Source organism: Mus caroli, unplaced genomic scaffold, assembly GCF_978045245.1.
Source record: "Mus caroli unplaced genomic scaffold, Mus_caroli_1 scaffold_20, whole genome shotgun sequence".
Classification (NCBI taxonomy): Eukaryota; Metazoa; Chordata; class Mammalia; order Rodentia; family Muridae; genus Mus; species Mus caroli.
Genome location: NW_028227275.1, coordinates 10,425,001 through 11,365,000, shown reverse-complemented (window position 1 = coordinate 11,365,000; position 940,000 = coordinate 10,425,001). Strand labels below are relative to the sequence as shown.

General features: G+C 39.1%; 2 protein-coding genes across 8 annotated transcripts; both read right to left on the bottom strand.

The window, feature by feature from the left end:
• Positions 1–110,071: 110,071 nt before the first annotated feature.
• LOC110285332 (heterogeneous nuclear ribonucleoprotein L-like) lies at positions 110,072–112,726 on the bottom strand. The gene is given in 3 exon segments (XM_085834227.1): positions 110,072–110,966; positions 110,969–111,129; positions 112,720–112,726. Coding segments are annotated over 3 exon segments (726 nt in total). The 3' UTR covers positions 110,072–110,408.
• Positions 112,727–198,227: 85,501 nt separating this feature from the next.
• Positions 198,228–725,419, bottom strand: Sorcs1 (sortilin related VPS10 domain containing receptor 1). Of its 7 annotated transcripts, none has more exons than XM_085833868.1 (27): positions 724,670–725,419; positions 525,461–525,528; positions 437,226–437,325; positions 391,364–391,522; positions 371,508–371,581; positions 346,901–346,965; positions 319,787–319,905; positions 317,303–317,392; positions 309,968–310,147; positions 299,020–299,166; positions 289,134–289,236; positions 288,788–288,864; positions 286,736–286,827; positions 284,719–284,826; positions 283,219–283,336; positions 281,574–281,704; positions 278,594–278,707; positions 265,176–265,347; positions 244,497–244,683; positions 237,549–237,682; positions 236,277–236,400; positions 230,911–231,023; positions 229,880–230,011; positions 223,705–223,804; positions 207,804–207,909; positions 207,511–207,671; positions 198,718–198,900 (listed from the first exon to the last, which is right to left on the bottom strand). In XM_085833868.1, exons 1-27 carry the CDS (start codon positions 725,225–725,227, stop codon positions 198,800–198,802), a joined length of 3,633 nt encoding a protein of 1,210 aa, XP_085689994.1. In that variant the 5' UTR covers positions 725,228–725,419; the 3' UTR covers positions 198,718–198,799. The 7 variants fall into 7 exon arrangements, with proteins under 7 accessions (XP_021007149.1, XP_085689993.1, XP_085689994.1 ...); XM_085833869.1 differs by lacking the exon at positions 198,718–198,900 and adding an exon at positions 202,547–202,705; XM_021151488.3 differs by lacking the exon at positions 198,718–198,900 and adding an exon at positions 202,571–205,821.
• Positions 725,420–940,000: the final 214,581 nt, after the last annotated feature.

The following is a 940,000-nucleotide window of genomic DNA, read 5'->3' as shown; positions in this document are numbered from 1 at the left end:
TCGTGTACTCATGCCCAGCTATCCACATATAGTAAACATATGAGTTTACTTCTTCTTAAGCCTTTCATTGTCCCCCAACATCACACACAAGGCTTTATATCGATTTGCTTTGCTTTATACTTAAAGGTTATGTATATTACTTGAATTATTTTATAATAGTAGGTGGATGTGAAAGTGTTAGTAACATAGATGGCTCAGTGGTTAAGAGCTTATACTGCTCTACGAGAGGACAAGACTTTTATCCCCTCCACCCATATAAAGATTTTTCAAAACCTCCTGTAACTCTAGCTTCAGATAATACAACAAACTCATCTACCCTACAAACACACACACACACACACATACACACACACACTTAAGGTAAATCTATAAAAAATATTTGCAATACAAGGGGGCTATTAGGTTTGATGGATCTGAAGACTATGTTAGAAAAACGTCATCATATGTCTTCCTTGTTGCTTAGTCTCTGAGAATATTTATATCCCTCAAATTCAGACATAATATCTACTAAAATTTTCTTGTTTATGATCCTAAAATAAAGTGATATATGCCAGAAAATAATAGTTTATCTATTTATCTATCTGTCATCTATTATCTATCTAATATCTATCTGTCTATCTATCTATCTATCTATCTATCTATCTATCTATTGCTTGTATATCCTTCTTAGACACATTATTAATCATTTAAAATCATATATTAAAGAGGTAGCCCCCCAAAGTAAAAATAGATATCCACTAAAAAAAATCAGAAAACAACCACTGAATTGTTAGAAATGAGTAAGAGGTCTAAATACACGTTTCTTCACAGTAGACACACAGATGAGAAATAAGCACACAATAACATACTTACGTCATCATTGGGGAAATAGAAATTAAGATAATTATGAAATATTGGTAGTTGCTTGTTACAGTGGCTCAGCTCCAAAATGCTAATGGTACCAACTGCTGGTGAGATTACAAAGTGAGAAAATCTCCTACGCATCGTTTATGGTAACAAAGAATGATTCATCTACTTTAGATGATGGTTGTGATCTTCAAGTTAATATAACCTTGTTGTAACAGAACCTACAAGATGAGTACCTAAATCTTCAACCATTTAACTTGTAAATTTATATCTATACAACCTCTACATATTAAAGTCAGATGTTGATTTATTCCAAATTGCCAATAAATTGGTAGTAACTAATTTTCCTTCAATATGTAAACAGATCAGCAAATTATGAAATGCTACCCAACAGAATATTACTGAAAGATGTAACTTTCAATACAATACTAAAAATTAAATAAAATAAACTATGAAGCCACTAAAAGTGTATCAATCATAAATAGACATAACAGGTGGAAAATGCTTCTTTTGGACTCTATGTTTTCAGATAAAAAGACCAGGGAGATATACGGATTACTTCTTTCAACTTATTAGTCAGTGGAGTCACATAGACCCACCCCTCCCAAACATTATATGCTTGCCATTAGATGGTAATATCTTAATTGTCATCAAGAACTTGCTGGTAGAACTCTACTGCTGAAGGTACAAATATTTAAGTCATGGGATATAGAGGTATCATGCTGATATATTGATTTCATTCCTATTGGCTAACTTCCATAGTGTCAGATGTTTCTATTAATATTACTGGGAGAGAAAAATATCAGTAGCCTTATCCAGCTGTGAATCCTGCAAACTATAAAAACAAGTAGGTGGTAAGATGTGTCAACTGGTATAGTAATTGTACAACTATTATTGGATTAGCTAATCATTTTATGATTGGATTTAGCATGTACTCCACAAGTCTGAATTTAGACCTAGGAATGTTAACTGGACAAAATACCCAGCACTGGCAAGGTCATAGATCTTCATGAAGAATCTAATGTTGTTTTGATAAACATAACATTGAAATGACTCTCAAGTTATCTTTATGCTCATATATTAGTGCATCTGTCATCCTCATTAATGAAGATTCCTTTTGAAGTTGATGGTAATTAACAGTGACCCACATCAGGCTCAAAGAATGTAAGACTGAGGATTGTTCAGTTCTAAATTGGACATCTATATCATACTTCTGCTTTCGAGACACAGGGATCATTGTGAAATATGAGATATAAAGACTGTAAGAACCAGAAGTAATGGCCATTTGCAGTAAAACATTAAGAGACATGAAAATAGCATTGCCCACTGAAGTCACAAAAACTGCAACTGCATGTACAAGACCAGCACAAGATCAAGCCAGACACAATTCCAGGATGGATGGAGAATATTCTCATGAAGCTCTCTCTGAGCTGAGCAGCTGTTCATCAATATGTCTGGACTGGGGGGAGTGGCTGGTGAGTCAATATTCATGAATACAGTCCTTGAAAGGTTATCTATACTCCAGTGGATAGTCATCCAGGGAGCACCATACACTTGATGCAGGGAGAGAGAAAGAGAATGGGAAAATTAAAAGTTAAAAGTCAGAGGGGTTCAGTGGCAGTGGAGGAACTGCAGGGAAGGGATGGAGAGTCCATGTATTCCAAACACATAAGCATGTATAAAATTCTCAATTAGAAAAAAAGAAAAAGTTGCTAATCATAGAAAACAAAGTCCAGCCTGAAAAGCTTCAGGGTGAACTCTGCTAGACAGCATTCTGAAGTGTGAAAAACTATAGGCATAACAAACCAGTTAGAGGTTGAGTGAGTCTGGGTAGATTTGCCTTTGAAGAGAGGATGTACACAACAGGCTCCATGACCTTCTGTGGGTGGTAATGGTGGAGAGTTGACAGTATGCACTCAACAGCTATAGAACTTTAGAACACAGTGGATGGGCTTTATTGTACATACATTTTTAAGTAATTTGATCATGTAATCTAAGTGTGGAATGAAAAATGTCAAGTGTATATATATATATATATATATATATATATATATATATATATATAACATTTTATAAATGGGATGAAGAGAAAGTAATGACTTAACTATGGAAATTTTAATCTGTAAGGCTGAGGGAAACTACCCATAAGAGCAATAGCAAGAACACATACAAGGTTTATCAATTCAGACTAAAAATCCCTCATACATAGCTTACCAATCTTAAACTACTATGCATATTTATATAGTCTGAATGATCATCCTATGAAAACGCTTTGAAGTTCTAAGTATCTGTGAATATCTCCTTGTCTGGAACAAGGTATTTGTAGAGATAACCAAGTCAAAAGCCATTAAAGCGCTCCCTAATATAATGTAACTGATGACTTTGCAGGAAAAGGATGAGAGGCTTAGAGAGAGACACAAAGAGGTAAGGAGACATAGAAATTAGAGTTACACTGCCATATGCCAAGCCATGCTTCATGCTGCTACAAGATAGAGGGATTAGGAAGGATCCTCTTCTAAATTTTTGGAGGGATGATAGCCTTGCCACACATGCATTTCACATGTTTCTAGAACAGTGAGATAACACTTTAACCTTGCTCTATATCAGTGGCAAACTAACACAAACACACGCACACATACACACACATCATATATATATATATATATATATATATATATATATAGAGAGAGAGAGAGAGAGAGAGAGAGAGACCTGTATACAGAGATCTGCAGGCTTCATCAATCTGTACATACCTATTTAAATAAGGATGATGTTACTCCTGGAAGGAGCACATGTGAAAATATGGCTTTTAAATAAAAATTTGGATTCTAGGTTGCTTGTTCACAATGACAGTCATTGCCTCGCATCTTTCTCGGCAGAACACAGAAACATCTTTTCAGCAGAACACAGAAACCTCTGAATATCAGTTCTCCATATCAGTCCTTAGCTGGGTACTCATGAGTGTTCAATTCCAGTTCTCAGTGGTTACAAAAATTTTCTACTTCTACTATATTAAAAATTCTTATTTTGTTCCTATTGCAATTTACCTATCTAGAGTGAACTCAGAGCTTTTCCACTACTTGAATTTTGATCCATGCCTAAATTGCCTAATATTTTATTGTATCTATATATTCCTCATCTATAACATGAAGATAATAACAATACTACACACCTTATAGGATTTCTGAATATAATACACAATGTAATCTTTTTCATAATCCAGGCTAGCACAGAATAACTCAATCACTCTACACCAAGATTCAATTCTCTTGTATATAACTTCTCAGATGGATACTGAATGTGTGAGTGTGCGCACATACATTATTGTGTGTGTGTGTGTGTGTGTCGGATGTTTACACTAACTAATTATACACTTTCTCCATCACTAATTTCTACTCATTTGGACAGCTGGATGTTGAAAATATGCTTGGGGTGTTTCAGCCTGTTATGTAACTGTTTCTCTAGCTAATGACTGGATAAGGAGATGACCTTTTGAGTACAGTGTCTGGAAGAACTGATTTTTTTGAGGGAGGGCCTCAATTTTCAGAGATTTTTTTTTTTTTATTTTATGTTTCTTTGATTTTCAGAAGTGATGAATCCCATTAAATTGAGAACTCTTCTATGATTCTTAGTTCATCCTGTGTGGGCTGATTATCGACACAAGGAGAAAATGATCCCAAATGGATGATGCTTTACCAATTCAGCAAAGATACTTTATGACTTTCAGTGAATCAGCCAGCAGGTAAGACAGAGACAATAATAAAAAAGGTCTCCAGTGACTCAGAACTTCTCCTCTTATTACTTAGTGCTCAGAAGCAGCTGAGCCACACTTGGCACCCAGTCTCTGACATATTCTTGCTATGAGAACATAGAAAATGTCCTTCTATAATCTGCTCATGCATCTTAATTCTTTTCAAACCCAGTGACTAATATCAATATTATTTGTGCTAGGAACTGCATAAACATTAAAGTATTAATATTAAAAGCATAAATATTAAAGTATTTGTAATTTTATGCATTTAACTTCTGTCTCTGTCTTCACCCTTCAGTGGCAACAGCATCCACAAAATTTGTGAAAGATTGAAAATAAATCTGTATTTTCTGAGCAGCTTGCAAATGTGATAGTTAATAGCCATAGCAAGGCTTGAACACATAAAAAAAAACACTGAATTTGCAAAAAAGAGAATTTCAAATGGCAGAGCACACAGCATTCGGGTTTAAAGCAAAAAGGCAACAACTAATCTTCATGGATTCCTGTAACTTAAGGAAGGAAGACTACTCCTGCCACTGGTAAGATGAAGAACCACCGTGTGGGTATTCAATAAAAGAAATGAACAACTGTGTCTTTTTAAATAAAAGGACAAAAAAAAATTCCAAAGCTTATTCTATCCAAGTTGAATGTACACTTGATAACGAGCCACAAACTATTAACATATTTATTCCAAGGGTGAGCATTTTACAGCTGGAATTTGTTTTCATGGATAATACATCAAAACTCTGTAAACATGTCAACTTGTCAATTGAAAGGGATCTCAGGTTTATCTTACAGAAAGCCTTCCTAGATGAAGAGCTACTATCCCTTTGAGCTAAACAAACATTGGAGGAGGGAACCTGATTTACCCAAATTAATAGGTAACAATTCTGCCTTCAGACAGCTGACCTTTTCTGACTAAGCGTCTCAGAAAAGGAATAAAATTAAACTATTTCCCAAGCTGAATTCAGTTTTGTGGCTATTTGTACCCAGTATAAGGGGCATGGGTTTGGAAATATTATTTTACTAGTTACCTGCCATGAGCCTCCTGGACTGAAACATATTAAAAAGAGACAGAGTCGGACTCAGGTGTGGCTTTAAAGACTGATGGTCTCCAGATATTCTAGCTCTCTAACTATACTAAATGCTGATGATAAATTCTAAAAACAGTACTAAAGTTTTTCTTGCTCACTCTGAGGGTTAAAAGCCCTGGGCTTAGACAATTAACACTTGTAGCCTAACAGTGGGGCATTAAGTAATGTAGCTTTTGTTCTGTTTTTACAGGAACTGCAGGGCTTTAACTTCCAGCCTGCTAGTTGAAGTTGCAGAAAGAAAAGGTGATACTTTGACAAGTAATTTTAGCATTAATATCTAAGTCCTAAAGAGTTTCCTCTCAAAGTTCTCTAAGAAAAAGGGGAAAGGGGCTTCTAAGGAAAAGGTAATAAAGGGCCTAAAAAAAGGGGATAAGTGGAAGAAAAGGGGCCAGAGAAGTGCTAAGAAGAAAAGGGTAAAGAGAATAATGCTAAGAAAAGCGAGAGAAGGCAAATGGATGGACCTGGAGGGCATCATCCTGAGTGAGGTAACACAATCACAAAGGAACTCACACAATATGTACTCACTGATAAGTGGTTATTAGCCCAAAACTTAGGATACCCAAGATATATAATACAATCTGCTAAGCACATGAAACTCAAGAAGAATGAAGACCAAAGTGGGGTCACTGTACCCCTTCTTAGAATTGGGAACAAAACATCCATGGAAGGAGTTACAGAAACAAAGATTGGAGCTGTGACGAAAGAATGGACCATCTAGAGACTGCGATACCCAGGGATCCATCCCATAATCAGCTTCTAAACGCTGACACCATTGCATACACTAGCAAGATTTTGCTGAAAGGACCCTGATATAGCTGTTTCTTGTGAGACTATGCCGGGGCCTAGCAAACACAGAAGTGGATGCTCACAGTCAGCTAGTGGATGGACCACAGGGCTCCCAATGGAGTAGCTGGAGAAAGTACTCAAGGAGCTAAAGGGACCTGCAACCCTATAGGTGGAACAACATTATGAATTAACCAGTACCCCGGAGCTCTTGACTCTAGCTGCATATGTATCAAAAGATGGCCTGGTCGGCCATCACTGGAAAGAGAGTCCCATTGGACACACAAACTTTATATGCCCCAGTACAGGGGAAAGCTAGGGCCAAAAAAAAAAAAAAAATGGGAATGGGTGGGTAGGGAAATGGGGGAGAGGGGGGAGGGTATGGGGGACTTTTGGGATAGCATTGGAAATGTAATTGAGGAAAATATGTAAAAAATATATTTAAAAAAAAGAAGTTAGCTAACAAAGACCATGGTTATGAAAAGAAAATTAAAAACAAAGTATTCCACAAAATTTTGTACTACATTTCCAAATTTAATCATTAATTGCATGAACAAGTATGGGCCTGGAAATAGCTTTAAGGCTGCTGGGGGACAAAAGACATCAGTGGTGAGCTCCAACACTGAACCCTGCATGCTATAAAACTGATATGCCAGGTAAGATATGCCAACTCCTACAGTAGTGACATGACTGTTATAGTGTATGCAATCACTTTGTGGTTAGATTTGAAGTCTGCTTCGTGGAATGGAAGTTCATGCATGGTACGATAATTCTGATCAAAAGCCATGGCACTATGATGGTAGTCCATAGACTCAATGACAGAACCCTATAGTGTAATTTTGTTAAGTGATTGTGTTGCCAAATTGACATATTTATCATTAAATCTACAAACCCGGGCAGTTCTAGAAATCTATAGAAACCTCGATTATAGAAGCTTTTGTTTTTAGTGAATAGCGGTCAGTGGAAAGTTGCATAGTTAACCAAAGTGCTGAGAAAAAGGGACCAAGTATTCGATCCTAATAGGATACCACCTCTCTCTCTGTCTCTGTCTCTCTTTCTCTGTCTCTCTGTCTGTCTCTGTCTCTGTCTCTCTCTCATACACACACACACACACACACACACACACACACACACACACACAACTTGAAAGAGCACTGCAGTAGGGGAAGCTGAACGAAAGTCAAAGCTGGAATAGAGAGAGCACTGCTGTGAAGTGCTATCTTCGAAATATGACATGACCACTCCACCCATGAACTTATAGCAGCTGTGACCACCTCTACAAACTCAACAGAGACAACTTTCTGGGACAGATGAAGTAAATGATCACTAGGCTCCACCTCTTCATAAAAAGCTATAGTGAGAGGAAGAATTATTATTTTGGGCGAGTGTGGCTGGTGGTGTTTTCCATGCTCCAGTAGATGCCCTCACACCCATGAACACAAGGCAATGCAAACTAGACATTGTGTTATCAAAAAGGATGAGAGTAAGTAAGAAGGAACTACATAAAGTTTGAAAAGGGAAGTAGATGGGACAGTGGGCTTTATTAGAGAAGAGTACATATAATTATATATCATCAATTATATACCACCTGTATGCAATTCTCAAGAATAAAGAAAATGTTTTTAATTATAAAAAAACAAAGAGATTCATAGTGATGCAAAATAGATTTTCACAATCTATTCATGGTTATGTCCTTACAGTCTCAGCAAGGATTTCACTTGGGATGTTGTTGGAAGCAGTAAATGGCAGTAAAACTAGGTCTTTGGCCATCTGATGTGTTCTTATAGTGAAGTTTCTCTCTTGACTTTCGGTACCAGTGAACCCCTCCTCCACCTCTCTGCCACTTCACATGGGTTTTCTTTTTTGACTAGACTTAGGTAAATGAGTGCTGATGTCAAATGGAAATAGTTCACGGATACTCTTGGATATTCCCTTTAACTTTTAAAGTATGTCTGCAGAGGACGTTTGACTAAACCATCTGCATTATTCCCAGAGTGGATATTGACATCAACATTAGAAAGTGAACTCATCTGCTACTTAAAAGGAGGCAATGGCATGGAAAATCAAACACCTTCTTTCTTACTTTTGCCCAGCAAACTGGAACAAAATGTTCCCCCACCATGCCCCTTGAAACATCAATGGGACACTTAATTCAAAAATAGAAAGCTCTTAAACCTTCAAGTCAAATTGATTTTAACGTCATTTCTTCTGCTCAGATCTTCTCTAGTAAGCATTTCCTATAGTGACCGGACATTTGAGTTACCAACCCATTTCTTGTGCAATTGTCCAGTCTTAGATTAAAAGCATTATTTGAAGTCTCTGCATTTTAATAAGAGATGGTGCAATTACGGCTAAGGTTTGTAATGTTCTTGTAAGTAGGTTGAGCAATTGGGTGTTTCTATAAAGAGACATCAGTTTAATTTCCAGCAGCATTGAGAAAGCAGAGCTTACAGTGGCCTCTAGTTACATGACAGAACACATTGGGAAACCCATTTACCCATGGTATTCATTTCAGACAGGATCAACCAAGCCCCAAGCACCTGCTTTCCTTATTAGTACATACACTGCCTGAATTACCCTCATTATTGTCTCAACTGTTCCTCTTATTTTGCCTATGGGGACAGTAAGCCAATGTTCGCTGGTCCAACCAAGAATGGCAAGAACCCACAGGAGGTTGCATTTGACTCTCACTAGGCAAGGGAAGAATTAGAGCAGAAATGTGTGCCAGTCATTACATTTTGCCACCGAATTTTAGGCTCTGTATTCCTAAAAATAAAACAGATCTGCATAGTTTTTTCACATATATCACAGATAAGAACCCATCATTCACTTCCAATGTCCTCTAACACCGCCACATTTTAAATAGCACCAAAGGTTTTTGTTTGTTTGTTTCTTTGTTTTAGCTCTTTTGAATGAAGATTATATGAATCAACTCCATCAATAACAGGCTACCACTTTCAGGGTTCAAAAGTGTCACTGGGTCTCATCAAGACATTTATCATATGATTCCTTCCTTCCTAGATTTTCTTTAAGTTGATTATTATCTTCTAAGGAGTATGTGGGTCAACAACTATGCAGATTGGCATCATTTTTATTTCTAATTGGAAGTAACTAAAGCATATATAATCTATCTGTACAACTGGTGGACTTGAAGTAGCCCTTAAAGACATGAAATACTTTACGTCTAATTTTTGTTTTGTTTTTTAAAGACAGGGTTTCTCTGAGTAGCCCTGGCTATAACTGAACTCACTCTATAGACCAAACTGACCTTGAACTCAGAGATCTGCCTGCCTCTACATCCCAAGTACTGGGATTAAACAGGTGTGACACCATGTCCAGCTTCCCTGCCCACCCCTACAGTCTTAGAGGACATAATTCTAGCCAAGAAAAAAGATCACATAAAATTCTAGTTCAGAGACTAACTTTGAATAGCAAACCTTAAAGGAGATTTTGAAAATTATGTGTCAAAGAAGGGAGCTAAAGTATTTCTATCTGTGTTGAGTACAAGGAAAGGAATCAGAAAAATGCCAGAGGGATAGGTGGGAAGTTGAAGAAGAGGTCAGAAAAGTAAGTGTGATGCTTAAAATAAAAGTAATATCCAAAAATTGTAAGCCAAAGCATGAAAGGAAAATAATTCTTGGCCAGGCAACGGTGGAGCATGCCTTTAATCCCAGCACTTGGGAGGCAGAGGCAGGCAGATTTCTGAGTTCGAGGCCAGCCTGGTCGACAGAGTGAGTTCCAGGACAGCCAGGGCTACACAGAGAATCCCTGTCTTGAAAAGCCAAAAAAAGAGAAAGAAAGAAAGAAAGAAAGAAAGAAAGAAAGAAAGAAAGAAAGAAAGAAAGAAAGAAAGAAAGAAAGAAAGGAAGGAAGGAAGGAAGGAAGGAAGAAAGAGAGGAAGGAAGAGAGAGAGGAAGGAAGAGAGAGAGAGAGAGAGAAAGAAGGAAAGAAAGAAAATAATTCTTGTTTTAACTCATATGTGGGATTTCAAACAAATGTAAGTATAGACGAGAAAACTCCTGGGGAGGAGCAAGGGAGCAATGGAAGGGCAGAGGCAATCTGAGAACTGGAAGAAACAAAACCAAAGCACTGTATATGCAGATCTGCACGTCGCAGATTTGAACAGAAAATGAAAGTGTGATATGTCATTAAATATCACATAAGAATCTTCAAATAATCATCTATGCTTGGTCATATTAAGCCAAACACTAACAATTGTTATGACTTCATTCCTTTCATGAGATCTAACGTTCCCAAAGATTGTAGAGAACTGTGGAGCAGTATTCTGTGCCAAGAATGAGAAACACAACATAAAAACGGAAGAAAAAGTATCTGCAACGAGAATGAACAAAAGTAAATGTCTAATTTTTTAACGAACTAGTAAATGCAGGATATTTTATATAACTAATTATTACAGTCTGTGGTTGAAGCGATGATGCATTTGGCAGTTGATATTAGACTCGGGGGAGGGCAAGATGGTGGGTAAATCATCAAAGTGGAGGACTTATGGTAGGATTCATATTCATTAAAAACCAACTGCAACTGCTGTGCCACAGGAGAACAGAGTTAGGAGAAGTAGACTCCCAGGCTATGCTCAGGCTGAAACTTCTAACTCAAGATTACAACCCATGAAACCACAAAACAATATTTCTTGTTTAAGCTGCTGATCTGCTACATTCAATTATTGCAGCTAAGACTAAGGCAAACCCCTAAAGCTCTGCTCTCAAGTAGCTGCCCATACACACAGAGAGGCTTCCTTAAACAGCCCAGAGCATGCTCTGAGCCATTTTCCTTATTGCTCCCCAGGAAGAGTATGCTTCTATGATGTGCATTCCCTCAATTCTTGTGACTTCAAGAGGTAACTCTTTTTCAGGGGCTTTCTGTGGACAATAGAACTTATCATTTGGAATATACACAAAGCACATGCCTGGATATTTGAAGTGCAGGATGGACTTGGATAAGGGAATGGAGAATGTCAAAAAAAATATATACACACATATATATACATATATATACACATATATACATACATACTTATACATATATATATATATATACATACACACACACACACACACACACACACACACATATATATATACATAATATCATCATCCCGGGAGAGATTGGCTCTCTTTCTACCAAACTCACTAATTGCTTACAGATTTTTTTTTTTTTTTTTTTGTCCAGAGATGGATCATGTGAACCATTGCCACTTCCACGGTGACATGTCTATTGATATCTCCATTGTTCTGGTCTGACATATGAGTGATGTATTTCTATTTTAACTTAATATATGCTATAAAAGTTTGTTTTGTTTTTTTTAAATAAACAGCTCTTACCTCAGAGGAGGCTCTGAGATATGAACGACCACAACCTTAGGACACGGACGTGGCTTAATCCAAGTACTGCTTTCCAACATGCAAATGATTTTTATAAGGTTTTCCCTGTATCTGAAAATCAGAAATCAAGATATCTTTAAAATCCATTGGTGGGGGCTTCGTGTGAGCAGGTTACATCAACGTGTACAAGCCTCTATTCCAGACTCAGATGCTGGGTGGCTGACATTCTTAGCCATCAAAATTGGTTGGAGCTAGGGTTATGTTTGTGTTGTGCCCTAAGTTCACGAGAAACCCAGATGAGCCCAAGAATTTCGAAGAAGTCCGAGGCAACTCACACAAGAGTTTTATTTTCAAGTTCGAACTTGGTTCGCCTACCTAGCACTCACTAGGTGAATGCTGGCAAGCGACTCCGAGTCCAGAAATCATTGGGTTTATATACAGTAATGTTAAGAATACTGTGCATATTTACAGAAACGGGGAGTAGGGGGGTAGAGGGTGGAATAGTACTGAAGTGGGAGGGGATTAATGGGTGTCTGTTCAAGGACTAATTTTATGGCCAGTTGTAACTGACTGTCACTTGGCCTCTGTTTACCCTTTACTTTTTCCATGATCTCCCTTGAGCTTGTTATTTCTCTAAGGTCTCAAGGACAGGCACCTGGAGAGTTATCAGGAGAAGTGTTGGCTTTTGTAGACACAGAGGAGGTGCTATTCTGACGCTAGGGGAGGGGGAGGGAGCCCCAGGCTGCTGCAGGAGGATGGAAACCAGCTGTCTGCATATCCGCCAGGGTGGGGCAGGAAAGGAGGATGGGAGCCTCTGGCAGGGAACACAGAGGCAAACTGTCTGTACAACACAGAAGTCTCTCTAGTATCAGTAATTCAGGGGTTACAACATGTATACATTCCAAAAGAATTTACCTAAGTCACAATGATGTTAAATGTAAGATAGAAGTGACTGGTAAAGGTCGGTTAAGGGGTTCAGCCAAAGTCTATTTGCCTCCTAACCAATAGCACTTCAGCTTTGCACTGTTATGGAGGCTCTAATCCATGAACTCCCCCTGTAAAAAGTTTAGTGTAGGTGCACTCTTTCTTCCTGGGAATTTCAGTTAATAAGGGACTCTGGGAGTAAGCTGATGATTGGCTCTCAGTCCTTGTACCTCAGGCCCCACAAATGATAGACCTTGGCCTAAATTCCAATGGACTATATAAGTTCCTTCTGCTACCAGTACAATATGTATGACCGCGGTATCAAATGATAGATCCCTCAATACTTTCTCACATCTCGGAGTGGGAGCTTCCTTTAAAGATAGTGAATCGCGAAATACAAATGAGCAGGGGAAGAGTTCAGTCACTGCTGGTAGGTAGGCAATGGGGATTCCCAGAAGGGTAATTGTGACATGCAACGCCTAGAACACCTGGATTCTTTGAGCTACATGTTTCTAAAGGTAGTTAGAAATGTGTGAGAATCAGTTTGGATTTTTATCACATAATGTTTGAGGCTCAAAATGAAATGTGGAGTATAAAACTCAAGAGACCTACAGAGGAAGGGAAGAAATTTGTCATGAAAACTGAGTGATGGAAAACACTGTTCAAAAGACGCGGAAAGACATCTTTGCTCCACATTTTGGTGCCGACTGAGCCCAAGCACACCTCTGCATCTTCTTTTATGAGAAGACTATAAGAGTCAGATGTTAACATGACCCCTTGGAGGCTGTCCTGCCTGTTTACAATATGGCATTGGAGAGGTTTTGGAACTCAACAGCTTTTCTCCAAGTTTTTATTCTCCATCTTCAAGGCCATTCCAGACAAACATCTGTGTTTCATATCGTGTGTTGGGCACAGTGCTACCCAAGTGTTATCAAATGTTTTTCCTCCATCTGTTGCCTGCTGAGGTAACACTTGATTAAAACCTTTTTAAAAAGAAGTTCAGTTTTATAGCCATTTCCACTCTTTGGCCCCCACAGGAAAAATAAAGGAAGGTTCTGGGTAAGAACTCTTTCAGAATTGATAGCCAATGGACTTTCTGAGGACTGTTAAAGTTTACAGATCTTGGGAAATACACATCATAGATATGCTTGCATTTTGTACAGTGCCACGACATGTTTTTGCATACAGGTAGCCTACTTAGTCTTTCTTCTTCTCATCTTGACACAAACAGAAGTTGTTTTGGAAAAGAAGTTTCTCAACTGGGAGACTGTCCAGATCAGAATGTCCTATGTCCAAGTCCCTGAGGAACAATCATGATTGTTAATTAATGTGAAAGAATCCAGATTACTCTGAGAATGGCCATCCCTGGGAATTAGTCTTCGATTATATAAACAAGCCGATTGAACTTTGTCCAGAGAGAGGAAGCTAGTTAAGCAGCCTTTCTCCACTGTTTCTGCTCCAGGTTCCTGCTGTGGCATTCCTCAAGGATAGACTGTTATCTGAAGGTACAAGTGAAAATTGCCATTTGTCCCATAAGATGCCTTTGATCATATTGTTTATCACAGCAACAGAAAACCAACTGATATCTTGATGGTACTCTGACTTTGTTTCCTTTGTGTATCATCCGGTCATCCATGACAACATCTCTAAAACAACCATCACCCACTTCCACTAGATGATATCCTGTTAGACAGACACATCAATAAATGTAAATGCCTGACTTTTCTTATTCATTTAAGTAGCCATGGTGAACTCGCTTTGAAGTCATGTGTATGGACTGATGGAGAGGCCACATGCAATGCCTTCCAGCCTGTCTGTGTAAAGAGTAAATCACCCATTTGCCCTCATTCCTAAGATCTCTCATTATTATTGTGCAAATTTTGGAAACTAAACTCTTCCTGTTCCCCTCAAATTATCTCACTTATGAAATCTTTGTCTTAATCATTTCAAATAAGAGAAAATCAACCAGCAGTTAAATACCGACCTGTCACCACTATTGATCTTGGATTAACAGGAAGAGTTTATTCTTCAAATAATTTTATTTACCTTGGGCGGGAAGACAGGGATGAGGAGGTCAGAGGGCATCTCATCAAGGTTGGTTCTCTCCTTCTACTGTGATGTGGGTCCTGGGATGCAACTCAGGCTGTCAAAGTTGGGAGCAGGCATGGTTACCTGCTGAGCTGTGTTTTAATGAGCATATTAATTACTGTTTTTCTGTTCTGAAGTTATAGTCAATCAACATTTATTAATATCATTGATTTCTTAATGAAACAATTATATAGCAAGTCTTTCTTCCTCTTTCCCATCATTAATGATTTTTACTTGAATAAATGAGAAACTCGATCCTAATGAGTTCTGAAAATTATTTCTGAAGTTGCAGTCGCTCATGACACCTAAAATTTGAAGAGCAAGTGTACCATAACACTTAGAATTGTTTTTACTTTTTCAATATAGAGAATAGCTTGTGACTCTTTTTTTTTTTCTTGAAAAATGTTCTCAGCTGGCCAAATCATCAAGACCTTTTACTGTATTTTCTGATAGACATGGACTAAGTAAATACAGTGTCTTTCTTGAAATCTATAAATATGTTAAAATGAGACAAAACACAAGTCCCACACTGGAATAACAAGTAAAGGAAGGTCAAGGGAAGGAACCTCTCTCACCATCAGCTTATTCTCCCCACGACTCCAATGTCTTTCTTCCAACCACTAGAAGATATCTCTTTTTCTGAACTGCATCTGGAGGTTAATCATGCAGATTTGCTTTGAAGAACCATTCGAGTCTCTGTGAAGCACCTGCTGGACTCTGCACAGCTTGAAACAACCAGATTTAATAATGGGCAGGCTAACAGGAAAAAAAAAAAACCCTCACAGTATCTAAATTCTCATGGAATCCAGTTTTGCTATTGATTTATTTTTAGTTAAAAAAAAAAAGTATTTTCCCTGTAAAAGCTCTTTGCCTAGACCAAAAAAAAAAAAAATGTACTTAAGAGAGGTTCATTTAAAGGAGCAAAGGTATCTATGCAACCCTGTTCAAGAAAAGAGCATTGAGAAATTGTCTTATCTACTTCTAGATGACAGTCAAGGTTTCACTTTCTGCTTTCCTGTACTATGGCCTGAGACCCCCAATCTCTACTTGTAAGAGCGTTTCCTTTTGTTCTTACTTATTACTAATAGTCTTGTAGCTTTATTTTTCTGATAAGCCAGATTCTAGGCCTAATTTTAATAATTTCTGGTTTCCAGGTTCTCTACTGCTTAGCTCTAGTGGTTATGTTTGCCTCAAATTGTTACCATGTCATTTAATTTAGCAGTCAGTTAATGAACACCAACTCTAAGCTGGCTGCCTCTCCATGTTCCAATCCATAGTGGCCACTGAAGAGAGACTCCAAGAAAAGAAACAGATTGAAGATCTCCACTGATCATTAATCTGTGAAGGTAATTTAAAGCAAGCTTCCAGAGAACACACTGATGTGATGTGGGATGACGTTCCTGTTGTCTAGGAAATAATCTCTATTGGCCGAATTATCCATTTATCACATATAGAAAATAATGTTTCTGTAGAAAATATGACAGCCAACTCCAAAGAGACACTTAACTTTGTATTGCTTTAAGCCTGAACACAGAGGCACTAAACAGTTAATAAAATGTATATGCGATTAATATTTTACACATTCCACTGCACATGACATACACTATGAAATAATATTAATCCTTCTGTATACTGGGACTGTACAATTCTCATGGGATTTTATGTGTATGGAAAGTGTGTTTGGTGAAGGATGTAGTCAAGAAAATAAATCAACAGAGGCAAAAATAAGACAGTGCTTTCATCTGAGCAACTGGACTAGAGAATTATACACATCGCATTTAAGTCAAGTAGTACTATATTGATTTATAATCAAAATAATGACCAGGGCTACACAGCTTTGGGGATATTCCTTATAACTGCTAGACCAATTCACCTGCTCTTCCTCTTCTGAAAGAAAATGAAATATGGTGTGACTGTTTCAGAAATGTCTTGAACAAAGTTCTCCTACCAAGTGTCTTACACTGAGTTTCTCTGCCCGGATAAAGTCTTTTTTTTTTTTTTTTTTTTTAAATCACTTTAGTCTGGGTGGTTTACAGGTATGGCATAATAAATGGTTGCTGAGGCCAGTTCATAAAACAAGCCAAAAATACCTGTTGGATTTTTTAGTACATTTGGTAACTGAAACCAAACTCTTCTCAAAAGTACATGTGGACCATTCTGAACCCACAGCCCTGTCTGAGCTTACCTCACAGTCAGCAGCAACTTCTCGTGACAATAATTAGCCATGTTAGGAGCAAGTCTACCCTGGAAAGGCACACAGAAGCAATTCTTCAAAAAGCAGAAATAAACTATCCTCGCCATCTTTGCCTGAGCTCTAGAGTTATAAGAAGATGGTTGTAATTTTTGAGAGGTAATATTTTTTAGTATTATTATTTTCTTTATTTACATTTCAAATTATCCCCTTTCCTCATTTCCCTCCAATAGCCCTCTATCCCATCCCCCTTACCCTGCTCACTGACCCATGCATTCCCTCTTCCCTGTCCTCACATTCCCCTACACTGGGACATTGAGCCTTCACAAGACCAAGGACCTCTCCTCTCATTGATGTCCCACAAGGCCATCCTCTGCTACATACATGACTGGAGCCTTGAATCCTTCCGTGTGTATTCTTTGGTTGGCAGTTTAGTCCTTGGGAGCTCTGGGGGTACTGGTTAGTTCATATTGCTGTTCCTCAAACAGCAAAGTTTTTATATAATCTGCAAAGTTAATAGACAAATAAGCCTAGCAACTGTCAAATGTATACACAGTACCTGAATCTATCTTAACTATCGTATTTAGAAGACGTAAAACTATATACATAAAAGCAGCACTTATTATCCAATAAGTCAAAAAACGGAGAGGACTAAACATGCCTTCCACTTCCCCTCTGAATTGTTGACAGGGTTTGTAGGAGGGAAAACCTCTGCGTTTAGTTGTATGATTACTCTTAGCCTACCAGCCTAGAGCAGATGGCTACAACCTCATATTCACACAGACAGTCCAGGTTAATCTCAGGTGGGGCACAAAGAAAATTGTCGTGAACGTGAAAAAGAGATTTGTGGAGAGGAATGGGGGATGAACATGAATGACAGGAAGTGATTGACAGTGGCCAGTAAACATTGTGTATGTGAGAAAATTGTCTAAAATTAATAATGTTACTAAATTTAGAGAGCTGGAAGAGAAAGATGAAAATATGATCATATCCTGATCTTGAAAAGATGGAAAATATAGATTTTTTTTTCTTCTTTTTGGCTATATCAAATGTTGTTTCATACACTTTCAGAGTTCATTTTTTGGTGCATATATATTTAATAGTGTGTGTGCCTGTATGTGTGTGTGTATGTGTGTGTACCATCTGTTTTTTAATTATTATACTAAGAACATTTATCTAAAAGGTGGTTACTTATTTGTTAAAATTCAATTATATTATTTTATTATTCATTTCTTTGGTTATGTTTGCATTTGTGTTTTGCTGTGTTTATTTTGTTTTCTTAGTTTTTCTGCTATCATTTTCCTGTGGCTTAATGAAACATTTTAGTATCCTGTTTTTATTACAATCCCACTTTAAATAATTCTCTTAGGCTTAGCTCTGGGCTTTACAACATACATATGAATAACCTACTACAATCTTCTGGTATTAACATAATAACACTTAAAGTCCTCTCTTTGTCCCTCTGTACTGTTAAGCATACTTATCTTAAATATTTCCCTTAAATAAACTGAATATCACCAGATGCCATCACCATTTTTAATCCTGCCACCAATCTTAATTATAATCTAGAAGATGGAAATATAGACTTACCTATATTACTATGGATTGTAATGTTTTCCCATTTTTCATTTCTAAGCCTTCTGTTAATCTTTTTCCTTCATTTTTTCTTTTTAAACCTTCCCACTAGCCATTGTGGTTAGCGTTGGTGATTCAGTAGCAGAATTAGCATCAGCTAATTTGGGTTTTCAGCTCCATTGGATTAGCAATGCCAAGAGCATTAGTGAGCCCCACAGTTTTGTAAATCTGTGTTGGTATTCAGAGTGGCTTGAATTAAAGCAGGGACCCCATCCCTGAATGTGGATTGCACTATCCCATGGGCTGGCGTCCCAGACTGCACATAAAAGGAGAAGGGAAAGACAATGTGCGTTCCAGCATTCATCTAAACGAGAGGCTCTTATTTCCTAACAACCACCGCCAAGACCATCCCCACTACTGTGCAGTCCCTGCCATGATGAGATGTGCTGTGAGAAAGACAAACCCTTCATTCTGCATGTTGCTTCCTGTCAGTTACTGGGTCATAGCAATAAGAAAAGTAACTAATGCCAACAAAAGAATAATTTGAAAGAAATAGTAGAGGTACTAGGAATAACAACATCCTCCATGGATTAGACCTGATCGTGTGTCTGTGTCTGTGTGTCCTCTGGGACTGCTTTGTATGGACAGATGGAAAACTATAAGATATGTTCTAGATTTTAAAAAAAGACTCAGTATGCTCTAGGCAGAGCTTATCTTCTCCCCTATTCTGCTGATCTTACCCGGTCTTTTATTTTTAACTTTACCTGTTACGTTTTTTAGGTCTGTATTTTCCATTTAGTTTGTTGATACCTTTTTCTCTCCTTCCTGATCACTTAAGTCAAAGACTTTATAACTATTTGCTAAATCATTATGATGACTGCTTTAAATTATTTTATTAAACAATGCTAACATCTGATGAATTTAAGTATTGAAATTTAATGATTTTCATTTCTTATTCACACGTTGACTTCCTTGGTATTTCTTATAATAAGTGATTTTGATTTTATCTTGGACTCATGATTCTGAGATTACAGGCTTTATTTAACACTTCTTTTTATTTGTCATGCAATCCCCCTAATGAGATGTAGTATACACAACTGAATATACTTATGCTCCTAATTGGCTCTCTGATGTCCTTATTTAAAGTGCAGTGCATAGCGTCACTTCAGGTAGGTGTGGTAGACATTCATTTTTCACTCTCAGTCTTGCTGATTTCATTTCAGAGGAACTGAGAGAGCTTACACAATTTCATCATCTCCCGAAGGGAGGAATCTGTGAATTGGTTCAAGCTGCAGGATGCAAGCAACAGCTAAATTCCCTCTGGGTCCTTACTCACCAGGTGATCCTCAAGAATGACAGATGAAGAAGACAGGAATAGTACCTCAGGAGTAGGAATAATCTTGTATCCCTATTTGCTTGAAGCCTGTGATGCTAAGCACTGTTGAAGGCTCAAGTATCCATTAGGTCCTACTCACACAGTCATGAAGAAGCCCAGTGTCAAAATAATGTTCCTCTTCGCTTCCTTGTTCAACATTATTTTGATGGGAAAAGGTGGAGATAGTGTAGGATGCTAAACACAATCCAATTCCTATGTCTCTTTTGGCTTTATTAATGAGTAGTGGAGGAGAATCAGCTGTCTGTGATTTCATCTGACGTTAGGAAGGCAAGAGAGAAGCCCAGGTGGATTGATGGATCTTGAACAATTGTCTTAACTTCCACTGTCAGGTACTAATCTAGATTTTTGTCTCTGCTAGCTGCTTGTTGCAGACATGACACTGAGAAACTGATAAGGGGATCAAAGTGTCAAAATATTGCCTAGTTTCAGTGGACAGGAAATAAGACAGCAGCTGCCAGCTCTGTTCCCTTGACTACGGAGTGTGGCCTAGTTTCCCAAGGCTGGAGATGAAAGGTAAGCAATATGCTTGGCCTCACTGAAACCATAGTGGCAGGTGCTTTATCCTTCTGCTGTTCAGCCACAGAAGAATAGTTATTATCAAAATGGTTCTGTTTATAGAACATGATTTTCTTTGAGTGTTTTTGTCTGCCTCTCTTGGAGGTTCTGAGTAGGAGCCTTCTGACATGACATTTCAAGTGTGTGGAAACTTTAAGAACATTCTTCTACACTGTTTATTGAGCATTTGCCTTCAGGCCTCACCCATGATTTCTTACTACATGAAGTTCGCTCAAAGATGTCACTAGCTTTGTAACAGACAACTTGAGAGGGAGAGATTCCAGTAAAATGGCACAAAATCACACAATCACACAATCACATACACCTCATCACCTGACCCATAATGTATTTTGTTAAGTAGAAGCAGGATATAGGTCTTGCCACCAGGAGTAGGAGTTCACAGGAGCCACCTATTGCCTGTCACATGAGTAGCACAATAATTTATTTGTTTTATACATTTAATTAGTAGTTCCTCCCCCAAACTCTGACAATAGCTCATTAAATAGCTTCAGTAAAATTGAGGACAGTTTCTTCTTATGATATGCAAAGTTTGGGGAGAAAATGGAGAAATGCCAAATAAAACAATAAACAACAAAAATATTGGTTTGGGTTAGTGAAAGTTAAGTTTCTTTATAAAAGGATCTATATTGCTTACATTATTGAATTCAATAAAAGAGACTCTGGAAAGTGAGATATTAAATAGCCCAGGTAGTTTGCAAGGTTTTTGGAGTTCTACTCCAGTGATATCTCTGAGAACATCTGTCAACGTACTTGATTTCCTTCAGATGAGACAGAAAACCCTCTGACATTTCAAACGCAACACTCTAATCAAACCTCCATTCTCTGGAATGATTTCAGAGAATGTATTACTGCCCAAAGAAAGTCACGAATGTCTAACATTTCAGCCACAATAGGCATAGCTGAGGATAGAGATACAGGAGGAAATGAGAAGCCAGAAGTCTTAGAGCTGACATCTTTAAGTCCCTCATTGTGAAAGCAGGAGATTGTCTACATATGTTTCAGAGCAAGTGAAAGTAAAAATCAACTTAGATTCATCAATGCTTTTGAGCAAAATGTTTACATTCTTGCCATATGTTAATGTCAAACTGAAAACTCTCTTGGGAAGGTAGAAACTTTGTACTTGAACTACTTTAACCAGATAAAGATATTTTGTGTAGTTTTGGTTCTCAAATTGTTATGCCTCTTTAGTCAGACAGTAGAATTTAAGCTTAGGACTAGCTTATTAAATGTGTGACAGAAAGGGGGAAAATGTTTCTTGATTCCTTTAGAGCCCAATGCCACTTTCTTCAAAATAAAAATAAAAAATAAATAAAAAACAAAACAGATACACGCATCCCTAGTATTTTCATAACTCTCTATAAGAACACTGACCTCTCTACAATGAGATTTGGAAGTGTATATGAAAATAAAATCACTCTGAGACACATCTTAGAACATACTGAAGCAGCAAGTTAAACTGCTTGAAACTATGCATTTAAAAAAAAATCATTCCTGGAGGTTATAACGTAGACTTGAAACTACTGGGCATTAAGTATATTTTGCATCATCTTTCCATGTATCTCTTATCATCAGATGTTCTTGTCTTATAGAACACAAGGAGAAAGGCCAATCATGAGAGCCCAAGTCTTAGGATAACATTATATCTTTTCTTTAAAGATTTATTTATTTTTCTGTTTATAAGTGCTCTATCTGCATGATATACCTGCAAGCCAGAAGAGGGCATCAGATCCCATCAAAGATGGTTGTGAGCAATCATGTGAAAGCTGGGAATTGAACTCAGGATCTTGGGAAGATCAGCCAGTGCGCTTAACCACTGAGCCATTTCCCTAGCCCCTGTAGGATAACAGTATTTCAAGAAGTAGTTGTTTCTTGTAGCACAGGGAGAATCAGCTTAAGATACATTTACTGACATTTTCAGCTGGTCTACTGCATGTGTTCTAAGCTTTCCTTTATTTCCCTATCTCACATCCATAACATCTAACATATGATCAATCTCATTTTTATGGAGGAATAAATATGTCATGTGATCTCCCAATTCCCCAATGACTCTGTGTTCCTTATGTTTCATAGCAAAGAGCTGTGTCCTGATCCTACCCTCAACTATTCTAGCTAAGTTTCTCTTCTATTGTGACTTGGAAAATAAACAATAGGATACTAAAATCCCTATTGGAAAATTTGACCCGGGAAGAATCAAGTTTCACAATAAAAGTATCATAGGGTCACCGACATTGTGTTCCCTGGTGTGGAAATAATGGGTTCCTGGTACCAAAATGTTAGAAAAAAGCCTCTAAAGTCACTTAAATGATGGAGGCATTTTCTCCTGTGATGATTGTGGTGGTGACTGTGATAACACCCCAGTGCCTTTATGAACAGGTCCCCTTAGTGGCGTCTTATTGTCTCTCCTAGAATCTTAAGTGTGATGTCCTAAGACAAGAGGTTCCATTTTTAGCCAATTCACCTTCAGTAGGCAGAAAAATTCTCTCCACTTGAAAGATGTGACTATCTTAAATTTAGAAGCTATAAGTATCTTTTCTTAATATGGCACTTTGATTAAGTGATTAAGGTGAGAGGTTAGGAAAATCTGTCAGGGTGAGTTGCATGTATCCAATATGGTGCCTAGAAAAAGGGGGCTCAGACTGGTGGTAGAAAGGGAAAGCCCTATCTCCCCTAGTGTTAACAGTAGAAATAAAGCAGAAATTAGGATGAAATTGACCTCTTGAAGCTGCAAAGAGAATGAAGCACTTTTCCTCTTGAGGTCTCAGGGGAAAGACAATGACCTGCCAATTGTTTCATTTTGGCCAAGTGAGAGCCTTTCACCATCACAATATAAGAGAATATAAATTTGGCTTGTTTTATAACATCACATCGGAAGTCATTTATCATGGCAGTAATATAAAACCAATACACCATCCAGGAAAACATGCTTCATTTGCCCTGAAACATCATCTCCAGTTGGACTGGTTCACAGGCCAGCTCTCCACTCCCAAATATATTTGTTTTCTAGAGCTTTGTTGCTTTGTGAACAATTTTATCACTTGTGATTTGCGCCCCCCCCCATTTTTCTTTCTAACTGACCCTGCATCCCTTTAATGTATAGATAAAATGGTCCCTTATACAGATTGAATGTATATACTGTTTAAAATTTTACAATACTGTACTCACTACTTATTTCATCTTTATATATATATTCCATTTAGGTTTTTTACAATTTTTTTTCACTTTTATTTTTTTTTTAATTTTTAATATTTTTATTACATATTTTCCTCAATTACATTTCCAATGCTATCCCAAAAGTCCCCCATAGCGCCCCCCACTTCCCTACCCACCCATTCCCATTCTTTTGGCCCTGGCATTCCCCTATATTGGGGCATATAAAGTTTGCAAGTCCAATGGGCCTCTCTTTCCATTGATGGCCGACTAGGTCATCTTTCGATACATATGCAGCTAGAGAAAAGAGCTCCGGGGTTCTGGTTAGTACATCATGTTGCTCCAACAATAGGGTTGCAGATCCCTTTAGCTCCTTGGGTACTTTCTCTAGCTTCTCCATTGGGAGCCCTGTGATACATCCAATAGCTAGCTGACTGTGAACATCCACTCCTGTGTTGGAATTTTTTCCACAAGTAAATATAAATGATTGAAGAACATTATCTTTGATACTTGCAAATAAAGTACAAAAAATGAGTTTCAAATTAGTATGTTTATACTCAGTTGAAACACTAAGCCCAAAGAAAAGAAGTTAATGTGTTGATTCCCAACATGGCTGGGTTCCTAGTCATTAGATCCATATCTTTGTTAATGCATTTACTGAAGATATGGAGGTCACATTTAAAAGAAACTTACAGGAACATAAGCATGACAGCAATGTAGACAAAATGCAGAAAGAAATTAGAAGCTTAATTGATCTAGATATGATTTAGATGAAAATATAAATATTCACAAATTTACACTCCTTTAGAGTTGGAGAAAAATTTCACCCCAATCTTCATTTCACAAAACATAAAACTAGTTTATGAGCAAATGATTTCATGTGTCACAATAAGACTTTATAGGAACAGAGATATGAAAGTTATCTAGAACAATGTTTTAAATTTTGTACATTTTAGTACTAAAAAAAATAGAAACAAACAAAAAATTATAAAACCCCAGAAGTTCTAAAGTCACTCCATTTCCAAACTAAAAAAAGTATAGTTAATTGTGAGTTTGAAGGAATTAGTTACCTAAGTTTTCCTCTTGTTTCCAATATATTTAATAACAATAATGTAGCTGCTTATATGCAATAAAAGAGAAGCAAGTTTACAAAGAGAAAGGGTCTTCTAGCTTGATGCTTTATTTCTTGGGAAAATTACTAAAACAAAACTGATGAACCTTGTAAAGAAGGACTTTATAAAATAAATCGATACACTATCAAAGATAGTACTTGTGCTTGCAATACTGATTATAGAAATGAAAATACACAGTAGTTTGAATTGTGAGCGAGCCAGTTTATCTATGCACCACCTTGTGGACTTGCTTAATTGTAAAATAAGGTCAAACTCCATGAATGACAATTTCCTTGTGTCAGTTTGTTTCAGACTGGCTTGAAATCCATAAACATGATATATTATTATAAAAATAGGGGAAAGTATATACTATAAACTCACCCAATAGAATGACTGACATTTCTATAGACACCCTTACAAACTCAAATCAACAAATTTCAGTGTGTGAACTTGTGGAAAATCAAGCACGTTATTGCCAGATCACAGGAATAAGATCAAAAGGACAAGGGCAATTTCATCTGATGATACAATTAAATATGTATTGCAATTCATGAAATTAAAACTTCATGAGAACAGTTAAATCCCTCATTATTTTTCTGGTCTTCTTTAAACAAATTTTGCTGAGTATTTATCCCATTCCAAGAACTGTGACAAGTGCTCAAGATATGAGAATAAATGAAATTCAGCTCACACCCAAGTATTTAAGAATAAATGAAATTCAGCTCACACCCAAGTATTTAAGAAAAGAGAGATGTCATTAGATCCTACCTAAGATTATATTTCCACCCTAATTTTCTTAGCAATGTAATTAATCAATAATGGTATTGTGGATTCTAAGCCTCCCAATGTCATTACAATTATGCATGAGTATCCTGTGTGAAGGTAAGCAAAATGCTCATATGTTATTATAAATCAGCTCAGCTTAGCTCAAGATTTGTATAGGCCGCCATGAAAGAGAAACAAAAGCATGAAAGTGGTTTTTCTAGTGCAGTAACAGTAACCTTTGGACAATGTGAAAAACAAAACAAGAGTAAACCAGTCACAGTAAATCCTGTAGCTTCCCTGTGCATAGTCTAGGTAGAGTTACATTGATGCCTTAAAGGAATATGTCTAGAACGGTTTACATGAGGAGAGTAAACAGTAAAGAAAACCCTCTACCTACATGTCAAATGGGATTGCTACTGGGGGTTACATTCTACTCCCTTTCATTCTATAAAGCACTCGCATCTTATACTCTAAAGATAAAGATTTCTGAGCTATCTCTTACCAAAAGCATAAGAAAATTCTTTTAAAGACCTTTCCATTTTACAGTTCCATTTGTCTCGGTATACACATACATGCACAATATATTGAGATTATCTTTATTCCTTATGACTCTCTGGTACTCCCCTTTCTTTTTCCTTCTTTTTTTTCCTGAACATTCTTTCTTTCCACCTAATCCCTTAGTGACCACACTCATAAAGAAAACATCATCCCTTCTTCAGCAACTACTGATGGTTAGTAGCAAGTCAGGAAAAAACCTGAATCCTTAAGGGTACCCTCTCTATCCACCGTGGAAAGACAGAGAGAGCATTCCCCAAAGGAAGAACACAAAATAAAATATATTCATTATTATACAAACAAGTTTTACACCTACAGGAACCATCAGTACTTGAGAAGACCCATGGCCTGCTGGCTCTGCTCCAGAGATGGGAACCATGTCACACCACCATCCTGTGGCCATGTCATACCTGTAAGAAGAAAATAATGCCACTCAACATAAAGGTGTCCCTTTAAATCATTGTCAGGTGAAGGGACTATAAAACAATATTGTGAACACCAACTTCTACCTGGTACTGTCAGGGTATTTTGCTGGAGAAGTCACACAATTTTAACACTATAAACAGTAAACTACAAATTATTAAAGAATAAACTTTTCAAAAGAATAATAACTTCAATAAGTAGATAGCAGTCATATTTTGCTACAGATAGTGAAAATAGTTTCTCAGATCTGTCCTCGTCCAAAGATTAATGTTTAGAGAAAATTACTTCAGGAACTTTCTATTCACACAACAATATTGATAACAAGGATTTTCTAACCTGTTGACTATAATTGACATTGACACATCACCCTGTGCTTGGAAAGGGAGCTGCCATTTATATTGTAGGCACTTGGAACATTGATTGAATTATTCACACCTTGAAACTTTCTAAGTCTCTTCAAATCCTACTTCCTGAACCTTTAGTCTAAGTCAAAGGATTGAAGAGCAGGAGCATGAAGAATACACGAGCCTATGTGCACGACATGCATACAGAGACGTGCATGCCAGGGTATATGTGCAGGAGAATGCATGTAAGATCATGCACACAGAAGCATACCTAATGTCTAAGGAAAATCTCTGACCTTTAAGGTCCATAAGAAATTTTCTGTTATCAGAGACTTCTGATCAATATCCAAATATATTCATTACAGGAAAAATGCAGTCATATTAATAACTTAACTGACAGATTTGGTCATAATAATAAGCCAGGAAACAGGTAGGGCAATGTTTGTGTTCTATCAGACCACTAAGGCTTTCTTAGTATATTCTGGATATGGCATGAGTATATCCATGGTTCATACATGGAAAGATTGTTCTTCATTGTAGTAATGTTAAGTTGACAGGGTCTTTATGGAGTAGAACCTAGCAGAAAATAACTAGGTTGTGAATATCTTCACAAAAAGATTAATGCTCATCTCTTGGACTAGATTAATTAGGTCTCACTGGGGTGTGTTAGCACACAAAGAAAATAGTGATTATGAAAAATAAGAAGCATGGGCCCTCTAAAGCCTTTTCACCTCCTTGTTTACATACAAGCACGAGGTTTGTTTGTTTCTCTCTTTCTTTGCTTCCTCTCTGTCACGCTATCCCAGTGTTCCAGGTCTCTTGCCAGGGCACCATTGCCCTGATTTTTGAAGTTTTATTCACTAAAAATATGATTAGGGTAAAACTTACCTTCAATTATTTTGTTTTAGGAATAAATTATTTTGTTTTATCAATGCAAAATATACTTGAAAATATACTTGAGGCAGTAATAATAAAGTAAAACTGTTTAAGAAAAATTTATATCAGAACAAGCATTCTAAGTATTCACCAGTTCTTGGTTCCAGATGACACATGAGCTGGTAATTAACTCTTTACTTTAACTTCTTATGTAATTTAAACAATGAAGCTTATGAACAGTCACAGAAATGTTCTGACTCCTGCATAAAATGCCAAACTAAAAGCGATTTTACTTCAAAATAAGAAAAAAAAATAGAATCTAATCCAAAGAGAAGACTTTCAGAAATACACACACACACACACACACACACACACACACACACACACACACACACACACAGTTATATGCCAGGTGAAAAGTACAGAGAAGAAAAAGGTTGGAAAGTTGAAAATAAGGAAGGTGAACTGGAACACAGCTCTAACCAGGAGGCTTCTGGTGCGAGGCAGTGAACAAAGGCATCATTCAAGCACAGTTCAGTTTTTCTCCCTGTTACTGGGAACTGTGTCCTAAGAAAGAGTAGAGTTTTCATTGAGAAGATTCCTAAATAAACCCGGAAGCAATAGCCAAAGCAATTATGCAAATTTGGTAAAACACAAAAATGAGAACAAGAAAAACTAATGCAATAGTATTCCAGTTACACCTGGGAGTTCAATGATACTGAAATGGGCAGAGTACCAAAAAAAAAAAAAAAAAAAAAAAAAAAAAAAAGACCTCAAAAGCTCTCAATCAGGAAGAAGTAGATAATGAGAGAGAGAGAGAATAGATGTAAGATACTTAGCCCTAATATTGGAAAGGAAAACCAGCATCACTGAGAAGGAAACCAAAATCATTAAGAGAAAGTCAGCAAAATTAATGGAAAAGCAATGTCGAAGTTAAATTTAGTAAGAAAGTTGAGATAATGAAAAAAAATCAAACCATTGTAAATTGGAAAAATCTAATGAAATGAAAAATCAAAATGGGGAAACAGGAGCAGTGGGCTCATTAAAGAAGAAAGGAGCAACATCAAAGATGGAGAATAGCATTTGTGGCTTCTTATTTTAGAAAACTCACCACTTCTGTAACTGATATGGAATGCAAAACACTTTTGTGACAGGACACCTATAAGTTGGTAAGGAAGGATAGAAGTAAATTTGTCAAGCAAACAGAAGCCAAAACAAACATTTGTACTGATTCTGGCATTTTGTAAAGCAGATTCAAGCCAAAATTAATCAAACACTTGTAGAGAAAAAAAGTTGAATATGACTGTAAAGATTCAAAAGTTTTCTCTGATTGAAACTAAACATAAGGTTAAGTGTGCTAGAAAAAAAAAGAAATAATATTAAAAATAAAAGGCATAGTGGAACTACTCAAATACTAGATAAAAAGTTCCCAAATTTACAGGAAAAAAAAAAATGGGCATGCAAATACAGAGGTATTTAGAACCCCAAATAGACATTATAAGAGAGGAAAATACAATTATGAAAACATACTATCATCAAAAATACAAAGAAAAATACCTATAGTAAAACTCTAAGTGTAAAATGTCACTGAATCCATAAAACCAAAGGAACCAAAACTATTCACAGAGTCACCAGCAAAGAGGACAGGAAATCACAAAACAATGTATTTTAAGTGTGAAAAAATAAGTACTTGTCAGCTGAGACTGATATATCCAAGAAACCTACCTTTTAAATTGTCCTATATAAAAGAATATTTCAGGAAAATGAAAAATAAAACCTACATACAAATTAAGTCAGTCTACAACCTCCAAAATAGTGCTACAGAGGACGCAAAGAGGAAAATATATAAATGCAGTCTCCATTAAGACAGCACAGGAGATAAAAATTTCTTGCATGAGATGAACAAAGGAAATTGAGGAAGGACTTCACTATATCAAATAGAAAACGGTGGGAAAAAAAACTAACACAAATAGGAGAGAAAAGAAAACTAAACAAGAAATAATACAGTTAACAGAAAAACAACCAAGAAAATGATGAGAATTAGCAAATTTCTCTCAGTAAGAACATTAAAAATAAATGGCCTCAACATACCATTAAAACAAGGCAAACTGGATTAAATTAAAATAAGGTAGCATTACCTGTTGTGTCCCAAAAACACTCTCTAGAAAATATGCCCACAGAACTAGAGTCAAAGAATGAAAGCAAAGTATCAAATAAACTAGACAACAAACGAATGAATGTACTTATCTTGACATTTTCTACAATAGACATCAAGAGGAACAAGCTATCATGAGTATATAACAATTGTAATTTGTGTATATGTATATTTATACTATTATTATATTTATATTATAAATTATATTATATTGTATATCATATAAAATATTGTATATATGTATATACATACATACTGAATGTTGAAGTTAGCAATTTAATAAAACAAACACTAATCAGTATGAAAGGTTAAATTGTTCTTGACTCGATAATACTGTTTGACTTCACTGCCCACTTTGGTATCTAGGTTCATGATTCAAATTAAAAATAAAAGGAAGTTAAAGTAGAAACTGCAATGTAGATCAAATTGACAGCTAATATCTGTAAAATATCTCATCCAGTTGTTACAGAATGCACATTTTTCTCAGTGTTCCATGAAATTGTATCTAAAATATATTAGTTTATAGGTCGCAAAACAAGTCTTCTCAAGAAAAAAGTATCACTTTTATTGTTTCCAGTAAAATACTAAAACTAATGTCAGGCTTAGTTTTTTAATGTCAGGAGATCACCAGAGCTGCCCTGAGGCCCAAGGACAAAGCTCCATTGAGGCACCAACTGCCAGGTTGTCTCAGAGACAGGAAGGCAGCCCAGCCAAAAGGGAACTTGGGTATTTTACAAGATAATTGAAGATGGAAAGGGAGTGGCCCTAGAGAACTGAGAAAAGGAACTGAATCTTTATGTGGGGATTTCAGGTCGATAAGATAACAGGATGCTGGGGTCACGCTGCTCTACTAATATAAGGCTCAGAAGTTATCTGTGAAGTGGAGAATCTTCAGTTTTTATTTCCTCAAAAGGAGCTGGTTCACACATGGGTTTTCCATCTTAGGGGACTCCATCTTGACCAGGGACTTATGACAACCTCTCAACTACGAATCACAAAGAAGTGAAATCACAGAAATTAAACAGAAAATAAAATAGAGAATGAATATAAAATTGTGAATGTAACATAGCAGCAGTCTATTGAAGAAGTCAGGGAAGAAGTATTTTAAATCAAACTTAGAATCAAATGAAAATGACATCAGAACCTGACAGAGCTTTTGAATATAGTAATGCAATTCTCACAGGTAAGTTTATACCTATGGATGCTTACATTAAAAAATAAGAAAGATATTAAATTAATAAACTAACCATGGTCCTCGTAGCTTTAGAAAAATGAGAACAATCCACAGCCCAACAGTAGATGACAGGATATAATAAATATCAAGGCAGAAATTAAAAGTAGCCATGCTTCTCTTATGGAAAATCGTTTTCAAGAGGCATTTTAGTTTAATATTTTGAAGATTTATTTTTAGGATGGAAGCGAAGAAACATGGAATCATGAAATCAACAATTGACATGTTCTTGGCCAGTCTAATTAACAGAAAGAGAGGATTACCAAAATTACAGAAATCAGATGTGAAAAAGGGATATTTCAAAATATTCCACACATATTTCAGAAACGTGAAGCCACGTGGAAAAGTATATAAACTCCTAAACACACATAATATCTTGTCTACAGTAGCAGGAAGTTGATTGCTCTCATCTCAGTGGCTCAGGAAGCAGAGAAAGAAGCTTGCCTGTGGTCAAATGGACTTCTTTTTCTTCATTCATTAATTCTAGAACCTTCCCTCATGATCCAGCTCACATTTAGAATGGATCTTTCTCTTTCATTGAATCCTCTTTGGAGAAGTCCTTGAAAGACATACCAGAAGGTGTGCCTCATTAATTTACTGTGTACTTTCTAGTCAAATCAAGTTGTAAGTCCAAATTAACCATTAACAAGTTACACAGTTCAAGTACACAACATGACAGAGTAAATATTCCCCTTCCAAAACAGAGGAGATATTCATGTCATGGATACAACAGGAGATGACAAGAAGAAACTAGCAGGAAAAAACAATAAATTGAGCCCTCTACACATCATCTTGGAGTCCTGATGGTTTCATGTGCTCTCCAACAATCTTAGAAAGTCTGTTCTCCATTCTACAGCTTAGAAAACTAAGCATAAACTTGGACCAGTTCCACATGGTGCTTAGAGCTTTGCTACACAAACATTCCATATTTCTGGCATCTCTAGTATCTCAGGATCTTTACTGCAGCTTAGATTTTACCCTTAAATCTTTGCACTCAGGACTGATGAAATCCTTGTTGAGAATATGGCAATTCTACACATTGTCTGATGTCATTGTGAAACCCTCATACAAATGTCCGTGAGACCTTTACTCTTACCTTAGGGCTTCCTAAGGTCCCACACCACATGGACAACTGCAAGTCTTATCTCCAGTTCTAGATGTAGCTTGGATCAAAGCAAAAACAGCAAAAGTCCCTATACGGATGAGCCTGGAAAATGAGTTCCTTGAACAAGGGGACCTGGAAAATGTCTTTGTTCAGGCACTCCATACTCATTTTTTTTTTCTAATTAGTTTTCATGGTTACACACTTTAGCTCTCACTGGATAAAGAACTGAGCTTGTGGCATATTTCCTATTATTCCATATTAAAATTCTGGATTGTTTTTAATGTTGCTAATCTCTAGCAATTACAGACGCTTAGTATTCACCTACTTTGTTTGCAACTGTAAACACACTGAGACCCCTTTCTGTACCAGCTGCACATTTTCATATCTTTCAGCAGTCTCTCTCTGTAAATCTATGAGTGGTAAGCAGTAACCATGTCAAAGTCCACATGTTATTGTGTCTTAAAATTCCATCTGCCAAAATTAGTCCCTGGCTTTGAATTGGACTTCACCCACATTTTCAGAACATAATCAGAATACGATCAGATTTTTTTTATCAAAATATTGCAGTACAAGAATAGCATGAATCCTGATAAAGCTTGTTTGTCCCTTTCTATAACTTTCTGAGCAGCCTTACTATGTGCATGTGTGTGTGTGTATAATTAGTATTATACTATTATCTTATAGGCTCATGTGTTTAAACACTTGACCTCCAGCTGTTAGTAGGTTGGGAAGGCTATGGAACCTTTACAAGGTGAAACCTTGATAAGGAAAGTGAGTCTCTTTGTATGGGGTTTGAGGTTTATAACCCTTCCACATTTTCTTTCTGTTATTTACTTCTTGGCCTATCAATATCTGCAAAAGGCATAGTGCTGCATACCTGTAGTGTTGAATTCAATTACTGCCACATCTTCCCTCTACATGTAACACACGTTCTTCCACAAATGCAAAAGGCCCACATATTACATAGTCAGGTAGTTATAGAATTAACCTTACTGTTTATATCAATTTTTATATTATCACTTTTTTCTTGTAATGAATAAATATTTAACCAAAAGCAACACAAAAGCATCAATGTTCATTTCAGTGAACATCCTAGAAATACAGACTGTCATGGAGGAAAGGCCATGATGATGCAGCCAGCTATTTTCCATGGTAACAGTGAGATGTTGTTCACAGTTTAGCAATCCAGAAGCAGAGAGAAGAGAATGCCAGTACATGACTGACTTTTCTGTTGTCACTTTTTGTTCAGTCTGTGACTCCAGACTATGGATGGTGCCACTGTCATTCATGACAAGCTAGTGTTTCCCTTCAATTCTCTCAAAAAGAATTCTAATATACACACAATAGACACACCCAAAGGTATGCCTCACAGCAGATTAGGAGTTCCTTAACCCAGTGAAGTTGATTGTTGAGATTTAACTATCACAGATAACACACAATGAAATGCAGAGGGGGGAAAATGCTTCCTAGAAAAGGAAAGGCCATGACTGAATGGCTTCAACACCAAATTCTAAAAGAGAGTCAATAACGCTGTTCCACAAAATAAAAACAGGAAGAAATACTGCCACATTCATCATACAGAATCAGAACTACCATGACACTAAAACTGAGTAAAGATACAACAATAAAAAGAAAATTATAGACCAATATTCCTGATTAGCATAGACACAAAAATTCTCAACAAAATATTTGCAAACTAAATTAACATATTATGGTAGTAACCATAGTGACAAACACAATATGCCACTGTCACAGAAAAGATATGTAAATGTAGTACATGAGAGAATGTAGAATTAAACACTGTTACAGCCAGTTGATATTTGACAAAATATCAAGAATCTATATTGGTTAAAAAAGGTTCTTTGAAAATGGTGCTAAGAAGTGTAGATACCCACATGTAGCAAATAAAATTATAATCATAACTCAGGTCCTTCAAATTTTTCTTCAAAATACAATGAAGTCCTTAATCTATGAATCAGAAGTTAGAAAACAATAGAGAAAAAGATATAGGTAAAACACTTTAAGATACAGACACAGGGAAAAAAATCTCAAAAGGACTCTGGTGATATAGGAAATGACTCTAAGAGATTACAAGAAAGTAAGAAACCATCTGCACCCCAAAGAGAGCAGTATACAGAAAGGGGGAAATGATTTGCCAGTCATACAACAGAGAGGAGTTAATAGCTAGGTTCCTTTGCAAAAATTATCCTTAAAAAATAGTCAGCCTAATGAACTGAGTAAGCAGTTTATAAGAAACAAATCACAATGACCAATAAATATTTGAAGAAGTTGTTCAACATCCTTCGCTTTCATGCAAACTAATAACTATTGTGAGATTCCAGCTCATCGTACGCCAGAACAACTAGCACCAAGAAAATAAATGATAGTACATCCTGGTGAGGATTTTCGGAAAAGAGAAACACTGTTCCCTGCTGGTGCAATGTAAACTCCGGTAGTCACTATGGAATCTATAGAAATGACATAAAACCGACAATGAAGAGAGAGAAAACTGTCATTTGACAATTCTGGGTGTGTTTATGAAAGAAGCTTAACACATCACAAAGGTACATGCACATTCATGATGTTTGGCATGCTTTCACAATAACTAAGAAACTAATTGGATTAATGAATTAATGAAAAAGGAATTGAGGTGCATATACACAATGAGATTCTATATACTTTTTTTTTTTTTTTTGGTTCTTTCTAGACAGGGTTTCTCAGTGTAGCCTTGGAACTTGCTCTGTACACCAGACTGAACTCGAACTTAGACATTTGCCTGCCTCTGTCCTGCTTCCAAGGGCAGGGATTGTGCCACAACAGACCTGCTGAGATTCTCTGTTATTCACAAGAATATGGATAAAGATGGAGAGGTAAGACATCAAATGAAATAACCCCCAAAACAAACCTTCCACATTTATTTCATATGAAAAAGCTATATTAAATATGTGTGTGTGTGTGCTTGAGTGTTAGTGTATGTATGTGTGTGCTGTGTGTGTATACATGTAAAGGGTATTATTACCAGATGTGAGGAAGACATTGGAGGAGAGCAAGGGGAACAAGGGAAGGGATAGTATGTAAGAAATGCAGAAGAACAAGCTACTTGAAGGAAAGAAGAGGTTAAAAAAAAAGGAAAACAGGGAAGGCCGAAGGGGGCAGAAGATGTATAAAAATGCCACAATGTAACCTGTCTCTTTAACAACTAAAATTTGATTTGAAAGAAAGAAAGTGTTTGATGATTATCTGCTACAAAAAGATTTCCCTTCAGAAGCCATTGTTTATCCCCACCCAATTCTCTTATTGCAGTACTGCGCTTTATGGAGAGTCATACGGGCAAAGCAGACACCTTTTTGTAAATATTCATTTCCTTAGAAAATATGAATCTCTCTAGAGAAGTTCCTGTCAAATATTATTCTCATCAAACTAAATTCTAATTATATTTGCTCTGCAAAACAGCACTAACTGGATTTTAGCCACCAAGCACAACATACTGGTCCTAGTCACACAACACTGACTTCCTAAAAAGTCCCATTTGGATTTAGAACTTGAAGTCTTGTCCACCGCTTGAAATTAAATAAGACTCGAGTTAGATATTGTTCCCATCCGCCATGTTCAGCGTATGTACTCACTGCCTATCTTTCCTAACAACAGAACATCAGTCACCTGTGTGACACTTCTGATGTAGTAGTAAACCTTAGAGTCTTTTAAAGTCTCACATAAATCAGAAACTACTAGACCAGTCCTTCATTTATGTCAATTTCTGTTTCCCATATGATCCACTTTTATTATTTCAATAGCTGGACTCATTCATTAGTAGTCACTCTTGAATAACTTTTCCTTTTCTCAGTGAAGAAAATTCCTTGGTATCCTGACCCAGCACTGAAGAAGCCTGCTTGGCCTCCTTTCAGAAAGTAAAATCTTTATAACATTGTATAGCCTCTGAAATCAATGCAGTTCCTTTGACATCCATGCTTGACAGAGATGGCTAATCTTGTATGATTAAAAGAATCTTATGTTAAGAACATTGGCAAGTCTTCTTTGAATATATAGGTGACACTATATTAGGGTTAAATGAATAAGCAGCAAATGGTAAATATTTAATGGCACTGTACCTATAACTCTCTTCTTTCTAAAGAAGCAAAGAAACAAGGTCTCTATTTTTAGGTAAGTCCAAATAGGAAGCAATCCATCCTTCTATATAATCCAGGAAAACCTTTTTCATTGACAAGTAGTGACATCATAATAAGCCACATGGGTGCATTGTCCAGCATCTTGCTCCCAAGAAAGATGCCTATTTGATGGATCCTACTTAAATGCCTTGTTATTTTTTAAAATTAAAAAACAGATAAGCCTGAGATGTCAGCAATTAGGACTGTGGTTATCTTGTCAGAAAAATAGAGGTTGGTAATTAACACAGGCCTTCTTGGTGTCATGCTGTCTTGTCTCCCCATGTCCATGGTGGTTAGCCAGATATATCCAATGGTAAGAATTCACTGAGCCCTACCCTTACAGATATGAACTTCTCTTCTCTGTAGTTATTATTTGAATTATAAATTTTCTCTAAAACATATATACTAATACATATGCCTACCTCCAATAACTTCGATGGTTTATTAAGTGGAATATGCAAGCACAGGCCCTTATTCAAAGTTGAAAGTGATGATTTTGCTACAGCTTCCTTTCTGCTTATCCTTCCTTCTCTGTTTTGCTTTGCGTCTGGTAGGCTATGGTGATTTCAATGAAAATGGTCCCCATAGATCTACATGGAGTGGTACTATGAGGGGCTGAGGCTTTGTTGGAGGAAGTCTGACCCTAGGGTTAGGCTTTGAGGTCTCAGATGCTCAAGCTGGGTTAGTGGATCTCAGTCTTTTCCTGCTTCCTGCAGATCCAGATGCAGAACTCTCAGCTTCTTCTCCAGCATCATGTCTGCCTGCATGTCACCATGCTTCTCTTCATGATGATAATGGACTAAACCTCTGAAATGTAAGCCAGTCCCAGTTAAATGTTTTCCTTTATAAGAGTTGCTGTAGCCATGGTGTTTCTTCACAGCAATAGAAACCCTAACTAAGACATAGGTTTACAACGAAAAAAGTGAATCTCATCTCCTTGTATCTCTGATTCCTTTTGGGTTTGGATAAACGAAGAAGAGCACAAATGTAGATTTTTTTCCACTGTGCTGTGCTTGGTCCAGGGAGTGGCACTATTATGTGGTGTGGCCTTATTGGAAAAAGTGTGCCACTGTGGAGTGGGTTTTGAGACAATCCTGCTAGCTACCTGAGGATACTCTTGCTCCTGGCTTACTTGAAGATAAAAGATGAAGATAAAAAACTTTCAGCTCCGCTAGTGTCATGTTTGCTGTGCTTCCTGCCACGATGATAATAGACTGAGACTCTGAAAAGGTAGGCAAGCCCCAATTAAATGTTGTCCTTTACAAGAGTTGCCTTTGTCATAGTGTATGTGTGAAGCAATAAAACCCTTTCCAAGACACTCATTCTGTCCTTTGCCAATGTTTCCTTGGGTGTTCATGCTTATGACGATGGCTTTCACTGGGCTTCTTTGATTTTTGTATCTTTGCTCTGTGGTCCTTGTAACATCTGATTAGCTTAGCTCTTTGTTAAACACATATACTGTTTCTCAGCTCTCATCTTTACCTTAAAACATTTTGCACAACCAAGGCATGATAATTCTGAAACATGTACCTATTTAGAACTCAGGCTCCTTTGGCTTGTCAGGTTCTTGCTCAGGGCTATATGGTTATATTCTAGCCCTAGTGCCTTCAGTTCCAGATGCTTCTCTGAGATCTTAAGATGAGATCTTTCTTAGGTATCTGTGTAGAGAACACCTGATAAGGTGAGAACAATAAAATCTTGAAAAAGTGTTTCCCTATGAAAGACTCCAGGGAGCCTTAGCTTACTGGGGACCCCCTGAGTGAACCACATGGAGCCAAGATCCATGCAAAAAGCAGAGGAATTTATTGTTCCAGTGCACTCGGATCATCCCAGACCCAAAGGAGAGGCAGTAACCCTCGCCCTCCCTCAGTACCTGTTCAGCAAGTTTTTATATGGTTTCTAGGAGCAGAATAGAGCATCATCAAATAGGCACAATATGATTGGTGGAAACAATGCACCCTTTAAATTGATTGGTATTTAGGGAATGAGGTGACAAGGACTTCCTTTTCTTGAGGTGAGCAAGTCGGCCAGTCCTGCAGAATGTGTCCCCACCCGCAGGTTCGTTCCCGCCCTGTGGTTTGAGAACTGTTAATAAGCCGCTCCCTTTGGGAGGGGCAAGTGTTTCATGACCTTCTCAAAGTGACTAAGCTGACCTGTTCACCTACTCTGACACAGTTTGCAGTGTATTTTCACTATCTCCAGCCATACGTTTGTCTGTATCCCAAACCTCCCATCTGAGGATTCCCTGAACTGGAAGATAAAACAACAGCACTTACCTGCCTAACCTTTGACCCCAGTACTTTGACGGGGAGGGGGGGGGGAGCAGGGAATCCCACTGATGTACAGAAGTTGAAGACTTTTACATTGATTAATATAATGTATGATCAGAACCTTATTTCTTTCATTTAGCAAAGTTCCTGAAGCTACTATTTTCCTTGCTGGAAATACTGAAAAAAATTACTACTGGCTAGCAGTTATCAGTTTCCACAATTCCTTCTCTACATCTATAACTTATCACTTATCTTCAGTTACTTCTGCTGCTGGCCGTGTTTTCTGAGAGCATTATTGACAAACTACTTCAGTAGTTCTAATCCAGCAGCAATGTTGAACATCATTGATTTAAATCTTATCGATGGCATTGGGGGTGAGCACATGAGTTCTGTATTAATTTTCTGTAGTCACTGTAGCAAAAGAGTGCAAAGATCATGGCTTAAATAATATAAATTAATAATCTCACAGTTCTGAGGGTAAACTCCCAAATTCACAGGATCGGAAAGTCCTTGTTATGAGTACATGTAACAGGAAAGGATCAATTTGCAGCCACTTCCTCATCTTCTGAAAGGTCTGCGGCTTGGGACTTTTACCCTTTGTATAAATACAACATCTCTGAATACACATCAGTGTCCAGAGTTCTCCTTGACATGGAAACACCAGGCATAGTAGATTTGAATCGTCTGAATCTAGGACTGTATCGGCAATGACTATTTCCAAATAAGGTAACACTCTGAGCTACCGAGACTAAGATTTCGACATACTATACCAAAGGAACAAATGCACCAAGCTAAAGCAACCTGGAAGAAGGATTTCCTAATAAATGGCTGCTCTTTTGAGTTGTTGTTGGTACTTTGATCTCTTTATTTGGCAAGCTTTCTTTCTGAACATGCAGCAGATGTGGCTCAGGTGGTTCTGACAGGGCTCCAAGGCTCTAGGTGGAAAGTGATTTAATTAGTTCTGGGATGAGCACGCAACTCAGGAGAAGCCAAGGAGAGCAATGCTGTTAGGCTTGAAAGCTATCAGGGCTAAGGATTATGGAAATTACATAATGTTAATATGGTCTCTGTCTCTTTAAATGCAACAAATCCTCATGATAAAGAGAGGATCCTAGGGAAAACAGACCCAAGAGCTGCAGGTAAAGGATGCTACAGTGATGTTTAGGCTCAAGGATAGTGAACTTGCTGCTTTTGGCTTCCTAATTACAAAAGGCAGGAAGAATTCTCGAGATTTAACCTAAGCTGAGTTTCTGACACACATGGAAGGCGTGATTTTCATATACATCCTTACCATAAGACAAATAAGTATATATTTTAGTACATAATTTCTTAAATGTGGACATAAAAATAAGCTGCAAAGGATGCTGTTCTTGGTTCCCAAGGTCTTCTCATTCAGAAGTCTTCAGCTTTTCATTTCTAGCTGGTTAGGCTGCAAGTCTAGACACCATGCTCTGACAACTGTTGCTTCAATCCCCTTAAATGGGGCAGTTCGGTAGGTAAAAAGAATTGCAACAAACAGGATTGAGAAATCCATGGCTTGTGTTGCTCATATCACTTTTAATATGATGTCTGATTCGAGGGAAATGTTATGTCTCTCTGGCATCTTAGAAATGTTTTTCTTTTTCAATGAGGTCCAAAACAATGCCTGTTCCCAAGCTACAAGGAATCGTCTAATTTCCATGTAAATGACTAAATCTGTCATTATTTTCTCAATATCAGACGTCATTTATACATTTCCCTTCGAGTAGTACTTCAGTGTTACTAGTCTGATGGAATTGTCTGAGGCAGAATTCAAGCAACAACAAATCCCCTGAGCTAAAAGCATTTATTATTGCCTAGTATCAAGTACCACAAACTAGGATTGCATACCACCTGTTCACCTATGATGTAGCAAGTTTGAGACAGGGCACTCACCTAGGACCTCCCTAATGTAAAATCTCTCCTACAGGGATATTCATGGGCGGAGAAATACCTTTTGAGCCTTAATAAAACCCCAGTGTTTGATCAATCAGTAAATGTATTTCTGCATTCAGTCAATCTATCAAGAATGATAGAGCAAAAATGTAAATGACAGACACTCCATATTCTCTGGGCTAGAGAGATGACTCTACAGTTAGGAGCCCCGGTGAGTACTGCAGAAATGCAGCATAGATTCATAGGACCCACATGGTATCTTACACATATCTATAATTCCAGTTTCGGGAGATCTGATGTCAATGTCATACGTTGGCTTTCAAGGGTGCTGCACACATGTAGTGCACCTGCATATGTCCTGACAAAAACCACACATATAAAATAATATATATATATATATATATATATATATATATATATATTTACAATAGTTCACAAAATTCTCCCTTCTCACTGTCAGCACTCAGTGCCAAGGTATGCATTCAAGAAGTATAACACTGACCTAGAAATCGAGAGACACAGATTTTTTTATTCTGACTTTTACAATGCTGGTGTAAGCCACCTGGCAAGTGATTTAACCTCTCAGAGATTTCCTATAAAGACAAGGACTTAGAATACTTTCATTTTCAATTTCTCATCTTCTCTGGATGTATAGGTCTGAATCCAGCTGGAAAGATAATGTTCTGGCTTGGAACTTGACAAAGAAAAAAGAAATCAGGGGAAGAGACTTGAGAGAAAAGCTAGCATGTTTGGGCCTCAGACATCACTGGCTGTGAATCCTGGCTCTGACACATCATAGCTGCAGATCCCTGGGTAGATTGACTAAATCACTCTGAGTTACAAATACTTCATCAGTAAAACTGAAGTAAAAATACTTACCTGGAGGGTTCTTGAGGATTGGAGCTAATATATGCAAAGCACCATGCAGCAGTTCTCAATCAAGGGTGGAATAAATTGCCTGGTGTTTAAGGCATTTCTCCAAGGAGATGTAGAGCAGATTTAAATGACATATAAAAAAACAAAAGCCCTCTGCATCAGGACCGCTAGGCAGAACTCTCTCAGCCAAGTAAATACTTGACTTGCCCTGGGGTTTGACCCATTATGTGCTTCTAGTTTCTGTTGCTCTATTACCCCAAATTAGTCAAAATTTTTGGCTCTGGCTTTTCCTGGCTGTCCCTACTTCCCTGTTATGAACCTTGACTGATACCTTGCTATGCTCTACTCTCTTCATCTTCAGACAGTTTCAAGGAAGAAAGAATACTGATTTCAGTGCATATTTTGATGTGCTCCTCCACCTCATGGTTTGGCTCTTCTCTTCCCGAATTGACATGTTCAGCACAATTCCCGTATGTGAATAACGATAAGGACATATATAACTAGCCTTCCTTAGACCAGTGTAACAACATATTTACAGCTTATGAATTTCTTGATACTGCTATGAATTCAAGAGCCCATGTTACTAACAATACAGCAGCAGCAGCGGCAGTGGCAGCAAATAACCAGGAAAATCAAGATGAGAATGAAAAGAAGTTTAGAGGCAAACTAATCTCTTCCCACTGAAGGTAACATTTGGAGCAACTCTGTATTTCTAAACTTAATGGTGAGAGACAGAGACATATATCTCAAAGGAAAGGATTATCAACTACAATAAATAATATAAAACAGGCATCCCCACACCCTGGTAACTCAGACAAGGACATCCTCAGCAAAACAACTCTAAATCTCAGATGGCTGTAAACATTCAAATATCCAAGTCACCCAGGAACTACCAAACCTAATGTTGCATTCTTGATAGCTATAAACAGTTTAGATTTATTCAGCATGGCACTGCAAATGTCCAAACCACTCCAAATAGGCCTAGAGGCAGGACTAGAATTTCAAAATAATTTCAATTATTGGATGTGTTAAAAAAAAAAAAACAGGCACTTTGCAGCTTTTAGGAAGAAAATTTACAAATAGACTTTAAACACATCTGATGCAGAACAGGATTTAACTTCCTTACTGCAATTACAATTTCATTCTAACCTGTAGAAGCGAGCTGGAGAATAGATGCAGGGATGAGGACAAAATGCTCCCAGGAAATTTGGGATCAACGGGGATCAAACTTAAGTCTGTTCAAATGTGCAAGGGAGCTTCTCTGTCAGTGTCCTCATGGATCCCAAAGAAACAGCCTAAAATTGCCTGACTTTGAAGGCTTCTAGGAACTGGCCCAGCCCACATCCCCCACCGTGGTGCTTTCAATAAGAATGACCCTCGTATGTTCATATATTTCAATGCTTAGTCATTAGGACATTGCATTCTTTGAAAGGACTAGTAGGGTAGTGAGGAGTGACCTTGTCGGCAGAAGTGTGTAACTCCTGAAACCAGGTCTGAAACCAAACTGTTATAATCTACACAAATTAAAATTTAAATATAATCCCCATTAACAATACATCCTTAGTCCATAAGCACTTAGTCTTATGGACTTCTCAAAAATATAGTGTTAAATGTCTCCACTGCAATCAGAACACCAATAAGCACAATGCAGAAATCAGTACACGTTAACATAAATTATGACATCAGCATGAGCAAAATAGTAATTCTGTCTTAATTCTTTTTTTGTTTTCTTTTTTAAATTTTTTAATAGATATTTTCTTCATTTATATTTCAAATGCTATCCTGAAAATCCCCTATACTACCCCCACCCCACCCTGCACCTCTACCCACTCACTCCCACTTCTTGGCCCTGGCCTTCCACTGTACTAGGGCATATAAAATTTGCAAGATCAAACTCTCTTCCCAATGATGGCCGACTAGGCCATCTTCTGCTACATATGCAGCTAGAGACAGGAGCTCGGGTACTGGTTAGTTCATACTGTTGTTCCACCTATAGGGTTGCAGATCCCTTCAGCTCCTTGGGTACTTTCTCTAGCTCCTACATTGAGGGCCCTGTGTTCCATCCAATAGATGACTGTGAGCATCTACTTCTGTATTTGCCAGGCATTGGCATAGCCTCAAAAGAGAGAGCTATATCAGGGTCCTTTCAACAAAATCTTGCTGGCATATGCAATAGTCTCTGTGTTTGGTGGCTGATTATGGAATGGATCCCCGAGTGGGGCAGGTTCTGGATGGTCCATCCTTTCATTTCAGCTCCAAACTTTGTCTCTGTAACTCCTTCCATGGGTATTTTGTTCCCCATTCTAAGGAGGAATGAAGTATCCACACTTTGATCTTCGTTCTTGATTTTCTTGTGTTTTGCAAATTGTATCTTGGGTATTCTAAGTTTCTGGGCTAATGTCCACTTATCTGTGAGTGCATATCAAGTGACTTCTTTTATGATTAGGTTGCCTCACTTAGGATGATATACTCCAGATTCATCCATTTACCTAAGAATTTCATAAATTTATTGTTTTTAATAGCTAAGTTGTATTCCATTGTGTAAATGTACCACACTTTCTGTATCCATTCCTCTGTTGAGGGACATCTGGGTTCTTTCCAGCTTCTTGCTATTATAAATAAGGCTGCTATGAACATAGTGGAGCATGTGTCCTTATTACCAGTTGGAACATCTTCTGGGTATATGTCCAGGAGAGGTATTGCTGGATCTTCAGGTAGTACTATGTCCAGTTTTCTGAGGAACTGTCAAACTGATTTCCAGAGTGGTTGTACAAACTTGCAATCCCACCAGCAGTGGAGGAGTGTTCCTCTTTTTCCACATCCTTGCCAGCATCTGCTGTCACCTGAATTTTTGATCTTAGCCATCCTGACTGGTGTGAGGTGGAATCTCAGGGTTGTTTTGAATTGCATTTCCCTGTCTTAATTCTTAAAAGGTAATATAAAACAAACAAACAAAACCAAACACACAGAGACATACCACATACAAACACAATGTCAGGAAATAGGACAATATACCTTAGGTTTAAAATGTCTAGGAGAACATTTTTTTTTTACCAAGAATAACAAAATAAGAAATAGTTTATGAAAATATCTCTTGCCCTCAAAGAACCTAAACTTTCTCCAGGCATTTCAGGGGTGTTAATCCTTGAGATCATTTAAGGCAACTTGCTTGACTTACTGCCCTGCTGTGTAGTTGGCTTGGCTTGCTTAAGTTTACTTGCTTTTAAGAGAGAAACCCTGAGCTATTTCTTGCCATGTTCTGCCTGGGATGCTCACTAATTTCACTATGCCTTGAATTTTCCAAGTAATAAGCTTTTAAAACTTAAGCTAAAGGCATAGCTTTAATCTTGATTTGTATTCCTTTATGTCCTTGATCTAGAATAATGTATAGCTATGTGGTCATAATAATTTTCTGAAAATAAGTAACAGTTACAAACCAACCTTAAACAAATTAAATGTTCCTTAAAATTTGGGAACAGCATAAGGATATTGATAGATGCCATTTGTTTGCAATTTTGATTGCTATTCCTGGTCAGTTGGTGCCGCAGATGAACCTCACTTGGGACCTCGATTCACAGGCAAAACTCCGGTTCCAGTTACAGGTGGGCAAGGAGGCAGAGAGAAGGAGGGGTGACAAACAGACAAGACACAAGGGAATGTGGATCTGAATGTAATTTTGCTCAAAATGCACACGAGTCTTATAAGTGACTTTTACACAAAACAGGAATGCCTACAAAGGACTGGCAGGAACCAACTGGGATAAAATTCAGTGTTAACAACTGGGATCAAAAGCAGCCCCACCTAAGGTCAACTTAATCATAGAAGTCAGGGGCAAGGGCTTCGTCCCCTTGCCATAGTTCCTATTCTAGTCTATCCTATAGTCCTTCCCCCTAGGCCATTGTAAATTCCTGTGTATGAGTGTAACTCAGCTATCTATAGTTCTAAGTATTTACTCTAGTTCCTCCTTAGACCACAACATTCCTTCTTCCTAGATAATGGTAAATTCCTGCATATGGGAGTCTTGTGCCCTGAGATTTCAAACTCTTTTCCAGTAAGATACTGTAAGAAAGCATGCAAGACCCTCCACAATATCACAGGGACAAATCTGAGGCATTCTAGCTATGGGAATGCCAAATTTCCAGGAGACTAATTTTCCGTGAACTTTTTGCCTCGGGACAGCGTCCAGGTTTTTGGGGCTTGTCGGGAATGTCACTACTGGAGTAGATGTAGCAAGTTGAGGAGGGTAGCTTAACTTTTATAAAACTCAATTAATTTTTTCTTTTAGATTTTTCTCCTTTCCTCATACCCTATTTTCTGTGTTGTTCAATAAATGTAAAGCAAAACCCTTTCTTGTAGACAAGCACAGTTCACTGGCAAGAAGGACAGAGATACAAATAGGTACAGCAAACAGCATATAGAGTAGTTTTTGTTGTATAAACCTTGTCCCTCAAGTTATCTGTGATTGGTTAATAAAGATGCCTACAGTCTGTAGCTGGGCAAAAAAAAAAAAAAAAAAAAAAAGGCTAGGTGGAGCCTTGGTTCTGAAGCTTTGAGTCTGAAACAGAGACCAGGAAGGAAGGAGAGGGAAGAAGGAAGAAGGTAAGAAGGTGCCACGGGGCAGGTGGATCCTCAGCTCATGGCCATGAGGGCTGGACAGTTGGAGTATGAGCATCCCAGGCAGAACATAGCAAGATTTTACTGATGATGGTTTTCTGTGAACCAGCATCTATATCAAGGTCAGGAAATAGCCTGAGTGGATAAGTTAAATACACACACAAATGCACACACATGAACACATGCACTCCCATGCACACACATTCATACACATGTACACATACACAGACACGTACACACACATACCAGGCTGATGATTTCCAACTACACAGAAAACACATAAGACTAAAGTATGGAAAAGAAGCGGCTCCCCAGGGAAAATGCTGTTATCAGAAAAGGTCTACTGGGAAATATAGATAGCACAAGTTTCTGCTACTTATGAGAGTGGAATTATGGATACCTCAATCTGCAATTGGAGAAATAATCTAACTGATGGTTTTTAAATCCTAAAGGAACCAGGAAAACAAACTGTAACATTAAATACAGTTCTTTGGATAGTTCATTGAGCTTCCCTTGACCTGTTATCATCTCTAAGTGTTTCCATGGTATCAGTGCATTCTCCTGATGCATTTAATCCTGGGCTACTGTTAGGGAAAAACATAAGTTAAACTAGCAAGCATAGGTATAGTTTTAATCTCCCCACAAATAACAGACTAAGAGTGTTGGAAACTCATGGACAATGAAGGGTAAAGATAATTTGCTCGTATAATTCTTATCCATAAAATTGAAAAACAGAATCTCAAGGCTATGAGCATTATGTGTTCTTGTTTTTACCCATTTTCTCAAAAGCAGATTTATTCCACACTGGTTAATTACACGTTGCCTCAAAAATATTCTATTTAGGGTTCAATTTGCTACTTCCTTTGTTTTCAATAGCACTTCTATATTGTGTCTTAATTACTATAATTCAAATTGAATTAGATGTTGCTCATTTATTTCTTTAGAAAACAGAATATTATAAACAAAAACATGCCCTACATAATGTCAATAGTAGCATGTAAAAACAACAACAAATATTTATTGAGCATGTACAAATAAAGCATAAACTATTGCCATCTCAAGAGATAAATTCTCTGCCAGTGGCAAAGTAGAGATAAAATGGAAGTGGGTGTTCAAGAGTATATCTTCAGAATAGCATATAGTAAGGCTGAAATCTGGATGTTGGGGAAATAGCCAAGAGAAACTAAAGGAGAAGGCCATTTTGAGTGATGTGTTAGAATGGCTGGTCGAGCCTCAACAGCACACTAGGCCAAGGAAGTTCCATGTGGAAGAGGTTTAATTGAGAGGGAGAGACAAGGTAGTGGCAGAAGGAGAAGAGGGAGAGAGAGAGAGAGGCAGGGGGAAAGAGGGAGGGAGGGAGGGGTGTTCTCTTTATTTATATGGAGAATGACATAACCCATTTAAAGGTGGGAGGTGAGCCAAGTGGATGTTGGGAATATGGTTCCTGTTGCCTTTGCAAAGGGTCTGCAGGTCTCAGGTCATGCTGTTGCCTATGTGATGTCATAGGTTCGGGAGGTCCTGATGTCAATATTAAGCATTAGTGCAAAGATTATATGATTGGCTGAATGTTTGCATGCTCCACAAATCCACAATGTTCCAATCCTAAACGTCAATATTCTGAGAGTGAGAGTTGATACCTACAAGAGGTAATTAGTTCAAATCAGACTATGAGAGTAGAATACAGTGATGGCACCTTGACACGGACACAGCATGGCGCAGGCAGCTGTTGCAGACCGGCACCTTGACTCGCTCTGTCTGCGCATGCGCTAACCGCAACTTCCTCTTTTTCAAACAGGTTCAGGCTCCAATACACACCCAGGAGGCCCGCTGTAACACGTCACTTCCGTTTTCCAGTTGCGGGGCGTGGTCATCTCAGGGTGCATAAGTAGCAGAGCGGCGAGGCCTCGGTGATACTTCACGTACGTCTCTGGGTGAGCGGCAGCAACTCTCGCGAGACTCTTGGTGGAACTCAAAGTCTGCAAGGCATCATGTAAGTCATTCCTCTTCCCCTTCTTCTGGGGTTCACCATGCTCAATCAGCAGGTCCCCCCCTTTTGAGCAGTAGTCCCGATTCGAGCAGTCGTCACCTCGGGCTACCTCAAAATGGCCGCGTCCCCCCAGCCTCTGCTTCAGGGCTCCCATCCGAATTGTCTTCCTCAAATTCACAAAGCCCTGAAGGTGGGGGGTCCCCCGTTCCCCCACCTCCCGGCCGCATATCAGATACTTAGCGTCCTGAGCGAGTCCCTTCACTGCGTCCTCCTCAGCCGCTGTGGGGTTATTGATTGTGAAGCACCATCTCCGGCAGGCCCCGGCTCTACGGGCCTGCGGGTCTGCAACAGCTGCCTGCGCCATGCTGTGTCCGTGTCAAGGTGCCGGGTATTAACAGCCTTAATAAAACAGATAGAAAGCCCACTTTTCAGCATCTCCAGGTAAAGATGCATCAAGAATGTGCCTTATGCAAAGGGCATGGAGAGTGCTGCTTACTAGTTTGCTTGCCCTGGCTTGCTCAGCCTGCTCTCTTATAGAACCCAGGACTACCATCCCAGGGATGGCACCACCCACAATGGACCCTTCCACCCTTGATCACTAATTGAGAAAATACCTTACAGCTGGATCATTGAGGCGTTTCCTCAAGTGAGCCCTCTTTCTCTGTGACAACTCTAGCTTGTGTCAAGTTGACACACAAAATCAGCCAGTACAGGCTCCTTTGTTCTTCATTCACCTGCAATCTGTTTCAGTAAAACTGACACAGTAAAAATCTCTCACTCCTCCCCTCCCCTCCCCTCCCCCCCCTCCCCTCCCCTCCCCTCCCCTCCCTTCCCCTCCCCTCCCCTCCCCTCCCCTCCCCTCCCCTCCCCTCCCCCTCCCCTCCCCTCCCCTCCCCTCCCCTCCTCTCCTCTCCTCTCCTCTCCTCTCCTCTCCTCTCCTCTCCTCTCCTCTCCTCTCCTCTCCTCTCCTCTCCTCTCCTCTCCTCTCCTCTCGCCCATTGGTCTCTTAAGTAGTCTCTCTTTTCTGTCCATTCTCATAAGAATTTGGCATATCCTCTTTCTGACTCATTCTATTAAGTCGTTCTGTGATTTGTTACTTTGTCTGCCCCTCAATTAGAAGTCACTTTCAAATATGACAGATTAACTTTACCTACATTGTCATCAGAGCATATCTCTATTTCAGCCAGAGGGATTAAAGGTGTGTCCTTCCATCTGGATCACACAGACCTAGAAGGTCTTTGGATGTGATCTCTTGCCAGAGCAGCCATGGTCATATTGCTGGAATAAAATTCTTCTACACATAAGTATCAAGATACATGACTTTTGCAGTATCTGCCTCACCCACAACTTTCATTTTGGGATAACCTCCTACCATGCTCAACCTGAAACTTGGATCCTAGAACTGGTAGGCCCTAACAGTGTTCATTTACAGATATGTTGATTCATGCAAAGGCAGATATCTTACCTAATTGGCTCAATTCAAGCTGGCCAACTTTGCTTTAATTGTTTAACTAGGAATTATTTGATACTAGGTAATTTCTGCTGGTCAGTTTATAATGATGTATAAATCCAGAAGCTTGAATATTTAGGAATACTAATAGAAGTCAGTAGGTGTATAACTTGAAAGGAAATCCTCTCACTAGACAATCCTTGTGTCTTAAGAGTTTTACAGCTCCAGTATTCAATGCCCTAAGACTTAATTAGACACCTTAAACTAGAGTACTAGAGAAAGGAAAAGTTTTTTGTTTGCTTAAGTTCTAATGTTGCCCGTTCTTCATCCTAGGTACAGGTTTCATTTTTAATTTGTAAACAAGGAGTTTTGAAAGTTTAAAAGTCAACATTTAATAAGTGCATAAGCAATGGAAAGAATCTTAATATCAAAAGAGGATATGAATAAGTAATAACTACTTCTGCTTAAAATGCTATGTTTAGTGAGCAGAAAAGGAAGAAACTGAATAGAGCAATAAAACAATTCTTAATGGCATATTATTATACCCATATGTAATAGCCTTGCTCAACCTTCACTAAAGAAGCTTCTTCTGGCAATGGATGGTAGTTCATACAGAGACCTGTAGACCACAGACTCACATAAGGACAATGGGCAAAGTGTGAGAACTCTGTAGGAATCAGCACTAGTGAGATTTCCTTAGCAAATTCGACCCACCCCAAGATTCAGAGGAGTATGGGGAAAAAATGGTACAAAGAATGTCAAAGCCAGAGGTGGGGGATGACCACACAGTCTCTTCCAAACACAATACTGATGTACACATGAACCCAAGATACTGTGACAGCACAGGTTCAAACCAGATGGTATCCCGGTACTCAGAAGGGGAAGTAGACACAAAGTCTGACTCATAATCCAGAAGCAATTGCCATTTGATGGAAAAGGGAAAGTCATCTTCTTCAGTGGGATATTACTGAATATGTCAGCCACACTCTAGACTAGGCTCTATTTCTAGAAGTAGTTAGTCAAAACAAAACAGACTCCATGATATCTTGTTTTGAAATTTCATATAGTTAAGGGGTTTCTTTGTTTTAATTTCTTTTTTTGTTTATGACTTTTTTTGTTTTTTGTTTGTTTTTTGTTTTTGTTTTTGTTTTTTCAAAATTGGAGGAGGGAAGAAACGTAAAGTTGGGTGGATGGGGAGGTAACAGTTGGGAGAGGGGAAAGAATATGTTCAAAACACATTGCATGAAAAAGTGAATAATAAATCAGTTAATTACCAAGAAAACTCTTTTCTTGATTTTATTGCACAATGTAGGTCACCAACCTCTAAGTTGGTAGAAAAACCACAGAGCTGGGTGCTTTTGTACAGTGTTGAGAGTTACCATATTTAATCATACTCCAGTAATGTAGCCACATGAACTTGTTCTTTCCTGAGGACTAATTCAGCTTCAGCTTTCCTTTAACATTTGATGCATTTCCAGGACAATGATCACTTCCAGATAATGTTAAAAGTACATTATTCAACTGGCACCAACCCAGCAGTTTTATATATCTATATGGTCATCAGAAAATAAAAATGCTGATTTAACCACACTTATATCAATATAAATGCATTCCAAGCAACATTATAATTGTATATTGTGATAACCCCTGTACCAATGTGAAAGGGGAAGGGGATGATGACAGATAATTGTCCCTGCTGTCCAGATCCAGCTTGAACTTCCTCTTTGATGTGACCATGTGCACCTTGGATCCACATGATTTTCATCAGCAGGCTTCAACTACTCAGAAGTATATCTTACAAATAAGTTGAGAAGACAAAAGGGACTCCTTAATGATGCCATAGACGCAAAAAGAGGACAGGTTTTCTTATTCCACTATTATTAACAGATAATCTTTGAGATTTTTGTCCTCAGTGTATATAGGAACTTGAGAAATTCTGTTAGTTTTGCTTATCTTCAGTTTATTCACCAGGATTACCTAGCTATGCTCACAATCCTTTTGTGGTTTTACAGTTTGTTATAGTAAAATCAAAGCAGATTCTTCTATATTCTTGAAATTCAAATTAAGAATAAAATGGTTACTTTCTCATTTCCTCAGAATTGCCTTACTTGAAAATTATTGGAATGAACTTTCCCAGCAAGCATTGGTATTACACAGCAAGTGAAGAAGTAACACTAATTTATTTTTATTTTAACTATTTTAATGCTTTATATGAGCCAGCAAAGATGCCTTATTTAATCATTTAATCAATTGAAAAAAATCTATGCAAGCAAATGAGAACTAAATGTGAAGGGCACTGCATTGATTCACCCTAACATCACACATATTTATTGAGTGACTATTAAGTGCTGATCCCTGCAGAAGGTACACATTATGGAACGACTTACGTATGCTCATGTATACACACACACACACACACACACACACACACACACACACAGAGGCACATGCAGAAGGGCCAGAGTTTTATAAAGAAAGAATACTATAACCTATGAGTGAAGTAAATAACAGTATCTGATGCAAGGTGATTGGGACAGAAGATATATGGTGAGATCAGGAATGTATTTACGGACCAATTAGAAATCTTTGCTCAGTCGTGGTGAAGACTTCATTCTGAATGTGAGTGCAAATCACTGAATGACTGCGAATGCATTAATACCATGATCTGATTCACGTTTTTATGAATGTCACACAGACTGCTACGGAAGCTGTTGAGAAGAAGGCTGGAGTAGAAAGAGCAAAAGCAGACCTGAGATCAACACAGTTGGCCAGATCACAGAAATGACAGTGTGGGCTGGAGGCAATAGAAGGGAAGCAGTACCACTGGAGATGAAATGGGAAACCAGAGTTTGTAGAATGTACTGACTAGACATAGAGTATGAAGGAAGAATCAAGGATGCATTTTTATGTTTTTTGGAAAATGGTTCAGACAACAGCCTAGAATGGGAAGTGGTGCACAAGAAATCACCAAGGACTATGTGTGATGTGTATCAGAGGTTGCACTCAAGGCTTGTAACAATCAAAACAATTGCTAGACATTCAGTAGAAGATATAAAACGTGTAAATGATTTCATGGTTAGGTCTCAAGGGATAATGCTGCAGAAATAAATGATAGTCATCAGCCAGTACATGGTATTTAAAACCATGAGACTAAATAAAATTATCTTAGAATAAGTGTGAAATGAAAATAAATAAGGGATAACAAATGTAGCTCATTTTGAAAGCAAATCAAAGCAAGCTGAGTATGACATGGAAAGCTATCACCTTTAAGGTTTAATAACTACACAGATGGTGGAAGACAAACACATGTACACAGTTGGATACATATGCATATGCAAGTGCATAAGCTCCCCACAACCTCATCAGTATAAAATAGCCATTACACTCCACATCATTATCACATTGTCATTTTCTGCAGACTCATTACAATACCATTCTTATCCTCAGTATGCTTATGTTAGAAACATATTACGGGCAATAGTAAGTACACTAAACCTAGGCTGAGTGAAAGACTCTAGATGGAGGTTCACCTCAATATAATCCTCATATGATGGGAGGGAACTCAAAGTAAGAAGTTAAAATATTTGCAGAATAAAGTGGTGAAAGAATAGAGATAGAAATGTTTTAAATAAAGTGTCCAGCTCAGATTATTCCCCGACATCATTAGGAACAAATGGGGTCATATTCATTCCTGTTCTTACTAAAAGCTTTGTAAGGTTTTTGTGGAGTTGGCACTTTCTCTTCTCATGAGAAAATGAACCAGAAAGACAGAAAGATACATCTGAGTGTATTTCTGCTAGAACTTGGCTTTACTAAAACCGTAGCATCACCCTGTGACATCACAAATCTTTTCTGTTAGACACAGAACTAGTTCCAGTGTTAGCAAACCGTAAGTCATCAGAATGTTCTTTGTTCTGGTTGTTTTCAAGAATACTGTTTTGTCAAATGAACCTTTCAATAAAAGAACTTGAGAGGCATTGATGGGAGTTGCTCTACTGACAACATTCTATGTCAGTTTTTGACTTCTTATTTCTGAGAAAGAATGAACTGAATAGCAGGTCCTTCTCCTAATAATGATACAATAACAGTTGTCACTTAACGTAGGTTTCAATGTACAAAATGTTCAGTAGGACTGAGGTAGCACCACATTTTATCCACGTGAGAATTTTTCAATCTCAGCAAATTATTGTCATATTTATGCATACACATTCATGTGTACACAATACACATACAAGGTCAGATATGAAAATTATAGATGTGCCATGAGTGATGGCTCTTACTTTTAATCTCAGCACCCAGCAGTCAGAGACAGGAATATCTCTGTTCAAGGCCAGTTTGGTCTATATAGTGAGTCCCAAGATTGCCAGAGCTTTATAGTGAGACCTTGTCTGTACTGGCTAGTTTTGTGTCAACTTGACACAGCTGGAGTTATCACAGAGAAAGGAGCTTCAGTTGGGGAAATGCCTCCATGATATCCAACTGTAAGGCATTTTCTCAATTAGTGATCAAGGGGGAAAGGCCCCTTGTGGGTGGGACCATCTCTGGGCTGGTAAGTCTTGGTTCTATAAGAGAGCAGGCTGAGCAAGCCATGGAAAGCAAGCCAGTAAAGAACATCCCTCCATGGCCTCTGCATCAGCTCCTGCTTTCTGACCTGCTTGAGTTCCAATCTGACTTCCTTTGGTGATGAACAGCAATGTGGAAGTGTAAGCCGAATAAACCCTTTCCTCCCCAACTTGCTTCTTGGTCATGATGTTTGTGCAGGAATAGAAACCCTGACTAAGACATTGTCATATAGAACAAAATAAAATTTATATGTGAAAGCTGACACACACTGATACCAGAGTTGTTTTCTTAAGCACATGCTAACACAAAAATTTCCCCATATTTTCTGCAGTGGAAATTGGTAGAGAGCACGGTAACTGAGGACAAGTCTCCTAATCAATTACTCCTCAATAGACATATCAAGCATCGATGTTTTTAGGTAACTCATTGTGAAAATTAAAAGAATATGTGTGTGTTTTCATACATGTGAATACACACATGCATGCACACACACTGAATAAATTGCATACAGTAGGCATTTTCACAGACAAGGTATTTCATTGTCTTGGGAATCAGGGACAGAACTATTGGGTTATTCTCCACCTTGGAAGACATAGATGATAGATAAAAGTAAGAAGGTTCGTGGCTTTTGCTAGAAAATAAAACGCCCACCAAGTCTTATTTGTTTTCTGCCAGTCCCTGGGCATACCATAAGAACACCACAGTATCTCAGAGCAATAGAAACTAGGCCATTTTATTTGGAAGAAATGTCCAGGCAACAGATTAACATCCTCTGCCTAACATTGTTAAGTTGCTTCTACAAGGGCAACTTATGATTCAGCATGATGCCTTATCTTTCAGAAGACGAGATTGCTCTTGGTGAGATGAGTTAAAAGGCACATTCTTACACAGAAGAGGCTTACACGGAGTCTTAAATCAAGAACCTGGAGAGGATAGAGTAAAGCAAAAGGAGGGAAAACAAGGGTAAGTGTGTGAGATGCTTAGTCCCCAGTAATGAAGCCATGAAGCTACACCAACTGTTCATGAGAACAGCTGATGCAATGACCTCCTACTACCCCAGTGGACACTTTTCTTTCACTACAGTTTCACAATGAAAGCAGATGCCTCAGTCACACAAGGGTAAGGTTCTGCTATTGAAGTTGGGGAAAGGCTTTAGAACTCACCCCAACCTTTTGCTCCAAAGTATCTGCAGATCTCTTAACACTGTGGGCAACAAAAGGTAAAATAAAGAAAACACAAATTTTGTGTAAAGAGAATATTGAAAGCTTAAAATCTCCACTGAGAGAGAATAACTTACGTTTTAAGAATACAGCTGGCTTGGTGACTTCAAAAGCTCCACGTGCATCAATCACATCCAACCATTGGAAGTTCAAAAGTATCCCAGAAAAAAAAAGGGGGGGGGGCTTTTAGTGGATATGTACAGACTTGCTTTTCTTATTATTGTTGCATAAATGATACACTATCACAGTTATTCTCATAACACATCACAGTATCAGAGGAACCTAGTGTGTGCATGGTGAGTGTGTGCACGGGTGAGTGTGTGCATGGGTGAGTGTGTGCATGGGTGAGTGTGTGCACGGGTGAGTGTGTGCACGGGTGAGTGTGTGCATGGGCTTTGTACAAACACATTGTCACTTCCCAGGTTAGACTTGAACACCAGCAAATGTTGCCACGCGAGAAGGACCCTGAAAACAAAGTCACCTTGAAAACTGAGTGATGGCTGTGCAAGTGTGAGAAAATTGAATAAGAAATTGGAGCTGGTAAATATAAACGAAAGTTACATTGGTGAAAAATAATATGGATTACTTTAGCTTGGTGGTTAGAAGATTAAAATATTGCCTGCAGAGGCGATTAAAGGATGTAATTTTACTTGAGTTGTAATGTACTTGAAACATCTCATTTTAAAAAATCCAGTCTGTTCAGAGTTATATATACATATATAAAATTACCAGAAATGTATATGTAGTCTAGCTCTTGCTTTTAAAAGAGAAAGAAGTGCAATCTTTCACTTTGTATTGGTTTTACAGATAGAAATGTGGAATCTCAAACTCATGAACTCACTCTTCACTAGTAGCCTTCCCTTATCTCTGTCAGGTTGGCTATGAATTGATCATTGTAATCCATCACACACAGGCAAGGTCATACTCAGCAAATCAGTAGTTGATTTGAATCAAACCAAGTCTCACTTAAATACCCAAATGACAAGCTGCTTCAGACTATTGTTCTGCCATCTTTTAAAATAATGCTCCCAATTGGAGTTTCCCCAATTTCTTCTATTTAGCTGCAGGGACTGTGTGGTAGGTGGAATAATAAACCCATAAAGATGCTCATAACTCAACTGCTGGAACCTTTGCAAATGTGGTATAGCCTTTTAAAAGGTGCTTTACAAACATGGGTAAAACAAAAAAACTGAAATAGGGAAGTATCCAGGATTATCTTGGAGGGCTCAATGTTCAGGGAACATTATTAAACAAATAAGAGGATGAATTGAAACTGTGATGGTTAAACCTGCAGTTAACTTCATGCACTGTGATGAAGACTCTAATCATCTAATCAATCATGGCTGATTGTGAAATCAGAAGGTGATCGTGAATCATCGAATGAGGTCATGCTACCGGCATCCAGATTTTGCATGTGTGTTTTATTTGTACCTAAATGTGTGTGTGTGTGTGTGTGTGTGTGTGTGTGTGTGTATGTGTACATGTGTATGTGTGTTTGTGGAGGACAGAGGTCAGTGTCAAGTATGGCCCTTAACATCTCTCTCCCTTATTTTTTAACAGGTTCTGCTATTGAACCTAGCTAGAACTCTCTCATTAAGCTAGAGCGACTAGCCAGCAAATCCCCAGTATTCTTCCTGTCAGTCTTCTAGGAGCTGGGATTATAGATACATACCACTCGGATTCTGCAGATCCCAACACAGATTGTTTGCTTACACAGAAATCTCTATAGTGTTAGAGAGCCAATTCTCTAGCCCCAATATCTAAGGTTCTTAAGGTTTACTGCCCTATCAAATACTCAGGGGATAAAGCTATTGCTGAAACAAACAAACAAACAAACAAACAAACAAAAAACAAAGTTTTTTTTTTCAAAGCTGTTCTTGAAGAACACAGATAATCCGTGTCTCAAATTTATATCTTGGGGAATTTCATGGAACAAAGACTTTTTTTTCTTTTGCAAGAAAAGGAGAAGTGTAGAGGACCCATGGGAGGAAGCCTTGGTGAGTGGGGTCTTCTTCATTCACAAATGCTTCTGCTTTGCTTTTCTCTAGCAGCAATTTCTCAGGGGATTTCAACAAACTACAGCTAGTTAACTATACCCCCAAAGAAGTGTTCAGTCTCATGAAGCCCTTACTTATGTCCAGAAGTGAAAATCTTGGCACAGCCCAAGCTAAACAATAGAAGGATTTCTACTTGTTAGACAAAAGCCATCATGGCTCAGGAACTTGTAACTGGGGTTCCCCTTAGCCAAAAGGAGTCATTTCCTTTGCCTCTGGCAGAAGACACACATGGCTCTTCACTGACATATCCTTGGCATACCCAAGCACTGGCTGGTGGCCTCTCTCAGTCCATATTCAAATGTACCTCCCAAAGCCTATCCTGTCCAGTTTCTTCTCTAGCCTAAACTCTCAGGCCTGTTTTTGTTCACAGGTCTCCCTCCTATAAGCTACTCAAGCTTCCCATATGATTTTTCCCCACCCACTTTCCCTAGCCCTGGCCATGTCCAGTCTGATTCTTTATTTTTCTGCTCTGGACACTGTCAGATATTTCTAGATGTTTTCTTTCACTTATTCACAATGAAAATACTCCCTCTAGATCCCTTTCCATCCACTGGGTTAACTCTTCTAGCCTTACTATGAGAGGAGCTGCCTAGTCTTCTTGCAACATGACATGCTCTGCTTCATTGACACGCTTGGGAGATCTGTCCTTTTCTGAAGGGAAATGGAGGAGGAGTGGATTGGAAATAGAGGAGAGGAGGTGAAGGGGGTGCTGGGAGGATAGGAGAGTGGAAAACATCAGGTCAGGATGTAATATACGACAGAATAAATAAATTAATTAAAAAACAATTGGTACATATAAGCTGCATAATACATTACAAAAACAGTACTGGGTATGATACCACACACACACATACACACACACACACACACTTCCTTTATAAGCTCCCCTGACAAACTACTGGAAATTTGAAGCAGTTGGGCCCATGTCACATGTCAGCTGCCAACAAATCCTAGCATGCCAACCATTCTCTGCTTAAACCTTTTAGGAAGCACTCCCACCTAGATGTACGATACGATTAAGTCTCTTTTCTGGTCCCTGATGCTATAGAGAGGCATGAATGAATAATCAATGCACCGAAGCTCAAGGTAACAATCTGTGGCAGTTTGTCCCTGATGTCAAATTGACTTAGGACATTTTACAAATGCAGAGACATTTCCCAGCACAGAGCAGATTCCTCACACTGCTTATCTCTGATTTTCCTCACCGCTCCTGTCGCCTAGGAACAGCACTACACATTCCTTAGAAGCAGCTTTGTAAAGGGGAATCCAGATGAAGTGGCAGCTCTGGCTTAAGTAAATCACATCCCTGAAGCCTGGGCAAGGCAGGGCAAGCTGGACTCTTCCTAAAGACAAGATTAAAGTGCAGTTCAGGGAAAAGTCACTGAAATGAATACTTCAAATTTGAAGACAACCTATATTTACAGAAAACGAAATCTTGGTTAAAACATTTCTGAATCATGGCTAAGTGTTCCCTATAAACCAAAATGATTTTGCTTGATTTACTTGGTTCAATTTCTGAGCATCTCCCCTTCTGTTCTAATGGCCAGCAATCAATCACCAGACATGTAATCAGAGTTTGCAGAGGGCCACGGGCATCGTTTTCAATCATTGAAACTTCACCAGCCGGCCTCCCTCCCTGATGAATCACGGGGATTAATGTGCAAAGGTTTACAAATGTACTTTAGAAAAATTAGCAAATTATGATTGCTTTGTCTGTAGCATATGGCTCATCATTTTACGAAGCATTATGCATAGTCTGTGTTTTGGATCCCAACAGTTTTATTACTTCAAGGAGGAGAATTAGTAAAGATATTTTAAGCTTAACGTGGGGGTAACTCTGAGTAGATAAAGCATAACTTTTAAACAAAAAGGTTTAGAGAAAGACATAGTTTTAACATATGCTACAATTGATGAACTACCTATTTTCTTCAATGAGTAGCTCTTAATTTAGTCTTTGGTGCAAACAAAGATATAAATACTATGAAAAGAATTTCATGTTTAGATGGGTCTTCTATCAAATATTCTCATTGCGTTATAGGTTAAACCATTGTTTCAATTTGACTAAGTAAGTAATATTTTTTGTGTTTTCAATTATATAATGTGCTTCTAAAAATATTCCACTCAATTAAACCAGAATATTACTTTTTTATTGATAATTTTTTATCGAAAATTCTTTACATGGATACATTTTTTTTTATCAAGTCCACCTCTTTGCCTCTCCTTTAATGCTTTCCCTATGTCTCACATGCCTGACTTTTCCCTAGTAATTTCATATTCTTCCATTTTGTTTTGATTTTAAATGTACAAAGTCCATTGTGTGCTGCCTAGAGATGCATGGTTGGGAGATCATGTTCTAGAGCATAGATAGCTTTTCAGAGGCTGTATTTCTAATGAGAATGGATTCCTCTCAAAGGTGCCATCAACTCCCAACAGCTCTTCATACTGGGAGTTTGGCTAGCTTGGTCTTATGAAGGTCTTGTGCATGTATTCACAGCTGCTGTGGGCTCTTGTCTGTAATAGTGTTCTCTTTGTTCAAACAAAAGAGGAAAGTATGACATTTTAAATATATATAAATTCATATATACACATACATATGCATATATATATATAAATTCAAAATAATTCTTACATACCTATGGATTTAACACTTAATTTTTCCTTTTCACTCATTTTCCTTCTCTGGCCTTTTTTTTGTTTTTTCCCCTTAGCTCTTCTCTCCTTTCCCTATATTTTAATAGCTTTTATCGTTTTGTTCATCTTCAAACAAAACAAACTCAAGAGCTTCATCTCTTTCTCCATACTATCCTGTCTGAGTCTGTGTTCCTACTGCAGCCAAGGTCTATGTTGATGTCTGTGGTTCACATAACCACTAAAGGCCATGAGAGTGATTATGCTCTGTCCTGCCACTGGAGACCTTGCTGAGGTCTGTGGCCTGTCAGCGCTGTCACCATGCTGAAGTCCATGATCCATGTTCTCAATAACTATAAAGGAGAAGGAAGCCATGTTGCAGTAGTATCAATGACTGCTGACACACAGTTGAGAAACAGGGACATAGAAGGTTTCTGTGATGACCCTTACCCATACCCCACCCACCAAAGAAGTAACACCCTAAACAGAAAGCCATGTGAAAAAAAAAATACTCTGACAAATTGGGATAAGGGATCCTTTCAGTTTCTTTTTTTTTTTTTTAATATTTTTATTACATATTTTCCTCAATTACATTTCCAATACTATCCCAAAAGTCCCCCATAGCGCCCCCCACTTCCCTACCCACCCATTCCCATTCTTTTGGCCCTGGCATTCCCCTATATTGGGGCATATAAAGTTTGCAAGTCCAATGGGCCTCTCTTTCCATTGATGGCCGACTAGGCCATCTTTCGATACATATGCAGCTAGAGACAAGAGCTCCAGGGTTCTGGTTAGTACATCATGTTGTTCCAACAATAGGGTTGCAGATCCCTTTAGCTCCTTGGGTACTTTCTCTAGCTTCTCCATTGGGAGCCCTGTGATACATCCAATAGCTGACTGTGAACATCCACTCCTGTGTTTGCTAGGCCCCGGCATCGTCTCACAAGAGACAGCTATATTTGGGTCCTTTCAGCAAGATCTTGCTAGTGTATGCAATGGTGTCAGCGTTTAGAAGCTGATTATGAGACGGATCCCTGGATACAGCAGTCTCTAAATGGTCCATCCTTTCATCACAGCTACGAACTTTGTCTCTGTAACTCCTTCCCTGGGTGTTTTGTTCCCAATTCTAAGAAGGTGCACAGTGTCCACACTTTGGTCTTCATTCTTCTTGAGTTTCATGCGTTTATCAAATTGTATCTTATATCTTGGGTATCCTAAGTTTTGGGCTAATATCCACTTATCAATGAATACATAGTGTGAGTTCTTTTGTGATTGTGTTACTTCACTCAAGATGATGCCCTCCAGGTCCATCCATTTGGCTAGGAATTTCATAAATTCATTCTTTTTAATAGCTGAGTAGTACTCCATTGTGTAAATGTACCATAATTTCTGTATCCATTCCTCTGTTGAGGGACATCTGGGTTCTTTCCAGCTTCTGGCTATTATAAATAGGGCTGCTATGAACATAGTGGAGCATGTGTCCTTTTTACCGGTTGGGACATCTTCTGGATATATGCCCAGGAGAGGTATTGCTGGATCCTCCGGTAGTACTATGTCCAATTTTCTGAGGAACCGCCAGACTGATTTCCAGAGTGGTTGTACAAGCTTGCAATCCCACCAACAATGGAGGAGTGTTCCTCTTTCTCCACATCCTTGCCAGCATCTGCTGTCACCTGAATTTTTGATCTTAGCCATTCTGACTGGTGTGAGGTGGAATCTCAGGGTTGTTTTGATTTGCATTTCCCTGATGATTAAGGATGTTGAACATTTTTTCAGGTGCTTCTCTGCCATTCGGTATTCCTCAGGTGAGAATTCTTTGTTCAGCTCTGAGCCCCATTTTTTAATGGGGTTATTTGACTTTCTGGAGTCCACCTTCTTGAGTTCTTTATATATATTGGATATTAGTCCCTTATCTGATTTAGGATAGGTGAAGATCCTTTCCCAATCTGTTGGTGGTTTTTTTGTCTTATTGATGGTGTCTTTAGCCTTGCAGAAGCTTTGTAGTTTCATGAGGTCCCACTTGTCAATTCTCGATCTTACAGCACAAGCCATTACTGTTCTATTCAGGAATTTTTCCCCTGTGCCCATATCTTCAAGGCTTTTCCCCACTTTCTCCTCTATAAGTTTCAGTGTCTCTGGTTTTATGTGAAGTTCCTTGATCCACTTAGACTTGACCTTAGTACAAGGAGATAGGAATGGATTGATTCGCATTCTTCTACATGTTAACAACCAGTTGTGCCAGCACCATTTGTTGAAAATGCTGTCTTTCTTCCACTGGATGTTTTTAGCTCCCTTGTCGAAGATCAAGTGACCATAGGTGTGTGGGTTCATTTCTGGGTCTTCAATTCTATTCCATTGGTCTATTTGTCTGTCACTATACCAGTACCATGCAGTTTTTATCACAATTGCTCTGTAGTAGAGCTTTAGGTCCGGCATGGTGATTCCACCAGAGGTTCTTTTATCCTTGAGAAGAGTTTTTGCTATCCTAGGTTTTTTGTTATTCCAGATGAATTTGCAGATTGCACTTTCTAATTCGTTGAAGAATTGATTTGGAATTTTGATGGGGATTGCATTGAATCTGTAGATTGCTTTTGGCAAGATAGCCATTTTTACAATGTTGATCCTGCCAATCCATGAGCATGGGAGATCTTTCCATCTTCTGAGATCTTCTATAATTTCTTTCTTCAGAGACTTGAAGTTTTTATTATACAGATCTTTCACTTCCTTAGTTAGAGTCACGCCAAGATATTTTATATTATTTGTGACTATTGAGAAGGGTGTTGTTTCCCTAATTTCTTTCTCAGCCTGTTTATTCTTTGTGTAGAGAAAGGCCATTGATTTGTTTGAATTAATTTTATATCCAGCTACTTCACCGAAGCTGTTTATCAGGCTTAGGAGTTCTCTGGTGGAATTTTTAGGGTCACTTATATATACTATCATATCATCTGCAAAAAGTGATATTTTGACTTCATCTTTTCCAATTTGTATCCCTTTGATCTCCTTTTGTTGTCGAATTGCTCTGGCTAGGACTTCAAGTACAATGTTGAATAGGTATGGAGAAAGTGGACAGCCTTGTCTAGTCCCTGATTTTAGAGGGATTGCTTCAAGCTTCTCACCATTTACTTTGATGTTGGCTACTGGTTTGCTGTAGATTGCTTTTATCATGTTTAGGTATGGGCCTTGAATTCCTGATCTTTCCAAGACTTTTATCATGAATGGGTGTTGGATCTTGTCAAATGCTTTTTCCGCATCTAAGGAGATGACCATGTGGTTTTTGTCTTTGAGTTTGTTTATAAACTGGATTACGTTGATGGATTTCCGTATATTGAACCATCCCTGCATCCCTGGGATGAAACCTACTTGGTCAGGATGGATGATTGTTTTGATGTGTTCTTGGATTCGGTTAGCAAGAACTTTATTGAGGATTTTTGCATCAATATTCATAAGGGATATTGGTCTGAAGTTTTCTATCTTTGTTGGGTCTTTTTGTGGTTTAGGTATCAGAGTAATTGTGGCTTCATAGAATGAGTTGGGTAGAGTACCTTCTGTTTCTATTTTGTGGAATAGTTTTTGTTGTTTGTTGTTGTTGTTGTTTTAATGAGAACAGAAAGGGGGAAATGTTGTAGATGGCCTTGGTGCTGCCTATATTTTTATGTTAATGCTGCTTTCCCAGGAGGGGTTGTCCAGAATGAGGAATGAGTCACATACTCAGGTGACTTCCTGTGATTAATAGAGGACCAATCACTAAGCTAGTAAGCAGGACTTCTGGGTTGGACAAAGGAAGAGAGAAAGTAGGAGAGACTTAGACAAGAGGGCAAGATGTAGCTACTAGTGTCTCTCAGTTTATATGGTGAGTCCTCATGGATTCACCACCGAAGGATTTAGATTTAATGTGGGTTACAAGATTAGGATTCTTGTTGTTGCACCCAGTGATTGAGTTATCATTGTTTCTGAACTTTGTATGGTGTTTTCGTTCATGAGGAGGTTTGACTGGGTTCAAGAGAGAAAGGTATAGTGGCAAAGTGTGGGTTTGCCAGATGTGCATCACAAAAGCCTTGAGGGTTTTGAGGCATGGGGCTGGCATGGTAGGGAGCCACCAGTGAGAACTTAGCAAGCTGGGTGGAGAGATTTTTAGAGCTCCGAGTCGGAGAGTCTCCATGAGATAAGAACTGGCCAGTGAGACCTCTGGGGCTGAGAGTAGCTGGGAGTAGTGTGTGAACTTGCTGTTCTCTTTAATATTTCCTGTAACACCCAAATACCTCAAGGAGAGAATTGGTCTTCCAGGAGTGCTGACACACCTGTGAGCACAGGTAAGACCACCATTTCTGCTCAGATTCCTGTCCCAAGAGGGACCCGCCCAGAATCATCAGGACACAGGAATCAACAGCCAGGGACAGGATTTTTCTGGTTTCCATCTGCACCCTGGAGCTGACCCTGTGGCACAACTCTCCATACCCAAATTCCTCCCAGAGAGAACTGGTCTCCCAGAAGTCCTGACACACAGGCTTGCAGGAAGGACAAGTCACCGTCAGAGACAGTAATACCAACTAACACCAGAGATAACCATATGGCGAGAGGCAAGGGCAAGAACATAAGCAACAGAAACCAAGACTAATCTCCATCCTCAGAACCCAGTTCTCCCACCACAGGGAACCCTGGATAACCTAACACACCAGAAAAGCAAGACTGATTTAAAATCACATCTCATGATGATGATAGAGGACTTTAAGTAGGACATAAATAACTCCCTTAAAGAAATACAAGAGAGCACAGGTAAACAGCTAGAAGCCCTTAAAAGAGGAGATTCCCAACTTAAATGACCAGTAAATGTCTTCAACAAAATTATAGAAGAAAACTTCCCTAACCTAAAGAAAGAGATGCCCATAAAACATCTACACTAGAAGCCTACAGAACTACAAGCTGTAGTACAGAGGAATAGTCATTAAAAAATGCATGGTATTGGTACAGTGACAGGCAGGTAGATCAATGGAATAGAATTGAAGACCCAGAAAAGAACCCACACACCTATGGTCACTTGATCTTTGACAAAGGAGCTAAAACCATCCAGAGGAAAATAGACAGCATTTTCAACAAATGGTGCTGGTTCAACTGCCAGTAAACATGCAGAAGAATGCAAATCAATTCATTCTTATCTCCCTGTACAAAGCTCAAGTCCAAGTGGATCAAGGACCTCCACATAAAATCAGACACACTGAATCTAATAGAAGAGAAAGTTGGGAAAAATCCTCGAACACATGGGCACAGGGGAAATTTTCCTGAATAGAGCACCAATGCCTTATGCTCTAAGATCAAGAAACCACAAGTAGGACTTCATAAAATTGCAAAGCTTATGTAAGGCAAAGGACACTGTCAATAGGACAAAATAGCAACCAACAGATTGGGAAAAGATCTTTACCAATCCTACATCTGATAGAGGGCTAATATACAATATACACAAAGAACACAAGTTAGATCCCAGAGAACCAAATAATCCTATTAAAAAATGTGGAATAGCACTGAACAGAATTCCCAACTGAGGAAATATGAATGGCCAAGAGAAATCAAAAGAAATGTTCAACATCCTTAGTCATCAGGGAAATGCAAATCAAAACAACCCTGAGATTCCACCTCACCCCAATTAAAATGGCTAAAATAAAAAAAACTCAGGTGATAGCAGATGTGGAAAAAGAGGAACACTCCTCCATTGCTGGTAGGATAACAAGCTGGTAAAAATACTTTGGAAACCAGTCTGGCAGTTCTTCAGAAATTTTAACATAGTATTACCTAAGGACTCAGCTATACCACTCCTGGGCGTATATCCAGAAGATGCTTCAACATGTAATAAGGACACATGTTCCACTATGTTCATAGCAGTCTTATTTATAATAGCCAGAATCTGGAAAGAACCCAGATGTCCTTCAACAGAGGAATGGATACAGAAAATATGGTACATTTATACAATGCAATACTAGTTGGATATTAAAATCCATGACTTCATTAAATTCACGGGCAAATGGATGGAACTTGAAAATATCATCCTGAGTGAGGTAACCTAGTCACAAAAGAACACACATGGTATGCACTCACTGATAAATGGATATCAGCCCCAAAGTTCAGAATACCCATGATACAATTCACAGGCCATATAAAGCCCAAGATGAAGGAAGACCAAAGTGCAGATGCTTCACATCTTTTTAGAAGAGGGAATAAAAGAGGCTCTGCCAGAGCCTGACAAATACAGAGGTGGATATTTGAGCCAACCATTGGACAAAGCATGGTGTTCCCTGATGGAGGAGTTGGAGAAAGGACTGAAGGAACCGAGGGGGTATGTGGCTTCATGGGGGGAGCAACAGGGTCAATCAGCCAGACTCCTTGGAACTGCCAGGGACTGGACCACCCACCAAAGAATACACATGGTGGGACTCAGGGCTCTGGCTGTATATGTGGCAGAGGATGACTGTGTTAGCCGTGAGTGGAAGGAGTGGCCCTGGGGTCTGTTGGGGTTTGATGCCCAGGTGTAGGTGAATGCCAGGACAGGGAGGTAGGAATGAATAGGTGGGTGGGGAAGCACCGTCATAGAGGCAGGGGGAATGGGAATGGGATAGGGGGTTTCCGGTGGGGAGACTTGGAAAGGGAATAACATTTGAAATGTAAATAAAGAAAATGTCAAAAATTAGAAAGAAAGAAAGAAGAAAGAAAGAAAGAAAGAAAGAAAGAAAGAAAGAAAGAAAGAAAGAGAGAGAAGGAGAGGGAGGGAGAGAGAAAGGAAGGAAGGAAGGGAGAGAGAGAGAGAGAGAGAGAGAGAGAGAGAGAGAGAGAGAGAGAGAGAGAGAGAGAGAAAGAAAGAAAGAAAGAAAGAAAGAAAGAAAGAAAGAAAGAAAGAAAGAAAGAAAGAAAAATTAAATTGATAAAGTGAGCATTTGCCCTTGTGGGGGTAAAAGAAAAAAAAGGTATAAGGATACTGAACTGTAGCTTTCCACATTTAATGGCTTCCGGGTGGGGCACAGGAAGGAAAGGACCTAAATGTTTCTTTAAGGAACATTTTCTTTAAGGGGCTGGTCACTGAATGATTGATCATGTTCAAATGAGTTTATATGCAAAATTGGACTTTCTTCTTTCTCCTCCTCTTCATCCTTCTCCTCCTCCTCCTCCTTCTTCCTCTTCCTTTGGCAAATGGTGGGGGGATCCCAAGGATTTCGAGGACTGGGAAGTGAGTGTGATCAGGATGCAGGATGTAAAATTTCTAAATAATCAATAAAATATTACATTAGAGAAAAGGAGACAATAGTTTTCTAAGCAATGGTGATACATGGTTTTAATCTCAGCATTTGGGAGGCAGGAGGAGCTCTGCAAATTTGAGGCCAGCCTGATCTACAGAGTGAGGTCTAGGATCGCCAAAGCTACACAGAGAAACCCTGTCTCAAAACAAACACACAAACAAACAAACGAGAAACAATAATCTCTGAAGTAAAAACGCATAATTGATCTAGCCACAGTAACATAATTAATTAATAATTTCATTTGTAAAGAACACAGTGCAGATACTTTAGTATAAAATAACTCTTCTCATCTCAAGCTCACTAACTGCTGCTGAGGTTCCCAACGGGAAACACTTGCAGGGGACTGTGACTTTTCTCTTCTCATTTCTTTCCATCCAACTCTTTCCAAGTTCTCTGCCTTCTTCTCCCTCTATCAGTCCATTCCAAAAGACTGTTGTCTTGCAGAGAAACCCACCAGTGTTTCCCTTTCTACCCTTCCTGAGCCAAACACAGGTTCACGGATGGGGCTGACATCAACCTATTATGACCTCTGTAACAAAACCAAATTTAGCTTATAACCAGTAGTGTGTATGCTGTGGAAATCTGTGGACGGTTTTTGGTTAGACTGTCAACAGAACTCACTATGCAGGCAGACCTTTACATTTCTGGGTTCTGCATTGACAAATTCAACTGCCCAGGAGACAGAAAACGTGGCGTAGGCTACTTTCCTATTGTATAAATACAACAAATATTTATATATTTACATTACAGTAGATAAAAGTTACCTTGAAGACTATATATACACGGGGCTTTACATGGATTATATGCAAAGTATTATACCACTTTACATAAGGAAACAGAATTTTTGAATTGTTCTCACTTTCTTCATGTAATGAAAGATGATAAATTTCCATTGATTATTTTCCAGAAGTAGACTGCACCTCAGTATATCTATGAATTTTTTTAACATATCAAAACACCCATTTCAATTAAAGTCTCAGAGTATTCAGCCAAGACTGCACACTGTAATGTGTTACAGAGCTAGGTTGATAGAGATGATAACTAGAAGCGTACAGAAACACTGTCACACCCTGAGAGCCCTGTAGCCAGGAGCACAGGAACCTTCTTCCCCTTCTTGCTATAGCTTACAGAAAACCTAACCAAGGCCTCCAAGGAAAAGTGCATAGCAAAATGAAGGAATCAATCAAATGCACACACTATCAGTAACTGTTGTTGTTTTGTTTTTTTCTCCAACTCTTTTCCTTCTCCTGGTAAAACATCCTAGATGTAAGTGTGCTGCACGCAGGGAATTGTACCTTACCCTGTGATCACCAGACACTCTCTTACATCTGAGTCAGTCTGGGGAAATCTTTGAACAACGGCCAGCCTATCCTGGTCTTTCTCTCTGTGTGTTCTGAGCTTAGCCCTGTGGAGGATGTTGCCTCTCCTGGCACAGGATTTTGCCAGTGCATGCTGTCAACGGCTTTTGTACTGAAAACACATGTCCCTTTGAAGATACTCATTTCCATTTCTCAGAACACTGACACATATTATTGAATTCCAAAGTATTCAGTGTTTTATTCTATAAGGCATAATTTTAGAGGTGATGATGTTACACAAAACACATGTAATTCGGAGGAGAAAAATACTTAAAATTACTTTCCTCTCTCTTGTAATTTTATAAGAGAAAAAGACCTGTTCTTTGATTTGTCAACTGGACACGTAGATTTTTTTTTCTTTTGCTTTAGTTCATATTTCTGAAAAATAACTTATTTAGACTACTTCTGTGAACACATATCAAACATTTCTATTTATTTTTATTTACTTATTTATTTTTAATTTACATATTTATTCATTTTACACCTCAATATCAGCACTTCCTCTCTGGCTAGTACCTCCTCATGCAAATCCTACCCCACTACAAATTCCCCTTCTCAAAAGGGAAGGGAAAGTCCCCTCTACTGTCACCAACACCAACCCTCACCCCTATCCCCTAATCTCTCATCCACAATCCCTACATGTCAAGTGGCTGCTGTGGGACTATGTGCATCCTCTCTCATTGAAACCAGACAATGTGATCCATTTAGGTGTGCAGGATCCATAGGCAGGCAGGCAAACAAGCTCAGGGGCAGCTCCAGTTGTTGGGGGACTGTGTGAAAACCAATCTGCTCATCAGCTACATACGTGCAGGGGACCTAGGTCAAGTCTGATCTTTCTCTTTGATTGGTGATTCTGTCTCTGGGAGCATCCAAGTGTCTAGGTTACTTGACTCTGTCTTTTTGAGATGTCCCTGTACTCTTATTGATTGGTTAATCATGAATTCTAGTGTTTTGTTAACTTTCATGATATAATTTATTATTCTTATCATTTTAGCTACCACTTATACTTGCAAATATAATATGAACATTTTGAGACTTACACAGGAGGATCAGGAGTCCAAGGCCAGTCTCAGGGAAATAGTAGATTTGTCAAATGGCTGAAATACATGCGACCCTGTCTTAAAAAACAAACCCACAAAATGAGAAAAGTTGTAGAATTAGTCGACATTCAGAACTTACCTCCAGTGGAAAAGCAGCACAAAGTAGCAATTCATTTCTTTGAATTTTCATCTCTTCCAGATGTTATCCACATAAAGTCTCAACATTTATAATATTTCTCTTTAGCAAATTCACTCACTATCAATAATAATTTTATTTTCTACACTTTTTGCTGTGCAATTTGTCTGAAAACTACTAGAGAAGACCTTCCAGTCAGTTGATTGAACATGATGTCACAATGAACCTGTGAGTGGTTGGTATTATGAAATAGCGATGCATCCAGCACCATCAGGCCCATATGATGCCATTTTCTTGACATGTGTTCCATCCCCAAACCCTTACATATGGCTCTCCTTTCCCCATGAATAAGATTCTCCAAAATGCCATCTGTGCCAAGAGGAAAGGGTTTACCTTTACTCATGCGTCCCCACTAACTGACTTCTCATGAATAGCACGTTTTTTAGAATTATAGATCTGTCTTCTGAAACATTTTTCTTAAGGGCAATAATGTCTCCTTGTTAGCCAAATTTCTTCAAAGAACTGAAATAAACTTCATGTAGTTGAGAGTCTTTGATTTTGTATTATGCTATTTCCAAGAGCCTTCTCAAAGAGCATTTTAAATTCAGTGTTAGGATCAAGTATGCCTTTGAAAAATTAACTTTCAGAGATAGATGAATCTTTTGTTCTTGGTCTGAAGCAATGTTGCATAGACATAAAATAATCGGAATTGCATTCTAGCAGGCCATATAGCAGTAAGTACCTGAACTGAATGGATGCTTTCCTGGAATTTGAAGTGGTGCCCTATAGAATATTCCTGGTTCTGCTTAAGTAAGTCACAGGTTGCAGCACGTTAATGCTCAGAAGCAGCATAATATGAGTCACCTGGAGTTCTGAGACTTGTTTAAACACTTCTGAGAAGAGATGGGAGCCAAGGACCATATGAAGGCAAGTACGTGAGAAATTTCTAAGATATTGATACTCGTCCATGTTTATCTACCTGAAAGATAAATGTAAAGGATCACATATAGAAATTCAATGCTTTTGGGAAAATACATGCTGATGTCTAAAGCTGAACGTGCCAAACTCTCCCCAGTGATGGGTATTATTCTTTTATTTTACACTTATATTTCCAGAAGTAAAATAGCAGACATCAGCTGTTATCTGTAAAGAAAAAAGAAAAAAAAAGAGGCAGCAAAAACCTACACTGTATGTTACTGACTGCTATGTATTAGCAACATACTCCTTAGTGATGTAACCCAATCACAAAAGAAGTTACTTGATGTGCACTCACTGATAAGTGGATATTAGCCCAGAAACTTAGAATACCCAAGATACAATTTGCAAAACACAAGAAAATCAAGAAGAAGGAAGACCAAAATGTGGATACTTCATTCCTCCTTAGAATAGGGAACAAAATAACCATGGAAGGAGTAACAAAGACGAAGTTTGGAGCTAAGACGAAAGAATGGACTATCCAGAGATTATCCCACCTGGGGATTCATCCCATAATCAGTCACCAAACCCCTACACTATTGCATATACCAGCAAGAGTTTGCTGAAAGGACCCTGATATAGCTGTCTTGTGTGAGGCTATGCCAGTGCCTGGCAAACACAGAAGTGGATGCTCACAGTCATCTATAGGATGGAACACAAGGTCTCCAATGGAGGAGCTAGAGAATGTACCCAAGGAGATGAAGGGGTCTGCAACCTTATAGGTGGAACAACTATATGAACTAACCAGTACCCCCTGGAGCTCGTGTCTCTAGCTACATACATAGCAGAAGATGGCCGAGTCTGTCATTGTTGGGAAGAGAGGCCCCTTGGTCTTGCAAACTTTATATGCCCCAGTACAGGGGAATGCCAGAGCCAAGAACTGGGAGTGGGTGGGTAGGGGAGTATGGTGGGTGGAGGGTATTGGGAACTTTCGGGATAGCATTTGAAATGTAAACAAAGAAAATATCTAATAAAAAAGGAAACAATGACATAGTCATATTTGAATTTGGCCTCTAAACTAATTACTTGAGGAAAAGAGTTAATTTAATTGTTTCTGTATTTTAATAGATGCTGTCCTATGTTGGGATGTTAATATCAAAGCTCTAAGAGAAATATAAACATAGGGTTTTAAAATGTTATTCTAGGCAGTTGTTTGCCTGACTTGGATTTTGAAAACTTAGATAACATATGCTGAAGCTTTAAAGTCATGTAGAATTCTTGCCTTCTGAAACTAAAAATGTTCCCCTTTAAGAAGAATCATTAATAGAAATAAAATAGGAAATTCAAGAGGTTCAACTAACCTGGACCTTCAACATTTCTTTCCAAAATACATATATATATATATATATATATATATATATGCATATATATGCACATATATATAAAACAAATAAAGTAACAAATTATATCTGATAAACCAATGTTAATTTGGTTAATATGATATATAAAGGATTCATAAGATGAATCCTCTTTTTGTTTAATGAGAGTTCTGAGAAGCTAGGATTGGAAATGACTTTTCAGTGTCATTTTTCCCACACCACTACTTTGCTTATGGAGGCTGACATATGTGATCATTTGAAGAGCTGGGTAGCAACCCAACAGCCTGACTGAACTGACAATGTAGTTCTCTTATTTTTTGTTCAAAGTCCTTTTCATTCCAGTAAATAGATCCTCTAGGCTAAGCAAGGATGGGCAAATATTTTCATTTTAAGACTTCCATTCTTAGGGCAAGCCTTAAGCAGATCTGTTTCTGAGAAACTGCCACATTGAAAAATGACTCAGAAAATGAATTCAGGAGTATATTCCATAACATTGCCTTATTGACACATACAATATTATCCTAAGAGTCGGTATATGCTTATATCAGCCAGTATATCAAATAGAATTGAGATTCAGTTATTGGAAATAACTTATTTGATGATAGCCTGAGCATAATCAACAACTTGAGCTTCTGAAGACTCAAAAAAATATAGCTTCATGTCTCATAGTCACAAGGACTTTCCCAATATTTAGATAAATATTTTTCATAACAGGGTAGCACAAGTTTGGGGGTAGTAGGATAGAATCAGTACCAAAACTTAAAATATTCCAGACACACATGACCCATATGAAAACATAACTTAACAAGTTTGACCATTTTGATGCAGTATTAATTCTGCTTTTAGGCAAAAGAAAATACAGTGTGAAGAGACAGAATTAGATATAAATAGTTCTCCAGTGGATGAAAACTTTAGAGGATTTCAAGAATAGAATGAGATGAATATTCCATTCATTCCTCTACACAAAATGTACAATCACCTTCTCATCGAAATGGTACTAACAAATTATCCAAAGGTTAAAATCAAACTTTGTAATTAAAAATCTCTCTTTTTGTTTTTCTCTTCTATGTGTCTGTCTCCTTCTCTAACCCACCCCCCTCTGCCTTCCAAGTTCTGGGACTGTAATCACATGAGCAGTTATAGTTTTAGTTATAGTTTACTAGCAATCTCAACATTATGTCTGACAACAATCCAGGTGTGCATCACCAATATCTAATCACCAATATCTAACAGGAATTCTTCTATCCAATTAGGCCTGACATGTTGATAAAAAGCCCACTTACCAACAGAATTCACTCTTTTCAATGCACATGAACTGCCCTAGAAGACTATAATATAGGTCATGCTATTTCTTAAAGAACATAATCCCATACAAGGAATTTCTCAAACCACAAGAGAATGGAATTAAGGGTTAAAAGAAGAAGGAAAAAAAATTGGAAAACTCAAAACTTTGTATTAGATCACACACGCACATAAAAATTACACTGAAATTGAGAAGTGTTTTTAGATGATGAAAGTAAGGCCATTTAAGACAAAACTTAATGCATCCAGCAAAGAAAGTCATTAAAATAAAATTATAGTTATTAAAAAAATAAAGATCTCACACCAAAAAGCTATTCCTCTTCTGTAGTAGTCTGTCATAGAAAGAGATAACTAAAACCCCAAGCAAGCAGAATCAGGAAATCACAAATCCTAGAGATAAATAACTGTAATTGGTGATAGATTATATGGAGAAAGTCAACCTAACAATTGTTTTACATTCTTGCATCAATAAAATTAACAAAGTAGGTGGACCGCATAAGCAGAGGACTCCTCAAATTCTTAAAAGTGGGATGGATGATGACAGAACAATGCTATCAACCTTAGGCAAGATAAGAAATTTATGAATAATTGCTTGTCAATAACAACATGACTTACTTAAATGACACAGATAAATTTCTGAAAATCTAAAAAAAATGTTAAAACTATTTTTAAAATAAAAATTCTAATAGATATAAAATAAGAGTTTAAAATTTTACTTATTCTTTAATCTTTTTTTTTCTTCAATTCAGACTTTATCCCACTCCCAGTCCACTCATCCCTACCTCCTCCCCCATTTCCAAGAGGATGTCTCCATCCCCATAAGCCCACCCAACAAGACCTCCTCACTCCCTGAGGCCTCAAGTCTCTTGAGGGTTAAGTGCATCTTCTCTGACTGAGTCCATTCCCACAGCAGTCCTCTGTTGTACATGAGTCCTCTGAGGCCTCATATCAGCTGGTATTTGCTGCCTGGTTGATGGCTCAGTGTCTCAGAGATATCGGGATCCAGGTTAGTTGAGACTGCTGGTCTTCCTGTAGGGTCACCTGCCTCCTCAGCTGCTTCTAGCTTTTCCCTAATTCAACCACAGGGGTCACCTGCTTCTGTCCATTGGTTGGGAATAAGAGCTTAAATCAATGATTTACTAATTTAATTAATAATTTAAAGAAATAAGTATATTCTTGTCACAAAGTAACACTTACCTATAGACTCACTAGTAGGGTCTACCCTTTGTTTAAAAATGTATTATGACAAATCCTTCTTCTTCTTCTACTTCTTCTTCTTCTTCTTCTTCTTCTTTTTCTTCTTCTTCTTCTTCTTCTTCTTCTTCTTCTCTCTCTCTCTCTCTCTCTCTCTCTCTCTCTCTCTCTCTCTCTCTCTCTCTTTTATTGGATATTTTCTTTATTACGTTTCAAATGTTTTCCCCTTCCTCTTTCTCCCCCTCCTGGAGACCCCCTATTCCATCCTCTCTCCCCCTGCTTCTATGAGGGTGTTCCTCCACCCACCCACTCCCACCTCCCCATTCTTGATTTTCCTACACTGGGGCATCTTTTGAGCCTTCATAGGACCAAGGACCTCTCCTCCCATTGATAGCAAGGCCATACGCTGCTATATATGCAGCTGGAGCCATGTGTACTCCTGGGTTGATGGCTTAGTCCCTGGGAGCTCTGGGGGGTCTGATTGGTTCCTATTGTTGTTCCTCCTATGGGGCTGCAAACTCCTTCAACTCCTTAAGTTCTTTCTCTAACTCCTTTATTGAGGACCTCACTCTCAGACCAATGGTTGCCTGCGATCATGCATCTCTGTATTTGTAAGGCTCTGGCAGGGCTTCTTAGGAGACAGCCATATCAGGATCCTTTCAGCATGTACTTCTTGACATCTGCAATAGTGTCTGGGTTTGGTAACTGTATATGGGATGAATCCCCAGGCAGGACAGTCTCTAGATGGTCTTTCCTTCAGTCTCTGTTCTACAGTTTATCTCCATATTTGCTCCTTTGTGTTGGGGCCCGCCTGTGGCTCTCATGTTCGGATTCGAGCCTGGGAGTCAACCGGAGCTGAAAGAGAAGAGGGAACCTAGGCGGGTTGAGAAATAATGGAAACCAAGACACGTTGGTCTGTTCAAGGCTCAAATGTTTAATGGCAAATGCGCTTATAAAGGAGTGGGAAGGCCCATTCCCACAAATTCATCCTTGGAGCCCAGCTGCAGGTGACCACGTACAGGATAGGGTGTGATCTCAGGAATAGCTAGGCGGCCTCCCAGCAGGTAGCAGTATCTTGAAGAGGAACAGTGACAGTGGCTGAATAATAGAGTGATCTAGGATGGCTCCATTTTAGGTAATCTCCTTAGTGGCAGCAAAGTTGAGGTCTGGCTCAGCCTGCTTCAGGCTGAGGGGGAGGCTGCACCTATGAGTATTTTCTTCCTCTTCTAAGAAGGACCAAAGCACACACGCTTTGGTCTTTCTTCTTCTTCTTGAATTTCATGTGGTCTGTGAATTGTACCTTGGGTATTCCCAGCTTCTGGGCTAACATCCACTTATCAGTGAGTGCCTACCATGTGTGTTCTTTTATGATTGGTTTACCTCACTCATGATATTTTCTAGTTTGCCTAAGAATTTCATGAATGCATTGTTTTTAATAGCTGAGTATATTCCATTATGTAAAAGTACCACATTTTCTGTATCCATTCCTCTGTTGAGGGACATCTGGGTTCTTTCCAGCTCCTGGCTATTATAATAAGGCTGCTATGAACATAGTGGACCATGTGTCCTTATCACATGTTGGAGCATTTTCTGGGTATATACCAAAGAGTTGTATAGCTGAGTCCTCAGGTAAGACTATGTCTAATTTTCTGAGAAACCGCCAGACTGGTTTGCAGAGTGGTTGTACCAGCTTGCAATTCTACCAACAATGGAGGAGTGTTCTTCTTTCTCCAAATCCTCACCAGCATCTGCTGTCACCTGAGTTTTTGATTTTAGCCATTCTGACTGGTGGGAGGTGGAATCAGAGGCATGTTTTGGTTTTCATTTCCCTCATGACTAAGGATGCTGAACATATCTTTAGGTGCTTCTTAGCCATTAGATATTGAAAATTGAAATTTCTTTGTTCAATTGAAAATTCTTTGTTTAGCTCTGCACCCTATTTTTTAATAGGGTTATTTGATTCTCAGGAGTTTAACTTCCTGAGTTCTTTGTACATATTTTGTCTTATTGACAGTGTCCTTTGCCTTACAGAAGCTTTTTATGAGGTCCCATTTGATGATTCTTGACCTTAACGCTTTTAAAAGCCATTGGTATTCTCTTTTCAGGAAATTTTCCCCTGTGTTCATGTGCTCGAGGCTCTTCCCCACTTTCTTTTCTATTAATTTCAGTGTATCTGGTTTTATGTGAAGGTCCTTGATCCACTTGGACTTGAGCTTTGTACAGGGAGATAAGAATGGATCACTTTGCATTCTTCTACATGTTGACTGACAGTTGAACCAGCACCATTTGTTGAAAATGCTGTCTATTTTCCTCTGGATGGTTTTAGCTCCTTTGTCAAAGATCATTAGGTGTGTGGGTTAATTTCTGGGTCTTCAATTCTATTCCATTGATCTACATGCCTGTCACTGTAACAATACCATGCATTTTAAAATCCCTTTTCATTTCTGATTTTATTAGTTTGGATCCTGTCTCTGTGCCTTCTGGTTAGTCTGGCTAATGGTTTATCTATGTTGTTAATTTTCTCAAAAAAAAAAAAAAAAAAAAAACCAGCTCCTGGGTTTGTTGATTCTTGTGTAGTTCTTTTTGTTTCTATTTGCTTGATTTCAGCCCTGATTTCAGTTTGATTGCTGTCTACTCCTCTTGGGTGTATTTGCTTCTTTTTGTTGCAAAGCTTTCAGGTGTGCTATCAAGCTGCTAGTGTAAACTCTTTCCAGTTTCTTTTTGGAGGCACTTAGAGATATGCGTTTTCCTCTTACCATTGCTTTCATTGTGTGCCATAAGTTTTGGGATGATGTGTCTTCGTTATCTCTTTACATCAATGGACTCAATTCCACAATAAAAAGACATAGACTAACAGACTGTACACATAAACAGAACCCAGTACTTTGCTGCATACAGGAAATGCATCTCAGTGACTCAGAGTAAAAGGTTGGAAAACAACTTTCCAAGCAAATGGTCCCAAGAAATGAGTAGCCATTCTGATATCGAATAAAATCAACTTTCAACCAAAAGTTATCAAAAATGAGAAGGACACGTCATATGGTCAAAGAAAAAAAAATCTACCAAGATGAACTCTCAATTCTGAACATCTTATGCTCCAAATGCAAGAGCACCCACATTCATAAAAGAAACTATTAAAGCTCAAAGCACATATTGCACCCCACACAATAATAGTGAGAGACTTCAACACCCCACTCTCAGCAATGGACAGATCATGGATACAGAAACTAAACAGAGACACAGTAAAAATAACAGAAGTTATGAACCAAATGGGTCTAACAGATATTTATAGAACATTTCATTCTAAAGCAAAAGAATATACCTTCTTCTCAGCACCTCATGGTGCCTAATCCAAATAATTGACCATATAATTCATCACAAAACAGGCCTCAACAGATACAAGAAGATAGAAATCATCCCATGCATCCTATCAGATCACCATGAACTATGGCTGATTTTAAGTTCTAAAAAAAACTATGGAAAACACAGATACACATGGAAGCTGAACAATGCTCTACTCCATGATAACCTGGTAAAGGAAGAAATAAAGACAAATCCTTCTTAATGTGTGCCAAAATTATACCATCAAAAACTTCTAACTCATGTGTCAAGGCCATTGTTGACCCATGAAAGCAAGAAATATCACAAAATAACCCATGGTAGAGCAATATTCTTGATAATGTTAGCATGAGAGATGATGAAGATAATATAGCCTTGTGTTTTTAAACAGTGTACAGCATAGCAGTGGATTTTTGTCTCAAGAACTGTAGACCAACTTCCAATATGAAAGTCAATCAGTATGACACACCCTGTTGACATAAATGCGAGAAGAACACTATAAATGTGAAGCAAAAAGATGGAACATCCAAGTAGATGAAGAAAATCATTTTGTAAGACATGATATTTCTTTACCAAAAAAGCACTCCATGTGGGCTGGAGAGATGGCTCAGCGGTTAATAGCACTGACTGCTCTTCCAGAGGACCTGAGTTCAATTCCCAGCAACCACATGGCTCACAAACATCTGTAATGGGATCTGATGCCCTCTTCTGGTGTGTCTGAAGACAGTGACAGTGTACTCACATACATGAAATAAATAAATAGATCTTTTTTTTTTTTAAGCACTCAATGCACAGAATTAAGAGAGACTTTCTTAAAGAAATACATCTAAGCAAGCAAAGATGGCACATTGAGTAAAGGATCTTGCTACCAAGCCCTAAGACCTGAGTTCTCCTAGAAGTCTCAGGATAAAAGAAGTACCTCCTACACATGCAGCTATGCACATACACATACTTAAAATAAATAAACATAAAGAAAATTTTACATAACACCAAAAATCTTGTGCTAAGTGAGGACTCTTCAAAATCAGCATCAAGGTTCTTTCTCACCATTTCATTCAATTTTATCCTAAACCCCACACAGAAAAGAAAACTGGGCAAGTAAAAGAATATTAGGCACAAAAAAGAAATTCTATTTGTAAATGACCTGAGTTTACTCATAGAGAATCCTGTGGAATTTGTCCAAATGTTTAAAATCCATAAATAATAAGTTATATAGGCTTAAAGACATAATACACACATTTAAATTTCAGTGAGATTTTTAAATACTAGAAATGAAATTCTGAAAATTAAATTAACAATATTCTTTCATCTATAGTAACATTAAAATTAATTATGTATATATTATTGAACAAGAACACAGGACTTGGTGATGGATTGATGGCTCTGTGGATAAGAGGCATGTGGCACTAGAGTGCTAACATTAGTGTGAATCCCTGGCATCCACATAAAAGGCTAGGTGTGGCACACATATCTTTAATTTAGGAACTTGGGGTCAGAGGTAGGAAAGACACTGTGATAACAGGATGCCAACATTGCTCTATTTTCAGGAAGAGATCTTGTTACAAAGGGATTATGCAGAATGACAGAGCAGGCCACCGGATATCCCCATCTATGTCCCTACATGTGATTGCAAATGTGTGCATATAACACAACACATATAGGGAAAATTTTATACACTGAAAACTACAAAATATTATGGAAATAAAGCAACAAAGACAAATATGTAAAAGGTCTTCAAGAACTGAGGGCAGGCAAAAGATATGGCTAGAGCCTGTGATAGGGCAGCAGTAAAAGAAGGCAGGCAGGGAGTTTTGGAGACAGGACTGATAGGACAGAAGGACAGAGAAGATGGAGGAAGAGGGTCAACTAGATTCACATGGCCTGAAATAGTCACAGGTAGCTATGGATATCATAGAAGGGATAGAATAATATAGGACAATTTGTCCAATCTAAGGTAGGCAGCTTGTATCAATATCACTTGGCTCTGAGTTCATTGTGTGGGTGTTTTGAGTTAAGAATTTACTGATATAAATCTGACTGATAAATTACAAGCCTCTAGAGTTTTGATTTTACTGGGTTACGGGGATTTGTGACAGCTAGGTGCTGGGGTCAGATTGCTGGGAAGATACTAGTGGTTGAGGTTCAGAGGCAGGAGAATTGAAAAAGGGAATACCAGAGTCTTACAGCTCCCAACGGGGGAGGGGACACTGCGGTACCAGAGCATAGCCGGCCATAGTGTGGATTGCTTTTTAATTATTACGCGCAACACCCTATATTGACTGTTAAGTAACAGTGCTCCCTACGTGGATTTGTGGATTTCATCCAATCCTTTAGAAAAGGATTCTAAATTCCTTTTTTTGGCAGAACTGACTACCTGATGCTAAAACATGTTTGGGAATGCTGCAGAGACAAAACAACCAAACCAATCTTGAAAGGTTTTATTAATTAATTATTAGTTAATTAGTGTCAGAAGATATTCTTCTCAGTTTCAAAACTTCTGTACAGTCATCGACACAGCAAGAGTCCTGGGAGAGTGAGGAGTACTGGCCAAGAGAATAAAATGCAGTGTGTGCCTGCCTATCCATCTGCACACTCCTTCTCTCTGGTACACCCCACTACCACATGCAGGCATTCAGTGTGCAGCACACTTGACTTTTAAAGGAACGTAATTTTCTTTTGAACATAGGTCAATTCTGTGGTGGAAAAGTGATGGCTGGCCAGTAGATTATATTAGTTCCCTTTTTGTTGCTGTGATAAAACAAGGCCATTTCCAAAAGAAAAGTTTAATTTAGCTCACCATTCCAGAGAGTTGGAGTCCATTAAATATAGGGACAGCATGTCAGCAAATATCATGGACAGAGGCAGGAGGCTGAGAGTTCCCATCTTGGATGTCAAACCCAGAGCAAGCATAGAGCAAACTGGAAGTACTGAGGACTTTTCATCTTAAAGCCTACCTCTTGTAACTTGTCCTTCATCAATGTCTCACCTCTGAAAGCTGCCTCAGAGAAGCGCCACCTACTGGGTTCCCATGCTGGCATCTATGGGGAACATTTCAGAACCAAATCATTGCACAGGTCCATATCCAAATCTCACGGGAAGTTATTTCACCCAGAATCAATCAGATCTTCAGAGGCGACATGTGCGCCATTTGGAAAAGTTAGCCAACATGCTAGTTAAATACCATCTTTTGTGAAATCACATTGCTGCATCTTGATGCTATGTGACAGTTTTAAATATATTTAATATGCCCAGTAACCTTTTATTAATGATTTTTCATGTACCAATTAACCTTTCCATTCTTACTGTATAGATGACTGTAGAAAAATTTGTAGTATGCTAGTAAATATATCAAGAAAAATTCACAAAATTTCATTTTAATAGTGCTGGAACAGAGAAATAAAATTGACCAAAGAAAGTGATGGAGTAGTGTCATTCTGACAGTTGGGCCCGTTTAACAGTGATGCAGACCTTATTCAACCAATGTACTTAATTGAATTCTGCATTATGTGGAATGACACCTTCCATCTAGACACTGATTGGAATTACATTGTATCATTGTCTGACTCTAAAGATTGAGAAGGCTGCCTTTAGCTCTCCCACTGAACACTGAATAACAAGGGGAATAAATTATCAAGTCCCAGAAGCCCAGCTTCAGTAATGAATTCCTTTGTCACTTTTCAGAAGTGATCCTTGGAGAATGCAGAATGGGAAACAATACTTTCATTGATAAGGAATGAAGATTGCCCTCTCATCTTTATGATGAAAATTTATGAGACGCAGCAAGAAGAAAAAGCAAGGCAGTGTATTACAGGGAGAGCCTGTGAGGACATAACAGAAAAGTTTCCTTTTTCATGAAAAGTTTGGTTTCGGGTTACAGTGAGTGAAAGTTCTTTCTGTTCCTGTACTCAGCTGTCCAGTCAGGTCACCATGTCTTTGCTTATTTAAATAAGCTACCATGTATTAATTACCTGGTTTAGACAAATAAGTACCATGTAAAATAATCTGTCAGTAAAATAGTTTCTATCGGGTCTGACTTTGTCAATTTTCGACTTCTGCATAAGAAAGTTATCACAGTACATTTATTTCCTCAGTCAGTAGATATCACACAGTCAGATGTGACTTATCTTGGCATTTTGCTTTTGGTGTTAGGATGCTAGAATCTCCAAGTCCTATAGGCTATGTTCTCATCTCAGTGCTGGGCGGAGGGAAGGATCAAATTTCAAGCTCAAGTAGGTATTTGGAATATTCACTCTGGCTGTATGAATGAGGAAGAACTTAGAGCTGACTGTTGAATAGAGGGCAGTCCTCAAATCTTATTGACCATATAGATCCCAAAAGCTTCCGGCATTTCTTTACATCCCTCATAAAGCTGGCTGCTGTCTTAATTGGCTAAAAGGAAAAAATACTTGATATTCAAATATAAACTAAACATGGAAGTAATCTTTCTCATGCCATAATAACTTCAGTTCATCACAGCCCTACCCATTCTCTAGGTGAAGAGGGGTGTGATGCACTATGTCCACAGGAAGCAGAAATCCTTCAAGCAAGCCTAACTTTGTTTTCAAAGTTTGCTATGACCACCTGTTACAACGACATTCTTATGTTCTGCTTCTGAAATCCTGTCTATTTTTCTGCCAAATCCCCATGTTGGAAACCCTCTACCTCTGATCTATAAAAACCTTATCTTAACCGCATCCAATGCTGACCTCTTGAAGCCTGCCTTAGGAAAGGCAGCCTTTATTCACGAACAAAAGGCTCGCTTTAATTAATTGCTTGTTTTAATTAATTTGGCCAAAATGACTTGAGTTGGAGGCTTTCTTCTCATGGCTATGGATTAAGAATTATTTCCTTTGAAAAGAATTGAGAACAAAAAAATATAATCAGTACATAAGTACTCAAAACTATAAAGAAATTTCTACTGAGAATTTCACTGATACATCCATGGCCCTTGCATCCTACACAAACGCAACCCTATGCAGAGACCAGTTGGTATAAGAGAGTATGAAAATCTCCCATGGAAGGAGCTTGTATGAACTTTTGACCTTCTGTACTCTAACCATAAATTACTTTTATTTATAAAACTAGTAGGCATATTCTTTCTGCCTTTAGAACCCAAAGGCCCAAATGGAGCATTCTTTTTTTTTTTTTCCTCTCACTGCAGTTGTCAGAATTTGATGTGCACCTGTGAAACCCAAGCGACAAGTAGAATCATATCTGTTACCTGTGTTTGTCTGTAATGAGCCACAAGTCCAGAGATTCTCTCAAGTGTTTGGCTCACATTAGAATAACTGTCTAGGGGCCTAGCAAACACAGAAGTTGATGCTCACAGTCAGCTATTGGATGGATCACAGGGCCCCCAATGGAGGAGCTAGAGAAAGTACCCAAGAAGCTAAAGGGATCTGCAACCCTATAGGTGGAACAACAATACGAACTAACCAGTACCACCCGGAGCTCGTGTCTCTAGCTACATATGTATCAGAAGATGGCCTATTCTGCCATCACTGGAAAGAGAGGCCCATTGGACATGCAAACTTTATATGCCTCAGTACAGGGGAACGCCAGGGCCAAAAAGTGGGAGTGGGTGGGTGGGAGGGTATGGGGAACTTTTGGGATAGCATTGGAAATGTAAATGAGGAAAATACCTAATAATATATATATATATATATATATATATATATATATATATATAAAGAATAACTGTCTACTTTATTCTCATTCATATGGCTAGAATAACATGAGACTACAATGTCAGAAGAATAACACGCTGACTCAAAGCAAGTAGTAAATGAAAGAAATTCTGAATTCAGAGGACAGGATGGCCTGGAATTTCAAGGAAATGGGTCAGTTGGTCCATCTGTTATGCATGTTTGATTTTAAAACTATACTGAATTATTAGAACACATGGTTGCCTCAGGAAGCACTTATGAGAAATTATGAAGGCAGAGAAAAGATAAGTCTGTTCCCATAAATCGCAGCTTGGAGCAGACAAATGAAGCAAGTAAGGAGGAAGATATTTCTAGAACTGACATAAAAAGACAAAAGTTTAGGACATGTTCAATAAAAGAGTAAGCATGGATTATGGAGGGGAACATTGTAAGATGATGGAAAATGGAGGCAGAGCATTGAATGCCAACATTAGTATTTAATCTGTAACATGAGATAGCATCATATTAGATTATAAGCTAAGGAAGATGTTTCTTTGTTCATTCAGGAGAGTAATAACTGTATGCACAAATGGTAAATTTTTATGATGAAATTATTTGTCAATGGTCACATACACATTTTCAGTAACTACACATTTTTCAAACTCCTGTTTTTAAAATCTACTTACCAGCACTTTATCAGCACAAATCCATACATTTGTTCATGAGTGCACATGTGAAAAAGCATACACAACTATTTTGAAAACTTTTCTTCCCACATACTACACTTTTCTACAGGGATCATGCAAACAAGGTGTGATAAAGACATTTGAGAATAGAGAAAAATACTGAGAATGTGAGAAAAGTTGGTCGAGGTTATAGGTACTTTCTACTTTTGATAAATATTGTGACTATGGGAAATTTGCTTACAAATCAGGGATGTTGAAAGGAATCATATTCAGAGGGCTGGAGCAGAAAGGAAACAGGGGTGGGAGAGAAAAAGAAGAAATGGGGGTGGGTATAAGCAAGGTCAGTAGAAGATGAAGTCTTTACTATTTCCAGACACATACCCATATTCTCCAAAAATTAAAAGTAATAAAATTTTCATTTTCACATGACCTCATATAGTACAGTTATTATTATCTAGATGACACAATGATTATTTGTAATTTTCCCAAAGAAAACTTAGCCTTTCTTCTCAAATTGCCACTCTCTAGCTCTGTAAAAGCCAAATAAAGAAATAAAAAAGAAAGAAGGAAATCAACTCATCCTAACTGATCATAGAAAACTCACTTACCTATAAAAACTAACTTAGTATCAAGCTAAGACAAAATCCCATTCAGGGCACAGCTGGCTTCTGTAGACTAGCCATGAATTTAGGCACCAGTTACTGATCCCTTGCAAATGTTCATAAAGCAATTCTTAATGATTGTCTTGCCAAGTAAAAATTGAGAGAGAAAAATGCCATACCCCCCCCCGTGTGTGTGTGTGTGCGCGCGCGCACGTGCACGCGCTCTTGATGTGTATTCGCATGCATGCACATTAATGAGTAGAAAAGCACTTTAAGTGAAGAAAAATCCATTTTGTCTGTTTTTGCAGAAATAACTTCAAGCTCATTGAGAAGATAGAATCCTACTTCATCTCACCCATGAACTCACTCAGTGGATTATGAATTGGTTAGTAGACCACTAAAATGGATGCTTTGAGACAAAAATGCTTCCAAATGAAATGGTTTGAAGCTAGTGAAATCAAATATTTTCCATAGACGTCCCATTGCCCTTAGAAACCATCTTAGAATTGAGCACTGCATTCTTTGCTGAGACATCTAAAGCCATTTAGGTCATAAACTCTTCCAGCATTGCAAAGACTTAAGAATAAAACTCAAAATATATTCACACCACTTTCCCCCAAATAAATGCTGGTGGATTGTCTAATATATTTGCTGGCTTCTCTGTTTTCTCCAACACATATTTCTTCTAAATGCAACTAGGTACTTTTGGTAATACAATATTTAAAATATCTACAGAGACATAGAAAATAGCATAATAAACTCTCAGGACACATAGATCCGTTCAAGAGTCCTAACATGTGGCCAGTTTCATATAAACTTTTGTTCCTTTTTTCCTCTTTCTCAAATCGATTCTTGTCCTTTCAATTCCCACACAGACCCGTTTGAAGAAAATCCTGCTTTCCCAGCTGTAACTCTTTAAGAACCTTAACACTATGAGCATCCTTAAAGCACTTCCAAATGTCAGTGCTGGCACCAGCTGTAGAATCAATCCTTACTGGAATTACTCGTTTCTTTTAAAACTGTATTTTTCACTTTTAAGCACAATTCATAGTTACACTACAGATTTAACTTAAATATTTTACTGTCATTCGTAGAATCTTTTCCCAAATAAAATCCATTTGAGAGGACTAGTAAACTGACTCAATTGCTAAATTGCTTATCATGAAAACCTGACAACCTGAGCTTGACTTTTGCAAATGCACGTAGAGCTGGAAGCAGAAAGTCAACTTCATGAAGTTCTCCTCTGGCCTCCAGAAGGGTGACACACATAGGTATACTGCATGCACACACACACACACACACACACACCCCTCCCAAATATATCACTCATACATATACCACACACACAGGTATACACATAACCATACCATACAGACAATACATATATACACACACATACATATTCTACACACACACCACAGACATACACACACACACACATACACATACCATATACATACTACACATATACACACATACATACTCCACACATACATAGGCATACACACACACCACAGACATATATACACACACAAACACACCATGCACACACCACATACATACACATATATCCACACACACACACATACATACCATGCACACACACATACACACAAAACACACATACCCACACACATGTGCACACACCACATGTACATACACACAAACTGTTTCTCCTGTTACTAGCATCATATATTACTGAGATACACTTCTTATATTAATAAACCAATGTTGATATATTAAACCAGCTGGATTTTATAGTGAGAACTGTCTTACGGGTTTCCAATACACTTTCCTGCCTCAGGAACCATATCAAAGGAGGACACAGCACACATGGGTGGTTAGTTCTAATGTTCATCCTGGCCTTGATAAGCTTGCCAAGATTGTGTTTATTGTCTTTCTCCATGATATGGTGACCCTTTGTGTGTGTGTGGTTTGAATATGCTTGACCCATGGGAAGTAGCCTGCTAGGAAGTGTGGCCTTGTTGGAATAGGTGTGGTCTTGATAGACGTAGTTTGTCACTGTATAGGTAGTTTTGAAGTCTCTTAGTATTCAAGCTCAGCTCAGAGTGGAAGATCTTTTTATTTTATTTTTTTTCATATTGGATTCTTGAAAAGGAAATCAGTTGAAGTGCAAACTTGAGGTAGAATTTATCTGAAGAAAGTTAAAATAATAATGATCTTAAGGAAATTATGTAAGATAAGAGAGTGCAAATATGCTGCACAGCACAATAGAAAAATAAATCACAATATGAATGAAAAATTCAGCCAAGAAATAGTACTCTGAAAAGACCAATATATAATAAATTTATGAGCTAAAGAATAAATCTAGTGTCATAAAAAATCAATTGAGCTCCTCCATAACAGGTAAGAACAGGCTGAAGAGCCAATGAACTTAAAGTTAAATCTTGTTTTTTTACCCAATCATAGGAAACAATAGTAGACAGTGTTTAGGACTCTGAGACCTAGGTAGGTTCACAGTCATTCACATTTTGATGAAGAGAGGAAGTAGAGAAATGCACAGATTATACACAATAGAATGCTTGCTAAAACTTTCCCAAGTCTTGGGGAAAAGACCAACCAACATGCAGATCTGTGAATCTCATAAATCCCCAAATAGATTCAACAGAGAGGGATTCTTTCCCTCAATTCATGGTAAAAATCAAACTGCCATAAATAATTTCAAAAGTGCCGATGCACTGGGTGGCTCATGTTTGTAATCCCAGTTAGGTAAAGGCAGGAGGTAAAGGCAGGAGAATTTATTTCCATGTGTTTCTAGTCAGCATGCTGGGCTATGAAACGAGTTCTAGGGAGGACTGGTATTCTCCACAGACTAGATCTAAGGAAAAATACCGTGAAAATAGAGAGAGAAATATTACATATAGGGTTTCTCTATGCAACGTTTAGAAGATATGATCACAAAAATTCTACACTAAAGGGAATATAGTGCAGAACCAAAGAGCCCCTTCTTGATAATTTGATAGTCAAAAACACCTGAAATTCATTTGGATATAAAACTTGGCACTTTTCCCTTATTCATAGATCAATTATCCATGCATGTCAGTCCTTAGATGTTCATACTGTATATATTGACTTATAAACTAATATACTCTTTTGGCAGCTATGATCCAATACTATTGTATTTTGTTACTCAAAGTGTTCCAGAGGTTGCTGTAGGATGCATGTTTTGTTATGGTTTTTGTATCTTTTTGTTAAACACGAATCCCTGTGTTTCATTTAAACTCTGAGCACTCTCCTATTATTTTCTAACCACAAGATTCTCCATTCAGATTTTCTCATACATCTAAAACCAGCCATTTTCATAAGCACCCTGGGTCAATATATGGAGATTAGCATTTTAAGTAAACATCTGAATAGAAGGTGAAAATGAGTCAGTACGAGGTGGGGGCCAGACACATGGAAGAGGGAGTTAGAGAGCTGAGGAGTAGTTAGAACGAGGTACAGTAATGTGTTTCTCTGAAAAATGCCACAATGACTGACACAAATATTAGCATTGCCACCTTAAAAAGTTCACATAAAAAAGCAGTAAGAAGAACCCAAGATGTATGCAATGGGTATGGTCATTACTTTGGGACCAGGCTGAACTTTTACACTCACATATACACTCAAACACATACGAACACAACACATATACACACATGCACACATGCTTATTCACATGCCACACACACATATAAAAGGGTTCATACATGTGGATGTATATTAAATAATGTATATTCTTATATCTATAGATGTAGATATAAGATGTATAATGTAGATGGTATTTCTATACCATCCACATTAAACATTAAAATAAGTTCATATTGACTTCTTTGGTTTTAGGGTTTTTGTTTTGTCCCCCCCACCCCCGCCCCAGGAGTCATTCTCACTGCATCCCCTTATCTTAAATTCTGACTACAGCAGTGAAATCCTTGGTTCATGTGATCTATCAAGTTATTTATTTTAATGGTTAACTGTAGTGGCTATGTACTGTATAGCATGAGATTTATTAACCCATATCCCTAGAGGATGCAGCCTTGTCAACTGAGTTTACTATGTACTCACAGTTTATTTTATTGTGATTTTTCTATAGTGCACTCATTTAAAAAGTTACTTATGTCAGCATTTCCCCCAAAGTTTTAGTGGCACATATATATATATATATATATATATATATATATATATATATACTTTTTGTCACATGTGCATCTCCGAACATGGGCCTTTCCCAGCTTCCTAAATGTTTCTTTTTATATTTGCATATATTGTTTCATTCTTACTGCTGTAAACTTTAATCAGTTTTGAAAAGTGAAAACTATGATATAGCCACAATTACATACTAGAGAATATCATTACTAGCTGAAATAATCCTGTTCCATCCATACAACTGCCCCATCCAAGTGCCCTATCCAGCTGGCCCATCCAACTGCCCCATCCAGCTGGCCCATCCAACTGCCATTCACTTCAATTTCTAGCAACTCTTGGTACATTTTCTGTTTCCTCATTATTTTTATTTTCCCTTGTACATCCTAAGTGAAGGAATGGAGTCAGCGACTTTCTCATATTGCTCTTTTTACCCTGGAAGCATCTCAGATTCATGTGTTCCTTTTTGTCACTGAACAATACTGAATTGTTTGAACCTAAGTTTGTTTATTCATCATCTACTCATGCCAGTTACCTTGGATACAGTTTGTGAAAATTGCAAACCAAGCTTCATCGAGCTTTACAGGTAGGTTTGTGTAAGCACATCTATTTACAACCCACCTTAGCAAATACTGAGAGCTAATTTACTTCATTATATACAAAGATGTAATGCAGCCTGATAAAATAATAACCAACACACTGCCTACTAAAAGGGTTGTAGCATTTTAACTCTATAATGAAGAACACAAAGGCAAATATTCTATGGCTCTACTCAGAGAATCTTAAACAGTTGGTATTGTTAGGAAGTATCAGAGACTGGGGCTGGAGTTGAAAGGTATTGATCAATTGATTTAAAATTAAGTTAGATTTGGAAGGGGGAATTAATTTAAGTTGGAATAATTATCTAGTATTACCATCTCAAAAGTTGCGAAGAATGGATTTTAAGTTCATTTTCACACCCAAAATAAGTTGTCAGTGTGCAAGATGGTGAGTAAATGAATAAGGTGACTGCTTTGATACGTGTATTCTGTACTGCACATTTACAATCATCGTACTGAATGCAATAAGTATATAGAATAGGGTAGTCAATGAATGCAATAAGCCTATAGGACATGGTAGTCAATGAAAAGAAAGGAAGGACAAGAAAGGGGCAGTAAATCCAGTTCTGTTGGTTCATAGTCTCACTGGTTGGTAGTTAGTATTTCCACAGTTCATGTATAGGATCCCACAACACATCCTTCTTTTAGCATCTTAAAGAAAACAAATCTCACTGTTGTTTTCTACATTAAACGTGTTCTGCTTCAAGCTTCTACCTTCCACTTCAAAGAGCATTTTTCTTTTCTTTCCTTCTCTTTCCTTTAAACCTTGTCTTCTGGATAAAAGACTTCCTTTCACATGAGCAGCTTTATATCAGCTACAATGTACAGAGTGAACACAATGAAGACTGAGCTGAATTTCTCCAACCTCAGGAGGTGATTAAAAACGATCTTGTGAAATAGAATTCAAAGTGTATTCCAATAAGAGTTTGTTTTCAAATCTAATTTCTAGGTATCATACTGCAAGAGACTCAACGAAGGTGTGTTTCTGTTTATGTTATATAAAACGGTGTGTAACACAGAAAATAGTCACTCCGGCAGTGCCACTTTTCAGAGCTCCCTACAAGGGAACATGCATTTTTATTAAGGGACAGTTTACAAGTAGAAGGAAAGAAAATTACAAGTAGTAGAAAAGGAAATTACAGTGGATAATCTTCAATGTGAAATGCATGTACTGTCAAAATATAAAAGCTTATCATATTATCAAAAGCATTATTAGTATGGCTGTTGTGTTTTCATTGCTACAGTAACACATCTGTCCACTTACTGGAATAAAGAACACCCACTCGTCCTCAAATTTCTATGAATTAGACTTCTGAGCAGAGCTAGCTGTTCAGTGAAGGGCCTCGCAAATGCTAGGGTGGCTCTTAATTGCAGGTTCTGAAGGAGATTGCTGTTCTTTTTATTTTAACTTTAATATTTTATTTATTCACTTTACATCTCAATATCAGCCTCTCTTCTCTCCTCCTAGTACGCCCTCACCCAAGTCGTCTCTCCACTCCTCCTTGCCCTTCTCTTTTGAGAAGGGGACGTCCCACTCTGTGTGTCACCCTCAACATCTCCACTCCCCACTCGCCACCTTCCTACATCAAGAGGCTGTGGGACTAGGTGCATACTCTCCCATTGAGGCCAGACAAGGCAGTCAGTCCATTTAGGGACATGGGATCCACAGTTAGGCAAACAGGCAACAGGCTCAGGACAGCCCCTTATCCAGTTGCAGGCAGGAACTGCACGAAAACCTAGCTGCTCATCTGCTACACATGCACAGGGGCCTGGGTCCAGCCTGAGCTCGCTCTTTGGGTGGGGATTCAGTCTTTGGGAACCCCCAAGGTTCCAAGTTAGTTGACTCTGTTGGTCTTCCTGTGGAGTCCCTCAGTCCCTCTTCCAACTCTTCTGTAAAATACTCTGAGCCCCATCTAATGTTTGGGTGTGATTCTCTGCATCTCTTTCCATTGGCTCCTGAGTGGAGCCTCTCAGAGGACAGTAACGTTAGGGTCCTGTCTGCAAGTGGAATAGTGTATCATTAATAGCGTCAGGGATTTTGTTCTTGCCCATTGGATGGGTCTCAATTTGGGGCCGTCATTGGTTGGATATTCTCTTAGATTCTGCTCTGTCTTTATCCCTACACATATTGTTGGAGAAATTTAGTTTCTTACAGTTGCATCACAGCGTATCCTTCCATCTTTAAGCAAACAAGGGTATGTTAAATGGGCATTTTAGTATTCTCTGATTTTTTTTTCCCAAAGGAGAATCTTGTAGGAGGTCATATTATTATATTAAGCCTACTTACATGAGTTCGTCTTTCATTTTAAACATTGTGTAGCCAGTTATCTTAATTGCCTCTGTCAAGTTTCATTTGTGTATGTATTCATGGTGGTCACCAAGAAGTAAAGTTAAATCATGTCAAAAGTCTTCCTACTGTAAAGTCACATTACGAAATGAAAATAAGAAATTATATTGAACATAATACCCTCCTGCCATCATTTTTATAAATGATTGCCCCAGCAGGTTGATACTAACAGTAAAATTTCATGAAGATTCAATTTACTGTGATTTCTTCTTGTCCCATTTCTATTCTTTCTAATTTCCAGAAACTTAGCACCAATCCAAAAGAAGAACTGCATGTAACTTATTGGCTTAGCTATTCAAAACATTGACCTTTCATATGTTCTTTTTTAACTTTAAGAAAATATGACTACCTATTTGCATTTTTCTTTATAATGCTGTATATTTCGTAGCTATATAATGCATTTAACTACATGCTAGATATCGTGCCCCCTGGGAACTCTTCCATGCAGTAGTGTGGTTATAATTTCTCATGGGAATCATGAGGGCTTACTCTGCTTATATATCGTGTGTCTTCAAAAGCATAATACATATTCATTAAATAGCAACCCTTTTATTTCTCTCTTGTGGGTAAAATATACATTGAATAACCTACAAACTTAGAAACATCTTTATAAAAACCATTTTCTTATTAAAATGAAATAAAATAGTAAAGTCCTTTAAACCAAAACTGGATATCTAGAGCTAAGATAAGGCTCAGGACCAAACTCTTTGCATTGATTTTTATCTACTAGAACTCTTTATATATATATATATATATAAAAGCTTCCTGCTTCTCATTTAAAAGAAAAAGTAATGAAGCTGGGGAAAATGGCTGCTATGTGCCAGTCTCATTGGCTTACTCTCATATGTTAGGGTTTTTTCTCTAAAACTGTTAAAAGTTTCTCACAACAAAATTGCCTCTTTGAGACTACAAATGAGTTGCTAAAATATAGCTTTATTTATAACCCAAGTATATCAGAATAGCCTATTCTTCCCCACATAAAATATTCTTCTGTTCTGTTTGAGATCTTACATCATTTTCAAACCACAAGACTACTCATTTTCCAGAAAATTTGAACTGATATAAATTTCACTAGAGACCGTCGCACAAAATAAAGTAAAAACATATTACAAATGCTTCTTTTCCATAGTCTATTAATTTGGTAATCCTATCAAAAAGCGATTAAATCCCATCTGTCACGAGTTTTTCTTTATAAACCAATTCTATTTATTGTTCATGATTCAGTTACCTTTGAGAGGTTTTTATGGGTTTTTCTTTTTAATAGTTGTCCCATTACTGAAAGATTTAAGTTACATTCACTGAACCATAATTGTCTTGATAGCAGCTCCTTCTATTCTGAAAAATTGATACACTGTTAACACTCAATCCTGTCATTTCCCAGTTCTCCGTAAATTGTCATAAATAACCTTCGGCAGTGGTTCAGTAAGTTTTTCAACAAAATCCATTAACACCTTAGATGGTAGAACATTCAAACCTTACATACTTATTTTACCCAAATGTATACTTACCTGGTTTTAATCAACAGCTATTTTTGAAAGCATTATGTTAAATTGAAATCCTAGAGTGAAAATAATGATTTGGTGTGAAGCAATTTCTTGGTGTGAAATGTAATTCCTATATTTACACGGTATGTTGGGAAAAACAATATTCTAAAGCAATGTGCACATGGTTTGGAAACACACAGTAGGCTAGCTGTGATTGGAGAGTACCTCCATTCTACTATGAGCTTCAAAGAACAACCTTTCTCTATAATTATATCGAAGATATGCTATTTCTATCCTAGTGCATGGTTGACAGTCTCTAAACATAGAGATGAGTGACATTAACATGTGATGGATATTTTAGCGAGTGAAAATGTTCCTCATAAAAATCTGCTTACTTCCAACATGAGCATGTATAATCTTGTTTAGATAAATAATTATTTGCAGATTTTAGTAAGTTCAAGGTCTTGAAATCATTCTGATAGGGTCGTCCATATAAGGAAAGGGCAGATTAAAAGACTTGAAAGAGCGATATCCAGGATGGCAAATATTAACATCTTACCATCCTTACGTCAGAAACACCAGGAATTGCAGTATACAAGAATTGCAAGAGGACACTTTAAAGCTTCTGCGAAGAGGTAGTAATCCTGCCTCTATCTTGATTTTCTTGTCCTGGCATCCTAACTTCTGACTTTGTGATCATTTGTTATGGTAATCATAGAAATTAATTCTGACCTTTGGATGGGGAGATATAGCCAGTAATATTTAAACACAGAGATCTTTTGCTTTTTATTGTTCTTGTTCAAGTAAAAATGACAAATTCTAACTAGAGCCTATGCAAAGATGCTCCTGAAGGTCGCTGCCAATGTTTTCCACCATGATCTTTCACCTAGAATGGAACGGACTCACCTGTGAGTTGGAAGGCTGTTTCTTCCTCAATAGAGCCTAACATCACTGAAAGTCAGCGTGCTTTAATTTAGGCATAAAAACTACTAATGAACAATTTATCTATTTAGATATATTTCCTTTTCACTTGCTACTGACACAATGATAGTTCCTACCACATAGACAGTAGAGACTGACTGTAAATGAAGAAAACACTTCTAAAATCGAAAAAATGATGAGTTAGGAAAAGCAAAGGCCTTAGGTGAACATGATTGCCTGACAGAAAAGCTAAAATATTCCCAGGCGAGAAGTTGCATGTGTTTTACAGTGCAGGTCATCCAAAACTCATCTAGATGATTTAGACATGGTGGCTACAGTCTTTTCAAAGGTTTTCCTGTGACTTATCACATGGTGTCATGTGATGCACCATGACCTAAAAGAATCTCATTGGCTTTGTGTCAGGGTCCATCCTCTGAACAAATGCTTCCTGTGATGAGGATAGTTGAAAGTCATTCTTTAGCTGATGTAGAACATGAAATAAAAGAAAATGATAATATTCAGCAATGCCAATTTGGCACAAAGAAAATGTCTTCCCAAGCCTCCAGGGTGGAAATGGAGAGTTGGATGTCAGAACTGAAGAGGAACACAGAGAATACACTGAGAGGAATCGTGCTCTAATGGAGAAGACATAATGACATCAACTCTACCCAGGTAAGATAAAGAGGCAACAGGCTAGTCTTGTCTAATAAGAAATAAGGACACACATTCACAGGTATTAATTATAGTGATGGTTACCCCCATGACATATCGACAAACTAAAACATGTAATATACCACTACACACTACTGCAGCAAATACAGCTAAATGGCAATAGTCATCCGAGAAAAATACATTATATGGATATGGTGTGTGTTTGCTTATGTGTGTATATGTGTGTGTCTGTGTGGTGGGTGAGCTTTGTGTCTATACATGTGGTGTGTGTGTGTGTGAGCATGTGTATACATGTGCATGCCTGTGGTATGTATGTGTTTATGTGAATGTGTATGTATATGATGTGCACGTGTTTGGGTGTTTGTATGAAAGTGTAGGTGTGTGTGTGATAGTTTGCTTCTTTTGTTGCTGTGATAAGACACTCTGACTAGTAGCAATGAAGGGGAGGAAAGAGTTTTTTGGCTTGTACTTCCAGATCACAATATGTCATTGAGGCAGGAATTCAAATGGAAAATTGACCAGAAACCATGAAGGAATGTTGCTATATCTGGCCATATGTTCAGCAAGTGCTCTTCTACATCTCAGGACTACCTGCCTAAGGACAGCATCACCCACAGTTGCCTGGGCCCCTCTTTACTAGTTCACAATGAAAGCAATGCCCCCCAAAGACATGTCTGCAGGCCAAAATGATTGACAATTCTTAATTGAAGTTACCTATTTCCTAGCAACTCTAGGTAGTGTCAACTTGACAATAAGACCCAGTGACAAAGTATAAATAAACTTGTATATTTTAAAATCCAGGCATTGAATGTACAGAGTATGGCTCATTTTAAACCCCTAAGAATCTGATATTCCTATGGACCTTCACTCCAGGATAATAAAGGAATGATGGCATGTATTGTAATGACACAAGAGGGGATTCCAGTATTCATCTTGACATTCTAAACCTCAGAATAGGTATACTGAGGAAAGCATGCCAACAACATCTGGAACCTAGCTCCTAATTTTTTTTTCTAGAAAGTAAGAGATGACATGCTTGGATCTAATTAGTTAGTGTTGATCTTTATGTAGGATGAATGCAGTATGTTTGAACATGAAGCCATGGGCCAGTGCTAGAGACATGATCTAGCAGTTAAGAGCATTTGCTGCAGTTTTACAGGTCCCTAGTTTCATTTGCAGCACCTATATGTGGCAATTCACAACCATCTATAACTCTAGTTCTATTGCTCTCTACTATCCTCCATTGGTACCTGCGTGTATGTGGAATGCACAAATACACAAGTAACACACAAACACATAATAGATAGATAGACAGACAGACAGACAGATAGATTGATAGATTGATAGATTGATAGATAATATTTAAAAGGCCATGACGCAATTAAAAATTATATTCCCCAAATCTGAAGAAAAAACAAATATTCATAAACATGTGAGTATTGATATACAATTTCCAGTGTTTGCAAAACATTTACTAAACTGACCATTTATTGATCAGGAAATAAGTTCTTGACAGAACAGAAGTAGTGAAATAACATTCTCTAATTCCCATTGAATAAAATTAAAACGCAGTATCAACTGGTGGGAGTAACAATAAAATATCTTCTAATTTCCTAAGTAAGTCAAAACTTCCTTGCACTAATAAATGGCCAATATCTCTGAATAGCTAAAGTAGAGTTTGAAATACATCATTGAATAAATAATGAGGGAGAAAAGAAATTGTAAATTATAAAATAAGCAGATAGCTAGAATGGCTCCATTAACATCAACATAAATTCACAGCAAGCTTGATTTAAGCTTTATTGCTATAAACATAAGTTTTATTGCTATAAATTCCTCCTCTGCATTTTCAGTAATATTTCACTAAATTCTACATGCTGTGAAATCAAGCTTGTAAGTCAGATATTTTCTAATTCTGCTTGATACTTCTTTATTGGCCCATATTACTTAATTCCCAATTATTTTGTAATTTTCCAGCTTTTAATATTGATGTCTATGTTTTATTGCCAACATATCTTGCATGATATGAAAAGTCATTCATTGTTTTATATTCATTAAGGGTTTATGGTGTGCCCTTCTTTATCCTAGCTATGATATATCTTAGTATATTTATTATATAACCCAGTCTATCTCAGTTTTTGGCCTTAGGTTGTATGGTTGACTACTGGTTGAGAGTGTTGTAGAAATATCAGTTAGGTAAAGTGGGTTCACGTTCCTCAGCTACATTATAGTTTGCTGAATTCCTATTCATTGTTAGCTGTGTTAATTATTGGAAGGGAAGCATTAAATTCTCCAAGCATAACTATGACTCTATCCATTTCCCCAATCTTTCTCTAGTATTGCAAATTTAGACAGATAATAATGCATAGGAATGGCTCCAAAAGCATGCTACAGTGGACTGATTATTGATCATTACCTTTCAGCAAAATTCATACACTTCCCTTTACACTGTCTTTCCATCACATCAGGTCTTTAGAAGGAGCACACATGGAAGCAGTGTTTGTCAGAGAAAACCACTTGAGGTTTGTATAAAGAAACAAAAGAACAAAAGGAGAGGTAGGGTCTTCCAGCTCTGTCTTAGACGCTCCCCTATGACCCGCCTATGGACCTCTCTTAAGGACCCATGCTCTCACAGAATACAGGTCTGGAGGCCAAGACTTCAAAATCTGATGACTGGAGATATTCATCTAATCCACTGGATTTGTAAAAAAAAAAAAAAAAAAAAAAACAGTTGTGGGAATGAGATGACATTTAAGATCAATGAGAAATCATTAATAAATATACAAATCACTGAAAGCGATGGAAAAAAAGAAACCCAATGGCTCAATGAACAAAATATTTGCATAATTACTAAATCAAAAACATAAGAATAGTTGAAATGAACAGAAGAAATAGTGATCAATAGACATGGTCATTTGGGTGTAAAATTTAAGCTATTATGAGGCACAATTTGGGGGAGGTCTCATGGTTCCAGCTGTCACTTCAGCAGAAATCTTGGATTTTTCTGTTCCTAAGAGAGAAGAATTCAAGTGGGCAAAGTTGTATAGAAAGCAGCCAAACCTCATTGAACCAAGTGATAGAGCTCAAATGAATCCTTGGAGAAACCACCCAATGGGGTGGAGCATCAAGTGCCTTCATTTTGTGGGATCCGAGGGCAGATAGCTTCCTCCAATTCCCTCCCTTTTCTACCACAGGAGGAGCCTGGGGTAGTCTTTCCCCCAGAATGCAGTAGGGACTCCTCTGTACTTCTTTTATATAGACAATCCACTTTGTTATTATGTGTGTGAGGTGGAAAAATATGCATGCAGATTTAAGTACCCAAGATTCCTCTGGACCAAAGACAGGTAATTGAATGTGCTTATGGGGACCAATAAAAGCCATTTGATACCAGCTTTTTTGTTGGCATAGAGTTAATAGGTGACCTTAATGGTTGGAAGTTCAGCGGAAAGATGCACATTTCCTCTTTATGATTGTTTTTCCTTTTTTGAACATGTAGCCCACAGACTTCACATCTGCACCAAAACCATATGACCCCCAAACCATTACACTGAACAAAATTTACAAAACCAAGAGCTGAAAGTCTTCAAAACAACCCGAATTCTCATACATACTGTAGAAATCAGGCCTTTAGGAAAACAGTTTTCTAGGTTTTTAAAATCTATGTAAACATTTGCTCCGAATGCCCTATAGTAAAATTCTAAGGTTCTAACTTTCAAAAATGAAAACTCAACTTTGCACAAAGATATCTGGATAAATTTTAATATCAGTTCTATTCAAAACAGATCCAAACTATGAAGTGGAGATAAACCAATATACCATCAGTGGATGGAAAGACAAATGATAATATTCTCCAAAACAGGAATACTAGTCTGGAGAGGAGAAAGAATGAATTATTGATATATGCAAAACTTGGATACATTTCAAAGATATTATTATACAAGGTTACAGTTTTCACATTGAATGGATGCTTGACATTTCAGGAATAAATAACAGTCTTAAAAAGCTACAGTAATGATTGGATCAGTGGTAGCTAGAAATTGGGGTAAGGAAAAGACCTAATTTTAAAAAGACTATATGGAAGGATTATGTGTGATAAGAAAAGTCTTGTTTTTAAGCTATAAAAGGTTTTTTGGTTTTTTTTATCCTCATTATGATTCTGTACATATGTGTACAGTAAAATTCATATACTTATCCACCTATACAAACTTAAGTTTTGTTCTATGTTCAAAAACCTAATGAAGTCTAACAGTAAAATAGCATAGTAGGACCCACAGCATCTGTAATGTAAGCTTTTGTGAAAGCTACACACCAAAACTTTAACTGGATTTGGGAGAAGAAATAAAGTTTATTTTTTGCTATATGTCCATTTTCATTCTTCTCTCTCATCTTTCTCTATATAAATGTATAGATAAGTGATAGACGGTAGAACAGTAGATGATAGGTGGGTAGACATTATTTTTCAATAAAACTAAAAGGGTAAAATTATTTAAGCTAATGGGTTAACATAATCTATAGTACAATACAGAAATCCTCAGACAATTGGCTCTAGATATTGGAAACCCAGTTGCTGAGTCTTCTCTGGGCCTTTTGCACACATTTATTTTTCTACTAAAAAGGAATTACTCAAAACTTGTGAGAAAAGAATTCAACCTGAGAAAATATTCTGAAATTACATCTTATCACTGACAAATTGTTGGCCCTTTGCTGCAGAAGGTCAAGCTGAGAGCTTCAGGAGCATTTGTGAAATAAGAAAATCAATACTTGTATGTACTTAATGTCCCTTCTGCAAGCAAAGCCATGAAGGAACAAGGTCACCAGTTCACATGTGGTGTTCCTTGGCCAGATGATCAATCCTTCTGAATAAACTGACTTAGAAGTGCACACGTGTGAGCCGGCACTTTAGCACCAGCTAATAAACATTCCATCTGACCAAAAATCATATAGAATCATATGATCAATAGAATGCTGCAGAGGTTACTCTCTTGACATGTACATTTTACGTAAGTGACTGATGAGTTTTTTATTCCTCTATAACATAAATGTAACATACTGTTTCAGATAGGGGAATCGGACATGTTGCACTCACCATTCAACTATGTTAAAATACTTTACTGTTGAAAAAGTTATTCATTTATCATTTTCTCATCGCTACATAAGAGATCCAGGTATAATGGTTTATGTCTTGAATCTAAGCACTGGGACATCAAGGAGAGGTAGATCTCTGTCAGTTCAAGGCCAGCCTGGTCCACATAGTGAATTCTAAGCCAGCTAGGGAAACAGGGTGAGACTTTGTCTCAAAAAAAGCTAACAACCAACCAACCAAAAACAAAACCCAAAAACCAACAAAATGCATTTACAATAAAATTCTTTAGTATACAAGTATAAATAACATTTATATATTTATGGAGAAGTTACGTTCTTACTATACAAGTATAAATGCTAACTATTTTGCAATTAATAATTTACAAATTCTTAAGTGGTTTCACTTCCCAATATAACTCATATCGTGATATTCTTCATATTTGAACTCTGATTTCTCTGATTCTAGTCCTGGGTAGGATGTTTTGTGCCAATGCATAGGGGTAAATTCCTACATTTAATGAACCTTTAATGTATTCTTTATTTTTGCTTCTACTGAGACTTTTTGCAAATCCCTAACAAAGAACTAGTCAAAGCAACTGAGCCATTCTTCCACCAGGCGCTCAATTGAATTTGCATGCTGTAATATTAAACACTGTGCCCAGAAGCATCCCTGTCTGCCATCTTCCATTTTTGACCATGTGGTTTATATCCTCTGGGTGAAGATAAAATGTGTGTCACTTTCATTAATTCTTGAACTGTAGCTTAAACTGAAAAAGCTCAGAAATATGTTTCCCTTACCATGCTTTCCCTCTGATGAATAGGCTTTGAAAACAAAATTTCCAGCCTTCCTACACTTTGGGAGAAGGTTTGCCAGTGGGTGTGGTGCCCTCCTTCCTTACAGGGATAGTATATCTGTCTCCATTTTTTTTTAATCTTCTGGTCATGTTCATTGTCTGAAACTCATTGAAAGGATAACATATGGCACCCATTTCTATATGACGTTGTCTGTCCATATGCATTCCTAAATAGATGTTACCGGGATATCCTTCACAAGGATTGTGAAGCTTAAATGGGTCAAACACTGTTGCAATCAGTCCAAAGTATTTGTTTTTCAATATTATTAATTGTTAGGATCACTCACAGGTATCAAAAAAGAATCCTGTGATCTTTCCCTAAACCTTTCCCAAACTCAGCTTTACAAAAACCTAGCCACATGGAATCTTCATCATGCAAACAGATGAGTTTATGAGAGTACACTAGATTAGCAATTCCCCCCTCTCTCTTAAGACCATGTGTTTAGATGCTTTCATTTCCTAAAAAAAAAAAAAAGTGTTTGGATAGATCATCCTCCCTGAAGCCACTGATAATTTCAGAGACAAAGAAGATCTGAGAGGATTTAAAACTTCTATATTCACCATGTAAGATTTACATTAACCACTTGACAAATACTTCACATAGTTTGACAGTTGGCTTTCCTATATCTTCCTTAACAGTGGACAAGATGAAAGCAGAGCCCCCTTTATAGGTGTTATAGAGTGTTTGGTCCATGCCTCCTCTACAGAAACTAATCAGTAAAAAGACAGTTGAATGAGGGAATATGAACGATGATTCATGGTGTGTGTCATTTCTCTACTAGCACCCCTAGCACTTCCATTAGCTATGACTATCTTTGAACAGCTTTTCTCTTGTTTATACACAGACATTTAAAGTACAGATATATCAAGGAGGAATAAAGAAAAGGAAGTTCTTCATATTTTATGTATAACAAAGTCTGAGCTTTTGACAAAAGCTGAAGTTCTCCTAATGGGAGAGCTTCCAGAGGAACAAGAGGATGACAGTTGACAGAAAGCGTGCAGCAGACTCTGAAGACAGATGCTTTGGAATTTCAGTTCAAACTGGTAGCTGTACTAAGAAATAAGCTAATGTGATATGAACTGAATTCAGAAAGATAAGTAAGAATACACTGGCAAGCCATTGAGGAAGACGATAACAGAGGTAGTGTTTAAATTCTATGGATGCTACACTTTGGGACCATCAAACTAAAAGCAGCTGCTGAGCCCCTCAAACAAAATGTTCTCCCCAGAGATTAAGGAAATGTGAATGTTTGTTAATTTGAATTATGTGTTTATATCCACTGCGTGATTTGATCATCACTTTCTTTTTAAATTGTATTGGATTTATTCATTTTATTTTATTGTAACTATTTTGCCTGCATGTATGAACGTGCACCACTTGCATATTTGTGTAGACAAGGATCAGGAGAGGGTATTATGTGTCTTGGAACTTGGGTTATGGGTGATTGTGAACCACCATGGGGGTGCTGGGAATTGAACCTGGGTCCTCTGTGAGTGCAACAAATACTCAACCACTGAAACATCTCTTCAGACCCATGATCATCATCTTAAAAATAGAAGGTAAATAGAGAGTTAGTGCACTTCTCAAATTATATATTTTACTTTGTAGAACAGTTAAATTTTAGATATGTTTTGTACATATCATTGCCCTTCCCCAAGTCTTACCAGTTCTAAACCTCTAAAATGATGATGTAAGAATTTTTTAAAAGTTCTACATGATATTCATCTTGTGTGTATTCAGTGGAGTTATTGTTACATGGGAAATAATGCACACTTTCATTGACTAATTCATTTTAGACATAATAAGAACTTGGAACATTACAGTTTCTGTCCCCCACTCTAACACTAGACACCAATTGCTGATTGCAGAACTCTTGGCAAGCCTTCGCACCTCAACTTAATACAATCAAGATAATCTTCCACATGCTTGTCCAGAGACCCAACTCACAAGTGATTCTAAAAAAAAAAAAAAAATCTTTCAAGTTGAAAATTACCCATCATAGGTCCACAGTCTTCTGGGTTATACATTTTTATCAAGTGATAGTTAAATAGCCTTATTTTAACAATGCATTTACTCCAAGCATTTTATTTAATATATTGTTGGTTTGTTAGCATGGAACTTGTGACTGAAAACACTGTAACTTATGCTTCACTAAAATTTATATCATGCATATACTGGCTCTCTGTGACATTTTACAGGCTTTTTTTCAGTTTTGAAACCTACTTAAGCATTGTGCTTGAGAGCCTTTTAAGCTGCAAAGTCACCAATAAAAAGGAAGAGAAGGAGAAAACCCTGCCACTAAGTGGAATACAAAAGAGGCTCTTCTTGGTAGCAAAAGAGCTGCAACTGGCAGTTAGAAGGCTCCTTCTATCTCAGGTAGGAGTGGACATTTTAGGCTTTTTAGCTTGTTACAACCCTGCACATAGCTGTGTTGAACCCTGAAAGGTGCTATTCCTATTGATTTTAGGTCTCCTTTCAAATGAGGAAGGTATGATCAGGGCCAACCACTTTACAGAATAACAATTCAGAAAGTTAAATGTGGAAGTCTGTGAGAAAAAAAATGTCAAAACAAACATGAAATCTGAGAAAGAGATTGTGCCTGGAAAGGCAGGAAGAAGGCAAGATGTAGATGGTATAACAGAGTTGAAGTTGGGGGAGGGATTCTTAGGAAAAGCATCAGCTCAGGACTGCTAAGACAAAGTTATCACACCACGCTCAGAGGGACAGAGGGAGACAGAGGGAGAGGAAGAAGGGGAAGGGAGCATGTTAGTCCCTGAGTGCGACAAAGGACTACCTCTGAATAGAAAAAAGAAAGATGCAACACAAAGAAAAAAAGTGAAAGTTTAAAAAGCTGCAAGAGCAAACTTCATGTTAAAATAAAGTGTTTAATTTTAATTGGGTATGTTGCTTGGGTTAGCCTAAGGGGACTTTAGATTGCTGGACTCCAGTGCGTTGATAGCTGGACCTTGGTAGTCAGTCTCAGGAGGGATTAGCCAAATAAGAAAATAGACCTTGGTGGCTAGCTAAAAAAATGTAATCTAACAGTTTTTATTAAGGCAAAGGGGATGGGAGAGAAGGAAAAGGCCTGTCAGAGATATGTCTGCCCCCCTTGATCTGGCCAGAGTCCCTTCAAAACCAAGTAGAACTGTGAGATGTATTCCTGTGGGTTGGGAAGTGATGACTACTCAGAAAGAGATGGAAAATTACTGGAGCCTTTTGAGCAGAAGGTAACAGTACTTGACATTTACAAAGAGATGCTTTAAACCAGAATGAATGTGTCAGCAGTGGAAGTAAGGAAACTGATGGGAAATTAGTACAATATTCCAGAGCAGAAAAGAAAGATGGTGGCTTATTCTAGAGTAATGGTATAAGTCAGGGACTGTGAACTATGTTCCACAGTTACCATTCATAGTGCTGTGCCCATTCATGAAGTGTTCTTGAGCCCCAAGGAGTTCATTCTGATGCAATTGCATTAAGGTCTTTATTGAAGTTTGAGCTTGGGCTTACCCGCCAAGCAGAATGGGAGAATAAAGCCCTGAACACTCAGCAGGACAAGGTTTCATAGGAAGTGGCCAGTAAGTGAGGGGGTGTCCAGCCTGGCAAGCACCTATTTGAATGACTCTTGTAAGCCTACAGGTGGGTGCTCTGAAACAAAACTGTGAACAATCACAAACCATCTGAAAGTCCATCTGGATCTACCAAGTAATCCTGATTAACTGTTGCTAGGCAGTAGCTAGGGAGTAACTCTCAGATATGGACCAGAGACAAGCTCTGTGTTTCTTCCTGGAACTTGATTGCTGCTTGAGTTCAGCTTCAGGTCAATTTCTCAGATACGTTTTCTTTTAAAATGGAGGCTGGCCCCAAGATGGAGTAGGGTTGGCCTCTCAGAATCTGTTACAGATTAGATATAGTGGAGAGAGAAAGAGAAAGGGAGAAGAGAGAGTGGGAATGTGGAGGGAGAGTAGGAGGGAGAGTAAAAAAGACACAGAGACATACAGAGAGCTGGAGTGATTCTAAACATTTTAAACAAACTGATCAGAAAGAAACCAGGTTTTGTTGTTGTTGTTGTTGTTTTGTGAAGAAGAGGAACAACAAAATTTCAGGGAATGAGTGATAAGGAAAGAAGACAGAACTATTTGTGGCAATGAATTAATTAACTGTCTCAGCATTATGACAAAACGTTCATCACAGACAACTTGAATAAGCAAGAAGATTCTGGCCCATGGCTTTGGATGCTGTACTCTGTAGACTCTAGGCCTTGTGGGCTTGGGCAGAACTTCATGGGAAGTGTACGGCCATGTCTCTCCTCTTAATTCTTGAAGGAAAGAGGAAGAAACAAAAGAGTCTAGAGAAGATGATGGCAAGATATTAGACTCTTTTCCAGGAATAGACCTCCAATGACCTCTCTCTATAACAGGGTTCCTCCTTCTGTCTTTCATCATCCCCCAATACTGCCATCACGTTTTATATCCAATCAAGGGATATAAACCATTCCTTATCTCAGAGTCCTCTTGAGATAATTTTCTCCAGGAATGCATACACAGACACACACAGAGGTGTGCTTTGCAAACCTATGCATCCCATAATCTAATCAAGCTAACAATAAAAATTACTATCATGACTATGTGAACTGCCAGATAACTGTTCTGGTGAAGATGGTGGTCAGAACATGAGCTCTGAATCTGAAATCCAAGAGGCAGGTCCGAGTCAAAATTACCTTGGAAGTCAGCTCTGTATGTGTGATATTCAGTCAGGAGCTTGCAGTGATGGGCTAGAGAGTACATAGAAAGCAGAATGTAGAGCCTTGAGAAGACTAAAATATAAGTTCCGTGACATCCAGGACCATATCTGTTTTGCTGAGCCTTACAACTCAACATTTTTCTCAATGCAGTCACAAGAATCTCAGTAAACAATGTTGAATTATTCGATAAAACAGTCCAATTTTATACTGATAAAAGTCATGAGATAGGTCATTTCCCTGCTTCCTTAATTAAGCATTAACTATGTTTTATTGGTATGTAGCTAAGAAGCCAAACGATTTTTGGTTAAAAACTAAGCACTTTGGACAGGGTTTTATTTTTGACTTTTATTTAATTTTAGTTAAACAGAAATTCCCTTTTTTGAAATTTGTTTACATTTTCTTCAGGTTTCCATAAATCTAAGCTGATGGTTAGAGTAAAAATAAACTGTTCTCAAAAATATCAGTCCAACAGAGGACATTTATTTTGAGGTTTGACTTTGAACACCCACCCTGAGGCTGACACCTTTCTGAACCAGCAATGATAATTGCTGTTGTTGTTGCCTATGTTGTGAGCCGACACAGAGAATTTTTGAGTGTTAATTTCTATGCTGGCTCATCAGGACTTAGTCCCTCTCTTTCAAAGGTTCCTGTTTCCCCCTAATTGAGCAGCCTGCCCAGGAGAAGGAGCCCACATGATTCATCATTAGCCTACAGTCTCAGAGACATCAAAAAGAAAAGAAGCAAGGTAGCAGGAGGTTCGGCTGTGAGCTTCTCTCCCAAGCCCTCATTGTGGTGTGCACATCAGAGACCTAAGTCCCTCCCCAAAACAAACAAAACAAACAAACAGACAAAAAAACCTCAAGGCAGGCGCTGTCCTGAAGACTTGTACAAAAACTGAAAAATCCTCTGTCTTACTCTCTAAATTTGTTACTGGTGATTCCACAAAATGATGCACATTGTCACTTTATTAAGTGACAATATTTACCACTCAGATTTGCTGACATCAATGAGCTTTTTTGCAGTCCTAATACTTTTTACCATTTTATTATACATTAATTGTGTGTGTGTGTGTGTGTGTGAGAGAGAGAGAGAGAGAGAGAGAGAGAGACAGAGACAGAGACAGAGACAGAGACAGAAACAAATACAGAGAGAGAGAGAGAGAGAGGTTTAAACACAAGTCAGCCAGCTTGGTGACAGGATCCTCCAATCACTAAGATACCTTGACAGCCCTTGTTCACACCTTTTGAAAACAGTCCCCTACTCCATATTAGAAACTAAGTCAAAGGTTTCTATGGGGCAGTAAAAAAAAAAAATGTATGCTACCATTAATTTCAGCTGTGTGTTTATTGCTATACTATATTAATTTTATCAAATAATAACCCTTAAATGAATGATAATATTCAATGCTTTGACTTTATAAATAAATTCATGGAAAAGTATGTCCTATGTCCAAACTGAAATGCATGAGTCTTCCAAACACACATAGGTGAAGTCTCTCTTACTAGAAATTCTTGAGACCTGTAAAGTCTATATTTCAGAGTTTTTAGAATTTTGAAACATAACCTTTCATATAATTTGCATAATCTTTACTAGATGAGAATTCTGAGTCAGAAACTCTGAAATCCACAAAGGAATTGAGCTTCCTGAGAGACACAGAAACCAAAGGAGGATGTTTATCTCTGTCTGGCTGAGGGTTACATGTTTGTTTTTCCTCCCACTAGACAGGCTGATCCAAATCCATGAAGAGGGTAAATTAGGTCTCAAGCACATATCTGGAAGTTCCTGAGGTCACTAAAGGCTGAGTTACAAATCAACAATAGCCTTCTGCACTCGTCCCTTGCCTCTCACTGTAGACTTTCTTTGATCAAGTTCTCTTTATTCAATGTTGTCATTATAAAAATAGATTTATTTTTCTGACAGGAGATTTTCCAAAGAGTTTTCTGCTTTCTACTAAGCAGAGAGGCCATTCTGACCCTCATGGAAGTGTATTTTTATAACTCTTTACCAAACCGATATCCAAGTGTATTTTGACATCCAACTCAGTATCTATCCCCTGGACTACTTCCCCATTCTCCAGCCCACTCTAATCTAAATTAAGTACTCATGTGTTATGTGTCTAGAACATCCTATTTTTGTACTGAGGCATCATGGTAGAATGTCTATTCATATCAGCAAATCAGATTTTGCATTCATTGTCTTTCACATTCTTATGTCATACGGCTTATGGCTTTGACTATGGTAAGTGTTCAATAAAGGTTACCCTGAAAACACATATGTAGTATCCATGGATAGATGCATTACAATATGGTTACAAGAACACTGAATGTAGGAAGTCCAATTCTAGAGTTTCAGAGCTAGAGTTTCATTCTGAATTGACATGCAAGGATGCAGACAGACTTATCATCGTAGCAGTTCAGATCACCCGAATTACAGAACCTTGAGGAGGAGAAAGCTAATAATTATCTTGCCACAGCATTCAGTTCCCAAAATAACTAAGGAGACAGGCAAAGCTGTTATTCTTGTTTTGATTCTAAGGTGACAGGTATCTTCAATGTTTTACTAAAAGTGGCTTCTGACAAATGCTTTTCTACCGAGTCTATGGAGTCTTATGTTTGTCATGCAATGTATAATGTATAGAGTTTTTAAAAAAGATTCAAGACTATAGGGTAACAAAGAACCTCGAAGAAAATATAGAGAAAGAAGCCTATAATTATTTCTATTTCTTGGGCCACTTTTGCTTTGGCGTCATTATGATGTTTTGACAAGCAAAATTGGATATGTTGTCCAACAAGGTGAAAAAGGTATCATACTCATGAGTACAAGATGAAGGGTAGAATGTATATATATATATATATATATATATGTATATATATATATGTGTGTGTGTGTGTGTGCGCGTGTGTGTGTGTGTATATACATGTATATGTTTTGTTATATACTATTACATGCAATTATATATTATATATAAAGTTCCAATACAAATATATGATAAAAACAAAGTATTTCTCCTAGATTTTTTTCCCATGGCCTAAGGTTAGATCTTCTATAATAATAAGTTTGCAACAGACAGCAAGTGCTTCAGTTTCGTTCCAAAAATGGCCTTTGAGCCACCAGCCCAGACTCTACTGAACTCTAGTCCAGTTGTTTTTCCTTAAACCACCAATTAAAGGTAGCCTCTCATTGGTCTAGGTGCAACAAAACAAACAAACAAACAAACAAACGAACCAGGTTTTTTAGTACAGGCATCCAGAATGTCAGGTATGTATCATGTCTCATTGAATATCTTCATAAATAAAACATGTTTATGAAGGGCTGGTATGAGAATAGCATGTTAGTCTCTGAAGGATTGCCCCTTTAAGGCTCCCTACTTTACTATTCTCATTTAATTCTGTAACACACACACACACACACTTAGAGCCTAATTTAATCACTTTCCAGGTGCTCAAAGAGAAACTGATATTGCTACAATTATGCATAATAGCAAAAACCTAAGGCTTTAAAGAAATATTTTTGTTGGACAATCTAGTTTAGACAACTAGATTTAATGTCTATAATATTAACTTGAAAACACACACATACCCTTCTGGGATTCCAGCTTAAATTATGAACTTTTATTTAAGTGTAACATACCATAAAAGGGAAGGTACATATATTGGGGCAGGAAATCTGTGAGAGGAAACTTTCAGAGGCACCTCAAAACCTTTGTGTAAAGTCTTTCTAGCCTAATGAAAGATTCTGCTCCTGCATGATTGTAGGACATTAAAGAAGATAATCTAGCATTCCCCAGGTATATAAACCATGCTATGCAAATTATTATCAGCCATACTTCACAATGGGCCAGCTAAGCAACACAGACAAAATGACTCATATCCCAATGCCTCATCCTTCCAGAATCTCTCCTTATTTTGATCATTTCAATGGTCACATGACAATCCAGAGGATATTTATTCTTCCAACAATGACAATAAGTGTGGGTTCTGAGGACTTCTGCCTGTCAGGCTCAAAGATATCTTTTATGTGTCATTTAATCTTATCATCTGGTGAGACAGCAACTATTCTTACTCTCATACTTTCCTACTTTTTAATTCTATTGAATTTCATATTAATAGACCATCTGGTTATGCAAGTGATGAAAGTTCAAAGGTCAAATAGTAAAAGTGGATCTCCATACTCAAGACTACCTGTTCATATCTAGCATTCTGCTTTACCGACACATAAAGTCCCAGTAGAAGCTTTTAGTAAAATCATGTTTTATCTACCACATTTTATTTAATCCATTTTATCCTTTTTTTTTTATCTACCACATTTTATTTAATCCATTTTATCCTTTTTTTTTTTATTTTCCAAACAATTTTATTGAAATGTGCCAAGATACATGGGCAGCACAAATGTATGAACAGGAAAAAAAAATCACACATACAGTCATTTTAAAAAGTGAAGGTTAAATCTTGGGAGATACCAGTTCCCCTCCCCCCCTCCAGAGTTCCAGCATTTCTGTTGTGGTTAAGCCTCTACTGACCTAGCATTTAAAAGGAAAAAACTGCAAAAATAAATCAAAACAAAACCAAAAACAAAAAAACAAAAAACAAAGAAAAAACAAACCAACAGCATAAAGGAAAGGAACATTTTCCTGCTCGGATGGAGTCTTCCTTCCCAGCATCCAATTAGGAGGCGTGCTGTGCAGTGGAGAAGCACAACTTCAGAGTGTATGGGTACGGGCCATTTGGGTTTTTCATTTGGTAATGGTTCAGGAAGCCCAAGGTCTCCAGGGCATCGCTCTTCGAGTCCCACTCCAGCAGCCCAGAGGAGCTCCGCTCGCTTTTGCCTGAAAATACTTTGACAGAGGTTGGCCGCTTCACTCCCAGTTCATCGCAGATCTCAAAGAAGTTCTCCTCAGTCACCTCCAGAGGAGCATTGAAGAAGTGCAGTACATTGCTAGGGTGCTGGATGCGGTTCTTAGCTGCCTGCTCTGGAGTGGAGAACCGATTGTTCCTTGACTCGCTGAAGTCTTTATAGCTGCAGGATCCATCTTCTAGCCCGTATGACTGACCAGGCATAATAGCTGGTTGCTTGAAGACACAGACATTCATCTTCTGCCCAAACATGAAGTTGTTGTTGAGGTGAGTGATGGCTCGGTCCACAGCATAGCCGTCAGCCATCTCCACCATGGCGGCCCCCGGCTTGCTTTTCATAAATTTCACCTTCTCCACATTGCCATACATTGGCAGAAGACATTGAAGACTCGATCACAGTTCATCTTAGATTGATCCAAGCCATAGACCATGAGCACAGGGCTGTCAGCGTGGGGGCCATAGTCGGGTGGTGGGGGAGGGGGTGGGGGATGACCATACTGGGGGCCATAGCGACTTGGGCCCCGGCGGTGACCTTATGGACGTCCAGCATAAAAGCAGAAAAATAGAAACAAGCTAGGTATGTTGCATATCCACTAGTTTAATTCTCATGATACCTGAATGGTACAGATGATGTTAACTTTCACCTTAGAGGAAGACAGAAGTGCTACAAGTGCTGTTCTGAAACCACAAATCCACTGTATAAAATCAGTGTCCATCCATTTTTTATGACTTGTCTGTTTTCTCTTGGGCTCTCCTTTCTCTGCCTGTGATTCTTACTTATTACATCACACACATCCCCGTTTTTTTTTTTTTTCCCCTCAGCCTTCTTGATATACCAAGTCCAAGACAAAGCAAGCTTATCATTTTAGACTATGTTGTCTGTTATGCAGAAGATATGTTATGGCCATCCACACACACAATGCTAAGACTGAGTGCCTTCCTCAAGGTGAGATCAAAGAACTTTTCATTGGTTACTGACCAGACTCATATGTCTATCATCTTGTCTGCATTTTGTATTCAAGCATAAGCATCATGATGGCAGACATCTTATGAGGGACTGAGGACCAGGTGTCTTATACATAGAAAAAAGTTGCTGATCAATAAATGTTATAAAATATAGGTTGGGCTTAAGTTTTTATTGACTAAGTCTTCTATATTTATTAAAGAATTTATTGGGCTGAGACTATAGCTTGATGGTAAAGCACTTGCCTGACATAGAAAAGGCTTCTGTTATATTCCTAAAACAGCAGGAAAAATTATCTAACTTTAAAATTATATATATATATATATATATATATATATATATATATATGGCATACACCTACATATATGTAAATGGATCAAGAAGAAAGGAAGATAATTCATGCTAGTTATAGCAAAGACACAAACAAGAAAACAATTAGAAGATCCTTTATGCCAGTCAATCAAACTTTATTGTGCATAGTCTTTGTTTAGTGGTTCTGAAGTAGACAAAAAAAAATGGTATTTTAATAGACACAAAGAGCGATTTTTATGTACATTAAAATCTGAAAATAGTTGCTCCCCATCTTACAGTAGAATCAATAACAGAAAAAAATGTAACAAAATAATAGCTATTTTTCTTTATTGCCTTGTAAGACATATTATAATTTTAAACAGTGGTGGTTCGCTAGTCATTCTTTCTCCACACCCATGATTTTGTCATATATCTCTATTTCTCATTGATCAAGACCTAGTAAAGTAATTTCTCTAACTTCTAACCCAAAACAAAGCCATCTCTAAATATATGAGTCTGATATTTAATTAAATATCATGGGGATGTGACTGAGAAATGCATCTCAAATCATTTTATTCTTATTTTTTAATTATGTGTATACATGCATCTGTGTTAATGTGCCAGTTCACTCACATATGTCCGTACTCCTACCTAACATCCAGATGTAAGATTAACTCCTCTGGCATTGCAGGATGTTGTGAGCCCCCTCCCATGGGTGCTGATATCCATACACTGTGCTCCTCAATATCAAAAGGCACTCTTAACTGCTCAGCCATTGTTCTAGCTCCATCAGGTCTCTTTCACAAGACCTTTATAACTCAAGTCATAGAGTTTGTGAAACTTCAAGTAATTGGTGCTATCTAATACTTGCCATTCCCGCACAGCATCATCAATATATCTCCCTTGAATATGACACCAGTTAATATTTTTTGATATAAACTGTTCTTAATGAAAAAATCCCAGAGGTCAAGCTGGCAGAACACTGTTTCAGATAACAGCACATCATAGAGATGACACCTGACCTTGAGGTAGCCAAACTGCCTGTTTCCAATTTGGGGCTTAGGGGCTTTAAAAAAATAATCATCTAATTAATGGGTGACAGCTATAGCCCATAACACAAGCATGCTATGAGAAGTCCCCAACACAATGGGCTGCCACATCTTCGTAACTTATTCATCTCATTGATGTAAATGCATTATTGAGTGTTTATTCCCAGTCACTGACATTATCCCAGAAGAATTTCACAACCACAGAGTTTAGAGGTATAAGGAGATATGACAACTTCTCTAGGTACATGTGCAAAATAAAATGAGTCATGTCTTCTGGAATGGAGAATATATTTAAAGATGATTATACCCTGAGATGAAATATGAAACCTTATTAAAGGAATATGTTGCCTCTGTACCAGAGACTTCCATGACTTCCACAACTTTTTCACACTCTAGCACAGTAAGCTGATTTTTTTTTTACTCTCTTGAGCTGGCTTATTTATCTCTTGATACAGAAAGCTGAAGAGTCCTCCACAGGGGGTTACAGACTTTCACCCACTTAGGACTTAAATGCCCTCAAGCTTGTGAAGATGTGTGCCTTCCTGATGCTGTGAGCAGAGCTAGAGAGGCAAATGCTATCTGTAAAAAACTTTTTTTTTTTTTGAAAAACTAAAATGTAATGAATCTATACGCTCAGAGTAGCAAAACAAGAGCTTCTTTAGTAATAAGCAGCCACCTAATGACAGCCACCGTGAACTACATTCCAGACACTGTCTTTGGGATGCACTGTCGTTGCATCCTTAGTAGCATCCTTAGAGTGTGGGCATTTTCCCCAGCCTCTTTGCCTTGAAACTCAAAGAATTTAGTAGCCAGATGCATTCTGCACTTCCAGTCGTTTTAGAGAAGGAACTTCTGAAGCTAGGCCTTCTGGAAATAAGGCCAAATGCCTCCTCCCTACACATACACACTGCCTATTACCCCTGCTCTGTCTGATGGGAGCACTCCTGGCATCTTCTCCCTCACAGTGACAGAATCAAAAGATAAAATCAGGCTCCATGGCCATAAGGATTTACAGGGAAGTCACACACTGTGAAAACCTTAAACGTGGGTGACTTAGGAATGGCAGAGAAGGGCTTCCCTTCTACCAGGACTACTGAAGCAATTTTTATCTTGGAATGAATTTTCTCCTCTCATCTTGCCTTAACTCCCGCTCCCAGTCTTCAGGAGACTCTTTCTAGCTCAGGGTTTTGTCAACGCTAATGAGCCAAACTTCTTTTGTAGCAGCTGTTCCTTAGGCTGCTGGAGCCACGAGGCTCTGCATGTAACCAATGACTGTCATCCAGGAACTGCCATTTGAAATCAGCAGTGACAGTTTGTCAAAACGTATCAGCGGCATACACTGGCCTAGCATCAGTCCAAAGTCAGCGTCCTTAAGTATTCCCCACAGCTTCGCCACAAGGTGAAGAGTACGAAAGAAATTTAAAATACAACACAAGAAAGAGTGGGTTTCTTTTTTTTTCCATCTCCAAATGATCTAAAGTATATTTCTTAAGAAATTACTAAATCCCGTTCAAAATCCTTCTGCTTTGGGCATGGTTTCAAGGACTCAGTTAGCTTGCTGAAGGATGAGGCCCAGATGGCAATAAACAAACAAACAAACCATGAACTTTCAATGATTCCATGGAAGCTGAGATTAAGACACCTCACCCTTGTTTCTTCTCCATCTTATGTTGCTTCTCCTGAGATCCAAATATAAGCAATCAAAGAACTGAGCCCTGTAAACTTGTATTGCTGGATAGAGCAGCAAAATTCAGGATGATTGTCTGATAAAAAATGTATTAGGCCAACTTGAAAACCTGCCTTAGCATAAACCAAATGAGTCTCACTTTTTCCTGAAATGCAGGATCACACTCAACACGGGCACAAACACTCAGGGATGTACATACAAGTACATGCATGCATATGTTCTATAACCTCCATACAGGCATATGCACACCAACATAAAGACACTACATTACTATATCATATGTGCACACATTCATACAACACACCATAGACAAACAAATGAACAGACACAAACACACATACAAATACATGAATAACACACATTAATGTACATTTATATATGTGTGTGTGTGTGTGTGCGTGTGCGTGTGCGTGTGTGTGTGTGTGTGTGTGTGTATCACATATATACACTGTACATTATACCACATATACATCCACATACATACAAATGAATACATACAAGCACAACACTCCAGGGCACACATGTACCACATGCACATAACATACTCTACTCTCACACATATACCATATACATACATCCCCAGACACACTACTCATACACATTATTAAAAACACAATTGCATCTCACACCAACCACATACCAACAAAACACACAATGACACATGACACACTGCTACACATACTCAAACAACACACACACTGTACACAGATACAAATACTCAGTACACATGGAGACACACCACAGAAATACATACACCATATATACACATGCACACTACACACACACACACACACACAGTCGCATGCACATTCAGCTTCTTTAATTTCCTACCCAACCAAAAAAAATTCAACTTTAGTTTTAAGAGAAAGAGACCAATATTTGTGTCCAGAACTCCCAGTGTCAAAATTTTTAACTTGATGAAAGAAAGCTGTTTCTCCAGCCATTCCTCAGACAGATGCCAGTCTTTGGGTCCTTATTTAGGACAGCCTAAGGTCATCACCATAACGTTTTCTTTGTTCTTTCTTTCTCCAAGATCATTATCACATGGTTTCTGGTTTAGAACTTCCAGCATGAACCGATGGAAGAAGATATTTTCCATCTGCTTTTCTATTTAAGTTATGGCCAAAGATGCTGTCCTCATGGGACACTGGGGAAAACCTCAGAGCTTCCTCAGAATCCAGTTCTGTCATGGAGTTTAGCCAGTAACTACATCACATCTTCCTCAACATGTACCATATACTACGTCATTTTGTGACAATTCCTAATTTGCTCTACTTGTTATGCAACAATCATGAGAAGGATGAATACTTTCCATTTGCATGAGTGTGTGTGTGTGTGTGTGTGTGTGTGTGTGTGTGTGTGTTTGTCTTAAACTGCATCTTACTATAATTAAGCATGTGAAAATTCACATAAAAATCCATGGTTTCTGGTTTACATAAAATGTAGTGCATGATGCAGTTGCAATGACCCACTGTTGTGGGTCTCATGGACTTCTGCTTTGGCCTCTGGGCTGAGATATTTTTGCCTAGAGTCTTCCGTGTTGAAAGTGCTGTCATTCGAAGCTCTGCTTGATTGAACTCTGGAGATGTGGCTTAAGCAGTGACAGTTGCTAAGCAGACTGCACTTTAGTCTGCAAGTAGTTATTTTCGGTCAACTGCGCCATACAAACTTTGTTAAGAGACTAAACATGATATCACTTAGTAAAAGGACTATTTTTCCATGTGTTTAAATTTCCTGAAATGCAAAATCATCTCTGGCCACTATTAGCATGTTTTTATGCCTTGCGGGGTTTTTTTGTGTTTTTTTTTTTTTTCTCTCACATAAGCACACCTATTATATTCTTTCAGGGACACAAGATGAATGAGTTTTCAATGCATTTTGATTGAGTAACATGCAATACAACTCAAAATATGGATGTAAATGGAGATGGAGGCATAGCATAGCACTCAAGAGCACTGACTGCACTTCCAGGAGACCTATGTTCAATTCTAAGCAATCTTACCCTTGCTCACATATCTCTGAATATCCACCTCCAATGCCTTCTTCTGGACTTCTCAGATACCAGGCATGCATGCAGTGAATGGATATACATGCAAGCAAAATATGCAAACATGTGAAAATTTAATTAAATTAAAAATTCAGAAAAGAATTGTACGCTTAGAATTTTCAGTATCTACTTTTAATAAGGGTTTTAAATGCTTTAACCTCCCTTGTAGCCCACCACCCACTGGAGGTAGTGGAAAGGAAAGATTAATAGAGCAAAGAAGGATGTAAACCTGTTTAGAAATAGTTCTTTGTAGCAATTCTGATCTGTGTTATCAGGATATCACGGAGTTCATTCAAATGAAATCAGCAGTGGCAGGTCCAAACACTCACAAACACCACTGACAAATGGGGAGAGGCAGCTTGAGCCAGAAGAAACTTCCAGGCTCTGCCAATCAGCCTGAGTCAATAGAAGTGGCAAGAAGCCACTGGAACATCACCAGAAGATTTTTGGTGCATTTCTCTCCATGAAATCATGACAAATGATGACCAGCAAAGAATGACAAGGCGTGCCAATATCATCCAGCATCATTCACTATCTGTTGGGTTATGTTTATACCCTTTTCAAGCATCACCTGTTCACTCAAGCATCTGCTCTAGAAAAACATCACATGTCCTTTCTTCAGGATGCTTCCAGACAAAACACCGCATGTCTGCTTCAGCAGAAACATCCTATCATAAGACAGTTTCCAGGAAAACATCATGACTCTACTGAGTCTCCAAAGAAACCAGAAACTGTCACTTCAAATAGTCCTAAGAAATTTCAAGATACGTTGTTTATTATCTCAACAACATGAAGAGTAACTCACAGTGACAAAGTTCTCTGGGGAAACAGACCATAAGAATGTATACTACAGTATATAGAATGGGTTGATCTTAAGTGAATGCCTCATGTGATTGCCCAGACTGAAAAACTTGATGGTCTGTCAACTGGAAGACGAATGCCTGGCAAAACCCATGGTTTCAACACAAGTCTGAGTCCAAACTCAGTAGATCCAAGAATATCAAAGTTCAAAGAATGAAAAGATAAAGGATACTGCTGTGCTACAAAGTAAGCTTTTCCCTCTTTTACCATTTGCTAAGTGTAGTCTGTGTTGTGGCTTGAATGACAATGGCCCTCAGACGCTTGTGTAGCTCAATACTTGACTCTGGATTGAGAGTAGGACTGTTTGAGAAGGATTTGGAGGTGTGACTTTGTGAAAGAAAGTGTGTCACTAGGGATGGTCTTTAAGGTTTAAAAAGCCCACACCAGGCCCAGTCTTTTTCTCTTTCTGCCTTTTACATGCTGATCAGGATATAAGCTTTGAGCTACTACCCCAGTGCTATGTCTGTCTACATGCTGCCATAGTCTCTACCATGATGATCATAGACTACCCTCTGAAGTGGTAAGACCCTAATTAATAACTTCTTCTATAAGTTGTCTTGGTCTTAATATTTTGTCATGACAATACAACAGTTTCTTCAGACCCATGCCATGAGAGGGAGGCCACCTGCAACTTCATGAAGGTCCAGAAACTAGATAGAGGCTAGCTAGCCCAGACACCTATGATAGAAGCAAATATGATCAGGGTAGAAAAGGAAGTCAGTAAAATATACTCATATATTTATAATCACCATCAGAGAGGCTACATCCATCAACTAATGGTAGCAGATGTAAAGACCCACAGCCAAACAATAGAATTGTTTGGAATCCTATGGAAGAAGGGTAGGAAAAATTATAGGAGCCAGAGAAAACAAGAACACCTTGAGAAAACCCACAGAATCAACTAACCAGGACTCACAGGAGCTCACAGAGATTGAACTAACAGCTAAAGAGCCTGTATGGGTCTGATCTAAGTCCTCAGCATATATCTTATGGTTGTGTAGCTTGGTATTCTGGTGGTCCTCCTACCAATGGGAGCAAGGCTGTCTTAGACTCATCTGCTTGCTTTTGATACCCTTTCCTACTGGGTTGACTCATCCAGCTTTAATATGAGGGATATGCTTAGTCTTATTGCAACTTGATATGCCATGTTTGGTTGATATCCCTGTGAGGGTGCTCTTTAACAAAGGGAAACAAACTAAGAGTGGATCTGGGGGAGGGTGGAAGGAGAATGTGGAGAATTGGGAGAAAAGGAAGATGGGAAACTGATTGAAATATGATATATGAAAGAATTTTTTTTTAATTAACACTGTAACTGAGATAGTCCTTAGCAAACTTGATGAGACCACAATGATGATCCTCAGTGTCTTGAATTAACTATTAATCTCCTTTGGAAATACATCCACTGTTAGAAACACTATTCATAACTAGTCATGTGCTAATCCATTCAAGGTCACCACACACACAATTTCCAAATTGCTAACTGCATCTTGGTCGTGATACATATAACTTGTGCTTTTTATTTTCTTTATTATTTTATTAGTTGGAGTGTATACTTGCTGGTGGTGTCATATGCAGTAATGTTCACTTTTACCACTCACTTTTATGTAGGTTACAAGGATCAAATCCAGGTCATTAGGTTTTAGCAGCAAGCACCTTTACCCACTATCCACCTTCTGGCCCAGAAAACTTTTCAACGGTAAAAATTTTCATAGAAGTAGGACAATTATTGTTTTGATTTTTTAAAATTAATTTACCTTATGGAAAGAAAGTATTCTAAAATATTTTCTTTTAGTTAACTTAAGGAGGTGGTTTTGTTTTCTTTTGTTCCACTACGCCAGTTCCCAAATTGTTTACAAGATAAAGGGATGAGCGATTGGCCGAGTAGTTGTTGAGCACATCTATATATGATTGCTGCCTTCTGGGTCAATGATGACCTCTCTGTGCTCTCACTAAGTAGTCAGATTTCACATTTTATTGCAAATTCCAGGAGGGGAAACACATGAACCCAAATAAACAAAAGTTGGAAGAAATTAGTACAGCTGTCAATTTTTAGAACTTCACAAAATAAATGTTTCTGTTTTAATTGGCTGAAGATCATGGCAGTCTAAGGTAGGTGAAAGCAGGTGATTAATTTTAGATCTGGCAGGATTGTAGTAATTGTGGTTTAATGCTGTAGATAAAATCTGGATAAAAATGCCAACTGCCTACAATGGTACAGATGAAAAAGAAAGAGAGACTAATGTCATTCACAATCCAAGGGACACTGGAAGTCTTTTTTTCAGAGCAAACACTGGCTATCATAGGCTCAAGATTTCTAAGAAAATGTAAATATGACATTTAGAAATGAAAGTGGTGTCACAAAAAAATCATCCTTTCCTTTATATCTCTCTAAAATTTTCCTGTCTTTTGATTGTAAATTTTTAATAAATGCTCAATATAATTTTAATATTATATTGAAGGACACAGAGAAAATGTGATCTTTATAAATGTTCTAGAACTGCCTAAAAAACATTTGCAGAACAGTGTCATGGTTTACCAGTTCTTCAGCCATGCAAGACTCATGAAGATGGAAAATTAAAACAAATATGATGATTGTTGTGCACAAATACCCACCAGCTCCATCTTAACAGATTGCAAAAATACTTTGCCTCCTCCCACTTTTTTAGGTTACAACCAGTGTTTCTGAAAAAAAAAAAATAAGGTACTGCAAAAATACACGTCTGCCTTTAATCTAATTTTTCATGCCTAGAAAGACAAGATAAATAATTACCCAATAGCCAGTGTCATCATAGGAGCATTTTCTAACTGTCACCTCCTTCTGTTCTCTGGTTTACCAGAAAAGAAATTCTAAAGGCTGTGTGAGATAACTGAGCAAGTGGATGTGGGAGCTGGAAGTAGGTTTGAGTTAGAATATGAAACACAGGGCACTTTTTAAAACCAAATGGCCTAGGGAAGCCATATGTAAAAACATGTTAATGTGAACTGACCTTCTAGAATTCACGTTTCAGTCTGTTTAATCAAATGGGTCCAATATCTTTACTAAGGATCATAGGTAACCAGGCAAAAATTATCTGAAGTTTGTGCTGCTTGCCATTCCTAACACAGCACACTCTAGCTTCAAATTTCATTAATGTCATAAGAATTATTGATTTCTCTCATTATTTCTTAGAACATATCTTTACATCTTCCCAATTTCAGGTCAGCATATAACTCTGGGAAATGGATCTAAATGCTAAGTGCAAACCCGGTTCCTAACTCTTCTAATAATTGAAAATTTTCAGTTAAGCTCCTATGGTATACACAGCCTGGAGCCATGGGTTAATCCATGTGTACTCCTTGGTTGATGGTCCAATCCTTGGGAGCTCTGGGGGGGAGGGGCCTGGTTGGTTGATACTGTTGTTCTTATGGGGTTGTGAACCTCTTTAGCTCCCTCAGTCTTTTTTCTAATTCCTCCATTGGGGACCCTGTGTTCAGTCCAATGGTTGGCTGTGAGCATCCACCTCTGTATTTGTCAGGCTCTGACAGAGCCTCTCTGGAGGCAGCTATATCAGACTCCTCTGAGAAAGCACTTCTTGGCATTCACAATAGTGTCTGGGTTTGGTGACTGTATATGGGACGGATCCCCAGGTGGGGCAGTCTCTGGATGGCCTTAGCCTCTGCTTCACATTTTGTCTCTGTATTTCCTCCCACGAGTATTTTGTTCCCCCTTCTAAAAAAAAAAAAAAAAACAAAAAAAAAAACCAAAAAAAAACATATAGTAAGGAATTTTTCATTAAATTTTTTAATTTAGAAAATGTGGAAAACTTGTGGTTTTAAATATTCATTTTAAACTAACAATTTTAATGAAGTATATTTCTGTTTTATTTAATGTACTTAATTATGACTTAAAATACCTTCAATTTATTCTACTGCATCTGAAAGCATAATAAAATAATATTTTATTATAAATAAATACAAGTTTCTATATTTTTAAACTGCTAAAATAAAATGAAATCAAAGTTAAATTCTTCTATAATGTATTTTTCATCATTAATTTAATTCCTCCTTCTATTATTTGTATTTAAAGTATATTTTATTCATTTTTTATGTCTTTATGAAATTTTAGAATAGTAGAACATATATAAATGTCTTCTTTTATTTAATTATAATTTTAATTAATCATTTCCCCACACTACATAAGGTGGATTTTAATCATTAACACAACATGCAGATATACCACCCTAATGGATATGCAGATGTTACCACATTGAACATTGGTGAAATAGAAAAATGCTTTATACTGGTGGTAATAGTTCTTTTTCTGTTGCAGTGATAATTTACACTGTCCAAAATCAATTCTGGAAGGAATGTTCAGTCCATTGTGGCAGGAACTCATAGACACAGGTGCCTGACACAGTGGGTAACATTGCATCTCAGTAAGAAGGCAGAGAGCAGTGAGATTCCATGTTCAGCCAGTCAGCAGTCTCCTTTCTATTAAGTCCACATCCCAAGCCCAGGGAACAGTCCTAGTTTCTTTTAAGGTGTGACAGTTTGGATATTCTTGGCCCAGGGAGGGGCAGTATTAGACTGTGTGGCCTTGTTAAAATAGGTGTGGTCTTATTGGAGTAGGTGTGTCCCTGTGGGCATGGACCCTCCTCCATGCTGCCTGAAAACCAGTCTCTTCCTAGCACTCTTCAGATGAACATGTAGAACTATCAGCTCCTCCTGACCGCCTGCCCAGACACTATCATACTCCCACCTTGGTGATAATGGACTGAAACTCTGAATCTGTAACCCAGCCCCCAATTAAATGCCGTCCTTATAAGAGCTGCCTTGATCATGGTGTCTGTTTACAGCAGTATAACTGTAACTAAGACAGTGGTTCTTCCTACCTTGATTAACATGATCAAAACAACTCATAGGCACACAGCGCCTTGTCTCCTAGGGGATCCTAGGCCCTGTTGAGTGCCTAAATATAAATATTAGCTATTAGGTTGGCCCATGTCCCCAGACAAGAGGGAACCAGCCCTTTGGGGAAATGAGAATTAGATGTTCTGCTTGTCTTGGGAATATGAGCAAGACCACAGAATCCAGTTATCATAGCATCTTGTTAACTTTCATGGCATCCCATGCTGACCAAAGGTACTCTCATAAGAGTTTCTGTGTAGGACATTTTCTTTGCAGCGGTTCCCTTCCCCCTTAATGCTCTATTACCAACTAAATCTATCCACACCCTTTTGGTGAGGCTGCCCTCCCTTCTCTATTCATGTCCTCAATAGGACTTCAGCCTTTGACCTCAGAATAGCTCCAGTGGCCTCATTCTCTGGTAACCTTACATTACTATCACAAAAATGTCTCCTATCAAATATCGCAGCTTAGCAGCACAACACGTTGGTGAGTGACAGGCACATACTGGAGAGTGTTCTCATTCTCCTCAGAGAGCTGTGGTTGTCTGTCATTGCTCAGACTCACAGTAGAATATCACACCATACCTACCATTAGTTCTGGGAAATGATCAAACTTTTGTATCTGAAATATAGTTTCTATTGGAAGAGTTCAGATTCATCCTAAAGTAAAACTCATTTCAAAGTTGAACCATTTCTGTAGTAGGGTGGATGGTTCACCTCCAAAAATGTAAGTATATCTAAATCTTTGAATTTGAGACTGCTACCTTATTTGGAAAATGTCCTATGTGCATGTAATTAATTTTAATGTCTTTAGAGAAGGAGTTTATCCCAGACTTGCCTTCTAAGCTTAAGTCTCTTGTAAGAGACACACAGAGGCAACAGTGGATCAAGGGAAGAGGCAATGAAGCCATTAAGAGAGATGGGAAATCTGGGTAGTTCCCAGAAGCTGCAAGGCAGAAATCAAAGACTCCTCTACAGTCTGCAAAGGGACAAAGGCTCTTGTAACACTTAGATTACAAAATTTCTGCTTTGAGGCTATTTCAAGCCACTGCATTAATAGCAAGGTGCTACAACACCTGTAGAAAGCAATACAATAACCAATGTAATACTATGAACATCTACAATACTTTTCATTTAAAATCCAGCCTCACGCTATGTAGCCTTGGTTGGCTTGAAATTCATCATGTAGTCTAAACTGGCCTCAAACTCACAGAGATCTGCCTGTCTCTGCCTCTCAAATACTGGGGTTAAAGGTGTCCACCACCACATTTCTTTTCATTTGCACACTTCATTTTCTCATACTTGCTTGCCATTTATTTACTTCATTTGGTAAAGGCAATTTTTCCTTATAACCATGTCAAATACTCCATTTTCTACTTTGATTTATACATAGCAATTTTTTATCACTTTTCAAAATAATTGGACTTTGCTATCATCATTATCTTAGTATTAAACATTAGATTGAAACATGACTGCCAAGTACTTTAATGGGCTGGAAAATATCCATTTAATCTTAACTATTGGTTTGGCTGGATTTAAGGGATGAAGTTTATCAGGATGAAAAAAAAAAAGATCAATTAAGACAGCATGGTGTTGACCCAGACAACTGGCAGATGGTCCAGGTCTCTGAGATCTGTGAAGGAAAGAGTAACAGTTAACATCAGAATACTCAGTTCTTTTCTAGTTTTTCTTGAGACTCATGGACAAGGTAGAGAGCAGAATGGTCTTTTCTTGCATCCAAGAGGACCACGAGAGGCAGCAGAAGCTTAGTGCTACTGGCCAACAGCTATACACGCACATAGATTGGCACTATTACAGAAGCCTATAAACAAACATGGCAGGTAGGCTATGTTCCAGTGGATTCTTTGTGATCAGCCAACACTGGGGAAAAGGAATAGTAACATGGAGAGAAAGGGGTTTTGTAACAGGACCATGACTGTGACTTGGGAATGCATGTCCACTTGAGTGTCACTCAAACCCAGAGGTACGGAATTTGGGAGCAGATGTAGCTCCTATGAGGACAGAGAGGGACAAGACCTGCTACAATCTGAATTAATATTTGAAATCACAGGCTAGTGACTCTAGAAATCTCAGCCATGAACACCATCTCTCTTTTGATCCACTGCACTGACTGTTGCCCTCCAAGCTTTGGGGACTTCTGAAATCTAGTTCTCCTAATAAAAACCCCCCAAGTATCATGAAAGACTTAGATATACAAAGGTGAGAGAGTAATACCAATGATTTCACAGAAAAATTAGTTTACCACTGTCATTGGTAGAGTGAACCTAGGAGAAGGGACCAACTTTATTGAGAACATCAAGCAATTTATACTCTGAGGGGTTAAACAGAATCACAGGAATAAGGTGTTCAATCACAAGGACAAGCCACATGTGTCAAACAGGTTTTCCTATAGAGGCCTATGAATAACAACAGCCAAAGAAAGCTCCCACCTATCTGCTATACTTGGGAGGAGCCAGAAAACATATTACAAAAAAATGTATTTTGAAGAAACTAAAGTTATTAAAACTCTTATTTCGGTTTTTTTTTGTTTGTTTGTTTTGTATTTTGTTTGTTTGTTTATTTTTGAAGTTTTCTCATAAGCACTCAGAATTCTCACGTAGGTCCATTCTTGAATTGTGTGCTGACACTCTACTAACTGAAGATTCTTCAGAGTATGGGGACAGATGATACCAGCTATTTCACTAATATATGCATGTAAATGTATACATATGAAGTATACGTACAAATATATATCACCAGGAAAACAAGAAATGAAAAGCCTGTGGGATTGTCCTCTCAAAGAAAGAATGGATAACCCGTTTTTCCAACAAGAGGATAGGGAATTGGAGGGGATTAACAGCCTGTTGATTTGTGTTATCTGTAGAACCAGACCATATCAAGTGCTCACAACAGGACCAGAGGTGGCTAATAGAATGACCTCTATGCTTTCCATCGGACAGAGCCCACACCAAATCCTTCTCTAGGCCCCTATGATGAATCAGGAACATATCTGCAGAACCCATCTTCTTAGATGAAATGACATGCACTTTGAGTTGAGTTTCAATATAATTATGCCTCCTCATGCACTAGGGATTGTATTATACCAGGATTTTTTTTTTTAACCAGATTGTACTGTGGCTAAAGATGCTGGCACCTCAAAGCAGATGCTCTAGGTTAATTCAGCCTTATGAAATCAAATGGAACCCAGATTTCACTCTCACCTCTGGGCAGGTCCTTTCCCTGTCAGTGGGGACCCTGCAAATTTACATTAAACACACACACACACACACACAAATAAGAGCTTGGGTGTGTTTCCCTAAACACTCCATATTCTCACTCATTGTATCTTAAATGTTTAAAAGAATTAATAAACTAAAATATGTGTTTGCATTACAGCAACAAGACTAGCTTCATAATTTGAAGGAAAAAAAATGTGTACTTTCCCTTAATGGGAAGAAAGACTTTAAGAATAGCTCCTTTTGTGATGATTAATGTTATCAACTTAATGGGTATATCTATGATAAATTTTCTAGTTTTGATTATTTCACACAGCAAGACCTACACTAAATATGGGTGGCACTATCCCAATGGCAGGGGTCTCTGCAAAAAGATAGAATGAAGGGTTGGATATGGTGAAGTTTGTCATTAATCTCAGCACTCAGGAATCAGACTCTGGTGGGTTTCTGTGAATTTGAAGTCAGCCTGATCCACAGATTAAGTTCTAGGCGAGCCAGCACATACTGAGAGTCTGACTGGATAGATATATAAGTAGATAGATAGATAGATAGATAGATAGATAGATAGATAGATAGATAGATAGATAGATAGATAGACGATAGATATGATTTATAAGCAAGCCGAGCTTGACCATGCATTACATTATTCTTTGCTTACTGACTGTGAATATTGTTGTAGTCAATATCCTCAAATTCCAGCAGTCAGGACTTCCCAGGTATGATGGAGTTACATTGTAAGTCACAATAATTTTTCCCTCAATTAAGATTTTTGTCAAGGACTTTGTCACAGTAAATGAAAAAGTAGCTTATGCATATTTTTCCTTTTTTCCTTTTTCTTCTTTATTCACTTTATATCCTGATCATTGCCCCCCATCCCTCCTCTCCTCCTTGTCATATCCTTACAAATTCATCTCCCTATTACCCTCTCCCCTTCTCCTCAGAGAAGGGGAAGCCATCCTTGGGTGCCACCCTATGCTGAGACATCCAATCCCCGTGTATCTTCTCCCACTGAGGCAACTAGGAAATCTAAGTAGGGGAAGGAGATCCAATGGCTGGCAACTGAATCAGAGACAACCTCTGCTCCAATTGTTAGGGACCCACATGAAGACCAAGTGGATATCTGTTATAAATATATAGGGACCCTAGATTCAGGCCCCCTTTGGTTGGTGGTTCAGTCTCTGTGAGACCCTGTGAGCTAGGTTAGTTGACTCTAGGTTTCTTGTGGTGTCACTTCCTTATCCAGCTTTCTCAGTTTTATTCCCCACTCTTTCACAAGACTCGCCAACCCCTGCCTTATATTTGATTGTGGATCTCTGCATCTATTTCCATCGTCTGCTAGATAAAGCCTCTCAGGAGAGATTATGATAGGCTCCTGTGTTTGCTGCATCTTTCTTTATCCCTGAGCAACTTGGAGGCAGGACATATTTTGGGTTGATGTCAGAAGCCATTAAGGAAAGACGAAAAAACATGCAAGTAAATTTTCTGGAGATGTTCTACCAATTTGAATGGCCTATGATGGATGAGCTCTGATAATGTAGGGTCCTCAAAGAATTTATCACAAGATTGGTTCTTGCTGATGATATGCCTTTCCTGTCATTATTATATAGCTTAATAATTCCTGGGCATCAGTCTACACTATTGAACAATTTCCCTAAAGATCAACAGGAAAATGAACTTTCATGGATTAATGCTTTTTAGATGAATTAATGACTTTATTGATTTTCTGATTTGACTCAAATAATTTTAGGAAGAAAGTTTTAGGGGAGAGTTTTAGTTGTTTTGCCAAAAAGATGTAATAAAGTTGCAATCTAGAATAGAATGTGCCCATTCTTCATAGAATAGTAAATAAAAGCAGCATAATACAAAATATAATGTGCTTTCAAAAATTATGCTTAGAAAATCTATAGGCTTGGGACAAATTTGTGGTCTAGGGCAAGCATTCAATCTAGATCATGTCCAAGGATGAAGCCACAGGTGTGTACTATGATAAAGCACGGCCATATGAAACTATTGCTTTGAACTTATAATGAGCTTATAGCATGAAACACAGCTTTGAACTTACTATGATATACTTCTGTGACTCCCTTTTATGTAACATTTTATCCATGACAGCACATGCTGGTAAAGAGGTGGAGCAAAGGGAACACTGCTCCATTGCTAGTGGGAATGCAAAGTTATACAACCACTTTGGAAATCAGTTTGCAAGTTTCCAAGAAAATTGGGAATAGTTCTACCCCAGAACCCAGTTTTTAAAATTGTTTATATCAGTAGTATTTGACAAACCCTAAGCTGCCTTTGACTTGGGCACAAGACTGCCTTTTGAAGAATGTTTCACTAGGGAAAGATTGCAGCCTTACTCTTTCTCTATGACATTTGATGGAATGTTGTAATGAAAGTTATATCTTGAGGTAACCAACCTCCCTCAATAAATTAATTTCTGCTTCCTGAGAAAATGTAGCTATCTTTGATGTCAAGTGAAATTTGAATACAAGAGCTTCTCATTAATGGGCAACTTTCATAAACACAGGAGGGGTTGAAGATTTCCCACAAGCACACGTACACACACAAGAACATCCGCTCACGTTTTGATGTTGCTTGTTTCTATCTATTGAAGGTATTTTACTTTTTACTTTTCTAATGCCTGTATGAGACATGAGTAGTGTAATTGTCAGCAATATTCCTCATTTCAGATTGCTTCTTGTTTGTGTTACTGCAATGTCTTGCTTTCTGTTACTTTCACTCTGGATTTTCTTCATGAACCCTGGCTTCATTTCTATTTGCAAGATGCATACACTTCTCATTTGTGCTCTGGATCTCCCATCTTCCCTCTCCACCCATATCTTTGCAGAGAGCTGACAAGCAGCAGCAGCTCAGACAAGCCTCTTCCACATGTGTGATGGACATTTCCATTCAGAAACTATATGAGCGAACCATGACCTCCACGCCTGCATTTTATTTTCTATTTCAGCTAATGACACTACATTTTAATCACTGACTCTTGAGATCACAGCCACCCACGACCTGATTTCCTTCTGTAATTTCCATTCTAATTACTCAGGAGTCATGGTCTTTGCAATTTGACCCTGACAGGCCTTCTTATTTGTCTCCTATTACTCCTCCAAAGAAAATTAAAACCTTTTAAAATCATCACTGGCTATGACAATACCTACTTCTACTTTGTAAAACTTCTCCCAAACAAAGGGACATTTTAACACTTAGTTCTTGCTAGCCCAATGTGAAATGTTGATATCATGACTGGTTACACAGTGTATAGTTCCTTATAATTTTCTTTAACCTTTCTTTATAGATTTTTCTTTTCTTATTTCAAATGGAAATACATATGACCAAGCTCTTTTTATTCAAACATGACAAATTTCTATATGTGCTATTCTCTATCCCCAAAAAAGATGAGTAGCAGGACACTATAGGGAGCTGGAAGAAAGTTGTGGTAGATTTATGGTCAAGGTTCATTATATAAATGTATGAAACTTTTAAAGAAAAAATATTTTAAAAAATTAAAAGAAATCCTCTTTATCACACAGACACACACATATATGTCTAATCAAGGTCCTGATGGGAAAAGGTTTTGTGATGGAATTAAAGTTACCAATGAGATGCTTTAAACTAGGTTTATCATCTTTGGTTATTTGATGGGTAGATAGATATCTTAAAAGCAGAGTAGTGAAGTAAGAAACTCAGGTATAGAGATGAGATAGGAGAGAGATGAAAAGCCTCACAGATGAAACAGTGTCAACACACTAACCCAACTGTCGCAGCAAATGGGATCCCACATAACACTTGGGAGACAACCAAAAAGTAGCCATACAGCAAGCAGTCCTGACTGGATCAAGCAAGGAAAGAGGGCTTGCTGGAAGTAACTAAACCTAGCCCACCATCTGAATAAATCTGGTAATAAACACAGGCATCAACTAGCCAGATAATCAGTGTTATATACCAAGTGTACAGGAATTTTAATTCAGAAACTTGGCTGTCTTGGCATGAGATCACATCCAAAAACCTTCTAGGTCTGTACAATCTGGCTGGAATAGACACACCTTTAATCCCAGGACAAAGGCAAGTAGATCTCTGAATTCAATGCCAGCCAGGTCTAGGTAGAGCAAGTTTTAGGAAAAGAACAGTTTAAGTCCAGGCATGGTGACACATACCTTTAATCTCGGCACTCAGCAGACCGAGGCATGCAGATCTTTTGGGTTCCTGTGAGTTCTGTGCTGTCAGCTGAGTTCAGTCAGTGCAGTTTGGGGCAGTTTAGTTATGTTCAGTCCGTGGAGAGTCAGGGCAGTGAGTGCAGTGCGCTGGAGCTGAGTTTGTTCATGAGTTCATGCATGCAGTTCAGCGCAGGTCAGCAGAGGTAGTTGACTCCAGCGAAGAAGAAAGAGCCAGAAGATTTGAACAAGTTGCCAGAGTGAGTTGAGGTCAAGAAGAGCAATTCAGTGAGAAGCTGAAAGATGCCAGATTGAATCAGTCAGCATTGAGAGGAGTTTGAGCCAGAATATATGAGTTGAACCAGCCAGCCAGAGCTCATAAAGAACTTAATCAGCAGTAAGCCTTTGAGAAAACAATTTCATCGGGTGAATAAAAGTTATATTCACAACCAGTTCCCTGTAAACTCTCTGTTGGACTGCCCTGAGAGAACCTAGATAGCACATGTATGTGCCCACATTTCTGACCTGAGAAAATGGAGGCTGACCTTTGGTTAATCATCAGGGTAGTAATAGTGGTTGAATATTCCATACTTACCACTTTCTAAGATGTCACTCTCTTTCTTTTTCTTGCTCCTATAGAGCCTGGCTGGCCTCACACCTAACTATTATTCTTCCTCCTGGAGTCTAAGCAAAACATAATACCATAGGCACGTTGCTAAGCATGGGAAAAACTAAAGAGGCTAACTCAGTTTTCCCAAGTATTCCCCATACCAGTACTTTTCCCCTCTCCCCATTCACTATGGACAGATGTTTAGCCCATTTCCTTCTCTGTGTTGTGTGGTGAGCATGGAGTTGACTTACTACCCCCACTCCATAGCAGATCAAAATCAATTCCTCCTTTCTTAGTCATCCAAATACTTACTTCCTTTATCATCCATACAAAAACATTTGCTTCATGTGTTTAATGTAGCCCTTGATTCATTTGTTATATATATATGGTGAAACCTACACAACAGGGTTTTATATATATATAAAACCATCTAAAATCCATTTTAGAGAAGCCATGGATTCCTAAAGGACAAATCCACTTCATTCACTTATTCTAAGGCTCCCACACAATGTCTACCTAAGAACTGAATGAAAGAAATGTACATAAATGTTAGGTGACTGCAATTTCCCATTAAAGCATGAAGGGTTCTCCTCTCTAGGAATTTCAAAACCTGTTACCTGTCTTATGTCAATGGTGTTCATCTCATTGTAGGCCTGTGAGAGCCAGTGTAAGCTGTATTTTATTTAAAGGTGAATAATGACACATAAAGGCACCCAGAGGGTTTTGAGAATCTTGTGTGTGACACTTCCTGTCAGTCTGGGTTTGTTCTGTCAGAGTAACTGACGTGACTCTTTAAATTCCTGCTGATAGAGCACACACCTGTGCTGTCGAGGGGATTAGAATAATTCTTCGCAACCGCACTGAGCGGTGGCTGCTAAAAGCTAATTCTGTTTGTTTGGTTTCTGGACACTGATGTCAAGTTGTTAAGGGACTAGAAGGCAGGGGGATTCTTGAAAGCTCAAGGGTGCTGCTGCTACATTTCATTACGTTGTGAAGACAAAATTGAGGGCAAGGAAAGCCTTCCATAACAGCCTTTTGGCTGCAAGGCAATGCTGTCTCTTTGACTTCATTACTATGCATAGATATGCCTCTGACAGGTTAATAAACCTCTGCAAAAGGCTTTGGCATTATAGGTCGTGCTATTAAGAGAAACCATGACACTAGAAATTAGATAGAAGAGTTTTCTTAAAGCCTCTCCTGCTGCTTGTATCCCACATCCGCCGCAGTAGCAGGTGACTCCTAGGCATGCTCTGGCTTCATTACAAAATCAATTGAGACCGGAGTCATTGGCAAAATAATCACTTTGGCATGCTTTCAAAACACAAGTGACTATCCATAAACAACAGAGGCAGAATCATAGGAGTCAAAGCCTCTCCGAGATATATCAAGGTCTCTTGCTCAAAAGAACTTGACTTGATTCAAATATAATCATGTGATTATATCCTACAGCTACTACGTGAAGACAAAGAGAAGTAGAAAGATAGACCTTTAAAGAATGGCTGCCCGTCAATTTTATGGCATCAGTGAAATTGAATTCTATTAACATCTCTATGCTTAATGAGATGCTGGAAACATTGTCAATGAACACATGTGAGATTTATACCCACATTACATTATTAACTTCATAAAGATATGGTGGCTTTGTCATCCATATCAGTGACAGGAATTCTACCTGTGTCCCCTGTCTTCCCTCGGAAGGATCATCTTCTCAAGTATTTCTATAATTTGAATTAAAAAAAAAAGAATACAGAGATTTTTAAGTTAATTTTTTAAAAGAATAGGCAACATGCCTGAATTTACTAAAGGAAATATGTAATTTATGGTATTGAATACTTATGGGACCAGGATAATAATAATGGCATTCAGTGGAATGTATTGTGCGATAGTGGAAGCTTTCTATGGTGTCTCATTATGTGTAATCCTCTTAGAAACAATCTATTCTATGCACCTTTTTCCGAAGGTAACAACCCCAGAGAGAAATTTTAATTCTGAGGTTATAAAATACCCAAAATGTTAGAGCCAGTGTTCAAAGCAGAAAGTCTAAATTCAGGGTGCAAACTACAGAGGAAATTAATATTTTGTTGGGTATGCAAGTTCTAGCTCAACCAATTTATGATGAGTCTCTGTTGTGAATGACAGTCTGAGCCTGATGAAAGTCCTTAATTAGTTTTTTTTAATGAAATATTCCTTGTCTCTCTGAATCTCTTTAAGTTTCTCTCCTCTCTTTCTTTTCTACACACACACACACACACACACACACACACACACACACGGAGTCACAATGAAACCTTCTGAAAAACCTTGTTTTTCATTAATATAATACAGTTTGCTTCCAATGGAGGAAGGACACTCATAATTTGATTTACACTGTATTGTGAGAGTACAGGAGAAGAAACTATAAGGATGGAGAGAAATAGATTTCTAAAAAGTTATTTTTTCTTTTTTATTAGATATTTTCTTTATTTAGATTTCAAATGTCATTCCCTTTTGTTTATAAAGCTAAGCATTACAAGGGATCCTCTAAGGTACCTCGTCTATGCACATTCATAAACCATAAATGGACTTCAGAGTTGACTATTGAATAAATTATAGCCCTTGGTCTTCCTTCACAGGCAGTCAACCTCAGGTGGATGCTATACAAGAAATTTTGCCATTATGTCAGTGTTCGAATGTGTAGCTCAGGCTAGCCTTGAGTATGTGGTCCTCCTGCCTCAGTCTCCTGAGTTCTAGGACTAGAGGAATCCATCTTTTTATATGGCTCCCATGTTTCCTTTTGGGATTAGTATTATTTTTGATAAGTACCAAGTTACATGACACTTAACAATAAAATACTTTATTTATAAGGATCTTCACATTATTCAAGGAGAAATGAGCGGCTATTGCAACAAAGAGAGCAACATCCACTGCACTGGAGACAAAGATCTTGCTTTAAGATCAGCAAGTGTTTTCTAGGTTAAGCAAAAATAATGTTTTCTTTCAGAGAGAGGTGTTACCAAGGTTAGAAAAACCCAGGTGTGGAAAAGGGCTGTGAAAGGCTGGCTTAGTGGATAGGAGATCAGAGAAGGCTTTACCCTGAGGCTATCCCATTCTGCAAGAGCTATAAGGAGGAGGTTTTTGCTGCCTCGGGCTAGGGATTGGTCAATTCAGAAGCCTGGGGGAAGGAGAAAAACTTAAGTAAACTTTGTTTAACAAGCATTTGCTTCAAATTGATCTGTGGAGACTGGCAGCCATCCAGCTAATCACTGAGGTAGAAATAATAGGCATTTGGATAATCTATATCTTGTCTGCCCAGAGTAACAAAGGAAGCTAGGTCCATGAATTATAGCTAATCCTGTGATGAAGTGGGGGCTCTTTGTAGTACTATACTTCCAGAATAGAACCAAGTTGAGTAGTTTCTTAAACTTCTGATGTGTGATGAATAAACAGAAAGGATGAGGAGAGGAGAAAGAGACGCTTGCTAAAACTCTGCCCAGATAATGAACACTAACAAAGTAAACAAATTCACCCTGAGTTCATACAAGAAAAAAAAAATGTACGCAAAGTCAAGTGCACTTACAGGGAACTTCTCAGCATGTTGTTTTATTGGCTGCCTGTGAACTCTCCGGGGATATTTGTCCATCTCTCTAAGACATTATAGAAAAAACAAACAAACAAACAAAAAAACAAACTAACTCTACCAAAATCTGCCTAAATTCTCGCGCGGTGCCAAAGCTGCACCCACGTGATATAACAGACAGTCTCAGACGCTTCTGCCCCGCAGAACAGGAAAGGAAAGGACATGAAGTATGTGATACTTTGGCAATAAAATGAGCTCTCCTCATGATTTTGTTTCCCAGGCTCTGCTGCCAAGTTTGGCACAAGGGTTATTGTAAATTTCTCAGGAATGATTTAAAAGATGGGTATGCCAGGTCACCCTGAGTACCTGATGGGCAACAAATAAAGTTACTTAACACATTCCTTTCCTGCTTCCTGAAAACAGAATAAGGATTCATTAATTTCATTACACTTTACTTCATTGTGGATTTTCCTAGAAAAATTTGTCAGCAAAGAGGAAACCCAACAAGAGTGCTGCTGAGTATTCCAACATTATTAAAAAAGAAGGGGAAAATGTTCAATTTTAAATTCCTATAAATTCCTCATTAAGATATCAAAAACACATTACAAATTCCCATTTATCTTGTAGGATATGACTTGATGGTTTCTAGACTGTAATTGACCGTCACTCTTTATGTCTGTTTTATGGAGTCCCCTCATGAACAGCAATCCACTCGCCTTAATCGCATGCCCTTTAGAGAGAAGATTATTTCCATTTACCTGCTCTGTGACTGTGTGTGAAATCCAACTAAATCAATTTTAACAAGCCCCTTCTTCAAATGTGAAGAAGCAATTAGCACCCAGTGATGTCACCTGAGTTCCCATAATTACAAAGAAGCCAAGTGTCTGCCATCTTTCGTTATAGGTTTTAAAATTCTGACAACTTGGCATTGTTACTGATGCCTTTGCAAATGGAATTTAATTTGTCTTTTAAAACACTCTGTTTCCTCCAAGTTGTCTGAATTTTGTCAGAAAGAAAAATCCCGTGACATGCAGAGCATGTCTGAAAGAGCTGATGCTCCGTCCTCACTGGTGACAGTTGCTGTAATCTTGGGGTTGTTCTGGGAGAGCCCCTGAGAGCACCCTGCCAACTGACAGACTACCCATCTCTTCTTTTATGGTCTATCCCACTCATGTGCCTGGGTTGAATCTTTTAACTACCTTCTTTCCTGGTTACTGGTTCTTTAATTCTGGTCTCTACATTAAGCTAATGTTTATCTTTCAGAGCCTGTTGCCTCCTAGACCACAAGCTAAAACAATCAGAATCCTTCTGTACTTCACAGCCATGGACATTTTGTCTCCTTTTATCTAAGCTTGCTCCCTCCTAGAGCATTTCAGGAGACAGGTCTTCCCAATGGCTGGAAATGTCTCTTCTCATTCCAGACTCTCTCTCCAATCTCAAATAGCAGAATGACAGAGCTTGCTTGATGACGTGGTGTCTTCAGTTGTTTATTTAACAAAACCAGTTCACAAGGCTTTCTTTCTTTCTTTAAAAACAAAACAAATTTAAACAACCAGCAAAGGGGGTTTTCGGTTTGAAAACAGATTTAAAATTGTCAGGGGATGGGACTTATGCTATAGAAGCAGAACCCTATTTGTGTATGATTTTCCTGGAAGCTTCCTTTTTGAGAAAGGTGCTGTTTCTTTTCTTGTAACCAACATAATAATGATTATTAATGTTTTGAGTATTGAAAGGAAGAAAGCTGAGTGTGCACTGCATATTTAAGAATCGTTGGGTGTTTACCACCCACTCCAGGTAGAGACTGCAAGTTTATGAGAAAGGGAAAGGAACCCCAGGTGAGTTAACAATGCCTCACATTTAATGTCATGAATAATCTACTAAAAGCAAAGAAGGTGGAAGTACCATAGTGCTGTTCTTTGAAAACCCCAGAACTTTGAAAATCTTTGCTGCAAGGTGCCATAGCAGCTTTTTCAGGAAAGGCCGGTCTATTTCTTTATGGGGATGTTCAACCTTATAGTATCTTATTATTTTACTTCTTGTATTTGTCTACTTAATATCAGACATCTAGAATTAAATTATGAAATATGCTATATATTAAAGAAAAAATTTCGCTAGGAGTTCCTTTACAGCTCTTGTCACTACAGCATCAGGTCTGAGTTTTATATATCTTATTTGGTGTACATTTCTTTAACAAATAGGTGAGAGCAGAAGTGTCAGGAATGTGAATAAAGAAAGAAAGGCATGAAGAAGCTACATACAGAAGTTAATCAGTGGTGAGACATCTTGGAGAGAAGGCTTAGATGTCATAGGCATTGGCTTATATGTATCACCTAGATTTAACTGTATATGCACATGTGTGTGATAAATTAGTAAATTAAGGTAGAAAGACTGAAATAGAATATTTAAGGAGAAGTTGAACAGCAGCAGGTGGGGAAGAAAGTAAGTAACAAGGAATGATTATGGTGGGGGTAATGAGGGTATAAAAATATGATGTTAAAATGCATTCTGTTATACAATGAATACACTATAAAAACATATAGAGTGGAAGATGCAGAGAATGCCCTCCTTACATAACTGCTCCTTTCTTTTGGTTACTGTACTGGCTGGTTTTGTGTGTCAACTTGACACAGGCTGGAGTTATCACAGAGAAAGGAGCTTCAGTTGGGGAAATGCCTCCATGAGATCCAGCTGTAAGGCATTTCTCAATTAGTGATCAAAGAGGGAAAGGCCCCTTGTGGGTCGTGCCATCTCTGGGCTGGTAGTCTTAGGTTCTATAAGAGAACAGGCTGAGCAAGCCAGGGGAAGCAAGCCAGTAAGAAACATCCCTCCATGGCCTCTGCATCAGCTCCTGCTTCCTGACCTGTGTGAATTACAGTCCTGACTTCTTTTAGTGATGAACAGCAAAGTGGAAGTGTAAGCTGAATAAACCCTTTCTTCTCCAGTTTGCTTCTTGGTCATAATATTAGTGCAGGAATAGAAACCCTGACTAAGACAGTTACCGTATTTTCTACTTCCCTTCTCCGCCTTTTCTAATTCTTTCCCTTCTCTTCACCTCTCCTAAATATTGGATTCAAAGGTTTTGCCAACAAAGAACTATCACATGTACCGGGTTGCTATGTGACTTAAATCAGTTTGTAGTCTTGACTTGGGGAATCAGTACTCTGAGATCAGGGCACTAAGAATTTTGAAAAACCGTTGACACTATCTATTCGAACAAAAACCACTACGTAAAATGTGCACAGAACCCTTCAGAACTGTAGCACGTATTATCCTCCTGCTTGTTCTGATCCTAGGTGCATTGTTCCAGAGATTTCTGGGTCACACCAGTATGACCCCTTACAACCAGTATGAGCCTTACCACCCCTGAGAAGCTGACTGAGAAACTAGAAACAGGGAAGATAAGCAGCAGTTCTCTCTGTGATTGACCTGACTCTACTCATTTAGAAGCCATCCAGTTTCCATTACTCTATTGTAAATGTTCACTTCTATTGAATTTGCGAGGTATTTTCTATTTTTGAAAACTTCATTAAAATCACAAAAGACTATGTTTATGACTTAAATGTTCCAAACTAAGATAGATAGTTTCTACATGAATATTGTCATCTTATAATCTGGTCTCAGGTGTATAAATTAACTTTTATTTTGCAGAAATGATAGATCAAGTATAATGGAGTTTTTCCTTTCCGAAGATAATTTCTATGAAAGCAGAATCGTTTAAAACATTTTCTATGCGACCATTTCTCTTTGTTCTGTACAGCAACTACATTTAAATGTATTCTGTGTACTGTATCATTGAGGACCTTGAGACACAAAAACAGCCCCTAAGTAATACAAACAGAGTCAGACTAGTTTTAGGGTCCAAATCCTGCACTACAGCCATTTTAATAAGGTTCAGGTGTTCCTGGGAGGGCTAAATGTATATCAGTGTCATCTCAAGATACTGCGGCAGAGCATCTTCAAAGAAAGCTAAATCTCCAGGAAAAGTTCGTGCTACAGTCACTTAATTAGCAATTTAAGGTTCTGGAACACAAATTGGATTATAAGAGATCTCAGTGGGAAGTCTTGCTTTCATGCATCAGAGACAATAGTCATAGTTTCCAGCGAGTGGGTGGGGTGTCGCATGAAGAACAGCAGGGGCATAGGTTGGTACCAGCGGGATGGCATCGTGCTGTTATTGGTCATACAGTTAGACAGAATTGGTCTGGGCTCTAAAGCTTACTAACTTGGTGATGCTTTGTTGGGAGCTATTAAGACAACTCTATTGTCTTGATCTCCGAATTGGGCCTTCCCCCCCCCCAGAAGAAAAGGGGGTCAAAAGTGGGTCACCGACGCACCGTTCTGAGAACAACCACAGAATGTTCCAGCCCTAAGTCAGAGCCAGATGTCCTGACCACAAGATGTACCCTGATACCACCAAGTTCCTGCTTCCCCATGTAGTTGCCAAAAGAAAAATTTACGATGCCTCATTCCTCCTGCTGAGAAGTACTTCCCCTTTTGCTTGTTCATTTAAAGCCTTGAGCCTTTCTGAATACAAAGACACCTTGATGCTACTCAGCCTGCTTCCATGTCATTCTTGCACTTGGTGTCTGTCTCTCCCTCCCCCCATTTGGTTCTTAGGAGAAGGTCCCCTCGAGACCCTCGATTAACTGGACCTGCTGGACAGGTCAATGCTTAAAAATCTGGACAACTGAGCTCCAGTTCTGCCTTTGAAAACATTCTGGGAACTAATAGTCTGCTGAATCTCTATGATGTGGAGGGCTCCCTATATGCTCTCTATATAGTACTTCATCTGACTACCCATGTTATATCCAATATACAAGAGGAGAGCCTAAGGTTCAAAGATGTTTATAGCTTGACCAGAAACTACAGCTATTAGGAAGAATTTTAATCTAATTCTAATTGCATTTTATCTCTTGATTTCTGAGCTGGGCAGTGGTGGCACAAGACCTTAATCTTAGTACTTTGGAAAAAGAAACAGGCTGATCTCTGTGAGTTTGAGACCAGCCTGACCTATAGAACTAGTTACATTTCCATAAAAATGTAGGCTCATAAATTCTGCATAAAATACTTGCAAGTAGAATTCAGGAGCAGATTAAAAATATCACAGACCCTGACCAAGTTGGTTGTATCCTAATGATCATCCAACATATGAAAATCTGTAAATATATATAGAACACATAAAGAACACTTATGAATGGGCATCACATGATCACAATAAATAAAAATAGGACTTTAAGAAAGATTAGTACTTCTTCAGAATAAAAGTCCTAAAGGAAAGAATGGAAGGCAAGTGTCTAAAGATAGTAAGAGCTGTATATAATGAATATTTATAATCATGGGGAGAGAAACTGAAGTCATTATTTCTGAAACTAAGAACAGGACAAATGGTGGACTCCCTTTGTACTTCTGTCCAGGGTGTGATCTTAGCAATAGCAATGAATCAAACAGAAAATGCAAACAGGACAGAGAGAAGTCAGTCTCCTGTACTCAATGACCCTAACAGGTCAAGCAGGAAAGTTCTTAGGCCTGATAAATACTTCATATCAAGATCAAGAAGCATGTAAGCAATGAAGCTAGAACCACGTTACCCACAACACACAATGTGGCCTTAATGTGATAGCTGAACCCTTGAAACCACTTGTGGGAAACATAGGTACAACCCTTCATGTCACACAAACATAAAAGAGGACTTTCTGTTTAGTACAAAGATTTATCCCAAGAACTGGCAGGTGGATTGCATGAAATTATAAGGCTTTTGAATAACAAAAGAAGCAGAGAGAAGAAATAGTGCTCTGAATGGTAAAATAACTGTGAAACTATATATCAAATAATAGATTCATATTTAGAATATATACAGAACAAAAAATGTAATGCCCCAAACTAAGTCATATAACTAATAAATAGACTAATGACCTGAATAGAAATTTTCAGAGGAAGAAATATAAGTAGCCAGTAAATATATATATATTTGGTTTTTCGAGACAGGATTTCTCTGTATAGCCCTGGCTGTCCTGGGGCTGTCCTGGAACTCACTTTGTAGACCAGGCTGGCCTTGAACTCAGAAATCCACCTGCCTCTGCCTCCCAAGTGCTGGGATCAAAGGTGTGCACCACCATGCCCGGCCGGCAGGAAATATTTAAAAAGGTGTTTTACATATTTAGACATCAAGGAAACATAAATATTTTGACTCAGTTCAGTCATAATGGGTAGGAGGGTAAATTAATATAGTCACTATGGGAGACAGTGTGGATACTTCTTAGAAAAAGAAACCTAGACCCAGCCATGAGTCCCAGATGAGTATCTGAAAATTTCTAAGTCAGTTACCACAAAAATACACACACTCTTACATTTACTGTACTCTAGTCACAGAAGCTAAGATTCCATCAACAGATAAATGGGTAAATAATACATTGTACATAATGAAATATTTCAGGAATTAAAAAAAAAGTCATGGCATTTCTAGAAAAAAAAAGAATAAGACTTGAGATTATTTTGTTAAGAGAAATAAGCAAGATTCATTAAGATAAATACCAGATTTTCTCTCATAGGGAGAATCTAGAGTTAAATTTATGTGTGCATCCTAAATGTGATGCTATGTGTGTGTGTGTGTGAGCGTGCTCGCGCGCGCACATGTGTGTGTCTTGAAAAGAAATCATGATACAACAGAAATTCTCATCAGTGCTGAAGAAAGTGGCCAGCAGGGAGGAGTGGTGAGAGTGGGGAGTGAGAAATGAATAATAAAAACTGTTAATGAATGATATACATGTATGAAATTCTATGATGATAACTACCCATACCATAAAATAATTTTAAAGTGATGTTGTAAAAACTTCCTTTTGTAGTTCTTGCATAATTGCACACATACACATAATGATAAGTAATGTAAATATTAAAAGTCTACCTTAATTACCTAAACCAAATAAACTCATGTTGATTTTTATAAACCTGATTTCTCTAGATATATACATAAGATATTTCTGTGACAGAAAATTAGGAAATGAAATATTTTCCTTTAGACAAAGTTTGACCTAAAATTTAGTGTATATCATTAGCATATACATTTAGCTGAAGTCTTCTCAGCCATTTTCAATAGCATAATCTCTTCTCTTGTCCCTTTTATTTGTGTCTTACCCTTTTCAGTGGGACAAATGTTAATCAAGCAATCATAGAAGAACCCTGAAATGTGAGAGAAAAATATAACTTGACATATGATCATTCGATATAATTGAATAGCCAAGGTTTTTATAAAGACATATAAAAATATGTTAGCCAAAAGAGATAGTCACACATATAGTAAGCTAAAGGTATTCTGTAAAGAGAATTGTGTCTTCAAAGAGGAGAGTGCATGGAGGTTTTCATACTGATGTGATGTGGCAAGGATAAAGTAAAAACTGGAAGAGGGGAGAAGGCAGGAAGAAGAGAGCAACTGGAAATTCCTGAAGTCAAGATAAAATACTTCCATATACAGCATCCATGTACTGCATCCATGTACTGCATCCATGTACAGCATCCATGTACAGCATCCAATTACATTATCCATTTACAGCATCCATGTACTGCATCCATGTACTGTATCCATGTATTGCATCCATGTACAGCATTCATGTCCTGCATCTACGTGGCACATGTATCTATGCCAGAACCATGGATATTTACTTTCTGTGGTTCTCCTAAGCATCCACTGTTAGAACTCATGTAAGGTTTGGAGTAAAGATTATTTCTCTCTCTCTCTCTTTTGGTTTTTAATACAACACTTCTGCAGGAAAATATGTAATATTTAATGGCACCCATAATTACATTATAAATAAGGGAGGGTATGATCTATGCATATATGATTGCTGTTAAAATTCCACATAATAAGAACAAAAGAAGCTTTGCTCAGAAGTAAAACCAAATAAAACTAAACAAACAATAAACAGAAAACCAATGGGGATTATTATTTTTCCAAAGGCTGGTATATTGGACAAATTATATATTATGCCCAGCATCCATTTAGAAATATACAATACACAAATTACACCATGGAGACCCTTCTCCTTTATTCTACAATTTGACTAATGTCCTATGCCTGGTCAATTAGATACTTTCATTGGAGTAATTGATTTAAAGATGTCACTAACACCCAAGTTAATGAAAAGTAAAAGATTTTGTTCATCTCATTAGCTAAAAGCCTGGAATTATACATACTATCACAAGGTCACACACACACAGAAGCACACACACACGCACACATCATTTATTTACAATCTAGCTGTTATCTTCCCTTCCAGTCCCCCTTCTCACAGCTCCTCAGCCTATTCCTCCACTCCTCTGTCCACCACTTCCCCTCTCCCTACCATCAGGCCTCTCTTCTCCCTGGAACCTCAAGTCTCTCGAGGATTAGACACATCTTCTCTCACTGAGGCCAGACCAGACAGTCCTCTGCTATATATGTGTCAGGCACCTCAGACCAGCTCATGTATGCTATCTGGTTGGTTACTCAAAGTCTGGGAGTTCCCAGGAGTCCAGGTTAGTTGAGACTACTTGTCTTCTTATGTAGTCACTCTCCTCTTCTACTTCTTCTTCCATCCTTCCCCTAATTCAACTATAGAGGTCCCTGACTTCAGTCCAATGATTGAGTGTAAGCATCTGCATCTGTCTCAGTCAGCTATGGGTTGAGTCTCTCAAAGGCAGTCATGATAGGTTGCTGTCTGAAAGCTCATCATAGCATCAGTAACAGTGTATTGGTATCTCTTCATGAAGTAGATCCCCAGTTTAGCTGGTCACTGGACCACCTTCTGGGGGAATCACCATCCTTGATCTTAAACTGTACTACAGAACAATTCTGTAGTATAAAACCACATGGTATTGGTACAGAGACAGACAGATCAATCAATGGAATAGAATAGATGACTCAAAATTAAACCCACACATTTATGAAAACTTGATCTTTGACAAAGAAGCCAAAAGCACACAATGGTAAAAAGGATCTTCAATAAATGGTGCTGACCTAACTGGCAGTCTATGTACAGAATGAAAATAGATCCATATTTATAACCTTGCATAAAACTCAAGTTCATGTAGATCTAGGACCTTAACATAAAACCAGATACACTGAACCTAATAGAAGAGAAAGTAGGAAAGAGCCTTGAAGTCATTGGCACAGGGGGAAATTTTCCTAAACAGAACTTTAATGGCTCAGGCTCTAAGATCAGCAGTTGATAAATGGAACCTCAGGAAACTAAAAAGCTTCTGTAAGGCAAAAGACACAGTCAATAGGACAAATTGACAACCTATAGAATGGGAAAAGAAAAATCTTCACTAACCTTTCATCTGATAGAGGGCCAATATCCAAAATATATAAAGAACTTAAGAAACTAACCTCCAAAACTCAAATAACCCAATTAAAAAATGAGGTACAGAGCTATACAGAGAATTCACAACAGAGAAATTTCCAGTGGCTGAGGATAGCTTAAAGAAACATTTAAAGTCCTTAGTCATCAGGGAAAGACAAACCAAAATGACCCTAAGATTCTACCTTACACCAATCAGAATGGCTAAGATAAAAATCTTGGGTGACAACACATGCTGGCAATAACGTGGGGAAAGAGGAAAACTCCTCCATTGCTGGTGAGATTGCAAACTGGTACTACCACTCTGAAATCAATCTGGTATATCCTAAGGAAATTGGAAAAAGACCAACCTCAAAACCCAGCTATTCCACTGTTGGGCATATACCCTAAAGATGCCCAGCCATGCCACAAGTGCATGGCTTCCACTATATTCATAGAGGCCTTATTTGTGATAGACAGGAACTGGAAACAACCCAGATGCCCCATAACAGAACAGATACAGAAAATGTAGTTCATTTACACAATGGGCTACTACTCAGCTTTTAAGAACTAGGGCATCACAAGTTTTGCAGGCAAATAGATGGAACGAGAAAATACAATCCTGAGTGATGTAACCCAGACCCACGAGGACATGCATGGTGTGTATTCACTAATAAGTGGATATTAGCCAAAAAGTACAGTCTACAACCCACAAAACTTAAGAGCTTTAACAAGCAGAAAGGCCCAGTGAGGATGCTTCAATCCCACTGAGTAGGGGGAAGAAAATAATTACAGGAGCTAGAGTGAGGGATGGATTTTGTCAGGAGAGGAGAGGAGGAGGAAAAGAAGGGAATAGGATCAGTTACTGGAGGAGGGGGGAGAGAAGACCAGAGGGCCAGCAGAATGCATGGAAATATGCAGCCTCAGAAAGTGGGGGGTGGGCGGGAAGAGCCTCTAGACAGAGGCAGAGACCTGGGAGATGAGAGAGTTTCAGGACTCAGTAGGAGTGACCTTAGGTGAAATGCTCAACAGTGGGGAGAGGTAACTCCTTGTGTTAACTTCCAGGAGATAGACAGGGCCTCAGGAGGAGGGATGGTGTTACTAACCCACAGTCAAAATTTCTGACCCAGAAGTGTTTCTGTGTAAAAGAGCTACAGGGAGAAAAATGGAGAAGAAACTGAAGAAACCCTTCTTAGGAATATAATCAGGTGCATTCCTGTAATCTCAGCCCTTCTGGGTGATGTGGAGGCTGGAAGATCACTTCTCTGTTAGACCAGATGGTCGACATATTACCAACAGGTCAAAAACTAAAAACAGAAGTGAGAAATGAGGACAGAAGCCAATTTCAATGATAGGATTTGAGGACCTGAACATATCAATGAATAAATTAAACTCTAATAATGATGCTTTCATTTACTTAGCTTCTGGAGGGGTAGGTGCAGGTGAGATCCCCTTTAGCTTAAGCCCTTTTCTATTAGGTTGTATTCAATTGAAAAGTAGGAAATTCACAAGAATAATAGGTGAATATCTTCCTGTCAGGAATGCAAACAGAGCTAACAGTGTTAGCCCCATGTGAACAAGGAATCAACCTTTCTCTCAAATAAAAGTCCTGTATATGTCAAAAGCTATCACCAGTGCCACAGAACAAGACGGAATGTTTAGCTTTGTAAGACATCTAACCAGAATCAAGAAACCCTTTATTCCTCTGTGTTGGCTCATCAGCTCTAAACTGATATTGTTTGTGCTGATAGATCTCGCTTGGGACTGCCGCATGCTTGTTTTGTTTCAGCGAGGGATTTTCTGGTCCTGCAGTTTCTCTTGTTCTCATTGGCATGGCAACAGTGTTCAAGATGGATTGCTATGATTCCTCTCCTTGGAAGCTTCTGAGAGGTGTGCAGCTGCCACCTAGTAACAACTGGTCAGAAGACATCTGATGGTGGACTTAATAGTTCATGCAAAATATAGATGGGTTGTTTTAATCTCCGTCTTCAGCAGGCTCTTTTTCATCATAAGACAATGAAGCTTTTTTTTTTTTTAAGAAAACAAGATAAAGGCAGATAGAAATTGCTATTGACCTGGAAATGTACCATGCTAATAATGTCGGCTTAAATAAATAAATAAGTAGAGATGATAATTGAATATATATGTCCCTCACAAATAGAAGTTTTAACATGTTAATAAATCATCATGAGAAATTGTGAGGGCTATTAGCCATCAACACAAATCTCCTGAATTCTATTAAATAATTTGTAGCTCTTAAAATTATCAGATCAGCATTTTTTGTGAAAATAAAACCAACGCAAGCTAAAGTTTCAGCTTCATAGTGGGGCCAAGAACTTGGCATTGTTAATATAACGGGTAATTTTTCAAAAACGGCCAGAAGATGAAGCAGGTTAGTGGGTATTTTGTGTGTGTGTGTGTGTGTGTGTATTGACATCAGCTTTGTGTACCCAATTCAGTTATGTTTCAACTCAGTTATGTTTTCACTGCAAATAAATCAACAAAATAAAATACAGCCTAAAGAATATTATTGCAATACCAATTGGGTTATTTCAAGTAATTATTCAAAACTGGTTATTGGTAATTTGTACACTTGATGGATTGTTGTGGATTTTGGCCTGGTTTCCATGAAAGTTGACGTGAGAAAAGGTTGTATGGTCGTAGCTACAAAAGAGCAGAGAATATAATTGAATCACCCTAAAGCACCATCCTAGAGTGAACGTAACCACGGTGTTAGTACTCTCCATCACACCCTCTAGTTTAGATAATGTGTGACACCGAGCTTAGGAAAATGCGGTTCCCCAACCCTCTTCCTACAACTGCAGAAGACAAGCTCCTCCGTGAGACATGCAGGTGACAGACAGGCAGAGGTCCATGACAGGTATACATGCACTGAGCATGAGCCCACAGCTCTCCAACTGCCGAAGTGACTATGAGTTTCTTTCTCATTCAGCATCTTCCCTTGGACCTCCCGTAAGGACCCTGATAAGTGTCCCATAAAGTATGTGGCACCCCTGTCAGTAGACAAAGGAGCGCCTGTCTTTTGTCAGGATGTTTTCTAGACATTAAGCCCTGGAAGTTTCACTAGGAAATAGGAGTTAGGAGTTCACAGATGGGTCACATGACATTCCCTTTGTTTGCTGAAAGGGAACTCAGCCTCCTCCTTACCCTATCACTTCATGACTGTTTTTTTTTTTTTTCCTCTAAAGGCCCACGAAGCATAACCCAATGCTTTTCTTAGAATCTAGCTTTTCTTAGTCTAGAACACAGAGCAGTTAGATCCTTGCTAGCTTCCCAAACACATTTAATTGTGTTATCATTTCTTAGGCCACTAGGACTTTAAAACCTGTTCTGACTGTGATTTCATTCTTCTCACTGTAACCTCATGTAACCACCAGGGAAGAATGATCACTTCTAATATTGTGATGTACTTTTTCCGTCATTCATAATCTCATTTCACACTCAAGAGTTGGCTTGCTCACGTCTCTTATTCAGGGTCTTAACTGTATTTTGCAACATATCATGTATTTTTACAAGTATGATTATGCAAATATTTATTTCAGAAAGCTTTCTTGTTTCTCAATAACCTGCTAAGATGTCTACTAGTCTCTTCAACCTCCCCTTAATTCCACAGTGTTTTATGTGGCACCCAGGTTAAAAAATGTTTAGAGCATATAATAATAAGCCTTTTATTCCTTTGAACAAAGGCCAGAGAGCCCAGTAGGCTTTTATTTTAATACATTCTAATCATGATATTGCATAGTAAATTACTTTGATAATTAATGTTTGATATCCATTCTCCTTGACTAAATATAAAAGAAGCGTATTAAGGCTATCAGTGATGAAATGAGAAAACATGAAATATGTTCCATGTCACTTGGACAAATGTGAAAAACTATTTTATTCTATATATGTACCTAAAATAATTAGTGACTTGCAGAGGAAATGACTATGTGTATAATCCAGTACATCCCTTGTCATTTGACTTGCTGAGACCAAGGCACAGGTCAACAAGAAAAAGGCAATAGTTCAGAAAGAGTTTGGATCATGGTATTCCGTGATTTCCATGGTAACCTAGATTCTGAAAAAGCATTTCCTATCAAGTTTTTGTCCAGCTTCGCATTGTCCTATGCCTGCAGAATGGGTTTGCTCTGAATCTCTCTGACTAATCTGTCCCTACTAAATTTACCACAGATCTAGCACATTTCAAACACAAATCACTTCTGCCTTGACACTTCCTTCCCTTTGATGCAAATAGCACTATCAACCAATATGGGATCCAAACCTGTAGCTTAATGTTTACCATTTACCACGTGTTCAGCCTCATTTTAGCTTCAAACTTAGAAAGTGATCTAAAATGTATTCCCTGCTTCACACTTATGTTATGACCATGTTACTAAGGTCCTGGTAAACCTTTCACTGAGAATTCTAAATTTGAGATTCTATCTCTCTCTTTCATTGAACGTTCTTTTCTACTGCCATATTTCCATGTTCTTCAATCCTCCTTGTGCACAAAGTTTTATTTAACAAAGGTCTTAAGTCTAAATTAAACCATCTGTGAATAAGTCTGTTAAACAATGTTAGTATGAGACTAGCAAGCCCATTACTATCCTTTGACTTCTCAAGTTTGGATGTTTTTCATATCAGTGTAAAAATGATACATGCACAGCAATAACTCTGATTTTCAAGAGCTAAGGCCAGGATAGAGGAAGGTCACAGGAGGCAGGGAGGTGCAAGCAAATGTGAAGAAAACTATAGGTGTATAAGGCTGATAGCATTAATCAGCACACAAACTTCTAGGCAATCAGACAGTGTCAGGCATCAAGGCACATGCTACCACACACAGGCTGTTTGAAAGCAAGCACAGAACAGACATGGACAAGCATGCAGGCTCTGGATACTCATACAGCCCGACATAGAATGTCGGCTAGCAACAGCAAAGGCAATGCCAAAAGCACACACCTCTGTTCACCAGGCTACACTCACATGAGAGTAACATTTTGATTTTGCCAGGATTAGGAATGTATATATATCATATACATATAAGCATATACATGTATATATACACATTTTCATTCTCTCTCTCTCTCTCTCTCTCTCTCTCTCTCTCTCTCTCTCTCTCTCTCTCTCTCTCACACACACACACACACACACACACACACATCTTCCCTGAGCAGGCCATGTCAGCCATCACTAGCTGACTCATACTAGATATCAGTGCCATGTAGTCTAAACATAAATTGGCATTTGGATCATTCTACTGTCTACAATATTCCTCTTCAAAGAGTATATCCTATATGATGGCAGTTTTTAGCACTTAATAGTCACTAGAAATCACATAGTCCTTATCTCATATCATACATGACTTTAAAAACTTTATTTTCATTGGCACTAATCCTATTAACAGTTTGATGTAATACATAAGGAAAAGCTATGTGTGTGCACATGTCCACGTGAGTGTGTATATGCATGTGTGTGTTCATGTGTGTGTGAATGCATGTGCATTTGTATGTGTTTCATAATTCTCTTCAACTTCAACAATTCACCATTTTCAGTTGAATCTCTGACATAACTCCTATTTCTAATAACTTTTAACATGCTTTCTTGACCCACAAATAAGTGTGAGTTCCTATCCTGAAAAGCAGGGAACTTACTTTCTGACTCTCATCTTTCTTCATCATCTTCCTTTCTTGTATTCTAACTCTACATCATGGGTTCTATTCACTCCACACATCCCATGCTTATCCTCGAAAAATATTTTCTCTCTATTCTTACTCCAACCTCCCTTAGATATACAAAGTGATATCTTTGTATATCTTCTCTTATCAGTTTTGCTAACATCTCTATCCTTGAGGATTTTAACTAGCATACTTATCATGATGTGCCTATTTTTAATACCTAATATAGGCCTAGTATTTACAACATCACCTCTTGAAATATACCAATTTATGAATGTGCTCTTATCCATTATGGTAGTAGTTTATTGATGAAAAATTTATCCTACTTTTATTTTTCTTGGTCATGTCAGAAGGAAAAGCAATGATGAATATAAAATGACTGTAGGAGTTAGAACAGTGCCTGGCATGTGATAGATGATCAGTAAATGAGAGGCGTGATAAGCCAGAGAAACTATTGCATTGTCAGGACTAACTCAGCACCTCCATAACCCTTTGACTTAAGTAACGCTACTCTTATTTTTACAGTGAAGATGTAAAAGACATCTTTGTGTTATTACACAGCAAGCTATAGCAGCACAAATAAGATTTTAAGCTCAGATCTTTTCAGTATAAGATTATGCTGCCTTTAGTGCATTTTTTTCTGTCATTGGAAATCATTCTGTAAATAAATCATTGGATTCTGGACTTGAAGCCAGGATGAGTGGGTTGACAATGTCTTAATATCATAACAAGACTATTCTAGAGCTACTTGTTATAAATATATAAGCTTTATTAGTATAGAGTCTTATCTATTTGTTTACATAGTGGCAATTGTTGCCACTCAGCCATCCTTGAATAGCTGTGTCAGAGACCCATGGATTCTGGAATATTTGCCATTTGACCCTTTATAGACAAAAGTAGCTGGCTTTGGGTTATTCCAGTAAGCCTCAACTTTCATGACTAATAGAATTACCTGCCAAGAGAATTTGGGCTTAAGATATTATCAAATAGATGATAAAAGAAACAAAAGAGTGTTTTCCCTCTTAAAGACCTTCAGGAATGTGGCCTCCGATTAAGAATTACTCACAAAGGGGCCTGGGGATGCAGCTCAGTTGGTAAAAGTGTTTGCATGAAAACCTGAGTTTGGATAACTTTCACTCACACAGAAAGTCAGGCTTCCAGCATCTCTAACCCTAGTGCTATGGGGTTGTAGGTGGTGAAATTCTGGATCTTGCTGGCCAGGCAGTCTAGAAACTGCAATACACCTTGTCTCAAATTTCAGATGGGGGATGATTGAGGGAAATACCTGATGTCAGTCACTAATGTGCTCATAGAAATATGGAAGCACACAAATGTGACTCTCAGGCTACAAAAATACTTTTGATGAGGCAAAATTAGAAAATATGGCCACACCATGCATCACAAGTTTTTGATATGCCTCTCTGGTATCCATATAGCATAATTTATTTGGTGACTTGTGAGGCTTGTAAGGTAGGAGTACCAACCTTCCAACTCTTGTCACTATTCTAGGGTAACTCTCATATCTACTTCATATCTCTAAGACAAAAGCATGGCTTACCCCAAGGGATCAGGCACAAATTGTTCATTAGGAGATTATCTGTGCCTTGATTAAAAACCTCACTTGCTGAGAAATACAGAATGTCATTTACATTAAACACAGTTGAAGCACGTGGGACAGGGGCATGCTGCAGCTAACCCAAATCTTGACTGCTTCAGCTTCCAGCCTCCATCTGCTAACATAGGTCTAGAAAGTTTCAGCCTCTGAGACTTTCTGCTGAAAAAGCTCACCCTTTTTAGTTCTGGCTGAACTTGGGGGTGGTGTGGGTGGGTGCTAGTTCAACTCAGCTGTTCTAACTCAAAGCTTCTCCCCAAGCTGACTGAACTGAGTGGAACAGCCCTGAAATGAAATGACTTGCACTCACTGAACGGACATCTGAGCCTGACTCATGCATGCTGGTCTTAAGTAGCCTTTCCTTTCTGTCTGTTCCTATGAGAGTTGAGTGTATCTCTGTCTCATTCTCTGATCCCTCACTTTGTCCCGCAATTAAAAGTCACTTTCAAACATGGCTGCTTCCTTCTACAAGCTAAATTTACCTTCATTGCCTGAGATCAAAGCAATGTACTTAGGGCAGGGTGTGTCTGTATTTCAGCCAGAGGGATTAAAGGTGGACCATTCCAGTCGGATCACAAAGACCTAGAAGTTATTTGGATGGGATCCCTTGACAGAGCAGCCATGTTGCTGGATTAAAATTTCTCTACAGTACAGTGCTTCACAGTCACTTACTCTAAGCGCTTTGACAACTTGTAACTCAGCCCACCTCAAAATGTAATTTTAACGACAAAGGCCAAATGTAGCAATAATCTATAGGTGTAAACATAAATACTTAAAAGCCAGGTCCTGAATTCATTCTTTTAACAAAACAAAAGTAGCAAGTTCCCTCTACAACTTATAACCTCCTAAGGGACATGGGCTCATGACCAGGTTTCTCATACTAGAAATGGCTTCCCTCCTGAAGATGGTGGTTGGTTATCCCTATAATAATCATACCATTATTGTAGTCAGTTAAACTATCTTGGGGGTGAATCACTACTATAGCTTGTGGACTTCACAGAAGATTAGGAAAAAATTATGACTTTTCTCTCTGATCATCCTTCAGTGCTTTTTCTGGTACATTGGGAGCTAACCAGAAAAGAAATTCTAAGGAAGTTTCAGCTTAGCTTTTTTTCACTAGAGTATGCAACCCAAGCATGGAGTACCTTTAGGAGTTGAGTCCTAAAATTCAGTTCTCATGGACATTCATGAACAGTGACAATAACAACCTTTGGGTTTGAGGACCTCTAGAAGCTGTCAGACCAACTCTAAGGAGGTTTCTTTTCATTGTTACTTTAATTCAGTTAAAAAGAGTGTGGTTCTGCAGGACTTCTTCTTTCATCCATAGCTTTGGTTGATCCCCTTCTCTACCCTCTGTTTCCTTTGTCTCCATGAAGAACATTTGTGAAGTCTAATCATTGTCTAACCTAAGTTATAGAACCAGACAGTAACTACCATACATTGTAAAGTAGCTAATTCATTTCCATGACAACTCATGATAAAAACAGCATTTATAACTGCAGGTGAAACAAAAATAATAGCAAAAGATGAACTTTTGAAAGTGTATTTTTCTATTCAACTGCCTTGAAGAATTAAAAAATAATAATACGTGACAAAACCTACATAAAGAAATTAGCCAGTATTCTTTCAAAACATTGGGGATTTTATTTAAGAAAAGGCCCTGAAGCACTGAAAGCTATTTAAGATTCAACAATCAAATAAACAAAATTTGCTACACACTCTGCATTATTATTTCAGTAATGAAGGGTTTAAAAGACTGGGGTAGTACGAACATTCTAGAAGGCAGATGGTCATCATTAATTTGAAATCCTGCGTTAATCTTAGTGTTGGATTGCTTCACTCCTTACAAATCTCATGTTCTCCAAACTTCATCTCTGCAACTCCCTCCATGGGCGTTCCACTCCCAATTCTAAGAAAGGACAAAGCATCCACACCCTGCTCTTCCTTCCTCCTGAGTCTCATGTGCTTCCCAAATTTTATCCTATATCTTGGGTATTCTATGTTTCTGGGCTAATATCCACTTATCAGTGAGTACATATCATGTGAGTTCTTTAGTGATTGGGTTACCTCACTCAGGATGATGCCTTCCAGGTCCATCCATTTGCCTAGGAATTTCATAAATTCATTCTTTTTAATAGCTGAGCAGTCCTCCATTGTGTAAGTGTACCACATTGAGACGAAGGGGTGGACCGTCTAGAGACTGCCATATCTGGGTATCCATCCCATAATCAGCCTCCAAACGCTGACACCATTGCATACACTAGCGGGATTTTGCTGAAAGGACCCTGATATAGCTGTCTCTTGTGAGACTATGCTGGGGCCTGGCAAACACAGAAGTGGATGCTCACAGTCAGCTATTAGATGGATCACAGGGCCCCCAATGGAGGAGCTAGAGAGTACCCAAGAAGCTGAGGAGATCTGCAACCCTATGGGTGGAACTACAATATGAACTAACCAATACCCCCCGGAGCTCGTGTCTCTAGCTGCATATGTATCAGAGGATGGTCGGCCATCAGTGGAAAGAGAGGTCTATTGGTCGTGCAGACTTTATATGCCTCAGTGCAGGGGAAGGCCAGGGCCGGGAAGTGGGAGTGGGGGGTGGAATGAGGGGGGGAGTGTGTGTGGGACTTTTGGGATAGCACTGGAGATGTGAATGAAGAAAGTACCTGAAAAAAAAACAAACAAACAAACAAAAAAAAACTCATGTTCTTAAAAACTGCCACTCCGAGTACAAACTGCCTTTTTATGGTGCTTCTTCACCCCCTGCACCCCCCCAAAAAAATGAGTTTCAAAATTTCCTTCTTGAAATAATATTTTAAATTATCATTGTATAGGGAAACAAGGAAATCTGGAGGAAGTTGGCTGAGTTTGGATAGTAGATGCAATGAATATCACAGTCTTTTCTATATTTTCATTACTGATCTGATTCGTGAAATTAGCAAGGTGAAACTTATCACATTATCTAGATTTTCAAAATATACATTTATATTTTAACTGTGGGTAAGCACATTCCTTATTGATGTTGTGGTCATTTCCAATTTATAATGCAACTTCTCTTAAACTTTTAAAAAAATCAAGGTCTGAAATCAGTGATGCTCTATCGCTTGTAGAATGCAAAACAAATAAATGAAAAACAAAATCAGCTTTGAGATCATAGCCCTGCAATTTCTTAGCTGTACGACTTGGGAAAACTAACCAAAATTCTCTGTAGAATTCCTGTCCAGAAAATAAATGTGATTCCCCCAATCTAAAAGTTATGTGAAGGGTATGAATTCACTTATAATTCTTCACAGAGCTCAAAGCAACCCGGTGCGAGTTGTGGCTACAACGTTTATTATTTTTCCAATGATGATTTTCAGGCATGTATATTGGTCCTGACAGAAAGAAAGGTCATTTTCCTAACCTTAAATAGTGATCATTTTGCTAAAAGGCAATATTTGGAGTGTGAAAAGAGAAAAGTTAGAAACAAAATTATTTATAGACAATTCTCCCACTCAAGTCAGATTGTTGGATGTGAGATAAAAGTCACATTGCTGTGTGATCTGGGAAAGAGCTACCAGATATTTGTGGCTCTGACCTGGCTGTAGGACATTTGACTGTGTGAATTATCCCTTTGTGTTTCTTGATAGAACAGTGTTTGATGCTACAGTATTGTGAAGGCATACTTTAGGTTGTATTTATGAAAAAATACAGTGTGGTTGTTGAAGGGCTATAGCAGTCAAAAAGATTCTCAGGCTGTACAACTATATTAGTCAACTCAAGTAATCAATAGGTTTTATAGTCCATAATAGATTAAACCATCTTTCCTTTACCTAAGTAGATAAAAGCTTTGGGTAATTTTGTCATTATTATAATATTCAGTTGTTTAAAGATAAACTGTTTCATAAAATCGAGTAAGCAAATCTATAAACCAGTTCTGAAACCTTGCTATTTTAACCCAATACGAATACAGATTTTAGACTTACAGTTTATTCATTCATATGCTTGGACACTCCACCAAAGAAAGAACTTCCACACAATTAAACAGAATGTATAATCCTGCCTCCATATTTACATAATAAATCATAGACCTTTACTGTGGGTCAGTGCATACCAGTTATAGTTTCTAACAAGTTGTGCCTTCAACCTTGATCTCAATTTCCAAATTACAATAATTGTAAGGGGATAGAAGGTTTCCACATTGTGAAATTGCAAATGGATCTTCAAGAACATGTCGCCTATTTTAGTATGAACCTTCTATCTCAGCAGAGTTAGAGGGAATGGTTCTATCAATTATGCAGTTTTGAGGTTGACCCAGTACATAATGGCTAATACTTATGAGATTGAATAATGTATTTATGTATTATAAATCCAAACTCCTTTTTTTACAGTTTCAGATAAAGTAAAACAATGCTATGCCTGGACTTGTATCTCTTATGCCTGCCAATTTTGCCATCAATCATGTGATCCCCACTAGAGGTATGAACCAAGATAACCAGACTCAAATCAGTAAATGATTGTCCACAATACTGGAATTACTGAAATAATAAAATTGTAGGTAATAACAAAAATGATATCTCTGGTCTTTTTATAATAATTATACAAATTGCCTGTGACAAAGACTACATTGAGAACTTCCATAACAACATTGCCATTTACATGTGGCTTTTTGAATATAATGAACAAGATACTGAATGTAAAATATGTTCGTAGTAGTGCATATATGCATTAATGTATATTAAAGCATATGATATCAAAATGATGATTAATATATCCTTTTTAAGATAACAAATTTATCAGGACTGAAGATGAGAGAGTCAGTCGGCTGCTCCAGAAGCATCTTTGTAAAGTAAATCCAACAGATTTCTGACAATACTCCATCCCAGGAGAGAGAGAGTGGAAAAACCATTAATTGGCTCAAGGGAATTTGAATAGTACTGAAGAAAAGGAACATTTTTAAGCAGAGAATAGTATTGATGTTTAACAATTGTATTATCCAACTGCCATGAATGGCTGAGTGAATTTGTTAGAATTCCACAATCATCAGTAAAAATATAAAAGAACTTTAAAAAAATTCTCTCCAGCAGAATCACTCATCTGTGGAAGAGTGAAATATCTTTTCTCATCCTGTATTGGAAACTGAAATGCGGAGGTTAGTATTAAAAAAATATATGGGCCAGAGAGAAAATGAAGCAGATTGAGTTTTTCATGGACTCTGCAGAAAGTAAATTGAAGAAGAATGAAGACAAAACAGAATGGGTTCATGGGAGCAGATACGATGCGCTCTGCGGATCTCAAGACCTGTTTGGATTGACCTATGTTCTTGTGACATTTTAATCTGATGTTGTAAGTAATGCATGGATAGGCTATAACAAATTGGAAAGCCACACATATAATTCATTGGATACCACATCAAAATTAAGAGGAACTTGGCCATATTGGATCTACTGTCAGAAGACAGAGGACACGGGTGCTTACAGTCAGGTCAGTTGCTCATTTTGAGACAATAGAGGACCACAATCCAGGGGATGGTGACACCTATAGTGGGTGAGTCATCCCACCTCAATTAGCCTAATCAAGAAGCTTGTATTTGCCATTAAATTTTCTATACACAAGACACATAAATCATACATTTACATAAGTATTATTACACCAGATTAATAAGGCTACTGTGACTATCAGTTTGTAACAACAGACTTCACATAATTCTGGGTTCTGTTATAACAGTGACTGAGTAGTATCTAATCTTCAAATTGGCATACTTCGAAATGAAAATAACAAATTGATTCATAAAATATTCAATAAATGGTGGCGAATAACTTATGCAACCTTTAGTTCTATGAGTATAGAAACAATGCTTCTTTTGCTTGTAAAAAAAAATCTGGGTTGTGCTAATTTAATATGTTTGGATTCAATCAGAGCTGGATTTGAACATTGCCTTGTTATATTTCAACGCTATATCCTTGGATAATTTTCTCTTTTCACAGAGGATAAGCTTCATCTCTTGCTGGTCTTCTTCATCGATGACTAGATCTTTCCTCTGTAACTATGGAAGCAGGAGATGGATCTGCACCTAGGCCTCTGCAGGTTTACTCCTGCTAAGTGTGATGCATGTTTAGCCTATTGCACTGAGTGCCAAGGGAATTTAGAGCTTATTGCTTTGCTTGGGTTTGGTTGTGCTCAGGAGACGGGGAACTGCTCCAAATTCTCATAAATAATGTGTCCTCGATAAAATTCCATCTAAAACTTTAGTAAAATTGAACAGAAGCTATCCCTACAGGGCACCTTGGGTAGATCAGAGCAGAATATCACAGAAACTTATCTTCCATCTTTTCAGATCATCAAACTAAATAATGAATCTGAAGTTTGCTGGTGTCTCTCCTGCCATGGAGTTTAAATTAGATGTGGTATCCCTTGGGTACCATTCAAAGGAGCTCTAATGACAGCGTAAAAATATTGAGAGAGGCTAAATGAGATTCTTTTACTTAAATATACATAGCTCTATGTGTACTAACTTCAATGAAATGAGAAGAAAAAGCTAGTTTCAAAGTTAATATTCTTCTCTCTCTGCTTTCCTTTATATATGCATGCCAATAACTCTGAGGTTTCACAAGATAGATATTTATAATTACTACTTATTTCATTTGCTTAAAAAATCAGCATTAGAAGGTAAAAATTAGATTTTAATGAACAATTCTTTGGAAGGATGTCACAAATTGGTATCTAGAGGATATAATCATGACTTAAAAATCAAGTAGATTAAATGAGTCTAGGAAAGACTAGATGAAGATTAAAATAACTTCAAAGACAGGCTTTCTTCAACCACTTTTCTGACCCCCTGGGGGAAAATGAAACAGGAAAAAAAAAAAGAAATAAGAAAGAATAATAAATGTGTGCTTTAAAATGTAATCTGTATTTTAATGCTTTATAGTTGATAGGGAAAATTTGTTTTGACAATTTTATAGTTGTGATTTAGCACAGCAAATTAAACCTTTGGCATCAAATAAATAGACACTGGGTGATTGGTGGGGAAATGGCCTTTCACAGATTATGGTCCAAACTCTGGTTTGTCATACTACAGGAGTCCAGTACCATGTCAGGAGAAATTGATGACCAAGGTAAATTGGAGGTACAGGCTTTTCAATGCATCCTGGGAGGAGATCTGCAGCAGATGTTGATAAAAATAGTAACAAAGAGTAAAACTGAAAATCCAGCTGTGCACTCTGCTAAACACTCCAAATACGTAAAACAAACAAACCAGAGGAGCCTTAGGAACAAGAAACCTTAAAAACACAAAGCTAGGACGATTTTGGCTCAATTTCTTCTACTGAAAAATATTGTGCATTGTGTTATAATAACAACTCATCTTCAAGTTACATTTAGTTTTTTTAAGTAAGAGCTTATAATTTTAGAATGAAGAAAAGGACAACATGGCCAACTTCTCTCTGCTTACTGACAATGACAGAGCATCAGCCTTTGATTTCAAAAGCTAGTTTAAGTTTGAAGTCACTCTGACTACAGAAACCATTTGTGCATGCAATGGATTGCCAACGGCCTTATGTTGCACTGTAGCAAGAATGGCAGTTCTTTTGAGTTAATGATGGCGTAATCCTCAGCTCCCATAGGTCATCCATTCATGGCCACCCATAATCCCCTTTCCCTTTTCTAAAGTATACCTTACCTTCTACAATCACATTTTGAAATATCACTCTATTTCCTATGACTTTTTGTTTTAAAAATGAAACAAGGAACAACATTTTTATAGCTTCATCTTTGATTGTACAATTTTGTACCAACAATAAATCATTTCAAAATCTGATTCTCCAGTACAGTTTGTGATACTTTAGCCCTTCCAAAATGTTGTTCTATATGTGGTATTATTGTTTTTATGTAGTGAGTGAATCTGTATGCACATAAATTCATGTACCCATGTACAGTAATTAGGAAATGAGCTCATATAACTTCAACAGAGAAAAGTAGGCACGTTAGCAGATATAGTACACACAGATATATTTTTATGTTTTTCTTTTCCCATCTTCTAATAATCCTAATTATATAAAGACTAGGTTTTTCATCTATTCTTTTATATTTGCTAACGTATTGACTCTGTCAGATAGCACGTTTGTCTACTAAGGACCTGTAGTGGCTTCATCTCTGTCTATTCAAACTTAAGCTATTTATTTGGATTCATGTAAAACCACCACCAGTGTAATGTCATTCATTAACATACCAATTTAAAGCTCCAGGAAAACACCAGAATTCTCAGAAGCATCCGTAAAGCTCCCTCACCCACTGTGACACTTCAGTTCTTACACATTTATTCTGGGAAAAACCCACAACCCAATCATCTTTATTCATACCATTGCTTATCCTAAAGATTATTGAGTGATTTATGCTTGAAATGAAATTTAAGGCCAATATAGAATTTTCTTTTCTATGGTTCTATGTTGAAAAACTTAGACCTAAACATCAGTCATTACTTGGGTCTATAAACCCTTGCATTAAATAAAAACATTTTAAAATGAGGAAATCTAGGTTCAACTTCTGTGGCAAGTTATTTCACTTCTCTTTTCCTTAGCTTCCTCAGCAATGAGATGGACTCAATAATGATATGAAAGCAGGATGCAGTAAAGAAACCACTGTAATTACCAGTCCATGGTATGGAAAAGAAGGAGGGTTTATTGTGAAAAGACAGAAAATATCCAGATGCATCTGGAAGAGTCCAGAACAGAGAGAAAGAGAAGCAAATTGGATCTGGCCAAGAAGGCCAGGAATATCTGTGAGAGAGGGGAGAATAAAAAGAAAGCAAGAGGATAGACAGAGATGGAAATGAGAGATCAAGATAGAAATTAAAGAGAGAGATAGAAAGAATATATAGCAAGAGAGACGAGAATAGGAAGAATATCAAGAAAGCAGAAGGATAGCCAGATATGGACAAATACATGGAAGATAACAGGAGATAGAGTGCATAGCAAAAGAGAGGTGAAAGGGATAGGGAAGATAGTAAGACAGAGCTAATAGTAAGACAGAAGTAGGATACACAGAGAGTAAGAGAGTAGGATTAGCAAAAGATAGAGAAAACAGGGTAGAAAAATCATGTGGATTATGAGTAGCTGGGGAGAGGGAAGGGCAAGAAACTGCTATGAACTTTGAAATGTATAGCAAGTACTTGTGATACTGAGAGAGCCTGGAGGCCAGGATGGGCTCTGCTAGGCTGATCCGTACTATGGTTAGTTAATATGTGCCTTCTGCCAGAGATAAGAAAAAATGACTTGAATCTTTTTGGAAGATGGGAACCAGTTTTACAAACTCCTGGAGAATTCTGGCTTTTTATCTAATCACAAGAAATCCTCATCTAGTCCCTCTTGAGATCATTTCTTGAGAGACGGCCTCCCTGTTGGGCTCGCTGAGACTTGACAGTAATCATCTTTACTCTTACCATCGATTTCTATAACCAAGGTCCATTGGGAAGCGTACATACACTTTTATGGACAATCAGCAAATGCTGTGTGACTGGTCAATAACTACTGAACTGTTATTTACTAGACAGGTGAGAGATGTCAGGCTGGCATCCACAGGCTGAGGTATCCCTGCAATCATGCTGGCTCTCTGTTTACAACAATTGATTTGTGCTATGCTTTTAGGTATGTTGTGAGAGTTCAAAGACAAACACCTTGCATGAATCTAGATTTCTAGGTCTTCTTTGGAGGAGAAGGAAGTATGGGAGAAGTATGATAGAATGCCTTCCTCAGCTGGAAGCTAGTAACCTTGCCACTCTTGGACATGGCAGGTGTTCAGTAGAATGTGCTGGCCTCCTCCCAGACAGAAACCCTAAATGTTGTTGGCAACTCTTCACATCTGACCATAGCTAAGACTATCTTCAAGTTGTCTATCCAGCACACATAGGCCCTGAAATCAGAAGACTGGGAAATTACAAAAGTAATCCATGAATAATGACTGAAGTTGACCCATGGAGAATGTTACCACAAGGGTATTTGCAGCAGCAAAGCAGTGGTGTTTTATCAAGTGCACATTATTCACCAGGCATTATAATAGAAACATTCGAACTATCTCTAATTGAAATGAGAAATTACAAGGGAAATATGATTGATTTACCTATATTGCAAACAAGGGTTACTTGTTCAAGATCAGTGATAGCTTCCTCCACAAGCCCAAGTTCTGTCTGATTCCAGATCCAATTATTTCCAACACATTGGATGGCATTTAGCTAGTCGACATGTGTTTTGTTTTGTTTGTTTGTTTTTTTAGTTTTTTATGCTGTATGGGGCCATGACTAAATGAGGCTGGAAGATGGTCCTATCTCTATTGTATGAATAGTTAAAACATAGGAGGTTCCCAATAAAGAAAATGTCACTAGGATGTAATCAAAGGCCTGGGACAAAAGGCAGAGATGATTTTAATATTAGATAAACTATGAAAAAATCACTCATTAAAAAGCTTGTCAGTATCAATGGTAGAGCCACTCTGTCTAATCCTCTGACGTGAGATAAAAGCCATTAACAAATGTAATTTCCCAATGCCGGTGCGGTGCTTTGTCTCAGAAAATGCAAATGTGTATGATTTTGTATGATTTGAAGCCATGACAACCACTTTCTAATGAAGCAGAGAATCAGAGCATTTCCAGGATCATTATGAACTGAAACATGTACCTCAAACAAGGGAAAATTCAATAGTGTGTAGTCAGGTGTATTTCACTCATTTTTATAAGTATGCATAACAAACATTTTCATAATTTTACTCAAACAGATTTTGCAGTTGCTTATTAATTTTACCATTTCATTGAGCTTCTTGGTAACCAAGCCATTTTTTGCTGAATCATTTATCATATTCTTGCTAATTACATTTTATGATATCTCTCAGGGTAGAGAGATTCTGTTTATGCACTATTTTTATTATGTTTTCTGACTTTCTCAGAAACATTTAATCCAATATTTCAGTTTCAGTATAAATTACCTTTGAATTCTTCCAAATTTTGTCTTTTGCCTTTCTCTTGGAAACAAGAAGAATACATGTCATACATTACAATAATTTTCAGGCAGGTTTGATAACCATTTATCAGATTATATTTATGTGTTACTAATTAAATTTTTTTCAGTGAATATTGCATATATAGGTCTAGATATAAATATTGATATAGATACTTAGACACACACACACACACAAGAAATAATGCTTGAGTGAAAAAAAATCAAACATTAACATACTTCAAAGAGATCATTTGGAGATCAAGATCACAAACTCTGTAAATGAGTTACACAGCACCAAGTGTTCATGGGCTCTCTAAGGTTCATAGGGAGCCTACCAGGGAAGTCACTTTATCCTTTTATCAAAAATCATTTACAAGGATATGTGATGTTACCTCATAAAAGGGGCAAGAAGTAGCTCACCAGTCTTTATTTGTTGTTGCCATTTTCTACCATTGGTAAGCTCTAAGAGTACATGGGGTATGGAAATGTTGTGTTAGAAATCACATACAGTGAAAGAGTTCCTTGATTGCTGCTGAAAAAAAGGGGGGGGGATGTGGTTTTGAAATTCACAAGCAAAATGCACAAATAATGAAGGTTTCAGCTCCTTTAAAATTCACCTTACTCATAGTCAGGCTTCTGCCAGAGTAATAGAAACCTGCACAGAAATCACACCTCCTTTACATTAGTGTGAATTAGCAATTATTGAATATAAAGAATAATCAAATATAACTATGTTAGCTGTGGAGTGTCACTACATTGCTTCTAATCTGTATATACAAAATAATTCATCATTTATATAGCATCCACTCCATTGAATATGTCAACACATCAGCCTGGCTTTCTGTTCCTTACAAACCCTCAATCATCTTTACAGAATTAAACAGACACGTTCTAAAGGAAGTGAGCATCTAATATATTCAGGCTATTATTGTTCCCTGGAACACATCCCGAGCCTCAAGAAGGCAGTGATTGGAAATGCACAAAGTATTTTAATATCCTAATTATTTTGATTTAACTTCCTCTAATAGTTTAAATTGATATGGAATTTATTTAGAACCCATTAGAGAGTTGTTTTTTTCTCCAACAGATCATAAACACAGGCTGAACTTAATCTCAAGACAAAATTAGTTATTCATGTCTCAAATTGCCAATACACTTTTCCAAAAACCTGCCACCTCCTTCTCTGTTCAGGCTTTTATTTTAATTCCCTTTCCATTTTAGGAAAGTAATTACCAGCAGTGTAGATGTCATTATGGAGAGCTATGAAGCTTTCTACCCAGGGATCTGAACAGGAAACAAACAAATCCTGAGAGCTATAGGGAGAGGGAAGGTCGGTCTCATCAACCCAATCATAGGCTACCAATCCCTGGGCACAGAGCAAAAGCAAGGGAAATAAGACCACAGGGACCATCTGTCCACTTTAACAAAGGGGCCAATCATTACACTGCCACACATACAGGATGGCAGACTGTAAGCTATGTCCTTTCTGATCTGCTCTTCTTTGTAAGCTACAATCTGCTAGTCAGTCCCTTTGCTCTGCTCCCATCGTTGCTTTGAAGGATCAAGACTTTACTATAGAAATAGTGTACATTCTAACTTTTGAGAGAGTCCCCATGGAAAGGCAAAACTTTTGTGGTCTGATGTTTCCAGACCTCAGTGAAGTTAGACAATAAAAGCACATTTAATAAGAAAACAATCAATCTCCAAAATGGAGTGAGACATTTAGTACATGCTAATCAATCTCAGAAGACTAATGAAATATGTTTTATTAATCTCTCCATTTTGCAAATTAAAGCAAAACATTTCAAAATACAGAGTTTAAGTAACTCATTGCAGACCTCAGAACTGGTAAATAACACATTGAGGTTTATCTGGTTAATCACAAAGCAGTTAAGTGACCATGATGGTGCTTATATTTTCCAGTAGTTCCTATGAGTAGTTTCTCACTCAAGCAATACAACGAGACAAACTTGTCCTGGGATCTTCTGTGAAATGCAACAAGATGGGGTGGCTGCTCTTCACATTAAAGGCAGAAATAGTTAATAAATTCAGAATTTTATATTGTGAGGAGTATACTGGCTAGTTTTGTGTTAACTTGACAAAGCTGGAGTTATCACAGAAAAAGGAGCTTCAGTTGAGGAAATGCCTCCATGAGATCCAACTGTAAGGTATTTTCTCAATTAGTGATCAAGGGGGAAAGGCCCCTTGTGGGTGGGACCATCTCTGGGCTGGTAATTTTGGTTCTATAAGAGAGCAGGCTGAGCAAGACAGGGGAAGCAAGCCAGTAAGGAACATCCCTCTATGGCCTCTGCATCAGCTCCTGCTTCCTAACCTGCTTGAGTTCCAGTCCTGACTTCCTTGGTGATGAACAGCAGTATGGAAGTGTAAGCCGAATAAATCCTTTCCTCCACAACTTGCTTCTTGGTCATGATATTTTTGCAGGAATAGAAACCCTGACTAAGACAAAGAGTTAGCATATAGATTTTGCATTTATTTTTATTTCTAAGAAGAGTACTTAGAAACTTAAGTGGAAAAATTCCACAGGCACAGCTCATATAGACCAGGAAGAACCATCAAACCAATGACAAGGTAGAACTATGTGATGAACACCACCATTGCCATTTCTGAATCCCTAGCTCTTCTCTCCAACTTCTCCATCTGTAAGGAGGACACCTCACTATGTCAAAGACAAAGATAAAATATACCAGAAGCCACTTGGAATCTACTAAGGAGTCATTCAAATATAGGATGTTGCTAGCTATAGTTTCAACGGTGAGCCCCACTCCACCTGTGCTATTCTCTACTGCTATATTGTAAAATACATTACTCAGGCTTCAAACTGTCAATACATCTATATGGCCTTGAACTTGTTATATAGCCCAGGATGAACTTGAATTCTCCATCCTTCTGCCTCTACTTCCCAAATACTGAGATTATGTGTGGTGGCTACCACTCTCAGCAATGGTTTTGATTTACATGAAGACATTCATTCACTTGTGTGTTTTCGATTGCAGGGATTGAAGCCAAAATATATACAAATGTCCCAACTCTGACAATAGTGCCAGCCTTCTTTTTACTTTTTCAGACAAAGTCACAGTATGGCACCCTGGCTGGTTGTAAAATCATTCTGTGAACTTTGGATCTCCTTGCCTCAGTCTTTGAAATAGCTGGAGTTGGACGCCTGTACCACCAGACCTGGTTGATAATGAACATTTTTTATTAAAAGACAGGTCTATGCTTTTCTCAAGGCTAGTTTTCTTTAGGCTCAAAGGATTTCATGAGTGATTTTACCCAGAGCCTAGGGCAGAAGAAATTACACAATAAACAAGAGCTAACAACTCAAAAGGTTTATCTTTCTTCTAAGTTGTAGTGACACAGGAAGAGTTACCTTCTGTGGGAAGCCACATACGCCATTACAAGATGGTGCTGGCTACCGCTGGTCACCACCTGTAAGTTCGGGTAAACAACCAATGTGTGCATGTGCATAAGGGTTTCGCACCAAGTCACAGCCCATCCCAGGGAATGTAAATGAGGTACTGAAAGCACAACCAATCAGGTATAGACATGCCACTCCTAGGCCTATATAAGCAGTGCCAATTCTGGGGCTCAGGGTCTTTCACCTTCTCCATCAAGCTCTCCCAATAAACGTGTGCAGAAGAATCCTGTTGTGGCGTCTTCCTTGCTGGCGAGTCGGACGTCCACATGTGGTGCTGAAACCTGGGAAGGAAACATCTTCAGTCACGAGCGAAGACCCCCTGAAACAGGGAGGATTCAGAACTGCATCACGGGGAAGGAGTAACGCTGTTGAGAAGAATCCGACCATATTGTGTTGTTCTTGCTGGTTGAGAGCAGACGCAGCATCTGGTGGCCAGTACGAGGACCCGAGGATGATCTCGTGGATTCAGAACTCTTCAGCTGAGGAACGGCAGTACCGGTAAAAAGGAAAGAAAGGGGAAGGAAGTAAAGAAAGGGAAAGGAAGGAAAGAAAGGGGAAGAAAGGAAAGGAAAGGGGAAAGGAAAGGGAAGGAGAGAAGGGAAGGAAAGAAAGGATTGAGATGATAAGGTTCCCGGCTTTGAGACAAGTTAAGGTTCATGAGTTATGCTTTTTTCTCCCATTGACCCTTTTTGGGTAGGTCTGATAGTTTTGTTCTTGTTTGTTCTGATATATGGACTCTGTTACTGTTTGAATTGTCAGGCAGTCAAGACAGGTCAGAAAATCCTTACAGAGAAACAAGAGAGTATGTCGGAGGAGGAGAAGGGCTTAAAAAGAAAAAAGAAAAAGAAAGGAGACAAGGGGTTATCAGGTGGACAGAAAGGACAAAACAAAAGAGCCGAGGTGGAGGAGGAAGGGGAATTAGCTTCTGCACCCCCTCCCTATTCCTCCTTGGCAGCCGCCTATGGGCGGACCTTCTGTTCAGAGGTTCAGAGAGAGGTTAGATTCTCCTTCCTGGGATGTCCTATTTTCACCGACCAAGCAGGGCAGAGATATCATGAGCCTCTAGATTTCAAAGCATAGGATAGGGATATGCTGCTTGGCCAAGGTCGCTTTGTACAACAACAGACAGGATATCCAGTGCAGGTGTTTGAGCAGGTGAATCAGATTGCTATAAGGGCATGGAAATCATTGCCCACCAGTGTTGACGTGGGCCAGAGGGTCTGTTTCTCTGTTTCCCCAGGATCACCGACAACAGCTGTGGGTCCCAGAATGGCTGACCAGAGCAATTCAAAACAAGCAGAGCTATGAGGACGTGGATATACCTGTGGCTGGGAACGCTCCCACTAGTGAGAACTGAAAAGCTCTGTGTTCCTGAGGCCCATGCTATTGACGCATTCAAGTGTTTCCTCAATTCTTTCCCTTGCCTCAGGGCTGATGGGAGCCCTGGGATGTATGCTTGTAATAGTGTGTGTGTTGTGTGTTTGGTGTATATGTCGGGTGCAGTTTACCTCTTGGCTTACCTCTGCATTTTCCTACTTTAAGGAGTGGGTGGGAGTTGTTCTTTTTGGCGATGCCATATGCTGTGGATTGGTATTCATGCTTTGGTTGGTTTGCAAGTTCAGATCTCAACAGAAACATGACAAGGTGGCCATCACCCAAGCACTCATGGCCGTTGAACAAGGGACTTCTTCTGAAATATGGTTATCCATGCTACATAAATAATAGGCATTCGAGTCCTTAGCTCTAGCATACCACGGGTCTGTGTACCCATTGCACTGGGATGAGTAAGACTCGATTTCCTTGATCAGCCCTTGCACATCGCTGAGGCTATGCCCATTGCATGAGATAGGGTGATCATGGACTGCCAAAAACGAGATCCTTCTTGATTGTTGCGAGCTGAAGAGGCTAGCAACTAGATCGTTGGATTAGGCCATAATAATAAAAAAGGGGGAGATGTGGGAAGCCACATACGCCATTACAAGATGACACTGGCTACTGCTGGCCACCGCCCCTAAATTCGGGCAAACAACAAATGTGTGCATGTGCATAAAGATTTTGTCAAGTCACAGCCCATTCCGGGGAATGTAAATGAGGTACAAAACCTCATTTACTGAAAGCACAACCAATCAGGTATAGACACGCCACTCCTAGGCCTATATAAGCAGTGCCAGTTCTGGGGCTCGGGGTCTTTTGCCTTCTCTATCAAGCTCTCCTTGTGCAGAAGAATCCTGTTGTGGCATCTTCCTTGCTGGTGAGTCGGGTATCTACAACCTTCATATGTCATCTGTCCTGATACTAGTTGCAATTTGTATCGCTACTCCCAGGTCACATTATTCAAAATAATCACCAGCTGCACCACGATTTGGCATAGCACCAGCAAGCCAATGATGTGATTTCAACAGATAGGATGAATGTGAGGTACAGGCTTCCTAACACATGAAGGAATCTGCCATTTTTCCCAGCCATTTCTCTTGCCATTTTCATCTATTCAACTTACACATGATTATTGTTGGGGAACCCTGCTATTAAGATAGCAGTGCTCCATGACCAGATGGCTCTCTGAACTTGGTGCAAACTTGGGGACTCCCTTTCCTGGCAGGGCTACCCTGACTCTTCCTGTCTTTTTGTCTGGAGAGTCTCCCTGAGCACAGGTGGCTGGCCTTGTCTGGCCTTGTCCACAAAGTGACCTTGTACAGAGCTCTCTGCCAGGCTGCATAACTCAGCACACATGTCCTGCTCCAGCTTGCCACTTTCATGATAATTAGGTGCTGTGCTATAACCAATCAGCCCTTCCTGCACACTTGATGCCTTGACCAATTAACCCTTTCTACCCGTACTTCTGAAAAAGCCCTTATGTACCCCACCCCTGAAATAAAATAGAATTGTTTCGGTGCAGCAGTCTCCAGACACCATTAAGTCCATACTCATGGCCTTCTGAACCCTGTTCTCTGCTCCCATTCTCCCCTCAGGATAGTGGCTAACATCCTCAGGGTCTGGAGAGGCACAGACTATAGTTGTACTGTCATTCCTTCCATGTCTTCTTAGTGAAACTATGACTTTCTACTTGCATTTGCAAAGACTGACTCTTGGTGCCAACATTCCATAGCTGTGTAAGTTTGTTTGGATGAGTTCCTTAAAACTGATCAAACTTTTGCTCACTATATAACTAATCTTAAGTATATAATGCTTAGCACAGTGTTTGCTGTGTACTAAGAAATTTTAAAAACTACCAGCTACTGTTACACTTTTAATACCTACACCTTAAAAAAAGTTGTTCTTTATGTAAAAAGGAAGAACAATTTTTGTCTGTGTCACCCATTGGAGGGTTGACATAAAGTTTACGATTTTTCTTTAGCTTCCCTTATGTAATGTTTTTCAGAGATGGCTTTTTAATTGAATTTTGGAGCCCAGAACACACAAGCTGTTTGCTTTGATTTTTCTATCCTATTATGTGGGGTGTATTCATACAGTGGGTACCCTGCAGTGTTTGTTAGGTGCATAGATAAATTAAAGGGTGGCTTATTTGGCTTCTGGCATATGACTTCGAGCTCTCTGCTTCTGAATGTTTCACTTCTTTGTTCTTTTCTCCCAAGAGTTTGCTATTCGCCTTAGCTCCCAGGTTGTAGACAGTTCCATCCTTTCCTTCAGAGTCTGCCATACAATGAGCAGACAGCACTCAGCCTGGTCCAGCACTGTCGTCCATTAAGCAAGGTCAACTTTCATACTGGTAATCCTGAAGGCACTTGGACTCTAGGACACGTGAGCAGAGCATGAGTCTAGATATTTGGGAGATTGACAAGAAAACCCATTAAAATTTCAAGAGCATCTTTGAGGCCTTCTGTGCAAATATGTACTCACCAAACATTTAAGTTTTTCTTTCTAGAATGACAAAGTACAGCCTTCAGCTGAACACAAACCGGAGCCCAGCTGTGTGACACAGAGAAATACCATGGCTATGCCCAGCCTATTAGTGGGTATGGGAGGACAAGACTCCATTATTCTTTGTTAGTGTAAGTGAACCATTTTACAAGGGAATTGTTTCCTTTTTTACAAAAGAGAAAAAAGTCAGTTTTTCTCTTAAATCTTTCCCCAATTTAGCTATATAAATATAAAACATATAACACAGAGATTCACACAGTATAGGGACATACTCCAGCATGAAGAGGTGAGTGGTTTAAAATAGCAGAATTTCAATGCCTACTCCCAAATAAATAATATTTTCATTTTCATGGAACAATTCAGCCATGATTTTAAGCTTATCTAAGGTAATCACTTGACTTGGAGTCAAACTATGCGTATTGAACAGAATACCTATTCACAGAATAAATTTACTGTGAAACAGCTCAGAGCCTATTTCAGGACCTTGACTGACTTGAACAAAAAGTGAAAGTGAATGCTTCAAGGCCCAGAAAAAAAAATGTTCCTTTAATTAAATGATCAAATTAAGAAAGCTGTATATTTCATTTACCTGTTTGCTTGCTTTGATTGTCTAAGGTGTTTGAGAAACTTTTGGATGGTGTGTCCTTTTAGGATCTTGGAAAGAATCAATTATGAAAACTGTCTTGAGTTTTCTTCTTCTACTCTCCTGTAGCTTGTGAGCTTTAAAGAGATCTAACTAAGGCTCTCCTTTGTTAAGACATGTGCACACATGCACTGCATGTATACATACACTGGGCACACACATAGGGCACACACTGTACACAGTGCATATACCCACATATACAAGCAAACACTGCACATAAACTACATGCATATGCCCTCAAGTACACACACACTGCATCCATGCACCCCAACACACACTGTGCACACACAAACACACATACGGTACACACGTGTGCACACACGCACACAGTGAGGAAAAGAGCAAGAGGTGGTAAAGGAAGCTCTGTGCCATTTCTATTTCCCAATAACCTACAAGTGTTCTAAGTTACTTGGCAGGGTACCACACATAAAATTAAATCTGAAGTGATAATTTGGCACAATTTTTATTCACAACATCAATTCTCAACATTAACTTTGACACGTTCTTTTTTCTTTTTTTTAAGACTTCCAATTGGATCTGAAAAATGACTTGGTACAGTGGTATTTTAGTGAGGAACATGATGGAGTCCCTGCTTCTGGCTAAAGAAGAGCAGTGGTTCTTGCTCCTCCTGGGTAGCGAGAGATATTTCTTTGCTAGCCCCAGCAGCTCCTCTTACTCCAATTCTATGCCACTGGCTCTGAAGAGTTGACAAATGGCACTTATTTCCTAGTCATGACCTAGTTTGTAAGACCATAAATCACAGAGAAGTCCATGGAACTATGAGTTTGAATTTCTTCTAGATAAACCACGAAACTAAAAATGCATCAGAGGTCAGAGGTTCAATTCTGAAAGGTGGGCTCTCAACTCTTCTTTTTTATTTTATTGGATATTTTCTTTATTTATATTTCAGATGTTGTCCCCTTTCCTGGTTACCCCCCCAAATCCTCTATCCCATCACCCCTCCCCTGCTTTTATGAGGGTGTTTGCCCACCCACCCAATCTACCTCCCACCCTCAAATTCTACTACACTGGGGTATCAAGCCTTAATAGGACCAAAGGCCTCTCCTCTCATTGATGCCCGACAAGGCCATCCTCTGCTACATATGCACCTGGAGCCATGGGTCCCTCCATGTGTACTCCTTGGTTGGTGGTTTAGTCCCTGGGACCTTGAGGGGGTGGTTGGTTGATATTATTGTTCTTTCTATGGGGTTGCAAACCCCTTCGTCTTCTTCAGTCCTTTTTCTAACTCCTCCATCAACTACTTCTGATCATTAATGTCTAAAGAATATTTGCAATGGAAGTGTGTTCTGTGTGTGTGTCTGTGTGATGTGTGTGTTGTGTGCCTCTGTGTGCCTGTGTGTGCATGTGTGTGTTGTGTGTTTTTGTGTGTGTGTCTGTGTGTGTGTGTGTTTCCTTGTGTAAGCATATAATGGGAGCCAGGAAAGGAAAACATTTGTGCTTAGCTTTTCGAGTAGCAAAAGGGCGTCTATATAGCATAGCACTAAGACTCAGAGACCTTACATAAAAGAATAAATAAATGTGTATCTTGAAGTTGATTTCCTTGTGCTCAGAAATTAGGACATTTACTTATTGCTCTAAGAGAACTTCCCATATCTTTGTGTCCCATGTACATTGTTAAGATAAATTCTTCCTGTGTACCCCAGGCTTTCTTTAATCTCTTCCCAATCCAGTTTCTGTCCTCAAATTCCTAAGATTACAAGTGTGAATCAGAACACCTGGCTTTCATGTCTTCAAAAAAATTGTCTTGTAAAGCTATAGGATTTACATTCTGCCGGTGTGTTTTCTACACACCAAACTACAAAATTATTTAAGATATTTTAAAAATCTTTATCTAGGTGGCATCTGAACTAGTGTGTTTATTGCTAACTTGTAAAAATACATCTTACGGTATCTCTGGTTTGTGAACTTGTGCAAAAATAACTCAAGATTTTTAATAACAAGGTTGGAATTTATTAAGAAATAAGTTGGCTATATTTAATCATAGACACTAAGGGAGAAATCAGTGCTTGGGAAATTAACACTACATACCCAACTGCAGATGTGTGCTTTTCCAGAGAGTGTCTTCAGAGGGACCCTACTGTCTCCTGTGTGTATCAGACTGAGTCAAGTACTGCTGAGATGCATTGCAAAGATCAGACTTGTAAAGTCCAGCTAGCAAACAGTTTTGATATATGGGAGACACATGTTATGTTAGTTAATTCCAAAGAACGCACTTAAAGTTTTGAATGGCCATTATGTTATGGAAGAAAGATGGAAGGGAAATCTAACATATTATATTTTGCTGAATTTTGTTTTACTTTGACTTAAAAAACATTTTGAATATAAAATTTATTAAAATACAAAATATATGCACTAAATTGCACCGAAATGAGGAGCATAGTTATATTAGAACTATACCTCTGTACAAACAGTTAAGAAGCATTTATTTAAGGGTAAGATGGTTCCGTTGGCAAACTGCTTGCTACAGGAGCATGAGGACTTGAGTTCAACCATCAGCATCCACATGAAAAGCCAAGTGCAGCAGAAGAAGGCAGCAGTCCAAGTTACTGGGGAGGAAAAGATCAGGGGATCCTAGGTGGGACTTGCTAGACACACAATCTAGCCAAATTGAAGAGGTCCAGATTCAGAGAGAGAAGAAAAGGCAGAGAGGGAAATGGTGTTAGAGGGTGTCTGCCTAGAGTGACCAAGGTGTCCTTGTTCAGCTGTGCCCGAATGGAACCATGTGCTCAACTACTCAGACCCCAGCCAGCTGCTTAGATCTCTCCTTTACCTCATCAGCCTGCTTATGTACCACCAACCACTGACTTTCCTTCTGCCAGGAGCACTCTTCCTGATACTCTAAAACAACCACTAAGACCTAGGCACCTGTCAATGTCTTGCTGCTTCAACCAGGATGATAGGAACTAGAACTTTATGTAATATTTCCTCCACTAATCTCACAAGAATCACTAATCTCACTGATGAAGCACCAGCACCCAGGATGTGGTGGAAACCAGCCTGTGATGACCACTAGAGAGCCCTGACTACAATGGGGTTTGTACTGAACTTGGAAAGGAAAATGAACAGGCCACTCTAGAACTACACAGCCTGGCCAGTGACAAAATTGACCCAACTTATGTGGCTTTCTTGAGACTCACTACCTGATTGAGCAGGTGAATCCACCAAAGAACCCCAAATCTTGCATGGTAGAGTAACTCATCGACAAATCTACCTTGGTATTGTCCTACGCCCACCTTTCTTGCTATGAACATAGTGGTTTGAAGTTAATCTGTATCATTGATTGCTTAGTCTGGACTGCTACAAATGAGCCTTTTGAATTAATTCATTATATGTTATGTGTTGTTTCATCTGTCAATGGACATTGCTTTTTTCCAGTTTGGGAAACTATTGAGCAAAGTGCTCTAAACAGTGATACCTGTCCTATTAGTTTATTGCCCTGTGGTCCCCATTTGTTCATTCTCCTGGAGTTTTGCCTTCTGATGATTATTAAGCAGACCTCTAGAGTTCTTTATTCTATATTGCATTCTCTCTCTCAGTGTTTTGCTATACACTTTCTTGTACCCTTGAATTTGATTTGTTTCTTTCATTTAGCAAAATTATAAGGCTTTCAGTACACCAAAAAGTTTAAAACAACTCTGGACTGTGGAAGTTATAATCCCTACCTCATTTATTTCCCTTCTCTCAAACATCCTATTCAAGGATTGAGGGTCCTACATTTATAGTTGGTTATGGTGGTTCCTTTTATTCCACTTTGGCCAGGAATAGAAGACACATATCTCCCATATGTATTTTAAATTTTGAGAAAAATGTACTAAGCTTCAGGGTTTAGTATATTCTTAAGACTTAAATTTTCAGCTCTGCATTTTATATAAAGCACCAGTTTTTCACTCATTCACTGGCAAATAGCTCATAAAAACGTTTTCCTCCTTGTAAAGCTACTGAAAAATATCTGTCAATAGAATAGGGGGATACATAGGTTAGTCCTTAAATTATGTCTGACTGTCCTGATAATTATTTTATTATATTAGTAACTTATATTTTAACACCTGCAACCATATACTTCTATGCCCTTCCAGAATCTAATTTTGCGGTAAGCTAACTGTTCCGAAGAATTTCATAAGTTGACCTGCATTCTTCTTGGTTTTGCTAAAGCATCATTCTTAGGATTATCCACAATTGACTTTTTTTGGTAAGAATGTGTTAATAAATTTAAGCAACTTATGCAGGTATGTACATGACAGATATTTGGTGCATGAGTACATCACTAAGACACAATCAAATCAGCCATTCTCGCTGCCTTGTAGAACAAGACTTTGTGTACTTTATGTACTTGCTTGCGTCTTAGATACACACTGTGGAAGTTAATTATATCTCTATTGTCTATGTGCCAGACATATTCAAGCCAAAATATTCATATAGTCCTCAGCCAATGGATAGTATATCTTTCTGTATATGCAAATTTTGTATTTGTCTTATCACCATCTGGTATCAAAATTCATGGTAGAGAAAGTGAGTGCCAGGACAGCCAGGGCTACACAGAGAAACCCTGTCTCGAAAAACCAAAAAAAAAAAAAAAAAAAAGTTTTCAGCAAGGGCTGCACCATGCACAGATTTCCAAGACTGTTGACTCTTTACATAGTAAAAGGGTGATATAATGCAGACTGCACAGCCTCCACAAAGACTTAGCATAGTTCAGAGAAAAACTAGAGTATCACCTTGATGGGTTACAAATTATCAGTATGTCAGGTGGGTACATGAAGCTCTCTTTAGCTCTTGCCTGAGAATGAGCCAGAGTGAACAATCTAGGACAAATGTTTGCTCCATGGTCCCCACTCCTATCCTTTCTTGAGTTTCTGGAACTGTAAGATAAAATAAATGTTTTCCTTCCCAACTCTGTTATTGTCAATGTTTTATCATAGCAATAGAAAGCAAACTAAAATTGAATTTGATCCTGAGAGGAGGGCTTTTATGCTAGTGAATCTGACCATGTTGACTTGAGAGAGATTTATGGAGAATTTAAGATATTTTTATCACATTCTTTTTCTTTCCCCAAACCCTCCCAGAATCTCAACTCTGCCCTGTTTACCCAACATAATATCCTTGCTCTCTTGCTTAAAAAAGAACAGAAAAGAAAAGAAGACAAAAAATTACCATGAAACAGTAACAAAATTTACATTCCCTAGAGTGTGATTGATTGACCCCATGTCAGTCACTCTACTCATTTTCCCTTCTCTGTGACTATACATTGCAAATAGCTTCTTGGTTAGCTCTAGAACTTGGTGCCCACTTTGTCTTTTCATGCTGAGATCTTTGTCTGAATTGAATTTGGACAGATCTTGTCCAAGTGGTTATGGTCTATCTTAGTTCATATTGTATACCAACCCTCTTGTGTCTGGACAATGTTATTTCCTTGGAGCCATCTACTATCTCTGGCACTTACAACTTCAAACTCTTCTTCCTCATAGATTCCCAAGTTTTGAGGATAGAGGTTTGATAGAGTCATCTCTCTTAGGGAAGATTGTTCTAAGTTGTCTTACTCTCTGCCCATAGTCAAGTTGTGGGCCTTTGTGCTAATTATCATCTACTGCAAGAACCTTCTCCCATGAGGGTTGGGTATCAGTGAACTGATCTATGTGTGTAGCAGTATGTTTTCAGTAGAAATTTTGTTGTTTTGTACTTAATACATGATAATAGTGAGTTTCTCCTGGGGCCCATGACATATCTAGTTTCAGGTCCTTAGCCCTGTTAGCAGTGTCAGGTTTGATTCTGTCTCACAGAGTAGTTCTTAAAAACCAATGAAAAGGTGATTGGTTGCTCTCATGACCTTCTCTTTGCTATTGTTCCAGTATATATTGCAGGCAAATAGCTGTTCTAGGTTGTAAGGTTTATAGCTGGGTGATACTGATGATTAATTTTTGCCTAGACTAGCCTCTATAGTATCATCCAGCACTATAAATGCCTGCTATTAAGGGTAAAGTTTCTAGTCAAGTTAGACACTGTATGGCATGGTGCAAGTCCCAGAAAAGAGTTTGCTGTCGATGGTGAAACCTCAGTTACAATAAAGATCTCAAGATTGAATGCCAACAGCAAGAAGTAGATGCTTTGCCTCATGTATAAAGTCCCTGAAGAGAGGTTAACAGAGACCAAGAGAGGCCATTGTGAAGGCCATTGTAACCTCCACTGCAATGGAACCCCCCCCCATTGGAGATGCCAGTACTACGGAACATCTACCAATGGCAGAGGAAAGTGTGGAGCAGAGCCAGCCTCATTCTATAAGACAAGCTGTGTGTTACAAATGGCAAAGCAGTAGGACTGCCCAAGCCCTCTGGATCCTGAGTGAGGAACCCAGTAAGTAAGCAGCGTTTCTTCATGATTCCTGCTCCAACCACAGGTCTTGAATTCCTACTCTGGTTTCCCTAAATAATGAATATGACCTGGAAGTATAAGAAGAAATAAATCCTTTCCTCCCCCAGCTGGTTTTAGTCGGTGTAGTATCAATGAAATGAAAAGGCAAGCATACTTCTTGAAGCATATGATGGAAGGTTAAGCTGGCAACTCAGCTGAAGAGACTATGGCTATATTGAAACTGTGATGCCAAGAGCAAGCCCAGAAGACTAAGCTTTACTGCCAACTTAGCTCAGCACTGTACATTCCTTCAAAGTCCAGTACAAACAAGCCATACCTCCTACTGTCTTTTGACTTCCTTTGTTTCTTTGATTTTTCCATTTTGTCTGAACCCTAAAAGGACTCATGTGCAGAGTCCTAAAACACTTCCTTTCATTATCATATACTTTGTTGTGAAATTCTTACACTATTCATGTACCCTTTAAGATTTTGTTTCCATTTTACATTTCTTAGTGATGCAGAAGGATTAGCTTACATATTTACAATGTCAAAAAGTGTAAACAACATTTTGAAATATAGAACAAAATGCATTGTGTACAATTGCCTTGTAATAAAATGGTAAAATTCTGGGTTGGTCATGAGGATATGTGCTTGAACATTTCACTTGATGTAAATATATGAAGTCCTAGATTCCACCTCCAGCAGAGAGGGAAAGAGAGAGGGAGGGAGGGAAAGAGAGAGAGATAGAGAAAGAGAGAGAGAGGAAAAAGAGAGAGGAGAAATTGGGAGAGGAGAGAGACAAAGAAATATAGAGGAGACTCTCAGCAAACATATGATGTTCATCATCTCTAGTTAGAGGATAACTGAAAACATAAACTACCGTGAAATATCTAACCTCAATTTCAGATGACCTCTATTAATTACAAAAGAAATGGATATAAGTGACGATGTAGAAAAATTGTAAATATAATTGCAACCCTTGTGTTTGTTGGTAAGAAAATAAAATATTACAGTTGCCATTAGAAAAACAGCTTGAGTTTTTTTTTTCAAAATATAATCTGATAATTATTGTGTGATTGAACAATCTTATTCTGGCTAATACACCCTCCCCAAATCTTAATTCAGGATTTGAAAGTGATACAAGCTTATCTTGTACACTAATACAGACTTTGTACCTCCACAATCCATACACCAAAGTCCTAATTCCAAATATGGAATGATTTGGATATAAAGCCTTTGAGAGATGAGTAGGTTTAGAAGAGTTCCTGTTTTTATAGTGATAATGTTCTTAGAAACAAGTATATACTAAGTCATCTCTCTCTCTCTCTCTCTCTCTCTCTCTCTCTCTCTCTTTCTCTCTCTGTCTGCCATGTGAGGATAGTTAATTAGTAAAGCATTATTTTGTAGAGAGAGTTCACAACAGAGCCTGACCATACTGGAACCCTGATTTTAGACTTTCACATCTATTATTATTATTATTGTTAATTATTATTATTATTATTTATTGTTGTTATTTTAAATCATACATTTCCTTTGTTATCTGCTCAGCCTGTATTTGTCTCCTCAATCACTTTCTCATGGAAGCAGGAGCTCATTAATTAGCCCACATTGTAGCATTAATTTTCCATACTTAAGAAACTGAAACAGCCTAGGTTTAGACAAATGGCTAATAAAAATACAATCTATCTATGCAAACATTGAAGTTTGCAGCCTTATGAATGAAATTTAAAGAGACCATTAGGTATCCATATACACAATCATAAAATATGTTCACTGATCCATTGAATTCTTAGAAACAGAAATCATTGTCCTTGCTGGAGTAGGCAAGGCAGTGGAATTTGGTTTCATGAATATGATATTGCTCTAGGGCAAAACAAAACACTTTGAAATCTTTACCCAGCGGTGTGCATCCAGCCATGTAAAATAACTGAATACTTAAAAATGAGAAAGAACCCAAACTGCTAGCTGTTCTTTTTCTACTAGGGCATCCAGTTTTCTAAATAGCATTTGTTCATTAGTTTTAAATCAACTCCTTAACTTAGACTTGGAAGCTAACCAAGAACCTGTATAAATTAAAATGTTACTGTCTTGGGCTGGAAGTCGGCCAATTGTCCCAGAAGGAGCTACGTATTATATTCAGAAAAAGGAATCTTTCCATGTCTTCCACAAAGGAAGCCATGCCTTGTGAGGCTAACCGTCCCAAGTCTATCAATGAGTGTGAACACATAGCCCTAAATACCATGGATTTGGAGTCTTATGGGAAGCCTCAGCTGTCCTTGTTCATGAAGAATTCACTTCTTTCTTACCGAGTTAGAGCTTTAGATTCTCATTTTAGGTAGTTACTAATTCTAGTCCATGTAGGTTGGATGGTGCCGACCCATCTCTGGGCTTGTGTAAACAAACAATCTAGACACATCAATCAGAGAAGTCCTTCCTATAGACCATCAAGAGAGACTCAGAAATTATGTTGTGGTGGTCTGACTAAGAAATGTCTTTCAGAGGTTCGTGTGATTGAAAGCTTTCTCTGTTGTTGGCAACTCTGTTCGGGAGGTTATAGAAAATTTAGGAGGTGCAGCCTTGCTAGAAGAAACAGTCTAGTGAGGACAGGCTTTGCGGTTTTATAGCTTTGCCCAGCTTGGTCCTCTGTCCTTCCTTTGTGCAGGTAATCAAGTAACAAGACAGCTCCCTTTGCTGTACTGGCCTACTGCCATTCCTCTACAGTCAGTATGGACTATAGCCCTGTGAAACAATAAGTCAAAATAAAAATTTTTATAAGTTGTTTGTTGGCATGGCATTCATCACGTCATTGGAAAATCAAGTAATCCACAAGTTAGTACCAAGAGAAAAGCTGTTGTAGACAACTTGACCATGTTGTTTTGGGGGGAAATGTAGAACACTTTAGAAATTTGGAGTAGCTAAGCAATTGACTGCTGTGTTAATGGTTACGCTAGCAGGATCTTGGAATAGATTCATACTCAGAGCCATGTAGACAATGAATGCTTGGCTCAAGAGTTTCAAAGGGGAATAAGACTCAATCAATTAGCAATCAGGATACAGGCCATTTGGTAGTATGTTGATAATGATCTGGCTATTTTTACCTCCAAGTCCTTACAATTTTTGTGAGGGTGAAATTTTAAGTAATAGACTAATTTTGTTGACATAGGAAATTTCAAGACAGCAAAAGTCTGAGTCGATGGAATGGCTTTTATAGATTACTCTTATACACACATACAACTATAAAGAAGAAGTTGGTAGGACTGAAGTATCAGTCAGTACTTCTCTACTGTGAAATAGGTGCCTGAAGTCCAACTTGATGGCTACTGGTTAATGTCAAGATATAACTGCCACTATGAAGCAGAGGGGGCTATGAGAGGGGTTGGAGGAAGGAAAGGGGGACATATGATGATAGAATTAAAATTATGTTTTAATTTAAGATAAAAATAAGAAATGAATTTACAATGATAAATAATTTAAAAATAAAACTTTTAAGTAGTAAATAGAGAAAAAATTTTAAAAAATGTGCAGTTTGGAGAGGAAAATAACACTTAAGGCTACTCTCAAAGCAGTAGAATAGGAAGAGTGGATATATAGGAAGATCCCCCCAACTAGGTTTTCAGCTTCTGAAAATAAAGGCATAAGAGGTGTCCTGCTCCCAGAAGGGAACAGAATCCAAAGCTTGCTACTAGTATGATCCAACACTAAGACTAGCAGATGAACTTGGTAATGATATCCATGTGGTACTCACTTTGGAGGCAAGAAAGGTGCAAGTTTGAGCAAAAGATTCTTCCATATTTTCAGGAAGTCACTGAGGCCAGGCAACATGTCAAGTCTTTAAAAGAAGGCCCTACCAGGCCAGTGCATGAAGCCATGAAGATGAAACCAGGGTTACTGGAGAGACATGAAAATGTTAGAGAGGTCATATCTATGAGACATCTGGCAAGGAAAGCCCAACACAGGGAGCTAAATCATCTCTGAAGCCCCAGATGTCATTTATCAAGGTGTAGGATTCTGTTTGCCTTGCTAGCTTCTAGTTTTTTTTTTTCAATAAGCCTCTGCTGCTTGTTTTAGAGCAATAATGTATATTTTGAGCCATTGTGTGTTGGAAGTATGCAATTAAAAGGAAACAATAGGGATTGTAGTTAGAAGATTGGTTTAAGTTTCAGAAGCGATTTGGACTTTGGACTTTAAAGCAGTGTTGTTAATGTTACAGACATTGTTTTTAATGCTATGGACATTTTTGAAGTTGGATTAAATGTATTTTGCATCCTGGCATGGCCATGTATATGTGAGAGCTAAGGTGGTGAATGTTGTGGTTTGAAAGTGTAATTATCATCCCCCATACGACCATGATGTAGGTACTGAGAACATGTACTGTGCTAGCTACTTGCCAAGTCGAAGAAACATGAGATTCGTGTTCTAGAAGCCATCTTAGACACAGATGGAATAGAACCAAGGGACGATTCAGGCAATGCTTCCTGAAATGTCACGTTTGAATGTGCTAAAAAACGTTCTTTGTATTTAAACTGAATTAAGTTAATATCCCCTATTCACAACTGAACCTTATCTAAAAGTATATTATACACACACACACACACACACACCAGATATCATGTATACTTCCTTTCATACAAGTGCATATCTCAGAATTGCCTCCATCTGTTTTGTCAATCCTGGGAATGAATTGCGAATTTTGTTCATTTTCTTATGGAACCAAATTTCTGAGGGTTTTTGTTTTGGTTTTTAACTTGTGTTGCTCTTCTCTTGTACCAAACATCCATTCACACCTACCTCAGGTAGACAATATAACTCAATAGGTAAAGTCACTTGCCACCAAGTCTGATGACAAGTCTGATTCTTAGGACCTGTAGGTGGAAGGAAAGAGAGTTGAATCCTGCAGGTTAACCTCTGGCCTCTCTAAATGCACTATGGCAATCCCACTCCAGGTCCATGAATAAACAAATTAATGATTAAATAAATAAATGTAATAAAAATTAAAACTCACATACATGTCTATATATACAAGAAAAAAGTAATTTACACTCTCTCTCCTTACATTGTCAGGTCTGTTGTTCTAGACTGCCTACTGCACGTATGATTTGAATACTATCTTCTACATCAGTGATTCAAAGAACCCTAGTGTGTATACAGCAGGCTTAGTATCCCTCAGGTTTTAGTTGAGCACACTCCATCTTTGTTTATTTGTCTGATATCTAGGAATCCATAGCAAATGAGAGCTGGCAATTTGAAGGTTCAGAGAATATAAAATGATGAGCATATTGGTTCCTCAGCTCATAGATGAGCTTTCCCTATGGGCACCAATAGGTTTTCCTCAGCCACTCTATGCAGAAGAAACAAACAAACAAACAAAAATAAAAACCCGTGTGATCATTGTTGTAAATAGCAAAGTGACTTACTCTATATTGCTGGAGGAGACCGTGGAGATGAATACACGTCTGATCCTATTCAAGTTCAGGACTTTGATGGACAGTGTTCAATGACAAGACTCAAGGATTTAAGGCACCATCAATTTAACAATGCGGCCTTGACTTTAAGCAATGTGACCACACCTGCCTGAGACTCAGTTTCCTAAGTATAAAAATCGGTTCATTATACAAGATATTTCTTCAAGTAACTGTGAGGATAGAGATCTATAAAGTACTTAAGATACTGTACAGTGTAAATTCTGAGTAAATGTCAGCTTTGCATCATGGGGAAATATAAAAGTGAATAAAAACTGTTTTCACAGGGCAAGGAAGCTTCCTTAAGTAATTGATGAATAAAATATCCATCAAAATGTGTTCATTTCCTATCCAGCAGTTTTCATTTTCCCCTGCTTCCTTTCTTGATCCTTTCCCTATCTATTTATTTCTTAAAGTAAAGCAATTGCAAAAGCCCAAAGACCAAGAATAATGAATTTGTGCTTTTTATATGGGTATTTCTGTATGTACTTTTCTACATGTGTAAGTAAGTGCCTGTATGTTTCTTTTTTCTTTCTTTCTTTCTTCTTCTTCTTCTTCTTCTTCTTCTTCTTCTTCTTCTTCTTCTTCTTCTTCTTCTTCTTCTTCTTCTTCTTCTTCTTCTTCTTCTTCTTCTTCTCATTATTTGGTTTTTCAAGAGAGGGTTTCTCTGTGTAGCCTTGGCTGTCCTGGACTCTTACTCTGTAGACCAGGCTGGCCTCGAACTAAGAAATCCACCTGCCTCTGCCTCCCAAGTGCTGAGATTAAAGGCATGCACCACCAATGCCTGGCCTGTGTGTGTTTTTCTCTATGCGTTTTTTATGTATATGTGCTTTTCTATGTTTACACATGATTTTCTGTGTGTGCTTTTACATACGTACTTTTCTTTCTTTTTTTTTTTTTTTTCAAAAGATTTTTTAGGATTTATTGTAAGTGCGTGTGCGCGCAGGTACCCATTGAAGTCCCTGGAGTTGGTGTTTTAGGCAACTGTGAGCTGCCTGATGTGGGTTCTGAAAAAAGATTTTTTTAATTAGATATTTTCTTTATATACATTTCAAACTTCAAATGCTATCCTGAAATTTCCCTATACCCTGCCCGCGCCCTGCTCTCCTACCCACCCACTCCCGTAGCAGAAGATGGCCTAGTCGGCCATCACTGGGAAGAGAGGCCCCTTGGTATTGCAAACTTTATATGCCCCAGTACAGGGGAACACATATGTAATTTTCTATGTGCATGTTTCTCTGTGTGCTTTTCCATGCATATGTTCCCTTATTCTTACTACCCAGGATGGGAGGATATATTTTCACAACTGTCTCAGCCATGTTTGGATGACTTAACCTTAAAGAATGACAATATCATTGTTTGTGAAGATGTCTTTTCTTTCAGCTTTATTAGTTAGGGAACCCGTTTAGGAAGGGCAGCTCCCCCATTACCATCTGCTCCATATTTGCCAGCTGTATAAGAAGGACAATATGCAGTCCTACAGCCTCTCTTGCTGCAATCTTGGGTACTGATGCACACTGACTAAAGCAGACTTTTGTGTATATATTAACAAAGTATTCACAAAGAAATGTCATCTTCACCCCTTCCAAGTTGAAACCACTATCATTGTGATGGCTTGAAAGGGAAAAGTCCCTAACAAGCTGATGGGCTTGAGCGCACTGCCCCTCATTTGTAGCACTGTTTTGGAAGGCGGTAGAGACTTTGGGACATGGTTCTCATCTGGAAATTCTAGAATTTCCATGTGACTAGGGGCAACCTGTAGAACTGTAATGGGACCCTGCTTCTGGCCTTGCCTCTTCCTTTTCATTTGACATGATGTGACCAACAGCTCCACATTGCTACCTGCACGGGCTGAGCTTCCATTCCTTCCCTGTCATCATAGAGTGAAATATCCTGAAACTGTGAGCCAAGTCAAGTCCTCTCTCTCGCCTGTCCCAAGCTCTCAATGCCCATGTCTAGCATTTAGTCACAGCAATGGGAGGTGTAACTAACAGAATCATTCTTGCCTCCTCACCGTTGCCTTTGGACGTGGTGTTCCTTTCCTGCGTGTCTACTAATTCTCACTGACAATACTGTATTTCATTTCTCGGCTGTATTTTTTTCTGTTTTAGTAAGGAATACACACTTTTGAAAAGTAAAAATAGAAATTATTTTTCAGGTCAAATGCCCAACAAATGGTTGGTTGAAGTGTCTAGTGAACATATCAAAGCAGACTTCTCCTCCAGGCTAGAGAATATGTCTGCTGTAGCTTGCCTTCTACCCCGAACTCTCCATCCTAGGGTAGGGCTGTCCTTCTCACAGACATTTTGATTACCTGCTCCTTCTATATCCTCATTTTGGTCCCTTTTGTACCTTCAGCCTCCTGGAGGCTGGACTTGGTTCCTCTCTCTCTCTTCCCCTTCCTCTCTCCCCACATGGTTTGGGGTCATGATCTCTTTGGACTCTCCCAGATTCCTCTGCCTCTGCCTGTGCTCTCCCAAATGTCAGTCATAAATATTCTCCTCCACCATACCTAGGAGCATGCATGCCCCCTTTTTTTCTTTTGATTTATTTTTCTTGTCCTTTCCTGTAGAAAGCATAGAGGACATCACAAACCTTGAAGTTTAAAATGTACCTTATCAGGTTTAAAAGATGTAAAAAAAAAAAAAAATCTGACAAATGTCTCAGAAAATGATTTAAAAAATAACAACATTGATTAGAAACAGAAAGCTAGGAATACAAACATTAAAATGACAGCTATGTTCACTGTTAATATACACCCTTATAAGACATGTCTTGTGTTTCTTGATTCTCAAACTCCTGAGTTGCAAAATTAGAGTGGATAAAACAACTGGAGAGAATGGTTTGGGTGGACAAATGTGTCAATATATGACTTCCTATATAAGTAACAATTTTTCTTTCTCTTCTACTCTTCCAAAGTGTTTTCTTTTTAATAAAACATAATAATTTGCATAAGAATAAATGTAATTAACTGTACATACTGAATTACATCCTAGGAATTCCTTAAACTGTTAAATGAACTAAAATTGAATTTGGACACCTAATTTTACATTTTTTCTCATAAACCTCAATGGGATCTTTAAGATGAGCATCCTTGTATATGTATAATTACAGTGTCACAAAACAACTTCATTGTCTCTTTTCATTCTTCCTAGGCAGCCCTTGTAGCCAGCTTTTAATGAAAATCAAATGAGCTACTATAAACAATTTTGCCAAGTGATAATACCTTGTAAAATTATCTTCCAAATGGCTTTCTAGGGAAATTTTGGATTCCATAGGAGTCTGGGCCTTTGATTATCTTTCTATAGCAAACATAGGATTCTAATTCACTAGATCACATGCTCTTAAATAATTTCCTTCTTGAGTTGTGGTTGGATATTTACCTTGTTTCTCATTGGTAAAATATACCAAAGTGGTGATATATCAATTGTTTTGCACTATTTAAGTCTCCGGTTAGGTAATGCATGAACTGAGCTGTTATTGAATTACACATGATGAGAACTGAAGAGTCTTTAGTAAATGGAGGTAATCTACAGGAGTTGAGCTCACTTCTATCTGACAGCCAGTAAGGTCCTTACTTCTACAGTCTTAATAAAATGATCCTGCCACAATCTGAACTTGAAGGTAGATTCTTCCCCAGTTCAGAAACTAACTCCAGATATTGATTCAATTACATCATGGTAAGACACAAAGCAGAAGATCCAATTAAGCTATACCTAAACTCCTGACCCACAGAAACTATAAGTACAAATTTTATTAGACTCTGAATTTACATCTGTTGCTTTACTCATTAATTAATGAGTTAAATAAAATATTTGGCACTTGTTAACTTACTGTGATATTCATCAAGATTTTCAGTGAAACAGAATCAATAGGACATGAATAGAAGGTGTATTATAAGAGCTTATATACATAAGCTCACATAGTTACTTTTTAGTACAGAACAGGCAGTGTGGATCTGTAGCTAGAGTCCTGAGAGAGCAGTATGGCTTCCTTTGGATTGAAGGATACCAATCAACATATCCTAGGGCTATCTATTCTCTCCAAGAGAACTGATTCCAGTGTGAATCTCACCCAGAAATCTTCTACATGTGTCTTAGTCAGTGTTCTGTTGCTGTGAAGAGACACCAAGACTACGGCAACTCTTATAAAAGAACACATTTAATTGCTTGCAATTTCAGAGGTTTGCCCATTGTCTTCATGGCAGGAAGCATGGTGGAATGTCGGCAAACACATCTGGAGAGATGGCTGAGAGTTCTACAGCTGGGTCTGTAGTGAGCAGGAATAAATATAAACTGGACCTAGCATGGGGTTTTGAAATCTCAAAGCCCACTCTTAGTGACACACTTCCTCCAACAAGGCCACAGCTACTTCAACAAAGCCATACTTCCTAATCCTTTTAAATAAGACCACTCCTTAAACACTTAAGTACATTAGCCATGGGGTCCATTTTTGTTCAAATTACCACACCAAGTCATCACATCAAATTAACAAGGTCAGACATATCTATGAGACTTGGAAATTTTAAATAAACCACCTCTTATTTGGGGGAAGCAAAAAGTTCAGAAAGCTTTGAAGTGTTGTACTTCAGACTTTGCCAAAACAAAAGAGGGGACAGACCCCATGGAAAACTAGGATAACAACCTGGAAGAGAAGACAAGAGAGCATGCCTCCCCTGGGGGCGGTCCTTTTCTCTCAGAAACCTGGTACCTGCCAAGGCGAGAGGATGAGGGCAGCAGTTAGAAGCTCAAGAGCTGAGAACCTAGTAGAAATCCAGTGGGTTTTACTCTACGTGACACACCAAGATGTTCTGTGCTATTAAGATAAAACTGAGAAATAAACTGGCAAGATGTCATTACTTATATCACTTCAGTTGAAATAGGTTTAAATGGTAACAAAGCAAAAATGATTTCAGCTATGCCCAAGAGTGTCCTTGTAGAGTATCAGAGCAAGTTTTCCACAGCCACAAGGGGCACAACAAAGCTGCTCTTCCACACTTGCTTGCTTTTCCTTCATGGGATTCTGTCACATAGGATATTGCAACCTTCCCTGCCATCTCTGCTAACTTCAGAAAAGTATTTGATGATCATGATATGATTGCAAAGGTCACAGCTTTGCATGCTCAGCAAGAGAAGTCAGATCCATTTACTCGCGAAAAGTTTCAACTCCTCTCTTTTCTGAGGATTTGTATGCACCAGTGGAAGCCACTTCTGCCTCTTACTAATGTTCTTTTCCTTAAAAATGTCAGCTGGCGCATTCTCCAGAGTTCAGTCTACTCAATGATATAAAGAAACCTTCCTCCCCCCATTCTTGCAGTCTGGAGGGTAAGAAACAGTTCCCTGGATGATGCTGTTTCAATATTCAACTGCAGCTCCCTGGAGAGAAAAGATAATTCAAAATCTTAAATAAGATATTCAATTTGAGATTAGTTAAGTGGTTATTTGGCTGAAAGGGATTTGACAAACAAGAGCTTCCCTATCTTCAGGTAAAGGAAACATTTTGCTGGATTTAATTAGCACTGGGGTTTTTCTGGCACTTCTCCATAATACATCTTCAAGCATTTGAAGGATAATTAAAATTTCTACAGATTAATAATCACAATAAAGTCTAATTTTAAAAATCATGATTCATTCTCTGCTAAAAAGCAAAATACCAGTGTGTTTTCCTCAAGAGTAGTTCATCAGAGATCATAGTTAATATACAGTTATAGTTATGCATTTTATTAAGAGTTACAGCCTTGATCAATTTGCTTTATAAATCACAGGGCTTTCAAGTCTAATACATTTGAGCTTGGAAGAATATTTGCCATGAATGAATGTTGACACTCTAATTGTAATATAAATTCCCCAATAAGTCCACTATATTCTAGCACAGGAAAAAAAAAATACAAGTTAGAAGACAGCCCTTCCTATTTTTCAATTTTTTTTAACAGGATTCTCTGTGAAGAAAAGTTCAGCACAAAGGACAGCGCTCACCAAATTGAAGTTTGGTGAAAATGTCCTTCTGTCCTGACAGAGGTTGGTCCTGAGAAAAGTAGTCCAACTTTTACTATTCTGTACAAGTTTTATTTTCCTAATAAATCTCATGTATACATTTTCGTCCACCCTTGGAGGTTTGGGTCATCATTATTTCGATCCTCTGTATGAAAGAAGGCTTTACATATTAAGCATGTCCTATCAAAAGTCTATGAGGCATGACAGCTATAAGAATCTGAGAGAAGCGTGGCTTACTTTTCAGTTATTTCATTCATAAAGAGTGTAAGGCTTAATGCAAAAGACTTCATGATGGTAACCTGTTGCTTCTGTGGAGGAAAGGACCTCTATGCAGAAAGTATGTTCTGAGGGAAAGAAAAAAAAAAAAAAAAAAAAAAAAACTAAAGAGATAGTGAACCTCAGGGGCAGATGATAAAAAGATGGCAGAATCTTCTGAGACTCCAACCTAGGCTGAGAAGCTATCAGGTTGAGAGCTTGGAGAAGGAGTCACTTTTCTTTAGGAATAGGGCCACCAATAGGTTGCCTATGCCCCAGTGGACTTCTCTACAGCTCTGCGCATATAGGCAGTATTAGTTACAGCCAATGCGTTAGATATGAACCAAACAGAACATGGACTTGGGAGGGAGATGTGGTAGAAGTGGCGAGGGGTGAGGAACAGGGGATATGGATGGGTATGACCAAGATACATTTTACACATGCATGAAAATCTCAAAAAATATTAAAATATTACTTACAAAATTTTTCAATGGTCTCAGCTTTTGGAAGCTGATTATGGGATGGATCCCCGGATATGGCAGTCTCTAGATGGTCCATCCTTTCATCACAACTCCAAACTTTGTAACTCCTTCCATGGGCGTTTTGTTCCCAATTCTAAGAAGAGGCAAGTGTCCACACTTTGGTCTTCGTTCTTCTTGAATTTCATGCGTTTAGCAAATTGTATCCTATATCTTGGGTATCCTAAGTTTCTGGGCTAATATCCACTTATCAGTGAGTACATATTGTGTGAGTTCCTTTGTGATTGGGTTACCTCACTCAGGATGATGCCCTCCAGGTCCATCCATTTGGCTAGGAATTTCATAAATTCATTCCTTTTAATAGCTGAGTAGTACTCCATTGTGTAAATGTACCACATTTTCTGTATCCATTCCTCTGTTGAGGGGCATCTGGGTTCTTTCCAGCTTCTGGCTATTATCAATAAAGCTGCTATGAACATAGTGGAGCATGTGTCCTTTTTATTGGTTGGGACATTTTGCTGAAAGGACCCAGATATAGCTCTCTCTTGTGAGACTATGCTGGGGCCTAGAAAACACAGAAGTGGATGCTCACAGTCAGCTATTGGATGGATCACAGGGCCCCCAATGGAGGAGCTAGAGAAAGTACCCAAGGAGCTAAAGGGATCTGAAACCCTATAGGTGGAACAATATTATGAACTAACCAGTACCCCGGAGCTCTTGACTCTAGTTGCATATGTATCAAAAGATGACCTAGTCGGCCATCTCTGGAAAAAGAGGCCCATTGGACTTGCAAACTTTATATGCCCCAGTACAGGGGAATGCCAGGGCCAAAAAGTGGGAGTGGGTAGGTAGGGGAGTAGGGGGGAGGGTATGGGGGACTTTTGGGATAGCATTGGAAATGTAAATGAGGAAAATACCTAAGAAAAATTTTTTTCATAATCTCCGGATGCTACGAGAGGATGCCATACCTTCATATGTTCGCAAAACAGAGTTATGAGTTTATACGTCTATTTAAATGTCATTCAAAGACTTAAATGTACTATATTAGCAATTTATTCAAGAATCTTATGGTCTAATTAGTATATACCTGCTAACTTGAAATTAGTTTTCTGGAAATTTTTTCTATGTTTAAACCTAGAAAATGCTAGTTGGTTTCTTGACCATGGCATTGCACTTTTATTTGTTTCCCTATCTCAAATATCTGTTGGTTTGAGAGGCATATGTGAGTTAAAACATCCCAAGAATATTACAAGTCTAAATGTGTAAAACTATGATGGCCCTGAGCCTGTGACCCTGGCTAGCCAGAGGGCACTCACGAAAGTGCTCCCTAAGGCTTGCGGGAAGACATCCAAGTATGACCCAGGCCCATTGGTGCACCATTACAACAAACAGATATGTGATAGAGAGGTGAGAAAGATGGAAGTGATGAAAAATGGAGTGATGTGATAGAGGCAGGACTGGATACTTGATGATGGTTACAGGTAAGAGAGGTTACAGGTTGAGGTCTACATGTTGTCATTTTTCAGTATGGGGGCGGGGTGGAGAATGTACAAACATCCGGAGAATATCCTGAACCTGTCACCTGGCCACGGGATACTCTGGCTCTTGGCAGTGATGGAGGCCGGAGATGAGGAAAGGTTCACTTCCTGGATTGCACCTCCCGAAAAGATCACTGTGGGCCATGTTACTACCAGAGGACATGTTGCTGTCAGTGGTCCGTGCTATTGCCCTAGACTATGATGACACCTGGGATTCACATGGACCTATGCAGTCTGGGTTGCAGCCCAATATGTCAGTGATAACCTCAGATTTTGCTGCCTCAGGGAGCCTTGCTGATATGAGTGCTATGTGTAACAGCCTGAGATCAGATTAAAGCACACTCATGGTCCAGGCAGCTGCTGAGGTCAGTGGTCCTGGTACAGCCAATGGCCGTGTTGTGGGCTTTCTGCATTACCACCGAAGTCCATACAGATGCCCAGAGTCAGGGTTGCTGGCTGAAACCATATTAATGTCCATGGGCAGGGTCGGGGGCGGAAGCAGGGGCGGGGTGTCAAGTGAACCAGGCCACCAGACAGAAGAACTGGTAAGGTTGGGCTGGCTCAGACTCTGAGGAATCTCAGAATTGAGAACGGCACGGGTGCAGCCATTTCCCTGCCAAATTACCAGATCTAAAACACGGTAACCATGACACCCCACTGAGAGGACCATGACAACAAATGAGCTTCGCTGCCTGGGCATTCCTTTCCGGAAAAGGTTTTTAATCCCCAGTTCATCTTGAGTAGGTATACGCATTTACATTCATCATCAACTAAAACAGTCTGGACAAACAAGGGCCATTTCCTTCATTAAGGACCACAGTGGGTGTGGCCTTCATTAAGAGCCATCCCTAAATCTCCTGGAGGAAGCCTTCTCTCTCCCAGCCTGTCAGTACTCTCGGCACTCACTCGGAACCAAACTGGATTCCTCCCCAGTCCTGAGCTCAGCCCCCCTCTTTCTGCCTGGTCCACAGACACCCTAAGAGGACCCCAATATCCAACCCTCACCAGTTCGCTGGCGGAACCTGTAAGACTGGAGACTGGGAACCACAGCATTCACCTCCGTCTTCACTGTTTCTCATTCGGGGAAACATGGACTGGGCCCCCTTATTATGGACTGTGTTCTGAATAGCTTGGCCGCAGTGCTTGAGCACCCCAGCAGCAAGACAGACAGACATACAACTAGGCATTTGTGGGCATGGGAGAGCTGGCTTGGTACTGCTCTGGCCACCACAGACTCTCCTCTCCTGATGACTTCTGACATGGGTACAGGTGGAAAAGACTCATCTTCCCTTGGGGATGCTACCCATTAGTAGTTTGACAATGCTCCAATGAAAATATGGACCATAAAAATGGACTTCTTTTCTTTTGTGGGGGAGGGGCATGTAATGGGGGAAGAAGATTCGAGAAGACTGGGAAGGGAGGACCTGATGGGAACTTTACAAACAATCAACAACAACAACAACAAAAATAAATAAATTTAAAGTACTATCTTAGGTTGTTGGCATTTTCTTCATCACTTTTTATAGATTTTTAAAATTTGTGTAACTGTATATGTCTATATATGAGTATATAAATATGAGTGTGGGTGCCTGCAGAGACCAGAGTTAGTCAGTGCCTCTAGAGCTCAACCTACTCATGAGCCATGGCTGCAGGGCAGCAAACTCGGTCTCAGACTCTGGAATAGCTGTTCTCATTCCCGATATAGAAAATGGCTCTCAGAAAACATGTCTCTTGTGAGACTATGCCGGGGCCTAGCAAACACAGAAGTGGATGCTCACAGTTAGCTATTGGATGGATCACAGGGCCCCCAATGGAGGAGCTGGAGAGAGTACCCAAGGAGCTAAAGGGATCTGCAACCCTATAGGTGGAACAACATTATGAACTAACCAGTACCCCCTGAAGCTCGTGTCTCTAGCTGCATATGTATCAGAAGATGGCCTAGTCGGCCATCAGTGGAAAGAGAGGCCCCTTGGACTTGCAAACTTTATATGCCTCAGAATAGGGTAACACCAGGGCCAAGAAGTGTGAGTGGGTGGGTAGGGGAGTGGGGGGGGGTATGGGAGACTTTTGGGATCACATTGGAAATGTAAATGATGAAAATGCCTAATTAAAAAAAAAAAGAGAGAGAGAGAGACAGAGAGGAAGGAAGGAAGGAAGGAAGGAAGGAAGGAAGGAAGGAAGGAAGGAAGGAAGGAAGAAAGAAAGAAAGAAAGAAAGAAAGAAAGAAAGAAAGAAAGAAAGAAAGAAAGAAAGAAAGAGAAAGGAAGAAAAATGTTTGGTAGTTTTAATTCAGGCTTTTAATTTCTCTGTTCTTTCTACCCTATTGATGGGACACACCACCTTCTCTTCCCTTCGACCAGCTTCCGAGAAGGCTGGATTTGCAGAGCCTCTTGTAGTAAACAAAAAAGAGCAGCAGTGACAGCTGAGTGTGTGGCTTCAAAGGTAGGTCCCCAAGGGCCAAGGTTTCCTCCTTTGCTTTCTCTTGTGACGCTCTTTGGGAAGCTGGCGGGTCAGGAGTACACAAGCTTCTGTTTCAGGAGAGATAAGTTGTGAGTCTCCCTTCTCCTCAGGGGTCCTTGGCCATGGCCCACAAAGACAAAAAAGAGCAAGAGCAGCGAGCTGGGTTTGGATGACTGTGAGTATGAATGATGGAAGGGCTCCCAGAGTCTGCTGCAGTGAGACAACTCGACTATTCCAGGGACATCGAATATGAGGGATTTTTATGGGTATGAGTGGAAAGGGCTAATTGGTCACAACATAGTACTTAGTTATCATGTGGGAAGCCAGAGAGGGACTTATGGGCTGAGTTACACAGCACTTGCAGAGAGGACTACACAAGGTAGTTTTTCAGACAAGACCAAGCACCTGTGTTCAGGAACATTCTCTGGATAAGGTCACACAGAGCAAGGACAGCCCTCCAGAGAAAGGGGGAGCCATCCAGACCCTGAGGACTGTAATCTTAAGATCAGGGTTCTACCACAATCAGTATCCCGCAGGATGAGGATAAAGGTTCCTGTGAATGGCGTGGCATTGATGTATGCCTGTGCATTCTCTTACTATGATAATCCTGGCTGGTGGCAAGACTGCGGTCTCACGAGAAATCCTGAGTCAGACAGCTTCTTTTCTCATTCTTGAATCCTTACTTCATAAGAACTGTACTTTTAAAAATTGCCAGTTATTTAAAGCTGAGAAATTCTGGTTTAATGTTTAAAGCAGCAAGAGATAACTGCTGTAACACCTGTCTTTTATATCTGCTGTAAAAATCAATTCTGACAATGGAGTTTTGATCATTCCATCTGGAGGCAAAAATCCTCCAGAGGAACTACAATTGAATTTTCTCCTCAGAAGAGGCATATCATTTCAGTGAAGTATTCAGGGTTTTATATCACCAACACATCTCTTCCGTTTCATAGCCTAGACTACTCCACGGCAGTAGATGTTTCAGTCAATTGGGAGGATTATCATCTTCCTGTATGCTATGCTCTAGGAAGCTTGTATTTGTTTCTAAAGAAAAATGCACCGAGCTTTTTCATGGTGACCGTGGAGACTTTTATTCTCAACACTATGCCCAATTCTCATCCTCAAGGATGCATCATAGTGGAATGCAGTGTATAACTTCAGAATGATACGATAGAGGCAAGGATATGCTTTCTGTGCTCTGCTACTTCCCCTGGTGAGGGCACTAGTGTAGCTTTGTTTTGCTTCGACATAAGAGGTTCTGAATCTGCCTCTGTTGACCTTGGGACCTTTTTCTTTAGAGCTGCAGGTGGTGGAAGACCTCATTGGAAGGTTCGTTGTTTTGGCATCTATTTAACCACCAGGTTTATCTTAAAACTTTCCATGCCTGCGCCATGTTACAGAACTGCCCTGACAGACATATCTAGCCTAGAAAAAAAAAAGGTAATACTTCTTATCATTTTTCTTTTTCGCTTGCTCTTGCTTTCAGTTTTGTGATTTTATTTTCTGTCTCTAGCTTTTCTTTAGGTTTAAGGTTCTTTGTTTCATCTTACCCTGGCTAGCCCGGAACTCTTTATTTAACTCAGATTGGTATTGAATTCAGAGATTGCATATGCCTCTGAATACTTAATTTAAAGATATTCTCCATCACAACTGGTCTTCAAGTATTATGCTTTATTATTTTTCCTGGGGGGAAAGTGTTTTCATCAATTTTATGTTATTAAAAATGCCCAACACTGGGTAATTGATAAAGAATAGTCTTTGTTTAGCTTGTATGCCTGGCTGTATGCACACCCATACATATGTATATGATCAAGAACATATTCACACATATTCAACACACACACACACACACACACAACTGTTCAGACACACAATTGTTATAACCCGGTAAGCTCTACAACTTCCAAGGCTATGACTCTAATAAAGCAGTTTGGCAGGCTTGGTTCTTCACAGCAATGTGCTCTGTTGTGAGTGTGATGTATGTTCCCTTGTTGGGTCACTTTCTGTTGCTGCTTTCCAAGAGTGCATGGAAAGTAGTATCATTCTGAAACCCAAGAGTAGGCCACTGTTGTTGCTTTTATAATCCAGCCTGGAAGTGCTTTAGCTGTGTTTGTCTAAAAAGCCTATCACACATTGTAAAGAAAGGTCACTATTGCTCTGGAATAAATTACACAAACTTTCAGGTATGAGAAAAAAAAAAGTTTTCCTGACACAGAGTCAAACCGAGTTGTTTATAAGGTCACTTGCTACATTGTCTTCTAACCCTAACCCTGCCTGTGTCCAAGGAGGGTTATATTAAGGACAAAAGCATGGATGTAATAATAAAGGAGTGTGAGTTCTTTTGTGTTAGCTTCTATGTCATGTCAAGGAAGCTTTGAAGATGCATAGGAGTCTATTATCAGACAGATTGAAGAAAAGTGAATGTACACTGTCCCAGAAACATCTTTCAGCCAAAACCAAAATCTGTATTGTGTTTTCCAGCTCCTTTGCTCTATCTTTAGGAAGTTAGAATGTTTTAAATGTAGTTGGGATACCTTGGATTATCTTGAGACACTCAAGATAATTAATATGATTAATTATTGAGTTAATCTAGAATATTCTCTTGCCCACCATATGGTGTAGCTGTGAATACTTGGCTTTTGCTATATTTTTTGCTGAGACATCATATTCATGATATATCTTGACATGACCCATTTGAATTTTGATGTTATGTATGGTGGCTTGAATGAGAATGGCCTCCCTACAATTAGGGAAGAATTAGGAAGCATGGCCTTATTAGATTAGGTCTTTCCTTGTTGGAGGAGGTGTCACTGGAACAGGCTCAGTGTCTCCAAATCCCAGATCAAGCCTAGTCTCTCATTTGCTCTGCCTGCAGCTTGTTGAACATATGTGAGCTCTTAGCTATTTCTCCATCACCTGCATGTCAACAAGCTCCCTCAGATGATGATAAATAGACTAATCCTCTGAAACAAACCCCTAGTTAAATGTTTTATTTTGTGAGAGTGGCCTTGGTCATGATCTATCCTCACAGCAGTAGAAGAGTAAATAAGACATCATAATTTGTTTCTGATAACATCCTTTCCATAGAAGCAGCCCTGTAAGGACAGATATTGTTTTTGTAGAATCCCAATGCAATTATCTGTGTATTTATTACTTTTCCATCACTGTGATAAAATTCCATGGCTCAGGCAACTTAGAGAAGAAAGAGTTTGTTTGGAAATATGGTTCAAGGGGACAAGCAGGGTGATCGCATGGCAGCATCTAGAGCTGAAAACCGAGAGCATACATCTTGCACCACAAGGAGGAATCAAAGAGGGAACTCAAAAAGGGATGAATTTTTAATCTCCCAAAGCCATACTTTTGTACACATGGATAGCAATAACTAAATCCGATGTTTAAATTAAAAAAAATATAAAAGAGAGGAACATAATGGATAAATTCTGAGAGGAGTTGAAGGGGAAAATATGAGGTTGGATATGGCCAAAATAAATATATTCTTCTCAAAGAAAATAAAATATATTAACACACACACACACACACCAGAACAAAGCCAAGAAGGGGAGTGTATGTATGTATGTATGTATCTGTGTGTGTGTGTGTTAGATAAGCAGTATGACATGCTAGCTGTCAGAGTTCTTGGTGTTGGTATATAAAACACACTTCCTATATATCTACTTGTTTCCTGGAGACAGAAACAAATACCCATTCTTTCTTTCGGTAGAACTTAGATGGCCCACCTCCCCTGTGTCTCATGTTGAGTCCGGTCAAATGGAATACGTCTTTATTTCTGTAGCTCAGCAGCAAGGGCTAGCAAAGGACTTGATGTCTGCTTTCAGAAGAAAACTCTTTTTTTTTTTTTGCCTTGTGTAAACACTGTACCATATTTTCAAAGGATCATGTGACTTTCGAAGTGTGATTAAGATTTTCAGTGTTATGTCCCTCATTATTCAAATCACGTATCTATCTAAATATTTGCACATTTTAACCAACTATCTCTACCTATTTTTTAAGATAGTAAACATCTTCCAGACCACCTCCTTTAACTCTACTCTCCAGTGGCCCTTTGGACCCTGTTTTTACCAAGCCCTCTGCATTTTCTTGACTCACACGCCTTGGATTGTTTTTATCCAAACTCAAGAGAGTAAAATAGTGGAGTGATATTTATAGTGAACTTGTAAACACACATAGCACTTAAGAACGATGGACTAGGAAGTCTCGTGGAATTATGGGAAACTAGTAAACAAAAGTCATCTCCAGATTTTTTTCTCCCAGGGGCACTCGTGGTTATTTCTATGGGGAAATTGCATCTCATGATAATTAGTACTGTTGTGCTGGCTAGTTCAGGAGATGGGAATAAAAGGAGGACCTGGGAGGAGGAGGGTGGGAAGGAGAGAGGGAGGGAAAGAGGAACAGAGAGAGAGAAGAGAGAGAAGAGAAAGAAAGAGAGGAGGGAGAGAGGAGAGAGCGAAGAGGAGAGAGAGAGAAAGAGAAGAAAGAGAAAAGAGAACAGAAAAGAGAGAGAGGAGAGAGCGAAGAGGAGAGAGAGAGAGAGAGAGAGAGAGAGAGAGAGAGAGAGAGAGAGAGAGAGGAGAGATTTTTGTCTACTCTCCTTTTTCAGGTTCTCAGAGGATGTGCATCCCCAGCCCCTTGAGATATCTATTACATTTCCAGCAGTAGCAATGCCCTAAAGAGGAGCAGGGTGAATTGAATCTTTTCTGGGCACTCTTCCAGACAGAAACTTGGCCAGGCTCATGGCTGAGGACAATTGCATCTGCTTTGCTTTGGAGCCACGTGAAATGTGGCACACGAAGACGTTGGAAAATGATTCGCATGGCTTTGAGCAGCTCTTGTTTAATCTGTCACTCAGCTGAGCCCTGACGGGAGCGGGCAGAGTGAGAGGATCCTGTCACTCTGGCTGTGATCACGGGGAGTCCTTCCTGCTCTCGGAACTCCACTTTCACTTAACAGAAAGCAACCACGTTTCCTTGGAGTCCTTGTAGAGATTAAATAACAGAGTGGGTACACAATGATATATACAACTTTAAAAAGTGAGACTTGCTCTACTCTCAATATTGTATCTTCCATTCACAACTTCTTCATTGTACCTCTATGTTTAATCTCCTTATTTTCAAGTTCTGTGCTGGGAATTAAAATTTTGGTAGTATTTAGACCCAACAGCTTAGTGTTCTAGCACATTCCCACCTTCATTTGCATCTGTCATTTCCACAGATAACAAGCCAACTTCTCTCTGGGTCGTCGGAACGGCCTCTGTGCTCTGGCACTGGCTAATGAGAACTTCCTTCTTCTAATTCTTCAGTATTCACTTGGCTAGGCTAGTCCTAGCCACATGTCAACTGTGTTTGTGCAGCCAGGTATGGGAAATACTATAAACGCTATTACTAAGTAGCTTGGCATCCATTTTAGTGACTGAAATGGGAAAAAGGAAACAGCTGCGGGTTAGGAAATCAACAGGATGACTAAGAGAGGTGACTGGGGGGAATCTGCAACAACTTCATCCAACCTCAGAATAGCATTTCTGTCAGCATCTTTCCTCCAGTTGGTAATGATCATCATGACTGAATAATAATGACACTCTTCAAAAGCATTGGGTTGGGATAAACAAATCATTGCAAGTGAGAGGTCCAGGTCCCATCCTCGCACGCCTTCCTGAATGTGTATGAACCACAACAGATCAATGTTACTTCCTTTGATTCATAACACATGAGTTAACTTTTACATATGTCAATGTAAAATATACCTAAATAAAGTATAGGTATGAACTTATATCTACCCATTAAGCTATAAAATGTTATTTAAATTATTTGCCATATCTTTATGCTATTAATGTTGCTATTCATATACTATAAGACTGTGTATGTGTATGTGTCTGTGTATGTGCATAGATTGCAAGATTCTATGTTTTAAAATTTTTGAACCCTTCAAAGTTCATTATAGTGGGTGAGGGTAACAAATGGTAGCAAAGAATAATGACGCCTATATGAGAAAAGGTCAAAATGAAACTCATTACTTTGCATGATAACCTAAAAATTTAATTAAAAATGAATAGAATATATTCAGAAAGTTCATGGATTACAGATACAAAAACAGCATAGTAATATTTTCATCTCAGTATTAATTTCAATTGATAAAAATAACATTCAGAGTTGTTTAATTTTTAGTTTTTGAAGAGAATAATTACACACTGCAATAATTGTGATCTTCCTAGGAACTATATACACAGCTTATAATTATATGATTGTTTTAATAGGCATATAGATTTCCTTATAAGCATTCCTTTTGTACCCTATTTAAGATAAGTTTAGTCCACGTGTATGAGGACTACATGTGTATTTCAAAGATGAGGGGAATTAAAACATCCATGGTTTTGGAAATTAGAAATAATAAGGGGTAATATATTTTATATTTCCGTCCAGTCTTCTTTATTTATAAGTGTATATATACATATATTCACATTTTATGGCAGTACTAGCGATTGAATCCAAGACCATGTGCGTTGTAGGCAAGTAAGAGGTCTACCACTGAGATGCTCTCTGCCCTGTGCTTTCCATACAAACTATTATTTCACCCCGTAACATTTTAAATTCCGCTCTTCACATCTCATAAAAATTTTCTTATTCCTCTACATACTTTAGAAAAATCATTTTATTTTTATTTTATGTGTATGGGTGTTTTCCCTGGGTGTATATCTGTGCACCACGTGTGTTCTTGGTGCCCATGAAGGTCAGAAGAGGGTGTCGGATCTCTTGGAACTGAAGTTACAGATGCTTGTGAGCCACCTTGTTGGTGCTGAGAATTGAACCCGGGTCCTCTGCAAGAGCAGCCAATGTTCTTAACTGCTGAGCGATCTCTCCAGCCTCTAGAAAAATAATTTTGATGGAAACCATCTATGTTAAATATGATTCCGTCACAATGTCTTTAATTAGTTTGTATGAACGCATTAAATCTTTCTTGACACCTAAAAGCTGCTGTTAATACGTAAACAAGATTCTAAGCAGGTACACAAATATGCATATATTGAAATACATATATCTTTAAAACCTCTTCACGTGTCTTGGCATTCATAGACAATCTCAAATGTGGGCTTCATACAACCTTCTGTAGTGAAGTCTAACAATAGTTTAACAATCTTGGAACCAGAGTCAGGTTGATAAATGTGAGTGGCTGCAAAAACTATGAATTGTGTGCTGCTTCCAAGGGTGGGGAAGTGGGTGAAACTGCCAATATCATCTAGGGGCCTCTGGCTAAAATGATGATAGATATGAGGATTGTCTTATTCTTTTAACTTTCTCCTCTCCTGTTCTGCTACTAGGTTCAAATACTTCATCTTTGCTTTGCTTATGAGGTCACTTCCTTAAATAACTAAGGCAACAGGTGATCCTCCTGCCTCCGAGGGTTGGGATTAGAAGGAGAGTGCCAAAACTACATGAAATTACTTTTAAACTACCAACTGTATTGTCTATGGTGCTATTTATTTTGTGTAAAAAAAATAAATAAAAATAAAAAGAATCTGTCCTACAGTTTATTGGAGTTACTATCTGTTGTAATTAGGGTTTATTCTTGCTATATTTTCCAATTTTTTTGAACTCACATGCTTCTTAATAAAACCAACTGGTTTATTTTTCCTCTATGGAACTCTTTGGGGGAACTCTTGAGCCCACGAAGTCAATTTTCCCATGCAATAGACTGTTTCTATATTTTAAATTTCGAATTGTTTTGGTTTTCTGGGTGGTCCTAAGATTAACTTTGGAAACTGGGGCAATGCACTTGTCACTGCAACGGACTTTCTAGTGTTCTGCCTTTCAGCTCCAAGAGAAGCATTCCTGGGACTTAGAGACATTTTTGCTTCTGAAGACAAACTCACCTCCCCCTTATTGCTGCCTCTGTCACTCTGATGCCCATTATGTTTTATTTTTATATTTCAGTGTCTTGAAACTATCTTATATGTAAAATAGCAATATGTGTGATAGTGACACATAACTTCTTTAATATCTCCATTAGCGTGAATATTGTATGGAGGCAGCTATACAATATCTGTCTTATTGGCAACTGTGGTATCCCTGTCTATAGCCATGTCTGCACATATGGATCAATTCATATGTACACTCTGTAAACCATAGATTCCTAGCAAGGTATGCAACATATAATAGTCAGCCACTCCATTGCAGTTTTTTCATGTGGAATTATTTTGGGATTCTCTTATGCAAACAGCACCCAAACATTTAGTTTCCTTTAAATATTCATTTTTAAAAAAAATTGTGGTGTGTGCACGCACACACATGCAATTGCATGCGTACTTGTGAACATGTGGAGCTCAGAGTATTACTCTTGGGAGTCAGTTCACTTCTGCCACCTTGTGGGATCAGTGGATTGAACTCAGGTCATGGCCAGGCTATGCAACACATACATCTGCCCTCTAAAGTTGCCGTGCCAGTTTCAAATATAAACTTTTCAAACACTCATTTCTATTATTTCCTTAGGAAAGAAGCAAACAAATTACTGATAATTCAGAAACTAAATTTAGGTCTTTGGTTTTTATTCCACTTTTTAGCTTGCTTCTTGTCTTCCTTTTTTTCTAAACAGCAATTATTTTACTTAAATTAATGTCTAAGAATAGCTCGTTGAACACAGCAGCTTGAGAGCTAGCCCAGAAGAAGGGCAGGGAGGTGTTGATTCTTGACAAACAGCAATTGGACACGTAATTAGAGGTGCTGGCTGGGTTAGCCTTGCCCTGTGAAGCCACCTCAGAGATCAGTACTAAATAAAATGGACTTACTGATAATGCTAAGCTAAAAATTAAGGGTTGAGTTTCATCAAACATTTATCTAGTGCCCCCTAATGGCAATGTCCAGTGCTAGATGCTGGAGGATGTAAAGAATAAGCTGAAATAGAGGTCTTTGCTTAAATGTGCACAGTGGGAAGAAAGGTATAACAGGATCTGTTTACACAAACACAATATCCACAGCCTAAATATGTTAGCATGACAAACAAGCCAGAGAAGGGCATGGACATTTAATCTGTGTTGGGGCCAGGGGAGCTTTCTCCACTTAATGTAGGCTGAGCTTAGCAGGGGTGCTGTACCACTTACTAGTCTGTTCTTTCAAACGCGTTTCTTATGCTCCCCTTTTCTAATCCCTGTCTCATCAATGCCACCTCAAGGGCTCTAGTGCCCACAAGGAGAAGAGTGAGGAAAAGAGCCATTTTTTCCAGTCTCCTCTGCTTGGACAGCCTCAGAGGCCTTAGTTTTGCTTCTTCCATGGCTCAAACTCTAGCCAAACCTAAGTGCTGTGAATGCAGCTTCAATCCAGTTGTCCTGGCCCAAGGATTCTGGTGATGCCTGTGCCCCTCCAGCTTTGAAAAATTGCAGGCTTCTGCTGGAGGTTTGTCTGCTCTTTGCTGCCTTATTTCCTCTTCTGTTACTCAAGCAGTAAATCCCCCGTGATTAATCACTTCCGTGTAAATTACCTAGAGACATTTTCTGCTTTTTGATTTCACCCTGACTGACATGAGAGACAGACCATCCCTAAGGAGACAGAACAGCACAGTTTCTGGCCTGTAAAGAAAAGAGGCGGCGGGGTACTTAATTTAGGAGGTTAAAGGCAGGCTAAAAATAGTCAAGGCTCCTATGCATTCTGAAACTGGGCTAATTAGCACCGCCATTCTAACCCGGCTAAAAGGCAAAGGATGGTTTATAAGGAACAACATGTATCCAATGAGATTTCAATTATGTAGGCAAGCCAGGTGCCTGGAAATGTTTGGATCTTGTCTGAGTTTCTTTCTTCCACGAATTTCCAACCAACCATTGACCCTTTTGGGAATCACCTGCCCACCGAGAATGACAAAGCTGGAAGAGGTAAGTTTCCCCCCTCTTTATATGGAGGAAGCCACTGCAGCTTATGGATGATGAGGTAATTAGCCCAAGGTCACACATCTGGCCCAGCCAGATGTGGAAGCCCCCTCTCCAGTCCCAAATGCAAAGCCCCTTTCATCCTACCCTAGGAGCCCTTAGCGTGCCCCAGGTTCTGTCCCTTGGTAAGTCCAAGGTTTTGAATTGCTTTGTTCCTTATGAATAGTGTGAAAACTCGAACTAATAGCAACGAACCTGTCACTCATTCCAAAGTAACCATTTTGGCATGAGTTTTAAGTACAACACCGTTCTTTCATAACGGGACAGACATCATACAGTTAACTGGAATGTAAATAGAACTCAGGGAGTAGAGGAGTTTGTGAGTGAAACACAGGAGAGCAAAGAGTTAAATGTATTTGCACACAATTAGCATTTATGAAATATTGTTACTATATCTTTTTTTTTCAAAAAAAATCTAGACCATGTTTTAGAATTAAATAAACACATTGAGGCCAAGGCTTTAGAGACATTATCTGTTTAATAAATATGATTGTAAAAGCAATAAACAAGAGCAATTATACATTACACTACATAGTATTCAACAAAAAAATACATCAAAAAGTCATTTTAAAATTAGAAGTAGTTCCAATACTATAAGAAAACTTTCAGTTTGTTTGTTTTTTTTTGTTTGTTTTTAAATTGGCTTCCTATAAAAATAAGTTGGCAAATGAGGGGTTTCAATGCTCAGTTGGAATCCTGGAAAACACAGAACATCTGCCAAGCACCCCATTGCTTTCAAAGTTGCTGTTTGAAACTTCTGGGAAAAAAAAAAGAAGCAAAGCAAACCACTGCAATTTGGACAGTGAATCCAATTAGAATAAGGCAAGGGGGAGACGTTGGTGGGAAGTTCAGGGTAGACCCTGCACAGTTTGCCCTCTGGGCTTTTAAGAAAGGTTGCAGTATCCAATTTGTAGCTTGCCCTGAATCTTACCTTCTGTGGATTCCTCCCTAACATTCCTTTGGCCTTAAGTCCACCAAACTCCTCATTGTGTTTGCACCTGCTATTAGTGAGAGATAGGCACTTGGTTCCATCCCACTTGTAGGTTCTAAATGTCTCTTTCTTGTTGGGATTTGGCCGCAAAGCCCGGTATGGTGGTTTTCCAACTCGAGCAGATATCACCATCACCTGGATGGCTTGGTGAAACGGTTGGTTGGAACAGCCATGACTCATAAACAAAAATAACACTATTGATCCCCTAGGATTTCCAAAAGAGCAGGGTCTGTGTTAGCCTGGTTTGAATCTGCATTTCAAGCAAGTGTGGGTAACACTGATAGTCTTGACCTAGGCATCACACTTTGAGATCCACTAGCAAAGGGTATAGGAACTTGGTGGTCCTCGCTAAGAAGTACCTTGCCTCACCAACCACCTACACCTACGGGTGAGAGGGAGCCTTGAGCAGAGGCACCAGAGGACCCCTGAGAAGCTGAATGTACAGCTAACCATACTAGGTATTATCCAGGATGCCAGGAATCTGATACCTATCTCTATTTTACATGAAGACTTACAGACCCTTCTCCCCCGTGTCTCTTCATTCACCCATTGTCCTTTTATTGACAAATACATTTTCACAATATTATTCTAGGCAAGGCACTGTGCTAGATCAAGAATGTTGTTCGTTTTTTATAATGATTTTTTAATTAGAATTAATTGAACTGCAACACTGAGGATTCCCTGTGCTGATTTGAGTGGACCTATTTTGGTTTCTAAATCCTTTTGTCTTCCAGACTAAATATGGAAGACTCCAACTGAAGAGAATAATCAATGAAGATGTTTCCTATGAGATAGGAAGCCTGGCAGGTTGAGAATTGATTATGTCCCCAGGCAAAATTGACCATATAAATTCACACAGGACACCCTCTTCCATAAAGCTTTCTGCTTGATTAACTCTGACCCCAGCTTTCCTACTCTCCCCTTGCTCAGCCATACAAAGCAAGGGTCATCTGATCACTGAATCAGCCATTCACAGACAGGGTTCATACTGATCATTGGGATACAGCAGGGCCCTTGACAATACCCTGTTGTTGGCTTTGGGACAGAGCCAAGAGGGAGGAGTGGTTCTGGAAGTGGTTGACTAGAATAGTTTTCATCCCAACTTGAGATTGGGCTTTTTCTAGTACACTGAAGTGAAGGGACCTCAGTCATTAGAAGAACTTCAGCAGGAGCCCTGCTCCTTTCTGTGGGCCTCTTGCATGATTCCTCTAGGGAAACTGGCTTTCTTTTGCTTTGCAGCCCTGAAGGTTGTAAGCCTTACTTTGCTGTAAGTAAGTCCACCTTTCCATTCATATTGACTTTTTCTTTATCAATACCATGATAATTGAAGATCAGAGCACACACATGGAGTCCATCTTTAATTATCATATTAAATGGTCAAATTCTCATTCAAATATATGAGAAGACTGATTTTTATAGGATTTTCAATACTCACATATTAAGTCCATTAACCTGTTTCTCCTTGTGGTTAAAAATCAGTTTTATTTTACAAATATGGTTATTCTAGAGTGGAAATATCAGATAACAGCAACTATCACAGAAGATATTACCTTCTAGTATAGTCATACTTTCCAAACATTTCTCAAGAGACTCTTCTAGAATTGGACCACATAAGATTTTTGTTAATGCACAAACCATCACTGTTCATCTCTATGCTTTCCTTTCCAAAGCACATGTCCAGGTTTGGATTGCTATGGATGTATAAACTCTTTTACACACAGTATATGTTTCCAGGTGAGAAAACCAGAGGTATTTGGCAAAGAAAGGTTTGTGGGGAGGAGATAGAGGGGAAATATAACTGAAGCCAGCTGGGCAGGACGCAGCCTGGCCAGAGCACAGGGAAGCTGGCATGCTTGAGAGTGTACAAAATCGATAGAGCTAAAGACTTGTGAGAGAAGGAGGCAGGGCTGTGTAGGCTGGTCCAGTTTTAGGAAATGTAAGGTTGAATATCCAAAAATCTAGCAACACATTTGAGCAGAAAAAGAGAGAGGCATCAAAAGATAAAGGAGACCAGGGAGAAGAATACCCTGAAAGATGTCCAGAGAACATGTTAACAATGGATGACCATCCAAATGGGAAGGTAGGGTGCCAAGTAAGTAGCGGAGAAAAATTCCCACTTGTTTTTGTCTTTGTTTTTACATTCCTTGGGGTAGGAGTAGGGAAAGCTGCAAGGAGAAAAGTTGATCGGGAAACAAAGGTCTACTTCTGATACACTTTGCTTCCCAGGCTCCCTTCTGTTCCTATCGAACCTGCAGACATGGATTTGCATCTTTAACTAGCATCTTTATCCCTGTGGCCACAGAGAATGGAGAGAAAGCAGCCTGTGGTCAGTGCTGACCAAAGGAGCCACGAACACTAACTCAGGAAGGAACTGTGACACTAGGAGCACAGAGAAGCAGCTCAGGGTTTGAGTCCTGCGCATGTGTTTGTGTTTTAGGAAGCGGCTGGGCATGGTTAATCCACCATCAGCCCCTAGGGCTAAAATAGCTGTTAAGTCTAGAGCCAAGTATGTTTCCAAAAATACATGCAGATTTCCTTGGCCTCTATATGTTATGAATTCTCTACAAACATGACTGATCAGAAAAAGAGAAGAGAGAGGGAGGGGAGTGTTTTCCATTAAAATCGAGCACCTGTACACTGCCCCTCCAGATGTGTTCTCAAGGTATTATCCACATGCACAGGCTTAAAGCTAAAAAACCCTTGTTGTCTGTGTCTGAAGAATTTAAAAGTCCCGATGCAGTGAGTGTTTACTTGTTATTTTGGATTTTTGATTGTTTTTATTGTTATTTGTTTGTTTGTTTTACTGGCGTCCTCCATTCAAACATTTACATAGGTAGGGATTTCTTTTGTGCTTTGATTCTCAGCAACTATGGAAATACTTCCTGGCAAAATAGGAAACAGAACAACAGAAGAAGAAAACAAAACAAAACATAAAGTTAGTGGTCATGAAGGATGATGCACTTGACAAGAGCGAAATTCTTTTCTGATCAGCAGGTCTCTCTCCTGTAGCCTTTGGGGTTTTTTTTCTTAGATTGCAAACTGTGCCCCAGCAGATCCCCGCTTTGGCGATGAAGGTGGAGTGGCTGGTCTTGGTCTTTGCAATCGGAGAGATGAGTCACCAGGTTGAGCAGAAGGGGAAGGAGGGGAGGGTAAAGCTACTCTCCTAAGAGAAAACGTGTAACACTTACTCATTTAATGACACTGGAAATGGAACTGTGTCAGAGGCTGCATTGTGCTGCGAAATGTTCAGAGCAAAGGAAGGATGGCTACTTTAATAAGCAGCCACAGTGACTCACACCACATAGAGACGGAGACAGAGAACCAAACGACCCCCTGAATACAGCAGCATTTGAGATGCTTTAGAAGGGAACAGACAGAGTGCATAGTGCTACTCTGGACAGGAAAACAGAAAAGCTTCTATACATTTTAACCCTAAGCTATTGTGTCTTTTTATCACCCAGTCTCCACCAAATGGAAGAAAATGAACTGTGAAAATTGGACACCAGACGTGGCTGCAGTTGTTATTATTATCTCTGGCTAGTGCTACCCATTGCATTTAAACTTCCTCTAATACAGCCACAGACCTTTCTCAGGTCCACTTAAAGAGAGGATTCACTTTTCATTTGCAAACATTTTTCCCCAAGTAACAGATGAAAAAATCTTCTCTATAAAGGCCTTCTGGCATCGTGGCATTAGCGTGAAGCATGGAGTATCATATAATTTCTCCATCTCGGTCAGCCACAGCCAGAAGGGCCGTAGGAGGGAAAGGAACCTGCAATGGTGAATCCATGAGTCTGACTAAGTTGTCAAAAAAATTCTGTAATTGTTGTAAGATTTAGCAATTGAGCTTCAGGCTTACTCCAGCTAGATATCAGACTCTAGTGCTTCGATTGCAGGTTACACAAAGCTGCATTGACACCTGATACCAAAACTTCTTTTCAAAACAGAGTATGGCATCTATCTTCCCCTCCATAGTCTACTTCTCCAACTGGGCTCTCATGATCCCCAAATCCTACGTATTCTGCAAACAGCATGCTTTTTCTTGACCACATTTCCAAGGTGATAGTTTCAAGACAGCCACTGGGCTAATACAAAACAAAACAAAAACCCTAAACCCCTCCCTACAGTTGAGTTAGCCAATCTCCTTATGGCTGGCTCTTCTGGTATTTTAAAGCAATTTAGTCTCAGAATTGCCTATAGTAGGGACTTGTATGTTTTGTTCGAGACATTGCACACCCTGTTTGCTGCCTGTCTTTCTGCCCCACCTCCCCTAGACTCAGAAGCTTTTCCTTTTAAAATAGCATTTAGTGAAAAGACTATGCGCATAGCTCATATACTTTGGAAGCTTAGTGTTTAAGAAAGAGATTAATTTTGAAAAGAGTGGAGGGAGGTGGGGAATTTAATGAGAGAAAGAATAAAGCCATAAAGGAGCAAGAAAAGGGGCATCTTAGCTTTTTCTCTCAAGAATGTTAGAGCAGAAGAAAGTCATTACGTAAAGCCAGAAAGGGGTTAGAGGGCAGGTTAGTTGACTACTCAGCCTAGTTAGCTGATGGCCACCGGGCATCATTTACCTAGGAGCTGGGATTCCACCTTCTCATCTACAAGCTGGCCAGGCCTCCTGAGGTCAGGGTGAGGGACACTGGGCCTGCTTTCAGGGTGGCTGACTGGATTGATCAGCTCTTGTTCTTTCTCATTTTGCATCTGGGCATAAACATTAATTCCGGGAATTTTCCTAAAACATTAACAGAGAGCATCACCGCCCTGTACCAGAGGCAAGATTCACTGTGATTTATTGCTTCTGAACCTGGCAGAAAGAGGAGGGAGGTGGGGGTGTGGGGTAGGAGGCAAAAGAAGAAACACACACCTTTTAAACTTGTAGATGACGAATACAGCGAGCCCCACAAACACCACAGAGAGCAACATCAGCATGGCAGATCCGCTGTGGGTAGGAGTGAGGTCCACCAGTGGAGCTGGGGAATAAACAGAGCACGCGCATTAGCAGAGACTTGCGAGGGTCATATGGTTCACACTCAAGCTTGGAAAATTCCAGGAAGCCACATGGAATATAGGGGTATGATACATGGTCCACAACTACAACGCATATGAGTGTGCCCCAGTCCTAAGTATGCCCTAGCTTATTTGTTCAAGCACTACAATAGAACAGGGGGAAACAGAAGAGACCCTATATCCATTTAACCCACTGCTTACTGTAAAGATTGGGGCTGGTTGCTTCGCCTTAATGTGTCATACGTGACTAAAGAAAAATAGTGCACACTTCACTGGATGGGGTGTTTTATTTACTTATCAGTCTCTATCAATAGTTCCTTTAATTATAGTGTTGTTGCTATCATCATTATTAAATAATCAATCATATGACTGATGGGCTTACATCTTGATGAAAAGCCACTTTAGGCTGAAACTATCAAACATATAACCTACTCCATAGAGCTCGCTGAAAGCCACATAGATGGCATCAGAACCCTTACTTGGCCTTATACCTGGTTAGGGAAAAACCATCTTTCTTTTTTAAATTTAATTTAATTTTATTAGCAATTTTCTTTATTTCCATTTCAAATCCTATCCCGAAAGTTCCCTATAACCTCCCCCGGTCCTGCTTCCCTACCCACCCACTCCCACTTCTTGGCCCTGGTGTTCCCCTGTACTGGGGCATATAAAGTTCGCAAGACCAAGGGGCCTCTCTTCCCAATGATGGCTGACTAGGCCATCTTCTGCTACATATGCAGCTAGAGACATGAGCTCTGGGGGTACTGGTTAGTTCATATTGTTGTTCCACCTATAGGGCTGCAGACCCCTTCAGCTCCTTGAGTACTTTCTCTAGCTCCTCCATTGGAGGCCCTGTGTTCCATCCTATAGATGACTGTGAGCATCCACTTCTGTATTTGCCAGGCATTGGCATAGCCTCATACGAGACAGCTATATCAGGGTCACTTCAGCAAAATCTTGCTGGCATATGCAATAGTGTCTGGGATTGGTGGCTGATTATGGGATGGATCTCCAGGTGGGGTAGTCTCTGGATAGTCCATTCTTTCATCTTAGCTCCAAACTTTGTCTCTGTAACTCCTTTCATGGGTATTTTGTTCTCTATTCTAAGGAGGAATGAAGTATCCACACATTGGTCTTCCTTCTTGGTTTTCTTGTGTTTTGCAAATTGTATCTTGGGTATTCTAAGTTTCTGGGCTAATATCCACTTATCAGAGAGTGCATATCTAGTGACTTATTTTGTAATTGAGTTACCTCATTAAGGATGATATCCTCCAGATACATCCATTTCCCCAAGAATTTCATAAATTCACTGTTTTTTATTAGGTATTTATTTCATTTACATTTCCAATGCTATCCCAAAAGTCCCCCACACGCTCCCCCACCCACTCCCACTCCTTGGCCCTGGCATTCCCCTGTACTGAGGTAGATAAAATTTACACAACCAATGGACCTCTCTTTCCACTGATGGCTGACTAGTCCATCTTCTGATACATATGCAGCTTGAGACACAAGCTCTGGGAGGTACTGGGTAGTTCATATTGTTGTTCCACCTATAGTGTTGCAGATCCCCCCAGCTCCTTGGGTACTTTCTCTAGCTCCTCCATTGGGGGCCCTGTGATCCATCCAATAGCTGACTGTGAGCATCCACTTCTGTGTTTGCTAGGCCCCAGCATAGTCTCACAAGAGACAGCTATATCTCTTCATTGTTTTTAATAGCTGAGTAGTACTCCATTGTGTAAATTACCACATATTTTGTAACCATTCCTCCATTGAGGGACATCTGGGTTCTTTCCAGCTTCTGGCTATTATAAATAAGGCTGCGATGAACATAGTAGAGCATGTGTCCTTCTTACCAGTTGAAACATCTTCTGGGTCTATGCCCAGGAGAGGTATTGCTGGATCTTCTGGTAGTACTATATCCAATTTTCTGAGGAACTGCCAGACTGACTTCCACAGTGGTTGTACAAGCTTGCAATCCCACCAGCAGGTAAAATCATCTTAACAACCTTATTTTATAATAAAACATTCAATGTTTTATGTAATTTACTGAGTACTAACCTAAAACAGAGCAGCAGAATGGCTCTATCACACTATTGTGAGGTAGATACATTTAAATATTCTAAGTCAAAGATGATCTGCTTCATCATCATCATCACCATCATCATCATCACCATCATACCGATGCTTTGTACGTAAGATTTTCTCACCAAGCACAGAAAGCAGTCAAACCATAAATAAGAAATGTGTGTCTGTCTGTCTGTCTATCTGTCTGTTCATATAAAGTATAAATTAGCTCTATCTTTTCCTTGGTAGTTGCAAGATGAAAAACTGCAAAGCTAGGAAATGTTTCTATGTTTATGGTGTGTTTTTGCACCCAGGAAGTTGATGATCAAGTGATGGCTTTCAAATGTCAGTACCCTGATGCTGGGGTAGAGGCATTCCGTGCAATGGGCTCTCGAATTTCCTCACCTTCAGAAGTCCAGCACCTCAAGTACACAGACTTCCTCACAGACAAAGCTCAAATCTCTGTATGCATAAGACGTCCATTCCTCTCTGAGCTTTCTTTACCTTGCAGTTCTAGGAAGCATCTCTCCCCAACTCCTCAGGGTCAAAACTCTTGCACTTGTAATGATTGTTTGCAATTAATTTTTACCATATCAAGCACTGACATTCAGCAAATGTGATATCGTTCAAGCCAGAAAACAATCCACCTGCACCTTATGGAAGCATGGACAGTGTGACCTTTACCTTCCATCAATTTAAGCAAAGCCCGATACCCAGAAACGCAAGTGACCTTTTAGCACCCTTTCTATGACTTTTCCCTGTTGAAAGCCAAGAGGGTGATGCTCTGGTCATCCAAGCAGAAAAGTTCAAGAGTAAATGACTACAATATTAATGGTCTCAGACAAGACCCGTGGTTGCATCCACTCTGTCTGCTGTTTGAAATCTTATATTTCAGCTGATACCAGAAAACATATTTCGTATGACTATAAAGTCAGTGAAAAGTAAAAAGTCTAGAAAGTTGAAGCCTCTTTTTCAGGAAATAGGCCTAATTTATTCAGGAGGATCAGCTGTTAGCAGGCACTGGCTATAAGGAATTCTCTTGTTTCTCTCCACTGTAAGTCTAGAAGCTTTGTGCAGTTAGAGCCTGTCCTGGCACAAGAGATGATGGAGGAGCCTCATTGCAGTGGAACACCCACAGTCATGGTGTTTTGTATTATGATAATAATAAAAAAATGAAGTTCTTGGTATCATCAGCAAAGCCCAGAAACACACCTGAGTGCGTGCTGCTATCAGTAGAACACCACAGGAGAAAAGGGCACTTTCCATTGTTACAAATATTGTCTTGACTATTTTTAACAGATGGAAGACAGGGGCTGTTAACCATATGACACAAACAAAAGCAGCTATGTTCCTGAGCTACCCTACAGAAAGAACTTCAACTAGTTAATGGACAAGACCAAACACACCCAAATAACCAAAATGCTATATGTCCCATCTTGTGCAAAGGACCAAGACATTAAAAAGAACATTTCTCAGGAAGGGGGTGGTGGTGGTAAGGATAAACTGACAGCATAGGAAGGAAATTCACTGGTGAGATGAGTTAAAATATTATGCTTTGAAAGGAGCCATTAGGATCCTAGTTCATATACTTTTAAATTTTGATCAGACACACATGTGTATGTGAGGAGATGGGTCATGGATAGACAGACAAACACACACAAACAGAGGGCAGAGAGAGGGACAGAGACAGAGACAGAGACAGACAGACAGACAGACAGACAGACAGACAGACAGACAGACAGACAGAAGATAGACAGATGATAGAACAAATGTCATCTCAGGACCAATCTTGTCGTTTCTGTACTTGCATACAATTCCAAGCTCAATCAGTTCATTGTTTTGAAATAACTCTGCCTCCCCAACTTGTCATTCTTTGTTATCTCGATATCAGGAGCAGATGAAAGGGATAAGAATATAATGCAAAGGTAGCCTAAAGTGAACCATTAATGTGCGAATGAACAAATTGTGATCCAGAGGGGCCTTGGATGATGATGACTGTCAGAGGCATGAATGAAGTTAAATTCTGCAAACCAAGCAGAAGGCCACTGTAGCACAAGCAGAAAATGAGACGTGCAGCCAAGAAAACCACAGAGCTTATTTGAATGGGTAACAATTGGGAATTTTTGTTGTCAATATTCTTTTTTTCTTGTTGAGACAGAGTCTACATAGCCCTGGATGTCCTGAAATTTACTATGCAGACCAGGCTAGTCTCAAACTCACCTCCTGAGTGCAAGGATTAAAGGTATGCACCAATAAGCTTGCTGTAAATTTGAAATACATGGAAAGTAATATGAGGAAGTTACCTTAACTCTGTTCTTACTCACATGAAGTGAAACACACACGCACATGAGTGTGCATACACAGACACACCTGGACACTGGCTCCCTTAGCTTTCCTTCCATCTCCCATGGCTTTCCTTTCACCCCCCATTGCTTTCCTCCCTTCTGTCTGAATTTTCCAATCTTACATCATTCACACCCAGATCCCCATTCTTAGAGAAGCAGCAATAATATTGCTGAATAGTTGTCACATTCTTTGGAGATTGTTAGTTTCTGTAGTTTGGGTTCTAGGATGTGCTATCCATTCTACCTGGCAGTGTGCATCTATCAGTCACTTTGGGGAAGCAGGAGAGCAGCCCCTCAGGCAGGCAGGGGAGCAGCACACAGCCAACAGCAGCAGGCAGACTGAGTAGCACCGCCCTAGGTGTTCCGTGTTTCCCTTCTGCTTGCTGATCTGTGCTTGCACATAAAGCTGTCTATTGCTATTCATACAGAGGGGTCTGCATATCTTAATTTCCCCAATATTTAGGTGTGTTTGCAGGCTTTGCTGAGGAATGGAAACTGGTGATAAATGGATTTGGGCTTGTTGTGGAGAATTAGCATAAATTAATTCCTCTACAATTTCAGCTTCATCAAGGTAGATGTGAGGGAGGAAAACTCAGAAAAGGTTTTTGCCATTATAGATGCACAGTGTATAACATAGATACAAGCACTACTCCAGTTGGCTGGACACCCGACACCTCTGCTCACACACCATTGCTAAAAGCCTGTGAGGGACTTGGTGATGCTTTGAATTATTGTATTCTATTCACCAGAACCTGAGTTGATTATAGTAACAGAATGTTACCACATCCATAAAAGTGATTGACATACAGGAAATGCCAACGTCATAACCATAGATCTGCAAGTGCCAGCAAGATCAAAACTCCATACTTGGGCTTAGGTTTGGGGCTAACTCAATTGAGGGAAGCTCGGATTCCTTATCTGAAAAAGACAAGTGAAAAATAATCCGTGCTTCAATACAGTTGTGAAAAGTCAAGAGATGGAACTGACTATGAAGAACAGGGCACACCAGACATGGTAGGCACTTTATGCTATCATATTAGTAGTTCCATATGCCTGAAAGTACATTCTAGAGAAGGAGAGGGAGAGGGAGAGGGAGAGGGAGAGGGAGAGGGAGAGGGAGAGGGAGAGGGAGAGGGAGAGGGAGAGGGAGAGGGAGAGGGAGAGGGAGAGGGAGAGGGAGAGGGAGAGGGAGAGGGAGAGGGAGAGGGAGAGGGAGAGGGAGAGCTGAAAGATGAGGAAAGAGTTTCTCAGTGCAGTCAGTTTGGGGGAATAGAAATCTTGGTATTTCCCTACCTGGAGATTCTTAGTATACATCAGTTTATCAAGTCCTGCAGGAGGGAAACATGCTTATCCATGCCATGACTTTTCACATACTCAATCAACCAAGATCCTTTTTAAGTGTAGGTCCAGTTCAGCAAGGGGCTTGCTTGACACTCTTCTCCTCCAATGTTACTTTCATTAAGAAATTGCAGCAGCAAGCACACTCTATTTGAATTTTCAGTTCTTTCCTTCCCTGCCTCTGAAGCACACCCAAGACTTTATATTTAATACTTGAAATATAAAATTAGTGGCACCCAAATATTTAGAAGAATGGGTGGGGGACATGCTATTTACTTTATACATCGCTGGACCAAGGGTTTGTTTTGGCTACGCGTGTTAGGGAATGTTGACCCCAGTGCGGAAGGTGTGGTGAGAAGAACAGAAAGATCCTGGTCACACTGGGTCTATCGTCATAAAACAGCAATGAATTCTGATGCTCAAATCATTTCATCCTTTTTATTAACTCTAGAGTTTCAGCCCGTGGAAGGGTATAATGCGCTGGCTGTTAAGGTGGATCTTCACACTTCAATCACCCTTACTTATCTAATCTATCACAGTCATGTCCAGATGCTAACCAGATCTATACAACCCCTCAAAGGCATGCCCAGAAGATTGTCTCCCAGATGGTTCTAGATCCAGTTGGGTTGACATTCAGAGGGATTGAGGTTATATGGCAATGTCACAGAAAAGGTTTTTAGAATGAAAAGTTGGCAGAATGGCTTCCATTTGCAGTGCGCCCTAGCAGGGATCATGGCTTTCCCTTTAGTGCATACACAATCGTAACCATGGGTATCATAAGGCTTCCTCCAACTCTCAGAGCTAACTGTGATGCAATGGACTGAGGGATGTCCAGCACCCTGAGTTTCTATATAAACTACCAAACCCCTGATCACTGTAAGTAGTTGTATTCTAACAGAAAAGAGAAAGAACCCTTAAACCCTTCCATCCAATCCTGCCTACTGCTTTCTACCTGAGGGCTTTCCCTGGGAAGGTTCCAGTAAACCAGGGGCTCCATGGCAAGTCAGATATTTTCTTAGTCTTCCATACTCACTCCATTAAAGTCAGTCCCTTGTGCCCTGTGAGGATTCCTGAACCATGAACAGCCCACCCCATCTTCTGAGTGCTGGGATTACTGCCATGTGCCACCCTACCTGGTTTAAACAATGCTGGGATCAAGTCCAGGGAGTGTGAATAACAGGAAAGCCCTTGACTATATGAAGAGAGATAGCTTACTTAAAAGAACCAACCAAGAATCTATTGCAAGCTAGAATGTTATTTCAACATTTTATATGCATGCATGATATATATATATATATATGTGTGTGTATATATATATGATATATGTATAATATATGTATATCTATGCATGCATATGAAGGTGTCACAGTCATTTAATCACATTGGAGGGGAAGATATATTTATGTCTCTTGGCACCTGTTATTATTTATCATAGTACCACAGTGATTTAATGACTGTCAAGAACTACTCTGGAACAACCTGGTTGTTTAAAGAGGGAAATATATTTAATTTTAGAAAAAAATAGAAGGGAATAAAAATACTATTATCATGGCTTTACTCATAAATGACTTACTTGTAAATAATAACTGGGCAATCAGAGAGTAAGAGGCAAATACATTTATTGACTGTGGAAGAATTTCACTAGTGCTAATTTCATCTCTAAATGGAAAGTGTTATTGCAACAATTTATTTCAGTTTACACTTGAGCGCTCCACAGCAACTATTTGGCATCTGCATCGATTATGCTGTGGCTTCGATTACACAGTAGTTTCTATAACATCCTGCCTGGGGCTTCTGTTACCTCACACGGAAAGCATCTTTACCAAGATGGAGCTGAAGAGCCAAATTCACATAGTGTCATAATCTAGGCTGAAAGCTACCCTTTCTTGCCCACTCTCACCCTTTCCTCCTAACCTAATCTATATTAGTGACTGAACTGGAAATGTCACTCCTCTAGTGCCTCCGTGATATCTGTTTATTGCACCTGAAAAAGAAGTTAAATCAGTTGGCAGCTGCACAGAGGGCAAGGTGACAGTTTATGACAAAGCCCACACATGCCCTGGACAAAGGACGATTTTCTAAATGTAGTTTCTTGAACAAGGCAACTAATGGAAGACAGGAAGGGACGGGAACAATATTCTCACACATTTTTTTAATTCTTTTATTTAATGTGAGTTTGAGGCTTTTTCTCTGCCGAACTTCAGCTTTTTGTTTTTACATTTTTAATCATATGAGCCCCAATCTCTAGGAGACCAGGAACCTACAGGGAAACTGAGAACAAAACCATGGCATCTCTGAAATACCAGTGGAAATGACAAGAGCATAGCATTTTCTCCTCATATTAGCATACGAATTGCATGTAGAAGATAGCATTTGCTTAACTCTTATACAGCTCTCAGCCTTTCAATTCGCCCTGCCACTTAGAGATTCTAGTTCACATTTTAATCGTTTGCAATAGCTTCCCAGACACACCTCTTGGCTGCCCTTCGCCACTTATCTTGGTTATGGATATAGTATATCCCATATTTGGAGGTATATTTTACTTACTACGTACTTCCTCTCACAGTTGTCTGCCCATTCTGACTATTAGGCTGCCTCTACTCATGCCAAGAAATTCTATTTTAATGTTTATTATTACATTAGTGTCACAAGCCTTTCTTCTCTGCTTTAGTAGATGTCCAGAGCTGTAAATCAGATTTAGTGATGGAGGGGAGTGTCGAATAGCTTCCCTCATTACAGATAGATTTCTGTTCAGAAATTGCTTTCTACAGGATTGTACAGACTGGTGAGGGATCTGGGTATATATGTACAATTTGGAGACATTGAGAAAAACATAAGGTCTAGATTAGCAGTTCCATAGGATCCCAGGATTCCTCATTCTAGACCATGAGCCCCTCAGATCTCCATTTTTATGATGTTTCATGGTTTAACTGCAATGTGGCCCGGCTATGGACCAGGTAGTCTGTAGCAAAGTTCTCCTGCCTTGGCTTGGAGACAGGTTTTTCAACCATCAAAGACAGCTTTATGAGACAGGCACTTTAGCAAACCACATGAAACTCAAGAAGAAGGAAGAACAAAGTGTGGATACTTCGATCCTTCTTAGAACAAAATACCCATGGAAGGAGTTACAGAGGCAAAGTGTTGGAGCAGAGACTAAAGGAACGACCATCCAGAGAGTGCCCCACCTGGGGATCCATGCCATACACAACCACCAAACTCAGACACTACTTTGGATGCCAACAAGTGGTTGCTGACAGGAGCCTGATATAGTTGTCTCCTGTGAGGCCCTGCCAGTGCCTGACAAATACAGGAGTGGATGTTCACAGCCTACCATTGGACTGAGCACAGAGCCCCCAATAAAGGAGCTAGAGAAAGGATCCAAGGAGTTGAAGGGGTTTGCAGACCCATAGGAGGAACAACAATATGATCTAACCAGTACCCCCAGAACTCCCAGGGACTAAACCACCAACCAAAGAGTACACATGGTAGGACTCATGTCTCTAGCTGCATATGTAGCAGAGGATGGCCTAGTCGGTCATCAATGGGAGGAGAGGTACTTGGTCCTGTGAAGTCTCTATGCCCCATTGTAGGAGAATGCCAGGGCCAGGAATTGGTAGTGGGTGGGTTGGTGAGAAGGAGGGAGGGGGAAAGGGTAAGGGGAGGAGAAAGCAGGAAAGGGGATAACATTTGAAATGCAAATAAAGAAAACATCTAAAAAAGAAAGAAAGAAAGACAGATGGACAGACAGACAGACAGACAGAGAGAAAGAAAGAAAGAAAGAAAGAAAGAAAGAAAGAAAGAAAGAAAGAAAGAGAGAGAGAGAGAGAGAGAGAGAGGGAGAGAGAGAGAGAGAGACAGAGAGAGAGGGAGGGAGGGAGGGAGGGAGGGAGGGAGGGAGGGGGAGGGAGGGAGGGAGGGAGGGAGAGAGAGAGAGAGAGAGAGAGAGAGAGAGAGAGAGAGAGAGAGAGAGAGAGAGAGAGAGAGAAAGGACAATTTTATTCATCCAAATGGCCTGAAGATCCAGTCAACTTCAGCTCCTCTAGAGCCTTGTGTGAAAGCGGCATTGTTCAGTTTCCAGTTTATTCACCCGGTAAACTAATCTGGTAAAGTATGAATAGCCCTGAAAGATATTTTTTTTTCATTTTTGTATGGATTAACCTATTCCCATCTGTGCTCTCAAATGGATTGTGCCAGAATAGCCCCTTGGCTGCTTTGTCTTACTGTCTATCCTTACTCAGATACTTGTCTATTCTACTGCAAACAATCAACAACCAACAAAGCTTCCAATTCTCCCATGCCAGCCAAATGTAAGGACATTTTAATTCTAAAGGTGAGTGTTCATAGGAGCAGAGATACGGCATTTTCTGGGGCCTGAAATATTCCTACCAACAAGTAGACCTTGCTCAACTATCAGTGGACTTCTCTTAACTAGGAATTAGACATCTGACAGGAAGTGGGAAGTTAAAGCCTGTGGTCTAGTGTCTCAGTCTTCCCTCCTGAAATCCAACCTCCTCTTCCAGCTTGAAGGCAGATTTTTAACTGTTGCATGCTTTTTATTTATTATTTTAGATTCTGTACATGTGTCTGTTGTGTATAAAAGTAAGCTTCATTGTTTCTGCACGACTCAGATTTTACTTTTATAAGACTTATTTATATATTTTATGTATATGAATACCCTGTAGCTGTACAGATGGTTGTGAGCTACCATGTGGTTGCTAGGATTTAAACTCAGGACCTTCAGAATAGCAGTCAGTGCTCTTAACTGCTGAGCCATCTCTCCAGTCCCAGACTGTATTCTTAATGGCACTAAATGCACCTTCCTTGATGAACAAGGGGCTCTGTCACTTAGGTTAATGGGGCCACCAAAGAAATCACCATCTTTGCAACAGCCCTTAAAATATTCTACATTATAAAGAGAATGAATTATGAATGATTATCCAGAATTAAAGAAGCATTTAAGTAGGTCTTTCCTCTGTTTCTGCCCTGTCCACTGTTACAGGTCTGTCCACTGTGTTCCTGCTTGAGTATTTGTGGTTTAGCTCAGTAGTGTAGAATGAGCAAGGGTCCTACTTAATTTGTCTTATATTCCCCTCATGGGCCATACATTTAAAGGGATTATTGCCAAATGAGGCATTGAAGATAGAAGTACTGGAAGAATAAAACAATACCTCTGAAATGTATACAACTCCAAGTTACCAATGCAAACAAACAAAACCAAAGCAAGCATTTTCGGGATTTTTAGTTGACAGTTTAAATTTATTTTTTTATAACAGCCAATAGAAATCAAATGGCTTGCATCAGATTTGAGTTTTAGTAAATAGCCATCAAATACTTCTTACAATGAAATTCCATCTTGAAAATATATAATACAGAGCACTAAGCCAGGAGCAGCAAGTTATATTTGATTCAGGCTTTTTTTAATATCAGACTTTTGCTCCCCTGCTTTCTTTCCTTATCCTGAGACACTGAACTCCAAAGAACATGGGTGTGATTTTTTTTCTAGCTGTCCATTCTCAATGCACAAATAAATATGCATTACTATATCAAGAATAAGGAATAAAAAGAGAGAAAATGTTTTTTCTCTAGATGCCTATGGAATAAAATGATGGAAGTCTCCACTAGCCAGGTCTTCATCTAGAGTAGTCATGGAGACTGGCTCACGAATATAATTTTCTACAGGTTATGAATTATGCACCCGATTATTTTTATAAGTACAGTTTGTGAAGCACCTGACGAGTGCAGTTTCTCTGCTGGGTTCAGTAATGGTGACAACATCATGACATTAAGAACCTACTCATAAAAAGTCAGTATGTATATGAAGATGAGGATGAAGATAGTCATATTCACCATTATCAGAAAAAACTTAAAGTAGATGAATCCAGACATGGGAGGTGGCAATGAGGCAAAGGCTTCTGGGAAGATGTCATGCACATGCTGTCATAGACCTAAGCCTTAAAACACAAATAGACTTAAGTGTGTAGCAAAGCTGAAGAAAGTGGGGGTGAGGACCAGTGAGTACATTATGCTTCATCCCAAACCGTAGTATTTCTAGTCCAATCCCAAACGTTGTTTATTTATACACACCTTTCTAACTCTCTGAGTAGCTCTGTGATGTCTGAGCCTGTCTGCTAAACATGGTTCTAAAAGTGAAAAGCGTTTGTTCAAGTTGTGACCTTGTCGCCACCTTCATATCAACATTCCCTTTATTTCTCCCCTATTTGCACAGAATGCCAAATCTCTTGTTTGTGTAAAGAGACTTCCAGAAACATATCTGTCTGGTATAGGTAGACCCTCAAGAGAAACCAGACAGTTTCCAAAGAGCATAGGGAAGGCTGTGAATAAAATAAGCACTGTGTTCAAAGCTTGACTCAGCTTAGATGTAGAAATGAATGAATTTCAAAATAGAGCACCCAGAAGGGAATAAGCACCATCCAGTTTCTAATGGCACCCAGTTCTCTGCCAATGCTTATCTTATGCCCCCATGAAAGCAAATAGGGAACTGAATTTGAAAAACAAAATGAGGCTAGTAAATTCCTGAAAGGAGACAGTTCATTTCCCTGGGAGTCTAAGCAAACCATGTTCTACGCCTCACCAGCCACATCCTCTGGCTTGAACGTTTTAAAAAAGGAGGCTGATGAACATCTGCCGAGCAATTAATGGCAGCAGCAGTGTGCGGGAATGGTCCCTGGGAAGGTGTCAGTAGTACTACTTAGAGAGATGCTCTGTGGTACACATTGGTTTATTTTCCCTGTTTGTAAGGGGCATGAGAGAACGAGAAGGGAAGTGAAATTCCCTATCTGCACTAAACAGTGTTCTTCATCCATATATGAATATGTTCATTTCAATTTAGAAAACACCACTGCAATCCACCTAGGCTTCACCTAAAGTTCCCCATTACAGTTACAGTGCCTTTTTCCATGCATGAAAGGAAAACACTCTGTGGTCTCTTTGTCAGACACGCGGTCCCAGGGATTGATGTTCAAATAATTATTTTTAATTTTCTAACCACAGAAGCTAGAGCCATGCCAGGATCAATTCTATGTAAGAAACCAATGCTCCTCCTCATGATTATTTCACAAGTCGCATTTTTGACACAATTCTGTGGTTGTTCATATTGTTGTCCAGAACACTTAGTCCAGAATGTGTGTACCTAGGGATACGGCAGTTCTACACACTTATGTAAGCAAACAGCACGCTGGGGTTCAGTTATTCATTCAGTCTCGGTCATTGTCCTCCTTCACAGAAACTGATGTTATTCGTTAAGCCTACATCAAGATAGTTGCTGAGTCAGTCATGATAGAAACGTCATAATGCATGGTACTAAAGCTTGCAATTTCACTCACAGAAGACATCCCTATTAAATCTAATAGGAACAAAAGTGAATAGCCATAATGATTAGAAAGATAAAGATTTCTCTCTCTCTCTCTCTCTCTCTCTCTCTCTCTCTCTCTCTCTCTCTCTCTCTCTCTCTCTCAAGTTGTCCCACTATAAAAACTCTTTCTTCCAGCCTACAGTTCTACCTTTTCTCCTGTTGTTTCAGCAACCTTGAGTCTGACATATCTTTGGTACAGCTACCCATCTTTCAAATGCCGGTCTAGTTAGTTATCTGGACGTCCAATGGTACATCTGCCAGTCTTTCTTCTCAGAACCCTGACTCCTGCTCCCAAACACCCTTCTGTGAATTAGCTGCCAGCATGAAATGGAGGAAATTCTCAAGATTTTTCAACTTGGTATGGCCTCTGGCCATCTAGAGTTACTGCAGCTGAAAGACTCTCATAGCTGTCAAGAATGAAGCTTCCCCATGGGGTATGGATCTACGCCTTCTTAGGATGCTCTTGCTGCATCAGTTTCACACGATTAAGCCATGAGATACACCAGTCTCAGATACCTAATTACCAACTTTACAACTTGGCTTCAATTCTATACTAGTTATCACAAGAAGAACACTCACCAAATTCCTCCTTTTGATATTCTACTTATATTTGAGATAAGATCCCTACTACATAAACCAGGGTTGCCTTTGTCCTCCTGGCCACTTCTTGAGTGCTGATTTTGCAGCATGTCAAATTTACCAGAATAATATGAGACATATGTGAAGTGTAACATAATGAGGAAAGCTGTGTAAAAAAAAAAGTACAGGGTCAAAATATAGTTGTCCTTCAGAATAGACAGACTGAGAAATATAGCTAATTCTCTGATTAGCATGCCTTGGGATACTTCCCCCACTCCAATAGAGACTCCAAGTACATGGAACAGAGGCAGTTTTCTGATAAACAAAGCACATTACAACATAATTTACAATTTGCTGTCTGAATCCATTCAGAAGCTGAGTGTGCTCTAAAGCAAATTTAGAATGAGGAGAGATGAAACATACACCTTCAAATGCAGGATTCTGTACAAGATATCAGGTTCTATAATATTCAGCCTCTAAATCTGAACATGAGCAAGTATCTCTATGTACTCTGAGAGAGGATGGTGTTGTAGTGTGTTTCCTAAGAAAGTCTCATTAATGAATTAAGTGTATTTCACATCTCTTTTCCAAGGCTTTTTTATGGCTTTTCGGAACCCACTAAAGTACAGATGGCTCACACAGCATGGTCCATACTGTACCTCCATTCCCTATGTTTATTAACAATTGCATCTGAATACTTAGTTAATACAACAGTGGGAGAAGAACAGGAGGCAGTGACAAAACACTTCGCCTGCTTCCAGACCTGGGAACATCCTGGCATTGCTAAGAAGCTGAAGAATGGAGATGGAAACCGCTAGTCTCCATCCTCACTCATTTGTCTCTCTTGGCAGCCTCAAGGACTTTCCCCAGTCTTTGGAATAGCTTATGAGCTCTGTTTTAAGAACCTCCCCAAACACTCTCTCCTTTATAAAATACTCAGTATAATTTGGAACAAATAGTATTAATCTCTGCCTTTGATTTCTTAAATTACTTCAACTGATAATAATACAAGGAAAGAAAACAGGAAAAGGGGCAACTTTCATATACCATGCATTCGTCTAAATATATCATCCAAATGAATCCAATTTCCACCCAGTCCCAATGGCTTACATCCCCCACCAGCTCTATGGCACAGAATATTTAAGTCTGTTTTCTGGTGTGCATATTGAGTTCTAGAAAAATTATGAAAAATAAAGATCTGAGTGTACAAAATAAAAGAAAAACAAAATAAAAATGTAAAATGTTAAATGTTTATACAGAATATTAACTCTCTCCATAAATGCTCATATACTGGTTTATTAAGAGACATCCTCCAATTTCCTATACCTTGTCCCTATTGTATAGGATGTCTCTACCCAAAGCCACCACCATACTTTCCTACAGCAAACGAGATCACAACTCTTATCATTATATCAACAATTTCTAGTTGGTATTTGTACTCCCTGAAGCTGCTGCTCTGCCCAAACAAGTAATTGATAAGTATTGCTTATTGAATTGATTATTAGCGTACATAAGGATATCTACTTATAAATGTTTGAAATTACTTCTTTTTATCAGAAGCTTTCTTGATAGTTGGAATAAGGATCATCTGCCTACTTTTCATTAGAGTCAGAAAATCAATAACATTTATTTATAAAATTAGGACCAAATCAAGGTTGACTTTATAATGCTCCTAAATATCTACTTCAACTGTACTACAATAGCCTAGCACGTAAATAAATCAAATTCTTTGTGCTGTGAATGACTTGAAAGCAAAGCTTTATAGAAAGATTTGGAAAATGTTACCTGTAAGGTTAATGCTCTTTTCACGAGGTATTTTGAGACAAAGCATGCTATCACACGGGAGCATGCCCTGTGTGATTTATTGAACTGTTTTCCAGGGACTAAGTAGAAACAATATCTTATGCTCATGCTGAACTTGATTCCCATTAGGGAAGAGCCATCAATCAAGGAACCCTTCAGGAGTTATGCCCAATGTATAACTACCATCTACCCTGGATTTCAAGGAGCATGATTTGCCTTCAGTCCAGTTGCTGGCAAGAACCCCCAACACAAAAACTGACCTGCTGTCAGGTGAGCTGCGTGGACAAGAACTTGGACCCCAGGCTTCAGCTCGAAGTGCACCAAGTTTTGGTTGAGTTTGTGGATTAGAACTTCAGATATCTGAAAGAAGTGTTATAGTTAGTGTCATCAAAATCATCTTAATGACTTTGAACAGCTAGCTACTCTAAGAGATACTGTGAATGGTCACCAAGACCTGCTAGTATTATAAAGCAAGTGACAGAGAGAGAAGGTCTGTTATATGCAGGAACTGATAGTAGTATCTTACTTATAATCCAAACATTATGGTATGATTTACTTTGCCTCCTTCATTTTCTCTAAATCATCTCTATGGCTTCTACTGGGTAAGAACTTTATGACTGCAGGATAATAATGGTTGTCAATAGCTTAATAAACAATATAGCTCAAGACAATGCAGCCACCGTTTACGCAATGAAGCAGTTAATCTTTGATTCTACAAATGGGTGTTTGTTAAACCACTTCTGAGACTGGTACATTCTAGACTATGGACTATTCAACCTGAGCATAGGGTTTGAGTATAAATTACATAAGCAAGGTATTACACATCAGGTAAAAGCCCTTTCTTTTGTTTAGCATAAACATTTAGTATGCCTTGCTAACAGATTTTGAGGAATTTCTGAAAGGCTCCGAGGGATAATCTGACGACTTATTTTCATCTGCTTTCCTTGCCTTGTTTTTAATATACTATTTTAAGCACCAAGTTCATATTTTATTTAATGTGCTGTTAAGTCTAATTAGATGGATGCCAGCTGTTATTCTTCTAGTTAGAGTCTTCTGCTTTCCTCTTTTTATTTGCTGTTTCATCTCCTCGAGTAAAGTTGCCAAAATGGCACTGTTGAACCTTAATAATTAAGTAGGACCTGATGGCTTAGTTTGCAGTCCATTATAGAAGTCCCTAGCTGGCCATGGAAGTGCAGTGCCCTGCACATAAACTTCTCTGCTGAACAAGGGGAGGGAGAGATGATCCCCATGCCCTGTGACTGACAACCCAGGATCTTTCTCTCAAACGTTGCCATTGTGAAACCAGGAAGAAAAGCAATTCTATGTTAAAATTATGCTGAATACAACTTTGTCCTTCTGTGAAGATACTCCTGTTTTATGAGCATGGGAAATTTTTCTCAAAGCTCCAGGTTTAAAGAAGGATGGATTTCCAAGGTATTTCACCAAAGGTGTTCTCTCTGTAATCGCTGATTATTACTCCATTAGTAGAGTTTTGATATGAAATAAACACTGGAGTTTTAGTAAATATCTATCACCATCTTTTTGGCTTTGAAACTTACAAATGCATGCAAACTGTTAATGTACAGGCACATGAAAACATACAAGCATAGGTATATCCAGACATACAAAAACTCTAGTCCAAACATGAAAGACATCTCAGAAGCAATTAATAAACTGACCTGTTTCATAGAAGCTATCAGAAACATAAACTAGAACTATGTATCAATAGTGGAAGGACTTCCCCCTTTCATTCCAGTGGAGTGATATCAGAGCTTATTACTGAAAAATGATTATACTCAAGTGAGACATATAAATAACTAAATCAGAAGGTATAATTTATCAGAACAACATAACTTTTAATTTATTATCTCCAGGAGAGTCCCTTGTGAAAATAATTAACTTCTTAGATGTGTATTGGTTTTTATCATTACTTCATTGGCTTTGTCTGTGTCATTTACAAAACTAAGCCAGGTATGCAAAATTAATTTAGTAGCAGAACATGTTTCATGTTATTTATCTTGCATCAAAAGACATTTGATAAAGGATATATACTCTGTGGGAAAGAATTATGCATAAGCAGCAAAAGCAGATGTAATTTACATTACATACAAGAATAACCTCAATTAGAACTAGGCATTTTGCTACTCAGATAAATTAGAAGTATACAGTTTACAAATTTCAACAAGACTTTAAACCTCTTGCCAGGTTAATTACAAAACCATTTACTCTGTATTGTCTTCATCAGATCCTGAGATGTTATTTATATATTTAAGTACATGATGCGCACATTGAATACTTTATTTTGGTAACGCTGCATGTGTCTAGGTATTTTTCCTTATGTGTTGATGCTGGCATCCCTATGGAGGAGCATAGAGCTCAAGGGACATATCCAACTTTACCCAGTTAATATTTGAGGAGTTGAGACTAGACTTCAGCTTTGTTTGATTCCTAATCCTAGTTCAGCACTACTAAAAAAAAAAATAGGTTTCTCAAATCATTTTACTGAGATGGGGAAAGAGAGATGTCTAGTTGCATGTTTTGGTGAGTGGGTTTAGGAGATAAAAATGGTGCAGCATTTAATTCATCACCCTGCTATTCCTAATCCACCTGTAACACACACAAACTAAAATATTCTGTCGCCAAGGCCACTGAGCAATGTGGGCCACGGGAATAGGCATTTCCTAACACAATCCTCATGAATGTACTCAGTCCACCAATCTGTACAAATTGTAATATCTGAAAGTTTGGACAACATAAAGATTACAATGAAGTGTGAATCTACCGGAGGCATAGCAAGATCCTAAATGAGAAGAAAAAGCAGTTGCCTGAGAAAGACTCAAGTGAAATAATACATGATCACTCAGAGATGGGATTGCTGAAGCGAGATGAATTTCCTTCTCTTGCTCTCCAGTGAAAAGTGTGTCTCCTAAGTGAAGTTCATTCTTAAATCATGCTGTCATCCTCTTCTGCCACTTTCCCACACAGCCCATTTCCTATTCTACTTCAGCTAAACAAGCACGGCTCAAGAAACAGGCTATTATTCTTGGTTTTTGCCTGTTTGGTAGGATATGTCTATGATGCAGATGAAGTTCACACTTCATTTAAATTACTAGTTGAAAAGGCAATGGAGACTCAATACAGGAACTAGAATGGCTGTCAGGGGAAAGCCTTACTGTAGGAAAAACAGCAGTTCAACTCTCCTTCTTATTTTTTTTTATCCCAAATATTAAGGTCGAATGGAACAATCAGAATCAACTCAGCTAGAATAGCAATGGAAAATTCTCATCTGAACAAATGAGGCATTTTTTCTCATGCATGGTATTGACCACAGGTAGGCAGGTGCTTCCTACCACACAGGGAAACAACCTGGAACAGAAGCCATTGTAAATGTCTCCACTATAGCAGAGGAGAAATGTATGATGTAGTTGATACAAACCCTTATTTATAAGTTGGGGTACTAGCAACTAGAGATCCAAATGCCCACTAGGTGGGGTCGATGTTCATATCAAAAGGACAGTACTAATGTTCTAACTCCAGAAGCCCAGGGTTCAATATGAAAACACAAGTACTGAAAGCCATGACAACATATCGTCACTGAAATATAATATTGTTCCCACAGTAATGTACAGTGAGGAAAGCAGCTTAGATGATGCACAAGGTAATACATTCAAATGGGAAGGGATAATCATGTCCAAGGAACTTGAGGAGAATGGGAATCAATTCCAGGATCAAGACAAAGATGACATGTGTGTTCTTGGATGGAATAGGGAAAACAAATCAACACTTTATTTTATTTAAATAATATCTCTATTTATAATTTGAAATTTTCATATATGTGAACAATGAATTTTGGTTAATCCATTCTAATTCCCCCATGCAAACTCTTCCCTCCCCTAGCACGTCCCCCTCCCAACTTCATGCATTTGTTCCTGAATCCTTATCTTTGCACTGTTTCAAAACTTTACTCCTTCCTTACATGTCTCTTTGGTTCTACTTTCCTTCCAATGACTGACATTTTTATTCTTGTCATGTGAGTGTATTTTCCCCCAAATAATTGTATTAAAATTAGTCTAGATGTTGAATATGTTCCTGGAATGGTAACCATCACTGTTGAGAACCAAACATTGGTAGCCTTCATTCTTTTGGGTGCATGGGATTACAATTATGATTTTTCTACTGTGTAGGCAGAGCCTCAGCACTTATTTAAGAAAATGACTTGGGAGAAGGAGTGCCATGTGTCCTTTCCAACCTGAAGGGTTCAAGGGTTTGCAAGTTCTCTCTTAGGGCTACTCAGTGTGGATTTGAAAATTGATTATCTGAAGTGTCTTAGCTTAGCCAGGGTTCGGTGCAGCTGCAGAAGACAGGGATAAATCTCTCATAGAGCTAACAGGTTCCCAGCACAGATCCTCAGAAATCTATGGAAACATATATAGGCCTGTGTGACCCTCGTGTTCAGGTGCTGTGGTCATAGCACAGATGTGTGGTGCTCTTCCACGCATTTTTTGAAATTCCCAAATAGCAAATATTTTGGCAAATTTATCAATGACAAGTCTGTCTTGGTCCAAAGTAGTAACACTTGTACTTTTTTTTGTTTGATATTATAATATAATTATAATATTTCATCTTTCCTGTTCCTTCTTCCAAACCCTCTCTTTTAATCTGTTATGCTCTTTTTTCATTGTCATGTATATACATATACATATATATGTATAAATCTTCCTAAATATAACCTACTCAGTATGTATAATGTTCTTTGTATACATAATTTCAGGACCGAGCATTTAGCTTTGCATAACTAATTGGTATGCTCTTCTCATAATTCCATTTAAGGAGTTTGAAAGACTACAAGTGTAAGCCCTCTCTTTCTCCAACAAGGCACTGAACCCTCCTTAGAGTATGGTGGTCTTCAGACATGGCATATTCATGTCTGTCACCCCTGAGAACTCAGCAAGAAGCAAGGGATGCAGGGCCAAGAGAACAGAACTTGGACCAGACTTGAGCAACTAGTCTTGGGATAGCAGGGTGTGATCTTCTTGATGAGGCCAGGGAGGGCAAGAGAGCCTTCTCACACTCTCTGGAGGTCTGAAAGCAAGGCTGGTGGAGCTCTCCCAGATAGAGGGCACTTGATTAACCTGATGCTGGCATCCTGATAAGGGGGGGGGGGGGGTCAAGTGCTTCTCACTGGGAAGAATTCTCAATTTATTTCACAGACAAGATAGTCCGATTCAATTAGCATTTCTGTCCCCTCAGGCATGCTCTCCAATGTGGCTCAAAAACAGAGCCAGGCATACTTACTGTGGACTGTCCCTACCACTTTTCAAGGACCACTGGACAGAATCCATTCTTTTATCCTACTGGATATTCTTTACAACTTCTTTATAAGGAAGGGACCAGAACATGAAGAGAGCAGCTATGATCGGCATTCCAGAGTTCAACTCTCTCATGATGGGTTTATTTCTGTTGTTTATATCCTTTGTCTTAAAAGTCTGTATATTCTGTTACATTGGTAGCATTGGGAAGCTGCTTTAGCTTTCTCAATGTTTCTTCCTCCTTTATATTTTTCTACGAAGAACTTTGTCCTCTGCTTTTGCAATTATTGAATAGTTTGTGATGGGCTACTCTAACCCTCTGAGCCACAGGGAGTGAAAACATCTGAAGTTTAGGCAGCAATGCTCTATCTACATAACTGTAAGGATGAAGAGATGTCTCCTCACTTGACCTACACTGGACCCAAAACAACTTTAAACCTAGAGCTCCTGGTGGAGCCGGTATAGGCTTTGGAGTGGAGTTAGACTCAAGCTCACTAGAAGCCAGGGCTTGCTGTAGCCATCCATGCTCTCCTATGGGCAGGCTCCATTCCTGCCCAAGCTTCCCATGTGGTCACAGGGGTAGCAGAAGGAGAGAGGGAATTTCTCTACTGTCCCTATTTGCTTCTCTACTTTCAGAAAGTCAATTCATGGACCATCTTACTTCCTCGGCATCAGCATTTCTTCTTCCAAAAATGTCTTTCACTTCTCCAGTCTTGGTTTCCTTATTTCCACATCTTTTTCTATCTATGTCCAATGCTTTCCTATGTTATTTCTTTAATTGACAAAGGTACCTATAGGATCGTGGTGACTTTAGTTAAACTCTTTAACTTTTTTTTTTGATTGCTTCCTCTCTATGATAGAACCATAAAAGCAGTGATGAAGCTAGAAATGTGTCTTAGAGCTCTAAACCTGTAATCTCTCCACTAAAATGTAGACCTCACTGAATGTTTACCACATTCTAAGTGGCATGGCCTCTGAAGAAGTCACCTTGTCTCAGCTCTCGGACTAAACTGGCTACTGATTCTTATGTCAGTGTTGATGGTAGCCACAAATCCTCTCAGAGCTATTATGGTGGCTAGATTGCTTATGGGTGGACGAAGTTTGAAGTGTCTTCTGGGAACCTCACCTGCTCCAGGTCCTCAGGCGACCTTTTGTTTTCTCTGGTTCCATCTTGATAGGGCAAAACAAAGAGCTCTGCAGCAGTGGGTAAGCCAGGTAACACCGCCACCAGGATATGCTGGCTGGGAATCCCTGTGGCCTGTGAGGGAGACAAAGAGACTGAGTGTGTCCCATGGAGAAAGATGGCAGATGAAGAGTCAGGTGGAAGGCACCAGTGAATTCGGAAGTCACACAGGAGTGTGAGGAGTGGTGGCGTAGGAGCAGAGACCTAGGTACTATAGGGATGAGGGGATAGACTGGACATTCTTAGCTCACAAGTGACCACTTAGGAATGAGCCACATCATTTTGCTACTCCTCCAGAAAGCTCAGGGAGCTGTTTTTGCATTGTAAGATCCAAGGCATGAGAATCATGTCATTCCATTTAGGTTTGTAGCTTTGTCATCTATTGCTCATGAGAGTAGAAGAATTATTCTGGTTGCTTCTTCTACACAATGAGGGTACTAATTACATTCTCTTGGGACTTGGAAGGAATAAAGATTTAAAAACAACAACAACAACAACAAAAGAAACCAAGACACCTAAATATAGCTAGGCACTGTGAACTATGTACTCTTGCAGCTGTGTGCTGACAGATGTGGGTCTGGACCTGGGCTTCTCTTACTAATTATACTTAACATTGAAGACACTTAGACAGGGTTCTCTTTGGTTATTATGCGGTCACTAATTTTTCCCTTACTAATGTCCACATCATGAACTCAGCTGCATGACTACCGCAGATCTCCATGTCCTTCTTGAAGCAGAATCAGCTTCATAGCAGAGCAAGGGACATGTGTTTCTGAAGGCTCTACTAACCCACTAATGCAGACAGGCATGCATATATGGATCACAAATGTTAGGATACTAAATTGTTTAACCATACATTTTTTGGGCTCCAGCTCTGCCTTCTCCTTCCTTTGCTAAGGGTCTGTTCTCCATGAAGCTATTCAAGGACCGAGAGGAATTATGTCTGGTGGAGAGAAGGGACTGTTTGTACTCACTTCCACCAGAGACTTTTTGATGACTCGGCTGATGTCCCTCCTCCACTCCGGGATGTCAGGGTTGTAGTCATCCAAGTTCGGAGAAAAGGCCAAGCGAAGAGACCGAAATTCCTCTGTGGATGTAGCAGTAAGTTTATTAACACAAGTTAAATAACTCCCCAATGCAATCTAAATGTTATTTTTCATACAAATGCTTCCATACTCACCACAGTGACCCTTCTAGAAGGCAAACACACTATCCTGCCCTTGTTAGCTCTTCCTTTGTGAAACAAAGGAAGCCACAGACTCTGGCCCATACTCAGTTCTGCAGCCCTTGCCCATTATCCCCTCCTCTAGGCTTTGAAATCCTGGACATTAAGTGATAGGAGACATTTTTCCTAACCATTCTTCCTCACCATCGACGTTTTAATTACATTTTGATGATACCATTGTAATGTGCATATGCCTTTATCATTTTATGAATATCTAGTAAGTATAATATTATATACTTTTATTTGATAAAATTATTCTACTGTTAGCAGTGTTGTGCTCATGTTTCATAGAATGGCATTTTACATTCCTAACATCAGGGATAATTTAGGTTCCTCTGTAGTCCCTGAGTTAGTCTTGAATCTCCGGGAAGCTGTATGGTGATTCAACTAACAATAATCTTACAGAGGAATTTTCTGGGAGGAAATGGGGAGAGGCTCAGAGGACACATGAAGTACATTTAGACCAAGGCATACAGGACAAGAATCAGCTGGCAAAGGAACCCCTGTGTCCCAAGAAAGGGAAGTATTCAGTGTTGCTATGTCTTTAGCTGGCATCTGTCTCCAGAAGGTGAAGCTAAAGCCCAAGGTTGGTACAATCTTAAGATCACAGTATCTGGGTGTATCTTTATGTCCTCAACACCTATACCTCACAGTGTTTGGCACACAGAACTTGAGGATCACAGTACCCTCTCCCCAAATATGCCAGGTGCTCCACACTGCACTTAGAACAAATGCATTTTCTTTTGGCAGTCTTTTTCATCTCGTATTATATAGCCTCCCTCTGCTCCCTCATGTTCTAAAGTGTCTCCTGCTTGCACACCTTGTTCTGATGTGCCTTGTCCTTCCTATTGCTCCTCTACCATGCCTCCACTTTCCATAGCTGATGCTTCTACTACCCCCATACCACAGCACTCCCTCCTCTTTCCCTCAGACTCTCATTAGAGAGGCTGTTCTAACCATGCTATCATGGAGAATTTCCCACTAGTTGACTCCTTCACCATCAGGTACATCTTGTCTTCTTTGTGCTTACTGGATATTACATATATGTATATCTTGCATCAATACATATATAGCTTTAATCAATACATACATATATATTAACATCTGTGAGGATAGAGGCTCTGTGCTCTTGGCCTTAGGATGGTACTTAGCAGCTGGAGGTTTCTAAGGGCCATGTCTGTAGCATATAATATGTAGTGACTCCATTTCCGTGCAGGCTTTGTTATGTATGCACTTACTTATTTGACAATCAATTCTTGCTTCCAGCATGCCCTTGTGCTTCAGTGGTGGCTAAGTGACAACAACGAAGCCAATTATATCTCTCAGCTACATAAAAGTCCATACTTGCACATAACTTATCAATGCTACCAACTCAGCAAAATCACATGCTTTGAGGACTCTTAGATGTGAAACTGTGTACTGATGTTAGGGGCTTTGCTCCAGAGACACGTTTTCTAAGTCACTGGTCAGCCCTGGGAACATCCTCAAGTCCTTTCCAGTGAAGAATAATTATAAGCATATAAATTAGCAGTGTGATAAATGGCGGGACCCGAGAGTCTCCTAAGCTCTAAGTTGCTCTCAAGGCAGAGGCTTGCGTCATTTTCACTTTCTCCTTACCTCGCCCATCCATCAAGGGGCAGTTGAATCATACATAAGGGAGAGGTGTCTAGCCTAGTGAGAGGATGCAAATGGTGTGGCTTCCTCATTACCATTTAATGTGTGAATCTGCATGAGGTGAAGATAGAATGTCCTAGAAATGTTCTTCCTAAGTATTCATATAGTAGGTTTGTAAAAGAAAAAACTGTCAATTAAATGGCTTTTTTTTTTTTTCAATTCTTAAAGGAGACGAATTCGACACACTGGCCACTTTATAAAAGCAGATCTGAGCCTGGAGCCTATGAAGAGAAACAAGACAAGCTATCCCTGAGCCTGGAGCCTATGAAGAGAAACAAGACAAGCTAGCTGTCCTTTTTCTCAGTCTGCTTGGTGCCCTTGGGTAAACCAGCCTTTCTCCATCACTCCCCAACACTCATCAACTCCTCCTGCCGTCTGGCATTTTTTTTTCCCTCTATTTTACTAGTTGTGTGCGTGGGGTAGGGGGCATGTTATGGGTGGGTGCAGCTACTGGCCTCTCTTTTCTCAGGCTACTCTAGAAAACTTGCAGCTGTTGACATGATCTCCATCCCTTTAAGCCCGGACAACTTAAAAATGTGATTGCCAAGGACCATGGGTGAGATATTCTTTTGATAGCCATAACCAGAAAAAGCGGAGCTGCTGCCTTCCTGCGTCTGTGGGAAGATGGAGACTAACTTCCCCACGGGACAATAATTGCTTCAGGTGGTTTAACCACACATGACCCCACAGGTCACTATGGCTCTCCAACACTCTTCTGCCAGCTAACTGGAGGACTTAAAAACCACTCTTCCTTTTTTATCAGTGGAGTCAAAGCTTCCTATTTAACTCTGGCCAGTGTAATTTTTATTTAAGAAGTCATAATTCATTACACGTTTCAAATCACAGAGCGGATGTGATTATTCCGTGATATGACACTTGCCTCATAGGTCAGACATTCCAGGTTCAACCCCAGAATTGCCCAAACAAACAAAACATTTCAAATCATGCGTGTGTCTCTCTGGATAAATCATCTGACTGAAAATGAGTGAGAATAGTTACAGCAGACCATCTGTGCTATTAACACTTTTAATGAAGAAAGAGATGATCGTCCACTGTATGTAGAGTGACCACATTTAGAAGATGCCCTTAAAGAGACTTGAGGGTGAGAGCACCAAGTATAACAAGGAGAAAGCTGGTGTAGAAATGACCCTTCTGGACACAGAATGCTTAGGACCTGCTTGTTCATTATATTCAGGCCATGTTTTGTCATTTGTAAAACAGCTATAATTATAGATCTCTCTCTCTCTCTCTCTCTCTCTCTCTCTCTCTCTCTCTCTCTCAGATCTGTTTTCAGGATTTAGTAAGGCAGTTCATATATATCAAGTGCTTGGGACAGCTGTCGGTGATTAAAATGGCCTTCATTAATGTTAGTCTGTGTCACTGTCACCGTTGTTATTAATGGAACTGTCACAAAGCAGCAGAATGACTTTAAAGCCAGTCATTTCCCATGTGTGTCCACAATTTCCTTGCAGTAAATGATGGTTTGGATAAGAATAACACAGAGACCTCTTAGATTTACGATATTCTCTGTGATTCACAGAAGAAGGCCATATACACACCTGACCAAAGGGACGTGGCTCAGCACCCACTATGGTAACTTGTGACATTCACACTGGAATCATCCAGAAGAAAGAAATAATCTACGGGCAATGACATGAGTCTAGTAATTTAGGGTATTGTGGTTTGGATGTGTAATGTCTCACAAATTTTCATAGTTTTCAACACTTGTTAGCACTGTTTGTAGAGGACATGAAGCATTGAGGAGGAAGAAACTTGCTGAAGGAGACACGTTATTGCACATGGGTTTGGAGTGTTAGAGCCTGAACTTACTTCCTGTGCTCTCTGCCCTGCTTCCTGTATATGGGTGTGAGATTATCAGGCACCTTACTCACCGCTGCCGTATCTTACCTGCCATGCACTCTATGCCTCTGGAAACGTGAACCAAAAGAAACATGTTTTTGTCCGAGTATTGGCCACAGAAACAGAAAGAAAAAAGTAATATGGAGGGAAGTATCAGACAGGGGTCCCAGGGCCAAGTGGAGCTGGCTTTGAAGCCATTAATTGCTGGGTACAGTGAGAGTCTGCACGCTCACTTTCCGTTTGCTAGGGTTTTACTGAAGATTAAACACAATGCCAGCATGCAGAAACAAGCGCGGTAAAGAAGCTGAATCAACGGCCTTCTTCACCAGGCATGTCAGGCTGTAGCCTTCTGGGTGGGGGCCTTTCACATCCAGGCTGACTTCTGCTTGCTGTCTGAGCTGACCAAACCTCTTCAGACTGGAGGGAGAAGTAAAACTAACAGATGCAATGCTGTTTCTAGAACAGTAGCCTTAGGCCTTTTTGTCTTCAGTCATGTTCAAAGAGGCTCATAAATTGTTCTTCCGTTTTGAAGGTCAAGTTGGCCCAAGAAAGAGTTGAAAGAAAAGAGCCTCATGTTCCAAAGGACAATCTAGATCTTCATTATATTATTGGAATCAATTGATTTCAGAACTGGGTTAAATTGATATTTTAAAACAAAGAATCTAATTTTTTTCTCTCTCCCCACCTTTCTTCCAGGCACCACATTCTTTCTCCTTCTGTAGCTCATACATTCTCTATCGAGTTTTCAAATCTTATTTTTTAAATTGTAATTTCCCATGATGCATATGTACTACTTCCATATTGAAAATAAACATTTCTGTCTTTGCCATCTGCTGGTAATACTTAGCTCATATCCAACTGATTAGTTTTTGATATACAAAAAAATGTATTACCAAAGTGGGATCAATCTGTAAAAACTGTTTTTATATCTCATTTTCAAGCAATAACCCTACCTTTCCATTTCAGTAAATTTCATCTCACCTAATACTTGAAATATATTCTATTTCCCCAGGCATCACAAAACTGCATTGTGTGTCTATTTCTCTACCTGACATCTAGTCCACTCCTGGCCTCTGCTGTCGGTGAAATCTCTATTGCTTTTAGTTTAGTGGAGGATTTGCTATTGTCAACGGTGCGGAAATTTTTTTCTTTTGTTGTTTTAAGTACAGATTTGCAAAAGAAGTTTTAAAAGTACTTGGATAATGGAAAGGCTTTCTTAAAAAATGGAATTTAAAAGCAAAGTCTCTCTGAATTAGATGTTTTTCTCTGATAAGTGGTTTTAACTAGTCAAGTACCAGAAAGAAAAAAAATCCTCACTACAATGAGTTAGTCTTACTCATGATGAAGCCGTGTCTAGTCCACCCAAGGAGATTGAGCTAAGAGCCTCCCTTTAGACCACAGCCATGGTACCACAACCACTGCTTGGCTAATGGATAACATTCTCTAAAGGAGAGCCTCAGAGCATCCTAGCTCTTTTTCAGGTACTACCATATTTCATCCTGGAAAATCATTAGCATCATAGGGCCAAGAACATTGTTTGAAGATGAGGACAAAATCGCGTCAGCAAGGACCAGCACTCACCATATACAGCAATGGTCTTTGTGTCTTGCAGTATGGCGTTCCCAGCGGAGACTTGGACTGTGATAGTATTCATTCCTTCAGAAGTAAACTTGAACGATATGCTTCCCTCCAAGGTGATCAGGGGCTAAAAGAAACAAGGACACAGATAGAAGGGAAAGTCAGGATTATTGCCGAAGGACCCCTATCTTTGAGTATCACTACATTTCCCCTGATCTGAATGGAGGCAGGCTCATCCTAGTATGCCACTGTAAACTGTAACTGATTTCCCTGCACCGGCAGTCCAAGTGAAATATATATATATATATATATATATATATATATATATATATATATATATTATACACGTGCATTGTCTCCTACCCAGCAGAAGTTTTAATCCAATGAATCATGTGGAAAAATGAAGAAAAAAAAGCTGCAAATGTATCAACATACACTGAGAATTTCTAAGCTTTCTGAAATTCATGTCCAGGATAAACTATTTCTAGAGCATTATATTGAGATACAGTCCCAGACAAAGAACTAGACACTAGTGTGGCAAAAGTGACCTACGAGATGTGCCACTCTTAGTGGCGCTATCAACAATTTCCTGGAAGTTGCTACTACAAAAACAAGTTCTAATTGGATTGTGCTTTGAGCAATCTAAAAAATTAAAAAAATAAATGTGTTGGAGAAGTGATGCTTATAATACAATTGGACAGGCATGTCCCAGAAGAAAAAACAGTAGCCTTCTGACAACCCTTGGCTCATTCCTCTCAAAGACATCTCTTCTGTCCTTCTTAATTAGTTTTAAAATCAAGATTCACACTACTTGGTAGAGAAAGCACTATCACTATGTCAAAGAGGGTATAAATTGCTCTTACTTTTTTGAGGTGGAGAAAACAAGACAAAGAACTTTAATTCTCGTCTTTTCCAGTGATAAACTTTAGATAAATAATACCCTCAATCCTCAATCCTGACCTCCAGTGAAGAAAGCCAGGGTGGTGAGATCTGGTTGGAGAATCGCCACTATAACCTTTGCGCAACCTCTCCAGTGCCTCAGCTAAGGGTAAGTAGTGAAAGCAGAGAAGAAGTTGCAGATATAGGGGCGGGAGCTAGGAAAGATAGATGGATGCAAGAGAAAAGGATGCATCACATGATCTGAGCACATATGGTCCGCTGTCTTGGTAGCTTGGGCTACACTCAGACTCATGCCATAAGCCATCTTGCTTTGTTGGCTCCCTCAAGCATGAGTTGTGCCTCTATCAGCAGCTGCCACGTGGACGACCAGCTCACCTCTGTGTTGTTCCCATACCACCACACGTAAGTGAGAGTGCCCACTTGGCTGGGCCAAAGCACCGCAGTTGCGTTGACCTCTTTGTTCTTTGTTGTGACAAAAGGAAGAGACAGGTGCACATGCTCCAGGGGACCTGAGGCAGAAGAGAAAGAGGGTTGCAGCATATTTGATCACCCTGTGAACCCCAAGATTGTGAATTGGAAAATCATTATTACGGTGTGGCTCAGCCCTAGCACACACCTTTATAAGAGCTTTCTGTAAACAAGAGCTAAATAAAGTTAGCTAAAGATTAAGAGGTGAAGCAAGCAACCAGTTGACAGGGAGTAAACATAGGAACTGTAAAGGAGGGACATTGTACTGTCGGGTATTTAAGACAGCATGGAGAAGGAAAGGAGTGGGAGGAGGAAGGGGAGGAGGAGGAGGAGGAGGAGGAGGGCAGGAGGAGGAGGAGGAGGGGAGGAGGAACTTTTTCCTTGGGCTTAAGTAGAATAGGAAGGCCAGCTGGGTGCTTTTCTGCCTCTAAGCTCGCAGACTTTCACCATGGCATCTGCCTCCTGAGTCTTCATTTGGTAAATAGCATGTTTTAGATTTTGTTTTTAAAGCAACACAAGAGTGGCTGTAGAGAGGGGAAGAACTCCTGCAGTTGCATGTTGTCTGCTCTGAGAGGACACATATTCATCTTGGAAACCCCCAAACACTGCAGCCACACTCTCCGAGGGAAATGCTTGCTGTTGTCCCTCCTCAAAGAAAAACGGCATATAATGAACAACTACATGATACAAGTCAATTTTCTGATCTACCTACCAGGTTGAAATCATGCATGTGGAAAAAGGTCAATGATAAGTAATTTATAAAGTCCAAACAGCAACAGTTAAAAGATAAGATTCCACAATTTCATTCCACAAGACTCTGTTCTCAGAGATAAACCAGGATCTGGGGTTTCTTGAACTGCATGTTAGAGATGGGAATAGGCAAAGGCATCGTGTCTTCTTCAATGATTATTCTTATGATCTAGAGGATTAACGCTATGAATACACGTAACTGTGGCTGTGTCTACATACAACAGGAGAGCCATAAGCTCAGGCTAGTGTGTGGCACATTGGTACTTGGCACTGAGTTAGATTTGCCTAGAACTGAGCTGCACACAAATGGAAAGTTGAGTACCATGTAAACAGGTTCCGGGCACCAGGAAACTCATTCTGCTCTTGTGTTCACTTCTTAAGCAGCTCCTGGGTTCCCCCAAGCACATGGTTGCCCTGCTCTTCCCAGGGCCTTTTGTTTACAGACCTTTCTCAGAAACCCGAGACCTTCCTATCAAGCAGACCGTCCTCTTGGACACTGATTCAGCTGGTCCAAGATAAACAATTCAGAAGACAACAGGCTGGTGAGCCAGCCCAATGGTGCAAGCCCAGTGAACTGAGTTAGGTCCTTGGGACCCATGTAAAGGTAGAAAGAGAGAGGATTTCACAAAGCTGTCCTCTCTCGCTGTTACACAGGTGCTCTGACATCCCATACTCAGCTTTCAAAGACATGCATAGACACACACAGAGAGAGAGAGAGAGAGAGAGAGAGAGAGAACAAGAAGAAGAAGAAGAAGAAGAAGAAGAAGAAGAAGAAGAAGAAGAAGAAGAAGAAGAAGAAGAAGAAGAAGAAGAAGAAGAAGAAAATGGGAGCTAGGCATCTATCCTGGAAATCTCAGATCCTCCCAGAGGAATTCAGTTTCTCTGTCTCAACAGATGAGCATTCAGTTTGCTTTTTTATTTCCATCGTCAGAACATCAGAATAAAGAAAATGTCCAGGTGTCATTGTGGGTAACAATGAATTGCAATCTTTACTGAACTGTGTGGTCAATTCCCAGCCTCCGGGAATGATCCTCGGTGCTCAGAACACCTGACACAGGGTGGAGCTTCTAGTTTTGAAGAGGGAAGGCAGTGAAAGTACGAAGCGGAGTTAGGAAAGAGAGCTCCTGTTGATGAAAAGCTCAAGAAGAGCTCCTCAGAAACTGCATCAGACAGTAAGGAGTAAGGTGAGTGATTCCTACCAAGTGTCTGTTTGGAGCCTTCCGGGCTGAGAACAGAGGCAGTGAACAGAACCAGAGGAGGTGTGCCCGCCATGCTGACAGGAAAAGAGATATGTGAAAAGATAGTGGACTGGACAGGAATGCTGACAAGGACATCCAAGATGTGCTGATGATCCAGTATATGCTGTTTGTAGGCTCTGAAGCAGGTGAGTGCCTGCTTTGTAGCTTTACCTTAGCACGTGGTGTCTGTGTGCACGCCTGGAAACAGGTATGAATGTCATAGCAAAGCTCTCTATGGCTTCTCATACTCATTTACATTCTATTGATGTGAATCACCTGTTTTCTGTTGCCCATAGCCCGATACATTAAGAATGTGTCAGGGACAGGAAGTGAAATATCTTGCTCTGGCTACCACCAGCTGTGCTGATCAAACAAGTAGATTCAGCTGCACGGCACAGATACTTGTAATACATAAAATGGACAGCAGGTGGCGCTGTATCATCTCATATCATTGAAAGAACTCGTGAATTTCTTGAGTAATTGAGTTTCTTTTGTTTTCATTAGAACTTCTAGAATGCACAAAATAGCTGAAGTCTATGGAAGTGAATAGTGTGTGTTTATTGACAATTGTTGCCTACCTCTTAGATGTATGTTCTAGAGACATGTAATCTAGTTAAACCATTCAATTATATCACATTGCTATTTGTTTAAAGGCTACTTTAAAAAAAAAAAAACTAGAATTAAATAATATTCAAACCATAAGGAGAATATCTAAAAGCAGGATTCTTCAGATTTCAGTGTAGTTTGAAGGATATTACAATGTCATGTTTCCATATATGATAATTTACTAGGTCTGAGATAGAACCCATATCATTATATTTATATCATTCAACTATGGGGCAGGTGAATAAGTGAGCAGTACTTCATATAACTCTGATGTTCTATTTCCATGCCAACACAACCACAGTGTCCATCACTGCAATATCTCCTGTATTTTCAAGTCACACAGGTCAGCATGAAGTCATCAAGACAGGCACACTGTTCCTATGTATGGAGAGTTAGGGTGAATTAAGCCCTCCCCCAGTCCATTTCTTGTCATTTATATTTCATCCTATAGGCTTGTGGTCACTTCAGTGGCTCTCATCCCTGAACAATGGCCACGGGGAGGTTGTTTTCTGAGCTGAAATCCTCTGCCCTCTAAATTTTCTGCCCCATCCAGCTGAAGGCCTGAAAGTCTGCACCAAGTGTCTCATTAGTTTGCAAAGTAGCAGAGTAGAGTGAATACCATCCCCAAGGAATTTCCAACTGTCAGGCTTCAATAAATTACCCTGGCGCCCTGCAAGAGATGCCTGCTCACTCCTGGCAACGCTACAGCGGAACATCGGCTCTATTTGTTTCTGATGACCTTTGCAAACTCACATTGAGAAACCTTTGATTTGGAATCAAATCACTTTTCTTTCCTGGTGACTGCAGGGAATGTGTATTCAAGCAAGCGATGGGAAAGGCCTGACAGGTAAGAATTGCAGCTAACTCTCAGCTCGCTCATAGCTCACAGCTGCCCCTCTGTAGGAGGGGGGGTTAAAATTAAACCTGATTAAGTACCAGAATGTCACATATTTTGCTTGATAGCATCATTTGGGTACAAAATGTGCAACTCTTGACAGAGGAAAGAGTTTAGGTTTAGAGTCGAGTGACTCATGAAACCAGGCATTCTGTGCTCAATCAGTGTAATGGATATTCTGACTGTCAATTTGACCTGAGCCAGAATCATCCAAGGGTCAAACCTACCTAAGTTCCACCAAGTACCGGGTGTTCCTAGCAACTTACATAACAACCGGTGTGAGTGAGTAGTTCTCAAAACTTATAACCGACGAGGGAGCTTCTTGGTTGAAATAACTGAGGTAGAAAGATCTGCCCTGATTGTGGGCAACATCCTTTCATGGGCTCAGGCCCTGGATAGCACAAGAAGAGGAAGAAAGGGGCTGAAGAGATGGCTCAGCGGTTAAGAGCACTGACTGCTTTTCTAGAGATTCTGAGTTCAAGTCCCAGCAACCACATGGTGGCTCACAAGCATCTGTAATGGGATCTGATGCCCTCTTCTGGTGTGTCTGAATTATAGCTAAAGTGTACTCATATACATAAAATAAAATCTGGAGAGAGAGAGAGAGAGAGAGCCAAGCACAAGCTTCCATGACAATCTGCTTCTGAACTGTGGATGCGATGTGACCTGCTATGTGATATCCCTCCTGTGAAACCTCCCTCAGAATGGTGGACTGCACCTTGAATCATGAGCTAAAATAAACTTCTCCTTGCTTTTGTCACAGAAGGGACAGAAAGTAACTAGTATGACCACAGTGTGATCGTCAGTTCCTTCGTGTTCCATTCACACTGCTATCCCATCTTTTACCTGGATAGCCTGGACCTCAGGCACACAGAATCAGTCATGACACCCCAGGTGTTCAAAATGCTTGGGACTCTGGTGCAAAGTAATATCAAACTGAAAGTTTTCCAATCATTGTTTTCTGCATCTGAGAGAAGGGGCTCCTGCCACCTATGCTATCTATTCTAGTGGATGTGAAAAGATGAACCAAGTGAGTTTGTGTGCATGGAACAGAACATGGTTCCTTTAGGATTAAGGTTTAAGCTTGAGAACACCCACCAGAATGAGATTAATGCAATGGGATTTTACTACGTTCAAGCGAACTATTTAAGGCATATCCTGCTTCGAAACAATCAGCATAAAATAGCTAATTCTTGTCCCCAGGAGGCCAGGCTTAGAAAGTGAAATAGGACATAAGGAATGCTTACCCAACCATTCAACAAACATGAGTCTAAAAGATTAATGTCAGAATATACACATTCCATTGTAAGAGAGAGAGAGAGAGAGAGAGAGAGAGAGAGAGAGAGACTTGTGTATGAACAAAAATCTCCTTTCTTTTAAAACTAAAGGATTTAGCAATCCTAAATTTCTTGAATTGAGGGCAGCTCTACACTCCTCCCCTGGATTTGGTAAACCTAGGGTCCTGAGGCGAGGTGGTAAGAGCATTGGTTGAGAACAAGCCAGTAAGCAAAGAAGCACTTACACGATATGAAGAGGTTGAATCCCAAGACTAGGCTGGAGATCTTGAGAAATGTGGACAGGAAGCTGTGACTGAATTCTACAGTCATCCTGACAACTGATTGGAGTATGGATGATGTATTTGAAGTTAGTGAGACATGGTATAAAGTTGCAAGTCCCAGGGTGGATAGGCTTGTAGCAAAAATCCTCTTATAGCCCGACAAGGAGAAGTAGTAAAACTAGATACACAGCACAGCCATTTTCAACAAATATAGTTACTTCAGAGGCAAATGGTTTGGTTACGGATATTGTTTGTGATCTATTTTTAAAGATTTTAAGACTATTCCAAACCTGTCATATTTATTACTATAAACACAATAAGTAGAGGGTCCTGTGTCTTAGACCCTAGAGGTAGTAGGATGGATGGAAGCTTACTTAACATGTCATGAACATAAACACTGTCATTGTCCCATGAGCTGTGTGAAAGAAGAGGATTCCTGGTAAAGGATTCCCCAAGCCAACATCATCACTGACATTAACCCTAGGCATCAGGAGCTGAGCCCGGTTGCATGAGGGAGTGAGTCTGACTCTAAATCATTTGCTTTATCTCTATGAACCCCAGGAAAGAATGGTTCCTCACCATCCCCGCTGCAGGGTGGTTTTCAGAACTGAGGCAATCCACACACAGAGTGTGGACAGTGCCAAGCCTGGCTGGAGTACACAACAAGAGGTCAGTAAAATGCAACCAGAAGGAAGAAGATTGGGTAAACAGACAGGGAAATGTGCCTAGCTTTGTTCAGACCCAGAGAAGGGAAAGCACACTCAGACCTGTCTAAGACACAGACAAGTTATTAGCAGTCACACAATGAGCTGGCCATCCCTCTGCAACCGTGTCCTACTCACTGGACCACCACAACTCTTTTATGAAAGATGCTCTGTTTGGGGCTTTCTACATATGACCCATCCCTTGGGTTGGGTGAAAGAGAGAGGCACCAGGTGATGCACAGCCTTAATGCTCTTGCCCTTGGACTTGGAATTTGAAGAAGGCCACTTGTACAGAACAGCACGTTCCATTTCGGCATGACTTTTTTTTTTCTTTTTTTCTTTTTTTGTAATAACACTGAAAGTCCTAGGACTGCTGGGAGAAGCCTCACATCTACAAATCCTTATACCCCCAATTTACTTCATATAATTTAGAAGTTATTATTTTACCACAAATCTTGAAAATTAAAATTACTCACTGGTAGAGCATTTAGAAATCTAGGACCTGATTCCTAATATAGGAATTTACATTTCATTTATATTATATCATTTTCTATACCCTTGGACCATCTTCTCTCCAATAACAGGTTATTTACAGGCCAAAATTCAGGACACACATTTTATTGAAAAGGAAAAAATGACTAAGAGGATTATTCTTGGTAAGGTACCTCTAATGTTATAGTGGCGAAACCCTTTACCTGTAATGACTGAGATGGCATCTGCATTGATTGCAATTTGCAACTATTCCTGCCTTAAAAATAGAACAAGAACAAAGATGGAAACACAGGTTTTAAGCAAGTGCTCTGAGCACCCATCAAAGGCAGATTTTGTTTCTTTGAGGGTACTGGAAGAGGCAGAGGAGATGAATTAAGAACAATTTGGCTCTATCTAAAGTCTAAGATTCTGTCTGTCACACTTCTTGGTTTTCTTCTCTCTCTCTCTCTCTCTCTCTCTCTCTCTCTCTCTCTCTCTCTCTCTCTTACTTTCAATTACCCTTCCTAAAGATATATCTACTGTACATCCTCTAGACAGAGCAATCAACATTGGATTTTTAAAAGCACACGCTATTCAAGGTAGGTCAATAAGTCAACAACAGTAATAACATACAAGTTACATGTAAGTACAGGACGGCGCTGTCAGACCCCAGACTGTTGTCCACCTGCACGGTCACTCGGAAAATGCCCACATTCTGATATACGTGCTTGATCCCGTCTTCCATAGAGCTGAGGTTGACATAGGACACTGCAATGCCATCTCCGAAGTCCACTTGGATGAGTGTCCGCTGCACATCACCCTGTAAGAAAGACCAGTGTTAGATGGAAGAGAGTTGATGCTTAGCTCTTCTTGCCTTGGTGGCTGAGGCTCTCTCACCTTCTTCCTGCAGGTGACAGCATCTCTCTGCTTTATCATCCCTGTAACAATTAAGTACTTTGCTATGAATACTATCTAAGGCAAATGCGCATCAAATATCAATTTTCAAAGCTTCTAATACTAAGTGTTTGATTTACCAATTTCAATGTAATATTCAGTTCATTAGAAGTCTCTGTTAATTATATGATCTGGCATAGTCAAAGAATACTACATAGATCTTCAATAACCTCGAATTGTCTTATTTCCAGTTCCTCAAACATGTTGAATGAAAAATACCTTATCTGAAATCTGATATGACATGAGACTTAGAACTATTTGTGATAATGACCATTAATTCTGTTTTGTTCATATTTTCTCTTGTTGAACATAGATTTTTTTCTCACTGTGTTGCTAGATCAAAATATTTCTGAAGATTGTTAGCGTGGAGTAAAGAGTAGGCAATGATCATCGACTTCATAAATGAACGTGGAGTCTAGAAAAGCTTCGTTTTTTAGTGAAAGTTCACTCACCTAGGAAGCTACAGTTCTGGGATCTAAATCATGGTCTCTGGATTTCCCATTTACTCTTGTATATGAGATTTAGCACTATGGCCAAAGAATGAAGGCTTCACTCAGCCTTGAATCCTAGTCACCACTAACAAGTTATATGACTTCCTATAATTCATTTCTTTTCTCTCGATCTCAGTTACCAAACCTATGAAATGGGCATAAAAACATTCTTCCATCATAACTCAATGGGCTGTCATAAGAGCCATGTGCATCCTAGTTGGTACAATGTTCTGCAAATAAATAACTGTAGAATAAATAGTAAAATGAGACTGTAAAACACATAGAATGGTCATTTAAATATTAGTTTAGATATTCTATCATTCTAAATTTCTCATGTGTAGGCACGAGATGAAATCTGCATTTACGAAATCCTATAAAAAGAAAAGGTCTTGGATGGGTTGGGGAGCAGGGTCGGGGAAGGGTATAGGGGACTTTTGGAATAACATTTGAAATGTAAATGAAGAAAATATCTATTAAAAAATAAAAACAAACAAAAAACAGAAAGAAAGAAAGAAAGAAAGAAAGAAAGAAAGAAAGAAAGAAAGAAAGAAAGAAAGAGCGAGCCTTTGTGATGATGTTTTATACAGTAAAGGAAAAACATTGCTTAGACTCAAGTGGCAAAATCAAGATTTATTTCTTTAACACCTTCTTTTTTTGATGGCTTTCCACATGTTCAGGCAAACAACAAAACAAAACACAAACTAAATTACCCAAAACCTTTGAACTAGAAATGTATTTTCGATTAAGTAAGGTTTATGTGGTATCATATCTTTTGAAAAAGGCCAACTTTAAAATGCTGACATTTAAAGGATTAATACACAGTAAAAGGCAAAGAGTGCAAACATATGAGTGTATGTGACCTACAAATTCAGTCTACGCCTAGAAGCAAGAGTGGCGTGCGCAGTGGCCAGTGTTCAAGGAGGGCGAAGTGGAGCCTTCCGTAACATCACAGAGCGACATCTTTCCCTGAGTGAAAAAAATAAACCCACACTGCTCAAGCTACTACACAAATATCCACAGGCTCACACACTGTAATTACTTGAATTCCCTTATCTAATAAATACAAATGCCAGCTGTCTTGCTAATACATCTGTCTGTCCTGCAGACAGCTCAAGTGGATTGATCAATCTGCTCCTTCTGTTCCTTGTCCGTTTCTACGTCCATGTTTTCTTGGGTTTCATAGTCATTCAGAAGTCAACTACAGGTGCAGGCAAGGGAAAGGAATTGAGATTTTAAAACAAGTGTCTGAGGTAAATATTAGAAGTAGATATTGCTGTTTGTGACTTAAGACAGGGAATGGAGACATCACTGCTGACGGGGATGAGACAGGAATACAGAGTAGGCCTCATTCTTGCAAGTCCACATCATGAAGGTCAACCTTTATAAGGCAACATTGGGGAGACTCAGTCTTCAGGCAACTCCGTTTTAGAGCTGCCTGACACAGCCATGAAGAGTGAGACGGCAGCTGCTGCTACTTGATTCTTCAATCCCTTGGCCTTTCTGTCCAGTATTACTTACTTCATTTGGATCTTCTCACTTACATAAAGCTCCTCCCAAGGGGCAGAGGAGACAGCTCATAGGGAAAGCATGGAAGCATAAGGACCCAAGTTTGGTTCCCTAGCATGCAAAGGCCAGTCATGGCAACATTTAATGTAAACCTTAGCACTAGGGGTTGGGAATCTCAGAGCTTGGTCAATTGGCAATCTGTGGGTCCAATGAGAGATGCAGTGGCAAAACGTAAGGCAGAAGGCAATACAAGAAGATACCTTATGTCTGTGTAGACAAATCATACACACACAAGTCCATATTCACACAGACATACCCACTTATATACACATAAGCACACACACACAAAGACACACACACAAACACAAATAAGTACACATATACCCACACATTCACACACAAACACCTGTTCACAAACAAACATAAACACACAGCCACACTTGAATACACAAATATATACATTCACATACACACACATTTAGACACACAAACACCTTTCACATATAAACATACAAACACATATACATGCACACACTATATATAAACATTCATACAAACATTAATATATATTAATACACAAACATACACATACATCATACACACAAATACACATACAAATGTAGATTCACACACATTCAAACACATAATATACACATACATACACACAAATACACATACACATCCATTCAAACAAACACATATACACACATTCAAATATACACATACACACTTACAAACACACACATACTTACAAACACACACATACATACAAACACACATACACATATATACAAACATACACATTCAAACATGCACAAGTACACAACCACACACATACATACCATACAAACACACACATACACCTCCATTAGCATGTTCTGTTTGTCTTGCTGTCATGATGGCTTTTTCACTTAATAGCATTCTTAAGTCTCTCTTCATGATAATGTTCTCCCTGGGTGTGAAAGACTTCATTCAATGTTCATACTAGTTTATTGGTAATAAGGCAGCATTATACACAGCCAGCACTGAGAACTCTGAAGACAATGGAGTGCCATGTTCCAATACAACAGGAAGTCCCCAGGACCCTGGATGCCATTGCAGGCCTTGTGCCTGAGTTCTCAATGGGGAGATAAAAAGGTCAAGGTTCTACATCACACTGTTAAGGATAACAGATTTGCATCACTGCTGGTACAGCTTTCCCTACTCAGTGGAATAGGCTAGACAAGACTTCAACCTTCAGGAGCTCTTAACATAGTGGCTAACAGCACCATGATCACTGATCACTTTGGGACTAACCCGCTATCATCCTTCCGTTTTCCTAGACTCTAATGTCCACATAACGTAGGAATTTCAATGATAGGCTAAGTTCTAGATAATCCCTTGCCTGAACAAGCTGGCACATTCATTCATTCATCCATTCATTCATTAAATCAATCAAATATAGATATTATAGAGTATCTCGTGTAAGATTCTAAATCGAAAAATGCAGGTCTGGAAACAGCTGCAATGGCATCGCAAATGCGGTTTGAGCTTTTAGGACTTTATGGAACACTTTTGAGACAGATGCACGTTAAGTAAATGCACAAAACTTAAAATACTAATGTAAGGGTAATTACAAGGACAGCTGGCTACCTGGTGTCCAGAGTTTGTGCCATAAGGGGAAATTGAAAGTTACTTTGATTGGGAACTTCTAGGAAAGACCCCCAGAGCAAGAGAGCTGAGACCTGAGTAAAGAGAGCAAGTCAGAGTTGTAAGGAGGTTGAGGTTTTGGAACTCAGGCAATGAGAACATGGGGAAACATGAACCCATGAGAGGAAGGAGACGGTAAAATTGATGAGAGGAGGATGAGGAGAAAGATTATGAGAATATGCTATACGATAGTTAGAAGAAAGAAAAGCCCTTTTGGGTCTTGGGGGCCAAGTTTCTGATTCCCATCTTTCCCCTAAGAACAATGTCAAGGCAGCAAAAATATTTGAAGCAAGAGTGTTGGGGATATGGCACAGTGATCGTTTTCATTCAAAATGATCACCTTGTGTTTCTCATGGAGGATGAACCCGAAAGCATCCTAATACACTGGGACGCCAAAGAGGGACAGTCCAGATTAGAAGATGGTGGATAGAAAAAGCTACCATCAGGGAAGTGCGTGACTCTTAAAACTAACTCTGAGAGTCCCTGGTTTGGGATCAGTTATCTGTAGGTTTTTCCTAAGTATTGCTGATTCTAGTTTTCCCATTAATGAAGATACCCATTTCTCTCCAAGATGCAAGGGGTCCTCAGAGGATGTCCAGTCCTGCTATAGTGCAAGATAATACATAGGTGATGTTGGGGCTATATCAAATGTTGAAGACCTCTTCAGGAGTGTGGGTGCTAAGCATGCTTCTATAACACTGCATAGAACTAAATTCAGTTTTAGCAGACTGCAGCTCAATCCCCAGGTTCTGTGAAGTACATAGAAATAGCAGCTGCTTGGCTGAGTTTTGTGGTTCACACCTGCCTGCAACATCAGCATCTGGAAGCCTGGGGGTCACAGATAACCATGATTTTGAGTTCATCCTGGGTACTTGGTGAGCTTTAGGCCACCCTGGAGTACATAATGAATTGTGCCTAAAAAACTGAAAAGTCAGTACCACCTTTTTGAGGAAAATTAGGTGTTGGACAAGAGTGGAGTAATTTGTGTATCTCCTAAGGGCACCTACAGTTTATTAATTTATTATTAATCAATGATGTCAGATACACTGTCTGTAGATATTTCTTTCTTTTTTTGTTTTGTTTGTTTGTTTTTTCAAGACAGGGTTTCTCTGTGTAGCTCTGGCTATCCTGGAACTCACTCTGTAGACCAGACTGTCCTTGTACTCAGAGATCCACCTACCTCTGCCTCCTAAGTGCTGGGATCAAAGGGGTGCGCCACCACTGCCCGACTGTCTGCAGATATTTATTTTGTGTTCAGTTCAATGTGAATAGTGTGCATTTCTATGTGTTTACATTTTTTTTCTTTTTTTTTTCTTTTTCGAGACAGGGTTTCTCTGTATAGCCCTGGCTGTCCTGGAACTCACTTTGTAGACCAGGCTGGCCTCGAACTCAGAAATCTGCCTGCCTCTGCCTCACCAGTGCTGGGATTAAAGGCGTGCACCACCATGCCCAGCTACGTGATTACATTTTTAAAAATGTGATTCTTTTGAGATTTTTTAAAAATATGATGACTATTGCATCTACATCAGAACCGTGCCCTTCTCCTCTGGTTCTCCCATGTCCTTTTTCCCCCAAACTCCTAACCTCTTCATCTTTAATTTTTTATGTATATGTATGCTGTATGCACATATATATAATATACTGAGTCTATTATCATTGTCTATATGGACATGTATCCATGGTTAGGATTGGACAACCAGTGTTGTGGGCTATCTCCTGGAAGACACCAACCAATTCTCCCTCTCTCAGCAGCCACTGACAAGCTGTAGCCTTTCATCTAGGGGTAGGATCTTGTGGAGTTTCCTTCCTCTATGTTAGCATGTCAACTAGTGTTATTATTAGTGCTGGTCTTGTTCAGGAAACCATAGCATTAAACGATCATACATCGATTATATTTTCTTTTATATCATCTTATGTGGCTGTCAAGACTTCTGGGATAAAGGAAAAGAAGATCTGACTTTTATTAGACACAATGGGTAGAAACTGAGGCATGTAGAAGTTCAATAGCTGCTTAATGCCATCTGGCTAGTTAGAAAATATAAAAAGTTTTAGGGTTATTGGTAGCTTAACTTGTCTGTTCAGCTCAATTCTCTGTTAGACTGAAAGAATGGTGGCATCAAAGATAAAACACCACTTAAGTTTCTTCTTTCAGTCCATTCCCAACTTTGATCATACTTTTCCCTCTGTGAACATACTTATTTAAGCAAAGATGGTTCAGAGTGAAACCAGAATCCACACTTTCTGTCTCTTCTCTGGTGAGGTAGTATAATGGTTAAGGCATAAGGAAGGTAGACGTTACACTAGAAAAGCAGTGTTGCCAATCAGTATCCAGAAAAATCTCCTGTGTAAGTGAGTTACTTCAACTCAACGAGTCAGAAAGCTCTCCCTTCTGAAAGTGTAACTGCACCAAGACCAGCAAACATCTGGGCTCTCCCGTCAATTATTATTTCCCCTTGGTGATCCGTACATATGAGCACAGCCACAGAGCAGATAGAAAAGATAGAGAAAGGCAGAATAGTCACACAGAATCTATAAGGTGATACTCTAAGGGTCTCACTGACTCCTGCAATAGAAAAACAAATTCATCAGGTGGCCTCAATAAGGCCAAGATTAACCTGTGTGCATGGTAGACATGTGAAGTTTTCAGTTCCTGTAACAGGTTCAGAGAAGAATGGAAAAATAACTGCTCCAGTGAGTCAGCCCTGACAGGCCCTGACCTGAAGTGAAACAGTGAGATGCTCCTGAAATCAGCGAGACTCGGGGCAAACACTGTGCTATGGTCTGTGGTAAGAGTCCTGTCCATGCAGAAGCTGGCTGGGGCTTTGCTTCAGACTGCACAACCATGTGCTGCAGTAGGTTTGAGATCCCTAAACAAAAATGCGATGTAGAGGAATAACTTATGAAACTGAATATTGTTCCAATTTAGTGAACATGACACAGGAGTGAGAATATAGAACACCTGATGCCTTTTGCCCTAGAATGAGGCAAACTGCAGAAGCAGCACACCAGCAAGAGAGGAGGAAATGTGAGCAGATGCGGGAAAGTTATGAAATATTGTAATTTAAAAGGGGACAGAGGTCACATGAATATGAGACATTGCAAAATGAATTGGTTATTACTGTACATCTTTAAATATGGAATAGATTATGGAATAAATCATAGTAGATACTATACTGACTGGGGCTAGAATTAACTTTTGCTTTTCAAATCTGTTGTCATTATCGTGCTTGAGACCATAATTTTAGGCACAAAGTAGTGTGAACAAGAACAATCTAATATTTTACCCCTTTCTTCCTATTGCAGAAGATATTTAGGCAAAGCAAAGTCGCCTATGATAACCTGAGAAGCCTAGAACAGTGGGACAGTGGTTCCTTACCTTGAACTGGTAGAGCATGCCACTAACTCACAGTATGAGCAAATGGGAAGAAGGGCACTTCTTCTACGTGAGTGGCGTGGGGCCAAGGCTTGAGGTGATAGTGAGAGTGCTTGGTTAATTGACAGCACCTCCCAAAGTTCAGGTGTTGGAAACAGAATCCCAGTCTAGCACCTAGAGGCATGAATGGGTTGGTGTCGTCCTTCTAAGAGTGGATTAGTTATCATCAAATTGGATTATTCCTATAACGTGATGAACTTGGGCTGTGTGCCTATTGCACGGAGGTATGCTGTTGAGTGTGTCAGTGTTCAGTGGCTCTGAAGCTTGTCATACTTGGTGGGATTCTTTGCCTTTATGTTCAGCCAGAGAATGAAGCATCAAGAAGGCTCTCACCAGATGTGATATACATCTGTATCTTAAACTCCTCCCCTCTCTGGAACTCTATGAAATACACAACTTTTACTTATAAATTGCCTAGCCTAAATCACTGTTACTACAGCACAAGATAGACAAAGACTAACTAAGTCATGCCAAACCCAGTGAATGTGAATCTGATTCTTGAGAGAAGAGAGATACCAGGGGATTCCTGTGTTGTGCTCAGTGTACTTTACGGTAACAACAGGACTGCCTTGTGGGGAGCCCTGATATGTATGTGTCAACACGGAGGTACCTTGGTGAGAGAAATGAGAAAACCCACATTGGATGTCTCCATGTAATCTTTTGGCCCGTCCCACATTAGAGATATTTGCTGCTCTCACTTTTTTTCTCAGCTCAATTTTCAGTTTCTTGGGCTTGGTGTTCAATTGGTGCTGCCATGGCTGAAATCTCAAGATTATCTTCCACATTAACAGAGGGTGTCCCCATCAGTCTCATGAGCATCATGCCCTATGGACATTCCTTCAAAGCAGAGCTCTGGACCCCTCAGAAATGACATCAAATGCCAATATAATGACTAAATATTGTCTATTTCTTTCTACTGCATGGTCTGAGAAAGTCTTCAAAAGCACAGATTATCTTTCCAAATACACAGATTTCCTGTGCCTCTCCATAAGCAAGGCAACAATGATCTCTATGGTTTGACCCAAAGGGGGAACAGCTATCACAGCATAAAGGGCATCATAGTTTATTATGTCACCCGGAAAATCACGTATGTGTATGCTAGGGTGCCAGAGAAATCAGACAAGGATCACGAAATCATATTCCATCCTGTGAGGATAGAATGCAGACAGCTGGCTTTCCATGGTCTCCTCAGACGTGTGGAGTCTGATTTTGGAAATCGGCTCAAGTAAACATGCAAATGCTTCTAGATCTAATGTCTAGATGAAGAATTTCTAATATGACCTTCACACGATGGTTTAATCCTGTGAATGGTCTAAAACACCGAATCTTTTTTTGAAGAACTCATTCATCGTAATTTACTTTTTATGTCTTCTGTACTTTGGTCCAGGCTTACAATAGATCAGAACACAGAGAGCAGGGAGAACAGACGGAGCTGGTGTGAGCAGACATATGCCTATAAGTTGAGGCTTCTCTGTGCAGATACTTTAAGCAATTAAGGACTTTTGCTGTGTTATTGCCACTGCATGGTGGCTCTAGGATTTACCTCCACAGGCTTAGGAAGAAAAACCATGGGACGACTAAAAGGCATAAATCTTATAAATGCTTTTGAATGACATTTTAAAATCGCTCATAAAGCAAAACACTCAGCTACATAATAAAAACAAAATTACATTTTTTTAAAAATTAGTGGTAGGATGATTCCTTTAGGAATAAACCTGGGCAACCAGCTTTTCCTAGTAGTAAGATATATACTGGAAACACATCAGCTTCATTAAAGGCAAAATGAAGAAAGGAGGAAGAGGCACAGTACAGCCGCTGGGGGTATATAGAAATGCGTATAAAGATGAAAATTTAAACTAAAATTTCACATAATTTTACTACCAACAAATTATGTTTTAATATAATTTGATGTTGGTGAATAATGTTTTCACAAGAGAGAACTCACATGGATGTGTGTGTGTGTGTGTGTGTTTGTGTGTGGGTGTGTGGGTGCACTCGTGCACCCTCATGCACACATTATCACAGAGCATTAGGACCCTGCTGTTTTCTCAGTTTGTTGCTAAGGTTTCAAACTAGCTTTCAAAGTTTTGTACGTACCATCACTAGACAGATCTAATCAAGTTATACATACTCTAAACAAGATGTGGGGCATGCTCCTTGGGAAGCTGAAAAATTCCTTTTTGAAATTGGTAGGCTTCAGTGTAATAGAAGTGAGGTTATGGAGGTCTGCAGAGGTCCAACACTGATAGGTAGGTGTTCTAAAAATCTCTGCATGCAGCATTCTGTTAGGTAAGCTGGGTAGATATCCTTTGAAATATACTGCACATTAGAAATCCTGTTTGTGCCTTCCAACAAGAGAGGATCCTATTGCCTTGCCAAGAGAATGACTCTCTTGTAAAGAAGGAGGTCCTATTTAAATGAACATGCAGCTTGGGAAGAGATACCCATTGCGCAGTGAGGGAAGATCTTTCCATGGGATCTTTTCATGCAGTCAGATGTGTGAATCATTTCTACTGATAAGTGAGGTGTCATGTCACAGCTAGATCACCCTCACACCACACATAGGACACATGGCTCTCAACATTTTCCCCATGTAAATTCAATATAGATAGGAAAATATTCCCCCATTCTCATTTCTACGTCAAGTAAGCCAGGATTGCTGTTATACATGAAACTTGTAATCTTAGAGATACATAGATAGCCAACATCGCTTCAGGATTCTGGAGGAGCACCAACTTCTAGGTAAAGATGAAAGACACATGCAAACATTGCTTTCACATGGGAGGTGTTGGTTTCACATCTGGAGTGGTCAGGTTTGGGATTGATCACCTGGGGCAGGGAGTGACAGATGGAAAACTGTCCAGGAGAAAGACTTGCCTTCCAATGAGGATTATACGGTGTAGTGAAGCTTCCAATCCAGAAGTGGTTGCCTTCCTCAAAGGTGCAGTGAGGTGCTGATATGGTGGGTCCTCAAACAAAGAGCGTAGGGCCCTCAAAATCCAAACTGAAGACCACAGCTTGGGAGCAGACTCTGGAATGCTCACTACAGTGGAACTCTCGCTAACAAACTAAGTTTCTCTCTTTGAGTCTCACGAGAGACTATATTGGCTGTCTCTGGGTAGTAAATATGGATATTCTCATGTATGTGGTTCATTTCTGAGGAGAGAGAGTAGTGAGAACCAAGGAAAAGCTGCTAAACAATGCAACTTGAGCTAGAGACACTAGGCCAAGCCCTGAAACCAACTCACATTGCCTCTCATTCCTTTCTCTCCTTTTAACCTCAGGCAAGAACAGGCAAGAAATGAAATGGCTCAGTTGATTCTTAGAGGCAGTGAGAATAAAGCCGAGAGGAACAAGCAATAAGACAAGAGAAAAGTCTCAAGCCTCATGGCTCATTGACATCAGTCCCCGATTCCTTGTGGAGGAGGAGAAAATAGCAGGCTCCTAGGAATGAACAGAGAGAGCAGCAGCTTTGACTTCCCATCCCAGGTTAACATATCTGTTGTCTCTCTGCTGCTTCTCAACTGCTTCTTGTGTCTATAAATGGGCTTTCCCATAAAGGAAACATCATGTCAAATTCTGTTCCTTGTTCAAACAAAGAAGAGTCTCTTGGGAAATTTTATCCAAAGTGTCTTTTTCTGTCATCTGAGGGCAGGAAGCGCCCTGCAATATGTGGTTTGTGTTATTATATCTGGGGAACATTTATGAGCCTGTAACTCTGAAAGCAGCCAACATTATAGCTGGGAGGAATCTATACAATGACAACACAGTCCATGGCTCGTGGTTTAGAGTTAAATCTCATGGAACCTATAACAAAGAACGTTGCTTATTGAGTTCTAGCCTTGGTATATAAAATGAAGTATTGAAACAATGGGATACAGATCAAACTTTTAATTTTAGTTAGTCCCTTGCCTAAGACTTACTTTTAAAGCCTTAAGATATGCAGAGACTTGTCTTTCCTTATTCTTACAGCTGTGTTAAACAGATTTAATTAACTCCTGTGGCACATAGACACCACTTCTGGCCAGCAGCACTCTCAAATAAATGCCTTCTAAATTAGTGCTGTTTGAGTTCCTAAGACTGAGTAGGCCCTTCCTGGTCACCACGTGCCTGCCAGTGCTTGCACCGGATTTCTCTGCAGAGCTGAGTGGTGGTGGTGAAAGTCTTTGGGCTCATTAGATGTTCATTAGTGGTCCAGGGGACATCCATCTTGAATGAGGCTGCAAAACAGACATGCCACCTCTCCTTGCATGCTTAGATTTCAGTGCAAAATACCTTTGACTGGCTTCCTTAAGATATTCAGACGTAGCTGGAATTGTTTTAGAGACTGTCTTAGAGCAAGCTCATGAATTCTTTCATTTTCCTCTTGGGTTGGTTTCTAGAACATCTCCTTTGTTAGTAATGAAACAATAGCACGTTAGTTCCACTTATTAATGACAATAATGATTATTAATGAAATCTTGTCTAGTGTGTATGCACACATGCGCTTGTGTGAACTATTTTTAACTCTGCCATAGTAAGCGACATGTGAAACTACCCTCATCTCTCCACCGTGTTCTTCTTAACAAGCCTTCTTTTTTATATGTGCGATAACTTTAAAGGCATCAGGGATGCCAGTGATATTTCTCATTAACCATAACAAAGTTATAGTTATGAAATTGATTATCACCAGCTAGGGACTCTTTACTTGAAAGATTATGTTGATAAGTTGTTTGTTTCCTGGGTTTTGAGGATGGGTCCATTTGTATGAAAGGTTTCCATTCTTATACCAGACTTACCAACCTTGTGCCTTGGGTATACACGGTAATACACAGGATTATAAACCAGCATGAGCCTGGCCTGCCTTTGGGTTCCATCTGTCAGTAAGAAACTCTTTGCTCTGTTTTCTTTGGAGTTTGCAGTGATACTCATGTTGGAATGAGGACATGCACTGGTTCGGGATAAAAGAAGGGATCTTGCTTTCAGATGAAGGCTCTCAGATGCGTGGGATACGACTTAAGTTTAAGAGGTTTTTCCTTTCAAGTTTGGACTTTATCTCTACTCTCCTAGGGCAAGCGATCCAAATCCACACATGCTTATTGGATTTTTTTTTCTCCTATTGATGTATTAGGTATTTGGAGCACAGACACCGAAGGTACATCTTATGGCCACATGAGTTCTACTTCAGTGATATCCATGGCTTACCGAGAGATTTCAAATGTTATTACCCTATCATGCAGCAGATTAGATTGATTTATGTGGGTTTTTTTCTAGTACTTTCTACTTTCTATGATTGTACTGCTGTCTTACAGAGCACCAAGTTAACTCAAAGCACATATTCACACACTAAGTTCTATAATACATGGAAAGTACATGATTAAAAAAAACAACACTTAGCGAAATACTTATTGAAAACAAATTAAATGCATATGCAACTCTCTAGGAAGACACTCAATTCCTTGGGTTCCGTGGATCCCTTGATATGTACAGAAAATGGAGATTGCACGAAGGGAGCTCATATATAAGTTGCTAAGAAAAGGAAGATTATGTGAAATTTCAGCCCTACCTAGCGCCATACAGGAAAAACAAGATAGGCAAAGAATGAATGAACATGTGGCAAGAGTACAAGCTTCGGGTTACAAAAGATAACGTTGATACAAACATGAAGAGGCAAATCCTTCCCTTGCTTTTGCATTACCCATAGCCTTGGTGCTGTATCTGAACCCAGCAGGGACATCAGGGTCTCTCCATGACCTGGAAGTTATAGTGCTTTCCTAACATCGGAGGTATCACATAAGTATCTCTCTTGGTGCAAAATGTGGTACCAGGGGTGGGGCAAGAGGCAGGAACCATTTTCAGAGTAGCTGGTGTATTAGATTCAAGAAAGAAATGGAATTCAGGAAGTGCTGAGAGGACAAAGAGATCCATGGTTATTTTCCCTTATAGCCGCGTGCGCGCGCGCGCGCGTGTGTGTGTGTGTGTGTGTGTGTGTGTGTGTGTGTGTGTGTGTGTAATACATTAAAGGTGTGTGCCACCATGCCTGGAAATTCTTAGATTGTTTTTAAAATTAAGTGATAGCTTAATATTGACTAATGTTTTGTACACTGTACATAAACATTAACTTCTTGGGTATTGCTTTCATATCTTGTTTAGCATTACACTTTAGAATAAAGTATACAGTAATAAAGGGTAAGTTGGACAAAGTGAGGAAATCCAAGAGAAGAAATGATTGCTGTGTTTGTAGGAACATCTTCAATAAGCTATGAATGTTTTTGAGAAAATGCAGAAGGGAATTTTTGATAGGTTTGTGGGGTTCATAAGTAAGAACACAGGGTCAGCCATAGGCCAGTCTGTTTCTGCATAAAAGCTCAGCTCTTCTTCTGTATCCCAATCACCACTGCTACCCATCACCAGACAATGCTTAGAAACTCAAAACAGGCTTGGAAAATACAAGAGGTTTTAGCATCCAAATTAGTTCTTTGTACTTCATGGAAGCAGTGAAACTTCCCAATACAACAAAGCTTGAAACTTACTATTGCTTGACTATGTAGTAGACACATGAGCTCAGGTAAGCAGCTATTCCTTTCTGGGCCACTGATGACAATCCGCCTAGCTGTGTGAGGCTGACATGGGAACATCTTGAGATACTCTATGAAAAAACTCTTACAAACCAGAAGAGATAGTGCTTACTATGCTTCTGACATCTGGGTTGTTATCTCTGTACAGATGTTAGTGCCCGCTGGTTTTTCATTCATTCTTCATTGTTCACCACACAAACCATCCATGCAGACACAAAGTCAACAGACAAGTTAAAAAAAAAAAAAGAAAAGCAGAGGCTGTCACTAATTAAGGCAGAATCCTATCATCACAGGTGGGGTCTCCAGGCTCTGCTGATGTGAAAGAAGTCCTCACTGTGTCTTCTGTCCCAAAAGACAAGATGTGAAGGAGCTGTGTCTGACAGCAGAAGGCAGCAGATTTCATCTCTGCTGCTATTGCTCTGGGCACTCAGCCGGAATGAACTCATTTGACATTGTTTTCCCATCTTGACCCCGCAGGGCAGGAATTCACACATCTCAGACACAGATTTTCCAATGTTTCTACATCTGCAGCCCAGTACAAGATGCATGGTGCTCTAGTTACAGAGGGGTGGGGGGAGGTGCGGCAGCTGAAAGCCTAGCTCCTATATTGAACTATGTTCTCTATCACAGTGTAAAACTCAGAACGGACCCAGAAAGAAAGTTCTACCACCTGAGCTTGATTGTGTTATGCTCTCATAAATTGAATACAGTCTAATTCTATGCTAGCTTAAACACCTAATATTTCAGGAGGCTGTGTTTCTGATATTATGACTAATTTTCCTGCTTCTGAAGAATGCACATTTAACATGTAGATAATTTTTGGTTAGAGTATTGGTATGGAAGATGAATAATCAAACACTCCAGATAGGTTTTATATTTTTAACAACCCCAAGTATAACTGTTGTATTTTATAGGAACTTCTTGCATTTTGAAGTATAAAAGTATTTTGAAGAATAATGTTTTTAAATATGCAAATCACTAAATATGCAAATTAATTGTATAAAATTGGCATATCTACTACATCGGTATATTCAGTACTACCTAGATCAAGTAATTGAAAATCATCCATATTGCCAAAATCCTCTCTGAGGTACTTACTGCCCAATATGTCCCCAAAGTGGCAATGCCAATTGACCTGCCTTCACACAGAGATGATTGGTTACTTGACATCCTGCACAGTGCTTTGCTAGCATTCGTTTAACATACACATGTCTGATAAGATGCTGTAACTTTTAACACAGTTATTAATTATTGTTTTAAGTTGCTTTTCATTAATGGGCTTTGATTCCAAGACTTTTTAAATGTTTTATTTATTTTTACTCTTCTAGGTATGAGTGTTTTCCATGCATTTATATATGGGTACCACATGTATGTATGGTGCCTGCAGAGGTAAGAAGATGGTAACAGATCCTCTGGAACTGGAGTTATAGGTGTATTTGAGCTACCATGTGGGTGATGGGAAGGGAGTTTGATTCCTCAGCAAGAGCATCATGTGCTCTTGACTATTGAGACATCTCTCCAGCCCCTGATAATGGCAATTCTTCTAAGAGATTGCCTGCTGGATTACCATCTTTGGAAACTTCCTAAATTAGCATGTTTGCATTTTAATTGAACTGTCAATGTTTTTCTGATTGACTTGTAGTATTCACTTATATCTTTCTAGCTATAAGGCTTTTATTGCAATTAGGTGTTAATGTATATGCACTGGGGAATTTGTACTTTCTAAATAAGGTTATGAAGTATAGAATTCTTAACTGGAATGGAATCTAACAGAATTATATTTCCCAGTGCACTTAGTGAATTTTCCTTGCTCTTTTAAAAACCTTGACTGGACTCACGTTTGGGAAGGTACTTTTCTTGGTATTTTACAGCAGTTAGTTATATATTTTAAAATCATATTGATAATGTAACTAGAATTATTTTGTATATTACATATTTCTATACAGCTACAAGATACCTACACAATTTATTGCATATATTATAATTTAACCTATTGAAATTACACACACACACACACACACACACGCACGCACACACTTATACACATACAAACACATGTGCTTGTGTCTTATCTATTTCCTTCTTTAGTTGGTTTGTGTATGGAGATCTAAATAATAAATCTTTCTATCCATAACACTCAAATTTTAATTTTTTAATTTATTATTTAATGGTATATGTGTTTGTTTGTTTGTTTGGTTGGTTGGTTGGTTTGTTTTGTTTTTCAAGACAGAGTTTCTCTGTATAGCCCTGGCTGTCCTGGAACTCACTTTGTAGACTAGGCTGGCCTTGAACTCAGAAATCCACCTGCCTTTTTAATGTTTTGTGTATACACATATACTACTGGTCAAAAAATAACTTGTCCAAGTTGGTTTTCTTGGCCTACCATGTGAGTCTCAGGAATTAAACAATTTGTCATCAGATTTGGTAGCAAGTACATGATTAGCCAAACAATCCATCTGCTCTAAGTCATCCATCTTTATAAATCATCTTCCAGATTATTTATACCATTCTTTGTGGTTTGGACAAAAAAAAGTCATGCATTTTATAACAGCAGCCTAAATATTAACACAAAGTACATTGAAAACTTTTATTAGGATTGCCTGGCCTTGAGGTCAAAGTATACACCCTTGCCATCGTTTCAGAATATTGCATCTGCAGCCATGGCCCTGATATATATCTTGGTTCATCAGGGTTATCTAAAAACTTCTTTTCAAATGTGTGGCAGTTTCCTGGGTAGAACTATAGAAAATAGACTGTTAAATTTGTTTTAAAATATTTGGTGAATTTTGGTGCCACTATAAATTACCTATAAGATTAGATTTGGGATTCTTCTCCATCATTATCTCTTTTCTTTACGACCTAATGTGGTTTTCTTATTCTGAACAACTCAATGCTTTCAGCCTTGTCCTGTGACGAGGGATCTAAAATTTGACTCACCATATATTACAGTGAGGCATCTGAACTACAAAATCCTGGGCAAATTCCAGCCTTTCTAGCCATTCTCCTTTATCCCTCCCCCTCCTCTCTCCTTAACTTCACTTTTCTCTCCTCCCTCTGTCCCTCTCTCCATCTCATTCTCTCTGTGCATTTGGTTTGCGGCAACCTAATACATCAGAGCCCAAAGCAGAAGACCTCAGATAGGTTCCATGGACGGGAATGAGACTACTCAGCCTACATTTACTTGAGATTTTATAATTTCAATAAAGAATTCTTAAGAATCTTAGTTCATTGAAAACCGAGTCTGATGTAAGGTACTGACTTAGAAAGATTTAGAATTAAAATACTTATGATTGTGTTACACACACACACACACACACTCCTAAATATATGAATAGAATCTGTTCAATCTATATGTTACTTGTATGTACAGTTAAAGAAACAGAATTCATGGGAATAATTTGAATGGGAATAAGGGAAGAATAGATGAATAGGTTGGAGGGAGGAAAGAAAGGGGAAGTGATGCCATTATAAACTCCAAAATAATCAGACTAATAAACATGGTTTTGAGTAAGCAGTGGGGTACTTTGTGGTTTCCTTTTCCCTTCTGACCTTCTCGACCCACTTTTCTGCCAGGACCATCTAAGAGAGAGGCTAAAAACTAGCAGGTGATCTTCCTGAGATGGTTCTGTCATAGACTCTCAACCCACGTCAGATTGGCTTCTCTAGACAAGGCCAAGAAGATGAAATCTGAGGAAATATTCCTGTGAATAATATGTTTTGCTGTTTCCCTGCATAATAATAAATAGGAGTTTTCATAATTGCACTAAAAAGAGAAATAGACAATTTTGTGCTCAAAGAAAAACATTTAGGTCCTGAAAAAACAGATATTAGGTTCAGACTCCATCACAGAGAACCTGACCTAAGGTTGAAATTGAGTTAATTAACAAGCTAGCACCTAACACCAGTTTCCAGGTTACTCCCTAAACAAGACCAATTTCCAGGTCACTCTCTCACACACAAGTCTACCCCTAGCTCTTAACTTCTTAACCACCAATATGGAGGAAAGCAGAAATTAAGTTTACTGTTTGGTTCCCAGCACCAGTCATTTATGTTAAAGACAACAAAATTCTATGCCACCTCCCCTCCAAATCAGATTTGTGCCAGTCTAGAAACCCGGCCACTTATCATTTCCTATCAAAACTTGTCCAGCCAAGAGCTCAGGGCTACCTCACCAACCTGTCCTGCTGCCTCAGGGTACCAGGGTCAGTGGTGAGTAAGCCCAAGCTCAAGGTCAAACAAAGACCCTAGTGCGATTGCATCAGAGTAGGCTCCTGGTTGGTCTTTTGGGGCTCTTGAATGGCACACAACACTCCCAGGATAAAGTCAATGGTGTGTACTATGATAAGACAAAGCCATGTAAAACTTCTTGCCTTGAACATTTAATGAGTATACTATAGTGAAACAGAGCTTTGGACTTAATATCAACATATTTTATAACTCCTGTTCTATCTAACATTTTATCTCTGAGGTAATTTTCTCAAGAACTTTTTGTGTAAAAAAGTATAAAAAGACCTGAGCAAAGAAATAAAGTTGTTGGTTGTTGGTTGAATGATTTGGCTTGGGGAGCTTTGCCACATCCATCCATCCAAATATAAATATATATATATTTATATTTATATATATATATATATACACATATATTACATATACATATTACGTGTGTGTGTGTGTGTGTGTATTTGTGCATAGGTACATGTGTATATCTGTAAGGATGCATGAATACTGTGGAGTTGATTGTGATAGGTGGTCAGACCCGGCCAGAGTGTAGGTGCATGAATGTTTGAATGTATATGTGTCGGTGCATAGTTGCCTGCATAAAGCATCTTAATTTTTTCCTTTCCTTCCCCTGTGGTTCATGAAGAGTTAACCAGCTTAGCCAACAGAGAGGCTTCTTGCTGATTCACCAGAGAAAGCAGCACCAGCTATAAATCCTCTTACTTAACCCCTCCTGCTTTAGTTTGTGTGCTAAACTCCAGAGAAGGCAGTTTATGGCTTCAGTGGAACTCAGGCAGGTCAGCTATCGCTGCAAAGTAAGTTAGACTTAAGACAGTTAACATTTTATTATAGAAAATGCAATCTCTCACAAGACCAAGTCTTGTTCCTGCCAACTCTCTTCCCCCTCCCCTTACCCCAAGAGACAAGCCAGAAAGACTACATTTCTACCCTTTCAACCCCCTAACACTAGATAGGAGGAGAAAATATAGAGGGGGGAAAAGGACAACATTATGGTTAGACTACTTCCTCTAACTAAGGGCATTGAGTTCCTTGGACAAGTTTGATCTTCGCCATCAGTATATTTAATACTTTCTTCTTGTTTCTTCTTTGTGTGTGAGTACTTAAACTACAACCAACAACAAGTCACAGCAGCCAACCAACAACCAGCAACCCACACCACCTCACCGGGCCCTAGTATTTATATACCCCTCAGAAAAGCCGGCAGAATCCCAAAGAGCACAAAATTATAGAAACTATCTACAGTTGGCAAAATCATGCTCCTGGCACATGATGAGGCAAATCATAGTCAGTGGCTAGGGCAGCTCCATATGTTCTCTGGGGTTAAAACAGAAGCATCCATCATCTTGTAATAGTTCTGTTTTTCAAGGAAACCAAACCTCCAAACGTGTCACTGCATGGTCCAAACTCCTTCATCTTTCCCTCCAGTCAGCAGCCTCTGAATTCTCCTTCCCAAGTCTTCCTACTTGCCTTGCTTTTGTTTGCTTGCTTAACTAGCAACACTGTGGGCAATTGTAATTTCTTATAAATGAGGATTAGTACCACAGCTAATGAATGAGCATGTGCATATGTGGCAATGTATGTATCAGACAATTGCTGTATAGGAAAGATCCAGGGTCACTACCTATCAGAAGAGATAGCTGGAAGTTAACCTTGTATACTTTAATGCTGATTTCAGTAGTCCTTTTGAGAATCCTATTATCTTCCTCAAGGTGAATAGAATACTGGCTGTATTCCAGGAATATGGCTGAAGACATGATTATGGCCTGCTTGAATGGCTGAGGTAATTTATTTAATGTGATTATTCTTTGAAATCATCTAGTTCCAACATGACAAGTTTGGCTTTGTAGAGTCCTAAGTACACAGAATATATTTTTTTCTTTTATTCTCCACCTACATAGTTAGAAATTCCAGACAAACATAATTTGTCAAAGAGTAATCAGAGCTCGTGATGAAGTCTTCAGAGTGTTACCAAGATACAAAGTCCCAACTGTCAAAGATGTTATAGTAACTTATAACTTAGTGCTGTATTTGATCAGTATATTTAACCAGCCCGTTGCCTTGGGAAAGAAAAGCCACGGTATTAGGCTGAGAGAGGCCAAAGCCCATCCCCCTTTGACTTGCTTGAATCTTTGTCTGTGTTAAATTACATTGGAGGGGGGGCATTCACACATTTTGAGATTATGTTCTCCTAACAATGCCAATAAAACAGAGTTAAATCCAAACAGAGCCACTAACGGAAAGGAATGAGAACCAACTTTCAGTAAACCAAACATGCCAGGGAAAGGGGAGAGGATACAGCCGAGAAGAAGCTGAAAAGCACAAGAGAAAAACAAAACCCCTTGCGGCTCAAACCTGAGGATGTGAACAAGGCTATGTAAACAAAACCACGATCCACTGGGAAGATCACTTGCCCTGCATTCAGAGGTTGGACAGGAGCCAGCCTTACCTCTTCCAGCTGCACCATGAGAGTGACATTGTGGCCCTGCTCTGCTGTCAGTTTTCCATCTGCAGTGACAATCCGCAGCCCACGAGGGGCCTTCCCTGGACACTTCTGTGGTTTGGCGGTATACTGCTCTCTCACTCCATCGGTACAATTATTGGAGACCACCTTCCTATACCTAAAGGCAGACAATCACGAGTTAGACATCAGCTGATGCAATGGATATTCCTGCTGAAGGTTTTTTTTCTTTCAATTTTTTTAATTAGGTATTTTCTTCATTTACATTTCCAATGCTATCCCAAAAGTCCCCCAAGCCCTCCCCCCCCACTCTCCCTCCCCCCCCCCCCCCCACTTCTTGGCCCTGGCGTTCTCCTGTACTTAGGCATATAAAGTTTGCAAGACCAATGGGCCTCTCTTTCCACTGATGGCCGATTAGGCCATCTTCTGATACATATGCAGCTAGAGACATGAGCTCCGGGGGGGGGGGGTGTACTGGTTAGTTCATATTGTTTCACCTATAGGGTTGCAGATCCCTTTAGCTCCTTGAGTACTTTCTCTAGCTCCTCCATTGGGGGCCCTGTGATCCATCCAATAACTGACAGTGAGCATCCACTTCTGTGTTTGCTAGGCCCAAGAATAGCCTCACAAGAGACAGCTATATCAGGGTCCTTTCAGCAAAATCTTGCTAGTGTATGCAATGGTGTCAGCGTTTGGAGGCTGATTATGGGATGGAACCCCGGGTATGGCAGTCTCTAGATGGTCCATCCTTTTATCTCAGCTCCAAACTTTGTCTCTGTAACTCCTTCCATGAAGTTTTAAACGAGACCACAACCTAGCAAGAAGATTGATAACCTCTGTTCTGCCTGCCTTTCATGTTGCTAGCAGTACTTTGAGATGATTCATATAAAGTGCCTTTTATTGTGTGAAGGTAGAATGCCCCCCATAGGGTCATTTGTTCTCCACTAGTAGCCCTGCTTTGGGCAGTGGTGGAACTTTTTTGTAGCAGGGCTAGCTGGCAAACTTTCTCTCAGGGTGATCCTCAAAGATGATGTAGCCCTTTGGTTCTTGATAAAGAAAGATGTGAAGCAGCTGGAATGTATCTCTCAAACTGTAAGATAAAGCAATGTTCTCTTATCTTAAGTTGTTCGTGTTATATACTTTGCTACAGAAACAAAGAGAGTATTAGACACAGCACCCAACATCAGGAAAAACAGGCCAAAAAATACTATCTGTAAGCAGCAGTTTCATGGACGTTTTAAAAGTTGATTTTTATTTTATGTGTCGGTATGTGCAGTACTGTCATGTAAGTGGCTGTGGAGGTCAGAAGAGGGCTTTGAATCTTCTGGAACTGGGGTCACTGTTGGTTATAAGCCACCTGATGTGGGTGCTGGGAACCAAACCAGAGCCATTCATTCTTAAGAGCAGCAAATGCTCTTAGCCACTGAGCCATCCCTCTAGCCTGCCTCAAACTTCTTTTATCATTTACTCAGCAGGTGAATCATTTCTTCATTGTGTGCTGTGAGACAGGCACAGAGGTGAAAGCCACATGGTCTCAGTAACACTACATTAATAATCCCTTGAATATTCATGAATAGATAATTTAGATGATAACACCAAGGACATACAATTATGGATTAGAAAAAAATCACCACGATTGTCCTCCCTTGCCCCTGTCTAGTACACAGATTGTGGGTCACTCAGTGGGACCTCTGTGGTTGCAGATAGTAATCTGGAGCTAGCATACCTTTTCCTAGAAATGAAGACTATCTTATAAATTACGCATGATAAGCTGCTAAAATTAAAAAAAAAACTAATGGTAATGTAAACAACCTATTATAAAGACTATCATAAAATTCACGTGAGCAAGCTTCTCTCTCAAAATACTGCACTCACACATTTGATGATGTTAGAGAATGTGATGTCAATAGGATTAGAGGAAGCCATGCAGTGGTTCAGGTGTGGAGAGGCATGCATTGGTACACAGAGTCAGGCAAGAGCTCATTTAGCATGCTACACAATTTATGCCATATGAACCAGTTATCCCTGGGATGTTCTATAGACTGTGGTGGAACAGAGATATCAGAAACTGTGGCATGAAAAGCTATGAATAAGAGAGAATAATGATAAACATACATGTAATAAGACAATTCAGAGGAAGCATAGATTATTATGAGCATTTTCAAGTTAGAAGCAATTATACCCAGCTTCCCACCATGATCAGGGGTTAGACAGCAAATTTTATGACTGGCATAGACAATATATAAAAGAATTATGTAATTAAAAGAATTAGCAAATTGAGATTGGCATAGACAACATGTAAAAAAAAATAGACAGATATAATCCCATGTTAAAATCTGTTCATTATATTACTGATAGTGAACTGGAGTTGGCCTACAGGCACTTTTCTATATGCATTTCTCTGTGGTGTGCCCCCAGATTAGCTATGTACAACTAGGACTGAGAAGCAAATGAGATGTTTAACTGCAGTCAGGACATAGTGTATGAAAGAATAAAGCTTAAAAGCAAGAATATCATACAGTGTGGATTCGAATTAAGTTAATCATTAATACTTAATTCACCTGTAGTGTATGTACAGGATTAAATGAATTAATTTACAAAGATTAAATTGGTAAGTGCCAGTGAGCTGTTACCAACAATTTTATTTAAGAATATGACAACCTGTACAGCATCCCACCAGCCTTGGGATATGTTGAAAGTCTCTAATCCACCAGACAACACGCTCAACAAGCTTTCAGCCTCCTTTCTGCCTCTCTGAACTCTTTCTCCCAAGCCAGATCATTTGGCTCCAGCCACATCTCTACTGCTAATCCCTTAGAGAGTATCCATTTGTTCCTTCATGTTCCACCTGCTGCCTAGAGCTTATCCACCCTTTTCTGCAAAGCTTATCTCTTGCTCTCTCTCTGAAACAATTTCTCGACTAGAATGGGAAAATAGAAAAAAGATCACATTTACAGAATGATTCCTGTACTCTTGTTAAGGTGCAGACGCTCTGCAAGGCTTCCTTCATTTACTGTCAACATGTCCTTAGTGAGGAAGGCACTGTTATCATTTCCAAAATGTAGACCGAGATGTAGGGGTTTAACTAGTTAACTAATATTCTCAATGTCACACAGCCAGGGTCCTGGATCATTGGTCACATGAACATACACTCTCTGTTCTACTGTATTTCAGTGTCTCTTTAAATGGAGTGAGATTGATCTTCTGACTTCTTAAATCTTAAGGGTTTACATGCCTTGCATGATATTCTTCTTATCTGTGACTTTGTAATGTAAGCTCCTCCACAGTCCCCTTGTGTCCCAGGTAGACACAAGGCTAGGCACCAGGGGGTTCATTCTGGCATGACTGTATCAGTTTAAATGTTGAAATGTCTACAGAGTTTATCACCAGTGGCTCAAACAACTTGTCCACCAATAAAGATGTGCCGATTCTATTCTCACGGTGGTTTCCTCTCTTAATAGTCATAAAGCTAAGGGCTTAACATCTGGACCATCAGGGGATCTCCAAACCCTTGCATCAGCACTAAGATCACTATCCATTGGTGTGCCTCATTGTCATGTCTGAGGATTTTGAAAGCCAGTCCATTTTAGGTGCTTAGAAGAATAGGCTGGCTTCAGAGAGCGAAGGGAGAAGGGAGGGAGGACATGTGAGAAAAATGAGGGGTGTGGGAGGAGAGGGAGGGAGGGAAGGAGTGAGGGAGGGAGGGAGGGAGAGAGAGAGAGAGAGAGAGACTTGAGTGTAGGCATTGGAAAACGGTACCATTCTCTTATCAGCAAAGATAGGAAGAGACTGATGGGCAAAACCTTCTGTGATAATTATGCATCCTGGTGAGTTTAACCACATCAAAGCTGCCTGCATGTTTCAGCAACAAAGCTCAGTATACATGGGAGGTGGTCAGGGTTTTTAATCACGTAGCATCCAAGCACACCTGGCCTTGGCAAGCAGCTACAGAAGCTTGGGCACTCCATCACCACTGGCATCATCAGACAAAGCCCTCCTTTTGTTTGCGGAGGTTCTAACCAATCACCACTCCTGGCTTTCCCTAATCCTGCAGCCACAGGACTCTGCTTAAATCCAAAGCACGAATCCATCCCCTTGGGAATCTGCCACAGAGAAGCCTGTTGGCGATTTTTTTTTAAAAAAACACTCATTAAAATCCATTCTGAAACCATTTTATTTCTTGGATGAAAATGGCATCGCATTAGCCCTACCAGACCTGTCCCTGAAATTTAGAAGAAAATTGTGCAGAAATACAGAGTTAATTTACTCAAGTAAGCACACACCTGCTTTTTGCATCCCAGAATGCTTCTATTTTCATCTCAGCAGCTGTCCCTGGGTCTGAGTTACATAAATGAATAATGCATTTAATATGTTATTAAATGGAGCTGCTACCTCCATAATAACAAGGCAACTTATGATTATGTTGGACCCAAGGTCTGGATATTACAGGGATGCATTTGGTTGGTAAAGCATTCTTCAATCTGCCATGAAGAAAAGTGCTTTGTAATGACAAGGGAGTCTTTTCACAATTACTGCAAAGGAAACATTCTGTAAATGTGCCTTTGATATTGCCTGTGGCTCATCAGTAGACAGGGTCTTATTACTCCAGCAGCCTGGGTTCAGTATTCTCTTCTGTCGCGTTTTGAGGCCCCCCTAACCTTCTCCTTTTTTACCCATACTTTCTTTGATTTTGCTTTCTTTGCTGCCTGGCAATCTTAAAAAAAAATGAAACCCATATATTTTCTTTGTGAAACTAAAACTAGAAAGAAACATTAAAAGCCACACATTTCTGTGATTTTTCAGTTTAATATATGTCCTCTTGGACACAAAGTTTATGGCCATTCACTATAGTAAAATGACATTACTACCTGATATTGGCAGAAATCAATGTCATCATTTTTAAAATTTAATTTTAACTGATAGAAAACTGTATGCTTATGGAAACAATCTTATGCTTTGATCTGTGTAGATATTATAGAAAGATAATCAAGGTAATTTCTATGTCTGGCACTTCACCAGCGTATCTAATCTTTTGTGGTAAGAATATTAAAGCTGAGGATCTTCTTTTCAGTGTTTACATCCATCAAAAAATGTTACTTTGCTCTTGATTCCGAATAGTCTTTTTACCTATTGAATCCAAATGACTGAGCAGACATACTCCTGGCTGCATAAGGTGTTAAGAAGGGGAAGTTGAATGTTTGGCCCTAATCAAATCTTTGGAACTTCCCTGTAAGACTCAGAGAAGACTATAGACAAGGGAAGGAGTTAGAGCGAGAGGACAGGGAAGACTGCAAATGCTATCGCCTCACCATCAGAATCCACTGCACCATCCACTGCATCACTAACTCATGCTAGTGCACAGGCCCGCTCAGAATCAGCCCTGCAATGCACAGGTATGCATGGAAGAGGGATCCTGCGGGCCCTAGCCCTCAGTGATGAAGGGACAGAGAGTGCCATGGCTTTCCTAATGATCGTCCAATCTAAAGGACAGTTCCCAACTCTGTGGTCAGTCAGACAGATGAGGCTAGTTAAACAAAATGGGTCACAAACAAGAAAACCAAACTCATGAATTAGAGAGGGGGATGGTTAGAGATGGGGAGGGGAGGGCTGGTAGGTGTGATAGAGGGAAGAGAGGGCAAAAGAAGAGAATAAGTAAAGCATACGCATGTACAAAATTGTCAAAGAACAAAAGTAATAAGTCAAAGCTAGTTTCAAGTATATTTTATATAATGTGTGTTATCATTAACTACGGTCAGCATGCAGTACAGTGGATGACTGTAACATTTTTTTTCCAGACTATTTAAAACGTTGCATCATTTGATTGACATTTGCTTCTTAGCAACCCATCCATCTCTTGTTTCCCCCAGTCTCTTGGTAAATACCTTTTGCTCTCAGTTGTTATGAGATCGAGGTTTTACAAGGCCACATGCAGAGAAGAAGATAGAGTGGTTGTGTTTCCTGTGCCGGGCTCACTGCACTTGGCATAATGTACTCTAGCTCCATCTTTTTTTTAATGGCAGGGGTTCAGTCTCTTGAGAGAATTGATAGTTTCTATGTAGCCCACATTTTGCTAATTAATTCCTCTATTGAGGAGTACGTAGCTTGTTTCTATATTTTCATCAGTTGTGAATTCAGCTTAAACATCCATGAGAACAGTTTTTCCTATAGTACTCATATATCCTCAAATTATTTGGGTATAATTTTATAATTGGTGAGTGTCCGTTACCTGGCCCTAAGAAGTTCTAATCTAAGAATTTGAGAGATCTGTTTGTCTTCATTTTAACTTTCTCTGGTGCTGTTCACTCTGAGCAGGAGGCCCTCTCCTCCTTGTCATAATGCAACGAATCCTTTAAACTTCCATGTCATCCTTTTCTGTGAACTTCTCTTCTTTCATGGTATTTATCCTATGTAAGGGCCAAGGTCGAGTTATAGCTCTAGGTCCTCTTGTCTCCCAGGTGGGCTATGCTGTCACTGAATTATGATACACTATCATGCCACACACAATGAGAAAATTAAACAGTTCCGATTATTGCATTGTCCTTTGTGTCTTTGCTTGCAAGGGATACCCTGTTTTGTTAGGGTGCCTCTAGATGTATTGCAGCAGGAAAAAGAGCCAGCATTAGAGACAGCAAAGCAAATGGAGACTGGGCTGAATAACGTGTGTGACGAAGGCCTGAAGTATTCCCAGACCTAAGGAGGGTCGGTATGTAGTAGGAGAATAGCAATGTATACATACTCATGTCTGTAAATGGAAGGATCTACATAATTCCAGATCATTGGCATAAGAGAGCTGCAGCTACAGTAGCACCATTTAGTCACCATGGCTGAAATTATTCATTTAACTCCCAAATTCAGAGGTACTGCTGGGAGGCAGTCAGGTGAGGGCCTGGACTCTTTTTCTCCATAAGTGGGTATGTACTGGGCACTCAGGAAGGCAGACATCCTTGGCAGCTATTGTCAATAGGCATATGCAACCAAATAAAAGGCCATTTGTGCTTTAATAGGACATAATGTGGTAAGGCTTCGCCAATAGTGGACATGTGCCCATAATTAGCAGTGATCATACAGAGCAGCCATAGCATTTCTACTCAGAAAGAATGAATAATATTCCCTGGCTGACTAAGCAGGTTTCTCAGGTTGTTGATTGATTGTTTCTTTGGGGTTTTGTTGTTGTTGTTGTTTTTGTTGTTTGTTTGTTTGTTTATTTGTTTTTCAACGCAACGACTCCCAGGGCTTTTCGTTAAAACCAAGTATTCAGGCAGGAATTGAGGGCTTGATATGCGCCATAGGCATCTAGGTGGGTTGAGTTAATTTTACTTGTATTAAACAGGATAGAAGCACAACTCAATTTGAATAAGAAATGCATACAGCTTCATTTTGAAGACAGATTTGATGAAATAGTACATATGGTCACACTTGTCTAAATGGTTTGCTGGAAACAGTCTTGAGTGGGGCTCCGTGGATCCACCATCTGAATCAATTTGTACAACTAAATCTCATAATGTTTTCCTTCTTCTTGAGCATAAACAGATCAAGAAACTTTACTTCTGAATTATCTCAACCCGTTAATGAAATGCCAGTGGTGAAAGCATCCTTAAACAGCTACTATAGTTGCTTTGCTTTGGATAACATGGAGGGAAGAGACAGAGTTGTCCAAGGTCACACAATGAAGAACTATCGATGCCAGAATGTCACAGCACCTGTGTGGGAATCTCTAATCGAAGCATTATTGATGTGGATGGGAGCAAAAATGTGAAGGAGTGGATCTCTACAATAGTCATGAGCATCTTATCTATTTCCCAACTGCTAGGCCATCCCACGAAAAGATGGAACACCTCATCTAAGAGATGACTTCCTAGCAGGTAACAATTATTTTGTATCCACTCTGAGACCACAGGAGTCCTGGCTCGAAAACAGCTACATGGGCTCCTGCAGTGATCAGCCTGTGAATAATGCAAGTGATTTCCTTTCTGTGGACTTTCAACACATGCAGCAATTTTAAGACTAATTATTCTCCTAGATGCACACTGGGAAATCTCACAGAGTATAGATCAGACGGAACATCAGGATCCCCACAGGTCATCCGGAACAGTCAGGTGGGAAGAACTCAAATTCCCCACAGTGAGACTTGGTATAGACATTACATGAGAACAGATTACTCAGGTCTGTGTCTGTGGCTAGTAGGGAGAAGATTATAATTATAAATACTGTCTTAGTCAGGGTTTCTATTCCTGCACAAACATCATGACCAAGAAGCAAGTTGGGGAGGAAAGGGTTTATTCGGCTTACACTTCCATGCTGCTGTTCATCACCAAAGGAAGTCAGGACTGGAACTCAAGCAGGTCAGAAGCAGGAGCTGGTGCAGAGGCCATGGAGGGATGTTCCTTACTGGCTTGCTTCCCCTGGCTTGCTCAGCCTGCTCTCTAATAGAACCAAGACTACCAGCCCAGAGATGGTCCCACCCACAAGGGGCCTATCCCCCTTGATCACTAATTGAGAAAATGCCTTACAGCTGGATCTCATGGAGGCATTTCCTCAACTGAAGCTCCTTTCTCTGTGATAACTCCAGCTGTGTCAAGTTGACACAAAAATAGCCAGAACAATTGACCCCTTGTCAACTTGACACACAAACACATCACTAGTAAGCCTCAACTCTTACATTCTTATTCATCCCCAAGATTTAAATAACTTTAAAAGTCCCACAGTCTTTACATATTCTTAAATTTTCAATCTCCTTAAAATATCCATCTTTTTTAAAATCCAAAGTCTCTTTACAATTAAAAGTCTCTTAACTGTGGGCTCCACTAAAACAGTGTCTTCCTTCAAGAGGGAAAATATCAGGGCACAGTCACAATCAAAGCAAAAATCAATCTCCAACTGTCCAACATCTGGGATCCAACTCACGATCTTCTGGGCTCCTCCAAGGGCTTGGGTCACTTCTCCAGCCATGCCCTTTGTAGCACACACATCGTCCTCTGGGCTCCAGATGCCTGTACTCCACTGCTGCTGCTGCTCTTGGTGGTCATCTCATGGTACTGGCATCTCCAAAACACTGCATGACCCCTTCAGTCCTGGGCCTTCAATTACAACTGAGGCTGCACCTTCACCAATGGCCTTCCATGGCCTCTCACAGTGCGGAGCCTCAGCTGCTCTGCATGACCCCTTCATGCCTTCAAAACCAGTACCACCTGGGTGACCCTTACACGTTACCAAGTCCCGCTGCAGAAGGAGTACAACCTTGCCTATCTCTGGAACACAGCCTCTTTGTGCTTTCAGAAAACACTTCCCAGAAGATGTCACCTTAATGATGCTGGTCTCTTCTTAATCACCGCTAATTTCTTAGCTCCAGCTAACCAGCATCAATAGTCCCAGTAATGCAAAGGTTTGGCTTTAGTAGTTCTGGTATCTTGTTAATCACAGCTGATTCTTCAGCCCCAGCTAACCAGAACCACAGAATCTTCACAACCAAAGTAACAATGGCCCTGAAAAGTGTCTTTAATTTTCCCTCTGAAATTTCACAAACCAGGCATCCATCTTCTGCACTGTTCTCAACATTATCTTCCAAGCTCCTACACAACATCTGACAGAGCTCTTAACAGCAAATGGATCTTCAAGCCGAAAGTTCCAAAGTCCTTCCATAGTCCTCCCCAAAACATGGTCAGGTTGTCACAGGAATACCCCACTCTGCTGGTACCAATTTGTCTTAGTCAGGGTTTCTATTCCTGCACAAACATCATGACCAAGAAGCAAGTTGGGGAGGAAAGGGTTTATTCGGCTTACACTTCCATACTGCTGTTCATCACCAAAGGGAGTCAGGACTGGAACTCAAGCAGGTCAGAAGCAGGAGCTGGTGCAGAGGCCATGGAGGGATGTTCCTTACTGGCTTGCTTCCCCTGGCTTGCTCAGCCTGCTCTCTAATAGAACCAAGACTACCAGCCCAGAGATGGTCCCACCCACAAGGGGCCTTTCCCCCTTGATCACTAATTGAGAAAATGCCTTACAGCTGGATCTCATGGAGGCATTTCCTCAACTGAAGCTCCTTTCTCTGTGATAACTCCAGCTGTGTCAAGTTGACACAAAAATAGCCAGAACAAATACCATATTTTTAAGACATCAAGGAATACGGTAATAATATGGAAGTTATTTTTGCTTTGCTTAAATGTATATGTGATATCTTATTGATGGACCTACTAAATATTTTTATATAGATACTTCACTTATGTTATTTTTAAGTGAGCATCTTAAGTAAACAGCCCTATTAAATATTAAGCAACTAGCCATGAACAACACTGCTTGAATATTACTGCATGAGTGATTAATGGCTCCTGTAAAGAAACTCACATGGACAGAGATTTCAACACACATTCTTTTGAACACAGCAAGAAATGTCTTCAACTAAATAAAAAGAAGAAATCTGTCCCTTAAGAAAACTGCCTTGTTTTTGTAGAATAAACTGACCCCATATCTCCACTGTAATATGATATAACCAATGTCCTGGTTAATTTGGCAACTTAAATTTGCAGTTTGCTCTCTAGTTCTAAGCAGTTAAAACACAACATATAAGTATAACCAAATAAGCTTGTGTATTCCCAACTTGAGATATATAAAGCCATTGCTTAAGAAGACACAAAAGGTGGGGCAGACAGGGGATTCCTTGGGGTTACCTGTTCATCTTTATATAATAAAAAACAGAAATGGATATGATTTTCATTTTATTGGAGACCACGGGACTTGTTTGATAATCAGGCAAGCTAGTTGTCTCACCTGGACCAGGTAGAGGACTAGACACAGCTTCTGGTTTACAGTGAGTGGTCTATCATGTTCTAGACATGTGACTTTATGACAGGAGTTGGCACATCACTTCCAAATCAGGTGACTTTATGAGCCTTTGTTGATCACTATTTCTAGTTTATAGATGAGAAACTGGGAGGTAGATTAAATATGTCACTGACACCAACACTGAAGTGACCATTAAAGGTCATGTATGCCTCTACTAAACATTCACAATGAATAAAGGATTTTTCCTTTCTCTTTTAATCCCCTATTCTAGAGTGATCTGTATCTTGCAAAGTAATGACTATCTCTTGGGGTTTAGGCTACACATTCTGGATATAGTACCACATTTAATCACAAGCTGAATGCAAATAGGAAATTTCCATAGGTAAGAAACTGAGAGGCACAAAGAAACAAACCACACGCTCAAACCTGACAGCAAATAGCATGGAACTTCACTTTTGAACTAAGTGAAAGTTATTCAATGGCATTGCAATCTTAGTTCCTCTGGGGTAGAAAACTTGATTCATTGTCTTTGCTTGGATTCTGGCTGTGATAACGTGTAAGAGTTGTGAGGCCAAAAGGACAAAGATACAGAGAAGAGAGATGCTGACAGGCACTTCTATGTGTGGATGTCAGAAATCCTGACATCAGTGAACTAAACAAAGGTAGAGGGCATGTAGGTTCTGTTTTCAGTCATTTACTGCTTATTATAACTGTCTCTTCTAAATCCTGGCCAGCAACTGCAGAATAAACTGTGAGGCCCTTCACCTCTGCCCAGTCAAGTTGATTACAAAAAAATGTTAGTATCTCCTTAGAATAACATTTTCATTGGTAAGAATAATAACCTATGCTGAAAATTTCCATTTCTGGTGACGTGAGTGAACCTAGGAACACTGCTATATACCAAGACAAATATGCTGAGTCTAAAGCTGTTTATATAGCAAACCATTTACAAAGAAAGAAGAAAGGAAGAGAGAGAGAGAGAGACCGACCCAGACTTTGCTGCATGCTCTGTGGTTAGTTCATTAACCATCACTGTGATTAACCTTTAGCTAGAAGACCTCACTCAGTTCATCTTCTGCCTGTATGTCTGCAACATGCTCTGGAACCCGACAAAGCATGAAGGAGTGAGAGAGTGTTGTGTCTAGGAAGCCAGAAGCAGGCAAGCACATGCTCTTGGGCTAATTTTATGATCCTGAGGCCTTTGCCTTTCATCCTGCTGATACAGACTCCACCCTGGCAATGCATAGACAAGGGTTAAAGGTAGTGTTGGAGTTAGTCCAACCTGGTTACTTAATTCTAAAGGCTTCTAAACAACAGTGTGACTTTGTCCTCCAGATACTTGTGGCTCTTGCCAACAGGGCCAGTCTTATTGTTCATTGAATCTGAATTGACCTTTCTCAACTTCTCTTCCATTTAAGTTTCCCTCTGCTGAATCCACTGGATTTTCAAGAGGATGGAAGTTACTTAAGATGACTCTTTAGTCTCTAGAACAGCCTAGCAGTATGTGAGCAGAAACTGCAATTTTCATCTCTGTGAGAGAAAATCTGACAATGCCTAATACATGAGCCTAAAAAGAAACCAGTTGGCTGAATGTAATTTGCTCTATAAGCTAAAAGAAACACTTCTAATTAACAAAGGAAACTCTAATTATCTACGAGTGTTTTTAACAACAAGGGTTGTGGTAGAGAATGTTAATTGTAGTTTTATTGATAGTGGTATAAAAAAACAGAATAACCCAAATATCCATGAAAAATTATTGTTTAATAGGATGGAATATAAAGGTATGAAAGTAGTCCAATCTATTCAGACCTGTAAAGATGCTTAAGATATATTTTTAGAGTGAAAAAGGCAAATTAAAGAACATATAACACATATAGCAAATCATATAACAGTCATCTTCCATGTTGATTTTATATATTTTTCTTGGAGAAATTTATTGTTGGAAAAATGCAAGGAAAATATCTGGAAACGTACACAGCATAGACATCAGAGCTGTGAGGAAAATGGGGCCAGTACTGGAGTGATGAACTAAATTGGACTTTTAACTAAATAAAACATACCTGTATATTTCTTTTGAAATTAAATATGTGGGCCAAAAAGCTAAAAAATCTATGCTGGAGAGATAGCATACTATGCAACCATGAGGAAGTACCAGACATCAGATTCTCGGGGCATATGTGAAAAGCTAGGCAAAGTGGCACTATAAATCCTTGAGGCAGATACATACCTAAAGCTCTTTGGCCAACCATTTATTGATGAAATGGTGAGTTCTATATTCAGGGGGAGATGGTGTTTCAGAATATTCCATTGAGAAGCAATTGAGTAAGACACCTGAATTCAACCCCTGGCCTCCAAAGCATGTATCCCCAGAACCTTGCACATACACACATACCCCTCTCTCGTCTCTGTCTCTCTCACACACATACAAACACACATACACACACATAAACACACATGATAAATGTTTAATGGCAGCAATAGAGTGACAAGAAATGACATTCTATCAACAATGCATTGTGTTATAGGAAAACAAGTCCAGTGCATAATCAGAAGGAAATATGTCAGAGTAACACGGACTCATCATCATCCAACATTGGCCCCTGAAGCCTATTACCACAGAAACTCACCCAGTGCTGTTGAGGTAACTCTGTCCCAAGCTGCAGTCTTTTGACAGTGAGGATGGGTTGAACCAAAATGCTGGCAGGCATTGTCCATTACTATGTCTCTCATAGCCATAGTCACTGTTGGGGACATACCCAAGACAAAACATTTACCAGATGTCAAACTTATTCAGAACTATTTCATAGTAGTTGACAACCAACTTCTAATCAGTCAATAAAATAAGCATTGCCTAAACTAATGTCTTCTAGAAATTAAACTTTTTTCTCTATACATTATCTATGACCCATAAAAATATCTTATAGAACCAACATTCCCCTTTTGATACCTTCAAGATGAGAGGAATGACTTTGGTCTCATGTAATGAGAAAGAGTAAATAGGAATATGGCTGGGTCGGGAGCTTGAGTCTTAGTGAAACAGCCACATGTGGTACAGTCCTCATTACCAGTGATGTCTTTGGGATGCTCTTCCAAAACATCTGGCTGTAACAAGTAGAGCAGAGCCAGGTTTCTCTGCGTATAAGCCATATGCTTCAGAGTTACAGCCAAAAAGAAGATGCCCTTCAGGAGTCTCTCAAGCACTTCCCCAAGGAAAAGTTTTGTCCTCAGCATTTCTCACTACCAGTTGGTAACAACTGCCTTAAATCTTGCCTCTGCATTGAAAATGCTCTATTTTTTTTTCTCTCGGTTTCTTTTCATTCTTGCTTCCAGGGACCTCTGATATTCTTGGCTTCTGCAAGGTAAAACTGGGCACAGAAAAGGACAACAAATTGTACCTCTACTTGCACAGACAAATCACAGGTAGCAATGGGCAAGCATTAGTATAAATTGGTCCATCTTTGTGATAGAGGTGAGATGCTGGCACACCGTCCACATGGAGGGAGAAACTGGCTTAGCCTCAAGGGCCTGTCATCAGACAGCTGGAACTTCATATTCTGTACATCCCTCTAGATTCAACCCAGCGTGAGTAGGAAGATGACAGAATAGCCACTTCCAGAATTACCCAGTGCTCACTTCAAGGAAATTCCCTACATAAGCTGGAGAATGACGTGGTGTCACTTGGGAAATATCCAGGGAGCCTGGCTAACAAAGAACATCCAATGAGCATCTTTCATTATGCTACTATCAAGTAAGACTGTAGAAAATCCAGCTTCTAAAAGAAGCCCAATAAGCACACAGTGAGCCTTCTAAAACATTTTCAGCATCATGTAGTCCCATTTGAGTAAAAAACCACACAGGAGCACAACTTAAGACTCATGGTCTACTCCTTAGAGTGTTGTTCAGCCTCTGGGACTGGTAATAGACTCTAGTCACCAGTGGAATCCAATGACCTAAACAATACAGACATGGGGCAAGAATAGGGAGAGAAGCCTAATTTATTTCCTTATCTTATATTCTTTTTTTTTTTTTTACCTTGAACAAAACCAAAATATTGGCTTATGTTGAAATGGTTTAGGAAGAAATATTCAAAGAGGAAAATGTTTTTTATGAAAAAGGCAGACTTTTAGGGTACATTTTCTCTTACATTTCCTTCTAGCAGATATTTTTGCTCTGTATGAAGAATGGCTACTGTACAGAGCTATAGCTCTTCCAGTGATATAACATGCCAAATTACTTTGCAAATTCTCCTTCAGTATAGTAAATGATCAAGAATCAGGCTTCAGAAAGAGGGATGTGATGGATAACAGAATCTCAAGGTAGGTCTTCCTGTGAGTATCTTTGTGGGTATCAGTCCCAAGTGCAGGGTAGAGATAAGGCAGTTTTGTTGTTGCAGTTACATATCACTGACATAAGAGCATACAGGGGAAGCCCCTGTAGAACGTCCATGAGTTCTGTTATTGCTGAAGCTCTGATACCCTCCAATAAGTGCAAAGAGCTAAAATGCTGGCTCTTGGTCTTTCTTGCTCATCAACAAGAGAAAGCAATGTTGGGTTACTTGTTTGACAACTGGCAGGCTTTCTCAACACCTCTAATTCAGAGAACATCTGTAGTGGTCTACCATTAGAAAAGACTGACCTGGTTATGGTCTGAGATGCATGTGTAGCCTGTGTCTCACATAAGTCACTCACATTTTGATGACACTATACATGTGAGCTGTTACAATCACATAGCCAAAATAGTAAGAATGAATAATTTATATATGGTTAAAGTTTTTAGTTTTTGACATTTACATAAATATATATTAATTGCTTCCTATTCTGAAATAGATAAAAAAGAGGGAAAGAACAAAAGGAAATATGGTGGCTTATTAGACTTCTTAAATAATTTTTCAATTTTACCTGCTCATTAAACACTAACCAAGAATAAAGCAAGATCATTGGCTCTCCAGTATAGATAGATTTCTGTTTAGCAAATGTCTGGAACAACTCTAGTGCTTGCTGAGTTTAGTTGAAGCCTCTCAATGTCTCCTCTGCCTCTCCAGGTTAAACTAGCTTTATTATCACTCAGTTCACAGGATCAAGTTGAGTCCACTCTTGTACTGAGACTATAAATGTCACTCAATGCTCTCATAAGCTTCATTTAGCCAACCACCACATATTGGAAACGTTCACAGACAAAGGATTTATGCCATTTATTATGCTTACTAAGGATGCTCAATGCTAGAACAACTTTACGTAAAACATAAACATATTTGCTTTCTGGGAGCTCTAATTAGTGCTTCCCATATTGTTATCTAAAGAAGCTTGAGATAGATTTGGCTTCTCCATTTTTCTGAGAATCCAGCATCAGTATGAAAATAACTGCCAACCATCTTGTAAGGCCTCTTAAAATCCAAAAAAGAAACCACTGATTTCTTTTGAAAGACACATTCACATAGTTAATAAAAAAAAAAAATCATGATGTGGCCAAGAGAGAATTTTATAAAAATATAAGGTCTGCCACTTAGCGCTAGTTTTGTTTACCACTTTCTCAAGTCCAAGCTTTTATTCGGGGCTTCATATGTGTCATATGACTGAACTGTTCTGTGGGATAAGTACAGAAGCTCACCAGTCAAAGTCTGCCTCTGTGCAAACACAAGGCTCAGACTCCATTGCTCCCGCATACTTTCCTTGCATACACTTGCGCTCAGACTTTCTCTTCTTGTATATCCTCTTGGCTCCCATGATACATGCTTCCCCCTGCAAATAGGAGGCAAATAGCATGCAAAATCAAGCACAAAGATTAGACTTCTCCTACAGCATCACAGTGTGATTTGGAGAGATATTCACAAACTGTAATATAAATATGATGCTTGGGAACCCAATTCATGCTGTTAGTATTTCTGTTTTGACACCTAATATGAGGTATGAACACAAAGGCAACCCCAATAAACAATGCTTATTTTTCTAATATTAGCTTTAACTCTTTATATATTAAGCATAGCTTTTTCTTTGTCAGTGTGTTAGGCATAGTGTAATGAAGGACACAGAATGTAACTATCCTACAACTAAGAAATTGCCTGCTAACCTATACTAATTAAGCTCAGTTTTCCTATTATAAAGGAATTGCAGTTGGTCATTTATGATCACATGAAAGAACAGTATTGCTCTGAAACATAAAACTGACTTAAGTTCAGATTACTATGTTTCTTTCGACATAACTTTATAGCACCAATTCTATGATCGCCTATCAGACAAGCAAGAAAGCTCAGTTCAGTCTTTTTCCAAAAACTAAATAGAAGTTTTGGGTGTCACAATGCACGTACATCAAAGAGAGAAACACGGTGGTTGGTGTGAGTGAGCGTTCCATTGTTGAGCCTCTGAATACAGTGGCTGCTCCTTGCTGGGGCTGCACCCACTGGCAAATATAGCACCTTTGTGTTTGTGAAAAAGCTAAGGCCGAATTTTGTAAGTCTATTATCCCCTGTCTTTACTGAAGAAACTCTCTTCAACCCACTTCGCTTCACATCATGTATAAATACACTACCAAGTCAGAGAATGGAATGTAAGATGGTTCAGTGCCTGAATATGGTCATAACTGCTTAGAGGGTACATCTACCCTATCCTGTGAATAGCCTGAAGATTGACTTCTGCTTTGGGAAATCAAAAAGAAAAGCTCTCATCCAAGGATTGTGATACACTATGAATGACTGAGAGAGATGAGGTAGAGCGGTTTTCTATCAGCGATTTCACACGCTTATACCATGAGTATCTCAGAGGAGGCAGGAGCTGCTATATACTCCTAAGGAATCATAGAAATGTGGAAGGACTTTTCTGGCATTGCTTGCCCAGCATCGATTGACTATTTTATGCCTTATCTCTGTTTGCATTGCTTGTTGAAACTGAAGAACCGTCCCTCACTCGGCCTCTATCAGGCAGCCCTATGCCACACTCAGACAAATTATGTTTGCCTCTCAGTGCTGAGCTCGTATTTCATTTTGAGGTGTAAATCTAACTGAAGCACATTTGAATTTTTATCTTGTTATATCCTGGCATGAGAGAGAGAGAGAGAGAGAGAGAGAGAGAGAGAGAGAGAGAGAGAGCGTCACAACAGAATATAAATGTGTTTCCTTATGTTGTGAGACATAAAACATGGAAGAATTAAATGGGCACTGTACTGTGGACTGAAGAACTCCAGGTTTATAAACCTAGTCACTTATCCATAACACCTCTGCCTCCATCCCAAGGTTTAATGCCATTTCTCTAATTCTTACCTGACTATGCAACTGCCAGGGTCTGTAGTCTTCTTCAGCACAGCGTCTATCAAAAATGGACTTGTAGTCCACTTTGACCAGCTGCCATTCGGAACGGTGACTGAAGTGTCCAAACACTCTACAGGGTTTACAGTGGTATATAGAGTCACAATAATAAAGACAATGGCAGTATTAACAACGGCTTGCATCGAATCGTCTGCTCTGAAGATGCTATGCTGCTAACCACATGACACGGGTCACATCTCCCCACTGTGGAGCACATTTATGAAGATAATGCTTACACTGATGGCACTTTGCAGACGGATAAATTGAGGCTCAAAGATTTTTTTTTTGCATTTTTTCCAACCCAAAATAACAAAATCATGTCATTAGCAATTGAGAAAGCCAGATCCCAGAATATTTGATTCAAATTAACAGGAATGGTTTAGAAAACGACTAAAGAAATGACTACAAAGATTGTATCCTAGGTGGTCCAACACAAACTTCTAGATACTTTTGTTAATATATTTGGTCCAATGGCTTACATATTCTTTATCTTCTCCTTAGGGCCTCTAGAAAGTGGACCACAGGATCAAGTAATTACAACTGGTCTTACCTTGTGGTTTCTGCTCTAGCGCAGATCCAGCTAGGAAGAATTTAATCACTAAACATAAATGTGAATACAGGCTACAAAAGAGCCTTTCAGATCACCTTTCTGTGAGTGAACAGTATTTTGACAATATAAATGTTGAATAAAAGCAAGCTATGGAGTAAGCTTCTAATATAGGTGTGTTGTGTGAACATGTGGCTACTGGGCATACTCGATTTTTCTTCTTTTCTCAGTGTTAAGTGAGAAGGCTGAAATATGCGGCAATTGTTCACTTTGATTTTAAAATTTTTACTGGTTTCTGGATCAACTACTATGGAATTATCCTCCCATGTTTTCTGTAGGGAATCTACTAAGAGAAGTGAATAGCACAGTTTCATATTGTGAACTCCCAGTCCAAGTTTTGAAACTCATGGTCAGTGGAGACATTAATCAAGTCTCTCATGAATTCATGGTCATTGCTTTACAGACAAGAATGAGTATAAATTCACTTTTGCAAAGCCAGTTCCTCTCATGGTTGCTTTAACATGCCTCATGGTTTGTAAGGCAAAGAACCAGAGAAAAATGATATGCCATGGTCTTGAAGGTCTAGGATTTTCTACATATCCAGTTTGTATGTTATCATTACCATATATATATATATATATATATATATATATATATATATATGAATATATATTCATTCTATTAAGACACCTCTAAACTAAGATTGCAGCCCTTTTCCTACCTCCTCAGTCTGGGTCTTCAAAAATGGGTCCCATTCATTGTCTTCTTTGCCAGGGGTTCTTGAATTAGGATGTACTAACATTACTATCAACTTCCAAACTAACTAACAAATCCAACAGGCTCAGCTGCAAAATGCCTCTTTATGTTTGCTACATCTTAGTAAGAAGGAATTACCCCACACCACTTACGTCATGATTAGTGTCTCTTCTCCAGGCTCCCCCAGAACCCCATCCACAAAGAGCGGGATGGATGTAAAGCTGTATTTGCTCCAAGATCTCCCTTCATCAAAACTCAACCTAGTGGCAGAACAATTGAACAGTCACTACATCTCAAAAGGAAAAGGCAATAGCTCTGGATAAGGAAAGATGCTAGTTACCAATGAGAAAATAATAACAGAGTGTGGACTTCATTACAAATAAGTACAATTGATTATATCAAAAGGTACGAATAGAGATATTAATAATCTATAACCAGATATACTGAGGCAAAAATAAGGGAGAGCCATGTGAATTAGGAATAATTGAATGACAGAAAATAATTGAAATCATTTTAAGTTCTCACACCTCATGGGATTTTCTCCAAATCTGCAATGTCTTAATGGTGGTACTGGGCACAGATAGCCTTACACATTGGACAAAATTTAACCAATCCATCTCTAAGTGACCAACTTATAAACAAGTCCCACTTATGTTGCATCAATCCTGGTTGACCTAACTGAATGGAAGAATAGGCTACTGAGGGCAGGAGAAGTCTGCTTTTCTGGCAGTCTGTTGTACTATACATACCTGTGTTCTCTTCAAGCTCCATATGCTGAAACTTACATCACTAATGGTGTTAGGAAATGGATGCTTAGGAAGAAGTGAGATCAAAGAGGTAGAGTCCCCAGGAGTGGAACTGTGTCTTATAGAAAAGGCTTTGGTCTGCCTGTCCTTTTAACCGTGTGGGAACACAGCAACAAGGCACCATTTAGGAATCGGAAAGAGGTTCCTCAGCAGACATGGACTTGGCCAGCATTTCTATCTTGTGCTTCTAGCTCCCAAATCTATGAAATACATTTCTGTTGTTCATGAGTGACCTTGTTCACGGTGTTCAGAGCAGCCTGAGTACCTACTGAGACAGCTAAATGGGAGGATGCACTTCATTCTGTCTTTCTCTGCACATACTTTTCCTCAAGATCCACTTTTGCTCATCTGTCTTAGTCAGGGTTTCTATTCCTGCACAAACATCATGACCAAGAAGCAAGTTGGGGAGGAAAGGGTTTATTCAGCTTACTCTTTCACATTGCTATTCATCACCAAAGAAATTCAGGACTGGAACTCAAACAGGTCAGGAAGCAGGAGCTGATGCAGAGGCCATGGAGTGATGTTCTTTACTGGCTTGCTTCTCCTGGGTTGCTCAACCTGCTCTCTTATAGAACCCAAGACTACCAGCCCAGAGATGGCACCACCCACAAGGAGACCTCCTGACTTGATCACTAATTGAGAAAATGCCTTACAGCTGGATCTTGTTGAGGCATTTCCCCAACTGAAGCTCCTTTCTCTGTGATAACTCCAGCTTGTGTTAAGCTGACACAAAATTATCCAGAACACTCATCTTTTGCAGTTTTCTCCTGAGGTCATTAATATAATTAAAGGTGGAAGGAAAATCAGGTCTTAAACTTTGCACAAGCTCAATAGGCAGAGGAATTCTTCTAAATGTGGAGGAAGAAGTTCGTTGAAAAACCCTGTAGATATTAGGCCTTGTATATCCCTCAGTACAGGATTCAGATTTGTAGGATATCATCTCATGAAAGGGAGCTAACAAAGTCACACAGGGGAAACAGAATAGAAGCTGGATAGCCATGAGCAGTGAGTCTCTGTGTGGATGCACAAACCCATGTATATACTAAACTTTATGCAATGTTGTTTGGGATGGATGATTGCCAGTACTGTTGCTACTCAGAGATTATGGTGGAGTCTATATATGGCTCTCCAGTGATGGTGCTGAGGAACTCATGGAGCTACAGGTTATCACCACATTTAGAAACCATAATGCAGTTGTTCTGTTAGGAGCAGAAACACTTACCCATCCATCTGGTTTGCCCTTGACTTCCCCTTTTCAAAAACAGGTCACAGTCTTATCTCAACATAGTCACATGATTGAGAGACGGATTCTGATAACCATGAATGACCACATGCATTTTTCTTAAGGTGGAAATGCCCTTACCAAAGGTGTCGTATTGGGAGAGATGTGTGTTTCATAGCAACAAGGACTCCACCTTGATCAAGGTACAAAATGCTGTGCTCTTCTTCAAAAATCTGAATGGGGAAAGAAGAGTGCGGAAGCTTGTTTCACATCTGTACTTGGTGTTCAAGGTACACAGCATCAGTCTACATAAGAAGATTAAAACACCTCGCATAGAAATAGGTTTCCCTAAGTCTTTGAGAAAAATGTAAGCAACAAAACAATGTTTTTCAACATGGGCTACATCTACCTCAGAAATGCAGTGATTATATTGATAGAGGATGGAGTAAGTGATACAGTAAGAATGAAGCACAGAAACGAAAGCAATCAGACACTATGAAACAATTTTATCATCCTACAAAATAAATCTTTAGTATCAACAGTATATATTCATCTTTGTATTCTCTTATCTTTGTGGCAGTACTTATCAATTGCTATCTCTGAAAATTATGTAAGAACACTGGGGAGCTATAAGGGAGTGTACATATCTAGATGGGAGGATACTTGGAGACAATTTAGTACAATACTCTCATCCAAATACTACGATTTTTAGACTGCAGCTGTACACATAGCATTGGTGAAAGTGGGACTCACTGTACTGCACTGCCTTATGCAGGTATAATTGTCTAATTATCTACAAACTCTCATAGTTTATCAAAGAAATGTTTTCTCCTTTTATTCATAGATGTTCTTCAAAGTGGCAAACATTCTAATCAAGATAACATTGTCAACTTTGATTACATGTATCATATTGAGTCTTTCATAAGATGTGAGAAAAGAATTTAAAGTCAAATGGATACATTGTGAAAATGTCTCTTAATTCTTCTATATAAGAGTAATTCTATTCTCAGTTAAAATGCTACAATGGACTCATCATAAGTTATGCTATAGACATAATTTCTCTCTTCTCTTTCTTGATTCTTGTGTGTGTGTGTGTGTGTGTGTGTGTTATTATTCAGGTCAGAATAGGGCTTGAACTTCTCTAGGAATTACAGGTGGTCATGAGTTTCTGGATACGGGTGCAGGAAACCAATCTTGAGCCCTTCAGAAATGCAGAAGGGAGCTTAACAACTTGGCTACTCTCCAGCCTAATTAGTTCTTTTATACAATAGTGACCCCAGTCTGTAGTAGGAGAGAGTTTTATGCCTTGGTCAGAGAAAAGAACATAGAATCGTGACATTATTCTCCAAATGTTTCTTTATAATTGTCCATTGTCCTTCAACTCCCCCCCCCAATTTCTTCTCTGTCATCTTTTATTAAAATATGCAAGTATCATTAAAGGTTTAAAGATAAAGAAAGAGCTGCAGGCTATCATGTCCACCTCTCCTGTGAGCAAAGTGAGCTCACTATTAAATATGATCATCTGTACATTAGATTTCAATTTACATTGCTAGTTATTGTATGATAATTAAGCACCAGGGGCTTATTAAAACATATTTATTCAGGTGTAACAGTCATACATTAGGCTTATTCCTTCTTATGATAGCTAAACCTCATTAAATGCCTGTTTTATAAGCTGTCGAAATTTAATTTTCATTCAAAAGAAAGACAGGATGCAGCTAAGCTAAGTACATTGGTGTGAAGCAACTCCATTTGTATTCATTGAACATATGCATTTTGATAGTTATGGTTCTATCATTTACACATGATATTTAAACATCTCATAATACCACCTGGGTAATGGCTATTTTTGTTTCTCTTCAAAGCAAGGGAAGTTTATGTGCACAATCCACCATGCAGGATCCAAATTTCTGATATGATAGATTCAGTGTTTCCACTTTTGTGTACATCAATATCCCTTACAACTTGATTATAGATGTGCTAAGAAATATCGTTATCAAAGGATAAAATTATCAACCTGCACAAACTTGGTTTGGCTCATTTCAAACTTGCATTACAAAGAGAAAAAGAAACACATTATTCATGTCGGGATTTATGTAAGATGTTAGCTTTAGGTTTCTAGATTTTAAATTAGATGAACAATTATGTCATTAAATTTGAGTGATGCAACCCGGATCCATAGCATTTTCTTACCTGCCTCCAAGTGTTCCCTGCATCTGAAGATACAAACATGCTGATGTCACTGTCTGACAACTCAGAGCCTATGTTACCTAGAAAGAGCGCATGCCGTTAGTGAGAGGAACTTTCTGGAAAAGCCAAGAATGAATAACATCAGCAATCTGCACTGCCTGAGATGAAGCTCAACCGCAAACATTCTGTCTAAGCAGAGATTTTTTTTAAGTAGACTTACTTCAGGGTCAATGGTTTAGGTGGCTTTCAAAATATTTTTAGCTTGCTCATTAAATTCCAAGCACAGATGTCTAGAGTCTTAAAATAAACGCATGTACAATAGCAAGCAAAGCACACACACTCTTTTTACCTGATGCAACTATGATACTTGGGGCTGTGTCTCTGCTGGCAATGATCCCGGATGTGTAGGGATTCTCAGAAACCTTCAGGTGAAGGTGGAGCGAACAGTAGGGCTAGGAAGAACAGAATGCAGTCATATGTGCACAAAATCAAAATGGCCATTTAAAGCTCTACAGCCAGGCACGTTGCCAACAAGGTTAGATCAACTTTGTACAGTAAGTTCTGAGGATGCCTAGAAAGACCCCATCTCAACATGAAAAAAAAAATGAAAACACACACATACACACATACACACACATATACCCAAAAGGCTGAATGAAATTCAGAACATCTCATCTGCCCATCTAACCATCACGTATTTATCCATTCTGTCTTCTGTCTACGAACATCTTCCTCCCGCTGTGCCCCTCATCCACCAACCCATCATTAATACTGTCACAGCTGTCTAATGTCAACCATGACAGCTTTGGGGTTGGTAAAAAAAAGTAAACACCTCCAATTACACTGCTAATTTACCTAAATTATATTTAGTATGTTAAATATTGTAATAATTTTAAAATACTAGGTAGACCTCATAAACCAATTATGCACCAACATTTGGAATTATGCCATTACTGAGTTTTCAAAAAGGACATTAGATGTTTCTATTGATTACTGGGTAAAAAAAGATATATTCTAATGCTCATAAAGATAGAAACAAAGCATAAAATTTTTGATGGTGAAGAGACATGGACCACTGTGGAATTAGGACTGGGTTCTAAGAAAAAACTATAACCTGAAGCAAAAATGAGTAGATTATATATTTACAAGATATGACAAGATATTTGAGAGGACAGTTGGGATATGAATAGTGCCAACAACAACAACAACAACAAAAAGGGATGGATTAAGAACCACAGTGCCAGAGCCGGGCGTGGTGGCACATGCCTTTAATCCCAGCACTCAGGAGGCAGAAGCAGGTGAATTTCTGAGTTCGAGGCCAGCCTGGTCTACAAAATGAGTGCCAGGACAGCCAGGGCTACACAGAGAAACCCTGTCTCAAAACAAAACAAAACAAAACAAAACAAAACAAAACAACAACAACAACAACAAAAAAGAACCACAGTGCCTAAGCAGGAAGGACTAAAGGAACAATGGGGGCATGAAGCTATCAAACTGGCTGAGTTGACCTGAGAGGATGTGAAAAAGATCACTTGGCAGCTGTCATTCATACCTCAGAACATGATCTCAACAGAGAAGATTCTGAATACCACGTGGAACTGTGCTAATAGCTGCAAACAACTGACACAGTATAGCCCCAAGATTATCTTCCCTTTTTTGAATGTATATTAATTATACAAACCAATGAGTCTCATCATTGTCATTTTCATGTAAGCATGCAACACACTTTCATACTTATTCCTTCTCTTATCTCCTCTTTTGTTTTATTCCGTACAAAAGTTATTCTTTTTTAACAGAACTCAGTAGTAATGCAATTTATTTTAAATGGCATTTTTGTTTGTTGTTGGTGATGTTGGTGTCTTGTGGATTGCCTTGGTGCTGTTTGTATTTTGATGCTAATCTTGCCCCCAATAAGGAGCATATCATGTACTCATGTGATTCCATGTGAATCTGCTCCCTGATTTAACTGGTCAAATAAAGGCTGGGGCCTGTGATTGGCCAATGGAAAGGAAAAACAGAGCTAGAAGTTTTAGAGAAGGAATGAGAGGAAAGAAGAAGACAATGAGATGGGGATGGGGTGAGACAGTGGGAGTTGGTGGGGGTGGGAGGGAGAGAAGAAGATGGAGGAAGATGAGGTGGAAGATGGAGCAGACCCATATGGCCTGAAGGAACTGTAAGTAGCTAGGGATCTCATAGCTGGAGAGTAATCTAGTGAAATGGTGTATCTGTCCAATCTAGGTGTGCAGCTTGTAAATATGATAACTAAGTTGTATGTTCTTTGTATGGGCATATTGGGGTTAGAGATTTACTGATACAAATCTAGTTGGTATAACTGTAAATGTCTCTGGCGTTTTCCTTTCATAGGGATAAAGGGAACTGAGTGAGACTGGGGTGGTCATTGGTGTTCTACTTACCAAGCCACAAGGGTGGATGGCCTGTGAAATGTGGGCTTAGCAAGCCAGGAGCCAGGGCCAGATGGCCATTTGTGGGGCAAGCACCAAGCAGAGACCCTGGGAGAGCTAGTGTGAGAGCTGAGAGGGGCGGCTGCTGGTCCTAGATCCTAGCCAAACTTAGTGGGAGTTTTGAAAATTACATGTTACAGTGGTGGTTGTGGTTTTGTTTCTGTTTCTGTTTTGTTTTGTTTTGTTTTGTTTTGTTTTGTTTTGTTTTGTTTTGTTTTGTGATCTTTATGTACATCCCTGCTATACAGGGTCTCTCTGTATTGCCCTGGCTCTCATGGAACTCACTCACTAGAGCAGGCTGGCCTTGAACTCAGAGATTTGTCTGCCTCTGCATCTCCAGAGCTGGGATTAAAGGTATGTGCCACCGCCAATTGGCTTTACATGACATTTTTAGGAATTTGTTTAATCTATGCTCAGAGACCTTGAGCAAATTCTCTGACTAAGAAAGCAACAGTTATCCAAATTTTGTTTAAAGTAGTCCAGGTACTGAACTGTCAGAAGCACAAGCTTATATTTCAATGCTTGCTCTTTCTCTCTCTCAGGAAGATTACTACCTAATCTTATTGAGTTGAGTTTTGGGAATCAACATTATATCTCAGTTATTATTTTTAGACTGTGCTATACGTCTGAGGCAGTAAAGCTTCAGAAAGCCTCAGAAATGTAATGATTAAATTTACAGAGGATGGAGTAAATGATAAAGTAAGAATGAAACACAGGAACGAAAGCAGTCAGACACTACAAAATAAAATCACCGATCGCAATCGGGTAACAGGGTCTTGATGAAAGTAAAGCCCTCATGGAGCAACACCTTTCTGGTTTTGTAATTTTCATGTAAAATTTTAAAAGAAAGCTTCGTCTTCATAACTTTCTAAAAAAGAAAGGTCAGCGCCTAAAAGAGAAAGCACCTCAGCCAAACACATACACCCATCAGGAAAAGGACAGGAAATGCTGAATGGAACCAAGGGTGCTGCTGTTGGACACCTAGTCATGAGCGGTTCCCTGTCTATTGTGGTGTACATAGATCTCCACTTGTCTGACATGACAACATTTATTTTACTATGAGTGATCCTCAATGATCTATTTAAAGTATAGTACAATTTTATCTCACTCAGACAATCGAACAATGAGAACATATCAAGTTCTACACTGAACCTCCTATGGAATCTTGCATATAAGTTTTAAAGGATAATAAAGGATTATAACAGCAAGGGTGCTTTTTGCTGTGTTATGGTTTCATTGAGAACAAGAGAAGTCCATGAACCTGAGTCCAGATACCCTCAACTTTATAGAGTATCACAAGGGAGCCATACTGCTGGGCATTATCCCTAGACATAGAAACTTTATGGAAGGCCATTTAGACTACTTAACAAAGCACCTCATGCCTATACAGGGTTGGATCCAGTTGCATCTTGAGACAGCTGTTTGCAAGAGCTGGGAGCCTGCGAAGCTCAGTGGGCATCTGAAGCAATGATCATTTGGTATGGAAACATATGAGAGCAAAGAGAAGAGGGCATTTTCAATCAGCTCATGCAGAACTGCTCTCTGGCCCTGGCATTCAGAAGGCCAAGACATTAATTTGAGAAGAAAAGGCACCAGTTCATGCTGCAGCAGGGTTTAGAAATGTTCTTCTCTGTGATTTTCTTCTGTCACATTCGTAGTACTGGATTGCCCCCAGCTGGTACTTGGAGAATTTTCTGTCATTTTTTTTTCAGTTTCACCCATTTTATTTATCAAAGAATTTATATAGCAGATGCCAATGTCTCAAGCAAACCAAGAGCAATGATTGCTCTTTAACATTGTTGTATCTGGCCTGTTGTGTCAAAAGTTATGCCATGACAAGCTAATATAAGGATTATTGTAAGGCCCCTCACACTGGTCGGAGTTTGTGGATGTGGAGGAAATGAAATTAGGCTGCTGAATTCTCATTATTTGGCCAGAAAGGGGTACATAGTATGCCTTTCTCCTTTCGTCTTGACTTCCTGTCTTTATTTTGCTTATTGAGAAATAGGTGTAGAACACCCACCTTATGCTTGCTGGTGCAGTTGCTGATATTTCTAGGGCCATCTCAAACAGAATAAACAGAGCATGGCATGTTGAAAGAGCACTTCCTAACATCCATCCCCTTCTTCCCATACAAGGGAAATATGAGAATGCACACTGATGCCAACAGGGTCCTGGCTGCTGACTTACTGAAGATGAGGTGGAAAGCATCAGATGTGCATGAAAGATCATACAACAGGAAGAAAGGCATGAGCCTCATTCAAACCCTGAAGCCCATAACTGAACCTCCTGATTAAATGACCTGTCTTTGTCTTCCCTGTGGTCTTTTCTTTTATCCAACAAAACTGTCTTGATCAGTATAAGTGTTCCATAAATACACAGCTGGACTAAATCAATTCGGTGTTTCTTCATCTTGGATACTTATCATTTATTCCTAACTGAGACAACGGTACCCATCTATCCATTTGTTTGTTTTCTTGTTTGGCTTTCTGAGACAGGTATCAGTTGTAGTCTCTGTTTAACCATCCTTTACCTGACATTGCCCCCTCTCTAGAACTCCCAGCGACTGGTAAAGGACATTTTCTTTGACGCTGAAGAGTACCACTACTTACACTTCACAGGTAAGTAACAACAAGCAGTACTTATCTTATGGTCTTGGCTTACTGTATTAAGCACAGTGTTTCTCAGTGATGCATTGTCTTCTGTGTCTCATGTAAAATGGGCAAGTCACTTGATACCATTCCTCCAATAAATATATAAATTTAACAGACTATTAGGACTGATTTAGTATACAATCCATCTCAGAGTCTACTTTTTTCTCTCCATCCTCTATAACAACAGCCTTTACATTTTGTCCTCATAGTAACTCAATCCGATGGCTACAATATGAATAGTATACTATAAACACAAGTCAGAACTTTCACCAGGCACAAGAAACAAGACAGCTACTAAGTCCCCAAATAGAACTCTCTAATATTTCCCCACATATACATGGTTTGATATTAACCCACTAGTTGTTTAAGAAAGAATGAATTTTCAAAGAATATGGAGCCCTCAAAACGTGAACATGGGGTATCCAGTCCCACGCCAATACAGAAAAATATTTAGAGTTGTAGAATCCACAGACAAGAGTCTCTCGTAACAGCTTTCTGCTCAGCTCCAGTTTAAAAAAAAAAGTTAAATAAATTTATAAAGAAGACAGAGTCTCTCTCCACAAAGCACTGTGCTTTTTCCTCAGAGACCCAAGTATCTGTCACAGGCTCAGGTGTGCTCACATATTGCCTCTTGGGAGCCCAGTTCTGAGGCTTTGAAGAAAGATGGTGCATGACCTGTAATACTCTACCTAATTGTACAATGCAGTCTTCAGAAGAAAGAAATCCCAGCTGAGCCTCTGGGCAATCAGTCTGAAAGTCCTAAAAATACAGCTCCAAATTACTCTGGATGTCTTATTCTATAGAATACATTTTGCCAGGGACATTCCATTTGGGGTTGTAATTTGGGACTTGCTCCACATTTGTAACAGCCACACTGGAAAATCTTTCTTCTAATCACTGGGCTCTACCTTAGTGATGCTGGCACTGTCTGAGTATGTACAATCTAAACTCACTTTTTATCTCCTCTCTGCCATTGCCTCCCAAGCCTTAGAAGGATCTCTCTCTCTCTCTCTCTCTCTCTCTCTCTCTCTCTCTCTCTCTCTCTCTCTCTCTCTCTCTCTCTCTCTCTCTCTCTCCTCTCTCTCTCTCTCTCCTCTCTCTCTCTCTCTCTCTCTCTCCTCTCTCTCTCTCTCTCTCTCTCTCTCTCTCTCTCTCTCTCTCTCTCTCTCTCTCTCTCTCTCCTCTCTCTCTCTCTCTCTCTCCTCTCTCTCTCTCTCTCTCTCCTCTCTCTCTCTCTCTCTCTCTCTCTCTCTCTCTCTCTCTCTCTCTCTCTCCCTCCCTCCCTCCCTCTCCCTCCTTTCCATTCTCCCTCCCTCTCTCTCTCCCTCTCTCAACAGTCTAGGTGTTTTGTTGTTAAAAGACTTTTCATTCCTATTTTGTGCATTTGGCAAGATTTTGTAAAGTGATTTGGCCTCTTCTTCCTGGTCCTTCTGTCAATGTCCCCTTCTTACCTTGCTTCCTGGTTTTTAAAGCTTATCTGGAACTGTTTTGAGTAATGGGATAAATGAAGGATGGAGATCCATAGACTCCTAGGTCATGCCCATCTACATCCCAATTATTCATGACTCATTAAAAATCAGTAAACTGCTTGATTTTGTTAACTGCAGTTAACTTGACCCTATGAGTTCTGAGGGAGGATATGATGACAAAGTCTTCAGTATAAATAACTGAAAGATGCACAGTTTCTGTGAAAGCAAATCTGAAAGTCAAGAGCCTTTCCATGGTATGACTACATCTACCATACAAAACATACAAACATAGCATGTATGTCGAATCCACCATGAAGCAAGTTTTATGATTCTCGATGTAGAGTTCTGGACTTGTTAAAAGGATGGTCAGTCTTTGTATTCTCGGAGTTCACATTTTACACAGGAAGGTGGGAAAGAGAGTCGGAATATAAATGTGGTGATTTTAGATCGAAAGAATTATAAAGAAAAAAGATATGATAAAGAGATTTTGCCTTACCAGACACTCAAGAAAGACACCTAAGAAGCAAGATCTGAACACAAAGAAAATGCCTGTTTTAAAAATGGGAAATTTAAAAAGAAGTAATAGGAAACCCTACTGCAAGTCATACATGAACACAGTAAGTCTACAATGTGGAAATAAGTGTCCTCTCTATTCTCCTCATTGTCTTGTGGGTAAGAAAGGATGGAGAATAATGGCAGAGACACAAGCCAGCTCACAGGGGACCATCCAAGTTATTATAAAGTGTTTGATACATGCTTGCATCATGTGAATTGGACAAGAATCCACATGTATAATATGCTGAGGGTCCTTGCCGTCCAGTGGTTTCTGGTTGGTAAATAAGATTTCTGGCAGCTAATGATTGTACAGGAAGACAGAGGCAGGACTGTAGGATTTGAGGACAAGGAAACCAAAAGGAAGGAGGATTTAAAACTGCCATGCTGGGAAAGGAGAAAGATCAGGACAGAGAGACTGCTAACATGTAAGAGTCAGGGATCATGGTCCAGGAGGGTTGCAGGCCTGGATCTGGGGCAGCCAGGATGGAATATAGGTTTTAGTAATAATTCAGGAATATGAGAGGAGAGAGTGTGGAGGTTTAGAGTGGTCCAGCCATTGAGCTGTTTAAGGCATTCTAAAATATAAGGCTGTGCTTGTGTGTGTATGTGTGTGTGTGTGTGTGTGTGTGTGTGTGTGTGTGTGTGTATGTGTGTGAGAGAGAGTGAGTGTGTGTGTGTGTGTGAGAGCGAGTGTGTGTGTGTGTGTGTGTGTGTGTGTGTGTGTGTGTGTGTCTTTCACTCAGGAAACCTGAAAACTTGGGTGGATAGAGAGGAATGTGCCACCGCCCCCACTGCTGGTGTGATTTGAGTGGGATTATTTGACTACTACAACACAATTTAATAAAAGTACAGAAATAAGATATGTAGTATACAATATGTGGAAAAGATATAATATTCATCTAGGGCCAGAAGTGTGCTTTGCACTCCAGAAGAACACAAATGAAATTTTGAGGGTGATGGAAATTACATAGCACAAAGCTTTCTCAAAATTCACTCATGCTTTTTATGCATATTTTACCTCAATACATAGGATTTTTGAAATAAGGCAACCCTATGAAAAATGGATTGCCAGGTATAAATTGTGGGAAGGTGCCACCATTGGGAGCGTATCACTGAGGACCAAGGAGAACATGATTACTGCTTGAATTAGAATAGGAGCAGTAGTGATAGGAAAGGGGATCTGTACTGTATCGCTATACATCTTCATGATCTGGGTTGTAGTTAGGACAAGAGTGCCTTGCTCGGTGTTTTACTAAGAAGAATCATGCTCATTAGTCTCGGCATGATGCTATCGAGGCGAGACAAGCCTGTTTAGGTGAAATGGTTAACAGTCTTTCTCATAAGCATTGATCTTCAAGTTATGTGGTAGGTGTGGAAGAAGTTACTAAGGTGCTGGGATCTTCCAACATTATAGTTCCATAACCTGGAATAATGCGTAGAAAGTTGACCTATTTCAATGGCATTGATCCATACCTTAACTAATATAGGTATTCAATGAATAACTTACATTTACTTCATCTATCACTGGCTTTCTGACCTCTCTATCACCACTGGCTATTTTTCTCCCTGTAAGGTGCCAGTAATAAAAATGGAGTGTAAATAGGACTTGAAATTTAAGACTGCTTCCCTGATGCACCATGACAACTTAAATATCCTCTACAAGTAATAAGGTCAAGCCATAGCTGCTGGCATCCTTTCGAGAAAGATGGTGACCCACCTACTGCTATGCAATGAACCTGAGAAGTGACTGCCCCAGCATTGTGTGATAGAATGAAGCGGAGCGAAGATAACATCAAAGACAGAGTTGTGAAGAGTAACATCAATAATAGATGCACACGGAGATGGGATAGATAAAGACAGACACCCATACACACATATTCACATCTCAAGACCTTCCTACTGTAAAACCAAGTGATCTTTCCCACATTGATGGCTCCTTTATGTGATCCTAAAATAACTTCTGGGCTGTTTTTAAGAACATAACAGTATTAGCAATATACTTTTTTTGACAATTTCATCTGTCTCTGTTTCTGCATTTGCTGGGTACCCACTGGTGTCTTCAATGTGTCATGATCATCAGAGTCAATACGATGCAACTAAGGACTGTTTTGTTTATAAACAAATTATCAGGCAAGTTAACTGGAAAGTCCTTTACAGTGCTTTTCATCTTTCACCTTTCTTTTGGATACCATCCTATCATTGAATATGTAAAAAATTTTCCTGCCGATAAATCTTATAAAAAATATCATTAAACGAAAGCCATGATTTAAAGCAGGTGCATGCAAATTATTCATTCCAGGGTAATAACGTAAATACTTTGGCTTGCTTTGAATGCATGTGGCTACTGATTCTATGTTCAGAAAGTGAAAATGGCTATGAATAATTAGTAACCATCTAAGTGTCACTGTGTTCCAATAAAGTACTGCACAGTGAAACCAGTGCTGGGCTACAGTTTCCCTACTGGTCACATTTTTTTCTAGCCCAAGCATTAACAAAAACAGGTAAATTGAATGGAATGTAAAATAAGGAAGCAAATGCATGCTTAAACCAATGATTTTTAATCCTTTGCTGAATATAAACTTCTTTGAAATAGGAAGAAAGCCTGCATTCAGTTTGCTGGTTCTATAGATGATGTGTGTACCATTTGTTCTATGAGCAGTGGTTTATCATGAACTGTAAGGAAGTTCAAGAAGCAGCTTCAGCCGAGGTGAAAAACATCCTATTTCCTTCAAACTGTGAGTGTTCACACAAAGCTGAGGTGGGGGCGGGGGACTAAAGGTGAAGCTCAGTGGAAGAGAGCACGGTTTGGTGCAAAAACCAAACAAAAACCCATCACCACCACCACCCAACCCACCAAACAAACAGAAACAATTCAGACTAGAACTAAGAAGCTTATAAGGGTGCAAGGATCTAGAACCTGTTCCTATCTCATCACTTTGAGGGTCACACATGATAGCACTAACTTTTTTTTTTCACGTCAGACACTGCCCATCCTTTTCATCAACTGAACAGAAGTCCCAAAACTATATCCAATGTCTTCTTGGACACTAACTCTTCACTGTGTGGGTGACTGTGTTTGAGCATGCAGGACTCACCAGCAAACAGTGCACAGGGTCCCCCCTTAGATCTGCATCTGGAGCCTGCAGCAATCGCCAGTCTCTGCCTTTGTTGTAAGTGATGAAAGTCTTCACTTGGTTGTCAATCTTCTTGTTAGCCAAGAACATTCCCTTTATCCCTGCTACCTGGGAAAAATTGACATGGCTGAAAAATACATCAACATGAGAAAGGACATATCTGTTTACATTAAAAAAACCAACAGCTTGTCTAAGTACTCTCTTAGAGAAAAAGACAGGCTAGGTTTAAATCTGTATATCTCCCTTGCCAGTCGTCTTGACAGAAACCAATGGCCTTGTGCCTTCTGCTGTACGTGTGTATAAAACACACGAGTTCAATACAGGCTTATCTTTCTTTTTTGGGGTGTTGCTGAATATGTTTATATTAACTTTATTCAATCACCAAAAAATGAGAAACTGACAAGATGTCCACTCTGAGGAAGAAAGTAAGATAAACAGTGGCATGTACAAAAACCAGAATATTATTTGACACTAAAATGCATCACTAACCCATAACATAACAACGGGGGCAGTGGGGAATCCAAGCACATTCTAAGTGAAGGAAGGCAGCAGCATGATAGCCTGGAAACTCAAAGCTATGAGCCACAAAGAGGTCAGCGTTTGCCAGGGTGTGACTCAGAGAGAGGTGTGAAGAGGTGGAGCATGGGAGATTCTACATGCGGCGAAATCACCATGTCATGATCACACAATGACGGATGGATGTCACTGAATTGTTTGTCAAGCTCATGAAATATAAAACCCAAACTATGATCCTTCATGTAAACTGTGAACTTTCAGAGGCGTATCATCTTACAGAACACTGTCAGCGGCTATCATTCCTCAGAGAGAAACTCCAGAACGTTTAAGCCTGTTACTTGACGAGCAATAAGTAAATAGGGGCAACTTATATTGTGTTCTGGTCTCCAGGCAGGATATTAAATATCTTATCTCTCATGTAATCTTTGTAATATTATTTTTGTGAAATGATTGCTAACTCTATTTCATACGTGAAAAACACCTCAGGTACATCCAAGATCATACTATCAATGACACAAAGTCAATGTCAGACCTGCGATTGTGACCCAGAACTTTATAGTTTCAGAGTGCATGGTTATAATGACTACCTAAATTACTGAACCTCAATCTTCAGCCTCAATCAACTGAAAAAAAAAGTCAGTTGAAAGACATTGATATAATTACAATTATTGCATTTAAAAAATTTTAAGAGTTCTACCTGTTAAGTCACCAAATTTACTGAATATTAGAGAAAAACACCAAATTATTAAAAAAAATGATTGTTTTCTTTTTATGTGTATGAATTCTCTATTTTCATGTCTGCTGCATGAAAGAAGAGGACATCGGATCCCATTATGGATTGTTGTAAGTCATTATGTGGGTGCAGGGATTTGAACTCAGGACCTCTGGAAGAGCAGCCAGTGCTCTTCGCTGCTGAGCCATTTCTTCAGTGTAATTGTTTTTCCATTATCAAAAAACCACTTCTTTAGTCGCATGATGCTGTTGCTCTTATCAAATCCAATTGTTGTCAGGGTTGGACAGATGGCTCAGTTATTGAGAGTGCCAGTTTATTTTCTGGAAGAGTCTGGTTTGGTTCATGGCACCTGAATGGTCACTCACAACCATCTGCAACTCTAGTTCTAGGAGTTCTGATGTCTCCTTCTGAACTCCATGGGTATCAGGCACACATGTGGGACACAGTCATGCATGTAGGTAAAGCACCCCTACACATAAAAGTAATAAATAAATAAATTGCTAACAACTGAAGGCATGCTTTCTCTTTCTACATGCTAAAGTTAACAATTAGCAGGCTATCAAAACTGTCCTATCAATGATCATCACTTTGTAGATTAATCTTTTCAGAATTTTAGAGTTTACCAAACACAATTTAATCTGTGTGAAATGACCACAACCTAGGGAAACTGGAGGTCAATGAGGGAGAGGTCCAAAATGTGTTGAGTGATAATGAAAACATTCCATATATATCCACATTCACTAGTTCAATGCCTGTCATCATCATGGAGCAGAGTTGTCAATAACCAGGTCTACAGAATGAGAAAATGGGAGACTTAGACTACATTTGCAGGTAGGTAGAACACACACACGGAATAAACAAACATACTTAAAAGCATATGTGAAGACATTTAACTAAGCTTAGACCATTTCTATTTTGGTGTGATTAATTTTAAGCAGAAGAAATAAATAAAAGTCATTTTGCCTGACCTTGTTAATACAAAGCACTATGCTCATTTCCTTGCATATCTACATTCCAAGGCTTGCCACAAACCTATGTAATACCTTTCATGCCGAGTTTTTGCATAAGGAAACTAAGCTATTGACAAATTTTAATCATTTACAATCACAGAGAATAGATGTTCATATTTAAATATATTTGACTTCCAAAATTCTCTCTGCAGACATAGCTCAGAATTTTTCATATCTAAAGGCTGGATCTAAACCGACAAAGAGACACACATCCAATTTTGTTTTTGACATAGGCAAATCTCATTAGTCTCTACCTGTGGATTTGGCATCTTGAATAATTTAGAGATGGGCCAAATCTGGACTCTTAGAATAACACGATTTTTTTTTTAACAAATAAATGATGTAAATGAGTTGTTGAGAGGGACACTTTGAACAACTCAGGAAAATAAGCTCCTTTCTGGGAGCAAACAACAGAAGCCACAACGATTTCTGGTACAGGGTTGATTCTCAACAAACGTGGACGCCATAAACTCCAGGAGCAATGTACTTCCCACAAACTCGATGGTAATCTACCAGTGATATTTAGTTATTCACAGTAACAGCTCCAGAAGGGCTGCTTTCCAGGAAACCCAGTATTAGCTTTGCATATGTTCACAAGGCTGCTACATGCTTAAATAGGACCCCACTGCCAGTTCTTTAAGAACAAAATTGCATAAATCAGAATTTTCACAAAGGCTGCTGGTCTTGCCTCTCAATGACACTCTGCCCAGAAATGAGAAATGACTTAGTTATTCAGTGCTCTGGAGAGCTACAAAAATAAGTGTGGAATGAATAAAAAGTGTTATCTGTTCCGGTCTGCTTCTTCTCTGCTTTCCTCCCTGCCCTCTCCCCTTCTTAAACAAGAGTCACAGAGAAGGGGGCTATGTGTTTAGGAGCTGGTTCATCTGATTTGTAGAAGTAGTGACTTTTATTGGCCCCCGACTGCTTGGCATTATCAAGTGCCACTTGAGCATAGAGCTGGACTTTGCTATTCATCTCTGAATGTGTGGCCTTCAGGTTTATCTTGAACAATAAAAACTTGACAAAGAAGCGGGAATGGGTGTCAAAGATGGTCAAAGCTGGAAGGAGTTGGGTTGTTTTTCTCTTGTAACCAAGGCACTTTATCTGTGTGAGTTGCTTTTTGCTTTTAATTGTTTGGCTTCTTTAGCTTGGTCTGTAAAGGTGGTCAGCTGCTCACTGTAAGCTTGATGGATGTGTTTTTCTGTGTTTCTCAATGTAATACTGTGAATGAGGCCTCTTATCCCATCAAATTTTAAGTAAGGTCTCATCATCTGCCAATTCATATTACAGAGTTAGTGCACAGAGAATGGAACTGGAATTGGAAGGTGTCATGTGTGTGAGTTTTTTTGAATGTATGTGTGTGTTTGTGTGTGTGTTATGGTATCCTATGAAGGATGACAGAACATGTTTACAATGCCACATTACTTCCTCTGTACTCATACTGCATGCATGCTTAGGAAGGAATGATGTGGAGGGTTGGCAGGGGAAACAGAAAAGAATATCCAGTGGAATTTACAGCTTCAAAAAGACACAGAACTAGCAATAAATATTCTCCTAGGATGCATCCTGCTACTGGGAGCTGTATCTTCTTCCAGGAAAAGACCTGCTAAATTTCATCTATATTGAATTCAGCATAACATTCTCTACGATGGTAGCTGTGCTTAAAACTGTGTTTCTCTCATTGTTTCTCATATGAAGGAATTTTATTCCACACATCTTCAATTAATCCAAAGTTATTTATTGTCATTTACCATCACAATCCAAGACACTGTTTTGATTAGACAGTGAATGTGAAGTATTTTAGCTCAAACCTCAAGTTGAAGAGCATATTTATTGCACTCAGGTAAGAGCCTTAAAGTGCTGTGTTTCTTTTCCTGCCTTATTTTCTTGGTTCATGATGGCCCCCCTGGAATCTTAGAGAAAATCCCCTAATGCACCTCTCCCTGTTTGCTCCCAAGAGACTGCTCAGTACACCTCTTCTAGAGGTAGAGAAGAATGCCTCCATCCTAACCCACTGTCCCTAGTGCTTCTGTGCTTTCATGATGCTCTTTATATATATGGTACCTATGTCTTGGTCTCAGTCTTGTGGAATCAAACTAAGCCCAAGGCTTCTCTAGCAGCCACTAAACTCTTTATTAGAAGTTACAATCCCTCTATGCCCCAGTATAGAGGAATTCCAGGGCCAGGAGGTAGGAGTGGGTGGATTGGGGAATAGGGGAAGGGGGGAGGGCATAGAGGATTTTTAGAGAGGAAACTAGAAAAGGGGATAGCATTTGAAATGAAAATAAAGAAAAGATCTAATAAAAAAAGAACAAAAAATATTTTGTGGAGTATGAACTACCCCTCTAGTTTTTTTAATTATTTAGATGTCTAAAACATTTGATTGGTTAAAAGTGTTCATGAATATGTAAATTTACATAGGAAATAAAACATGCTAAAAAACTAAAAAAAAAAAATTACAATGACCTGTATAATGATCTATAAAGCTAATATAAACAGATGATCAATAAGTATAACTTCCTTAAAAAATATTCATTGTACAGTCACTTTGTATAAGGGATCCTGATTTTGTTTTTAATGAGATAGGAAGTAAGAGTTCTCCATTAGGCGATACAATTCTGGAAGGCATGGGGAAAAGGACTACCATGACTTGATTCAAGCCTTGTCTACATCAAGACTGTGACCTTGTCTCCAAAAACATCAAATAAGACAAAGAATACAATAACAATCTAATTAAATGTATTGAGTGGTCATGGAATGCAAGGCTTCGGAGGCTTTGTATAAACCTTAGTATGTGAATCGACTTCAAATTTTCTGCAAAATTGAAATTGTCATCACTTTGTAGGTGAATAAATAAGTGTTCAGATGTCCTAAGTTACCTGTGTAATGGCCATTCAGCCACAGATCTGAACTGTTCTTCAGTCTGTCCTCCTCCAGACAGTTGTGTGGTTGTCTGGCTTACACAACTTTTTCTGTGAGGCTAAAGTATTATGCAAGAAATGTCTCCCTGGTGCATCCTGCTTATAAGGATCTATCAATCATGATTTTTTTGGTGCCTTTACTCTGTCATCATTCAGTAAATTCCTGAACATGTGTTTCATTTCTTTAACCACTGAAGATCTAATAACTGGAATATTTTAAGCACCTGTCCTTTCATCTATCAAATGGTCTTTGAGATTTAAAATATTCTAGATGCTGGGCACTTCTTTCATGATTTAAAGCAAAGACATCAGACATCACCCCCTTTTCATGTTTATCATCTACCAAGTTCTCTCCTATGTCAATTTTTCATGTGTGCCAAGTGAAGGGCAACCAAGTGTGTGAGGCTCTTGTGCTAGAGTGCTTTGCTTATTTCTTCCTCTGAGGCTGATGGGAGAACCATGATTCCTACCTTCTCAGACTTAAATTACAAAGCTTAAGTGTCAAATTTGAAGAAAGTAGATGAAAGAGCTGTGGTAAGAGAGAGAGAACACTTCCATGGCCATTATCTTGTTGTGAAAGAGGATGGGTAATTTTCATCTGAGTATCTCAGGCAGAATAGGTATGGGTTCTGAAGGAGTTGGGTATGCCACTAATAATCAGAGAACTCACTTGATTTTAAAAGAAGTCTAAATGGTCTTCCTCCTCATTTCTTTTTTCTCTGGTACTGGTGATTGGCCCTAGAACCCTGTTCTTGCTCTTCAAATACTCTACTACAGAGCCACACCCCCACCTACATGTGTTTTCCCTTACTACTTGATGCAGTAGTATTCTCCTAGAAAGACAGGAGCTTATATTACATCCTGTAATGACTCTGATTGTACTAGACAGTATTTGTATTTTCCGCCTCTGATCTTGCCTTTTCGGATACAGTCTTTCTTAAGAAATCATGGTACAACATCATTACCACAGTGGATGGGTTTTCTCTTCTAAACAAAAGCTGCATATTATGTGCAGAATATACAGCCGGCCTGCTGTATACCTACCCTTCATGGTACATACCATGTCGCACAGTTTGTTGATTCTGCACATGTCAGCCAGGCAGCTTCACTCCCAGCCACAGCCTTTTGCACTCAGTTGCCCTGAGCCATCATTCTGCATTAAGCCAAAGTGCTCGTCATCATCAGGAATTAATTTTCCCTTCCCCAGGGTGGGTACAAAGCTCTCAACATCCCTTTCATCCCAAATAAGCTAGAAATCACAGTTCCCAGACACACCCATCACATCTCTTCTGTTCTTCTCACCGTGTAGCATGTTCTCATGTGTTATGCAACCCACGTGGTCTTTGAGGCATCCATGTTCTTTGTGAATAATTGAATTTTAGTTCATTTGGATCCATGGTTTCCATACATATGTATGTCCTTCTTCAAGACAAAATTATCGGATACATGTAATTATTGTCTGAATTTAAATGTAACTTTGGACTTGGTTCTGAAAGTCTAGACACAAGTTTACAGTAATTAACTATTGATGGCTTCCTTTTCCTTTCTCACACTTTCTTCTTCCTCCTTTTTTTGTTTGTTTTGTTCGTTTTGTTTCTCCCACATCTGGGAAGACCAACACTAGTTCTCAAGACTTGCCTTATCCTTCAACCTTGACACTATTGAACATCCAATATCAAATATAAGATATCACCCTTTTAGAAGATATGTGATATGCTGAAATTGAAAACTCATGTATGCTTAGATTTAAGTCCTAAGTTTGCTCTGTAACCTTGTGAAAGTACCTGTGAACTTTTACCTCTAGTTACTTGACTTGGGGAAGTGTCTGTAGTCACCTAAAAGTCAATATAAGGGTTAAATGGAGAAATTTTGGAAAGTTTGTTACACAGTGGTTTTGGACATGATAACCCACAATATTAGCTATCATCACTAAATTTTGTCAAGAAATCAATGTCTGGGTGTTTGGTCTATAACCAAATTTTCTTGCTCACATTTATGTACCTCCTTGAATAGAGAACATGCCAAATGCACACTGTGAGGAAATTCTGGTATTTCACCAACTAAATTGTAGTACTCTGTAATATTTTGTCTGCATCACTAATGTACTTCATTACATATACACACAAGCTTACAGAGTTGAGAGCACATCTCTTGCAGCCAGGTGGCAATGCGTGTGAAAGAAGTCGTAGATTTAAATAGGAACTGGGCTTTTGTCTGTGTTCCACCTGTGTGTGTCCTTGACATACAGTTCCACCTCTACGTTTATACTCCACACAGTCTGCATTTGCTAAAATGGATCCACAATAACACACAAGCAGGAGAGCAGGTAACTGATGTGCAGAAGCATACAAAGGAATGACTACCTTCTCAGTCACCTGAAATGTGAGCACACACACACACACACACACCATGGATCCTATCTCTGTCACACCCACCCCCCCCTCCTCACATGATGCTCATCTCTGTTGCTTATTAATTCATTTATGGATTCTCTTGCTTTTCACTTATCTGTGAGTGCTCATCACTCATTGCAATTCTACAGGGAAATTCATGCTGGATGAATTTCAGCTTCCTGCTAGCCAGAACAATCAGATTTAAGGGAACATTTGTGCCAGGCCTCGTGTCTGCCAATATTCTTTCTATCTAGGTAATCAGCAAATATGCCACTGCTGTTCTGCTCACATCAATTTCAATTCAAGTTGCTCTGAACTGTCAAGCTAATAAAACAAAGACGCTTCTCTCCCTGCCCCAGGATGCAGAACACCTTTACCTAATGCAGTCACACCACTGCTCAAAGTGATGATAATACGAGCCAGCAGTTTCCCTACAGATAGTCAACAGCAAGAGACACCAAGGGCAAACGCAGTATTAACAAGGAATGCTTGTTGTGCCCAACAGTCACCCTGCTTCTCCTTGTCCCATACCTGATGCAGCATTTGAATTCACAAAACCATTTGTTAAGAACAAAATGGCTGCAAATAACTCATTAAAAATCCATTTCTGCTCAGCTTATTTACCTGTTGCATCATCAAGGGATCAGTGGACATGGTCTCCATTTCGGACAGAAAATAAAATGTATCTAGAGAACCTAGTTTGAATTGATTTAATCAGGAAGAAGGAAAAACAGAAAATGTGTCTTAAAAAGTTGTGAGGCAAAGGAGAGAACTGTATCATTTCGGTGCCACGGTGACTGATTTTACATGGTCTAGATCCTCAGTGAAGCTTCTATTATGGGGGTGGCTCAAAGCAAGAGAATTCAGTGCATTTCAGCATAACATACGTGAAGTTTAAGTGTTCATAGGACATTCATAAATGAGGAAAGAAGTGCTGAAGTTTATACTCATTTGTAAGACAAGTATACAGTGTTAAAAGATGTCATAGGCTACTGCTAATTGCAGTATGAAAAGAAACTAAAATCCCCAGAGTTGGGAATGTGTTGGACATTTAAAAATATGGGTGGGCTTTAATACGACCAAAATAGAATATGAAGTGGTGTCTAGGCACATTGCAAGAAGATACTACAGATTCTAGACTTTGTTAAGCATGTTGTATTTCAAACACTATGATAGTAGTTAACAATGATTAACTGACTTCATCCTCTGAGCAGTCTACTGGGTACTGTGCTCATCTCTATGTTTTAAACAGGCAAGTGTGGCTCAGAAGCCATGTCCTTGTATTAGGAGTACATTCCAACAGGAGTAAGACGCTGTACACTAGCACTCAAACTCAGACAGCCTGGATGCTAAAAATGTCATACTATAAATCGAACTTTATCTAGAACTTTCTTGACACTAAATCTTTAAACTATGCAAATGCTTTCCGGAATAAATATTCCATTGGAGGTTGAGCTATTGAACACTATATCTATCTGAAACATGACATGAAAAGTGGGATAAAAAACCTTATATAAAGATGAAAAGATCGACACTATATTTTCTTAAGTTATATACAAGAGCGATATCCTATACTAGCCTGCCAAAATCTGAATTAGGCAAACAGTCCATTTTATTACTTATTTGAGGAGTATACAGTCTATTAACCAGGTTTTGTGCACACAAAAAGAGGGTTAGCCACTAGGAAAAGGCCACTGTACACTTGTGAAGGAAAGGAGAAAGAGACCACATTTAAAAGATGCCCATTTGGGCTTGAGTTTCTAATTTATCACTAGATAGATATAACACGGACATTTCGTGTTTTACAAAACTTGAATTCCTGAGCTTGCCCAAATGTCAATGTCTCTATGATTGCACATGTCTAAATCATTTCAGATGTTGTTCCAGTTGGAACATTGATCTCTTGCTACATTTCTCTAACCCTGAATACTCGTTCTAATTCATTCTCAAGCCATCATCATACATGCAGACTGACCACATTTTGTTAACTTAAATTTCCAGGATTTAATAAAAAAGATCTCGTAACTATTTTCTCAAGTGCTGGCCAGTGAGAGATGGGTCACTAACCAGCTGAGGTAGATCTTATGAATAATCTCTCATGCTGACCAAAAGGTGAAATTCATTCTAAAAAAGTAGCTTGCTTTATTTTATATCTACTATCCTCTCAGTGCATTTAGCCTGGAACAAAACTAACTCTCCTTAATACCCCCAGCAGCCATAGGTTTCCAGTAGCTCCTTGCTAGGGGTGGGAATTCTCAAGTCCCCTTCCTGACCAATGCTGGGATTTTCTCTGGCTGGATATCGTACAGGTCTTATGCATGCAATCAACAGCAACTGTCAGTTCCTATGTACTACTGTCTTGTTGGGTCCAGAAAGCACTATTTTACTATAGCCACCTACTACTTCAGGCACTTATAATCTTCCTGCCCCCTCTTCAATGATGATTCCTGAGCCTTGGGAGGAAGATGTGTGAAGGTTCTAAAGTTTTCTAAAGAAATGCAGCAATAGGCCATATTCTATTGAAAAAAAATGTAAGGCTGTACCTAATTCATGATGTTTGTGTAAGAGTAGAAAACTCTGTGTATATAGGAATACCATGGAAGTTCATAGCAAAGATGGATAATAAAACCTTGAGTGATGTTTATCATTATAACTGACTGATCAACATAGATAAGTTTACTTGGAATATTGGTTATTGTAAAAACAAAGAGCAACAGTGCCCCCAAAAACATGGGTAAGCTCTGGTTCGGTGTACTTTTTGTTAATTTAATTTTCTAGGATTTCATAAAAAAAGATCTTGTGAATATTTTTTCAAGTGTGGGCCATTGAGAGGTGGATCACTAGTCAGCTGAGGTAGATCATAGATTGGTCTCATGTGTGGGTCATTTTGAGCCAGCTGGGGTTATCAACTTGGGCAGTTCTTCAAGAACCATAGGAATGCTTTCTTACAGCAAACAAAAAGTCCCCCATCATGTCACTGCAGAGACAGATAAGTGAGTGTTGCTCACTGAGTTGCTATACACCAAAAATATTTTGAAATATGATAGATATGCAGATTAACCATAAGCAAGCATTTTAATTGGGTAGTTTCCTCCTCAGACACTATCCACTCTCTCTGGAACTGTTCTTCTCCAGCATAATCTTCTTTTAGAAAATCATCCTAGAGAATTGTATGGGTTGCAAATGAAACAATAAGAATCTCCTGTGAGTCTTTCCTTCTCTAAAGTGGAGAGAGACAGTCCAAGGAACCAGCATTAGAACAATTAGATGACTGATACTCCACCAAGTACTCGGGATGCTGTTGTCCTCCGGAACCACAGATGCTTGCTGACATACCTCATAAAGGTCAATCATGACATTGCCTTCAGGGCCTCTGCTGCTCTGCACATTCTCCAAGGCCAGCGTGAAGTAGACTCCTCGTGTGTCTGAGATGTACAGGTTGTACGTGTCATTCTGGTTCCATTCTTGTACTGCTGCAAACACTTGGTTCTCGTCTGTGCTAATGACATGCATGTCCTGAGGAAAAACACAGGAAGTGAAGAGAGGATAAGTGTTATCCATTAACCTGGCACGCATCCAAAGCGTGTGGGCGATGAAGACGGAAAGATAGAGCATGCTTCCGTTCACGAACATGAAAAATGAAGATAAGTGTTAATCATCTATTTTCCATGTCCCTTGGGAGTTAAGCAGTGAGGTCATGATAAAATAAGGCAGAAGGATGCATGACGGCCTCCTTGTAAGTTAATTTCCTTAATAGACATGTTGATGGTAGTGTATGAACTTGGGGAACCAGTCATTCTCATGTATTTGTCAAGTTCAAACATTACTTGTTCAGAATACATACACAATGCAAATGTAAGGACCAACTTCAGAGACAGAAGAAAACCAGACAAGCCCTGGATGCCACTGTGGTCTGGGGGACTAGTAGCTCTGCCACTGGCTGTAAGTTCCTTAGACACAAAACCTCACACTCTACTCACTGAATTAATGTATGTGTTTTATTAGGTTTCCCACATGCCTTCCCCCCCGCCCATGAATAATATGCACATTAATGTGTGGCAAGTGCTGCCAAGGGTTCAGCAACATCAAAAATTCCCCAGGAAAAAAATATCCCACCAGAAAATCCCAAACCATTAATGTTTGTCTGAGTGATTAATCTAAGGACTCAGCTACTGATCTAATATTTTCCTATGATAAATTCTCTAAGAAAATTACAGAGTGAAAGTGGTCATCATAAAGGACGATGCTCCTAAGGATACCACACGTCAAAATAAAATAAAGGAGAAACGGAGACCTCCATCCTCTGTCCTTCGGTAAGAATTCCGAATCCTCCATTCTCCAGTCAGGGCTAACTGATGTCTAACACTATTCTGAATTGGCTGTCTGCAGCCAATGCTTGTTGTTTCCTTAGGGGACACCTGTTGGCATGCTTCGGGCTGCTTGTTATCCTGTGGACAAAGAACTCTACATGGAATAACTTCCGAACTCAGAGTAAAGCCGTAAAAAATAAAAAGGCTGAACATAAACCAAGATATCGGTAAGTAAAGTATCCATGTGGCAAAAGAATAATGGAGAAACATCCCCGGCTTTTCTGTAACTTAATAAAAATCTTCGTGAACTGACCATGTTGTATATTCAAAAAGCTTCAGATCTAATGATCTTTCTTGAGGACCATTTCAATCCTAACAGTTCAGTGCAACTGGAGTCAAACTTCTAACCTCAGGTTCTCATGATTTGAGTACAATCTTGGCTTATGACATAGTCATGGAACTCTGTGCTCAGCTCTTCTATCTGTGAACTCTATCTGACAAGAGTATGTCCTTTACAGAGCAGTGAAGAACCAGCAAGTCTTAAATAGTATAATAGTGTTCACAGGGTATGCTTTACTCATGATGAGTGTTCCACTTAAGGGAGCCTGTCTGTCCCCTTTTTTTTTTTTCTTTTGTTTATAAAAGATCAATTTGGCTCCTCTGATTTTTAAATATTTGAATATTCATTCACTGATGTACTCAAGAAAAGGTTCGTCCACATGTTTTCTGTCTGATGGAGGAAATTAGCTATGGGAATTACCCTTAAATTCGCTGCTTCATCTACGTGGACAAGCCTTCCACAGGGTCTTACCTTACAGTTGAATAGAAAACAAAAATCTTTAAAATCATTAAACAATTACTCCACATTCATGGTTTTTTTCCCCCTCAAAATGTTGTAATCCTGGTTTTTTGTTAAATTGTTTGAAATGTAAGCTGACCCTAACATAGTCAGTTTGACCCCTGGGCTTTGGTGTGAATTTCTGCAAACAATGAACTTCTGATGGACTCATACAACAGACTTAAGAACATAATCCTTGGAGGGGGGTCATAGTCATTTGTCTATACTATCATATTCCATAATCCACTGTGTAGATTTGGTACTCACAGATAATAGCTGACATTGTCAGCTTGACAAGAATTACCTTGGAGATTAGGCTCTGGGAATGCTTGTGAATGATTCTGTAGATGGGGGTTAATTGAAGTGGGAAGACCCATCCTGGATGGGAATAGTATTAAGGGCTCTGTCTTGGACAGAATAAAAAGTGGAGAGGTGGCTGGGCACAGATCTTTCTCTGTCTCTAACCCCCCCCATGTCCCTCCCTCTCTCTGACTCTCTCTGTTTCTCTGTCTCTCTGTCTCTGTCCTCTCTCTATTTCTCTGTCTCTGTCCCTCTGTCTCTGTCTCTCTGTCTCTGTCTCTCTGACTCTGTCTCTCTTTGTCTCTCCCCCTCCCCCCTCCTCTCTCTCTGTTTCTCTCTCTCTCTCTCTCTTTTTCTGTGTGTGTGTGTGTGTGTGTGTGTGTGTGTGTGTGTCCTTCCTTCCTGAAAGCCTCTGCACCATGGTCCGCTGCCTTAAGCCCAGGTACAACAATCCTGTCCCTGAGGATCCTTGAACTGTGAGCCAAGGTAAACCCTTTCTCCCTTAAGTTGCTTTTTTTCAAGGTATTCTATCATAGCAACAGACAAAGTAGGTAAGGGTGTATTAAAAATGTACCAGCTGATAGCACACGCCTTTAATCCCAGCACTTGGGAGGCAGAGGCAGGTGGATATCTGAGTTTGAGGCCAGCCTGGTCTACAGAGTGAGTTTCAGGACAGCCAGAGCTACACAGAGAAACCTTGTCAAAAAAAAAAAAAAGTACTGTTATGTTAAAAGGATTAAGCAGGGTCATTTAGAGAATTTTTCACATAACAATGATGGAATAAAATGACTGGGTCTAGATAAGATTGCAAACCAACCTCCCTTTACCTTTATGTAATTTCATGAATCAGAATTTAGAAGACGATGCTGCTGGGCATAATGATTTGATAGATTTATATTTTATTTCACTTTCCTCAACTCCTTACTTAAAAATGTGTTCTTATTCTTTCACAGACTCCCATGCCTCTAGACCAATGTAGACTCTTATTTGGAGTTATACTAGAAAACTTTGCGAAGTCTGTTCTATGGGACGCCAGCATTGCTGGATTCTAATGTATCTTTAAATGGAGATGGAAGTGTCTTTGCTAGAACCTTTGACTGTTATTGGTGGTTATGATTTATGGACCTTAGTTTCTTTCCTTCTTTCTCTTCCTTCCTTCCTTCCTTCCTTCCTTCCTTCCTTCCTTCCTTCCCTCCCTCCCTCCCTCCCTCCCTCCTTCCTTCCTACCCTCCTTCCCTCCCTCCCTCCTTCCTTCCTACCCTCCCTCCCTCCTTCCTTCCTTCCGCTTGCTTGCTTTCTTGCTTTCTTGCTTTCTTTCTTTCTTTCTTTCTTTCTTTCTTTCTTTCTTTCTCTCTTTCTTTCTTAGAAGATAGGATCACTCTATGTAGCCAGCTATGTAACCAAGCTGGCTTTCACTATACCATCTAAGCTGGACTCAGACTACTCTCTTTTTTAACATCTCCTTTTATTGTTATTTATATGTGTGGGTGTGTGCATCTCTGTGAGTATATATCACATACATGTGGGTGCCCTTGGAGACAGGGAGTCAGGTACCATGAAGCTGGGAGTTAGAGATGGTGATGAGGTAGCCCATAGAGGTGCCAAAAACACAACTCAGGTCCTCTGGAAAAGCAGGCCAAACTCTTAACCACTGAACCATCTCTCCAGTCCCTGGACTCACGATAGTGTTAATCCTGTCTTTACTTCCCAGAGGCTGGGCTTATCATTCATTCATTTCTGCATGCATAGTCATAAACTACTGAATTAATGCTGAACTAAAGATAAAACAGTCATGAGCCATTGAGGTATTGGTGACCTCCTCTTAGTGTCTAAAGAAGTCACATTGATTGAAGTTTGCTTTCTTTTTAAACTTATTTGGATGAAGGACCAATTTTTTTTCCCAATATATCACTAAGGATATTTTATTCTGAGTGACAACTTGAGGGAAATATTCTTTTTGAAACTAAGTTCTTTATTTACAAAAAAAATGAATACAAGAAAAAGTGATAAAAACCCAGATAGCCAAGGTTTCTAAGGAAGTTAGTGATGGATCCAGGTCAGAAGTCCGGTCTCCTCTCACGAGTCAAGCATCCATTGCACACCCCCCCCCCCCACTGCATCCTGGTACCCATCCATCTTCCACGATGGAGACAACTAGATCCATACCACTAATAATATTACCTTGTTTTTATAGAGTATCTGTCCTTGGAAACACTTGAGGCACTTTTGTACATACTGCCTCATCGATCTTGCTGGAGTTGCTCAGAATAGGCTCCAAGTAAGTAGAGAAAGAAAGACCATCTCTATGTCCCTGTGTAACAGACCACCTACTCTTACTGGCAATGGCAACATTTAACCACCATGCTACCTTCGTTTCTCTTTACCGTTATTAATCGTTTATACATAGCTCTGCTCTTTCACCATCTGATACAATGTCAGTAGGTGACTCCAGAAATGGGAACAGGGGAAGAGATGATGTGCCTCTGTTCCTTCGGTCAGCATGATGCTCTGCTCCTTTGCAGGTGCAGCCCTGGCTTTGAAAGAAGGCCAAGTAACACACGAGCTTTGAGGCAAACCATTCCACCCACACTGAGGCTTCTCTTTGAAGCTATAATGGCATTATAATGAAGCTTCTCTTTGCTTTATGTAATAAACACCCACCTGGACCAAATAATCCATGTATTTGCTACACTAGCTCCCATGTCTGTAGTATCAAGGACAATGAATCCCTGCTTTGTACCCTGAGAACTCAGATACAGTTAGGTCCTGGTACATGGCCATCTGGGTGGCAGGGAAGAGTGTGGAGTAGATGACCAATTCAGCTTCAAAGGAAATTTTGCTTTCCAGATTGTCTAGAGGCCACTGGGGACACATGTCAGCAGTGATCTTTGTAATAACTAAGAACAGGCAATGTAAAATACCTGTCCTCGGTCCCCAGCAGTGTATAAACAAAAGCCTCTTTGATTTTAAACTAGCATTTCCCGGCCCCCTTAGGCCTGTGAGGCCTTCCCCTTCCTCCGTGTTTAGATAGCACATCAAATTTAGTGAGGTGAAGATCAAGCTACCGTGGAAGTCATTCATTTCCTTGCAAAGGGACAAAATTCATAAAGCAAAACAAAACATAAATACTAGTATGGCTGTCAGAAAATCTAATCTCACCTGTATGGCAACTAGAATTTGGTTTTGGCTGGGATTATTCTGTGAAGAATATGCTGACCCTAGAATTAGCATGCGAATGGCTGAGATCTGTAGTTTGCTGATTTCGGCTCAGCTCTGCACTCTGCCTGCCTCCTGAATAAAGGTCTCCTGCTGCATTGGGTATAAATCCTGTTTTCATAGTTACAAATCTTTCAAGTTGCCTTCTTTGATTTTTGGTGAATGAATCACAATTCATTTCAGTGCACATCCCCTGGGGGGCACTTTTTGTTGTTGCTGTTGTTGTCTTGTTGATTGTTTGGTGTGTTTTTCCTAGTTGACATCTCCCTCTCGAACCTTCCTTGGACAATTTTAATCATTCTCAGCCCTTCCTCTGTACTCATGGATTTTATTCAGTATTCATTCCTGGGCTGATTTTGATATTGTATGTTCTTATCTTATTGGGGTAGGAAGAAGAGTGATCAAGACCATGGTCAGTTCAGTGTGTGTAACATCACATAGAGACAGGTGGTCCCGTGCAATTGCCATTGTCATTCACTTCCTATTAGCATAGAGCAATCATAACTAGGAAACCGGTGTGGTTCTCTAAAGAGAACAGTGTGCATTTGATTCTAATAGGTGGGAGTTATAAAAACCCTTTTACTGCTGGACAATGGTGGTGCATGCCTTTAATCCCAGCACTCGGGAGGCAGAGGCAGGTGGATTTCTGAGTTCTAGGCCAGCCTGGTCTACAGAGTGAGTTCCAGGACAGCCAGGGCTACACAGAGAAACCCTGTCTCGAAACAAACAAACAAACAAACAAACAAACACCCTTTTACTGATAGGGTAGGTAAGGAGAGCATTTTGCCTGGAGATGCCAGCACAAGCTGTTAGCCAAGCTCTCCTGTGAGAGGCCAACCCTGCCTCTTGTGCTCTCTTTGCCCATCATTAACAGTCCTGGGCATACAGCTGGTGCTGCTTCAGCAGGGAGTTGCAAATGCAAGAAAATACAAAAGAAAAGTGAGACTTCACTCAAAATAAATGTCGTAGTAGCCTGTGTTCAACTTACGATGCCAGGACTTGAGTTGGCCCTTCCCAAAATCTCTATCATCTGTAAACTGCTACAGCCTGTGAAAGGCTGGTCCTGCTTATCTAGCGCTGCAGGATCGTCGGGACACACGGTGACAACAGGATAACCTGGAGGAGTCTGGGTGGGGATCCCGTATTGATGGTGTCACAGAAACCAGAGACCTCTCACCAGACTCATTGCAATGGACATTTGCAAGTGAAGATGTGTGGACAGAGGGATCTACTGTGGGACACACTGTGACACACTACAGCTTCCACGGTGAGTTGTTTTCTATGCTTTGTTTGTTTTATTTTTGTGTGCGTGGTCATGTTTCTTATTTGGGAAGGGGTGAGGTTGCAAGGGCGGGGGAGCCGATGTGAGGGCATGGGAAGACGAGTGGGGCTAAGGTGCATGGTGTGAAACTCACAAAACAACAACAAATAAAAGAACCCACAGAAACAAGATTGCTAATAAGCATCCTTTGAAAGCCCACATCATCTGTTCTCCACTAGGTGGCGCTCCATATCAACACAGTTTTTCAGAGTTTGTGGACAGAGCCTGCGGAAGTCAGTGATGAAGGGTCTCTCACTTTTCCACTGTTTTCAAAAAAAAACGAGTGGCTAGGGAAGTCAGAACATTCAGCTGTGCTTCAGGTGTCTAAAAATAACCCGATTCCTAACTCCCACTGAGAACAACTGCCACACTATAACATAAAATTTAACATTTTGTTGTTTCGATTCAAAAATGAACATAATGATTGTGAATATTTAATATTGAAAGGCAAAAACGAGGTTATTATTAATTAACCCAGATGTCCCTACAGGAAGAATTCCAAAGAAGAAAGAGAGCAGGAGAAGGACCCTGGGAGAAAGGGAACAAGATGATCAACGAGGCGACAGAAAGTCGATCCTGATGGAGCAGGGATCTCATTGGGGAGGCTGGCAGTGTCCTTGAGAATGGGGTGGTGGGCTGGAGCCGAGAAAGGAGCTTTGAGAGGAAAACAGGAACCAGGCAAGTACCTTGGGCAAAGCGTATTTCGGAAGCTTCATTTGTGCAAACGGGCTTCTTCGGTAGGACACATAGTAATGTGGTCTTCCTCCTGACGTCAGCTGCAGAAGAGAAACAAGGTAGTAAGAGGAGCTACGGGAAACATTTGGGGTCACTGAAGAGAAGCTACCTACCTGAATGATGCAGGTAGCTGCCATACAGCAGCAGAGAGGACACCTGTCAGTAACCCACATTTACCAGAAAAGCAAACGTACATCCTGTCGAGGGGATTCTCAGAGGCCCAACAATAACCATATAATAGACAAAAAAATGTAATTTGCAAATCTGGACCATGGGGCTAGAGAGATGACTGGATGGTTAAGAGCACTTGTTCTTCCACAAGAGTGGGGTTTGAATCCTGGCATCCACAGTGCAGCTCACACCCATCTATTTCCAAGGGATATGACTTCCTCTTCCGAACTCCATGGGCACCAGGTAGGCATGTAGTATAGACATGAAAGCCCAAAAGAAAAATTGCTGATTCACATAAAAGGTATGTGTGTGTGTGTGTGTGTGTGTGTGTGTGTGTGTGTGTGTGTGTAAAGACAAAGATAGATAGATAGATAGATAGATAGATAGATAGATAGATAGACAGATAGACTGACAGATAGACATGGATCTATAATGTGATTCTAAAGCTAAGATACTGTCAATCTGCTCTGCTCTTTCCAGCATTACAGGCCTCTCGAGATATTAGCTCTCTGCTTTTCAGCAGTCAAGCTTTTCAGCTTCAAGTCCTTGCTATTCAGGTTGCCATTTGAGGCCAGAAGGCAATAATAGTCCACATACGACAGTGAAGGGCAACCTTCTCATTTCTCATCTCCAGGTACAGAGATCCTGCTTGATGGCATCACATTGATGCCTAAGGGATATGTCCAGGCAAGTTAGCAGAAAGCCAGGTCAGGTTTGGGTTCCAAATTGATTCTGAGTCTTTATTTTTCGGGAGAAAACCATGGAAACTGGCACTGTTTTGTCCAAAGCAGGTCAATGAATCCGGAAGGGTCTGTAGGACAAGGGAGTGGTTTCCATCTAGACTTGAATACCACCGTGCTGAGCAGAGTAGAAGGCATCTCTGTCAATGTGTCTCTGGAGCAAAGCGTGACCTATGTTGAGTATCTGAAGTCTGAATGTCGCTGGAGTTCGCATACTTGGAATGTCAACAAAGCTTGTGGTAAATGTTCATCAGACACAGGAGAGTGACTGGAAAGACGCTCTTCACCATTATGTGTGGAAAAGTGATGGGTTACAGGAAGTTACTCATATCATTCTAAATGTAGATCTGGCGCTGATTTATATGCCAGACTTGTGGGTTAGAAACTGTTGCCAGAAAACCAGAGACAGGTTTCTGAAAGCATTAATGATAAAGAAGTGAACCAGACAGAGCCAAAGCATGTGAACATCTGAATGTCACATGAAATTATCCGAGGAGTCATTACACACTTCCCTCAAGAATAAGAAACTGGGGTATGTGTATAATCACTTCTGAAACATTTAAAAATTAGATAAATTGATACTTGGTAGTATTTTTTAATTCATGGTGTTAGATAGAATTTGTTCTTCAAATAAACTTGTGTCTAGAATGTACCTCATCTGTAACACACACATACACAAACATACACTCTCTCTCTCTCTCTCTCTCTCTCTCTCTCTCTCACACACACACACACACACACACACACACACACACTCACACACACACACACAGAGGGAGGGGAGGGGAGGGAGGGAGGGAGGGAGGGAGGGAGGGAGGGAGAGAGATTTTCTGTTCTTACCTTGGAAAGTAATAACATAATTTTTAGATAAGTTGGACAAATGAGTCTAAAAGTTTTCTTAAGTGCTAAATGAAGCAGTGCATGATTGATGCATGTCTCCTGTCCGTAATCATGAAATCTCAACTCCTCAAGTGGTTTTCCATTCTTTCAGGAGGAGGAAATCATCTCTTCTATGTTGCCCTGTGCACCGCCGTGGTGCCTGATCATACCAGGGGATCATTGGTACATGGCCCTCCTCCATCCCTCACACAAGTCCCCTTTCACATTCTTTCCTTTAAAAGTGATACTGAAGAGGGGACTGACTGGGTGATCATTCTCCTGATAAGGAGAGATGGACATGATATCTCAATCCCTTTATTGACTGGGCTTTATTTGGGAAAGTGGATCAATAGAAGTGTGTATCACTCCTGGGTTAATGCACCAGTTTTTAGACTTGTTGGTTAATTTCTATAAATTGTAGCTGAAGAACAGCCTGTGAGCATCCCTCCCTGTCCCACCTTTCTTTCTTGTCTTCCCTACTCCTCTCTTCCCTTTTTACGGCTTTTCCCCTCTCTTTCTCCCCTTCCTCCTATCCAATTCGTTTCTTTCTTCCTTTTGATGGTGTGTAGGCAGGCAGAAAGGGCTAATACCAGACAGAGGCTAGAAATGCCTTGAGCCACTGAACAAGAAGTAGGGTTTTCTTACCTGAACAAACACATAATCATCCTGAACAATCAAAGAGTCCGGGTCGATGTAACCTGGGAAAGGCTTATTTCTGTTGGCTTCAGTGCAGTTTTGCATCCGACAAGTTAGGTATATTGAGTCTGGAAAGGAGGAACACAAAAGCTCTAGAGTCTATGTATTTTGTGTTTTCCTTAGGATGCTAATATGTTCAAGCAAGTCTCACAAGCTCTCCAAGTGCCCACTAAGTATCACTGAGACTGTTCAAATCATCAGTGCTATTTTATTAGCTTGCTACCAGAACCATTGTCTCTGGTACGACCAAGTTTTGTTACAGAATTCTTCTTTAGTTTTTCCTCTTCCAAATACCCAAAGAAAAGATTTTCAAAAAACTGACAGTAAGACCTGTGATTCTGCAGCTATATTTTCATCTGTATTAGAATTGACCTTCACATGTTAATCCTTTACTGAGAAGCAGGGAAACACACTTGCGTGCGGGATTTTAAAAACCTCGGGTAGAAGTCCCACTGAACTGAGTCATGTGATCCTTAGTAAGATAAAGGTGCTTGTTTATGCATTGAAAACAAAACACTATTAAGGAAACACTTTTAATGATACTCTGATATGCTCGCAGACAGGACCCTCTCTGCTCTGAGAGGCTCTACCCAGAAGCTCCTGGAAACAGATGCAGAGACCCACAGCCAAACATTGGAAAGAGCTCAGGGACTCTTATGGAAGAGCCAGAGAAAGGATTGAACACCCTGAAGGGAATAGAAACTCCACAGGAGACCAACAGAGTCAACGGAACTGGAACCTTGGGGGCTCTCAGAGACTGAACCACCAACCAAATAATACACATGGTCTGGACCAAGGGCCCCCAGCACATATGTAGCAGACCTGCAGCTCAGTCTCCTTGTGGGTCTCCCAAAAACTGGAGGGGGACTGTCCCTAAGTTCCACAACAGTGCTGTCTTGTCTGGCCTCAGTGGGAAAGGATTAGCCTAATCCTGAAGAGGGAGAATGGGAGGGGTGGAGGAAGGAAGGCTCTGAGGAGGGGCATCTGGAGACAGGGAATCTTTGGGGGTGGAAGGAAAGAGAGAGGGGGAAAGGGAAGAAAGAAAGAAGTAAAGAAGTAAAGAAAGAAAGAAAGAAAGAAAGAAAGAAAGGAAGGAAGGAAGGAAGGAAGGAAGGAAGGAAGGAAGGAAGGAAGGAAGGAAGAAAGAAAGAAAGAAAGAAAGAAAGAAAGAAAGAAAGAAAGAAAGAAAGAAAGAAAGAAAGAAAGGATGAAAGACAATACTGACATCTCCTATCCAAACCTTTGTTCTCAGTTTAGAAGTGAGAAAATAGACACCCAAGTTTTCAACTGAGATGGCACACAGGGGCTCATGAACACAACTTCTAAAGTAATGACAACTCTTAGATCCAACTCTATTGCTGGACAAATGTTGCATTAGAGAGGTTCTGGCTTTATTCAAATCATTTTATGGCAGTATTTACTTAAAATGCCACATTAAACCCTAAAACCACACTGGAATGCATTTGAAACCTCCTCTGACCGTCAAATCTAACATTCCTACGCTGACTACATATGTACCTCTCTTATTCTGCCCATGACTTTTCTAATCTTCCCATTGATGTTAACATGATAAATCCCAACTTCTCCCTTGCTGATAAAGATTTTCCATCCACATTTACTCTGTCTAAAATTCTCCATCCCAGAGAATTTTAACAAGTTATCAATAACAATCTCAATTTCAAACCACTTCTATTTATGAAGGCCTTTCATGATTTCTCCTTAAAAGAAACTCAGAGGCTGTATCCATGATACTTCACTACTCTCTCTCTCTCTCTCTCTCTCTCTCTCTCTCTCTCTCTCTCTCTCTCTCTCCCCACGTGTGTATGTGTGTGTGTGTGTGTGTGTATGTGTGTGTGTGTTTTCCTCTCTGCTATACCCCTAATCCTAATACTAACACTGTGAGCTAAAAAGTGAATATTCTATGAAACATTTTCTTGTTTAAATGTGTGCTTTCTTACAAAATTGGTGTCTAATAAGTTGAGACGTTGATTTCCAAGAATTTAAATAGGAAGTACAGATATTTCCCCCAAATGAAGTATGGGGAGTTCATCATGTAAAGGAAGTGGGGATGGACAGCAGTATGTTAAGGTGAATGGACACAAGGTCTCACAATGACTTCTCTGAAAATTAGCAAAGAACTGACAAATACCAAGAACAGCAGTATATGAGAAACAGAGTGTTCCTAAACTCTGCAAGAAGGGTCAGTAGGGGGCAGCATGCACATTTGGACCACATTTGACTGTTGATGAAGTTTCTGGTAGACTCAGTACATGATGCAACAAGTCTCACTTGTAATTTTCCTTCCATAGAGGGGCATATGCCAGCATAGATCTAAAACCCCATTGTGTCTTGGTGAAACCCAAAGTTGACTTAAAGGAAAGCCTTATACCTATCCTCTCTATTTCCTTTTTAGACATGCCATAGTTCCATTTATTTATTTATTTATTTATTTATTTATTTATTTTTGCCCAAATTAAGATCTTTCTTTCTTTTTCTATCCTTTTTTTTCTTTTTTTTTAATTAGGTATTTTCCTCATTTACATTTTCAATGCTATCCCAAAAGTCCCCCATACCCTCCCTCTCACTCCCCTACCCACCCACTCCCACTTTTTGGCCCTGGCGTTTCCCTGTACTGGGGCATATAAAGTTTGCACGACCAATGGGCCTCTCTTTCCAGTGATGGCTGACTAGGCCATCTTTTGATACATATGCAGCTAGAGTCAAGAGCTCCGGGGTACTGGATAGTTCATAATGTTGTTCCACCTATAGGGTTGCAGATCCCTTTAGCTCCTTGGGTAATTTCTCAAGCTCCTCCATTGGGGGCCCTGTGATCCATCCAATAGCTGACTGTGAGTGTCCACTTCTGTGTTTGCTAGGCCCCGGCATTGTCTCACAAGAGACAGCTATATCAGGGTCCTATCAGCATAATCTTGCTAGTGTATGCAATGGTGTCAGCGTTTGGAGGCTGATTATGGGATGGATTCCTGGATATGGCAGTCTCTAGATGGTCCATCCTTGGGAATTGTCTTTTTCCAGAATGTTCTTATAGCACACAAAGTCTTGACCTCACAATTTCACAGTCCACTAGACCATTTTTGCAACCTTTACATGGCTCCATATTTTTCAACATTTGCCTAGGGCCGCAAAACAAATGAGGGTTTCTTTCTCTGAAGAAAACCTCTTTGGTTCTAGCTGTAGTTCAGTGCCAGCTGCCTAGCTGAGAGGGAACCATTTCATCATCCTTAAACTTGCATCCTTCAGCTATTAAGTAGGATAACAACATCAGCCATTTTGCCTATTAGCTACTACACAGAATTTAATGTGTGATTAAATAATACACATGCCATATGTTTTGAAATTTATACCTCTATGAATGTCAATTATTATAAGGATTCTTTTTCTTACTCTTTCTTTGGTTTGATTTTATTTTTTCACGGTGATAGAGTCAGTTTGAGGAACATCATCAGCCGTTTAAAAAGACCTGTTCAACTGGTCTGTGCTATGCCAGTAAGACACCTGTATGAGGTCCTCATTCATATTCTGCCACCTGCCATTCTCCTCTATTCGCTGGGAAAGCCAATACTGCACGTGCTGTCTCAAACTTCCTCCATGAAGAAGCTCCTATATGTGAAGAGTAATCACCATGTGCCTAAATCTGCTCTAATTATTCCTCATCCCCTTAGCATTGGCTGGTTTTGAACACAGCCTTTAAATATAGTACTGCTAAATGAGACGTGAGGGATGGGGCCATCCATACAGAAGGAGACTCACCTCCCTCTATACAATATTGTCTCACTTTGATGCATGGGGACTATTCTAATTTTCCCCTTATCTAAAGGAACCACTATAGTCAACTCACCTAATGATTGTGACCAGCCTGAGAGAACCTGGTCCCTAATGGCACCATTGGGCTGCTGAGTGTACTAAATCTACCATTGTTCTTCTGCTGCTAGGGGAGAGGAGAAAAAGAGAACTGTGGCTATAGTGAACTAAATCAAATGCAAAGGTTGGGATTTCCTGGGCTTCTGAAGAGAGCACAACTCCCTCTCTGAGGATCGGACTGACACTTAATGAGGACTCTGGGATGAATTCACATCCTTATTTTACCTAGAATAGTGTTTGACAATGTTCTTTCTGCTCTCAATCTCCTCCTCTTCGAAGATCCTGATCAAACATCGGATGGAAAGATGTTAATACACACGTGATATTTATTTATGTATAAATTGGAAATCTGAGACTAGCAAAGCCAACAAAGGAGCATTATTTGTCAAGGTCAGAAACAGTCGTTCTCAGCCTTCCTAATGCTGTGACTTTTCTCTATAATTCCTCATGTCATTGTAATCCCCAACTAAAAATTGTTTGTGTTGCTACTTCATAACTGTGATTTTGAATTATAATGTAAATATCTGTGTTTTTGATGGTCTTAGGTAACTCCTGTAAAAGGGTCTTTCAAACCCCAAAGAGGTTGCTGCCCACAGGTTGAGAACTGTTGGATGTTAACAGGTATGTAGTACAGTTAATGGTCACAACACTACAGGCAATGATATAATCAACTGATTTTGATGTACAGAGAGTAAAAATGGTGGTTTATAGAACAACAGAACACGGAAGGGGCTTGGGGTGTGTGTGACTTGCTTGTTTGCCTTGACTCCAGCTTTTCTTCATTCTTATTTCACATGTTACATGAAAATCTGCATGTGTCTTGGCTGACTTCTATGAACTAGACTTTGGTTTCTTCTACGTAAGTATCAGTGAGTCCATCTACACCCAAATGAGAACACTCCTAAATTCACCCTGTTACAAAGTATTTTTGCAATGTGGAGCAAGACACATATGATTATATTCTTGGAGCTCAGGTTTGCTTCTAAGGATTTCACTTCAGGAAATCATGACATTATGGGAAGATTCGCTCACTTGTATATTTATCAGAAAGTGTTTAGTAAGGTCTAGCTAGGACCTTTCTTTGGGAGGGAAAAGGAGGCACATGAAAACCTAGAGACCTGATAGGATGTCTGAAAGCACATGAAGTGGAAGGAGGTAATTGAACCCACAAAGTTGTCCTCTGACATCTATGTATGATCCCAGGCACACAGGACAAAATTAACCCCTACTGTTAATTTTTTTAAGTGTTTAAAGAATTTTTAAAGTGTGTGTGTTTGTGTGTGTGTGTGTACATCTGAGAATACCCAAGGAGGCAATAGGGTCCCTTGGAGCTAGAGTTATATGTGGCTGTGAGGCACCCCCTATATGTGTCTGGGTACTGAATGCTGGTCCTCTGTAATAGTAGCAAGTCTCTTAACCACTGAGCCATCTCTCCAGCCCCAGAAATGTTTAACCATACTTAAAAGAAAGATGAAACAAAGAGGGAATATATAAACTGTGAAATATTCAATTCATTATCAAATTTCTACTTCTAGGACTGAATACTTAAAGTATATATGACAAATTACCAATTAATAATATTTGATAAGTTTTTGGCTTTGAATATCATGCCTTGGTTATGATAATGCTCAAACAAGATGAGAGTGTGTAGAGAGTGCACGTATTCTAAACCAGCTTGGTAAGCTTTCCATCTTTCTAAAATGGTTTCCAAATAAAAGCTTTTAAAAGATAGGATGGCACAATATTATAGTGCAGACCCACTTTTTGGCAAGTTGTATATACAGAAATCATTCTATGTGTGCCTAGGCAAGAATGTGAATAAAACATACATGAGATGTCAACAATCATAGCAAGGCAGTAAGTGAAAGAATGGGACACTCGGAAGTTAAATTGATGACCCAGCAGTTCTCACCTGGGTTCATGCAGGTCATCCTGGGCTTGTGAGAAAGCAGTTTCAATAGACATGACTCAATATTATGGTTTCTTCTGCTTCCCTATTCTGTGTACTCAGGTTCATCTGTCCAGTGAGCCATCTTTGATCTGAGCATTACAAGGTAGGTAATACAAGCTAAGCAACACAAAGAAAGCCTCAAAATTAGCCTTCTATTTCTGCTCAGGATGACTAAAAGAGAAATTTAAAAAACCGAAGGGTAAGCGATCTGTTTCAGGCTGCCTGTCTGGTAAAGGGTTTAGTTTTCTCCCTTTTTCCTTCTAATGTAAGTAGAAAGAAATTGGCTGCAATTCATAATGAGGGACCAATCACTCTTATTCCCCTTGAGGTTTGCTGTAATAGCATTAAGTATGAAGAACTCTCTCCATATTCTATTCTGGTATGTGATGAGATTCCATAGGAAGTCTCATGTAATTTGGCATTAATTAATGTCAATTAATGTATGCAACTGCTACATGCTAGAATTAATTTCATTACCTCTCTCACACAGATGTTTTTCTTGCCACAGGTAATTAGGGTACTGTACTGTTCTTTTCAAATATCCTCACTGTGCACCAGCTGCCGTGTGGAATGACACACTCCCTATCTACCACAAACCAGTGCTGGTACAGAGACGAGATGCTGCCTTTAAAAGCCAGGCTCTGCACTGAAAAATGGGAAGTTAAGCTCAGAACAAGCTGCTGTCTTGGTAAATTTAGATAGACTACTCAGCCCCTTGATCTAATCCATATTATGGGAATAGATGCTATCCATATTGACACTATTCGTGACAAACAGATCTTGGTTCTCCAGTGTTAGTCTAGTGCCTGGTTAAACAGTGCTTAGGTGACAGGACCTACAATTTTATTTAAATCTTCACGATTTAATCACCAGTATTTCTTCCATCATTCTGAGGAAATCTACAACATTTGTATTCAAACACAGGTTTGGGGTTGGATTCACTATTTATTGGGTTGCAGTTGGCATTGCTTACCCTCCATCTGGGACCAGGAAACTTCCCTAGTAGCCAAAGCAATGTTGATCAGATAGAACAAAGCAAGAGGGATCCTATTACTTAACGTTTACGGCAATTGTAATTAAAACAAACAAACAAACAAACAAACAAACAAACAAACCACTGTATTGGGATATACTTGTAGTAAATAATGATACAGAATACTAGTCCCACACAACAAAATAGCACAGACTCATGTGTCAATGATCTTGAACAAAGAAAACAAAAATAGACAAGAGAGAAGGGATGGTCTCTAAGTAGTGAAATATTCAAGTTCAGAAAGATAAAAATCAGATTTTTGTCTCATATCATATATAAATAGCAACTCAAAGTTTATTGAAGATTTTTTTAAATAATAAAACAGTGTGTTTATTTAAATATCATGCCTAGCTCCTAACACATTTGGTCCCAGACTAATCACTTCATTCCACAGCATCCATTACCTTATTTTCTTTTTTTTCTTCCGGAAGTTTTTTTTTATTAGGTATTTTCTTCATTTACATTTCAAATGCTATCCCTAAAGTCCCCCATACCCCCCACTCCCCTGTCCCCCCCACACACACACTCCCACTTCTTGGCCCTGGTGTTCCCCTGTACTGAGGCATATAAAGTTTGCAAGACCAAGGTGCCTCTCTTCTCAATGATGGCCGACTAGGCCATCTTCTGCTACATATGCAACTAGAGACATGAGCTCCGGGGGTACTGGTTAGTTCATATTGCTGTTCTACCTATAGGGTTGCAGACCCCTTTAGCTCCTTAGGTACTTTCTGTAGCTCCTCCATTGGGGGCCAAAGCTTCTGTAAGGCAAAAGACACTGTCAAGAAGACAAAAAAGCCACCAACAGATTGGGAAAGGATCTTTACCAATCCTAAATCAGATAGAGGACTAATATCCAATATATATAAAGAACTCAAGAAGGTAGACTCCAGAAAATCAAATAACCCTGTTAAAATATGGGGCTCAGAGCTAAACAAAGAATTCTCACCTGAGGAATACCAAATGGCTGAGAAGCACTTGAAAAAAATGTCCAGCATCCTTTATCATCAGGGAAATGCAAATCAAAACAACCCTGAGAGTCCACCTCACACCAGTCAGCATGGCTAAGATCAAAAATTCAGGTGACAGCAGATGCTGGCGAGGATATGGAGAAAGAGGAACACTCCTCCATTGTTGGTGGGATTGCAAGCTTGTACAACCACTCTGGAAATCAGTCTGGCGGTTCCTCAGAAAATTGGACATAATACTACCAGAGGATCCTGCAATACCTATCCTGGGCATATATCCAGAAGATGTCCCAACTGGTAATAAGGACACATGCTCCACTATGTTCATAGCAGCCTTATTTATAACAGCCAGAAGCTGGAAAGAGCCCAGATGCCCCTCAACAGAGGAATGGATATAGAAAATGTGGTACATTTACACAATGGAGTACTACTCAGCTATTAAAAACAATGAATTTATGAAATTCCAAGGCAAATGGATGGACCTGGAGGATATCATCCTGAGTGAAGATTTTAATGTCAGTACTGATTGTTGGAGTCCACCAAAAGACCATCATTCACAAAGATCACAGAGACCGCCATCACTGCAAACTGCAAGAGGATTTTTATTGATCCAATGCATTGGGGACCCCCACTCAGCATTCAGGCAACAGGAGAGACTCCTAACAAACAAAGAACACACTTTTCATACCATGTAAGGGGCAGATTCAGGCAACAGGGCTAGCTGGCTGATTCTAATTTGTGTAGCAAGTAACCTTTTCAGGCATTGGTTGGTTTGCATCAGGTGACTACCTCTGGCCTATTGACTCACTCTGTCTGCCCTTATGGTGGGTTATTCAACAAAGCAGCAGTACATTTTGAACTTATGGTTCAGCTATTAACATCACAACTATTAACGTCATGGGGAATTCTAGCGACAAGGTCAGGGCAGTTTGTAGTTTTTCTCAGAAATCAGTGTGGGGCAGGGCAGGAGAATTTTTCTGGGAACTTCTAATCTTGTTGTGGAAGCTGCAGGCTTAGTCTGGTCTTTTTGACCCCTAAACTATATAGTTTGGAAAGTCCCTTCAGAGCGGGAAGGGGCTAGGTGGTCTTGAATTTATTTTGGGTTCTACACTGATACAATAAAAATATTAGAAGAAACTACAGGTGTGGATTTTAATCCAGCAACATGGCTATTCTGGTAAGGAAATCACATCCAAACACCTAGGTTTATGTGATGTAGCTGGAATGCAGACATACCAACCTTTAATCCCTCCAGTTGAAACACAGACACTCCCTTGGTACACATCTTTAATGTAAAATTAGTTTGTAGAAAGAAGCAGCTGTATTTGAAAGTAATTTCTAATTGAGGGACAGACAAAATGATGAGTAGGATAGGCCCAACTTTCACATGAACAGTACAGAAAAGATCAGTGCGGGGAGAGAAGATCAGTCGATTGGGAGTCACTGCAGTGAGTGCTGTTCAGTGGAAAGCAGTTAATTTCATGAGTCCCTGAAGCTCAGTGCAAGTCAGCGGAGGCAGATGAAGCTAGAAAATAGAAGGAGCCAGAAGATCAGAACAAATTTCCAGAGTTCATTTGAGGCCAAGCAGAGCAATTCAATAAGAAACTGAGAGAAGCCAGGTTGATTCAGTCAGCTTGGAGAAGAGTTTGAGCCAGAAGAGCTGCGTTGAACCAGTCAGTCAGAGTTCAGAAAGAACTAGAGAGGATGAGCTTATTCATCAGTAAGCCTCTGAGGTGACAATTACATCTGGGTAATGAAAGATATATTTACAACAGGGATTTTTGTTTGTTTGTTTGTTTGTTTATTTACACCATTGGTCTGAGCATAGATTTTTCCAAAGCCAAAAAGAAAGCATAGAACTGCAAGAAACCAGAAAACCTCTCTATGTTAGAGAGAATAACAGCTACTGTAAGAAATAAGTTAAAGCCTGAAAGAAAATATTTACAAACCACACATCTGATAAAGAGCAAATATTGAGACTCTGTGTAGATGTCACTTCAATAATAAGAAAACAAATAACCAAGAAAGAGGCAGCAAAGGATACCTGTGATTAACCTACTCTTTCCTTGTTATGTAGTAAGGGATTCCTGTCAGGGGACAAGTGACAATAGAAGTGATCCAGTCTTCAACCTTAGAGTCACTGGGGGTGTACTTTGAGATTTTCAAAATTCAGTATCAAGGACAAAATCAATCTCTCCCTCCCCCTCCCCCTCCCCCTCCCCCTCCCTTTCCCCCTCTCCCTCTCCCATTGCCTCCTGCTTGTGTATCAGTTGTAAGTGCTCAGCTTCTGATCTTACATCATGTCTGCCTTCCTGCCACCATGCTCCCCACCATGACAATCATGGACTTACCTCCAACAACAAGGCTACATGTCTTAATCCTTCTAAGATTGTTCTACTAACTAAGACCAAGCATTCAAATATATGAGCCGATGAGGAACATTCTCATTCAAACTACCCCACGCAGCATGTCCTTGGTAAGAGTTATCTCAAACATGTTTGACACTTATCTTCTAGGGGCTGTGAGTTAGCCAATGATGGCAGATATTGGATGTCCAGGGAACTCAAAAGTAAATAGTGTTCAAACAATTCAATAGCAGAAGGTCGTATCCTATATAAATTTGACTTTAAGGTTAGAAGCCTCCATCTAGGCATTTTGTCTTTGGCAAAGAGACAACCCTTCTAGGCCTGTGTGTGCTTGCCATTACCTTGTGTGCTGGTTTGTATGTGCGGTTTCTATACCTGGCCCATGTTTACCTGGGTATGTGTCAGCATCTTCTGACCTAGCAGCCTGTGTGCCACTCAACCAAGTATATCTTATATTTAGACTCTTTTAATTCTTTTCCTTTCTTGGCTTTGGAGTTCAGACCTCACATGGACTATTTCTGGAACAGGGTTTTAAACTAATATCTTCCTTTCTTAAATGACTTGATCAGGGTACTCTTTCATAGTGACAGGTAACTAAGACACTTCCTTTCATTATTTTCCTCTTTCCATAGCTGTTTATTGCCAGGTCTGGCATGGCCTTGTAAGGGGTGGAACACAATGGTTCCTGTCCCTGGGATAAGCCAGCAGGCATATACCTCTACATGTGTTGATGACTGCTGTGGGCATAAGACTTCCTTGTATAATAATGTACATATTTTCAGGTTCCTCCTTTAAGGAATGTCCTCCCTGTTAACAACTCTAGGATAATCAAAGAAAGCATGAGTACAAGAGGCAAAGGTGTGGCTAATCTCTTAGCAAAATGGTAAATGCTGGGACCTTCAGGCCAGCCCTTAAGGATGTGAGAAAGAACTCTGAAAACATGAGTTCAAAAATATACAAGTACTCAACTATGCAAAGTATAAGGATGCAATATGAATTATATGATGGGCATCATGAATCTAAAAGAACAGTGAGTCAACTTGTCAAAAAGTTACTAAGGAACTGGATAAGGAGATTTAGAGAGTGGTGATCACAGGAGATTCCATCCAGTTATGTTTTTGTTTATGCTTACAAAGACAAACACATTCCTTTGTTCAAGGTCAGTCTGGGACAGAGAAAGTTTAGGTCTAGGCCTAAACTTGATAGAAATGTTAATTTCAGGGTGGGGGTCCCACCCAGCTGGCTTATTGTCTGTGCTTCATAAAGGCAGGCATATCTCTGAATTCTTTTGCAATGTTAAAAACAAAAAAGTGTGTGTGTTTGCTGTCTCCTAAGAACCAAGGGACTGAGCTTATAGGATGCTGACTCATAGGATAATCAAGAGGGAACCCAGAGTAAATGACTGAATTGATATGTAAAATAAAAGACACAGCTTATTATCTGCAAGAGATGGACTATCCAGAAAATTTTTAAGGATAGCAACAGAACTTCGTGGAGCGCTGTCTTCCAACAGAAGACAGAGTGAGAGCTGTCTGGAGATCTCCAGAGAAAGCAAAACAGGGAAACATCAGGTTCAAAAGCTATCTCAAACAGAACATGGGTCATCGGCTTGGACTCACAATCTGACTTTGAGTCCTTTGTTTTGCCACTCTCAACCACTCCTTCTTTCAGAACCTCTCTCCCAGGCTGAGGCTGGTCCTTGGCAGTTTATAACGTTTCATTCTCTGCTTAATTCAAGTACTTCAGACTCCACATGAGTAAAATGGTGCATTGGTTGTTTTTTGGGGTTTTGTTTGTTTTTTGTTGTTGTTGTTGTTTTGTTTTTGTTTTTTTGTTTTTGTTTGTTTGTTTGTTTTTGGTTTTTCAAGACAGGGTTTCTCTGTATAGCCCTGGCTGTCCTGGAACTCACTTTGTAGACCAGGCTGGCCTTGAACTCAGAAATCTGCCTGCCTCTGCCTCCCAAGTGCTGGGATTAAAGGCATGTGCCACCTTCAAGTTTGTTCATGAAAAGAGTTTGCAATCTTAAAGGGTGAAGAGTAACTCACTGTTATGCTGTTGTCTTTCTTTATTGAGCTTCTCGCAACCACTTAACTCATATATATTCTCCAGCTATTATGAACAAAACCCTTAGGAACATGAGAGTGCAGATTGTCTCAGTATGCCTTTTTAATTCCTTGATGTATATACCATAAAGAGAATTGGTTAATAAAACTATTAAGGAACATTCATGTACTTTTCTATATTAAATGTTAATTTACATCCCTACCAATAGTGCACCTAGGGTCCATTCTCCCTTCATGCTTACTAACATGTATGTACTCCATGATGATAATGGATTTTGTGTTGGGCGTGACTTTATTGCATTGTGGGTTTCCCTTGCATCTCCTTCCGGGTTAGTAGTTATGAACGTTTTGTCGGTTGGTTGTTCGTATGTACCTTTTCCTGAGAATTGTCTTTCAGGTCCTTAATTTCTTAATTGGGCTATTTGTTTTCTCATTACTGAGGTGACAACTTTACAGATTTTGGGTATTCACTCTTTATCAAATGTTTGGTTTGCAAATATTTTCCTCAAGCCTTCAACTTGTCTCTTATTAGAGTCACTATTCTCTTTCTCTTTCTCTCTCTCTCTCTCTCTCTCTCTCTCTCTCTCTCTCTCTCTCTCTCTCTCTCTCTCTCTGACTCCTGCATGTAGATCAGATGTAAACTCTCAGTTAGTGCTGCAGCATCATGTCTGCCTTCCTGATACCATGCTCCCCACTGTGGTGGTCATGGACTCCTCCTATAAAACTATAAATAAGGCCTCAATTAAATGCTCCATTTTATAAACCGCCTTGATCATGTTGATGCCTCACAGCAATAAAACAGTAATCAAGGGATTACTGGCCCTTACAAGTTTTGTTTCCTTCAATACATGACTCTGAGAAAGTCACAGTGGTAGAAGTCGGTGGCAACTGGTCACATTCTATCCACAATCAAGAAGGGGGTAGCAATGGACTTCTGTGTTTAGCTCACTCTCTCCTTCTTTTGCAGTATGGAATTCCAGTCAAGAGAACAGTGTTGACCAAAGTGGGCCTGTCTTCAACCTCAATAAGCTAATCAAGACAGTAGTCCAAATCCATACTTCTGGGTGATACCATAGCCTATCAAGTTGACAACTAATTGCCGCAGGGACTTACTCTCAAAAGATAGAAAATTCCAAACAAGAGGATGATTCAGTAACTTCTTACATACAGTGGTGGCCATGATAATTACTATTGTTTCAAAATTGCTAGAAGTGTATATTTAAATATTTTTACAACAAACATGCAACTTATGGGAGGCAATGGAATTACTTGGAGTTATTTAATGATCCTACATTATAACGGCAAATAAGAAAACTCTGGGTTAGGAGAAATAGTTTGGGAATAAGAGCACCTGTCAGACAGTCATGACGACCTAAGTTGTAATCCTAGCATTTGTGTAACAAGCTGTGTGTTCCATAATTTCTGCTTGTGGCTTCTGCCCACAGACTGCTATGTAAACACATGTGCATACACACATACACACACACACACACACACACACACACACAAATGTAAATAAAATACAAAAGAATAAAAGTCTTAAAGAAAATACCATACTGTATCATACAAATGCATTTAAATACTATTTTCCAAGTGAAAGTAAAATTCAGAAAATTCATTTTTAACACAATGGAAAATATTATTCTTGCACACATAGATAATACATAACCTGTGTGAGCAGTAGGAGAGAGTGGTCAGCAGCCCAAGTCTGAAAAAATAGTAACCATGGATAGGAATATGGAAGCCACTTTTGCATTTAACACATGAGCCTTCTTGTTGTATAGTGGGCTTTCCTTTCACTTGAGTGACCCCCAAGGCCCTTGCTTCACCCCAACAAGCCAGGTTACTGAGGGGTTATTTCCTAAGCTAGTATGCAGACTCTTTCTGTAAGTAGAAGTCTAGAATTTTAGAATATAAATCGATGGTAAAAATCAAACTCTTGCTCTAAGGTCTGAAAGGTCTTTATCTGTTTCTTTCCTACTCCTGCGAAGACTAAACAAAGATCTTTGATGTCCCTGGCTAGCTCTTGTTTTCAGAATCTCGACCATTTCACAATGACATGATTACTCTCAGTGGACAAACACCCTATGTTCTTTTAGAGAGATCTGCTGGCTTGAGTTGCTTTTTTCCTCTCCTGATCCTCCATTCAAATTCTCCTTGGGATTTAATAGAAGTTTTTCCTGAGGCTCAGGCAGAGCTCAGGATGTCTCCATTGACAGCAGCTGCAGTGTTAACCTCCAAAATTACCAGAGCAGTGTCTCTCTTGGGTCAGAACTGTGCCAAGTGGACCACGAGGACCTTTTCTCTCTTCAACTTTACAAAAATTACAGAGAGTAGTTTTTGCTCTTGCTGTTGGTGGTTTTAAACAGGTGAAGAATCCAAGGTTTAGGAGTGAGATTTGTACAAGTTCATGTGCTATTAAGTGATAGACAAAAGATAAAATACACATCATACACCTATGGGACTGTATGCATTCTTTTAATTATTTAAGAAATATGTATTTAGTTCCAAGGAATTTCATATACCTTCATATTGCAGAAGATTCACTGTCAACAGAATATAAACTGTAGGCATGCACAAGCACTTATATTCTTTCCTATCATCTGTTAATGTTCAACTTTAAAGCAGAACAAATTTTAAAACCCATATATCCACGTAGAAAATTTTCTTATGTTCTTCTTCATGCTTTATTACTTGCTTTAAATCTTTATATTGAATATCCTTACTCAATGCACATACAGAGAGAGAGAGAGAGAGAGAGAGAGAGAGAGAAATACAACAACACACTGCTGTTTCTGTGGACTTCTAATTGGTTTTCTAGCATCCTCTGTGTCTGTATTAAACACTGGTATCATCAGAAGTGGGCAACATCAACCCTGAATGTGCACAACAGTGTTGAGACATTCCTGAGAATTTATCTATTTGGGATGTTCTGCACTGAAATGATCATCTTATGAGTCAAACTTTTTATTCTTTAAATTTTATTTCTTTGGAACCAGTGTAACTTGTTAAATTTTCTTTTCCTTTTCCTTTCTCGGTATTGGAGGAGACTAATCCATTGGCCTGGAAAATGCTACGCACATGTTCTACCACTGAGATACATTCCTAAACCGAATAGTGTCTCTCTTTTTCCTCTTTCTTCTTTTTCTTTGTTGTCATTGCATTCTTCCTCCTCCTTGTTCTGTTTTTGGGTTTGTTTTTTATTAAATACACAGGCTAGAATGAGGCCCCCTGGCACATAATGCAACAGATGTGCAGCTCAGTCTTCATGTGGATCCCCTTAACAATGGGCTCCCCCTAAAGATGTAGCTTGACTGTGTTATCCCTTCCCAATAGGGCTGCCTTGTCTGGCCTCTGTGGGAGAGGATGCTCCTAATCTGGCAGAGATTTGATGTGCCAGGGTCAGGGGGAATATCTATGAGAAGGGCACATTCTCAAGGGAGAAGGGGAGGAGATTGGGGGAGAGCCTTAGTAGGGGGTCCAGGAGGGGACAGTGTTTGAGATATAAATAAATAAGAGAAAGAGAGAGAGAGAGAAAGAGAGAGAGAGAGAGAGAGAGAGAAAGAGAGAGAGAGAGAGAGAGAGGGAGAGAGGGAGAGAGGGAAGGAGAGGAGGAGGAGGAGGGGGAGGGGGAGGGGAGAGGGAGAGAGAGGAAGAAGAAAGGAAGGAAGGAAGGAAGGAAGGAAGGAAGGAAGGAAGGAAGGAAGGAAGGAAGGAAGGAAGGAAGGAAGGAAGGAAAATAGGAAGAAAGTCTTTCTTACTGGTCTATTGGCACTGAGAAGCTGTGAACAAAACAGAGAATTCCTAGAATAATAAAAGTTTGGTGAAGCATGAAATTAGGAACATGCAAGACCATTAAAACATAAAAATAAAGAAAATTCATTAAACCCTTTGCAAAAATATTATGCTATGTGTATCTTGTGAGATATCCAGGTCTATGGTTGAGAGTCTTCTAACCTTCATATCTCTGAATATATTTCTCATGTGACTAGGATCTTATATTTGTCCCATTTAATATCTGACAGAATAGTGGACTTATGTCTTCCACAGTCTGGATTCCTGAAGACAGAGACTCATTTATAAATTGCTCTATTTCGAAGAAGGAAAAAAAGACTTTGTCAGGGGTCAGGATAGCTATAGAGAAGCCCAATGAAATGTGCAAAATATTCTACACTGTGACATAGATAAGCCATAGCCCCCAAACAATATTTTTTGGCACAAAGTTAAGAAAGAATGTGGGCCATCCTGGAGGAAGAACAGTCTGTGTGTGTGGACGGAATGATCCAGCTCGCAGGCACTGTTAAGCACATTAGACGTCCACACTAGAAATGTCTGGATCCAGTTCAGAAAGACATATATAAGCTGTATAGGTCACACTTAACCCTAACAAAGTGAGATGAACATTATTGTTTTAACTTTCCAAATTAATCTTACAAAGAAAGTGGGAGGAGGGAGAGGGCAGGAGGTGGAAAGGAAGAGGGAGAGGCAAGATGGAAAGGGGAGGAAGGAGAGCCAGGAGGAAATGAGAGGTGAGAGGAAGCAGGAAACAGTGAGAACAGTTTAGTACACAGGGAAGAAAATAGCTAGAGCGTCTTTCTTTTATAATTACATTATCTTTGTTTCCTTTTTAGTGACAGTCTGTGTGCAGAGGACATAGGACAACCTGTAAGAGTCAGTTCTCCACTTCTATCATGTGCAATCAGGGTATTAAACTCACCCTATTGATCTTTGTGGAAAGTGTCTCTACCCATTGAGCAAACTCACTGGTCCCACTTTCCTTCCGACAACCTTTTTCTTTTCTTTATTTGGTTTCGTTTGGTTTGTATGTATTTATACATGTGTATGTCATAAGATTGGTTCTAGGACAGACACAGCTCAAGGGACAGTCCCTGGAAGATACTTTAAACCAACCACTTCTTCACTTAGGAACATCGAGTTGCTACTGTTCTCTATACTAAATATCATACTTGGAACATGGTAGGTGCCCACTAAGGACTGTAGTACTATTCCCACTTTCCATCATGGAGTGAACAAAGTCAAAGGTCACACTGTTCCTGTCACTTCATAGTCCAGACATTGTCTAGGCACACCCAGACTCTGTGTCCTTTGATTTGCTGATCCAGCTGTGCACTCTTCCACCATACCACACACTGTTTTACATTCGTCATGTTTTGGCTCCAATATCAGATACCACCTTACCAAAGATTTCTTCCTTGCTAGCTTCTTCCAATTCCTGAACTTCTACACTGCTTTGGTTTCTCACTTGCCTGGATAGACATTCCTCAAGTAAACACATCCCACCCTCATTCACAATCTGTCTTTCCAGCTAGAAGTAAACCTGGATGAGAGCAGGACCTTTGCAGCCTTTCTCCATTCTTCATTCCTGTCCATGAGAGGACTCAGCACAGCATACGCAGTATATGCTGGATAAATAAATAAATGCAAGATCTGGAGTGAAGCAGTCCTGGCCTTAAATCTTAGCATAACGACCATGGGAAAAGCATTTAATCATTCAAAGCCTCATTCGCTTTCCTATTATAATGAGGGATAATACAACAACAGCACCTACCTCCAAGGACTAAAAGGAAGCAGCAAAACCCAAAATCCATGGTGCTTTTTACTATTGCTTTTTAATGTACAGGATTAAAAGAAATTCATGCCAACCTGCCAGCATCTTTATGATCCTGGCTTCTTGAAAGCTAGAGTCAGAAAACCTAAACCTGTAATTTTTCCATGTATTCGACATCATCACTCACATGCATACAGACTGCTGCTGCCACATCCTGAAAGATTCTAAGGGTCCAACAGAAATGCAGGTTTCTGCCCAGAATTAGGGCATAGGTTCTATGAGCAGCTTTGGGATCTTGTCCTTAGGAAGTACAGACCTTCTGGTAAATGCATAGGAGGCAAAGGAAGTAGCATGAAATGGCCATGAAGCATCTAACATGAAAGTGGCTTATGTGAGCCTATTAGGGTGGTATCATCATAAGATGTGCATTATAAGGGAAGCCCGTATCCCCTTCCTTTATAGCTTCCAGGTGAGTTTGAGAGGCAAATTGTAGGCTACTACTTCAAAAAGCCTCATTACAAAGGAGCAACACCTTGAATCTAGACATTTGCAATGGAAAATACGTCCAATTGACCCCACCAGGAAGAACTGTAACTGATGCCAGTTCCTGGGTTCTGTCCACAGCTCAAAGCCCCATTTGAACATGAGAGAGATAGGTGAGGGTGCATTTGTTCAGTTATAGAGAAATTCTCAACCTGTTGCAATCATAACCATACTACAAATTGGATCCCTAACCCCTTCCAAGGTTCTAGCATATATGTTCCCATAAACTGACTAAAGGAGGAAATGCATGAAGGTTCTCTGTGGGAACCAATATTTGCTGGTGTTGGAACTCTGCCTGGAATGTGAGCAGTAAGATAGATATATGTCATACTTTGTGCCCCCAAATCCCATGACGTGCTAATATTCTCTAAAGTGTTACAGAGAATTGCCATCTTTTGAAGTACACTGAGTAAGAGATCAAATCAGGAATTGGATCAAGTGAAAACCCTCATGTCCATTCCAAACTGAACAATAAGAGCATGGCGTGTTCTGTTGCTCAGCAGATGGGTTATGTTTAACACTCATTTGCAGGATTCTTGATTGCTGAGAGTCTACAGAGCAATCCAGGGATCTACTGATTGCCTGACTCTTTATGGCCACACACGAGCTGACAATATTTAGGGATTTAAAATGCATGTCTCTCTGGTTCAGGGATGTACCTCTAACCAGTGCCCTTGGGATGTTGCCATTGTACAAGTAGGAGTGATTACTAACCAAATAGAATGAAGATGTGTGCACATCAGAATTGTCTGAAATAGTCAAAGGTCAATCTTTTACTGAGACAGTGATTATTAGATTACAGTTCACTGTGTAATGTGTTTTCCTGTAGTAATAAATCACGTGGTCACTGGAAGCCAGTGTCAAATATGAAAAGAATCTTTTAACTTGCCTTTCTGATCACCAACACAAATTGTGGCCCAATGACTTCCAAGAGAAGTATTTGAGTGATCATGTCTGTGAATAGACATACGAATTTCATCCCTACCCCAGCACACAGAGGATTCATATGCCCTGCTTTCCCAGAGTTAATAGAGGTTAAGAAACTATAGAACAAGAAACTACAGAAATGACATTTAAAATTTCAAACTGAGATGATAGCATAAAAGAAATATCTATGCCTATTGAATGAGCCAGAAAAATATAGAACAAATTTTTTTTATTGTTATTTTGTTGAAGAAAGATTTCTCTAAGAAATAGGTGAGATGATTAATCTGCCTTGATTTTTTTTGTTTGTTTGTTTGTTTGTTTTGGTTTTAGGGCTTTTTTATTAGATATTTTCTTCATTTACATTTCAAATGCTATCCCCTTTCCAAGTTTCCTCTCTGAAAATCCTCTATATCCTCCCTGCCCCCTGCTCCCCAACCCACCCACTTCCACTTCCTGGCCCTGACATTCCCCTATACTGGGGCATATAAATTCTCCCAACCTGACTACCATTTCCCAGCAATGAGATAATGGCCATTGAGTGGCTTTGCCTTGTGACTTTGTGACTACTGACCACAGTTCTGTTGCTGTATTTCTATTCTTAATAAAGTTGTTGCTGTTGCTATAGAAGTAACTCAATACTTTCAGTGGCTCAATACTTGATGGCTTGGATACTGGCAAAGCTAAGGGCTAAGCTCAGGATTCCCTTGTTACAGAGTTTAAGCAGCCCCATCTCATCTGTCTACAGTATGCATATTCTGTATCCTTCAATGTGGACAAACAATTGTAATGGTAAGCACGGGAAATATAAAAGAGACGTCCGGGCTTCACCCAAGACAGAATTAATGGACTCAACAATGAAATAAAGTTGTGAGATTTCCTTTACTTCATCTCCATTTATAATGAGCTGGTTTAAGGTTTATTTTACAGAGTTTTGGGGCAGTCATTTTTACAGTTGGCTAAAGAACCAAAGCCTGTTTTCCCCAGTGAAAGAGACTAGTCCTTGACAAAGTTGTTACAAGGTTACTTAGCCATGCAAACAGACTCTGAAACTAGTAATTGTCCCTTGTCTTCTGTCCAGACTGGCATGGATCACCACCAGGACAAAAACACTCAGGTCAGTGACAGAGGCTGCAGTTTCAGAAGTAGATGAGAGAAACAATGAGGGCAGACCTTGGTTCTGCAGGTCTCACTACATGGTATGTGCCTCACACATGCTTACCTATGGATATATGTATACATCTATATCTATATATGTCAGGCACGAGAAACACTATAGGTTATGTTCTTTTCTGCCAAAATCACAATCGTGAAATAGGACATGCAACCTCAGAGAGTTACTAACTTGCCTGGGTTCGTGTGTATGAGATTAAAGACCCCAGCATCACACTTTTCTTTAGGACAACATGCCAGCACAGTGATGCTCACCTGCCATTACTCAGTCACTCAATGAGTCTTGAATATGTCAAGCTCTGAGCTTAGATGTTTTAGATGGAGAACAAGGATTAAATGAGACATGGCTTTTCCTGAAGCCTTCAGTACAATGGTCTGGCCAGCATTCTCTCTCTGATGACACATACATATACCTAAACACCAATGAGGTAAATTACAGAGCCTCGTTTCCTATTTCTTTCTTACTATAACAGGTACATATAATGTGAATGCACTCATAGAGATATTGAAACAGTAAAACCTTTACATCCTGGGTGAAGGTCTGTCAATTTGTCCACAGCTCAGTATGGATAGTGATAACAAAACTATGTCTAGTGCATGTGTTCATGAGTCTCAGGTGACACGTGTATGATTGCTTTTAATCATGCTTGTTCTTTTTAGCTTTTCTTGCCAAGGCAGAATGCCATGTATTGTTAGTACCATTATAGCGTCATTTGTAAATTACAAGACTTGTGTATTCCAGTATATAATTGATAAGATATCAGTACTAGTCATAGAATGAACCTTACCAGCACTCATGGTCCTTCAAACATGGGACTCCTTTGAAATAGAAATGAATTATAATTATAATCACAGGACAGCTGATGACATCAAAATGAAACTTGGATTAACAAACGTAGAGAAGCATTTGCAACCCACATGGGATAAGCCAAACTGGCAAGTGAAGCATTGTGTGTGTCTGTGTGTGTGTGTGTGTGTGTGTGTTTGTGTGTGTGTGTGTTTGTGTGCATGTGTGTGTCCAACGTCTCATTGCCTTGGCAGAAAAAGATTGTGAATACATTAAATTAAAGATGAATTCTTCAAAGTTTAAAAACATACTACCTTGGAATGTCAAGCAAAGTATGTGGCCTGGAATGTGAACCTTGAGATTCCCCACAGTACAATGAAAAAAGGAAAAGAACAAAGAGGCGTTTCAGACAAGCCATGATAGCATAGACTGGAGTTTTGGGAGCAACTGACCAGCTGCCAGCCTGGTTTTGATAAATGTATTCCCTACTTGACTATTCTGAACTCTGTACGTTCCTTCTGTCTTCCCTTCTGCTTCTGTTACCTGCAGCCAATGTTTCTGATTGTCTGGAGAAGGGAAGTGCAGGAGCAGAAGAGAGATTGGGAGTAAGAGGCTGAGAGCCAGAGAGGGCCAGGGATACTATAGTTTCAATGCGATTTCTTTTATTTATTTTTTTTCATTGAAGCACATCATATGTTATGCTTTAATCTTTCATTACAATTAATAGGCATTTCTCTTTGCTGTTTAGTTTTGGTAGGGATATCTTCTCAAATTCAATACTTTTATGGAATACTTTTATTGAATACCTTTCTCGATTTTGGGTAGTTTCTGTATATGCTGCCTTTTCAAGGATAAAGAAAAGATGATGTACAACAGATAGATAAATTGAAAATGACATATACAATGCCTTGTGAGAGTGGAGTCTAGTGTGGCACTTTGACATTATAAATCCCAATGTCTTCCATGAGCACAATAATATTAAGTATAAGAACTTATGGATATGTGGATGATCAACGGCATTGCTGTTTCCAGGATACTGGGTTATGTAGCCTAGGAAACCAAAAGGTGATAAACAGCATCATACTCCAAACCTCAAAAACTCTAAAACTCCATGAAATACTTTCTCTTAGTTTTCTACTGTGAAACTTTGCTACCAGAGTGCATTATTGCACAGACCAGCTCCACTGGGCATCACTGAGGCTGTAGAATTGTGGGCTCCTGCTAAACCAGAGTTCACATCTTAATAAGGCCCCCAGATGAGCCATACATAAATGGCAAAGTTTGAAAGATAATGTCTCAACATTTCTGGGCAATATGGTATGTGAGGAGAAATCGGTGAGTGGTGGCACTGTCAATCATGTGCCTTGAACTCAGGCACACAGGCTTGGTAAACTCATAATGTACATAGAGCAGGTGTATGCTACAGACAGAAGACTGGTAAGACATAGTATCCCTGCCCTGACAGAGTTTACAGACTGATGTATGTGCAGGAAAAGTTGGTTGTACAATTATACATGTGTAATGTAATATTTCAAAGCTATGAAGGGAAATAGTTAGATACTGTCAAATATAGTGGCTGAAATGGCAAGGTTAAAGGCAGTTTTCTCAAGTAAATACAGGATTCATCTGTGGGCTAAGCCATCCACAATAACTAGCCACACTCACTTGTTTAAAATAGAGGAAGAGAGGAAGGTATCCAGGCGACAGCAAAAGCAAGTATCCGCTTCTTGTGGGAAAACATAACCTGATGAGTTAGTTCCAGCAGCTAGGGTCAAATGCAAGGGCTTCAAATCAGGGCTTGTGGGAGGTATAGGCTAAGGAAATAGGCAGGGGCCATGCTATGCTAAGCCACAGGAGAAGACTATGCCCATTTGGAAGTCCATGAGATCTTTAAAGCAGTTGGGTGCTTTCATGGCTCAGTAGAAGATTTCTCTCTATGCAGTGTAGTACATCTGGGCCTTCAGTTCAAGATAATATCACCTTCTGCAGGGAAATAGAAGGCTCACTGAGATAATGCCCAGCAGAGGGAGAAAGAAGTTCCAACTGTGAAGGCCTTCTGTGTCAGGTGCAAGGGTGAGAATATCACACAGGCCAGCCCTGTTGGGTGTGCAGGAAGTAAGGGATGGTCAGTCTTGGAGTCAAGTTCTGTGTTCCCAATCACAATGTGCAAAACATAGGCATCCTCCAAAGAGGACATAAAATCCTTAGAAAGGAAAACATCCCATGACGATTTCAAATGAAAGTCCTGCAAGATGTGTGGCTTCTGGGATTTGGGTTCCATGGATGACTTACTTTTCTGGCTTGAGGTTAGAAGTGCAGTTATCATCTACCTTAGCATCTATAAGAGGTAAGGAGAGGGAAATGGGAATTATGGGAAGTGAGCCAGCTTCTTTCCAATTCTGAGGACCACGCTAGAAGCAAAGGATATTCACTCTCTGGATTAGTGCTGAGCATATGGCATCTTTGTGTTGTAGTGGTAGGGTGGACCATTTTTGTTATCTTATACATATGAGGTCATTGTCCCTATTTTTACTCCCTTAATCCTCTCCTCCTATGAGCCTTTTCATTCCTCATTTGTCTCCTCCACCACTTGTTTTGCATTTACTTATGCATAATAAATTGTATCTCAGCAGAGGATCTTCAGAGCCACTGCAGGTGAAAGAAACTTGCATTGCTGTTGCTTAAATGTTGGACAGAAAGGTCACTGTACACAGTGTTTCCTATGTATTGGCTTTCCTGTTCTCATCTGAATGGGCTCTGTGATTAGACACCAACCTCCTTTGTATTCTCTAAATACCCTACCCATGTTACTACCGACATGTAGTAAAATTTGCATAAAACTTATGGTCTAAAAAAACTGTCAGGAGAAATAATTGTGCAAATTATTTAAAATACTTGTCATAAGTATCACAAGATGATTGGTCAATCAGTGCTAACTTTGAACCATTACTATGAACTTTCTTAATTTTCATATAAAAATGAGACATAAAGGGTTGAAATGGCATTTTCAAGGTGATGCAATGAGTGGCTTTTTGAGATATTTCTATAGATGGGTTTGAGTTCTGGATTTGTACCCTAGTTCCCTGGATATCATGTACCTAACCACTCAATTCTCACTGACTGAAGCTCTTTACTCTAATGTGACTAATGAATGAGATCTTATATGGGTTATCCTAGGCTGGAAATCTAGTCTAATGAACTGCCCTTCCTGCTGTTTGTGAGGTTCACATGAGCATAATTCATTTTTTCTCCCTTTCTCTTAAAGTGTTTTCTGAGAATCTCCAAACAAAACAACGAGGTGTTGCCTGGATGATGTCTTACAACCTGAGAACACCAACAACCATAAAACCAAAATGAAACCAAAGTAAACCCAACCAGCACTGGCAACAACAAAATGCCTTAGAAAACAGGGGCTTGGTGCTAGGAAAATAGCTTAGTTCGCAAAGGGATTACCTTGCAAGCATAAGAGCATGACCTCTAGAACCCACATTTCCCCCTCCAAAAGTATTTAACCTTAATTATTTTCCACATAGGATCCAGTCAAGTGGAACTCAGCACATTTGCTTTTTCCATTGATTTTTAAAATTCATTCATTTATTTATATATATTTTACACCCCAGTTTCAGCCCCCTCCTTCCTCTTCTCCCAGTCCCACCCGTACAAGTCCCTCTTCCAATTACCCCTTTTTCTCAGAGAAGGAGAAACATCCCTTGGGTACCACCTACTTCTGGAGAATCCAGGGTCAGCAGAACTCTCCCACTCAGGTCCAACCTGTCAGTTCATTTAAGGGGAAGGGAACTCAATGGCAGACAACAGAGTCAGAAACAGCCCCTGTTGCAGCTGTTAGAGGACCCACATGAAGACTAAGCTACACATCTGTTCTAAATGTTTAGGGCCTAGGTGGAACTTGGTAGGAGGGGTGGTGAAGAGGAGAATGGCGATCAGGTGAGGGAAGAGGAGAACCAGTCTGGGTGTGAGAATGGAAAATGATGTGGGGCATGGGACTAGATAGAGACCTGGGATGGGGGCTGTTCTGGGGACTCTATGAGGGTGATCCTAGCTGAGATTCCTACCAGTGGGGTAGGAATTTGGAGGCTGAAGTGGCCATCTCCTGCAGTCAGGAGGGACTTACATTAGAGGGAGGAGGATATCAGCCTACTCACAAAACCTTCAACCCCAACTTTGTCCTGCAAGATGGGCAGAGATCAAGATGGAGCAGAGATTGAAGGAATAGCCAACCAATGACTGGCCCGACTTGAGACCCATCCCATGGGAGAGAGCCAATCCCTGACACTATTAATGCTACTCTGCTATGCTTGCAGACAGGAACCTAGAACAACTGCCAATTGGGAGGCTTCATCAAGCAGTGAATAGAGACAGGTGCAGAGATCCACAGCCAAACATCAGGTGGACCTCAGGGAGACTTGTGGAAGAGTAGTGTATAGAATTGAATGAGTCAGAGGGGTTAAGGACACCTCAAGAAGACCTACAGAGTCAACTAACTTGGGCTCACGGGGGCTCACAGAGACTGAACCACCAACCATAGAACCTATGTTTTGACAGATGTTAGGCATGGATATTTTCAGACTTGTAGCTCTGGTGCTGGGGAGATGGTGGCAGGTAGATACCAGGGCTTTGCTTACCAGCTGGCTGAGCCCACATGAGCACTTCTAGGACAGTTAAAGAACTTGTCTCATAAAAAAGTGTGTGTGCACATGCCAGTATATGTGTGTGTGTGTGCGTGTGTGTGTGTGTGTGTTGAGGGTGGGGAGTTATAGAGATGTCTCAATGGTATAGAACATTGTTGCTTTTGCAAAGGGTCCTGTTTTGGTTCCAGAAAACCATATTATAGGTTTATATTTTAGTTTGGGTTGCTAGTAATGTGATGAAATGCCATGAACAGAAAGATGGAGAGGAAAGGGTTTATTTCCCTCACACTTCATTATAATCAAGGGCAGTGAGAGCAGAAACTCACGTAGGGCAGGGATATGGAAGTATTATCTGATGCAGAGGCCTTGGAGGCCTCTTTTTAAAGACACAATTGAAAGCCACTTCTGCTAAATATATGTTGCTTACTGTCGTGTTCCCCATGGCTTGCTCAGTCTGATTTCTTATAGAACCCAGGACAACCAGCCCATCAGTGGCTACACTGACAATGGACTGGGCCCTCCATGAATTACTAATTCATAAAATGTCCTACAGGCTTGCCACAGCCTGATGTTATGAAGACATTTTCTCAATTGAGGCTCCGTCCTCTCTGATGAATCTAGATGGTGTCAAGTTGATGTAAAATTACCCATTATGGTAGCTTGAATGGTTCTTAACACAAGGGCACCCAATACTTTCTTCTGCCTTCCATATGCATCAGACATACACAGGATGCTCAGACATTCATGCAGACAACATTCAAGTGCATGAAATACAATAAATATTTTTGAAAATCAATTCCAAAAGGCAGATAGCTATGAGGAACTCTGAGGCTCTCTTTCATGTCTACATGCCTGTCACTCTGCTCTGGGGGGGAATCCAGAGTATTAGAACTTTATATCAGGGAAAGTCATTGGATTAGCATGGTTCCTCTATTGCATCTATCCAAACAAAAACAAATCTGTATATATGCAGAGGTAGATTTATAAATCTGTGGAAGTTCATGTATTTATTAGGCAAATTCTGGATTCCCAGACACAAAAAACATTCCCATTCCCAAATGACCTGGATGGTCACTCCTGCGGCTGTAGACTTGGTTCAGAACTGACTGACAAAACTAACACCACTAAGAACATGGGGGACGCAGTTGATTTACTTACGACCATCCACAGTCCTGGCCTCGAGATGCACAAGGTCTGGTTCTTTGCTCGACCCCATCACAGACCTGAAAAATGGCAAAACATAAAAAGGAACATTTCACATTAATAACTTCACATATACCTCAGTGACTCCCACAGACTGTTAATGCCTGCAGGTTTCAGAGACCATAATCCTGGGAACGTAGCCACTCTGTTTATGTCTAATGCTTGACAGCAAAATTTCCCCTTGAAATAAAAACAATCATGAATCCTTTGACTATGGCCAGGCTGAACTGACAAGGACACTCTGTGTCCTTTAGCTCAGATTGGAAACATGTCCTGTAAGTGGAATACATACATTTTACCACCACATCACCAGCTTCACATTAGACTTGATGGACTCATCAGGAAAATATCCAGCATACTGCTTTAGATAGTTGACTTGCCCAGGGACTCAGAGCAAATTGATATAACTAAAGTATGACGCTTCAAATTTACAAAATCCTATAAAGTTTTGTTTACATTATGTGACACAACCAGTTTTAAAAACAGAAAACAAACAAACAAACAGACACCTGTAGCAGCAACCATTCTCAACAAAAGCACTGGACCAATACAACAATAACAACAACAAAAAATGTAGATGTCTCTCACATCCTAGTATGTCCTAAATCTGGATATTGATGTCAATGAAAACATATTTTTAACTCCTTAGAGAGCACATCAAATAGAAAAATCATTGTTCTGTTATATAAATAAGAGAGGCAATCTCACAATCCCCCTAGAATTTTTATAGAGCAGGATCACATAAATGTAAGTACATTTGTGCTTCATTTTAAGCAGGATTCATGGAAAATTAATTGGTTCCATTTCTATGAAGAAAAGAGTCAAATTCTTCAAAACTGGTCCTACAGTCTACCCCCAGCATCCTTGAAGAGAGAGGGAGAGAGTTCAAAAGTGCACATCACTTCAGGACTTAATGTGGAGCCTCAAACTGCACATGCCAGGCTTCATCTCACTTTTGCTGTCAGATGATGAGACACACTGAAAGACTTTGCGGCTCCTAGAGTGCCACATCCATTGCACACTCCTGGGTGAGCCTCTGAGTGGTTCTGCTCATACTTTGGAATGCTCTGCTCCAGCTCCTTTGTGGTCTCTCAGGCTCTTTTTAAAGACACAATTGAAAGCCACTTCTGCTAAATATATGCTGCTTAAGAGGACAGCATTTCCTATTAACAAATATTTACTTTTATGTAAACATGTGACATAGATTTTGACACAAAATTTACTTCATGGGTGTCACAGATATGAGAGTAGCCTGTCTCATCACCAAGCACTTGTATACATAAAACACAGGGGCGCACACACACACATCAATATGTGCATATGACAAATGTAGGTACTGCGAGGATTTTGTTTTTAACCATTTATACTCATAGTCATAGGTCTTGTCATATTATGGTAAAATTGTAAATGTGGAATATAAAAGGGTAAAAAAAAAAGGAAAATGGAAAGAAAGAAGGATCAAAAGAGGAAGGAAGCAAGAGAATGAAAAGTACAAAGGTCAACAGACTCAACGAAAGAAGCGACTTAATCGGTGTCTTAGGGGGCATTTGCAGAACTCTTTTTGTTTGAATTAATTTCCCCAACTCGGAGTCTGAGGCCTCTCTGTAGCTTAGCTGTTCTTCATTTTCACAAAAGCAGTCTCCTTAAGGGCCTATTATCATCACAGTCAGTAAGATTTCTCTGATTGATACATGGCCTGAAACTCAAAGTCTATGTTCTAAACATTAAATCCTGCTTTCTTCTCCAAGGAAGCAGACATTTTCTAATAAGGCATTTATCATTTCACTCAAAGAAACCTGTAAAATGAATTTGAACGCTTGGCATCATTGAAAATAGCTTGAATACATGCAGAAGATGACCTCTCCATTGTCATTATAGTTAATTATCAGGGGAACTACTGGCCCATACGTACTGCTCTTCATCTCCCAACACTGAGATGGTGCCTGAATCTAAAGGTAGTCTCCCCTCTGAGAAGAGCCCAAGCCATGAGCATTAAAAATGAAAATGAAGGGGTTGGGAAGTGGCTCGGTGGGTAAGAGACTTTTCTCTACATGTAGGAGAGCCTGAGCTTGAATTCCCACCACCCCTGTAAAAAGCCAAGCATGGCTTCACATGCACATAACATGCACAGCATTGGGGTGGAGAAAAGCAGACTCAGAGAGCTCCATGGCAAGGTCAGCCTTGGCTAAATGTTCAACCTTCAAGGCCCTGCTTCCAGGCACTAATTATGACTGAGAGTAATAGAGGAAGAAACAGGATTGTGTGGCAGGCACCTACATATATAGTGATAACTAAGAGCACTACACACTCACATACGTGTACCACACAGTCAGTGTGCATTACATACACACATGCACACAGGGACACATGTAAACAACCTCTTCTATGAGATTATATAAATGTTTATGTGAACAGTAAAGACATGGAAAATACTGGTATAGTCATTAGTATTTGCTCTACAAAACATGATATTGCTCCATCTTGGAGACTCTGAAAGAATGCTTCAATAAAACATGAAACAGCAATGGTCCAAAATTATTTAAAGATTTAATTTACCTTGGGTCAGTTATAAAAGTTTCTTCCTCTTTGGACTACATTCTTCAAGACTGTGTCCTGTGGTATCTCTGTCTGGAATCCTCCAACCCCTTCCTTCTTCAGCCTTCACAACCCTTACTGCTGGATCTCTGTTATAAATGACTGAATTTATACACACTTTTCCTAGATCAGTTCTGACTTAGAGTCAGTTATCCCTTGAAGACTTCTAGACCATGCTTATATTTTAAATATTTTTTAATGTAAAAAATAATATTTTGGGGATACATACACACACACACACACACACACACACACAAATTCTGACCTGATTTGGACTGGTACTTCAGGCCTACCATCACAGATACTTGAGAGCCTAAGGCCAGAAGGATCAGAAGTTCCAGGCTAGCCTGGTCAATATTGTGAGTGATAAGAAAGGTTAGCTCATAACAGAAAGATTGAGCACAAGTCTAGCAGATGTGAGGTCTCTGGATTAGCTCTGAGGACACCACCCAAAGTATCCTTCGGTTCTAAAGCAAGGGCTCAGATGCACTGCTGGTTTTGTTCTTTTCTGTTGTCTCATGGTATTGGAAGAGATGAGTATGGAAGTTAATAATCACCCATGAAGCTAAAAGCAATGGTGGTATGATAAACTTTCAGAGATAGCATGGGAGACCTCTCACAGTAATGTATAAAAAGTATTTGTTTAGGCCCATTGGTCATGCAAACTTTATATGCCTCAGTACAGGGGAATGCCAGGGCCAAGAAGTAGGAGTGGGTGGGTAGGGGAGTGTGGGGGTGGGGAGGATATGGGGGACTTTTGGAATAGCATTGGAAATGTAAATGAAGAAAATACCTAATTTTTAAAAAGTATTTGTTTGCACAGATCAATAGTCACACGAAAAAGTGAATGTGTAACACTCTTTACATGAAAAGCAAAATTCACTTATTCATGTATTCAGCATTCCACGCTCCTAGGGAATAAAATCAGAAGCTACGGCATTCTTCTCATTAAGAGTTCAGAATTACAGCTAAAAGGAAAGGGGGTCTAACATTTGGGGGTGCCATTGTGTACTGGCTAGTTTTGTGTCAACTTGACACAGCTGGAGTTATCACAGAAAAAGGAGCTTCAGTTGAGGAAATGCCTCCATGAGATCCAGCTGTAAGGCATTTTCTCAATTAGTGATCAAGGGGGAAAGGCCCCTCGTGGGTGGGACCATCTCTGAGCTGGTAGTCTCGGTTCTATAAGAGAGAAGGCTGAGCAAGCCAGTAAAGAACATCCTTCCATGGCCTCTGCATCAGCTCCTGCTTGCTGACCTGCTTGAGTGCCAGTCCTGACTTCTTTCAGTGATGAACAGCAATGTGGAAGTGTAAGCTGAATAAACCCTTTCCTCCCCAATTGCTTCTTGGTCATGATGTTTGTGCAGGAATAGAAACCCTGACTAAGACACATTGCAACAACCAGGAAAAATGGTTCTTTTCCTGAGGGTAGAGTCTCCAAAGGCAGCCAAGTCCAGGTTGACTATGGAAGCAACTTGATCAAATCTCCTGGAATATTCAATCAAGTGATATATATATATGTGGGGGGGGGGGCGTTGCACTTTCCACTTATATATAAACAGCAAGCCTAGCCTGAGATCAAAAAGACAATTCTCCACATAGACATCTATTAGTGAGTCAAGAGAGTTGGGGTTTTCAAAGTAGAACAATACAAATAACGGTAAGCACTGTTAGACAGTACCATCAAACACCACTCACTCTGCAATGGGAAGTCTTTGCATTTGACTCTGTGAGTCATAAGGTAACATGGAATGCAGTTAAGAAAGTATGGCTGAGGCTGTGACTGAATGGTACACCACTTGCCTGGTGGGCATTTAGCTCGGAGTGCAATCCTCAGCACTGAGGGAGAAAATGGAATAAAGAAAATATATAATCAAATAGGAAAGTGAAGGGTAAATTTACTCATCGTGCTATGTGTGCTTGACTGATAAAAGCTGGAAACAGCCTGCTGTGGCCTAGCACCTCTCTTCATCTGGTATCTCGAGATGCTGCTCCCATTGACAGCTATTTCAGGGTAAAACCCTCAGGATCAGGAAAGTCAAGCATGTGGAGAAAGCTAGATCCAGCCTGGTGCGGTGTACCACGAATGCTAGTGGCGCGGTGTCAGCCCTGTGAAATACAGTCAGCATGATGCAGCCTTTGTAGACATTTTCTACTGAGGAACTCAGAAATGTCACCAGTTTATCATCCTCCTGGCATTTTGTCTGGGGTGATCCCACTTTAATATAGTGCTCAATAAATGGTGCAGAGCCACAAAAAATGTCCTGAAGTAGATAACTGCAGAGCAGGTATTAAAAAATAAATACTGTGACTGGATAGCACCTACTTATTCAGATTTAGAAATGCAGTAACATCACCCAGGGCCAGGGGTCTGCCTAGGGATAGAGGCCATGCGGCAAGGAGAGCCCTGCTTTCGCTTTCCTGATTTTGATGGAGGATTCATGTACCCATAGGCATTCTCCATAAATGCTGCCTCAGAAGCAAACAATCTTGTCTGCAGAGGCAGCAACACACCTGGCAGATATTAGGAGCTGGACTCCTTGATTTCCTTCTGGGCAGCAAGTGTTGGCTCTTTCCCTGTCATGATAGTTTCTAAAGCAGACACTGTCAGGAACTCTCGAGCTATGGCTGCAACTTTTACTCTTGAACAAGCGTAGCTCAAGGTCTCTTCTCCTGTGCAACCAGGAAAAAAAAACAAGCTGTGTGAAAGAAAGGCGGCCTGGGTGTCCTTTTAACCTCTCTCTTTAGACTAAGAAAGATGCTTTCTTCTCGTTTCCTTTAGTCTAGATCTCACCCAACCACACTGCTTTTCAAGTAACAAAGCTATCCCCTTTGAACAAATAAAGAAGCCAGTAAGTAGACAACACAAATCAAAATTAGGATGATTTTGCTGTGTATAACAGGCTTACTGAGAAATCAGCGTGGGCTGCAACCATAAGCCTCCTGTGTTCAAAGTCTGCATCTTGTCATTCTTATTCCTCAAGCCAGAAGCCATTTATGCAGAGTTTATTTTCATAAATTGTGTGTGTGTGTGAGTGTATGTGGTATGTGCACATGTGTATACACATGTGTGAATGTATATATATGGTGTGTGTGCATGTGTATATGTGAGTCTGCATGTGATAGCTACATGTGTTCATATGTGTGTGTACATGCAGTATGTGTGTATGCATATACTGTGCACATGTTTATATGATATGTGCATGATATATATATATATATGTGTGTGTGTGTGTGTGTGTGTGTGAGAGAGAGAGAGAGAGAGAGAGAGAAAGAAAGAGAGAGAGAGAGAGCTGTGTGTAAGAAAAGGGTGAGGAATTGCACAAACTGTTTGGCAGAAGTAAAACTTTTACTGTATCATAGCATTGGAAGGAGGCAACACACTTCAAGAGCCTGGCCCTGGCCATGGTTCTTGGCCTTCTCTGACATTACATAACTGAAGGTGGGGGGCACAAAAATTGGCAACAGTGAAAGGTTCCTGAAAGTACAATAACCAAAAATTGAGTCAAAGCCAAATGTGAGGTGGATCTTAGGTGTTCTTTAAAGTGCTCAGAAGGGAGGCACTGCATAACCTCACTGCCAGCTTCCCGACCACACACGATGTACACTCTGTACTGTACATGCTCGTATTCTACACAGTGTCAATGGATAGTACACACAGAACCCCCCCTTGTTCCAGATTACAGCCTGCTAGAATCTCACTGTCTTTACTGTATGCTTTCTGCTCTGAATACAGAAAACATAGGCTTTACCAGTGTCCTACCATCATTCCTCAACATGTAAGTCTTACACTAATGTATCTTTGGATTGAGTTATATTCAAATTATTGATTTAACAAACTTCTGTTTGAGTTGCTGACACAAAATTCACGCAGAACAACAGCAAAAACAACAAAACAAAACAGTAACAAAAACAGTAAATGAATTTTGGTTTGATATAGAGAAGATGCATAACCATGTTTTCAAATGAGCATAAATATACTTGGGATGTTTTGTGTTACAAATCTATGTGAAGTCTAGCTTTCAGCATGGATGATTGTGAAATCAAAATATGGATCACTTCTGGAAATCCGCTGGTGGTGCTCTGTGTCCTGCAGTGCTACACACCCATACTCAGCAAAGACTTAAGTCTTAGCTGCCAAAACAAGCACCTCTTTGTCATCAGTATGTCTTTCTCTTTTGTCTTTAAAAGTGGTAAAATTAGAACTCTATTTATTATTTGTTGTCAGTAAATATTTCCTTTCTATACCTGTTTTACAGTCACACATACCCAGGGCCACGTACATATTTCTTGGTTACCAGGTGGATAAAAGTTTAGTGTCTACTCCAGGGAATCCACATGAGTAGGTAAGTGCATAGGTGTGCGCAGGACCCAAACATATCTTCTGCACCTATTTACCCTCACTGTCTTCCATACTGCTTGTTTGTTACTGAGTGAATTTGCTTCTTACGTCATTATTTACATTTCCAGGCTACGTCAGACCCTGCCACACTTTCCTACTCTTTGCCGTCTCTGTTTTCTAAATGTGTGTGGGATAGAGAGGAAGAGGAGAGTCTATATACCATGGACCATGGCCAGGTCAGTGCACCTGATTCCCAAATAAAAGTCCCAGTGCAAGAAGATTCAGAAAATAGATTTGAAGGAAACAGCACATCTGAGTCTCTAACAGGAGGCATAAGACCAGTGAGATTCAGAGATATACATTTAAAATAATCCTGGGTACAGTTAAAGAGGAGCTTGTGAAGTTCTATTAAAATTCTCTTTTATCATTTTTAAACTTTAGTTGTATCATAGTTTCAGTTACTTTATAATTTTGCCTGATAATGAATCTAGGTGGCAGGTCCTTATCAGCGCAGGAGACTAACGAAGTAAATCTCTAAGTACTTTATTACAGTCTATTACATGAAAATCTCCAATTTACTGCGCTATTGTCTATTAATAGACCCCAAGTAAAAGTGTATACTGATAGAGAAAAAATTCACTGTGAAGAGGCCGGAAAAAATGGCCAGCATCTCTGTGTAAGTTCTGGGGACAGATGACAAAGTATCGATAAGGGAGATATATTTATGCAATGATCTTTTAATTATTATTAATCAACCTCCATATGAATGAGAAATTAAAGCCTTTTCAATATAGAATGTGAAATCTATGTGTTGAGGAAGTTTATGAGTTAATAACAAATGTAGAGAGAGTGAAGGGTTGCTTGGAGTGGAAGATAGACCAGAAATTTGTCTCATCTCAGACATAAACGCTGGACATCTTACCACCAGGGCTAGGATGGAAGACTAAATCTGTGAACAAATTGTGACTGGAAAAAAAATTAAGTGACCCATCAGAAGGACTGTGTCTGTGCTGATGTTGTACTCAGAGTGAGAGGGGAAGCTAGCGATCCAGCTAGGGCAAGAAAGGCCTTGTTAACCAAGGAACGAGAAGAAAATGACCTTTGCCCTCTCCTTTCTTTACTGTCTGTGTAAGGATCAAGAACTTCAGATGAGAGAGCAGCACGGGCAGAAGCTTCAAGGCATTGACTCCTGGGCATTTTCCTGCTGGAAATAACCTAACCTGCAGAAATCACATCCCACGAGAGACTCTAACTCTGATGTTTGAAGACAGCTATCTCCAAATAATGTTTTGTTCGAACAGATCAAGACAAGGAGAAAAAAATGAGCACATACCCAATATATGACAGTTTTTTTCATTGTAAGTCAGATATGTGGTAGGTACTTATAAATACTGATTGCAGAAAATATACACAAATTACAACTAAGACTAAACAGTAATAAAATGTTTAGTAACTTCTTGTGACATATCTATGAATTTCCCTATATATTTCTGGGCTGCTGAAGGTTAATTACTATGGAATCTACTACTCTATGCTGAGTTTTACTAGGAATCCTTCCAACTTAGCACAATGAAGAACACATGACTAACTCTGAACTGGAATAATTTAATGAGGATTTACTGTGTGTTTGGTGAAATTCTAAGTATTAGGGATTAGATAGAAAGTTAAATGGAAGAAAATACCAGTAACTCTTGAGAAATCTTAATGATGAAAACAATGAAATTATATGTGTAATATATAAATATATTATATATGTGTGTGTAAATATATTATGCAAATATATATTATATACATATATACACATATATTACAGGTGGTAAGAACATTTCTGGAAGGCTGAATTGTAAATATAACATAGAAACTATGAGATTTAAGCATTTCATAAGAAAATCAACATCTTGTCATAGGGTCTGGATCATAGCTGGTGTTTATCTATTAAATGTGAGACTGGTGTCAGTTAGGGCAGTGAGGCCATGCCCTTGTCAGTGTCCTGTACATCATCTGCCAACAATTTAGATGAGGATGAATGTTGTGTGCCTTCAAATCCCATATATGATACAAATGGGGGATAAATGATGAAAACCATAGAGGTAATGTCCGTTGTGAAAGCAATGTCTAACTAATAAACAAAATATCCAGCCCAGAATGTCAGCTTTTAACTTTTTTCATTGCTCCATATATCAGCTGTAAAAAGAACAATGTTAATAATAGTTTCCAATAATAACTGGGCTGGGGATATAGGTCAAGTGCTTGCCTAATAGTGGAAAACACAGACTTCAATCTAATAATTTTCACACAATAATAAGATTGTGTGAAACTGTGGATAGAGGCACTATGCTCAGGGAAGCATCCCTTGAAAATAAAAAGTAAGTTAGAGATGAACAAATTCAAATTCTTCATATTACATGTAAGGAAGCCAAGTTTTCTAGAGAGCAAATACATTCTCCTTAAAGATTGGAACTTCTAACCTAGGCCTGGTAAGAGATGGACAGATGGATAGACAGAGAGACAGACAGAGTTCTTGTGGGAGAGATGAATGTAAAAAAATAATCCTTTTTATTTTATCATTTAGCATCTCAGAAAAGGCAGTGCTATCTTGGGATGATACACACGCACACATTTAGTAAAAGGTTGTAAAAAATGTAACAAGAGAAGCTTTGTTTATCATCTAGAATTGTGTATCTGAGGATCATAAGAATACAGTCCTAAGCATACAATAGAATTTCTAGAGTTTATAACCAGCCTTGTTATTATCTTCAGTACAGATACAGTAACCAGGAAAAGATTATGAGTTGGAGGATAGCCTAGGCTACATAGCAAGATCCTGTATCAAATAATAGCAGCAGTAGCAGCTGCAACAGCTGTAACAATAATAACAACAAGTGACTTTCAAATATGTGGATTCAAAACACATATTTGCATGTGCTAGACATATTGAAGCCCCCAGTAAGAGTGGCTCAACCATCCATGTAGCCACTCCTCCTCCATAACACAGTAGGTTACTACTGTGATATGAAGACGTTCTGTGACTTTATTTTCTGGTATAGGAACCTCTGCAAAATACTCTAAGAAATTATTGCCCAAATTTACTTTAAATGGGAGAAAAGAGAAATTCAGTTGATAAGGTCTGGAAGATAGGAGGGATAGAAATGGGTGAGCAGAAGGAAATTAGATTTATCTTCATCATGGAGATAAAGGTTCCAACAGTCTTCAAATTCTTCAAACTTTCTTTGATTATAAAGAATTTTTCGAGTTCTGCGCATGAGGTGCGAGGGATTTGGCAACAGGTAAAGGCAGTGTCTTTCTTCAAAAAGACTTTAAAGGCATTGCTAATTTGCTTTCTGAACCTCTAGTCACTAATTAGGAGCGGAGGTCAGTGTGATAATGGGAAATGAAAAACACACCTTTTTATTTTATCACTTGATTTTGGGGTTGTGTTTGAGTCAATCTTTCATCATAGAGGTGAATTCCTTGTTTTTATTTTATTGCAAAATATTTATTTCTTTTTTTGTTTGGTTGGTTTTTTTGTTGTAGTTTTATATTTTTTTGTTTTTTTAATTAGGTATTTATTTTATTTACATTTCCAATGCTATCCCAAAAGTCCCCCACCCGCTCCCCCACCCACCCACTCCCACTTCTTGGCCCTGGCATTCCCCTGCACTGAGTCAAATAAAGTTTGCACGACCAATGGGCCTCTCTTTCCACTAATGGCCAACTAGGCCATCTTCTAATGCATATGTAGCTAGAGACACGAGCTCTGAGGGGTACTGGGTAGTTCATATTTTTGTTCCACCTATAGGGTTGCAGATCCCTTTAGCTCCTTGGGTATTTTCTCTAGCTCCTCCATTGGGGGCCCTGTAATCCATCCAATAGCTGACTGTGAGCATCCACTTCTGTGTTTGCTAGGCCCCGGCATAGTCTCACAAGAGACAGCTATATCTGGGTCCTTTCAGCAAAATCTTGCTAGTGTATGCAATGGTGTCAGCATTTGGAGGCTGATTATGGGATGGATCCCTGGATATGGCAGTCTCTAGATGGTCCATCCTTTCGTCTCAGCTCCAATTTTAAAGGATGTGATTCTGCATTCTAGTGCGATAGAAATAAAGAGAGTACATGAGGAGAGCAAGCGAAAGGGGAGCCATGGAGTTGAAGAGATGGGAGCACATCAGGGGCAGACATGAGTGAAGATAGACCGTGAGAATGATAGATGGAGAGAAGGCTGTGTGCTGTCATAGATTATGAACTCAACCCCTCTGGGAGAGCATTACATTTATCATTGCTGGTCCTGTGGTAATGGCTCTATGTTTGCATAGGCATTTCTTCCCTCCTTTCATAACTAATGTACCACATCATTAATATAACATGGTGTAACAGAGCACTGGGTAAACTCTGACAGCTATTATGAGATACACCATGTAAGCAGCCTTAATTCCTCTTCCTACCACGGGCTGTGGGTGGAGCACACACATCTCTGTGTTGCAGATGCTGCTGTGATGATTGCTTTCACATGTACAAGTTTAATATCTCCGATTTTTCTGTCCTTTCAGTCGGAAGTATACAATGACAGAGCACTAGATCGTAAAGACTAGGCATCAGGAATCCTGCAGAAGAGGGGAGATAGAATTGTAGGTGCCAGAGGGTACATATCAAGAAAATTCTCACACAATCAACTAATCTGAGCTCACAGCAGATCACAGAGACTGAACCAACAACCAGGCAGCCTGAGTGGACCTGTCCTAGGCCCTCTGCCTACGTTACAGTCCTATAGCTTGGTCTTCTTGTGGGACTCCTAACAGTGTCTCTGATTCTTTTGCCTTAATCAAACCCTTTTTTTCTCATACTGGGTTGCCTTATCCAGCCTTAATAAGAAGGCGTTGAACAATAAAGCTTACTGCAGCTCGATATGTCATGTGTGGTTGATGTCCATGGGAAGCCTGCTCTTTTCTGAAGGGAAATAGAGTAGTGGGTAGGGGAGGGGCAGAAGAGAGGCTGAAATAAGAGCAGGAAGAAGAAACTGAGATCATGATATAAAAATAATCATAAAAATAATAGGCATTTTTTAAAAAGTCTTTTGATGTATAATGTCTGTTTTTATTTCTTATATAAATTATATTCCAGGAATAATATGCAATAGCATGTATTTCATGATATCTCAATATAATACATATAATTATATCTATATATAAATTATATATACATTTTATATATAAGTATATATAATATCTCCTCAAAAATTCTATCATATAATGATAGCTTACTAAATGAAAGGATACCTTTCAGGCTGATTTTTACTTCCTATTTGTGAGATTAAATACTTTTTGCAACACCTCACCCTACCCCCACACAGATATTGTCCAGATAAATTAGAGAAAGGAAAATCTGAAAACTTCAGGAAGCTAAAATAGCAAGTTAGAGAGATGTAACGTGAGATTCTGCATTATAAGAAAAAAGATACATGTAGAAAAGCCAGGGTAAATAAAAATAAGGCCTCAAGTTCATAATATGTGAATTTCATAACTACCAACATTGGGCCGTAGCTCTGTAAGATGACTTAACACTGGTCAGAATGGGTTTAAGCACATATGGAGATTTCCTTGAATCTTTAAAAATATTTATTTACTTAATGTTGTGTGTTTACTTGTATGTTTGTGAATGTGAGTATGTGCATATGTGATATGTGTAGGAACCCAAAGAGGTCAAAAGAGGCACTGAATATCCTAAAACTAAAGTTGTAGGTAGTTTTGAGGTGACATGTGGGTGTTGGAAACCAAACTTGGTTCCTCTGTAAGAGCACTAAGTGTTCTTAACTGCCGAGCCATTTCCCCAGTCCTTTTCTTGGTGTCTATGTCATTGTATATTTTAACTCTGAAATTACTTTAAAAAAACTCAAATATTATGGGAGGGAAAACTACATCCAAAGCTTATAAAAATATACTAAAGTATAGAAAAACTAAGTGGGATAATAACCCGTATATTGTCTTAGGAACACAACCTTACCACATGGCATATCTCAGCTATTTTGCCTTTCATTCTGTAAAGACAGTAAATAGATAGGCTGTACTATTTCAGATGTAGTCAGTTCATGATTTATGAGTTTTAGAATTACACAAATGGAGCTATGGTATATTTTTTTATGTGCCAAAGTTATAGAAACGTCATTTTCCAAAAAGATATTTTTACAAGTGTGTGTGTGTGTGTGTGTGTGTGTGACCAGAAGAGGATGTCAGGTCCCCTAGAGATCTAGTTGAAGGTAGTTGTGAGTAGCTAGATGTGGGAGCTGGGAACTGAACTGAGGTTCTCTGCAGGAGCAGTGCATACTCTTACACCCTGAATATAAGGAACAGTGCATACTCTTACACCCTTTCTCCAGCCCTGTAATACTGCTTTTCATTATGATGCTATTTTTATTAATTTTTCTCAGTAGAAAACAGCACTGGCATCCGTGTTCTTACTTATTCTTCTTTTAAAAGCCCAAATGTCATGCACTGCATTGATATTTTGAGAAGAGGAGCTGTGGAAGACTTGATCATGAGGAGTGTTTAGGAGAGCTGTGGACTCATGTCTGAACTGCATTCCTCTCTTGTTCTCCTTGGTATCTTGTTTTCCTCAACTGCAAAATTGCTCAGAAGTATACTTGCTCATAGGAGGGAGGAGACCCATCAGTGTGTTCTGTAGAATGGAAATTCAGAAACTGCACAGGCATAAATATTCTACAAGTTTCATTCTGTCACCATAGAGGCCCAAACTTGCTCTGCTCGGCACATGATAATGGCTTTGTAATTCAATTATCGGTAATAGTAATGTCTTCTGGGATTTATCTGCTGTAAATGCGGCGCTCATGTAAAAGTCTTTACCATAAATCTTATGAATGCAGGTTCTGTCCACACCTTGGAGCACATCTTGCCATGCCTGTGAAGCCTTGACACTTTTCTCTAAATTATGGGATTGCTTTGCTTAGAGGTGTTGATGTCTTAAGTGCCAGGGCCAACAATAAACAACATTGGGACAGGTCCATTTCCTCTTGTTATTCTACTTAAGAGGAAGATAGATCCCGATAGACAGCAAAGTCCTGTTCTCATTTTAAAAAGCTCTTGGCATTCATTTCTCTAGCACTTTGTAGACGAGATCCCGGCAAGTCATGGGAGGTCAGATGGAATGCCCTCTAAATTCTCCTGGAGAGCTGAGATTCTGATGGATAACTCTGTCAGGGGTAGTCTCCTGACCTACCCTGACGAATGACCAACTGCTCAGTGCTGTGTCTTTCCCACCCTATCTTCTTCATGATTAGGTACTACGACAGCATCATCTAACCTTTCATAGAAAAGAAAAATATCTTGGGATACCTCACCCCTAAATCCATTTGTCAAGTCCATTCATCAAACTAATCCTTGGGAGCCTAAGTTCATCCATGCTCCAAATCCTTATTTCTTCTTTCATTTTAATATCTTTTAAGCCAGCAGGTGTCTCATGGTGATCATAATGTAGTTAAGAAGATGTTTTTAGTGATTCATAATATAATAGTATATATTCATTTAGTTAAAATTTAGGTTCGATGTTAATGGATATGTATGGTATTTGGCAGGCATTGTTCAGTATAATACAACTTCATTCAAGTCTCCCTCCTTTTCTCTCTCTCTCTCTCTCTCTCTCTCTCTCTCTCTGTGTGTGTGTGTGTGTGTATGTATGTATTTGTGTGACTGTGGGTGTGTTTGTTAGTGTGTTTGTGTTTTATATTGTGTTTAAGCATCAGACAGCAGGGGCATACAGCAAAAAGGAAAAAAATCCTTATATGCAGTCAAGGAGGAAATCTCATGTCAGGTAGAAACATAATTTTGTTTGTTTTACCGAGGAACACTTTGAAAGGGGAGTGATATAGCTTATGTTGTGCTTTTATAAGCAGAATTCTAGCAAAAGCATTGTGACTGCACCCAGCACCCAAAGGTGGATCAAAGCTGAATGGTTAACCAGAACTACATGCAAAACCACAGGGAAATCCTAGAAACCTTTGAGATTTTAGTGAGGTACGTTCACTATCATTATGTTAACTTCCTTAAGTTTATTTACAAAATAGGACACCAGAGTCCTGGCCTTCCTTCTTTCCCTCTCATTCTTGCCAAAGCGTGGTGGCACTTTGACATAGGAGGGATTCTTCATGGGAACCAGGAGATGTGATTGAATCTCTATTGTGCAAAGATCGAGAAGCTGCTGCCTAGGGGGACAGGAAATCATCAAGATAAGGGGACAGGAATCAATGACGGCCATTAGTGAGTGGAGGCAGCAACAGCAGCGATGAACTCATACTGCACAAAGGCACCTTCACTTTCATTTGTAAGGCAAACTTGATAATCACAGGAAAAGATTGAGAAGTGAAGGAAGGTGCAAGAGGCTTGAGAAGCAGCCTCTTGTGGGGATCTTTAACTTCTGGAGAAGAGATAAAACACCCGCCTCTCCAGGATAATGAAACTGCTCTTATCTAGCTCTCCTAGTGCAGGTGCAGTGGATGTCCCAGCACTGTGCCTGGGGGGAGTCTCAGAACACCTTCCTGTGACTGGCTCTGCTCCTCATTGAATTGCCCATGGTTTAGCTCCCAGGGTCAGGCTCAGACACAAGAGAGGTAGTCACCAAGAATGAGACAGCAGGAAGAGGTGAGAAAGTCTGAAGTCCAAAGAAAATGGTTTCAGATTGTTCTGACCTCCCAAGAACACTGTACCAAAAAAGGGATGAAGAGACAGCATTACTTGCATGCATGTACTGTGCATACTTACACATATACATGTTCATTTTGCTGCAGCTACAGTAGAATACAAGGTAGACAGAAACATATGAAAGACAGTCTTGGCTTTTAATTAACTTGCCTCTTGGCAGGAGCAGGAAGGAGGAAATATATATATATATATATATATATATATATATATATATATATATATATATATTTGGAGACTATACTAAATGCTCTACTTGCTGATAATAATTGTATTTCATCTCTAATTTGCAAAATAGGACTTTGCTAAAGACAACGGTCATCTTGGCAAGCTTCCTTGGTTCTTACAGAGAGTGAACATTGAATCTGAGATTGAACTTAGTAACATTGACATATGTTATTCTGACCAATGACCCAAAGAAACCTGAACTGCTGAATCTGATATGCTGTATTATATTCTTAGAAGAGACAGAAGTAATAATGAACTTTGAAGAACTAAACAGAGCAACACGAAGAAGGCAGACATTGACCAAGCTAAGTGTCAGCATTCTCACCCAACTATGGCAACGTTCATTGCAAACCATCTGTGTATACACTTGGGCAGCCAAGGATAAAGAGAATCCTGAATTGGCATAAAAGTCCGGGCATATAGAAAACAGGCTGTAGGAGGTCTAGGATTAAAAGCTTTACTGACCCCTAGCATCGTGGAGGTCATGGGTACACTAGACGTGGGGTTGCAGCTTGGGGTACCGTAAGGATGTCATTACTCAGGCATACCTAGCTTTAAATTTCATCACTATTATCTACCAATGTATGTCAAGGTGAAGTGAGTAAATATCCACAACACTTGGCATTTTGACTTAGCTTTCGATTTGTTGCTCATCTGAAATGAGTATAAAAACATCCACACATAACGACTACCTTTTATGGATGCCTTTCCGTTACCCTCTCCTCTTTCCTTGGTAAGAGCTGTAAGGCAATTCTGCCTCATGGCCATTCCTTGCTCTCTGGTCATGTTGCTTGCTAAAGTTGATTCTACCCCCAGGTATAACTAGGGGCATGTTACCTAATCAGGCCCATAAGATTAAATTCCGGGAGTTTGGTTGGACTGAGCTTTTTATTAGGAGGCATAAGCTATCCAGAGGGTACTTCCGAAGACAGAGACTGCAGTGTGTGGAGGGGAGGATGGGGCTGACAGAGAACATGATCCGATCCATTTAATAAGCTTGTCAAGGAACATACAGTTAGATCCTCTGTTGTTTCAGATCCATGAAAAAACATCTGTTGTTTTATTACTTATGCAGCCTGAATTTTTTATTTTATCTTGACAGTCTTGATTAATTTATACAATTAATGCAAATACTTAATAAGTCCCAAATGCAGTCAACATACAACAAATCAGATTTACTGTTTATTGTCTAAAGGATGTCAATCACACTTATTACACTGAACTATGGGAAACAATGAAACTATTGATATAATTTAGTATACATTATGTACAGTTTCTCTATCTCCTTCTACTGTTGACTCTCAGGAGTAAAGTCAAGTTCTCAGGTTTGAATGGTAAGTGCTTTTACCCATTGATCATCTCATTGATCTAAAAGCTAATTTTTAAACAACTCCAAATTGTCATGTTAGTTTACCATAGAAAGTTGACATGCACTTTTCAGCTGACCCTGTTACAGGCAATTCGTGTATATAAACAAATGTTACAAAGTAAGTTCAAACAAATTTTCAGTTAAGTAGAATATTCTTTAAATTTAGCGAATTGTTTCATCTTTTGTAATAAAAACTATTCTCCCTTGTTTAAGTCCCCAAACTTGACTCAAGCACCAAATCAAAATTTTCAACCTTTTAAAAATCATCAGGCTATGGACAGAAATGCATTTTCAAGGCATTTGGATACAATGCCTCCAGCTCTATGATGTTCTTACAAGTTCAATGCATGAACTCAGCTCTTTCTAAATTATTAGACTAAAATGAAGAATATACAATTTTACCAACTTAACAATGTTGGATCTTCTCTTTTGTGGAATAAAGATGAAAACCATTTTTTTTTTTTTACTTTGAGGTTGATTGTTAGTACCACAAGCAAGAGCATAAAGCCAGATGAATTTAAATTTCAATTGGATTTGATGTCAAATTTGATGTCATTTGATTGAATCCAGTTCAGTTCCCAGGGAAAACAACTGACCTTCATTTATAGTAAATGTTTCACCTTCTATGTCTATAATCATAGGCAGGCCATTTTTGATCTCTGAAAACAGAGAACATTCAGGGAAGCTGATGGAATTACTAAACTATTAGGCTGGAAGCCTAAAGATGGCAGTGTCCATTTTGTGCCCTAATGTGGAGAAGGCCATTCTAAGACTAAAACCAACACCTGTGAAATGGAAACAACACATACAAAGTCAACCAATTGTGGATGATTCTGCTCCTGCTAGTCAGTGGGCTCTGTACCTAACTCTTAGGGATGCACACAGGACTTCACTTCCCACAATCCCTTTCTTAGTGGATGGTAAAGCTTGCACTCACAGTGTCCTTAAGGGTCTCACCCATCAACTGTCTCCCCACAATGACATGGATTTCTCACACAGGAAAGGCCATATTTATGACTTTCCTCCGTTAAAGAAGAAAGGCTAATCCATTGAATGCAACATTGTGCTTAGGACATGTTTTATGCGAGGTCTTAAATCACTTCTGGAAGGAATATAAAATTTCATCTTGGGATGAAAGTGGCTATTTATAGTAGTGATGACAGTATTGATAGCAATCACTAGTTAAGGTGAGAATAAGATGTTGCATCCCCTAATTATTTTCAATTGGCATTGATTGCTTCCAGGGGCTGTGTGACTATTGCCTCTCACAGATAATTCTCAAGAGAGCTGGAGGATGTGGAAAACCTATGATTTTATCTTCATGTTCTGCACCCCTGTGGAAAGTGCTGTGTTATTACCCATGGTCATTTAATGATTCAATTTACCACTGGAGAAAACCATCTGAGAACGAGTCACACCCTCCTCCTAGGCTGGTGCAGCAGTGATTAAAGGACATTTCTTTTTAATTAAAGCAGGATGAAAACTCCTCAACAGTTTCATGGTTTCTATGTAATTTAAAGCTTCTAGTTTCCAGGAGTGAATATAATAACACACATTGCTTTGATTGGCAGATTTCTTGCTGGCCTCAGAAAGTGGCCCAGTGTCAGAACACAGACCATGTGGCTACAGAGCAAGAGATTTCTACAGGAGCTGTAGTGCTGTGCATCTCACAGGACGCTGGGCCCTCTCTAGAAATGGCAAGCAAGCTGAACTCATGGGGGCCAAATGCCAAATATATTTGAAAAGATACAAAGACAGTCACTGCAGCCAAAAGACCTTTGAACTGTGACTACACATCCGTCTAAGGTATTAGATTTCCAGCTACAGGGTGAGCAGCAGAGGCAACAGCATCCATGCATGGAGTAGAAATGGACTTTGGAGATACCCATCACTGAAATAATGACCTTTCTACTTTCCACCTAGGTGGCCTTGGTCTAATTACTTAGCCATTCTTTGTCTTAGACTTCTCCTGTTAACGATGCTAATGAGTAGCCTCCCTCAGAAAACTATTATAGGAATTAAAGAGCTTTAATTTTAAATAGCACTTCCACACTGCTAATTCTTGATTGGGAAAGATGTGTTCTCATGTTCACAATAGAATAAAACAATTCAATTCTACTGGTTTTGCATAGTGGACAGATAAACTAGAATTAACAAACAGTAGTGTGCAGTGCATTTGAAAGGTGATGATTTTGTGAGAGTTTGTAGATTTAGCAATCTACTTCTAAAATGAAACCCTTCTTCAAAGTATTAATAAGAAAGGATGAGTTATCATGAGTGACAGGGGAATGAGGTCTGTTTTGCTTACAATAATGCCACATGAAAATAAGAGTTCATGTAAGTTTGAAAATATGGTACACTAAGCATCGGGTACCTGGACATACATACCTTCAGCTTTGTACCCGTCCTTGTCTAGCCTTTCTAGCAATGTTTTTCCTTATTTCTATTGTTAAGGAACAAACTGAAACAAAACAAAAACCCTCCTGTCTGGCCTCCTGAATTCTACTGTGTACACACTAGTGCTACAGTCCATGTGCATAAACCTGCAGCCCATGGTAAACCTGATTTATGGAAAGGCTGGTCCTTTATAGCTGTTCTGTTGGCAAATATCACTATCATTTCAATGATAAACTGGGAGGATTACACTTTTAAAAAATATGTATCTGAGTTTTTTCTATATATATAAGGTACACACACACACCAACAACAACAATAACAGCAACAACATCAACAACAATAACAACAAAAACAAACTAACAAAAACAGGACAGAAAGTAGTGGATGAGGGTCTTGGCTTTTCCTTTTTAAAAGAGGACTTTATAATTTTTAGATAAAAATGAAGGTAGCTCATGAACATGGGAGAAAATGAAATATCATCCTGAGTGATATAACTAATGCACTCACTAATAAGTAGATATTAGCTAAATAAGTATAGAATACTCAAGATACAATCCACAGAAATCAAGAAGGTTAACAGACTGAAGGGCCCAAGTGAAGTTGCCTCAGTCCCACTTGGGAGGGAAAAGAAAGCAATCATGGGGGTGGTGAGGAGGGGAGAGGGAGGGACCTAGGTGGGAGAGGGGACAGGGAGGGAAAGGGGGGAACATGATCAGGTATGGGGGAGGACAGGACTGAAGCCCTGAGGGCCAGCAGAAACAAAGGAAACAGGCAACCTTGGGAGATAGGGGAACATTCTTAAGGTACTGGAGACCTGGGAGGTCTTGAGTCCTGGAGACTCTCAGGACTCAAATGGAGGGACCTTGGATGAAGTGTTCTATAGTGGGGAGGGGTAACTTTTAGAGTCCACCTCTGGTGGATGGACAGGACATTAAGTGGAGGTATGGAGTTGCCATTCCACAATCAAAAGCCCTGTCCCAGAATTGTTTCTGTCTAAAGGAACTGCAGGGACAAAAATGGAGAAGAGCCTGAGAGAAAGGTTCAGTGACAGGTCCAAATTGGGATCCAGCTCAAAAGGAGGCCCCAGGGCCTGACACAGTAACTGATGCTGTGCTATGTTTTCAGAAAGGAGCCTAGCATGGCTGTTCTCTGAGAGACCCAACAAGCAGCCGAAAGAGTCAGATGAAGGTACTAGCACCCAACCAATGGATGGAAGCCAGGGACCCCTGTGGTTGAATTGGGGATAAGCCAGAAGAAGTTGAGGAGGAGGCCAGCCCCATGGGAAGACCAGCAGTCTCAACTAACCTGGACCTCTGAGATTGTTCAGACACTGAGCCACCAACCAGGCACCATACATCAGCTGATATGAGGCCTCCCGACACATATACAGCAGAGGACTGCTGGGTCTGGACTCAGTCAGAGAAGATGCGCCCAACGCCTCAAGAGACTTGAGACCCCAGGGAGTAGGGACTTCTGGTGGAGTGTGGATGGGGAGCTGGGGACATCTTCATGGAGATAGAGGTGGGGAGGGGGGTAGGGATGGGATGGGGAGTGGTTGGGGGTGGACCAGGAGGGGAATGAAGAGTGGACTGTAAAAAAAAAAACAAAAAGGATTAAAAAATAAAAAAATAAATTAAAAATAAGTATTTTTTAAAAGGGCTGGGGAGAGGACTTATGAGATAAGAGTTGTTCTCACCAGAAGACATGGTCGAGCTCCCAGCACCCACATGGTGGCTAACAACCATCCGTAACTCCAATTCCAAGGGTATTTGATGACCTCTTCTGGCCTCTGCAACCACTTCACGCACATGATACAAAATGCAGGCAAAACACCTCTACACATACAATAAACACAAATAAATCTTTAAACATGCTGACCCTAGTGGAGACTGAAGAGGATACAGAGCTGCATCCCCAGACCTGAGAGAGGTCAACTTCATTTTTGAAAGGGTATCCCCAACATGGCCAGCAACAGGTGAATCAGAAACAGGCTTGAAGGCAAGCAGTCAGTCACGGGTGGCTCATTGTGATAAGGGAACATGGGTTGTTAATTGGGGCTGGAGCTATCTTTCATGATACAAGAGTAAATGACAGGCAAGAAGGAAGACCTGAATGCAAATACCTAGAACCTATGTAAAAAGCCATGGGTATCTGCAGCCTTGGCTCGCTCTCTCTCTCTCTCTCTCTCTCTCTCTCTCTCTCTCTCTCTCTCTCTCTCTCTGTGTGTGTGTGTGTGTTGGGGGGGGCAGAGGTAAGAAACAGGAGGATTTGTGGAGCTTGCTGGCTGCCAGCCTAGCTCCAGATTCACTGAGAAATACTCTCAAGAAAATAAGGCAGAGTGGTAGAGGAGACACTGCACTTGATGTCCTAGTATACACTCCTACACACACACACACACACACACACACACACACATGCACACGCACGGGCACAGGCACGGGCATACACACACACACACACGGGCACACATCACAGAAACAAGACAACAAAATGAAAGAAGAAATAGAAAAAGAAGTGGTCTCTCGCCACATAGACATTTCTAGGTCACTTGCCTGAGCTTTTTCAGGTCTCTCACTCTCTTCGCCTTGTCCTTGTCCTCTTCTTCTTCCTCCTCCCCCCTTCCTCTGAGAAGATTCTACTTGCAGCTCCTCTAGCATGAAACTTAGAATGATCAGCATCCTTGGTGTTATAGGTACAGACACACATCACCATACAAAGATTATGCGGAGCTGAGGACTGAACTCAGGGCATTGTGTATGCTAAGCAAGCAGTCTAACTGAGCCAAATCTCCAGCCTCTATATGAGTTTTGGAAAACATCCCTAGGGCTGAGCCCCGGTATTAGATAGCTAATTAGAGGGGACTCAACTCTGGGGAAGACTCATTCTCCCTCACTACCAAGTGACACTAAGTGAACTCAGCAGGTTACATTTATATATGCATTATATAATAATTAAAGTAAAAAGCCATGATGGAATTAATTTAAGGGAGAGTGGGAGGTCATAGGAGGAGTTTGAGGGAGGAAAGGGTGGGCATGTAAATACTCTATGCATATATGAAATGTTTTTTAAAAAGAAAGGAAATTTCTCTAATAAAGCTCTCTGGCTTTCAAAAAACATCAGGGATGAAGTATTAGAAATTATGAAGTGTAAGTTCTGGATATGTTACGACCCATATATAATCCCAGTGCCTGGAAGGCCCATCACTTATACATAAGGAGTGTGAGGCCACTCTGGCTTTCAGGAGACCTTATCTAACCAAATAAACAAAGACACACACACACACACAACAGTTAACACGTGCTCCTCTTTGAGGTAAGTGTAGAAGAAGTGAAGGAAGCAGAGAGAGAGTGGCTAGCTAGAATCAAACAGCAGGTTGTCCCTCCATCTTGCTGTCCCAATGTGATTTCAGAAGGGACATCAAGATAATAACGAGATACTTTTGCAGCCCTTGTTGCAGAGCTCAATGGCTCCTGAGTGCCACTGTCCTGGTGATTCTGGATTGTGTAAATAAAGAGTACCTAAAGTCTCCTGTGAGCTAGTTTCTTTAACTCTACTATAGAAGAGGCAATAGCCTGGAGCCAGGTTGAGTGTCTTTTCTACAGGCAGTTCTGGATGAACTAGAGTTTGCTTTTCTGGGTGAGGATACACATTCTAACACTCTCACTAAATAAAATATCAAAATCACACTAGAATGTTCCAAACCTTGTTCTTACATTTCTTGGATTTGGGGTTGGAAATGCAAAAGCCAAAATTAACTTTTGTCGCTTGGTTGACTTTCAAATTGAGTTGCCTATGGTCATGGAGGGGTCTATTACAGAATTAGGAGCATGGTGGAAAAAAAAACCAAGACTATGATTTTCTTGTCTTTATTTCTGTACTATACTCTTCTTCACTCTCCTTCCTCTCTATTATTTCTTTTTCAAATGCATAATGCTTTATAACATATGGTGTACTATTTATGTTCAATAGATCTTATTATTTATCTCTCTATGAATTCTTATAGTAAGCTTATTTGTAACTAAAATATGAGGGTATGTGCATAATTGCAGCACACTATAAAAAAAAGCTATAGGACAGCATCTGTCATAATACTCATGCAAATATAAACACCTCTGTCACCTATACCTTTACTGGTAGGTAGGTAGGTTAAGGGCTATATGTCTATGTTCCTCCTGACAAAAAAAAAAAAAAAAGCCTAAACTGAAGTGATTGTGTTTGGAGTTCAGCCTTTAGAAGATGACTCAGTTGACTCAGTTTATAAGGTGGTTATGAGAGTGAGGTTACCCTGGATTAATTTGTGTCCTTGTGACAGTGATAAGAGAGACCACGGCCCTTCTTTTTTCCCACAAAGATACAACCATGTTCAGGTCAAGAGGAGAGTTCACACCAGGAAGTAAATCTGATGGTACCTTCACCTTGATCTTCCCAGTCTTCAGGATCTCACAGAGCCACATTGGTTGTTTATACCATGCATCCATAGCATCCTGTCACAACAGCCTGAGCAGAATATGACCCTGTGCCTACATGTGTTTGACAATTCACAGGATACAGAAGACATGCTAAGGGAGAGAATAGGGGTACTGGCTGTATCAAATAAGATAAGAAGAAGGCCTAGAAGACCGGACAGACAAGATCTGCTGATAAACTAATTAAGATCTCCTTCTTTATACTGAAAAACCCTTCTTTGAAATATATATATAACTAATAAAAGGTACCGTGCCTTAAAACAATACCTGTATCCAAGGTTCATGTAAATATACCAAAGCAATACTTACAAAGATCCTGAAGTTCACTAATATTAATGATATATTAGGGGTTTATGGGAAAATAGTGACACAATTTTTAAGAGTATCTGAAAGGGTTATTTGAGGGCCCCAGCATCTGCTAGGGAAGGTGATGATATCTTAGGCCCAAATATGAAGGCAGACTTACCAGTAGAACCTATTTGGTACCACTGATTCCTGGATAAGCTGCCATCTTCTGCCAAACTCAGCCGAGCTGTATAACTGGAGAAAGGGAAAGAGAGAAGACAAGTTAGAATCGGGGCCCTTGTTCTTGTTTTTTGATTCCTCAGGAGCAACATTTGGCATTTACAGGCAAAGGCATCACCTCTGTTTTACATGTCAATCCTACAAGTCAGATATTAACATCTCACTTTAAAAACTAAAGAGACTGGCACTTGGGAATTACATGAGGCGCTGCAAATCACATGTTCAGGAAATAGTAAAATGAACTGGGAGGCATAGAGCACACTGCCTGGTGGCAATGTCTTTTGCTCTCCTTGATAGCATAGACACCATGTAATGTGTAGCATCTAGGGTAAAATCAGTACTTAGTTTCTGAAGAATCCACAATGACACCTGATCCTGATGGAAACTGAGATGCTTGAAGCAAACCAAGATGAAGAAATTTAGAGGCTACTTCCAGAATTCTGGAGAAACAAGTAGTGTCTAAAGAGATAACAGGACTCTAATTGGCAAAACCACATTGCTTCCAAAGGGGTGAGCAAGGATTCAAAGCTGTAAGACAGGTGGAGACAACAAACAAATAAATATGGCTCATTTCGGTAGTTGAGGATGAACATATCATGGGAAACCAAATATCGAGTGGAGAACATATTCAATCTTAGAGGCGATGAGATAATGCTAGTTTTTATTTGTTTTCTTTTTTCCTTTTATTGAAAACAGATTCTTTTCTCACAGAATATATCTTGATTATAATTTCCAATCTTTCTACTCCTCCTTATTCCTCCCTTCACCTCCCCTCGCAATGGGATTCACTCCCTTTCGGTCTCTCAATAGAAAAGAAGAGGCTAGGAATTGGAGAGATGGCTCAGCAGTTAGACAACTGACTCCTCTTCCAGCGGTCCTAAGTTCAATTCCCAGCCACCACATGGTGGTTCACAACTATCTGTAATGTGATCTGATGTCCTCTTCTGGTGTACATGAAGACAGGCCAATCATATACATCTTTTTTTAAAAAAGGGGGGGGGGGAGAAAAGAAAAAAGAAGAGGCTCCTAAGAGATAACAACCAAATGAAAAAATAAAATAAAATAAAATAAAGCAAAAACTATATGAATGTTGGACTTGGTAGCCCAACAAGAAGAAAAGAGTCCCAAGAATCCCTGTGCCTGCTGCTTTAGACTCTATGAGCTCATGCACATCTTGCATAGATGATTTAGAAGGTCTTGTTCTCCTGATGTCCTCCATCCTTCTGGCTCTTAAACTCTTTCTGCCTTCTTTTCAGTGGAGTTCACTGAGCTCTGAGGGGAGGGATTTGATGGAGATGTCCCACTTAGACTATTTCTCTCTATGTAATGTCTGACTGTTAGTGTCTGCAGCTGTTCAATCTGTTGCTAGAAGAAACTTCTCTGATGATGACTGAATAAGGCACTGGTCTATGAGTATAGCAGACATTGCTTGACTTCCACATGTTCCACTAATCTTTGCAAGAGCAAACAAAGGAAACTCAGATTATAAAACCCTAGTCTATATAGACCAAGCTCTTAGAATGATCCAAGCATTATCCACACATTATTTCATTTACCAGTTGTTACCTTGTTCCTGTGATGCATAAAGTTGTTGTGGCCACTTTATAGATGGCCACATTCTCCAAGGGCAACTGCACTGTGAATTACTGTCCATGAGATAAGGGTTAACTCTCTACCTTCTGATTCCAAAAATGTCTTTTATTTATTTCTTTTATGACTTCTTCTTCATTTCCACTTCTCAATCCTGTTCTATGAATCTCCATGTCATGTTGGGGCCCTGTGTATCAAATTATTCTCTTATGGAAGTTTGAAGAACCTTTTTTTCCCTCTAGGTACCAGGTGTCCATAGTAGACAACTACTGATTTAGAAAACATCATATGGCACATCTATTTCTTGCCCTGTGCCTGGTGTATAATACACCTGACCATCAACATCTTTTCTCTGCATTTGCCATATCTCACACTGAGTGCATGGTGAGTCACTGTGCTGAGTACAGGCATCACCTGCCTCCTGTTCTCTTTTCAGCAACATGAACTGTACAACCAAAAAAAAAAAAAAGGTCAAATTAATCACGAGGTGACTCATCAAAGCTGTTGATGCACCAAGCATGCCCAAAGAACAACTTACCTCAATTGAGTATTTACTGCTCCTTGAAGGAACCTGTTATGACACTGTTCAGTTAGCCAAAACATATCCTGCAATCCAGAAAGGCTGAGATGGCTGAATGTTAAAGCAAGCCACTCATTGGCTCTAGTGTATAGTATTTGATCCTCCAACAAAGAAGAGTGTGGCATTTTGTTTCAAAGTTGTGTTTTATAACTCTACTTTTACCCTTTTTTGCTGAAGTTAGAATGTTGAGTCCCCCTAATAAGGTCATGTGTAAAACGCTGGGTTTCTTCGTGACACTGGTGGGAGGTAATGGAACCTTTGAACAGAGAAGCAATGTAGGAAGACCATTAGTCACTGGTGACATATCCTAAATGTCACCATGAGACCAGAGTACCCTCTTCAATCTCTTTTCTGCTCTTGGGCCTTAAAGGAGCCTTGCTCAGACCTACTCTCTTCCCATGACATGCTGACTCACGGCTGACTAAAACCTATGAGTCAAATAGTCTCTTCTCTTAATACATTTATTAACTCATGTATTTTATTATGGTGGTAGTCCATGTTTTCTGCCATGCTAGGAAGAAAACAGGGTTCCTGGGTACATGGGTGCACTATGTGCTTCACACACACACACACACATACACACACACACACACACTTCTGTGTAGGTGTGTGCAAATGCTGGTTCTTGTAAGGAGTTATGAGCATGAGTGTATCATGGTGCATACATGTAGGTCAGAAAGAAAAGTTTAATATCAGTCCTTCACCAACAAACACTACTATTCTGCCAAAGGTTGCTTCAGGACTTCTGTCCTTGGTGCTGATCTTCCTCTATTGCTCACCTCCAATGACTCCTTCTCTGTAAGCCTTCCCCTGCATACCTAGCTTCCCTCTGGCCTTATTCTCCAAAGGCTTGTGGTCCAACAGTGCAGTCCTTCCGACTAATGATCACATGTATATATTTAGTTGTATCAAAGAAAAATGGAATTCTTATGCACCTAAAGACCACCTTGAAAAAAAGTGGGGCAAGAACAAGTATTGGAAGGGACAGGAGGGAGGTATAGAGGGTCAGGAAATTGAATAGACACATGCATCAGTGGGAGGATAGGGAATTGGGGATAGCCACTAGAAAGTCCCAGACTCCAGGGAAGCAGGAGGCTCCCAGGGCCCAATGGCAATGACAATAGCTGAAATACTCAACAAAGAGGAGATATATCCTGTAGAGACCACCTCCAGTAGATAGGCATGTCCCCCTGGTTGAAGGATGGGGATACCCACCCACCCATCTAAAACATTTTAACCCAGAAATGTTCCTGTCCAAAGGAATGGCAGAGACAAAAAAAAAAAAAATGCAACAGACTGAAGAAAAGACCCAGAGACCACCCCACCTAGGGATCCATTTGATCTGTAGACACCCAACCCCCACACTTTTGGTGATATCAAGAAGCTCTTGATTACAGGACCCTGGTATGACTGTTCCTTGAGAGGTCCTACCAGCACCTGACCAATACAGATTCAGATACAGCAAACCATCAGACTGAGCCCAGGGACCCCAATGGAAGAGGTAGGGGAAGGACTGAAGAAGTTGAAGGGCTTGCAACTCTATAGGAAGAACAACAGTATTAACTAATTGGACCACCAAGAGCTCCCAGAGACTAAACAACCAACCAAAGAGTATACATGGGGGAATCCAGGGTTCCAGATACATATATAGCAGAGTATGGCTTTATCTGACATCAATGGGAGATAAGGCCCTTGGTCCTGTGGAGGCTTGATGCTCCAGCATAAGGAGATACTAGAGAGGTGAGGCAGGAGTGGGAGAGTAGGGAGAAGGAGCACCCTCACAGAAGAAAAGGGGAGGGGGAGGTGCTACACCCACTCCAGTGAAGTCTGTGTGTCAAGCCCAAAAGCTTGGACACAGTCCTGAGGCAAAAAGTTTCACAGAAACTTAGTCTCCTGGAGTCCCATAGCATGAATACTCCAAACTTGTCCCTATGTCAGTTGGTGAATGGATCTGTGTGCTTTCCTTCAATTGTTTTATTATAGGTGCCTCCAAGGAATGATTTGACAAATACCTAAGTTACATTGAATTTTACTCCATAGCCTTCACCAATGTCCTAGGCAGTCCTTGAGCTGACCCTGGCCTCGGAATTTAGTAAGAATATTACCTATTCAGACAAAAAGCCTCCAATGTTGACAGATAGTGAAAAGAAATCATGCATTTACTGGAAAAAAGCTAGAAATCTCAGGGCTAGTTCTACAAAATAAACTTAGAATAACAGCCCAGTCATTCCCATGTGCAGGAATTTACAGTGGCCTAGGAAGAAGGAAGGTTGTGGTCTAAGAAGGAACTAGAGTAAATACTTAGAACAACAACGGAGTCACTCCCATAGACAGGAATTTACAATGGCCTAGAGGGAAGGTGGATTATACAATAGACTAGAATTGGAACTACGGCAAGGGCATAAAACCCTTGCCTCTGGCTTCTAAGAGAAGCTGACCTTAGGTGGGGCTGCTTTTGATCCCAGTTGTAAACACTGAATTTTATCCCCATTGTAAACACTGCGTAGTTCCCGTTAGCTTTCGTGTATGCATTTCTCTGTTTTGTGTAAGAGTCATTTTGCATTGGGCAACCTCAATGTACCTTATGACCTTAATGTGTTGCCTAACTTTCTTGTTTTCTTCTGTAATATAAGTCTGATGCTTGCTTTGAGAAATTACATTCAGATCAAAACTCCCATGTGTTCATGTCTGTGTGTCACCCTGCTGACTCCTTGCCCACCTGAATACCAGGACCCTGATTCTCCTGTGGGTTGAGGGGTCAACTGAGTCCAGTCTGTGGCAGGGAGGGGAAGGGGATGGGGGAGTGTCTATGGAGTGATAACCAGAAAGGGGGATATCATTTGAAATGTAAATGAATAAAATGATAATAAAAAGAAAAAAGAAAATGTCAAAAATACCACCTTGAAATTTCTAAAAGTATTCTCCAACTTTTTAGAAATGTAGGTCTGGTAACCTTTGAAAACATTTCTGACTCTTTAAAAAATACATTTTGCCTGATCTTCTTTATCATAATATATGCAAAATATAAATAGCTCAGGTTTCAATAGATGTTGGTAATCTGTATAGGAGAATCTACCTTATTTCCATGGATATATACCTCATGGCCAGTATCTTCAAAGAAAACTGTCTCTATCATGTAGATATATTTGAAAGTTCTAAGGATTTCCATGTGGGTCCTTGAAAGTTTAACCCAGAGAAATCTATCTTACATACTGTGAACGCAACTTCAAACATTTTCTCCCTAGGAAGGTAATTGTCCAGCCTGGTGTTAGAGCAAGAAAGGAAGAAAACAACAACTCCCAGGCATTCGTGTTAATATGTTAACTAAACCTGCAAAGTCTGACAGCAAAGTTCTGAGCAAAGAAGGGAGCAGACCAGTATCAAAGCATCCTCAGCACTGACTCCGGCTCAGCTGCCAGTGCCAGGGCTTTTCAAGGAGGAGGAGGAGGAGAAGATGGAGGAGGAGGAGGAGGAGGAGATGGAGGAGATGGAGGAGATGGAGGAGGAGGAGATGGAGGAGATGGAGGAGGAGGAGGAGAGGAGGAGAAGGAGGAGAAGGAGATGGAGGAGGAGATCGAGGAGGAGGAGGAGGAGGAGGAGATGGAGAAGATGGAGGAGATGGAGGAGGAGGAGATGGAGGAGATGGAGGAGGAGGAGATGGAGGAGGAGGAGGAAGAGGAAGAGGAAGAAGAAGAAGAAGAAGAAGAAGAAGAAGAAGAAGAAGAAGAAGAAGAAGAAGAAGAAGAAGAAGAAGACATCTGTCAGTTCCCCTTAATAAAACTTACAGTGTTGCCAGCACCTAGAGAAGATTTGTTCTCCTCCCCCTCTGTCTTCAGCTCCAAGGTTTCATTGACTGTCAGAACATTGAGCTGAGAAGTATCATTACTATCTGTCACATGAGAGAAAACAGCAGCTGCTTTCTCCAGCGATGCAAACCCTCCAGGGGGAAAAAAATGGAAGGGGTGATCTGCAAGAGGAAGGGGGAGCACTTGCAACCCTTAGGAGGGCAATGTTCATCTACTAACCCTCTGCCATGCACTCTGAAATAATGCCTATGTAGACTTTGACTTGGTTTTACTAGTTGCATGAAATAAAATATGGAGAATGAGTAGAAGGAGCTGAAATGTCTAGCAGACAGGAAGGTTGTAGTCTGGTTAACTAAGAATAAAAGACAGAAAACCTTTCCTGTCTAAAGTCACTGTACAATGTCTGTGATAACTTTCCTGCTTTAGCAAGCATAACTTCATGATCACAAGCCTATCCTTTCCCCATGCTCAGTTGATTGTGAGCCGGTCTGGACCTGTCAACACTTCTCTTTTCAGCCCCACGCTTCTCCTGGGGACTTGGGAAGGGGGAAGAATTCTCACATTGGCTTGTTTGCACATCTGCTTTTGTCTGTTCTGGGAAAGGTGATGATAAAAAACGCATTTGACGGTAAAGGAAGCATTAGCAAGGGCTAGCTGCCTTGTGATCTGGAGCCGACTGTCAGGTATCGATGGTGTCATCCTGTTTAAGCCTCAGGGTCTGTAAGGTGGATGATGGGCAAGCGTGATAGAGCAGACTGTCACAGAAGGGCCCAAGAGCTTGACCATGAGAGAGAATGAGCTGCATCCGCTGGCGTTGCAATGGATTTGTAATACACATACAAGTATGGCCAGCGAAGAAGAGGATAAGGGCAGGCACGTTCTCTTGTCATTTCCCGTCTTACATATTGGCCCCATGAAAATCAAGTGATTGCTCTCAGCTGGTGAAAGGAGATTCAGTTTTCTTACATTGACACAAATGTTTGCAGTTATCATGATCCTGGAATGACTTCCAATATTCCTAAATTGAATGAGGCTATCTTCCCTTTAAAATGAATAGACAAGTGCACATTTGGGATTGTCCTTTGTCACTAGGAATGTGGTGGAAGGGAGCCAGCTCCATAGAAAGCGGCGGAAAGACAAACCCATTGAAGCTAAGAGTCATGATAAACACATTTTCGGCCTTTGGCTGATGGGATTAGATGCTGCTCATCACAACATCTCTCAGAGTGAGTTCCACAGTCAGGGAACTGTTTCCTGGGCTCCTTCCACAAAGCTCTCCAAGGGGCTTAATCTGGTGGCATACTTCCTGCCGTGGACTCTTTTGGGGGACTCATGATTACTTTGTCTTTTTTTTACTATGCCCTTGATGTTTGAGTGGCAGGGGGCCTGCAAATTGTACTTCTTGAGAAGGCTGACAGGAAACTCTGCCAATTTTATTTATTTGTCTCATCCTAATACCACCCCAGGGATAGCCTTGGTACAAAGCGCCCATCCACCTCTTAGTTCACCATTGGCTGCTGTTGTTCTTTCATTTTTCAGCAAGAAAGAGATGGCACCTTAAGGGCTAAAAGTAAATTCCTAAGGCCAGGCCAGAGGGACTGTGAGTACCAATCTCCTATCTTCACCATATTTAACAGGAAAAAAGGAAGTCCGTCCCTGCGAACAGGCTTCAGAAGTAAGTAATGTTGGTCTGGTTTTCCATGGTACCGGAAGGACCTGAACTGAGCCACAGAGCAATGCAAAGCTGGCAGTGTAGAAATCTCATTGACAGAGCATCAATGAGACCTGGGGAAGCTTAACCAGGGACAGAACCACAACTGCCACCCCAAACTCCTTCACCATCCTGCCTGAGCAGATGTTTCTCAAAGAATAGACTATATTCTCTGAGTCGCTACAAACAACATATGTTTTGTACAGAGTGGGAGGGTAACCTTTTGAGTGGAGGAAAAAAAATAGAGATTTATAAAATCTATAAAAGTAGGCCCTGGAGCGCAATTAAAATTGCTAAGCATTGAGGATGTTGAGGGAAGGGAGTGCCTCAGGAGAATGGGTGATATTGGGAAATCAAATGAGCAGCAAAGTCAAGAATGGTATTCCTGTGCTTTGGTCAGTATCAGAAGACCTACTGAACACACAAATGAAAATGAGATGGTAACTGGAATGACACATGGAGTCTGACAAGTAGAAACAATCACATAGAAACTTGTGGGAACTAATGGGGACTGGATCCAAATCTCAGCAAACATATAGGACCAGAGCATCAAGGATAAGCTGTCAGGACTTTCTGATGAAAAGCGAAAGGAAGAGATGACACATGCTGCGGGCTCCATCAATCTCTCCTGAGGCAGGATTTATCAAATCTGTCGCTGGCCATTCCACAGCAGTCACTGAAATCTGTCAAAGCCCCCATGGTTGGGATTGACACTCTGAGGATTGGGGATTAGACGTGGAGGACTGGAGCTGCCAAGGAAGGAAAGGTCAATGTGTAGCCATTCGTTATTTTGATTTGGAGACATTTGTTATGCACTGAGATCTGAAAGTGCTTCACAGAAAGAGAGAGGAGGGAGGGAGGAAGAGAGAGAGAGAGAGAGAGAGAGAGAGACAGACAGACAGACAGACAGACAGACAGGGTTGAAATTTGTGCCTCAAAGATTCTTAAACACAAGTAAAGGTTGCATAGGCCAGATAAGAACTAACTTATTGCAAACATATTCCCTCTATTTGGAAGTACATGTTGCCACTAGGTAGGGTGATTGTTTCTATTCAAATACTAATTCCAATTACTTGCTTTGAAATTTCCATTTGTGTTTCTTCCTGTGGTCAATTCCTTTCAAATCCTCAGGAACAGATAGCTCAAACTGTTCTGGGTAGCAACTGCAAATGACAGGACAGCCTGTTAAACAAGGCATCCTCAGTGAACACAGGCCATCCTTGTTTGCATGTGGTGGCATTTCAGCTTGAGAATTTGTTTTATAAACAAGGATCAGGGTTGACATTTACTGAACTCCCTGGTTTCCATTCTAATCACCAGTTTTTAACTTGGATACTTAAATTATTTACATATTCATGAGATTAGAAATCAGCCCTGACATGGGAAATTTCAAGCATGTGAAAACCCTGCCAAGTCAGCATGGTCTACCATACACACTCACTGTGTAGAAATAACCAAGTGCTTTTTTTTACTTAAAGCAGCGCCTCCAGTAAATGCAATGGCATTAGGTAGATATTGGTTTTATAAGTGTGCTTTGCAAACTTGTTATTGAGTTCTGCGACCCACTGGTCTTTTATTTTCACCTTTTCCTTGACATTAAGAGGCTACCCATTCTACAAAGAAAGAAATAGAATCACTGCCAATATCAGTACTTTAATGTTCAATGGCTTAATGTTATTATAATCAACAATATTTCCCGAGCACCATGTACTGGTCCATCTGGGGTCTTTTCACTCTAGTCATACGGTTGCTTTCAAGGATTGACTACAGAGGCATTCTCTTAGGAAACTGTCCATGTCTCACATACTGGAAAGAAGTGGGTCTGAGGTAGGCTCTGCTTGAGGCTGATTCCAGCTACAGCTCCCTGGGTTTACCTTCTCCTAGGTCTATGGATAATTAACTGTGTCAAGCATGCCATGTTTGCTCCTTGCATCATTCAGTGTTAATTTCTTCCATTATCTTTGCATCTTTAGCTAGTCGCTGAAGGCAGGTTCTACCATTATTCCTTCCACTTTTTAGTGGAAGAACTTATAAAGTTGAGTGGGCCTACTGACATTCATTCACCAGCCAGTAGCAGGGCCTGAGAGAGAAGAGAGCCAGCACCTTCCCTGTTTCCTTTGGTGCTCATCAGTTTTGATAACGAAGGTTGTGAAAATGCTCAAAGCTCACCTATTCTCATAGCAAGTAGTCAGTATTCCCCAGAGCAGGCACAGTATTTGAAGCAGCCATGATAAGCATTATCCCTACATTAGGAGAAGTCAGGATTGCTTTTTTTTTTTAGGATGTAAAAACTGCTTGGGGCTGAGGACAGGACTCACTGAATAAAGTGCCTGTGATGCAAGCATGAAGACCTGAGATTGTATCCCCAGTTCAGAAGAAAAGGTAGGGAATGCCTTGCAGGTGCTTGTAATCTCAGATTTTTGGGAGGCACAGAGGGATGGTCTCCAGGGCAAGCTGGATAGGTAGGATAGACAGAATTTGCAAGGCCCTGCAAGTATAGTGTAGCAGGAGTTAAAGGAAGAAAAGGCAATGCTTTAGGCATCCACAGACACCTAACACACACACACACACACACACACACACACACACACACACACACCTAACACACACACACCTAACACACATACACATAGAAAGAATGAGGTGAAACACATACACACGAACACATACATGTACACATCAACATGCCTGCAAACTATATAGACCAATACATGAAAAAGAAAGAAAGAAAGAAAGAAAGAAAGAAAGAAAGAAAGAAAGAAAGAAAGAAAGAAAGAAAGAAAGAAAGAAAGGAAGGAAGGAAGGAAGGAAGGAAGGAAGGAAGAGACAACTAATTAGCAAAACCTGAAGATGGGAAGGGAAATCTAAAAGTAGTTCTTAAGAGGCCCTTTGGTGGAAGTAACAAAAACTGTCATTGCCTACCAATCAATTTGCAAGTAGATTTTTTTCCTTTTATATCAATGCATGTTTTTCATATGCATAGAATGTCAACTATTAATGTTTAGTACTTCTGGTATGTTACCAACAGCAGGCTTCCTCCCTCTAAAAGCAAATTTTGGCTTTGGAACCCATCTGCCAAGTGTTAAAAGTGCAGCCAATGTGTAGAATTAGGATTCCCTATTTTATCACAAATTCATGGATTATGATCCTTCAGCACCTAGAAGAGGTTGGGAACAAAAGAGGATTCTTGCATGCTGGTATGTGGCCTTCTGCTGCTATAGCTTCAAAACAAGTGATACAGAAATTGTGACATTGGCAGGGAAACAGATGTAAATGGAAAATAATGATGTTAAATGAAATAAGCCAGATGCAGGTTAACAAATGCTTCAAGGTGACTGGCCACTTGCACGGGGGGAAGCTGGGTAGGAAACCCAACAGCACTCTACAGAACAAAGGAAGTCCCTTGCACTTACAGAACTTAGAGGAAGAGGTCTTTGACAGATTAGTCAAAGTACAAGAGCAGATATAAAGATAGATATAAATATCCTTATATAAATATTAAGATACAATGATGTAGGATACTAGTCCTGTTACCACACAAACCTTGGGGAGCCTATGTGCTGGCTTTTTAGCCTAGGGAAGGGATTAGCTGGGGTATAAGAAGTGGCTGGTCCCCTCCATAAGGACACCATATGATAAGAGAGCAAAAGACTGAACTGTCTGAAAAGAAAGAGAACCAGGCAGAGTAAGGAAGGGGAAGGTAACGGGGAGGGTGAGTCCCTGAGCACAAGGTATGACACATTTGCCTGAAGATGCAATGATGAAGATCTGAGATGTATTTAAGACAAACTGAGAGATGCCATTGGAGGCAATGTTTTACAGCAGTTTGTACACTAGTTATTCTATATACTAAACCTAAAATTCATAATATTACAAGTGGCCCAGTATAAATTTATAAATGTTCTAGAACAAAACAAAGTAAGTGCCACAAGGCAGCCCCAAGGGCTTGGTCTTTCAGGCACAGCATTGATCAGTCATTTGGATGCAAATGTTTTTGTTTGTATAAGCCTACATTAATTGTAAAAAACAATAGGTTTCCTACTGACACTTTCATATGTGCCTAGACACGGCTTTGTTCTTATTCATTTCTGTGTTAGGCCCTTGTCCCAACCCTCCTGCTGGCCCCCAACTCCTCCCAAGTGATCCCCCTCTCCAAATGTAGTGTTTTAAATCATAGAACAATAAATGAACATTCTCTATAATAAATTTTAAGAAATAAAAGAAAATGAGGAAAGTTAAGAAGTAGAAAGTAGCTGGAGAGCCAATTCAGGGCAGTTGACAAGGTAGATTTTTTTTTTTAATCCACCACAGCACACATTTATAAAATTTCTGTGTTAGTTGTAAACACTTATACCTTTTGAAACATATACTTAGTTTGACAAATGAAGTCTGATTACTTCACCTAAATAAGCCAAGAGGTCTGGACCTTGGCCCTGTCATCCCATGAAGCAAGGTAGAAATTGAAGCTGGACATGGCCTGGATCTCAATAGAATAATACCCGCTCTCCATGCGCACACTGCCCAGCCCCTGCGTGTTCTCTTCAGTTGTGCTACTTGACCATTTGAGTAGGAACGGAGCCCATGAACTACTTGTTTCTGGCCATGCATAGAGAAGGGAGAGCCAGGAAGCTGCTTGGAGCAATGACCAGTGGTGAGAAGCCCTTTTCTGCAACTACCTTTGGCAGGAGGTTGAGCCAGTCAGCTAAGGAGGTCAGGAACCTCCCAGCACAAGCTATTCAGTAGCCCAAGTCCTGGCAGCATCATGTCCGTAATAGGACATTACGGTGTGTTATTGTCCCCTTAGTAAGCTGCTCTTCCAACACAAGCCCTCACAGAGAAAGGAGCCCAGAACCTGGCATGCTCTACATGGCTGAGGTATGTGCACATTCGTCTACTCTGCTCCTGCCTCTCTCTCTCTTCCTCTTTTTTTCTTGCAGTCACATCTGCTCTTTGTTTTCTCTCCTTTTGAGTGTTTCCCAACACATCATGTTTAGTGAGGTGTTTAAGACAGACTGAGAGATGCCGTTGGAGGCAATGTTTTATAGCACAGTTTGTACACTAGTTTATTGCCAAATTAAAATAAAGATGTAATCTGGCAGCTTCAGCCTGCTGCCAAGGCTTCCTTGGGTGGTTTCCTGTATTACGGAAAGAAGTCAGGGAAAGCAAGGAACGAAGGAAGGGACTGCATGCCCTTCCTCCTGGCTTCCCTGTTTGCAAACGAAGAAACCAACAACAAAGGGTGCTTCCTGTTTAAGCTAGAGAAACAAACAGTAAAGAAGGCACAGTGTTCCAGAGTCCCTCTAGGAAATGCAATAGGCTTCTTTGCGTGCCAACTGCTATGCAGATTGCAGTGGTCTGAAACAGGTACTAGACAGCTTATGCTATAAAAAGCATTAATTCCAAATAAGTAAGATAAAATAAAGGGCTGCCGGCATCGTCAGGTAAAGGTAAGCACTTGCCACAAGCCTGATCATGCAAGTTGAATGTTGAGACTCAAGTGGTAAAAGGAGAACTCCACCCCATTTGTCGTCTGACCTCCGCACACCTGCCATGGAATATGTTTGCATGTGTGTGCATGCATAAACACACACACACACACGTGCACACACACACACACACACACACACACACACACATGCTTATCTTTTTAAAATGTAGGACAAGAATAACAAAACGCCATCCGTTTCTCACTTGGTCCCACAGACTAACTGGAGCAAAATTCCTCTCACATTTTCCCTTTTATTCGTGTCTCCTCTATTTGGAATTACCTGTTAACTTGGTGATCACAGGTTAGCCTGTTGGTATTGAGTCCCAAGGCAACAGTACCTGGGACAAGGACGAAACTAAGGCTACCCCCTAAGACACTCATCCAATTCTCACCAAGTCAGACTAAGATCAAATCATATCACTGGCTTTCTTGGTGTGCCAGCTTATAAATGGCAGATCTTGAGTCTTGTGGTCTTCATACTTATATCAGGAAAACATATAAATTACCATTCATATTCATTACTTTTTCCTTCAATTAGTTTATTTTTGAGATTACTACTTAACTATGGAGATACTAAATATTATCAGGAGATTTTTATTCTGTAACGAAAAAAATAATCCTAGATCATGAAAACACTATATTGCTCTTAGGTCTAAGGAGGAAATTTGGGAATAAAAATTTTCTTCAAGATTAAATACCAGTCACTGGTTGATATTTAAAATTCCCATGGAATTGGTGGCCAGTAAGAGTTTACTGTGGTCCATAAAGAAAAATGTAGTCAACAAAAGTCTTCGAGTGCCTTCCAAATGGCCCTGTCAAAAAGCCTCCACAAAGTGTGTGTGCATAATATCACAGGGAAAGCGGCATCTCAGACCTTATGGGCTTTCTCTAGACCAATAATCCAATTTTTTTTTCTCAGTGCCTTAAATGTCCTATTCCTTGAAGTACAGAAAAAAAATCTATCTTGGAGACATGAGAAAATCAAAAACTCTCTATGTGTAGAGGAAGTAAAGTGTGCCCCAAAGTACAAAGAATATAGAAGAAAGGGAAGAGGAGAGATGAGGACGCTGTTCATAGGTAAGTTGTGTCAGGGCCAGCATCTCATCACGGTGTTTTAGAAGAGTCAGTTCCTTTATGTTTGCCTGAGTTTGACATGAAACTGTCTCCAGCAGATGGGAAGCTTGCTCTGGGGCTAAGATCTCAGCCAAGAACTTGGCAACAACAGCACTAGCAGCTGTCACGGCGAAAAACTGATGAACAATACTTATGCACAGGAACAAATGGTCCTCTTTCCTACAAAACCGCAGATGCTGGCTAGCCAACGCCAGCACTGAGCTCTCCTTGGGGTCCGGAACTGTGTCTTATCAGTTCTCAAAATCTCAAGGTCTGTCGATGATTGTCAGATACTGGTACCAGCATCAGTGACTCCACCTGGTGGTCCACAGGCCCTCTCCACTTAACTCCAGAGAGTATCATTGGCTTCTCTGATGGCAGATATTGCTTTCCACACTTTGGTGTATGTCTTGAGACACTGAGGTCTTTTCAGTTCTCTACATACATGAGCAGGCTGTCCAGTTCTACCATATAAATGATTTATTCTTGTTTCTCTCTTGAGAAACCAGAGATAGAAAGACTGATCCCGTTCACATATTCACTTCAAAATATCATCAAAGTTTAGAGTCCCACCAAATTTCATACAAAGATCTCTTTCTAGTCCTACAACATCCACACATAAAATCAACTCAATTTTCGTACGATTATGTTTCTTGAACTATCAATTTTTTAATTCCTCACATCACATAGAACAAAGATTGATCAGGATTTTTCAAACTCTGCAAGCACAGAAATGTATGAAGTCTGTGATCACAAAATGAACCTTGGGTTCAGACCCTCATGTTACTTCTATGTATTTTCACATTTTTATGCTTAACCCTATGACTGAGGAGCATACACCAACCCTGACAATTCTTCAAAGGCTCTAAGTGAGGGTAGCAAAAACCATGTGTGCCCATTAGGCCAAACCACAAACCTGACTAAGATCAGGTTCTACAAATCTGTGTGTATTATAGCGAGCTTTACCAGCCTTCTGATTTTGACAAAAAAATTCCACCCTGTAAACATTACTTTTCCACTTTTATATAATTACTTATGAGATTCTTCTTTGCTTAAGAAAATGTGTGTGCTCCTGTCCAAGAAGTCTGTCATATTTTTGTTTTACAGGAGGCTATGAGCCTAAAGGTCACTATGAATTTACCGTCTGAATGTTGGTTATTTATTAAGTTATTATATTAAGTTTATATAATGCATGCAGTCACTCTGTGCATCTGTGAGCTCCCTGGCTGTCTTAGTTAGGGTTTCCATTGCTGTAAAGAGATACCATGAATAAAGCAACTCTTATAAAAGACAACATTTAATTGGGGCTCGATTACAGGTTTAAAGCATCCAGTGGATTATCATCATGACTGGAAGCATGTAGTGTCCAGGCTGGCATGGTACTGGAAGAGCTGAGAGTTCTTTTTCTTGTTCCAAAGGCAAATAGAAGACTGGCTTCAGCAGGCAGCTAGGAGGGTGGTCTCTAAGCCCAACCTCCTAGTGAAAAAATTACTCTAACAAGGCCATACCTACTTTAACAAGCCCACAGCTTCTAAGAGTACCAGACCTATGTCAAACATCGTCAAACTACCACACTCCACTCTCTGGGTACCATAGACTTGTTCAAACACATGAATTTATGCAGACCATACCTAGCCATAGCATAATGCAATATATAATTATTCCAACTTTAAAAATATCATAGTCTATACTAGTCTCAAAAATGTTAAAAGTCCAAATTTCAAAGTCTCTTCTGAGATTCATCCAATTACTTAACTGTAATGACTTATAAACTCAAACTCAAAGCAGGGCACATACCACCACCACTACAGGATATACATTACAATTCCAAAACGTGAGGAAATAATGGACCAAGAAAAGCCAACTGGGCAAACTCCAAACTCAGCATGCCCATGTCTGATGTCAAGGCTCTCCAGCTTTTTCATCTTTGTTTACTCCAACACAATTCTTTCTCTTTGACTGGTTCCACTCTGCTGCAGCTAGGCGTCTTCAATAGCCTCTCATCAGGTCCCTTCATGGTGCCAAACCTCAACTTCTTTGCAAGACCCCTTCAGTCCAGTACCATCAACTGCAACTGAAGCTGCAACTTCACCAGTGGCCTCTCCTTGGCCTCTCACAGTGCCAAGTCTCAGTTGCTCTCTGTGATCCCTTCACGCCTTCAAAATCAGTACCACCTGGATGATCCTTTGCAACACGAGGTACAGCTATAGTTATCTCTGGGACACAGCTTCTCTATGTTCTCAGAAAACACTTCCCAGAAGATTTCACCTCAGTGATGCTGGTCTCTTCTTAATAGTTGCTAATTTCTTAGCTCCAGCTAACCAGCATCAATTGTCCCAGTAGCCCCTTCTATTCTTGACTCTAAAGCCAGGGATGCATGTCCAGAGCTTCCACGTTTTGTTTCTTGCTGGGGCTGAAACAAGACCCCCTTCTTCTATTACATTATCAACAACTTTCTGTTTTCAAACTTCTTCACTGCCCAGGCTTGACTGTTGTGAAGCTTCTTCAGTAAGCAGACCTTGAATTTAGAGACCTGCTCTATCTCCTGAATGCTGGGATTAAAGGCATGTGTCACCACACTTAGATCTAAGCTTTTCTGTACTTGAAACTCGCTCTGTTGCTGGCTGTCCTTGAATTTAGAGATCTGCTGGCCTCGGTCTCCTGGGATTAAAGGTGTGTACTACCATGCCAGGACCTAAACTAGTCCTCAAGATCCGGATCAAAAGCCTGTGTTTCTGGATTTTAATTTACTCCAGATTAAAAGTCTAAATGAAAAAAAATAAGTAATAATAATGCCTAACGAGATATAATTATTCCTTGTTCAATGATAAATACATAAACAATAAGCTTAGCTGGGCAGAATCTTGCTTCAAAATCACCACTCCCTTAATCTATTTATCTCATGAACACAGGATTTAGCTCTGCCACCTGGTGCCCTTTTATTACTTGAACTATACATTTTGTATTTTTCTTCTCTAAGCTTGCTATGCTTGATCAAAGTACTTTCCATGAGAGCAAAACACAGGACAAAGTCTATGCTGGGCTTTTCTGAGTCTTCCTTGTCAATGCAATTAATCTCTTCATTTTAGCCTTGGGCAGACTCTTTAGATAAGGGCACAAAGCAGCTATGTTCACCAAAAAATCATGACAACAATTGCCAGAATTGCATTCCATAGTGTAATATTGTTTTCAAAGGCATGGAAAGTGAACCTTGAAAAAAATAACTATTCATATAAAACACATTTAAGGTGAAAATTTTATTTATGAGTGGCACCAAATAATGCTCACTATAATAAGCTGAGTTGGAACTTCGGCCCGGGTGTCCTCACTCCTCTAGGGATATTTACTTTGCCAAGTGAACATTGAACACTGGAAGTACTGGGACTTCAAGGGTTAAATTCCAGGGCATTATTGTTTGCTTTTAGTCAGAGGAATCTGCTTTACTACTCCTCCTGCATGGGGGTGGAGGGGAAATTAACATACAACTGAATAAAATCAAAAAAACATTGGATCAAACGACAGATAACCCATGTGCTGGGGAGCTTGGTCTTCACCTGTTAATTGTGCCAAATGCACTGAAGCTCAACTGCAAAAGCAAAATTCTGCTAAAGGGTAGCCAGGCTGCTCAGGAGGAAAAAAATAAAAGCACTACTAATGGCAAACCTTTCCTATTTTTAGGCTTAATGTGTGTTTTACTTGGCAGTAAGAGCAGCATGCATAAAACTCCCATCCTATGATGTTAATTTGCTTGCTTTAAAATGCCACTGTCACTAGAGACCTAGGGAAACTGTTCACAGGCTTCCTTTGCCTTCAGGGAGAACTCCACACATTGAGAGCAGACTAGACAAAGTCCTCCACCCAAACCCCCTGTGTTTTAGTGTTTCTGACAAAACAGAATGACTTGAAGAAGAATGGATTTATTTGGCTCACTATTCCAGGTCACAATCCATCACTAAAGACAGTAAAGACAGGAACCATGGAGCAACACTGCCTGCAAGCTTGCCTTTTGGCTCACTCCCTGGCTCATGCTCATCTAACTTTCTTATATTGATCAGACCCACAGTGCCCAGGAATGCCACTATCCATAGTGGGATGGGCTCTTCCCACATAAGGTAATAATCATGACAATGATTACAGACAATCTTACAGACACAGATACAGATACAGGCCAATATAATCCAAACAATATCTCAACTAAGTTTCTTTCTTCCTATGTGACTGAAGCTTGTGCGAATTTGGGGATCTAGCTAGCAGATTTAGAATTTCCTCTAATCATGGGAGCCTGACATTTCATTAAACATATGTTATGTCTAAACCATGTTCCTCTTTGATAGGTTATAAGAATATCTTTGTTGAATGATGGATTTCATAAAGGGCATGCCAGTATCTCACCTGGTTTCCCTTGAACTTTTACTATTTAAGTTTCTCTCATGTTTAAATACATGTAGTATCTTTTTTTCTATTTTTAACTTTATTTGCCATACTAACCTTACACTCTATGTTGCTGCACAAGTTCCATAAAGGAAAAGACAATGTACTTATATAGTACATACATAATGCATGTACTAATAGAAAACTTATCGCCTGTAGCCACATATTTATAGGGCATACACACAGTGATGAACCCATATGCGTAGGACAACTGCATGGAGTACTTTAGAAGCAATGGGCTCCTTCCATTTTGCCACTAAGAAAACCTGTAAGGAACAATCTTAAGATGATACTGACATCTGAACATTTCTCAAACCTTAAAAGTGGCCCCCTAGTATTTGTAAACCTTAGTAAAATAGCTTTTCCTTGAGTGTCTGGGAAAAGCAATAGGTCTTGAACCACGAAAAATGATTATCTGTCTACACTCATAAAACAGACACCGTTTTCGTGGAAGTCAGTGTCTTCTAAATATTTCGGCATCTGTAATAGATGCTGAAAATTGATCAAGTTACATGAGCTAAAAGTTGTCTCTCTGGATACTGTGGACCTTTAAGATGTGAGTTCTACCAAGATACCCTGTGGGACTCTAGGAGGTGGGGGTTCACCAAGAAGCCCTTATGTTACTTAGTTCCTAAAAAGTCTTTGGTATTCTGGGACAACCTGATTCTAACATGTGTGCCCTAGCTGATAGTGAGTCGCAGAGTTTCGCCTATGGCCCACTATGATGTGTTGACTCTCTAGAGGCACAAAGTGAAGGCCACACAGGCATGAGCGAGAACTTTCAGTACTATGAACTAAAACAAATATTGTCATGTCATAAGTGTGTTAGTTCAGTATTTAATGGAAAGCTGACCAACATGGCATCCAGGCTACATACTGTGCCTCTATACTATCTTAGCTAGTATCTCAACTTTCTTTTGTACGTTTTCTCATATTTTTACATAGTTACAACAGGCAACCTTCGATGTTCTCATTGGCACTCACAATACTACATAAAAAAAAAAATTATTGAGATAAAAATCCCAGGTAAGTAACCAGTGACCTTTGCCCTGGCAGCCATGTTCCACTGTGTGCTCACCTTTTGGTCTTGACTGTATGCCAGGATCCAGTCTTCTTGCTTCGGATGGAAAAGCAAACTCTGAATGTAAAAGTTGAGCCGGTACTTTTGATAGGTTGCCCCTTCATCTGAGCTGATCAACAAACTGCTCTCAATCTCCGGGTCTGTGAGTAGCATAATCTGCAGGAAAGCAAGAGAAAATGAAGCTTACTCATGACGATGCATCTCGCCCAGCTATCACATTGACAGAAGCACAAAAGGCTGGTGGACAGTGCTCAACCAGAGGAGCATCTGCATTCTGCCAGGCTGACCCTCCTACCCAGAAAACTGACACAAAGCCATTTGTACCATTTGAAGAACAAGGAAGAACTCATCAGAGAAAGGAGATAAAAATCAGAAGATTTTTACTCTCTTCCCCTTTATAGGACTCTTGGGAGAAACTGTATTTTTTTTCTAAAGTTATTCTTTTTTTAATGAAAAATTGTATTTATGTATGTTTTTATTTTATTTATTTTATTTGCTTATGTGCACCCATACATGTGCTATATAGCACATAGGTGAATGTTAAAGGTCAATTTGCAGGTTTTAGTTCTTTTATTCTACCACGTATGTCTGAGCATTGAGCTCAGGATACCAGGATTGGCAGTGAGCATCTTACCTGCTGCCCCATCTCCCCAGTTACAAAATTATTTTGTTAATCTGAATCATTCCCTACTACCCCCTTAATCATAGCCCTTCCTCGTGATGTAGCTTGGTCACACACACTCCATCTCAGGAAAATAAAAATACTGTTTTTGTATAGGAAAAAATAATTTATTACCATGGGCCCCAATTCTTTCCATTCCTGCCCCCACACTCCTGTTTCACATGAACTCTGCCTTTAACTGGATTCTATGAGTTTTGGGTCTATGATATTTTTCATGAGTCTTAATGCATAGATCTTTAATTTCACCACCATTTTTTCACTTTCAAGCCCACTCTATTATATATTCGCTTATTTTCATTCTTTCTATATCCCTTTTATTACAATATAAAATTTATGAGAGTCAGGGTATATCTTTGCTCATGGGTGTATTACTAGAAGCTGGACTAAGCTAAGCCTATATTACACACTCAACAAATGTCTGCCAAATGAATGAATGGATGAAAAGATGAATGAATGAGTGAAAAGAAGGGAGTGAGAAGGAAGGGAGGAAGAAAGGTAGGAAGGAAGAAAGGTAGGAAGGAAGGAAGGGAGGAAGGAAGGAAGGAAGGGAGGAAGGAAGGAAGGAAGGAAGGAAGGAAGGAAGGAAGGAAGGAAGGAAGGAAGGAAGGAAGGAAGGAAGGAAGGGGTATTTAAAAGCAGTAGTGTGGACTGAGAAATACATTTAGACCCGTTTCCAAGGCTATGAATGTAAGCTCCTTCAGAGGCAGCGTAGTTGTGTGTATTTCTCCATCTTCCACCCATGGGCTATAAATCTGTAGAAACGCCGAGCTCCGGTGCTTGTTTTGTAATCTCGTTGGGAAGCCTACACTTGGCCTGAGCATTCTGAATAACCACGATCAGAGCGAGATGAATGAGCTGTCTTGAGAGCTGCTTGTTTTCTCTCATTTTCTGCCCCTAGGAATATGTGATGAAGTATCTCATTCCCTACTCTCTGTAGGTCTCCTTGCCTCCACCAAAGTGTGTGCCTAACAGTTACAGACAGCCTGCCTTAATGCTGCCCGTTGACTTCTTTCCTATTGGCTTATTAATTAGTACTCTCTGAGTCTGGTTCAGTATGAAAAATGTGCTCAATGTGTGGGTAGGTGATGAGAGATCACTGCAGCCTGGATTTAGCAGTAAGATAGGAAGGGAGGGAACAAGGGAGAGTCTGGAGAAGGAAGAGAGAAAGAAGAAAAGAGAGGGGGTAGGGAAAAGGAAGGAAGAAAGAGAGGGGGGAATACATAGAGTTTTTATATAAAAGGGCAGAATACTAGGCAACACAGTTCCTTGGTGATATTGAGTCATCATTTTGAAACTTCATAATAGTTTGTGTCACTTTTAAAAGGAATGTGATGTCATCACAAATGCCTTAAAAAGTGCTTCACACACACACACACACACACACACACACACACACACTGTTGGAGTCTCTTTCTGTTAATCAGGATGAATTTGAGGTTCTTTGTCTATTTTCTAGCTTGCTCTTGTAAAAGACAAAGTGGTTGAGAGGAATGCTGTTCTTGTCAGCCACACTCCAGACAAGAGAGAACAACAGGAATCATGAAAAACTGGACTCTGATTGTCTCTCACATAGTGTGAAACACTGCCTACTCTCCATAAACACCTACAAAGGTTATGAGTTTGTCTACCTCATGTTGACCAAACAAGCAGCCTCCTCCATTTGATGACCAACATGGGGCCATCAAGGGAGTTTGCTAAGTACCAACTCACATGCCTTCATTAAAATCTAGTGCATTCTCTAAACAAGGACATTTTGATGGCTCCTAAATGGACCGAAATATTTCCAGGTGATTTCATATTTACTGGGACATAAAAAAGGCTGTCATATTTCAAAACAAAAATATGCCATAAAATGATCATACTGCCTTATATTCCTAGCCACAATTAACAATAAAGTGTAACAACCTCTTACCTCCTGCCAAAAAGCAATCTTCATGATATCACAAAGAGGCCCTGCTTTACAGGCATCCACTGTCTCGAGTCAGATGAAGTTTTCCTACATTTTGATTTCCTAGGCCCTGGTCAACTAAAATATGCTCTCTCTTCTCATCTCACAACCTGCTTCCCATGACATACAAATAAAAGGAATTCAAATGAAGACTAGAAAATACCCCCAAATCAAAGTGATTTTTGTTTATTGTTTTCTGCAACTAGTTTAATATGCATGCATATTCTAAATTCATTAGGCTGTGTGAAATTATGTTGAATTCCCCTTGTAACATTTGAAAGAGGCCGAGGTACTTCACAGAATTTGGGGGACATTGGTGTTTGTTATCATATAAATAAACTATTAGGGATTAGGCCTCTTGTTTTTGCCCCTGAAAAATCAGAAATAGGGAGATCAAAATCCCATCTTCTCAATCTAGTGTTCATCTGAAACCTTATACTTGGTAATTTGCATGCATAATGTTGGAAGGTCAGGTTATCTTCTTGTAAGACTAAAAAGTCTGGACCAGAAAGGCTAGTTTCTGCTCAAATCTCAAAAGAAGCAGGTCAGACCAGTATGGACCTATCTTTGTTTATCCATATTTTTATTATCCTAACAGCTTTATTATGTATGTATTGGTCCCTTGGATTTTTTTTTTTTTACCCATAGCTATATGCTAGAACATGGTGTCTGATTTGTATTCATATTTGTATTTAGAATTAGAATGTATGTAGTTTTATGAGAGGATGGCAAACATAAAAGTAAGTGCACAATTTTGGATACACAAAGACATGTACAATGTATTTTAATTTCTTAATCATAACCTTCATATTAATTAGGCTGTGGTTAGTGTACTGACAGGATGCAGTGCATCCTTAATGAGTTGCTGGATGATTAAGGAAACCTTGTTATTTCAATTTTAAACTCTTTCATGATTTTGCCTCAAATGAACTGAGGTTTCTCTTCCAATGTTGTCAATTACAAAAAGCAAGTTAGTAAGTACTTAAATGATTTAGCAAGATCCACACCGAAAAGCTTTAGCATGCACGGAGAAGCACATAACAAATCGAATTCAGTCTTTGGACATAGGTAGTGTTGCTGATCTGAAAATAAGTTGTGTCTTCTCAGGAAAGTATACCAAAGGGCAATATTTTCAAAATAGTTAAACTCAAACGAATGAGCAATTTTCCAAAACTCTAGATTACACTTCTCATTTTTTTAACTTATATTATCATTTATCTATTATCTGCTTATTTGTCTATTCAGATTTATTTATTTACTATCTATCATCTATCTATCATTTATATGAGCATGTAAACACACACACACACACACACACACACACACACACACACACACACACACAGAGGTTTACGTGATTAGAGGCCAGAGAACAATGTTAAGTGTCTTTGTCTGTTATTCACTACTTTGTTTTCTGAGGCAGTGTCTCACACTGAACTTGGAGTTGCCAGGCTGGCCTGCAAGCCCTTGGGTTCCCCACATCATTGCTGGGACTTCAGGTACACATTGCTTAATACAGCTTTAAGGTGAGGGCTAGAGATCTGAACTCAGATCTTTATGCCTGTGCAGCCAGCAATGTGTCCAGTCAGCGATCTTCCCCTTGTTTGTAACCAGGTCAAGATGTTTCTCCACCCTCCTCTGGCTCCTCAAGTGTCTTTGAATGAGTGATGTTTTGTCATGTTGGATCTTCTTCGTTATAGGTAATGAAATAAATAGCAGGCTTTCAAGAGAAGTTTGCAGAAGGTATAAATCCTATCTTTTCACACTCTCATAGTAGCTCTCTGGGAAATGAACTCAGCTTGAAACAAAGCTTATTCCACAGTGGGCCCGAGTACCTTTGTGACTAATGAATCTATGCGTGAAAGAATGAATCACTTAGCATATGCCTTCCACTGAACATAAGGCAGGAGTCCCCTGCAGCACTGGGGGTTCAGTCTTCTCACACTCTCTGCTTGGACAGGAGCAGGGTAAAGACAAGGGGAAGAGATTGCTTTGAACAGGAATAATTACTCTCTGTTCAGATGGACTGGGGTGATTAGCACCCGTTTACCTATGCCTTGCAGGGCGTGCAGACATGGCACTGACTGCATCTGTGGATGAATTGTTTTCCATAGGAAGTCAATAACTGCAGCACAGGCTTCCGCAGTCCAGCTCTAAGCAATCATTCATCATCCACTTCAGAAGGAGGAAGAAACTTTATTTGCTTTTCCTAGAGGTGACAAATGAACATGAAATACAATTTATAGATTTCAAATACATCACTTCTCTCCTCTCTCGGTAGTATTCCTTCTGACAGCTTAGCGTAGTCAAAAATTGAAGGTGGCCCAGCAAGATTGCTCATTGGGTAAAAGATGCTTTCCATTAAGCCTGAATGCATGAGCTTGATCCTTCCATGGAAAGAGACAATTGATTCCTATAGATGTTCTCCGAACATTGCATGTGTGCAGTGCCACGCGCGGGTCCATTTGCCCATACATACAAATATGAAAGGCTCATAAAATTAAGCTTGCCCTAGATTTACCATATGGCTCCATGACACAATTTTCAACCTTGTCAGGCAGATTTATGATTTTTTTCCAGATGTGCACTGAGGTCCTTGTTGCCAGAGAAATGCTAGTGTTTATTTAGTTTTTGCAATTCTTCCCCTAGGTGTATGGCTTTGGAACTTGACCACCCACCTGCTTAGATGAAACAAGGATAATGGGAATATCACCTTTTCTGGGTATATATTTTTCCATCATTTCTTTGATCTTAAGGTAAAAGGAGTTCTTTTGTGTTATTCATGACTTGTTTGTTCCTTTGTTGCTTGTAGGTCACTCACAGGCTAGACTCAAGCAGTGGTGATTCTGAGCCTCTGAGAAATGTCATTCTTACTTTTCTCAAGACTTAACACAGGTCCAAACAGCCACATCACAGGTGCATAACAAATGAATTTCATAATGACCCAGAAAATGACAAAGTGGTCAAGACAGCCAATAGATGCTCTATTTTGTTCAAGCACAAATCATCTTCTCTACAAACAAAACAAGAGGCCAGTGGCAAGCTTCTGGCCTGGAAATTAAAAAACAAATTAAGCAAAATGTAATCAGAGCAAGGAAGTAATTTGCTGACCAATGTGGGTGGAAAAAAACTGCCTATTCCCAGTGTGGAATGAGCACCATCCCCTTCCAAAGCTGGGGGTGAGGGCAGGAAGTGCTCATCAATTGAAAGTTCTTTGTAGGACAGTGTTAGTGAGTGAGCATTACAACAGATCCCAAAATGTCCCAGGGAAGAAAAGTCCTCGAAGCAGAAATAATAGTGAACGAAGGGGCAGAAGGTGACCAGAGGAAGGACGTGTCAACCGCATATACTCCAATAGATGAAAGTCTATGGGAAACTGCCGGCAACACAACCACTTGCTCTAGATTGTATTCTCTCGGCTCAGTGAAGCTAGCATGATGCACCGTCCTTGTTTCTTAACACAGAACAGTATGACTCAATGCTAAGAGATGAAGACAACATTTTGCAGTAGGCCATCTACTTAAGACCCAAGAAATTGCTTGAAAACTTCAGCATTGTATTCTGAAGTTTATTCTGTGGATTTGTTTGTTTGTTTGTCTCCAGACTTTATCCCTCTACTGGTCCACCCTTCAACTGTTCCACATCCCACATTTTCCACCCCATCCCCTATCTCCACGTGGATGTCCTCAAGCCCCCACGCCCAACCACCACCACACCTCCCCACTCCTTGGGGCCCAAGTCTCTTGGGGTTAGGTACATCCTCTCTGACTCAGTCCAGACCCAGCAGTCCTCTGCTGTATATGTGTTGGGGCCTCATATCCGCTGGTGTATGCTGCCTGGTAGGTGGCTCAGTGTCTGAGAGATCCCTGGGGCCCAGGTTTATTTTTATCACTTTTTCCCCCTTTTTGATGGAATTTGAAACTTTTAGGAAAAGGAATTTTCAAGCAGCTCATAAATTAAGTCCTTTTTGTGTGCCTTCATTGCTTATTAAAAAGGCCCTTCCCATTATCACTGCATGGAACAATGATGAAAATTGTTTCTATAAACTCTCCTTTGTGAAGCCTTACAGCATACTCAATCGATAAGTAAGTTCGCCATAAATGACAAGAGCTGGGCTACACACGGGAGAAGACACTTCAAGGAAGATTACAGGACATCCTAGTTTAGGTCCCGTGAGACAACTAACTGTGTACGATCCTCTCCCTTGAGGCACCTTAGAGAATCCTATTTCTAGAAGAGCATGTTACCGTGAGGCTCTGTTCTCATTTCTGGGGATTCAGCTTGGCCTCTATTGAGGGGGTGTGTGCTCAGAGACAGACAGGGCAATGAGCAGGGTTATGCATGCATGCATGCACCAGCTTGAAACTTCAAGAAGAGCCGTGACCAAGATCTAAGTCTGATTCTAGACAAAGTCATCCCGAATGGTTGCTGCACTCACTAAGAGAGAAAAAGAGAATGACTTTACACAAGGATATTAATACTCTGAAACATTGGGAACTCTTATATATATCGCAATAATAGTAGTAGGGGTCCAGTCCAGAGTCGAATATTTGAAACTTTTCTCTGTCATGTGTCATGTAGTGCTCTAAAGGTATAGGTCCTTGAATAGTTTTGCCTTGATGAGGACAGTGACAATAAACAAGTAGGTATTTCCTGCACATGTAGTTTGTGTGGGGCACCCTGCTACAACTGAAAAACCACTATTCTGGTCAATTGTACTAAATATGATACTACTTTTGAGAGAGCTTGTTCTATCCATTTGACAAAATGGAGATTAGGCTCAGCAATGACTCAGGGTTACACAATTGCTACTTACACAATTTGTAAGTAGCAATGCAACCTAAGGTGTACACTGTTTTTAAATGTGTGAGCATTCCATGGATTGCCTCATAATGAGTGGTGATTTAGAACTATAGATTCTGATGGAAAAAAAAACAATAAAGAAAAAGAACAGTTGATTTGTAGAAAAGAGAAGGAAGGAAAGGAAGAAGAAAGTGAAAAGATAGGAGAGGAATAGAGAGAAAGAATAGTTCACAGTGGGACACAAAGGACACAAGAAAGGGACAAGGTTCTGGGGACACGCAATGACAGGTGTTAGGTATTACATGCTATACATCCAAAACAAGGTATTCCTGAAGAAAGGAAATGGGGTCTTCAATATAAAGCAAAATATCCAATCTTCACTTATGTCAGAATTCCCACAATAGCTCAAGTCACTTTTCTTCTTGTCTATTAAACACTTCTCCTCTCATGAATGACTTTATGTTTTCCCATAAAAATAGAAAAGAAACAAGATAAACAGATATAAAAATCTTTGATCGAATGATAATATTAGTAATCCTACATGCTAGCTCTTAAGGAAGCAGAACTGGTTTCCGAATATATGTATCCTGTGTGTTATTTATATGTGAAAATATAATCTCATTTTGCTGATGACACAGCTCTTTTTGTATAAAACTCACCAGGTAATATGTAATATTGATTAATGGTTATGATTGTATCATTTAGTTTACAAAACCTAGACATAGTATTTTTAAGGAAAATATACAATTTCAGGGGGCATTTTTATTACTGTCACATAGAAACCAATTAACTAATTTGGTAATATTTGTTCCACCTTAAAATTTCAAGGAATAGCAATAGCCCTCTGTTTCACATGCAATCAGAACACATTTCCATGGACATTACAAACCCCAGAATAAATTCTCTTTTAGATCTCCAAAGATCTATAACTGCCAAAAGGCTACATCATTTAAAAATGTTAGCTGCTCTCAAAAAGAACCAGGGTGATGGAAGAAAGAAGCATTTGCCTTCCTAGCTCTTAGGAAACTTTACAAGGATTGATGTTCATTTAATGATGAGACATCTTTTTATACCACTAGAAATGATTAAGGCAGGTGGGGAAGAGGAGAGCAAGAAAGAAAAGGTCTCTGCACACTTTAACACTGAGTTAGATGAAGACAACACCATTTCTGGGAAACCCCGAAGGTGTGTGCTTGGTTTTCCTTTGAGTAAACATCAAGTTGAAAAATCAAGGAAATGAGCCCACACTAATAAATCATAATGATTCTACCAATCAGTCACGAAGGTAGCCACATTCTTCATCCCTCTCCTTGCATGAATGTCCTGGTAAGTGTATTTTAGTTTTACTTATATTAATGCAGTGTGGTAAAGTGGCATAAACTCCAGGGTGTACTGCAGAAGATTAACGAGGCTTTGGCTGCATGTGGCCTTGCTAATATATTTGGCTATTAATGCTTTCCAGAAAAGACTATGGAGACCACCAGGGGGTTCTCAGAGAGGATCTGGGGATTAGTGGAGTGAGAATTCCTTCTGCTGCTGCTCCTCAGGAACCTGGGGGAAGAACAAATTATGGAGGAATAAGAGCCCCCTGCTAGCCAGGAGGTCTAGTTCATGGGAAATTGTCCTTCTTCCTTCAATTACTTCATGACAGGCATTTGATCATTTCAAGTTGCTTTTGAGAGGAAATAAGAGCGAACATGCTTAATGGCCATGTTGCCGAGCATAATCATGTGTTTATCTGTCGATTTTCCATTTTCCCTTCTCTTTCTTACAGAACCAATTGGTAAAACTCTTTTGAAGAAGTTATGCACTGTGATTGCATTTCCAAAGGTCTGTCTGTGTCTTGGGCTAATTTCATCTTTCAGAAGCAGCACAAACGGTGTAGAGTTGTTTGTTTGTTTTTTAAGGGAAATATCTGTTTTATAAATGCATTGCTGCTAACAGGCTACTTCAGACTAGCGGGTTAAAAGCAAGCATTTTTTTCCTTATGATCCTGGGGTTCAAGAATCTACGAGCAGCCCAATTGGGGGTAGTTAAGTTTCAGGCACACATGCTATCAGCACGTTGGTACTCTGCTTCCCACATGATTTCTTCATACACCTTGTCAGTGTTGTTTAATGGTTAGGGTTCCTACCAACAATGATTTCTCATGAGGTCATTGTTAGTACAATTAAATTCTAAGAGTACCAATCTGCTTTAAGCCTGTAAAAACGTGTTTTCAGGCCAAGTTTCATTGTCATGATGGAGAGAATAAGTTTATGAAGATACTACCATCTGAAAGTTGTTTGATCTTTATTTAGGAGCTGCTGTGAGTGTACAAAAGACAGTTCATGGTTTGGCTTGTTTTAGTGCATTTAAGACAGGGTAAATATATACCATCTATTGTTCTAGGAATTTCTGGCTTACTTCTTGAGACAATTAGCTTTTTATGTTTATTGTCAAGTTGATATGGTATAGAATCACTAGGGAAGGAACTCTCAAGGAGAATAGTCTACATTAAATTTGCCTATAGGCTTATCAATGGAGCATTAACTAGATTTACCTTATTTGTGGTAAAAAAAAAAAAAAAAAAAAAAAAAAAGACCTGCTCACTTTGGGCATCACCATCCCTTAGGCAGGAGAATTTTGAACTAAGAGTTGAGAAAGTGAGCCGACCACTGGGATCCATGGATTTATTCCTCTTCAATTCTGATTACAGATGTGATCTGACCTATTCCCTGAGCTCTTCCCACTGTGACTTCCTTGCTATGATCAATAGCCATTCAGAACCATGAGCCAAAATAAGTCCATTCACCAAGATATTGGCACTATTTTTGTGTTACTAATCGGGTTCTTAAATCTCTACCCTGTTGCCAATTATTATTCCACCTCAATTTCCTCCAACCGCACAACACTAGGTAGGAGAGAAAGGTTAGAGAAGAAATGGGGCATAGACTACTGTAGACTACTTCTTATTGGTTAAGGTCGTCAGGTTCTTGGAACAAGTCCAGTTGACATCATCAGAATACCTAGCAGTCCAGCAAACTAGCAAACAAGCAATAGCAAAAGCATACTCACATAACATATCTGCATTTTTTGAAGAAACCAAAACTCTCCCTATACCACTAAGTTGGTTTTGCTAGTATATTTCGACCACAGATACAGAATATGGAACCGAAGCATTCCTCTTTGCATAATCATAAACACTATCATTGAAGTAGGTTTGGCTTGTGTGTTTTAGCACTTGGTTCCCAGCTAGTCATACTGTTTAGGAGGCTATGATATCTCTAAGCATACGGGTCCTTCTCAGGGTCCCAGGTTGTCTGCTTCTGTTGTGTACTCCAGCTACCCAGCAACTCCACCATGGCTTCTCTGCTGTACATTGTGCCTTCTCTCAAACTACACCCTAAAATAAACCTTTCTTGTATTAAATTGTTTCTGTCAGGTATTTAGTCACAGTGACATGAAAGTGACTATGCCAGCACTCCTGTATTTACGGTTTGTAGAAAACTTATCTGTTCATCCTGATGGCAGGAAGCTTTGCTAGGCTTGGGTACAGCTCAGTTTTTGAAGTGCTTTCCTACCGTCTGCAGAACCTTCGGTTTAATCTGAGCATCCCATAAATCAGATATGGTGGTTTGAGCCTGGAATCCCGGCACTTGGCACTGGGAGGGAGAAGGATCCCAAACTAAAGGAAATCCTCAACCGAATAGGGAATTGAAGGCCATCCTGTCTCTAGAGACTCCCTGAAAACAAACAAATAGCAAAGGCAACAAAAACATCCCTTATATGTCAGCCTTGTACAATTCCATCCCAACATGAACTCTTCCGATAAACGAAGCAAATGTTTATGAAAGAGTAACCACACTTTATTAAGGAAAACCTCGCAATACTTATTCATACATATATGGCCTTTCCGAAGTGCTTACCTTTCCTTAACACTCAAGATTGTGAGCCTACATTTCAAACAGTTCCTTCTATGATTAAATGACAATGCTTCCTGAGACCAACTGGGGCTCTTGCATGACCAGGAAACAACTGTCTCTACTTCCACTCAAACATTCTTTCCCTATTGCCAATCTTCCCACAATGCACATGGCTTCCATAAACTCTAATGAGAACTCTCTTCACTTTTTCATCTAAAAACTCACTCTGATGAGGTATCTTACTAAAAGAGGATTTTTATTTATTTTCAAAGAATCATTTGTCATAACACCAATTTACAGTGTCTGAAAAATCATATAGGATATCATGATCCTCAAAGTGAATTGTCCTTGAGGAATGCATTTAGCATCTAGCACTTTCATCATTTTCCAATGATCACTTATACAGAGTTATGATTTAGTATTCCTTAATATTTTTAATTATCAATTATTATCTTTTAAGTAATGAAAGTACAATTAATGTATAAGACAGTATGAATTTTTTCCCACTTATGAAATGCACCATCTAATTACTTATATGAAGGAAAGAAATCATAAATGTATATAATTTGATCTTGGAGTTTAAAACTTATCACATATCCTGAAGTTTTCTTTCTCTTGCAATGATGCTTTTAGGTGACAGCTGGAAAATGAGCACTTGGTGTGCAGACCATGGTTTCATACATGGTAGGGAAGCATTACCTTCCTCTTGGCTCCTTCTCATTTTTGGACATTAGCTTATCATCTCTCAAAATCATCTGACAGTAGGGTGGTTTAAATTAAAATGACCCCCAGAGGCACACTATTTATAGTGGAACTATTAGGAAATGTAGCCGTATTAGCCTAGGTGCAGCCTTGTTGGAGGAAGTGTGACACTGAGGATAAATAGGCTTTGAGGTTTGAGAAGCTCAAGCCAGGCCGAGGGAATCACACTCTCTTCCTGCTGCCTGTCTATCCTGATGTAGAACTCTCAGGCCTGTCTCCAGCACCATGCCATCCTGGATGCCACCATGCTTTCCGCCATCATGATAATGAGCTAAGCCTCAGAGCTCTAAGCCAGTTCCAATTAAATGTTTTCCATTATAAGATTTGTCATGGTCTTGGTGGTACTTCACAGCAATAAAAACCCCAACTAAGACAGATAGGTTGCTAGGTCATACTCTTTGGCTGTCTTTGTACAGTTTTCATTTTCAATTTTACTTTGGAGGAAGAGGCTATAAAGTAATGCTTTTTATCTATTGTTTACACATACATACACACACACACACACTCACAGAGGAGACTCCAGGTGCCTACTTCAAGCTCAAAACAATGAAAAGACTAGAAATTCTCTTGTGCACAGCATTTCAGAGGCTGTGCGAGCTGAGAAAAAAATTTGTCACAGCAAAACACATTTTCTCTAGTATTTACTATATCACCAATCCACACATTTTTAGTTTTGTCTTTTTATTATTAACTTTAAGATGTTCAAAACAGTTCATTGCATGAAAAATTCCAATTTCTAAAACTGGCATTTAGGAAAATTTTATACTCTTATGGCATTTTTTTTTCGTTTAAGCATTACATAGCCCCGTATGAACGTTAATGAGGATGTCCCCTCAGAAATAGAAGCAAACCTCAAGAGAATGAACGTAGGTACAGGAGTGCCATCGTCTCTCTGTGACGATTACAGAACATTCTTGTCATCTGCAGGGTTCACACCCAGGCTGTGAGTTCCCACATAATACAGGAAGAAGATCTCTTGCCAAAAAAATTATGGGATTAGTGTGGTTATCAGCCATCTCTTTCACGTTATTATAAAATCACCAAAGAGTATTTAAATAAACAGAGGTTCATTCACATAAAGATTTTGCACTTATTTCATAAATGATAAGACTAAACAAATCCTTATTATCTGTTGTTGTTGCCTTCCTTCTTTCCTTCCTTCCTTCCTTCCTTCCTTCCTTCCTTCCTTCCTTCCTTCCTTCTTTCTTTCTTTTTTTTCTTTGAATAGAGAAACATGACTTTTGAATATTGTAGGGAGAAAGTTTTTATTCCTTGGGGAATAGCAAGATGTTTGCCATTCGACTGTTCATTTCATCCTTCTAATACCAATTGGGTTATCTTTAGCATCACCTGGCAGTTCTCATTGCTGAAATGACAGACATCAGAGAATGATTTAAAACAACTCCTCCAAAGCACAGACTTAGAGACAACAAATGCTTTTCAATAGAATGCATATGGGTATCACTATTGACATTCAAGTTTTATAGAACAAAAAAGTTTTTCCTGCTATAAAAGGGGTCAGAACAATAGACCATTAGAAACAACAATGAATATTGAAGATGTGTGTGTGTGTGCGCGCGTGCATACATGTGAGTGTGTGAGTATGTGTGTGTATTGTGTGAGTGTGTGTATGTGTGTGCATATGTGTATATTGTGTGAGTGTGTATGTGTGTGCATGTGTGTGTGAGTGTGTATATATGTGTGTGTATGTGTGTGAGTGTGTCTGTATGTGTGTGTGTGTGTGCATGTTTAATGTGGGGAGGACAAGCCTGACAGAGCATTGAAGTAGCCTGAGATGAATTTATACTTTGTATTTGCAGGTAAGAAGTTCCTCAGATGGCAGAGGTAAGGAAATGCAATTTGCAACCAATCAAAGAATTTTCTAACTATGCAAAGGACTTTGGACACAGTTGACTAGAGAAACCAAATATTCGGAGCTATAGAGACACACTTGGGCTTTTTTTTTTGTTTTGTTTTTTTGTTTTTGTTTTTTGCTTCTATCCTTGCCATGCTCTTATTAGAGTCAATGATGGATGCGTAGCCAATGGTCGTGTGTGAATGCAGAGAGCAACACCTTAATCGCTGCAAAGCTCTTACTTCTGCAGCTTCACTGCTCAGCTACGTTTTGCCTTTCCCTCTGTATGAAATGCCTGGGCTCAACAATCCCCAGCTAATTGGCTCAAGTGAGCTTCCCCGTTAGTCAAGTGATTTTTATGTCAAGCACATACAGCCTGAGATTACCCATCGAACTTTCTTCTTCTTCTGTCCACTCATGTGACCTTCAGCAACCATGCATGATGCCAATCATTTATCTCTGTAGGCAACTATAAAATGATAGCACTGTCCACCTCATAAATTGGCTCCATTTTTATTGAACAGAGCCAAAACAAAGCACACAGATAGCATTTCCTAAGTGAAATGAATAGTTTTATGTTGCGAAAGATTACTTGTGCTGTAGATGGGAGGATCACCAAAATAAAGGAATAAAATGAACCTCAGGTTCTAAAAGTCTTTTAAAGCTGTCCTGAAGCAAGCAAAAGGAGATCAGGTTTGCCACATGCACTCAAAGGAAGATCGATTTTTGCACATGGGGATTTTTGAGAACTAACATTTCAAGGAACAAACTTTGAAGATTAACAGTTAAATACTTATTTCTGGCTCAACATATTGTTAAGTAACTGTTAATGCTGGATCTAGAATTTTCAGCTATAGATTAAAATAAGTATTTCCAATTGTATCTATGAAAACTAGATACTTGATCAGAAAAATGTCACCAAAACAAATCAGACGATGTGGTGTTAGGGGCCTGTAGAGTGGCAGGAAGCTCTGATGCTAATGTGTGGAGAGATCATGAATGCTCACTGTTGTGAGCCCTTATCATCCTGGACTCTGCCATTGTCTGTGGTTCTTGATGGTGAAGGAACAAGGTGTTTGCTATATTAAAGTTATCCAATAAGATTACATTAAGAAAATGTGCTGCAACACTGCATTTATAAAATTGTCTAAAGAGGAATACAAAGATGTGTCAACCTCCAGAGATGTAGTGGGGGAGGGCAGTGTTTAGTAAATAAGAGACAGGGTCTTATACTGCTGCTGTATAGATAAGGGTCAATGGAATTCACAGAATATCCAAGAGCCTGACTTTATCATTTTCAATGTCCCACTCTTAACAAAGATACTTTCTAATCTTCTCAATTCAAACATTGTGTGACTTTTTCTGGATTAAGAAGTATTCTAAGCCAGGCATGGTGACTCATGCCTTTAATCCCAGCACTCGGGAGGCAGAGGCAGGCTGATTTCTGAGTTCAAGGCCAGCCTGGTCTACAAAGTGAGTTCCAGGACAGCCAGGGCTATACAGAGAAACCCTGTCTCAAACAAAACAAAACAAAACAAAACACAAAACAAAACAAAACAAGAAGTATTCTAGTCAGTTTATGGGGAAATAAAATGTTAGTGTATCACACCCCATGGACCAAAATACCACATCTTACAAAAAAATCATCCCTCACTGTCCTGTGTGAATGGATCATAGTTTTTGGGTCCCCTATTCTGTCTTTACTTAGCAATATATACAAAAACAGCTTGCTATTTAAAAGTATTCCATGGTGTTTCTTTCCATAACGTGTAGGATTTCTTTATTTACATGTTGACAGTTCCGATTGCCTGCAGCTTAGGTGAGCCAGTGCCATGGGCCGTGCAGACACAGTCTACAGTAAATGAGAGTTTCCAAATTATAGAAACTTCACACCGTATTTGAATCTACAATCATACATTTTCATGCCGTAGCTATCCTTGACAACCAGGGTTTCTCACTAGTTCCTTTATCAAATTTCTGTTTCTCTGAAGGTAAAGTCTGCTAGCATTCCATTAGTCTAAGACCCTTCCAACCAAGGCTCAATTGCCAATGGCACCTGTAAAATTATATTTACTCTTTTGAGCTAAAATGTAAAGGTCACTTTGTTTATTAAAGCTAAGCCTTGAGGCTAAATATCATTTCTCGATGTTCCCAACGAAGAGAGGGGGTGAATGGAGGGAAGGGAAGAATCTTGGGACTAGAAGCTCACTGATTAAGTGATATAAAACTGGATCAAAATTAAATTAAATTTGTCATATCCATAGTTAAGCTAGAGTTTTCACTTCATATGAAGAATAAATTTTACCTAGAAGCAACAGCCTTCTCAGCTAGGCTAACCATCATTTTTCACACTGACTACCCTTACCCTGGGAGATGTAGTCGGATGATCTACAGCTATTTTACTCTGAAGCTTTTTGTGTCTAAGCTGAGCATTTCAAATACCTCCCAATACCTTGAAATTCACAGACAAGTGGAGCCAACCCACACATTGATCCACTGACCCCAACATATCATTTGGCTAACTGAGATCTTTTCCCTCTAAGATTAATTGACTAGGCTTCTTCCAAGGTGAAGCTGCTAACTTGTGATCCTTCACTTGGCCTCACAAATGTCTCTTTCTCTTTAGCTCAGCATCAGTTCTTCTGCAGTTTCTCTGAGAACTGCACAGCTCCCCACCCCATCCCCTTAGCTCCAAATGCAACCCATTTCTAATTTGGTATCTTGTTGAGATTTTTTTTTGCTGTACCAGAATATATGAAAAATGAATTTGAAACAAAAGGCCAGGTGTACCCATGAATTTTTAAACCAGATCTGCTGGGAGAAAACCCATGCAAAACAAAACTCTTCAGTAACCCTTGGTATAAAGCATCCATCCATATTCTACCCAGTCTCATCTCTGCTATATGTCCACACTGACCTAGACAGAACGCTGCCAATTTGCTTATACCATCTTCAATGCATGCAATCAGCAACTACCAGCTGATGGCTTTCTCAGGCTGGAGCTCTACTTGTACAAGCTGGGTACACAGTGACCATCACATCCCCTGAGTGGTACAAGATATAGAAAGCAATACCAAAGGGGATAGCATTTGAAATGTATATAAAGAAAATATCTAATAAAAATAAATAAATAAATAAATAAAGGTATAGAAAGCAAAGATGACTCATAAATTCCTCCAGAAGAACATTTTCTAAAAGAACAGTAGGTAAACTGGACCAAGTAGTAAAGCTATCTCTACTTAACTTCTTTGAGATGTGAGATGCTATTTCATAATGATGCTACCAAGGGAATTTCTTTTTGTGTCCCTTTGTTCCATTATATCCTACCAAATAGACATCTCTTGAAGATGTGAGGGGGGATATATGAGCATATATGTGTTCACAGTAGACATGTGAACGCCGGTGGACATCTTGTGAATGTTAGTTCTTTCTTTCCATAGTGAATCCCTAAGAGCGGACTCAGCCCATCAAGGTTGTACAGTAAGGGTTTTACCTACTGGGCCATGTTACTGCCCCAGTAAAATTCCCTGGGAATTTTAAATTCACAAACGCATCTATTTATACATGGGAAGGCAGTACTGCTGGACACATTTCACAGATGTTATGTTTGGCTAAAGGAACAAGCAGAGCTTATTATAGGAATCAGAATCATCATCTGTTCTACATGGCTGCAATATAGAGATGGGGCTTCTGATTTCAATAAGCAATACAACAGCACATCCTGCCTTGTTTGCAGTTGCGTATATACTGTCTCATTTGGGATTGACCTGTAGCTGGTGAAGTCTTTGAATACTTTAGCCCGATACAGATGCAGGTATATCTACAACTGAGACTTTCTCTTCAGGTGATTTTAGGTTGTGCTAAGTTGACAGTTAAAAACTAAAGACCACACACATGCAAAATAGATTTCCATGTTTAAAAAGTATTGACTCTAAAATAATAAAGTGCCTCTTTGATGCATGTGATGACAAAAAAAATGAATTTTATCTTTCACCCAAGGATGGTACTGTGGCTGCTGATTAGAGAGAAGAGGAAAATCATTTTCCACCTGATCACAGGTAATGTTTCATACTGCCTGCAGCATAACATACAACCAACCTAGAACACAGAGTGTGGACCCACACACCCATTCACTAGAGCAGAAATAGCCAGCTTCACAATTTAATCGGGAAAATTTCACTCTTCCACCAATAGGTCAAACTTGTGGTTCAATGATGAATAGAGTTATATATTATTTTATTAATTCTTTGATAATTGTATACATACATTCAGAATTTTGACCATATTTAATCCCTAGGAAGCAGAATTCTCAAAATAACATATCTAGTATATCAGAACCTCCCCTCTAAAAGTATATTTTGATATCATTAAAAACACTTGCTCATTTAGAGACTGAAGAACACTGAGAAGATATGGAAAACAGAGCACCCAAGTCCCATTTATTGAAGCTAGTTTTCAACCTCAAACCAATTACCTACAAACGCACACACAAAAGCATGCACAGTTCTCTTGTGGCTCGGCGCTAGTTTTCAGGTCACAGTCCTCTGTACATCTGAATGGTTGAATTGGATTCTCCTAGCATGGCTGAAGGTGGTTAGAATTACAAATTTCTGGGTCCTGGTGGTGCTCGTTATGTCTTCTTTCAATCAATCAGCTCTATAGGTCTTATTATCTCAATAGCACATCCTGGCTTGTCTCCGGATTATATATTGTTTATTAAGTGAAGCAAAGGATGCAGGCAGAGAACAACATTCTCTAAACTTGTAAGTAGCTGATGAAAAGGTTCCGAATGTAGGTTCAAAGGGATGTGATGAGATAGGGTACCATGAGGTACATGAGGAGATCTTCTTAGCTCCCAATACAAACTTGTACAAAGAATTGCTGGAAAATGTTTTCAATTATACTCAGTTTCTACAAGAACATTTTTCATATCAAAATCTCTAAACAGCTACCGTATAGATGACTCCTGGTAGAGAAAATGACATCCAACCGTTTAACAACCAGCTTATTTTACAAGATGAATGTGAGTTGGGTATGGGGTTAATTTGTAGGGAGAGAATCAAAACTAAAAAGTAGAAAGGAAAGTATTTTGAAATCTTTGTGTTGCACAAGACAAAGGGAACATAAATTACTGCATGGAAAAGAAAGAAGAAGAGAAGGTGGGTAATAATTGTTACATTAAAGACAGTCTTTTATTTGAAAAATGAAGATAGTGTACTTGGGGAGTAATTTGGCTAGTTACTCTATCAGCTTCAGTTTGAAAACATAATTAACAACTGTGAATAGAAATAATTAATCTCTTGCTCTTGGGAAAAATTTAGAGTGAAATGCTATTTGTCAGAAGAGACAATAGGGGATTATGTTTTGAAATTTAGACATCTGTAAACATTCCTTATGAAGGAGAAAGTTCTAGGTCAGCGATATGAAGGTGGTTGCCTTGCTTCTTAAATTTCTGTCCTGGCAAGAAATAGCCAGAAGATAAAATATCTATCCTATCCTTAATCGGTCAAAGCAAAATATCCGTAAGATCCATACCATTATTCAGAAAGTGAGAACCAAGTAAAGTTGTTCACATATTTGTTAGACTTTGTGTTGAAATCACCAAAGTGAAAACCTACCCGTAATGTCTCAAAGTTGAAAAAGGTGGTACTTTTCTTTAGTAAACGAGAGACAATGTGTAAAGTTGGGATACAGATCTTACTTGCCTCTTAGCCCTGGGACCAGAATTTAATGAACACAATTGCAATTATCTTTCTGATTTCCCTTACCTTTCTGTCCTTGGACTTTTAAAATGCTTGGATTCATAATAGTCCACTAACCCCTTGGTTCTAATCCTGTGTCTGCCACTCCAAGAGATACTTGTGTTTTACTCATGAGTGAGGTAGACTGGGTGTGTGCACTAGTTTGCTGGTCTCTTTTTCTCAGAATCACCGGGTAAACAGAAGCACACTCTGACCTCTGACCTCTGACAGTCTATGTTTCTTCAGTCTGTAAGCACTAGCACTGCCTACATTCCTGCCTTTCCCTGGCTCATGAGAATGAACTATTGACCATGTACACTTTCTGCAAAAACTTTCTAACAAATTCTAACTTTAATTTTTTCAACACCTATTTTTGTTGTTGTTGTTTTGTTTTTGTTTGTTTGTTTGTTTGTTTGTTTTGAGACAGGGTTTCTCTGTCTAGCACTGGCTGTCCTGGAACTCACTCTGTAGTCCAGGTTGGCCTCGAACTCAGAAATTCACCTGCCTCTGCCTCGAAAGTGCTGGGATTAAAGGTGTGCACCACCACACCCAGCTACAAAACTTTATTTTTAATGATGGTTCTTAAATGCTTTAACCTCCCTTGTAGCCCACCTCCCACCAGAGGTAGTGGAAAAGATCAGATATGGGGGGAAGTGGACCTGTTTAGGTAGGTTCTTTGGAACCACTCCCATCAGTGATATCTGGAAATTGGCAGTTCAGTTCATTGGTTAGCAGGCAGTGGTAGTTCAATCCACTTGCAAACACTTAACAAATACACAAACAGTCCAGGTCAGTAAAGTCAAGTCAGAACAACAGTGACACAACCTAGCAGAGACAGCCAGGCCTCAGCCTAGGCTCAAGTCAGCAGGAGGGACCAACAGGGAACACCAGGAGAAGTTCTCGGCTGTGTCTCTGCCCAGGAAGCAAAGATCAGTAAAGATGTGATACCCACAAGTGTTGCACAGCTAGCTGTACCAGCAAGCCAAGCTCTGTCTCCATCAATTTCTGGAGTTCTATTTATACCCTCCAAACATCATGTGCCCTCTATAAGACTTGCCTCAGCACTTGCATCCAATCATCCCAAGTCCTTGGAAGCAACAAGAAACTGCAGCACACCACCAGAAGTTTTTGGGTGCATTTCTCTCTATGATGTCTGACAAATGCAGCTCAACTAGGCAATGTAAGGTGGAGCAATACATATGTCTCATTAGCAAAGAATCCTTTATCACATGTTCTTTCATGTGCTTGCTTTAGCAGAACATCTTCTCTCCTGTGTCTTCTTCAGCGAAACTTTCCTTCACATGTTTATCGCCAGCAAAACACCATCCATTGACTTCCCAAAGAACCCTTAAGTCTTCCCTTCAAGCCCTAGCACAGAGCCATGGAATACTGGCAAAGACTGTTGAATAGACTAAATATATTGTAAAGATGTTAATGGACATCTGACTCCCCCCTTTAGATACAGTGTAGTACACTCTTTCATGTCTCTTCATGCAGACTTCAGAGGAGAAAACAAAGTCACACTGTTCTTTGTCAGAGAGAAAGGGCCAGGTATGACTCTAGGTCATATTTTTTCTTGAAGAAAAAACTCATATGGTTAGAAGATGGCCACTGTGCAAGCAGGATGAACTGAGTTCAATTTCCGGAATCCATCTTGAGGTAGAAAGTGAGAACTGATTCCCCACTGTTGTCCTCTGATCGCCGCATGGGCTCTACTGCAAGTGAGCTTACAAACATTAGGCACACCCTAATATATGTTAATTAATGAATTAAGAAAAATGAAAAGAGGCTACCAATCAAGTAGTACACATGGATAGAAGCAAGACTCATAGATCATCAACTTTAGAGTTAACAAGGAATAATCACGTAGGGAAAAAAAGCATTTTTGCTTTTTTTCAGGCTCAGTAAGGGATCCACTATGAAGATCCAAAATAGAACTTCCAACATGGAAAGGACTCTAGCAAACTGATCCTGTGGAGATCTGCATGAGCCAAAATAGGATTTCAATGGTACAACAACAGATGATCATTAAATACCACCATCTGTAAGTGTTGTAGGATGAAGGGCAAATAGGCAGAGGAAGTTAACATGTTTGGTAAGAAGAAGCCTTCCTGGGGGCGAATGCTGGATGTTACAAGAGAGTTTTACTTTATAGACCAATATAAGCCTTTGATTGTCCTTAGAGGCCAAATGAAACTACAATTTGTCACATTAAAACCTTAATAATGTAGCTATATAAAGTATCTGGTCAAGGATAAATTCTTCCACTTCACAAATAAAAGCATAAAAATGGCTTAGCCATACAATGCTACAAAGGTCTTAAATTCATTCAGCAAAATAAATGAATAATTATATATCATCATCTGTAACTACTCCTACAAGAGATAATATTTAAAAATTGTACGATGCGGGCTGGTGAGATGGCTCAGTGGGTAAGAGCACCCGACTGCTCTTCCGAAGGTCCAGAGTTCAAATCCCAGCAACCACATGGTGGCTCACAACCATCTGTAACGAGATCTGGCGCCCTCTTCTGGAGTGTCTGAAGACAGCTACAGTGTACTTACATATAATAAATAAATCTTAAAAAAAAAAAATTGTACGATGCAATAAATACCAATATAAAAATATGTAGTGATAAAGTATGAATATAATTTAAAAGATTTTTTAAAAATAAAAGATGCTTCAGTTGTTTAGAAAATCTAATTAGAGCACAGATCTCTATAAGTGTATCTGTCTGTGTGTGTGTGTGCATGTGCACACATGAGCATGTATGTGTGAATTCACACTTGTGTATCCCCTCCCCACACATATGGAGATCAGAGGAAGATATCAGATGCCATGGTATATCATTTTATGCCATATTCCTCTGAGAGAAGATCCTCACTGAATCTGGAAATATGCTGGTGGCCAGCAAGCCCAAGCTACCCTTGTGTCTCTGCAAGGAACAGCACAAACATTACAATTACTCTGATGGCTGCTCTGGAATTTGGGGGTTGAAGATTTGTAAATAGGTCCTCGCCCATTGAATGCTCTTACTCAGCCATTATTCTAGTCCTAAATATATTGATTGTTTAATGAACATGTATTACAATAGCTCCTAGAACTGAATTGTACTCAGTGAGGATGTAATGGAAAAATGTGTCATCTCTCCAAGGCTAGTGAAACAAATGCTGACTAATACTGATGCAAATACTCAGAGCCAACCATCAGAATGAGTCTGGGGACCCCAGTGGAAGAATCAGAAGAAGGACTGAAGGAGCCAAAGAGGATTGCAACCCCATAGGAAGAACAACAATATCAACTAACTGCCCCCTCCCAGAGCTCCCACAGACTAAACCACCAACCAAAGAGTATACATGGGTGGGTTCATGGCTCCAACTAGATATGTAGCAGAGGTTGTATCAATGGGAGGGAGACCCTTGGTCCTGTGGAGGCTTGATGCCCCAGCATAGGGGAATGACAGATCAGTGAAGCGAGAGTGAGTGGGCAGACAAAGGAGCACACTCTAAGAGACAAAGGGGAGGGGGGATGGGAGAGAGGATTTGAGGATAGGAGACTGGGAAAGGAGACAATATCTAAAATGTAAATAAATAAAATAACCAATTTTTTAAAAAGGAAAAATGGTGTTCATTTTTATACAGCTGAGTGCAAAACACCTGGTGATTTCATAGTCTTGACCTTCCATGGATATAGTAAGATTACATGCGAGCTAAGAACATGAGGAATGGAGTTACAAAACTAATGATTCAGTTGTGATCATGATTCAATTGTCTGAGCCTATAAAGCCTTCCTAATAAAACCTCTCCAGGCCTTCCAAAGAAGACAAGAAAATAGTTTAATCTCGATACAGAAATCTAAGATCTTTCAACTGTGTTCAGTTGCTAATAGATGTTTTAGCTGCAAATTAAACCAAAGGGGTATTTAAAAATAACAAGTCAACTGGTTAGATTAAAAGATGTTTCAAACAAGCATTAGGCAGACAGCTTGATGAGAGTGATCAGGGACTAGCTAGGGAGATTGGGAAGGATTAAGTGACTCCTTGAAGAGATAACTTGACTCCTGTAAGGCTTGGATGCCATTGCCTTCAGGGCTGCTATGCAGAAAGAGAACTGCTGCAAATTACTACTTAGTTTTACAAAGTAAAGGTCAAGGAAAGAGAGCTAATTGTAGTAGCCATCAAAGGACTAGAATATGTTAAGAAGAAAGGACCCCATGGCATTTGTGTGCCATCTTAAGGTTATTACCCATTTAACTCATTCTAAAAAGATCCAAAGATGGGACGAATTTTATTTTCACATTCCAGGAAGAAGTGACATGTTGCCCCAGGGCCTTCCAGTCTTTGCACTGGTTTGCCATTTGTAGGACCCAAAGGCTGAGCTCAGGCATAAGGAAAAAGAGTAATATAGGTTCATACATAATTTGGGTATGGCATTTATTAGTCCTAGGTATATGCCTACATATCACTGTATTTAAAGGAAAAAAAAAAGAAAGCTTATGAAAAAAATTGTCATATTGGGTATTTAGAACCATGGACAAATTACAAATTAGACAGTGACCACGACTCTTTAAGACTACAGTCTGATTTGAGAGGAGGCCTTTCAAATGAGGAAACTCCATCTTCCCAGCTACCCTTCTCACATATGTAATTGCTTGGTTCGTTTCAACACTCTCTCTCACTTAGGTTTTTATCATGCTATAATTGAAGCTAAGACCTTATGTCTTAGCCTGCATAGTCTCGAACAGAATAGAGGCATCCGAAGAACATATAAGTTCACCATTCTTCTCTCACTAACTCCAGAACACTCCACTAGCTCTCCTTTTTCCCTTTCTCTCTTTCTCTTTAGGTCACTTCTACAGCTGCCTAGCTTGTTCTGCAATGTAGGTTGTTAGCACAGGAGGAATGAGAGACACAAGAGAGGGGGAATTCCACTGGTCAAGAGGATGCAGACTGCAGATAAAGAACTTTCTCCTCTTAATGTTTATTTCTGGATAGAAACCAAGTAGCAGGCTTAAAGTTAAGCTACCTCTTTGGGAAATGTGAGCTCCCCCTTTAAATGGAACTCAGACATGATACAAGAAACAGTTTCATTGAGTAAGCACTGTGATTCTGGGTTACATCCCTCCTCCAAGAGCCCTAAGGTCCAATTGCTTGTCCCTTCCTTCTCAGCTCAGATGTTGAGATTGCAGATCCAGGCAAGAAAAGTGTGATTTCTCTTGGCTGGTGATTTTGGGCTATGGTTTTGCAGGCTTTTCACTGAGATATAAAACAGAGGTCCTGACCATTCGGAGTCATTATGGCTCCCTGGAAACTTTCTGCAAGGGTAGTGATATTAGCAGCAATTGCCCTGGCTGCATTCCATTCCTAGTAATTGCATTCCACCAGGCAGTTTGTAACAAAAGCCTCTTTCCATGCAGCCTTCTTCAGCATCACTGCCAGTAATACACTGAGTGGCAGCTGAGCTCCAACTCCTTTTGAGTCAAAACAGTTTCTGCAGTGAAGGCATTTGGAGAATAGAGTGAGTCTGGATGGCCACAGTGTACTTTGTCATCTGAAAGCTTCTTCATTGGTTTGCAAAGTCAACACATTCTTCAGTCTTCCTTGTTTTGAAGAGTCAGACTTAACTTCTCTTCCATGGTCCTTTCAAAGGCATAGAGTAAATCGAATTCTCTCAAAGCTTTCTCTATATGGAGCTAATGTCACAGGTAAGTATTAAGATCCGCTCAATACATGCACAGAAGCTAAGGAGCTAGCAGAATATGCTCCATCACAAAGCCTAGCCAGCAAAGCAATATGATGGTGTCTGTCTTTCAGACCAGGGTATAAGTGGAATTGCTTAGATGTTTTTGGTTGGCTGAGGTAGGAGTTGAAATGAGACAATTCTATTGCTTTATCTCAGCTGTAAACTTCTGTTCTCACTTTGAAATCCCCTTTGCTTTATGGATAGCAATTTCCAAGTACATATTTTTGGAGTAACAACTTTAAAACAACGACTACCAGAAATCTCCTCCTTGCTGTATTAGTTTCTCCATTTTCATGTTTTTCTTTCATTTTTTGTATTTTTGCATCTCAACCAATATTCTTTTTGTTGTCATATAAAAAACATGGCCTCCATCTGCCAGCATGCTGGACAAGCTTAGGCATCAACTGAGCTATCACCTTAGTCCTGACCCATATTACTCAACCATCTCTTTTCATGGATGGTTGCCTTTTCTGGTTTTAAAAATAATGAGAGACAGGAAAGCCTGCATTTTCTCCTTTTCTAGATGACATGAGTTCTAGATTCCAACACAAGCTCTGGAGATGAAATACAAGCTACTGTGCAACTGAGAAGAAAAAAAAAGTAATTCAAATCTCTTCACATATTCCTCCATGCTTGGGCTTTGGAGTATAGACTTTATAGTTCATCTTAGCCTGACCTAAGATCTTTTGTCTCCAGCAGTTGTGATCCTTTTCCTATAATAACATGAATAAGCTAGGTTCTGTGGATAGATAATCCTTCTTGACAACTGTACTATGACAGCTTTATTAGAAGACATACCAGAATAAACATTCAGTTTATTTTGTAAAGGTGATATTTGAAAAAGCAAAAAAATTGTGCTCGTAAGAATCTCACAGTATACTCAGGGTTTAGCTATGATGTGATTTGCCCCAAACAGGACTGGAATTTGAAAGATGACCACAGCAGAACTTAACCTTTGAAATTAGGGAGACTTAGAAGAGTCTGCTGACTTTGCACATCAATGGAGAAGTTTGCACATAACAAGGTAGCCTGTGGTGATCCAGACTCATGGCATTTGCTAAATGACTGTACCCTCTTTTGACTTTTGACCCCCAAAGTATATATATTTATTGTTATATGTGCTATTTTATTTAATGACCGTTATTCACACCACAATGTCTTCTGCACAGCACAGAGAAGTCCACCCACCAGCTCCTGCACTGAGAGTACTAGCTAGGATCTACATGGGGGAGCATCATCTGGGAGCCCTGAGCTGGGATCTACATGGAGGTGCATCATCTGGAAGCACAGAGCTGGGACTTTCATGGGGATCATCATCTGGAAGCACAGAGCTGGGACTTTCATGGGGAGCATCATCATCTCACAAACCTTCCCACTTTCCCCAGTGCAGGAGGAGAATGTTTTCTTCTTCCTCCATTCACTCAGACCCTTTCTATCCTAAATAACATTTTCTGCACCATGTTTTGGTCTGGTTGTTGCAAAATTTTAAAGTTCAGACAAAAGACAAAAAGGAAATAGAAAGAATACAGAACTTGTTCAGAGAAAAGTGAGAGGGTCTCAAAGCAGCTTTCCACTTCACTGCCAGTGGTAAAACAACATAGCATGAGGTTCCAGGCAAGTCATGGGTTTGGTTTGCTCTGTCTTGGCCTGGCCTTTCTTTTTTCTATCCCAAATAGTCTCTCTCTCTCTCTCTCTCCTACCCCTCTCTCCATCCCCTCTCCCTCTCCCTCCCCCTCTCCCTCTTTCTCTCTCTCTCATATGCACACTTGAGCTCCTATTGAGCTCTTGTGTTCCTCTCATTCTGGCTAGCTCCTTTCCTACCTCTCTCTCATCTGCTGCTGGCATACATATATAATATACAAATAAAATAATGGACTTAGAATAAAGCTCAGTGGTTAGAATGCTTGCCTAGTTTTCAAGAAGACGAAAGATCAATAAACAGAATATCAAAAATCAAGCATAATAAAAACAAATTACAGATGCCTTCTTTCACATAAAAAGTCCTAGACAAAAAAAAAAAAAAAAAAGCTCCTCCAGGCTCGCATGCATTAGAGGTGAAGTTTGATCTTGTGTGTGAGGGCAGGAAGTGCTAGAGATGAAGGAACTGGCTCCCCCCCCCCCCCCCCCCCGCCGCCCCTTGGCTGAGATACTCTGTAGCCAGACTGCCCTTTTGAGAAGCCAGCATGATCAGGCTGCTCTGGTCTCCTAGGAATACTTCCTCATCATGCCAGGCTCTTTCTGCTGGCCGTGTTTAATCCCACTTGTCTCTGAAGAAACTTGAAAGACACGACAGCCAAATTGCAAACAGGAAAAGAGTGACAGCCCAGCTTTGGCAACACTAGGGCAGAGGGAGGCTGAACCACTGAGTACAAAGAGAAAGGTTGATGGGGCATTGGGTGGTATCAAGCCGTTCATTTCCACTACATCCACCTCTCTCCTCCATATACATATACCTCTCATAAACTCTCCTCCACTGGAAACACCCTCAGAGTCTACCGTGACTCTGCTTCTCTGAGAAGGGGAAAGAAAGTTTATCTCCTCAATCATGTATATGTGTTCTCACTCATGAGGTACTTCTGCTGTTGGTGGTTGTGCTTGTTATTTTAATTTCAGGCAGATCTCCTGTTTGTGGTTGAGCTAGGAGAAGCAATATGGCTGAGGACTAAAAGGTGCCTATGGCGAATACCATGTTTGCATCACTTGAAGGCGATGGGAAGATTCAAATTCAGACATGGTTTACTAACTGTATAAATTGGTTTTTCACTCATCATCAAGATAAAATTTTAAGCCAGACATAACAACCCAGGTCTTTCATCCAAGCATTTGTGAGGCAAATACGGATAGATCTCTGTTAGTTGGAGGCTAGCCGGGCTAACACAGAAAGTGTCAGACCAGTCAAGACTATCTAACTAGAACTTATCTCAAATAATAAAATAAAGAAGCTTCGAGGTGAACTTGAACCTCTTCCATCTTAGTCAAGTAAGTAAGGAGGATGGAGAGGGTCTTAGACTAGTAACATGAACTGACACCAGAGACTGGAGATACTAAGGGGAGAGAGGACCAACAACACAGGGTAGGGGTGATTCATGGAGGAAGAGCAACAGAAAAAAATCTATGTGGGAAAGTTTACAATGAAACCCAGTATTTTGTAGGCTTGTTAGAAAAAAATAGTTAATGAAAGTTGCTTTTTTCTGGAGCTGGACTGAAGTCCTGGGCTTAGTCCCAGCATGGTAAAACCAAGCCAAATTTAATAAAAATAAGCAGAAATATCAACAACCGTATAAAACACTATTCTTAACAGTCTGCACTTAAAGGAATGATAACCCTTTTTTTACTAATTTCCCAGTGCCTTGCTTTAGAGTTTTGTTCTCAAATCTGTTTTCTTTCTTCCTTCTTCTATTATTTTTTTTTAAATCGCTGCATGTGTTTTCTATTGTTCAAGTTTCTCTCTCAAGGGCTCTCTGAATAGCTGCCTCTAATAAGCCTGGGTGGGAAGCCCGTGTTTCAAACCAAGACACAGCCACTTGCTGTGCAGAGGAATGACGTGAGAGCCCTGAGATAATGGAGCAGACCTTTCAGGGTACAACATTCCAAGAGGCCCTCCTCCCTGGACTGAACAAATAAATGCCTTTGGAAACACTGCAGTTCTACCCTTCCTGGGCTCTGCACAGTTGAATTGCTTGTAAGCATTCTTTGTCATATAGTGACTATTTATCTTAGTCTCTTCCTTTCTTCTTTCCTTCCTTCCTCCCTTCCTTCTCTTCTTCCTTCTTTCCTAGGTATTAGAACAAAGGGTCAATGGCTATCTGAACCCTCCATTTTCCTACTTCATTCCTACAGGTTGTGAATCCTATTCCCTTACAGCTGTGCTTGTCTGTCAGCTCCCTGACCTCTCTCCTACCCAGAAGTCAAATATTCAATACAGTTGTCTTTCTGGGAGGAAAAAAAAAAAGCCTAAGAATTTATGTCAAAGGTACAAATTGCAATAGTTGAATTCAAATCAAATCCTATGTTGTCCAGTAGAGGGCAGCTAGCTAGCTCTAAAATCTTAATTTCAGAAGCTAAAAACCTTACACACTTGTATTTACAATTAGAAAAACAAAACAAAACAAAATACCAAAACCCATTTAAAACAATGCCTTCCTGTTTGTTCAGCGAGCCTCCCCTGTGCAGGAAAGTGTAGCTCTTCCCACATGCACAGCAGAACTGCAGAGCATGGGGCAATAGTAGGATGGGGAGTTTCAGAGCTATTCCATTAGAATTCGTGACAATTAGAGCCCCGGAATCTATGTCTTTACAAGCAACTAGGATGCCACTTCTATGGGGTATAACTTAAGAACTTAGTAGCAACTTGGCCCCTCGATTTCATCAATTCCCTCAAAAGGACCTAGGCATATCCTGAGCATGTTTGTGCATATTGAAAAAGGCCAAAGACTTAGATATAGTGCTCAGGTACAAACAGCTAAGAAATCGAGACTGTGGCACCTACCTGACATCTACTGTGCACCCCCGCAGAATGACTGTGGCCAAAGGGAAATTATAGCTTTTCGCTATGTGTGTTTAATACGTGCGTCCCACGAAGCTTGGGGAAAAGTCTCTAGGTGGCCAACTCTTGCAGTTCTTAGCTACATGTCCTGAACAATGCACTTCCTGGAGGTTTATTTTCCTCACCTTGGCAGTGCAGTTCTTAAGACCATCCTCAGGCTCCCAGAGTTTCTTGCTTCTGTACCAGCCCCGATCCTCTGTCAAATCTCTCCGAAGGTCTTTTAGTTGTACTTTATAGCGTGTACTTGGTTATGTTCTCTACTTTGAGAAGCAAAACCTTTTACTGCTTTCTTCCTCCATTGAGAAGCATGAGTCACAGCCACTCCAAACACTGCTCACTAGAAGTGGTGTAGATATTTTCTGGCACAGCCTAAGTCTATGCCAAATAGCTCCCTTTACTTCTTTTCCCTTAATTTTAACAGTTTCCCTAAAACATCGGACAAAACATAAAAGACAGCTAGGCTAAATGTATTATGGACTATGATGATGTCAATGTAGGTAGATCATTGAAGGTAACATTGGGACTGGGAGTTCAAATCAGAGCCCATAAGCAAAGCTAGCCAAGAAAAGAACAATTACTGACTACCCAGTATGCCCATGCCATGAGGAAAAGTCAGTTTTTCAGCTGAGAATCCATGAAGCAACTCATTCAAACAATAGAGGCTCCATCAAATTAGATACTTGCTCTGTTTGCCAGGCACATCACTCCTCTTGCCTCTGGGCACAGGTAAGCATTGTGCATAGATGGAGATACCCAATTGGCCCATCAGTTCAGCACTAAGCCAGAACAGGGAATTGTGCCCAGTTAGAAAAACGGTGACTCAGAGAAGGAAAATGCTGCAAGGCTCCTTCTGCCATGAAAAGCCTATGAAGATGGCCACTGTCCCCAACTGTAAGCATTGAACTAGAAAGCAAACATGGCAACCAAATTCCTTTTACTCTTTTACTCATTTACTCATAAAGTTATTACAAATGTTTATTGAGTTCTTCCTAAAGGTGAGTACTAGGACTTGGAGTAGAGACTTGTACAGAGTCGTTTCAAATCTCTGAGGGCATTGGTCTCCTCTTGTGGAACTGCCACGCCTATTACTTTGAAGTGATGAGAAGGGGGCTGAGAGGTTCTACACAAGCCAACTTAAATATGACATACACACTGCCATTCCAGTTCCTCTGTGCTTTGCACTTTATCTGAGATCCTACAATTCTTATCTAATGATTAGGCATCCTATCATAATTACTAGAGGTCTCTGGAGGAATCAGGCCTGAGCTTTATGAATCTGATTGAGACGTAACTCTCTCTGCATGCACACCAGGGTACATTTAGAAAACAATGAATTACAATGGTAGAAACACTGGCCAGAAATTCGAAGAGCTGCATTCCAGTTCAAGACTGCTTACCTGCTAAACCTTGGGTCTACAAAGCTATGTCATGACTCATCTTACCTCACTGTAGCTTTGAAAGGATGATGTGTTTGGTGGTACACATACATGTCCATTTCAAAGATTATTTTTTATGACATTGTAAGCACATGAGGTGGTGGTCTGGTGGTCTTGTTATCTATTCTTCCATTTATGTCAACATTGTTAGGGGAGAAACAGCAGGGAAGACGGAAAATAAGAACGGAAAGGAAGGCAGTGAAGCTACCAATGAAAGTTGCAGAAGGGTAACATCCAATTTTCACTCAGCTCTCGCACATGTATTTACTTCAAATGTCTTTGTGTTTCCCTTGAGTTGGGTTTGTATACAAAGAGCATAATGAATCCTGGGCTAAAGTTTATATTCATAATAAATACAGCCAAGTGCTTTGGGCTGCATACTTGTCTCACCTGTTTCATAGGTGACTTGGTGATGAAATGCTGACCAAGGCTCTCTAGGGAGGCAGCCAGCTTCCCACTCAATGTGTTAGTGTTTCCTACCAGGGCTTGTGAGGTGGGGGTAAAAAACCCAAATGTTTGTGACCCTTGGGAAAATTTAAACCCTCCTAGAAATATAATCTTTGAATATTGGTAAAATTTCAAAGGCTGCTATTAGAATCTATCTGTAGGGATCGATTTTGTTGCAGATCTAAGACTGCTATGGCTCTGATGGTATAGAGAAAGGTGGAAGAAGAGAGCCTCTCCACAGAAGAGGACAGTGTCTTTGATCTGGCTTTAACCTGCTTATATCCAGGAAGTGAAGTTGAATAGAGAAAGGCAAATTTCAAGCTCCATGTCATTTTGTTAAGTTGGGACTTTCGTGGCTCCATTCAAGCATAGTCAGTGAGATTTGAGGGTAGACCACTGTGTTTATCCTATGGCTATGCAAACCAAAACAATTTAGCGGCTAGCATTTAGTTTCAAACACAATTAGAATGTCAGCAGCAGCAGACCTCCAGGAACAGAAAGTGGGAGAGAAATGGCTGAGGAGTAGAAAGATGACCAGGGGTAACACAACTAATTTGGAATCCTTAAATTATCTAACACATCATAAGGAAGATACTGGAGTGTTGTGATGTTTAAATCTTGAATAAACTTGCTGAAAATGTTCCATTTTCCCATTTCTTTCATTTACCTAAGGCCTTCATTAAAGTGGGGGTGTTAACTGACATTCCCTGTTCGCTGCCACAGTGGCCAGCCCCTTCCTCCTCCAGAGAAATGCCTATCTTATTCTTGTTTGAGAAACAAAAATAAGACCAAGACTGAAAAAGAATGCATCCCACCAGTTTCCCTGGGCTTTGAGCCAGAATTACATGGCATACCAAGCACTGCAGGGGCGAGGAGCAATAGATTTTAATTGGTGCCTAGAGGTGAAGGTCACCTCTCTTGGAACAATGGGCATCTATGGTCAAAACTGACTGAGTCTTCTGTGGAAGTGTGCAAATGTCAGCCATGAACTTTCAAATGGAAGAACAGAGGCCGTGGGCCAAAGGACCACAGGCAGAATTAGGTAGTAGGTTTCTCCATTCAAATCTTTTGGTTACATAATGCACTAATAAAGTATGAAAGGTCGCTGTACAAAAATGTATTATGTGATATAAATCCAAGCAAAGGTATATAGCTTCCAGGTAATGTCCTGCCCCAAGTTCTAACATCTCTTTCCCAAGGACAAGTTGGGTTCTTTTTCTGGGCATTGGAATTAAAATAGTACAATTATTGGGGTTAAGTTGTGTGGGTTTAATTCTTAAGGAGAGCTGTTCCATCCAGTGAAAACGTATTTGCGGATGGGGGGAGCAATCCAGGCATTTCAGTTATAGCTATTACCATTTTCAGGAAATGTGGGCTCTACTTACAAAGCACGGGGGAAGGAAAATCAGGCATTAGACACCTGCCACACCATAGATCCTCCACTAAGGCTGGATTCTTTAATTCATTGCAGTGTCACAATCAATCATTCATATTTTGTCCCTTTCCCAAAGTTTACCTAAAGTGATGACCTAGTATTCTTCCTCCTCATTTAATATGTTACCAAAGACTATACTGTCAAAATCAATAATAAGCATAAAGATGGCCTGTGAAAGGCATGTCTTCTAGGAAAAGAGCAAGACATGTAAGATATCTTGATTTAAAACCATTAAGATTCCAGGACATAAAAAGCACAGCATCTGTATCCTTGCAAGACCCATGCTTATATCTACCTATATATCTCACTCAATTTGTGACGTCTCTGTTCATGGAGCCCTGTGAATCTCTATAGTCTAGCAATCAAAAATGTTGATTTCACTAAAGAATATTCGCTTTATTCTCAATGGCCATAAATGGTCTAGCTTTGATGACCATCATGGGCAAAGCAACTTGGGTGGGGGTGGGGGTAAAGGGATTCTTTCATTTTTGAGATTGTACAGTCTATTGTTGATGGGAATTAGGGAGGAACTTAGCAGAAACTAGATGGTAGAAAACATAGAGGGAAGCTCCTCACTGGCTCGCTCTTTGGATCATGATTAACCGTTTGTTTGTTGTTGTTGTTGTTGTTGTTGTTGTTGTTGTTTTTCCATACAGCTCAGGAAATGGTGTGACCTACAGTGATTATTGTTAATCATTTTATATTTTTAATAATCACTTGACTATTATCTAATTAGTAAAGATGAAAATCTCCCACAGATGTGTCTACAGGCTAATCCGATCTAAGCAATTCTTCAGTTGTGGTTTCTTTTCACAGATGACTTGGCCATGTCAAGTCAGCACTTAATTAAGATACTATGTCATATCCATGTTCTTCAATGGCCAAGTAAAGTCCTCTTATGGTGATTTCATAACTAACCTAGCTTACAGTCCCCTCCAAGGTCTGAGGGGTCTTGTCATGGCATCCACCATCTTGTACAATACAATCACATTCTGGCAATGGGATGGTAAACCACATGAGGTCATTGGAAATGAAGGTCCATATGCTTACACTCATTTAATCTTTCAGAAATCCCCATAAAGAATCAGTTATTTGACAAACTATGGGTTATTTTCTGTCTTTAGCACTTTATTTTCAAAGCTTATAAATGGTTCAAGCTGATCAATTACTTAAGACAAATAATAATAAATACATCAAATCTATAAGAGGATATTTTTTACATCAACTCAATATCAGCATTGCTCATTTCCTGCTTTTATTCTTAAGACAGTATAAAAGGTTGCAAATTTAGAAATAAATTTCATTATTACATTAGCCTTATAATTCAAATGCTTATGAAGATATACTAAGGAGGTCCAATTAGTCATAATAGTTATATATTAATGGGGATGAGCAAGTTTGAAAGTCTCAAAATAGACATTGAGAACTGCAAATCACTCCAGGCTTTCCATGGTGTTCTGTGAGCATCATTTTCTCACAGAACATACACTGAGTTTTCATCTTCTTTTTCCTTTCTCCTTTGACAAATATTTGTACCTCCGTGAAAGCTTCTAGAGTCCCCAGGGATAGGGCTGTGTGTACACAGTTATTATGATGCATACGTTCTGCACTGGAACTGACCTACGTTGGTCTTCCTTACCAGTCTGTATGATCTTTACGAGGAAGAGTGATGTCAAATGTTTCTTTTCTAGATTGTAAAGGGGGTATGTACAAAATAGGCATGCTTTAGCTAGTGATTGACAAACAGCAAGATATGGCATGCCATATAATTGGAAATAAATAACAAGAACAAGAAGACTAACATTTTCTAAATGTTGGTTGTGTGTAGGTACCCTGCTTGATTGGACTTTTGTCCTAACTGTGGTGGTGATGGCATGATTTCTGCATGTTACTTTAAAGAGGATGAAAATATCCTAGAAAGGCTCAAAGCAAACCACTCAACAAATGAAGCCTTGTCCAGGACTGTCCAGCTAGGACATGGCTGAGCTGGAATGTTGAGCCAGAAAGTGTCCCTGTGCTCCATAACAATTTAACAATACCCCAAGAATAAAAATGGCATGGAGTTTAGATATATGGCTAACTTCAAATAAAGCATAGCTTCACAGTGATGGGACACACCCAGGAAATGCAAGTGAAGCACAAAAATGTACTTCTCTGTGTAGAAGTGGAGTGCACATTAAAGGGACACCATCCAAAGGGCAGAAGTTTGTAGGTAAAGACAGCAGGAATGTTTGAATCTGTCTCTTGGGGACCACTGGAGAGCCCAGATCTAGGCCTGCCACAACCCCACATTGGAAGCATAACTGTGCTCTCCCTCATGGTAAACCAATTTCAGAAATAAGCATCAACATCATTTACCCGTTTGAAACCACTCAGGAAGAACAGAGAGATAAGGGTAAATTGTACTCCCTCTGAAAGTCTTAATAAGTTCTTGCTAAATTAGCCCTCCTTGCCTTGAGAGATCTCACGAGATCTCTTAACTTCCTCTGCTGAAAATATTTGCTGTTTAATTACTTCTCTTTCTTCTATGCATTGTCCTCCATGTGCTCTCTGTCCACTTCCCCCCAGTGGTATTTTGTTGCCTTTGTAGCGATCCCTTCTTGGCTTCCTATCTGTGCCTTCTTGGCCATGCCTCTTCTCTGTCTCTAAGGGCTGTGTGCACCCAGAAATGTTTTCTTTTTTTCCTACTTTTTATTTTTTTCAGATTCAGCCACACTGTACTTTTCTCCACAATCAGCATGCTGATTTCCAAGTGGCAAATGCTTCCAATCATGGCAATGTACATTAGTCTGGTCTCTCCTTAAAAATAATATAGCCATAAGCAACCAAAGTAGATATACCTCCTAACCAGCCCATTGGATACTCTCCCTCGAAGGTATCTTTCCTCTCAATATCTAAGCCCATTTTATTATCCTACAATCTATAGTGTTCATTCTGCCAGATTTATTTGAAATAGTTGAACTATGAGAAGAGGGCATATACATTAGAAGTCAATAGGCAGTTGTTTGGGGAAATGCATGCCACCTACATGTTCCTTCAAAGGAAGACTCTTTTTTAACAAAAAGGACAGGTCAACGCACCAACAAAAATGTTTCAATAGAAAATCCATTTAGCCCCTGAGGCTGCAGGTAGTCACTTAATTTCTCCAGGGCAGAGAACTGGTTTCATAAAAGACTCCTCTAGGTTGGCTGTGTTTGATTGACAGCACCATGACAATGCTTGGGGCAGCTCTCACATATTAGAGGGAGGCATCCTGACCTGGGTAAATATGGCAGATTTCCTGCAGGGGCAGGCTTTCATTCCCATCCATCATGAGTGCAGCCCAGGCTACTCACTGGAAACAAATGTTCCAGATACAGTATGTCAAACACCAGGTGATGGAAACCCCTGAGAAGCCACAGGGAGTGTGCGGGAAGCAAACACATCAGAATGTTGAAAGGAACTCTGACCATTTTCCACAGCAGATCATAACGGGCCCAACCTGAAATAATGCATCTGACCTTCATAAAAGGGTAATGGATGGGCTTTTAACAGTAGGCTGGCCAGACTACAGCAAACAGGAGCTCTAATATGGACAGATGATGAGACAAAAATAAATCGCAAGATAGAGAAGTTGATAAGATCTGCTACACACACACACACACACACACACACACACACACACACACACACTGTTGGTTATAGACATGGAAAATGGACAGATTCTGCAAGGCCTCTGTCGATCCTTTTACAGATAACAATCATGCAGCCCTTTTTCCAAGAGCCAGTTGGCAATATAAAACATCCCAATGGGCAGGAAAAGATCTCCCGTCATAAAGTTTGCAGACGGCTTACTGAGGCTGCACTGTTTTTACTAACATCATTTGTTAAAAGTGAGTAAAACAATACTGATTTTTACTTTTTATCAAGGTGATCTAAACGGAGAAAAGATTGCTCTGTGTATTGACCTATCACCTTTATATTTATTTATGTAGTTGGTTACTTCCATATTTTTAAACACAAATGGAGTTACTAAAATATTGTCTGTAAAACCTCAATAATCATAAACACGATCCATGTACATATGAAACTTAGTGTTTTGAACCACTGATTCATTGCTATCTGTTAATATAGTAGGCATGAATTAAATGTGGTAGACATAGCATCAAATGAGAAATAATAAACAGAGGATGCTAATTATGGAAACAATTATCACCCAAAATTACCAAATACTTCTTTTAATGGTGCATAAATTAAAACTATAAAACATAAGTTTGTATGATTAATTCTATGAAATTTGGATAATGAGGTGACATGAGGGTGGAGAAAGAAGGGAGTTTTATACCCCAATGCTATAATTCAATCTTAAGCTAGATACATTAACTAGATTTAACTATCAATGCATGATGGCCTAGAGTTATTTGAGAAGCCAGTCTCACTTGAGGAATTGCCCATCAAGGGGACTTGTGAGCACCAGTAGACAACCATCTTGATTGTAAGTTGATGTTGGAGGGCGTGGCCCACTGTGAGTGGCACCATTCCCTGGGCTTGTGGTCGTGGGATGTACAATCAAGGTAGCAAAGCACAGTTTTCCAGTGAGGGAGTAAGTTATATGCTTTGTGGTTTCTGCTTGAGTTTATAATGAGCCATGTCTTCAGCTTCCTTCCTGTCTTGAGTTTCTAGCCGTGACATTCTCTAGTGATAAACACTAATCCGTAAACTTAAATATGCCTTTCCATCCCCTTTGTTTCTTTTGGTTGTGGTAGTTGTCAGAGCAATCAAATGAAACTAGAACATCTTAGAATATATTTTATACTTATAAAAATACTGGATATCAGTTTTAGACACACTGCACTAAATACTAAAATAGTCGACGAGGTGCTTGATGCGTTTAATATACTATGCTAAAATTGAAAAGAGTGGTTTTGTGAATATTTATTCATGAAAGCCAACATAGGTGCTTTACTTTATGCAAAAGAGTGGTTGTTGAGGTTACCCAGAGACAAGGGTTTTCAAGGAGCACATGTGTAGGAGCACATGCATATGTGTGCATTTCTGTAAGTGTTACTTTCTATGTATGCTTTTCAGAGTTCAGTAGCTCTCTTAAGCCTAAGGTTCCTGACACTATATCCCTGGTTCAAAGAGAACACCCTGCAATTATAATGTATAATGTAGCTTGTTTAAAACCTAAATGGATAACTGTTGGAAAATCACTCACGGGGACAACACACACACACACACACACACACACACACACACACACACACAGAGCATGCTTTCTAAAGCTGGACAATGTTCAATGGACCAGAACAGCATAGAAACTCAGATGTATCCAGGAGGAATAAAAAGAGATGGTTTTACCTTCAGCTACGGTAACTCAGGTTAGGTGGAGGCTAGCAAACCCTTATTCACTAAAATAAAGTCATGTGCATTGCAGTTTTGAAAATGCTACCTACACTCTGCTCTGAGTTCATGCATAGCACTTCTTTATGAATGAAATACATACAATTTTTAGAAGATTGGAGGAAAACAAATGAGCTTCAGTACAAAGGGCAGATAAAGGAGTTAGGGTAAAGTGAGCCATCGTTGTGCACTCACCACGGGGAACTGTCACATACACTCTTTGATGTATTATACAGTGCCCTAGTTCTTCTTGGCCTCTCCAGATAATGTGGAGAGAGTGCTATGCAAAGTCCTGGCATTTTAAAGATTAATCATGTTCTTCTTAGTTAGAAAAGATACAATTATCCATCATGACCTAGAAATGACTAAAACCTATGGGGATTCTCTGCTGTTCTTGTTTATTCACATGAAAGGGAAAATAGTTAAGGCTGTCTTCATAGGCACTGCCTATCTGGATCAACAGGAATCCAGGATTTAACCCATGTCATCCTTAGTCATCTACTGAGCGAGCACCCACCTACTCTATACATGAAGAGCTATGTCACCACGATGAAGAGTCGGTCGCTGATGGTGGCTGTTTATGTTATTTGGGAACTTGTGTTCTAAAGGGGAGATTAGTCATCACTGACTCTCCAGCACAAGTTTTTGGCACAGATTAACTGATATTTAACAGATTCTTCCACCGTCACACAACCTTTGCTTTTCCTTTGCATGAAGCATGTAAGTCGCTCAACTATTAGGGATTTCAGTTTTGTATCTATTAAATGAATAAGTAGGTTTTGGAAATAACCTTCTTTTAAGGTCTGATTCAACCTGATTTTCCTCAGCAATAAGTTTCAAGCACTCACCGATCATATCTCTTTGCTTGATCCCCAAGAAACACACATGGCGTGTAGACCATCCGAACAAATGACGTACATAATTAAGCAGGCCCATGGGGTAACAAAGACTCCGAGAGTCAATCATCAAACACTAATTTAGAAAGTGCCACATACAGCATGGTGATTAAAACCTAAACATCTGGAGAAAATGCAAACAGTGTTTAATGCTGGCAGGTACCAAGAGTCTAGCAAGGATGATCAATGTCTTCTGGGGAACAAGGGTCCTATTTATAGGGTGAAAGCCTTAGAGGAGTCTCTCAGCAGGCATAATATTAATTAAGATGTGATAACAGAAAAGAGAAGGAGTAGAGACTCAAAAGCGACACAAGAAGTAAAAATCTAACACTGTCTTGGTTTTTTTTTTTAACTCCCTGCAAGGAACACTGTGCAGAGATCACAAGATTATCGCACCTAAATGAATTGATGGCAGCAAGATAAAATTAACGAGTTTTTTTTTTCCTTCTTTTACTTCCATGTGGCTTTGTAGCTTTAATCTCTGAGGATGTTATACACATCTTTGATGGGAGGGCAACTAAAGTTGGTCGGGAACAATAAGACAAGTGTCCCTGGCAAATCAAGCAGAGGAAAAAGAGTTTTTCTTTTCCTTCAGGACACAAATAGACTTGGCAGATGATTTAAAGGGGGACTGAGATTTCAAAATTGCTTTTGCATTTCCTTTTATTCATGAATATCAGCTCTTCGAGTCACCCTCTGGATCGCAGCTACTTCTTTCAGGTATGAATTAAGTCATCCTTTCTCATAGCTGACTGTGTGTGTAGCCTCTACAAACTCAAAGGAGCCGAGGGATTTATCTCAAGCTGGACATAGGAAAGTGTTCCCTTGTGACACACTATGCTAAATAGCTACCCTACCTCTGCTCTGGCACTTGGATCCACTCAGCCTTGTTCTTTTGAGACTATCTCGTATATCAGAGACAAGGCACAGAGTTCTTTCTATAAGAAAGTCCAAACGAACCAACATAATACATAGGGACAGGATTTCTGTATCTCTTAATCAAGATATCTTAGACTAACATATGATGTCGTGACAATTTCTATTGTACCAGACATAGCTAAGGATATCTATGGTGATTTATCTCAAACTTAAGAAAGAAATAGGCAGTTTCATTATCAATTTAAAGTATACATGAGGGGTATGTTTTTGGTTTATTTTTCCTGCACTGTGATCCCAGTGACATTCTTAACAAGCTGCCTTCGAAGCTGGCTTGATGCCCACTGTTTGAGACACGATGAATGAAGAACAGCGCTTGTACTCACAAACAGCTAAAAATAGCACAAGAATGTGAAGACAAACAGGTTTCTGGGAATGCAGACAGTTATGCGGATGTTGTCTGCTTTGTTTCAATTGTTCCCACTGATGCAAAACACACAAGGGACAATCTGATACGTGAGAAGCTAAATTGTCAGATAGCATGCAGGCGAGCTGAAAGACTCAATAACATCCTTTATATGAGACTCCTTTCACTGGAGAGTTTCACAAATTCTGAACTGAAGGAAGCTGGAGAGGCTTTGTCCTGTGTGATTAAGGAAGGCTGATTATATGCTGTGTCTTCTCCTCCTCTTCATTCTACACCAATGTCATATTTGGGGGAAAGATATTCACATTTTAAGATGTTACACAGGTACCATCTCTTTAGGTCAAATCTCTCCCTATCAGTAGATTTATAGTTCATGGTGACAAATTTTCTTCAAAAGCAGAAAAACTGTACATAAACACATTACCATGCCAACTGTATTGGTTTTGAACCACTGTAAAAACATTACCCATCTTTTTTTAATATTTTTATTAGGTATTTTCCAAAATTACATTTCCAATGCTATCCCAAAAGTCCCCCATACCCTCCCCCCCCACTCCCCTACCCACCCACTCCCACTTTTTGGCCCTGGAGTTCCCCTGTACTGGGGCATATAAAGTTTGCATGTCCAATGGGCCTCTCTTTCCAGTGATGGCCGACTAGGCCATCTTTTGATACATATGCAGCTAAAGTCAAGAGCTCCGGGGTACTGGTTAGTTCATAATATTGTTGCACCTATAGGGTTGCAGATCCCTTTAGCTCCTTGGATACTTTCTCTAGCTCCTCCATTGGGGGCCCTGTGATCCATCCAATAGCTGACTGTGAGCATCCAGTTATGTGTTTGCTAGGCCCTGGCATAGTCTCACAAGAGACAGCTATATCAGGGTCCTTTCAGCAAAATCTTGCTAGTGTATGCAATGGTGTCAGCGTTTGGAGGCTGATTATGGGATGGATCCCCGGATATGGCAGTTTCTAGATGGTCCATCCTTTTGTTTCAGCTCCAAACTTTGTCTCTGTAACTCCTTCCATGGGTGTTTTGTTCCCAATTCTAAGAAGGGGCAAAGTGTCCACACTTTGGTCTTCGTTCTTCTTCAGTTTCATGTGTTTTGCAAATTGTATCTTATATCTTGGGTATTCTAAGTTTCTGGGCTAATATCCACTTATCAGTGAGTACATATCATTTGATTTCTTTTGTGATTGTGTTACCTTACTTAGGATGATGCGCTCCAGGTCCATCCATTTGCCTAGGAATTTCATAAATTCATTCTTTTTAATAGCTGAGTAGTACTCCATTGTGTAAATGTACCACATTTTTTTTTTATCCATTCCTCTGTTGAGGGGCATCTGGGTTCTTTCTAGCTTCTGGCTATTATAAATAAGAGTGCTATGAACATAGTGGAGCATGTGTCCTTCTTACCAGTTGGAACATCTTCTGGATATATGCCCAGGAGAGGTATTGCGGGATCCTCTGGTAGTGCTATGTCCAATTTTCTGAGGAACCACCAGACTGATTTCCAGAGTGGTTGTACAAGCTTTCAATCCCACCCCATCTTCTAATACATCCCAAGTCTACCAGAACCTCGGTGGCCCTGAAGGTTCCATTTACCTGCAGAGGAAACTATGCCTTGGCTTAAGTTCACTCAGGAACACTGTAATTCAAACATTATAGGACCAACTCAGCATCTGGAAGCATCACTCCTGAAGAAGCTATTCCATCATGGTCCTACACAGAGACTTCCATTTTTTGTCTGGAAATACGCCTTTTCACGAGTCAGTTCAGAACATCTAAATGTCCATGGACAAATATCTAGTGTAAAGTAAGTGACCAGTACAGGTTAGCGCTGCACCCTGTGGCATTTGGCAGAATTGATTTCACAGAAATCTTCTGTATAGTTCTTTGTATCCAAATTAAACCATTCTTCTGCCTCCAGTAGCTCACCCAAGCAGGAAAGGCACACTCTTAAAATCTGGCTCTTTAAAACAGAGGTGGTTTGGGGAACTTCACCATGTATCCATCAGCTACAGAAATCACTGCAATCAATATTTGGCATTGCAATCTTAAAAATCGTGTTCATTTCAAATAGCATCAATAAAGCACAAACTATCACTGGAAAAGATCAGTGCTAAGTAAGAGCTATTTCAGCTAGAAATTGCCATCTTCTCTATAACATGTTACAGGTAAAAACGACTTGGCCAAATCAACTGCTAGGAGGAACTAGATTCAAGGCAGGGACAGCGATTGCTAATTCTTAGTTTCCTCTAGCAATCACATTGCAATTACCATTATGGGGTGTTTGTGGGCAGAGCTTGGGGTGCTGGCCAAGCTTTTTCTTATTAAAGGTTGTATTCATGGAACAATGCTAGTGTGGAGGTCTGAGAGCAACCTCTTCTTCCCTCCAACACATGGGTTCCAGCTGTCAGGCTGGACAGCAAACTCCTCTATGCACTGAGCTGTCTCCCTGTCCTTATTTCTCTTTTTATCTTCAAACTTCATTGCCTCACGCACAGTTTATTGATTGTTAAATTAAATTTACTCAAAATGTGAACTAGAACTAAAATCAATAGAGGAGATGAGAATCAATTTAAAGGCAGAAAACAACTAAATCTCATTACGAAGCTGAAGGCTAGTAGTTCAGCTCCACATCACAAGGCTGTACACAGCAGATCAAAATGGTTTAGATGAGATTATTGGTGATGGCCAAGTAAAGAGTCAATAAGTGATGCTGAGGGCACAGCACTCACACTGAGCCATGCTGTCTGAAACTGTGCTCCCCAGCCAAATGCAACTATGTAAATGTAAGTCAATTAAAGTGAAATGAAGTTGAGAATTCAGTTCCTCAGTTATATTAGCCACTTTTAAAATAGTCACCAGCCAGGGGTTGCTCGTGTCTAAAGTACTAGACAGCTTAGAAGAAAATTCTGACTACCACAGTAGGTTCTCCTGGACACTCTTAATTATAGGGGATAATCACCACTGTTACTCCCTATAATTTTATGAAGCAGGAGGAACAGGGTGGTAAGAAAGGAAAATAAAGAACAAACATTGATTAAGCCTGGACGGCTCTGAGCTCAACACTCAAAATGTCTAATTTAGGGCTGGAGAGGTGGCTCAGCAGTGAAGAGCGCTGCCTGTTCTTCCAGGGGTCCAGAGTTCAATTTCCAGCAACTGGATGGTGGCTCACAACTCTCTGTAGTGGGATCTGATGCCCTCTTCTGGTGTGTCTGCAGTCAGCTACAGTGTACCTATATAAATAAAGTCTTAAAAAATTTTTGAATGTGCTGGTCATGGTGGTGCATGCCTTAAAAAAAAAAAAAAGAAATGTCTAATTTCATTTATGACATATAACAGAAGTCATGAGACAAGCACTCTCATTATCCCTTCGTTGTTTGAGGACACTGCTCAGGTCAATGAAGTGAGTTCCTGTAGTTATCTATTCAGCATTGAGCTCAGATGGGGCTTTACTCAAGCCACCTGAACTCAGGGTCCGTGTCCATCTGAAAGGTGCACTTACTGAAGACCTTGACATGACTGGCACCAGAGAAAATAGCAACCACCAAGGGTGCTTATAACACTATATGCATTACACATGTCAGGAGTCTGTGAGTAGTTTATAAGACATTTGAGACCTGATTTTTAAGAACAGGGATGGAAACAGGATGGGACCTTTGGGACCTGCCTTATCCATTAGAGATTATATTCAAGTTGAAAATGTCAGACCAGAAGACAAGAAATACTGAACCTACTATCAGCGTCCAATGGAAACTTAGAGATGAGAGAGCCTACATAGCAGTGTTGTCAGGGCAATCAAACACAGCTGAGGATACAGTGATGGGCAGCACTTTGCTGGATCTTGGTGGATGCTATTTCTTGTTTGTTTTGTTATTGTTGTTGTTTGAAAGATATATATATATGTATATATATATGGTGGCTATATATATATATATATATATATATATATATATGATAGCTGTTTCCAGACACACCAGAAGAGGACATCGGATCCTATTACAGATGGTTGTGGCCACCATGTGGTTGCTGGAACTGAACTCAGGGCCTCTGGAAGAATGTGGATGCTATTTCTTCACCTAAGGCTCTGATGCTCTGGCTTTACATGGCAGGATTCAGGATGTGATAACACAAGTTTAGAAAACAGATATGTTGTTATAATATTTCTTTACTTTTGAGACATTTGTCAACTACAGTCAAAGGTTTTCTTCTGAGACCAAAGCTTTCTGAAGAGAAGTTCATTCCACAAAGTAGGAAAAAACAGAAAAGACTACTACAGAAGAAAATTTGCAGATTTCCCAGGAGGAAGGATAGACTGTATAGAGGATTGCCACCTGCAATTCTCAGATGGAGCCACAGTATGTATTCTCCCTGAACCCCAGTTTAATCATCTTAAATAAGGAGGATAATACCTAACGAAGTTCACAGCTGAGATCTATGAACAGATTAAAGCCACCTGATTAGCAGATTCCATTGTCACATGTGAGGCCTTCATCCCCACATTGTAGTATGGCCTGAACAAACTTGAGAAATTAAACTTCTAAAGTTCGCTAACGACTATGGGATCATGCCTTCCCTGAAACTCTAGCTAATCTATGTATTCCTTGTCAAAGGGGAAAGCAAGCGTGTGTGCTGAAATTCACTTTCATTTGCCTCCTTATGACTTGTTCTGTTTTGAGTCTGACAAGGCAAGAATGTTTACAGGACAGTCAACAGCCTCCACTCGGCAAGACTCAGCCCTTCAGCTGCCTTTCTTAATGGTAATAACAGGCCTCGTCCTCAGCCTGCTCTGCTCACAGCTGCTAATTGAAAAATCATGAGATGGCAGGTGTTTTGCCACCTTAAACTCATCAGCTTCTTTTTGCACCTCTATCCTAACTTTATGTAAATGCAGTTTTAGGTAGCAAGTATGGTTAGCCAAAGCAAGAAGGTGTCATGCCATGAATCAGTAGTGAGCTATATCCATGTCTTACCTTACGCTTGTTGGTTGGACACACATAGAGATAGCTCAAAATTGTCTTCAGCCCCACTTTATCATTCAGCTTTTCATAGGTAGTCCCATAATCGGTTGACCTGTAATTCAAGAGAAGCTTTAATGAGCACAGAAGTATACGTCATTTGGCTGCTTGTCAGTGTAATGCATGCTTTACATAGTAGAATGGCTCTCCGGGGGCCTCTAAATGATTCATGCAGTATATAATGATGCTTAATTATGTACACAGCAGCAGCACGTGAGTGGTTAACATTTGCATTTAAATTGAATTGGTAAAAATTAAAATGCCATCCCTCCACTGCTCCTTAAAGTGTGCACTTTCCATAATGGATGGGATTAATTCACAAAGATTAAGAAAAGAGGATCCCCTTTGAATTGACCACAAAAATAAAAGCATTTTTAGTTAGATATGACGTTTCTAAACTTTGGCTTTATCTCTCTGACACAGCGTAAAACCAGGGTGTCTTTGATTCATCTACAAACTATGTTTTCATCCATGAGTCATAGGATATATGGGTTGTTACTTCCCTCCAAGGTCATTCTGTCTCTGGCCATTATTTAAAGACTAGGAAATATCTTCTGAACAAGTGAAATTTCACACTCTTCCTGATGCCCTTTGCTGGTCCTAAGCTGCTTGAGTTAGGAGGGCATCAACTCTTGGCCCTGAGGTTCTTAAAAGTCCTGTCAGTGTTTAACTGCTTATCAACATGCTACTAATTCAGATGAAATAAATCAGATTTAATTGACTTTTTAATGCAGGTCTACTTTGTAGTCTAAATTTTTAAGTCCATGTCATCATCATAAGATGGTACAGCCCTATAGGGGCTATCTAAGTTCGAATAAAGTAATAGATAACACCACAATGACCTATGCCAATAGAATAGCTGATAAATGAGCTACTGGACATTTTAATCCAGCTTCTGGCCCTCTGCTGTAGGTTGTTTTCACTTCACCTTTTAAGAAATCATTACTGAAGACTACAGCTCTATTATTTTCTCTCAGCCTCCCTTTCTCACAAGGGAAGTATATAGCGAAATCCGCGGTGTTAGCCATATTTGTGGAGCTAATGAAACCCAGCAGACTTTGTATGCTCAGTAGCAGGACACAGTACACAGTACCTCTCAGCTCACCTAGATGGCAAAAGGTAAATGAGCATAATGTGTTATGAGCAATGGTCGAGATACGTACAGATACTACTTAGAGAACAAAGTTAGTTTAATTGGCAAAGCAAAGCGATGCCATTTTAACTTAGTTTCCACATTGATGAGTTGCAAAGCTGTGATAACTGCCTCACTCTCATACGCTCAGGGACCAAATCTAGACATTAAGGAAATGCTCAGTCACACAATCATGATGACATCAATGTTAATTGAACACCAGCACACATGCAAAGCCAGGTGCAAGAGTAGCAGTAGATCCCAGGAGTTTCTGTCTATCCAGAGTAGATGAAGTTAGCACCATATTCAGTAAAAGACTCTGCCTCAAAAAAATAAGGGGGTGAGTGACCAAGGAAAACCCACAGTGTGAACTTCTAGCTTCTACATGCTCACACCTGCATACATACCTTCATAATGACCACACACACATGCCTAGACTGTACAAATGCACACCAAAACAAGATGGGGAGCAATTGAAAAGAAACGTGATGTTGCTGTCTGGCCTTCACGTGCACATGAACACATGTGCACGCATACAGCACACAGTCTACTCTGGCCTAAACACCTAATCCATAAAGGCATCACTAGAATCAAAAGCGTATTCTGACTTTGTATTCAGGACATTTCATATGAACATACTGCACAGATGGTACCAAAAGGCCAGTACTTTATAGGACATAGACAGAATCCCACCACATGGAGGAATGAGCATTAAACAACACAACTTGAAAGAACCTGCATGTTTTGAAAGGAGATGACTTAGAAAAGGGAAGACAGCAGAATCTCTGGGACTAGAACTGTGCCCATCCAAACATAACACAACACTGGGTTTACTCAGGACAAGTGCCTGGGCCGACATAGTCAGACAGAAAAGGCATCCCCTTGACAGCAAAGAAGGCCAGAGCAGGCTTCAGAACTCACTCACAACACCCAAAATCATTTATTGTTATATTCTCACACCAATCCATTTTTTATCCCCAAATTCCCACCATATATGAAGAGACACACTGCTTCTTTCAAAGAAGTAGTAGGATTTCTTCCCTCACCCAGTCCATGATTGATTGGATTTTTCAACTCCTTCCCTAGTCATCCTCAACTGACATTTCTCTACTCGGATTTCCTTCTCTCCTAGATTTTTAGCTTTTTCCAACTCGTGTGTGTGTGTGTGTGTGTGTGCTCATGTTTCACTACTATCCTAACTTGAGACACATAATAGAGTGAGTGACTCACATTTACATTAGCAAGGTTTGAAAAAAATATTAGTTTATTGTCAGAGTAATACTTCATGTTCAAGAATAAACAAATATACAGCATCTCTCTGGGAGTTGGTTAGAGAGCTGTTGGTACATTAGTAACTCTCACCTAGTGAAGGATGAAAATACAGGACTTCAGGGGAAATGAATGGAGACACAAATACTCCAGCAAAGTCCTGGCTTAGGAGCCTGGAGAGGTGAAAGACATGCATAATGGGTGAAACATAGAAGGGGGGTTGTTGTTGTTTGTTCTTTGTTTGTTTGTTTGAACAGTTCCAGAACCAAAATTTTCTACAACAAATAAGGATTGGATTTATAAAGAGCCTCTGCTAAAGTGTGAGCAGGTGCTTGGATGGCACACATGTGTATGTGTGAATGTATACATATATGCATTAGTGTTTTTATGTACCTATGTGTTTGTGCATGTGCACATCCATGCTTGTGTGTGCATGTGTGTGTGTGTGTCTGTGTATCTGTGAATGTAGAAAGATGTAATAAACTGTGCAGCACATATTTACATTAGCAAGCATTGTTCAGAGTTTATACTGCTTTACTGGGCACATTATATTTATAATATCTCTTTCTGTGGGCCTAGATCTTCTAAGATAGCTGATATTATTTCTCTCTGATTTCTGACAGCTCATTTATCCAAAGCTCAAAAAAGAGATTCAAAATTCATTCCCTGTTCCCAGAAGTTCAGGTAGTCTAAACATTATGACCTTGTAACAATCAATTGTTGTAAAAATGCATAATAATATATTTCTCTCTCCCAAAGGTATAGCTTTTTGTCACATGGTTTGCTAATGTAAAGAAAGTATTGTTAGGTGTCACCAGTGGAGCTACCACTGGCATGGCAGTACCAGAGAGAAAACATTAAATGCTTGCAGTCCAGCTTTTAGATTGTCAGTGCACTGCTGTCAGAGTCGAGCTGCTGCCCCTGCAGCCTTTCCACCACGGCTTCTCAGCTAGGCACACTCTGGTTTTCCTCACTCGTCAGTAAAGATTTAGGGGGGAACAGCAAAGGTCCTCAAAACCTAGTTCAAACATCAAGATTACTACAGGTGCTGCTTGATCAATGTCTGTGCACGAGCAGCTTGCATCCAAGTAGGGAGACAGTGACTGCATGGTTCTGTGCCCTGGAAGACAATCCCTGGTGACCATTAGATTCACGGCGCTGTTTTCTCCATAGAGATTTTTTTATGGATGAAGAGTACCCTGAAAAGGTGGGCCAAGGAGGAGTAAAGAAGACAAGAGAGCAAGTTGGTTGTACGCCATAGTAGCAGGTGTTAGATTTGTTAAATGATGTCTCTAAAACTGAGGAAAGGGCACAGTTTTCAAAATCAAAGTATTTGGAAATGCTTGAGTAGGCAAGATTCAATGCTCCTTTGCATTAAAAAAATCACAAATTTTTATTAATCTAATACACACTAACGTTTTTCTTGTCTACCACTTGTAGCCTTTTCTAAATTTATTTGACTACAAAACACATTTGCAAGTGATATAAAATGTGATTAGTGTTCTACACATCATCCTTTGGGAACACAATATTCTCCAAAAAGAACTAAAACAACAACTATGAAATTGGTTTTATAATGAAAGAAGGATAATAAAAAAAAATAAACAAGTAAAATTTGAAAACAGAAATGTCATCTTGTGCTAACTACAAAGTAAAGATAATTATAAAGAAACCAAAACAAATAAAAAAAAGACAGGGTTTTTAGATAGGTATCATAGATAGACAGATCTAAGATAAGAGTACATGTGTGCTTGGATTCCCAGGTTGTATCATTTTCAAAGTATATTATGCAGTAAGAAATTTTGTCTGCAGGACTTCTTCGCAGATGGGTCTATCTTCAGTTTAAATAACAAAGTAACAAAAAAGACAAAGTAACAAAAATAGCAAAAAGAAATAAACAGCATAACTTTTTTCACTAAGTATAGACTGTTTCAAAGAAGCTGTCCTGTGCTTAAAAAAATCCACTTCAGGAAAAGAAATAGACACAAAATGAAATAAAAGCTTGCCACATTTTACTTTTGATCTTTAATCCTTCTGATAAGGCTCACTTGTGACTTTTAGAATATTTTGAATGTATGTCCCTTCTTATACATAAAGTTCAGATGAGTTGGGGTGAAGGGGAAAAACACACCCGTAGCATCTTGTCTATTCCCAGGAGGTTATGATCTATTTAGGACCTCAAAACTCTCCATGTTGCTTGGAGGAAGGAGCAGAACAGGACATGCACCAACAAGAAGTAGAAGAAATAAGAGATTGATAGATAAACACAGCATCATTCCTAAACTAAATTAACCCCTAAAATACTTAGTAAAAATGGCAAACACATATGAGCAACCTCTAAACAATAGTGTTCATTATTTATTTTCAGAAGGGGTTCTCTTTGATTATTATCTGTACTCTTTGACCAACATTTACCAATATTCATGATGTGTACCCTGAAAGGCAATCTTAATCACTGAAAAAATATTTTAATTTAGTTTGATGCCTAGACATTTTTGGAAAGAGAGGGAGAGAGAGAGAGAGAGAGAGAGAGAGAGAGAGAGAGAGAGAGAGAGAGAGAGAGAGAGAGAAGAAGAAGAAGAAGAAGAAGAAGAAGAAGGAGGAGGAGGAGGAGGAGGAGGAGGAGGAGGAAGAGGGAGGGAGGGAGAGAAGGAGGAGGGAGGGAGGGAGAGAAGGAGAGGAGAGAGAAGGGACGGAGGGGAAAAAAGGAAAGGGAGAGGGAAGGGAGAGGAGAGGGAGACTCTGACTGAGGCAAAGCACCACTTTGTAGCAATTCCAGGCCTGCAACTACTAAGTAGAACAGAATTACCTGAACTCACAGAGATGTTCCACCATCCTATGCCTTTGCCTTCCAAGTGCCAGGATTAAAGGCACATGGCACCATGGCTGGCAACTTTAATATGTTTGTCTAAGTTCCATTGCAAAATAGACTGCCATGCTTAAGAACTATGACACATAGGATTATAAAAATCAGACTTGGTTGAGTGTTAACAGTGTGACCCAAGCTCTTCACATCCAGAATTCTCTAAGCCAAACAGGGATGTTAATCACATGCTACAAAGACTGTAAGTCATCCAAAGCCAATGAGCTGAGAAGAGGGCTAAGTCTCCAAAGCCTGCCTGCCTCTATCAAAGGCTATAGAAAAAAAAGCTGCTCTGCTTGGAGAGTCTACTTCAGCAATTCTTACCAAACAGAATAGAATTGGAGGTGGCTTCAGGATCATACAATATAGGCTAAGGCCTGGATTCTCCGTATGGCCACTGAAAGCAATCAATTCAGAAAATGAGAGCAGAAACTCAGTGATATGGGCAAAAGAGAAATTTATGTTTAATCTATATAAGCCATTATATATGTGAGATCATTTTCTTATGATGGAGTGTAGATGAATCTTGTTGCTTAGAAGAACAGTATTGCCTAGTTGTCACATTAGAATATTAACACTTAGCATGGCTATTAATAATTGGTTCAGCATCTCTGGATCTGTCACATTTCTCTACTTGTTTCACAACCTTGTTCTTTGCTCTGAGTTTTCTGTCTCACGTGTATTCTATATTTTGTGGTTATTACACGTGTTTGGTGTGGCTTTACATAGCTCTCCTTTTGTAGTCTATGGATTTCTTTTCATTATTTTTAAATATGCTTAAAATTGCACGTGTCTGCGTGTGTATTTGTCAGTGTTTGTATTCATGGACATGAGCGTGTATGTGCAGTTGCCTGTGGAGGCTGGAGGCGTCACTCTGAAGCTGGAGTTACAGGCAGTGTAACTTCAGCCACCTGAAGTAGGTGCTGAGAACATACTCAGGTCCTTGTTACAATCAGTAAGATCTCCTAACTGAGGAGCCATCTCTCCTGCACTATGCAGGCCATCTTGAAGTCATAATATCAATATGAATTTACAGCTAACTAACTCAAGCTTGCTATCAGTAACACTGCCCTGACTTGTGACTATCACAAGCACTGGATGATACTGTCATTGGCATCACTAACTTAAACATAGGTATGCCCACATTCAGGTACATAAAGATCTCCCCTAAAATGCAATGTTAACATTATGTTAATCTGATATCTGTTAAGCTTGTTAATAAAAAGGGAAAGAAATGAAAATTGAACACTCATTGGCTCATGCTTGGATGCTTTTTATTTTGTTGATCTATAATTTGACCTATACCTGTCCTTCAGGCCATGTTGCCAACAAATATAAGCAAAACACCACAATTTTTGTCTACTGGAGACAGTCTTCACATTTCCTTCCCCTTCAAAGGGCAATTTGGCAGGGTTTAGAATCTCAAGTTATTAGTAATCTTTCCTCAGTACATTAAATATTTCCTTGTACTTTTCTCCTGCTTGCATGGATTAGAGAATTATCATCATTTTCTTTAGCTAAGACAGCCTTCTTCACTACTTTTTAACCAATATTTTTCTTTATCTTTTGTTTTATCCAGGCTGAAGAGCTAGGTGTATTTTTTATTTCTTGGAGAATTGTCCCATTTGGGTCTAAAGTTTAAAGATGCTCTTTGTTGAGTTACACTTTTGGTTTGGTTTTGTTGTTCTGTCTCTTCTTCTTTCTTTCTTGGTATCCTCATGGCATGTATGTTGTATGCCCATAGTTGTCCTATAATACTTAGAAGTTAAGAGTTAGTTAGTTAGTTAGTTGGATTGGTTTTCCAATCTTACTTTTTCTTTGCTTTTAGGTTTCTGAAGTTTTAACTGAAGATTTTGTGGTCAAGAACCTTATTGTAGCTAGATCTAGTAGATGTGTCTGAAAATGAGTCTGTCAATGTCAATATTCATTTTGTTGCATTTATTCTTTTTGCTTTTTATTTTTCTGAAACCCTGGGCCATTCTTTTTGAAACTTTGTCATATTCTTATAGTTACACTGATTTTATCTAGTTTTACTAGTAAAGCACTCAGAAAACTAAGTGTATATTTTTTTCCAAACTTCTGTTTTTTTTCTTTTATCTTCTTTCTCATTTTAACTTCTTCTGATAGGCAATGAGTATTGAAGACATTATGGCCAATAGGCTTGAGAAATATACTAATAATATAGGACAGGGTGGGGATATTTTACGCTATGGTTCTTTGGGTAGGGGTGGTTCTGATGCTAAGGTCCTGTTCCCAAATTGATTCTTGATCGGTCAATAAAGATACTAGTGGCTAATGAGCTGGCCAGAATAGGTGGAACTTCTGGGTTCCTGCAGGCAAGCTAGCAGATGCAGGAGAACAGGGGGAGGAGAAGGAGGAAGAGCAGCAGGACATAATGCCAACCAGCCATGTGAGATTTTGGTTGGGGTGGCCATTGGCCACTCTATCCAATTATGCCTAGGAGCCATGGGTAAGGACACATAGCAATTTTGCCAATAAGGCAAGTTGAAATTGAACAACTGTATGAGGATCCAATATTCTCTGGGCAGGGCTGGGTAGCTCGGTGGCTGGGAGTGGTTTGTTCTGGAGCTTAGGAAGCTTAGGCGGGATGGCAAAGGCTACACACAATATAGTTGCACGTACTTACAGTATGGAATTACGACTATGTCTCAGTCATTTTTTGTTCTTATGTCAGATAGATGGCAATAGTGAGAGAGAATAGTGTACCTTTCTGACTTAGGCTGTTTGAATCTCACAAGCTCTTAGCTGGTTAGCTTAAACTCAGATCTTTCTGAGATCCGGTTTTGGTAAGAGTAGAATGCCATATATTTAAGTAATGTCACAATGAAGACACTGCTTGGGACACACCAGAGTCATTGTATTCAGGAGTTCAAGGTAGTGTAGACGCTGTGGTTGTCTGCACAAGACCTGCACAAGATTAGTCCCATCAGAATCTCAACAAGCATGGGAGGGAAGCTCATCTGCCTCTACCTTAGCTAAGGCTCTATTGGGAGCTGATGGCTTCTAGATGAGGGAAAGTCATTTCTGTGCCAAAATGTAGTTCCTAGAAGGTTGTCTGTGTTCCAGTGGATGGCCCTATACTATAGGCACACGGGCAGCACTAGTTGGACTTGGTGAGTTAGCCATTTTATAAAAAAACATGAATTTATGAAATTGCAGCTGAGACGGTGACACAGTGCAAGCAGGGGTGTCAAGGGATGTTGGAGGAGAGAAGAGGTATGTGTGAACAAAATACATTGTATACACATATAGAATTCTCAAAAAATCATTATCATATTCAACGAATACACTGCAATAAATGTTTAAAAGAGAAATGAGACAAACAATAAATTGTGTGCAAATACTTAAAGCAAAAGAGCAGAATGTCCTGGTAAGTTTTGAGGCCAATATCTTCTCTTCCATTTTTGGAAATGCAAAGGTACAAATATCTTTCTCTGCTATTCACTGTAAGGAGATGCTGGAGCCTATGGAGCCTATGAAAGTAAAATTCATAAGAATGTAAGAACCCCCCCCCCACCTCTTCATTCTCAGACTGGGCCACTAAAGTGCTCAGAAATTCTTAAGTTCAGCTCCAATGTCCAAAATTCAGCATTTTTCCTCGTGGAAGTATCTGCCTGTGGGTTTGTACACTAACAAATTATAATTCCCCGGACCTACTGGACTGACTTGCCATTTAAGGGGACAGAATTTGCTCTGAATCATCACTTCTGTAAAGGGTATCCACAGAGCAAATATATACATACATGTATTGTAGCCTCCCTCAGCCTTGAAGCAAGCTGATTCAGACTTTGCTATGAGATCACCTGGGGTGTAGCCTTCCGACTTAGAAGGCTATATTGTTATGTCAACTACCACTGCTCTTTGAGACTCTGCTACCTGCTGAGAGACCCTTGAGACATTCCAGGGACACATCCTATCCTGCGCTTCGCCTACAGGCTGGCTCCAGGCACCAAGAATGGTTTGGGGGGGGGGGGCTTCCCCCTTATAAGCACAGTCTCTTAAGAAACTCACAGGCCTTGATCAGAGGAAACTTGTCTTGGCCTCATTATTTTCTCTCGCAGTCTAGTCTCTTTCAGCCCCAGCCTGCCTTCCAGAAATACCCAGTTCATGTAGGCTGCGGGGTGGTTACAACTACAATATATAAAGATATATATAAATAGATAGATAGATAGATAGATAGATATAGATACACACACACACACACACACACACACACACACACACACACATATATATATATATATATATATATATATATATATATATATATATATTGACTGTTCTCATTTTTTATTAGGAAGGGTTGCAACTACGAAGCTTTGTGATTTAAAATTAAGTCCCCCCCCCCAGTCCCTCGACATTTGTTTTCTGATGACTAAGCTCTTAGAGAGTATTCAACATGTTTGTTCACCTGTATGTTTTTGTTTTCCAAGACAGTGTGGGCACGTAACAGGTGCCTTCCTCAAGTGAGAGACGGCTGACGCATGAAGTTTAATGGACAAACTCTGAGCTAGCCTGTCAACAAACCTCAAGATATATCCAAGTAACCTTGACTTCTCTACAGCACAGCTCCTGAAGATGAGAGAGACACAGAGTAATCCTCTCAAGGTCACAGAGCAATGGTTTGAGCTACCCAGTCAGGCTGGAAGACAGGAAGCCTCCGAACATTACTCAGATCATTGCCAATAAGATGTCCTGAGAGCGGAACAGTGTTTACCTCTAAATCATGCAGCTGTGACGTCTGTATTTTGTTTCTTCCCTAAAATCATTAAGAACAGCCATTTTCATTGCTCCTTGTGCATTTGGTGGCATAAAAATAGTTTGCAAAGTCAAAGGCTCATTGGCTGTCTTGCAGACTCCGCTTCTTGATAACTTAGGATGCACGAGGTTAAAGCAGTGAGAATAATTTAGGGTTTGGAAAATGTTTGCAAGTGAGTCGACATTTAAATAACTTCATTATCATTCATTGACAGATTTTTTTAACCTGTCAGTGCAATTGATATTTCTATTACCATGTTATAACAAACCCCTGCACATTTTAAATACAGTCACCAGATTCCATTAGCCTACCCACTGTCAAAAAAAATACCTCCAAATCCATTTTTCATAATACCTCAAGAATATAATAGGCAATCTACATCAAACGGTGACGTGGAGCTGAAGGAAAGTGTCTCCTGCTTTCTAAGGATTCTTCAGTGAAATACAGTTGCTGTCAGCCTAAACGTATAATTTAAATGTTCTGCTCAGACATTATGGTGCGTTCTGAACTGAACAAATTTCCCTCTGTTTCCTGGACTCACTGAGCTTCAGTTAACTTACAGACTTAGCTCGGGGGGGGGGGGGCGTTAAATAATGAGTTTAAGGGAGGTTATATAATTCGATATGAAGATATTCCTGCTAAAATACATTTTACATAATTCGTAACTGCTCATGAAAAGACTTTGTAGTAAAAGGAAGGGTGCTTATATTCTAATGCATTTTAAACCTTCTCATATACTTGGGTTTCCTATACCTAATGTTTCTAGAAATATCTTCAAGTTGATATGCTGATGTTTCTGGTGATTTACAGTGGGATAGCTAAGCCACCTTGATGTATTTGATTAGGCTTGAATATGCATTGCTCTGAGGAAAATACGACCCTATGATATATAGTATAAAATAGGAGTGATTTTTCCGCTATAGATTTGCCCAAATGCAGAGAATGTTAGAGATAATTTTCAATTGTATCTTTGGCATTAGTGACAGGATTTTTTATTTTATTATTTTTTTTGTGTGTAAGAAAATCACTAACACTTATACATACACTTGACTTATGGGTTTAAAACAAGGAAATCAAAGAAATTTAAGCAGAGCTCTCTAGTTCAAGACGAAGCAGAAGTATTATTCTTTTTGTAAGATTTATTTATTTTTTTGTTTTGTTTTGGTGTGTGTGTGTGTGTGTGTGTACAAGTGATCATGGAGTCCAGAAGAGGGCATTGGGTCCCTTGGAGCTGGAGTTATAGGCAGTTGTGAGCTGTCCAGTATGGGTCCTGGGAACTGAATCTCATCCTCGGTAAGAACAATATGAACTCTTAACCACTGAGCCATCTCCCCAGAGCTCTGTAAATATTAGTCTTAGTTAGATCCTTGACAATTACTTCTATCTTACACACATGCACACCAACACAAGCACACGAGTTATTGTAAACCTGTTACCTTCTCTCTGTGCCCTACGATCTACACCTACTTCCATCTTCTAGAGTAGGCAAGTGCGGTTTCTGCTTATTTAGAATGTTTTATATTAGTCTAGATAAATTGACACTGACTCCTCTTTCATACCACCATGTATTTAGGAATGCAATACCCACTGCTAAGCAGACAAGCCAATAATTTTGCAGAGAGCAAAAGATCTGTATTTTTCTCACCTTTGGAGTTTCCACTTCATAGCCCTTTTCCCTGTGATGCCTCTCCTGACCCTGCCAATTAACCAGTGTTCTTTGTTCTTTTGGGACACTTCAGGCTCTTCTGCACTCTGCTGTCACTGCTAATGTTCATGGTTTTCTGTATTAGCAGAGTCCCTTCTTCAAATGTAGGGCTATTTCATGTTTATACTTTCACCCTTCTTTCTACCACAATTCATTTATATACTTCAAAGCTGGACTTACATGTCTCTTCCTTCATTGAACTCTGTCACATCCCTCTGTGGTGTAGAATGGCATTCTTTGTTGTTCCCCAGGTAACTCACCCGAACTCTTCCTTATTCATTTTTTAGTCTACTAAGTATTCTACTGGACTAGTCTGACCTCTCTACCCTTTATTGGAAAGAAGGGTGCATTTAAGCTTATTTTGCCCCATCTCACTACTCCATTGCAATTATGTCATAGGAACTAACAGATATTCAAACAATATTGCTAATCTGAGCTTATCAAACTACCCCCAAAAACCCCTATTGCCAGAAAGTCTAATTTGAGACGTGTTACCTTTGATCTTTACATTTGGAGGTATGAAAATGGAGAAAAATAAGCTTCTGGAGTTGAGACTTTGTGTTGGGTAAGGATAATTGTATGCTGTAAAAATTTCAGGAATTAAGATACACTAAGTAATAATATATACATTATCTATGTTGCATATATTACATATTATATTACCTTAAAATATAGCTATGGGAGCTGGGAAGATTGCTCAGACAGTAAAGTGATTACTTGCGAAAATGAAGATCTGAGCTGAATCCTCAGAACACATGAAAAACTGCAGGATATGGTGATTTATCCTTGTAATCTCAGAGCTGAAGAGGGAGAGACAGGCAGATACTGGGGCAAACTGACAAGCCAGCATCACAAAACTTGGTAAGCTCCAGATGAGTGAGAGATTCTGTCTCCAAAAATGAGAGCAATGGCACCTGAAGTTGACCTATGGTCTTCACATATATGCATGTACAAGTACTTTCAATGAGCATGCATGTATCACTATGGAAAATAAATGCATCCGTATATCAGCTACCCTGGTAAAATAAACGAGAGTAAATGAACTTATCTGTTTAGTTTTATAAGCTATTTATTAATCATATGATATAAGTCTAATACCCAGGCATTTCTGATCTGAATAGAAAGACCGATCATTATAGTGGGATCAGATAGATCTTCACAACCTACATCATCTTGACAGATAAGTACTATTCCAAACAGATTATGAATAAGAACTGAGTGCATATTGAGTACTTAACATTAAACTCTGAGCTGTGGATTTATAAGGTTGACCCTTATACATTATTATAAACCTTTTATGAATTAAGTAATGACAAATTCCATGTTTTGCCACTAGAGACTAAAACTACAAGGTAAAGAACTTGCATAATTAATGAGCATAGTCTGGATTCATGGTTGATGTTTTCCTCTGTGATAAGTAGTGAAAGAATCAAAATAGAAATCTAAGAAAGCCCAGCACAGAATTATGTTCACTGAAACATTGGTCATAGAGCCCAGTCTTTCCACATCTGCTAGTTTATGTCTCTTAGTGATTCTGAAACCTCAAACTCCATCACACATTTTTACAATCAATGAAAGTAATATTTACATGATTACATGATATGGGAAGTCCATTATTGTGGTTCTGCAGAAGTATTTAGGATTTAAATGACATCAATTTATTGCAGAACCAAGCATTTATTGCAGAACCAAAACATGAAGAGATCTCAGGTTTTCTAATTTTTCATGCAAAAGTATTTTTCAGGGTCATAGATTTTGTTATATATGTAAAAGTATACTCAACTTATCATGGCAAAACATTCCATGCAGTCTAAACTTTTCAGAATCTATTGATGTAATACAAATGGAAGATATACTTACTATACATGAAAAGTCACCCTTTTACTTAAACACAAAACCAGCCTATCTAGACACGTAAGAAAAATTTTCCTGCTTGCATTTCAGACCTACATTAAATTGAAAATTATAATCATATCTGGGGAAAGGCAAAGATTATTCTTGGCCATTAGTGAAGATATTTCAAATCGAATGCATATAATGTTGAGAGAATGAGTTCCAGACTCTATGATGAAATGAAAATAATCTGAAGCCCAGTTATCCTTCAATCACTGATCTTTATCCCTGCCAGCTAACAAAAGTAAATCTATCCAAGGCCCATTGAGTTGAACTGTGGGCATGAGCATACTCTTGATGTCATATTGGCCAGTTCCCGCTATTGTTCAAGAGCATCGTCAGCCCACAGCCACACAATTTCCAGCATTAAATGAAAATTTTATTAAAAATTATTTAGTACGAGCTTTCAAAGCTATCAACAAAATATACTCTAGATTATTTTTCCTTAAAAATTATTTTTAATCTTAGTGTGTGTGTGTGTGTGTGTGTGTGTGTGTGTGTAGAGAAGCCAGATCAGGGCATTGAATTTCCAGGAGCTAGAGTTTCAGGTAGTCATGAAACAACCAATGTGGGCATTAGGAACCAATCTTAGGTCCTCTGGAAGAACAGTAATCATTATTAATGGCTGACTCATATCTACCCTGGATTCTTAAATGCTTCAAAATGAACACAATGTAAAATAAAGCACTCATATTTCTCCTTGGTTGGTTTTGTTCTGGGAACCAAAAGAATCTGAAAAGTTGATGTCAGATGGTATGAAATGTTCGCCTCAAGGGCAAGACGTTAACTGTTTGTAAGCAGGCACACATGTAACCTAGTAGAGGTCACTCTAATTGTTAGAATTCAGTGTACCAAAGTAGGGAGATGATCCCTTTATTCATTCGCCCAGCAATTATTCATGGAATGTGGCCCATGTTCCAAGCTTTGAACTGGCACTGGCAGTGAAACAAACAGAACACATAATTAGTGTTCTCACTGAGATTAAATTGTACTCAGAAGAGAGAGAATATGAACGCATGAATGGATGTTTTCCATGGGGTAGCTAAGTACAATGAAGATGAAAACAGAGTAGAGAGATGTGATGCTTCATTGTGTACAATCCAAGAAGCCCTCTCTGGTTAGGCAATCGTGAGTAACCATGAAGGACATACATGGCCTGGGTGTGAATGTCCATGAAGAGTGTGTCAGTCAGAAGGACAGAAAATGCACAGGCACCAGTGCTGATGGATACATAGGGTATGTGATGTGGTAAGAATATGAATATGTCTTCAGCAAAGGATTAAGAAGAGGAGGAGACATACCACCCAGATGCCAATACCACCTTGATTGGCATGCCATGGCTACACTACGTCTTGGCTACATGAAAGCACTGGAGGTTTCTGAGAGTAGGAAGAACAGCATAATGCTATGATGGAAGTGGGAAAAGATGATAGAGCTCCACTTTGGAGTTTATTTTATCTGAACAATGGAGGACAGTAATGATAACTGTCCTACAGCAACACAGAAAGGGTTTTAAATAAGATGACTCTCCAAGAACTTACAACCCTATGATCACAGACATAGTAAAAGCAGTTACTACTGCACTGACCAAACTAGTTCAGGGTGGTATGATCATAGGTGAGAGTATACTCCTGCATTTGAAATGTCTACATTAAGTCATCTGGATCCAGAAAACCACAGGCATAAGATCAACTCAAAGGACCAAAAACCAAAACTATATTAAACATAATTATATCACTGACCTGGATCTACTTTTTGATCTTAGTCACACACCTCCAAAGGAAGACACAAATACCTAGAAAAAGTGCACTTAAAATGAAGATTCATTGAGATTTCTTAAAACTTGATAGCATTTCCATCAACATTCCCAGAGAATCTTTATCAGGACATGTTAATGAAAGCAGGGTCTATGCAATTTGGTGTCGTTTCTGAGGAGAACACGGCATTCCTAAAAAACGGACTCTTATCTACTGAAAACATTCGGGAGGGTTGTTTGGTGGAGCTGAACGGCAGCACACTGTTCTGGAGAGCTCAGATGTTCACCATCATGACCTACATACATTCATCCTAAAATATCTTGGTTTCATAAATGATGGTTTCTTACTTTTGCTCCCAGCCACCTACATTGATTGTTTACATATATCATATACATCCCTACGCTTGGCAAACTAACTCTCTCCCTCCCTCCCTCCCTCCCTCCCTCCCTCCCTCCCTCCCTCCCTCCCTTCCTCCCTCCCTCCATTCTTCCCCCTCTCTAAAGCATCATCAAGTTCATATCTCCATTGGGAAGTTTTAATTTTTTAACATCTGGCTCCAACTTTTATAATAACTCCTTCAACTTAAGGCGTCTGCACTGCCCTCGCTTTAGAACAGTTAGTGTATATATGCCAATGGTACAGAAAAGTAATTAAGAGTCATCCTTCCGAAGATGCTGTTCCAGGGCTTGTCACAGTAATATGCTCTGAAGTAGCCAGTGCAAGCTGTGCCAAAGACCTGCTGGGTGACCTTGGGCAAGCTTCCCAGCCTCTCTGGGCTGTTCTTTAATAGTGCCGATTGACCTCTCAGAGTTGCTCGGAGGAATCACTAATCAACCTGATTGTTAAACACTTAGTGAATATAGAACGCTTTATAAATATTTACTAATATACAATGAGCTCACTGCGTCTGAAAAGGGAGAGGGTTGAATAATCAATGAAAGTTCTGAAAGGTAGGATAATTGTTGACACTCTGCCTGAAATTCATCGTTCCTTTTAAACAGCCCCAGCACTCTAATGCACTTTCATTTCCTTATCATAAGTAAAGGAAATGAATCACATAAGTGAAGCTTTAGTGTCACCTATTAGGCAAGGAAAACAAAGATTCTATTCCATCAGGGGGATGGAAGTATACACAGGGGAAAGCAAACAGCATTGGCATATTCCTATGATGTGTGTGCACAGTACGTACTATTTATCAAAGACAGATGAATGGGGCTGGGAAGATGGCTCACTAGTTAAGGGCACAGGCCTCACTTCCACGGGATAGATTCAATTCCCAGCACCCACATGGCAGCTCATAACTGCCTGTAAGTCCAGTTCCAGTACGTCTGACATCCTTATATATACATACACACATGCAAACAAAACATCAATGTACATAAAACTTTAAAAAGACATAAATCACTTTGAAAAGCATATGAACAAAATACAGAAGATGACAGACAGTACTCTGGGCACTGAGATATTCAATAAGCACATTTCCATCAGGAGTCTATATCTTAGTAGACAATACAATGAGCCTCAGCAACAGAGCTATTGATATTTACTGCTACAGAGGGACCAGGATGAAAACAAAATAGTATTGCATTTAAATGATATTGAGGGAGCTGGGAGACAGCTAAATAAGCAAAACACTAGCCATGCAAGCATAAGAACCAGAGTCTGGATCCTCAGCTCCCATGTAAACACATCTGGGTTGGCAGCAGGATCTTGAGAGCAACCTTCCTAACTATACTAATTCTATCAGTGAGGTCTGGGTTTAATGGAAGAAAGCTATCTTAGTGGAGAGTATTGTAAAGCTACTGATAAAGGCAGTTGATCTCAGTCTGGACCTCCAAAGAGCAAGTATGTATACATGTGCACACATACACATACTGAAACATATATGAGCATGCACCAACATTATAGACACATGCAAATAAAAATGGCAGTGTGTTAGGTACTGTGGATGTCTTTGGAGGCTACATCTGAGTGGACCCTATCAGGATGGAAGGGTATGACTACCTCCACATAGAAGAATCTGTACTGTAGAAATATTCCACTGCAATGGAATACTCCCAAGAGACTCATCTTCCTATAGCTCTGACACTGAATGGAAAGGCAGGCTGGAACTGTGGAGTGTGGAACAAGAGTCTGGATTTAATTGTGCATGAGCTAGGAAAGCAAGGAGGAAATGACAGTGTGGCAGGAATTGACACTATTTTTAAAGGGTCAGTTGGCTGCTATGAGAAGATTATAGAGTGACAGAAACAAAAGAGTGGGGAGATCAATCAAGTGATAAAGATGTCTGAGACTACGGAACTGTGCCCACCATCATTCTTGAGCGTAATTTTTAACTTTTTTTTCTTTTTGCTGTTGTTTGTATGTAAAGGGTATTATTAAGATATCACTTGCCCATAAGTGTAGCTATTTAAATATCATAATTTATGAATCCCCAAATTTCTATTTATTATTCATACTAATTTCTACTTATAACTTAGAATAATGTCTTCAATTTCAATTCTTCTTTATTATAACCCAAATTCCATTTCTGACCCTGCCTTTTCACTTAGAAACTAGGCAATCCCAAAGACAGCTGGCTGAACATACACTCTAGAGTATGGCTCCCCTGACATTGAAGGTGCTCTTTATAATAAGCATGAATATTTCATGAGTGTATCAGTTATACTTTATTATTATCATTTACTTCAACTTGAATAGTTTCAAAGTTACAGACTCCGTTTTTTTTTCCTCTTAATCAGTCGAAGCTCATCCATCACTGTGTATCCCTTGCATCTATGAGGCTATAAAAATTGCTATTAATGGCAACAGTTGTGTTGGGAAATGAGATCTACTATTTCCTCCCCCTTGACATCTAACCTTAGGTCAAGCACAGGATCTAGAGATGTATTTTTATAGGAAGTTAAATTAAAACACATAGCTGGAGATTAATGGCAGCCCAGACACACAGGGGAATGCCCTCTCTGGATGGTTTCCATAAGAAATACAGTCAGTAATGTGGATAGTTCATCAAAACTAACCAAGAGTGGGCAGAGAGATGACAGAAAAGATCCCATGTCTTTCAGCATGTGTCCATATGCCTCATTTTTTCAAGGAAAGTTATGATCTCCTAATGTCCTGTTCAGAGAATGCCTGGAGAAATGCCTTCAAGATACCTTCATTAACCCATGTAATCTTTAACTCTTCATTGAACATCGTTTATGGGGATGGCTCTGCCCTAAACTTCTCTCATGAATTACAGGGCAACATCTTATGAATCTTGCCTAGAAACCACTGTGAAAGCCAACCGAATCCATCTTTCCATTCTAGCACCTACAGAAGTAAAAATTTTCATGCCATGGAGATGTTTTTCTACAACAAGCATCCTGGGGAAAGACTGGCTTCATATCATGTTCACTGTTTCCTTTGGTCAGCACCCATTTAAAGGACTGGAGTTCCCAGAAAGTGACACCATGCCATGCTTCTAAAACTCAAGGGATGAGGTGGGACCCCCTCTGTGCTTCTGACAAACTTCTACTATTTGCTTGAAAATGTGTTTTAAGGGCTGGTAGGATGTTTGTGTGGGCACAAACTTTTGCCTAGCTCAAGACTGATAACCCATGGTGGAAGGAGAGTAGGAATTTCCTAATCACTGTCCTCTGACCTCTGCAGGCAAACCTGAGCACAATCCCCACCCAAAAAGATCAAGAAGAAGGAATACTTGCTACACACACACACACACACACACACACACACACACACATACCCAAGGTCAGAACCCCAGGACCTATGTAAAAACCGAAGCCTGTGAACTCAGTGTAGGTGAAGTAAGGATAGGAAGATTGCTGGAGCTTACTGGCTGCTAGTCTAAGTTGAAGGTCCATGAGAAACTCTGTCTGAGTAAGAAAAAGATTATAAATCAAGACCCTCAGCATCCTCCTCTGACCTGCAGGTACAGATAGGTAGATATATGAACACACAGTATACAGAATACTGAAGAGAGACTTAGAGGAAGGTTTCTCTTTCTCTTCCACCATATTTGTTTGTTTGTTTGTTTGTTTATTCATTTTCTTTTTTATTTGCACAACAGATTTTATTCCGCTCCCAATCCACCCTCTAACTGTTCCACATCCATACCTCTTCCCTAGCCCCCTCCCTCCACAAGGATGTCCCACTCCACCCCACCAGACCTCTAAATGCCCTGGAGACTCCAGACTCTCCAGGGTTAGGTGCATCTTCTCTAACTGAACACAGACCCAGCAGTCCTCTGCTTTATATGTGTTGGGGACCTCATATCAGCTTGTGTATGCTGCCTGGTTGTTGTTCCAGTGTCTGAGAGATCTTGAGGGTCCAGGTTAATTGAGACTGCTGGTCCTCCTACAACGTTGCTCTCCTCCTCAGCTTCTTCCAACTTTCTCTAATTCACCCACAGGGGTCAGCAGTTTCTATCCATTGGTTTGGTACAAATATCTGCATCGGATTCTCTCAACTGCTTGTTGGGTTTTTTGAAGGGCAGTCATGATGGATCCCTTTTTGTGAACACTCCATAGCCTCAGTAATAGTGTCAGGCCTTGGGGCCTCCCCTTGAGTTGGATCCCACTTTGGGCCTGTCACTGGACCTTCTTTTCCTCAGGCTCCTTTCCATTTCCATCCCTGCAGTTCTTTCAGACAGGAACAATTATGGGTCAGAGTTTTGACTGTAATATGGCAACCCCATCCCTTGCTTGATGCCCTGTCTTTCTGCTGGGGTAGGCTACAAGTTTCCTCTCCCCACTGTAGGTCATTTCATCTAGGGTCCCTTCCTTTGAGTCCTGAGAATCTCTCATCTCCCAGGTCTCTGATACATTTAGCATGTCCTCATTCTTATTTGCTGAGTAGTATCCCATTGTGTAAATGAACCACATTATCTGTATCCATTTTTCTGTCGTGGGACATCTGGGTTGTTTCCAGCTTCTGGCTACCACAAATAAGGCCACTATGAACATAGTGGAGTATGTGTACCTGTGGCATGGTGGTGCATCTTTTGGGTAAATTCCCAGGAGTGATATCGCTGGCTCTTCAGGTAGATCTATTTTCAATTTTCTGAGGAACCTCCAGATTGATTTCCAGAGTGGTTGTACCAGTTTGCAATCCCACCAGCAATAGAGGAATGTTCCTCTTTCTCCAAATCTCTGCAAACATGTGTTGTTACCTGAGGTTTTGATCTTAGCCATTCTGATTAGGGTAAGATGGAATCTCAGGGTTGTATTGATTTGCATTTCTCTGATCATTAAGGATTTTGAACATTTCTTTAGGTGCTTCTCAGCCACTCGATATCCTCTGTTGTGAATTCTAGGTTTAGTTCTATACCCCATTTTTGACTGGGTTGTTTGGTTTTTTGGTGATTAAGTTCCTCTGTTCTTTATATATTTGGGATTTTAACCCTCTATTGGATGTGAGGTGAGTGAAGATATTTTCCCAATCTGTAGGTTACCGATTGATCTTATTGACTATGTCCTTTGCCTTATAGAAGTTTTCCAGAAGACAACTACTCATCAAAACAGCGATTACTATTTACAAGACATTTATATCTTCCTAAATAAACTAGGACAAGGAGCTAGTTGTAACATAATTTTCAAATGCCACACCAAGTGCTCTCACGTAGCTGAAATCTCTTGATATAAACTCCATTTTACATATGAACATTATTAATGTTTTATCTTAATATATAGTAAACTTTATTGGATATTTCTTATATATAATGATTTTTAAAATGCACACTGGTAATAGTAAATAATAGCAAGCAAGTATTACTCAAAGCTGTATATTCATATTCACTGTGCTCACAACAGGAGAAGTAAGACGATTATCAGTCTAAGAACAGCGACTCTCTCTGACATTGTTAATTTTAAAACTATGGTCCCAAACTAAAACTATGTAATAACGATAGATTTTATGTTATATACATTTTAACTCTATAAAACAGATACAAATGTTGGTTTTCTAAATATATATTTTAATGATTTATACATGTGAGTGTAGCTACCACAATTTTTGCTGCTTACTACCAAAAAAACCAACTATGCCTAATGAATATTCTGTATTAACAGATATGGGCAGGGTCATATGAATATGCTGCATTAGCAGAAGGAAAAGAGAGTCTGTAAGTATAATATTAGTTACTAATTTATTATCCTTAAAAAAGGGGTCTGCAACCCCATAGGTGGAACAACAATATGAACTAACCAGTACCCCCCCAGAGCTCATGTTTCTAGCTGCATATGTATCAGAAGATGGCCAGTCGGTCATCATTGGAAAGAGAGGCCCATTGGTCTTGCAAACTTTATATGCCTCAGTACAGGAGAATGCCAGGGCCAAGTAATGGGAGGGGCGAGGGAAGGGTATGGGGGACTTTTGGGATAGCATTGGAAATGTAAATGAAGAAAATACCTAATTAAAAAAAAAAGAAAAGAAAAGAAAAAGAATAAGAAAGGCAAAAAAAAAAAATCAATACTTCATCCTGGAGTTGATAGGTGGACCCAATTGGACTATGGGTATTTTTGGAACAGAAGAGGAAGTTGGATTTCAAGTGTGAGGAATGACTACTTAGAACTTAGCACTGCTGTATTAAAAACAGAGAAGACCAGGTGAGAGTAGCTATCCACGCTATGAAAGAGTAGAAAAGAATCTGGGGTTGACGACAGGTAAGACAGAGAGAACCTCAACCTACAGTCGCAGTAACTTGTTTTACCAATAATCTAAAAGAACATAGAAAACACTCCCTTCCCAAGGGATGAAAGACAGTTGATAATTATGTTTTATGAGGCCCTACACAGCAAACTCTGCTTTCTGAGTTGCTGGTCTGTAGGACTGTATGTTTTCTATGGAGGTAAAGTTGCTAAGTGTGTAGTAATTTGCTCTGCAATAGAAATCTAACTGTTCTATGGGACATATTAGCTCTGATGAAAATGGTAATGCCAGCATTGGCTAGGCAAAGGCATGACTGTCAGATTGCCAAGTGTGCAGCTTTGCTCATTTGGAACCTGGTCAGATATTGTCCTGGCTCCAAACACAGGTCTTCGTGCATGAAAACCTCATTCTCCTTACTCATGTCGACAGGTTCTCTCTATCCTGAGTGCTAACACTGTGAGAAGTGAGTACGTCTCAGCTGTATCACATTTTAAAATGTGAAACAGAGGCAAGCCATGCTGTTGCAGATCCCCAAATTAATATTCTTGTGTATCAAAAAGAAACTTACCTACAAATAGACTTGTGGGGACGAGATATCTCAGTGGAGTGGGAGAGCTCTTCCTAATGATGTCTTTGAGAGGTATTAAAGAGACTTTTCTCTACATTGTGCAAAGCCATTGCTCTGCTTGCAGAGACCTAAGCACTATGTGGATCTTTGTATTTACCTGTTGGCTTTAATAGCTAGGCAATAAGTAGAGGGTAAAACTTCTGATCTGACAAAGGGTTTCTGGGGGTGGTGGAGAATCACAAACAGGAGATTTGTCAGAGACACAAGAAGGAATATAAAACAGGGCTGAGAGAACGGTGGTGGGTCATGGGGTACAATAGTTAAAGTAAGTTCAATGAGCTAGTTGGGAGGCAGCCCAAGCTAAAGGCATAAGCTTTGAAATATATGAGTCTCCATGCATTTATTTACGTAGCCAGCAGGTCTATGAAAGTCCGATTATATGAATTTTGCCCACCAACTATGAGGAGTAGAAAAGAGGAGAATTTAAAACTAAAATACAAATTCTTGAAGACTTTCATCAGAGTCTTTATTTCAACTGGTACCTAAAATGTTCATCTATACCTATAATTCATCTATGATTAAATATCTACAATTTAATAAGCTTTATACAGTTAGAGTAGTGTATTCGTAAAACAAAAGATTTAGATAAGAGAATTGTGGAAAGAGATTTTGAAATATGCAAGATAAGAGAATTAAGGGAAGGGATTTTGAACTTTACAAGATGAATTGAGAATAGTCTATAAACCAACAACAAAACAGAAGGAAGAACCTAAAACAAAAACACCAGAGTAGATTGCATGCGGCCCAAACCATCAGCCAGTCCTCTAAGGTCCAAAGGTCAACACCAATATTAGTTATGGAGTGAGATCTCTAAAATACATGATGCAAAAAGGCTGGACTCTTTGAAATAGAAAGGATGCACAGACAGTTAAAAGGCCTTGGCTTTGGGAATAATTAGTCCTTCACTTCTCCATCCTCTCTTAAGAGTTAGTGTGTTCTCTCCTACATGGGATGAGGAGACCATGGCACCTAGCAAAGCACTGAAGAGTAAAAGTGCCATCATGATTTTCACACAGTGCAGCTATTTAATAACTATTCTCCTATCTGCTCTCTGAGACAAAAGCCCCAAGGGTGATAAATATATTCCAAATTGGCCAATCTCAGGCCTGGTCTTTAACCTTTTCAGAGAGAACAGCTTGCATCCCATTATTTTTTAAAGGCCAGAAAAGGAAATTCATTAACATCTCTTAGTCATTTGTTCCAGTAAGATCATTTATACCAAGAATCCATCCTCAAATCCCACCTAATAAACCTTAAATATATTACCTATCCATGACATATACTCATGGTGAAAAGAAGAAATGACACAGCCACTGTAGTTTTAGAACAAAGGGCTTAGCAATAGAGGCCAAGATTACAGTTCACTGCCATGCTATTCACCCACCATCAATAGACTAAATTTCTTTACCTGGTGTCACATCTCTTCTTAGTAAACTAATAATATTTTTGATAGTAATCTTCCTGACATTGATGTATTTATTCACTCAAGTTGTACTAATAGGACCCCTTGTATGTCATTGGTCCTTATATTATAGGCCAAGGAACAAGTAAAAATTGATGGCCTTTTATTTGGACATGAAGTGGTGCTCTTAAAAACTACCAGGCTCAAGGCTTCATCACCTGCTGCTGGCACCATTGAAAACTCACTTGGTTGATGGGACAAAAGTTGAGTCAGGACAATGGCTGAATGGAGGGTGAGGCTTTGTGGAGGAGGTAGCTTGTTGGCAGTGTGACTGAGAAATTATCTTGACCCAGGACCTTTCCTTTTCACACTGTAGTGAGGCAAGCAGCTGCCCTCAGCCAAGCCCTTCTCCCATGATGCTTTTGCCGGACACAGTCTTAAAAGCAATACAGCTGCTGACCGTGGATGGACATCTCTCCAAGGGGAAGATGAAAGACATGCTTCATCCTTTTAGCTGTCTCCACACACCCTCAAGTATTTTGTCATAGTGAAGAGGAGGTGAGTAATATAACTGCCTCTGTAATCTCTGAGGACAAGTTCATCTACAGAAGCCGTTGCTGCTACCTCTTTGAGATCCTCTGACTATGGAATTCCTACAGATCCTTCTGGGTTGTCAATGTTTCATCCTTGCCCTCCTAAGACCTACAGAATTACTTGCAGTCCTCCAGGTTTGACTGATAAAAAATTGCCAAAATAGAGGTGATGGTATAGATCAGTATTGGCAAACTTTAAAAAAAACTTGAATTACTACTACTACTACTACTACTACTACTACTAGTAGTACTAATATTATTATAGCTTGTGGGTATCAGAGTGCAATTAAACAACTCTGGCATTGAACCACAATAGAAACTATAGTCAATATGTAAAGATATGTCTGATGCTGTGTTCCAATAAAGCTTTATTTAAAGAAATAAAACATGATGTTAAGAATTTGGATATGGTTTATTGATCTTAGTCTAAGCCTTTCATACTAGGCTGCATGATTAATGACTGCTCAACTTTTTACTCAGAATATTTCTCTCTGTGTCTCTGTATCTCCTCTTTCCTACTTCCCCCTTTCCCTTCCACCCTCCCTCTATACACACACACACACACACGGTGAAAAAGCAAAAATAAAAATAGCAGTTATAAGGAAAAGGTTTGCTAAACGTGCGAGCAGCAACAATCTATACAAGATAGGGATGCTACCCCAGGCTGCATCAGAGCTATGCAATCTCCTGACAGTTGTTGATGTAGAAAACTGAATGATTCAATCAAAACAGCACACACACACACACACACATTAGATATTCATAGTATAACTTTTGCCAATTATATTAAATACATACATTATAGTACCATATAGATATAGTACTTAGCATTAGAATTTATAACACTTGAATTTAAAAAGCCATATGCATACAAGAGAGGTTGAACACCAGGTGGCCCAAGTGTCTGTGACAGCAATACCTGGTGTGCTCGCCTCACTGAGTGAAGAAAGCCCTTGATATTTAAGTGTAACCTGATGCTTTTCAATTTGGTTTGACTTGACAAGAGCCAATTACAAGCAGCCTAAGATATGCATCCCATAGGCATAAGCATGCTATGCTCCTCTGAATACCTCTGCATGAGGGGTTGAGCCCATGAGTTGGGAATGTATTTTCAGCAACATTCACAGCACCTCTACTCCTTTTTCTTCACAATCCCAATTGCTTTCATGTCTCTTTCATCTTGCACATCCTCAAACCTTTGCCATGCACAAAGACTCTATGAAAGATACACAACCTAGTATGGAAAAATCACAAGAAAAGAATATGTAAACTTGTGAACTTGTGTTTCTTGTTCTCTCTCTCTCTCTCTCTCTCTCTCTCTCTCTCTCTCTCTCTCTCTCTCTCTCTCCTTTCCCTCGCTCCCTACACTCATGACTATAGCTTCTCCAATTCCACTAAAGACAATGACAACACCCCTGACCTTGCACAGGTATACTGGCCTTTTACACAGTGGCACAGTGGGGAAGGCCTGGTGTTTTATAAGGTGGCATCTATAATCAAGACACAAAGTCTTGTTCAAACTTCATAATAGACCTCAGCTGGAGCTCTGAGCCAATAAATTGTTCCCTGCTGAAAGCCATCAGCCACTTCTCAGGCACCAATACATATCCACAACGTTGCCTGTTGCCCCTGGTTCTGCATCTAGAGGCATTGTCAAGGCTCTATACTTTTTCACTGTTCACTTCTCTCCAGTTCTCTCTCATTCTTCTGTTCATTTGAAATACTTCTAAGACATTCTTTATTGTTATTATTATTATTATTATTATTTTATTAGATATTTTCTTTATGGAGGAGCTAGAGAAAGGACAGAAGCAGCTGAAGCAGCGTGTAACCCCATAGGAGGAACAACAATATGAACGAATCTGTACCCTCAGAGTTCCCAGGGACTAAACCGCTAACCAAAGAGTACACACAGAAGGACCCATGACTCCAGCTGCATATCTAGGGCACTCTTAACATGTGGTATGCAACCTGGGCTCTCGGTTGCTAGCAGGATAACAAATGAAGTATTCAAACCCATTACAAAACATTTCAAATACATTCAACAATGGGCAGGATTTTATTTCAAGTAAGGTTCTCAGGTAATGCAAGAGTCTCAACTATATCCACCTCTGGCAACATAAAGGGACCTTCACATTGCATTCTGGGAAGCTTTCCTTCACACATCTTCACATCTTGGACCATTTACTGAATTTTCAATTCCCATTAACAATAGGATCAATTGATCAACATTTAGGAGAATTTGATCATGTCTTGGAGGCAAATTTAGCTTAAATCAGAGCTTTACCTAGGACTTCCAAGTAAATTTCTGTTTAAAAGGTCAATTTCTAACATTTGTCAGTTAAAGCCCACACCAGGCAAATTAGATTCACCTCACAGACATCCCTGGTGACTGTCAATTAGAAGAAGCATCCCAAATAAAATGACAATAGAGAAGGTTTAATTTCTGTTTTTAAAGGAGACAGGAATGCTTATTAATTCAACAGTTAGGATTCTTGTTCTGATAAAAATGGCTGTCTCGTGATGGTTGATGGAAAGGAAAGCATTATCATTCTACATAATTCAAAATCAGTGCAGGGGCCTATGGAGATCATTCAATAGTTAAGGCCACTGGCTGCTTTTCCAGAGGACCAGGGTTTGGTTGTTTGCATATACACGGCTGCTCACAACCATCTATATAACTCCAGTCTCAGGGATCTGATGCTACTATGCAGTTGGTACAGACAATGCATGCACACAGTGCCCAGACATACACAGACAAGACATGTACACAGTACACAGGCATACACAGACAAGACATGTACATTGTGCCAAGACATACACAGACAATGCACACACAGTGCACAGACATACACAGACAAGACATGTACACTGTGCACAGACATACACAGACAATACATGTACACTGTGCACAGACATACACAGACAGACAACACATGTACACTGTGCAGACATACATGGACAACGCCCCGACATACACAAATGCATGCACATAGTGCATAGGCAAAACTCTCATTCACAAAAAAATGGAAAATAAATCAAAAGTAAAATTACTTGAACACATATGAAAGAGTGAAAAAGGTAAAGGAATATATATTCCCTTACGTATTTTTGAGACAGGGTCTCTCCATGTAGTCCAGACTAGCTTTGAACTTGAGTTCCTTTTAACTTCCTTTGCTTTAGCTTCCAAAGTACACAGAACTACATGCCTTCCCAGCAGTGCCCGGCTTTGGTTTCAAGCCTTTATCACAGTCTATAATTCTAATTCCAGACAAAAATGACCTCAAGAATGGGAAATTTCTATGTAATAACCAAGGGTAGAGTTTAGGGGAATCATGCCATGTGAGATGCTGAGATGTATGTGTTTAGAATAGAATAAAGTTGATGCTGTTTTAGATTTCTGCAGAAGTTTTTATGAAGCGAGACAGGTATAATAAACTATTTGTTTAGACAAAGACATAGCTGGTTCTGTATCTCATATTTTGTTGCTTATAATTTTTTTTTGTGTCAGATGAGAAGTATTTCTCTAAAAGGTAATAAAGTTTTAGAGGGGACAGAGAGTACTTGAAAGATGTTACATTTCAATTTTCTCTGTCAGGGGAAGATCAAACAGGGCTTGATGGCCTGCATTCATCCCCTTTTGTCCTCAATTATGAAATGTCTGAAAATTTACATTAAAGGGAAAAAAAAGTCACAGCCAAACATCTAAAACTGATTTTTGCCCATGATCAGTGTAAAGGAATGCATCTGGCAGGCCTCTTCCAAGAGAACTGCTGTTGTTCTAGTGAGTCTGAGTGACAGAGACATCACTGAGAACCACTGGGGAAAAGTGGAAAGATGGATGATCCCCACAGAGAGAGCAACGAGGATGCCCACTGCATCACTAACCTATGATGCTGGCAGACAAGGTGTGCTAGACACGAAGGCCTGGTTTGCCTTAGAAATTCTTATAGTCAGACATCTCTCTCTCTCTCTCTCTCTCTCTCTCTCTCTCTCTCACACACACACACACACACACACACACACACATACACACATGCACACCATATTTTGGATTGAGTGACAACTCTTATTGAGCTGTCCCAAGATTATTAAGGAGGCTGTCCTTTCGAAGTACCCTGTGATTACTATTGATCTGTTCAGCTCATTGCAACTCAACCTCACCTAGCTGGTCATGAAAAAAGGATGGATGTTATTAAAGATCCTGATTCCTGCTCTGCAGGTATCAGTCATTAGGAAGGAACTAAAGTACCAATGTTCAGACATGCAGAAAGGCTGATATAAGACCTTTCCAGAACCCTGAACCTACTGCCATAAAGTTCGGATACCTAAAAGAAAAAAACCAACAAAAACCTTCTCTTCAAATATATAGAATGGAGTTTCGATTTATTAGAAATGAAAAATAACTTTGTAAAGCAAAAAGCAGAGTTCCTGAACTCAATAATCAGCAGTTACTAATATATAATGTGTCTAGAACATGCCAGGCATAAAACAGAATATTTACAGGGTACAGGATTACCACTTTGAAAATGCAACTGCTTTCATAGATTTTTCACACTATCTTCTGGATATTAGTGTAGACATCAGTTACTACGGGTCTTCAAAAACTAATATATATATTTGTTTTTTCGAGACAGGGTTTCACTGTCCTGGAACTCACTCTATAGACCAGGCTGGCCTCGAACTCAAAAATCCTCCTGCCTCTGCCTCCCAAGTGCTGGGATTAAAGGCGTGCGCCACCATGTCCGGCCTTTTCAATATTTTTAACCTATCGGCATTTTATAGGACTATATTTACTACTTCACAATGTGTTAAAAAAGAAATCAAGATCACAAAATCCTCTGGCATTCAGAGTCTCAGATACATTGGAAGGTTATTACAAAATGAAAAATGTTATTATGTCAGTGCATGATAGTAAATATGCCTGCTAATAAAGAAGCAGATGTACCATGCTCAGAACACAGTAGGCTTTCATGCTCAGAGCATAGTAGAATTTCAGAAAGTAACAATCAGTAATAGAAAAACGAATCTGCTCACAGAATATTTCTTTGAAAGCTATTCAATCTAAAACAGAAAGAAAATCTAGTGTTGACTAGTTCAGAGATTTGCTTTTTAAAGCTGAATTCTGCCTACATGACTATAATTTTCATCACACATGTATTTATTTCCTATGTGATACAGCATTTCATGATATACTGCATCGCTTGTGGTCATTAGCTTGCATACAGATAGATACACTCTATTTCATGATGGGTTGGCCAAACATAAAATACTGCAAACTACAAACGAACCTGGATAGGTTCCTGTTCTTCCTTCTATCTCTGTTACTGCCTGTCTCGATCTCCTTAGTTCCGTGGCTTTTATCAAACAGATATAGGAGTGTGCTGCTGTTCTACGGCTGTTCCCGAAAAGTCCCAGGGGTACATCCCGAAAATGCAAAGAACACCAACTGGATTTCAGTTCATTGGAAGCTCATTTGTAGCAACTATGATATGCAATGTGCACAGGAAGGAATAATTTATTAGTCCCCTAAAAAAAAAAAGGTCTATACCTATTACCCTTCCCCTTCACAGCCTTATTACTTAGATCCAATTGACCAAGGTCCCATCCAACACGGAGAAAATGGTTGAGGCTGGTAACTGTTTATTAAGTAGGTAGAATCTTTTAAGTTACTTAACATTTTACATTATTTAATAATTATTAAATAATTATTTAATTATTTAAACACAAAAGGCAAAACTGTGAAGAGCAGGGGCGTCATAAGAGGAAAACCAAGACTCCCTCCTCCTCCTCCTCCTCCTCCACCTCCTCCTCCTCTTCTATTCTCCTTCCTCAAATCACCAAGATCATTACAGTAATTTTTTTCTCTAGTGATAGGCAATTTTTCTTTAAATACTGGTATAATCTTTGTGATATATATTTTAAAATTAGCTATAATCTTCTATAGCTTTAGGTAAGTATGGGGAAGATACATTCTGGGAGAGTAAGCAGAGGCATGGTGTTCTCTTAGTCCCCAGACAGCCTAGACATTGGCAGAAAGTCTCTCTCATTGCCTCATGAAGCTTAGTAGCTCTAAATGGACAATCTGGCCACTGTCCCTGATAGCAATCTCCCTAGGTGATGTGTGTCCATGAAAGCCAATACAGCACAGCACAGCCCTAAGCCAAACTTGATACTGGGATATTCAGCTTTCCCAATAATAGTGATGTTTCTAAAACTGCCATAACCAACTGACAACCTACTAGGTAAATCAACGCACAGCTGGAAAAATAAACACATCTGAGCTCCATTGTCTACTGAAGTGGAAATACGTACGGAGCAGAAACCTGAAATGTGAACAATAACTTCTGACAATAGCTTTTCTGGAGCCCACCATACTGCCCTCCCATGGAACCCACTAGGAAGGTCTCTGCTGTTCTCTCCTTCCCCCTGCCTCCCATCGCGAAGAACTTTTACACTTCAGGTTGTCTTTCTTGCCCTCACTATTTATACATATCGAACCTTTTTCCTTTTCTGTGCCTCAAAATCAACCAGGGACTGTTGCCTTGTAATAAAATGGCTACATTCCTGATTAACGAATGTGATAAAACCTGCTGTCAATTACCCTAATTGACCTGACAACCTGATTAGACCCAGAGCGGGCTGATTTCATCAGCTGAGCCTTATTAAGAAGGAGAAAACAAAACAAAGGCCCATGCAATTACAATGTGATCACTAGCCATGAGTTGTGAAATCAGGCCTGAGAGGCATTCCTGAAGGCAAAACTTTTTTAAGTGACATCCTAGAAAGGCAAGTGACACACTGTGGTCACAAATCAGCAAGGGACCAGGCAACCATGCTGAGAATGCTGAGCAGAGCTGACAGGGCATTTCCTTTGTTTCTAACTCACCAGCAGTTTTGAAAAGGTAAAAGCCCCTTCTTGGCTTGTGATGGGAGAACAGACCACTAGCTATATCCATGGCACCATGAACCCATGTCAGATGCCAGCCATCAGAGATATTTGCAGTTATATGGGGTTCTAGGTTCCTTTGTGGACAACTGAGCTGAAAACAGAAGGCTGCCTACAGTAACAGGAGTTTAATAAATTACCCTGGGGAGCAAAGTCCAGAACATCAATACAACGTCACAAAGCCATGGCTGCCCTGGCCAATACACTACAATATGTATTCCCAATTCTAGGATTCATCCTTTTGTGCCATGTTTGATAAACTCACGTTCATTAGAACATCTCAGTAACACATACTTCTTGGGTTAAAAGGAACATTTTGCGGTGAACAGATGCCTCAATATAGACAACTTAAAGGAGGACAGGTTAACTCTGACTCAATGTTTCAGAAGGTGTAGTTCATCGCTGAGAGGAGGAGAAGGCCTGTCCTTTCTTCTCTGCTCCTCTTCCCTTCATGGAGTAATCACAACCTATGGATCTAAGAGGGGAAGGGAAGGAAGAACAAGCGGGGGTGATGGAGATTTCCAGCAGCAAGTGATCACAAGAAACAGACTTCTGTGGGAGACAGGCTTCAGGGAACAGATCATTTAATCAGGGAGAACAAAGACTATTTAAATTTTTTTTTGGGGGGGTGAGTCTACACCATTGGCCGGGACCGGGGTCCCAGGGATGCCTCATTTACATAAGGAGGAATTCCAGGTGCTGCTACACATGGCCATATAAGGGGAGAGGAAGTTTAACCTGGCTACCTTGCCACAGGATCTCTTCTTGGGGGCCAAAGTTGGGGGCCCAGGGACAAGCAGGGCAGGGATATGGGGGTGGAAGGTGGGGTGGGGGAATAAAGTAGTGGACCCTATGCCTGCCAGTCTCAGGATGAGATTTCCACCGTTTGGACAGGTCTTGTGTTCATACTTGCTCTAGGCCTGCTCCCTAAGGCTCCAAGGCCAAAAAAGCATAGTGGCTTAGAGGGATCAATGGGACCTGTATGTCATGGATTTTAACTATTTTTTTCCTTTTGAGAATTTGATGTATGAACACTGTATTTTCATCTTTTCGACTCCCTTTCTTCTTCACCTTTGCTAACCCTCCAACTCTTGGTTGCGTGTAGCTCTTAATCTCCAGGTAGAACCATATGGGATTTTCCCATTTACAATGGAATGTGATCTGCTGTTGTCATTGTACAGGTCTTCTTCAGGTGATTATACTTTTAAGATGTTATGGGTGTCACAAATAGAAGACACAATCTCATAGGAGATACCTTGGTCCTCTGGCTCTTGCACACTTCCTGTCCCCTCTTTTGTAAGGCTCTCCTGAGCCTTCGGTGTAAGGGTAGTGTTGTAGATGTATCAGTTGGCATTGACACCATATGGCCATTTGCTCTTTATACTTTGAGCAATTGCGGATTTACGCAATGGTTTCTATCCACTGTAAAAAGTTTCTTGGATGAGGGCTGAAAGTCACCCATATCTGTGATTTTTAGAACATAGACAGAAATGATACTGGTTCAAAAAAGTTACCTTTAAGATTCAAGTGACTCCCTTGAGAATACTTGGTAGCTCTGTCCTTGGTTGTGGTTCAGAGGCTCTACACGTGAGTAGGGCGATTCATTACTTTTCTCTCTTGGGATCTTGCATAGCGTCTTTGGATAGTATGAGAGCCAGTCCTAAGCTCCATTTCTCCAAGTTCTGAAGGATTTGGCTTCAACAATAAGGTCTTATCTTCAAGTTCTTGGAGGCAATGGCAATAGCTTATACTACTTTGAGTATATCTTCAACTTTCCTGCCGAACATCTTTCAATGGGTTTAGAGATGCCTACATTTTTTACACATTATGATAGCTAGAGCAAAAGGCTGAGAGTTCATGCTGGAACCATATTCCAGCATTTGTAACCTTCAAAAGTCCATAGAAGATCCACCTCCAATAGTTACTATGCGTCTCAAGGTTTTCACAACTTCCCACAACATCACCAGCAGCTGGGAACAAGTGGAGGACATTTCAGATTTGATCTAGAACTGATACCCGACCCTGAGGCCTTCAAGAATGGGAGGTTGATATGGTAACTGTGTAACTTTATATAACAATAATATCTAAGATCCCCAGGGTGCAGAGAAGTAGAATATTATTAGCTAATTAGTATGAACTGTCACACTGGAGTATTTGACTAAATTAATTAATCAAGCTGATGATTGGTCTGAAGGGAATGGAAAACTGTTTTCACAGTGCACCTGGTAAATTGCGCTATTAACCAATGGCCCCTTATAAATTTTAAGAAAAAGATATTTTAAAAAGAAAGATAAACAAGATATCACAAAGTTTACAGGGCATTTCAAATGAATAGTGATTCCTTATATACAGTTGATGTCAAATAGCTACATGAATAGAAATAAACACTTTCGCACATTTGACCGTGTCATTACAGTAAAAGTGACCTGACGCTTTGGATGGAATCTTTATTGAGTATGCTGCACATCAGGAAAGGGAATCACACTTGAAATGCAAATAAAGATAATATCCAATAAAATTATTTTCATCACAACATTATTCATTATAAAAAATATGTGGATTATCAGACATTTGCTTTAATATAGTGCTTCAAGTAAACCAATCCAATCTCTCTCTCTCTCTCTCTCTCTCTCTCTCTCTCTCTCTCTGCTAAAAAATGCAAAGAAGAATGAAGGCCTCCAGTTAATATGACATTCATCACTCAGTTAAGATGTATTATAATGTTAGTATCAGTATCACCCGTTTAGGGGCTAAATCATCCCGTTAACCTAAGCTCTCCTGCTCTCATGACTTGGTATAAGGACTTCTCTTCTTCTCACCTATTCATTCCAGCTGTAACATTCAGCACTAGACTCTTTCTGCATGTAACATGAAATGTGCTGGCCCAAAACCTTCTCCATATCTCCAGGCAAATCTTCCTGGTACTTTACACCCTCTGGGACTGAGCTGTCTTACATGAATGTAGTGGTCTAAGACTTCCTCTTAAGCTGAAGGATCTCTGATACCTACCAACAGGTCACTTACATTCCTTGGAGACTCTAAACTTAAACAACACTTTAAATAAGATTAAAACTTTATGTGATGTCTCTGACTTGTAAACAGCCCTTTATGAGTCACCTTAAGTTTTACACTACACAGACATGGCTGCTTTCCATGCTTCTAATAGGCATACAAGAGCCCCTTCAATCTCAGCATACTATTAAGTAGGAAGCTCAGAAAATATGCCAACTTTCTGTTCTGCATCACAACTCACTACTGCAAAATGGCTTCAAAGTTCAAAGCCTTTGTATCGGAGCAGCCAAGGTTACAGATCCATCTGCACGGTATATGTGATGACCTAAGATTTATCTCTTCATTCAGCCATTCGTCTATGTGTTCATTAAATTCCTTCACATTTTTTAACAAAACCGCCTTAAATAAAGATGTCTATATAAATATACATGGCTCGACCTTTGTGGAGTTCATAGCATGTAGTTTTAAAAACTGCTTCAATAAAATCACATTAAAAACTATTATTTAAAAACTGTAATGAGCTGCCACTTCCTGACCCTCACCCAATGACAGCCTTTGTCAGCAGATTACTAATTTGGCTACCTTTAATAGATGCTTTTAAAAGTGTAATGGCTGAGGCCAATAAAGAAGTGTGGACCATTTTTGATTAATCTAAATCATTCAGTGTATTTCAGTTCTTAGGAAGACAAGCACTTTACAAACAGATAAATAATTTTGTATCATTCTTACTAGCCACTACACACCATAAGGGTGAGGGACACATGAATTGGTGCCCAATGCATGAATTCCATCTTTTACAATGCGTGGAATATGCTGTATTCAGTAGTAAGATGTGGGATGGAAATAAGAAGCTAGTGATAAAATTCATACAGTCTAATCATACATATTAGAAGTTATGAATCACTAATTTACCTTAGAAGTATGAAATGCTATTGCCACATGATGCACTCAGTCTAGTGAAAGATGGAAGTACCGCTGATAACTTCAGAGAGAAAGGACGATTAATTTCCCTCTTTATTTCTGTCACGATTATTGGGGGGAAATTCTGAGTAGAGAAAAAAATAGGAGGACAGAGAGTGGAGTCGTGCAGCTTAAATGACACATGAAACATTTTTATTCAATGTTTCATATTCTCCAAAAATGGGTAATTAGCCAGCCTTTCAGGCCAGCAGCATGATGTTGAATACATCATCAATTTTTATAGGAAACATGAGTTTTCAAGTAAACAGGAAGTTTCCATTATAAGACAGAGCTTTTAATTCATATAGAAGCTTTTTTATTAATAATAGTGGTGGACTTCCAGCTACCTACTGCAGCTGTGGTACTGTTCCTACCATATGGAGTTTCTTAAATGAAAAAAAAAATCAAGAAGATTTTTTTTCCCCCAGTAAATTCAATTCCTTTTATCTTCCAGATGGGCGGGTAGAGGCAGCAGGTGGCAAATTCATTTTTTATCTAGCAACATTTGACCATGTGACATATTTTATTTCCACAGTTGATGTAACCCAATGAACAGCAAATTGGGAAGAAACCTCACTAGGTGGTAAGTTAGTGGGGCATATGGGTATTTGGGGTGTATGTGTGTGTGTGTGTGTACTTATGCATGCATCTGGGACTAGCTAGCAGGTGACAAAGGCTTTTCTTAAAAAGGTAATTCAAGAAGGGTATTGCTGTTCCCAGTCCTATGAGGAGACCTTTTATTTGAAGTCTCTGGTTTGAATCTATACTGACAGCAACTGTAAGGAATGGAGAGGTCATCTTCATTGAATGAGGTGTGATTTGGTGCTAAGGCCTTAGAGAAAGATATTTTAAGAATTAACCCCCAAGATTGACAGCCAATAAAGGAAACCTCTATGCCACAGTAATCAAGGCTGTCTGGGAGAGTCTGCTGTGGCCTGTGAAGGTGACAGGAAACTGAAGGGATCATCAGTTCTGAGCATCAAGCAGTTTGTCCTGAGTTTCGAACAAAGTTCTGACCAAGTTTAGATTAAGCACATCACAAATAAGCAAACCTTTCAAGGGCATCACTGTGGACCTTGCCAGACTTCTCAACGTGGAGAAGAAAAGCCGTCTGACCAAGTGCAGAATTGTTTTTAGTAAAAAAATCAGGCCAATTGTTTTCCCTCAAGTTTCGGACCTCCCAACCCACAGAACGGTGGTAGTCAGGGTGGTGTCTGGAGGCAGAGAAGTGTGTCATATCTGTCTTGTTTGAAAGACATTTTAGAATATTTCCTTTCCTAACACTACATATAGCCCCAGTGTTAACTGGGAAAATCTCTAGAGGAAATATCCTGGTATGTTTTATTTAATCTATCTTACCTTTTATTTTCTAATTACTTGATAAAATAATATTTTCACACATTCTGGGCTGTGGCTGATTACTTCCTTCTTAGTGCAGCTCTTAGACTGCATAGACCTGACTTAGACTGCATAGACCTGACTTCATTTATTATCTCCTTGTTCTTCCCTAAGGGAAGATGCGTCTTGACCACTACCCTCGGGTTACTTGTGTGCTTTCTCTGTCTTCTCAGTCTGAGGATAGGTTTGGAGACATTTGCAACTCTCAAGAAGCGCTGCGGCACATCCTTTCTTAGACTGCATCTCACCATTACCACACATTCATTAGTTTCTCTGTACGTGGCCCCTGACTTTTAGGGCAAGTAGATTTTGCTTAAAAGATGAATATGGTGTTGGAAAAAAAAGTACGAAGAATGGAAGTAACCGCAGAGTGGAAAAGTTTGTATAAATGTGTGTATATAGGTGTTGTGGTATTAAGTGAGTATATATATGGTATAATACATAAGTACCCACTATTTCATATATATTGAAAATAGCACAGAAGTTCCTAAAACTGTTTTTAAAATAGAGTCACTGTGCAACCTCGAAATACTGCTTCTGGATAAGTATTCAGGAAAAGCTAAAGCGGGCTCTCAAACTGATTTGCACAGCCAAATTCACAGGACCAGTATCTGAGGTCATCTAACTGTTGAATTAACCCAAATAGCCACTGATGGATGGATGGGTGGGGAAAATGTGACTATACCGACACATTTGCATGCATCTCGACAGATATTCTTCCATGTAAAATGAGGTTATGTCCCCATAAGCCCATCATACCTTGAAAACGCCATAAATTGCAAACATCCTTAATTCACCTAAGCTCCTGAGCATCATCATAGCCCAGCCACGCAGACCTTAGATATGCTTAGAAAGCTTATGCGTGCCTGCAGCTGAGGGAGTAAAACTAGGTACAGCTACCGTGGGAAAATACTGGAATTTTAAAATCTCAGGATGATCTCAACTGAATTCAAAGCACTTCCGTGTCGCTATAATGTAAAACCAAAATGCAAGTCTAACCACTGTCTGTAAGTACAAAACCATCTATGATATCTGCTAAAGGAAAGAAATCACAGTGTGCTACAATAAAATGGACTTTATGAACACTGTGCTGAGAATAACGAGGCAGCAGCAAAAAGACTAGCAGTATAAACCTATGTGGGGGAGATACATACCTCCAGCAATCAAATCCACAGAAATAAGAAATAGAATGGTGGTTTTTCAGAGTGTGTAGAGGGATGGAAAAGGGTCGAGGCTTGATGAGTATTTAAGAGAAATCTTCTTGGTAGTTTGTCTCAGAATATAGTTTATATCACTGAACTTTGTAGTTAAAAATAGTTAAGACAACTAATTTTATGTTGTGTGGGGGTTTTAACTAAAAATTAAAAAAAACAACAACATTGGAATGAACTTGGCACATACACTATATTTAACTAATATGAAGATGTGCTATAATGCACCAGCTGGAGCAGATTGGTAATGCTTACGTACCATTGCTGGACCTCAGTTCTTGGAGTTCTTGAAGGTGGAATGACTCAAGGTAAAAGATAAGACATTCTGTACACTGGCCCCGCCACTTCCATGGGCCATGCCTCAGATGCAGTTCTGCTTATGTGCACATACACAGAAACGACTGAGGGTTGGAGGGCTCATAGCTGTGCATGATGAGCTTCTAATAGCATTATTAAAAGCTGCCTGTTGTATTGTATCCTTAAGTACATCCTGCAGAAGAGACTCACCGTTTTTTGTTCATTCTTCCTTGACCTAAAACCTTAGTGGTGAAGTTTATCATAATAACCTTATATACCATTTACCCAATAGACACATGTGTGTGTGTGTGTGTGTGTGTGTGTGTTTGTGTGTGTGTGCTTCCTCCCCAATATTCAAATGTCTCTCGGAGAATTATTTCTTCCTTAGACAAAACCGTGTTAGGATAAACTAAGAAGACCTTTCTGGCCAGGTTTGGTCACCCACACATTTAATCACAGCACTCAAGAGGCTAAGTCAGGGGGATCTCTGAAGTTTGAAGGCTAGGCTACATGATGCGTGCCAGCATAGACAGTTCTACATAAGGACGCACTGTCACAAAACGTGGAAGGCCAGCAAATCAATGAGTCAATAAAGTTTCCTTCTACTCTGCAAAACCACAGCACAAACCTGGATCCACAGGTTGGCCAATGGGACACACTGGATTTTTACCCTGAAGTTGTAAACATAAAAATGGAACAAACCGCTGGAGTTTGGCAAACTTCCAGCAAGCCCGTTAATCAACTCCCATAGACATAACTGTTACCCAGCCCTTTAACTCCAGGTCTTGCCACTGTTGGTTTTGAAGATGAGATTCCATTTGTGTTGTCTCTGTGAGCACTAGCTCTCTTTTGCAAAGGGAGTTCCCCTTCAATTTAATTAGCCAGTTGATTGGAGTTGCTTTCAAGCAGAGAGCATTACCTGACAATATTTATTTGCACAGTGGCTTCAAACTGCTGGTGCTGGGGATGCAATCAAATCTCCAGAGCAATGAGAAATTCTCTTGTCCCCTTGCTTTCCTTTGTGAAGGTCCTATAGGAATATCTCCTTGGATTCTCGTCATTTTCCTGTGTAGCTTTTCCTTAAAGCCGTGCTAATCATCTGCTGTTCTTCCCAATGATGTCCCAAACACTATTAAAATAAACCCACCTACAGCACTGAGCCTGCTAATCATCCTCCTACCTAATTACACGTCTGACAGCCAAGTTCTTCTGCAGGATTTCTGTCCTTCTGGTGAGCGTGAGCTAGTGTGTGCACCTGCGTGCATACATCCCTATGAAGATGGTTCACAGGTAAATTACAAATATGGTAACCATCTACCTTTATCAGCTGTATATCCTGAGAGGAGAGACACTACAAACATTCCTACATCCCTCTCTGCACAGCAAGTAACCCTCCCAGTGACAAACACATGGGCACCATCACTGATTAAAAGATGCATTTTATGTGGGAGGAAGGGGTTCCTAAGTGGATGCAGATCTAGGTTACATTGCTGAGATGTGGGCAGTGAAGCTGACAGGAGTCAGAGCCAGACTTGTGGAGGAGTGGAAGACACACAGGGCTGCCAGCCCGATGACATCATTTCTCTTTTTTCGTCTTTTCTTTCTTATTTGTTCTCAATGCAATAGCTGCTGGTTTCAGTTTTCAATTCTGATAGCTCTTCACTTTTTTTGTCCTGCTATAAATCATACATCAGGGCCTCTGTTAGTAACATCGCCTTTCTTAAAGACAGATTCACTGTTTTCCTCTCTGTACTCACAGGCAGAATCCTGCTGCCTGGTCATGATTCCCACTGTGACAGCAGAGAGAAATATTTACCCAGATCTCCTTGCTTTGCAGGTAGATTAATTTTAGGTTAACACAGCTCTTCATGGTTTACCAGGTAGCTTGATGCTTATTCCAGGTGCTGGAATCCACAACAACCTTTACCAGTGATGAGGACTCAATCTTACCTCCTTATGAGAGAAAGGAGTGACCCTGACTGTTTAGGATCGGCTGTGTCACTAGATAACACACTATTTTGCAGTAATTTCTGTAATGAACTCTGAACTATTCTCCCCACTTCCAGTTTCACATTTTGACAAAAGTATCTTGCAAACAACATTTGTAAAGTCATTTAATAGCACATCAAGTCCTTGAAGATAGATTTTCCATCCCATTTGTAGGTAGAGGCAAAAGTAATTGAAAGTTTAGGCTGTGAATTTTAAGTCATTATCAGTAGGTTTAAACATCATTACTAATCAAGAAACAATGCAATCAACATATTTTTACTAAAAAAAATATAAGTTTGTTTATCCCTATAGCAAGAATATCTATGCTTCAAGACACAATAGACCTTTGAAAGGGACATGTGTCTGCTAGAGATAAAAGTGTTTTCCCTGACCCACCCCCAACTCCTCAAAAATTCTTAAAGACGTAGCACTCAGTGAAAATGGTGAAAGAGGCACAAAGTTCTCAGTCTAATTCATTCAAATTTTGAAGCTCTGGTTGTGTGACAACGTCACTGGATGTTGTCATGGAGAAAACTGCCTCCTTTCATGACCTTGCAAACCACGATCCTTTGCAAGAAGAGCTCTTAACTACTGAGTCATCTCTCAAACCCCTACGAAATGTAGACCAGCCTGGTCTACAAAGTGAGTGCCAGGACAACCAGGGCTACACAGAGAAACCCTGTCTCCAAAAACCAAAAAAAAAAAAAAAGAAAAAAAAGAAATGTTTTGAATGTCCACTACACTCCTTGTTCTTTGGTAGCTCTGAGCATAGTTCTCAGCCATGAAGAGGTTCTGACAGCTGTAGTGGATCAGATCACTTTGGGGGAGGGGGTGCCCCTTTGATTTTGGAGAGTGCTTTGGAGGTTCTTCTGAGAGTAACTACTGAGCTGCACTTTGGCATTTGTTCCACAAAACCATTTTTCATCATATGTCTCATTCTCTGATCAAGAATGATTTGTTTGGGGATAAAGAGATGGCTTAGAGGTTAAAAGAATACGGCTTTTCCAGACGACCTGAGCTCAGCTCACAGCCTCCACGTCAGGTACCCATATCTGCCTGTAACTCCAACTCTACAGGATCTTACATCCTCCTCTGGCATCCATAAGGTTCTTATATACATGTGTCATTCACATACCCACACACATACATAGATGTAAGTAAAACTAATAAAAATTGTATAATAATTCTTCTTTTAGAAGTAAAAATAAAAAGTAGTGAGGTACATAGAGTAAGAAAGAGAAGAGAGGAAAAATTATTATTTCCTTATGTCAGCTCATGAGACACTCACCCGTTCAATGAAAATTTTCACTTTGCCAGTGTGTTTCAAATGCCAGATGGCCAGTGACTGTTCCTTCTCCTGTATTTATAAGAGAATCAGTTTTGATGTTTACTCTCAGCGGGTCATTGTCCACTTCCAATGGCCAAATACCGGGCTACGCACCTCCAATGCTCTGGCTTTTAAAAAGATATATCTATTATTTTTACTTTATTTGAATGTATTGGCCTGCATGTATGTATGAGTACTGGGTATGTGTGTCATGTCTGTGGAGGCCAGAAAAAGGTTTTAGATCCCCAGAAACTGAAGTTAAGTATGATTGTCAGCTACCATATGGGTGCTGGTTACTAAACCATGATCCTTTTTTTAAGTACTTATTCTTCTCTCAAACCCCTATGAAATGTCTTGAATGACCACTATACTCTTTGTTCTTTGGTAGCTCCTGAGATAAATATTTCACTTAGTATTTACAGTTGACACCATCATGTTGCAACCCATTTTTATATCAAAAGTAGAAAATCACTCTAACTTGCTTTTTTTGTTTAACATCATTTCCACGGTATAAGGTAAACAGCAAATAATAAATGATTAGCTGAAATGTGAATTTAAATGCTGTGTAACATAACCACAGAAGAATCTATTCTAGGGCAGAAGAGATAGTTCCATGATTAAAAAGCACTGACTGCCTTTCTGGAGGACCCACATCCGATTCCCAGAACCCACACTGCAGCTCACAAATGTCTGTAATTCTAGTGCCAGGGCATCCAAACTCCCTTCTCTGACTTCCTCTGAAACCAGACATATGAGGTGACACATATGTAGGCAAAAACCCATACTCAAAAAAGGAAGGAAGGAAGGAGGGAATAGACAGACAAACAAAATTTAGTCTATTCTAATACCACAGAGGAAATTTAAATTTCTTTGGCACCAACCTAATACAACCTGGCTCTCTGGACTGAACAATTACCTCTTGGCCAAATGAATTCTTTGTTGCAATACATAGAAATAAAAGTAAATCTTATCACCTTACTATTTTGGATTTTACAAACACACACACACACACACACACACACACACACACACACACACACACACACACCACACACACACACACACACACATTTTGAGTATTGGGTTCAGAGGTTTTTTTCCTTAGTCACTGCCTTTAATGGTTCTGACAATACCGTTGAAATAATTGATCAAAATCAGACTATTATTTGGCTTCAGAACCAAGCGTAAGGATCTCAGTGATACAGAATACAGTGACCTGAATCCCTTCTGGTACCCAACTGGAGCCACATTCTCTGTCCTGTAGTCAGTGATGAAGAATACAGTGACCTGTATCCTTTCTGGTACTCCACTGGAGCCACACTGTCTGTCCTGTAGTCATATCTTCTTGACTACTCCTATAACGTACAGTACCAATCACCTTACATCTGTGTGTGGCTGTTCCCTGGTGAGGGGCTGTTCCCTGTAGCTCAGCCCTCACTGTTTTTATAGATCACCCTGACGGGCAAGCTCAGCCCTCAGATCACCTGGCTCTGAGCTTGCCCGTCATTACTTAGACTGATATTCTTACTAACTTCCTAGCTGACTGACTGACTCCCTGCCAACACTTTTGCATTCTCCAACTTGGTTCCAGAGATCATCACCAAATGACACCCTCAACCAGAATCCTACTCTAAGGTTCTCTTCCTGGGAAATGCAAATAAGACCTTGTCCAGAAATACATTTTTACTTTAATATTTTATATAACTCTATGAATTAGTCATTTATCTTTCTTACCCAGGAAAGGTAACTGAGGAAAGAGGGAGTTCAAATTCTGTAATTTTAGAGTGAGAAACTAAAAGAATAACCTATGAAAAACAGGACATATGTTCCGTTGTATTTTTCTGTCCCTACTAATTGAATAATCATGTACTCTCTTCTTGGCTTTGGGTGGAGCCCTTGGTTCCTAACCCAACTCTGTTACTCCTCAAATAACTTTCTCCTTTGGAGAACATGAACTCACACATCGGGGCACAGGCCCAGTGCTGCCCTCTGCTGACCACTACGCTAATTGCTATTCCATGATAAAATTTAGAAAGCAGCCCAAGCAATACGTGAAGCAAAATCTCATTTTTTTTTTCATGAATTTCATGGAAGAGAGAGAGAGAGGGACGGAACGAAATGCAAGAAGGTAAAAATTTAGGCAGAATATATGAAAGATAGAGCACATTAAAGTGAACAACCTCACAAGGTGTGCAAGGGCTAAGAGGAAGGGTCTATGGTTCTCACAATATTAGCATAGATTAAGTTATGGTGCTTTGGGAACTTGTGTAACTCTCGTCAATTCAGTACCAGGTATAATATGAAACGGGATATAAGTGGGTAGGGAATTTATCTGAAAATTTGGCCTTTAATAATACATGGCTTATCTCAGATCTTGATTTTTTTCTTCATAATGTCTTTTTAAATTTTATTTCATTATCATATCTTAAGTAAAAAGCAAATAACTTCTTTTGAATCTTTAATCTAATGCTTCCACTTAGGAGTGCCTACAAGGGTATAACTCAATTACACCACACATATTTGCATATAAACAAACATGTCTGCTGAAAATACTCCCAGTATTAGATATTGTAATCAACAAATGAACTTTCCTGGAAGTCTCTTAAGATGAGAATATTTAGCCATTAATTAAAATGCTTAAAGTGAATTTTGAGGTTTGAGATTTTAAGAGCTATAGCATCATGTGAGAAACACACACACACCAAGCACTGAAAGATGCATGGTTTGTAATAAATGCTTCAACAGCATTGATAAATCTAAACAGACAAGACGAAAGACACAGCAAGTGATCAGTGATTAGAACTGGTGATTGCTTGATGCCTAACTTGTTTTGATATTTGCGTTTTTGAAATTTCCAAATTTTCTATGTGCATATTCCATAGATGTGAAAATCTATTTTAAGATATGCACTCACTGGGCTGAACATGTGCTGAACCTACAGGTGTTTATATCTACATAGATTCCAGGCAGGAAACTCAAACCAGGTACCAGCAGACGAGATTAACAAAAGGATGTGTGCAGTATTCGTTTTTGCCCAATTCATCCTCTAAAGCTGTATGGACCATGTCTCGGCTGCCTTTCCACTTCCAACTCCCCAACTTCAGATGAAGCTTTGGAATGGTGAGGATAACGGATGTGTGTTGAACCTGGGAGCTTATGAAAGGACATGAACGTATTTGTTTTGTGGTTTCAATTAGTGTCTGACTGACAAGCATGAAAGTAGAGAAGCCACAGGGACACTTCTGGCAATGAATTGCCTTCCTGAATTGAGAAAGATGAGATGCACCCTGAGTTCCCGTTGCTTTTTGTCATCTCCAAAGCTGCAGCTGATTAAATGTTATAAAGTATAAAACTTCAGTCAGTACAAGGCAATCCTTGTATTGGCTCTGAATCCTTGAATTGGCTCTGCACCGCATCCCTACACTGAAATCCTTTTAAACAATTCTACCCGAATGCTATAAATGCATGGATATTGTTTGTTAGGGAAGATAAAACTGACTCAGCAGGACTATCTCTGAAGAAGAAAAAGTAGATATTTTGAAGGAAAGCAATAAGAAGCCAAATGTGCTCTTAATTACCTTTAAGCCACGTAACTAACAACCCTTATGACTGGGCACAGAAAACAGATGAGATTTCTCAATGCTTTGTGAAATTTCCTCCCTTCCTTTGCTGGGGTTTGTCTTTGATAATGGACTGTACCTCATTGCAAACCTAGTAACATATGCAGATGTCTGTGGTGTACAGAGTGAGTCCCAGGACAGTCAAGGTTCCACAGAGAAACCCTATCTCAAAAGAAAAAAATATAGTTAAAATTTAAAAAGATAACCACACTTTTAACAAAAACAAGAAGAAGTAAATGATAACAGAGACAAAAATGAAAAGAGGATTTTGAGAAAAAGTAAAAATAGAAACATTAAAATGTTCAGTAAACCTGTTATTCCTTAGAGAAACATAATTAGTAATTCGTAATAAGAATTGGTATGTTATTCTGAGAAATTTACTCATAGAACAAAAAGTATAAATTCCCAATATTAAAATAAAAATTAGTTACTTTCTTTAATGTTAATGTATTTCAAAATCTAGGGGAAATAAATATTTCTCTAATAAAATTGATATAAAATAAAGAGAAAATAATTGCTTCATATATAAAGTAAAAATTATTAAATCTTACCAAAATTGTGGAACCAGATTATGAAGTATAAAGATATTATTTCCCTTCTTATTATTTTTCCCCCTCAATAAAAAGCTAAAAGGCTATGGCATGCATTTTATCAGTGACTTAAATTGTTTATAAAAGTAGAAACATATGCATGAAAATATATGTGATGTTTTCATCCCAAGTTCATTGTGCATTAAAAAGGTCATTTCTCCACGAGAGGGGAGCATGTGTGCAAACACACTGGGGGAAGTCAGGATCCTCTAGTTCCTTCCTTTATAACACAGTTGCTCAGTACATGTGTGCATCTGTGTGTCCCTTGGAAGGATGGATTATGTCAGAGGTTTAAAAACTCTACCATCAACCACTAAATGATTGTGGTATTGAGCTGGGAGGCTCTAAAATGCTTTAAAACAATCTCACAATTTACTATCAGGCTCACCTAAGACTGATGGTCACTCTTTGTACTATGTGTGAGATAATAACCAACTCAGTTGCTAGCCTCTTATGACCAAAGCCTCATCCATCTCAGATAGTATCTGTAAGTTACAGTAACAGGTGACTGGGTTAAAATACAACATGAGAGTCCTGGAATCCTAAGCCATCTCTAATGTATAATGTGACATATCAATGTAGTTAACACACAAACCATTGAAGGGGCTGAGTGTACAGCTGAGGGTGTGCCAACCTTGACAGGATACAGAAAGGGACAAGCTTACAGAAAGACATTTTAAAGATCACACAGACCCTCCCCAAAAGCGACTTTATTGTCTCTTAAATAATTTTAAGAGATTATTTCATCATCTCGTCAAGCTAAGAGACTAATGCAGATGAAAAAGAATGAGACCTACAGGTGTTGCCAAGTGTGGGTGGCAGCAGGCATTTGAGTAATGTGCCAGATTTGTGTTTGGGCCAACGATCTGGAAAGCAACTGGGCACAGAATTTTGTTTGAATTTTTATTAAATGTTTTCCCAGCGGTGACCTTGCTAAACTTTCCCAGAAGTGTCCTTGTTTGATTTTTATTTTTAGAAATCTTTGTTTTATTTTGGAGTTTTAGTATAATTACATCATTTCCCCATTCCCTTTCCTCTCTCCAAACCCTCCCGTGCACTTTTTGTTACTTTTCAAATCCATCACCCCTTTGATTGATTATTGTCACGTGCATTTGTATTTAGGAATATACAACCTTCTCACTCTGTAGGTTGTTTGGATGTATATTTTCGGGGCCAACCATTTGGTACTGGATAGCCTTTGGTGTGCTCTTCCCTGGGGAGTCTATGTAGCCCACTCTCATATTTCCTTAGTTGCCTGTAGTCCTTGTTAGGGTCGCTGCCTCCAACCATTTTGTCATGTCTATTTTTGTGTTCCTTGTTCAGTTCCTGATTAGTCATTCATGGGTACTTTACAGGTATAGTTTAGAACATCGTTAAAAGACACAAACTATAAGTAAAGTCTTCACAATCTTTCTGCTCCCTCTTCAGCAACGTTCCCTGAGCATTAGGGGCATAGATGTATAAAAAGAAAGAAAGAAAGAAAGAAAGAAAGAAAGAAAGAAAGAAAGAAAGAGAGAGAGAGAGAGAGAGAGAGAGAGGAGAAAGAGAGAAAGAAGAGAGAAAGAGAGAAAGAGAGAAAGAGAGAAAGAAAGAGAGAGAGAGAAAGGAAGGAAGGAAGAAAGGAAGAAAGGAAGAAAGAAAGAAAGGAAGGAAGGAAGGAAGGAAGGAAGGAAGGAAGGAAGGAAGGAAGGAAGGAAGGAAGGAAGGAAGATGACTGGGTGGCTCGGTGACTGGTTGGGTGGCTGGATAGATAGATAGATAGATAGATAGATAGATAGATAGATAGATAGATAGATAGATAGATAGATAGGTGTGAGAGAGAGATAGACGGACAGACAGACAGAGATGTATCTATTGGGATTGTCTTTCACAACTCTACATTTAATTAGATATGATTTTACGTAAATGTCTTCATCTGCTTGGTAGGTCTCCTTGATAAGGGGCAAGAACTACACTAATTTGTGAACATAAGTACAGATATTCAGAATTTAGTTAGAGATTGTTCTGGTCCAGTAAAGTGGCAGCAGCAGGGTCTCCTCTGTGAGCAGAAAGATTGTCAGAGGATCAGGCTGTTTACTGACAACTTGTGTCTCTTAGCCGTGTTAGAACCTGTACCCGTACAGTCTTAGTAACATGAATGTCTCGTTAGGAGCTGAACAAGGACCACTACAATAGACATGAGGATGTGGTTGGAGGCAGCGACCCTGCCAAGGACTATATCTTCACTAGTCCTGGACAGTTGGATAGTTTTCCAGTACCAGGTGTAATTTCCCTCTGTTCAGCAGGTCATTAAATGAATGAACTGGCTCATATCATATGGGATTTACATTAACTGAATATCGCCACGTATTAAAATAATGATGTAAATTGATTTTGATTAAGATGCAAACCTAAATATTATCTACTATAGTTTCTACTATAGTTATCTACTATTAAAACATACATATCTATTTCTGTACACATGTAGAAAATAAGAAAAGTATTCAGCTATAGACTCAGGAGACAGCTTAGTCTGTAAGTGCTTGATATGGTCATATGAGGACCTTAATTTGATCCTCAGAAGCCGTGTAAAAAGTTTATAATTGGTAATATGCAATCAACAGTACAAGAACAACAATATTTGTATTTCATACCACAATGAGTACTCATGAACAAGGTTTAAAGGAAAATGATGTCACACATACAGAATGCACAGCTATAGTCCTAAATTTCCTAGGAAAGTATCATGAATAGCAAACCCTACTATCTTCTCTGAAGTCTCGAGAGTGCCCACAATGAGAACATGATCAGCATATTACCATATGTACTTGAGTACACATTAGCCATTTTCTCTAGGAAAATATTTCCCAGTAGAGATAAGGAATATACAGTATTGATAGATCATGCATATATGTCTATGTATATTTATATCTCCAGATTCACGCTATGTCTGTGTTGGAGCTCACATATTACACACTTACGTATTTTCATTTCACCCTTGTGTTGTCAGGTATAGCTCTATGCATTATGATTTGTGATTATATACGGCTCCAATTTCCAAATCCCTGTGAGTCTGGAATATATGCTAAACAAGAGATAGGTGTTTGTATTGCTGAATCACATTAAAAGTTTCACAAATACACACTTGTGGAAAACATAGACTCCCAACCTTCAACTAATGTAACTTGACTATAAACATTGAGGGTTTTCAATAATCTTGTAATGCCATCTTTCAGTGGCTATTTCAGTCTCCACGATGGATCTAGACTCCCAGAGTTCCTTCGGTTGACTGCATAGCCAAGGATGTCTGCTGCTTGTGAGCATGTGTTCCCGACCCCCTACAAGGTCTAACATGGATGCACTTCCACGGACATCTTCTGCCTACTGTGCTCACTTCTTTCCAGCCCTTAATCACCACCAACCCACAACAGGGGAACATAGGATTTCACAAGAGAAATTGGCTTTTCCAGGAAGTGATCTTGGGTTTGCTTTGCCTATAGATTTGTGTTCATCTATGACTTCAGCAACTATCTAATTTTAGGGATACAGTTAAAGTCCTCACTGGAATACCTCACTCTGTCCTCAGTCTCAGTTCCTCCAATGATCTTTAAGCATCGCCCTCATTCCAATTTACCTTCATGATTCTTGTGCTGTGCTGTTTCTTCACTCCTCCAGATACTCTACACGAAATACACCCCTACACGTTTGTGATCAGAGCTTCCTCCAGGTGCACATTCCTGCTACCTGTGCACCAGCCAGCTGTGAAGCAGCGTCCTGCGCATCACCTTTTCTTCCTTCCCGGCAGCCTTGTTCTAGCCTCCTTGCTCAGTGAGAAGATAGTTATGGTGCAGCTTCTTGGAAAGCAGCGGAGCCCATGCTCCTGGAGGACCTCATTTAATTTTATGCTGGCTGCCTGGCTGCCTCGCTTGCCCTCAATCTATCTCCCTCTTGCTGAGGAGCCTTGCTGATTTCACTGGAGTGAAAAGAATGCATTTCCTTTTGACAAAAGTCACCATCCTCCCCTTGCAAATTGGCCAGAGGCATAGGGCAGAAGGGGAATACAAATGACATCAAAGGCACTATTCACAGAAACAGAAGTTACAGCGGAGAGATGCTCATACACACACTCTGCCTATGTCCTCCTTGGTTACTAAGAATTACCGTATGGAGTGGTGATGCGCACCTTTATCCAAGTTAATAACTTTACATTTTCTTCAGCCCATGTATTTCTGAAGCTTTGGGGGTATTAAAAGAATATCTTAATCCTAAGAATTGCTTCCAGCTCCAAAGTGATTTATCCAAAGTTTCTTAAAAATAAATATAACCACAGGGTTTATACCTACCTAATCCTGAAAAAAAAACATATTGACACATTTTTTTCCTAGGTCTTTTGCATGTGGGAAGAGGGTGAAGCTTCTAGAATGCAACACACTGCAAAGGAACCGAGGTTCTCATCCATTGCAGGAGTGACTGTTAAAGCTCTCTAGCACTTTTCACTCATTGCTTCCTACTTTAGGGTCCTTTTAGCAATTCCTCTTCACTTTTGCAAAGCTCAACAACTTCTCTGAAAAATACAAATCAGAAAAATGTGTTTTTTTTTTTTCTGATGCTCCTGTCTCTAAGCTCCTATCTGAATCTACCCCCTTTGTAAATGCAAGCCATTTTTACTGTGGTTGAGCCTAGAGAAAGAAAGAGAGAATTGAGCTCTGGATACATGAAGCCCAGTCTCCTCAAACTGTGAAAGGTGGGTAAGCAACTCAATAGATTTTAGTTCTGTTTTCTTCATTTACACAGACAGCATATAGATAGACAATTAAGCTAGATAGATGATAGATAGACCATAGATGTTAGAAATATTCAGACTCCGTATAGATAATGCACGACCACAGATAATGTGAGTAATGGCGGACAGCAAATTATGGGGTAGTTTAAAAGAAGACACAGGGAAGGTGCACAGCCTTTAACTGCCATGGAGTCAACCTTCTTAAGTGTCACCCGGAGAGACACAGGGTCACAGAGAAGGTCTCATCTCATCAGTAACTACAGAAATGTGTACTAGACAAAAATACCACCAATGATATGTTAGCATAATTGTCTGCCTTGGAAGGTCAAAGCAGCTGGAGTCCATTGTTTTCCATTAACACATCAAAATATTACTTCTTGGATGAGGACACACACACACACACACTGTCTGACTAGAGCTGGACTGTTCTAGCTGCGGCCATTTGTGTGTTGCACCAGAGTGCTGTGATACTGAACCACAGAATGTGCTATTTATTTCCCTCTTTAAATAGATTATGTATCATGTTTTTTTTCCTTTTCTTTTTCTTTTCTTCTCTTTTCTTTCCTTCTTTCCTTTTCTTCTTTTCTTTTTTGGCTCTAAATTAATAACCTTGACCGGATAGTACTGATATGTGGTTACAGTGTTGGTTTGACACAATTGCCTAATGTGCATTAGAAAGTAGCAATAACAATGTTAAATATATCTTCTGATATTTATAATAGGGAAATTAACGAGATTTGGAGGAACAACTTGGAACTATTGTTCCAGTTCTGGTTTTTAAGTTCTTGATGTCTTTCAGTAGATAAACCCCTTGAATGTATTTGCTGTAATGTGTATCTCTTACACAGAACAAGGTAATATTAGTCAGAGTTTCTGAAAAGAAGATGTACCTGTAAAGACTGGTTAGAATTGCCCAGGTATGTAAAGTTGGAACGTTGTAGGTCCAGAGACTAAAATAATCCCCATAGGGCCAGATTTATCTCTCAGAAGAGACATCCCATGCCTACATTTGTCTGAATTAGCATCCTGAATGATAAAAAAACAAAACAAAACAAACAAACAAAACCACTAAGAATGTTATCACATCCTCTCTGAGGCTTTCTTATACCTTCCTCTCTGATGTTTTCACCAATGTGCCTAAAATTGCCTTAATTTATGACTTTTCTCATTCCATAATCTCTTAAACTTCAGGAAACTGCTTCTACCTCAGATCATGGAATTGAGGGTAGCCTAAACCACTCTTCTTGGGCTACACTTACTCCAAATAGCCCCAGTATAAACTCTTATTCCATTTCTGGTTAGAGCTGTGGTTTTTGTGACAACAGGAGCAACTGTTGGGTGGTACTCACCCCGGGCAGGTTGGTCCTGAGTTGTGGAGAAGAATAGGCTGAGCAAGCCAATAAGAAGAATCCCAGCATGGCCTCTGCTTCAGTTTATGCCTAGACCACGCTGCCCTGACTCCTTCTATGATATGGAAGAGTAAAATGAAATAAATTCTTTCCTTCCCATGTTGCTTTCTGTTTAGCACAGCAATAGAAACTCTAACTCAGCCATGATGGACACGACTTTTTCATCTCTTTCTCTATTTCCTCTCCTACCATCAGTGCCAGGAAGCTTCCATTCTGAGCTCAGTTTGGGGCAGTGTGGTCTCAGCAGACAGAAGACCTGACACACTCAGCCTTTCCAGTCCCTGCATCTTCAGCACAGCACACCTCTTGACATTTCACAGCCAGTCTGAGAATCTTGGAGCTTTGCACAGCTCTTAAACCACCAGCTCTCAATTCTGAGAGCATGTTCCACTCACGTGGTGAAATGTTAAAAGATGCCAATCTGGGGTCATCTCAAGCCAATGTAATTAGATCTCCTGGTGGTGGGGAGGGGTGTGTGTGTCAAGTTATATTAAAAGTTCCCCAAATGTAGAGCCTGCTTGAGATCTCATGTAATCCTTTTGGAAATACAATGCTGCCTTGGGATTTTTTTTCCCATCTGTTTTGGGTGAACCCTGCTGGACAGACTACACCTACTGAACACAGAGAGACTTGAGAATAAAATCCAATCAGTGTGCTTAATTTGACCAATTCCCTTAAATCAGAGCAACTCAACAAGAAACAAAGCAATAGCAGCAAGCCCTGACTGGCTGCCCACACAGCTCTTTCTTTATGAGATGGTCCTTTTATTTCTGGCACAGGAAGATCTGGTTAAAATGTAGCTTCCTGATCTTTGCCCCAACCTCAGGAATCAGAGCTCCTATTGACCAGAGAATTTGCATTTCAACAGGCTTCCCAGAGCATACAGAACACAAAAGTGTAGCACCCCAACTTCCTAAAAGGTCGCATTAATTAGAGATCTACAAAAATCATTTCTTCCTGGCAATATAAGCTGCTGGGAGTTCTTCACCTGCTTGCACAGCAACCTCAGATATAAACAATCCATTTGAGTGTGGTACCCAGATCTTTAAGTTTTTGAATAGCTTCCTATAGTATTCTAATAACAGCTGGTGCTGTCACTGGGCTGTAACAATAATAATGATGATAAAGACTCAGGAAGTATATTTCGAAGGAGTATTTTCTTTGGCTAAGCATCATTTCCTAAACAAATTCTTCCGTGTCAGTGAGGAAAGGGGAGCGAGCCTGTTTCCTGTCAGTTTGTCTTTTGCCCACCGAAGGAAGCACACATTGAGAAAGCATTTGAGGCAGTGGGCACTCTAAATATTCATTATTCAGTGCAGGGACTAAAGGCTCCCCAGGCATTATTAAACAAATTGATGAACACTAAGGCTGGATTTCAAGGCAAGAAAAATGCTGCTGGAACTGAAATCCACTGATTCTTCATTGAAAACTCTTGTAAGTAAAGACCCAGGAACTGACTTCATGGATTTCCCAGTGCAGGCGATAGTATTTACATCTCAAAAGGCTGCTCTGCCACCCTCGGAGGGAGCCTGGCTATTGAGGATTCCCGAATGAGCACGGGATGAAATGCAACTTAATTCTGCCTACTGAGGAGAGAGGTTTCAGAGCTCGCCCCGCTGGGTGCTGTGCATGGTGTGGCAGTTATTATGGGAACAAATGCAAACACAAGCCAATTACCTCTGCAGCCACCTGGTTTGCTCTTTAGCAGAATTTAGAGCCATGCAAAAAGAACTCTGGGTTCTTATTTGTGGTCCTGAATTAATACGAATGGGGAGGGGGTGCGGGGGAGGTGTGCGGGGAGTGGGGAGTGAATGGGGGAGCGTCTTTTTTTTTTTTGTACATTTTGAAGGTAGGGTGGAGGAAGCTTCCAGAACAGTTCATCTAATTCCTACTCAGCTCATAGCTACTAGAAGTTTGGAGCACAGGAGCTTATAAAATGCCCTGTGGTACCATATTCTTTTAAGTGACAAAGGGGAAAAATAAAGAGCCAGCTGCCACTCACAGAGCAAAAGAAATGTCGAGTGTATTCCAGCTCCACCCGAATATCTGCACCAAACCTAATCAACCTCGTGTCCCCAGTAGGAAGGCCAGGAAGCTCCCGCCTATCCCAAGTCTGTGATTGGCTTCAAAGCCCTGTCATTCATCACTCTAATAAGCACTTAATAAGTAAATCAAAAGCTATTAAAATACTCTGACATTGAGCTCGCTTCCTCAAGCAAACCATAAAGGGCTAGAATTTACAACATTTACCAAGGACAGGGAGGATGCTAGATTTATAAATGAATTTACTAGCTTGTTTCTTATGCTGCTTGCTTTTCTCTCTCTCTCTCTTTCTCCCCCTGGGATGTGATAAACTGAAACGGCTGGATGTCGTGATGCACTGCTAAACTCCTAGTTAAGTTTCATATCATTATGCAAGCAAGTCTGGATTCCACTGGTGATTTATGAGGATGCGCTAGTGAAACCTCAGGAAAAAAACTCTCCCCTTTAAGTAAAGGGGCCTGAGGCTATTAGACCAGTAGATGTACTTGGGATGCCAGTAGTGCCATAATACTGCACACCACTGCCTTCCCCATTGAAGTGCTGAAGGATAGAGTCAAATAAGACAGTAAAATAACCTGGGGCACATGGCAGCTGAACTCCATCATTAACCAGGGTAACCTTGGATAAACCCTATGTCATATCCAGTCCTTGGCTTCAAGTGTAAAATCCATGGGCTGACATTTCTGGGAAACTCAACGTCACAGCAAACTCCTTGCTTCTCTGGCACATCCCATCTCCCTGGATCCTCTCTCTCATCAATCTCTGAGGAAGAGCAGGAGTTGTGTTGTAGATGCATCAGCTGGTCCTAGGCTGAATAACTCTGCATATTGATCAGTTATGGTTTATCATTACCAGATCTCTAATGGTCTCTGGTCAGCTCTGGAATCATAGATATACAAGTAACATTATTAGGACTAAAGCAGGTTGTATGTATATGTCTAGAAATACACAAGAGCACACACACACACATACCACCACCACCACCACCACCACCACAACAACAACAACAATTAGAGACAGAGATCATGACTTTTAAAGAGATCAAGATGGAAGTGGTACCTAGGAGTGTTTGAAGGAAGAAAGGGGGAAATTTATATTATTATATTATAATCTCAAACAATCATTAAAAAAAAACACAAAATGGCCTCTGAGAGGACTTCAAGGTAAGGAATCTGTATTAATTAAAGACAACTACAAGCATTAGCAAATCAGCTTCACATTTCTGGGCCAGGGCTGTCTGATCCCTTCCTCAGTGCTTACCGAAGAGATGAATTTGTTCACTAGACGAGGAAGCAAAAATGGTGACAAATCTAAATGGCAAATTTATTTCCATGATTCCAGATTCTAATATTGTATTTTGGTTCTGATTCAGGAGAAGTAAAATGACTGCTCTTCTTTATTTAGATTATATATATATATATATATATATATATATATATATATATTAGAAAAAGAATGAGCTGATCGAGGTAACACTAATGGTCTGATTCTGTCCCACAGGTTTATCATCTGGTCTCCCCACTGGCCAGCACAAGGTCAAACAGTTATCTCAGTACTTCTATGAATGGCCTGTGTGAGACTCCTGTCAGAGGAGTAGGAATGATGAACTTCACCTCCAGGATAACATGTGACAAAAACACACCTGAAACACTTCCAGAGCTGGGCTACATGTAATATACACCATGGACAGTGAAGCCCGCACTGTCTCGATAGGAAAGAAGGGAAGAATTGTGTAAATGGCCTTAAAGGACCATGAGCCTCCTGGCCCAGCACTTTTGAGTAGACACCTCTCCCCGGCTCACTACCGTACTCCCATTCTAGGAATATCTTACTCAATAAACTCTATTTCTATTTTAAAACCTCTTCCTTTATTTATTTATTTATTTATTTAATTTTCTATGCTCTGCTTCCATCTATGTCTTCTCAGCTCATTGTGTCTGGGGCCTGAGGAGGTCCGAGGAAGACACTAGACCCGGTGGTTGAGATCCATCATGTAGGTGCTGAGAATTGAACTGGGTCCTCTGCAAGACTAAATGTTCTTAGTAACTAAGTAATCGCTATGTACCCACGGTGCAATTCTTCATCCTGAGATACAAGGACCTGAAAACTTCCAGGGTGTCTCTGTCACGCAGGACTCACTCACATCCATGTTTATAAATATACCATAATTCCTCACTAAATTATGTGAGCTTGAGTTAACTCTTCCTCCCAATATTGCATAAGGATGTTTCTAACTCTCTGGTCTTTCTCCACTCAATGCATGTTCAGTATGCATCTCACATTTATATGCTTCCACCTTCCTCAGTCATAGATTCCTGGTATTGTTGGCTTGGGCCCATACCAGCCCCTACAGAGGGAAACACCCGTTTTACATTAATCAGCTTCATAGTGATACCATACCTTCAGCTCAGATCTTCTCTCAGCCTTTCAGATGTGTTTAAATACTGTAACTGAGCATCCCAAATTTACATCAAAATCATCTTTTAAAACCAAGTTTGGGGTCTTCACCAGAACGGTTCTTGTTTCAGAGTTCCTTTTCTCTAGCTGATGTACCTTCTCTCTTACTAGTTACAAGAGTACAGCTAGTATTCGTCTACGATAACCTATCCTTTTAATGGATTGATCCATAAGCCCTCTCTTTCGCCATATGATGACTACTTGAACATGAATGAATGAATGTATTTCCTTCAAAACCACTCCCATTCAGTCACTGTTATGCTCATGTTTCTATAACATTGACTCCCATAATTTAGACGTATTCCCCCTTGAACTTTCCAACATGAATGCTGTGCGTTTGTCCTCTTCTCAGCTTCTTGCCCTACAGTTGGACCTCTCTCCTCTTCTCCGCACACATGGGCTCTTATGCCACACACTCTGCCTTGTGTCCACTCAAGTTATGGTAGAGTAATTGCGGCTTTCCTTTTTGGCCATGCTTCTTAGCGCGCATGTTTGTTCCTCTTTCTAGAACTCTTTGCACCTTTGATTCTGAGGTTTTGTTGTTGTTAGTGGTAGTGTTGTTGTTGTTGTTGTTGTTGGCGGTGGTGGTGGTGGTGGTGGTGGTGGTGGTGTGTGTGTGTGTATGTTGGGGATCACAGCCAGGGTTTTGTACATGTTCCATAAGGAAGCTTCCACTGTGCCAATGTTCAAGGCTCATTTTCCTTAATGCCTTACCTCATAACATCAAACAGTATACATTGGCATTGCTCTATTGAAAATGCCTTTCCTGTCATATCTATCTGTCATGTCTGTCTAGGTAGAATTCTCTCCCCATAGGTTTTTACAAAACAGAGATCTGCTCTTTCAAGTATTTGTTTGGTTTTTTTTGTATTGTTTCTAGCTTTTCTTATATAAGCCTATTTTCTAGTAAAATACAAATATATGTAGACCTGACACCTTTTCCAGTTTTGCTCACTTATATGTGTCGAGGCAGAAGGCATTCGGGTCTATCTGTGAAGTGAAGGGGCTGACATTTGTTGTGAATGTTGCAGTTTCTCCTGATATCCTGTTCATCATTCGAGCATCCAGCCTTTAGAATATATTTTCTATAAAATTCTACCTATCAATCTTTGGAAAGGGAAAAATAGCAAGTTTTCCCCTTAGTTCTTTCTCAACTAAAATATGTTTACAGAGATGGTCCCCTTCCCTCTGAGTCTAACAAAGATTAATCATCATTCCATATCAAGTCATTTCCGACTTTCCCCTCCGAATATCACGATTACGACACACAGTGACGGTCATGAGTGTTACCTTTTTAAAAGAGTCATCCTCAGCAGACTCTAAGCTACTGAGTAAATAGTTCATCTGTTGTGGCCTGGCTATATCCAATATTAAAGCAGAGCATTTGACATATAGTAGGTCCTCAATAAATACCACGTCAGAGGAATTATTTCAACTAATAAATATATTATTCTGGTCTCTCCCACATCATGACTTCACAACGTCTAAAGGAAAAGAAGATGCACTTCTCTGTTTGGCATACACCCCCGGACCACTAAACGCACAGTTAGAAAAGGCTTCTTAAATCTAGAGGTTGGATTTTTTTTTTCATGCATAGCTACTGTGTATACAACCCTATGATGTTCAGCAGTCTCTGGGTTAGCACATGGTAGGTGCCCACAGTATGCTCCACTACAAGCTGTTCCAATTGAAAAGGTCTCTAGCTGTCGCAAATAGTCTCTGAAGGCAAAAATCCGTCCTTTTCCAAATGGTCGCTATAAAACAACAGGTGTAAGGACTTCATCTAATTGATGCTGACTAATGAATTTCAGGCATCCTTGTCCATGTTTTCAAGTATCCTAAAAACCTCACAGATTACCCATGTGTAAAATAAACATCTAAAAATATCTAATGACCCTTATAAGAGGTTCTCACAATGTTAGGGAGTGTAGCCAAATGACCAGGATCTTGTGCTAACTTTTTCCATGGTAACTTTTCCTTAACAGCCTCATTTCCTTCTGGACATCCTTAAATAACTAGGTAAATTAATATCTTGTTTAATTCTCTGAATTGCTAATTAGGATTTTAGTATTGCAATTTTAAAAGAAAACTGCCCTGTTTCTCCCTCTTGGGGATTAAGAACCTATACCTGTTTCATCACAGTGAATTCTACTGGACAGACAAGCAGCAACTCCATAATAATGAATACCTGGTCAAATTTGGGCATTTGCTATATACTCATACATGTATTATCTCGTTAATCAGTGTGTGTTTGCACTGATTCAAGAAAGATGAGTATACACGAGAGAGAGAGAGAGAGAGAGAGAGAGAGAGAGAGAGAGAGAGAGAGAGAGAGAGATTGAGAAGGGACACCATGGAAACAGACTAGAGACCAGACACCCTGGTTTCCTTGTCTATCCAGGGCAATCGCAACTCCTCACTCTTGTTACCTCTATGTGACTATTCGCATGGCACACTCTCAAAAGCAGTCCAGTTTAAAAGATAAATTATATAGGAACGTTAAATATGGCTCAATTCCCCAATGCCCATGATTGACTCACTATGTTGTCAGCGTGAAGGTGTAATTGCATCTATCATTGCTTTACTTTCTACCCCACACACTTTTCATTATATTAGAAATGTTTTTTTATGAGTAGTTAGCAAATTCTCCTCCCTCTTCTAAGGTACATATTACTTTCACCAAAGAGCTTTTCTCCTCCCCGATAATTACCCCCAATGTCCCTCTATGAAAGGAAACAATGACCAGTGAGAGAGAAAAGCAGACAGAGAGCCTTAACTAGAGGAAGCCGCAGCCCATTCACACCCATATCTGTAACCACTGTGGTGGACAAGCATGAGTAGTGGCTTGAAACAGGGTCTTTGTTTCTGTCTCCCTTAAAATTGTGTTCTTTCGTAGCAATCTTCCCTTGCTCCTTTGTATAATTTCTGGCAGGTCTCTGACTTTCTGTTTAATCTTATGTAATAGATAGTCCCATAGTTCCTTTAAATCAAATGTACTGTCTTAATTCAAGAAATAAATGCCCAATTGAAGAAAATAACAAACAGCCTGTGTTTAACTGTATGAATTCATCAGAATTGCTTCTTAGCTCTACCTTCCTCACTCATGCTGTCCTCGAATTTCCCAACCTAGTTAGGCTGACACTTGCATTATGAACAGGGTGTAAGGTCTTGAGTATAATGAGTTTCTCAGCTCTCAATGCTGTCTGGCTCCAGGAAAACAGAAGGGAGAGAGGAAGGGAAAGCTTGGGTGCTGTTTCTACAAGGTGGGTAGTTTCCACCACTCTTTCTAGCACCTGGCCAGACTGTTTCCTTCAGGGGCTCTTAAGACATCTTCAGAACAAGAACTGAGAGAACCCTCACAGCGTCATCTTCCAAGCTCTCATCTCCACAGCTACAACAAACCAGTCGCAGCTCCCTCCTTGACCTAGGAGGCAGCTCAGGGTTTGCTCCTCCTGCTAGATTTCATACAAGAATCAGATCCTAAAGTATAAATCACTTTGCTTGCCACAGCCAAGGGTTAGATTCTGGACTTTATAGGTCTAAATTTGAGGGGATGCAAGATGGGCTTGATATCCAAGTCCTCACTTAGCTCAAAGTGACAAGAATGTTTCCACAATGTCCCATATGAAGAGGAAGCAAAGAGCCCAGGCTCCTTAGTCTCTTCCCTTCCCTGCCTTCCATGAGCACCAAACCACTAAGAGCAAGGAAGATTAACAGATATTCACTGAACTGCGATGACCCAACCCTGCGGTGTGCATCTGTCTCCCTGATCTATTGCATTGGTATTAAGTGAGTTAGTTTTTATTGCTACAGTAAAACATTGAAGATAACTTAAGGGAGATTTCCGTTTCCAGAGGTTTAGTCCATGCCTCCTAATAGTTCATTCAACCACCAGCATGTAAGTGGATTGATGAACTTAGCTCATTTGTGATCTGAATGCAGTATCAAACCTTCAACACAGGAGCCTTGGGGACATTTCCTATCCCAGACGCAGCAGAGACATCAATAAAAAAAAATCTCTAAGGACTGAGTGGAAACTCTAAGACACCACAGATGTTCTGTGAATAGTAATGTTACTATGTCCTAGTTTCCAGGTAAATCAGATGATGTCCATTCCTGGCACATTACAAATTCAATCCAAGCAATGCTTATTTCTTTCTGATATTGCCCGGGTTTCCAGAAAGATATCTCTAGGGTCCTTTCTCATACAATTCAGGCACCTTACTCTCACAAGGGAAATCTAAGAAATTGCTTTCCTTTGTGCTATGTCTTATACTGAGTTGAGAAGTCCCTTCTGATCTGCTGAACTTTCCAATCTCAGAAGGAAAAAAAACACTAAGAAATATATTAAAAGGTCAAGAATCTGAAAGTGCCACTTGTAAATGGACAATCTTACTGGCAAGACAAGTCTTTGTAGTTGGCAAACAAAGTGTACATTAGGGCTTAAGAAAGAATGAAATGAGTAGATTTCTTTGGGCACTTTCATTGGGGGCCAATGACCGAGTTATGAGTTCCTCTATGGAGGTTGCAGATGCCAGGTGCTAAACATACAGCCTCCACTGAGGACTAATTCAGAAGTCAGACAGAGTAGTGAAGTACAGTGTTGCCTCATTGAGAATGTAAAAGATAATACTGCTAAGCTTCAACATGGCAGGATCTGTACCCTGCGTTCATCCCTCATCACCCTCTGCAAAGCTTACAGTGAAAATAAAACACAATAAGCAACTATAACAAACCAACTGTTGATCAGAGTCAAAACCTTCAGAACATCAAAGGTAATTATTCAAAGATTTTATTATTTTTTTTAGAACATCTTTAGGCTCTCAGCAAGACTTAACAAAACTTCAGAGTTCCCATCTATTTACAGTCGCTCTTCTCAGCTTTACTACTGTCAATATCTGCCTGGAACTGGGGAACCTATATTGACTCACCATTATCACCAAAACCTAGTGTTCATTTGTATTTCTCGGTGTTGTATGTTGTATAGGTGTGAGCAAAGGTCTAGTGAGATGTATGCACCCCACAGGAGAAACCCTGTATGATACACAGAATTCCTTTATTCCTTCCACCTATTTGAATAGTGGTTCTTTTTATTCTCTCTTCTCTCTCTCTCTCTCTCTCTCTCTCTCTCTCTCTCTCTCTCTCTCTCTCTCTCTTTGAATTTCTGTTTGGCACACATGGTATCGTTAGAGTCACACACATTTCACCCCTTTTTGGTTGGTTTTCTTTGCTTAGTAACATGTTCTTAATCCTTCTCCACGTCTGTTCTGGCTCCATAGCTCAATCCTTTCTAGTTGAATACTCTCCCACTGTATGGGTATGCGAAAGTTTGTTTATCCTCTTATCTGCTAAAGGACATTTGGTTGTATCCAAGTTTCATAACTATAAATAAGACTGCTACTCATATCCTTGGGCAGGTTTTACTGTGGGCATACATTCTGAATTCATTTGGGTAAATTCCAGGCCGTATGACTGCTGGATCTTATCATAAGATTCTGTTTAGCTTTGGAAGAAACTGCAAAAATGTTTTTGCAAATTCACGATACCATTCTGCATCACCACCAAAGATGAACACAAGCTATTACTGTTCTACTATCTTGGCCCTATTTTCTATTAGTGATATCTTAGAGCTAGTATGACAAATGCTAGGTACATATCATTATTGTGTAATTCAGGATGCCCTTATGGACTGTGATGCTGAAAGTTTTTCATATTCTGATTGGTATTATACTCATTCTCTTTGAAAAAACTATGTTTTGTTTTGTTGTTGTTGTTTGTCTGTTTCCATCACCCTTATTTAAAGAGATCTGCTTTCCTATTAGCAAGTTCCAACAGCTTTGTGTGTTTTGCATAGGTATCACTCCTCAGGTGTGTCTTCTCTCACCCTTAGCTTGTCCTCTCTGCTTGGTGACACTTAGAGCAGCAACATCTACCTTTTAATGAATGTTATGGTTTCTTTTCCCATTGTGAAATAATACCATGAAGAATGCAATCTAAGGGGGCAGAAGTTTATTTGACACACAACTCCAGGTTGCACTCCTTCATGTCAGGAGATTGAAAGACACCGTAGAGAGCAGAGAGCCATGAAAGACTGCACAGACATTCGTTTCTCAGGTTCACGTCCCACTTTATGGAGGATCACCTACTTGTTAACGTCCACATTTGGCATTACAGGGTTTAACCAAGGCAGGCAGCGAAAGAGGGCATCGAGGTTCATGTTTTTAGCCAATGACCCCCACCCAACTGTGGACAACAACTGGCAATTTACAGGCCGGAGTTGGGGGGGCATGTTCAGTAGTACTAATGGAATAAAACTTACTTATCTGGGGCTGGCAAGAATGCCCAGTGAGAAACTAAACTCTTTAAGTCTTAAGTGTACACATATAGAGACAGACAGATATACATATATACATTTAGACGGATGGGCCATAGCTCCCAAGCCACCACTTTGGTCCTTCCCTCTGGCATTCTTAGTCCTCCTAAGACAAAAGTTCTTCAGAAAGTTTCCTCATAGATAAAATGTCATGCAAAAGGGGAGTTACAGTACTATGTTGATAGTTAAGTTCAAACCAGTGTTTCATTAGACAAGCTCATTATAAGTTCAAAATAACAGTTTCACATGATCTTGCTTTATTATAGTTCACACCTGTGGCTTCATCCTTGGCTCTGACCTAGAATGAATGTTTTTCCTTGACCACAAATTTGTCTCAAGCCTATTTCTCTTTTTAGTGTAATTGCGAAATCTCATTGTATTCCTTTTTTTTAATAATGCATCTTTTTTTTACTTTGACCATATTATATACCTGTATTAATATTAGAAAATAATGCGGACTTTAAAACATTTTTAAAACCTATAACAAAGAATCTATGTAACTCTCAATTGAAGAACACTCCTTTGAAATGCATTCTATTACTCTGTGTATACATAAAACCATCCTTTCAACTTTACAATATTATTTATCGAGTTGTTTTTAATAGAATATTGTTTTTTATCTTTTCAATTAGATATTTTCTTTATTTACATTTCAAATGTTGTCCCCTTTCCTGGTTTCCCCTCTGAAAACCCCCTATCCTATCCCCCCACCCCCTGCTCACCAACCCACCCACTTCTGCTTCCCTGTCCTGGCATTCCCCTACACTAGGGCATCAAGCCTTCACAGGACCAAGGGCCTCTCCTCCCATTGAAGACCAACTAGGCCATCCTCTGCTACATTTGCAGCTGGAGCCATGGGTCCCTCCATGAGTACTCTTTAGTTAGTGGTTTAGTCCCTGGGAGCTCTGGGGGTACTGGTTGGTTGATATTATTATTCTTCCTATGGGGCTGCAAACCCCTTCAGCTCCTTTGGTCCTTTCTCTAGCTCCTCCATTCTGGACCCTATGCTCAGTCCAATGGTTGGCTAAGAGCATCGACCTCTGTATGTCAGGCACTGGAAGAGTATCTCAGGAGACAGCTATATCATGCTCCTGTCAGCAAGAACTTGTTATTATACAGCATTTACTTATTATTCTATGAGGAATGGACACATTCTATTCTTGATTCTAATTTTATTATATCTTTCTGGCAAAACAACTAAAACCTTCTCTAAAGAATTTCTTCCTAAAATTATCTGAATCAAATCAATAATTCTACAAAGTCATTAATCCATCTAAATGGCATTGATTTATGAAAATTCATCTTCATGTTGATCCTCAGGAAATCTACCCAGTAATGTAGGCTGATGGCCAGGGATCATTAGGCTATGTAGTAATGACAGGTAAGGCATATCAGTAGCAAGAAGCAATCCTGGGATGAAGTCTTTAAGGACCCTGCTCTTAGTGCACACATGTCCCAGGCCATGTACAATGGTGGGTCATCTCCAGAAAACTCACCTGCATCCCTTCAGGCTTCCTACATGGCTCCCTGACACCCTCTAAAGGAATGGTCCAGACTACAATTAAGATAGTTCTTTCCACATCAACTAATGTAATCAAGACAGTCACTCACAGAAATTCTTGGCAGACAACCTAAATCTAAATAATTCCTCACAGGCATGCCTGGAGATTTGACCTCTAAGTGTCAGTTCATAATGATGGATCACAAAAATAATTTGCTTTGATGAGAAATGCACAGTAAGAGTTTGTTCATTGATGAAAGGCAAACCTGGGTCGATTAGCTATCAAACAATAGAAGGGGAAAATGAAAAAAAAATCGACATTTGATCATATTATGAAAACCCCACAGCTCTACCTGCTTATCTAACATATAATAGGCAGGGATCATCCCTAAAAGTATGGAAGGAAAACACGAGGATTAGACGGTATACAAGGAAGGACATTGTCAAAATCATTATCTGACACCTTTTCTCTGCACTTTGCAGATGTGAAGGATACAACTGGAAATCAGAGAAACACACAAAATAAATGATCTCTTAGCAGGTATTTATTTTCAGATTTTATATTTAGAAATATGGACTTTTTTTTTAGGGTAACATGACTGTCGTATGACTCAGTGCTTTTTTTTGCAAGAATATAAAAGTCAAAGGTATTACATGTACAAATTCACTAAGTAGACAAACTTTAATATATTTCTGTTCTGTTTTAACAAGCTTCATGTATTCTATTATACACAAAATTAAAATCTGTAGCAGTAGTTGACTAACCACTTTGTGCTCCCAGCGGGTCATGCTCCCAGCTACTCTGGAGAACCCCCTCTGGATTCTCGAATGAAACACACACAAACACACACACACACACACACACACACACACACACACACACACACACAACACACATGCCAGTTAAATTTAGGATGGCTTGACTAGCTCAAAGGCTAGGCAGTTTGCTGACTCTAAGTGTCTTTACACTAAAGAAACACATTTATTTTATAAAACATATTTTACTTTGAAATAATTTTAAACGAATACTTCATTTATGAATATCTTATATACTATACATTATAAAGTAAAACATAATTTTATAATTTAACCCATACAACTTAAGTATCAACGCTTATTTGAATAAATGGTAGCAATGTTCTTTTGAAGCAGGTGGAGACGCACAATACTAGGCACAAGGTTGTATTCTATACTATCTGCAGTGCATAAAGGCCCATTTCCAGACTGCATCTCATCTATACCTCCATTCCAGCAAGAGCAGTTTCAGTCTGTCATTGCCAGGACCACTCAAGGCTATGCCTCATGACGTGCTCAAGCGTAGTCCCAAAAGGAAAGCATTTGCTCACCAAGGTCAATGACACTCTTCATTGGCCATGTTTGTAATAGGAACTTCCCACCCAGATTTCTTTGTTTGTTTGTTTTGTTTGTTTGTTTTTGTTTTTCAAGAAAGGGTTTCTCTGTAAGCCCTGGCTATTCTGGAACTCCCTCTGTAGACCAGGCTGGCCTCGAACACAGTGATATACCTGTCTCTGCCTCCCAAGTGCTGGGATTAAAGGTGGGTGTCACCACTGCCCAGCCCACCCAGTTTTCACTAGCCCCTACTTACCATCGCAGTAGCTAAATGCAGAGGCAGTAATCATGCCTTCTGGATGGTTTCAAGCCTGCTTACTGGTACACAACCCCTGTAGATTCCAGCAGAAAGTGAGGGGCTCTGCAAACTTAAGTAATTCTTTTACCCCTCCTGGCAAGTAACCTGAAAGAACTGAAAATGTTTCACCTTCAATAATTAGCTCTTCCCTTTCTTATATTTAGAGAAACATAACGGATGTTGCATGCAGGGTTTAGGGTTGTTTTTTTTTTCCTGAAGAGTTTCATATATAATTGCTTCAAGTCTATTTCTGAAGTGTCATGATGAAATTATCCCCTGTGAACAAAACAACACAAATGAAAAGAAACAATTGTCTTCTGTTTGCAGGCAACACTAGACAGAAGGTTCGTTTCATGAAGAATAAAAGCCAGTGATTTTTGTCTAAATTTTTGTTATGAAAAGGAGCTGAGCTGAACACAGAATATATTCCTGCATTGTTCAATATATTAAAACACAAAAATGCATTATAGAAATACATTGTGATGGACCTTCTATATAAATTATTATAAAATAGAAAAAAATGTTTTGAAACTAAAGAAATGCTTGAAAAGGATAATGTTCTGTTTGCTAAACTACAAGATTAATATTGGAAGTGGCTATCAGTGCAACAGTTGAGTCGTAGTCCAACTCCACATGAAGACCCAAATATCCTGGGTATTTGAGGGCTCTCAGAGGCTGCACCACCAACCAAAGAGTGAGCATGGTTAGACCTAGGCCCCCCCAACCCCATACATATATAGCAGTGTGCAGCTTGGTTTTCACACAGGTCCTGAGCAACTAGAGCCAGGACTATCTCTGAATCTGTGTATAGCCTGTTTGTGAATCCCATTCCCCTAAGTGGGAGAAGATATGACTAGTCATGCAATGAATTGATGTCCCAGGAAGGGTGACACTTGGGGTATTCCTCTTTCTCAGTGGAGAAGATGAAGAGAGAATCAAGGGGGGGGGATCTGTGTGAGAGGGTACTGGCAAAAAGGGGGTGATATTGGGATGTAAAGTGAATAAAAGATAAAGACTATGAGTAGAAGGCCACAGAGATAGGTGGAGGGACATTTAGTCCCAGCTCAAAAAGTCAGAAATTTGTATTGTTAGTGTCATGTCCATCACAGAATTATTAATGGAAATGAAATAGAAATAACCTAAATGTCAGGCATTTGGTTAAGATTATTATGATACAGATAAAATAAACCTACAGAATAAGCTAAGGTTTGTGGTTTAAATAATGGGTGTGTTCTTTCTTGAAGAACAGGATGCCTGAGCCAGGGAGAGCAGGTTCCAATAGTCACTTGGCTCTTTCCTTCTTTCCCTGAGAACTGAATACTGAAATAGACATCTTAGCTCCCTAAGCCTCAAGTGTCTTATCTGAAAAATAGGATTATGCAAAGCAATTTTCCCGAGTGGGTAACTGTGAGAGTTAAATAGGATGTCGCCTGTGAAGGAAAGTGATGATTCTAGTATATTTTATTACTTTAAAAAAAAATTGACTTTTTATTTTATGTGTATAGTTGTTCCTGTGTGTATGGCTGCTTACCATGTGTATCCCTGGTTCCCCAGAGGCCAGAAGAGGGCAGTCAATCTACTGGAACAGGAGTTACAGTGCTGAGCCACTGTGCGGGTGCAGGGAATCAAATTCGGGTCCTCTGGAAGTGAAGCCAGTGCTCTAACCTTCTGAACCATCTCTCCAGTCCTCAAGTTCCCTCCTGAACAGTATTTCCCATTAGTAAACAAAGCCACATAAAACTGCCATTTTTCTAGTTAAAAAAGTCATCCACCTCTGAAGATCTTATATAGTAAATGTTAATATACGGAAGTGTTGAGAAAGAAACCAGAATATAAAATAGAGTACAAAATCTCATTTCAGAGAGAGGCATGGACCCAAATACAATCGTGTTAATCATCACTGGGAGGAGAGGCTCTTGGACTAGTGACGATCATATGCCCCAGTAGAGGGGAATGCTAGGGCCAGGAAGCAGGATCTGGTGGGTTGGGGAGCAGGGTGCGGGAGGGTGTAGGGGACTTTCAGGATAGCATTTGAAATGTAAATGAAGAAAATATCTAATTAAAAAAACTGTTTTTGGAAGAAAAAGATACTAAATATGAGATTCCAAGGGGAAAAAAAGAGACGTATTAATGAATTTCTATATTATGTATTAGATTGAGGGTATCAAACCATAGCATATCAGTGCATAGTTGTTGTCCTGATAGTCATATCTAATATAAACCTTGTAATTTAGTAAATAGAACATTACCTTTTTCCAGTATTTCTTTAGTTTTTTTTTAGATTTCCCTCCTAAATTACCAAAGAACGTGTGTGTGCGCACATATGTTCATGTGAACACAGGTGTGCATACGTGTGTGTGCACACACACCTCTACACATATATGAGAGACAATGACAAATGTGTATTTCAGTCATGACAGCTTGTATCAATGTAGCTATGATGAATGGAAGATAAAAAATTAAAAATAACAATGTCTTAAGGTTGTAGCCAGAGTTGTCTGAAATCTAGTGCTTAGATAGGAAATACTGGTAAGAAATGATCCTATCTTGAAACGATTGAGACTGATATGTGACATAAGAGCTTGTGCAAAAAAAAAAAATATCCATTAATTCTGGGCTGGAGATTTGGCTCAGCAATTAAGAGCACTGACTGTTCTTCCAGAGGTACTGGGTTTAATTCCTAGCAACCACATGGTGGCTCACAACCCTCTGTAATGGGATCCAATGCCCTCTTCTGGTGTGTCTGAAGAGAGAGACAGTGTACTCACATACATAAAATACATAAAATAAACATATATATAAAATAAACAAATAAATCTCTTTAAAACATCCGTTAATTCTCTTTCTGCAGAGCTAACAACGGTTATATTTGTATATGCAAATATTAATATATTTGTATAAAATTGTACACTTAGTATATTCTATATGAATATATAAACAATATAAACTAAACAAGTTCATAGAAACTTTTATATATTCTCAAAACCATATATACATAAAAATAAAGTTTTTGTTCTTTTTTTCTTCTCTTTTTTTTTTGGGGGGGGGTGTTGTAGTTTCTGGACAGATTTTTTGGATTTTTCTGTAGACCAGACTGGCCTTGAACTCATAGAGGTCTGCTTGCCCTGTCTCCCAAGTGCTGGAATTAAAGGCTTTCACCATCGCTGCACAAAAAAATGTATTTCTAAAATATATGTTTTCATCTATTTATTTCCATGTGGGAGGCAGTGTATATTATATATAAAGGTCCAAGTGTGGAGGGTTGTGGGCAACTTGGTGGATGTGTTTCTTCACTTCTATATGGATTCTGGAGAAAGACCTCAGGTCGTTAGGGTTGGTGGCACATGTACTCACATATCTCTCTGCCAACCCACTATATTTGAAAATTGAGTTGTATTCAATTAAAGCATAACAGGAAAGTGTACTGATGATGATATACATTAATTAATGAAGACATTAGAAAGGCACAGTCTCTTAATGTAAATCAATGTCTCCCTCTGAGTCGCCTTGTCTCCATAATATGCTCCTGAGATGAAGAACTCCTCATGTAAAGGGGATGTTGAGCCCACAGGAAGGAATTTGCAGAGATTGTACTAGAAGATCTGAAGAGAATGAATTTCTCTAAAGCAAAGGATTTCTGAGGTCCTCAGAAGCTGTGCCTCACTCATTCTCCTGTCTCTTTGCCACTGAATATTACAAGGCAAGAAGGGGAAGGCTGAGGAAGGCTGATGCACAGCACTATGGTTTGCCTTTGCTGCCTGTCCTACTAAAGTGGCCTTGCTGTTTAAAAGTAAATGCCATCACCGCATCCCCTCCCCTGGTCTCTACTAAGGCAACAATCCCTGAGACACACAGAATATAAGTCAGCTTCAGGAAAAGCAGATATCTCTCTCTCTCTCTGACACACACACACACACACACACACACACACACACACACACACTCCCCCTTAAAAAGACAAGACAACAGACTCTCTCTGGTCTATCCTCCATCCTTTGATTTAGTAACCTGATAGAAAAATCAAACTTTGTCACTTATGCTGATTTTCCTGTCTGAATTTTAGAGCAGTCAGCAAGGTCCTTATAACAAATGGCCACACACAATTTTGAGGGCATGAGTATGTTCACCTTCACACACACACACACACACACACACACACACACACACACACACCCGAGTATAGATCTGAGTGCTCACTGGATGAGATGCCAGCAAGGAAGACAAACACAAATGGTATAGGGTCATTAATATTCCCTAGACGATAATTTTGAGGATGACATAAAATGAATGATTGCTAAGCGGGGAGGGCTGGGAGGACCCCTTCGACTTAAGAAAATTAATTAATTAAAGAGTTAAGACTGATTGGTTAGAAAATCACTGGAAAGGTCACTCCTCACACAGTCATTATGTTTAAGCAAACAGTCATCTGCTTACCCTGCAAATAAGTGGCAGGGCAGCTGTATATCTGCATACAAATTGTCTGCTGGAGATGCTGCTAGCCTCTCCTGCTTCAACAACAAAGGACACACAGAGGCTGGTGTGTGTGTGTGTGTGTGTGTGTGTGTGTGTTGTGTGTGTGTGTGTGTAATTGTGGATCTCATAAGTTATTGTTTTTTCATTACAAAGACTATTTTTATAGATTCACCTGCTTGAGCTGGGTACATCAAGTTTCATGCTTTGTTCGATGGCTTCCTTACTAGGATGTGGGAAGGCACCATGGTACTCAGGAATCAGGAACAATTATCCTTTAATCCAACAGTCTGTCAATTTGGTCTTCTAGTAAAATGTACATCCAGTGTTCAGGAAACATCCTATTCTGCTCTCTAGTCACATTTGCTCAAACGCTTTCTTAAAGCAAGAAGGGGTCTGCTTTTAAAAGATAGTCATTTCAACAGCTCTCCACGCCACTTGAAATTAGAATTTTCTAGGGCTCAACTGCTGTAGAACCAAGGATGAGCTGTGCTGAAGCAGAAATTGCATGATCAAACATTCATAGGAATCTAGAAAACGTGCTGTGGGATGGTATCCTGGGGAAAATACTCAGGGCGTCTCCTTCCTTAACGCTGGGAGGAGACCTGTGAGAGTCCTGGTTCCTCGTTTTCTTTCTTAGTAGAACTTCCTGGGTCAATCACTTTCAAGTGATCTACTTAGATTACATTTAGAAAATGCTAGAAATTCCTTATCCACTTATCAGTTCCTTATCCACTCATTCATGGATTTTTTTTCTTTCTTTCAATTAATTTTAATGGATCTGCTTAATGTGCCAGGCACTCCACCAGGCTATCGACATATAAAGCAACCTTTCCTTACCATGAGGGCTGGTGGGGGGGTGGGGGGGGAGCGTTACAGGAAAGACAAGGCAGGGGATTAATGAAATATACTCAATGTGATAGCTTGGAAAGCAACCGCAAGCATGGGCTTTGAGAAAACCACAGAGAATGGAGGGGACATACTTGGTAATGAGAGCAGAAGAGTCTGCTTCACCAGACTGGACTCCGGCGTGAAGTTCTTTCTCTGAAAACTGGCCATTTTCCCAAGTGCACAAATACAGGTGTTTTCTTGTTTTTAACTTCTGAACCGAAAAGGCGCAGGCTCAGAGGCACCATCAGCACAGCACCATCTCCTGCAGTTTTCAGGGATAGTACCTTGTGAATAATGGAAACTTTCAAGACTGATTTCAGTTGAAGAATAGGGATAAGGCATTTGGTGGGGTTGTGCACGTCACACTCTACCCCAGCCAATTATCTACAGACAGCTCAGTCTATCAAAACGGGCGCCTCACTGATGGTTTTCTCTTGCTTGCCATCCCGTTTATTAGCCACCATCCATTATTTTAAAAACAGTTCTAGAAAAAGCACAAGAAGACAAAGAGATGGTTGATAGAAGATAAATGCACCACAAATTCTTGTCCCATATGCCAGTAATGGGGGAAAGAATGAGGAGGGGTTACATCTTTCCAAGTCACGGGGATGCTCACAGGTCCGTCTGTTTCTTGCAGGCTGTGAGAAGCATAGGGCTTGCAACCTGACAGTTGCACACTGCGGGTCATCTCCCACTGAAGTGATGTGGCAAACAGATCAACAGTGCACTCTGTTCCTGATTTATGGAGCAGGAAATTCTATCCACCTCTACTCTCACTGATAAAATGCATATTACCACATTACTGTATTATAAAAGTATTTTTATTACATTGAAAACTGTATAATCTATTTGAAATATCTGAGGAGACCCCCTAAGGTTGAAAAGATAAACAGAGGAGGAGGGAGAGGTGAGGAAATGAAGAGATAGATAGACAAGTGATAGAGAGAGAGAGATGATAGATAGGTAGAAAAATAGGTAGGTAGAGAGATAGATAGATAGATAGATAGATAGATAGATGATTGATAGATGGATAGATAGATAGATAGATAGTTAGATAGATGATTGATAGATAGATGGATAGATAGATGATTGATAGATAGATGGATCGATAGATAGATAGATGATTGATAGATAGGATAGATAGAGACATAGAGACATAGAGATTGATAGACAGTAGATACATAGATATATGGTAGGTAGACTGACTGAGAAGGCTCTTCTATCTTCTGATAACTCCCCTGAGAGCATGTATTTGGTACCTAAACCCCCCGCCTTGAGCACTTTGGAGCACTATGACCCTCCCAGCATATTATTAGAATCCCGAGTGGCCTTTCCAATGGTGACAAAGCAAAGGGACAAGCTCTTGTTTTAGCCTGCTGGTGATCTTTCTCCAGAGTTTTCGCTACATGTGTGTCTATCTATTCCCTAGAATATAGGCTGCTTCTTAGAAAATAAGTCTGCACATTAGTGAGACTGAGAAGCTAAAGAACAGTGAAAATAATAATTTGAGAAAAATAATACACCACTCCAAGGGACCTAGAGAATATTTCCCTCTCGGGCCACTCTCAACAAGCAGATAAAATGAGTCTGCCTTCCATATTCTCAAAGGATCCTGAGTCCCTCTTGTTATAAAAGTATAATAAAGGAAATGCATAATTATTACTCACCAGTTCAAGTTACTGTTTAGAGCACTGGTTCTCAACCCTCCTAATCCTAGAACCCTTTAATACAGTTCTTGATGTTGTGATGACCCCCAAATTTTTGTTGCTACTTCATAACTGTGATTTTGCTACTGCTGTGAATAGCAAAGCAAATGTCTGATATGCGAGATATCTGATATGTTTCCCTCAAAAAGTGGTCCAAAGTCACAGGTTGAGAAGCCGTGTTTGAGACACTGCCTCCACGCTTCAGTTTCCTTAGCAGAGTAACAGAGAGCTGTGACTGAAACAGTCTAAGCAGGAGATTCTGAAGTCTTTTTCAATATAATTTTCCTATCCTGATTTATATGGTTGCTTTCTGTTACCATAGAGGAATCTAAGTTTATGATTTACATGGTCAGCACATTTGGGTTTTAGGAGGAGAAGCAAAAGTCATTACACTCTTATTGTGTGTAATAAATTGACACCCTTGTTTACGTAGAATATCTTAGCCATGACAAATGGCAAGATGGCAGGACATGTTCACAGAAGCTTGGATGCCCAGAAGTGAATCATCAGCCATATTCGTGAGCTGCTAAGGTGAACAAGCCGCAGGAGAAAAGTGAGCAGGCATTCATTGCTATTCTCCATCTTCCGCATATTAAAATCACAGGTGCTGCTTGTAAACTATCTGTATGACTGGGCTTCATCTAAAAGATCTGATTTGTTAATTAATCAGATTTTAATCGAAAAGGTCTGATCCGGTTAATCTTGCATAGGGTCACATACACATACTGTTTAAAAATGATACCCAGGTGATACAAAGCCACTGAGTATGAATGTTCTTAGCATACAGTCGGGCATATAATCAATAGATGAGCAGATAAGATAAAAATTGGTTATTTATTAATGTGTTGATTCATTATAGTGAGTTATTGAGTACTGCTATGTGATCGGCACTGCTCTTTGCTCTAATTGTACTCAGCCAAGAAATTGCAACCTAAACACTTTTAAGGGTTCTAAATTCCAGTGATTTAGTGTGCCTAACTCTAGCTACAAGAGAACAAACTACTGAGCACATATAGTCTCCGTCCTTCTCCCATGTAAGGATAGCTCATATCTGAGAATATCTATCTTTACATCTCAGAGCATGATGTCGATACACACATGCCAGAGGTCTGTAGCAGTTTTAACTGGGGGAAGAATTTCTGTAATTTCTGTTTACAGGGGAAGCCCAGTCTCACAGAGGTTTGGCAAAGGATGGCAGGTGGTATTTTCTGTACTTTACCTCTATAATCAGAGGACCCACATTTTGGTTGTTTCTAACTTGCATACATTATGTTTCTGACACATGCTAACATTTTATTTACTCCTTTTCTGTGACCCGAATGATGAAAATATTATTATTTCCAATATATTATTTGAAATTCATCGTTTAAAGAGATATAAGCTAACTTGGTCAAGGCAACTCTACTGTTCACTAATCTGCTTGCTCTGAATCGCCCTGCTCTGGTCTGCAAAGCCTTTGTGAGTCAGTGTATCTGCCTCAGTGTGCCTTTAGTCAACTCTTAATATCTAGCAGTGGAAACACATACTGGGAAGATACCAAAGAAGTACAATCAGCCATGCTTTCTCCATTGACACGGAACAGTACATCGGGGCATGTGATGTAAACGAGGCAGGCATTTGGGTGACAATTACCAAATTGTAATGTGGGAGCTAGATGGAGAATCAGCTTGTCTAATCATAGTTCACTTAGTACCGTGGTTCTCAACCTGTGGGTTGTGACCCCTTTGTGGGTCACATGACCTTTTATAGGGGTCTTCTAAGACCGTTGGAAAGCACAGATATTTATCTTGCGCTCCATAACAGTAACACAATTAAAGTTATGAAGTAACAATGAAAATAGTTTTATAGTTGGGACACCACAGTATGATAAAGTGTATTAAAGGGTCACAGCATTAAGGAGGTTGAAAACTACTGGACTAGTTCAATATATATGTATTTTTTTTTAATAAACAAGGAACCCAAGGTTCTTACCTGAGGTTACACAAGTGGGGTTGGTGTTAAGACTGAATCTACAGACTTGTTCACTGAGCATCAATATTCTCAGATTATGCTATTTCAAAGGACTCATCAATGTAGTGCTCAATTCGGGTGGCTTACTGTTTAGATTTTATTTGCAAAAGTATTCGGGGAAACTCAAGTAGGTAAAGCAATTTCCATTTCCAATTTCTAACCTTTCTGCAGCATACTTTGAAATGTAAAAAAATTAAACTGAAGAACTAGCAGCCTGTAAACTCAATTCTTTTGAATAAACGTCCCTTCCTGCCATCAGACTGGAGTGGAGCTGAATGCTAGCCATTTCTTCCTTACCACCTGAAAAGCTGCAAAAGTGATCTTTGCAATAGGGTATACAGAGATAACTACTCTTGAATACTGATTCATTGCTGAGAAGTCACACTTTGCTCCCGTGCCAATCTTTTGACTTAGCCTCCAGCCGGGACTGTGTTTTACATTTGGCACACAGCTCTTCACACAGATTTCGCCTTCTTGTTCCCACCTGAATCCTGACAGGAATCTCATGGGTATTCAGCTGTGTTATTTTCTAAGGCAAAGCAACACAGCAATTGCTTACACTTTCACTAGATTCCTGTCCCCAATAAACAGTGGGAATCTGAGAAGGAATACAGAGAAGAGCCACTCGAATCAAGACAGGAGCCTGAATCTGTTAGAGGGTCACAGGGCAACCCAGGAACTGTTGCAGTGGGTTGTCAGAGATGTCTTTAAGCACTGTGAAGGTTAAACAAAATTCTAAATTTGACAGGATTTAAAAATCCTGTGAGGAGAATGAGCCTATGAGCATGTCTGTGAGAGATTCTCTAGATTAGGTTACCAGAAATAGGAAGAGCCTTTCTAAATACGAGCAGATCCAATGCATGGGTGAGGCACCAGATTAAATAATAAATTGAAAGGGCGCTAAACTCAGCAATTGTAACTCTGTTCTACTTGATTGCAGGCACAGTGGGACCAGCCTTCCCTCTCTCTTGGTACTGTGACTTTCTTGTTAGCATGGAGTATCCCCTTGAACTATGAGGCATAAAACTGCCCTTCTTTTGCCAAGTTGCTTTTCTTAGGTATGGTGTCACAGGAACAAGGCAAGTTTACTAATGCTAGGATCACGATACAAGGAACACATGGAACACACTAGGAATGGAGAACGGTCACATTCCGCGAGTTCCTGCTATTCAGCCGAAGCTGACAGTATCTTTTCTTTCAAAGCAAACCTATATGCTGGTGGGGGCAGGGGGTGTGAACCTTCATGAGTAAAAGAAGCTGAAAGTATAGATCTGGTTCTGGGATTTCCTGGTCCGATTGCTTTCATTTATCAGATTTGCCTCTGTGATAGGATTTACCCACAAGCCCCAGAGGAAAGCATCAATTTCATCCTCTTGGCAAGAAGTATCAACGGTCAAAATTTTTTATTGACTAGGATGCATGACTCCATGCTAAAATCATCATGAGAAGCTAAAATAGACTTCTTGGACTCAGTAGGAAAACCTTTTTCACAAAATAACTCATCAGCTCTTCTTTGTGACGACAAGAGTTTGAATAAATTAATCACCTGGCTGAACGCAACAGAAGTTGCACCAACTCTTACATGAGCATGTCTTATCTCTCTGACTAAATAGATCTAATTATTAGCAAACCCATTTAGCAGACAAGGGAATAGATAGTCAGAGATGGATATACTAATCAAGGTTTAACTAAATTACGTAACTATCTCAATCTCTTTTTGTCCTACTGACAAAGAATCCTTATGGAAATCATGTCTGATGGCCAAGGTCACCCAGGAGACAGAGTTAGGACAATAATTCCTGCTTCAATTTAGGAAGAAAGTGTTTCAAGTAGATTTTTTTAAAAATGATAAATGTTTAAAAAAGCAAAAACCAAAAAAGGAATAATGAAAATAGTAACAAAAAGGGTAAGGGAGATAGTTCAGAGGTGAGGTGCATTCCAGGGACAAGGGGCTGCATTCAAACATCCTGTTTCAAAAGAATCCATGTGAGTTCTTCTGGGCAGCATTGTTTCTGATGGTGTTGAGACTGGGGAGTGATAGATAACATCAAATCAAGAAAGAAAGGAGGCGTGGGATTGTTAGGAAAGAGCTCCCTAAATCCACACTCTCCCCCTATGGTTTATGAAGGTCTGTTTCAGATCTAACTCATAGCTTGACATTAACAGCGACTTTGCTAACTGAACCTTGACCTTCCCCATGCTACAGTGGGTTTAAGAAGAGAAATGTCCTACTTGTCAATCTGAATATATCCCACAGAGTTGTATCTGGAGGACATGAAGAATTTGTGTAAGAATTAACCTACAATCTCCCCCCCCCAAAACCTGAGATTATCATGCTGTTGAAGACAGGAAGTCAATCAGCATTGTCGTAAATGCCTCATAGGAGAGAGGGAGGAGTTAAAGTTACCATTCCACACCCCAAAGCCACATTCTGAGACTGAAGGAGAATTTTATCCTCTGTTTCCCTTGCTCTATGAATGAATAACCAGGAAACCATTTGGGGTAAGACTTTTTCAGCACACAAATACTATAAACCTAACACAAACAAACAAAGCAGCAATCACAAGCAGAATCCCTGGGGTCATATATAATTTCAGCCCCACAGCATTGGCCGGTAGTATCTGGAGAGCTGCCAAGAAGCTGCATGCAGAGGCCAGAGCTCTCTCAAGCCAGCGGTAGCAACCAAAGGACTTGGTACCACGAAAGTACAGTCCAGACTGCAGTGTAGGGCATGGACTTCTATTCTGGACATTAAATCTTTATGTTATGAGGGAAAGACAGGTTTTTGGACAACTTACTGCAATGCTAAAGAGAAAATGCCCCAATGTAATTTAGAAGGAAGGAGATAGTTTGAATTTGAATTTTTTGATAGTTTTGTTTCTTTCTGAAAGTCAGAGGTCATAGATTTGCAACTGTTGGAGAGTAGTGACAGAGGGAGCTCGTGGAGACCCAGGAAACTATGAGATTTGGGCAAATTCAGTATGAAATTTTATATTACAATAATTGCCAGTGACTTCCAAAGGGTTCCAGACAAAATATTCTTTGTCCTACTGAAAAAAAAATTATTGTCTATCCCAAACCATGGTTAACCCAAGTATGTAGTGATTTCAAAGGATAAGTGTTGGGAGTTTCATAATGAGCACAGACTTGCCAGTCACTCTGACTGAACATTGACTTCTGTGATGTCATCTCACTTTAGCTAACTCCACGAGGAAGAGCAGAGCTCACCCTGGCTCCACTCAGTGTTCTCATTGGAAAGTGCGACAAGAAGCATGGCATTCAAAGATAAATTCTTTTCAAAGAGGTCTTTTAAGGCTTCATCCCTAGAAATGCTGGCAGAAATAAATACACATTTTTAAAGAAAAAAAAGTCCCTGGGCCTTTCCTGAATTGATTGTATCTCCTGCTTCTGCAAGCTGAGGAGTCATAATCCTGAGCCATCACAGATTGTTTGAAGCCAATAAACCAAAGGGGATGACCTTGCTAATACATCCCAGAAGGAGAAAGAAAGTCGTGCTGAGGAATAACTCCTCAGGACAGCGTTTCCCTCTGGAAAGAGGAGAACAGAGCTGAAAGTGCTCGACATGATTTACAGCTGAACAGAATGTCAGAAACTTCTTTACTTGAAATAAGAAAAGGGATTTTTTCTGAAGTTCTCCAATAGCCTTGACTTCATCTGCATTGTCCTGTGATTCACATGGCATCAACTGTGTCTCCTGCATGGATGCTCCATTGCTGGCCTATCTGCTCACAGATGAACATCATCTACAGCTGTGTTTTATGATCTTCTTCCTAGGGGTAATTCTCAGGTGACAGTATAATATGATGTAGTCTGGACATTTGTCACATTTGTGTTTCAACACCTAGTATGCGTTAGTTGAGTAGTACACTTGGCTTCCCTTTACATTGTATTAGCTTCCAGCACCCATGGGAGTGAAGGTGTAGCCACACAGCATGACAGTGTCAATCTACATGCTGAGATTAAATTAGTATCTGTCACCTCGCACATGTGCACTGACAATAAATTAAAACAACCTGACATTTGAATAAACGAACTTCTGTAAACCTTTGATTTCCCATGACATATAGTATGGAGCAAGTTTTACATCAATTAATTAAATCCACACACGAGAAAGGTAATTTTTCAAGGAAACATTTTCCCAATAAATTCATCAAAATGCTGATTATCAAGTAACCAATGGTGAATCAGGTAATATGCAACTTCCTAAATGGTACTCTCTGTAAAAGTAAGAAATGTCCAGAAATAATACATTCAAAAGTAAAACTGATGAGGAACATAAATAGGTTCAAATACAATGAACAATGTCTGGGGATAGGGGAGAGCTATGGCAAGAGATGGTTCCTGTGAATTCAGACTCTAGTCCAGGAAGCAAACCTGCCTAAGTCAGGTCTCTGTTCTATTGCTTAGCCTCCTTAAGAACATATGGTGGTTACTTCTCTGTGCATCAGTTTCCTCATATATGGGGGTAGTGTAAGGATAAAACCAATATTCTGAGTTCTATTGAGGATGATGTAAATGCATATATTGGTAGCTCTTTCAGGAGAGCTTGGAATTAACAAAACACAGTGCCCCACATTTCTAGTGTCATAAGACACTATGACCAAGAAACTTATTTTTTTTTAAAAATGTTTATTGAGACTCAAGGCTCTTGAGGGTTATAGTCCATGATAATCATGGCAAAGAACATGGCAGAGAAGAGAGGCCCCTTGGTCTTACAAACTTTATATGTCCCAGTACAGGGGAATGCCAGGGCCAGGAAGTGGGAGTGGGTGGGTTGGGGAGCAGGGCGGGGGGGAGGGTATAGGGGACTTTCGAGATAGCATCTGAAATGTAAATGAAGAAAATATCTAATTAAAAAATTGTTTAAAAATAATAAAATAAAATAAACTGGTAAAAGAGAGAGAGAGAGAGAGAGAGAGAGAGAGAGAGAGAGAGAGAGAGAGAGAGAAAGAAAGAAAGAAAGAAAGAAAGAAAGAAAGAAAGAAAGAAAGAAAGAAAGAAAGAAAAAGAAAGAAAGAAAGAAAGGAAGGAAGGAAGGAAGGAAGGAAGGAAGAAAATGGCACTGGAAGAGTTGCTGAGATCTTATGTTCTGATCCACAGTCATGAAGCAGAGAGGGCAGGGGCTAAGTGGGAATAAGTGGGAAACCTCAAAACCCAACCCCACTGACATATATTCTACAACAAGGCCATGCCTCCTAATCCTTCCCAAACAGTTCCACCAACTTTGAAAATACACATTGACATATATAGACCTATGGGACCATTCTTATTTAAACCACCATACATGGGTATTAGTGGCATTCATTAGGCAAATGATATAGAGATAGAACCATTTCAAATACTGACCAAATAAGAATAAAGGTTCTCATTTGGTAGATGTTTGCAGCCAATCATTGGACTGAGCACAGGGCCCCCAGTGGAGGCATTAGAAAAAGGACTGAAGGAGTTGATGGGGTTTGAAACCCCATAGGAAGAACAACAAAATCAATCAACCAGATGCCACCTCCCCAGAGCTCCCAGGGACTAAACTACCAACCAAAGAGTACACATGGAGGAACCCATGGCTCCAGCTGCATATGTAGCACAGGATGGCCTTGACAGACATCAATGGGAGGGGAGGCTCTTGGTCCTGTGAAGGCTTGATGCCCAAGTGTAGGGGAATGCCAGGGCAGGGAGGGGGAGTTGGTGGGTGGGGGAGCACCCTCATAGAACCAGGATGATGGAGGATGAGATAGGGGGTCTGGAGGGGGACAGGGAAAGGGGATAACATTTGAAATGTAAAGAAAATATCCAATAAAAAAAGTTCTCATATTTGTCTGACTGTTTCCATTATTTGTTGTGTGTTGAGTAGAAGATGCATACTTATCACAACACAAATAGAATCCTATGAGACAAAACTACATTTTTAGATGAAAAAACAGAGAAATGGGACTTAAATAAATTCCCCATATGTTTAAAACAAGTAAGTCATCAGAGCTTGGATTCATACCCAGTCTGTAGAAGACTAAAACCCAAGGACAGGCACCTTACATGAAGTGGCCTTCCCAAATCACCTGTCATTTTGGTACAACTTACAAATAGTATTGTGGATGGACTAGACAGTCTACTTCCTTTGTTGAGAATTGTAGTAAATGCAGTGATAATTAAGAAATATAGGCATCTTTCCGGGCAGTGGTGGTGCACGCCTTTAATCCCAGCACTTGGGAGGCCAGCCTGGTCTACAGAGTGAGTTCTAGGACAGCCAGGGCTACACAGAGAAACCCTGTCTCAGAAAACAAAACAAAACAAAACAAAACAAAATAGATATATAGGCATCTTAAAGAAGGGTGGAAGACCTTGATATTCATCTGAGGTCACCTGATATTCTATAAAATAAAACATTGAATAACAGAGAGAGAGAGAGAGAGAGAGAGAGAGAGAGACAGAGAAAGAGACAGAGACAGACAGAGACAGACAGAGAGACAGACAGAGAGACAGAGAAACAGAGAGAGATAGAGAGAGAGACAGAGAGAGAGAGAGAGACAGAGAGAGAGACAGAGAGAGACAGAGACAGAGAGAGAGAGAGAGAGAGAGAGAGAGAGAGAGAGAGAGAGAGAGAGAGAGCTCAAATGTTTGTCTTGGGCCAAAGAGAAGTAAATGTTTGTCTTGGGCCAAAGAGAACTGGGGACCAAATCAAAGTAGTGACAGAAAGGAGTTTGATGGTGCTTATGCATGGCTGCCAGCCCAGCAGATCTACTTTGCGATGGCGATAATGTGAGTGAAACTTTGGCTGTGTTGTACTGAGTGAACCTGGGCTTTTTTTCACATTTGGCTCTGGGTACATTCTTCCTCCTGGAGTGAGACATGTTTGAATTTCACAAGATCATGTTGCATTATCTTCAAAACTGTTTTTCTTATATATGAGGCATTATACTAAAATTTTAGGACGTAGAAATTTTATAACATTAAAAAAATGTAAGTAAGTCTGAGATCCAAATCTGGATTTTAATAAGCTTAAACCATTGCTTCTTTTTACTTCAATACATTTGTATGAGTTATTTGAGAATTTCATACTATACAGCATAGTTAAAAAATAATTTTAGAAAACACATTAAAAAGTGGTCAGGGTAGAGAAGGGAGCACACACATTAATCCCAGTACTTGGGAAGCAGAGGCAGGCAGATATGTATGTGTTCGAGGTCAGCCTGGACTACATAGTGACTTCCAGGACAGTCAGGGCTACATAAAAGAGCCTTTCAGAAAAATCCAAAATAAACAAATACATTTTAATACAATATGTATTCATCATAGTCTTTTCCTTCCCCTAATTCCTCTCAGGTCATTTCCTCTTCCCTGTCCACCCAACTTAATGTTCATTGTCTCCTTCCCTCCACTCCCCAGAAATGTCAACACAGACACAGTTTAAAAAAAAAAAAAAAAAACTAATAAAACAAAACCCAAACCAACAAGGCAAAGAAAAATATACACCACAGGAATACAGAACCTGTGCTGGTGACACCTGCCCTGGAGTGAAGCCAATTAGCCTAGTGATGCTCTATTGGCGAAAATTTAAATCTATTTTCCTCTCTGGTTACAAATGCAAATCGCTTATTCTTTAGGGGTAGGACATTGTGTCAACCTCCCCACCTCAGTTCTGGTTTAAATCTAAGCAGGTGCTTATGAGTACTGTCACTGTCGCTGTGAGTTCATATGTAGCAGATAATATATTTTTATCAGATTCATCCTATCCCTCACTACTTCCTCTACCTCTTCCCAGGTCCACCTCCCACCCCGAATCATAAGTCCACACCCTTTTACAGGAGATAACCCACTCAGCTCCATTTGCTGCCCATCTCCACATGAATGTGGGCCATCTACTAGAGCACCGTTGATCTACCTGGGACCACATCCCTGAAGACAACTTCCTCTCTCTCCCCTAACAGCTTTGAACCTAATCTATTTCTGATAAATTCCCTCCAAGAGAAACAAGTTTCACTGATACTTAGAATAAGCCATGTTCTTTGTGAGAGAAAGGCAACAGAAAGGAAACTAAGACATATTGTTATTATTCAGCATTAAGTTTCTCTGGCAAAATATCTAGATAACCAATTTAACTAAAGGATTTACTTTGTGTGATGGTTTGTGTATGCTTGGCCCAGGGAGTGACAATATTAGAAGGTGTGGCCTTGTTGGAGTAGGTGTGTCATTGTGGGTGTGGGCTTAACACCCTGATCCTAGCTGTCAGGGAAGTCAGTCTTCAACTAGCACCTTCAGAAGAATGTGTAGAACTCTCAGCTCTGCCTGCATTATGCCTGCCTGGATGTTTCCCTGCTCCCACCTTGATGATGATGGAATGAACCTCTGAACCTGTAAGCAGCCCCAATTAAGTGTTGTTCTTATAAGAGTTGCCTTGGTTATGGCGTCTGTTCACAGCAATAAGACCATAACTAAGACACTTTGCCTCATGGCTTCAGATATTTGAGCCCATGTTTGGCTAGGTACACTGCTTTTAGAACATCATGGCAAGGACATGTGGGGAAAGTGAGCTATTCTCTTTGCAGTGCTCAGTAACCAGAGAGAGGAGAAGGGAACAGAGACGATGAATAGACAGCCTTCAAAGCCATGTCAGCAGTTATTTCTGTACTCAACTAGGCGCCATCTCCTCTCCTTCCTTCTGCTTTGATGCCTTCAATGAATTGACTCGGTATCCATAGGATCCATGGATCTCTTGGTACCAGTACTAGCCGGAGCAATCCATCAACACATGAGCATGTGGCAACATGTTACATACACAGTGTGATACATGACCACAGCCGGCTTTTCTAAACAAGAGTGGAAACAGACAAACATCATGGTAACTTGTGAACAGCTTTATCTTGCATTGCCACACTTCTGCCTACACACAGAGTTTCTGCTTTCCATCAGAAGAGCAGATTTTGAGTTTCTGGAAAGGGAAACCTTCATATACATAACTTTACTTCCACTGAGTACTGAAGTATGGTGTTTGTCGAAATGAATGAAGAACATAAACATCGGGCAACCATTAGAAGACAAAGACTCATGATGCATTGCGGCATTAATGAAGAAGAGGCTGTTATACAACTATCTATACATATAGTTGTATATATACATATACATATCAAGATGGTAGTCCACAAGACCCCAGATCTAAAATCCTGACAAGATGACTATAATATTTGTTAGAAGATATTGAAAGTAAAACACTGGGGATTTTTTTAGTATTGAGGGAAAACACGTATTGAGATCATCAAATCCTACTGAAATCCTAAAAAATATTTGCATTTCATTATTGCTCCAGAATCTCTTATTCCAACCTTCTTGCCAGGTAATCTACATATGTCCTTACATTATAAATGCAGGCTTTAGTATAGTGAAGGCATTTTAGAACTCTTTGGGTCTTTACAGAGGTCAAGTTACTAAACTATAAGGGCAGGTCTACACATGTGTCTACGGTACGATAGATACATCGTAACTAATACCGAGGAGACAAACTAAGGAGACATCAGAAAGGTAAAGAAAAGGCAGCAGGCACATTCACATGAAGAAAGCAGGTGGAGTAGCCAGCTCTGCACAATCACAAACTCACTGAGCAAGCCCTTTGACTTCCCTAGGCTTTACGCTTCTCCTGTAGAAACTAGAATTGCTAACAGGCTGGTTTTAATAGAGTAAATATAAAGAATGTTTCTTGTTCCTCAGGAAGCACTTCTTCAATTAGTTTAATTATATACATATATATATTATATTATTATAATTATATATATATACACACACAAATATATTCATTCCACATATTGACACACTTGTAACTCAGACTCCTCTTTAAATGCATTTGTATAGATACCCATGTTTCCCTGCCAAATGAAGCAAGATACGCTGCTGGAGTCCATTTAATACACACTCCTGATTTTAAACAAGCCAATGTACAAAAAGTATTCCTAGTCAGTGTATATTGATGAACACATAACTTGGGCCCTCAACATTGAACAAAGTCGCTGATAACGGTTATACCAACCTGGACTGTGTGGAAAGCCATGTGTTAGGCAGCACTGCACTGACTGGCTCACTCTAATAAAAACATACGATTCCCTTGATTTAGAGAGTTAGCAATTCAATTTTAATCAAATACATGTGAAAGTCTGGGAACCCAAACTCTTGCCATGAGATATAGATGTGGCCTGAAAGTAGAAGATAGAAAGGTCTGATGACTCCTGCATGGAAAGGGTGGTGACTGAGACCATATGTGGGATGGCAGCTAGCTCCTGCAGGCTCTGGAGGGTGGTGCTGGCCCATAGCACAAGCGCAGCTCTGAGCCGCATCATTGACTATGTATTCATGAGGGAGACCCCCCCCCCCATACAAGGACATTTTCGCACATCAGTTTGAGTGTTTGCTTCTATTCTGTAGCCTTTTCCTTACAGCTGAATAATAATTGGGTTTTGTACGAAAACTCCTCTTTAAAATTAACAATTAGACACTAGCTGCTTTGCTGCTCCCCTGGAGCCCCAGGACTGGGAAGATATCCTGCATCCACTGGAGTGGGATTTGTGACACTGATCTTGGCCACTCATCGTCACCAATAAGCTTCTCTGACAGAGACACTGCAGGTGTGTGGCCCTTTAAAAGAGCATGCTTGCATCTCCTTCAGAACTGCCTCAGGCTTCCTCTGCAGTGAAGTGTCTCTTGGCAGAGGGCTGATTGCTCTGGACAAGAGAGGAGAAAGATGAATATGTTTCTTCTCAAAGATACTGTATCTTGATTTGATGGTTTATTTATCTCAACCTTTAAGCTTATCTTGCCTCAAATGGTAAAACTGGCTTTCCCCACAAATCTCCAGGCTTAATCCACTCTCATTTCCAGCTGGTGTTCAGGTGCAGTTAACTGTTCTGTGTCAGATCGCCCAGTCCCTCTCAGTTTGACTCCCTGCATGAACGACAACACTACACAAAACAAAGTCAGCAACTGGCTCTAGGAGAACCGCACAATCGATGGCACTGTGAAGAGCAAGTAAATCTCATTAATTGGGAACAATGGTAGCCTGTCATCCCTGTCCCTTAGATCCAAAGAGGTATAAGTCCTTAGGACATCAGTACAAGGTCAACTGCCTCTTGATCCCTATCTACTGCAATACCCATAGGGCATTTGACACTTGACTCTTATTTAGCTGGTAGGACTTTCAAACAGTAAAGCTTAACTGAAGGTTTGGATCTAATTGTTGGACATTTCTCAGTTGCTAATAAACATTATTGCTCTCTGTCTGTCTGTCTGTCTGTCTATCTCTGTCTGTTTCTGTCTCTGTCTCTCTCTCTCTCTCTCTTTTTCTCTGTGTGTGTGTTTTTGATTGTGGATATGCATGTGTGTGTTGGGATATGGACATAAACATGAATGCTTGTGCTGTGTGAACAATAGAGATCAGATTTCTGGATGCATCCTTCATCACTGCGCATCTTATTTTTGAAAATTGAGTTTTCCACTATACTGAAAGAACTGAGTTACTTGGCTAGAATTACAGGTGATACCTGTCACTGGTAATGTTCCTGCCTCTGCCATTTTTATTTCACTAACCTCCCTCCCTATGATTGAAAAACACACTCTTATCTCATCAGAAAGAAAGAAGAAAGCTTACACTGAGCTTTGTAGTCTAGCACCATCTTCTGCTGTGCCTCTCTGTGTATGTGCCACAGTGTGAGTAGACTGTTGTGCCTGCTCAAGCCTTCTGCCCCTTTGAGACTAGGCTGCATGTCTTTTAATAGTCTAATGTACACTCTGCACTGTTTATGACAGATGCACTGTAGGGGAAAGGTCGCTTGTATTCTTATGAATGCATGAATGCTAGAAAAAGCTATCAAGAAGACACAAACTTACAGTCATGAACATTCTGATCAAGGCTTCCTGAAATTAAGTAATGCACTAGGTGCCCCGGGCAGTTAATGTGCTAAAGAACTCCATGATTATCAAGACTCTGACCAATAGACCCACACTTTCGGCTATTCTGCTGGGTATTAGCTCTGGCCCACCCCCTCGACTGCATGCAGACAAAATTTCATCTTCTCTCTGGAATTATCATATGAGATGGGGGTAGCTATTCAAAGGTAGTGGTTTCTTTTCTCTTCTCTTCTTTTCTTTTCTTTTCTTTTGTCTCTTTCTTATTTATTTATTTATTTATTTTGTTTGATTTGAGGGGTTGTGGTAGGTATTGCCACCTGATACAGGCTGGTGAAAAGGAAAAAAATTTACTGTAACAAGAAAAGACCACTTAATAAAAAAAACAATTATAAAATGGACTGTACTGTGTTTCTGAGGGTTTGTCTGTTTTGACTTCAGCCTGAAAACAACCCAACAGTATCTTTGTTCAGATATTTACAAGATACTCCCTGCCCCTAAATGACTTGTATCCATTCATTTGACATGGTATGTTTTCCACGCAATCTGTATGTGTGTGAAGTACAACATGAATCCCTGAGATAAAGGCAAATAAACATACACAGGTCTGTGTGCCCACCTGTGTGCTACCATGGACTGTGAACTGGGAAACCTGGGGAAGCCTGCTCCTTGAGGCTGAGGTGAGCAGTCTACAGAGAGAAGCCCAACTCCTCCTCCTCCTCCCCAGTGCCCAGATCAGTGAGAACCATGCGCATCAAAACATATCAGCACCTCAGGAAGAGTACAACACAACCTTCTCACTGACTAAGAGAAGACATTTCTCTGGCAGGCCAGTAAGCAAAGTCCGTCCCATCTCTAGAGGAAAGAATGAAAAGAAAGGAAGGCATGCTTATAAGCAGGAACCTCCCCACCAGGAATGGAGACTTCCAGAGACAGCCAAGAGCAGACACCAGGCTCAAACAGCACAGTAATTAGTGGCCTAATTTATCTACGTACCTCCAAAGCGAGCTCTCGGTGATGCTTCCCAGGTTATAGTCATAGAGCTTTGTCAAAATGAGAATCACCTGAAGGCAGAAGAAGAAATCACCGTTAGTCTCAAACAATTACAATCTCTTAGAACTGAGATGGCCCAGGGGAGGGCTTAGGATTCCTTTAATGGGCGCTTAACATAATTGAATGAATTGTTCCTGCTTTGCTGCCGCTGTCTGGGGAAGGGCTGACAGCCTGGTACTGATCATCGCTGGTCAGCCGCCCTGCCCACCATTCTCGGGAGGCCCCAGAGCCAATGCTACCTGTTTTTTTCATGTATTTCTTGTCCTGGTGGGCTTAATACTTTTCAGGAAGCTTATAAAATTGTAAAATAGGAACACTTCAAGTAAGCCCGTCAGTAAATGTTCTAGAAAGGTCAGTGGTAAAGTTCCTTGCTCCCACAACTGAGCCACATGGGCCAACATCCTTGATTCCTGAACCCCAGGACACCCTTCTTCTTTTTTTTTTTTTTTTTTTTTTTTAATATTTTTATTACATAATTTCCTCAATTACATTTCCAATACTATCCCAAAAGTCCCCCATAGCGCCCCCCACTTCCCTACCCACCCATTCCCATTCTTTTGGCCCTGGCTTTCCCCTATATTGGGGCATATAAAGTTTGCAAGTCCAATGGGCCTCTCTTTCCATTGATGGCCGACTAGGCCATCTTTCGATACATATGCAGCTAGAGACAAGAGCTCCAGGGTTCCAGTTAGTACATCATGTTGTTCCAACAATAGGGTTGCAGATCCCTTTAGCTCCTTGGGTACTTTCTCTAGCTTCTCCATTGGGAGCCCTGTGATACATCCAATAGCTGACTGTGAACATCCACTCCTGTGTTTGCTAGGCCCCGGCATCGTCTCACAAGAGACAGCTATATTTGGGTCCTTTCAGCAAGATCTTGCTAGTGTATGCAATGGTGTCAGCGTTTAGAAGCTGATTATGGGACGGATCCCTGGATACAGCAGTCTCTAAATGGACCATCCTTTCATCACAGCTACGAACTTTGTCTCTGTAGCTCCTTCCCTGGGTGTTTTGTTCCCAATTCTAAGAAGGTGCACAGTGTCCACACTTTGGTCTTCATTCTTCTTGAGTTTCATGCGTTTAGCAAATTGTATCTTATATCTTGGGTATCCTAAGTTTTGGGCTAATATCCACTTATCAATGAATACATATTGTGTGAGTTCTTTTGTGATTGTGTTACTTCACTCAAGATGATGCCCTCCAGGTCCATCCATTTGGCTAGGAATTTCATAAATTCATTCTTTTTAATAGCTGAGTAGTACTCCATTGTGTAAATGTACCATAATTTCTGTATCCATTCCTCTGTTGAGGGACATCTGGGTTCTTTCCAGCTTCTGGCTATTATAAATAGGGCTGCTATGAACATAGTGGAGCATGTGTCCTTCTTACCGGTTGGGACATCTTCTGGATATATGCCCAGGAGAGGTATTGCTGGATCCTCCGGTAGTACTATGTCCAATTTTCTGAGGAACCGCCAGACTGATTTCCAGAGTGGTTGTACAAGCTTGCAATCCCACCAACAATGGAGGAGTGTTCCTCTTTCTCCACATCCTTGCCAGCATCTGCTGTCACCTGAATTTTTGATCTTAGCCATTCTGACTGGTGTGAGGTGGAATCTCAGGGTTGTTTTGATTTGCATTTCCCTGATGATTAAGGATGTTGAACATTTTTTCAGGTGCTTCTCTGCCATACGGTATTCCTCAGGTGAGAATTCTTTGTTCAGTTCTGAGCCCCATTTTTTAATGGGGTTATTTGACTTTCTGGAGTCCACCTTCTTGAGTTCTTTATATATATTGGATATTAGTCCCTTATCTGATTTAGGATAGGTGAAGATCCTTTCCCAATCTGTTGGTGGTTTTTTTGTCTTATTGATGGTGTCTTTAGCCTTGCAGAAGCTTTGTAGTTTCATGAGGTCCCACTTGTCAATTCTCGATCTTACAGCACAAGCCATTACTGTTCTATTCAGGAATTTTTCCCCTGTGCCCATATCTTCAAGGCTTTTCCCCACTTTCTCCTCTATAAGTTTCAGTGTCTCTGGTTTTATGTGAAGTTCCTTGATCCACTTAGACTTGACCTTAGTACAAGGAGATAGGAATGGATCGATTCGCATTCTTCTACATGTTAACAACCAGTTGTGCCAGCACCATTTGTTGAAAATGCTGTCTTTCTTCCACTGGATGTTTTTAGCTCCCTTGTCGAAGATCAAGTGACCATAGGTGTGTGGGTTCATTTCTGGGTCTTCAATTCTATTCCATTGGTCTATTTGTCTGTCACTATACCAGTACCATGCAGTTTTTATCACAATTGCTCTGTAGTAGAGCTTTAGGTCCGGCATGGTGATTCCACCAGAGGTTCTTTTATCCTTGAGAAGAGTTTTTGCTATCCTAGGTTTTTTGTTATTCCAGATGAATTTGCAGATTGCACTTTCTAATTCGTTGAAGAATTGATTTGGAATTTTGATGGGGATTGCATTGAATCTGTAGATTGCTTTTGGCAAGATAGCCATTTTTACAATGTTGATCCTGCCAATCCATGAGCATGGGAGATCTTTCCATCTTCTGAGATCTTCTATAATTTCTTTCTTCAGAGACTTGAAGTTTTTATTATACAGATCTTTCACTTCCTTAGTTAGAGTCACGCCAAGATATTTTATATTATTTGTGACTATTGAGAAGGGTGTTGTTTCCCTAATTTCTTTCTCAGCCTGTTTATTCTTTGTGTAGAGAAAGGCCATTGATTTGTTTGAGTTAATTTTATATCCAGCTACTTCACCGAAGCTGTTTATCAGGCTTAGGAGTTCTCTGGTGGAATTTTTAGGGTCACTTATATATACTATCATATCGTCTGCAAAAAGTGATATTTTGACTTCATCTTTTCCAATTTGTATCCCTTTGATCTCCTTTTGTTGTCGAATTGCTCTGGCTAGGACTTCAAGTACAATGTTGAATAGGTATGGAGAAAGTGGACAGCCTTGTCTAGTCCCTGATTTTAGAGGGATTGCTTCAAGCTTCTCACCATTTACTTTGATGTTGGCTACTGGTTTGCTGTAGATTGCTTTTATCATGTTTAGGTATGGGCCTTGAATTCCTGATCTTTCCAAGACTTTTATCATGAATGGGTGTTGGATCTTGTCAAATGCTTTTTCCGCATCTAACGAGATGACCATGTGGTTTTTATCTTTGAGTTTGTTTATATACTGGATTACGTTGATGGATTTCCGTATATTGAACCATCCCTGCATCCCTGGGATGAAACCTACTTGGTCAGGATGGATGATTGTTTTGATGTGTTCTTGGATTCGGTTAGCAAGAACTTTATTGAGGATTTTTGCATCAATATTCATAAGGGATATTGGTCTGAAGTTTTCTATCTTTGTTGGGTCTTTTTGTGGTTTAGGTATCAGAGTAATTGTGGCTTCATAGAATGAGTTGGGTAGAGTACCTTCTGTTTCTATTTTGTGGAATAGTTTGTGAAGAACTGGGATTAGATCTTCTTTGAAGGTCTGATAGAACTCTGCACTAAACCCATCTGGTCCTGGGCTTTTTTTAGTTGGGAGACTATTAATGACTGCTTCTATTTCTTTGGGGGATATAGGGCTGTTTAGATCATTAACCTGATCTTGATTCAACTTTGGTACCTGGTATCTGTCTAGGAACTTGTCCATTTCATCCAGGTTCTCCAGTTTTGTTGAGTATAGCCTTTGGTAGAAGGATCTGATGGTGTTTTGGATGTCTTCAGGATCTGTTGTTATGTCTCCTTTTTCATTTCTGATTTTGTTAATTAGGATGCTTTCCCTGTGCCCTCTAGTGAGTCTGGCTAAGGGTTTATCTATCTTGTTGATTTTCTCAAAGAACCAGCTCCTTGATTGGTTGATTCTTTGAATAGTTTTTCTTGTTTCTACTTGGTTGATTTCACCCCTGAGTTTGATTATTTCCTGCCGTCTACTCCTCTTGGGTGAATTTGCTTCCTTTTGTTCTAGTGCTTTTAGGTGTGTTGTCAAGCTGCTAATGTGTGCTCTCTCTATTTTCCTTTTGGAGGCACTCAGAGCTATGAGTTTTCCTCTTAAAAATGCTTTCATTGCGTCCCATAAGTTTGGGTATGTTGTGGCTTCATTTTCATTGAACTCTAAAAAGTCCTTAATTTCTTTCTTTATTCCTTCCTTGACCAAGGTATCATTGAGAAGAGTGTTGTTCAGTTTCCACGTGAAGGTTGGCTTTCTATTATTTATTTTGTTATTGAAGATCAGCCTTAGTCCATGGTGATCTGATAGGATGCATGGGACAATTTCAATATTTTTATATCTGTTGAGGCCTGTTTTGTGACCAATTATGTGGTCAATTTTGGAGAAGGTACCATGAGGTGCTGAGAAGAAGGTATATCCTTTTGTTTTAGGATAGAATGTTCTGTAGATATCTGCCAGATCCATTTGATTCATAATTTCTCTTAGTTTCACTGTGTCCCTGTTTAGTTTCTGTTTCCATGATCTGTCCATTGGTGAAAGTGGTGTGTTGAAGTCTCCCACTATTATTGTATGAGGTGCAATGTGTGCTTTGAGATTTACTAAAGTTTCTTTAATGAATGTGGCTGCCTTTGTATTTGGAGCATAGATATTCAGGATTGATAGTTCCTCTTGGAGGATTTTACCTTTGATGAGTATGAAGTGTCCCTCCCTGTCTTTTTTAATGACTTTGGGTTGGAAGTCAATCTTATCAGATATTAGAATGGCTACTCCAGCTTGTTTCTTCATGCCATTTGCTTGGAGAATTGTTTTCCAGCCTTTCATTCTGAGGTAGTGTCTATCCTTTTCTCTGAGATGAGTTTCCTGTAAGCAGCAAAATGTTGGGTCTTGTTTGTGTAGCCAGTTTGTTAGTCTATGTCTTTTTATCGGGGAGTTGAGTCCATTGATATTAAGAGATATTAAGGAAAAGAAATTGGTGTTTCCTGTTATTTTTGATGTTAAAGTTGGCATTTTGTTCTTGTGGCTGTCTTCTTTTAGGTTTGTTGAGGGATTACCTTCTTGTTGTTTCTAGGGCGTGGTTCCTGTCCTTGTATTGGTTTTTTTCTGTTATTATCCTTTGAAGGGCTGGATTCGTGGAGAGATAATGTGTGAATTTGGTTTTGTCGTGGAATACTTTGGTTTCTCCATCTATGTTAATTGAGAGTTTGGCTGGGTATAGTAGCCTGGGCTGGAATTTGTGTTCTTTTAGTGTCTGTATAACATCTGTCCAGGATCTTCTGGCTTTCATAGTCTCTGGTGAAAAATCTGGTGTAATTCTGATAGGCTTGCCTTTATATGTTACTTGGCCTTTTTCTCTTACTGCTTTTAGTATTCTATCTTTATTTAGAGCATTTGTTGCTCTGATTATTATGTGTCGGGAGGTATTTCTTTTCTGATCCAGTCTATTTGGAGTTCTGTAGGCTTCTTGTATGTTCATGGGCATCTCTTTCTTTAGATTTGGGAAGTTTTCTTCTATAATTTTGTTGAAGATGTTTGCTGGTCCTTTGAGTTGAAAATCTTCATTCTCATCCACTCCTATTATCCGTAGGTTTGGTCTTCTCATTATGTCCTGTATTTCTTGGATGTTTTGAGTTAGGATCTTTTTGCATTTTCCATTTTCCTTGATTGTTGTGCCGATGTTCTCTATGGAATCTTCTGCACCTGAGATTCTCTCTTCCATCTCTTGTATTCTGTTGCTGATGCTTGCATCTATGGTTCCAGATTTCTTTCCTAGGGTTTCTATCTCCAGTGTTGCCTCATTTTGGGTTTTCTTTATTGTGTCTACTTCCCTTTTTAGGTCTAGTATGGTTTTGTTCATTTCCATCATCTGTTTGGATGTGTTTTCCTGTTTTTCTGTAAGGACTTCTACCTGTTTGATTATGTTATCATGTTTTTCTTTAAGGATTTGTAACTCTTTAGCAGTGTTCTCCTGCAATTCTTTAAGGGATTTTTGTGCTTCCTCTTTATTGTCTTCTTCCTTTTTAGCAGTGTTCTCCTGCATTTCTTTAAGTGTGTTATTAACGTCCTTCTTGAAGTCCTCTATCATCATCAGGAGATATGCTTTTAAATCCGTGTCTAGCTTTTCCGGTGTGTTGGGGTGCCCTGGACTGGGTGAAGTGGGGGTGCTGGGTTCTGATGATGGTGAGTGGTCTTGGTTTCTGTTAGTAAGATTATTACGTTTACCTTTCGCCATCTGGTAATCTCTGGGGTTAGTTGTTATCGTTGTCACTATTTAAAGATTGGAGCAGAAGCTGTGTTCCACTCACCAGCAGTCCCAAAATCCTGCGGCGGGGGTCGTGGGTAGCTGGCGGGTGTCAGGCAACCCTGCGCTCCCGCTACCCTGGCGCTGATCCGGCCGGGTGAGGCCTGTGGCCCTACTCAGGCTGGTTTCTGCTTCCCTAACTAATGCAGTCTCAGGTCCCGCGCAATTGGATTGGAGCAGAAGCTGTGCTCCCCTCACCAGAAGTCTTAAGATCCTGTGGCGGGTGTTGTGGGCAGTTGGCGAGTGTCAGCAGACCCTGCGCCCCAGCTGCTCAGGTGCTTTTCTGACTGGAAGAGGCTTGTCGACACCCTTCTTCTTTGTGAGTTTAATGAACTCTTTCTTCTGAATTCAGAGTCAGATAGGAGATACAACACCTCCAATGAACAAAGCAATAGCATTGTAACAGGGCAGGTTCGGGGCACATCATCCCCAGGACTTATACTGTTGGGTATGGAGAGACTTCCAAATTAGGAACAGGTTCTGGGAAAGAACATATCCCTAAGAAATTCCCTTTAGCTTCACAGCAAACGCCCCTTTAATTTGTTACCTGTTGCCAGCCCCACTTGGAGGACATCAAACTATTTTCCACATTTGTTCAGAATATGATAGACCTTAATTAATCATCCTAGAACACAAAGTGCATAGCCAAGCTGGGAGACTACAATCCAAGTAGCACAAAACCTTCTCAAAAAGAAAAAGGGAGTTTCCGAGACCCCAGCCTTGCTTTGCCAAGGCTGCCTACGTCGGCCATCACAGCAGTTTGAGAAGACAACAACTTCACTCTTTGGCATCTGTCACCAGGAATAGGCCCTACCTGACTTCCTGGAGTACCCAAGCACCAGGCCATCTGTGGACACTGAACAATTCAACTTGTTCCTAACTGCTGAGAGTTCTTCCTCTACCTGCTTACTCTTCAGATAAGCGGAAGGTAGGTTCTGAGTCTATCCATTATTCTGGTATCCTAGCACTAGAACTTTGGACCCTGCTGTAATGTTTGCAACTCAGCAGAAAACCATTCAGACCAAGGAACTGGATTTTCTCTGCAGGCCTTGGGATCAATTATTGCTACAGTAAGGACAGAATATTCTAACCTTGAATTCTGAGGCAGTGGTTGCCCAAGTGTGCTAAATCCTTCCAAATTCCAGGTTACTAGCACAGTGCCTCATTTAGGAGGCATGAACATCAATGATCCTTAACTCTTCCCAGCTAAGTCAACTAAGACTCCTTTCTAGGAAATGGAGCGCTGTGCTTACCGGAAGACCAGGCGAGATCCCTACAGACCTGTCCTCTAAAGCAGTGTTCTCCCAAACCACAGTATGAGCTGCCACCAACAATCTGTTCAAACTCCCTTCTTCAGCAACACGTGAGCACGGGTGAGGTGTGAGGCACCCTATGGGTACATCAGATGGCGTGCCTGTGGTGGGGCATATGCTTAGCAGATCCCCATGCCAATTAAGTCACTCGAAGTGCTAAATTTCAATCAGGGATGCTGATCAACGGCAGCAGGGTGGCTGTTTGTATGAGGACAGAGAATGATGTTGTGACTCCACCTCAGTGTGATTTTGCCAAATAGTCCTGTAAATCCCCCACCAAGAAAATTGGGGTGTGGGCAGAAAGCATTTCTAGGTAGTTGCCCTCATGATACAATATAGCAGTGAACTAAATAATGAAACTCATCTGGTCACAGGCTATGGCTCCCATTCAAGTGACAAAGGACTTTAGAGGTGCCCAGGGGTGGGAACCCTTTAACCCAGTATGAAATGGTATAAGCCCGCCCACCCACATACACAGTGATTGTTTAAGCAATTTCCAGGGCATGTGTGTACGAAAGGGGAAATTTGTTCCCTGCTTCCTCTTGCTGAGCTCATAAAAGCAAAAACAAAAACAAAAAAATGCTAGTGATACAGTCCGGCAGTTTATCAATACTGCACAGGGGAACATCCTCTGTAACATTTCACGGCATAGCTATTCAAACCAATATAATCTTTCTGTTTTTTTTTTTTTTAATGATCTGAGCAGAAAAGGAAATGTGAAGTGTTATCTTTGGGTTACGTGTTCAATAGATAATCTGAGGTCTGTCTTCCCTGCATTTTCCCATTTGGGTGTGCATATTACTCATGCCTCAATGCTGGGCAGTTAAGTGATACAATGCTATGTACAATTGTTAAACTGCCTACTGTTTTGTTATCCTCCTTTTCTGATTAGTGCTGCTATTTAGCAAAATCCTCACATAGTAAAGGGGGTCACAGCCCAAATCACTGCTCCAAAGTGAAAACTGGAAAAAAAGCAATTGTTTGCCGCGATTCCGGTACTATCCTTTTACGGTTTTGTGTATTTGCAGATGTTAAAGAAATCAACATGAATAAAATTCCCCTAAATAATAAATAACTGATCATTGATAGTCATACATAAGAATTCTCGTATATGGATTTCATTATTTCAAGAGTATGCCATTAAATCATAAACTCAGTAGAAACAACGATGTTTTCAGTTGTGTGTGTGTGTGTATGTGTGTGTGTGTGCATAGTTGTGTGTGCTATGCGGATGTGTTCCTGCAGATGCGGATGTGCATGGGACAGGAAGTTTGACCTGCAAACATGCAATGTTAGGTATCTTGTACCATTGCTCTCCACCTAATTTTTGGGAACAGGCTCTCTCACTTAAGCAGGAGCTCACTGATTCTGCCAAACTGGCTCGACGATGATCTATCTCCAGAGATGTGCTTATCTCCCCTCCCCTGTGCTAAGGATACAGATGTCACAGATGCAAGCCATTATGCCTGGTTTTTGCTCAGAGAACCGGAAAATTTCTGGTGGAACCCTCTTCCAGCCCTTATCAGTATTAGTTTGACAATCATTCTCTCACATAAAATAATGCCAACGAGCTTCCTCTTGATTGTCCTGTCTTGATTTCATTCTTCAGTGCTCCCAAAACACTGATTGAAATAGTAGAAGCTAATCCTGATGCTGACTTTTCTCTTGTTCCCCTGCAAATCTCAGGATATCTTTGAATCGAGATCATTTGAATAACTATGGCTGATAACATCTACTTAACAATATATCAAGTCCTCAACATGAAATATCAGGAACTCTCCACAGTAATATATCAGAAGTATCCTTTCTGGCCAGTCTCAGAACTCCTATTACCACCTGAAATCTTTTTACTTCTTTCCAGTCTTACCTTACAAAACCTTACTTTGTTCATACTTAAAGAAAACGTAGCACCCGCTCACTTAGCCATTGTGTGGTAGTCAGCCATCTCAGTATTCTGTGTGGGAAAGGGTGATCTCTTTAAAGAAATGAGCAAAGGTTTTCTGCACATGGAGCCCTTTGTCCAGAGCCTTCCATATTCTTTACTGAATAATTCCATTAACTCTAAACACTTACTTGCTCTTTAGCAAAGACTCGAGAAATTGTCACCGAGAACCTTGTGACAGAAAAATGCAAGTTTGCTTCCCCAAAGCCTTAAACTTTTTTCTGCTTTGTAATCCAAAACAAGGCTTTTCTAGATATAGAGACAGGAGGATCTGCCTGACTAAACAGGAAGATCCTCTGTAAATTAGCAAAAGCCACTGACAGACATTTTGTAACAAAATGGCTGGACAAGTAAGTGCTCTTTCTGAGTTTGATTAAAAATAATTTGGAAACAGTGTTGGTTAATACACAGGCTGTCTCCATTAGGTAAATTATTAGCCCTGTGATAACTTTGAATATGACAGTATTTTTTCATTGTTAACATAAATATAATTTAGAAGCAAACCCTGGAGCATTTAAGGAACCCTTCGAATACCTTCCTGGGAAGGCAAGTCTGCTCAGCATATATTTGCAAACTTGTCATAAGTGCTGTAATGCTGCTGATGAGAACTCATTGTTCCCGTCCTAAATAGCAACAATGGAATTTTCTCCCTTTTCTATCATTAAGGAAGGAAATACAGTTTTCCCTCATCGTTTACTAAGTTGAAGAATCTAACCCTAGTAGAAGGAAGATAGAAAACTGTGAGTATGTCAACATGTATTGGGACATTTGGCTTGGACACTATACTTTAATACACCTTAATTTTCCCTTACTCTGGGGAAATCTTAGAAAAGGGTGGGGCATGCTACCATCTCTTATTTCCTGCACATTGGCCAGTTGTGAAATATTCAATCCTAAGTGGAACATCTTTTTACCACATCCTCTCCTCTAATTCCCTCAGGGTGGATAATTGGGTGGAAACAGTGTAACCCCCAAGGGTGGTACTTATCCAGAAGGTAGCAGTGTCTTTTGGACATAGCAGGGCAGTTGCAGTTAAGAACTCACAGCAGTTGTGGTTGTTAGCACCAAGACCCTTGCAAGTCAAAACTAGATGAAAATCTCAGTGTGGAATGAGGAGGTGGACATGAAATTTCATCTCTAGCAAAAAAACTCTTGGCAACAAGAAGGGCTTCTAGGAGGGGATAGTTTGCTTGAAGATAGCCCATGATAAGTCAATTATAGGCCAGTGGAAGGTGATACATCCAGGAATAGCTCTGCAACGTATATTAGCCCTGATGCTGGAAGTTGGGGGATGGGGGGAGGGGGGGAGAAGACAAAGTTGGAAGGGTAAAAAAAAATGGGCAGGTCATGGAAGAGTTGGGAAAACAATAGCAAATATGCTTTAAATGTATTATATTAAATCCTGGAAGAACTAATAAAACACTTATTAAAAATTAAAAATTTATGGACTGGAGAGATGGCTCAGTGGTTAAGAGCACTGACTGTTCTTCTGAAGGTCCTGAGTTCAAATCAGAGAAACCACATGGTGACTCACAACCATCGCGTGATGAGATCTGATGCCCTCTTCTGGAGCATCTGAAAGCAGCTACTTAGATATAATAATAAATACATTTTGAAAAATTAAAACAGCAAAGAAGAAAATGGGGATATACCTACTTATTTTTCAATTGTTCCTAAACTGTAGTCTTTTTCTTCTTATTTTTTTTCTTCTTTCTATGGAAATAAACTTCAAGGGAAACATAGTGTGGCTCAAGCTCCTAAAGAGTGAGCAATCTGTGCCACAAGATCCTAAGGTCTGTTTCTGGATGCTCAGTGGCTCAATATCTGAATAATACGGATGATGGCAGGATCTTTCTCTACGAAACAACACAATTCAGGCTTGGATAGACAGGTGTTTCTGTAATTATGACTGGCATCTGAGGAGAACTCACAATGCGCCACCAACCTAATGCTGATAATCTCTGTTTCCCGAGGTGGGCTATGGTCTGCCGCTGGTGAGCAGGGATGGGCCTAACTGAAGATAACAGCAGGCTGGGACAAGACTGAAGCCAGTTCTCTCTCTCTCTCTCTCTCTCTCTACCTCCCTCCCTCCCTCCTTCTCTCATCAGCTTCCAGTGTGCCTAGAGGTTTCTCTATGGAGCAGCTAAAAAGGCCATCTAAGTGCTTATACCAACAGCTTGCTAGAGAACATTTGGGCTGTTGCTAGACTGAAGCCAATACTGGGACAAAGAACTATAAAGTCTCAAGAGATCTGGAGTTTGAATGTCTAAATGAAAAATAGGTGTTCTCGACTCGGTTACTTTCTTTGTTCTCCAAATTTAGCAAAAAGAAGAAACAAGTAAGCATGCTGCCTTTCCTTGAAATCTGCATGTTCCAGATTGGGTCTTTACTTCAGCAAGTCTTTATTCAACTTTTCTACTTAGAAATTTTCATTCTTCCAGGGAGTCCGGAATCCTCTGAGAATCTGACCTGATAACAATCTATGGGCATAAAACAATGAAGAGAAGTTTAATGATACCATTGATCTTCTCTGAATCCTAAAAGGGTAAGAAACTCAAGAATGAGAACTTATTCAATTCTAGGAAAATAAGGGCTTTGTTCAGAAGTAGGAACAGTTGGTTTGAAATTTTTGCACATTAAAGTCAATCAACATTTGGTAAGGCTTTACTTTGAAGAAGCAGGAGGGGAAATGAGAGTTGGTACCAGTCCCTAGAGACTCAACAAAAAGAGAAAAAGGTTGAAGCAAGGCAGGAGCCCATCCCCCTACCTTTTAGAAAGCGAGCAAGAGAGGTGTCATCAGTAGTGAGACTGTAGAAGAGGCGGCAACCCCTGAGTGCATGCAATGCGGACAGAGATGAAAGGAAGGACAGGCTGGATTTTAAGAAAACGGAGCCTAAGGATGGCAGTATAAAGGGGTACCAGTCCAGAGAGCTCAGGTTCACCTCAGAGGATGAATATGAGTCTACAGAATACAGAACACAGAGAGGCTTTGTCTTAACCAGAATATTTTTTAAGCATTAGCTCAGTCATGTTCTTTATTGGAAATAGAAAGGGTATCCAATCAGTTCATGAGCTCTGGAGTTCTGAGCTAGCTACACGAGTCAAGAGATAGGCACTAGCACAAAAGCCAGATCCCACAATTCACCCAATGGAGATTTCTAGTGTTTCTTACAGGAGGAGTTGGTGCAGTTCCAGAAGTGACTTAGCATGACGATGACATCAGCCCCAAGAGATGTCCACCTGTCCTCTCCCACATGGCCAACACTAGGTCCCTTTTCTGTCTGTCGAGCTCTCTGGACTTCAACATATTTGCAGGCAGCCACCACATTTCTTCACTCTTGGATTTCTCTATATCCAGCAGATTAAAACAGGGTCTTCAGTATTCCACGACCCGTTTTGCTTTTGTTGTAGTCTTGGTTTTTAGTTATGGAGTTTTCTAGATTTGTATCACCCAGATAAAAATGCCCAAAGTGATTACTGTAATGCAGACAAATTTGTTTTGCCCTGGGGTACAGAGGTTTCATTCCCCCATGGCTTCCTTCTTGTGAGGGCAGTTGCAAGGGAAGGCTATCAAGGCAGTAAATACAGGGTGGAGTAAAGCTGTTTAAAGAGAGGAGGTGCCAGGGTCCCAATACACCCTTCAGAGACAAGACCCCCCCCATTTTTTTTACCACCCTTCCGCTAAACCTCATCACTTAAAGACTCTACCACTATCTGTAACATGGAATATTTAGAAAGGTTTAAGTTTTAAATTTTTATTGATTCAAGACAATGGCAGATGAGAGTCTTTTGTTTTATGATATTATTTGTGTGTGTGTGTGTGTTTAGGATCAAAGCTGGGAGTTTGCACACGTCATCTTATTTAGCTACATCCCCAGAGCTTTGGTTCATTCACAGCATCGTTTTATCTTTAAACTTTTGGAACCTTAATTAAGTCCTCTCATGAGCTGATCTTTCCATTTAACTTCCTAAAGAACTTGTTTTGAGAGCAGATCAAGGACTCCCAGTGGTAAATGAACACACAGTCTTTTGCAGATGGATTCCAACAGATTATTTTATGCTATCATTATCTCAGAAGATGTAATTGAATGTGTAATTGCACATCTTTTGACTGATCAAAAGGAATGGGGATCAATAATAGCTAAACGTCATTAAAGTGTGACAAAGGTAACATAAAGGTTGTGATACACACAGTCGCATGTGAGCACACACACAGACACACACACAGAGGAAGGACTCAATTAAAAGTAGGGTAGCAAGTACAAACACAATTAGAGAATTAAAAATCAGTAAAAAGAGAGAATTGAATGTGGTGTATGAGGTTATGCAAAAAGCAGTTTTGTTTTGGTTTTTTTTTTTGCCTCTGGAAACCACTTAATCCCCAAATGACCTTCATGTTTTGTGGCGGCCCCCACACAATTTACTGTAATGTTTATCTATGTAATATCCTCCACATGACTCTGAAATTAAGTGAGTCAAATAACTACTGCATCTCCTCTAGGGAAGTAAAAGACACGACAACCCACAGTGCTTCTGTGGAGGCAGGGATGTGTAGCTAGCTAATTGAACACAAGACGCTGGGGCAAGAGGCAGTCCATGAAGGGCCCTAAGGGGAAGTGCAGAGGCTTCTCTAGTAAATTTCCCGTGTTCTTCCTCTGAATCTATTCCCCTGCTGACTAGAGGTCATTTGCAGCTAAGACTTAAGGCAACAACCCCACCTCCAGCAGCGAAGAGTTAGCCAGATGCTGGCACAGGGGAAAACTCAGCCTTTGGTTAGAGCACGCCCCCTATCTCCACCCCAGTCTTCTGGCCAGCAAGAGAACATTTGTAATAATAGACACTGGGAACCTACTCCTAAAAATCCCAGAACTGGATATTTGACAGACAAAACCCAAGCTTAGCAAACCTGTTTGATGTAAGTTGCTTTAAAAAAAAAAAAAAAAAAGAAAGAAATCTTTCAAAGCAGACAATTTATGGTGTTTCCCACACTGAGGGATATCTCTAAAGCATACTTTCCCTCCAAAATCTATTGATGTCACAGTACCAAGCAGGGTGGTTTGGTGGCACCTGAGCACTGTGCTTTTCTTCCGCTTTCCCTCCTCATCTACTGCTACTGAGTAACAAGATGCCAAAGTGGAACCCATATGCTCGCCTCAAGAAAACAATGTCAACTGTTTTATATTCTTCTTTCTTCTCTTTGTGACTCATTTTGTCCTAACCAATGCGCCATGCGGCGTCCTCTCCCTTGAGTCGGGAGAAAGGAGATGCTAAAACAGGTATTTGCCTTAAAAGAGAGCCAAATATTTCCACAAGAACAAAGACAGAAATGTACTAAAAGGGAATAATTACACTTAATAGGAAGGGAAAAAAAAAAGCATTTTTAAACAAGGTTTCTCTACACGTGGATAACAACATGTCAAAGAAATTAAATAGTCTAAGATATCCCAAGCCAAATCTCAAAGACATAAAGATAACGTGGCCTGAAGAACAAAGGCAAAAGCAGGTAAGTTAATGTACTGTTAGGGAACGATGATCCCCTGAGGTATGAAGAGTGTCCTCTCCTAAACTACACACCGAACATCTTGTCCCTGTTTCCCTGTGCTTCCCTGTGTCCTCCATGCTTAGAGGGGAAGGGACAGAATATCCTCCATTAAGTCAGTTCCTGTTCTTGGGGGCATGGCAGAGGTAAGGCCAATCTATGGTATGTGTTTGTATGAAACTTGAAGAAATGAATGAACCTTGAAAAATTCAGGTCACCTTGTCCTTAGGTGCAAACCTGAGAGAATACTGATCACTTTATAATAAGACAATATCCCTTGAGTCCTATTTCCCTCCAAGAAGTCAATAAAGGAGAGATAGGGGTGGGGAGGGGGGGGAGGGGGAGGGGGAGGGGGAGGGGGAGGGGGAGGGGGAGGGGGAGGAGGAGGAGGAGAAGGAGAGAAAGAGGGATAGAAAAAAAAAGGCCAATAGCTCACGTCAGAAAGGTGTAAGCAGAGATAGGAGAAAGAAAGAAGAGATGTGAGCAGTGGTTATATCCTCCCAAATCCCATACTCAACGGTCTGAGAAAGACAGATTTGTTGGTTCCTCCATCATCTTCTGTCAGAATCATATGCCGTCTCTAAATGTTAAGCCTCTTGTTGTGTAACTCATACACAGAGGGAACACAGCATTAGGCAGCAAACGGCATGTTAATGATGAAGGACCCTCTGCTCCTGCACTTCCTTTTACGGCTATTTCACATCATAGGACACAGGGAGGCTTTCCTTTCCTGCTTCCCCATCTTGGTTTTACACAGCCTTTCATGGTTCTGAGGAGTCAACTCCATTCTACAATATATTATTTTTCAAGAATATTATAAGAAGTAAAGATGTGAATATTGTGATGAGCCAAGTGTAGGAATATGACTGGCACGAGAATATTAGAATTAAAATGAAAGTAATACATATGTATCATATATATGTGTATATATATACATATATGTATATATTGCTTTATTTTCTTCCATTTTCTGTAGAACATGAAAAGAAAAGTAACAAGAATAAAATATCAGATATTATCAGATAAAATCACTGTTGGGTCCAGCATGGTATTGGGAGGGGTCGAATGATGTGGTTCCCATCCCTGGGACAGGACTAGCAGACCATGAGTGTTACAGATTGCTGCTGTGGACATAAGGCTGGCTTATATAATAATGTACATATTTTTGCATTCCTCCTTCAAGGAATGTCCCTGCTTACCAGGAGGTGAAGGTGTGGCTAATGTCTCAGCAAAATGGTAAATGGTGAGAACTTCAGGACAAACCTTAAGGCTGTGGGAAAGAACTCTAAAAACATGGGTTCAAAATTATATAATTTGTCAACTATGCAAACTATAAGGATGCAATATGAATTATATGAGAGGCTTCACAAAAGTGGCTGTGCTGTGAGATACTAAGGACTTGTCAGTGAGATACTAAGGAAGGAGATAAAAAGATTTAGAGAGTGGTGAAGGCAAGAGGGCCCACCCAACTAAGTTTCTTTTGCTTGTTTGTTTATGCTTACAGAGTCAAAGTGAATTCCAGAGTCCAAGGTCAGCCTGGGACAAAGCTAATTTTGGTCGAGGCAAGGTCAGAGTGGTAATTTTGGGGCAGGGTCCTGATCAGTCCACCCACCAATCTTGTCTGTGCTTGCTGTCTCTTCCTACAAATCAAGGGACTGGGCTCTTGGAAAGCAGATCCATGGGACTCTCCAAAGGGAACCTGGGATAAAGACTGAATTGATATGTAAGATAAAAAAAGAAATTAAAAATTAAAAACAAAACAAAACTGGGCTTTTAATCCTCAGGAGGTGAGCTATGCAGAGAGTTTTTAGACTAGCCAGAAAGCTGTCTTGAAAGAGCAGAACACAGAACGCAGTCTGAACAGCTGTCTCACAAGCAGAACAGAGAGAGGCAGAGGCAGAGCATGAGCACTCGCAGTCTGAAAAGCTGCCTGGAGTACAACATAGGTTGGCAGCTTGGACTCACGATTTGACTTGGGAAGTTTGTTTCACAGCTCCTGGACACTCCTCTCCGAATCCCTCTCCACGCCGAGGTTGGTCCTTGGCAAATCACAACCTTCCCCTTCATAAGGGAAAAACTGAGGGTATAAGGACACTTACCCTCACACACTTACAAACAATACTCAATACGCAATAGGAACTGACATGTTATTAGATGTTTTGTTCACCTCTCCTGAATGCATATGGTATTGTTGTACACAATTCATTTAAAAGAAAATTCACAACCTAAAATAGCTGGCATAGAAATGCAATTTAAGTAAAATCACTTTATCTATATGAGTGTTTGCCTGCATAAATGTATGTGTACATTGTCTATGCTGTTCCCACAGAAGCCAAAGAGGGCATAGGATCCCTTGGAACTAGAGTTACAGATAGTTATGAGCCAATATGTGGGAACTGGGAATGGACCTGAGGCCTCTGCAAGACTAGTAAGGGCCCTAACTGAGGAGCTATCTCTATAGCCCCTCATATAAATATAAAAGTATATAAAATATGCACATATATTATATATATATTATCTAAACTCATAGAAGTGAAGTGTTTTTCATCTTTTAGTCACATCATCAATGTGACTAAATATATACGATTCTAATTCTAAAGTTTTATAATGGCACAGGTTATGGTATGTATAAAAATTAGAATGTCTTTATTCTTTTATAAGCCATTTGCCAAATAAGGTACGTCATAATTTTAGAAGATCCAGCTACTGAACGACAGAATATCTAAAAATAAAGGACAATCCTTGTGTGCTATACACCATTTTGGTCCATAAATCAGGGGCTTTACATATAAGACTGGGGCCAGAAATGATATAGGACATTATGAAACACATACAGGCTTACAGAAGCACAATGCAGCATTAGGCATAGATATTGTTTTGTTTTTTTTGGGGGGGTGGGGGGTGTGCTACAAGTGACAGTGTTTCAGGACTCTTAAGAAAATTATACAAAATTAAGGGTAAAATTAATTCCTTAAATAAATTTTATTTCAATAATAGTTAAACTATAAATGACCACTAGGTGTTTAATAATTCATATTATTCTCTTCTGAAAAGCCTTCAGGAGGATTAGCAGGAGTGGAGAAATAGAACTGCTTTCTGATGGCAGCCAGCCCCCACCCCAACCCCCTTCCACCTAGAATAATCTACAGCTCCCAAACCCCAGCATTCACCAAATCCTTTGCCCATGGAGACTCTGAATCTTAAACTTCATTAGCTCCACTGTAAATTCACCTTCAGACAGGATTTCCCATTAGATGCTCATTAAGCCTTTTGCAGTCCTACGCTATGAATCAGGCAACATGGACGCGCGCCCAGACTCTGCTGTAAACACGGTGGCACTGACGAAGTCAATATGCCTTTTCAGGCTTGCATTTTCTCCATGGTTACATGGGGCTTGCTGGGACCTCTTCCTCCTGCAAAAACAGTCAGTGCTAAATGCCTTGACTTGCTCTAATCTTCAGTGCTGTTAGTATTCATCCTGCTAAGCACTCCGAGGCTTCCTTAACTCTATAATCCCCCTCTCCCCTAACTCTATAATCCACTTCTCCCCTCCAAGTATAACCAATCCTTAAATTCCATAAGAATCTAACTTCACACACTTCTTGGAAATACCGGTTTTCATGATGCTCTGAGGACAGCGCCCTCAGCTCTCCTTGCTGCTCCTTGTCACCCTTTCTGCTACGGACACAAGTTTAAAAAATGAAATGTTACCACATTTCTCCAACTTTTCAAATGCTGGAGGCTTCACACTACTGCCAACTTCCAAATAGATAAAAGAGCTGAGCCAGATACAATGTAGATTCTACCCTCCTCCTTAACTCAGCATCCTACCACAGCTTTTTAGCTACAGTAAAAGTCTCTATTACAGGTGAACTTAAAACAGCTTCCTCCTGCCCTTGAATGTCAGTGTTTGTCAATGATCTGACAGGCCTAAGGCTTTTCTATCAGTGCTGAAGTTTTCCAGGCATTCACAACATGTTCCAATTACATGGCTGTTGCTGCAGCCAGTCTCCAGAGTTTAGTGGAATTACAGAACATCCGGTAACCGCAAGACAAGAGCATTGCAATCTCATCAAATTCCGATTTCAGGAATGGTCCTCCAAATGCCTAGAATTTCCTCTTGAAAGCTTAGGCTGATTAAAAGATTAAATGCCATGGATAATTCAATGCTGCCTATCTCTTTTGTGAGGGACAAGTGGTTGTAAAACATGTCTATGATCCCATCCAAAGGTTTATTGATTTCTCTGTCCTTTAATTCAAGAGTGTTAGCTTTCATGCACAAATCCGCAGGATTCCTGAAGGTTGGCCAGGACACTGCAGAGAACTACATTCATTCAGTGAGTTTCTTCTGTGTAGGAAGGTACAGCCCTGGATGAATAGGATGAGTACAAACACATTAGGATAGAGATTTGGAATTAAATTTCAATCCAGAGTCTTTTCTGAGAAATCGAAAAAAATTCTGCTCTGTGTAATGGGCAAAGCATGAACTTGGAGCTCCCGTGGGGTGAGAGGATGAGTTTGTAATGGAACAAGCCATGGTATCAAGACTCAGTTAATTCATTTAACCTTCATCATTTCTTATTAAGTACTCATTAATGACATCAGAGTCCCCTTATCTACTGAACTGTACCATTAATTTGTTCAGCAGGTGTGTCTCTTAAACAATCTATATACTTTCTCAGCTACGCCAGAATTTCTTCCTTCTGTCTGCCCACATTTCCTCCTTCCTCCATCAAGATAAGCTAGCTAGGACAAAGCTAGGAGGAGTGTGATTCGATCTTGCATGATTACACTCCAACTTCAAATGTATGTCAGGTACAAGTTGTTGTCTTTTTAAGGGAGGAAAGGAAAGACCTTGAAAATTTCAATGCATACTCCTTTTTTTTCTAACAACAAAATGCTGGACTCTCTCAGTGTCTTTTGTTCTTTTCTATTCAATGTAACCCCTGGCCCTCGAATGTCTGCCTAAAGTCTTAGGGATACTGAGCACCCTGTACTCTTTGTTCTGTTAAGTGCTCTTGGGAATGCCAGTACATCCCTGTTCTCCTAACACAATCTAGCCTTGTGGAACCCCAGGGCACAGTTATGACATAGATGATTTACAGACTATGCGCATGCTTTAGCAGCAAGGAAATAAGAAGAAAGGAACAGACCTAGGTAAGCATGGGCAGAGCTCTTTCAAGCTTGTTCAGTTTTTCCAGCTGAAAGTCATGGTCTTTCTGTAATTTAGGAACATTACAGACAGCGGATCTGTTAATCGACCCCATGTATGAGCTAGGAAGCTGAGTGAATGGGTTTCACATAGAGATGGAGAGATACGCATGGGTTTGGGGCTCAGGTGGTAGATATGTAACCATAGATTTTCTTAACCTTTGATCTAGAAGCAAGATGTGGACAATGGTCTCTGTTATGAATTCTAAGAGCTGTATGGGGGCTTATCTCAGCATTGCATTTTCTGTGAACTCTGTAGATGTGACAGGGAATATTCTGCCCCCTGCAGTGCCATCAACAAGCACAGGACACAGAGGAGTCCTACTTAGAAAGAACCCAACCATCTATTTGCTCTTTTGCAAACCTGAGACTTCATGCATTGAATATCACCCTGACCACTCTGGCTCACACAGAGAGGATGATGCTTCCCAGAAGGAAGGAGGGTGAAGGGAAGCAAGGAATAAAGGGCACCTCGATGCTGTCCTGAAAATCAGATGCAGAAGCAGAGAAGTGTGTCACCGTCGCTTTTCACACTCTATAAACCGTCAGTTCTAAATACACATCAGCAAAATTTAGAAACCCAACATTTTGTCTGCTCCAGGAAATGCAAATCTTCCAGGAAAAGAACTCCCTTGGTTCCTGGACCTGAGGCAGGGACTTTGCCATAATGAAAGAAACCAGTTATGAGGACCTGCAGGGTTCTTCATGTTGAAAAGGATCACTAGGGGGTCTGAGGGCTTCAGTAAGTGGTTCACAAAGTGGTGGGAGGCAGAGGAAGCAGGCAGATCTGCTAGAACACTCTACCTCTGCAGGAGGCTGTAGAGGAAAAAGAAATCTATTTTCTTGAAAATGCAAGTTCTTTGCATTTCCTCTTCTCCCCCCTCCCCCTTCTCTTAAACTGTCCAAGATTAATGTGGCACAAATAAAATGCCCTACAGGCTGCTTATTTTGACGCTTGCTACAGCACATAAAAGTGAAGAATTAGCATGGAATGAATAATTTATTTATCTCTTTACTGTTGTTTTAAACAAATCACTTCCATGAAGGCAATGTGTATTCAGGCAATAAATCACTGTTTAGCACTCTGTCAAAGGGAAAAGATACCATTTGGCAGAATTATTGAATGGCAGTGCCTGGCAGGGAAGCAGGTCCAATAAAAGGAGAAAGGCTAAGTAAGCCCTTCTAGGACAGATTTCACTTGTATGTGGAGTAGGACCAAAGGCAAGTGTGTGAGACCCTTTCCTTTACTCCAAAGGGTTGAGTGAGCACCTACTTGCAGCATCACATCTGGTATTTTAGTAAGAACAGTATCATGCCAGTGCATAGAAAAATGATGTAAGGATTTGCTTCATGGGAATATCAAAGGTTTCACTGGGATGATGTCATTGCACTCGTTGTTACTCAGTCAATAGTCCGAGGGGGGGTGGGGGTAGATTTCCCATTGAAGCATGTGTGAGAGACTATAACTGTGGAGCTGTCATGATCTTTTCCTGGGAAGACATGAATAGATGTGTATTCACTGCACTGAGGGCTCCAATATAGAGCCAAGAAATCATTCCACCCCCTTTAGTTTACTAAAAGAGTGAGTTTATTACCAGTACTCATTGGAGTATGTGATGTATTAGAATGGAGGGTCACGTCTCAACAGCACACTAGGCCAAAGCAGTTCCAAGTGGAAGTGGTTTTATTGGAAGGGAGAGACAAAGTAGTGGCAGAGAGAAAAGAGGGGGAGAGAGAGTAAGGAAGGGGCATTCTCCAACACAAGTAAAGGTGGGAAGTGAGCCAAGTGAATGCTGGGAATATGGTGCCTGTTGTCTTGGCAACCGGTCTACAGGTTGCAGGTTGCAAGTCAGGCTGTTGCCTATGTGATGTCATAAGTTTGGAATGTCCTGATGCCAACACTATGTGTAAAGAGGAGCACACAGGAGCATGGATGACTGAACTGCAGATATATCACCAAAAAAGGCCAACCAAACATGGGCGGCAAGTCACAAAGCTGCATCCCTAAAACTTCATGTACAACTTGCTTGCAAGAAGATCTACCAGTGGGTGAGTCCCGTTTCCTAGCAACTGTTACTTGTAACGTTACCCTGTGAAATGGCCTTTTGGGTCTTGCTTTTTGAGGATCCCTGTTAGTTCCATTCTGAGGAAATAACTACACAAGAGAACCATATGAGTTGTGGACACAGGTCATATATTTTGATACTGGACAAGTCAGTAAGAATGGCCGCGAAATGAAATGAGAATGTCAGGAGACACAGAAAGGGGGATTAGCAGATATCTAGACTGACCTCAATGCATCCCAGACACTGTGTAATCTGAATAAGCCCCAGACTCTAGAACCTAAAGAAGTCCATCTGTCAATGTTGCCGCTCAACTCCCTTGTTAACGACTGAACACATCTATATCAGAACAATAGTGAGGAAAACTGAATCAGGTCAAAGAGGAAGGGAACGACCTTGACTCTCTTATAATAATATTATCAGACAGGGAAATCAATATGGAAAATCCCCAGGGTGAAATACTGTATGAGGTCTCACCAAGGAAGGAAATATGACAGTTCTCATAGGAACAAAGGTCTGTAGAGCACTATTTCTGAACCATCTCTTCATACATTAGGGATGTCTAAAGGCTGCCATCACTCTTGATGACAAATGATTCTTACAGGTTGGTGATTCCTAGAGTTACAGAAGGCCAAGGCTTGGTTCTGAACACTTGGAAGAGGAACAAAATATCCCATTCTATTGACAACACCAGAAAGCTTAAGGACCATCCTATTTCCTTTAGTCCAAATAATATAAACAAAAAAATATGTCATCCTCAAGGAGCTTAAAGAACCTGAATTCTCCAATGTTACCTTTAGTGACTTGAGTGAGAATATAGCTTCTACCTTGGACAGTTTTGAACTTGTGAAACTCTTGTTTGAAGCTGAAAACAGAACTAATTACTTCAACGAAGGGGACAAGGGACTGAGAAGGCCATCAGTTTAGTGCCTCACACCACTTTAATGTTGCTTGTAGTTATTTTTTTTAAAGCTCTCATGGTATCAGCATTTTGTCAGGCTCAAAGAAAAAATTCAACATTCTGTTGGCTATAAGGCAATGAGAAATGTTTTACCCTAAGGAGGAAATTAATAAAAAAACAGCTATCTATTAAATGCTTACTGTGTTCAAGGGAGAGCCAGTAATCCCTAGGAAAGAAAAACAGATGCATGCAGTGTCATTACTGATGCTCTGGAATTTACAATGCAGCTACAATCTACACTCTAATTGTTACTGTCCTATTCTGAAGCACTCAGTCTCTGATTACCACCCTATTCAATGCAGCATTCAGGGTTCTAGGGTTGTTGTTGTTGCTATTGCTGTTGTTGCTACTGCTGTTGTTGTTGCTGCTGTTGCTGTTTGTTGCTGTTGCTGGTGGTGCTGCTGTTGTTGCTCTTGTTGCTGCTGCTGTTGTTATTGCTGTTGCTGCTGTTGTTATTGCTGCTGCAGCTGTGCTATTGTTGCTCCTGTTGTCACTGTCAACTGTTATTGTTGTTGTTGTTGGTGGTGGTGGCAATGCTGATGTTGATGTTGCTGCTGTTGCTGTTGCTGCTGCTGTTGTATTTCTTCTTTATAAAAAAGATCACCTTTATAGCATTAGCTGTTCACATCTCTTACAACCCTGAAGTCTTGCAATTCTAACTTCTTCCTAATCTTTGAACCACCATGACATTTTTGAACCAAGGAGGATCCTCAAATTTTAATACTCAGCTTAAGTGTCAGCTAGTCTGTGAAGCCTACACAACTTGCCTGGATTGGTTTCCATTTATCTAAGCTTCCTTAGTTATATGTTTTTGTTACTTTCATTATATGATGCCTCTAAATTTCCTTCAATTGTAACTTTGTTTGTTGCTAAATTAAAAGTGAAATAAAAAACTTTTTCCAGTTAGCTCAAAATCTAATGTAAAGAACTTGCTAGGATATTGCCAATAAATAATTACATAAAACTCAGACATTCATGTTTTCAGAATGAATATGAGAAAAAAATTATTTACACATTCAATCCTACCATCAACCTTTGCATATGATAATTCTTTCTTTAATAATAAGTTTAGTCAGAATCATAAATGCCTAGTGAATGTTAGCTCATATAACCATGGGTTACAAATTATGTTGTATAATGGTGTTGTATTCTCAATGTCCTAGCTGGTGCTGGTATGGTACACTTGTGATTTGACATTTAATCCAGCAAAAAGAATGCCTGTTATTACAAAAAAAAAAAAAAAAAAAAAAAAAAAAGGAACATGAAGTTTGAGGGTTGTGAAAGTTCTCCAATGTCTTTATGTTGAATTGTATAGTAAATAAGAGAGCACAGTTAGTGAGTTTTAAATTAAGGGATGATAAATATGATAACTGGAAATATGAAGCTTAAGTTGATAGTTCTAAAAATAATCAATTAGAAAGTATTATCAATTCTGGGTCTTCAATTCTATTCCATTGGTCTACTTGTCTGTCGCTATACCAGTACCATGAAGTTTTGATCACAATTGCTCTGTAGTACAGCTTTAGGTCAGGCATGGTGATACCACCAGAGGTTCTTTTTATCCTTGAGAAGAGTTTTTGCTATCCTAGGTTTTTTGTTATTCCAGATGATTTTGGAGATAGCCCTTTCCAATTCAATTACAAAATTGAGTTGGAATTTTGATGGGGATTGCATTGAATCTGTAGATTGCTTTTGGCAAGATAGCCATTTTTACTATACTGATCCTGCCAATCCATGAGCATGGGAGATCTTTCCATCTTCTGAGATCTTCTTTAATTTCTTTCTTTGGAGACTTGAAGTTCTTATCATACAGATCTTTTACTTCCTTAGTTAGAGTCACACCCACATACCTATGGTCACTTGATCTTTGACAAGGGAACTAAAACCATCCAGTAGTAAAAAGACAGCATTTTCAACAAATGGTGCTGGCACAACTGGCAGTTATCAGGTAGAAGAATGCAAATTGATCCATTCCTATCTCCTTGTACTAAGGTCAAATCTAAGTGGATTAAGGAATTCCATATAAAACCAGAGACACTGAAACGTATAGAGGAGAAAGTGGGGAAAAGCCTTGAAGATATGGGCACAGGGGAAAAATTCCTGAATTGAACAGCAATTGCTTGTGCTGTAAGATCGAGAATGGACAAATGGGACCTCATAAAATTGCAAAGCTTCTGTAAGGCAAAAGACACTGTCAATAAGACAAAAAAAAGCCACCAACAGATTGGGAAATGATCTTTACCTATCCTAAATCAGATAAGGGACTAATATCCAATATATATAAAGAACTCAAGAAGGTATACTCCAGAAAATCAAATAACCACATTAAAAATGGGGCTCAGAGCTAAACAAAGAACTCTCACCTGAGGAATGCCGAATGGCTGAGAAGCACCTGAAAAAATGTTCAGCATCCTTAATCATCAGGGAAATGCAAATCAAAACAACCCTGAAATTCTACCTCACACCAGTCAGAATGGCTAAGATCAAAAATTCAGGTGACAGCAGATGCTGGCAAGGATGTGGAGAAAGAGGAACACTCCTCCATTGTTGGTGGGATTGCAAGCTTGTACAACCATTCTGGAAATCAATCTGGTGGTTCCTCAGAAAATTGGACATAGTACTACCGGAGGATTCCGCAATACCTCTCCTGGGCATATATCCAGAAGATGTTCCAACTGGTAAGAAGGAAACATGCTCCACTATGTTCATAGCAGCCTTATTTATAATAGCCAGAAGCTGGAAAAACCCAGATGCCCCTCAACAGAGGAATGGATACAGAAAATGTGGTAAATTTACCCAATGGAGTACTACTCAGCTATTAAAAAGAATGAATTTATGAAATTCCTAGGCAAATGGATGGACCTGGAGGGCATCATCCTGAGTGAGGTAACTCAATCACAACAGAACTCACATGATATGTACTCACTGATAAGTGGATATTAGCCCAGAAACTTAGACTACCCAAGATATAAGATACAATTTGTGAAACACATAAAGCTCGGGAATAATGAAGACCAAGGTGTGGATACTTTGCCTCTTCTTGGAATTGGGAGCAAGGCACCCATGGAAGGAGCTACAGAGACAGAGTTTGGAGCTGAAACGAAAGGATGGACCATCTAGAGGCTGCCATACCCGGAGATCCATCCCATAATCAGCCTCCAAATGCTGACACTATTGCATACACTAGCAAGATTTTGCTGAAAGGACCCTGATATAGCTGTCTCATGTGAGAATATGCTGGGGCCTAGCAAACACAGAAGTGGATGCTCACAGTCAGCTATTGGATGGATCACAGGGCCCCCAATGGAGGAGCTGGAGGAAGTACCCAGGGAGCTGGGGGGAATCTGCAACCCTATAGGTGGAGCAACAATATGAACTAACCAGTACCCCCCTAGAGCTCGTGTCTCTAGCTGCATATGTATCAGAAGATGACCTTGGTCGGCCATCAGTAGAGAGAGAGGCCCATTGGTCATGCAGACTTTATATGCCTCAGTACAGGGAAACGCCAGGGCCAAGAGGTGGGAGAGTGGGTGTGGGAGGGTGTGGGGGACTATTGGGATAGCATTGGAAATGTAAATGAAATAAATATTCAATAATAATAAAAAAGGGAAAAATAATACAAATAAAAAAATAAAAGAAGAAAGTATTATAAAAACTTTTCCCATAATAGTTCAGATAGTAAACATTTTACATTTGTGGCCCACTAAATGTTTATGATAGCTATTTTAATTCTTCAGTTTGATTGCAAAAGCAACATCTAGACCAGTGTTTCTTAACCCCTTTCACAGGGGTCACCTAAGAACATTGGAAAACACATAAATTTACATTATAACTCACACCAGTAGCAATATTACAGTTATAACGTAGCAACAAAAGTAATTTTACGGTCAGGGTCTCCACAGCACAAGAAACTGTATTAAAGGGCTGCCGAATTAAGAAGGTTGAAAACCACTGATCTAGACATTAAGCACACACTTATATTATAATAAAACTTCATTTTCAAAAAGGACATTGGCTGTATTTGGGACTTGCTATAGTTTGCCAACTCTTAGCATATTAAGTTTCTGATAATAAAAGCAAACAAACAAAAAGGCATTTAGGAATCTATTAATTTGTAGTGAAATGTTTGTCCTCATTTTATACAATGTTAGAAGTATAAGTAGAAAGATAATACCAAAATATAGTAGAAAAGAGGCCAAGATGGAAAGAAAAGAGCAAAATACAAGAGAAAAGAGGATGTCCAATTGGATAGCATCAGGAAAACTGAGCAAGAGTGCATGCTAACATTTTAAGGTTTGAGCCAAGAGTTCAGGAAGCAGATGCTAGCAGCAGAAAACCATGACAGAGCAGAAATGTTTTGTTCATCCTACACAATCTTGGATCTTGACATATTTTCAAAACAAAGTGGATAAATTGCCATCAATTAAAAATATTGGGACAAAATTATGTTCTTCATAATAAACTATACTGAAATTATAACATTATAGGGCTTCCCCCCAACCCCTGCCAAGGCACACAGTCAGTTGAAGGACTCCAGCAAGTTACCTCCTGCTTAGAGACCATATCTTCATTTATTCCAGCAAACTTACTGAAATTGCTTGCAATCTTCTGTTTGCAGCTGCATTGGTGAACCCTGCTTTCATCAACCTGAGTTTGATGTCAGATTTTCCCAACCTAACTCAGCTACTTTTTTTTTCTGATATAAGCTCTGTGACCATTAGCAAACTCAGGTTGATGTTGCAGAATATTGTCTGCTCTTATTTAATAGGGGGATTATGAAGATAAACTGAGAGACTCTAAATAAATTTGTGCCACATGGTATTGCCTCAGACATCAGATGATGCAATAATTATCATGATGAGAACCTAGAGACATTAAATGAATCGCCCAAACCCACCCTGCCTATTCAAAGAAAATAAATGCCTTTCTCAAGACTTTGTGGGTCCTTTCATTTCCCACCATTTATCTCCCAATTTCATCCCCTATCACTAGATAGGGAAAAAGCAAGGACAGAGGGTAAAGAGGAAATAGAAAGATCCCTAAATCTAATTTCTTTCCTTTTGTTTCTTCTTTGACCATGGCTACTAATGAATCACATCCAACCTCCCTAAAGGACCAACAATGACCACCATGCCTATCTATGCATTTATGTAGCCTCTGAAAAATTCCCAGAATTCCAAACATCACACAGTCACAGAAATCATCTGCAACTGGCAAAACCACACTTTTGCTAGAGCACAAGGTAAATCTGGTCAGCTTGCTATGGATAGGCAGACCAAGAAGCCCATATCTGCATACCTAGGACTAAAACAAAAACACATTCTCATAATATTTCTGTGTTTCCTTAAGACAATCCAGAATTCCAGAATTCTCAAAATTGTCAAAAAAAAAAAAAAAAAAAAGAAGCAGGCATGGTGGCACGCCTTTTATCCCAGCACTCAGGAGGCAGAAGCAGGTGGTAGCCTGGTCTACAAAGTGAGTTCTAGGACAGCCAGGGCTATACAGAGAAACCCTGTCTTGAAACATCCCCCCCCAAAAAGTCAGTAAATTCCAGGGGTATTTTCAACATTATGGGTATGTTTCACTACAAATATAATAATAGTAGCATTTAAGAAACCTAATGAAAGTGTGCCTTAAACTAGGAGAAGGATGTGGAAAGAACAAGTCAGAAATAATGATGGGTCAATAGATTGAACTGTTTCCATGAGTGTTGCCTAAATTCTGAACACTAGCATTAAATATGTGAAGATTTTATGCCTGCCGTCTTTGTTGCCAAAGTAATATAAAGAAATAGTGAAGATGATGTTACCATTGGTTACGGAGTGTAAGACTGGAGCTTTGAGACCTTTGGCTGTAGCTTATTGGAAAATAATGAAGAGAGAAAGAGAAGCAAAATATGGCAGAGCATCTCTGTCCTATTTATGAATTCCCAATCCCCGACTCCTGCAAAAGTGGAAAAAAAGTGCTAAGTCAACCAGCCTCAGGTAATTAGTTCTTTGTACTTAGTGAGTTAAAATCAATGGTGAGCAAATTTATAATCCTTCTACTGTGGCTGAGGAGACTTCTACCATTCACTGTCCATCACTTCTGCCTGGATATGGCATTGCTGAGCTCTATCCAAATAGTACTCAGTGCTCTAGTTAAATGTGCTCTCACCTGCAACCTACAAGAAAACACACTGTTGGCAGCTGTTTGTGATAGACTAAAGCCTTCACGAGACCCACAGTAATCCAAAGGTCATATTCTCTAAGCTGTCTATAGATTGCAATTTGTAAGGTCATGGTGTTACGTGCTGCCAATAATCAATGTGGAAAATTACAACTGTTAATAGGTCATCAATTCTTCACTCTTCTTCACACTGAGTCCCCTAAGAGTTTTAATTTATTTCTCTGAAGCTTAACTCATTGAGCTTCAAGCTAAAGGTTTCATTTGTTTATGAAAGGGGTGGAATTCCACGGTGATAAAAAGATAAGTATATCCTTAACAGGTGTCAAGGGGTGGGATCAATCACAAGACTCAAAGGAGTCCAGTGCTCTAGGAAATGCATGTATTTTCATTATTTAGAGGCATAAGATCTATATTTGCTCCCAAACATAAGTAAAGGGATGGGAGATTGCTGAGAAGTACTGAATATTGGAAGTAGAAGGAATTTTTATCTCCATATAAGCATGTACTTGTGTCTACTATGCACTGCCTTGAGTCATCACACACACTTTTTTCAGAAAAGTAATTAAAATTTGAATACACTTTTAGCTGCTGAGTTTGTTGCACTTGGGTTTGTAGGGGAAGTTATTGACTTATTTGAGCACTTAATGACAGTAATGAATGCTGCCTGTGTCACAATTAGTAAATAAATATAAATAAAACCCAGAATCTACATTCCAAAGCCAATGTACCTAATTCTAAGTAAGAATGTTTTGTCATGTGCAGATGATTTTCCTAATGCAAGTAATCAATTTTTAAAACAGACACAGGGGAGAAGAGATTGACAAAATCACTTCCTTTTTTTACTTAGGAGACTTTGAAAAAGTAGCTCACGTTTTCCTCTTGGAGAATTTTGTTCCTTTTCCAAATTTTATACTGAGGCATATTCAAGTGCCAGTGCTCAGGGACATGACAGAATGTCCAGGAGACTTGTGGCCCCGGGGTCCTCATCACAGTGTCAGGAAGTTTATAATGCACAATGTGTTTTATTGTTTGTCTAGTTGTTCTTTCTGTCTCTTCTGCATAAATTACCTATCTCGCCAACTAGGGAACTCTTCTGAACCATTTGTTGTTTAAAGATCTCATGCTGTCTTGATGAGAAAATGTGCTAAACACCAACTGTGCAATGTGAAATCTATCCCAAGTCTCATTGAACCATGCTGGTCCCCATCATTTCCATAGAGGTCCAAAGCTCGAGTCACAAAGATTTAGAAATCAATAAGCAAGCCAAGTCACAAGAATCATTTCTGTAAAACCTTTGGTTATTAGAAATCGTCATATTTAACTAAGGGTTACAGCATAGTCTTGAATTGTATTTATATATAAGAGTTGGAATTGGATTTTTAAAACACAAAAAAAGACTATTGCTAAAACATAGACAAGGAAGTTTATTTAAGTTCAATCATGGAATAATTCCAGTAGTTCTCATTTGGTTGATTTAGAAGAATAATACCAATGTGCATATACAAGTAGAGGTAGATAAATACTGAAAGAGGAGTTGCTAACAAAAATTATGTTTTTGGCTGCCAAGGTAAGGACGATGCCTTTTCAACACACTGTATATTCATTAGCCAAGACAGCTTAGCTTCAGACTTCACAGTAAGTTAGTCCTTAGAATGTGGAAATGTAAGGAAAAAACTGTGCCCATTTCTATGGATGAGCAAACTAGTTTAGATTTCAAGGTTGGGGAATTCTCTCATAAAACTATGACCATTTCCAGAAATGCATCTGAACTCAACATTTAAGAGAAAAGCATTCTCTCAAGGTTAGACTAAACGAAACTGATGCTTTGTCATCATCTGGTGGGTTGACTTGGTTTGGGGTTCCTTCAAGAGGTCAATAACACTTGTAAAAGATGCAAAAAGAACAGTTAGCAAATATTCTATAAATGATAAGGCTGTGACTGCTGGATGAAGATCAATAGAGTTATGCTTTGATAACTTAACTTTATGAGGGTTTGGCTAAAATTCACCCATTACTATGATTTAGCCTTAGTGTTAGTGGAAATAATGCAAAGAAAACATTAGATTGTTCCTGAAGATGAACCATCAAGGTTGTAATACCAAGCATTACAGAATACCCTCCTTATATCCTCAGATTGAATACAATTCATTCAAGTGAGCAAACGATTAAAGGTGTTGTTAAACCCACAGACCATTGCTGATATTCAAATACTTATTTTGACAACTGAATGCAAGTGATTACCTTATTATCTCATCAAAACTACAATGTAGCGTTGCATTCTGGTATGCTTTTCTCATATTATCTGTACTGCAGGCAGCAAAAGAAAGCCTCATTTATAGAATTCTAAAACCCAGAAGCAGTATTTCTTTCTCTTTCTGTGGAACAATTGAGACCAAACTAAAATAGTGAGTTTTAAGTTTTCTGCGATATGACAATTGAACAGAGTGGGCAGAACATATAAGGGATTCTCCATTCTCAAGTGTCTGCTTGCCTTTCAGTCACTACTTCAAGATCAATGTACCATAATGCCCATGGTCTGCAAGAGTAGACTCTGGGTGATTTAGCAGTTCATGCAGTATGTCACTGTCTCTGTATCTGGCTTTACTATAAAATGCTGAAATTGAAGAACTCAGTACAAAACAGCATCATTAATGGAGTCAAGGAGGGCAATGCCACCTAAATGCCAGGTATCAAGTGGAGGTGTCTATCAAGGGAGCATAGATGCCATGAATTGTTTTTAAGTCATACAGGGCTCTAAAGGCAATTGATAAAGGCCATACCTAACATGGTGTGCATAGCAGAGTGATAACTAATAAGAAAGCCAGTGCTGTTTTATACAGGACAGTTATTAAGAAATTGTAAATGCAGGAGTTAATGACTTTTACCAATTCCTAGGTTAATGGAAATTGTCACTCTAACCCGTAACTCAAACCACTTAATTTAAGCAGGCTGAGATATTTTATTCAATTAGAAAAGGGAGCCATAAAGATAAGGAAGTCTTAAGGAAATGTGAATTCAATAATTTCCTTTAGAAAATGAGTTTCCAAGAGGGAAGAGTGACAGTTGATGGATGAAACCCGATTCATTTATCTTTCTGACCAATTAAAATATTTAAAAGGAAATGAGTTTATTAACAGTGGTTCAAGCTTATTTACTAACATGGAAATTGCCTAGCCCATGACTGAAGTCTTCCTTAGACGGCATTGCTTTAGCCATAGCCAGATAAATACGTAGAGTTTGGCTTTCTTAATATTTTTAAAAGATTTACTTCTTCTTTCATTTGTATAAGGGTTCTGACTCAATGAGTGCATGAATACTGAGTGTATTCCTGGTGCAGAGGAGGGTTTGAAGAGGATGCCAGATCCCCTCACACTGGATTTATAGAAGGATGTAAGCCTCCTCCATGTGGGTTTGGGTACCAGATCTAGGTTCTTTATAAGAACTGCAAGTGCTATGGGTTTTTGAGCTACTGTCCAGCCACAATGTTTGCCATTCTTATCTATAAACATTTCTGTCCTCTTACAGAGTAGTAGGACTGTGAGCACACAGCTGGGATCGACCTTGTGAAGATGCATCTGAAAAGCAAGGTCTATGAGGGACCATGGTTACCAGACATCAAATCCTCATGGCCTTTGACCTGTGCTTGCACAGCCTCAGAAATGTGAGACATAGACCCTTATGGCTTACACAAAAACATCTCAAAGGGAATTTTATCTCCAACAACAGCTTCTTCTAATTCTGTGACAGATACTTTCAATCTTAAAGTCAGTTAGACAACCTGAATGATTTACAAACACTAGTAAACATAGCTCTCTTTTAACCATCTGTATAAAAATCAGAGATAGATACATGCCTATACCCTCAGTGACTAGTGCTTCCCACATGTGTCTTACAGTCATGAACATAGCATCATGTAAAATATGTTAAACTCTAAAATGAAATTACCAGATGCCTCTGACTTAAAATCAGAAACTAGTTTCTTTTTACCCTTCTCAAATATTCCTTTATGTTTTATGCTAAGTATTATTTATATTCAGATATTCTGAATGGCCAGGAAGCATTCCAAAGCACCCGACTATGTTAGATATTATGTTAAGCCTGTTTATATTACCTCATTTAAGCTTTACAATACTTCTTGGCTTATAAACGATAATCTTATAAGTGATGAAAATATCACACATGGTTTCCCATTCCTAGAGTTTAGTTATTTGGTCATGTAAGCCATAATTTAAGGTTTCCTAGAAAACAGTAGGACAGAAGCTGCCTTCCTGTGCCATGGTCAAGAAGCTATTTAGGTAAGAAGATGGGTAGGATCTGGGAGGACATTTTGACAGGAGAAAATATGATCAAACTATATGACATAGTGAAATATTTTAACGAAAAAGAAAAATTACTTTGGAAAAGAATGAACTCTACTCCAAACCAAGGAGGAAGAGCTCGGGAATTCCAGAATAAGAACTCTGGCCTTCTTGTGATTGGATAGCTGAGAAGACAAGTATCAAAATGTGAAGTGAGTCAAGCCAAAGGGAGCCCCAGCCATGCAGTTTCTGGGGGTGGAATGGTAGAGGTAGGAGATGGGAGAGGAAGTAGAATTCGTTCCCCAAAGGCATATATTCCAGCATCAGTGCTCAGAGAGACCAGCGATCCTATCTCAGGACAAGCCCACAGTCCTCAAGAACCTCAAATACAGTTATAGATTTTTGTGAGGCAGGGATATCAAATGTGAACCAAATCTGAACATTTCCATTTTGTCACTCTAAGTAACTCAGAGGACAAAGACTGGTCGCCATCTAGAGAGGAATCTACTTCTTAAATCGGGTCTGCCCTATTTACCTGAAATCAAGAAACAAACCACAAGTCAGGGAGCCTGAACACACTGCCACATGCCCTAGCTGAAGATAGCCTGGTTTATGGAATCATAGTGAGCAAGCTGGCTGGATGCTGATAATGCTGGAAAGCTCAGGCAGCAGGCAGGAGGCTCAGCTTTGGAAGTCAGGGAAATACTGCTCCAAGTTCAACAGCTGCCAGCATACCTCTTCCAACTAGGTATCACTCTGGGATCTGACAGCTGAGCCAGAGGCATTCATGTGGAGCAGTCACTGCCATAGGGCTTTAGAACCCTGGCTTTCTTGACATCTACCACAGCATTCCTTTCCGTTGAAGTGTGACTCATGCTCAGGTTTTTGATGTATGCCAATAAGTCCTCCACCTGTAGAGAGACCATTGCTGTGATTGCTTCTCTACCACACGTCCCACCCTTGTCAGGTAAGGTAAGCTTAGCAGAGTCTACATAGCTCAGTGATTTGGCAAGCCAAGGTCAGTTTGGAACAAGGTGAAACATCAGCTCCCACAGGTCAACTTTTGTCCAGTTTGAATCTTGATTGCTTCAGCTTTACTTTCCTTGCTACACTGTGAGGGGCCATCCAGGAAAGGCTAAGGCTAGCAGGTGACCTTTAGGGAGGTGGCTAGCAGGTGACCTTTAGGGAGGTGGCCCACCATTTTTCCGTGGTCTAAGATGGGTGATTTCTGAAAGGCAAGGCCCCAAGGGACTTCATCCCAGGATTGATTTTTGCAGCTTATATGCCTTTCCTGTCATTATTACATACCCTATGGACTCCTGGGCATTAGCTCACTGTATTGACCAGAGGTCCTGCAGAGCAACCTAAAGATGAACTTTCAGGAATTAATGCCATTTAGATGAATTAACCATTTCATAGAATTCCTAATTTGATGCAAAGAGTTTTAGAAAGAAAGTTATAAAAAAGGTTGTAGTTGTTTTGATAGAAAGATGTATTAAGTTAGAGTTAAGAATTGAATGTGCCATCTTTGCATGAACATAAGTAAAGGCTACATAATAATAAATACAATGAGCTTTCATAATTACAATAAAAAGAGATATAGGCTTGAGACACATTTGTTTTAAGGAAAAATATTCAAGTCCAAGGGGTGCACTATGTTAAGGCCAGGCCATGTAAAAACAATTGCTTTGAACTTATGCTGAGCTTACAGTATGAAATGGTGCTTTGAACTTGTAATTGGTAATTGATATCTTTCTGTTACTCCACTTTTATGTAACATTTTATCTATGAGGTAATTCTTTCTTACATAGAGAACTTTTGTCTAAAAAGCTATAAAAAGGCTAATAGCAATGCAAAAGGGTGTAACCTTTTTTGCTTCACCACGTATGTCTGTTGGCTTTGTGAGTGACTTTTTCCTTTCTTTTCCTTTCCTTTCTCTCTGCTTCAAAAAAGTTAATGAGCTCTGAGCTTCTTGCCTGGCCAGCTGGGGGCTTCTAGCTGACTCACCATATGAAAGAACATAAGCAATCAATCATTTTTTAAATTCCCTTGAGCTTATTTATGCATTAAGAGTTAAGACTAAGCAAGAGAGTGTTAAGTTTACAGAAGCCATCAGCTTTGAGACCCCAGTATAATCTGGGAGGATTATAAGGCTAGAGATCATCTGTCTTTTGTCTTTCCTACAACTCTGAGTTCCACAACAGCTCTAAATCTCAAAGGCTGGAGTGGGCTTCAAGCACTACCCCCTAAGTACTATTCTCATTTTCTTTTCATTTCATTTACAGAGAATACATCTCATTTTTAAATTTCATAACTCCTCAGAAATTTTTTGGTTCATTGTCAACTTCTTTTCAGTTATGTTCTGTACTGGCTAGTTTTGTGTCAACTTGACACAGCTGCAGTTATCACAGAGAAAGGAGCTTCAGTTGAGGAAATGCCTCCATGAGATCCAACTGTAAGGCATTTTCTCAATTAGTGATCAAGGGGGAAAGGTCCCTTGTGGGTGGGACCATCTCTGGGCTGGTAGTCTTGGTTCTATAAGAGAGCAGGTTGAGCAAGCCAGGGGAAGCAAGCCAGCAAGGAACATCCCTCCATGGCCTCTGCATCAGCTCCTGCCTCCTGACCTGCTTAAGTTCCAGTCCTGACTTCCTTGGTGATGAACAGCAGGATGGAAGTATAAGCCAAATAAACCCTTTCCTCCCCAACTTGTTTCTTGGTCATGATGGTTTTGCAAGAATAGAAACCCTGACTAAGACATGTTCCTTCCACCATTTAATAGTATATTTACATTAAATATTATTTTATTTAAAACTCTTATTTTCACTTTTATTCCCTTTTGAAATTCTCCTAATTTTAATTTTGAACTTCTTTATTAATAGAGTACTCACTTTTGCACTTTTTGTTATTCTATTTTACCTTTGGCTGTTATCTCACCCTCTCCATATTATTTTCTTGTCCCTTCTCTACTTACCCTTAAATCTCTTCTATTTTTCCTCTCTTCTCCTTTTATCCAATGCACTTACTGTGTCCATATTGGTCATAAATAAATTTTAGCTTCACAGCACAATGTTAAACTTTTGTCTGTTCTGTTTTATGATCACTGGTGATGTATTAGTTGCCTTGGATCCATCTTAAGTGGATTTTTATATCTGGTGTGAATTGGTCTTGCTATTACAAAAGTTTTATTTCTCCTTTCTGAGTAACACTGGGGATTGAGTACTCAAGAGTAGACTGACTGGTCAATAAAAAGATCCACAAATAAAACTGGAAAGGACATTAAAACAAATAGATATAAATGAAAACATGAGGGATAAGGAGAAGGAAGGCAATGACTATTCTGTAAGATCACACTCACCAAATACTGAATATATATATAAAAAAAAGCAGAAATAAGTAAAATGTTGGCTAAAGATTTCAAAAGTTTACTAGTAAAAGTGACCGATGACCTCAAACAGGATAAAACAAGTGCAGAAATGCAATCCATAAAGTGAAGATAAAAGTCAGCAATGCAGGAGAAAACAACAGGAAAGGGGATCAGAAAATAGGTAATATGATTGAAAATGTCAGCAATGTGGAACAACAATAATATATGGAGATGGAATTTTAAAACAAAGATAACAAAAAGAATAGAAGGAATGAGCAGTAGACTCTCTGCTGCAGAAGGACCAAACATAGAAGATAAGCTTTAATAACTACCAAATTCAAATATTACAAAAGAAAAATATCCACAAGGTTTTCTGTGGATATGTGATGGCTATTAGCTTTGTGTTTGGTTAGCTTGGTTAGGTACTCCTTACAGTTCGAACAAGTGTCTCTGACTGTTTGCCTGTTCTTAGGACTCTTTTTCTCCAGCCTCAATATGAGGACTTTTGCCCAGGCTTTTTTATATCTTGTTTTGTCTTGTTTGGCTGTCCTCTCTTGGAGACCCTCTTTTTTTCTGAAGGGAAATGGAGTGGGAGTGGATCTGAGGAAGAGGGGAGGTGAGGAGAAACTGAGAATTGTGGAGGGGAGAAAACTGTGGTCTGGTTTTATTGTATGAGAGAACCTATTTTCAATAAAAATGGAAAATAAATAAGAAAAGTATCAAATAGCCTGATCATAATATCTAAGAACTCCCAGACATAATCAGCATAAATCACCTAAGAGAACAGGTATTAATGCTATAGGTCAGAACAAACTCTTCAATGAAATATTAGTAGGAGTAATGGACTCCAAACACAGATGCCTTCAGAAGTCTAATTGCACGTGACTAGAGAGGATCCTAGCCACAGCATATTGTAGTCAAGGTGTCAAACCAGAAGGCAACATCGTATTAAAATATAAAAGAGAAAATTATCAATCCTCCTGCAAAGACAGAAACATCATAATAACACTAGATCCACCATCACCCTCAAAGTCAGGAATACGTGGAATGATATTTCAAACCCTGAAAAGAAATAGTTACTAACCAAAATTATTTCTCTGTCATTTAAAAAAAATAAAAGAGAAGAATTTAAGCAAGCCCAGACTAACACAGTTCAAGAGTACTTGAGCCAAAACTGTAGAAGATACTCAAAGGAGTATTACACACAAGGAAGGAAGAAAGACAGCCTTAATCAAGAAACGATAAGAAAGAAATTTCTGAAGATTAAGAGATATAAATTAAATATTAGGCATCCAAATTTCATAAAGGAATCACAATGGCCATAAAAGATGATATAAATCCTGATCTAATAATACTAAGTGGCATTAAAACCATAGTTTAATATTTAGGTAAGTCTTTCGATCTAAAATCCAACAAATAAACTTCAGAATTAAATTACTCCATGGTCAAATGGATTTAACAGATGTATATAATAAAACCATCAACAAGTATGGAATCTACATTGTCCTCAGGAGCCCATGGGGTGTTCTCTAAAATATAGCATATTTGAGGCCACAAAACGAAGCTTAAGACATTCAAAACAATTAAATAATTTCTTGTACCTTATAAGATCACAGCAGAATAGGACTCGAAGTCAATAGTAACTGAAATTACAGAATCCACACAAATATTTGAAGATAGAACCATACACCTAAAAATGAAAAGTGTGCCAATTGAAGAACTCAGTGAGAAAAAAAAAGTTTTAATCCTGGAATCAAATGAAAGTACCAGAACTTTTATTGTATAGTTAAGCAAATATTTACATTTTGAAAAATATACAGTGGTAGAGCATATTAAGAGCCAGAAAATAAGGTGAAGGATTGTAAAACATCTTCTAGCCTTGATATAACCATTACAATCATGTCCTTGTAACTGCAGTTGTCTACACAAAGCCAACACGAGACTGGCCCTTCCAACTAGACTCCTTTAGAGTCCAAGAAAGGAAAACTGTTGAAAAAAGGTATTTAATAAAAAGTATTCTTGAACTGTGTGTGAGATATATATTGATAATATATATGAAATATATCTACATTGTTAACACATATATCATTAAGAATGTACATACAGTTGTATCTTGGGTGTTCTGAGCTTTTTTCCTAGTATCCACATATCAGTGAGTACATTCCATGTATGTTCTTTTGTGACTGGGTTACATCACTTAGGATGATATTTTCTAGTTCCATCCATTTGTTTGCAAATTTCATGATATCATTGTTTTTAATAACTGAGTAGTACTTCATTGTGTAAATGTACCACATTTTCTGTATCCATTCCTCTGTTGAGGGATATCCTTATAAATAAGGCTGCTATGAAGATAATGGAACATGTGTCCTTGTTATATGTGGGAACAGCTTTTGGGTATATACCCAGGAGTGGTATTGCTGGGTTCTCAGGTAGTACTATGTTCAGTTTTCTGAGGAACCACCAGACTGATATCTAGAGTAGTTTTACCAGCTTGCAATCCTACCAGCAATGAGGAGTGTTGTTCTTTCTTCACATCCTTACCATCATCTGATGTCATCTAAACCACCAACTAAAGTATACTCATGGCTCTATGTAGCAGAGGATGGCCTTATCTGGCACCAATGGGAGGGGAGGCCTTTATTTCTATGAAGGCTCAATGCCCCATCATAGGGAAATCCTAGGCAGGAGTCAGTGGGTAGGTAGGGGAACACCCTCATAGGAGCAGAGGGGGATGGGATAGCCAGTTTGTGGAGGGAACCAACCAGGAATGGGATAACATTTGAAATGTAAATAAATAAGATAACCAATAAAAAGGACATTAGAAAGAAAAAAGAATGTACATACAAATGTATGTACGTATGTATATATGTATTATGTATGTATATATATATGGAGAAGTGAAGCCTCCACCAATGTTCCAGAGGTATATAAGTCACAAAACTGAAAAAAAAATTAAAATTCACATGGAAGCACCAGAGACTCTGAATACTACAAGCAAACTTAAACAAAAAGACTAATGTTTATTATATTACAGAGTCATAGTAATGCAATCTGTGTTCTATGTCAAACAACAGGCAGAGACTAATGGGATAGAGTATGATTGTGAAAAATATACATTTCTGTGATCTCTTCTTTCTTGGGTTGAGCATCTTTCATGTCTTCCTGTTGTCAGTCCCTCTCCTGACCCTCCAATATTTTATTCTTCAAAGTTTATATTTATCATCTACAGAAAGACTAGCCTATCAATAACTCTATCAGCCTTGGCCTCCATACCAAGCCACAATAACTCCTTTCAAAAATGAATTCCATATTTTAACCCAATTTTACACTACTTTTAGAAGATAATTATTACCATATTATGATATCAAAAATGATTTATTCATGTGCTAGAATTTCTTTTTGTATTTTTATCTGATTTTATGCAAGATGACTTCTTTCTGAATCAACATTCATAAAAAGTGATTAAAGGAAAAAGTCTAGTCATATTGATAGGGAAAACCCAACTCACAGCCTCTTGCTTCTCTCATCTCACTATCACAATTATGGGCAGTTATCAGTCTGCCATTTTTTCCATGCCCAATAAGCTTATTGCATTGTATCTGATTAAGGCAATTTCATGGGACCCAACCATAGACAAAGAACCATAGGCAACCAAGGATTACTCTGAATAAGAGAAATAGTCTTCCTCAGAAAAGAGTTTCCCAATTGGTTATCCAATACCAAAAGGTTAGTCCTAAAAGCATGTACATAAAAGCAACATCATACAGATTGAACAGGTTTTCATGGTATATTTAAGAAGATATAATACAAAACCAATTATATTAAAGAAACAATGATTTTGAGAGATAGAAAGGTAGGTCACATGAAAGAGGTTTGAGGAAGAAAATAATGTAACTATAGTTTAACTTCAAAAATATAAATAAATATTTTTAAAAGAAGTAACAGGAGAGGCAGAATCTTAATTCTCTTACTTATCAACATTGAAATGCACCTTCAGTCAATAGAATCTGAGTTCCACTACACACATTTTTCTCTTAGAGGAAAGGGTTCAAGCCACCTGCTCTGAAGTTCTAAAACGGAGTCTGCTCAAAAGTATTATTTTTAAAAGAGATGAAAGAGGGGATGTTATAGCTTACGTAATAAAGAATGGAAATAGATGAAATATACTATGACTTGAGGTCATGGGCGAGGGCACAGCTGCTTAGAATAATTTTGAAATAAAGGGTGGAAAAGTATATTTGCCCCAAACCTCCAACTTGAGTACCTAACACAATCTATTTTTTGAAAAAATATTACAGTGTGTCACTCTCTTTAAAAGCAAGTAGAAAATGTTAGTGTTTTCTTATGCACCATGTATGCATGTGTGCATGTTTGTGTACAAGTATGGGTGTATGCAAATGAATAAACACATTAGTGAACATGTTTATGGAAGCTAGAGTTCAATCAGGTATATTTATCTACTGCTTTCTACCTCACTTTTGGAGACGAGGTCTCTCAATGAGCTGGAAGCTTAATGATTTAGCAAATCCACAGTCCAGGACTTCCCAGTGCATGCACTGTGTCCTGTGGCTTTCCACATGGATGCTAGTGACACCCAAACCTGAGTTCTCATGCTTACACAAGAAGCACATTACCACTTGAACTTCTTCCGAGCCAAGATAACTCTATTATTTAGAAATATTTGCAAGAGGATACTGTTTTAAAGGTCTTGTACAGCAGTGCCATTTTTGACTGCTTCTCCGTAATTAAACACTCTTATAATGTTGGGATTTCAGCAGAGCCGGGAACATTCATTAATATTTAACACTCCTGTAACACTACAAATGGTGGCAGTGCTCTACAGTAAATAAAATCAGGTCTCAAAATGTTCCTCTTTAAGACAATTGTCACATAGAAACATCCTTACAACTTGTAATAACCTCCCCAGGGAAACAGCCCAAAGTCCTACCACTTAAAACAGCAGCATACAAAACAGAGTGTTGGGAAGTGTTCTATAAAATACAAGCTGGTACTGATGAGACAAGGCTCAAACTTCCCCAGGAGGGGCTTCTTCTCTCTAATTGAAATGGTGCTAGAACATCTCCAGTGAGCTCCCTAACACCATCCTTGAGGTTGCTATCTCCCTCCCTTGGTGGTACCCTCATTCTGTCGTGTTTACTGATAGTCAGCGGTCACCTTGACATATAGGAAGATAATGATCTCTTTTCGTATCTGCATTGCTCTTCTTAAAACATGGTCTTTTCCTTGCTTCTGTAAATGTAGCATTTATTCTCCTGTATTAATAGTCTTGGAGGCATGCTGCCTCTGTCTATGAACCTAGGCCTAGTCCTGGAAGCTTCTAGCCCCCATATAGTTTTATCTAGGCCTTGACTGTCATAAGCCTCTGAGACTTACTGCTGAATAAGCTCACCATCTCTAGTTCTTTCTGATCTCTGGCTAGCTGGTTCAACTCAGTTGTTCTGGCTCAAACTCCTCTCCAAGCTGATTCAATGTCGCTTGTCTCTTAGCCTCTGACTGAATTGCTTTGCTTGGCCTCAAACTAAGTCTGGCAATCTGATCTAATCTTCTGGCTCCTTCTCATTCTCTGGTTCATTCAGTCTTCATCTCTAGCTTATTCTATCTGCAACCACTCTCTGTAAAACTGTCCCAGTAAAACTGCCTCCTCCTGACTTCCTCTCCCTGAAGTAGCTTCTCTTTCTTCTTTCTTCTGAGAGTTGGGTGTATCTTATTCTTTCAAATCTTTCTTGGATTCATCACTCTGCAACTCAATTAGACATCGTTTTCAAACATGGGTGCTTCCTCGTACAAAGTAACTTTGCTTTCATCATCTGGGATTAAGTGTGTGTGGTAAGGGAAAGCCATACCACAACTAGAAGAATAATTTGTTTGTTTGTTTACTAGTAAACAACACAATCTTGGGGTTCCTGAAACATGCTTCTTCCATTGAGCGGAACATCGCTGGCACTTGGAAGTTTATCCATGATCCAACTTTCCCCAGAACTTCTCATTACCCATGATCACCAATTCTCTTCATTACTGAATAAGGCTTGTAAGCCAGAGCAGTAGTGTTGTAATTAGTCAGTCCTTCATTTATATAAACACGCTGAAGCAGGAATTCTCCTCAAGCGCCCACATTTTTCTCATTTCAACATCATTCAAGATTCTATCATTTCTTAAGCAAGTGTAAAAGGGGTCCCCTTGGAAATTTTCTCTTATGGTAAAGACATTCTTGAAATAGGGTAAAACCCCGCCCTCGTCCCATCTTTTAAAGAACCTGTTAGAAAGAACGTTCAGAAAGAAACAATCTTGTCTGGTCCCTTCAGAGATTGTATGTATCAACTCTAGGCCTAACTGAAGCAAATGTTCAGTAGATTCCCAAAAACAGAGCCCTTCTCAGAGCAGCGCAGCTTTGCCTGTCTAGAAAATGGTACAAATTTGTCTTTGTGAAGAGTGAATGCTACTACATTTATTATAGTGTGTAAGAGTACAAAGACCAAGGGCAAGTAGGGACCAAAGGGATGTAATTAAGAATGACAGCATTTCAGAAAACTAGAGAGATCTAAGTCCCCATCTGTCTATTTGCATTTCTACCTTTATCATTTCCATTTTACGTATGTGCACCTGGTTAAAACTTGAGGTCCACAGCTGAGATAAAATAGAAAGAAACAATAAAGAATAATAGTAAAATGAAAAAAAAAAAGGAATATTTGTAACAAGTTTAAAATGTGAAAGAAGCTTATGTTACATTACCCTGATATTGAATGAATGTGATGGATATTTTTGCATATGTACATGTATTTAGCATGTGTTCATATGTGTCCACAAGTAGGCTCACCTTTTTGTGTACTGCCTCCTATATGCATGTATGGCAAGAGGTTGGCTTTCTTAATTGTTCTCCTCTTTATATACTGAGAAAGGGTCCCTCACTGGTAGATTCTAGCTTAGCCAGTAAGCTTATCCTGGGAATGCTTTATCTCTCTCTCCTATTTCTGGGGTTACAGGTAAGCTCCCAGAATCACCCAGCTTTTATGGGCATTCTGGGAATCTGAGTTCAGGACCTCACACTTGTGGGACAAATACTTCACTCTCTGAAGCATTTTCTCCAGCCCAAATAATGAATTTCATTATGAACACTTTCACACACACGCACACACACACACACACACACACACACACACACACACAGAGAGAGAGAGAGAGAGAGAGAGAGAGAGAGAGAGAGAGAGAGAGAGAGAGAGAGAGAAAGAAGGCGTGACTTGAAGTTGGGGAGCAGGGAAGTAGGGGCAGGTAAGGGCAGGTCTGAGAGGAGATGGGGGAGTATTAAGAGGTTGAATATGATCAAAATATGCTATGTGACATTCTCAAAGAAAGAGTTACTTAGTCTACATCTGGGAAACAAAATAAACTTACCTCTAAAAAGTTAAAATAAACAAGTAGAAGAAAAAAACTACTGAACTATGTAATTGTAATTGAAGTAGTAGGTAATAAGAGAACTAGGCCACCGTAATATGCTCACAAGGACAATATCAGCTTCTTTGTAAAAATGTGTTTTCCAACCGTGTGATTGTTACTACAATGATTTTGCTTAAGGGTTTGTTACCCACAGCCTTGGATCGCGGCAGCTCAGTTCTATCTTCTACCAAAAAGCAGGCTGCCACTCTGCCATCTGATCAGTATTCCCTGAGACTAACTAATCAGACTTATGCTTATGTTCAGCCATTTGTCAAGTACCAGGTACGGCACAGAACTTTATGTCCCATTTCCTCTGACTTACGTTCTATATTTGACATGCAAGCCCTGGGGATGTACGAGAGCTTTGTGCCCTAACCAATGCCTATTCAGCCCGCATTCGAGAATTGAGTGCACTATTTCAGTTTTCTTGTTTCTGGTTGCGGGAGCCAAATGGCTCAATCATTCACTCCACAGTGATGTGTTTGACAAGCTGAGGATGGGGAAGACACCCACATCCCGGCCTTTCCATTCCTCACGTGTATGAAATTAAAACCCGAAACAGTGATAGAAAGCTTCTTTGGGTTTCAAGTGAGCTGGGCTGAGGTGTTTGAAAGGACAGAGATCTCAATTGCAGCGGGCAATTCTTACTTACAAATTGATTTTTTCTCTAAGCAAAGCCTCTCTGTGTGATTCTTCAACACATGGCTGTCAGCTTCACTGACAAAAGCAGTCATGAGTTTTAGAAAAGATGCAACAGAAGACGAGAAGGATGAATGTACAATTTTCAGCTGCGGACACCACTAATAATTATCTGTCTTTGATTAAAAAAATCATTATCTCGGAAGCAGAGATGGCTTTTAAGTCCCAAATGCAATATAAAGAGACAGTTTTGGGGGAGAGGGAAATGCTAAGTGGGCAACCAGGAGAGAGAGTGGGGGGGGGGGGCTGAAGATGTATGAAGTCACTTTCATATTTTCCCTTTGCAGCTTCATCTCAGAACTAAGCAAACGTCTCATTAATTTCTACATTTAGAATCTGATTCTGAGTGCAAAAGTAAATTACTCTTTTGCGGTCTTTCATCTCCACTTCTGCCAGTGACAGGACTGAAAGAGATGAAACAGTTCATGCAATTAAGCATTGTATGTTATTGTGTGTCTTGGTGTGAGCACTGCCTCAGCAGCTTGGGGTTTAGAGAAAGGATGAGAAGGCACGGGGCTGAGGCATCAGTATGAAGGCACAATGGGCAGGCTGCTGGATGCCTGTTTGTCATTTGTTCCTCTGTGCGTCTCTCAAGAACTGGAGTCTGCAAAGCACTTAAAGGCAGCAAACCTGACAAACATGCCCTCAGTTTCTGGGCAGGCTTCCCCCACATGCAGGATGTGCAAACTTCCTCTCCGTATTGTGGTAACAAGGAAGTGAAATGGTCTTCTATACAGGCTCAAACTAGGAAAATAGTGGCCAATTTTAGACTTCATATCAATAGAGTGCAAGACAGTGACAATAACATGCACTTATTTTAGCCAACATGGAAAACCTGTGTTGTAGACCCCCTTACTATGCTTCTGTCTCAAGTTCAAAGCACAACCAATTTCCTTTAAGACTTTCATACCAGATGTACATATTTCAGGCCATACTATACATCGTTCTTTATATTTCCAGGGGCCTGGACCCATTATTCATATATCTCTTCTCATGGGTTCCTCCTATATTGATGCTGATCCTCAGCTTTCACAAGCTTCTGTGCATAACACCAGTGTTACCAGAAATGCAAATGGAGGCAAATTATAGTGTGAGCACATTCCCCAGTCAATAGAATCTTTCAAACAGTCCTGCTGGCCTTTGTCATTTTCATCTTACAGATAGAAAAGTTGAGGTTAACAGAAAACAAAACAAAACAAAACAAAAACAAAAACAAAAACAAAAAAAGTGGTGTAACTATCAGTCAAAGCCCCAAGGGGAGTGATGGAGGCTCCTTCAGAAAGACAATGTTTGACCCAAGAGAGGAGTTCAGACAAATTCCTATTTGAAACAGTTTTAAAAGCTGGACCCTGGTTAGCCTCCTTATCTCTTTCTCTGGTAAAACATGCTCTAATCTGCCTGGTACCAAGCCCTTGTGTCTACAACTGATACTGTCAGGAGTTTGTTTGAATGTATGTATGAAAACAAACTTTTTCACAACCTAAGAATTAGATGATAAGAATTATTAGTTTCTTTAAGGATGTAAGCATGGATAAAGAAGGGAAATATTGCCAGCCATGGTGAATCAAGCCTTTAATCCCAGCACTACAGCAGCAGAGAAGACAGATCTCTGAGTTTGAGACCAATCTGCTTTACATAGCAAGTACTATAACAGCCAGAAATTCACACAGAAACCCTGCTGAAAACAAAATAAACAAAACAAAACAACAACAACAAAAAGACAGGGAAATATTTTGATATGTAGAAAGGAAATTGAGAAAAAATGTGTTTTTATTCTTCTTTTAAGAAGAATAAAACTTTTTTTGCTCTTACTGGCTGACTTTCATATTGCTAGTAGGTGCTTAATATGTTACCCGAGGAGATAATATGAGTTATGACCAACTATGACATCCATGAACTATAGCAATTACTGACTTATAAGATGTGCCAACTGGTGCAACCCTGGCACAAACATCATGGGAGTAACCAACCACTTTCTGGCTGCAATTATGTCCTGCTCCATAATAAGAAACTCATTCTTTGCAGCATTATTAGTCTAAGAACAACTTATTGCTAGACCTTCCATAGACTCTGGGAGAAAAAAAAACCCTGCTACTATTATTCTCACGAATGGACAGAATATTAATCCTATCACTACTTATATTCCTAGTATGACATGGTTTTACCTGTAAATCAATGCATCTCTCAACTCTCGCCTGTGAAGCTTCTATCTGCAGTAGATGGTGATTAACACAGAGACCTACAAATGATGAAGGTACAGAATGCTCAGGCCTAAATAAAACATGTATACTATACTAATCCCATCAGGCGTCAGGGATCATATGGAAGAGGGGTTAGAAAAAAGTGTAAAGATCAGAGGCAATGAAAAGGTGTCTTTTGTATGTAGCCAGGAAGGTGTACTTACAAATTCTCCTTGATTGCAACAGAATACACAAAGCCCATGCAAGCCAAATCTAGATCACATTCCAGCAAAAGAAATGGAGTTGGGCACACAACTAACTATGGAGTTAGTGCCAGTTATTAGTTGCTGGAGCAGGGGGAGATAGTTTTCTCTAAGAGTTTATCCCATGATACTCTATCGTGACCCAGTGGAAGACCACATATCCAAGAATACCTGGTCAGCACAAATTTGTCTTCATGTATTAAAAACAACAACGAAAGAAAGAAAGAAAGAAAGAAAGAAAGAAAGAAAGAAAGAAAGAAAGAAAGAGAGAGAGAGAGAAAGGAAGAAAGGAAGAAAGAAAGAAAAAGCCCACAAAAAAGATAAAGCTGGGTAGGTAGGGATGCCAGATAGATCTAGGAAAAATTCAAGAAGTGGGAATAGATACAATCAAAACAGTTTATATGAAGCTATCTCAAGAACTAATCATTTTAAAAGACTAATCAAAACAAGTCCCATGGAATGCTGAGGAAACAGCATTATACTGATTTTTTTCTTTAAATAAAACTACAATTTTGGAAATCAACTCCTTATATGAATGACCCCAGCACAATCAAAAGAGTTCAGGAATATTTAGTTTGGGAATATCCTTAATGTCTTAGATATAAGAGCCAGAGAAAAAATATTTTTATTTAGATTGCTTTTCTCTTAGTATATATTAGTATTCAATACACGACTTTCTTATAAATAATCAGGAAATTAAAAGAATAAGAATACCCCAGATAAATGGCAAACAAATATTGCAGGGACATAATTATAAAAACCGACTCTCATGTAAGCCAGTAGAAAGTGGAGTAATAGATTTAAAAATCATTGAAAATTTTATCAATTAAAGGGTGATTTTGGCTTTAGCAGATGATTAAAATCATTTCAGTTATAAATATATGTCACTGGGCTAGTTTTGCCTTGAAATAAAAGTAATGTTATATTTAAAAATTTCTGGCAAACGTGCTATTTAACATCACTTCAATGTGAATGTTCTGGTGACTGTTTCACAACTTGGGGCACAGCACTGTGAAACAGCTGAATATTTCCTGAAGAGAAAGGGAAGAGGAAGAGGCAATAACTCATTGGTCAGAATCTGCCTCAATGTTGACAGTTATCATCGTATCAGGCACCCAGATGAATTTTGCTTTCTCATCTCCAGGAAAGCAGAGTGAGCCTAAAAGTTTTCTCTTGCAAGAAAAAAATAAAATAAAATAATCTGAAAAAAATCTCACCAGCAGAGTGGCTATTGGTGATAGCTAACAGGAGAGGGGACATGCACACAGAAGGAGCAGATAATAGTATTAGATATAAATACTAGTAGTTAAAAAGCATGATCAGAGACTGCCGAAGAGTCTTAGAAATGAATCAAGAACTGGGATCAAATCACATTGCATCTTCAAATATCACACCTGTCCTAGTAGGATGGAAAATTAATAGGAGGTGCAGCATAACATACATGTTTCTTCTGTGCTCTGGTGTAGAGCATTAAAGTGAATCTAAGTCCTGATTACTCTAAATGGGATCAGAAGGGTAGGGCTGTGTGGTCATGGCCTTCTGTCTTTGCATCACCAGATGGAACATGCTAATCAAATGACTTAACCTATTTTGTTCTTTTGGGCATCCTACTGCTTCTTTCTTCCTACTTAGGGCTGGGATGGACACGGACTGGGTCCAAAAGTTAAGAGACCTGGTAGAAGCAGAGTGCAGTCATGGTGGCAGTGACACCCACAAGGGGAGCAACTGAAGCCTCAATTATGATGCAGGTGGGCATAAAAGACAGGGATCAAATATTTCATTTTACTTATAATACTGGAAAGCTGGCATATGACTTGAACAGCCAAAGGAATATTCCAAAAGGCTTTACTTTATACAAAGATTTTAAACCTTGAAAATGTGGGATGAGGAGACAGACCAGTGTGTAACTTGTTTGTCGTAAGAGCATGAGGACCTGAGTTTAACCCTAGAACTTTTGTAATAAAATCTGGGCAAGGTTACACACTCCAGGGAGATGGAGTCAGGTGAGTCCTTAGCACTCACTTGCTAGCCAATTAAGCTTACTTTGTGAGTTTCAGGACAATGAGAGAACCCTTCTCAATCAATCAATCAATTAATCAATCTATAAAAAGTGAACATGACTGTGAAAATGTAGGCAAACCTCTCTTAGGGATGGGAGAATTGGAGGGCAGCCACCAAGGCTCTACAGCACAAGGTAGAATTTGCTTGTCCACAGACAGGAATTATTTTTATAAGCTGCTATTCACCCATGATGTAAAGAGTTAGAAAATAATTCACTTTAAATCAGAATCAGCTCATTGGCAAAGCGAATCAAGTAACAAGAGAAACTCTAGAGCAATGGTTCTCAGCCTTCCCAAGGCCGCTATCCTCCAATGCAGTAGCTCATTTTCTGATGACTCTCAACCATAAAATTATTTTTGTTGCAACTTCATAGCTGTAATTTTGCTATCGTTATAAACCGTAATGTAAATATTTGATATGCAGGATATCTGATATGTGACCCCCATGAAAGGGTTGTTTGATCCACAAAGGGGTCACGACCCACGGGTTGAGAACCATTACTGCAGACAATTCCCAATTTCTCCAGGACATAGGACGTCCCTCTAAATCAGAGAATTATTCAAGCTCAATCTGTACCCTTTGGTTTCCTTAGAAATCCGTGTGGAATCCACGGTGGACTCACTTGTACGTCTTGTCTCAGACATTATTACCCAGGCCACTATTTGTCCTCCTTTGTATCAGAAATCAGACTTAGATTGTCTTCAGAGGTAGGTTTTCCCCATTTGCAAACGAGGCATCACAGTGCTATAACAGCACACAGGCATGTGCTAATCTTTCTGGATGATTAGAACCCAGTGTGTCAGAAACATAACTCAATTAACATCAAGACTCTCTGGAGAACACAATGAAGCCTGTTTGTAAGGCAGTCAAACTTGGTTCTAATACCCAAGGAAACTTGCCTTGTGCCTGGCTGGAAGTATAAAGGAATGCCCAAAATGTTTTCTAAAATTGAAGAGAAATATGTTTAAAATCGCAAGAGAACCATATGGGACTCAATTTCCATTGCTATTTTTTTTCTTGTCTCATTTAGGGAAAAAGAAAGGGGTGGGAGGAAAGAATAATGTCCTCTTTACATCCCCCCTTTTCTTTATAAGAACATCCCAGAATAGTCTGTTGTCTTTCATCTGTTGAGCAGTACACTGAACCACAAAGCTGGTTTCATGTAAAAGTATCCTCCATCCCTCTTTCTCTCAGTAGTTTCCCTTCTCTACACCTAAGACCTGTGCATCATCTTCACCTTCACCATGATGCCTGGCTCTGGGTGGCTGTATTGTCAGTGACTGCACTTGAGATGAACCCTTCCTCCAGGGGTGTCCTTCTATTGCCTCTGCTCCTGACCTTGCACCTCACATTCCCATGCCTAGGATTTGGTGCATTCCCAAACCTCCACAGCTGCCTGTACATTCTTCCATTTTGGCCTGTCCTGGTTCTGTGGTCATGAAATGGATCTCTAACTCAGTCCTCAGCCCATCAACTCTCAACTCTAACCAGTCTAACTCTTGCAAAGAGGAGCTGTGTTTACAGTCATTTGAAGAAAAATTATAAGTGAGAGATTTCCCTTAGTAACTTCAATAAAGTCCCAGGGAACTTCAAAAGTGAGTAGAGAAATCTGTGCTACCCTGCTCATGGCTTCCCCAATGTCTGAATAGAAGCTGTGGTTTAACATGCAAGAGGCCACTTTACAGGAAAAGAAACTTTGTTTCTGAATGGTGATCTCTCTTTCTTTATCATACCAAACAGCATTCTTCCCACTATGGCCAAGCTTCTCCTCTACCTCCTGCAAGGTTCCCTTCCTCTCCCAACTGCACTATTCACAACTATGCAGGTAAGGAGAAAGGAGAGGAAGGCATTACAAACATACAGAGTTCGGGTTGCAGAACTCCAACAGATACATTCACTGCTCCAACTTAGGAAGACCTCTGTTAAATGTGACAGACGCCACTTATACACTGAAAATCTGAAACTGAGTGCACGAAATCTCTTTTATGACTGCATCAGGCTCCACACTTTCATAAGCTCCTTCTAATACATAACACTCATGTATATTTCATAGCTCTCAATTTTACATAATTTGTGAGTCGTTTATTGAAGCATATCTGAGCCCGGGGATGGCACAGCACTATAAGCAGAGTAAGAGTTGGCAAATAAATACAAGTGCACCTTCCGAAGAGCTAGGCCATTGTAGTGTCAGCCTAACAGCAGTGGTAGCCGAACACAGTCGCCTGAACCACGCGGGTCCTTAACCTCGGCTCTGCTTGTCATCAGGAGTCTCAATCTGTAGCCCCTTTCATGTCTTAAACATTCACTTAAGAAACACACTTTGGTTTTTTTTTTTTTTTTTTTTTTTTTTTTTTTTTTTTTTTGTGGAGAAAGGAAAAACTGGTTAGATTTCCCTTATTTTCAAAAGTGCACTTTAATATGACAGCTAGCCTTAAATGGGTTTTAAAGGATGATGATTTGACCTGGAATAAAAAAAAATAAGCTGTATTAGATACTTGCAGATAGATACACCGTTAAAGAGAGGCAGCCATTATCTTTTGTACATTAACAGAGGGCAGGATGCCATCCCCTTTCGTTTCTCCAGTAAATCAAATTGCATTATTCATTAGCCCTGAATGTTTCCAACTGCCCCCTCTCCCCACACACCATTACCTCATCTTAAACAAGGATTGGTTTTGTCTGTTCTAAAAATAACCTCTCCGACACACTGAGCTGCTAAAATTTTAGACTTTGCAAAAGTTAATTTCTGTGGTTAGAAAGCTAACAGTCTCTGGGTGAGAATCAGATTGCAGAGAGAATGAATGAGTGAGTGAAAGGCATCTCCTTGCGTTGTTCTTCATTTTCCCCATTTGTCACTGGGAGAATTTAGTAGTAAATAACTCTTGGGGTATTGAGTTAGCAAGAGATGAAACTATGTGAAATCTTCAACTGGAACTGTAACAAAACTTCCCCCCTTGCTGTCTTGCTCTTTCCTGCTACCGTCTTCCCTTCCCCCATCTCTCCACGTGCTCATGGCCAGTCTCTTCTCTTTCTCTCCTCTCCTCTCCTCTTCTCTTCTCTTCTCTTCTCTTCTCTTCTCTTCTCTTCTCTTCTCTTCTCTTCTCTTCTCTTCTCTTCTCTTCTCTTCTCTTCTCTTCTCCTCTCCTCTCCTCTCCTCTCCTCTCCTCTCCTCTCCTCTCCTCTCCTCTCCTCTCCTCTCCTCTCCTCTCCTCTCCTCTCCTCTCCTCTCCCCTCTCTCTCTCTCTCTCTCTCTCTCTCTCTCTCTCTCTCTCTCTCTCTCTCTCTCTCCCCCTGTCTTTCTGCCTCTACTACCCTACTTCTCTCTTGACTCCCCTCCCCATGCCCTAAATAATTATTTTCTATACTTAAAAAAAACCATCCAACCAAAACAAAACAAAACTTCCAAAGTATGCTAGAGAGGTGGATCAGCAGTCGATACCACTTGCTCCTTGGTTTCACAGACCGCACATTGTGGCTCACAACCATCTGTACAGCTTCAGTTCTAGGGGATCCATGCTTCTGGCCTTTGGAAGACACCAGTCACATGTGTGGTGCACATACATAAATACATGCAGAGATGCACTCATACATGTAAAATAAAAGTAAATATGTCTATACCACCAAAACACTTCTGAAGCAATGCATTTAGCCAAATGGACACAAGTGTTAAAATACTTTTTCAAGAGGCTTTTCAAGCTATAGCTACAGATTTACATAGTTGAGGTTCAACAGAAATGCGTAGGTAGTACCCACTATCTTTAGATCAACAGATCTATCTATCTATCTATCTATCTATCTATCTATCTATCTATCTATATCTATCATCTATAGATCTGTCTACCTAGTATATATGTATGTAGGCATATACACACATGAACCAGCAAACATACTTCAAGCATACACATAAAGGGAAAAGAAGGGAGGGGGAGAGAGAATATGGAAGGGAGGGAGATGGGAAGAAATTGATGAGAAATATAGATTCAGAGATATTTCTTTTCTGGTATGCCAGACCTCCAGGCACGGAAGCCTGTACTTCATGTAGAATCCCATCTCCCATCTTCCACTTGGAGCAATTTTGCATCAGCTGTTTCCCTTTTCATTAGCAGGATCTCATCAGATCCACATCAGAAAGGGAAGATACATTGTTTCCATTACCATTTATTGCCCTATTTGTTTCCTTTAAGAAACTGTGCTTAGTCCATGACCTTAAATTATGTAGCAAGAACAGGATTCTGGAGTTCAGGGTCCATATTTCCTCTCCCATCTCTTCACTTTGTCAGAAGAGAAATCACTCTGAGTCTACTTAGAAGACAAACTGTTTCGATTTGCCCCAGCAGATGCTTGCCTCTTGCAAACAATAACTTAGTTTCAGGGACTTCTGAACCATTCATTCATTCACTCTTTCTTTTTTTCTTTTTCAGATCAGGCTATAGCCTCGAGATTACACCTCATTCATTTAGGTTTTACAAACTCAGCTATGAGCAGAGCTCATATTTACTTCTGCAAGATGAAATTGGGATTGTTCAAGTGTGACAATATAGGGACATTTTTATGTCAACAACTGACATCAGAATTCCTCCTCCAAAACCAACTGCCACGGACTGAAATGCACCTGGACCACAGAGCTCAGTCTGTTGGCTGGGGAAAGATGTAGCAGGTGGCAAGTGAATCAGACATCACCGGAGAGAAAAGTTGGACTATTTGGGTGTTTCAGAAAGGTGAAAAGAAAAGGGACAGGGCAATGGGAAGGAGAGGAATGAATATAGCCCTGTCCAGAAAATTGCCGTTATAGCCCTTGGTCCTTTGTCAGATTTAAGGCAAGAAAACTAACAAAGGCTGGAAATTGATTCTTTTTTTTTTTTTTAATTGTAAGTTGTTGCTGTAGAAACTACATGTTTCTATATTGTGTTTTATTTTATGGGTCATGCTATTTATTGATCATCGAAGTGTGGTCTGAGATATAAGATGGTATCCCCACCTCCCCAGAGCATTAGAGAAGAAAGATCATCTTTAACTCCAATGGCCATTTTACCTCAAACTTCAATTCGCAGAAGACTCCAGCCAACACCTGTCCAGCTGATTCAAAGTAAATGTTTCTAAAAGTTTGTGTAGACAAAACCTGAGTGGAGTGCGTCAACCATGCTTGTAATTTCAGATGATCTTCTCAACATTGTTTCAGGGGTTTTATACAACAAACAACAGAGTTCTTGTCCTTGAGGAATTTACAAGGTAGTAGTGGAAGATACAATAGGAGGTAGCGAGGCAGTATTACATAAGTCGATACACTATAACGTCTTGTATAACACGAAGTATGGGAAATGAGACAGGAAGTAAAAATGAACAGTTTAGGGGAAGAAAAGGGAAGAAAGAGGTCAATAGCTACTCTGGGATGGGAATGGAATATCTATTTATGTGTGGATGCAAGCAGAGGGAGCTAAGACAAATAATTTTATTAGATATTTTTGTATGAACTTCACATCTTCCATCTTAGCTTCCAATATAGTAAGAACGTTTCCTTTATCTGTGCTAGCAAGCTCTCTAGAATGTCAAATCAAATGTCCCAAGAAAAGGACTTACATAAATTATTGTTTAATTGAATCCTACAGTGAAACTCAGAAGGAATCAGAGGCAAAATGGAGCAGAAAGTGCACCTGGCACCTCAAAGAGACTAACTTGCCAAGAGTTTTAACTTTGAGAAGGCAAAAACTACAGTAAATTGTGGCTATAGTGAAAATTAGGGGAACCCATCACTGCCTGTGCGGTGGGGTAGGTGTTAGACACTGCTAAAACACTATTAGTGTCATTATTAATTAGCATCATCCATGTTGGTCCATTCAAGAGTTCTGATGTCTGTGGTCTTTATAAAGGAGTGAAGACCTTGTGGGAAGAGACATTTGATTCAATAAGTAAAAGCTGTTACACTCTCCTCTGGTGCCGTGGTTGCTTTGAGAAAGGCTATTATTCATGAAAATAGGTAGACTGCATTTATGCCAAGACTGGTCATTTTGAACAGCACTGGATAGGTATCTTGATGAAGTTCCATGACAACCAGAGATGCTTGCTGCAGAAACACAGCTGTACATCCAGCCATACCTAGCTCAGATTTTGTGTGGATACTTGGCTTGTGTGCAATCACTGACACTGATAAAGTCTCAATGGCATATTATAAGCCTTTCTACTAAGAACAGAAGGTAGCATGTCCTCTGCTGGTCCAACAGGGGGTAGCTGTGTCTGGTACAAAAGCAACAGTGCTTTGGTTGGTGTAACCACAATCCTTGATTTTCTTGAAGGTATTCTACGATCAATATCAGAATCCATTCGCTGGCTCTCTAAGCAGGATGTTCTCCTTGTTTTGTGAGCCAGCGATGAGACTCTTCTTGCAATGCCCCCTCTAGTGTTGCAACATTAACCCCTCTAAAAGGCCTCTTTCATGTATTTTTTTTCTTGTCTACTTTTGATATCTGTTAGTAAGACGAGATCAGCTGGTACCACAAGGGAAGCAACTGCGGCCCGGTGATGACAGAGCGGCAGCAGATACAGGGAAAAGATGTATGCCTGAGGCAGAGCTTTAGAAGTGGTAGAGCCACAGGAGCAGCTGGCAGTCTTGACATCAGCAGAGGCACAGCTGCAGAAGCCCAGAGGAGTAGCAACGTTGGAGAGAAGCAGCTGCCACAGTGTTGGCAGAAGACAGTGGCAGAGCAGTAGCATAGACAGCAGCAATGGAGATGCCCTCAGCCACAGCAGGGATAGAAGCAGCAGCAGCAGCAGCAGCAGCAGCTTCAAGGACCTAGGATCATAACATTGTGGACTCAGATGCTGCAACATCAGCTACTGTCAAGTAGTGGAGAATCTTGAGTTCTTTGACCTACACAAGAACTATACAATTTGTCTCTGTAGGGCTGAAGGTCTCAGTGCCCAAGACCTGTATCTGTACCAGAGTTGCTAACAATACAGGGTGACACTTCCTGTTGCTTCCTATGTCTCTTGCTGCCATGCACTATTGTCAACATGTAGGGGTTACAAACACTGCCAAGCACCAATACTGGCAGAGCTCCTCCTTGCTTCCCCATGATGTCTATCTTGGTGGAGCTAAAGGATCCAGGCAACATGAGGGGTAAGAAGTTATGTCAGACTAGAGCCACACGTGAAATCTCTTTTTGTTTTTTAAGTGTTGTTTGTATGTCTGGTTTGTGGGTTTGCTTTTGTGTTTGTTTTGAGACAGGGTCTCCAACAGCCCAGGCTGTCCTCCAATTCTCTACCATGGCTCCCTTTGCCTCTACCTCCAATATACTGGGATTACACACCTTCTTACACAATACTAGAGATTAAAGTGAGGCAGTTGTATGTCCTAAGCAAACTGTCTGTCTGTGGAGGCACAGTAGCAGTATCAGAGTCTTGGAGAATAGATTTTCATCACCTGCTTTAGCTCATGGGAAGTACAGTGGGATGATTCTTGGCAAAGACATACAGAACAAAGCTGATTGAGGCTGATAACTCCACCTCTATATATGAGAAAAGAGTGGAGATGAGTCTGCTGATGGGAAGTCTCATAGAAGCCCATTCCATAGTTCCCTTAGCAGCAAAGCCGCCACAGAGGTGCAATCAGGAAGTAGTAATGAAAAGAAATCAGCCATTGTAAAAGATAAAAGCAAGCTGCTTATGAACGCAGGTTTACTCCAAGTCAACTTGACAGCTACTTAGTGAGCATCTACTGCACGCCCTCACTAAGGCAGCCAAACTAGTTCTGAAAGGATCTGTGCCAAGCTGCTGTCACCAGAGACAGGGCAGATCCGAGTTAAAAGAAAGGAGAAATTTATTATCATTTTTTCTTCCTGTATATTTTCGCTTGGGTTTCTTGTAGCAGTGATATGTCACTTGTGTGATTTTAAAGGGGAAAAGATTCATGAATATATACATTTAAAATAATTTGTCGCATTGCAAATCAATACAATAAAGACCATTGGGTTTGGATGCCAAGGAGAAGATTGGCTCCAAGCAAACTGAGACTCCTCCTTATCCCATCATTAAAGCAGGCCCGGGAGCAGCCACAAAAGTGTTAAGCTATTAGTCTGTGGTTTTTGAATATGGCCTCAAGTAATAAAGCTCTGTTTCAATTTAAAATGTTACATTTTTCATGCCTCTCATTAAGCCGAACTAATATCTCTCTCCATAATTCTGAATTAGTAAGGTCAAGCTATATTGGACCTAAAAATAATTATGAACTGAACGAGTCTTCTCAGATTCCTTTAATTACTGTGTCAGAGCAGGAGCCTAAGCTCCTACCTGAGACAGTTTGGGAAACTCAGAGAGGCAGTCACTTTGGGGACCATTAGATGCCTCTTCTCTCTCACTGTGTGCAACTGCTGGCATCCCACACAGTACCCGATGGAGCAGAAGCTAGAGCTAATGAGCTTTCATTTCTATAGCTGTGAAAACCTGAGAGAGTTTAAGGAAATACAGTACAACGTTCCTGAATAAGATGTATTATACAGATTGTATAGAGAAGAGAAATGCCTTCTTACCAACTAAGACCATTGTGTCTAACAAACCCAGGCTTCATTCTGTCCAGAGAATCTCATCTCTTATCATCAAGGGCTCAGCCAGTGGGTTCCACTGATGGCACCTCAGAAGGCCTGACTCCTTACTCCTTCAGGAGATAGCACAGGATTATGAACAAGAAGGGCAAAGGGGCCATGTGTGTGCTTTCTACCCATATATTTCAAACATATATAACAGTGGGCTCCTCTGCCAAGGTTCCACTAATATGAGGACAGAATTCATCTGTGGGCTTTAGCACTCAGCCCCTCAGAATTATGAAAATGTTATCCTCACCAGGCATGGTGGCCCACGCCTTTAATCCCAGCACTTTAGAGGCAGAGGCAGGTGGATTTCTGAGTTCGAGGCCAGCCTGGTCTACAAAGTGAGTTCCAGGACAGCCAGGGCTATACAGAGAAACCCTGTCTTGAAAAACCAAAAAAAAAAAAAAAAAAAAAAAAAAAGAAAAGAAAAAAAAAAGAAAATGTTGTCTTACAAAACCTACTTTAATGAACAAATAAAATATGTTCACCTTATTTTTACTTTTGCAGATAAAATAATAATATACAAGTGCTCACTGGGGAGTGTGTATGTGAGTGAGAGAGAGGATGATGATGGTGATGATAATGATGATGATGATAACTGGAATAGTTGCTTCCGGTATAAATCCTATAAATTATATCAATTATTTTTATATCAATACAATTATATAAATTATTAGAATCAATGCCTAGAAGAGAATATTCAATCCAATGATTTTTTAAAATATATTTTCTTAATTGTCATAAGAAAATACAACCCTCTGGGTAATGAATGGTCTTCAGTGTCAGTGTGGTTCCAGAAGGAGCCCCCTACATATTGTGAAAAAGGCTGTCTAGAATGGAGACTACCTCACAGAGAAGATCTGACTCTGGACAAATACTATCTTGCTTATCGCTATGTAATTACAATGACCCTGAATCATTGTGGAAAAGGAAGGGAGGGAATACTATTATTGTAAAAACCACAACTGACAAGCAGTTCATAAGATAACCCTGGGGGCTGCATGCGACACGGGCTGTAATCTCTTACTCAGGAGGCTAAGATGGGAGAATCAGCAAATTTAAAGCCTGACGTGTCTTATATCTGGGTAGCAGCAGTGAGGGTAAGTGTGATGTGTGCCAGCTAACTCTGCTTGAAAAGTAGTGGATGCTAAACAAGCATCCATTAGAAAGGAATGATGAAGGGAGCCAAAGAAGTAACCAATAAATGGGAGGGGATAAACAATAGAGAATGGGAGAGAGGCAGGGGGAGGAGAAAGGATGGAAAGAGGGAGGAAGGGAAAAAAAGGGGGTAGGGAGGGATGAGGGGAGGAAGGAAGAAGAGAGAGAAACAGTAGAGAAAGAAGAGGAAGCAGGAAGGGAGGAAGTAAAAAAGGAAGAGAAGGAAAGGTGGAACTGACTAAATGAATGCCAAGACATGAGAGATGAAAGGATCTCAGGAGGGCTGTGAGGGAACAGCAACTTTAATATTATGTTCTACAAGACTCTAGATTCCTCCTCTCCTCTTCTATACTATTTGTTTTAATGTTTTTTTTTTTTTATTGAAAACACACACGCACAATTGTGCTTTGTAGAAAATATCAGCATTCCTTGGATAATTCATGTCAGTTTTCCTAGTAGGTTAAACTGTTTCCCCTGGTTCCGAACCCTACCTAGCCCTCTGCGCAGTAGATTGCTTTTATGGTAGACAGCTTTTGTTAACTTTGAAATAATTTCCCCCACAATTCCCCTGGAACGTAAAGCTTCCCTGACTCCTGAGGTGAGGATGACTCTGGGAGCTGATTTAGAATCTTACACGCTCCTTCCAAGGAGAATCTTTGTCATTTCCATTGTGGATTGGTGGAAGCTCTCTTGGCTCTGACGAATGGAACGTGGCAGAAAAGATGCTGCAGCATATTCAGTAGAAGGCATCGACAAACAGTCAGCAATCATCTTTGAGAAAGAACCTTTGTGCTGCGAGGAAGCCCAAGAATCCCTGGGCAGAAGCGCTATGAAGAAGAGAGAAGCCTGCCACTTCAGAACTTTAAGCAGAGCTTCTGGACCAGCTAAGTACACCAGTCAGAGAAGAAAAGCATCTTGAAAATGCATTGCCCAGCCCCAGGAAGTCTCTAGCACTCTAGGAAACCAAAAGCTAACACCTTATGAAAATCATTGCTCCAGAACCAATGCATAGATTGCAGGTCATGGCTGAAAAGAAAATGGAAAGAAAGAACCAGGTAAAAAGACCTTAAGTGGTTGTGTACATACAATAGATAAAGGAACATGCTGGCTAATTTTATTTTAATCGTTCAAGCCTTTCAGACCCTAATGCGTCTACTCCAGTGAATCTGCTTTTGACCCAAAGCCCTCCATGATATAGCCAACTTATGTTATATGTCTCAGATCCTTTTTCATGATCAGTTGATAACTGCTCAACAACAACTGAGTACACAGCATAGTCTTTTTCTTCCTCCTATATGTGTGTGTTAGCATATACAAGTATCAGTGATTTCGATCTCGTTACTACGTGTGTACAGCGCTTGTATCATGTTCACCTCTCCTTGCTCTCTTACTCCTGGCTCACTGTTGCTGATACACTTCATCATGGCAGCTAGATCTCTTCTTCCTTCAGTTCTCCTATCTCCTTTCATGAACTTTATTTTCCCTGAATCTAATTAGGGTTCTGCATAGGATCGAGGGTGTATATGAGCATGGGTATCTTACAGCAGCAATAACAAAGGATGAAAGTATGCAAGATATTGTACTAGGAGCTTCGACCTTATGAGAATAGCAATACCTCTTCTGTTAATTGAGCTATACTTCATGGAAGGTTTAAAAAATATCACATTAGATATGAACCTTGGGTTTTATTGAGGATTAAAATGACTATGATTCATTTATCAGCTTCAAAACATTACAGGAAATTACACTATATAAACACTGAAAAGTTTTCAACAGTTCTCAATGCTACTTCACTGGCCTTTGAAATGGGAAGAGAGCATCCTTTTATTTCTCCAAACGTCACTCAAAACAGGTAGCACTCTATTTGCCGTTGAGTTCATTTTCTTAAGATGATAGAAACCCTCCGAAGAGCACAAGTCCAATCCTGCGAAATCATTCTCTAGCCAAGTCACAAGGACATTTTTTTTCTATAAAATACAAATACATAACCCAGATTTTTTCTGTGAGAATTAAGCATGGACATGGTTTTGGAAGGATGCAAACCAAGTTAATTCATAGATGCTGGAGAGAATGCTGGAGCACATGGCTTTGTTCAAGGTAAATTGCTTCATGACATGAAAAGAAGCTGAAACCACAGCAAACAAAGAGTTCACGCCTCTGTCATTGTTACGCTAAGGATGGACTGGTGAATAGGCAGGGTTAAAAAGTATGACTAGAAACAGGTTCTGGGGAGAGATGAACTGAGACAGTGAATTCTGCACACTGCCTACATTTGCCAGAGCTTGGGCTGTAAGGAATCTAAACACCAAAGCTGAGAATCCAAACGTCGCTTGGGGAGAATGTAGTCATCCAAAAGATATTTATTTGAATAAATCATTTTACATTTGTATAACAATAGATCATCGTTTTGGTTTCTCTCTCACACTCTGTGTATGTGTGTGTGTTTCAAACCAGGTGTCTCTCATAATGTAACCAAGCCTGGCCTCTAAGTCACTCTGTAGCACTCTGTCCTCAACCTCACCATCCTCCTGCATCAGTTTTAGAATGTCAGGTATAAAAGTATGTGTCAATCTACCCAACATTTCTATAATAAAAAATTTGTCAAGGCCATTCAGATGATATGGGCTCCCCACTCCCTTAGCCACCGTTGGAGAAGCTTCCTCTTGCAGTAGATGAGACCTAAAAGAGACCCAGTCCTGGACAATGTGCGGAGATTGAGAGACTTTCAGAACACTGCCCTAAATGTGATGTCTCCATTAAATCCCTCCCCTCATGGCTCAGGGAGCTGTGGGGACAAGAGGGCAGAAAGATTGTAAGAACAGAGGAGGAGTTGGGTGTCTCCAAGGAAACAGTGTCTTCAACACACAACAGGACTGATGCCCACTGGAACTCACAGAAACTGTAGCTGCATGCACAGAGCTGCACAGGCTTAATAGATGGGCCCTAGTGCTGAGAACGGAGGGTGAACGTGGAACTCCCACTCTTAACCAAGAAGCTACCTGCAATTGGCCTCTGTTTGCAATGGAAAAATTAGTTTTTCCCAACAGAGTCTTATTGGGCATATTTAGCCAAACCTTATGCTCCATGCTCAGCACAAGAGGAACTCAATGCTACGTTTGTAGACTTGTTTCATATTGCTGTGTTTGGGTATTTTTGTTGTTTTGTCTTGCTAGACTTTTACCTATACACCATGTTTTCTGATCATCTGTTTTTAAGAGGTGTGTATGTGTTTCTTAAATTTTTTCTTTCTTTTTTTTTTTTTGATTGCCTGTTTGATTCCTAAAGGAAAAGAACAGGGGTGCAGTTGGGTGGGTGGAAGGTGGAAAGATCTGGGAACAGTTGGATTGTGAATAGAATATGCTATATAAAAATTTTAATAATTTTTAAATGCAGTTATTTACCACCGATACCTCCTGGGAAAGGAAAAATCAGCTTTCTCCAATATAATGACACTGAGTATACCAACTGTCTCCAGGATAAGCCTCGCGCTCAGGAATAAAGAAGTAGCTGGCTAACACAACAGAGATTCCACATTTCCACGTGCTGTTTGCTTGTTTGCTTGTTTTTGTAATGTCCTGAAATTTTTTGTCTTTTGTGTTCTTCTGTTTGTTTCCTTGGATTTTGTTTTATTTTATTTTAATTTTATTGTTTCTCTTATCTTTTCCTTTTTTTGAGAGAATAAAGGAATATAAAGCTGAGAGGAGAGGGATGTAGGGGAATTAGGTAGGACTGGGGGAAACAGGACTGAATATGATCAAAATATAGTGTATGAAAAAAACTAAAAATAATGAAATGTATAAAACTAAAAATATAATCTCCCAATACAGGCAGAATTGTTCTCAAATAAACTCTTTGCTAAGCCTAACTGACTTTTATCAATTAGAATTTCCTTTACAGAGCATCACAAAAATCATTTGCATGTGTAATCTTATTCACACATGTGTAGGTGTATGCACTATATAGCATGACCAGGGATTGGTATTGATGTCTTTTTCTGTGGCTCTCCTGTTACATTTTTCTAGCCAGGTATAAAACTGAACCAGTTAAAGAGCTCACTGGTTTTGCTGGATTAAGTGAGCAGAAGGCAGAAGGAATCCTCCTGTCTCTCTTCCATAGGGCAGGGATTACAGGTGTTCTCCACCGTGCCTACAATCTTACTGGGTATGGGGGATTCTGAACTCAGGTACACTTGTTTGTTTCTGCAAGAACTTGACCCACTGCATCATTCCCACAATGCACAAATAAATATTAAATGGTTTTAGTGACATAATTTGGAAAAATAAATACAAATTATCAGTAGATGTTGATACTGTAATTAGACAGTTGAAGATATTATGGGGAATAACAAGTGTGAGCCAACTTGTCTCAAATCTGGAAAAAAAAGTAACCTAAAATACAAATCCAACCACATGTATCTATAACTAATAGCTATCAATTATAATTATTTATCAATCTGTTTACCAACTTTTTTTAAAAAGGAAAGAGAAGCTTAGTGTCTGGCGTTAAAGAATTTATAAGTACCACCGGCCCATGGGAGCTTGCAACATGTGCAATAAGATTATCTTTTAACGTTTTCCTTGGGATAATATAGGAGAGAGTTTACAAAAGGTTCCGCTTATCAAATTAGTTCTCTAATAAATTTAAAAATTAACTGGGCCAGAAAAAATGTCCCCGCTGTTGCTCGGTGGAACTCTGTGTGAGTGGAAACTGCAGCCATGCTTTGCTCCTGCTCCAGTGATCTGAGACCCGTTCACTTGCTCATGAGGCAGAGAAGTTATTTCCCTTAGACTCTCTGAGTGGCTCTTGAAAAGAAAATGCCATTCAGTTAAATACCATGCTTCAGTGAACATTCCTCACTCCACTGTCTCCCCTACAGATGTGTTTATCCACATCCCTCCGATGTCAAAAAGAAAGACATTAACTTCGATCTGGTTCAACTCTAAAACACAAAACACAAAGCTTAGAAAACCATGCATCTGTTGGATAAAGTGGAGTGGGAGTGGATAGAATAACTGAGGTAACCTCGGAAGCATCCTCACTTAAAGAGTTGGCTCACCAGTGACAGAGTCCACTGCCCCCTTCCTTCCCCAAGGCAGAACTCACAGACGCATCAGACAGATAACTGGCCATAGCGGCACTTATCAGCAGAAATGCCCTGTACGATATCCCCCCAACTGTATTGAACATGTCTTGCAGATAATTTTAGCTTTTCTCACATCATAGTCTTCAAATCAGATCTCCTCAACAGAGATAGGAACACAATTATTTTTCACACACTCCATCAGAAAATGCATAAGGCAACTGAGCCATATGGAGCTGAGCCTGTTATTCTTCAATACACTCTAAGACCTGCCTAGAATGACAAGGGCGATTCCCACATGCTGGGCTAAGGAAAGGGACAGGAACTCTAGGGCAAAAAAAGAAATAATAGTCTTGCCTGAGTTGCCAGATGATGACAGCTGCCCAGTGAAGAGCAGTAGCCCCTGTCATTGACTTTGCAACATTTTCAGCCCTAGACAAAATGATGTCTTCTTGGGCCCGTTTTAATGGCTTTGTCACCACAGAGAGCATCATTCACAGTGGGAGGAAGAATTGCTGTACAAACTATTTTCCCCACATTCCAGGGCTGCCTCTTATAGGAAGATACCATCCAGGAATTGAGAAGGGCAAACTTGCAGCGTCAGATTATAAGCCATGGTGCATTTTATGTGAAAAATTAAAATGCATGATTTTTGTCTCCAGTCTACAAATCCATGCCCGTTATCCAACAGCTCCCCTGTTCCTCTAAACTCCATCTTTGCTATCTTTGCCCTGCAAGCCATGTGATAATACATATCTCAGGTACTGTGAAGATACTGATGCAAATTTTACTCCCACGGGTATTTCTTATAACTCAACAATGCTTACAAACCTCCAATTCATGGAAGATCTTGATAAAAGTCCACCTCTTGCCAAAATTACCCAGGGAAGGCTTTTGAGGCACATCAGTGGGCCAGGATTGAGGACACAGGATTGTGTTCTGCCTTCTATTTTCTCACTTGATACTGGTATTTACTTTCCCAAACACCAACACGTTGACTTCTCTCTCCCAAGACTCATTCATCCTATCTCACAGTGGTCTAAGACAATACACTTGATCAATTTTTTTATAGCTGTAAAACACCAGATGAAAACTTGAGTATTCAAACACTAAGATTTGACTCTTTTATATTTGTGTAGATCAAAGTGATGATGTCATCATTATTTACTTCTAACTAGAAGCACAAACACAACTGTAAATATAGCCACTATATCATTGTGTCTTTATGGCAAATTTCAGCATAAGAAGCAATTGCATAGGGACAGTATATGTGTTGTGTGAGCTGAGGCAGATTCTGATTTCATGAGTTCTTCTAAAGTCATGTCTCAGGCAGAAATGGGAAAACTTGGTTTGTTGCAATTTCATACCTGCCTTCCACAAAGGGCCATACTTGAACTTTTAATCTAGTTATTTCTCTTGTAACCTGCCTCTCTTTTTCAGTAGACATTTGAGATATGGTTTGCAGAAGAGAAATACGCATACCGTAATGACGAAGACCCCAAGTCGTGAGAGTTGAAGAGATGGAGAAGTGACTATTTGGGAAGACAAATGTAGAGCTGATGGGTGGTAGGAAAAAACAAATGAAAATTATTATATTAAGCATTTAGTGATAAACGACGGTAGCTGGGGGGAGTTTATTTACTACGCAAAGCCCATGCTTTATAATAAATCATTTTGTGTTTGAAATGACTCTGAGAAATATACTATCATCCTCATTGCGCAGGTGACAACTGAAACTCAGAAAGGTTAAACCACTTACACTGAAGAGTTCAGTTCCTTGTCTTGGGTCTGAGAACTAGTTCATAGACTATGATGACACAGCCATCTATGACATACAAGGACCAGGATTTGAACCCATGGAATCTGCCTCTTCCCTGGGCAATACCATTGTCATACGTAGAATCTAATGTATATATATGTACTTTCCCAGTGGTCTCCAGAGACACCAGGTGGTGATTAACTTTGTGTCTCTAGCTGTGTCATCCTTTTTTACATGATGAATTCTTCCAGTTCTCCAGACAATGCTAAATATGGAGGCTACATCTTGAGTTATCATGTCCTTGCTATGCTGACTAGGTTGTTCCTGTCTTGCCTTCTTCCTGAGATCTTCAGACCTCTGTCAGTAGTACATCATCATGTCACCTCTTCCAATCCTGCAGTTTCATACCTTGAGCATCCCTTTAGCCTTCACTGATTGAGTTCCTTTAATAAGCCACTCTCATTCCCATTTCCCTGAAGGCTTGCAGAAAGCCTGCTATGAAATTTGTTGAATAGATGACCATATAGAAATCTAAGGCTGGGACATGGTGATGCATATATTTAATTCCAGCATTCAGGAGATGAGGCTAGTCTGGTCTACAGTACAAGGTCTAGGGAAGCCAAGGTGACACAGAGAAACCCTGTCTCAAATTTATATGTATAATGTATACGTGTATGTGTGTGTATGTGTGTGTGTGTGTGTATGTTTGTGTGTGTGTGTGTGTGTGTGTGTGTGTGTGTGTGCGTATATGTAGTGACCTGCAGGTTCCAACATACTTTCTGTACAAACCTACAGCACATCTACCTGAAATATGTTTGAAGGATGGAGGACAAAGAATGTAGTTACTAAAAGACATTGACTACCTTTGACCACACTGCACTAGAACCCACACCTCTTTGAAATTCATAAGATACCTTACAGAATAGGACAGAGTGGCACAAAGTGTGGGGATGGAATGAGCCATGAAGTAGAAGATAATTAGACCTGAGCTAACCTGGTATTCCACATAGGTACCAGGAGAGTATTTCACTTTGGATAGGCTAATAGGCCATTGCTTAATCAAGTTTTATTTCATTACTATCCTCTCCCTTCCTGCATTAGCAGTATGATTAACATCAATAACAGGGCTGTCTTCATATTTACACATTGTAATTAAGCTTAGGTGAAACCTTAAGAGATCCTTAGGGATATTTATTAGCATTCAGAGCCACCTCAGCTTGCAGGATACCTCTGGCCAGTAGTTGCAAACAAAATTAAATAAAACATTGGCAGTGCAATGACACTATAAATTCTCCACAGACCTCCTCTTGCCAGTGAGTCTGGATGCCTCATGCTTCAAAGGCACAGGTTTGGCTTGCGAAAGATTTGTTTCTAAAATGTATGTCAGAAAGGAATGGTGTGTAGAAACAAGTAACCTGTGTGAATGAACCCAGACCCACACTTCTGTGCACTCATGATGCTAAGATATCTGGAAAGAGAAAAGAAGATGGCCTAACTACTCACCTTGTTACTCTCACTGAAAAGAACAGAGGGGAAGGAAAGGAAGAGGAAATGGAAAAGGAAAGAAGAGAAGGGAAGAGGAAGGGAGAGGTTATTAATATATAAAATGTGGTAGAATAAAGGAGTTTAAGGAAATACTTCCTCTCCTTTCTGTACCTTTGCTTAGAGCGTTAGAGCCCTGTACCTCTTGGGGGCATTTCTGTGGATGCCACCAAATTCATAGAATACTTAAAAGTGTCAGCATGTGTTATATCACCTGTGCCAAAGCTAGAGAACAAGGAGGGAATGTAAATTTCTCTTGCCTTTGGAGGTCACATTCAAAGTAACAGTGAAGCAAACTCCCCTGCTTTCTGTTATTTCATAGCAGGGATGGTAGTGTGGTGTATGAAGAGGAAGCCTGTATGGCTTAGGCACTTACAGAAACACAAATTCTTGTCACATCACTTAAAAAATAATTGGATTTGGGATGAAGCTCATCGGTGGATATTTTATAGCTTTCCCCCCAATGATTCTGATACACAATTAAAACTGAAGATCTATATTTGTAACCACATAGATACTTATAGATAATTTTGTAATTCAGGCACAAGAAGACTTTAATCTGTATTCTCCCCTTAATGAGCATATCCATATAAATCCCCAACAGAAATAACAGTCAACAACAGATGTAATTGAATCATGGTGTCATGTTTAAGAAGAAAATACTTTTTCTACAAGGTTTATATCTCCCATTCCCATTAGCTGATTTCACTAAAATATTCACATACCTTTACAGTAAATCTCCGGTGTGTCTAAAACATATAGAAAGGGACTGGGCCCAACCTTGGAAGACCATGCAAGAAATTTTGCCAGCACTAAATCTATTCTACAAATATTTGTTGAGCATCTACAACATGCAAAGTACATGCTACATAACATGGTCATTCCCTGAATATATATGATGGTGGATTGGTCACATAGATCTCTGAGGATATATATATATATATATATATATATATATATATATACACATATATATGTATATCCTCATTATATATATAATATATATATAATATTTATATATATATAATATATATATATATATATATCCTAAGGTTTTATTGAGAAGGTGGTATCTAATAAAGCAATTGACAAAATGGGATCCTTAGCAATGGCAGGGATTTGCAGAAAAGTACCTGAAGCTGAGGACAAAGACTCAGTCCTGAAATCAAATGCAGTAAATAGATGTGTTATATCTGAAAACAGTATTTAGAGTTAGAGTTTCACAACATTATCTAAAACAATAAAGTATCATAAAGCTAATGGAATTGTAGCTATCTGAATGAACTATACTTTTAACTAATGAAGAAAAGAAGTTTTACCAGTGGTAGCTCCCATTATTTAATTGAGACTATTTCCGTCTTAGAAAAATAGAAGTCAGGCTTTAATTTCTATAATTTCCAACTGAAGATATGATATTTGTAAAGATCTCTCTCTCTCTCTCTCTCTCTCTCTCTCTCTCTCTCTGTGTGTGTTTGTGTGTGTTTGTGAGTGATATTATAGTCCTTGATTATGCTGTGCAAGCATTTTACCAATGAACTGTGTTCTTAAACTAAAGAACCATCTGAACACTAGAAAACACCTATGTCAAAAATGATTAGTAGCACTAGTATAAATAAATATAGAAAAAAAATCTGTCCAAGAATATCTAAGAGAATCACACATAAAAGCTGTTTAACAAAGACTATAACACCCAATATGAAACTGCTCATTTGGAAGTCTAATGGCTAGGACAGCATGAAGGAATTTTTTTTAAAAAAGAGATTAATATGAAATGACAAAATAAAAGACAATCCAGGAGAAGGTTCACTAGACACAGATTTATGATTTATGGAGAAAAAAATGCACGGAAGAATAGTGGATAAATAATGGCCTTTCCAATAAAAGACTCTGAATCAACTAGATATATTCATATGGGAAAAATGAATCCTCAACCTTAACTTATACTACACACAAAAATCAATTTTACATGGATTGTAGATCTAAACATGAAAGACAATAAAACAGAATTTTTATAAGATAACACGACTGTGACCTTGAAGACAAGGGTTTATTGAATGGTACAAAACCACAACAAAGCATGAAAGAATCGAGGTAAATTGATTTCTTCAAACCTTATCTTTTCCCATCAAAGGGGGACAATATCTGTAAAAGACATAACTGATAAGTTACCCATACTCAAAAATATAAAGAATGATTTGGGAACTCATGGCTTTTGGGAACTGAGGCAGGAGAATGACTGTGAGTTCAATGCCACCCCATGCTACGTCTCAAGACCCTCTAAGAAATAACTTTTCAATCTAAAGAAAAGATTAACACGGAAAGAAAAAAAGTGGCAACAAAAATCTCTAAATGGGTAAAGGGTACATTTTAATATCATTACTACTTAAGGAAATACCAGTGAAATCTTTGTAAAATGCTTACACCAATCCCCTACAAAATAAGAAGTATAAATACATGAACATTTCATGTGGAATCAGTAGAATCCTCCTTCCTTGGACTGTGAGTTGGATCAATATCTTTGAAAGGAGTTGCAGTATTGAGCCATCCAGAGCTACTGAAATAAAAAAATCTCAAGGAAAATGACAACTACCCCTGTAGTAACCTAACATAATGCCTTTCGACATATAAATATCTGTTCTTGTACCCATAGATAAGTGTGTTCTCACCCCTCATTGGAAAAACTCTTTTTTGCAATAGAGAGAGAGCATTGAAAAAAAACCACAACCAGTCAAAACAGAGACTTGCAGAACACAGATATAACTGATACACCTGCAATAAAACTCTTGTGTCTAAGGTACATGGCTCATCTCAGAAGATAGAGCAGAAAGGATGTAAGGTCCAGAGGAACAAGGTATTTTCTGTGAGATTGCATCTCCTAGAAGTGATACCTGAGACATCTCATCCACACAGCTGCCTAAACATGACCTGCCTGGACAAGGGTTACATCACCAGCATGCTAAAGTGGAAGGCAGAAAGCTCAAAAACTTAAAGCATGTAGGGAATACTGAAAGTGGGAGAAATCGTCTGTCTTTCCCAGGGAAGGGCATAAAAGTTAGTTATACAACAACAAATGGTTAGTTCTTAAAACATGTACTTCAGGTAACTTCATATAGACTGAGCAGGTTATATTTATGTATTTAGGAATATGGATATATTCATATAACATGTTATAATAAATAAATCATAATATATGATTATATTTATATTATATATCAAAAAATAGAATAGATTTTATATATTTTATAATTTAATATAGTATATGTTTATATATAATACAATTATATATAAGTATATAATATATTATAATAAACAATTACAATATATTATAATTATTATATACTTGTAATTTTAGAAATATATAATATATTATATATTATAATATGTTCTTTTCCCATTATATAATCTATCATATACATAATATATGCATATTACATATATGCACACACATATATATGTATATGTATATATTTATACATATATCAGCAGTTAAAGAAAAAGAGGTCATGAATTTGAAAGCAAGCCAGATGGTGTACATAGGAGGTTTTTGAGAGAAGAAAGGACACGGGTAAAATGATGAAACTATCTTAGAATCTCACAAAGGGCTTCTGAAAAAGAAGCAGGTGGATCTCAGAAATTTCAAGGCCATCCTCCACTACAAGGTATGTTTCAGACCTATTAGAGTAACACAATAAGAGCCAATTTCAAAAAGAGAGGAAAAAGAAAAAAGAGGATGGAGAGGAGGAGGAGGAGGAAGAGGAGTACAAAGAGAAAGAGGAAGAGGAGGAGGAAGAGGAGGAAGAAGAAGAAGAGAAGAATGAAGAGGAGGATGAAGAGGAAGAGGAAGAGGAAGAGGAGGGCAAAGAGAAAGAGGAAGAGGAGGACGAAGAGGAGGACTAAGTGAGCATACTGAACAAAAGCAAATGTCCCTCATAAACCATGAGTTCCACTTTTACTCATATCTAGTAGTGATGTCCTGAAGATATGAACAAGGTTATCAGGTTAGTATCACCTGCATCATCCCCAATATCTGTAGAGAGTAAATCTGATAAATGAACTGTGGAATATTATCACAAGAGAAAATTACAAAGCCATGAAATGAACCTATTTCTGCTACATGGAGTAATCAGCGCAAATTGATTAATTAATTAATTAATAACAGACAGAAAATAATTTTATACATAATGTAGGCAAATCATATAATAATACAGGCAGAATCAATGCAGTAGAGTTGGAGTTAGAACATCAGCTTTGAAAGCAACGACAGCCATGGGGCGTGGGATACCACAGCTTGGCTTCTGAGGAAGTCCCAGGAGCTGGACAGTCACTTCCTGGTCTTCTCTCATTCTTTTCCAAAAGCTACATAAAGCAATCTGCAGACATTTGTCTGGAATTCCTTACAAGGTTCTCAGTGAGACATGCAAATGTATGGCTTACCCCTGGAGCTGTGGGCACAGAGGAGAATCTACAAAACTGGCCTTGCTCAGTACCTCTTACAGTTTATTACTGTTGGACCACACCTCCCGGTTTATCCAATCTCACTCCTCTGTAACTATCCATCCTCATCACACCAAGGTGCACAGCGTATCAGGTGTCCTGGCTCTTCCTTCCTGAAGGATAGTAAATGAACTTACAGGGACGCTTTTCACTTGCTACTCTGAGTTTTGTGATGGGTGTCTCAGCCATGACGGGAATCTCAGCCCATTTACAGAGCAGCCCTCTTAAGATTAATACCCTCAAACATCACATAATTAGCTGATGAATCTAATGACTGAATTGTAGATGTGGACCACAGGTCTTAACTCTGGGACTTATAGATGGTCTGTACTTGTAAATGAAGTGTTTTTGAAAATTAAGAATGTCATTATACATGCATACTGTTTACCTTCAAACATTTAAGAGCCTGCGCTCTTAGGCTGCGGTTCCTGAGAGCAACAATGGGATAAAATTGAGCACTAACTCTTCCTTTTTTAAGGGAACATTCATGTTCTTTGTCTCATCACTGTCTATCATCCTATTTTGGTAAATCTTAAATTTATGTTTTGACAATTCACCCATGCATATAAATACTCATACCCATTCATATTTCACTCCATCCCCTATCAGTCACCTCCCTTAACTCAGAATCACCTCCTCATCAACTATTTTTCTGACCGAATAGTTATGATATAAATAAGAGCTGGGGGCTGATGACTATTCGTTCTAAAATTAACAACAATCATTATAGAGCACCGGGTTGAATCCTCAGTTCAGAGAGGGAAGGAAGGGAGGGAGGAGGGAAGCATTTCCTTACTTCTTTTCTGCGGGGCTCTGCAGGCAGCGCACCCCTTGAAGGCTCTGCCTAACAAACGGTCCAGACACAGAGTGTACTCTATCAAATGTGTCCTCTCAAGAACTTTGCAAGTGCCAAAGGCAAGTGCAGATGGGCCGAGCCTTCCGTGTCAATGGCAGCTCTCTGTCAGATGTACACTGTATGTGCTGTGCTGTACTGAGACCACTGGGGTATATCAAGCTCTACCCATTTGGAACTTTCAAGACACAGCCCCAGCACAGGAGTCAGCTGGGCATACAGAGGAAGCAAATGCCAGAAGGAGAGTGGCCAACAGAATAGATGCTCTGTGTTTCCCAGAAAGGAGCGACCACTAAACTATAGAAAATCTGAGAAGGCTTTCTAAAAGTAATCAAATCATCTGAGAAATTGACCTAAAATTCAATGAGCCAAGGTTACCCTGCTCCCTCTTGCTAGGCAAAATCCATCTCAGGTCCCTTATGCTATGACCAATGAATAGAAGTCAATTTGGGATAAGACCTTTTACTTCAAATTATCTAAGTCACTTTACCCAGACAGAATGGAGGAGATAATACAGGGCTGGAACAAATGCCTTTACCTTTTATGCTAACTAAATGTACAGTCTCTAATCTCAGAGCTGTACTAATGGGCTTTGGGAAAGAAAAAAAAAGAAAGAAAGAAAACACTACTTTCTTTAGACTCAAATGTAGTAAATGGACTGTAGTACCGAATCAGAATGATCTCCAAATGGTTTGGGCTGTAGAATTTTGTTTCAAAGTGATACTTTAAAATGTTTTCTGCAATATCTATTTTTTGAAATCCTTCTAGAAGCTGGGAGGGGGATGTCTGGACGGCATATGCTTTGGGGATTTAACTTCTGTTGCTATAGGATAGCTGTTAGCACTTTAGGAAAAAAAATAAAGAAGAAAAAAAAGAGACAGGAATATTCTTTAATGAAGAAACCTGTTCCAAATACATGAATGATTTTGTTTTTCACGTAATATATCAACACTTACCAAATCAAGATCCCTAATAATGTGCTTTAAGGTAATTCTCTTCCAGGATGTATGCTTTGAACCAAAAACCACCAGACTGTGTGGAAAATGTGCTGAATTTTTGTAGCTTGTCTCTTTTCCAATTATAACCTTTCCCACATGTCAAGAGCAGACTTCTCTATGGATGTGGAGGATATGCACAGTTTCCGTAGAAAATCCATTTTAAAGTATCTTGTCATATCACAGCGATCCTGAAACTTTCCAGAGACACCCCCAAAATAAATTTCCAAATGAATCTACCCCAGCTTTCCCAATTTAACTCTCTTTATACATATATTATAAACAAACTTATTAATTCTAATAATTTAATGGGGGTATCACAAATTAAAAACAGAAGCAGGCAGTTTTGCTATTTATTGAGTGCTTCTTCTATGATAGATATTTTTTTAAATAGAAAACCATGATTAAAATTGTCCCAATCCAATAAAGTAAAATAAGGAAACAGACATAGAAAGCATGCTTAAGGCTTTCAGTATTATATTGTAAATTAATGGTGAGGGGTGTGTGTGTGTGTGTGTGTGTGTGTGTGTATGTAGAATGGGGGGAGGGAGGGGAGAATGTTCTTTACATGTTCACAGACTGTACAAGATGAACCAATAGACCTGTGTTTTGGAGGAAGATATAAATGCAAATTTTTTGTGTGGCCCCACAATGCTACAGGAGACAGCCTATGCAGAACCATGTGGATTTAAAGATAAGTATATTTTTATCACAATTTCTCTGCCAAAGATGTCGGAGTTCAGAGTTTTCATTTTTCTTTGTAACCTTTTCGATTTAAAAACTGGTTGAAAGCAAAAGTGTTAGAGAAGTAGGCTTAGACTTGACACCCAATTTCCCCACTTCAACCTTATGATAGATAATCGATCAAGTGAGTCACTATCTTACCTAAAAGTTAAAATGTTCAGAAATGAAAATCTAAACTCTTTCATCAACCTTATCAAGTTATTTGCATGGCTTCCTGAGGCTCTGTATTAAACACTTATACCTTTGGTTTAAGAAAAAATTTGAATTTTATGTGACTGAGGATCATTTATTTATAAATGCTTGATGAGAAGAATTTTTATGAGATATAGTTCTTTAAAGGAGTAGTATTTTCATAAGAAAGGAAGTCAATTCTTCTGCCAAGCCAATGTATAGAAATAAGACTGATCTCCAATATTTATTCAATTACCATTTGATTGTGGATCAACTTTTGATACCATTATCCCTATTTTCTTGAAGAACAATCAAAGAACCAGAAAGGAAGAAGAGAAAGAACTCCTGCTCCACAGTTTTAGGGATGCTGCAGTTGTCTCAGTGAGGGTTTTCATAAATCACACCATAGATGATAATGCTCTTTCTTCCATTGTTCAGAGCCATGGACAGCCAGGACTTTAGAATAAACTGACTGAGTCCAGTGGCAGCTATAAAGAACAAGAGAAGTGAAAGCCAGCATTTCCAAGTCTCAGCTTTAGAAAGAGTTTGGTATTAAGATTAATCACTGTCCCTAAGGTGTCAGGTCACAGGTTCAGAGCATGTGGAGTTCCTTAAAAGTGGGTTTATTGCATCCAAGGTACTTTGCACCTAATGAGCCCACAGTTCACCTACTTAATATGCATGACTCTTATCTACAGGAAATATATGGAAAATAGCAAAGAAATGGCTTTAAATGAGAAAATGGGCCTGGGCGTTTGCTCTTCTGTTTGTGCCACTGTATGGAGAGTTTATGCTAACTTTAGGATGTGGAGTCTTGGATGTGAAGGAATTACCTCACTCGGTGTAGGATTTTAGGGCTGATTTTCTTACTCTTCTTTTTGGTCCTTCTCTGTGTTTTGTGGGTGTGACTGATAGGTGACATATCTGCTTCCTGCTTCTCCTGCCGAGCCACACCACCCCTGCCATGATGATCTCTGGAACCATAATCCAAATAGACACTTTATCCCTTAAGTTGCTTTTGGTTCTGGTATCTTATCACATCAACAGGGAGATAGTTAAGACATAGAGTAGTGCAAGTTAGACCTTGTTAATTAAATACCTCAATATTTACCTTTACTTTGCCAACAGGATATCAGAGGCCTACAACAACACATGGCAAATTACAATGAAAAGAACAACAAAGCCATATCTCACACTTAACTGTAGCATACCCACCCGAATAAGTTGAAATGAAGATTTCTAGGTCCAGCTCATACTCAGAGAGCTACTTAGTCCTGTTTTTCATTCTTAAGAGTATGTCATGCATTAGTCCATTTTAACTACGGAGACCTAACTAATAAAAGGCCTGAGATGTAGCACGGGAGAGCTACATCTGAATTTTGTTAGAGTGATGTTTTCATTCACCGGGTAAAGATTATCCTTGTATTATTTAAATGCTGATTTCTATACCAGCAGAAAGCTGAGTACAGGCATCACTCTGTTATTGCTATTTTTTTGAAGCATCAGCTGTTCCTATGTTTTGTAAACGTTCTTCTCCACCACATTCTGATTGGGCAATAAGAAGGCAATCAGCCAATCAGCTGGGGAGAGGAAACAGGAAGGCTGGACTTCTGATTCGAGCCAGCAGTCTGTGGAGAAGAACCAGATAGAAGTTGTTGACCATGAGGCAGATGAGGGTCCAAGAGAAGAAAAAGGAGAAAGAAGAAGAATGTTGCCATGAGATCAAGCATAAGGAAGAGTCACCACGGGAATTCTCTATGAGGACTGACATCTACAACAGAGTGAGACAAGGAGAGATTAAACACAAGTTAACTCTGGACTTGTAGCTGGGAAGTAACTAGATAATATAGAGTGTTAGGAGTAAATGATCAGTTATTTTGCCCAAAGTTAGTTGAGTAAACCAGCAGGTCTTCATTTCAATTATCTGGGAGCTAGCCAGGTTAGAAAAAAACTGCCACTTTTCAACTCCATCCTATAGAATTGCACTGGGCATGTGTTGGGATAGGTAAATTTTTCCCTGGTCATATTTACAGTGACATGTGCATTCAGAAGAAAGTCATCGTAACTCTTTCAGTGTTGCCACTAGTGTTTCATTGGACAATCTAGACACAGGGCTGAGTCCAGGGTCTAATGGGTAATGTTAGCACCATCTATTGAGCCTTGCTATCAGCTGCAGGAGACATCAGTTATTACCTGAATAAGGACCTGGGTAGCTCAATTCCCCTTATACTGCCCATTCTTCCTCATGGAACAATTCCTAGAACAATTTGATATACCTGCATCAAATGGAAATGGCCAAGTGCCTTCTGGCTCATCTTAACAAGAACTTTTCTTACATTTCCTGTCATCTTGTGTCCCCAAACAACCTCCCTCGGGTTTAAATTGGCCGTATTCTATTTTGGCCATAGAATTTAGGACATCTCTACTTCATTTTTTTTTATGAGTCAAATCTAAACCCATAAACATGTGCCACAGTATATAAGCATATAAAAAAATGAGGTGGAGCTGGTGACATAAGAATTTTTGGAGTCTCACAAACAACACATAAACGTAAACTAACAATTCCCGTCACTCCACTGTTAATATAACAGCATGTAGTAAAGATGAGAGAGTCTAGTGAAGCTTGAGACAACCAAAAATGATGAGAACACTACATTCAATTTGTCTCAAAATGGAAGAAAAGATTTCAGGAAGGCCATGGCAGAATCTTTTCTTGCCACTTGGAGAAACTTCAAATATTTACAAATGAAAATAGTTTATTAGAATAGTAGGCTCCGTAAAATTTTCAAAGTGTGATAAGGGGTTTGTAGAGATATCTCTGTGATTAAGAGTCCATGCAGCTCTGGCAAAGGACCCAGGTTCATTTCTCAGCATTCATATGGTAGCTTACAATCATCTGTAATTCCATGTCCAGGGGATGAGCGTCCTCTGCTGACATCCACAGGCATCAAGCATACACAAATTCACATACATACATACATACATACATACATACATACATATAGGCAAGCATGAATACACATAATCCTTAAATTAAATTATAAGAATAATAGTTACAGCAATGACATTTGGAAGCTTTGAATGGGTAGAATTTCACACAGAGCCCAACTGGGGGGCTCTGTGTTTTAAGATAATGAAGGATAATAAGAACAGGGGCCTAACATTTAGTTTTATCAGTTTTCAACACATGGCAAACTTTGCTTAATTTGTTACACTGCCGGATTTTATCCCTTTAAAACTTATTTTAAAGTAAACTCCATAGCTTTATCATGTAAATAATAATTTTTCACAGGGTGAGTCTTTAAAAGATAATGGTCACTTTAAAATAACTGTAAGGCACTGGTCACAACTAAAAACACAATTCTTAAGGAGGCCTGCACTGATTTGAACAGGGAAGGAGGAAGAACATTGTGTTTGGGGAGAATCAGTAGAGATCTTTGTCCAGCATAGCATCTAAAATCCTCTTAATGGTCAAGAATTGTGGATCACATTTCCTGACACAGGGCACTGTGCCCTATCAACAATATGCCAAATAATGTTTTCAACCTTTATTTGAGGAGACACAAACAAAACCTTTTGTAAGACAATAGGCTCACTTATATAAACGGTTTTCCAAATAAGTTACCGGATGTGAACGTACAACATGCACCAGATCCATGGGGAGCAGTCTGCGAAGAGAAAGTTTATAACGCTCCCAAGAAAATTCAAGCTACCAACTAGAGATTTAGAGTTAATGTCATAGCACACAAGAAAGAGCAAGCAGAACGTAACTACTTATTGAAGGAGTAAGAAGCTACTAACTTGAGGCACTATGAAGGAGTCTTCCTATCAGGAATCAGATGACTGAAACTGCTATGTATCTGCCAGAATGGATCAGAAGCTATTTCAGATACTGAGGGGAAAGAGAGTTGTGGTGTTGTGGTAGTACGAACTTCTAGAGTGTTTTGTTTAGTGTGTTTGGATATAGAGAATATGAGAACGATCACTACATACGTCACACAGCTCAAAGTAAAATGAGCTGAGTAAGGAATATTAGTAAAAATGGCCATTTCTGAATCTACAGGGAGATCTAAAGACTGTGACAGCTCCAGGAAAACAAATTCAGATAGGCAGGTAAAGGTTAATTCCTGGAGAGCCCCAGATGTCAGACTAAGGAGCTAGAATTTAACTCTACAGGCAGGCATCTTTGATGGGATAAAAACAGCCCTTGGGGAAGGTGCATGTCACAACAGCAGTCAGCAAGAATGAGAGCCCACAAGTGGGAGGATGGGGAAGGGATGCTGAAATAATCCTGGCCTGAGGAGATAAGCCCTCGAATGCTGATGAAGGTCAAGTGAATGTCAGCGTTGAGAGTCATAACATCTCTCTCAAAGTGCTTCTCCATCTCCCATCAGAACTCAAAGTGCTTCTCGTCTCCTGTCAGAACCCCACAGTTGCCAACCTGACAAATCACCATCTGCTAAAAAGAAAGAGACAACCCACACTAAGAGGAAATCTCAGGCATCGTGGGAAGGAAGAGATGACTCCACATCTCCACATTTGCAAAGCAAAATTCAGTTCAACTGCTTTCTCACACAATGGGATGTTACTGAAGTGGAACTATCACAAGATAGACCAAAAAAAAAAAAAAAAGTTACTCACCTCAGTTTCTGAAGTGAGGACAAGAGTTTGTGAGAGAAAGCTCCAGATTTATTTTGAATGGGATGCCTTGATTAATCTTGTTAGAGAAGGAACACAAAGACAAGAGAGAACATGGAGGGAAGAATAAAAATGGGGACTGGAAAGAACAAAAGGCCGGGCAGGAGGTACACAGGAGGCAGCTAGAGAGACTAAACAGAGAGGAGGAAGCAGACAGCTATGGAGAGGGATAAGAGCAAAGGAGCCATGAGAGTAAGAAGAGGTGCACAGATGTGGTGACAGGAGGCCAAGCCTCGTGGGGAGGTGAAGCTTCACCAGGACCTTTCAGATAGACAGTGCAATTAATTACCATACTTACGAGATAACTGACGTGCACTTGCGTGTCTCTGGGTATAATCCAATTAAAGAACTGAGTGTCAGCAAACTTCAAATCCAGCTTTTGCATGCAATTAAACTTCCATAAGTCAAACAGAGCATTTCTTAGACTCTCTCCCGAGTTTCTTGACAATATTAATAAATCATGCCCCAATTTATCTAGTTGATAATTAAGGTACTCAACTATGGGGTTCTCATAGGAGGATTGTCTTTTAACCACTTCCCGAAGACAGGAATGGAAAAAGGAAGCTTGGCGACGCTGCGGTTTGGAAGATGCTTACTGCTCGAGAGGGGCTGGGACACGGGTGGTGAAGCAGGCACGGGAAGACTTCCAGAACCCTGAGGAGTGATGTGCCTTCTCTCACCTGGCTAATGATGCTGTCAGGACCTGACTGGAGGATGACTGAGGGGATGGTAACACTCTCTTCCTTACTAATGCTCCCATTAGTGCATCAGGTTCCTCATTTACGATCTCCTTGACACAGGCTCTATTTACATGGCGTTGGGATTAATCAGCCAAGAGGGTTTTGCTTTTTTTTTTTAGCTGCAGGTACCAGGCAAGCCGTGTAACTCAGCATGGCAGCGTGACATTATCACCAGCTAAGCAATATTCCTTCTGTATGATCACCATCTCCAGGGAACAGGACTTCAGGTGCGGAAGTCATAAACCATTACCCTTATCCTCCGGCAGTTGTGTGACACTTTTCCTCAAGGGCAGACACGGACAGCCATGTGATGGCTCTAGCTTGAGACTTACGAGCAGGATCAGCCAGGGGATTGCAGATGTTTCAATCAGCAGATGGTGGGGGGGGGGGGGGCGGGAAGCCTCCCTTTTCAGACTCTACGGCAGGTATTCTGTACAGCGCTTCTTGAGTCCCCAGTCCACAATTCTGTGCCAAATGGATTTCTGTCAAGGGGTATAAATTAGGAATCTGCCTGTCACCCCCAGGACAAATGTCAACTCCTGATCAAAAGAACAGAGCCCACCAAGTGTTGTAGCATATGCCTTTAATTCCAGCACTAGAGGAGAAAAGGCAGGCAGATCTTTGTGAGTTCAAGGCCAACCTGACCTACAAAGTTCCAGGACAGCCAAGGTTGTTATACAGAGTTACTATATTTGGGAAAAAATAAGATAGATAGATAGATAGATAGATAGATAGATAGATAGATAGATGGATAGATAGATAGATAGATGCATACATACATACATACATACATACATACATACATACATACATACATACATAGAAGAACAGATAGCTTTCTACCTGCTGGGTTTGGTTGGTTCGGTTTTTATAGTTTAGGTTTTTTGTTTTTGTTTTTGTTTTTCGCGGTTGTCGTAGTTTTTGTAAAAGGCATCCTTAAGACATGTTTGTTAAGTAGAAAAGAAATTTTGTTTGAGTTTGGTAGATATTATGATGGCTGTTTGCCAGAGAAGGCAGAACTTTGGAGCTAATTTTTCTTCTCTTGTTTTCTTATTATAGTCTCATAACTGAAAAAAAAAACAGGATTTGATAAAAAAAGAAAATGCTTTCTGGCATGTCACTAGATGCTGGTTCAAACAGAAGCTCAGGCTTCTTGTGAACAAATATTGGAAAGAGGTCCTAAAACAATAGTCCTCGAACTGGGGGTTGCTTCCCCTTGAGACTCAAACGATCCTTTCACAGGGGTCTCCTGAGACCATAAGAATTCACCCATGCTTATATTATGACTCATAACGGTAGCAAAACTACATTCATAGAACAGAATGATTTTGTGCTGGAGCTCCCACAACAAGAGGAACTGTATAAATGGTCACAGGATATGGAGGGTTGGGAACCACTGGTCTATAAAGTCACAGCAGTAGTCTAGATCATAGAAGCAGGAAGCACTGTTATAGACTATAGATGACATGATAAGTTTAAAGGTTTGAAAATAAGTTTAAAACTCAGTTACCACATTTCACAGTAGTATGCCTATTTACAGATCCCTTTTAAACTGCCACTTGCTGTCACAGTCATAAATGTGTACTTTAAAAAGAACATGCCAAGATTGTCGTCTTGTTGAGTCAATATTCATCTTGGTGAATATATTAATTTGATCATGATATCAGACAAATACGTGGACCTCCTTCACACAAATCAGCTGCTTTCTAAAGATGTGCATTTGCTTAAAGCAAACTGCCCATTTCCCAGTGTACAAATGGACAATAATGTTGGCATATTCTTCTGTCTGTCTAGTAATGGCCCTGCTTCTTAGCAATATTAGAAATGTTTTATAAAAGCAATTCATGTTACTTTTCTGGTCTTTTCATGCCATTTGAGCAAATAAACTATTTACACTACTAAAAAAATATTGTCTGTGGCTTAGAAGACCCCAATGTGAATGAACTGTTTGTCACCCCACTTTCTTTACAGAATAACAAGGTTTCTTCCGTGACACTCATTGGCTAGACTGCCTGAATGCTCAAGAAGACATTTCTAACTTGTGGTTTGAGTGTCAAATGTCCTCTTAGGCTTACGTGTCTGAACACTCGGGGCCAGTTGGTGGAGCTTGTATAGAAGGCTATGAAAACTTCCAGAAGTAGAGCTTTGTTGAAAGAAGTGGGTCACTGAAGTGGGGGGACCTGGCTATTTCCTCACTGCATATATGATGTGACCAGCAGTTTCCTGCTTCCTGACAGCATGCCTTCTTCACAATGAATGATTGTGTCCCTTCTAACTGTAAGCCATAATGAACTCTTCCTCCCTTAAATTGCCTCTTGTCAGGTAATTGGTCTCAGCAATAAGAAAAGCAACTAATAAATCTGCTCCCTGCATCTCTTTTTCACTAAGTTCACGCCAAAACACTTTTGAATCAAGAAAGCTTCTAACATTTGCAAATCACTTAGCCTTCCTTTGTGTCTTTCTGCTTATGATTGAAACAAATCAGTTGGACAAAACAATCTTCGAAGTCTTTCCAGATCAATGGTGTGAGTCTAGTAAAAGAATATTCTAGTTTCTGGATACCAAGTCAAGAAGTCAACTCTGTGGAAGCTACTAAGCTAAATGAAGTGCAATGATTTTCTTAACTTTGCCCTAATGAGACGATTAATATCTACTAACCTCATGAGCTGTCCTTGCACTGCAAAATATGTATAATCTCTTCTGTGGTTTAAATCAATGGTTATAATACCATTAAATCAGATCCCCTAAGGCAAGCTTGACTTTCTGTTTGTTGTTATAAGAGAAGACTGAGACATTACTAGCAAATTGATAACTTTCTGTAATATTAAGAAGACCCATAGGGATACTTTCATTACTGTAAGTATTTTCTATCTCAAGCCAGACCAATAATCTTAGAAAATGGGGAGCATGTTAATCACAAGAATTCCCTACATCTCCCTACAGAGATGTCTGCAGCCTCCACACTGCATCCTGTATATTCAAGGGGCTAGCAGCAGAAGTCAGACCTGCCTGATAGTTTTCTGGTTCAAATTCTCTGAAAACACATTATATAGGATATATCCAGTAAATACCACCAAAGATCCTAGCAATATCCCAAAATAGGATGAAGAGGACCTTTTTAAATAAACAATCTGTGTTTTCAGTGGGTCATTCAACTTGCCAACATGCATGTGTTTGAAACCATCCTCCATGCAGACCAGAATTAAATTCCCTGGAGACTGGAGGAGGTAAAGAAACCAGGTCATTCATGATGTTATAATTAAGAGTGAAAAATGGACACTGATTAATATCATGCACACATACTGATATAAACACACACACACTTAAAGCCATTCTGCTTCCATCTCCCACCTATATAAGTTCTAGGACAATAGTTTCCCTTCCTGCTTTTCTTGTATTAGAGACTTACTGATGTTGGAAACCTGAGTCACAGCCTAGGCTGAAGAAACAGTGTCCAGGTCGTATCTGAGGCAGAAGAGAGCAGCAGAACTGTGAAGTCTCTGTAGTTATGCTTGGAGGATAGGGAAGTGGACATAACTGAGAGCTAACACACACACACACACACACACACAAACACACCACATGATCATGCACATCCATTTGTGCATATTAAGTGGTCTTTCTGTTCCCTTACCCTTTTCAATAATAAAGATTATGAGAGTGATCCTGTGTCCGTATTCCTGCCGCTTTCTTTTGGTTTCACCAAAAAGCAACGTTTCAGTGATTCTTCTCCCAGGACTATTTTTTTTTTCATTTCTAAGGCATTATATTTTTTAAACTCATCCTCTAATATCCATCAAATTAGCAATCTGAAAGCAATTGATCATGCCCATGGTCATTTGAGGACTCAACACCCAGTACTTGGAGACACAGGGTATGATCATTTGGCAGATTTCCTGGAATGATTTTATTTCTATTCTCATTGAGGTGGCTGGGTTTTCTGAATAGTTTCTGTGATATTTGTAGGTGAAACAAAAGGCATTTCATAGGTGGCATCAGAATGCGAGTGACAGCAGACCTATGTCCAGGTTTTTCACTCACAACTTTTGACTACATATCTATCATCCTATTTAACTTCCTTTGGCTGTTTCAAGCCTTATTTTTTCTTCAGTTCTGAACCTAGTCAATCCTCTACTCCCAGCACTCTCTTTCCCAGCTTCTTTTTCTCCATCAGAATCTAATCTATCTGCTTTTCCCACTCAGAAATCTGAGTGAATTTTAATGTATACTTCAGCCCCACATGTCATTCTCACCATTGTGAGACTATGTGTGATCTAGTGATTCCTTTGGCAAGAAAGAGCCCACTGTAATCAGTGGTCATATTTGCAAACTTTCAGCAAAAAGCCATGAGGACTTCTTGACTTGTTTATGAAGAAGAGAATCTGAAGGATTCCATTTAAACTGCATTTTCTGTGTTCTAAACTGTACTCCAGAGGCATAAAATAACATCAGACACATGCTGAAGTACATCTGCTGCTAAGGACTCTTACAGTTGCCTTAATAAAAAGCCGAGAGTAGTATAAATAAGAAAGGAAAACATAAAAATAAGCTGTTATTTGACTAAAAGGGGCATGCATAAAGTAAGTATCTGGTCAACTGAAATCAGGACAAAAATGCCACTAAATTCCAAGAGAGGTGCTCATCTATGCTTTTCTTTGATTTTTCTTTTGTAGCTGCATTTAATGTCCTCCCTAGAATTTCCTCTAGATAAAGATATGCCCACCGTTCTATTCTAATTCAAGTTTCTAGTACTGAGAAATCAGACTGACCTCAACCAATAATAGCTTAGGAGCTGGGAGGTACTCCCTTCAAAGGAGCTCACTAGGACACTTCCCTGGTTGTCCCACTGTTATGTTGAACAGAACAGAGAGCTGTTGGCAAGCTAGGCATGTTTTACAATATGCATTGATAGAGAAAATAAGACAGCTGTTGTTGTTAAAATGACATCCTGTAGCTCTTCCACCCACCCCATGCCAACATCATCACTCAGCCATTTAGCACACCTCAGACTGCAGTCTTTACCAACCACTGCTACAGTAGTCATTGCTCTAGAAATAAAGAGATGGCTAATGGGACAAATCTTCCCCAAAACCTGACAAAAAAAACCTCTTCAATAGCCTGTGTGCAGAACAAGCTTACAATCTGACATTTTAATGAAAATATGCTTCCCAGAACTACAATAGTACATCATACCTCCCCAGCTCTTATTTCCCATTAAGTATCAGTATCAAGGTTCAAAGGGCATTTTATGGTCTTGTCAGGGTTATAGTAAGAGATTTGTAAAAGATCTGGTCTCTGTAGTGAAGAGGTGATGATGAAGACCTTGAACAAAATCATTGATATTTTTCTTTTAAGACATCCATTTCTATGTTCTAGGAATGACGGTAAACTATTACTCTGATTACACTGAGAAAGGACCATATAACTCTACTAATCAAAGACTCACTCATTGTAAAGACAAAACTATAGCTCATAGAGAATAAACCTGAAGATATTAGAACTTATCCAGTTACATCATTTTTGCCACTTTAGGTTACAAAAACCCTTACTCCTACCCTGAAATCTTATTCCGCATTACAATATTTTCAGAGCTGTGTGGTCTATAGGTCACAAGTAGGTTACTGAATTGAGGAGATCATTCCAACCATGCAAAGAAGAAGCCTGACTAGTGAGGCTTCTAACGGGGACATTAGGGAAGCAACTGCAAGAGACATACAAACCACCCCTGATGTTTTTAGAGATATGAGCTACAATTGTAAACCGTTAATCCTCTGGTTCATCATTAGTAGGGTGGAAACATGGCGAATTAGCATAATAAACACATTTGAAAAGAGGTTTCCATAAGATACCTTGGAGGACACAAAGATGGACAGATCAATTTGGCAGGAAATTCTCTTATTTATCACATCTGGAAGCACCCTGGCTAAGTCCTAATTCGACTGTGCATTTAAAGAGGATCTCATAAACAGAAATGCTAAAGATGGGGATGGGAACTCAGGGCGGATGAGTCAATACTGTTGGTAATGTGCCATATAAAAGAAGAGTTGAGAGCGGGGAAACCAGGCTGTCAGAGGAAAGGAGTGAAGGGTGAATATCCTTAGTGAGTTTGACATCTCTCCTTCTGTCATACTCAATGAATCTCCACCACGAGGGAGATTTTCCAAATCAATGTGAGATTATGCCATTGTAAATCTATGGGAAGCTGAAAATATCCTAGGTTTAAAATGCTTACAATGTACCTCTAAGCTCTAGAGGATAGAACACTGGCTGGGTATCTTCACGAACACCTGGCTGAACAGCCTCCTTCCAGCATTGCAGAAAAGTGTTGTACTACTTACTAGCTTGGAAATGATAAAAATTCTATATACAGGAAGTTGGAAAGATGACTCAACTATCAAGGAGTGCACACTGTTCTTGTAAAGGACCCAGGTTCAGTTCCTTGCTTCTCTCAAAGGCTGGCTCACAACCACATGTAACTCTAGTTTCAGGGGACCTTGCACCTCTGGCCTCCATAGGCATCTGCACTCATCCAAAGGAACCCCACATATTTACATTTAATAAAAATACATCTTTAAATTTCCAAAATAAGAGTGTGGTTTCCATGGTCCCCACCATCAGGGTGAACACTGAAGTTGAACAATGTTTGATCAAGCACTGTCTGTAATTCCAAGAAACAAGAGAGCTTGGGACCTTCAGCTAAACCCTGAAGTGAATAGGCACTGAGTCTCTGACCACCAGCTTGCTTTCTACGAAAATTCCTTTCATGATTCCTCTTGTAGACATATTTTACTTAAACTCAAATATAAGAATGATTTGATCTGTTTACACATTTTATATTCTAATGTAAATCTGAAAATTTGATCACCATTGTGACAGAATCAGTGCAGTTATGTTCAAGTTAAATGGCTAGGAGATAGAGTTCAAATGCTACAACCTTTTCTATCTGAGCTCATCTGTAGAGGTTGAACAGAAGACAAGAATGCAAACTGTCTCTATATTCTAGTATCTCTCAAATGTGTACACTGAATCCCATTCTCTATTCAAAAGCATCTTAGGTAGCTATATTTTGATGAATATTGTTTGAATATTGTCTTCCCACAGAACGAGATGGAACTGCTCAGAAAAAGAATAAATGTGTTAAGTCCTCCTAATGAAGAGAAAGTACTGTCACATAGACTCAGTAACTCAGATAAACATCTATGCATCTGGCCACCACCATGGTAGCACAACTAGGATTTGGCAGAAGAATAAAGGCTAAGCTGGCGTAAGAGTCATTTTAACAGATTAAAATTAAATAGGAACACCACTTACAGTGTAAGATCACTTGGAGTTCCAGGGTCAAGAAAGCTTCTACACAGATGTAAAGCAAGGGCTCATGAACTGACTGTGAGAGTTACTACTTGCAACTTTGGCTTTCACTCCTCTACCTTGTGCTCCTTGTCAATGGTAAGACTCATCTCTCTTAAAAAGCTATTTCACATTTGAGGACCATTAAACCTCTAATGTGTTTTGCAACAGACAAATAGGTAAAAAAAAATATAGCATTTTAAGAATATTAACAAGCTGGAAGCTCTACTGGGAAGATGTTGTTAGTAGAAGTTTAATTTTGAAGTAAAATGAGGAACTTTGAGTGAATGGCAATATCCCTTATGTACAGACTCATACACACACACACACACACACACCCATGATATGACTCTGTGTGTGTGTGTGTGTGTGTGTGTGTGTGTGTGTGTGAAGTGATAAGAGAAAAGTTAAATGCAAATATTGTGCCTCCAAAAATTGGAGGGAGACCTTCTTGAGATTTTTGCCACCTGGCCCAGAGTCATTTTTTGTTTTAAGTTCATTTGCATGATTTGTTCTGGAAGGATACTTCAATACCTGTAAGATTTGCAGAGGCCCCTAAGCTAGAACTGACCTGAGAATCTTCTTTCTGAGTACAAGTTTTCCCAGCCCCCAAAGATTCCAAGAAGCTTCTTAAGGAGGGAAGAAACCAACAGTCCTCACCAAGTATGACACCTATGAACCATTACAATGACCATCACGCTATGATAACCCAATGGATACAGTAATGGCATGCACACCCGTAGTGGTAACCAAGCGCTCTCCAATTGAACTTAAACGAGAGAGACCATACTCGGTATGGAAATTTGAATGACTACGAGTGAAGTCCTGGTTTTTGAAGAACCCCTAATTTACTAACCTAAGGCACTCTCTAACAATATTCTATAACTTTTGACTTGATACCCACAAATAGGTATAATCTTCACTCCTCATTAAGGGAACTTCTCTTTGCAACAAACAGAGACCATTACAGAAAACAACAAACAATTAAAATACCCAACTGTGGAGCCCCATCTGAGTGAATACACCTACAAAACAATCCCCAAACTCAAGGCTGAGGGAACCTTTCAGAAGAGGTGGTTAGAAAGATTGACAGAGCCTAAGGACCAGGGAGTTTGTTGTCAGATTCTGTCTCCAGGAATTTCAGAAGTCACTCCCTTAAAGTCTCACAACAAGACTTCCAGACCAGGAGCAGAACAAGGAAAACAACAGACAAGCTAATATGATCTGCAAGTCGGGGAGAGCCTCTGAGGCCTCAACCCTGCACAACCAACTCCAGACCACTTAGGAACGCTGAGAGAGAGAGAAATCATCTTCCCCACACAAGAGCACACCAGTTGATTACCCAGTACCAAATGATCAGCCCTGAACACATACTACAAGATTATACAGGCTGGGTAAGTTAGACTTATGCATTTCAGGACTGACACACACACACACACAGTGAATAACAAAACATAAATCTAAAAAAGACTAAGGAGAGGTAAAAGGAAAGACTTGTAGGAAAGAAGGGGAAGGGGATGTGGTGTAATTAATCTAAAAAAAATAAAATAAATAACTTTTAAAAGGAAATGCTATTGCCAGAAGCAGCTGCAGATTCAATTCCAAGTGACAAGGAACTGCTTAGGAACTGTCTTCCCCTTTCTCCATGTCCTGAATATTGCTAGGTAAAGGATCTGGGCACAGACTCATGTCTCATTTTGGTCAAGGAAATTACTGGTAAAGAACATTTCAAGTTCTAGCACATCTGCTCTTAATCACTCAGGTTCTATTTATAAAGAAGGCTGATTCTTGCTGTTCCCTATCTGGTCACTTATGTTTAAAATTGGAAACCAAAGATACTAAGCTAGCCTTTCGAAAGGCTCACGGTGCGCTCCACAGTCCCATGTGTTGTGAGTTATATAAGCAATTATGGAGCAAATGATGTCCCATTAGTATATAGGTTCCGAAAGAGAAAGGACAGGACTACTGTTCATTTCAGGGAAACATGCAGCCTGGATGGCGGGACTAGAAGTCTTAAAACAACTATAATCTGTTTGCATTGCAATCTGACTCCCAGGCTTACCAAGGCTTGAATAAATATTGGCATGTTTTATAAATGAGCTATGGGAGTAGCGAAACCTGGTGTCTCTCTCAGATGAAATCAGTTGCAGGCAAAATCCTGGGGGGGGGGTTGGGGAGAACTACAAAGCTGAAAATATTAAACATTGTATCTCTTCTGCAAATGATTCAGTCAATTCTTATAAAATTCCTTTGAGGTAAATATCCACAAAGGAAAATTATTCCTAATTGCTTTAGTTAGGGAAGTTAAAAGTAATGGGTTTAATGTGTCCCAAACCAAACTTGAAAGAATTATGTGTATTTGTTTCAATTTGAAGACCTTTTTAAATTTCTTCGGCTATTACCAAACAAAGCTAGAGAAGAAAAGAGAAGTCATCACAAAGAATTGAACCTGAAAATGTATATTTTTTCCCTAGAGAAAATATAACTCAGAGAGAGGGGGGGGACTTGATCGATCTATAACCTCGATCTATAACCTATGTGTTCCCTGGTATTATTAAAAGTGTTTCTGGGGTATGAATGATCTCATCAACAAGTCAAAAATCTAAGGCAATGGCTTCACATTGTTTTTCATGGGTATGAAGGGTAAAAGATAAAGGAGTCTCCCTGTTACAGGGCAGTGCATGTGAAATGGAAGAAAGCCCCCCACAGCATAGCTCTGTACAGTGCACACATTTCAAGTGTAACAGTGCCGGTTGATGTAGCACGTGTTAGGCATGGGCAAACCCTTGCATGATAACTACTGACAGGCAGGCTCTAACTGAACCTGAAGCCCACACGGGAGGACTCAGCTTTCCACTGAATGAAGAAACTAATTAATGTGATGTCCTGTCTTCTAATCTCTGATGACAGGTCAACAATAATTTGTTCTTATTCACCACCCTCACCCTCTGCACTGCTCTCTCTCTCTCTCTCTCTCTCTCTCTCTCTCTCTCAAAAAAGACAGCAAAGTGAAAGTATGACAGACTTACTATATAGAATGGAATAGATGCCAAGTTAGAATTTATGCAAAACTCTGAAGGGGTCTTTATAAAAGCAAAGTACAGATAAACTACCAAGAGCAATTAAGGGAAGCAGTGTGAAGGTGATGTGAAAAGAGAGAACTGTTTGAAAATGCCAAACGTCTGTAAGCATCTCAAGCTGACTGGGAATTCTGGTCCAATATAATGACACCATCCTGTCTGTCCTATAGAAATTTTACAATGATTCTTAGATCACTGGAGCTAAGAATATTTTCATAGTTTTTATTATGGGTCAAAGTTACTTAACTGGTTTGCTCTTTTCTTCTCTCTCCAACTGATTGAGCTTGGTTGTGTCTGGAAGGGTTGGGAGCAATCTTTCTGGTTGTCCTTCAGCTTTATCAGAAAGGAACCAGCTCCTTTCCTCTTCAATATCTACTGATTAACCACTTCCTTCAGGCTTAGCAGTTAACCTATGTTTTCAAAAGATCTGAGAAACTTCCACCAGTGTAAGCTAAGTTAGATAGAACTAAATATCTGACCACAAGAACTGAAGGCTAAACAAACTTGATTCTTCACAGGACAAAATAGAATCAGATTACTTACTAACATCTGAATCTGGGAAGGCCATGACACGGTAGTAATGCCAATGACTGTATAGAGTTCCCAAGCAATGACATCATGAGGATCATTTTGACACAAGAATTAATGACTCCACCGAGAGACATGTCCAACCCCATAAAATGTGTGTGGTACTTTTAACCAATGGATAGATTTTTTTTTTTTTTTTTTTTTTGCTTTTCTTCTTGTCATGGCTCTTGAATTGCTCTGGGAATTTATACCCAGTAAAAAGCTCAGAAATAATTTTCTTTTGTTGACATTATCTCAAATAATAACTGCACAAATACTGTATAGAATGTAAGACAGACAGCAACAAGACAGGGACAGAACTTTTTTTTAATTAATTAATTTTTATTAGATATTTTCTTTATATACATTTCAAATGCTATCCTGAAAGTTCCCTATACCCTCCTTCCACCCTGCTCCCCTACCCACCCACTCCTGCTTCTTGGCCCTGGCATTCCACTGTATTGGGGGGATATAAAGTTTGCAATACCAAGTTGCCTCTCTTCCCAGTCATATAGTCCCCTTGTCACATTTGGTCTAAGACTTAAGGGCAAATTTCCTCCTTGTGCAACTGAAATGCTCTAAAAGAAAAATAAATATCTTTTCACCCTAGTATGGGATACCCTTCTTTAGCAAAGACAAGACAAATTCCTTAGAAATTTAGACCAGTAACTAACCTTCTTAAGGGCACAGAGAGTTCTGCTGTAAAAGGCCAACAAAGCCAGCAGAAGCAGCATTATAGGATAAGCACATTTGAGTTGTACAGGATTAAGTGGGATCTGGTATGGAGCAAGTAGCAGAGTTCCTTACTAAGGGGGAGCCTAATAAGGATTTGTTAAAAGAAGCAGTGTGGCACTGGGAAAAACAAAGGACACTAATAAGTCTCTTTGGAGGTCAAGTGGTATTCACAAAAGTCAGAAATGCCTAGAGTGGTTAACACAGAAGGTCTATTTTCCATCAACCTGGGATGGAGAAACAGTACTCATAAAAATCCAGAAGTATGTAAAATTGTTTCAATACAATGTGTTGCTTGGGATAAAACATTGACAAATCAACTTAAAATAGGTTATTGATAAAATTCTCAAATAATTCTTATTATGTTTGTTGAATGTCAGACCTTTTGGTAGTTGAAAAAAATGCACACACATTCATATTTGGTCATCGTTAAGTACAAACTCAGAACAAATGTGTAGAATGAAATGAGTTACACTTAGCAAAAAGAAAAAAAAAACTTAATAAAAATTAAAATACAATGTAGTTGACTGAGCATATTCCCACAGAAAGATTTTCACATGTGAGGTAACATGCAGCTTTATTTAATGCAGGTGGAGACTTGTGGTTAATGTTATAGGAAAGAGGGTCTCCCCTGTCATTTGAATCGAATGTTTCATCACGTTTAGATAGCTCTATCACCTCTCTGAGGCATCCAGCCCCAAAGGAAACAAGCCCAGAAATAAAGATGATGCTGACAGAGAGGATTTCTGATGACTTAAAGTCCACATTGAAAGGAATCTTCATGTGTGTTCTTCATGTGTGTTCTGGGTATGTTCCTTCTTTCCTCATTCCCTCCTCTTCCTTCTCCTCCTACCCCCTTTTTTCCTTGTATGCATCTTTCTGTGTTTCTGGGAATGAAAACTAGGACTTTACGCATGGCACATAAGTGAGCCTCCAAAGCTGCACCCAGCCCTCTCTTTTGACTTTTAGTTGCAAAGCAACTATTCCTGGCTGCTAAGGTGTCAATTTGACTTGACTTGGAATTTTCCCTTGCAAAATAGATACACTTTACTCGGTTCAGTTCTCCTTTTACTATGCACATGGTTTTTGAAAGCTTTCTGGTCTACCTTCAAAGAGGATTTTAGCATAAGCCTGGTCTGTAAACCTAGCTGCACAAAGAAAAATAAGGGGGATGAGATCGCACCAAACTGCCTTGGGGAGCCTGAGAGCTAAGAGCTTCCAGAGTATATGTGGGAGTCTTTCTAGACAAATTACTCACCCTCTCAGCATCTCAGTTTCCTTATCTTCCCTACCTATCTTCTAGACTTTGCTAAAAAAGAAAAGAACAGCTCTTAAGGCATTTGGACAAATATAAAGCTTTCTAAATTCAAATTCTCTGCTCTAGTTTCAAATCCGAGTCCATAATAATGATGCATAACCTTAAAACACACCATCCCAGACAAAGACTAAAAACAGACTCCATAACTCTATATATCATCAAGCCAAAACTACAGTGAACTCTTAAGCTCATCCACGCTAATTATGCTTAGAATGAGCTCGGAAAGAAAATGGTGCAGACAAACCAGGCAGTTACGGACCTCCTGTTACAGTTTAAGACTCTAGTCATAACTTTTACACTGTCTGTGATGTGGTGAGATCATTTCAAGTCTGGTACAAAAAAAAAAAAAAAAACCATCTGCACCTTCACTGAACAATAGTGAAAAGCAATAATAAGTTACTCTACCTGAAGAAGACAGTGTCTTGGATAAATTCTTAAACAAGAACCCTAATAGTAGAAAGAACACTGAGAAACATCTAATATCTGGGATCAGGTTGGCAAGCTTCCACTCTAGCTTCCTCTTCCTGGTCCTGTTGCTCTCCTCATCTTCCTCCTTCTTGTGTGTGTGTGTGTGTGTGTGTGTGTGTGTGTGTGTGTGTGTGTGTGTGTGTGAGAGAGAGAGAGAGAGAGAGAGAGAGAGAGAGAGAGAGAGAGAGTATAAGTATGTATGCACCCATGTGGGAATCAGAAATGAACCTCAGGTGTTTTCCTCGGTCACTTTGTATGTGAACGTTTTCATGTATCCTCTTCCCCGTATATCTGGAGCTCACTCATTCCCCTAAGCTAGCTGGCCAGTGACTCAAACCCCAGGGATCTACATGTTCCTTCCTGCCTTTCTGGCTGGGATTGCAACAAAATCCCAATGTGCAAGGCTCTTTTTAATTCTGTGTCCTCTGGGACTGAACTCAGGTTTTCACTGCAAACACTGGACTGAATGAAGCATCTCTCCAGCCTCAGGAAGTTTCCTCTCTTAAGCTAATTTAAGTCTGCTGTTCCTGGGGTTTTTGAGGCCATCCCTGTTCCACTCCTTGGGTTGTGAGGCACAGTGATGATGTCTTCCTGAAGCAAAGGAAGGCAGAGTTGCCAATTTCAAGCTGTGTACACAAAATCCCCATATTCTCAGATTTCTAATTTCCCCGTGGGGCAATGATGACAGACTATTAAATACTGGTAGAATCAGGGTGGGCAATGACTCTAATGGAACAGATTCTGTGGTTATCCCAACACAAATCTTACTTTATAAATATTTGAACTGGATTTTTTTTGAACTAATCTCAAAGAATCCAGCCTTCTAATTTTGTCCTCTCCATCTTCTGGCACCCTTCAAATGTAGAATTAAATCAAGCAAAGAAATCCATGTGGGGAGGAGAGGAAAAAAAGGAAGAATCCTTTGAGATAAACCAATTTGACAGCAAGAAAAGATTTCTAGTACTCAGTCATTAAAATCTAGGCTGGGCAGAGAAGCAGAAATGATCAAAGGTAAGGAAAAAAAAAAGTCACCATGTCCTCAGGCTGGAGGACTTAGGAATGGGTATTTAACAGGTCTCTTCTGTTACCATTTTCCAAACACCGTGCTGACTTTCTGTTGGAAGATGTTTATGTTGGTTTTGCCATTAAATGATTCATTTTCTCTTATAAGAGGAAATACTGCTATGTCAGAGACATAGGGGAGAGGAAGTGTGTCCTTGCGATGAGCACAACTCTGCAGAACACAAAGCATTGTGCTTTTTCTAATTGTTTAAATTCCTCCACAAGTCTTTCCTAGCGCTCACCATGCTGAGGTTCACCTGTCCTTTCGTGGTCCAAAAACATATGAAATATTTATTTTCTCCTTATCTCACAGTCTTTCTGGTTATAACCAGACACCCACTCTGTGTTCTGTCCCAGGACCTCCAGTTCATAGCTTCCATTGGGAAGGAGCCTCTGATGCTTGCTATGCTTTGCTATGCTGGCTCAATGATGATGTTTGATACTCAGTGTATGTCTCCCCTAGCACACTGAAAGTTCTCACAAAGATTCCCCCATAGATTAATGAAGAAAGACAAGGAGATGTGTATGGGCCAATAAATGTTCATTGAAACAAACTAAACTGTTTCTCCAAAAGCTTGATCCTCTTGATCTCTGGGTTTTTAGTAATGGTGCCTGCATTTGACTGTTGGGATTCCACAGCTTGGATATTTCCATCGTCTCTTTCCAGTGTCTCAACCTCAAGCCGATGCTGGCTCAGTCTTCAGTTGTTACAGGAAAAACAAGAATTAAAAGGAAACCAATAGAGAGGAGAGGGCGACAAAATCACAAGCATGACTAGTAGTGGCTCACTTCAACATTAGCCCTAAAATGGGACATGCAGATAAATACTTTTGTACTCAGCACACTCCTAAGTTAGGTAGACACACAATATATCAATACATCAATATATCTATATATCTCTTATAAAATATATCAATGTATGATATAGATCAATATATGATAGAGATATAGATATGAAATTTGTTCTGCTTTCAAGAGAGGACCATGACAATTTTTAAACAAATAAATCAATAATATGAAAGGGGGTCTGGTCATTCTTATTTTTAAGGGAAACACAGCAACTAAACACAGCTACAGTCATGCCCCTCAGGTGGGACAACACATACACAGACAGACCTTGAAGAAAGATGGACCATTTCTGTATGGAGGGGTTGACACAGACATGAAAACAATATGGGACTCTAGGAATGCATACGAAATTGAGAGAAAGTGCTCTTGGCTGTGAAAGACACGTGAACGTTTAAAGAATTTCAGCTCCTGAAGTGTGGATGAGTAATGGATGTTGGTCTTGTGAAAAAGACCTGACCTCAACATGGACAGCGGATACCAGGAGAAAGTACTTCACTTTGTCCTACAATAACAACTACTGAAAGAAGCGAACCAACCCGATTTCTGTTTTAGAATGATAGCTACAGGTATAAATATGTATGATATTTGTACGCCCCAAACACTGAGATCCTGATTCAAAACACCTGATGTTATTAGAAAGGCCTTGCAAAACTGAACTCAATTTAATGCTCAGGTTCTCTTAGGGGGACTGTGAAGTCTTTACCACCCCCACCCCCAAATTTTGCTTCAAGTAGGAAATTACAGCTGCCACTACTAAGCAGAATAAAAAGGTCAGCTCAACGGTTCTGACCTTTCGCAATATTCCTGCTGTATAACTGGGAGGTCTTTTCAAATTCTATCATATCTGACCTGAAGTCAGTCTCTGTAGAAACTTACAAGGCATGACCAACTTTGGATACAGTCATGCATTCTAGCTTTCATTACAGTTCATTCTCAGTTCTCCATAGGGAGGGGAAAGAGGCAACATAACTCACCAGACACATTATTCTGAGTTCCTGAGGGCCAGGAGTCTGAGAAGCCTTTTCATTTATTCCAAAACCAGAAGAAATACATTCATTTTGAAAAAGAAAAAAAAGATGTTTAAGTAAATCACATGATTTTGTCTCGGTGGCAATACATTCACAAATAAATTTTCATTATACTTTCATGGTGAAGGATGACTTCAGGTCCAAAGATATAATGGTCTATAGAACCACCTGGAGTCCAGAGAGGAACAGTGGAGAAATCTGGTGGCTGAAATAACTTACAGTGGGCACTGCTATCTGTTCTATGGATGTCAGAATGTGGGAAAGCAGAACACATAGATCACAGAAGCAAAGGAGTACAAGAGAGACAGAGAGCTTTGCATCCAAGGAAGAGGTCATTTGGGTTTCTACATTTCTGTATTAACTGCTGGGATCTATGAACCTTGCAGGAATGCAGTCATTAAGGTGGATAAGGTTCCCTGGAGAATCCACGACACTCTGGGGCTACTATTTGGCAAAAGTGCAAGAAAGATCATAAAGGAAAGAAGATATGATACCTCTCAAGTGATCTCTCAGTTATGATGGGTACGCCACATTCGGATTTTATAAGGTTTCCGAGACAAGGCCATCTGGCTCTGTTTTAGGGAGACTCCAGAAGTCAGAAGAAGTGGTTATTAAAAGCACAACAAAACTTCTCTAGGTTATGCCAAAAGCTTGAATTCTGTAGAGCATATAGAATAATTCTTTCAGTGGAAGACTGCCCACACATGCTTTATAGGTTAGGATGTGGCCTTAATTTACCTTTTAATGTACCTTTCTGCCTGAAACTGCATTCATTTCATATAATGACAATGTATCCTTTCGTTAATTAGAAAATTATGCTCCAAACAGTTTTATACAAATTGTTCTCAGGGCTGGGGAGATGGCTCGCTGAGTAGGAGCCATGCTGCATGAGCCTAAAGATCGGAGTTCAAACCCCTGGCACCCATGGAAAATGCAGAACATAGCTGTGAGCACCTGTAACCATACACTAAGGGGTAGAGACAGGAAGGTTCTGGGGACTCGTTTGCCAGCTCGCCTAGCCAAGACGACGAGTTTCTGCTTGGGTGAGAAACCTTGCTTCTCCAGAATAAAAGAGAGAGCAACAGAGGAGGACACCTGAATTCCTTCTCAGCCCTCTGCATGTGCACTCATGAGTGCAAGCACTCCTACACTCTCACATGCACATCACCCAAACATAGAGAGCATGCATGGGTGGACACATGATCCCATGCAAATGCACAACACACAGCACACAAGGACACACAGTTTTTAAATAAAAATAATCGATCTTGCTTTTACATTCTCATTTGTCCCTTTGATGCTTAAAACCTGTGCCACTTTGCCTCAAGCTCTAAGTGCATTCATTGCTCAAATGTACCCTGCTCCTCCACAGTCAACCTGGGCATTCTATTGTTTCAGCAAATTTCCAGTGTCTTTCCCACATCATGTCTTTTCTCAGGATGGCCCCCAAGATTAGAGTGCCATCTGTCCCTGGGCCCATGCCCTTGTTCTGGCCAGCTGCTATTGCTCAGATCTCTATGCAGGACTGTTCCCTCTTTGTAAACCTCTGAAAAAATACTGAAAATGTCCAACTAGCATTAGGGACACCTTCTAGAAATGTGTGCAAGACAGAGAGGGCAACACATGAGAATCACATAGAATTTACAAGCCAAGTTTTCTCTGACATGTTGTTTCCTTGAGTATTTGCAACCCATAGTCTAAGTGACCAAGGGTCAGAGTAGGATGATGCAAAGTCAATTAATACAACAAGGAGGTTCCTCACAGAGGATCAGGGGATACGGTTCACAAGGCATGAACTAAGGCTCTGTGACTTAAAACTAAATCATGTCTTTTAAAAGGATATTCTACATATTGTACCTCCTTGATTCGTGGACGAAAGCAGAACTTTCTTGTTTTTATGCTTCTATTACTGAGAAACTCCATATTCTATGACCCATGAAAAAAAAATCTTCTTTGTTTTTAGCTAAGCATTGAAGTTTATCTTTAATGTATTATTCAGGTTGAGGTCTGATGAATTAATCAGAACCCTTTTGTATTGGGAGAATAGAACTCGGCTCTCGGCTAAATAACACCAGATGCTCCAAGTTAGATTCCGTCAAGAGGATGACAGTGTTGAGCATCATTGTTAATTATGCAGTAAAATTATGAGAGTCTAGAAGAAATGAATATAGATTTTTGAGGAATAGAAAAGTTTTCAGTCCCTCGGGCATATAAAATGTTGGTACAACTCTAGCAACAGCCAATGTCTCCTGTGAAGAGGGAATAACCAACAAACAAATCCAATATGCCTCCACTCAGGGTTTTGGCTTCAGGCCCCTTTAATAAGGGATATCAGTATATTAAATTGAGCTGTTGGTCAATGAGCACATACGCAGATCCCAAGTGTTTGAAGGAACCTGGCCCACTGATACCTGATCCAGCAGTAAGACAGCTAATCAACCAGAAAATGTAATTTAAAAACCTTAGCCTAAAGGAGAGATTCAGCCAAAACAAATACATTTGTTAATCTTTCCATGGCCTTGATATTGGTAATTTTAACTCAGTACTGCGGCTTTCATATAAATAAGTTCCTCCCTCCCTCCCTCCCTTCCTTCCTTCCTTCCTCTGTTCTTATTTCCTTCTTGCTACTCTCTCTTCCTTTTTTCTCTGATTTACTTCATTCCTCTCCTCCTGCTCTCTTTGTTCCTTCTCATCTCTTTTCCTCTCTCTGGCTCCCTCCCTTCTTCCATACCTTTCTTCTTCTGTTTGCTCCCTTCTCCTCTTTCCCTTCCTCTATCCCTCCCTTCTTCCTTCCTTTCTACAGCTGACAGGCATTCAGAAGAAATAGTCAATTTTAAACACTTTACAGAGAAAAAAAAAATCAAGTGTGAGAAATGAGTCAATCAATAAGAGTGGAAGGGTAGGACTTCTCCATAAGGAAAAATTCCCCTTTTCTACAATCAAAAGAGGTTGATTTCTGTGAGAAGAATCTACAATACTGCTTTCTGATTTTGGAAGATGTATTTTGATTGTAGAGCAATTGAGTAGAAACCCCAGTGACAAGAATGTCACTCCATTTAAGGCATTATTTCTGGCACCTTCTAGTCATACTAAGGGTAGGTACAAAATGGTTTTACTGGAACCTGTCCTCAAAACCGAATCCTGGACAGGAGTTAAACATGTCCACAGTGAAGCCAAAGCCTCCATAGGGCAATATTCTAGGATGTACACTGATAGCTCAGCCTATTCTTATAGCACACAGAAAATGTCTGTAACCAACAACAAGATCTAGGATTATTCAAGAACAACACACTACCTCAGGCATTGCAGAGCACAGAGGAAAACTTTGTTGTGCCAGGGAAGAAAGTTGGGACTCGCACCAGGAATCTTTCTTCAAAGTCTTTAGGACATCTGGATGAATCTTATTGTTTGCACTTCTTTTCAGTCTATTCTCCAAATCATTTACCATGTTACATAGAAAATGAAGCTCCCTTGTCCCATCTCCTTCTTTCCACCTTTCTTTAGTTCCACTTTTTCCTTTCCTCTCACAAATAAAAACTGAAGCTTACTTAGAAAGCACCAGGAATTGCTTTTGATTCTATACAGAGCAACAAGAGAGAAAAGTCTAGATACTATGCTTGCTCATGAAGTTTACAGGTTAATGAGTACATCACATAAATCATGGGGAAAAAAATCAGAGAATTTTACCTGTCTGGTCTTCATATTTTAGTGATGATAACAGTAAAGTCCTCTGAGGTTAGTGTAATGTCACAAGCCATAAAATATCGAACCCTAAGATGAGAGTCATTCATTTGGCATGCTGAGGCACAGAAAGTTATTAGCCTGTAGTACACGGAGAAACTTGGAAATTGTCCAGTCTGATGTAGACTATAAATGTGTATATGGCTGTCAGTATTGTTGCCTACACTCTGAAGGTTGACACTTTTTCAAGAGAACCACCCAGTCCTGATCCTAAGGATATAACCAATATTGGTTTCTCAGAGGGCCTTGGGTCTCCTGACAAAAACTCATTTACATATTAACTGTAGACTAATGTTATCTTCCTAAAGTAGATTTTCGTAATGATACTGATTTATATAACAAATTGAACCAATTCAATTGAAGACATATGCTGTGGGAAATGTTTTCAGGTATATTACTAATCCAATATACACAAAAGGAAACAACATCTCTGAGACGCAATGGATTGCTCAAGACGTGCTAAGTCATGACAAAGAACTGTATCCCATAAAATTGATACTAATTCTGTCTCACCACTATTTACTCGTTGACTTGGACATTAATGGTGCCATTACCACAAATTTTTCAGTGGTAGGCACTATTTTTATTCACTCCTCACCTCAATCTTATGACTTACTGAAGCTTCACACAGCTGACTTTTGATGTCTCCTTCAATGGAATTGTGTGTCGCTTCAGCTTTGAACTGGGCCATCTGGTCCATGCTAGACCTTTCAGTTTCCAAAAGAATTTCTAATCTATAGACATTTGCAGATTTAGGTAGCAAGCTGGTAATACAGCTCTTCCATGTCTGGTTCTTGACCTTGTCAGGAAAGCATACTGTTTGCCTAGGAAAGACTTCTATATCACCTCTCCCCAAAGGAACTGTTGGCTAGCCAGTCAAGGCAAGGACATGAATCAAGAATCCCATTCCTGCTCAACAATTTGTCCAAATAGCTACAACCCAGTCTATTAAGAGGAGAAAGTATTTCTTCTAAGGAAGTGACCACACAGGTTATCAAATCACAAGGTTGGTTCAGAAAACCAAAGGAGTGTTATGAAAAACCCTGGATACGGATGTCAGTACTGTCTACAGAACACGCCAATGCATGTGCTCATCAGATTCAAGTACTACATAACAGAGCACCTGGTTTGCAGACGTATTTACATTCATCCTTTCTTCAAAGAACAAACAAAAAGACACAGGTTAAACTCTGGTCAGTTTTCCTGGTTAAGGAAGCCCTTCAGAGCAGCAGTATTGACCAAAGCCTTAAACCCATTCCTTGACTCTCAAGGATTGATCACTGCCTTCTTCTCACTTCTTTATATGAATTCCTCTTCAGCTACCTGTCAACTTCTCTAATAGCCATTGAAGGTTTTATGTTACAGTCTGATCAAATGGGCTCTTATCAGAGCGTTAATAATAGGAAAAGTTTGAAATCAGTAACTGACTGAAGTCACTTTTCATTTCTGTTGTCTAAAATCTCATACCAAGGAGAGAAATTCTATTCACCTTCCTGTTCATATTTTTACGGATACTCATGTGCTTTGCCATAAAAGACAAATATGAGCAAAGCAAGTATCACCTACTTTCGGGATACAAAGTAAGGGTCAATGATACATGTAACTACAGAGCACATTTTCAATACGTAAATTAAAAGCCTTTCGGCAAAACCATTGCTTTTTCCCTCACTTAAATCCACTCAATCACCACTCAGCCTCTCAAAGCACCCAAGTTAAATTCTCTTATTTAAACGCTAATTGGGGTTTTGAATAGTAGTGCTCTGACACATTAGCCTCTTCAAACATCTAGCCCCAACTTAGAGTTCTAGAAAGCATATGCCCAGAGAGATCCACTTTACACACGCATCATTTATTACATTGAAATAAGAACAGCTTTTAGTGGGCTTTGGTCATTACCAGAAGCCTTTAAAAATCTTTATATTTTATAATTCCCAGTCCCATTAGCCACCAGTAAAAGAGGTTAGCAGAGAAAGGTTAGGAAACACCTGGAGCATCAAATGCAGAGGGAACCAAAAATGAGTGATGATTTCTTACAAACCTTGTATGGTCCTTGAATCAGAAACAAATTTTTCTAGTCAGCTGAAAAACTTATCGTGTGTGTGTGTGTGTCTGTGTGTGTGTGTGTGTGTGTGTCTGTGTGTCTGTGTGTGTACACACATGTGCACACATGTGCAAGCACATGCTTGAAAATTGAATTGTAACTTGGAAAGTCATAATATGTGAGACGTACAGAAGGACAATAACATAAAGATTTCTCCCAAAGTCTTCAGTGAAGATGCTTTCAATATCCAAAGGGATTCGTTAGTCCCATAAGTCCCCTGCTACAACATACACTGTGCTTGTGTTTTTGAAATGCACATATCTGCTCAGCAAAGAGCATTTTCCTCGAACCCATCCGTGTTGTACCACCATTGAAGTAGCTCTCAATGTTACTTTCAGATTTGACCCCATGAAGGAAAACACAAAAGGGGGATTGTGTAAGAACATCCTAAACCAGGGATCCATCTCCGACAGATCCAGATTTAATCCAAAAGTAAGGCCCAAGTACCAAAAATTTTAGAAAGGTTTTTAAATAATCCAAAATGCAACAATTGTCAAAGTCATGCTAGCTAATGATTTCTTTCTTTCTTTTTTTTTTTTTTTCTGAGATGCCTTCAACATAAATGGCTGAGATAGAATTTGCCATAAGATAGGGGAAAAGTAAAATTCTTCAGAGAATACAGACACAAATGGAAATGCCACCAACAACATGAATACTTTTAGCTTTATTATTTTGGTTTTGAGACACAGTAAGGATTCAGCCATTAGCATAGGCTCTGGTTGATGAACAATTAACATTTCCTGGTGCAGTAACATTTTCGAAAGAAAGGCAGCGTGTAATTGAGAGTTTGGCTGGGCTTTTCCAGAGGGAGAATCAGTTAACACCTGAACAATGAAAGGCAATGAGGAAAGAAATTCGGATGCGAGGCACAGAAATCACACATATATGTCACCTGTGTGTTAGGAAAGTGGCAGGCTGAAGAAGGAGAATCTAGCTGGAACTGAGTGCAATCAGAGGGATCTTAAGTGGGAGCTAAGAGTAACCAGGGAAATGTCACACTCAGAGCATTACTGAAAGGCTAACTTGATGGCTAGGGGCAGAAAATGAACTGGCTTGGCTAACTGCTGAAAACTCTGCTCCCTGGACATTTAATAATCAATAGCCAAGGAGCAAGAGCATGACATGAGCCATGCCAGGCACTGACCAGAGTGAGTTCTGAGTTTTCAGTTGCAGTGCCAGTCTTAATCCCTGGCTGATTAGAAGAATGTATTTACCATCTCTTTGTGTAATCTGTTAAATGCAAAAGTGGCCTCTTCCATGGCTTCTTAAGAAAAACAGGATGGAGATGGAATATAAGGGAGTAATGATGGGGAAAAATGTCACACAAGCAGGATTTTATTCCTTCCTGTGCTCCATGCAGACCCAAAGCTATCCTTTAGTTATTCTGATGGAGATGACTCTAGGAAAATGTCATGACGTATCAAGAAACATTTGTAAAGGATAAGATAAACGTAGGCAATGTCATTTGTACATTTTCATTCATGGGAGCAAGGAAGATCGCTCTGAAAACAACAACAAGCTTGTGAGCGTGCTCTGCAGGGTGGCCTGGGCAAATGAGGGAACATGCCCATCAGCATACAGAGCTCTGTGCTTCCCAGGTACCAGGCAGAGGCAACAGCAGATTATAGCAAAGCTAAGGCAGCCTCATCAGGGGGCTAGGAAACCAGGAAGAGAAAACTGGTAGGTACTTATTTTTTAATTAATTTATTTACATCCCACACTCCTCCTGCCTCAATCCCTGGTACCCCTCTCACTGAGATCCTCTGTTCCAGATATTTCTTTTTCCTTTTCTTAGATGTTTTTTAAATTAGATATTTTATTTACATTTCAAATGTTATCCCCTTTCCTGGTTTACTCTCCAAAAATCCCCTATCCCTTTCCCCCTCCTCCTGCTCACCAACCCACCCACTTCTGCCTCCTGGCCCTGGCATTCTCCCACACTGGGGCATAGAGCCTTCACAGGACCAAAGGCCTATCCTCCCATTGATGTCTGACTAGGCCATCCTCTGCTACATATGCAGCTGGTGCCTTGAGTCCCACCATGTGTACTCTCTGGTTGGTGGTTTAGTCCCTGGGAGCTCTGGGATACTGGTATGTCTAATCTAACCCTGGGGTTACATTGTGGTTGCTTCAGAAATGCAGGTGCTTGCAGTACTTCGCAGGCATCAGTGTGCCAACAGATTGGCCTACTTCGCTCTAGGCCATGTAAGGACAGAAACACAAGGAGAGAGGCTGTGCAAGAGAGTTGCTTTGACTTAGACCCAAAGCATGACAACCATTCTTGTCTGAAAACTTTAGTAATTTGAGAGGTATCTCTTGGAGAGATCACTTTCCTTTAACAGTCTGCACTCTAGCCATGGAGAAACAAAACTATTTAATTTCAGGACCCAGTAGTTTCTTTACGAAAATTGGCAGAAAAAAAAGGAATGTGAAAAGTTGTAGAATAAGCTCCTTGTAGAGACACACTGGCTGTGAAAGAGAACAGATGTCCAGGGGGCTTTAATCAGGATAAACACCCTAGCCGATATCACAGAGGATGTGCTCAGGAACAAAAAGAGAACCTCATAAAGCAGCCTAGAGAAAAGATGCTCTTGTATGCCTCAGTGAGCCCAGCAATGAGCCAGGACTCAAGAGATTCCGAACCACTACCATGTCCTGAAAGAACAAGTCATTTACTGAACTCTGTTCTCTTGCCTCATTGGAGAACTATGGGGGCATGTCCACTGCCCCACCTCATGGTGGGGGGTGGTGGTGGTGGTGGTGGCACAGAAGTCAAACTGGAGGCTGTCATACTCCAAGACATACATAAAGAGTTCTCTTCCACTAAGCCCTTGTTTCTGTTTTCATTGTTTTTGGCCAATTTCTGGGAAAGGGGACAATGTGTCATATATTTAAATGTACCAAAACATTGTTTGATAGAACAAAATAGCTTCTGAGGACAAGAGAAAGTAAGTGCTTTTGTGTTATATGAGCACCATATAACCACTGATAGCCAATTCCAAGCTTTGGAGAAGAATCAATATTATCTTTTATATTAGGCTCTTTATAAGTGATAAAGAACAAGAATGAGGAGCAACATTAAGTTATTAGCTGGTGCAGAATTAGCATTTACTCCCTGGCTATGCAAAATTCTCCCAGAGAAAGAGTGAGAATTAGAATTCTGTTTCTGATGTTACTATATTTTAATAATGAATGCCCCAAGTCTGAGAATATGGGTGCGTTCCATCACATCAAAAAAGCTCAGGTGATGGATGCCCCACAAATATCACATTTGAAGCAGTGTTTGTCTTTATTTTGTGCTTTTAACATGTCAACCCCAGGATGGACGGGCTGACGATCTTGTCATCATGCATTTTAGGATTTTTCCATGATGCTGCAGCATCTGTCCTCCCCTTAAATAAAGCCTCAACCACCATAAGCCCTATTTGAGTTTTCATCACTGAAATCTCAAAGGAAACAGAGCAGTGAGCATCCACAGAAGAAAACAAAATAGGGATAAGGACTGCATTATTCATCCTTAAACAGAAATGGATAGCCTATCTCTCTGAGGGAGTATATACTGAAAATAATTATTTTTGAAAACAGAATATTCTTCGCAAAAAATCGTCTATTATGAACTCAGATACTATATTAGTATGTATATACATAGACACACAAGCTCCATGAATGGGGTTGGTTTCTATAGAAAATCTGATTAAAGTATATATATATTTACACATATATATATTATATAGAAAATCTGATTAAAGTAAATATATATATATATATTTCTCAGACTGCTTTTAGAGGTCATAATATCAAATCAAAGGCTTACCTTTTCTAATTTTTATCTCATCCAGCAAGGACCTGACTCACAGGTGAGCAAAGCACTCCTGCATGCTAAACTAGAGCCAGGTACAGAGTCGCAACACGTGTGCCTACTCTGTCTTCCATCTTTCACCATTTCCTTCCCTATTTTACTTTCCTATTCAGTCTCAAGCCATATTTATACGGTGTTCAGTGAAACTGAATTGTAGTACTTTATATACCAATAGATTCTACCTCTTAACAAAAAGTAATAACGGGGGGGATATATTTGTTTGTATGAACAATATTTCATTTAAATTTGGAAATTCCAAACCAATATCCCCATTTGCTTTCTGTTTTGTTATTAATACCATGACCAAAAGTAATTCAGGGAAGAAAGCGTTGATTCCAGTTTACTGTTTATTGTCCATCATAAGGCAGGCCAAGGCAGGAACTGAAGCAGAGACCACGAAAGAACATTGCCTGTTGGCTCACTCTCCATGGGTTGATTAGCCTGCTTTTCTTATACAGCCTAGGACCACCTGCCCAGGTTGGCACTGTCTCCTGTGGACTAGGCCCATGCTAATCATTATTCGAGAAACTGCCACACAGACATACTCATAGCCCAATCTAATGAAAGTGATTCTTCGTCTGAGGTTCCCTCTTCTCGGGCGACTCTAGTTTCTGTCAAGTTGACCATGCAAAGGACCAGTATAGCCACTCAGCTTATAAGTAATACATTGACCAGATGCATGAATGCAGCAATATATTGCAGTTGACATATCAATATTAATTCTTCTCTCCAAGTTAGAAGTGCAGTGTGAAGTGAGGAAATTCATGCCAACGGAAACAGCAGATGTCATAGTTTGTTGCTTAAATGATTTCACTGAATTCCTTGAGTTCCTTGGAACACTTACCCTCAAAGCTGGTCCTCCTCAGAGATTTCCTCTAACCTAGAGCCTCCTCTCTGCAACTCACATTAAAATCAAACACACACACAAACAAATACACAAACAAACCTCCTTCAGTTCACAGAGCTTTTGTTCTTGCTACTAGTAGGAAAAAAACCAAATATATTCTCCTACACTGTAACAATCATAAGACAGGATTGCCTGTTGCTATAGCTCTGAGGGTACCTTGCTAAACCAGCATACAGAAGGACTTAAGTTGGATAGCCTAGTACTTTCTAAACTTCAGTGCTGAACACAGTACTGTCAATCCAGTGGGAGGATCAGAAATTCAAAGTCGTCTTGCGCTTGACAGTTAGTGGGCCACATGGGCTATATGAGACTGTGTCTTTAGTCCTTATTCACAATGGAAATCCCAGTCTTGGATTAAGACAAGAGCAATGCAGTGCAAACGCATCTACTGGCCTACTTTTGAAAGTATATCTGAGTTATGAAGTCATCTCTCACTCAATATGAAATCTCACTCATTGAGATTTCAGGTTAATAAATATGTCTTTTAGTGAAAACTAAAAAAAAAAAATAATAGTTAACACACTTGTCATTCAGAAGATACAATGTATCATTAATAATGGAATGACCTCGACTGTAATTGTGTCTTGATGATTCAGAAGTCGCACCATATTGTATTTTTTCGGGAAGTAAAAATGACCAGGACAGAATACTTGAGTGGGAACCACATCCCTGTTGCTCACCAGTGGGTGCTGTTACTTCACACTTGGATATTTCTGTTTTCTTATCATGGATAGAGAAGTAATAATACTAACTTCATTGAATGATGAGTTACTATGTGTAGAGCTGTGTCTGCCAGTGATCAGAAAAGACGAGCTAGCAAATTCACCATTATGTTCAGGCACTAGTTGAATTTTGGTTGACAGTTTCAATTGTCTAAGAGTTTACATTCAACGCAACTTAATGAATTTAAAATTAATGTCAAACACATTAAAATAAATAGTATAGCTACAAATTTGCTGAATAGAAAACTTACCAGTTACAAAAGACCATTGCTAATTGCATTGTGCTGGGGTTTTATCATGGACTAAAACACTTCCCTATAATATATCCCATAATGGGAAACCAACATGCTATTTATATTTTCATCGCTTTCCTTTTTTCTAAAATCTGTTTCTGTATAAAAAAGGATTCCTTACCATACTTTAACTGATATGTAATATGGAGTCAAAACTTGGGTTTGTTTTCTTCCACAAGGAACATAGGGAAAAAGGCTGACCAGCCAGAAGCTCAAAACAAGGAACTTCTCTGCACAGAGCTAGCTCCTACAAGAGGCCAAAAGCAAGGCCTCCACCCTGTCTCCCCAACACCCCCCCCCCACACACACACACATTGCAAATACACTCTAGGAAGCACAACCAATCCCAGCAAACCACTTTTGCTCAAACTGATTTGATATGGCGGCAGTGGCCCAAACCATTTTAATCGTTAATGTGCTCTATTCTAGATAACGACCTTAAAACAAAAGCAATGACTGATGCATTCAGTGCTGCTTAAAGGTATTATCTGAGATTGAAACAACGGCTGTGGCACTGCCTGGTAATTGCTCAGATAACTGAAGAGTTGTACAAAATCTAGTATAACAAGAAGTTAAGTTTGCTTTGAGAAAACAGCTAGCACTGAAAGAAAAGTCACAGAAACACTGTGTGAGAGGAAGGACCACCTTTGTAATGTTCTAGAGGACCCAGGGGATTCTACATGACAAATGGGTCTGCTTAGCACTTCAGCAGTGAGCTTGTGAAAGGAACCTTGGAGCAATAGGAGACAAAACAATAAAAAATTCTGTGAAATGAAAAAGACACAGAAGTTCATCTGTCCCAAGAGGACTCCATTCCATCATACAGATTACAGAACAATTATTCTAATTACATTTTTTGAATGGTCCAAAAGGTAGTTTATAAAAACTCAGTACATACTTACATACTTAAGATCTAATGTTCCGTTAAATGAAATAATACTCAATTTTGAAGGCATCAGCATGCTAGAGGCGAGATCACTATGAAGACAGAGGAATGGATTTGACAGTCTCTGCCATGTATCCTCATATGCAGATGATTTCCTGGTGCTAGAATCCAGATCCAGTGTAGTTAGTAAATCTCCTTCTAGGAATCACTACACACAAATGCATACAAAACACACAAATGCACAAACACACAAACACACAGAGAGAGAGAGAGAGAGAGAGAGAGAGAGAGAGAGAGAGAGAGACCAAGAGACACAGAGACACAGAGAGAAACATTGTACATAACACACACAAAGACATCATATATAACACACACACACACACACATGCATTCAGACACACATACACACACACACTAGGCACACACCATGCACACATACACATACATCCACATGAGAACATTAAAATGCAAAGAATAGAAAGGGCAGTAAGAATTATGTCTTCATTCTGTATATCTTCTACACAATCTTTCTCTCATGTTCCTAATAATTTACAACCCATATGATCATCTCTGTTTTCCTCACCCATAAAAATGGGATAACAGTAATGAGTTGGGCTCCAGCGAAGTTAAAATTGATTAATAGATGGGGAAAGCCTTTGCAGATTGCAAGTTTACGGTGAAGCAAGGTCCTCTGCCATCGTTTTTATCGCTGTGTGTAGTGAGGTCTCAGACAGAGTAACCCCCAAAATTGTGGCCATCAGACCTTTCCTGTCCCTAGCTCAGAAAGAAGTATTCAGTCCTAATGTCTCCAACATGCCCTAGCCTTCCAACTGCCCTGTTTGAATGATGATAGCCCCTGTGATCAAGAAAGCGAACTGTCCACTCCATTTTTCTCTCAACACTCGCCTTTGTTCATAGTGCATGTGCCTCTAAGCCTCAGATCTCAATTTTCTACTCATTTTAACTATTGGTAATATTAGGTTTTTGTGTTTTTGTGTGTTTTTTTTATTTGTTGTTGTTTTTCCATTTTACTTGGGAAATCACCAAATTCATGGCCATTTCCTAATTTTTTTTTACTTGTGTTTTCACTTTTTCTTTCCTTTCATTAATTTTTAAGATCAATAGTTCCCTAATGAGAAAGTTAGAGAAAGTACCCAAGGAGCTGAAGGGGTCTGCAGCCCCCTAGGAGGAACAACAATATGAACTAACCAGTGCCCCCTAGAGCACTACTACTCTTGCAGAGGATTCAGAATGAGAGTTTCAGCACCCACACCATATAGCTCATGAGCACCTATAATTCCACCTCCAGCTAAGTATCCAAAACATCTTGTCACTAGTAGTAACCAGTCACATGCATGTCACCCCTCACATCCATATCTACAAATCCTTTTTTATAGATCTGTAAACAACTAAGAATTAATAATAAATATTAGGTATTTATTATTTACTCATAAAATAATGTATGTATTATATAATGTATAAATAAAATATATTAATAAAAATAAATATTAAATAAAATTTAAAAATTAAGTTTCAATACTCTTATAGAAGCCACAACATCTAAATGTCTTTAAACTCCTCAATAAATGCAGAATTATTTAAGTCCTCACACTTTTAAATAGCCCTTTCCTCTAGTTAAATCTAGAAATTTTTTCTTCAGCCTACCTTCCAGACAGATACATCTATGAGTAAAAAATAACAGTAATTTTGCTTGACAAGTGTAAGAGCTGTTCTAGTGATGGGTTCCATCAAGAAAAGGGAGAGAAGACTTTCAAGAAAATTAGTCATAAAAATGAACCGGTTTAAACTGTCTGCAAAGTAATCTGATATTACTAATCTTTCTTAGCAAAGAATGTCTCAATTAGAAGATCAAAGGACAAATGCAATAATAATTTGTTTAAAATCATTCACAATTGGTGCTTATAAAGGTGATGATAAAACGAATAATCCTGCAACAAATATCAGTGTCCATTAAATTAAAATTACTTTCAGCTTATAAAAACCAGCGAAAAGAACCCATCTTTGGGTAAAATTTACAAAGTTAGACCTTTTACTGTTTTTAGTAAAGTTGATAATGAGGACATTATCCCTTAGGGATTTGGCCAGCCTTATGCAACATCAAGACATCTCCTTTAGATACCAGTACAAGACCAAAATTGGATTCAAAAGTTTACATGCTATCTTAATTACACAAATCTGCATAATTCCTTGTATTTTTCTTGTTCCTCTTGTCGTTGACCATTCAGACCAAATTTGGAGCTTTTCTCAGCATAGGTCCTGGTAAAATCATGCTTTTGCCTTTTTAATTACTTGCTTCCTAAATATCACGCACATAACTTATAGTTTATGTTATCTCTTGACATACTTCAAAATTTTTTGAAAATAAGTAAAGCTAACAGATGAATCAATAAAGTATTAAAACTGTAAATGTGCTGAGTGCATTACAATGGAGAAATACCCTAACAGTATGTTTAGATGAACTCAGTGGATGGATAAGAAGATCAGTAGCTCACCTTGACTGTGAGTTTCTGTGACTGTGACTGTGACTGTACTGACCATGATTAACGGTACTTCACGATTGAGTCAATGAGTCCTCACACAAACTCTTTAATGTGTCAGGATTCCTGCAAGTTGACTTGATTGGATCTGGGCGTTAACTAAAAGGTGCAGCTGAGGCTGTGCTTTCACTTACCTTCTGAGCCCCCGCATTTTACTTCATTCTCCATCCAGTGAACAACCAAGACTAAGCATCAAAGAATCACCTTTGAATGAGTCAGGGTGTTCTAGTTTCGTTCTCAGTTCATTCAGTTCTCTGTGACTGTTTTAGAATCTTTGGGCCAAAAGCACCATGTAAACAAAAGGGGTTAATCTGGCTTACAGGTCTTAGGTCACAATCCATCGCTGAAGGAAGTCAGGGTAGGAGCTTGGGTGGGAATCTGGAAGAAGGAACCAGAGCCTAGATCATGGAGGAACACTGCTTGCTAGCTTGCTGTCCATGGCTTGCTCAGCCCGTTTTCTTATACAAACCCAGGGTGGCACTGCCCACGGTGTTCACATCATCAATCAATAAAATGCCCCCCTCCACACTTGCCTGAAGGTTTATCTTCTGGACGCACCTTCTCCACTGATGTTCCCTCTTCTTAGATCAACCCTAGCTTGTATCAGACTGACAACAAACAACAGTAACTTCAAAATCTCACAGGAGCCCAGGTTGTATCAACTTGACAGTTAAATCTAAGAACATGGAGAGGTTACCTAGCCAAATCCAAACGACTAGCAAGCTATATGCTTATAATTTGATATGAAGTCATTTGCTTAGCCCAAGAGAGCTTACACTGATGGCAATATTTCATTGTAAGGAGAAGGGACACTGAATCTAACTTTTTCTGAAGTTCATGGAAAAATCAAAAGCCATTCCTTTCAACTAAGCATATTTTTATTAACATCAATATCATAAAACTTATTAATACTTCTTTAGTCCTTTTTTATTACATCAACTACAACTGTGCATATGAATGAGATTGGGTGAATTAAGCTTGCTAAATTATATTTAGGTTATAATGACAGGTAACATAAGCCAAAATTGTCATTAAAATATTCCTGAAAAACAGGATGTAGAGTGTTCAAACACCACCTGAAACTAAAACTGTTGATAACCTAACTCTTAAAGCTCCATATACTTAATACAACCTAGCTGGGGCGTGGGTTCAAGACTTCAGAGACAAGAAAGTGAACGCCACTCATTAGCATCTTAAGATTACCATAAAAGGGTGTGGACCATTTCACTTTTGTGGCAGATTAGAGGAGCTCCTAGATTTTTGCCTAGTAAAGATGTGGATAGACATAAGGTGTTTTTTGTTTGTTTGTTTGTTTGTTTGTTTGTTTAGTTTGTTAACAGTAGTGCTGGTTAGTGTTTTATTCTTGATTTTTATTTTCCTCAAAGTTATCTGCATTATGGACAAAGCCCGTACAATGACGGTTTCACATGGCCCAGTAATGCCTACGTCCCCACAAAGTCAAATAGTAATATAGTTAAAGTAGCTGAGTTTCCTTGGCCAGCGAGAGTCTTACAAGAGTTGGGAGAACAGATCTCAGCACCCACATCAAAGCCTTCATAGTCCTACACATGCCTATAGCCCCAGCACTGAAGGGGAGGAGACTAGGGGATTGTTGATGCTCAGTGGCTTCCAACTAACATCCCGAGAAAACATGAGAGCCCCACATTCTGTAAGAAACCCTGACGCAAAGGAAGAGACAGATTACAAAACAACAGAACATTGAACACCCTCTTTTTGGTTTCTGGGCACCCACACAAATGCACGCATCTCACACCCAGGCACATCACACCCATTAACAAACATTTGGGTTTTGTTTGCTTGTTTTTTTTTTTTTAAATGGATATTACTAGAGGAATGACTGCTGGACAGGAAAGGTCTGCTAGCACAGAGGAGTGTGCCTGTGTGTCTGCAATTATGCATGATTGTACCCCACACACGTACATGGGCACATCAGTAATCCATTTATAATAACACCAAAGTAACAATGAATATGTGAGGGAATGAACTTACCTGTGACCTAATAAATGATTTTTTTCTTTCTTTTCTGTTTGATTCTCTGAGTCCCTGTTTTAGAAAATAACTAGATATTTTTACTGTATGGATGCTTTAGAAAAGCTTTTGCAGGACACCAGGATTCCAAACACTTCTATATGGTTATTTTCCTGAGAGGAGATAGTTCCAGCCGTATGCTTCGATGACAAAACTCTGCAGAACAAATCATGTAAAACCACTTAAAAGCTAGAGGTTTTTTCAATTCTGGATAATAAAAAGTAGCCATCTGTACCATAGCCAGGAAATCAATTCACAAACTCTATTCTGTGTGGCACTAAAAGATGTTTAAGATTATTTAATACCATTCTGATTATTTGAAAGGCAATTCAAAATATTATGTGTCTTCATGGTCATAATAAATCCTTGGTGATCAAGAATATACAGTTAAGATTGGGTGTTTGTGCTTTTAACTTTGCATTCCTTATGAAAAAAAACTTAGCTTTCTGTGTTTAAATAATGACATTTTGATAACAATTATCACTTTGCTTTATCACACTAAAGTCTGGTAGCTCAGTGAATTTGTATTTTCTTCACTCCTAATGTTCTCGACTAAAAATGGAAAGTTACTGGCACCTTCTCCAAGTTCATGACAGTAACTCTCTGGTTGGAATGAAGTCTGGGTGAATTTTAAAGTATCTGAAATGAATATAGAATGGAGAGAGCAATAAAGATATCACCCTTAAAATATTCAGTGGAACTCAACACTTGATCAACTTCCCTGGGCTTGAAAGACATCCGCACCCACTGACTACAGAAGTGATATCCATTCCCACCCCAAATTCCTCTACTGAGAGTTCGTGTTCACAAATGTTTAAAATAGCTTTAGACAGAAAACATGGCTTTAAATTCCCCTTTCCCATGGAATTAAAGCCATTTCTGTTTTAACATTCAAACAATTAGCTAAGAATAGAAAAAGATTGACTGTGGTACCGACTGCTGCTGGATCCTGCCACTTGGGAATTCTAAACTCTGCTCTACAAAGGATATTGGCAAATGATTCAACTTTATATATCCTACCTGTCTCCCCACCCCTCATAATCATTCAACACATTTTCTTTGATTAATCCTAAATGTTTTACTTGCTTGTTAAAACTTTATGGTCCCTTCTACAAGAAAACAGTGGAAGGAAACATTTCCCAAGGAAACAGGGCCTGGGGGAAACAAAATGACTCTCGGAGACTGCTGGCTGGCTTTTCTCTCCAGAACAACTGCCTCCAATTCCAATTTATGTAGGCATCTTGAGTTTTGACCAGATTTTTATATGCTGGAATATGATTCGTACTTAACCCTCTAAAGTTGGGCCTATTGAAAATCTATCCAGAGGTGACCAACTTTCCCAATCCCACCCAACTCCAGCAAACACCAAAACTTTCCCTTCTTTTGTTCACAGGAGCCTGGTTTGCAGTTACACTGGCACTTTCTGCTTTTGTGGCATCTGTAGGCTCTGTCTACAAGATTGTATTACATACTGCTGCAATAGTGGTTCATACGGATGTCAGTCGTGTTTTTATAATGTTACTTTAACAAATACTTTTCATCTCAATGAGCTCCATACATTTTCACAACACACTCAAGGGTTAATAAAATATGCTTCCCACTTTACAGAGGAAGAAACTGATTCTCAATCTCAGGGCCCTTGCCTGTGAAAAACACTCCCATACTGACTGAAAATAGAACCCAAAGTACAGCAACAATGAATGTTCTGTTCCTAGTTATACCAGGATCATAGGATAGTTCTCACAATCAGCATTCTTCAGTATATTCTGTGACAGTGACATCCTCTCTTTCTCTCTCTCTCTCTCTCTCTCTCTCTCTCTCTCTCTCTCTCTCTCACACACACACACACACACACAAATGCTTAACAAAGAGTCAATATCAACCTTCCATGTATATTTCTAAACTTCTTATAATCTCATTTAATGCCATAATGTTACTGATCCTATAATCCCCCTAATACTGGATGAAATAAAACCGTGATTCCTAGGGGCCCTCAGCTTAGTAATAAAACTGATTTCAAACCCAAGCTGTTTGATTTTAGGACCCAAAGGACTGTGAGACAGCTAGCCTGGCATAGGCATAAGATACACAAAGATCCCATCTCTAGCAAGGTAGAAGGCAATAAGTTTACAAACACATACAAAAATATATAACTGAAAAACAGTAATCATCATTTTCACTTTTTTATTAGATATTTTCTTTATATACATTTCAAATGCTATCCCGAAAGTTCCCTATATCCCCCCCCTGCCCTGCTTCCCTACCCACCCACTCCCACTTCTTGGCCCTGGGGTTCCCCTATACTGGGACATATAAAGTTTGCAATACCAAGGGGCCTCTCTTCCTAGTAATGGCCGACTAGGCCATCTTCTGCTACATATGCAGCTAGAGACATGAGCTCTGGGGGTACTGGTTAGTTCATATTGTTGTTCCATCTATAGTGTTGCAGACCCCTTCAGCTCCTTGGGTGCTTTCTCTAGCTTCTCCATTGGGGGCCTTGTGTTCCAACTTAAAGATGACTGTGAGCATCCACTTCTGTATTTGCCAGACACTGGCATGGTCTCATACGAGACAGCTATACCAGGGTACCTTCAGCAAAACCTTGATGGCATATGCAATAGTGTCTGGGTTTGGTGGCTGATTATGGGATGGATCCCCTGGTGGGGTAGGGGTAGTCTCTGGATAGTCCATCCGTTCGTCTTAGCTCCAAGCTTTGTCTCTGTAACTCTTTCCATGGGTATTTTGTTCCCTATTTTAAGGAGGAATGAAGTATCCATCTGTTGGTATTCCATCTTCCTGATTTTCTTGTGTTTTGCAAATTCTACCTTGGGTGTTCTATGTTTCTGGGCTAATATCCACTTATCAGTGAGTGCATATCAAGTGACTTCTTTTGTGATTGGGTTACCTCACTAAGGATGATATCCTCCAGATACATCCATTTGTCCAAGAATTTCATAAATTCATTGTTCTTAATAGCTGAGTAGTATTCCATTGTGTAAATGTACCACATTTTCTGTATCCATTCTTCTGTTGAGGGACATCTGGGTTCTTTCCAGCTTCTTGCTATTATAAATAAGGCTGCTATGAGCATAGTGGAGCATGTGTTCTTATTACCAGTTAAGAGCACCGACTGCTCTTCCAGAGATCCTGAGTTCAATTGCCAGAAACCACATGGTGGCTCACAGCCATCTGTCATGAGATCCAATGTACTCTTCTGGTGTGTCTGAAGACAGCTACAGTGTACTCATATACATTTTCAATTTTTATCAAAGAAGACCACCATTCCTAGGCTGGGGCTGCATCTCTAAGGAGAAGTAAGGACCCTAACTCTCAGCAGTAGCTTTTGCTATATTTTCAGGTCTTAAGTTTGTAGCAGGTCAGTCCAGACGACTCCTTTTTTCCTTTGTGCCAGAGTGAGGAGAGTTTTGTGACCTCAAGTTGCAGACACCAAGAGCATTCTCCATTGCCAGTTAGCCATGGAATAGTCTCCATCCAGCATCTTGGAATCCCCGGCAGTACTTTAAGAGCTTAAAATCCCTCCAGGCAGAAAGCTACCCTGGGAACAACTATCATGTTCGTTATCCTTCAGTCTCTTTACCAAATAAAAATGTTTTTGAGGGAAATGAGAAAGTGTTATGCAAACTGCAAGGAAATCTGGAAGCATTACTTTAGTATCTTTAGTATTCTGTTTCAAAGATAATGTCTGTCTGAAAGTGAAAAGTCGTCCATCTGCCAGACAGCAACACAAATGAATCTGTGCAGTAGACACTGGAGACCCAAGGCTAGAAAGGAACGACATGGAACCATCAAAAGACATGTAGTTAATCCCGAGTAAGTCTTGACCCGTACACCACAAATGACACATGCTTGGTGTGTTGTAATAATTCAATCTCTTCTGTTATGGTTTTTAAAGACTGCCTAAATCTCTCTAGGGAAGAAATTTAAAACAGGACTGGGTCCTCTAAAAAAAGGCTAAGATATAAAAAGAGGGAGAATAAATAGTGTCCTCTCAACCATCTCAAGGGAGGGAAAAAGAGAAGCAAAAGGCACTAGCTATAGGCACCCTGACAACGTTTTTCATGGCTCTAGCTGGATTTTCTGCAGTAGAATCTGACCTTCACTAATACTCAGAAAGAAACTAACAGAGAGGTTGTAGAGTCACGGAATTAGTCAGAGCTATTTAGTAACTGAGAAACTCGAACGCCCTAAGAATTTCTAAGAACAAAAGGCCTAGTTCTTGCCTGGACTTGTTGGGTCAGTGAAGGGTAACATAGAGGATCAACAGAGAAGGTCCCCCTGAAAATTATGAATGCACCTATATGCTATACGAGTTAGATCCAGTTAGTTCTGACAACAGGACACCAGGAATCAAGTAAGACTGTGGTCGGGTAATTTTCTGGATATTGAATTACTAATATTTGAATAAGCGATAATTTCAACAAAAGAACTTGCCTGGATCTAAACTCTATGGACTGTTTCCACGTTGGAAGTCTTGTTAAGGAGGAAAGGTATAACCAGCACCTGACAGGCAATGCCACCCAAAACGTAGTTGCAGAGCAAGCCCATCACCGACACATTCTCCAGCTCTAAGGTACACCCTTGCCATTTTGTGATTGTAGATGGTGGTTTCATCTATCTCTATGGCTATTTCTGAGTTCTTGAACAAATAGTAGCTTATGTTTTGCCTCACATGACAGGCATAGCTACAAACTGACCAGGTACCCCCGACGTTTGTTTCACTATCTCCAGCTAACATGATCTTCCAGTCTGTGTAGCTATCTATGACCTGGAAAAGAAGAAATGGTTACAGAACTCTGCAATAGCCATGAGTAATCACTGCACACCTCCATTACTTTCCTGCTTTTAAATCCCCACTGCAGATCAGATGGAACACCTGTGCCTGTTCACAACCATCCTTTCGAATTAAGCAAATCATACGTTCATTTGAAATCAATGTAGGACCCAAAACAATGATTGTATAATAATTATCACCTTCAGGGCTAACAAACACTTTTTAATCAATTGAATTTTTAAATCTTAAATAAAAAGAAAGAGTTCACATATCCTAAAATTCACTATTTACAAAAATATAAACCAGTTGCTTTTAGTACACTAGCAGAGTTGTGTGACTATTCTCACAAGTCAACGCATCACCCTGGAAGAAACCCCTTCCTCTTTATCAACCATCCATCCTTTTAGCCAGCAGCAGCTCTGGAAACCATGTATCTATCTATCTTCTACACACATTCTCTGTGAAATAACCTATTTGTATATTTTTAAGAGTGTAATCATGCAGCATGGGGCCTTGTTGACTTTTATGCATGTTCTCTCCCACAAGTCCTGCTGCTTTGAAGGTTTATCAGTATTTCATGCCTTTCTAAGGTACAGGAACATCCCATCTATGGTTAGGAGAGGGTCTATTTACTCATTCAACAGCTATTTATTTTTTGGTGGCTTCTACATGTTTCCTGGTAGGAACGATGCCAGAGAGTTGAATTTTTACAAAGCTTTGTACACAGACACGTGTTCCCAAGTCTTTCTAGTACAAGCATGGGAGAGAAATAGCAGGTCACATGTCAACTCTATGTTCAAAATTTGAAAAAAAAAATCATTCTCCACTTTCACTCACCTGACTTTTCCAGACTCTGGGAAATAAGAGTTAATGAGAAATAAGAGTGGAACTGCAGAATCCAAAACCCCAATTTCAAGCACTTTTCCCTCACTTAGTGCACTTTCTGCAAGCCCCCTACTGTGGTCCCATTATGGCAATGACAAAAGGCAGAGTTTCAAGAAAGACAAATAATTTACTTTTTGCTCCTCAGTGTTTTACAAAGCCATTTTAACGCCCTCTTCTAGCTTTCACATGGGGAATAATAAGAAAAATACATTGTATTTAAGAGGTGTATATGACTGCAACAAACAGTTCAAAGTCACAATTGCTAATAGTATATTACTGAATTCCATGAATAACTAATTTATAGCTACATATAAAAACATTATTTTATGAATACACATTTTGTATAAAGTAAGGAGCTTGAAAAAAACCTGACTAGTCTAAGATCACATATTGCTCTTACAAACGTCTCAAGTTTAGTTCTCAGCACTTATATCAGACAGGGAATAATTGCTTTACCTCCAGCATCAGATGAGATGCCATCTTCTTCCCTCTATTGGTACCTTTATTCATATGCACAAACCACACATCCGTACACACATACATATAATTAAATAAAAATTATATATATATGTGTGTGTGTGTATAAAACAGAAAGTAATATATCAAAAAACACCAACAAATCAAATCATTCATACACACACACACACAAACACACACCCCAAAACAAAACACCCAAGAACAACAACAACAACAACACAATCCAGTCCCATAAGTTGCAATTGGCCAGATTCTAGTGACCAGGAAGTTTTTTATTTTCATCGACAGGCGCTTAACACTAAATAACACAAAGATGCAGAACGCAAACATTTGCTTTGGCTGCTTCCAGGCTGAGGCTTGGGAACTCTGGAATGTCCACAGGAGTCAGAGGCACAGCCCATCTGCCTCAAAACCATGTTGCCAAAACAAGATCTAGGCCTTGGCAGAGAAGAGTAGCTAGCCGCTGTCTCTAACATCAGCCTGACCGAGCAAGGGAATGCATTGGTATTTTAAGTGCTTACTTTTATTTATATTCATTCCACCAAATAATTCCCAGGTTCATTTTTCAATCCAGTTTTATTTCCTTTCCAATGAGCTCTACTGTCAGAATGTTCCCTTTAAGGGTTCAAGGCCCCAGTAAAATCTACTACTCCTTTTAAATCTATCTGCGGACTCTACTTTTGGCAGAGCATCCTGCCTATCACTCACTCAGCTTCTCGGTCCCTGAAATCAGCCTACGAATCTCTCCAAGGACAACCATCTGCCTTAGAAGAAGTGATTTCACCCCTGTAGTATCTGCTATGTGAAAAAGAATGCCTGCCATGAATTGTTTACATGACAAATCCTATCATTTCTTTGCGTAAGTGCCCCTGAGAATGACACAAAGCTGGAAGAATGTCTCTCTAGATTAATCCACTTCCTTAGACCTGAGACCTACACTTAAGAAACTACCATTCAAATGGCAGCTTGCCACCTGGTGAGTAATCTGACACTGTTAACCAAGCCTTTTCAGATGATCTCCACCAGTGAGTCCAGTCAGTAGACAATGGTCACGTCACTTACTCAGAGAGAATTTAAGTAGAAATTTTCACTGTTATGGAATTGCTAGGTTGATAATCACAAAGGTAACAACTGCAGAAAGCTGCTTCCCCTGGGATAACCGGTAAGTGGAAATGAGCTGGCAAGAGTCAAAATGTAAGTTGGAAGGGCATCCCAGGAAGGTAAACCCCCAAATTCTTCAAAGTAGGTAATACCCAGTTTCTGTGGGATCCCTAGATCCCTAACAGACTATGATCAGGCTGTGACTTGGCAGGCAGATAGAATCTGGCTAGAATGAAAAGCAAGAACTCCTACAGACCTGGTGAAGAAGCACGCTGGGCTGATGTTTAGGACAACTGGAATAAAAGAGAGAATGAACCATTCATTCTTGTCTCCTCCACCCTGGCAGCCTCCTGATTTCACCTGTTGTTGGCAAAATTCAACTCTGCTCAACTTGGCCAGCAATGGGCAGCAGAGGACCATACATTGCTCTCAAGGCAGGATGTGAAAGAATGGATTTGGAGGGAATTAGAAATGTATTCTAGGTTCTTGCTAGAAGAAGAAACTCTAAAATCAAAACTTGAACACCTTTCCATCAATATCATCCCTGCAAATATCTTAGGATGTCCAATCACACTCATGCATGCACTGGACACTTACTATGTGCTAAAGATTATGATCAGTTGGTTAATATCATCTCTGATTCACCATTTAACCTCATTAAGGTGAATCCATGCACACACGTAAATTTCATAAATGTTTAGATATTTATGTATATACTTAAATATACACATAAATAATGTACACATGATAGATACATAGGTACATAGATATGTAGGTACATAGATAAAAGAGAATAAGTTTATAGTACTATTTGGCTCAGTTTTTCCTGATCAAGTAGACTACTTATTTATAAAAATAAAACTTCATTTTTAGAAAAGGAATTATTAAGGCACCAAGACTGGGATATTTGAATAATTTCTCAGCACCTACATGTAGACAATACCTCTTGTTCTTGTGAGTTCTCTATCTGTCATTTAACCAATGACACTAGACTTCATCAAAAAGGCAGAATTCCAACAAAATAAAAGTCCTCTACACCCTACTTCTGGAGTCATCGGAGTTCACTGTGCTATGGCAGCATTCAAACACACTGCCTGGCTGTTACCTGGCAGATTCCACCTACACTCCCAATACAATATATTCACTACATGGCTTCAATTACACTTAATTTCAGTGAGCCTCTATTTCAGTTGCATATAACATGGGTATTCTCATATAATTCTTCCCCAAGGAAACCACATTTCCAGAGGAAAAGCTTTGAAGAGATAGAATCAGCCAAGGTGCAAAGGCCATTAATAAAAGGGTAAAGAGACATGCAAGCAATTTTCTAAGAAGTATTCACATGACTTTCACATCACTTTAAGAAGATTAGAAAAATATAGCAAAACTCTGTGAGAAAAATCTGGCTAGATATCTATCCAATGCATTTTGTTAACAATATATGTACTAGTGCCTACTTTTTTTACTACAGGGAGATCAAATAGAATGTCTGTTCTCATAGAGCCTTCAGTCCACCTTGGGGTAAAGATATGAATTCAATAATGTCTACCATGTGTTAACCACTACCAATTATAATATGAATACCAGTCATAATATGAAATAAATCACTAAATACAACAGTTCAAGGGACAGATGCTCTTAGCATACTTGCTCTGTAGAAAGGCAAATTGGGGCACACAGAATTTAAGCTAATTTGTTTAAGTCACAGGTACTAAAGATTTAAATTTAGGAAATCGAATTCCCAAACCACTTGACTCCCTTAGCTCATACTTCCTCTACAGTAAGAAAGGCTACATCTCAAGTGGTCATTCTATTCTATTCAAATGCATTCTAATTCATTTGAGTTCGAAGAGATATCATCTACGATAGGAGAACAGAGACACTAAAATTACATCCGTAGGCTGGGATACCTCACCTAAACATACTAGAGCCATTTGAGGTTAACAGTAAAATTGAGGAGTAGGTATTGCAATAACCCTAACAACTGTCTGTCCCACACAGTTACAGCTTCCCTGACTTTCAATCTCCCCAGGGTAATTATAACCTTGCTATAATGAACGAGCCCACCTTGACACATTGCTATTATCCCAAATGCATAGCCAACCCTAGTGTTCACTCTTGATTTTGTACATTCTATACTTCTAGAAAAATTCTAACATCATGTTTCCATCAGTATGACATTCTACAGGATGGTGTCACTATCCTAAGAGTCCTTTACTCACCTATCAACACTTGCATCTCCTCCAAACTCCACCTGGTCATTTTAAATGTCTGTAATTTTTCCCTTCCCAGAGCATTATATGCACTTAGCCTAAAACACTGTGCACCCTTTCCAGATATTTTCTTTAAAACCATGACCTTGGATTTCCTCTGTCTTTGCTTGAGTACTACATACTTCCCCATTGCCTAGATAGACCTCTATAGAGGACCAAGGGGCTCCCCTTCCAGTGATGCCCACTAAGGCCACCCTTTGCTACATATCCATCTGGAGCCATGGGTCCCCCCATGTGGATTCTTTGGTTGGTGGTTTAGTCCCTGGGAGCTTTGGGGGGGGTCTTGTTGATTTATATTGAGCATGGGGACTCCAATGGAGAAGTTAGGGCAAGGACTGAAGGAGCCAAAGGGGTTTGCAAACCCAAGGGAAGAACAACAGTATCAACCAACCAGAACCCCCAAAGCTCTCAGGGTTTACCTTTGTAAGAAACTTCTTTGGAAGGCAGCTATACTCCTATTGCTTCACACTTTTGGTAGAATTCGGGCTGTCTGGTAGCAGGTTCTAGCTATTCAGACGTGTGCTTACATACAGACCCTTTTAATTTGAGCCTTCTTAAGGACACATGAAGTTTCATGTCATGTGCTTACTTGCCCTCTGCATATCATCTGTGATGAGGTAACCCATAAGATCTTTGGTGCAATTAGCAATCAACATGTAGGTTTTTACCTTTCCACCTTTTATTGAAAAAAAAATATAATACATATATAACAACCACACAGACACACAGACACACACACACACACACATACACACACACAGATCTTCTTGACTATAATTTCTCCTCACTCTCAGTTTCTCCCTACCTTCCCTCCCATCCAGATCAACCCCTTTCTGTGTCTTATTAGAAAACGAACAAGCTTCTAAGGAACAATAATAAAATAAGACAGAACAAAAACGAAAACATCAGGCTACAACAAAGCCAACAGAAGACAGAGAGCCCAAGAAAAGGCAAAGGAAACAGATATAGATACAGACAGCCAAGTTCAAGCACTTGGGAATCACTTAAAATTTCTAAACTGGAAACCATTAATATGTAGACAAAGGACCTATAGGTTAAAAGGTGAGAAAAAGAATGCATAAACCATACATGCATACATACATACATACATACATACATACATGCATACATACATATATACATATATACATGCATTCATACTAAAATATGTTTTTAAAAGATTTAATTAAAGCAAACAAAAAACAAAACCAAAACAAACAAAATGCCTGACAGCAACTTCTCAGGATGCATTCGCCTCAGTCCTCTGGAGGACATCTACTGCTAGGTCTGGGGTTTATGCTAAGGAGTAGTTTGTGGTCCTAGTGAAACTCCCTTGGAGAAAACTAAATTTTCATTTGCAAGTGGTTGTCAATTGGACATAGCGTCTGGGCCAGGGACGGGGCCATATGTTAAGTTCTCCTTTCAACTCTAAGAGCCTAACTGGTGCAGACCTGGGCAGCTCCCATCCACGTTGGTCAGCCACTGAGTTCATAGGACTGTCCATCTTATAGATGCTTGTTTCCCTGATGTCTTTGATCCCCCTGACTCCTCTTCCTCAGGGTAGCATGTGTCCTGAAGGGAGGAATTTGAATTTGATGAAGACATCCCATTTAAGGCTGAGTGGCAAAGTCTGTCGCTGCACATTATCTGGCCATGAGTCTCTGTATTTGTTTCCCATCTGCTACAGGAAGAAGCCTCTCTGATGATGGCTGAACAAGGCACTGATCCATGAGTATAGAAGAATGTCATTAGCAGTCATATCAGTCCTGTGTTCCTTTAGTTGAACAGAATTCTTCGGTCGTACCCCAGGTCGCTGGACTATTTAGTCTCAGGGTCTAGGGCACCCAGGTGTCGAGATGGGTTCCGTCTATGAGGTGGGTGCTAAGTCAAATCAGATGTTTATCTTACAAGGTATACACCATTCTAAAAGAACCGTTGGTGACTGGGTTGGTGTTTCCACTTCTCTTTGGCAGTCTGCAGAGTACCTTCCTGCACCTGACATTTAGGGTGAACTCTAGGTAGGCACCAACTTCAGGTTTCATTTTCAATCAGTTGTGTAGGTGATATGCTCTTGGAAAGATCTTGGAAAGATCAGGAAGGCAAGGGCCATACCTAAACATAGGACAAGCAATATGCAGCAAACCAGTAGCCAACATCAAACTAAATGGAGAAAAACTTGAAGCAATCCCACTAAACTCGGGGATTAGACAAGGCTACCCACTCTCTCCCTCTCTATTGAGTACTTGAAGTTCTGGCTAGGGCAATTAGACAACAAAAAGAGGTCAAAGGGATACAAATTGGAAATGAAGACGTCTCTATCTCATTTTTCAACTGGGTAATTTGTTTTCTTGATGTCTAGTTTTTTTTTTTCTTTTGAGTTGTTTATATATCTTGGAAATGTAATTGGTGATCCTTCCCCCATTCTCTAGGCTATCACTTTGAATTCAGTGTCCTTTGCAGTTGAGAAGCTTCTCAGGCTCAGGTGGTGCCATTTATTAATTGTTAATCTTAGTACCTATGCAGACAGTGTTCTGGCCAGAATTCTTTTTCCTATGCCAATGAGTTCAACGTTATCCCCCACTTTCTCTTAAACTGTTTATAATATTTTCAAGAAATTGTTGTTATTGTTCCTGCTGCTGTCCATGAATCTTGGAGGAAGATGAATGTCTGACAGCTTTCATGTACATTGGTCCTTCCTCCCCACTGAATATTCTCTGTCGAGGTTCAAAGCATCTCATAGCAAACAAGACACCCTAGCTCTATGCAAATCAGCCCCACTGACTTGTCTCATTAAGGACACAGACATGAGCAAACACTCAGGATAAAAGCACTGGAAATTCTGTAATCTAGGCAGCTCCATTTATAAGCAATCACAACATATTAAATTTCTTATATTAAAATATAAATATGGGAGCATTGGTAAAACAATTCTGAAACCTGGGTTCTGACATTAATCTCAATTTACAAAGCCATTATGAACCAGAAAGCAAAAATCAGGTTGGTACAGATGACAACACATGATTGTAGCCAAGTTTGGCTTAAAGCCTTGGGTCTCAGCATGTGAGTAAGTGTCTCAACCTTTCTAGACTTCAATTTCTGGACACCAGTACTTCCTTTAGATTAAATGATCTTCATAAAGAAGATGACAAGAAGTCTTCAAGCAATGTTCCCCTACAAAAGTAGGGCTGTATATACCCTCCCACAAACCATCAACTGCACCCTGCTCAGTTTCCAGAAGCAGATGAGATCAGGCATTTCAGGAGAGTATGTCTACAGATAGCAGACATTAATACCATCACAGGATATTAGGCTGTCAAGAATCCTCAAATTCACAATACACAGACACTGTGCCAGTGTGATAAATTTCCTGGTTCATCCCTTTGCTTATATTATGATCCCCTGTGCTCAGATGAACAAAGCCACTAACTACTCTCCCTTCCCTATGAGCCTTCGGTAGTTATTGTTTTAAGTGAAGAGCCATGTTCCTTTTTTCTCCCTCAGTGAATGAATTAGGGAAATTTATTCTTGAGTCATTCTTACTTGTTTCCCCACAGATCATATGGTGGAGAGAGAGAGAGAGAGAGAGAGAGAGAGAGAGAGAGAGAGAGAGAGAGAAAGAGAGAGAGGAACAATTGAATTGAATTCTCCCATTTTCAATTGCTCTGTTGTTTTATTTTATTGACAAGACTTCTTAAGACATCCAATGCCCCTTTGGACAGAAACAGAGAGAATTCTACACAAGCTTTATTACTTTCAAAGAGCAGTAGCCCCAGGAAGACAGATGGGGGCTTCAGAGGGATAGCACTCTTTAAGTAGCTACATTCTCCAGAGTTCCTGAAATTCAACCAAGCACTTGAGGAGATTATAAACTGTCTCAGACCATATCCTTCAGAAATCTGCCTGAAACAAGGGACAATGAAAATATCTGCCTGTTGCTAGGTTCCCCACTGATTTAGGGGTTTCCTGTGTTCTATTTTCCCTTTCAGTCTTTGTTATTGTTTCCTTTACAGTATCTCTGAGATCTACATGATTTAATTATTTTTGTGATTTTTTACAAGTATTTGAACAGTCAGATTCTCAACATTGAGCACTGTTCATATAAATATTTTTAGTTCCGTTTATGGCTACTTATTGTATGTAGTGTAAACTCAGTCTCAAAGTGCTTAAGAAATCCTGTTTATTCATACAGCTGTTAAAGAATTGCTGCTATCTACCTACCATCAATTGCCAAACTTATAATCTACCTGAAGGTTTACTACATATAGATCTTCATACAGTTAGTTGTTGCTAAGTGGAAATGATTATTCAGCAGGTATTCATAGTAAGCACCATATTAAGCATTGAACAGGACAAATCTCAACCCACAACTTATCTACGTACTATACACACTTTACAGATAAAAGAACTGAACAAGGGGTAAAGAGATAGATCAACAGATAATTGTACAAGCCACCAAACCTGATGGCCTGAGTTTGATCCCAGTCACCACAGAGTGAAAGAACTGACTGCCATAAGGTTCTCTCTGACCTACTGAGACACACAATGCCACAGATATATATATATATATATTCAGAAGCTAATAGTAAATCCATCAATATTTTCACTGTGGTTGTATTTGCAGTGTACTCTGTAGCTACCTTGAAAGCCAGTGAAAGCAGCTGCTGTATTTTATCCGTTTTAACCTCACATATTACATAAAATCTTCTCCAGGTGTTAATCCATTTAAATAATATTAAGATGATGAGAAAAGATTCTAAATGACAACCCTCTCACTGAATGTGGGCTATTATTTGTTTGTTTGTTTGTTTGTTAGAGGTGCTTGAGCATGCCACTAAAGGTTCTACCTGGAACTGGGTCATTGATATTAAACAGCCAAGAACTCACCTTTTGAATAGCTGTGTTGTGCAATTCTGTCGAACCAAAGGGTTAACATTTGATTCGTCTTCAAAACTTGAGTTCTTATTCTTGAAAAATAAACAGCAAAGAAGTGAGTGATTGCTTCTTACTCCAGTAATCACTACTGACAGATAGTATTCGTTCCATCTTACCAGGGTAAGGCCAGCCAGAATGGAAAAATCTGGCTAGACACACATACTTGGTAACTAGTCTGCTAAATAAATTTTCTGCCATTCTAGAAAATGAATAATGAAAAATTTGAAGGATGAGATTCTTCGGATGCAGTTTGGAAGTCCATCCTTGAAAAATTTCTTTCTATCTGTCCATCTAAAACCTCCCTCTGGTGAAAGACTGCTCTATCAAAGAATAGATACATGCAGATGCCACCAGCAGCCCTTTCAGCATCCAGGAAGCTGGATTTACCTACCAATAATGAAGGCATCTGGGCCAGCTCTTGCCCTTGGCAGGCTTACAACTTTCCCCATGATTTGCCCACAACTAAAAGATTAATAAAATGTATGATAAAAAACAAAAAGAAATCTAGCTCTCAAATTCTAAGATAATTATGCTCATTCAATCCAAATAATTCTTACTAGACTGAAATTCCTCATAGACTTGAGTGAATATATTACCACCCCTCTGGTCGTAAAGACCATGTTTTCTGGCAATAAAATCTCTGCAATAAACATTTGAGTTCTTTTCCATTTTTAGAACCATTTTGAACAATGTGTTGCTAATGTATTTTATGAGCTCCCACAAAGTCTTCCTATGAATGACAAAGCCCCCAGTGCTTTGCCTGAGTAGCTGACATTAAAGCATAATTCTCTTTAGTGTGGAGTCTTACCACTGCCAAGTAAGAGCTTCCTATGAGGTTCCCCTGCACTAAATCTCTCCCTGAAATATCTTCTTCTGTGTATAGGAAGCTAGTAAAACGACATTATGCCTCATGACCCCAAACCACTGCAGAATTAGCCTGCAGGGATTTTTTTTTTTTTGACTGCCAATCAATGCCTATGATTTAAAGCCCTTTTCCTTCCTTGGATCAAAAGATTGCGTATTCACTGAGTAAATTCCTTACCCAACTTCCTGTGTGGTCTGTTAACAACACACTTATTGATAAGAGAGTAGGTTTGAGCATTGTTTATTTAACAGTGCATCATTTTATGCAGCTCTTTGCATGTGAAAGGCCTTCAGAGATTCTGCAATAAAAAGATGGAGAGAGATGTGCACTTCCATCAGCAGCATTTGCATGAAGGAGCTGAGACTGCTCCACAGCTCCAATATTTAGAAAAGCAAACAGTACTGAATTCCTGTCCTTATCCTAGCCTGAAGATTTTGTTATCAAAGCAAGAGTCCTATCTCAGAATCTCCAAACTCAATTTTAACCTGGAGATGCTAACTTATTTCAACGACTTTTAAATGTTGCATTTCAAAGTTATCATTGATATTTTCATTTTATCAATAAATCAACGGAGGTTTAGACAGTCCATCAACTTTAATACAAAGGTGGCATCTCAGCTACCATTCAAATCCAAGTCTAACTGTAAAAGCCACACAGCTAAGCATCCTGCTAATCTTTCTCTATCTCTCCTACAAGAGTCCAATCCTATCTTAACTCTGATTTAGTAGGTTATGGTGAAGTAAAAGAAATATCTGAACCTTTTGTTTCTAAAAAAAATATTACAGGTCACCAAGTCACAGACAGAAATTAAATGCAATGATTTATTTGGGAGGAATGCATTATGAATTTCTTTCCAGTGGAACTTTCATTGAAGGTTGATATGATTATATTTTATAAATAATGTGAACATAGAAATAAATACATGTCATATTCATGCACACATATGTATACACACTATATATATGAACACATAGACATACCCATATATCCATATATATAATATATAACATACACATATGTATATACACATGCATACATGTACATACATGTACATTATATAATATATACATTATATACACACATGCATACACACACACACACACACACACATATATATATATATATATATATATATATATATATATATATATATAATGTACAAAGTGAATAAACCAACCAATGTATTAAATTTCTGTGACATTAACCCAAGAGATTTTTCCATCTGGAGAACAGTCATCAAACACTTATTACCCAAGTCTACAGAGCTTCTTTTTCTCCTTTTGTAGTATAAAGCAACTGATTCTTAGCCTTATTCAGAAGTTAACTGTATCCCACCTACCACTTGTTCATGGCCATCACCTCACCTAGTTTGTTTATGGACATAATTACAGATAGGCACGGGACAAAAGAAACAGGGAAAACGCTGACCTATGACAAGCCAAAAGTTTAAAATCAGAGAATCATATTAGTAACGTCAAGCATAACAAAAGCAAGATCGACTCAAAAGATCTTTAGCCTTCTGTGGTTAGCTGCATCAGTTCTTAACAAGAGGCAACATGCTACAATGATAAAGAAAACAAAATCACAAAATAAAACACTGCCATGAGCTACACACACCAAGAGGAAAATGCTAAAAAAATCTCCACTCACAAAAGATCACACGTGATACATTCTAGTTGTGTGTTTACAAGGAAAGAAAACGCCTTTAAAATCTAAGTAATGCATCCCACAAGAGCACTTGCCTGTTTGTCAAGTTAGAGACAGGGTGCCATTTCTAAATCACCCAATTAGTTGTGGAACTATACTGTTTTCCTTCATGTTAATTTCAGGATTGCTTTGTGTCGTAGTAAATGTCACCTGCACTCCAGAAACTCCCAGAGCCTGTCCTTAAAGAGATGTCTAAGCTCTCAGGACAGGAAGGACCCTCTAGGGTTCTTCATCGGAAGAAACCACCTCAATAAGGGAAGCCGTAAAACAAAGTCTTCTTTAAACTTTTAAAACTCTTCTGCCTGGCTGCTTCTCTCTTTAATTAACATTTTATTCTTAGAGAAAGCACCATCTGAACATCGGAAGGTAAAGAGAGGTGGGTGTTTCTGTTTGTTCTGTTTCACTATAGAGAGCAGTTTGTTGTTTCTTTTCGAAGAATAATCTTGAAGAGTGAAATGAAAGAGCAGTGCTTCCAGATGTGTGATGAACTCCATGGCACTCAATGGTGTGAACATCTGGAATGCTGAGTATCACCAAAGCAGAGTCAACAACCAAAGCCCTGTAGGCATACATTAAATCTGAAGGTAGATGTCACTGTCCTGAAGATTACCACCATCACTATGGGGAACTAGGAGAGGGAGACGACACCAACAGGACCGTAAGTCCAAACCACATGTTTCAGTGCACAATCTTGCAACGTTGTCAAATCTTGTAGCACAGACTTTAAATGAGACGCCAACTTTTCTCCAGTGTTTCTTTGTTCAAATATATTTTCAAGTGATTTTACTTTACTTTCAATTGCTAAATTTTTCTTTAACTGGCATTCTAAATTCTATTTTGATGAGTGCATTTTAAATCTATACCTTTTAGTACTAAGATACAACCACCTTACGTACAGAAGAGGCAGATGTAATCTATACTGTGTTCTTCCTCTTGTCATCAGGGTGCTAAAGCATTTTAAGAATTTGTAGACTCAGTCCATCAAAGGAATCCAAGACACAAAGCACACCTGCAGAGTGCTTGCCCTCCTCAGCCTCTCACATAAGCCAGATATACTAAAAAATGCAAACTTTTCTTGTTCATAAAGCATCTACACATCTTTGGAGTGGGGGAGAGGGAGAGAGAAAGGGGGAGAGGGAGAGAGAAAGAGAGAGAGGGAGAGAGAAAGGGGGAGAGGGAGAGGGAAAGGGGGAGAGAGAGAGGGAGAGAGAGAGAGAGAGAGAGAGAGAGAGAGAGAGAGAGAGAGAGAGAGATCAAATTCAAATTATAAATAAGTATTTCAACATAAAACCTTGGGGTGGAATAATGAGCTCTGTGTCAACAGATCTAGATTCTGGGTAGAGAGGGCTCACCGGCTTGACTTGATGAGCCATGTGTGGCTTCTTGGCTTGGCTTTCGAGGTGTAGCATAAGAAAGACATTGAACAGCCATCCATGATTATGGTAACTTTTCTTATACTCAGATTAAGAGAAACTTTTAAATTGAACACAGTTAAAACTGTAAGAAATTTTTTTCGGAAACATACTCGGTGACCAGAGTAGGGGGAAATCATTTTAAAAAGAATAAATCCAATTCTGTTTGTCAATCTAAAGACAACTTTCAATTAAGGCACACTGTGTATAATGACCAAAATATTAGCATGTAAATTTAAGTATATACATGGAAAGAGATGAGAAGAAAGGAGGAAGTGTGAACAAGGGATGAGAGACAGACATAGAAAGTACTGAACTATTTTAGTGTAAAAGAATTTGAAGATTTTGAATGTAAATATAATTGTTGCAAATATAAGCACAACAATGTACAGTTTGACATATTTATTTAATCACTTCCTGCTCCAGTGATAGAAAGTAAATGCTACAAAAACAGGAACACTTCTGTTTTCAAAACTGGGATTCTCTAAGTAGAAATAAAGCTTCCAAAATCTACGCCACTTTCTGAAGAATTCTAGAACCAATAGTCTATGAGACTCTTGATTCCATGCTTATTGAAGATCCGCTATCTACCACATATGAATGCCAAGTTACTAGAAGCTCAGCCTGTGGAATTCACATTACATCACAGTGACAGTTTGGATGGTATGAAGACCTCAAAGGTTTTGCTTTGTTGAAGAGATCCAAATCCACAAAAGTTCTTGAAGTATAAGAGGTAACGAACCATGTTTACTTAAACTTGAAGAAGTACGGGGTGGGGGTGGTGTAGTGCACAAAGAGAGAAAGAGGCAGAGCACATGCACGCAAACACACACACACACAGAGAGAGAGAGAGAGAGAGAGAGAGAGAGAGAGAGAGAGAGAGATTCAAATTTAACATGCTTTCTGCTCTTAGACTTTAAAAACCATCAGATCTCAAGAAACTCTAAAACTATCCCCAACATTTAAGGAAGCCCTAATATACTTTAGGTAACCACAAGGGAACAACAGGCTGGAGAATCAGTATACAGTGACTGAGGTGACTGAGTGTGGGTGTCTTATAATAGAATCGAGGTCATGATCATTCCACAAGCAGTATTGAGGTTGGTTTGTAAAGCATTAGAAACCTGGTCAAAGCACATTGAGTAACTTGTTGTTTTGGTTTTTTTTTTTTTTCTGGATACCTTACACAGTGCTTCATTTTTTTAAAAAAGCTTTTACATAATTCATTTCTTATCAAACACCATCCTCATTAGAGGTTACACTGAGGGCCACACACCATGGCTATAGGGAAACGTGGGAGAGAATAAATGCTAAGGGCTCTTTTGAAGAGAAATAGGACAACAAAAACAAGATCCCAAGTGCATTTTCTCCATTTCCCAGCTTGGGAAGCACAGAAGTTCGGTGGCACCCAAAAGTATGTCACGCAATTAAGATAAGACTTTGAAGATCCTACTTGGCTGAAGACTCTGGGAGTATAAACAGACTCCGCTTTTCCAGCTATGCAGTGCCGTTCTCAAGAGGCACTGACAATAAGCATTTTGTATTATGCCACAGAAACACAGCACAGACACCAGCTCCGTATTTTACAGTCACTCACAAAGCAATTGGAATTTGACAATAAAACAAACCAAGGCCTTCTCCCTATTACCAAACAGATTTCTAAGGTCTATTGTTCAGAAGAAGAATGTTGCTGAATAAAGTAGTCCAAAGGCTGGAAGTGACTTAGAGCCCAAAGCACTTCCACAAATGCTGTCCACAAATGCTGTCAAAATATAGATTTGCAAAGCCTGTGCTCACTGGGAAGAGGACTTTCACAGCAAAGAAACATCTGCATAATCTCAGCTAAGCATAATACCTGCCAGGCTCACAACTCACATAATGCACCAAGAATCACTGAGAAACCCAGCCATGGCCACTGCCAGTCCCAAGGGAGAGCACACAGATGCACAGTTAAGGTACTTCTCAGAGCTTCTTTGTGAGTAGGTGACTCACTTGATTCCACACATGGATTCTCTGGGGGATAGCCTTGTCCTAGACAAACTCACTAAGATGTTAGTTTTTAATAACTGAAAGAAGTTTATAGAAAGAAGTTTTAATTGTAGGGATATTCTTATCTTGGATGCTTTAGCTTCTCAGAGAGCAAAGTTATCAGTATTCAGATAAGCGTCCATTCATCATGTTCAATATCTGACTTTGCCACAGAGACTGGTATGCTCTTAGACCATTTTTTTTTTTAAAGATTCAGCTGGGGGTGTGGCTTACTGGAGAAAGCACAGGGTGGGGGGCTGCAGATTCTGTATCTTGCACATTTGTATTTTCCAATGCAGTCAAAATGGATGCTGGTTGTGAAGTGTTCTCTCCAATTGGTTTGGAATTCTGCAATTTGTTGTATTATTCAATTCCACTCAGAAAATATTATGAAATGCAGGGAAATAAAACATTAGCCAGAGGGTTATAATATTTGGAGGTTGTCTTTATTCTTCCATGGTTTAATCTTTTGTACTTTAAGTCAGTCTTAGCCTGATCTTTGATAAAGCCATGTAACTGTTCGCTGCCAAAAGAAAGAAGGCCACTACATTTAACATGCCACCACTAGGGTGGCTAGCCCCTCATCTATAAAGGGTTATTGGAAGCTTGCAACAGGCCATATTTTGTTATACAAACATGCCATCTTATATGGACACTAGCCAGTCTGTACTTATTAAATAGCTTTTATCCTTGAACCATAATGAGTAATTTTTTCTAAAGAAAGACGATTTAATTAACTGAAAAGGCAATGTGGTACAATGCAAAGACCTTGACAGATCTTACTGCTCGAACTCATTACTTCTTAAATAGCAGTACTGGGCATTTGACATCCTCGAATACCCACTAACTCCTTTCCATATAGAACTGATTGCCCATGAGTGCATGTATAAGGACACACATATAGTACTTGAATCTCATTTCAAAGGTTCTAGCCATTCATCCTTTTGCAGCTGTGGTTATGAAATGATAGGCAATGAGCTTAATTAAAAAAAACTGGAAGATTATAGTACCCTTCCGTATGAAGGGCTACCAAGTACTTAAACAAGGGATAAGGCTGTCATTTCTTGTGAAGATATGGGAAAATAAAAAATAATAAAGGGGGACCTAAAAGAAATATTAAATAAGATCTCCTGTAAGTCTGTAAACACATTTCTCTAGCCTCGGACAGTTCCCCTTTAAATGCTGGAGTTTCTCATTTAATGCCTGCTGTGTAATTGTCTCAACAAATAAATTTTTCATTTTTCCTAAATCATTTCAGTTTTTATTGTTGTTTTCTACACATGTCTCCAAAAACTTTGTATTCTGGTTGCAATGATGGTAGTTGCATTCACCATTTTACCTATAAAACTCGGAACTGATAAACACAATTAAGATACACACGAAAAGTGCCCAGCACATGACCTTGAGAAAAGGGTAGCTTTTATTCGTGGCTCAGCATCAACACAAGGTCTCTGGTAGTACTGTGGTGTTTTTCTGTCTGGAACAAGGATGGCAGCCATTCTGGCTGCTGTTTGCTTTCTGGTTTATGGAAAACTAGAGAGAGTTTAATGCATAGGAAATGTAGTAGCTCTGTTTGTGGTAAGACCTAAGGAATGATGAAATAGGCTTACTGGTCATCAGTACAATCCACCTATTCTCACAAGGTCAACTCTTATATATCAACTGGCTATTGAAGCGTTGTCTCTGCCTCTCTGAGTACAGATGAGAGATGCCTGAAATCAACTGGGCCAACCAATCTCCTAAACATTTGGGATTTGGCTGCAGTTTTGGCTATACCAATGGTAAAGCTATGGAATACAGTTTCATTCTGCAGCTTCTGAAGTTGCCAGTAGTCACTCGGGAACTTTTCATTAAGTTTATGATTGTAGAGAGATGTGTGGTCTTTTCAAATAGTATTCATTTATCTAAGATACTTTGAGAAAATTACTGCTACTTAGTCTTATTTTTGACACTTAATTGCTATTCTGACTACATTTATTTTCCTAAAGTTTAAGTTAGAATCTTGGACTCTTTTTATAGGCAAAAGTCACTCCTGAAAAGCATGTGAAACCAACCAACAGCTAAACTATAAAATGCCAATAAGCATAATCTTCAAGAATCAAATTCCTATAAATTTCATTGAAGTATATGATAAAAGTTGAAATGTATTACTGAGTTGAATAAAAAGTAGCATAAATAGGTTAGATTTTATTCCCTTAAGCACTAAAAATATCACAAATATATAAGAATTGATCTTATTTCAAAAACTTTCTAGAAATAAAATCTTAACTTCTACATACTTTAATATTTTCTAAAATAGATCAGATACCTATTTCTCCAGAGTCAGAAGCAGCTGTCCTTCTCATTGTACAGTTTTCTTCATGTACCACATAGCCAACCTTTGACTATGGTAAACAGATTAGTTCTTTGTACAAACAGGGGAGGTAAGAGGAGAAGGAGGGGAAGTGGGAGGGAGAGGCAAATGCATATGTGAGATATGTGGAAATACTGTTTCCAAAGACAGCAAAATTTCAGGACAAAGTTTTCAGGTGAAGAAAAATCAGTTTTCCTAAGTATAAAACTGGTACCATGTTGCGTTTGTTTTTTTGTTTTGTTTTGTTTTGTTTTGTTTTGTTTTGTTTGTTTTTTGTCACCTCTCTATCTTTCAAAATCCCATCTCTGTTCACATAAAGTACTGAGCTCAATGAAAATAGAAAAAAAAAAACAAAAACAAAAACAAAAACAATCCACATCTTAGATGTGGGTTTCTGTAAGTTATTATGGTCTTAAACCCACCAAATGCTAGCAATACTCCTCCTAGCTATCTTTACAACTTTTAGAGGGGCTTTAAGAGTGCTAAAGTTCCAGCAACATTGCTACCCTGGCAAGGGACCCCATCTAAAGACTTAGGCCTGTGTAAAGTCCTCTACATCTTCATTCACTGAGCCATAGTATAGAGAGTCAAGCAATCATTTTAAAGTTACCTCCTGCTAACCTTAGCCCATGTTTAGGCTTATCAAAAATTGTATATCTATTTAAAAACTAAGAAATCAGTTTCTTGTTATATTTTGTATGGATGTATATGCTTGTTTATGGACTTTTTTGTAAATAACTTAATGGAAATTTATGCATACATATTTTTAATATTATAAATAAAAACAATATTAAAATGTTGATATATTAAAAAAAAAGAGTGCTAAAAGTCCTTTCAGACCTGAAACTCTAAGAGGAAGCTAAGAAGGATAGGAATTATCCGCAGACCCACCAAATCCCTTAAGACTGTTTTGAATTTATTACTCAGGGGTTAGTAGCACAGAAGACTAGCAGAATAAAGATGGTGGAGAGCTAAAATAGCTGCACACAGAGGCCCAGGCCTGTCTTTGCCATGAAGATGCCTCGTTGATCTCCTCCCACCTATTCAGAATCCCATGCCCCATGTTAGCAGAGCAGGAGAGCAGTGAACACTTTATCCCACAGTGGATAGCCAGCATCTAGTCTGCCATAAGAGAGTGGGCTTAATGATGCCACGAGGTAAGAAGTACAGGAGAGAATTATAAGGAATGAAATATGTCACCCTGCAGTCTTAATTACCCTGGTAGACAATCTTTTTCGTATTGTCACCATAGGAATAGAGAGGAATGGCTTACATTTATAATCTGGCCTGCATCATCGCTTATCTGAGCCTTTCTTTTCTCATGCATAAACTAATGGACTCACTAATGAGGGTAATGATGACTGACAACAATAATAATTATTTCTACTTTTCAGTGTTTTAGAAATACTAAATGAGAGAAGGTAGCAACTTTATAATAATTAAAACTGTAGGTAGACGTTACTTTTCAACTGGGAGGAATCTTCCAACACTGAACCTAGATGCCCAACTGGGACTGGGAGATTCTAGGCATGAGAGAGATGATAAAACAATAGCTAATGATAGTTTCATTAACCTCACTCATAATATGGACCCATGCCTCCATCTTTTATGAATATTGTTGTGGAAATATTAAACAGGAAAAACCTGAAGTGGGATGCAGAATTGAGAAATGTTGTGTAGGACACAACATCCAAGACTTTTGGTTTTGTGTTCCATTCCCCTGCCACACTGAGATTTCACACTTAGAGGAATAGAAGGAAAGGCATCTTCAACAGAAATGTAGGACTAGATTAACAGGAGCAAAGAACAGAGTCAGATGCTCCTGGGTTGCATACAAGGACACAGTTGCCCAAACACAGCAACCTAGAAAGTATAACAAAAGAAACAAGACCTGGCTACCTGAATGAGAATATTCACATGCTAAGTATTCTCTGTGAAGGGTCTGAAAAGTAAAGCAAGGAAGATCCAAGCCCTCTCAAGATGTAGTGTGGGAGAACGCCAACCAGAGTAGTTACTGCAACTCTGCTTTGCTACATTCAGTTCTAAATCTTGTCCTTCAGCTTTTGTTGGCATGAATACTTGGATAACCCATTCTGCCAGAGAAGTGGTCCTGAGGTGCATCATATCTGAGCATTCCTCAGTATCTGCTTGTGAAGTTCTGGCATCAAAAATAACTGACATCTTGGGTTTGAGTGAATACTGCTATCCTCTTTCCCTTATTTATAAAATCAGTCTTCTGATGCTAACCTCTCATTGTTCTCTCATTTAATGGGTTATATGATCCAGACTAGAAAGGTGAGATTAAGATAAAACACCAACTTCCAGTTCCCAGAGGATAATTCTTCTGAGATTTCTGAGCTCGTGCCTCTGGCCTTCTGACAGGCTCATAAACTCAAGAAGATGAATGGAATGTCGGTTTTAAAGTCATCTAAAATAGTTTATGCGTGGGCATGGACTTGAAATTCTAGAGAGTGACTGAGTTCATTTGCTGCTACATTAAGGGAGCCAGGTGGAGAATAAGTCACTGGGATTCAATTGCCTTCCACAGTAATGCTTACCAGAGAGGCTTTTGCCTAAAAGCTTCTAAATGCAGCAGATATAATAACCACCAGAGACCCACCTGGCTCTAGCAGCTGGATGTTCTTCTGTGAAATCCTAAATGCTTCATATAACTACATTTCATTCATATAACTACATCAGCTCATCCCCTTCAAGAGATGGTAAAAATGAAAAATATTAGCATCCCCTAATTACCAAGTATCTATCATATGGTCTCATGACCCATCACTCACTGTCTGATGATTCTACCTCTGTGTAAGAGTGAACCTTTAAGTAATGCCATCGAGTGCTTAGCATTACTGTACATCAGATCATCTTGGATCTCATGCAGGACCAAAAAAAAAAATGCCAGTAAATCCAAGATGCTTCCAAGAAGAGCTGCAAATGTGATTTGATGATATTAAAACTTGATTGATGAAGGGAGATCAAACTGCCTCCTATTTAAGTCAACATTAGAAATGTGGCAACTATGCCACATGCATATCTCGGAAGTCTGTATATGTTCAAGTAGAAAGATTGGTAGTTATGCTACAGGCAATGGAAGCATGTGAGATTGAAAACAGACTCCTTGTTCACTACATCTTCTGTCATGCTGGACAGTGCCAAAGACCTTCCAGAAGATGACTTTGCCAAATGTTAAGAGAGTTACCTCTACAGTGAAAACCGGGACATGAGGTAAAAGTTCGTCAGAAGAATGGCTACTTGTACATACCAAAGATAGGGGATGTTGAGCCTTAGTTGTCTTGAAAATACACATTGCCTCTATCATAGTATAAAAGGTGGTGGAATAGCACAGAACTCGACACATATCTAGCTCTGAATACAAGGCAGCTACGATTGATCTGTTTGCAGGAGTACTGGTCTACCCCTCAGACATAAGAAAGTTTTGGTCCAATGTGTCCTTCTTTCTTACTGAGCTTCCACTCAGAAACTGATAAAGTGCTAACATATACTCACCCTGGCTGAAGAGCTAAGTAACTTGAGATGAGGAAGCATCACAGATTTGCCTTTATACACCCTTTCTCAATACCATAACATGCCAGGAGACTTTGCGGGGGGTGGGGTGGTGGCTTTTGACTTTAAATTCAAGAATAGGATTTGGGAAATGACAGTGGTCTAATTTACTTCTAAGCACTATGCCTGACCAATCTTGAAAACAGGATTATCTTGTTGGAATGAATCCCTAGATTCACAGACTGAGACAATGTACTAATAAAGAAGCTAATTCCCTTATCTCCAAATAACAACAAAAACCATTAAATGCTATCTTACTCAAACATTCTTTTCTCCAGTTCAACAACAATAACAACAAACCAAGACAAATAACTATGAATAATGCCCAGTCAGGTCATCAGTTTTAGAGACTATCACTGATGCATTCTAGTCCTCATTTAGCTCTGATAAATCTCATATGGCTTAGGCTTTCGTTGAACCCTTCAAGGTTCCATAGCTAGTAAGTACTTGAATGAAAACATGAACCCACACAGCATATTAATTGGAAACATATTTTTCTGTTGAGTTCACAATATATATGTGATACACACACACACACACACACACACACACACACACACACACACAGCATCTATGCACCTCGCGCTATCAACACTAAGACATCCACAGGCTGAAAAACTATGAATAGCAACAGCCTCGATCCCTGAAATAGCCTTTGAAATGGTATCATGGTATCGCTTCCTTCTACCTTTCCCCTACAGTCTTTAACCAACTATAGTCACTCTATTAAATACAGTTTTATGTGCATGTTCCTACCAAATTAAAATCTTCCATTACATCATCATCTCACTGAGACAGAAAGGCCACAGTCCTTTGGTAACTGCACGTTCTTCCACAATCAGCCTAGCATTGTATGTCACTGAGACATTTATGGACCCAGCCCTCCTCTCTTCTTTCTTACTAGCTCTGCTCCAGTGGCCACCGTTGTACCTCCTTGCTCCTTCTTGAACAGACTATGCACTTTCTGGTCTCAGAAACTTTCACCAACAGTTGTTCCTTCTGGACTTAGACCAGTGTCCACCAGGGCTACTATCTTGCATCTGAAAAATGTGTTAGTTTGATTCATTGTTTATAAAACTGCAAAATCATGCTTCTCCCATACTATCCATTATCCATCCACACTTTATTTTCCATAAGAGTGATGGCTATACAATTTTCATATGTTGCACACATAGGTACATACATACTTAATGTTAAAATGGTTCTTTGGATAGATTTAGTACATGGTATATATGTGTGTATATATATTCTCTTTACCACTGGAATATAAACTGAATCAATTCAAAACTTTTTAAAATTTTTTCTTGCTACATCCAAGTACCTCATTTGTAGAGAAATACACATATTTACTGTATGTGCAAGATATGTAGTTTTAGTCTTCTAAGGAATGACTTTCAGTTATACAAAATCTCAGCTCACCAGGAAATATATTCCATCAAGGGTCCTTCCAAATTAACCTCAGTCAGACCTTATTTATTACTTTGGGTGATAGTATTTTTTCATATTACATAAGTCACACTCTTACTCAGTAAGAATATGGTGTCTTGCCCTTAACATATCTTCATGAATGATGGGGGAGGGAGGGTGAGCAGATGAAAAATTGAGTTTGGATCCCCATCATACAAATATTAGTCAGGCACAATGGCAAATAGCAGGTGTCACAGCACAGAGGAGGTGAAGACATGCAGTTTCATAGAGTTCTCTGGCCAGCAACTGAGCTCCAGGTACACTGAGAGACCTGGTATCAAGAACTAAGATGCAAAGTAACTGAAGAAGTCATATCATGGTGACCTCTGGCCTCCATGTGCATGTGCATGCACACTCTTTCTCACGCTCAAGTGTGCACATACAACCCCCCCCCAAAAAAATACACATAAAGAAAAAAAACTGGACAACCCTCTTCCGGTCAGAAAAGCACCAGGGCAGCTGGGGCGCAGGGTCGACTGACACTCGCCAGCTACCCACAACACCCGCCACAGGATCTTAAGACTTCTGGTGAGTGGAGCACAGCTTCTGCTCCAATCCAATTGCGCGGGACCTGAGACTGCATTAGTTAGGGAAGCAGAAACCGGCCTGAGTAGGGCCACAGGCCTCATCCGGCCTGATCAGCGCCGGGGTAGCAGGAAAGAAATCTGGAACCATAGATACGAGCATCAGCAACAGAATACAAGAGATGGAAGAGAGAATCTCAGGTGCAGAAGATTCCATAGAGAACATCGGCACAACAATCAAGGAAAATGTAAAATGCAAAAAGATCCTAACTCAAAACATCCAAGAAATACAGGACGCAATGAGAAGACCAAACCTACGGATAATTGGAGTGGATGAGAATGAAGATTTTCAACTCAAAGGACCAGCAAACATCTTCAACAAAATTATAGAAGAAAACTTCCCAAATCTAAAGAAAGAGATGCCCATGAACATACAAGAAGCCTACAGAACTCCAAATAGACTGGACCAGAAAAGAAATACCTCCCGACACATTATAATCAGAACAACAAATGCTCTAAATAAAGATAGAATACTAAAAGCAGTAAGAGAAAAAGGCCAAGTAACATATAAAGGCAAGCCTATCAGAATTACACCAGATTTTTCACCAGAGACTATGAAGGCCAGAAGATCCTGGACGGATGTTATACAGACACTAAAAGAACACAAATTCCAGCCCAGGCTACTATACCCAGCCAAACTCTCAATTAACATAGATGGAGAAACCAAAGTATTCCACGACAAAACCAAATTCACACATTATCTCTCCACGAATCCAGCCCTTCAAAGGATAATAACAGAAAAAAACCAATACAAGGACAGGAACCACGCCCTAGAAACAACAAGAAGGTAATCCCTCCACAAACCTAAAAGAAGACAGCCACAAGAACAAAATGCCAACTTTAACAACAATAATAACAGGAAACAACAATTACTTTTCCTTAATATCTCTTAATATAGACACTACCTCAGAATGAAAGGCTGGATAACAATTTTCCAAGCAAATGGCAAGAAGAAACAAGCTGGAGTAGCCATTCTAATATCTGATAAGATTGACTTCCAACCCAAAGTCATTAAAAAAGACAGGGAGGGACTCTTCATACTCATCAAAGGTAAAATCCTCCAAGAGGAACTATCAATCCTGAATATCTATGCTCCAAACACAAAGGCAGCCACATTCATTAAAGAAACTTTAGTAAATCTCAAAGCACACATTGCACCTCATACAATAATAGTGGGAGACTTCAACACACCACTTTCACCAATGGACAGATCATGGAAACAGAAACTAAACAGGGACACAGTGAAACTAACAGAAATTATGAATCAAATGGATCTGGCAGATATCTACAGAACATTCTATCCTAAAACAAAAGGATATACCTTCTTCTCAGCACCTCATGGTACCTTCTCCAAAATTGATCACATAATTGGTCACAAAGCAGGCCTCAACAGATACAAAAATATTGAAATTGTCCCATGCATCCTATCAGATCACCATGGACTAAGGCTGATCTTCAATAACAAAATAAATAATAGAAAGCCAACCTTCACGTGGAAACTGAACAACACTCTTCTCAATGATACCTTGTTCAAGGAAGGAATAAAGAAAGAAATTAAGGACTTTTTAGAGTTCAATGAAAATGAAGCCACAACATACCCAAACTTATGGGACGCAATGAAAGCATTTCTAAGAGGAAAACTCATAGCTCTGAGTGCCTCCAAAAGGAAACTAGAGAGAGCACACATTAGCAGCTTGACAACACACCTAAAAGCACTAGAACAAAAGGAAGCAAATTCACCCAAGAGGAGTAGACGGCAGGAAATAATCAAACTCAGGGGTGAAATCAACCAAGTGGAAACAAGAAAAACTATTCAAAGAATCAACCAATCAAGGAGCTGGTTCTTTGAGAAAATCAACAAGATAGATAAACCCTTAGCCAGACTCACTAGAGGGCACAGGGAAAGCATCCTAATTAACAAAATCAGAAATGAAAAAGGAGACATAACAACAGATCCTGAAAACATCCAAAACACCATCAGATCCTTCTACCAAAGGCTATACTCAACAAAACTGGAGAACCTGGATGAAATGGAGAAGTTCCTAGACAGATACCAGGTACCAAAGTTGAATCAAGATCAGGTTAATGATCTAAACAGCCCTATATCCCCCAAAGAAATAGAAGCAGTCATTAATAGTCTCCCAACTAAAAAAAGCCCAGGACCAGATGGGTTTAGTGCAGAGTTCTATCAGACCTTCAAAGAAGATCTAATCCCAGTTCTTCACAAACTATTCCACAAAATAGAAACAGAAGGTACTCTACCCAACTCATTCTATGAAGCCACAATTACTCTGATACCTAAACCACAAAAAGACCCAACAAAGATAGAAAACTTCAGACCAATATCCCTTATGAATATTGATGCAAAAATCCTCAATAAAGTTCTTGCTAACCGAATCCAAGAACACATCAAAACAATCATCCATCCTGACCAAGTAGGTTTCATCCCAGGGATGCAGGGATGGTTCAATATACGGAAATCCATCAACGTAATCCACTATATAAACAAACTCAAAGACAAAAACCACATGGTCATCTTGTTAGATGCGGAAAAAGCATTTGACAAGATCCAACACCCATTCATGATAAAAGTCTTGGAAAGATCAGGAATTCAAGGCCCATACCTAAACATGATAAAAGCAATCTACAGCAAACCAGTAGCCAACATCAAAGTAAATGGTGAGAAGCTTGAAGCAATCCCTCTAAAATCAGGGACTAGACAAGGCTGTCCACTTTCTCCATACCTATTCAACATTGTACTTGAAGTCCTAGCCAGAGCAATTCGACAACAAAAGGAGATCAAAGGGATACAAATTGGAAAAGATGAAGTTAAAATATCACTCTTTGCAGATGATATGATAGTATATATAAGTGACCCTAAAAATTCCACCAGAGAACTCCTAAGCCTGATAAACAGCTTCGGTGAAGTAGCTGGATATAAAATTAACTCAAACAAATCAATGGCCTTTCTCTACACAAAGAATAAACAGGCTGAGAAAGAAATGAGGGAAACAACACCCTTCTCAATAGTCACAAATAATATAAAATATCTTGGCGTGACTCTAACTAAGGAAGTGAAAGATCTGTATAATAAAAACTTCAAGTCTCTGAAGAAAGAAATTATAGAAGATCTCAGAAGATGGAAAGATCTCCCATGCTCATGGATTGGCAGGATCAACATTGTAAAAATGGCTATCTTGCCAAAAGCAATCTACAGATTCAATGCAATCCCCATCAAAATTCCAAATCAATTCTTCAATGAATTAGAAAGTGCAATCTGCAAATTCATCTGGAATAACAAAAAACCTAGGATAGCAAAAACTCTTCTCAAGGATAAAAGAACCTCTGGTGGAATCACCATGCCGGACCTAAAGCTCTACTACAGAGCAATTGTGATAAAAACTGCATGGTACTGGTATAGTGACAGACAAATAGACCAATGGAATAGAATTGAAGACCCAGAAATGAACCCACACACCTACGGTCACTTGATCTTCGACAAGGGAGCTAAAAACATCCAGTGGAAGAAAGACAGCATTTTCAACAAATGGTGCTGGCACAACTGGTTGTTAACATGTAGAAGAATGCGAATCGATCCATTCCTATCTCCTTGTACTAAGGTCAAGTCTAAGTGGATCAAGGAACTTCACATAAAACCAGAGACACTGAAACTTATAGAGGAGAAAGTGGGGAAAAGCCTTGAAGATATGGGCACAGGGGAAAAATTCCTGAATAGAACAGTAATGGCTTGTGCTGTAAGATCGAGAATTGACAAGTGGGACCTCATGAAACTACAAAGCTTCTGCAAGGCTAAAGACACCATCAAAAAGACAAAAAAACCACCAACAGATTGGGAAAGGATCTTCACCTATCCTAAATCAGATAAGGGACTAATATCCAATATATATAAAGAACTCAAGAAGGTGGACTCCAGAAAGTCAAATAACCCCATTAAAAAATGGGGCTCAGAACTGAACAAAGAATTCTCACCTGAGGAATACCGAATGGCAGAGAAACACCTGAAAAAATGTTCAACATCCTTAATCATCAGGGAAATGCAAATCAAAACAACCCTGAGATTCCACCTCATACCAGTCAGAATGGCTAAGATCAAAAATTCAGGTGACAGCAGATGCTGGCTAGGATGTGGAGAAAGAGGAACACTCCTCCATTGTTGGTGGGATTGCAAGCTTGTACAACCACTCTGGAAATCAGTCTGGCGGTTCCTCAGAAAATTGGACATAGTACTACCGGAGGATCCAGCAATACCTCTCCTGGGCATATATCCAGAAGATGTCCCAACCGGTAAAAAGGACACATGCTCCATTATGTTCATAGCAGCCCTATTTATAATAGCCAGAAGCTGGAAAGAACCCAGATGTCCCTCAACAGAGGAATGGATACAGAAATTATGGTACATTTACACAATGGAGTACTACTCAGCTATTAAAAAGAATAAATTTATGAAATTCCTAGCCAAATGGTTGGACCTGGAGGGCATCATCTTGAGTGGAGTAATACAATCACAAAAGAACTCACACAATATGTATTCACTGATAAGTGGATATTAGCCCAAAACTTAGGATACCCAAGATATAAGATACAATTTGATAAACGCATGAAACTCAAGAAGAATGAAGACCAAAGTGTGGTCACTGTGCACCTTCTTAGAATTGGGAACAAAACACCCAGGGAAGGAGTTACAGAGACAAAGTTCGTAGCTGTGATGAAAGGATGGACCATTTAGAGACTGCCGTATCCAGGGATCCATCCCATAATCAGCTTCTAAACGCTGACACCATTGCATACACTAGCAAGATTTTGCTGAAAGGACCCAAATATAGCTGTCTCTTGTGAGACGATGCCGGGGCCTAGCAAACACAGGAGTGGATGTTCACAGTCAGCTATTGGATGTATCACAGGGCTCCCAATGGAGAAGCTAGAGAAAGTACCCAAGGAGCTAAAGGGATCTGCAACCCTATTGTTGGAACAACATGATGTACTAACCAGAACCCCGGAGCTCTTGTCTCTAGCTGCATATGTATCGAAAGATGGCCTAGTCGGCCATCAATGGAAAGAGAGGCCCATTGGACTTGCAAACTTTATATGCCCCAATATAGGGGAATGCCAGGGCCAAAAGAATGGGAATGGGTGGGTAGGGAAGTGGGGGGCGCTATGGGGGACTTTTGGGATAGCATTGGAAATGTAATTGAGGAAAATATGTAATAAAAATATTAAAAATCAAAAAAAAAAGAAAAAAGAACTGGGAATGAGGCAGATAGTTAACACAGACAACAGCCCAAAGTGGGAGGGGAAGGACCATCCAAATATTTCCAAAATTACTGCTCTTTAGTTTTTAAATCACTGGCTACAAAAGAGATTTAGGAATAAAAATATCTTGATTAGCAATAATTAGATACATAAAACATAGAAATGGCTTTGTTTTGATCATTTTTAAAAAACTAGAGAGTTCACTTACCAGTGCTTGGTAGAATCAGAAAGCATAAAGAGCACTCTGCAGAAAGTGGTACTGATCACCTGGCTGACAAAAGAAGAAATGGTATTTGAAGTGATGGAAAGAGTTAGGAAGGCAAATGGCCATATGAAATTTATATGGACCGAAGAACACTTAGGCCTGCCATCTGTGAGCTGAAAATCTTCTGTTCTGGGATCAATGGACAGTGAACAAGAAATACTCTTTGATCGCATTCCTTCTGGAACAGGGAAGAGATTTGTATTTCAGTGTCTCATCCCACCTGAGCAGCTAACAATTCTCAGTGCTGATATCATTAAGGTCAGGTGGACTGCGAGTTGGAAGAGAGAATTAGGATCAGTATCCAAGCTAGGGATTTAAAATGCAGATACATCACGTTTTAGGTAAAAAATAGCATCAGGAAGTATAATGGGAGCTTTGTCTCCTAGCCCACTCATTTCAATGCATAGCACCAAGAAATAAAGGACAGTTGAGCTCACCTGTCATTGCTGCAGTGACCAGGAAGTCCCCCAAGAACCAGCACTCATATATGGACCCAAGACAACACCCCTACTTTATGCTACCAAATATATGTCACTTCTAGCCTTACAGTCCTCCCAAACCCAAGTCTAGTATTATACAGACAATCCTGAAAGATCATCTGCTCTAGAGAGTAGACGTGATAGGTTTTAACGAGGAGTGAGTAAGATAAATTCAAGTGGCATATGAGTAGCCCTCCCCCCCTTCAAACAGAAAAGGGGTCTGGTGGGCAAGTAGTATTTAGTTACAAGGAAATAAAGTTATATTTCTCCTCGCCTAAGTTACAGTGTGTAAATTTTAAATCCACTTCACATGTAAGGCGAGTGATTTATCAGCACTGAAGTTCACAGTAGAATGAAAATTTTAAAGTTACCAAATAGCTAAGTACAGGGCAGAAATCAAGAGTTACATAAAATGTTAGGCTCTCTATCAAAAAGAAGCACGCTTAAAGTGATTCAACTAAAATATTATAAAGGCAAATATGAAAATGTGCTTTGTCCTGCTTACAATGAACCATATAACTCCAACACAGTTATTTCCAAATTGTGTGTGGGATTCAATCTACATAAAAGCCCAAAGGACAAAGTTACTTGAGAACATGCCCAGGAATTTTCCTCTTCTGTTTTTGAAGCCCTCACTGGGTAGTTCCCATTCCTGTCCAACTGGAAGCTCCCATATCATCATCCATAAGCTTTACTAAATTGGCATATTTCCTCACGGTTTGCAGATGAATTTCCTCTAGCCTGGTACTTCAGCAACTCTAAATGAGAACAGTAATGTTCTAAGTTAATGATATACTTCAGAAGGAATACACAGACAAAGTTATGTATTGTCATTCGAGGAATGGGGAACCGATGCCTTGAAGGTACTAGGCTTTGCTCAGAGAAGTGTAGACAAGTTCTGCTGTAAATCATGTGTCTAAGCTCAACTCTGGCTTTTAATACATGCTATTGATGTGGCCTGTACCTTTTCCCAAAAGAATTTTGCTTTAACAAAGCAGCTTGCCAAATCATATTCACTCCATATAAGTATAGTGAATGGCCCTTATTTTAAAGTGAAACTCCTAATATCATGTGCTATAAACTTGTTTCAATTCAAGGCTATTTCTCCAATCTTTTCCCCACTTCCCATTTAGATAATTCATCTCATTTCCCCTTTTTACTTCTCCATGACATCCCAACAATAATTTCTCCCTACATTCATACTCTACTACACGACAACTAGTGTACTTTTAAGAAGAATACTCCACTCTCCTCAGTAGAATCTTTCAGAAGACACAGAAATATCTATAGGTACTTTTCATGAATTCAATACCTCAGGAGGAGGCTGCCCAATGTTTAAACATATTACTCAATCAGTAGCCTGGACAAAACCCTCAGCACACAAGAGGACAGAAGTCTAACCCCATTTGTCCTTTTTTTCAAACATGGAGAAGCTACAAACTCAGGGTTTTTGTTTGTTTGTTTGGTTGGTTGGTTGGTTTTTGGTGTTTTGGTTTTTTTGTGGTTTTTTGTTTGTTTGTTTGTTTGTTTGTTTTGATTCAGAAATGTTTGTTACAATTCCTCTCTTGCAGGCTTTTAAGCAAATAATTTTTTTCTGCATCCAATTTCATACCTTCAAAACAATGCCATAAAATGGAGGGTCATTTCCACATCCAAACTCTAAGTCTCTATGATAAAGAACTACACACACAGTAAAGTCTTGAGGCTAATTATGGTGTAGCTGAAATTACTAAGATTTGTTCTTTGTTTTAGATGAATTTGGGAACTCTACAGCAAGCAAGTGCGTGCTACATGACAGGCTCTGACCTGAAGAAAGAAATGAATGAGCAAAGCAGACATGGTTGACTACTTCGTTCATCCTAAAATCTAGCCCCTTGGCTTCTCAAACTCTCATGCCGTTGGTTGTAAATTCTTCTAGGAGCTGTTTTACTGTACTGTCTACCTTTCAGGATTAAAAAGAAAATAATTGCAAAATCTTGAAAAAAAATGTTGTAAGAAGACAAATGGAGAGGGAGGATGCACAGAACGTACTGACCACGTCAGAGAACAGAGTTGGTTGTCTATTCCTTAAGTTCGCATCCCTGAAACCACTGTACAAGAGTTCTCTTCACATTTGCATATGCAAAGAGAACAGAACTTTCTGCTACACGAGTGGTCACATCTCTCTATGACTTGCAACCCAATAGGATAAAAATGGAAAGGTTTCCTTCTAGGAATCCCTGTAGGTTTTTGTGGTGTGAACATAAAGTCAATATATCTAAGTACTTTGGATTTTGTTTTGTTTTTGTTTGTTTGTTTGTTTGTTTGCTCTATCTCACATGGACTCTAATATGAAGATTTCAAACTTGGCTCTGTTGTGTGACTTGTGGTCACAGACTGGTAAATAATGTCTTAAGTGATCTTTGTGTTAGAGTCAAAGCTATCCTGCATCTAGAGACACTGGAGAAGGCATCATTTAGCATGAATCTCAAGAACAAGCCTTTGGTTGGACTGATTTAAAAGCCACCCTCCCTGGTGGGTGAACCTTTGTGTTTAAGCTGAGCACTGGAGAGAGCACAGAGCCCCAATCCAGTGTATCCAAGGACTTCTGCTCAGTACTGAAGGGAGCACAGAGCACCCGTGTAACCAAGAACTTCAGCTGAGCACTGCAGGGAGCACCAAGCACCAGTGTTAACCACTTTTGCAGTTTGTGGGCTGTGTTCTTAGTACTCTCTGCTGACATTATTTTAAAACCTGACTCCTACATGGCTGTTAGGAGAAATAACAATGAAATACCACATAAGATCCAAAGTTTATTTGCCAAAAATTCTTACCATGACTCCAAAAGCTCTCAGTTAGAAATGTACTTTCCTCTCCCCCCAGCTGAGAAATATCACACAGTTTCTTAAATGGAAGCAATAACTTCAAATTAGAGAGTCTTAAGTCGAATGTTAAGGTCTAAAGGGCCATAAGGGGAAATCTCTGTCATTCACTGTTTTTCCTAAAAGACAAGCACAGTCTTACGTACATTCGCTACATCCATAAAATTAGAAAAAGTGAATGTAAGACACAAGAGCTGTTTGGTCACTTATGATTGTTGGCTGTTTGTTAATTTCTTCATTCTGATCATGGAGCTGTTTCAATAAAAAGATTTAAGTGACAGAAAGGAAAACCGTGACCATTCTCATGCACACTGCATGTCTAACCCTCTCAGAGCTGTATCTAAGGGAATTCCCTCTGACTACAGGGACTTTAGAAGAATGGTGGAGAATCTGGGTGAGGTCTTGGGACAAGCAAGTTTCATTCACTAGGGACAGATTTCCCGATGCAGGACGAGCTTTAGATCACCAGGGCTCTCCACTTGTCATGTATCACACACACACACACACAAAGGAAACCTAAGCAGTGTTTGTCAAAGGTGTTTGATTTTGCTTCCTACAGCTCAGTGGACATTTCATTAGTGTTTTCCTTCAGCCCCAAAAAGAAAAGGAATGAAAGGAAAAGCCTTGGCAGGCCAGATGCGAAAGCATAGTGGTTCTTTGGCCTAACTCAGCGCTTTCAGGACTGAGCACTGAATGAGCTGCACATGCACCCCCTGTCAATGTGAGCAAAGTTAAAAGGTGTGAAAAGTAGTGCAAATTCTTTATATCTAGGAACAGGAGAATACTTTGTCAACACTACCGAAAGGATTTTATTAGGCTTCTGCTTCCTCTGCTGAGGAGACACGGAAATTGCACTTGCTATTGCCTGCCATGCCTTGCTCTCAGTCTTTCAGCAAAGCAGCCTCAAATGGGAGAGAGTCATTATCTACTCTTTCTGTTTTCAAGCATGTTTCCTGTCTGCATTCCTGCCCAGGCGCTTGTCCAAAGCCATGCTGATTGAGCAGAGTCTGACCAGAAAGCCTTGTGTGGTTTTTAGTGCTATGTGTTGAACTAACTTAGAGGTTTACATGGGCATTTTGATGTAAGCTGATCATCAGTTTTTGCTTGCTCGTAATCATCTCTGCACTCTATTTTGCATAAGATAATATAAGAAAGGAACAAGAGCCATCCTTACGCTGCCCTCAATGGGCAAACAACTGGCCTGGTTGGGCTTTTGTCACTGCGGAGGCTAATATTCCCGACTAGCTTTTTCTTTTTCTTTTAACACACACACACACACACACACACACACACACACACACACACACACACACACACACACTGTAATCACTGAACATTATCAGTAGTGGTCTCACAGGGTGTATCTCAGCCTCGCTTGTGCTTTCTACCTCTCTCTCTCTCTCTCTCTCTCTCTCTCTCTTTCTCTCTCTTGCTCGCTCACTCCTCTTTCTGTTTTCTTCAATGCTAGCTTCTGCATTAGCACTCTTTGTACAAAATTAATGCTTCTGATCTTCCTTCTTTTAAATACCATGGAGTGCCCGAGGCTTGAAAATTACATGTTTCTCTGCTCTTGGTTCAATATGCTCAGTGGGAAAAATTTGTCATTGAAGTTGTTGCTGTTGGAGAAATATAGAGATCTCCTTTCCCCTGGTCCCTGAAGCATCTGTTGCTTGGACTTCTGTTTGTATTAGTGAAATATGCCATCTGCGTGTGTAGGCTTTTGCATTGTGGTAGGAAGCAAAAAGGAAATCCCAGAGAGGGATCCATTAGCCACTATAATGTCTTGTTGTGCAACTTCATGCTTGACTCAAAGGCCAAATCCTTGTGACCACCTGTGACCATTGCTTTGGGTCCTCTCTCAGAAGAATTCAATCTCCAAGTCCAGCTGCTCATCTTTTCCCTGAGAGTCAACTCAAAAACCACTTTTCTGTTTGGACAAAAGATTATAGACAAAGCCTTTCTCTGCCTTAATGGATGAATCAGAAGCCTTTCAGACACAAATGACAGAAAACAAATTCTAGAAAAGTAAAGCAATAAGGGGACATGTTTTTCTGCATAATTGTGAAGTTGAAGAAAATCCACAGGTGTGACTCCCTTGGAATGCTAAGCGATGCGGTTGAGATTTAGTGCTGCCCAGTCTTTGCTCAGATTTTCTTGTTGTAATCAAGTAAGTTCTCAAGAAACTTCATCATCTTGTGTGGAATCCATATCTTCCTGGCTTGGCAATCCTTATTGGAAAGAAATCCCTAGTATCCATTAGTTTTCTTTAAGCAGACATTTAGAAATTAAATATTGTTGGCCTGAAAGATCTGAATTTCCAGGAAGAGATTCTGATCAAAACTGATGATATCCCTTCACAACAGAGTCAGGAAGAATCTAAAGGCTGAGAGCTGCTTTGCTAGCAGTAGAAAGAGAGGGAGTGAGGTAGGGTGGAGGCTATTGAGTGTAATGTTCCCTGAAGAAAAGTGTGTTTCACAGGACATACTCAGAGGTGTCCAATTGTGGAAAGATGACTCCCAGAGCTCCTAGAATTGTGTATTTGGGGAAAAGACTTATTTTCATGGGATGCCAGGATGAATACTCTCTAGTTGTTGTTAAGCCATACTTGACTTGTTTTACTGAATGCCACCACATTCCATCTTTATCCTCAAGGATTGCTTCCTATACCAAAGAAACACATAAACATCAAGCTCAAAGAAAGAGACGCTCCTGGGTTTAAAACTAAATGTGTAAATAATGAGCTTCCAACTGTGATGTGCCCTGTGTGAGAAAGGTAGGCTTCCTGGAAGGGCAGACCTAAAAGAGCCAACGATGACCCAGAGAACAATGGTGTGATCCAAAAGACTCAACAAGGGAAAGAAGCAATGGTCGGGAACCCAATTTGCTTTATTAACAATTAAAAATGTTGAAAACATTTATTATAACAATTGAAGATTCAGTCATCAGTTATTGAGAAAGCCATGTGTGTCAGTAGTGTTGAACATCTGGCAGATATAAATGAAGAACTGGGTTCTGGGGGCAAATTTAGGGATGGCTCCAAAATAAAGAGTCAAGGAAGCATCAAACTGGGGATATCTCAGGGAAGATAAAGGGACATTAACCATAATATGTAGAGAAGATCATATGGCAATGAATTATAGAATATCTATCCAGAGGTCTTGTGGTAGGTTTTCAGGACACAGCAGTCAGGAAAGACAACGGAATTGTTGATGGCTGAAGCATCCCAAGTGAAGGTCATAAGGGAGAGTAAAACATTTTTTTAAATATTTTTTTCTTTTATTATTTTTTGAGATTATAATGTAATTACAATTTTGCTTTCCCCTCTCCCTCCAAGCCCTCCCTTGCTTCCTCCTCCTTGTTGTGTTTTAGTTAATTTATTTATTCAATTTCCATCCTGATCACAGCTCCCTGCTTTGTTCTCTCCTCCCAGTCCCTCCCTCTCTCCTCCCCTTCGCCCATCCCCCCTCCCTCAGAAGAGGGGAGGTCTCCCATGCATATCAGTTAGTATTGGCAAATTAAGTAGTTGTAAGACTGGGTGAATCCTCTGCTATTGAGGCTAAGCAAGGCAGCGCAGTTAGGGAAAAGGGATCCAACAGCAGGCACTTGCAGATTAGATCTTTTTTAAAGAGAAAAGAAAAGAAAACCCAAACAAACAAACAAACAAACAAAAAACCCAAGTGGGAATAGGGGGAGGGATAATTAGCACTGAAGGCATTTTGAAAAGGTCATATTGAAACCTACTACTATAGAAGCTTCCTAAAATGTATACATATACTTCCACATAAAAAGTTTAAATTGAGCTTCCATACAATTAAGAAACAATACCTGACTAGACATCATAGACTAACAAACAAAACTTCCATACCAGGAATGGGTTACCTCTTTTTTGAGCTGTTGGCCAGTGCAGTACCACAGACCCTGAAACATTACAACTGCTAAGGCTATTACCCCAACTCCAGAAACTCATAGCAAGATCCCCCTATTCCATTCTGTGTCACAAAATGTGGAGAAATCGAACTAGCATTGACCTGAACACACCATCCCTACCAGCTGGCTGTCATGGTGATGGAAGTTGCGATGCACTCTACAGCGAAGTCATTGTCTATCCCTTCCAGCTGGGAACCCTGTGAGATACAATAGTAACTTGCCTGAAAAGATATGTCCACCGATATTGTGGAGTAGCCAACTACTTTCTGATTTGGACTTAAGTCACATGCCATGAGATACAACCCATGCCTGACACTCTCAGTGAGCCCCAAAACGTGTGGCTAGACAGGACATGCAGGATGGTGAGAAACTAAGACTTTCGTTCATCAATTTGACCATAACCTTAAACAGACTCCTGATGACTTAATGCTACATGCATAGTCTCATGCACCTGGAACACCCTCCTCTCCACGCAAAAACACACAGGAAGAGGGAAAGAGAGAGAGAGAGAGAGAGAGAGAGAGAGAGAGAGAGAGAGAGAGAGAGAGAGAGAGAGAGAGAGAGAGAGAGAGAGAGAGAAAACACTGCACCTGGCTTTTCTTGGCTTAGGGTCCATTAAAGCAATATACAAACATAAGTATAGTGACACACCTATGGTTCCATCATAGTAATAGTGGGACACTTTGTCAAATTAGGAAGGAAGGCACAATATTTGAAACCAACTAAAAAGGGATTAGACAGATGAGAAAAGAGAAACATAGACAAGAGAGTAGAGCTGAAAAACAAAACAAGGGAAAGACAAGAGAAATAGAAAGAAGAATAAATAGCCATGCCTCTACTGTGGAATGTGAACAATATAAGGACCAGGAGCTTCACATCAGAGAGCCCCTCTTGTCACTAAATATGTTCAGATGATCAAATGTTAGATGATTTAAGACAGCATTCCAGAGACCGAGTGTAGAACCAAATATGACTGATTAAAAAATAATTGATGAAATGATTCCTAGTGATATTTTTCTATCCTCATAGATTGGTGTCTTGTCAGAGAGACTTCCTCCAGATATTAATGAGAGCAGATGCAAGGATCCACAGTCAGACATTATGCAGAGGGAGAGTTTAAATTGGAGGTGTTCATCGGGTCCCTTCCCCTTATAGATTAGAGAACTCCAAGGAAGGCAAGGAGAAAAAACTGTAGGAGTCAGAGGAGATGGCAGACCCCAAGAGAATATGGCGCATCAAATCAACTAAGCAGGGCTCACATGGGCTCACAGACTGAAGCAACAAGCACAGGGCCAGCCTGGGTCTGCACTACGTCCTCTGAGTACAGGCTGTTAGCTTGGTGTTTGTGTGGGACTCCTAAGGCCTAAGAGTAGCTCCTGGTGTGTCTCTGACTCTTGCCTGCTCTTGGGGCTCGTTTTCTCTTATTGGATTGTCTTTTCCAACCTTGATATGAGGGCTTTTACCTTGTATTATTATGCCATCTTTGGTTGTTGTCTCTTGATAAGGTATTCTTTTCTGAAATGGAGGGGGAGTGGATCTGGGTGAGAAGGGAGGTGTGTAGGGAAGCTGGGAAGAGTGGAAGGAAGGGAAATTGTGGTGGGGTATGAGAGAAGAATCTATTGTGAATAAAGGTACTAATACTAAAGATAGCATTGCACCAGACAAACATCATTTTTTTTTCTAACAAAAATCATGTAGTAGTTCAACCAATCCAGTTTCATTTGGACTTCCTAATTCTGAGATTTCCCAAACAGCACAATGCCTGGCATATCACAATATATTTGTTGAATGGATTCTCTGGAGAGATGATTGGAAAGCCCATTTCATTTTGGATAAAGACAGATTGGAAAGCTGTTTAGAAACCTACATTTATTTATTTATTCCCAAGAAGCGCTTTGCTTCCACAGTAACTTCATCTCCATATAGAGCAGAGTTAAAAGAAGCAACTGTATATCCTTAATATTTGGGATAATTTACAAAAAATTCCAAAGAAGTGTTCCAGGAATTTGTTATAGTACATATTATTTAATGACCAGAGGAGTAAATTTTCAACAAGTTAAGTCAAAGTAGATTCAGTTGCATTAAAGAGCTATTATATTAACTATTAATAAAACACAGAGGAGGGGAGTCAGGGGATGACTCCTTGTGTAAAATACTTACTATTCAATCACAATACCCATAGGTTAAAGCTTGTGTGGAGCTACATGTCTATAACCAAAACACTGAAGGGGACAGAGGAAAGTACACCCTGGGGGGTTGCTGGCCATCCACATAAAGTAGGAGTGCCTGGGAGAGAATAGATGGTACAGGAAGTCATCCTCTGTTGACCTTTGATCCCCACATATGCACATCTGTAGGTGTGTGTGTGTGTGTGTGTGTGTGTTGTGTGTGTGTGTTTCCACACAAACACAAGGGGGTAGAAAATAAAGGGTAGAGTCTCTGTGTGTCGAATCTATTCTGATCGCAGTTAAGTGAAATTTATTCTCACACATCAAAGCCTTCAGACACTTCTACTTCATTCTGATCCTGATCTCTTCAGAGCAAAAGTGCAGATCATTGAGGGTGGTTTTCCCACTTTTATCTTATCATACATAGTCTGATTTGTAGCATATATGTGTTATTGTCTTTTTTACTATTTAATTTGAGACTGTCTTGGCAGATGAATTTATCCAATATTGGGTACAATGAGAAGTCATGTTTTTTTGAGAGCAGGCATTAAAGTGAAAGTATCTTGGACCATCCTACATCTTGCACTGATACCAATGAACACATCCCATCCAGGACTGTGGATAAAGCAGATAAGAAGTGCATATTTGTCAAATGAATAAATAAACAGATGAACAAAGAAACTAATATAAAAAAAATCAGTGGCTATAGGTAAGTGCCTGGAAGAAATGACTATATAATACAATTCTATTATCTGATGGTGAGAATGTAATTGAGGTGAGCAGATGCAAAATAAGCAAGAAGACATTCAGACTCAGCAAACCCAGGAGTAATACATATTTTGTTTATCTAAAGAGCCCACAAGCTCATAACGTAAGATATTCAGAATTGGGATCAAACAAAGACCTAGCAAGTATCTGATAATGCACAGGACAGCCTAGCAGGCCCTCCCCAGCGGCTACTTCTCTCCGAGAGGATTCTTTACTTGAAGCCAGAGATGGCTGACTTGGGAGGCCAAGCAGGAACACGCAAACCAGCCATGCATCACTGGTACCAAATTGATACAACTGAAAATGTGAGAAGCAGGCTAACCACATTCAAGCAAACCCATTTAATTTTTCATAGAACACCTCTCCTTGTAACACACTTCTCCGTGGAGGGGAAACCACAGCAAAGAAATCCTTAATTTCCATATTTCAAGTCCCAAGTAGAAAAAGCGAGAAGCTTTGCTCTATGCAGGGGAACAGAGGGATATGAGAAACGTTGGTTTGGTTTACGGCATCTGTGTCAAAATGAAGAGCACAGAGAGAAAAATAAACAACATTGAAAATGGAATTCGATTTAGAAGGTAACAAGGCAGAGGAGAGATTGCAAGCATCTTTAGAGTCAGAGAATTTAAATTTATAACGCACCGCTTACTTAGTGTGTAATCTCAAGCAGTTTATTTTGTATCTCTTGAGCTTCGTTTTCACTTGTAAACTGAAGGCAGTGTCCCCTGCTTCTTAGAGTATATAAGAGGACATGTACATGTGTGTTCGACACAGTAGGAGCTCAGTAAAATAAAATCACCTTATCTTTATCCTAAGAGTCATTTTTTTCATAAAGCAAAAATACATAGAATGCTGGAAAGAACCATAAAAGTTTCCGTAACACTGGCAAAGCAGGAGCCCAGAAAGGACATAAAGCTATAGGTATCCTCCTTGCTCTTAATCAGAGACTTAGGCTTTCAAGCACAAAATCCATTCAAAGGTATATTTGAGGCCATTCCATCTAGCTTTTAAGTTATTTAAAGAAAAAGCAGAACAGAGAAAGTTAGAGGGAGCTTGTTATCTCATTATTGTGAAGTCTGGAGGGAAGTACATTAAAAGTTAAGCAGCCAACTGCAATTTAACTGCATTATAAAACACCCTTCTACAATGAGACCACAGGGCTATTCATTCAGGTGACATCACAGCAAATCCGAGGAAGAACCACTCAGAGAAAAAAAAAGACTGCCGAGTGATATGGACAGATTGAAGACAGATATGAAAATGCACAGCTGTAACTCCCTACATATGCACCATCATAAACAAGAAATAAAAATATAAATATTAAAAAAAAAACAAGCCAAAATACACAGTGACTGTTGTCTGAGCATAGAGACTATGTTTGGAACATAGGGGAAGGATCATCCCCTGAAAGGAGTGCTTTTATATACTGTTTATTTATTCAGTACAACAAAATATGTTCATATATTAAATGTAAAATAGTAGGAACAGAGAAAATTAAGTCTACACGTGAAAATTGGTGGTTGGGCAAGGTTTGTCTCTAGTGGAGGGGACAATCACTGACCCCATGAATGTAGATGTGCCTGTCCATGTTTCTGGCAGGCCTGAGAGGTGCTGAGGGTCCTGGTGTTGGCATCATCTCTTCTAGAGGGCACAGAGGGCACATCACGAGGGACAATATCCTTCCAAATGACATCCCTTTTATCCGTCTCTCTGTTCTCAGCCCTTCACCCCAGACAACCAATGAGCCTGCCCTTTCTGGTCCTGACCAACCTTGAAATTATTTCTGCATTTTCTTTTCTTCAAAGTAAAATCATCTGAAGTTTGCTTTTCATTCCCTTTGCTTTTTTTTTTTTTTTTTTTTTTCTTGTAGCTGGAAAAAGAACCACTGAGCAGAGAATCGCAGGAGCTGGGCTCTAACCTCAGGCTGGGCTCTCATGGCTCATCTCTGATGGCTAAACCACAACCACAGAGGGTTCATAGGACACAGATACTTCCCAGGTTGGTTATACAGACAAATAGCACAGCATTTGTTTGTGTGTGTGTGTGTGTGCCACTCTGTCTGTGTGTCTCTGTGTGTGTGTCTGTATCTGTATGTGTATGCATGTATGTCTGAAAAAAAGACCTAAGACTCTAATCTTATATGATATACAATGAATTGCTCTAGCACCCGCTATGTGTATCGGTGAAACACTTTGCAGCACATTTCTCTAGATCAATATTAATGCCACAGCAGCAGGCAAGCAGCACCTGTGTGTGTCATTTTACAGTGTCTAGGAACTAAAAACAAAATCAAATAAGATATAGTTGAAGTTATTTTGTTTCTTAAGGAATTTTAATTAGCAATTTAGCCCTTCTCCTGCGGTCTGAGGACATTGCTAGGGATGAGCTGCAAATTGGGCACACAGAAGAAAGACAAGTCCCAGTGGAGTTCTGTTAAGTCAGTGCCCAGTGCTGACGTCATCACCAACTGTGTCAGTCATTTAGACAGGCCTCCCTGTTCATGCTTACTGCTTTCCCAGCGTCTTTTACTTTGCAAAAACAAACACTTGCTACCCAACTCATTGCTACCTTTCTGTTGGCCCTTCTTTTAACATAAAAACCATGGGGCAAAGATATACTGGGAAAAATACAGTAAAGTGGAGAAAGTAAATTAAATGAGGCTCAACGTTTGTGTTGAATGAAAAGATTTCCAAATGTATAGGGAGCTACGCAGTAAATATTTTGAGGGAATGTGCGCTGCACACTAAACAAGGGTGCATCTCTGTTTCTGTAGTATGGCTGACAATGGACGTCAACTGCTTTGAATGGCAAGAATCTAAATCAATATAATGATGAAATGGGTCACCATATGAATCTGCAAGCAGAGAGACAGGAACTAAAACTCAGTGAAGTCGTTTAATTAATTCTTGAAAAGAAGTTTAACCTGGGAAACTCGAACTAGGGAGATTCTCCAAGGCAGAACTTCATGAGAGTATGAAATGTGTTAGAACTTGTTTATTGATCTCTAACAGTTGCTCCAAAGTCTAGCACAAGAGACACAAACATATGGTAAATTAATTTTGAGAGTACCAACACAAATCTGACATGTGTCGAGAAGCAGAGATGAGACTACTAGATAATTTTAGAACGCTTAATTTAACTTAAAGCGTAATTTTCTTTGGTTGATTCGATTTACCTCTCTGATTAAACTTCTGATCCCGAGAGATAGGAATCTGTGGTCAGTCCATGCTTTACCACTTACCAGCTGGGTTACTTAAATACATTATCCTTGTTATAGCTCCAGGGTTCTAGTCTGAAGGTCAGAGTAACAATTAAATAATACATGAAGCCCACTTCGCACCACGCTTCAGTGCTACTGAGTCCATGGCTTGTGTGTTGTCATTATTCTTGCTGAGCACAGCATTTTCACGAAGAGAAAAGATGTGTGCTTCTGGCCTCAAAATACTTGGCATGTTCCAAATCTAGCCCCCCAGCTCTGAATGTAGTACCTGGAGCATCCTCAAGCCTTGTTCCTTTGGAAACTATGACTTCAACACTAGCAACCTTTATCTGATAAGAAAACTCAAATGAAGGGGAAGGAAGTGAATGGTTAATGATGTCAGCTCCACCCTGTGTGTCTCTGCTTGGGTCAAAGTCATCTAGATATTACCATTAACATTGTGATAGGAGGAGTGAAGAGACAGAGACTTTTAGGAACGGAGGGAGAGACAGAAGGTATAAGCTGAGACAACTTTGGTAGCTAAGTGGAATCAGAGCAGAATCAGAAATCAAAATCAAGACAGAAAAGCAGCCAAGCCAGGTTTATAAAATGTGTAATTTTTCTCTCTACAAAACTCACAGAGCAGACAGCATTTCTGCAACTTGATCAAGGAAAGTAGCAGCCTTTTGTTCAGCAAAAAGCAATTGTTAAGAAATCTCCCAACTTTTTTTTTTCTAAACTATGCCAATTTTCCTTATTTCAGAAAAGGCTTGCAAGCTTCACCAATTTGCTCTGCTAGAAATCTCGAGGATTACAGTGATACTGGCCGATTGCAACATGAGAATTGCTTAAACCTCACAAAGATTAGTTGATACAAACTTTAAGCCTTCTCCCTTCCTATGCCTTCTCTGACTAGAAGATTTTCCTTAGAGGGACTCACTTCTCCAGATATTAATTTTATTGACTACAAAGACATTGATAATTGGTCTTCATTTGAGTTTGCTACATCAGCCTGGTTATAAACTGACAATGAATCAGTCATTCCATCCCCCAAATTCCATGATTACCATAATAATAGTAAATTATACTAGATACCCTCCCAAATGAATATAATGGTCTGGGAGACATAGGTATAATGATACAAGATATTCAATCTATAAATTATCATTGATAATGATAGAGAATGAGACCTGTCATTGAACTGTCCCCCACATACATACACTTGCACACACACACACACACACACACACACACACACACACACATGCACACATGCACGCACGTACACAAGCATGCATGCATACACACACACATGCACCCATGCATGCACACATGCCTGACATTTACACTCAGCCACATACAAAAAGTGATTTAAAAGATGCACCCTTATATTTTAACATTTAGCCTACCACTAAATGTGAGCAAATTTGATCCTAAAATTCAGCTTTCTTTGGAGACAGTAAATCGGAGGTAGCTTTTCCTCTTCCCTTGCTTTGTAAAAGAGATTAGAATTACACAAAATTTGTTGTTTCTTCAGAAACTGCTAGTGAGCGATATGCAAATGTGTCACGCACATAATTCAGGTCGCTGCATTAATTTCCTTGTTCCCAACAGGCAGCACCTCATACCCTGGTAATTTCCTCCCCCTCCTTTCTGGAAACAAAGCAGCAAAGGGCAGGGATGGAGAAGGTCTTCTGGCCACTCCACCCAACTCTGTGGGGAGCGGGGCTCTTCCTCTGTGAATACAAAAAAAAAACTATTGTGTGTTCCTGTGCAGTCTGAGTCTTTAACCATGGCCAGGAAGCTAACTGCAAAGGTGAGTGAGGGCTCACATAGGTTCCTAGCCAAGATGGAAATTGAGTTTTCTTGGTCAGACCAGAAAAGCTGATTCTGTGCCACAGACACCTGGTCATTTGTGTCTTAATTGAATCGCTGGATCTTTCCTTTTCCCTCTGCTACAAAGAACAGAAGTTTAATGGGATTTGACCATTTCCAGCAAGGTGGCACAACCTGCAGCTCTCTCAGAAGAGGTAATTGACAAGATTGAATTAAACCATCATTATGGGAAAGGCCTTAGTCCCAGAAGAAACGTGATGAACACTTCTCAATCAGAATGCTCCTTCCTCCCCTTAGACCTAAGGTGATATACCACCTTTGGGTATATGTCCAGAACACATGGCTAAATATGATTCAACCACATTAAATGCCTATTTAAGTCACATTTATCTTTGCTTGACTTCATTATCTCTGTTTTGACCTACATGTCTCTCTCCTTTCCTTTCTTAATGTGACTTTTCTTGGGAAGAATCTCTTGAGTGACAATAAGCCTTTGTATTTCACCTGACCTCCTCTGAGGAAATGAACCATTATTTGACTCTCTTTAAAAAAAATGGGAAAGAAATAAACCACCTTTAGATTTCTCAATGTATGCTCCAAAATTTTAATATTATAATTAAATAGAAGGTATAAAATGCAGATGAACTGCCTGAAGATTGTCACTTCCTGGAGACAGAGAGATGGCTTAGTGGTAAACAGCATCTCCTGCTCTTGGAGAGGACCAATGTGGAGCTTCTCACAACTCCTTCTGGCTTCCATGTGCCCCTGAACTCACATGTACACACATGCGTGCGCAAACACACACACACACACACACACACACACACACCATGCACATTCGCAAAAATAAATGAATAAATCTAAAAGAAATAATGCTGTTCTGAGACTTCTTTGATAGATAATCAGGACTTACAAAATTTCCCTATGCTACTATATGAATTCTGGGGTTCAAAGACAAAACCAAAATGTAGATAAATAGCCAGTATATTAAAATTCTACAATTCTAGATTATCATCAAATTTTAATGAAAAAAAAAATATTCTGGCTTCCTGTTGACCTCTACAAGAGAAGAAGGTCTTTGTGACAGCTTCCATTTCAGTGATCTGAGCTAAAGCATTTTCAGCTTCTGGGATGAAGTTAGAAATCATCTTTAGGAGCCTTCCCTGAGGTCTCGGGACAGCCTGTCTCTATGTCTCCAGCTCATTATGAAACACCACAAAGAAGGCATGCAATGTTGTTGCTGATGGCCAAAGCACTTCTTTTGATGGATGTGGATTGTGTCTCCACTAATTGTGGGAAGTTCCCTGCATCCCAGTTATGAGGGAGGATCTGTGACCTCAATATAATTGTACTAATGAATCAATTCCAAGCATCAGGGACATGGTCTATCCATGACAGGAAAAAAAAAAAAAGAAAGAAAGAAAAAGAATCTCAACAATTTGTTAGGTACTAATGAGCAAATTGGGAGAGCACTTGTAAGCTCTTGGCTTCCCATAAATAGCAACAGGGAGGAAACAGTACATCAGAGCATCATGGGCGAGAAGCTCTTTCCTCCTCCCATGCCTGCTCATTTGAGCTTATCGGTGGTAACATGATTTACAAGTCTTCATGGCTTTTGGAACAAATGAGATGCCCACTTTAGTCTGTCTCTGACAGATGGAAGGAGATGGATGTTTAAAAATACAAATAAACTGTCCATGGTGTGTTGGCTTTTTAAGAAAGTTGGATAGTAATGAGCAAAACCTTGCCACTAGGTAAGAGATATTCTGGAGGGAAATTCCCTGATTCCGTATCCAGTATTGTTATGTAGGGTGTTTCTTGGATCATTGAAGGCATTTTCACCTTGATACAGCTCTCCCTTTCAGCACTATACTTGTAATTTCCCTCTTCTCGGGATTTATCTTGGGGGACGAACACCAGTTATGACTCCATTGTTATTTCAGTTTCTTTTGAAAATACATGACCAATTTGTATTTCCTTGAGAAATCTTAATTGCTCTGATTCTTCTATTCATGTTCTCCTACATGGCACAATCTCTCCAACAGTCTGCATGATTATGACTCTGTTCCCTTCCCGCATAGACCTTCACTCTCTGGCTCATGCCCACATTCTGCCTTTACACAGTGGGTTCATCTGAAGCCACACAGCTATCTTCAACTTCTTCTACGGAGTAAGACTCATTTCGAATTCTTATTTTGATGGCCATTTAAAGTAAAGATTTAAGTAAATATGACTATGAAGACTGGCTCTGGAATCAGGCATATCAGGATTTTTGATTGTTTCGCATTTACTACCTGTGTAACCCTGAGCCAGTTTCTAACTCCTTACTGTAAACACTAATAATTACCTTAGCTGTTTCATGGATTGAATTAAATATGTTTCCACCAAAGAGCTATGAAAATGACAATAAAATGAGAGTGTCTCAACACTTCCCTTCCTTCTATTGGCTCAAGAGATTGTGGTCCTTCCAGGAAAGCACAAAGCCGTAACAAATCTTCATGGCTGTAGAACTAACTGCATAAGACTTCCATTTGCTGAGTAGTGGAACACTGTATTCTATTCCAGAACACTCTACAGGATGATAGTCACACAAAAACAGCAAAGTGATGTGTGCTCAGAAGAACTATGTGCACACAGAGTGGACACTGTGTGCCACGTTCTTCTGCAGTCTAGGAACCAAGGGTGTTGTTAAAACCAAGAGTGAATGTCTCCTTGGCATCACACAGAAGGAAAGGTAGATCAGCCTGTGAAGTCTAAGTATAATTGTAAACTCAACAGCTACATGAGTATTTGACTTTGAAGCCTTTTCTGAAGTATATTGAGCCACAGCATTCACATCTGTAGAATGGAAATAGCAAGAGTACCTTGAGATGAGTAAATCCAATGAAGAAACCAACGTGATGTACTTCAAAAAACCAAACATTCAAAAACCCTTAGCCATGGCCAGCAAAGATAATTGCTGAATGACTGCCAACCCTGTTCCCCCAGGAGACGTTTTCCTGGCTGGGACTTCATTAATTCTATTACCCAGCTCACTTGCAGATGGAGCATTTCCTCTATTTGACCTTGCTTTGTAATGCTGATGCAGGCAGCTGAATAGCTTTAGCCTTCTGAAACTTTCTCACATTGCCCTTTAGCCACACTATCAACTACTCAAGAAGGATTCCTGAGTTTTCCTCACTCCTCACCCTACTAACTGACCACCCCCCATGTATGTGTGTGTGTGTGTGTATTTGTGTGTATGCTTGTGCACTTGTGTGTGCACTTGTGTGTAGAGACCAGAGGTCATCCTCAGACATCATCTGTCTAACAGCATCTAACTCGTCCTTTGACACAGGGCACCTCACTGGCCTGGATCTCATCAATCATGCTAGGCTAACTAGCAAGCCATCACCGTGATCCTCCTATCTCCACCTCCTAAGCAGTAGGACTCCAAGTGCATGTCAGCAGGCCTAGCTTTTTTTTTTTTTTTTTTTTTGAGCAGGAACTCAGGTCCTCATGATTGCAAGTCAAGTATTATAAAATTTGATTCTCTCTCAAGACCTCCAGAATTACACTCTTAAATAATACCACTATTTTCAGTATCAAATCTTTGAGAGAGAGAGAGGGGAAATAAAATCCTGTTCACTGTTTCACCATAAGACAGTTACTCCGAACACATGCATGCATGAATGAGCACAAGAGCATGCACGGGCACACGCACACACACACACACACACACACCCTTTCAAATAACTTATTTTTGCAAATAGAAATCCTCAGACCAGTAGTCTCTGGGTATGGCTTGTATACCTATGAAGGCAATTTTGAAAGTTTTGGTGAAGACTCGAGGTATCGGGCAGAGCCCTCATTTGGTTGCTACTGACAGCAGATCACTGAAATTCTTCCAAAGTACCACAGGCATGATAACAGCTGTCTAGATACAGCAAATAGATATAAGCAAATGAATGGTCTTACAGCTGTCTCCTGTCATTCATTTAGAAGTGAATCTCTCGGAGGCTGACTATCTTTGTTCAAAAATAAATTTAACTCGAATTTAGTTGCCATGAGATGAAGGAGCCTGGAAGAAATCAGTCAGGCTCAAGCAGGATTGCCAGTTAAGAGACATACAATGACTGGGGCTCAATTTCTTACAGACATAAAATGAAAAGGAGAATAAAGAATCTACAAATAATTGTGTTGTTATCAAAGGCTCCACGTGAGCCTGGACAATAATGGGAGTGCCTCTATTCGTTACACAGATACTAGGTCGGGGAGGATTTAACTTATTCATCAGGAAAATGATTTATGTGATCATGGTTGGATTTGTAGATTTTTACCTGTTTTTCCCAATTCACCTTTTACTTTGAAAATAGGAGTGTGTTCTCATCTCTGAACACAGCCCCTCCAAGAGACACTCTATCAAGTCCCCACCCAACCACTCTTCTAAAGCTCTACTCTTGCATCCCTGATAATCTCTTTGATGGTTTGGCCAAAACCTCTTTGATCAATTGATCTTAGTTTCCCCACCAGTCATCAATATTACTGTTCAAGTCTATGTGAGAGACTACTGATTATTTTCTTAACTTTACAAAAGCTTTGCCCTGTTCACTTGGGACTTTTCCAGTGTGCCAATATAAGCCTTCTTACTGAAGGTTCAAGGGGGACATTATGTGATTCTGTGTCATTCCGGAGGCCCTATACCAGAGAAAAATTCAGACTTAATCATGTCATTAAAATTTTTGAAGATCTCTATGTGTACTAAAGACTGGATTCTTGGAGAAGGAAGTTCAAGTTTCACAAAAAAATAACGGACCCTCTAACTTGAAGTGCTGATTTCTACTTCAGATGTTTAATTTCCATTGCAATTTGGGGGAATTCAAATGAAGTATAAAACTAGTGATCAAATCTTCAAAGCCAACGAGTGGAGGCTTTCACTTGTCAGGGACATTTATCAAGAGCTAACCTATCATTTTATGAATGTTTTTATTTACAAAACAAGTCATTAGCCTAGCTAGCTCAGAGACTTGATAGTATCAACAGTATTGCTATTTCTTGAAGTTAAGTTTGATATTTAGATCTTTAAAATAAAAATCAAAACAAAACAAACAAACAAACAAATACAAAGAAACAAAGAAAAAAAAAACAGGGGGCTGGAGAGATGGCTCAGTAGTAAAGAACAGGCACTCTCAGGGGAGGTAAAAAGAACAGGCACTGTGCTTCCAGAGGACTCAAGTTCACTTCTTAGCAATCATGCTGGGCAGCTTCCAAGGGTCTGTAACTTCAACTTTACTTTCTTATCCCCCCCCCCGCCCCCACCCCCAAGTGAGTACTACACTGGAGCGCACAAACCCAACACAGTCACACACATATACACGAAATTGATTCAAGAAGCAGAGTAACTTTCCAATCATTCCACAATGTTAAACAATTTTTTTGAGACTCAAACTGTGCATTAATGCTGAACTCAAAAGTTGACTCAGGAGAACCAAGGGTGTTGCGGTATTCTCCTTTACTCTGCAGAGTCACAAGAATAATTCAACATCATCGTGATGACAGCCCATGACTGACAAGGGCCTCCATGATGCACCTGAGACATCCAGGCCCAGCTCTTACTCCCACCAGTTTCCTCTCACACGATTGCCCTCCATATGCATGCAGATGAACACTCTTTAGATGCGCTCCATCACAGCGAGACATTCTTCATCTTGTAAGGACTAGAGTTTTCTTCTTGTCACGATGAACACACAGGTAAAATGTACTACCACCGTTTAAATTATACAACAAGCATCTATAAGCACACTCATAGTGTTTCTTGAGCTTTTCATCATCCCCAGCACAACCCTGAAGTCATTAGATGACAACTGGAGATTCTCCATCCTCCCCAAATTGCAAGAAACAGGAATGAGACTTTCTGCCTTTGTGAGTTTGTCTATTCTGGATTCTTTAATGAAATTAAAAGGCTAGAATTGGAACTCATTCTTTGATATTTCCCTGTTACAACATCCTCCCTTTGTTTCCTAAGCCCTGTGTAAACTACCACTCCACAGTTATGATCTGCCTTACCTTTATACATTTTTAAAAAGACCCTACGCGTGAATGTTGCTCCAGTCGATAGTAATGGCACCTTAGCTTTGGGGGCCTTTTCCTGCCTTATTCACACAGCTTCTACTCACCATGTTTAGCCTCTCTGATAACTAGTCAGCCCACAAACAACTGAAGTATAAAAAGTCACTTCTCCTCCTTGTTCATGCCTCAATTATCTACAACCCCAGCCAGCATCTTTCCAATGTAAACCAAAAATGAGAAAAGGTGTTTTTATCACTGTTACAGAAAGAAAAGAGCAAAAGAAGACCTAAACGTAAATCTCTACTACTTACTTGAGTCAAAATTTGTGGTGATTCTCTCTTGTCTAGCAAAACAGTTTTCTGATTTAAGTCTTTCTCTTCTTCCTCTCCCATCCTTTCTCCCCCTTCTCTTTCTCATGACAGTCATCCTCTGTTTATCTCAACAGAGTCAAATTTCCAAAATCTCTAAGAGATGTCTTTGCTTATTCCTATTTTCAAGCTTAAACATATATAGAACTTCATATTTCTTTCCTTTAACAGAATCGACTATCCTTAAGATTTAGGAAGAACCCGCTTAGTTCTTGAATATGCTATCTCTATCTGTTGAGCCTCCATTCTTCTGCTATGTGTGCACTTAAACAATGTAGCACTTTTAAAAAAAATCAATTAACATGGTCTCCTTAGCTCTAGACTCAAGCTCCTTGAAGACTATAGCTATGGGGTAAAAGAGATGGCTCAGCAGTGAAGAGCATATATTGCTCTTATAGCAAACAAAATTTAGGTTTCCAACATCTAGAGCAAAAAGCTCACAACCACTTGCAATCCTATCACCAGGAAACTGAATTCCCTCTGCAGAAGGCCAGGCCTGCATTGGCAACTGCACTCATATGAACATACATTATGTATGTGTATAGGCATATATACATACACATTATTAAAAAACAAAAGTAAACCTTTAACAATGAATAAAACGGTGGTTATTATATGTTATTTACATTCTGCGTCTGTCCTAGTGTCAGGCAATCTTTTGCAGACATTAGGCCACAAATACTTTTTTTTTATTGGTTATTTTACTTATTTACATTTTAAATGTTATCTCCCTTCCTGGTTTCCCATCAGAAACCCCCTATCCCCTCTTCCCTCCCTCCTGCTTCTATGAGGGTGCTTCCCCACTTCCCCACCAATCCATACCTGCCTCACTGCCCTAGCATTTCCCTACTCTGGGGCATCAAGCCTTCACAGGACCAAGGGCCTCTCCTCCCATTAATGCCAGATAAAGCCATCTTCTGCTACATCTGCTGCTGGAGTCATGAGTCCCACCATGTGTACTCTTTAGTTGGTGGTTTAGTCCTTTGGGAACTCTGGGAAGTCTGGTTAGTTGATATTGTTGTTCTTCCTATGGGGTTGCAAACCCCTTCAGCTCCTTCAGTCCTTTCCCTAACTCCTCCATTGTGGTCCCTGTGCTCAGTTCAATGGTTGGCTGCAAGCATCTGCTTCTGTATTGTTCAGGCTCTGGCAGAGCCTCTCAGGATACAGCTATCCCAGGCCACAAAAAACTTATTGTGAACATAATTCAGTCTTAGCTGTGTTGGATCCTTACCTCTGTACTGTCAATGAAGTAAATGGCTGGCTTAGCAAATTAATACTGTAAGCATAGAAAGTCTGGCTCACTTTAATATGAAAACCAAAACAGTATTTTAAATAACAGTTCTGTGCCTACCTCCACTGACAGACTCAATGGCTGCCGTGAACATTTCATTGGTTAAAGCCCTAAAAAGAGTCACTGGGGTTAGCATCCTCGACAGCTCTGTTGCTGGACTAAGTTTAAATCACATTTCTCATATTCCCCTATGTAAGTATCACCTCATTATACAGTTAAGCTTTGTTCTTTGCCTTGAACTACTGCCCACAGTTGGGGGATGTTGAGGTATTACTCCTCTTGTCCTAAATGCATCCCATCATTTTGACTGCCAGAAGAATGCTGTCGAAGGAACTATTCAGTTCAGCACTCTTGGTTTTGAAGTCTTCAGTTTGTATCTTTTCACTGAGGTGGGTAGATCCTAGACTTGAAAACCACCTGTAGAATTCTTTATCATCAGAAATCCAGAAAGTTGCACTTTAAATTGAGACCCTTGCGATTTGAAAAAAAGAAAAAAAAATGGATCTCAGCTTTACATTTCCATTCAGCAAACACAAGTATCTGAGGGAAGAAACACTTCATGCCAAGCCTCAAGGGTTGCTGAAAGAAGGAAAAGAACCCTGCATTGTAGTTCCCAGCAGCCTTTATTTACTACAATTGCAAACAGAAGTGTGTGTCCCTTGAATTCTCCTTCCTACACTCCTGCCACTACTGATGTTGTTACTGTTGATAATAGGATGCAAAGGCTGAAGGGTTTTACTGGCAAAAGCCCTGACATACTCTCAGTGTCACAGCCAGAAGGTTTAGCAGAACCAAAGAAAAACCTCACATGTGTAAAACAAACTCTCATGCAATCCACACAGGAGCACTCAATGGCTCCAGCTACCCAGGAGCTACCAGTTTACACAGTGTTATCTAGGGAACAATTATATGCCGGAAATATTTGCCACACAAGAAAGACAAAATAACAGAGAAAATGACATACATTAAACATCCCCCCGAAAGGTGGAGTGCTCAGCAGGTAGGAGGCCCGGCATTCCTGACAACCCCTGCTGCATTTATGTCTGCTTTTCAAGACTGTTAAAATTACATGGCCTTTCACAGATGATCCCAGGTGATTCTTAGAATCAGAAGGCAGAAGATAGATTAGGGAAGCTACTAAAAGCAAAGTGGAAAGAAAATACAGACATGATATATGGTTGTTATAGCAACCAAATACATGTCCAGATCTCTGTCATATTCTTTCCCCATCCTCCCTATAGTCCTGTTTTTAAATTAACAACCTCTGGTAATCATTTTAAGTTATTCATCAAGATGAAAGAAAATGGCGACTCTTCCTTATTAGTGAAAACTGCAGTCACAAGGGAAGTATATTTTCTAAATGGGCAAAAAATAAAAAATAAAAAAGATGACTGGAAATCAAAAGGACACCAAGCAATCATGTATGCAAAAGTAATGGGAGTATTTTCGTTAAAGATTCTTCACAGTAGAAGAATTGTCAAATGCATGCCAGAGTGAAGGAGATCGAGACAGACAAACGGACATAGACAGACAAACAGACACATGCAGTCACAGAGAGACTTGGGGCAGAAGTCAGATAAGTCTATAGCCTCTTTTACACACGTGTTCTGTTGAAATCTTTAAAATACAGTGGGGATGACAGAATGGTAGAAAGACAGTAGATCCTTATTTTCTGAGGCAAGTTGGTATTCTATTCAGCCTGTGACAAATCAAAACCAAGTATCACATTGCATAGCATCTAAGTGTATAAGCAATTCAGTTTGCTAGACAAACTTGGGGCAGTAGTTTCTGGCATTGGTTCATACAAAGTGCACTTCTCAAGAAATGGATGGGCAAGTTAAAGGGCAGACTGTGGTGAAGGATAACTACCACTAAAGAAAATGCCACATGCCTAAGCTTCTTAAACACTAATATATGGCTCTGTTAGGGTTTCTATTGCTACAACAAAATACCTTAACCTAAAGCAACTTTGGAAAGAAAAAATTATTTGGCTTCTGTTTCCATATGTTCATCATTAAAGGAAGTCAGGACAGGAACTCAAACAGGGAAGAAACCTGGAGGCAGGCGCTGATACAGAGGCCATGGAGGGGGCTGGTTAGTGGCTTGCTCTCCATGGCTCGCTTAGCCTCCTTTCTCATAGAAAGTGGAAACTCTCTAGGAGTGGCACCATCCATGGCAGACCGGTCCTTCTCCATCAGCCACTAACTAAGAGAATGTTGTATAGGCTTGCTTACAGCTAGATTATAAAGAGATATTTACCCAGGTTCTCTCTTCCGAGATGACTATAGCTTGTGTCGAGTTCGCATAAAACTAGCCAACACAATCGACATATACAAAAACAGTTTAAATGAAGTTACCCTCTAACAGAATGACAGTGACTTGGGAACGATAGGAAGCTAAATCAAAATCCCATGGCTAGAGATTGGCTACTTAACTTTTAGTCATTGTTCAGTGGGTTTCTACAGATCCCGTAGCATCACAGACTAATGCCATTACCTTTGGTTACCCTTACAAACTTGATAGTAAAACCCCATTATTGGTGGGTACATCATATACTTGAGCCATAGAACATGGAATAATAACGCTGGTATTCAATTAGAAGCTTCATCCCTGTTAGCTAAATTGCACAGTTCTGTGAGGCGCTCTTTTTGTCACCAGGAAAAGAAGCAATTAGCAATATTACCCAGATCTTCACCATATAAGCTACAATAACTGATATAATAGTGAACATTATGTGAATAACTTTCTGTTCAAACTTAAAGGCCACTCCATATAATAAAAATTACGCCTAACACCATTAAGTACGCTCAAACCCCAGGGCTGGCTAGGTCATAGACCCTAGAGGTGATATTAGCATTCTGCTAAATGGAGATGGTAGCAAGCTGCCCCTTAAGCTCTTATATTAATACACACACAGATTAGTGCATCTCACAGTTCCTCAGGGAAGCTTCTCTTGTAGTAGACTGCAATTAACACAGAGCTCCACAACTGGTCAGAGTTCAGTGAATGAGAAACTATGGAGTGTTGAGCTGTTATCAACCCTCCAGAAAAATGTCCCAGGGGTCACCATAGAGGAAGAGATGGAAAGATGGGAAGAGCCAGAGAGAACCAATGTCTGCAGGGAAACCGTAATGCCACTCATTGCTGAATGTGACAAAGACATTAAACACAGGCACTCTCAGCAGCTTGACTTCATAGATACGACCTGCACAGGTGAAGCCACGTGACATCCCAGTGTGACTAGGGAGGGGCATAACGTTTCACCCCTAGCTGAGGAGCAACTGGCAACTAATGGCTTCGAGAGAACCTCGGAGGCTCCATATGCACCTGTACACACAGGCATTCCTAGGCGGCCTTCACTGGACTACATGGCTAAGAAAGAAAGAGGGGGGAGGGAAGGAGGGAGAGAGAAAGGGGGGAAGGAAGGAAGGAAGAAAGAGAGAGAGAGAGAGAGAGAGAGAGAGAGAGAGAGAGAGAGAGAGAGAGATGTTTAAAGTATTAGGTGTTGGGGAGAATTTGAAGGGAATGGGATGAGGGTGGATTTGATCAAAGTACACTATATAAGTTTATGAATTTGTCAAACAATAAAAATAATTTTTAATAATGCAACTTTAAATGTATGACTATCTTTTAGAACGTATTTCTCTAACCAGATTGCTTCTTTACTTTTGTGTTAAAGAATTATAAGTCACACAGATGGAGAACTATAGGAGCTTGAATGGGGGAAGAAATGGAGACTCTGACTGACTAGGGAAGTGACGTGTCCAAAATAACAGCTGGCATTACAGTGTAAAATTAATAATAATATCCAAACGCTTGAAAGATGCTTAGATATGGCAGATGTTCTAAATGTCTCATAGTTCGGTTAATAGTCACAACCACTTGATTATTACGTCAAAGTTAAATAAATATCAGGAAACAGAGAATTGAGGGAGGAAAATGCCATCCCCATGATTCTGCAGCCAGTGAGCAAACATGTGAGAGGTTTCAGAAACAGGCCATCTGACCTCCGAAGTCCTATTCTCAGTTCATCAGTACATAATAATAAAAGCCATCCTATTCTTCATTTGCTTACTCTTTCCCTTCCTTTCATCCACTTACAAAATCATTTTGGGAGGAATAAACTCCAAGAATCATTATTGCAGAGCAAATTCCCTTCCTAACTCTACGCATTATTCATCCAAGACCATGGCTGTGCTCTCCCGTGATAAGATCACGGTTGTGTTTGGAAAGGGAAGCGCTCTGCTAACAGACTTACTTGGTGCTTCCTCTTGATAGATTCCCACAACCTCCTCATCAGCGCTCTTACTTTTACATCATGTCTTTCAGCATGGAGAAGAGTCATCATTCCTTCAACCCGGGACAGGCACGGGGCAAGTATGGACAGCAGGAATGGTAGGAAGGATGTCATGGATGCTGGATATTCTGTCAGCAGCACACCATACAGGTTCTGTACTTATACAGTGGCCCTGTTTCTCTGTTGAGCTATTCTTCCTCTAAAGCAGCAATTGTCAACCTTCCCAACACTGTGACCCTTTAATAAAGTTCTTCATATCTGGCTGAGCCCCAACCATAAAATTACTTTTGTTACTGCTTTATAACTGTAATTTTCTACTGGTATGAATCGCAATATATACAGAAATATCTGTGTTTTCTGATGGTCTTAGGGAACCCGTGTGAAAGCATCATCTGACCCCAAAAGTGTTGCAACCCACAATTTCGGAAGCACTGCTCTAAAGGAGGAATGAAACCCAAAGCTTCCATCCCTAGACAGCAGTTCTCATCCTTTGTTCTGACTCAATGACATTAATTCAGATATGTTGGGAGGCTGGGAAATGGTTCAATCAGTAACGCGCCTGTTGCACAAGCAGGAGAAGCTGAGTTCAGATCCAAGCATCCACAAATAAAACCCAGGCACAACATCAGGCATCCATAGCCCCAGGACTGCAGAGACTGAGGAAATAAGACATTTAAGGATCATAATCCAGTCACTTATTTTTTTCCCCTCTCAGGCCTTTCTATGAATATAAATTATTTGAGACAAAAATTCTTATTTGGTGTACTGTTTAAGGGTATGTGTCCACATAAGCAGAACATATCTTAAAGTTTCAGATTTTCCACTTAAGCCAAAGAACCCTGAGATAGAAACTTGTCCCGGGTTCCTCGGGAGGGAGATCCTTAATATCTTAGTCAGTTAGTCACAAGGACGGCAAAGGCATACTGTCCTTTGATGTAGTGTGACTTAAAGTCTTAGTGAGTTGCACACATCTGTTATTCAGGGTATCATGGCCTATAAGCAGGCTGAGCACAGTGCTGGTTGTTGGGAGACTTAGACACAGGGACAAAGAAGATCCTTTCCTAGACAGACTCCCAAGATGGAAGCCTGTGCATGAGAGAAATTCCTGTGCTGCCAAACACCCGAGAGTAAACAAAATCCATCTCACCTAGAAAAGATTCTCCAATCTAATTTGTGCAATTACCTATCTCCCTAGCGATGATCTTGTTTACAGATTAAAGCTATGAATCTAAGCACAGAAATAAGATTAAATCTGATGAATTAAATTCCTATTTGCTTAAATCATCTGCATGTTGGCTCTTTTCTTCATAATACAATTCCAGATGGAAACAGGATATTTTAACTGCCCGTTTTTCAGAGACATAATCACAATATTTTAAATCACCAGTTGAGTAGGCAGCTAAGGTATGCCCTTGGTTTCAGCCTTGTTGATTACAGATTATTCTATTTGGGAATTATGAAGAAAAATTAAAGGCAAAATAAAATGCAATTTTCATTATTGTTCAGATCTGGTCTACAATCAGCTGAGGAGTTAGCCTTGAATTCATGGCAAGGGGATGTCAAAGAGATTCTGAAGATAGAGAAGGAGTTAGAAGATGGGGGGGGGCACAAAATGGTGAGTGGACTTTTCAAGATCCTAATGTATTGCCCCCACCTCTCTCTCCCACACTCCCACACACAGACACCAAAACAAACTGCTGAGTAAAGACTGCATAATGAAGCATCCAGTTTGTTTAAAGTAATTTTTAAAAAGATTACCTGAATTTTTTAATGCAAAGGGACAGGCGTGTCCAACTTGCAGCCTGTGAGTCACACATAGCCACATGTAGCCCCAAACAGCTATAAATACTGGCCAATACAAAATTGTAATGAACTTTACACATTATGAATTCTTAACACTTAATGAGGTATTTTTGGTAACTTGATTGGGTTATCAAGCAAATGACAAGAAAGGATACAGTATCAAAGGTTGGCCATACCTGGCCGTGGTCCTCCACACGAGCAACAATGAGGCATCAGTCCTTGGTCAAGCCCAGTAATTAAACATTCTCAACCAGGAAGGGTAGTCTATGCTTATAATCACTATTCTAAAGAGGCTGAAGCAGAGAGATAATCAAGAGTTTTAGGCCTACCCAAACTAGGCAGTGATTTCCATAGCATCTGCTATTATATGGAGACGCACCATCAAAAAAAAATCTTACATTGGTTCATATTTTTGTGCTTATCATTTAAGAACAAAGTGGATATCCTACTCTACATCTGAAAATGTAATAAACATTTCACAACAACTGAATTTTCTTTACATTATCTGCAACAATTCCCATCAACATCTTATACCTGAAATAATGATTCTGGCAATTCTGTGTTTCAAAGTGTGTTGGTAAAATTGAAACTTTAATGTCATAGCAGATGTGGCTCTACTGTTACAGTACTGTCACACTGTCATGTGTATACTCTGATTCTTCACTGACTTGTAAGGGTTGAGTTTTGCAAACATTCTTTCATATTGAACCATGTTGTCACAGGCTGCACCAAGTCTCAGAAGGTTTTCAATGAATTTCTATAATGTTTTTTAAGTGGAAGGTATTCTTCAATCTGCATCTGGTAGAAAATTCCTGTTTTACAAAAGTCAACTATCTTACCATCTGTGGTAAGGAGATATATACAAATATTAGATGTTAGATGAAGACAGATAATAGATAGACAGATACATACATACATACATAGATTATACATAGATGATATAGATATGTAGATGATATATAGGTAGATATATAGGTGAGGTAGATAGATGATGATAGATTGATAGATAGATTATAGATAGATAGACAGACAGCTAGATACATGCACACATAGATTATAGATATATAATGTAGATGTATAGATGATATATAAATGACATAGAGAAGATAGATAGATAGATAGATAGATAGATAGATAGATAGATAGATAGATAGATAGATAGTAGACAGATACATAATACTACATACATATATAATACATAGATTCTAGATTGATGATATAAACATATAGATGATATATAGGTTGGTGATATAGAGAAGATAGACAATAGATGGTAGATAGACATTCAGACAGATACATACATGCATTCATACAAGGATTGTAGATTGATGATATAATCATATAGCTGATATATAGGTAGATATGTAGATAGTATAGAGAAGATATATCGATAATAGAAAGATGAGAGAGAGAGAAAGAAGAGAGAGAGAGCGCCATAATAGTTAACTTGCTTTCAGCACTGGGTAAAATGCTTCACACTCAAGTCCCTTGTCATACTCAAATTAACTGTGCTAGACAGATACAGTACTAGCTTTCATTTCCTGCAATAAGAATCTATGTTGCAGAAATATGAGACCTCTCTTATATTTTCCAGCTAAGAACTCAGTCTTTAACTACTATATGACCACATCAGGGGTCTAAGGCTTTTGTGAAAAGCCAGAGAACCTGCACTGTAAGCCCTTTACTTCTATCTCTGTAGTTCTTGGTTTTCTCATCTTGAAAATGAGAGCACTGGAGGGGTTGACCTCAGAGATCTTCCTGCTTCATATGAGACACAGTAGTCAACTATCTGCAATGATCAAAAGCCGAGAGCTAAAGTGCTAACAACTCTGGCAAAATCCCACGTTCACTCAGATAGTGTTCCTAAGAATTTGCACTGAGAACCCCCCCCCCAGAAGGAGCTGAAATCCGGCCACGTTTTCAGAGATGAAAATTGTAAAATGGTACAGTAGGAATATACTATTTAACACCAGAATGTTACAATATCTTACTCTCTCCAGCTTGACATATATGTTGACATTTTCTTCTAGATTCCACTGTTAATACTGAATCCTCTCGAACCTGAAAGCATGAGGTGTGGCCAGATGTGACCCGCAGGCATTATAGGACTATTAACAAAGGAGGTGGGAGTTATGAAACCAGACTTTCTGCGGAGCACTCAACACGGTGATTAAAAGTCATTCCGACTCTTTATGTTATAACACAAAGAAGTCATTATCACCGTTGCTTGGCTGTGCACATTCCGAAGTCCTGGGTGGTGAGGGATAGTGACAGGCATGGGGAAGAGGAATCCCTTGGGTTCCTAGTTAAGGGATAATTGGATCTATTTTAAAGACTGCTTGTTGCAGGGAGAAGTTTTGCCTTTGATCATGACTCCCCAGATGCTTGGCCTCATACTGAACATAGAGCCTCCCCAACAGAGTCCCAGGAGCAGAGAGTCTTGCACTCACGGAATGGTGCTGAGGCAGCACAACCCTTCTCTCTCTACCACACCACCCCTCGACTTTCCAACTTATTGCATGGGAGCTGCCATTTTCTTCTTTGCCTTTTTTATAAAATAGCTCCAGTATTCCCCTAGTATGCAATACTATGAGAAATAGCCCTTAACCTAAAATATGCAGAGGTCCAGTATGAGTGGGAACACATGATGTGGGAGGAAAAGAAATGGAGAACCTTGTTTTATATCCCACCCCCCCCCCCCCCAGCAATTTAATCACTCCAATCTCCTATTGCTTTCCTATTCAATTCTAGGAAAATGGAACCTGGGTTAGTAGTCTCATTTACTCTCTCCCATGGGCCATTCTCCATTTTCTCATGGCTTCCAAGTGAAGCCTTTGGCAGAGGCTTAGAGCAGGAAAGATATTAAAATGTGAGCCCTAGAGATATGGATTCTAGCAGATTTCCTGCTGGTGATGGATTTTTATGAGTGTCACATTAGGGTGGGAGCTGGGATTTTGCAGAACAGAAACCTGGGCCGTAAAATGGAGCTAAGAACACAGGTTCTGTTCCTGCACAAATGTGCAAATGCTCAAGGGATACTTAAATCTCTCTCATTAGCTAGCACCTCTCAAACATCAGTGGGAGAAGGGAACTTTGTGGGTTACTGCAAGGAAACAGATGTTACCTACTCCTCACAGATGCTTAAAGTCAGGTCAAGTATTCAGTAAGTACCATAGATATACTAAACAGATTTCTCACACCCCTTATTTAGATCTATAACTTATTTGCACAGTGGTCTATACTATTTTAAGATGATCTGAACTATCTATCCATACAAACAATTCTCAGTTGTTCGTAGTTTAATATAATGTCCAATTTATCTTGAGATTTATCTCCCCACTCCTTTTAAATGCCATTTTGTTCTCTTTCACCATGGGGTAATATACAAAATTACTCTTACAGAATCTGAGAATGGCCCACATCTCTTATCTTTAGTCAACAATAATATTTTCATTTTGAAATGAAGAAAATCAATCCAAAACAATGGAAATCACTACACAAGAAGTTACTGAGGAATTGGGGTTAAAAACTGCAAAAGCTCTGACCCCTGCCTAGCTTCAGTCCACGCCGAAATATTAAATTTCTAAAAGGAAAGACAATACAGTTAACATAGCAAAGCTACCAGAACTGAATGCATACATTTTGTGTCGAAGCACATTGGCCCTGCCCTCTCTGGTATTATCTTGAAAGAGCATGTGTGGGAATCAAAAGGCGTGTAAGGATCCAAGCTCTGTCATTCTTAGGCTCACCTACACAGGCCTCGCAAATGGGCTCAGTGGACAAATGGAATTCAGAGACATAGCTTCCTAACTGTTTATGTAATTCACTGTAACTATGTCGATCGTGTTCATTTCCATATCTTCATAATGAAGTCTAATGTTTTCAGTCTGAACTGTAAGGTCATTTAAAATAGAAGCCCATATTTCTCAATCCGGTTCTCACCACTCATGTCCACCCTATTACATTCTTCCTTTCATGACCTGCCATGCCTGCTATCTCCTAGCCATGTGACATGTGACATGTGACATTCCTTCCTCTTCAACTCTTCATCTGATAAATTCTTGCTGTGACTGATTTATCAGGAACTTCACGCACGACTTTTTCCCTCATCAGTAAACATATGCACTGTATTTAGGAAGTTATATTTCACCTATTTGCTGCCTACTTTAATCTGTGAGCCAGTTGAGAAGAGGAACACTTCTGCACCCCAAGTCCTAACAAAAATTAAGAGTATGATGGTAGTACTATTACTAGCAAGGAGTGCATGTTTAAAAACCACATTAAGGCTTTTGTTGCAATGTCAGGTGAAGCTGATCTTACTGCAGAGGTAGTAGTACAGTTATTTCATCTCAGAACACACAGAGAGGTTCAAAGAAGACTACCTGGTTTTAGAAACAGAACATGACCTTACACCTAATGGCCTCACCAGCAAGCAATAGCACTTGGTCTTGTCTTAGTCTGCACTCCGAAGTGAGGCTGAACCCCAGTTGGACAGCCTGGTTCAGCACTGACTAATAGAACAGCTCCACCCGGTGAAATCCTTGATTTCGATTTTTTTTGTTTGTTTGTTTTTGTTTTTGTTTTTTTGTTTTTTTTTCCTTCACAGGAGCAGTTACAATCATTTAGAAACAACAGGATGACCATGGGGACAGAGAAGCATTTCTCATTCAGTTGCCTACTTTTTGTTCAGGATTACACAAATTGTGTAGGTGACAAATTGCATACCACCACCATCTTGTCAAAAAGGAAGAAAGATGAAAACCTATGTCAGTATGCCAAGGATTTCTGCAGTTCTTCCTTTAAGAATTAAGTCATCAGGATGTGCAGTGCTGTTTAATCTGTCTCCATCTTTAGCAAAGCTTCAATCATGTCCATCTTCCCATGCATGGGGTGGAGGAGGTGTGAAAGAAACTCAGGTTTCTCTTCGTATGTCTACCACACTGATCAACATAAGCGGCAGACCTGATGATGTAATAATAGTAGGAAAAAATAGTGCAATTCAAGTCTCCGTAGACATGTTAGACATTTCCTGATGGTACTAGTTAGGTGAACTGACAGGAATTCTGGGGAAAGTAACTAATGCTGAATGGATCATCAAAAGAAGAAAATGAGGCATGTGGAGAAGGTCGGAGTCCAGAAACTTCTGGGAAGTAAATGCTGCACGTCATCCCAGAGTGGCAGACCACAGAAATAGTCTTGTCTAGAAGATACAAAAGCCATTTTAAAACAATTTTTATGCCTTGATATTGAGCCAACTATTGTATTTTAAGAAACTGCATCCTACACTAAATCGCTATGTAGAAAAAAATTTACCTGCAGGCACAAAGTATTTTAATGAAGAAAAAGAATAGGTCTTAATTATATACCCATGATTTTTCAAATGATCTACCATAAATACATTTTAAGGAGACCTAAAAATACAAAAAAAAATCCCATTAAAAATACAAACAAATTGGCTACAGGGCAGTTTAAATAATAAATCAAGGTCAAGCTTTTCAAGTTTATTCTGATTAAATAAGGCAGCTTAGCTCTGAGGGTGAAATACAACAGATTACACACAGCAGTCTAAGCTAAAATGCAAAACAAACTCTCCTTAGATGTGGATGTGTTCCAAGGGCAAGGTGAAGATATTTCAGAAAAGAGGACCCTGGTTTTTCTCCAGATAATTAAAAGTTTGGTTTCTATTTTTAATTTGGTACTTATATTACTGCTAGATATTAAATAATTCTATCATTTTTTCATGAACATATAAAATGTTTGCTTAGTTATCCAGTAGGCAAGCATCCTCATTTTCATATGAAAGTAGCTATTCCCTCAGACCAAACACAAAATAGAAGCACTTAATCAACTCTCCTAGTACAGGTATGTGTATAGCTAATAATACCAACATGATACAAAGCAGACACACACACACACACACACACACACACACACACACATGTTCTCCATATATCTGCACATCCTTCAACACCAATTCACTAATCTCTATTATAAACAGAAACCAAAGCATTTGTTTCTTTAAATGTAGGTTTCTCTGAATACGTTTAATACTATTTTAATCATGAAGACCTGGCCCTGTATCCATTGCCTTAAAATGTTCATCACATAGAAGAAAAAAAAACAGTTTTCTGTAAATGTTTCAATTGTCTTCTAAAGAATAATTAATCTTTTGGTGTACATCCCAAAAGAAGATTCATACCACAACCTTCCAAATGCCACAGATAGTCAGTAGAAGCACCACAGTGCTCAAAATGCAGAGACAGTCAGGGCTGCAGGTTATTATTAACTTTGATCCTTAATAAATTGATCCTAAATAAATAATCCTCAGTTCCTGCCTATGCCTGGTATATTTTAAGCGGTCAATTAATAATCGTTAAATGCAGAAAAACCTTGAGGCCATTTGAAGATGATGCCACAACATTAAAACCTAGCAGAATACAGTGATTAAAAAATGAGTTTCTAGACTCCTGTCTGTTTTTAGATCCCAGCTCCTCAACTCTAAATTCTAACACCTGCCACCTATATGCCCTTGACTGAGCTACTTAATTTCTTACTGTAGGTCAAGTACATAGAGATTTTTTTATAGAGAATTAAGACCATGTTGCACTAACAATGGTACAATTCACAGTAGCCATTTCTGTAGAACAGTGTTAGCTGTTTTCTAGTGTTGATGGCACACAAATCAATTGGAATAGTTCCTGGCAGGTACTAAATAGCCAGTAAATATTTATTGCCATATATAATTGCTGGATTCTCAGAAAAGTCGTCTCTCCCCACCTCTCCTTGAAAATCTGTCATACCCAGAATCACAACTCACAGAAACTCTTGGGACATGTGCTGGGAACAGAGTGCAGGCTTCAACCGCCATTGTTTTCTCTTCTTTGCCCTGTTATCACAAACGAAATTGTCTTGCTCACACAATGCAATAGATCCTCACCATTTCTCAAATCTTCTGTCCTGGTTGAGACTATGTAGCATGGAGGCTGGTTCTCAATTTAGCTCCTTATGTGAGGGACATGCAGTTATTTTCTCCCTTAGGCCTCAGGCAATGTTTGTCCCAACTAGTCATCAGCTTGTCCTGGCAGCTACCTACTGTATCCTACCCCCTCTTCCTACAGGAAAGCTGTGGCTTCTGGTGCAGTTTGATTCGGTTCAAATCTCGGCTTCTCTCATTCCCTTTCTTTCCCTTTTCCTTATTCCTTTGTTTCACTCTGAGGGCCACTCCTCCCCCCGCCCCCCATTTCATTGAGTGAAATAGTATCATGGTTATTGAATCAAAACAATGAAAATACACTCAAGTGGTCTATATTTATGGCATACTAATGCTGATGATTTGTGTTATATGTGATAAACAGTAAATAAATCAATCCTGTACCATACAGAAATATGTACCTCCTAGGAATCTTCCATGTACTGCATAGAAGTATAAAAAATGAAGGAAATAGAACTTTGACTTCCAAACACTTTACAAACCAGAGCTGTGCCTTGCTTGAATGGAGGCCTAGAGTGATCCAGCCATAATTTCAGTCCTTTAGCTCATCATACTCCCCTTTCTGGAGTATTGAAGAAATTGTCATCAAGGAGATGATTTCCAAATGGAAGGGATTTAACATGTGGGCTAAGTTTCCAGATAAAGGAAAGGCCTGAGTAGACACCCTGGACAGAGAGGGGAGGCTACCCTTATGAATGAGAACCTGCAGGGGATGGGAGCAGGCAGAGAAGAGCAAGATCAAAGGACCACTCTCAAAATATGGTGTACAGCTGACCACAGGCTCTCCATTGTGCTTGACCGTTTATGCTTCCCAGAAGCCACAAACGGAGAGGGAACAAACTTTCCTCTGTAGCAGGTCAGAGAATAAATATTTCGAATTGATGGATTTGGAGCCACTTTCACAACGACTCAGCTCTGTGGTTGCTGTCCAGCGCTATGCAGACGTCAGGTGACTTAATGGCCTACATGAAGGGATTGAGTAACACAACACAAAACACTCTTCTTTTTGTTTCTCCAGTTACTTAACGATTTGTAACTTGTAAGTTATATAAAAACACACGATGGGACAGAAAGTTTGCCCTGCTATTTCTAAGCAAGAAACATTGCTTCCTACATATTGTTTTAAAAAATTATTTAGCATGCAAATTTAGTGTGCAAATGAGAGTATTATGTATGTGTGCATACCCCTCTGTGTGTATACATGTGGTGTGTGTGTGTGTGTGTGTGTGTGTGTGTGTGTGTGTGTGAGAGAGAGAGAGAGAGAGAGAGAGAGCTGGCTCTCTCCTTCTTGCATGTAGTCCTGGGACTCTAACTTAGGTTATCAGGCTTGGCAGCAGGACTCTTTACCCACTCAGCCATCTCGTCTGCCTCCCGTTGAATTCTTTACTAACCCAAACTAAGGTGATTAAGAAGTATGAAGGTGCTTGTAAACCTATAGAGTTTTCAAGTCAAATATAATTTTCTTTCTTTTGCTCAAGATTTTGATATAACTTAAATATAAAAAGAGGGCTCACATACAAAATGAAGTCAGCGCTTAAGTAAAAAGGGGAACTGATTCCTAATTTAGAGTATATTTGACATCACTTGAAAACGTTTGCCCAAGCCCTTTCTCTTGTAAAATGATGAAATCCCAGCATTCAATGGTTTAATACATAAGTACAACATATATAAGTCAAAGTTTTCCAAGTCATCCCAGATCCAGATCTGAGCTTTGCAACATCCTCTCAGGAAGCCCGTAGTCTGATAATTAAGTGCAAAGTCACTTGGGCATTGTTTCTCACACCCTGTGAGCCCACATGTACCCTGCAGGCATCCCCTTCAGCGAACAGCTAGACTCTCCTCATCAGTTCTCTACTGCTGGTGTTTTGTTTCTAGTTATGTAGAAAGTAAACAATAAGAAAAAAAAGCTACATTTGTTTCCTGGGACTTTTCTATGGATTTAATTTATAAATGCCATCTCTTATTTGCAATAGATAGCCAATCAAGATAGGTAACTTTGATAGAGAATCCCCTAGTGTGCTCTCCCTGTCTTTAAAACCACACTGTGCTTGTAAATGTTGATGGTTAGAAAGGGTGGACCCTGTAGCCTAGTGTGTCTCATCCTAACTGGGTAGGTATTTAAGACGACACAAATCCTCCCCTTAAACTATGTAAAACCAGAAACACGGAATAAGCACTAGAGTGACCCTCACTGCTCAGATAACCAAATTCTATTCTGAAGGTTCTTGTGTGGGTTTGCAGATGTGGTCATGAGCAGGACAAATTTTGTGAGTTCATTTCTTTTGGAAGATCAAATTCTTTGATCCCGTTGGTGGTCAATAATCTAATGGGAAATTATAAAACAGGGAAACTCATGTGTTATTTTTAAGACCTATTGACCTTACCCCAAGTGTTTTGGAGATTAAAATAAAAAAGGATAAACAATGAGGTGTCAAATCAATGGCAGCTTGTTGACTGCTAACAACCTAAGGTGAAGCCCAGACTCAAGATACACAGGATTAAGAGTGAGCACAAACTGCCCCCTTTCCCACCAATCACTATTCTGTCTATAGTTTTCCTAACTGTAGTTTGACTAAAGTCCCAGACAAATGTCACTTCCCTTTAAAAGGGTGAGAGTAGCCTCCCACTCTCAGGCAGATTCCCTACTCCCACTGCCTCTTTGCAGAAAGATCACTTTGTATAAAACTCTGGTAAGCCACTATGCCCTTGCCATTATACACTAATTTCTTTTTTTTTTAATATTTTTTTTTATTATGTATTATCCTCAATTACATTTCCAATGCTATCCCAAAAGTCCCCCATATCCTCCCCCCAACTCCCCTACCCACCCATTCCAACTTTTTGGCCCCCTTTACTGGGGCGTATAAAGTTTGCATGTCCAATGGGCCTCTCTTTCCAGTGATGGCCAACTAGGCCATCTTTTGATACATATGCAGCTAGAGTCAAGAGCTCCGGGGTACTGGTTAGTTCATAATGTTGTTGCACCTACAGGGTTGCAGATCTCTTTTTAGCTCCTTGGATACTTTCTCTAGCTCCTCCATTGGGGGCCCTGTGATCCATCCAATAGCTGACTGTGAGCCTCCACTTATGTGTTTGCTAGGCCCCGGCCTAGTCTCACAAGAGACAGCTATATCAGGGTCCTTTCAGCAAACGCTTGCTAGTGTATGCAATGGTGTCATCGTTTGGAGGCTAATTGTGGGATGGATACCTGGATATGGCAGTCTCTAGATGGTCCATCCTTTTGTCTCAGCTCCAAACTTTGTCTCTGTAACTCCTTCCATGGGTGATTGTTTCCAATTCTAAGAAGGGGCAAAGTGACCATACTTTGGTCTTCGTTCTTCGTCAGTTTCATGTGTTTTACAAATTGTCTCTTATATCTTGGGTATACTAAGTTTCTGGGCTAATATCCACTTATCAGTGAGTAAATATCATTTGAGTTCTTTTGTGATTGTGTTACCTTACTCAGGATCATGCCCTCCAGGTCCAACCATTTACCTAGGAATTTCATATTTGATCCTGTTACACATCTATCTGCTTTTACCCTCCAGGTGTAAGACCGAGTATTTGTATTTCTAGCACTCAGCCCTGACATAACAACCATACAACAGGCTCTTCACTGGTTTCAGTATTACAAAAACGCATATTCACGTTAACTCTCCAAAGCTGTAACACAGGCTAGTTACAGCAGAAAAGGTTAAAATGTTGTCTTTACACAAACCAATCAGGCTCACTTCTCCAAACCGACTGCTCTTTAGAGATTCTTAACAGCACAGAAACACTATACGTACCACGTCCACCACAGAGAGCTAAGCTCACATGTTGCTCTCAAAGCTATGACACAAGCAGGCTTACCAGTCCTGAGTTGGCTCCTTCACATAGCTGGATGCTAAATACTGTCAAATAAGAGGGTAGAGAAGCTATCCCACGTGGCCCTACTACCACTCGGTCCCTCAAAGTGCCTTTCCTAATCAACAGCCTTTCTATGTCTTTCTCTCAAATTTTCTTTTTCCTTCTCTTTTTCTACTTACCTACTTTATCAGTCTATATCTGTTTTCTTTTTATCTGTTCTTCACCACTCCTCTCTTGCCTACAACATTTTTATCTGTAACTAAAACTGTTTGTGTATTACGATGAATATTATGTGTGATTTTCGTCTGTTTCTCCATCAACAGACCCCTTTTTAAATTACTTGACATTAAAACATAAAACAGGAGAGAAAACTTGTCCCTGATCTGTGTCTATTTCTCTTCCTCTCTCTCTGTCTCGCTCTACTCATGTGTGTTCATGTGCCCTTTAATTCTCCATATTTCTGTTCCTGTTACCTCTTCTCTTTGTTTTCTTTCTTTTCCTAGAATCCATCATACTGAGTTCCAACCGACAGTCTCTAAACATCTATGCTATTGACATGCCAAGTCTACCCACTTCACTTTTAAGAGCAGTGATAGTTACTTTAGAACATGCTGCTGTGAATCACATACAGAAGTACACACATATACATGCACACATGTGCACATACACAAAGTTGCACATGCTCATTATGAAAGTATTTATGTGCCTATTTATTCTGTAAAGGTAGAGATCAAGATCTAGAGAGCCACTGAGATATAAACTTAAATATGTGATGTAGTCAAGAGACAAAACTACCTCCAGATTCCTTTTCTCCTGCATCAGAATGGCCATGGCAGAAAAGGGGTCCAGGAACACAGCTGTGGTTCTGCCAGGAGAGAGACAAGGGGTGATTTTGTTGAGAAAACCACAGGCACTGCTGTCTCCCAACAACAGCAATTAGAAAAACCAAGCAGGCAACACGCAGAGAGTGCTTTGTCCAGCTCAGTGCCTGAAGTCAGTGCTAATGAGGCCAAGTTCACAAGCACATTTGCCCCCTTATGTTTTATTTTTCTTTTTAAAGTAACTTTTTAGAACGCAAGCAATTTATGTTTGCTGAGAAACATCAAAAGACAGACCAGAAAAAAAAAACCCACATATAATCTCAGTGTTCATCATAACCACAAGCAAACATTCTGAATCAGAAATAAGTTTTGTAAATAAACACATAATTATGCTGTGCATAGAATGACTGAAAGACTTTCAAAGCCTTACTACATCCAAGAACATTTACAGAACTTGGAATATACATGGAAGCAACATAGCCCTAAACGTCCTTGTCTCCTGGGCCTGCCTTTGTACTATTTTATGATCCATCTCTTTCTTGTCTTTTGTGAGAGATTTTGCACTTCACACTGGGTGCCTATGAAGTCAGCCTTTTCCCAGCTTTAATAGTCTGTGACGCACACGCATGGTGATAGGTTGTTTGTTCTACATCAGTGGCTTTCCACTTTCCTAATGCTGAGACCCTTTAACACTGTCCCCCATGTTGTGATAACCACAACCATAAAATCATTTCATTGCTACTTTATAACTGAAATTTTGCTACTCTTAAGAATTGTAATCTCATATATAGGATATCTGACACAGGGATCTCTCCCCACAGGTTGAGAACTGCTGTTCTACAGAAAGCTAGTTTTTCTAGGCAACAGCAAATAAAACAGAAACCATTTAAGATTCAAGTATTAGACAGAGAGAGATAACAGTTGAGAAGGATGACTCCCCAACCAAAACATAAATAGCACAGTGTCTCAGACATCATTCCAGTAAAGGAACTGGAGTCAAAAATCATGGGGCTGGTAAGTCCTCTCAACAGGTGAAGATGACTACTGCCAACCCTGACACCCTGAGGTTCAGTTCCCAAGTCCAATGGTAGAAGGAGAAAACTGAATCCTCTAAATTGTCCTCTGACCTGCACATACGTAAACACGTGTATATACAAACATAAATGTAATTAAGTGATTAACATGGGGAGAAAGGCAATATTACAATGAACCTATTACAAGCATCTTCTAGCATGCTATACTTAGGGATTATTAATAGTAAGAGTAATAGTAACCAAACCATAATAATAATGATAGTGACGTCAGTAACCCTTACTGGCTGCATAATATGTACTAGGGGCTACTTTACACATTTTTAATATTTATAATCACTTTTAATTATCACCTGTCTATATAGGAGGAACTAATGCAATTACATTAATCTCATAAAACCAAAAACAATTATTTAAAAATTAAAAAAAAAAGTTTATTATTATCCACATTTTAAAGGACAGAAGCACAGAACTTTATCCTTTGCCAAATTAATACATGTACCAGATAATTATAAATTAACGTATGTACCAGATAATCAAGCAAGAAATTAAAACAATCTCTCTAGGTTAGATCTCTCTAAGTCACATATGCTTATGTGCAACATTTTGCCCCTTCCAGTACATTTTTGACCCAGGTTACATTGAGGAAGGAAAACAATTTCTTAGTAATACTAGGGAGGTTGTGCTATCCTGGGTGATCAGCAAGGCCTTCTACCTTGTCTCAAGCACCAGGAATTTCCATTAAGGAGAGTTCAAAATCTACATGCCTCTGTTCTTCATGGGAAAACATAGCATGCTAACAAACATTATAATTGAATGGACAGAAAAGAGCTTCACAGACCCTAAAATTCACATGCTTCTAAAGAAACAGTGTCCAAGTTGGACAAATTTCCAAGGGACTTGTCACAATGCAGATGCCAACATCTACCTCTAACCTGGGAATTCACTTCACACATGAGTCCCATGAGGACAGTCCTTTGGGAATTGCTGATAGAGGCATTGCTAACGAAGTGTGTGTTCACTCAGTCTTAATCTCACCATTAGCTCAGCCAAATGCAAGTTAGAGCAAGCAGGCAGCAGAACAGTTTCTGAACTAGTGTAGGGGGCATGCATAAATTGTCCTTTGACATACTTAAGAGACACTACTGGAGAGTGTGGGGTGAAATTGCTGAGAGAGGGCAGATTTCTCTTGTCTAACAATGCCCCCCGAACACCTCCACCCCATCCACCCACTCACATATAGGCCCTGGAACTGAGCTGATGGTACAGAATTTTGTACCTTTATAGCCCAGGCTTCTCTATTCAGGGGTGATGACTACAGGCATCAATCCGTTTGTTCCAGAGCATAGCATGATTAGTTAGTTGTCTGCTAATATGACTCATATTAGCACTTCTTTTTTTTTATTTTTAAAAAGATACAGTTGTCCACACTGTCATTCTAGGGTCATCAGGCATCAGGGAGTAAGCACATCCTTCATGTTCCCTCTCAGTCATAGGAGGAGGCATAGATGAATTCAGGAGGGCAAGCATGGGTTTCGGCAGCAGTTAGGGCACTGATCAAGCTGAACCCTGAAGCAACTTCTCAGCAAAGCATCATAAGACAGTGGCCTGAGAAGGCAGTAAGGCCAAGGAAAGTGTCACCAAATGTGTCATTTGTACTGAGTCTCTTTACATGCCTTCTCCCTTGTCTTCTGGCATTCCCACTTTCAGAACGATAAAAACAAAAAAACAAAAAAAAAAAACAAAAAAACAAAAAAAAAACAAAACAAAACAGAAAACATCTAAGAGACACCATGCAAGCAGTAAAAGCATTGAAGCTAAAAATGGCAAAAGGCAAATTTTGTCCTGAGTATTTCCCAACTGGGCAACTTTGGGTAAGTTCTTCAGGCTCAGACAGTCACAGGCTTAGAGTGGAGATGGCACAAACTAGTTTGTAAAGGCATCATGATTGCAGGGCAGCCCAGCAATGGTCCACAACATGTTCTCAATGAGCAGCCTGATCATTAATTTGATGATTTTTTACGTTATGAAGAGATGGTTGGGGGCTACACATCAACTGGTCTTTACTAGATATAGACCACCTCAAGTCTTCTCCACTGGAAATTAGAAGCAGAAAAAAAAAAGAAAGTAATGGCCTGTGACTTAGTTTAATTCTTGAGTACTTTCTCTCCAATGAGCACTAGCTAGTCACCATTAGCATCAAGTCTTGCTCCTTCACGTTGACTTCTGCTGCTCCAAAACATGACACTCAGTTCCCTTAACAGAGGCCACCTTCAGCATTATTTTAATTAGAACTCACTGTGGAAAGCAGTTAAGGAAAGAGGTGGTGGGTGGCAGGATTCTACCCCTTGCTCTCCCATCCCCGGCTTCAGTAACCCTAGTCCTGTGTAATCACCTGTCTGCAGTACATTAACAGTGGGGTGCATAATTCACATAGATGACTGTCAGGAAGCTCACTACCTGGATGTCTGTTTATCTCTCCTTAAGACCACGCGTTCCAGGTTTAAAGCACACAAAGCTTCATGCACTGAAGCCAAAAGCAAATAACCTGAACAGCTGAACTCAGCTGAAGTTCAAGTTTGGGCTTTTGGAGCTCCCTAGCCACCAGACACAGTTCTCAGCACAATGGAAACATTTTTACAGGCTTTGTCTACCCTTGAGGCTACAATGTATCTATGTTCTAACACCTGCCTGGCATGTTCCTGGCAAGCAGTGGAGCACTATACCCAGAATCCAATGTGCTGCATAGTGTAGCCAAATGTTTCTGGCTTTTTGATCCTACAAAAGGACCTCTTTTACAGCAAGGCCAGGGTTTCCCTCTCTCTGTAGATGGAATTAGTCTCTTCCAGTTTACAGGATTGTATGGAGAATGAGACTCAGGTAAGGGAGGTGATGCTTCAGTCTTTGAGAACAGAAGTATGATTTAAAGAGAAAAACATGAGCTGGAACTGATCTAAAGTGTTAAAGCAACATTTAAGAGTGCTACAGAAACAGATATGATATCTTTAAACACCTGTGGAATGGCAGCAGGAAGAAATTCTAGTATTCATGTTCTTCGCTTATCCCATACCTAAGTCTTAGAACAGGCTGTCTTATCAGTTTTGTACAATAAGATCCCACCTTTTTACCATCAGTTCTTTGACTAGGTCAACAATCCCATCTGAGCAGAGTTTCAGCTCCCCAAGAACAACTTTAAGAGGTGGACCTGATCTCACCTCACTCTAAGCTTGCATCTTCTCTGGCACTGACTTCAGACACAGCAGAGAGACTATTTGGACAGTTTTATTTGGACAGGAGAAGATGTATTATCAACACTATCCATGAAGAACTACAGGGCAGAAATGGAGACGTGCACTTTGCCAAGACACAGTTTTAACATACATTTAGTGACTCACATACACTGGCAAGGTGTTTGTGTGTGTGTGTGTGTGGGGGGGGATCAACTTATCCTCTAGGTGGAACAGCTGGAGATATATCTGACTAAAAACTAACCAGTGGCAAGTTATTTTTTTTGGTGAGAAAAAGGAGGTATGTATAAAAATATGTCAACATAAAAATGGAAACATGCTGACTCCAGCTGAGACTTCATGGACAAATATAGGCAGGTGTAGCTTTCAGGGACCATGGCGTTTCTAGTCACACACTAGCCATGGAACACAAGCAGACACACTGTAGGACTGATACACAAACTCTACTTCCACTGTCCTTTTAAGGCTAGTGTTGGAATTTAAACTTTTAACACAGGTTTATTTAACAAAGTTAGGTAGATTTCCTACAAATGAGTGGTGATGTCCATGCCTCTTCTCTTGCCTTACTGATGAAATCAGTTCAGCTCAAAATGCCTTTGTTATACTTTCTAGTTACTTGACTTTTCCATGTCTTTGAAAGTGCCACTGAAGTGCTTCCCCAGCAATAAAGCTCGAAGACTTTCCTTCCAGAAGACATTCAGCCCACCTCTACAGTCCTGCCATATGCCAGCCTGCTTCAGAGCACATGGATCCTCGGTGCCCTCTTTTAAGGATTCTTTGGGTACAAGACCGAAAGCTCTCAGGGGGCCAGGATTTTTTTCTTTCTTTCTTTTTTTTTTTTTTTTAGTTCCATGCCACAGACATCCATCCTCATGCCAGTGAATGGCAGGTATTCAGAGTTCAGTAAGTATTTAAGAATCAAAAGTAAATAAAATTCATGTAAGGTTCTCAGCATAATGTTGACACATGTCAATCAGTCCTGGCATGTAAGCAGCTATTCTTCTCATTAGTTAAACCATTAATTCCACCTGCCTACATAGCCTAAGCAACGGCTGTCTAAGGAACTGCCTTAAAAGAATGTGATAAACTTCCTAGAGTTGATTTACTCTAGACAATACCTATCAAATTTCTAAGAGGTTTTTACTTTCCAAAATGTTCTGCCCTTCAATACAAAAATAGCACATTTAGTAAATCAAAGGTGTGATAAAAGAAATCCAGGAAAGCAAATGTATAAGCACAGATTGAAATATATGTCTCTGCAGGTCTCAAAGTCCGGGACGCCTTGGAAACAAATTTGAACATGGGTATGGGGAAAAGACCCATGGAAATAAAAGCTTTTCTTTTCTTTTCTTTTCTTTTCTTTTCTTTTCTTTTCTTTTCTTTTCTTTTCTTTTCTTTTCTTTTCTTTTCCTTTCCTTTCTTTTTTCTTTTTTTTTTTAACTGGTGAGAGATATAGGTCATTGTGTCTGGTCTAAATCTCAGACTCTCGCACTATACTTTAGCTGTATGTGGGGTGTCACCATGGTGTGACTGTATTCCATGTAACCCAGTCTCTAATTTGTCATTCTTAATTGCCAGACTTTACTTTTCACCTAAAGAAGTATCATTTATTAAAGACATCCCAAATACAAAGGACCGAGCGCACTTGACATTAAGTCTTTAAGGAAAAAGAACTACAGAAAACATACCACCCCATATCTCAAGACCAGGAGCCTAAACCTCAAAGAACTCAAGTACTTTCTTAAGGCAATGTGTTGGGAAGCAGGAGATAAGATGAGAACTCAGATCCATCTCTCCCTAATATTGCTGCCGCCTTTCAAACACCTCCACATCATACCAGCAGTCATTAAAATCATAGGGCCCACCAAAAAAGTTAGTATGTGGGCTTACAAAGGAAAGCTAAAGATCTTTTTCACTTTATTTAAAAACAAAAAAATGAGTCAGGTCAGAAAATGGGGGAGGGGGCACTGTATCAATACAGTTTGCCAAATTACTGACACCCAGCTTCTTTATAAGAGCTTGTGTATCATAGAAGAAGAGGAGAAAGAGGAGGAGGAGGAGGAAGAAGAGGACAATGAAAAGGAAGAGGAGGGAGCAAGAGGAAGAGGAAAAGGAGGAAGAGGAGGAGAAAAAGAAGGAAGAGAGAGAAGAGGAGGAGGATAAGGAAAAGAATCTATTGCCAATGATAAGCAGAAAGCTAAATGGTCTTAGGTTACTCTCCTTGAATCACCAAGTGCAGATTCCACCTCTCACAAAAGGTGTAGAGGTGGGTGGATGAGAACACAACCAGCTCCCCACTTAGGTGACATAGGTGACATCCATGATGATAGACACAAGGTTAAGCATTAGCTTTTCCTCAAGGAGTGGAAGCCTTCAGTCCAGACGATGCCTTCTTATCACCATCAGACATCAACTCAAAATACGATTATGAATTATATGGAGTCCAAAGGCCAGAGTATTCTGTCTGCCTAAGCTCTTGTAAGGCAGCCATTCTGGGGTGGGGCGGGGGAGGACAGCTTCAGAGCAGGTGAAAGCGGGTGCTCAATTCTTGCTCTTTGCATTCATGTGTGATTTTCTCTTGCAAGTTTTACTCTTTTGTAGCCTCAGCTTCCTCATCTATGTAAAGATGCCTACTCAAGATGATTAAGTGGGATTCTTGAATGTGAGGGACCTGCCGTGCCCCAGTGGAGACTCAGTTTATTCAGTAAGGTTGGGGAGAAATGTCAACGGTAGAAACCATTAAAGGCAACGTGCTGTGTGAAAGCTGACCAGGCTACCACACTCTCTGATGAGTACTAAGTATGCATGATGGAAAAATCTAAGTGAAAAGTTCTGCTAACAAATGACTTCACACCACTGCCAAAGAAAAGGAGCCAGGATGATGAATTGAAATATTCAAATGAACTACAGTATGAAAATATGAAAGGGAGAGATTAACACTTGTCACCTACTTACCACCTACAAGGGAGTTAATAGATTAGTGAGTGCAGCACTTTAAAATCCTTTGGGATGAAAGTATAAACACATAGAGCACCAGGAACACATATATAGTCAGATACATTTTGTAACACTCTAAGGATTGCTATGTAAATTTAGATCAGGGCACAGCATGCCTGGAATGAGTAGGATAGGAACAATATGTTCTTGCTCATGACACCAAACTCATGACAAATGATTCATACCCAGCACCTTTCATGCCAGAAGATTCCCCCCAGGTGTTCCTCCAACTCTAGCAACGGTTTCCATCAAGGGAGAAGACTGCAGTGTGGGGGAGGCACATTACACCCACAGATGAGGTACAACCGTTATATGTCTACACACTCACACAAGTCCAACAGATGATGGGGCAGAAGAAAAGAGGGGAATGAGTGGAAAGACCAATCCAGAGTTTCTCACCAGTTTGACTAGGCAGCCGATAATTGCCATATGCTCCTACCTTGAAGGCAGGTGCTATTGTAGACAGAGGCTTTTCTAAACCCAGGAGTTTACCTAATGTGACACAGGCTTAAAGGTGTGTTACCTTCATCTCTGAGAACCGAAAAGGAGATGCATGAGAGAGTGAGGAGATCTAAATATAAAACATGGGATTCTCCTAATCTTGCCACCTCCCCCCCCCACCCCTGTTTAAAGAAGTAGATTCCTCACTCTGGACTAATATAATGAAATTGAGAATAATTACAAAAGACTTTTGTCACAGGACCTATTCCTGAGTAACTTGACATATGATTCTTGGATATTCATCTAGAAGTATCCCTCAGTGTAGATGAATCTCACACCCACAGCATGGATCACATGCTGTGTACAACATTAAAGAGCTGAGTGGGAAATGCTTTTGTTGAACAAAGTTGTCCAAAGTGTCTTTCTGCACCTTTTCATTTTACAAAATACTTTAATGTTTCCCTCTCCCAGGAATCTGGTCCAGATAAGCCAGGTCGGCTTTCCTTAATGGACCTGGAGAAACAATGTTTTCTCTTTCTTCATCATCGATATAGAATACAACAGACAAAGCAGTTCCATGAGATGCTCAGAGCTGGACCTGGAAGGGAGAGGCGAGGAAACTGGGTGGGAGGTATGAGACCCCCCCTCATTGCTGTGCTTAACATAATTTCAATGTTCAGACCTTTAACACTCACCATCTTCATTATTTCCTACATTTTTTTCTTAGATTCATATTCCTGCCCTAAACCCCAACTCTAGTAAGCCCCATTCTGCTCTTGTGCATCAAAAAAAAAAAAAAAAAAAATCTGGCAGTGCTTGGCGCCATTTCTAAATGGAGGTTAAAATTTGCCAAGGATGTACTCTCTTTCCAAGATCTTTTTAAGAGATGAACCAAAGTAGAGGTCTAATGGGTGAGTTATATTTTACAACTTGAATTACGTTAAAAGCCAGAACTATTTTGCGTCCAAAGTTTTATCTTTTTTTTTTTTCCTTTTTCTTAATACAACAAGACCTAACACATTTGATGCATTCAAAAAAAAAAAAATCTCCTCCTAAAGCCAGAGCTCTGGGTTAATCACTTAATGGAGCCAGAGTTTATTAATCAGTATAGGAAGATTCAAGTTAAAATTAAACGGTTCAGTTTAGTAACTATGATACAAACGATATGGTTAACATAATACACCACGACAAGAGTGTCCAGAACTTGAATAGAAATAATTTCAACTTTAGATTTTGATTACAAGGATTGCTGAGAACCTCCGGCAGCAGCAGCCCCTCAGGAAGGCTAGACATCAGGGGCTGTCCTCAGTAGAGGGTAGACTAGACCGCCTAATGCATGACACAGTATATTTCAAAACCGTTTCAACTCCCATTAAAAACCCAACCGTGAACACAGCTCAGTGAAGTGGCACTTGTTGGCAAGCTTCCTGGCAACATTTCCAAAGGTACCATGTTGCATCGACTGTACACATTACAGACACAACTCCATCAGCGGATGGAAGCCCTAGCTGAGACCCTTCCCCCACTCCTAATCCCCGTTTTATAAACCTCTAACTTTTCTTATCGGCTTCATGGCACAGCAGCCTAGAGAACTTTACACGCTTTTTAAATCGTCTTCGGTTATTACCATCAAAGCTGGTTTCGTTACTATTTCAGCGCATTGAAGTTTCTAGGTTTGGGCTAAACTGGGTAGCTTCCTCACATTTCAAACATTCAGGCTCCTCTGAAAATCGGAAGCTCCTGACAGAACCAGTGACTTGCACCCTAAATCTTCTCCCAGGGCCTGAAATCTCGTCCCTGTCTTCCTAATAAAGGGTAACTCAAATCTTCATTTCAGCTCCTCCCTAGAGGAGGTCAGTCGGTGGGAAAACAGGGAGTTGTTGTCACTGGGATCTATCTATCTGATCTTCCCCAGGCTGACCATGCCAGAGAACAACTGCCCTTTCATGGGCTAGAAAAGCCTGGCTCTCAAGATGCACTTGCTAATGCTGTCAGGAGATGCTGGGGAGCCTCTGCACTGAAACTTGCATCCGTTTGGTCCCCAAATAGATTTCTAATACCAAAGGGCACCTTATATCGTACTGCAGTTTGCCTTCTCCGGGGTAGAACAAGGGGCTAGGAGCTCTGTATAAAAATTAAATAAAAAGCCCACAGAGGCGACTTCTCCGTGTGCTCCATCAGTCTATCAGGTAAGGAAATGTCCCTTCAGGGAATTTTAGTGGGCTTGGAAATTTAACCCTTTCAGCTCTTCATTAAAAATACTTTAACGCACACACCACCCCCATACTTGGTCTTCAGTTCTACTCTCCAGTGTCATTGAAGAAATAAAAAAGATCTGCCTGGTCCGTTCCAGTTTGAACCTTTTGATCTGGAGAAGACTCTGAAGGTGGCGGTGGGGGCTCCCTAGTAGGTATCATTAACTCTTGGGGGAGGCTAGCTGGGAAGACTTCACTGTGCAGCATCTCCCAAGAAAGAAACCTCTTCCCCCCCCACCCCCCACCCCTCCGCCAATTCTCCGCCAGCTCTTACAGTGAAAGGTAACCCTTTCCTTCTCTCACCCCTTTGCCCCCAGTTCCATTCTACTCACGCTGCTGTTGTGGCCAGACCAGTGGACCATAGCTTGGTTGTGTGCTGAGTCTCCTGTCAGCGCAAATGTGGTGCTGGTCAGTCTCAGCTCCTCCATCCGGAAGCGGGTGGCTTTGTCCGGGTCCCGCGCGCCAGTCCCAAGCCCCTGCTGCCCTCCATCCTTTAGCATGTCCCGGCGGCTCCGACTCGCACTCTCTCCGGGTTCAATCTTCTCGGGTTCCGTTCCACTCCGTCTCCTACGGCCAGAGCGTGCAGCGGTCGCCACTGACACCCTGCTGCCCCCAGCTCGCTCCAGAAACAGCGCCCGGTCCCCGGGGGCCACTGCGAACAGGGGTCTCATGAAGAGGGGCGGGGGCGTGGCAGGAGCCCGACCCAGAGGTCCCGGGTGAGGAAAGCCTCTTGGGGTAAGGGTCCGGCGTGGGGTCGAGCTAGGGTGCTGTGGAGGGCAGCAAGAGAGGCTGCTGCAGATTCCGGGGGCTAAGAGCATCAGAAGCGCCGCTCCCGCAAGGAGCGCACTCAACCCGGCTGAGGAGCCGTCTCCAGCGCCAACTTTTCCCATCTCTGGAGCGTAGAGAAGCGGAGAGGGGGTCCCGGACCGAAGGCAGGCAGCGGAGCGAGGCTACAGGCTGACGGCGGCAGGGCGTGCGCTCAGGACCACAACTCCATCCAAGTTGGGCTGGGCGGCGGCGGGGCGCGCGGAGGCGGCGCCGGGCAGGTGCCTGCCGCTCGCCCAGGCTGGGCTTGTGCGGAGCGCGCGGGTTGGGACGGAGCTGCGAGCCACCGCCGCCGCCGCCGCCGCCGCCGCGCGGGGGTGGAGCCGAACTGAAGTCACGGGCGGAGAGGGCGCCGCGCGCCGGCTGGCGACGCGGGAGGGAGGGCGGGCTCTGCCGGGGCTCCGGGCACTGCGTCCCGTCGCCGAGCTGCGCTGTGTCCAGGGCTGCGGGCGCGGGCTGCGCTGTCGCCCACCCTCCCCAAGCGCGCCGAGACCCCGCAAGGAGCCTGAGCAAGCACCCTTCCTCTTAGGCGAGCAGCCCCAGGCTCCAGGAGCAGGCGCTGTGAAGGGTTTCCTATTCCTGTTTTCCCTTCTCTCTTCTGTGGTTGTTTCTCCCCTTTTCTCTTTTTCTGGTCTTTTCCAGTTTAGAAGATGAGTGGGCTCTTGCTCTCCCTCTTAAACTGGGTGAGTTGGCATGTAGTCCTTACTTTGTGTGCCCAGGCCTGGGGACGATCTCAGAAGGCAGCAGAGAGTGGTGCAATAAACTGTGTGTGTGTGTGTGTGTGTGTGTGTGTGTGTGTGTGTGTCCTGCTCAGTCTATGTGTGTGTGTATATATAGTTGGGGACATTTTCCCTCCTCTGTGATTCCTCCTAGATTTCAGGTCTTTTTAAGCACTCTCCAGTATTGAAAGCACTCACAGTTGACAACACAATTAAAGTTAAGATTCCCCAAGTATTTTGTAGCTATATACATCTTGGCGACTGTCCTTAAGAGACCATAAGCTCCTTGAGAGAAGGGAGACTAACTCCAAAGTGACCTGTTTGCCGTATTATTCTCTGTGTTTGCTAACAGTGCACTGAATGGTAGCAAATGTAAGTGATTGGCTTGATGAGTATGTGTTGTGAGTTTGTTATAGATCTGTATATCAACAAATAGAGGAAATGTGTTGTATTCTTATGGTATCACTGGTGTCTAGCTCAGGGTTGCTAACACATGCATTCAGGTCCCCCCCCCCCCCAGCAAGTCCGCGCTTGAAAGTGTTTGCTGTGGGACTTGTGCTCAGGTAATTGTGCTTCCCAAATATTAAATTAAGTGGTTGCAATACATGACCTTTAAAATCCTTTGTGACCCTAAAATTCTGTAATTACGTGATTATAATATCAATCCACCCAAGATCCCCTGCCACTGTTCAGAAATTGAGGTAATGATTTATAGTAGGTGGGAGCGCTTTGGAAATTGCAGTTTCTCTAAAGCCAGGCTTTTTTCAAATTGTTAGTTGATGCCAAGGTTTAAATGCCATCGCATCTCTTTACCATTTCCACGCACCAAATAATGTCCTCTTGAGCACATGAGAATTATGAAATTATTGAAGGAATGTTTATGGATTGAATGAACAGATGTTATGAAATAGTGTTAATTCCCGTGTGCAGTTTGATTTTTGTTCAGTTTTGCACTTGGAATCATCATCCTACTCTACAAAACTCAAAGTTTGTGATGAGCTCCACTTGAAAGTAATACACAGTGATAATTAATCTTCAGTTAATGAAACCTTCCTGATGATACTCCAGAGGAACAACTTTATGATACAAATCTATTCTGGGGAGATGTGACATCATGATGGTTCCTACAGCTCACTGCAATCCCAATCCCGGAGAGACTGAACCAGAATTGGTCTCCATTAATTCAAGGATAAGATAGGACACGACAAAGTTGCAGATGTGTTTAGGCTACAGAGTGGAGCCTTATGTAAATAAAAAAATAAATAGACACATGATTAAATAGACAAATAGATAAAAAAAAAAAAACAACCGAAACTAATAAAAATAGCATTGTTATAACAAAAGCAGTCAACGAGCAAGCACATAGGAACTATTTATATCAAGAATCAAAGTTGGGTGCCTAAACGTGTCCTCCCGCGATTAAAAGCCAAGGGCTCTTTTGAAATGTGCCATCACTACACAAATACAGACCCTGCTAAAACAGAAACATATCCTGGCAGGCTGTAGCCGCCACAGAATGGCAAGAATCAGTAGTCTGATCTCCTACCCAGGCTTCCTGTCCACTGCATCAAACCTCCCCCGCCCCGCCTCCCCCACGCCCGCCCAAGGTAGGCTTGCTCCTTCCCTTAGAAAAAACTGCTCTTCTGAAGGTCCCGAGTTCAAATCCCAGCAACCACATGGTGGCTCACAACCATCCGTAACGAAATCTGATGCCCTCTTCTGGAGTATCTGAGGACAGCTACAGTGTACTTACATATAATAAATAAAATAAATCTTTAAAAAAAAAAAAAAAGAAAAGATATTAAAGCAAGGCAGGGTCATCACCTGCTTAATGCTTCCTTTCCATACCTTGTTAACCTCCTTTCCAATCTGGGTAGGTGAGTGAGAGTTCCTCCAGGAAAGGAAAGACCCAGAGTAAAGATGTGGAACCCAGTCAAGTCCCATCTAAGAAGGGAGCCTGGAACAAAGCAAAAAAAAAAAAAAAAAAAAAAAAAAAGTCCAAGTCGAGATTAATTAGAGCTTCCTGGCTTTAGATATTGCTGCATTAAATCTCTAGAGTTAAAATAAATATCATCCTTAATAAAATGCTACAAATGCAGTGGAATTTTCTTCCTAGAACTTAGATCTTTTCACACGTGTGTTAAGATGACACCACAAAAGACAGGTGTGGGCCTCATGTCTGTAATCCTAGCAGTAGAGAAGCTGAGGGTTGCCCTAGTTTGAAGCCAGCCTGGGCTAAATAATTACTTTAAGAGCAGTCTGGGATGCAGAGTGAAATCTTGGCTCAGAAAAAAAATCCAACATTAATAAAAACAAAAGAGAAAATTCCCATGGAAGGTCATTCTAAAGTAACTGTTCATGGGTCATTTGAGACTTCATCGAGGACAGCTAAAAATTTTAAGGCATAATTTCCATTATCCATTGGTGAAGATAAAATTGTACCAATGCAGATAAAATTGGCCCCAGGTAGTAGTGTATATGAATGTGTGTTCATTTTATTTCCCTAATGACTTTTATCAACAAGCCATAGGAGAGATTACCAGAATGTTCTAAACCATTAATTTCTCATTGTTGGGAATCCACAGCAACAGGTGAATCACATGAATTCTGTTTCGTAGTATGTTTGGTTAATCTATAAGGTATAGGTTATTATATATATGTATGGGGATAAACCTGCCACCCTGTGAGTGTGGAGGTCAGAGGACCACTTTTGGGAATGAGTTTTTTCCTTCCCCTATGTAGTTTAGGGGATGAAACTCAAGTCTTTAGGTTACTAACATCAGCGATGATTGACTGAAGGCTGAACTGTCTCTCCAGCCCCCATAGGTGTTGTTTTTATGGTCCTGTGAAAATGTTACTAGAAAATTAATGTCATAGGCCTGAAGAGATTATACATTTCCGATTCCCATGAGGAAGGTTTAAATATTCCCCATGGGGGGAAAAAGAGCCATTGCTGTCAAGATCTCAGCCAAATGCATCATCAGGAGTAGCATCCTTGGCCTTTCTTTCCTGTGGCAGTCTCTCAATAGTGCCTTCTCAGTGTCATTCAATCCTGTGTCTGTTTTCTTTGTCTATTAATAACCTCCCTCAAAACATTGTGTGGATAAAGCCGTAGTAGCTGTATTAATCTGCTCTTTCTCCCAATGTCTCCCTCTGTGCTTAGCTCATTAAGCTCTCAAAAAAAAAAAAAAAAAAAAAAAAGACTGCCTAGCTGTGTGGCAAACACTACCCACATCTCACCTAGCAAGAATCACTGTAAATCAGATGTATCCTCCATATTGCTACAGACTTTAAATGTATCCACTTATGTAGCACTTCTGTGAATGTTCTCTCACCTAAAGTCTTACTGTCTTCCCCAGTTTTCAGATTATGCTAAACAGCTACCACTAAGGGTTATACTACCCTGTAGTGCCCAAGACAAGGCTTCTCTTTAGCCATTTCTCTTGGAAGTCTCTCTCCTCAAAATTCCAGGAACAGACAACCCCTTTGGGTAACTTTCTATAGATTCAGTGTTCAGTAAAGGCTTAGTCAGTTTCATTAACATTGAACCAGCAAGCGCTGGAAAAAGTGAGTAAGGGATTATTTTGTGGAGGGGGAGGAGTTAAGAGTCTTAGTGGTTCATGTCCTCTTGCCTTCGTTTGGTGTGCACGAGGAAGGGATGCTAAGCAGGGTAGAATTGTCATCACTGCCATGATCTTTCCGCAAGAGCTACACATAACTAACTTTTCTTCGCTTTGGTTTTTTTTAAAAAAAATGGTCTCACTCTGCAGACCAAGTGGCCTCAACCTTGTGATGCTCCTCCTTCAGCCTACCAATGGAATAATCAGCAGGTGCCATAAACTCCTAGCTGAATGATTCATTCATTTCCCTGCCTTCCACTGCTCCTTCTCTGAGGGCTACCTTGACTTCAGCCTGCATTAAATCCTATTACATGCTTTATCAATAGAACAATGTCTTTTAATAGCTCCCCAATACATGGCTTTCCTTGGATACCATTGAAACAAAGTGGCTTGCATTTCAGATAAACGCCATGAGGAACCACAGAGGAAAACCAGGTAGAACAATACTCAGGCCATTCCCATAGCTTGCCAAGGGAAAACCGTTTAAACTGCCCTTTAAAGTACTTTTAGGTATCAAACAAATCCTGAGCACAGTCAAAATCCAGTCAGTGTGTCTCTTCTCAGACAATCCAGGTTGCTTTAGCAGAAGTACTTAAGCCCTCATGTTTGGAAAAGCCAGGCTAAGATTATCTACCTGACACATGGGGAAGTTATGAGAACCAGCTTAACTTTGTAAAACTCAGGGGATTAAACCTACTGCTTTGCATTTATGTGACTTCTGTCTCGCCAGATCTATAAACCGCATTTTCTTCTAGTTCAGTAAATCTTGCAGCAGCTTCAGAAGATAGGTAGGGGGCAGGTTTTGCCTGCATCTTACAGAATAAATATACATTTATCCAAGGTCATGGAGTTAGAGACAAACTTAACACAGAATATTATCTTCTTCCCCACACAATCCTACTTTGTTGCAGCCAGCTCATGCATACATGAATTAAAGTCTCACATTATTTTTATTTGGCTATCAGGCATTGCTTACACAATCATTTCAAGCTTCAAAGGTGATTTATATAAATATTTAGGAAAAGAGAGGCATGAACTAACATTACTGCCATCTTGTGAAATCATATATGTGTACATTAACCTACTTAAATATTCAGGCTTAATCTGAATTAATAAAATGTACATGGAAAGACTTTACTTGGAGGTGATAGCATTAGGTTTTCTAAAATATATATTTACCAAAACCTTATAATGCATTAATATAACTTGTTTGTTTTCTTCAAAAGATCTGAAACCTTCACAAGTAACTTTAAACACCCCTCTTTTCTGTTACCCTCTAGCTTAGATATCCAATGCATAAAGGCTCTGATATCCTATGTCACAAAACCAATGTTGTTCCCTTTGCCTAGCTCAACTTCCTAAAATCTACAAATAAAAGTACATGCAGATATCAAAACTTGGAGCTGCATTTCCATTGGCTTCTTTGGGAATACTTACCAGAGGATGAGGCAAAAGAAGGGAAGGCACTCACAAGTTCTCAAAGCCACTAAGAGACCAACCCCTGTGTCCATCCAAGAAGATGGAGGTCTCTTTCTTACAAAGAATTGATTCAAAGACAAATGGGCTTAGTTCTACTACTAAATTCAAGAGGTTCCTGGTGCACAAAATTCCAAGAAAATTTTACTGAATCAAATATAGAACATCTTTTGAAGATCAAGATTTTAGCGACTGTTCAGTTAGAGCACACAGTGGCAAATGTTGCAGAGAGGAAGCAACGGGAGGAATGAACAGTACAGCTGAGCAGACACCAGGAGCTCTGTGCTGTGTCACATGTCTCTGATTTGGACAGAGTGTGCATATTCGGGCTCTCCTGTCCAGATATCTTCAACAGTCTAAAAATAAGGGTTGGGGGATTTTCTTGCTATTTACGTGTTAAGACTTTATAGCAACCTTAACTTAGGAACTTTCTTCATGCCTGTATCACATAAACTTCCTTCCTCATATTTCCAAGTGTTCATCCTGTTATTTAAACTGACTTTATCAATTTTCACTTCCTTGATACCTTCTGCACTTGACTCTCAACCAAGGATCCCAGACTCCTAATGCCTAGTAAGCCTCTACATATTCTCTGAAGCATAATTATCTATAGGCTCCTAGCTGTTATGTCTTATGACATCATATCCCGTTTAAAGGGTTTTCACTACAACAATCATCTTGTATTTTCGGTGCTGTATTTCTTTACCCAGTGCTAAGTAGGGGATCCTTATCTGTCTTCTGCATTCTCTTGGCTGTCTGCACTGACTTTGATACAGTCCTTCTGTTATTCTAATTATCTGTCATTACTTATCCATCTTCTTCATTAGAATACGGACTCCTGTAGGCTATGTAAATATCTGCAGGTCAGGCACACAAACACATTTAGTAAGCGTTTGCTACTTGAAAAAATGACACAACAAATGCTCTCACAGTTTTTGATAGCGTTTCTTAATATGGTCAGATATTCCCTGTTAGGATGAATCAAAGACTCCCACCAGAGATGTCATGTGTAGCTAAATTTATACCTACAAGAACATCTGAATCAATGAATAAAGCAACTGAATGCAAACTGTCATTGAGTGAAAATGCTCTCCTCCTCCAATCTATTGCAAGCACACAAAGCTCTTCCAAAGAACGTGGCTAAATTAACGAATAGGACGCTTTAGTCACTTTTTTCAAATATTGAAAAATGATAGTGAACTATAATTTTCTCTATGAATGTGTTCAAATTTTAATGATTGGTTTAGTTACTCGCTGTATTTCACACACACACACACACACACACACACACACACACACACACACCCCAGGTAAAGTTAGAAATATGTTCATTTGCTTTGCTTGACTATAATAAACACTTATGTATACCGAAGCACTATTTGGTATATCCTAAATATATATTAAAAGTGACGCTCTTAAGAGTATATAATTACATAACAGAATTTGCCAGTGACTTCAGAACTTTTCTCTGTGAATACGTGCTTTCTATCTTCAGTTTCAAAGATTTTTTTTTTTTTTTGGAACCACATTCATACATGCATTTTGTTGCTAAGAAGCCCTGTCTTTATTCATCATGATGTCTGTTATGCATCTGGAGTTCCTTTACCTGTATATGAAACTGAACTTGAAAGTTGGGTCCTGGGGACACCTCCCATGCCAGCACGTTTATAGAGAAGTATCTTTCCTTTCTTTACCTGCTCTGGAATGTTTCCTATAAGTCACTGAAAATGTATGTTTTGTTTCTGAATATTTTTTTACTGTTAGACCATTTGTCAAATGTTTTAATGATGAAGGATTCATGTGGTTATTGCTGCTTTTTCTTACAGCTCTAGAGATTGAACCTAGGACCTCACATATTATAGGCAAGCCCTCTTCCACTGAGTTACAGCCCCAGGCTCAAACAGGTTCTCATTAGGGTAGCAGTACAGTAAATCGTGAAATCTGGTGTGTGGTCCCTACTTAGTGTTCCCGACAGAATTGCACCATGTCTGTAGATCAATTAGGGAGAACACAACATCTGAACACATTATTTCCCCACCCATTCATGGATGTGCTACCTTTCTGCATCTGTTTAATCTTCAAGCTCTCTTAGCTATATTTATTAGTTTTCAATATTTCAGCGAATTCTAGGAATTTGATGTATTTGATGGCATTATGAACCCGGTCATTTTATCTTACTATTCACTGACTTTTTTTTTTAATTTTTAATATTTTTATTACATATTTTCCTCAGTTACATTTCCAATGCTATCCCAAAAGTCCCCCATAGCGCCCCCCACTTCCCTACCCACCCATTCCCATTCTTTTGGCCCTGGCATTACCCTATATTGGGGCATATAAAGTTTGCAAGTCCAATGGGCCTCTCTTTCCAATGATGGCCGACTAGGCCATCTTTCGATACATATGCAGCTAGAGACAAGAGCTCCGGGGTTCTGGTTAGTACATCATGTTGTTCCAACAATAGGGTTGCAGATCCCTTTAGCTCCTTGGGTACTTTCTCTAGCTTCTGCATAGGGAGCCCTGTGATACATCCAATAGCTGACTGTGAACATCCACTCCTGTGTTTGCTAGGCCCCGGCATCGTCTCACAAGAGACAGCTATATTTGGGTCCTTTCAGCAAAATCTTGCTAGTGTATGCAATGGTGTCAGCGTTTAGAAGCTGATTATGGGATGGATCCCTGGATACGGCAGTCTCTAAATGGTCCATCCTTTCATCACAGCTACGAACTTTGTCTCTGTAACTCCTTCCCTGGGTGTTTTGTTCCCAATTCTAAGAAGGGGCACAGTGTCCACACTTTGGTCTTCATTCTTCTTGAGTTTCATGCGTTTAGTAAATTGTATCTTATATCTTGGGTATCCTAAGTTTTGGGCTAATATCCACTTATCAGTGAATACATAAAATCAAAATTATTTTACTTTGGTTTTGAATCTAGTTGCTTTAAAAATAAATATCCATATTATATATATATATATATATATTTAGTAAAAAATTCTATATTGCTAATCCTGGCCTTTGTAAATTAAAATTCTACTCCTTCCAAATTTGTCTGCCTCTCATTGGTTGATAAATTGCTACTGCTCACCTAGGAAGAGAAAGTGTGTTTTATAGAAATTGTGGCAATGATCAAGCTTGTGTGGAGGCAGCACCACCCCCTGCATGGGGAAAATGCTTCATTATTTTACTTTGAAGTGAGACTGCGATGCTTGCTGGGAATTCTTTTGAAAACAGATAAATCATAATCACTGATTTTCCTTTATTGTTGACTTGCTGACTTTTAGAAATGTAGGAAGAGGTTGTGAGTTTTATTTTATGCTTTCCATGCATCTTTTCATAAGTCCATTGTTTTGTAAATATTGATTATTAAATGTTAAACTACTTTTCATTCCTGCAACAAACTGTTTGATATTTGAGATTGTGATTGGGAAATGTAAAGTAATAAATAAATTAGTGAAAATAAAAGAGAGTCTGATTGGCTTACATTTTATTTGAGGCTTATTGAGGCATAACCATGAGATACCAAGTCTTTGCTTTTCTGTTTTTCTGTTTTTGAGACAACATCTTGTCAGGTAACCCTGACAGTCCCAGAACTTACCTCATAGACCAGGCTGGCCTTGACCTCATAGTGATCAATCTGTCTCTGCTTCCTTAGTGCTGAGACTAAAATCATACAATCCCAGATACCAGGCCCAGGTTCTTTGTCTTGTTGTAGTGTTTTGCCAGATTTTAAATTAAAGATTATGTTGGTTTCTTAAAGGAATTTTGTATTGAGTCACACCGTCTTTATATCCTGAAAGAGTTCGTGTAAAATCAGTATTAATTATTTATTCCTCTTGGTGGGGGGTTGGGGGGGGGACATTGCAGTCACTTTGCACTGGATTTTGTGGGAAACGTTCCTCACATATGTAGTTATATCAATATCATCTCTGTGTAGGCTTCCTACTTACTGTTATAATCATTTAATAAAGTGTTTATCAAATGCCTTAGTCATCTCTTCTGAAGTTTCCTGTCTGTTGATATATATATATATATATATATATATATATTATATTTTTGCACTACTTTTATTTTCATTTTGGCATACATTAGACCTAGGCTCATTTCCTCTTTAGAATATTAATATTGGTCAAATTTTTGTTTCTCTTATTTTTATTCATGTCTTACCAGAAGTTTGCAAATTTTATTAATTGTTGAATTCAACCTTTGGATATTCTGGTTTTGCATATTTTGCTTTAATTTAAATCTGTTTGCTGTGCACATATATAATAACCATGCACATATTTACAACTTTATGTTCCTGCCTAGTCACTGCTTAGCTCTTTCCTACCGTCTTTAATATGGTTTATGGATTATTATTCAATTGGATTTTTGAATGTCCATTGTGATTTTTCTTTGATTCGTGAGCACATTGAAAAGCATTCTCTTTAATTATCAAGTATTTGAAATGAGTACTTTTAGATAATTAATTGCTAATATGCTTCATTGCAATCAGAAAAAATTATTGTATGATTTCAGTTCATCTCTGAAGTTTTTTTTTAAAGTGTGTCTGGTGATCTATTTTGTGACCAATAGTGGTGAATATCATAATAAACTTACTGCAAAATCTATGCCATGTATACAGTCTGTGCTGTACTTATGTTCACTGGGTTAGGTTTACTAGTCAAGCTGTTTAAATACATTGTAACTTTATTAATCCTTTGTTTATGTTCTACTTGTTAGAAATGGATAAATCATTCAGTTCCTATGATTTTTTTTTCTTTAGCTTTAAAAGCTTGTCATTGAAGATATTCTGAAGGCATATTAAGAATACTTTAAAATTTTTATATTATCCCATAATTTTTATGTTTTATCTCAGTAAAATAATTATCCTGTTTTCCAGGAGTATTTCCTGCCTTAAACTTTTATGCTAGCTTAATAATGTTCCTTTAAGGTAAACTCAGTATATTTGAAACTTTTGTTTTTTTACTGTCTTGAAATCTGCCTTTATTTATTTATTTATTTATTGAAAATATTCTTCTTTCATACAATGCTTCCCAACCACAATTTACCCTACCTTCACTTCTCCCAAACCGTCTCCCCACTTTCTTTCTCTCTCTAGGTCTCTTCCCTCAGTTTAAAACATACCACCTGTTTCTTCTTCAGAAAAGAGTAGGTCTCCAGGAGATAACTACCAAACAGGACAAAACGAAATACAATAAGATGAGGCAAAAGCCCTTACAAACCCTTGACAAGCCTAAACAAGAGAATCCAACAGGGGGAAAGAATCTTTGGAGCAGGCAAAAGAGTCAGGGACACACCTGCTCCCACTTTTGGAGTCCCACAAAAACACCAACCTAACAGTCACAACATATACAGAGAGAACCTGCCTTTTAAAGCAATGTTTTATTTTCTGACTATCATTTGTTTTTGGAAACTAAGTCCTTTATTTTTAAGTAAGCCTAGATTCACCATGACATTCCCTTGCTTTATGATGAAATTCTGTGACTACAGTGAGGGGGAAAGAATCTATTCTGTTTCTTCATGACAAGGACCTCACAATGGCAGGAAGTTACAGCAAGTGGCCACGTGACAACCATAGCAGGACTCAGAGAATGATGAACGCTTGCCTCTCAGCTCTCTTCTCTATTCATGCTGCCCAGGACTCCAGACTGGGAGTAGTTAGATGTCCCTTGGTCAGGTCTTCCCACCTCTATTTATGCAATCATAACTTCCTACAGGCATATCACATGGATATCTCCTTGGCAATTTAAGAAATGTATTTATAAAAGCATTCCTATGTACACTGGCCAATTCATTCTAGTGACATTGATCTGCTTGTTATAGTACACCATTACAATAAGGATATAGTTTATAAAATCAAAATACTGTACTTACAAACCATCACAGAGATTCTTATCCCTCAAAGATAGTTTATTTATTTTTGTTTCAATTTGAGAGTAAATCATGCTAGGTAGTGCAGACTGGTCTCACATTCTTCACTAGGCTGTTAGGCACTGAGATTTCACATGTGAGTTACCTATTAGGCTAATTTTAATCAACTTCAATTTTAATTAGTTAATGATTATGTATATGGGATCAACCTCACAGCATGGTAGCTATTCTAACTATAATATAATGCATTGCTATTTTTTAAGATGTTAATTGCTTTCTGATATACTTATTCCTAAGAAAGCATAAGCATATGAAGTGCTGTGTATGTTAACTGGCCTGCTTTGATTATTTAATTATGTATCCATGTTACTTTTAATCAACACCCATACCATTCTTAATTTCTAGAAATACTTCCTATTCTCATTCCCATTTGACACCAATCCAATTTTTAACAACTAATCAATATTCCATTATATAAATATACCATATGTTCTTTATACATTCTTTAGTGGAGGGGTATCTAGTTTGCTTCCTGTTCCTGGCTATGAAGAATAAAGCCTCCATGAACATGGTTGAGCAAGTTTCCTTGTGGTATGATGGAATGTCCTTTGGATATATGCCCAAGAGTGGTATAGCTAGAGACCATGTCCTCAATTGCCTTATTATGTGGGAACTATAGATTGAATAGCCCAGAGACCTAGGGTAGAATAAAACATGTCTGGCCAAACACAAACAAACAAGACAAAAAAACCAAAAAAAAAAAAAAAACCCGAAAAAACAAAAAAACAAAAGAAAAATCAGTGAAATGATTTTTAATCATATTTTTCTTTATTCATAGGCTGGGCCTTATCCAGTTGTCATCAAAGAGGTTTCCTTTTCCTTTGGCAGAAGATGGGAACTAGTATAGAGACTCATGGACAGGAATTATGGAGAGAGAGAGAGAGAGAGAGAGAGAGAGAGAGAGAGAGAGAGAGAGAGAGAGAGTCTAAATTGAAGATCTTCATCAGCTCCCTCCCCTCAGAGATTGGGAAACTCCACTGAAGAAGGGGAAGAAAGATAGTAGAAATCAGAAGAGTCCTGGACTCCAGAAGGATGTGGTCCACTGAGTCAACTAAGCAAGGCTCACATGGACGCAGAGAGATTAACCTGAAAAGCAAGGGGTCCGGGGTGTTTTGCACTGGTACTCTGTGTCTATGCTATGGCTGTGAGCTTGGTGCTTTTGCAGAATTCCTAACAGCAGGAGCAAGGGTTTCTCTCACTTTTTTCTGCTCTTGGGCCTCTTTCCCTCCTATCAGGTTGTCTTGTCCAGTCTCAGTATGAGGCCTTTTGCCTTGTCATATTGTATTCTGTTTTGTTTTATTTGTCTATCCTCTCTTGGAGACCAACCCTTTTCTGAAGAGGACATGAAGGGGAACTGGGTAGAAGAGAGAGAGAACAGATGGGAAGGATATTTGAGAAGAGTAGAGGAAAGGAAAACTATTGTTGGGATGCATTGTATGAGAGAAAAAAAAACTATTTTCAATAAAAAAAAATTAAAATTCCTAGAAGAAGGAAGACCAGAGTGTGGGGGATTCAGGCAACAAAATACTCACAGGAAGAAGTACGGAGACAAAATTTGGAGCAGAAACTAAAGGAAAGGCCATCCAGAGACTGCCCCACCTAGGGATCCATCCCATCTGCAGACACCAAACGCAGACAATATTGCTGATGTCCAGGAACTTGATATAGCTGTCCCTTGAGAGGCTCTGCCAGAAACTTACCAATACAGATGCAGATGCTTACAGCCAAACATACCGAGCATGGGACCCCAATGGAGGAGTTAGGGGAAGGATTGAAAGAGCTGAAGGGGTTTGCAACCCTATAGGAAGAACAACAATATCAACCAACCAGACCAGCCCCCCTCTTCCCCCAGAGTTCACAGGGACTAAACCACCAACCAAAGAGTACACATGGAGAGACCTGTGGCTCCAGCTGCATATGTAGCAGAGGATGGTCTTATCTGTCATCAATGACGGGGGAGGTCCTCCATCCGGTGGAAGCTTGATGCCTCAGTATAGGGGAGTGATAGGGAAGAGAGGCAGGAGTGGGTGGTGGGAACCCTCATTGAAGCAGGGGGAGGGGGAGTAGGATAGGGGGTTTGTGGAAGAGAAACTGGGAAAGCATTTGAAATGTAAAATAAATATAATAACCAATAAAAAATCCTAGAAAATGACTAATTAATTTGACATTTCTAGAGTTCTACCATTCCAGGAATATTATGTAAAATAAATCATACAGTATATAACCTCTTGTAACAAACCTTCCGCACTACATAAACAAATTTATCACTGCAGAAGATTATAGAACCAACTTGAACTTTTCTATACATCAACAACAAACATATAGGAAAAAATTTCATATTCTCATTCATAATAATCCCCGAACTTACAAAATCTAGAAATAAACTTAACCAATAAAGTAAAGGATTTCTCCAAAAAAAGATAAAGCTCTGAAAAAGAGATAAAGAACACTAGAAAATAGAAATAAGTCCATGCTAAATATTTCATCTGCATAGACTAATTTTGTTATTTAAAAGCACACTTATTTATCAAGAAAGATACAATTTATTCTACCATATAGTGAAAATAAGACAAATTTCTCACTGTTTTGAAATTCTTGGCACATTAATTTCTGAAATTCGCGTACATCATATCAGCATTCCCTGACATTCTCAAAATTCTCAAAATTCTGATGTCTAAGCACACTTCTAACAGTCTTCACATTTCACAATTTGAGTATTGAAAAGTCTTATTTAATGAAAAAAAAAGTATGTTGCTTCTCAAATACACAGACCATGGAAACAGTATTGCTACATGGTCACAAATATTTAAAAAAAAATGCCAAGAATAGATAGTGAGAAAATATAATCTTCTTAATAAGTTGTGTTGGAAAACTTAAGTATCTTTGAGCAGAAGAATTAGAGAGGACTTATACCCTACACAATAATCAATTTAAAAGTGGAGAACAAATTAAACATGAGACATTTAAATTTAATTATCATAGAAGCAAAGTTTATTAAAATAGCATAAACTCTTAGAATTGGCACCAAATACCCAGACAAGCAACAGACAAATAGAACTATACAAACTAAACAGCACCAATTGTGGGTGTAATGATAACAAAGGGAAAACATAACATAACATTAGATAAAATATTTGCAAACTATATGTCATAATAGTAAAATATATAAGACACATATTTATCATGCATGCCACTAGCAGATAAAGTAATCTTGTTTGTATATGGGCAAGAGACTTGAATATACATATTCCCAGTGAAGATGTGTGGTTAACAGGTATATTAAAAGATGCCCTGTATCCATTCCTCTGTTGAGGGGCATCTGGGTTCTTTCCAGCTTCTGGCTATTATAAATAAGGCTGCTATGAACATAGTGGAGCATGTGTCCTTCTTACCGGTTGGAACATCTTCTGGATATATGCCCAGGAGAGGTATTGCTGGATCCTCTGGTAGTACTATGTCCAATTTTCTGAGGAACCGACAAACTGATTTGCAGAGTGGTTGTACAAGCTTGCAATCCCACCAACAATGAAGGAGTGTTCCTCTTTCTCCACATCCTCGCCAGCATCTGCTGTCACCTGAATTTTTGATCTTAGCCATTCTGACTGGTGTGAGGTGGAATCTCAGGGTTGTTTTGATTTGCATTTCCCTGATGATTAAGGATGTTGAACATTTTTTCAGGTGCTTCTCTGCCATTCGGTATTCCTCAGGTGAGAATTCTTTGTTCAGTTCTGAGCCCCATTTTTTAATGAGGTTATTTTATTTTCTGGAGTTCACCTTCTTGAGTTCTTTATATATATTGGATATTAGTCCCCTATCTGATTTAGGATAGGTAAAGATCCTTTCCCAATCTGTTGGTGGTCTTTTTGTCTTATTGACTGTGTCTTTTGCCTTGCAGAAGCTTTGCAACTTTATGATGTCCCATTTATCGATTCTCGATCTTACAGCACAAGCCTTTGCTGTTCTATTCAGGAATTTTCCCCTGTACCCATATCTTCGAGGCTTTTCCCTACTTTATCCTCTATAAGTTTCAGTGTCTCTGGTTTTATGTGGAGTTCTTTAATCCACTTAGATTTGACCTTAGTACAAGGAGATAGGAATGGATCAATTCGCATTCTTCTACATGATAACCACCAGTTGTGCCAGCACCCCATTTGTTGAAAATGCTGTCTTTTTTCCACTGGATGGTTTTAGCTCCCTTGTTGAAGATCAAGTGACCATAGGTGTGTGGGTTCATCTCAGGGTCTTCAATTCTGTTCCATTGGTCTACTTGTCTGTCACTATACCAGTACCATGCAGTTTTTATCACAATTGCTCTGTAGTACAGCTTTAGGTCAGGCATGGTGATTCCCCAGACGTTCTTTTATCCTTGAGAAGGGTTTTTGCTATCCTAGGTTTTTTGTTGTTCCAGAAGAATTTGTAGATTGCCCTTTCTAATTCCTTGAAGAATTGAGTTGGAATTTTGATGGGGATTGCATTGAATCTGTAGATTGCTTTTGGTAAGATAGCCATTTTTACTATGTTGATCCTGACAATCCATGAGCATGGGAGGTCTTTCCATCTTCTGAGATCTTCTTTAATTTCTTTCTTCAGAAGTTCTTGTCATACAGCTCTTTCACTTCCTTAGTTAGAGTCACGCCAAGGTATTTTATATTGTTTGTGACTATTGAGAAGGGTGTTGTTTCCCTAATTTCCTTCTCAGCCTGTTTATCCTTTGTGTACAGAAAGGCCATTGACTTGCTTGAGTTAATTTTATATCCAGCTACTTCATTGAAGCTGTTTATCAGGCTTAGGAGTTCTCTGGTGGAATTTTTAGGGTCACTTATGTATACTATCATATCATCTGCAAAGAGTGATATTTTGACTTCTTGTTTTCCAATTTACACAATGGAGTACTACTCAGCTATTAAAAGGAATGAATTTATGAAATTCCTAGGCAAATGGATGAACCTGGAGGGCATCATCCTGAGTGAGGTAACACAATCACAAAGGAACTCACACAATATGTACACACTGATAAGTGGATATTAGCCCAAAAACTTAGGATACCCAAGATACAGTTTGTTAACCGCATGAAACTCAAGAAGATTGAAGACCAAAGTGTGGACACTGTGCTCCTTCTTAGAATTGGGAACAAAACACCCATGGAAAGAGTTACAGAGATAAAGTTTGGAGCTGTGACGAAAGGATGGACCATCTAAAGACTGCCATATCCAGGGATCCATCCCATAATCAGCTTCCAAACGCTGAAACCATTGCATACACTAGCAAGATTTTGCTGAAAGGACCCAGATACAGCTGTCTCTTGCGAGACAATGCCGGGGCCTAGCAAACACAGAAGTGGATGCTCACAGTCAGCTATGGAATGGATCACAGGTCCCACAATGGAGGAGCTAGAGAAAGTACCCAAGGTGCTAAAGGGAACTGCAACCCTATAGGTGGAACAACAATATGAACTAACCAGTACCCCAGAGCTCTTGACTCTAGCTGCATATATATCAAAAGATGGCCTAGTAGGTCATCACTGGAAAGAGAGGCCCATAGGACTTGCAAACTTTATATGCCCCAGTACAGGGGAATGCCAGGGTCAAAATGTGGGAGTGGGTAGGTAGGGGAGTGTGGAGGGGAGTGTATTGGGGACTTTTTGGATAGCATTGGAAATGTAAATGAGGAAAATACCTAATAAAAAAATTAATTCAAAAAAAAAAGATGTCCTGCATTGCTAACAACCAAAGGAACACAAATCAAACCTGAATAAGAAACCATCTCATATGTATTAGACAGCAAAGGTGGTAAGGTTGTATAGACATTGTAAGTTAAAATATTGTTTCTGCTATAGCAGACAGTTAGGAGGCTCCTAAAGATTTAAACAGAGATCTACTCTATGGTTCAGCAACCACATAATGTGTTTCTATAGGAAATAAAATCAAGATCTTGGAGCAATTCAATTTTTCATTTTTTTTTTATAGTCACCAAAATGTAGAAACATCTGGGATTTTCATTCAGAGATGAGCAGACAGATTAAATGTGGTCTGTACAGGAATCAGGATATTATTTGCATTTGAAACAAGAGAATCTTGTTACTTGAAAACTCAACCTGTGTCCATCCTTGAGGACATTTTTCTTTTTCAAAGTTGAATCATCTTACCTCAGAAATATTTGGACTGCATTAACTTATACATATTAAAAACAGACTCACAGGAGCAGACAGAAGGATGGTGGTTCACAGGTGCTGAGGGAAGAGGAAGGTGGGAGAAGAATCCCTGTGCCATTTACACACATTAATGCAAATGTCCTTCTTTCCTGGGTATGCAGTGTGGAGATTCTGGTCTCCCACCAAACAGCACTGATAACCATTCTGGGTTGTGCTGGATGGAGGGCTATTCTGTGTTAATAGTGAGAAAGCCGAATCTCACTGGAAGGTGATAGAAGTTCAAAAGCTCCAACTTCTCTAGACCAGGAAGCCCGTGTGGTCTCCCCAAGGCTACATGATGCAGATTAAATCCTGGCTTCATCCACCATCTTTTATACCATGATAAGCGTTCATCCTTCCTCACTGTGTTCTCTGCTATAGGTAGATTTGTATTTAGGTCAATCTGCATCTGTTCGAGTTCTTTGTGAGAGAATCTGAATTTCGTTGGTGTTTGTTTTTATTTAGTTTGTGTATGTGAATCTCCAGGTTTTCATCATTTTGAACTACAAATCAGTAAGATACAAGCCAAAAAATGAAACCAGGGGCTCCCAACATAAATTGGGACCCAAGATTGCCAACTTATCACCTTTTCTGTTTTAACCTATACATGCAATTTACGCTTGTAGAAACCAGGCCTTTAAAACACATATAATCAGGAATAAGGTATGTATATGCTACTTAAAAATCAAGACTAATATGTCTTTTAATTATGACTCTCATAGTCAATATTTTTTAACATTGTATGTTACATAGTGCTATTTAATAAATCTTTCCAATCCTTAAGAAAGTCTAGTCTTCTTTGCTCATGGGAACAATCGATTGATAGAGGGTGGCTTATTTCTGGTGCATTCATAATATTGCTAAAAGAAGCATTTTTATTATTTTTATACCAGAGAGACACATGTACACAATATCTTTGGGGCCTCCAGAGTTTCAGAATTCTGTTCTTACGTTTGTGTTGGAAGAATCAGAAAGTAAATTCAACTGTGAAATTACATTTCAAGTTTCTGTGTCCCTTATGTTATCCTCCCATAAGACTAAGCAAGTTGCATGACAAAGCCCAAATTAAGGATGCAGAAACCTTCCTCCATCTTGCATGAATCAAAAAACTCATGTAGATAACTTAAGAACCTCATATTCTAATTTGGTAATGGTACCATGAATAAACTTTGTGTGTGTGTGTGTGTAGCCTGCACACACACACATATCTATATCTATCCATCTATCTGTCTGTCTGTCTGTCATCCATCCATCTGTTTGTCTGTCTGTCTGTATGCATGATGTATGTGCCTGTGCCTTCAGGAGTTAGAAGAGGGTGTCAGATTGCCTGGAACTGTAGTTAAGGGCAGTTGTGATTCACCATGTGAAATCTGGCAGCTGAATCCGGATCCTCTGTAAGAACGAGTGGTTTTAACTGCTGAGCTATCCATCTGGAAGCTCCTGATCCCTCAATCCTTCAGTGATCTTGATGTCACATTTCATGTGTTGCTAGTTTTAGAAAATTATTGGCTGATACATATGTTTCTTAAAGTTTTCTATGTTGTCTTTCTTACCTACAATGAATCTAATGCTAAAACCGTTTAGCTTTACCTCTTTCATTTTCATTCCTATTCTCTCTGACTCTTAATTGCATAACACTGCTCTAACGTCATTTCCAGCTAAGCAGCATTATTTTCTTCTATTGGAACTTTGTATTAAATTGTGAGTATCAAAGTCCCACTCCTGTGGTTGTAGAAGTTACAATAGACTGTAATGGGTTACAGGAGTCACATGGCATTATTTAGCCTTCCCACTATGTTCTAGAACATATTAATTGAAATTGTTTTACAACGCTTGTCTGACAGTATGACACATTGATATGTTTCTGTTCTTCCTCACTCTTTGATTTGATTTGTTTCCTGATATCTTCTTTCATTTGGATCTCACGAAACAGAACGATGTCACCTTTCTCGATGATGTCCTCAGTGTCATAACTGCATACACTTACCTTGGGATGGATTATAGGATGCAGGATCTTAACCTGGGCAAATATTTGGCCTTAGCATTTGTTCTAATTACTGTTTGCCACCTTGGCTTTTACAGCTAGGACATAGTAATTCCAATGTTCAGCTTTGCAACCCAGGAAGGAACTACTGCACTTTGGTGGGTCTTGGAATCCAACTGTTTTCTTATTGGCTACTGGACAGTATCAGTTATCCTGATGTACCCCAGATCTTTAAACTTAGATGTTCCTTTTAGTTGCTTCCTTGAATTTTTACCCTGCTTTGTGCAAATCTTGTGGTACAAACAGCTCCAGGGGAAATATTATGACTACCTTTGACTTGATTGGTGCTATCTGCTCCTAAAGCCTTAGCTGCTCTCGTACCTGTATCCAGTTCCTGTGTCTTTGGCCCAATGTGATTGCTGGTTTTCATTGTGAAAATATTCCCCCAAGCAAGAATTGACAAATGGATTCAAGAAGAAAAACCCTGGGGAACCTGGAACTCAATTCATTGTGTGAATTGTAACCCCTAGAGTGCTCTCTGCAGAGCTTATTTCCAAGGCCTTTTAAGCAGTTATTTTATGTTATTACCTAAGTTTTATAGTTGTTTTCAACAAGGGGGTTATTCTGATTCAAGTTATTACCTCTTGGTTATAACCAGAAGTCCAAACTACTGTAATGCTCTCTTGTTTTTATGTATCCACTGACCCTTTTAAGTACTTCACTGGAGTTTAGTCAGTGCCAAGAGTGGCATGACATTTTTATGGTGGGTATTTATTTTTATTAACACAGTAGTAGAAATTCTTCTCTGTCAATGTCACCAGAGCCCTTGACTTGATTTTGAAATAAATAGCTAATTGGAGTAAAGAAAAAAAAAATGACGGACAAAGATTGAACAAAGATTGAATTCATAAACGCTCCTTATAGTATTTTATCACTAAGATGGTACATGCTGATAAGCCATCTTTTCTTCAGCTTTCCAATAATTTAAAAAGAGTTCAATTGGAAACTTTTATTTTTAAATAAAAACTTTGTTCATCCTGTAACATACTAGGAAGAGCAGACACAAACGTATATTACAAAAACAGGACTCACAAGTATAATATTTGTTCAGCAAAACCACCAATCATTGGTAGATAGAAACTGTTGTAACCTATTCACTAATTGCGGGATAAGAATCTCTAGGGGCTCGGTCCAGTGTCCGAGTTTTGCACTCCTGTATTTGATATTGATGCTGGCAGAAGACTGAGACCTGCATGTTCTTGCTGCTGCTCCATATTTCACCTTTGAGAAACACTGTAACAGAAACACTAGGTACACAGTAGGTGGTCAACTGGCATTTACTGGAGAATAGAGGTTATCAAATAACAAATGATTTGTGATGTTATTCCTAAGTGTTCCTCATTTGGAAGCTAGATCACTATCTCTAAGTATTGTAAGTACTTTTAACAAATAGTGAGGAGATGGGTTACACTTATTGAATCATATAATTTTATATTCATTAGTGTTCTCCAGCTTCTAGTGCTGAACAACTCCATAGCTATATTCTAGCAGACACATTCTTTCATTCTCTTGCCATAGAGCAGGGGTACTCAGTGGTCCTCTCAACAGGCAACAGGATCACTGTCCACATGTTAGGAACGAAAGCGATCGGTAATAACCTAAGATGACTGAATCAGAAAATGTATAGACTTTCCATGGAGTATTTCTAATACACGTAGAAATGTCAATTTCAGAGCCATCCTCTTAGAATATGTGTTTTAATGAGTTGACAGTGTTTCACATGTCAAAGTTAGTTAAAGGTCGTATACCAAGGGCTGGCAAAGTCTAAGCTGTCTGAAATGTTCGCTTTCCAGATTAAAAAAAATGAGAAATTCTAATGAAATTATTTACGCTAGTTTTACCAAGTTTAGAACAGTTCATCTAGATTTTTACACACACACACACATACTCACATGTACACATGCACAAGCACATACATGCGCACACACATACACACACACAGGCTTTCCCGTGCACATGTATGCATACATGTACACACATGCACATTTTATTTCCTTACCTGTAGACACATTTGGTTTTTTTTTGTGTGTGTGCATAAGTGTATATTTGTTTTCTGTACATATTTTTCCATATAATCACAACTGTACCCATATAAGAACATTGTAAAAAGCATCTAGCTACTCTGGAACGTGGGGGGAGGGGTCTAATTTCCTGCATCAATCTTTGTTAATTAGGATGTTCTGAGACAAGTAAAGTCTGCTTGATTAACCCTTACAGTCTTACTATCATGAGAGAGAGAATTCTAGAAAATTCATTCTGATCTTGCAATGAACCAACAGTATCATAATTACGACAAGAACAACAAAAATTACTGTCTTTCTCTTGAATCACAAGTGGATCATGAATGAAAATAGCTAACTAGACTAGTTGAGAGAGTGAGAGATTTCAGAAGCAAGAGTTTTAGGTAGGTCAGTCGAAGCCCTGGTAAATAGGTTTTTCTGTAATCAGGGTAAACCATTATCTATGGCATAATATCCAGGGCTTGCTATCTATAGACAGACTTCACCATCTGGAAAAAAATCCAGAAAAAAAAAATCCGGATTATCTCTGACTGTATCCGAAGAAACCAAATCTGTTGTCAGTATCTGCTAAGTTTAGAAAGCAGAAAACTGGCTGAAGTTACAGTGTAAATGAAATACTATAGAGCCGAGGGTGTGGCTCAGCGGTTTAGCCATTCTCAGTGTGTGTGAAGCCCTGGCTTGTACTTCCACTATTACAAGCATAATCAAATAAAATCAAAGTTTTCTTTTGTACTCTGACCTCTCTTTGCTTCCACTATGAAGTCAAAGTCGGGGTTGGTGGAAAAGGGAACACTCAAAATAGTGACATAGAAAAGAAGTCAACCTTGGCAGACATTTCTACTGCAGGCTTCCAGGCTCAGCACTTTTCTGTAGGATGTAAGGAGAAGCGTACTGTAATGGTAAATCAAAGCCAAAATGGGCATTAATACCTTAAGTTGGGCATTCTAATTTCCAAATTGGGACTACATTGCTACTTAAAATGACTTCAGGCTATTTTTGTTAACGAAATGCCGTGAGCATGAAGCTTTTCTTCAAGGATAGAATAATATTACTAGAACTGAACACTTTGTAGACAAATGATGGGAGACAAAAATAAATTTGGGTTTTGATTACCAATGTCACAAACCGTGCTTGTTCAATAATACACTGCTTAAGCACATTTGAGCTTGACACAATTTGATTAGAATCCAAAAATTTACAAAATCCAGAGCTGAGCCAGTTGTGTACTTACGAAGTAGAGCAAGGCCACAGGTACACACCTGCCCCAGTGCCTAGAGGAGTGCAAACCATGAAATAAACATTTAGCTATTTTATACAGATATGGAGCAAATCTGTAGAGGCAACTAGATGTGATACATGCCAGTGCTCTCATGAGAGGGCCTTTCTCGAGGTGTTAGCTTTACAGCTCACAGGCATTGCACTAAAGTTAAATCCTTCATTGCTGAGCTATGCGATAAAGGTCTGGGCTTGGCAGATTTCATTTGTATCATTGCATGTGACTGGGGCTCTGGCCACTAACTTGTAGTTTGATCTTTTGGTGATTAACTAATTTCTCCACACGTGTAGGTCTGTTTTTCATGGTTGTAGAAAATATCTTCAAAAAGTGGAAAGGTTTGTTTTGGCATAGAGTATTCAGTGTTCATTCCATGCTCTCTGTCTCTGTTGTTCTGCCCCCACATTGAGACGAAAAATCATGAAAGGTAGATACATAAACACACACACACACACACACATACATACACACATACATATATACACATATACACACACATACACACACACATACACACACACACACATACACACATACATACATGGTGAAGCACAGATGCCCACTTCACACAACAGCTCTCAGTAAAACCATCAATTGAGAACCTTCAAGATCAAATTACCTCTCACTGATAACATTTACTAGCTCAAGCCTTCAGAGGGAAATCTTATATGTAGGTCATAAACATATGTTGCAATCCCTGTACTCATAAAACTTGCCTTGATTTTGTTCACAGTACTCAAGAAGCTACAATACTTGAAAGTTATGAATGTGTTGCTATATATAGAATGAGAGACTCTTCTCATTGACTAAGTTAGGTTCTTAGAGAATACTACAGTAGTCTGGATTAGCCACTTGGGCTAATCTAATTATGCATCTCCTTGACTTAAAGTAACCCTTCTGTGTGGGGGGAGGACCAGATAGATGCCAGAATGATGCTTTTAAAGATGGAGAAGTAGAGGACAGGAGGCACATGCAAAGAACAGAATATTACATGGAGGGAAAAGTATGAGAAAGAAAATTTCCCTAGAGTCTCCAGGACAGGGCATAGCCTATTGATGCTTTGATTTTTTTTTATAGTGAGGCTAATCTGCAAATAATAAATATGTCACTCTGTGGTAATTTATGACAGACAATGGAAACAGATAAAGCTGTGAATTCAAATGTATGCAGGCTTCACTGGTAGTCGAGACATATTTTCAAATGATACAAATTGATCATGGATTTTTTTTTTTAAAGAGAGCATACCACAATGTCTCACATACATAAATCTTTCAAATACCCTTAGCCACTAATTCCAAAACAGTACAATTTTGTTCCAGAAATTTTATCTTATTAATTAATACAGGTTTTACTTTTTTAAAAAACATATCACTGTTTTATTCTTAAACGAGTTGCTAAGCATTAATATGGACCTTTCCCACATTAAGTAATATTTCAGTTAATAATACCCAAACTTTGTTTGAATATTTGTTCATCTAGATGGTTCACTTTGTGCCATCAAGGTGTTGCCTCTCTTCAAAATCCATACTGCTTACTATTTTACAGTTAGAAACAGGAAGAGCTGCTGTACTGTTGTCCAGTAGAGCAACTATATGTAATAACAAAATAATAAAAATGTTACAGAAAAGGATTCTAAATGTCTTTATGTTTCTAAATAACACATGTGGAAGATTTGCAAACTTTATCTCCTTAAGTTTTGTGCCATGTGAACCTGTAGCAAACAATGCATGGTATACCCGTGATGTTTGTTGTTTTCGTTTTTTAGGTATTAGTTAGCAACAAGTTTAGTATAAATGAAAATAATGAAAGAGAGAGAGAGAGAGAGAGAGAGAGAGAGAGAGAGAGAGAGAGAGAGAATGAAAGGAAGAAAGAAAAAAGGAGGGAGGAAAGAGATACAGGGAGGGAGGGAGATAGAGAGAGGGGGAGAAAGAGAGAGAGCACATGAGAGAGAGAGCATAACCAAACCTTTCTCTGATCTGTGGTGCTCAGTCAAGATTTATACATATTTTATTTTTCCCTTGCTGTCTGGCATTTTGCTGGACTCAACTACAGAAAGATAGCAGAATGAAATCTAGAAGGGAGAAGAACAACAGGCATATTTGATGTTACCAAGTGTTAGCTTCAGAAATTGCTCCTGGCTATGGTGACTGACCTGTGGTCAATTCTGTGACTGTGGTTCACTCTGGAGCTCTTCTTGTATTCTTTTGTTTTCCTTTCCTTTCTCTTTGGTTTTATCTTACGTCCTCTTCACTCCTACCAACTTTTTCCCTTGCTTTTTGAGTCATCGTCTAGCCATGTAGTTCCCATTGGTTTTGAACTTATAATGTAGCCCAAGTTGGCTTCCAGCTTGCAAGGATTTTCTTCACTCATTGTAGTGTTGGGATTAGCGATGTGAGCTACTACACTTTGGGGCTCAACTTGCTGTTGATTGCACCTTTGTGCCTGCCAGAAACATGGACATACTTGTCCTTGGAGATTTGAGTGATTTTGCAGAGTGATCCAAGGGCAACAGTTTACTTGTACCCACCTTGGGGTCGTTTATTCTGAGTGCCTCTGTTCTTCCATCTTCTTTCCTTTCTCTCCAAGCCCTTGAGGCTTCAGCTTTTATTTTATTTTATTTTATTTTATTTTTTACTAAAATGACCACCTTAGTAATGGCTACTGCTGTGGACACTGCTGTGACATCTATTGTGGATAAATGTGTAACGTTCAATTTGTTTTCTTAAAATGGCATATCTTATATACTATACACACACACACACACACAGCTTTCTATTCACTATATCTAGCATTTTTTGGACAACTCAAACCTTCACCTGCACCAAACTACATGAATTTATGTTCTTGATTAATAGTATGAGTTTCTCTGGCCCTGGTAGCAATCAAATTTAGACCATTTCTATTGAAGTATATTTCCAACATATTTACTTATAAAGAATAGAAGGGTCTGTCTGTCCTGAACTGGTTTGGGCTCCACTTTTTGTAAGGCAAAATTGTGTGTCATTATAGTTTTTTTATGAAAAACCCCTTATTTATTATCTTATATCTATATAATTGGGGGTTCATATGATCAAAATCAGATGGATTATGGGAAAAGACATATGCAGTAGAGAGAAGATTGTTCACGAATAAGGTAAAGATTTATTGTCTTGCACTTCTCGGGATGCGGATGGGATGCTGAGTCAGTCCACAGCATTTAGAGAATAAGTTCAATATTTCCCCAGTGGTTGTTTGTGATTATGGTGGTCATGTGATTTTTGAGTCACAGACTTTGGGACATGGATATGCTTGTTGTATTTGATTGTGATGTTAACAGAGTTGATGGCAAGGATTTGGTATGGAGTAATTGTTCCTTTATGTTGGAGACTGACTCCAGAAAGAAATGATAAGTTCCTATCACAGCTCAGAAACTGGAAGACATTAGTGGTAGAAGAAACATTTTATTACTCATATCACTGAGTAAAACTCTCTCTAGACATGTCCATTAGTTGTGATAGTTAGAGAATTACAATTTGTATTGGATTCACATCATTGCCAATTGTCTCAGGAGAAAGCTAACACAGTTCAAGAAAAGTATTGATTGTTTAATTTAGGAAGAGAAATAGCTGGGTGGATTTAGATCAAATCAAACCATGAATTCTGAGCTTATTTTTAATATAGTTTTCCAAGGGAAACAGAATTATCCCTTTTGAATACGGAGACACCAAAAATACATATAGCTCTTGCTAGAAAAAAACCCATAAATGTCTTATAATAACTTTATCTTGGGGGACTTTGTATAGGAGAATGCCTATACTTATTTCTAATCACTTTCATGTGGTTATATTTCACAACTTAGTGGACATATCATACTATTCCCTGGGTGAAAAGAAAAGAACTGAAAATTCACAGGAGAAGGTAATAATGAATACTCTAACATTTTTTCCACTAATTGACCAACTATCACCAGACATCCAGGAAATATATAGAAAAATTGGATTAACAGGTTCTATGGCATATCATGAAAGACAATGCAGTTGTGTTGGTGGAATGCTTGAGTATGTTTCCCCTAAATGGTGTAGCAAGGCTACCCTCCAAAGGCTCAGCATCACAGGGTAGAGTGTAGATTGAATGTAAGAATCAGAAGATATGCCACAGGACAAGAGAAGGCAACTGGACATGACTTGGTCATTGTGCTCATGAACTCACTACAGCTGTAGATGTGTGCAGAAGACTTGCACAAGAGTCAGTTCATCCATAGTTCACCATGGATGGGAAGGGAGCCCATGGGCCTGATTCATCCATGAGGGACAACTGGCTGTTAATGGCTGGGGGAGAGGAGGTATCATTTTCTTCAGTGGTATAACCGCCGATAACTTAAGCTTGCTTCAGTGAATGACCTTCACCCATGCTGAGGAAAGAAACACTAATTAAACTTAGTGGATCACACACACAAAGAACACAGGAATGTAGGCATGGCATTCGCTGAATGGAAGGGTTTCAGCAATTGAGAAACAAGGAAATGAGAGAGGACAGGGGGCTCTTAGTGACTAAAATTCATTGTATAAACATATAAAATTGTAACCATTAGGAAAAGCTAAATATAAAGTGCTATATAATATGCTTTGCATCTGTGGCCTTGATCACTAGCATGCAGAGTTTTTGTCCCATGTGCTGGTAACTTCAGATGACATCTTCAGGAGGCAATTACATCATGTGTGGAGCTCTCATGGTTCAGTAGATGCTGGTGTAAGAGACAGACCTGAACTTCCTTCTCTAGACCTAGTGAAGACACAGGGAGAAGGTGCCAGAGAGCTTTCATCAAGCACTTACCTTGGAGACTCCATTTCCAGAACCATAACAGAGAAATAAAGTTGTTTTTTTGTAATTTATTGTAGTCTAAACTGATTAAATTATGATATATCCCTGATTGTGTAAATACTATTAATGTGGCTGAATTTACAGAAATTATTTTGCCTTCATCAAGCTAAATGACTTTATGTTTGTTTTGTTGGCTGAACTAAAAGTGGACTTCACGTTTTCTCACATTTAATTAAATGTTGATCTTGGCTGGAGTGTTGTGAAGGAATAACATCACAGTTTCAGCAAGAAGGAGATGTGCAGTAGGAAGCCCGGGTAACACAGTGCAGCCAGCACTCTCCTTCGTCACTCTTTGGACACTCTCACAAAACAGTTGTTGTATGAAGGCATTGAAATCCGTACCATAACACCAGCATGAGGATGCCTGGTAAGCTCTTGCTCATGGCTTCTATCTGAGCTAGGCATAATGGTAGGAAAAAATCCATTTCAAAGTTTATGTTGAGATTCAAGAAACAAAAGACAAATCAAAACACATAGCTGCCTTGAGTCAAATGGGAATATTGCCACATTAGAATGAATGGATGCTTAATAATGACAAATGGATAGATAGACAATTGATGAAAAATATGGAATAGAATAGAGCAAATGGAGGCATAAACATATACATATATACATATACATATGTGCATATACATGTCTATTATTTGCATGCATATGTTAAGCATTTATATACTATTTTCATATTATATTTACATAATATATTATGTCTTATATGATTGATTTTATACATTTTGTTATATTGAAGTGTTTACATTATATATTTGTAAGTTTTCTGTGTTTTAAATTATAAAAATAACAAAATAAAATAAGCTTGTGATCATAGTATCTGTTATGGTATAAGTTATTAATCTCCAGTGTCTACATTGGAGACTCTCCTCTGTATTCTTTCCCTAGTAACAGTAGTATTTTCACTGGCTACTAGCTTTGTCTGAACCTTTTCTAGTTCCCTGTACTCCTCCCACCCTTTTAACCTGCAACAAATCCCTGAATACTTATTTTCAAAGCCCAATTTATTTCTGTATTATTGAGGCATAGTTAAGGGGCATTCCCAGTGATCTACTATAGATCACCGGTTCTCTCCTCAATGAAGGTATGCTATGCTCAACTTCAGTCTCAAAACAATGCTGTTAATACAGAGACAGACTCACAGCTGGTCAACATGCTGAAAGCAAGTGAGCCTTGAGTGCTCAGCCTTAAGGACACCCACAATAACTACAACAGAAGGAATACAAGACAATGAGGGGAAATCTGTGAAAGCTGTCTCATGGGGAGAACACAGCTACGGCACTCCTGAACTCACCAATCTCTGATTGCCTACAGAGGGCATAACAAGCCTGAATGCATAAACATAAAGCCATGGCTAGAGAAGGTGAGCAAGGGACCCAGCTCTATTCAGGAAAGCTTTTAGCAGTTGCAGTTGAAGGCTACGAGGAGACAGAAAGTCATGGTCTTCAGTTGGGTAGTCACTAGTGGGTTACATGTTCCGTCAGCCCTGCATACTTATGTCTGTGCTGATGGCCTCAGTTAAAGCCAGTGAATCACAAAGTTAAAATCAAATTAAAAGCGATAGGCATGAAAATGGGGTGAAGATTTGATTCAGGTCTGGGAGGTGGGGAGGAGAGAAAACATAGGTAGAAGGAGTCAGTGTCGTTATAGTGTATTACAGAGATGCATGACATTGTCTAAGAATTATTTATAGTGTTTTTGTTTTCCTTACTTTATAGAGTTTGATATGATATGGCACAAGGTAACACAATCCTTAGCCTGGTATAATTTCATACAGCTCACCACCTGATTGATTTTCTGCAGGTTCTTTTGGAAGTGCCAAGGAGCTGAATACCTTATTATTAGAGTACTGAAACAAACAAACCGTCCACCAAATGAGAAATAAGAGCAAGCTTTCCTTCTTTCATAGTATTTCACTAACAGCCACAAAGCACATGCTTAAAAAAAAATGAAAAGATAAGGAAATGAATTTCTTTTTCTATCTATACTGGCATATCAACTGCTCTTGTTATGGTGCTGGTCCATTTAGGGAACCATATTGTTGAGATTTTTGGGTGAAGCTTCACTGTCATACATCACTGATATCTGGAAATAGTTATCTTTGTCTTCTGATGCTTATAATCTCTGCTGCCTCTCCTGTGATGCTCTTAGCATGAAAGAAGATAAACTCTGTAAAGGAGGCATTTTAAAAAATGAAATAGAAAATAAACCTCTTCTACACAATACCTTGCATTGCTTATTATTTTTGTCTATTTTACATACTAAACACGGGGATTTGAATCCTTTCTACTAAAAATGACTTCTTAATTGAAATGTTGGGGTTCAGGTTAATTCTAAACTTAGCAAAAAGGGGACGTGGCTCAGTTATAACAGGAGAGATGTGCTTTTCCACAAAGGTAAGACAATGCAGAAGGACCCAGGTTAAAACATAAGTGTCTCTTGAAATTGGCTAAACTTACTGCATAGATTATTGAGTATGTTGTACTAAGTATTTGTGGAGGTGAAAATTTTGCCTTTAGTAATTTGCCATGTAAATCATGTTGATAATTTTCTTAGAGAACAGCTTATGGTATAATTCATAGAAGAGATTGGAGCGTTTGAGGATTCAAAGGAGATAGCCATCACAGCCACGTGAGGCATTCACTACTGCAGGAAGCACACCTTACTTGAGAAAGTGGGGCCTTACATCTAGGACTACAACTGACAAAAGATGGGAGGAGAGACTGGTGGGCAGGTTTCAACACACACAGATGTTAATGCTGTTAAACAATTAAACTCAGCCACAGGACATTATGGATATTGTTGTCTGTAAGCAGGTGAGGTCAGGTGAAATCTTATTAGTCAGATAAGGCTAGAGCCTGTGATTGGGCAGTGGAAAAAGAAGGTGGAGCTGAAAGTTTTAAAGAGGGGACAGAAGAGACAGAGAGACAGGGAGAAAGACAGAGAAGAGACAGAGAGAAGATGGAGGAAGAGGATGAACCAGATCCACGCGGCCTGAAATAGCCACAGGTAGCTATGGACATCATAGAAGGGATAGAATAATATAGGACACATTTGCCCATTGTAGGTGTGTAGCTTGTATCAATATTAGTTGAGTTTTGAGTTTTTGGTGTGGGCATTTTGGGGGTAGAGGATTTGTTGTTATAAATCTGACTGGTAAATTTCAAGCGTCTGGAGCTTTCATTATAAGGGGCTAGTGATTTAGAGCCAGCTGTAGCCAGTCTAGGCAGGGTAGCCACAGGGGAAGAATAGCTTGGGAGTTTGGAGTGGTTCTGCAGCAGGCTAACTGTGGGAACCTGGGAAGACCTGGGCTTGCAGATCCCAATGAGAGAGGGGTGACTGTTTCGCCAGAGAAAAGTTTCTTAGTCACTAAACTACACAATGCATAAAAGAAAGTTCTGTCATAGGAACTAGAGATTTATAATTCTAATAAGTATCCTTGGTATTGGTAGCTGCTAGGCTTTTTTTTTTTCTTTACGAAAATAATGCTATTGTATTATGCTCAATAAGTCATAGTCTGTGAGATTCTGAAGTGGCGGGGTGCTTGGCCAGGTGGTCCTCTCATGGCAGTGACCCATATTCACAAAGTAGGGAGTCAGGCATAAAAAAATTGTATGACTAGTCAGACCTTGTGGTGACCCACCAGATGGCCTCTGAGATCCAAGCCTCTGGCTGAAGCTGACTAAAATAATCACCCCTGACCGGAACATTGCATTTCCAAATGTCTCAAAACATGATGGCCATTTCTCCGTTATAATTGTCGGTGTCATTTCACCACTGAAAAGATAATCCATCCGTGGGTCAAAAGGCTACCTATAAAAGTTGGGATCAACAAACATAGTGTTGATGCGAAATCTGAAATGGACAGTTCCGTAGATTTAAATATGACAGTAAACGGTTGACATGCCACATGAAGAAAATAAATGATAGTATATTAATAATATTATGTGTTATGATTTGAATCATGCCGTTGAGGTCTGCACCTCCAGCATAGCTGGAGCCATTTTGTTCCATGCCATGCCATCTATTTCATATTGTTGGTATAATGTACCTGCTAGTCACTGACACAGAAAAATAATTTGACTCAGAGCAGAGTCATGCTGACCGCACCCCCTGTTATGTTCTGTATGTTCTAGATGAGGTTCATTGATCTTAAGAAATTGCACAAAGCTTTCCATAGGGCCTGTCAAGTTAAAGGTCAATGTGAACTGGTATGTATAAAATGGATTGGACCTAATGCAATAAATAGCCCTATGCTCTTACCAATACAGGCTAATTAGAAACAAGCTGGGGGTTGCAAAGAAAGAGACCGCCACTTCAATTAAAATGTCTTCACCTGGAAAAACATTGACTCTTGATCAAGAGAATGTGCTACTTGAAAAACTAAAGACTAGGCCCTCCTGGGCGAGAAGTGTACTTGGTTTTCACAGTAGCACAGGTGCTGCCTGTGTCTTTTGCAGTTGTCAGGGCTGTGCTCTCAGTCTTCTACTACTGGCTAGGTTTGAAAAGAATTGGCATTAAAAAATGAAGGAGAAAAGGGAAGAACTAACCACTGTAGTTCCAGTAATGGCACGTGTGAGTAGGTCAAGGAATTGGTAGACAAATGATGTACCAGGTGTGTTGAGGGGATTAAAACATCTGAATGAAAGCTTTACGGGGAAGGAGGGATAAAAATACTTCTCACAAACAAAACCTCTATAGTGTTTGACAGAAAAGACTAATACTTCTTGTACGTTAGGCATGCAAGCCGTTCCTGCTGCCATGCAACTTCCACTGTGATGAATTGTACCCCCATCCAGTCAGTCAAAAACCAAAACCAAAACCAAACCAAACCAAACCAAACCAACCGAACAAACAGCCCTACTACCTTAAGGTGCTACTCATCACGTTTTTTTCTGTCATAAGCACAAGGAACTACTACAAGAAAATTCTTACCACCTGGTAGTGCCAATTCAGTGATAAAACCAGACAACGTAGTTTAAAAGGCTTTTGGTACTGGTTTACAAGAGAAATAAGAATTTATATATTTTGGACTAGCAAAGGCCTACAATGCTGTAAGTAGAGCTTGCTGGGTCATTGTGGTAGAAATTCTGCAGAACAGAAGGTCAGTCAAAATGCAGCCAGTAACAACTATGCTTAGGAGGCTTCAAAAAGGAACAAGGACTCTAGTGGAAACTGGGCAAAGGTGACTCATGACATATTCTAGAAAAGTATCTGCTTTTGTCCTCACAAAGTGAGTGGGACTGAATTCAATAGTAGCCGACTAACTTATGTGGTAACCTCTGAGGGCTCACACCAGGCATGCACATAGTGCTAAGACATACATGTAGGAAAAACACTCATAAAACAAGTTAAATAGATTGTAAAATATAAAAATAAATTATCTGGTGAAAGAATGTTTAAGATGACATAGCATCCAGGTTATGACATAGTTATGATTTAGTCAACTAACCTAGAATTGAGGTGAGAGAAGAAAAAAAAATGAAGCAGAAAGACCCAAACAATATTCAGCAAGAAAGAATTAGGATCCTAGTTAAAGTCGTGGACAGGAATGTGGAGTGTAAGGAGGAAAGGAAATTGCACCTGACTGAAGTTAAGAATGAATAGGTTCAACTAAATTGGCTATAATTGTTAAGGATATTAATGTCATTAAGAAGAAATCTGGGTGGCTACAGGATGTGGCTTCTTCAGGTTCTATGTCTCCACTGTTAGGCATCTCATTGACTCCTGAGAGCCTCCTTCATCCCAGGAACTTCCTATAGACTTCCTCCACCCATCACTCACCCCATAGCAACTGCAGATTTCCATTATCCTGTATCTCCCCATACCCTGTCCTGCCTCCATTTCCCTCCCCCTCCCCTTCCCAAACACTTTTCTCCTCCTTTTGCCTTCTGTGACTGTTTCATTCCCCTTCTAAGAGAGATTCAAGCATCATCACTTGGGCCCTTCTTCTTTTTAACTTCTTTGGGTCTATGGCGTGTAACATAGGTATTCTGTACTTTATGGCTAATATCCACTTATCAGTGAGTACATACCAGGCATATCCTTTTGGGTCTGGGTTACCTCACTCAGGTATTTTCTAGTTCCATCCATTTGCCTGCAAAATTTATGACATCCAGGAAGTATCTCCAGTGGAGGGATACATACACAAACTTACCCATAGAACTTTCAACCCAACATTTATTCTGTCTAAAAGAAATGCAGTGACAAAGATGGAGCAGAGACTGAAGGAATGGCCAGCCAATAACCATCCCATACCATAGGCAAGCACCAATCCCTGGCATTATTAATGATACTTTCTTATGCTTACAAACAGGAGCCTAACATATCTCTCCTCTGAGAGACTCTACCCAGCAGCGGGCTGAAACAAATGCAGATACCCAGAGCCAAACATTGAACAGAGCTGAGGAGCTCTTATGGAAGGGTTGAGGGAAGGATTGAAGGCCCTGAGGGTTGGGAATCTCCCAGGAGTACCAACAGAGACAACTAACCTGGACTCCTGTGGGCTCTCAGAGACTGAGACACCAACCAAGAACATATATGGTCTGGAATGAGGCCCCCAGTACATATGTAGCAGACACGTGGCTCAGTCTCTATGTGGGTCCCCCAATAACTAGAGTAGAGGCCCTCTCTAAATCTGTAGACTGACTGTGGTATCTGTTCCCCAATAGGGATGCCTTGTCAGGCCTCAGTAGGAGAGAATTTGTCTTATCTGGCAGAGTTGATATGACAGGGTGGTAGGATACACAGAGGGGGCCCACTCTTTCATAGCAGAAGGGTAGAAGAGATAAGAAAGACCTTGTAATGGGGGACTAGGAGGGGAGAAAACTTCAGATGTAAATAAATAAATAAATAAATATTAATAGAAAAAGGAAAAAAGAAGAAATTTGGGTCTCATTTTTCCTTGCTGTTATTTTCCTCTCTTAGGAAATGGGAATGGGTACTGTGTTACTGAATAGCAGAAGTATGAACAACATATATATATATATATATATATATATATATATATTATTGTGTTCTATTAAATGATAGCCTCAATTCTCAGAAGAAACTCTGTATTCTTAAGCAATGCCAAGGCAGTTAAGATTGTTGTGGCTTTTGAAGTTGGACTGGATACATTTTACATCAAGGATGACCATGAACCTGTGGGGGAAAGTGGAAGGAAGGTATAATTAGGAATTAAATATCTGTTACAAGTCTATGTGTTAGAACCTACTAGGTTGACAGCTGGTACCCTTTTTGGAGGTCATAGAACCTCAGAGAAGAGATGGTCTAGATGGGGAGGTAGGTTATTGTAGGATGGACCTTGAGGTTTTTAACCTGACTTTCTTCATACCCCACAACTGCTTCCTGATTTGTCCATGAATAAGCAAGCAGTTTCCGGCTACCACAGTGACAACCATGATCCATCTCTCCACCATGATTTCTAGGATTTTGTTAGTGTAACAAGAAATGCAATTTATACACTGTTAACATATGTCAATTAGTGTTTCTCTTCCCTCCTTACGCAGTTCTGCCACTTCTGCATTTGATGACATGGTATCCAGTTTTTGCACATTATATATATATATATATATATATATATATATATATATATATATAAAACCCCACAAGACCGCATACACACACAAGCACAGTGGACAACTATGCAGCCATTGCAATGATGTAATCCTAACATTTGTGACAAGTAACTACATATTTGTGACTACATGATTCTAACTGTATATGTGCCATCTCTTTTTGCAGAGAAAAATATCTCATGTTATCGTTATCTCACATTCCTTTGTGGAAGGCCCCCAAACGTTGAGTATATAGAGCTAGAAGTGGACTGAAGGTTGTTAAAGTCTGGAAAGTGAGGGAAAGCAATGAGAGGCAGATAATGGGGGTAATTAAACATACTTGTCAAGGGAGTATTGCCAATTGTATATGGCACAATGAGACAACTCTAGCCTGAGATAATTAATTCTACCTTTCAACGTAGATAAATGATAATATTTGAGAAGACAGAAATGCTAATTGCCTTTACTTATTAAACATTTCATAATTTATATAATTATAAGACCATATCCCGTAAATATGCAGATGTCAATCAAGGCGAATAAACTAAGACTTCCCACATTGGCTTTGAAATCATGAGCAGTCATATAATTCCGCTGCATTCCCTATAGGCCTCTTGCTTTGTTTATAAAATCAATTTTCCTTCCAGTATGTATATGTTGCAAAACCTAAACTAACCTAACCTAACCTAAAATAATCCACTAACCTAGGTACTTAACAGGCGTTCATGTATCCAGAATTCCCGCACATATGTAGCAGATGTGCAGTTTGGTCTTCATGCAGGTCCCCAACAACTGGATTGGGGGCTGTCCTTGAATCTATTGCATGCCTGTGGATCCTGTTCTCCTAACTGGGCTGCCTTGTCTGGCCTTAGTGGGAGAGGATGTGCCTAGTCCTACAGTGGCTTGATGAGCCAGGGTAGAGTGATATCTGGGGTGAGGGCACTCCCCTTCTCAGAGGAGAAGAGGAGGGATTATATGGGAGGACTTATAAAGGGAAACCAGGAGGAGGGGGTGCTGTGTTTGAGATGTAAACTCAATAAATAAATAATGAAAGGAAAAGCAGAATTATTTTTGAGACGCCAAAATGCTGGTAGAACGTGATTTATACCTTTGAGAAAATAGGATTAGGGATTATATAAATTTGGAAGAATTATTATAAGCATATATGTGAAAGTTTGCCTTATCTACTTAAATTATATGTCACAGAGTAAGCAGAGCCAGTGAAGAAGCACTAGCTCATCTAGGCTGTGCCCAAATGCTGCACCCCAAAGCTGCCTATCTGAAAGGAGAGTCTGTGGGCTGAGTTGCTGGTGTCATTTTAGAAGAGTTTAGAAAACAGCATGTTTCAGAAGGAAAAAATAAAAACCCTCAAATAAAAATGATTTTGATGTAAAGGTTTGTTTTCACTCTCATGCTTTAAAGCATCAATCTGAGTATTTGTATCCACAGTTTACTGCACAGTGGAACCAATATTAACACTATATGACATCTGCCTGAATCATTGGTTTATAACATTTTCACACCTTTAAAAATGGCTCACGAGTAAGTATATTTTAGTAGTTAACAGCGTGATATTTTACAGCATCAAAAGGGAAAAGTTTACTTTTCTCAGCTTTACTCAGGACTTTTAAAAAGTACATGATAAAGTTCATTTCATTCCTTACATATTAGAGTTCAACTCATCATGGTTCCCTTCATGATACTCAAGTAAAAAGCATTTTATTTATAGTCACTAACTTATGTATTTTTATTTTCATAATTCTGATATATGCAATAAAATTTAATTGTCCAATAAAGCACAATTCTTTCATAATAATAGTAATTATTAGCATACTCTTATTGAAATTATTAATGTTTACATTTAAATGGTTATATGTGATTTTTTTCCTGTCATTTGCTAGTATTACTAAAATCTGAATCTCCTTTTAATTTTCTTTTTTTTAATTACATCTTTTCCTCAATTACATTTCCAATGCTATCCCAAAAGTCCCCCATACCCTCCCCCTACTTCCCTACCCACCCATTCCCATTTTTTTAAATTGAAAATTTTTATTTTTCATTTCATACATTTTGTGGTTGTTTTTGTGTGTGTGCATATTATATATGTGCATGTGGCATGTGTGTGTGTGTGTGTGTGTGTGTGTGTGTATGTGTTCATGAGTATGTGTGTGTGAGTGCGTGAGTGAGTGAGCGTGTGCGTGTCTTCTGTCTGCCTGGTCAGAAGTCAGATAACAGATTAATGAAGTCACCTCTTTCTTTCTCCCTTTATTGTGAGTTTCAGAACAGACCTCAATCAAGCTTTTACAGAAAGTCCTTTTACCCTGTGACTCACCTTGCTACCATCAAGACTCTCAAGTCTTGATCCACAATTCTTCCCATTCAGGACTAAAAATGATGAACCCCAATTTCCTTCTAAGTGGCACATGTGTTCTGATGTCTGAGGCATCTAGTGTGACAGCCCTCATTGATTGCGATCCTTGAATCTCTAGAACCATGACAATGCTATTTATGTCATAAAGAGAGTTTCATGTGTGATGACATTCCGAATCTTGTCATGGGATGTGATGATTGTGGACTCCAGATGATAGTCAGCTGCTCAGATGAAACAGGACGTAGGAGTTGTTTAAAAACAGAAGCAGAAGCGATGCTCATGAGTGCAGAGAAGTTCTAGAAACTGGCAAAATCAGGCACAGGTCTCTGGAACCCAGAGAAGAAATATAGTCCTGCCAGCACCTTGGGTTTAAACCAGACAAATCCATGCAAGACTTCTGGCCTCTGACCTCCTCAGATCTAGAAGATAATTTCACTTGTTTTCAAATAGCTTAACTAGTTATTTATTTACTTGTGTGTATGTATTGGCATAAATATGCAACTTGCGCAAGTGCACGCCAGAGGACAACTTGTATGATTTGAGTCCCTCCTTTCACAATGTCTGAGGGATCAAAATCAGGTCATCGGGCTTGATGGCTTGAGATGTGTTGGTGGCAAAGCACCTTCACCTACTGAGCGATGCTGCCAACCCAATTTTGCTTCTTACATAAGCTTCTAAGTTTATGGTAAAAGGTGACAATAGCAATTTGAAACAGATACAGATATCATCTAATACATATCCAGTACTGAGAATTTTATTTTAATCATTATTAATGACTATAAGAATTCAGAGTGACCTCAAATATCAATCTGCCAACTAAATAAACTCAACAGAATGTGGGCAGTTATTACTATATTCTAGTCTCTGTTTTTAGTTGTCAAGCCCTGCCAATCAGCATGTTACCTGACTTTTGGAAGTCTAGGTATCTTTATCCCTAATCTCATAACCTGTGGACATAAAAATCTCTTGAGGAATGGAAATCTAATTGAATGATAATGGAAATTTAGTAATTAAGTTGACAGGAAAAGAATATGAACCGAGGATTAGTTTTTAGGTGTAGTAATTTAAATTTTTATTATTAGAATCATCATCATAAATTATTACCATTAGTTATTGTTCTATAACTGTGATGAGACTCCATGGCAAATGTAACTTATAAAATAAAACATTTAATTGAGCTCTTGCTTGCAGCTTCAGAGGGCTCGTTCATTGTGGTGAGAGAGAGAGCATGGCGGAAGGCAGGCATGTTGCTAGAGAAGTATCTGAGAGCTATATCCTGATCTTTAGGCAGCGGGCAGAAAGGAACATACTGAGACTGACATGAAATTTTGAAACCTTAAAGCTCAGTCCAAGAGAGATACTTCCCCCAACATGAGCAACACACCTGTTAGAACAAGGCTATACTTACTACAAGGCCACACCATTCAATCCTTCCCAAACAATTCCATTACCCGATGACTAATCATTCAAATGTATCAACCTATGGAGGCCATTCTCAGTCAAACTACCACATTATTACTGTGCATTTTGGTGTGTGTGTGTTTGTGTGTGTATGTGTGCGTGCATACCAGGGCATACTTGTGGAGTTGATACTCTTCCTCCACTGTTACATTGGTTCTGGGGATTAACATTAGGTCTCCAGAATTGCACAACATATACCTTTACCAACTGAAGCATCGTGCTAACCCCAGACTGTAAGTTTTGACATGCATGGGTTATAAACATAACAAAGAGTGAGTAAAAACTTGATATTGGGCCATTAAAAGGGAGAAACATAGTATTTGTATAGTTGTTGAGATACAATTGATAAAGTACTACAAAACCAGTTAGATGCACCAAAAGCCGAGTTCAGGCTTTTGTTTCTTTATTTTGTGAGCAAGGGAAAAAAATCTCTGAAATCATTGTCTCATCCTCTCCGTCTGATGTTAACACAAGTACTTCTGATTTCCCTGAGGGAGCTACAAAGGAGAAAACCCCAGTGGTTTTTGAGCATTCTTATCAGCATCTTATAATTTGGAAACTCTTTTGCTGGGAAAATATGGAGTAGCATGTATGCTTGTTGTTGCTGAGACCATAATTATCCACTGTTAACCTCACAACTTGAATAGGTAGAAATAGTCCTTCAGTCCTTCTGGGCTCTACTACCAGACAGAAAGGAGAATCTGTTGATGATGCCTGAGGCCTAGAAGGACTGTGACCCACACCATGCCTTAGGTGCAGTCCTTTTTGTTGGTCGTGAAGTATGAACTCAAATGCAATACACTTGTGAACATGGCTTCCATAAGAAACTGTCTTAACTGCTCCTGTAGCCAGTATTTGTCCACGTGACTGGATAGGATCGCCAAACCCAAAGGTGAATTGGAGAATGACTTACTGAAGAGAGAGAGCAGACCTATATCTACTCTGGGTACAAAATGAGGCACCTTATGAACACTCCTAGTCTACAATAGGAAGAAATCCAGGATTGTCATTTCAATGCCACTTTCTGTTGTCCTATGCTGGGCCTCTCTCTGGTTTATAGTCACAGAGGATTTTGATGACATCACTTACTAGACGGACAATTACATTTTGGCTTTCTACACTTGTGAATATAAAATCTCACTGTTCGTTCATCAAGCCTATGATTAAGCCAACCTTTTTGACAAATCATTCTGTTTGGCTACAGTGAGCTTTAGTTGTCTTACAATCTCCTCTTTATCCTCATGTTGTGCCTGGTCCAATGGTATCTCTAAGTATTTCGTGATTAAGGATCGCCATTAGAAACTCATAAAAATTAAGACTTCGATAAATTAATTTTCTTTTTTTTTTGTTACTTTGTATATTAGGAAAAAAGGTATGGAACCAAACATAATTAAAATCTACACCTTTTTTAATTTTATTAGATATTTTCTTCATTTACGTTTCAAATACCATCCCCAAAGCCCCCTATATTCTCCCCCCCGCCCTGCTCCCCAACCCACCCACTCCTGCTTCCTGGCCCTGGCATTCTCCTGTACTGGGGCATATGATCTTCAGAAGACCAAGGGCCTCTCTTCTCATTGATGGCTGACTAGGCACTCACTGGTAAGCAGATATTAGCTCAGAAACTTAGAATACCCAAGATACAATTTGCAAAACACATGAAACTCAAGAAAAAGGAAGACCAAAGTGTGGATACTTCGCTCCTTCTTAGAATGGGGAACAAAATACCCATGGAAGGAGTTACAGATACAAAGTTCAGAGCTGAGATGGAAGGAAGGACCATCCAGAGGCTGCCCCCCCCCCCCCGGGGATCCACCCCATATACCAAACCCAGACTCTATTGCAGATGACAGAAATCTACACTTTCTTAAATGGAAGAAAGAAAATGCTTCTGAGACTCAGGCACTCAATCAATTGACTCATCCGGTGTCTCATGAGTTCTCAGAGCTGGTGTGGAGAAATCATTGTTGATGCTCAATGCAAACTGTTGCTTTTCTTCTTTTAATATCTGAGTCATTCACTGAGTCATCTGAGGTCAGAGATCTCTGTGACTGGCTATTTGGTACTTTCTCTGTGTTCCAGCTTCTGGGTGAGAGAAGGAAGCCGATCTCCTTCCGGCTCGAGTAGGGTATGCTACTGGGAATGCCCCTATTTGTATTCCTGTCAAGGAAACTTTTAATACATCAAAGTCGACACTTAGGATAATAACCATCCTGAAGTTTATGAAACAAAAGATTGATGCCAGCTTCATAAACGGTGAGAAAAAATCATTTCTATATATTTCTATAACTTTAATTCTAGGACGTTTTATAATCGGGGGTTATTAGGAAAATTTATGTTGTGTGCATGCATGCATGCGCGCGCGCGCGCGCGCACACACACACACACACACACACACACACACACATTTTCTAGGTAGCAAAACTCTTAATTCTCGTATCTCAACCTTTAGAGTGCTAGAATTAGAGATGAAAGGCACCATGCCCAGATATTTTTATCTTTTGTAGAAAGTGAAAGATTTTGAGCATGGCTTTTGGGTCACCAAGTTAAAATTCTCCTAGCTTATTTTCATGTTGGAGTTTGATAGCTAAAATGCCTAGGCACAGATAACTCATTCTTGTATATAAATGTCAGAAAGAAGACCTTATTTTCTTCTGAAATACAAATTTCTGGAAAAAAGTAAGTCAGTTCTTTGTGTGTGTGTGTGTGTGTGTGTGTGTGTGTGTGTGTGTTAGAAAAGAATTTACAAAAATATGTTGGTGTCCTAAAATGTTTCAAGTAATGTGGTGATGAATGAGGGAATACTTTGTTATTCCCAAGTTTTAGATGCTCGAATTCTAGTTGAAGATGTGCCAAGTTACTTACTTGTGTGAGGACCAGAAGCATAGAAGTTGTGCTGGTTTGAATGAGATGTTCCCTGTAGTCACAGTCTTTTGAACACTTGTTCCCCAGTTGATGTTGATGTTGCTATTTTGGTAAGCTCAGGAGGTGGGCCTTTGTTGGAATGAGTGTGTTAGCTGAAGTGGGCTTGAGAGTTTAAAGACTCATGTGGTTTCTGAGTTCAAGCTCTTTGCTTCCGACTTCCTGTCTAAGATGTAAGTTCCCAGCTTCCAGTTCTGACCTTGCTGTACCATGTGGACTATGATCCTTCAGGAAGTAGGCGATCAAATAAATCACTTTTCTATACGTTGCCTTCCTCGTGGTGTTTTATCATAGCAATAGGAGAGTAATTCACATAGATGGGTTGGAAGATAGATTGAGAAGAGATGAATTCCCAGAGGAAGCTGCCACAAGGAAAACCTGTAAAAGCCAGAATAATAGGGAGCTTCTCATAAAATGGTGTCTCCTAGGAATGTCAGAAGATAGACCAATAAAGTGTATGCAATATGCTACCTAAGCATGACCTACACAGGGATGACAATAAAGACATGCTAATGTGAACAGGAGAAAGCTCCAACATTTCTACTCTACACAAAGAACTATAGGCAACTAAGGGCTGCTGAAAACAGAAGTAATCACTTGTGCAAAACAGACAAGTCTTATTTTAAAATATTAGATATTTCCTTTATTTACATTTCAAATGTTATCCCTTTTCCTGGTTTCTCCTCCAAAACCCTCCTATCCCCTCCACTTCCCCCTCCTGTCCAACCCATTTCCTCCTAGCCCTGGCATTCCCCTACACTGGGGCATAGAACCTTCACAGGACCAAGGGCCTCTCCATACATTGGTGACCAACTAAGCCATCTTCTGCTACATATGCAGCTAGAGCCATGAGTCCCACCATGTGTTTTCTTTGGTTGGTGGTTTTGTCCCAGGAAGCTCCGAGGGTACTGGATAGTTCATATTGTTGTTCCTCCTATGGGGCTGCAAATCCCTTCAGCTCCTTGGGTACTTTCTCTAGCTCCTTCATTGGGGACCCTATTCTCCATCCAATGGATGTCTGTGAACATCCACTTCTATATTTGTCAGATACTGCCAGAGCCTCAAAGGAGACAGCTATTATCAGGCTCCTGTCAGCAAGTTTGTGTTGGCATCCACAATAGTGTCTGGGTTTGGTGGTTGTATATGAGATGGATCACCAGGTGGGGCAGTCTATGGATGGTCATTCCTTCAGTCTCTGCTCCACACTTTGTCTTTGTAACTCTTTCCATGGGTATTTTGTTCCCCCTTCTAAGAAGGATTGAAGTATCCACACTTTGGTTTTCCTTTTTCTTGAGTTTCATGTGTTTTGCGAACTGTATCTTGAGTATCCCGAGCTTCTGGGCTAATATCCACTTATCAATGAGTGTATATCATGTGTGTTCTTTTGTGATTGGGTTACCTCACTCAGGATGATATCCTCCAAATCCATCCATTTGCCTAATAAATTCATAAATTCATTGTTTTTAATAGCTGCATAGTACTCCATTGTGTAAATGTACCACATTTTCTGTATCCATTCCTCTGTTGAGGGGCATCTCAGTTCTTTCCAGCTCCTGACTATTATAAATAAGACTGGTAGGAACATAGTAGAGCCTGTGTCCTTATTACATGTTGGAGCATCTTCTGGGTATATGCCCAGAAGTGGTATTGCTGGGTCCTCAAGTAGTACCACGTCTAAATTTCTGAGGAACCACCAAATTGATTTCCAGGGTGGTTGTAGCAGCTTCTAATCCCACCAGCAATGGAAGAGTGTTCCTTTTTCTCCACACCTTGCCAGCATCTGCTGTCACCTCAGGTTTGGTCTTAGCCATTCTGACTGGTGTGAGTTGGAATCTCAGGGTTGTTTTGATTTGCATTTCCCTGATGACTAAGGATGTTGAGCATTTCTTTAGGTGTTTCTCATTCATTTGGTATTCCTCAGTTGAGAATTCTTTGTTTACCTCTGTACTTCATTTTTAAATAGGGTTATTTGGTTTTCTGGAGTCTATCTTCTTGAGTTCTTTATATGTATTGGATATTAGCTCTCTATTGGATTTAGGAGTGGAAAAGATCTTTTCCCAATCTGTTGGTTGTCTTTTTGTCTTATTGACAGTGTCCTTTGCCTTATAGAAGCTTTGTAATTTTATGAGGTCCCATTTGTCAGTTCTTGACCTTACACCACAAGCCATTGATGTTCTGTTCAAGAATTTTTCCCCTGTGCCGATATGTTTGAGGTTCTTCTCCACTTTCTCCTCTATAAGTTTCAGTGACAAGAGACAATTCCTAAAGAAGGGATTTATTAAACCAAATACTTGTTCAGAGTATTGAGAGACCAACCCTACCTGGTGGAGTATAGTACTTCGGAGAGAATTCCTTTTATCTCAAGAATCTTAAGGCTTCACACCTGACATCCTCATTAACACATTTTTCTCTGAATATTCATTAAAATATTGCCTACTTGAAATATTACTTTCTGTTATCCAAAGGAAATTCTTAGTAAGGTTCTGTTGCAAATGGACATTTCTCCAAGTAGTCTGAAAGGACACCATCAGAAGTGTCCATATCTCCTTTGAAACTTGAACTTAGCTAATGAATCTTCTGTATTATTAATTCCGTTTTACTCATTCAAACCCAGCATGTTATCAGGTTGGAAATAATTTCACATTTCCATAAATATTTTAGGTTGCCATAGCAATCTCCGGACTGCATGTCACTTGCACTGACCACATGTTAAGCCAATAACTTCTCTTTACTTGTATCTAAATGCTTATTATTTCGTAGCATGATGGCATGTTAAAATATTGAAAATAGTACTGGAATACCACAGGCAAACAATGGCCTTTTCTTTAACAGTGCTGGTTTAATTAGATACCTATGTTGAAGAAATGTTGACCTTTTCTTTCTACCATATACAAACGTTAAACAAATTATAAGCTCTGTATCTGAAGGATGAATTTAAAACTTTTGAAGAAAAAATAGAAATGAAATAACATACTGCAGTTTGCAAATCAGGATCCAAACAAATGTCTGTCTCTGTCTTTTTATCTCTGTCTCTTTCTCTCTGTCTCTTTCTCTTTGTCTCTTTGTCTCTCTTTCTCTCTCTATGTGTGTATGTGTGTGTATGTGTGTGTGTTAGTATGCATGTGTGTTCAAGAATCTTCCTTGAATGGCTGGGCTTGCACTATTTTCTGATTTCTCTACTCAAGTGCCTTCTTTCTATCTATGGACATCTGCAGGAATCACAAGCACTGAACTCTAACCTCTTGCCTCAAAAGCCCATAGAATCATAGACGATTCAAATTCAAAATGTGTTCATCACTGTAATATAAGGGAGCAAAAGAAAAATTTTACACAGGAGAAAACTTTTCTAAGAGAGATGTCTGAAAATGGCCCTGCATCTGAAATAAATAAAATCAACAGAACAACAACAACAAAAAGTTACCAACCCATTCAAAATTGAGAACTGACCTAATTTAGATTGGACAGACATATACACATCATCATATTCCATTTCCACTCAACAGTGAAATTCCAAATAAACAAATAACAGCAAAACAAGGTAGTTACACCATTCACTTCATAGAAAATTGAAATGATAACAGTTGATGGTGAAAAGTATCAACAATGATATTGGCATCTGGGACACCTTTCCACTGCTGGTGACAGTAAAAATTACTGTTTTGGAAAATTTTGTATTGTCTAGTAATGGCAATGAAGGATCTTTTTCCATACCACAGGAGTTATATAGCTCAAATTAAACTCTGCTTACCTTCCAAATAATGTATATGAGAATGTTTGTCATCCTACCATTTATATTAATGAAAGATTTGAAAAGAACTCAAATATCCATCAGCAATTATATGGATTAAAATTATGTTATCTCTGTATTAAAGTAATATGATGATCATTGATAAATAAATATGATAATAATATGTTAGTTAAATTGTGTGTGTTTTAAAATTGGTAAAGTATCAATGTACAACAGAACTTTACGATTTAACTAACACAAGCACAGTATTGTAAGCCATTCTATGATTCATTTGATACAGAGATAACAGACTGGAATCCAATATGACACTGTTCTAGAATAGTGGAATTGATCTACTACATTTTTATCTATGATGTAGTCATATATCTGTACATGTGGTAAAAAATATCTCTGTACTGAAGGCTTAAGATTTGTTTATCCTTTTTTGCATATATGACCTGACTTAATAAAAACAAAAATCACACCAGGACTCTTCCCAAGCTCTATATTTACATAAATTACATATGAAATTACATAAATGTTATTACATATATAATATATCATATGTAAGTAATTAGCTTTAGTCTCTATTATCCAGATGATGAGATAATTGTTCTTCCCTGGGTCTGAATTCTATATAACACTGGAAGCAGCCCCTGGGTGAGGGTAGTTTGTACTCAGAGTTGAGTTTCATATTTCATAAAAATTCTAAATCTGTATCTCCTCCCTGTCCACCTACCTACCTATGAACTATCTATTTGTCTGTTTGTCTCTCTATTTGTCTGTCTGTCTATTTAACTATCATCTATCTATAATACATATTTATTTAGTAAATATTTAATAATAGTAATATCTGTGTGTGTGTGTTTTGTCTGCATGTATGCGTACCAGTTCAAGCCCAGGGAGGAGGCCATTTACTCTGGATCATTAATCATGAACAATTGTGTGCCACTGTGTACGTGTTGCTAATAGAACCTAAGTCCTCTCAGAAACAGGCAGTCTTAATCATAGAGCCATTTTTCCAGCTGATCATATCAGTTACTACAGGAAAATCAACTTTGAAACAAAGGACATTGGAAAGGATTATAAGCCTGGGTATCACCTATGTTGATTCTGATGCCTACACAACTTGTGGTTTGTCTAGCAGCTGTGTACTTTATGCTTCCTTCCCCCCTATGTCACTACGTGGCCCCATCTTTTTGTAGTGATTCTTCTTCGAATTCCACTCTGACTACCACTTCACACGAGAGCAAAATGCATCTTCCAGTGCTTTCCACGGATATTTCATTAAGTCTGTTTTGATGCAGTTTGGTTTGGTGATGGGGCAGGATTTGTTTTTAAGCAGAATTAAATGATACATCACAATAGAAACAATTCCACTGGTCCAGATTCAATAATCAGCTGGCTGCCATCCCAGAGACATCTACCCCAGGAAATCTTTACAAGGACAAGTCTCCACTGGGCTGTCTTTCTCTTTGGATCTGCATGGACTGAGTGAAATAACATAAAAATCGTTTAGCACAGTGTGTGTTCAATAAATGGTAGTGATCATGCTAAGAATAATAATGATGCATGCAATGATGATTATAATTATTTTAACAATCCACAAATCTACCCATTTCAGCAAATCTAGCAGTAGCCCAATACTTTTTTTTTTTCCCCAATAGTGTTTAGTTTCCAATTTTGTCAGTTTATCGGAAGAAGATGCTTCGGAGAATTTTTTCCCTTCTAAAAGAAAAGGATATTGCACTTAGTTGTCAAAGAGTTCGTAGCATCTTCTAGTCTGAAATATACCACAGCCAGTATATCCTCTTGCTGTTATTGTGTATAACAAACAGTTTGATCATGAGATAATTCCATGTCTTCTCCCTTAGTTAATATATGGTCCTGTATTTTGTGTTTGTTTATATTTATTCACAGTGCAACTATGACATGAATTCTGAGTCAGAATTCTGTGGTGTCATGCTTCCTCAGCAGGTCCCTTCTTGCATTTATGACAGAACATAGATTAGATAGGTCTGTAATCAAATTAAGCATTGTAACTAATTTTAATTGTATTAAAAATCTTAACCTTTACCATGGGCTTTATTGAAATATTTTTTTAAAAAATATTTATCTTATGTATGTGAACATGCTGATGTTGACACACCAGAAGAGGGCATTGGATCCAACTACAGATGGTTGTGAGCCACCATGTAGTTGCTGGAAATTGAACTCCTGACCTCTGAAAGAGCAACCAGTGAAGGTAACCACTGAGCCATCTCTCCAGCCCAACCTTTACCATGGGGAAGACATTAGTTTTAATTTCATTTCTGCTTCTACAATAGAATGTTTCATTCCAAAAATTTGATAGTTTATGGACAATTCGAGTGAAGATGAGTTAAGAGACATTCTTATTTTGTAGTAAAGAAATGTATGTGGTCTAATGTTATATACAGCCCAGAGTCTACAAAATTGTGAAGGCTTGCTCAGAAGGAACTGCTGGAGTGACCATAGATTAAAGTGTTCACATTCATTAATGTAGAATATACAAAACTTGGCATGGCAAAGGAACCTTGCTACCCTTCTGGACAAGTAATAAAAGGAAAGGTCTCTCTCTCTCTCTCTCTCTCTCTCTCTCTCTCTCTCTCTCTCTCTCTCTCTAACCTTTTAATACCAGTCAAAAGAAACATCAGGAAAGAAGGGTTTCTTTTGGCTTACATTTCCAGGGATGTAGTCTATCATCAAGGGCGAAATTCAATGTCTGGAGAAGTTGGGTGGTCAAATGGCACCTATAATCAGAAATCAGAGGGCTGTGAATGCTGATTCTTAGCTAACTTTCTCCATTAAATCCTGTCTGAGGCCCCAGCCAATGGCATGGTCCTATTCACCTTTAAGGTACATGTGACAGACAGGTCAGAGATTTGTTTCCATGGTGATTTTAAATCATAGCAAGTTTATAGTTAAGATTACCCTCACAAATGTAATCCTGAAGTTTGCCAAGTAATATTCTGGTCTGAGAGAACTTTGGCCTCAGAATCTACAGAAAATTTAATCAGTACAGTCTGAGCTTCTAGAATAAGGACAGACATTTTCATTCTAGAAGTTTCTTTTCGTTTTCAAAGAAAGACCTCATTTCTATCCATAGGATGGTTATCTCACAGGTGTATTTAAGCACACACCCTAAGAAGGAATTGGGTTATTGAGTTATCAGCTACATGTTAGTATGGATGAGACTGACCACAACCCTAGATCCTTGAGTATTTGCCTTGCAAATTTTGTCTCTGTGTTAGAACACCTTGTTTTACTTGGATTTGAAATTCACATAACAGACATTTCTCTCTACAGCTGAAGGGCCGACTTAATTAGAAGGATATTGTAGAGAAGGTGAATTTTCATTATCTACAATATGCAGTTTTAAAGTTGGTCCCATTATAAAACAGGGCTGTAAAAATGAAATCTGAGATAAAGATGTAAAGGTAAAAGACATTTGAAATCTTGGACAGCTATTTCTCATCAAATGCTAAGCAGATGTGCAAAACAGGCCAATTCCTTCATTTTAGTCGTTATTCTTTTACTATAGCTGAATATTAAAGATGAAGTAGTTGGTAAAGAATAAAGATCTGTGGAGGCTTGATGGCTAAGTGTTAAGAGTGCATATTGCTTTTGTAGAGGCCCCGAGGTCAGTTCCCAACAACCACAACCTTTACCTTACAACTGCCTGTAATTTTAGTTCAAGGGCATCAGACACCCTCTTCTGGACTTCAAAGGCATTTGCACACATACAGACACACACCCACACACCCACACACATACACCCACACACTACACATAAATATAATAAATTCCTTAAAGTAAAAGAAATAAAGTGTAGAAACCTGTTTATCTCAAGGTCCTGGAAGAACAAGGGTGAGGACGGTCTAAAAAAATTCCTAAGACAATGGACGACATTCTTCCAAGAAAGGAGTTTGTCCAGTTTGGCTTTTATAAAAAAATAAAATTCATTTTCTTTCTTTTTTTTTTTTTAAAGAGTTATTTATTTATTATATGTAAGTACACTGTAGCTGTCTTCAGACACTCCAGAAGAGGGCGCCAGATCTCGTTACGGAACACAACTCCTGTCTTCAGCATCTACTTTCAACCCCCTCACAGACTAGGCTACCGTCCTGAAGCTGAGTTGTTCTGCCATTGGTAAAAATCTCGCTGGTCCAACTAAAAGGCAGTGCTTTAGCCACTGAAATAATAGTACCTTACAATATTACCAGCCAGCATCACAAAAGCTTGTGATGGAAGAAAGGGAAGCTTAAGCGTAAGGATATTGTACCCATTACAATATCGATTACAATATATTTGCACCAATTGTGTGAATGGATGCACTTCTTTTGCTTATGGTGACCCATACCATTCTCAAAGTTCTTGCAGCATTTTAATTAACATTATATATTAAGTACCATTACTTGTTTCCATTATGGTGATAAAAGTCACTTGTGGGCTGTATCCATGGGCTCCAATGGTCCCGTAAACCTGTAGCATGCAGTAGATATACCACATATCTGCTATTTTCATGTTTACTTTATTATACTTGTTTTTATTCAAAGAACAAAGAACATTTTCATTTTGCCTCATTTCAATAAATTATATTTGTAGCTCAATATAAAATTTATAACAGATTCTCTTCCAGACATTTTTCCCTATAAAAACTTGTAGATACTGCTTTTATAGTGAATAACTTATTGTACTTCTATATTATTCTCATCATATTATGCACCAATTATATTTACATCCTAAACATAAAATACTCTTCAAACTGCCTTTTTTAAGCTTGAAAACTAATTTAAATTTATTCCAAAAGTAGTATTTTATTTTAGACCTTGATTATCTTTCATATAGGCATTCTTACAACTCAAAGAATTTGCATAAAATATTCAAGTAAGCACACTGCAAACTTACTACAGTACATGGTCATATACTTGTTGATAGTGTCTAGAGTGGTAATGTGTTGGTGTGTAATACAAAAAAATATACATGCCAAAAAAAGGAGCTTTAACACAAAAAGAAAATAACAACAAAATATCCTACTACCAAAGTGGAATTGGACCATCCAAAAAATAATCCACATATGTGTAACAACAACAAAATAAGTAACCATCTGAACATTTGAAATTACTTTGTTTTATCTTGTAAGTTTGTCTTTCAATTCTAATTAAATTTGTTTTTTCATCAACTACGTTGCCTACATCTCAGATGATTAGAACACATGTGGTTAAAGGTAACCCTGCCGGATAATACACGTGAGGTCCTGATTCCGTGCCTAGGGACTAGTCATACCAGAAGACACATTATGAGTCTCAGGGAACTGTTGTTCAGTCTGTTTAGACAAGACAGGATTCTGAAATGTAAATTGAGGAATAGAAAGGACGGTGAAATAATCCGTTTCTCTTTGTGGGTGACTGAAGTTTCTACTGCAGCAGAGGGCGGGGTAGGATTGACAGCACAGGCGAGTCAACAGGGATAGCTTATGGTACCTAGACCAGGTTTAGCCTTGAATGAATAATAAATTAGACACTTCCTGGGAGATAGCTGCTAACCCAGGATTCAGATGTTATCCTGGGAGGTAAAAGCAGAGAGCAATATGGTTTTACCATGTGGGGTGTGGGAAGCCACATGTGCCGTTGCAGGGTGGCGCTGGCTACTGCTGGCCACCACACATAAGTTTGGGCAAACAACCAATTTGTACTTATGCAGTAAAGTTTTTTCGCCAAAACACTGCCTGGCCCTGGCATGATAATGAGGCTCTGCAAAGTACTAGGAGAGTTAACCAATCAGATGTGAGACATGCAAATGAGGTATGATAATGAGGTACTGAGAGGATAACCAATCAGATGTGAGACATGCAAATGAGGTATGTTAATGAGGTTTTGTGAGGTACTGAGAGAGAATAACCAATCAGATGAGGAACATGCAAATGAGGTAGAATGCACAACCAATCCGGGTGTGAGACACACCTCTCCTAGGCCTATATAAGCAGCACCAGTTCTGGGCTTGGGGTCTCTTCACCTCTGCAATCAAGCTCTCCCAATAAATGTGTGCAGAAGGATCCTGTTGCAGCGTCGTTCTTGCTGGTGAGATGGATGCGCGTAACAGTGGGGGTAGAAGAATGTGAATAGCAGGTACAATCTAGAAATTAGCATCTAGAACCTGGGTTATAATTCCTCTTGCTAAATTTACCCTTGCAATATTCCCCCGGAAATAATTCCCCACCCCTGGGAATCAAGTCCGTTTTCACCATGGCAATGGTAGACTTAACTGAAGCCAATCCAGCTTATTCAGAGGCAAATGATTGATGCTCTGAACACTTTCCAAGCTTCTGTGTGTTTTGCTTCATCATGGATCACTTTGTATCTGTTTTCCAAAGGTTTGCATTGATTGGGCTTTGGGAGCCCCTCACCTGCAGGCACTGATCCAGAGACGAGCAATATCTAGACGCTGCATGAATTCCAGCCTTCTTATCTTGAAGTGGAACAAACTCTGAATCGTATATTTTGGTTCAACCTTTCTATATAGGATTAGACTGAGGCTGGGATTAACCTCAGTTTTCAATTTTTTTTTTTTGTAGGTTTGTTTTTGTTTTGTCTGCAATCACAAACTTTCATGTTTTCTTTTTTCCCCTTCTTTCCTGTTTTGGTATTATGTCCACCCTTGTTCCATCTCTCTTGAGAATATGTCCTTAAAAGATGAGTTTACATGTCTGTAGAATCAATTCCCCAGCAGGGCTTCCTTGTCTGACCTCAGTGGGAGAGGATGTGCCTCACCCTGTAGAGACTTGATGAGCCAGGGTATAGGGAGTTACCTGGGAGTTTCCTCTCAGAGGAAAAGGGGAGAGGGATGGTGGAAGGGATGCTGGGAATGGGAGATGATTGGGATGAAATAAACAAACAAACAAACAAACAAACATGAGTCTTCATTCTACAGACAATTGGGAACAGAGTGTAACACAGACACACAAGTGTGTAATTCCTAGGTTCAGGTTTTCATTTATCTTTATTCAGTTAAGGTAACCTGTGTATATTCTATGCTTTAAAACCCAAGCTTTGTCTTAAAAAAGGTAAGAAAAATAAATTAGAGATGCTTGATCTTTTAAAGATTTTTTTTTATTCTTTTTTATTTTGAATAAAACACATATAGATAACTGATGCATATCCAATGATGTTTGGAATTAATTAAAGTTTTCTTCTGAAGAAATGTCAGGTAAAATTGTATGTTTGAATATGCATACACACAGAGAGACCCAGGGAGTAGAGAATTATTTAACACATCACAACATGTATCCACTGTCTGTCTATTTGGTATATCTGTGAAACAATGATGAATAAGTCACTTTTGAGAACTGCCCATCTGACCTTTAGTCATTCTCATATAAGACCTTCTCTGAAAGTGCTGAGACCAAGACAAGAACTCCATCTTCATTACTGGAGGTGATGGAGAAATGGTGGTTGTTTTCTTCCCGAAGGCCCTTTGAGAATGGTGTGTGTTATGGACCTTGAACCTCACAACATGCTTCTTCCAGAAAACCCACAGAGCATCTCAAAAGCTATGGATTTAAATTCATTACATGTCAAGAAATTGGTTTTATTTATTTTTTCTGCATTCTTCTTTGCAATATTTTGCAGTAGCCAGTGCAAAGCTTGATCAAAATTTTTGAGCCATTTCCTGGGTTTAGAAAGTGACCATGAAGTAATGACTGATTTATTTAATTATAGGCTATGATTTCTGTAAAAAAAGGGCGTACCTACTATAATTAAAAACCTGAATACCATGGATTGTCCTTCCCTCCTTTGTAAAAGGGTGACTATAATACTAACTTGAGAATTCTAAAGATTATGCTTTGCTTAAAAATCCCTGCATAAAAAAAAGTCCTCAGTAAAATTTTATTGTGGTTTCATTACTGTGTGCCCCATTTCCAGGGTTAATGAGCAGTTAGGTATATTTTAAGAAAGAATTATCTGCAAATAAAACAAAACCGGTCATGTAGCTCAATACTATAGTAAGCTAGATATGGGCCTTAGACAGAAGAAAAACAGTAAAGCCATTATTTATTTAAAATTTTTATATACCCACTCCCATAGACTATGCTTATATTATTTTCCTTTTAAAACTAGATTAAGATACAATCTTAAAGCTGAGTTGAATATCTTACTGAAACTCTTGTTAGTCTCAGAGCAGAGCACAGTCATGCTATCTCACCCATATTGACTATTATTCTTATTTTGGGTATTGTGCTCTTTAGCCTAGAACTTCCTGTAAAAGGGGGTAGCAACCATTCCCTTAGAATGCTGAGAAATCTAAGCAGCTTATTCTCAAATGCCCTCCAGAAGTCTTGATTAATGCTAGGTGTTTTTCTAGAGTGCATTGTTCGTCCTCAGTATAGCCATGACTCATAACTATAGAAGCAATGTACACCATCACAATCCCGGAGATTCAGTTGGCTCAGGCAGTAAAATCCTTGCTGTGGAAACATAGTGACCTAAATTTTGTTCTCAAGTATCTACATTAACTGGGCATGGTATAACGGGCCTTGAACTGTTCCATTGTTGAAACTGAGGAGGGACGATCTCTGGAGCTCTCCCACCCATTAATTTTACCAAATTGACCAGTTATGCGTTCAGAGAAAGGCTACATCTTAGAGGTAAAAAGTGATAGGCCAAGACTTGAGACATGACTTCTGACATCATCCATTGACATGACCTAAATATGTACATGCACACACACACACACACACACACACACATACACACACAGCTGTGTGACACCTTTGCTGTGACTGCCTCTCCGTCAACCTCTTTTCTCTTTTTGATCTCCTTCAAATTTTCCCAAAAGAGTAGATTCTAACAATAGTTCACAACATATTTTCTACACCCTAAATCATTTTTAGAATTTGATTCCTGGAGACAAAATCTGAGACTTCAGTTCTCTTGAATTGTTTGAGCAGGGCAAATCCTGAGACTGGTTTTGTGGCTGAAACACCCGCCAGGAGTCTGGCCACGAGGACTAACCACTGCTCTGGTTTCTGCATGGAGTACCAGGTAAAGACAGAAGAACAAGTTGAAGACTTTTATGGTGGAGAGCTAATCCGATGTATTATGAAATGAGATTCATTATCAGGTGCCACATAGCAATTAGTTAAGAGAAATAAGAAGAGACAGGAAATAGAGAGCTGTTACTGGACAATAACTTTGAACAATAGATAATGGGTTGAAGGCCATGTAATCTTCTATTCAAATCTGTTCATGAAAGCCAAAGGACTTCCCTCTCAGCATCTAGTAGATTTTTTCTTTTCAGTGAAAGGGGGATGGGGAGATAAAGAGGAAGAGGAGGAGATAGAGGAGGGGCAGGGAAAGGAGGAAGAGAGGCTGATCTCAGGAATTAATCTCAAGACTCACCGAATTTCACAGGGGTTAGGGTTTCCCACACCTTGTAAGTCAACTAAGCCAAAGAGCAACATTCTATATGGAAAGGAACAGGATGATCAGATAGGGGATTTGGCTGATTAATTTTAAAATGTTGACTGCTTAGGTTCCCATGAATTTATCTGCCTACAATGTTCACTATTGATGGATCCCTTATTCTCTTTCTTTTCTCTTATTTTGTCTTTTTATTTATATATTTATTTAAACTCCAGATTTTATTCCCCCTCCCTGGGGTTCACCTGCCTACTGTTCCACATCCCATACCTCCTCCCCAAGCCCCTGTCTCCACCCCCACTGTCCCCACCCACCACTCCCCATCACACCAGACCTCTAAACTCCCTCAAGTCTCTTAAAGTTTAGGTGCATCTTCTCTGACTGAGCCCAGACCCCACAGTCCTCTACTGTATATGTGTTTCTGGCCTTGTATCAGCTGGTGTATGCTACCTGGTTTGTGGTTCAGTGTTTGAGAGATCTCAAGGATCCAGGATAATTGAAACTGCTGGTCCTCCTGCAGTGTTGCCTTCCTCCTCAGCTTCTGGAGATCACTGCTTGCTCTTCCAGAAGTCCTGAATTTAATTCCCAGCAACCACATGGTAGCTCACAACCATCTGTAATGGGATCTGATGACTTCTTATGGTGTTTCTGAAGACAACTATAGTGTATGCACATATAAAATAAATAAATCTTTAAAAATATAGACATATTTGTAATTCTATGTGATATGCTTCCTGATTGCTCCCCACTCTTTCCCTGCTTTCTTTCTAAAAGGTCAGTAGCTAGCTTAATGACTTATACTGAAGCACTATGATTATTGAAAAGTCTGATTGTTTTAGTTTTCTCATTGCTGTGACAAATTTCTGAGAAAAACAAGCAAGGAAGGATTTGATTTGCCTTGCCTAACAGTTAGAGGGTCCAGTTTGTCACAGCAAGGAAGTGATATCAACATGCTAATCATATTTCACCTGTCGTTGGTAAGCCGAGTGAGATAGGTGCTGATGGGTACCCACCCTCCTCCTCCTCTTTCCCTTATATTTGGACTTGTGAGTTGAAAGCCCTAATAAACAAATATACACAGAAGTTTAAAGGCTACATATGGAACTACATTGACATGCTGAATGAAGGCACCAAAGAAGAGTTGGTTTTTGCAAACTCTACTGATAGGGACTATTCTACCAAAAGTAGAGAAAGCAATGACACATAAGTGAATGAGGAAGTAATGTCAACCATTTTTTTTTTTTGAGAATCTATGTGAATCTAAGAAGGTTTAAAGACATGAACTTGTTAGAATTATAAACCACACTATAGTTTGTGTGTTGGGGTTCAGTGGTCATTGTGCACCCTTCCTTTCCTCCTTCCTGAGGTATTCAGACATTGTTGCACACCAGGCTGGAGGGCTGAAGCAGAGTCTGGAATGGGTGTTGGGGAAGGCTGCTGCTTCTCCAAGGATTTTAGTGAAACACCTCTTTTAGATGATCTTGATTGTGCGCATACCTTTATTGGGGTATACAAGAGCTATTTATTGGAGAGTGGTAAGGAGTTTTCAGGGTGAGTGAAATCATTGAGTGGAGTTTAAAGAACAATGCCTCATTTCTTTGGAGAGGCAGACCAGTAATACCAGGTACCTGCTGAGTAGCTTCTTATTGGGGCAGGGGAGAGTTGAACTTGTAGGTTTGTCAAGCACTACATGACCTTCTTCAGGTGTGGGGAAAGGAGAAGCTCTGATGATGAAGGAAATCCTCTATTTTATACTCAAAGGAGGGGTCTGGACATGGTAGTCTTCAGGGTTTCCTACATCATACAAATATTAAAGTCCACCAATAAGTTTTTTTTTTTCCACCGGAAAACTTGAACGACCATCTACTGATCAATGTGACAAGAGATGTACAGGAAAATAGGAGATATGCCTCCCTGAGAAGTTTTGAGGCCACTAAGCTCCCCTGCCTTCTACAACTATATAGTCTAAAGAGACTCGACCTCTGGGTGTCCAACAGAACAGTCCAGTCATGTACTGTTTTATGATATCATGCTAATCAGACCAGATAAAAGAGAAGTGGCAAGTTCACTAGAGGACTTAGTAGAGAACATGAACTTTAGAGTCAAGGAGAAAAGAAAATCTATGAATATTCAAGAAACTACTGTATAAGTTAATTCAATGAGCCATGTCAGAGTATCACCTCCAAAGTGAAGGACACTATTGAATGTCACAATGACTGTCGTGGAGAAAGAAGCAGGATGACTGTTTGAGTTCTTTTGGATGATCTATCCTTGGAAGGACTACATGGACCCATAAATTCTGCCACATTAATGGCATTACAAAAGGGTTCTGTAAACTTACAGGGCCCTGATGGAAACAACTCTATGCATCAGAAATAACATGGCAGGGGAACATACATGAGGAAATATGGCCATCCAAAGAAGAGGACTCACCATGTAGTCATGTATGGTTCTGGAGCAGAACTATCTAATTCACAGTAATGTAACAACCTTTAAAAGACAACTCTAAGACAAATACTGAGGTCTTACTGAGAAAAGTTATATTTTTTTGGATCTTCAAGTTTTCTTTAGGTAGAAATTTTCATCATGAACTAGGTGAAGTAAGATTCACCAAGAAATAAACACAGGCCTTCAGTAATGCATTTTGACATAATATAGGATAGGGCATGCCCAGAGATACCTCTATTAAATATTCAATAATATGCCTGAGTAGCTGTGCTATATTTTCAGATCATCCATGGTCATTTCACCAATGCCTATTACAAGTACTCCTTGTAGCTACATGATGAATTCTCCATGATAATATGCTAAAGGAGCTTGAAGTCCAATCTTCCTTCGTAGACAGTTGGTATGTATGGAAGATACAAATTGAAGTCAAATCTTCCTCATAGACAGTTGGTATGTATGGAAGATACAAACAACAACAATGTGCTGTCATAATCCTTATGATGTACTTCAATAAAAGAAAACTCTAGTATCTTAAAGAGTGGCTTCCGGAACTTATATGATAGTGAATCTGAAAGATGGTGGGTGGGCAAGGTTGATGTCTGCTTCACTGAAACATTTGTTTCTCCCATTGTAGGACCCAACCCCTCATTTCCATAGCTGCTGGTGGTTTGAGAAGCAAGATTTTTCTATCAATTATCCTTTGGATCTTGTGATTGCTTAGAAAGATCTTGTCCAAAGAACTTCCTATCCCTTGTGGTAAGAGTGGGCTATAAAAAGGCTTAGCTTCTCATCTCAACTTGGAAGATCTCTATAGAGTCATTATAGTCTCAGGGTCCCAGAGAAGTTTCCTGAGGTTTTGACTGTGACTGTCTTCCACGCATATTTTTCCTTACAATGCTATTTCCTTTCCTTCCTCCTCACACTATGAAACTTTAGACCCCTGTTGGAAAATACCCTGCAGAGTCTGCATCCTGGGTTCCCTCTTGACGTGAGCTATTATTTTAAACTATTTTTCCAAAATAATACATTATTCCTACCTCAAAACATTGCCTTCTGCTTCTATAATGTACTTGCATGCAGCCTGAATTGTGTATAGTTTCTAATTTTAACCTGACCTCCCACACCCAGGAGGTGAGTTTTCATCTGGAATGCAGGTCCTGCTCAGTTAGTTTAGTAGACTTGCCCTTTGCAATTAATTCTAAGGTGACAGTCCCTCTGTCCGAGTAAAGTTAAGAACACAGTCCATGTATCTGCCTACTCCAATAATGCCAACCCTCGTGCTCCTGATGTGTTTGACAGATTCTAAATTGAGAAGCATTTGAATGGAGAAGTCTTGAGCCAGGTAAATGTAGCTGTCACTGCAGAGACATCATTCCCAAAGAGCATAAGAGCTGAGAATGCATAGAGGTCTTCTCATCAAGTGAGATGAGCCTGAGAAGGCATTTTGGAATTATGAATTTTAAATAAATAAGCCCACTTCTGCTTCTATGAGGAATCTTGAAAGGAGAGATGAGGCATGACCGTTAGTCCCCATGTAGAAGAGTTACTCCCAGCTCTTTTCACGCAAAATTTTTGGAAATACTTTTAAAAGAAATGATGATAATATTCTCCAACATACTCTATTATGGTTGCCTAGGGCAGGACTACCAGTCATTTCAGCTGACATCTCTTCTCTTATAGTATTTAGCAAAATTAAACTGCCATTCTTCATTTTTTCTGATGGTTTCAGTGCAGTATCCATTTGTAACTAAGAAGCGTCTCCCCCTTTCTTTTCATTAATTTTAAAAAGGCCTGGTGCATTCAAAGCCTTTATATTCAGATTGATGTCTTGAGATGAGACCCAAGATACTAGAGGCAGACGTCAGTGCAAATGAAGTCTGGCAGCATAACAGAAAAAGAAAGGGTTTTCCCTGTCACTGTTGAAATTCTCTAAGTACAAAGCTTGGGTGAGTGCCATGCCTAGGGATTATTTCATTATTACTAAGGTGGGGTGAGGGACATACAGATGTGGGGAAGATTGCTGAACTACATCCATAATAGTCTAAAACAAACCAAAGAGGAAGAAAGATTTTCTAGCTAAACATGTTAGCTTGATGGCAAGATGGGTATTCAAGAATTCGACTGATAGTCTCCCCGAATCTGCCCTTTCAGTGGCATCACTGGAGGTGCCATCATGTCACCTTTCATGTATCTGTGCCCTGATCTAGACCAGAGTGTATTCGTGGAATCAGAATAACATAGCCTTGTGAAACTTTTGATTGCCAAACCCACTAACCAAGTATTGAAACATTTGAGGCTGTCATAGCACTTACTCATTCCACTCCAAGTCACCCATCCAACCTGATCTGGATTAGAAAAGGTAGACAGCAAGCTGGCTGCTGAAGTTCACCCACTCCATGTCTTGGTCTTTTCTTACATCTTGCTTGCCCATTCACATAGATCTCCAGCTGCCTTCTTCAACCAAGTACCACGTGTTCTCTTCTAGTACTATATCTGTCTTCTATACCCACCAATGTCATAATAGCCATATCAATAGTCTCTAGAGGTCTTCAGAAAGTATTATTTCTATCTCACAATTGCATGTCTACAGAAAAAACTTTAACATCTCTGATATTAAAAGAAAACTCATGAAGGAAATTCACCTGGAGGAAGCAATAAAACATTCCTAGTTATGAAATATTCACTTTTTATAAGAGTGTAAGTATACCAATGCTGTGCTCCCTAAAGATGTGTCTCTTTCTTGTTGAAATTTCTGTATGCCTCATCATTTACCAAAGGTCCTTGAGTAGGTGAAAATTTAAGTATATTTTGATTAAGTGAAATCAAATGAATTTAAAGTTACTAAATGCCACTCCATGAGATGCACTTACTTTTGTGCCTTCTCTTTGTAGTTAGAATCTTTTAACCTGGGTCCAAAGGTTAAAAGATCCTCTGTTTTTGGTTAGTGTATAGGTAGGGATTTATCCTTTTAAAGAAAGTTATAGAACACAAATGAATTTAAATATCTTCATTTCTAAAATGGATGGAATTGCAATATCTATCTCATAGATAATATAGAATAACTTAACAAGTATGTGTATAATTATCATATTAGCATTTTTAATGACAATGAAACCAGTCATAATTGTCACTTTCGCTCTCAAAGAAGAATATTTAGGATTGGGTTAGTGTATTCATCCCCAATCATTTCTTTAATTCACTAGAAATGTTAGAAAAATAGAATTCCTGACTGTTAAGTTCCTATTTTTCAGTTCATTGTATAAAAAAACTCATGAGAATAAAATCATTGTGCATGAATCTTACTAGAATCAAACTGGATCTCTTTGGTAAAGGATCAGGTAGTATTTGTGGTCCTGATGACCATAGGTATCTCATGTCATGATTCTATACTTTGTCATTGACTCTATTCTAGAATAATATTATTTTATACAGAAGGTGAAATGGATGTGCCAAAACAAGGGAAGTTAGTCAATTTGACTATCGACAAATTTATCATTTGAATGTCTTTCACACACTTATGTTACAGACATAATTTGTGACACATTATTTTATACTTATAGTAAAATATACATGCTCCCTTGGTGGAAGAATAAGTCTCACGCACACATACATGTGCACACACACACACACACACACACACACACACACACACACACACCAAAGGATCCATTCACATTCTTGTCCAGATCTTTGGATGTATTTGTTTCTTGGGGTGTCATTTACATTCAGTCACAGTGGAATAGGTGAATCATGATAGATCCATTATTATATCCACAAAGAGATGAGAAATAGGTCTCTAGAGCGACCTGACCATTTCATGCACAGTGGTGACTTAGTTATATGAAAAAAAAATACATCATTGGCACAATGGTTAGAGCCATAAATTGCACGGGCTTCCCAGGAGTTTAGCCAGACTAAAAAGATCCAATAACAAACTGAAACTTTCCAATCTACTGTTTCTGCATTTTGTTTCTTTGTCTGAATAGCAGTGATTTGGAAATTCAGTTGCAGTAACAGTCTTCCCATTGGGATGCACTAAATCTTAAATAGAAAAAAAAGAAAGGAAATTTATTGCTATTTTCATGCACACAAATAATGATAGAGAAGCCAGGGAGTGGGATGTCATCCTTTTCTTTGCTACAGCAACATCTTCCTTCATAGGTTTATTTATAGAATGTGTCCACTGTCATTATGCTACAAGCCAGCTATTGGAAGCATTGGCTCCACTTACAGTTTAAGACACAGAAAACTGCATCCCGGCAGTGGTGACACTGACTGGAGTAATGTGGTATTTCTGACAACACTACCAAACTTCCTCTTCTTCTCCTACTCCCTTTAAAAAATTATTACTTCTTTGTTTGTCTTCAACTATGTTTTGATTATATTTATCTGTCTTTTCAATTCTTCACATATCTACTTCCCACCTGAATTTGTGTCCCCAGCCACCCTTTTAAAAAGAGAACAAGACCAGTGAGTGATTGCCAAATATTCCCAGATGTGTGGTCTTCCACTTGAGCCTTGTAACTTGTCAAGGGCTACACTCTTAGAGAAAACGTTTTCTTCTTATCTCACCAAATAATAATCGCCAAGACCTTCATAAGTAGGAATGGGATTTTGTGGCCAACATTCATCCCCAAGCTGTCATTCAATTTGGTTGGGTTTCTACAGACATTTTGCATTCTTTCACAAAGTATATATTAGTGTATGTGTTAGGTGATATGCTGTGTCCAGAAGACACTGTTTCTTTGTAGCCATTGCTGCTTCTGGCTCTTACACTCTTTCTACTTCCTTTTTTCCCAGTAATACCATAGCCTTTAGGGAGATGTGTAGTATCTATGTTTCCTTAGGACTATGGTTTCCAGAGTATAATTCTTTGCTCCTTGGCCAGCTATAGGTCTGTTGAAGTTAGGTTGTTCTGATTCCCAGCCCCATGCTCCCACAAATAAGACTCAGATTCAAAATATAGTTACAAATACTTTGGCCATATAACTAGGATATTCTATGACTAGATCATAATTTAAAATAATCTATTTATTCTACTCTATATTTTGCCATCTGGCTGGTTACCTGTGCTCAGGTACCATAAGTCTGTCTCATATAATCTTCCTAGGCAAATCTTCCTGGCACTATCCCAGAAACCTTTCTGCCTGCTGGATGTTCTATCTCTCATTTTCTACCTAAGCTATAGGCACATATTTCTGACAGGTGCCACATCCAGAGAGACATAAGATATTTTCTCTACTTGCGTCTCTGGGTTAGTCATCATCTACCACAATGAGAAACTTATCATTCAATTATGGCTGTAGCATTAAATCATTAAAGCTTAGTTTGCTATGATGTCCACTTAAAGAATAATAGTAGTACCTTTTCTTCTTTAGGGTCCATGATGTATCCAGGGAGAGATACATGGCACCTTAATGACACATGGCTTTCATTTGGTAGAACAGGACATCCAAAGAATCGTAGCTCTTGCTGCAGTGATATTATTCCACCAGTGGGTGTGTCTTTACAGGCCAGCCATTGCTGTATCTTGCAGATACCTTGGTGTGATTGATGGCTGTTTTTCTCCTCTAACAGTCTCCAAAGCACCTTCAAGTACCATGAACTCTAGCCAGGGGAGATGAAGCTTCTAGATCAGTACCAGCCTTGTTGTATGACTCATGTGTGTCATGTTTTAAGCAATGGGCCTTAACCAAGAGTAATGACAATGACATATAATGTCTATGGGGCCTTACTGGACAATGACAACCTCCAAAATCAACCTGCTCTTGTCACACTGGAATTTTTGTTAACGTCTGGTGTAGTCAACTCCATGTAAGCACTTATTATAAAATGTGTGTGTTAGTCTCTGTTTTCAACTGCATTCTTTCTTTAAAAGGTTGGTAGAAAGTGTCATCAACTTGAAACATCAACATGGCTCTAAGAACCGGAATGGAACTATTAACACTAGAAAAGATTCAATCATCTCTCTTTATTCTGAGAAAAGTAACAAAAGAACCCAGCCACTGAACAAATTACATCTCAAAGATTACTTATACATATTCTTATAGTAATTCAGATTGAGACAAATAATAATAGATGGAACACAATTACAAAGTGTCCAACCTTCACCACCCTCTTCTACATTACCACATTGATAATATGGAGGCTGGTTTTTTTTTTTTTAAATAGCATGTATGCTTAAAAACATCAATTGCTGACCAAAGAAAAATTGTATATGCTAGGCTATCACAGCTTCCAGAAAAAATGAGAAAGTACATTAAATTAGAATAAAATCTGGACTGAGCTAAAGCCATGTGAATTTTAAAAATTAGTTAATTAATTCATTTTAATTTCATTTTACTATTTGGAATGTTATTGCTATTTTTATAACTTCTGTGAATTTGTCAGTTCAAAAATATATATTTTTTAATTTATATGGCTTAAAATTGAGAATAGTACCAGTGGCTTCCTCTGGGTATCTAGTTCAGAAGTGATTTCTTAGACACTATTTCATTTAGGATGTCCAATGGACTTTGATCAGAGCTTGACCATCTAACAGGCTAGAAAGATTGTGCATAAAGAACACTGAATATTTTGCTAAGTTTTCTCATAACTTTGTATTTATTTGCATGCATGTATATGAATGTACATATGTGGCATGGAAATGAAGGTCAGAAGACACTGGCAGGATTCAGATGTTGCTTTCTACCATATGAGTCCAAGGCATAAAACTTAGGTTTTCAGGCTGGGCAGTAGGCACTTTACCCACTGAGTTATCTCATGGACCCTCTTTTTACTTAAACAGTCAAATGGCTGTGGGCTGATGTATGATAGGAAAATGTGTGTATTGTGGGTCTATGTCCTCACTCCGCGCTTTCCTCTTCTGTTGAAAAGGCCTTCTTTCCACTCCCCTAAAATCTCCCTGATATAGTATTCCTTCAATCTTCCCCTTTGGTATACATTCCTTTTGATTTCCCCACATAATGGCGATTATAAAAGAAATCCATTAATAATAATGGTCTTTTAATACATTTATTATTTTCATGCATATAAGTCATGTATCACTATTAAGATTCTTATGTTTTGATTTTAATTTTAATGTTTATAACGTACATTTAGTAAGAGTATCAATTTCCCTGATAGGAAGATGTGCTTTTCTCAACTTAAGCTTTGCTGTATTTTGCAGAGCAATGGGGAAATGGTATCTGTGTTTTGGGGATTTTTCTACAAATTGAGTTAAATAATACATATGAATAATTGGTGCCAACTACAGAGTGCTCTATGTATATAGAAGTCATGAAGATCTCTAATATGTGCAAGTGACAATTTTTCCTGTTGATACAGCTAAGATCTAGATGTGGTGAAAAAAAAAACAGATTCTTTTCTTAGCTGATCATTAAGGATAAAAAGGTCTAAAGCAATCTGACATAGGGAAAAAAAAAGATATCTGGAGTTTTTATAGGTGTGTTACATTGTGTAGAATAGTGTGATGTATAGCCCAGTGATATTTTGACTAAAATATTCTAGTAAGTTTACTAATAAATATTAGGAGGTTATTTTTGTATGTTTATTTTACTGTGTAGGTTTGCTTCTAAAACATCAGATCTTCCTGCCTTCTGAAAGAAGGCACGGAAGAAAACACTTCATGACACTGACTCCACAATCACAATGCACACCAGCCTAAATGCTTCCTGCCATGAATATAAACCAGCTTTCAGGAGGGATGTGAACTTGCCTGCTGTTCAGCAATTAAAGTGAAAGCTCACCAATGGTAGAACTTGAGTGACTTACACGGTCACAGTAATAAGCAAGAAACGAATGTCTTGTGACTCCACGCATAGGAAATGGTTGTAAAATGATGTGTAGGTTTTTTATCTACTGTATACCTAGAATATACCTGGAATGTATGTGTATCAACAGTATGGAAGATTGTGTGCCCAAATGCTGACATTGGTCAGCTATGGACAGTTAAGACTTGTGGTTGATTGCTTTTCTACTTATTTGATTAAAAATGTGTTCAGAGGTAAAAAATAAATAAAAAAGAATGGGCGAAAGCAATATTGCTGGCAAGAAGCAGAGCAGTGGCTAGTTGTGGGTGTGCTTTAGTGACAAACGGAATGTAAAAACAAAAATATGTATGGATTTAAGTAATTATTGATCTATGCACTTTAAATTCCTATAGTTCCTCATTTGTTCACTTCCTCAGGAAAATCCTCCACACAATAAAGGGAGGAAATCTCCTGAGGAGAGAAACCTGTTAGTGCCATGAAGTTAGGTTGACTTCGTTCTTTCAGCATATCCTGAATGCCTCTAGAGAGAAAATATGATGGCTACATACTTTTAGTTCAACATCTCCATAATAGTGGTCATTTTTGATACACATATTTATCTTTAAATGCTGTCCTTATAGTTGATATGAGTAAGGCTGTTGTCGATAGCCATGTCACTCAGAATGTGCCCATTTTCTTCTGACTAAAGCTGCCATGATTATAATGTACACATCTCTTGTGGTCCTATATGGTTACTTTTCTTGGAGATGTACTTAGCAGAGAAAAGGCATGTGTCACACAGTCTTATACTAATAAGTAGTTGTCAAATGAAACATAAGAGGAAATAAATGAATAAAATACCTTTGAGACAACTCAGGAAGAGAGAATAGAATAACACTCTTTGAAAAATGTTAATTATTTTTCTTTTTCTTTGACATAATATTTGTACACGTGTATAGGGCACCTGTAATAATTAAATACACAAATACAATGTGTGATACTTAATTTAGGCAATTGAAGTTTTTATCTCATTATTTCTTTATAGTTTAAGTTCTCAAAGCCACCTTCCTCTTCCTCCTCTTCCCCTCTTCCTTTTTTAACATCTAAAAGCTTTCGAATTCTGCATTTCCTGTACTCGACAGTAGACTACTAGGAGGTACTTCTCTTAGACATATGGTTCCAATACCAAATATCTTGACTTTAGTGGGGAGAAGAATGTTGGAAAAGAGTGGATACAACATGCAAAAGGAGTAGTCCTATCTCATAGAAGAATTAGAACCAGTAAGAAGACAAGGGCTAATTTCAGTGCAGAAAAATCCATCTGCTTACTGAAGGGAAGACAATCCAGAGATTGCCCCAGCTTGGCATCCATCACATGCACAGGAACCAAACCCTAGCACTCTTCCTGATGCCAAGATTTGCTTGCTGACAGGAGCCTGGCAAGGTTGTCCTCTGAGAGGCTCTACTAGCACCTGACTGAGACAGATGAAGATGCTTACAGCCAAGTATTGGATTGAACCTGAGGACCCTTGTGGAAGAGATATTGGAAGGACTGAAAGAGCTAAAAGGGATTGAAACTCCATAGGAAGAACAACAAGATCAACCAATAAGACCCCTCAGAGCTCCCAGGTACTAAGCCATCAATCAAAGAGCATACATGGGCTGGTCCTTGGTACCTCACTACATCTGTAGCAGAGGACTGCCTTATCTGGCCTCAGTGGGAGGGGAGGAACTTTGTCCTATGGAGACTTGATGCCCCAGAGAAGCGGGATGCTAGAGGGGTGAGGTAGGAGTGAGTGTGGGGGACAGGGGGAGCACCCTCTTAGAGGCAAAGTGAAGAGGAGTGGGGTGGAGGCATTCATGGGGGGGTTACTGGGAAGGGGGACATCATTTAAGAAGTAAATAAATAAAATAACTAATAAAAATATTATAAATAAACACATCTGCTGATATTCTCCACCTGGAGATCCAGAGGAAGTGGGATTAAAGAGTATCTTCCTGAATGGTTCTGCCCAACCACCACAAGTGCAGCCCCTCATTATTGTGTGACTCTGGCGGAGGAAAAAAGGTTGCAGAGCTGCTTGCAGCAGGAGAGGGGTATCAAGGTCTAAAGTTGTCCACAGGCACCAAATGTATAAGTAAGTAACTATAGTTTATCTACTCGTCCCCTCTGGGTGGTTTTCCCACTCTTTTCTCTACCTTCTAATAGCTAAGGATAAGGGTATAAAGGATTTGGGGATGAGCCTTATGTTAACTGAAAAAAAATCTCACCACTAACATGTATTTTTCAAAGTTATTTAAACTTCTCAAGTCTCAGTTGAATTTGTAGTACACAGATATGTTTATTATAATACAAAATTTATTTGTAAATCATTTGAAAGTAGAAGATGCCACCTTAAGACCTACTTATGCTGAGTCATATCCCTTAGAATTATTGTCAGATACTGTGAATGTTTATGAACTCAGGGCCAGATTATCCTCAAAGGAGTCAAATTCCTTAAATTGAATCAGACAATAATTTCCTCATGAAACGAGAACAATCAAATCATCAGTCAAAGAACTGATAGAAGTAGGTATTGTTTCATCCATAATACTCCAGCCTTGAAAAAATTTTTATTGCTAATTTATAAGCCAGCAAACATGTAGGTTTTATCATTGTATTTTTAATTTATAAAATATCTTTGCTTAGTTGATTAACGTCATCCAGTTATGCTGCTTAAATATCACAATTATTTGGGGTTTGGTGGGTCTCATTCCATGAGAAGTTTTACTGCTAGTGCCGAGACATAATGGCATGAACATCCGTTACTGCTTACAACAGCCCAAATGCTGACTGACAATAAGCTGTTACAAACTTCATTTGGAGTTTTTATTCATTATTTTCTCCTCCCCCCCATAGTAATTAGATTTATAATTGCAAGACCTGCTTTTGCAGTGGTAAACAACTGTTTTCCCTTTAAGGAAAATATCTGTTTTCCTGAGGTTTAATAGAAGATGACAAGTGCCAGGATTAAGTAGCAAAATAATACATCCCGATTCTAAAGGACTCAGAATGCTCTACCAATTCACTCTCCTGCGGTTGTACATGCAGCAATAGCCAAGGACAGGCAGAGCAAAAACTCCTCCCTAGTTTGCAGCACTAGAGAAAATATTTTATAATGAAAAGGAAGAGGTTACAGAATCCTTAACTCAGAGGCTATCTCTGTTTCCGACAGGAAGGGAGGATGCTCAGGACCAAGGAGGCAAATTTTCTAAACTTTATTAATAATGAGGGAAGATACCCACTTTGAAAGACCATCTCAAGGGCACATCTCTCAGATATTGCAGATCATAACTGCAGTTACAGAAAGGTAATTTCTCAATTTCAGAAGAACATGATATCTGTATCCTGACTTTTTAAAGAGAAATAATTACATTTACAAAACATGAATTGTAGGTTCCTCTTTAAGGGCTTCTACATGTTTAGCAGAGGAAGGGATACAGAAAATGTGGAACATTTACACAATTGAGTACTACTCAGCAATTAAAAACAATGAATTTATGAAATTCTTAGGCAAATGGATGCATCTGGAGGATATCATCCTGAGTGAGGTAACGCAATCACAAAAGAGTACACGTGATATGCACTCACTAATATGTAGATATTTAGCCCAGAACCTTAGAATATACAAGATACAATTTGCAAAACACATGAAACTCAAAAAGAAGGAAGACCAAAGTGTGGATACTTTGCTCCTTCTTAGAATGGGGAACAAAATACCCATGGATAAAATACCATGGACATTACAGAGACAAAGTTCAGAGATGAGGGGGAAGAAAAGACCATCCAAGAGACTGCCCCACCCACGGATCCATCCCATATACAACCATCAAACCCTGACACTACTGCATATGCCAGAAAGATTTTGCTGATAGGACTGTGACATAGCTCTCTCTTGTGAGGCTATGGCAATGTCTGGCAAATACAGAAGTGGATGCTCACAGTCATCTATTAGATTGAACACAGGGCCCCTAATGAAGGAGCTAGAGGGGTCTGCAACCCTCTAGGAGAAACAATAATATGAACTAACCAGTATCCCCCCAGAGCTGTGTCTCTAGTTGCATATGTAGCAGAGGATGGCCTAGTTGGCCATCAATGGGAGGAGAGGCCCTAGGTCTTGCAAAGATCATATGCCCCAGTACAGGGGAATTCCAGGGCCAGGAAGTGGGAGTGGGTGGGTTGGGGAGCAGGGCAGGAGGGTATAAGGTGCTTTGGCGATAGCATTTGAAATGTAAATGAAGAAAATAGCTAATTAAAAAATGCCTTAAAAACATGAATTGATCTGACATGAGAAAATATAGTGACAGTTTTAAAATAACTATATTTCCATTTCATAGTGTATATACATTGTGTGTGTGTGAAGACAGACTGCTAAAGCCAGTTGGTATCTCATATGACAAATAATTTCTCTTTGTGGGTAATTGCATATGCAGAATATACCCAACTACATGAGAAGTCTGTACCACTGAAAGAAACAGCATCTTCAAATTACCTTTGAAGCATAACTCATTGTTTGTTCAAGCTAAAGTAAATAAGTAAAGACATGAGATGATCTCTCACTAACACAATTGAAAATCACATCTAGCAATGAATCTGTGGAAAGTGGAGACATCATTTTAGTTATAATACCTTTTGTAGCATAATCACTTTCAATTTCACTTACATATTTAAATCAGAAATTGATAAATAAGAAAAAGAAAAGACACCCTGAAGAAGGAAATCCCTTGCTTCCAACTGTAGTAAGGGTCTTACTTACAATAACTAAATTATTGCATTTCTGCATCTCCATATAATGCATGCATATGTATATTTTGTATATTCTACATAAATGTAATCAAATAAATAGTTGCATATGTGGCTTATGTGTTTATATGGGCTTTTCAAATGTTATAAGTATACATAAAACCTTGTGAAGGACATAATAGTCTTTTGTGGCAATTGTTGAAAAGAATGGGAAAAAAGATGGAGGTGAAGGTAGCAGTAGCAGCATCAGGAGAGAGAGAGAGAGAGAGAGAGAGAGAGAGAGAGAGAGAGAGAGAGATCAAAAAGCAATGTCCCTATCATAGACAAATTACTAAAGTAGACATACTGAATAAAGGCATAAAGTCCTCCCTCTCTCCCTCCCTCCCTCCCTCCTTCCCTCCCTCCCTACCTCCTTCCCACCTCTCTCTCTCTCTCTCTTTCTCTCTCTCTCTCTCTCTCTCTCTCACACACACACACACACACACACACACGGGTACCATATGTATTATACAGTATTGTTGTGTGATAACTGTCCTTGTCCTCGTCCCTTTCTCTTTATTTATTTTTTTTTTTGAGACAGAAGTGGTATATAATGTAGCTCAGAGCTGTATCTGAGGCTGGTGCTGTATTTCTGACTTCCCATATCTATCATCTATTGGCCTGGATTACAAGTATGCACATCTGATTTCTTTGGTGAAGGATAACAAATCCAGGTGTTCTTGATACAAGGTAAGCAGTCTACTAAAGGGACTACATCCTTATCCCTTTATTTATACAATTTATACTAAAGTATGTATGTTATATTAATATGTAGGGTTCACATATATTTACAATACATCTGCTTCTATATGTATCTGTACTGATTGCACTGATATAGGAGACTTTTCCTGTGCTCTTGGACTGGTTCAGCCTCCTCATATCTTGCTCAGTTACAATACCAGCTAAAAGTAGTATTTGGAATAAACATTATAGTCAGGAACTGTTTTCCACACCTGACACACAACTCCTGTCACTTTAAGAAGCCGTATAAGACTCAGGAAAGGTGACTTTATGGATTGAGGGTCAATATCTACGGTTCTTTGAATAGAGCACAAGAAGAGATACCTGGAACGCTCTGAAACCTTAGAAACTGGATGGTGATGAATCCTTATCTTCTGTTGTCCTTTCCCACTATGATTGATAATCACATTTTATTTGGTGATATTCATGAGTGTTCTGTCTCAGGAGACCCAGAAAAGCTGAGGACCAGTGTATGTGGACTGTCCTCCCTATAGTCACATGAGGGAAAGTTGGCTTACATCTGAAGACTGCAGCTCAGATCTGAGCCACACTAAAATCCCACCAAAGCCTTCCTCCATCGTCACTACTCCAAGACAACCCTTATGTTTACATTTTTACATGTTTGCATGTTTGCAAGTGTTAGTGAGTGAAGTGGAGCATGCTTTCTTCCAAGTATGTATTTTCTCAACATTATTTTTATGAGATTCAATAACACTTTTGCATGTATCTGTAGTTTAATTGTATATCATATCCATTTTGTATGTATATAATTAATGTTTCTTTTTTATTGTCATTTCAACATTTTTTCTTCCTTTTAAATTAAGCGTTTTAATGAGATTTTATATGTGGTTGAAATACGATGAATCTAAGAATTATATATTAAACTCGATTTTTGATGAGGAATAAACCAATATTTTGAAGAAAATGTGTGTCCCACACTAGGCGTACTAACATCCTAGTCTAGCATGGATTACAAAACAAGACTTTGTCTCAGCAAGCAAACAACCACCTCAAGAAAAAAAAAACAAACAAACAAAAAGCAAATATCAAAAATAACTTGGACAAAAGCCTACACAAATAATCTTCAACAAATGGTGCTGCAATTCATCAATATTGGGGTACAGAAAAACAGAGGTAGACCACTGTCTCTTACATTGTAAAATTCAACTGAAAATGGATCAACGTCATCCACATAAGTTCCGGTCCTCTATACTTCTAGAGGAAATATTATAGGGACTTCACACTTCAACAGATAGGTACAGGTAATTATTTTCTGAATAGACTCCAGTAGCACAATAGGTAAGACAAAAAACATAACCAAGGGGATCTTGTGAAATTTAAAAAGCTTTCCCCTGACAATGAAGAGTGACAAATTACATGAAGATACAACCCACAATGGGAGAACATCTTTGCCTGTGATATGAGTAACAAAACATTAGTCTAGAACCTTCAAAGAACTCAAAGAATTAAACTTCAAGGAAACAAATGACAAAGCAAACAAAAGAAATACAGATTTCAAAGTTATACATAAAGTGATCCCAAGGAAAAACTGACTAGGGAATACTTGGGAAAGTGTTCAATATATTTAGCTGTTAGGGAAATGCAGATTAAAACCACTTCCAGATTCCACCTCACTACAGTAGGCTGAAATCATCAAGAGCCATCAACAACAAATGCTAGCACAGAGAGGCAGAAAAGGGGAACCTTTATATACTGTGGGAACATATCCTAGTAACACATACAAAATAATTTTGGAGGTTTCCCCCCAAAATGAAAAAAAAAAACCTACTTATTATACCACTGCTGGACACACACCCAACAGACTCTGTATTGTACAACAGGGATACTTACATAACTGTGTACATTATTTCCCGTTTACAATACCTAGGAAGTGGAGGCAGCCTAGATGCCTAACAATCAGTGAATAGACAATGAAGATCAGGTTCACAAACCCAATGGGTGATTACTCAATTGTAAAGTGACATAAGTTAGTAGGGAAATTGGTGGAAGAATGACCCCTAGTGAGGAACACTAGGACTCAAAGATCAAACACCTCATGTTCTCTCTCGTATGGGAATCCTAATGTCAACTCCTTAGAATGGTATCTAACATTGAGACCTGTACAAACCAGAAAATAGGGTAAAGAGTTATTCTAAGGGAGAGGGAGAGTTGCACATACAACAAAGAAACAACAAACAAACTGGAAAAAAGTAACCCTGTGGGTGGAAATGGTCAGGCACGGAGGGAAGGGAGAGGGAGCCTCTGGAAGTGATTATGGAAGAAGCAAGTATGAATTTGGATAAAAGGAATAGAAAAAAATTTTTGGAAAGCAAGATATGCCTATGTGTGCAAAATAAGCTTGACAGTTGTGGTGATAGCCAACTGTACTCTGAAAGAATTCAGGATGCACTCACAAGAGACCAATTCCAATACTATAAGGCTGGCTAACAACTGAAGAGTTAAGCAGTGTTAGTCTCATGTGTGAAACACACTTATGATGGTTAACAAACTAATGTGGACTCAAACAGCCCTCTAAATATCTATGCTTATGCTAATAGGCAGGAACAGCCCCAGCCTTGGTCTGAGAAGCCTCTCCTTACAATCTTACAGTGAACAATGGTGAATGCAAAATTCATCTCTGTTTAACATGCAGGTGATACGTGATGGGCATGGATCTAACTCTGAGCAAGTCAGTTCTACCACACCTTCTAAGGTTTAAGGAGGGATATGCAATCAGGAAGATGGTGTAAAATGCCGCAATTCCCTAGAATCCTCTGAATTCATACAACTATTGGGATCATTAATTCACATCAACAGTAATTTTTTTTTCACTGGGTCCACTCAAGACCAGCTCTATGCCAGTCAAGGAATACACATGATGTCAGGAGGACTTAGTTACATTTGAACTTGAATTTGAACTAGTGGATATGAATAGATTCTGGCAGAGGAAGGATAACTGCACTTACTCTTGTCCCCTCTGCTGAGCTCACTGCGTTCTAGCAGTCCAAACCTACAGTCATACTGACAGCTCTGGCTAATCCTCATAGATCAGAAAATAATATGAATATACATGAATACCTACTAGAAATTGGAAGGTAAAGGGGGGAATAAGTGGATTGGAGGAAGTTTACGGGCAGGAGCCTTTAGTAGGCAAACAGTATGTATAAATGTAACATTGTAAATAAAATCACACCTATAAACAAAATATGCAGAGACATCAAAAGAGTTCAGAGATACGGAAACAAGTTTCACTGATATAAGACAGTCTGTAGTCTAAACCCTGGGATGAGCAAATAGAAACTTACTGGATGGTCTGGTGGCTTTAAAGGAAATGTTCCCCATAACTTGGGCATTGGAACACTTGGTCCCCCATTGGTGATGCTGTCTGGGTAGGGTGAGGTAGAGCTTAGAAGAAGGAAGTACATACATCTCTGGGGCCAGGCTTTGAGAAGAAATAACTTTACCACATGCAGTTTACTTTCTGTTTTATGCTTGTGGCTCAGGATGTGAGCTGCTAGTTCCCAACACCATGTCTGCCACCCTGTCTCTTGCCTGCTGACCCCTGTCCTTGCCATGGACTCTAATCTTCTGGAATGGTAAGCCAAAATAAATTCTTTTTTCTTTCTTTAAATTTCCTTGCTCATGGTATTTTATGATAACAGCAGAAATTTAACTGATACAGAGGGTGTTGGAACAGGTTGGCCTGTGCAATCAGGGTACCTATATATTTCCTTTTTTTTTTTAATTGGATGTAGGCACCCACTTTCCCATCGATTTAGGCAGGCAGGCTTTCTTTCTTCATGGTTACATTACAAAGGCAAATCTTTAAGTTCCTTAACTAAGATCGTGATTGTAAAACCAGCAAAAGGTTAGGAGAAGATTTGCATCTCAAAAGGGCACACAGAGAAATTATAACCGAGTTTTATCAAGCAAGCTTTGTTGGAGCAGAGAGGGATAAAAAGCTGTGTAAAGTTTTGTCAAGCTGAAGAAATGCCAGGGTGATCATGGTGACAGAACATAGATTAAAACACAGATGGACCACACCTCACCTTATGGATTGATTTTTTTCTCTGTTTCTACTCTAGGCTACACTTTGAGAATCTTCTTCTATATCTGAGGAACACTTATCATTGTGGATTATGGACATCTAACGGTATTTGAAATTTTATCCACTACCGTGGAAAGCCATATTCGAGTCATGAACATTCAAGGGAACAAGGATAAATGAAGGCATTGGACAAAGAGGCCCTAAGTGAAAACTTTACTGATCACACTGTGTTCAGAGAAGCAAAGCAAATCACTACCACAAAAACCCTCCAATCCTTTCCAGTTCACATAGTAAAATGGAACAGGATGATGGATGCATGTTCTCATGTCAGCTGAGTGATCACCATCCTGTAAAGCGTGGAGAGAAAGGAAACCCATATAAAGACAATAAGTCAGACCTGGAGTCACAGGCAAAAGCTCTGCAGTTGCCATGGTGAGGCTTCATCTTCAGGAGCACTACTGAAAGGGTCATGGATAGATGTCTCATGACCTTTACTTCTCAAGTAAGTTACTTTATTGCCTAACATTCCACACGCTCATACGTCACTTTAGCTTTATCAGCTTTATTTTCAAACTGTTTCAGGCAATGTAGATATTAGGAATACATGGCTTAAATAGCTGCCTTGCCCTTTCTAACACCATGAGCTCATTTACAGTGTGTTTTGAGAGACCCAACTTTCTTCTCAGAAATATACTCTGATTGTCCCCCACTCCCAGGAGCAAGTTAGGAGTGACTTAGGGGTTAAAATAATTTCTCAAACATGATGTCGTATTTAGGTTCTTTTTAGAGCATCGAATCAAATGTAATGCTTTACCATGGAGCATCATAGACGATTCCTGTATGTGTGTGTAGGTTCCTGGTAAATAATTATCATAGAACTGATGATATTTGAAACATCTTAGAGTTTGAGCTGGAGATACAGCTCAGTTGGGAGAGTGTTTGTCTGATTTTATTCTCTGTGCTGCAATCACAGAGTGGTGGCATACAGATATAATCCCAGAGCTCAGAAACTGGAGGCCTGAGGAGAGGGAGTCACGAGGATCAGACATGACATTCATTCTGAGCTACATAGTAAGTTCAGCAGGGCAGCATGAGTTACATGAGACATCGCTGTTAAACAAAACTAAGAATAAACAATAAATGCAAATTCAAAAGCCTATACAATGGTCTATATTGTAAAACAGAAAAATACTAAATACACCAGTGAAGAGGAGTGATCAAACAAGTTCAAACCAGACTCTGCCCATTGACTGTCACTACAATGTTTTCGCCTAACACATTGTGATATTGAGGACATTTTACAATATAGACTTTTAGTGACATAAAGGAAATAGAACTAACAATTTTATTGAGTATTGACAATCGGGCAATGTGCTGAATTCAAAAATAACTACTTCCATTTACTTTCAGTTTATGAAATTATATACATTTCTCTCCATTTCTTACAACTCCTAATACAGGATTTAAAGCAGGAAGCATATCAAAGAGAAGAGTCAGGACTGTGGCAAGTGTGCATCCTGCTGCCCCTTACCTAATGCAATGCTGCATAGTCTATTTTCTGTAGATTGGAGCATATATCAAGGATGCCTGATTAATGCCACTTTAGTTGGTGGAATTAGAAGACCAAACTCCATGCTACATATTTCCCCCCTCTAAATATTTTAAGAATTTTCTAGTAGACATTTTAAAACTAACATTAATTTAATGCTACATAGTCAGACATGGACCATTTATCCAATCATTTTCTACTGTAGAAAAGATTATGTAAAACTGAGCATATTGTAGGCTCTCCTGAAAGTAATGATAAAAGAAATATTTTATTTTTAAAGATTTATTTTAAGGGGATGAGGAGATGGCTTAGCAGGTGAGAACATTTGTTACTCTTCCAGATGACCCCAGTTAGATTCCCAGGACCCAAATGAGGTCTTACAACCATGTGTAACTCCAGTTTCAGGGGATCCAATGTACTTTTTTTTTGGTCTCCATGGGCATGAGCCATTCATGAAGTGCACAGAGGTACACATAGGTGAAACATCAGTACACATGAAGTAAAAACAACTACATGTACAGTCTTAAAATTTTAGTTACACATATCTGTATTCCTGTTTGAATTTGTGGAGACAGGACCAGAAGAAGGCTTGTATCACCTGGAGCCATAATTACAGGCAGTTCTAAGCCATTTGGTGTGGGTTCTGGGAACTGAACTCTGAACTTCTGCAAGCAGATTATCACTCTTAATTGATGAAGCATCTCTTGAGCCTCAAGAATGATGAGGAGAGACTCTTGGTCTTGTGAAGACTCAATACCCCAGTGTAGGGAAATTCAAGGGCAGGGAGGTGGGAGTAGGTGGGTGGAAGAACACCCTCATAGAAGCAGGGGTTGGGGGGTGGGATAGAGGATTTCTGGAGGAGGGACTGGGAAAGAGGACACCATTTGAAATGTAAATAAAGAAAATATCCAGTAAAAGAGGATAATAAAAGAAAAGAAAAAAAGGAATGGTGATTTTAGAATAATTCAAGTGTATTATTGACCACAATAGACCTAACACACTGGATGAGAGAATTCAAATCATGACATTTCTAAAATAGGTTTATACTGCCTTTTAATCCAACTTTCCATACATTTCTTCATTCGGGATACATTTTGTTGCAAGGTTCAATCTTAGATCCAACAGAGCAAAAAAAAAAAAAAAAAGTTTAGATAAGAGGTTAAAAACAAGGCAAGACAGAATAAACTGTATCTAGCCCAACATGCAATAAATATACAAAAGTAATTATTTACTTTAAAAGATCTTGTAGGTGAAAGTGACTCTATTAATAAATGAGGACCAGTGTTTCATGGCAAAATAGCATGAACCCTACACCAACCCACTCAGAATGAGGAAATAAACATTTCCAAATATTTTATATAAGAACATTTTTCTTGATAAGCAAGTTAATTAATTAATAAGTTAATAAGGAATAAAATTTACCCACCATTTTATTTATGATTTTAAACAAACTACCTTTAAGTTAGTATTAGAAAATCAAACAGAAACCATGTAAAATCAGTAAGTATGATGACTGAAACTGTGTATTAAGCATCTTGGATTCTTTTAACATTAGCATAAAATCAATTTTATCTACTATTTGAGAATATATGAGAAAAGTCATATGACCATCTCAATAAACGATGAGATAGCATTTGATAAAATTATATGCATTAAATATATAAAAAAAAAACAAAACAAATAAGGACTAGAAAGCATCTTCCTTAAGTGGATAAAAATGTCAGTATAAAGAAGGCAGGTGGATTGTGGAGGAATTAATGGGATGTTGCTGGCCTAGCTGTGGAAGATTCTCAGTTCCAACTGCATGACTGCCTCAAACACACCCCCCACACACACACACACACAGAGACAGAGAGAGAGACAGAGAAAGACAGAGGCAGAGAGAGACAGAGAGACAGAGACAGAGACAGAGAGAGACCTCACATACAAACCCATAATTGTCAATAAGAGAGTAGATCTTGTGTGCCTAAAAGTGGTAATAGAACAAGTTTATATATTCTGAACTCCTCTATTTAATATTTTACTGAAGTTAGGTGATACTGGTTCACTTCTATTTCTAATAATGAACATTTGAGAATGAAATTGAAAAAAAATAGCATTTATAAGAACATGAGAACACAAAATACCTAGGTACAAACAAATCTATAGAAGAGATTATTGCAAGCTCCATAGACATAAAACTGAAAGGCAAGTCAACAATTTCCATGACACATCTCAAAAGGCTACAATAAATTGAGCTACGTGAAATACTCATGATTTGGGAGAGTTTATTCTATAAATGCTCAGTTTTATTTAATTGTATGTGTACAGTCAGCATAGTCTCTTTAAAATTTCTGACCATCACTAAATAATAAAACAGATGAGCCAGACACTAATAGTTTATGAAAGTACAAAGGATTTTAGATGCATAAAAATGATTTTTTTTTTTTTTCGAGACTGGGTTTCTCTGTATAGCCCTGGCTGTCCTGGAACTCACTTTGTAGACCAGGATGGCCCCGAACTCAGAAATCCGAGTGCTGGGATTAAAGGCGTGCGCCACCACCACCCGGCTATAAAAATGATTTTTAAAAGAACATTTTGAAGAACATTCACAGCCTGATTTCAATATTGCTATAAACATACACAACACAAATAAAGAAGATAGTAAATTTACATTAACACATATCTTGAGGGCTAGATAGATGGCTTAAGAGGTATATGTGCTTGCCATGAAAACCTGAAAACCTGAGTTTGGTTTCCTTAGGCCCACAGTGAAAGGAATACTTTGACTTCCAGCAGTGTTATTCACATGCTGGGATCCATACATATGCACAACATGCATGTGAATGCACACACACACACACACACACACACACACACACACACAGGATATAGAATGATTTTACATATATAAAGTAATTTAATAGAACAATGTCATCAGATTTTGTGTGTGTACATGAATGTATATATGTGTGTTAAAGCAACATTTTCAATATAATTCAAAGTGCAATTAGGAATCTTTTCACAAAATAAATCAGAAACAGCTGGCTATCTATCTAGGACATCTTTGATCCTTACATGATGTTCAACAGTCAAACTGGATCATATAACTGCAGTAGAAGAACAAAATTTCAAGAACATATAGGATAAAAACCTTGGTTGTTGGGGAATCACACTCAGTGACCCAAAACATAAGTACCAAGAACGAACTGAAAAGGAGAAAGGAATGAGCAGACTTCACATTTTCTATTCGATGTTAAATGATCACTCAAACCTTCCTGCTAGAGCAGAGATATGTGATACATGGAAGATGCATACTTTTAAAAAGGTAGATGCTTTCACGGTGCTTGTATTGTTTCTGTTGTTCCAAACAACACTCTTTGCAGTTCAGATCTTCCCTGTCTCTTATAACGATGGTAGAACTGAACATTAAGTGTCCATCTATTTAACCATATCTGGGAGAAATTAGCAGTCAGTGTTTTGACAATCTTATTTATGATGGTTGTTTATTGAAAGACAGAAGGAACATTTAAATCTTGCTAATCAGGGCAAAATGAGTACTGTTTTGTGTTCATACAATTACTGACCTTTCAATTGCCGCAAAGTTAATGGCCTTGATGCCCAAGATGGACTTCAAGTTATGTTAGAAATATAATTTGCTTAGACACTGTGCTATGCCATTTACACATATTATCTCATATAGTCCTTATGGAAATCTTACAAAATAGATTAAATCCTTCATTATAGATATTGAAACTGAAGTTTAACTAGGTTCATTTGCCTGTTATGCGTCTCACCCCATATTTGATCCAATATCGACAAGATTCAATGGTCTTTCATTATATAAGGCTGGTGAAATTAATTGATGAGACTTACTCAAGCTCATCCACAAATCAGCAGCTACAATCTGATCCCTGCCAGTGATGTGACAAAAGTGGGTTCAACGAAACCAGAGTCTCTGACTCTTAGAAAGTTTCAAGGTTAGATAAGGAATCCATTTCTCTTTGAAACATCTTAAGCAAATTAAAATCCCTGAGATATCTTTGATCATAGTATAACAAAATTAGTTAGCTGGAAGGGAAATTGAATATATTTTCATTTAACTCTCTCCTGTTTGAGTCGATGCTCTGAAGTATAAAATGAATCTCCAAAATCTACATTGGAAGATTCAAACATTATGTGACCACTTTCCAAATTCTGCCTCCCTGGAGTATTTGTGCCGCTGTCAGGGCCTTTCTGCATGAAAGGTATAGGGAGAATGGGGAAACACACCATGAGTAAGAGCAGGCAAGCTTGCAGGTAAGTCAGAGTGGCTCTCCTCACCACATATGGAGAGTAGTGTCGAGGTGGTAGGAGTGAAGACAATTCTACAGAGCCTGCCGTAAGAGGAGGTGGGTGAACAGGAGACAAATATCATTAGCCTGAGATGTTGCACAGACAGCTTATTGATTTTCTTTTCACTTTAGTCTCAAAGATGCACACTGGTAAATAGCAGATCATGTCTTGGGAGCCAGGCTGGAAACCAGCAACAGCAGGAAGAGGCCAGAGACCTTGTAGGGAAGACTTACTCATGTGGCAAACATCTCACGTCTCTGAGTCCCTTGTGTGTAGCTTGTTAGATGAGAGAAAGTAACTCGCTCTGGCATTCTGTGAAGAATTGCAAACACTGCAGCTTCCTGCCTGCAGCTTCACTGTTTTAATACCCAGAGAATTGAGACAGTCAGGGCAGTTTCTTCCTGGGAGGTGGCTGTAGCGGAACACTTTTACATTATATGGTATAGGCATAGACTGGTAGGGTATATTTAAAACAGAGTTCCTTCGTGAACACTTCATAATGCCAGAACCTTTTGAGAAAGTGCACATATGTGTCTAAGTTGGGTGGGTTAAAATCTAAGGCATCAAAAGGACCAGTAAGTCTCAAATGATACCCTTTGTCCAAAATATAATGACCTGAAATGATCAGACAAGGAGTAGTGTCAAGGCCTATTGTGACCAAGAGAAGGAAGCTAAGGATGCAGGAATAAAACGGAGACAGAAAAGATTGTTTGCTTCCTAAATACTCTAACAATACCCAGAGAATGGCCCAATGAACAGAATGTGTTTCTGAGTCACCCCTCAAACGGTCTTCAGGAAATGCCTCTATACCATGGGAAACTCAGACAGAGGCTCAACTCAACCCTGTGCCAGATCAGTTTAGGGCTAGAAACCAGCTACAATTGGGAAGGAGAATTAATACCTCAAATTTCCCTAAATCTTCTCCAAGCTTGTAAGTCACTATTAGTCATTTGAGAACCAGTATGTTGCCAGTTGATCCAATTGGCCAGAAGGTGGATTACGGGAGACATTGCTGGGTTATAAAGAGCCAATTGCTTTAGGGATGCAGTACTTGTTCTTTCAGATGCTTGCAGTACCAGCAGCCAACACCTCAAAATTTGGGTTCTCTTCACAGCCTTCACACTACCTGAGGCAAGTCCTCTTTTCTAAGCTTATGCCCTGCAAGAACTACCCCTCTGACTGAAAGGAAGGATAGAAAAATTGGAAGATTCCTGAGCCCTTAGCCTGAAACATCTGTGACCTATGGCTTTAATAATATTAAGCCCTAGAATTGCTAGAGAAAGACCACCAATTTCACAAACTTTGTGCCAAAATATCTTTTAAAGATCTATTTACTTATTTCACGTAGTGAATACATAGTCGCTGTCTTCAGACACCCCAGAAGCGGGCATCAGATCCCATTACAGATGTTTGTGAGCCACCATGTGTTGCTGGGGATTGCTCTTAACCACTGAGTCATCTCTCCAAACCCCTGAGCTAAATTTGAAGCAAGCTTTCTTAAATGAAATACTGGCCAGGATGATCGACTCCAGCCAGAACCAATCCAGTGTTCCCAGGAAATGGTGAGAGGCTTATAAAAGGCAAGCCAATGAGGCCGCTGTGCTTCCCATTCGGTCCAATCAGGGGCAAGCATAGATTCTGACGTACTTTGTACTTACATACCTCCAGTGTACATTTAATCAGAGGCAAGCATACATCCTGGCATGTTTCCTGCCCAGGTCCCTCCCTCCCATAAGCGATCAATCACATCCAGTGCTGGCGAGCCAAACAAACGTGTTTAGGGGACCCAAACATGTGGCCTGTTATCTCCCATAAACAACAGCCTCCAGCATTCCAGGAAGCATCTGTCCTTGGACAAGGAGCTTACACGTTAGAGGCGTTTTTGGCTTTATGAATTTCTTAGGCACAGTCATTAAAACTAGAAGCATAACTTTGGCTCTTATAGTATGTTTTCCCTGGAATTGAAATATAAGATGGCACACGGTTGTCTTTTCCTTCTCTCTATTTCAAAATGTGGTTAAATTGACTTGTGTTTTTAATCACTCACACAATTAGATTAGGCACAATCTTGTTATTGTTTTCTTTAAGGCCATGCATTTCCTCTACCACAGCCCCACTAGTTTTAGATGCTCTTAACTTATTATCATTTCCTTTGATTTTTATTCATTTATATACAATTTATCTAAATGGAGTTTTTCTTTTAAATGTTAGAGGCTTTTCTCGTTTGATGAATCATGCCTGTTAGGAAAAAAAGATAACTACATCCTAATATTTTTTCTGTTGACTGACTCTACTTTGTAAATCCTTAAACACGATTCATGTTTTAGAGTTTAATTTTCTGTCATGGCCATTGTTTAACCTTTGTCATCAATTTATAATTTCTATAATTTTTAATTTATTACCTCTTCATATATTCAGTGTTTTTTTCCTTCTTACTTTCTTTAATATGTTCATTGCTATTATTATGAATTATTTTCATGTGTTCGGTGTTTTCTAAAGCTTTTGCCCTTCTCATTTTCTTGAATATATTCATTACTATTATTTTGAAGTTATTGTTGTTTGAAAGGTCCACTTTCTCTTTGTGTTCCCATCTTCAATCTTTTCACTGATAAGAAGCCAACTAGGAGTCTCTTTTTTTTTTGTATAGCAATATATGTCTGTTCATGCTTGAATTATGAACCAGAAGTCAGGGATCTCGGTGATGTTTTCCTTCTGCGGAGAAGCTCACATTTCTTTGTCAGGAAGGTCACATTACAGCAGATAAGCTTTATCCTTTCAAGATTTGCTTCATCTTCCATGGCTCCATTTCACTTAATCCTAGAGAATGGTTCTCACTTATGAGGACAGTCCTTCTCTGCTATCAGGTAAAATCCCAGGGAGTTTATGTAGCCTGCCTGGCAATATTTGAAATTCACCCATACCAAATGATTTCTCCTATCACCTATTTGAGTTTCACTGCCTATATTATAATCTAAGATGGATTCCATATTATAATTTATGATGGATTCCATGGTTTCTTAACTTAAAAAAATAGAGCAGTTATTCAAATTTTGTTACTTTTGCATTCAGATGTGGGTAGAGAGTTGCTTCTCGGTGACTGTCTCTTATAAGGACCAACAAGCCTGATTAGTGATGACATCAGTTGACACACAATGTAGATGTGAAGAATCTCCCAAGGCTCTCCCATAGCTGAAGAGCTACAGGTATCTAATGGCTACTAAAAGAGAGAGATAGGTCTGTATTGAAAATTGGTCAATTCCCTCAAAGAAGCAAAATTAATGTGTCACTCAACTTGAATAGTTTCCTTACTTCAAGGAACTGTTTAATTGGTTGTTTTTAATGAAATCATATAAACATGATACACAGGTCTCTATATGTGTGCTAAAAATGTGTATGTACAAATATTTTACTGGGATATAGTACTAAACACACAGGTGTGTAAGCTCCATATCTGACCATCCTGCTAACTCCATTCTTTCACTATCTCTGTCAGTGCAACAGTGTACTGAAATCCAGGTTATTCTCTAACATGGCTCTTCACACGTCTGCTTTCACAAACGGTGTTTTTCCTTTCTTATTACGTTCACATGATCTCATCCACTTTGTAGGGATGGATTGTTCTTTCAGTCCTCATGCATCTTTACCTGACTCTTGTTTTCTTCTCAGGATGAATTGATGGGTGTTTCTGTAAGAAACAATCCTACCTGTAACCATCACATTCTCTTCTAAGAAGATTAAAATCAGGGGTTTGTCTAGTTTGCTCTCTAAGTGTTTGATTTTGAATTGGGAAAATAAGGTCTGGAAAGTAGAGTGGTCCATCTCTGAAGGGCAGCAGAGTAAATAAAGGTTTCCATAACTATTCCACTAATGCATATTTCCTCCTGAGAACTATACACAGCATTCAGAGCATTTCCTGCCCTTGTCATTATTTAGAGCAGAGTTCTTAGGATTTGGGTTATTATTTCTGATTGGTAAAAAGAACAAATAAGACCCAGCAGGTGACAAGATCTAGCACTTGAGAGTAGAGTGGTAAATATGTTTTGGCATTACTGTTTTCTTTACTGCATAATAAGGTTCTCATATCCTTAGATGTTTCCTTCTGAGAACACATGTGTAAGTCTTTAAGTGTCATAGTCTCACTGTAGAAAAGGCTGAAGGGCAGGAAGCCAAGGAACAGAATGTACCAGTGCAACCATAGTCATTTTTGTATCCCAGTAGCATATAATCAAAGGTAATTTTCATGAACACTTTCTTGCACATGAAAATTGCTTACAAGAAGAAATAATGACTTCTAATTATTTATTGAATGTATGTGCTTTTGAGGTCATGTGTCTTAGTGATTTTATGACAACTTAAACACAGCAGCCTGAGACTGGAGAGGACAAAGTATTTGGAGAGAGATGATCTTCTCACTCATAACTGGCCATCTTGCTGTGGTGTTCTCATAGTTCAGAGAAGAAAGAAGAATGAATCCCATTTTATAAGAACAGTGATACTATTCTGGACAGTGCTGTTTTGACCTAATCACATTTTCAAGGCTCCATCTTCAAATATTGTCTCACTGCGGCTGGATTTAAATATACAGATTAGGTTTTGGGTCTAAAGAAATATTTAGACAACACCAATGGTTATGCATAGGTCCTGGGTAGGAAGCACAGAATATTCATCACTACAAATCATGAGTTTGTCTGGAGGGTAAGTATCAGAAAGACTTGACAATGTCAAAGGATAGGACAGAGAGAAGACATGGTTCTGAGTTCATGGATTGTATCATTTGTTAGAATACATGCAATCACGATCATGATTGATCAGCTCAGTTGATTCCATGTCTTGGCTGTCGTAAGCTCCTTGCTTGTGTTACTGATAAGCTATGGAACATCAAATGAATTATTTCTTCTTTCTGGACATTATATAAATAATTTCACAAATATAGTTTATAATATTAATGCAAAGTTTTTAGATCTTTTTGATAGCAAAATAAAGTATATATATATATATACATATATATATATATATTTCTCAACTTAAATATCTGCTAGATATATAATCAACTGAATATGTTCATACATACATCTAGCACTTCACAATGCTGTAGAAGTCTGTTGTTTGTGTCAGTGGATAGGAAGGAAGTTAGTAGAATATCTGTATTTTTTTTCTGAAGGTTTTGGCCCTACAGGTTATTTGCACTCCTGAATGCAAGTTTCCTTCTGATTTCAAAACTATAAATTATGGGTCAAATCTCCCTTGTTATATTCCTCTCACCTTGCTCCTCTGCTTCTCTCTTTCTAATTTAAGAGCTCTATAGAGAGATGGCTTTGTCATCATGTGTATACTGCAATTTAGAGGACCCAAGTTCAGTTACCAGCATATCAAAACCATCTGTAGCTAAAACTTGAGGGATCTGAGGTTCTCCTCTGGACAGATGTCGTCCTCTCTAAAACAAACTGAATTTAAAAATACAAAGATCACATGTGATGAATTTGTCCCACATGGATAATCTTGGATAACTTCCCCATCTTGGAATACTTGGCTTCATTATACTCAACTGTCAGCCTTTGGCAATGTTAGGAATATTTCAAAGTAAATATCAACATTATGGGGGAATTAATTCTTTTTCTCACAGGAATTCAAGATTCTAGGAAGTACACCTGTAGAATGATTGGTTTGTTTGGAACATGCTAGTTTTTAAAATTGAAAATTAAATAAATATCCATGCTATATTTATCCCACACTTGCCTTTTGTCATAGAGAGTCATTTCTAACCCCTCCTCAGGCCTAAGTCACGGGTGGCAGGGTAGTCGATTTAACTCAATCCCTTAATGTGCCTATTTAAAATATTTGGGCTAGAAAAGTTTTCTGTAACATTCTGAAAAGTCGGTGTCAAGTCTCCAGGTCTGGAAACAATGAATTGAACTGAGCAATAGCAACCAGACTGCCCTTTCCTTATTGAGACAGTAACAAGCATGAAGCACAGAGAAGACTGCCAACTCCCTGCTGCTCCACTTTCCCAGATGGCTCAGGCTGGTACTGGGTGATGCATAGGGCAGAGACAGAGCTCCAAAGAAAACACTAGAGGCTGCTTACACATTCAGGGAATGAGGGAGGATGTAGGAAGAAGACAACAGTTCAATTTTAATAGAAGATCAGAGTTGTATATTTTATGATGTGCATGAAATGTATTAGTGTGGGGTGAGTTATCAAAGCAGGATAGCTATCACATCGTATTCTTTTGTGTGTGTGTGTGCTGAAAACACTTAAATCCCCACTTTCATCTATTTTAAAATATGTATTGGCATTATCTGTAGTTAAAATGCTGTTCAATAGATCACTAGAATTAACCTTCCTCTTCAATAGAAACTTTCTGGCCTTTGACTATTCTCTCTTCTTATCTGTTTAGGCCCAACTCTTACTCCAAGACTTTGACAGAGACACTGTTTATGAGTTTAACATTTTCCTAATATAGCTAAATACAAGCAGGCAATATTACTTTCTCAGTATCTTTAATATTTTACTTACATTCAGTACATTTGTCCGGGTTGTGGAAATTGGTAGAATTGTGTTTTGAAGAGAGGATACCATGACACTGTAGACTGTAATGGCCAGTTTTGGTTGCCAGTGTGGCTGCATCTTGAATCACTTATTACACAAGCAGCTAGGAACTCCTGTGATGGATCTTCTTGATTAGATTCTTTGAAGGTGGTACTTTATGGTGGCCTCCCAGATATAAGGGTAGGAAAGTAGATTTTGCCTACCTGTAATCATTTACATTCATTTACCCTTTGCTTTGGCACGCTTTACTGATATTACAACCAGCTTGCCACTATTCTAATGCAAACTTAAGACCATCAACTCTCTAGGAATCCTTCAGTGCTAGATAGGAAAGGATAATATATCCAGGCTTTTATACTAAACAACTGCTAGATTCCTGGCCTCTACAGTACAAAGCAGTCATGGAGGATTATATTCACAAGTTCCAGTCTTTGGAAATTTCATAAGTTTGAGTCTTTAGAATTATCTCTTTGCTCATTTTTTTTATTAATAAAGAGAAAGACAATCAGAGCAGGTCAAATATAGAGTCTTGTGGTTTTATTTGTTAATTTTTATTTTGTTCAATTCTTTTGAGTGGGGGAGTGGAATTTAAGAGGCAGGGAAAGGCATGGGTACATCAAAATAAAGGATGATTTGAGTGGATAAAGCCTGCCTCTCAGAATAGATCTGAAGAGTTCACAGCAGACAAGAATCAATAATGAATTCCCTGTCTAATTTCCTACACTTTCTGTGTGAAATGAACCTCAAGGTGCTGATTTCAGTAATTTCTATGGATTTGGTCAAGTCTCAGGTTGTTAACCTCAAATTGATTTTTAACCATTTAAACATCCATTTCTATCATGTTAACCTGCAGTACAAGAGTCAGATGTAAGTGCTAGGGAGGTTGAGGAATCTCAATGAGGGATACATGTGGCTCGCATTTCTTTCCACATTTGTTATGCTCATATCTTTTTCTATCAACATCCCCCTATCTTTCTATTCCTTTCCCAGAAAACATCCTCATGTTGACTAGCTTGAGAACTCTGGATTCTCCAAGTCTTCAATTTATATAACTGACAAGAAGCTAACAAGTGGCACTTAGGGATCTATTATCACCAGGGATTAAAATGTATGATCCTCTCTTATTCTATCCATTCATAAATAAAGGGCAGCTTCCAGATGGCTGCCATATAGACAAAGGCATCTAAAAAATTATTATTTTTTTCTAGAAAGATGCCTAGGAGTAAGGGTTAAGTTCAAAGCATTTATATCACACAAAAGCAGGAATATTTCAAAAATGATAAAAAACAATCCATTTTACATATTTGATGCCACTGTTTTGAATTTTTTATGCATGAAAGTCAGTTATGAAATCTCCCTTCAAACCCCCCCTTTTTCCCTGGCTCAGTGCTTAGCTTGAAGTTCAGAATTCTTAACAGTAACCACCAAGGCCTGTCTGCACTGACCATTGTTTCAAGACAACACATGCACTACCACCCACATTCATAAGATAGTTGTACTCATCAATTAACTATTAACCCTGGATTCTTTAAACTTTTCCCATCCTCTGCATCATCATAGATTATAAATGTGTTTATGTGTATTTCTCTTAATGTATTTATTTTCCTAATTTAATCTGTTAGTTATAAAATTATATCTTTTTTCATACCTGAAATAACAATTATATTATTATTGTTGTTGTTGTTGTTTGTGTATGATTATGTGTGTTTCTGCACATGCTATTCTGTATGTATGCACATGTGTACCCATGCATTCGAAAGCATAAGGTCTATGTTGTTTCTTTCATAATCACGCTCCACCCTAAGCTTTGGAGAGAGCGTTTCTTTCTGATCCTGAATTTCAGTGATTCACCTAGACATGCTGGTCTTCAGGACCCTATATCCTTCTAGTTCTGCTTTCCCAGAAAAGCCAAAATTTTATGTGAGAGTTTACATCAAATGAGAATCAAGGAAATTGGCCAGCAGATGAAATTAGTACTGTTTCTTCAAGATTTTTACTTTAAACATTTAAATATAGAAATCTGGATATACTACTGTGTGAAAATGATAATAATTGAGTCTTGAAAAAATTGACATTCTGGACTGATTACAGGGACCTCAACAGAGGAGTTAAGGGAAAGACTGAAGGAGCTGAAGGGGTAAAAATTAGAAGAGAAGAGAAGAGAAGAGAAGAGAAGAGAAGAGAAGAGAAGAGAAGAGAAGAGAAGAGAAGGGAAAGGGAAAAAAAAGGGAAAAAGAAGGGAAAAAGAAGGGAAAAAGAAGGGAAAAAGAAGGGAAAAAGAAGGGAAAAAGGGAAAAAGGGAAAAAGGGAAAAAAAGGGAAAAAAAGGGAAAAAAAGGGAAAAAAAGGGGAAAAAAAGGGAAAAAAAGGGAAAAAAAGGGAAAAAAAGGGAAAAAAGGAAAAAGGGAAAAAGGGAAAAAGGGAAAAAGAAGGGAAAGGGAAAGGGAAAGGGAAAGGGAAAGGGAAAGGGAAAGGGAAAGGGAAAGGGAAAGGGAAAGGAAAAGGAAAAAAGGAAAAAAGGAAAAAAGGAAAAAAGGAAAGGAAAAGGAAAAGGAAAAGGAAAAAAGGAAAGGAAAGAAAAGGAAAGGAAAGGAAAGGAAAGGAAAGGAAAGAAAAGAAAAGAAAAGAAAAGAAAAGAAAAGAAAAGAAAAGAAAAAAGAAAAATTGAAGCTTTCAGGGCGGTACACAGTTATTGGTTTAACTGTAATATATCTAACTGAAATAATCATTTTGTATACAAATACAGACAGGATTAGAAGACTAATGATGTTTTTGAGATATAATCTCTTATCATTTGGAAGTTGAACAATTCAAATATATGAATATAGGAAGCTGGTCTATTTAACCTCCAGTTTTTTGAAGATTAATGAGAATTTGGACCAATATAAATATATCTGGGAAGATACATTTATTCTTGTTACTTAGGTAAAAAGACATGGGCATTTCAAAAAATGTAAGGTCTTAAATAGTATTTCATAGTAATCTTTAAGAAGACCAAGCACTTGAAATTTATGAAAGAGAAACATGAGCAAAATGTGACTCTACAAAATACATATAAAATTTTTCTCACAAAAACCCTTTGAAAGATTACGAAAAATAAATGTAGAGCCGAGTCTGGATCTCGTGTTCTGAGTGGGCTGATGCTATTCCATTTACTACGTGAAATCTTCCTTTACTTTCAACTCCTGTGTTCCTCCTGGGTCTAGACTCCATCTCTGACATTTCCTATCCTCCACTAAGGCATTGAGGTTTTAATACTTTTGGTGGCCCTTTTTTATTATCATTAAAATGCAACCTCTTCTATAATTTTCTATCACTTTAGTGCAAGACAGGAATTATCAATCCTAAAGATGTCACATTTGTAGATAAAGCCCCTCTGCATGTAAGTTACATCTTCATTCCCACCCATGCTACTAATGACCTGCAAGCATGTTATCCCTGTTGTGTATATTTCAGTGGGACAGCCAAAACATCCGTCTTCAGACGTGCGCATGTTCAAAGCCAGGTACTTTATGAGTACTCACATGGAACTCACCTCTCTTGGAATTATCTTTCTCTTTCTGTTATTACGCTCTAAATAATTACCAGGCCTTGGTGGTTCAGGGGGCTGAGCTTTGTTCCCTGTATCCAGTGCTTTGTTTTCTCATTAAGCTCATTTCTTGGACATATCGTTGGTCCCCGCTGACTGTTCTTGAACACTGGGCTTTGTTAATTGTTCTGGACAGACCCTTTTCTTTTGTTCTTGTAACCAGTGGCAAACCCTTCAAAGACAAAGATTGTTTAGAGATGTTTGGTTTCTATGCAGCAGTTATCCCACATTGTTTTTGAAATTTACTGTAGCTATTTGTATTTATGCCTGTGAAAATTCAGATTCAATGCATAAACACATAAATCAAGAACTGAGTATATTGAAAAAATAAGCACATTTTATATTTCATTATTATTTTTCTAAATAATATTGTTTTTTATTAAAGTTTTAGGTAAAATATAGCAGGGAGGCTGGTAGCTTTGTTTTGGAAAGTGAAATGTAGATTAGAATAGAATCTGATCTCCGCATTGTCATCACCAAGATTATAAGAATGACCTTGGGAAAGATACTACATACTTCCGCCTGTCTGCTCCTCCATCTGTATGATTTCCTCTATTTCTGGTTAGTGTATTCTATAAAGACACAGCACAGAAACCAGAAGTTTCCAGAAAGGGAGAGAGTAGAAATATTCTACTGAGTATGTTGACTAGACAAAAAAAATTATTAGACATTAAAATTTCAGGAGATAATGCCTTAATTTTTCCTAAAATAGTATGTCATCTATAGGTTATCCATACAGAACTGTATTATCCGCATTGCATTTCTACATAAATCTTTTTGAGTTAATTAATATTGTCAGCTCACAAGGGAAGACTTAGATGTTTTCCTGAGGCCAATCTGCCAGCCTATCTACCTACCTACCTATCTATCTATCTATCTATCTATCTATCTATCTACCATCTGCCTATTATCTCTCTCTCTAATCAATCAGTCAATCAATAAATCAATCAACATTTTGAAAGACAATATCTAGAAAATCGCATAACACAATCACATAATTTTATGAAGGCCTGTAGGGTGTTTTAATTTTTTTCTAGTGGAAGTAAAAGGAAAAATGGAACTTACATATTTGTAGCAATAGTGAAACCACAAGTAAAAAGGAAAAATGACCTGATATGTCAAGGAGTAAAGCATTTACAAAAGTTGTGATGACTTCAGTTCAAATTCCACATTTGTCCAGATAATGTATGTTGTATCTTCACTCCCAGTGCTGCTATGGTGATATGGAAGACATAGACAGGAGAATTTTCTAAAACTCACAAGCCATGTTGGATGATGTGAGGAGTAATTAAACAAGAAATCATATCTCAAACAAGGTGGCAGACTGTTCTATAACCTCCACATACATTCTGTGTTATGTGAATGTTAGAATTTAGAGGAGAGAGAGAGAGAGAGACAAAGAATCATTGTTAAGAGTACTTATAAGGGTCCCGATGTCCACCTGCTACAGTAGGATGGGCCTTAAAGTTGTAATCCAGTTTCATGAGGAGAAGACTTGCTGATTGGTTTAATGCTTACATGCCCAGACAGAAAAGCAATTTCATTTCCAAGAAATGTGTACACAAGTACTTGCAACCTGCAAACTCTTAGCTGCAGTCAGTCACATGATCCATCTCCTGTTCTTTGGCTGGCTGCTTTTGTTCACCAACATACACAATAAAAAGACAATAATGACAGAGTTCAAATGCTTTCCACAAATCCCAGAAGAAGATGCCCAAAAAATGCTTTGGTGATCTCTACATGCTATAGGATGTAGAGAATATGCAAGTTGAGTCATGTCTGAAGCACAGGAGGATGTTGAGTCATCAGCTCACTTTGGGGTCCTTTCCACCAACATTGGCAATGTGTGAAGGCATAAACCTTTCACTATGGCCACTGCTCAAACTATTCCAGAGTTTCAGAGTTTCTCTTTGGTTGGAATTAGATCCAGTTATGATCTAATGGAGGACTTTGGGCTTACTAACATCCTTATATGTTAATCAGTAATGTTTAATATTAACTGATGGGAAGCACTCTTTTTTTTTTTTTTGGTTTTTCGAGACAGGGTTTCTCTGTGTAGCCTTGGCTGTCCTGGAACTCACTCTGTAGACCAGGCTGGCCTCGAACTCAGAAATCCGCCTGCCTCTGCCTCCGGAGTGCTGGGATTAAAGGCGTGCGCCACCACGCCCGGCGTGGGAAGCACTCTTTAATTGATTGCAGAATATAATTGCAACACATGGAGAGGGAAAGAAAGAAATCACAAAAGCAGTAGGGCAGCTTGAGTGTAGAAAGTAAGAAGAGCGTTAGGAATCTGAAAAGGTTCAGTGTGTCTTTCATTTGTGGACTATGTGGTCATTTTAGGCAGTGTGGTCTTTCCTGTCTCATACTTTTTACACTGTAGGAAAAAAAAAACCACACCCTGTTTACAGTAAGAGTAGCTATTCAATACAAACTCATCATTTTAATTGGCCCATCAGGTATTAGATTAAATTATTGCCCTTCATTTGTTAATTATGACGCTGATAGTGATTGTCCTGAACTTATGGTAAATATAATATTATTTTGACTTTAGAAGAAAGTTAAATAATACTCAGTTGGTGCTTGACTGATTTTTCACCAGTCTTTAACAAAAAGCTCATGCTATAACTAGCTAATGTACCTGTCAGTATATATAAGAGGCATACTGTAAATCTGCTTTCTAAATTAGAATTTATATAAACAAACCAAAACTGACCCAAAATGCAGAGTCACAACACAAAACAATGAGTATATGTTATGAGATATGAAAACTGTGGGTTTTAGTTTGCAACTGGTGAACACTAATTAGTCCACATATACATAGGAACTGGAAGTGGGTACCACAAAGAGGCTAAAATCTTGAGAGTATAGTGTGGAAAAATACTTTCAGAAAGCTGGACAAATTAAACCCATGTTACATATTGGCAAAATGTTTGATACATATGATCCTTACTTATGTTAAATTAGAAGATAGAAATTATTCTTTAATAAACTTGCCTAGGAGTACTGAGTGCTGGAAGCTGGGAATACAGCCTGGTTGATACAGCATCCATTTGTAGAATATATATATTCTATCTCTCTATATATATTCTATCTATCTCTCTCTATATATATTCTATCTTTCTTTCATATCCCAACATATAAAAAGTTAAAAATTCAATTATTTACATTACATTAGTTAATTACGTTAGTCATTAAAACAATGTTTTGGGATGAAACAGAAGTATTCCCCATGGTAGGTAAGACACAGCTTCTGGAGAAAGTAGGTCCAGGAAATTATTGTCATAACCTTTGTTATAATCTCTGAAACAACTGAGTGCTTGATATCTACCATTTAAGGTGGGAAGAAAGAGCTTCAGCAATATTAATGATGTGTAACAGAGTACATTAGTGTGCCAAATCTCATATGATCTCAGAATTTAAGCATGCATGGGCCTTAGTTATTTAATGGTGTATTTTTTATTCCATTGACTCTGATAATCCCAGTTTTTTTATTTTTTTCATTTTTTATTAGATATTTTCTCTATTTACATTTCAAATGTTATCCAGTTTTCTGGTTTCTCTTCTGAACACCCCCTATCCCATCCTCCCTACCCCTGCTCACCAACCCAAACACACCTGCTTCTTGGCCCTGTCATTCCCCTACACTGGGGCACAGAGCCTTCACAGAACCAAGGGCCTCTCCTCCAATTGATGGCCAACTAGGCCACCCTCTGCTACATATGCAGCTGGATTAATGAGTCCCCCCGTGCATACTCTTTGGTTGGTGGTTTAGTCACTGGGAGCTCTGGGGCTACTGGTTAGTGAATATCATTGTTCCTCCTAGTGGGCTGCAAACCCCCTCAGCTCCCTAGGTCCTTTATCTAAATCCTTCACTGGGGAACCTGTGCTCAGTCCAATGGTAGGCTGCATGCATCCACCTCTGTATTTGTCAGACACAGGTTGAGCCTCTCAGGAGACAGCTATATCAGGCTTCTGTCAGCAAGCACTTGTTGGTATCTACACAAATGTCTGGGTTTGGTGACTTTATACAGGATGTATCCCCAGGTGGGGCAGTCTCTGGATAGTGATTCCCTCAGTCTCTGCTCCACACTTTGTCTCTGTAACTCCTTCCATGGGTATTTTGTTCCCTCTTCTAAGAAGAATCGAAGTATCCACACTGGCTTTCCTTCTTATTGAGTTTCATGTAGTTTGTGAATTGTATCTTGGGTATTCTAAACTTTTGGTTTAATATCCACTTATCAATGAGTGCATACCATGTGTACTCTTTTGAATTGGGTAATGTCACTCAGGATGATATTTTCTTTTTTTAAATTTAGTTTTATTTGCAATTCATTTTTTACACTCCATATTCCAATCCCCGCCCCTTCCCATCCACCCTTCAACTCTTCCACATCCTATACCTCCTCACCACACCAATCTGTGTCGCTGCTCAAATCTCCACCCCACCTGAACTCTGAACTCCCTGGGGAATCCACTCTCTTGAGGGTTAGGTGCATCATCTCTGAATGGACATAGACCTGAAAGTCCTCTACTGTATGTGTGTTGGGGACCTCTTATCAGCTGATGTATGCTGTCTGTTTGGCCGTCCAGTGTTTGAAAAATCTTGGGTGTCCAGATTGATTAAGACTGCTGGTTCTCCTACAGAATAGACCTTCTTCTCAGCTTCTTTCAGCCTTTCCTAATTCAACAATAGGGTTAGTTGCTTCTGTCCATTGTTTGAGTGTAAATAACTGCATCTGAGACTTTCAGCTGCTTTTTGGGTCTTTGGAGGGCAGTCCTGATCCCTTTTTGTGAGTGTTCCATAGAAGGCTCTTCAGAAATTTGGAAATATATCTACCTGAAGATCCAGATATATCTCTCTTGAGAATATACCCAAAAGATGCCCCACCAAGCCATAGGAGCATGTGTTCACAGTGGCCTTATTTGTGATTGCCAAAAGCTTGAAACAACCTATATGTCCCACGACAGAAGAATGGAAGCAGAAAATGTGGTTCATTTACACAATAGAATACTACTCAGCTATTAAGAATGAGGGCATCCTGAGTTTTGCAGGTAAATGGATGGAACTAGAAAATATCATCTTAAGTGAGGTAACCCAGACCAAAAGGACATGCATGGTATGGTATATACTCACTAGTAAGTGGATATTAGCCAAAAAATTTAGAAAACAGAAAAGAAAAGAAGAGAAAAGAAAAGAAAAGAAAATGAAAAAGAAAAAAACATACAGAATACACAAGATAAGGTCCACAGAATTCAAAAGGGTCAACAAGTTGAAGTGCCTAAATAAGGATGCCTCAGTCCCACATGGGAGAGAGAAGAAAGCAATCACAAGTTGGGAGGGAGGAAGGGACTTGGGAAGGAAAGTGGATGGGGTTGGGGGGAGTGGTGGTTAGAGGGGAACCTGATCAGGTGAGGGAAAAGGACTGAAGCCCTGAGGGCCATTAGAAAGAAAGTAAACAGCAACCTCAGGAAATAGGAGGTTGGGGGCACCCCCCAGAATGCATCAGAGACCTGGGAGGTGAGAGACTCCCAGAACTCATAGGTAGGGAGAGGGGACTTATAGAGTCTACCTCCAGCAGGAAGACAGGACATCAAGTTAGGGATGGGGCTGCCATCCCACAGTCACAAATCTAACCCATAATTGTTTCTGTGTGAAAGAATTACAGGGACGGAAATGGAGAGGATTTCTATTTTTAAAAACTTCCTCTTATTTTAAATTACTATGTTTCAGTGTCTGTTTGTGTGTCTGCATATAAGTATGACATGTGAGTGGCACTACGTGTGGCCATGATGGGTCTCAGGTGCTGGAGTTACAACCAGTTGTGACCTGTATCATATGGATGATGGAAACTTAGCTCTCATCCTTTGGAATAGTATCAAGTGCTCTCAACCACTGGGCCATCTCTCCAGCTCTCAAAAATTACTAATGAATAACATGTTCCCTGGCATATCATATTTTATGATTAGTACTTTGCAACCGATAATTTTAAAAGAAATCATACACTTTTGTCATTGCAGTATCAAGCAAATCCAGATTCACCTTTGGCCTTTTTCAACATGTATTTTCTGTAATGGTTGATAAGAAGTCTGGACAAAACTTGAATAAGGATATATTTTGCTGTTGCCTCTGTGTACAGGCTCCTCACAGTGCCCTCAAGACAAAACTGGAGAAAATGGAAAGAAAGAGGAAAACCGAGACTACTGCTACCATGGCTGTCATTGCATATGAAAGCTGGCTAGAGGCACTGAGGCAGATTTCTGGGCGGAGATAATTTTGGAGCTTATGGAAAGTAAAATAGAGCCACTAGACCTTAAATATACGGTAGGAGTTAGGGAAATTACTTGATGGAGAATTACTAAGATCTATAGAAAAGGAAACCGGCAATTTACTACAGAAGGACACTGAGGAGGGTCAACGGGCACACTTTAAGTGGGCAGTAAAGCAGAATGAAGCATCCAAATTACTGGTCCTGTCTCTCCTAGAAGTTATTACCAACTATGGTGACTTTTCATGCACTTCAAAGAATTTGTTTCCTAGGAAAGAACTAACAAAACTGTTTAAAACCACCAGCTATTCTGAGAAATTCAAAGATGGAAAACTATCTCTATTTTTTTGCAGCTAATATGGTGACCATACATTCAAAAAAACATATTTTATGCAAAATTTTCATACTTTATATTTTGATTAATTTCTTTAATCTTTCCCAATGCTTCCCACATTCTCCTCACCTCCCTACCTTCTAGTTTAATGTTTTACCCCTTTCTTTAATCTCAAGACAAACAATAAACATACAAACATCCATCAAGAGATAAAATAACAAACCAAGAAGCATACAGAAACACCCCTGCAATTTATTTTATGTTGTTTCTTGAAGTTATCCTGAATCTTAGCTTTCATGATATTTTCATTCTTCCATATAGTTCCCTGAACCTTGAATGGAAAGGTGTGATATCCCGTTTGGGGTCCCGGTGCTGCAAGTCTCCCGCTACCTGTCCATTGTCCACTTGTGGGTTGCTGTGGTCAGCATCTGCTTTGAGAAGAACCTTTCCTGCTAAGAGTTTGTGAGGTGCCTATCTACGTGTATTACAGTATGTTAATAGGAATCCTTTTGTTCCTGTGTTCCCTTAGCAAAATCGTAGTAGTAGGATTATCCCTAAGGCTCATAATCTATATACTCTCAGGTTTTTGACCACTTGAATTATGTCAGATATGGGCTCTTTCTAGTGGAATACCCCTTAAATACAGGAAAAATGTGAAAAGCTATCCATTTTAAGTGAAGCTATACAGTAAAGAAATGATTGCCAGTAAGATGTTATAATTAATAACAGCTGGCTTGGACTCTTTTACAGTGTGGACTGCACTAAGTATTGTGGCTGCTTTTTAACATAAATGCATTAGAAGCAAATGACCTTTTCTATTCCACTGTCTCACTGTCCTGTGTAACCATCCAAATTCTTTTTCTTAATTACATACCAGGCAGAGGTTCTTGCTTCTCAAAGATGTTAAAAAGTAAATCATCCATACACCGATCCTCCTTTCACAGATATCATTTTTCTATGTGTCTGCAAATCTCTTTTAAATGCTCTAGAAACTTATCAGTGCTTTACTTTTTTATTTTTTCACAAGTTTGCCAGATCCATTAGAGAATGAACTGTGAATGTTGTTTCTTAAATGTCCCGAAAAAGTGGAATTCAAGGAGAATAAATATTTGTGATCATTTATGGATTATTGTGTAGATTAGACATAGTTCTTTCAATAGCTTGAAAAATATATTGTTTTATCCTAACAATTATGTTAATTAACATATTTTATGTTTCTGGTTCTTCTACAAGTGGCAAAGCTGGTTAGCATTCAGCCAATGATGTCATAGTGGTTTACCACAAGGGAGAAACACATCTAACAGGTGTAGTTACTTATCTCACTCATATATGCCTACCACATATGAGTTTGAGTCTACGAATCCATGTGTCCAGCAGTATTAGAGCAGTTTCTCTGACATCATTGCCATCATCATCATCATCTTTTGTTCTCCACATGAGGAGTGTTCTAGAGCAAAGATGTCCAGTTATACGTATGCGTTGGTACTGTGGGAGAGCTGATTCTATTTCTGAGCACAATGCCCTGATGTTAGTGTTATGCTGGTAACAGAAAGTGAGCAAGGTTTGCTCCCTGTATTCACGCTGCTTGGAAGAATTCATGAAGATCAATGCTGAGTTTTGGATCTTTGGTAGCTGGCCTCTGTGAAGGCATGTAGTCCTTGCTTTGTTTGGTTGGGAGTTTCTTGGAGCAAAGATTTAATCATTTTCTGTGCAGGTTTCACATTCTTAGTTCTGTGAAGGTGTTGGATTCTACGGTTGCATCAATTGGCTGAGTTAGCCAATCTGCTGACATATAAAAACATATAACTGTGCCTTACAAGCCATTTTATGAACAAAGCATCCACTGAAACTTCTTTTTTATATCTGCTTTTAAATTTATTATCCCTTTTTACTGTTACTTTTGATACGTTTTGTAAAGTTTGTGAAGATTTTCACATAACCGAACCTTCATAATATTTCCTACAGGCTTCCTGTTATCTGTTTTATTTATTTCTGTTCTGATCTTTATTTCCTACCTTATGCCAAGTTGGAGTCTTCGTGTTTTAGAATAAAGCATTTTTTCTGGTTAACAGAGGTGTAAAGTAAAGGTGTTTATTCATGAACTTTCTTCTTTTTGAATGTCAGTGTTTACTCCTATAAACTCTTAACATTGATTCTTCTCCTACATTTCATAGTTTTTATATGTTATCTTTAATATTTTATCCTTAGATTTTAAGAAATTCTTGTCTTGTTTCTTGTTTAACCTAGGGAATTTTTAAACGTTGTATTGCTCAGTGTTCACAGACTTAGGGATATTCCCATGTTCTTGGTGATGTTATTTCTAATGTTATTCCATTTATGAAAGTCATAAATATAATATCTTAAACTATAAAATTACAGAAAGAAAATATAGGTGCAAATTTCCAGCCTATGGGTCTCTGAAATTATCTTAACATATTAAACAAAATGTAAAAGTTAGCTTTGTATGAGGAGAAAAAGTGAATATACAATTGAAAAGGGCAGAAATTTATTTGGGAGAAAAAATTATGAGACATACTTTTAAGATGGAGTTAACACCCACAAGCTGCAAGAAGTCATGGGATTTGAGTAAACTAATCAAGGATTAATCTCATTAAATATTGGACAAGGATTTAAATAAAGAATTTCAAAATAAGCCATGAAAATGTACAAAATGTATGTAAAAATTGTGCAATGTCCATAATGTCAAAGAAAAGAGAATTAAATCTACAATGGGATATTACTTTATACCCATTAAGTTGGCTATTATAATCAATCAATCAATCAATCAATAAAACAAAACACTGGCTGGTTTGTGTAGAAAAGTGAAATTTTAAGCAGCACTTACAGAAAATAGTACAATGACTCCTTAACAAGTTAAACATGTAATCGAGAAAACTCTTTAGTGAGGAAAGAGTTAATGGAAATGAAATCAGCATTTTGTATGGCCAGTTGCATGGCTAGTTTCTCTTTTAGCATTATCTTCTGTTGCTTAGAGGTGGAGACAGTCTAAATTTTTATTAATGGATGAGTAGACTATAAATATTATGGCATATAGATGTTGTCAATGGAACATAGATCACCTATAGAAGGAGCATGGCCAAAACCTGAGGATATCCAAGTAAAATAGTATGATTTGGAAGAAAACACACTCTATGCTGTCATCCATATGTGTGACTCTTTCAGAAGTCAAATAAATACAGGGCAGAACAGTATTTACTCAGAGAAGGAAAAATATGGAAAAAGGTACTACAGTGAATATGTTAAGTACAGACACAGAAAAATATTACACGAGGAGAACAGTAATACAACATCACAAGTATTTTATAAAAAAAGGCCACTTAAAATAATTAGTAAGACATTCTTATCACCAGTAAAAGAATAGCTGCAAAATGTGGTAAATATCTTTGTTTGTTAATTGCAGTCATATTTTTCACAATATCAATATGTAGTAAAACCTCCATTTTGTACCTTTGAATATATGCAATCCAATAAATGCTGAAAATATGCATAAAGCAGAGTCATTCAACTCCTTGCAGATGGTATGATGACTCATAATTCAGAACAATGTACCACGTCTAAAAATAAATCCTCAAAAAAAAATCACTAATAGTCTCCTTGAAGGTAAGAATGTCCTTTAGTCTGTGCCCCATTATCCTCTGTGTCTATACAGATGCTTGTCAATCGCATAAACTTAGAGGCAGCTGCCAGTACTTAAATAACAGTTCAGGCTTCTGTTTAAACTAAAGGTTAGTCAAGTGTGACACTGTAATTTTTATTTACACATTTCAAACTTATGTGCCAAATATTTTGCATGATTAAAATGTTTTGTGAACAGAGATACTTGCATTTCAACATCTGGACCCACTGGTAAGCATGCAAAGACATGTGAATCAGCAGGGCTTTACTTTCCAGTTGTTCTCTCTGTTACCATTACACTGTTGAGTAAGAGTGGGAAATGTTCCAACTCAGCATATTTTGAGAAAGATAAGACTAACTAATAAAGACTCCAGGACAATATTAAAATAACTTAAAAGCAGGACTGTAACTCAGTCCTGATAAACATCTTCACATATGTATATTACGGGTGTTTGACATTGCTCTCTGAAAGTGTCCTTTCCAAGTTCAATTTAAAATAACATTTATCTTGCAAAGCTTCTGTAAGGCAAAGGACACTGTCAATAGGACAAAACAGCAACCAACAGATTGGGAAAAGATCTTTACTAATCCTACATCCTATAGAGGGCTAAAATAAAATATATACAAAGAACTCAAGAAGTTATACTCCAGAGAATGAAATAACCCTATTAAAAATGAGGTACAGAGCTAAACAAACAATTGTCAACTGAGGAATATCGAATTGCTGAGAAAAACCTAAAGAAATGTTCAACATCCATAGTTATCAGGGAAATGCAAATCAAAACAACCCTGAGATTCCACCTCACACCACTCAAAATGGCTAAGATCAAAAGCTCAGATGACAGCAGATGCTGGTGTGGATGTGGAGAAAGAGGAATACTCCATTGCTGGTGGGTTTGCAAACTGGTACAACCACTCTGCAAATCAGTTTGGCGGTTCCTCAGAAAATTGGACATAGTACTATCTGAGGACCCACTAATACCACTCCTGATCATATACCCAGAAGATGCTACAACATGTAATAAGGACACATACTCCACTATGTTCATCGCAGCCTTATTTATTATAGCCAGAAGTTGGAAAGAACCCAGATGTCCCTCAACAGGAATGGATACAGAAAATGTTGTACAGTTACACAATGGAGTACTGCTCAGCTATAAAAATCAATGAATTTATGAAATTCTTAGGCAAATGGATGGATCTGAAGAATATCATCCTGAGTGAGGTAACCCAATCATAAAAGAACACGCATGATATGTAGTCACTGATAAGTGATTATTAGCCCAGAAGCTTGCAATATCCAAGATACAATTCACAAACCACATGAAACTCAAGAAGAAAGCAGCCCAAAGTGTGGATACTTCGATCCTTCTTAGAAGGGAGAACAAAATACCCATGGAAGGAGTTACAGAGACAAAGTGTGGAGCAGATACTGAAGGAATCACCATCCAGAGACTGCCCCACCCACGGATCCATCCCACATACACACCAAACCCAGACACTTTTGTGGATGCCAACAAATCCTTGCTGATAGAAGCCTGATATAGCTGTCTCTTGAGAGGCTCCACCAGTGCCTGACAAATACAGAGATGGATTCACACAGTCTATCATTGGACTGAGCACAGGGTCTCCAATGAAGGAACTAGAGAATGCACCCAGGAAGCTGAAGGGGTTGCAGTTCCATATGAGGAACAACAATATGAACTAACCAGCATCCCCAGAGCTCCAAGGGACTAAACCACCAACCAAAGAGTACACATGGTGGGACTCATGACTCCAGCTGTATATGTAACAGAGGATGGCCTAGTTGGTCATCAGTGGGAGGAGAGGCCCTTGGCCCTGTGAAAGCTCTATGCCCCAGTGTAGGGGAATGCCAGGGTCAGGAAGCAGGAGTGGGTGGATTGGTGAGCATGGGGAGGAGGTAGGACATAGGGGATTTTAAAAGGAGAAACCAGGACAGGGGACACCATTTGAAATGTAATTAAAGTAAATATCTAATTTTTAAAAAAGAAAAAAAAAGAAAATATAAAATTGTAAACTCTGAAAAAATCTAGCTTGCCATTGGATTTTCTTCCTAATTTAACATTTGTTATAAATATGTCAGTTTTAAGGTTTTTAAGTGTTTTTTTTTGTAAAAGAAAATAGCATCTTGTAACTTTCTGAAATAATCCAGAGTCTTCAATTGTCACTCATCAATATTTAGTATTCTTGTAATAATATAGGATCAAAGTAAAATGAGACTGCCATGAGTGCATTCGCAGCACTGTTGTGTAATAATTGGTCTGTTGTGGTTGTAACTTGTTAAGTAATAAATTAGAACATGTGATTTTGAGACCACTAAAAAAATAGTAATAAAATAAACTGACTCCTAAAATAATCCATTTATCTCTCATTTCCATTTATCTCACAATTCCCATTATGCTACTTGGGTTTGTGTACCATGTAAAAACTACACAAAAGCACTTGATACTATGTGAGGCCACTGTTATTTCTTCAGCAAGGATAGGTCTCATTAAGTCTTATTCTAGGTCCTCATGGTCTGTGACTTCTACACATAATGGGTATTGATGCTAAGTAGTTATGAAGACAGAACTGATTCTAGAATGCCCTATATATGTTTTTGGCTTGCAATAAGTGATTCCTCCCACAGTAAATAACACCTCATCTCTCTCTCTCTCTCTCTCTCTCTCTCTCTCTCTCTCTCTCTCACACACACACACACACACACACACACACACATATATATGTGTGTGTACCTATATATGGATAAAAAAACCCACAATCTTTGTGAAGATGAGAGTCTGAGAGTCAAGGGCAGTGTGTGACTATGAGCAAAGCACACCACATCAGTGGGTAGCCATTAACGCTGAGAATCCTAATTGGACAAGTCAAGAATAAGTGATGGTGATGTTGGAGTGCTCAGTCCTCAATAAGACAGCAACATCACTCCATCCAAGATTCAGGTAACATCTTGGATGGGTACACATAAAGAATTTAAGAGCCAAGGACAGGGAGATGGCAGCATAAAGACAATGTATCCATGACACAGCGTTTGCTCTTATGAATTTACTGCACCGATGGTCGTTTGGAAAAGGGTTGGTGTTTATAGATCTCATCTTGGATTAGGAATGTCCATTGGTGTTTTATCCCTTTCTTAGAATCTATTTGTGGTTTATGTTTTCCAGTGGAGTGAGTATTCCTTTCTTCTATGATGTAGCCACTGAAAGTTACCATGTGCCAGTAAATAACCTCCTACCCACACTCTGGCAGGAAACTCTAATGAAATTCGCAGAACGAAGCCAGGAAAGTAGGGGGACTTATTGAGAAGATTCACTGGAGAGAGAGGGGGTCTAGAGAGGAATTAGTTTTAAAATATCACTAAAATTTATTATATAAATATATGGAACTGTCAAATGTTAAATTAAAACCATTTCCATCATTTCAGAAACAAATTAATTTCCTAGAAAAATAAATGAATAAAGGGGCCTCCAAAGTGGTGAAGAAACTTGAACATTGTTTGAGAGGAAGTAATACATTAAGCACATATAAGAATATTATTATAATATGATATGACGCTGGAGGAGCCGGGAGTTCTACATCTTGATATACAGTGACATAATTCCTCAAACAAGCCCACACATACTTAATAGTGCCACCCCCTAAGGGCTAAGCATTCAAAACATGAGTCTATGGGGTTCAACCCTCTTCAAATCATCTGAATCTATTTAATAGTGTGCTTCTGAAGAACAAGACTGTTCAAAGAGAAAATGTAGACATGTTTTCAATATTTCCAAGATTAGATTATCATATCCAGGACCAGAAAGACAGCACACTAGGTATCTGCTAAGTCTGATATCTCAGTTTGATCTCCTGGATCCTCATGACTGGAGGAGAGGACCAAGTTGGCCATTGAGATTTAATCTGTACATCTGTACGGTTGCATGCATTTATGTCTATAGACATGTACACACAAATAAATAAATGTACTTAAAATAGCAGTGGGATCAAAGGATTTAACATGAAGCCAGATGATCTTCTAAATATATATATGGAAGATAGTTATTTATAGTTTATAAACCAGGTTATGTTGTTCCCATAACATAAAAATTTAAGGTACTTCTATATGAAAATGTTTCAGAACACTAAAAATAAATATGTAAAAACACAAAACAATGATATGGCTATAGAAAAATATATATTTGGTTATTTTAATTTTATTATTAGTATTTATATAAAATTTAAATAAAATATACTTTTATTATGTACGCCTCCAACTCTGCCAGATCCTCCATATCTCCCTACCCAACCAACTTTATGTTTTCTCTCTCAAAACAATAACTAAGAAATAAAGAAACATAAAATAACTACAAAAAGATAATCAAGACAAAAAAGCAAAATACCACAAGACAAAAAAAATTGCCAAAACTAAACAAAATAATAATATAAATCCACAAAACATAATATTGGGTTCACTTTGTGAAGACGAACTAATCCTAGACATGGGTCTTATCTTGGAGTGAGGTGACCTAAACATACAAACATGGTGTGTATTCACTTATAAGTGGATATTTGCCATAAAGTACAGGATAATCACAGACTCAAGGAAGCTATGTAGCATGGAGGACCCAAGGGGGATGTTCTTAAATCTCAATGAGAAGGGGAAATAGAACAGACATGAGGGGGTGTGGTATGGATGGAGAGAGGTTTAGGAGCAGAAGAGAGAGGAAGAGAGGGAACTGATCTCTGGAATGAACTAGAAATCTAGAACACTGGAAACTCCCAGGAAACTATGAAGGTGACCCTAGCTAAGACTCCTAGCAATGGGGAATATGGACTCTGAAACAACCATGTCCTATACCAGAAAAGAATTCCTAAGTTGGGACTGGGACACAAACCCAGCCACAAATTCTTAGACCCATAATATTTTCCTGCCTGTAAGATGTGCAGGGGTAAAGATGGAGCAGAAATTGAGGGAATGGCCAACCAATGACTGGCCCACGAGACCCATTTCATGAAAGAAAGCCCACCTCTGACACTATTAGTAATATTCGACTATACTTGCAGACAGGCATCTAATGTAAATGTCATCTAAGTGGCTATGCCCAGCAGCGGACAGAAGCATGCTGCCCACCTTGTCCTCTTCTTCCTCAGGGAGGCCAGGCAAAATGCACACAGGCAAAAAACACATCCAGGAAAAGCTTTGGAGACCTTGCTTATGGCATGTGTACTTATGCCACTGGGTGGTGGTCTGGGACTTTAAGGCAAGATTTTGTGTCCGTGTTCTTTTGGCCAGGTAAAGGGTGTTAAGATACTTCATCTACATATTTAGGGGTGTAGGGTAAGGAGAGAAAAAAATTGATAAGAGCAATGAGTGAAGCCTGATAAGTGTGAGGGTAGTAAATTCCTGGTAGGACTGTTGGTGGGGAGCTGGCTATATGGTACCAGGTTAGGAGGGGGGAGGTAGCCAACTCCTGATGTCCTCATATTTGAGGTATCTGAGGATGAAACTCCCTCTACCCTTCCTCTGTATCCTGGGCTTTATGGTCCCAGAGGAACATAGGCAAAGAACCACAGACAAATGTTAGGATGGGCTTAAGGAATCCTATGGAAGAGTGGAAGGAGGATCGAAAGAGCAATGGAGATGAAGGTTACCATAAGAAAACCGAACAAATCAAAGTACCCAGGCCCAGAGAGGGCACAGATACTATTACCAAACACAGCATGGAAGGGATGGACCTAGGCCCTTGGCAGGTATGTAATGGTTAAGCTCCGTCCTATTGTGGGACTCCTAACAGCAGAAGCAAGGGCTGTATCTGACTCTGTTGCCTGCTTTTAGTTCCCTTTCTCCTAATAGGGCTGCCTGTCTAGGCTCTGAAGAAGATGCTCTACTGCAACTTGATATGACAAGGGGGCCGGGTTGATATCCATGGGAGGCTTCCCCTTTTCTGAGAGAAAAAAAGGAAGGCAGAGGATGTGGGAGGAGTGGAGAGGAGGGGAGGAAAGGGACTGAGAGGAGGCAAGGGAGGGGAAGGTACAAATTGTATTGTAAAGTAAATGAAAAACTATGAATTTGCAAAAAGAAGAAAGTTTATCAGGTAGCATCTACGTACAGTCCTTCTCTTTTGGGTCTGGGTTACATGACTCCAGGTGATTACCCACAAATTTCATGATTTCATTTTCTTTTCTTAATATTCCATTGCATAAATATATCAAACTTTTGTTACCCATTCATCAATTGATGGATATCTAGGCTGTTTCCAGTTTCTGGTTATTAAGAATAGAGTAGCAATAAACACAGATGGACAAGCATCTCTGAAACAGGAAGTGGAGTACTCAGCGTACATGCCTAAGAGATATATAGCTAGATCTCGAGGTCGATTGATTCTCAGTTTTACTAAGGAACTATCTGATTTTGATAGTTGCTATATGCGTCTGTACTTCCAACAGCACAAACAAGTGCTTCCATTTTTCCTTATCCTCAACAGGATGGGTCCTGGTTGTTTTATTGATCTTGGCCTTTCAGACTCTGATAAAATGAAATGTCAATAAATTTACATTTCACTGATGGCTAAAGCTATTGATCATTCCTTGGTTTCCCAGCTCTTCTTGTTTCAACTTCTGTGAACACTCTACTTAGCTCAGTACCCCATTTTCAAAATTGTGCTATTCATTTGTTTTTTTTTTTTTTTTTGACCTTCAGGTTCATTACTTTGTTTCAGCAGAGAGAGAGAGAGAGAGAGAGAGAGAGAGAGAGAGAGAGAGAGAGAGAGAGAGAGAGAGAGAGAGAGAGAGAATGTATATATTCTCGATCCTAACCCTTGACCTGATTGGAACTTGGTAAAGTTTTATCCCATTCTGTGCAGTACCACTTTTCAGAAATGATGCTTTCCTTTGTAGCACAGAATCTTTTCAGTTTCCTGTGGTCTTATATAGTAAATTTTGGTCTCAATGTCTTTTCTTTTTGTGTTATATTCAGAAAGTCTTTTCCTATGCTGATGAGTTCAAGTTTATTCCCCATTTTCTCTTTCATCAGGCTTTTGACATCTGTTCTTATGTTAATCTCTTAGACCCATTTGAAGTTGAGTTTTGTACAGAGTGATTATATATATATATAATCACATAATATTTGGCATTCTTTTACATGATATATATAATATGATATATTCATATACATATATGTATATATTTGACATTCTTTCAAATGATATATGTGATACATATGCAAATATACATACATACATGTATATATTTGACATTCTTTTATATGATATATATATATAAATATATAAAACATGACATATATGCATACATACAAATGTGTATATATATATATGCAGCCACACAGTTTTAGATGCACCATTTTTTGAAGATTTTGTATTTTCTCCAGAGTGTAGTTTGGATTTTTTTTAAATAAAAAAAATTGGTTTCCCTATGTTTATGCATTTATGTCTGGGTCTTCAATTATATTCCATTGATAAATGGATCTGTTTTTATTCTAATACAATGTTTTTTGATTACTGTATCAAAATACAACTTGAAATCTGGGATGTTGATAGCTACAACAATTCTTTCTTACTTCAAATTGTTTTAGCTATCTTGAGTTTCTTTGTGTGTGCATTTCAACATGAAGTTGGAGATTTTAAATTTCTGTGAATAATTAAGTTCAAATTCTGATGGTGATTGCATTGAATCTATAAATTGCTTTTGCTAATATGGCCAGTTACACAGTATTGATTATACTGATTATGATCATGGAAGATCTTCCCTGGTTCTGGTTTTTTTTTTCAATTTCTTTCCTCAATTTTTAAAGTTTTCCTTATACAAATTTCTTATTTGTTTGGTTAGACTTATTCCAAAACATAATATTTATTGCTATCTTGAAAGGAACCCATTTCCTGCTTTCCTTCTCAGTTGTTTGCTATTTGTGTGTATATGAGAAGGGCACAGATTTTGTGTGTTGATTTTGTATCATAGTATTTTGATGAAAGTGCTTACTATCTGTAGGATTTTCATGGTAGAGTTTTTAGGTCCTTTTATGTACAAATTATATCATATGCAAATAAAGATACCTTTATGTCTTTTTTTCCTATCTGTATGTCCTTCATCTTTACTAGTTTTCTTTTTGATGTGGCTGAGAATTCAAATAATATATGGATTGATATGAAGAGAGTGGATACCATTGCTTGTTTCTGATTTTAATGTTCAGCTTTAATATATTATAGTTGGGTAGATGTAGAGTGTTATTCAAATCCCTTTGCATTATGTATAAATATGTAGTGATTTTGGAGAACATTCAAAGAGTTTTTAAGATAGTATATTCTTTTGTGTTTGGGTAAAATGCTCTATAATTATTTGCTAGGTCCACGTGATTTATAACATTATTTAAATCCAGAATTTCTCTATTTACATGAAGTGTTTCTTGAGGTGGATATATGGTCCTATCTTTGTTGGGTGTTCAAGTCTTTGTTCTTGTCATCTCTGGTTCCTAGTGAAGTGTGGTGGCTGTGCTTCCTGTTAGAGAGGGCTCCTCCTGGTCTATGGAAAAAGCTCCGTTCCATTACCCTTTGTATGGCAACAACTACTGATATGTTTTTATTCACTGTAATTATGTTGTTTTTTACTATCAATAGAAAATTCATATAATTTTTAATATTTACAGCCAAGTTTTCGGTCAACACAATGCCTTTTGGTTATAGCCTTGTCATAGAGATGCATGCTATACCTCAGCTAAAATTTGATTGGTTTGTAAAATTTTGGTTTAAATGCCACACAACCAGTAAAATAGTATGAAAATATTTACTGTTCATATGATAGGCTTTCTGGAGATAGTATGGCATGTACCCAATAAATAAATGAAAAAAATGTCTTGAAAATGAAGAATAACTGACTTTGCATTTTCCTTTGGTTATGGGAGGAGTCTGGAGTGATGGTTCTCATGTCTACAGCAAACTTTATATGGTTGAAGCTTTTCACCTATAGTGAAGGAAACTAATTTATCAGTTACTGACAGGTAAGGCCATAGAGGGTGTTAGAATGGTGGATGAAAGACTCAGAAGCATGAAATCAAAAACAGTTTGAGAAACTCTAGTAGCCTCTGGGACTCATCTAAATTGTTGAATATATTAGTTGGTAAACCTTACTTCAAGATGGTTTTCCATTATATGATTGTATTATAGTATATAATATAATTATATACTATATATATACTATTTATATATACTATAAATATATACTATATATAGTATAGTATATATGTCCAAACAACTGTTAAGAGTTATGTTAATAATAAGAAAGCTTCTAGATTTGGACTATTACAAACACAGATTCTATAGACATTGGCATATAAGATTTTATGTAGATATATATCTCACTTCTCCATGATAAATGCCCAGGCTTGAAATTGCTTGGATCTCTAATAAGACCATGTCTACCATTGTAAGGAGCCATTAAACTACTAAACTATAGTCAATAAAGAAACTATTCTTTTGAGTGAGTGTATGGGAGAGCTTTAAATATGGCAATGTTGTACATTTAATGAGAATGGCACCATAATCTTATAAGGTTGAAAATACTTGGCCCCTGGTTAGTGGAAATGTTGAGGAGGATTAGAAGTGGCCTTTGAGATTGCAAGAGCCTCCCGCAGTTCCCAGTGTGTTCTCTGTTTCTTGCTTGTGCTTTGAGATATGAACTCTCAATTATTCATGAGGCCATGCCATTGTGCCATGATCATGGATCCTAACCCTCTGAACCGATAAGCCAAACTAAATGCTGTCTTTTATAAGTTGCTTTGTTCAGGGTGTTTTATCGTAGCAATAATAAAATATTGCAGCTTCAAAGTGAAAACTGAATAATACTTCATGACAATGTGAAGCCTGGACAATTACTTAAGAGGCTTTAATCTGCACCAAAATAGACATGGCTGTGGAATGCACAGACTGGTAGTACTGAGTGCACTGAAGAGTAATTTCAATGTAGCTGAATAAATCAGATATTACATTTGATGACTATCGTAGTATTTGAAGAAAAAAGGTAAGTCAATAACTACAAAATTTATATTGAACGATTAGGTGGCAAGTATTGACTGTGAACACGAAGAAGATAGGGGACAAGTCCTTATGAAGGTGAATGATTGCTTAAGTTTGGTGTTTTTTAGTGTGCTATACTCTCATTTCAAGTGACTATGCTGAAGAGACACGTAAAATTGTTAGAGCGGGTCAGACTTAGAGAGAGAATTAGCAGACATCCACATGTACAAAAGAGGTTTAGCCAGATTTGAATGTTTCCTATGCAGTACAATGAGGAAAGAAAAGTTAGGCAACTCCTAGTGTTTACAAGGGGACTATTGTGCACTAGTGACCTGTACAATGAGGAAAGAAAAGTTAGGCAACTCCTAGTGTTTACAAGGGGACTATTGTGCACTAGTGACCTGAACAATCTAAGAGTAATAAACAGCATATGAGAAGAGAAAGGAGGGGGGATTCAAAGAAGAAGGAGAAGGAGGAGGAGGAGAAAGAGGAGGAGGAAGAGGAGGGAGAGGAAGAGGACGAGGAGAAAGAAAAAGAGGAAAGGAGAAATAGGAAGAGGAGGAGGAGAGGAGGGGGGAGGAAGGAGGAGGGGGGAGGGAGAAGATGATGAGAAATAGCAGATTATAGTGACAGGTTGCATGAAACAGGAACAAAAACTATAAGGGTCTTAGGGTTTCTATTGCTGCAATAAAAACATAACCAATTGCAAGTTTGGGAGAAAAAAGGTTAATTTGGCTTTATACTTCCATATTGCTGTTATTTATTGAAAGAAGTCAAAACAGGAATTTAAACAGAGCAGAGTTCTTGAAGCAGGAGTGAAGACAGAAGCCATGGATGTGTGCTGCTTACTGGCTTGCTTGGTTTGCATTGTTAAGCCCACTGTCTTATTGCTCAGGATCACCACCACAAGGATGGCTACACAATTGGCTGGACCCTCCCCCACTGATCACTGAGAAAATGCCTTACAAGTGGATCTAATGGAGGAATTCCCTCAGCTTATACTCCTTCCATTCTGATAACTCTAGCTTATATGAAGTTGACACAAAATCAGCCAGTATGATATGGAAGGCCAGTAAGTTATGACCATAGAATGCAGTCCAGAAGTCAGGTAGTGATGCATCAAAAGCACACACCTTAAGCACTTACAGATCCAAGACCTGGTTAATATGGGGCTAGAATTATGATGCATGGCCCTAGGGTGTGTGTATGTGAGTGCGCATGTGTGTGCGTGCATTCATGGACATGCGGAGAGCATTTGCCTAATTCCTGGTCCCTGGACACTTTGTTCAACATTATCTCTATATGTCTTTGAACTCAAATAGTACATTTGCTAGAAGATGTGTGCTTACTGGTCTTTTACTAGAGCAGATTATCATCGTAGATGCCTGTGACTAGGAAAGAGGACTTCCAACAGCTAATGACCTTCAGACATAGACCATATCTTTCCTCTGCTGCAGATATTGACTTGCCAGCTTACCCAATCTCATATGCCAAATCCTTAAAATAAATTCCCATCTGTTTATACACATTCTATTGGCTGTGACATTCTGAAGGTCCATAATACAGATGCCTTCTCCTCTTCTTAGGAAGCAATCAATCAGTACATGAACACTACTTCAGAAACTTTAGAAGAGCTTTCTATCTCCTTAGCTACACATAGAACCATTTGAAAAGGCACATGGGACACTCCACAGCTGACAGGGAGTTCTTACCAGATCATGTCCTCTTTCTTGTTTTTTTTTTTTGTTTGTTTGTTTGTTTTTTTTCAGTAAATACTTTGTACCTCAATGGTTATTCCTTTAGCCAATTTTTGATATTCATTTGTGCTCTTGATTACAGAGTTACATGTGTCTTTCCATTCAGTCACTGAGATCTCAACACAACACAGAAAGGGAATCCTTGCACCGTCACCATCAGTACCTTGATCCCTCACAACACTGGGGAATCCTGTCCACTCCAGCCATGCCTCCCTGGGCCCTGATGCTTTAGTGTTTCCTATTTCAACTCACATTCACTGTTTCTTGGCTCACAGAAAGCAATCCTCTGAGAGTGGTTCCAACATCCCCACTCTACCCAGAGATGAGCTCTTTCGAATTGACTCTCTTAGGCTTCTTCATTCTACTTCCATCCCTTTGTTTAAATCAACCAGCAACATATTTTCTACCAGATTACTCCAGTCAGTAGTGTACATTAGACTGAGACACATTTAGGTGATTTTCACTGTTCTTCCTTTTCTCCATTTAGACCTCTTCGTATTTAACTCTTGTCCTGCTACTGTTGCCTGCAGAAACCCCTCTTCTTATCCTACCTCAATTCCCTAGGGACTCCACTGTTTGGTGCAAACAAGGGTCTCCACAACCCTTTCCTGAGGCTGCTCTCAGCCACTACTACAATCCAATATCCATTCGCATGTATCAGCCACAGACCATGTTTCTTCATGCTAGCACAGGGTTTTTGATTATGTGCCTATTTGTGATATGGCTTCAATGTACTTAATACACTTTATACATATTTTATATATATTTATGTATATGCATTGTGTATGTAAAACTGATATAATTGAGTCAATAGTTTACTTAGTAGTATCCCATCATTAGCAGCTTCTTAATTTTGATAATGTGCTTGGATATTGTACTGTTTGTTACCACGAAAGCTTCTTGTATGGTATAGGACGATTTTATCTGCTATATTTACCATTTTAACTTATCAATTAATATCAAGCAAAACAAAACATGAACAAAGTCAAACATGCCAAAATATCTTCTATGTTTTCTCATCTTTTTATATATTAGATATACAGAACTAAATTTCAAATTGTTATATAATTTGTCCGACTTTCTGTTAAACCCCATGTACTGCTACTTTTCCATTTTATACACCAAAAGCTCCTGTGCTGGCTGGAACAATCAAACTGCCACTTCTTCAAGCCATTATGAAACCTTTTCATTCTATCATGTTCTTACCCTTTCTTGGTTTTCATTTAGTCCTTGGAAAATATTAAAATTGCTGTGCAAATGTCTGGTCTCAAGCCTAATGGCCTGAATTCAATTCCTAAACTTCATTGGGAAGGAGAGAACTAACTCCTACAATTTCTCCTCTGTCCTCTAAGTGTGTGCATACACACACACACACACACACACACACACACACACACACACACACACACACACATCAAAAAAATCTGATAATCCTTATATGTGGTTTCCATGGTTTCAGGCCCTTTGCTAGTGATAGAGCTAGCTTAGGAGTGATAGAAGATGTCTGTCTCTGGGACTGATGCTTTAGCAGAGATGAGAAGGTCAGGATTGACAAGCCTCAAGAGGAGCAGCAAAAGAGGGTTTTAGACAGAAGAACAGGTATGCAGCCTGGTCCTGTGGATTGATGGTGGGTGGGATAAGAGGAAATATTGTTGTTTCAAGTAGGCAGAGAAGACTTAGAGGCCTGGTTATAGCTCATATTATTTAAGATTTTAGAGATTATATCAAGGATAGTTTTGCTGGGGTCCACACTTTTATACAGTCTTCCTGATAAAATTGGTCAATGCTAAAGTTACTGTTAGTAATTCGTTTTAATCAACACGATTGGAACACAGATGAGAAAAATTGCAGCAATTTCATTTCAATGTTATCTATGAAATCATGTCATGTTGGAATGTGGAGCATTTTACAAGAACCTAAACTCAGCCAAGAAAAAACGCTGGGACCTCCCCACTGTAACCTGTGAGGGCCCTACAGCAATGATTCTGTGATACGTGGATGTGCAATACCTGCAATTGTTCCTCTTGGCCAAAGACTCCCTTCTCTTGGGATCATAAGGAGCTCACTGGTAGGCCTGTGGGCCATTTGAACATTTCAGAAGTATCAGCCAGAGGATGATTGGGAATGTCTGCTAAGCTGCAGTAGTTACTGGTTTTCTGTTTCTGTAAGTGGCAGGATAAGCAAATAGCTATTGCTTAGAGATCCCAGGTAATTGAAAAATATTTTTAAAATGACAATAGATATGGTATAAAGTAGACCAACCACTATGCAACTGTAGACACAGTACCATTCTGGATATGAGCATCCTCAGAGTTTTGGGTACCTTGGTTAGAAGCAACAATTTGCTTTCCTTTTCCTCCCTCCCCATTCTCTCCACTGTTCTTTGCTTTGCAAAGGAAAGGAATGGGTGAGGATTCATGGCTATCTGCTGCTTCTCTATAGTGTCTCACTGGACTGTGACTCTAAGCATGTGCTCACTTGTTCTCTCTCAAATAGTAAGAGACTTCTTCTTTCCTTCGACTATTCCTTGGATATACAACCATCCTGTCATCTCATGCATCCCAAAACTTTGCTTCTTAGAATTTTAGAGCCTCTGATGCATGGGTAAAAGCCATGAGGGTTCCTTGAAAACCCATGGAAGAAAGAATCCACCCCTGGTGTCCTTGTATTCATCTCTTAAGTTCAGCAGAATGAGTTGGCTCAAAGCCCAGGGCTCAAGGTAATGGAAAGGCCTTGTCTTCTGTTGATTGATCACTTCCTCTGTAAACAAGGGGCACCATAGCTGAGGCCAATGACTTATAAGAAGTATTTCATTCAGTAAACCCTTTCTTTCACCATTCTCTGGGCAGTAATGGCATTGATTAAGTGATAACAGCCTCCTGAAAAGCAAATTTACTTGCTAAAATTCCAGCAGGAGGGGCTTTAGGAATTGTCAACAATTTCAGCCAACACCAATGTCAGCATCAGGTCAATTATTAGAGAAATTTGGGGAATTTGGAAGACTGTCGTGATTTGGGTTGATTTGCATGCAGTTGCAGATATATAAAGATTTTTGTCTCCTTAAGCTTTCTTTTTATTGAGAGAGAGAGAGAGAGAGAATAAGAAGAAGAAGAAGAAGAAGAAGAAGAAGAAGAAGAAGAAGAAGAAGAAGAAGAAGAAGAAGAAGAAGAAGAAGAAGAAGAAGAAGAAGAGAGAATGAAAACGCAGAAACAAAAGATGCATGGTCATATTCAGAGTCTGGGGTTGCTTTGGTCCTTAATAGAATTGTGATTAAAGGAGATAGGGAAGGAAGAGACAGGGAAGATTTTAATGGGGTCTATCATGGTGGTAGCCATGAGCCAGTCATCAAAACACAACATGAAGCTGGAAAAGGACTGTTTCCATAATGGTGCAGGATACATTCATGACCTTCAAGATTTCAGACGGGAGACCCTGGAGCTTTAACAATAAACCTAGTGTTTTCATTATAGTAAAGTAGACAAGATAGAGGCAGAGTAGGATAGGAGATGTAAAAACAGAAACAGGGGCTCACATTTAGCTGTCCCAGATATACTTGGGAGTCTCTGAGGAGGGGCACTAACCAAAGTTTTAGGTCCTTGAGTAGAAATAACAGAGACCTAGTGTTTAAAGTTCTGAGTCCAAGCCTGCCATCTAATATCAACATAATATAACACAATGTAAGAATTTTACATTAAATATTTATTTTTCTTGACTGCACTTTTAAAAGCTCTACAATAAGAATTTTTAGAACATTTAAAATGTTTACAAGTATTGAGGACTAAAGTTCCATCATTCAATTCCAGGTCTATATCTTTTCATTCAAATGTCTCCTTGTAAATATATAAGAAGTGCTCATAGCAAATTGTTCTGATACTTATCAGTACACACTTCCTACTGTGGATGGAATGGAAGCCTTGATGCTCTCAGGACTCATGGGTCCCCTAACCTGGCCTGTGTTGTTCAGTTCTGCTATTCTCTCCTGATATATTCCTGCTCAAGCTGCTCTGGACACCCCTGCCCTGATCTTTTAAGGTTCTAAATTCTTTGCATCTGGAGGAGATTTGTATTGTTCTATGGACTGCCTAGAGTATAATCCCAAAAACTTCATACAAAGCATATGTTTTCCATCAATTTGTAATGGTTTAGACTTTTATCTGTGGGATCTATTACAAAATGGCAGCCCCCATGGACACAGTATCCCTCCATGTTCCTGTTTCTGTAGTGGTCTTCTTGCTTACTTGCTTTAATTTTCATCATTAGAAGATTAATCTTTTAGGAACTGGAAACACAGTTGTTTTACTCAGCAGTTAGAATGTTCACTCACTGAGAAGTAGCACAAATACTTTACTTGAAGAAAATACCCATGGGAGGAGATACAGTGATGAAATGTGGAGCAGAGACTGAGTAAAGGCCAACCAGAGACTGACTGCCCAACCTGAGGATCCATCCCATATACAGTTACCAAGTCCAGACACTATTGTGGATACCAACAAGTGCTTGATGACAGGAGCCTGATAGAGCTGTCTCCTGAGAGGCTCTGCCAGTGCCTGACAAATACAGATGTGGATGCTCTCAGCCAACCATTGTACTGAGCACAGGGTCTCCAATGGAGGAGTTAGAGAAATGTCTGAAGGAGCTGAAGGGGTTTGCATCCCCTTAAAAGGAACAAAAATATGAACCAACCAGTACCCCTAGAACTCCCATGGACTAAACCACCAACCAAAGAGTACACATGTAGGGACCCATGGCTCCAGCTGCATATGTAGCAGAGGATGGCCCTGTAGGTCATCCATGGGAGGAGAGGTCCCCTGTTCCTGTGAAGGCTTGATGCCCCAGTGTAGGGGAATACTGGGGCAGGGAGCAGGAGTGGGTGGGTTGGTGAGCAGATGGAGGGGGCATGGGATATCAGGTTTTCAGAGGGGAAATCAGGAAAGGGGATAACATTTGAAATGTAAATAAAACAAATCTAATAAAAAAATAAAGCTGATGAGACTGGAGACCTGAAAAAACCAACTCATTATACTAGTAACATGGACAGGAATACTCCAGGAAATTGAATAAATGAAGGACTTAACTAACCTTAAATTTGTCAAAATGGAATAAAGCATGTAATATAGGCAATCCCAGAAGTCTGGCCGTGTACCTACCAGGGGTTGTCCCCTAATTTATTTTATTATTTTCCAGGAAAATGTGAAAATTCATACTGATAATTAATAAACACAGAATTTCCTTCCCAAGCTAAAATACTCCTGCATTTCCTGAGGGTCTCTACCTCGAAATTTTGGTGAACATATATGGAGGCTAACACTGGAAAATTATGAATTAAAAACATGATGGATGCTACAAGAGGAAAAACATCACAGCAGTGTAGTGAGAAAATATGTATCACAGGGAGAACAGCTAAATACGGTTTCTATTTTTTCTTAAATAAAAAGGGTAGCAAAATGTAGATAAGTTGGTGTTTGCTTTCACTAAAGGAATCTGACAGCCCATGTCAGGAAACATTGCAGAGATGCTCCATAGACAGTTTGAATGGGTGTAGCTTCAACAACATCTTAAAGAAGGAAAATTTTCCATCTGTCTACCACGGAGAGACGTAATTGGACTGCTAATTACTTTGTTGCCTGATGAACAAAATGCATTTTAAACTCTCAATAACAACCCTCTTCTATTCATTAAAAATAATTAATGTATCAAATAAATTAAGAATACATAAACCAGCATAATCCTTAGTGATTAGTAAGACTAGTATATAAAGCTGGTAGAATCTATAAATGTCTGAAAATATATGCTTCTGAACATTAGTTCAGATTTGAGAATATGGTGTCTTTTCTTTCATGTGACTGAGAAGTGTTGTACAAAAAGCAAAATTTTCCATTCAGATCTCAGAAAAAATGAGAGTGTTAAATGAATGATTGAAAGTTTTGAATTCTCGTGGATAATAGTAACATGGTAGATTACTTCCTCTTATTCAGGTCCTGCGCAAGACACAGTATTAATGTCACCAGCTTAAGTTTTTACAGCCAATGTAACACGTAGCTATTAATATCCTCTTTCCAGATGAGAAAACCTGGGATTTAGGCGTACTAAGCCATGCATCCAAGCTTCTTAACTGACAGTCCTTTAGTCTTTCCCAGATGACCTCAACTGAAAGAAATTAGTCTGTGACATTTTATGTCTAAGCAACGACTGGAGATAAATCTTAGGGAACTTGAATTTGCTTCTACTTCTGGCAGACAACTAAGAGAAAGGAGGTGTTGCCATTTAGAGGACATATAAAATCAAGGGCTTTGCCACTAATAGTCAATAAAATCTTCACAATGCATTTTCCATGCCTGTTCTGGACAAGCTCCAGCTAGATCAATTAGCTTTAATGCCTTCAAATGTCTTCAGCACTTTAAGATGCATAGTATACTCCAAGTGTCCATCTAATTTGTAGGTCATTACTGACAATGGACTATGAATGTCAACTTCCTTCAAGTTCCAGAGCACAGCACAGTGTAAGGAGAATGAAACAAATAACCAATATATTGTTGAATGAAGGGGAGAAACTGATGATTGTAAGAAAGAACAGATTAATGCACAATCGCCTTTTAACAAACACGTTCTGCATTTGTGATGCGTTTTATGCTTTATGTATGATTCTACTACTGTGCAAGTGCTAATTCAGCCAGTAAACAATCCAGTGAAACTGGTAACATCCTCAATTTGCATGTTTTAAAACTGAAAAAAATTCATCTGGAAACACAGCAGAGAATGGATATCCAAAATATCCTAAACAGAAAAAAACTTTAGTGGATCAACTGCCTGACCTCAGATTATACTGCAGAGCCAAAGTGACAATGACAATATGTTACTGGCACATAAATAAAACAATAGAATAGTTTAGAAGACCAAGATTTAAGCTTACACAGCCATAGCCAGCTAATATTTGACTGACATGATCATCCAAAGCATGTAAGTGGGAGAAAAAAAGGCAACCTATTCAAAAATGGTATGGACGAAGTGGGTGTTCGACTTTCAGAAGGACAAATTAGATTCATAGTTACCACACTGTACAAAAATCAATCACAGTGGACTGGAGACCTTATTTAAAATGTGAAATATTACAATTTAAGGAGGAAAATACAGAAAAACTCTTCTTTGTCTCTTGCCCCACAGACATAGGCAAGAAATTTTTAGAACAAGTCTTCAACAAATAAATAGTCCAAGACAATGATAAATGTCATTATAAGAAATTAGAGCCATCTCTCAGCAAAGGAAACAATTGGCAGAGTAAATGGACAGCCTTGGAAAGGGAGACGTTCTTCCAGAGATGACTCAGGGGGGTTGTAGCAGTGTATATGAAAATCTGAAAACACACACACACACTTACAAGCCAATAAATGCACTGCGCAGAGAATTCTTAGGAGAAGCAATGTAAATAATTTTAAAAATGTGTCCAGTATACTTTACAATCAGGAAATTTAAATTAAAATAACTTTAAGATTATATCTCACGCCAGTCAGAATGTCTGCATCATCAAGAGAACAAGTGACAGCACATGTTTAGCAAATGTAAGGAAATAATAACATTTACTCATTGAAGACTGGAGTGTAAAGGTTTACAGTCATTCTTCAAAGCAGTATGGAAGGCTCTAAAAAAGAAACAACTAACTTAAGAGCCAAATGGTCCCACTCCTGTGCATGACACAAAAGACTGTATATCCTACCACAGAACAACCCACAAGTGTGCTTACATTTAACCTCTCTCTTTCTCTTCCTCTGTTTCTTGCTCTTTCTCATTCTCTCACTCTCTTGTTCATTCACTCTCTGTATGTCTCCTCTCCCATTTTGCAAACACACACACACACACACAAACACACATGCATTCCCTCCCACGAATCCTAGCCATTAGAATGTGGGTATCATAAAATGGTTATAGAGTAACCTATAAAAGAGAAAAAGAACCAATTGAGTGTGTAAGTAGTGTTCATTGTAGGTGGAGAAGGCAAGATGAAAGGTGAGGAAGTTAAAGAAAATGTATATTTGATAATGCCACAATGGAACATGCTACTTTGTATGCTAGTATGGTGATTTTCCTTTCTAAGCTATATTGATCATGGTATTTTATCACAGCTGTAGGAAAGTAATGAGGATACCTCTTTAGAGAATACAAATAATGAAATAAAAGAAAACCAAGAGAGAAAATGTCAGTGTCTTGCAGGTATGCAAGCATTAGAAGTAGGATGCACTGTATTCAGTCCTGGTATTTTTAACACTAAATGGCATAACTGTAGTGGCTAACATAACTGTAATGGCATGGTCAGCCTTAGACAATTGTTTTATTGTCTCAGTGGGGCATTAACTAAGTCAGCTAGCCTCTAAAGCATTTCACACTTAGCTATCACTGATAAATGGAACATTCTTAGAGACCCATTCCATTGTGATAAATTAGATGTTATGTATTATTTCAATACAAGCACTGCAAAGCTTCCTGTGATTATTGAATAACTCTGAGTAGCTTTCCTTTTCTGTGGGTTAAAAAAGAATGAGAAAAAAAAAAGAATAATGCACCATTAACAGTGAAGTTGGAGTCTGAAGTCCTGTTTAGATAAGAGGGCCAAGGAAGGTCTTGAAAAAGTTATCTCGTGCAGGAATGGACCCACCTCTCACCTAGTGACAGGATGTGAGCAAGGGAGATTGTGGATTTGGTCAAGTAGGTGTCAGCTGCCATCCTCACTCAATGGGAGAAAAAACAGAGAAAATACTCCAGGATTCTCTCTCTATAGTTATTGTAATGCCGGTAAATGAGACAGTAGGCCAGTTCCACAGGTTCTTCCTAAATCGCTGTGGAATTTATATTAACATAGATGTCTTAATGTTCTACATCATGCTTAAAAACAGGGATATGTCTTTGAAAATGACACAGCCATCTTTGAATGCTGTAGCATGGGAAGGCTTGGCGACATAAGTATAAACAAATACATTTACTTTGCATTCTCTTAGATAAACGAAAATGAACAATAAGTGTGTCCTGCACGGGTTTCACTTTGTGGAGCAGGACTTATATTCAATCAGAAGTGGGTTGGTTATTTCCCTGATATTAATGTCACTATTGTTGTGGTTATTTTAGCATAATGTGGCATGATATATACTCTACTATAGTATATACTATATACTATACTTTAACGGAACTCACAGCTCAGAAATATTAATGATTGCTTGTCTCCTCTGATAGCATGCAAAGCCTCTTCCATGCGTAGCTTGGTTTTATTCCTTTAGGAAAAAGAATTATGTTTGATTGTTTGGTTGTGTTTTGTTTTCTTAAACAGCATGCCAAGCACACAAACAGAGGAGAGATGGTAACCACAACATTTCAGTGTTGAATCTTATAAGTCTTTATATGTCACCAGTCATAATAGCAATGAGTTCCTTTTGATTTACTGTGGCAAGAAAGACAATATAATCGCCAGAGACACAGAAACTTTCTTAATCCAAGAAATACAATCATCATTTTTCAATGTAGCAAACTTTATAATATACAAAAATCTTGTCAAAACGTCACTTTATTCAATGGAACTTCTAAAATAAAAATGTATACCAATGTGAAAAAAAAAAAGGAAAATGTAAAAAAAAAGTGTTCTCTGTGTTGCTTATCTTTCCCTGAATTCTTCTCATAAAATATTCTAATGATGAAAACTTGTACTTTAAGATACTAGGATAAAAAAATAAGAACCCCAAGGAATAGATATACTCTATCAAAAGCATATAAAACGGCATCAAAATTTGCTTACATAAAAGACTATTACAAGAAATTGGAAATTTAAAATAGCAATGGAACTAGAAGCACCAAGAGGGAGGAGAAAAGGCAGAAGGAAGCACAAGCTGTATTGTTCTCAGCCTTCTCAGTTGTAGGGAGAGGATTAGACATGAAAGCAGAACATGAGGTTACAGAAACAGCTCTTGGCTTTGTCTTAATCTTTTTTAGCCTTTAAGCTATAATTTAGGGAATAGCATCTTTATGGTAATCAACTATTTTAAATTCAAGAACTTTAATCTCTGACAATTTAAATAAAATTAAAATTGCCATTTAAAAATCATAGCTATACTTATGAAGTCATGTTAAAAAATAATTCTGATAAGTCTTGTATATCTATGCATCCATCTTTTTGGAATTATTTCCATTTAACAAAATATATTTATTTGCTGTGTCACAGGGTCTTACTTTTACTTCTGTTTAGCATGGGATAATGGAATGTGGAAAAATCAATGTAATATATATGGTATTTTTATAATAACTCAAAAGTAAAACAAAATCTACTAACGAGCCACCAATACCTATGCTCATTATTAATTTCCTTCCTCTTCCTCCACAAGATGAAGAGTTAAAATCCATTTTGTTGATGTTTGAAGTCTTATTTTTTCTCCTGATGTTCTTCTTGTTAAGGGTTTGTATTCTCCTAGAATTCACTCTTTATAGTGCAGAGCCTCATGTCATCTGTGTTGTTTTACTGTTTTCCCTTTTGAATTGTTAAGTTACAGATACGTTTAGAGGGGCGGTAAAGGTTGGTCTTGTTCTGTTGAAACCATGAAATATTTCACAGCAAATTATTTAGCTGTTCTTCTATTCGATTTGTCATTCAATTTGTTTCCAAATCTTTGCAAATTGAATAAACTCTAAAATAAGCGTCATTGTGGATGCTGTCAAAAGTGTGTTTCTCTCAGGTACAGGTAGCAAAGACAAAATTCCCTCCTTTGCTCTCTCCGTCACAAGGGATAGAGAAATATTAACAAATGATGGCCGAACCATTGTGTGATGAATGTTTTATGGATAAGCAGAGAGAAAAAAGAGTAGAGGACAATCAGTTCTAGTTTCAGAGTGTGTCAAAGGATACTTAAATTGTCATATGAGGTTAGAAATCATTCTTTGAGTGTAGCAGGGTGATAGCACTCCCTTAAAATATGGGCATAAAAGATGTTTTAAAACAGATGTTGTGATCTCAAAAAAAGTTCTAGGGAACTACTAAATCCTACAAACAGGCAAATTCCATCTGGAAAATAAACAAGGTCAGCAAAGGAGAAAGTTCAAAGTGCTGGGCTCCTCATGGGTAACACACATAGAAGGGGGCTGTAACCACATGGTGAGCTCAGGTCTGAGTGGTCAAGCAAACTTCCAGGAATAAGTCTTCACAACACCATAGTTTTCAAAAGCCAATGTTATTTGGATTTTGGCAGAAGAGTTCAATGCCTGAACTAGGCAGCATTGCCATTTTTTAAATGTAAAAATTTGATTCAAATTATTTTTAAGTTCTATGTAATTCAATTTGAAAATTAAATAAAAAGAAAAGGAAAGGAAAGGAAAGGAAAGGAAAGGAAAGGAAAGGAAAGGAAAGGAAAGGAAAGACAAGACAAGACAAGACAAGACAAGACAAGACAAGACAAGACAAGACAAGACAAGACAAGACAGAATAATCCTGTCCTCATCCTTTGTCTGGGGACTCAAGTTTTACAACTGAAAGGCTCCATCCGTTGCCTCTGTAGCTTGAATAGAATAAGCCCCTCCCTTTATGAAAGAGTTTTCCATTTCTGTTCTGGAGTCTTGGGAAGAGGGTTGCAGGTTAGACTTGGAGAGAGTGAGTGTGCCAAAGAGATAAACATTTTGCTTCAAAAAGAGAAAGCAGCCTGAGATGTCATGCAGCCCTCAACCTCTGAATCCTGCCTCTGGGATCAAAATCTACCTCCTAGTGAGCCTGATTTCCTGCTAAGGTAAGTGCATTTCTCTTTGGTCACTATCACTGACCCTTTGCACAATCCTAATCGTACTTCATACTAGTTAGGATTCCTGTCTTGGCTCCTCCAATGCCTCTAGTTCCTCTGCCGCTAGGATTCCAGAATATGCAGATTCTCACCCTCTAGCTCTAAGGTTTTGCTAGCCCTTACAGGATGTGGCTGGAACAATACATATTATTTTTGATGAGAACAAAACTTCGCATTCCTATCTAAGGATTTGAGTCTTACTGATCACCATAGAAACTAGATGAAATTATAATTTGTATAATACATTTGAAAATGATGTGGTACAGAGGCCATGCCTGGGAGGAATAGAGGAAAAAGAGAGGGAGTTGCTAAGTATAAAATTTTAGTATTTTACAGAATAATGCAAATCATTGAATTGCAGGATGATGGTGCTGAATCTTTAAGAATGTGTTGTAAAGTAGAGGACAATAGATCCAGATAAGGTTTGTAACTCTTCTCAGGCCAGTCAGTAATGAAAGCTTGGGTTTAATATTCGTTTCCTTAATTCAAAACTTAAAAATTAACGATTGCCATAAAAATCAAGAGAAGCTAATTTAAACATAGAGCAATTTCATTGCTGTCAAAATATTTTGTGCAGCACTGCAGATTGCACTCAACTCAGTGTTCTTCAAAAGGCCAATTCAAACAAGGGGCGTTTATTTGGGAGGTGAGAGAGACAGAGAAAGAGGAGAGGGAGAGAGGGACAGAGGGAGAGAGGGAGAGGGGGAGGGAGGGAGGCAGAGAGAGAGAGAGAGAGAGAGAGAGAGAGAGAGAGAGAGAGAGAGAGAGAGAGAGAGAGAGAGAGAGAGAGAGAGAGAGAACTGCTATAACTAGACAAGCGGACAAGATTTCCCTCCTCCACCAATGACTGAAATCCTCTGCAAATTCTTGCTGACTGTCACGGCATAAATCAAAGTTGGACCATCCAGGTGGTAATCTAGTCTTTATTCTTTACATCTCTGTGTAGCTCTGGCTATTTTAACTACCCATTCACAATTATTTCTCCACACGAGTGCACGCGCACGCCCCCCCCCCACACACACACACAAACACACCTTCCTGAAATTATAGCTGTTTCCTGTGTATTCTAAGAGCCACCCAATCTCATAACACTTAGGAAGAGAATCACCCAAGTGACAATTTTAGAGTTTTGGTTTCTTTGGAAAACCCAGAAATATTATAAGAATATGCTTTCATTTTAATCCCAGGTGTGGGGATATGGAGCAGACTGATCATAGTAACTCACTATGATTTGTCTCATGCTCTAGAAGGGGCATGATTTTGCCAGCTGCAGATAGTTTCTGTGATTGTTTGATGTTTGGAATATTGGGGCCTTTTCTGAGATTATATAAATGGCAGGAGCCCGAGAGGCTGGTTGTTGGTTGCTGTTGGAAATGATTTGTTAAGCAGTCTTGCACAAAGAAGAAACAACAACAAGAAATTAGATATACTGGTGGTGAAGATCAAAATTCTCTAAAGGAACTTGATGCCCCTAATCAATAAAAAGTTGTCTGATGATAACATCACCCTCTTTCCAATCCCTGACTTTATTCAGGGATCTCTTTTCTTTTCTCTTTATACTCCCTGCCCCTTATCTAGTATTTAGGGAGTTGAAATGGTAGAAGAAAAAGGGTAGAGAAGAGTGGCAGAAAGAAGAACCCACAGAGTAGCAAAGAACTGCTACAGATTGCTTACAGAATAATCGTTCTTTCTGCCTGCTCATATAAATATCCAAGAGATCACATGAGTGACAGGACCATCTTCAGGTTAGTGAACTTTTTTGTCTGTTAGCAGACATAGTTTCACCTTGGTGAATCAGACTTAATGTGGCAGAGAGCCAGCTGTAAATGCCTTAGTTGGGATGACTACTTATGCTACTTGTAGTTTCTCATCTCTAGTAGGGAAACTACTTATTAAGTATAGAACCCGTTTTATAAAGCTCCACCTTAACCTCTCTCAGGTCATTGTCATCTGGAGCATGAGACATGCCTGTAACTGTTGCACTAACTGATGCTGCCTGACATTTGTGGCGTATGGTATTAGTGTGAAGTTCACCACGCTCATCTACATTTTGTCATCCTTCCTTCATAGGGCTGTGAGTGACCTGATAGTCACACAAAATAGTTCTAGTCATGTACACATTAGACATGCTCTAGTAAGATGGCTAATACACTCAAGTCCAGGTAGAAACCAGATAGGAGCTGTTCTGATGGAATTCACAGCAGGGTCTTTATTCACAGCTGTCATGCAGAACAGTTTTGGTGGTGCGGGAGCCCCAAATATCTATTGGGGCAAAGCTTTATAGTAAGCAGAAAGCAGGTGGTAAGTGTGCAAGCATCTAATAGGAAAGTTACTATGATCTTTAACATAAATGGCTGGTGCTAGGAGTAATACCATAAATCTCAGATCCTCAGAATCATAGTCCATACCTTCTCAGATAAAATGATAGGCAAATCCTCATTTTTTGTTTTAAAGATTTATTTATTTAGTATATATAAGTACACTGTAGTTGTCTTCAGATGCACCAAATCCCATTACAGATGGTTGTGAGCCACCATGTGGTTGCTGGGATTTGAACTCAGGACCTTTGGAAGAGCAGTCGGTGCTCTTATCCACTGAGCCATCTCTCCAACCGCTCATTTTTTGTTTTTAATTGCTTATTTTTATTTGTATCTATGATTTTTTTTGTTTGTCTATATGTCTATGTACCACATGTATTCCTGGTGTCTTCTGAGACCAATTCTCTTAGGACTGGAGTTACACACTGTGTTGTAAGTCACTATGTGGCACCAGGAATTAAACCTCTACTCTTCCGTAAGGGCAGCCACTGCTCTGAAACACGGAGCCATCTCCCAGGTGCTTAGGGTTTCTTTCTGCTATTTGTTTGTTTGTTTTGTTTTGTTTTGTTTTGTTTGTTTGTTTGAGATCTTGCTATGTAGCCCAAGTTGACCTTAGACTCCAAATCCTTCTGCCTCACCCTCCCAATTGCTGGTATACAAATGTGGGCTACCATGCCCATCTTCAGCAAGTCTTCTCTCCTTCTTTTTTCCTTTTTGTGTGTTTTTATATTTCTTTTAATTTAATCTTTTTTTTTTAACACTTCAGATTTTATTACCTTCCCCATCCACAATCTATTTGTTCCAAATCCCATACTTCCTCCCCATCCACCTGTCTCCACAAGGATGTGCCCACCCCCAATGCACACTCCACCAGACATCTAAATTCCTGGGGTGGGAGGGTTCAGTCTCTTGAGGGTGAGGTGCATCTTTCTGATTGAACCAAGACCCTGCAGCCCTCTGCTGTATATGTGTTGGGGGCCTCATATCAACTGGTGTATGCTGCCTGGTTGGTAGTCCACTGTCTGAAAGATCTTGACGGTCCAGGTTAATTAAAACTGCTGGTCCTCCTACAGGGTCACCCTCCTCCTCAGCTTCTATCAGCCTTTCCCTAATTCAACCACAGGAGTCAAGAGTTTCTGTCCATTGGTTGGATGCAAATATCTGCATCTGACTCTTTCAGCTGCTTGTTGGGTCTTCTGGAGAGCAGTCATGATAGGTGCCCCCTCTTTTTTCTTTTTCTTTTTTTCTTTTTCTTTTTCTTTTTTTTTCGAGGCAGGGTTTCCCTGTGTTACCCTGACTGTCCTGGAACTTGCTCTGTAGACCAGGCTGGCCTTGAACTCAGAAATCTGAGTTCAATGCCTCTGCCTCCCAAGTGCTGGGATTAAAGGTATGTGCCACCACCACCCGGATAGATCCCTTTTTGTGAGCATTCCCTCCATAGCCTCAGTAATAGTGTCAGGCCTTGGGGCATCCCCTTGAGCTGGATCCCACTTTGGGCCTGTCACTGAACCTTCTTTTCCCCAGGCTCCTCTCCATTTCCATCCCTGCAGTTTTTTCAGACAGGAACAATTATGATGGGTCAGAGTTTTGACTGTAAGATGGCAATCCCATCTCTCGCTTGATGCCCTGTATTTCTGCTGGAGGTGGGCTCTAGAAGTTTCTTCTCCCCACTGTAGGGCATTTCATTTAAGGTCCCTTCCTTTGAGTCACGAGAGTCTCTCAACTCTCAGGTCTCTGGTACATCTGGAGGGTTCTCCAACCTCCTATCTCCTAAGGTTGTCGGTTTCCATTCTTTCTGCTGGACCTCAGGGCTTCAGTCTTTTTCTCCCACCCAATATCAGATCATATTACCATCTCCCTGGGCTGTCTTCTTTCCCTCCCAGGTCTCCCCTTTCTGCCTTGTGATTGCTTTCTTCTAACACCCAAGTGGGATTGAGGCATCTTCACTTGGGCCCTTCAGCTTGTTGATTTCTGTGGACTGTATCTGTACTTTTTTTTCCTTTTGTCTAATATCCACTTATTAATGAGTATATACCATGCATGTCCTTATGCAATCCCCGTCAAAATTCCAACACAATTCTTCAAAGACATGGAAAGAGCATCTCTCAAATTCATGTAGAAAGGCAAAATACCCAGAGTAATCAAAACAATTCTTTTTAAAAAATGATTTATTAATTTGTGTATTTTATGTATCTGAATGCTCTGTCTTCATGCATACCAGAAGAAGGCATTGGATCTCATTATAGATGGTTGTGAGCCACCATGTGGTTGCTGGGAATTGAACTCAGGACTTCTGGAAGAGCAGCCAAGTACTCTTAACCACTGAGCCATCTCCCTAGCCCCTGTGAAAACAATTCTTTACAATAAAAGACTAGCTGGGGGATTCAGCATCCTTGAGTTCAAGCTTTACTACCCAGCAATAGTGATAAAAACTGCAAGGTTTTGACACATTGAACAATGGAATAGAATTGAAGATCCAGGAAATAAAACCACACACATTCACTTGATCTTTGACAAAGAAGCCAAAATATACAATGACAAAAAAAAGCATCTTCAATAAATGGTGCTGGTCTAACTAGCTGTTTGTATATAGCAAAAAATGAAAATAAACCCATATTTGTTACTTTGCAAAAGCTCAAGTCCAAGTGAATCAAGGACCTCAACATAAAACCTGATACACTTAATCTTAATAGAAGAGAAAGTGGGAAAGAGCCTTGAACTCATTGGCACAGGGGGGGAATTTCCTAAACAGAACTCCAATGGCTCACATTCTAAGATCAAGAATTGATAAATGGGACCTCATCCAACTGGAAAGCTTCTGTAAAGCAAAGGACATACATAGTCAATAAGACAAATAGGCAACATACAGGTTGGAAAAAAACTCTTCATTAACCCCACATCAGATAGAGGGCTAATATTCAAAATATATAAAGAACTTAAGAGGCTAAACACCAAAAATCCAAGCAACCTAATCAAAAAGTGAGGTATAGAACTAAACTGAGAATTCACCACAGAGGACTCTTAAATGGCTGAGAAGCACCTAAAGAAATGTTCAAAGTCCTTAGTGATCAGGGAAATATAAATCAAAATGACCCCTGTGATTCCACCTTACACCCATCAGAATGGCTAAGATCACAATCTCAGGAGACAGCACATGTTGGCGAGGATGTGGAGAATGAGAAATATTCTTCCATTGATTGTGGGATTGCAAACTGGTACAACCACTCCGGAAATTAATCTGAAGATTGCTCAGGAAATTGGAAATAGATCTACCTGAAGACCCAGCAATACTACTCTTGGGAATATGCCAAAAAGATGTCCCACCTTGCCACAGGGGCACATGTTCCATTATGATCATAGTACCTTGTTTGTGATAGGCAGAAGCTGGAAGCAACCCGGATGTCCCACGACAGAAGATTGAATACAGAAAATGGTTCATTTACACAATGGAATACTACTCAGCTATTAAAAATGAGGACATCCTGAGTATGCAGGCAAATGGTGGATGGAACTAGAAAATATCATCCTGAGTGAGATCACTCAAACCCAGTAAGTCTTCTAACAACAGATTATTTTAACTTGTTTCTGAGAATCCTTCAAGGGAAATCATGGAATATGTTCCATGTTTCTAATTTTCCTTACAAAGCAAAAAATTTAGGACCTTTGTCTGTCTCTGTTTTAGTGACTTATTCCTTTTATAAGCATGTAATTCCCACTCCAATGTGGATGTCCACTTATGATCTTTCCAGTGTTTAGTCAGTGTGCATAGGCTTACATTCACATCTTGTTATATTCACTTTCCTTAGGCATGTTCTGAATGGAAATACTAGTCTGTAAGAGGCAGGGGTGCTTAACTTTAATATCCTGTACACAGTCATCTCAATTCATAATTCCAACAATGTTCCAAGTTCACCATATTTTAACTTTCCAAGAGTATTGCCAATTTTTTTTAGTCTTTTGTTCATCACTTAGTGTATATGGTGGCCTTGTAGTTTATTGATATCTCCATTTTTAAACTGAATGAACATGCTTCAAAAATCTACCAATGCTTATTATACATTTGATTACTATCTTCTGAGCAAAGCTGATTGTCAAACCCTTCATATGTTTTCATTAAAGATTTATTTTAATGACTGAAATGCAAAGACAATGTGTTTGAATATGGGTGTTGTCTGGGTATATTACGCTGTCATATTTATTGTCTAAGCAATAGGTCTTTTTAATCTTAACAATTCAGTTTGATAACCAGATATTCTTAGCAGGCAGGCTACATTAAAGTCCTGAAGTCTTGTGTGTCTCTGAGCCTGTGAATGCATCAGGTATGAGACTGTGGGTGCAAGGGCACAGTGTATGTGGGTGTCAAGTGGGTGGAAATCAGTGAGTCAAAGAGCCACCTTAAAAAGGTGAAAGTCTAGCATCACCCCTGGAAGCTAGTTAGACATAGTTTTTGTGTCTGTCTTTTCTTCTATGTATCTTCTTCCCTTTCTTCTCTTTATCTGCTTATCTATTTCTTCTTGATCAGGAGTTATATAAAGTATTTGAATTAATTTCTCTGTCTATTGAATAGCTGTAAAAATGTTAAGATATAATAGTTTATAATTTTAATTTAATAGTTTCTGAATTACTATTGATGTTGATCACATTTCAATGTGCTTATTAATTATTAACTTACTAACTACCTTAATTTTTTAGCATTTGTTCAATTCTTAAGCCAATGTATGGGATAAATTTAATGCAAGTTTGTGTTATTATATGAGTGTGTGAAGTGTGTTTAGTGTGTGTGTGTGTGTGTGTGTGTGTGTGTGTGACCACAGTATATGATACTTGTGGGGTTGGGTAGTGGAAACTTATCATTTACTATATTTGTGTAGGTTGCCTTTCCATTTTCTAAAACTTGAAGTTTAATGGAAATAAATATTTTAATTATAATGACTAATAATTTTCTTTCATTATTTCCACTATGTTTTAGGAGTTAACTGGGATGAATTCTTAGTGACAGTGAGAGTTTTCTTTTTCTTAACCTTTTTAAAATGCTTTATGATTTTATTTTTGCACTTAAGTCTAGTCATTTTTTTAAAAATAAAATTGGTTTCATATTTTGCCCGGTACTCAATTTGCAATGTCCAAAATGGCCTTTCCTTCCATTATCCATCAGTGACTGCATAAAATATCAATGAAATTTGTTGCTTATATGTTTATCATATCTGGACAATATGCAGATGTATTGATAAACTTTTAATTCCTCTGCTCATGTCAGCACTGCTTCTTTATGTTAGTTGTGCATTCAATAATGAATGTTTTTCACTCTGTCTACATTGGCCTACATATTCTGGGCTCAATCAATCTCCCAAATGCTTTAAAATATTTTGCTCATATTTTAATTGGAATTTTATTCTTTCTTGGCTCATTTCAGGAATAAAAGCTAAAAATATTCAGTTAATCCATAAACATGGTCTATCACTCTATTTAGACATTTATATATTTAAATCAGCAACATGTTACAGCTTTATGTATAAATGTCTTAGAACATTTTAAATTTACTTTTAAGCACTTTTTTAATATAGTATCAGAACTGAATTTTCCTTTTTATGTTTCTAGTATTTAATAGTTAGAACAATGTACATGAATTGATTTTATACAAAAGCATACCAATTCATTAGAGTTCTTTAGATTTTATGTATGTATACACACACACACACATATTGCTTTATTATAAAGTAAAAACAAGCTTTAGAAGTTTAGTTATCATTTTGATAATTTTATATAACTTTCTTTTTCAAGTAACCATTTTGTTTTGGGAGAAGAACACGGATTCTCTCAGCAGAACTGGCTATTGTGGAACTTCCTAGGAAGACCAGTCTGAGATATCTATCTATCTATCTATCTATCTATCTATCTATCTATCTATCTATCTATCTATCTATCTGACCCGTCCAGCAGGTCCAGTTATTCGAGGGTCTCGAGGGGACCTTCTCCTAAGAACCAAATGGGGTGAGGGAGAGATGGACACCAAGTGCAGGAACAACATGGAACCATTCTGAGTAGCATCAAGGTGTCACAGTATTCAACAAGGCTCAAGGCTTAAATGCACAAGCAAAGGAGGAAGTACTCAGCAGGAGGAATGGGGCAGCGGAAATGCACAAGCAAAGGAGGAAGTACTTCTCAGCAGGAGGGGTTGGACAGTGGAAATAATTCTTTTGGCAGCTACACAGGGAAGCAGGAACTTGGTAGTATCAGGGTGTGGTCAGAACATCTGGCGCTGACTTAGGGCTGGAACATTCTGTGGTTGTTCTCGGAATGGTGCATCGGTGGCCCGCTTTTGACCCCCTTTTCTTCTCGTGGCTGGGGGGGGGCAATTCGGAGATCAAGACAATAGAGTTGTCTTAATAGCTCCCAACATCTATCTATTTATATCTCTCTAAATAAATTAAGTATAATATATTTGTTATATAGTATATCATTAAATATATGTCTACATATTATATATGATATATAGATATATATATCATATTGTCCATATTATATCTCAGTATATTTGCTGAAGTACCAGTTATCTATTCATCTCTTACTAAAAATTTGATTTATATTCAGTTTTGTAGACAGAAGTGAAGTTGCCTACAAATTTAAAAGATACTTTTGGATTGTTATATCCTTTGTTTCTCTTGGGTCAGTTTGCAGAAGTACATCAGTGTTGTAGCATAACACATACATATTTAATTTTTAAAAATTACCAAGCCCTTCCAAAATGTGTATATTATTTTGTATTCCCTCTACAAATATATCTGGCTCCAGTTCTCCCGTTCTTTTATATCACTGACTTGAAAATAGTTGGATACAATTTTATATAATGAACACACAAAAGAAATGTCAAGGTGTTTATAAATACCTTAGAGGATGATTCTATATAGAATATTTAAGGGTGCATTGCCTCACATACTTATCATGTGTGTGTTAAAGTACACTTAACATCAAGTCTTGTGTTTTTCTATAGTAAAGGGTTATTAATTGTAGTCAGCCCTGTGTACCCTGTACCTCCTGAAGCTAATTTCCTATGTATTTGCAATTGCATGTCATCGGTGAACTGGGACTCTTTGAAGCACCCTTTCTTCTGGAACCCACCATTGTCTTCTCATATTGTATGAGAAAGATTTTCTAACATTCTGGCTAAACATGAGATTCTATGATGTGCATCTCTGTGCCTGACTTAGTCTGCTGAATACAATGTCTTCTGTGCTCACCTATGTTGTCACGAGGATTTTTGTTGTTGTTTATGGCTGGATGTTGTTTATTGTGCATTTACCTCTGTAATCATTGTCTTTATCTGTTTATCAGCTGATGGACACTTTAGGTTGAGTCTGTGACTCAGAAGTTTGGAATGCACTGAAATAAATGTAGAAGTGCAGAGTTTAACATTTTCTTTAACTTTTAGCACCTAACATAGTAAATGTGGGGTGGATTTATGCTTACAACTTACATTTTACTAGGAACTAAATGGATTTAAGCAATATGTGTCATTTTTTCTTACATGCTATATTTTTTTAGATGTCAGTTTTCTTTTTTTTTTATTAGATATTTTCTTCATTTATATTTCAAATGCTATCCCCTTAGGTGTCTGTTTTCTAGAGCAGAGGGAGAAATAAAGTACAGGGGCTTGGGTGAACAGGAGTTGCTGAGAGATGCTGCGGAAACTGTGATGAGAATATATTAACGAAATATATTTTCAACAAAGATGTATAATGTTTCAAATATTTTCCCAAGGTCTAGACGTATTTGTTTATCCTGAGAAAAAGTATCAGGTGTGTTTATTTAATTTTATTTTTGAGATAGGATTTTACTGTTAATCAGGCTACCCTCAAGCTTGATATATCCTAAGACAGTTTCTTGTTCTGCCTGAAGCTTTCTTGGGATTCCAAGTTTAGGATCTCAGCATGCTCTATCCTGCTCTGATGATGATGTTATATGAAATTGTGTCTCTCTGTCCTTCCTCATATACCTAAGACATTCTCTGTTTGGTTTTAATAAAAGTCTGATGGCCAGTTAGCTGGGTAGGAAGTGGAAGGTAGGACTGTCTGGAAGGGAGAAAGGAACTCTGGGAAGAAGATAGGAAAAAGTCTTTCACTAGGAGACATGTGAGGAGCTGGATGTAATCATGGGCCTGCATGGTATAGTGAGCCACATGGCTGGTTGGGGCTAGGTGGTCAGGTTAATTTAGATGAGCTAGTTGAGAATCTGCACTGCTAAGCCTAAGCTTTGAAATAAGTAAAGGTCTCTGTGGGGTTATTTAGGAAAAAAAACAGTTAAGGATAATTGCTACAGTATTAATTTTCAGAGTGAGTTTATATAGAGAGAAAATAATTTTTTACTCTATACTCTTAATATGTTGTTGAGAGAGCAAAAAAACTTGAAGTCCAATCTATAAGGATAAAGATATACTAGATATAGATAAAGGTATAGATTTATATAGTTATAGACATATGATGATAGTGAGCACACACTTAAAATTTCACTACTTTCCAATACAGATGATAATTTTCCTCATTATTTTCCTCTTTAATATCTTCTACTTTTCTTGTTAGCATTGGTACTTACAGTTAATTTCAGCTTATTTTAAACTTGATTCTAATTTTTATGTTCAAGCATATTTTATTAATTAAACATCCAAAATTTCTTCCAGTCTGATAATCTGTATTTAAACTTGTAATCTTTTTTTTATTTAGAACTAAGGTAAGTGCTCGTATATTGTTATTATTTAGGGATTTCATTTTCAGTGATTACACATCTCATAAATTATATCACTTTGATAACTATGTTGAAACCTATTTATTTAATTATTTACCTACTTACTTAATGACTGAAAGGTAAGGTACTTTAATCCTCCTTTGTGAAACAATTTATATATTAGTAAGAACATAAACAACATATCATTACATCAGCTTTCATTGATATTAATTCTGGATGTAGACAATAGAAGGGGTGGAAGGATATTCATTTTCTCATGCCCACGGTAACCTTTTTGTAGCTTTTATATCATTGTCTGTTGTGGTCTATTGTGTACGTTTAATTGTAAGTAGCTCCATAAAGACAAAATATTTCATACATCAGCACAATGCAGTCAGATTACAGGAGGGTTTACCCTGACATAGGATATCCAGTAAAGCAGTAGGCTCACTAATATAATAACCAGAGTGTTATGTGTGATTAAACACTACATAAAATTGCTAATAAAGTTAACCTTTCATCATTTCAGTGAAGACTGACTATACTAGACAAAAGAAAAAGCCACTCAATTACATGGATATTTTTATCCATTAATCCTTGTCTTTCACAATTTCTTTCTTATGAACATTTTATTAAATATTCCATTTTTGTTCAGCCGACCTACATTTCTTTTGAATTGCTGCAAAAATCCATTGTCCACCACAGGAGAAAAGGGATGAAATAATGTAGAATGCACCCAATCTTGTCTGATATTGGAAGCTAAACAAAGTCAAGCCTGGTTAGTACTTAAAATTAAAATTTTAAATATTGGTCTAATTATTGTTTATGTGGATTTTATCTTTTAATTATCCTGAGTATATATTGAATATCTTATGAGTCTTTTTAACATCTGCAAACATTTTGAGGATTGGAAAATGTTAAAAATATATACAACTTCCTTTAAGTTCTTTTTTATTTAAAAAATGTATTTGTTAACCCCCAACACACACACACACACACACACACACACACACACACACACACACACACACACAAACTCTGCACTGTGTTTCTGAGTTTGTGTAGATCAGAGTATAACTTGTGGGTACTTGTCCTCTCATTCTATCAGCAGGTCATTAGAATTGGAGTCATGTGCCTGTAAACACTGTGCCATCTTGCATGCATTTTTTTTAATTATGATATTAATTTTATTCGTGGTCATGTTTTATAACTACTATCCTCCAGGTTTTGCAGTTTACTTCATTGTAAATATTCAATAGCTTGTACCCATATATTTATATTTCATTTCTTAATTGTTTCACTCTTTTTCCCCACTGTTCCCATGTTAGAGTGCAAAAGAAAAGAACTTCACTATAAAACAGCCTGAAATAAGTCGAAAATAAAAATCTGTATGCTGAGAAACTATTGCTATATTTTAAACAAAGTGATTGATGCCAACAAAATATTCAGAAAGGCGATGACAAACTTTATAGTAAATAAATAGAACATTGAAAGTCCCTTATATCTATTCATGAAAACTCATATGCTTCGAATGAATTATGCCAACAAAACCCCAAATTCACCTCTGCGATTTTTTTTGGTCATTAGAGAAAATGATGTCCCCAATATGTAACAAAAACTTTGAATTTGAAACTATGAAATCCCTAAGAATATTTTGCATTGGAGTCAACAATATCCATGAGTACACAATTTGAAAATGTCCATAGTAGACACCTTAGAATAGACTGTATGTACTATCCAGTGTCAAAAACATACCATCATCTGAGCAGGCCAATAGAAGGAGAGAGAAGTAAAACGAGGCATCTCTGATGGATTCACTCTCACTCCAAAAACATTTAACAATAATTACATATAACAATGAATTCAATCAGGTTTCTAACTTTTCATACTTGTGACTCTTTTTAACAGAAATATTTTAAACAATCCCAGACATATAGGCATTTAATTTTTCCCATTTTAATAGATATTTTCTTCATTTACATTTTAAATGCTATCCTGAAAGTCCCCTATTTCCTCCCCTCACCCTGGTCTCCTACCCACACACTCCCACTTCTTGGTCCTGGCATTCCCCTTTACTGGGGCATATAAAGTTTGTAATACCAAGGGGCCTCTCTTCCCAATGATGGCTGACTAGGCCATCTTCTGCTACATATGCAGCTAGAGACATGAGCTCTGGGGGTACTGGTTAGTTCATATTGTTGTTCCATCTATCAGGTTGCAGACCCCTTCAGCTCCTTGGGTACTTTCTCTAGCTCCTCCATTGGGGGCCCCATGTTCCATCCAATAGGTGACGGTGAACATCCACTTTTGTATTTGCCAGGCACTGCATAGCCTCACAAGAGACAGCTATATCAGGGTCCTTTTAGCAAAAGCTTGCTGATATGTGCAATAGTGTCTGCGTTTGGTGGCTGATTATGGGATGGATCCCCGGGTGGGGCAGTCACTGGATGGTCCATTCTTTCATCTCAGCTCCAAACTTTGTCTCTGTAACCCCTTCCATGGGTATTTTGTTCGCTATTCTTAGGAGGAATGAAGTATCCACATGTTGGTCTTCCTTCTAGATTTTCTTGTGTTTTGCAAATTGTATCTTGGGTATTCTAAGCTTCTGGGCTAATATCTACTTATCTGTGAGTACATATCATGTGACTTCTTTTGGGATTGGGTTACCTCACTCAGGATGATATCCTCCAGATACATCTATTTGACTAAAAATTTCATAAATTAATTATTTAATAGCTGAGTAGTACTCCATTGTGTAAATGTACCACATTTTCTGTATTCATTCTTCTGTTGAGAGGCATCCAGGTTCTTTCCAGGTTCTGCCTCTTATAAATAAGGTTGCTATGAACATAGTGGAGCATGTGTCCTTATTATCAGTTGGAACATCTTCTGGGTATATGCCCAGGAGAGGTATTGCTGGATCTTCTGGTAGTACTATGTCCACTTTTCTGAGGAACCGCCAGACTGATTTCCAGAGTGGTTGTACAAGCTTGCAACCCCACCAGCAATGGAGGAGTGTTCCTCTTTCTCCACATCCTCGCCAGCATCTGCTCTCACCTGAATTTTTGATGTTAGTCATTTTGACTGGTATGAGGTGGAATCCCAGGGTTGTTTTGATTTGCATTTCCTTGATGATTAAGGATGTTGAACATCTTTTCAGGTGCTTCTCAGCCCTTCGGTATTCCTCAGTTGAGAATTCTTTGTTTAGCTCTATACCCAATTTTTAAATGTGGTTATTTGAATTTCTGGAGTCCAGCTTCTTGAGCTCTTTGTATATATTGGATATTAGTCCCCTTTCAGATTTAGGATTGGTAAAAATCCTTTCCCAATCAGTTGGTGTCCTTTTTGTCTCATTGACAGTGTCTTTTGCCTTACAGAAGCTTTGCAGTTTTATGAGGTTCCATTTTGTTGATTCTTGATCTTACAGCACAAGCCATTGGTGGTCTGTTTAGGAATTTCCCCCTGTGCCCATGTCTTTGAGGCTTTTCCTCACTTTCTCCTCTATAAGTTTCAGTGTCTCTGATTTTATGTAGAGGTCTTTGATCCACTTAGACTTGAGCTTTGTACAAGGACATAAGAATGGATCAATTTGCATTCTTTTACATGATAACCACCAGTTGTGCCAGCACCATTTGTTGAAAATGCTGTCTTTTTTCCACTGGATGGTTTAAGGTCCCTTGTCAAAGATCAAGTGACCATAGGTGTGTGGGTTCATTTCTGGGTCTTCACTTCTATTCCATTGATCTACCTGTCTGCACCAGTACCACGCAGTTTTTATCGCATTTGCTCTGTAGTACAGCTTGAGTTCAGGCACAGTGATTCCATCAGAGGTTCTTTTATTGTCGAGAATAGTTTTTGCTATCCTAGGTTTTTTGTTATTCCAGATGAATTTGCAAATTGTCCTTTCTAACACAGTGAAGAATTGAGTTGGAATTTTGATGGGGATTGCATTGAATCTGAAAGGTTGCTTTCAGCATGATAGCCATTTTGACTATATTAATCCTGCCAATCCATGAACATGGGAGATCTTTCCATCTTTTGACATCTTCAATTTCTTTCTTCAAAGACTTGAAGTTCTTATCATACAGATCTTTCACTTCCTTAGTTAGGGTCACACCACAATATTTTATATTATTTGTGACTATTGTGAAATGTGTTGTCTCCCTAATTTCTTTCTAATCCCGTTTATCCTTTGTGTAGAGAAAGACCACTTAATTTTTTGAGTTAATTTTATATCCAGCTACTGAACTGAAGCTGTTTATCAGATTTAGGAGTTCGCTGGTGGAATTTTTAGTGTCACTTATATATACTATCATATCATCTGCAAATAGTGATATTTTGACTTCTTTCTTTCCAATTTGTATCTCCTTGATCTCCTTTTGTTGTTGAATTGCTCTGGCTAGAACTTCATGTACTATATTGAATAGGTAGGCAGAAAGTGCACTCTACCCAATTCATTCTATGAAGCCACAATTATACTGATACCTAAACCACACAAAGATTCAACAAAGAAAGAGAACTTCAGTCCAACTTCCCTTCTGAATGTCGATGCAAAAATACTCAATAAAATCCTTGCAAACCAAATCCAAGAACACATCAAAACGATTGTCCATCCTGACCAAGTAGGCTTCATCCCAGGGATGCAAGGATGGTTTAATATACGGAAATCCATCAACGTAATCCACTATATATACAAACTCAAAGACAAAAAAAATCACATGATCATCTCCTTAGATGCTGAGAAAGCATTTGAAAAAATCCAATATCCATTCATGATAAAAGTCTTGGAAAGAGCAAGAGTTCAAAGCCAATACCTAAACATAATAAAAGCAATATACAGCAAACCAGTAGCCAACATCAAACTAAATGGAGAGAAACTGGAAACAATCCCATATAGGTATTCAAAATAGGCCCGTTAGTCAAACATTTACTTATAATGACCTATAAAAATTTAATTTCAAATAAATATTTAGTGTGTATGCAATTTTCCCATTTATTGGAGAAAACTAAAAATGTGCTAATGAGACAAATACGTTTTTTTGAAAATTATATCTCGTCAGAATGTTTTATACTGCAAGACATAGATATCTTCAAAATTTTAGGGCAGATCAATACTTTGGGGGCATAATTGTTAATCCTCAATGCTGAGAATGATGTCCGTAAACACATTTGCAAAATGGAAGAGTCATGTTGAGATGGAAATTCTGTCCTGTTCTAAAGAAGGAAATGCATTTGATGATTTTATAAAACTCCAGTTGACAAGTTAAACCACAAGTTTGAAAAAAATCAAATAATTTAACAGATTACAACTCAAAGATGTACTAGTTTAACACATGCTGAGGAATGATGGTAGGAAAATACTAAAAGAGTTTATTTTGCATAACTGAACTATTACACGTTTATAAGACCAGACAACTTAATGTGTTCAGTAAAATTACTGCAACTCATAGCATACACTATTTTCTTATCTGACCCTAGGTTTCCACATAGTATTAGATGATACATGTATAACAATCACATGCTCAGTGCCAGGCATCTGCTGTGCGCACAGAAAGAAGGCCACAGTTAAGTTGCTCAGTGCAAACTGAGCAAACTCTCTGAAACCTTTGGGTTCATTATGCAGGTGATTCTGACTTAAGTTTTATCATGACCCATTCAGATAACTTTCAATCTTTAAAAATTATTTGAAACCCCAATATTCAATTAGAGATCCCATATGGGGTTCTGATGTGAGCCAAAATTTATGAATCTGTGCATTAGTGGCATTGGTAAATTCAATTTTATTGCAGAAACAAAAATATGTCAATAGTTTAAGCCCATGCAATGAGAAAAAGGTTCAACTTCATTTTGAATAACCTTTTTTTTAATCTAACTGATGATTATATTTATAAGGAATTGTCACAGAGAGCTATTTTTCCTCCAACTTCTTTTGTAAGGAACAGTTTCTTAGAGTTTTTGTTGTTGTTGGTGGTGGTGTTTTTTTTTTTTTTTTTTTTTTTTGATTATTGAGGAAGCCTCGCTGAGTAGTCATGTAACGAAGCCTCGCTGAGTAGTCATGTAACATCAATCAATAGTTATTTCTCAGTTTTCTTATTAGTTATATATGGAGATAAATCTCGAAGAAGGCAATAAGCATACAGACATTCATAGAATAGCATTCTCTGGACATAATACTGAAATTTTATAGGATCACTTGTATCGGCTTACAAGGATTCATCAGCAGCTGGCCTGTTGATCAAGAGCAGCTTGCCAGGCATGCTTTATGAATAAGCCCAATAAACATATTAGTTCCTATGACATTTAGTTTTAACTAGCTACTTGATTTAACATAGAGTCATCTAGGAAGAGAGTCTTAATGAAGAATAGCCCAGATCAGGTTGAGTGTGGGTTTGTCCATATGCAGGAGATTATCTTTAGTGTTGTAGAGAAAATCTCCCGGGCAACGCATGGAAACATCACCTGTCAATAAAATGCTGTTGGCCTGTTAGCTTAGGTAGGAAATAGGGAAATAAAAGTTCTGGGACAGAGAATGGCTTTCTGAGATAGAGTTAGGCACTGGAAGTATGTACTCTGACGTCTGAGAAAGATGGTATCATAAACCTGAAGGAGAGGTAACCAGCCATGCGGCATGACTTAGACTAGTTTAAAAAGGTAATTGAGTTAAAACCAAGTGGAAAGGAGCCAATAATGTTGGCCTAGGCCTTTATTCAGATATAAGAAGTTTCGGGATTGTTATTTCCAGGATCTTGGGTGGCATGTGAAAAAGCCCACAATTACAGATGTAGAAAGACAAATCCCACTGTGAGTGGCACCATTCCCTATGCAGGGCATTCTGAATAATGTAAGAGAGAAGAAAGCTAGGTGAGGGCAAACAACCATATGTTCATTCTCTCTCTGCACTTAATTATGGAGGTGCTGCTTTTAACTTTTACCACCACTTCCTTTCAATACTAGAATAACCTGAAACTGCAAGCCAAATACATCTATTTTCCCCTAAGTTGGTTATTATTTGGGAATTTGTCAGGGCAAAGGAACTGAAACTAGAGTTCCCCAGGGAGAATTTCTGTAGAAAATACTTTGGTGTGTTATTGGAGCTATATGGATGTGATCAGGAATTTTTTTCATTGAAACTAAAGAATTCTTACAACTTATATCAAACGTTACCTTTATTATATTATATCCAAGAGTTCTGGTTCGTTCTCTCTCTCTCTCTCTCTCTCTCTCTCTCTCTCTCTCTCTCTCTCTCTCTCTCTCCTTTTTCTCCTGTCTGCAAGCATAACAGAGTATCATTAATAGTGTCCGGGATTGGATTTTACCCATGGGACGAGTCTCAATTTGTACCAGTCATTTGTTGGCCATTCTTTCCATCTTTGCTTTATCTTTGTCCCAGCCCATCTTGTACACAAGACAATATTTGGTTGAAGATTTTGTGGGTGAGTTTCTTCTTTTATCCCTCTACTGAGAGTCCTTCCTGGCTACAGGAAGTGGCCACTTCAGGAAACATTATCATCCACTGCAAGCATTCTCAGCTAGAGTCATCCCCATAGACCCTTGGGCCTGACCCCATTCCAGATTTCTGGCATTTCCTAGAGATGCCTCACCCCACTGATTTCTATTTTCTCTCCCCTGCTCTCCCTACATCTGATCCCCATCTTTTCTCCCCTGCTCATCAGTTCTCCACCTAGTTCCCTTCCCCACACTACCACCAATATTTATTTAATTTCTCTGTCTCAGCAAGATTCAAGAATCCTACTTTGTCCTTCCTTGTTATTTGGCTTCTTTGGGTATATGGATTATAGCATGATTATCCTGTATTTTATGGCTAATATCCACTTATAGTTGAGTATACACCTTGCATGTCCTTTTGGATCTGGGTTACATTGCTCCATGTAGAAGAAGACAACTAGGTCTATACTTATCACTCCACACAAAACTCAAGTACAAGGGTATCAAATACCTCATTGTAAAACCAGATACACTAAATCTAATAAAACAGAAAGTGGGGAAGGGCCTGAAACTCATTAGTACAGGAGAAGACTTCCTGAACAGGATACCAACAGCCCAGGCACTAAGATCAACAATCAATCAATGGGACCCCATGAAACAGAAAAGCTTTTGTGAGTCAAAGGACACTGTCAATAGGACCAAAAATTGTTTTTCTTTTCTCACTATTTTTTCAAGCTCTGTTCTGTTTAAGAAAGTAACTATGCAAGTTTGGTGTGGTAGCACACACTTTTAATCCCAGCACTCAGGAGGCAGAGGCAGGTGGATTTCTGAGTTCAAGGTCAGCCTGGTCTACAAAGTGAGTTCCAGGACAGCCAGGGCTATATAGAGAAACCCTGTCTTGAAAAACTAAAAAAAAAAAAAGGTCTTTGGATTTGGTCTCTGGTGAGAGCAGTCATATTAATAGATTAAAATTTCTCTATATTCCTGTGTTATCATCTTCCCCTATGAAGTTGTTTCATAAAAGTATAAAGTCATTCTTTTGTTTTAAACTTTATTCCATTTTAGGGTCCAAGTATATATTTTTTTCTACCATTATACATAAATCAAAACTTGCTTTTTGTGTGATCAACAATGTGTATTTCTCAAAAATGAATAGTATCATCTATCCAAAATTATAAGATTTTATGAACTATTATCACTATTGCTGTAAGTCCAACGTTATCAACTTTTTCGGTCTAATCCTAGTTGGCATTTTAATCATAGCTATTCTTTTACTTTTTATATAGCGTTGTGTGTTATGCTGCACTATGTAGATTATATAATAAACCATTTTTCTCTAGCAATGTGTATTTAACAACTTTCTATGGACCTGAATAACTTTAGCTTATAAGTATCAGGCAAGAAATTATAACTATATTGTAATTACTCACAGAATTTCATTTTCCAGGGTTACATATATTGTTTTCCTTCTGAATGACACTTGGAAGGTGTTGAGTCTTAACTTCATTTGCATAGGGAAAATTCAGTTCCCTGTGAATGACTTATGCTTATATGAACAAGATTCTCTTTCTGAAAATTATAGCACAGAACTGGGAGAAATAACAGAAAATCTAAATAAAATGAGGGTTAGTCTCTTATATAGATTGGCAAACTAGAGGCTGTAAAGATGCAAACTCTTTCAAAATGAATCCATCAATTCAATATAACTGAAATAAAAATTCCCAGTAGTTTTTTTTTTTGCCAGAAATTGATTAGTGCTTATAAAATCTTTCACTGAAATGTAAAGGGCCAGCTATATCCAAGATAACCTTCAAGAATGACATTGGTAGATTTATTCTTTTTTTTTTTACTGCAAATATGCGGGCTTAAAAATAAAGTAATTAATACAGCATGATTTAAAAACAAACCTGGAAAGGATAAATAATTGTAGTGAGTTAGCTTCTGGAAATGTACCCAGGATTCTTAGGTGTTATATTTGACTATTATAATGTCCCTGTCAGAAGCCATCTAGGAGAGGCTAAAGGCATATAAGACTTTTCTGGAGATGCACTATAGGGCAGTGGACCATATCAGGAAACTTGGTAAGGCTGAGTAGGATCAGAAAGCAAGACATTCATCTTAGGACTGCATTTAGTCTGCCTGAGTGGAGTTCACATACCCTGGCAGTGAGGCAGAATAAGAAATGACAATAGCCCACTGTTTTGCATGCTCTGCAATGAGTAATCTCTGAGGCAAGGTCCCAAGAGGCTTCCTCCCAGGGTTTCTTCTGCTGCTGATATGCCTTTTCCTGATACTATTATATAATGATTCCTGTGGATTTGCCCACCCTATTGGGCAGTTTTTCTGCTGATTACCATGAAGATGTATTATCATATAGTAATGCTGTGGAGACAAATGGATGGTTTCATAATTCCTGATAATGATTTTTTAAAATTCATAAATTTATGCAAGTAATTCCAAGTTCTCTAAAGGCTGCAAATAGAGCTCTGTAAAGCTTCACGTGTCATAGGCTAATTGCAGTAGGATAAGAAAGCAGGCTTGGAAAGAGATTTACAATTAAGGAAAACATTCCTTCTAGGCTAGGAACAAAGTCACTATCTGGTAAATAAAGATCATAAACTGGGAATGGATAATGTATTGTAGGTGCAAGGAGAGAAAATAAAATATTGACTAGTTTATCTATACAAAACTTCAAAATAATAAAGACATTAGGCAGATGATTTGTCTATCGACAAAACCATGTTGACTTGTAACATAAACATTATTGCTTTAAACTTATAATGGACTTATGGGTCTAGATGATAGATAATAAATGTTTAGTGAGGTACTAGTCTTCATGGAAGGACATGTAAATATTTCTGTTGTAACCCTTAATTCATTTATGATGTGAACTTTTACCCTAAACTTATTATGAGCTGATAGAATGTAAAGATGCTTAGAAAACCATGTGATCAATAATGTTGAGGAGAATAAGAGCTCCAAGTAAAAAAATAAACAATGTTGCAGCCTTCTTCAGCTTCATCCAGACTGTGTTATTTTCTGAGCTTGTGAGTAAAGGTTAGTTGAAGCTTTTTCTTTGTCTCAGCAATAAAGTTTCACCTGGATATCTTTTTCTGTTTCATACAGAGGGAGTTTTTTTTTTTTGTGCAAGCATGCCTTTTATTTTACTTTTACTCTGGCTCACCAAGAGTTAATGAGCTCTGAGTCTCTCACCAATCAGCAAGTGGCTCTTGAATAAAAGAACAAAGAACCTGGGTAAAGGAATTCCTTTACTCAGTCTCCTGCTTCTAAACAGCAGGTGCTAAACACCAGTAGTCAGCAGCTACTCAACTGAAGAATAGACAAGAATTAAGAAAGGTAAATATTGTCAGGGATTGGTGCTTGTCTACAGGAGGGGTCTCCAGTTGGGCTGGTTATTGAGGTTATTGTTTGGCCCAGTCCCTCCATCTCTCCTCCATTCCCCATCCCTACATTTCTTATAGACTGGATACTTTTTGGGTCCAAAGTTTTCTTGGTGGATTGATGTCCCTATCTTTCTACCAGGGATCCTGCCTAGCCAAGAAGAGGCAGCCTCCAGAGGATCCATATACCCCATGCTGTGAGTCACAGCTAAGGACACACACATTGATTCTTGGTCACTTCAGTATCCCTGGTATCCATCTCTTCCTAGAGATGCTCCCTACCTCACCCCCATAAGTTGTAGGTTTTCATTCATTCTCATGGCCATCCCATCATCCCACACCTGACTTCTACTACCCCCCACCCTTCTTTCTGTTCCCCTCTTCAACCTAGTTCCCTCCTTCCATCTCTCTTCAATGACCATTCAATTCCCCATTCCAAGTAAGAATCTAACATCCTTGTTTGTGCCCTTCTTCTTCTTCTTCTTCTTCTTCTTCTTCTTCTTCTTCTTCTTCTTCTTCTTCTTCTTCTTCTTCTTCTTCTTCTTCTCCTTTTCCTCCCCCTCCTCCTCCTCCTCCTCCTCCTCTTCCTCCTCCTCCTCCTCCTCCTCTTCCTCCTCCTCCTTCTTCTTCTTCTTCTTCTTCTTCTTCTTCTTCTTCTTCTTCTTCTTCTTCTTCTTCTTCTTCTTCTTCTTTTTTTTTTTTTTTTTGTAAGGATTCTCTGTGTAGCCACAGCTGTCCTGGAACTCACTCTGTAGACCAGGCTGGCCTCAAACTCAGAGATCCACTTGCCTCTGCCTCCCGAGTGCTGGGATTAAAGGCCTGTGCCACCATGTCCGGCTGTGCCCTTCTTCTTATCCACCCTTCTTGAATCTGTGGAGTGTAGCAAGGGCATCCTATATTTTGCGGCTAATATCTACTTGTAGTGAATACATCCCATGTTTGTCCTTTCAGAACTGGATTACCTCACTCAGGATGATATTCTCAAGATCCACCCATTTGCCTGTAAAATTCATGATGTCTTTTTAAAAATAGCAAAATAGTATTTTATTGCATAGATGTACCACCTTTTCTTTATCTATTCTTCAGTTGGGGAACATCTAGTTTTTTTCCAGTTTCTGGCTATTATGAATAGAGATGTTATGAATGTAGTTGAACAAGTGTCTTTGTGGGATGGTAGAACATCTTTTGAATATACACCCAGGAGCTGTATAGCTGGGACTTGGGGTAGAACATTTCCTAGTTTTCTGAGAATTCACCAAATTGATTTCCAAAGCAGTTGTACAAGTTTGATTGCCATCACTGATGGAAGAGTGTTATCTTTGCTTCACATCTTCCCCAGCATGCATCATCTCTTGGGGTTTCAATCTTAGCCATTCTGACCAGTGTTATGATAGAATCTCAGAGTTGTTTTCATTTGCATTTCCTGACGACTAAGGATTTGAACATTTCTTTAAGTTGTTCTCTACCATTCGACATTCCTCTTTTGAGAATTCTTTGTTTAGCTCTGTGCCCTATTTAATTTAATTGGGTTTTTTTGAGTTTGTTGGTGTTTAACTTTCCATAGACAAGCACCAACCCCTGACACTATTAAGGATACTCTGTTATTCTTGCAGACAGGAGTCTACCCTGGCTGTCCTCCACCCATCAACTGACTCAGACGGATGCAGACACCCACAGCCAAACAGTAGATGGAGCTTGGGGACTCTTATGGAAGAATAGGAGGAAGGATTGCAACTCCTAAGGGGATACAGAGTTGTAGGAAGACCAACAGAACAACAGAATCAACTTTGGGCTCTCAGAGACTGAACTACCAACCAAAGAATATGCACATGATAGACCTAGGCTTCCCTAAACATATGTAGAAGGTGTGCAGCTTGGTCTTTTTGTGGGTCCCAGACAACTGAAATGGGGGTTATTGCAAAGCTGTTGCCTGTAGATGCCTGTATATGTTCTCCTAGCTGGACTGCTTTGTCTGGCCTCAATGGGAGAGGAAGTACCTATCCTAGAAGAGACTTGAAGTGCCAGGCTTCCAAGGGATATCCAAGGGGAGACCCTTCCTATTCAGAGGAGAAGGGGATAGGGAATGCGCGATGGAGGATGGGTTAAGGATTGTGGAAGGGGGTGACCGGGAGGGGGGAAGTATGAGGGATATAAAGTGAATTAGTAAAAAATAATTAATTATTTGATTTTAAAAAGGAAGGTAAATATTACCAAAAACAAGCAACTTTTACTCTTGTGAAACCAAGGTTTGCCCCTGCAACTGCTGATCTCACTGCCATCGCTGCCTCCCTCAGAGAACGGCGGCTGTGCCTGGTCTGCAGCAGGTCCCCTTACAGGCTCCTGAGTTGAGCTGGAATTAACTGAGTAGCTGGAATTATTGTCTTGGGAACTGGTGGGAAGTTCAGGTGGTGGTACATACAGGGAAGAACTCTGAGATTGGCCAGGAGTTTTGAAGGTCATGCTCGCTGTGCTGCTTCTTTTAAAATTTCGACTCAATTGTGAGACTATGCCAGGGCCTAGCAAACACAGAAGTGGATGCTCACAGTCAGCTATTGGATGTATCACAGGGCTCCCAATGGAGAAGCTAGAGAAAGTACCCAAGGAGCTAAAGGGATCTGCAACCCTATAGTTGGAACAACATGATGAACTAACCAGTACCCCGGAGCTCTTGTCTCTAGCTGCATATGTATCGAAAGATGGCCTAGTCAGCCATCACTGGAAAGAGAAGCCCATTGGACTTGCAAACTTTATATGCCCCAATACAGGGGAATGCCAGGGCCAAAAGAATGGGAATGGGTGGGTAGGGAAGTGGGAGGGGGTATGGGGGACTTTTGGGATAGCATTGGAAATGTAATTGAGGAAAATACGTAATTAAAAAAAAAAGAAAAAAAGAAAAAACCCAAGGAGCTAAAGGGAGCTGCAATCCTATAGGTGGAAAAACAATATGAACTGACCTGTACCCCCACACACCCGGAGCTCGTGTCTCTAGCTGCCTATGAATCAGAAGATGGACTAGTCAGCCATCAGTCAAAAGAGAGGCCCATTGGTTGTGCAAACTTTATATGACTCAGTACAGGGGAATGCCAGGTCCAAGAAGTGGGAGTGGGTGGGTGGGGGAGCAGGTGAGGGACTTTGGGATAGCATTGGAAATGTACATGAAATAAATACCCAATTTAAAAAAAGAGAAAAAAAAATCACCTGGTAAGGAAGTGTCAATCATTTGCTTTAGCTTGGTCTTGGTCTTGGTCTTGCCTGGGTTTTGATAATCTTAGTTCATTGGAGAAGACATGGCTACTCTTGATGCAAACATTCTTTAGAAGGAGAGTTTCAACAACAGGAGTAGAGCAAGTGGAATGAGCACTTGAGAAAACTTGTTTGCTTAGAGAACAAGCTCCCTCAAAGTTCTGGTACCATGAGTTCCCTGTAATTGTCTACCACAACCTGAAATTGTAAGTCAAATAAATCCTTCTCCTGTACATTATTCTGATAAGAGTTTTTTTTTTCCCCCCAGAAACTTAAACTAACATAGAATTGCCTACTTGGGAGCTGGGTAATTGCTATAACAAGCATGACCACCTGGTTTGTAGGCCATTGGAACTCTTTTATGTGAGGAATTTGGAAGTTATTGGAAATTTAGGCTTGAAATGCTACTGGTTGTTATGAGTACAGTTTAATGGGTTCTGCTTGTGACAACTTGCATGCCAAGACCTCTGAGAGATATGTGGGTAGAGCCCAGCTCCTGAGGCTTTCGAGAAGAGTATTTAGAGGACTATAATATGAACTAGGTCTTGTGACATTTTACAAACAATCTGACTGCATTCTCCTTGTGTCTTAGATTTCATGAGAGACTGAATAGGACTAAGTTTGAAGGTGATAGTTTATTTGATGAATAAAGTTTTGGAAAAGAAGAATGTTTAATCTGGTGCTGAGGAAACAGTTATAATTGATAAAGAGATTAGAACCATTAGAGAAAAACTTCCAGCTCTGACCTGAGAGGATGGAGAAAGAATCCTGTGGGAAAAGCCAAGGAGGAGACATGAACTTGTTATCATTTTTCTTCTAAAGTCTTACCACAAAACTTGAGTTTTGTGTTAAAAAAATAACATATACTACTATAATGAGAATTAAGTATCTGCAAATTATGCTCTAATCAAGACAAATTTTATTTTGCAAAAATACTGTTGAGTGAAAAGAGCCAGCCACAAAAGCTTATCCTTGGGGGATGGTGACTGGAAGATAGCCTGAGCACAGCTTCTGGGTGCTGTCAATTTTCTTTATCTTGATAGATTGGGTTTAGTTTGTAAAAATTCAATATGCTTTATGTTTATGAATTGTGTAGTACTCTGCAATAAAATTATATGTCAAAACTTGGAGATACACACACAAAGTTTTCCCTTTTGCTTGAACTGATTTTATGGTTACATGCTCACCCTCTGTCCCTGACACATTAAACCCATCAGCTGTCTCCCACTCCAGAACTACTATTTGTCTTCTGAAATACCAGTGATTCCTATCCTGAGCCTCTGAATTTCATTCCAGTACATCATGTACCTTAGCCATTTTTTAGCTTTGCAAAGCTTAAAAAAATGTATCTTCTTTAGTTAACACTCATGAGCGTGTGTGTATGTGTGTGTGAATGTGTGTGTGTGTGTGTGTTTGTGTGTTTGTGTGTATGTGTGAGATAGGTGGGGGAGGAGGTAGAGAGGGAGAGACAGAAAGACAGACAGAGAGACAGATTGTCCTCTATTTGGACGGTCAACAAATATCTGGATTTGGTCCCAAGTGAATCCATGACATCTACAGATGACATAAGAAAACATGTATAGGAGCATGGTTTTTCAAGGATCAAGAGGGTAGAACACACTGCACTACTTGGCTGTGACCGCTGTCCACAGTTGGTGTGACCATCCTTTTCTGTTAAGTCAAAGTCCATCTGTGTTTCAGAGTGGGCTTGATTTTAATTCTCCACCTTCATAAATCTGAGTCATTCCCAAGTGTCCTTTCTCTCAGCTCAGCCAGACGTGTGGTGTGTGATGCTATGTAAATGATGAATGATGCTTCGTTACCTCCCCTGGAAGCCATCTCTTTACACTATGCTAACAAAGTCTTAGCATAACCTATCTTATCCACACCGTTTATTAAAAATCAATGTGTGATTCCAAAATGCTTTAGATGACGCTGTTTTGATTGCAGGTTATTTAAAAGCATTCTTCAGAGGAATAAAGTCCCATAAATTATGCCTCCTTGCTAATTTTAATTTTCTTTTATTGCATTTTGGCAATATACAACAAACATCCATTGAAAAAAGAAGACATTATACAGCACAGATTAATCACTTCAATATTAAGAGATCTTGTTAGCAGTGCCTTTGGAGAAAAGAATGACAAACTTAGGAAAAGTTGTGGGGAAACAACTGTCCTCTAAACTAAAGCAAGTTAAAAACTTGTTGGCATGATTTCCACATCCTCTTATTTTTTCCACACAATTATGTTAGTCGTTCTGATGTCATGAACTCTTGTCTTAGAATAGAGAAGACAGGAACCAGTGACCTGATGATGAGTCATGTTTTTCTAGGACAGAAAAGTTTCTCAAAATGGCTCTTAAATCACTGTCACTAAAACATGCAGTTCAGTGTTTGGCAAATATTCCTTCATCCTTTGGAGGAAAGGCTAAGTCCTGCATGTTCTTTTCACTCTAACTCTTATTTAAAAAGGAATCCATAGTGCCTTTCTTCAAGGGTCTTCATTTGTTTTACATTTTCTTTTGAAAACGGTGAACCTCTGCTTAGCCAAATGCAATAAAGAAATGAGAAATGAAGGCCCACTGATTAGGCACTTGGTCTCTGGAATCAAATTGGGTTAAATTCATTAATTAAGTAGTTGGTTTGTTACATGGCTTCATGCTGCCCATGCTGGCCTAGAACTTGTTACATAGCTAAGGATAACTTTGCTTCCTGTGTTGTCTCAGGCAAGTTTCTTTGTATCTCAAAACTTTAATGTCATTACCATCAAGATGGATAGGTAAGCTCACAGTATATAGTAGTCCAAATGGTTATTATAACTTGCATATATTTCAACATTTATGCAATACATGTTAATGATAATTATTAACATTACTGGCAGAATATAAATTCATTCTTCCTCAATTTAGAAAGAATCCCTCAGAAATTTCATAAATTCATTCTTTTTAATAGCTGAGTAGTACTCCATTGTGTAAATGTACCACATTTTCTGTATCCATTCCTCTGTTGAGGGGCATCTGGGTTCTTTCCAGCTTCTGGCTATTATAAATAAGGCTGCTATGAACATAGTGGAGCATGTGTCCTTCTTACCGGTTAGAACATCTTCTGGATATATGCCCAGGAGAGGTATTGCGGGATCCTCCGGTAGTACTATGTCCAGTTTTCTGAGGAACTGCCAGACTGATTTCCAGGAGGGCATCATCCTGAGTGAGGTAACCCAATCACAAAGGAACTCATTCAATATGTACTCACTGATAAGTGGATATTAGCCCAGAAACTTAGGATACCCAAGATATAAGATACAATTGGCTAAATGCATGAAACGCAAGAAGAACTAAGACCAAAGTGTGGACACTTTGCCCCTTCTTAGAATTGGGAACAAAACACCCATGGAAGGAGTTACAGAGACAAAGTTTGGAGCTGTGACGAAAACATGGACCATCTAGAGACTGCCATATCCGGGGATCCATCCCATAATCAGCTTCCAAATGCTGACACCATTGCATACACTATCAAGATTTTGCTGAAAGGACCCAGATATAGCTGTCTCTTGTGAGACTGTGTCGGGGCCTAGCAAACACAGAAGTGGATGCTCACAGTCAGCTATTGGATGGATCACAGGGCCCCCAATGGAGGAGCTAGAGAAAGTACCCAAGGAGCTAAAGGGATCTGCAATCCAATAGGTGGAACAACAATATGAACTAACCAGTACCCTCGGGAGCTCTTGTGTCTAGCTGCATATGTATCAGAAGATGGCCTAGTCGGCCATCAGTGGAAAAAAAGGCCCATTGTTTGTGCAAACTTTATATGCCTCAATACAGGGGAATGACAGGGCCAAGAAGTGGGAGTGGGTGGGTGGGGGAGTGGGTGGGGGAGAGTGTGGGGGACTTTTGAGATAGCATTGGAAATGTAAATGAAATAAATACCCAATAAAAAAAATACAAATACTCAAACCAATGGGAAAAAAAAAAGAAAGAACGCCTCATACACATATATCTTCATTTACATGGCCTTAGATATACAAATTTGCTTAATGATGACATAGTTGATTCTTTAAAAGAAGGGTGTCTTTATAGGTCAGAGAGAGTCATTGATATGGAAACAGTAGGTGATATTACAGACCTTATTAGGTAATCTATCTTCTGTTACTCAAGAAGCTGAGAAGTATCAAGATAGGCCACGTGAATGCTATAGAACCAGGAAATTCAGCAAGGCAGTTCAATTCTGACAGACAGAGAGCCAAGGGGAGCAAACACTGTACTTATCAGCTAGAAGTACCTTTCTGAGAAACCGTGAGGCTACTAGTGTGAGTTCCAGAGTCAGGAGTTTTAAGAACATATAGTTCCTCCATAACATATAGGAGAAAAAAAACATGCACCAATTCTAACAGGGACAGACAGAATTTCTCTTTTATTAGTCTCTTTTTACTGTATCTTTACCTTCATCCCTTGGATGATACCTGATTCCTACATTAGGCGAGCTAAGATTTGACTTACTTAGTCCAATGAATCAGATGTCAGTTTATAAAAAGTACTTTTTCATTAACAGGGTCCAAAACCAGAGCTTTGCAGCAACATGAATATCTCTTAAGAACACCTGTCCATCACAATAAACACCACCCTTGAGTTAACTGTAAGCTAGTATTCAGATGAGGTTTATGAGAATATTTCTAATTGGTTGATATAACCTAGGAACCCACAGGGGATTTCACCTTCACTAAAATTTAGGTAAACTAACTAAAGTTAAAGTGGTATATATAATCAAAACATCATTCCTCCCACTACTTCCCACAAGGAGCATGAGGTATTCTCCAAGATTTTACTAAAATGCCTTGTGAGTTCTGGATTGCTGTTAAATTTGATTCATTACATTTCACTGCATTTTTGCTTGCTTTCTTTTGATTTTATTATTAATTATTTTATTATTATTAATTTATCCTTCTCTCATCTATGACATCCCAGCTGCAGTTTCCCCTCCCTCCACACTTCCCAGTCCATCTCGCCTATCCCCTCTCTGTTCCTGATCCTCTCCTCCTCCATTTCTCTTCAGAAGAGTGTCTGCTTCTCAGGTGTATCAACTGAACTCTGCCTAACAAGTTACAATAAGGTTAGGAACATATACCCTCAGAGGAAGACTGGACAAGGCAACAGAGTGTGAGCAAAAGTGTCTCAAGAGCAGTCAAAAGACTCAGACATTTCCCTCTTCCATTTTTAGGGGGTCCCACAAGATCACCAAGCTACAGAACCATGATATGTATGCAAAGGGCCTAGCTTAGATCTATCCAGGGTTCTTGTGATAGTGATCACAGGGTTCAGTGATCAGGGTTCAGTCTCAGTGATCACCCATGAGCCCTGCTAGTTGATTCTTTGTGCAATGTTCTTATAGTGTCCTCAACCCTTCTGCCTCCTACAGTCTTTCCTTCCCTTTTCTGCAGGATTCCCCCAGCTCCAACTAACGTTGGGTGTCTGTTCTTATCAGTTGCTGGATAAAGACTCTATGGTGATGATTGAGTGGTGAGACACATCTTTAGTCCCAGGACTCAAGAGGCAGAAGCAGATGCATCTCTGTCTACAGAGCTTTCACTTAGTTCACTTTAAAATATTTGTTTCATTGTTGGGTAAATAATATTATAACAATCAATGTGAAGTGTTCAAATTTTTTATATTAACACATCTAAAAGCATAGAGCGTATATATTAAGTGTCATATGGTATTTTAGTATATACATATACTGTGTGATGCTTATCCAGCCTAAGCATTTATATTATCAAATATTAAACAACCTAGCCTCCTAAGGTTTGCAGTAAATACTTAGGATGTATGGTGACTGATTGTGTAGTAAAACTCTTAAGCATTTCTTCCCTCTGCTTGTGGCTTTTCCCTAACAGCTGCCACCTAAATGAAAGCCACTGTTTTCTCATGACTCTGCTTGGCCTCTCAGAAGATTTTAGGTTTCCAGCTGGACCGGACAGGAATGACATCATGTGTTGGACAGTTTTGTGCAACTCTTCTCTGCCTATCTTCTTTCTATTGACCTTGTTCTGGATTACTCCCAAGAATTCAAGATCAGCTCCATCTATAAGGTAGTTTCTCTTCAACATGATATGTTACTACTTTGGCGCCTACTATGCACACAGTTGTTCTGGCATTTCCTTACAAATGTTCTGCAAGAATGCCAAGGATCTTTTTTATGATAATTCTCAATTTCTCTTTGAAAACCAATACAAAGATATGTACACACACACACACACACACACACACACACATACACACACACACCCAGCGTACATTAAAAGGCAAACTTAAAATAAAAGAAGATAGTGAGTTTGTTTTGCTTGGCATATTCAGACATTATAAGTGAAAACAATCTTGAAAAAATTCATAAAGTTTATGTGATTCCAAAGAGCATAAAAACAACCTTTTCACAAAGTTATGCAGTTGATATAAATCCATATGGAGAAATAAACATCCAGAAGTGGCAAGAAAATGTAGAAAATGAAGAACCGTGAAGCAGAATTAGCTCTCACACAGAGTAAAAATGATTGGGAAGCTTCTATTCTAAAGCAACTGATGTCTCACAAGTGAGTAGGAAAGACAATGGGATAGAAACGGCCAGGATGAAAGGTCTGCAAAGAGGTAGGTCTATTTATAAGATATACCACATAATTAATGCATAAATTCCATTTCACGAATCAAACGGTTTTGATGTGAATAATTGCAGAGTTGTTTCAAGTTACCCAATATTCTATCCAGTTCTTTTCCTGGGCCAAAGTCATGATATGAAACCACAGGATTCTGAAGTAAAAATGAAACTATTATCTATAACTTATATTTAGGGTCAAACTGTCTACATGATTCAGGGTATTGACTCAGTACAAGTAAATTTTAATATATTTCATCACATATAATTAAAAGTAAAACAGCTTTTATTGCAAGAGTTTTATTAACAAAGATTAAAGACAAGTGAAAAACTTAGAAAGCAATGTTTATAATGTGTCAAAGAGGAAGTTTGATGCCCTTAATACAAAAACAACTTTGAAAACATTTTTAAAATTTCAGAATTTCTATAGAAAGTTAGAAAATAATACAGAAAAGTAAGGACTACATGTGTTCAGTGCAGTAGGCATATATTAAAATGAAGTTGAAATTTATGAGATTTTTCAAATGCAAATTAAAACTAAATTGAGATATAATTTTTTCACCCACTATATTGGCAAAAATTTTAAAGTTATTGCAGCTTTGGGAAAGAGATTTGGCAATATCTTACAAAACTATAGATGAATTTTCATTTTCTCCCAGAAATGTCCCTTTGAGGAATTCACACTACAGAAAGACTCCCAACAATACAAAATTCATGTGCAAACATTTCAACATCACTTATAATTGCCAAGTACTGGATTCTTATGTATGCAGAAGGACACAAGAGAATCTGAATAATCTATGGTTATTCAAGGTTTATGAAGTTTTAATGAAGAATAATGAAAACTGTGAAATGAAATACAATTTTTGGTATATAAATGCAGTTGATACAATGGTCATCAGTATGACCTATATGGAGTATACATTGCATATTTTATAAATATGTATATGTGCATATATAAGGAAATGGAGGAAAATATAGAAAGCAATTAAGAGAACTTTTTGGATTTCAAAGAATGAGTGAAAAATAGGGTAAGACTGGCATAAAATAAGTGTATTTATGAAGGGATAAACTTCTTCCCTTTGACTTGAAGTAATATGTGATGTGCCAAGACAAAATGAAAGCCTTATGTAATATTAGACACCAGTAAATCCTGACCTTTGAACTTGACATTTGTCTGATGCGATAAATGATAATTTGTTATACCTAAACATCTTTCTGGTTTAAGGTAAAATGAACTAAGGTAGATGGAAAGTCTGAACTCCATATGGGGAAGAACAAACGTGGTGATTTTAACACATCATCGTGTTGTTCTTGAAAAGGAATGATGATCCAGGGAAAGAAGTGTCCAGAATGTCATTGTTTCTTTTTCTGTCCCTTCAACTCTCTCTCGTCTCTGTCTCTCTCTGTTGGCGTGTGTGTGTGTGTGTGTGTGTGTGTGTGTGCGTGTGCGCTTGTGCAATTGCATGCATTTAGGAAAGGGAAGAAAATCACTTTTCTATATATAATTTTTCCAAGATTATATTTTGTCTTTTTTAAGTTGCTTTTTTACCTATTTTAGTCATTATGTTCAAGAATATTATAGATGGGAAAGAAAATATAATCTTAAAATATTTTTTAAATTTATACCCAACAGCAGCATGCACAGCAGCTAAGATGTAGAACAAAACCCATGTTCACCAACAAAATAATAGATCAAGAAGACATGTATAGCTACACACTGGACCCATTCTGTGAAATGGGTGAATGTTGGAAACATTGTTGCAAGGGGGAAAAGCCAGATACAGAGGGATGTTATTGAGGGATTTCATCAAGCTCAGAGGCATGAACAAGAATGATGATGATGGTCTTAGCTGAATGAGACAGGAAAGAAGTGAACACACATTTCCAGTTTTACAAGAATGAAATTAACTGGGAGATTGACGGTCTTTATGTTGCTATGTTTTACAAATGTTCCAAATGCCACTGAACTATATGTTCAAATGGTTACTATTGAAAGTTTATGTTATGTATATTTTGTTATAAAATTAAACTGGGGATTAAATTGCGATGGATTAATTGATAATATTGTTTTTAAAATTTCATTTACAAGTATCCGAGAAATGAAGCTTTCAGGTGTATCTAGGAGAATGTTTTCAGAAATGTTCAACCGAGGAAGGAAAACCAATGTGAATGTGTTGGTGACATCCTGTTATAGGACAGTGTTCCAGACCAACTGAATACAAAAAGAGATGAGCATCAGAATTCAGCTTTTGGCTTCCTGACCATGGATGCCATATGGCCAGTTGACATTTTCTTCTGCTGCCTGTCCATGCCTTCTCCAACATGAGAGACCATATTCTTTTAATAACCACAAGCTAAATAAAACCTTTCATCCTTAAGTTTCTTTCATCAGAGCATCAAGAAGAGTATCAAGAATTTTCTTGCTTACCACCCTCTTTATAGATAAGAACTTCACATATATGTTCATGGCTTTATACATTTACTTTAAAAAAAAACTTTCAGTAAGTATTACTAAGACAAATGTAGAAACAGTGCTGGTTTGTTTATCTACAGAAGACCAATACCCTATGGAAACTTTGAGATTCATTTCTTTCTGAATGACATGATGGTCTATTCTCATAGGAGATGCAGGAGTGCTGTGGAATATGTGCCAGAATCCCATTCTAATCACTCAGCATCATGGGAGGCTCTGCTTTGTCTTGGTGTAGGCAAGACAGAAAATCAAATTCCTTCTACTCAAAATGAGGATCGAGAAGTTTTTTTTTTCACGTTTTTCAAGTTTACCATGCATAAAGTAAAACATGTCTAGATCTGAAGTCTATCATATTTATGCTCCATAAAAGTTAATTTAGTTTAATCAGCAAATGTTAGATGGAAATAGTGCTGAAAATTTCTCACAGGATGTCCTGAGCCACTAATTTCAGATATTGAACTTTTTTTTTTTGCCTCTGTTTCAAAACCACACCTTCAATGAAATTTAAGGCAGCTACTTAGCTAACAGATATGAGATTAGGAATATTGTTTCTGGCTCTCAGGAGATAGATATGATTCCCCCAAGAATATAACCTACCCATGAAACTAATGTATGAAAATACAGAGAGTTCCTGACATGAGGTTTTTAACTAGAGTTTTTGATTTTAAAATTATGTAAAATGGGCTTACTTATAAAACCTTTGTTCTTTTCCTTTAAAGTATATTATTAAATAAGAGTATGATACAGCTTCCTTCCTTCCTTCCTTCCTTCCTTCCTTCCTTCCTTCCTTCCTTCCTTCCTTCCTTCCTTCCTTCTTTTCTTCTTCCTTTTTACAACATATCTTGCTCTTAGTTGGTTAATCCTAAGTATAAAGTAGTATAATTGTACTGAGACTAAGTTATACTGAGCCATGGTGCTTTATAAATTAGTTATATTGAATGTAGTTTTAATATGTAGTATGCTCAGCAGGATGTAATCCCATGCTAAGTTGAAGAAAATCAATAGTGAGATCTGGGATGTTTTCTGAGAGCTGTTAAACATGACATAACAACTGAAAATTACATTCATAACTATGTATTTTTAGCACATTTTTATTATTATTATTTATTATTTATGTATTTATTTTTCTTTTTAAAAATACAGTTCCTATTCCCTTCTCAGTCCACCCTCTGACTGTCCCACATCCCATTCCATTTCCCTTCCATGCTGTCTCCCCAAGGATGTCCCCACCCCTACTCCATCAGTCCTCTAAACTCGCTGAGGCCTCCAGACTCTTAAAGGTTAGGTGCATGTTCTCTGAATGAACCCAGACCTGGCAGCCCTCTGTTGTATATGTGTTGGGGGCCTCATATCAGCTGGTGTATGTTACCTGGTTGGTGATTCCGTTTCTGAGAGATCTGGGGCGCGGGGGCAAAGTTAATTGAGACTGCTGGTCCTCCTACAGGGTCACCCTCCTCCTCAGTTTCTTCCAGCTTTTCCCCAATTCAACCACAGGCACCAGTAGATTCTTTTCATTGGTTGGGTGCCAATATCTATATCTGACTATTTCATCTGCTTGTTCGGTCTTTCAGAAGGCAGTCATGATAGGTCCCTTTTTGTGAGCACTCCATAGCCTCAGTAATAGTGTCAGGCCTTGGAACCTCCCCTTGAGCTGGATCCCACTTTGGGCCACTCCCTGGACCTTCTTTCCTCAGGCACTTCTCCATTTCCATTGCTGCAGTTCTTTCAGACAGCACCAATTATGTATCAGAGTTTTGACTGAGTGACCATGCCCCTCACTTGATGCCCTGTCTTGCTACTGTAGGTGGGCTCTAGAACAAGTGTGGTATTGCTGGGTATTCAGGTAGATTTGTTTTTAAATGATCAAAAATGAGTTTCAAATTATATTCTAAACTCTTATGCTACCTTTAAATGTTGATGTTCAAATTATTATTGTAGATTGCTATGAGGTTGCTCTTTGTAAAAGATAGAGAAGACTCAGTAATCATATTCAAGTATAGTTTAAATTTTCACCACTAATTCTGATCATGTGAATCTGTAACAATACTCACAGCATTCCTTTGCAAGAATCGGTACCTTAAAGATTCAGTAGGGATCAATCTGATGGCCTTCCCAAGAACATTCAATAAATGCCTTCAGTTTCCAAGATTACTAAGACAACAATGAAATCAATGTTTGAACTATCTCATATGGAAATATTTAGGAACTTTAGAATGTAAAGACCAATGGTCCCCCAAACAATGATATATTTATAGTTATACTTGAGATTTTCAATGTTGACAACAACATCTACAAACCTAAGCATTTCAACTTTCCATGTTCTCTCTTCTGAGAAAGTCATTCCATACATTTGCAACATGATACTTTCCTCCAAGCATCAAGGCCTTACAGGCAAAGAAGCTCCAAAGACAAAGAAGGGAGCAATGTTCTACACACACACACACACACACACACACACACACACACACACACAGAGTTTTGTCACGAGAAAAAGTATTTTCCAGAAGCTCTCAAAACAGATTTATTTTTGTGTTTTATGGATTGTTGTCACACAAATCCCACACAGCCAATAAAATGCAGTAAGGTATGTATTAGCTTGTGTTCTTCATGTCTTATATGTATCTCACACATGAGAAATAAGATGTGCAGAATATGAAACAAAACTTGACAATTAGCAAGTGTGGAGAGATGGACTAAGATGACACAACCGTGAGAAGGAAAATCAGTCATTAGGAACACATCCAAAATGACAAAAATGATGAGTCTTGTCATACAGAGCCATTGCAAGAGTAGCCATATCTATTATATAATTTCTGGGCTACTAGAGGAACACATCACGATGCCAACAAACTAGGGATTTCACATGTTAAGTACAGTCATAAATGGCATAGAAGATTCTAGTTAAGTATTTATGGCTGCAAACCACATTGTCTGAGATGGAAAGCTGATGTTGCCCTCTGTGTATCAAACTGAAAGATTTAAAGAGGCTCTGAAGAACTGGAAACGGACTTTGAGTTGCATGTTCTTGTTGGGCTTCTTTACCCCGTTGTGCTGTCTGTGTTTCCATGTGAATTCTTGGTATGCTTTGCTGGTTTATGTCATTGGAATTTTGATGGGAATGATATTGTCAGTAGATTGCCTTTGGCTCTGTAGCCATTTTCAAAATACTAACCTTTCAAAGACAAGGTTATGAAATGCCTGCTGTCTAGTATTTTCTTTGGTTTCACTTTTCAAAGTCTTGTATTTACATTGTAGAGATATTTCACTTGGTCTGGGTTTATTTCTATATACCTTCTCTGAGTTGTTATTAATGGGATATTTTTCCCAATTTTTTTGCTCTGAGATTATTTTTATTATATATGAAAACTGACATTTTACTGCTTATTTTGAGTCCTGCGACTTCACTAATGTAGTTTGATACATCTACAATTTTCTAATAAATTACATAAAATCTTATAGTTTGATTTCCTTCTTTCTTTCTTTAATTATTTTTTATTATCTTTTTCTCTTCTAATGTGGCTAGAGTGAAGCCTTGGACTTCAAAGTTGGATAAGAGTGAAGAGCATGGACATCATTGCCTCATCCTTGACTTTAGAGTAATGCTCTCATTTGTTCATCATTTAGTACCTTGTTAGAAATGAAATTGCTATTAGCAAACTGCATTATTTTGATATTTCATCTGGTCTTAATTTCTCATTGATAGTTACCATGAAAACATGCCACACTTTCTCTTTTCCACATGTATGGTAACAATCATGTGATTTATACTCTTAAGATTACTTGATTGGCATCTTATATTCATTCATTTATCTATTTTTTGTAGTTCTATTCTTAATTAAACTTATATTCTTGTGATAGATTCCATTTGCTTGTAATGTAGGATATAGGAGTTCTTGAATTTAGTTTGTAATATGTTGTTGGGATTATGTTACACCTATTTTCATCAATGAAATTGGTTTATAGCATTCTTTATTGTTGTATCTTTATCTGGTTTTAGTATCCTGATTAACTTAGTAGAATGATTTGGCGAGTTTCCTTTCTACTTTGTGGAACAATTTGAAAAAAAAATGTCATATGAGGTCTTATTTGAAAGGGTGGAAGAATTAAACATTGAATTCAGGTGGCTCCAGGCTTTGCTTTTTGGGGAACATTTTTACTGAAGATTTGAACTCACTGCAGTGTACTACAGCTTTGTTTAAGGTACTCAACTTTCTAGATTTCATTTTGGTTGGTCATATGATTTTAGAAATTTGTCAACTTGTAGATTTTTAAGCTTTTTGAGATAAAGCTTTCCAGTGTATTACAGATGGGCATCCTGTATTTCACTTGAGTCGGCCCAGTGGTACAACTTTCCCTGCCGCTCCAGTTTTATTCACTTGGATTAGTTTTCTTGACTTCTTTCATTTTTTTTGGTTTTTAAATAAGGGTTTGTCAGTCTTGTTGACTTTCTAAAATAATCAGTTCTTTGATACTGTGTGTTGTTCTTTTAATCCCTATTTAATCAATGAATACCTTGACATGTATTACTTCTTGCCATAAGTTTATTGTCTTGGTCTTAGCTTCTTTGTTTTCTAGAGTCTTCAGAAGCAACCTGGGGTTGTTTACTTGAGATCTCCTAACTTTTTTCAATATGAATACATTTAGGTGTGAGGTTTATTCTTAAGATAGCCTCCTTCCTATCCAAAGTTCTTGTAATTAGCATTCTCAATTTCATTTTACCCTAGTAATTTAAAATCTCTCTTTTTTGTTTCTTTTATTATTCATGGTTCATTTCCCAAGTATTTTTGTAGTTTATATAGTCCTTCCTATTGATGGTTTCTATTTTTATTTTGCTGTGATCTCATAGGATATAAGAAATTATCTTATTTTGGGAGATTTAGTTACGTTTTCTCTTCAACTTATGATACATTTCACATATAGCTCCATATGCCTCCTAGAATAATATGTATTCCCTGTGTGTTGTTTAAAATATTCTGTTTATATTTATTAAATTCAGTTGATGATGACATAATTTAGTGTTGTTACAGGCTTTTAGTATGGAAAACCTATGTAATAATGAGAGTAAGTATTGAAGTATTCAATATGTAGTCAGGATCTTTAAGAATTTTATGATTGCTAGTGTTTTTCTTTTTAAATGAAATTGACAGATTATATATTTGATATATAGATGTTTTGAATTACTATATCTCTTGATAGTTTGTTCCATTTTTTAACATACAATACCCCCTTTAATCTCTTCTTGTTGGTTTGCATTTTGATCTACTTGGTCACATGTGTGAATAGCTACACCTGCTTATTTGTTTGGTAGCTTGATTCTATTTCTTTGGTATTTATATGCTTTGAAAAAATAAATCACAAGCTTTTGCATTGATTTTTTAAACCATATTTCGCTGTCCCATAATATATACACCTTCTGAAACATTGCATCACATCCCATTAGTATGAGTAACATTTTATTAATCATTTTTATTTGTTTACCTTTACAAATGATAGCCCCTTCCTGATTAACCCTCTACATCTCCCATCCCATCCCCTCTCCCTATGACCTTTGCCTCTATCAGGGTGCTCCTCCACCCTCTCACTCACTCTTGCCTCACCGTTCTAGCATCCCCCTATGCTGAGCATCAAAACTCCACAGGCCCAAGGGCTTCCTCTCCCATTGATGTGAGATAAGGCCATCTTCTGCTACATATGTATCTGGAGCTATGGATCCTGCCATGCATACTGTCTGGTTGGTGGTTTAGTCTCTGGGAGCTCTGGGTGGTCCAGTTAGTTGATATTGTTCTTACTATGGAGTTGTAATCCCTTTCAGCTCCTTTAGTCCTTCCCCTAGCCCTTCCATTGGGGTCCCTGGGCTCAGTCTGATGGTTGGCTCTGATATGCATCTGTATTAGTAGGATGTCAGTAGGACCTCTCAGGGAACAGCCACACTAGACTCCTGTCAGCAAGCACTTCCTGACATCAGCAATAGTGTCTGGGTTTAGTCTCTGCAGATGGGATAGATCCCAAAGTGGGGTGGGCTCTGGATGGCCTTTCCTTCAGTCTCTATTCCAATTTTTTGTCCTATCTTTCTTTTGGACAGGAACATTTTGGGGTTAAAACTTTGAGGTGGTTTTATGTTCCAAACATATTATTTAAAGAGTCAAACAAGAGGGGCAGTGGATATGAATGAGAATGGAGGTGGGGAAAAACTGGAAGGAGTGGAGTAGAGAATGTGGACATCATGTATTGTATGAAAGAATAATAAATAAATAGAAAAGTTAATTAAAATAATCATGAAATTCATGAAAACTTTAAATAGAATGGTGGTTGCCTGGAGCTGTAAAACAAAGATGACTTAAGAGTCTCTCTCTCTCTCTCTCTCTCTCTCTCTCTCTCTCTCTCTCTCTCTCTCTCTCTCTGTGTCTGTGTGTGTCTGTGTGTGTGTGTATACAAGGCATAAGTTCTGTCAATCTGCTTTAGCCCATAGTCTATACTTAACATTACTGTATTACACAATTTTATTGAAATCTAATTTTAATTTTAATTTTAGTTATCAAATTTTATTAAAATAATACATGAAAAGACAGGAGACACAAACTTTCTCTTCCACTAACAATATTACTCATGGAAAGGTATATTATTCTCAGTAAATGACTAAGACATTCAAACTTCTAAAAAAGCAATTGTTAAGGTAGTTCAAGCCAAGATCAAGTTTCAAATCATATTCTCACAAACTAGGGATGAAATATACTTGGTTTTTTTTCACATAGGATCATAAAAACAAAACTTTTTTCCTTTCCAAGAAATACTGTATGATTTGAAGATGATTTTCTTTACCTAACGTAAAGGCGAGGAAAAAAAATAACTTCTAGTCTTTTCCCAATATTTGTTTATTGGCTTTTTGAGTTGCTCAACTATTTAGAGTGTTTCTTTTTGTTTTCATGTAATTTGTAGCTCTGTCATTAGAGAAAAACAAGTGACACTCTTATTATTTAGTCCCAGCATTTAAAGGTTTTATTTTTTTAAGAAAATCTTTTATTTATTTATGTATTTACAATCCAGTCTTTGCCTACTTCCATTCCCCCTTCCAAAATTCCTTACCCCATTCCTTCTTCCCCCTGTTCCTGAGTGGATGTTCCCCCATAACCAGGCCTCTCCTCTCCTTGGGGCCTCAAGGCTCTGGAGGACTCAGTGTACCTGTTCCCACCGAGGTAGGTCACACTAAGCAGTTGTCTTCTATATGTGTTGAGGGCCTCAGACCAGTTTCTGTATGCTGCCAGGTCGGTGGCTCAGTGTCTGGGAGCTCTCAGGCCTTTGGGTAAGTTGAGACTGCTGGTATTCCTACGGGGTCACTCTGTTTAGCTGCTTCTTCTATCCCTTCCTTAATTCAACCATAGTGGTCCCCGACTTCAGTACAATGATTGGATATAAATATCTGGGTCTGTCTCAGTCAGCTGCTTGTTTGACCTCTTGGAGGACAGCAATGCTAGGCTCCTGTTTCTAAGTACATCATAGCATCAGTAATAGTGCCAGGCCCTGGTGATTCCCAGGATTCAATGGGAGTATACTCGGATGAAGAGTCTAGTGGGGAAAGGCTTGAAGATTTCATCTCCAGTAAATAGGCAGGGCCTCAAGAGGAAGGATAGTCTTATTAACCCACAGCCAAAATATCTGACCCAAAATTCTTCTCTTAAATAATTGCAGAGGCAAAAATGGCGAAGAAACTGAGGGAAAGGTGATCCAGTGACTGCCTCAACTAGGAGTCCATCTCATAGGGAGACATAAAGTTATTTTTTAATGAATATAATTTTCTAGTTTGGATTTTATTTCAAAATGGGCTTAACAGTAATAACTTGAATCTAATACAGAATTTGAAACTATTGTTCTAATTCTATATTGAACAGAGCTAAGTAGAGAATTCTCAGCAGAGAGAAGCTCAAATGGCCAGGAAGCCCTTGAGTGAGAAATAGTCAATATCCTTAGCCATCAGGGAACTTCAAATTAAAATTACTGAGATTCCATCTTACACCTGTCATAAGTGCTAAGATGAGCAGGTGACGATGTGGAACAAAGGGAATGTTCTTCCATTGCTGCTAGGAGTCTTAACCTGTACAGGCACATTGGAAATGAATCTAGTGGTTTCTGAAGAAATAGAGAATAGTTCTACCTCAAGATCCAACTGTGTGACTCTTGGACATATACCCTTAAAATGCTCCATCCTACCATCAAGACAGTTGCTCAACTATGCTCATAGCAACATTATTCATAAACTGGAATGAATAAACTGGAACATTATTCATAAACTGGAATAGCAAGAAACTGGAAACAACCAGGATATCCCTCAACTGAAGAACTGATAAACAAAATGTGGTACATTACACAATGGTGTGAAAAAATGACATTATTGAATTTTCAGGAACGTGGATAGAATTTTTAAAAAATCATTCCCAGTGAGGTAGCTCATACCATACCCAGGAAGACAAACATGGTATACATGCCATTATAAGTGGGTATTAACTGTAAAGTAAAACACAATCATGCTACAATCCATACAACCAGAAAGCTTTAGTAACAAGGGGGCCTAAGCGAGAGTTGTGTAAATCTTGCTGGGAAGGGGAAATAGCATAGCTATTGTGGTAGACTCTGTGCTAGTGGAGAAAGGAACAGGAGGAATCTAACAAGTTTTAAAATGCATCGACAAAGGATGGCAATAGCTTTCAAATTGATGATTAGAAAAAAACAAAAACAAAACAAAACTTCAGATAATTTCTTCTAATAGGTTAGAGATGTGAACGAATGAACCATGTATCAGAAATTGCAGGAAGGGATTTCTCATCATTAAGAATTGAGAAGTCATCTATTTGTCTATAAAGCATCACTACATGATGGTACATCTTCGTTGTTATACAGAGATCTGCTTAAACGGACAGGCTAATCTAGTGATTGCTAAATATGTTTAATAGCAAACAAGAAAAGCATATTTATTGCAGGAATCTATCCTAAAATGATTTCTTCTGCACCTTACCGATTGGAGCAAATCTGTTGTGGATTATTATAATCTGAGAAAGACCATCTTGGGAAGATCACCTACTAATTATTAGCTTGTTGGGTCCTGACAGTCTGAAATAAGGATCTCAGTCTAGCTCTGGTACAAAAGTAACCAATGTTAGCAGGTTTGAATGTATTTAGAATTCTACCATGTAGAAGCTCTTTTGATGAAAATGTCGCATTTCTGTGTATAGACACTCAGTAAAGTTTGCAATGACCTACAACAAACTTGTTCCAGTTTCAATCTACTTAATGTGGTTGGCTTTTGCCCAGTGGGCAGCCATCATGCAAATGTCTTAGTGACACTGTCATCTCAGGTTTTTTTTTTTTAATATTAGAAAAGAGTTTATTCTCCATTTCTCTAGCCCCAAAGGCTTGAGATATCTGTAAACCACATATAACAACTTGGATTATATAAATTACTTAAACAAATCAAATGTTGATATAGTTGAATAAATTTATGACTGCATTTTAATGTATTATGATGGCACAATAACATAATCTGATTCTCCTTAAGAAAGAAAGAAATCCAGTAAGATCAATAAAATGTACATATAGTCACATGTAATATACATATATATGTATATATTATATAAGTGCATATAAAATACAAGTACATACATGTATGTAACAACAATTAACTTTAAAAGAGGTTATAAGTTTGTGAAAGAACAGGGGGCTATTTGGAGAGAAGAAAGGAAGGGTGAACAAGATGTATGTATGTGAAATTCTCTTATCTTTAAACTCTGCCTTCTCTTCAATATGGCACAAAGATATTTTTTTCCATAGCAGTTAAACAAGTGTCTAAGCCCCCCAGTGTCAGTTTGTGGAAATTTGCCTCGGGAACACCAATACATATAGTTCAAAGGAACTAGCTCTACCTTTACTTTGTTTTGAAATATTAAAAAACATCAGATAATGGAATTCATTCTTACGCTTGAATTAAAGGTTAATAAGAAAAAAATATCTTCCTTTCAAGATAAAACACAAGTTATGGATGTCATAGTGTCCTCCTTTCCTTGACAAACCATCTTTCGCTTGATTTAGTTCACTCTGAGAGCAGAACAAAATGTCTATGAAGAACTTAAGATTTACGAAGAAGAAATTATTAATGCAAAGTTAAAGCTTTACTTTGAGGCTTCTACACTATGGGATGAACTCTCCAATACACTTCTTTAAACTAGGTTGTCAGTTATCATTATGTGCTGAACCTCCTTAAGAAGTTTACTCAAGTCTTCCCTTAACAGAAGGTGCCTCACTTTCAAGAGACAGTAAAGTGCCCAAGCCCAGAAGGCTTATCATAGCAAACACTTTGTTATTTCACAGTTCTTAAATTTAAATGTCATTAAGACCAACCTCACTATGCCCACCTTCTGGTGGAGGCTCTCCATCTTACTTTCTTTGCCCTGCAGCTGCATCTGCCTTTCTCCTCATCTGGTGTTCTCCATGTTCATCTGTATTTACTAAAAACAAAAACATTATCCATAAAGGTGCAGCCCGATAACGTCACTTCATCTGTGTTCAACTCGAAAATTCTCTTCCCTGACTAAGGCCATAGCCACAGGTACTTGAGATTAAGCCTCTACTGCATGTCTCTGAAGACACAACTCAGTTTTTTGTTTGTTTGTTTTTATTTTTTGTTGTTTTTGTTTGTTTTTTACTGTTAATTTTAAATTTTTATTAAAAGTTCTTGTCTGAGACATTATGCACATGTGTTTCTGAGTCTTTTTTATTAGATATTTTCTTTATATACATTTCAAATGCTATCCAAAAATATTCCCTATACCCTCCCACTGCCCTGTTCCCCTACCCACCCACTCCCACTTCTTAGCCCTGGTGTTCCCCTGTACTGGGGCATATAAAGTTTGCAAGTCCTTTTTTTTTTTTTTTTTTGGTTTTTCAAGACAGGGTCCTAGGGGCCTCTCTTCCCAATGATGGCCGACTAGGCCATCTTCTGCTACATATGCAGCTAGAGTCAAGAGCTCTAACAACTCAGTTTTTAATCTACCACAGCAACTTACTGTGAAAGAAAGTACCCTTGACCTCTACTGAGTCACCCGTGTCTTATCTCGAGTTGTGGATCATGCTAACTCAATATTGACTTTGTTGAGTATTGATTTGTGGCAGTGAAAGTGTGTATCAGTTTAACATAGATTGTAAATCTTCTTTGGACAAATTGATAATAAGTTTAAGGGATACTCTGGTATGTAATAAAAGCCACTGATTAATGAGAAAATCATCCTTGGATAAAGAATCAGGCAATCTGGGCATTGGTCCCATCTTTAGCAATTAATTAATTTGCAGACTTGGTAACCCTATTTCTTCATCAATCATCAGACATAGTATCTCTGCTTCATGTCTTACATGGCTATCATGATTGGAAGAGGTATAATGGGTTTTAAAAATGTCTAATTCTGTGCGGTTTCCTAGGCACTGGATTTCATCTGCTCCTCTATCATCATAGTCCAACTTAGGAAAACTGTAATGGTGTAAAAGATGGGCAGTTTTGTAGTCATTTGTTTTTGGTTTGTTTTTGTTTGCTTGTTTTTCTAGAGTCACTTGGTAATCTGCTGGTTGTCTGTAGAAATATTCTAGGTTTGTTCTCCGGGGCCTGCTCCATGACTGTGTTTCATGTTTGACCCAGATGCCCTTGCTTTGGAGAAGGTCCAGAAGTGATCTGTGGTTCTATCCCTCACTTTGTCCTACAGCAACTCCCAGGAAGTGACTCCATAGGATGTGAACACAGGAGCAGAGCATTCTTTTGTTAGTCTACAACAGTCTGAGTCTCTTAACCCCTAGAGATTCTCCCATTATCATGGAGAGAATAAGATAGCAATTGAAAGAGAGTGTTTGTTTGTTTGATCTTTCCTTTTAATTAGTATATATATTTTTATCTCCACCTATTATCTTCATCTTCGAAAATTTCTTTAATATACCATTTGAACATATACTTAACACTGGAGGCTCCTTTGGGTACTGTGATCTGTTGCACTTGTTGATTCTGAGAACTGAATTTCTGAGTGGACCCTTCAGTGGAAAGCTGGAAAAGAAAAAACTTACTGTTAAGTCTGGAATGATGACAGCCATTTGTTTGTTGTGATGTTACTGTTGTTGGGGGCTTTTCTTTCTGTTATGGCAAATCAGCAGTTATGAAGACAACACAGTCAAGTGGCTGAGAAAGGGAATAATCTGAACAATTAGGAATGAAAGATAATGTAGAAAATGTGATTTATTTACATGGAGCCCTTAAAATGTTCCTCTGTCAGCAGCCAGAGAACAAGTGTGACCACAATGGCTGACTATGCTTAATTGTTGACGGTATGAAACCTAGGTGTAGGCTAAATCCACTGACTTGGTAAGTCTGTCCTTTCAAAATCAAGGACCTGTCACAGAAAGGGAATAGATTGCTGGTTTTCCTTTTGAATATCTATCATAGATTCTCTAGCAGCCTTTGGACTTAGAGAATCAGTGAGTTTCAGATAGTCTATTCTCTATCCCTCCTGTATTCATAAATAATATATATATATATATATATATATATATATATATATATAACAGCTTTGCAACTACACGACTTTTTTTGAACCTAGAGATGCATCTTTTCTTAGTCTACCATTTAAAAATAATTACATAACTTACCTAGAGTCCACAGCTGAGTCAGTTTTTAGACAAGGAATAAGGCATGCTAAAGAGACAAAACCAACTTGTACAATGAGATAGCAAGTTCCATGGTTCTGTTCATTTAAAAAAAAATAAAAAATCTCAGTGGCAGAAAGAAATATCCTTCAAAAGCTACTAGATGGGATAGCCTGAGAATTACAAGGTGAAACAAATTGGAAAAAGCTGAAGGTGAGTTAATTTTTATGTTAATATTTCTGGGAGCTTAGCCCAAATATGTTGTCTACCATTATTCTATAACTTCCTTTTATTGTGCTTTTGTATGAAGAAATTGTTAACTGAAGTAATGCAGATTGCCCTATATAACCTGGAAGCTTTTCTAGGAAGGTTGTTGTTTTTTTTTTTTTTTTTTTTTTTTTTTTTTCCTCCATAGAACATATAGCTTACCTCTCTACCCTAAAAAGAATTCTGCCAGTGAAGGATTTCTTACATAATCCAAGACATTGGCTCTTCTTAGGAAATCAAGCCTGAGCCCACTCTGCTAGCTAACACTGCAGATTCTGTAGAATTTAATATTGAATGTCTACTGATTCTACTCCCATAGAGAATTCTGGCAGATAAAGCTTCTTATAATACAGAAAGGACATCATGTTCAAATAATAGAGTTCTGACTTAGGCCTGTGCCAATCATTGTACTGTTTAATAAATGTCTACTTGCAATGCTGGGAAACTGAAAGCATTTGAAAGGCACTGCATCCTCTCTTAGATTGTCAGACAAGCTCAGAGATTAGGGGATTCACAGGGTTGTTTAAGACCCTCGATGAGGTAATCTCACAGCACGGCAATAGATTCTTAACTTGGAATCTAAAATAGTAGTCACTTTTCTATTTCCTAAATATATAGTTGTGAGGCATCATTAAAAATTTGTTAGAGACTGCACAATGATTGACACTTTATAATAAGAGTCATTGTTACAAAAAAGACAATATCCTGAAAACCACAGGTGTTTTGGCCATGTTAAATCAAGACCAGCACAATCAAAAGGTAGAGATTTGTGCCAAGTCAAAAACCTAAGGAGGATGGAATTTTTCAGCCCATGTTAGTTCACTGTAACTAGTCTTCCTAACTCACAAAGCAAAGCTAACCAAAGTTAATTTAGTAGACTATTTCACAACTGACTAACACCTTCATTGCACTTTTACTTCCCTTTTCTTTTCTTTTCTTTTCTTTTCTTTTCTTTTCTTTTCTTTTCTTTTCTTTTCTTTTCTTTTCTCTTCTCTTCTCTTCTCTTCTCTTCTCTTCTCTTCTCTTCTTTTGTTTTCTTTTCTTTTCTTTCTTCTCTTTTAGTTTTACTTCCTTCCATTTTTGTCCCCTGGGAACTGATCTGGCTAATCATGGGGAATCAATTTAGCTGTTTGATTTACCAGGTCAAGGTATCAGAAGAAGGACATATTCACCTGTGATTGGAAACAGTAATGTTTACTTTAAGAGATGTCATCTTTTTCTGTTATGTTGTCTAGTCTGAAAGGATCTGCATCCCCTGGAAATTACAAATACTTTATGGTAGTCAGCACAGTTAGCAATCTTAGACCAAGTGTACAACTCATTCGGCATGGTACTCCTTAGGACACATGCACTCTGGATAGGGTTACTTAGCATTCCTTTTATATTAAAGAAGTTTCAGTCCTCAAACAGTTTGGGACATGAGGAGATTTCCCATGGAATGATGTAATTCATATTTTTTGAATCAGTAAAAAGAAAGGAATAATAAGTGCAGATCTTATTGTGGCAATAGGGGCCATGCATATACTGAACCTAGAGGAAAACTGCTGTTTTGCTTTTGATGTAATAGATTTAAATTTTGCTTGAGACCAGAAGAAGAAATTGTTCTTCATTAGGGATATGTTGAAATAAAATCAGCCCTGATTTTTCAATGATATTACTTAGTAGATATGGTAGTTTATCTACACATTGTACACTGGTTAGATAAAAGATAAAGACACTGTGTAATAAGACAGATACAAAGAGGAATGCTGACTTTTAGCATCTTGAATAATAGCTATGGCTTCTGCAGAAGAAATTGTTCACCATTTATATATCATTCCTGGACTAGAGGACTATGGTAGAGACTGAGTGATTGAGCACAGGATAGTATATGAATATATAACATGTACTGTCTATAAAGAGTAGAGAGCTCCCGTATCTCAAATCATACTCTGAGACAAGGCTAGTAAAAGCCTATTATAGAATTAAAATGGTTCATTGAGAATTACCCTTCAGCAGAATAACGTGGTCTAAGGAAGCTGAGTGAGCAGAGGTCCTTTACTTGCAAGTGGTTCACTATTGTTGCAACACATGGCTCCTAGAGGAACATTTGCAGCAATCTGAGAGAGAAGGAAACTATACTCAGGTTTTGTTCACAAATGGACTGTGTCAATTGCTGTAAGGCAACAATAGATTTGTGGCACACAGTTTCTTAGCCATGGGCAAAGAGAAACATCTCCTGGGTAAAGCCAAAGACAGTGTATTTGTGTTGGAGAAAGATGTTTGCCTAGGGAATCTTGGGAAGTGGTATATGAATCACTTGTTTGCCAAGAGGCTATTGTGTCCATGACATTTTAGCCAGTGCAAGCAGAAGAAACAAGCAAAAGACTGGGTTCACACTTCATTATAATATAGTAATCAAAACCTGATGATTGATTTCTTGTGTAATTAGAGATCAGGGCTACTACTAAAGGACTGTGAGATTTAGGGGTAGTGATATCTATCATTCATCCTTTAAAGTTCTGTTTCCCTTGCCAACCTGTCAGATTAATTTAGTAATATTGAATCTAGTTAGGAGGTAATCCCAAATGTAGATTCACTGTAGTAAAACAGCATAGATTTTAATGCTTAATTGTCAGTTAATTATCTGGTTAAAATTTTGTCTTTGTAAACATTTAAAAGAACCAATAATAATGAGCCTGAGTTTACTTTGTTCAATAGGATTCATTATTAAAAATATATATCACTCTCAGACTATATAAAGACTCATCAAATGATATATTTTTTATTATGAGGATAGCATCTTGTATTACACTGACTAGTTCTCTTGCTTCTGAGACATTATGGGACATCTCTTCATCTGTCTATCATCATTTTTTATTATTGGTAGTTAACTGTACATTCTAATCAAGTACCTTTCATGGAGATAATGTTGGTAAGACTGTTAACTGAGCTAATGGACTAGCTGTGAATAGAAAAGAGTAGATACAAGATATTTTACATCGTTCCTTGATTTGTTAGCCCGTGCCCATCCATGTCTAATTGTCTTACCATCTTACTTACGACTTTCAAAATTTATGTTGACTTCTCAGTTGGTCATTTTAAACAAAATGAAGCTGAGAAGAAGATTCAGACAAATGTATCTATTTTTCACAGACAGAATATCAGAGCTCACTATAGTGCATTGATGTGTCCTTTCAGCTGATAGGAGAGGTTTGTTACTGCTGAACCCAATAATTGTGGTGTTCCCCACACTCACTCTCAGACCTGCCAATCATTAATTAGTGTGTTCCCAAACTGTACTATTTAGCAATTGGAATTTATTATCTTCAGATTAAATTAATCATTATAGTCATGCTCATTATCTTAATTAAAGTATACTTTATGAAATATTCTTTACTGGATATTTTAAAAAGAAAGGTGCTACTATGTAGTCCAGGTTGGTCTTGAACATACAGAGATCTTCCTGCCTCTAGGCCCCAAATTCTGGGAGTAAAGGTATGTACCACCTTGCTTGGCCCCTTAGTAGGCTTTTTAAACTGTTACCTCAGATATTCAGCATAGTTGTAAATGGGCCCATAAAGGTATAACTGCTTCTTTTATGTGCATATATTCACATAAATAAGATCATAAACTTTCTGTTTCTAATTCTTTATTATTAGGTATGAATATTTGTCCTTTAAACCTGGTCATATACAACAGGATTTTAGTGATCTTTTCTCTTACTTCTTTCTTTATTTTTCAATTTTTTATTAGATATTTTATTCATTTACATCTCAAATGCCATCCCAAAAGTCCCCTATACCCTTCTGCTGCCCTGATCCCCTATCCACCCACTCCTACTTCTTGGCCCTGGTATTCCCCTGTACTGGGGCATATAAAGTTTGCAAGACCACGGGGCCTTTCTTTCCAATGATGGCCAACTAGGCAATCTTCTGCTACATATGCAGCTAGAGACACAAGCTCTGGGGGTAATGGTTAGTTCATATTGTTTTTCCAACTATAGGGTTGCAGACCCCTTCAGCTCCTTGGGTACTTTCTCTAGCTCCTCCATTGGAGGCCCTGTGTTCCATCCTATAGATGACCGTGAGCATCCACTTTTGTATTTGCCAGACACTGGCCTAGCCTTACAAGAGACAGCTTTATCAGGGTCCTTTCAGCAAAATCTTGCTGGTATATGCCATAGTTTCTGCGTTTGGTGGCTGATTATGGGATGGATCTCCGGTTGGGGCAGTCTCTGGATGGTCCATCCTTTCGTCTCAGCTTCAAACTCTGTCTCTGTAACTCCTTTCATGGGTATTGTGTTCCCTATTCTAAGAAGCAATGAAGTATCCATGCGTTGGTGTTCCTTCTTCTTGATTTTCTTGTGTTTTGCAAATTGTATCTTGGGTATTCTTAGTTTCTGGGCTATTATCAACTTATCAGTTAGTGCATATCATGTGAATTCTTTTGTGATTGGGTTACCCCACTCAGGATGATATCCTCCAGATCCATCCATTTGCCTAAGAATTTCATTAATTCATTGTTTTTTGTTTTTGTTTTTGTTTTGATAGCTGAGCAGTACTCCATTGTGTAAATGTACCACATTTTCTGTATCCATTCCTCTGTTGAGGGGCATCTGGGTTCTTTCCAGCTTCTGGCTATTATAAATAAGGCTGCTATGAACATAGTGGAGCATGTGTACTTCTTACCGGTTGGGACATCTTCTGGATATATGCCCAGGAGAGCTATTGCAGGATCCTCTGGTAGTACTATGTCCAATTTTCTGAGGAACCACCAGACTGATTTCCAGAGTGGTTGTACAAGCTTGCAATCCCACCAGCAATGGAGGAGTGTTTTTGTTTCTCCACATCCTCTCCAACATCTGCTGTCACCTGAATTTTTGATCTTAGCCATTCTGACTGGTATGAGGTGGTATGGAATTTCTTCTAAGCTTTCAGTCCTTCAACTCTTGTCCCTTTGTGCTCATCCAACTTGTCTTAGTTAGGGGTTCATTGCCATCAAGAGACACCATGACAAAGGTAAATCTTGTAAATTATAACATTTCATTGGTGCAGGCTTACAGAGATTCAGTCCAGTATCAGGATGGCTGGAAGTATGGGAGTGTGTAGGCAGACTTGATGCTGGAGAAGGATCTGGGAGTTCAATATATTGATCTGAAGGCAGCCAGGAGACTGTCTTTTGCAGGTTGTCAGGAGGAGGCTCTGGGTCACACTGATCAGTCTTGAGCATATATACAAGACCACAAAGCCCTATCTCCACAGGGACACACTTTCTCTAACAAGACAATATCTCTTCCAATAAGGCCACTCCTAGCAGAGCCACTTCTCACTGGTCAAGGGTATTCAAACCACCACACAACTCATGCTGATTTCATTGCTAGGAGAGAAGTTTAAGTTATTCAAGTGGCAGGGGCTCAGAAGTTACAAAGGAAATTAATTACCTTTATTTATTCATGCATATCTGTGGAAGGTATTTGTGAGTGGAAATGTGTTTGCATATTTGTGTAATAATATGTAGTATAGTACCTTGTAGCTCAATAACTAACTTCAAATGAGATGGAAGTTCAGCAGATGGAGTAAAATAGAATAGTTATTAATTATAAGACTCTCAACAAACTAAGAAATAGAGATTTTCTCTATATAGTAAGATAAAGCTATTTCAAAAATCATGAATAATAAAGTAATACGGTGACTATTGTTTTCTCCTGTGATTGAAAATAAGAAGCAAAGAGATGTCTAGTGTCATTTTCTCTAATATTGTATTGATAAAAAGGCAGAAAATTCAAAATAAAAGAATTAAAAATATCAAAGCAGTTACTATATATATGATAATTATATAATTGCCAGCTTAAAAAATAAGCTACACACATTTAAGGTTAATTAATAATTTAAAGAATTTTAAAAATAGAATGCCAATAAAAATTCAATTTTATATTACCGCTCCTCAAGAAATAGAAACTGTAATACATGTATTTGTAATACCAAAGCATAATAATGGAATAAGCTTAAGGATAAAATAGACGCAATATTTCTATTCTGAAAATGATAAATCTCCATGGAAAATGATTCGAAGTGACTTTACTTCATTAAATAAATATGCTGTATTTGTGGATTGGAAGACTCTATATTGTAAAAATATCAATTCACCCCATTCAATTTTAATAGAACCTACACAAACATATTTTTACTCTAAAATATCTATAGAGGTATGTATGCCAGGAATAAACAAAGTAAGTTTGACAAAGAAAGTCAGAGGATTTATCCTCTAAGATAACAGAACCATATACATGATAGGAGTCAACCAATGCAAGAATGAACATCTGAAAGTGAAATAGAACAGGGACCATAAATGATATCATATATACACACTTACAGGATATATGAGAGAGAGGAAAATGAAGAAAAGATTTTATTTTTCTATAGTAAGAGATAACCCTGTTTCAACAGAGATGCACGTGGAAAAACATATGTTACCAGTTTTTCAAATTACCCATGAGCACTAGGCTTTTAGAGGAAATGCACAGCACGGGCACACATATGCTGAGCAGGGAACACAGTTTGGTATGGCATTTTAAAATGCAATTTGGGGACATGAGATTTAAGAAATACTCTCATATACTTTACTAAGGGAGGCGATATTCAATCCAGAAAGAAGTTGTATCAGTTATTTTCTAATGCTGTAATAAAACACTATAACCAAAGAACACAAGGAAGGCAATGTTTATTTGGGACTAAGATTCCAGGGGATTACTATCCAGGATGGAGAAGGGAAGGGGTAGTGGCAGAAGGGAAGCTGAAGGCTGACATCTTGAGACTCCAAGGAGTAGAAAATGAATGAAAAATAGTGCATGAGTTTTAATCTCTCAAAATCTACCTCCAGTTACACATTTACTCCAACTGTCAACTAAGCATTTAAATTCCTGAGACTTTGGATAACATTTGTCATTCAAAGCATCTTAGAGGGGTTATGTTTATTATACAGATTTCAAATGTAATTACATAGTTATCATAGTGTTTATATAATATTAATTATGTTTATTTACCATGAAGTTATTCACATATGATAAAAGCTTTCTACACATGTGTGTATTCATTAGCAGGCATTAATATTTTTACAAATTAATAAAGAAAATGGAAAGCCAACTGATTTTTAAAAAAATGAGTAATATGCCTAGCACAAAAAGAATCTTCTGCCTATAACCAACAAACACGGAAAACTGATTAATTTTATTGATTGATTAAAAAGTAAAACTGAAAGACTTGAGGAAATATTACCATGTGTCCCTAAAGAAGAAAAATATCAGGATCTTCAAGTTATCAAAGGTTACAAAAGTGGTAGAGTTGCTACAAAGCTCATGTAGTATAATTGAGAATGTAACCTGGCACAACATTTTAGGAAACTTATTGACAGCATCAGATACTACGGCATACATAGATTTGAAAGGTCATACTAATCCATTTTTCACATGTTATTCAAAACACATCCATCCATGAGACATGAGTTATAAATTTTCTAGAAGGGCTGAATTGGTTATCCAGAAGTTAAGATAGTATGGTGATCTTTCAGACAGACTTTACTGTTCCCCTACCCACATTGGGCTGTTTGCACTGCCCAGAGCTCAAGTTCTAGGAGATCCAACACCCTTCTGGTCTCCACAGGGTTCTGTATTTATATACATATGCTGCCACACAAGTACACACACACACACACACACACACACAGACACAATCTTAAAAGTAAAATAACTATAAAGTTCATGAGAACACTATCAGTAATAAGCAGTTGCCTATGAGAAAGTACCCAAATTCTCATCAGTGTTTAACATATAGCAATGAATGACTTAAAATCTATGAGAGTGAGTGATTAACATTCAATTAAAGAATATTGAATACTTGAGTACACATATAACTGAACAAAAGAGCCAAGAACGAAAAACACACATACTGTGACTTTGAGCTCATGTAATTCATATCTGACCAGCACTAACTCAACCCCATGGAGAAAGATACAGGATGTTAGAAAACTTTAATGTCGTTATGCGTAGACAATAGTAGAAGACAACACTGGTAGTAACAATGGTCTGTTTCTTCATCTGTGTGCTCCCTGTGGGGGGGAAACTGAGCTGCAGAAATCCACAACCTTTGTGTTTTATTCTATGCACAGATTGCATGTGTAATTTATATGCCATGAGACCAAAGGAAAAGTGAACCAACCTGGTAATCTATAAGATGAAATCAATCCAGTCCTTGCTGTATCCTATTACCTGGCTTTCCCTGGTTGTAAAACCACCTTCTGACAAGGCAGCTGCAGTCAGTGACTGTGACGCTGACAGAGTAGATAGGGGTTCCACCTGGATGGTGTGAGCCTTCATGATGACATCAAGCCTGCTCAGAGACAAATGTTCAAGTGGCAAAGGGGCAACACTCCTAGATCTTTCTTTCTCCTTCTGTCAAAAATGAAAATAACAGAATGCCCCCTCAGTATTTCCTGCACAGTTTATATTATACCAGGAGCTGACTCTGCCATCTGCTATTATCTTGCTCTGAGCTAGAGTACCCTTGTATTTCTTCTGATCGTTGCTTTGATTTATACTTTGCAAAACAGATGACATGTACAAATGAGGAAAGAATGCTTATTTTTCCCTAACAGGACTGGATCACTATCTGGAAGCGAATGCTTCTTATAGAAGGATGTATGGCTGATGATTCTCCAGGCTGTAAGCAGCCACACTCTACCTCTCATCCTAAGCAAAGGATGAGCCATTGACCTCTTTATATATGGCCCAGTTGAATGGGAATCTTAATTGTTAGATCAAAACTAGTCATTTCATTTTAGAATCCTGTCTCATGAAAGAGGAAATAAATGTATAATCAGAGTTAGGAATGTGTTTATTTTCAAATGTCACATATGTGAGAAGATAATCACACTGGTGATGTTGAACTATTCACCCACTCTCCATATGTCTAAATGGTCTTTCATACTAGAAGATATTATTGTTATAATGTTTTGCAGATATCCTTCTTTCACCTATTTGTGATAGATATCTAAAGACACAAGAAGGCCGTCTATATGTACTGTGCGTTATTTCTTAGTTTTAGGGACAGTTTCTTTCATTCTCATTCTCATGACAAAGGCTATAAAAGTGGCTGACCTATTTTGGCAGATGTTACTCACTTCACTATCTAGTCAGCATCCCCATCTCTCTCTGCGCAGGGACCTTGTGTAACTGTCCATTTCTCTAACACTAACTAGTAAGGTGATCTTAAGTAACTGTCCATTTCTCCAACACTAACTAGTAAGGTGATCGTGAGTAACTGTTCATTTCTCTAACACTAACTAGTAAGGTGATCATGAGTAACTGTCCATTTCTCCAACACTAACTAGAAAGGTGATCATGATTAACTGTCCATTTCTCCAACACTAACTAGTAAGGTGATCTTGAGTAACTGTCCATTTCTCTAACACTAACTAGTAAGGTGATCTTGAGTAACTGTCCATTTCTCTAACACTAACTAGTAAGGTGATCTTAAGTAACTGTCCATTTCTCCAACACTAACTAGTAAGGTGATCATGAGTAACTGTTCATTCTCTAACACTAACTAGTAAGGCGATCTTGAGTAACTCTCAATTTCTCTATGCTTTACTTTACTGTTTTGCATATTAATAAATCTCCACCAGCTTAGTGCTTCCTGAAATGTGTTCAGATTGACACAGCAATTCCATTCAAGTCTGTGATTAAGCAAATCAGGAAAATCAGTATACTTTATCTACTATGTCTGCACGTGGAGGGTAGTCATGCATAGTCTAAAAGTCCGGTAATCTAGAAGCATGATTGGTTTATGCAAATGAGTTTATCATAGGTTCATCCTATATCCTTGGCTTACCACCATTTGTAAGAAAACTTAGATGCAATTATCTAATTGATCTTTTGGGGGTATGACCTACATTCAATATTATCCAAGACCTTTTAAAATTCATATTCCAATGTCAATATCGAATGTCAGTCTCTAGACATATTAAAAATATGGGAAAGTAGGCTTGATGCCAGTGTTCCGGATTCTGAATTCAGTTTTGCGGTGGCCATCATGCGGGCTAGAGCAAAATTATAATTTCTGTTTCTTCGGCTAAGACTCTTAGTTTATAAAGTCACTGCAGAATAATGTAATAACACAGAGAGGAATGTGCTAAACCTGAGAATTCAAAGCTTCTCATTCCGAAAATCAAGAACTGTGTATGATGCTATGACAAAAGGAAGAATCTCTCATGAATCAGAGTGAGTTTTTGAAATACTATTAGAAAGATTCATTTTAAACTGAAATCATAAAGTTTCTGGGTGGAAAAAAGAAACTCTACTCTCTGATTTGGTGGTTTCATAATCAGCAAAACAACCGTACTAGTTTGTGGTGTCTAGAAATGCTCTTTGTTGAGGAAGAGCCAGCATTTCTTAAAAAGACCCCTAAATTTGAAACACAGACCTTAGTTCTAAGAGCTAAAGATACAGCTGTTGAGGTTTGGTCTTGTGCTGTGTATTGTAATGCTAAGTACAGGTCCCTAGCACCTGGTTTCTCAGAGATGAGGAAGTATCCACACAGACCCAAATCTATGTGACCTTCCCTCGTGCCGCCCCCCCCCCCCGCATTATTTCTGATTGAATAAAGATGCCAACAGTCAGTGGCTGGGCAGGCAGGGCTTTATGTTTCCTGAGCTTGGGGTCAAAGGAGAACCACCCAGGAGAGAAGAAAGTTGAGAGAGGAGGAAGCTGCCATTGACTAGATGAGTCATGAAATAATGGCCATGTGCATTGGCTAATGGGAGTTAAGAAGAGTCCCAGACAAAACATGGCAAATAATATACCAGTCTTATTGTTTGAGAAATAGACAAAATAGCACAGAGGATGGATATCTGTCAAGCTCTTGTGCTGAATCAGGCTTGTAAATATAAAGGTTGTGTGTGTATCTTTTATCTGGAAACTAAATGGTCAAAGTCAGGGTAGAAACCACAGATTGAAAATATAATTTTTCACAACATAAAGCATTTCAGAAAGCTTTGGGCCCGTGCACATATCATTCCTTTATGTCTCTCCCATAGGCACAGTACTTAAAATGCAGTTCAAGGTTCTAGAACATCCCATAGAGCTGACAACTTGGATACAGTATCCTTTATGAGGAAAATGAATTTTCATCTGACCTCCATGTATTCTGTCAGAAAAGTCTGTTTTGATTAAAAATACTTAGATCTACAAATCCTATCCAGCAAGGACATTGTCATGGCTGACTGACACAGTTCCTAATTCTGCTGTAACTCCCAAAAGAGTGCTGTGACAGGCAAAAGCAACATCTTATGAAATGTCACTCTGATACAGGATAGTAAGTGTGTTTGAAACAACGAAGATCTCAAATGGTAAGACATGCCAAGTTAATGGATTCTTGTGCAGTAGCAATAAAGTTTAAGGAAAAAAAACAGAGAAGAAAAATCATCAGTTTTTTTCTTCTTTCTTCTTGTCATCCTTCATTCACAATCTCCCTCGGCTGTAGCCCAGGTCTGGGAGGCCACCTGTAAGTGCCTGACTGAGGAAGCTATAGCTTCATTTCCTTTGTGCCTCATTCTAAATATAGCTCTATAAGTGCCTTGAAGGAGCAAGAGCTGGCCTGGAGCTTAGTTTTGTCCTATCTTAGTACTTGAAAGGCAGGTTTATCTGAAATTCTAACCCAGTTAAGAGTATTACTGTTATTAGTATTATTTATTTTTGAAAGACTTGTAAAGATGTGTAGGACAGACTGTCTTAGACCCACTATGTATCCCAAGCCCAGGTAGCCTTGAAATTGTGACAGTTCTCCTGCCTCCAGCCTTCCTAGTACTGGGATTACAGAATTGAACTACCACACTTAAGTTTGCTTAGGCTCAATTATAAATATCTGTATAATACATGTTTACATTAATATCTTCCAAAAATTCTATAGAAATTTTATAGAAGAAATATATTGATAATTTATAAATTAAAACATGACAAAATCCTAATTTTATTACTTTAAGTTAAAATATTAATATTTTCATGTTGGATATGTTAAACTATATTTCATCCATTTTTTTTAGAAAATTTACCTACATATCTAATTGGCTTACATGATTATTCAGACTGAAAAGCCATACAAGCAGGGAGAGAGTTATTTTCATTCATTTTGAGCTCCAAGTTCTTCAGGGCTAAGGGCAAGACAATATAGCTGTTCTCAAAGAGACAGAGAGAAAAAGATAAAGAAACCTAAATTTATCCATTTTTCAAAATTATTGATTTACCCAGGCCCTCAAGTGAATAAATTAGGTCCACTACAGGGGTGAAGATAATCTTACTTACCGAGTTACTGAGTCAAAGTCTAATCTATTCCAGACACATTTTCAGGAGCACACCCAGACACCCAGAGATAAGTTTTTAACCAGCTGTCAGGGAATCTTTCAGCTCAATCATGTTCATATGCAAGGTTAACCACCACACCATCACTTAAGCATATGTAATAAGGTCTATAAGTTAGCAAGTGTCCAACCTAGAGATTTAGACAGGGACCACCTGCCTATGTCTCTCTGCACACTCAGAAGTATGAATATGCTGATCTCATCATTTTGATTCCTATACATGTATCACATTTATTACTTGTATATACACAAAGAACATTTCAAGCTTTTAAAAGTTGCAGATTGGCTATTTCAACTTGTTCATATTATCATGTTATTTGCTTTTTGCAGTCAACATTATGTTTGGCAATTTACTCTCACTAATATGGGTGCATCCATAAGCTGCTCTTTTTTCTTAGAATTTCAGTACTTACCTTATTTCTTCATCAGATAGGTTTGCTGGCTGAGTGTGCTGAGACACTCCGTAGTAATTTCTTTATCAGTAAGTTTCCTTTAACTGTGGGAATATTACCTTCTGCTCTCCTATAAGCCACTGTGTAATGACTGGTGGATGAAGGCACAGAAGTATGGCCTCCATGCATAGAGTTTAGAAGAAGACTTTAGAGAGCAATGCTCATTTAGCAGCTCAGAATGGGATTTGGCAAGCTCCTCTGTGTCTTTGCAACTTACTAGCACATCTCTTCTACTGGGTCCTGCTTAATTTATTTCTTCACAGGCATTGATTCCAAGAGTAATCCCAAACAAACTTCCTGTGTGGAATGAATGAGTCAGAGGCTGTTTCCCAGGGAACCTTCCACAAAGCTTTTCTACTTCAGCTGTTTTACTGCTAAGTTAAATTCCATCGCAAAACCAGAACAGCGTGCTAATCTACTATTGAAGGGAATTGAGATCACCTCATGTAATTTAAAACTACTGAATATTCTTATAGATATGAAATTGTCCCTTTGGGGTGGCCCTAGAATTGCTATTGCTGACTTATAAAGATATTTTACATTAATTGTTCTGGTTAGGTTTTTTTTTTTTTTTTTAACTTGATATACACTAAAATCACTTGAGAAAAGGAAACCTTATTTGAGGAGTTGATGATAACAGATTGGCCTTGGGTGTATCTGTGAGGTCATTTTCTTGATTACTAATTGATGGGAGAGGGTCTAGCACTCTGTGAGGGGTGCACACTGTACAGTGGTCCTAAGTTACATGAGAAAGGCAGTTGAACCTGATCCTGGAAGCACGCCAGTAAGCATCATTCCTCATGGTCTCAGCTTCAGTTCCCTGCATCCAGGTCCTTGATGGACCCAAATCTATAAATTAAATACGGCTTTTCTTCACGATGATATTTGTGGTCCTGGGGTCATTCACACCTGGAAATGAGCCAGAGCAGCAACATTATAATGGGCTGTGAGGTAATTTGCCGTTTTCTTTGTCTTTCCATGAATGTTCTTTTTGTGACTTGGGGCTTTCTACCACAAGCTCTCAGTACTTGGCCTAGCACTTCCTCCTGAAAGATTTTCTTTCTTATGAAACTTTCCTGACTACGGTTTGAGGAGAATTTTTTAGTGTCTGTGAAAGGAACAGGGAGGAGTCGTGTGCCTACTACATCATTACAGCTCCGTGCCCTGAAGTCACTGCATGTCTCAGAGGTCGTTCTCTTAACTGTTAACTGTTCAGAGCTCTCTCATTCCCCTTTCGGGTCCCAAATATAATTGCGTTTTGCCTTTAAGATCAAGTGACCCCGTTTATCTGAATTCTGTCAGGGTTCACAAGATCTTGGGATCCATTTCATACATTGGTTTCTTCCTGTGTTCTGACGCCCTTAATATCCTGTTCCATTGTACCGTGGGTGCTGGTGAGCAGACAATGGCATCCCCTTGATAATTCTCTGCTCTGTGAAGCAATGAGTTCTGGCTCAGTGACACTTATCACCAATGTGTTAATATCCTTTGATGCTGGTAAATGTTCAGGATACTTTTTTTTTAATAAACATTTTGAACTTTGGTGTAGTCATGCCTTACTTCTGAATGAAACCTGTGTTCTTACCATTTGAGGATGCAATGTTTTAACTTGCCTTTTTCTGAGTCAGAGTTGACATTTTCCTCGATACCCCTTTCTTTAATATTAAATTTTTTCAGACTCATATCAATCAATAGTGTCCACAAATAAGGAAGGCTTTCATTTCATATCTGAAAAACATTGTATCTGTTTTCCATTGGTCTGAGTTTATTTTGGTCAATTTCGAAGAACTTTTTTTGAAATTTAAATCAAGTACCTATCAACCTAAAAAGCTACTTTGTGAATAACTGACATTTGAGATGTCCATAGGGTGCTTACCTCCCCCTGCCTTTGTTACTGGAGGAACCAGAAGGCACAGGTCACACCACCAGCTGCCCTGATGTCCTCTCCATTGCCTGTTTATTGTCTGGCAGTCACTCTGCTGAGATTCTCTTTCTTGGAATAGAGCAATAGATGCAGTGAAATTAGGTGTTCACCTGTACACTGTGGGGGCGGTTCAGACTATTCTTATTTCACGAATATCTGTTCCCTTGCTAACTACAATCTCAGTACCAGAGGCTCTGTGACTCTTTACCACATCTCTGCTACATAATAGAGAACTGCTTATAAACCAAGATAGCTTCTAGTACTGTAGGGATTAAAACGAAAGAGAAATCTTGTTCATAATTTTCATTAACTTTCATGTTGCAAACACTTCTATAACATCATGGTATATATGCATTTTATGTAGGGAATAATTGGAAAAATAAATTATAGAAAGATAAAACTATAAGTATTTAACAGTACATATCCAGGATTCAGAGCAAAGAGAATCTTCTTAGTTTTTCCAACTCAAAGAAAAGCCTACTTCGATATCAATCCAAACTAACTCCTTGCTTGAGCTTGTGGTTGTGGTTGCTGTGGTAAACTGAGTTAAAATTTCTGAAAGCAATAAATAAAAGACTTAGTTCCAGCTTCACCATGCTTGAAATATATAATCTTGGTTACCCTTGGCCTTAAATTCTTGGGTTTTCTTTGCACATGAAAATACAACATTTAGCAAAAGCACAGGTTTAGGATTAGTGATAACACGTGAAAGACATGTAGCTTCGTCTTGGCTCATAAAACTGTACATGTAAATGAAAAACATTAAGGCTAATCACATGAAAGGCACCAATCACATTCACGCCTATGCATACTCTAACTGTATTCTTGAAACTCAAATTGGGGCCAGAAAAGCCATTTCTCAGCTTCGAGAAGTATATTCAGATGGTGGAGAAAAGATACACTCCATATAAATGGAGAGCAGAGCAGGCATGGACACCAGGATTATCAAGGGGAGCCCTCACATGTAGTTGTCAGTAAAAGCCGGTACTTGACTTGAGAATGGTAACTTCATTGTCCATTCTTCCCTTTCCCAATGGTTTCTCCTTTCATGAAATCAAAGGCAGACCTAGGATGTTAAGTACTCCCTCTTTATAATGGTATAGACTCCGAAGAGAAGGTATGAAATGTTTACCTTTCAGAAATTGCTGTGTGTGTGTGCGCGCTTGTACGTGCGTGTATGGGAACAGAGGGTTCAATTTCACTAGCTTCTGTCAGAAACTTTGTACTTGATATGGTCTTTTTTCCGACTTTCCTTCCTTTTATCTAAACCTTCTCTGCCTTCCCAGCTGCACTATGGGTTCTACCTGTGGCTCCTTGTTTTAGTGGGAAATCAAGAGACCCTAAAACTGACATGATTTCAGAGAAAAATCATTAGGGACAATGATTTTTGAGTGACAAGGAAGTGTTTTTCTCACACTGGGCATCGAATACTCATTTCCCACTTGGCCTGCCCCTGCTGTGATTTCTCTGAGACACAATTTACAGCCCAGGAAGGGAGATGCTGTTTTGAGAACTCAGACTGCTCTCTTCCTCAGAACCCTTGCCCCTGCGCTCAGATAAAGGCAGACTGAAATCCTGAATCATTCTGTTTGCTTCACAGGGTCTCTATATTCCTTGACTTTCTCCTTTACTGAACTATCACTCTCAGCTCCATAGAGAACCTGAGCATTTTGTTTCAGCTGAACTGCTTCCTCCAGTACTGCTCTCTGGTTAGTCTTTCTGCATTGGACACCGGGATTCGATATTGGATTTGTCTTTCACTTGCTGTATGAACATGAGTAAGGACTCAATTTCTCTAAAACCTGAAGTTTCTTATTTTTGAAACATAGATAGGAAACTACTCAGAACAATAATCATTGTGCTAGTTCACGCACAATGATTATGTATAAAGAATATTGAAGACATATGTCTTATGAAAGCCAAATTAATTTCATGTCACTCTTCTGCTCAAGGAAATAAGATAGCTCCTTATTAATAATAACTTTTCACTGCCTATCATGTTATTCAAGTTCCTGCACTGAAGATTTGCTCATTATTGCTGAGTCTTGTGTTTCTTCACATGCAAACCATTCTCTACTGGCTGGCTGTCCTTTCTTCGTTTCCACTTCTACTCTGCCCCCCGTACCCTCGTTGCTTTGACTTAATGACCTTTTACATTAGGATTTACCTTCACACTGAGCTATGGACAAGAGATTTGCCATAGTCAGATCAGGTGATCATTCTTACATGTATTTGACATTTCTCTAATGTAATCATTAACTGCATTCATTCAGTCTTTAGTAAACTTGTAGATTTCTGCTTCAGATGTACACTAAAGAATTCAGGAGGGAGCACATTGAGCCCAGTTCTTTGTTTCCAGTAAGGTACAACCCTGGAGGAAACAATCAAAATGGATAATGTACAGAAAGTTGCTCATCTTGACAGAAAAATCCAGATAATCCATGGGTAGGAGGCTTGATATATCAGATCTTCTTAGTTAAAATCTAAACATAAAGGGTACGTTGAGTACTCAGTGATGGCTTCACAACTGATACCCATGAACTAACTCAAGAGCAAGCCCAGAAGTGAAATTTAATGATGACACCTGGGGAGAAACAAGACTCAATTTGATGTTAGCACTGGCTTCTCATGAGTAAGGACAGATTGCACTCCTGTTCCTCAGCCTTGAGAGTGACACAAGGAAATTGCACAGGAAATGCAAATTAATCCAATTCTAGACTCTCTGTATCTATGCCTAATTCTCTTGTGCATTAATTTAAGTCATGCTTCCCAAGGACATGTGTAACACACATATGTATGGTCAGACCTTTCTATATTTATAAAACTGACCTTCTCCTTACCACATGTTGATAGAAGATGGAATTTATATTTAGCTAAAAAAAGGAAAAGGGCAGGTGCTCCCTCTTCCGACTTTTTTTAGAGTTAAGATGTAGTTGTAATTCGGAGTGGGCCAAACGATTGCTTGTGTGTGATCTTTGAGTATAAAATCAGTGAGATACCAAAGATACATGGGACCCTATAGAAACCCTTTGCACAGGACAATAGTATACAAAGGGTTCAGGAGCCATGCCACATTCCCTGTTAAGTATCTGTACATAGTGAAATGATGACACAGTACTTTGGCTGAATGTTTTTACCATTCTGGCTCCGTAATGCAAACCCAAATTGTTAGAATAATATGAAGTTTAGTGATTTACTTAATATCCCTACTAAATTTATTTTCTATTCAAATTAGTGAGAGTTAGTGACTTTCAATTATGAAAGAAAAATGTGACTGATATAGCTCATAAAAGACACAGTATGGGGAGAAAGATAGCAATAGGCAATTTCAATGGAATGCTAATCCAGAATGTATTAATTAAAAACTATTTAGAAATGGTCTGTATTTTCTGACTGAAATAGGGCCTGAGATGGGTTAGGTTCAATAGCAGCTTGCCATCATTTTATAAGGAGTAATCACTCTTAGGGCGTTCACTCCTAACAGGAAATAGAGTTGCTATTTTTTGTAAACTTTTGCCTCAAATGAGTTTTGATTTTTCTTGGGGGTGGAAGTACAGAGGAGGAAAAAAAAACATATATGGTCTCACTGTTTGTCGAAGAATCCCCATGCTATATGATTAGAGAATTCAATATGATTATAAAAATTTCCCTTTCTTGCCAGTGTAGTGGTACACAGCTTTAATCCTAACACTTGAGAAGCAGAGACAGGCAGATCTCTGATTTCCAGGCTAGCCTCGTCTCTGGACTAGTTTTAGACAGCCAGGACTATACAGAGAAACCTTGTCTCAAAATAAAAACAAAACACAAACAAAGAAGAAAGCAAGAAAAAAAAAAGAAGCCCAGACCTAGTTCCTTAATTTTTTAATGTTGTAATATACAGTTGTACATTTGTTTGACTATAGTAACTGATGATTTTTTTTTATCTTATAAAAGAAACTTTACTTTTGTGAAGCAGTCTTAGACTTAGAGTGCTCTTGCTTTTATTAACCTGAACTTTTATATTCACTTCCTTCATAGAATGTAAATCTATGATTCTTCCCTCTGTAATCAATAGATGTTGTGGCTCTTTTTATTTCCATATTTTTTTTTCACTCTACTTAAAAGTAATAGCACAATGTTGAGAGTGACAAACAAGAGTTTGATGGTCTTCCAATTAGGATGCAGAAAGTCCTAGAAAACTATTACTCCTACTTCAACTATGCAAAGTTCTAAAAAACTAAGACAAATTAAAACATTTCTATAAAGCACTTCAGACACAAATAATTCAGAGAAACCAGATTTCAAAATAGATCAACTCATTCAAAGGTGGAAAAAGCCTAGTAGCTACTTTAAGCTTGAACTCCATTGTCCATTTTGTTATGACACGTGGAGCACCTACAGTTTATTCTTGATCAGACCAAAATGAATCATACAACTTTTAATGGCTTGCGGATGGATAAGACTTGATACAATGAAGCCCTTCAAACATCAATGCCCATGCCATTTAGTCTCTAGTCCTTTAAGATCAGATTCCCACTGGAAAGAAAACTGGAGCTTACCACTAAAATTTTCAAGACCAGATATTATCTGAAATCAATTAAAGTTCTAAGGGTCATATTTAGTTAGGCACTAGGAATATGGCAGACAACATGATACCTCATATCTGAAGAACTACTACAGTTCTTGTCTCACAATATCTTCCATATATTAAAAATGATACAAGACAAACTATGAGGCAAGAAAAACTCAAGAGCCAAATGCTTAAAAATAAATTCAAATATGCTGATATGTATTTAAGTAGATGAACAAAAACTTTATATTTAGTATGTATGTTTGGAGGCATAAGGTAGGGATGGGTATGAATATACAGAGTTTGAAGGAAAAAAACAAAAATAAAACCAAAACACATAAACAATACCCCTCAAATATACTGTCATGTTTGCATTAGAAAAAAATTACCTGGAATTAAAGCCCATTTGAAACACTCATCAGTAGAGTGACAAAGGACAATTGTCACTCATATAGGTCCATCTAAATTATATTGACTAAAAGTAAGCAAATAATCTATTATAGATGACATTCCATGTAGTAACAGGTCAGCTACTTCAGGTGGAGTTTCCCACAGAGATACTTTGAACATACAATGGCAAAAATATCCTAAGGTAGTAGTACATGCTGTCAGTCTACAAATCTAACTAACACAGAAAAGCATATAGAATACACCAAGGTAAATAAAAATAAAGTTTAAAAGTCATAAATTAGCCACGAAAAATTACATTTCAGGGGAAAAAAACTGAGAATAATGTTTAACATTTTCTCAGGAACAAAACAAAATAAGACAGCTTCCCTTTGGTGACTAGGAAACCTGACAATTGAGTTCTACATTTTATGATATAAAATGAACCTCCAAAATAAAATTAAAATAATAGCTTAACGAGTCAGAGACCTTACACCCACAAGCGACAAGAAGGGAAGAGGGGAACTAGACTGACAAGAATATTTTTAAAACTTGTGTTAAGGAAGGAACAGCTATAAAAGCTAATAGAATTAAAGTGTTATATGATCCATACCACACAATCAAGAAAATTTGGTTTTTCCATATCCTTATTGTTTAGATACTAGCCATCTTTATAGGTGTGTAATGCTAGCTCACTCTAGATTTAATTTGCATTTCTCCTATTGATTACATTGGCATGAGAAACCAGCTTGATGAAATCTATGTGTGAACACTATAAATTTCTCTAAAATTTGACAATAGGAACTCTTACTTCTATCATTATGTTTTCAAAAGAACAAAATAAAACCTTAGCAGTCATTAGGATTTTCGTGAGTTCTAATTTATAGATGAGTAATTATATGTATTTAATGTAAATAATTTGATTAGAACAGCTGTAGAGATTCCACCAATATCAATGTGGCATATATACCTAAGGTTGCAAAGTGTGTACTATTTAAATGTACACAAAGGGAGCTATCTCCGTTTCTTGCCCACGATGGCCCCATCTGTGCAATTCCTCATCCTATCTGGACTGCTGTGGCTGTTAGATGATTCAGTTCTGCCAAGCACTCTTTGGTTGAAATGTAAACACAAGGTATGCCTTAGTACTTACTAGGATATTCATTGCACACCACTAATACAATGAGTAACAAAGAGAACACTTTACACATGGAAAGACCTTAAGATATACTCAGAAAACTGTTACACTGGGTTACATTCTACATTTCTCAGCAGAAGTGAAAGATTCTTGCCTCCAGGAAAAGGAAGCCATGGCTCCATACTTGATCAGCTTGCGTGAGTTGGCCAAAGCATATGTACGGTTCTTCAACACAAGGTTCCTTATCCTGCAAGTATTTATTTAAAGTATTTAACTAACAGATCTGTTTAGAAAAGTATGATCATAAGTAGGTACTCAGTGTTAACTAGAATAATTATTATTAGATAGTTCCATGTACCCTGGGTATTTTAAAGACAAGAGGACCCGAGGGAGTCAATATGCTTCCTAGCTTGACAAGTTGTATTACACAGGGCTCAACCAAAGAATCAGATTCATCCTTTTCTTTTGTTCCTTCCCTCCCTCCCTCCCTCCTCCCTCCTCCCTCCCCCCTCCTTTTTCTTCCCTTCCTTCCTTCCTTCCTTCCTTCCTTCCTTCCTTCCTTCCTTCCTTCCTTCCTTCCTTCCTTCCTTCCTTCCTTCCTCTCTCTCTCTCTCTCTCTCTCTCTCTCTCTCTCTCTCTCTCTCTCTCTCTCTCTCTCTCTCTCTCTCTCTCTCTCTCTTTCTCTGTAGTGGCTAGTTTTGTGTCAACTTGACACAGCTGGAGTTATCACAGAGAAAGGAGCTTCAGTTGGGGAAATGCCTCCATGAGATTCAGCTGTAAGGCATTTTCTCACTTAGTGATCAAGGGGGAAAGGCCCCTTGTGGATGGCACCATCTCTGGGCTGGTAGTCTTGGTTCTATAAGAGAGCAGGCTAAGCAAGCCAGTAAAGAGCATCCCTCCATGGCTTCTGCATCAGCTCCTGCTCCCTGACCTGCTTGAGTTCCAGTTCTGACTTCTTTCAGTGATGAACAGCAATGTGGAAATATAAGCTGAAAAAAAAAACCCTTTCTTCCCCAACTGCTTCTTGGTCATGATGTTTGTGCAGGAATAGAAACCCTGAGTAAGACTCTCTCTCTCTCTCTCTCTCTCTCTCTCTCTCTCTCTCTCTCTCTCTCTCTCTCTCTGCCATCTCTCTCTTCTTTCTTTCGTTTTGTGCAATTTCTATTTCAGTTAAGTTTCCCATCTTGCACTTGAGCACTGGATTTAACACTATTTATCATAAGTTGGATTTCTTGTCTGGTAGGTAAAAATGGTAAGAATGGACATCCCTTTCTAAACCTGTCCTAGGGCTAATGCTCAATGATTTAAAAGTCAAGAATTAACCATGCTGTACAGCCCTGTTATTTCTTCTACTCTACTGATTTTGTTCAGGTGATCTGCATAATGGATGCTGGCTTTTACCTCTTCTTTTGTGAGGTGCTGGAGCTGGAGAGGGAACTATGTTTTTCACAAGTGCTAGGTCAGCTCTTTATTTCTCAATTCCCCTCCTTCAGGCTGCCACCCCTTCTAGACAGGATCTAACTGTGTAGTCCAGGTTAGTCTTCAACATTTTTTGCTTCACTTTCAGCCTTCCTAGGAATGGCATTGCAAACACATCCATATTTTGGACCACCTATCCATATACTGTTGAAATTTTATCCATCACCAATAAACAAGAGAAAATAAAATTCTAGTTTACTTCATCTTAAATGGATTTTTTAAATCAAATACTCCCATCTCTACGATATACTTGACCATTTGATCTCATTTCTTTTTTTTTTTAATTTATTTTTTATTAGGTATTTTCCTTGTTTACATTTTCAATGCTATCCCAAAAGTCCCCAATATCCACCCCCCCAATCCCCTACCCACCCACTCCCCCTTTTGGCCCTGGGGTTCCCCTGTACTGGGGCATATAAAGTTTGCAAGTCCAATGGGCCTCTCTTTTCAGTGATGGCCAACTAGGCCATCTTTTGATACATATACAGCTAGAGACAAGAGCTCAGGGGTACTGGTTAGTTCATATTGTTGTTCCACCTATAGGTTTGCAGTTCCCTTTAGCTCCTTGGGTAATTTCTCTAGCTCCTCCATTGGGGGCCATGTGATCCATCCAATAGCTGACTGTGATCATCCACTTCTGTGTTTGCTAGGCACCGGGATAGTCTCACAAGAGACAGCTATATCTGGGTCCTTTCAGCAAAATCTTGCTAGTGTATGCAATGGTGTCAGCATTTGGAAGCTGATTATGGGATGGATCCCTGCATATGGCAATCACTAGATGGTCCATCCTTTCGTCACAGCTCCAAATTTTGACTCTGTAACTCCTTCCATGGGTGTTTTGTTCCCATTTCTAAGATGGGGCAAAATGTCCACACTTTGGTCTTCGTTCTTTTTGAATTTTATGCATTTAGCAAATTGTATCTTATATCTTGGGTATCCTAAGTTTCTGGGCTAATATCCACTTATCAATGAGTACATATTGTGCGAGTTCCTTTGTGATTGGGTTACCTCACTCAGGATGATGCCCTCCAGGTCCATCCATTTGCCTAGGAATTTCATAAATTCATTTTTTTAATAGCTGAGTAGTACTCCATTGTGTAAATGTACCACATTTTCTGTATCCATTCCTCTGTTGAGGGGCATCTGGGTTCTTTCCAGCTTCTGGCTATTATAAATAAGGCTGCTATGAACATAGTGGAGCATGTGTCCTTCTTACTGGTTGTGGACATCTTCTGGATATATGCCCAGGAGTGGTATTGCTGGATCCTCCAGTAGTACTATGTCCAATTTTCTGAGGAACTGCCAGACTGATTTCCAGAGTGGTTGTACAAGCTTGCAATCCCACCAACAATGGAGGAGTGTTCCTCTTTCTCCACATCCTAGCCAGCATCTGCTGTCACCTGAATTTTTGATCTTAGCCATTCTGACTGGAGTGAAGTGGAATCTCAGGGTTGTTTTGATTTGCATTTCCCTGATGATTAAGGATGTTGAACATTTTTTTCAGGTGCTTCTCAGCCATTCGGTATTCCTCAGGTGAGAATTCTTTGTTCAGCTCTGAGCCCCATTTTTTAATGGGGTTATTTGATTTTCTGGAGTCCACCTTCTTGAGTTCTTTATATATATTGGATATTAGTCCCCTATCCGATTTGGGATAGGTAAAGATCCTTTCCCAATCTGTTGGTGGCCTTTTTGTCTTATTGATGGTGTCTTTTGCCTTGCAGAAGCTTTGCAATTTTATGAGGTTCCATTTATAGATTCTCGATCTTACAGCACAAGCCTTTGCTGTTCTATTCAGGAAATTTTCCCCTGTACCCATATGTGGTTTCCCTTCCCCCACCTGCTTGAACCTGCTTGCTCAAGGGTGGAGCTTCCTGCTCATTCGTCCTGCCACGCCTACTGCTGGACCCTGCCTTTGCTGCTTGGAGGCACACACGTGTTCGACCTGCTACTGGACCCCGAGATTGTTTGGCGGGAAATCGGGTTCCCTCCCCCTTCCTTTATAACTGAGTGTCTGAAAATAGTAAAATAGAGCTTTGATCAGAATATTGTCTTAGCTTCATTCCCTTCTCTCGCCCCCTAGCCCCTCTTCTCTTCCAGGTTTCCAAAATGCCTTTCCAGGCTAGAACCCAGGCTGTGATCTGCTGGCCGGACACAACACCCATATCTTCGAGGCTTTTCCCTACTTTCTCCTCTATAAGTTTCAGCGTCTCTGGTTTTATGTGGAGTTCCTTAATCCATTTAGATTTGACCTTAGTACAAGGAGATAGAAATGGATCAATTCGCATTTTCTACATGATAACTGCCAGTTGTGCGAGCACCATTTGTTGAAAATGCTGTCTTTTTTCCACTGGATGGTTTTAGCTCCCTTGTCAAAGATCAAGTGACCATAGGTATGTGGGTTCATCTCTGGGTCTTCAATTTTGTTCCATTGGTTTACTTGTCTGTCACTATACCAATGCCATGCAGTTTTTATCACAATTGCTCTGTAGTACAGCTTTAGGTCCGGCATGGTGATTCCACCAGAGGTTCTTTTATCCTTGAGAAGAGTTTTTGCTATCCTAGGTTTTTTGTTATTCCAGATGAATCTGCTGATTGCCCTTTCTCATTCGTTGAAGAATTGAGTTGGAATTTTGATGGGGATTGCATTGAACCTGTAGATTGCTTTTGGCAAGATAGCCATTTTTACAATGTTGATCCTGCCAATCCATGAGCATGGGAGATCTTTCCATCTTCTGAGATCGTCTTTAATTTCTTTCTTCAGAGAATTGAAGTTCTTATCAAACAGATCTTTCACTTCCTTAGTTAGAGTCATGCCAAGGTATTTTATACTATTTGTGACTATTGAGAAGGGTGTTTCCCTAATTTCTTTCTCAGCCTGTTTATCCTTTCATCCCAGGGATGCAAGGATGGTTCAATATATGGAAATCCATCAACGTAATCCAGTATATAAACAAACTCAAAGACAAAAACCACATGATCATCTCATTAGATGCTGAGAAAGCATTTGACAAAATCCAACTCCCATTCATGATAAAAGTCTTGGAAAGATCAGGAATTCAAGGCCCATACCTAAACATGATAAAAGCAATCTACAGCAAACCAGTAGCCAATATCAAAGTAAATGGTGAGAAGCTGGAAGCAATCTCACTAAAATCAGGGACTAGACAAGGCTGTCCACTCTCACCCTACCTATTCAACATTGTATTTGAAGTCCTAGCCAGAGCAATTAGACAACAAAAGGAGATCAAGGGGATACAAATTGGAAAGGAAGAAGTCAAAATATCACTTTTTGCAGATGATATGATAGTATATATAAGTGACCCTAAAAATTCCACCAGAGAACTCCTAAGCCTGATAAACAGCTTCAATGAAGTAGCTGGATATAAAATTAACTCAAACAAGTCAATGGCCTTTCTCTACACAAAGGATAAACAGGCTTGATATCATTTCTATTAATGGCAGACTTTTAACAGTTCATTGATTATTCATAGTAGTAACAGTTATGTATGTGACACAGAGTAACAATATATGTACACAAGGATACACTATAACCCCATCTATAGATGGGTAGTGAGGTGCTATTATAAAGTCGTTGGCTCTGGTGCCTAACATTTGAGTTCATATCTCAGCTGCTTAGCTTGCTCTTTAGACGGGCAAATTATTTAACTTCTAGTCATCTCTGTTTGTTTTGTTTTTTTCTGTATGAGGAAAAGAGTGATAACAGTTTCTAATCCACATAGGTGACAAAAATCTTATTAGTTAAACATATGAATTGTTTAGAAGAGTGAACAACAGCATATTAACATCACTCTGGTGGACAAAGGTCACCCTTTCCTGTAAATTAATGATCTCGAAGCAGGACCAGAAAGTTTCTACTTTCAAATAAAATCCTCAAGATTATAATTTCTGCAAACAAGCCCCAATACTTTTCAGCCTTTTTCATTCCCCAGTAGTGAAATTTCCTTCTTTCCTTCTGAATATTGACTGTATCTCCTAGAAATTTCCTGCCTGTACCTTATCTAACATGGGTCAGCTGAAAGGACTGGGGTTAGTTTATGGAAGAAAGAAAAAATAAACATCAATAATAAAAAAATTCTTATAGCTGGAATTAAATTGTTTTTCTACACTACTATTAAGATCTTTTATTAACTAGTAGAATAAAATACTCCAATTCTGTGGTAATTTATATAGTTACTATTTTCCTATATTTCTGTCCTGAGAAAATCTTTAAAGTTTCAAATTTGTAATGTACATTTCAAGTTAATATTTTATTTGTATAGTTTATAATTGCTACTAGTCCTCAATTCTGGTAAGAATTTGTCTTTGGCTTCTCTGAATATACCCAAAGGGCTGGGATCCAGTGAGTGCACATTAGTGTGCCTGGCCTAGATTTCTGTCTCTGATGCACCCCATCAAGGTGGACTCTTTAAAGTCACTTAATATTCATGGTACCTTAATCTGCTCTTTTATCTAAATTTCTACTGGGGAAAAATTCAGAATATGTCTCTCTCCTGTCCCGCCTTGGGAAACAAGAGATGAGGGCTTCATTAGTTAGATTCCTGCAGACTTTTAAATGCATTGCCCTTTAATCATCCCTGACTCTCTTCCCTAATCTTGGAGATCAATTATGTTGCCTTTCTATGGGATGGTAACTTAAGCCAAATTTATATCTGTTCCTGGTGGTAACTCCTCAAAGAGTTACTTGTAGAAGGTGGTGTATCATCATTCAGAGGGAAAGCCTTCTGGGACTTGTGACATTGTAAAGGACAGGGACTAAACTGAAAATCTATTTGATTCCTCTTTCTTGTTCCAAATAATGACAGAGTAGAGTACAAATTCTGAAAGGATCCAAAATATTTTAATTTTATTATTTATTGCAATTTCATACATGTATAGCTTGCATGCTGATCACTCTCACCTCTCACTTCCCTACCACCTCTGCCTATCTTCTTCATTCCCATAAATCTCTTTTAAATTCGTATCTATTTGTTTTCCTTTTTGATCTACAAAGACTAGCCAGGGCCACCACGTCTGTTACTATGTGTCCAACACACCTGTTGGTGCCTGGTAGACTCAGCAGAGAGTAAGTAACTGTAAGCAATGATTTCCTCCTCTCACAGGATCTACTGATGGGTATTGTTCAGAGGTAAATTTTTGGCCCTTTTGAGCTGTCCTGCTTTGAGTGAATGCTGATAGGACTAGACTTATGGGGCCCTGATGATAAGAGTTACGATTGTAGCATTGGCTTCTTAGCCAATCTTATCTTCACCTTATCGTCAGTATCCATGCATACCTTCTGCATTCCACAATGCTCCCTGAGACTTAGGTAATGCTGTATTTGTGACATATTCAGGACTGGGCCCACAACTATCCTTTATTTGCTACATTTTGGATCTCAGGCTTTGTATTTACCACTGGTTCTGTGAGGGGAGCCTTCTCCGATGACGGCTAAAGCCACCTTTGTCTCTGGATGTAAACAAAGGTGTTCAAAAGCATTTTGCTTGCTACTATATCATTTTAGCTATCAGAAATATTCTCCCTAGAGTGGCCTAATACATCTCTATACCTGGACTTTTAGTGAAATCTGCAATAACAGACAATGATGGGCTCCCGCTTCTGTGTTCTGTGGAGTGGGGACAGCAGGTTATCCACACGATATTCAAGCCACTATTGCACAGATAGGCATATCTTGCTTTCTGAATGGTTTTTCTTTATACTCTCATCAAGCTCCACCCTTCACCCTCTTCTCATTAATCACACAGACTCTGTTCCTTCCTAAACATTTTGGCTTGCAGCATCCACTTTGTGACCAGAAAATATAAAGACTCATGTATTTATTTATGCGACATGGAGCGAAGCTTAGACCCTTGCTATTGGAAAGAGCAGGGAAGCTTATTGGTTCCCCGAAAGCCAGAGCCTAATAATAGCAAGTCAGCCCCCATTTAAGAATGAAATGGCAGTGAAGGAGAAGGCTGGGATACAGAAGTAGGAAGTCTTCTGTATACAGAAGGATACAGAAGGATACAGAAGTAGGAAGTCTTAACTCTTTCAATACACACTAATCTTTTTCTAACTTCCTTTTGTGGTGGTGGAGCAAAGTTAAATATTTTCCATCTTGAAAGTTCTGATGGAAATACTTCGTATTGTTTTCAGATTTCATTGTTCGTTTCTGAACCTTTTCACAAAGTGTTTTAATTATTAGTTTTGATGCAAAGACCTTTGGATACAGTATAAATACCATATAAATAGTCCTACTTTCAAGAAGCTTAACACCTAATGGCAACATAAATAATTGAACAAAATATTTACAAAAATAAATTCTTGGTTTGAAAGCTAATTAACAAAATGCTGGCAGAAAGTATATTGAAAGGACTAAGCAGACACATAGCCAACTCTATTCTACCCAGTATGGAGACTGTCTTAAATCCATCCTGAGAGAAATCATCTCTTCATGCATGTAGGAATGCAATATTGGTACATGTGAAAAGGGCTAGCCAAATGTAATAGAGAGTTTGGAAGGTGGATCACAACACCCCACTTTATGATGATTTACCACCAAGGTTTATAAGATAGAGAAAATCTGATAATGGTGTACAAATCTGGTTGTTGAGTGAATTTGGCATGTATGTATGTATGCATATAAGTATGTATGTTCTATCAGTTTTGTTCAGGGGCTAACTCTGATTAATAATACATGATGGCTTCCTTTTTAATTTGAATCCTGCATGCCTGAGTTATCATAATTAATAAAGCTCAAGACTGTACTCCATGATCACTGTGGACATCCATCCTGTATACTTCCTGACACACAGAAACATGGCTTTCTGATATTGGTAGTTTTCTCATTTTCCTATGGACTGAGGAACAGTATTGGCTGTTGACTACAATTTATTTAGTAGTAAGATTCTTCTTTGTTTCCTACTTTCATATACTCCAGGTTCTGTCTGTCCATAGGTAAGAGCTATGCATGTGGATCTCTTGTAGCTTAACCACCGCGTTATTAATTTTCTCTCCATCTTTTACTATGTGCTTGCTCATTAGAATATTCTTTTGAAAAGCATGGGAAATATTCATACATATTTTCACCCTATTTTACATGAATTTCAACGAATTGCTCTCTGAGGTTGATGCAATGCTCCAAGATACTGTCAGAGATGCAATTACCCTTGATTTTCTGCTATTAATTTTTGTGGGTTTCATATTTCTATACCCATTCTATCTCTATGATGCAATTAGAGGCCTTACTACATATGAACAAAGTTGGGTGAATCTATGCATTTGCAAAAAGGTGTAAGCTTCCTTGGACCCATTAATAAATTCACTGACTTCATGGAGAAAAAACTTGAGACTCAAAGAAATTTAACACTTTAAATGGGGTGACATCGAAAATCACCGGCAGATTTGGGTCATACCCGAGTTTTCCTTGTAGTTGCTATTAATATTCTTTGCAAAGTAAGGTACCAGGACACTTGACAAATACTTACTTTTTCTCTGTGTCACCTGTGAGCTATTTTAGGAAGAAAAATCTGGGGTTAGCAGATCATGTGTTTGTTCTGCTTATGCTGTTTATAAACCAATAGAAAGTGATTAATCACTGCAGTTTAACATTTTTAAATTAATGAAGTTGGGTTGTATTATCTATGAGCAGTTTGATTATCTCCTAATGCATTTGAGTAGTGCTATTCTGACATATTTTTTGGATGTAGAAATTACCAAGATAACAACATAACCAACATTACAATAATGAATGGGAAACCCTTATAGAAAACCAGGCTTCAAGGTCTCAGACCTAAGTGATTATCTTTTTTTTTTCCCCCTGTGTTTTAAGAATCATTAGTAGCTCCATCCTAAAGAGAAGAGTAAGGCTAACAGAGAACTTGCCAAGAATTGTGCATTAAACAACTGTTCATAACTTTTAGCAAATCCTGAGTTTGCTTGCTTGCTTGTTGGGCTAATTCCATAGAAAGATAGGAAAAGCAGATCTTTTCTTTGTGCCTTTAACCATACAGACTCCACCTTGTTTAGATATTTAGCATCTTACAAGTCAAGGTGTGATGAACCTGATGTATATCCTAAACAGGAATGGAAGAGTAGAGCATGAAGACATAGTCATGCATTTCCTTCTCAGAGAAGCAAAGGGGAAAAACAAGTATGATTTGTGTCTTCTAAGATCCTTTCAAGCCTACCATACAGAAAGTGGATTTTACTCTATGGTATGAGTTATAAGCTATGTGGCAAGTGTCAGCGTGGAAAGCGGTGACTGCAATCAATTGCAAATAATCAATATAGCTTTCAAATGTTTTGCTGTAGGGGGGCTCTCATGAAGGGAGCTTTGAGTTAAGCATGAGGTTTCTCGCAGAAATTGAGTCCTTCCTCTCTCCTTCTCTTTCTCTTTCCTTCCATCCTTTCTTCCTCCTCCCTTGTTTCTTCTTTTTTTTTTAATTTTTGATCATTTGGGCATGTTATCCTGGTGACATGAGAGACGACAACAGGCAGGAATCAATAGGAAGAAGGATTGCATAAGACAATGAGAGGCTGCACATGCACACCCCTTATTCACTGAGCTAATCACCATTTATCTTCCAGCTATTCTCAGGAGATTCAGGTGCATAAAGCGGGCCTCCGGAACAGAAAAATCCACCTTCCTCGCCCTTCTTTCTAGAAATAGGCACCAGTAAGGTCAAATCCTCTTTATATTGGCAGAACATTAATTTCAGCTTCTCGGGGTGTTATTTTTCATCATGGCCCACCTTCTAATCATTGTGAGGAAAAAATGCTGAGGAAAAATTGTTACTGTCAACCACAGACCTCATCTTTGCTAATGGAAGTGGAGAAAATGACCCCTGTACTGCTATCAGCACTGGCCAGGCCCGCATGGCTCTTCCACAGCTTATGCACCACCTCATGCTTCCTCCGGGAGATCCAAGGTAGCACAGAGAAGGGATTATGAATCATTCATTGTTCTCTTCAATGGATGTAAGAATAAAACATAACGGCAGTTAACACAGCTGTCAAGCAGGGCACGTGGTCCTTTATGTGTGCTTTCGTGATGTCATACTTGGAGTGTGACATCTGAATGAGAAAACATGGTTATGCCTTTATCTTACTCTGGTTGCAGAAAACCACGCCCTGTGACAAGTGGTCAGAGTCAATTGGAAAAATAGTCCTAGGAAAATAATGAAGTATACTAGAGTAGCAGCCACATTCTTCCCAGGGAAATCACTGTAAACTTTCTTAGTATGCCTTATTAGCATTAAATATGAAAATGAGTCACATTTAATCAACCCACACATATATAATCCTAATTTATATCTGTATTTGTCTCTGTAACTATGACTGTATAATTAAACATCTTAGTATATTTATGATTCCTAGCAATATATTAAATAGACATTATAATATCCACTTGCACAACACATATGTTAAAAATCTATTTAATTTTACTGTATGCACTCATGTTTTAGAAACACTTTAAAGTACATGGAGTAGCTAGTCCAAGATCAAATTCATGACTAAAAATAGGATAAAAATAATGCAATCAAAGAAAACAACACAGGTATTTATGAAAAACAAAGGACGTTGGTGTGATTGTTTGTATCTGAACTATCTCCAAGGCCATATGTTTTAAAGGCCTGATCCTCACTTCACATGATTGGGACCTATGGAAATCTTTAGGAGGTAGCTTTTAGTGGGTTTTAGTCACTAGACGTCTATGGGCTCCTTGAGTAAGCACATTCATTTACCATGATGTTCTATTCAGCCACAGGGCCGAAAGCAACAAATCTCACCAGTTATGACTCGAAACCCCTAAGTGAACAACCAAAATAATTGGGAGTGGGATTTCCAATATGTGCACAGTGAAGTTCATAGCATCCCTATTCCTAAAAGGATAAAGGAACTCACCATCTCATCCAGAAACTGAAGACAAAGGAATTGCTGTATACACCCAAATGAATGTCGTCCAGCTTTACCAGGAAAGGGGGTTGTCTTATGTGCAACAATACTGGTAATCCCTGAAGAAAGGAAGCTAAGCAAAATGTCCATCACAGAAAAGTAATATGACTCCACAGATGTGAGGTGCTAACATAGACAAAGACAAATGAGAAGAAGGTAGAGCGATGATTTCTGAGACCACGGAGAAACAGAATGAAGAGGGTTTTATTGTTACTTTAAAAATTATTCAATAGTTTATAGTGTGTGTATGAGGAGATGGGCCACATTTTGAGGTCAGAGGACAATTCAGAGCAGTCAATTCTTTAGTTTCACCATGCAGGTTCTGGATATTGAACTAAAGTTTCATGCTTGCTGACAAATACCTTTACCCTTTAGCTGCTGAGCCAGCCCCAAGAAGGTTTCTCTTTCCTTTGCTTAGTTGTTTTAGATTCCACTATATTTGCACCATTTCTTCCCTTTTTCCCCCTCCACGAAAATGCTCCCACATTCTTTGCCAGGCTCTCTTTCAGCTTCTTGGTCTCTGCTTTTATAGTTGGATGTATGACACCTATATCACCTATAGTTAACACGTCCCTCTAATCTGAAAATTTGACCCTAATTCTATGACCACAGTCTGCCCAATAGAAAGGTTGGTTCTATAACTCTGCTTTGCAACAGCTTCTGTGATACCTCGGAGGATTAGAGACAAAAACTAAGAGGTTATTTTTTTTAATATTCTTTAATCTTTTTTTAATATTCCAGACTTTATCTCCCTCCTGGTCCACCCTCTAACTCTTCCACATCCCATATCTCTTGTCTCCCATCTCCCAAGATTATGTCCCAATCCCCAACCCCCATTCCACCAATTCTCCCCATTCCCTGGGGCCTCAAGTCTCTTGAGGGTTAGGTGCATCTCCTCTTACTGAGTTCAGACCCAGCAGTCCTCTTCTATACATGTGTTGGGTGTCTTATATCAGCTGATGTATGCTGCCTATTTGGTGTCTCAGTGTCTCTGAGATCTCACAGGTCCAGGTTAGTTGAGACTGCTGGTCTTCCCATGGGGCTGCCCTCCTCCTCAGCTTCTTCCAGCTTTCCCCTAATTCTAGCACAGGAGTCACCAGCTTCTGTCCATTGGTTGAGTGCAAATATCTGCATCTGACTCTTTCAGCTGCTTGTTGGGCCTTTCAAAGAGGAGTCATGATAGGCCCCTGCCTGTAAGCACACCATAGCATCAGAAATAGTTTCCGGCCTTGGGGCCTCCCTTGAGCTGGATCCCAATTTGGGCCAGTCACTGAACCTCTTTCTTTAGTCTCTTCTCCATTTTTTGTCCCTATAGTTCATTCAGACAGGAGCAATTCTGGGTCAGAAATTTTGAGTTGTATGAAAGGAGAGGTTAGTACTAGGATCTAAAATATCAATGAAGAACTATCTTTAAAATTTGACTGGATTATTTAGGCTCCTCAAGAAAGAGATGTCCTCTACACACTTCATATTTGTGATATTTATTTTAAGGAAACTTTTGAGAACTTGATAATACAGAGGAATACTGAACTGTATAAGAGTGGATGTCTTGGAACATCAGCCATATAGATTTCTCTGTTGCTTCCAACATGAAAAAATTTGTGCAGATCTGTTTCCACCATGAAATGTCATCACCTGACTGTTTTGCTTATTATCCAAAGACTTCAAAGTTCTTTTCCATATTCTGCACTGATAAGACATTTATACTATCCATGTCCTGAGTAGAGTGGTAGCTAATTAAAATGTGTATAACACTTCAATCCCCCTTTCTTAGAGTTGTGAAATGGATATGTTATTCCTCCAAATATGATTGAAAAGTACAGTCATAATTCCCCTGTAGACATCTTTATTGGGGGTCATCGTTTCCAATTTCACTATACTATACTCAGTGATCAGGTGATCATATATACAAGGTAGCATCGAAATTTATCTTTATCTTCATTCTGAAACAATGATTTAACCTCTTGTGGAAAAGCTGCAGTTAAGATGATTATAACTTTTTCCATATGTCAACTCAATGCAGTTTGATTCAGAATAGCAGATATTTTTATCCCTTCAATTTTCCACAGGCAGTGATAAATCAAGCTAGAGATGAGGTCTCTTTTGTAGCAAATGCATTTTACTGTCTAATCTTAAATCTGGACGATGATTTGCACCATTGCCCAAGAAGTTAGACAAACTCCAAAGAATATATGCATGCTGATTTGGATTGAAAATGAAACGTCACAGAAGGAAATATTAAAAAATGAAAGCAGGAATTTGATTAAAACTAAATTCCTTTTAAATAGGAAAGCAAGTTTTCACGATTTCACTGCAAATGAGTGATTTCAGGCAAATTACATAATCTGGTGTGGTGCTTATTTTCTTCAAAGTGCCTTATGTATGTGAAAATGAATTATATTCTTGCCATGAAACCCAAGGACAAATGAAATGCTTAGCAGCAGTTGCTGGAAACAGTAGGTGACAGTGTATATGTTGCTGAGGTCTGAAGTCAGATTACAATGATCTAAAATCTGGCTATGATATTTACAAGTTATGAGAATCTTCCAAGATTATTTGAAATTCTTTCCCAGCATCCTCTGTTCCCTAAAATGTATTGATAATACTGCCTATCTTTTTGTGTGTGCATGCATAGATTTGCAGGATCCTGGGCACCTGAGTGTGCATGCCTGTGAAGGTCAGAGGATAACAGTGAGCATCTCCCGAAACTGCTCTCCACCTTCTTTTTGAATAGACTCACTTGAACCTAGAGCTTTCTGATTTCAGGTCAGCAAGCCTCCTGTGTTTGCTTCCCTAGTGCTAGGATTCCATGTAAAGTACACACAGCTGCTTTACATGGGCACTGCTGCTAATCTTTGCAAATGAAAGGCTTCATTTACTAAATCATTTCCCCAGCTTTTGTATTTCTTATCTCATTGAATGAGGCAATGAATTAGATGCTACCATATCTAGAAAGACAGGCAAATGCCTGACACAAAAAGAACCAAGGTTTTAGAAGTCATTGTCTTTGCCATCATAATCATGAATGGCTTCTGTTAAGTCAAAGAATGAAATACTGTTTGTCAATATAAAATGGTGGTCTACAGTAAAGTGCTGAGAAAATGTGTGTAGAATTAGCAAGGTTACCATTAACTGGACAGCCCCAATACCACCTTTTTCTTTTATTTATTTATTTATTTATTTATTTATTTATTGGCACCCAGTACCACCTTTTTCTTTTCTTTTCTTTCTTTCTTTCTTTCTTTCTTTCTTTCTTTCTTTCTTTCTTTCTTTCTTTCTTTCTTTCTTCCTTCCTTCCTTCCTTCCTTCCTTCCTTCCTTCCTTCCTTCCTTCCTTCCTTCCTTCCTTCCTTTCTGTATGTATGTATGTATGTATGTATGTATGTATTGGTATTCAGACTATTGTGTTCTTTCTGAAAATGAATTTGTGGATCGAAACTGATAGAAGTGTGATCCATAGAACTAATTTTACTTTTTCATAAATGCCTTTCAAAAACCAAATTAATATATGTCCAACATGATTGATTCCCATTAGTTCAACAGGAAGTCCTTAGAAGACGACTTTAGATTTTGTTATATCCTTCAAAAGAGTGTATGGTTGTGCAGTAGTCCGGTTTTAGTAAGGAACTCTTCCATCTAAAATCAGCATCAGCATTTCTTAAAGCACCTGGGATTATGACATCACTTACTTGGCCTGAAAGAACAGAGAGCTGATTTTCAGAATAGCCACATATTTGGTTTTTGGTATTCTACAGTGACTCTGATGTTTTTGACTTTAAGTGAAAAGGATGACCTGCAATGATTTCATGGTTGTAATGGATTATGTGTGATCGCACTCAACAAATTGCGTAGATGACTTGCATGTGGCTTTTTGATATCCTAATCCCTCTTGATAAAACTTGAACAAAATATCTTCTAACATAGGAAGACCTGCCTGCAAATTATGGCATCTCATGCATTTAGTGGTGAATTAACAATTTTTAATATAGAACTTTCTAAATTATTAATATTTCACAGACAGATATTTGATGGCAAAAGTAATATCCTGTGAAGCATTAAGTTATTTTTATGAAAAAGTAGAATAAGCTGACAGAGACCAATAATTACACTGTCAAAGAATACAAGATTCCATTTTTTTCTCATAGCTTGCTCTATTGTCTTGTTTCAGTTATTCTGGCTGTCATCAAGGTGGTGAGATTTATTTCTCCTCTAATTACATCATGGCAGCCAGTTTCATGCAAATCTGTATATGATGCCCACTTATAAGGGGATGCAGAGTTCATGGCACTGCCCATGCAGATGATTACAGACGCAAGCAAACAATGGCTTGCATGGCTGAAGGAACCAGAGAGCCCAACCTCTGCAGAGTCCCCAGGGCAATGTTCAGAAGCTTTAAAATATAAAACAACTAGTGATTTATTTATTAACAGCAAAAGGAAAAGTGTTTTTATTTCACAATAGTTTGTTCCAGACGCTAAGCTCAGAGGAACCGGCCACCAGAGATGCAAGTTTGACCTCTTTGTGCAATGCCTGTGGTTGGCTTTCTCATGCATTAACTATGGGAGATGCATTATTAACTCATTATGGAAGTACCAAGGTCAGTGTGTAGCCCATCTTACAACCTTGGAGACTATCCAGTTAAATCACAGGAGAAGCACAGTGATAGAAGCGGGGACCACACTCAATGGGCATATTCCTCCTTTAATTAGCCATGTTTGCCACCATACAACCTGGACCATATGCATCTGTTTTAACATATTTCATGGACATTCCTGTTCAACATGACTGGATGTAATTTGTAAGACCTATGAGGTCATTGTGTTCTCTTTTGGCTAAAATGTTTCATGTGACACCAAGCAGCATGCAGTGTTTCTCAGTGTTGATCATGCTCTAGGATAGCACTAGAAAATTAGCATTCACAATTACAAAAAAATAGTTTGGAACACACTCCAAACTGTTAAGTGCAGTGCTAAAAATAACTAGACGTTTCAGCAAGTGGTACAGTTGAGTCCTTTAGATTGTAGTGTTCGTCACAGGCTTTGCTAGGTATGAATCAAAGAGTTTCTATTGAAGAGCTAGTTGCGTGTCTGTGTGTCAGGAAAGATATGGCTTGCTCATCTGTAAAATTAGGATTATATTAGCTTCCCCATTAGCCATTTTACCAACTAAATGTGATTATCTCTGTAAGGCAATCTGAGCAGCAACTGGCAATTTTAATTAAGCTGTGTATGGCAACTGAGTTGAAAATCCTGTCACTGATGAGGCTTCACCTTTGATCCCTCTTCTCCATCTTTAGGATAACCCCTTTCTCTTCTATCAAGCCTCAAGACATTCCTGAAATGCTTTCATCAGCTAAGCCCAGTCACTCTGACCTTGACTATTAAATGTGCCTTTCTTTCTTTTCCTCCCTAAACAGCTTTCCTTCGAGTCCATTCTGATTTTCTCCTGTTTTGCTCATAGAGGGTCCCGTTTACAAAGGAACTCTGTGTGCACTATTTTCTCCCAGGCTGTTCTATCAGAGCCAAGCATCATTAGCAATGAGCTATTTCCTTAGTGACCAAAATCTTCAATTGTCTATTGTCCACCTTATCATAGAGGCTTTACAGCTGCCTCTACCCTTCTATTTTTGACCTCCTCATCCTTGGTAACATGCACTGTCCTCTATATGATGTCATGTGACATGCAGCAACTCTTTTTATTTTTTTAAAGATTTATTTATTATTATATGTAAGTACACTGTAGCTGTCTTCAGACACTCCAGAAGAGGGAGTCAGATCTTACAGATGGATGTGAGCCACCATGTGGTTGCTGGGATTTGAACTCAGGACCTTCAGAAGGGCAGTCGGGTGTTCTTACCCACTGAGCCATCTCACCAGCCCGCAGCAACTCTTATATGCAGTGAAGGAAACACACTCCATGCATGTGCATTTTGACCTTCACGTGCTGCTGTCATGCAGCAGTACTATTTGTGCGTCCTGAAGAATGTGTCTCTCTCCTTTGATGTCTCCTCTCACAGCAGCCTCCATGTCAGCTCCTTGTGACTCCAGAGACTCCTCTGGCCGCTCCTCAGTTCTTACATACTACCTGAGTGAAATCACTACTCATTGCCACCTAGTCTGCTGCAATAAACTTAAAATTGAGATTCAGCTTCCTACTCCTGTCTCTCTCTGATTCCTTCTCCAGAAATTGTTGATTCAAAGATCTTTCAAAAGTTCCTCTTGATAAGTACATCAAGGGCTGTCTTTATTTGTCTGTCATTGAGATGCAGGGCCAAGGAAATTCCCTTACAGTGTAGATTCTACCAGGTTGGGAGCTCCTTAAGTGAGCAATTATGTTTTCATTCTGTTTGTTGTTACCATGAATAAAAAATGAATGAGTCTACAACAAACAATTTGGTGATTAGTAGATAGTGATCAGCAACCATGTTGATCCTTTTCCCCTGTCAACAGTTTACAGTACTCCAAATGCAGAAGGCTGCTTGTAAGCCTTTCATGTTCCTAGCTGCCTTGTGTTTTCATGTCTTTGCCACCTACTCATTTAGGCAGTGAACTTTTATTAAATGTTAGCTGTATCCTAGGGGGTAAGGAATAAGCAAGATAAACACTGCTTGGTTTACCTGGGAAGATTATATGAGAGTAGTATAAAATTAAATATGTACTTAAAATATAAGGGAGAATATTATTGAAAGCATCTTGTGTATTTGGTGAGCAAAGGGAAAAATGCTAATGCTTAAAATATTCAAGGATGAAGAAATAATTAACATTTTCACTGTACTTATTCCAATAATTATGAACCCAGCCAAACAATGAAGATATTTAGGAAGAGATAGTTGTAGATCCATGTGAAAAAAGATGTAGGAGGACTGAGTCATCAAACATGTGACTCTTCTTTATATACAAACTAATTTACATCCACGTGTTTTTAAACTTTTAAGTTAGTTATCATCTTTTACTTCAAATGACTTTCTGGATTCTTCAGATAGTCAATGCACTTTTTCTTGATATTATTTAATCTGTGTGTGTGTGTGTGTGTGTGTGCATCCTCATGCGCACATGCATGCATGCATGAAATTTAAAGGAGGGTGTGTGTTGTATTGATTTCTCAACCATTTTTCTTTTGAGACTGGCTTTCTGGAGCTCAGCTAATAGCCCATTTTATTTCCACACCCACAGTACCGGAATTACAAGTGAATATCACCACTCCCAGGTTTTCATATTTATGATGTTCTAGTATCTCAATAGGTCTTGGGGCTCTGGAGCAAGCATTTTCAATCACTGAGAGAGACATCTTCTTACCACTTCTATGCATTTTATGCTATCCTATCATAGAGAAAAGAAGACATTTAAAAAAACATTAATTTTAGATTACAGAAGAAATGAGAAATTAATAGAATTCCTTACACAGCCCTTCTCCAATTATTACCTTAAATTGAACTACCATGCTATGTTCATCAAAATGATGTTCCATATCAAGCCAGGCACTCTGTAACATATGAAAAAAAAGGTATTGTGTAAATGAATTACTGTTCAGTACAGAGTCCCCAGTTTATATGCAGTGAATGGATAAAATGGGCACCCTATAATTTGGATTGTGTGTGTGTGTGTGTGTGTGTGTGTGTTTGTGTGTAGTATAGTGATAATTTCTCAGTGGTCATCTCTTTTTACCAGAGCTTCCAACAGAGTGCAGTAAGTGTGGTTTATCTGAAGAGACATCATGAACAATTGTTTTTTGTTTTTTGTTTTTTGTTTTTGTTTGTTTGTTTGTTTTTTGGTCTCTGTTGCATCCTGAGCTTGGAAATCTTTTGTTCAGATTTCCAAGTATGGTATTGGTTACAGTCCATTCCCCTTTTAGACTTACCTTTAGAGTATCCAAACAAGTAAGTTAACATAATTTTAAAGCACTTGAAATATCCATAAGTAGTCAAGATATTGATAAAAACAAGCATCCCTTTCAAGCAGTTTACACAGTGTATTTAATTAGTCATTTCTTTTGTTTGCTCATAAAGACTTGAAGCAGGTTATAAGTTTTTAGTTTTGACATTAATATATGGATTGTTAGTTTTGGCTTAGATTCAAATCAGCCTCTGAATTAAGATATTTCCATGACGTCTCTCAATCAGGTTCATGATCATTTTCTAACACTAACTTATCAATGGACTGGAGAGCCTCCATGCACTAGTGGGTCCCAAGAGAAGCAATCCTGAGTTGAAAAGTCTCTGTCAGGATGTGCAGTGTTAAATTCTAGACTACCATGAAATTTTGTATTTTAATCAGGCCTTTAAAGTTGGTAAGAACTGTTTCATAATGTTATTGTTACAAGAATTAAATGAGCTAAAATAATAATTGACAATGACGTTAATGTTGACAGCAACTAGTATTAATATAGGACTTGTATCAAGCATTCTTTCAAAGATGTTCTTCTCATTAGTCTAATGAGGAAAATATCTAGGTACTAACAAATATACAATTTTAAAAGTACCTCATATTCCATAATATGAGAATGTATCAAGCAGAATTTAGCTATTTTAGATGGAATGGTCTTCCCAACTAAGTTTTGTGGTACAGGCATAATATGCAAGATAAGCTTAGAGAAAAGGAAGGGCAGAGTGTCTTAGTGAGTCAATTAGGTACCCGAGTAAGCATATTTACTAAAGCTGTTGTCAGCATCTCTGTTGTCCCCTAGTTACATACCATCATTGTCTTCATCATAATCACCACAGCTGCTGCTGCACCACTACCACCACCACCAGCATCACCATTACCACCATCATCACCATAGTCATCATCATTGTTTTAACCTTGAGACTTTCTAAGTTGATTTCCACAATCACACACCCCACAATGGGCACTTAAGATGCATAATTTTACTTAATCGTCTAAATTTTAATCTCTTAAGAAGCCTTTGGAAATAAGTATTAACACAATACAAAATCATAAAGCTTATAAATGATAATGAAGAATTTGAATCTGTACTTTAATGGCATAGAATCAAGGTCATTTCAAGCATTTCACATGACCTTTTATAGGGAGGAAATGTGCTAATTTTGCTGCCTGATTGTGGCTCCGTTGGCAAGGTTATTGTCCACTCTGTGAGTTTCCTAAAGAAAGCTAAATACACTAGAAATAGCAAGGCTTAATGGACATAAGGTGATTTATTTTTCTAAAAGAGAATGTGATTAATTTTAATGAAGAATAATTAACTCTCCACAAGAGAATATGTAGTATCCGCACTTACTTCCCATTATCAAAGTCTTGCAATTTTTAAATCTCACCTTTTCTTCTCTTCATTGGCTTTTCCCAAACAATCAAGGATGCAGAATAAAGTATAGGTCATTCTTTTCTTCATATTAGTGTCACAGTGACATGAAATCCTTAAGCATAAGGGTACTGCCTTCTTTAATCTCCTTTTTATTCATATAATTATTGGCAAGGAGATAGATGTGTGCCAATCATGACTTTAATCCATTTATTTCTTTAATTAAATTGACTATAGGGATTGTTTGTATTGTGCTTCATTTAGAGTATGTTAGCCTGTGATTTTAGTGCACTCACTGGAAAAGTTTAGATTATATTTAACTAGAGAATTTTTGCAGAAGTAAAACATCCATAAACTCTAAGCTATGTGTGCTGATCTCTAGCTCAAATTAGATATTAATAATCAGTATTATTATTTTTATGAGAGATCCCAGTCAAATGTAATATACCACCTCAGTGTAGAACTTCACAAGTCTATCAACTAATTCATGTACCCCCTTAGTTGATAATTTTTATCTTGTCATTTGTCATATGAGAAACAAACTGATAAATCAAAAGAAATAATTAGTGAAGAATATAATAAAGTTATCAAGATTAATCTTTACTGAAGAAAAAAAATGCATCAGATTTTTTTCTGATACCTAGAAAATTTAGTTGAATAAGTAAGTCCTGTATGGAAATAGGAAGAAAGACACACGCAGAGGCACAAACAAAAGCTGTATAACCAATCCCAGATCATATGGAATCTTTTAAACCAAGTGGATGCATAGTTGGTAATGATCAGTAGACTCTAACTGTGTGCTAGTGTTAGTAAGATTTGTCTGGCCATGATGTGAACAGATTGTTTTAAGGCAGGATCTGAGCTGGGAGACCTATGTAGATGTTGCAATAGGAA

Excerpts from the sequence above, each read along its gene's own strand:
- Sorcs1 (XM_085833868.1), bottom strand. The coding sequence starts at position 725,227 with ATGGGAAAAGTTGGCGCTGGAGACGGCTCCTCAGCCGGGTTGAGTGCG. Across the intron at positions 288,865-289,133 it reads AAGTATCATAGTTGCATCAG|GTAACATAGGCTCTGAGTTG; the intron begins GTAAAAAGAGTG and ends CGCTCTTTCTAG. Across the intron at positions 207,672-207,803 it reads GTCATCTACAAGTTTAAAAG|GAAAATTCCCGGAATTAATG; the intron begins GTGTGTGTTTCT and ends TTAATGTTTTAG.